We start from the raw sequence: 1,153,433 nt of genomic DNA, 5'->3' as shown, positions 1-1,153,433 counted from the left end.
TCCATACATAATCAAGCTGTAGAATGAAGGTGTTACCAAAATCAAATACTTCATGCAGCAATAACTGCAGAAGTCTTTTCCAAGATTAAAAGTGTTGCATATAACATGCAGATTTACATTAAAATGCCTGAAAAATATAATTTCCCTATTAGCTCATAGTACAAGGAAGGTTGAAAGGGGGCTAATGTGACCTTTTCACTGCCTCCTACTCAAGAGATCTGAAAAGAAGGTCTCATGTAAGAGGTTTGTGGAAACCAAAGCAAATCTACCATGGTCACAGATATAAACATTTTACAAGTGTCTGCACTTTTCTTGTGAGCTTCACTCTCCTGTCCTTTCTCAGATCTCAACTCCTCTGGAGGTCCAGGCTATCTGTTCCAGGATATATGGGTCACCCCAGCAGAAGTCTATCTGTTACATAACCTGACATTGCCTTCAGCAGCCAGAGTGTCACACAAGAGGCAGATGGACAAACTGGCTCATTTTTGCAGTGTTGCCTGAAGAATACAAAGCAGCAAACAAAACCTACAGCCCCCCGTTTGTATTCACAATATCTGCAGTCTGATTTTTCACCAGAAAAATTAGATTAGCTTTCATAGAGACCCAGAAAAAGAACTTCAGCAAATAGTCCGTTACTCTGCCATTACAAAAACAAACCAAAACAAAAATCCCAAAAGAACAAAAAGCCCCCAAACCAACCAACAAGAAAAAAACAGAAGAGAACCTGACCAGTCTGTTTCCAAAGATACACAGTGAGAGGTAGCTCCAGAGCCCCACTAGATAATCTTTTCCATGTCTTCAGCGCCCTTATCATTAAAAAAAAATTACTAACATTTAATCTGAATTTTCCTTATTGAAATTTAGGCCCATTTGTACCTTTTCCAAACACAGTAAACAGTTTATTCTCTTCTTTATTATTAATAACCAAAAAAAAGAGTTATATCATGAGTTCATTATTCAAGATAGGAAATAACTGACATATGGCACCAGAAAGGAGAAATTTTTAATAAAACATAAAGAAAAAAAGATATTATCCATGTTAACCGCTCAGCTTTAGAAGAGGCTATATTAGTAGCATAGAAATTCAGCATTAAAGAGAGATGAAATAGCCCAGCTAAATTAAATATTCTCCAGCTGTTCAGTTTGGATAAATTTAATGTAAAAATACTTAAAAACCTGGCTGAAGTACAACAATTAAATTACTATCTCTAAGAGCTCGTGGAAAACCAAAGTATCTAGGAAAAAAACCCCATAGCACATATCTTTACAAAGAGTGTAAGGAAAGATTTGGGGAACTTTTGATTAAGATAAAGTCCTAGAGAAATGTTAGAATAAAAAATGTAAGTGCAAAGATAGCACAAAAAAGAAATCATTGCTAGGACAGGTTTCTTCTATGAGTAAGTCAAATGAAATCAAGGTAATGTGCATCTTTAGCAGAATGTTATGCCCTGTGAATAGTGGAAAGGCAATGGAATTTATAAATTATAAGCATATTGGCAGGATCTCATGTGGAATTTTCACAAGGATATGAAGCAACAAAGACCAAAAATCTGCAAAGGGTGTGAAAGCAATAGTCACAGTGCTGCTACATCTAGTCTTGTTAGCAAGACTCCACATTTGTCTGCTCAGTATTGTTGGAGATTTTCATTAATCATCTAAATAATGCAAGAGAAAGTCTATTGTTACTAAATTCAAAGATGTCAGCAAGCTGGGTTGTAGGAATGAATGAATTCAGAAGGATCTTAAGATATGTCTGTCCAGTAGTGATTAATACCCAGTGGTACAGTGCAAATCCTGGGATGGCAAACCTCAGTATAAGCATCTTATTATGCTAATCTTAGAAGTATTTAGTGTGTTATGAGAGTGCTAAGTGGAAACTGAAATATTTAAAGTCATGTTTGTTTCTGTTTCCTACAAACTACACTGGCAGGAGGAAAGTACAACAATACAAAAACACACAAGATTCATGTTGCATTTCAGGCTGTTTCCAAAGTTACTGGGTAAAGCTGTCATGCTCTGATGTAATATACTGGTCTAATCAACAAAAATAAGGATAAAACAGAAATACAAGGTCACAGCAAGCACTTAGAAATGGATTTAAGTCAGGTTTAAGGATACAACTCATTGTCGTTCACCTTTAGAAGTCTACTGAACACAAAATTACATCTGAGACAGCTGCCTAGGGCACCTTTATAGCCAATAAGCAGACACAGGCACGTCAAAGTAGAGTTTATCTCATCCCAGGATACACACCTGACCATGAGTCATACCCTAGCACTGGACTCTTCTCTCCATGAATCATAAGGGAGACTGCACAACTAGACGCCTGAAGTTAAAGAAGAACTGTCTTGTCCTCAGTATTTAGGCAGAAGCTCCAAGTCATCCGTATTGTCAGAAGAGCATCAGAGTGGTGACACAGTTCTGGTTGTTTTTTTTTTTTTTTAATCCAGGTTACTGCAAAACAAATTAAGAGCTCAGGCTGCTGATTTCAGCCTAGATTTCTGTTGTCAGTTAGGTGGATGCAGGTCATGAGGAGTCATAATTGTGCCTTAATAACTCCAAGCTCATTTTTTTCCAAAGTGCACAATTTACATCGTGGCCCTCTGAGCTTTCTGTGGTTTCTGCAATTACAGACACTGATTTCTGTGCTGCTTTTGGATGAAATTCCCTCTTTGATCCCCTTCTGCCACAGCTCACTTGTCTATCAGATGGTTTGGGAGAGGGCAACATTCTCATGGCTCAAACTCTCCCACCAAGATTAGTCTTGCCTTTGATTTCAGTAGCACTGAAATTTCCCTCACACAGGTTTTGGGCATGGATGAACATCAGGTGTGATGTTCAGCATTGTACAGAGAGAGAGAACACTAAAAAAGGAGTCTTCTTCCCAAGTTCCTCTCTAACATACATTTTCAGTAGAGACAAACTGTTGGGTGAGTATTGTCGCCAAATTAAAAAAAAATATATTTAATTATTAAACTGGGTAATTAAATCATTCAACAGCACCTTAGGGTGGATCAGAATAAACCAGCTGGCACCTGTTCTTCAGAAAGGTGTCTTCTCATATTAAGCCCATTTGCTACTGATACCCACTTTTGAGCACAGCTATCAAATACAGCTCAACACTGTGTACCCAGAGGTAAACTGAGCTAGTTCTTCCAAGTAGGAGGTTTGGGGAATATCAGTGGTTGCTTTTCATCAATTTGTAGGTGAGACAAGACAACACTCTGTATTTCAGAGGTAGTTTTATACAAATCCCTTTAATTCCATACAATGGCTATTCCAATTCTCATTGACTTCAAGACCTCAAAAATCCACAACAGTAACTTTAGAGACAAAATAAAACATACCACATCATCTTTTCTCCTATTTCATTTATGGGCTAAAGAACTGAGGACAACTGTGGCTGGAAACCTTTGTGAAATACAGGTGAAGCTTCACCATTTTTTCCTGATTGTAAAGGCAAACTGAGTGACTTTGTAAAGGATTATGAACTTAACCTTGCAGACCATACAAACAGCAGCATAGTAAGTTATAGGACAGCAAGTAGGGTACAGAACAGCAGCCCTTGAAATATCCAGGAATGGTTTCTGAGAATGAGAAGATGGGGCTGTGCAATACTGGGGCCATAGCTCCAGCTCTGGCTATTGTATATATCTTCTTTGGCAGCAGAGGTTTTGATTTTCATGGTAGACATTACTTTTAGATGACATCTCTTTGATTTAATTTTTTCATGCATTTTTCTAACTATATATACTACTTATGAACATTTCAACTTTAGATTTCTTTTTTTCCTCACAGCAGCCCATTCTTCTCAGAGGCATGAATTTCTGAAGATCAGGTAAACCCCCAAAATCAACACTTTCTGCACCTAGGAAAAGAAAAATCTAGTCATGTCACCAGATACTGCTAATGTGCTATGTCAGCAGAATACATGAAAAAGGCATGATTTTGAGTGCCTGAAGAAAATGGTCCCAAAGGACAAATAAATGGTTTCTTCCTCTCTTTTCTGAAGATAAATAGAGACACATGATTAGAACTTATGATCCCTGGAAAGCATAGGTACTGGGCTGATAATTTCCCAAGGCATCATCATTCATGTTCTTGGCACATTGGCAGAAATAAAGAGCTCTCCCTTGGGTTAAATATTTGGGGTTTAGTGTCATGCTCTTAATAGCATCCCAAAAAAACCCTGAAGCACAACATATACTCACATGAAGAATTGGTTTATTTTTCAATTCTCACCAATATGGTCTTACTTTCTTGTTATCATCTTATTGCAGGAGTTCCATGCTGCTGTCTCCTACCACAAAAGTTTCATACCTTCTTGATGTTTCTCGTGGGCAGCTCCTCAGAGCACTACCTCTTTCTTCTTCACAAAGAAGCCAACTGACTCCAGTTCCTTTCTCACCCAGCCACCCCACTCTTTTATAGCACTCTTTTTCTCACTGGTTACAGCTGTGGCCTGTTAAAGTCAGGCCTGTTCCTAATCTTTGATAATCGGCCCAGCTGCAACTCCTTAGGGGTAAGATTACTTTCTACACTAACTTTATTTTCTTATATTCAATCCCCCTACACTTTCTTGCTTTGGAGGAATTATCACACCTAGCTTGCAAAGAATGCACTAGAGGAACTTGAAGTAATTCTGAAATTGCTCAACACACAAAATTCAGTCTTCTCAAAGAGTGCCTAAGAAAGATTCCAAGAGTCCCAGGAAAATGGAGGTCACATAACAGTTCTCCAGATACTAGTCAGACAGAAGAGACAATAATAATTTTGCTAGGTATGCAGTCAAAAACTGCTTACCATCAACTGTCCCCTCTTTCAAAACACAAAATGGAAATTGAAAAATAGGTTTCTGTACCTAATGACCAATATCTACAAGAATATGTTATTCTTTACTTGCCCAGTTCTTTTTCATTTAGAATTTCATACCTGCTGTAATAAAAAATAGCCACCTGAAGTAACCAGACCTTTTGATATCTGCCATGGAGGTTGTTTTCCTAAAGGTGCTCTGCTTTAAGAATGAGTAGGGAAAACAAGAGTAGAAGAAAGTAAATGTGGATAAATATTGGAAGGATTATACCATACCAGTACCACCTAATCAACATATACACTTTCAATTATAATTATGTAGCATTAATTTAATCAACATATACACTTTGAATTATAATTATATGGCATTAATTTGAATCCACTTTTACACATATCTAGCCATAAATATTTTTTCTCTTTTCAGTACACCTCATAGTGTTAGCAGAATTCAATTGAAGTAACTAAACTTATCCATAAAGTTACCCACAATAGTAATAAACCATTAGTGATTAAGAACTAGGATAAAATAACATTATTTGCCTCTGTAGCTGAGATCCCTTACAGCAACCCTTCCAGTTTTCATATTCAGTAATTTCCTTCATCATGAAATGAAGAGTTTTTAGAATACCAGAAGAGAGAAAATCAAAGATATTTTCACACAGAGATTCCATCTCTGATATGGTTCCTATTTCCCTTTGTAATACAGACATTTGTAACTCCGCAGTAAAGTAAATTCATGGTGGGAAGGGGAGAGAAGCATTCTTCCATAACTTTAAAACTTTGAACCCCTGAAAGCTGTATTACTTCATGGAATTCCTAAACTGGCAAATATTTTCTACTTCTTGCTTAGTGAACTGGTAAAATACAAAGTAAGTATAAATTAAGTCAGTCTTTTGGTAAAAATGCCTGAGGGCAATTTTTAAGAAAGGAAAACAACAACTTCAACAATAACAAGATGCTACAACTTAAGTGCAATCACAGCTTCAGTATCTCTGACAGATACCCAACATCAAATTTGTTTAAATCTTAAATGCTTGAAAACTTTTAAGAAAGTATTTCATCCTAAAAAAAAAAAATCAAAATTAGGGTAGCTCATTAGTTTATTTAAGCCTCAAGCACTTTTTATATTAGGTACTGAAATAATAAACTTTGCCTAGAAATATTGCAGGAATTCAGATCTGGATGCATCCACAGGTCTGGATATATCAGCTTAAATATGACAATGTCAGAGTCAGGTTCAATAACCTGATTCAAGAACTGGGCTGTGATTAGATTATGGTTGGGCTTTAGTCTAAAGCCTGCAAGAAGGAGCCTTTGACTCAGTAGTTAAAATTAAGTACAATGTGTATTCCTAACTCACTGGTCATCTTCATTTTCCAGAGAAAAATAAATTTAAAAAAAGCAATCAAATAGACAAAGTCCCATTATATTCTTTAGGGGAAAAAAATCTGTAAGGAACAAGGAAAAAAACCATTATTAGGATAAAACTGGTAACGTGAAGTTTGAATCTTTTATTATTAAAGTTGAAGAATTGCTAATAAATGCATATAACAACAGACTGCTGTTGTTATTGTCAGTTAAAAAATGCAAATCTCTTCCAACAGCAGTAGGACACATTGTGTGAGGCAATGTGCTGCTTTCCCCACCACAGCAGACCCATACAATAAACCCTGTCATTTTTCTGAATATTTTTGCAGAGGAAAGGGAAAGAAGAAATTTCCAGACATCACCAACAAAATTACTGACATTCCCTTTCCTTCCTTCAAGCTTTCCCTGTCTTGGGTTTTTAGCTTCACATCTCTTACTGGTGGTGCTTTGATGCACTGCTGGTGAAATAATTCAAACCTAAGCTTGAAGAAAACTTAAAGCCTATTTCAGGAGTACATGAATAAATATGCTGATTACAGAAAGATAAATTCTATCATTTCCTTCATTATTATGGATTTCTGCAACAAAAAGAAAAAAAGAAAAAAGAAAGGAGCAATCAGGGACTGATTTTAAAATACAGCACCCTCTGACATATGACTAAGCATCTCTTTTCTGCTGCTCAAGTCTTGGGTACAGGAAGAAACTCATGGAAAAATTGCCTGTGATCTTTCAAGCTCATTGTCGCCAGCAGCACTTTTTCCTGCTCTTATCAAAACTAACTGTTATATTAGTGTCCTGGTTCTGACCAGGACATGTGTTTAATTCCTGCAGCAGGCAGGAGGGGCCATGGCCAAGACCCTCAGTTATTTTATACTATATCCTGTCATTGCCACGGGCATGGAGAAGAGTCTCCTCTGGGAAAGAGGAGTTCCTTCTGGTCAAGTAAGTGTAATGGAGGGAGAAGTGGGGTAAACCCAATCCTGAGCATTTTGAATGTGAATCACTCACCTCTCTCCTGTACACTTTTGTTATTCATATTTGATATTAGTGTTTGTTTTCTTATCTCATTGCTGTTTCCAGAAAATTGTTCTTATCTCAACCCAGGATCTTTGCCTTTTGTGCCTCCAGTTCTCCTCTCCATCCCACCACAGGGAGTGAGTGATGGTGATTTAGAGAGTCTTAGTGGGAGCACAAAACTGGGGAATGCCATTGCTAAACTACAGCAGTTAGTCACATAAGCAATGCAATGAACATGACCTGTGTGAAGTGAAATTTATTGCAAGACAGAGCCTGCCCCAAAATCACTTCAGCTTTAGGGGCAGAATGCTTCTGCTGCAAAGTGCTCCCATTCCCTCTTCCCTTCTAAAATCCAGCATGGTGAGAAACACAGTCAAGCTCTGGGAGGTGAAATGAGTCATCCAGTGCCTGCTGCTTTCTGCCTTTGTTACAGTGAGATAAAGGTCAGCAATATTAAGGTTTAACTTATGCCATAAAGAGGCTCAAACTTATTCTATTGTCACCCATTTACTTTTTCTTTTCTTGTTTATAATAGCATCCTTCTTGTTAAAACAGAAAGTCTTACGTCAGTCCTGATATGAAAACAAACAGGAAACCAACTCCCAGAAAAGTCTGGAAGAGTGAAAAAGCTCACAGATAATTTTTTAATGTCATCTTATCTCAAACAAGTTGGCCCTTGAACTCAGGAAAATAAGACCAAACCCAGCATAAAATATTGCCATAATATTGTCCAAAAACTAGATTTTCAAATATATTGAACTATTAATTAAGTGAAACACCAATATTTTCAAAGCTTTTTCATGATTTTATATTTATCACTTTTAATAATGTCAGTACCCCACCTCTGCAAAAGGAGCAGTGAAATGGCATTTAAATGTACATCTGTGTACAGTTAACAGCTTAAATGAGAAAATGCTTATTCATGTCTACCTCAGAAAACTGAATGAAGGAACTTCCTCTGGGCATGATCAGTGATTCCTTATTGATGGGCAAGGGGTTTGAGCTCACTATTAATTGCTATGTCTGTCTATGTGAGTATATGCTTCCACCAGATGAGGCTGAGGTGCCTTCTTTAGTACTCTAAAAGATTCTCGGAATTTTTAAATTAAATCTTCAAATGAGTGTTTTTTTAAAATTTCTAAAATAATTTCTTAAATTAAATCTTCAAACAAGTGTTGCTCATTCAACAAAATAATCTAAACTAGAAATTTCTGTGCATGCTTGGAGAGAAGTCCAAAGGTCAAGGAACTTGATTAGAGTCTTGAGGGCAGGACCAGGATAATGTCTGCATAAAGATGACAGCAGTACTGTAACTGACTTGCACCATGTAGGATGTGAGAAGTTCCTGTTTTCAGTGGAGAATTTCTCCTTCAAACATTCAAACATGGTCAAAACTAAAAAGGGAAAAAAAAAAAAAAAGGAGAGAGCAAAAGAGTGAGAGATAAAGGAAGAATAATTCATTGAGATAGTGAAACTCCAGGATGGTCTAGAGCTGGGTGAAGGCTGAAAATACATTTCAGTAAACAGCATCACACCAGTCACAGGAGATGATGTAAATATTGCCAAGGAGAATCTATATCAAATGACCGGGGGCAAAGTGTGAAATAGAACAGGAGAACCAGCTACTCAGATGCCAGGCTGGAGCAGAGGTGGTACCTTCCCTGATGGTCTGAGATCCCATACTGCGGAACAGGGGGACAATGTCACCTCAGCAAGGACCAGTAAAAGACAGACTAGGAGCGGGTTCAGCCGCTGTTTGTGGAACAGCTTTGGTCAGAGTGGCTCCTGGCAGCACCAGAAACACAGAGAGGAATGGGATGTTCCCCAGGTATGGTAATCTTTGCCTCAGCCTGGCAGCCTGAAGCCATAGAAGATAGGGCAGCACAAAGTCAGAGTCTGAATCGTATGATTTCCTGTAATTACGGTCCCAGAGAGGCTGAAAGGTCCCTGGGTCACTGTACAGTTTTAGAAATCTATCTTTAATGACACAAAACTACTTACTAAGTATGCTTTAATCACCTTAATCCTAGAACTGGGATTCTAGATATGAAATGCAGATGCAGCAATTAGGACAGTACCCTTTGCTGGCTGTCGGATCTCAAGATCTCAGTCCTGAGATGCTGAGCCACCAAGACCACCTTGGGGGGCTCGGGAATCCTGGAATGTTGCCAGAAGTGCCTGGTGGCTGGACTTTGGTCCTACACAGGAGACGACAAGGATGAGGGCTTCACAGGGTGAATGGTGAAGTGATTAGCTAATTAGAGGGTGAGACACAGGGTTTAGGATTTATGTACAGGGGGTTTGGAGGAGTAAGATGGAGGAATTGGGGTGTGTCCTGTCCTCCTTCTTCTTCCTCTTCTCCTCCATCTTCTTTGGCCACGGTGGCACCTTTGGATTGGTTATTACTGAGAGTGCACCGAGTTATAAGAATAGATGGTATTGGGGAAAAATGATAAATATTGTACACGTAACAATGGGTATAAAAATACGTGGCGGTCCGGAGGACGGCAGAGTGTGCTCATGGCTGACTGCTGAGCAGATCTCTGTTCGGCTGAAAGAACATCTTTTAGATAAACAATTAATAAACATAAAAACCGAAAGAAGAACTGAAGCCTCTTCTCGTCCTTCGATACGTGGGCTGCCCCAAGGCCACCCCGGGCCTTTCCAGGCCCCTCAAACAGCCGAGATAAACCGGACAGCTGGCTGCCTAAATTGATGCCCCTGTTCTTACTGCTTACAATTCTTCCAGTCGGACTCCATCTGCAAGGAGACCAAATATTTTTGACATTGATACAACATTGTTTGGGTCATACATAAGAGAAGTTCTCATGCCTGCAATTCACCCTTTGTCTTCAGGACCTATTCAGCTTTTCATAAGAATCATACATGCTATGCTAATAAAGTTTGGAAGTTTCATAATCCACTTTTTTTTCCTGAATTACTTTCCCACTGCCCACGTCCCTGCTTGCTTTGGTCAGTTTGGGAAATTCATGCAATCACAGACACTGAATGAACAGCACTGTCAGAGTGTAATGTGCACAGAAAGCCATCCAACTTCCCATTCTTGCTCCATAACCTACATGTACATTCTTATTATCTTTTGACTTGACAAACTGGGGGGGAAAAAAAGAGTTAGTGAAGATCCCAACTACACATAAAATCACAATGGTTTTAAGATCATTCTGTGAAGCCAAAGCAGAGCACAGCACAGATGCTCATTCAGTTTCCAAAGTAGCATGTTCTCACAGAAAACAGAATACATAGGCTTGAGTTATCTAGTCCAAACACTTGCTCAAAACAGGTCTCATTAGATAAGGTTGCTCAGGGCTGTGACCCATCAAGCTCTGAAAACAGTGGAGATTCTAGAGTCTTCCAGGCAACTTGTTCCTGTGTATAATAACACTCATTAGAAAAAACTATAAAAAACTATAAAAACCATGAACTAAAAAAACTCTTTCTGATAATATAGTAAAAAAATATCTGATAATAGTTTCCCATTTGTCAGCTTTTGTCCTTTGCATATCAATCTCCTAGTGCACACCACTAAGAGGACTGTGGCCCCATCTTCTCTATATTTTCCAAGCTTAGTCAGCTGAAGGATCAGGAAGATCTCTCTCAAACTTTCTCTTACCTAGTCATCTCCTCATATTTCATGTGCTCCGCTTCCTTGGCAATCTTGATGGCCTTTCAGTGGACTCATTTTCATATGTCAATACCTTATGTTGGGAAAACAATGGTGTCAGAAATTGATACCATACTCCAGATATGGCTTCACAAGTGTCACAGAGGTAAAAGATCATTTCCCTGGAACTGCTGGATGTATTCATGCTGATACAACCCAGGAAGTGGCTGGTCTTTGGTGCTTTACTTAATTTGCCTTTTTTTTTAATTAGGTTTATTTGTATTCTGAATAGATTTCAATTCTATTTCTAAATCTTTAGTTCACTGGAATCTAAAATAAGACATTCAAAACTAATTAACACCCCGCACAGGGATTGTCAGCGTTTTAAATATAACCAGGAGGAGCTGGTTCAATTTCTCCACATACTTATACCTGAATCTTTGTTCACAACTAAGAGTTGTGCTGATTTTACCTCTTACTCTGTGGACACAAACCAGCTTAAGAGCATTTTGGCAATTAAACTGAAGATATTTTCAAACCACTGCCAGTAGAATGACTCCTTACACACCCTCTCATTAGGGCAAATGAGAGTTAAGCTCCAAGAGGTGCCAAGTAGAAATTACATTGGCAGCAATAAATGCAGTGCACTTTGGTAGTAATCCCCACCAGAGCAGACCCATACAATACACCCTGTCATGAAAGTGCAAAGACTTTTTGAACTGGTGATACTTGTCAGGTTAGTAGGGCATTGCCAGACCATGGCTTAAACATGACTCATTTTTTCATACTAATGTATTTCTTTAAGAATAGTAGGCATAAAGATCTCTCAAATAGAAGGAAATTATGGGGTTTTTTTCTGAAACCACTTTAATAAAAACAAAGACATTAAATTTTTATACCGAACATTCTAAAATGTTGAAGTATTAATTCAGGGTAATAACTCCTATAAGCATCACTGAATTATGCATTTTAAATTACAATTTTCAAAAAATGGCAGTGGGTATATTACAAAACTGAAAATAAATTTTACAAAACCTATTCTAAGTATTTTCTATGCAATGATTTGTGTGAATTATTTAACATTTTCATTAACACTGTCTGGAAACGCACAATTTTATCTGACTCATATCTTGAGATCCTTGAAATGTTTAAAGACCTAGTTCTGCAAGTTATCCTGCATAGGCAAGCCACTAAATGCACACACACACATTTCTAGAACTCAGGATATTCAGTACTGAAAATAAAAACTAGTGTTGAATACTAACACAATTTGAATTGTATTATATTTACATTGTTCCGTTTAAAGCACTATACATTTATTCTTCCATACTACATTAAAGAAAACACAAACTCGTTAACTTTTGCCTGGTTTTCATGCTTTTTCAGAAGTGTATAAAATTTAGACTTAGGTAGTGAGACAGAATTTTATCAAAGAAAAGTTTTACTTTAAAAATTCAAGTCTATCATGTGCCCAGTTAAACTGCATAAAAGAACAGCATTGCTTAGTGCAGCGTCTGTTTTGAAAGAGATATGGCAGACCAAATAACTAAATCCAAAGTATTCAAGCACCAATTAACATTTGACTTGAACTTCAAGTAAAGATTTAAACTATATCTTGTGTTATCAGGACCATCCAGACCATCTCTAATTCATAAGAGAGTGAGACACAGAGAGATGACAACATCTATTGAAAATTAAAGCTGCTTAATTGTTTGTGTCAAGGGGAAGGCAGCTGATGGGAAAAATTTCCACAGGAATTTTCAACCCAGATATGCAGAGGTGCCTCAGTGAACAATAGTAGATGCTGAAAATATTTTAGATAGATCCTTCTTTATTGGTGAGCTTTGCTGACATCTAAACCTCTGTACACATATGCCTTCATCAGTTAAAATTCAGATTATTTAGCAGCCAGTAATGAGTGCTGTTGATTATGCTCACAAATGACTTCAGTTTGCTATTCTTTAAACCTGTACTCTGGCTGGGAAAATAAACAAAACTCAGGTTTTCCTATCCCAAATGAATCTACTCATATACCCAGTACATCCATTTCTCTTTTTCCAACATTCAACTTGCAAATTGCTGCCACTTCTCCTTTCCAGCAGCTCCCAAATAGACTGAATTAAAACCTTTTTAATTAACACATGTGAATAAACCCCAAATAAGGGATGTTATTGCATAGCTTAAGATACGCATACCATTTTTTTTTCCACAGGGCTATAAAAATTTCCAACTGCCATAAAACCACTTAATAGGATGGAGAACAAGAAGTGTGCAGAAAACTCAGCAGACATAAACAATGCAAAATATTTTGTATGCATTTCCCAAAGGATGTTCAAGAACAATCTTCAGCATGTTGAAGATTATGAGTAAGGCTTAATTTGGGGTATTAATAGCTATCCTGACAATTTCATCTTTACAAATGTTATTACTATTACAGGAAAAAAAATCTATATCCATTTTGCTGAGGCATTAGCCTAGATCTTCATGTGGTGAGAAGTGATTCTTAGAATTTAAATTCATTTGCAAGGAATGTACTTTGGAAAAAAAGGAGAAGTAGTAGAAAAAAAGAGAGTACATTGGTATCCAGCTTTTTTATGAGATAAGAGAAGCAGATTTTTTTTAAGCTTTGCCTTTATTTTGCACCCATATGTTACAGGTACCTGCAATTATGTGGAGGCACATTCAATAGTAACACAAATATTTAACTTCATAATATGCCTATCCACACAGGATGTCTAAATGAGGAGTCTTGTACTCACAGTACATCATTACACAAAATCCCAGCTGAAATCATTTTGCCCACAAAACTGCATCTGTGGAAACTGAGACTTATGAATACTTCTAAATTAAACTCCATGTCAGTGTCAACAGTTTTATACTCATCAGTGATTGCTTATGACATGATTTTTTATATCTTATGGCAGTCCAGGTAAAAGTCAATCTCAAGCCATAAATGCTTGATTTTTATGAAGATATGGGATACAGACATAAATCTGCAGGAAAATGTGAGAAACCACAACATAAAATTACATGACTTCCATAGAAAATACCTGTGACCCACTAGTGTTACAAAGAAAACAAAAGAAATTAAGTGCAAAAGAGCTACCAACAAAAGATGTTACAATGCATTCAATCAGTGAATAAGTACAGGCTTTTACCACACAAAATCCCCACACCCTAATTAGTAAGAAACTCACAGTCACCAAAATCAGGGGTACTAATATCCTTGATTTGCATAACACGGAGAAAGAAAATGTCAACAATCATACTGAAGCTATTTGTTAAATTATTAGATCAATACAATTACTGTCATCTTTTTTAAAGTTTATTACTATGAGGAAAACAATCCTTTAATATTTATATATAATTTTAAAAAATAATGGCTAAATAAGAGAAATTGTGTTACTATTCTCATATGGTAATTCCACATAAAAACTCAAAATAAGAATAGAATCCTGTCATTTACAATTTGTATGCAAAAGGCACAGCAATATTTATTCTTAGCTAGAAGTCACTAAAAGTGCAATCATTCCAAGACTTAACACTATGCGAATTGTGGAACTAGCAGAACAGAATAGCAGCAGGAGTCATGTTACTACCTGAAGTACAACAGAAAGCAGGGCTGAGAGAAACAGTCAATGTAAACATATGTCCCAGCTATTACTCACTCATAGATAATTCCAACAATGCCCTGTTTTCTGTGCAAGACGTTCTAGAATAAGTACAAAAGTAATTTTCTGGCTAATTATGTGGAGCACAAATGTTTTTGTTCACTAGCTATGCAAATTTGCCTTTTGTAACATCACAGAAAGCCAGAAAATGACGTCAAAAGGAAGGAAAAAACCTGATGCCAACCATGCGGCACACAACAGAGCAAATGGAAGAAATTCATTTTGTCTTATTGCAGGATGGCAGCATTGTGATTGACACCACTTAGCTGGTTGCTTAGCATTCAGATCAGCAGACAAATTGCAGTGAGAAGACAAGACTAGGCATTCTACCATATGACCACAGTGCTTCTACTTCTGTTGCATTTCTTCATCAGACAGAAGATGTAACTTCAGGTTAGACCTTTCTATAAATATGTTATTATTAATAAATTTGTATCTTTGACTCAAATCAATAAAATCTTCCAAGTGTTTCCATGGTTCTGGAAAAACCAAAGCTTCTAAGACTTTGAAGATTAATCCTTGAAATACAAGGATGGGATTCAAGCCTACAGGTTTGGATGATTTTCATTGTTTGTTTGTTTGTTTTCCTTATGGTTAACAAAACCACAAAGAGTCAAGAGACTAAAGCAGTGGTAGACACTAAGAAGTTCTCAGTAGAGAATTTGAATTGCAGGAACTAGAACCCAGGTGAATTCAAGACAGAAAAAGACCACTTGTCAATCTATCAGCTGGAAAGAGTCAGATGCCATAAGAGCCCAAGTTCTTTGCCATAGATGAAGCTCCAAGACACATCCTGAGAAGGGGCTATGTCAGAAATAGAAAGAAACAATAATAAAAGAAAACACTCAAGATGAAGGTAACTCCATCATCTTCAAACAGACAAAAAAAGCTCCAAGTCAGCAGGGATGGAAGAAGAAATTGGTTTGAGGCTTAGATGCTTAAGGTAGATGCTAACCATTCCCAAGACAAAAGCAACTTTCTCCCTATCAAGCACAACTAACAGGAAAGAGAAGCTCTTCTCTTTTCAGCGCAACAGAACCTGCTGCAAAACTACATTCTGAACTGCACAACCAGGAATGGTTGTTAGAAGTATTTTCAGTATCTACAAAGGAAGTCTACCATATCCTCATTGCTCTCTCCATCTTGGGCCCACCATGAGCTCCACCTCAAGCTCAGAGAGAAGACCATAGAAAGGAAATATCCAAAAGACAACATCTGGCACAGTCAGAGCCCACTGGCAGATGCAATTCTCTGTGTCATGGTCCCAGTCTGGTGCTGCTGCCACACAAAAGGTTCTCCTGGAAGCTTCTGTTGCTTGTGTTTTACAGACTTCTCTGAAGTCTGGGAAACATCCTTTTGAAGCACACAGTGAAGTCATGCTTCTTAAAGGGCATCAGGTCAGCTGGGCATAAAGGCAAGGACTACCTGCCTCAGACTTTTTTTTTTTTAAATAGATTTTCATTTTATTAAATAGATTTTTAGACCAAAAGCAAAAGTGAATGTTGTATATAACTACAACATTCATAACTACAACAAATACAGGGGTAGACAAAGCTAAGTGACCCCTTTGGTGCTGCAGGTGTAAAATGAGCTCCATCACAAAGCAGGACCACCATTTCAAGTTCAATTGGAGTTTCATGTAAATAGCACTTCCTTCAGATTCTCTCTCTCAAGTTCGAGTCTCAACAAGCTCTAGGTCAGCTACGGTGCTGTCTTACCCCATCAGTGCTGTCTTAAGACGGCTTCTGACAGCAATCTATGGTAGGTTAAAATCAGAAAAGCCTATACCTGCCAAACTTTCTTAAAGCAGGAAAGGTCCATATTAAAGTTGGTGTTTTTATTAAAATCTTTACTTTCTCATCATTTCCTGGTTTTGGGGAACCTTTTACAGATCCTGAGGAAACTGAATGAGTAGTAACATCCTCTCTGAAAGCTTCCCAAGGACACATTTTCCCCACACATTCTTAGTTCAAAATGTACCAAGGGTTTCATCCATCTCTGACTCAAGTGGACTCAGAGGTCACCATACAGATTTAATTCAAAACAAGTCCTGGTCCCAACTTTAATTTTGCAGTCTGGTCAGTGGTGGAAAAACTAAAGTAAAGCTGCAATACAATAAAACTGTTCTAACTCTATCACAAGTTATAGTCACTAGATATTTTTCTCAATGTCTTTATGCAATCATAAAAATTTTATGACGTCTTGCTGATACAAGATACTGATTAGGAATAAAATACCTATCACAGAGTCCTGAAAAGCAGAAATCTTTGCAAATTATAGAAAAACAAGACTTTCATTCATTTAAGCTTCATAATGCAGTTTTATGATATCCTAATTAAATTAATTGCTAACCTTAAAACAACTTGGATTTTTTCAGCCTTTCTTTCAAACTTTTTTAAAATTTCCAGTCACTTCTAATGGGGCTATTGAAGAAATGGAGAAAGCATCCCAGACACTCATCCAGAAAGAGAGTACCAGTACCAGGGAGTACCAGTCTGGAATGGGGACTAAAAGGAGGACATATTCTTCTCTCACTCTTTTAGAAAGACAAAAGCAACATGTGAGACAAAAAAATGTAATCAGTGCCCTATCAGAAAGCATCAGAGGCCCATATCTGCCTTCTCCTCACTCCTGCGACTGCACATGAATGCATTTAAGCAAAGACAAAACTGCGAAACATGTCTCTTGAGCACTATCCAGAAGTTGTAGCCCTAGGATTTTTTCCAGGTCCATTCATATTATGTTGTTCAAATTCCTTCAAATTCCCAGTCCATATTTCATAAAATAAGTTTTTTATCAGCAACTGGAATTCTTCAAAACATTTACATATCCATACTCTGTTTATGAGAAAACTGCACTTACTAGGATGTAATTTCCATCTTTCTTCCAGTGGCTGCCCATCCGCACAAATGATACTTTGAAAAAACTCCAGGCTCAGCTACCAGGATGTTGAGGTCCTTCATTGAGACAGTAACTGAAGGATCATCCTCCCAAGTCATGTCCAAAGAGAATATCTCTGCAGAAATGCAAATCTTAAAGACTGGGATTGAGCTCCAGAGCTGTACTAAGTAAATGCTGTGATAGAAGACATTTTTCATTGAGGTCCCAGACCCAGCTTGAGCTCTAATGCAGCATTTTGTCAAGGTACAAAATGCTTTGGCTGTGTAAAAACAGATTTTCCTTTGGATCTGTAGATATTATTATAAACAGAACTTTCCAAGTCTAGGAGTGAGCACTGTAAACATAATAAGAAAAAGTTCTTTTAAAACCAAAGTCATAAGATGTGACTTCACTCTCACAGGAATTAAATTTAGCCTTGAATATTGTCTTTAGGTGGCAGCAAGCAAAGGAGTAGCAAAGATACAGGCCTGGTGTCAGAAATACACCTGAGATTACTCTTGACACCATCTGATCCAAGAATCTGAAAGTCTAACCATTTCTTCTTTGTATTTATCAGATGGATTCCCTGTCCCTGGTTAGTTATTTCAGATTCCCATTTTGCCAAAGGACTTTTCTCCTGTGCCTGAAGAAAAGCAGGAATCCCGTACCCATTTCTTAGCACTGAACATAACAGTATTGTCACCATAAAACATAACAACTTCAGAAGCAGATCCAAAATGTTCCATAGGCTCTGAAATTGCATATTCATGTTGGGTTGTCATTCCCCTCAGAAGCAGTGTCATCCTTCTGGCTGCTGAAACAGACCACAAAAACAGAAGGTCTGTGGGGGTCTGGCACATCAAATCAGGACTGTGGGAGATGCTGAAAAGGGCACTGATGCTTACTGATGCTGGCTTGAGCTATTCAAAAATTCAGAGTGCAGCATTGTGAGAACTGGTGTGTTGATAGAGATGATGCCTGTCTGAAGAATGGGTGATTCTTAGCCAAATTAATCAAAGAATCTGAAGGCACAGTAACCCTGAGACATCATAAAAGTACACCCTATCTTGAAACACAGTGGAGATAGAGCAGAGACTAAATTATAAAGCATCTTGTAGAATAAGTTTAAGGAAACTTAAATATTCAAAAACCACATGGATGTGGCTCTCAGGGATAAGGTTAAGTGTTGAACATGACAGTGCTGGCTTAGCCATTGGACTCAATGAATTTAGAGGCCCTTTCCAACCTTAACAATTCTATGACTGGGTGATTCCATCACCATTGTCATTTAGATTGTACACACAGAATGCTGTACAATTGGAAAGAGATGCTTCCTATGCCCTCCAAAGCTACCTTTCCTGCATTCTTCACACAATGAAAGATTGCCTACAAATAACAAATTGAAGACCTGCTCTATCTAGTGCAGTACAAGAACCTAGGAAGACAGTTCTCTCTTGTTCTGGCTTAATTTAATACATATTTTGTATTAATACTTTTCACCCAGACCTGGTGATCTGTTAGAAGACAAAGAAAGCCCATTACAATCCCCAGCATAACTTGCTGTATTGCATCAAAGATAAAACCACTTTATAAACACTTACTCAGCTAATATATTAAAATCTATCAATACCTGTTGAACCTCAAAGATCGACTTTCTATCACAGGAGATATAATATTTGCATGAGGCTTACGCTTCATTTTAGTTGTCATGGGCATTCTGTGAGAGTCATGAAGTACTTGTCCTGTCACATGAAGATATTTTATAAATAAATGAAATGCTGGGCAATGACCCTCAGATTTGGCTATCATCTGCCTGCAGTGTTGAGAACTTACAGATTTTAAAGAAGTATTTTCTCTCAAAACAGTGGTAGTGTTAAAACCAAAGTTCACCTAAGTGCATGTAGAGAGGAAGAAAATGTTACTTTATGTTTTAGCAATGGCAGAGCTATAAAAAAAGTTTTATCTGTATGCCCTACAGAATAAAAATAATTCACTAACAATCCCCTTCACAATGATAACCAATCACCAAAATGTCAAACAAAAGGCTGGAAAACTTTATTGAATCAGATGCTCGTCAGTCTTCTGACAAATGTGTCAGCTATGGGCATTTTAGTCGGCAATTTCAGTAACAACCAAATGGCCTTTTGTGCACTGCACATGAAGAGAGCCTTCAATTGGCACAGAAAATAATAAATCCCAGGCTTTTGAACCTTTAGTTCTCACTCTTTTTTGGATGTGTTGGAAGAGATAAATGGGAGCTTTACTGATCTCCTTGCTCACATTGATCCAAAATGTAATTTTATTCAAAAAATTTATAAAATTGCATGCCTCATTTAAAAATCTGGAATCAAATGTTGCCTTTCAATGTAGGTCACCAGCACAATTCTCAGAACAACTTCAAGACAGCAGGCTGTATGCACAGCATAACAATGCTCACAAATAACCACCCAGTGGCAAAGACACACACACTGTACCAAAACCCAGTTTGAGGGATGAGTTGGAAATTTTCAGACCCAGAATGCTTTGAAGCTGGGTGCTTCATAAATGCACTGCTTTGAGCAAGGCATATGTATCAGCTGTATTTCTGTGGGTAAAACCCTGTCAGCCACAGTCTGCTTAAAAAAAAAACCAAAACAGCAAAACTCTACAACAACAACCCCCCACAAGTCACCTTTTCTCTCCAAAGAACCACAAGTGATGGACTCAGAGGAGGGAGAAATTCAAACCAAATTAATAGTCTGTTTATCAGTAGTAATTCTGGCAATTTATTGAAATTATGCCAAGTTTACCCCAGATTCACATTACAGCTTTGGTGAAAATCTGGATGTATAGATCTCAGTCAAGGAAAAGGTGCCAGAAATCTTATTTTTTAAAGCAAAGTTTTGTACCTGTGATAACCCTGATTCCTGACATTCATGTGTCCAGAGAATAAAAAAGGCTGAGAAAAACGGATCGTTTCAAACATGTATGCCAATTATGATTATCCAGGAGAAGTACCCTTCTACTGAGAGGCAAACTTGCTGCTGTTTCATCACGCAACACCTAAACCACCACTTCATATGATCAGTATTTTAAAGGGAGAGCAAATAAATCTCTTGGGAGCACTGGCATAATGCTGGCACTTCTTAGCAAGACTTATCAAAAAACAAAAGCTTCCCAAAAAAAATCTGGGCTCACAGAGATGACATATTGCTCAGGTTTATTTCCAGATGGCCCAGAAAGGATCAGCTTGTGAGTCCAAAAGAGATTTGGTTCAGGAACTCCTGCTGTCGCTTCTGTCAAACAGTGCCCTTGTGATAAATTGTCTTAAGAGTTTGACAGACACTGCTGTTTTTTACATTACAGAGAGGAACTCTGTATTATCTTTTCCCTGAATCTCTTAGAAGTACTAAATGTTCATTAAAGACAATAGAGAAAAGAAAGAAAACTTATAAGTTTTTAAAAGTATATATCTGCTAAAAAAAATAAAAAACATACTTACTGTAAAAGCTGTATATTGACAAATTTGAGTCCTGTGATTCAATTTGTTCATGTAACACAGCATACTAGAGTAGTAGTATTCAATCAGTAACCTAACTGTACCTTTTTTTTTACAGAATTTGGTGTCTCAAATGGCTTTTCTTCTTGTTTTAGAAAATAAATTTTGCAGTTTACACACAGTAAACTGATAGCTGTTATAAAATTGCAGTAGGGCAGAAACATATTGATTTGCTTTCAGTACACTGAAGTTGAGACAGGAATGCATAGATGTCTGCTGTAAGTCTTGCTACCAAAACTACTTTCCTTCAGAAAGTCCACCTATTATAATTAGAATAAATAGCGCATAAATAGAATTCAGTGCCATTGGGAAATGCTTACAAATAAAGTTGCTTTCCTCTTAACACAGATGAAAAATTCAAGAAATAAACAGTAAAATCTGAGTATTAAGACATAAAAGCCTTATAAAAAACCCCAACAAACTGTTCTAAAAAATAAAAATAGTATTTCTAATTACTCTCATATCCCTTTTTCCCTTTACAACATCAGACCTTCAAATAAGGAAGATTTTCACACACCAAAGCTAAGCCAATGTTAAATTTCTAAGTAATAGAAGATTCCCAAGATTAAGAAGCCCCCAGCTACAGCTTAGAATTATCATTCTTTAAATATTATGAAAAAGGTAAGCTGAACATCAGAGAAAAAAAAAATTAAAAACTGTGAGAGAAGGAGGGAATTTATTCAGGCTGCTCATCAATCTACAAACGTTAATTGATGAAAGTGGTGTTCTCATAGCCGTGCATTTCAATGAATGCTTCTAAACAGCCATTTACTCTATAGTTACTTATGAACTTTATCAGAGCTTGACTTCAAATGCCATGTTAAGTGCTGTATTTCAAATGCAAAAGCAGAAATATAAATAGTGGCCCAATAAAGATGCTGATTTATATGAACTCATTGCAGCCATAATTACTTCCAAAAAATCTGCACATTCAGTTGCATGAGGAATAATTTAACTTGGAGAATAAGTGACTAAAAAACACATTTAAAAAACCCCTCAACTACCTGCGGATTAGATTTTTCAGCTACCTCTTTTGAAAAGAGACTACAAGAATGATCTCAAACAAATGCTAAAAATAACCAGGGACCCTGGAAGAAGAGTGGAGAAAAGACTCAGAGTGAAGAGGCATTATGATATTTTTTGACCAAGCAGGCATCACAGGAAACAAATTAGTCAAAAATGTGGAAGAGATGAAAAGAAGAGATCCACTTGAAGGTCTGGAAATACCATTCTAATAGTGGGAAGTGACACCTGTTTTACAGACAGGTCTGACAAATGTTCTTCTCACATGAAGTCATCCAAATGTTTCAGTCTATGAGTGAGTGCAAATATAAAATATCTGACTTGACCTTTTTTCTGCAGTGCAACCTATGACATCTGCCACTTGAATGCAAATATAATGAACATGGTAATATGAACTATTTCTTTGAATAGTTAACTATCATTTTCATTTGGATGACTGTGATGCTGATGACACTTCATAAATTTCAATAATTCTTTATCCAAACCTAGGGGTTTGATCACAGTTTGTACTCTTTGTGTTGCAAAACAGAAACACTGTGTAACATCTGCTCTGCAGAGAGATGTGATGGAATGTCCTGCTGTGGTTTGTGCCAAAACTCAGCAGGTTGGGAGTTTACTGTTTTGAAATAGTTGTCCCTATACACCCCCATCACCTAGAGCTGTTATCTGACCTTTTTCTGCCTTTTTCCTTCAAAGCAACAAGGAAGTCCTAGAACATTTCTGAACTGCTACAATCCTTAACATCCTGTCTGTGAATGCAATAAAATATACACAAAAATGTAATTGCTTTCCCTTTGTGAGTCTTCAGTTTCTCTGATACACATTTACAGCAGGATAAAGGACATGCTCTTCACATTGATGCATTCAGAAGTACTCCCAAGAACAAATGGTGTTATCACAGATGTGCAATGTGTCATTTGATGGGTTGCAGCAGAATGACCTGTTTTGTCATGAAGAATTAGGTGATATCACCCATTCATCAGGAAGTTTTCAGTATAGTTTCCATTTGTAGTTTCTTTTAGACATCATTTTGACGACTTCAAAAGGCTAACACAGGGAAAAGGGAAAAGGCTAACACAGAGAAACTACCCAAGATAATTCAAGAAATAGTGAAGAGAAGGTCGCACAAAATAAATCACTTTTAACAAGCAAAAAGCTTGAAGAAATAATTTGATATTTGAAGAAAAGGCAGCATCAAACCAAGAAAAGACCTGTCATGTCAGCCTACACAGCCCTACTCTTAAAAGAAGTATAAAGCCCAAAGGTGGTACACAGGTGCAACACAGCTGGAACAGACATTCCAAGGAGTGGGGTGTGCTGGAGGTTCAGAAACCAGGGGTGATCATAGGGATCTGAAATGCAATGACCTTGCACTCCCTCATGCCAACCATAAACAGCCCCCACTGTGGGAATCTAGTAACATCAATGTACTAACATCAATTACTTGATGGCTGTTCCTCACAATTAAAAATAATTCATCATACCATGACCCAGCCCCCTCTGACTGGCATGACAGAAATGGAACAAAATGAAACCTTTGTCTCAGAGAGTGAAGGCCTTATGGTAGGAAATAAACAGAAACAAGTCAGAAAACACAGAGAAACACATGTGTTTGCAGTTCTGGTGATCTCTGAAGTCAAACAGCAGAAGCCATTCCAAAATTATAGATTTCCACGCTATACAATCAAATAAAGGTATTCATGAGGAATTCTTATGGTTTTGCTAAGATGTGCCTGAGAATATGAAGAGCAATTTCCAGAATATGTCACATATTGCAGTTAAAAAGGGAAACTCATCACATCTTGCACACTTACAGACTTTGTTCAGGAATAATTTTAGTAAACAGTAAGCTTCAATCGGGAATTTGACTGAAATTTCTGTAGATAGAAGGAGTCTTTGAAGCCACTATACAATACTGTTAGATAGGTAGTCAAATGAGATTATAATTATGTACTGTTCATTCTGCAGTCTAAAAACAATATGACTCCTTTAAAGAAGGCAAATGACACCACAAAATGCAAAAATTCAATTAAACACCAAAAGATGTTCAAGAACACAAATCAGGGCTTAAAAATTAATAAAAACAGAGGAGATGGAGCTGTGAGGACCTGTCCTGATTAAATACTATCTATAACATGCATTTAGACAGGAAAGACTTCTGCTTAGGCAAGAAAATAGTATTTCAATATAAGCTGCCAAGATACCTCCTCTATTTGTCCTTCATGAAAAGACTACCCCATATCTTCCCATTTGGATTTGTCTCCTACTCTTTGGACATTACTCCTTAAAATTAGGTTGCTTGTCTTAATGGTTATGCAGGTCAGGGATTTTCTGTCAATATTCTGATAACAAGTTCACTTGCACCAGTCATGCACACATATTTATTCTTAGATTGCAACCAGCATTTGTTTCTGATGAGAAGAAGTGAACTTGCAGAATTAAGACCACAGGAACTAGAGGACCTATTGATTTTTATTTTTTTTTTGCCCACCTAATTTAAAAGACAGCATGTAAAAAACCAAACAGATTTGAACTTCTTGTTCTCCTGCTTTCATATAGGAAATGAAGAAAGGTCACAAGCACATGTAAGAAAAGATGTACATGTTGGAAAAATATGATACAAGTAATGTCAGAGTGGATGATTATCCATGTTTAAATGACTTTCTGGAGGGCATGAGAACATTCACTGCAATTAAATGAAATGGATGAGAAACCTATGTATTTGAAAAGGCTTTTATAACACATGGAACAAGTAACAAACAAGTTGCAATAAGCCCAAAAAACGGACTTCTTTGGCCTATAAAAAAATAAAAGAAAACTCAAAAAAAGCCTTCCAGACCCTCAGAAAACTCAGAGAAGGAATTGGAAGGAGGGGATCATGTTTCCTATTTTAAAGTTTACTTAATGTGCTTCTCATAAGACAAAGGAAGAAGCTATGTTACTTATCAAATTGAAGAATAGACTTCTAAAAATAGGCTCATCTTGCTCCCTAAAAACTTACAGCCAAACTAAGGAGCAGCACAGAACTTACCTGATAGAGTTGGAAGACTGAATGGACATATATATATATATCTGTGTTTGCATACATATATATAAAAATATATATACATACATACATTTATCACTTTAATGTCCACCTCTTCAAAATAAGATTAAAGGCATAAAGTTAGGACTATTCAGAGTCTACCCTCTGACAGATTTCAGCATTACAGCTTGCAAGCAGTAAAGGACTAGATACTGATGAGACAGAAGATGAGAAAATATCTGTCAGGCACTGTTTTATGCAAAGCTGGTGTTTTATCATAATTTCCACATACAGTCCGTAGATGCTTGTAAGTGTACTGCTGTCACTGATATCCCTTCTTCAGATACAGTGTGCACCTGCCGAAAGAAGATCTATGTTTCGCACACAAAATCCAGTTTATATTAAGTTTTCTGTTGATTTATAATAATAGGCCTTCAGCCACAAGTTAGATGCAGTTATCCTTGTAAATACTTACACTGTGAGATGGAGGGTGCCTACACTGAGCTTAATGCTCAGATCTATGAAGGGATTAATCAGAGAGGTGTTGGGGCTCAGTGACCCCAGCAATGCAATAAACACCGATCACAAAAAAAATCTCACATGGAGAACAAACATCCCCACAGTGAAATTCAGAGAAGTGCTAGCACCCTGGGCTAAGCACCCAAGCCAAGGCTACAATGAAATACTTGCTTCTACTTTGAACTCATATCTGAAAAAATTTATCCCGGACGTACTGTTTAAAAATAGAGAGCGATGAAAAAAATGTGAAAAAACCACATGGCAGCTTGGACAGTGAGGATAATTTCTTATTTAAAGCACATTCAGAGCACATTTATCTAAGTGGATGTCTATCTATTTTGTCCCTCTCAAAGGTGACTCGTGGATTATGCACACAGAGATAGAGGTGGGCTTGGGATCCTTCCCAAGGTACTCCCAGGAGAAAAGATCTTCAGCAATGCTTGCATATAGATACAGTCCCAGTGTGGACATATTTACAAAGAAAAATGAAATTTTGCCTTCTCTCCGAAATTGGGAGGAAGAGAGCACTATGTCTAGTACTGATCACCATTTTTTTACTAAAAAGAGTCTTCCTGGAAAAAAAAACTGATCAGCATTTTTTGACTAAAAGGAGACTTCCTGGGAAAAAAAACTAAGACTGATTAGACAAAAGACTAAATTGTGTTCATTTACACACATGTAAATGTGCATGCATGTTCATACACTAGGGGAAAACAAATGAAGCGAAGATAATCTCAGTATTAACATTACCCAGAACAAACTTCTCTCTATGCCCACAGCAGACAATAAAATAAGTGAACACAGCAAGGAAGAGTCAGTCTGAGTATTAGAAAAAAAATAAGAATATTCAGACATGAAAATCTGTGGTAGAATCACTAGTATTGGAGACAGCTAGAACAGATCAGCTGATCATCTGCTAGCTTGAAACATATAGCTGAAGTCCACCTAGGTGGGGGGAAAATCTGTTATGGAAGGAGGGTGAATTATTTGGCCTCCTGAGACGTGTTCTAGCCCTATCTTTTTATTGATGATGAAGGAAACACAATGCTGAAGGAGAGCCTTGCTGCAAGAAATATTAGGAACATTTTGTTTCAGTGACTGATTCCTAGCTCAGTAGAGTTTGTTTTTGTGCAGTGGTGAGGTTGTATGAATGAAAAATGTTGGTTTAGCTAACCTGGAGACCTCTTCTTGTGACAATTTGTCAAACATACACAAAACTTGCAGCAGGACCTGGAAAAACTTAGTCATGTGATCAGATAGCCTTAAATAATTCATGTGTCCACAAACAGCGGCCAAATCTTCCTATGTCTGCCTGGAATTTTGGCACAGTACATAATGTAAGCCCCTAGTCTCCACAAATCAAGCAGTAAAAAACCAAAATATCCATTGGCTAAGCCACAGAATCCTCTCTAAAGCCGCCATACATGAGTTACCAAATAAGTGTCCATTCTCAGGAGCAAAGTGTCTCCATTTTGGAATATAGCCCAGGTGAAGTCTCCTGAAGGATGTAAGCATTGAGGGATGCAGTCCAGTCACATTTATTATAGTCAGTTTTTCAGCCCCACTACAGGAAATTTATTTGTCCCTGGAATCACCATTTGGTTTCTGGGTACATTGCAAGTGCCTTCAACTAGGCCCAAAGGAAAAAGTGCTCTAAGATTATTAGATATTTTTTGAAAAAGCAATGTTGATATTCTTCACATTGTAGAGCAAAAAAAGTGCAATTCATTTTTGCAGAAATATACCCCTTTTATTAGCTGGATATTTGACTGCCCTAAACACATTTGATCTAAAATTATTGTCTTTTCTATTGAAGCCTGTTAGAGATCAAGAGGTATTTATGGATAATTTCAAACACCTACTCAAAGAAAGTTACTTTATATAATGTTTCTGCTTTAGCTGGAAGAAGAGACAGCAGTCTTAATCTAAAGCAGATTTTGTCACTTTTCTCTGTGCTCCTCTGTGCATTGATGAGGAAATTTTGCTGAATTCCAGCCTTAGGACAGGCCTTTCCTCCAGGAGCAAAATGACATGCCTAACTTAGGGCCATGAAAATGACTGCAATGTCTCATCAGTTTGAGCTTCCTCCAGCGTGAATAAGGGATTGATTATGCTGATTAACATAAAATGCCCTTAGATCCATATTTTATAATAAGCCTTATTTGAAAACAATTCACTTTATTCCCATTGGACAAATCAATATATTATATTTTATGGGGAAATTCATGGAAGAATTTGTTTCCACTCTATTTTTTCTTCAGTTTTCATATGTCATATCTAGATTGTAAAACTCTCAGCCGCATTTATCTACTGATAAGTGACTACCCATTTTTCCAAAGCTAACTCGTTTTCACAACGTAACTGTTGCCACTTTCCTTCAGCTGTATTTGTGGGAACCAGAAAAACCTAGTGCTCAATGCTCATTTAAGCTTACTGCTTTTCTAACTAATCTAGGAAAGTGAGAATTAGATTTCCATATGTCTAATATAGCTTGTTTTTTTGTAAGAAGAGAGTTTTCAAGGTCTTAACTCTAGATTTTTTAAATATTTAGAAGTAAAATTAAGGAAAGATAGGATTACATAATAAATAAACATCATCTTTAAGGCATCTGAAGCTTTCTCTTAGCTCCAGTCTTATGCACAGAATAAGAAAACTTTCAATTAATTGAGTTCCTTGCCTCTATGTTGTATCCAAGGTTAAAATAAATATCTATACAGAGAAGTACTACCACACCCTACTCAAGTCTATTTTATGTTTTTACCCAGCCACAGCTTATATTTTATAATGAAATGCAGTACACCAGTAATGATGCATGTTCAAATAGAACTTGGAGAAGTGGTAAGCAAAATTGCTTGTGACTTGCTGCAAGGTTAGAACAAAATCTAATTAATTGCTTATTAAACTGTTCATCGTGGTTATGCATAAACAACCAGGATTTGCATATACATTCACTCTTCAGGTTTAATTTAAGCCCAACAATCACACTCGCTGGAGTATAAAAAATGTAAAACCTATATGAGGTTAGATAGCAAATAGGATAAGTATGGTACATTTCTTGATTCCCCTACTGGTAAAACAACCAAATAGAAACAAAAAACCTGTCATAGAGTATTTGCAACTTGTTAATTTAGACACAAGTTTTATTGGTCATGGCTCCAGCAGTAGAAGCCATCCTTAATTAACAATGCCGAAAACATACTGAGAAAATGAAATTAATTTAATTATTATTTAATTTTATCATAAAATTTATTATATAATTAATTTAATTAATTTAATTTTGAGAATTTCCCTGACAGTTGTACATTATTCTATCCAATAAGTCCAAAAAAGTGTTAATAACACTTTAAAAAGTGTTACAGTTTAAAAAGTGAGACAGTGTGGACCAGCACTTGATCTGCAAAAGTAAAATTACTAGAGAACTGAGTGAAAAAGAAGATGAAAAATAGAAAAACCACTAGGTAGCTCAAACTTCACAAGAAAATGCAAAATTAGTCTACACAATAAAAACAAGATGATGCAGCATTTTTATATGATTTTGAAGTTTTTTACACATTTAAATATTAACAAAGTAGAATAACACAACTTTCATACAATCATCAACACCTTCATTAGGTAGAAAATAATATAAATAATGCATGAACAATCCATTAAAATCTTTCTACTTCCAAACATTATTGTATCTTATAGGCAGTAAAAATATGAAAGTCAGTTACATGAGCACTTATCATTTACACTGATTAAGGCACTGTCATTTTATATTCTGGATCTATATAATTAGGTAAGAAGTTGTAAAATATAATCCCATGCTCTGTGGCAGTGTAATTAGGAGTAAGTACATAAATGAGTTTTGCATGCTTAAGTGTTAATTATTTTTAATTACTAATCAATTAACGCCTTTTTATCTTGTTTTTCAAAAGAAAGGCCATAAAAGATTTTTCATTTTCTTATTAAATCAATATTCTATAAACTCTTTTAATGCTTACTTATAAAAAGTGGTTTTACCCATTTTTCTTATTAATATCTTTTACCATAAAGAGCCCTAGCACAGTCAAAATTACTATTGAGGAGAAAAATTTAAAGATTATAAATGAGGCACCAGGCCCTACTACCCAGACAGTAACATCACATATTTTCCCATAATGGTTACTTAGAACCTTGTAACACTTTGCAAATCACAGCTTCTAACAACTGTCAGCAACTAGCAGGCACTGTCCAAAAAAAAAAATATATAAATCAAAACAAATTGACAGCTATCAGAGCAGCAGATGTGCAGTTCAAAATCTCTGATTTCCTAGTAGTCGCCGGAATCTTCCTCCTCATCCGAACCCACCCCCTATTCAACAACAACCAAACCGCCCTAACCCTGTGCTTATGTTTAGGAGCCTTATCCACATTATTTGCAGCCACATGCGCCCTCACTCAAAACGACATCAAAAAAATTATCGCTTTCTCTACTTCAAGCCAACTAGGCCTAATAATAGTCACAATCGGATTAAACCTCCCCGAACTAGCCTCCTTCACATCTCAACCCACGCATTCTTCAAAACCATGCTCTTCTTATGCTCAGGCTCCATAATTCACAGCCTAAATGGCAAACAAGATATCAAAAAAATAGGAGGAATTCAAAAAATACTCCCCACAACCACCGCATGCCTCACCATTGGAAACCTCGCCCTAATAGGAACACCATTCCTAGCAGGATTCTACTCAAAAGACCAAATCATCGAAAGCCTAAACACATCCTACCTAAACACCTGAGCCCTACTCCTAACCTTACTAGCCACATCCTTCACTGTGGTATACACGATCCACGTGACCGTATTAATACAGACCAGCTTCATTTAAATTCCGCCCTGAACCCAAATAAATGAAAACAACCCCACAGTAACTTCTCCAATTACTTGCCTTGCTCTAGGATGCATCCTGGCAGGATTCCTCATCCCCACAAAAACCCCTCCAACAACTATACCACTTTCCATTAAAATAACTGCCCTAGTCGTAACAGCCCTAGGCATCATTTTAGCCCTAGAAATTTCAAAAATAGCCCAAGCAAACCCCTCTCTCAAAATTCTCCATATCCCTAGGATGCTTTAACCCTTTAATCCACTGCCTCAGCATAACTAATTTCCTCAACGGAGGACAAAGCATTGCCTCTCACCTAATTGACCTTTCCTGATACAAAATACTAGGTTCAGAAGGACTAGCCAGCCTACAGCTAATAGCAACCAAAGCTGCCACCACCCTCCACTCCAGCCTAATCAAAGCTTACTTAGGATCATTAGCCTTATCCATCCTCACCATCCTCATATCCACATACAGAAACAACCAATGGCCCTCAACCTTCGTAAAAACCACCAAATCCTGAAAATCATCAACAATGCCCTAATCGACCTCCCAGCACCATCAAATATCTCAGCATGATGAAACTTTGGATCTCTATTAGGTGTTTGTTTAATTACTCAAATTGTCACAGGTCTTCTGCTAGCTCCACAGCAGACACCAACCTAGCCTTTTCCTCCGTCGCCCACATATGCTGAAACGGGCAATTCAGCTGACTCAATATAGTATATTTTGGGTGGAGAAGGCTGTGGAGAACGAAGTAACATGAAAAGCTTCTAACTCTCTCCAAGCACTAAGTAGACAATGAGGTTTCTTTCGAATACTCTGCAGCACAGTACACCCAACACCAGTCAAAGCTGGAGCACTGCTCTCATCTACAATGCCAGTGTCTCTGTTTAGGCATCCCAGAGCAGTGACATTCTGAAATTCTCTTGCACATGATAACCACAGTTCACACAAACTGCCTCTGTGTGCCTCAAAGAGCACCTGTACCATTTTCTGTTAGTTTGTCCCTCAATGTGTCTTAACACCAATGAATAAATAGAAAATTTAGCAAAGTACTAGAAGAACCTGGAGTTTGATGGAGAAACAAGGTTCAACAACCTATAAGAGCCTCCAGAACCACTATCTTTTATAATAGTTTGTAATCTCCAACAACTTAACACTTTCACTGAGGGGGTTATTTATTTATTTTTCTCACAAAAATTAAGGAATTAATGAGCATTGCCTTGCCTTACATTAGTAAAATGAAAACTTTATTGCCTTTCCATGTTTTAATGTCAAAGCTTGGCACAGCAGAATTTACTAGTGGTGGACTCATTCTTGATCATGACCCCACTTCTATAGACATAATTCACAAGTAATTTCCATCCCTCTTCCTGTTTTGCTCACTTCAGCTCAGCAGCATGGCAAGCACCTTAACATTTTTTCTGATGAGCATAGCTTTCTAATTAAAAAAAAAAAGGGCAATTTGCTAAATGTAAGGGCTTTGAAATTCTTCTACTGACCACATTTATCCTTCCTTACAATATTTTAAGACCGTTTGGAACAGCAGCACGATCATGAAACACAACATGCCTTAAATTGACATGTCTGAGACACAAAAAGTTTCAAAACTCATTTACATGTACTAAACTAGTGCATGCCTACAATAAACATTTGACAGGCTTGGCAGAGCTGACTAAACTTTGCCTCTGCTCTGGCTCTCCCCAGCCTCTCTCAGTTTCTGTTATCCTTTGTGAGTGATGCAGGCTATTGTATGAAATCAAAGGGCTACAAAGATGGCATACAAAATAATTCAAAGCAAGCAACTTACTTGCTTTTAAAGTAGGCTGTGCTATTTTGTTGAAAGAGAAAGCCCTTACAAACCAGTATTTTTCCCTCTGCATGGGAAATAGACATTACGGTTTTCTACCTTAACCATGTCAGACACAGAACTTACAGACACTTACAGCATCATTAATTTATTATTTAGGTTTCATTGACAGGCCCAAGAAGATTCAAAACACAGCATAAATGTTTTGTGTAGATATTCAATTGCCAGTATTTCCTGGTTGGGAATTTCTTTAGAATGGAGCACATTGCTTCTGCATCTTCTTTAACACCATGATTTGGATAAATAGCAGAGGTCCAGTGATTATTCAGTCAAATGAAAAGGCTAAATGGCCTCTTAGGATAAAAAAAAGGGCAGAGAGCACCTAGCCTCTTTATTTTTGGCATATGTGGACACACTCCTGATTCCAGAACAATGATTTAACCATGTGAATTTCGCTGTGTGACTAACACAGTTTAGTGAAACAATCATTCCGACTCTACCAGAGGGAAAAATAACTTTATAAAAGAGAGATTATGCATCAGACACCAGACAAAACACCCATCTAAAACAGGTTAGGGCATACTAGTGGAAGAGGCTAGCAGAGTCTGTTTTCATCTGCTGCATTACACAGGTCATAGGATCTGGCTGTGATATATTACATCTTTTGAACAGTAAGTCTCAACTAAAAAACTCTATATGTGACTTTGACACAGGAGAAGAGAAGTGGTATGGAGAAAAAAATAATTTTTAAAATTGTGAGGATATTAAAAAGGGATTTGACAAAGGACCAGGGGAGCAGAAGGTAAAACAGGCAAAAGGAAAGAAGGTTATACACCAGGAAAAGTGTAAGTGAATGAGGAAGGAGCATCAGTCAAAACAAAGCACAGAGAGCTGGAGAAGGATAGATACAGATGGCATTTAGTCCTTGATACAGTGAAAGAACATCTCCAATGTACTGAATGAGTTCTCAGTAGTTCAAGAACCTCTTGCTCTATGTTAGGTACTTCATGGTGAGCTGGCATATTTCTTGGTTGGACCATCATGGCTGTTCCAAAGGGCCTCCAGTGTCTGAGGAGTTATTCTGGATTAATTTCCTCTGAAAGATATCTAGCTCATGTGCATCATGATCACTCTGAAAACTAAGATCATTGTGAATAGAGAGACAGGAAGGAAGGTTGCTTCAGAAATGTATTTTCCTGCTTGATAAGTGATTGCTAATGTAAACACAGCCTCAGAGAGCAAGATCAATGTTCAACTATTGTCTGCTTAAAATGCTGACACCTAAACACAGAGGAAAACCAATATAAATGCTTGGAGGGGCATATATTGATGCAGCCCCTAAACAATTAACCCCAATTTGATAACTTCATGGCAATAAGTTTCTTAATTGGAAAATAAAGTGCTATTGTCTTGTAATCATGGCTGGATACAGGAAGTTCTCTCATCATACATCAGTTAAATAGACCCAACCACAACAGCCCTAAATTATGTAAATATAGGTATTGTCTCAGGAAACATTTGAAGCCTATTTGGAAGGTCTAAATTACTTCAGTAGTGAGGCTGAAAATCACTCAAGCATGCAGAATAAAAACTCTGCACTCACTGAGCTGAGATCACACTATTGTTAAAGCAGAACTATAAATATGAGTTGAATGTTGGCACCAAGTCACACAATCTGAAAAATCCTTAAATGAGAAATGCAGCAAATTCTTCCTTAACCATTTAAGGCTATATGATAAAGTATAGGCACTGGTTCATTTTCCAACAATTTCCAAATCTGAATATCTTGTCCTCAAAATATCCTCAGATACTTGCAAAGCCCAAACCAGTAAACTCCAATTGCAAAATTTAAACATGGTCATAGCCAGGGCTCAGAGTGAAGGTCTGGCATGAATTCCATGCTCCTGACCTATTTCAGAGCATCAGTTTGCCAGTCTAATGAGTTTATTTACCTTGATTCAAACAGCAGTAAAGGGAATTAGATAATATCATATAAAGAACTATTACACTTCAGCTTTTATATTGTGTTTGCAAGAAAAGGATAAAGATTCATTGTCAAAGTATTGTGTTGGAGAGAGACAATTACAGTGAGCTCTTGAGATCTCACAAAGCAATAAACAATACACCTAAATGAGGAAATCCTGGAGGTAAAGTGATACTGTCATAGCAACTGACTACCAGGAAAACTGACCTGACTTTTGCAGCACCAGCTGCCCAGAACTGAAGAGAAACTCCAAGATACACCAGACATATGTCTCCCATGCCCCTGAACAGTCAGAGACGTGCAAAGATGAATAAATACAGTAGCATTTTTCACAATAGCCTAAATGCTGTTAAACATTTCTGCTGCATAAAGTACAATGAGCTGAACAAAATACAAATCATTTTAATTTTGACTCTAGCCAACGAGCTTCAGAGCACACACTGTGCACAAACTACAATTCCTAATGCTTTACAGCTGGCAGTGAAATGATCATTTGCAATAGGCACAATTACAGGACTACTCATTCATTAGGCACAGTCATTGTCAGACAGTTATGAGGAAGCCCTTCTCCTAGCAGCAGCAGGGATTTTTAAAAGTCTGGAGAGCTGACAATCCTCCTTTTTCCAAAGGTTGTTCAGGAGCTCCTCAAAATTTGGAGCTCATGAGTCCACAAACAAGCCTCTGAGGAAGTCACCTGGAGATCCTCCAGTTTATTTCCTTTCCCAGAGAAACACTCCTGCATACAGAATTCCCATGGAGCTCTATCTTGTTCCTCAGCTACCACATCACACTCATGGAGGTGAATACAGGACAATAAAGACATAAGATGAAAAAAACCAACCTGTCTCTCTGGAGATGATTTAATTTTATCTTTTTTTTTTTCTTGGAAGGTAAAACATGAATTTTAAAGCCTCATTAGATAGAGGAAGACTTGACTCTGACCTTTTCACATTTTGGAACAAAGATTTGCACTCTTGATTAGAATGATACTGTTATCACCTCCCATTCCTAGTTGTGCATGTCAGTCCTGATTTTTTTCCTGAAACCTCTGCAGAAAGCCAGCTACCAAATGTATGCATGCAGCATTCATATATGACATCAACATATGCAACAGATACAAAAGCACATTAAAACTGCTTTTATAAAAACTGAATTTCCTTCCCAGCGTAATACGAAAGCCACTGCTTTTTTCTTCAGTTACTATCAGTTTCTTTCACTTTGTTGAACTCTGCCACATGTGGAAAGATAAATTATGTATTGATTTTTCCCTCTGTTTAATAGCCTCATGAACAAAGAGGCAGTAGTGTTGAAAATGGTGCTTCTGGGACAGAAGGGACATCACCTGCAGAGCATTTTGAATCACAGCTCCCTTTTGGGTGTTTTTTCTGGAGTTAACAGACTTATCACCACAGAAGGCCACTTCCAGAAAGTGCATTCTGCTGATTGCTCCTCAAATTGGAGCAAAGGAGAGCCATATGCATCTATCTAGTTCTTCTGCCAACAGTACAGCACAACTAATGGTCCTTTCCTGCCTCTGTCCCACTCCCTTTGCTCCTTCATACATTTTATGGCAGCACACCACTCTCAGTGTTGTTGCTTTGTGGCTTCTCCCATAGCTGATATCTTTTACGTGCCTATAAAAACTATCCTCCTGGTAGAGCTGCCCCAAGAAATGCATCACTGGCAATTTCAGCCTTAGGTGAGCAATCACTTCACCATAATTCACTGTGCCATGCACAACTATAACTACTATAGGTTACTTCTTTATTGAGCACTACAAATCCTTCTGCTACTAACGGCAGAGTTTTCAGCATGCAGCAGTCAAACAATATTTCACTTCTCTCCTCTTCAAGCACATTTTGTGATGGTGAGTTAATTCAGCTAAGTTAACTAACACCAGGAGAATAGCTCCCTCAAGATATTTTGTTATTTCTTTTTTGAAGTCCCCAGCCAGAACAGAGATCAACGATGCTGGAGGGTGTGTGAAGAAAACAAAAATTGTTTATTAAGACATGCTACCACTAAAGAGCTTCCACAGAGTATTAGGCTCTACTCCAAACACATACTAACAATGTCAATCATCATTTGGTCCACAAACTAAATAATAACACATATTCCAGCAGGAGCACTCCATTTCTTATCAACATTTAAACACCCAATTTCTCCTTCTTGTTGAAACATAAAAAACTCTAAATGTTTCACAAAGGATTATTTCAGCTATCTGGATTTCTGATCAGGAACTGGCAGCAAAACAAAGACCTTAGTAGAAAGGGTAAAAAGAATTTACTAAAACAAATATAGATACAATTTTTGAGAAAACAGCAGAGTACTTTAGAATTTTATCTCACTGAAAACATTCTACATATCATATTTGAACATTTTTTTCAAGTGAAATGTGTGGCTACATTAAAGAAAAAATTTCTGTCCAAAACAAAAATCTTCCCATACAAATACAAAATTTAACTGCTACCCCCTCAAAAACAAACAAACAAAAAAACAACCAAAAAACCCCAAACAAACAAAAAATAAACCAAAAAAACCCACCACAACAACAAAACCAGAAAAAAAAAAAAAACAGAAAACCTTCCCAGGACAGAGGCAAATTTAGGTGACCTCAATGGCTTTTTCAATCTCTATTTAGGGTTCAGGCCTCTTTTTTATATATGTGTTCTGAATGTCTGAATATTTCAAAATATTTTATTTGGGAAAACTCTAATAAAAGTCACATAAGAAAAATCCACAGCAAGATTCAATGTTACAGTTAACAAGGACAAGCTCCATCCCATTATGCCCATCATTAATAGGTGTGTGGATTCTTTACCCTCTGAAGAGAAGCCTGCTACATCTCTCATTTCTCCAGAAGAACCCTAAGCAATGGGTTTAGTCTTTCCTACTCATATGTGATGGCTGTTTGAGGAGCCAGTGAACAGGTGCCTGCCAGCAGCACTGGGGCACTGCATTACTGGTGTGATGCATTGCTGCTGTAATGCAGAGAGCATCACCCCCAGCATGCCCCAGCCCTGGAGGCGTGCATACCAGTTTGGTCAGAGGGCCCAAGTGACACTCTGTGTTTCAGACATCTGTTAATGCCCCTCTCTGCAGGCCACTGGACTCTCCTTGACCTCCTGTTTCTGGCATGGAGTACTATATTACCCTTGCTTTTATTACAAGTAAACAAAATAAACAGTCTGTGTAAGGCTGCAAAAAAACATTTCAGTCACCAAAGCATTTCCTTGATTTCTCAGTCAGCTTCTATTTATTTTTTCATGTGGTTTTTTTTTTCCATTTTCTGTACTGGGTCCTCAACCCTGCTTCAGCAGTTGACTTGGACAAAACATTGATGCACACAATTCTACCTACAGCCTTCTAGGGAAGAGTTCGCAGTCCATTCCTCACAGCTCCTCAAACTCGTTCCTTTCTTCCTTAAAGCTCAGTCTCTGTCCCATAGGAGAGTTCATGTCTCTGTCCCATAGGAGAGTTCATGACTCTTCTGGAGAGTTTACAAACTGGGCAGCCCCCATCCCTTGAGCTCATCACAAGCAAGAGCATCCCACTGCAAAGCTTTGTGTGTGTCACTGCAAACCCACTCACTTGCTGGTTTCTCCAGAGTTCATTTGAGGATTTCCTTATCACTTACAAGAAACTTGTTTATAATTTGTGGGAGATTATGCAATAGGCAGTGGGGGTCTTTGAATATGTCAAATATTCTGCCTGTCCTAAAAAAAATATGATTGTGGCCTTGAATAAAACTAAAGCCTCAGCTCTGTCCTCTACACAGAACAGAGCCAACTATGTATACACTATGTATACACTATGTATAAAGTAACTCCAAAAGCAAGACCAGATATTTTCTTTGTGAAACAAAGGCTATTGGTAGCAAAGAAACAGTCAAAGTACGAGGCCAAAACATAATATGGAAGAAAACGGTGTGTCCAGTGGTGTGTTTGTGCAGAACAAAAGAGGGCAAACACAGCTTCCTTCCAGCTCCTGCCCCAAAACTGGCTTCTGTGCTCATTACCCACTAATGGTCATTGGCTTTCCATAGAAGGTGAAGTAACTACGCATATCTTCAAATTTAAAGGTTTAAGACATCTGAATTCTTATGCAGTCATGAGCTGTTCCCTTCTCCCTGCTTTAATAGTGTGGATTTATTTCAAAACAAGACTGTAAGTCCAGTGACACATACTCCTGTCCTTGTGAAGAAAGTTGGCTTTAAGGTCGCCCATGGCATATTAGGATCCTCCCCCCAAGGAAAGGAGACAGGAGAGGATTCTGAGGTCTGTAACAGGAAAGGATTCCCTGTTACATTAAGCAAAGATGACTCAGAGACCACAAATGCTGATTTTGCTATAAACACTGCATCTATGGTAACATGTGGGAAAGGATTTGTGGTCTGCATCTGAATGTTTGAAAATTCAAGAGACACTGTTCTGTCATTTTTCTACCTTACATGTCCACTCACCCTGCACATTTCTGAAGGTCTAAATTACTGTGACAATGCTCAAATGCAGGGCTGGCTTTCATTTAATCAATACTATTTATATTAAAGTACTGAGGTACTGAACTCTTTATTTTAGCAGTCATCAACATGATAGTTAATACCTGTGTTGTGATGGCTTCTTCTGTTTGTGCAAAAAAGACTGTTTTATAAGTAGAGCAAAATGGAGAGAAGATAGGGAAACACACAGGCTGACAAATCCCTGATTGCTGAGATTTTTCTATCAAAAAGAAAAAAAAACCAAAACAAAATCAAAACAAACCTATTAAAATATTTCTGTTTTGCTCTTGTGCCTGAATATACAAAGGTAGATGTTATCTTACCTGTACTAGCAAATGTAAAGCTGTAAAGAACAATGTCCACTGATGAGTTTAGGGAAATATTCTGCACTATTTTTCAGGTTGAAAAATACTTTATTCCACAAATATTTGAGTGAATGGCAAGGTACATCAAGTATGTAAAAGCAGCATATCTGAGGGTCATGGAATTAACCATTAGAAAAACTAGGGCACCTAAGAGCACAGTACTACAAAAACAATTTTGTGTAGTTTATACAAGTGTAGACCCTACCAAAATTCATGTGAACCACAGCTAGAAGGCTGAAAGCAAATCTACTGACATTTTGCTCTCCCCCACTTTTAGACATCCCATATCCAGTTCAGCAATTGATTTAAGTATCACTTTGTCATGACCCAGTTTAAAATGATGAAATTCCAAGAGATTCACTACATCCATCACCATATTAAAAAATAACAATTTCACAGAGTTTCGTGTTGACCTGTGTGTTTCATGTGCAACATAATTTTACCTGTCAGGGAACTACTGAGTGAGAAGTCAACACCGACACAAAACACACAATCCTACAGCATTAAACCCTATTTACTTTCATTTCTGTTGAGGTTTATAATTGTTGCTGAGCTAGGTTTTTGCTGCTCTTTACCCCTGCCCCACCTCCTCAGAACTTTTTTTTTTAACTCCCAAAAAAATATAACAGACTTTGTGCAACAGTAAACATTTCAATATGCAGAAGTCAAAATAATAAGATAATACAAGGTTATTGTTCCCAGAACTATATTGATTTTACCACACTGAACACACTTTACAAATAATTGTATGCATATATTACTATAACAACAATTTTATATAAATCACTCATCATAGGCAAGCAATTGCTACTAGGGGAACCTTCATATTTTTTATTTACCCAACATTCTTTCTCTATATGGCTTAATTGTTGTATTAAAATAATTTAAATTTTCTCTGCTTTATGTTATAGTTTTACAATATACTGTGGCTTACTCTAATACACTCCACTATGGGGACTATAAAATATGGAGAATTTGGGATGTTTTTAGTAGAGAAGGTAAATTTTAGGAGCTTTCCCAAGTTCTCAGCAACAAGTGACTCGAAACTAAGAGTGAATTACCAATTAAAATTTGGGGCATTTCTGTCAAAACATACAGAAACACAGTTTCAGGAACTCTTCCAAAGCTTTTTAAAGGTTTAGAACATGTGTTCCACTTTATAACAATAAAAGCTCCTCAAAGCTGAAAGTTTGGACATAAAAGGAATTCAAATTTCCATTTATTCATCAAGAGTTAGGGTAAAAGGAGGAGGCAAAATAATACCACTTCTGGCAAATTAAGCAACTAATCTTTTAAGGAAGAATTACTATAAAGAACTTGCATCTCAAAATCCCAGATTCAAGTATTTACAAAAATTTCTCAAAAACAAAAACTACCATCATCAAACCAAATAACATCCCAGTTATATAACTTTGAAACTAAGATCATATGAATGGGATATTCCCGATAAAAAAGCAAATATTTGTAAAACGTGCATCCTCTCAGAAAGGAAAGAAAAAGGAATTCTCATCTGTGAAAGTCCAGTGAATAAGTCCATCATACTTACAAATACCCACTCCCTTGGTGAGGCTGTCCTGCTTATAGTCCTTCAATGCTGGTACCATGGAGGACTTCCAACTCTTGAAGCAGCTACTCAATGTCTAGCTGAAAAATAAAGGCCAAACCATCAGTGAAGTAAAACAACTTAGATACTTTCACAGATGATGTAAACTGATTCATTTTACTTCTCTCCACAGCACCTGTTTTGTCTCAGCTGTTGATGCTCATATCCACCATAAAACACCTGATGGAATCAAGCTGAAGAGAATGCAACAGCATTCTTCCTCCCTGACACTGCTTGTGGCTTTCTGGATATGTCTGAAAGATGGGAAGTTCTCTCTCTTCCCCACTTCAGAAACACAATTATAATATATTCTGACCTACAAATGCAAAATGGAATTGTGATCTTACACATTTTACAACATAAAAACAATTTTGTACCAGCCTGCTGGTGATCTGTTCACACTAGAGTCCATTTTTGTTTCTGTAATTTGTGAGCCACAAAGTCATCTGCTCACAGAGAGCACTGCTAGGCATTCCCTCAGAGTTAATATTAATACTGCTTCAGGGTATGGATCTTTCTAATTCCAAAATATAAAAGCCATGGAAGTAAACCATGTATCCCCTAATAAAGGGAATACAATGCAAGAGAAATTAAATGCAGGACAAATTACACCGGAGTTAATACTTTAATTCAAACTATGGTTTTTTACTTTCTTCCAAAGCTCAGGTTTTACTCTCTTGCGTATTAAATGCTGTCGATCTGTCTTCTCTTCCTCTATTCTGCAGAGAACTTTTGAAGTAAGGAAATACTAAATGAGGATCTTTGCAGAACTTGTCTGCATTACTTCAGTTTGGCAGAGAGATTTCTTTACCAAGAGTCCAGCACTGAAAGACATTTTTGCATTTTTAAGGCCTGAAAATCTATAGATGACCTGACCAATGAAAATTGCAGATGAATTTTGATCCACTGCTATTCAACAGCATCTTTGAGTTAGTGAACTCAGTCACTAACTGAGGGAAGGGAACACTAAAATGTATGGAGTTTTTTCCCCAGAAGGTCTAAAATATAAACTCAGTAAAAATACAATTTCTCAACAATCTAGCTCAAAATAAAATAAACATCCTATCAAAAAAAAAAAAAAAAAACAACAAACAACCACAAAATAACTGAGTTTCAATTGAAACTACTCATGATTATGGATCAAACTAAAAATACCTTAATTAAATCCATCTGCACATACTATTTGACTCAAAAGTTTAATGGGCCTGGTCGGGATGGACTTAATTGTCTTCATAGCAGCCTGTATGGTGGTGTGTTTTGAGTTTGGGAATTTGTGATCAAAAGCTAAAACAGTGTTGATAACACACCAGTGTCTTGGCTATCACTGAGCACTGCTTGTACAGCATTGAGGGGGTTTTGCGGGATCTTTTCCTTTTCTTCTTCTAACTCTGCCCTTGCAGACAAGTAGGCTGGGTGTGTGGAAGAAAGTGGGAGTGAGCACAGCCAAGACAGCTGAGCTAAAATTACCACCAGAGAGATACTTCAAACCATATAACCATGTGCCCCCCAGTAAAAGCTCAGCAAAAGGAGGAGGAAGGGGGACTCTTTGGGGATAGAGCATTTATCGTTCCCAGGAATTGTTAAGCATGATGTAGCCTTGCTTTCTGTGAAGTGACTAAACCTCTGCCTCTCGATGAGAAGTAGTGAGAGAACCTCATTTTGGTTTGCTTCTGCTTGCAACTTTGCCTCACCTATTAAGCTCTCTTTATCTTGAGTTATCTCACTTTTACCCCTCTGATTCTCCCCCCACCCCTGCCACAGCTGGGCTTAATGAATGAGTGACTGGTGGGGGCTCAGCCTCCAGATGGGTTCAATGTACCATGTAAGAAAAATAATCCAAATACATACACTTCATTTTATATCAAGGCAGACATACGTGACTATAGGCCCCAGTTTTAGATTGGAAACTAGAACTAGATCAAGTTATGTGAGATGGAAATAGCAGAGAACCTGTCCAGCCAAGTAGGAAGAAAAAACCAGACTCTCAGTGTCACTCTCTGCCTGCCATCCTAGGCAGCCCTAATCATTAAGAAAGTTAATTAGGAATAGGCAGAAAACTAGAATTAAGTGCAGACCATGATGGACACCTTCAAAAAAAGTAAAAGGCCTTCCCTGAACATTAACATACTGATAAGGAAGAAGAGAAAACTCAGAGGAAACCATGTAAGAATGTTAGGTCACATACTGGGGGAGACAGAGACCACACACCCCTGATATTCATGTGGCACAGAGAGCTTTTATTTTCTAGCCCCTCCTTTATATATGGCATTTGAAAGACCCAGTCTGGATGTTCTCATTGGTTTGAATTCCAGGTCCCTTCAGGTCCTGGCCAGTGAGGTGGCTGCAACATTGGGAGATATTTGGTTGGCCAACACCCTTGTCAATCACTGAAACATAAGAACAACGTGCAAAATTCTCTATTAAAGTCCCTCCTCTTTCTGGCTGGTAGAATCACTTTTTTTAGAAAAAAGCTATGCCCACAGTTGGAGGGCCTTAGGAAGAAAATTTTGTTGCATGAGCACCTAACTGATTAATACCAGACACCCACAGTATATTTATTACTTCTGCTGCCAAAGTTTCGCTCTCTATTGAAAGACACTTAACACTCTGGTACCAGCAGAAATCAGACTGGCACCTCAGAAGGTATTTACTCACAGTTTATTGTTATTAAAAAAAACCCGAAACAAATAAAACAACAAATCCTGAGCACTCAATGACTTGTATTTATACATTGCCTGAGGCCTTTGTGCATAGCCAATGCATGTGCACCATATGTTCGTCATCTTTATTCAAATCTAAGCTACAAATGGATTGTGCAGTGAGAGCATAGACCCTACCTCACAGTGCTTTGCAGAGAGAAATATTTACAATAACTTATGCCTCAATAATGAGGAAGATATCAGGCTTCTGAACTTCATCATTTCAATATCTAAATGTATAAGTGGTGGGGGAGGAGTCCAGAAGGCATGTGAGGCCCAGGGGAAGAGGAAGAAGGAAGAGACTCAAAAAATGTTACATTGTTTACTAAGATTAACAGATCATAACAAATAAAAATGAAAAACATACCAGAGGTATTTCTGCAATTCTCATATTGAAGGATTCTCTGATCCACTGCACTGCATACAGGTAATAAAGATATTACAAATGTGCATCATTTTGAGCATTTAGTGAAAAATTAGTATTGGCTCTCTAGAAGCTGCCCACTTCACTGTCATTCTCCATGAGTTGTTCTACATCTAACTGTTCTAAAACAAATGAATCAAGACATGCTCTTGGGTGTTCTGCAGCTTCTCCACTAATTAATTCAGACTTTTCTTCACTTGCATTTGAAAGAGAATATGAAGTCTAAAAGGTTTGTGGATTTTTGCCACTATCGCTTCTCTCATTACGCAGCTGAGTGTGATTTAGCCCGTGGATGTACAGTCAGCACACAGAACAAAACTGCTGAGCACCCACAAATACTGCTGAAATCAATAGAATCTGCAGGGACATTGTGACTTTGAGACACAGCTTATCCTTCTTCAGAAGCCTAGTCATAGGTGGAAGGCCTTATTCTGAAGCTGTGTAAAAAGATTTCTGTACTGGTGGGTTTCATCTATTTCATTTCCAGGGGGCAGAATCAGGCACAGTGTACCAAACAGGCCAAGTGAGAAGAAAAGAAGGAAACCTCTGTCTCAAGATGAATGGAGTTCAGAAGAACCATGAACCCATTTGTGCACACAGGCAGCAAATCCATGGTTGGCAAAGTTACCCTATGAGCAACACATCACTTAATGTTGTAAATTAACAGCCCCAGCAGAGGTTCCCATTGAAAAATACCTTTATTTTATCTATCTTGGATGAAGATGGAGTGTTTGGCATTCAAGGACAGTGCAATGGAGGTATCCTACAAGGCTTGTCCTTATTCCATCTCCTGTTAAGCACTGCCATCAGAAGGGCAGGAGAGATGCATGGTAGTCACAGCACAGAGGTCATAAGCATTTTCAAAGCTGAAAAGGCCAGGCTGCACAGCCCATCTGCCTTCATCATTACTGCCAGAGGTTAAGATGTCTCTGTATGATTGAGATGAGTACTAAAAAGGCAATATGATAGCTGATCTGTTTAAGGAAAGGTCCTTACAGTACAAGGGCTGTAGTTAACACTGCAAAACATGTGACATCATCAAAGAAAGTGAAGGAGTCAAGAGGGAGTCTAAGATCTGAAGGCATTAAAAGCTGTTTTTCAGCAAGTTCTCCTGGGTTCAGATTCCATCCCTTTCCCAGCACAGGGCTAAACTTAGAAGCAGGAATACAAAATGCAGTAGATTCCCTACATGACACAAACAGATAGCACATGCCTCAGGTGGTAGAAAGTACCTGTCAAACAAAACTGAAAGATATTTTCAGCAGTGTCCTCATAATACTCTGTTGAGACACAAGATGCAGAACCTGATAACAGTTTTTTTCAGAAAAGTTTGAATTCATTGCTTGTAGAGGAAAATAGGAGTGGATCCCCAAAAGACCCCACTAGAAATACAACTTGTGGCAGGGAGCAGCAAAAGAACTGTGGCTGCCCATGTGTGTGCCCATCCCACCACCCCAGCCATGAGCAGGGCACCAGGAAACCCCCAGCTCTGGGCACTGGGCACCTCCCTGGGGATGGGACAATGATGAGCAGGGATGTGGGCCCAGCTTGGTGGGACCCATGGCGGGGCAGTACTGAGCTGGAGACCAGACTCTGCTGTGGCATCACTGACAGGGCTGGGCAGGGACAGTCAAGGCTGCTGGCACCCCTAGAGCCATCACAACTTGCACAACACCATCAGAAAGAACTGTAAACAAGAAGCATATTGCAGTTTTTGGTTTAAATTTTCCAGGTTTCACAGCTACCTAATAAAATTTTACTTGCTACTTGTAGACCCTGTAACATCTCGTTACAGGTCCTCACATTTATTTATTTTTCTAGCGTGACAAGTACATTGATTAGAGTGGCTTCAGTGAAAGGCAAGGTCTCATTGGAGCCTAGTAGAAAAATAGCTGTAAGGCTGAGCAAGGAATATGTGAGCTGCTGAAGGAGACAGGTGATTTAGCAACAACAGGCACAAATAACATTGATGTATTTAATGCTATCTGTCTCACTGAGGTCTACCATACCTCTGTGATTAGTGAAAGGGATCATGGAAATCTACCAGCAGTCCAATAGGACTCAGGGATTAATTGAGAGAATTCAGCCCACACCAGCTCATGGGATCCAACAGGCTGTATCCTTGCAAGGCTGCACTCTATTATCTTTGAAAGCTCATAGAGATCAAGTGGTCCCGCATGACTGGAGGAGGGCAAATGTTGTATCAATCTTCAAAAAAGTCACAAGGTAAGGGAACTTCAAGTCTCATTTTGATGTCTGGAAAAAAATCACAATGCAAGTCTTTTCCAAGAGTGTTTCCGGGCACATGAAGTAGATGTCACGTTAGGTGAACATCTATTTAATGTAGATTGTCATCTAGGGTAAAATTACTAGGTTTGGGGATGAAGAGAGAGCAATGGATGTCATTTACTTTCATCTTCAGAGATATTGTTGACTCTCACAATAATCTTGTATGAAATTTATCATGTTATGATCTGTATTGGTAGGCAATTAGATATGAGAAAACCTGCTTGAATGATCAGTCTCAGAAGACAGTAGGTAACCCATCCTACTGAATCTGGAGGTTAGCAACAAGTGGAGCACCACAGAGGTCTGTCCTGGGACCTGTCCTTTCTAATACACTTATCAGTGACTTGGAGGCAGGTGGTTGTACACACTTCCATCAAGTTGGTACATGCATCAAATTAGGAGAAAGAGCTGATATGCTTAAGAGCAAGTCTTTGTTAAAAGGGATATAGACAGACTAGAGGAATGGGCTAGCAGGAACTTTATAATTTCAAAATTGAAAAATTCAGAGTCCTGCACCTGGAAAGAAATGAGCTCTTGCACAAAACAGATGGGGAGTGATCGGCTGGGAAACAGCTGTACTGGAAAGGACCATGGGCAGCCAGCCAGCAGTGTGCCCTGGCATCCTAGGCTGTATTATCATAGCTAGTAGACAAAAGCACTTCATAGACCTCATCTCAAACACTGCATCCAATTGCTCCCCTCAATACAGACATTGATGAAGTGGAGCAAGTTCAGCAGAGCTCATTGGAGAGCTACGGAGACACTCAGGGGTCTGGAGAATTCACCCTGTTATTAGAAACTGAGCTAATTTGGCTTGCTCAGCCTGGAGACAAAGCTTCAGAGGAATCTAGCTGCAGCCTTCTCATATCTACACAGAGGTCACAGAGACAATGGAGAGAGGTCCTTCAAAATGATGCATGATGAGAAGAAGAGACACAGCAAGCATTTCAAATGAGAGACTGAGACTGACTGAAGGGATTTTTATCTTTCATCACAAGGGCAGGCAGTCATAGGAACAGGTTACTCAGAAAAGATGTGCAGTCTCCCTCCTTGAGATTTTTAAGTATACAAAGTATATAAAATTCTAAGTAATCTGGTTTGATCTCATAGCTCATCCTACTTTGAACATGAGGTTGGATTAGAGACACCTGTTTAGTTCCTTCCAAAATCAATTATCCTGTGATGCTGGGATTATATTTTCTATCCAGAATAGAAGACCTCAAAATCTCTTTGCATTAAGGTTTTGGACTCCATGCAAGCACAATTTTTCCAGAATATGCTACATCATACAACCTCTATGACTAATGAAAATTGGTAATCACAGCTAAATCACAGAATTGCAAAAGGTTAGAAGGGACCTCTCAAGATGTCTGGTCAAATCCTTCTGCTCAAGTTGGGTCAGGTACACCAGGCTTCCCAGGAAAAGCAACATATGTGGAGGAATTTTTCACTCACTCTGCTATTAAAGGGAATTTCTCTCCTCTTCAGAAACCCTTATTTAAAACAAACCAAAATAAAACAAATGCAACAGCGTCCAGTGACTTCTTTACCTGCAAATACCAACATGGAAATCAATCAGTTGTCTCATCTGAAGAGCAGCAAAAATACACTAAGAATTCCTAAAAAACTTGGTGAAGTCTCAGGAGTGTGGAAGTCTGAGAGAAGATGATTAAAGCAAACACATGGAAAAGCAAAGACACATGGAAAACGAAATGGAACTGGTCTCAGACAAACTTTCAGTGGTTTACTTTCTTTTAACTCATAGAAACATATATGCAGCATATGTAGCTATGTTGAGTAGAGCAACTGGAAATAATTCCCAGGCTGGAATTGTCAGGTGCTCTAATAGCAGAGTCAATCAAGACTTTTTGAATTTGAAATGTTACCTGGGAATTGATACCCATTTGTGCATTTGTCTTCATACATTCAGAATGACAGCTTCTGCTCACCGTAATGCAGGCATAGGAGGAAGTAAAAAATCATTAATTAAACAATATGGAGGAAGGACTTAGGAGTTTCATGAAAGTTACTCGGGAAGGTGAATTTTAAATATACTACAGAGTAAAATTACAACTTTCTATATCTTGAGAAAATATATTTCTCCCTCAAAAAGATTTACATTTTCTCACCTGAACTGCCAAATGATTTACTTAGCAACTGATTAACTTTTAATTTCATGATCGTTAGCCAATATTTCACCTAAAATAGAGAAAATTATCATTGTTCTTATTAAAGATCTGGAGACTTACTCTTTTGCTTTCACAACTCAAGGACTATAATTATAATTGAGATGTCAATGAATTCTTCTGTATCTACCATGTAGTATAATATTTCCTAAGTGAATTATAAATAAAGACTTTATATAACTCCTATGGCTCTCTTCAAAGCTAAGTTTCCTAAGGTGTCACTTTATTCCTGGATAAATCTTACCTTAGCAAAACTGTGACTAATCTCTAGCATATATGCAGTTATCTCTCTTCCTCATTGAAATAGATGTTATCTGTACCAATGAAGCAGCTTATCCCTGCTTCTCTCATCTGGACATGAAATACCTCTGCTGCTGCCAGTAGAACATTGCATTCATGTACCTTTGTCTCAAAGAGATGATTTGCTTTTTCCACTAACTCATATTAAGATAAAGGGAAATAGATTTCAAGTATGTGAAGGACAAAAACTTAATCTGAAGAAAATTTAATGTGAAGGACAAAAATTATGATGTTGTGCATAATCAGCAGAGATTTACCAAGTGTAAATCATCCGTGACCAACCCAATTGCCTTCTATGATGAAATGATGAGCTGCATCCCCTGGACCAGGGGAGAGCACTGGATATGATCCACTTTGGCTTTCATAAGAATTTTGATACAATTTGACACTGAAGCTCAGAAAGCTGAGAAAATATGAGCTGACTGAACTGTGAGATATATTGAAAACTGCCTGGACACTGCGGGCTCACAGTAATCAATGGCTCAAAGTCCAGACAGCAGTCAATAACACAATGAAAATCAGGGAGTTTATTCTGGGTCTGACATTGTTCCTCTTCTTCATCAGCTACCTGGGTCATAAGGAAGAATGCCCTTACTAGAAAATGCAAGGACAGCTCCAAATGGAGGAAAACTTGAAACATTGAGCGGTAGAGTCTTAATTCAGAGCAGTTTGAGGAACCTGTGAACTAGAGCAGGAGGAATTTCCCAAAGCTTAATAAGCAGAACTGCAATGTTCTGCACATGGGGAAGAATAACCTCACACACAAGTACAGCTGGAAAGTGGCTGTCTGACTGACGGCCCTGCTGAAGGTGCCATGGGGCAGTCTCCCTGGGAATCTGGAAAGCCAACACTGGGCCACACTGAGGAAGGTGTGGCCGGTCAAGGGAGCTCCTGCACTGAAGAGATCATGTCTGGAAAGCTGTGCTCTGGAAACCTGGGGCTCTGCCCCTCATGGAGGATGATGAGGGGCTGAGTAAGGTCCAGCAGAAGGCTGTAAGGATGGCCATCACTTGGGCCCTTAGAAGAGACTGGGAGAGCTGGGCTTGTTCAATCTGGCAAAGAGGGAGAGCTAACAACAGCCCGCATCTCCTTGAGAGGCAGCTCCAGTGACCACAGAGACAACCTCTCATCTGATGTGGCCAATGGCAAAACAAGGGCCAACAGGGAGTGGCTGCAGTTAGGAAGACTGAAGGACATTGAGAAAAAATTCTTCACTAGAAAGATAGTTGGGCACTATAGCATATTATTCACATAGGTGGAATCCCAAGCTTCTCCAGGTTTTCAAGGTTGTCAGACAAAACAGATCTAGACTTACTAACAGTCCTGCTTCAAGCAGAAGCATGGACTTGATGGCCTTCAGAGGCCATGTCCAAACAAAATTTTAATGATTTTGTGAAAAGCTTTGAAAAAAGTCACACTGACAAGTGCAACTAGCTTTTTAGAATAATGCTTAGAAGAGTTATGGAATATGTCGTATGTTCATGAAGTTTCTTGAATAAATGTAACCAATAAGAGTAAGCACTAACCCAAAACTGTAATATCTCCCTTCATATTACCTGCAATTAAAATTGTATATGACAATTCTTCACCTACTCAGGAGCAGCAAGCATTTACTGAGTTACAAACCAACATGGAAAGGCAGTTTTCTATAGGCAGAATGTGGCCTAGACTTTAATCAGAGAGCAGCTAGAAATGCCATTTCCCTTCTATAATGTATTAACATATTTTTGTTTTTACTGTCATGGCACCTTCAACCCAGGAGCTCCAAAAGAGTCCAATATTTGTTCAAAGAAAGAATCATTGGTTGAGAAAAGAATCATGAGCATTAATCTGTCAACTTTTTGGCAGCTCTCCCATGCAAGATTTTTTTTTAACTAGACTGAAAAGGGACTGCCACCAAACAAAAATAAACTAAATAAAAATAAATGCAAATCAATTTGCAGTATTTGGTTTCTTCTTCCTGACTATAAAGGAAACCCCTGGATTTGATGCCTGTCCTGGCAAATTCTCAGCTAAAAAGCCTGCCTCCTACCATGCACATTATTTAATATCTGCATATGCCAGTATTACACCAAATGCTTAAGTGCTTTTTCTTGCTGTTGGTCAGTGATTTCAAGTAATTAAAAAAACTAAATTGGTATGTAAACCACATAATTTGTGGGACCCACCTTATCTCCTTCAGCAAAACAGTTTTCTTTTTAATCATTACACTTAAATCAAGCCACTCATATTTACAAAGCTAATGAGCTACTTAGTACTGCTGCTGCAGCCATTCAGTCATGCTGACTTCAACAGTATATAAAGCAACATATTGAGAGAAAATAGGAATAAAAAAGCCCATTTGTGGTGGAATTATAAAATAGTTTATAGAAAAATCCTGGGAACTCATAGAGAATACTCAGAACTCGTAAAAAGGTACTGAATTAACTGCATGTGCCTATATCAATAAATTCAAGGCAAGGCAAGGGCTCAAATACCAGCCTACACTCATCCATAACATTTAATTGCTAACATGTATACTCCATCAACAGTTGGTAATTAATATTCTCCCAGACAGTGGGAGATTAAGTACAGTCTGCAGGATAAGAGAGGTCAGGGACAGTGTGTTGTGAATGCATAAATGCAGTATGGTCCCTTCTATTTTTTACGATAGGCACAGGAGTCTTGAGGAAAGCTGTTCAAAACAAGAATCAGCATTACACTCTCCAGTGGCACAGAACCAGAATGGATATCAAAGCCACAGATGGTATCAGGTAGCACCAATGCAATTGGTTTGTCCTTACTCCAGAATTAGTTCTCCAGTGCTCTTTATTCTTTAGCACATATTCATTTCAACACTGCACTGCTCCTTCAAGGAGCAGCGTGTCTGGCACTCACTGCTGTAACCACAGCTCACAAAAACATTCCTGATAAGTCAAAAATGCAGAGCCTGGGTGCTGTACTGCTGACTATGCAGCCGCAGCAAGAAAGAACCAACCCAAGTGGGCAGAGTTTATAACCAGTTTCCATCGTGTGGCTTTCCTGCTGCAGCAGTAACATTGGCAGCACCTGAGCTCAGCAGCTTTGAGCTAACTGAGCTCATCCACCCCAGCTGCAGCTGCTGTAACACAGATATACCACAAAGTCCAGCTTGCAAAAGCCAGGGAGTCCAGGCTGGCTGGAGCTCACAGGACACACACAGAACACTCACAACCTGCCTTGTGAAACAGAAGCTGGAGTGATGTGAAGCCCCCTCAGCATTGTCAGAGATCCTCAGTGGCACCTCCTCAGGCCCAAACTGTACCCAAAGACTGAGCACGCCCGGGGGGTCAGTCCCACAAGTGAACAGGCAGGTACAAGATTCCCCCCTCTGTCACACCAGAGGGTTTTTCTCCAGTGATGTTTGGCATAGGGGAAGTAGTTTTACCTATGTGGATATGCAATCCTACAACTTCAGCAGGAGAAGCATTACACGTCCTCCCAAAGAAGAACATCCAGATCAACACACTGTACCTTAAAAAGTAGTGCAGCACCCCTGCCTGAAACCAATATGCCTGAGCAGGTCTAAGTAGCAATAAAGGCAAATTTTGTCCATGACACTGATAGGAACAATCCACTTCCTGATAATATGTCTATAATCATAACAGAAAAATACTTCATGGTCCATAATCCCATCGAACTGGTGAAATTCAGTAAGCAGTACACGACTGGGTTTAACTCCTCGGAAAAAAAAAAAAAACCAACACTTCTAAGCATTTTAACTTCTGGTCCTTAACAACCTGAAGAGTTTTCAGGGTGATGCCTTCAATAAGTCATCTCCTGAAGTTCTGATAATAAAGTTTTATTACTTTCCTGTAAGTAGATTAAAAAAAGTCATGCCTCTGAGTTAGGAACAAGCACCAAAAGTGCTTGATTTTTTTTCATTTTCCTTCTAATAAAATAAAAACTAGTTATTCTATGCAAAAATGGGGGAAAATGCAACACACACAGAATTCCAATTGGCATCACCACACTTGAGTAGCAGAGGCTACTCAAGTGTTTCACTTATAACAAAGAAAAAGAAAAGAAGAAAAACTATATTTCACTGAATGGAGATTGGTAGTCCCTTCACAAAAAAAAGCCCTCTCATTTAAGGTAATATGGAACTATTCTGTTAAGTCTTAAAGACCTGCCTCAGTGAAACATTAGTTTCTCAATTGGATCAAACTAATTTGACTTAAAGTAAGTGGGAGGAATGGTTTAATTAGCACTATTGAATATACTCTGCACCAGACTAGATTTTCCTCTCAGCATCAGGCAGAACTCATTAAAAAAGAGAACTCAACCTTTTGCTCATAATTACCTTTGGTAGACCAGCACTCGAGACAATTTTCTAATTGCAGAAGAGGAACTGCACAAAGCTACCATTCAAATGCATATATTAATTTAGTTTTATTTTCTGCTCAGCCTTCCAAAACTAATTATTTAACAGTGAGGTGAGGAAATTGGAGAGCAAGCCTCAAGAGGGATGGGGCAGAGGGTCTCTTAAATAAATTGCATTTGAACCTTGAAGGGGAAGGACAATTCTAAAAAACAGCTTGCAATATTGCATACGAAAAAATGGCCCCCAAACAAGCCCTGTAAAGGACACACAGTTCAGCATTGTTTTTGTCCTCACACAGCTGCCTTACAAGGTTGGAGAGTTACATAGCAAACAACATTCACTTCTAAAAATGAAATTAAAGATAAAAGTAAAGTTTTGTATATGGAAAAAGCAAAAGAGATTTGACAAAGTTACAGGTTCTCAGCTATAACTACCTAGAAAATATAACTCAGAGTTGCTCTGTGGCAGCCAATAGAAGACATGAAAGCAATTACTGAGATCATTTGTGTTGAAGGGAAAACCAAAATACACTAAGAGAAGCATAAATGAGGGTTTTGAGGGTTTCCTGCTCTACATTTATTACCCATGAGGCCCGCCCTGACATCACAGTACAGATATTGCAATATGCACACAAGAAACTGTATGGGGCCAATGTTTTAAATTAAATCTTAAAACAGACTTTGTGAGTGTGAGGAAACAACTTTCACAAGACATTGTTCATCATCAACTAAATGGCCAGAACAAAGTTCATATATCAATGTTCCTACTGGGCACCCATAATCTGGATGGTATCTCAAGGAAAGAGACTTGCTAAAGTCATTATGTAAATCAAATACTTCCTAGTGCACAAAGGAATTCTCACACCAAGTTTAAGACTTGCTTTGACTATGCTTAGAGCACAGCCAAAGACCAAACCAAGGAGTGTTAATAGGACAGAAAGGAGCTTGACAGCACTTCTGAGAGAATCCTCAGCATCTTCCAAGATACACCTCTAAGTCTGCAAGTTTTCTGGGGAGTAATTTCCATGTTCTGTGGCATACAGGAATGCCTTCCTTTGCTTCATCTAGCAAATCTCTGTCCTACTGTCATTCTACTCTGTAGATCTCCATAAAGCCCATTTACTGTTACTCCAGCTGCATCATAGAGGGGAAGCTGCTGTCAAGAAAAATTATAAACACCTTCTAAAAAGGCCACTTTCTCTCTGCTAAATTACTTTTGATAGCATCTTGTAAATTTATTGACAATAAATTCCTGTTCCACAGCATAACTTTAAGAATTGTTTTCTTGATAATAGAAAGAAACAAGTTAATGCATAACCTTGTTCATTGCCAGGTGCAGCAGAATCCTGCAAACAGTAACACAGAGTACAAAGACTGATGAGAGAGTCAGCGCTGTGGCTGGATGATACCACTGGAAATCCTCAGATATAGTCTCACTGGAGCACAGGAATCCTGTTTCTCAACAAACCACTGCCAAAAACGCACACAAAGTCTATCTTGTACCTTAACTGCCCCAAAACAGCACAAGACAACAGAAATCTCTAATATACTACCTAAATTTTAGTAAATCATTTTGTCAGCCTTAGACAATCAAACTAATTTTTTCCCCCTCATTAATTCTAGTTTGTCTTTACCACATCTTTCATAGAACCCCCAAGCAACCAATTCATAAAATAATTACACTGTCCCATGAGAAAAATCTTGGATTTACCTGGTAAAAATAACTACTAGACAGGAAACCTATGGTTTGATAGTATTTTCATTTAGTTTAGCATATCCTCCCTTTAGTTGCATCACTGATTGGGATAAAAGAGGTCCTTATTCAGACCAACATGACCAAAATCAGAAACAGACTTCTCTCTCCTTAGAAACAGACTTGGAATCAGTTAAGCAAGGTCTAAGCTTTTGATGTTCTTCTCAAAGAGGAGACTGATTCAAGAATTCACAGTACAGAAAAACACAGGAAGAACAGTCTCTACAATTTAGGAGTGTAGGATTTCTCCTTAAACAAAATACAGAGAAAATGCAATTTAGGAGAACCCTGACTACAGAAAAAGGTAATATGTTATGACAAAAGCACAAGAATTATATTTAGCAAAATGCATTTTAATAGCTGCAATTAAATTATTATAAGGTATCTTAAGGTGAGACTTTCATATAAATGAAAAAGTACCAAGATTAAAATCTAAGTCATAAAAATTACTATATTTTATGGTGTTTCAGCAGAATTACATCTAGGAAAATAGTGAATTACACAATATCATAAGTATAATTCACATGAAGATTTTCTCTGCAAACCACATAAGAACCTTATGGTACACACTAAATAATAGTCTCTAATGGAAATTTAATTTTATCTTCAGCACCCAAGTGTTTAAAATTAATATGATTCAGAATTGTTGAAGGAAGACATCTATGCAGGACTAATACAAGACACGCATTTCAGAAGTCAAAATCCATCATCAACAAGTCAGGTCTTTGCTGTGTTTCAGAGCAGCACACACATAAAAATACTGCATACAAACAGAAATCTTATTTTATGGGTACCACTGTTAAGTGGAAAATATTGGGTTTTCTGTAAATGTGTCTACTCTTTGCCCCTATGAATGAGTAGAGACAAAAGAAAAACACGTTGGGGGAAAAAAAGCCCCAGAGGCATATAAAAATAATTATGATATGAATCTTCTCACATGTAAAGGCCCATAGGATTTCTTAGTTCTGATGAAGCTCAGAAAAAAATTCTTCAGTCTATTAACCTCTTTCAGAGTGAAGAACACAAAATGCCTGAGAAGCAATCAGCACAATTTATTTGGACAGCATTTTCTGCAGTCCTAAAGAACATTTCTACTCAAGACTTAGAAGTATTTTTTAAGTAATGGAATCTCCAAATCTTGTTATTCCTCCTTTTATTTATTTATTTTTAAAATCTCTTCACTCTTCTAGAGATTTTTCCCACACAGCCTTATGTAGAGGGCATTTGTACACTTCATGGGCATTGTAAAGTATGGACAACAGCAGGGGGGCGGGCCAGACCCAGGGTGTTCTGGCTGCATGGATGCGTGAGTGTGACATCCCAGTCCATGTGGAAGAGTCACAAAACACAGCAGAGAGGCATAAGCAGCACACTGGAGGCTACACGGGGTTTGGCTGCTGAGCCCTGGTAGGAGCAAGAGGGATGAACCTTTCACTGCCTGCTGCTCCAACAGGCTCTGGAAGTGTGGGAGCAGCTGCCTGTGGAGATGTAGGGGCACTACCAAGCTGGGAGGTGCTTTGGCCTGGGTCACTGGGCCAGTGTGGTTGTCATGGATGGAGAGGCTGCCTGTTCCCTGCCTGTTCACCACCCGGGCCTTGGAAGGGCTACCTTTCCCCAGCTCCACATCCTGCACCACTGCAGTGGGGCTCTCCACTGGAGGCCAACTCTTCCCTTGCACCCCTCCAGCAGCTGGGGATGCTGTGTAAATCCACACACAGGTAACCAGGCTCACCACCAAACCACAGCCAAAATGCAGGGAGTAGATTTATCTGCTTACCTCACTAACAGTGCTGGGCAGCACAGGCACACAGGGATACTGGCTCCATTTGGCTTAGTTCATCCCTGCAAACAGAGACACTCAGGGATTCTGGCTCCATTTGGCTTAGTTCATCCCTGCAAACAGAGACACTCAGGGATACTGGCTCCATTTGGCTTAGTACATCCCAGCAAACAGAGACACACAGGGACATGGGCTCTGCTGGGCGTAGCTCATCCCAGCCAGGATGGCCTGCTGCCAGCCCCAATATATCAGAAAGCTTTGCGCACACACAGTTTTTCCCAAGGCTGCCCAACACAACTTCAGTACTGCCAATAGTGTCAAAATACTATCAGCTCCCTGCTAACCATTTTATTTTACTGCCAAACCTCCAAATCAGACCTACTTTTTCCATATATAAGTAATATAAATGGTTTTTTATATAACCGTTCCCTTCTAAACTCTAATTTGCACACCTGCCTGGCTCCTATCCCAAACTTCTCTGAGAGTTTTGAACCCTGACTTTGTTTCAACAGTTCTGACTAAATCTCAACCTCAGTTATTTTCCAAAGACTCTTCACTGTGCTCTCCCAGGTCATGGCAGGCCTTAGCAGAAGCTCCAACTCCATGCCTACTAAACGTTGAAGAAGAAGAGAGAGAAATTGTCTTCATCACTTGCCAGTATGTGGGCCCTCAAATTGTTCTGCTCTTTCTGCTCTTTTTGCTTGTGTTCCAGATAAGAGCATGGGACAGGGCAGGAAGGAAGATAGATGAGTTCAGCATGCCTCAGTTGCAGACTTCATTTAATGCTTCTGCCTCTGAAAGTTAACAAGCAAGGCAGCAGAAGGTACTATAATAAAAAAGAAAAAAATTCAACTAGACTGGCTTCAAAAATTGAGACACAAACCAAAGGTACTTGTTCTGATTAACTTTAAAAAATAGACTGATAGACTTAAAAAAATTCAAAAGCTACCTTCCTCAACCAGATATTCAGGAAGCAAGTATCAAATTTAGGTCTCAGGAGAAGCAAGCAGACTCATGGCAGGACCCAAAAGTATAGCCAAAAGCAATACTTCATGAAGCACTTTCCACACAGATCTGCTTTCATCCACAGAGCTGTGCTGTTTAGTGCCCCCCTGCCTCTGGCAGAAAAGGATGATAAAAGGAATAGCAAAACATTTAAGAAAACAGGGAAGAGAAAAAAAACCAAACCACTTAACAGAGCAAAACCAAGACACCTGGTGAGAAACACTGTAGAAGTAGTGCCCTGAAAATTGGTTAAGACAGTTCTTTCCTCTGTATGCTGAAAGGCAGCTCTCTGTCATCTTCAAGGGGCATATAATGGCTGCTGCAGATACCATTTTTCAACAGAAAGGTATGGCTAGGTCAGATGTGGCCTTAAAAACAAAAAAGGGTAAGGGGAAAGGGGGATGGAGTTCCATCACATCAAATATTTCTGCCTTGTCAAGTTTGTGAAGACAATATGTACATTAAATTTCAATGCAGCACCTAAAAGTTGGGGAAGGTATAACTGAGGAAAAAAAATTTAAAAGGACAAAGAACTAAAGAGTTCAATTTTTGTACAAAAAACTGAGCTTCCTAATGTAGGAAAAAGTCTTTTGTTAATGATAGCAACAATGCAGGCCAATAAATCAATGAAAAGGACAACTGGCAGAGAGTTTACAGAATTTAAAATAAAAAGAAAACCCCCACAGGGAATTAATCAACTTTCCCTGCAAAATGTTCACCATTTAATACCATCTTATGTACAAAATACGCCATTAAAACTTTTTTAAGCTATCTTTGATTCAATATCTCTATCATGTAGATTTTGTATTTGTGAATGTCTTTAGGAACTTTATTTTGGAATTTCTAAAATACTAGTTTCTAGTGTTTTAATTAAACTTCAGTCAAGTAATAGAACTAGCATTACTTTTCTAAGACACAATTGATATGCTGTATACATCATTCCTTTCAGTAGTCAATCAGAAAGTGGGGCATCTGAAATGTGAAGTAAACATACCTTTGAGATAAAACTAGAATTGGTAGATTTACATTTTAGTTGCAATCCTGCACTTCTATACTGTGATCTTTTGCTAAAATATACTAGTATTCTGCCCGTTTTCAACAGTGTGTGCTTCATTTCACTTTTAAATTTACTGGTGCTTACTCTTGTAATTTAGAAATAAAGAATATATAATTTCACAGGAGCACCCTGAATAAATTCAAGATAATTTTTTGGTAGAAACATGGAGAGAAATACAATTTCTGGCTTCTAAGAATGGTAAGCATCTTCCTATTTTTGGTGAACTGACCCTGACTGGATAATGATTCATCACCAAAAGCTGCTCTGTCATCCTCTCCTCAGCTGGGCAAGGAACAGAAAGTACCCCAAAAGGCTTGTGGGTCCAGATAAAGACAAGGAGAGATTACACACCAGATATCACTACAGGCAAAACAGATGCAGCCTGGGAAAACTGATTTAATTTATCACCAATTAAATCAGAGTAGGATGACAAGAATAAACCCCCAATCTTAAAAACTTCTTTCTCCTGTCACCACTCCCTTCTTCCCAGGCTCAACATCACTGTTGACTTCTCTGACACCTCTCACCTATTGGTGCAGGAGGACAGGGAATGGGACCTGTAGTCCATAGTATTTGCAGGGACCCCCGTGGCAGGGAGGAATGATGAGGAGGACTCCATCTTATCAGAGGGCTAATTAATTACTTTATTATGCTGTACTATTCCATATTGTATTACACTACATATAAACTGAATCTGCCAAGCGCTCAACTCTGCACACAGCTGCCCAGAATCTCGTGACTGTCAGCCAACAATCCTGACACACACACACATGCTTGGCCCTGATAGGCCGAGGAAACAAAACACCATCACTTTGGGTAAACAATCTCCATATTGCATTCTACTTTTGCACAAATACAGACACAGTAAATGATAAGAATTGTTTTTCCTTTCTCTGAGGTTCAGAGAATGTAAAACCCAGAAATATTCTTGGGAAGAATTGTGCCTTGCTTTTCTCTATGAAGAGAAATGTGGCGACAGTAGTCACTTGATCACATGTTGTCTCTCCCTCTCCATTGTCCTCAGCAGAAGGACTCTTCACACTCTTCCCCTGCTCCAGCGTGGGGTCACTCCTATGGAAAACAGCTCCCCGTGAACTTTTCCAGTGTGGGTCCTTCCCACAGGCTGCAGTTCCTCAGCAACTGCTTCCAGTGTAGGTGTCTTTCCATGCAGCACGGTCCTATAGGAACGGGCAGCCTGACTGTGGGTCCCCTTCAGGGTCACAAGTCCTGTCAGCAAACCTGCTACAGCATGGGCTCCTCTCTCCACCGGCCGCAGGTCTTGCCATGAGCCTGCTCCAGCACGGGCTTCCTACTGGGCCACAGCCTCCCTCGAACATCCACCTGCTCTGGTGCGGAGTGCTCAAGTGTAAGGGGATAGAATATAAGAAAATAAAGGTAGTGTAGGAAGTTATCTTACCCCTAAGGACTTGCAGCTGGGCCAATTATCAAAGATTAGGAACAGGCCTGACTTTAACAGGCCACAGCTGTAACCAATGAGAAGAAGAGTGCTATGAAAGAGCGGGGTGTATGGCTGAGGGGGGAACTGGGGTCAGTTGGCTGCTTTGTGAAGAATAAAGAGTCAGTGCTCTAAGGAGTTGCCCATGAGAAACACCAAGAACTCATGAAACTTTTGAGATACGGAGACAACAGCATGGAACCCTTGTAATAAGATGACAACACTCCAGGGCTGCAGGTAGATCTCTGCTGCCCTCTGGAACTCCACAGTCTGCAGGGGGACAGCTGCCTCCCCATGGTCTGTGCCCAGGGCTGTGGGAGAATCTCCTACCTGGTGCCTGGAGCACCTCCTCTCCCTGATTCAGCCTGGCTGAGATCTAACTCATGGGCAGCAGCACATTAAGACTCTGAGATTTGAGTTCTGATTGCTGTGTGTTAATTTAGGATGGAATTCTTAATCAGTTGTTATAAAAACTAGTTCTCAACAACATTCTAAGTAAAGTATGACATCCATTTCTTCTCCCAAAACACAATTGCTTCTGATGCTTGTGATTGTGGTGTCCAGTGCGCCCTGCCATTGCTCTCCTTTAGACTTCATCACTGTATCCACATACACAAATTGTTCTGAGACTAAAAGCCCTGCAGCTAAGTGCTGAACCATTCCAATACTCCTTGATAAATAAAACACAGATGCACTACAACAGATGTATTACATTTGGGTGGCCAGTAAAATTCATTCCTTTGCTGAAACCACAATCTGAAAGATTGCATTTTCTAACAGAATGGCCCTTGTGTCATTACACAAGTAGTATATGTAGCTCTGGAAAATAAGTTTGTTCAGGAAGGAATGAAACCACAATATATGAATGAGAAGAATGAAAATAGCAAAAGGATTTCACATTATGCTATGACCATTGCAATGTTTTAATCTGTCCTGCTAACAGACAAGTGTGCAAATGGAGGACAGAGGGATGAGTGTTTAGCTTTGATTAAAAAACCTCTCAGAACATACTGAACTTCACAAATGTCTGTGAAACAGCATGAATTTTTAAAATAGATATAGGAATATTTCAGACACAAAATGCAATTTATCGTGCTACCTGAAGAGTCAACAACATAGCAGCTGTTGCAGACTAGTTATTTTAAAAAGCTGTAAATTGAAATGGCAAGAAATAACCTCTGCCACAAATACAGAAGACTTGCAAGGAGCTATTTCAAGTAAGACAAAAAAATGACATTTTGTTAATAGGAAAGAAATCTCATATAACAGCTAATGAAAATGAAAACAGAACCATGACCAAGGGTGTTTGTCTCTTTATTAATATACAAAATGGATTAATAGCTATTCTATTTAGCTTTTGAAACGACAATTTTAATACTGCTGTGATCTCTTTCAAAACCTAAAAGGAATGTAAACTTAATAGTGCTCCTCTGATCTAGTTATGTTCAATTACACATGCATGATAGACCCATTCACAGTTAATGGGAATGGAATTAATTCTGCCTAAATTACAAATTGCAAGCTACTGTCTCTACATGTTATGGATTTTCATTTAAAAAATAGCCCTTCTTGTGAGAAGAGTAGCCAGCTAAACAAGAGCAGATAAAAGAAATTCAGGAAGGAAATAAAGAAGGTGGGAGAAAGGTAGAAGGAGGCAATCCATTAAAATGCTACACTAAACTAGTATGCAAGTAATTTTCCTGGTGAGAAGATCCAAGAGAGAACAACTGGGACTGGAATTAAAAGTAATCATGTCCTGCCCTGTGATAAATGTTCTATTAACTTTGTAGGCTTCAGAGCAATATTAAGGGCTGCAGAATAGTGGGAAGATAAGAATCCTCCCAGCCAAAACCAAAACCAGACAATCTCACGGATGAAAGTGCTGGTGAAAATATAATTGCAAAAGCTGGCAGATTTTTACACTTTCACTAACACTCTTTTGCTGAAATGAGTTCTTGTCACACATTTGAATCCTGCACAGGAATGAAGAAATTTTCACTGTGGCACCACAAAAAGGTCTGGTGTTTCCAACCAGAGAGCTCAATAAATTTATGGAGCTCCTGCATATCAGGAAGACCAAGACTTTTAGAGAAAATTAACACCAATATTTCTGTTGCTTTGAAGTATTTATCAAAGCAGAAAAAAAAATTAAAAACACCCAAACCATTTAGAACTATCAGTTTTTATGTGCATAAACATTTGCTTGCCTTCTTGCATAAGAATCTCTGTATGAAAAGGCAAACAAGCAAGGCCTGGAAATGGATGAAATATGAAGCCTTTCCGCACCTCATGAGGGAGCAGTCCTGAGGAGCAGGACAGGTGGCAGCTCAGCAGAAGCAGCAGGTCCAGGACAGGTAGGGAAGCCAGGCTGCCATCCAGCTGAGCACACATCAGAGCAGACCTGGGGAAGTTGTCTCTGCAGCCATCCCAGATATTCAGGCTGCCAGGCACTGCTTCCCTCAGATGGCCAGAGCAGGAATCTGGTATCATTGGCCTCTTTTCTCAAAGAGATCTGGGATGAAGACTGCAAGCAGCAGCACTAATTTGCTATTTGAGGCTATTCCTTGAGAATGAGGTCTAGCAAGAAGGCTTCTGGCAACAGCTCCACTGCAGACCTTTGTAGGACATTACACCAAACATTGTAATCCCTTGGTTCAAACCTGATGCTTGGGCAGCTGCAAAATTCTTGGTTGCATCAGTATTGACAGCAATTAAGTCCAATGAATCTGGTGTAAAATGTGTAAAAGAAAATACTACAAGCAGCCACATTCTTTCATTTCTCCTCACAAGGTAGCTGGGAATCTCAGCTGGCTGAAACTGCCCACAGCACGTCCTAGATAAGCCAGGTTCAACAGATGGGCTATTCTGGTTATTATGTCATTTGGGTAACAGAGGTCCCAAGGACATCAAGATAATGTTCCAATGACTTCGTAAAGGAGAGTTCAGGCAATATTTTAAGGCTGTTTATATAGGTGCTACATGTGGAATTGAGTACACTGAAAATGCAGAATGAAGGGGAGTTGTTTTATTACAAACAGATATATTGCAAACTCAAAGCATATCACACCACTCAGAGAGAGTTGGGTGACAAGATATTTTCCCTAATGTGCACTAAAATAAATTAATGTACACATCAGAAGAGATTGACAGTGTTTCCTTTAGATGAATACTTCAGTAAACTGCACTTAAACAGAAACACAATAAACCAATTACTGGGGAAATTCTTTCCAAAATGTTTTAGCATTAATTTTGAGCAGCCTCGCCATAAGAAGAAACAATGAACTCAGATCAATTTATAGCATTTGAATTACACTGCAGAATTTCTTGGTTACTAGAACATTGTTGTATAACTGCATAAAGTCAGACACCACAACTACAGCAACTACAATGCACTGTTCTCTTTGCATCATGTCATCTATTGCATTTTGGCATTGAAATTCAAACAAATGGGAGCACTAATCAATGAAGTGACAGTGCTAATCTATCTCTTCATCTGGATTTTGAACAGTGTACCTCCTTAACGATTACAGGCTCTCAACTTTACTGTTACTCAAAAAGCATGTATGAGATAGTACATTAATTGTCATCTGGAACTGTCCCTGTACACCAAGTGTCTGTTCTATAATTTGCTTTGAATTACAAAATTCTGAATTTGAATTCTCACTAACAGAGAAAGTACAGTGCATAATGCAGCAAATCTCTAATTTTTTAGAAGTTTACACTCATTCAGTAGCATTATGTCAAACCGATAATTAAGCCTGGAATAACAGCACAGCTTTACAGGGCTGCCAGCCCAAGTACTGTTTAGTAGATAGGCATCATCTGTATGTGGCTCCCAACTGTGCTCCATCAGACAGAACTCTGGGCTAAAACTCAGGACACCTGGGTTCACCTCCTGACCGTGGGCATTGCACTTCCCATGAATACAGAATGAAACTAAAACTTATCTACTTTTGAGAGATAAGATTAGAAGACAGGCAAAACAGCAAGTAGGCTGCTACACTTTGTTAGCTGGAACATCCCTTTTCACTTCCATATAAAACATCACCAAACTTGAGACTACTTACATGCTGCATCTCATCGATTCCCTGCTTCAATCTCTTACAGCTTCTGCTATTCCCACTCTTGCATTCAACTCTACTGAGGTATCATTCAGTTTTTCTGCACCTCTCCCTCATTCCAGAGGGAGTCTGACTTCTTCCAAGCACCAGATGGAAAGATTTATCTCCTGGGAGTCACCCATTGCAGTAGGATAACTGCACCCTCGGTTACAGGACTTAGGAATGTTTGCACCAAATGAGTCCCAGGACTGCAGGAGACAGAAGGATGGTGGTATGGCTAAGGCAGTTCAGCGCCTTCCTCAAAGACCTGACTGATTTGGTCTTTATCTCCTCAGTCCTGGAGCTCTCTTCAGCAAACTGAACTCACAGCTGATCACTGGACATTCTGTGCATCCATTTACTGAGATCCAGATTTACAGAAATGCTGATCATGCAAAAAGGTACATCCAAAGACACTAGGAAGTACATTTTCATAAGAAAAAAAATTAAATTATTCAAAGTAATTTGGGCATTTAAAAGAACATAAAAAATTAGAGAATGTGACAATTTTAGGTTTAAATCTCTTTGTACCTTGCTTCATGCTTTGCAAAATCAAGATAGTTTATTTTGTCTCTTAGCATATTCTTTTCACTGCATCTCTGATACTTGTGAAACTCATTCTACAGCAGGAAACTTAGTTTTAGAAATTGTCTCTTCAGGAGAATATTTTACATGCATTAAATAAGGAACTAGATGAATTATAGAGGGTTTGCTATTTTTTTTAATTCTGGCCATTCAAATGTAACTATCAGTGCAGAAAATTCCCTTCTGTTTGCTGAACATTTTAAGTTTGTACTTCAACATTATACTAATCATGAACTAATTTTCATTTCTATATTTCCTAGTTCTTTAATACTTACACTGCCCCTGTGCTGTCCTAGAGCTCAGCAAGCTTTATATCACAAGAAAAAATATATAAAAGGGCATAGAAATGAGAAATATTTTTGGAATATTGAAACTACTGAGTTTAGTTTCAAGTTCAGATTGAGCTTTCACAGTAAGTCACATTTTATGTGCTCCTACTCATCCCATCTCAATTAAAACTTGTACATTTGCCAATAAAGATTTCAAGATCAACAGTTCATTTATCACATTTGCTTGAGTTACTCATGTCTAAATTATATGTCCATTCCAGCTACTTACTACACAGCAGTTGGAAGGACTGATTAAAGACCATGGTTTCTGTTGCCAATGACAACTATGATAAAAGCTCTTAAAAGAAGGAAGAATTTGATCTAGTGCCATGAAAATAATGTGATGGAATATAGCAAAGTTTTCAACTCTCAAGATGAAATTATTTTCCAACATGACAGATGCACTTGCTCTGATAAAAATTAAATTATAAAAGTGAGAGCCTGGCTTGCTAAACACAAATCCTGTGAAGTAAGACAAAACAGCAATGTACCTGTTTAAAACGACAATGTTAAGTATTCCAGTAGCCAATTCAGTTTGTTTTTAGTTTTCCAAAAAAATGTTGCCTTCATGTTCAGAATTGCCATGAAAAATAAATACAGGAACACATGGCAGGGAGCAAGGAATTAATATGCAACAGGAAACAAAACTGTGCTGCAGGGGTAAGCATTCCTGTGATCATACAGATAGAGTAGTCCCAACCTGCTTGCTTCAGAAAACTCAGTGCTCAACTGTGAACTACTCTTCCTTCTTTCTTGCAAGACTAAAATGTTTGAAATTTAGCTCTTTATTTGGTTAAGCTGGTCATGCCTTAAGCAGCTGCACAGCACACCTTAAAGAATATAAACTTTTCATCTACGTTGGCATAAGCTCAAACTGCAATGGCTGAACACTTAAGCAAAGAGGAGAAATCAAAGAATTATATGTGACTCTCCAAGAGAGTTTCCAGGATAAAATGAAGTCCTACAAGATTAGGAGAATTCACACAACCTGTTCAGGCAAAACTCTCAAAATATTTGTAAATGAATGCCCTGAATGAAAAATACCTTATTTTATTTTTTTTTTTCTTTTACCGTAGAGATATCAGGAGGGAATAAAATGCACTCACCCAAGAGAGTGCACATCTTGAGCATATTTTTATTATTCAAATAGACATTTTCTGACCTACACCCTCAGTTTCCTATACTTAGCGAAGTTGCTCACAGCTTCACTGAAGTTTCTGCCTGCATAAATAAGCGTGTAGAAACAGCACACTAGGAAAGTTATGTGGCAATAATAGCTATGGAGGATAGCTGAAAACCATCCAGTTAAAAATTCCTGATTTTAAATGGAGCACATTTGTTATGGCATTTTAACAATCGGGTCACGATCATCGACGGTTTAAAGAAAGGTGTGCCTATATGTAAGTTTTTCTGCATGGTTGTTTGGTTGCTTGCTTTACCTTTTCCCACATCTCACAGCTGGTTAAGAAAATGTCTATCTTAATAGTCACTCTTTGTTACTGTCTCTATTACTGTATGGACAAAGGTATGGTTCTGACTGAGTAAAAAACTCAGAAAAGCAAGTGCTCATTTATCAACTTCTTGGGCTTTGTTTTTGGTGAGAGGATTTATTATTTGTCAAATAACATATGGCATTGTTAGATTTAGTCATTGGTCCAAATATACTTTTCTAATATTGTTCTTTTTTCATCTGCCAGTAAGGCATTATTTGTCCACCTCCATGCTCAGGACTCAAAACTATGTTTACTGTAGTGGTGAAAGTTTTGGCATAACATCAGTGTAAAAGTATATAAATATACTCAAATATTTATATGCCAAAGTCCTGCAGGCAAATACAGACTATGATTTATACTGTGGATGCAATTATCGTGTCCTTAATTCCATTTTAAGCTGTGACCCAAGTACAATTTTTTGGCCCTTCTCTCCTCTCCCCTCCAAGTTATAAATGAAGAAAACCAAGCAGGTGGACACAAAGAAGTTGGAAAGGAAGAGCAGCACCCCAAAGCCCCCCTGCTTTTCAGTCCAGACAGACAGTGTTTAATAGTGTATTTAGAGAAGTAACTGAGCTATTTGAACAATGTGGGAAAAGAATCTCTTGGCAAGGATGAACTGCATCTACAGGCAGTAGACACTGCTAGTAAAGTCAGCGTAGATTAGATCTACATATCTCTTTCTTTACCAGTCTTCTCCTAACTTTATTCTGCAGTCTCCAGGAGATTCTTATACTTTATTCAGATGTGAAATCACCTCTTGAAAGTGGGACTGAGCAGCCTAAAAGAAAAGATGTATGGATTGCTTGGATCCCCTTTTTGCACAGGAAGTATCTGGGACTACCTGCAGCCTCAGAGGAGTTTGGTCAGCTTTTAAAAACTTAATGCAAAACCAGAAGAAAAGGAGGAGGAGGGAAAATGTGCTTTTTTCCCCATGTGGTTTGACAGATATATCTCAACCCAAACTTCCATCTCAGCAGCAACTCATGAATTAACTGAACAGTAGCATTTTTGAGCAAAGCAGGAACTTGGACTCATAGGAAAAGAAAATCTGCAGTTAGAAATTGTAACTGGAACTCAGAACCCAAGTGAAATGGAGATGTCTAAAAAATTCCTACGGAGTAAATCATTGCTTCCCTAAACACCCAATTCAGCAAGCAAATAAAAATGCAACATTATACTCTAAATCTTTTCCCTGTTAGAAGTTTCCTTAAGATTTTGATGTTGGTTTTGGAGAGAAAGAGGTGTCTCCTATCTCATTTTCCTTCTTCAGATTATATGAGATTTGTCTGTTTCCCAGTCAACAAAAGAGTCTTTCTGATAACATGAAACCCACTGGTAACATGCAACAAGAAAATTAATCACATTCATATGAGTGTGTTTTGATTCAGGCTTTTGAACTCAGATAATAGGGAAACCTTAATCCTAAAGTAACAAAACCCCAAGGGTTTTACTATTTGGAGAGTGGAGGTTTCAACCAAGGATCAATGCCATTTCCAGGTTCTCTGTAGAAAAATTAATAATCAGTTATTTAAGTAATTCAAGCCTTTAAAAGACCATATGGGATCTCCTACAATAGAAAAAACCAAAAAAAAACCACCAAAAAACCAAAACTAAAATCCCCCTCTTGTTAAGTCTAAAAGTTATTGAACTACAGATAGATGAGCAAATCCCCTGTAACTTAGTCACTGCTGACAGTGCCTCAGGTTATTGAAAAACGTGTCTATACAGGTAACTATAAACCTGAGAAAGGTGAGTTTATATAAAAAAATACTCCATTTTTTTATTATGACCTACATATTTTGAAGAAATTAATTTCAAAGTAAACCTGATGTTTTGTCCAGGAGAATTAATGCTTCAGGAAAGGTCACAATTTGCTGTAATCTTGTAATAAATTTAAACACATTTTCCCAGGTCTTCAAGGAAAAAAACAAAAATAACATGAAAATAGATTTATTGTTCTATTTAAAAAACAATTAAATCTCAGATTTATTTGACATGTTATCCAAATTTTGCTGTAAACAGGCAAAAATGAGATTTCCCAAAATATAGTGTGTAACATCTCAAAATAGCTTTCCTCACTACTATAATTTGCATTTTAGTGTTTTCCAAATGTCTTTTCTTATGTCTCTATGTTTTTACTGGTAAGTCTGGATAAGGACAAGCAGAGTTAATGACATAATCAACAACAGGAGCACCAGTAGAAGTCAGACATTTAACAGGACTTGGATCTCAGTGCCTTAGATGTCTACCTCCTGCTGAAAACAATGTCAGGCGTGGAAATTTGTTCAAGAACACATGACAGGGTTCTTAAAATAGACCTAGACCAATATAAGCCATACACAATATCACAGCATTTTAAAATACCTAAATAAATGAACATTCTTAGCCATCTTCAGCGCAGAAAGATAAATAACTAAAGTTTACCTTATATCCATTTTCTACTCATCCTTCAAGAAAAAGAATTAATTATGCAGCTGAAAAAATACTTTTATATAGAACTGTTGCCTTTTGCTTTCATGAAAGGAGAAGGGTAAATTTTGAAAGACAAAGGAATAGAGGAATTTTTTTAGTGCATTTCCCATTGTACAAGAAATCAATGATCACACGCAAATAAACTGCTTGGCTCCAGCATGTCCAACCCTACCATTACAGTGAAGTGGATAACTGGGGAAATCATTCCTATTCCCTGCTCATGAACCATGTACTAAGTCCTCTTTAGCTTTCTCTAGGACTCACAGACTTTGTTTTACGGTGTACAAACCCAGGAAAATTGGCTATACCTCCCTTAATGCATGGGTTTGTACTCTACCTTCAGCACGGAATTGTATTTATCTCCCCAAAGCTGGGAAATAAGGCTAATGCTGCAATAAAACACATCCACATACAAGGCTGGGGTCTTTCATTTGTTTGTCTCTACTAGAAAAAAAAATATTTCATAAAGTAAAACTTGTGGGGGTTTACATAGACCTTAATCTTCCCTTTCCACCCTTTTCATATCAGTACTTTAGTAAGCGCCCTGGATTGCTCATCAGAGTAATGGTCTCTCCAGACAGCTCAGAAGAAGCTTGAGTTAACTCAAAAGCAAAAGAAGCATTTTACCAAATAAACTAGCAATGTCCAAGATCTTTCTTTATGGGAAACATTGGGTTATGTAAAGGTTCACATCTAACATAATTAGGCTTTCTGTTCCCTTAATGCATAAAGCATTACATCTTCCTAATATTTGTATTCAAGACAATAATTAGAGTGGAATAATATTTCAGCTGTGAGACTATTTACCCGTGCATCAGATTTTTTTAAAGTTCAACACAACTGAGTAGGGATTGACCAAAATAATACATATTGGTCACTAGGAAGTTACGCAACATCTTTCTGAAGGTAAATCAGCAGACACACAGAACCACCATCAATGCCAATTAGTAGCAGCCTGGTCACATGTTTGTCTCATTGTAAGTGGCACTCGAAAGAATGCTGGTTGCAACTCTAAATGGCTGCACACAGAACCTTGCAAATGTAGCACAGAACATTTAAAGTAAAACGGTAACTTCTTCAGCTTGGAAAGATACTGGGGAGTGAGGGCAGAGCAAGGTTTACATAGCCCTGATCTGCTCAGCACAGAATATAATGCTAGCTTTGTATTCCACTGCTAATTTTACAGCACCAACAGTGCCATTCTGCGCTGTTAAATTTATGGCTGATAATTCAGCACAAACAACTAACACATCCATTTGTTATGTTAGCCAATAGAAGAACAGGCAAGTGGGTGCACTTAAAACTTTACAGAATAGGAAATTAAGTTCAGAGTACCCTGATGTCATAAAACATCTTTATGTTCTTTTCCGAGAGAAAAGGAAAAGTATGTCAAAAGCATTAACTGACCTTGTGAATGCAAAATCCCATACTGGGAATTACAGAAGCTTACGTTTTTTTCCCCCTACTCTTACTAAAATGTAATTATTGGCTGTAAACACAAATATCCATGACAAGTTGAAAGCTGAATTTTTTTGACAAATAAGCAAAAAGCCCATAATACAAAGCTATATAAATGCCACTAATATTGGTACTAGCTGCATTGCTTATGCTTAATAATTAACTAAAGGTTTGAATTGTAATTTAACTTTAATCGACACAAGCTTTAGGTTGGAAAAATACTTCTGAAATAAAGAAGCTTGGGGGGTTGTTTTTTGGGTTTTTGGTTTTTTGTTAAGAAGCTTTGCTTATGTTGTCATATTTATTACAGAAAGCACTTTACCCATTTCAGAGCTGTTGGTGAATTTCAATAGCTGGAAAAACAGAGGTTTCTAAGGAGTTTAAGGTAAAACAGTGTAAGCTATGATTCCATCCATCACACTTTCCCCCCCACAGGGACAATATCAAAAGTTCAGTGTCTGCCCATGGGGTCTAACTGTGATTTGGAAAATGTTCATGGGATTTTTTAAAAAACACATTTTCTTCAGTCTTCACCATTTTCACATTCTCTTATACAACAGCTTTATTTTTACAAAGTTAACTACAGTTGTAAACTGCAAGCCAATCAAATCTACTACTAGCACTACAAGCTAAATTAATCAGCAAATGCCAGAAAGCACATTCATCACAGCTACTGGCTTGCATTCCAATACCTGAATGATGGTTTGATATTTATTCTTCTGATCCATCAGCTGGCACAACAAGCTGCACAACATAAAGGCTACATTCTGCATCTAAACTGTTGAGGCAAACATAATTAAATATATGCCTTGTTTGGCCTGACCCTCAACACAATAAATTCAATCCAATATCGAGACATACAACAGAAAGATGGTTCAAAGAAGCATCTTATTGAAATAGGCAGAGCAATTATTCAGCACACAATCATCTTGATAAATTTATATGAACTATCAGAGCTGTCTCTTTAGAAATGGGAGAATTATGGGAAATTCGGAAGGCAGTATAATGATCAAATAATATTATTTTTTTAATGCAGAAATATGCTGGGATTCTATGCATTAACCGAATTGGAAAGCTATGGATGTTTCCTTTGGCTTACACCAAAACAATATTATTGCATATGAGCAATTAGCCATTACCAAAATACATTGTTTTCACAGAATACAATGTGATGATACAATAACCCAATCTTCTCCTGCTCATAACACAAACCTTTTAATCTTTCCAAACAACTGAGTTTTTTAATACGCTGAGCACAAAAAATTGAGGTAAGTCTTCTCTACTTTTTCCCATGAATATTCATGCAATTATTTCGAGAAAAGAAAGATGAACAAATTTTGGGGAAAATTTAAAAGAAACATGACGGCAGTCTGAAATCACATGTGATGAATCTCACACCAAACATAGCATTTTTGTGGAATTTAGACATTTTGGAGTTATAAAAGATATTCTCTTCCCCTAACATTATCATTTGTACCATCAATGCTAACATGTTGTGCTCCTCAGCAATTAGTTTGTGGTGCCAGACAATGACAACTCCTGGTTTGGTTTGCAAGCGTGGGCATCACAGACATGATTTTTGAAATGCAGAGGAACTTAGGGGCCAAATTTCTACTGGTGTCATTATCTTACTTGAAGAAGACAAAAATGATAAAGAAATGAGCTCTACAAACACCTGAGGGAAACATTTAATGGTCTCCACAGACACATAGGTGTCAAAGAAAGCAGAACACTGGAAAATATTAAAGAGATATTTTTAGATGAAAATGTAAATGTTTTTGAGAAGCCAAGGCATTTTGGAAGACCAAGATTCAGAATCTAAGCAAAGAACATAGAAACCAGTAGGAACAGAAATTACAGGAACACAGAAATATACTATAAAAACCCAGGAGGAAAAAGGGTTGTAGGAAAGGCAAAGTTCAAATAAATAGACAAGTCTCTTTGTGTTCCAGCTGAATGCTGGTTGCAAGCAAAATAAGAGTAGGGGAAATAAGGCAGCTAAATCACGAAAATGAATTTGCTTTCCAAGTATATGTTTACCCTTTCTCAAGAGCTTAGGAATACTGAGGTTTCTGCAAGCCCATTCCTGCCCCACAAACAGTGATCAGAAAAATGCAGCAAGAAAGCTGTGAGCTGGGGTGCAGCTGCTGTCAACATTGAGCAGCAAGGCAAATGAAGCCCCAGGCAATAGCACTGCACTGACAGAAAACTAAATGGAAAGTGTTGTAATAATTACCAGTAAATAGATATGCTGTGGGAGTCGATGCCAGCAAGATCCTGTCATTCTCTGATCCTAGGATGTTAACTGTGGTTCAAAGAGCTGAGTGAATCTGCTGTCTCATGCTCACCACGACTAGTAAATCTTTGTAGAGACCTTTAAAAAGAAAAGTCAATTAGAACATCATAGGTTTAAGAGGAAAATCTCACTTAACATTTCAACAGCACAACTTCCAGCTGCAAAGAATTCCAAGAACCTTTCCCCTTCCCATGACAATCTTCAGAAGAAGCAAAAGCCAAGGTGGGCTAAAGCTTCTGCTAAAATCTGCACCATATCTCTTAACAGAAGACTACATAAAACACACTAATGTATCTAAAAAACAAACAAACATACATATATATTTAAATGCATTTGGCAGTCTTTGGTGCTGGCTTACTCAAATTCGTTGCTGGACACTGCACACAGTCTTACCACTGACTTCAAGGCCTGGCAAATGGCCATGGCCTGGACTGGTTGTAGCTGACCCATTGTTGCAAGACGCGCAGCAATGCCACAAGACACGGTTACCGACTAGGAGAGCTGGAGGCTCCTTAGTAAAAGGCAAGCTCAGTAAAGAAGGAAAACAATGAAGAATGATATAAGAAGAGAAGGGCAAAAAGTGTGTAGCTAAATTGCTATTACCTGGAATATAATTAAACATCAGTGAAATGGTATTAGAAAATCCATCTTAAGGAAAAAAAAAATCAAAGTAATTAGACAAAAAATGTACATGCATGAACTACGTAAAATGTCTATCATTAGATTTTGCTGGTAACAGATCAGAATTTATCTTCTGTACATTTGAGGAAATAATCTTATATTGAGGCAATGGGTTTTGCTTTCCGAAATGACTTTTTTTCCAGATACCCATGTTTTAATTGAAGATTTGTTTGGTAAGGCAGTGGTTCCCCTTGACTATTCAAATTAATCCCGAAACTGGTTCCACTGGGCATGTAAAATTTGAAAAATATGTTACATTTAAGACTGAGTATTGTTTTTCACAGTTTCAGTTGATGTCAGTGGAAGCTGGGGCACACTCATCCCTTCAAAGAGGTTCATACATAGCTCTCTATAAAAGGTGAGAATTACTTCCAGCCTCTCTAAGTACTTGACAAAACATAAAGCTCCTGGTGGAGTGTGAAATTAAGCCAAGTCCAACATTTAATATATATCATAATCAGCACAGGAAAACGCTTGTCTAACTATAATTGCCAGACCATTTTGTCCTGCACTTCAGCCCAGTGTCCCAAAGTTTTCCTGTTTTCAAATCTGTGTGCCACAGGCTGTGTTCTCTCCACATATCCCATGGTAGAACAACAGTATCAAAGAGTGGGCAGCAGAATCTTCGGAGCAGAATGTTAAAGGACCAAAGCAAGAGGCTTTCACGGAGGAGACTGACAGAACTCTCACCACAAACCAACGGCTGCCAAAGAAATACCAGTAATTCACGTTGGATATGCCTATGCAGATTTTTTTCAGCAGTCAGAAGGTACTCTGGAGAGTTCACAGCCATTGTAAAATCTCCTTTAAAGCATATGGCTCCTGAAGAGGACACTGAACCTTCGATAACCTTGGTGTTCTCTCCTCTTTTCTGCAAGTACCACTACAGTTTACAATGTCCAAAGACTGCCAACTATCTTAACAGAGGTCCAAGTAAAATAAATTAATGAGTGCATAAGAAAAACATTGGAATATTATAGAAGTATGTCAAAGTTTGAAAAAAATGAAGGACAAAAACATATGCAAGTAGTTAAGTATTTGCTGTTCTGCGTTTTGGAGTTATTTGCCCACAGCTCAAATTTAGGCCTTTAAAAAATAATGAATCTAAGAACTTCTAAGTATATAACTATCTAAGTATAATTTTATCTATACTTACATAATTAAATTCAAGACATATGAAGAGTAATTATATTTAATTAATTACTAATTACTACAAATTGCAAGACATAGCACTATCTCAGTAATCATCTGAATACTACTAATGGCTCATTTGAAGTGCATTCACCTGCCTGCAGTAGCATAAAGTAATCTTATATCTTCATCTTCAAAAATAAATTAAACCAATAAAATAAAATAAACACAAACTCAATATTCATACACCTTATTGGCAGTTTACTGAGTTCAGATGATGATCTCTATTCCCTTTTCCAATAACCTCACAGAGTTACCTCTTAATTTACTTGTATGCATTTTTCCACTCAAAGATTAAACAGGCTTCAAATGTTCTGATGTTTGCATGAAACTGTAGAGCATTAACAAGACACAACTGTTTTGTGACAGACACCAATTTTGTTAAAAACAGATATCTCTCACTGGCTAAGCTTGTATCTCCAAAATACAACTAAAAACTTTGATTTGTGGTTATATCAAAGATTATCCTCAAGCATACTAAGAGAACAGCTGGTGTTATAAAATTTGCATTATTTAGAAGATATTGTGATAAGCCTCCATCATTCCAGGGAAAAAGCCTTAAAGTTCTTCTTTTTGTCCTCATTGTAAGTCATTCTTATTTTTTATGGTTACTACCCATTCACTTTTTTAGAACTGATCATACTTTTTGGGAAAGTACCATAAGTAACTTGCCAAAACTTTAAAGGAATCTCATGTGGAAGCTGATATTTAAACTTTACCTTTTTTTAAGTTGCATCCATTGATTTTTCTGCAGAGAGAAAATCAACAACTCTCTCCAATTGTTGTGCTTACAAGGACAACTTAACATTAGACAGAAAAATGACTTTGCTGAAATTGCTCTTCAGAAATAACAATGCTTTGTTTCCTTGCACCAACATCAAAACAGAGACATTTTCTTATGTATCATATTTGAATGCAGTAAATTGTTTGATGTCAATGTGCTTTTACAATTTCATGGAAAATAAACTACAAAAAATGCAACTGAGCAGGCAATGGTTGAAATCAACTTTTTGCAAGTACATGTATACATAACCTCAGATCATTGCTGTTAAGGCAAAGGTTTCCTCAACATTTCATTTTGGAAAAAGGTGTTTACCAGAAGACTAAAACATGAGGTGATAAACTGCGTGAATACTTCTATTTTAGAAATACATTTACACTTACTGCCTTTCCATTTAAAGAAAAACAATCCAAAAAGTGTAACTGCTTGAAAACCTTGCAACTGCAGCCTTTTATCAATAATTGCAAAAAAAATATGACTCTGTAAACAAACCCTCATTGCTTTTTCATGATGTGCAAATGCTCAATGAGAAAATCTTTGTCAGGATGAGCAAATTAAGTGAAAATAGTTATGCTACAAATGGATTTACATAGGAACACTTCATAAGAAATAGCAAGCACTACAGCACACAGGAACTGAGATGCAAGATTTATTTTCAAATTATAACCTTCTTGGTATTATTCTGGTTTTGTTCTCTTATTTACATTGATGTGCCTAGCACATTTACTCTGAAATTCTGTTTGCTTCACCGAGTCACTTCATTGCTACAATAACTGCAGTTTGAAATTTTAAGATACTTCTCATTCTTTCCATTTATACCTCAAACTTTCTTCTCTTTAGCATCAGAGTTTATTAATTTTCAAATAACATCCATCTTCATAAAGCAACATAGGGTTTTGAGTGCTTTTAAATCACAGAATTTGAACTCAATTTGTGGAAAGGAATTGATGACTAACCATTGAAAGTTTTCAGGTAAATTACATGAAATATTAAATACTTCGTTCACCTTCTCAGTACAAATATATGATGCAAACTTCTGTAAATAACAAACAGGCACCCTAGTCCCATCTACTGATCAAGCATATTAAAAAAAATTCATCACTCTCTTGCCTCAAAAAAGACTAGTCAGATATTTGAGAATACCTCAAATAATTTTGAGGATGAACTAACATAGACTTCTCAATTAATTACCACAAATTACAACATTTTCACTTTAACACTGTAGTAGTTAAAGTTTGGCCAGGTTTTAGTCTCTGTCATCCCAAAGCACATTAAAAAATAAAATATTTCAAAAGGGAAAGAAAAAATTCCACATATTTAAAATATAGTGGACTACAATAAGCATATGAACATGGTATTGCACGTTTTCACTGTGCTACAATAGAATGCACTACTGAGTTATGTAAGAGACTGTAAAATAAAACACATCGTAAAGGACTGCATTTTAAGACGCTTTTAATAATGTTCCATATTTAAGTTTTTGATAGCTATTATTCATACAGTAAGATCAGAAGATTGAGCTAACTTTTCCAGTTTAAACATAGCAGATAATTGGTAGTCAGAGCTATATGGATTTAGGGCATGATCCAAAGTGACACTTCACTGGACAGCAACACATTTATCTGTCTCTTGTTTGTCACGTAAATCAAAACTGAAAGATTTACTGTGACAGAAATCAAAGCCTTAGTGATGCCTAAAGTGTTCACAGACAGAAAGTGAACAGGTTTGGTTAGAGCATGGTACTCATAATGCCATGGTTGTGGGTTTGAGGCTTGTATGGACCATTCAGTTGGGAGCTGGACTTGAAGATCCTTGTGGATCCCTTCCAGCTCAGGATGTTCTGTGATCCTGTGAATCTCCTCAGCCTGAACAAGCAGCTTGTGCAGCTCTGTAAACAGGCTCAGGAAGAGGTTTGTCCTCACCACCAATGGCATCATGAAAACCTGAGACCTGGACAAAGCAAGGACAACCATGCCCAATGTTAGCAGCAGCCTTTTCCTGCATTCCTTACCCACTATGGGAGTGAAGCTTTGAGGAATAAACAGTGCAGGCAGCTGTGTTCTGGGTCCCTCCTCAGACTAAGCTATTTGAGGGATCTGGACATCTGAGACTCTGCTGAGGGAAACCTGGGGTTGAGCAGATAAAGCAACCTAACCTGTGTGGGTGTTGAATGTGTAGTGAAGAAGAGGCCTCAATACCAGTCAGATGATGCAAGACTGACTGACAGCGTGATTCCTGGATGATCAGACAGGGAAGTTTCTTTAACACAATGGAGCACAGTGAGCAGACAGCAGTTCCTCAGATGGGAAATGTTGGAGCAAAGCCTCTCTAGGATGGAGAAGTGTGGAAACCTGGAGTATTTCTCTGTCTGCTTTGGGTTGTCCTGACCCCCAGGGGAGCACTGACTTTGGCCCTCCTTCATGGAGAAAGTTTCCTAGACTTCAAGATAGACTAGAATCCACAAAAGTGTGAAATAGATTATAGAGAGAAGTGTAGGTGTATCACTTGATGAGAAATTTAGATTTGGGGATTTTTAGTATGTTGTGGATGGAAGCAAGGTGGAGGGCACAGCGTGTTGTCCTGAGTTTCTTCTTCATGCTTCTTCCTCATGGCTTTGGGTGGCATTTTGTAATTAGGCAGAAAAGGGAACAGTTATTGGGTTAAAAGGGGAAATAATCTAGGCATCAGTTCTTAATTGGATAGTTTAGTCTTAAAAGACCTTATAACAAGAGATTCTTGGCTATTTTTTGCAGAGCTTTTCCAGTGAGCTAAGCCTGGTGTGGACAGCACACAAAACTTTAGGTAAGATAATAAACAAGAACCTGAAGACCAAAAAAATCCAGCATATCTCTCTTTCCTGACACAAAACTGCTCCAGGAGGGTCTTCCCTGCCGGCACCAGGGTAGCTATAGATCTAATGGTTTCAGGAACCCACGTCTTAAGAGAGGAACCCACTTGCCATGGCAAAAAGTCCAAATATGGACCACACTGGACAAATTCAGACCAGCCTTTTTTGTTTATTAGTACATCAGCCTCAGAACATTGTTAGATGTTAACAGCATGCTGGCCTAAAGGAAAATGTCCCCGAAGGTGGGGTAAAACGGAATGACATAAAACCATCTCAGTTTAGATTTCAACCAATCACACCAAAACAAGACATATTGACAAGCTTTCCATCCAATCTTATAAAACATACGTAAGAGTAGTTAAAACAAAGACTGGTTCATAAAAGACAAAGAACAGAGCTCTATTCACAGTAACCTTCTAAAGATATACATTAAATAAACTTGTTGCCATCCTAAAGCCACATCTACAGAGTCCTATTGTTATTTGTCACGTCTACTGCTTGGGAAACTTTTCTGCTTGCTTGGGAAACTTTTCTGCTGTAACAGAACTTCGGGCCACATCCTGAGGCCTAAATACTCTTTTTTAACCATTTCCTAAAAACCCTCTAACTTTATGGATTCCCACATTCCCCACCAGGGCCCCTGGGAGGGCCCAGCCTGAGACCCAGAAATTGAGAAACCGATAGAGAAGTTTCCATATCCCTTCTACACCACAGTAATGCATGGACAGCCCTAAGCTGCTGAAAATATGGGGAACACAGGGGACACGAGGAGTGAAAGAAGATTACTCCTCTCATGGCAGAGAAATTGCTTCATCGTTGATTAGGATCCTTCTGCCAAAGCTGTCCTTCAGTACCAGTTACTGAGATGTGGGATTCCCAATTTGTTACCATTTTGTTGAATCCTGACAGAGTAATTTGAGGACTTCACTACTGCTCAGTTGGATTCAGCATAGCTGTGTATGATCATGTAAATCCTTATGCACAGCAGCTGTCTTCAACCTTGGTATTGAAATCAGCTTCAATTTCAACAGGCCAAAGGACAAGGAACTGTTCAATCAGCTAAAAGCCAGCAAATATGAAAGAGTAGTAGGTCCAGACCAATAACACTTCAGGGGAATTTATCAGTAGGAAAGGCTAATTAATACCTTGACTCCCTCCAGATTCATTTCAGGAGGTAGAAAGCTAATTCTCCTTTGTAAGTCACAAGAAACTGCCAACTATACATGTCTTGCCACTAGCAAGATAAAGGTTTTGAACCCACTGAGACATTGGTAGCCAATTCTGCTGAATGGACTTTAGAGAAGGCTGAGCCTTCTCATCATATCTTGTAGTAGTTGTAAACATATCACGTGTTTGGATTTGGCCTGCTGACACACACGCAGCTTGTTTCAGAAAATAGCAGGAGATAGCAGTTGAAAGAACTTGATTCTTCCAGAAGAACCAGATGCCCATGTGAAAACCCTGTGTGAGTAAAGGGGTTCTCCTCAGTTGTTGGATATGCACTGGACTGAAGGTGTCAGCTGCTCTAGCATTTTTTTAATGCAAACTGTAGGACTTTTTTTTTTCAAATAGTTTTATCAGCATAATCACTTACTATTAAAGCAGTCTTCAGAAAAGATACTCCCTAAAGCACATAGATAGAATAGATGGTGTAACAACTTTGTAATAAGGAAAACACTTTAAACAAAGAGATCCACATTTCTTCTCTATCACTTTCCAATAAACATTTTGAAAGCAGATACCATAGAAGGCTCTTGCTCTTCATGGAAGATTTATGTTTCTTAATTCAGCTGGCCTTTTTGCATTGCCCATACTACTCTTGGCCCTGTCTGAAAAAGCATATTGATTTTTATTTGATCTTAGGGCTCTGGCTGTACCAATGTGGCATGACAAAAGTACAGGCTGAACACCTGAGAGTTACAATGGCTGGATAACACCACCTAATTGTCAGTAACTACTGTTCTCCCCAGCAACTTTTCCTCTTTAATGTAATTCTAGTGGTTTTAAACTTATTAGCATATTGAACAAAAGTAGTATGCTGCATAAAATAATGCAGAGGAAAGTCTTTCAGTCTCAGGGCTGGGGAAGCATTGTCACTAATCTTTCAATTAGGAGGAAAAAAAACCCCAACCAAATAATGCATGCTACTGGGCAGCAAACAGTCTCAAGCAGTATTTTTATATACTCATTCTTACCTGCTTTTTTATTTGGCATGACCGATCTGATTTTGTGGTTGCTTTTGGGATTCAGGGATCAGGTGCAGAAATCAGCAATGCTTCTTACTGCATTGTTTCTGCACTAACAAACTTTGACTCTGTTTACTTAACTAATAGACAAGATATTTGCCATGGTAGAGGTAGTGTATTTGCTAATGCATTGCTCCCTATGCATTTTCATGGGAATGGTAAAAAAGTGGTTTTTTCTTGAGTTTGTTTACATTTAGAAATTGCATCAAATTGTCGTCTCTTATTTTTAAAAAACAAGAAAAGGAAAAAACAGCCTAGACAGATTCCACGCATGATGCCAGTAACCTGTTCTTCACGTGCTGTTTTTGCGATGCTTAAGCCGATCACTCCTAAACCAGAAAATCAAGACAGTAACTGTTCTTAAAATTGATGCTTATGTAGGTGAGTTTGGGATTGTCATGACAGAAAGTTACATTAGCAAGAACCATTGATGAGTCACACCAACACATTTTGACAAAAGATAAAGTTATTAAAGGCCTAAGGAAAATAGTTCTTCTCTCAGATCGTCTCATTTGTACCCACGAACAAATATAGAAATAAAAACAAGCAGTAAGGACCTGTAGGCTTACTAACATCGGCCATGACAAATCTAATGACTTGATAAAAATCAAGTTTCATTTATGTATAGTGAAGTGTCCTCAGGGAATTAAGACACAGCCCATGCACAAAGATTAAAAAAAAATTGTAAGGCAAGTAAAACAGTAATATACAAAAGTCACAACACCTAAACTGTATTGGAGACCATTTACATTCCAGACAAATTTAAGATAGAACTTTTCTTCACAAAAGATAGAAAAAAATCAAAACTTTTCATTTTACAAAAAAAAAAAAAAGACCACGATGTAGTACAAAACACAAAGTTGTACACGTCAGTACAGAATAATAAGTTTAGCAGTGAAGTAGCATGTCTAAGCAAGGACAGACAGTTCCAAATGCAGTTAAAAGCAGTAACTATGAGACATCAAATCTTGTAAGAGCTAATAAAAAGAGAAGACCAAAGAAACAAAACCACGATGATGAATCTAACAAACACTGTAGGTGGTTTGTCTTGTAGTTATAAACAGTAAGACAGCACTACATGGCATAAGTGAGCATCTGCCTTTTCCGTGTCTCCCTCAGTTGTGAAAGTGCAGAGGTACTGCCACCCTCAGGAGCAGCAATTTAAAAAAACACATTTTTCCAGCTGCAGACACAGGGATGCAGTTCCTGGCTTCATTTTAATCACAGCATTGCCACCAATTTATTTTGTGGTATAGAACAAATTAGCTCTTTGCTACAATTTTTGCAGTTGTAAAGGGTGAAGATAATGTGAGCCAATCCTTAAAAAAAAAAAGTGTTTCCAGATTTATTATTCAGTAGCAGTTTGAAAGTAAACACTGCTGTATAAACACTGCATTTTACTTTAGGGCTGAATGCAAACAAATAACTAGCATTCCAACTGCTACCTTCTACATGTACTTTTTTTTCTTTTCAATACATGCAAATAAATTCCCTAAAGTTAATAGGCTTAACACATACTTACTGAAGGGAAAGCGAGAAATTTCTTTTTCCAACCTAGAAATCACTATTCAGTGGTATTTAGCTTAGTCTATTCCCAGAGTATTAGTATCAGGAGGTTATTCTTATATTTGCATTATATCAATACATTATGATATTTTTACTGACATATAAATGAAATTATCCTCTTGTGAGGACCAAAACTCTGTTTTCAACATTCCCCAAAAGGCAAATAGACAAAGTTCTGCTACTCCAGGACTCCATACCAGACCCAGTATTAGCCCCCTTAGACTAACCTTAAGCCATAGGTAATTACACAAAGTCTTGGTGGAAAATCAAGATGTTCCTAATTGTGGTCCTGACAAAAAGCATCTATGTCAGCAACAGGAATTAAAGAGAAAGCCATCCAGTCTCTACTGACACAAAAATTTTTGTGGTGCTGAGAGATTTTCCAAAGAGAAAGGGAAGTCCCTCAGTTCAGGAGCCTTGCTCATAAGTTTTGCTGAATAGAAAGATTCCAAAGTCTTTCCCTCCAGTGAAGGAAAGTTTATAAATAGACTATGCCCAAGACTAACAGTAGTGTAAAATTACAGAACTGTATTCCACCACTATTAGTCAGAGAGTAAAGTAGAGTGAATTTATCCTTTGCTTAGAAGAGTTCCTAAACTGGGGTAGGGAGAAAATTCAGCAGCACTAAAGCAGTCTTTATAAAAGCCCATGAAAATCATTGGCATGTCACAGTTAAAGCAGCAATAATATACAGAGTATCACCATACCATCTCAGAAAGCATCAGTCCATTCAGAGTAACACCACACCGCCTCAGAAAGCTTCAAGCATCTACTCTTTGCTGCTTTTCAGTCCAACCTTTTATACCCCTTTTGTTCATGCATTGCACCTGTGAGGCCTCTGTACCCTTTGGTGATTGGTCAGTGCACCTCAGCACTCCAGGTCTCATTGCCTTCAATGCTGCTCACCTGTCCTGCACAGCTGCAGCCCATTGGGAATGAAGCTCCACCACAGCCCCAGTCCCAATTACCACAAACTGTGTGCCTACATTGGTGCTGTGGTCCATCACGCTAAGACAGCAAGCTCCAGGAAACCTTCAGCACCTTGAGCTTCATCATTTCAGTGCCTTTAAAGATTTGACAATTTCTTGGGCAGACCCTTGACTGAGACAGCTAAAGCTAAAACCGAGCCTACTTATATCAAAACATAAACTGAACTGGTCTCAGTAGGGCCATGGCCTAGACAAAGCTGCAAAGGAATGTGCTCTTTTTTACCAGTAGCTGAACAGTAATTAAACACATTCTGATGGATGAAGTCAGGGTGGGGAGCCGTTTATTAGAGGAGGGGAGGAGGGATGGGAGGAAAAAACAATAATAAATACAAAGCAAAGTACAATATTTTTACTGGATTATCTGCCGTGGAGCTTGAGCTTCAGTATCCTGGGCTCAGTGCTGCTTGGAGCACCCCAACAAGGAAGCAGCAGCATTCACAACATGGGTACTTACAGGCTCAGACAGTGAATGACCTGCATATGCAAGACCAGGATGAAAACAGTCTCACCACAGTAATAAAGGTGCTCAAGGACAATAAAACATCTCCTGGGTATTTCACACAAAAATGGAAATACACTTGTATTGCCAACATAGATTCTTCAAGCATATGACAAAATAGAAAGATGAATGGTAAGCAACATCTGATTTTATGCCTGTGGAAATGAAAATTTTACCATATAGACTAAAATAATGCTAGAAAATGGATCACTATTGATCACATATTCTGAAAGAGATTAAAGGCATGCTTCAACATCTAATGATGCAAGTATGACCCAAGTGGAAAAATGTCCCCACTCCAATCATGCAGTGTTCAGAGTCTCCCAAAGTACAGGCAAGAATAAAGAAAAGAAAATATTCATGACAGGTCCAGCATGCAGGTCTCCTGTGCATGGAAAGTGATTAAGAGTACTTGACTTTCCTGCAGTAGACAAATAATCCCAAAAAGAGTGTTATTTGATCGGTGATTTTATTGGAATAAGCAAACAACCTAATTCAGAGTGTATGTCCAGGAAACTCACAAGAAGCAGTAACTTTTTCTAAGTAACTTCAACCATTTATTAAGTCATTCTAGATCTGACCTACATTATATTTAATGCTCTCTGGTAAATAAGAGCCAGCTGCTGAAGCTGACAGCTTTTCTCATATTAAAAGCTGTTTCTTTATATTTAATTTCTAAGGATGACAGAAGTAGTTTCCATTTTAATTTGGCAAAGTTGTCACTCTAAAGGGCTGCTGGTTTTGGGTTTTTTTCATTTGTGGAGTGGGGAAAAGGGAAAAAAATTATCTGAATTGTTAATCTTTTTATTTACAGAATAAACACCTCAAGATGCTTACTAGCTATATTAGCTCAGCCAATAATACTCTCTTACCAACATACTCTTTTTCAGAACAACAACTGTACTCAACAACTTAGATGAAGGCAGAAGGCAGCCTCTGAAGACAGCTTTAAAAATAAATTTCTTTTAAAGCACTCCACACAGTGGTCCTTTGCTACTACCCTTTCATTCCCTGACTTGGCTTGACACATCAGACTGCCCACTGAAATTAAAAGTACCTCAATGGCAGAACACTCTACCATCACTGTCTCTAAGTAACACTAGTATTTTCCCATGATGACCACTCTTTGTCCCACTCCTGCTCAAATTCTTATTAGAATTGATTCAGTGTGAGACCTGTGCTTGCAAATAAACTTAATTGGTATTGATCACACCCACAAAGCTTATTTATGTATTGACATAAAGGTATTCAGAGTATAAGTCTGGTTTCTGTGTACTGAAAAGAAGGAAGCAGCAATAAAATATAAATGAACACAGATGATGAGGGTTCCTGTGCACAATTTAGAATATGGCACATTTGGACACATAGATTACTTAGATTTCTGTACACTAGGAAAAGGAAAAGGAAAAGGAAAAGGAAAAGGAAAAGGAAAAGGAAAAGGAAAAGGAAAAGGAAGGAAACTTTCAAGAAGAGCAACACAAAATTCAAGGGAAATAAAAAAAAAAGACAGCATTAAACCTTAAGGGCTGGAGGGACAGAGAAGGCTCAGATTTTGGCCACATCACTCACCACTCACATTTTTGTCTCACAGAGCTCACAATGATCCTCCTCCTGATAACGCCTTTTGTGTCTTCTCCTCACACCTACATTTTCAAAAAACTGTCAAGAATAAAGAGAGTATATGCAAGATAGACACATATTTCTGCCTCTCTGAACCAAACCTCTGGCATGGACAGCTGCTGACATTACAGCATTAAGGAGTTTCATGGGCTCTGTTGGCTTTTTAGACAGGCTTCAGTGGCAGTTCATCAGGGGTTTTAAAGATGTAATTTTAATATTTAAGCAGATCCTAAGCCAAAAAATATAATTACCTGAAAAGCCAGAATTAGTAGAATGCAATGGAAATGTGCAAAGCCACGAGGCTGCTCTGCTCTCACGTAGCAGAATAGGAAATTACATGCTCATCAGAAGAGACAGAGGCTTGTACACTGCAGAGGTTCAACGCTCAACAATCCAGGCAAGCAACAACAGAAAGAAGAAAAAAAAAAACTTTCCTCACTTTGATAAGCTCTTTCCACTTAGCTATTATCTTACGTAAAGTCATATTTTTAGTTCAGGGGTTCTCAAATGATAATTTCAGACACATTAAAATTTTCCAGTGGAAGAACACAACCACGGGTAGCAAATATATCTGCTGAGAGTAGATCCACTTTTTAAATTACTTTTTGTGGATTCCTCAGAAGGTAGCCACAAACCTCAGGTTGAAAGCCCATAATTACTGCTTCTGACCTTGCAAAGACCTCTTTGTGCCACAAGTTTTATATGATCTTCAAGAACTTCCTTTACTTTTAAAAACCACAACATACACAGTAAGCTGAAGAATATCCCTGTGCATTTACTGGTAGGCAGGTTTCACATAATTTTTACCAATGCCAGCAGTTCATAGGAGTACACCACAGTGATTGTTCTAGCTCTACACACCAACTTGTAGAAAAAACATCCATCTGACATTTCAACCAAAGCCTTTAACAAAAATACCAACATTATACTAAGAAAAAGAAATCAGCAAAAGTCACACCTGAACAAATAACCCAAATCCAAAGAACTACCAAAGGAATAAAAGGCCTGCATTCATTTGCTGTGTGATGAAATACAATAAAAATGTGAAATTAGGTACTTAGAGCTACTAAATAGCCAGAATTGTATACCAAGGCTATTTTTCAGACTAAATACCATTGGTGTGGATGTGTTTTTCTTTCATATACTGGAAACAAAAGTCATGCTATGTCAGCACAGACTGCTAAATAAATCAAGGTTAGTTCAATACATGTTAAAACATTAGAGAGAAAAAGAACATTCCTTAACATATTTAGTCTTCCTGCCAAGTGGCTAGAGAAAAAAAAAAAAAAAAGGAAACTAATTTAGAGGGGGAAAAAATGGAAAAATGGAAATGATTTATGAAGTCAGTGAAATTGTAAAAAGAGAATATGAAAAATCAAAGCAAACACAGATACAAGGGAGAATTCAGGAAAAGAATGGGGGAAAGTGGTAGTTATTCATATGTCTCCCTCAGTAAAACATACAAGGAAATATTATAATTCAAAAAAAAAAGGTGTAGAATTAATATTTTCATTAATCTTACTCAAGGGTGGCTTTTAAGTTAAACATAGATGCCACGTTGTCTTACCAAGAATTCAAGAAATCTTCTAGCAGAAATGTACATTATTTCTGAAAAGCAAGTCAGGGCTAAATTTTAAAACTACAGAACTGCAATCTTGGCAGATGTAACAGAAAAATAATCCACTCACAGCAGAATTTACTGGCATTAAATATGATGTTAGGCTGCCCTCTTTGACCACAGAACCATTAAATATCCTAAGCTGGAAGAGACCCACAAGGATCACTGAAGTCCAACTCCTGGCCCTGCACAGAACAATCCAAAATTCAACTATGAATTTGAAGGACTTCCTTTCTTGAACAGTAACTGTAAACCATGGAAAGCGAAACTGTAGAAGTATGAGGCCATCTAGTGATATGTAGTGTTCATCCAAGAGCAATGGCATCAGGCATGAACCCACCCCCATTCCCATGAGGGAATGCTCATCGCAGCCCAGTCGTGGCATGGATTCTCCAATGCAGTGACAAGTACACACAGATGATGCAAGTCTGTCAAACTACTTTTGAAATAGATCAAAATCAATTGCCCTGCTTGGGCTATAAGATCCCCCTTCTCCTTTCCTCCCTTAGCTCCAAATATAAATGGTAACCAAAATGCTGCTTTTGCTTACTTCTCCTACAGATCTTACAATGGTACTAAGCGGGTAAACTTATTGAAGAACACACATGTGATTAAAGCAAAGCTGAAGTCATTGTTAAATTATGCCAAATTCAGGAGATCTCTGCTGTTTTCTGAGATGAAAGGAGACCTTCCCAAAGCCTGGGATTTGGAACTCTTTTTTTCACAGACCATTGTCACTCAACTGGCTTGTGCTTAATTTGAAACTGGATTCTGTATCTTCTTGCCTGGCTACAACTCATGAGTCAGAAACAAACAGCAGCTCAGAGACAGAGGATTAACTTCCTTGGAGCAGTACTAGACTAAGTAGCAGCATATAATCAGACCAGAAGATAAACCAAGAATTTCAATATGCCCAGTAATACAGAAATGCCTAAAACCCACAAAATAAGTGTACATTTCCCAAACAAATCTGGTCAAGTTTGGTTGACACTGCTGTGAGGGTGTAGTGACTATGCAGTTTACTGAGCAAGCTGCTTATCTCATAGCCAGGTAAGGCTATGAGCCATACCTGTCTCCTTCTCTCTACAAAGCCAATTTCTGCAAGATGGAAATGGAACACTTCAAAATTAGAATCGCACCACTAAGATGCTGCATTTGTTTAATTCATCTTGCATCACAAAACCAGTATGGACATAACAGGTTTTGTGGACATATGTCGTGTCTCACTCCAAAAAAAAAAAAAAAAAGAGGGGGGAAAGAACAAAGAAAACATTTGAAAGATTTGAAAGTATGACTCTGACCTTTACTATTTACAAACAAATTAAATTCTACAGTATTTCAGGAAAGCATTAGTCATTCAGTAATGCACCACCTTTTTTTGCTAAAATCTAACAGGTCAAGGAAAAAATAACACAACTCCCAAAAGGCAATTGGTTCTACTAGAAGATACAAACAAAGATAAACTATAGGTTTTTCTGTGTATCTAAATTACTTTGGTATTGAACAGCATGCGTAGCTTGAATGTTGCCTCCTTCTGACTTCAAACCTACACTATAATTTGATTATGGTAATTCTATTTCTTGGTTTTCAGAAGAACCAATTTTTCATTCTGAAGTATCATATCAACAAAATCATAATACATTACCTCAGCAATTGGAAGTGCCTCACATAATAATCCATACAGTGATAACTAAAGTCACAGTTAAGTATTTAATCTCAAAAACTATCATATGAATATAGCAAGTGATAGAAAAGGACAATATGTCAACAAAATGATTTCCCAGTCCTCCTGTGAAAATGAGAACACTTTGCTTTCCATTTTACACTCAAACTGCGGAAACGGGAAATACAGAACATTTCCTTATGTCATAAGAAATCCCAAACCTTCAGACTACTGCCTACTTCAGTGTAGGCCCCCAAAAGTAAATAACCAGAGCAAGGAACAGCCCTCTGTTTTACTTTAAAACAATCATAAATCTCTCCTTGCCTGGAGGACAGCACTTAGTACTCCTAAAGCTCAGGTCATCATATCATTAATTCTATTGTGCCCTCCTCAAAAAGTATTTCTGGAGCAATAGGTGGTAACTAGGAAGTGTACATCCCAAAACCTTTACCACAGGCAAAAATGAGTAATTTTAACAGGAAAAGGTTAATGCAAGAGAAAAATATATAGTCAAACACAGGAGAAAAGTAAATAACTGCTTCATTTCCTACAAACTAAATTTAGTGAAAGCAGATAGTAGAAACCTGGGTCAAAGCACTGCACTGCAGATGAGTCACACACAAATCAGTGGATAAAAATATTTTGCCTCCTCTTCTCCTTTATGATCTTTCAGGGAAGAACTTTGCTTAATTAGCTAATTCCCCTTTTGTTAGTTTCTTTTCGTTAGAAATTATTTCAGATGTACTTTGTCTGAGATCCCAGTTTTATGGCCTTGGGATATTAAATTTCAGCATTTCAGATAAGCCACTCTATCCCTGTCCTGTCACTCCATCTCCATGCGATGATTGTAACACTTAAATCATTATGGAAAGCATTTAGTGCAATTTTACAAGATAGTTTATGCATTCTTGCAGAGAAAGGCTGCCAAACTGCTTACCAGAACACTGGTGATCTTCAGTACACACAGTCTGCATTTTCACAGGTGTGCCTTGCCATGCAAGGCTGAAATCACCCCTCCTTTGCACACTACAGACACATTTGCCCCTTTCTTCTCCTGTTCTGTATATATTTTCAGGACAAAACCATGCTCCATTTCAAATCCTCAGTGTAGGCTTGTATTTTAACTTCTTCCTGTCTCCTCACATCAAAAACAAAAAGCATGGGTACAGACATCATTGTAGACTACACATCCCAAATAGCGCCCAATTTCTCTTCAAGTCAGATTCTACAGACCAGCCAAACTGGCTATCCCAACACCTGAAAAAATGTCAGACTTTGTTTTCACCTCAAATTCTAGGGTCTCAGCACTTCACTTGGACTAAGCTAATCTTAGTTGTGGTAATGACTGCCTTGAAGTCAGGTGACAATTGCCCAGCTCGTTTTAGCTCCATTCCATGGGGAACATATGTGCAAAGATCTGACAAACTTACACAGTTACTGCTTTATAAACAGGGTGTATGTTAACTGGGGCCAGGGGAGGCAGATTGTGAGCTCTGACTAATTGCTAATGAGTGAAAACAGTAAAACTTTACCTGAGAACCAGATAAATAGCACGAGTAAGCAGACCATTATCCAACAGAAAGGTGTAACTATGGCAGGAAAGGAAATCACCACTGCAGTGACAGTACCCCATTGCAAACCAGTATCAGCGAAAGGGCAGGGAGAACTTGCTTCACGTACAAGGAAAAGCCAAACAGTGATACTATGAGTTTCTGAGACGTCATCAGATGTACGGAAAAGTAGAAGAGAAAACAAGTCTGACTGAAATCTTTCCTTCTCATCTCACTAACAATTAAATGAAGTTGAATCAGATTTAACCAAACTAGCCAGAACAAATAGCCCTGGGATCAGAGACAGCCCTCAAGTATTCAAGTGAAAAACTGTCATCCAAATCTTTATCTAAAGTTTGAGCAGACAGAAATGGTGGCACTTCACTGAGAAGTAAATGACTTTTGAAACCCTTCCTAAATCAGAAAGATTTCAAAAATTTATGGTCATTTTCAACAGCCTATACCAGTAAGAGCATCCTCCTGCAGTTTTGTGTTCCTGTAATAAGTTGTCCTGGTTGCAGAAAGGGGTCAGAGCTTAGTGCCATGACCAAGTTGTTACTCTGTACCATGCAAGCCATCAGTGGAGGGCACAGTTTCCAAGGAAAACACTGGTGCTCCACTGGGAGTTGGCCATTTTGCCTGCCCAGCCATCATGCTGCCTTTGGTCAGAGGACACAATCTACTGGAAGCATCCACCATTATTCTTGTTCCCAGTGGTGAACACACGTTTTTGTCACTAAAATACCTTCTTTTTGTAACCTTTTAATATTGCTGTTGATACTGTGCCATGTCTTATTCTTGCTTTGTGCTTTCAGTAAATTGCTACCTCAACCCACAAGTTCTGCTTTTGCCCCTCCCTTACTGAAGACGTACAGGAGAAGGGGAGTGGCTTACTTGGAGTTTATTTTCCAGCAAACGCTAAAAGAGAATACAAGTTAATTAAAAAAACATTAATATAATCAGAGGCAGCACTTGTGTTAATGAACAACTTATTATATTTGCCCATTTTGTCATACTCAACTTTCAAAAGTACACATTCAAGGCTGTGGTGTCAAACATTGGCGTCATCATCATACTCCATCTGGACCAGTTTTGTGTATGCAGCATTATGTACTTGGCATACAAAATTCAGACATTTTTGAAATATAGCTCATTTGAGAAGATGCACATCATCCCAACACCAATACCAAATGCTCTGTGGAGTCAGAAAGAATGTATATATTAAGTTCACGAACTTGAGCATTTGAACGTATTCATATATATTCATATCCCTTAACTGTAGTGAATGGTGCTCTAAACCCTTTTCTATATTGAAGTTTTCCTCTTCTATAAAAACTTTTTCATCATTTTGACCAACAACTTTCAGCTGGGAGTTCATTTTCTTCCTATTAGCTGGTACAGCACTGTGGCAGAAAAGACTAATGCTGATAACACACTAATGGTTTTAGTTGATGCTGAGCAGTGCTTACTCCAAGCCAAGGACTTTCTAGTTTCTCATGTTCTGCCAACAAGGAGGGGCAGAAGAAGCCAGGAGGAAGCATGGCCAGGACAGCTGAGATGAACTGGCCAAAGGGATATTCCACACCACAGAACATCATGCCCAGTATATAAACTGGAGAGAGTTGGCAGTCACTGCTCTGGGATGGGGTGGGCATCCATCAGTGGGTACTGAGCAAGGGTACTGTGCATCACTCAACTTTCTTGGGTATTACTCCTCTCTTGTTGTTGTTGTTGTTATTATTATTATTAAAAATTATTAAACTATTTCTATCTCAGTCCATGGTCATTTCCCATCCCTCTGTGGGAGTCTGTGGACTGGGGTGAGTGAACATCTGTGTGGTACTCCACTGCCAGATGGAGTTAAACCAGAACACCACATTAAGCCATTTAACTACACCTTTCAGTAACCTTTGTGTGTTTCAGACAGCCACTGTACTTCAGTTCTTACAGTGAATTCACATCTTCATATGCCAGGGCTCTCTCCATGTTAATCTTATCTTCAACAGGTCCAGTCAAAGCTAAAAATTTCTGTAAGAAATCAAATTCAATATTTAAGATTCTGTCTTTGGTGTACTTTCCAAGCTTTTTGTTTCACTTGCTCTAGAATGCTTCAAATCATAGGCCCACACAGTGTCTATTCCCTCTCCAGTAGTATGATCTGGAATCCAGCAAGGGAAAGGAAAGCGACAGGCAATGATCCTGGCATTACATTCAAGTTCTTCTTCTAGCTTCTTCTCCAGCTGTGGCATCTGTTGAGTTACAAGAAAAACCTCTCAGAAACAGTAAAAAACAAGAGTATTCTCTTCAGAATCTAATTCAGGTGTTCAAGAGAAATACAAGACTTGAGTAACTTTTTTTTTTTTTTAAATCTTAGGAAAGTATTTGTGATAAGTGTTTTGGCTTTCATGTCTTGACAAAGAATATCTAAAAGCAGAAAATGCTTATTGTGGCCCCAATTTGTGAGATCAAGGAAATTATAACTTGAAGATCTAAAAATTAAATCAAAGTCCATAAATTATCCCTTAAATTAAAAAAAAATAAAAACAAAAACAAACCAAAAAAAAAACAGCAAAGAAACAAAAAAATACCACAACTGCAGGCAAAAGACTTTGCATGCTCCAATTCATGATTCTCTTCAGTGGGATTCTTCTCTGAGGGAATGAAAGTTCAGCCCCCTAAATTTATGCTATTTATGAAACCCCAAGGTTCATGAGCTATTGTGTGATACTCAAAAGCTCAAAATGCACAGTCTAATCCTGAGACACTCAAATCATCACACAGACAACAACCCAAAGCAAATATTTTGCTGTCAGTCTATGGTAAAATACTGTTACATTAAATAGTATTGAAATTGAGCTTAGTCAAATCCACACCCCATTAACATAGGCATGTGAATCCCTGCAGCAGCATTCCATGAAAGAGGATGCAGAATCATGGAATAGTTTGGATTGTAAGGGATTTTTAAAGGTAGTCTAGTTGAACACCCCTGCCATGGGCTGGGACATCTTAAACTAGATCAGGGTGCTCAGAGCCCCATCCAGGCCCCATCTACTGCCTCTCAGAGCAACCCATTCCAGTGTTCCACCATTGAATTTGTAAAATTTTTCTTACTTATATCTAAGATGAATCTGCCCTCCTTTAGTTTAAAACTATTATCCGTTGTCCTGTCCCTACAGGCCCTACTGAAAAGTCTGTGCCCATCTTGTTTACAAGCCCCCTTTAAGTACTGAAAGGCCACAATAAGGTCTCCCCAGAGTCAAGTCTTCTCCAGGGTGAATCACCCCAATTCTCTCAGCCTGCCTCTAGGAAAGGAGCTCCTCTGAACCCTCTCCAATAGGTCCACATCCCTCTTGTGATGGGGTGCCCTGGATGCAGCACTCCAAGTGAGGTCCCACCAGAGCAGAAGAGGGGGGCAGAATCCTCTCCCTCCCCGACACTGCTTTGGATGCAGTCCAGGACACGTTTGACCATGTGGTCAAATGGGCTGTGAGTGCCCATGGCTGGCTCCTGTCCAGCCTCTCATCCACCAGCAGCCCCAAGTCCTTCTCAGCAGAGCTGCTCTGATCTGTTTCATCCCCCAGCCTGTGCTGGTACTTAGAGCTACCCTGACCCAGGTGCAGCACCTTGCATTGGTCTTTTTAAACCTCGTCATGTTCCCATGGGGCCACTTCTTGTCCAGGTCCCTCTGGATGGCATCCTGTCCTTCAGGCACATCAACTGGCACTGCTCAGCTTGGTGCATCTGCAAACTTTTCTGAGAGTGCACTCAATCCCACTGTTTTATGCCACTGATGAAGACATGAAGCAGGACTGCTCCTAATACAGACCCCTGAGGGACACCAATTGTAGCTGATCTTCATCTGGATGTTGATTCATTGACCACTACCCTATGAACACAGCTACCCAGACAACTCCTTATCCACTGAACAGTCCATCCACCAAATCCATCCCTCCACAGCATAGAGAGCAGGATGCTGAGGGGCACTGTGTCACATACCAACTCTCCTTGGTTGAATAACTACAGTCCAGCTTTCCTCCATCCACAAAAATTGAGAGCATTTGGAAGTCCAGGGAAATATCATCACTTTTCTAGAATACAGCAACACCCTGACCAGTCAAATGCTCTTTTTCTAATAAGTGCTTGGCAAATTCTGCCATGGATTAAGTGAGAAATAAATTAATACATGTAGACTTTAAAGAATTTTTTTTCCATCCCAGATAGTGATTATGTTCTAGGAAAAAAAGAGAAGCCTAACAGATTTAGCCACTTTTGTCCTTTGGAAAAGTTTGATGGTATGTTTAAGCAGATCAGCAGTGCACATCCATTTGGAGTTCCTTTTATTCTTACATATTGTATCTATGTGAAAGATTAATTTTAATGGCAAACTCTACAGACTACTTCTGTTACATGTAAAACACTATTTACTTTTATTATCATGATGCAATGTTTAAATATTAAAAAATTTTAAACTGCAGTAGTTATTAACAAATTTAGCTGAATTTCAGTCACAAATACAAAAATACATAAAATTTCAGAAAAAAGATGAAAGAAACAAAACCCAAAAGAACATTATTACAAAATAAGATTGACTAAAGAAAAGGTACTTCCTAAAGGCTGCAAAGAGCTTTCACTATCACATACATTCAGGGTGTGCCTTTGATGTAATATCCTATTATAGCTACATTTAAGCTAACAATGGAATATTAGTCATAGATCTAATGTACCAAAGAGTTACTCCCAAATATTTTTAAGGCTCTGATTTCATCCACACTGCAAATGCTTTTTAACATTTTTGCTGCCTTAAACAACTAGAAAAATAAACCTACAAGCACCTTCAACAAACTACAAAAATAAGCCCACTTGCCCACTTTGTTATCTAAAACTGAGATGAGACACCAGAAAAAAAAATTTTACAGAAAATATAAATATAGATATATACCAATTTTAGGAGCAATTATGAAAATTAGTGACACTGCATATCCCTATTAGCACAAATTAGAAAACATCATTAATAATTCAGCTAAGTTCAGCCAAAAATAATATCCCTGTACCAGTCAAACTAGTTTTTAAGCTAAATATATCAGTTACATTAGGTGTTACAATCATACTGTATTTTATGTGAAGCCAGGGTTTGGGGGAATTTTTTGGAGTGTCAACACAGATACATAGTTTAGTAAACCTTTTGTACAGCATGTAATCAGTTAAAATACACAGGAGCTGCAAACATGAACACCTGGCAAGAATTCCATCATCCTACCCTGAACAAGTCTCTCTCTGCAATAACTCAGAAACAAACACACATTCGCCCCAGATGCCTGCAAGAACAAGAGAGGTCTTAGTCTTCCCTGAAGATCAGTAAATTCAGGTTTTTAAAGCTAATCTCGGATATGAAATAAAAGCACTGTGTGAAAGCATCAAATCAGGCCAGCATTATTAAAAAAGCTAAAGAGATCTATTGTTTCTCAATAAAAAAGACGAAATGCATTAAGGTTTCTAGAAAATTAATTGAGTCATTCAGGAGGCTGAGCATTAACAACTTCCAAAGTAAATTCAAAGGGGACCATAAGCAAACAAATGCTCAGGAAACACAAAGGTTCATATGTTTGCATCTGTTGCATTTATGACAGTACTTTTGCTGAAAGAATTTAACCTAGTATTTACTGGATCTACAAAAGTTATTCTGAGCCCTACAGCTACCCTTTCTATCACAGCTGTTACTAATGCGTCCCACTTTATCACATTTAAAAGTTAACTCAGTATTTCTGCTGGGTTTACTCACATTTTCCCAGGGCATTTGTTTATTCCTAGCTTACTGAGCCAGCTTTCCCCACCAGGGCTTTTTCCCTGGTGCAACGGCAGAATTCCTGACCGCAATTCCAAACGTTTCCAGTGCCCCCTGCCGGAACTCAGCAAGGGAGCACGTAACTGGCAGCAAGAGAAACACCCCGGGGCTCACTAATACCCCACCCTTACCCACTTCAGTTTCCAATACGAGTTACAATTGGAATCTGAAGTAGAGGTTTACCTCTGGTGCCTGGTGAAAAAAAAAAAAAAAAAAAACAAACAAGCAAACAAAACCACCACAGAATGGGAAGGTTTATTATGCTTCCTGTTAGTGCTGCAGAAATGTTTTCAGTGTGTGCTGTATGGTATGGCATCACATAAAGCTCTTCACTCACTGCATCTCACACCTGCCTTAGCAAAGGAACAAGCAATACAGAAGCACAGGATGACACAATTGGGTTTGTTCAGCCTGGAAGAGACGGCTTCAGGGGAACCCAACTGCAGCCCCCGGCACTGAAGGGAGCCTACAAGATGGAGAGGGACCTTCCACAGGCACACAGGACAAGGGGGAAGGGCTTCAAACTGAAAGAGAGTAGGTTTTGATTGGTATTAGGAAGAAATTCTTCACATGAGGGTGGTGAGGCAATGGAATAGGTTGCCCAGAGAAGTTGCAGATGTCCCAGCCATGGAATTGTTCAAACCAGGCTGGATGGAGCTCTGAGGAATCTGGTCTAGTCAAAAGTGTCCCTGTGCTCATGGCAGGGGGGTTGGAACTAGAGAAGAGAAGGTTGTGTGCAGACCTTATAGCAACCTTCCAATATCAGATGGGAACCTACAGGGAGGAATCTCCTGGTGAAGCTGGAGAGGGTCACTTCATCAGGAACAGCAGAGATAGGACAATGGAGAACGGGAAAAAACTGAAAGGGGAAATTTCAGTTAGCCATTATGAAGAAATTCTTTACTGTGAGGGTGGTGAGACACTGGAATAGGTTGCCCAGGGAGTTTCTGGAAGCCCCAACCCTGCAGTGTTCAAAGCCAGGCTGCAACCTGGTCTAGATATCCCATGCACAGGGGGCTTGGGACTTAATGATGTTTAAGGTCCCTTCCAACCCTTAACATTCTCTGATTCTATGATTATTACTGACTGTCTTTGACCATCTGCAGGTTAATTCATTTTGCAGATTAATGTATGTGCACTACTTGTACACTATTTGTTATAACGTTTAATTAAAATAATTAAACATTGTAACAAATAAACACTATAATAAATAAAATACAATAACATAATAAAAATAAAAAATAAATAGTAAGCTTACCATTTGAGGTACTCCAAAAACAACAACATTTCTATAATGGGAAAAAGAAACCTAAAATAAAATTTGAGAACAAATCTTATTGAAAATGACATTTACAGTTAGAGACATTCTCACCATTCTTTTCTCCTAATCCCTCTAGCTGCATTTCCTTCAACAGGGATTTAGACCAAAAATATGTAAGGAGATCCCTTACCAACTTTTCATCACAAAAATTTCCACATAAAGAAAATTTATACTGCTGAACAGCAAAAAACTTCTACTGTCTGGCCAAGAACATGGAATAGCAATTCTAGAAGCACAGAAAGCATTAATTTAGAAAACACCAATATGACTTTACTAATAACTAAAGAGTTTTTTTCACAACTCCTGTATACGATAAAATCACGTATGCTTTAAGTTCACCCCTTCTTTTGTTAAATGTTAGCTAGCTATAAAAACTTCCTAGGCATTCTAATGACTGAGTTCTTCCACTCAGCACCATCAAGTTCTCCTATGCTCCTCTCTGAACACAAACACCGCCACAGCCAAAAAAACCCTCCCACATAATTCATCAGGCCCAGGCTTGCTCAAGGAGCCCCTGCTGATAAAGAAAGCACTTGAACAAAGCCCAAAAGCAGCAGAACAGCACACTGAGCCCAAAGAAATCAAAATCCCAGTACAAGAACCCTGCTCAAAGCCCAGTGTAGCACCTTGTGGTCAGACAGCATTTCAGTTTTTTCAGGAAAGTATTTCCAAACTTATAAAATCTCTCAATCATCCCAGACCTCTTCTTACATAATTCACTACTTACCTTCCATAAATCTGAAATATAAAATTTGGTGTTCTGATGTACTCCATCTCTCCAGGCACGATATCTGGAGTACCAGACTAGCCAGGGATTCAATTCATATCCAACAGCCTGGAATCCCTTTTTTGCAGCTGCTATCACCTACAAGAAAGAAAATAAATCTTCACTTTGAAACATAAGTCTATTCACCTAAAGAGAAGCACACAGTTTTATTTAAAATATAAATCAAAGGAAAGCACTTTCCTAAGTCACCCTGGGTTTAACACCCAACAGATCAGCTGTATAGTGAACAAAAAACTCAAAACTACATTTTACTACTATTGCTAGTCGTGACTGAAATATAGCCAGGCAAACAAAATGAAAACAAACATTCAAGGGCAAAGCTGTGAGCTTGCAGTACATCTATGATTCATATAAAAGTTTAAATTAACACATTCATTAGAGTATCTTGGAATTGAATAGAACCAACATTGATCACAGAGAGAACAATGCAACTCACAAGCAAAAATGCTCAAAATTAGACCACTTATTTGAAAAGCAGCGAGGGATAGGCAAGTGAGCAGCCCCTGAATCAGAGCCAAAAATAAATATATTATATTATTATATTAAACATACCAATAAAAAGAGTGTGAAAGCAATCTTCATCTACATTGAAAAAAAAATTAAAATGCACTGATTTCTAGAATAAAGGTTTAAAACAAAATTTAAAAGGCTACTGAAAACTTCTAATCAGCAATGGCCTGATGAACTATCAATTACAAAACAAGCATGGTGAAATCAGAAAGTACACATTTCTTAACAGAACTTCTCAGCTTTACCTGGACTATATATTCACACTGTTAAAATAATGCATCCTCCTTCCATCAACACAGAACACTTGCAAATTCCCCAAAAGAATCTGACATTTTTACCACACTTGGAAATGTGGCAAATATCTTCACATTTATCCACTGATTACACCTGAGTAACTGCTAAATAATTAAAAGCATCTGAACAGACTTTTTTCAGAACAGATGCATCAAAGAAGCACCAAGCATTCCTTTTTAGGCGCCTGCTTTCCAAACAGTCTCCATTTAGGCACCTATATAATATAAAAGAATTAATGACACTGAACCTATTGAAATTAAATACCTCTGATGAGAGTCAGCAGCCACAATGCCTCACAGAGGGCATCAGAAACTGCAGTTATCTCATGCCTAAGTTTTTTGGTGTTTTTCCTACCCAGGCACAAGTCACACATTCTTCACAGATTTGGAGTTCCAAATCATTTTTTTTGCATGGACAAATAGTTGACTCATTCACATAAAACATGGACAAAGGTAGCGCTCAAGAACTCGTGTGTTTCCATCAAAAACCACCACCTTGTTGCTAACTCTGACTTGAAGCAGATAGTTACAAAAAAGCACACAAAACACCACAGCAACAAAAGAAAAACCAAACCACCCAATTTTCTGCTATATCCTCACCACATTTCACAAACTGGGGCTCAAGCAGTACCCTGGAAACACAGCATCACTTTTTCTTCCATGATTCTCACCATTGGTGTTCTCGCTCTCTCTCGGTGTTTATTCTAGTTTCACCATATGGATTGGGAAGTGGGGAAGCCAGCAGCGCTTCAAACGAAGGTTTCAGGACTACAGTTCTAATCACACCAGGATTTTTATTTTTATAACTCATCGCTCACTGCCCGTTTCTTTTTGCGCTTGTATCACCTTTATACATTAAACATCTCACAGCCTCACTTGCTGCAGCTACACACCTTTGTACAATCACAGCTCTTTTGCAATCAGTACCAAGACTCTGACAGCATCTTTTCAAGTGAGTGCACTGTTACTCCCTCCAGTCACCACAATGACATTTTGTCCACTACCTTGGACAAGCTACAGGTAAGATTGCAGCAAAAGCTATTTATTACCCATCAAAACTGAATGTAAACCTTTCTCAGCTTTGATCCTTTCCATAAGACTCAGACACAACCACCGGATGCCAAAGACAAGACATTTTTAAGTGTGAGAAAACACAGCCCCAGCACTGTGGCACTTTTTTAAGAGGTGATCTAAAAAGAAGGCAACATCCTTAACTTACAATGCGGCCATCCCCGCTACCAATGTCAACTAGGGAGCCGCTCCTGTTTTCCAACATTTTCAGCACATTCTGGATCTGTTCGGCGGTGGCAGGAACGAAGGGCAGGCACACCTTCCTCAGGGCCGGGGTGACGAAGGGGGTGGCCACAGCATAGAGGGCCACCAGGGCGCCCCCCAGGCCGGCCGTGACCAGCAGGCCCCAGCCGCTGCTCCGGGAGCCGCCCTCGCCCTCCTCCCGCGGGGCCGCCTTCGCCAGCGCCGGGCACATCGCGCCTGGGGACAGACGGACGGAAACACAGTGTTTTCGCTCACTTGAGGCAATTCAGTACCTTGTAGCAAAGAGCTACAACGTAAGAGATGAAAAACCCCACCCTACACTTCAGCCGATCCCAAGGAAATGCTACAGCTGCCGGAAAGCTGAGGCACGAGGGGCCAGGAATGCGGTTCCCATTTAAACCCCCGGCCCTCCACACGCGGGCGGGCAGCAGCGCGCCCCGAGCAGCTCAGGGACCTGCCCGCCTGGGGAACACGTCCCGGAGTTACTGCTCGTCCTTTGCGGAGGAACTTTTCCCTGGGACACAGCGACACCCGCCACACACACACTCCGAATCCCCAATGACCAACCCAGCCTTATGCTCGGCCTGCAACACTTATTGGGAAGGGCAGTACCACTTCACTAAGACGGGGTGGAGGACCGAAACCTTTCTGAAGGCGCTCCGGAGAGAAGCGCCGCGCACGCTTTTCCACCGCGTGTCTGTCTTCCCTCCTCCGCCCTCACATCACCCGGCGCAACCCGCTGCCGCCCCGCTCGGGGCCCGCTCTCGGTACGTCCTCCTATCCTTCCTTCCCTCCCCGCCCCCGTGAGCCGGGGCGTGCGGCCGCCAGCGCCGCGCTCCTCCCCCGGCGCCGAGCGGCTTCCAGAAGGCTCCTCTGGGGGCGCCACAAAGCTCCCGCCCGCGAAATAAGGCGCGGCTGTAGCGGCTGCGCAGGCGTGGGGTGGCGCGCGGTGTCGCGGCGGGCGCGGCGGCTTCCGGGCGGTGCGCGCGGGCGGCGGCGGTCGGAGCAGGCGGTGCAGCCATGTCGGCTATGGGGACTCTGGCGTTTGATGAGTATGGGCGGCCCTTCCTCATCCTCAAGGACCAGGAGCGCAAGACGCGCCTCATGGGGCTGGAGGCGCTCAAGGTGAGCGAGCGGGCCGGCCGCCGGGGCCGCCTGCGGGCCCGCGCTAGCTGGGCCGCGCCGCGCCATGCCATGCCATGCTGTGCTGTGCTCTGCTGTGCTGTACCGCGCCATGCTGCCGCGGGAGGATGGAGCCCCTGGGGCGAGGCGCTGCCGCGCTCAGCGCCAGCCCCGCCCAAGGCACAGGGCGGATGGAGCCTGGACTAGGCCCGTTACCGGGGGAGAGATGGAGGAAGAGAGAAGGCATGGCTGGGAATCCGCGGCACGGCGTGGATGCGCCCCCCGGCTGCGGGGCTTTGGGGCCGTCACCCCCGTGGGCGCAGCGCGTCCCTCCCCGTGGCTCCTGCCCCAGTGCCCCCTCCCTCAGACCGCAGCCTGAAGCTCGGCCGCTGAAGGAAGGCCGGGGCTGAGTGCGGGTGGCACAAATCCCGACAGAATATGCGAGCGGACATTAGAACAGAGGTTGTGGATGCACCATTCCTGGCAGCGTTCAGGGAAGTGTATGGGGCACTGAGCAACCTGGTCTAGTGGAAGGTGTTCTGCCCCTGACAGACGGTGGGACCTGGATGATCTTAAAGGCCCCTTCCAAGCCACACCATCCTGTGATGATTCTGTGATGGGTAAAATTGCGCTGCCATTGCACTGCCTTCTCTTTTTAGCCTTGCCGGCTTCTGTTGCTCCCTGCTTTGAGCATTAGAGCTGTCATTTGCCTGCTCTGTTTTTCAATGCTTTAGCAGAGCCAGCACAAGCAATACAAGAAAAGGCATAGGAAAAGTTTCTGTCATAAGACCAGTACACACATACTGATTATTTTTCATAGTTGTTGTCAGTTAAATCACAACATCTGCACTACTCACTGTGTTTTCCTTAGCTTAATATTGTGATTTCGGAATGCATGATAATGATTTAACTTCTGGCTTTGTTATCTTTTGTTTTACAGTCCCACATAATGGCAGCAAAGGCTGTAGCAAGTACTCTGAGAACATCCCTTGGGCCCAATGGTAACAATAAAAAACTTTTAGTGGTTCTCTCTTAGTACTTGTTGTGGGGGAATTTTCAAAATTTTCCTTCATCCTTTGAACATACATATTTTAGGCTTGGACAAAATGATGGTGGACAAGGATGGTGAGGTGACTGTGACAAATGATGGTGCTACCATCCTGAATATGATGGATGTGGATCACCAGATAGCCAAACTCATGGTGGAGCTGGCTAAATCTCAGGATGATGAGATTGGGGATGGAACTACTGGAGTCGTTGGTAAGAAAGTGTTTGAAATTTTGCTTCCTTTTTCAAGTTTAAAAGCAAGCTGCTTCAGCTATTTAAAAAAATTGTGAGAAATAACAGTAGCTTTTTTGTAGCACTTTTTTGTAGTATTTATTGTTGCAGTATTCCTGTCAGTTCTTGTATGAGGAATCTTCTAATCAGGAAGTCTTTTGTGTCTTTTTGAAGTTTGATTACGTTTTGAGGTAGTGCTGAGAGTCCCCCCTTTGATACTTTCAAAATTTTTTGCAGAATTTTCTTCTGTAGTCTCCTTGTCCTGCCTTGATGCCTGTACTTCATTTTGGTCTTAACATAATGTGGTTTTCTTGCTAAGCAAAGCAAGTAGGGGTTTTCATGGTTTTTTGTTATTTAGGAGACCTTGAACTCTTTTAAGCGTTGCAGAAAAATCAGAAAATGTGCTTTTTAATCTGTTGATAATATACTTAAAATTATGTTCCAATCAAGAATAAAAGTGGGTTTTTTTGTTGGTTTTTTTAATAGTTCTGGCTGGGGCATTACTGGAACAGGCTGAGCAGCTGCTGGACCGAGGCATCCACCCCATCAGGATAGCAGATGGTTATGAGCAGGCAGCACGCATTGCTATTGAGCATCTAGACAAAATCAGTGACAGCTTCCCAGTTGATCCACAGAACATTGAGCCTCTGATCCAGACAGCAAAGACAACTCTGGGCTCTAAAGTGTAAGTCACAAAAAGTGAATATTGAATGAATATTTATCCTTCCATTGAAAACTTTCTGCTTGGAAAGGAGAAATCCTGGTGTTTTGTTTGTGTTATTGGAGTGCTGCTAAAAGCTCCTCTGTGTTTTGTTGTGGCTAATTCCTCTATGAACTCTTGTCTCAGGGTAAGAAATTGTGAATCCTTTGTCTCCAAAGGGTCAATTCCATGAAGTTAAATAACTGCAGCATCATTCTAACCTGTTATTTGCAGGCTTCTACATCATGGCAGGTTCCAAAAGTAATGTAAATCTGTTAAAAATAATAATAATATGTCATATTTTGGGGTTTTTGCCGCTAAAAATATTTTAACTTAGGATGGTTCCAAAAGTTTCTTTTCCTTTCTGGGTTCTATGTGTAAATGTATAAATTCAGACATTGGAAGGGCTTCCCTTGCAGAGTTGTCTTACACATGGTTTCTGTTTCTTGAATGTTCTTTAGTAGCAAGTTCTCCTGACTGGTTCCAAATCTGTGCTGAGACTCCATTGACAGAGGTCCCTCACACCAACCATGCTGTGTGTTCAGTTTTCTGCCATAGCCAGCACCTTCTATTTCTGTGAACAAACAAGCAGGACCCCCTCTTTTAATACACTGTGCAAAAGCTGACTTCTTGCTGTTTGAATGATGGATAGAATCACCTTTTTCTCCCAAATGGTGGAAATGGAGTAAACTTGATTGTATTTTGTTCAAACCTAGAGTGAACCGCTGTCACCGGCAAATGGCAGAGATTGCTGTGAATGCTGTTCTGACAGTGGCAGACATGGAACGGAAAGATGTTGATTTTGAGCTGATCAAAGTGCAAGGCAAAGTGGGTGGAAGACTGGAAGATACACAGTTGGTTAAAGGAGTGATTGTGGATAAAGATTTCAGTCATCCACAGATGCCTAAAGTAAGTCATGTCCTTGTGTGTGTCTCTTGTGTGTATTGGCTTAAATAAGAGTTTCTAGCCTCCCTCAAGTGTCACCCTAGCATTTATTAAGTATTTACACAGTCTTGTCGTTTAGCTTGGCTTTCCACCAATATATCAACAGAGGAAGGGGCAAAAAGCATGAAATTTTTGATATTGGAAGAGATCAAGTTAGAATTTATAACAATATTGAGAAAGTGTGGTGGAAGGGAGGAATTACTGTACTGCTGAGTGAGGACAGGTGCAAGATTCTGTTTTATGTAGAAATAATTATCCCTGGTGTGTGATATGCTTAGTGCAATGCTGTGTCAAGATTCTAAACGTTTATGAATTGCCATTTTGTCCTGTTTGGAACACCCCAGAAGCTGTCCTTGTTTTATGTTTGGTGTAGGTAAGGTCTCCGAGTCTTTGAGCAGTCTACTTCAAGAAAGCTTCTACTGCTCTAAAATATTCATCTAGCAGGTACCCATGTTTATCCTGTGGAAAGGAGGACTAGTGGAAAATAATGGTCATGTAATAGTTGAAAAGCTGTTACAAAGATGAGTGGTGTTCTCAGTGGTCACAGTGGATAGGGATGGTTTAATTTAATTTTTCTATTTTTTTATAAGCATTAAACCATAAAAAGGCATAACTGGTAAAGATGGTTAAGGGCTTAAACAGTGTCTTGGAGCTATGGATTTTGTTCCAAGTGGTTTATTGAGACTATTGACAGAATTATTTAGTTATACTTAGTTAACTTTAGAGTAAGTCAAATGATCTTCACATTGTTCATGTGTTTGTGTTTATAAAGACACATCTGTATGCTTTGCAAATACAAAAAAAATGTTAATCAGGTCATAAGTCTTTTTTTTTTTTTAATTGCCCAGGAACTAAAGGATGCTAAAATTGCCATCCTTACTTGTCCCTTTGAACCACCTAAGCCTAAAACCAAACATAAGCTTGATGTCACATCTGTGGATGATTACAAGGCACTGCAGAAATATGAAAAAGAGAAGTTTGAAGAGATGGTGAAGCAGGTAGCCTTCAGGATTATTTCTGTTTTCTTTGTCTTTCATAGCCTTTAGAAAAAAACAGCATAGTGCATTGATTTGCTCCTGTAAACGAGCTGCTGATCCTGGTGGGAAGCAACATACAAGCAGTTGTAATGCTGTGAATCAAAGATGATATAATGTAAGAAAGAGATACCAATTTGGTTCAAAATATATTTTGATCTCTGTGTGTGCCAGGGGGTTCTTCTTGAGAATTGTCTTTTGAGAAAATTGAGAGAATTAAAACCACAAAGAATGTTTTTCATTCCTTTGTTAGTTCTGATCAGAAGGTTGATGATTTGTGTTGTTTTTAGATAAAAGACACTGGTGCAAACCTTGCCATTTGCCAGTGGGGTTTTGATGATGAGGCAAATCACTTGCTGCTCCAGAATGAGCTGCCTGCTGTTCGTTGGGTTGGTGGACCTGAATTAGAAGTAAGTAAAACTGAGCTTTGCACCAGTTGTTAAAACATTTATGAAGTAATAGGCTGTACCAGCTAAAAGTTCAGGCTTTCTGAGTATCACTGCATAATTGTGTATATGGGTGGCTATTGGAGAAAAATCATTGGGGATTTGTGAGAAAAACCTACTATGGAGGAGATTATGGTTTATAACTTGAGCACATGTATATTACTTAATGAAAGGTTTAGGTGTCTAGAAAGGTTTCTGCTTTAGTCCTGCCATTGGCTGAAACAAAACATTGGCTGAAGTACTTTGAAGTCATGGGAAGATAACCTTTTAAAGTAGGCATTTGACAGATGCTTTTCCACTAGTTTTATGTTCTGAAAAACATGAAAAAATCCTGTTGAAGTAACTCCTGGCTGTTTAACCCCAGTTAATCGCCATTGCAACGGGAGGGCGCATCGTGCCGCGCTTCTGCGAGCTCACGGCAGAGAAATTGGGATTTGCAGGCGTCGTCAGAGAGATCTCCTTCGGAACAACCAAGGACAGAATGCTCCTCATCGAGCAGTGTCAGAACTCCAGAGCTGTGACCATTTTCATTAGGGGAGGAAATAAAATGGTGAGATGCTTGCTTTGATACATAGTTGCAGAATGTGTAGTTTCTTTGTAAAACGTATTAGTACACTCTTCATGACTTTGTCTACATATTCATTGCAGTGTGGGTAAATAGGAAAGGAGCAAGGCTTGTAGGCAGTCAGGACTGTGTGTCAGAAGTAACTTGTTAGATTTGCATCCTGTGGTTTTAAACTAAAACTTTACTTTTCTCTCTGTTAGACCATATAGTTCATAAATACAGAAATGTTTTTACCTGTGGATGCTCTTAATATTTTTTTCTCATGAGAGGGTCACTTTTATGAGTAAATATTAGCATCTTTGATAGATTTGGTTTTATTGTAGACCTAGTTGTGTATCACTTCTGATTTAGTTCAGTTAAGATATTTCAAATAAAAACACCTAACTACTGCAAATTGTATATCCCCACACACTATATCCCCCACTCCCCTCTGATTGGGACCACTTGAAATGCCTATGTATTTAAACTGGATTTTGGTTGCACTGTTAGTGTTAAATTATATTTGCTATAAGTCAAGTCCTACTTTAAATGAAAAACCTTTGGGAAAAAAGCATACTGTAGTCTGAAATTTTCTTGTAAGAAATCAGAAATACTGCTTTAAAAGTTAGTCTTTTTGTTAAATCTCCTACATCTGTTCAAATGAGAAGTGGACAAAAACTGCAGTCTGATAATAATGTTGGCCTTTAAAGCTCAGTGTTTTGTGTCTTGTAAATATGCAAAATTGAGAACCTTTTCATGTTTTTGTTATTTCAAATTACAGGTTTAACAAATAACAGTGCGGTTTTATGCATATGTATATTCTTTGCCGCTGGATGTCTAACATTCTCTATTTTTAAGTAGTATAACATAGCAATAGTACAGCTGCGTTGGAGCCATGAAAAAATCTTAAGAGTTTATTTGCAGTTTCCACATCTGTATTAGGAACTACATCTTCACAGCCTTCAGATGTGTGTATTGTATCACACACCCGCTGTTGTGTAATTGCAGATCATCGAAGAAGCGAAGCGCTCCCTTCACGATGCCTTGTGTGTAATCCGGAATCTCGTTCGTGACAATCGGATTGTGTACGGTGGTGGTGCAGCTGAAATATCTTGTGCCTTGGCAGTCAGTGAGGCAGCAGATAAGGTAAGAAAGGAACAGTTAACATTTTCTTTAGTGTATGAACTATTGAGCCTGCCTTAAGAAATTCCAAAAGAACTTGAAAGATTTTTCAGAAAGTTCCATAACATGTGCTTTTCTGACATTCCCTTATAACCAGTGTTAGAAGTTATCCTTCCTGTCTCTGTAAAAAGTCATTACCACTACTTTTTATCCTTCTGTGCTAGGAGCAGTTTGAATTTTTTTTAATTTTCAAGTAGCTATCATTCAGAGGTATTTGTTTAGTTACTATATTCCAAATAAAATCTTCTTATTGTGTGTATGTATTTTATATCTAGTGTGAAAAAATGCTTTTACTAACATTGGAGTTTAATGGCGTATGAATTTGAATTTCTTTTCTTCTAGTGCCCATCTTTGGAACAGTATGCTGTGAGAGCTTTTGCAGATGCCCTGGAGGTAATTCCCATGGCCCTCTCGGAGAACAGTGGTATGAATCCAATACAGACAATGACCGAAGTGCGGGCGAGGCAGGTGAAAGAGAATAATCCTGCTCTGGGCATTGACTGTTTGCAGAAAGGAACAAATGGTAAGAACTGTAGCATGGAGAAGGGGTAGCATAAAAGCTTTTATTTCTCAAAATGCTCACTGTGGTTTTTTTTAAACCTGTGCATCACTTGGTTTATTCTAACTCTTGTGCCTTGCCATAATAAATGGGAATGTGCTTGGAGAGCATATTTATGTCTACCAGGAGGAAAATGTATAATTGTCTCAAAACCTCTTCTTTGTGGCAAGATTAATTGAAGATGTTGACTGATCTTGTAGTACAGGAAGGAAAGCTGTTCTTAGGATGAGGCAAGCATGCTGTGCTTTAAATACTGCAGTTTTAGTGATCCAGGTTGCACTGCAGTCCTAAAACAGTTGTTTTGAGAAACAGCTTGTGACAAAGTAAACAAAAGGCAGGAAATATTTGTAGACAATAATGTTCTCACCTATATGTCTGCATATATAAACCTGGAGCAAATACCTGAAGACTAAGAAGCCAGTGTATAAAACCTTATTTTCAACTGAATCTAGACTTTTCACCTTCTTACTTATTCTGTTGGTTTTTTTGAGAAAAGAATATGGTAAACTGAAATTTGTGCATTCATAACCCTTCTTTGATAAGGTGTTCCTGTTTGATGGCATTTGACCTTTCACTTCTTTAGCATTTGCTCAGCTTTTAGGGTGCTTTTAATATATGTGTATGGAAATCTAGCTTTTCACCATTCTGCATTACTTCTGGAAAAGCACAACCTAGTTGGGCTAAGAGGTCTATCTTAATGTCCGAGGATCTTTGGTAAGAACCTAGATGTAAAACTCTATAGTTTGTACAAATTGCGTTTGTAAACCACAGTGGCCAAGAGTAGTAATTTCAGAATGTTCTTTGAAATTATGTGGAATTTACTATTACTAATTACTTGCATTTACAGGTTAAGTGTTATGTCTAGATTTCATGAGGGTGTCTAATTCTTCTGCTTCCTTTTGGCAGATATGAAGCAGCAGCATGTTATAGAAACCTTGATTGGCAAGAAGCAGCAGATTTCTCTGGCGACTCAGGTTGTTAGAATGATCCTGAAGATTGATGATATCCGTAGGCCTGGAGAATCCGAAGAGTGAAGGTTGAAAAGCAGGAAACATTAAGGGGCCACAGCAGTAGCAAAGATGGTAGTATTCTGATGCTTCATCTTCAGCTATTTATTCTGGACACTTTTTGTTTCACATACTGTAATGGCTAGTTGTTGGAAATAAAACAATTTAGCACTGGTGATTTCAAGACTTGTTTCATAAGTATTGTTGCATCTTTTCTTAGACAGATGTAAATACTCATAGAAAATACTTCCTGAATGTATAGGGAAAACAAAAATTATGCAGCATTAAATTTAATGGGTAATTTTCCATTGTTCCTTAAACTAATTAATTAAATATTAACCAATTATTTTAGCCTCTGATAATTCTCATATGTTAAATATATTAAGTATGAGGTTTCAGTCTGAGCATTTAAAGGAGCTGTCTTCCATGCTTCCAGTTGCTTCAGTTTTTTTTCTCCTTGTCCTCTTCCAGATTTATGAGGGTTAAGGAGAGGGTTTTTTCCCAGGGGTATGCACATTCAGCCAAGTGAGGGTTTTTCCCAGAACTTTGTCTATAGTACCACAGTTGAGTGGTACTTACTCAAAGGTCCCCAGTACAATCTGAGAGTGGCAGAGTAACATTGATTAGTAAGGTGCCTTGGCTGTGAAACAACCAGCAAGAAACAAGTGGTAGACCAGAACTAATGTATAATTTCTTTGAAGATTTCAATAGTGAGGGAAGCGTTACAAATACCAACTCAGCATTGCTTGTTACATAGGGCAGAGGAAGCTCTTTACTGGCCAGTGTTTGCTAGCAGGTCATGTTCTGATTGGTTTTTGCTGTGACTACCTCACTTGAGTCAAAAAAAAAAACTTCAGTGAGTGTTGATAGAGGAGGAAGGGTAGAAACAAGTTTACTAATTACAAGACTGGTTTTATTTCTAGAACTGTTTGAGGATAAATCATGCAAAGCTTTATTGTCATTGATTAAAAAATTAGTAGTGAGTTTTTTATCATTACTCTTTTACCTCTTCCCAAATTAGCTTCGTTTAGATGCAGTTCAATGGAAACAGCAGTTTATCAGTTTTACTGCTGTCAAGCTCTGGCATTCTGAATCTGTTCAGAGTTTTAAGTGTGACTCCAGAAACCCATAAATACCTGGACTTGTGTGGAGCTGTCTCTTACTTTGCTAATACAAAAGGAAAGCTGTAGCTAGAACTTGAAAGGGAGCAGTGTACTTGTACTAATGTACCCCTTTCACCTCATAGTGAAGTTGTGGATGTGATAGAAAGGAAGTGAGAAAACAGCTATTCCAGTTTTACTGGCATTTCATCTTCTGTCCCTTGGCGTGGTTGAACCCCCTTTGCTGTCCAAGCCCCTTACACAGGCTTTGGCTGTAAACAGCTGCTTAATACAGAAGTGCTTAGGAACCCAGGAGAGATTACTTTGAAAATTGAAATGATGGCTTTGCTGATGTGGCTTTAGGAAATAAACATTTTGTGCTTTGTATATAAATATTTGTTAATATTCAACTACATCTTAGTAGGGGAAGTCTGGAGCTTGATAATGGAACTTTGATAAAATTGTAAGAAATAGAAGTGGTTATTTTTTCATGGATTTGTGCTTCAACATAACACATGTATGGCATTAGCACCATCAGTCAGTGCTGCATAGAGACAACTGGAGGACAAATGGCTTTCATCACAGCATGCAACATACAACTGGAACTGTTAAACCAAATTAATGAAACAACTGCAGCGCAAAATGGTGCACTTTCACAGCAGGAGTAATTAAATTTGTGCTTTGACAGAACAGTGGCAATACTCATATTGGTAATTTGTGTGCTGCCTGGCCTTGGTCAAACAAAACAGGAAACATCTGAATAACAACAGGGCTGGGTGAGGCAAACGCTGATGTTCAAATTAATCATGGTCCATTTCTAACCACTGGGCAGTAAATGCCTGGCCTGGTGGTATGTTTGGAAATGAGGTCCATGAGCCCTGCTGTTCGTGCTCCGTGACTCCTGGGAAAATGCAGGGTTCACCACGGGAGGGCAACATCCGCCCATCACTGCCATAGCAGACTGCATCTGGATTTTTTAAAAGCAAGCTGAGGGCAGCCAGCAGGTCTTTCCTAACATCACTGACACAGCACACAGATGTCAGCAATGACATGAATCTTTACAACTTCCCCTCAAGGGCTCAGTTACTTCAGCTAATTTCGTGACTAAGTTCCACGAGTCCTTTTAGATCCAAGTTTGCACATCTTCCTAGGACCCTTAACCCACCCCTGCCTCTGTGTGTCCTGCTACTTCTAGTTCCCTTGTTAGCAGCTGCCTTGTCCCAGCCTGGTCTGTTGGTCTCTTGCTGCATTCCCAAGCCTGGGCTTCTTTCCTCCTGATCTTGTACCTCTGTGCTGGCACACTTGTGTTTGCAGGGGCACAAGGCAAGGCTGCCAGGAGCACAGAGCACAGCACACAGGCTCCTCTCACTCCCTCACACTGCAGCAGCTGGGGGGGCCATGCATTCATGACTGAGCTTTTGACTTCAGACCCACCACAGTCTTTGAGTGGATTTTTCAGGAACAGAGTTTAACAGAGCTGTGAAGCAATTTTCTCATTTCTCTACAGACACTTTAATACAAATGTATTCTTCCTCTGTTGAGGGAAAAACTCACTTTTTGATCATTTCTGCATACTGAGTAGGGAAAGACACCTTATAATGTGAACAGTTCCCATCCCAATGATCCAATGTGACCAGTTTAGGGACAGGATCTTAAGTGGAGCAAGGGAGCAAGTCAAGCAAGTCTTGCCAATCTGCAGGTCTGTTAGCTCTCCCTCTAATATCAAGACATTTGGATATTAGGATACCTACTTACCTAATTAATCTGAATGGCTCCAGAACCTACCTGGGCTGTATGTCCTTATGGCAAGTCTGCACAGACAAGGGGGCACCATGGTAGCTGCTCTGCTCTGTGGCAGGATGGCAGGACTGTCCCTCACAGTATTGGAAGTTGCTGTTACCTAGGCCTGGGGATGGTTATTACACCCTCTGGTCTCATCATCTGAGGAGCAGTGATTCAGTTGTGAGGTTTGGGTCTGGCTTTGCTGGTCCTCCCTGTGCAGAAGTACCTCTCCATGTCACGTCTTGGAGGGTTTCCCAGGAGCTCTCTGCCAGGGAACATTTCTCACCATGCTAAAGAGCTAAGTGGGCTGACAGTGGTTGCTTTATAAGCAGCTCCTCTCTGTGACACAAGAGAGACACTTTGCTAAACTCCAATGACAATGGAGTAAAGCTTTAGTATATTCTTCTCTGTAACACACGGGTGCTGTGATTCCTGTCTGGTGTACATGCACTGAAATACGTGTTCCTTGTGAAAGTTCCCTGAGCTATTTGGGACCAGTAGTTGTGCTGTGGTGAGGCTCTTGGCTCACAGCGGTACAGGCACTGAGAGAAACAGGTCTCTGCCAGCTCTCTGGTGCCTGGGTGCTCACTGACCATGGGAAAATGCTGGGGGTAAGAGAGAGCTGGAGAGAAGCTCTCCCTCTTCTGCTCCAGAGCTGCATTAAGCTCAGCTCTTGCTCCTTGCCTGAACTATGTCTCAGCTATGCCTGTGCCTTGATGATACTGATGCTGGCTTGACTTTCTGGCTTGTCCTCAGTCCTGCCTTATCAAGTTGGACTTGCCTGGTGCCCTTGACTTTTCACTGACCCTGGCCACTGTGACTGAACCTGCTCTGCTTTTCTTTGTTTGGGTACATTGAAGCCAAGGAGCTCTGGAAGACTACAGTGACCAGAAGTCTGGAAAGAGAATTTCAGACAGCCATTGAAGAAGTTGTTACTCTTTAGCACGGGTGGCTCTCCTGCAGTATACAAGCAAGAAGGTCTGTTCAAGCAAAAGTAGAGTGAGCAAAGGAAAGATGGGAAACCTTAAGGAAATCAGCACAATCTGATAACTTGATCACGGGGAATGGTAGGCACTTGGAACTTTAGTAAGGGTGTAAAGAAATATTAGAATTAGGAAAATGTCAGTATGAGTAACGCCATCATGGACTGCTAAAGACAATACCTCTGAGGGATGGAGTATTAGCAGAAGCGCTCTCTCCCTCCCAGAAAAGTCAAGCAGCTGAGTAACACAGGATTTTAAACACTCTGTTTGTATTCTCTTTTTCTGTTTGAAGTAGGCCCTGTAATGGGATACAGTGGTTTTTGACAAGAAAAGATAATGACTTCAGTATCATCTTCGAAGTATTCCAATACCATGGCTAAAGGCAAAGCAGCAATGAGGAAGTTCCTTCTGTGCATGAACCAGCTGTGCTGCCAAGCATGATGTATTCCCTTCCCTGGACTGCAATATGTAGTGTCATTGTCAAATCCGTGGGGGAGGAAAAAATCTGCTAAGGACTGCTACACTTAAAGTCTCCACCTATCTACAGACTCCTCCTAAATCAAAATCTGCTGAAAGCTGGGAAGTCTCTTGGAGGAATTGTGACTATATGCTTGCCCTGTTCTCATAACTAATTTTTTAAGAGACAGGATATTGGATTAGGTTAAACCATTGGTTTAATGTGAGACTGTAACTGCTGAGACAAACTTTGTGCTGTACATAAAACTAGCTGATGTAAAGAGCAAGGAGTAACTGGCTAACACTGGTGAACTGGCAGATTGTTTCTCATTCTCACAAGGCAAATGTAGGAACTTTGAAGCTAAGACTTTTAAGGAGGTATATCTAAGACATTTAGATGTGCCTCTTTTCCTGGAGCACAGTCCAAAGCTACAGGATGAGTCCATTCTGCCCATAGCCCAATTTCTGTGACAAAAAAAACTTAATTTTTTTATTTGGGTCAATCTTATACAAGATCAATAACAAAAAAAACTTTAACTCATTAAAATTTACAAAAATGTCAGTGAAGCAGCATTTTTTCCCTCTTTAAATATTTTGATTAGTTGGATATTAAATGAACAGTCTTGAAAAGTTTTCCTTGAATTCACATTTAATTTGAAGTTATTTAGTTTTAAAAGAAAAATAACTATAACTCAAATATTTTAAAATCTGGTTTTAATTTAAAGATTTTGTGATTTCTTATGCAGTCTGGTGTCTTTTTATAAAATGTGAAGAAAATCATCTGTTTCTCTAAAACCCACAAGTAACCAAGCTGATCCTAAAAAATTATTTATCTTTTTCACTCCAGATCATGAGGGGGTGGTTTCCCTGCTGGCACAAACAGAGCCCATGTACTCAGGGAACTATCTAGTGTCACCTCAGCTGCTCTGATCTCAGGGCATCAGGGTCTCACACTGTCTCAGTTTCAAGACTTGATTTATGTGCCTTATGGCACCTAGTTCTCAGAGTATCATTAAAAAACTGCCCAACATTAAAATTGCTGAGTTCCCACTCTCTAAACTGGACTGTCTCGTGGTGAAATTCTCTACCAGCTGCTCGTACTCATCACTCACTGACTGATCTCATCACCCAGCTCACAAGTGAGAAGTCCTCTGCAATCTCCAGACCATTCCCCCACGTGTGGACCACTAAGTCCCCAGCTGCCTGCTGCCAGGTGGTGTATCCAAAATCCACCAGCAGGAGCTGATGGTTCCCACCCTCAGCTGGGTTTTCCAATGAAAATAAAAATAACACTTCTCCAAGGACCTTTGAACCATGTCTTGATGTGCTCGCCCCCAGTGGTCATGGATTCTCCCTGCTCTCTGCTGCTCTGAATTTGAGTCTTGCTCTGAGCTGACATTAGCTGGTTTCTGTTTTCCACATCCAGCTACTGTGCTGGCTGGCATTTTGCAAGTGCCTTGACTAGACAGTTAGACATGAGGTCTTCTCATTAACGCGTCCGCTGTAATTGGAAGAAGGCCAAAGGCTGGGAAAGGCAAGTGTCCAGCACTGCCTCTGATTTAAGGGCAGCACTAATAGTTAAGGTTAAGTGAGTGCAAGTGCTAGTGGCTGGGAGTGAGTACAGAGGGATAGAAGGTGATGTATGGTGAGCAGTGGGGAAGAAGGAGTGACTGAAATGACTGAAAATCCACTTAGGAAACATCCTTAGCTGAGTAACTTCAATACAAGGTTGCAATGGCACATCCTCTTAACACTCACTATGCTGCCTTGCTTTTCAGCTACCTTGATTCACTCCTAAGAAAAACTACTGCTAAAAATCAGAGCTTCATTTCTGACTCCTCAGGATCTGGGTGAAGCTCTCTCTCTTGCTATTTCATGCAGGGATCATGTGAGATCATGCCCAGGAGATGGACATATTTTTACAGCCTTGCCTTCTTTTTCTTGACAAAGAAAGTTTGCACAATTTCTTGTCTTTTGGTAATATAGAAAGTATGCAACCTCTAGCCCCTGATAGTTTAGGAAGAGCAGAGAACAGAAGATGTACCTATTCCAAAACTGAGCAGTGAATATTAATGCTTTTGAGTAGAAGTGCAGAAGTTAACAGGGACAACAAATTTCAGAGGCTGTCACAGTGATTTCATTCCTTGGCTGAAACTAAGTATGAGAGAAGATGAAACTCAGTTCTGGAGGGAGCACTTTAGAGCTGGTGGAAAACAGGTCATGTTACTAAGTCCCAGGCAAATCAGGATTCCTGAGGCAGGAGTTATAGTGGGTACGAGTGTTTGAATCCTTGGCACCCTCCCAGCACTGGAAGCTTCAGCTACTGCAATGCAGCAGTGTGAGCATCCAAGGGACTGAGATGTGGCAGTGAGAATTCCTGTAGGGAAGCAGTCCCTTTAAGGTAATGCAAAAGGCAGATCCTGCCTCGCTCCAAGAAATTACTCTGCAGATAAGACAGAATGGAGACAGGACCACACACCATCTGTAGCTGGTGTGGGAGTGTAATCCTTTCTTCCAGGTCTGAGTTGCAGTCTCTGTTCCAGGTCATTAAAGGAAGTTGGGCCAGCTTCTGTGAGGGTTTAAGTAGTGCCACAGATGAGATAGCAGAAGTCTGGTCGAGCCCAGGGAGGGTAATTCAGTGGATCTGGTGTCCTGACTGTCCACAGCAGAGACCTGGTCCTGTTGGCTTCTGCTCTGTGTGCCAGGATTTCTGTGGAAGCCAGGACCTGAGTGACCAGTAACCGGGCACACACAGGCTGTGCTCCATCAGAGAGGAGGGATACAGAAAGGGTGTGCAGGAAATCATTTGCATATACTCCAGTTTACATGCTACCACACTTTACCAGCTCCTAATCTAATGCTGAATTTATCTAGTGTTCAATTTACTCACCTATAGTAAACATGTACATTTTTCCTCTCTGCATACTAACATAACTAAATCCTGGGGCAAAACTGTAGGCCTGAAAACTGAGAAGGTTTGAGAAGTATTTAAACCCCTTTCTCAGCACCTATTCTCAGTTATTCCCTTTTCACTAGCCTAGTGACAGCACTATATGGAACAAAAATGTGTGAGTGCAAAGAAAATCCAATAAATTATTCTTTTCTGAGGTTCTGAAGTCTGTCTCAATACTTGTATTGCCTTCTTCTCTGTTTTTAAATGCTTCTTTTCAGCCCCATGTCACAGGCAAGAAATTGCCTGTTTTATTGACTGCTCAGACATGACAGGTATGCTGATGCTTGTCTGACAAGCTGTACATAAGGGTGAGATTTACTCCTCTAATCTAAGCAATACGTGTCTTCATAAGCTCTTCCCTTGTCTGCAGCCTGCCAGGTAGTAGCCCTTGCCTCCTAATTGCAAGAAAATTATCTGTCAATGAAATGGTGACCAGATTCATCTCTGAAGTAAATACATGTTCAAATCACAAAGACAATGAAGCTAAGGCTAATGAGGGAGATTTACAAAACAACAGCTTTGTGGACAGCATGGAGATTTCTTCCAGTATCCCAGAATAAAGGGAAGAGCCGGAAAAAAGAACAGAACAATATCCAACTTAAAGTGAGCCAGCTTTACAAATGCTCTGGTTTTGCTCTTGGTAAGGAAATGTTCCTCTCCCCTAGCAAAGAGTTTCTAATTTATCTTTATTTTTCTTTACCATCTAATTAGGACTACCTATGGGAAATAGCAGTTTCCCCATGCCATTTTCCTCAAATCTTAAGAAGAAGCTGAAAATTTAGAAGCTGAGATGTGAAACCCAGCCTTATCCAACCTGAGCATTGGTCCTGACCTGTTACTTTCCACTGCATAATTCTAACATGAGAATGATACCCAGCCATCCTCTCCTTGCTAGCAAGTTGAAAACAGTCCCAAGAGTCACTAAAGAACAACATAAAATCTGTATCAGAGCTTGGGAAAATGAGTAGCCATGCCAAAAACTGGAAACCCAGGAAGCAGGACCTGGGTCCATACAGATATTATTGCCCTTACTTTCCCTAACATGAGGTAGGAAGGGAATCAGTGGAAAGGAAAATGAGCAGTCAGGGTCAGGACTTGCAATTCTCTGCCTAACTCTGGAAGAACAGTGATATGCCTAATGATTAATGAGAGCTGAAGTCAGGATTACTAAAATATTGTTTCCAGCCTGCTGCTGTGACCCACATTGCAGCTCAAGATTTTGCTTTGTATCCAAAGTGCTTACCAGTGAGGTTTCCACTCATTGAACCAGACAGATCTGTGGTGGTAGTGGCAAGCTACCCTCTTGAGGTGCCACCATTCCTTCCACCAGTGCCACTTGGCAGCCCCCACACACCACATGCCATAAACTCATCTCTCTCCTGTCACAGAAAGAAAGGAAAGGACAGGGGCATCCTGTTACAGCCAGTTCTGCCAGCCCTATCCAATTCCTGACATGCCCTTGTGTAGCCAGGAACCAGTGGGAGGGTGGCAGGCTGTGCAGGGGTTGGGCAGAAGGGCTGCCTATCATGGCTCCCACCTCATCCCCAGATTTCCATTATGGAGCAGTACAGAAAAGACCAATCAGTTCAGCAGTTCCTGGGGCAGCCCAGCAACAGTTAACTCAAACAGAGATTGGCAATGGATGCCTTCAAAGACATGCAGAGAATCACCAGGAGGTCCGGCTTCCCTCTGCACCCACCTCCTCCTGTGCTGGGAATAGAAACCACCCAACTCGGCTGCTGAAGTCCCCTCCTAGCCCACTACCAGCAGTACCCAAACAGCAGCTGCTCTTTGTGCAAGTGACATTTCCAGCTGAGGGATAAACAGTCCTGATGGAATAAAGGCACTGCAGCCTCCTCTGAAGCACTATGAGCAGTGTGGAAGTGAGAGAGGGGACCCTGAGGACACGAGTGCTGCTGCTACTTGCTACAGTCCCCAGATCAGTGGGGCAAGGAGGTGAACTGATCCAAATGAGTGGCACCTCTCCCAAATCAGGGAAATGAACCACTGAGTTGTACAGTGAATTCCCTGTGCTGCTTCTTGAGAATATAAAGTTTTCCAGGTTTTGGTATAAAGGGACATTTCCTTTTCACCAGGATGACCCCAGCAAGGAGAAAATGTGGATGGGCAAGTGATGCAGAAACATGGCTGAAAGAGTGAGAAAGACTGAAAAAAATGCAAGAAAGGGACAGCAAATAAACTGTACCACAGAAGGAGAATCCCTGAAAGTTCCTCAGAGTTGAAGGAGGAAAGGAGTCCCTGGAAACTTCCTTTCTTTCAGTGTGAGTGATGTTAATCCACAGCTGGGTGAACACTGTAACTTTACCAAAGCCTCATATCCATGGAGCAGCTCTCACCACTCCTCTGGGATAATCTGTACCTCTGAGGATAGCACAGCCATTCCTATCATGCCTCCATGACACTTGTGTGGCTGTACACAACAGAGCTGAGTCCTGGACTAGGACAGACATGTGTCTGCCTGTAGTTTGATCCATCATGTAAATTTGGTGTATCATGGAATTTCTGCACTTAATCTGTATTGTTCAGTCCAAAGGCATGGAGGTCTACCATTTGCTCATCTTGCTTACTCCCAGGGCTTTGGACAGGTAAACAAATCCACACCTCAGGGAATTTACCTGTAGGCAACAAAGGGCTTATCAATCATAAAGGTATGAACAATTAAATGTGTTTTGGCTTCTTCCAAGAGGGCTCAGCAGCCAAAAATCATGAAGCAACTGCAGAAAGGGGTGCAGGGTAATGCAGAGAGAAGCTCTGCTGAAGGAATTGTCAGGAGTTAAGCTTGACCAGGATGCCCCTGGGGAAACAATTAGTGAGTTAGTTCTGCATTTGGCAATCTCTTAGAGACTTACTGTCCTGAAGAGGAAGATAAAATAATATCTCAAAGCAAATGTCAGCTGCAACAGCTGTTAGTGACAGAACAAGGGGATGTGAAAGCTGCCACTTTTTCTCTACTTGGATTTGGAAAAAGCAGATTCAGCAGATGTCAACCAATGCCTGGAGGCCTCAGTCCTTGCCCTGCTTCCATCACCTACTCCACCAGTGGAAGACAACCAGCTGTGCCAGGCACTGGGCAACACTGGGGTCAAGGACACAGGACTGTTCAAGCAGTGGTTTGAAGACATCTGCACCACCTCTAATCATGGTAGCATGACTGCTTTGCTTGAAGCCAGCTCTGCATAGCTAGATGTCAGATAAATACTTAAAAAAAATAATCTTTTACCCCTTAAGATAAATTTTCTCCCAAGCACCTCACTTAAATAAATCTGTTCAGTCAAGAGCATGCTGTCCCCTAAGAAATATGTCAGCAAAGTACAGGTGGAACTTGCACTCTGAGTTGGCACACAGAAAGTGGCTACCAAGGGAGACTTGTGTGTCTACCCTGAGACACTGGTGCCAGCCAGAGACACGAGTCCTTGGTGGGGGGCAGCTTGTAAACAGCAGAGAGGGTTAGAAGTGCAATTAGTCTGTGTGACAGCCGTGACTGCCTTCTGTCACCACCCTGGGCTAGGCCAAATCCCCTTTCCTCCCTCTCTTGCACAAAGCTGAGCCAAGGCTCAGGGCTCATAAACATGCCCAGCTGCCTATCAGCCCAGGGGAAAGAAAACAAATGCATCACAGCAACAGGCAGACCTGTATATGGGCAAGCCCAGGTTATTGGCTGGTGTGCCTGGCTGTCAGACCTCAGAGCACTCTAAGTAGGGAAGTCTAGCATGCTGCCTGATATTGGCCATTAGGGGATTTAGTAGTGGTCACTCCTCTTCTTGTGGTCAGCAGCAGCACAGCACAGGGGAAGCTAAAATTAAAGTATGGGTAGCAAGGTACTGTGCAAGCTACAGGTTGTGAAAAACACTGAGGCAGTTCCTTTGATTTTCCTGTCTGAGGTATTCCCCTAAGGTTTCTGCATCTCCACCCACAGATGTTGGATAGAAACAAAAAAAAGGCTAAAAGCTGAAACTCCATGTCAGGAACTAGGTATCTTGTGCTCCAGTCACTTTCAATCCTGCAGCTCTTTGGAATGACAATGTCAGGACACAGGATATCACTCTGGCTGTCCTGAGCAGCCAAGACCCCTGCCAGGGGGCTCAGAGACCCTAGCACACGGCCCAAAATGCCTGTCGTTTTGATTACCACCTGTGGAGCAAGTTACCAACCTTAGATGAAGATCTGCAAGCCATGAAAAATTAAGTGGAATGATACTGAATTTATCACGGGGTGAAAAAGTAGATTTTGAGGTTTTTAGAATGGAGGTTCAGAGGGCAAGATGGAGGGATCTGCGCATGTCCAGCCTTTCTCCTTCTTCTTGGCCTCCATCTTCTGCTGTGATGTTGGCACTTTTAGATTGGTTTAGAAATAGAAGCTCACTGTCTAACATAGGTGATGGGTACTGGAAAGTAATTGTAAACATTGTATACGAAGTTTTTAGTATAAAGACATAACACTGCCCTGGGGGGCGGGCAGAGTGCCTGGACTGTCTTGCTGAGCGGACCTTGGCAGGACAGGAGAAAGAATTTTATAGGTAAGATACAATAAACAGCCTTGAGACCGAGACATGAAGAGCTCTGACTCCTTCTTCAAGTGCCAGCCTGGGAAAAGAGACTTTCCAGCTTTTCTCAGGGTCACTCTGACAAGCTAGAGATCCCAACATGACAATAGCATTTTATGATTTCTCATGGCCTCTCAGCTACAAGCAGCTCTAGAAGACATCAGCTGGGTTGCAGTTGTCACCAACATGCCCCTACATGAGTAAGAATGAAAGGTAAAAAATTCCATCAATTTTATTCCTTAGTTACTATTTATTCCAATACCTGTGCTCAGAGGCAGAGTTGCTCAGAACAGGGCCAGATTTTATGGCTTTTAACAAAGCTCTGGCCTGCTTTGTGTTTAAAGTCAAAGTCAAAACTCAGGAATAAGCAGTGTGGGAAGAGTTAGGCTCACACATCATGCAGTCTAGCATCTGCCCTATCATATTCCCTGGCCTGAGATGCTTTCCCCAACTCATTTTTGGTAACTGGTGCTCAGTCCTTTTGCAGTCTCAAGCCCTGACATTTGCATGCACAGTGGGAAAGGTCACACAGGGTGGTCAATATTGTGGTCTTGTTCAGAGAATGCTGGGGAATATCACCCTTCCTAAGAAATGATTCAGTCATGGTAATGATAGTTAAGGGGGTTTAAGTGGGAAGGGATGGAAGTAACAAAGTATTGGAGTTGACAAGGCAGAAGGAAAGTTATATGCAAGGTTCTATAAATTAGTCCAGAGCCCTAACTGCTAAATCCCTGAAGGCTGAGTCTCTATCCTGCCTTTAGTCACTGCTCTGTCTTCCAATACAGTGATTTTCATTATTATACCTGTGGAAAGAGAAGACGACATTGACCCCACTATGCAATTTGGTCATACCCTGCCTTTTATGTCCCAAGTCCAGCCAGTGTAAGAAAACAGTCTGTGCTGGGGACACTGCTGACCTGTGGTTAGTCTAAATAATTCCCCTAAAGGCTCTCTTTAACATTCAGTATTTTAATTCTCAGATGAGTCATCTGGGGCACTGTTTAACCATTTTCACAACTTTTAGGTCATCACACGTTCAAATCTGCCTGAATTTTCACATCTCTGTCTAGCAAACAGCCTTCACTCTCACTTCTTCCTAACAACACTTCTAACTGGGAGAAGAGTTACAATCAAATTATTTGTTCAGTTAATAGATCCAGGCTCAACCCATCACCCTTCTGCCTGCAGTGCTGGCCTGTATCTTCCCTACACTCTGCAGTCTCTGATCTGCACCGCATTCCCCGGGCTGCTGCTGAGTGTAACTACTGAGGAGCCATGTGGACTGTACTGTGCAAAAGTGGAAACAGAATCCACAGTGAGGTGCATGAGGGGACCCAGAAATATGGAGCATACATCCCATCAAAAGCCATGGGATCCATGCTCCCAGCCTGTGCATGCAGTGTTGTCACCGTCATATTTTCTGAAAAATCCCTTCACCAGGATTTCTTCTCCTGGGAAGCTGAGAAGCCTTAGAGAAAAATGAAAATAATAATTATCTGATTCGCTTCTCCTGTGTTTTGCAGCTTTGAAATGTGGTTTGGACATTGTTTACCAACTGGTCATTGTTTCATTGGTTTCATGTGAATTGTTTTAACTTAATGACCAATCACTGTCAAGCTGTGTCAGATTCTGAGGAGAGACTCATGAGTTTTTCATTAGTCTCTTTTTGCCTTCTGTCTGTATCCTTTCTGTATTCTTTAGTATAGTTTAGTATAGTATTATTTAACATAATATAGATCATAAAATAATAAATTAGCCTTCTGAGAACATGGAGTCACATTCATCATTTCCTCCCTACGACAAGGGACCCAGAAAATACCACACAGTGTGTTGCAGGCATCAGGGCACCGGGGCCTGGATTCACACTTCTTGGACTGACGTGCAGCCAGAATTCACAAAGTGCAGCGAGCTCGGTAATTACCCAATTTATCTCTTTATTCCATCCCAGAGAGGAGCGAAGTACCGCATTTTCCCTCCTCTTCAGAGCCACCTGATGCCCCTTTGGGGATGACACTGGTACATTAGCTGAAGTGTTGCCCTTTACAGTGCTGGGCACCTGGCCAGCCCTCCTGCAGCCAGAGGCTGGGCGTGCAAAGGGCTTGCACATAGCTCCCTTCCATTCAGCCTCTCCCAACAGCTGCTCCGGGGATGATGGGGGCAACAAGATCCTTTTCCAGACCCCCTGGGGATAGTCTTTGCCAAGTCTGTTTATTCATTGATTTAAGAAATCCAGCTGCAATTATGAACAAGCTACTGAGAAAAGAAGCCTGAGTTGAGGACTTGGCTCAGAGCAGGGCTCTTTGCCACTGTGCTCAAACCTGTGCTTCCTTCATTGCAGCCCTGTCCCCACCACCATCACATGCATGACACAGTCACAGTGCTGATCATCCCTTCACTATACATCATACAGCTTTCTGGCAGAGAAACTCCTCCTACCAAAGTCTCAAGGCGCTCTGTGACAAAGGAGACAGAGAAACAAACCTGGTCATTGCCACTTCTCATTGCCATTAGCTTGTCACATTGCCTTTGTCAGGCAGGACAGAATCCTGGATCCTCATTGGCATAACTGTCTCCTGCAAAAAATACCAGCCTGGGTCCTGATGGCATGGGGCAGCTTGATCTGTTTCCCCAAAGATGTCAGTTTTCCATCAGTGCAGGTTTACTTTTATTTGGAATAAATCCTAAAATCTTGCTAGCCCTTTCTTGTCATGCCTTTTTTGCATTTGGCGCACAGCTTTGCTGAGACTATGCTGAGCAATTCCAAGGGAGAAGACATTTCAGAGCCCTAAACATCCTTAGCTGCAACACCGAGTGTTTCAAAATAAAAAATGTTGTGGAATCACAGCATGGTTGATGCCACACAGGACATATGAAGATTGCTTACACGAAGCTCCTTCTCAAAAGAGAGACAACTGGAGAAAGTTAACCAGAGCCTTATCCAATCATCCTTTGAACATCTCCAAAGCCATAGATACACAACCAATGCTACAAAGTTTGGCCACCATCACCATAAAGCCATTTTTCAGTTGTTTAAATGCCTCCCCTCTCTCTATTAATATTTATGCCTGGAAGTATAAAGAGATATAAGATCCGCCCTGACTCTTCTCCTCTCCAGGCTGAACATTCCCCATTCTCTCAGCCTCTGCTCATATGATGGTTTCCTTCAGTAGGCAAGAACCTCACTACTGGAGTGTTTGGCTTCAGCCTCTCATGGTTGTTCTTGGATCATTCTCAAATTAAAATAGGCCATTAGTAGGAGGTATTTTCCTCTCAGTACTCTATACCAATAATAATCAATCCATCATCTAGTCTTCCTATTTAGTTAGTTTCACTTGTCAGTTTCTTTAAGACTTCCTTACAGCCTTAAACCACAGTCCCACCATGTTTATTCCTGAGCTGTCTCCAGTTTTCCAGCTTGCCTGTAATTGTGGCGCCATACCCAGGATTTCCCCATGATGGCTCACTCCTACTTCCCACACTCATATTTAGGCCAGCAGGAATCTTGTTAACTGTTTTTGCTGAAGATTTGACCATCCTTACTCTCTACCCCTCCTTAGCCATGCAAGGAGCCCATTTGCCTTTTTTAACAGAACAACACAGTAAGAACTCGTGTAATCTTGTGTATCCTCTGTGACTTGGCAAGTTTTCAGGGGTCCTTTTGTAAGGGTGGCTTTTATTCTTATGTGTTCCTACCTAATTATGTTTCTCCTGCCTGTAAGAAAATGTATTTTGTTTGAATACACTTAACTTATCAAGTTATCTAGATCTCTTTGAGTAGCCTGTTCCTCTTGCAACCACCCTATTCATGCTTGTGTCATCTGTAGGGTTTTACCTGATTTGTACTTTCCTTAAAATCATGGTTGGAAACGTTAACCAGTTCTCATTTAACAACTGATCCCTGCAGAAACCAGAGAAAATAGAGTATTCCAAGCAGACAATTATCCCTTCTGCCTATCTAAAGTTCTCAATCCACTTAATCTATATTTTATGGACTTTGCATCTTCTGAATCAATACAACATATCATAATTCTCTTTTCATCAATAGGCCATGCCTTACAAAAACTCTGTACCATAACACTATGAATTTACTGTTTTAAACACAACTTTATTATGAAATTGAATGTCTCATTCCAAAAAGCCACATTCCTATTCTGTATTTCTCCATTAACTGACATCTGCAACAAATGCTTTTTCCATTATTTTTCACTGGATACTTGCCAGTTACCTGGCCTTTAGATCCATTCATCTTAAAGCTTCTCCACTTTAAATGCAGGAACCATGTTGGCGGCTTAACATCTCTATACCATTCCTACAGTAATTAAAGAGTAATTAAAGCCAATCTCAGCAGGCTGGAGTTGAGCAGCATTTATTATGATTTCAAGTAATGAAAAATTCTAAGAGATGGAAGTAAGCCGAAGAAAACTGTATCTTGGACAGTGTGAGCATAATGCTGTTTGGTAAGCTAGGTTGGAGAGTTGGAAGACTCAAGACATAAATGATGTAGGGAGCAGGAGCAGCACAAAATAGTAGTACAGAGGTGATGAGCAAAAGGTGTTTACCAGGTGATAGGCAGTATTGATAGAAAAGTTAAGACATGCTAAAATGCCAGTGGGGGAGAAGAAGGTGGACAAAAAAAGCTGCAGGTAGGGGAAGTGTAGAAGAAGGACTGTGTACAGAAAGGGTCTGACATGAAAAAAAAAAAAGCTGAAATGCTAGAAAGTATAGTGCTGGGACACTGCATGTTTTGGAGTTATGAAGCCCCTGAGAGTGAAAAACAAGCTGTGAATGTTTCCAGCAAAAGACCAGGTTAAGTGCAGGAAGGGATTATTACCAACATCAAAATCCTGGGGATTGAAAAGAGGTAGAAAAGTAAAAATGGCTACTAACCCCTAATTCCCTCTTTGCTACTCCTTTCCAGGATTCAAATGTGCACCTAGGATGATATCAGGGCATTAGGAGAGGTGTGTGTGTAGGGAAGGGTTCAAGAAGTGATAGGAAAGAGGAGAAGAAAGGTCTTGTAGAGGGGTAGCCAGGCATTTAAAGGAGCATGAAGGACATTGTCTTAGGACCTGAAGGCAATACAAGAGAAGAGATGTGTTTGGGCTGGCATGAGATAACCATGAACATTCCCCAGCCATCACCCATGGCCACATTCTGGCATCTCCCCAGCTCCTCCACCCTGCCAGCCTGAAGTCACCCTCCAGGCGTCCTGGTGTGGGCACAGGCAGCATCCAGAGATGGCCCCTGCCTTGGACAGCTTGTCCTGAGACAGCTGCAAGTTCTGACACGCTCCCTGCTTTCCAACAGCAAGTGGGTCCCAACAGGCATTTATTGTGAGGGAAAACGAGCAACATACAGAAACACAAAGTACATATTTTGCTCTGTTTTGAGGCACAGCAGGTGCTGCAGCCTAAATAACTCCCTGGAGTTCCTGTGGCTAGGAAACAGGGGGATGCTTCACACAGTCATTTCCAAGAGAAAGATGCTTCCAAGCCACAAGGAGGCTGCACTGGGCAACACTGAGTCCTGGGGTGAGGGCCATCCACTGGGGAAGGAGCTTGGCTCTGTGGCAGCAGGGACAGTGCAGCAGAGAAGTTGCTCTCTGGGCCACCACGGCCTCTCACACCCAAGCCACCATGGTGCCCAAACTCTGAAGCCCCTTGCAGGCTCCTTCCCTCCTTCCTGCCGTGGGGAGCAGGCCCTAGGACTGCCCTAGGACTTCATGGCAGCCTCCTCACCACGTCCGTCCTCCTGCCGCCAAGGGCAGCCAACGTAGCGCAGCACGGCGCTGACAGGGCCGCGCTTGGCGGGATCCAGAGCCAGCAGGCTCCGCAGCATGCCGGCAGCCTCGGCCGTCAGGCGCCTCCAGTGCCGGGGCACGTCCTTCTCCAGGCCTGTCTCCTGCCACTGCATGAAGTCCTCAAAGAAAGGGTCCTCTGGCAGGCTCTGCTCCCAGGGGAAGTAGCCGGTGAGCAGGCAGAAAAGCAGCACCCCAAAGGCCCAGGCATCCATGCTGGTGTCGATGGGCACCCCCTGGGCATCAGCAGTGTTGCTCAGCTCGGGGGCGGTGTAGGGGATTACCCCGGCCACCAGCTTGAGCTTGGTGCCCTTGGGCCTCGTGAGGCCGAAGTCAGTGAGTTTGACGAGCCGGCAGTCGGGATCAAAAAGCAGCACGTTCTCGGGCTTGATGTCACGGTACACCAGCCCACGGCTGTGGATGAACTCCAGCGCGCTCACCAGCTGCTTGGCACACTGCTTTGCGGCCAGCTCAGGGATCCCATCCTGGGCAGGGAGAGAGACAGGCAGGATGACACACATGGGGCACCTCAGCAGCCCTGCCAGATGGGCTCTCACCTCAGTGCTCTGCGCTGGGAAACACCTTCACATTTCTCACCTTGCAAGCCCAAGGCTGCTTCGGTGCGGCAGACCCCAGATAGATACACAGCCATTGCCTTTATCTCCCTCCCTCTGACCCAGCCAGCTTACAGAGGGACCAAATGCTACAGCCCAGTCCCCATGGCCTTGTGGCAACACTCACGCGGGGTTTGATGATAGAGATGAGGTCTTTGTGCAGCGCTGGTTCATAGAGGAAGCCATAGTACTGGCTGGACTCAATGGCAATTCCGAACATGCCGATGATGGCAGGGTGGGTGGCGAGGGACAGTGCTACACAATACTCATACAGGAAGGTGTGCAGCTTGGTACTGGCTTTGGGTAGCAGCTTGAGAGCCATAGGAGTCCCTGGGGATGGGAAGAGTGAGTTTGACTCCTCTGAAAGTCACAACAAGGCAAGACAGAGCAGCCACAGATTCAGACAGTCACAGCCACAGGGAGGTCTCTGTTCCAAAGCTTGTGTGGGTATACCCTGTGGACAACAGGTCTGGGAATAGGAACTGCTGCTGGTGTGAGTTTTGAGCCCTGGGCACAGTAGGGACATCGGGATACTTGGGCCCCTCAGTCTGAGCTGGGACTACCGGGGAAGAGCAGTGTCAGGGCACTCATATGGCCAACCCAGGATGTTCATTCACACCCTCTGTCCACGGGCCTTAGGGCACCACTTCAGATCAGGCTTGGGGCTCTGTGACTGAGGAGCCCTGTGATGGGACTGCTGTTTCCATCTATACCACATGCATTTTGGTGCATATCTGTGAGCTCTCCTAGTCCTGGTTTATGAATTAACTTCCCAGCTTGGCCTTGGACCTGTCTCATCACTATAACCTTGCCAGATAATCTGGGCTGCCCCCTGGCATCACCTGGTCCCTGGCTGGATGGCATGGGATAGAGCTAGGTGGGGAGGTCCCCATCCTGCTGGTCTCCCTGGGGACCCTCCCTGCCATGCCTGGTGTCTGTCCCCAATGTGCCACCAGCCCACCCCATGCCCCGGTGAGTGGAGAGGCACAGTAGTTCACAGGGCACTCAGCTCCTTACCTCTCTGCCTGTGGGTCACTAGCATCACATGGCCATACTTGCCCCTGCCCAGCTCCCGAACAACCTCATAGTGCTCAGCCACCTCGGTGCGCACCAGGCTCTGGGCGGTGATCTCCAGGAGCTCCTCCAGCTTGGTGGGTGCTGCTCTCTCTGGCACTGCTGCGGTCACGGCTGAGCTCTCTGCCATCGCTGAGGGCTGCAGGAACACCACAGCCAGAGTCAGTAACATCACAGCACACTCAGAGAAAGTCAGATCAAACATACAACACAAACCATGCCAATGGCGTATTTCTGCCACTTGGAGCCCGAGCACTCTTGCTGCTGTGCCAGAATTGAACCTGCACTTTTATACAGCACATCTCTGGGCAAAGCCCCTCATCATAGAAAAGGTCTCTCTATTGAAGGGAACCTCCTCCAGCCCCCTAATCCTTTTGCCTAATATTAGACAACAGGCAAAACATTAGCAGAGTCCCAGATTTTCAAGTATGACCCAGTCACCCCTCCTTGCTCTCCTTAGCCTACAGCAGCAAGACCTCGTCTCTCTACTCAAAATTCCATCTCTAAAGCTTACTGGAGAAAGTCCTTGAGTCAGCAGATGAGACAGATCTGTCCCTTAGGACATGTGACAAAAGGCAGAGTGCCCCAGGAAAGCCAAAGGGAGCTCAGTACCTCACATGCCTGATGACATTTCTGACCAAAAGTCATGCCTCTGTGCAGCCAAGTAACTTGTACAGGAAGTAACCTAGGACATGAATGGCATTTTGAGCTCTAGCCAGCTGCTTCAGGCCCATTTCAGAGAAGTGGTTTTTCACTTTTCCCAGCCAGCCACAAGGCAGGATTTTAAGGCCTCTGGGGCAGCACTCTGCCCCTTTCTACTTCCCTGTGCTCTGAACAAGGTACTTTGGGCCTGGGAGCTCCTCCTGGCCTTGGAGCAAGGTCACAGAACCAGAATCACAGGATGGAAAATGCCAGAAGGTACTTCTGGAGACCTCTTAGTGCAACATCCTGCTCAAAGGAGGGTTAGCTAGAGCAGGTTGTCTGGTCCCCAGCCCAGTTTTAAATATCTACAAGGATGGAGATGCCACAGCTGGTCTGGGTAACCTGTTTCAGTGTTTAATCACCTTTGTGGTAAAAAAGATTTTAACTTATGCTTAAAAAGAAATTCTGTTTCAGGCCCACTGTCTCTAGTTCTGTCACTCAGTATCAGATGATACTGTGATACACCTGGCTGTCTGTTTTTGCAGGTATTCATTTGCATCAGATGACCCCTTCAAGCCTTCTGTTCTTGAGGCTAATGAAGTCCCAGCTCTGTTACCCTCTCCTCCAATGAGAGATACTCCCACATCTTAACTGTCTTCACAATCTGGATTTGTTCCAGAATGTCCACATCTCTCTTCTGCAAAGGAGCCCCACTGCTGCTAAATCCAGTCATTCTTCAAAATACAGAAATATGGAAAAAAAATAATTATTTAAACCTGGGAAATCTACAACAATGCTGGATTTCTACAGGAGCCTGAGACTGTTTGTGGGGAAGCTCCTCTTCCCTTCCCTCTCTTCTTGACTGCATTTCTAAATTTTATCCAATTCAGAAGTGCCAAGTAATTGCCCCTACTTTTTTTGCAAGAGTAGAGCAATAAAGTGAATGGGCCACCTTGTAAGAACAGGTCATCCAGAGGATATGGGTAGAGTTTCTTGACAGCCTGTGACGTGCAGGTCTGATCAGGGCTCCTTATGAAGGAAGCCCCAGCTGCAGTCACTCCAGAACAGTTTGCAGACTTTGGCCCTTGCTGCCCTTGGAGTCATGAACTACAAGAGAAAGTCCATACTTGAGAAAATAGCTGACGTGTTCAGGTCTTTCTTTGAGATGCCACTGTGATTAGCTAGGAAGGTAAGTGAGGATCAAATTTGGACCACTGCTGAGTAGAGTTTGTCTAGATGCTCTGCACCTACTTGTGATACCTTCTAAAATGTCATTTTCCCTTTGCAGATTGACAAGCACTGAAGAGAAGGTCAGCAGGGCCCTGAGCAGCATGCATTCACCATTTGGCTGTGCTGTACTGAAGGCAGCAGGCAGAGTCCTATTCAAACCTCTTCTTTCCTCCACTATCATTTCCAGGCTTCATCCCTGCTAAATCTCTTGTTTCCAGGCTGCTGACTGTGAGAAACTGTATTTCCTCAAAAGAATCTCTAATTGCAGCAGTAAAAAGCTCACATCCTTTACACCATCACGAGATACTTCTGAACCACCTGAGAAACTAAGGGGGATCTAGCCTATGGAGATACAATGTCTTAGTCCAAGTAATGTTATTCTGGTTCTTCAACTAAAATGACTAATATCCTTAGTGCAGAAAAACACTTCATACATGTCAAAAGCCAAAGACAGTGTGATCCCTATATAACAGAGGCAGTGCTGTAATAACAGAATCACAGAGGTGTTTAGGTTGGAAGAGACCTCTTGAGATCATCTAATCCAAGTCACCTGCTCAAGCTGAAGCAGGTTGTCTAGGAAGGTGTTCAGACAGGTCTTCAATATCTCCATAGATGGAGACTCCCATCAATGATCACTGCTTAGAAGAGTCTGGCTCCCTTTTCTTCATTACCCCTCACCAGATATTTATATACACCAGTAAGTCCCCCTCTGAGCCTTCTCTTTTTCAAGCTGAAGAGTTTCAGCTGTTTCAGCCTCTTCTCATATCAAAGATAGTCTATTAAAAATGGCCTTGAGCATATGACATGTGGGGTCCATTTTCTTGTCTGACCTTCTACAGGGCATTAACACAAACCAAATAACAAATAGCATCTGGGGCATCTCTTTCAAAAAGTCATTCAGGCTTGATCCAAAGACAGTTGGTCAATTATAAATGCTGGTGTGAACATTCTTGCTGTTAGGTATTCGTATGATAACCTAATCTGAATTTACCGAACCTGCTGCTGAAGTTTCTCAGATAAAGAGGTTTCTAATACCTGTTAAATTTCTCCAGACCCTTGCAGGGTTTATATGCACTGTGGTCAGAGGTATGACCACAGGCTATGAGAATATATTTTCAATTAATTATGCTGTGTGAAACTACGAGACTGAAGCCCAAGCTATGCATTTAACTGATGCCTACTTAGGCTTCACAAAACATCTGTCACACTGTGCTTCTGTAGTGCCTGCATCAGTTACTTAAAAAACAGATAAGATGCTGCCACAAAATGTGGTCATGTCTTGAATTGAGAATAGGCATCTCTGTGCTCTATGTTTGCTTATTGGTTCAATGCCTTCCAATAACTTTCTGTCTACTTGTCAGACCCTTGGTCTCAGATTGTCCAGTCTGCTTGTCCAGCTCTCAAATCTGTTTCATGGATCTTTTCTAAAGTCTCATCATTTTTGTCCCCCCATTTCCCAAAGAAAACCCTGACTGTCTTGGGGGGAATGCCTCCTGTCACACATTCAGCTAGAATTACCCCCTGCCTCATGCTGTGGCCTCAAAATTTCTTTGTAGGACTGACACACAAGCTGCACTACCTTATACATCCATTATGAGTCCAGAGTTTTTCCAAATTACTGGGAATGGTGGGGAAAAAAACAACTTCCTCTTCATGTCCCTTTATGGGTGCTGCCTGCCTGGTTTTTACCTGAATGTTTTTGCACCATGTTTAGTAAAGCACATTTTGCTCAAATGGATTTAGTGCACCATATAATTCAGATCACCCAGTAGTTATCACACTTCTGCTTCAGGGCTGTGTAAGGACCCCACCTGCAGGCACCTCCCACCAACCTCTAAATTGTTGGTTTGAAGCAGTTCTCATCCTGGTATTGGTTCATACAGCAGCTGCCAGAAATGTCCCATTCACTGGTCATTTCCTGAAAGTTATCTGTACAAATTCATCCTGGCATTGATTTAAACCAAGAAGCAACACATTTTTAATTAATTATTTAAAAGCCCAGTATATAGTGGAAAATGCCATATTTTATTGTTGCTCTCACCCTACACAATTTTTTTCAATCCTAACTCTGTCATAATACTTTTATTTATGTCAATGATCTAGAAGGAAACACTGAAATCATCCAGAAAAATACTGCAAATGGCACAAAAAAGGGTTTGGGTAGACAATGCGTTGCTTGGTAAAACTGCAACTGTGTACATGCATACACATACACAGATACAAAAGCATTCCAAATGACCAAAGAAGTCAGGATTTTAGTCTGACATTGGATGAGTAACAGGGGGGGGAAAAAACGCAAAAAAAGTCATACTAATCAGACACATCTAGTTTCTTCATGCTGCTTAACGGGCACTACATAAATCCAGAAATGCAGATTTGGAATAGCTTCACTGCCTTTGCAGGCCTTAAAACATTGGATGATACAGAATTGCAGTAGAAATAATCTACAGTGAGATAGATACACATCTTAATGTTACAGATACAAGTCTAAGAGCATAACAGATCAATGTTACAGATTTCTCTTTTGCATTCACTCTGCTAAAGAGAATGCCTGAAAAGATTCAGATGCAGGAAACATCAGCAGTGAGAGGCAAACTAACATTTTCCAGATGCTAAATTAAGAAAGTAAGCTTCACTGTAAACAAAAGAAAACAAACAAGAAAAAAAAAGTAGAGACAGCTGTTCAGTTTCACGTAGGCTGAGATGATTGTAACAAAAGAAGAGATCTGTTCTGAGGCCATGTGCCTCTTACAGTGAACTCCAGTTTCTGCAGAGGTTCCTACATACAGATGCAATGAGACAGTCTGAAATTTAATCTCCAAAAATCAGCTGAGTTAGGGAAGCTGTATTTCTGAAGAGCTGGCCACCTGTTAACAGCTTCTGCACAATTGAGAATATCACACACCAGTGGAATTTGTATTTTTATTATAAATTTATTTTTCCATTTGCTCTCCTTTGTATTCTTTTTTATCTACCTTTTTATGATGTTTCTTGAAATGTTAAAAATATATTGATATGAAGAAAGCCTGAGTAAATTTCCTGAACTCTTCTGGAGGCTGATAGATCAAGAGAACCAGTTACTGGATGTTTTCTGTCATTTTAATGATATCGGTGAGCCCACAGTTGAGCAAGCTACCTCTGGTGTCCCCAGTTTGACAGAAAAAGGACAAGAGAAAGTCATGACAATGGCAAGAGGGCTGAAAATTACAGGGGAAACTTCCAGGCGTGCTGTCTTTGTAACTTATCAAACAGATAGTGGAGAAGTTACTCTATCATCTGTATACACTTTTCAGAGTACTGGAATTTCACTAAAAAGGGCTCTCCCAGTTAGGCAGAAGCATTATAATAAAACCAATAGATGAAGCTGAAGTGAGGCCATTTCAGACCTCCGCTGTGGTGCACATTCTGTGAAGAAGGATATTTGCCCCTAAAAATCTCATCAAACATTGTGGAAGAATATCCTTCCATCTTCGTAACTTTTGGTTCAAGAATGGCATCTTTTTTTATTTCCCCAGAAGTTCCACTCTGGTGCAAACCTGTCACCCTGTGCGAGGCAACTCAAACCACATTTAATACAACAAGGGATAAGAACAGATTACCGCAACGCTTGCTTGTGGCCTTATTGCTGGAAGATTTATGAGCTTCTTTCTAAAACTGGTCAGCAGGCTAGTGCATAATCTCGCTGCAGAGAACGGCATGACTGTGCCGGTAGCAGAGCTGCTGTTCTGGGCAGAGACACCCAGCAGTGTCCCCGGAGAGCCCCGCAAGCCTCTCGGGAGCACGCAGCGCACCACGGGCTCCGCACAGCAGCCTCCTCGGACAGAAACCGGCAGCAATCTCACTGGGACCGAGCCAGATCACACCTTTCTCCCAACCAACCCGCCAGGAGCGCAGCACCATCCCACCGAACACAAGTGGACACAAAGCGACCTTCCAGGGCAAAGCCACCAAGGAGCTCTCCATCAGCCCTCTGCGGGAAGCGGGTGCGCTCCGCAATGTGCCGCCACACCACGCTCGAGTCTCCAAAACCTGTTTGAGAGGGGTGGGTGCCCCTTTTACACGCCTGTCCAGTGTCCTTCATCCTGCCACTGCTGTGACTTCCCTTCCGCCTGCACTAAGCCTCTCACCTTGTCCAGCAGCGCAGCGCAGCCAGCCAGCCGCGCTCCCCTCGCCGCAGCCGCCGGGCTCAGCCTGCGCCAGCAGCCGCAGCGGGCTGCCAGGAGCTGCGGGGCCGAGCGTGACGCTCCGCCCCGTCCCCATGGCTCTGGGCCTGGGGGCACGCTGCCTCCCTGCTGAAGGTGACCTCCCGGAGGGAAGGAAAGAGGGGAAAGGGAGAAGGAAAGGACTATCCCGCTACCCGCTTAATGGAGGAGGATGTGTTTCAGGAGTCGGGGCGGGATTGTTTCTGCTCTAGCCATAACATTATAAACCCCCGGGGAGCCACTGGCAGACCCACTTTGTGCAGCCCTTTGCTCCAGCTTGGGCTTTCGCTACAGCTGAAGGAGCAAAGCAGCTCCCTGGGCTGGAACAAGGTCCTTGCTCCAGGGCTGTGCCAAGTAGGAGTGTGTTCCCGATGGCAGGGTTCACAACGACCTCCTTGGCTACCAAAGGTGCCCGTGCCAGAGAGCATCAGAGACCAGGCACAAACCATGGCTGGCTCAAAACCCTTCTTGGGACCCAATGGCTCAGGGTCCTCACACACACCAATACTGCAGAGCATGGTGGTGGAGCTGAAATTATTAATGATAACTGTGAGTAGTACCTGCCCCAGAGCATAGTCCTGTGCCAAGGTCTTCCTTCTTCCATTTCAGCATGGACATGAAAACAGCTCCTGGATGCATGGACACCATGCAGGCCCTGCATCTTGGCTCTTAAACACTGATTTTTTATTTTTTTTTTCTCAAGGAAGTGGATCAGTTTGTGTATCTGAAGCACCGATGACTTGGGTGTATCACAGGGCCGGCTTTCTGTTCCCTAGAGCCAGAGCCTTGCTGGGCACTTGTAGTGATGAGCCCTGGCACTCCCTGGGGTCAGAGAATTGGGAGGAAGGCTGGGAGAGGTGAAAGACAGTCAAAGAGAAAAGAGCATCCCCAAAAAATACTCTGGGTATCCAGCACAGGACTGAACCTTCTCACCTGATCTCAGAAGGGAGAATAATTATGCCAAGGGCTTGTCACTCAGTGCTCTGCCCTCACAGAAAGGTAACAAGGTGAGATGCACTGGACTGCTGGCACAGGCCTATGAAGAGCCAGTCTGCTACCACTCAGAGGAGCTGCAAATCAGAGGGCAAGAGGAATAGCACAGTCAGGCTCCCAGCTGTCCCTCTGCTTCTGGATAAGGGGTGGGGAGTGAGATTGTTTTGCTGATGACCTAAAGGTCTTGTGCCATTCAAGCCTGTGCCTTCACACGCATTCTGAAAGCTGTGATTGGGAACAGCCTTCAATGTGCAAAGTCCCTACAGGCAGGAACATTATAGCTAGGGGTGATGGGAGTGTACCAAAGAAACCTATCCAATATCCAAGAACTCAGCACTGGGATAAATGGTGTAGTGTAACCACTCCTCTCCAGGAACAGAGACCCTGTATAATCTAGTCTTCTGGTGGAAAGTGTGAGACTTTTAGCTCTACTTGAGACACCAGTCAGAACTGAAAAATGTCCCTGGGGACTTGCTATAATTTACAGTAACAACACAGTGCTGGGAAAGCAGCCCAGGTTCCCTGACTCCCCCAGTCCCTCTCTCCTCTCCAGTCACTATCTTAAATATGCTTCCAGATATAGGAACAAAATACAGTAGTCTTCCTTATTTTCCAGTTAATTTTTTGAGAGGCAGAATCCCTACATTATCCATTCCTATTGAGATGGGGACCTGCTGAGGGGTTTAGTTTAGAGAAGAGACCTCTTCCACAGCCTTACCTGGAGAGCACTGACAAGTTGCAATCTCACTGAGGGCTTGCTCCTAACCTGCCATTCATCCACAGGGCTTGTCCTGCATTGCTCATTACCAGGGAATATGTCACGTACTGTGTATCACATGCATGTTTGAGAATCCCTGAACTCCACTCCCTGAGCACTGGGCACAGGACAGCTGTTGGAGGCCCCAGAGCTGCTGCACTGCTAATGAAGTCCACACCAGTGCATTTCAGGACCTCTGTAATTTAACACCTACACCTCTCTCACATACACCACACACATTTTGTCCAGCTGGCAAACAAGATGTTGGTCAAAGTCAACACTGAGATATTGGAATATGTATCCCAATATAACCAGTTAGATGGTGCCTAGGCCAGTTCTGACCTTCGCTGCTTGGCCAGAGGCAGCACTGTGGTGTTTAACCCCAGAGGTACCTTGGCTGGCGGCAAAGTGCAGCGGGGCACAAGACAGGACTCCGTTCTCCTCAGGAGAGAGCTTCTGGCGATGGTGGAGAGAAAGGGAATGGATTCTGCTAGAAGGTAGCCAGATGTTTATTCCATGAGTACAGATACGTCTGCACTGGGCCACTGCTGGTAACAGAATGAAGCCGCATGGTCTCATTCACATTTTAAGCTCAGGACAGGGGAAGGGGAGGGGACAGGTGAGTCACCAACCAGGTGAAGGGGCAGGGTCTCAAGGTACTAGGGACACCTATCACACGACGCCTTGCTGGTATGTTAGCCTGATTGACAGGGCACACTCAGCGAGGGGCGAGGGGGAAGGGAGAAGGTAAAACAGGATATTGCAACACACCACAACATCTCCCCCTAGTTTTGTTTAAAAAGAAGAGGGCTGTGTTTATGGTGCAGAATGATTCTACTGAGGCTTCCAGGTCATCCACTGGAGCACTGAGGGCTTCCAAATGGTAGACTTCAGGAGGGGGAGATGAGTTTGAGATTAACTTGAGAACCATGCGTCTGATTACTCCAAAAACAATGCTAAAAACTACAATAACTACAACTAAAATAAACAGCACTAAAATTACAGTTTTCAGAATAGATCCCAACCAGCCCGAGAGTCCCCAGCCATTGAAAAGTCCATTCAGCTCGTTGTCAGTTTCTCTGTTGATGTCTGAGAGCCTTTGTCAAGGTAGTCCATACGTGGTTTGGGACTATGTAGGAGATTGCAGGTGGGATGATCACGAGTAGGACGAGAAGCAGGCTCGGTCTCATGACGTCTCGAGGCTACACACGAACAGTGGGATCTAAACTGGTACAAAAACTTGAGACAAACATATATTACAAACTATTCCAGATAGGAGGCTTAAATGGAATTTCCTCCAGAGAACGTGCGCGGCGTTTTCTTCTCCAGGCAGCGTGAGCAACCTGGGGTGCTTCTGCAGATTTCTCTGAGACTTTGGGAACATAGGGCTTTACCCATTTGGAAGGAACCCACCTTAAACCAGAGGGGGTGGACACACAGGCGTATCCACGTCCCCAAGTAACCAATTTGTAAGGTCCCACCATTTTCCAAGTCTCAGGGTCCTTTACTAAAACTGGAGGTTTTTCTTTCATCAACCTGTGACTGTTCCCCCCAAAGTGGCGTAGGATGGGAGGGTTCAGGCTGTCAAAAGAACAATTCAGAAAATTTATTGTGAATAGCGCCCTGGATAACCGGATGTGGGGAGGTTCTACCTTCAGAACCTGTTGTTGCTGGTCCAGGACCCTTTTAATATCACGGTGAGTTCTTTCTACAATGGCTTGACCTGTAGGGGAGTAGGGGATGCCAGTTTTGTGCTCTACTCCCCATTGCTGCAGGAAGCTCCCGAATTCCTTGGATCTATAAGCAGGCCCATTATCAGTTTTCAGCTCCTTGGGGATGCCCATGAAAGAAAAAGCCTGTAAGAGGTGCTTAATAGCATCAATAGATGATTCTCCTGTGTGGGCAGAAGCATAGACCGCTCCAGAAAAGGTATCTACACTAACATGAACATATTTCTGCCGTCCAAAAGCCTGTATGTGTGTTACATCTGTTTGCCACAGTTCACAACTGTTCAGTCCCCTGGGTTTGCTCCCGTACTCAGCTGTAGGGAGTGCATGTTGTTGGCAATTTGGGCACGTGGCCACAATCGCTTTGGCCTGTTCTCGAGTGATGTTAAACTGGCGAACCAGGCCAGGTGCATTTTGGTGGAAAAGCTGGTGGCTGATTTTTGCCTGTTCAAAAACATTTGGGAGAGTGGCCATCACTGCAGGCGCAGCAAGAGCATCTGCCCTTCTGTTGCCTTCAGCAATAAACCCTGGCAAGTCAGTGTGTGACCTGACATGCATCACATAAAAGGGTTGCTCTCGGTGAGTGACTAACTTTACCAGTTTGGAAAGCAATTCAAAAAGTGCAATGTTAGATACATCTTGCAGTATTGCTTGATCTGCTCTGGATACTACTCCTGCCACGTATGCAGAGTCTGTAATCAGATTAAATGGTTCTGAGAACCTTTCAAAAGCCCTAACAACTGCAGCCAATTCAGCAACCTGAGGTGAACCTTCCACCTCAGCAATGTCCGTCTCCCACTGCTGGGTTTGAGGATCTTTCCAAGTCATAACAGACTTGTGGGACCTCCCGGACGCATCTGTAAAGACAGTCAGAGCCCTTTTTAAAGGTCTCCTACTTAGAGCAGTTCTTAATTTTAAAGTAAATTGAACATCTTGTTCAAACAATTTGCAAGCGGGCCGTGCTACCGAAAATTGTCCTGAGTAGGAATCCAGAGCAAACTGCAACACTTCATTTTCTTGAAACAATTGTTCCAGTATTTTCATAGTATTTTGACCTGATTTTAACTCAACTGGAATGTGAATGCACTTAAAATCACATCCTGCTAACTCCCTGATCCGGGTCCTTGCTTTCCGGATCAGTTCTGCTATCAGCTCTTGAGGCTTTGTCAGCCTCTTGGACCTTTTGTGACTGAGGAAAACCCATTCTATGATCAAGAGAGAGTCCCTCTGGTCCCGGTCCTTTTTTGGTGTGTCCTTTGCCTTAGGTGTTTGTTTTTCCTCCCACTGGAAAATAATTCCATGGAGGTGTGGCAACTTACCTAGGATGATAAATTTGAATGGCAGGTCAGGCCGGCATCGGTGGGCCTGTCTTGTGGACATTGCAATCTGAACCTTTTCTAGAGCTTTCCGTGCCTCTGGGGTAATAGACCTAGGAGCACCTGGGTCCTCTCCCCCTTTCAGTAAATTGAAAAGAGGGCAAGGTCTTCATTAGTCAGACCAAGCCATGGTCTTACCCATTCAAAGACCCACACAACTTGTGGACATCCGCAAGGGTCTTGATCCTTGGATTGATTTCTAGTTTTTGAGGAACAATGGTCCTATTTCCAATTTCTAAGCCCAAATACTTCCAAGGTGGCATCTTTTGAATTTTCTGTTCCTGGAGCTCGAACCCTGCAACAATCAATGCATCGATCGTTAGGTCAAGCGCATGTGTTAGTAAATCATCATTGGGGGCACACACAAGGATATCATCCATATAATGGTAGATGATGGCCTTCTCTGCAGCTGCACGCACTGGGGAAAGCAGGGAAGAGACATACCACTGGCAGATAGCTGGAGATACTTTCAGGCCCTGAGGAAGAACAGTCCAATGGTACCTTTTCATAGGAGCTTCTGAATTGATAGAAGGGACTGAGAATGCCAAACGCGGTGCATCGTCAGGGTGCAATGGGATTTGGAAAAAACAATCTTTAATATCAATAACAGCTAATTTCCAATCTTGAGGAAGCATTGTTGGGGATGGCATACCAGGCTGGGGAGAACCCATATCTTCAATTACATTATTAATTTGTCGGAGGTCACAGAGAAGTCGCCACCTCTTTTTGTCAGCTTTTTGGATGACAAACACCGGAGAGTTCCATGGGGACATGGTCTCTACAATGTGGCCCTTTCTTAGTTGCTCTTGTACTAGTTCCTCAAGCACTTTTATTTTTTGTTTACTGAGTGGCCACTGTTTCACATCAACTGGTTCGTCTGTTTTCCACTTAAGTTTTTGGGTGGGGCGCTGTTGTTTAATGACTGCTGCACAAAAATGCTGTGGAGAGTCTGGACTATTAATTGTGACACCCCACTGGGCCATTAAATCTCTCCCTAACAAAGGTTCTGAATAATCTAACACAAATGGACGGATATTTGCCAATTGTCCGTTTGGACCCTCGAATTGAATAATGCTTTTGGATTGCCTTGCCAATTGCAGACCTCCTACACCTCGAAGGTGACCAGCAACATTTTGTAAAGGCCAGTGTGCTGGCCAGTCTTGTACTGGAATCACTGTGCAGTCTGCACCTGTGTCTACAAGCATTTCAATGCATTTAGACTCCCCACCCCCACTGACATTGCACCACAATTTGGGTTTATCTGTCCCAATAACTTGGACCCGGGCGACTGTGGGCCCTTGTTTATCGACATTTTCAGGTAAAGATGGCACAGGGATAGCTTGAGCAACAATTTGTCCCTTGGGAAGAAACAGGGGTGGGTGGAAACAGTGCAGGCTGAGAACAAATTGCTTGGGATCTGATGTTGTCAGTCCCGGAGCAATTTCGATCTCTTGTGGTGTGTTTTTGTCCCCAGTGATGATGTACTTACAACGAATTTGGTTCCAAGTACCCTTCTGTTCAGGATTTACAGAGACAAAATGCCAGTCAGTGTCCTTCAGGTGGAGTGACTCTGTCAGCTGCAACCTGTAAGGCTCATTGACAGAAGATGCGGTTAATACAGAATCACTTAAATCATAACAAAGGTTATTTTGTTTCACATTTAACAGTGGACTAGCGGACTTGGTCTTTGAAGCACCTGCTTCACTTACACAAATGTTAATATTATCGCGCGCTTGATTTATTTTACTACCCTTATTCTCTTGGCCTGCTCCTTTTATGTCTGCACGCCTGGCAGGCTGGCGCTTTATTCTTCGTTTTTTTGTTGTTGACCCCCAGGGAGGGCTTGCAGTTCTCCTCCCCTGCTATTTTTAAATTCATCAAATTCCCTTTTCAGGGGCACTGGTTACTCCAGTGCCCTAGCTTATTACAAAGCAGGCATGGTTTAGTGGGCTCAACCATTGCCGGTCTCCGCTGCTGCCCAGGGTACTGCTGTGCTGAAAGAGAAGGTGCAGGGCTGGCAACAGCAACACGCTGAGGTGGTCTTGGCAGCAGCCTTGGTCTGGAGTCTTCAGCAACACTCATCAGAGGCACTTTCCTGTTACAGACTAGAAGCATATCTTTTAATGTAGGGGAAGGTTCCATAGGAAGGCTCAGGATTGCTGCTCGACACTGTTCATTTGCATTTGTGAACGCTATTTCTTCTAAAATTGCTTCCCTTGCATTTTCCTTTTTAACTTGTATTTCAATGGCTCTAGTTAGCCTTTCTACAAATTTCACAAAAGGCTCTGATGGTAGTTGTTTGATTTTACTATAGGGCTCAAAAGGCCCCTCAGGTTGGAGGGAAAAGAATGCCTTTTCAGCTGCTTCCTTTACTTTCTCAAGTGTTTCTGCAGGAATTGCAGCAGCTTGGACTGAGGGAGAAGACCATTGACCCTCACCACAGAGGTGGTCAATAGTAATAAGGTTACCATTGTTGTCTTTTGCTGTGTTTGGATCAGCCTGTAAGCTTGGGAGAGCATCTTTTAGCAGTTGTTTCAATGCTGATTCCCATAATTTGAATTCCGTGGATGTCATGAGACATGAAAACAATTGTTTTAAATCATGTGGAACCACAATAGTCCTACTTAATTCAGAATTTAAAAGGCCACGGAAATATGAACTGTGTGGACCATATTCTTTATGAGATTTACAGATCTCTTTAATCAATTGTCGTCCAAAAGAACTCCAATTAGCAGTTGGGGCTGCTCCAGCTTGAGCTGCAGGCTGAAACGTAACAGGGGCCAGTGACAACATGGCACCATGCATTGGGTCTGCTGTCCCCTGCTCTGTATCCCTTGAATCAGAAGCATTGGGGTCACAGCTACAGGTTTGGGGACAGGCAGTGGGTGTGTCCCCACCGTGGGAACCCGGGGAGGGGGCGGGGACAGGGAGCCGGCAAGGGGCGGGGAAACCGTGGGAACAAGGGGTGGGGTCAAGGGGCTGGCAGGGGGCGGGGATACCGTGGGAACAGAGGGCGGGGTCACCTGGTGACATCACGTCAGCAGCCGCCCCCTGGCAGGAGTAGAGGGGCGGAGCTGAGGGTACTGCAGGAAAGGCGGGGGGAGGGGGGAAGGTGTCACGAGGAACAGGAGGAGAGGGGGATGGGGCAGGAATTTTGGGATGCTTAAGAGGATTTTGGGAAGAAGAAGACCAGGTTTGGGAAGATGCCACGTGGCACCCACCATCTTGTGCACCCCCTAGGGACTGGGGGCCATTTTGGACATCACTGCTCTCCGAAAAGCTAACACGTGCTCGGGATTTTTTTGGGGAAAGAGGTTTAGGGGTTTTAGAGGGAGAGGGAGGAGCAGGGAGAGCAGAGGCACATGGCTTTACATTTGGCTTTTTCTCCATTTCCTTTTGTTTGAGCAATGCTGTTCGAATTTGTAAACTCCAGAACACAAATTTAGCTGAGGGTAATTTGCCAGATTGTCCTAAGGTTATCAATTCATTCCCAACTTTATCCCAGAATTGAATATTGTGGATTTCTTCAGGGGAAATGTTTGGGAACTGCAGAAAAAGCCATCTTATAAACTGTTTCAATTTTCCTTTAGAGAATTTCACATTACTCTTGATTAAAATGCTAACAATATGATAATACACTCCCCTTTGTACAATGCTAAGTTTGGAACCCATGTTAAAAAGCAAAGTACTTAATCCCGCCTGACCAAAAACAAAGCTAAAATCAGCTACCAATTTCTAAAAAAAACCACAGATAGAAAGCGATAACGAGCAGACAAAAGCTTCACAATGCAGCTGTATATACTGCTTTTAAAATTCCCGGGCAGCAGCAGAGCACGCCCTGCCGAACAGAGGCAGAAACAAAGCCTCCCCCGCGGTGGAATGCAACCCCCCCGCGGAGCAGAGGCAGCAGCCACGCCACGTGGCAGCCGAAACCGGGACGCCCCCCCCCCCGCCGCCGCGTGTGCAGAGCACGCCCGACCCCGCAGGTCCCCCGGCCACGTGGAAAGAGAGCCCCCCCCCCCCCCGCCAAGAGAAAGAGAAAGAGAGGCTCCTAACACGTGTCTGAACACGCTGCTGAGCCGGGGGGGAAGGGCAGAGAGCAATCCCGCTCCGGCGCGAATTCTAAAAAACAGTGAAACACGCAGCAGGAAAGCTAAACTAGAACGCTATGAATTCTCGTCTGTGGGGCTGCGCAGCCAAAATGCAAAGGCAAAAAAGGAACAGAACTCGCGGCAGAGTCTGTTTTTGAGCTTCTGCTCTACCGAAAGCAGAGATACTCACGTGAAATGGAAGCTGTAGGCTGGGTACAGGCAGGCAGCTCTCCACCGGAAAAGGACCTCTCTCTGGGTGCAAGAGAAGCTACCCTTTTCTTCCTCTGGAAAATCTGTTCACCACAATGAAGCAGGGCTTTCCAAAGGCACCGAACAGTCCACGAAACTTTTTCTGGGAGTATTCCCAAAGTCTCTAGCTGGGAGTCTTGAAACCAGGCTCCTTTCAGCTGGATGCACGGCTGGCAGAAGCTTCTCTGAGGAACTGCGAGTCCTTTTTCGGGCTGCAGAGTCGAGCCACCCACAGGGACGCCAATATATTGGAATATGTATCCCAATATAACCAGTTAGATGGTGCCTAGGCCAGTTCTGACCTTCGCTGCTTGGCCAGAGGCAGCACTGTGGTGTTTAACCCCAGAGGTACCTTGGCTGGCGGCAAAGTGCAGCGGGGCACAAGACAGGACTCCGTTCTCCTCAGGAGAGAGCTTCTGGCGATGGTGGAGAGAAAGGGAATGGATTCTGCTAGAAGGTAGCCAGATGTTTATTCCATGAGTACAGATACGTCTGCACTGGGCCACTGCTGGTAACAGAATGAAGCCGCATGGTCTCATTCACATTTTAAGCTCAGGACAGGGGAAGGGGAGGGGACAGGTGAGTCACCAACCAGGTGAAGGGGCAGGGTCTCAAGGTACTAGGGACACCTATCACACGACGCCTTGCTGGTATGTTAGCCTGATTGACAGGGCACACTCAGCGAGGGGCGAGGGGGAAGGGAGAAGGTAAAACAGGATATTGCAACACACCACAACACTGAGAGAACATGGAAACATGATGTAACCAAAACTGCCTGAGTGTCTTGGAAAGTTTGGTCCCGGGCTGTGGAGGACGTAGAGCTAGGAAGGATAGGGGGTTGTGGGGAAGGTGGTTTTTGAGGTCTTATTTTAGTTCTCATGATCCTGCTCTGATTTTGTTAGAAATAAATTCAATTATTATCTCTCATTCAAGCATGTTTTGCCTGTGACAGTATTGATGAGTGATCTCTCCTGGTCCTTATTTCAACCCATGAACCTTTCATTATATTTTGTCTCCCCTGTCCAGCAGTGGAGAAGGAGTGATAGAGGAGTTTTGGTGGGTGTCCAACATCCAGCCAGAGTCAACCCACTGCAGTGACATATGCAAGCATTGGGGATGGCCTATGATACATAACAAACACTGTATGAAAATGTGTCATTTTCATCCTCTGAATTATGGTTGGTTTAGCATGCTGAATATCCTGTGTCTTGCATGTCTGGCTCAGAATAGGCAGTACACAGAAAAGTAATAAAGCATGAAAATTTCCAAGAGCCAGACATGGCAGCCAGTGTCACAAAGTCATGGCAGTGGCAACTACATGAGGAACAGCTGGACTAAAGCAACTACAGTAAAGGGACATAGTCAAGAAGGGTTCTCCTTTTCATCCTTCTTTCCCCTTATTGCTCATCCTCAGCATACACACATCAGAACAGCAGCAGCTCTTCAAGTACAGGCATACACAGCTCTAAAGGATCAGGTCTGATCTCCTAACAGAGAGTGCTCTGTAGTCAGATGGTGGCAGATGTATGGTTGCAAAAGAATACTGCCCTTCCAAAGAGAAATCCACCATGTTCCAGAAAGTACCCTAAGAACCACGGAGGGAACTAGCTCTCTCAACACAGTTTCAGCAGGACACAGTTTCTCAGGTGTTGACTTTAGCACGAACCCTTTTTCACAATGTCCCTGGCTAATGGTTCTGGTGATCTCCACAGCAGCTGGGTGAGGAGGTCTGTACTCCTGTTTCAGGGTGACCCAGCCCCACACAGGTCTTTACTTCCCATTCTATATTATCAGAGGCTCCAAAAGCATTTAGGGAGAGGAAGATTTGATGCCATTTGGACCAAACAGAGCACTCTTTGGAGGTGTGGAGGCTCATCAGAAGGGGTATGTGTGAAAGTTGCTGTAATATGAATGTCAGGCTCCTTTACTTAAAGGGCCTAAAATGGCACTGCTCTTTTAATATTGTAGTCTATGGCAATGTTTCGTTTGTCCCCATATTTTCAAACTGACCACAAGCATTTACTCAGAACATCTGTGATAGCAGCTTTTCAGAGCAGTCATGATCCCTTCATTTCCAACACGAAATTTTGCTCAGCTTTTTCAGATCTGGTTCTGTGCCTGATGCTGGGGAACCACTCTAATTTTCCCTATTGCCCTTCTGCTTCTTCTATTAATAATTCTGTGAGCTACCAACACTTTCCTCCTGCCCAGCCTCAGCAGGCAGGCCAGTGTGCAGGGTACTACAAGGTGTGGGCTGCCTCCCAGGAGAGCTGGGGCCCTGCACTCTCCCTGGCACAGACAGGGTGCTCAGAGGAGTCCACCAGCTGCACAGACCATTTGTGCTCTGAGGTCATTCAGTGCTACCCCATCACTGAGGAATCTGTTGGCCGCCTTCCTGGCAATGCCGCACAATGTCCCACCTCGCTTCCCAGCTAACACAACAGTCACACTGAGCCTGGGCCCTGCTCCCCAGAAGTGCTTCCCAGCTGTGTTCCCCATCTTTGTCAAAAACCCCTCACACCTGAAACCTCTGGTCAGCCACTGAACACCACATCTGCTTCAAAGCATTCTGCTCAGTCCCACTTCAACCTACTTCCTTCATGTTGCTGTTAGGTGCATTGGGTGCAGAATGATTGCAAGAGGCAGTGCTAATCCAATGGAATCCCTGAGCACTGCTCCCAGTGCCTCAGAGCAATGCTGGGGCAGTGCCCTTCCAGCCTAGCACAGGGACAGGGATCCACAATTGCTGTATTTTTAATCTTTTTCATCTCTCCTAGCCTGTCCTCCAGGGCTTAAAACAATATCAAATATCCTGTAACCACAGTGTAAATCAGCCTTCTCCCCAAAAATTAATGGCTTATTTGCCAGCACAGTTACAGGCAGGGACTGTTCAGGAGGCAAGTCAGCTTGCAGCTCCCACCTTGGCCTGGTAAGGCGGTGCCACTCCAGGAGGCTGAGTTGGCTCGGGCTCTAGATGGTTTGACGATAGATACTGTGCTATCAACTCATTTCAAAAGTTCCATACCTTCTCAGTGATTTCTCATGTTCAGCTCCTCACAGCACTGACTCCACTATCTTCACAGCCCAACCAACAAACTCCATCTCTCTCCTCACCCAGCTAACCCACTCTTTTGTAGCACTCATCTTCTTATTGACACAGCTGTGGCCTACTAAGGGCAGGCCTGTTCCTAACCTTTGGTGATTGGTACAGCTGCAACTCCTCAGGTGTGAGACTACCTTCTGCACTATTCTTCTGCACTATTTTCTTACTTTCTATTCCTCCACAATACTGGGAAGAGATGAGTTGTAGTGAGGTCTTGCAGGAAAAAAGGACAGACTTACAGAAGAAGAGTGGACTTGGGTGGTGGGCCAGGGACAACATGTGTTACTGGGAAAGTTTTCTTCTGTCAGGACAGAGAGATGAGACAACTGTTCCTTAGCATCTGGGATCCAGGAGACAAGAGAGAAAAGACTGGCAGGACAAAGTCTCTCCAGCCAAGTCTTGTCCAAGTTTCCTACAAGGAGCATGCAGGCCCAGGGATGGACTTGGGTTCAACTGAGAGTCCAGATCATCAGGTGAGCTTGTGGTGGCAGAACAGGTCCAAGGTCCAGGTGAGAAGTTGGTTTGTAGGTCAGTATCACTCCTGGTGGTGGCAGTCAGTGCCAGTCCAATGATTGCCAGGCAGGTAGGAGGTTAAGCCAGGAAGTTTGTTCAGTTGCCAGGGACAGACAAACAGTGAATATGGCCATGCATAGCTGGGAAAAATAAACCACATTACAGCTCAGGCAGGGAGCAAAAGCCCAGGGCTGAGGTGAAATGGGTTTCTTGGTCCCATGGGAAGATGTTGAGATGGGAGATCCAGGAGAGGCTGGTCAGGGCCATCAAAACTTATCGGTACCCTTGAAGCAAGGCAAAATTATGGTTTCTGCCTACCTCTCAATTCTTTGGCAGCTTCTTGCCTGCCTCTAGTAATGGTCTGGAAGGCAAAGGCTCCCATTCCCTGAGGAAGGCTGACTCCTGTGCTGACCCTACCTCATTTCTACAGCTTCATCTGCACAGGGCAGGCCAGCACCCTGCAAAATGTCTTCCACCAACCAGCTCCTAGGGACGACTGCTGCTGGGACACTGTTCCCAGTGTTGCTATCTGTCTGATGTCAAGGCATTGCATTTGTCTCCTCTGGGGCTGTCCAAAAAATTGCAAGGAAGGGAGGCAGGGAGTTCACTCACTCCTCTGGATCATCCACAAAGCTGCTGAATAAAACCACTCCTAAGAGTAATACATGAGCTATCCTTGGAGGAAAAACTGACTGCTCTCTCCAGGTTCCTGTGGAGGGGAAGTGAAGGGGGAGGGCCTGATCTCTTCTTCCTTGGTTCCAGTGACAGGACAATTCAAAGCTGCTCATGATGGGTAGCTGTTCAAGGTAGGTTCAAACTGGGCATGAAGAAGAATTTCTTTACCAAGAGGGTGGTAAAACACTGGAACAGGTTCCTAGAGAAGTGGCCACTGGCTGTCAGTGTTTAAGAGGTATTTGGACAATGCCCTTAATAACATGCTTTAACTTTGACCTTGACATGGTCAGGCAGTTGGACTGGATAATCCTTCATCTCTTCTCTTCTGTTTTCTCTTCTCTTCTCTTCTCTTCTCTTCTCTTCTCTTCTCTTCTCTTCTCTTCTCTTCTCTTCTCTTCTCTTCTCTTCTCTTCTCTTCTCTTCTCTTCTCTCTTCTTCTTCTCTACCCTGAGAAGTGTGCCATCCACTCTTTTTGTTTATTGTCCTTTACTCAGCTTTCATTCCATGAAAGGACCTTTCCTCCAACCCTTTAGTAACTTCCTGTGCTTTTTGAGGCCCTCACAGAAACCAGCACGGCAATGATGTGGGATTTTTCTTTGCAGGAGCCACACTGGATCTTTCTTTCAAGACTGTCACCAAGACCATTCTTCGGCCTTAACCTTTATAATAGACACCTGTCTCTTACTATGGATGGAAGTCAGACCCACCAGTAATTTTTTATAGCAAATGGGTTACACCCACCAGAACTCATCAGTGCTCAGGCACAGAGATACTAATGACAGACAGGTTATGCAGCTCGGCCGGCAGCTCGCAGTTTCACATTGGAATTCCTTCAGGACTTTCAGGCAAATGTCATGCAGTCCAAGTGACTTACTAACATTCAAAGTATCTGTCTGGTCTTACTTCCAACTAAGTTGTTCCCTCTGACCAATCTACTACAAATATCGCATCAGGAGTGAAATTGTTCCCACCAAACATTGCATTCCGCTGTTGGAAGGTAGATTCTGTATCTACCACCTTCTACAACTGTATCACTGTCTGTATGTCCAACTTCCAGACAGACGTAAAAGAAAGCTTTAAAAACTCCTCAACTCCTTGGGATAAACATTTAAAATCTTTACAATTTCACATCTTGAGCTAAATACATCTTTGTCACTTTCCCAGGACCATGGCTGCTGGCCTGTCTCTTGCTATACCTGCATGGTTACAGGAGGGAAGAGGTAAGAAATCAAGACTGGTTTGGAAAAATGTAACAGTGGAAACTGGACCCAAATGGCACTAGGGGGGGATACTAAACCAAAGAAAAGTGCATTAATTGAACAGATTCCTTTAGCCACTTTGAAATTCAGTTCCACAGAAGTGACCTGTTACATTCAAGACCTTCAAGACTTCATTTTTCTGAACCGGGGACCTTCTAGAGTATGAGCTTCAGCTTCCCTTGCCACTGTGGTCAATGATCGATACCTGGTGTGAGTTAACACTAAGTAAATACCTAGGTATATGAATGTCTGAGCATCTGGGACAACCAGGCAGACATACAGCTGATGCCTTGACAAGGCTGACCTAGAACAGAGCCTAGACAGAGCTAAAGAATAAAGTAGGGATTTATCAGAAGGCCTCAGTGGATCCATCTTGGGCAGCCCAAGAGCCCAGCCAGGGCTACACCCAAGATGAAGCCAAAAGAGTCACAAAATGGGCAACCAGTCGGGAGGTTTCTCACTTTTATAAGTTCTGGTCCATTTGCATATTGGAGTTAATTGTCCAGTTATAGCTTTATGTTTTGAAGTCCCATCCTTCTTGTTTTTCTCTCTTCAGTCCACCATTGTTTATGCTCTTGGGCCTGAAATTTGGATCAGTTGTGTTTGGTCCCAAGCTAGAAAAGGAATTGTTTTGTCTACCTATTCTGTGAAGAGAGCTTACCATCACTTAATATAAAGCTCAGAACTACACACTAAAGTACAGAATCTGAAAAATATAAAAGCTAAAACCTGAGACATCACAGGCAGAATCTAAAGAGGCAGAAAAATCTCCTTAATCTGGATGGACACACATGGCAGGAGTAGGGATTTCAAGTTCAACATCCTTGCAACCACAACTCTTCTCCACAGAAACAAGGAGACAGGACAGCTGTGGCTGACTTGAGGATGACTGTGGCCTCTGCTAGTTTGGGCCTGCCTTCTTATTATCCTACCCTCTAGGAGATGTAGGATCTGTCAGTTGCTGTGTGCTCTGGAGATTTTTCAGGTTGCTTAGCCCATCCAGGGAACGGCCTTCTGAGAGAAGATCTGTGGACATGACACAAGCTGGGTTACCCAGCTGCGCTTCATTCCTAGGGGAGCTCAGATACAGTTAAAGTTTTCCGAAGAGAGAGTTTAATTCTTCCAAACAGATTTCATCAGCCTCACTGATCACATGGAAACAGGCTTCTCTCAAGGGAGGCTGAGAGCCTTCCGTCATCAGAGAGATAGAGAGGGCCACTGGTGTGGAGATGTTAGCAGGAATTGTTCCAGAGATGGAAGAAGCCCCAAAAAAAACCCAAAAGGATTTTTGACCTTGAGTCATATCTTGTCCATCAATCCCTAGTAATTCCACAAACTACAACACAATTCCACTTGCAGAGTGTTTTGGGGCATATTGTACTTATATGCCAAAGGAGATAAGTTCAGAATTATTCCAATAAAATTATGTGTAGTATGAAGAGAAGCTAGATCTAGCATAGCAAAAAACCCCAACCCATAAAAACAAAATCACACAAAACCAACGAACCAAAAATACCCCACAACCAATGCAAATTAGTAAGACCTGGAATTCACTGTTAACTTCTTAAAGGATGTTATTTCCTGGATAATTCTAAAGACGTGTTTTCAAAAATTGGGGGGGCGGTCTGGGGGTGGGCAGAGTGCAGGGAGGAGAGCAGGAGGGCAGTGTCCTCAGACTACCTAAAACCACGCATGTCAGTAATTCCTGGAGGAGCCCAGAGCACCTGGAGTGACTGTGTATCATTGCCCGACCATCTGGTTTGCTGAGATGCTGCTGCTCTCCACCACTGTGCACATTTAGTTCAGTACCAGCTCACATCTACTGTAAGACCTCACAGCACAGCTGAGCTAGCAGAGATCTCAGGCTTGTACTACAGGACACTTGTCTTCCCATGTGGGCACATCTATATAAATTCATTTAAGGCATCGCTATCAGCAGCAGTCTTCTGTTCAGGCGAAATTCAAAGTGATTTTCTTCACAGCTCCTGATTTAGATTTGTGACCAATGGCCAGCTGTCAGTGACAAATCAGGACAAGAAGTAGATAATTTGCTTCATTAGGAAAGACACAGATCAAAGCCTCTTCTATAACAACCACATAAACTCCTTAAAAACCATCTCTTGGTGTTCCTGCACTATACTCTGCTATTTCTTCAGAGGAGGAAATGTCTGGGGTATTTGTGATGAACTGGCTGTTCCATGAGAGTGCTGCCTGTGTAAGGTTGTCCAGTGGCTCTCCACCACAGCTTGGAAAGATGAACACTCACCAGCTAATGAGTAATTTTATTTCAGTGATCTCATGTTTAAAGCATCATTTCCTTAGTCTTAGCCTCTCCCACGGGGTCAGTAAATTCCACATTCAAAGAAGATTTTAATTCCTTGGTGAGTGACAAGCTGGAATGGCAATTTGAGCCCTAATCCCTCTTTTGAGTGGTGAATGAAGCATCTTGTCATTAGTACATCAGACAGATGCTATCAAAGATATCATGGGAATAGCAAACACCATCAATCTGAGCCAGCTGGAAAGCAATAAGGCTTGGAATGGCACCTTCTCCACCCCATCAGCCTGCAGGGAGCTGCCAAGCCCTCCCCACTTCCCTCTTACTGGTGAAGCATGAACCAATAGAGACATCTTTCTTTTCCTTTCTCTTCCAGCTCTTTTCCTGACTTCAGGAATTCACCATTCCCTAATTTACATGGGGGAAAGAAATAATTAACTGTTTTTCTTTATTAATTTCTGATTTACCTCTTGCTTTGAATTGCTTACCTTGACTTTCTACCAAAACATCCTGACACATTTCTCTTCAGTCCCCTTTGCATGCACCACTTGGCATCAGCCCAGCAGCAAAAGTACATTTGGAGAGGCAATGAAACTAGGGCCCAGCAAGGGAAAGGGGTGGGTGAGAAAAACTCCAGGTGGCAATTTTTCCCCAAGAAGCTTTTGTCTTACTGAGGAGTAACTTCCATCATCTCACGAATTTTGCTTCCTGGCATTATCTTGAGTTGTGCAATTCCTGGGAATTTAACTTTGAACTTTGGCATACGATCTACAAATCACCCAGCAACAGCCATGAAGCAACAGAAGGCCACCTGTCTCCTACAGTTCCATTGCTCACAGTGTGATGGAGAAAGGCTTAGTGACAGTAAGAAGTGTTTATCTCCTCAAATCTCTTGGGCACCCAGCAATAGAAATATGCCCTGCTTTGCCTCTCTAGTGCTGACTCACTGCCTCTCCTTTGAAGCAGATCTCCCTTTATCTCTCTCCTCAGGGAGGCTCTACCTCCACTTAGTACAGCTGAATTTTTGCTCCTCTTCAATGGAGACATCTCTGCTAACATTACATATTGTTCAGTCAGGGCTGATTCCTGGTTCATTAAGTCAGGAAAGTGGAGCAGAGGCATGGGATGCCTGTGACTTTGAGAAGGCACAATCATTGCCAAAGTTTTCCCCATCTGAGGATCCCACATCTGCATTTCCTGTCTAACTTCTCCCTTTTGCTTTTATATTTTCTTTTCTATACCACCTTTTATGTGCCTACTTTCCATCTGGCTGTCCTCACAGAGACAGATTCTTAGTAAAGAAAACCAACACAGGTAGGATGAACATGGACTAGTGATCTTCAAGTGTCAATCTCAGGTCTCCTTTTCTCTATTCACAGCATCACTTTTGCTTCAAACTGTAGTTCTGGAACACTCTACTTTTGCCACAACTCTGATTTTAAACAATCAACACCACTCTCTGCTCTCTCCAGTGCCTACCTCCCACATTACCTTTACTTTACACAGCCAACTATGTGCTCCCTCCTCTACTCACCAGATAACTCTTCACTTTTTGTCTGTTCCAGTTTGGTCAGACTCCTCCTGCTTCCTTCTTCCCAGGCCTGCTGGAAAGATCCTAAAACTCTTCTTGCTCTGTGATCTCTGCTGCTCCACAAGGAGTCACTTGGGTAGCCATAGGTAGCTGCTCACAATATTTAATCTGCAAAAAGTGACAAATGTGTGAGAGTGAGATGTTATGCAGACAGACAGTTAGGTCTGGATCTCAGCAGTGTCTTGCAGAGTCAAAAAATACAGAACTTTATGCCCTCTAGCCCTGCTACCATTCACTGCAGTACAAGCCCAGTCCCACTTTGCTATGAATAATAATTCCTAGCTGATATAATCTGCCAAGATTGTTTAAGCAAAGCACCCATCTGACAAGGCTATGCAGCTTTCTCCCAGCTTGGGCTGTCAGCAAAACAAGTTCATGGTTTTTTGCAGCAGCCTTGAGACAGCCAGGGACAGCAGTGCTACCCTCTCCCTTGGTGTTAAATCAGCAAAGCAATCAGCAAAGGGTGGGCTGGAAAGGAGCAGCAACAAATAATGTTGCTGCAGGGCATTGTTACTCCCATTTTTGCAGCTTAGAGGGATTTTAATGATGTGATTTCACAGTTATATCAGCAAAGAAAGTTCCACCAGTTTATTTATTTAGCTTTTCTAGCACTATTTGTTATATGCCACTATAAAGAGAGAACATTCCTTCTGGTTATCACATCTGAAAATACAGGTGTGATATACAGCCTGTACACATCAGGAGCACCCCTGAGCAGGAGGCCACCTCTACTTTACTTGCCTGTGGAGCCAGAAGTTGGTTTCATCTTTAGTAGATAACACACATGAATGAGTCTGTCCCATTAATTCTCACCCAGGGTATATCTGTGTCTCAGAAAGAAAAATTCTGAGTGATTTTAGAGCTAAACCAGCTGGGTGAGGAAAACAGGGGAAGGGCAGGACAATAACAAGCTCTCAGTCTATTCAAGCCATCCAACAGGATCAACTTACCTTGCACTGCTAACCTACCCTGAGCTGCTGCCCCACTGCTGTCCTACTGACAGGGAGAGCTTTCCCAGCTCACTGCTCTCCAAAGCAGCATCACAGAGCACCACAAACTACAGTCCTTGCCAATATATACAATAGGCAAGCTTATCCCTTCCCCCTTCTCCTTCTTCTTGCAAACACCCATCCCTAAGATTTACCTTCGGCTTTTTGCTCAAATGAGTCAGAGGAAAAAGAAAGGTCTTTTCTTATGAAGGACATAGGTTTTTTTTATTTTGGCTTAGCTACCCATCTAAGTTTCTTAGCAATTTTTTAAATTTTCTAAGGATTCTGAGGGAAAAAAAACTTTAAAGAAATTGCCAACAATCTGTAAGCTCAACACCTGGAAGTAAAACTGAAGAACAATTTATTAGTGCAGTTGGAATAACTTGCAATCCCCCTAACAAATAACATTAGCATAGCTTTGCTGAAGCTCTGGGCAAACTACCAGCCCAGATGTGAAATTTCCTCACAAGCTCTTAATAGAGCAGTGGCAGGAAAGGAAGGAAAGGAAATGTATTGGCACAGGTGTCACCATCTGCTCCACAGATGGTCTGAAAAGGGAACTTTGTTTTGGAGCTTCATTAGCCCATTCCATTCCTCACTTTCTGAAATTTAGCATTCTGTTATTCACTGGGCTTTGATAAACTTCAATGCCAAACATTAGAAACCACAAAATAAGCAAAATGTTCTGGAGGTTTCTGAAGGTATAAAGAGGAAGTAGGTACTAAATTCCCATTGCTCTTCCCATGGGAGCTCTGACTAAAGGGCTTTCAGCGGGTCTACCTTTATTTTTTGTACCTCAAATAAAATTAAACTAGATTGTTTTGTGTCCCTGTGACAAAACAACCTACCTCAAAAAATTGTGTCTTCAGTGCACCTTTCTAGAGCCTAAGCTACCACTCCTGGTCTGTGACAAAACACATTGAAATCTCTTTAGTTAAAGGCAGGGAGTCCAGTTTGATCACAACCAGTCCTAAATACCAAACTTAGTGTGCCTGTGAATGTGGCCAAAATGAGTAACAACAAGGCAGTCAGATGGACTGGACCTGATTCTGTTGGTGTAGTCATCCCTATCACATCTTCCATCAATTCTCCAAATTCCATCAAGTTCAAATTCTGGTCAGGCTTCTAACCCTGAAGCTTCACTAATCCAGCATAGCAATCATTCAGCTTCTTCCCTAGGGCCTGCTTTGAAGAAAAAATAAGACAAAAAAGCCCTTTCAAGACCAAGCAGCAGAGTTCCTTGGAGTCAGAGTTTGCAGCTGAGGAAGAGCTGCTCCCCACATTGGTGCAGTTGGTGCTGTATAGAGGGACACATTTTTAAAGCAAGGGCACAGTCTCTTATAATGTACCATAAATCATAGATGCCCTCCTGCCTGCAGGCCAGAAGGTGGAGGGCATTTTTTTATACTGACTAAATGTACATTATTTTATGGGAATATTGGCACTGCTATGTATGCATGTCCAGGGGACAGATACTCCGGGGGGGGGAGTTGAGGGGAGTAGGAGGGCTTTTTTTGTCTTTGCTGACTATGGCCTCTAGACTAAAAGTCCATTCCAATTTAGGAGTCAAAGAAGCTGAAAAAAATGAACAAGATAAAACAGTGGCTATCTGGTTTAGGCACCACAGTAAAAAAACCCACAACAACAAGAAATGTGAACTTGACAGAGAGCAATGCAGAAAAAGGAACAGAGTTGAAGAGGCATTTTGTGGATTAAAAACTGTTGTCATAAATATTTAACTGAAACCCAGAAAAAGCTCCCATTCAGCATGTAAAAAAGTAAGCAAATTGGAGTAGAAGTTAAGCCAGTGTGATATTAAACTGATTGAAGATAACAGATGCTACCAAAATGCTTGTGCCAGTATTGAGTTTTCTGTCTTTCATCTTAGACAGTGTATTTTACAGAATCACAAATCACTGCTAAGGTTGGAAGAGACCACAGTGGGTCATCTGGTCCAACCTCCTTGCTCAAGCAGAGTCATTCTGGATGCACAGGATTGCATCCAGACATCCAGTCCTGGAATACCTTCAGTGAGGGAGACTCCACAGCTGCTCTGGGCAATCTGCTTCAGTCCATGGTCATCTGTACAGCAAAGAAGTTCTTCCCCATATTCAGGTGGAACTTCCCATGCATCACTTTCTGCCCATTGCCTCTTGTCCTATTGCTTGGCACCACTAAGAAGAAGCTGGCTCTGTCCTCTTGACCCCCTTCCCTGTAGATGAGACACTGATGAGGCCCCTTCTCTGTCATCTCCCCTTGAGGCTGAACAGGCCCAGTTGTCCCAGCCTCTCCTTGTACGAGAGATGTTCCAGTCCCCTCATTGTTTTTGTTGCCCTCCGCTGGACCTGCTCAGGGAGTACAGAGGAGTCCAGAACTGGACACAGCATTCCAGATGTGGCCTCACCAGAACTGAACAGAGGAGCAGGATAATCTCTCTTGACCTGCTGGCAATGAGCTTTTCTAATGCACCTGGTTTTGGTTTTTTTTCCTATAAAACAAAATATATAATAAAATGTAACACCTGTCCTACAGCAAGAGACTTTGAAATCTCCAATGAAAATTCAATTTGGCAAAATACTCTTCAGTTTCACAGTCTTTCCTGATCTCAGGGAAAATTTGGCAACACTTTGCCCTATTCCCTAAGACATCTGTACATTCCCATAAAAAACCAAGCTGGACAGGTTTGCCAACCAAGATATTACCTTCAGAGAAACCAAGGCTCTTTTATTTAAAATCCGCATGAGAAAATCATTGTGGAGGAGTTCAGTTTCATCATCTCTCTCTGTTCTCATAGCAACCCTGCTAAACTGGCCATGAATCCAGAGCTGGGAATTGAGTTTACACTTTACCTGAACCACAATCCTACATTGCTTCCTTCCAGGCAGGTTTGTGCATCACTATGTTCCCATTCCCTAGAGCTGGGCAGGAACACACCTCAGGTGTGCACTGGTGCCCATGCCAGTGCATGGAGGTGTCTGCAGTTCTCTCCTGGAAAACTGTTCCTCTTCTCCCTGCTGAGAACAGAACCATGCCAGGACTGGCAGGAAGCACAGAAGTCACTGTCTGGCCCTTCCCTCTGTCTGTAAGTCACTGGGAGTCTGCACAGATTGAGCACAAGGGCAGGATCAGGGGAGGCATCATGGAACTTCTCCAGTGTGGAGGGACTGTTTCTTCCAGCATGACTGATGGTAACAATGCCCTGCAGACCTGAAGAGGTTTTCCCTGCACTGGCTGGACCCAGTAAGAACTGATGGCTCACTCTCTCTGAAGATCATTGAGCAAGATGAAAACACAATGTGCAGTGCCCAAACCACAGAACAGCAATAATCACTGACCAAGGGCATGAACCAAGGAGCAAAGGAAGATTTTGCATTTTTGCCTCAGAGGCTTGCATGAAATCTTTTTGAAAGATAGGAGATTTTCTTTAATATCAACCAGTGTGCTGCAGAGAGAACTATTTTCTCAAGGGACACACAGAGTGCATTGCAGGAAGGAAGGAGCGACGTGAAGAAAGGGGTTGGAATGGAGGGATGGTTGAAGCACTGCTGGGGATTTGGGACCTGAGGTGGAACCCACATGGTGGGAGACTCCAAAGAGACACCGTGGAGTTCAGAAACACATGCAGCTACAACTCCACCACAGACTACTTAGGCCCCCAGCTAGGAAAGAGCCAGGAGGAATGTGACTTCCTCAATGAGCTGTCAGGTATGGCTGGCAGCAGCAAACTCAAAAAGAAAAAATGTTGTGGAGCAATGGAAACCATGGAGGGGCTGCAACTAGAAAGGCAATATTCCTAGAAAGCTCCCAGGGCTCATACATATTTATTTGCCTGAAAGGAAAATGGGCAATATTCAGTACAATATTTTAGCCACATCTGTTCCGTCAGCATCACAAATACAGGCAAGACCTCACCACATGGTTTTTGGGAATTACACTGGGAGGGTCCAAAGGAGCTGAAACAGGGTAATATTCCCCCAGTCACTAGGAATGGGTTGTACCTTACCAATGACAATACCCAATTAAATCACAGCAGAGAGAAACCTGTGATAAAGGAATGATTTGTGGAGGTGAGGAGGTAACGTTGGAGATTGGTTTAGCTCAAAATCTGAATAAGGTCCAGTGGTAGCGCAACTGCCTGAAACCATGAAAGATGAAGGTTTTGCATCAAGATAATTGTGAAATTACATGATCTCTTCTAATATCTTCATTTTAGTCATGGTTCCCAACTTTTTGCAGCTCCCTTTCTGTTCATGTACATTTCTTTCCATTGTCTTTCCCCTTCCCTTTTCTGGCTTTCTTTCCATGAATTCTGAAGAGGATATTCTGTTTCCAAGAAAATCTCCCAGTCTCCCAACCCAGGAAAATAAAAAAAAATAATATTTAGGTAAACAATATTTACCTAAAATCTTGGAGCTGAAAATCTCACAGTTAAACAATGGTTAACACAGCCTTAAGGAGATAACTTCTCAAGCGTGGGCAGAGTTTCAAATGGTTTTTAATCATGTTGACATTGATATAAAAAAAATTAAACTCTCAGGTGCCAGAAAAGATGCCATATAAAATTCTAATAATTTTAAGATATACAAAACCACTGGTAAAAACCTTCTTTACATTTATAGCTTTCAACATTTGAAAAACCATATCTAAGCCCCTGCTTAGAAGGTAAGTGCAAATAAGTAGTGTTATTGCAGAAGAGTTTTACAAAATATTTTTATGGTTGTAAGAACATTTTAAGCAATATAGTCTATTATTTTCTGATTTCGTACAACAATTGATTTTATTTATCAACATTAATTTAACCTAAATATATTTATTCAGCCAGTTGATCATATCCTTTCTTCCTTCCTCAATATAAGGTTTATCTTGAGGATTGATATCTTCTCTTTTGCGATGCACAAACCCATGCGTCTGTCCAGGGTAAATTTTAACTTCATAATCAACTTTACAGTTTTGTTTAAGCTTCTGCTCCAGCAAGGTGACCTGTAACACAGAACATTCTATGTTGGCTGAGTACAAAGTTAACACATTCTCTACTTGCAGTCCCAAAGCTGTCCTCATTTTTAACTTTTCTGAAAGACAGACATAATTTATCCTTGCTACTGTTTTGTCTTCTACTAATTTTATACCTAAATGCATTTTTGTTACTGCACTTGCTTTATTTAACTAAGCTTTTTTTCCCCCCAGTAAAATACCAGCATGTGACTGAGTAAAATGTAAAAAAATATTACATGGATTACTATTAACACCCGTAAAGGTAAAAAAACCTACTGCTCAGCATCATGAGAAGGTTATCATGTACTGAATACTGTATGAGTTGCTGCTGATAGACCACACATTTAAAAAATTGGGGCAAGAGTTTGAATTAGAAGTTGAGGGAGGAGGGGCAAAAATCAGCAGTTCAAAGTGACTGGAATTTTTGCTAGGAAAGTTAAAGCCAACATCACTCAATAAAAACGTATTTCCCTTTGATCCCCTTGGCAGATGATAATTTTTCTCCAACCATTCTCCACTCAGGCTCCAGAAAAAGACTGTTGACAGAGTGACAGAAAGGAGAATCTCTGCAGGATAGGGGGAAAAGGAAAAGGACAGCCACAGGATCTTTTTAATTCTCCCACAGGTGATTCCATTGGAACAGGCAGATTTTATTGACCATTGCTATCCCTAAAAAGGGTCTCCTATCTTAAACTTGTCAGAAGGCTTTCTTTGGATAACCATGAGCTCTTTTCCTAGGAACTGATGAAAATCACCCAAATTTCCAAACAGGAACAGAAAATGCTTTTAGTGTCATGGTAAAACTTTTTGATTTGGGGATAAACAACAACAATTTGTGTAGAAGTACTGTAAGAGTTAGTGAAAGAGAAAGAAAAGTACAAATTAGTTTTCTACTTTGTGTTCATTAAAACCAAATTACAAAGCAAGCACAAAAAGCATTAAAAAGAAATATCTGTGATGGGAAACTCACCTGCTCCAATGGAACAATGCTATCCTTCTCAGCAAAAATGAAGAAGGTAGGATGCAGCAGACTCTGCTTGTCCTCAAAATGGCTGATCACTCCTAAGGAAGAAGAAAACATACATACAAGAAGTTATGCTACCTAAAGTAGCTAAAACACTACAAAATCTATACAGTGAGATTTCAGGACATTTTCATCAGTTACAGCTGATCAGTTTGTAGTGGAATTTAACACACTTTGCTTAAAAGTTCCTTTGCAATGTCATTAGAGATAACATCAGTTGTGTGAAAAAAAGACCAGAGACCAGATCTGTGGGAAAAATCAGGAAAGAATTCTTATACTTGCCCCATTTGTGTGGGTTGCTTTAAGCAGTGGCTTCTGACCACTGTCAGAGACAGGGTTCTGTGAGACGTGGACACTTTGGAGCTGCTCACCTCTGGCTTGGGAAGATCATTTTTAAGATAATTATTAATCTTGATCATTCCACATACATGGTTACAGTTTCAATGTATGTATATTTACACTGATATGATTTCATGACAAATTGACATTGTAATTTTGACTATTCAAATGCATTTGAATAAAAGTTACAGCAGAACTAACCAGCTGCCACCCTGGCTACTCTTTTCATTCCTGACATTATTACAACAAAAAAGTAAAATATTAGCAAGTAACACTGTTGAATGGACTCAACTGATCAGCATACCAGTGCAGCAAAACAATCCCAAAAATCTTTATGGAAAAATATCTTCAATTTGCTTTCACCTCTAATTTGTAATAAATAATAACCAATAAGTTGGTCTGGGTTCTGTGGAAGTACAGAGGTTAATAAGAAAAATATCAAAGGCAGTATAAATGCATTGAGTAATGTGTGAGACTACAGGGTTATAACAGAGAGCTAAATATGGGTCCTATTAGTAATGAGGGACCACTGTCTAAAAGATGCAAAAGATGTGCCTAGAAGCCCTTTTGTCATCACCACAAAATGAGTGAGGCCATGGCATTTGGCACTATGTTCACAGATGTGATCCTCGTCATACCACTCTTTAAATACATAGATCTTGCTGGGTGCACTTAAGGGTAAAACTGTGTGCAAAATCAAATCACTTATAGATTATTTACAATAACATCTCCTTGTTCCACTAGAAATCACACTGAATTTTGTTACAGCAATAGACCTAAATAATTGCTTCCTGCACTGGTATTCTGCTCAGAATGCAGCAGGTATTTCAGGCTCACCATAGAGGGACACTCCGGTCTTTAAATGGGGATTTTTCAGCATCAGATGTTGCACTGCTGCTCCACCCCAGCAAAAGCCAATGACACCAATCCTCTTCGCACCACATTGGTCCTTCAGATACTTGAGGACGACATCAACTTCTCTGAAACATGCAAATGAAAGTGAGTTAAGGCTCTGGCCTGTTTCTCTGCCTCTCTGGTGGCTGCTGCTCAAAGTCTGGCATCAGTCTGCTTCTGGGACAAAGTGACTGTCTTTGCATCACTCCTGGTTTTTGTCTTTCCCTTACTTATCAAATTGTCTTTATCTCAACCCATGAGTTTTCTTGCTTTGTTTCCCTTATTCTCACCCCTGTTCCTCTTGTGGGAGCAACTGAGTCCAGGTCGTTGGCTGCTGCTTGGGGTCAACCCACAACACCACTTTACTATTACTAATTTCTAAAATACAAGACAAACTCCAGGTAAGAAGACAAAGGAGAAAATCAGTCTTTCTAGATCATGGTTACTAGGACATGAGGTGATTTTATGAACAGCAGTCCAATTAATTTCACAAACAGCAGTAGTTATCATGTAAGGGAACACAAATAAAAGTTTGAGACCCACAGCCAGTCAAGAGTATTCTGTTATCACAAATGTGACTTATATGCAAAACATCTCTCACAAGGATGACAAATATTTTATAAAATTATGGAAGCAAATTTCCAATTGTTTTTTCTAAATGAGCAGTTACTTTATGCAATCAACCTATGTGGCAGATAAAAATGGGAAAAATACAGAAAAGTGGGAAAGCAGTATGCTTTGAAGTAGCTGTGATCTGATGGGGAGCAGAGGAAATGTTCCCTCGTTACATAGTGTTTGCATTTGCACCCTATCTAAAATCCAGGGAATGTAATTTGTGCCTTCCTGAGGGATCCAAGTGGCAGAGTGAGCTCCATTTTCTAGCCTTTGCTGGTTCTTTCCTTTTCATTCATTCATTTTGCTTCTACTTTCTGCACAGACAAACACTGGGAACTTTTATGCTTCAAATGTCTACTTTTATCTGTAAAGCACCACTCACATAACCATGAGCTTGTCCCATGAGCTGCATGAACTTTCTATTTGTGGACATTCAGCTATATTTGACACACTAATAATTTAGGATCTAATTTTACATTTTCACTGAGGCAAAAATTCCTATGAAATAGGGATGTCCCCTTGGTGGACAAGGAACAATGGCTGTACTTGTCTATTTTGCCGGCTTCTCGTGTTTTCACCCAGTCATTGAAAGTTGCCCAGTCATTAGAAGGTTTCCAAGCTTCTTGTCCCACAAAAAAGTCTGGGCAGATGGCTCTGCAAGAAAAATGAGAATATTTTATGTCCATGAAATAATACTGGAAAGGGATTAAAGGGAAGGCCATATGTACTACACAACAAATTCTTTTGCTGAATACATAGCACTTAACCCACACCAAAGCATTATATCAGCAACCCTCAATAATTTTCTACATCTAATAAGGAGACTTAGTATAATTTCCAGTTACATTTTACCCTGTTAAAATTCATTACTTAATTCGATAGTTAACTGTAACTGAAAATCCTTGGTGGTTTCCTACCAAACTTAAAAAAGAAATTCAAAACCAAACCAAAGAAACTACAATTTACATGGTTTAGCCTGGAAAGAACACTAACCGAGTAATACAGGAAAGAGGATACTCAATATGCTTTTCACATATTTGAGAATTTGTTACTCTATTTGGCACAAGCTAGTACACTTTTCGTTCCTAGTAAAGCTCTTCAGCATCTTTGGAATTTTTACCATAACAGCCAAGTTGCACAGAGGAAGGGAGGAAGCAGGCTGCTAGAGGCTCACAGAGGATGAAAGATGCAGAATAAGAAAATTTTCTGTTTCTCCCCTGTTTTTCTGTGCTTACCTACTAACTCATTATGGTAAGACTACTCAATTATTTTAGACTTCTTTCACTGTTTTAGCAGTAAGCTCCTCAGAGAAAGGGGTAAAGAAAGACTGTGAAATTATTTGTGTTTGTATGGTTTATATGAAAAAAGGGAACAGTTGGTTCAACAAACTTTCTTATTAAAAAGACACTTTGAAAGCAGTAATATTTCTTACATGTATCCATTAGTTGTTAGCATATCAGCTATGTATCTGGTGTTTGGGAGTTGCCACCCAAATATGTCGTGAATGACAATGACAGCTTTGTCGGTGCAGGCAGAAGGTTTGCAGACGTACGCCTTGATGTGCCCAACTTGCACCTCCTGCCCACGGCCTCCATAGTCAAACTTGTCCCCAATGTCACAGGGGCAGGGCCTCAATTCATTGGCCATGGGTGATCCTAAGGAAAAAAAAAAAAACATTCAGTAGTGAATACCAAAGCATGCCACACTAAAAAATGTCAGTAGTATCATCAACTATTGAATTTTTTAATCATTACAGTAATAGGGTGAACATGCTCATTACTGTCTGATCTAAAATGAAGCATTACTCAAAAAGCCCATTGGGTTACTTAACATAAATAAGTTTATTGTTAGAGTTTCTTATGTTATGAAGTCTTCAGCAGGGACTTGGTACATGCTAGGATTTCCATGCCCTACAGTGAGTAGTAAATAAAAATAAAGTTACGAGCAAGCACCAAAGCAACCATCACAAACCATTTACATAGGGATGAAGCCAGTCCTTCCACTCTTCATCGTGTGTATTTCCTGTCAGGAATGCATAGCTTTCTTTAGTAGACAGTAAAGGCTTAATACAAGACTTACCATTTTAAAGAAAAAAACAACCACTACTGTGTAGAAAGATATAACTACACATAGATTAAGCATTACATTTTCATCCAGGGACCTAAAATATTACATAGCTGAAATTTTCTGTGTCAATAAATCCTTTTTCTAAACAGCTTTAGCCTCAGGTGTTGCAGACTTTTGAAGAAGGATACTTGGGAAAGATGCAAAAAAAAAAAAAAAAAAACCAAAAAAAAACAACAAACCAGCATTGAACATAAAGAACCAAATTCATAAAGTTGAGCCAAATCTGTTATCAAGAAGGTAAGAGTAGGGTATGGTTAATTTTTTTCAAAGTATTGCTTAAATGAAAATAAACAAGTAATTCACAAAGGTCAAAAAGTACCAGCAGAATCTAACACACCTGTAGGCAGCTCCTTGGACTCAAGTTAATGATTTTCTGCTATCAAGCTTAAGTTAATCAACTGAGTGAACAGACCTGGATAACTCCTTTAAATATTCACAGAGCATCTACAAATGATTCAAGAACATGGAAAGAATTTAGATAAAGCTTTACCCAAGCTCTCTACAGATAAAACGTGTATTGCCATAGAAACTTTGCTAGCAAAGAAACAAGATCTTCAAACCTGACTGTCGAAAATAGAGACAAACAGTAAAAAGCAGATTACTGAACTGTCCCTGGACAGGAGGGACTTAAAGATTTGTGGCAGTAAAGGGACAGCTTTAGGAAAGCCAACAAACAACTTGGCAGCCAGAAAATTTGGACAGAATTCTGGATTTGCAGACTTTAAAGTTTAGAATCTCCCAAGCAGTATCACCAGGGCTAGATTGCAGATCCCAGGAGATTTCATTTTTGCAGATCTGTTCAGATCAGTTGAGGACAAGCTGTGTCATATTTGAAAGCTGTATTATCTCTGGGCACACGTCTATACAAGTATTCTACCTTCTCTTTTTTAAATAAGCCACACCCATAAGTGACCTTTTTTCTCTACAGGTTGTGGCCTCACATACAGGACTTCTAATTAAAATATGTTTACCAGGAAAAAATGAATGAATAAATGAACATATAAGGCAAAAGATGGTGCAAATATATAATAAGTTCATAATTAATTTTCCGTTCACAAACTATTTCCTTTTGGCTAGACTAAACCAGAAAATATAAGAATACCAGGGATTAAATATTAAAGAAACATATACTTCAGAACTCCAGAAACACAAATACAATGCCCTTACTGGTATATCCTCAAAGGCTTTAACTGAAAACATTTCATACTATCTGATAAAATGTAAAGCAACACATAGAAGATTAAATATTTAAAGATGTAGATATATTCACTGATGAAAACATCTCCAGATGCAAGACTGTAAGGGACTGGTTTGTATGGTTTACAAGCCATACACACTTGCAAGCTCTGTAGCATAGGCAAAACACTTCACTGTTTCTGCATCTGCTGTAGTACCTACAAACAGCATCTCTTTTCATTCCTAAGATGCCACTGAAACATTGCTTTAAAATTAATTTCCCCCTCTTACATTTATCAAAGCTATTATTTTAGGAGGGTCTGAAAACCCACAGCCTTGGTGTGCCACCATTTCCACCTGCAAGCACTTGAGAATTTACTGGAAGAGCAAACAAGAATTGATTTTCAGATACTTGAATCTACAAAAGTAAAGACATTGCTGTGTGGCACCATCGCTTTAAACACACTCCCCTGAGTCTTCCTCCTCAGAGGTCTTCCCCACCACTGGGCGGAAAATAACAGGTTTCTGAACCATCATCTCAAAAAGAAAAAGAAAAGGGGGGGAGTAAAGAAATGGAAGAAAGTAACCCCCAATTGCATTTAAACGAGCTTGCACTCTGCCTGCAAATGAAATGAAAGTTTGCCGAACATGCTGAGTCACGCCTCGCAAGCACTTGTTCTACGTTTCTGAAGGGGGGAAAAAAGCCACGAGTTTATAAAACCCCAATCAAACCCGCTCGTACCTGTAGCGCTGCAGTGTGCGGGGCTGCAGAGCAGAATGCAGGAGCTCGGCGTGGATGCCTGTGGCTGAACTGGATCCCCGAACAGAGCGCTCACTCCCAAAGGAAAGGGGAGAGCGCAGGATCGGGTTCCTTTAACAGAGAGTTAGATAACTCCCTGCCTTTATCTTTGTGCCCGGCCCAGTGACGAAGGCCGCTCTTTTAAAGGTGTTCCTTTCACTGCACCGTGGGTGGGGTGTGCTGCCATCCCTGGGCACCAAGGCTTCTTTTGAGCTTGCACGAAATGGTATTCACCCCGGAGGGATTTTTCTTTCATATTTCCAAAACATGTTGATTTAGCTGAACAATCCACCTAGGATTTTTTTTTTTTTTAAAGGCGTTCCTTTGTTTTTAAAGGTTGGGGTCAATGCACTTTTGAACACTACGTTGGCACAATTAATTCCCGAGACTATTTATCCGTGGGTAAAAGGCATATTTAAAGTCATCAGCAGGATAAGGGTAAAGTAGAAATGTCATTTCAGAGCTCTATACCAGACAAAGATTATAAACCTTTGAAATATTTTCTCTTCAGAAATGAAGAAATGAAATTTCTCTTCAGAAATGAAAAGAAATATTTTCTCTTCAGAATGAAAATGAGTAGCATGTAAGAAAGTAATAACTTTCTAGATTGCTGTTCCCCCATGCTATTCAATTAGTGTTTAAAACAGAGACATTTTTATCCTACCACAGGACACTTTATGCTTTTTTTTTCTTTTTAGTTTCTGGCTGACCCTTGTCTCCTTCCCATTCTCCTGATTTTCTTTTTATGGGATTGTTAGGATTATTTTGTAAAGACCTTTAGCTAAATACATTAGCAACCCAAAATTCCCTTTTTCCTCAGAGGTGCATCTATGAAGTAGACTAAATGCATGCTAGTCTAACACACTTTTGTCTTACAGTTTAATCCTCATATATAAGGTGCTTGCTCATATTTTATGTTACTTCCTTAGTGCTCTTTGTTTGCAATCCCTAAAATAAAGTTAAACAAATTTAAAGAAGCCCATCCAAGAGATCCAGAGCAAAGCTCAAAACCCAACCCTTTTGTTTTACATTTTTTGGCTCTTCCCACTTGTGTGCCACAAATTATAGCACACAAGGACAAGAGGTACTCCATATCAGCTTTAGAGAACAGCAGTCAAATAAATGAGAGAACAATTGTGAGTTTTCATCATTCACAGAAAACAAAAATGGCAGCAATGCTTGCAGAACCTTCTCTCCACTAGAGCTGTTTAACCACATTTCCACTTTCTTAGTCATGTGGAGATAATTATTTATATGTAAGACTATTCAACTTTACCTTGATATTAAGGTTAAAGTTTGGAAAGAGAGCTCCTTTTGATTTCCTGTTGTTTCATGTTCCTTGATAGGCAATTCATGCTGATTTTTCACTTAGAAGTCATACCTTAATTCAATACATCCACAATCTCTGTACATGCATTTGGCTGCACTTCACAATGTAAACACTTGCCTCTTTCAGATCTCACATTTCCAACTCCTAATCAGAGATTTACAGTTTTATCATTAATATTTGGCTGTACTTGTAGGAGCCATAAAATATGTTATATGTATTATACATATATTAAAAATACACATATATAAAATACACATTTATAACATAACTATGATCATATGGTTCAGTAGCTGTCTACCTTTTCATTGCACAAAAATACTGCATGTCAGTTTGGTTTTTTTTCTTTTTGCTTAGTCACAGTGTTAGTGTTGCAGTTCACATGCCATTCCAGAATTTATGAATGACTGCTGATCTCTAAATAGATGTCCTGATTGTCCTCTCCCACATTAACTAACCTTCTAACACTAATGGAACACCATTAATGTGGAGTGATCAGTGTTTGACGCTGGGGTAAATTAAGGCACAATACACTTCCAGACTTCTGCATTCCTCTCCTGGAAAATAAGTGTTATGACAGCTGTATCACCCAGGAAACTCCTGCATTTATATATTACAGATAGGTGGTGTCACACAGGAATCAACAGTTAATCAGCAGTTTCAGGTCAGAATTCTCTGACGACGTCCCCATAAGAAAGATGTAGGGCCATTAGGAGCATATAAAGTAGGAACACATTAACAATCCCATTAAGAGAAATACAGGTCATTAGTACTGTTGACTATCTTTACATGAGAGACACCACAATAAATATTTCTCTGATGGTATATTTAATTGGAGAGACTGTCATTAGTAAAATTAAGACTTCCCTAAATTACATTTTTCTCCCCATTTAAATGATATGCAGTCTTTATCTGTCGCACTGAAAAGGTGAAAAGGGACATACTCATGTTTGGTTTTCTAATAGCAGTACCTGATGAAGATATGAGGCAGCTGGGTTCAAACTAATGACCACAACCCTTTCTCCCTCTTCAATTATGAGGCATAATTAAACCATGGAAGTCACAGTCACAAGGTGAGCTAGAGCTCAGCAGCTCAAGCAAGTTCCAAAAGGATCTGGCAAATCCACAGACTCTTGGTCCACCAGTGGCCATTTGACACAGTTGCAGGAATGGCATTAGACATTTCTAGCTCAGAAATCCCCCGAAGCACAGGTTGCCAGGATGTTTAGCATGGGGGGAAATTCCTTACTGCTGGCCACAAATGGAGGATGGGTGCCGAGGAGGATACAGTCTTGAGCTGATGAGACATGGAGAATTGTGTCGTATCACTGACAGAAAAACTAAGGAAGAAGATACATCATGCAAAAACATGGATTGTTTTTGAAATGTGAGATTTCTTTTTCAGGGAGCAGCCATGGTTGTAAGCCTCACATTAAAATGTCCTTTCTGCACCTTGCAATGCACACTTCAATTCCTAAACTGGTCAGTTTAGGAATCTATGGTGTTTCACTGAGCCACAGGGAAATCAAGAAAGTAGAACCCCTCTGAATAACCTTAGCCACAAATTTTGAAAGATGTGTGCTCCCTTACATCACCTGCTAAACACGCATCTGCCACCAGGCTACAAGTCAAAAAGGCTTCATCTCTCTAAATGAGCTTCACCAAGCAATGTGTTTGTGTTCCTAAATTTTGGGCTTGTGATTTATTTGGAACATAGATGAACAAGGGCCATAATACACAGATTAATTTACCTTTAGTCTGACTTCAAACATGAATCTCAAGGAACTGGAGAGTATTTCAGTGCATGTTAAAGCACAGCATCCACTTTTCCATTCAGATTCTAGAAACTTTGCTAAAAGGAGGCTCCCAATTGCAAAGACATGGACATGACAAAGATATTTCCTATGTGAAATATATGGCAGTGCCACATACACTATAACTGAACAAGAAGCCTCTAACAGACACATTTGGATGCAATTTTGGCACATCCCACATGTTTTATGGGTTCCTAGGACCAATAGAAAAAAAGTGTCATACAGCAAAGGATAGGTCCCTGAGTAGGGTACTCCAAAATAGCAGTGGAATTCTTATGAAACTTTTCTACTTGGGTTAGTAACCATATTTTTACAAAAGAAAGATACTTTAAAAATACATATAGGTAGATAGATAGATTTAATTCTTTGCCTAGGTTACATTAACCCTTCTATATCTAGTTCTACTTTTTTGGTTTTTTTTTTTGATCTTCGAGCACTATTAGGAGGCTGAGTTTTAACTCACAGTTTAGGATGGAAATTAAAACATGCAGAAATCAAAGATGATGGAGCATATTAGCATATTTGATGAGGGGGAATTAAGTCATCCTTTTCATCAAAAAAGAAAGATTTAGGGTTCATGGGAATGAATATAATATCAAAATCATTAATTAGTCCTAGAAAACATGCAAACAAAATCTTCAGTTGACATTTTAGGGGAAATCTAGACTCAGAGCATTCTGCTTCTGCAGTGAGAAATTTTCATATCTCACACAATATGTAGCCATACATACTAGCTTTATTTTGAAGCTACTGGTATCATGGCTCCTCAAAAGATACATTTCTAGAATAAAACTCTATTTAAGGCAGTTTCTTAGTATAGACAGAATATCTGAAATCAAACTTCAAAGATATCTTCTGTGCATACAAGCTTGAGTTCTTTCAAACTGACTGGGAGAAACAATGTTTTAGTAAGCAGTCCAAAATGTACATTCTGAGAACATCAGGAAAGGGCAGCTCAGCTATCCCAGCTTCTTGAGCAGAGCACAAAAGGAAAACTGGTGTTAAAATAAAGGAAAGCTGGTGTTAAAGTAACTGCAATCTAACTTTACAGAGCAGCTACCCCAAAAATAACACTCTCTGCTCCTGGGTGAAGTTCTGGCTCTGCAGTATGCAGAGCAGTAGTAAACAGGAAAAAGGAAGCTAAATTGGGAAAGTGACCCAAGGACAACATGTATGTGTGTCCAGATCCAAATTAAGGACATGTCTGCTATGACCCTTCCAAAACTAGGAACGAATATCCTCACCACCCTCTTCTTTGCATAGTATCCTTCCAACTCTGCTAAAAATATCTCTCTTCATCAGGTGATAGCCTCATTTGAAAAAATGGTGCTGCACCAAGTGTTTAGGCTACCCAACAGGCTTGTGCATGTGTACCTGCTTGTAGGTCATTCTTGGATTTACCTACCATAGAGAGATGCACCAGCCTTTAATTCCAAGTGTGTGATCATCAGGTGACCTACTCAGCACCACTCACTCAAAAACCAATGACTCCTAATTTATTTGCACCACACTGCTCCCTCAGGTGTTTCAGAACAGCATCAACTTCTCTGGGACATGTAAGGAAATGCAAATCGAGCAACCACAGTAAAACCAGTATCTGAAAATATGAAAATCCAGAGGTGCAAATGTGACTGTCACCATATTGTGCTGCTACTGTATTTTCTTTTGCATACTTTAAATAATTAATTATTTTTGATAAATGTTAGAGGTTGCTAACCTGATATCACCAGAAAGAGAAAAAAGATATCTCAGTAGGATTCAATAAAAAAGGAACATAACTACATCAAAGAAAACCTAAAAGGATGGATTGGGAAAGGATGGGTATTGATTACACACCTACCTAAGAGTTAAAAAAGCTTGCCATTCTGGGAGAAGCTGGACCAGGTTTGCTTTGTAAATTTTGACAGAAAAGTAGTAAAAATCTCTCTAGAAAATACCACTTGTTAGCCAGTGAAAATGCTGACAGTAACTGTAAGCTGTCATCTGGGATATTTGTTGCGGGGAAGTCAATGTAACAAACATGGTATATGTTTTCAGAACCTACAAGTTAGCCTGAAATACATCTTGCCGAGATGCTGTGCTCTGAAAACACCCGTTTACCCCTGTAGGATGTGTCACCGTGCAGAGACAGTAAAGAGAAAGCATTGCTGGGATCTGGGTGGCAGATCAGGCTGTTATATCACCCCCAGGCTGTTCCCAGCCCCAGTTCCTCACCCCCTTGGGCACCAGTGAAATTCCCCAATAAACCAGCCTCCAAAACACAGCGTTATCTGCCAACACACAAACACACACAACAAGCAAATTAAGTGCCAAGAAATTCCTTCCTGACTAGGGCTGACACTTGAAACGTGTGAATTGCCTATAAGAAATGCCAGGCAGCACCCAACCCTGCCTTCCCATTGCAGCAGACAGGGGGCAGATTCCAAGCTAAAAAGTTTCCAAGAGAACTGACCCCTGTGAGACAGAAGCACTTTGGAAATGGTCCAGTTATGTCTCCCATAACCTTCTCACCAAATACCCAAGTTCAGCAACCTTAGATGCAGCTATTCCCAATAATCCAAGATATTTGCTCTCCCAGGAAAGTTAATTAGTTTGGCCTCTAATTAGTCTGACCCCTTCTCAGGGTTGCCTTGCCAGCAGCTTCCCTCTCTGTTATTAAGGCAGCAGAGCCTGCTAGTGACAGGTCTTGGCTGATAAATGTGCGGGCAGTGCTGCACACAGGAGGGGTGTGATACTCCTCCTGGCTCCCAGCTCCACGTTCCTGGGGAGCCACTGGCCCTCACTCTGCCTGGGGGCGATTACACACTGCTGGGAAAGTTCTCTGGCACAATCAATAACCCCTTTCTTCTTTTCATACAGCGCCTTAAAGGATCAGTCTGTTAAACTCAGTGAGACATCAGATCAGAACTGTGGTTTCTCATTATTTGAGTCAAGGAGCACTTTTAAACTGGGCTTCTTGAAGCAGAAGAAGCAACTTTTGTCAACAGCAGAGGACAAAAATTCTTCATCAAGCCGCTACTAAGAAAGTTGTCCTTGAATTCTCTTCAAGGCAAAATCATTGATTCCATCCACTTCTAGGAAATAATTTCAAAAGGCTACTTTTGCTAGTGCAGCTAAAATAGCTACATCCAATCTCAAACAAAACAAAACCAAAAGAAAGCCCAAACCAAACCAAATAAAAAGAAACCAAACAAAAAAAGGTGGGAAAAGGCAGTTTTTGACAGCAGCAGGCAATGTGATATCTATTTTACTTGGTATTTTCCTGCCATCTTAAGTTTTCAGCCAATCCTCAAATTCAGACCACTCACCAGAAAGCTTCTAAACTTCTCTTCCTCAAAAGAGTCTGGGCAGCTGGCTCTGCCCACATAGACACAAAAATCAAAATTGAATTAATTAATAAAACACTGAGATTTTTGTGGGCCCTTCATTGCATGGAAGATTTCTATCCAGACATTTTTTCCTGAGAAAGTAATGTTTCTAAATAACATTGTTGCCTATTCCACAGAAATACCTATGAGTGTTAGAAAACATTTACATATACCTATAAATGCTTTTTTCAACAACTAAACCACAAAATACACTCTGTGATACAAATCTTGAAAATATTAATACTCTTATCCATAGTATTTAACCTGTTCTTCCTGCGTATCCGTAGTATTTAACCTATTTTTGTGTACATAATTTGAAACTATACGCAGTATAGTTTCAATGCATGATCTTGTAAAAGATGATAAAACTCTGTCCTGATTACAAGAAAATTACATTTTGCATACAACATATAGCATTTAACCTAAATCCATCATTGATGGGTTCCATGTAAACCAAGACAATTACATAAAATAGTTGTTTACTACAGGGCACATGGTGAGACTTACTTATGAGCTAGGAAAAAACCAAAACAACAGGCGCCTGATGGACTGAGGTCAGCAAAGAGCAAGTGAAGGGAAACTGTGTGGGAAGAAGGGGAGCAGTGTTTTGCTCATCTGGTGACTGGAAAAAGGGAAGTGCAGTAAGAGTCCACTCAGTACTGAGCTCCTGCATCACGGGATGCAAACCCCGGCTCAGGATGACTTTGGCTGAAATGTGTCTCATGACCAGCAGCAGCTGTGGCTTACTAGTGGAGGGCAGAGTTTTCTAGTGCAGAAGGGGCTCTGGAGGCTGCCAGCACTAGGACACCACCAGGTGTTGCTGCGTGGAAGCAATGGGATCCCTGGGAAACAGCAATCGTCTTTCACTTATTGAAATGTCTTTGGCTCTCTCTGTCCTCAGACACACCTCATGGATGTTATTGAGCATGGTGAAAGGACTGGATCAGTTGGGCCTGAATCAGACTGAAGTATGTTGTAATCATTTATTTTTCTTCACCTTGTTTGATCATTTCTATAATTTCTATTTCAAAAAAAAAAAAAAAAAAACAACTAACAGTGGCACCCAGAGCAAAAATGTATTTGGAAGTGTATGGGCAGAACTGTGCAGCCTTTGTATAAGAATCTGTCAGAAACACATAGTGCTTTGAAAGTGAACCTTCCCAAACCCATGCAGAAGAACAGGTTTTCCCACTCAAACTGATCTAATAATGCAATAGTAACCATCAGGCTTAGTATGGCCTCTGAAATGAAGTTCCCATAGCTCCTCACCCCATACTGCATTAGGAAAAAACTATTTTCCTCTCAGTAAGCATTGATGCACCAGTTCAGCAGCATCTTGGAAGATATATACAACTTCTCTTCATTCAGACACTGCTGCCTGAAAATGCTCAGTTCTCCTGAAGCCTTCTTCCCTTGACCACTGCATTCTTAACAGTTTGGGTGGAGGGAAAGGAGGTATCCCAAAAACAAGTATGGCAGAGCACAAATCGTAGGGAAAATTTGCAAGGTAATATTGAAAAATACCAATTGATCAGACACTGGGCACTCTTGACAGAGAGACTCTTGCTGTAACAAAGCAGCACAATGTCATAGCAGTGATTTGCACAGCATGAAGGGCGTGTGTCCATTGACAACATTTGCATTTGATCACAAGACAAACAGATTTCCAAACATGGAGCAGAATATGGGACATCAGGAAAGACAGGGAGCAGACAATTGACCCTTGCATTGTTCCAGTGTTTCAGTAAAACCCTAATGCTTGCAAAGGTAGAGTTTTTTCTCCAGAGACAGTATCTCCTCCTTGCAGTGCCACAGACAGCTCTCAGCCACACCACACCTGTCTGGTGACATCTGGCTTCCCTCATGCTCCATAGGCTCAGGACATTAAAGGCACTCTCTCTCCAAACCAGACTTCTACAGAATTATGTGGAGGTTTGCCTTTTGGTAATGCATGCCTGTTAAAAGCTCATATGAATGTCTGTAATGTATAAAGCAAATGGAGTACATTGTGCCATGTCCAATTATTGCAAGATTTTTCTGCATTTTGCAATTTAACTGTTGCAGGACATGAATTGAAAATGAATATGAAAGCTTTGAAGGGGGTGCAAGATTGTGTGTAATATCCGTGTGTGCATATGGACCATTCATATGCACATATTCAATATCATATTCAAAATGCATTACATTCATTCATACTTTTGCTGATGGAAAATTTTTAAAATCCCATCATATAACTCAGATTGAATTACTTTATTTTGAAAAGGCTTGCAAAAACAGAACACATACGTGTGTTTCAGAACACATTCTTTTTAAAAGCCATCTCACTTTGCTGGGAAAATAAGCAAAATCACTTTTTAGTGCATAGTGTTTTCAATATTCTACACATTCTGTGTGTGCAGTCACTTCTGTAATCAGCAAAGAATGAAGGAAGCATGCTATACTCTGCCATACTACACAGCAATGTTCCTCTTTGGGTCTGTATTATGGAAATATATTGCTCAAACTGCCCTGGTAATAGCTTCTTTTCACATATAACAGTTCTAATGTAAGGCTAGAAATCAGAAAGAGTGTGATTTCTTGGAAAATAAAAGATTTCTTACATGTATCCATTTGTTATTAGCATATCAGTCATGTATCTGGTGTTTGGGAGGTGCCAACCAAACATATCATGAATCACAATCACAGATTTGCCTGTGCTGGCAGGTGCTTTGCAAATGTACACCTTGATGTGCTCAACTTGTACTTCCTGCCCCACAACCCTCATAGTCAAATCTGCCTCCAGTATCACGCGGGCAGGGCCTCATTCATCAGCCATCTAGGAATCTGCAGGAAAGCAGAAATGCAAACCAGTTGTTATCTGCAACAAGAGCTGTGATTATGAGTCAATCTTCATGCAGTCCTCCCCAGCCCCCTCCAGACACCTAATGATATCCACTTGGTACAGCAAGGTTGGAAGGGAAATTCCAGGTGTTTATCGTAAACAGGCTGTTGACATGTTTATGACATAAATATTCATAAATTTCAGGTCAGTCAGCATAACCCATGAGAGTGTTAAGGGCTGAGAAAGGGTTTATGTCAGCCCACCACTCCTAGCTTTGTGCCTGGAGCAATTCAGCATGTGATAGCTGCATTTCCATGTGATGTCCCCACACATTGCTTCATAACCACTTCTCTCATGTGGTCTTACAGTTCCTCCTCACACACTGGCACCTGGTAACCTCTTGCAGTAACTCCTGTGGGACCCCACTGTCATCCTGCTGTTTTTCGGTCTGCTGTTCCCATTGAGTTTCACTCTGTATGTCCCCTTTCCCTTCCTCTCCAGGGACTCCAAAGCTGCTGCTTCCTACATGCACTTTGCTGGTCTCTTGTATCCCTTCCATACATAATCCTTTCCCAGGGAACCCATCATTGACTGGCATCTCTAAAGGTTCTAATAAGTCAGCTTGAAGAAGGTAAATCAGCAGAGGATTTTTTGCAAAGTTATAAACAGTGCAATTTGAACTGACAGTGGTCAGAAGAGTAGATGCATACACCACTGCTGTGCATATAACACATCCTCATACAACACAGATACATAACTTCTCCAGAGCTATGCATTTTAAAGGACAAGGTGGAAACGAGTCCATTTCTCCTCAAGTGAAGAAAGGCTTCTATAGAGTTTATGACCTGGGAGGTCCTCTCAGATGAAACCCTCAAGCTCAGTTTAGTTTCTTGTGTCTTTCAACAAGGCCACTATAGCATCTTTTTAAACAAAATTAACATTTGATGATTGTTGCGGTGTGTTCCTAACTGGTAATATTGGGATTCATATTCCAATAGATGATCCCTCCTCTTCCCTTTCACAGGCATTAGGTAGTCATACAAAGAGCATTTATTTTACCCTAGTCTGAGAAGCTGTTTAAAACCTTTCTCTGCTGTCACTCTTAACTGATCAAAATGGAGCTGTTTGCTTACTCCCATGTAAATGCATGTACTGGAACAATATTCCTTGGTCTGGCTGGTCCCCTTACTAAAGTGAAATGCAGCATGCTGGCAATAAAAATCAAATGTGCTCTTCAATGCTGAACTGTTTTTTGTTACTTATCTTAGTTACTTGTCCCATTCTAGATTTTCTAACTAATTAAAATAGATGCTAAATAAGACCTCTAGTTCAGTTCCAACAATCCCTCTTCAATTTCTCTCCTACAATTGTAATGCAGTAAATGGTATTAAAAGCAGTTTCAAGATTAATTAATCACATAAACCCTCTCTAGAAAATAAAACCAAATAACAAAACAATTTGGGTAAGACTCATTTTGGACAGAGTCTTATCTGTGAACTCCTAATATTGCAGCCAGAGCATAAAAGCATCTGTGCCGTTCTCCCACCCACAGCAATGAGCCTGGGGCTGTAGCATCAGCACAGAAATATTAACAAGACTCTAAACAGCACTAGTTTGAAATGCTTCTCTGCCTTCTCCTTCACCCATCTATTTATTCTTCTCATTGCTCATCAGTCCTTATCCAGTTTTATTCTATGGCATCAAGGTGGCTGCTCCCCACTTTCTCATGCAGCACAGGAGTGCCAGACACAAATCTGTCTCCACAATACTTCATTCTGTAGCTGAGGTTTCTCCTACTTGAGCACTGGTGATGCTTGGATGGCAGAAATTCAGATTTACCAGCTGCTATTCTTTGAAGGCTACTTTTCCAGTGATAAATATTTGGGCTGCCCTTCTCAACTGAGTTCTAGTTTGCAGAGGAATTTTAAAGTGATTTTGCACTATTTGGCCAATTAAGTTTAACAGAGACTTGCAAGGAGATTAACTCAGCATTTTGGAACTCATACCATTTGCCACAGTTAAAATTTCTTTAAGCAGCTTAGTGCAACTCTATTTATACTTGCTTATGTTGGAAAAAGAAAGGTCTGGCTCATGATGAGCAAGCATAAAGAGAATACCCTTGGGTTAAAATTTAAATCACGCTTCTTCCAACTTATTGGCTTATCAAGCTCTGATGATATCCCAAAGGTAATTTGATTTTGCTACATACAGGAGATAAACTGATAAATATTCAGTAGTGTGATGATGCTGTATGACAAACTAGGGTTTTCTCTGAATTTCTACAGACCCCTAACAAGCAGATGACATTCCACTTTTTATCACACCCCAACAGGCTGGTGCCTTGCTACATGCAGAGACAACATTCAACAGCTTTGCTTGCTACAGCTTCCGCTTACTAGGAAGCCAGGTTTCTTCTGACACTGGTGTACTTTTACTGCAGGATTTGACAGGGACCACTCAGAGTGTTGATTACTGTAATTAGAGCCTAAGTCCCTAAAAGTCTTCTTGGTGGCTGTCAAGGAAAGGGGCCCCATCTTGTGGACATTTCCTGGAGCAAGTGTGGCCTGGCTGTGAAGCTGTTAACCACGGTGCTGTTAATGCAGTGCTGAAAACAAGCTGTGGTAACCAGCTGCAGCAGATCTCACCAAAACCAGAGTTATGTCTGGGCTGAGAAGTGCAAAAACGACCTCATTTCCTTCTCTCAAGGCAAACCATCCTCCAATTTCTGTAGGTATGAGGCATCCTGCCTCAATACAGCTTTTAAAGGACACTACGTGCAAACTCTTTACCCGCTCACTGAAGAATGGCAATGAGAAAAGAGAAGGGTGAGCAGAGATGAGGTCAGGGCATCCACCACCAGTGAGATCAACCAACAAACCCAAGGAACAATTTCTCAGGCAGCCCCGAGGCCATGGCACATGTGTCCACATGCTGCGTGCAGCAGGAGAGCCTGGATGCCCTGAATAGCTGGAGACACCCTGTGCCACCCTGGTGACCCACCATGTCTCGGTGCCTTTGGAGAAGAGTACAAGCAGGCTTTCATGTCTCTCCTATAAAATCTGTTTACACAATGCACAGCTGCATCCCACACATGCTATCTCACACCCACGACACCTGGATCATAGGGACAAGTGTCACCTAAAGAGGCTCCCCACTGAATGCTATTTTTTAAGAAGATGAGTAGTATTTGGGAAAACAGTTTCTATCCCACTTCAAACTGGTTTTAACACCAATAATGCAACCAGCATTTTTCACTTCAGGACAAACTACAGCAGACACTGCTTTTACAGCTCCCTCAAAATGCTATTTTCAAGACCTTCATCACCCTCGTCCCTTGTCTCCTACAAAAAATGACATAGTGTATGGTGCTGCCTTCACAAATCCATGACACTTGGAGAACTTTTCTGAATTTATGTAGGCACAGGAGTGGTGCCAAGGGCCTGGAGCTCTCCTTGGCACACATGAAACATTGTGGGACTAGGGCCTCAATATTTGGCAACATAAGATACAGTTGTGGGATAGCATCTGGGGACCCAGAGATACCCTCTCGGGACATGGTAACAGATTTGTACTGAAAGCACCAGGTCAGGTCATCATGGGGATTTTAAGGGTCAGGGGGGGTTGGAGGTTGAAGGTGATGTTGGAACTCACCTTGTCCAATCTCTCATGGGCCAGGACGAGACCACACCATTTGAAGTTTCACTCACCCTGAAGGTGTTGAACCTCTGCAAAGAGGGAGATTCTGTCACTTCTCTGGGCAGGTTGCCCTAGAGAAGCTGTGAAACATCTCAGAGCTCCATGGTTCATTAGTGTCTGCTGCCTCCTCACCTTCTGCTGTGCCCTTCCAACACGACCTTCTCCTCTGCACCCATGGAGGGTGAAGATGGAGGGAGCCCCTCAGGCCAAACAACCCCAGCTCTCTCCCCCTGTCTCCACAGGAAAGGTGTTCCAGCCCTCTTACTATCTTGGTGGTCCCAAGGTTATTTTGGTCTACAACCTGCTTCTGATGCCTTCCTTCATTCCTGAGAACCATGAAGGAGGCCATTGGCTAGGTCTAATAACTTATTTATTTGTGTCAACACACTGCCAGCCACCATCTTCCCAGGGCAAGTCAGAAGCATTTCAGGACATGTGTGTCCTTTTTGCAGAGAATTAGGCTTGCTTAGTCCTAGGACTGTGATCTAGGCATGTCTGCACGCATCTGTTTTTCAGTCATGTCAGGCACATTCATCTCCTTTACCTTTGGAAAACATTCTGTTTCTAGTTTGTCTGGAAAATTTGTTCATCCATTTTCTATGCTGTCCCTAAGAATTAAAAAGCAAAATCTTAAGTGCTTGAATGTAGTGAATCTAAAGGAAGACAAATCTAACAATCCCCTGCATGACTAAGAACTAAGTACAAGTATTACATAAATGATTAATGTCTTCAGTCCTAATTCTTTGTCGTGCACAACAAGCCAGTAGACCAGGCTTATTTACCAGTACTGAAAGAGGAAAAGAGTCTCAATTCCAGCATTTTTTCAATGTCAAATAGCAGCAAGTCACACTGATGATACATGTATTATATTGTACCTTACAGTGTACATTTTAATGTACAGCAGTGACTTTGATTGTGTAATTTTGTTAGTCCTTTAGTTTAAGAGATAACCTCGTGTCATGGATTTCAAGGTCCCCAATACAACTGAAAAGAAAATGACTGTGTTCACATACTTTAAAATGTCCTTATTTACACACGTACACATGCAAAAATCCTTCTTTTTTCTTCCACCTGAAAACTCATTGACTGCAAAGCAGAACCTCAGACTTGGGAAATAAGCAGCAGAGATTCCCCTATTAGTTAAAGTTCATGGATATAAATATTTTCCATCTGAAGTGGAGTCACAATATAATTTTTATGACTGTGGCTCACAATTACCCAGAGATGGCTCACCATCTTCACCAGAGACGAAGGCAGCAAATAGTCTTAAGAGACAGTTCCCTGGCAAAGCAGGGCAAGGCAAGGAAAGGCAACTGCTGCCAAATCCAAGCTTTCACAGTCAGAGTTCTATTCCATAAAGAGACAAGGTTCTCCAGATTTCTTATGGCACAGTAGTGATATTTCTTTACACACCCACACAAGATGATTGCATATGGATCAGACTGTGTCTGGGTGTCTGGGTAATAGAAGGTGCAAGGAGAAGGGTACTGCAATGTCAGCTCTTTTGCAAGCAACAGAGTGCTAGAGGAGCTCCTGCTCATGTCAGAAGGATATAATAATTATCAAAAATCAGGACCTCACACACAGAAATGGCACCTTTCCTGTAATTAAACAAGACCAGCTACTGACATATTGAATAAGGACTCTAAAATATTTAAATGCATTAATTCAGCAGTGAGAGACTGGACACTGCTGGAACTAGGAATGGTAGCTATACTTGTTCGTTTCTATATCTTTTCTGTCTTTGTCTCTTTCTTCTTCTAATTTCCTCTTCTTGGAGTTTTGAATAATTTAAAATTAGATGGGTTTGGAGTTTGGTAAGTTGAATAGACAAGTGAATAACACTTTGTGAGATGTTTTATGTTGATAGAATGCTGCTCTAAACCTTTTGCCTTTTGCCAAGGTTCTCTGATTTTCTATAGCTGCCAGTGAAGGTATTTTTTTAATTATGACCTCTTGATAATATCTTGTTGGTATTTCTCCCATGCATCTAACTCAGAGTATATTAAAAAAACCCTTTTGAGAGGCTCATCAAGCAAGTATTGTTTAACATGGTGTGTTGAGGTGTGTGGACAGCCAGCATGCCATGACCATATAGTTACACTGACAGGATAACAATGTGTGAAACTGCCAGACTGCCTGATATCAAAGGGAAAGTCAAATTAATGTAGCTAGCTAGCCTTAACTTATGGCAACATTAACGAGATGACAGGGTGAGATACTGACAGATGTAGAAAATAGAAAGGGCAATGGATTCCTTAGAGAATCTCTGAGTAAACACTAATTGCCAAGTCATGAAATTCAAAAAACACACAAGGGCAGAGTGTACATGGGGATGCTATATATATATATATATATATATATATATATATATATATATATAAAATGTTATTGGGAGGATATGAGAGTGATAAAGGGGAAGGACTTGAAAGAGGAAGAAGGATATGATGTGCAGCAAAAAAATATAAGCAGGATTGCATGAGCCCTGCGCCTGATCACCACAATTTCACCATGACATAAAACCCACTGTTTCTGCAGTGATCATGTCTGGGTTACTTCCACAGGAGGGACTGTTTACGTTTTTCCTTGATGTTGATGAGGGAATACCAGAAATACCCTTCTGAATATTGCCAAGGGAATACCTGGAGGGTGTCACTTAACAACGTCACTTCTTCCTAACTCCATAGTATAGCCAAATGTTTGTTTCATGCATGGGGAATTATGCCCATTATAGCTGAGAAAAAGACTTTGTAGGTAATGAAAGAAAATGTCTGTAAAAAATGTCTGCAAACCCAGGCTACTTCCATGTGAACACCTATGACCACCAATCATCATACCAAAATAAAGCCTGAAATTACGCAAGTAAAATCATGATGAAGTCATGCTTACTAGCAATGAAAAATGGATAAGCACTATCATGAGTATCAAGGTCATAATGTAAAATAATGAAGCAAATAAAAAGCAAGAAAACTTCAAAAGACTTTTTAATGCCTAATCATCCTTTAGTCTGACTTTTATTTCACAATCTTCTGTAAATATTGTCAAAAATAATTTAAAGATATAAATTAAAGTGTTCCTATTTCAGTTTATGTCAACTTTCAAAATGAGATGATTTTCCCTTGACTGTTTTCTTCTCTCAAATTAAATCAATCACTGATCTTGAAGCCTAGCATTTCTTTCTGCTATTGTCAAACGAACATTTTGATCCAATCAATCATATCCCTTCTAGCTTCTTCAATATAAGGTTTATCATCAGGTTTCATATCTTCTGGCTTCAGTTGTGCAAACCCATGAACTTGCCCAGGATAAACTTTAATTTTGTATGGAACTTTACAATACTGTTTCAGCTTGTCCTCCAATAAGAAGATCTGTAAAAAAAAAAGCATTTTTCCATTACATTATGGGGTTTTTTTAAGTCTGCCAAATTTGCAGTTTCTCATAGAGAAAATGCCTCTTTGGGTGTAAGACTGATACTTTTTTCTAAAGTATGGGTGAGTCTGAGAACCTCAACAGTTGCAGCAAAGATGGTTTGGTAAATCTCATTGCCATAAAGGAACAGGTGTGTTTCTGTTCAGACTCAGGCTTGTAACCTGCACTTGAAGCTCTGATCCTGAGAGACCATGGACCACAAACCTTAGTGACCATCAGTCCAAAACATTTTGATAGGCTTAGTAACAGAGTTTAAGAAAACATGGAGGGCCTTTTTTTTTCTTTTGCTAACTGAACAACAAAAATACATTGCTCTTGCACAATGTTTCGGTGATTAGTATGCATACAAAGTACTAACAATGTGTTCATGTACCCATATACATTTGCTGGCACAGTTTGTGCTTATTTCCACTAAAAGTCAGAAAATAGAAGAATGAGCACTTATTTTGCCCCAAAAGCTTACTTCCATCCATTGTGAAGATTAGAGAGAGTATTGTAATTTATTTCACGGGTTTTTGGTTTCATTTGGTTTTTTTTATGAAGCCCTTTTTTATCAGGTAACGATGTGTTTGAGGGTTGTTTTTTGTTTATTACAGGAATTCTTACTGATACAGTCTGCACAGAAAGAAAGCTTCCGGAGAAAAGGGAGTAACACATGACAGAAAAAATTGCATTTGCCCAAATTGTGCCCCTGGGAGAAAGGCACGTTTGCCATAAAATGAGGACAGGGGGTGAAGGATTTGTTTTCCTCTGCAGAGGAGAAACATAGGAGGTACAGATTAATATGCTGGCTAATGTAGTTAGAAGTAAATGTTGAATGACTTCTGCATTCCCAGAGCACACTGCCAGTTCCCCAGTCAGACGCTACCCTAAAAAGCAAGCTGTGCTAGAGGTGGTATGTTATCCTTGTCACTGAAGAAAAAGAATTTATGCACAGAAGAGGGCACCAGTTTCCTACCCATATATTTATCCAGCCTCTCACATATGCTTACAGTAGGGGTTATATCAGAACATAGATGGCAGCCAGGAGCCAAAACGTTTGAATCTATGAGTTGTTGTCTCAGCTAAATTTCATGCCCACTCTTTTGATACAGCTCATTTTTTCTTCCTGTAGTAAAAGCAGTTAGTCGTGAGACTTATTCATCAGAAAGTTCAGTTACTAAGCTGAAAATACTTTTTTCCCCCATTCATTGTCCAAATTCAGTGGTTTAGCTACCTGATTTCTCACCCATAACAGTAGCATACAAGTTTTTGAGATGCTTGGCTCATACCAAGTTGGATATCCATGCCCAGTTTCACACTCTGCTTATCTAGCCACTCAGAGACTGATGGCTGTTCTTTACTGTATTTCTTACCTCAAAAAAGAAGCTTTGAATAACCTAAACAAGATAGCGGGAAAGTTGACATATAAACAGAACCGTCCAACCTGTCTATTATTTGAATGTGAAATAACTAACAAGGATTTAAACAATAACTAACAACCCTTTCTAACAAGGATTTCTGTGTAGGATAAATGAACTATGGGAAAATAAGTATTTCCAGAGCAACAGCTTACCTGATCTAAAGCAATCGTGTGGTCTTTCTCACCAAAAATGAAAAATGTGGGATTTAGTAAACGGTATCTTTCTTCAGAGTCTCTTACTATTCCTGTAATATTTTGAGAAACAGTCCATTAGTGAGGTTAGCATTACTGAGAGATAAATGGCAAATTAAAAGAAAACATTTCTATTTAAGTTTACTCATTAGATACATTACTTAGATGAGGACACTGGCTATGGAGAGTAAGCATTTGGAAAGCATATTTCCCTGCTCTCCTAAAACAAGGAATGAATTTTTTTTTTTTGCTTACAGTATCCTTAATATTTTTGTACCAATATAGCTTATGGCTGAAATAACCATAATTAAAATCTGCAACTCACCTTTGAGTTGAGTATTTATAGAAATTGTTCCAAAGCAATGAGTAGAATTACAAACAATGCATAGTCATGTGAACCCAAGTAAGTTTTCATGTGTTCTACACTACCATAGAGGGACACCCCAGCGGCTAATTGAGGATTTTTCAGCATCAAGTGATGTACTGCCATTCCACCCCAGGAAAACCCAACGATACCAATCTTCTTTGCACCGCATTGTTCCTTTAGATACTTCAAGACAACATCAGCTTCCCTAAGACATATAAAGAAAAGTAAACTAAGGAATCTATTGCAGAGCCAATACTTGACAATTTAAGAAGTAAGTTAAAAGACATACATGGTATTTTTTCTGTGGCTGCACCCTCAATCGTTTAAAACAGAGATTACTTTAAAAAGCACATTTCAGGCTAGAGCAGTGGATTCTATTATTAAATGAGAGTTAACATCTCTGGTCCTAGTTTAGGGAAGTACAGGTGTAGGCACTTAAATACTTACCTGAATTGTCACCTGCTCCTTTGTTTTCAAAATTAGTAAATTTTTATTTGAATCACTTTGTTTAGGACAGGACAACTAAAGACAAGACATATCTGCAAGTAGAACAACATCTTACATTATGGACTGTAGGAATAGATAAGCTTCACTGTACTATCTCTACAGAGTTCACCTATTTAGATGAAGATTTTTCCTGTCATTCCTGTTACATGAGTTAATACTAAAATATCTTACCAAACCTACATGCAAGAATGTTATGCTAAAACAGCATTTACTCAAATTACATTGTCAGTAACTACAATGTTTAAAAAATAACTTTTGCATGAGGCAATGAAAAAAAACCATGAAAAATATTTTTATTGTAGGTAAGAACAAGTAATTTTTTTTAAATTGCTGGCTTCTGAGATCTCAATAATTTTATATTCTTCATTACCTACAGAGTTTTAAATTAAGTTAAAATGCAGAGTTCATAATCTATTAACTGCATTTTCAAACATGAGGTAGAGTTGTATGGTCAATCAAGTTTGGTTAGGCTGACCAAAAAAAACCCAGTATGACAGTGACATGAGGAAGATATTATGTCCTAGGCCTGTGGCCATGCTCTCTCAGGTTTGGTTTGTTTGAAAGGAAACTAAGAAAGCCATGGATATGTTGGGTTCCATGTTCTCTGAAAGACCAATGGATCTGGACTGGAATGTTCACCTACAAGTGATCCCTCAGAAGACAACAAAGGCATGTCCTGAGATCTTAATTTTTTAAGACAGTGCCCACACATCTGCTCTTGTTTGGAGGGGAATTTTTTACAATTGTTAGTAATTTGTGTCTTAAAACATTTGGTCACAGCTTCTGGAGTTATATGGTCAAAATCTTTGCTGAGAGACATTGAAGATAGACTGTGGCTGCTGAATATCTGGACAGGGTCAGAAGAATACTTGTGGCTTGCAGGATGGTAGCTGAGTAATAGGGTGTCACCATTGCCTCACTATCATCTGAAGTTTTGAGCTGTGGTGAGAGATGCTGAAGAAACATCAATGCCTCCCATAATTCAGGGAAGCCTTGTTACAGGCACTGTTAGGTTATACAGATAATGATCCCTCTATTTCACACTGAAAAAAACAGTATAGTTTATCAGATGTTTCTTAGGTTTTGGTCAGTCTAGCAAATTTTTATGTAGCGCCACTCAGGAGAATCTCATCAGTATCTATCATAATCTGCAAGGCAGAGAGCAAGATGAGCATGTGACAACTGGCAGATAACATCTGCAGTTGCAGAAGAATTTTCCTCTTTATCTTGAGGAACTGAGTGCAGAATCAGCACTTGTGGGTGAGAGTGCTGGGTATTTTGTAGCCTGTGAAACACTGTGAGCCTGCATGGCCAGTGTAACACAGTCAGAAAAGGGCTCAGGAACACAAGATGGGGACAATAAGCAGAGTGTTGGGCAGAGTAGATGATCCTATTCAAATCTCAGACAAGACTGTGCCCAGAACCACAGAAGAATCACCCAGAACAAGAAACTGTGGTTGTGCAGCTAGCTTTCCCTGCTGTGAGGTGCCATTTCTAACATTTCATATAAATTCTCCTTGTTTGCTAGATGCTTCTTAAAGTTCAAGTACAAATATGTATCTTACTTGTCTACTTTCATAGGATCATGATTTTTCAACCAGTCAGGAAAATCAGCCCAGTGATCAGTAGATGTCCAGGGTTTTGTCCCCTTGAAGAAGTCTGGGCAGATGGTTCTGTGTGAGATATGGAATTCAGTAAATTTTCATTAAAACTGTCTAAATGTCTCTTAATATCTTCTAGTACAGAGTACACATCTACATGATCACTGTCTGAATCATGTTTTACTCATCCTATTCTGGTAATCAGCTAGCTAAAAATATATGTCTTTGTATGGACAACAAAGACAAAAATTGTTTCCTTATTATCTCCTTAGACACACTTAATACAAAAATAAAGGGATTAAACAAACCTCCTGATTCTATATTAACACATATATACCTCTTTGCTGTTACAAGGCAAAACAAATGTTCAAAAGGTTTGGTTCTGAAAAGCTTATACAAATTAAAATGGATACCACGGTTTCTCTTTGGACCACCCATGTTGCTTCATAAGCACAAACACAGGTGCTTCAAGACTCCTTGTGCCTTTGTGCTCAGCTAGCCATTTTCCTGAGTCAGTTTTAGCATCTTTGGTGGCTCCATGGAAATGTTTTGTCCATTTTCTTTTTTATTTGCTCAGACTGAAGTGGTATGGTTGTCTTATGTCTGTTAGAAACATCATATGCTATGCCTGGCTTTGGGCTTGGTGGTCTATCAGTGCATTTAAGGGGAAGATAAGAAAGAAATTTGCTTACATAAATCCATGACCTGCTATCAGATCAACGATGTATCTAATGTCTGGGAACTGCCATCCAAATACATCATGGACCACAATCACAGCTTTGTCCGTGGAAAAAGATGGTCTACAAACATATGCCTTAAGGTAGTCAATTTGTACTTCATGGCCAAGGCACCCATAGTGAGACCTTTCTCCAGTATTATATAGAAAAGGATCAGCCATTTGAAAACCTAAAAAACAAGAAGAATATAGCAAGAATGTAAAAATAATTTGTTAACAAAAATCATTTAGCACAAAAAGGCAAATATGGTCTTCCGAAAGTAGTTTAATAACTTCTGTAAATAACATTGACGTCCTTGTATGAAGAAAGTAGAAAAAAGCAAAAGCAACGTTCCAGTGAAGAATGCCTCTTCATCTATTATGTTATTAAGCTGAGAATGAAGAGAAATACCAAAATCAAAGTTGTCAAACTACAAACAACCTGGACATGTAGATCTTGACACTCATGTCACATTTGTTTTGCTGCCATGTGGCTCTGTGAGCGCAGGTGTGAAGCACTATGGCTTCCCATGTCACTGTCTCCTGAGGTATGGGGCCATCCCCCGTGTCTTCATGGGGAATCCTGTGCTGGTTCCTCTATTTGCAAGGAACACAGCACTCAACTGCTGCATTGAAGTGTGGTGTTCAGTGCTTCTCTTGGGGATGGTGCCTGGGAGCTCCTCTGTAGCACCATCACAGCTCTTCTGAGAGCAGGAGGACTGGGCACAGTTAGTGAAGAGCTGCAGGATGGATTTGTAAACTAGATTCCAACGCCATGTGCCCCTATGCCCTTGAGAGGGATTGCAAGAAAACAAGCTTATGTGCAAGCCTCATTCAGAATATTTGAGAGTATATGGTTTTGTCCTTCCTGCAAAAGTAGCAATTAGAGACAATGAGCCAGTAGATGTGCTAGACAGATTAAAGTCAAAAGTTGTTCTGACTCTCTGTGTCAGGAGCTTGGAATGGACTCTGTGCAAAAAGTAGATTGTGATCCTGTAATTACAAGTGGTGTTACAATGCATCTGTACAAGGAATCCAATTAAGTCTGCAGGGGCAGTGATAATAGTAGCACTTCCTAGCCATGTACTGACTTTGTGCTGACTTTGAAACTGTCCTTGGGCGTGCAGTACACAGGCACATACACTATGACTGTCTCCATCATTTCTACATCAACCTGTTATTTTAGTTTGTGTTGTAACATATACTTCATACAACTATCTAATCTTCATGGAAGGGCAGCAAATCCCCTTAAAAATACATGCCTTCCTCAGCCCTCCATTGACTAGAGCAGCAGAGGGCTGTATTTCACAGTGATGGGAAATTTTGCCTGGGCAATGCAGACACATTTGGAACCATGGTATGGACAGACTGAAGAACAGAGAGTTGGTGCCACAAGACTCACCACTTGCTTATGCCCTGCACAACACTTCCGACATTGCATGATTCACTCTGGCACAATAAAAGGATCCATATTTTATATGCATTTAAACTGCTTTATACCCAAATTTTATATGCATTTAAACTTATTAAATGCTCCTCAGTGCATAGTGCAGAGACACTGTTCTTCCCCATCCACTCCCAAGCCTGGGACTGCTGTCGCCAGATCTGGCAGGGCCCGCACCGAGTTTGAGCAAATATGCTTGATTACAGCCATAACCCTGGCTAATAGTGGTGTAGACATACAGGAACTGGGCAGACATGGCTACACTGCTCTAATCAAGCTCATTCAGATAAATCCACAAGATGGATGATCTCTCATCACCAGTAATCCTCTGTGCTGATAAATGAGAATTGATTACATGTGTAAGTTTCATCCCACCTTTCTCAACATCTGTCAGGCTTGGTTCTAGGAAGCACAAAGTAGCCTAATCTTCAGGATTAAGACCTCCATTGTTTTGGCATTGTATAAAAGGGAAGGTGTGTCACACATGGGAGATTATCTCCTAGTTTAAGCCCCCCCATAATGCTTGAAATGCCTGAAAATGCTTGAGGGAGGTCTGTTCATACAAAAGCGCTTCCTACCTCTCTTTTTCTTAACCTAAGGTGAATGAGCTGGTTGAAGCACAGGAGGCTGCCTGGAGAAGCCACAGGCACTCCCAAAGATAGCTAACGCTGCTGCCTTCTGAGATGGCAGCCACAGTCTTACTCCACTGCGGTATTTTGTTGAGAAGGGCACAACCTGTGTCCCCTTCAAGGAAGTGTTGCTTAGGAGTCACTAAACTCTGCAATAGTTGTGAACCAGCCCACTCCCTATCCATTGGTTGCTTCCCAGAAACCATTTCTTTGGCCTGTGCTGACTGAGGCCGGGCCAGCTGGCTCCTTTCCAGGCACCAGGCAGCAGAGAACGTTAGTAAATAGTCAGCCACACCTGAACTGCTTAGAAGTTTGATGGGATCCTGTTCAGTCAGGAGATTTATTTACTCCCGCCTGCTTTGTCCCACGCAATGTGGTGTGGCAAAGCAGCACGCCAGGATATTTCCTACTTTTCCAGTCTCACCTCATTCCCTCTTCCCACCAATTTCATCCACTACACTTTTCCTTTTCCTGCTTTCCCCATGGCACAGTTCCAAGCCAGCAGCATCTCACCTTTATGCCCCGCTCCGCATCACTGTGCTGCAGCACAGAGGGGATGCAGCGCCTGCTGGGAACAGGGGGAAAAGTTACTGCTGCTCATGGGGAAAACCACAGATATTGATGAGTCTTGTGACATCCTACTGCTCCTTGAGAGAAAGGCTTCTTAGACCTTCTACTTCTGTCCAGTAGTTCTGCCCTTCTTTGGGTTTCTTGATATCATTCAGCTTTCACACAAGTAACTTAAAAACTGACGAGAGTTATTTACACAACACAAAGGTGGACTCCACAAAAGGTGGTAGGACAGACCCGAACTACTGCATTTCTGGGAGCAGCAAATCATATGGTTATATTCTGCTGAGTCTTAGTTTTCATCAGGAAAAACAAATCTCTGCTTGAAAAGTGAGGTTAAAAACATTTTAAAAAACAATCAGGTTAAACAGAGGCAAAGATCCTGCTAAGGACAATCTCCACTTCTCAGAAAGTGAGTATGAGCACGTGATCTTAAAGTGCTGTGCTCTTTGGCAGGACCTTGAACTACTGATGCCAAGATGTGACATCTCTGCCCTTTTCCCGGGTTGAGTGATAACATTTTAAGCTACAGCAGCATTTCATTTCAATGCTAGGAGCTCAGTGGACCAAACAATGAAAAGAATGAAAATTCATTACCATAACAGTGAAAAAAATATTATGGTCCTTTAATGTGAACTTGATACTTGATGAACATAAATTATCAGTGTCCTCAGAACTATTGCTGTACCATAGTTTGTAGCAAACACTCAAAATGAAATTTAGACTTTCCCAAAGTTGACAGCCTTTATCTTCATCTTATCTGCCCCTTGATACTTGTCTTTGTGCATTTTTTACTGAAACCAAAATAATAGTCTCTCTTTAAAGGAGTAGGTTTTGCTGATTGTTTCATGCCTTTTCAAAGAGCTACATCTACTTCCTTAACAATTTCAGATTTTCCCTTTCAGCACAGGTAAAAGTAGTTATCCTTTCCTGCTGTCAACTCAGTCTGCATGGACCAGTTTGCCCTCACATACCTGGAGTGCAGGATCCTGTTTCAGCCCAGCTCACTTCTTCTGCTCAGTGAGACACCAGCTAGATTTCTCTAAACAGAAGAAGAAGAAAACCAGTTCTTGCTGACAGTTTTGCTCCTGGTGTTGCCCATCCAGTTTTCATGTGCACTTCAACTCTTCTGCAGATTTTGGGATTGGGAAGCGAGGAGGAGAGGCTTCACTCAAGAGTCATCCCGAACGGAAGGGGTGGGGACAGATCATGCACAGAGGCAGTCTGCAGCAGGCTCCACATCAGTTGCCTGTACTCCACCTTTCATTTATTTATTATCTAAGGAGTTGAGAAGGAAAGATGTACCCAAACACTGTAATACACTATGATGTGTGTAATGCAGACAATTAAGACACTGCAAAGGTTTTAGACTTCAGTATTTATAACTGAGACATTTAGCATCAGTGGTGTGTTTGCTGATGCATCTTCTTGAAGAATATTCATATACTTTCTTGACTATAATAAATGTCATTAATGAAGTTTGAGGTGAATTAAGATGAATCTGTTCTGGCAAACTTGCAGCTTAAAAAACTTACTAAGTCTCCCTAGCACACACATTCAACATACTACAACCACACCCATAAGTATTCTCAACAAGTTGAAAAGTGTTCCAGGTTATTTCTGATTAGACTTGCATTTGACAAGCGAGAAAGATTGGAGTCTGTGGTGCCTCATTGAAATTTTCCATTCCTATTTCCACAACAACACTGTATGCAATGAACATTAACTTAGCCCTTGGTCTGACATACACTCCTTTTCTCTGTGTGTACACATGGTCTGGGTGTGTGCATGTTGGGGGGGTATGCAAACGAGAGAGACAAAGAAAATTATAATAGAATTTCATGACAGAGGTCAGTAAAGAAATTTTTATTCTTGGTGTATATGACAAACAAGTTCCCCAGTCACCCAGCAGATGCCCAGGAGTTCTCTGTGAGGTAGGGACCCTAATCTGAGGACTATGTTAAATAGGTGATAGATGGACTCAGTTTGCCAAATTTCAGACATTTACAATGATGATGTCTTCATGTCAGCAAGGTGTCTGACTCCCACAGTGTCATCAATATTTAGAGTATGACTCACACTCCATGGGTGTCTTTTTTTGAATGAAAATAGATAGTCCCCTAGATGACCCAACTAGTGCAATAAGATTGCTGTGCTGAGTGCATAATAAGCCAGGCAAAAGGAGTCCTTCCTCTCTGTGCTCTGGCAGCTGCACACAACTCAAAATTAAGGTTTGTCATGACCAGAAAGAGGGTGTTTGTCCTGTTACACCCGTCAGCAGATTTGCACATCAGGATTGTACAAGAAATCATTAAAAAGATTGCTTGTGTTGCAAGGGAGGGAGTGGGGAGACTTGACTGAAAAGATCCAGTTTGCACTTTGATATTAATGGCATCTTGCTTGCCCTTGTGTAACCCCTCCCAGGTGGGTGTCTTGTACTTAGAGCCACAAGACTGAAGTATTGTCTTCCTGCCTTGCCCCCATGGAATGTGGATTCACCCAAGCTGCAGTCCCCTGGAACAGACTGGGTCAGCAGAAGCGTGTACCTGATCCCACATGCATCTCATGACTGTAAACCCTGTCCTGGTGCCCAGCCTTGGGGGTGGTTAGGGTAAAAGGAGAGCAAAGGACTCACTCTGCTCTAATGCAAGCCTTTGCCTGCTCATGTTGTTTATGTTTGACCTGCAAACCCTGTATCATTCAGATCTCCCATACTTGATAAGACTTTTTCCCTGTAAGATACAATCACCTATGTAATGGACTCAGGACTATGCAGATCATTGCATCCATGAACTTCTTACAGTCTCAAGGAACTTATGTATTTAATTTTTTATGCCTGCTGTGAACATTTCTATTTTTAGGGTTAAAAAAAAAAGAAAGAAGACACATAACAGAGTTGGAATGAGCACAACAGATTTACTTGTTCAAACACACAATGGTGGAATTTCTCATTCACCTGAGGCACACAGCTGGTTTTTGTCTGGTTTGACTTCTTTTGCTCCTTAAGGCTTGCACCAATACTTCTGCAACTGCTCCTCCTGGTTTTATAGAAAAGGGCATAGAATAAAGCCCAAAAGTTAATCCTCACAGCTGCTGGCTGCAATTTTAGTTGTATGTCAATAAAAGAAACAAGATCCTAGGACATGCAAGGCTGCTGCCCTGAGGCGAAATAGAAAGGTATTCTCTCTGAGATGACTACTGATATCTAAAAACCCAGATAGGCAGGCACTCTGGTGGCATCTAGTGCAGAAATGAAACACTCAGATGGAGAAACCAATGAGCAGGCTTAAACATGCCCAATCTACAGTCACCCCATACAGTATTTGGAGTGCTGCTGGTAACAACAGACTCCCCAGGAAGTTGAAATCATTGCAAATGTTGTATTTTATGTTGTGAAAAAACCTGTTCAAAACACCTCGGTTGAGTGACAGGATTGCAGCCTAGAAGCTGCAGATGAGGCAAGAGGGACAGTAGGGCTCCCTCTCCTCTTACACAGTGCCAGCCTGCAGTAGCAGCCTTGTTCAGGGGTTACCCCTGCCCAGGTATCTTGTGAGGAACCGCTGGGGAGGCTCCTGGGAAGGGCCACAGCAGAGGCACAGTGGATGGAGACAAAATGCAGCTCCGGGGAGCCAGCTGTAATGCCACTGGTGAGTCTGTACCCAAGGTCTGCCTTCATAACAAGAGAAATACTTTGGGATCTGGGTCTCTTCAAGAGGGGAGTGTGGAAACTCAGGGCACTGGGAATATTTGTGTCTGCTCTGGGGTATCCTGACCCCCAGGGGAGCACTGACTTTGACCCTCATTCATGGAGAAAGTTCCCTAGACTTCAAGATAGACTACAATCCACAAAAGTATAAAATATAGAGAGTCGTGTAGGCATATCACTTAGTGAGAAATTTAGGTTTTGAGATTTTTAGTATGTTGTGGATGGAAGCAAGATGAAAGGCACAGGGCGTCATCCTGGGTTTCTTCTTCATGCTTCTTCTTCCTTCTTCTTTGTGGGTTTGGCTGGCATTTTGTAATTGGGCAGAGAAGTCCTCATTGTGGGCTCTTTGGGATCAGTTATTTGGTTAAAAGGGAAAATAATCTAAGTGTCAGTTCTTAATTGGATAGTTTAGTCTTAAAAGACCTTGTAACAAGAGATTGTCGGCCATTTTGTGCCATCTAATGAAAAGCTGCCAAACTCACAGTAGTGAGACTGTTTTACTGAAAAGAAATAATAAACACCTGAGTCCAAACCTGAACTACCATCTCAAGTGCCTTCAATCCAGACCCAGAGAAACCAACAACTAGAACCACCACGGGGGAGCATAGCTATTCCTTCTAATAAAGCTTCACTGTAAGAACGGCCTTCCCAGTGAGCTTGTAATTTGGAGCTCCATTTGATGCTTTTTCTTTTCTATATGTTAACCCAATTCCTTTTCCCTCCGTCCAGTAAAGTGGTTTGTACCTAAAGATATCTACTGAGTCATCACATGGGAGGGAAGAAATATTTTTTAACAAATCTGATTTAATACTCCAGGTTTCTTTCTTGGGTGTCCAGTCAGTGTTTGAAAATGACCCTTGGAAATCAGGCCAGCTCTTTTTATTGCAAGTTAAGGCTTGGCAGGAGGTTTACATGTACAGATACTTTCTTTGTCATCAGTGAGAACGTCTTACACTTACAGTTCTGTTCCTTACCATTTACCTAGCATGGTACTGTGGAGTTGGCAGCTGCCTTTGCCCAGAGCACTACAAAAATTCTTCAAGAAATCATCTGATTTGGTTAGTAGTGAACCATATCCCTGCTCTTTCCCAAGCTTCCCCATGTGTCTAAGAAGAAAGGCTCTGAAGTCTGTCCTCTGTGGGAGTGAGTGACCTTATCTGCTCCATCTGGTGCATCGTTGGCAGGCACCACCGTGTTCCCTGCACTGATCAGAGCACCCGCTGCTCCTCACAGGGCTCCAGGACCAGGGTGATTGCTGCTTCTGCCCCATAAATCTTCGCATCTCTCACCAGGCTTCCACTCCCTTGTGATTTTATTTGCTGCTCAAAAATAATAGGCTCAATCTGTCATCATCTCTCCTTTTGGCCATCTCCCCATTGCATCCACCCCTTCTTCCTCCTGTTCCACTCTGTTCCATTTATGTAAGTTATTTGAAGCCACTGGTTTCAGTTGGTTTCTGGTTATCCCTTTCAATGTTCCAGGGTTTTTCTGGGGTAGGCTAGGGTCAGCTCTCAAAGCGTACAAGTACTTATCTATCTAAAATCAATATTATGACTTTCACCACAGGATGATCTGCAAATTATAGTTTTCCATAGGTATGTTGCTAGTTTGTGACGTAGAACTGGTTGACACCACAGCTTCTGGGTTTCTTACGCCTGCCTTGGATTAATTTTTACTTAAAAATGAATTGTTAATGTTTATTCTCAAATTTTCTATTTTTCCTAAAAGTGTTTGTGGGATTACAGAGGGTGTGCATTGAGAACTTTATAGAAATTGGGTGGAGTACTTTAAGTATGCCAAGCAATAACAGGAAATCTATTGTAATGTTGTGGGTGACATGCAAAGAGGGGTATTAAAATCACTTATCACTGGGCAGGTGTTTCTAGGTTATTCAGTTGCTCTTCACTTTATTAAGGAACACTTCCAATGGATTTTCAATACAAAGCAAATTATTCCAAATAATAATAATCTCTATTAATAACAGTGTACAGGGATAATAGTACATTCTGGAGCAATGGCTCAAAACCAGGTACCCCAGATCAAAAGTGGCATCTGTTTTTCACTGAAGACTAAATGCAGCCATGAGCAAGACAATAGAATTAAGCGTACATGGACAACTGTGTACTGATTGCCTTCTCTAAAAAACTAAACATCTATTTTGTGCATGATTTAAGAATATGTCTTTTGTCTTTCTCCTACCAAAAATTTTGTCTTCTCTAAAGTAACAAAAATTTTAAATCCAGTAATTATTAAAAAACACTTCTTTTTTTTTCCCAGTTATCCTCTACTCAGAGTACTACTTTCAATGATGAATTAATTCAATGTGTTTATTCTTTGAAATAGAATTTTATATCCAGTATTTTTCTCATAAAAATACATATATTTGATCAGTTTTATTCTAGGGCACAGGTCCTTCATTTTTTTCCCTTCTATTCCTTTATTTGGTATGTGCTGTCTCATACAAAACTCATTTAATGTTCATTTTCTATTTCAGGAACTTTCTGGGATTAATCATCTGGAAGGGAGTGATTTTGTTTCCTTGTATTTGAGGCCATATTTGCATGGAGATGTAAATACTTCAGTACAAATAAGCTGCCTGGACAAAAAGCTGCACCTTCTGCCCACAGAATTTATCTTCATTTTCAAAAGTGGTAGCTTTCATGCATAGAAATCTGGCTTCTCCTCTGTAAACTCCGAGCATGCACTTGAACAGCTTCATTTAACTGAGATTTTCCAAACCATCCATTCTAAAGCCAAGAGGACCCCAAAATTTCCACCTGCATATGATCCCCTACAGGTTATACCTCTTTCAGATGAACTTTTTGGTTTTTTTTTTTTTTCCCAGTTGGAGAAAGGGAAATAATCAGGAACATGGATTGTTTAACAATCAGTGATAGCTACTGTCACAGAATATTGAACAAATCTGGCATAAATTGCTATGCTAATCAGTGTTTTATACTCCAAAACTTTAAACAAGAGTGCCAGGAAAAAAACTTTTAGTTTTTTAGTTTTACAGTTTGCTCTTTAAAAACATGACTTTAAAAGTCCTGTTTTGCAAATATGTCTATGCATTAGTAATCTTGGAATGTATCCAGACAGCTTTGGACTCTATCCCACAAAGTAATACAGACGCCCAAGTGCAACATCAAAGCAACAAGTTTAAGGAAAGTATATTTAAGAGCTTCTAATTATATAACAAGATAATTAACATACATAATTCAGAGCAATCAAGGGGCTTTATTAAATATGTTTGCAGAGAGCACCTGTCTCACCCTTTTTCTAAATTGAAATAATGAACTTTACCCTAGCAGAAAAAAAAATTACATTTTGGTGTAACCCTGCAAATGCTTGAGACTGTGCTAGAACTGTTCTAAGTCTGTGCCACTTGACAAAACGAGTTTCTAAGACTCCCTGAGCTGCAGCAAACATGTAATGGGGCATCTCAGAAGACAAAAGGGGTCCAGGCAGGAAGGGGGCCAGCCCCCCGTGTGAATGCTGACCTGCAGTGCCATGTGCAGGTACAGGAAGGCACACAGGCAATGTGCATCTCATGTGGGAGGGAGCACCTGGGCCAGGTAGGCCAGCCAGACTGCAGTCACTGCCCGCCCTACCTGGCTCTGATGCTTGTGGCATCAAACATCATGGTGTGGAAGAGGTTCTCTTCCCCTGCTCACTGGGACAGTTCAAGCATTTGCTAGCACTGTGTGTGCCAAAGCAGGGGTGCCAAGAGTGAACTCCCAGGCTTGCTCTTCCACAGCTTGGTTGTGAACTAGCGAGTTCCAAACTGGATGCCACAGCAAACAGAAAACATGAGCTTAAGCAGGAAATTCAAGGCCTGATAAGATTTACTCTAAAGGGCTGGTATAGGCACTTCCAGACTTCACAATTTCCATTATGCTACTTCCTTCTGGTCTGAAATTGGATCTCAGTTTCCTGATAGACCCACAACAAGATCACAGAGAGCTGAGGTGTTATAGGCCATGAGACAAAATGTTTAGGCCCATCTTATTTAATCCTTTACAAGGTTCATCTCTAAGGTGCTTTGATTTTCCCTTTGTATCTTGGAGGCTGCAGAGGTGATAGCCTGTCTTTACTTGACACAGCCAGTACCATAGGGCAGATTCCTTCCAAAGACCTGTCTTGGGCTGCAGCTTAGACCTCAGGACAAGCTCAGGTGTTCATTACAGCCTGTTCTCCTGGTTCAGGGGGAAAAACCAACCCAAACCCAAAGCCTCAAGCTGAAATCAAATCCCCAGTCACCTGCCTCTTCAAAGGGAGATTAGTCATCTTCTCTGCAGAAGGAATTCATTGTGTACCTCTACCATCACATACTTTCTCATGAGTGATAGATTGACATTCATGGGAAGCATTTGTCTGAATGTCCATAAAAATATAAAGCTCATATAAAGCTGGGATAATGTTGTGAGAGGAAGTCTTGGACAGAAAGAAGGACCCAGGACTTTCCATCTAAGACATGCCCTCAGTGTAGACCTGAAGATTTAACATAAATATGCTGGATCAGAGATCTGTGCTCAAGCTACTGCTCCACCCTGCTCCTTTGTGCAGAAACTGCCGTACCCACATGGCAATTTCTCTGCTTCTGTCTTCTCTGTAAGATTCTGCCTTGGTACAGCCACTTCTGTTTTTATGTGAGCCAGAATCAGAAACCTGATTCCTCTTATTCCAGTCAGATACCAGTACTATCAGCTATTCCAACACTCCCTCTCTGGTTTTAAGCAGAAATTGCTGCCTGCTGAAAATCTCTTCTCCAGATATTTGTTCCAAAGTGTCACCAAAACTGAATTTTGACTATGTGGATTTTTCTGATGATGCATATTCATCCTAAAATAATCACATCTAGATAACTTCAATTCCTCAACAGTTAAACCCCATGATTTAACTGGGCACAACCATTGCTGTATTTATTCAAGAATTGTGAAAAGTTCTTTCCTGTGAGAAAAAAGACATAAATGCCAATGTTTTCAAACTTAAACCTCTGAGAGCTAAATTAATTTCCAGGGACAATTACACACGTGAATTGAGAGAAAGCAATAACCATGGCCTGACTCAGAAGAACAGCAATGAAACTACACACTCCTCAATGAACTTGTAAATTATTTCTGTAAACAGAAAATCAGAAATTAAATAGGCTCCTTCTTGGCATGGCAATTAAGGCTCTTGGTTACCATGCAAGATGCTGTTATAATAAAGGTTTGTTACGAGGCCTATTTTTGTTTCCTGCTTTGATGGGATAAAAAGGTTTTGTGAAGTTTGGGAAACAACTGGCTTCCCTAATGCAATCTAGATCTTGCACATTTCACCTGGGTACACTTCAAAGTAATTTTTGCTGTGTTTATGTTCATCTTTCAGGCAGCTGAACTAATGGCAGTTGTGTTGATTACTCCTGGAAACCTCCCAGAGAATCAGTGAACTTCTTTAAAAGGTTGTTAGGAATTCTTCATGTTCTTTAGGTATGGTATCTTTCCAAGGAATTCTTCTTTCAATGCTCTCCCAACAACAGCTGAAAATAAACAGCTGTAATCTCCTCATCACACTTGTAACTTTCTTTACTCTTGTACTAAGTTACTCTCCATTAAATGGCTCTCTATTTATCTTAAATGCAAATTTTGCAAAGACATTTTTCTGATTTTTATTGTGAAAGAAAGAAATATATGGGATTTTCTAGTTTGTTAGAACTGGATTTTAAAAAACCACAAACATGACTGAGATGCTGAAGAACAAACCACGTTCAAGTCAAGCTCAGAAGAGCCAAGTCAGTACAGGTCCCTGTTCTACAACACACAACGCTTGCCCAAGGTCCCACTGATTTTATTCCCGGGGCTCCAGGGAGAGCTTTGATTTGTTCATGAGCACAGCACTAAATATATGCGGCAAATTTCTAAGTACAATGGATCCAAGTGAGTGAGAACTCATAACTTTCAGCTTTCAACTTTCATTAAAATATGTTCATAATAAATAACTGAAAATGAGTAGGCAAAGAATCTTATTAAACATCTGTGATTGTATATGATACTAAAGCATAGTTCATTATTGCTCTGCATGTTTTAAATATGTTTTTTCAAAAACATAAAGGGATTGTTAATGTCCTCCTTCTCATGTGTCTTCAAGAAACAATCTAAATTCACGCCTTTTATTGGTTGTGATAGCTGCTCTGGAATTGACTCCATATCCAAAACCTACAAGCCAATCTGAAGCATGCTACAGGTCTAAGAATATTTCAGATATAGTCATTAAAGATATGTGAACATAGCTAAATTGGAGTACTTAACATAAGTACACACTCTCAACCCCAAGTTTTGGACTGCAATCAGAAAATCTGTAGTAGAAAATCAAGCACAAGCACTTCTTGGTGTACAGATTTCCAGCTCACCAACATTAACAGATCCTTGTTGCTCAGATGACTGGAGAGCTCTGGGTCACCTCTCTTGGCCTCTTGGACTTTCTCCTGTCATTGCAAGGGGCAGGTTGCTGCTAAGAGCACTCCAATTCACAGAGGCACGCTGCCCCGTGGGGCTGGGCTGGCAAGCTGCTGGACCAGCTCCCATCCTTTGTGTCCAGGCTCACACAGCAGGCTCCTTGTATGAGACCATCTGGTGTGTCAGTGCTGAAGCACCCCCATACTCCTTCCTGCCCCCTGTCCCCTTCCTGGTGGACAGCTAAAGCATATCTCTTTCCTCTTGGCTTCATACTGCTTTATTACTGTGGACAAGACATTTCAGCAGTTAGCCTTTTGCATAGAATTTCCTATATTTAGACAAAAAATTCACTGAATGTCATTGGAGTGACAGGTACCGCTACCTAAGTCCTCATCAATAAAGCCAAATTAGAAATTCATTATATGTTCTTCCCCACATCCCCCTGAACAGGGGGTTAAGGGCCTGTCCTAGGTATAAGAGCTGGGAATGGTCACCTCTGGGGCTCAAGGAGGGCAGCACTTTCTGCAGCTGTGGCAGAGGCCATCAGCCACCGTGACATCACCCATGGGCTCCCAGGGAAAACCCCAGGTCCCCACATCTTTCTCCCAAACCACTCCAGCTCCAGCTGAATGCAAGCAGTGACTGACCCAGCTCAAGGGACTCTGGTAGTCATGGGTTGTAATCTGGGGACTATTCCAGTGATTATTCAGGAAGATATGGCAGCCTGAGACAAGATAGCAGCTTGGCAGCCCCTGGTGACTCAGTCATTCAGCTGCCACCAGTGCTAGTAGCAAGGTGCAGGGCAGCTGTTCAGGATGCTGCTGCAAATGTTGAAGGCTTTAGACACCTAGAAATGCCCAGTGGCCTCTCAAGTAAAAGCCTTCCTTAATCAGGTGGCAGCATTCAAGGCAATAAGTTTCCTAAAATCAGCAGCTCCTTGTTTGATGGCCCAACAAATTGTCGGGTGGCCCCAGCTTGGGGGCAAGCCACCATGGTCCCTGCCTGACTGGCGACTGCAGGCCCCAGAGATGCTCCTACTCCTCTGCCACCGTCTTCTCAGGGTCCCCAGAATCCTCCTGGGCCTGGAGTAGAGGTGCCCTCTGGTGGCGCCCTTGGAGCTCTGTCAGCTCTCTGCATCGGTCCATGCTCCTGCTCCTCGTGTCCAGGTCCCCGTTGCCATGAGATTCTTTCAGTGCACATTGCATAATCTTGCTGTAGGTTGAGATAAGGTTGACTGACCTGTAGTTCCATGAATTCTCTTGTTTTGCCTTGAAAATTATTGTGACACTTCCCTTTTCCCTGTTTTCAAGCATCTCTCCCTATTACCATTTTTTTACTTAGGATCATGGAATGGTCTGGGTTGGTAGGCACTTTAAAGATCATCTTGTTCCAACCCCTCCACCATAGGCAGGGACACTTTTCACTAGACCAGGTTGCTCAGAGCCCCATCCAACCTGGCCTTGAACAACGCTTCCAGGGATGGAACATCCACAACTCCTCTGGGCAAATTTTTCTAGTCTTTCTCTTAGCCCCACTCACACTCCTCCCACCTTGCCCTGCTCACCTTGGCCATGCTGTTCACCATGATCCTTTCCACCATGCATCTCTCTGGCTCTTGGCTGTTCTTCCTGCACTCTTCCATGGTAGCACCTCTATCCACAGAAGAAACTGTATTTGCTCAGCTTCTGTTTACCCTCATTGGGAGTGAGTTTGAGGGAGGAAAAGAGTTGTCCATGAGCCTTTGCTTTCATTGAAGCTACTGTGATGTTGAGGCATCCCAAAGACCTCCCTACCCTTTACTGTATAAAATTCTCCCCTACCTTTCCATAGAATCAGGATCAAGAACTTGGCTCAACATGACCAGGAGCATAAGGAAAGCAGAAATAAATCAATCCCCTCAAGAATCCATAAATAATTTGAAGACCCCTGATTTCCTACCTGTAGAAGATCAGTAAAAGAAGAGGTAAAAAGAGTAGAATAAAACTTGGAGATCCAGAGAAAAATGAAAAAGGAGAACCCAGTTTGTCACCCTGAATATGTAAGAGCTTACTGGAAATTTTGGTAAAAATTTTTGACAGCAGTTTCTGCTCTCAGGGCTGATGTGATAATGAATCAGAAAAGACGAGCTCTCGGAAGACTTTTCCACCTTGAACAGTCATAAACTTCATATTGGTTTTTAAGGTGGGAGTTTCCCCAGATGTTCTCAATTGAAAAGTGCATATTCCAAACAAGGTTGTTCTCAGAAGCTGAATGGTGATACTGAATGCAGCTGCTTAAATAGTCTTCAGACCCTCTGAGGACCAGGCCATCAGAATGAAATACCATGCACTGCCATTTCTCTGTGTGTTGTCATCTTTGTGAGATTACTCTTTCTTTAGCACCCTAACCAGGCTGAGGCCCTGGCAGAGGCCCACATTACATGACTACGCTAAAAAGTGAGTCTAACAAAAAAAAAGTGTAATTGATACACAAAGGAGAGTGAAGAGAATATACCTTTTGAGTAGTAAGCATGTTTGACATTCCATATCAGTCACCCAACTGAAAATCTACCTCATTGAGCCAAGCATTCTTTTTAGACTGCGAAAACATTGAGTGGTTTCTTCACTGCATTCATTGACCCTGCATTGAAGGCAGCACACACAGCAAATACACTCTTATAGGGAAATGAGTAAAAGCTGGGGGGTTTGGCTGCCCCGTGATGCACATTCTGCGTGCAAGCTACTGTGAAGTGAAAGTCACCACAGAAATCAGACAATCTCACAAAACAGAGGTCATTGACTCTGATCAGCCTGTAATAACTCTGACCTTTAGACCATACCTCACAAACATTTGAGGTAAAGTAATGACAAAGTTACTACAAATCCAAGCCCTTCTGTACTTCTTTCCTAGTCAGGCTGCAGAAGCGCAGGCAGCGACACAGGTGTTGTTACAGAACGTGTAACTATAGTGACTATGTGTATCATTCTCCCTTGCAGATACATTTTCTTTTTGGCAACACTCAAGGTTTTAAATGAAGTAGAACTGAACCTTGCCTTGAGGAATTAAATTTAATTTGGTTGGCAGTCATAATGTTTAATATTGCCTGGAAGGTCAAGATAAAGGTTTCTGGGAAAATAAGATTGTTTCTTCTAAATACTGAGGATAATCCCTAACTGCTGTCATCTGCAGGGATATTTTCACAGAATTTTAAAGACATGAGAACCAACATGTCCTCAGAAGCACTTATACATCATCACTTGACGATGGTAGTGTTTCACACCACACCTTCTATTACCCAGGAGATCAAAGTTCTAGAAGTAGGAAAAAAAAAATCTTTCTAATCTAATGACACAAATAGCTAACTATCTAAAAGATTCACTTGGACATGATGAAAGTGTTTTAGGTGAAGAACTGTATACTTCAAATGATATGACAGTTACTAGGAATGGGATATTCTGAAAGACCAATACAGCCTTTTTTTTTCTTGAATGCAGGAGGCCTCCATCAAGTAACCACAGCCACAGAGCTCTGAATCCCAAGTAGATTGATTAAATTTAAAAATTAAAGAAAAATAACAGCCATTGGCTCCATTCTCAGCATGAAGGCAGCATCCTAATCAAGCTGATGGGGCCTATATTTCAAATAGAAAATCCACTGCAACACATGTGAAAAGACCCTTGCTGTGCTTAAGAGAAATAATTTGTTGAAGCACATTCTGCAGATCTTGAAAAGAGCCATGAGGTTCAGCAAATACTTCTTTACTCCATGGAAATGGTTTGTGTTAATTATCAAAGTATTGCCTAGGTTCTTAAAATCTAGACATATATAAACAACCTTGTTTGTCTTTTCAGTCAGACTCATTAAACAGTAGCATTATCTAGACTGGGTTTATTTACCTCATCTCTCACTTAAAATGCTAGTGGAAATAGGTTTTTTTCTTGGTTGAAATACTAATAATCCGCAGAACAAACAGGAGATGCATAGCCAAGCATCTCCTCAGAAACAGTCTCTGAAATAAACAGGTCTGGAGCCTGTGTCATGGCTGTGTCTGATGATGCTCAGCCATTATGCCCATCCTTTAATTTATGTTTAGTGCAGTACTAAACATTTCATAGCACAAAACATGAACGACAAGTTACACATTCATTCAGGAAGTTTGACTCCTGCATTAGCTACTAATCATAGCCCAGGTTTAGTAAGAAGCAAGCACCAGCTGAAGGGAAACACGGTTCAGTAGCTCACATACTGAGGTGTCAGAGTCAGTATTTAGCTCCTGGGCAGCAGCCTGGCCAATCTCCTGGTGCAGCAGCAAACACCATTGCTTTCACTGTACATCTGAGAGTACTTCTGTCCATCTTCATTCCAGGAACCCATGGCCACAGCAGCTACCTGCTGGTTTGGGATGGTTCAGGAGATGTCACGGCAGAGCACCACTGGCCTGGAACCATGTGCTCTAAAGCCCCTGCAGCGCACAGGGAAGATCCAGGCTGGCAGTGTTTTTCACCAAGACCTCTGTGCTTTCTGATTGTGTCAGGCCAATTTTCTGCGGGCCATCCTTTGTGCTAACCACCAATGAGCCTGTTCTGATGGCTTTTCTCCTGCCAGGGAAGCTCTGGGCCTCCCTAGTGATGGTACATCATTTAGGTACCAGACACATGTTCACTCCAAATACTGCTTGGCTGGTCAAGAAAAGCTGACATCCACTTCATTTTACTTAAGAGAACCCACTGTGTTTTCCACATTTCTGCAAGTTGCTGTTCATAACTAACTGAACCAATTTTGCAGTGCAAGTGAGGTGAACAGCTGGGGGAAAAAACTAGGACAACACTGAAAAAAACCTCAAAACCACTGGTTAAGAAAATAAATGCATTTTGAAGTGTTCATCTACAGAAAAAATTGAAAAGCAGTAGCTTTTGCTGTTTGGTTTTTTCAATGCTCTGAACTTTCAAAATAACTAAGACTGTAAGGGAATCATTTTTATGAAGCCATTTTAAAATTACAGGAAAGATGGAAATGTCAGTACACATGCTAAATAGTTTTCATTTTGCAATTATTATTTTGTATTCTCTTAATAGAACTCTTGAATTAAAACACATTATCTATGCATTTAAGTCATGTAACACCAAAACAGGACCATTTTGAAAAGAACCTTGTCTTTTTTTCTACTCTTACTATCGCCACTTATAAACATGCCTTTCCTTTTGCCATAACCTTCTGTTGTTTGGGGTTATATCTATTACTGTCTTCAGTTTACACCTGTACAATTACCACAGTTCCTCCATTATCTAGATAATAACTTATATGGATCAGAGACTTTGTTTTTTCAGCATATTTGTTCAGCGTCTGTTTGCAGTAATTCTTGACCTTGTCGAGAGTCAAAAGCTAACAATAACCTTCTAATGTCCTTCTTTACCAAAAAATTAAAAGCTACATAAGCCATGGGTATTTCTTAAACAAAAAACACCTAACATATTACTAAAAAGACAGGGCTTAATAACATGTTTGCCAAAAACACCAAGAAGGCTGAGAGATGCTTAATTTAATTTACCCTACAATAACATACTACAGGTTTTTGGTTTTTTCCTGTTTAAATTATAATAGTCTGCCTCCAATTCACGTTTACTAGAACACTGCTGTATAGCCTATACTGAAACACTAGGTATGAACAAAATTTTGGGATAAATTCTCTCTAAATGCTGAGAAGATGGTACATATGAAATGTTTGGTAAGTAATTTAAATGGCTGAACAGACAGATACACACAGGCATGAAATTATTCACTGGCAACAGACAGCAACTCCTTTCAAAAGCTTTAATTGAATTTCAAGAAGCCTACCATGAGAGACTGAAATTGAAGAATTATATACATTAATCTTGCCATGGTCTTTGAATGCAAATTATAATTTAGAGACTTTTATTGACATTTAATTTACATTTATCACAGCAGAGTAACCATGTTGTAATGAAGAATAGTTAAATGTTTGGAAAATAAAGAGTGGGAATTAGGAATATACTTGGAAATTGAAAGTCTCAGTTTCTTGGCTTTTTCTCCTGTTTTTTTCCATTGATTTTTCCTTGCATTGGCAAAATTAGTATTGCAGCATTTCTTACATTCTCAGTACTACGCAGGCAGATTTTTAATAGGCCAAGATAATTTGCTGACACTGAGCAAAGTAAAACTCAAAAATGAGCTTATTTTAAAACAAACAGATTTTTATTTTTTTTTTTAAGTTATAAGCGGGAATTTTTCCACCTTGCCTTTCAGAGCAGAGGGACACAGAAGAGCTGAGTATGGTTGTCTAGCCCAAGTGTATTTATTGCAGGACTTTACGGTACTTTTTCAGGTATTGGAGAGCTTTATGAAGCCTTCACTTTTTCCTTAATTTTTTTTGGTTACACAGGCCAGTATCATACACTCCACCAGCTTGAAAAAATGTAGTTTTGAAGGAACAAATTTGGTTACAGTTTAGGAAAATAGAGTTATAAAATCACAAATTGGGCATGTGCCACCTCTGCCCTCTAAGTTCAGACTTGAACTTCCAACCACTCTGCAGCTGACATGGAGCCTGAAGGCTGAATGCAAAGGATTTAATGACTGCCTGGACACAAAGGGTCATATGCTAAAGAGAGCTGAGGGTTGCTGCGACTCATTGATCAACTATAGGGGTTGAAACATCTGCCACAATGGAACGCTAAAACAAGGCACGCATACATTTCATCAGGATGGAATTCATCCCTACCCTGAGTAAAATTAAATTGTTTTCTTCCTTAACAGTATTCCTGCCAACTCAGCAGAGCCTGAGCGACAGCTCTGAGTGCCCGTGGCAGAGTACAAAGTTTTAAAGCTTGCTGCCCCGGCTATGTAGGGCAGCAAGACATGGAAACATAAATGATTAAGCTAAGAGAAAATTTTGTGCTTTGCTGTGCGGTTTATAGCTCGGTTGAAAAGGCCCAGCTCTGGAAGGGGCGGTGAAATTTGGCAAACAACACAGGTAACGCTGAGGAGGAGCTCAGCTGTTTCCAGGGCTTACACATCCCTGATCCCTGGAACATTGATCCTCTCAAAATCTGGCCAACTTCACCTAGGGATGCAGCATTTCTCTCTGGTTTAGAATAGAACTTAAAACCAGTTTTGGCTACATTTTGTCCGATTCCCGTGCTCTTCCCGTGCCCTCCCGCTGCCCTCGGCACAGACCCGCCCAAGTGGCATTGCCAGGCGCTGGCAGAGCTGCAGGGACAAGTGCTGGGTCCTGAACTTGGGTCACAGCAACCCCAGGCAGTGCTACAGGCTGGGAGAAGAGTGTCTGAAAAGCTGCCCATGGGAACAGGGCCTGGGGATGTTGGTCAACAGCCGGCTGAACATGAACCAGGGTCTGTTCCACTGTCCAGTGGCATCCTGGCTTGGATCAGGAGCAGCAGGGCCAGGGCAGTGATTGTCTCCCCGTTCTCAGCATTGATGGGGCCACAACTCGAGTGCCATGTCCAGCTCTGAGCCTCTCAATTCAGGACACTGAGGTGCTGGAAAGTGTCCAGAGAGAAACAGCAGAGCCAGTGACTGGTCTGGAACACCAGTCCCCTGAGGAATGGCTGAGGCAGCCGGGATTGTTTAGCCTGGAATAGAGGAGGCTCAGGGGAGGACATTATCACTGTGCAACTGTGAAAAATGCATATTATATGGCTCTACACAGATATTTACTGTATGTATTTTGATGTATTGATTAGTAGTGCTGTATCAACATTTTAATAATATGATACATGTAGTCTTGTAGTTAAAAGCTAACTTTTGTAGTTAAAATAAGAATTATGTGAGACATCTTTTTAAGAAAAGTATGAAGCACTTGCACCAGATAGCAGCCACAAGACACCTAAATCTTTCAGAGAAAAAGAAATTATTGCTCTCTTATCAGAAGAAACTGAATTCTTCCTGCCTAGCTAAAGATCGATGGTGCCTTAAGATTAAGAAGAAGTTTACGATGACCAAACCCAATCCTTTGTTTGAATAGAATTTATGCATCATGTAAGAGGTGTATCAATTTTCAACAAGCTATTGCTCTTAAAAGTTAATCCTTTGTTAACATGGGTCCTTTTTTGGGCTCGTGCTGCCCAGAAAAAGGTACCGGGACATCTGTAACTTTGTCTCTTTTGTCTCATATTGTCCTAATTCAAACTGTCCAAATTATTATTATTCTAATTGTATTACTATTTTTATAACCATTTTATTACTATTAAATTTTTAAAATTTAAAAAAAAACACAAGTGATTGTGGTTGTTTTTCACACAACCACATGAAATGAGGTTGTAGCCGTGTCGGAGTCAACATCTTCTTCCCAGAAAAGCAGTGATAGGGGAGAGGCCATAGTCACAGGATGCAGCAGAGAAGGCTCAGATTGGACAAAATGAGGAATTTCTCCACAGAAAGAGTGATTGGGCATTGGAATGGGCTGCCCAGGGAGGTGCTGGAGTCACTGTTCCTGGAGGTGTTTCAGGAAAAGCTGTATGCGGCACTTAGTGCCATGGTCTAGGTGTTCGTTCATAGGTTGGACCCGATGATCTCGGAGGTCTTTTCCAACCCAACTGATCCAGTGTTTCTGTGGATGAGAGCGGGGCAGGCCCGCAGCAGCGCCCGCCCATCCCGGCCCATCCCGGGCCTCCCATCCCGTGTTCCCGGCAGGCGGCGCTGTGGGCGGGCGGGCGGCGCTCCGTCCCCGCGCGGCCGCGCTCTGTGGCCGCGGGCTCGGCGGCGCGGCCGGTCCGTCCGCTCGGCGCGCGGCCCCGCCCCCCGGTCACACCACCCGCCCGGCCGGCGCTGCGTCAGCCCGGCAAGATGGAGACCGCTGAGGAAGGTACGGCTCGCTCCGCCACCGCCGCCAGCCCCGGGCGGGGGCTCTGCCGGGGCAGCCTCGCAGGGTGGAGGGGCGCGGGGGAGGAGGAGGAGAATGTCACTGGGCCCGCTGAGCGGGCTGGGGGATGTTCACGCCCAGAGGGGCTTCTCGCACCGGGGCTGCAGGTGCCCGGGCCCCGCGCCCCCCCTGCCGTGCCGGGCCCGCCGTGCTGCGGGGGCCGAGCCGGGCTGGACCGAACCGGGCCGGACCGAGGGGGGCAGTGTGTGAGGCGGCGCGCACGGGTGCCCCTTACATAACCACGGGGAAAGGGGGGCGGTGCTGGCAACACCCGGAGCGGGGCTGGGACGGGCCCTACCGGGGCACCGGGGCCTGCCGGAACCTCTGGCTGGCTGAGGAAGTGGGGCCCGGGGAGAAATGAGAGCCCGGGGCGGAGAGCAGCGCAGCAGCGGGGGGCGCACGCCGGGGCAGCGGGAGGAGGGCACTGTCCCGGCTCCCTCCCGGCCAGCGGACCCGGTCGGACGCGGCCGGCCCTGGAGCCCTGGGAACCTCACAGTTCCGCGTTTGGCTGAGTAGTGATAGCTGCTCCTTTCGCAAAGCTGACTTTGTTACGTGCGCTGGGCAATCTGCTTGAAAAATTGAAATGTGCAGGAGCTGACATGTTTTTCTGACTAATACGTAGTCACTTATCTAACTTGGAAAAAAAAAAGAATTGTCAAACATATAGTCATGAGGTGGGTTTTGTGTGCGGTATCCATTTCTAAGGGTATTGCTTTATTTGAGATCAAGCATGGATATGTTTAGTCAGCACTTTCGTTATGCTTAGATAATCACAGAATCACAGCACTTTTAAGGTTGTAAGGGACCTCTGGAGTTCATGTACTCAAAGCCCCCTGCCAAGGCAGGGTCGCCTAGAGCAGGTGACACAGGAATGTGTCCAGGTGGGTTTTGAATGTCTGCAGAGAGGGAGAGGGACTATGTCGTTCAAGCAGATGCTGGGGAACTTCGACAGATCAGCACTTCATATTGTAGGGTAAACCAAACTAAATAAAGCATGTTTGTTGTGCTATGTTTCCTGCAGTATTTGAGCTTTGTGTATCATCTCAACAATGAGTGCAAATACATATTGCATCAGCAAGGCAGTTCCAAGGAAAACATTTTGTGTTTTGGCTTTTGTTACTTTGGCATCATTTTGAATGTAGATTTTTATCAGGTGCTTGAGAGGCTTTAAAAAAAAAAAAAAAGGGAAACCATGAACCACTGGATGAAATAAGACAGTACCTTTGTAGTAATGTCCTTTGGGTTGTGCTGTAGACATCCTTAATACCCATGATCACTGATGGTTTATCAAAATATTAGTGTTTCTTAAATCTAACATTTAAAATTGCTTGCTGCAGCTCTGTAGACCAAGTCACTTACACCGATGCAATCAACAAAAAAGTGAAACTTTGATTGCTTTTCCTCTGGTTGCCCAGAAAAACTGGTTTTTTTGCAAGGTGTGAAGTGAACTCAGAAACGACCTCCTGATTTTCCACCACTCCAGCAGCTGGTAAATCCATCTCGGTGGATTTAATTCAAACAGCGTAGTTGATAATTTGTTACAGGCTGTTACCAGTGGTAGACTTTGATCATACCTGACTTAAGTAGGTGAACAGACCAGCAAGACAAAGAAGAGGAGGTTTTTAGTTACATCTTAAGGCATTGTCGTCTTTAAGTAAACCTTTGTGTTAAATTCCACGCTTGACATTTTGACTTTTCTGGTTTTATATACAAGCACACACAAAGGCACGTGTATATGCAGCCTTAGATATTCTGTTGTGGCCTTATCAATGTTGACCTCAAAAGCTCCCAGTGGCAGCATGAAAGTAACTGGTCTATATACTCACTTTCCATAAATACCACCAGAATGTTACAACTTCTTCTACAGTTTCAAGCCTCAGATCCTACTATTAGAACTTCACAGGGCTTGCCAGAACGCTGAAGAGACTTCCCAAGGTTAGAAAGCTCTGAGCAGCAGCAAACACTGTGTTAGTGCCTTGAGGAAGAGGAAATATAATATTATTGTGTGCTTGAGCTTCTGCTGCAAAGTGTCAGGTGGACTTTGTGAGCTGGTGATTGTCTGGCAGCGGTGTTCCGGCCCTTGTGGTTCTGATGCATGACTGAAGTGTGTGTGGAGCTGGGAAACTGAGCTGTGTGCTGAGAGCTAAGAGAGGCACTCTGGGGTCAGCTCAGACCTAAGTGGGAGCTGCTTCCCCTCAGAGCGAATGTGAAAGTTGCCTCTCTGCAGCACCTGAAAGCACCAGATACCAGGTTTTGCTGGAGAGGTAACTCTGCTTCTTTCCAGATAAATCACTTTGATGCTAAATAACGTAATCTTCACTTTTTGGTATTCCAGTGTTGGATTCAGTTGGAGAGATAATAGGCAGTGAATCATTCTCGGGGGGAGCAGGAAAGAATTTATTATTCAAGGTCATTTTTTCCAAAACATGTGCCTGAAGAACAGGATGCAAAGTGTGGGTGCACATAGAGAAATAGTGACTCTTGCACAGTGCAATTCTCTGACTATGGCTGTAGGTCATAAGGTGCATAGCTTAACACATTGACCCTCAGCAGAGTTTATTGATTTGAAACTATCAGTTGCTTAACAGTCCAAACAATTACACTCATAATATGTTTATTTGGATTTATAAAACAGGTGGAAATATCTAGAAATTATCATAGCTTTGAAAAAATAAAATTTAGGTTTATTTTAGTAAGCTAACAGGCAGTCTTTTCTCATGTAAAGAGCTCTTTTGCTCACAGTAATGGAAATTGCTTTTCCCAGAACTTTTGACAATAAGAGTTTGCTGCGGGAGTCAACAGGCCATTAAATGGACAGATTCAGAGAGCTGTGGGCATCCTTCAGGGAACAGTGTGCTTTTAGCTTGCTTTCATTGGAGCCAGAGTGTCCTTAGAGCAGTGGTTTCATGTGCTGTCTCGTGCTTGTCTGGCCCCGTGTGGGGCTGAGCCAGCCAGCAAAGCTGCACATGCTGCGGTGAAACAGCTCCCGTGGAAGGAATGCGGGAGGAGGTGGGCATGGCTGGAGAGACCTGTCCTGTGCAGCCATCTGGGAGTGCTCTCTGGGATAAAAGAATCGTTTGTTAAGAGAAGCAGCCGTTCTGATCATTCTTGTCAGCAGAGGAACCAGGGACTCCTGATGTTTGCAGCAATAGTGCCAATCATTGCTGCTACATGTTGCAGTGATGGAAGCACTCTTTATGTCTTTGTAGCATCACTGATGTGGTATTGAATACCTGCTTCTGTTCATTCTGGGCTTTCATGCTGCATAATGAATTCACTCAACATTTTCATAGATAGAAAATTGTTTGAATTTAATAATTTGAATTCTTATGCTTTATGTGTAGAAACTGTCCTAAAAGTCTGTAAACTATGAGTATGGTCATAATGTGACTTATTTATAGAAAAAAAAATCAGTCTTTGGTGCCTTTTGGAAGTTTTTGTAGAAAAGCATAAACTTTTGAAGATTTTGGCCAAGAACAAAGATAGGTGATTCAGACTTGAAATTGCATATTTGCAGTATTCTCACATCAGCCGGTATTTTTCTGACAAAGGTCTCTGATATGCATGTGTTCCATTCTTGCACGTTTGCTGGATAGTGGCTGATTGAGAAATAATTAACAAAAGATAAAATCTCAAACTCACATATTCTATAAAAACGGGTATTTTATGTTCACTTACTTAATAGAAGTAAAAGGAAGAGTCAAGGAAAGATGTATCTGTCAATAAACAGATAAAACTTAATTTTTATTTCTATTTAATTGTGTGTTTAGAGCTCTGGCTAACTGAATAGTTTAGATGGAAAAGTTTATACTTGCTTCTTTATCCATATAACCTCTTGCAACCTTTAATTGCAAGAAAATGTCAAAAGTAGGGAATAAAGAAGGTGTGGGATGTATGGAAATATTACTGAAATTACAAAATAAGAAATAGAAAGTGACTCTTCTTACTAAACAGTAGGCTGTCTCCAAGTTGGGTCGCAAATTGTAAAATACCTGTGTCTGTTATATTGGATTTTTTCCCTTTCATCAAGAGCACCAAGGAAATATGTGTGTTAGCAAAGCATTTAAGTAATTGTTGGACATTTTTAAACATCCAAACCGAGATGGAATTTTTCTGTTTCAAAGTATCCACATTCAGGAAAATTATCCGTAACAGTTTTTATGTTGTTTTAGTGATAACTCTTCAGGTAGAAAACACATCCTCCTGTAGTTTTACTGAGTGTATTTCCTAGAAATCCTAAAATTCTTTAAGACGTGTTTTGAGTTTGTGTAACATGATCAGGCAGATAATGTTCCTGGTGCTCTTGCTGGTGATCTCCCAGTCTCTGTCTTGCATCAGATGAAATCTCTTTCATCCTATTTCAATTTATCCTGGCTTCATTTTGCCACATGGTAAAGTTTCTAGCATGTAATTGTGTAATTTGTCTTGAAGGTGTAAGTTCTTTAAGCAGAAGTGTAATAAGCCTTTTGTCCTTGTCAGCAGATATATGCAGAGTCTGTCGGTCGGAAGGAACTCCCGAGAAACCCCTCTATCACCCGTGTGTGTGTACTGGCAGTATTAAATTTATTCATCAGGAATGGTGAGTTCTGTGCCTGTGTGTTTCTTACATTTTTTTTTTTCTTCATGAAAACATGTTAACATGTTTCTAAAAATACCTCAAGTCTTGATGTTAACTGGTGAAAAAAACAATATTCAGTGGAAGCATGTTTGGCATTTTGATGTTGTTTACATGATAATTTGTTACAATTCAGGAAAAATTTAGTAATTATATATGCAAAGAAATCACTGATAGTTATTTGTAATTGGGACTGCAGTTCTGATTGTATGTCAGCTTTATGAACTCTAAGCAGAAAAATCAGTGTGTTGGGGCTTGTTTTACCCACTTATAGTTGTGAACAGAAAAAATAAAAAACCCTAATGCTTTTTAGTAATTTTGAGGTGTGTTTGATCAGGAAGTGCTAAAGTAAAAACTGTCTTTCTGGTCTATATGATCATTTCTGATATTTTAATAGTCCTTCTTTCACAAATACAGCAGTTGTAAATCTTAGCTGTGTGCATCCATATGTCATATCTTGAAGTGTTCATAAGGGCCGGCACAGAATGAGTGTTCTTTAGCAGCACTGGGACACATGTCAGTTTACCTTCTCCTACTGTTTGAAACTTACTTCATGGCCTAAATGGACATCATAAACATGCTAATTTAAGTCCTGCTTCACAGTACAAATATCCTGATTTAAGTGTGAAAGCAGGGAATTGGTGTGTTTTCCTTAATGGAGGGATAGGGCTGAGAGATGTATAGCGTGTGTTAATGTGATCACTTTTTATTGCAGCTTAGTTCAGTGGCTTAAACACAGCAGAAAAGAATACTGTGAATTATGTAAGCACAGATTTGCTTTCACACCAAGTAAGTATGTTTTACTTGCTCCTATTTTTTTCAGAATTTTTCTCATATAATATCTATGAAGTGATTACTTTTTCATTCAGTGTGGTAGATCCAAACTTGTGGCGTAGCTTCTGTATTCCTGTTTTAAATGCAATTTTTATGCATGTTATTGCAGACTGTGAATTGCTTAAATGATGAATAATTTGGTTCTTTCATAATCTTAAGTGAGACATAGAAGTATTATTCTGCACCTTTTTCTGACAGCCTCAGTCCCATTCTTTTGTTGCCAACATTACAGAGTTTACATTGCATGTTTTCGGCTTCATTGATAAATTTGAGTTTTTGGAAGTCTGAATGGTAAAGTGAAACAATTCGAATTTGAAAGGCAGTTTTCAGTTACCTTTAAAGGATCTACTGCAATACTAATACTTGGATTCTGTCAGTTTCAGTTCAAGTGATCTGGACAGATAATAGAAATGATGATTATTCCACTTACATTTCAGTCAAGATACGCTAACTACCCAGTATTAAATTGACTTTTATCTTAGATACAACTAAATAGAATGATGAAGAATATTCATATAGTTCCCAGAGGATTCTTAATTAAATTTTGGATGATTGTAGTAGGAATAGGTGAAGTGGAAGGCTAGTATTATTTAGTGTTGTCAGTTTATTGCCTGTTGAGCAGGTAAAGTGGGTTTTATGCTACATTTTTCTCTTTGAATTTACTGATTTATTCCTGCTCCCCTCTCACCTTTTTTCTGTGTTTTGGGTTTTTTCCTTCCTAGTTTTGTACTTTGGTGGAGAAAACTCAGGCCAAGGTGGTTTAGTTCATGTATTTTCTGTTCCAAAAATCCCTCAATGGACCTTCTTTCTATATGTTGAACCTTGGTATAATGTATTCCTGCCAAGAATTAATTAAACACATTAAACTGTCAGTGAAATGTGCAATATTAACTCTGTCTTGGGAGGGCAGTAGTGTATTTTACATTGAACACAGCAGTGCTTTCCAGTTATTATTCTTAAATACTACAGTGACCTGTATGAGGATTGTTAGAGATCATCTGCTTGCAGGTTTTGTTTGTTACATATTTTTGTAAAGGTATTGTATTACTTCTGTATGGAACTTGCACAAACTAAAAGTGATATGCAGTTCTGAATCTCCCTACAAGCTAATTAGCCACTTCCAAAATTGCATACTGTGACCAGGTCCTCTACAGGATTTAGTGTGCAAGACCAGAAAATGGCATTTCAGTGATATATTATTTGTTAAGAAAGAAGACTTTCTAGTTTTGTATGAAAAGAAAAAAGCAAATCAAAAAAAGTTTATAATGTTTTCCTTGGGATCTAGAAAAAGAGGATAAGCCATTCCAAACTAAATACATTTTATATACATGTTATTCTTGATAAGAGGAGGCTTAGTTGCTGCCCTTATCAACAGAGGTGTTCCTGCAGAAGTTAATTCTTTACTGACACTGCTGTTGCCAGCACAGCTTGTAATGTACTTGCAGGTTATGGACAGGGGAGAAAACTTAGTTGAGTTAATGTGGCTCAAAAAAATTACCATTTTTCATAGGACCTTTGAAATTGGTAATAAGCAATCTCGTTCTTCCTCATGCAGTAGAGTGTGTCCTCCACATTCAGCCTCTAGTAAAGGTCTGCTTATCCTCTGCCACACACTTGTCACTCCCTTGAGTGAGCAGGCTCAGCTGATAAGGTTTCCTTCTCAGCTTTCCACATTGCAGTGTGCTGTTTTTCTACCAGGCTTCACACAGTGGTAGCAGGTCAGGTACCCTGCACAGATTCCTCCTGCCCTTCCTACCCCTGGGATCTTCTTTCACTGTTTCCCTCACACCCAATACTCGTGCAGTTACAGTTTCCTTAATTTCTCATATCCCTCTTTCTTTGGAAGGTAATGTGGCTGTCCAGTCTGGAAACTGGATCTGCTTGTGGGAGCAGGGAAGGAGTCACAGGTGCTGGAGAGAGAATGATAAGGCAGAAAAAAAAGGGGACTTAAGTGTGTGCCAGTCATCCCAAGCAAAGCTGGATCTGGCCTGTGACCATGCCAGGTGTAACACATTTTCAGATAAGTCGATTTCACCACAGGATGTGGTCAGATAAACACATGCATGTAATGAATATCTGTGCTCCAGCAGACAAGCACTAATGGTGTAATAGAGTGTTAGTGCAGTAATACCAGCAACTCCTCTCTTGTTTAGCTTGGTTTGCTTGCTAAGGCTGTTGCTGTCATTCTGTCAAAAATGCTCCCTTACTAGTGGAACTTCTCATCCATGGAGTATTCATCAACTATTTCTAGTGCATTATTCTCTAAGTTCTGTAACATTTTGGGATTTTTTAAGCACCTGAACTACTAGTTTAGTTATTGCTTGGAAAGAAGGAAAAAGGAGAAGATTCAACTTGTATTTTGGCTGGAGTACAAAGGAACGAATTTTTCTTTTGAACGATAGCATCATTCTCTGAATGTGTTTAGTCATGTTGGTAAATTACTTGATTTCAAATGCATTCTTTAAAGCTAAATTTTTATGTTTTAAAATTAATTACTTTTCTGCAGTTCTACAAGGTAAGAACTAATGCAACTATGGAAAAAGTACCTTTTGACATTTTTTGATTATCAAGGTACTTGTCAATTTTTAATTTGTGAGTTTTCTTCCTGAGTTTTTAAAGACACATGCACTTTCTTTTGTCACGCGCAAGGATGTGCTTCTGTTAGCGCTACACTAAACGTAAGCACCGACACATGAAAGATGGTGAGGCCATATTTCCTAAGAAAATACAGTTGTCAAAACTTCTCCATTCTGTAGGAGGTAATGTTAACATAAATACTGTCAAAACCACAAATACAGAAGCAGACTAGGCTGATCTTTGTCTGAGGATTGGGAGGGCTTCACGTCTGCCCTTCCTGTGCAGCTTCATTGCCGGTATGCGGTTCATTCAATGTCTCAAGCTTAGTTAAAACAAAGACTGTAAAACTAAAGGAACCCGTATGAGTAGGGTGTTCCTTATCATGAAATTTGGATATTACATTATTGAAGGATATAATAAACTGATACCTCTACCTGTTTTGTTTTGATAAACTTTTAACGCAGTAGTCCATAGCTTCAGCATTTCTAGAAAGGCTAATTTCAAAAATAAACTTTTGAAACAAAATACCACATGCTGGCACAGAATTCAGTGGGCCTTCTGCCAGTTCCAGTGTGCAGAGTATACACACAGCTGAGAGTTGTATGAATGTTACTTCATATATTAGAGCTGTGCTTGCCTGAGGAGGAGTGAAGTTTTTCTCCTTTTACCTTAGTGGTCTGAAGTAAAGTCTGCATGTGTTTGAAGGGTGTAAAACACAGAAACATAGCGTGGTTTGGGTTGGAAAGGTCTTATGAGGATCATCCAGTCCAACCTAAAGAATAACTCACAAGCCCTGTTTTACCAAATCAGTGTTTCCACCCAGGAGCTATCAAGTATATGGTTTTTACTTATGAGTTAAATAGTCTTATTTCACGATCAGTGCACAAGGATGACTGAGGTGGCGTATAAATGGCTTGCAAATGTAGTAGTAAATAAAGAACCTGTGGGTGAGAGGGTTGCAGGTGTGATGATTCTGTGAAGTAAGCTAAATAGCAGCTTCTAAAGGTAGCCTTGTGGTTTTCCTACATTATTTATGTCAGTGTAAGAGCATATTTTTTGTCATGCCATCTGTTTTGGAGAAGTAAAATTAATAATTGTGTTCCTGGAAAAGTTAGGCTTACAGGAGAGGAGGGTAGAAGAAAACCCCACCTCCTCAAAACAACCAGCCAAACAAATAAATCCCACCTAAATTTAGAATTCACAACTAAATTAGCAGTTACACTGCATAGCTGTGACCTGAGTATCCAAAAAGCTTTCTAGTAGTTTTTCTATAACCTGTACAGCTCAAAGAAGTTGAGCTAAACCTATGAAAAACTCACCCAAAGTCTGTTTGAATTTCATACCATAATAGAAAAAAAAGACAAGCTGTTGTTTCTGTTGGTCTCTAGTAGAAAGATCTTTATTTGGAGGAACTGTGGTAAATAAAGTAGGAATTTGCTTTCTCATACTGAGTTAGGAAAGATTACTGGGGTGGAAAGTGAGGGATGGAGGTGCAGTGAGGAGGATGGATGCTGTGGTGGCAGGGGTCAGGGTCTCAGGCCTCAAAGGGATGGAGGTGCAGGGAGCTGCGGTGTGGACGGAAAATGGCACTGGGTGACAGACACAGGTGGGGAGATAAGTTATGAAAATCACTGGCAGCAAGCTGCAGTGGTGCAGGATGATTGCACACCAGGGGTTCCTGTCATGCTAGGAAGTCCTGCATTTCATGCACCTCAGTGTTGCAGGACAGCAGGATTTTACCTTGTCATCATGATATAAAGCTTCTAGTGGAAAAAGCTGTACGTATTTTAAGGTGTGCACAGGACAGTGCACAGAAAAACCAGCTTTCTTCCCACCCTCAGCTTCTCAAATCATCAAAAATCACCAAATTGTTAAAATTTGGGGGATATAACTTGTGTTCTCTGAGTAGTAGCTACATTGTGCTTTTATTTGAAAAAGCTCTGTTGTAACTCTAAAACGTTTAGAAAAGTGAGCACACAAAAATGTCAACTTCTATAAGCACTTTCTGCTTTAAGTTAGGATGGACATTCTTTCTTATAGTTCTTTGTGTGTGTTTGGTAATTCCTGGAAGATGCATTTTTAAATTTCAAATCTTTGCAACTTAACAACTTGTCCCTAACAAATTAATCATTAATACAAAGTTAATGTTTTCTGTGTAGTCCTTGTTGCAAAGTGTAGATCAAAATACATTTTTTGAAAATGAGAGGTTCTCAAAGTATCTGCTGAATTGTCTGTGAGTGGTGCCATAAATATTTAACAGATGCACTCTAAATAGATATTCTTTTGCACCCTTGACAAAGCTTTTTTGTCTCTCCTGTGGCAGAAATTTTCCAGAATGTTTGTTCAGTGTGAGCTGAGATCATTAGTTAGACTTTGGCTGGCATTTTCTATAGTTCCAAATTGTGTACTAAATCTGTTTCTGTAACAAGAAAATTGTAAGACAATGTCAAAATATGTTTGTGTCCTGCTTTCAATTCACTGTTCTCACAGCTACAGTTCCTTAGTGTTATACTTTCAGTCCTGTGTTTCATGAATTCCAGTTTCCTGGCAGATACCTGGCGAATAACAAGCTTTGAAATTTCAAACCAGTTACTGCTTGTCTGAGGGGTCCTGTGCTGTTGTTACTTTGTGTCAGTTATAATCCACACATTGCTGAAATGCACCAGTCTCTCCCCGTTCTTTGATTGCTTCTGGATGTTGATACTGTTTGTCTGTGTTCTTGACTTCTCTTTGCAATACAGAAACTGAAGGAAATAGCTCTGGAGAGAAAAGAATTTCTTTCTCCTGTAGAGGCTTCTTCTCTGACACTAGTAAAAGGATGATTGGGAATGTAGGTGAAGGAGCTGCAGGTAGATAGCATAAAGCAGCATTTATTAGACTCTTAAAGGATTGCTCATGAGAGGAATTGAAAACTTCTCTCTATTTATTCTTATAAAAATTGAGTATCCTTGTGCAGTTAGAAGTATGTAAGGTTTTAAAAGATAGTCCATGATGTTAAAGTCTTCAAGCACAGATGTTTCCAACATTACAAATATCCAAGCAGAAATGTCTTTGTGCAACTCCCAAATATAGTTTATCTTCTTTATTCAAATCTGTTACTGATGCTGTGCATTACCACTTCTTAGTATCCATGTAAGTGTGTAGAAGCTAAGTACATGTAATGAAATTTTTACATGTTTTCTAATTGTTTGCAAAAGAAAACCTCACCACTGTTTTTCTTGGCTTTTGAGTAGGAATGGACCTAGGCAACAGATAGGTGTTGAGTTTAAAAAGTCAAGAAAATCTAGTATATGAGAATATCTGTGCAGGATCAGAGATTTGCATTGTGCTCTGTAATAGCAGCGTCCTTAGAAGAAATTCTGCCTGATATGGAGCAGATATCTGTTGAAAGTCAGTCATGGTGTGTAAATTTCAATGTCTGTGGATACTTAATCAGTTCTCTCCAATTTTCCTCCCTGTGTGCTGCTTTTATTTTGCTGGGTTTTTTTTTTGGTCAGTGCTGTTGGATGGCAAGTAGGATCTAAATTATGTAGCACAAACAAATGGATAGTGTGCAAAATTGCTAATTTCTGTTATTCCTCGTGCCCTGTCCATGAACTAGGTTTATAAATAACAGAGGGAGTCTTTGAGGTAGTGTTGAGTGAGAGTTACACTGATTTTAGAATCTGCTTTTTCTTGAGCTTATTTTTAGGTAATTGGAGTTTACAGTTAACAAATAAAGCTATTAAAAAAAACTTCTGTTAGGTCAAAATTGGCATGGAGCTTATTAATTTTCCCCTTCCACTCAGTACACACTGAAACAAATGTGTTATGTGAATTTTCTTGTTGTTTGGAGTCGTCTCCTGAGAATATAAAATATGCTTATTCTTCTAGTAAGCTTTTGTGAGATGCAAACAGTTTGTAGTTGGCAGGACTTTGCATAAATGCTTCTCTAAAGGGCAAACTGTTTCATAAGTGCCTTTTTCTACACAGTTTATTCCCCAGATATGCCTTCACGGCTTCCAATCCAAGACATCTTTGCTGGACTGGTTACAAGTATTGGCACAGCAATACGATACTGGTTTCATTATACACTTGTGGCCTTTGCATGGTTGGGAGTAGTACCTCTTACTGCATGTAAGTATTCATTTTCTGTACATAATGCTCTTATACACAGGGAAATGTGCTACTTCCTGCAACAAAGTTTTGTGAGACCATTATTGTCTATTAAAAAATAAAAATTCAAGGATGCTATTTTGTTTATTTTCACTCAGAAATTCTACCTGTTTGATTCTTAAGCCAGTAGTGCAATGCAAAAATGTTAATACATAGGAGAGAATGCATGAAAGAGCTTTTAAATGTCTTACTCCAATAAAATGCCTCTTCTCCATTATCTTCTTTAAAATCTAAATGCAAAGTTTTTATGCCATTTACTAATATTAGGATAGAAGAATTGTCCTATATTTATTAATCATCTCTAAATGAAAGTGCAAGGGTTATGTGAAAAGTAAAATTCTTTACAATCATGGACAAATTGATTTGTGAAACTCTTAAATCTCAAAGCCATGTAAATAGTAAAGGAATTCAGAAAAGAGAGCACACATTTAAATTACTCCAGTATACAGTTTGAAATTAACTTTCCAAATAGATAATAGCAGTGAGACTTCTTCTGTCTTTAGCCTGCTTCCATATTCTTCCTTAGGCATCCATTAGTGTGACCAGTGCTGGGCACAGATCTAGATGAATCTTGGCTCTAATCTAGCATGGCAGTTCTTACACTTTGAATGTGTACTTTTTAAAGATGTACAGCTGAAATACAGCTTTGTTCCACTTGGTTGTATATGATCTTGAGTTCTGTTCATGCACTGAAAGTTGAGATTTTCTTCCATGTCATAAATTTAGTTGGCCACCGGGTGACAAGATGGTACCTGGGGGTCCTTTCCAAGTGAAGCTATAGCCAAAATTGAATTTATATCAAACTTCTGTTTATTCACGCAGGTCGTATCTACAAGTGCTTGTTTACTGGCTCTGTGAGCTCACTACTGACACTGCCATTAGATATTCTGTCCACGTAAGTACTTCAGCAGTTTGATACAAAAACCTGGTTTAGTCAGGTTACCTTGAAAACAGGAACTTTGGACCTTAGTTTCCCTTTCATCCAGTTACACTTGCTGTCTTCTACCATCTTAATAAGCAACTGCCCATTGCCCTTTGCACAGCCAGATGTATGGACAGCACCATTACCAGAGAAATCATTTCACTTTGGAGTTCCATTATTCAGGATCTTTAGGGCTGGAAAACAGACTTTGCTAAGCAGGCCCTGGTTAATGAAAGTTTGTATTTGATGTCAAGAAAACTTATGCTGCAAAATTACACTTAATAATTTTAAAAATCAACTTCCTATGGTTTAAATCAAATACATAGTAGAATATTAAGAAATGTGTCACAAATAATGTCACTTTGTTTTCTTTGTTGCATTTTTATATTTTGAATTTAATTTTATCCATTCTGAGTCTCTTATGTGAGAGGGATTATTTTTTTATCAGATTTCCTTCTAGCTGATACTTGGATTTTTAATGCTTCAATCACCATCTGCTATTGCACATTGTCTTTCTTTGTCCTTTTTAAATCAATTTTGCCTGAAGAATCAATAAATACCAAACAACAGAATTCCAAGCTTACTTAAATTCAAGCCTCTTACTTTCTCCTTATCTTGAACATGAGGAACTGAAACTGAGTTTGAGTAGAATCAGCTGCACATCAAGCAAATTTGGAATGAATGTTCTCTGTGGTTCATCTAAATCATCTCAATTGGGCTATTTGATTTGAGAAATCAGGTCAAGTTGCATTTAACTTATTTTCATTATTGGAGAGAGATGCTTGTTTCAGTCTAATAACAGTAGACTGTTATCTCTGTAGCGTAGATTCTTTTTTTATTTTTTGGAGAAGAATCTGTAACAACTGAACCTGCAGCACCTCATGTCTATTACAGTCTAGGGAGAAAATAAGAGACTCAAGTATCTGTCAGATTTTAATGGTGTGTGAAACTGTGTTTTGACATTTATTTCTTTGGCAGAGTCAATTACAGTAGCCTCTTGTGTCATCTTTTCATTTTGGACTTCATATCCCCATGGTATTCATTGTGCTCTGAAGGCACAAGTTTGCAGCTTCAAGGGAGACCTGACTGATGGTTCTTTGGGGGATGGCAGAGTACTATGATGCCATCTTTCTTACTTTAAGAACATATTGTAGTTTTCCAAGGAGGAACCTGAAATTAGGGATGCGAACTGCTTAAGATGATTTAAGTACCTCTTGCATTGCATGAAACCCTAGTTTTGGTTGGCTGACTGAACTTTGCTTTGCTGCTGCTATGCAGTTATGTATGATCTGACTGATTAAGATTTTTAAGGTATAGAGATAATATCTGAGGTAAAATGCTACCTGAAATGCAGAGCAATTGAAGGGGAAACCCTACTGTTCCGTTCTTCTGGTTCAGGTAGCTCAGCAGATAAAATCCTTTATCTGGATGGACTGGTGGACTGGATATTATGCATTTTGCCATTTAAGTAAACCTTACTATATCAAACCATTTACTTAGTGACTATTGTGTTTCTTTTGCTGTTCTGGAAGATTGTTTTTTCTGAGCTGCTCTTTAGTGTTACCAGCAAAATATTGTTTTAATTTGGTTTTGGTTTTTGTTTTTATTTTTAACAGGGAGAACTTACTGGCTGACTGTTTGCAGGGCTGTTTTGTGGTGACATGCACTCTATGTGCATTTATCAGCCTTGTTTGGTTACGTGAACAGATCGTCCATGGAGGAGCACCACAGTGGTTGGAACAAAATCAACAGCAGCCACTCAATGGTGTTGGTCAACAAAATGAGGTAAAACTCACTGCTCATTAGTTCACAGTTAATTTAGAAAATGTGGTTCTGGGAGTAAATACTTTATCAGAACACAACAGTAATATTATTTTACTTCATGATATCTTTATTTGTTAGCAGAAGTTGAGCACTTTTTGCTATATAAACTCGGTGACATCACTGTTATGTTTTTGAAGTTGTTTTATTGTGTAGCATTGCCTAGATTTTTAGCTCTGTATTGGTACCATTTTTTAAGATAACTTCATGCACGTAAAGCTGAATTCTCAGGCATAATCAATGCAGCTTGCTTTTATTTTGTCTTTTTCATAAGTATGCTGGTAGTTCATGAGGTAACAATTCACTGTTCTCAAAGCAATTGGAAGTTTTGTTGACACCACTGAAGTAGGAGCTTCTGTGCCCTCCTCCCACTCCCCACACACCCACATGCACTCCTTCAGTGCTTTCAGGAGCCTCTTGGGTGAAGAAGTGATCATATAAGCAATCACGCATAGGGAAAAAAGAATTCAAAATGTTGTTTTCGTTTTAGTAAATGTTAGTTTTTAAAAGACAGAGAATCTCATCTTGGTGACTGACTTGAGTTGGCCTTAAACTATCATCTTCCTCATATAATGATAGTTTCCATGAGGGAGTTCCCTTCTATTAAGCACTGGTGAAACCACATCTGGAGTGCTGTATCCAATTTTAGGGTCCCCCGGTACAAAAGAGGCATGGACAGACTGGGGTGAGTGCAGTGAAGCACCAACAGAAATGATTAAAGGACTGGAATGTCTGATGTGATGAGAGGCTAAGAGAACTGGAATTATTTTGTTTGAAAATGAGAATGCTCAGGGTGGACCTTACCAGTCTGTATGAATGCCTCATGGAGGACTATGAAGAAGACAGAGCCAGGGCAGTAGGCTTAAATTAAAATGCAGGAAAGTTCATTTAGATTAAAAAAAAAGGTGGGCAGTAGGCTTAAATTAAAATGCAGGAAATTTCATTTAGATTTAAAAAAAAGGTGGGTTTTGCCTTTTTTTAAATATACCACTACTGTGATCACCTACTGGAAGAGGTTGCTTAGAGAGGTCATAAAGTTTCCACTTCAGGAAAAGGTGGCTCAAAAGCCAAGTGGAAACAGCACTGACCCTGCCATAGCTGACCCTGCTTTGAGTAGTCAGATTGGCTGGATGATCTCTAGAGGCCCTTTCCTACCTCAGCTACTCTGTGAAGTTATCTGAATGTTTCTTTTCCTGTTTTTAGAGGTTTAGTGGTCCCAACTGCAGTTCTTATCTAGAAAATATATTACTGGCTGTTTTAAATACTGTTCAGTTTCATACATATACAGGATAAAAGCATGAAGAGTGCTCTATCAGTTTAACCAAGTACTAAATCCTGTTTCTGCAGGCTCAGGCTGCTGTAAATGGAGGTGTTGATAATGCTGTGCTTGATCAGCCTGCTAACCCAGCTGCTGAGAATGTAGTTGTAGGTGAGAACCCTGAAATTCAAGAGGAACAAGTAGATGAAGAGGAAGAAGATAATGAAGATGAAGAGGATGCTGTAGTAGAAGATGCAGCAGATGCAAACAATGGAGCACAAGGTAACAGGTGACTCAAAACATTAATGTTCTAGTTCTTATTAAATATAAATTAATTGAATGCCGAGCTGTTGTAATTGAAGGAAGCTGTGTAAGTTCCCACTTCAGCTTATTTATCTTGCTTCTGCAATTTTCATGCATTTTGAGTGCTAAAGTATCTGCTTGCTGAAAAGCTGTCAGCAGTTACAAGATGGATATTTTGTACTAAAGTCTTTTTGTTCATTTAGAACATAACATAGAGTGGTTACATCTTGTTTTGAGTGATCTAACAGCTAAAAATGGCCATTGTCTCTTCAGATGACATGAACTGGAATGCATTGGAATGGGATCGAGCAGCAGAAGAACTTACTTGGGAGCGAGTGAGTAAGAATGGTTTTCTTGAATTTAATAATTCAGGCTCATACTTGAAATTATTTGCAGTATTGCTCTGTTAAAGTGCATCTGGGATAGATTTGGAAATAATGCTTTTGTAAGAGCCTTTAGTGACCTAGAAAAGTTGTTACATTATAAACAAAGTGTTATTATGTTACTTCTTAACCATTAAAGAAAGCATTTTTTCAATGTTAAGTATAAGAGCTGCTTATAAGTATATACTAGCAGCATAAAACATGTTTTAGTAGTCTTTTCTGAAGTCTTCCACTTGGTGAGGTGTCGAACTGACTTGCAGCTTGCTTTGAGGACACTGGGCGAGATTAGGAGGGCAAAGATGTTGCATTAGATGTAGTTTAATGTTTCATTTTTGTGTTCGTGAAAGCATTAGACTAAAGAAAAGAGAAATGGAATGTGTTTCTCTGAAAATGATGGAGCATTTTAATGTAACATGTTTCTGTGTTGTTTATGGATCACAAATTCCATAACTGGAGCATGACATGCATGTACATTGTAATCATGGAGTAGAGACTTGAAAATTAGGTTTTTTGTAGCTGGTCTAGAGGTAGCTAACATCTTGAGTTCTAAGCTCACCACATGCAAAATCTGCCTGAAGGTAGGTGCAGCAGCTTCATGTGATTTATCAGCATCACTACTAGGCTGTGGTATAGTTGTTGCCTTGATTGCAGGATAGCAGAAATACAGTTTTCATCATGAGTGGCACATCTTGATATTTGTTTTGTATCTACTGAAAGCTTCTTAGTGTGTTTTGAAAGATATTTCATAAAAAAGGATGGACATAAATTCAGGTTCCTGAACCATTCTCTTGTTTATTTCAGGATGGAAGTGCTGTATTTCTGAACCCAATTTATTTGCTGGAAAGTGCTGATATATTCCTAACTGATGATATTTTGTTCCTTTTCCCTGAATATAGAAGTCAGTTTCAGCATACTCTCATAATCACTTCCAATGTTATGTGCTGACATAGGCAATAGATGTGTAGTTGACATTTAGTATTGAAATGTGGGTAGCCTCTTTTATTATAATATAAAAATACCATGCAAGTTTTCTGAATTTTCAAACATTTTTGCGTCTTAGTTTGATTTGTAAAATATGTGCAAGTCATATCTTGGAACTTAGTGCAAAGTCATCGTACAAAAGAGCCTTGAACATGGAACTTTACAGTGGTAATTGTGGATTAGGATTGTCTCAATTGAAATAGTAAGATACACTCAAAGTGGGGGAAAAGGAGTTTTTTTTTTATTGTGATGGCTGCTTTATTTTTGACTGCTCTGTGGATGCTTCCCATAACAGCTGTGCTGAGTGATGAAGAATTTGTTTCCCATCTTCCCTAGCTGTAAAACAGTTCTGTTCAAAAGTTAATAGCATAGAGTGTAGCAAATTACCCTGTTAGTAGTTGCTTTTACACACCGAGGGTAAAATACTAACTTCTCTCAGTGCAGCGTAAACTGATATTTTACAAGTAGGATGAAACAAAAATTTGCTCTTGTATTTAAATATTGAGTTGATTAAACATGTACTTAAATAGCCATTCAATCACTACAATATTTTTTAAATACAATATCTTTGTCAAAGTCTTCAAAGTCATGGAGAGAAACAGCTTATAAATTGATTCTGTGATTGGTTTGACCAAACACATATAGATACATGTGTATTCAGATATGTATATGGCATGTATATCACTGCCTTTGAGCACCTGAGTTTTCTGTGTTGAATGAGAACTTAGTTTCTCTCTTTATTGGTAAGAATTTACGTGCCAATGCTGTTGGTTGAGCCATTAAAAAACTCTTGATTGCATTGGACAATAAAGGTTAATATGAAAGAGGCTTACTTCAGATTCAGGTTAGTTTTTCTGATAAGTAAAAATAACTTTCTTATCTTCACAGATGCTTGGACTTGATGGATCTCTGGTTTTCTTAGTAAGTGCAGTCTTGCTTTTAAAGAATTTCTACAGAAGGATTTTTTTAAGTATCTGTATTTTTTATTATATATGATTGTATTTAAAGTCCTTATTTTCATATCATATATATATTTCTTAAAAGACATTTTTAATGATGTCATGTTCAAGCAAACTAGGATTTTAGGAGTTTCACAAATTAGTGGTGTGTGTGTGGCATAAAAGTGAATTTCTTAAAAGACATAGAAACCTTTGGATCACTTACTCCACTGAAAATAAAAACTAGACCTTTTAAAAAGCACACACTGAAAATACATATGTATTCTAACCTTATGTTTTGATCTTTGTTGTAATTAAAATGCAGTTCTCATTCAAATATATTTTTTTGTCCTAGTGCCACCATAACACCACTACATCTAGTGTAGACTAGATTTTAAAATCTAAGCTCTTCAGTTGACTCTGTTTTCAAAATACTCTTAGAATCATTCAGTTTGAAAAATACCTCAAAGGTCATTAATGTCTCTTATTTAAATGTGATGCCTTAGGTTTACAATTATGTTATTAGTCATTTGCCTTCAATATTAATATCAAAAGTAGTAAAAATCCAGTGTACTTGTGGCTGAGGTCACATCTTAGCTAAAAATAATATTAAAAAATGGAGTTGTGCTGTCATTTCTAGAATCAGAGCTGTCAGTTTTGTTGATGCATTTGTTGTGGCAAAGACTATTTGTTAAAGATTCAGATGAACATATCTCATTTATAAAAAAGGTATCCACACCCATTTCATGTAATTCTTTTTAAAGGTGGAACTATTTGTATAGACTTTAAAATAAAAGCCTACTTTTACAAAATGTAAGCAAGAATAAGTGCACTTATCTAGATAAATGTTCATGGATGTGACTGAGCTGCATGTTAGAGCACAAACTTCCTGGCTCTAACATGAGATGTGCAAGTTCTGGTGATAATAGATTGTTGAAATAAGAAGTTGAGATACAAAAGTCAAGTCACTTATTTAAAAGACTGACATTTATGTTCTATTTTCTTGTCATCTTCCTTCCTCTTCCCCTGTACTCCTTACAGGAACATGTCTTTTGGGTGGTGTCTTTAAATACCCTGTTCATACTTGTCTTTGGTAAGTACTGTTTGCTCTTAGGTTTTAAAATGATCCTTCTTTGTGAATTGGTAGTGCAGGTCTATTTTAAGGCTGTTCGAGGAAAATGAAGATGTGGCCTCTAAAAACAGAACCAAAAATGAACTGGCAATATGGATAACAAATATTTATTATTTTCTAGTTTTGTCATTTTAATTTCTTTAAGTGAATAGATTTCAAATAGAAAACCTAGCAGAATCTTAACCATGTCAACTAAAACACAGAAAGTATTTATTTCTAATATTATTAGAATTAAAATTAAAGGAGGAATCTCAGGGAATTAAATTAGCGAGGAAATGCAGTGCTTTGAGGAATAGCTAAGACTTCTTTTTTTCTCTTCATAATTCTTACTGGATAGTTATACAAATTTTTCCATTAAGGATCTATTCTTGGAGCTCAGACTGAAAGGGAGGGAGATATGCAAGAATGTAGCATTTTAGTGACAAATGAAGCATGTTATACACTTCAAAAAATACCAGACAAAAATACCACAAAGTTTCACTTGCTCTGAATGACCAGTTTAGAAAACAATTTTGTTATGTTGCTTTGGTGTGTTTTCAGTGGTCTTTCTTGGCAGAAGGGTTTGAGGTTGAAAAGCTGAGGTTGTACTGTAGATAAGTTTTTACAGACAAAGTAAAGCTCATGACACTGAACCAGTAATTTGAGCACCTAGATACTGAAACAAAACAGCAAATCAAAAGCAAATAAACATAAGTACATTGTATGTTTAATTCATGAGAAACTGTAACTGTTCTAAAATAAGAGGTGGAAAATACTTGAATTATTTCTTTCTGGCAATTATTCTATTTTAATACATAGTTATCAGAAGTTAATTGGATTTTTTTAGCTGCTATAATACATAGGCTTTTTTACTAAGTAGATAATAACCATGGAATTTCTAAACCATAGATTAAAATTCAATAATAAGGAAGTAATAAGAATGCTTAATGAGGCTGTTGTATAGAAACATTTTCAGTAGCGGCTTTGCCAAGGGGAAACTCCCAAATAGAGAAGAGAATGACTTTCCTAAGTAAGCAGGAGGTCTGGGAATTTAATATGTGCCTCTCAACCCTATTTTTAGTATCTTTCCCATTAAGTAATACTGCTTAATTTGCAACTGCCAAATCTTTAGTAATTTGTAATTATAGTACTTGTGAGTTCAGATGTCACAGGAGGTACTTGATAAAACAGAAGGAAAGCATTTGTAATCTTAATTAGTGGTCCAGAAATTCTCCTTGGACAAATTAATTCATTTCAACTTAATTAATATTTTCTATAGCTTAGTCTAGTACTCACAGAGGAGTTTGTACTGCTTTGTGCTTTTTTTTTAAGGAATCCATTAGAAAATGTTTTAAATAATGTTATTTTCAAAACATGACAAACTGTGCACTATATTCTCATAAAATGTCAAAAATGCAACTTTTAAGTTATTAGTCTGATACCTGTAGAGTTGTGAGTGTGATCTTTTTCATTTCACTTTTCTTTCTCTTGTTCTTACTGGACAGGGAGAGTTCAAGTCCTCCTCCCTTTATCTTTTACATGTTTGCTTTTCCCAATAACTGCTGATTTTCCTAAAAGAGACATAAATTAAAACTTTTCTTATCATTGATTAGGGTAATATGAGTCCTGCTAAATCTTTACCTGTATTTTTTTTTGTTGGTTTGTTTGTTTGCTTCTTGGGTTTTGAAGTTGGAAATTTTTTTTATGTTGGTCATACCAAAATGAGGAGGGAGAAAATCATCACACTTTTCATTTGAGGGGATGTTTGGTCTGTAGTAGTTCCCAGGGTGGGCTACCATGATGTAGTGAAGACAATATAGGTGATAATAGAAGCTTGCCAGCCCCTTCACTTTATACTGACACACTCCACTTCTATAAAAAATTGATGTTGAATTCTGTAGTCCTTCATAACTTGATTGGAAGACAACAGAGTGAGATAAAGTAACTAAAAAATTGATTTTGTTGCAAATATGCAGGTTTCTAAAAATGGGGAAGTGCTGTGTTTTCTAATGCATTTCCCCTGAAACCTCAGAATGGTCAGGAGTGAGTTCTCAGGAATAATGAATAGTTTTCAGTACATTAGTTCCAAGTAAAAGACTTCTCAGTTGCTCCTCATCCCTTCACTGGATGTCATCTTTCTCCCCCTCGTCTTCTCTCTGCAAATTTCTGCAGGGCCTGCATTTTTGATAATATTTTAAGTATTCTTAGGAATTAAAGCACTGAAACTGAAGCCTTGCTAAAGCAGGTCCCATCTCACCAGGCTGTAAAATGGCTACTGAAGTCTTATAGTGCACGGGAAAAAATGAATATACAGCCTAGGTTCCTTCAGGAGTCTGAGACAGATGCCAGCCTAGTACATAACTCTGAGAAATGGAATTAATTTACAGAGTGCAATGTGAAGTAAGAAGGAAAAGACTGTCCTCTTATTCTGTGTAGTTTTATATTGTTTTAGTCCTTAAGTGCAAATTCTGATCTGATTTTCAGTGCTTGTAAAATTATAGGAATCTAACACTTGCAAATATTTGCACAGAAATTAATTTTTTGTATTTTTTTAATGAAATTTACAAGAGGTAGAATAAGACCATGTTACAATATTCATCCTGCAAATAAGGGTCCATTTACCAGTTTTCATGGCCTTTTTTATCTCCTTTCTGCTTACATTATGCAGCATTTTGTCCATACCACATTGGTCACTTCTCCATTGTTGGCCTGGGCTTTGAGGAATATGTGAGTACTGTTTTATAATTTCAAATGAAAAATAAACTGCCACTGTTTATTCAATCACAATATTTTTGTAGCATCTTTCCATTTCTATTTGTGGTTGCAAAAGTAACTTTGAGTATGTCTTCTTACTAGTTCTTCAACCTTTTTGAATATATGATTGAAAATGTTGTCCCACTCTTTTCCACATCCTCCATTACTTACATCTCAAGTGAAGTTTTTACTATTTGTAAAAACTGTGTGTGTCTTCAGGGTTTTTTAACAACCTCTTGTTCCTTGTGTACATTTTATACTTGTTTACTAAGTTTCATAGTGGATGATACTGAGATGGGGAAACTAGGGGATGAATGAAACAGTGTAAGGTGGCACTTTTTGTGTCATATATTGAGGTTGTTTTGAATTTGAAGAAAGTAGTTGTAATGTAAATGTAAACATTATCTATTCTTGATGAAGATACAATGATAGTAGATTATTAAAATATGTAAAAACTAGAGAAAATTGGCATTCTTCTTGAAGAGTTGAAATTTGGAATTTATCTTAGTTACATAAAAAGGAGATGTAATCTTCTAAGAGACTGATAAACTTTCACCTGTTTTCCTCTTTGCTCCAGGTCCAAGCATCTCACTTTGAAGGCCTGATTACAACTATAGTGGGATATGTTCTTCTAGCAGTGACTCTAATTGTTTGTCATGTATCCTTTTGTTAGTAGTTACCCGGTTCAGATTTATGTGTCAATAATTTTTTCTGACTATGCTTTGTTGAGGTGCAGACATGATGCAGGTGCACTTAACTCACCATTTTTCTCTGCTCTTTTGGTGAAATTGGAAGGAAAGATCTGTTCTCTTGGAGATTCAGAAGTTGTCAGTGTGACTGCCTGCTTTCAAATACTGTCACATGCTTAACAACACAATCAAGGGCTTTTATGCTTGCTTGAAAGTCTGTCTGAGAAGAGTGTAGAATCATTTTTTCCTCACTATCTGTAGGCTTCTGCTGTGAGCTGTAGTTCCAGCAGAGAGATTATAAAAGGAAGTATGATGGGAAATTTATTCAAATATTTTTGATCCTGCCAGATTTTTGAATAAGAATTATTTTAGTTTCTTTTTTATGTCTCTGAACTACTGAGAGTTTGCAGCAAGAATTTCTTTCCCATTATTACTTTCTCAGAGAAAACTACTTTCTCTTAGTTGTAGAAAATAAAGTACTGGAAGCTGGAAGGATTTATTTGGTCACAAGTAAGAAAGCTGCATTCAAGCTGCATGGTTTTTTACATCAGCTTCAATTTGAAAGAATATACACTTGTTACCAGCTTTCTGTGCAAAAGTAAATGAAGTTAACATTGACTTTCCACATCAGTATACTGATGTGCAGTGCATGTGTAAAGCATTAGTAGATTAGCATGTAGGTTTTGCCTCCTGAAAAAACACCCCAAAACAAACTCCCAAAGTGCAATTGCATCCAGCTTTTCTTGAAAAAGGTGAGAATTTGATTTACACGGCAGTGGAGGGAAAACTACTATTTAAAGTAGGTCTTCAGTTTTTAAATTTACTTATTTGTAGCAGATGTTTTCAGAGACAACTATTTATTTCTCGAGAAAACTGTTGGTTGTTTAATTTAAGAAAGGTCCTATTATTAATTGATATTTATTTACTCTAGATGCATGTTTAGGGATGTTACTCAGCACACCAGATCATGACTACTGGAGTCACAGCCAGTTTTGGAAATAGAATCCTGATAATACACATACTTACTATTTGATTTTTCTCTTTTATAGAATTTCCTATTGCTAAAATCAGCATAATATAGTGTTTGATATTAGACTGTTACAAAATGTTTTCCAGTGCTATTTTCTTGACAAAGCTATTCAGGGTTTGGCAGCTCTTGTTAAGTTTCAGCGATCACGTCGTTTACTAGGAGTTTGCTATATTGTTGTCAAGGTAATCCTAATTTTTTGTGTGCAGAAAAAAAACCCTCTCATTTTAAGCTGACATTATCATTTTCTTAGCAATTTTTGTTAAACTAGTGAGATGTTATTTTCTGTCTTTTCCTAAAGGTTTCCTTGTTAGTGGTGGTTGAAATTGGTGTGTTTCCTCTCATCTGTGGCTGGTGGTTGGATATATGCTCCTTGGTAAGAACAGAAACAAATAATGATAAAATCTTTTGTAGCTGTTTATATTTGAAGCAGAAAAAAAAAAAAGTTCTGATGAGAAGAGAGCTGTTAATGTGAGTTTGACAGCACTCTTCTGTTTTCATCAACAGCATTTCCAGAGGGAAATTTCTAGGGGTTTTTAGGTACTGCCTAATGCTAATTTTGGGGGTTTTTATGTTACTAAATACAAATTAACATGCTATTACCAAAATCACAAGATCCTAATCCTTTTTAGTGCTGTTACAAGACCACTGTGATAATGAGCTTACTTATAGGCAAACTTGTGCTCTGAATAAACCTCTTTATGTAGCCATCTTATGTGGAATGGTAATGACTTTGTATTTTAAGTTGTCCAGTCTCTTTCTGTTTCGAAAAAGATCTTTGCTGCAATTGTTTGGAATTGAGGACAGTTTTTCTGTCGTGAAAAATACTGAGTGATAAATCTGAAATTGACAAAATTAGTTTTTTCCAACCTTGGTAGAAATAGAATTTTACTTAGGAATTATTTGCTTCCATCATAGTGTCACTTTGTTTGAATTGATTTATAACTTATCTAGAGTCTATTAGTGATTGAGTTGACATATTTCTTCTTTCAGAAGAAATAAATTGATCAGGTATTGATCTTTATTTGCTGTTCTTATCATAAATAATCCCTTTTTTCTATAAATTGTGTATTTATGTGTTAAAGCAAACATTTAAATTATGCTTAGTATATATATTTAACTAGGGTAAACAAAATGAGTACGTGTGGATGTTTGCCAAACTTTATTCAAATTTGTTTACTACTTACCTTCTTCTAGGAGATGTTTGATGCCACTCTGAAAGACAGAGAATTGAGCTTTCAGTCTGCCCCAGGCACCACAATGTTTCTGCATTGGTTGGTTGGAATGGTTTACGTTTTCTATTTTGCATCCTTCATCCTTTTGCTAAGAGAGGTGAGTCTGTAAGAACAAGATTGGTATGTAACACAGTTAGAGGCTTTCATACAGAACTGTTAAATCTTTCATGTGTGGGTATTGCTGCTACCATTTTTTGTGTGTCTATTGGATTCAGTTTTATGTAAAAAGGGCCATGCTGGTACTTACTGCAGTGGAAAAATCATGATTTTGAGTACATTTTACTTACAGATTTTTGTTTAGCTGTTAAATCTGAATGTTGCCTTCAAATTAATCCAAATATGTTTTAGTTGCTTAAGATCAGTCAGTACTTGAAAATTAAGCTCATATTTGATTATTGGTTCTCTAGTTCCCTGTGTATGTTTTAGTTGCTTAAGATCAATCAGTACTTGAAAATTAAGCTCATATTTGATTATTGGTTCTCTAGTTCCCTGTGATAATACTTTTTGTTCTATTTCTGTGCAATTTTGGTGAATCTTGTTCAACCAATATCCCTATTATGGTAAAGCTTATTTTCTGCAGCAGTGTTGTTCAAAATGAAAAATAAATACAAAGATTATATTGTCCTCATATTTATTTTATTTCCTACTCCAGGTATTGAGACCTGGTGTCTTATGGTTTCTCAGGAATTTGAATGATCCAGACTTCAATCCTGTGCAGGAAATGATTCACTTGCCCATCTATAGACATCTCAGGAGGTTTATCTTATCAGTGGTAAGGACTTCTCAAAAAGATTTCTTTATTTGGAAATAAAGCTTCATATGTACTGTGTATATAAAGAAGAACATTTTCACCATGGAAGTGAAGTGGTACTGGAGCAGGTTGCCTGCAGAATCTGCATCTTTCAATACTGAAACTCAACAAGATAAGGTTCTGAACAGCCTGATGTATCTGGGTCTGCTCAGAGCAGGGGTTTGAGGAGAGTTGGTTGTACTTCAGATCTCTCTTCTAAACCAAGTATCTTATGCAAAGTCCCAGAAAATGTTTGTATATTCAGAAAACAAGTGTTTGTTATAATGGTGGTTGTAAATCACGTAACTTTCATGATGCCCTCAGTTACTGCAGTAAATATTGTGTGTCCAGTTCAGCCAAAGTAGTGCAGCAGAGGGAGTAATTTTCTGGACAGATTCTGGATTGGATTCTGCTGCTGTAGCCAGTGGTGGCTGTTTCCAGATTATCAGTGTAAGATAGTGAAAACTTTGAGAGTTTTTTCCCTTGAGTTGTTTGTCTGAGGTTTGCTGAGCACTGCTGAGCACGCAGCGAAGGAAGGGTCACAGACTGTCTTTGACATAAATGTTACATGAACTGTGTAAGCTGACACACCAGGAGCGTTGTTTGATGTACTGTGTTGTTACACCTGAGCTGCTTTAAGCAGTGAAAGCTCAGAGAGATCCTGGTTTGTTAGAGAGCCCTTCAGTATGAGTGGAGTTGACCTTTCCACCTTTCTGAGCAATCTGTCCTTAGATAATGGTAATTCTTCAGTTGCCTGAAATTTCATGGTGCATCAGGTGGCCCAAATACAAGCCAAGATCTACTGGTTGCTCATGATTTCACTTATGTTGTCATACATAAGTGTTGAACAGGCAGTTACTTGAACTTCACCTTTTGACTTGCTCAGCTAATTAATTCAGAATTTTCACTAGCTTCATGCTAAAATATGGGATCCAGAATGGTAATCATTTACCATTTCAATGAATAAATCACACCTTTCAAGCTCTGTTTATCTTTCTGTATTTTAAAGAAATGCCTTGTGTATGAAGGGAAGAAGGGGATTTTTTCTTTTTGACCTAGTTAAACACAACTCTTTTTTTCACACCTTTAGTCTATTTCATTTATATAAATTGTAAGAATGTGTTTAAAATGTGCTTAATTTTTCATCGGGTTCCTTAAGGAAACAGGAATCATAAAAGGGCATTGTCTTCAGGCACTTGATGTCCCCTACTGAATTTTGGTCTTTCAGTCAATTTGAAATGTGAAGAAATAGGAACTGAAAGGTCTTTTGACGCTTCAGCAAGTTGCTTAAGAAGTCAGCCACTTAGAAAAGAGAGGAATACAAAATAAGCAATCTGGGTGTTGGGGAAAGGGGAAGAAAGAACTCTGACGTTGCTCTAGCTGTCAGCAGGCTTATTCTGGTGCTTATTCAGCTGCAGTCCTATTTGGCAAGGGCATTGTAGTCAACTGGTCTGCCTAGGATGGATTTGATTTTCTTCATAGTGTCTTCAGATGTCCTTCTGCACCTGAATGGGCAGCTGAAACAGTGTAGCTAACACAGGCCTGTTGGCTATGGCTGCACAGTGCTTGCTCAGCACCCAGGCATTTTCTTTGCTCCTCTGCCCTGCTCCCTCACCTCCAGTGAATAAGCTGCAGGCTGGAAGGAGGGTATTCCTGGAACAGCTGACCTGAACTGACCAAAGGGATATGACATCATGCTCAGCAGTAAAAGCTGTGAGAAAGGAGGTTGGGAGGAGATGTTCATGGTTATGGTGTTTGCCTTCCTGACTTCCCAGGAAATTGTTGATTGTCTGTCTGCTGATGGGAAGTAGAGAGTGAATTCTTACTGTTTTGATTGCTTACTTGGTGCTTTCTCTATTAAATTGCCATTATCTCAGTCCTGCCTGCCTTCTGTTTTGCCTTCCCCTTCAGCTGAAGAGGGGAATAAGCAAGCAGCTGGGAAGGTATTCAGCTGTTAGCCTGGGCTAGCCACCACCCCAGGGAACATGTCAGAGATGAGTGGGAAAACAGGTTTGGTAGTTTCTACTTTTTGGACTAATTTGTTTACTTTATAATTGCAGATTGTCTTTGGATCAATTGTACTACTCATGCTCTGGCTTCCTATACGCATTATTAAGTATCTCCTGCCTAACTTTCTTCCATATAATGTTATGCTCTACAGGTGAGCATTTATTTTTAAAAAGATGGGGTTTTTTTAATGTTTGTATAACTGGAAGAAGTGTATTTGCTCTCCCTGAGCATTAAAGTGACACTTTTTGTTATGTTATTTCGTCTTCCATTAATCTAATCTTCATTGTTCTAAGAGAAGTAAAGGGTAAAGGACATGGCTACATCATACAATGTGACAAATGAAAAGCTGCTTGAAAAAAGAAGCATTTTGTATTCCTTCTGTAAAGATAACTGTTTGGGGCTTTATGCCCTCTAAACACTTCCCATTTCAACTTCTGATAGTGAAGTTCCTTTTGTGTTTGCTTTTTTAACACACTCATTCCTGATTTTCATTGCTTCAGGAGTAAAAGAATATCTGTAACTGCATTTTTTAATGATAGCAGTTTTTTCCTACTTCTGAATAATAATTCAAACAGCAATTATAGATGCAAATAGAGATGCATACTATATTCTTAGATATAATTTTTCTCAATGTTTTTTTCCTAAATTTGTTATAAGCCAAAGTGGCTAACCTCTCTGCTCAGGGTAGTATATAGGGAAAAACCATAACAAAAAATGAAGAATTTTCCTTTTTGGCAAAATACAATGTGTTTTTGCATTGTAGTGGCATTAATAGGATTCAGTGTAAAATATTTCTATTGGAATGTTCCTTATGTTTGATTTTGTGCTCTTCCCATTGTTTCCAGTGACGCTCCAGTAAGTGAACTTTCCCTAGAGCTGCTTTTGCTTCAGGTGGTGCTTCCAGCTTTGTTAGAGCAAGGACATACAAGACAGTGGTTGAAAGGTCTTGTACGAGCATGGACTGTTACTGCTGGATACTTGCTGTAAGTACAGAAATCCAAAATCAGCTACAACCACTGTGCCCAGTTGGGCCTTTACACATGAGGGGAGCTTTCCAGAAGGTTATCCCAACAAGCAGGTTTAATAGCTCTTCTACAGATAAAGACATTGTGAAAAACTTCTATAGTGATTGCTTTCTTCTAAGCAGTAGATGTACATACTTCTGGACTAGCCTTTGACAAGTAATTCTTTTGGTATACCATTACAGCATTTGCTTAGTGAAAGAAATCTGTAAAAGTACGACTGACATCTTCTTCACTCCCTATGATATGAAAATAAGGCTATAAATGTCAGCAGTGTGTTTCCATGAATCATCTGAATAAAATTCATGTGCACTTCTTGGATTTCTTACTATAAGAAGGAAAAATAAAGAAAAATAATTTAGAACATTGAGCTGAAGAAGTAAGCAACTTAAATTAGCGGTTCTAAAGTTCCAAGTTCAGACTTTAGAGAAGGATGGAACCATTTCTTTGTCAAATAAAGTAAATTATTGTACTGCCAGGCAGAGTCCTAGCACTTGAAATTATTTTTTAGTTCATCAGCTGTTTGCCAGCTTAGTCAAGAAAAAAGTAAGGTTGATTTTGTTTCTGTACAGTTTTCAGTTTAACTTCAAAGTACATTGGCATTCTCCCACCATGTTGCACTCTTAGGATCAAGAATTATTCTTTGCCAAGTTATGTCTGAGAAAGTGAGCAAATGAATGATTTTTTCTTCAGTGTAACCCAAAATATTTATTTTAGTTTCTCATAAGGAAACTCTGCTCACCCCCTCTTCTCTTGGTTTACATTTTGAAGAAGTTTTAATTATTTTCCAAGTTTTGATTATGTTTAAGTATACTGTAACACAAGAGTTTTAGAGATTATGATAGACATTACTTTTCTTACTCCACTGTTGCAGCTCTTTAGGACAATTGCAAATTACCTCCTCAGCAATTTTAGTTTAGCACATATGAAAATCTTCTGCTCTGTTGTTCCCAAAAAGCAAACTGTTGGGTAAATTTCATTGCTAATAGAATATCCGCACATACCTTATTGTGCTAAAGTTGAGGAAAATTAAGTTCTAAATATTATGTTTTAATCAGACTCAAATTTTGCTAATTGTATGTGTGGAAAACATCAACAGAATCATTTTTAAGTAGATTAATTTTTTTCCTGGGATTCATATTCTTAAAAAGCTGTGAACAGGTTTGAGCAATTTAGAATCTTTTTGAAAGATACTGCCTGCCTCTGCAGTTTGACAGCACGTCCATAGCAATGCAGCACCATCCTTGTATAGTTTAGGTTTGAAGGCCCTAGTTTCCTATAGAGCTTGATGACAGTAACATAAAAGCTGTCAGTAGAGCTGTGTGCTTACATGAACTGAAATATCCATGTCATTTTCCTTTCATGTGCACAACACCTTTAATACCAGGTGGTGTTTTTAAAGCAGTCAAACAGATAAGTGATCTTCCCTTGTGATGGGATTCTAACTGCATCCACAGCAGCACTTTCCTTCTAAATTGTGTTTATGATGATATTGAGTATGTTACCAAAAAGGCTTATTTTACTTAGTCAAGATTCTGCCATCACTCCTGTATTAGTTTTGTACAACCTGTATGGATTCTGGGTAGGCCTATATTTCTGTAAGTTTCTCATTCATACCAAACAGAACAAAACTGAAATTTTGATTGTTGCAGGGATCTTCATTCTTACCTACTTGGTGATCAGGAAGAGAACGAAAACAATGCAAATCAGCAACCTAACAACCAGCATGCTCGCAATAATAACGCCATTCCAGTTGTGGGAGAAGGTCTCCATGCAGCCCATCAAGCCATACTTCAACAGGGAGGACCTGTGGGTTTCCAGCCTTATCGTAGGCCTTTAAAATTCCCACTCAGGGTATGTATACCTAATATATCAAGAGAAAAGAAAAAGGCATTTGAGAAGTTTTTTTGTCTAAGAAAGATTTGGCCCATGTTGTCAGAAGTCACATGGTGGGTCCTGTTTTATATGGTTTGCAGCTTTCAAAACATAGAGTTGCAGTCATGCTCATATATATATATAAGCCTGTAAGATCTTCAATTACAATTTTATTTACAGATCCCCTATATGTTGAGTGTTATGTGTCAATTGACATCTTATTTTCGTTACACTAAGTAATGGAGAGAAAGACAATAAGCCCCTCTCAAACAGGTAGTTCAGGTGTGCCTCTAACAAGGCATGGCTTTCAAGGGGGCATACTTTGGTCTTGTAGCTGAAGGGTATTTAGAACTATTTTGCTTTATTAAGAAAATAAACAGAGAACTTCTGTTGCTTCTGCATCTGTATTAAACATAGAAAGGCATCGTATAATGCTTGAAAGTTCTAAATCCTTAAAATTAGAAAGGAAATTTTATTGGCAAATACTTACATTTCTAGAATAATATACAGCTTAAACTAGATAGCTGTTTTGTTGTTAGTAGAACTCTGAGTTAAATATAAACTGCACCACAGCTCACTTGGTGTGGTTTCAGGTGCAGCTGAAGAATGGAAGTAATGGCTAACATTGGGTCAGTGTGGTATTGCATCTGAAGGTTCCTTCCTTTATACCCAAATGTCTTATCAAGGAAAGTCTGCTCCAGATTGAACTTTCTCTTGGCAGTCTGTTGGGATAAGGTATTAGCTTTCCCATAGCAAGCTTGCTTGTTGTGTGGCTTTGATGGTTAGTGAAGCAGAACTTCATAGCACCCAGTGCTTGAGAAATATTTTAAAAAGTCAAGTACATGGTAATTCTCTGGTAAGGTGAAAACCTGGCTGAGGAGTAACCAGCTTCATTGTCAGCTTCTGGTCACAGAAACCTGAGCACATCTGGAAGAACTTTGCCAGCAGTGTTTTCCTTTTAAAACCACTGTCTTGCTCATATGGCATACAGAGCTAGAAATCTTTCAGGATTATATGGGAGTCATGCTGCTCAGTGCAGAAATTTAGGTGGTCTGTTTTTATGTGACAAAGCAAAGAACTTAAATCATTCTGGATTCATATGTTATTTTTTAATGTTGGAACAGTTAATGGAAAGTCTTAGAAATACACAACACTGCAGGTGTTCTGCATGTACTGGGGTTAGGTTTCTTTTTGCTGATTTATTTATAGTGAAACATCAGTTAGTATTTGAACATCCTAGTTTAGCTGCCTTTCTAGGATGATGTATTTTTTTGTACTGGGATTTCTTGGGGTTTGGTTAAATAACTTTCTTACGCGCTTCCCTTCCTTTTTTTCCCCTTTTTCAGATATTTCTTTTGATTGTTTTCATGTGCATAACATTACTGATTGCTAGTCTTATCTGCCTTACCTTACCAGGTGAGTCTATTACGGTAAACTATCATTAAAAACAACTCAGTATGTTGCCATGGCCAACCATGGCAGATGTTTTGAAACCATTGTTTGAAATCAAAAGGCAAAAATATGGAAACTAGTCTAATTTTTAATAATTTGTCATCAAATTGTAATCTAAAAATCTAAACAACAGAGATTGCCGTACCCATTTTGTTGTAGAATAATTTTCTTCTGAGGACAGGGCTTCAATGCTTCAATCTTGGTAGTATTGACTGGAAAATAATTGAAACTCTTGCACCTGTTTTACTGTTTCGAGAAGGAAAATATGTAGATTGTTTCCAGGTCTTCTACAGTATTTTCTTTAATTAAATATTCTGAAGGTGCCGTTGTTGAGTACTGCGAGGAGCAGGGAGTTGGACTCCATGATCCTTAGGAGTTCCTTCCAACTTGAGATACTCTGTCCTTCTGTGATCTTGACACATCACTAGGAGATTTTGTGAAGTGGCATGTATATCACTTTAAAATGTCCAAATAAGTGCTTCAAGAACACTTGGTATTTTTAAAAATAATTTGGAGCCATGTCAACCAGCATAAATTTCATAACCTGTCTGCTGTAATACTATGTAATTTATTTCTTCTATTAATGATCCTAAAGTCAATAATGTGTTAAGATCAAAGTTATAAATTCTGTGATTGTTTTAGTAGTAGGACATAAAATAATTCCACTGTAATACTAGGGAAATGAAAACACTATTAAAAAATGAACTGTAGAAAATCAGTCTCCCATTTTTGTCAGAGAACTTCAGAAGCCCCATCAGTAAGTCTTAAAAAATTACATGAGACAGTGAAACAACCCAAAGATAGCTCGTATAATTTAAGTTCAAGCTTACACACTAATGCATGATTGCTGTTGCGGTTCTGAAGATCAGTATTTAGGCTCTGAACAGTGCTTTGTTTTGCTGTAGGTCAGGTCACATTGCTGTCCTAATGAAAATCTAGGTGGAAAAGAATTTCTATGTGTTTATTTGGCATCATTTTTGAAGCCCTTTGCATAGTGCTTCACACTTTTACGCATTGCGAGTATAGTACCAAAATAACTGTTTTATGATTAATAATATTTATGCAGAGATATTTCAGGTAAATTTAAAAGTACTTTTTTAATGAGCATCCTTCCCTAATAGATCCAGAAGCATTGCTGTATGTAACAGTGCTTGTGTTTGCAGTGTTCGCTGGCCGGTGGTTAATGTCATTTTGGACTGGGACTGCCAAAATCCATGAGCTGTACACAGCTGCCTGCGGTCTCTATGTCTGCTGGCTGACTATCCGAGCTGTGACAGTGCTGGTGGCCTGGATGCCGCAGGGTCGTAGAGTCATTTTCCAGAAGGTCAAAGAATGGTCTCTCATGGTGAGTCTTGAGAAAAAGTTCTACTGAACTACCAAAAAATTAGCTAATGGCACTTGTTTTATTTTTTGCTTGGAGGCTTCACCCTGTAATATATACTACATTTTGCTTTTCAGACCATTTTGAAGCTTTTGCAGCTTACGTTCCCATTGCCTAGGATAACTATTTTTGGAAGGCAATTAGTGTAAATATGTTTGTGTGTATATATGTTTAAATATATGTATGTGTATATTTTTCTGTTTTCCTTTAAAAGTGAATTTATTGTGTTATTATGGCATATGTTCTCATTGTGTTATTATGGCACATGTTCTCAAAAACATTTACATTTTCACATAAACCTGGAAACTTAACTGTTTACTTGTTTAGTTACATGAAATTATCAAATGGGAAAACCTAATAAAGCTGATAGATTATGATGACCATATCTCTACAAAGTAGCTTGATGCATATTTTCAGGAAGATCTTTATCAGCTGTTGAACTTGCATGGTTCAAATAAAGATATTTTCCTCAAAAATATTAATTATGAGGAGTTGGCATTCTCAGCATGAAAACAAATTCATACCCCAACTTTTTATCTTGGTGTTGATTTTGAGGATTTCTGTAGTAGATTTCTTGCTAGTTCCTTTAAACATCAATAGCATAAATGTACCTTGTTATGGACATTTTAATGTGTTTATTGAATTGTTACACTGTACATGTTCTTCATGTACTACCATGTTTCTCAAATACCTCATCCATCATTTTGATTTTAGCTTCTTCAAGAAAATTCATAGCTAAAGCTTAATTTCTACTTGTTCTTTGCTGCTTCTTACTCTCTTAATTAAGTCAGGCTACTTTGTATGATGCAGTTAAATTAGGAGAATTTTAGAATAAAGATTCAAATACTGTGTTCTGAGTCCTCCATTTTTAAGTCAAATATTCCATAATGACTGAATTTTTAAGGTTGGTTTTGTTCCAGAGAAAAAATTGGCAGTTTTGGAATTTTTTTTTTAATTTCCCAACATATGAGCGGGCATATGCTATATATTGAAGTGCCTTTGGACAGTATTCCCTATTGATAACAGTCAGTGTGACTTTGTGGTTTAGAACTATATGAATTCTAGTAGCCACAGTCATGATTTTTTCTGGAATTTCTTTTCCTATGGAATAGGACCCAATCTTGAGAACTTGCATTGCAAAACTATGTATGTAGTAAAAATTGTTTCTAGGGGTGTATATGTGTGAAATAGAGGTCTATGTAGTTTTGGGGTTTATTTACTGGGGCTGTGTGTTTATGTTCTAATTACATTTTTTAATTTAAACTAAGAATCCTCTGGTAAATACATTAATTAAATGTCTTGGGTTTTTTTAGATAATGAAGACATTGATAGTGGCTATACTGCTCGCTGGTGTGGTTCCGCTTTTGCTTGGTCTTTTGTTTGAATTGGTCATCGTCGCACCTTTGAGAGTTCCTTTGGATCAAACACCTCTCTTCTATCCCTGGCAGGTCAGTTGCTCCCACTCTTTTGCTGCTGTTGATGTAAGGAGTATGGGCTGCCTTGCTTCACGTGGATTCGGTGCTTCAGAGCATTTTCCACAAATGTGTTTGTATGTGGCACAGAAAAGGCAGCTAGTCTGGATGTGAGGATTATTTGAACCAAAAGGATATGCTGAGGAATTTAAACTATGAAAAGCTGAACTGTTGTGAGATGACATCAGAGGTTGCATTTCAGTGATCAGCTATTTTTCCAGTAGCATAATTGTAAAGTTATGTAAGAAGTTAGTATATCTATATGTATGTGTGCACAGATGCACATACTCTAATCCTGCTGGAAAGCTTTCTGCATGTAGTTATGCAGCAAGAGGTTCTGGTATTTTTTTTTTTCCTTGTAAGACTTCAATTCAGTGATGAGGCACATTATGAATGTAATTTTTAAATTATTTAGGGTCGTGCTGATTTTGGCCGGAGTTGTCAAGTCATTAATACAAAATTTTGAGGTAGTTATGTGTTATTACTCTTCAGTCACGTCTCACAGGCTGAATGCAAATTTCTGTCCTCCAAGTTGGGAGATGAAATGAAGATACAGGATTGAATGACAAATGCTTCCATCATCTAAGAAGTCATAACTCAAAGAAACCCATCTGAGGGAACCATAACTCAGGCATCTAGAATGCCATTACTAAATAACAAGAGAGTGTTCAGGGACAGTGACTTTCTAAGCTGCCCTAAGCTTTCATTTACTTTCAGTGTCCAAATGTTTGAAAGCCGTAATGCAAAGGAGAATTTGGCTATAAATTCAATTATTCCATTATTTTAAAATCCAAGTATATTTTTGAGATGAGTAGATGACCAGAAAATCAGGACATCATATAATTACAGTGGTAGATGATCATGGTTTCCAAACAATTTTGGAAAGAATTTGTAATGCTAGAGATTATAAAAATTCTTTACTATTGCATAATAGTTCCTTAAAAGTTTTAAAAGAAGTACACTGATAAGCTTTATTTTCATGTAGCAGAACTTCTTCAAAATATAGGATAAGTGGGATTTGAGACTTGTTCTAAATGAACAAGGAACTATCAAAATTGAGAGGAATTTCCATTTTTCCCAAAAGAGTTATGCAGAGGTTACATTCTTAAATAAACATGAATCAACTTTAACACTGGTGCTTTTTTTGTAACAATTTTTAAAATCCTTTAGAATTGACATTAACAAAAGTTGTCTTTTTAAATAATCAGTTCAAGAAAATGTGTTTCCCCAGCAGGTTAAGAAAGTTAATTTAGTCTGTGATGTCCCAAGCCTTACTAGTTCTTAGCTGGTTATTCCACTTTATCAGCCTATGTTTTGCATTCTATTTTTGGCAGGTTTTATTGAAAATCTCTTACAAATATCTGTAATCCAGAAAGGATGGACTTACGATGTGAAGTGTTTACTAGAAGCCAGTAGTTACAGTGTCCTAATTCCATACCATAATAAGTGCAGTTTATGTCAAAACATAAATTTTCCATCAAAGAGTATGACTTTTTTTGTTAAGACCATTGTTTTGCTTTAAGCTTTCTTACATCAGGTAGGGTTTTGGGAATAATTAAACTTCAGAAGAACTTGTTTCCTAATGCATGTTATCATCTTTGTGTCTTTTTTTATTCTTCTATAGAGAAAGGAAATTAATTTCCTTTTATGTAAGTTAGTTTTTAACCAGAATGTTAGTCAATTGCTTTAAGTCTAGTGCTTTTATTTTGTATTTGCCTTTGGTTTAATAGAAGTAGTGATTTTCCTGGTCCCAGGGAGCAAAATTTACAGATGTTAGTTAATCTTGAGAGCATTCTCTTTTTCATAGGAATTTGCAGATGATGTCATCTCTGTGGATCAATGTCCCATGTAAATGGAAAAGTAATTATATTTTAACTTATAAGTAATATTAACACATTGCTCTTAAAGCTTTTGGTTGTCAGACTTTTTAAAGATAATGTTATTGCTAACACTATAAATTTTACAAAATTAGGACTGGGCTCTTGGAGTTCTGCATGCCAAAATAATTGCTGCCATAACTCTGATGGGTCCCCAGTGGTGGCTGAAAACTGTTATTGAACAGGTAGGAAAAATTCTTCATGTGAATTTTCTGCATAATACATTTTTTATGTTTCTAACTGTGTGTCAAAAAACAGTGTTACTTGTGCAGTAATGGGTAATTGAGTAGAATTCAACTAGTCTTGTAAAAACCTTTTAAATTGTATAGCCTAATCCATTAAGGTACACTTAACAGTAAAACAAAAAATCAGAAATCTGAATTCACGAAAATGCTTTGGATACATATATGCTTTTTTCTCAGGTTTGTAATAAAATGAGAAAGAAGCATGATTATTTCTTCAGATTAAGTGTATGTGTCCAAATACTTGTCCAAATATTGGGCAGTATTTACATCCACAAGTCAAGGACACAGAATTTTGCTTTCTCTGCAAGTGTAGGGATTACCCCATTCATAGATCACTAGAGATGAAAGACACAATTTCTGTTCCCCTTTGATTATTAAGCAACACAGAACAGTTTCTCTGAGCAGTTTAGAGGCACATGGCCTGTAGCTTTGTTAGAAGTATTTTTTTTCTTGATTATAACTGTTAAATTCCATAGTTGTCATCTCAATGAAGGATCTCAGTTGTTTGTCAGAAGGTAATTTTTTCAGCCCTGCGCTGTATGTGATGCCTGTGGTGCATGTCCCAACCTCTGTACACAAGGTGCCTCTCATGAGTAAGTCTAGCACATAGTCCATTATTAAATCACTTCAGCTGCCACACTGCAGAAATACAGTCTTAGTCTGGGAGTATGTTTGATGCATACCACGGCTCCCTGTTCCATTCTAAACACTCTCCATGGGCTGTTTACCCACCCTCCTGAGCCTTCCAGGCTGTGGCACAGAGGCCATTGTTTAGCTGTAGCTGGGAGCCATTCAAAACTGGTTTTTTCCCCATGCTTAATCTGGTTGTGTTTTGACCTTAGCTTCTGGTAGTAACTGGAGAAGCTTAAGAATTGTGTAGGCCTTTTTTTCAGGCACAGACTGTATGTACAGAGGCTCTGGTCTGCCCCACCAAATAAAATAGGATCCTATTTTCTGCCCATTACAAAATGTAATAATTTATTCTATTAGCCTATACAGGCTCCTCTTCCAGTAAGTTAACAGCGCAAAGTGATCCCAGGTCACCCACAGAACCATTGTCCACAGCTCTATGAAATGATCTTTCAGAAGGTCTCTTGCATTCTGCAACTGAATCTCAACTCTGTTCCAGTTTAAGTTGGTCTCTTAGGCATTGTTTAAATGATTTCCTGGAACCTTCATGATGTAAATTGGCAGAGTTTTTTCTTCTTCAGCTGTGGCCATGGAAACACCCATTTCCTTTCATAAGGGGAATTGTGTAAAACCTTCTAATTATTACTGTAAGTGCAAAGCAAGGCTTTCTTAATTGATCTGTTCTAACTTGTTCCATTGTAGGTATATGCAAATGGGATTCGTAACATTGACTTACACTTCATCATCCGTAAACTGGCAGCACCCGTAATCTCTGTCCTCTTGCTTTCCCTGTGTGTGCCGTACATCATAGCTTCTGGTGTTGTACCTTTACTGGGTATGTATGCATTCAGAACACCTATTTGTCATCTCATGGTTTACAGCAGAGTAAATATGTTTGTGGAAATAAAACTTCAAGCTTCAGTTTATTAAAAAAACAAAAACAAAAACAACCACAACAAAAACGCAAATAAAAAGCTCCTGCTGACAAGTGTAAATGTTTAAAGACTTCCAAGAATCACACCATGTTCCAGGAATATTGTCCAAATACTTCTTGAACTCTGTCAAGCTTGGTGCTGTGACCACTTCCCTGAGGAGCCTGTGCCAGTGCCCAGCCACTCTCTGGGGGAAGAGCCTTTTTCTAATACCCAGCCCAAGCCCTTCCCTGTCACAGTTGAGGCTGCTCCTTGGGTCCTGTCACTGGTCACTGCAGTGAAGAAATCAGTGTCTGCCCCTCCTCTTACTCAAGAAGAGGGGCAGATACCGATTTCTTCTCTGTGCATTTTAGGTATCTAGCTAGTTTGGAAAAGGAATGATTAATTAATTTTTTTCTTTGGACTATCAGCCTTTGATTTTAGTCCCTCTAGGAGCTATACTGAGTTGAGGCCATCTTTTTCTGACTTGTCAGATTCTAAATAAAGCTTAGAACAGGTGAAAATCCTGAGTTTGTTTCGAGGTTTTAATAGTATTAAAATGTAAATTTTAAATATATAGGGTTTTTTCAGACTTTCCTATATCCTAATAATTGAGGTAAATAATTTGATTAGAACCAGGGTATATAAGCTTTTTCATCAAGACTTGTCTTGTACTAGTTAGTTTTGATATTAACATGTTCAAGAAGTCCCGTTTTATTCTTCAGTCTCATTTGAATGCCGACTTTTATTGCGTTGACTTTTCTGACACAAGGAGAAGTCAGTAAGCAGATAAGCAGAAGTTAATAGGCAAAAAAAACTGATAAGCTCTTTTCTTTTTCTACTCTGGTTTTCACCCTGTTAATGGAAAACTTTCCACTCGTAGTGCTTCAGATTAAAAAGAACAGCAGCTGTCACATTGGATCTTTGAAGTAAATGAATGTGTCATTGATTCACAGCCCTTCAGCTGAAGTTACAGTATAACAAAAAGTATGGAAGCAAGAAGAGAAGCAGAAATATGTTAGTTCAGCAGTATTACGATGTCTAAGCATGGTGTCTTGTTTTGTAGGAGTTACAGCTGAAATGCAGAACCTCGTTCAGCGACGCATTTATCCTTTTCTGCTTATGGTGGTGGTTTTGATGGGAATTCTGTCCTTCCAAGTCCGCCAGTTCAAGCGCCTTTATGAACATATTAAAAATGACAAGTGAGTATATAGTGGGGGTTTTTTTTAATTTTTCACATTTATATTTATCTATATATGTGAATACTTCAGGTCAAATTCAGGTGTTGTAAATACTTAGGACTAAAAGGGTTTTTAAGAAGTTATGTAGACAAATGACACTGTAAAACAGACAAAGTGTTCTTGGCAGATGTTTTATCTGTGGTTCAGGTAGATAAACACAGGGATAGACTGTCTTTATAAAGGGAAGACACTCCCCGATATCTAACATGAGTGTGTTTTCCCACAAATGAAGCTGACTGTTGGTCTCACCTGTAGTCTTGAATAACAAGTGATTGTAATGAATTACAACATACCTGGAAGTTAAAATAATGTCTCAAGCTGCTGCTTATAAAACCATTTCTTCAACCTTTTCTGTATAACTGTTTTTCTTACTCTTTCTACTTATTAGTCCAGCTAAACTGTTAAAGAATGTTCAGTTGTTTTGATAGATTGTCCTTACCAAATTTTGAGTGATTTTCTGATGTTTTCAGTAATTATTACTCTGTATTACTCAGAAGCCTGATAAAAATAATAATTTCCCTATTATTTTCTTGTTATCTTGCTTAGTTGAACCTTTTATTTGTGTTATTAAATTATTTTTGGTGTTACCCTAATTCCTTTTTTATGGATTAAGAAGATTAGCAATTGATCTAGCAACTACTTCATAGGTGTGTAGGGCTCTTGTACACACAGAACTAGCGTGCAAATAGGAAGCATGAAAAGGAATTTAGGTGGCAAAAAGTGTGGAATAATGATAGAGAGGAAGAAAGGAATAATGTGAAAGGTATGAAAACTGTTAAGCTGCTGTGATAGTTAACTTTCTTTCAATATCACACTAAAGGAATTCTGCAGCCCTTAAGCTTTCCATGGAGTAGCATCAGGATATTTTCTTTCCCTTTAAGAAAGCTTAAGGATCAGCTAAAGTTGTTCCTTTACAATTTATAGAATAACTTTTTATTGAAATGAAAACATTACTTTGGCAGCAAAGGAGATAGAGTGGATTTGTGTTACAAAATAGTATTCCCTTGTGTTAAATTCTGTTTTTACTGTGATCCCAGGTACCTTGTTGGACAACGACTTGTGAATTATGAACGGAAGTCTGGTAAACCAGGCACATCAACAACTCCACCTCAGTCTTCACAAGAATAGATGGTCATATTAAACATGTTGACCTTCCCTTTGCCTTTACATGTCCTTTTTTCATAGACTCTTATCGTCTTTGGATATCTCTCCCAATAATACTCTCAGCAGTGTTTTGGCTTCTGTTGGTAGCATCAAGATAGCAGTTAAGGCTCTGTTTCTTATCTGCATTTTCTGATGTTGTAAATGCTGTCTGAGATCTGTATATGTGTATATAGAAATGTCCTGACACCCTAAAACCTTGGATTAAAAAGAATGTGCATTGTACATCTTTAAAAAGTATATTAATTTATTAAATCTAGTTGTCACTTTATTTTGGACTGCTGTTCTGTTGACAATGTGCCACAAAGCAATAGTGCGAAGAGGCAAGATGTTTTTATAAAATTTGGAGCTTACTTTATGGTGTTCATAACAGTTCTTATTGTAGTAATACAGTATGATTTTTCATGAGTGGAAAGGCCACGTAGAGAATATCAAAAGTAAATAACTGTCTTACAGTCAGCAATGAAGTTGCTGTGTTGAGAACATAATGAACTATGTATCTTGCTGTCCAGTCTTTTTTATTATTTTGTATAACACCAAAGCTGTTGTACATTTTTCTATTGCCTGATTGTTTTTCATGTGTCAGAGTTTGTAATATTGTACAGTTGCTGTTAAATCAAGAAAATATTTCCTCTTCTGAGAATTCAGATGTACTTGTTGAAGCTCAGCTGGATTTTTCTGTTTGGTTGAAGGGGGTAGGTGGGTGTTTGCTTTGGGATCAGGAATCCATTAACTGAAGCAGTAAGTAAAAATTTACTAAGGCTAGGTGATGGAAGTATTTAAAGGTACCGAGAAAAATTAAATATGTTCACAACTTAAATTGTAGCAAATTTCTTATCAATATTAGAATTTTTCAGGATCTCAAGAAAAGGGATGAACATTAACTGATGTGCTTGCACAGCACGAAGAGCATAGTGTGAGCAACGTCCTGACCTGATCCTTAGTTAAACGGCGTGAAATCTTTTTTCTGTAAGTTACCAAAGTTGAAAATTGTAGTATGAATTTTATATTGCACAATTACTTTTAAAAGAACCAAACCCAACCAAAAAAAATTCTCTCAGAATTGGTCACTGTGAATTTTTACAGGAATAATGCTGAGGAAGTGATTTATCATGTACCATTTATGGCCTGAGGGGCAGGGAAATACATATGCTATTAAACAGGCAAGGAAAAGTTAGCAGATTTCTTTGCAAGAACACAGTCAAACAAGAGCCACCAAATCAAGTCTGTGTTATTTCTATATGTAGATAGTTCTTTTGCAGTAATATTTGGGGGTGGGGGTTATGTAGATAAAGAAAACACATAACAGTATCTCAAAGCTTTAAGTAGCATCAAATCACATGCTTAGATTGCAGTATCTTTCCTGGACCAATGTGGAAAATGTGAATATCCATTGCTGTAATGAGAAAGTGAATGGAACATTTAACTTGCTATTCAGTACACTCTCCTTCAGTATTCTGTACTTTACCATGTGTGTATATAATTAATACTTGAGAATCTGGCAGGTGCTTTTAAAGTATCATCTCCTTTTATTGATGTTGCATCTCTGATCTGACATGGTGTGAGCTAATGTGGTCCAGGCTGTGATGGTGGTAGTTCATTCTTTGGTGTCTGGACTCACGTTCTAAGGCAGTGAGCACAAGCCAAATGCATCTGAATCTAGTGGCAGGAGGATTGGGCTGTCACTCTCAGATCCATACTATTTTACAGAATCACTGTTGTCCTGATGGTTTTGAACCACAAATATTACCCTTTGCAGTGATTTATTAGAAAATTTCCAGTGAAATGAAATCATAGAAAAATAGCCAAAATATTTTTTTCATTTACTGTTGCTGATTTAATGCTGAACTGAGTATATATTCACCCCATATATTTTTGATGTGCATAAATATTGCATTTGATTATTTACACTGGTGTACATTGTGGGACAGATATATTTTCACAATAATAAATTCACTGGTAACATACATTATTACTTATGCCAAGATTCTGTTTTTGACATACCTTTCACAAACCGTTCCAAAATGGTCTTGCCACTCAAATGTTGTGAGCACTACTGTGCATCATGCAGAATTTGCAGTAGTGTGGTACTTGTAACTGTGTTTTTATCCAGACAAACTGGTCTTAATATTAAAATTTATTAAGAAAAAGCCTTTGTGCTCTTTCTACTGATATTTTACAAGTTATGAAAGAAAACAGCAAATCAGGTCAGTCATGCAATGTGAACTGCAGCTATTTTGATGTAGCTTACAGTATCTGTAATTGCTTTTTTTAAAATGGAAAACTGGTGTCAAATCCAACTGTTGTGCTGGCATTTGCACTGCTCTACAGATCCCAGGTAAAGTTTGTTTCCAGAACTGTCCATTGTGAACTTCTCAGAAATCTCATCTCCTCATCTTATTTTTACACATTTTTGAAAGAATATGGAGGTTGTAGAGAACAGGAATTAAATAACAGTACTTTATAAATTGTTTTAAATTTCAGTGGTTTGCCTTATTGTGTGCTATGTACTCCCCTGGCATAGAAACTTGATAAGTAAGCTTGTAAGTGGCTGTTTCTGACACAGCTGTGCTGGAGTGATGCAGTGGTGTGTGCTCCTGTTACTTTTCAAGTGGGAAAGTGTGGGTGGGTGGGTGGGTGGAGGCACTCTTCCACCACAGTTTGTGTTGACCTTGATCTTGACTGGAGGGGTTGGAGGTGTGTACTGGCTCAATTGTGTCCCCTTTATGTGTTGAGAATCTGATGCTGTTGTTAGTTCCACAAGCCTTCATCCAAGAACTGTCAGATGGCTCTGTAGCTATCTTGTGCATATTGAAAAAAGTTAATTGCAGCATAGCTTTGACTGTTTTTACACAGGTTATTTTATATTGATTAAAAATAGTTAAAACTCTGCATCTTTTCTGTCTGCCCCTTCTCTATTGAGTGAAGCCGAAGTTACTTGATTTTGTTTCTGAGGGCCCTTCAGTGCCTGTAACTGCTCTGTGTCAGTGACTTCCTCAGTAAGATGCCAACTCCAGCCTATTACAGTGCTCACATCACTTTTCTGCTGAGTGCATTAATTCTTTGCTTGCCTTCCCCTGTACTTGCGTAAAGGTCCTCATAAAAATCTTCACAGCAGCTGTGCTGTTCTGCAGAGAGCTCTGTAAAAAGCTTCACAAAGGCCTGTACCTCACAAAGCACAAATGACTGGGGTTTGATTGCCTGGCATGCTGATCAGCATCATTGTGCTTCCTTGGACGTCACTGTCCATTTTTCTACATCCACATTGGAAAGGTTTTGTGGTAAGATCAGTGTTCTTGTTCTGCTTGCCTTGGGAATAATGGCCATGGTACAGCCTGGGCAATGAGTGAAGCTCTTGGCAGAAATGATGATGCAAATAGTAGAAACATTAAACAAGGAATTGAATCTTGGTAGTGTTATGAAGTTCTGGGTGCAAAAGAAAAGAAGCTGTTTTCTGAAAAGAGATGAGGAAACAACTTTTATGAAGCATAATGGTAAGTTAGAGCTCTCTTACTGTGGCATTTCAGTTCTTAATTAGTAGCTGGAACTAAAGAATTGCATAGTTAACAGCATTTTTTTAAAACTCTGCATCTGGTTTTAATTTCTTCATTAAGAAGTAACCATAAATTGAGAAATCGTATGCAGAAATCAAAGTTACTCAATAATGGAAAATTTTTAAAGATTATATTTCTAGAGGTCAAATACCATTTCAAAATAAACTGAATGCTTTGAGTTCAGTATAATACTGAGAGATGGAGCAATGGCAAAATTATTTCACAGCTCTGCATATCAGTTTTTCTGCTTATCTGCATACCTGCTATTATCTCTTACCTGTTGAGTACTGGCCAACACCAAAGCTGCAGAGGCATTTTCCCCTATATAAGGTGAAGTCAAACATCTGCAGGTGTCTACATCAGGCATGGGAAGAGTGGGTGGTATTTAACATTACTTGGCTTTCAAGGGCTGTTTGTGTTCCTGGAAAAGGACACTAGTTTTACTTATAATTCCTTGTTGCTTACAAAACCAGAGAACAGTGCAAAGCTCTTTTATTTATATTGGATAGAATTTCTGTATTAAAACCTAAATAGTGCAGAGCTGCACTGGTGTGCCACGTTCAGCAGATACAAATTGCCAAAGTGGCTTGCTAGGGTTAGGTAAGGAATGTGATGCATCTAAAAAATACTGCTGGATTAGAATGGAGAGTCCATGGGATATTTTGACTAGTTGTTAGCAGGAGTCATGGAAGTAGGAAGCAGCAGAAATTCTAAGGTATGCTGCTTTATAGCAGCATTTCTGGCAGTGCTGCTATAAAGCAACAATTACATCCATGGTCTTTATATATATAAGGCTGTGTATTACACAGTGGGAGGAAATACTTCTAGGAAGCAGCATAAATTCATATAAAGAGAGTATTTACAAGAGCATGTAGTGACAGGACAATGGGGAAGTGGCTTCAAACTGAAAGAGAGTAGGTTTAATTAGATGATAGGAAGACATTCTCTACTGTGAAGGGTGATGGGACACTGGAGCAGGTTGCCCAGAAAAGATGTGGATGCCCCACCACTGGAAATGTGAAAGGCCAGGTTGGATGGAGCTCTGAGTAGTTTGGTGTAGTTAAGTGCTTGTGCCTGTGGCAGGAGGGTTGGAACTAGGTGATTTCTAAGGTCCAAGCCAGGCCAGTCTATGATTCTATGAAAAGACATTTCATTAAATACAGAACAAAATTTCCACCTACATGCTGCTGTTTCCCATAATACAGTGTGGCAGCTTTATGTATGATTTCACTGCACTGGACCAAATTGCTGGAAGAATTCAGAGTATGACATCTACTTTTGGAGCATTTTAGGGATAGTTTTGAGTGTGTGCAAGGACCACAGATGAGAGATAATATTCATCTTGTTGTTAATCTGGTATCACTAGGCACCTTTGAGAAACTGCACTGTGAGATTGGTTTAATTGAATTCTATTCTCTAAGTTCCTGAAGGATAATGTTTTCATGTTTTTCTTGCTATCACATTCTTAAATGAGTAGTAGATACTTTAAAACAACTAAAGGATAGAAATGTATGTCATTATATGTCAGAAGTTTACTGTTTTCTTTAGTTACAGCAATCTGCAAAGTATTTTGAGGCCAAATAATTAGCCTGTAGCTTATGCTAAGTGTTCCTGTTTTATGAAAGATTAAACAGTTGTTAAAATGTGTGCTTATTGCTTTCCAGAGCCCACCATTTTATCTTTGTCCTGCATGGCCTTGCATGTTCATCAGCAGGGACATAATGTGGATTAAAAAGGCCTGGCTTCAAATAGGGTTGTGTGCTTCTGCTTGGCCTGTTTTGAGCATGCAGCACCCAAGTTTCATTTGAGCAATGGCTTGAGAAGGCTTTCTGAAGTGAATAATCCTATTACCAAGTTGATCTGAGTGCTCTGGCTGTGTAGAGTCCATTTTAGAAGGTACAGGAGGGGTATTGCTTTGTAACCAAGAGATGTGCTGGCATCTTTACAGAGGATGCCAGTCAGGTTACCTCTGGTGCTGTTTTTATCTGCAGTGGAAAGAAGACTTTGTGGCAGAGAGGGCACTTTGGTTCCTCACATTCTGGAGCAGTGGGAGAGCCCACGCTGCCTCATGGTGTCAATTCGGACCAGCAGATGCTGAGAAGCTGCTGCCACTGGCTGTGCTCTCTCCATGGTGCCAGATTCTCAGTGGTGCTGCTATCCTGAATGTCCAGCACTGTGAAGCCTGACCAGCAGAGGTTGATTGTGGCTAAGCTGTCCTGGGAAGCAGCAGCTTCCAAGGGAATTTTTGGGGATACATTGTCCTGTCTCTTTTTCAGCTCACTCAACATTTCTTCACATTTCATCCATGCCAGGAAAGGAGGTGCAAGTATGCCAAAGGCAAGATAGACATGCCACCCTAACGCTGCTCACCCAGTAGAGCAGCCTTGTGGCCAGGGGACATGAAGGGGCCAACAGGCTACAGGGAACCCAGGCACCTGCAGGAACCAGCCTTCCCAGCCACGGGCTCTGCCAATTACATGGGGCTAAGATGTTCACAGAATCAATCAAGTTGGAAAAGATGTCTGAGAAAAAGACCAGCCTATGACTGAACACCACCCTAGCACCTAGACCACGGCACAAAGTGCTTCATGGAGTCTTTCCTTAAACACCAGCTGGGATGGTGATTCTACCACGTCCCTGGATCAACCCTTCCACTGTCTAATCACCCCTTCTGTGAAGAAATTCTTCTTAATGTCCAACCTAAATGTCTTAATGTCCCCTGTCACAGCTTGAAGACTGTGCCCTCTTACTCTGTCACTGGTTGCTTGGGAGAAGATGCCAACCTTCACTTGCCTACAGCCTCCTTTCAGGCAGTTGTAGAGAGCAATAAGGTTACCCCTGAGACTCTTCTTCTCCAGGCTAAACAACCTACCTTCCCCAGCTGTTCCTCATAGGACTTGTGCTCCAGGCTCTTGTCCAGCTTTGTCACCTTTCCCTCCAGCACCCTCCAGTCCCTCCTTGAACTGAGAGGACACAGGATTCGAGGTGTAGCCTCAGCAGGGCCGTGTACAGGGGAAGAATCACTTCCCCCCATCCTGCTGGCAACACTACTGCTGTTACAGGCCAGGATGCCGCGGGCCTTTTTGGCCACCTGGGCCCACTGCTGGCTCCTGTCCCGCCGCTGTATCCTCCAGCCGACTGCGCCCCACCCTGCAGGCTGCATCTGTGACTGTACGAAAGTAAAGTTCGTAACTTTACATTAAATATCCTCATCCATGGTTTGGGCCTTTTCCAAAGTTTGTACAAAGAGCGGGTGCCGCTGTTGCCCTTTAAAGCTCGCCGCCATTGCGTTTTGCCCCGCCCCGGCCGGTCCCTGCGCGTTGCCGGGGCAGCGGGGCCGCGGAGCGGGGCAGGTGAGGGGCTGTGTCCGGGCCTTTCCCGAGCGCCGGGCCGGCCTCCGCGGGGGTGTCCGGGGCTCTGGGGCCGTGGGCGGCCCTGGGGCTCCCTCCGGCCTGCGAGGGGCCGCTGCCCGCCGGCGGTGCCTCCCCGCAGCTCGGGGCGGACGGGCCGCGGGCAGCCGGGGCTGGGCCGGTCCCATCTGCGTGCGGACACGCCTTGGCCTTGTTTCCTAAACACCTGGGGCTGGCTTGGGTTCGCGGAAGGAAAAAAGTAGAAAATTAGAGCTAACTAGAGGGAAGTGAAAGTGGTGAGCTGAGCTTTGTCTGTAGCGGGAGTAACCCATGGTGAAGGGGTGCAGAGGCTGCCTGACCTAGCTGTGCTTTTCTTTGACCATTAGGTGTGTATATATGTGCAGGAGATCAAGAGAGACATCGAGAGACCTTCTTTCCCTGTGAGGGTGACTGAGCACCGGCACAGGTTGCCCAGGGGAGTGCGGAGTCTCCATCCTTGGAGATTCTTGGAACACACCTGGACATGGATCTTTGGCACCCTGCTCATAGGTTGTGCAGGGGTTCAGACCAGCTGACCTCCAAGAAGTCTCTGGCCACCTCTGCTATTCTGTGATTAATGGCTTACTGTAGAAAAGCAGCTCTTGCAATGCATTTTTTTTATGATTTTATTTTAATTCTTTTGTTTGATTACTTCCCAAGAGTACATGCACACACAGCTGTATTCCTTCCTCAGAGTTTTTCTGTTGTCCTGAAATCCTCAGCTTTTTTGCCTTCAGCTTCTGTTCCTTGGCTAGAGCTGTGTTTTTGAATCATTACTGAAAGTGCGTGGCCAATGTGGTAATTAAATGTGCACTTTGAAGTCTGTTTCTGATGCAAATTGCCTGCATTGGAGTGATGAAGATGCTGTACCCTGTCTGCATTTCTCCATAAATAAAGCTCCAAGTATGGCTTGATCCTCAAAGGAGCCTTGAGCCACTGCAGTTCCATTGCTCTATCTCTGACTTTTAATTTTTTTCTTTTCCGCTACAGGAAAATTAATGTGAGAAAGCCACCTGCCAGGTACTCTTATCTTTAAAAAGTCTAAAGGGATAGAGGATTCTGTTACATAATTCCTGATTACTTTCTTAATGCTGTTGCTTTTCCTGCTCCTCCTTTCTGCAAACAACTAAACATCTTAGGTTCTTATTGCTAAATCAACTTAAGTATGCCATCGTTTATCCTGGAAATTATGAGAAGGGTTTCCCACTGAATGTGCTCCATTGCTATGGGAGAAGAACCATACAATAGCCTATCTCTGTCCCTTCTTTTGGATCCTGGGGAACAGGGTTCCTTGCAACAAATGAGTTAAATCATGAATGAGACAGACACCTCTGTAGAGCTGGATGAACCAAGTGTGATATCTGCTTGCAGGACACATTAATATCTTGTTTGTCACTGTATTTGTTTGATGTAAAGTTTGTCACAAGCACCAATTAGTAACTTTTTGCTACAGCATTTTTGAATACATAAACACAATACAGACTTGCTCATGTGCGTATTCTGGTATCTGTACAAAAATATCAAGATTTTCCTTGGCATGCAGTAGTGAGTTGTCAATGTAGATACCTTTCATGTTGGCATGTGTGGTGTGCCTTGTCTGGACTGCCCATTTTACAAATTTTTGTTGTGGTACGTTTGAGGAGAAAAATCAGTTTAAAACTATCTGAAGTCACCTGTTAGAGCAGTAGTTCTCACCCATCTGTGATTGGTGCCCAAGCTGACGTGCTTTACTTGGTGTAGCCATAAAGTTTTTTAGAGCCTAGAGCCACACAGGGCTTTGTCTGTTTACCCTTTGAAGTCTGTCAGCACCCCAGAAGCCCTGGCTGTCAGGTAGGACAGGAGAAAATCTGGGGACAGGCACTATTCACTCCCATGTGCGCACACAGCTTTTCATTCACATTCTGCATCTGTGAAATGCTGTTTTATTTCTTGCAGGTCCTTGTGACTGGACACCATGCCTCTTCCAGAAACCATGTTCTGTGCTCAGCAGATCAAAATCCCCCCGGAGCTACCTGATATTCTGAAGCAATTTACTAAAGCTGCTATCAGAACTCAGCCTTTTGATGTTTTGCAGTGGGCAGCTGCGTAAGTATGGTGTTCACCTAACAACAGAGAGCTCTACATATGGACCCTCAAAACCTCACTCTCCTCTCTATTGTATAGTGGACACAGTTTTGAATATTGCGTCAGCATATACATTGCATATACACTTCTGTGTACTAATGCAGCATGTAAGCCTTTAAAAAATTTTATTTATTTTATTTATTTGCTGTTTTCTTGAGGTTTAGGGCTGGCTTACTTCTGAAATAGCTGGATTTCCTTACAGAAAAATGCATCTTAATTTGATTTTTGTTATTAGTTTTTCTATCTGAAAGACCAACTCTTTTTCCTTTTGGTTTGGTTTGGTTTGGTTTTTCTTCTTTCATCTGAGATTCAGTTCTTGGAATTTAAAGGAAAAAATTAGACATTAACTTTCTAATTCTTAAGCCTGGTTAGGTTTCTCTTCTTTCTTTCTGGGAAGAGTGCCTGAAAAATTGCACCTTTAAAGTGATAATCGGCATAATAAATCTCTAGCCATAAAGTTGGTTTAAATGTTTCTCCTTTAACAGTTTGTTTCTTTTACCTCAACTGCTCACTATAATTTTTTATAACCTGCCCTATAGTTTGTGTGGGCAAGCTCTTGAAAGGTGAGATGTTCTCAGCTGGGGGGATTGGAAAACGTCTGCACCGTGTGAGGGAAGGGAGGTTGTTAACACAGCCAGGCTGGAGTCCGGCTTGTCTGTTAGAAAGAAAATAATCTGAAGCTGAATTGTTACCGCTGCAGTGTTGGAGAAAGCCAGCGGGACCACCTTGAAATGGTGTGGCGTTTCTTAGGAATGTGTTGGAGGTGAGGTTACCTGTGTAGCTGGAGCCTGCTGGGACTGGGGCTGCGGGAGCAGGGGCAGCCCCGAGCTCTGCCTGAGCACTGCAGCAGCGCGGCTGCTGCGATCCTCCTGCTGCCCCCATCGCAGCCCCTCTCTCTGGAGCATGCTCCCGACCTGGCAGAGCAAGATCCGTCCCTGGGAGCCATGCAATGCAGAGCAAAGCTGTGGCTTCACACGTGCTGCTGCTGCTGTAGTGCTGGTGCCTGTGAATCATCAGATGAGGAACTGGATCTGGCTGAAAAACAGCCCGGGTGTTATCTGTGCATGCATGCTGTGCATCTGTTTCTGTAGTCACTAATTCAGTTCTGGAGTGCTGCCTGCTGTATTTTAGCAGGTATTTGCACAGCAGGGGATAGCCTGCACATGGACAGGGATGACCAGGGTAGATGAGGCAGGACAGGTGGAGAAACTTGTACATTAGATGCACCTGAATAAAAACCGAGTTTTCCTTGCACAATTCAGTTTGTTGGCCAGTTAAGGCAGAGGCAGTTCTTAAGGTTGACAGCCTTATAATTAAAAGGATGTGCATCCAATGCCCTTTGTGCTCTGCTCTTAAATTTTATTTTGTAGTGGACAGAAATAGCAGAAATACTGAGAAGAGAATTGCGATGTGAATAGGAAGATGTACATTTTGGGTAGTCCACAAGGGGAATGTTAAACAGCTAAGTCCTCAGGTTCATCAACCAAAAGAACTGAATATAGCATGCACAAAATAAGTTAAATGCCTCAAGAATTATTAGAGTGTCATGAAAAGGGGCAAGTAAAGTCTAAAGATTGTGGGTTTTGGGCACAGGAATATGGGAGTTGTGCATGTAGGCAACTTACCCGGTGCTGCTGCTCCTGTGGGGGAGCCTGCAGACTCTTACACTGAACTGTAAGAGAATTTACTTCTGTGCAGTTTGTAATGGCCATGGGCATTGAGGTGTGTCGCTCTTTCCATTCACTTAGGTATTTTTCAGCCTTATCTAAAGGTGAACCCCTTCCTGTGAAGGAGAGGCTCGAAATGCCGTTAGCAACAGAGAAAAAAGATGCTGGTTTGACCCCAGGACTCCTTAAGGTCTTGCACAAACAGGTACAAGCTGTTCTTTATCGAATGCACAGTGCTATTAAGGAATGCTGATGTGTTGGGGATGGCTGGGGAGAGAGACTGTCAAGTATTTGAAGAATTTTGGGGAGACACTGTGTTCTTAAATTCGTTCTGGTTTCTGGAGTTCTTATTGTGGTACCATGATTTTGTTCAAAGCTTTCTTCCAAAGGCATGGTGGCCATTGCAGAACTGAGGGAAAAATGGAAGCATTTGGGCTTGCCAGAGGAGCAGCTGGAAGCTATCCTGCAGTTGGACAGTTTTGGCGAGGAGGTGGAGTGGATGAAGTTTCTGGCACTTGGGTGCAGCGTGCTTGGTGGGGTACGTTCACAGCAGCAGCCCTCATATCCAAACACAAGGGGTTGCCTAGAATCCTTATGCAAGATAGACCATAGAACACTTAATGCAGATGGATTTGGGGAATGGTGATTGCTTTTGCAGCAGCTGGTAAAGTGGCTTGAGTGTTTACTTCCCTTGTGAATCAGATTTTGGTCTGGGGAACTTAACCAGAAGAAGGATGGCTAAGTCCTCAGTTGAAGAGCAAGTGTGTCTGCAGGGTGCTTGTCCTGTGTGAGAGAGGATGATGGAGGAATGATGCTGAATGGCATCAGTGTAAATGTCCATGAAGGAGAACTGAAGGGAGAAATTAAAGAAACAATTTTAATTGATTGTGTAACCAATTAAATTTTCTCAGCAGCACCTAATATTACTACAGCTGCACTTAGTTCTTTTAATGTCAGTAATAAAATCTCAGTAGAGCATTTCAACAGAATGAAAGATTATAAAATGCATTAAGCTGATGTTCTTATAAAGTATAATACTTCTAATGATTTCTACAGTAGGGAAGAAGAGGTACTAAAAAGAAAATATATGTGAAATAAATTTTTGTGAATGTTGCAATATCTGGAAGGCCTGAATGTTAGCCTGGCCTAGCAATGCAACTGTGCAATTGTCTGTCTGTCTATCTATCCATCTGTCTTTCCATCTGTCTGTCTTTATTTCAAATTTGTATTTCTTGATTCCAGTCTTCCTCCCAAAATGATCTTGTCATTTGGGCTCTTTTCTTCATTTAAAAATAGTAACAGCAACATTACTTATCTAAAAGACAACAACCGCTCTCTCCTGCAAAAAACCCCCAAATAAACCAAAACTAAAAATGGAGTCACAGGAACATCATTCTGATGGAGCTAGACAGACTAAATTTCACCATCTCGCCATCCTTTTGGATATTAAGTGAATGATGTGATTTCACTACTACATAATGAAACCTAGATCTCAGTTTCCTAAACCAGAGAGAAAGACATACACAAGAAATTGACATTCATTTTCTGCACTGTAAATTGTGTTCACAGTCAGACAGGGTCATGGTTGAGATACAAGAGTAGACAAATACGAACTTCTTAAGAGCACCAGTCTGAAGTATCCTTTTTGTAAAGCATCAATACATTTTTACAAAATCCTTTACAAAAGGAGAAATGACTACACGGGTAGCCTGTTAAATTGTCTTTCAAGGCTGGCAAAATGGATATGAATAACTTTGCTATGTTGGGAGAGAGACCGTGGCAGGTTGGGGTGGCTGGACCAGAAAGGACAGTAGAGGGGCAGCCAAATGCAAAATGTAGAGTTGGCCATCACAGAGTCAGCTGCTTCTCTTTTCCCTGAAAAGTCTTCCAGGGGAGAAGTTACATTAAGTAAAACTGGTAAGGGATTATAAGATGACACTTCTCTGGCCTGTGTTCTAGATCTTAAACAGATAATTTATTTATTTTAAGTATTGCTATTCTACTGTTAGGAAATACTTTCTTTTTACATAGACGTTGCTTGCTTGTTAATGAGAATGTAAGAGTAAATTTTGAAAAAGTTGCAGTGAAAAATATTAAGACTTAGGTGGAAGAAAGCCTTTGTGGGTTTGGTTTTGTGCTTTTATATTTTGGATATATATGATGCATGTGGTTTTACCTGTTTGTTTCTTTAATGGCATCCAATCAGTCTTTGAATGAAACTCAATGCTGAAATTTTCAACACTTTTCCCAGTATAGCTCAGCATGCATAGGGCACTGGATTGTCAACACCATATTAAAGGAAGTATTTTTTCAAAGTATATTTGGAACTAATGATTTGAGGCATGTTTTTTAAAGGTAACTTGGATGTTATTGACCTTTGACTAAACTGAAATATTCTTTAAATGCCTTTGCCTCAGTGCTTTTTCTACTATCGATTAAAATGGAACTTGCATAGAGATTGGGGAAACAGTAGATATCAGCCAAAATATAATCTAAAAATTATGTAATATAATATCGTAATAAAATTACCAAACCTATATTTATTTTCTGGGGGTTGTAAACTTATCTGTCTTAACTGCTGCTGAGAATTCATTTACAGCCATTGAGGTAATATACACACACAAAAAGATCTTTTACTAGATACAGTGATGTTGAAGCTTTTACAGTAGCAGAACAGAGCAATTCAGCCCTAATGGAGAGAGAGCTCAGATGACCCTATGCAATCTTTAACCATCACAAGATTCTGGTATTTTTTACTCCTGCCTCTACTAGAAATGCATTATCGTTTCCATTCTTGGGCCTGCACTAGACAGTAAATTTGGGGTTTGAAGCTAGGCAACGATGATAACGCCTTCATCTCATTTACCCTCCCTTTTAATGGTTTACAGTGTGGATTTTGCCATGATATGCAAGGATGTTCATGGCTCTGATACTTTTCCTTTCATTTCTTGCTGGAACCCTGCAGTCCTTACTGAGTTCAATGAAGCAGGCCTGTGAGATCCTAACAAGAGACCCAGAAGGTGGAGCAGCTCGAATTCCCTTCGAAACATTCTCGTTCCTTTATTTGTATTTGGCCAGTATTGATGGAGAGATATCAGAGACAGAAACTAATGCATTCCTCGAGGAAATTAAAGAAAAAGCGTAAGTAAAAATCTGTGCAAGGAATTTTAATGTATCAATTGCCTCTGGGTTCTCCAAAAGCCTTTAATTTCAGGTGAATAGTCCATTTTCTTTTGGGCATAGCCATGATGACAGGAGTAAGGATTGACTAAGATTGTATCAAAAATATACAGAGTTATTTTTTGTCAACTTCAGCATTTACACTGTTAAAAGATAAATTGTTATTTATCCATCTTTCTCTGAAATATTGAAGTCTCTGCAGGGTGGTATAATTTTCCCTGTAGGAAGCTATTATATACAGGCTTGTAACATCTGCATATTCCTGCTTCTGGAACCAGCAGCATTTTCTGGGCTGTTTCTTTGATTTAACAGATCATAAATCCCCTTTTTATTGCATTTCATATAGCCCTAAATTGTATCTTTACCAACACACTAGGATTTACCATGTGAAAGTGCCATTTAAAAATTTTGGTTTATTCCTTTTCAGGGACAAACACTCTGGCATGGTGCTGATCAGACATTTCCTGCCATACTCCTTCATATTTTATTGATCAACCTTACCAGCCCTACTCTTCAGCATGAGGTGAGAAGAGAAATAAAAGAAGGAATAAATAAGTTCAAGAAAGTAATTTGTGTTCAAAGTACCATAATTTGCACATTTCAGAACAACATGATCCTCTTCTCTAGCGTTTCCTTTTCTTTGTCCTGCTTTTGAGATGGCCCTTCAGGGGATGTTCATTGAATAATACATGGTTATATTGTTTTCCAGCCTCTCAGATACTGATGGCCACCCCTAGGGAGTGACCCCTTCACTCATCTGCTTATATTGAATTGAGCAAAAGTTGTTTTTTTTACCAAGCTTCCTACCTACATTTGATAACTGATTAAGTAAAACATGGAATTGAGTTAAACCAGGGCAGATGTAACTGGAGCATTTCTCATTATGCTTCTGGTAGCTCTCACTTCATTTTGACTCTGGCACAAATACAGCTTGCATGTCTGCCAGGACATGCTCTATTTAAACTGTTTTACCAGGCCCTGCTGAAAGAACTTAATGAGAACCCTGTGGCTGAGCTGGTAGACAAAACCAATGCAAGGACTGCAGTGGTTCCATATTGTTTTCCCTCTAATTAGAAGCCTTTTAGAACTTAAATACCTTTTTTCATTTTTGGATAAACTTGTCTAAATAAAGATGTTTTAAAATATATTTTGTTTTCTGACAGGTAAAGCTACTGCATTTGTCACATAGGTGAGGAATACCTGACACAGAGTTGTTTGGTTAGACTGCTGTAACAGGCAGGTATAAAGCCTAAATCCATCCAAACTAGACCAAATATTTACTGACAGATAGTCACACTTAATTGCAGAAACAACTGAGATATGAAAGAGGATACTAGAGGCTGCACTAAAACTGGAAAGATTCCCTTTGACTGAGAAGGCCACAACCAGGGGCAACATGAAGTGCCCTTTCTTGGCACATTGAACAAACAGAAGTATTTTAGGAAAGATGGATCTCGTTCTCTTATAGTTGTTTACTTTATTGAGGCAAGAAGCTTGGCTGATGGTGACTGACCTTGCTGAAGTAATTGTGTGAGGAATTAACAGAACAGTACATCCTTAATATCTCCCTGCATGTTTTAAGTCTGTTTTAGCAACCTCTATCACAAACACATGTATGTTAGTCGACAGGATGGGAAGTCTTCCTAGTTAGTGCTGAAAGGAAATGTACCTGCTATTTGAATATGGTCGTCAGCAATACTCCAAGTGTCCTTGGTACCTCCCCCGAGCTTCTGTGGAGAGCTACATTCTCATCACCTTTGCCAGATTCTATTGTTCTGAATTTTCTTTGCACATGAGCTTGGGAACACTAACTTTTGTGTTATTGTCCATTTAACACCAGCTGCAGTTGAAGATGTTTTATCCTGTTGAGGAACTCTGAAATCTGCCCTCTGATATATGCTGTAAGTAGGCAGTGTCACCTAGAGGTAACAGTGTCAGGTAGGAGAGGGAGCTCTCTTCATGCATTCCCTGTTTGTAACTGATCTGGACTCCAGGGATTAGCTGTGTTCTATATCCACTACTTACAGGCCAGGAAGGCCAGTAAGTACAGCCCCTCATAAATTTTGTTCTTCAGCCTTGTCAGAATAACTCAAATACATGAGAGATCAATATAATTTATTAACAGATGTATAAATGTTACAGATTTACACATTATCTGAAATACACTGCTTCCATCCTGACAAACTGTAGCACTTTTTCGTCTCCAAGCAGCACGGGTATGATGCAACACCAATATTATGTGCACACCTTTACTGTCTTGGAAAAAACAGCAGTAACAATAGTTCTTGTAGAAGTTATGTTTTGAACAGCTGGCAAACAAAATCATCAGGTTCTTGTTCCTACTTTCTTCTTTTATGATTGTAATACTTGTCTTCATCCCTGAAACAAAAACATAAACATTGAGTGGGCTGTTAGGCTCAGCATGAAAGTCTGAAGAGAAAAAACAACTTGGAAAATGGAAAGCTCTCATTAAATGTAGTCCTCTAAGGAGAGAAAGTAAACTGCTCTTAGACAGTTTATTTTCCATGCTGCTTTAATCAAGCCTTGTCATGCAGTGCCAGAGTGGCAATTAGTTGAGTATGAATGGCATCACGGTGTAATGAAGCCAGCTTTGAGACAAGCCATCATTGCCATCCCTGCAGTTATGTAATGCATTTACCCAAACACAAGGGGCAAGGCAGCATTTCTTCTGCACAACAGTCCCTATCATGTCTGCTCAAACACAGGTCCCACACACCTGTGCTCCTGCAGATGTAAATATCAACTTTGTTGATGGTATTACAAGCTGTGGCCTAGATTTATTTTCTTTTGCTAAATTGTATATCCAGATGTACTGAAGAGCAACAGCATTGTTTTGAAGCATCTAATGTGGAAAGGTTAATAATACTATTTATTAAGGTCTAGAGCAAACTAGAGCAGAAATCATCATTAGACATAACAGGCACTTAGTTGTGGATGAGAAACGTGCTGTCCCTTTAACCACACTGATCAAGGAGTAAAATCAACAGCCTGTTACAGTACTGTTGCAACCCTGCAAGCATGCTGCGGAAAGTGCCACCTTTCAGATGTGCCAGTAAGTTCTGAAGTCTGGATCACAGTTTGTGATCTCACAGGATGTTCTATTTAGTATTAGTAGCCTCATACTGCATATGAGGTTAGCCTAGCTTTTTAACTGGATGAGACATTCTCAACCTCTGCACTAAGTTCTCATAGAAAATGGCTACAGCCGCCTGATTGGGAAGCAGGAGTCAGCTGTCACTGTTTCTGCTCACCTCTCTCTTTTTCTCCGAGAGTCTCTGTCTTTGCCTCTCTCCCGACTCCTCCTCCGTTTACTGGGACTCCTGCTGGTGTCTCTCCTGTGTCTCGTGCACTCCGTGTCCTTGCTGCTTCCCCCTGACTGCCGCGAGTCCACCGAAGCTGACCGCCTGTCCTCCCTTCTGAAAACAAACTTAAGTGACTTCATCAATAAAAACAGTTTCACAGTCACTGCTTCCAGTACCAGTTTTGTAATATAGTGACATACCACTGATGTAAGACAGAAGACATATCTTTTATTAAGCTATCTCTCTAAGAAATGCAATACCTCCCAAAAGAGGCCCAAAGTCCATGTGCACATCTCAGCACTCTAACCCAGTTATTTCCTATGAGCACTGCTCCTTAACACCTCTGCTTGTCAAACAGGAGGCAGTAGAAGGGGTTCACTTTGTTTTGCTTCAAATCTTTTAACTCTTCAAGCACCTGCCTTAAGCTGCAGCCTACAGCTGGAGAACCGAAGTCGTGATCTGACAGAATCACAGAATTGTTAGGGTTGGAAGGGACCTCTGGAGATCTTCTAATCCACTCCCCTTGCCAAGGCAGGGTCACCTAGAGCGGGTTAACACAGGAAGCTCTTCAGGTGGGTTTTGAATTTCTCTAGACAGGGAGACTCCAGGATCTCCCTGGGCAGACTGTTCCAGTGCTCTGCCACCCATTCATCTTCATTTTAATGCTGTCACTTTCTAGTGTGTTTCAAAAACATTCTCCTCTCAAAGACCTGCTGAAGAGGCACAAATAGGCAATCACTAGGTCATGACTCCATGTTTACTTCAGTGACAAACACGTGGAAGGGTGTGCAGTGTTGCTTGACACAGCAGAAATATGTATAGCTGCAACACCCTCCTAATTAGCACAGCAGCATTTGCAGGGATAAGAACTGTAAAGCCTCCCCATATTTACTATGTTATGGAAACCTTTACTCTGAGGTGTAATATATCTAGCACATGTCATGTGGTAGGGAAGGGTAAAAAATTGTGTACTTGTCTTTCCAAGTGTCCTTCTGTACCCAGCTACAACATATATACACATTTGGGCACAGAGGGAGCACTATTCATCCCCCAGCTCCACCAGAAACTAGCTGTTCAGCTGAATCACTTGCAACTAACCTACTTACCTCTGAAAGAAAGATACTTATTAATTTTTCTCCATCCTCCATGCAGGCAGAGTTTCTCAAGCAAGACTTAATAGAATTAGTATAAAATAAACCGTGCATATGACTCAAATAATGTTGATATGTGCTATTAGAAGAAGGTGGTAAGATAAAATTACAATCTGCTTCATGCCTGAAGAAGCTGTCAGCTGTGGCATACCTTCCTGAAGACTTTGACTTCCCTCCTTCACATATCTCTGAATTATCCAACCTGTTCTCCTCCTGCCACTGATTGCTGAGTTCTTCCATATGCACACCAATCACATCCCGAATCACCTGGAGATTAAGATATATTAAAAACAAACATGTCCTGGTAGTGCCTGAACTAGCACTAAACAAACTGTAAACATCTCAAAAAAAACCCCAACCTCACAAAAATCTTCCCCAAACCCTGTACATCAGATGTTTGAATGGAAAGTCTTATTTGCAGAAAAATGTTTCAGCATAAATTTAAATAGCACCATTCTATGATAGTGAGCTATATCTTGCTGGCAATTTCACATTCAAACCTCAGCAGTCAGAAATGTTCATTATTTGTAACTTGCTGCAACAAACCAAAACCATTCCTCTACAGTTTGCAACAATAACAAAGCAGGATACAAGAAGCAGAGAAAGACCCATTATTTGTCTTTGAAAGCATATGTACTTGTTTATGCTGATATATAATAAGCACTTTTGTGCAAAAAAAGCCTTTTTTTTCCCCATCTCACCTCAGTGTAGGACTTCTTTGTTATGTGAACATTCTTAGCTCTGTATGACTGCCGCCGCCTTTTGTAATCTCGCATTTCAGCCAGAATTTCAAGATGGGACTTTGGACCTTTCTGACTATCATCTAGCAAAAAATTGGGAGTAAAACAAATGGTCATTAGCAGGATGTTAGCACCTGCAGGTGTGAAGGCCTCATACATTCAGAAACATAAAATAATTGTGCTCTTTCTCAAGTTCCTCCTGTATTTAGTAACTAGGGTGAATTTATCTCAAGCTTCCTTCTCCAACCTTCTTGCTGGCTGCTTACACACAAGTAAAAAGCCACCAAGCAAACGCTGTTATGTGATCTCAGTCTCCAAACTGTGATCCATGCCAATATACAGGCTTGTGATTTGGTCAAACACCTTCTAAATACAAATCATGTTTTCAAAGCCAGTATTACACAAAGACACAGAATGAGAAAGCCAGATTCTGTAAAAAAGTTTCTTGCATAGATGCCAAGCACTGTCACACCTCCTAGGCACAGCAGGGCCTGCAGGGTGACACAGATGCTTTTGCTGCACTTGGAAGTTACAAACTGGCATGACTCAACAGGGATGAGAGGTTCCAGAACAACACCAAAGTATGTTTGCTCAAGAGCTCCACCTGGATGACTCCCAACCTCTCCTGTTCAGCTTTTACTGTTAAGCAATCTTTAATCTCATCACGTCTTACAGCAAATAACTGTTCCAGGCTGCACAGCACAGTGGCAACATTAGGCAACCTGGAGACAGCTGCAGCAAAGACAGAAGATCCATCCACTGAGATACCCATAATACATGTGCAAAAGGCAGAGCACTGAGATTTTCCAAGAAGGTAAACATCATAAAGGACAACAAACTAGCATTTTGTGATCCTGGATCTTTGTTGTAGCTTTTAAGAACAGTATGCTCTCCACAAAAAAAAACCCCAAAAAAACCCACAATCAATTCTGTTTGGCTATCAACAAAACTCATGTAACTGGACAAAGTGAAAGTTCTGAGCCATAAATTCAACAATAGATCATTCTTCAAACCTTGGGTGATTTTTGCTGCTAAATCCACAAAGAGATCACTGTCATTTTCCGTAATCTGGGATCTGGACCTCTGTTTCTTTGTCTCCTCAACAACGTAATCGTAAAGGGCAAGGCGGTCAGCTTGGGTCAGGTCACAGGTGAAACGCTTGTGGTTTTGAGGAACTTCTATGGGCAGTAACGAGTAGGAACCTGGAGGTTGGACAGAGAGCTGTTACTTGTAAAGTAGCATAATTATACAGGAAAACAGCAAGAAGCTCAACAAACAAACAATGCAATGACTCCCAGGCTGTTTTCATCCTTCCCCTATGTATCTGTAAGAAATTTCAACTTTCTTAATTTGAAAAGATGAAAACTGCTCAAAGATCCCTCCCAAGCCCCCCTCAGGCTGTAAAACCCCTCTTGATTGCTTACACAGATACAGTTTTCATATGCCACAAAGGAATCATACTAGATTAGATCAAAGCAACCTCTGTAATTTCCCATGAGTTTCAGCTCTTGGCTTACAAGCTAAATCAAGAGAGGCTGCAGCTCTATCTTGTGGGTTTATCTTACTCCTAAAATGTTACATAAAGTGCTAGCTGCAAAATACCTGTTCTGCCAACAGGAATGAAAGGTTCTAGGAGACTAGATAACCAAGCAGTGTGAAAATCAGTCTCACTCACACTGCCACCTTCTCTACAGAGCTTTTATAAGAGACTGACACAGGAATTTATAGCTGAAAGGACTACAAAGGCACTTTCAAAGTGCTCCAGATCAGATAACTGACTTAAAGCTATGGAAACAAACACTCTGCCTGAACACTCTTCTTTCCCATCCCCCAGTTAAAACACACATGCCTCCAAACAAACGAATCCATTCTCAATCCATTGCAACAGCAGTTAAGTGACTTCCACAAAGATACAGGATGCAATCCTCTAGGACATTGTCAGAAAAACACCATTTGAGTCAAAATTTTTCAGTTTTCCTGCAACCATTTATCTGACCTCCATAATCCTGCCTCCTCCAACACAATCCCACACATCTCCAGGCAGACAGCAGAGCCAACACATAAGAAGGATGTATGCAACAACAGCAAACCTAGAACTTTTCCAGATTATTCAGCTCTTAATGGAAGCTGGGCAATCTTCCACATCCTACTTTCACTAAAGACACTAAAAAAGAGCAAGAGAAACCACAGTAACTCTACAAACAAACCTAAAATACAAGATTTCAGCATTACTGTACTTGGAACCTAAATCAGAACTGTTCTAACATGAACAAATGAATTTAAACACAAAAACTAGAAGTCTCTTTTTAAAATGCACTGTTCTTACAGGTCACAGAAGTCCATAAAAATGCACTGATAATTACATTCTTGTGATTTTAGAAGAATTACACAATTTGTGATTGAGACAAATTTTTGTTTTCAACAATGTAGCTATGCTAATATTCCAAATATGGTTACAATTGAAAAAAAAGGAAAACAAATAAAGAAAATCTCTTCCTTTGAGACAGTAAGTCAAAAGGAAATTTATAATGAAAAATTATTTTTCATTTGTTTTTCTTGCCAAAGACTTTAAATCGAACAAACAAGTAGGTAAATCTTACAACAGGCCAAGCTGTCACAATGAGAACCACCAATCCAGATTCAGTGTTATCCTCAGGGAAAGGCAAGCTTGCAGGGCAATTTGGGCAGAGAACACTGGCATCTAGTGGCTCACTGGTGCACCTTTGCAATGAACCACTCCACAAAGGGTTTATCTGCTGCTTCTCTACTTGGATGTGGTTGTGTCAAATTAATGAGTTCCCACTTCCCCTCAGAGGAAATGCACCTGGCATGCTCAAAGCACAGTGCTCATCCCAGGACTTTCCCTTTCCAAGAAACTGTCCATTAAGCCTCTATTTGCTATGCCAGAGAAACAAAGAAACCATGAAAAGCTGTCCAAGAAAGTGCAGCTGTATTTCACTGTCAGAAAAGTTTCAGTGTTACTTTTCCTTCTGCCTATATATGTTTAACAAACCAAAGTCTACAGAGAGCAAATGTTCTTTCAGGTGTTGCAGTAATTTCTCAACCATACACTAAATCTCAACAGATTCCAGAGGGAGCCCTATTTTTCTGCTTGATCTAAATCTGAACCCTTAAAGACTCCATCCTAGCCTGGTCCCCTGTCTGGTCACAAAACCCAGTGAAAAATGAAATGTAAAGGAATTAGTGAGCCTGGAGCAGTGACAAAGGACAACATCACATTTGCAAATGTGCCAACACAGTTCTTATGCAAATTCTTAGTTCAGTCTTGAAACAGTCCAACATAGTAACCAGCTTGTTGGTTGGTTTTTTCAGTCCTGAAGACAATAAGAGATACAGGCACAACAAACTGAAAGTCTCTCATCTAGTTGCCCCAAGTGTAGAAACTAATCATACTCCAAGATATGCAGGGGAAGGAATATTAAAAATAAATGAAGTGAAATTCCTCACAGCAGTTCTCAGTGGAATGAAGGAAGCAGCAAGGAGGGAGACAAGGGCAACTCTCCACAGGAGGCTGATGAAATCACATCAGTATCTGCTTGCTCCTTACCTTCACTGTAGCCTGCACCTTCCTTCACACTTTGGGCTCTAGCCTGCTTAACAATGTGAAACTGTAGGTCTTTATCTGCAGGCAGAGAAGAAAATAAAATCATACCACTTTTACATCAAGTTCTCGAGTACTTGATTGGGTTATTCTTTATTCCTCAACCTCTATTATGACACTTATGGTATGGTACAAAACATCATAGTTTCGTTCATTTGAACTAAAAATGTAATTTTCATCTATTACATATTTGAATAAGGGGAGAAAATTAAGGAAAAAAAATTATTTCTGGAGTTACAAGGATACGGAAAAAGAAATGTATGTATATTGCTCTCTGTACCATTGCTTTATCTCCAAATTCTACAGACAGCCTCCCCACCTTCTAAGTATTCATTAATACACTTTCTGCATTTGATGCAAGAGTGAGGACTGAGAACACAGGAAGAAACTCCTAAGAGAACAAAACACATCCTCCTTGGATTTTAAGACGAAAATATAAAAGTGATCTACAGAGCAGAATTACAGAACGATAGAAGCATAAAAACGGTAAATTAGGGCAAATTGCAAATTACAATTTGAGAAAACTAACGTACTGATTGAAACAGTCAAGACTTTCAGTAGATCTTGGGGAGTTTACAGCTGCCAAGGCAGCGGGGTTGTGCCACAGTGAGGACCCGGCCTCCTTACTCCCACATCTCTGTCCTTCCCCGGGATCTCCCCACGGCCCCTCATCCCCTGCACTGCCCGGGGGTCCCTCCTCAGCCCAGCCGCGTGTGCGGCCCCGTCCGGCGGAGCCCCCGCTGCCGCTCACCCATGGCGATGCTGGGAACCTTCAGGTTTCCGTAGAAAAAGCTGGAGTCGTACATCTCGGCCTGCGGGACCAAAGGGCTCGGTCAAAGCCCGGCCCGGGGCCGCCGAGCGGCGCTGGCAGCCCAGGCCAGCAGCCCCATTCCCGAGCCCCGCTTCCCGAGCCGCGCTCCCACCTCCTCCTCGGCGGAGTATCCCATCCTGCGGAGCCGGCAGGACGCCGCGTGCCTCTCCAGCGACGCGCGGGGGACACGGTGATGGACATCGTAGGGGCACAGCACCCACTCCACCTGCGAGGGGACACGGGTGGGTCAGCCCCGGCCCGCCGGCCCCGCCGCCCTGCCCCGCGCAGCCCCCGCCGCCTCACCGGGTCCCCGCCGAGCCACACAGCGCTGCGAGCCGCCATGGCTGCAACGGGCGCCGCCATTACCGCGCCGCGCGGCCCCGTGACCGAGAGGGGCGGCCCCGGCACCGCCTTCGCTGAGGGCGCCCCCGCCTCCGAGGGGCGGCACCCGGTCTGCAGGGGGTGCGGAGGGGTCTGAGTCAAGCTTTGCCTTTTAGTTTTTAAAATTAGTGTCCGGTAGCTGGACAGTTACGATTAATCAGTTGCATTGTGAGCATCGGATGCTTGGTTAGTGTGAAAAATGCGTATATTATGATTGGCTTTTCGCAAATATTAAAATGAATATTATACGTGTTGTGTTAGAAAGTAATGCTGTATTCATTCTCTTAAGTAGTGTGTTAAATATAGTTTTGGGTTATAAAAAACGTTAAAATAGAAACTATGCTATGTAGGATACTTTTTTTAAAGAAAGGACTTGCAGCGAGATAGCAGCCACAGGACACCTAAATCTTTCAGAGAAAAAGAATTTATTGCCCTCTTATCGGAAGAAACGAACTTCTTCCCGCCTCGAAGGCGCTGTCAGGATTCAGAGGAAGAAGTTGACCGATGACCAGACAGAATCCTGTGTTTGAATGGAATTTATGCATCATGTATGAGGTGTATGAATATGCAACAGGCTATTGTTTTTAAGGGTTAATCCTTTGTTAACGGGTGTTCTTTTTCGGGCTCATGCTGTCCAGAAAAAGCTACCCGGACATCCGTAACTCTTTGTCTTTATTGTCTCGTATTGTCCTAATTCAAATTGTCCAAATTATTATTACTCTAATTGTATTACTATTTTTATAATAATTTTATTACTATTAAACTTTTAAAAATTTAAAACCAAGTGATTGGCGTTTTTCACAGTTAAAATTTTAAGGAGTAGGGAAGACAATCCCAAGTCGGATGGACTGTCCGGACGAGAGGCAGCAGGAGCAAAGTGAGGGGGCTGAGCAGTAACTGGAGACTGTAATCCCGGCAGTGGGCGATCGCGACCTCCGACTCACTGGCCGCCTACTCAGAACGGCTCAGATGGAGGGCAGCACCGCGCCGCGGACTGATTAGCATGAGCAGCGAGAGACACAGCCAGCAGATGGGGGTTGAGTAGCAATGAACACAAAAGTTACGTAATTTGCAACCAATGACTGCTGATGCCCCTGCCTCCTGAAATGTGTAAGCAGCGTGAAGTTCCGGCGCTCGGCAAGGCAGCGGCGTGCGGGTCACTCCCAGCTGACTGCCTGGCGAGACGGGAGCAAGCACCGGGAATGCCGCGGTGCCTCAGGGCCGCGGGCGCCGCCTGCCGGCGGGAGGCCGCTGGAACACCCCCGCCGAGCCCTGTCCCGGGGAACAGCGGGCTTTGCCTTCCCTGCACAGGCCGGGGTGCCCGCCCGCCTCATGAGGGCTGCTCGCCTGGGCCCCCAGAGCCGCCAAAGCGCTCCCGTGATCGTGACGGGGCAGGGGGAACATCAGCCCCCCTGTCGCCATCCAGGCCCTGAGGCCCGATTCTCCATGTGAGATTCCCTCATGTGACAAACGCCAATCACTTGTTGTTTTTCGGTTTTTTTTTTTTATTTTAAAAGTTTAATAGTAATAAAATGGTTATAAACATAGTAATACAATTAGAGTAATAATAATTTGGACAATTTGAATTAGGACAATATGAGACAATAAAGACAAAGAGTTACGGATGTGCGGGTAGCTTTTTCTGGACAGCATGAGCCCGAAAAAGGACACCCGTTAACAAAGGATTAACCCTTAAAAACAATTGCCTGTTGAATATTCATACACTTCATACATGATGCATAAATTCCATTCAAACACAGGATTCTGTCTGGTCATCGTCAACTTCTTCCTCTGAATCCTGACAGCGCCTTCGAGGCGGGAAGAAGTTCGTTTCTTCCGATAAGAGGGCAATAAATTCTTTTTCTCTGAAAGATTTAGGTGTCCTGTGGCTGCTATCTCGCTGCAAGTCCTTTCTTTAAAAAAAGTATCCTACATAGCATAGTTTCTATTTTAACGTTTTTTATAACCCAAAACTATATTTAACACACTACTTAAGATAATGAATACAGCATTTCTTTCTAACACAACGCATATAATATTCATTTTAATATTTGTGAAAAGCCAATCATAAAATACGCATTTTTCTCAGAGCACGAGGAATGTGCTGCGGCATGACAGCAGGCCCTCCAGCAGGCCACAGCCAAAGGACCGTGAGAGGATCCCCAAGCAGCAGGACATGCAGTGCGGAACCAGGATGGGTTTGTGTCCCTGTGGAGCACAGGGGTGTTGTCAGTGCGGGAGCAGCTGCATGGCTGCACAGGGATACCCCAGGGTCCTGCCCAGTACTTGGCCTTAATTCTGAGAGCATTTCGCTGAGGGAGCAATAGGGCTCGATCAGACTGTAAGGCAGGATGAGGAAAGAAGGACTATCTTAAGGGATAGATTTCACATGATTGACATCTGTGCTTGCCTGTTTGCTGTCTCTGAAAAGCACACGACTGGATGGAAGAGCGGGTCTATCAAGGCAGGGTGGGGGAGAGGCAGCATGACAGATGCAGCTGCCAGAATGACTTCTGTACATCTGCTTTTCGTTAGCAGATTACAGCCCTTCCCTGCACAGTGAATTTGAGACTCAGCTGGGATTTTAGTCCTCTGAGAGATTTGGTGCCTCTAACTACATTTGCCTGGGGATCTTTGACATCACATGATATAGAATACTTGTTGTGAAGACTCTTCCCAGCTGCACTTGCATTTTCATCCATGCTGTGCTGCAGTACACTTGCTAGCATTAACACATTTTATCAAAAGAGGACTGAGAAAAGCTGTGCAAAACTGTTTTGACCATCTCTACTGGAAAAAAAAAATTATTCAAAATTATGAAAGTCAAATTCAACAAAGTATCCAAGCAGATTTGTTTTAAGACTAAAGATTAAACAAAAAATTGATTTTGTTTGTTTATAAATTAAATTGATAAGAATTAGGGTAGATGTTTTGTTCAGCTAAACAACAACATTTTGAATTATTCAAAATTATCTTAGGGGCTTCTTTTCCTCTAAAAAACCCCAGTTCCTGTTATCATGAAACAATTGTGGCTACAGACTTTCCAGGAGCAAACTGACTGGATGGGAGAAAAAGATCATCAGCTTACAAAAGTTCATAGCACCACTTTTCCTTCCAGGCAAAATCACACTTGGGTTGGCTTCCCATCAAGCACAGAGTGGGATTGTCACAGTCTTCCAGCTAAAACTCTTCCCCAGCTGTTGTCTCCAGTCTGTGGCACACCCTCTTCTCCTGCACCCAGCACTGTGCTGCTGCTGCCCAACAGTGCTGTGACTTTGTCATCAAACATTAACACGTGGTTAATAATGTAAGCTTAACACTCTCAGTCTCATGGTCCCTTCTGAGAAAAAGAGAGGAAAGTGCACAGCTGCATTTCCCCAGGCAGGAATGCTGCCCCTCTGCAGCATCTTGCAGCAGGGGTGCTTGAGGACGGTGCAGCGCCTTTGCGGAGCTGCAATTCATGGCAAGGAGTGTAGTACTTTTGTAGGTGCTCTTTCTGGACAGCACTGACCTATGGAGAAAGGCTCTGTGGAAATCAGCCCCAAATATCCTCAGAGTGCAGCAGAACAGTCCTAAACTGCTGGACAAGCAGAAGGTACAACAGGGAATTGGTGCATACCTGAAGCCAACATAAAACCATACAGCGCTTCTGGAGAACTCCTTAAATGTACCACCTTGTGCCTTCCTTCAGATGGAATTTATACTGCCAGATACTCCAGCTGTTGGCACATCAGGAGCCACCTAGTTTAGGATCATACCCTGGGGCACAAAGCTCAACCTAGGTTGAATGATCCCAAGCCAACAAAGTCACTTGGTACCTCCAAGAGTGCCAGGTTGAAACCACACTGAAATCACACTGCTCTTAAGGTCCAAACCTTCCTAATGGATATGCAGGAGGAGTGGGAGGCTCCTCCTGAGCAGCAAACCTCTTCCCCACACAGCTGACACAGGGAGGAGCATCCCACGGCTTGTGTTAGATTTTTCCTCCACTACTAAAAGAACCTTGCAGACTTTCTGCAGCCAGGTATTTATTTAGAAGTATACTGAATTTTTCTCTAACATGAAAGAAAGATATTTTTCATGTTTAGCATTCCTTCTATTCCTTAGATTCAAAGCACTACTTAACAGTTTGATTGTGTTCACTGTTACCCCTAGAAACAAGGGAAAAAATGTGAAAGCTCAATTATTAATTTTTTAAAACATGCTTTGGGTAAAGAGAAATAAAACAAGCTTTGTAACAGTTTTCTCAATCCTTACCACATTCGGCATGCACATTTCTGGATGGGAAAAGGGCCATGGAGCCAGGCAAAACAAGCTGTAGGATCAATAGGAACCTCATGGGACCTCCCAAAAGCCAAAATGGAAGCAGCCTGGCTTGTGGGCCCAGACAGGCCTGGGAGATAGAAAAGACAGCTCCTGACCTCCAACTGTGACAGATTTTTGCTGGTTCCAGCCCAACATGCTTGGCAAATCTACAACAAGATCTGTGCGTCTTTGTGAAGGATATGGAGTAGGCAGCCAGCACCTGGCAGTCCACAGTCTATCCTGCAGCAGGGAATGACTCTCCCAGAATATATGGCATGCAGATCCCTAGGGCAGTTTAAACTGCAGCTGCTTCTTTAACACTCACCCCTTGGCCTGCAGGAGCAGGGGATGTTGGACAGGAAGGCTGGGGGTCCCACCCTGGTGCTAAGATTGACTGTCCTCACCTCAGAGCAGCTCTGGCACCTGGCACCTCTTCTCCCTTGCCCCTGGAGCCCACATGTCAACCTCATCTTCTCCAGGGAAGGAGTTGTGATATCCAGGCTGGTAGCATCAGTGTCACTCTGCAAAAATGAGAGAGATTTGGTGAAGATGAAGCACACTTGAATTTCAGACACTTAAATTTCATTCTTTTTTGGTCACTGTTGGTTTTACTCTCTTCTACCTTAGACTTCAGCAAAGATGCCACATTCAAAATCTGTAGCCCCAATTCAGCTGAACCAGCTTTTTTATCTATAGGGACACAAGGTGAGCTTCTCTAGCACATAAGAATCAATTTATAGAAGTATCATTTATGCCATAGGCATATTTTCCAAAATTGCCTTTACCAGACCACTGACAAGAGTTTAATTTTCATCTTTTGCTGTCCAAGTTCTAATTTTCTTGCCTTCCAGCTCATCCAAAAGTCCAGTGTGGAGCAGTACAGGTGCTGATGGCAACCAGAGAAATCAGAGAATGCTCAGACCTCGCTGTTTTCTCTGCTGGGGGAGTGCAGCTGATTTATTGCTGCAGCTGTGTAGCACTCAGAGCCTGCTGCAACTCCTTAGCTCGTGGATGTTTATTCCTTTGTAACTTAGTCCAGTTCACAATTACAGCCTGTGGTGTATTTTATGAACTGCAGTGCACTGGACAAGTCCAAATTGATTTACAGGCAGCAACTCTGGCATCTATTAATGCCTTATTGATTCTTCTCTCTGTATCTTTCTGTGATCTCTTATGGATTCATCAGATTTAGATCAGTTTAATCAGGCTGGTATCATTCTCATCTTTAAAGATAAAGCATGGTGTTCTCACTTGATGGAGCTGGGAGTTCACTGTTAAACAACCAGAAGTAAATCCAATGCCCTCTTGCACACTCAAGTTTTAACATGTATTTTGAAGCCTTCATGGGTTTTTCTTTTTAAGCCCTTCACAGTTTCTGCCCTGCAACCCTTGATTCTTTGCCTGCTCCCTTCTCTGCCCTTCCCTTGCTGTGAGCTTTCCAACAAGCTAGTACCTGCCACCTGGCTGGAGCCCAGGTTTCTCCCTTGCCTTTTCCTCCTTGGTTGTTAATGGTCTGGTGGGCATCATTATTTATTTAATTAATTTTTCATTAACACCTGTTGTGATTAAACATAATCCCTGTGAAGAACAAAAGCCTCTTCCATACTTTTTGTCACAAATACTGCTGAGAAGGAAACTGGCTAAACTGAAATGTGGCCTTGACTGTGGAAAGTGGCAGTCTCTGGCAGGTAACTCAGCCCCTTCTTTTGCTTAGCTGTGCCAGTGCCCTGCTTGCCACAGGAGATCCTTCCAGCACAGGGCTCCTTGTGTTCTTTGCCAGGAAGCACAGAAGAGCCTGTGCTTTTCTTTTAAAAGCATGCTATTGATTTCTGATTGATGCCTGCTTGAAATGCCACACAAGGGAGCTGAAACAGCACAGACCTTGCCACGCTCTCTGCACTTGCACTACTCGGGAAGCTTTAGAGCAACACAGAAGTCCTGTGCTAACTGCATGTTTCAGCTGGTGCTACAGTTTCCCCTGCATTTACCATGTGGGCATGTCTTAATTGTACCTCATTTTGCACTGGTCTAGGGAGCTTCATCTCCTCTCTTGGGACCCCAGTGTATCCCTCAAGGTGAATCCTTGGCATGAGGCTGATGCTCAGTGTTTGGACACATGGATCAAACCACCTGCTTTTGCTGTAACTACAGACTTGTGCAGCCTTAGAGGTGACTTCAAAAATGTGGCCTCTCATGTTCAGCACTGTTAGTGCAGCGAATAATGATAGCTGTCCCTGGATGCTGCCGTTTCTTCTCATATGTGAAACAAACAATATTACTTTTACCTGAAGCAACATTTCAAAGGAGGAACTTATGCACAACAATTTCCTTGGAAACGAGTCAGCAGATGCAAGGACAGGCCAGGTGTTATAACAAGCTTAATATTCTGGGTGTGGATCTGCAAGTGCTGCCTACAAGCATCCTTCCTCTTCCAGGAGGATTAGTGTAGGGGATTATGGAGAATCTTTAAAGAGATTGGCATATGCTCAAATGGTCACACACTGCATCTTCCCAAGCTCATGGGGGCAGGGAGGAGAAAGCAAGTGCAGGGCAGAAACAGATCCTGCTCAGTAATTACCAATGGGGAGAACACACAGTGGCTTTAGCACTCAGAGGGACTCATAATTCAAGATCAGCATATTTGCTGAGCTCATCAGTGATAGTGTTTCATCAGCACAACTCCCAGTATGTATCCCAGTGTCATCACATTTGGAAGTTCATCTCTCGTCTGAGACACAAAGCAGAAGTGCTGCTTGCTTGTGATCAGAAGTGGTCCTCAAGCACTTCTGAATGTCTCAATTAAAATGTCAAATTCTACCCCTTGGCCAGTTTCTCCCAGCTGTGCACACACACAAGTCATTACAGTTTTGCAGTTAAAGTACTGCACTCACCACAGACACTGTGGTTTCCACATCCCACTGTTCCCTGGTGCAGGCTTCTTTCCATCCTGTTACTTCTTTGCAGGCTTTCCCCCATTTCCTCCCCAGTCAGACCTGTGGTTTGGCAGGCATCCCCACCCATTATGTCAGAAGCTGCACAATCCCAGGTCTTTCTGACTCTGCTACTGATACCCAAAACCTTCACTGAAAACCATTTTGCTTACCAGTGTGTCTGCAGATCTGACCCATCCTGCTGTCTGTCCCCAGCACACACTTTGTTTGTCACAAGCTCAGCCTTGCAAGGCAAAGAGCAGCCTGGCTGCAGTGCCAGGAAAAGCACCCACCCTCACCCACTTCTCCAGGTCTTCCATCCCAGTGCACACAGCAGCCTGGCACATACTCCCCTGCAAGTGTGCATGAAGAATTAGGTTATTTTCTTTGAGCACTTGTTTATTCCACTTTCCAGACTTGCAGGCGGAGCTTTGCATGTGCTGTTCTCTGTGCCTGTCAAACTGCTGAGCAGTGAAGTGCCTCGCCTCAGATCTGTCTCTTGCCCACCCGAGCAGAAGCAGTATAGAAGCACTAATAGGACATATCTTACTTAGGAGGCAAAGAGCTCCACTCCCATCAGCAGAAAGCTGTTAGCAAAGCCAAAGCATGTCAATAATCAGTCCACCTAATACACACACAGAGGCATAAGCTGTGTAAAAAGAGCTGGTTTAAAACCACATGGTTTAAGCTGCAAAGTGCAATGTTTTCCTATCTGTAGCTGAGCCTACAGGCAGTGCTGATGCCTCTCACACCTCCAGCACGTGTGGAGAACACAGCCTGGTGGGTGGGCAGCAGATCTTACCTGTACATATTGCACAAGGCAATGCCTGGCAGAGTGAGCTGAGTGAAGATGACACACACATGGCTGCGAATTACAAAACTCTCTGGAAGGATGCTGGGCACCAGGATTACTCTGGTCTATTCCTGGCTCCGGCAGCAGACTCTTAATGGGTACAGCCATGATTAGAAACAGGATAAGAAGGAGATGAAAGGGCTCCCTCTGAAGATCTTCATGGCTGCTTCTGGGGGGCAACCATGGGGGATTTGAGTCTGTTCTGTAAGCCATATCTCCAACCCTAAACCTGTCCTGCTAAAGAGAGAGAAGAAGGCTATTTACACACCTTATAGGAATGGAGATGCAGCCAGGAAAGTCAGAATACCTCAGCTCAGTCTTGCCTTTCCCTGTCTGTAGGTGGCTGCATAGGGAATCAGATGAAAAGTTGAGTAGAAACACTGATTTAGTAACAGATACTAGTGCAAGGTACAGTAGCATCATCTCTGCTCTGAAGGTTCCTCACTCAGTATTGGAAAAAAAACCCCAATGGCTACTGTGTACCAATGAAAAAAGCAACATCCTCCAAACCAGGCCTTTATTTTCTGGTTGCAGACATGTACCCCAGAGCTGAAGATTCAGGATCCCATTCCCTGATACCTAGGTTTCCCCCTGGCTCCTCATGGGGTTGCTCAGGTGCAATTGCCCAGGCAGAAGCTGCAGGGTGGGATTCAGAGAGCTCCCTGACTACCTCCTGTCACCTCAGCCTGGGATCTCAGGGGCAGCAAGTTGTAAACACACAGTTCCTAATAAAAACCTTTAGCTGTGGCTGCTCTTGCCCACAGAAAGCGAGCCTTATTGGCTGCATTGGTGCATTTGTTTTAGCACAGGAGCCAGCAGCGCAGCAGTATGCTCCGGGTTTGTCACTGCTCACAGCCTGGTCACGCTGATAAATGAGAAGGCCATGAACAGTTTAACCCAGTAAGTGATACTTGGCATAAAAGAGTCAAGTGCCAGTCGATCCTTTCTTAGAAAACCACTCTAGAACAGGGCAGCTGCAGAGCTGAAGGGTGTCGGGTACCAGCGCTGCTCCTGGCAAGGGGCAGAGCCGCGGCAGGCAGGAGGCGGCCGTACCCACCAGGCACCCCGGGAGGCCTTCCCGGGAAAAGAAGTTTTGTTAAGCACGAGGGAAGGGAGCGGAGGTTTTGGGATATAGGAGCAGCTTTGGAAGCTCTTCCCTGCCGGGGCCCGCCACCAGGTGGTGCTGTGGAAAGCGGCGGAGTCCCGCACACGGGCCGGCACCGGAGCACGGAGGGGCTCCCTGTCCCCAGACAGACACAATCCAGAGCTTTGCCGTGCGACCCTGGCTCTTCCTGGTCGCATCCACGCCTGCTGCAGGTAGCGACTGGGGATCTTCCTCCCCGCTGCCGGGGATGGCACAGCCGCACGGACGCAGGGATATTTCAGTAGTGGAAAGGCCACACGAAGCCTTTCCTTAGCTCCTGGAGCCGGCTGGTGTCTTACATCACCTGGGGAAGGCCTACACTCCTCCCGTTATAAACCTGGAGCACATCCCTCACGCTGCCTTTTCCCCGTTTTATTTGGGGGTTTTCTTTACCAACCCCACGAGGAATCCTGTGAACGTTCCTTCCCCCATCGGCAGCTCAGTTCTCTCTCGTTCTCCCCTGTCCCGGAGCTCGCATGGGCTCCAGGAGCAGGCAAGGACAGCAGAGGCCAGGGCTGCAGGCTGGTGCCTGTGATCCAACTGCAAAGTGTGGACAGGGGAGAAAAGCAACTCTCCGAGCCCCCTGCCAACCCAAGCCGTGCACTGCTCCACTCCCAGCCAACGTGGAAAGGCTTCCAGGCTGACATTTTACCTGCATTTTTCCTTCCTGGGGCTATGAAATAAAGATATAAGACAATTTCAACTGGGCAAGCCTGTGCTGAGCTCGGACTGAAGGCACCACAAGATAAGCAGAGCTATTGCACTCACACAAAGCCCACAGCAATAACATGCCACGAGCAGTTCTGCAAAACCCCTGTTTCCTGCAGCCAGCAGGAGGGCTTTGTGCTTTGGAAGGCAACATCTCAAATTAAGATTGCAAGATTGCTCCTATGCTTCCCAATGGTGTGGCCTATTGCAACTCTGGTGCAAAAACCACAGATATTGGAACTTGTCAGCTATTGCTTGATGTTTGCCCATCCCAATCTGACATGGGAATTGTTTTAAACCCAGGAGATTGCACAGGATTCTCTTCATTATGACAAAATGACAGGGGAAGCGAGACAGGGTTCCTCCAACCTGACATTGCCCTTCTGCTTCTGAACTATTGCTTCCAAAATCCTCCCCCCAGCAGCAATTCCCCATTCTACCATTCTATAACTCTTGCTCAGAGTCTGAAATTACATATAAAAAAACAACCCACAACACAATTTCCAGAAGCAAAAGAGGCCTTCAGGTTCATCTGTCTGGAGATCTATTTCAAGAGGCTTCTAAGAATTTTCTAATATCTCCTCATTCCCCTTATACTTCTCCAGCCTCACTCATGACCTGCATGAACAAAAATTTTTAAATTAAAGAAAAATTCCCCAAGGAAGTGAGATAGATATTTTTTTATTACATGCACATATATTATATATATATATATAAATTATATATTATTTATGTATACATTTGAAAGGTCAACAGTGTTTATATATACATATTTATATGCCTGAATATATGCATAGATATACATAAAAGGTCAACAGTATGATTAAAGAAAATGTCTACATTTTTAGCTTTTTTTCCTATTCCTTTTTTCTATTTTTAGATTTTTTTTTCATTACCCTCTTCTGCAGGTTTTATAGGCTTACCTGCAGAAATCCTCCAGCTTTGGAGAAAATCCCCACAGAGTCTTTTTCCACCAAGCCTGGTAAATTCAACAACATTCTTCATCATGGAATGTTTTTCATCTAATTGTGGGGGGATGAGTGGGGTGGGACAGGGACATTATACACATGACACCACTGCAGATTATAGTATGATCTTATTCAAACTACCCTAATTGAATGAACTAAAGGGCTTGTGTGAAACCAATCAGGGAAAGAAAAAAAAGTGAGTGGACAACAGATGGCCCACAGATAGGGGAAGCTATGAAATGAGCTCAACTGGACTAAGTCATTAGAGGCTTCCAAACAAACAGGCAAAAATAGCTGCTGCTAAATACTGGAATCATTATCAAAGATACAATTATGTCTGTAAATGACACAATGTTTCTGCTAAAAGCAAGGCTAAAAAGTACAACCTCCTTCTTGGGCAAATTTACCATGGGTGCCTTTATGAAAAGTATGCATTCCTGCTCAAGCACCAATAGTGAGCTTTTGTAACATATTAGTGCGACCTGTCAGCACCGGTGTGAAAACAAGAAATGCTTGGTTTGTTCTTACTAGAAGGTAGGAAAATCTGGTTGCAGTTCATCTTGTATTCCTGTGTGTGCACCTCATCTGAAGATTAAGGCCCTGATGTAGCAAAGCAGAAATGCACACTCAGCTCCCAGCAGATCTGGGTTTATAGTTCAAATCACTGGGAAGAACCACACGCTAACAGCAGATGCTGGAGCATATCCGGGTGCAGCCCACCAGGTTCTCATGTTCCAAGGTTCTCAGGAGAGCTTTGAGCTGCACAGGAACCAAGAACAAAAGCAGGACGCAGCTCTGACTGATTGTGGTGGAGAACACAACTTTTAGATGAAGCTTGTAGTCACAGCTTTTCCCTCCTACTGCCAATGTAGGACAGTCAGTGCAAAATGCCAAGTCTTGAATTCTCTTCTTGATGAAGTTTTTACCAGTTTCCTAAGGATGTGAGGTTAATGTCATCCTATTCAGTATATCACTGGTTTTACCTCCTCCACACAAATATACCAGAGGCAGAATTTGAAATTGAGAAACTGGAGGAATAAAGAGCAAAAAATTTATGAAATTTTGTCAAGACTAGTGAAAAACACTGCCCTTGGGCAGGAGTAATAAATTTCAGGAGTACAAATCAGGACCAAATAGGAAGTTTTGGAGAACAGTTTCTGGGGTTTATAGTGGACCATGAGCTGAACACAAGCCTGTGGCAGACTGCTGTGCAATACAGGACCATGAAAATTGGAGATGAGTGAACAAGACCAACAAGTAATCCTGCAAATATTTCTTGCATTCTGTTGAGCGTTTTTAAGGCCTCTGCAGGAGATATATGCCTAGATTGAACACTGTCTTTCAAAAACAAAATTAATCTGGAATAAACTGAAGTCAGAGAGGCTGTGGAAACTCCAGTGCTAGAAACTTGTAAGTACAATTTAGCTCAATACTAAACTTTCATCAGTAATGTTTTTTTCTGTGCTCAGGAAGATGATATCATGTAGTTCATGATGCCCCATGACCACCAAGAGGGTGACAACATTCCAAGCTATGCATGGAAATTCTTGCTTTTAGCTGGTAGTCAGAGCACAGTGTCTTTGTAGCTCTGTGTTTCAGCTTCAGCACAGTGTTATCCAGGTAACTAGCACCACTGTGCTTATTTTAAGGGAGTCAGAGAATCCCTTAACTGCAAAAGAAAAAAATCCCAAGTGAGGTTAAAAAGGAAAGTGGCAAAAAAAAAAAAAAAAGTCTTGTAGAAATTTGAGAGTAGCATCAGGGAATAAACTTCCAGAGGGGGTGGGCTGGGGGGAAAAGCAATGCTTTAAATCGCTTGGGTGGGATTTTTTTAAAATGAAAAGCCTTTAGAGGATAACAGAACACTTGTGGTTGACCACTGTCTGTTTTCCTGTCTCTATTTCACATGTGATTTGTTACAATAAGGAAGATGTTGTCCTGTCCTCTGTGCAGGCATCGATGACCAGATTCCTTGATCCTCTGCAAAATACTGTAAGTGAAATGCACGAAGCAGCAACATGGATTAGCCAGTGAGATCATGCCCTTGGGGAAGGGTCATGGGAGATGAGGGACATGCCTACCTCACCATGCATTGCTAAAGAAGACTGCCACAAAACCATCAAAATGGTTTCTTAACAACATGCCAGCCAAGTCACTGACTGATAGGCTTAGCTTTACCCTTCTAATCTTCATAGCAGGAAAGAAAATATGACAGCAATTAATATTACTTGACAAATGGAGAGGAATCCAGAGACACAGCAGGGTGTGCTGACAGCAGTGAGGAAGGTGGGCAGCAGGGCTGGGATCAGAATCCAGTCTGACCCAAGTGGAACTCCCCTGGGGGGCATTGCCTCAGGTGCAGGAGGGTTACACCTGCCTTTGCAGCTCTGAGTAAAACCACCATGAGTGCCTGTAAAAAACACATGCTTTTTCAGTTCTTGGTCAACATTTACCACCAACATGGACAATAAATATCCTTATCACTTTTGCAAATGAGTCATTCATTACATACAGAGTTGAAATGCTGTCAAAGTCTATTCCTCCCATGCTGCTCCACACAGAGTGGCACTCTGGCTATCTCACACTGAAAAGGAGATATTTTGGTAGCAAATGAGACTGGGTGAACTGACTTAGGGAAATGAGAAAACCAGTCAGAGAAGAAAGCAAAATATTGCACAGTACAAGTAGTACTCAGATCTTGTCTCCTACGTGTTTAGCAGTACAAATAACTTCCAAGTTATGAAAGAGAGGAACAGTCAATGTAAGAAAGAGTATTTTTATCCCTCGTTCATACATACATGCATAGAAAGAATGAGATACAATATCACCATGTAGTACAAAGTAAATTGCAGTAGGTTTTTCAGAGGAAACAAAGATTGGTATTATACCTACCAATCATACACTTTTATGAAAAGACCATGGAGGAACCAACTGTTTCACCATTCATCATGCTTATCTTAACTCTTTGTTTTCTTTTCAATGCAAATAGTTTAAGCTACTATGTAGGTTTTTTTGTGTACTTTTCACTGGTCATGTTGGAAGGAAACTCGCCCTGGAATTATTATCTCACCTGTAAATAGCACAAGGAATATACAAAATTTTTTGCACTTTTAAAGCTGCAATGATTTTTTGCACTTTTAAAGCTGCAATGACAAGGTGATGTCTTTTTCTAAATTGCTGCTTTAATGGCTTACCTATTTCAAAATACATTAAACTTTTTGCTATCTAAGTTTTGAAGCTCCTTACTTGCCAGCTGAAAATAAAGCAGACTGTGGGTTGAGGCAGGTGGCAGATGGACAGAGAGGAAGAACTGCCATCCCTCAACAGGCTACACCCACGCTTGCTAGGGAATCAGTTTCCTCAAAGCACAGTCCTAATTTAGGTTAGCTGGCAGCAATTCAGTTTTGAAGAAGTCTTATGATACCCAATGTTAAAAGAAAGAGTCAATAAGATGTGTTGTTGCATCTCATGCACTTCTAGAACAGCAAAAAGCCTTACAATACACGATAGATTAACAAAAAACCCTGTGAAAAATAAAGACACTGATTTTCTCTCCTCACATGTCCTATGTTTTAAGCTATGTACATTCAGAGCTAGTAGAAAATCCCACAGAATAATTTTTATTTTCACATGATAGCTCCATGAGATACTTAGTATGGTGGAAATACCATTTACTGAAGTCACATTTTCCTGGAGGGGAGGAAAGAAGAATGTCCAAGTAATATCTTTTAAAAGAATAAAAAAATAAGTAAACAGGGTGGACTTTTGAGTGATGAAAGATGGGGATTCCCAAGGGGTATTGTAATTGGTGCTATCTACAACAGCAGCAATAGAGTTTATTCTTCCATGTCATAAACTGTTTGACTAGACATCTGGGAAAGAAATTTTCTTGTGTATATGTGTCCTATATCCCAAAATACACAAGGAAGTGCTCATGGTTCTTGTGGGACTTGACTGCACAGTTTTCACACAGGCAGGAAAACAAGGGATTGAACTGAAGGACACGAGGCTGAGCCATAAACATCACTGCTGAACAGGGACTATGGTTTTGTCTGCCACTGAAAGCCCTGAAAGACACCATCCTCGCTGGCTCACTCTTTATCCTTTTCAAGAGAGGCTTCATTCAGCTGGGGTCAAACTGGGGTAACAGTCTAGCAAAGTGCAATTGCAAATTTAAAACCTGACAAATGAAACATCAGGTAACACAAAAAATTCTACTACCACTGGCCTGTTAGCATAAAAGAATGCAGACTGCTGAGCCTCCAAAAGCATTAGCCACCATAAACAAACAAAATGCATGACTTCTCTTAGACATTGATCCTGCAGTAAAGCTGGTACAACTAAATTATGATAATTATTTGCTAATGACAGGTTTTGGACTACTAGTAAGGTCAATATTTTAGGGGCTTCTATCTGTCCAGTCAGAGGGCAGAAACTACAGGCACTTCTGGTGAGTTGCTCATTTCTCTGTGCTCAGTGTGGTTGCTGGCTGTAAATAACTGTTCATATTAAGGGAAAGGAAAACCTTCTGGGATTTACAGAGACTCATCACAACAGTGTTCACTTGGCAATCACAGTGAGTTATGGGAGCTGCCCTACACTGCCCTGCACTTCCTAAAGTGAAAGCTGTTTCAACTTTACAAGAAAATAAGACTTATTAGCTAAATTAAAAAAAAAAAAAAGCACTGGATCCTCCCAGGCAATTTTCAGTTCTGCTCTAGGAATACCATAGCCTGTGACTGACTGCTCCCATGCAACTGACTGCATTGGCAGTGCATACAGATTAAGAAATGCACTCATGTACAGCAAATTACAGGAGTAGAACCTTAGACTTGAAATTCTCCAGGACAGAATGCCCTTTTTAGCAGAAGTTATATACAATATATATTAAAAATTTGAGGCATATTTTAAAATATGCCTACTCATTATTATTATCATCACATGACAGTATTAATAATAATTTACTTTATGCCAAAATTTCCCCAGAAAGCATCTAGATTGTTAAAGTTCCTAGGAAATTTTATTTTGCCATCCTAATTCCTGGCACAAAAATAGAACACTAAAACCCTGCTAAAAAACAAATCAAAACGAACACAGAAAACACCCTCAAACACTAGCATTCTTCATCCTCTTACTAAAAGGTACTTTCTTGAGGAAGCTTAATTATTTAACAGGCAGTTTAATTCACCTCATCAACCCACTCTGCTTGGTCTTTCTTCTGCAGCTGGTTGCTCAGGGCTGCTGTGCCTGCTCCCAAACTGCCAGCTCCACACAGCCTCAGTATCCAGAGCATCTGGAGCTATGATTTTCCCTGCTCAGTGCCAGCCAGCAGCCCTGCAAAGCTCCTGCACGGCTCCCAGCACATCACTCATCCGAAGCGCTGCCAGGCATTGGACAGGTATAAGTGGGGGCTGCTCCTGTCGTTTGGATGCAGCCACGTGGTTCTGGGTGATGGGAGGGGAGAACTCTGTACCTGCACGCTGCTGTGTCAGTGCAGCTCAGAAAACAGGACTGGAGCTGTTTTAGTGGCTTCACAGATGTTGCTTGTGGGTCTCCGTGCACAGCAGCACTGCCTCCTTTCACCTCATCACACACGAGCACACAAACCCTCACTGGAGCCCTCAGCTTCCCAGATGTCCAAATGTGGGACAACTTCCCAAACATCCAGACCAAAGAATTACATTTAGGCAAGCATTTTGAGCACCCCCACCCCCAAGCACAGAGTAAAAGGAAGGATTAGGCAAAGGATTGCCTTTCAAAGAGAAACTGTGGTTTGAAACAGGGTAAATATTGAGACTCCAAATTAATACCCAAGCTGGACATAAATGCATTTTCTAACTCACTGGACTGTATTCTACTCCTAAACACATTGCTAAAATTATGGACAGGAAAAAATGCATGAAAGGGCCATTATAGACTGTTAAGCATAGTTTAACAAGACAGTTTTATGCCTAAAAGACAACCAGAGTCCTATGAAAGAATCAAGGGAGACATTAACAGAACCAGAAAGAAAACTTGCTGCTGTGGAAATTGGTGATTAACAATATGGCAATACTGCAGCAGTTCAACCAAACAATCCAATTTGACTGTCAGTCTGCTGGTTGTGACCATTTTCAGGATGTGCCTGGTTGTAATAACTGGGTTTTTTTAACACTGTAAGTTAAATCCTAATCACTCTTAATATTGGTAAAGAAATATACCTCAAATAATAAAAATACATTGTTAAAATGCTTAAGATTAATTAGTTACATTTTCAATAGTATCCTAAATTAAGTCTTTTATGTTATTTTTACATAAAAGCATGTTAGCCGACGGTGATCAGAACATTTGTTCAAGCTTAGTAAATAACAAGTGGGCTTGATTAAAGTGAAGATTTCAGCAAGTACTTTTTAATCAGAAACTTCATGTCAATTGTTTAAATATATCAAAGATCAGGAGAAATGGAGATTTACTGATTAGCTTATTAGCAGCATTCAAACCTTGCCTGTGTTGGTGTTACAAGCTTTGCTTTGGTAGATTAAAAAAACGCTTGACTCCTAATCCAGACATTATTTTTTCAAGGAACTTTCAGGCAAGGGGGGCTTGTAACTAGTGGATAGGTTTTATCTGTATTTCTGAAAAGAAGATGAATTTGTTGTATGACCTGAGGAGTGCATTATCCTGTAAGTTGCTTCACTTTCCTCAAAGACACTGAATAAACCTTTCATTTACAGTGGGGGTTATTTCATCAATATCTGTAAACAAAAGAAATCGTCAGTAGATCACTCAAGCACTATTTCTTTCCTCTTTAGAAAGATTTTGGAGCATAATGATATGAAACTAAACTTAAAACAGATAAAAATGTGTAATTTTGCTTCTGGAGCAAGTATATTTTTCTGACATGGCTCCATTTGCTGATATTGGCCCCAGGTGTCGGCCCAAAATTAAAGTAAACTCACTGTACCACTGGCAATATGGCCACCTCTATTTTTAGGCTGACTGTATGCACAGCCAGCTTTCTCAGTTAGCCATACAAGGTAGCCTCCTTTCCAGCTGCTGAATTAATTAAAATTGCACATGTACCACCGCAAGATAGAGTTCATTCCTCTTTTAACCACGGCCAGGCCACTGGGGCTGCTGAGTGGCTGCCCATCTGATGTGGGGTGGCCATCCATAGCATGTTACATGGGAGGCTGCACCTCTTGTTTGTCTCTGAGCTTGTGCCATAATCAGGCAAAGGTTTTTTAAATACTCTGAGGACTGTTTTTCAGACACGCTCTTCTCTACAATTAATGGGTTCAGACAGCTCCATCTGTAATGAGCATATTCTCATTAGAGTATTGTCTCAAGGTACCACTCTGCAAATTTACTTTTCTGATGCAGTGAAAAACTTGAAGTGAAATCCAAAAGTGAACTATCACAGTAATATTTAGACATTTCCAGTGTTGCCATCAGAAAGCCCTCTGGCAATAATAGGGAGGATCACAGAAGGGCTGAGACTGAAAGGGACCTCTGGGGATAATTTCATCCAACATTTTCCCACCCCCATCAAGACAGGATCAGCTAGACACAGCTGGCCAGGACTATTTCCAAGCAGCTTTTGAATATCTCCAGGAACTCCACCACCTCTTTGGGCAACCTCTGCCAGCACTCAGCCACCCTCACAGTTAAAATGTGTTTTCTGATCTTCAGAGGAAACATAAAATGTTTCAGTTTTTATGCTTTGCTCTGACTCTCTCACCAGGCACCACTGTAAAATGTCTCACTTCATCTTCTTAACAACTTTCCTCCAGGTATTTATATACACATATTGATAAATTCAACAATGATCCTTCTCCCCTCCAGGCTAAAGAGTCGCAGCTCCCTCAGCCTTTCCTAAGAGCTGCTCTAGCCCATAATCTTTGTACCTGGACCTTATATGGACTTTCTCTAATGCACCATTATCTCATCCCTCTTGCACCGAGGAGCTCAGACCAACAGTGTGCCAGGTGTGGCCTCACCAGTGCTGAGCAGATGGAAAGAATCACCTCCTTGGTGTGCAGAGGAGAGTGGCCAGAGGGTTGGAGGAGTTTCAGCACTCCCAGTCACGGCACAGGCAGCAGAACTGCTCTAGGTGAGGGTCAGATCAGCACATGGCTGCCTGTGTCCCCTGCTGCACAGAGGTGCCTGTTTGCATGGCATTTCATTTCACCATTTCATCCCCATAGTCTGGCATGGTTTGGAGTCAGATGGAGCAGATTCTTTGCCTGAAGGCATACCTGGCTCCTCATCAGCTTTGAAGGCAGGGAATGCATCTCCCAGTTTTAAGAGCGTAGATGGGGGCAGGAACATTTCTTAAGTGATAGTAGTCATGAACTTCCATCCTTCCCATTGTCCAGCAGTTACACTTACCTCAATATTAGTGGTGGATACTGCTGCAGTTGCAGTCTAGGGTTCTTCACACTACTAAGAAGAACCTTTCTTCTTTTTCTTTTTTTTCCCCATAAAAATAGACATCTATCTCCTTTTTTGGCTTCTCTGATGCTGCACAGCTTGCTCACTCCCACCTGTAACTCCTCCATTTGGTTTGCATATCCTCCAAGATAGCACACATCTGGCAGAACAGCAGGCCATCTCTCATGCATTAGAGAGAAGCTTCAGGTACTCTCCACAGCCCAGGGCTTGGAGGCCTTCATCTGCTATCCAGAGTCTGCCTCAGGCCACTGCCCTAGCAGGAACAGCTGCTCCAACACCTGCCAGGCAGGCTGCCCTGTGACACATCACTACCATAGCTGAGACTGTCACAACACTATAAATCCCACAGAAGCCCTCTCCCTTGTGGCCTGCTGCACAAACTGCTGCCTTGGAGCTGAATTCCAAACCAGAACCCTTATATAGTCCTCACCTGAGCCCTGGCTAAATGTTCTTCACCCTTCTAAGGATGGGCAGCTGCCACAAAGGCTCCAGGCATGCTGGGTTAAGGGCAGCTGATCATGATCATCAGAAGCTGCCAGAGCTTCCTTGAGCCCACCCTGGTGGGAAGGGAAAGGGAGCTCCCTTTCTCTGACAGCAGCAGGCACTCTCTAGTTTCCCAGTGCTTCCCAGGTGTATCCAATGATCCTGGACCTTGTCCCTGGAAGGTCCAGAAGCTCCCAAAGCAGAATGCAGAGACTACTGCCCAAACAGCTGCCTCTGTTGGCTGCACCCAAGTATGCATTTAATCAGCGAATAGCCTTCAATTTTATTGTGTCTCTGTGTGTATAAATTTCAGGCTCCCTTTGTATTTGAGATGTTAGCAGCCTAAATCATGGATTGGTCCCCCTGATGTGTTTGACTGCTTATTGTTAGAGCTTAAACAATTCTGGAGCGCATGTCTGAGCCCCAAGATGGTTGAGTATGCAAAAGGCAAAACTGTAGGGAGTTCAGGCATAGAGGTATCAGAATAGCTGTATGGCATCAGATCAGTGGTCCACCTGAGGGTGTCCCATACTGGATACCTAGGAGCTTCCCCAGTGTCTGTGTAGCAGAGAGGGACTCCTCAACTCCCTTTATGACCCCTCTGCCAAACCACAGATTCAGGCTGAGGTGAGTTAGGATTTACTCATAAATTCAGCTTCTTTGAACATGTGAATTACTCAGGGTTTACTGACAGCCATTAAACCCAAGTGAGTTAAATAGCTCAAAGTTAAATAGCTGAAAGAGCTATCCTCAGGGTATTTAATTAAAAATAGGCTCCTGACCAAAGGTATTTCATCAGATTATCTTTCATGAAAGCATTACTGTGAAAGGATATAATTGCTTGGGAAAGACATCACATAGCATGTTCTTCTGTTATAAAAACCCTTTTCCTTCACATTCCAGGCATTCTGCCAAGAAACAGAGGACCATACCTGTGTATGTTTCTTTCTTTCTATGTAGTGTTTTAAGATTATTTGACACGAATTTGCAAAAAAACATTCTTTACTTCTTTAATAAAGCAAAAATCAAGATCCTGCCTCTCATGGGAGGTAGTTTTGACCAGGTTAGTAGCAAATCATCATTTTCTTGAAAATGGGGTTTAAAAAAAACAACTCTAACTTATTTTGCTTGTCAGAGTTTTTTTTATTTTTATTAAGCTTTCTTAACTAAAACATTAAAAGCACCCAAGGCTGCAGCAGGAGAAGAGTGTGAGGAATCTTTCCCCTGATGAGGAAGAAGTATCTGAGACAGCATGGGATGAGCTGACAGCAGCTTCTTCTTTTCTGGTGCACCTTTTCTATTGCCCATGTAGGTTTCAATGTTGAAGGGATACAAGTAATTGGAAGGGCCTTAGATTACTGCTTATCTAAGGTCTTTGCAAATTCCCTGGTGTCAGACTAGCACCATGCTCAGCCCTTCCTCATAAGAGGCTCTCCAGCTGAGACAAGATCGTGAGAGGGCATGAAGGACATGCAAATGCTGAGCTGGCCTTGCCCTCTGCTATTCAAGGCAAGATACTCATCCTGTAGCAAAGAAACACAAATGTCAGGGGATTCAGGAAAACATGCAGTGAGCAGGACCACGAGTGACTTATTTAATCTCTTTTTGGCTGGAACTGGGGAACTGGAGCACAAGTCTTGTAAGCAGCAGCTGAGGGAGCTGGGGATGTTTAGCCTGGAGGAAAGGAGGCTCAGGAGGGACCTTGTTGCTCTTTACAACTACCTGAAAGGAGGCTGTAGCCAGGTGGGGGTTGGTCTCTTCTGAAAATTAACAGAGGACAGAATGAGGGGGAACTCCTTGAGATGCACCAGAAGAGCTTTAGAGTGATTATTAGGAAAAACATAATTCATGGAAAGGGCAGTCAGGCATAGAAACAGGCTGCCCAAGGATGTGGTGAAATCACCATTCCTAGAAGCATTCAAACAAATGTGTAAACGTGGTGCCTGGGGGACATGGTTTAGTGGTGGGCTTTGCAGTCCTGGTTAATGCTTGAACTTGATGATCTTTGAGCTCTCTTCCAACCTAAAGGATTCTGTGATTCTATGGAACAATTGCTCTGCATACCTGGACTATTAATTAACATAGAGTTAATTAATACCTCTGAAGTATGTTTAAACTCTTTGTGGTCTAGAATTATTTCGTTTCTTCTCTATGCTACATCAGCATTCCAGGGACTGCTTTACTTTTATTTGATGCAGAATTCAAGGCAAATTGTTCTCTCTTTGTACCAAGTGCCATTGACCAGGCTGCACCTCTGGATGCCATGGGTTCTCCCACTGCAGATGAACAGTTCAAGTGGTGGGATGACTTGTGGATGACTCCATACTCTTCCAACTGCCATACACTTGTTGAACAGTTCAAAGGAAAATCAGGCAACTGTCATAGACATCTTTTGTGAAAATAATTTTTTAGGATTTTTTCCTGCTGAGAAGCTACAGCAACAAAATGTAAACAATGATTATCTGCTGCTGTGGAATGCATCAGGTGTGTCTGTGATTGGCCCATCTTGAATGTTTACAATTAATGGCCAACCCAGACCAGATAGCTTGGACTCTTTGTCTGAGCCACAGACTTTTGTTATTCATTCCATTCTATTCTTAGCTAGCCTCCTGAGATGAACCTTTTCCCTCTATTTCTTTTTAGTATAGTTATAATGTAATATATATATATATATATCATAAAATAATAAATCAAGTCTTCTGAACATGGAGTCAACATTCTTGTCTCTTCCCTCTTCCAAGAACCCCTGTGACCACTGTAGTCACAGGCAACTAGGTTTAGACAAGAAGGGATGAGCATTTCAAAGGAGCATTGTACTGACCTCTCCCCTGGTGCTGACACCTGTTTGTGTCAGCATCTAATTGCCTCCTTTCTTTGCACTGCTGTCAGCCTGATAAGTCATGGTTTGTTTACTTGTTCTTCTATAACTTTCCTTTTGATCAAATAAACAAGCAAAAAACAGAGCCATCCCTGGTACTTATTTGCACAAAAATATTAACAAAGCTGTATCTTTTTTAAGTCAAACAACTCTTACATGGAGAACTGGCTCACCATCTGGATTTGAAAAGAAATGTCAGGATGGCTTTTCCATTTTTTCTGACACCTTGGTTTTTATTGTCTCTTCCACCTTCGCTGCCTGTGGAAGCTGAATCATGGGTCATGGTCCCTGCACTGATGAGCACTTCCATCCCCTCTACCACTACCTTATTCTCCAGTGAAACTTGATGCAATTTTTCATCGTGGAAAAGAAAATCAGGAACCCAGTGGAAGAGGGGAGAATTTTAACCTCCTGGGGAGCATGTCATTTGAGACAATGTTTTTGCCAGACAAATAATTAATCTCTATGGAGCATGGAAAGCACAGGTTGTATGCACTGAAGCCTTGCTCAAATATCAGATTTTTATTTTTTTTTTTACATCCCTTGGCTCTTAGCACATTTTATTATGTTGAGCCCTCTAATTGTGCTGTTCTGAGACCAGTGGGACATCAGAGTTAACACAGTCTTGCCCTAACACAGCCTGTGCTGGGAAGAAATAAGATGTAAAGATCTTAGGAGTACAATGTGGCAAAAGGCCCCATTGTGTAGCAGCACACCCCTCCAGTTAGGCCAAGACTGACCTGATCAGAAGAAAGAGAGCAATATACATTCATTGGAAAAAAGGTAATGAAGGTGGAATATTTAACACTATGACAGTGTCCTAAAATGCTGCTCACATTCAGAGTCGTGGCTGAACTGCCCTGCTGGTAGGAGGCCAGATATCCTGGCTGCAGCTTCCCAACACTCCTGAAGTGGTCTATGCCCACAAGTCATAATGCAAATCTGTTCATATGTGATTTAGGTATTTTGTTAAAACCACTCTGACTCTGTGGGAGCACTTGATACTCTTTTGCTGTCCCCAAAGCACTGAATACTGACACCAAAAGCAATCAGCTTGGCTGGATGCTGTGGTTAAGGCATACAACTCTTGCAGTAAGCACGCTCTGCTTGCTCTCCAGAGAGCAGTACAGTGGGCAGCCTTGTCACCACACCTCCCTCCTCTTTGCATCAGTAGCTCTGAGTTCAGCTGTGTTGCATTAACCTTGGCTTAATCCATCACCATCACCTGATAACAACACAGCTGTTATCAAATGCTCAGTGTGGTCCTCTTTCTCCTGGAAAGAGATTTTTACTTTCTTAACTGGCCCCTTGGTGGATATAATTCTGTAAGGGCCTGGAATAATATGTTCTTTGCTAAATTTTCTATATAATAACCTTGGCAACATTGCATCAGATCAATGCCAGTTTCCCTCAGTTATCCCCCCAAAACAGTTCCTTTGGGCAAACTCTGTCTTTTGTCATTCAGCATTTGACAATGGTAACTTTATTCAACCCACTGAGAAGGAAGTACTTTGTTTACTCCACATAAAACAAACATCCCAGAGAATTATTCCTACATTAAGCATTAGGAAAGATGGTAATGAAAGATCTTGTTTCACTGGGCAGCTAATTACACTTGCTGGGGATGACAGCTTAAAGAGTAATGTAAACAAACCCAGTGATGCAGCAATTCCCCTCAGGACATGCCTTGTGTTATTCTGTAGTAAATAAAGTCAGCTGAGACCCTCTTGGCCAAAATGTCATTAGTGACATTAACAAAATGCCAACGCTTGCTGATTTATACAAAGTATGGGGACTCTTCAGAACTAGAGAAAATGTTCCCTGTAAATGTGAAGTCCAACAAAACTGCAGTTTTGTACAGTTTTTTCAAGTAATTTTGTCATTCACACATGCTAGCTTAAAACAAACAAAAATAATTTCACGATTTCACACCTGATTCAGCACCTGAACTCAGAATATAACTATCTACACTGGATCACACTAGACATCACACTAGAAGGTTGCTAGAAGATAAAAAAATAACCTTTTAAAAGAAAATTAAATTCTATGTGCCTCTTCAGGGAATATTTAGTTTCGCCATCTCTTGTTCACTCACAGCTCACATGTGTAATCTTTAGCACCTTTTCTCTCTTAATGACTTCTGACCAGCTCAGACCAACAGTAGTGCTTAAATAAGACAGTGTCCAATTGTACAAGAAATATGTAACTATCCCTCTTTTGTGCCAATGGGTTCTGCAGCCTTGGTAGAGCTTTAATGTTCAGGCTAACTGCTGACAAGCTGGGTAGGGCTTTTATTCCTGAATTTTGTGTGACCACAATGCAGTAGCTCTATCTGGGCCAGGTGTAGGATCCATCTAATGCTGTCAGTGGACAGTTAGGGAGTTCATCAACATTTAGAGTTGCTCTGAGATAATATGTAATTTTTAATGCTGACATAGCCTATGCTGTTTGCTTCCCTAAATAAAAAATATCCCATCTACCTCTGCTTTTTTATCAATCATGTGTAGCCACAAGCAATCTAGAAGGATTTGCCACACCTCTCATTGGAGCTGATTTGTGTGCACTGTGTGGCAGTAGCAGAAATGTTGCAGATGCCCTGCCCTCAGTAAAACATACATAATTGCCAGCAGAGAATACTGAACCTCAGAGAAAATTTCCAAGCCTTTAAATTCCTGCTCTAGCCCTGTATCCCATCCCAATTTGACAGGTTCCACTAGGTCATGCACAGCACCACACTGTTTCAGGCCCAGAGTAATTGAGTGGCAAAGGTGTGGGCAAGCCACTGGCCCAGCAAGACTCCAGGCTTCCATGTTTGCAGGTTCTGCCACCTGAGTGGTAGGAAGTTTTTTTGGGGTATCAAGCTGATCAAAGCTTTGTGTCTCTTTTCGAAAAACCTGTGGCTCCTGATCCAATATTTTTTTTATTCAACATTCATTGTGCTTCTTTGTGACTTCATGCCATAGCATGCTTGTTTCTGCCCTATATCCACAGGGCTCAGTTTTTCCCAGATTTTTTTACTCACCTCTACACTGACCACTGGGTACTTGGCCATAGTGCTCCCACAGTTAACACACCAGGGATGTGCCAGACATCACTAAACCCCCATCTGACCTGCAACATCTATGGCAATTTCACTGGTTGCTACATATTTTCCTTAAAAAAAAAAAAAGAACTCCTTTTCTGTTCAGCTTCTATAGCTCAAAGCAGGGAATCTGCTCTTCCTTTTTCAATTTTCTTTGAATGTCATTTACCCATGATTCTGTTAGGAATAAAGCATAGTTAAATGAATTTCTTTTGTCTCTGGTTAATATAAGCAGAATTAATATAATTGAGATGGGAGTACCAAATCCAACCTGCCTTTCAATTTCTTTCAATTAAGTTTCATTAAAATTACCCTGTGTCATTGGGAACAGTTATGTCAGGTTTATATGCTAAGAAAGGAGCCAGCTTCAAATGACAATTTCCTACCACATGAAAACTATAACATTTCTGTAACTAATAAGCATCTTTATTATCATTCATGCAATTTCCTTATAGATGCAAATTTCTTTATATCATTCTGGAATAAATAAATACATTATTCCTGAACAAAACCCTTGGGTGCACCCCTTTCTTTGTGCACAATTTGCTTATAATGTTTTAGTTTATAAAGATATACATCTTGGTGTTCAAATGAGAGACTATTTTTGGCTCACAGGCAGAAATTGCACATCACTTTATTCTGCTCTAATAATATTTGAATCATTTAGGGGAGTAGTCATCTTGACAAAAACTATGCAGATCTTGTCCTGTTGTGGTGTGAGGAATTCCTTTCCAGAGATGTCAAAGTCATCAGAAGATGTGTAATTAGCAGCATTGATCATTTCTGTTCTTCATGTTGCTTACACTTTAATAAAAATCTTTGCAAGAGCTCTCCTTAACCTGTTAACAAAAGTTATAGGCAATAAGATCGTATGCATGCAAAATGAGTGCTCATTCTATTGTTTTTTCTGGTTTTATCCCCTGAATCCTATTTCCTCTGAACTTTGTGATTTTTAATTTTGTTTACTGCTGTGGTAAATTTTCTCTTTTAATTACTTTCTCTCTACACAGCACAAAGACATCACTGAAAAGCTCAATACAGAGAAGCTTTGCAAGCTATTCTAGGATAAAAACTCTGAAGATGATCCAAAATCCAGTGAAGTCTGTGAAAAACCTCCCTGCCCCTGTCCTTTGGAATCTGTCCCAAATGAGGTGCTGCACTTTTGTGCTAGGCTCCCCACTCTCCCCAAGGGAAACAACAGTGACTACCTGGCTCCAGCTTTTGTTCCGTACACAAAGCCCTGGAGAAGAGATGGCAGCAGCTCAGCTTCTCACTGAAACAGTCTAAACAAAGAGGCCAACATGTTTATGCAGGAGTGTACAGGAGTGTTTATATGCCAGCCCTGTTCTTAGAGACTCTCACTGTAGGAAAATGAGAAAACAAAGTACTTAACTGTGCAAGTAATTTCAGCTGGAGCCCATTATCCATCTGCTAATACAGTGCAGCCTGGAAGCTTTGTCAATGACAGATTAAGGTCAAACAAATGATCATTCCTACACTATACACTCCTCTTCCTATATGTATTTTTCTTTTATCATGTTGTGAAATTCTGATCAAAAAGCCTATAACAATATTATATTAGTAAAAATTTCCTGCAGTGAAGCTACAGCAAGTTTCTTGAGTAACATTTGGGTCCAGAAAAGCCAGCCAGTATATTTCAGACAGGTACTCTGGACTCAAGAGCTTGCAGGCCAAAACGGCAAAACACTGGAAGAACTGCATAAAGAAGGTGCTGTTGTTTCCTTTTACAGGGGCAGAACTAAAGCAGAGGGCTTGTGGGAATGGGGCATGCAAGGATTGCAGGCACAGAAATAACAGTGGCAACTTTAAAGCCTGCATCCGATGTCAGGGTGAGACTGAAAATCCCCCATGATGTGCCTAAAAATATTTTCCCCCAAACTTCAATTTGTGCTGAATTTTTTTTACTGAAGCACTGCTTTAAAAGATTTTTCAAGATCAGCTGTCTTTAAAGATAAAGCTGTTCAGACAGAAAATCCTAACCTGCACAGCTGTGCACACACACAGACTACATGCAACTAAAGACAAGGTCTTAGTGTGAAGTGTTAAGCAAATCAATCTATAGGGACTGCTTGTTCTGCAGCCCAAAATATAACACATCAGAGACAGGAAGGTAATTAGCAGTATTTAATTTCATGCCTGCAAAGTTACACAAGGATAATTTAGGTATGTTTTGGATTCAGCCACGGGTCTTAAGCGCTAAATAGATAAGCCTCGTTCACTCAGGCACATTGCTCAAGTGTTTTAAATCTTTGCACAAGCTGTCTTGTCTTTAACCATTGCTCTGACCAGGAGAAAAATGCCCTTTCTTCAAAGTCAGACTCAGGATATGTAAATTGAGGATGATAACACTGACTTTTCTTTTTTTTTTTTAAGAGCATTTTATTGTCTACTGATGAGAGCACTGCCTGGACGCTGGGTACCATTATGTAAACTGCAGATGTCTCACCAATTCTTGTGTAACAGAGTGAGAGGGGTGGTGCCTGCTTGCCTCCTCCCCAAGAAGCTGCTTTGCACAGGGGATAAGACTTTGCTCAGCCTGTCCCACCGCAGCTGAGCCCTGGCAGTGCCCCATCTCTGCTGCACACAGCACAGGTAGGAAAAGCTGTGGCATGTCACTGCCTCATCAGGGACCACAGCAGAATGCCAAGCACATGAGGAATCGTGATGAAAAAAATGTTTTGAGCAACACTTTTGAAGGGGAGGGGGGGCTGTTAAAAAATGGAGTCTGCTAAAAGTAAAGGCAGTCAGGAAAATATTCAGATTTTTTTTTAAGATAGTCCAGAAACTACTTTACTATTCTTCTCTACTTAACTTTCCTATTTCCTGGCTAAAAAAAAAAAAAAAGTAAAAGTGAAATCTGACGTTTTAAAGAGAATGCTACACTGTGAAATAAATTTTTTCACATACTGAAAAAGCTTTTTCAAAGGAGATGCACAGAGATGTGTCTGCTAATTTAGAGCACACCACAGGAGGTGCCAATTCACAGCAGGCAAACAATTTTAATGTATTTAGATACCTAATACATGTGCCTATTTACCTTCACTTTTCTCTTAGGAATTTCACAGGTGCTCTCTCTGTCCAGCATAGGTATGTTTCAGCTGCAGTACTGAATGATAAGCATTTTTGAAAAAAGGATCAAGGACTTTGAAAAGAAGAAATCAAGGTTCTCTAAAACCAGAAACACACAGCTGGTGATCACTAGTCAGCTTGGTTCAAAGGGCTGAAATATGATATTGCTGGAAAAAAAGAATTCATCATAATATTTACAGAATAACCACATTCAGGGATGACACCAGTTGTTTTAACATGCCACAAGAGCACAGTTGTTCTGGTTTTTTTCTCTTCTTGAATGTAACAAAATGAATTATTTAAAAAAAAAACAAAAAAAACCCCCAAAGTCATAGAAGCACCCTTCCTAAAATCTAAGGAAGTTTCCTTGAGTGTAATTAACTTTTAAGTAAGAGTACAGAGTTCAATTTAATGGGAAAATGTTCAACTGACTTAACTACATCAGGCCCCAAGTGGCTAAACCTCTGTCATGGAAAGATTGATACTGATCACAAACTGTAGAAACTTCTCTCTTAAAGTCCAGCACAGATCTACAGCTAATCATGCTGGCTCTCCACTAACAAGAGGCTTCTTATATGAAATCAGTTTATTATGTACTTGAGCCACATATGAAAAACTTCCAATGCAGGAATGAAATTTAAAAGCACATGCAGAAAAGTAGCCAAGAATTTTCTGGATTATGGACTGGATTGTCCATTATTTCTGAAAGATTATTTTGACTGTATCAGAATAATAGGGCAATAAAACGTGGGAGTGCCTCTTGTACTACTAAAATGTTCCTCCCTAACATGAAGGTGTGTACTTCACAGCTTCCTCACATATTTTGATCCCAAACTAGAAACTTTCAAATTAGGCAAAGTTTTTACCAATTATTTGCTAGTTTGTGAAGTCATTGAGATATTATTGCACTGTATCCATCAGCAAGCATTGGGAAAGTGGGATCTGTATCCCAGATTGCACAAAAATTAGCTCAGACAGGTGATGAAACAGGGGACTCCTCCAAATTTGTGCAGCATTTGGTAGAAAATGCATGACAGTGGATTCACAGATTTCAAGGCCTGCCACACTCAAACTTGCAAAGATCCTGTACTCAGCAACATAAATCTCTAGATTATCTCCAAAATCATGAGCTATGCAAAGTAATAGATTCACCATTACTTTTACTCATCTTTTATTTTAGAAGTGACATTTAGAGCTAAGCAGATGATTTCAGGAGCTCTGACTTTCAGCCAAATGGGAACATCATGAGACATCAGGACAAAAACACAACAGTTGGTTACTCAGGATCATGGCCTGTTCTTGTTATTCATAACACGTTTTCCCACCAGCATATATCTTGTTCTCAAAAGTTACTCCCAGTGGATCTCAAAACACTTCCAAGCCCTTTAATGTGTCTCTCAGCAGCAGCCTTTGCTAAAACCTTCACTGTAACCCTCTAGTTGTGTCAGCAGCTGCCCTGGCAATGTAAACCTGGAAGGTGATCCCTATTCCATAGTCTCTGGCCTGGGCACATTGTTGGCACTGAACCTCCTCAGGCTCTCCAGAGGAATGAGGGACTTTGCTCACACCATGCCTCACTTCCCAACCAGACCAGAGGAGCACCACCAGAGGAATGTGCCCCTGCTCCACATTTGTAATTAGCTCAAAATGCTGATGTAATATCTAAATGTAATTTAGACAGCATGTAGCTATTGACTTAATGAAAAGTTCAAATTCCTTTTCTCTCATACCCTGCTGGGAGTCACTGCCTGGTGTCGTTTTGAGCTGCAGTGCTGGGTAGGGGAGGCCTCCTTACTCAGCCTACCCCTCCTGCTCTTCCTTCATCCCTGAAGGAAGCAAACCCACCTGTTGCACGAAACCTGGTGATTCTGCTGGGAATTTGCACCATCTGTGCTGAGCTGACACCACCCCGCAGGAAGAAACGCTGCCTCTTTTGCAGCACTGATGCTGGTGCACTTGGCACACACACCCGAAAATGACTCACTGCAAAACCTTCAAATGGGCAAATTATGTGTTGAACTTGGCTGTCACAGCTCTCAGCTCTGTGTTTCTTGCAGAGATGAAGTGGTTTAAAGTGTTATTAATACATTTGTCTTACCCGACTAGGGATTTACTAGGCAGAGGTAAATAAAATGGGGTGAAGAGCGCACAGGATGTCACTAGGAAGAATTCTGAATCCCAGGAACACGTGCTGCTATGACCCCAGGAGAGAAGGAGGATAGGCACAGAGCAGTGAGGTGATGTGGCACTCCCCTCTGGGGCACATGCTCTGCTCCTCTCAGTGCCCCTCACCCAGGCCAGCCCCCAGCCTTCCTCCCCATCCCCGAGGGATGCTGAGGGCCTCACTCCTCAGCCTCCCAGCTGCCAATCACATGGAGAACTCATTCACTCTGCTCACTTTATGAGTGTCAGGACCCTGCTATTCAAATATTTACCACTACCTTGTGTGGTGTAAAACCAGTGGCACCTGGTGAAAACATACCCTTGATCCAAGCTATATTCATTAAACGAGACTCTGCTCATTTTATACCTTTGCTTCTTGTTACAGAAGTCATGCCAATGGCATCAGCAAAGGATTTTCTCCCCAGAAAAATGTTGGTGCTTGCACACGTAAAAACAATTGAATCTCACCAAAATTGCTAGTAACAAGGCTCATTTAAATGACAATATTTTCTAGCTTTTAAAAGGGAATTTCATTACCTTTCACAACTGTAATTGTAAACCCTGATTATTTTACAGAAACACAGGAGCGAGTTTTGGCTCTGACACAGAAAAGTTTATAGGTTCCAAAGTTAGGTTTGATATGGGTAAGTAAAAATATAATTTGTGAAACTAAATGTGAGATCTCCATGGGTTTTTTTTTCAGTATTGGAAAAGATATTTTTAATTCAGCTAAGAACAAGAGAGAGAGGTGCAACAGAAGGGGGTTTAAGGTGAATGCCATGTCACTGGTTTTGATTGCCAGAAACTTATCTATTGCAGTTAGCAAACTGTACAGCAAGACCTTATAGGTGTGCTCAGGTTTTTTTGTAACTAGAATGGTTTTCCCTCTCTCAGTAACCTCACTTGAATGTACTTACCTTTACAACAAAAACCAGCAGCAATTTATCTTTTATAAATGTGATGTATCCTCTTGTTCCCAAACCAACATTTTCAGCAGTTTCCAATCAAACACAGCTCAATATAGAGGTCTCTGCAGGTAAATCTCCTTGCTGAGTGATAAGCAAGATGCCATTTTTATAAACCAATCAACAAAAAAATTAAATCAGCTTGCTAGCAAGTTCTCAATTCTATCTTAATATTTTATAAATAAAACCCCTCCTGGAAATTTCTAGGAAACATCAAGGTTTATTTTTCTTGTTTGTATTCTGAAATGTCATTTTTTTCCAGATCAATTAGTTCACACTGAACCCTTGTACCAATTATGCTTCATTATGTTGCTTGTAATGCTAATGTGCTAACTAGTGTAATGAAACTTTCACGAGCAATATAACTAACTGTGTTCCTAATTAAGGCAAAGCATGTGCCCTTCCCAGGCTGCCAAAATACCATCTCAAGGCTTCTGATCTGAGAGTCAGCATCTGCCTCAGCTGCATTCCCCAGCTTGTGCTGCCCCTCATCGATTGGCCCCATGTGGGGCAGTACATGATCAGGATGATCAGCGCCTCCGGGCAGGACATGCCTCCTCCAGGTACCGGTGAGAGAGGAGATACCTGACTTGACTCCTCTGCCAGGAGAAGAAATATGCAGCATGAGAGGGAGCCAGATCATGCGCTAAGTTAAAGGAAACACCTGTCTTCTTCCAGTGCTGATTGATAAGTTAGGCAGCATATCTGTATTTTCTGTGCCATGTGTGCTGAAAAATGGAAAAAAACCTCTGCTTTGGCCATGTGCCTTAATGTGAGGGTGAGGGCCGATCAGTGCAAAACATTTAAGTTTTGTAGTTAACTTTCCCCTCCTCAACGTTTAAGAACCCAAATTAATGAGTACAAAGCTGATGCAATTGGAGGGCCATCTGGTCAGGGCTCCAGTAACAAATTCCCTGTATGTGGTGCAAGCACACTGCACAGCTCGTGGGCTGCAGCAGCACCTGCCACCCTGCCTGGAGTCCCCTTCAAACAGGACTGCATGGACATGGAGCAGAGTCAAGTGTAAAGCTCTCTCTCGTCTAGAGAGCTGCCTCCTCTGGTCCTGTCCCTTCCCTATACTCTCCTCTGGGAAAGCAAAATGCTCTTTCTTTCCTTCCTCTTTTCATGAGGAAAGTGCCTATTTTCATCTTTTCCACAACCACCCACAGAATAGATGATAATTTTCCTTCACTTAGTGTGCAAGTTCCTTCATGAATGTGAGACAGACTGTAGTGAAGCAAACCAGAGAAATCGAAGTACAAGTTAACTTTAAGAGCAACCATGGTATTTAAGGAAAATTTCCTCATGAGATGTTAATGCTGTGTAAGTGCAAATAAACAGAGGGAGCAAATGCAGTTATCTACAGCTGTACATAAGACAAAACTCTAAAACCTAAAATGATTGAAGATATCTTTGACCATGACTTAACATTGCCCTAATAATTGAAGCAAAACCTTTTAACTTGGTTACAACACTTATGGCATATAAATAAGTGTTCAGATTTCCATGATTCCTGAAAATATGAGGTCTTTTTGATTTTTTAGGCTTCAAAAGTTTGCAATTCATGTCATTAATTTAGCCATCGAAGTCCAACCATAAATTTTAAATTGGAAGATGTTGACCTTGACCTCCTTATTTCAATTTGACCAGCTGAAAAGCTGAGATAACAATATTTACCTATCTCAGTGTCTTCTGATTGTTAATTGCTGCTTCTGAAGTGGCTTGACTATGGAAATGTCATCCCTTGATGCCATCCTTTTTACAGGGGAAGTTAAAAAATGTACTTGTTGCTGGACATGTGAGAAGCAATCAAAAGGAAATCACACTGGACCCATGGGATGTTTCCAAAGAAAATACAACCACACAGAAACATCTGTGTCCTTTACTGGGTCAGTAACAGACTTTACACAGAGTTGTAAAGAAAATGCAGGCAATGAGGACATCATAGGAAGGAGATGCTGCCCTCTCCATTTGGCACTGCTTGTTAACTGGCCCTGCAAAGGGGATCTTCAGGACCCTCCATGCCTGCCCTCTGTGGCAGAACATGCTCTGAGCAGGGGCTGCTCTTCAGTTCCATGTTCTGTCTGCACACAGGGGGTATGGGCACTAACAGAGCTGAAATGGAACTGCAGAGGATTTACCACCACAATGCAGTCAGACTTAGCTACTGACTTACCCCACTAATTCTTTCTCCAGCAAATTAATGGGAATATATTTTCTTAAGTGGAAGAATTCTGATAAAGGGGGATGAAACAGAGGGAGCAGAATATTTAAAATTACTTAAATGACTATCACATGGGAGGTATGATTTCTAAAGGGGAATGTTTTACAGATAATCTACTTTCACTTGAACATCTCCTGGGATGAGTCCCATGATGTTTGTGATTTGTGAAAATCACATTATGAAAACACCAAGAAACAATGGAACCATTGGGCTAGATAAGCATCTGTTTATTTTAACTTGGCAGTATGGCAATTTTAATGATTTCAGGATAATATTAAATAATCTCATGGGAGAATATTGCATTTCTACAAAGATGAAAATGAGTATGATCCTATTAGAGACAAGGAAACCTAATAGATAATGCACACAATAGGGAAACAATAATAGCCCCACAGTTATTCTGTGGGTTTCTAAAATGTTTTCAAACCACACTCATCTTATCAGGATACTAATTATTTAAATCACTTAAATACATGCACAAAGCTTTTTCCAGAATATGTAAGTATATTTGTCTTTCATTGAAAGCCTCTGGTTATTCACATGTTTACACAGGCTGGTGAAACACCAGCTAACACCAGAGAGACCAATTACCTCAGGACGGAGTGGGAGAGGAAAAATAAGAAATCCTCATAGCATGACTCATTACACATACAAGGACTCACATTTCCAAATACAGGGTGTTATTATTTTGATACTGTATGAAGAAACAAATACAATCTTTGAAATCCCCTACTAAGGCAATAAGCTGGATTTGTATCCACATGGCCTTGATGGAGCCCACTTTGTATCTTGGTTTATATTTAAGAGCATAGAAGAAACAGGTGGAGAAAAATTCAATGCACTGATTATAATGATTTTTTTGTCCTAAAATGCTACTTGTAATTTTCTGGCCAGTGTTCATTATGTTCTAAAAAGAGAAATAGTTCCAAGATGACCATTTGTGGCCCTTGATGGAGTTACACCACATGGACTCAGATGGATTTCTCTAATGGTCCCAGTTGGTAACCACACCCTATACCCCATTTGCCTAATTATGTAGGTATATGGATAAGCCATTTGAACCATGAGTCATTTAAAGCATTTGAGTAATGCCAAAATATGACATCTGTATGTTTGATATATTATACAATGCCCTGCTGCATTTGAGTAGTCTGCAATTCAATTTCAGCATCTATAAAATGGCTATGACATTCACCTTTACAGCATGAGATAAGATGTTTTGCTGAAACTTGTCATTCAATGCAAGCTGAAGTCTAAAGCACTCCAAATTCTCACAGGAAAGTGGATAATAAAATAAGAAAGTATATATTAATAAATTATGGCAGCAAATTCTAGATTTTCCCTTTAATTTCTTTGCTTTTTGAAAAGATTTCTGTCTCTGCTTTTATGCCAATGTTTTTCCAGTACTGGACTGCATTAGGTAGCAGTGTCCAATCCCCAGACTGAATTAGACAAAACTGAAATGGAAAGAGGATTAAAGCCATAATATTTCAGAAATAGAAACTGGGTCACATATTAAGGCTTTCTCTAGGGTTTGTCAGAAAGATTAAAATTAGGATGAATTTATCACTGACTTTACAGTTTCCTGATGCAGGGCAACAGTGGGGATAGATGGACACGTATCTGGGCTACTTTCAAAACTTGAATTCAAACACCATCAGAAACTCTACCAAACAGCAATGTCCTTAGGTCCCAAACTTCCCAGAAATAGAGAGAAGTTTCAAGTGTTCTTGAATTACAATAATTACCATTATTGTAATTCAAGAAGAAAACCTCAGGGATGGAGAGGCTTAAAGCCCTCACAGCCACGCAGGAAATCCGTGTAGAAGAGGAGTGAAGTGATCAGAAGTGCAAGCGTAGATGTGCCACACGCTTTCTCCATATGGAATGGCATCAGCAGGCTTACTCATACCAGCATCAAACCAGCCTATTTTTGGGTGCATAATTTCACAATAAAGGAAGAGGAATAATTTTAGGAAAATGTGAAGCAGATACATGGTTTATCCCCTGTATGTAGAAAGAATTCCTTTAGGCAGGAACAAAAGATTTTGGTATAAAAATAACATTAGTTATTTATTCTAGATCCTGGGGGACACATTTTCACACATATATGTGGGGAATCTTCTGCTTCAGTAGAGTGCAAAAATAAAATAACAATTCCCAAACAAATTCTCATGTGCGCTAATCCAGTCAAGCCCCACCCGCAGACCTGATGACCTAATAATCTTGAAATTGAATATATATGAGATTATTTTCCCTAATAATTTTTATACATTTGTTAATGTGTAGTATTGTGTTATTTTGGTAAAAGATACCAAAATACAGAAATATAAAATTAAACTTATAGTTTGAGAAACATTTTTCTCTCCTTTTCTCAATCTTTGTTAGCCTTCCTCCAAGAAAAAGAAATCCACCGACGTTTCAAGCCATGGCTGTTTCCCTATTATTATGTGGTTTTGTGGCAGTTTAAGAAATTACATGCCAAGTTAAAAGGAAAAAGAATTATTTTGAAGAGGTGATTTTAAAAATGTACTCTTCAGAGATAGAAGACTCCCAGACAAAGATTTTATGCAAATCTCTGGTTTTCATCAATAAATCAACATCTGGACAACAACAAATTTTCAACAGATTTCTCCCAAGAAATTCCTTACGACAGAAATATGAAAGCAGAAGTTCCATGCTGAAGAATTACTGAGAAGCCTCAAGGATCTTCAGCATCACAGTCTACAGCAGCATATATTTGAAAAGAGCAGCTCTGTGGGAACTAGAGTACTCTCCATCTTTCCCCTCTCCACTTGCACAGCCTCCTCCACTTCTACCTACTACATTCAAAAATATCAGACCACACATAAAAGCAAACTCTTAGCATATTTGGTGTGCCTTACTTGTTCTTTTCACTCTTGAGGAAATAGTCCAAAAAGATTTTAGTAGCTTCCATACTTCTCCAGTGAAGCTGAGCCCCACCAGGCAGTGCTTAGGCGGCAGGTGCCCACCTTCCAGGTGCCCCTGGCTATCAGGAACTGCCCTACGTGCCCAGAACCATCACAGAACTCTTACCCTGAGAGACCTACCTGCTACTAACCACTGCTGTCCTCAGCACTGACAGGGCTTGGCTACAGCTAGGTTGAGATTAGGTGGATCCAAGACCATGCCTTGAGGAAGTATTCCTTGTCTGGAAAGGGCCATGCTTTAGATTTCAGTGCAAACAAAATACAGGTTCATACTGAAAGCAGAACATCGATTATTTTCAGTCATAGCTAGTGAATGAAATTAAATGAACTGGTATTACATTTATACCCTTATAACCCTTTATTGTATTAACTGCACAGAGATACCAATAAGCTGGTACTACAGATGCTTTAAACAGCATTTAATTTGACAGAGCAAGTGCTGCAAAAATACTAGCAACTGAGAAAACACTAACATTTAATAAGATTGTTGCTAGTATTTTTTTATTCTCTGGCTCTGCTCTCATTCAGCTCAAGCCTTTGGTTTCTAGGAAACATATTGCAACTTCCACTCATGACTCCTTAGCAGCTGTTACTATTCAGATCAACCAGGATTTCACATCAAGTCTTGGACAGAGCTTAGGAAAATGAGACTCCAACCTTTCTCCTTCCAGAGGACTTTTTAAGTGGGGAAGTCTTAGCAAGTGCTGCGGAATCTGTTAGTTAATAAACGCTCTCTCCAACACCTCGAATCAGGTGAATATGAAAACAACTCTGTCTCTCTTTGGCTCTTTAGAGCTGAGAGGGGACATTTTCTTAATCATTTCTTCAGCTTAATTCTTTACCTTGAATGCCTTCTTCACACACACCTTGCCAATAGTACACCGCCTGATGTTTTTTGACTAAGTTAATTGCACTTTGATGCCTCACAGCAGCCAGCCTGCTTACAGTCCTGCCACAGCCCTAGAAAATCACCCCAATCAAAAATAAATCATTATTAGGCATGATAAACAAGAGGTTGGATTTATTAGCCTGCTAGCTCTGCCAAGAACTCAGCAACCCCAGAAGCCAGTCTGCTGACATCTGTGCCTACAAACTCTCTCAAGATTAACTTCAAGCAGACAGTTTTTGAAGATGCAGGCACTCTGTTTTGAGGACCAGTGCAAGGCTTGGAGGCAGTAATTCTGAAAGTCTCTCCCCAAAATTCCAAAGGATGCTGTCAGTAAAAAGCAGTATCTTATCTCTTTTAGCACCTTGTTTCCCTCAGTGCCTACATTCGTCCCAGGACCACCTGTGGTGGCCTTTGGCATGGACCAGGGCAGCACTGGGATGATGCTGACTTAGGTCATGTCACCAAACCCACTCCCCACACTGGCTTTTTGGGGGTTTCAGCTCCTCTCCCATCTGTGAAGATAGGAGCCAGCTCAAGAGAGGTTTCCTTGTGCTCTGAGTGCTTCCTTTAGTGATGCTGGTGGAAATGCTGTGAAAGAGAGCTGCAGTGTCCACAGAAACTCCTCCTGTGCATCTCAGAGTTTTTACAAGCTGCTAAACAGAGAGAGGGGGTGAGTGATTTGCCTCTCATGTTTAACACTGTGGTGTTGCCACTACTGCAGGTGCTGCCAGGTAAGGAGATGCTGCTCCATCCTTTCCCCTGCTCCCAGCACAAACGTGCAAAGCAATGGGTGAAGAGCCAGATGGATGCAGAAAAACCTGCCTGGTGTGCCACCAAGAGTTTGTGAAACCCTTGGATCACTGAAGTGGCTGAAGTTGCCAGTTGGTGGGAATACAGCAGCAAGGTGCCTAAACAGCCTAAATGTCTTGCCAACAAATGCTCACTCAGCCTCACATTACCTAAGAGATTTTTACAGGCAGGTCAACTAAGGAAGAGAAAAATACACCCTGAATTTCAAAAGTGAGTGTTTAGATGTCAGATGGGTAAAAAAGCCAAACAACCAGGCTTCTTGTTAAGCAGAAATTTTAGACACCTAAGTAATGGAAACAACCAAAACTTTATTTTATTTCATTTTATTTTATTTTAGAAACCAATGCTTTTGTAGTGACTAGATTTCCTCTTTTAAGAATACTGGCAATAGCTTTCAGTGTGTTATGAATTTTTTCCTTAGGTTAAATTGTTGACTGTAAGAACATATAAAACTCACTGAGTTTTACTATTTTTCTTACTCTTGTCTTTATTATTGCACATAAATCTCATTAAATCTCAATTTCAGAGTGTTTTATAAATGCAATGGTTTACAAACCTTAACAAGGCAAATTTGGGGCATCCCATGATATAGTCATTTCAAAAATTGGTTTTCTTCAAGGGAAGCTTTGTCTGCATAGGGCCAGGTATCTGCACTGAGTATTTTAATTTCCTGCCTTGGTAATTCCCAGCAATAGATTTTAATGAGATATGGGTGGTGATAATGACTCATAATTCTGGGGTATTTGCTTTGAGATTTTGGTACAAAGTTTAGGAATACAAGCATTTAATTCAATTGTATTAAGTGGTTTCTTTTCCAGATGAAAGTTTGAGGCTGTCCTCTTACAAATGCCATGAAAACAGGGGTTGTTTAGGATAATTTGAAAGAATCTGCAGACTTACTCTATGGCCTTTCTTCACCTTCTTTTGTTTTGATTTACAAACTGATGCACAAGTGACAAGAAGTCCTGTTTGTCACATACAAGCTGTGTCACTGAAAGAATCAAGAAACCAGACATCATCTGCTTTACATCTATGGCTGTGCAGATAGATGCAGAGCAGCCTTGGTGGCCACCTGTGTGTCACAGGATAAATGGCTGCATCAGCACCTTAAAGACTCAAGTAACAGTTTATTCCCGATTACCTGCACCAGTTTTTTTGTCAAGATGCATCCAGGTTAAATAATTTGAAATACAGCCTCAATACCAGTTGTAAAAGTGAAAAATTCAAGGAGAAACACCATGTCTGCCCTGTTGCAGCCTGACACCTTGCTTTGAAAGCTTAAGCAGTGTAGCACTGTTCTTTGAGAGAAGAGATGAAAGTGACAGGCTGAGGTAAGAGAAAACAGTTTTCATCTCCAAGGTCCCTGCAGAATTACTACAGCTGTGGGAGAAAACTGATTCATTTCTCCTCTATTAATAAGCTGATAAGGTAAACTGAACACAGAGAGAAAAAAAAAAGGATGACTTTCCAGAGTCAAACTTTTTTTTCCTGTAAAACTGTGTTTTCCCTCTAGCTAGCATTAAGGCTTTTCAAGGTTGTTTTTTTTTTGTTGTTGGCTTTGGTTTTCTTTATATTCAAAGTTACTGGTCCCTGCCTCTTTGCTAATAAATTCCACATAACATTTTAAAAAACAGTCTGGTAATGTGGTAAATATTTATCCTTCTGAATTGATTTTATAAGAAAGAAACAAAGCAAGTCTATTTGATTAATGAATTCTTACAGATGAGCTGAATCTTCATAAAAAACCCTTTTGTTCCCCTGTAGTAGAATTATTTTGGGGCTTTTTTCTGCTATTTGAAGTTACTAGAGCCAAGAGACTTTCTGGGCTTTTCTGATGAGTTCAGGCTGAGAAAACTCAAACGCTCCCCACCAGCTGCGGGATCTCAGGCAAAAATGACGTTTTCTCAAAATACAAGTGCTATTGTAAGAGGTAGGATTCTGTTAAGCAGCTCATTGGCCACACTTACTGAGAAGAAAACAAGTTAAATGAATGGAGCCCCTAAACTCAATGAATGCAAATACATAACAAATGGATAGGCAGTAAGTGTAGAAAGTGAATCCTACAGCGCTGTCATGCAGCAGCTAAAGGCAGCTCAGAAGTGTTTGATTTGGGCACAGACACACCCAGCAGCAGTGGAGAAAGGGCCTGTCCTTACCCAAGCAAATAACCAGAGACAGCATGAGCAAGCTGGTAATCTACACAGCTGTGATCTCAGAGGTGTCTGGAGGTGAGGGGATAGTTTAATCTCCTTCTTTCCCAGTTTAGCTCCTTTGCAGAAGCAGCCAATCAGGGAACTATTTAATACTAATTCTGCTTACAGATATCCTCCTGCTGGGCACTGGGATAACCCTGCCAGTTAGGATTCAGCAAGAAGCTGCTGGGTTATGTATCACCCATCATGTCTGGTTTACACAATGATTTCTTGTAAGATTGTAAACACCTACTATTTGGGGCCCCTTAACTCACAGTTACATTTTACTTTTCTTTACTATTACTTTAGTACTTTTAGTGTAAAAAATGTGGCTCATAGTCTGCCTCCCCTCCTGCAGAAATACCACCTCCTTGCTCTCCCATCAGACAGACAGGGACTTGGACCTTGGAAATTCACTTGCTGAAGAATGTCAAATATATGAGATTCACTTCAAAAAGCTGTTGAAGAAAGCAAATACCCTGTTTTGTTGGCCAAAGGACTTCTCCCCACTGTTTCCCTGCCAGAGAACAGTGCTAATCCCTGGCATTTGAAAGGGAAGAGAGATTTTAGAGGAACTGTGACAAAGCAGGAACTCAGTTTATACATGCATTATTCCTCTCAACCTAATCTCCAAATGCCTTCCATAAAAAGTACGTGCCTGATATCTCTACAGCTGCTAGAGCATCAGGGCTGATTTAATGAATTGCTTGCTTTTACAGCTCCGATTCGAAGCACGGCAATCCTGTGCAGTCATTCCCCTTAGTTTCAGCGTTTATTTCAAAAGACGAATTCCGCACAGGCCGGTTGTATTCCTGAAAAGTTTTCGCGTACATCGCTGCAGCCGCGGCTCTCGGCACCGCGCAGTTGGTGCTGCAGGACCAGCGGCGGCGGGGGCCGCTCCCGCCTCTGCCCCCGCGGGTCCCTCCGAGCCCAGAGTCTGAGGGGCCCGGGGGCGCTCGGGGAGCCGCGGCCCCGCACCTGCAGCTCGGTGCCCGCAGGGAGCAGCCGCGGCCGCCCCCGCTCCCCCCTCACGCCGCCCCGGCACCGCGCCCCGCCGCTAAACCCCAGCCCCAATCTCCTCACAGCGATGCTGAGCGGATTACGGGCCGGGAGTTCGACAAGTGCCTGCGCTCCCCAGAGCCGCCCTGCCCGCCCGCAGCCTCTCCCCGCTCCCCGCGGCGGCGGCAGCTCCCCTGGGCCGGGCCGGGCCGGCGGCGGAGAGCGGCCCCCGCGGAGCCGGAGCCTCCCCTCAGGCGGCGGCATGCCCCGGCCCGGGGGGCGGCCGGGCTGCCGCGGGGCCGCCCGCGGGAGGGGGCTGACCCTTGCGTGAGGGGGCAGCGGCAGCCGGGCCCGGCGAGGCAGAGCCGCGGCTGCCGGGCGCCCTGAGCGCCCCGCGGGGCCCCGGCATGGTGCTGCTGTCCGGGCACGGCGAGCAGCTGCCCGGGGAGCGCGTCTGCCCCGCGCCCGCCGCCGCCAAGGAGATGCCCGGCGCCGGGGCGGAGAGCAGCCCCGAGCAGGGGGCGGCGGAGGCTGCCGCCGAGGAGCCGGACGAAGAGGAGGAAGAGGAGAAGGAGGTGGAGGAGGAGGAGGAGGATTGCGAGGAGTACGAGGACTTCTCCGAGCTGCCCGACACCTGCAGTATCGCCTCGGACGACTCCTTCTACCCTCCTAGGGGGCTGGACGACGACGACGAGGACATCTGGTCCCTGGAAGGGGACGAGCGCGACAGCCCCGAGGCGCTCAGCCTCTTCCGAGCCTGCTGCACCAACAACAGCATCGTGCTGAAGGCGCTCATCCGCCAGGGCCCCCAGGAGGAGGAGGTGCGGGAGGCCGACCGCAACCGCAGGGTGAGTGAGCACCGAGCAGCCCGCGCCTTCCCGCACCCTGCCTGGGGCAGCGCGCCTCGGCTGCCGCCGTGCCGAGCCGTGCCGAGCCGTGCTGGGAATGAGTGCCGCCCCTCCCGCCTCCTGGGGTGCTGCCCTGCAGCCCCGCGGGAACGGGACCCCCGGCAGCGAAGGGCAGAGATGGGTGTGACGCTACGCCTTGCCAGCCCTGACTTTCCGCCTTTGGCTAAGGAAGGGTCCGGTTTATGGAATGAGACAGAGGTAGAGATTCCTGTTTTCCCGCGATCAGTTTTGAATTGGGTCTTGTTTTCCCTCTGTTTATTGAGGACAGAGAGGGACATCGCTGGTAATGGTTGTGTTCAGCGTCAAAAAACCCTCCTCTTTTCTGGGCTGTTCATCCCCTGCAGTATACTTTATGATATTCACCTTGAAATTTTGAACTGCTGCTAATTTTTTTTTCATTTTTCCCCCTTTTTATATGTTTTTTTTTTTTTTTTCTTTTAGCTCCCTCAAAAACATAAGCTTGTTCCTGGTTCCTAGACTGCCAAGCAGGGTTCCGGGTGTTTCTGTGTTAAAATCAGCATTTTCAGAGTTCTCCTTGTATTTATTTTGTGGCTGATAGTCTATTTTTGGGGCTTGTATCACTACAAGTTTTGTGGCTCTGTTTTTTCCTGTTGCTCAGTTAATTGCAGAGGCAGAAGTGTACTTCTCTAAATCAGAAGGTGAAAACTTGGGAAAGATTTTCTGTTTAATGAGTTTCTGGAACATTAGAACAGTGGTGCTGAAGATTACCAATATTACTATAGTTTGTTCTAAACTTAAGAAGTTATTTTGCATAAACAATCTGCAAAAACAATTCTGTGACTAATCTGTGACAGCAGTGTTTTGAAAGGAAGCCTGTATTATTTTCATTGGGCAAGTAACTTGCACATTCTGGCAGCATAAGTTGTCTTTGCATTGAAAAGAATGCCATGATTTGTGTTTGGTTCTGTTTGGAGAGGAGCTTTTCTTGTGGCTTAGATATATGTACTTCTAGGATTTTTCCTGAAAAAAATCTTTACTTCTTCTCCAAAGGATTGATTTTAATACAGATTTTCAGTGACCAGACTTATTGTAAATTTCTTTAAAAGACAAAAGGTCATATTAACACATCTGAGGGAGAAGCAACCTATGGTATGAAGGTGGGAATGAGCAACACAGGACAGAAATAATTTACATTAACTCTTCTGCCCAGGCCAGGATATGATGATCTGGGGTTCTGCAGACCTCAATCAACAGGAATGACAAAGCTCAGCACAAGCATCACCCTCATCCTGCAGCTGCTCTTCTGGCAAAGGTGATCAGATCAGGGTTGTGAAAGCAGCAAATTCTCCTCTTTGGACAGCCTTCCCTTCACCATCCTCCTCCCAAAAAAGCAAGTTGTTCTTTATCTCTTCAGCTCCAGAGAAAAGAGACAAAATTTTAGTTTGAATCTGAAAGTTTATTTTCTTTGTTCATACTGCAAAAACCCAAAACCCAACAAAACAAAGCAAAAAGAATATCTACTTAGGCAAATATTCAATTTGACCTGAAATTAAAAATTGGCATAAAATTCTGTTTTCTTCATTTTTTTTTTATGAATACAAAGGAAAAGGTTCTGGAATTCAGCAACTTGTGAAGCTACAGGAATCATGTGGTAGACATGAGTTCACTTCCTCTCTGCCTTCCTCACAGAAGAGCCCCAGTCGCAGCAGTACAGGACACTCAGAGCAGGACACTTGTTCTTTTCCTGAGAGATGTGAAGGGGGTGGGAGAAATATTTTGCCTAGGAAGCAGAAACTTCAGGTGTGACTCCTGCTCGGAGGTATAGAGGCAAATTCTCCTTATTTTGCAAAGGAAATTCACCTTTTTTAGAGAACTTTACCTAAAAAATGGAAATTTCACACAGGCCTTTTATTGCCCTTTCTGCGGATTTTTTTTTTCTCTTGAATTTCATTATAAAATCATTGGATATTATTCATGAACAAGACAATTTTGCTGCCACAAAGTAACAGAACAATTTACACATACCTGTTGTTCTCATGAAGTTTTTTAGTTGGTGAAACTAAAACTATTATTGGCTTTCAGCATCTTCCTTTGACAGGATAATATTTTTTCTACAATGTTACCTTGTATGCATTTGTTAGAAAGCTCTGGTTTTTTCTTGTTTTAAAATATTTTTACCTTTCTTTTTTTAACTTTTTTTTTCTTCTTTTTTTATCCACGCTGTGACCAAATAAGCTAGACTTTTGTGTCTTCAAAGTTTTAATTTCTTTTTCATGTGACAGGGCAGAGAATGAAGAATAACTTGCTTTTTGAGAAGTGGGGTGGCGAAGGGGAGGGCTGTCCATCTGAGGATATTAGCTGTTTTCACCATCCTGATCTGAGAACCTCAGGTATGTAGGTACATTGAAGTCTATTTTCACAATTTCAAAATCAAGTTTTCTTCAAAACAGACAAAACAAGTAACAAGATACTGTAGTAAGGCAACACTATATACTTTGATTCTGAAAGTAAATAAAATCAGCTCACAAAATGTAACATGAAAAAACTTCCAAATGCCCTAAAGTGAGCACAATGAGCCTACTTTGTTTTTAATAAGTTTTACCCTGTTCCTGAAGTGTAAGTATATAAATGTAAGATGTAGAAGCAGTTCTCCAGGAATTGCTAGGATCCAGAGGTACCCTTACTTATTTTCCTGCACCCTTTGTGCCAAAATACATCAATTGTCTCTTTAGAGGAAATTTGCCTCTTGGATAGTGCCTTTTTGTGTCATTTCTCCAGAAGAGTGTTTTCCCTGTACACTGTTTGTGAGCTGCAGAACCTCCTGCCAGGCACAAGTTTTCATTAAATCCACCTTCCTGCAGTAAACCAGACTCCACAACATCTGATTTTTTCGTCACCACATGTAGCCTGAAGATCTGCACCTTCCCTGTCTTGTTTTCATTACTGTCAAGACAAAAGCAGTTTCTATATCATTGACTGCAGAGGATCCCCAAGTGGCTGATCCCCTCCTCTTGCACTGCTGGCTGTCCATGGAATTTGGAAAGACTGGATTGGTACTGCTCATTTCCTCTCCTGACCCAAACTAACAGTAAAATATTTGGAAAATAACTATGACAGCAAAGAATATACAAAATTGTGCATTGTGCAGGGTGACCTCTCATTCTTCAGTGTTTGTTTGTTTATCTTAACAGTAAAGAGGGATTTGAAATAGACAAGAGAAAATAAAATCATGGCTCTGGTGAAATTTCCTGACCTGACTGAGACCTTAGTATCACCTGGCTAATGGTGCTACTTTTCACCTTACCACATGGGATCTGGTTCTCCTTCCTCACTAGCCAAATTTCTAGAATTTCAGATATTTTTATCTCATCATTTTAACCTCACTTAATGTCAAATTTTGCCTGGCGACCAGGTTTTTATATATATGTATACTTAGAAAGACAGAGTTTCAAAATCTGGTGTTACCTAACTGCAGAATACAAGCAAATTTAGAAATTTGCCATGACAATAGAGAAAGCATTAAGAGATGGGGGAGAGAGAAAAGAAGGCAAAGAACGTTCCCTTGCCAGGTTGAAAATAATCACTGCAGCTGATCCACAGAGAGGCTTTGTGCTGAGCCTACATGTGGTACAGCCCATATTAGCAGGAATATTCTGTTGTAGTCTTCTTCAGTTGGGTGTTTTTTGGTTGGGTTTGTTTTGTCTTTGCTCAATGAGTCTTTTGTCCAGTTCCATAGACAGCTATGGACATAACTGTGGGAATGTTTCTCTGAATGCAGCCTTGTTTGTGCACTGCACACACGAGGAGTGAGTGGATGTTTTGGGATGGCGTCACTTACGTGTTTCCACACTGGGTCCATGACAGTATCCAAGGCATCAGACCTGTCACGTTCTCCTTTCCTGGTGGTGCAGGCTGCTCCTCAGGCTCTGTGCTGCCACGGTGAAACTGCTTTGGGAAACTCACCCAATTTAGGGAGAATTGCCCTTCAGAATTTTTCACAGAGCAATGCACAGTGAATCCTCCATGGAGCTGACACCTGAATTTGTCCTTGCCAAAGGGCTGGGCTTCTGAAATTGCAATTGGTTGTGCCACTTTCTGGGTGAGGGAACTTTGTGTTGGATGATGTTTTTCCAAATAGTCATGTATCATGAAAGTGCCAGAGCTTGTGTAACACTCCATTATCCCTTTTTATCTTTTTTTTTTTTTTTTAATCTTCAGAAACTTAACTTAAAATTAAAAATCAGGAGTCTATCACACTCTGGTAAGGGATGAAGTTCCCCCGTCACATGTTGCTTTTCAGTTTTCATGGCACATAGCTAACCCAAATTAACCCATGTCAGACAAAGGATTTTAAGAACATCATCTCCTACAGTGCTCAGAATATTTTTTCATTATTATTTGCATAGACAGCTTCAGTTCTTTCGTATTATCTTATACAGGGCATTCTGATGGAAACAATTGTATTGAAACTTAACATCATGACACTAAACAATGAAAGGGAATTTTTTGGAGTGAAAGTACTTTTAAAAAGACAACAAAAGTAGTATAATTTAAATTCTTTAAAAAGTACAGAAATCCTCAAATGCAGTAAAAAATGTCCCTGGAAATACATGTTTGTGCTTAAAAAGGAAGTGAGCAAAGAATTATAGATGTCAAAAAAGGGGAGAGTTCTTCTAATACAGTAATTACAGCTCAAGGTTAGCCATCAGAAAGGAACAGACAAAGCATGGAAAATATGAAGTGAGCTGGCTAAGAGGGAATTTGGTGAGCTAACCAGAGCACGAACCAGACTGATGCAGGTAGGCACTCAGAGGCATTATCAGAAGAGCGTGGGCAGGTTAGCTGTCTGCCTCCTCCCCTCTATATTCATCTGCACTGTTAGGTGACTAATGCCTATGTAAACCTGGCACAAAAAATAATCCTTTAAAGTAACTTTACTGGAAAAAAAGTATGTGCACAGAACATAATTTCTATAGATTAAAGAGAAGAATTAATAAGGACCCTGAGGGTGTGTAGAAACAAAGAATGGCAATGCAGGTCTTTAGTGCACTGTTGGAAATGCATGGCCAGAGCAGGCTGTGTCCTCCATGGAGCTGACAGGTAATATGACATAATTTGTACTTAGTGTCAAAAGCAGCATTAGCTAATAGATGCAGGTCATAGTGGAATGGACAAATACAGCTTTGGAGACCAGATGAGAAAGTTGTACAAGTTTAATCTACTTTCAAGTGATAGTTTCAACTTCTAGAGAAACCAGATGAAGAGTAGCTTCCTTGAAGAATTTTGACAAATTGCTTAATGGGAAGGAGAGGTATGGAACAGGAGAGGTGTTTTTAGTCTGACAGTAGTACAGGAGAAAAGGTCACATCAATCTTCTGTTCTGCTTTAAGCAATGTTCCATGTTAGTGTCTTAAATCAAGTGCGTGGCTTGCAGGGCTCCTCAGAGATGCAGGGATGATCCTGGTTACCCATCTGAGGACAAATTGACTGCAGATATTTAAAAATACAGCTGCATTTAAAATCCCGTGATAGCCTAACAAGACTGGTTGTCCTGGACAGCTTTCATCAGTAATTATGACAGACATATAATGTGTTTTTAGCATAACACATCCATAACTCATGGGACTTTGGGGTGCCTCACTACCTTTTCCTAGAAGAATAGCAGAGCTTTATTTTACAGTGCATAAATTGACACTGGTAATGCCTTCCATCAATTAGGAAATTCACATTTATGTTCTCATAGAGGAATTGCTCAAGAAGGAATATTGGCACTAATTTCCTTTTGTAAAGCTTCCAAAGATTCCTTGGGGAAAATTTATTGAGGAACCATAGGAAGTTGAAGCAGAGAGCCCTGCTCCTAAACATCTGATTGCTCTAAAAAAATGGGTTCCTGTTGAGTTCAGTAGCTTATTGGAGGTACTGGACTTCAAGTCTGCTGGGAAAGGAAGTGGTCCAAAAGCCCCAATATTCCCAAATTCTTCGGCTCCAAGCTAAGTGCCAGTAAGGCAACAGTGGTACCTCGATTTATCAAGGCTTTAGGTCTCAAGGCAAGGGCTCTGAGGAAGAAATAAAAAATGTTCCTGTCTCAGACACCAGATTCAAAGCTGCCTGGTGTTGGAAGTGGTGATCTGGGCTGTGGCTCTTGGAGGCTCCCAAGTCAGTATCAACAGATGGAAAGACAGGGGCAGGGATGTCAGCCCCTCATCAGGGAGTTCCCTTTTCAGAGGTGTGAGTCCTGGTTGTCGTTCACTCAGTCTGCCTTGGTGCTGGGTTTCAGGGGACATTTCCAAAAGGGTTTTGCAAGAGGCATTAATGTTCCCTTTTGTGTGTGGCACAGAAACCACTTGCCATCATCTTAATTTTAGTCACACACTCTTGTGTTTATGCTTGGGAATATAAAATATGACAATAAGTTGAAACGAAAAAAAAGTTGAATGAGGAGTACAAGCAATCAAAACATCTAATTGGATCCATTACTCAAGAAGAAATAAACAGAAAGATAAAATCCCCAAAACTTCATTATACATTCTGGAAAATGTCACTGTCTGACAGAGACCAGCAAAGTCAGGTGTTTTACTGTAATACTTCTGTATTTTGGTAGTACTTCAGCTTCACAGAGGAGAATGAGTAGTAACTCTTGTATGACTTTACAGGGATTGATTGCTTCCCACCAGAGGAGCCAAATGTATATCAAGTTTATGTAAAATTACATTTCATTAAAACACATTTTTCTTCCTCTAAAGAGAAGTGATACACGGTCACCAACTAAAATTCACTGTTAGTTTTGAAATAAAGGTAGACTTGAAAAATGTGAGCACCTTTACTTATAGAAAATACTGCCTGGATGAGCATGGGGTGTGTGTGCATTGCCAAAGGAAACCATCTCTGGCACGAGAGCGCCTGTGCAGCTCAGCTCACATCTACCCTGTGCAGGGTTAGCATCTCTGGTGTGGACACCGCCAGCTCCTGGCCTGCATCTTCCCACAATCCCAGTCTGTTCTCCTCATTCATCATTGGCTTTTAGGCTATTGAGCTCAAACGCCCAAACTGGCGTCATTTGTTGTGTTATGGTGTTTTGGAAATCATTAACTATGCTGGTACTAAAACTGATAAAATACCTATTTGCACATACTTATTTCAGATATGGTAAGATGGCTTTCAAGTAGGATAACATAGATCATAAGATGCTGCAGTTTTTCCCAAACTGGAATTCTGGTCATTAATTTCCATATCTTTTCCAGTGCTTGTACTTATTTTGGACAAATTATTCTGTTTTGGCTGAGGTTGGGGGGGAGGGGTTAGCAATTTATCTAAGTGCTATATTGCCTGCTAAGAATTTTCCTGCATGTTCTTTCTGTATCATCTGTCATTACACTGTGGAATTAGGTTTATCTTTTGGGAATGAGGTAGAATTGTACTAAAAACTAATGGTAAAGTTGCTAAAAACTGCTGGTAGATTTTTTAAAAATAGAATAGAAAATCTCTGGAGAACGTGAAAGCAATGAAGAATTCCCACAGGCCTTATTTGAGACAGGAGTTCACTTTTAATGTTTTCATAAATAAAGTTTCTCTCAGAAGATTATCCTTTTAAATGATTTTAAATATTATGCCACATCAGTTTGAATTTACCTGTTTCTGACCGTTCTTTAATTAAATACAAAAATGGAAACCCTCCAACCTGGGCTAGATATAATCCTGTATATAATCCTGATATAATCCTCAGTGAGTCACAAGAAGAAATAATCAAGTACTGTAGGAAGAGGATTGTTGTCACAGTGTCTGTGGTTGCACATCTGGCAGTGAATTAGCAATTCAAATTGTATCCACTGTGGGAAAAACCCACTATGTGGAAATAGTTCCCATTTTTCAATTCTATTATTTCCTATCATGTCTGTTAAATTCCATGGGGAGCAATTTGAAAGCAGGATGATGCAAAATGGGAATGACTCACGATTAGGCTTTTGTTGGTTCACACGTTTCGGATGTACAATGTTCTGAGCCTGATCCTGTAATATCCTCTCACATATGAGGGCTGGGGATTTTTTTTTGTCTTCTGCCTCTCAGTACATGAGGCCTCATCTTTGGGACAGCTTGTGTGTGGACAGACCAACTGCTGGCAACAAGAGATGCTGCCAGCAGCCACCAGAGCTCAGAACTGGGCTCATGGAGAAGTTTTGAAGTTTTGTTTCTATTACTGTAGGAGGGAAGCTTATGCAGAATCCATTATTATTAGTTTTCTGAAGTTCAAAAGTAGCAGATAATGGGACATATTCAATCTGTTCACATAAAAAGAGCCTTTCAGGCGGTATTTGGCTTCTTTTCTTTCTTTTTTCTTCTTTGCAAAACCTAGATATCTTGCTATTTGGAGCTAATAGTAACAAGGCTCAGCTCAACTGTTTAGCATTTGATTGAGAAACACAGGAAGGGTTTCCATGTATTCATGAAAGTGTCTTTAAGTGTGGATAACAGGAAAGGAAGAGTTTCTTTGAAAGGTGGTGAGGTACTTCTGTGTATCTGCGAGTATCACATGAGTTTGATAAAGGATCCAAGAGAAGGCAGAGTCAAAGCTCAGCTCCACAAAGGAGTTAATTTAAAATACTTTTCTTTCTGCAGAGTTTTCTACAGATTTTCTCTAAAAAGAATGAAGTAGCAATAACTTGTTAGACAAAGAATGTAGGATAACACATAACATTGGCCAGTTCTGCAAAATTAAATACAAGTATTAATGAAATACCGCAAACACTAATGCAAGAGAAGTGTTTAGACTTCAAACACTAATGAAATATAAGAGCCCTTCTGAGCTAGTAAAAATATAAACATAGTAGAGAAGTCTTCTGCTTACACTGAGACAAGCTGTAAATGCCTGGAAGCATGGAACAATGCCAGCCAGAGGAAACCTGTGCCTGGGAAGAAAAAGGTTGTTTTCCCTGCTGTCCTACAGGCACTTTGCAGGCTCACTGCTGTGTTAGGTGAGTCCATGGACAGCATGACTGTGTCAGAGACACTGCTCTGCTACACTGCTTCAGCTGAGCTCCCCATGCAGAGCTGCCAGCCTGGAATAAAACACCCAGGGTTCCTGAAGGAATAGCCGTGCCAGTGGTTTGAGGGGGGAAGGAAACCATTCATGGCTGACAGGGAAGAAAAACAATGTCAAGGACTCTGGGAATGGAGTGAAAGCCTCTTTCTTGTACCCCAGGGACAGGGGCAATCTCCCAGGCAGAGGCTGTGTGAAAGGGCTCCAGTGGTTCTGGGATCCCCCTCAACCTCCTGCCATCACCAGGCAATGGGACAGACCAAGCTGTGCTGAGTCCTGCTGTCATTTACGTGGGGGGACTGAACCTTCCTTGCCACCTATTTGTGGCTGTGCTTTCTTTTGTTTTACTGCACTGATGCTGTATGGTCTGCAGGAATTTTACAGTCCAGAAAATTCTTCCTCTTGTGAGGATGCAACAAGATGCTCCAATTGTGAAGATATCCATGAGCAGAACTGCCTGTGGAATAGGAACTGGAACTGAGTACTTTATACATGCTAATCTTTTCAGTTCCTTACTTGAATTAAAATAATGTGTTTATTGAAGTTAGATGTGTCAGTGCATTTACAATACTTATCTTCATAAAAGTTCCCAGGAAGTGTGTAAGATCCATTACATATATGTGGATACATGAAGCAAATATTGAAATATTAAATACTCAAGTTAAACATTTTAGAAGCAGTAAGTTTCTAAAGCACCTGAAAGGAGATTGTGGTAGGGTGGGGGTCATCCTCTTTCTCCCAAATAACAAATGATAGGACAAGGGCAAGTGGCCTCAGATTGTGTCAGGGGAAGTTCAGGCTGGGTACTAAAAAAAATTTCTTCACCAAAACAGTGGTTAGAAGAGGAATCTGTGTGAGGAGCTGCTGCGCTTGTTTTTTTCAGCCAGGAGAAAGGGAGACTGAGAAGAGACCTCATTGCATTTACAACTTTGTGAGAGGAAGAGGAGAGGCAGGCAGTGATCTCTGCTGTGTGGTAACAGTGACAGGACCCAGAGAATGGCCTGAAGCTGAGTCAGGGGAGGTTTAGGCTGGATATTAGAAAAGGGTTTTTCACACAGAGGGTGTCTGGGCACTGGGACAAGCTCCCCAGGAAAATGGTCACAGCACCAAGTCTTACAGTGTTCAAGAAACCTTTGGACAGTTGTCTGAGGGACAAGGTGTGATTCTTGGGGTGACCTGCCTAGAGCCAGGAGTTGGACTTTGTGATCCTGATGGGTCCCTTCCAATGCAGCTTATTCTGTGTGTTTCTGTGTCATTCTGTGATTAAGTGTTGGAACAGGTTGTTCAGGGAAGCGGTGTAGTCACCATGCCTGCAAATGTTGAATAATGAGTAGATGTGGCACTTCTCAGGGTGGCTTAGTGAGCATGCTGGCATTCCATTGAAGGCTGGATTTGATGATCTTGGATGTCTTTCCCAGCCTTATTGATCCTACGATTCTGATATCAGCAGCCCAGAATAAAAAAAAAAAAAAAAAGAAAAGAAAAAAGAAAAGAAAAAGAGATGGTGAAAAAATGTCAACCTTTCTCTTAAAATTAATCACCCAAATTATTTTCTTCTAAGGCAAGAGATTATGAAATGTCTCTTACTTGCTATTGCCATTTTTTTCTTTCTGTGGGCGTTTTTAGCTTGACCTAGTTTATGCTTAATACAGTCAGCACAGCTGATTTATGAGCAGAGGCTCCATTCACAGATGGGTGCTGGCAGAGCTGAGGTATTCAGGTATACATCTATGGCAATGTTCACAAATGCATTTACCATCCTCTTAGGATCTGAAGTCAAATGAGGGAAAAAAAGCCTAACCTGGAGGTTTCAAGTAATGCTGTTTCCCAGTGCTTCTTATATCTTAGGTCCATCACCCTCTTTTCTGCTATTGTTAAAATTGTGACACCCCCCCAGCTATCAGGTGTCAGCAGAGAGTGCTGTGATCTCTCTTTGGAGCTTCAGTACCTGATGCTAGATCAGTAGGAGCTCCCTCCTGCAGGGGATGCACAGACAGTAACCATGGGGAGAAACAGATCAACACTGCCGACTAAATGTCATAAATATGTGTGATATGGGTGAAGGTACCACAGAGAGGAAGGGTTTTAAAAATCACAGGGGTTCCTTTAATGTCAGTGGAAAGAAGAGTGACTCCAGGGCAGGCCATGGCAGTCAGTGCAGGAGCAGGGTGCCCAGGGCACAGGCACTGAACCCACAGGGATGTTCTCACCCTGCAGCTTCCAGCTCAGGTGCCAGCTGCTGTGTCTGCTGGGGAGGGGACCGTACCCTGCCTGACCTGCTCACCAGGCCACACTCACAGGTACTCACTAGTCATGTGCAAAGCCCCTTCGTTTACCTGCTGTGCATGTGTCACTGAGGGACATCTCCCCAGCAGAGTCAGCTGAGGGCTGGTGGCTTCGGGCTGGACTGCTTAGAGGCACATGTTCACAGACATTCTCGTTGAACACTTCACAAGCTGGGTGTGCAGAGGAGCACAATCTTGTTCACAATCTTGTAATGAATATCCTTGGTGAGCTAGCCTACTGTCATTTATCTGTCTGTCTGCAGAGCTTGAAAATTTAGGTCAAATATATCCAAACTCATGCTTTGAGAATTTATAAAAATAAATTAATTGTTTTGAGAATTAACAAAAAAAAAAAATCAGTGCTGGTTTTTCTGTAATGTAAAATAGTAACTGTAGTAATTGCAGTTGTGAGTTTAATGTGTGTATTGGCCCTTTTTTCTGTTTACTCCCTGCCATCCACAAAACACATTCCTCTGGGGAAGAGGTTTTTAAAATAGTGCGTAGTTGCCCTGTTTAGATTTTGAGTACTTGCCTAAAAATACTGTATTTTCCTCTTTCTCATGTAATTTCTATTTCTAGTACAGTGACTTCATCAGTTGTGATTTATTACTAAATTGTTAGTGTGTATCCTAAAGGAACTAAGAACTAGAGCAAAGCCTGTACAGTTTGGCAGCTTATCAGTCACAAGGGAAAGGGCAAATGAGCATTGTTCATGTGATGTAAACCTTACAAAAACATTCAAATATTGTCAGCATTGCTTTCACAAACTTTCTTCTCTTCCCAGAGCTGTGTTCTGCTATTTCCTTTCAGATTTTAAGGTCCTCAGGGAGTGCATCTGGAATGATTCTACTTCATTACTGGTGATACTGCAACCAGTAACATTCCAAAATACATGATCTTGAAGTCTACCTATATTCATTGAGCTTTCAGGATTATTGCTACAAAGCAATATCAGTTGGTATAACTATGTTATTTACAGAAATTCTACAGTAAATTCAAAAATCCAACGTGAGATTTACAAATATTAAGGGGAACAAGGTGATTTTTGGCTATAGGGTTTTGATACCAATGTTAGTTAGAATCAGTTATTTGCAACTAGCCTTCATTTTGCATATGTGCTACTGTTTGTTTCTTTCCAGAGACAGATTGAAGGAGTCAGACTCTGAAGGGAGCAGGAAACAGTCTGCCCATAATTTTCAGGTAGAAATGAAAAGACCAGATTTGGTCTTTAAAAGATTTCCATATTACCAAGTAGCATTCTCTGATTTTGTGTCAGAGAAATAGAAAAATAACTCCAAATACTGAGAAAAACATTCAAAAATATTCTGCTACTGCTTCTAGGTGTCTGAATACTGTGGGAGAAAAACATAAGTTTTACCATTCTTCCACTGCTACTTTGTGGTCTCTTTAGCTAATGTAGATATTAAGTTCTCAGAAAATCTGGGATGAGAAATTGCAGCATTTGGTAAGTAACTGTAAACACTCTAGGCATGTCAGCTTCCACTCCTCAAATAAGAGAAAAGAAAACAAACCCCAAACAGTATCTTCAGAAGTCTTGAGAAAGATGAACTGTTAATTGGAACGAGACCATATTTATTCTCATTTTTTAAATTCAATTTATTTTCTTTTCCATAAAAATTTGCCTTTCTCATTGATGTGGGTAAAGGAGGATGTTAGCAAACCTTCCTGTTGCTTTTACTACACTGCAGCTTTTTAACACTTAAGTGACCCTAATTCCTATTGAACTATTAGTAAAAGACAGTGGAAACTGACAACTTCACAGCCAACCTCCAGATCAAGGCATTTGGAAGAGTGATGAGAATTTTAGCAGTAATGAAAGGGGCAACCAGGAATTACTTAGGAAATTGATTATATAGTCTCTGAAAAGATCTTAAGTCTAAGTTAACATGAGGAATTTTTCCTACAGCAAATATTTAGGCCAGAGATCTATTATGCAGAAAGGCACATATTGATGAGGTTATTAATGCCATAAAAATGTAATATGAATGAGGATATACAGAAAGTAAAATACTGTAAAGTCAACAATTTTCAAATCTGGGTGTACAAGTTTTCCTTACAATGAATTTAAAAAGAGAAGGAGATTATAAGTTGTTAGTCTTCCAGTAGAGGCAAGATCTTGGTATTTCTTCCCTGTGCTTTCTAATATCCAGCTGTGTAGAATAGGTTAGAACCCACATTTTATGAGGTTAGATGGGAGACGTGACACTCCTGAATCAAAAATAGAAAGGATCATAACCTGTCAAAGTCTTTGAAGTCATTAAGGTACACATGCCCTTCAGTTTACTGCTCTGTGAGTCATTCCCTTTGTGCAGCTGATACAATCTCATCTGCCCTCTGTCTTCTGCCTGAGGCATGGAAGGGCTTTTTGGCTCTCATTTGGTACAGCTGGGCATGGTGGCCTTCTGTACCAAGTGGCATGTTCTCTGTGGAATAAAGGGCTTAGAGGCTTTGAAACCTACTTAGTTAGAATATCATCTCTCACCTTTTCAGAACTGAAATATCATTTGTGCATTTCTTTGGCCAAAGAACAAGGTGGGAATGAGACCTAGGAAATGAGACACTTAGCACTAGATGATAAAATGCTTATTAGAGGAATTTAAAAAATGAAGAGCAGAAGGTGTAACTCTCAGTGCCTCTCCTTTAGAAGTTAGGGCTGAAGAACTGCACCTTTGTAGATTTGGTGGTAAGGAAGGAGAGGGTTTGTGCTGCTGAGCCCTGTGTCCATGCCCAGGGCAAAGAGGAGCAAGATTTAGCAGCAGCCTGTGCTTTTGGTTTGCCTCACAAGCTCCTGTGGCTGAGCTGCTCTAGTAATGGCTCTGTCTAAGCAAACAGGCTGGAAGGCTGAGGCTCCCTGGGGAGCTGTGCATGGAGCTGGGAGGTTTAATGCTGCTCAGATTTACTGTCCTCAGGCCATGCATAGACGGATTTACGGATGCTCCTGAAGGGTCTGCTGGTGAAGGGGAGCAGCTAGTGCTCCATATTCTCAGTTATGATGAAACGGAAACAAGTGTCAAAAAAAAAATCTAGGCATAATATTTACCATTTAGCATCTTAATTATGGTTGAATGTATTCAATCATCAATCAAATCTAGAAAAGCAAATCTTCTGGTTTTGCCTCCATCTCCTCTAAAACTGCTTGGTTTGTTCTTGAGTATGGCTTGTGAGTAACTGCTAAAAGGACAAGGGCTAACCTTAGAGAAAATATTGTTATTCTTTATGGAGTAGGTACATAGTGGGTTTTGTTCAGTGTACGCAATTATGTTGCACAGCTGAAAATTTATGTTGTCATACATTTCTAGTAAGAGAATACCACATTTATAATAGAATAGTTAATTACACCAGCATTTACTATCTTCCTTTTAAACACAGAAATAGCTCTTCATCCCAGCTTTTTATTCTCATTATTCCTATTTACTGCTAACCACTCCATGCTTTTCTAATGGTCTAGGAGTTTCCTTCTCTATCATGCTCTTCAGCATTATGAAATGTAAAAATTGTACAAATAATAATGGAATCTTCTTTGCAGTACTTCTTCAAAGCAAATGTTCTTCTCGTGTCTTAAGAAATTCCGTAGCTTTGGAGTTGGGCACCACAAAAATGAAGAAAATTGTGTTTATAAGTCACCCTTACTATTTGAATGAACAAGTCAACAAACCAATCATTGCAGTTACAACTTACTCGTGAGGACGAGAGGAGAGACTGACACTGATCTCTTCTCTCTGGTGACCAGTGACAGGACCCATGGGAATGGCCTAAAGCTGTCAGGGCAGGTTTAGGTTGGATATATGGACAAAGGTTCTTCACCCAGAGGGTGTTTGGGCACTGGGACAGGCTCTCCAGGGCAGTGGTCACAGCACAAAGCCTGACAGATTTCAAGAAGCTTTTGGACAATTGTCTCAGGCACAAGTGTGACTCTTGGGGATGATGCTGTGTAGGGCCAGGAGATGAACTTGATGTTCCTGATGGGTCCCTTCCAACCCAGCATGTTCTGTGTGATTCTGAGTTTTATTTTCCACCTATACACTGAAAATTTCTATAAGCCAGCTATCTTTTCTTTGCTCCAGGGCCTGCAGCATCGTTCGAAGGTCCCGCAGTGTGTTCAGATACTGCTTTCATCAGTGAGCTGCTATCCAAAAAATGCCACCCTGCAGTCAAGCAAAGTCTTGACATACCCAAATACTCTTGTAATTCAGCTGCTGTGATACACAGAGATCTGTCAAGCTCACTGCAAACTGCTCTGAGAAACCTCCATCAGATTGATACAAGCTGGGTTTTTGTAGAGTGCTTCTTTTCAGAAAAGCTGTTCATTTGTTGAGAAAGCTGTGTTCTAAATGTCTACCATTTCTCCCATAGGTATCAGTCCCTAAATTAAAAAGCAGACTGCTTATATGAATTCCTGGACTCCTGTCTTAGTAATGTCTGTTTTACAGTTTATCTAAATATTCTCCAATTTTATGGAGTAGAACTGTTTCTGGATTGCTTGACTGAAATTGCTTTATAAAGTAGAGGTATTGTATTAATGATTTAGCTGTTTTAACAAAGGCAAGTGATCTCTAGAAATTCCAGCTATTTGAATATAAATGTGAAATTGCTTCTCCCTCTTTTTTACACAGATATTTAATTCTGTCTTCTTCAGATTCAATAGTATGTTAATGTTCAATTACTCCCTATATTTCTTTATTACTTAGGTGAATGGGGTATATTCATTAGAAGATTAAGTTTTTAGATCCAAGCACAGAGGCAGATCTTTCCTGCCTTTCATTGCATGGAGCTAGACTCAGGGTGGTCACAGGCTCTACAGAAGAGGAAAGATGGAATCTACTGAATCTGCTCTCCATCAGGCAAGGACATGCAGTACCAGCCTGTGCTGTATTTGCTTATTAAACTCAAGTTGTAATACTGAAGTTACCTTGAGACAGATAAGATGGTGATGCTACTGTGTCCCACCTGGGTATTCCAAACATGATTTTTATCTTTCTTGAGCTGTCTAATCACACCCTGATACCTGTTAGCTGTTACAGCTACAGTGAGTCCTTATCTAGCCAACTGAGATAATAAAAGGGAAATTCAAAATGGGAATGCACACTTAAGAAAAAAAAATGAAACCCAACAGCAAACCCCAAGCCTGCTTTTGAACCACATTATTCATGATTTTTAAAAAGTTGAGTATAAAAAACCAGTGAGCTACTAGAGGAAAAAATGTCCCTCTGGACAGATTGATTCCATGTCACAGTGTGTGCTTTCTCAAACAAAAAACGCCAGCCTGAGCCTCTTTCAGATTAATAAGGTGAATGAGCCTATTCCCTAAATACATCACTAAATTAATGTGAGGCTATTCACTAGGACTTGCAAGCCAGTAGCAGCAGCATTCTTGGTTTAGCCAAGTGCTAGTCTCTGATCTTACAAAACTGTAATTCTGCCTTTTCTTAAAATAGATGTATTTTTCACAGGGTGATGCTAAACCTTCAGGAAGGAAGCGTTCCTTAATGAGAAGCCTGAGGCATACTGGATTTCCTCTCCAGTGGCTGTGTGCAGCCTATCAGTTACTTTATTACTTAAATAGGCAGGATTGTAGGTTTATGGGTTTTATAGTAGGAGTCCTTGCTCTCTAATCAGCCATGAACATTACAGAGCCAGTGTTGTAGGTGTAAGTCACAAGAGCACAACCATGTTTGCCCTTGACCAAAGAACATTTACATAAGAAATAGAGGTCTTACTGAAACACAGGTCATGTGTTCTGCTGTAATTTAAAATGTGATCACAGTCACCAGTGGTTCTAACAGCTATAAAAGATGAAAAAAATGAGAATAAAATTTATAGTGCTTGTGAACCATGCATTACTGCAAAATTGCATACTTTGTTTGAAGTTAGTGCTTTCACCCGGAAATGAAAATCTCCAGGATTCAGAAACTGTGAATTTTTCAAGATTGTATTTAGAAAAATAATTATTAGTGCCTCTTTTTTCTCTCTCTCTCTCTCCCTTTTTTTTTTTTTTCCTTCTTTTTATGGAGACTCAATTTCAGTGCAGTTTGTGGAGTGCTACTAATAAGCCATGCATAGGTGGGAAAGAGCAAAAAACTTCCTATGAAGTCAGGAACTGTGGTACTTTCCTCCAAGTTTCACACACCTGAATACTAGGAATAATACCTATAAAAATACATTTTTTTGCCTCCAGCATGGTCATCTGTGATATTCCACAGCAGCTGCATTCCGTAGAGTTGTAGGATTACAGGATTGCAACCTTTTAGGATCACAAGAGTTGACACTAATCCACACATATAAAAATCCACTTTAGGCCTCCGAGTGAAAAACAGTCCCATCCATTCACCACAGATGCATCTGTTGTTCAAAAACACTTATTTTCTAATAAAAAGCCAGGAGACTTTTTTTTATATTTATACACACAAAAAAAAATTGCTTTTTTTAGAGCTAGGGAAATAAAAAGAAGGGGCATAAATCAGTGGAAAACTAGACTAGGTAAAACTAGAAGCATAACCGAGATGAAGGAAAATTTTTCATTGTGGAAAGCATAATGAAAAGGGCTTTTAACAACCTGGACACTTTGACATCCAAAGAACCATTTTCACTTGCAGTAGTTGATGATAACCTGAAGGGCAAGATAGTGAGATTCCATCAGTGGGACCTTTGCTTGATAGAAGTAAAATAGCAATGTTTGGTCCAGGGGGAGAATCCCTTTCATATCTACCAGTAATATTTCAACATACCATTCTTTCTGTACATTAGTATTAACCTTGCATTTCCATGAACAACAAGGTTGTTACCATGTTATCCTCTTGTTTGAAAAGAGGATTTTGGCTGTTGCTATGTGATAGCACATCCAGACAGAAGGATGTAAGGTGAATCCTATAGGGGAAATACTAATACTCTCATCTGAGACACATGTGCCCTTCTGCTGTGCAAGGGCAGCTGCTCCCTTTGCCCTGTCTTTATTTCACTGGGGAAGAAAGTTTGCCACATTTTCTTGGTCCCTTTGGGTCAATTTCAGGATCAATAAGCTTATTAGAAGATCCAAGATCAAGAGGCAAGGTTATTATTAGAAGTGCTAGAGAAAAGGAAGCAATGAAGTTCAAGAGGTGGAGCACAGGATTAGTTGGGAAGAAGATACAATGAGGGTGTTACGTTTCCACTGATGCCATTATGAAACTCATTGTCAAATGGCACTCTAATATGGACACTGGGCTTCTAGTGCTCTTACAGCTTCTTTGGATCCAAGGGTGAGGAAATAGGCTGGCACTATTGTGTGTGGTATTACTGAATCATACAGCAGGATGGGTTGGAGGGGAGTTTAAAACTCATCTAGTATTTTTACTCACCTCATTATGCAGCACTGTGTGTAGTGTGTGCTCAGTTCCCCTCTTTGGAGTCATAAGAAGGGTGTACAGTTTCTCTTCTTGAGAGAAGGAAGAGATTTCACCCTGATGGGTATTTCACTTCATCAAGATGGTTTTCTTCTGAGGAAAAAAGAGCTTTCAGGTTTAAGGCTTTTGGTTTTTTGAGTTTTTTGGTTGGTTGGGGCTTTGGGTTTGTTTTTACCCCCTGTGTCAGATTAGCCACTGATGGACAGAATTGCTCCTGGGCTCTTTCATTGCAAGGTTTGGGTCTGGTGTGATTTCACAGAAGAACAGTTGCAAAATGAATTTACAGAAGTTGGAGGAAAACTTGGGAAACTTCTTGGGAAGGTCTTTGCTAAAGAAAACTACAGTACCTTACTGCCACAAGAGGGTGCTTGCAAGCTCATAACTGGTCATTTCAGAGACTTTCACAGTGAAAATGTTCTGGGGGCTTTGAAATATTCTTTACAGAAGAGACAGATTAGATACAGTGATAGATTCTGATGGTGTGAAAGGTTGTACATTCATGTTTTGCTCGGTGTCAAGTTAAAATTTATCTTTATGAAGATTTTTTGAGAGGTCTCCTGAAAAAACCCCTATGCATTCAAACACTCTATTACGCTTCTTGCAACACATCTCAACTACAACCTGCCTGCATCTGACAGAACATAACAAAAAGGAAAATGCATCTATTAAACACAGAGAGGAGTTGAATCATACACTTTAAAGCCAAAGGGAGCTCTTTTTGACAGAGTTATGTCAGTGCACACAATGCATTTCACATGGCTTCTGAATGCCCTACAAAATGCTTTTTAAATGATGTAAACTCTCCTTTTCATCCTAAGTGTGTATGAAGGTGTACATATATTTAAAGGCAAGGAGAGAAGTTGACAGCAGAGTTTGTCAGGCACAGGAGCTGAAGTTCACATCTAAACTTGTTTCTGAATGTTCCCAGAGGTCTTTTGTGCTGAGAGAGTGCACTGCATACAGGTCACACCAGGTTTGGTTATGCTGTTAGATGACCCAGCTTTGACTATCACTTTGTTTACCTTTTAGGAGATTTAGTCATTCTGAAACAAAAGTAAACAAAATGCTTGTGATAGGTAAGGCTACAATTTTGACATTGGATTTTGAAGTAATCTGGCAATTGAGAGACTCTCCAAAATGTTTTCCATATAATTATATCCACAAAAGGTACAGTTTGAGCTTTATTACAAGCACTCTTTTTTCCAGTGATGCCCAAACCCACTGCAGCCCTGTGCAGCAAATAGCCAAAGCAGCAGGTGATCCCAGCCTCAGGTGTCTCAGGAGGAAGCAGTCTGCACTTTTCTGCTTTGAATCTATCAATAGTTGGAAACAGCTGTTCCAAGCAAAGCACAATAAGGTACTGTTCATTTAAGCACCCAGAAATACATTATCTTTGTGCACAGAATGGTTTCCAGCCATTGGGAGCCTTTGTGAATGCTGCATATCAAGTCAGAAAGAAAAAGAAATAAAATTAAAATCCACTCATCATTTGCTTTAGCAGGACCCTGATGCTGGCAGGAGTCTGTCCAATTGCCTCCCCAGCCCTCTGCAGTTAATGGTTTGAGTTGCTTATGTTCAAAGCACCTTGAAGTAAAGACATGGGATTTGTGGTAGAAATGCCTTCAGGGTTTATATCAGCACCCCCTCATTAAATAAATTACAGAATCACAGAATGGTTTGGGTTCAAAGAGGCCTTAAAGATCATTTGGTTCCCGCCCCTCTGCGATGGGCAAGGACACCTTCCACTAGCCCCGGCTGCTCAGGGCCCATCCAGCCTGGCCTTGAACCCTGCCAGGGATGGGGCACCCACAGCTTCTCTTGGCAGCCTGCTCCAGTGCCCCACCACCCTCACAGTACATCATTTACATTCTTTTCTGAAGCCAGACCTCTTGCTTTTTGTAAGGCAGAATGTCCTGTGTTTAGCACAGATGCCAAAACATAGAGGACTGTATAGATTTGCTGCTGTGGGTCTTGTGTTACTACCACCAACACTATGAAATCTCAGCACTAACATTTGACAGGACTAACTCTTGTTACTATGTGCAGTACAAACAGGTAAGCTAGGATTAGTAAAGGCTGCATTATTTATCAGGGATCATCGCTATTTATTAGTTGTACCCAACATGACAGCCTAAATAAAATTAAAATACGAAATTTAATCTGATACAATTTGTGTTGCTTCCCCTACCTTTTTCTCACACTACTTTCTGTTCTTTGCAACCCATCACCTCATAAACAGAACACAGAACCCTTTCTCAAAAATGGAATTCTGGGCTGTTTTGCCATGTTATTGAATCTTATATAACTTCTTTTTATGTTATGTGTAATGATGGTAAACTCCACTAGATGACCTGTCAGTTCATTTGAAGGATATGTTATTTGTATTAATCAGTATTTCCCTGAAGTTTCCTTACTTAGTCTTTCTCTAAATTATGCCTTGTTTAGTTCTGCTGTGACCAGAGATCTTGCATACATTGCAAAGCTTTGTTTTGGACTGATTGCACACATCAAATATCACTCTGTGGGAAAAGACCCCAGTTTCCTCTCTTTCCATATAAACTTCTTGATTCTGTATGTTGCTTTGTTGCATGTCATTTGGCTGTGAGTAGCAAAGGAACTTCTTCCTGCTGAAATTTCAGATTGATGAGTAGATTCCTAATCCTTTCCCATCTGTCACTGAAAAATAATATAGTATTTTAACAGAATTGGTATCGAGCATGAATGTGTAGATCTGCTAACATCTTGAGCAGTTTTTATTTTTTTTAAAATATGTATTAATGGAATCACATTAAATAATCTAACTCATGCATCTCAACGTTAAAATATGCCCAAGCTAGTTGTGGCTGCTGCTGGTTCTTGTTCACATGTTCAGCTCCAGCTGAGGTTCAGAGGAGAGAGCAGCAAAAGATTTTTCACATGATAACATGGATCTAGTTGCTGCTGTTTCAAGAAGTGTCATCAAGTGTCAGCATAAGTCAGAGGAAAGCAGCTGGCAATGCAGCCCAGGCCTCCTGCCACTCAGTCAGCACAGCATCCCTTGCCTCATATTTTTTCTGCAGGGTTGTTCCCACTGTTAGATGTAATCCTGAGTGTCCTCTCCTTCTGGCCTGCTTCTGCCATGGAAATGATTGTCCAGAGAATGGGATACAGCCAGGAACAAAGCAGCCCTTTTCTCTGGTGATGGGGAGAGGCGGTGCTGGCCACCACAGGCTGTGGGTCAGGTTGTACAGTCCAAAAATATCTTCTGTGCTTTATCACCCCCCAGGCCCCTGGACATGGCGTGGTTTGGGGTGAGAGGTGGTGGTGTGTAGGGTGAGAGGTGGTGGCAGATGGAGCAGATAAAGAAGTGTGAGAGAAGTCAGCCTCCACAGCTCCTGGAGCATCTCTGGGGTGCAGGATGAGGTGTGGGGCTCCCGAGCACCCAGGCGTTGTCTTACCTGGACTTTGCCTCATGGGAAGATTAGAACTGCCTGCAGGAGCAAGGAGGAAGGAAGGATCACTATGTTTGGTGTAATGCTCCTCCCATCAGGCTTCCCATAGGCTGAAGATCATCTCTTCAGCTGTCCTCTCCCCCAGACTTTGGTCAAGAAGGCTGTGTCAAAAGGCAGCCAGATGGCTGGTGTTGGGATACATGGGGCAGTGCCGGAGCTGAGCACGTTTCAGCTTCCCATGGAACAGTGCACAACCCTTATGTCCCCATCAGCTCATGGGGTTTAGATTTCCTACTGAATTATTTGCTTTTATTATGTATCTTGATATTATTTAAAAAAATAGAGAAGGTTAATATCTCATAAGCATCTCTCAGAATTGCCATGTATTTCTTATATATCCCATGCACTGGAATATCTCTGACTACTCAGCATGTATTTATTTGCCTTGTAAGTCCCTTATGGCTTTTAGCAGTTACTTCTGGTTTCTGCCAGCTGCTTGCATCACCAGTGTTGCTGAAACTAACTCAGATGACGTACATGTTAGTAAATAAGGAATATCCCACTATTTTTACTACCTTTTCCTGTTGTCCGCTTTATTACACAAGTGGCACGGGTTCTCTTTGTTGTGTAATGCAAGCTTTTGCAGGCATAGTAAAACGAACTTTCCTGGCACTATTTTTAGAGGTGATCACGGGGATTTGGATTAGAATAGATTAAGTAAGGATTTCTGCAGAGATGATACATATACCTTTCCTTAAAGACATGTGGCCTGACTGATTGAAGAGGTGCTTATGGAATAAGTGAAGCTGAACACATCCCAAAAATTGGAGCAGAAAAATGATGTGTCATCGTCTGTGTGTCCATGGACTGGATTGTGTTTTTATATAGTGGAGCACAGTCTGTACTGGGAAATGGATCTGTAAATGCTCACAACTCTGCAAAGCAAAGGTGGGAATTTTGTGCCTGTGGTATTGAGGCCCTGGCAGGGGCAGCACCATTTGAGCTCGATTTTGGATGCAGGATTAGGCTTTGGGCTGCGCTGTTCCTCTGCAGAGCAGGCAGAGAGTTTTGTGCACTGATGCTCCATCCGTGCTTGGACACCCTTTTGTACTTCTCTGAACACTTTCCCTGGCAAAATTAACCTCTCCCTGCTTTCCCCCTCCAGGCATGTGGAGTTATCATCAAGCAACCGTTGGACAAAACTTATTTAAATATTTCCAGTTCTTTTTTTTGTCTCTTTCACAATACAAATGTGCATGTGGCTAAGCCATTGCAGTCCTTTCTTTAAAAGGTCAGCCTAAATTATTTTCTGCAGATAATATTAGGGCTTATGTGCTTGATGGGTTTCTGTAGCACATAAACACCACTTCTTGGGGGACTGATGACCTGAATAATTACCTCATCTCTGTCGCTGTTGAAATAATCAACCTAAACCAAATATAAAACAAGCTCAAGCCACTTCTGAAAGTTTCTCAGATTGCCATTTTTATACTGGAAGGTTGTGTGCATGATACAAAAATTAGTATGTAGCAGATCATGGTGCTCAGTGCTACATTTTGCTTTTTAAATACAACATAAATGTAAAATCTCTGTTAGAGTGATGTTTCACACAGTTGCAGAGCTTTTAGTGAAGATCAGAATTATCAGAATTACCCTGAAATTATTTTGGGAGATTTGCTTTGGAATACCTGACCTGATTTTAATTTTTTTTCTTCTTTGTACAAGAATTATGGTTTTATATATATATATATATATATATATATATATATATATATATATATGTGTATAATTCTGTTATCATATGAGTTTTGTATAAGACAAAGTATTAAACACATGAATTATTATTTTTATGAATCAACAGGAAAATGCTTCAAGACAACTTTTTTATTCCTTTATTATTTTTTATTATTTCATTTCTACTACTTTAAATATTTTTAATAACATGTTTTTAACTTACACTTAATTTTCATTGTTGTCCTTGCATGTGATTATGGATTACAATGAATCATTATCTCATTTAATTCAATTACATGTGGTTTTAATCACTGCTAGTAAACCAGCCTTGCAGAATTGTCATTAGTGCTTAGAGATGCATGCAAAGCAAACTGGACAGTTGTTTATCACAGTGCTTGTGGAGAGAAATGGGTAATACCAATTTAGCCTTTTGCCAGACTCATTTTGTCTGGGGTAATTGGCAAAAAACTATAATAAGCTGTTTTCATTTTCAGCATCTTGGTGGAAAAAAGGTTGCCTGAAGAGAACTTAAGAAAAGCTAAATTAATTACATGCTGTATGTGATTTGCTTGTTATTCAGCTTGAGTTCAATATTGATCCTTCAGTATTTCTTGTGATCCCTATTATCTGTAATGATCTAGCATACAAATAGCCCTACATCAGTAATTTTGTCATAATATCTGATTTATAAAATTGTCTCTTGAGATATCCATGACCTCACTTAATCAGACATGTTATTATGTCATTAGCCAACACAGCTGAGCAAAACAGAGTTTATTTTCATAGTGGCAGCACTATTCCAGTCTTGCATGAAATCAAAGGCACATGGAGAATTGTAATTTTAAACAGAATCAGAAGATTCACTGCTTGAGGAAGGTGTTGCAACATCTGAGGAACTTCAGGTAGTCCCATGCCTGTTATATTAATTTGTGTACTGTGAGAAGAAAATAAGAAAAGCAGTTATACTTTATTTAGAATATATGGAAAACAAGTATTTTGTCTGGGACTGTTTTGTCATATATTCTAAACATTTTTAATTTTGCTGACACTTCAAAACAAAGGGGGATCTTTCAAAAATGTGCTGGTTACACAAAAGTCAGGTATATCATATACTACAGAAAAACTGTGGGAAAGCTCCATGTAATGCCAAATATTCCCCAGAGAAAAGATAGAGCCCCCAGCACCTGGAAGTATTGTGGCTTCTACTTGGAAAAAACCCATTCCTGAGCTGCTTTCCACCTCCCCTTCTGTGGAAAACTGACAGTAAATGTTAATGCAGTTACTGTGATGGATGGCTCATGCTTTCTTGTTTGTCACACAGGGCCTGTGCGTGGTATTTGAAAAATGAAATAGGATCAGTTGCAAGCCTTGTTTCATATTTTAAGTCTCATATGCACAGAGGATCTGTCTCATTGGTCTGGGAGAATGATGGGCAGCACAGCAACCCTGGCCATTGATTGGGAGAGAGAGAGGCAGATAACAGAGTATCTCTGAAAAGCAAGGATGCTGTGCTTGCACCTTGTGACATGTGTACAGTTACACTAATAATTGATGCTTATTACTATATATGAATGGAAATCGTTTGAGTTTTATTATTATTTAAAATAAGTGGTGTTTGAGGACGTGCAGAAGGTAGAGGGGAAAGGATGCTGTTGAAGGAGAAAAGTCCTTTTAGGCAGAGAATATTCTTTGAAGAATTATCAATCTTTCTTGCTCCTAAAGCCTTCACAAGTAGTGAGTACTTCTGAGAATTGATCTTTGTGACAAAAATAATGGTAAGATTCAATTTAAAAAATACTTTTTTTTCCCATATACACTGACCATTTCATAATTGCACTGTGGCCTTTCATATAAGGAGCAGAATAATGGATACCTGTGGTAGAATATTAATGTCACCTCTCTTCTCAGGGTAACCAGATTGTTCAGGTTCAGTATTTTCTAACTAAAACTCGTTTATTTTAGATTTTGAAAAGACATTAAGTACACAGCTGTATTTTCCTGCACACTGCTGTGATAAAGGCTACTGCTTTATTGATCTCTTCAAAAGGCAGTTTGCTGGAGGCGATTTTGTATCGCTTATTAATTGAGACTGCTGAAGGAGTTTTTAATATATGGAGGTATTTATTGGTATATGAATTTAAAGATTCTAGACTGAGTCACTTTGATAGGGACTGATTTCTCATGCTGGCTGATGTGTTTGTACTAGCTTTCAGCAAGCAGAATATAGGCAAGGCCAGAAATGGATGCAAAGGAAAAAAAATAGGAAAAAGAAAAGCAACCTGAAAACACAAATTATCATTGTATCATTGCATGAGGTTTGGAAAATAACCATCAAATCCAGAAGTCTGTTGCAACTTTCATGGTAAAGCTGCAGCCTCCTGCACCCCCTTTCAGCATCTGACACCTGAGTTGGAAGGGTTATGCAAAGGAAAGCAGTCCCTCAGCACGCAGTCTGTCTCACCCACCTCCCATGGAACTGCAAAAGGGGTGAAAAAAACCACATCAGCTTTATAGAAGGGATTTGTTTTTATTTTTTCACGCCATAGCTTGTTTTGCTTCTCACCCAGGGACTGCTGGGTGTGCACTCCCCCGTATACTGGGTTCTCACACTCTTATCAGGCCCACTTCAGATTTGTAAAACTGTTCTTCAAGAGTGATTTTCTGTGCTACTGCATCATGTAATCCCTCAGAAAGCTCCTGCTCTCTCTTGCCTTTCTTTATCCTTAAGCAAGCAGTCTTTGATAGCATCTTTGGAAAATAAACTTCAGAAAATGTTGACACCTAAGTAATCCTTCTGGTGTTTAAACACAGAATGGTGAGTGAGTTTGATTGATTTGAAGATAATTTGTGTCTTATATCTGCTGAAATCAGAATGCCAGTATTAGATGTATTAGTTCCTATCTGTCCACTAAAAGTAGGACAAAATCCCTCCATACTGTAATGGAAAAACCTCTTGCAAAAAACCCCTCCAAAAAACCCCCCAAAAACCAAAAAACCCACTCAGGTTTGTTATCTTTTTTTTTTTTTTTTTTTTTTTACTGCACTTTAACAATATTTTAACTTCATACTTTTACAAAGAGAACAAAAAACCAAACTTACTTTAAGCATTTGGTAACTATTTTTAGAACAAAAAAATGTTCTGTGAACATATGCTGTGAAAATATCCTCCAGATATTGGGTGAAACACGTTTTTTTTTTTTTCATTAGAGGTAGAGATAGCTATTTTTAGTTATTCTTAAAACCTTTTTGAAACTATCTTCAAAAATGCCATTTTTTTCCAGTGAATAATAGAATCTCTTTTCTTATTGTCAAAAGCTTTTGGTCTCCAAACAATTGTAAATTTAATTTTCTGCTATCATAAGTAACGGACGTTTTACTGAATGACTGCGTGATGTTTTAAATCTTCACAGCTTTTGGAGTTGTAAAGACCTATATCCTGATCATCAGGTGAAAAATTAAATTATTAAAGAATGGAAATAATGCTCAAACCCTTAGAAAATGGACACTGACACATTTTTCTTAAAGCTAAAGACTGTTACATTACAGTAAAACTTGGATTAATCTGTACAATCTCACCAGGAAAGTACATATGTTCAGTAAAAAAAAAGCTGAAAATAAATGACTTTTGGCAGAATCCTCTGTACAATTGCAATAGAAGGCTTTGAAGTATTACATGTACTTCACAAGAAAATGAAGATGCCCTTTATAAAGCAATGGTAGGTGTCGCTTCATGCTGAGGGCAAGAGTGAATTGAGAACAAAAGAAAGCAGAGTAATTATTTTATTGAGAGATGTAATTGAGAAATAACCTACATAGCCTGTGAACAGCCTGAAAAGTAGCTATCACTCCTGTATCTCAGTGAAGGTATTTGCCACCTCAGCCAAGAGAGATGTCCAGAACAGCAGTGAAACAGGACACTGAATAAGTAACTAACTATTACGATGACAATAAATAAGAGGCCACAGTTTTCATCTGCTGAACATCTCTGTCTTAGTAATGTCTATGGGGAAAAGAAATAAAGAGAATGGGTAGACAAAAGAAAAATTATGGAGGAGTCGGGGTGGGCCAGTCTGTTTGCATAACCAGGTTCTCCCTGCAAGTCTTTGGTGTGAGTGCATTCCAGGCAGGCAGGGCAAGCAGGCAGTTTGAGATTTGTGTCTCTGCCCCCATCTTTTGGGCCGTCAGTCAGTCAGATGCTGACGCTGAGCTCAGGCTCGCTGAGTGACGCCCTGGCAGCGGCGAGGGAGCGCTGATGCATCTGCGCCTGCCCTCCCCTACACACATCAGCCCCAGGCTGAACCAGGGCTGCCCAAGCAATCCTGAAGACTGGAGATAATGGCTTTAATCCTGGTGGTCAAGAGACCAGCCAGGATTAAGCACTGTGGTTCCATTTAATTAATGACAAGTGTATTTTGCAGTATTTTAGGGAAGCTGTCAGTTTGCTGCTGTGGAGTGAAACACTATCTGGGTACCAAGCGTAGTTACAGGTTTTACCTCCTGGCTTGGCTTCCTCCTGGAAATTTTACAGCCTCCAGCTGTCATAAAACACATTAAACAGGACCTCTAAAAGCAATTTAATTTTATTTATTATTGTAAAAAAGGAGGCATAGTTCTAATGGGAAATTTGAATTATTTAATGATAGCAACAGGCAGTATGAACACAACTCCTGCCCACCACTTTCCCTTCATGGAACAAATAGCTGTTTTTCAGAGAATTAATATTCAGAGCAAGTCCAGTTCATCTTACCTGCTGCGTTTATTTTATTATATAATAAAATCAGATTTATTCTCATTTGGGTAGAGAGTATATAGCCATATAAGCATAAGCCATTTATAAACAGTTACTTTGCATGTAGTATAATGTAATACCTACTCTCTTAGGTATTTATGAGGAGTATCAAACATTACTTGCCAAAGGGCAGAGATAAAAAGAAGTGTATGGATCTGAACATTGTGCCTGGAGGTGATCACTAGTTGTGCTGGTACCTTTTCAGTTCTTCAGTCTGGAAGGAAAAAAAATTAAACAGCTGTCTAGTAAGCTTCTTCAGTGAATTTTTCTCAGTCTGGCAAACCTGAGTCTCTCTTTATATTTTACTTACAGAATGGTCTTATCGTTGCCTGTTACCAAGGTTATGTGGATATTGTAATGGCCTTAGCACAGTGCCCTCACCTTGATGTGAACTGGCAGGACAACGAGGGGAACACGGCTCTAATTACAGCTGCTCAGGCAGGTAAGGCTCTCTGTATCACCTCTTACATGCAGGGTCTTGGGAGGAGTGTGTGTTTAGGGCACTTAATTTTAGGATTTTTTTTCAAATCCCTAAAAGAAATTATTCTGTGTAAAATAATTCTGGCTAAGCCCACTCCCAAATAGGGTTGTCATGATTTTCTTTGAACTAATTAATCTACAATAGTATTTATCCAGCAGATTAAGGGAGCAAAAGTTATATGGTTTTAGTAGACACCATTAATTATTTTAGCTTAAAATAAAGAAAACCTCATCCCAGGTGTGCAGTATTATAGTGCTTTGTTCCTTTAAGCTGGTTTTCCAAAGTTTGCTCTGGTGAGCAACAATTGAGCACTGGACATGTAATGTGCTGCATTACTGCCTTCCTCCCATATTTGCTGCACCTGCCTCAGAGGGTCTGTAGGAATTGATGACTGTAGGAAAACATATAATCATTAAGAAATACATTATCTGCTAAGACATCCGTCATCCACTCCACAGCTGAAAAGCAAAAAAACCTCAGCAGAATTTAGGATTTGCCAGTGATCCTTTTGTAACAGCTGATATCAACATCAACCATGTTAATCCGGATGCAGGCTGGAGTTTAGCACAAGGTTTTGCTTTTATCCCCCCCAGCATGGTAAGGTACAGTGAATGAGACTTATAGATCACTTAGATGTAAGAGAAGCTCCCAGGAGAGTTCCTTGCTTCCAGTGTTGAGTTAGAAAACAATAATTTGATTATTTCTGTTCAAACTGAAGGGCTGTGCTTCAATCTTTAAGGGAAAGTTTAGTTTCCTCTAACGAGTGTCAGCAAAGTGCTAAACCATGTAAATCAGGACAAATTTCTCCAAGGAAGGAAGCCATCACTTTGTAGTCTAAAAGCCAGGAGCTGCCTGGCTCTGCATCTCTGGTTTCCTTTGCGTCTTTTAAGGCACTCTGCAAAGGCAGTCACTTTCCAAGGCAATGCAAGCTGGCCTTTATCATGTCTGCTCACTGGTGAAGAATCTGGGATGTTTGTGGGAGCTTGTGGGACATAATTCTCACTCCTAGACGCTGGCTGCCTGAAGGGAACAGATTTCCATCAGGGAGCATCAATGGGCATTACAAGCCACATCTAAAGACTGGAGCAGTTCGGTTTCCATGTCAATTTAGTAATAGCGCCACTGGACATTTCCAGGTAGTACCTAACCTTGCTTTGTATTGTACCAAAAAGTGAACTCTGCAAAAGTTCCTGCAAGATGGGTCTTGAATACTGTAAGAAAGAACTGTGACCACATTCATAGCAAAGTCATGAGTACAGTAGCTTTCCAAAGAAGGTGGAGAAGTCCCCAAAACACTAATCTACTTTTATTTATCTGCCCTAATATAAATTTGAACTAAAAATGGTTTAACACTGCCTCCTTCTTGACCTTTATAACTCATGATAATGAGCTCAGAATTAATCCAGTGGGCTGACATTGACTTGACACTCTCTGCCAGTACTTGCTATTGATCCCAAAAGCAACTGGAAATTACTGTAGTCAACAGAAATTTATACAAACCCCCAACAACTTGGATGTTTTCCCCTGCCTGTGCTAATCCTGAGCTACAGGGTTTACACCAATACTGCTGCAGTGTTAATAGAGATTACTGTGAGGCTAATATTGCAACCAGAGGAGTTACAGTGCTATAGATGCTGCTTAATTATTGCCGCATGTTAAGCAGTAACTCTGAGCAGAGCATTATAAAGACCTGAAAGCAAAGCTTATGCAAGCTTGCCTTCAGTGGAGAATTTGTTTGCTGGGGGAGGGGTTAACTTTGGGCTGTGAAAGTAATCACACTTTTGCAAAATAAGTTATTCTGAAATCACTGTTGCTTATACCAAAACTATGGGGTTTGCTGTGGAAAGTCTAATAGCAAATCCACGTTATTTCAGATATCTGTGAGATGATATTTGAAGGTTTCAGAAAGTGCTGCCATTTTTGCTATGATCCACTGCTAGGTGGGACATCATGTATAGCCGGACCCCAAAGGGGAGCTGGATGGGAAAAATCATGTGGTCTTGAGGAGTTGTTCCTTGTGCATGGATACCAAAACAGATGACAGGGAGGTCTCTTCGCTTGTGCTGAGGAGTTTAAAATCCACATTTGCCTAAGCCATTTCATGACTGCCCAGACATGATGATCAAATAGGAGCATCAGCTTGAAAAAAATAGGATTAAATTAAAGAGCAACTAGAGTCTCAGAAAATGAGTGAATTCAGTTTCTCATATTGCTTTTGAGCTAATTTGAGATTCTCATCCTCCAACAAAAGTATCTAAAGCTGAAGTTTTCTGCATGGGCTGACCAGAGAAAGACAGGTTGGAAGGATCAGTGAAAAGCAGTTCTGTCTTAACAAGCTTATTAATATAGAAAAATAACCACAAAGTGGTCTGCTTTGTGTGTAAATGTCACATTTGAAAATTGGTCTGTTCGCTTTCTCTAGGTTTCCTATTTCTTATATCCCTTTTCAGAGAGAGCTTGCCTTCCAGAACTGTAAATGCATTGCTGTCTGCAGCAGGTGCCCAGAAATGGGTGGCAATGCTATTGAAGCAGAAGCAAAATCATTAAACATCATTACAAGGACAATGCAGAAAAAAAGGGAGATTGATACAAACATGTGGTTGAAATAACAAGTGGAAAAGGAGAAGAAGGAAAATTACAATTTTTTTTTTCTCAGTTCTGCTGCTGATGGGGACATAGCTACATCACTGTATAGTAATTGGCATGCACTGGTGCTCAGAGGGAGTTGTATTTGCTTACAAAGTATGGATGTTTTATGTTACAGCCACCAGTTTGAAAGCCTTGCTGGGAGCACAAAATTGGAAGCTATCCCAGTTTCTGTTTATTAAGAAAGACATGAGAACACAAACACCTAAAGCACCCAGAAGATAAAGCCTTCTGGGTGTCTTTGGTTCCATCCATCTGTGAGGAAGCATGTGCTGCCCGCAGGCCAAACACAAGAATTTTTCAGGTACAATTCAGGAGTGAGATGTTATTTGACAAAGGGTCTTCTTTACTGTGCAGCTTATCTTTCTGCCTGCATTACACAGATTATTAGGTAATATTGTCATCATTACAGGCCTTTCCTTTGTGGCAGCAATTAAGTGAATTAAGCTATTACAGACATCTGTGCTGATCTCTAAATATGGCTCGCAGGGAGAAGAAGCGAGCCCTTGGCATGCCAGTTCTGGTAGGAAGTAGATCTGGCTTGCAAACAGCAAAAGCCTGCTTTGAATTCAGTATCACCAAACGGGCTGAGCCCAGGCTCGTTTATTTTAGAGCTGCACAGGGCTTTCACAGCAGACTTTACATCACAGGAGGCTCACCCAGTTTATAAATTAGGTACAGGCTGCTCATTGATGCAGACACAGGAGAACCAAAGCAAACTTCATGGCATTAAATCAAAAGTGTACGACAGGGTTTGAACTAAAACTTGGCAGCTCTGAGTTTTGCTTTGAATTTGATATCTGTTTGAACTGGAAATCTGAATCAAAACCTCAGAGGACAGAAGATCCTCCAGATTAAAACTGGTTTTCAGGAATCCCTGAGACACAAAACTTCTGTGAATCACAAACTTCTTAATTTTCTTTCATATTTTACTGATGGTTTGTTTTTTTGCGGTTTTTTTTTGTGTCTAATTTGAGGTCATTTCTAGTCCCTTGGAGAGTTTTGGTTAAGGAAAGTCTTTCAGGATTAATTCTTAGGATCACTCCAGATCTGAAAAACATCTCTTCCTGTAATTATACTTTTGGCAAAGGGAAGAACATCTTCATTGATGTAATAACTGCTGAAAAATCTTCCATTTTATTATTTCTACTTCTTTCAGCTTGTCTCTAGTCTTTGTGGTCAAAAAGCAGGATTTTGTTCCAAAACCTTCATGAAGACACATGTTGCACATCACGGAATCAGAGCATGTCCTGCAAAACAATTTGGGCACAAAAATTCTCCCAGAAGCAACTGACTCCTTTCTAGGATTTGATTTTACACCATAGAAACAGCAAAGCTGAATTCTCTCTATTGAGTAAGCAGGACCAGGTCACTTGATCCTGCCCTGAACACAGTTCACTTTTGCTTTGTTCAGCTTGTTGTGGTTTGATGAAACTTTATATTTCATTCTCATCAAACTGCTCAAGGTACAGGGAGCTTTTTATTTGGTTTTCTCTGGCTCTGGAGTTGCTCATCTGATCTGCATTATCTCTACATCTGCTCAGGTTTCATGAGAGTCTCCAGTTATGCAGAAAGGTAACAATAAAAAAAAATAGGAGAGAAAGAGTAACGCCTGCAACACAAATTAATTGGTAGAGACTTTCTTAACTTGCTTTTCAAAATGAATGGAGGACTGTGTTGGTACAAAGTGGCTGCTGATGAAATCTACACCAGATGTGATGCTACAGACTTTTAAAATTGTCCTGTATGAATTCTAATCTGCTTCAGTAACATTTCTAGATGAATTTGAATGGCATGCGTCACAGAATAGTCATCTGGTCTGCAGAGCAAAATGAGAGAATATTTTTACAGCTCTTGCTAATTAAATTGTGATTGTTGCAGCTGCCTGACAGACGGCATTATTTTATAGAGCATCAAAGCATCATAAAATGATTGAGAAGTGAAGGGAAAACTGTTTTGAATGAGTCATAATGGGCCTAGCTATTCATGATAGTCCAGTTACAAAGATTTGATGTCTTAATTGGTCTTCTAACCATTTAGCCAGAGATGTGTTCAGCTCCTCCATGTAGCCTTGTAGACGCCAGTTATCCTGGCACATGAGGCACATGAATGGCAACAACAGTTGCTTTCAGAATCAGAACTTAAATAATTTATTTTACTACCAAAACTGAACATCAGTCCCATTTTCCAACTGCAGGAGGGTAGGCAAGTGGCTTTACACTGTCAGATGAAAAAATAAAAATGTGGGATGCTGCACAAAATATTCCTTTCTCTTGTATCAGGCCTGGCATGGTTTGAAAGCATTGTTGGCTGGAACAACTATGTGCAGTCATCACTTTTTAATGAAGCAGCATGATTGTAAGGCTCAAATTTACCAGGGGAGGGAAAAAGCTGAACCTTTGCAATAAGTTGCCCCTGGTGATGGGGCATCGGGTGTAGGATTCCCTCTGCAGTGCTGCTCACTGGGTCAAGAAACTGGGGCCCCTTGCAAACTCAGAGTGACCATTTCTGGTTTTCAATTATTCTCTTACCTTAAACTGACTTTTCAGAAAGGAGAGCAATTTGAGAGAAGGTGGGAACCCAGATTTTCCACCTCCTATCCCAATATTCTGGTCAAAGTCAGGACCACTTAACCCTAAGGCTGATGACAGCGTTGAGTGGAAGAGGACACAAAGAAAAGATATTTTATTAATTATCTGCATTTTCCAGTTATCAGACCTGCAGGAGTAAATTTTGGGTTTATCCTTGAGACAGCACCTGCATTGTATGACATTTTCTCTGCTTTTTTGTTTCTTTAAAGGGCACATAACCATTACAAACTATTTGTTGAACTATTTTCCTGGGCTTGATATTGAGAAGAGGAATGCGTTTGGATTCACAGCCCTGATGAAATCTGCAATGCAAGGCCGAACAGAATGTGTGAAAGCCTTGATGATGGCAGGTATGCAAAGTGCTTTTCTTCCTCTTTGTCACTATCTAACAACTACCAAGAAGAAAATTGGCTCTTGGGGTGTTTGCCCTGTGGTACAGCCTTCCCTGGAAATGGGTGCAGCTTTTAAATAAGCCATAGTCAAGGCAGTGAAGGCACGTGCTGCAGGAGTTTGCTCGTACAACCTCACCCAGGAGCTCTCCTAGAGCTGTGAAGGTGGGATTGATTGTCTCCAGGAGAGTCTGGGGAGCAGGATCACCAAAATTTGTAGAACAGGAGTTGATGAAATCCATGACACAGGGGGAAAGACATGCTGGTTGCTGGCTGCCGTCTCTGTGTGTGGCAGACACTGCAAGGGTGGGATCACAGCCAGACCTCCATTTCTGCCTTGAGCTATGCTGAGACTGGAAAGCTTTGGGGGCTCCAGCCCCTATCAGGAGTGTTGGGTGTAGGGGCCACATCCCACCAGGGAACACTGGTGGGAAATCTGGTCACTTACTTTTTTGTTAATGCCTCTGCAGCTCTGAGTTTGGTCTCAAGGTTTATGAGCAACAGGGCACCACCAGGTCTGTGTCTGCTGCAAGGAGGGAGCTGTGGCACAGGGAGTGAGCAGGTCCCTCTCTGCCCACCTGTCTCTCTTCGCATCTGAGAACAGGAATTATGTTTCTTGCTCTTGGCTCTTGTCTGCTGTTGAATTTCTGGCTGTGTTGCATTGCAAGGTGAAGGGACAAGAGATTCAGAAGGCCCCTTGAGGGGCACCAGCCTCTGCAAGAGCAGTCCTAACATACAGCATTTTTCAGCCACAATATTGTATGGGTTTTTTTATATGAAGTAATTGATATATAAACTGTTAGATAACAATTAAATAACTAGTTTATATTACTATATACACTTATTTTTCAGATGCAAATATGAAAACACAAATATTGTGGAAATAATAACAAATGGCATGTGAATATTGTTACTGTCCAGATCAAGAGTCCTGCAGGTCCATCTCACTGAGAGAGATCTTGAACAAGGAGTTCATTTCAGTGATTTTGCTGTCACAAGAGTCTAACCCTTCATAATCAGAGTATTTTAAGTCACACAGTTTTATCAAGCATAGTGATATTACTATCCTTCATTCTATGATATTACTGTCCTTCATTCCATAATATCCAGTTTCTAGACATTGATATGACACAGAAAACATGATGTGGTAACTGGTATATTATTTTCTGCTAGGTTCTGTAGCCTCTTACTCTGGAACAAAGGCTTAGGAACTGGATCATTCATTTTAAATTTTTATGACAGAAAATTATGAAACTACTGCCAGAGCTCGAATTCCACTAGAAACAGATGCACTGTCTGGACTCACACATACATCATGCAGATGCTAGTTCAGAATTTTCCAGTGAGTGAAATAAATCATCACTTAAAATGAAACTTCAATCCTATGATTTTCTGACTTGTCAAATTTGTCTTATGGTGTCATGACCTATTATTAACATTAGAGATCTGAGGGAAGCTTGTTCTTTCTGTTTGGGTCACTAGAAGCTGTTTCACAACCTTTCATCTATGTAAATAACCCCAGTACTTGTTATTCTGATTCTTATACTAAAATATTATTATCAAAGTTCACTTCTGTGGTTGCTGCCTCTGGCATCTGAATAGCCATTCCTTGTTTCCATGAATCATAAAAAACCAGAACATTTGGGAGAACAAACCTTTAGACAGCCATAAAATGGCTTTTTTTAGCCTCCATCTTGAGTTTGCCTACAGAAAGCCTGTTTTTGCATCAGAGATGGAGAGGATACCAAAGGTCATCCACCAGCTAAAGATCTAGCAAGTTAATATACTTTTGATTTTCTGAATTGCAGTTTCGGTGAGTACTTGCAGTTCCTCACATTTTCAGCTCAAATCAGAGACCACAAAGGAAGTGCAGTAATTTGTAATTTGCCTTCACCCATTTTAATATCCGAGTAGTTTTTAGCACTGCACAGTCGGGTGAAATGGAGGGAGGGAAGGACGGAAATTCTCATTCAGAATGGATTTAGAAGTAGTTTGGGATTTAAGGGACACGGAGTGGGTGTCGACAATTAAGTACTAGTGAGCTGCAGAAGGTAAAAGACATCATTAAATGATTTGGTGAAAAAATCAATTTCACAAATAAAGCAGCAAAATTTGATATTAAAATGTAAAAATGCATGGCAGCATAAAGGAGAAACATCCATAATCAGCCGTGGGTCTCCTTGCACAGCTACAAAGCAGTTATGTGTGTTTAGAAAAGAGCTGCAGCCAGGAGGTTTTAAACCTGGGATCCATTCAGTGGCTTGGGTAAGACCTCTGCTGATGGCAATGCAGGAGGTCAGCAAAGCAGAATAACTCACCTTCCTAGCTGCCTTAGCATGGATTGAGCACAGTCAGATGGGGAAAGAGGTGACAGCAATGTGTGACAGATGGTCGGAGCTGGACTGCCAAAGTGACTGCTCTTTCTGAAATTTGAGTTCGTGGAGGGGGGCCAAGGTCAATCACTACAAGATTAAGGCACTCTGCGACACTTGGCCATGGCGTTGCTCTTCCAGAGGAGCCTTTGGAACATGTGAATGTGCTGCTTGTGAGCGCACAGCGGGTGAGGGGGGCCCGCTCTCCCACCGGTACTTTGTCACAGGCTGCTGCGCTGCCAGCACCGCGCCGCTGCCAGCGCTCATCAGGGGAGCCAGCCACAAATGCTGCTTGCTGTTCACGTGTCAAGCCCTGCTGTAATCTCCAGTCTAAACTCAGTGCTGCTTTAGTAATGCTGTCAGAGTGGCCCTGGATCTGGAGACTGGGCTTTAAACACCACCCAAAAACCAGCTGGCAACAGACAACTGAGCTTCCTCAGCCCCGTCTTTACAATCAAGACACCAGTTCTGCATCTGAAAAGGACTTGAAGTCTTAAAAAAATAGGATATTTATATCCTAAAGGAGCATGTATGTTCAAATTAATTGTGCTGAAAATGATCTTCAGGGAAACTTCTAGGAAAAGCAAGGCAAGTGGCAAGTGCAGCATTCCTGAAAGAAAACTTGTAGGCTATAGTTACACTGAAATGGCAATTAGTTCTATAAGACTGCTATCACATTTACAAAGAGACATGACTACTCATGTATATTCCAGATAAGGCATTCTGCTGAATGACAAGTTTGTTCAGGATTGTCTCCTGATTTGTGCAGAAAATCAATAAAACTATGGTGAATTATGCCTTAGAAGAGATTTTGTGATACAAGGTACAAAGTCAGCATTGATTTCTGTTGGTAGGTTGGGATTTCAGTACCCTGTAGCATTGTTTTCTGAGACAGAGTTTCCAAAACACCTGGGGACCCATCTGTCAGAAAGAATGGGCTTCTCCTCAGAGGAAGGTAAGCCAAGGGTGACAGCACCAGCCTCATCAACAATGGTGCTCCTTTAAGGAACGTGGCAGGGCTGGTGTCAATAACCTGGATCAGGCAGCGCGGCAGTGATTGCCAGGCAAGTCCACGATGACAAAGGCAAGTTCATAGAGACAAGGTAGGTCTGAGGCAAAACAAGAAATTATGTCTGTGGGTCAGGGTCCAGGCCAGCAGGGCACAGGCATAGCCCAGACAAGGATCAGAGCTGAGTGCAGGCCTCAAGCAAAGGTGGGGAGCCCCCAGTGAGCACTTTCTCACACTGTTCTTTTTGAACTACTCTGCTCCAAATTCTCACAGCTGCACCATATCAGATCTGAAATTACTTCTTCTTGAAGATAATGGTAAACAGCTGTTCAGACCTCTTGCTTGTTTACAAGCTGAGAATTAAATTTTTTATTTGAAGACTATTCCTTTAGCTGCTGTTATTCCTGTATTAATTCCTTGTCTGTTATATGTACATCAAGGAGACAACTTCCACATAATTTGCCACAGTCACAGTGAGCTCTTTTGGGAAGGAGTTCAGATTCAGGCAAGTGCTGAGAAGAGACTGGGGCAAGAGGCTATTGTGAGATGAGGGAAATCCAAAGATAGGAAGTTTGTGTAGGGCGGCTCAAAAAGAGGTTAGTGAAGCAGGAGGTATGTGATGGTATGTCTTTTTCCCTCCCCTCACTGATTTATCTCTAATTTCTGCAGTCATGAACTTCATCAAACCATTCTGCCTCTGAGATCTTGCAATCCTTTCTTCAAATCCATAGCTCGTGAACTCTTTGATTTGATTTGTTCCTTCTCTTTGGCTCCTTTCTGCCTTCCAGTCTGGGTCCCATGCTTGACTCCTTGCAGTGCCCTGGTGCTCTCTCTCTGAGTGTCCTTTCTGCAGATTTCACTTAAGTTACACTTTAACTGTTATCAGCAATTTTGTTTAGGGTGTCTCCTTCCACATCCATTCTTGATCTATGTCTCCAGCATCTCTTTAGGGATATTCTCAGAGACTTAGGAACTAACTAAATAAAGCTGAGGTTTTTATCACTTTTCCTGTGCTCTCTTTTTGCCTTTATCTTCCTCTAATGACAAAACGCCCTTTGTGGGAAAGGTTATACTGAACCCACCACAAACTGGATTGTGGTAGCTTTTCCTTATATCAAGTACTCCTTATTCCAGTTTGAAATGCTTTCTCCAAGATAATCCACCTGGAAAAAAATTATTATTATTCTCTGTACCAGTATTCTGGTAACAGTCTCATTACCAGTATTCTCTGGTCCTTTCCTCAGATTTCTGGACATCTCCTTATTGCAAAGCAATTGGATAGACTGTGACTTTTGTGACAAGATCTGTGTAGGTCAGTTTTGTGTTGGCTGTTTGAAAACAGTCCTTCATCTGGTAAAGACGCCCTTCAATAAATCAAGTGTTCTTTGTATCCCAGCTTTAAACTCTTTCAAGAAACACAGAAACTGTCTGCAGGGCCAGAGATATGAGTAAACCATGACTAAATGTTGCAGAGCTCAGTATGTTGAAGGCAGCTGGGCAAAGTGCCCGTGCCTGTCCCAGGGAACAGATCTGCTGAGCAGTCTGCAGACTGGAGCGTGCAAAGCTCCCTCTGAGATCAGTCAAAGTTCAAAGACAGAATATAAACCAAAGGATTTTCAGTTCAAGAACCTGTCTGCCTGACACCAAAGAGTATTCCCTCATTCTCTCACTGATTTCATTCTTCACCTTCACACTCATGTACTGTAAAGCATCAAGATGTGTGTGCCCAGGTGGTGTGCCCAGGATCACTTGGATGCAAAGCACAGGATATGGTGCCAGTTGTCAAGTCCTTGACACATCTCTGAGATTCTTTTTAATTGGTGCCATCGAGCCAATTTTTTGACAGGTCTTTTGTATCCTTTAGCATTCACCAGCTGTAATCTGCTGGCTGTTTGCAACAGTGTTCTGCTAACTTCAGCTTCCAGAACCACTTGCTGCTGTTCGTTGTTCTGCAGCAATTCTTCCACAGGTGCACTTTGAATTTAACTTCCTGTGTCCTTTACAGAGCTCTTTTCTGTCAGCAGGACTGGGCACATGCCACTCTCCTTGACAAATGCCCACAGCTCCACCTCAGTATCATGGGAGGACTTCTCTGAAATTTTCTGGTTCCCAAGAAATGTGGGTATGATACTAGGGAATACCATAGGGCAGACTAGGATGCCTGCTTCTCGTGATATTCTTATATCCTCTTTACAAGCACCCAAGTGCCCCGGGGGAGAAGGGTGTAACTCCACTTGAAAACAAAAGAGTGAAGAACAAGGGCAAAAGCTAATGTGTGGGGTCTTATAGGAAGATGGACAGATCAAAAGAAAGGCAAAGATGGAAAAGGATGCAGAAATATGTGAGAAAGAAAGAATAGTGATGGGGACAGACGTCAGAATTGGAGAGATAAAAATCATAAATTGGGAATGGGAGGAGGATAGGCCACTTGAATTAATTTCCTTCCAGGACAAAACACTTCAGATGTCTAAGCCTCTGCTGTGTAGCCTGTATCCCAGCTGCCTTTTATGGCCAGTCCACTTAGCAATAACAGAATGTTTTGGCTAACAATTCATTTCCTTAGGGCTGGTAATCTCAGGTGGATGAGAACAGCTCATTCTGGGTTCAGACTGAAGGTCCATCTCACCCATTATCCACTCTTTGACATTTATGGATACTTTCCTTGTATTTGATCACCCTTGTTACCATATTCTCAACATTTCCTAATTCTACATGGTCCTTTCAGACCTAAGAGAGCGTGAATTGCACATTTTTTACTTTCTTTCCCCCCCATTTTTAATGGAGATATTTTAAAATAAATTAATTATATTTTATTTGCTATTTTTTACCCCTAGTGACCAATGAGTGGATATTTTCATGGAACTTGCGATCATTAGCCTAAGACCTTTCTTCCAAGTGGAAGTGACCAGTAAGAAGTCCACCATTCTATATGGAGAAGGATTTCTTTGTTGAGAATTGTTTCTTTCCATATCTGTAACTCTTTTCTTGTGAGCTCAGGTGAATGGATATTAAAATGGCAGTCAAGATAAAATGCAGGTGAAAATCATTATTTCATTATTTGTAATTTTATGATAATTTCATATATGCAGTCTTAATGCCTTTTACCTTGTAAGGAGTTCATAATGTCAGGAACCAGATCTATCCTTATTGCATGTTCATTTTGACAAAATATTATTGTGTATTTTATGTGACATTTTCTTGTAGGGATCTGCCTGACTCACGTCTGATAACAGGAATGTGGGTGTTCTAATTAATTAATACTAATTGTTTTTCTTTTGAGGTGCAAATGTTCATGCAACTGACCCAAGCCGGGGACTGACTTCATGGGAATGGGCTTGTTTCACAGGAAGATCAGAGTCTGCCTTCGTCATGCAGAAGCTGATGGACAGGCCATGCCCAGAACAGTTTTCTGATCAATATAAACCAGAATGGCCAAAAATGAAGGAACTTCTTGCCAAGGCTGCAGAGCCAAAAAGCTGTTTGCAGAAGATTTCTGAGTGCGTAAGGGCCGCTGTCTCGTTCCGGTCTTTCTATGGCCCGGAAGAGGATGGGGTCCTTGACCACATGGTGAAGGTGACAACAAGTTTGGGAAGTCCTTTCATTGCCCTGGGGTGCCGGACTGTGTGCCCAGGCAGCCCACCTTGTGTGGGGAAACGCAGACTGGCAGTGCAGGAGATCCTTAGGAAGCAGAGAGCAGAGGAGATCCGATCTCTAGACAAAGACCACGTTAGCAGCTACGAGAAGCTCTTCCAGAACTCCAAAGTCACCGTGGTCGCCAAGAAGAAGGAGCGAAGAGCCAGCCTGCAGCCCATCAGCATGGCCATGTCCCAGGTGACCACAGTAGCCACGAGGAAAGCAAGCCTGCTGCCGCTCCACCTGCTTCGACGGAGCAGCGTCCGGCCGGGATTTGTCATCCCCAAGGTCCGCGTCAGCAAGGCTCCTCCGCCCACCTTCCAGCCAGAAAAGGCCAGGAGGAGGAGCAGTGCCAAGGAGGACCCGTACCTGCAGATTCCCAAATGGAGATACAAGGAGCTGAAAGAGGAGCGGAGGAAGGCAGAGGAGCTGGAGAAGAACAGAGCAGCAGAGGCTCAAAAGCCCAGGCAGGTGTCTCCTGCCCAGAGCAGGACCTGATTTGAGGTCAGCTGCTGAGGAGGTTCTTGAGCTGCTAGTCTTGTTATCCCAGCAAGGTAACAGACTGAATGCCTTCGTGCATGCCCACTGCTCATGGAGCTGGAATACTGAGTCATGGCAGGAGCAGGAAAGGAGCATAAATACAGCAAGGGCTATACCACAGCAAGGCTGATGGTGGAGCAGGAAGCTATTTTGAGCTGGAAAACTTACTAGGTTTACTGGTCTGCTGTTGACAGGACGTTCTAAGTGGTGCAGTCCTCTTGTGGATTCCTGTTTTTCCAGCTCCTGGTGAATGACTGTGAAACAGCTTGAAGAACTGTTTGAAAGGATCATGTTTTGTGTTTGTTCATTTTGTAATGGACAAAATTAAGGAGTTGTGCTTTTGACACTAGACATTCCTCCCTCTTCTTCCTTAGGTAGACATATTGCAAAGGTTTATAGTAATAATTAAAAGTTTAAAATTTACCACAGTGTTGGTTGGCAGTGAAAATACAGGTCTACAGTTGTTTTGGATATACTAAGCACTTTATTTCTATTGCAGTAAACAGATTTTAAGTACAGGTCTATACAGTCTGTATGGATGCAGTTCTTAATGCTATTGTTTGCTCTGTTGAACCTAAAAAGGGCTTAATATGAATATCTGTGCAGTTGAGGTTTTCACATCTTCTGCAAGTATAAATCAGGTGCAGGGAGTGATTTGAAGAAACATAGAAGATGAGACAATTTCTTTCTTTGAAGAAATATAGAAGATGAGACAATTTTTGATTGCCACCATCACCTAAGATATGCCTCCTCCAATAGATTTCCCTTTATCCATTATCTGTTGTCTCCTTTTTAGTCTCAGGGAATATTTTGTCATTGCTTTTAACTGTGAAATAAGGGAGATGGTGAAGCACAGTGGATATTTTTTAGGTTGATATTTAAGTTTCTTTTTAAAAAACTCACCAGGTTTATTGTCAGCCTTTCCAGAATATAGCCAGGACAAGAATATTATGCAGCTTTCAGAGGTTCAAGCGACTTTCCCAGGTGTCAAGTGCAGCCACAAGCTGTGAATACCCAGTCAGAGGTGAGTGCCAGGCAGCTCAGGCACTGATGTGGCCAGATGTCCCTGTAAGCTTGGGTACCACACCTCTGCGTGCCCCAGGAGGGCAGTACCTCACCCCTGTCTCCACACCGGGAGAAAATCTTCCCTAGCATGGAAGCGCATCTCCAAGTGGCAGTTCCCACAGGTTGCTTCAAGTTTTTGAGCTCCTTTAAGGATCCATGAAGGATTCCTGTGGTTGTACCAGACGTCAGGCTGAACAGCAAGCCAAGCCCTGGCAGATTTTGGTCAGGAAGGGCTGTAAACCTGCTGCTTGCTGAAGAAAGACCACGTTCATAGAAGTAGAGGTCCCATGCAAACAGCACAGAGCACATGCTCAGGTTTTGCTCAGGCTTTGCACACATTTGAACTGGAATGTGCTGCGTGTGTCCTCCTGAAGGTGTTGCTGTGCTGGAGCCCAGGCAGACCCCGGCAGCTGCTGCTGCTGTCACCAGTTTGTCCCCTCAATTAAAGAGAGGAAAAACTTTTCCATCCTTTAGTCCCACAGCACAAAGGCTGGCCACAGTCTCACTGAATTTGTAATGAAACTGTGCACGCCATGGGAGAAATAAATTCAGGAGATTGAAAACTGGAGCCCAGATCAGCACTGCCATTTCCTGTCTGTGGGGTCTGACAGGGGTTAGGACAGATGTGGGAGACAAAGATTTTTCCACACAGCCTGTTCTTTGTACTTCTGTGCTGGCCAGACTGCAGTGCCAGGTGGGTCAGAGTTGGAGGAATATGCACCTGCCAATACACCTGCCCAGTCCTGGGAATGTGAATAGCAGTTTAATCTGCAAGTGCATCAGGGCTGTGCAATTCATAGGCACCAATTTTGTAATGGCTTTGGGGTGACCAGAATACAAGCTGAACTAATTTATTTGGAAGGCAGGCAGACAATCTTCTGGCTGGCTGTGGCAAAGGTATCAGGATAGATTTCAAATTGGTACACTGGATTGAATGGTTTAACTGTTAATTTTTGTTTACTGCCAACCCAGGGTTTCGAAGATTTAGCACTCTGATTTGGTTCTGAAAAGCAACCTGTGCTACAGCTGAGCACTTGAATTTGCACTTTCAGTACCACCTGCAAGAGACCGACAACTGACAGGTGCACTCAGGGATTAATGAACAGTATGTTAGAATTAGGGGCTGGAAATTAAGCCTATTTTCTAATCCTTTGTACTTTACTGTGTTTATGTGCATAAATGTCGTATTTCCATTAAAAGAGGCACAAGATGTTAAACTTATTTGGCACTCTCATTCTTCAGAGGGGCTTGGGGATGCTGCCTTTCACTTTCCAGTGGATCTAAAAGCCCATTCACTTTCACCAAAAGACTCACCAGCATCACCAAAAAGCTGTTTGGTTTCCCTGGAGTTATTGTGGGTTAACTTCCACTCATTTTGAATTTTTCCCTAGGAGTTAAGGAAAACTATTGCTTTTGTTTCCCATTAGGTTTTCAGAGAGAGAAGTCATTGCTTTGCTGGCCTGTGTCCATGCTGCTCTGCTGCAAGCAGGTGGTCTTCCAGTATCCTTGCTGAGAGTGGGACTCCACTTGGGGAGTCTGTGTAAAGCTTTGCACTTACTAGTTTTGGCAGTGCAGGCCACGGGTTTCTGTGTCCTCGTTGCCTTCCTCCCCTGCTGCCTCTCTGCTCTCCTGCTATCTTCCCTTTTTCATCATTGTCCTCTCCCTAAAGGCTGCAGCCCTCACTTGCTGTTTATCTTACCTGTCTGAAGGTTGCAGTGGGCAAAGCTCCCACAAAACTCTTCCTGAAACCTCTGGCAAAGGGACCACAGTGGAGGAGGAGGAGCAGGATAAGGAGAAGAAGAAGGAGGGGGAGGAGAAGGAGGAGGCGCACCTGGACTGCTTTTAGCCACCTGTCCCCTCGAGCTGCTGCTGCCAAGGAGGATTTGAGTTCTGTTGGATTTCAACACAAATAGCGTGGCTTGATCTGTGTTTTGTTGTGGATTTCTTTTCCCCCAAGAGATCCATAACTATGAAATGCCAGGCAATACTGGCTGCACTTCAGGTTGCTCCTGGTCACTGAAGCAGCACAGTTTACCTCCTAAAAAAGAGCAAGCAAACCCTTGGCAGCACTTCTGGCAGCTGGAGCCCCTGAGGGAAGGCAGAGGTGCTGCTGCAAAAGATGCTCCTCAGAGGGAAAAGGGACATTAATTCCTAGGGCAGAGGGAGGTGTTGTGCCTGCCTTCAGTGCCAGGCTGTAGTGTAGCACATTAGTGGGAAGAATGTCCTGGAGTGCTGTAACTGGAATGGGGGCTGTGTCTGCCAGCACAGCCATTCCTTGTCTCGGTGCCCTGGGATCATCTCACCATGGTGCTCCCAGGAAGCTCCCAGCCCCATGGCCAACCTGGTTCTGCAGTGACTGTACTAACAGGGATTTAATATCAGTGACAGTGGAAGATGGAAGTCCAACTGCTTCCCAACATTTTCTGAAATTGTTCTCTCATCTCTGGTAAGGAAGATCTTCAGCATGGGGTTCCCGGTAGCCTTGCTCCTGAAAGGCACCGTCTTCCCCATCACCCAATAGCAGCCACTGCACTGGGCATCATCCAAGTAAGGAAAAAAACCAAGAGGTATTCATAGATACCTCCCAAGGTATCACAGGCTGTCACAGTACTAGAAAAGAAGCCGGAAAATGAGAAGGGCCAACTCATCTTATTCTGGAGAGCAGGAATTTTCTTCTGTTTGGCGAATTCCTATGTACAGCTAAATACAGCACTTAGGGAAAACAATCAGCCAAATCCATGCTGAGACTGAGATGTGCTTTATAATGCTAAACATGCTAAATATGGATATCCCAGACTGGGCAAACAGGATGCTCCAAATCAGTTCCCCACCTATATAAACACCTATCTAATTAGGTAATTTTAATTACACATGGTATTACACTTAACCATACCTATAAAACAACCTGCAGATAACAGGCACACATAAACACCATTCCAGTATAAAGTAATCATGAGATACATACATAAAATATATAGATACATACGTAATTTAAATTTTTTAACATATATTAACAACACATATACATGTAAAAAGCCTCTTACCTCCTAGTGATATTCTGCAGCACTTATATATGTTAATGATGACCATCTCTCAAAAAGCCAGTATTAAATAATTGTTCTGTAAGAGGAACAAATAATTTGGGGTATATTGTGGAGGCTACAAAGGGAAAACAGACCAGCTGCCTTTTCACTGAACACTATGGAGCATTTGCATGAGAAGAGGCACAGGATTATGTGAAAATTGTACTTCATTGGATAATTAAAGTTCTTATGCACATTAATTTTGCCTAGTCAGGTTTAAATTTGCCACTTCTCTTGGCACATTTGAATTTACAATGGTTTTGGATGCTTTTATATCTATAAAACTGTGCACAGGTTTGTGGATAATTAGTGGGCCAAATGCTCCTGTTTCAGTTGTCTCTCAGGGAAACAGAAGAGGTTGGAAAATGGATTCAGGTGCTTCATTTTCCCCTTCCTGTTGTAGCAGCTTCCCACACAAATGCCAGTTTGTTCTTTGCCCAAGCCCTTCCTCCCAAACAGAAAAGGAACAGAAACCCTCCAGAGGCAGATGTGCAAATCTGCGCTCACGCGTGCTGTCCTGGATGCATCCAGTGATTTCTCACAAGGCACTGATGGAGCTGGCAGCTCCTGTAAATGTGGATCAGGAAAGGGGCCCAGGAGCTGCTGGAACATCTCTGCTCCATGTGTGTGCGTGCCAATGGGGTTTTTGCTCTGGGCGCCATAGTAACTGAAGTCAGCTCAGAGAGGTGTTAACCACCAAAGGCGCTTCCTGAGCCTCTGTGCACAGCTTTCTGCTGACAAAGGTGATAAAATATTTACTTTCACACCACATGCAGCAGCAGGGAGTTAAGGTTTCCTTGTGTTTGCTGCCACTATACTGAAGCCAGCTTTTTGCAGAATCCAGTAGAGTGGGGGTGTTGTGCATTTTTGTGTCAGAGTGTTAATGGGACACAAATCAATAAGTAAATAGGGAATTTAAGTTATAGCCCCACTAAAAGTTTGTTCCAAACCAAAGTGAAGTAGTATTTAAAAAGAATATACAAACACAGTTGTTCTGAGAGCAGACATGCTGTATTATCAGCTTGGCTGCTTTCACATGGAAGGCTCGTGGAATAGTAGTCATGCAGCATTTACTCACATTCTGCTCAGGGGAAATGTGGTCTTTTACTGCCTGGTATCCTTTTCAAAAAGATGCAGTTGCAGCCTCCTGAAGTGCATTCATATGAGTGAAATAAAATATTTGTTTGTTGAGCAACAGAACCGAACAGACCAGACTTATTAAAATTATTTTTGTTCATTTTGGTCTCAAAAATTTGTTTGGCAAACAGAAATTCCACTAACATGATCATAAAAATGCACTTTGTGGGTATTTTACACAATCGGTTTCTCAGCTCTAGCTTTTGAAAAATGTGGGGTTTATTCTTCGCATGATTGACTGCATTATCCTTTTTTTATGTTCATGGGCACAATGAGCAGTGTTTGCCTGTGGTTTCCCAAGTCTTCTGCAAGAGCCCTATTAGGCTTCTGAAGAGTTTCCAGCCCTCATGAGAATCTGCATGACTGACTAGGATACTGTGCGCAGAGAAAGCCAAGGGAGAAGTGCTGTATGTCAGCTGTCCAGAGAAGAGATAGCCAGCCAACATGGCAAGGTCTGGTCTGTTGCCTTTAAAGACAACACAAAAAAAACCCAATTGAGCCATTTTAACTGAAAAGTTAAGCTGAACGAATGTGCACAAACTCTCTTGGGTTGGTTTTAATCAGGTTTGTATTCACTTGACTTAACCAATCAGAAGCCGTTTGTGGTTACAGAGATATAAATCATTCATCCTGAAACTGGTTTCCGTGCAGAGAGCTGTGGCAGCTTAAGTGTGTTGTTTCCAGCAAAGAGAGCTGCCTTGCCACATCCTTGACCTGGGGGAAGGCTCTCACCTGGGCTCTCTGCTGGTCCTTGCTGGTTTCTTGCAGCTTCCATTTCTCCAAGCAGGTACTTGTTGCCCTTTTACACATTGCTGACGAGCTCTCCCACACACAGCAGCCAATGGCATCTCCTGGAGCCACTCAGTGCCTCTTGCTCACCTTCAGCTAATTACCAGTGTCACTTTCATTAACAAGGCCCGCAGCTGCCAGGGATCCTTCCCTCACACCATCCCCAGCAGCACGCTGCAGCTTTGCTCTGTCATTTGGATTTGGGAAAATCCAAACCCCCACATGCAGCACTGGGTAAGAGCCGCATTGTCACCATCCTCCACAGAGAACTGCTCTCTTCCCATCAAGTAAAACACTGGCTTAATCTTTAATTCAACACTGTCTTTTGAGGATCACAGCCCCTGCTCAGGAACAAAGTGAGCCTGACAACAGTCAGAGTCAGAAGATGAAATATTAATCCATGCTTTCGTGACATTCAGGCTGGATTACAGTAATTCCCTGTCTGCAGGTCTCCCAGGGCCACCTCCTACAAAACACAGTTTGTACAGGAGCCAGCCATGGGATTTAACCCCTGCAGACAATCAGCCCACCTCGCAGACTGCAAACCTGAGGCTTGGCTGGAGACCTCCCTTCCTTCTTTATCTCCAGGTATGTTCTTCAATTGCCACATGCAAATCACATTCACAACTGTAGCTATTTTTAGTCACTAGAAAAAAATCCCAGCTTCAGGATGTGTCAAATTAAAAAAAAAAAGACATAAAGACAGTAAATATGATAGGAATATTCTACAAATATGAGAGACTTATCACTCTGGCTCTTTATGTCCTAAGCCCATCATCCCAGGGCACAGAGCATATGTTATATGGGTCACTCTTCTTTTAGGGCATTGAATGGCATTTCCTTGGGGCAAGAATTAGTTAAACTGGAAAAGAAACAAAATGAGGCCATAGAGAAGAGCTGAGTGTTGCACACCAATCAGCTCAAATCTGACCAAAGTCAAGAGAATGCAAGGTTGTATGAGAGAAAGAAATCCACCACCACAGAGGGATAAAACTGAAGAAAACTCTGAGGGAAGAAAACAGGTTAAAGCCAAGCTCTCCATCTGGTATTTCCATAAGCATCAAAGATGCAGCTGTTCCTGTGCCGGCATGTGTTGGATCAAGTGCAGGGCTTGTTCCAGTCAGACTTGCTCATTTCCTGTGTGCCTCAGTCTACCCCTCAATTGAAGAGAAATATTTTCCTCAATACCAAGTTAATCCATAAAGTCAGCTCTTGGTTATCAGGAAGTGAGGGAAAAGAATGGATGGGGAAATCCACAGAAACAAAACCATGTAACGAAAACTATGTCAGTCAAGCAAAGCGAGAACATCATCTCTTAGCTTTGGAAAACCACACAAAACTCTTCAGAGGTGGCAGCAGGGACAGCAGGGGCCTGTGGAGCCTGTGACAATCCCAGTGGCAGTGTCAGATGTCAGATGTGGTGAGGTTGGACACATCCAGGACACATCCAGGACACAGATCATCTTTGCTCATGGTTGCAGAGTGGCTGAGCCCACACAGCTTCTGGAGACAAAGAAGGGCAAGGGTGCTCATGCATTCCCTACAGTACAGATAGATAACATTAAAGGTGCCCTCCCTCAAACACATGTGAAAAGTATCCTTCTCTCTGAGGAACAGGAAGCTTACCGTGCCCTTGGCCTGTTTTTTCCACCAAGTGATTTCCTTAGGTAAATGAGTATTGGCTGTATAGGAAGGCTTAGCCTAAAACGCAAGACTAAGAAAGTTTTGCATCATATACCACCATCCTGCCCTACTCTGCTGAAGAATTCCAGCTTTTGAAGATTCCAGTGGGCTACTTAAGAGATTTATGAAGTTATGAAAGCAAAAGTCAGGTCCGTGCAGTTTAAATGCTATAAAATCCCCTCTGTTGCCATTTCCCATTATCTGGGTTCTCCTGAAAGCCTTGTGCTAGCTGAGAAGGCACATCTGAGAATGACACTTGGGGGGAATTTAAATGAACCCAGGGTGGGGAAAAAAAAGGAGGGAGAGGTGGCAGCAGCAGCCCAGCAGCAGTAAGTCTAACAAAGGCAAGATCTAATTTAACAGTGATCATCCCTCACACAGTTATTTTAAAATCACATTAATGTATGGGCATGAATCTTCCTACAGAATTGTGGGTTTACACATCACCCAAAACAGCTTTTGGACTCCTAGACACAAGAAAGAGTGAAGAAATCCTTGTGGCCTGAAGACCTCTCCCTCAAGCCAGAGAAGGTAACACTGCTCACATTTTCAGGGTAGTGTCAAGAAAACCATCGTGGTGGGAAGGACCTGAAGTGGGAATTCTTGAGTATCATGCTACACCCACAGCTCTGCAGGAAGGTCTGCACTGCAGAAAGGTCTACACCTGTGAAATATTTTGAGAGCACTCATACCTTTCCTAGGATTCCTTGCAAAGTTGTTTTGCTAATTTCAATTTTATCCACATCTTTTCTTTGAGAAAATATCTACTGAGTTGGGCAGTGAATGCTGGGATGCTGGCAGGGCATGTAACTATTTAAGGGCTTTTTCACATCTGTTTTCACAGGCAAACCCTATTAAATTGTAACAATAAACCACATGGATTTTACTGGTAAGCAATCAATTTCCATGAAAGATAACAAAAGCTTTCACTGAAATGGGCTAGAAATCCAATTATCCCTTAAAATCTGACTCGGTATTATAAGCACCAGGCTGCAGGCACTGCAGTAAACACTGCTCAGGGTGTGGTTTTCTTAGCTTAAGCATCACCAGCAGATGCAGTCACAGGTGGTGGGGTAACCCCACACACTTTCTGCCTGCTGTAAACTCCAAACTCATCCAGTGGTCCAGAACAAAACACTCTTTTTGCCCTCTCCTCCAGCACAAGAAGCTCTCACAGCCTCTCCTGGGGGCTGGATGCCTCTGCTCACCAGCAATGCCTCATGGGCTGGGGCTCTCTGAGTGCCTGGCCCCAAAGGTGGCCCTGGGGGTGGCTCTCCAATCTCCCACGTCAATAACTTGGGGATAAACCTCAAAGAGCCTTCCCAAGGAAGAGAGAGCAGAGACCACACTCTGGTCTTCCATGCCAGCCTCTGGCTAAGACCAAAGGCTGTCCTCTGCATCATCCAGAGAACCGACTGGGACAGAACAACACCAGGAGACTCACCTCTAATAAAAAAGAATCTTGAGAACACTTAAAAATGCTTTCAAATGCTTTCTAATACTGCATAACACCTTTTAGGCTTTGTTGATGCTCCAAGGCATCGACATTTCCAAGATGCATTTCTAAAAAGGCTCTAGCATTTTCCTCTCAAAATATCAAAGCTAAAACAGCTCAGTTGCTGTAGCCTCACACCATCGATTTTCATTAATTATTGTATTTGCGTTGCCCCCAGACAAAGGGAGGAATGATAAATCTGACTCCATGTTCTCAGAAGGCTAATTTATTATATTAAGATACTGTATTATATTAAAGAATGCTATACTAAACTATACTAAAGAATTCAGAAAGGATACTTATGGAATGCTGAAAAGATAATAGTGAAAACTCATGACTCTCTCCAGAGTCTCAACACAGTTTGGCACTAATGAGTGAAAACAACTCGCACCAGAAACCAATGAAACAATCACCTGTTGGATAAACAATCTTCAAACACATTCCACATGAACAAAACAGAGGAGAAGCAAATCAGATAATTATTGTTTTCCTTTTTCTCTGAGGCTTCTCAGCTTCCCAAGAGAAAAATCCTGGACAAAGAAATGTTTCAGAAAATGTGAATGTGACAATTAATATCTTCCCCAAATTCCGTTCATCAGCTAAACCATCCCTCAGTGAACCTACAGAAAAGGCCCACCTGGTGCTCAGCATCCCCTGGCAGCTTTAGGGAGTGAAGATACAAGTTCAGCTTGAGTTCTCTCCCCTGGATGCTCTCCCAGCCGCTGCTTTTAGTCACCTCCCCACACCTGAGTCAGGTCCCACCTTTAAGCAGTGTAGCATCCCACAAAACAGAACCAGTGGCTACATCAAAGTTAATCTGTGGCTTTGCAAGGCACAGGCAGGAGCTGGGCCAGGAAGGGGGGTGACAGGTTGTCCTTGGGAGTGGCAGCACTGGGGAGCAGAGGCCAGCAGGTGACACAGGCTGTTAGACACCGCTGCCTCTCGGTGACTCCAGGCACACAGGGATTGGAGATTTCGCTTTAAGAAGCATTTCTTATATTTGCAGAATAAAAACAAATTCACCTCTCCTTTACACTTGAAGAGCTGCACGGCTGATGAAAGGCAAAAAGGCTTCAGCTCTATGGTTATTAATGCCAGCAAATATGGCTGAAAAAATATACAGGGCTCACATTCATTCCTTGTAGCTTGTATTACCTATTAGCACTATAATGCTATCAAAGTGCTGTTCTCCATTTACATGGGCCCTAGCATTTCACCTTGAGCACAAATGCTAAGCTATCAAAATGGAGTGCTCAAAATGAATATGAAGGTGCCATCTTTACTCAGCCACCTTTCAGAATACTAGTACTGGGTCACTAATGCTATTTAGAATTGTTTCTCAGGGTAATTGGTACAGCTCTTCTTCCTCAAGTGCTGTGCTTTAATCTTTTCACTCTATAATCTCCGCCACAGAAATATTTGTATTTTCAAAACATAAAGCACAATAAATCAAGAGTGAAGTTCTCGTTTGATTCTGACTATTGAAAGCATTTCCATAGCACCTGCAGGCTGAGCTGACATCTTGCCAATTGTTTTGCAATCTTATTTGATTATAGGCAAAGCAACAAGTAAAAGAGAAAGTGCAGAGCAGTAACCCTGGGAGTGCCTTTGTAAATAAACAAAGGATATAATTGTAAAAATATATAATTATATATAATATCATTCCTCAAAAAGGGGCTGTGGTTGTGCTTATGTTTGTTTCTGCTGAAACAGACTGTACACTTGTTTACTAGTAAATGAAAAATTAGGATCTTTTCCCCTTAGTTATTAAAACCAGGTATACTGAATTATACAGCATGTATATGTTTAGATGTACATGTACACCTGTATATTAAAATAGTGATTCTCCCCCCTTCTATCTCATAAGCTAATTTACTCTGAAGCATTTTGTTCAACTGTTTTAAAAATAACTCATATTCTCACTCATATAATCTTTTCTTCTAAACTTGCTGTTCCAGCAAGGAGCACTGCACAGACCTGTGCTCCTTCTTCCAAGGAGCTCTGTTGAATTTCAGTCCCCTGTTTTTGAAATCATGGGGCCTACACAACTATAGGGTCATATTTTGCATGACAAATTTCACTTCATGCCCTGAAGCCAGAGCTTCATAACACATTTGTTATCCCAGGAAAAAGCCCAGAAATCAGTGTTGAAGAAGTGGCTTAGCAGTGACCAAGCTGCAGAACTGAAGATGGGACACAGCCCTGTAACACCAGCATTCCTCTGCAGAACTCCACAAACACAACTCACATTAAAGGAAAGGACCTGCCCACAAGTCTTCTCCACCACCTTTCAGGTTGATGGACCTTACAGTGTTTGAAAAGAGGGATGTTTGGAGGTCTCTAGGTCATGTAAAATACCTAGTTTGACTCTCCAGTCCTGCAAAATAAATCTGAACTTGCCTTAATTCCTTGGAGAGTAGAACTGAAGTTAGCAGGACTATAAACACAAAGTAGAAATCCTCTAGAAGACCACTGGCCTGCATGGGATGGGAAAATAACCTGCCTTGAAGGAACCTACACTTGTAGAAATCGTAAATCTCCCAGGGGGGATCTGCGTAGATGACATTGGTAACATTTCCCATACTTTTTAATGTTTAGATTCTGCCTTTTAAGACTCTTTTTTATCCCGCACCCACTAACAAAGTCATTGCTATTGTGAAGGACCAGCCATCAGAGAGTGACACTTACGGCACACCACGACAGCCAGGAACAAATCCAGGTGCACAAACAAACTAAACATATGCCTCTAGGGGAGAGGGGTATTATAGGTCATGGTAAATAGCTGGATCAAGCTCAGTGCTTTCTTTAAGTATTTACTTAGCCACCACTGGCTGCTAGTGAGCCAGCCATCAGCATGCAAAGCACATTTCTCACACTGTGAAGTTTTCACTGTGGATGCTGTAGGAGCTCTTTGGGGCCATGAAAAACAAAGTCTTAACCAAGGATCTTAACCAAGATCCTCGTAACAAGCTCAGTTGACAGGCTTATTTAAGGCTTCAGCCTTTCATTCCAAACCCCTCCAGCTGTCACAACTGTCACATCAGCAGCAGGCTAATGTTTATAATGTTCAGGGTAATAAATCAGGCCCTAAAAGGAGAATTCTTGCATTTGCTATTCATTATCTCTTGTCCAGAGGGAAGGAATAAGGTAAGGAATTAGCTTCTGATGTGGGTCTTTTTTATTAGCAACTCAGATGTAACGCTAGCTACCTGCAAAAAGGATGTTAAAGGTGTTCACCCAAACTGCATGTTCCTAAGAATCTGATCTCCCATTGCTTAATACCTCTGGGATGAATGAAATCTTACATCCTAGTTTTTAAAACTGGCTGTTCTCTCATTGTAGGGACACACACACACATGAATATTAATTAGGTCTCAGTTCAACTAAAGTATGTCTTAGTTCTACATCCTTTATTCACATACAGGCTGCCTTTTGCAGTGAAGAGAGATAATATATTTTATTTCTTTATGCTTAACCTTGTAGGTTAAAATAACCAGAATTTTTTGAAATGTATTTGCATTTGCAGATTTCCCTCATCCAAAGGCCTCTTCCACGCAAAAAGATTCAAGGACATGTAGATTTACAAATCAAAGAATTGTCCTCTCAGTATGTAATCAGGCATGGGGAATTGAGGTCAGCACAAAAAATGGCCAGTGTACAGTTCTGAAAGAATATGACAGCTCTGCTGCTTTTCTCTTATCATCCTCTAACAACAGCTTTACAGAGCACAACTGAATCCACTTCTGTGCTGATCCATTTACTGTTCTACTTTTAATATTTAAGGCTTTACTTCTCTGATCACAGCTCCTGTTCACCGCTGATTTAAATACACAGAAAGTAAAATGAAGTGTGCAACATTCCACTGGCACGTGCCACAGTCTGGTGGTCTTCAAGAGACAAAGCCAGATGACCTTTATGGCCTCAGAGATACTATTTGAAAAATCAGATGTAGCTTAAGATGAGGTGCACATCTCATCTTTGAAATAAGGCTTAGAAACAAGGCCTTTTTTTTTTTAATACCAAGTGAAGTTTTCAGTAAATACATTAGGTTCACAAGTAAGCATGAAACAAGGAAAAAGGTGATGCCTCTCTTCCTTCAGAACCAAACACCGGCACACTTGGTGCAATTTTACCCCGAAAGGCATTGAATATGTGGCTTCAGTCACACCTGAAATGTGAGAAGATATTTGTCATTTCAGCTGCTACCAGCATACAGAAATAAGTGACTAACTCTTGCTTTTCATTTTAACTACCTCCACTGTTCTATATTTTAAAAGGCACTTCTGGTTTAAGAGAGAAGCCAGGTGGGTTCCATTGTAACTCTGAGATTAACTCAGTTGCCCAGAGCATGGTGCAAACACCAGGGCTGTGGGTCCAATCCCCCCAGGGGCCATTCACTTAATGGGACTCACTGGGTCCTTGTGAGTCCCTTCCAACTCAGACTATTCTGTGATTTGGAAACTGATCTCATTGCTGTGCTCTCCAGTTCCCTCACTCCTCTCTCTGTGTGCAACAAAGTGATGTCACTGTCCATCTTCACCTGGTATCAGACACCCAATGACACCTGAGCAGCTACCACACATGGCTTGTACGAACCCATTCCACACACCTTCCTAGCCTGCCACTTGCTCCTCTGCCAGAAAGGAGGGTAAAAACCATTATGCTGAACCAGCTTTAGTCAGGACAATGAGACTTTACTGAGGTAACACAACGTTACCTCACTGACACTGATGCGAGCTGCAGTGTCATCAGCAGCTGACCGATTTCGTAATCCTTAAAATCACCGGGGATTACTGATGCTTTTCTTTTTCTAAAGCTACAAGTGACCTATAGAATGCCAGACATTCACGTTTTCTAAAAATACCTCCAATGTCAGCTGGGCAGCAGAGATTATGTTACAGGGCTTCTTTCAAGGTCACTTGCAAGATCTATGCTTGCCATGGCTTTAGTATCCTTCATTTCAGTTTTGTCATTGGCAGCATTCTGTGTTTTGCAAAACATCATCAGCAACCATGCATGCCTGTGAGCTCCAAATAGTAATAAATTCCATTCCCAGAATGGGGTATCATACTCTTTTTCTCACCTCCGATCAGCATTCTGAAGGGAAGGAAAACAGCCATTGCAATAGAAATTACTTCTTTGTTCTCAGAGTGCTTTGTCAGACACAGTGCACTCCACCTCTCCTCTCAGGCCTCATATCTGAATGCTAGTGCTTCCATTTTATGATTCAAGAAATAGCATACACTAGCTGCAGTCTTTTCTTTGATGGGGGATGAAGAAAATCAATAGGCACATTCTTGAAGGAGACCCAAAACCACAGGGACAAGCAACATACAAACCTTCCCCTTCTTAAGAAACTACCTTTACTAATTTTATATGATAGAATCATGCACAGCACTTACCAAAGGTTACAGCTACATTGCTGACTTATTTTACCTATCTGCTGAAGAAATCCCATGGTTTACTACTGCAGACTTGACTGTTTCTTCTTGAGCCTGCTAGTCACCATGATCTGCACCCCTCTGCATCCTTATATGGCAGATAACGCTAGCTGTAACCAGCTATATTTAAATGTCTTTATTTTGTGAGAGGTTTGTGTGCAAAGAATTGAAATTAAAACAGAGATTTGGCTTAATTCTTTACATCATTGCAGCCTCTGACCAACGGCATAGCCCCCTGTTGTAAAAGTAACTGCACCCATACTGACATCCCCACATTTTCTAAAATGCAATTACGTGTACTAATTCCAGCATCTTAAGGCACTAGCTTAGACTTAAATATAATTTTGAACTAATTATACCCAAATCTGAAGTGGACATAAGAAGTGCCTTATAAAGCCCACACCTTCCTCCCCCATGAAGATGGCGAGTATACAGAATAAAGTTATTCCAAAGGGATAAAAACATATGTTTGTTCATTCCCTTCACCTTTGTATGGAAAACTGCTGGGAGTATTCTCATTAAACAGCCAGGAGCATACTGGGATCAAAGTACTGTGGAAAAAAGTACAAGACTTCTGTTTCAAGGCATTCAGTGACAAAAGGGGAGATCATACCATTGACATAGAAGTAATTTCTAATTACTAACAACATTTGCAATACTGCTGATTACAAGGCCACGAAATTTGGAGTAACAATGGACAATGCAATCAACAGCATGCCCGACACCATGCACATGTATTTTCCCAAAATTTTAATGAAAGAAGGTATCTTTTGAATAGTGTAGCACGAAAAGGAGGCTGAGAAGAGACCCTATTGCTCTTTACAACTGCCTGTAAGGAGGTTGTAGCAAGGTGGGGTTGGCCTCTTCTCCAAGGTAACAATGTAAGAGGAAATGGCCTCAGGGGAGATTTAGATTGGATATGAGGAAAACTTTCTTCACCAAAATGGTTTCAAGCTCTAGAACAGGCTGCCCAGGGAAGTGGTTAAGTCACCACCCCAGAGATATTTAAAAGATGTATGGATGTGGCTCTTGGGGACATGGTTTAGTGGGGGACTTGGCAGCGCTGGTTAATGCTTGGACTCAATGACTTTAAGGGTTTTTCCAACCTAAACCATTCCAAGCTCATGTGAGTGCAGAGCCCAAGGATGCAATGCTGCACTAGTCCCAGGGCAGCAGCCACCACCTCTGCACTGTATTTGCTGCATTACATGCACACCACACATGCACTAAACACGGGATGCCCAAAGTATCAGAAAGGGCCCAGAAACACTCAGCAATTTCTCCACATTTTTCAGCAAATTGCTTGTGTTATGGCCTGCACTGTGTAAACTGCAGCTTCATGAAAAGCTTGCCACCTGATTAGAATACTTGCTTTTTCTGAAAGACTAGAACTTGCAAAGCAGTGAAAAATATTACATTTAGTTTCCTTTACCATCCTGGTTTGTTACCAGGGTTAGATTCTCCAGCTTCACAGGGGCTGAGTGAGCATCTCCAATTTCATAGTGGAAAACAGCAACTCCCACTCTAGCTGGTGGCATCTACTTTTTATTTTACATGAGACTGGACTATTCAAAACAGCTCATCCACTGTGTCATAAAACTTCATAATAAATTTCACTATCTATAAAATGTTGATTAGTCATGCAGCAATCTGTAATAAAATCCCATAAATGCCACAAAGCTGCACCCTGCTGATTTACATTGCACTTACAGAGAAAAAAGAGCCCAATATACAACTTCATGCTTTATTGTTGCATTATTGCCACATTGACAATTACAGCAAATTTCTTTTGCAGATATTTCAAGGTAACATCTGAACATCTCCTGTGCTTATATGCTATTGCAACATATTTTAAAAGTATCAATAACCATCAGTAAGAAATCCAGTTCACCAGTTATGATTATTTTGGAAAAGGTAATGCTTTGGTAAGGACATCTATGTATAAACATGGATACCTCCCAACAGTATATAGCTTTCATACAGAGACATTTTCTAATCATATAGGAATTTCTGTGCTCTAAAAGCCACTAAAGCTATCTTAAGAGCCATACCTCATTGTACAAACTTACATATCTATCTATCTAAGTAATCAAAGACAAAAATCAGGTATTGTCTATATATGCTGTATATATTGCATTAATAACCAGGAGCAGTAGTTTGCAATTTGAAAGCATCCATGCTCCTAACTTTTACTGTCAGAATGGAGATGTGGTGTGGCTTTCAAAGCTGTTTTTACCTATTACAAGGCATGGAGCAGAGGTACCCAGCCCCACCTCACCGTGTGCCTCCCCGCCGAGGTTTAGTTTCCCACTGCAGTCAGTGGAGCCAGGAGCGATCCAGCTCGCCCTGAAAGACTCTTCCCTTTGGGCAATGGTGCCATGCCTAAGCTCTGCTGACCCTCCTGACTGCACCGGGCTCCAGGCACTGCTCCAGGTGCAGGCACAGCAGGAGGCAGGGCTGGATCCCAGCCAGCTCCCCTGAGCCGGCAGGAACCGGAGGTGACGGCGACGCTCTGCTCTGCTCCATCGCTGACACAGCCCTGGGACAGCTACGGCTGCACCCCAACCACTCCTGTCCCCTGCCCGCAAACATTCCTGCCAGCAAATCCTCTCCGGCACAGAGCCCGAGAGGCTCAGCCATGCTTCCCTCATGAATGAGCTGCTCAGGTGTGAATCACTTGGACACGCATCAGCAGCTACAAGCAAGGCCTCCGCTGCACCGACAGCAGACACAGAAAGCAGATTTGAAAAGTGATGTATACTCTAAGACAGAATAATTCTTACAAACAACACTCGTTCCTTAAGGCAAGTATGGTTTCTAATCAAATTGAAAATAAGGACTGCGTATGTAGATTGTACATCCTTCCTTGGGTTTAGAATAAGTATGTCCATTCATATAGTTTGTAAAACATCATTTCCATTTCAAGCCTACAAAGAGATGGAAATGTCAGGTCCCTTGCACCTACACAAAGTGAGTTGTTCCACTTGAGAAATGGGCCATATTTCCCATTATTTTGTTGCTGTTGTTTTAAATCAGCTGCTCAGGAAATAATTATTAAATCTACAGAATGTTTAAAAAATAATAATTTCTAAACTTTCCGCACTCTTTTTTAACCACAAATGAACTGCTAAAGCCCCAAGTGACGTTAACATTTCAGTGATTTGCCAGGTGAATGGCTGCAACATTAGTTCCCACTTTTCTGACGTCATTAGAAACTTTATAAACCTGCAGGCTTTATAAACCAAAGGCTGTATTGTATTTATAGTCAGTTAAAAACAGAAGGACACTTTAAAATAGGTAGAATGTATAAAACTTTTTTCCTGGTTTTTACAGAGGTGAGTTATGGAAAGAAAATGACAGAGCTAAGTGATTTTGAACTGAAAAATTAAATGATTTAATTATCTGGCAAAAATAAACTGATTGCTCTGTTTGGAAATAACTTTCTTTTTACTCCCTCATATCACTACTGTATTTCAGAATAAGACTAGGAAAAAAAAATTATGTACAACAGAGATTGGATCATAAACATATTTACTAATGGTACCTCTTAGTTTCAAAAGGTGATCTCAAATTCTAAACTAAAAAAAGGAAACAGATTTTTCACCAACTTATAATAAGTTCAACATGGAGGGTCATTAACTCCTTTAGCTTGCTATTGGAATGTGAAATAATCACCTCAAAAATACAGCCCCCAGTGAGACCCATGAGATTACAAATGAGCTGTCTACAGCAGCAGTGTTCTTGTAATTCTGATTTCTCTCTCCTCTCCATTCCCACAGAGCACCAGAGGGAAAAATCTCAGCAAGACTGTGTGAGTGCAAAGGGGCATAAAGAAGATTCAGCTGCATCTCTGCCCACTTGAGAATGTATGGGGGCCCTATCATCATCTCCCTGGCTGAATCCAGAGGGCACTGAAGGCTGCAAGGGTTCTATAAAATCAAGACAACCACTGACTTGTGTCTCAACACACCCAACAAACTCCCTCCAGACAGTAAAGGTACCAGTACAAAAGGGCTGCTCTTCCTCACTGGCTTAGCATAAAAACTACATTAACTATCTGCTACTGTGAGTCCATAACTAAAAGTACAAATTTTAAGCCCATTAATCATATTATTCATACTGAAGTTTTTATCTTGGCAATAAGAAAATCTTAAAAAAAAGCACCCCTGATCAGCAAATACCCAATACAGAATTTTCCATCTGGGATAACAACTGAACAATGTCTTCATTCTTATTAACCCTTGAGAATTAAAGTAAAAGAAACAGCATATTATTTTAGATGCCAATTTTACAGACTTGACAGTGTGAATACTAGAGGGTTTTTGCCTTCTCTTGCACACATTCAGTGCAGCAGGCTGGCCGAGGTCCTGGCGGGGAGCTCACTTGCGCGGCTGGTGGATGTGCTGTTTGACGTGCTGAGGGTGGGGAAGCTTCTCCACAGAAGGATGTGGCTTCTGATGAGCCACCTGAGCTGCAGCTGGAGGGAAGTCCTTATCACCCTGTTTGAAGAACACAGCAGGAAAAGTTTAAGGAATCTTGAAAGTGTACTTTCCAGTTCAAGTTGATGTAAATTCTAAAAACTGTGAAAATCAGATGAAAAACAGTGTTGCATGTTACTTTGGGGTCCCCCTTTACACATTCTATGTTTTTATTCTTATTAGCCAACTTCAATTTTTTTCTTATGCAAGCTTCACTTCTTCCAGTTACACACACTATCAAATAATAAGGTATCTTAATGTGACCCCAGGAGAAAAAAATCAAAATATTCCTATCTTCAGATGTGTTTGGTTTCAAAGAAGCCATTAGAAAGAATAGACTATTTTAAAAGTAAGTTAAGGCAGCATGAAAAATACCTGCACAAAAAGCCTGCTGCAGGAATCAGAGTTGTAGAATGGCCTGGGTTGGAAGCAATCGTAAAGATCATCCAGTTCCAACACCAATGCCATGGGCAGGGACGCCCTCCACTAGACCAGGTTGTTCAGGACTCCATCCTGAGGGATGCAGTTAGGTCACCCCAAGGCCTTCTCTTTTCCAGATTAAACAAAGCCAGTTTCTTTAGGAAGAAAGCAGGATCTAAAACTACTTATGACTCAAATCTTAGGGATGGCTGGCTTTGAAGTTTAACATGCTCTTTTAACCAGGTCTGCTAGTGTTGGCTCTCAGGTGCTGCTGCTGGGCAGCCTCAGTCCAGGTGTAACCCATGTCACCTATTTACCATTGCCATTTCTAGGCTGAGTCCTGTGGGGCTTTCAAAAAGCAACAGGAAACAAATACTCTCAGTGCTCAGCGACAGAGGGACAATAGTGGAGAGGGACACAACTTCCCTCTTCAGAAAGGGGGACAAACATCATATGCCAGAAGCTCTGGGCATTCCACTGGCTCACAGGGCAACAACCATACACTGTTTTGTTTTGGTTTCGTTTTAATCACTTTGTTAACTTGTTACATTTGGTAATTTTTACTCTTCTCCAACTTGCTTCCAGTGTTCAAAGATCTGCTTTCCTCAGACCTGACATTTTCTGCCTTCCCTCCCCTGATGCTGCCAATTGCCCATTCCTTATGGGCTAAGGAAAATGGCATCAGCTCACTCCTTCCTATGGGATCTGACACAAGCACAGCATCTCACAGTAAAGCACACTACAACCCCCACTGATGTAAGGTAACCACCACATAAAGCCATGATAAAACCCTGCCACAATGCAGGAATTACTGATCACATCATTAATGGCTAGTTAATACTAAGGATTTACAGGTCCTGCCTGCTCCTAAAGCCCAGGGAATAGCACCCTAAATCCCAAGTACCTCAAGGCACATATGGCAGCTGAAACACTCAATCTTCAAGCATGTAATCTTACAGCCAGGAGGGTTGCTCCTCATCACAGATCAAGCTACAGCAGCAGTTTAATATGCAGCTGCTTCCAAAGGAAATGAATACAGTAATATCTAGCTTAGATATAAAAGGATGATCCAATAAACTTAAAGTGCTAAAATTCAAAGAAAAACGGTGGAAATAATTTCAATGAATAATTTCAATTTCACACAAACCCAGAAAGAATGCTCAAAGGGCCTTACATGAATATAGAAAACACAAAGCCTCCTCTCACAAAAGAGGAAGGGGTATGAAAAAGATTAATTTTGCTCTGATTGGAGGTAATTCTGAAAAGCTTACAGTAATTTTGCTATGACTGAGAGAAATTTACTGATAATCTTACCCTAGCAATGACACCGGAGATGAACACCGCTGGCTTAGGTGGGCTGAAAAAAATAAGAGAGATTATTTGTATCACTTATTTAGAAGGTAAAAATGAAAAGGAAATCACACATACAGTGCAAAAAAGAAAGGTGGCATTTTTGGAAACTGATTAATTTTTCAAACAGACAAGACAAATTTTCTCTTCAAATGACTATTGCCTTAGTAGTACTTACTGCAGCCAAAACCAGACCTTTAGGTTTTTGCTGCTATTACTTCACAATGATTGTGACAGAAGAGGCTAGTCCAACAATACTGCTTCTTAAAGCTGAGTCTTTGTTTACATTTGTTTCTTAATCCTCAAATTTTATACATAAACTGCCAGCAGTACTTTAGACTTAGTGTATTTGTATTGCACAATGAAAACTGTAGCTGGACTAAAGTCACTGCTGTGTTAGAGAATAAAAGAAATTTCAAGTTTACATCTGTCAATCGAAAAAATGAGGATTCTGAGTCTCAGAAAGAGCAACAGACTGCACTTTATATCACAGATTTTCAAGCAGGTAGTCTATTACAAGAAAAATAATCATGTCTGTAATCAAACAAATATTGAAAACATAAAGCAAAGCCTTTCCTGGTTTCTCATTTGCAGACCCTCCATCCCCACCAACAGGGACAGACTCTCCACAGCCAGAGTTCTCTGTAGCTTGGTCAGCATGAGCCATTGGTTTCCCTGGGTCAGCACAAGCCACTGGTTTCCCTGATCTCCTGAAATGACCACCTCTACCTGGAGGCTACAGCACAGCCACGTCCAACTGCTCGCCCTGCTGGCACTGCCAGAGTCTGAATTACAGACACAGCAACCTCGGTGCCTCCGGGGCAGGTAAAACCACACATCTGCATGGAGTCTGCAGAAGGGCTGGGACCTGGAGCTCCAGAAAATCTCCACAGCAGGGGTAATTCTCCTGTAAGAAATCCAGGTAAGCTGAGGCACTGCAGAGTGGGGAGCTGAAGGTGTCCCTCCCCTGAGAACAGCTGTAACTGAGGACTCAGAGCAGCTCCATTAACCTGGACCACAAGAAGGGTTCTACCTGAGATGTTACAGCTCACAAGGCTGGAACAACACAAGGCACACACAAATCAAATGATTTATTAGAGGAATGATAGTGATTACTGTGATGCACTTTACAACTACACAGCTTGTAAAAATTTATTAACATGATGTTGTGTGAAGTTAAGATAACAAGAAGCACAGTATTAGACTTGTTATAATGAACTCATAAATATTGCCTGAGCCCTGTTTAAGTGATGGTATTGCTGCTCAGTCTCTGAACAGCCTGGTTATTTAACAAGGCTCAGCATCCCTCCTAGAAATTTTTAAAAAGTCAGAAAGACAAGGTTAGAAAAAAAGGAGAAAGGAAGAGAGTTCTGCTCTAAAATACTTCCATGGAAGAATAACAATGATATTTCCTGCCATGAGAAATAACATTTTAATAGCTGTATTAGACTTTTTCTATCCAATTTTCTGTCAGTACAAACTAATAACAAGCAGAGATCAATAGCAAAACACTTCCATTTCATTCTAATTATACTGAGCCAATTAGTATGCTACAGTCTGCATGAGACTTACTGGATGCTGAGTAACAAACTCAAAGAAATAACTCTGACTGAGAAAATACAGATGTACTGCAGTGGCTCAAGGTACAATTCACACATTTACACCATGACATTATAAAGGAAATGAACAGTAAATGAAAAAAAAAGTATGATAATTTATTTTTCAACTATACATAGAATCTGGCTTTATTCACACTCAGAGAAACTGTTTTTTGCTTGACATTATATTATGAACAATACTGGATGGTGAAAAAGTCAAATCAGATGGATTTTTTTTTAATATTCTTAACATGACCTTTCAATGTTCATTATGCTTGGATGATGCATGAAATTCAAATCAACATTTCCCCAGCAGAGCCTGTATTTGCTGAATGTGCCATGAGCTGTTCTTCAACTACCACACTGTATTACCTGCTGTGGAGTTCATAATTCTTACTTTAAAAACAAGTGCAATGTTCTATGGCTTTGGCCAAAAATGACAACCAGAAGGAATCTCTTGCATAATGGTCATTTCAAAAACATCTTTTACCAATGCAAATTACAAAAATCTACTTAGAAACCCCAGCCTCCTGTTAAAATGTCATGCTATTCATGTTCACAGGGCCCAAACTTGCAAGTGTTAAGTCTCCCAAGTACACAATAGAGCTGGATATGGTTAGACTATTTGGCAGATTTCTGTATTTATTTTAATTTAATTGTATGTTCTTTTGTCTCAGGAATTAGGCTGAAGATCCTGTAAAGATCATTGTCATTTTCAGTTAAGCTAAAATCCAGTCTGAGGTTTATGCTTCAGGTAGTACTTCAGAAGCAGCTAGCACATCTTTATTAAGAAGACGAAAGTCAGCAGTACCATTTTCCTAGTAAAAACTGTATTTTTCAGACACAAAGCATTTGTCTTGAACACTATCACGACACAACCTTGCAGCCTTGTTTGTATGCAGTGGGTTCTGTGACTGCCTTGGAAACAGGACACTGATTAGGCTCTCCCACAGGTGTGTGGTAAGCACCAAAACACCTCACTCAGGGCTCATGTGGGACACTCTAGGATAGTGCTGACACACAGACAACAACCTAACAGGAATTCAGAGCTGCAAAAGGTATCTACTCCCTGATGCAGCTGGAACAGTTTTCTCCTTGACTTTCCCCCTTGTTTGTCATCTTCATGGATTTTTGACTGGACTCTCCGTGCTCCATACTAGATTTCCAGTTTTTAAATGGAAGAACTAATGGGAATGCTGACCCAGCTTCCAGCTCAAGCACCTCTACCCTCCATCCACAAAGATCTTGCAGAAACCCTGGCATTTGTCTCTGGCTGCCCCAGGTTTCCATGATCAGCTGCAGGTGCACAGGGTAATGAGGCTTCACCTCTCTATTTAACTTGTTACACAGGAAAAATGCTTCCCTCCCACAAGAGACACACCAGCTTAACAGGAAGCTCATTTCCATGTATTAATTATCCAGTAGCAGGGAAAAGGACCAAAAGCTGGCCAGAAATTGGAATGATTGAGTGTGTTGGTATTTATGCCCTAGGTCAAGCCACTGGCTTTCCTTACATTTCCACCAGATTACATTGTTTCAGAAAAAATCTTAAAAAAATTAGTATTATTCATTATCTTTGATGATCTATAGAACCAGAACCAGGCCAAAGCATATATAATCACACATCTATACTAATGAAGAATTCAACAGATCAGAGAAAGGCCTGGATAATCAGTCACTGATTCATGCTTTAATTTCATTCCTAATGAGAGAAATCTTTCCACAGATGAACTTTGTCATAATAAATTCAAACTCTACTGCCAGACTCCCAAATTATGGGCTTTTGTGGACCCAGATTAGCTGCCAGGACCATAACTCTCTAATTGCACTCTGAGACATCTACTGGGATTGCAGTGTTGCAACATCACTCATTATCTTTCCCAAGAACTTCCTGAAAATAGAAAAAAAAATGGAGAACAGGCACAGGCTATCATTGCTACATTTATAAAACACTTTTAAGTGCTTTAAATTCTATTGGTGTTTTATACAAAGCACAACCTACATTTCCAGTATTTTGTAAGCTGTGATGGTTTTTCTGAGGATATACTTAATCTGATGAAAATCGATTTGACAGATGTTGTTTTGAAGATGCAGCATTCCTTTGTCTAGGCATCAGTAAACAAGAAAGCAAAAAAAATTTATTTTCTGACAAAACCTGATTTTGTTTATACATATACGTGCTTTACAGCTATTTAATGCACACATTTATTTAAAGTTAATGAATAGTCACAGCTGATACTGTGTAAGGAACACAGTTTTGTGTTTGCCAAGACTGGTTAGTGTTTGTGTCAATACTTTCAAAGCAAATCCTTATTTTGTTCTAACATATGGAGAAAAAGAACACATCTGTTAAGATCTAAGTGTTCAGAGAACTTACCCTGATTTTACATGTGCGATGCTGCACCTGTTTAACATCAGATTCTCTACTGGATTCATTTCTCCTGACTGTTCAAATAGAATAGATTTCTATTATTCCAAAATACTTAGCTCAAATAGGATCTTTATCTGACATGGAAGGTAAATCACAAAGATGAAATAACTTGCAAAGATCATTAACTAGATGAAACGAGGCATTGATAATACTAAAATCTTGTGCGTTCACCTCAGAGGGATTGGTTGAACTGAAGTATGACAGACATATTATACAGACAAACACAGTGACACAGGAGTCACTGTGAAATCTCCTGGAGGCCACAGAACACACATAGAGCAGATGAGCATTTATCCAACTCCATTAAAACAGAGATCCTGACTAAATCAGTTTTGTAATTCAACAGGGAAATTTACAGTTAACTGTATCTCTCTCTATAAATGCAGCGAAGGTGTGCACATATGTGCAGAGGCTGTGCACGTATGCACACAGAGATGACACAAATTCACAGCTGTATCAGAGTGGGCACAAATGCAGAACAAAGCAGAGCACATTGCTGTGGGGGGGATGAACACCTGCAGCCATCTGGTGTTTGGTGCACCCAAATCACCTACTGCATCCCTACCTGATAGGATGGAATGCATACAATGCTGGCTTCCAGCAGAAGTTTGAAGAGTGGATCCAATCTGGAGGAAGGATTGTGAGCACTGCTCACAGTGCAATCCAAACCAAAGGGCTCCATTCAGAGTTGACAAAACCAGGAAACACCCCCAAACATTGCTGCTGTCCACACAAGCATAAAAGCTGCTAAGATGGGAAGTGGGTCTCACTGCAGCCACAGTGGAGAAGGTAAGTGCCCCATGTACACTGGTGATCAGAAAAATCAAAATAACATACCAAGACGAAGAAAGAACGAGAAAAAGCAATAGTAAAAATAGTAGCTCACAGCATACCTCTATTAAAATATGGTATTCAGACCAGGAACACCATAAGTGAAGAACAAGAACAAAAATATAGATGGAAAAATTAGTTTAGAGAGCACAAAGAACTCACATAAGGAGACAGCTAAGAACTCTTAGCATACAGTATACAAAGGAGTAGGCAATAGTGCTCTCATCTACCTCGTTACAGTATAAGTAGAAAGTGACACTTGCAGAAGACTAAATTTACAATTATTAATAGGAGATACCTTTAAAATAGATTTAAATGCAGACCCTCCTGAAAATAAGGAATCAATCTCAAAATTTCCACTAAGCCAACATTCAAAACAGGTTAGCCTACTTTAAAAAGGACAAAACTGCATAGATGCAAGGCTTTTATTAGACTGGATGATTTTTTTGTCAAAATATGTTAGACTAAAGTTAAATCATTAAAACTGCATTAAACTAATCTTCTAGATGGAATTATTCATATTTAGGATTAAAGAATGGGAATGATTCATATTTATCTTTTCATATTTGTGGGAATTAATGGTATGTCTTAACATTGGTGATCACCTTTTGCTCTTTTAAGTAAGCCTGGCAAACAGATATATGCAATCTATAAATATGTGTTTTTCAAAGACTTTGGAACCAGAAATTACATCATCATTTTTAACTACCCACGAATAATACTGGAGTTTGTGACTTGATGTTTCCTTGTTTTAATCAAATCATCCACTGGCATGTACTGTGACTCATAGTTGGCCTATAGCTTTGGAAAGCAAAGGAGCAATTTCTGTGACAGGCAGGGAAAACACAAAGGAGAAATTCCTGCAAACCAAAGAGATTCCAGCACAGCACCTGGGGCCGCACCCAGCTCCCTGACCCTGCAGGCAAAGGCAGCACACAGACAGCATACCCTTGCCCCTCCAGCACCCCAAAACAGCAAGGATTGAAAAGTGAGCAGAACCTTCCACTGATCAGCTTGCCTTTATTTCCCTGCTCATTTCCAAATAAACATCATTAACTTTCCTCACAATTAAGTTAAGCAAGCAAAATGAAAACCATATATGAAATACTATGATCTGCAGTTACTCATTGATTCCCCAACTGCTTCCTAATGAGAGCAAGTTTTGTGGGTTTTCACTTTTTTTCCTGGCATGATATCCACTCCATGAACAGGTTCCCCAAGTATTCTGAGCAGAATTTCCTTTTCAGTCAACAAAACATCATACTTTAATCCTGCCCTTCTATTTCTGCAATTGAAAGTATTGTGCCCAGTTGTTCAAATCATTCACCTTAATCTTCAAGGTTGTTTGGGAATTTGTATTTTCTCGTTATGAAACATGAACATTAACTAGTCTTAGTTTCAATCTAATGCTTCTCTAAAGATACCCAGATATGTCATTACAGGGGTGCTTATTTGAATTTACAGAGTTGCCTTTGATTTTGGCATTGTCTGCAAAAACAAATTCTAAGATGATTAAAACCACACTGAGATGATTAAAATCACACTTCTCAGCAACAGAACAAAACTAACAAGCAGCCTGCTCATCAGCTTGCTTGAAATAATTTCCCGTTGGTTGTAATACATTTAGGTTATCAATTTTATGGATAGAAAAGTAATAATTAGTCTGACTGACTACCAGAGGGAAATGTTTTAGCTGATTGCATGGGGACATACAGCATCTGATATTCTACGATTATTATTGTGTTGAGGTCATTTATCTGCCATAGCTTTCAGATCTTTAAGATCATCCACACGATGGCACTGTTGAACCTCAGAGTCTCCTGCAGACGAAGAAGGGAACAACCTCAAAAACATCCAGGTGCTGCAGAAAATACTAAAACAAGTAAAAAGCAGTACTTCCCCTTGATGACAAATCCTGACAAAACACAGTGCATACACAAATACACACAAAATTCTTACACATACCTAGAGATGCTGCTCTGGGATACAACTTTCCTGTCTGCGTGTCTTAGGCTGTGCCCTGACACACCCCAAGAGAACACAATGCTCTACTGGAAAATTTTAATTACTATTTATTTTGCTATTCACATACAAGCAAATCGGGTGTCCTGATCTTTTAATGAGGTGGTAAATGACTGGCCATTACATTTAATGGCAACTGACTGACATTCATTATTCTAACATTCACTATTAAGGCATTGCAGCATATGGCCTGATTAATCTCACCATCCTCTCATTCATCTTTTGTTTTAGTTCAAGTATAACCCACAAAAAGAAATTATTTAAGAAAGAGATCCACCATCTCTTATCTATATTGTTATACATGATATTGCTATCAGAGAATAAATTTCTCTTTCAAGTTGCCTTCTGATCACAAAATGAAGATTTAAGGATTTCACCTTTTCCACAGACTCAGAGGATTTAGAAATAGTCTGCAATTCTCCAACTGCTGGTTGATTTATAAAGGTTCCATCCTGTTATTGCAATACCTCCATTAGCTCTTAGTGAACACCCATGACCAACCTCTCACATGCAGCTACTGCAGCATCAGCCCACTTAATCTTCAACTACATAACTGTGGAAAAAAGAGAGCTGTGAAAACTTACATAAAGTAAGCAGTGCTTAAATGGTGATGCAACTCCAAGGAAACTCTAAAATAAGGAAGGAAATAGGGTAGACTTCAAGCATTTGCAAAATCACCAAAGACCATGGTTCAAAGGGAGAGAAGACCAAATCTTCCATGTCAGGTGCTGAAGTGCATCCCTGTGCATGTTCCCATGACAGCAATGCACTTCCATGCTGAGAATAGAATGAGCAGGGGCCTGCACTGCAGTGTCTTGGCTACAGAGATGTAGGAGTCAGTTGTGGCACTGTTGTACTCCTCCATCTCTCAGCAGATGAAAGATGGAGTGCAACTGGAAGAACAGCTTGATGCTGTACTAGGAATAGAGGATGTCAGTGCAGTGAGAAAAACACAAGAAGATAGAAGATGAGAAGGTGAAAATCTCATCATTTCTGCCCAGGTGAAGCTGTGTTTGTCTCAGAGCCACACAGCAGTGGCCCAAAATTTCCCAACCTTTCCTGTTAAGAGTTCATAACCTGAATCTTGCTTTCCAATGTTTCACAGTATTAATCATTCAGTAGATGTGCACCTTTCACTCTCCTACTGCTCTGAGCAATTGCAGTATCATTTGTTATTATCCCCAAAACCAGTGCAGACATGAAGTCAAACGTGCTGGCATTGCACATGCATAAACACTACATCACCTTCCACAGCCACACAACTGTAGTGAGAAGCCTTCTCAACCCAATTTTACACTGTGCATTCTGAATGGTTTCCATTCTACAGTCACACCCTACTGTTATGTGAAGCTCTCCAAAGGAAACGTCTCTGCCCAGGGCAAAAGGGACCATAAGGAATTTCTTGTCCATTTCAATAGGCCACTCCTGGGAAAGCTCTGAACATGATAAAGGATGCTGTTGGAAGGTCATGAAGATGCTCTGGTAGTATCAGATGCCAGCTGAAGGTTGTGTAAGCTGACTGTTCTTAGTCAAAAACTTGCTTTAGTTCAAACCCTGCCAAAGTTATCGACACAATTTTCCCTATTCTCCAGTGGCAAGTGGAGTCATAAATCATGTCATCCAGACATAGAGAACATTCTTTAAATATGCAATTTTATATTCAGAGCTCACATAGGAGCAACAAAAGATGGAATTAAGAAATGTTTTTAACTTAACAGCTAACTTTTAATAGCAAGAAACCCCCTAGTCCCTAATACACTTAGCCCAGATAGGTTTTTACTGTGACAGAAGACAAGGAACGAAGTTCTCTCAAAAGGATTCAGACACGGGTGCATCTTCATTTAAATGAACTTGTTGAAGTATAATTTCTCCACAGAGAAGCTGACCTCCACTGACCTGAGAGGAAGCAACCACTCGATCCCTCTACTACCATTACGGTGCCTGTGCTGAGAGGTGGTGGCTGGAAAGGCAGCATCATTTTCCATCTAGAAACACCAGTCCCCTGAACACTACCAGAACAGGCTGTTTCTTCCTTCTATATTAATCTTATGGGTTTAATCTGGAAGGTCAATATCAGATATTACTACAATCATCTGCAAAACTTCCACTGTCAATGGGACTGGGACTTGGTGCCATGAAAATACACAGAAAATAACCTTCAGGAAATCAATAGCAATGGGATTCAAAGCATTGTAATCTGAAGGATGTCAAGAGGAGTTCTTAGACACTAAGCTTTCACTCTGTGTGAAATAAATGTCTAGCTTTGTAAAGTGATAATAGAAGCCATGACAATTCAAATGGATAACAGATCAATGTGCTGTTAAATCTGAATATAGTACTAAAGTAGTACCCATTCATTTCAATGGGCTGTAGAAATCTTAAAGCAACTACAAACTCCTGAATGTCAATATCACTAGCGATTTTTCTGTTAATCAAAGAAGAATGACTGCTACTTTTCTAGTTCAATCTCTTAGATCTGCCACTTCTTGGTGTTCTATTTGTTTGAATGGCTTTAGTAACAGCAAAAGCAGTTCATTTCCTTAAAGAAGCACCATAGCACCCACAGGATAGCAGCTGACTACTTGGCAGCATTACCTTCTACCATACAGAGCAGGTTAGACTACATTTTTTCTGTTTGTAGTGCACATCTTTGCTTCTTCACTTTGCTTCTATGGGACAAATAGATCAGCCTCTCTGAGGAATGAAAATAAAACATGCATGCACAGTCTCAGCTGAGCTTACATTTATTAAGCAGCAGCAGTTCTAGTGGTACTTCATGCTGCCAGTTTATACTAGTATTTTGTACTGGTCATTTCCACACACAGCACAACAGAAAAAAACAAAGATGCACTAGAAGTTACTCATTTTACTTTATCCACTACCTGGTGGGACAGTTCTGGCTAGAGTACTGTCTAAAGCTACATTTCCATCCTCCCAGCTGAAGGGTGTCCCCAGCAAGAACACAATTTTTCCAAAATAACTGCCTGGTGGCAGTACCTTTGGCCACTGTCTGGATGTTATAACAAGTGACAGTATAATAATGTGAACTGACTTAAGAAATCATTACCATTCTCACCTTTAAAAAGTGTACCTATCTAAGTATCAACTTAGATTTGCTTTGGATTAGCAAAAATAACAATACCATTCCTCTGCATGCTTCGAAAGCCTGTTTCTGTCATCCTGTGTGTCACAGACATCTTTTGTGGAAAATCCTTTCTTTAGGATTTTTCCTTCTTCTGGGAAGCTGAGGCCCCAGAGAAAGAATGTAAACACTGGTTATGTGCTGCTGTGGAATGCAACAGGTGCACCTGTGATTGGCCCATGTTCCATGTTTACAATTAAGGGCCAATCAAAGACAAGCTCTCTGTGGGACAGAATCACAGAGAGCTCCCTTGTTGATTCACTCCTATTCTATTCTTAGCTTAGCAGCTTCTGAACTTGTCTCTCTATTCCTATTAGCATAGTCCTAATGTATTATATATCATAAATTAATAAATCCAGCCTTCTGATCATGGATCAAGATTCTTGTCTATCTCTGAACCCCTGAAAGACCCTTGCAAACCTGGTAACACTGTGCACATTTGGACATACATTTTAATTAATGGCATTTTATTTACTAATGAATTGCAACATGCTTTGTAAAAGCCTATTAACATGCAAATGCAGAGATTTCCCATGATTCAGGTAATTTTTACTTTTATGTAGTTCAATGGAGACCCAGTACATCAGTGTGAAGATTAATGAAAACATACAACACCACAATCAGATTTTCAGATCATTAAAAAGTGAAATAGCAATTGTCACATTAACTACACCATCTATCATACCCACAGCCAATTTGTAAACACTACTTTTCATAACTTTTCATAATGTGGGGTGACTCATAGCCCATTCTTTTCAAATTTTCCTATTTGGAAGAAACATTTTGTAAATAGGAGCTATTTCTACTACAAGAATGTATTTTTGATTATTTATCTCTTGATTCCATTATATTTCCTCATTTCCCCTCACACCTTTAAGACTCCTCAATATGCTGGGACTCAGAGCTAAACATGTGTGGAATGCCGATTACTTTAAGAGTTCAACATAAAACACATCCCTGCTGAGTTTTCATTACGAAAGCAAGTGGTTAGAGGGAGCTCAAGATCTGCAGGAGCAAGACTCTGAGGAAATTTTTCAATGGTACTTTTTTGGCAGAGGGTACAGGGGAGGTAATGATCTGTCCTTCTCTAACAGCCTTTTAGCCCCCAAGGACTTGATCCCAAACCAGCAGTTTTTGTCGTAGTTTTTAATGGTAAGACATTAACTACGCAACAGTGGCAAGTTAATTGCCACGCTCTTTATTTTCTATGATGTGATGACTTTGGATAATGTATTTCCAAAGTCAGTGCCTTCCTGAGAAAACATCTCTGTAACTTGCAGCATAATCACTTCACATGTAAATATATCAGGAATTTGGAACTTGTAGCAACCAAATTTTGCTACAGGCTGGAGTGTAAGATGATGCACTGCCTGACTCAGCTGAACTCTTCTGAATTCACATGATCTTAGACACAGCTGAAAACCTTTGCAACGAGAAGTCCTAAAAACACTTCAGAGGAACAACAGCGCCAATTTAGATCTTATAGTTCTTCCTCTTTTTTTAATCAAAGACTCAGGGAGAAGATAGAATATATACTGCCCTGGGATTGCTAAGTCAAAGAACACAGGGAAGGATTCAGATGGTTATCCTGCTTTCATTAGAAGAACATCTCATGGAAGAGTGTGAGACAAAGTAAAAATCATACTGACAGAAATGCATGTATCTGAGAAAGGCCTCAGATTCCATTAAGGCTGTACATTCTGGTTTGATATCTTACAATACAGATAATCTTAAAAAAACTGAGCCCCCCTCAAAAAAGAAAAGTTTTCATTTAACTGAAAAGTAGAGGTATTATTTGAATATTGTTTTTAGAAGAGAGCTGTAAAATACAGAATAGCAGAGGTCAGCAGATGATGTCAGTCATGCAACAATGCTAGAAGTAGCAATAATGTATTTTTGGTGTCTATTTGTTGTCACTTCTCAGTCTCTGAGTGACTCCCAGAGCACCTACTCATGGCAGGTGCAAATAAGCCATGAGGCCAGACTGCATTTGAGGCTGCTCAGACACAAAAAGCTGTGGTTCAGTGAAAATCTATTCACTGAACAGGGGCTGAAAAGACTCCACCACATGCATTACTAGAGGTTTTTGGTAACAACCAGATAGCTGTGATCTCAAAAAGCTCAAAATAAGAACACAAGAAGCCAAAACAGTGTCTGAGATATTTACTGCTTGTACTTGTATTCACTTATAATTCTCCTTTTACATTATATTCTGAGATCACATTTTATAAACTGATATATGTAAATTTTTGACCAACAAACAAGTTTACACACACCTTCAACATGAAATGCCTACCCATTCCTTATGTGACGACCAAAAAAAAAAAAAAAAGCAAAAAGAGCAGGTGTAAAGTGAATGTCCTTAATTTATCAAAAGGACAAATAATTTTCTAATTTTCATCCTCCATATTTATGGAAAAGTTTCCATTAACCAACACAGCATTTCTGTTATTAATCCGCACTGTCAAGAGAGGAGACAGATTCTCTTGTGTATTCTTGCTCTGAGTACTTGCTGCTATGACATTAAAATTGACAGAAGGGTATTGGGCTCCTGTCATATTTATTTAAAATCTTCATACAGAGGAAGCCCACAGAGACATACCCTAGGCACCCAGATGACAGCAATGCTATTGCTGCTACATAATGGCCAGCTGCAAACTGAAGTTTAATTTCATTTTTGCCTATCAGAGGGATCTCTTCTAGTGACTTCCAGTTGTGAAGAAAGGTCCATGAATTTTACAGCACCAATCCTCATTCATAACCGTAGCACATCAAAAGGAGTAGAAAGTAAGGCATGCAGGATCTTTAGAGGAGAATAGCAAGTTTTGTAGTGAAGCTCTGCTATAGAGAACAGCAACACTTGTTGATGCAACACAGAGGGGACAGTAGCACAATCCAGAGCTCAGAAAAAAGACGGCGCAATCATGCTACTTGATCCATGAATAAAGTAAGAAGAGAAGGGCTCATTCCTCCTAGGTTCACAAGTTTTATGAGTATTGGGCAGAGGTACAGCAGGAAAGAAAACTGCAAGGAGAGGGAACAGAAAGTGAAAACAAAGGGAAAGGGGGAAGGGAAGGAAAAAAAGAAAGAAAAAATGAACATCCTCTCCTTTGGCAGTACTGCTGAATACGTATCAGGAAAAATTTCCTAAAATACAGTGGAAGTGTAAGCTCCTATGACAGGTCCCAATAACAGGGCAGGAGAAATATCCAGGGATATGCTCCATGTCAAGCACAAGCTATCTTGTTTCAGTAAGTAAGCCTAGAGAAAGGCCATGAAAAGACAATGCAAAGATGCCACTGATCTGCCTATGAAGTGCCTTATGTAGGCACCCCAGGGTATCAGTGACAAGTTGCCATGGACTTCCCACCTCAGGCAGACAAAGGGCTTGGCCATGACCTTGTTAAGCACACAAAGGGACACAACGCTGGTGCACAAACATTCTTTCGTCTCCCCCTTTTCTGTGTGGATGGGCTAAGTATAATCACATGTATGCAATTCTTATCCCCAATCCCCTTCTCCCCCAGTTTTATAGTTGCGACATGGAGAAACGATTCAAGTGTTTTGTAGCCTATGCAGAGATGAGAAACACTGCCAATTCATCTGAAAGACCATCAAAAGGCAGATTTCCAACTCATACGTAAAGCACCAATAAGCTATCAGCAGCAATGAATTACCAGACATTTATGGGTCAATTTTGGTACCTCTGCTATTTCCTGAAGCCCAGTATCCATACAGACCACTGGAGAGCCTCAATCTTTTTTAAATCAAAACATTACGACTTTCACATGTGAGAGAGGAAGACCACATCTCTCCACAACAGAAGAAAAATGAATGGAGAATTTCCCACTCTCTGTATCTGCCTGTGCTGGCATGACAGACCACACTGTGTGACAGAAAGCAGCTACCCAGCATTATGTCAAAGGGAGAGCGATGATCACCCTTGGAAGTGGCAAAGTCATGCTGACTTTAGCCTGCATTCGCTTTGCAGAGCTTCAAGTAACAGTAGGGTGTTAACAACGAATGGAAACACTCCAGAAAACACAAGCTAAGGCAATTCACTATTGCAAAAGTCCAGCCTGAAGTAATTCCTGTCTTTCTCTAGGTATCACAGACTGGCAAGCAGCCCCTCATAACTTTCTCATAAACCACTCAATGCTCAGAAAGTTTCATTTGTTATTTCACCAAATGTTACCTCACTGTCACTCTTGGCACATGAAGCAATTTCATCATCTGTTACCATTTCTTTTAGGTATGGCAATCTTAAGGAACAAATTAATTAAAAGCTTAAACCAGACTGACAGGTGTGACTTCAGTAGCAGTTTTTTTAATGAAAATGCGTATTTTAGAACTTTAGGAAGGCTGCTAATTATTTCAGGTAGGTCAGGTTTTAGACCAAATCAAAATATTAACATAACAATGGGAAGATGTAATTTGGTGATGTTTATGTCCTTGGAAAACCTAAGGAAACACATTCAGCATCTTGGCTATTGTCCACATAACACAACAGTTCCAAATGCAGTTTGTAAACTTGAACTCTGGCTATTTTCATTAGTATACTCTGCTGCATTTTTCAAAGGGCTTGGGCCTTCACAAATGTGACTGATTTAAACAGGAGCATCTGTACCTTTGAAAACTGAGTGAAGATTATTAAGTACGGTACTTGCACTTGAGAAACCACTTCTGAATTTTCAGTAGAATATGTGACTGAGCCTGCAGAACCACTATCACAGAAGCATGAGAGAAGTGAAATATCTGATATAATCCTCAAGGAAAAGATGAAAAGAATTTGAGCACAAATTCTTTGAGAATAAACAGGATAGTGCAAAAGAGCTGGTTCATTTTCTCATGTGCGCTTTTTAACGATTAACAATTTGCTTGTAATGTGACAAGAAAATATAGTATTCTGCAAAATGTGGACTTGACAGGCCAGAAGATCATAATCCTTTTAAGCACAGAACAGGCAATGCAAGCAGAGGCCAACTCAAATGCTGTTGCTAGTGTGACCTTGTTCCCGGACCTGCACTTCAGTGTCTTCCCTAGTGGTGCATCTGGCTGCAGCTCAGGCTCCGCCAGCAGTGCCCACACACAGGTGCCAAGCCACAGATAACAATCCCATCACTGCAGCCTGGGCTGGGTCAGCGCTCAGGGCACGCTGTCTCTCTGGAGGTTCACATGCCCATGGCAGCTGCTTTGCTCTGAAGATCACCAGCTTCTTCCTCCTCCATGGAGCATTTCATTGTGAATATATAATTTTTTTGCACTCATCTGACACTGGCAGCCTACTGTTGGTCACTTTGGACCAACACAGCTGTACAGACAACCAAGAGCAGGTTCCACATTGCCCCATCAGATCATTTATGAGATGTGGGGATGGCTGTACAAGGCCACACTCTGAAAAGGCTAGATGGCTCTCCTGGATCATCCAGTCTCCAGTACGTGCTGCTTGGGTGGCTCCTCCTGGACAGCAGCACAAAGGACAAGTGCTTCCTCCAATACCCCTCTTAGCAGAGATTTGCCACTACACTTCAGATAGAAACTGAAAATCAATCTTAGATTATAACACTTCAACCTAAGAGAGTCTTGGAAACACTCATTCCTAACCTATTCTCTGGACATACACATACAGAGTTCATAAACCAAAACTGCTTCAATTATTTGTGAAGAGAGTCTAGTCTAGACAGTCTAAAAGTCTAAAAGACAACACTGAAAAAAACTAATGAAACAAATTACAGAACTGTAATTACAGAGCACTCCACAAGAGAACTACAGAAGGGCTGAGGTTGGCAGTGACCTCAGGAGATCATCTGATCCAAGCCCCTGCTCAAGCTGGGCAATCTAGAACACAGGCTGCCCAAAACAATGTCCAGGCAGCTTTCTATATCTCTAAGGATCAAGACTCAAAAATCTCTTTGGGAAATCTGTGCCAGTGCTCAGTCCCTCTCACCTTTTTTTTTTTTGACTGACGTCCAGAGAATTTCAGTTTGTGCCTGTTGTCTCTGGTCCTGTGACAAGGCATCACTGAAAACCACTGTCTCCCTTTTCTTTGTGCCCTACCTGCAGGTATTTATATATATTGAAAAGCTCTCCCTGGCTCCTTCAATCTCTCTTCACAGCAAAGGCGCTCCAATTTCTTCGTCCTTTTTGTGGCCCTTCACTGAGTTGACCCTCTTCAGTAGCTCCAACTTCCTCTTGTACCAAGGAGCCCAGAACTGAACACAATCCTCCGGCACATCAGCCCTTCCTCACAGTTTTGTGTCATATACAAACTTGCTGGGGGCAAGGTCTGCCCCATCACCTGGATCATCAATGAAGATGTTGAAGAGGATTGGGCCAGATCCAGTACTGACCCCAGGGATACAGTGCTAGTAACTGGTCTCTAATTAGACTTCCTTTAAATGATCAGTTCTCTGGGCCTGGCTATTCAAGCAGTTTTCAACTGACCTCACTCTGCTCATGGAGCCCATGCTTCATCAGATCCTCTCCATGGAGATCTTTCAGCAGGGAGCTTTTAAGGCCTTTCTGAAGCCTAGGTAGAAAACATCTCTCCCCTTGTCTATCAAGCTGGTATTTTCACTGCAGAAGTTGATTAAGTTTATCAAATATGACTTCCCTTTGATGCATCTATGTGGGCTTTTCTATCACTTTTATGTCCTTCTAGTACCTGAAAGCAGTCTCCCTGATTGCCTGCTCCATCAGGAAGTGAGGCAAGGCTGACCAGCCTGTAGTTCCCTAGCTCTTCCTGACTGCCTTTCCTGAAGTGCTTATAAACACTGGGAATTTTCTTAATATTCCAAGAGTTTCTGTTAGGTACTTCAAGAAAACAAAAAAGCTATTGTAAGGCGGGGACTGAAAAATCAAAATTATGAATAAGTTATTTTATTCTTCAAAAGATTTTAACTTAGCTGAATCTTTTAACTGTCAAATACAGTTCCATATAATACATTCAAAACTTTCAAAGTTGAGGCATAGACATCAGATTATGCAATGATTATTCTGAATTAAATACCAAAGATAATTACAGAACTATGAAGTCATGAATTGATCAAGATACCTACATTTGCATTTTATAGTTTAGAATTAACCATGTACATTCCTCTAGGAAATACAGATTAGTGAATTTCAGCTGTATTACTGTATTTTGCTATAGACATGTCTTAAAAGTTATTGTCTACCAAAATAGTTTTAATGTAGTGCTATTGCACAGTAAAATTCAATTTCCTCCTTTCCTGCATTTATGAAGTCAACTTCTGCATAAAGCAATTCAACAATTCTAATATAATCATCTAACAACTGAGAGACTTCTGGGGTATGGAAATTTCAGGAATAATTATATGAAGACATATTTAAATTAAGCAGCACATGTAACACTAAAAAATGTACTGTAGCACTGATACAAAGTCTAGACAAATCTTGAGCTCCTAAAAATGAAAGATTCATGTAAAATTTCTAGAACGTAGACAAAATGGAAAACAATGGGCCTCTGCAGTCAACGCAATTCCTCTTCACAGAAAATGTGTGGATTAAGAGACATTAAAAACTTAACAGAAGACTGGTGAACTTTTGACTCAGCAGCAACTTAGTCAAATCCCATGAAAGTTAACTTGTAAACTGCTTTTTTTCCCCCATTAGCCTTTTTACCCCAAAATAAAGCTGTCCAAAGGTTGGCTGGTTGCTGTTTAATCCCCTTTTGTGTGAGACCAGAATCGTGACAGAGGAAACAAAGACTCTGTCAGAGTTACCACAGTAAAATTTAAGTAAAATGACTTTAAAAATCCAGTTCTGAGAGCAGAGAATAGGCAACCACTGATAAAAGTGACACCCCAAAAATAATTCTCTAACTGCAATATGTAAACAAAGGCAAACAAATGAAATTAGATCCTAGGAACTGCCTTTTATTTTAGTGGGCCTGAGATGCTTCATCCTGTCCAAGCTTGGACACAGGAACCTGCAACATCCCCTTTAAAAGAATACTTAATACCCTTCACAGCACAGTTGGCTTTGGCTGACATGAATTCCACAGCCAGGAAGAAATGCACATTTCATATATAAGGCTGATATCAAAACTTCAAGTAACAGGTTTATCTTACTCTAAGACACAGGGCCAATCTTTTTCCTATTGAAAACACAAAGCTTGTAACAAACATTTCTTTCCATTTTTACCATGGTATAGATATCTAGACTTTAGGATTTCCACTTGTCCGTGTACCCAAGTCTGTTAATCTAATTTTTAAAAAATCCAGTGCATATCTAGACGGCTATCCCTGTGCTGTAATTTGACAGCATTACTTCATTCATTGTAGACAATTTCAACTATGAGAGCTTCATCCAAGATAATGTGTCTGTCAGTAAGAATGAACCCCTTATCCATGGCAAGAAGTGCTCTCCAAATGCTGAGCTGTTTGGTTGCAGCAGACTGATGAGAATCTTACATGTTCTATATTATTATCCTTTGAATAAAAAAAAAAAAAAACAAAACAAAACAAAAAAAAACCCAGCAAAATTACCTCAGTTTCTCCCAGGATACTTAAGACCAGCAAAATGATTAGGTAAGGGTTGTTTTCTGGGATCAACTGGTTCTTGCAATCCAGCTATAAATGCAAATGAAGATCTTGAAGAGATGCACAGCAGAAGTCACAAGGTGGGACTCAAATAACATTACTTACTTGAACACCTATATGTAATTCAGAATATATTACCTCTTAGCTTATTAAAATTTCATCCTGATACTTCTTGAAATATTCCTGTGTGATAGATAGCTGAACTAAAACAGCTCCATCCAGGACTTGACTTCCTCCAAAGCATCAAGGCTGTCTACCCTCTGCAGGTAGAAGTATCTACTCCATAAAGTGCAGATCCTCTGGAAAAAGGGGATGTAGCCTAAGTCTCTGAATTACTGTCTTCAAGGGAAGATCAGCTGCTCTGCCATACTGAGAGTGAAAGCAACTTTAAGAAGATATGGCAATGCCCCAGCTTATCAGGGACTCTCAATTGCCACTTGTTTGTCAGGAATATTCTCTGTGGCATTTGTGCATGTGGCAAAAAATGAGGAGTAGAGGCCACAGTCCCAATAATGGGACCACACTGTTCCAATTATGTGACAGAAGTAAAGCAAGATATGTAGGAATCTTCAGGCATGAAACAGAAGTCTGAGTATTTCAAATATATAAAGGTTCACAAGACCAAGAGGTCATCCAAATTTTCAGCTCTCTGAGCAGGTCTAATGAGATACACCATCTGTGCTTGCAGATAAGGCATTTCTGCTCGCAGGTATCTGCTCTGCATGGCTAAGGCCAAGAAAATACAGCTTCACCTGCACAAGATTTTCAAAGCTTCATGAGCCAAATGAGACTGTCCTGCAATTTTGGCAGACAGCAATATCCCCAAAAACAATACATAAAACACCAGCTATTCTTTATCACCACTGCTTCTATTTGTTGTCCCTACTATACAGTTACAAAGGAAAGTCCCAGGAGATCCAAGGGCAGAAAATATGAGCTTCACAGGCCAGGCAGGCACAGATGCAGACAAAAAAGACAAAAGATTGGGATTTGTGAAAACAGAGGTAAAGACACCTAAAGCTAATGTGGAGAGAAACTTTAAATAGAGTGATAAGTTATGAAATATAGGCTATAGACAGTGAGGCTGATGAAGAGATCAGACTAAATTTTACAACTAATATAACTAATTTCTCTCTTGGATTCTTGGTGAACAGCAAGCTGAACACGAGCCAGCAGCATTTTCTAGTAGCCTAAAAGCTGGCTTTATTTTGTGCTGAAGATTAACCCCCTCTGCTGAGTGCCCACTAGACCATGTTTGGAATAATGTGTCCAGTTCTGGGCCCCCAAAACATCAATAAAGTAGTGTGAGCTCAGGGAGGGCCATCAGGATGCTCCCAATGTTGGATCCTTTATCCTCTGAGGAAAGGCTCAGGGAAGTGGGTTTGTTCAACCTGCAGGAACAAAGGCTTTGGGAAAACCTAACAGCGGTTTGCCAATGCCTGCAAGGATGTTACCAAGAAGCCAGGCTTTAAACAGTGATGCATGGCTGCAGGATGGGACAGCAGGGAAAAACTGAAAAAAGGGAGGTTCTGTGCCATGAGGACCGTGGAGCAGAAGAACAGGTTGCTTGTAGGGATTGCACAGCCTCCATCTCTGGAGATTTACAAGACCTGGGTCAATAAAGCCATGAGTATTCATTCTGGTCTGAGCTCTGCTCATCCCTGCTTTGAGCCTACACTACAGATCTCTCAGGCCATCTCCACCCTGAGTTATCTCATGATCCAGAGCCTGGACTGTGTCCGTAGATGCTATGGCTTATAAGAAGCTTAGAGCTTTAAACCAGGCAATCTGCACCTAGCAATTGGTTTCTAATAGTGACCAATTGCAAAAGTTTAGCAAAAGTGCTAATGACTAAATTAAGTTCAAAGTGATCATTTCCTTGCTATTCATCTCATCAACAGCTCATTGTCTTAATCTGCTCCCATCCATTTTGGCAATTGGATGAGAGATATCCAAAGTCACACCATGGTCTGCACACATCTGAAATCATCTTCAATTAATGTACACTCCCATCTAGCACATAACCAGTAGAAAACAAAATTCTGCTAATGGTATGTAAATTGTTTTAAAATGAAAGAGGCTGAGAAAGCAAAAGAAAAGTGGCATGAAGGTGTGGATGAACCAGATGTTACTTACTGGAATTTAGATGATTCTACACAGTTTGTCTACTAATAAACAGAACTCACAAACTGCACTGAATGCTCCACTAATTTCTTTTACATTACCCTCACATAAACCCTTTCTTTCAGCACACAGAACAGACCTCTGGTTATCAATGAAGATTACACAAGAGGTGCCCTTGCTGTAACAGCTGGAAAGGATTTAGGAAAAAAGTTAGGGAATGCTCAAGAAAGAAGACATCTAGAACTAAAGGAGTCTAGTAATTTCCCAGAAAATATCCAAAAGCTATAATTAGCAAATCACATAATCAAACTTTTCACAGATTAAACTTTCTTCTTTTTTTTTTATAGCATCCAACCTGACATGTTAAATTCAATGCATGAAAGGCCAATGCAAATAAAGGCAATAGGAGCTATAGCTGGAAAATACCAAGTGCTACATGCAAAGTAAGTATTCTAATATGACTGCACCTTAGGGTCAAGCTGGCCAGCCTATTAATTATACTTTAACTTCAAACTTGGCTTCCTTATACCTGAAGAACATTTTAAAAATAAACTCATTCTGAAAGCACCATTTATAAGCACCATCAAAAAGCCCATAAGGAAATTATTCAGAGACTGCTGTGAAAAAAGATTTTTAAAGTGTAATAAATAGGAACTAGAGCCACAGGAAATTCAATAGGTATTATAAAAAGTTGGGCAAGCACCTTCTTAATGGCATAAATTCTGGGGAATAAAGTAAGTTCTGAAGAAAACCTGGAGAGTAGATCAGGCAACTAAAGTTTGTCAGTGAATATATAGATGGAACAGATTTGACCCCAATCCTTAGGTTTGAGGGGATCTGTTTGCTTGAATGAAGTCATACTGTTATTTTAAGACAACTATTGCACATATGGAGCTTCTGATTGGTATAATTTCAGTGTGATGGTCTAATAATTAAGAGAAGTTAAATCTGAAACAGTTGTTATTGAATTCTCAAGTCTGAAAGAACTGACAGGTTTTTTGCAGCCTCCATTTCATTTAAAAGAAAACACCAAAACAAAGATCAGTGAAGGTCAAGTTGATTTCTTTTTTTTAAGCTTGACTTAGCCTACCCTAGTAATATCATTTAGGCTGAAATCTTTCTTGCAGCAGGATAAGGAAAAGGGAGAAAGCTTTTTTTGCTCTTCCGAAGGTGGCTTTCACAAGGGATGCAGGGCTGCACACAGCTCATTAGATGGTAAGCCTGCATGGGACTAAATCTCCAAGTCTGCCTTTAACAAGTGAAGTTGGAAAACAGAGTTCATCATGCTAATCATCACACTGATGAAGTTTAGCTACTTAAGCCAGAAGGGTGATAACAGTAACGAGCCCTCTGCACTGGCTAGCACTGCATGAGGTATGGACACTGCTGACATCTTGTGTCTAGTTCCTGGCCACAAAGGAGAATGAGCAGAAGTATTAGGAGCAAATCCATTTTCCTGCACTGAACTCCCTTCTGTTTCTCAAATTTAATCCCTTCTGCCATTCTAGTAAGTCTTGATTTTGATCTCTTCCTTCCTCTCCCTCTTTCTATCCAGCTCTTTATTAATTTCAGTAAGCCTATCACTCAGTTTTCTGCCCTACCTAGTACAGTTCAGGGGTCTCTTTCACACTCAAGACAATCACCTTCACATTATCTTTTCAGAAAATAGTAATCTTTTCTTCCAAGAGTCTCCTATTCCTTGACCCTCCCTTCTTTGTCCTAGAAAGATATTCATCCCCTCAGGATCTTTAATTCCTTTCCCTTATTATCTAGCTCTGATAAATTACTGCTCGGAGACATTAGTCCCTGGATGTTTCTACAGCAAGGATCCTCTGCTGATTTACATCTTGTTGCAGGATCAAAAAGGAACTTCAGAAAACAGAACATTTCCCTGCTGCCACTAACCAGTACCCCTCCAGAGATGAGAGCAGACTGCAAAAGAAGAGAAAAAAACCAATTCCTTAAGAAAGAAACAAATGCTTACACATATTTAGGAGTCAACTCAACTTGAAAGCTGCGCTGAAAATCTTTCTGGTACTGTTGCACAGTTTTGGCTGCTGTCACAAGGCAATGTTAAGTGACTTCTTCAGAAAATCAAAACAACTGCTGGAACAAAGCAAAGAGAAGAAACTGGTGGCAGCAGTAAAGACAGCTGCCTACAAAGACAGTACTTAGCCCAGATTTGTGCCTGAAGTCCTACCTTCCTGACAAACCACTGCCTTTTCTATTTCAAAGCCAGTCTCACAGCAAGCTGCTTTTAATTTTTGAGAGGGAGACTACATTCTGTGTCTGCCCAAAAGGTAATGCCTAATTACACCAGTCTGCAGCCATAACAATAAAACTTTGATGATTCATACAATTGGTTCCAAGTTTATCTATGTGATTTGCCAGGCAGTTATTTTCAGTCTTCACTTTGATCAGAGAAAGTGACCTTGCTGTCCTTTTAATACCAGCTGTAAAATAAGCTTGCAATTAGTTCTTTAAAGTTCAAGTGATTCTAATGAAATCTCTTATGACCAAAAATGCAAATTAATTCTTTAGTTCTACATCTCAGTAGTTTAGGGAATTCAGATTGCTCTCTATCCTGGATATGCTTGAGTAGGGAAGAAAAACAGGATAAACATACTAATGTTACCAGAGCTAGCAATATTTTTATGCCTATGTTAATTAGCAAAGATTATGAAACAAGAGTACAACAGTTTTTAAAAGCATTTGATGAAAAGAGCACAAAAATCTTGCATTATTTCTACATAAGTAAAACTTATAGACAGCTGTTCCTAAAAACATTCATGTTTCAGCTCTTCCTTTCTCATTAAGTCAAACAACAGTTAGATAATAGAGCTGAAAACGATTTTTGGTACCAATGTATTTATCACGTTTCCCAGCACATCAAGCTGTCAGACTAACAATTAGTTTCATTTCAAATTAGACCTGACAGGCAATCCCTTGGTGACAGAACACACACTAATTTAACTAAAACACATACCTCTTCTCTTTCAAAATACTGCTTCCATCAAGCACACAACTTTCTTGATACTCCTCCTGCTAGGTGGGACTGCTCTTCCTGTCATTCCCCAAATTCTTACAGTGAATACAGCAAACCTCTTAGTTACCCTTAGGTGGTAAACAAAACAGAGGTTTTCTCTGCCCCCTAAAGAAGCAGATATGAAATCCAGAACTTAGGTGTCTCCATCACACTAGTGACCCTGCTGTTAATGTACAGGAAACAAGACAACTGCTCCTGTATTACCCTGTTAAATAAGGATGGCAGCCCCTCTGAGGAACTGACATTCACTAAGCCAAATACCCTCTACACTTCATTGCTTTTCCTCAGACAGATTCTTCATCTATCCATGCCCTTATCCTTTTGCAGCTGAGGTCTACAAGGTGCCTCCAGGCCTGAGGAACATAAGCCAAAGTCACGCAATGGGAACCCTTGATGTTTAGCTACCAGAAACCAAAGGACACTGAAGGACAGCTGTCTTCCCACATCAATTGAAAAGAAATACTCAAGGAAATGCCAGGAAAATCAGCCTTGAAGACTTGGTATTTTTAATTCAGTATCAGTCAGTGTTCCCTTTCCTTCACAGCCTCATCTTGCCTCAGGAAGAGGTGTCAGACATACAAGAGCAAGCAAACTGTACCAGAATCTGCTTATAAGGAAATTTCTCTCTACTGTATCATATGGAGGCTGGTATTTTTTAACGAAAATGGTTTATACATAAATGAGACTATAAACATTGCTACTCCAAGTCTTTTTTTCAAATCTTCCACAGCTCTTGTTTGCAATAACACCAAATCTCTGCATCAAATGTGCTTCAGTTAAACATTCGTTTTTTGCTTGGACTTTGAAAAATACAGTCATAAGTCAATGGTCTTAAATTCCCTCCTCTCAAAATATTAAACAACATAGGCACTACCTGTAGACACAGAACCACCAAATGGTTTGGGTTGTAAGGGTTGTTAAGACATGATCTAGTCATGTTTAAACATGACTCTCTGCCATGGGCAGGGACATCTTTAAGGTTGCCTTGAGCAGTCTGCTCAAGGTCCCATCCAACCTGATTCCGAGTACTTCCAACAACAGAGCATCCACTACTTCCCTGGGCAACCTCTTCCAGCACCTGATGACTCTCACAGTAAAGAATTTCTTCTTAATATCTAATTTAAATCTACCTTCTTTCAGCTTAAACCATTGCCCCTTGTGGTAGTTGGTCCTATTAAAAAGTCTGTCCCCATCTCTCTTGTCAAATCCCTTTAGAAGATGAAAAGCCACAAAGAGGTATCCTGGGAACCTGCTCTTCTTCAGGCTTAATAACCAAAACTCTCTCAGCCTTTCCTCATGGGAGAGGTGCTCCAACCCTCTCACCATTTTTGTGGCCTTCCTCTAGACCAACTACAACAGGTCCACATCCTTTTTACTTGGGGAGTCCTCAGAGCTGGATATAATACTCCAGGTGGGTGCAGACCAAGGTACAACTTGCCCTCTGGGCAGCAAGTGCACACGTTCAGCCCCTCATCCACCAGAATCCCCACAAGTTTTTCTCTGCAGGGCTGCTCTCAATCCATTGATCACACAGCCTGTGTGATGGCAACTGTCCCAGCCTAGGTGCAGGACTTTGCACCTGGCCATGCTGCACTTCACCATGTTCACAATGGCTCCCCTCTCCAGCCTGTAAAGCCTGCCAATCAACCTCAACTCCGTCCTTCTGCTCACTCAGGCAGGAAATGCCAACTTATCTGGCAAAGCTGATTCTTTTTTTAAGAGACTTGGAGTATGTCAGATTTTCATAACCTACTCACAACACTCTTGCAGCATGTTTTGCTGAGGAAACTCAAGTTCCAGCAGCTGTGTTTATTGCATGCCAGGTAATGAAGAACAAATATGAAGGACTTGCATTTAAATCCCAAAACTCCACAACTGATTAATGAACTTCAATAAGAACAAGTAGAGATCTCAACAAAGCAGTGGCACAGATACAGAAGATTATTTCATAAATATTTTAAGGACCTGTGCACTGGATGCTGCTTCTCAGTGAGTGCTGACAGAGCACACAGCACCACCTGCACCAGGGGTCAAAGATCCCATGTTTAAAGGCAGGTAAAAAAAAGAAGTTTTTAAAGCTGGTGCCTCCACACCTTTGCTTACCATAGGAGTGCAACACCAACCTGACAGCCTTGCAGGGCTCCTCAGTAATATCTTTTCTTATCTCTGCTGGCCTGAGTACAACCCAGCTTGCAGTCTTTAAAATGTGCCTTAGGCCCTGAAGAATTTTTCCATATATTACCCAGAGCACGAAACAGATACCCATAGATAGCAGCTCAAGTGGCCTCTAGGGTAAATACCCAATTGCCTGCAATTTCTCTTGGATGATCACAGACAGGTGGGAACACAATCCAACAGTTTCCACAACCATTTGTTTTTTCAGAGATTGCTTACAGAAATGAACACTTATGCGGCATCATTTTTTTACTATGACAAGATCATAAATTTACAGTTTGTAATTTCTAACTCACAATTGGGCTCATATAAAGCAAATCATTCACCTCTACAGAAACATAAGAGAAGTAGTAGCCAACTTTGTTGCCTCACAAATTTATTTCTCCTCAAGAAGGTATTTCAAATTGAAGTTAGAAGGTTAGCAGTACAGTCTGCAAACCCAAAACCACTACAAGCTTGTTCCTGGCTAAGCTGAAAAGTAAGCACAGAGCTCAAATGCTCTGTAGATAACCTCAGGCAATAGATTATTCCTCCTAGCCGGTGGAAGTAGGGGAAGTAGGTTATTTCTCACCCGGCTGCAGCCTACACTTCAGATGTTTTATTTGTTAACCAGCACAAAACTGTGTTAGCCCATGGCCAGGGCTTGCAACAGCAGCAGAGCTCCCACTGCAGAGGAGATGCTTAACTGTTTTACTGTCTAACCTCACTGACAGTGTGCTGCCCCCACCTCCACCCTCCTGTCTCTCCCTACCACCATGCCAGAGACAGGAATCTAGTCAAGATGCAAAGGTGCCACATGAATATTTCAGACAGTAACAAGACTGCCAGCAGCCTGAAAGTGTTTCAATCTGCAAGGCAAAGTAGGGACGACAGTGCAACTGAAGGGATTTTCATCTTCTGTTTCTCATGCTGTTGTGGTATTTGATCATAAAAAATCCCTCCCTATCCATAACTCCTGGATTAAGACTGGGGGAGATTAGAAAAACCAAAATAATGCAGGTTCTTGCTTACCGTGAACCTTACTGGAAAGGGCTCCAAACCAGGGCGCTCCAAGAGCAGGAGTGAACAGCAAGGACAGGTCCTTCTTGAGCTCAGACTGATCAACCAGCTTCAAGTTGGGTTTACACTGGGTGCTTGTGACCTTGTTCCCAAAACACAGTACCACCCACAGCCCAGGCACCAATGCCACTCACCAGCCTAGCTGACAGCCCTTCTGATAAATGCCCTACCAGTGGAGAGGAATTACAGAATGGCATCAAACTCTGCAAAAAAGTTTGGATTACAAAGGCCACTGAAAAATTAATAGAAAATGCTTGGTTGAAGGATGCTATATACAGGGATACAAGAAGACTTGTATCATGCTTTCAGAAGACTCCTCTTGCCTCAGGAAATGCTGCTGTTGCTCCAGTTTAAAGAGATTTACTTTTGAACACTGCTGAAGAAGTGTCTCTGGTCCCAGCTCCTGCGTGGGCACGTGACAGATGTCAGTTCTGATCATCTCTGGCTTGCCTGTAATTACCAGCTGATGAGTGCCACAGACAAGCACCACAGAAGTCAATATTTATGCTGCCAATAGCACTCCCACCAAATGTGAACCCTTCCAGGACATTGTACCTAAAGGAACATCTCCTACAAATGAAATATTTCAAGATGCCTAGCAGCAGATGGACAACAGACTTGCATCCAAAATGAAAACCACCAGGGCTGCAGGGGCAGGTGAGTGAAGAGAAGTTTATTACTGAATATGAAAAGTCATGAACATCAAGTACTACACACTGAATTAAAGCAACTCGATTCTGCATAAAGATTTTCCAGGCTTCTTTCCATAAAGCAGTATTTCATATCTTCCAATGGTTTACTTTAGGGAAGTGAAAGTAAAAGATGTATGCACAGAATCAAATTAAACTTTTACATCAAAACCATCCATATCTTGATATTCATCCAAAGATTGATTGATCTTACTAGAATTTATTTGCAGAGACTGTGCTAGTTAGACTAACATGTGGTACTTAAATTTTTCATCTCTATTTACCAGGTTGTTTTCTCAATTTTCATCTGTGGAAACACACACATTTCTCCACAAAAAGATCTGCCAAGTTTATGGTAAAATCCTTTTTTTTGTGAGAACACTTATATTTCCTTCCTTTTCCATATTTCGAAAGCTAAAACATGACTTCTGGGTGGGCTTTTTTTCCCCTCCTCTTTTAGTCAAGCTTATTTTGGCAGATCATGAATCACCAACTAACACTGCAACTCTTATCTTCCTTAATCTTATGAAAGAAAAAAATCAAACTAAAAAATGTATAAATTGAGGCTCTTTTCCTCTGTTCGCTTTTCATTTCTTTCTTGTATCTGCTAGAAAAGCTCAGTGCATATTTACATCTGTGACTATAGTCTGAAGAAACCAGAGAAGAATTACTCATTGAATTTATGCCTCATATTAAAGATAACGGATACAAATCTAAGGAAAGCCTAGGAAAATCAAGGTGCTAATTCATACACTGTTATGCCAAAACCGAATCTCTGCAGGCACTTCTTGGCAATGACATATTAAAAAGAAACCAAAACAAACAAACATTTGTATGCCTTGAATTCACTCTCTCCCAAACTAATTCTCAGAGTCTAGCCAGGAGACATGTTCTGAGATACTGTAAACAGTATCAGTGTTATGTCTGAGCAATTAAGATTTACATTTTTTTCTAGCCCTTTTCGCCTAGGGAATCTTGCGAGATTAAAGGTATTAATATGTGCAGCAGTGGTGAATCCAGAGAGCAGCACTGCTTTTGAGTTGTTCTGTGAATTTGCTCTATATAGAGCCTACAGACAGTGCACACAGCACAGGATACAGAGACTCAATCCTCATGTAAGGCTATGGAGGCAGGCCTGTCACTGCCTGAGACTCTAGCCTATTTATCCTACTTCCAGCAGGGCTAAGAAAAGCAGCAGGTTATTAGAATAACTTAGAATCAGTTTTAAAATGCCTTCCTAGAAGGTGCTTCTGATTTTTCAAGGCCCCAAAAATCCAGTGCAAACGTTTTGCAGCCCAATACAGCAGTACCAGGTTACCTCTGTAACTAACCAATACCATCACAGCTACTGAGGAAATTCCCAAACCCTTCCCTTACTCTGTTTCACTACATAAAGCTTTCACGAGATCACCATTTCTTCCCAACACATCTCTCTATTGAAACAGCAACTCATGTTAACATGAACTCAGCCTACAACCAGTTGGACAGTGCGGGACCACATACTCCCCTCACTGCCCCCGAAATGAAGATGGAGCATGCAGAAGCGAGCTCCTGAGAGCACTCTCCAGAAATCTGCAACTCAGAACTTCCCGAGCCAGTGTCCTTGTATTGTCCTATAGTACCAACTGCATTCCGAGAATTTCGTAATCCAAAACTTTTTTTTGCAGACTTTACTGATGCACTTCTGGAGTTCCTCACCATTGGTGTGGCATTTAACTAAGCAAAACAGCTATTTACCATTAACACACTTGAAGATTCACTGTTTACTTCCAAGGTCACTGACAACAATCAACCCTGCTACTGTTGCACAGATCAAGTAGTATGCCCACCATTCCCATAAACACAGCTTTTGTTTATTTATTCAAATCCTAATGCATGACTGTTTGCCCAGAAGCTTGGCTCAGCACTGCCTTCTCTACTGAAAGGTGGGACACACTATGCAATCTCATGGCTGTAAACACTCCCTGAAATTATGGCAGACTAAACATCAACTGAGATGATTCAGTAACTCCAGTGTTAGAAAAACATCACTAAAAAGGCTGGGAAAATCCAAGGGGATGTCTGATGGAAATTTTGCTGCTAGGTTCTTTACACAGACACTTTGTCCCATTTGATGGTATTTTCACCACATTTGTAGTAACATAATTAAGTTCAAATAAAAACAAGTGAATGCCACTTATCTCACAGAAGCTATTTATTTGCCAAGGTTTCTCTCAAGTATGTACATAAAGAGAGCTTAGAAAAGGAAATACTAAAAACAAGCAAATAAAGATTTCTTTTTTTTTTCAGCAATATGAATGCTATTTTAGATTCAGCAGATGAATCTATTACTTAATAGCTTTGTTTGCATATTTTTGCATGCTATCTAACAATGTAGTAGTATTAGGAAATCTTAGCTGAGGATTTTCTAGCGAGAGAATGAGTGTTTAAGGTAAAGTTACTGTAAAATTCCCCAAACCAGAGTTTATATTTGTTGGCTAAATATTTAATAGGATTGGTATTAAAATCTGAATCAATGATCAAGTGAAAAAAAAAAGTCAGTCTATTTGGTATGCACAGAATTCCAAAAAATGCAAACAAGGCTCCTCAGTAGATAAACTGAGTTATCATGGGATATGGCAGAAGACACTCTCGAGAATCACAAACTGAAAATAGAGCAGAGGAATAAATCAAATATCATAATGATGGAGGTTAACAGTGGGATCCTGCAAGAAACTTGAAAACAGCTCTAGATAGATGACAATATATGCTAATGTTAGTGAATTATTCAAGACAAAAAAAGCCTGAATGTAAACAGTTACAAGAGATCTCAGAGGAATGACAGAACAATAAAGGGAAAGAAGAAAGATGGCACTATGATAAATGCAGAAAACACACACTGAGAGAAACAATCCTAACTGAACCTACATGATAATAACCTCTACCACAGTTATTAAACTCAATAACAAATGTTGGAATCACTGGGAAAAGATTATTGAAATCAGCAGTTTAATACCTAAAAGGCAGTTAAAAAGACAACTGTAACACAAGAACAATTAAGAGAAGGAAAAGAAGCAGAAAAATAGAACTATGTCAATGCATATGTCTGGGGCAGGCTTTTACCCTCCACACTGCAATTCTAGTTATGACCCCAAAAAACCAAACAAACTGATAAAAGAGAACTCAAGAAAAATATACAATAAAGAGGAGAATGTAAATTATTTAGTATTTCTTAGTATGTAATACTTGAGGGACACAGGAAAAAGTTACCAGGCATGCAAAAAGAAAAACTTTTTGCAGCAGACACTACTTGGAGTGTGATGCTGCCTTTTCAGGAAGGGGATCATCAAGGTGAGAAATGTCCATATGGTTGAAAGAGGGATAGAAAAACAGGACTAGGTTGAATGTCAGTACTTTGATTAGCAAGTTCCTCAGGAGTAATTTGGATTGCTAGATGCTGGGGGAGTTTATGGGGCTCATTGTACACAAATTCTCCTTGCACACTGCCCCAAAGGACCATCTGCTGGGGAGTGCTGCACAGGCAGATATTTGTGCTGGCCCTGCAGAGACATCCATACTCTCTAAAACAGAAGAGAAAGACAGAGACTATAACAAGGTTATTACTCCCTCTTGCCTTCATTGTATTGCTACTTACTTATTGTTTTAGAAGACATGGGAACAGGCAGGGAGAAGTATGAAACATCCAGTGTCTTAAAATGCCATTACATAATAAACCTACAAAAATTTTTAAAAAGGTAGAAAGGAAGACAAAATCTGGTGCATTAACTGTGAGCAGTTATCTTCCCTTTTCTCCTCCCACGGCAGAGGACAACAATGTACATTAATTTGGCAAGTTTCTCTTCCCAGTAAAAGGTATTAAAACTTGAGGGGAATTATCAAAGCAAAAAAACACCCAAAAATCTTCTAGCCTACTGGGTATGCAGAGATTTCCAAAAACACCAGTAAGACCTCTCACTAAACTGAGTTAGCATGGGATAAAGCAGAGAGAAATGGCAATAGCCAAATACAGAAATGACACATAAATGGCCTTAAAACATATGACTATTACCATCTAGTTCTGTTAGAACTACACAGCTCCTAAACAGCAGATTTATTTATTTCTCAGTCTGACACAGAAAATTTTAATGTAAGAGCCAAGTCCTGATCATCAGACCAGCTAATCTGCTAGCTCTGCATAGGAGGATGAAAAGTATACAGGTCTCTCAACATTAAAACTCTTCTCAGGAGTTAAAAAAAAAAAAAGTGATTTAGGAAAATACAACAGGATGACAATAACTGGTGATCACTAACTAATAAAGAAATCACTTAAAGAGTCAGACACAACACAAAATAAGAATTTGAACTAGGAAACAAGGTGTTATAAAGAGAGATGCTCAAAGGCACAGCAGAAGGAATAGATAATATGTTATCAGCAGGAATTCAAATTTTCTCTAATAGCAATTGTTCGTAAGATATGAAGGAAAAATGTAATATTAAACTTCGAAGCCATATAGAGGTAATCCAAACCATCCCAATACAGGGAAGGAACCAAACCAACCAATGTCATCAACCAGAAAGCCTATGCTTGGAGAAAACAGCAGAATACAAAGCTCCACTCCTCTGAAGCTTTTTTTGTTCTGGACTTTTTTCCCTATTGTAAACTGGAAGGAGAATAAAATCTTTCAAACACACCAGCAGAAACAGAATCGTGTAATCTCTGAAAACAGGAAATTAATTCTACAGCAGTTTTCAAAGCAAAAAATAAGAAGGCTAAATTTCATTTAGTCACAAGCCTTCTAAATAGCCTTATGTGGAAGAATTTGTGGTAATGCTATTAGTGTCACTGTTGATATAAAACAGCATACACATGGCTAAATTCACTTTTCCTCTAGAATCACTGGGTAGCATGATACCAGAAATAATGGAAGAATTACAGAAGTGAAAAATACTCAGTTCAACTTAGAATTTCATTCCATCACCTCCCATACAAAAGCAACATTTTAACAAGCAAGCCAAATGGGGCTGTCACTTAACTGATTGATTAATTCCTTAGTGCTCCACAAAGTTAAAACAATTTTACATTACTAGCAAAAGAAATTTGCTTATTAGCAACAATAACATGTTGCACATGAGCACATATGTTAATAAGCTGCATGGAAAAATAAAATATTTAAACACAAATAAAAATCTAGCAATTTTTAACTAGCAACCACTAAACAGTAAACACAGTTTACAACTGCATGTTCTAAACACTCATATGAAGTTGCAGTCTCAGGAAAGGGACCATCAGTACTGGAATGCAGTCAAGCTTATTAGCAACATCCAAGGTGTACAAGGATGGACACAGTGAGTAATGAGATTTTGGTTACTGAATTATTTTGCACATTTTTGGTAGTTCAAATACTCTCAGAAGAGACACTTAAACTGTTCTAGCAAAAAGTCTAGCCTAGCTCTTCCACTGTAACACCCAGAGCTCTGCACTGATTTATTTATTTAAAGTAAAAAAGAAGGCTTTAGAATAAGGTTTGGAAAGCAATGGGCAAACACTCAGCACTCTAACGTACCTGGATCTCAAGGACTGTTTGATTCAGTACTGCAGTGCTAGATGAAGCCAGACATAACTGAGAGCTAGCCTAGTATTTAATTATAGCTCTAACAAGCTGGGGGGGAAAAAGAAGAAAACAGTTAAATTTCATTATTATTAGGGAAAAGAACTAACCACTTTGGTTGCACCCAGCAGCAACAAAGCCAGCTGCCCTTTGAACACCAGTACCAGCACCAGTACCAGCTCCAGGCACTACATATATTCTAAGCAATAAGTCCCAGAGAAACTGAAATTTTCCAGAACTAAGATTTGTGTGAATGTTGCTAAAGTATTTTTACTAACTGCCATCTATTTAACATGATGTCTGTGACCAAGATGTGGTGATTAAAATGTTACAGTAATATCAGAAGGCAGCAAGCCTACTGCAGTGAACACTCCCCCAACAAGCAACGACGAGCAGCCAGAGCAGACTAAATAAAACTCTAATGATGACAATGTAACAAATGTTTTCAGTGTTGTTCTTATCTATCTCCCATGTATCTCTTGCTTCTTGTACCAGTGTTCTGTTAGCAGCTGGGAGTGAAATAAATTCCCTCCTGTTTGGAACAGTGACAGTTAGGAAATGATGATTCAAAGTTTATTTTAATATTAAACTACTTCAAAGTTTGGTGCCTGATGCAGCTGAGGCAGAAGAAACTTAAAGGAGAGAAAGGTGCTACTGGAAAAAGACCCCCCTCCTTGGCACACAGTGACAATCGCACGCACCTCCTACTCATTTTCAGCTCTTGGTGACTTCACTTCAAACGTAGGGTTTTGATGCTAAATAAATGAGTAGCATCTGGTCCTCTGCAAGCTTTTGCTAGGAGAAATTAATACCTTTAGCTTTAGAAATACTCTTAGTGTTGTTGAACACTTAAATAATAGAGATTTGGGCTCAGTTAGCATAGTGAAATGGATTTGACTGTACTTCTGGGTTTGAAAATTTTTGTGCTTTATAATACCTGTGCTTTTAGACAGACTGGCATAGTCACCTTCATCCCATGCATTCCAATACTTCAGAAAGATATCAAGAGAAAAGAACTAGAAAATACCACACAAGCTATTAGTTCAAGATCATTGACTTTTCTGTAGTGACATGGAATGCTGTGCTAACTAAGCTGTGCCACAGTAAAGACAGTGCTTCTCATCCATTTTCCTCTCATATACGACTAAGCTGTTCTCACCTTTCTCATCACACAGAATACAAATTAAAGACTTTCATTCTTTTAAAATCTTTTTTCTTACACCAGCTTGGCTGACAATTCAACTCAGCTTTCCAGCTAATTTCATAAGGCAGCATATGTTTTTTCAGGACAGAACCTGGCTCTCGCTGAGCTGGATGGCATTATCTTCTATTCACTTTGAGGGGGAGAAATATCAGATCTTTTTTAGTTCTTTCACACATGCACACAGTACTTCAGGAATGTGAAAAGAACTATCCATATAATGTCATAACTGGCACTTACACTGATGGATTTATCAACTTACTGCTTCAATCATCAAGAAATACTGGAAGCATAAAACAGTCTTTCAGAAGGCTCTCATCTTCCTGTATGAGAATGCTTCATTCAAAATCTTGCTTAGCTTTTTCCCCATTTCCTACATTCACAGATATTTTCAGTTCTTAAATGGAGATATTCACAGCCTATTTTCTTGCTTTACAGTAGCTCTGCATTTAAAAATCAGTATTACACATTCTATTCTCTGTACATACACTTAAGTCTGTTACTGCATAGGCGTTTGATAGAGGTGAACAGAGGTCATAGCAATTACTCTGCTACTTCTCAAAGTAACTGGTCATCTGCAGAAGGTACTGTCCTGAAAACTCACATGAACACAGCTAATATTGTTTTCAGGTTTTATAACTAATCAAATTATGTATGTATAAACTTTAGCAGACTTGAGCATCTGCTAATCATAAAAACCCTAGGCAAAAGATTGAGACACAAAGATGAATAATAAAGTAGAAAAATGCATTGAAGGCAATGCCACTTATGTAAAGGAGAATGGTATAACACTATTAAGAAGCTATTCCCTTAACTGTGAAGTAAATTTAAGTCCAAAATAATAAAGATAAGAATGGGGAAGGGATTTAAATAAAACCCAAGCACTAAGCACTGAATTTTTTTTGGAAATAAAGATATTTTGGAAGCTATCTCCCTAACTCTGCTATGTTGCTTAATAATGCTTATTATTATGCTTAATAATATTACAAAATTATAGTTGCAGTTCTTTGATAGCATTTTTCCAGCAGAATCTTCTTTTAACCTTTGGAATATTGAGCCAAGCAAAGAAAGAGTTAGTCACACAAAGCTCGAATACGACCATGGGGTAACACCCAGCATTTGCTGCAATTCCCAGAAACCACAAGTATTCACAGCCAGGTTGCTGTTCCATTGCATCTCCACCAGACATTTCATTTTCAAGGCCAGTTGCCTCCAAAGCTCCATATCTGAGTAACAAGAGTTCAAAAGCCAAAGACAGGAATAAAAACCTCTGAGCCATACCCATTATATCCATATGTTTAATCAAATTTCATTTTTTATGTGGTCAAATGTAAAATGACAATACAATCTGTGAACATAACCTCTTTTGTGCAACCATATCAGCTCATGGAGGTAACATAATCAGGCCACAAAGAGGGGGAAAAAAGAGATGGTTAGAAATATGGTGGAAGAAATTTGAATTTTGTCCAAGAAGAGGATGACAGATGCTTTTACAGAGTATTAGTTCACTCCTTTCAAGGCTGCCTCCACTGACACAGTAGCCCAAGGGACCTTTGAAGCAAAAGGGGACTCAGTCAGTCCTCTACCCACCAAAGCTGCACATTTCCTCTCCAGAAACTTACCCAGAAGGTGTAGCACTCTGTCTGTCCTGACCGGTCTCTTTCTTTTAACCTTAAATATTCACCACACTGAGTCAACGCCTGCTTACGTTTCCCTAACTTTGGTTTTACAGATACATGAACACAGGTAACGAGGTCTTTTTCAGCTTTATGTCAGTGAACTTCATGGGAGGAACACCAATGGGTTATTCACTCCGAGTATTTATGGAAGTTCATTGCTACCTGTTCACATTTATATGGGTTTGGTTTCCATGTTTAACAAGCTGAAAAGTTTTGGGACGGATTTTGTTTGTTTTCACATAACTCTCAATATTTCCCTCTGTCAAACACCTGTTGACTCTACAACAAACTACATCAGAACCACCTGGACTGGGATATCTTCATACATGATGGAAACTACCTCCTAAAGGATGTGCATGCAAGTGGACTGAACACTACACATCATTTCCCAGGTCTCAGCTGTCCTGAACAGCAGTTATTCCCAAGCTAAAGGGTCAGAACTTTGACTCTACACTTTCTACCCCAGCTAAAACAACCAGAACAATAAAATACAAAGAACAGAAACAGTTCCAAACACTTCCATATTCAGGATGTAAACAGACATACAAACCTTCTCTAATGGCTTAATTATAAAGCCAATTTATATTTTTTAAATTCTGTCAGAAGTTTGGTCAACATGGGTCATGATAAGGCAAAAACTAAGAATATTTTAATGACAGGAGAATCTTCAGTGGCAAATAAAAATACAGAAATAATGCCTGAGACTTATTTCTTGTCAGTTGCAGCAGAGCAAAGTGAGGAAAAGGAAAAACAAATTCGCTCTTGAATTAAAGTATATACCCACACCCAAGTTTTTGAGATTTTCACTGCACTTCCGAAAGAAAAAAACAGTTTTAGCTCAACTTGCATATTCAGACTTAACAAGTAACACTGAAAGATAACAGGGGCCTTTGACAACTCCTCTCTCACCATGTAACTAAGTTTTGAGAGTACTCTTTGACATACAAACACCCATATGCTTCATTAGCATAATTTTGCTTTTGAGTCAACATTCTAAATTACTCTCTTGGCTTTTTTCCTTTCACCCGATGGATGAAAGTCAAATATCCACATCCTAAAAGTCAGGCATAATGCTGGGTTCACAATCTCCAGGTAGGCTTAAGATACAAAACACATACAATTTAAACATATATAGAGAAACTACACTACTGCATTTATCTTGAGTAATTAAATCATGGTAATTACCCACTTTGTTTCACAAATACAACAAAAGAGAAGGCAAGAGTCTTTAAGACATAATAGCCTTTGCAGTTTACCCTGTTTGTTAAAAACAAGCCAGATACTTTAAATATTTTTTTAAATCCAGATCCTGATAGATAATTACAGTTTCTTTTTCTTGAGATCCCAGAGTGACAATTAATGAATCTCTTGTGCAAAACTGAACATGCAGCTCTCAATTCAAATGATCTGTCTTTCAGGAGTATTTATTATGTCTAGAGTCAGCTGCTGGCACAGGAATGCACATGATACTGCAAATCTCAGTAAAACTGGCATTAATGGGATTTTAATAAAGACTAGGACTGTGAGTAGCCTATTTATTCCAAATAATTTCTATGATAACATACAGTCCTGAAAAATGATGGTTTTGATTCATAACCATACTTCTATTTATATGGTTCACCCTCCTCTAGCATCACAAAAAAAGCTTCCAGCAGCAATCAGTATGACTGTCAATCAATAAAAACTGCAACCATATCCAAAAAACCAAACCAACACAAGTGTTAAGAAATTATACAACCCTGAGAAAAATCAGTAATTCATCAGTACAGAAGTTCAGCCAGACAGCATCCTAGCTCTAAACAAGTTGATCAAAATCATTAATCTTGAAAAGAATATGGGCCAAGGATCCTACCACACAGCACAGCTTGACATGGACACCCTGACACGGGGGTGCCACTGGCTTTGATGCCACACATACCTTTAGTTCACCTAAATCAAACTGTGCAACTTTCTTCCATTGAGCCTTCTCCACCATATAATCATATCCAGACATTCCTTTTTTAAGTAAAACTGTATTTATACTAGAGACATGAAATTATTTCTGCTACAACTCAAGGCTGAGATCGGCTCTGCAGGAAAAGTTTAAATTTGTGCAAAACGGTCTTTATCACATATTGTTTTAAGGGATTGCAAATCACCACCCTGACAAGTCTCCCTACAATTTCATGAAATGGGAGATTGCCATAACAATTTTAGTTTGGGAAACAGAATTGAGTAAAATACTTTGCAGAGTAAATTACAGTAACTGACTTTAAGTAGCTAAACAACTGAGAAAAAGAAACATCAAAGACCTACCTGGTGAATGTTAAAGTCACCTTTATCACAGCACAGTTAGCTATGTCAGGGGTGTTTACCTATGTCAGCTTCGTTTACATTAAGACTAGAAACACTGATCCAATTCTTTTCCTGCAAGCTGCAAAAACAATGCCAGCTGTATCCAAAGCCACAAATAGTTCTATGAACAGAAGCCTTCTTGCTCAGCAACTGCTCAGATCTGTGCCATTATGCGGAGGCCATGTGCTCTCAGAGTTCCCAGAGAACTCTGGGAAAGACTGAATTCTTCTGCTTCCATTTACTGCCAGTTCCACTAATCTGTCTTCAGATATGTTTACAATGGGATTGAAATAATGACTCATCCTAGCCTCCCTCTTCACACACGAATTACTCTTCTCTGTCTTCTTATTTTCTCACCCCATTGTCAGCTGCCCACATCAGCTGACAGAGATTTCCTGAAGGGCTGTTTGCTTCTTTTGACTTCAGATGCAACGGGAGTAGAGATTGCATCATATCAACAATACCGCCTTAAAATGGCAAAGACTAAAACCAGGGCTAGTACAAAGTTAAAAACACGGATGTTTCCACACCTGCCTAACAAAGGGACATAAAATACCAGCTAACTAAGCTACAAAAGTACATATATACTGGTGCTAGAGAGCAATGCTCACTTCCCCCCTCCTAACAAATCCATGTCCTGATAAACCACCCTTCACATACATCAGAAATCCAAGGGTTTTCAAACAGCACCATGAATCATCTGGAGCAGACACAAACTCTGGGGGACTGCACCTTCCAGCACAAAAGCAGCCGATGTACCACAAACCTAATTTAATTTTGACTAGCTTATTCTGTCTATGGCTAAATACTTTCTTGCTCACATAGATTGTACTGCCACCAGAGCTGTGCAAGTATTCCCAAAGGAGCCTACAACAGACACGTAAAATCCTTTCCCTTACAGACACAAAAAGCCATCAGTTCTACCAGGAAAACAACTTCTCTTGACTTGTAAACAAACTTATAATTTACATTCATTCCCACCTAACTATGCTTACGTCCTCCTGCTGCTTTCTTTCTCAAGAGGATTAGATCAAAGAAATAAAATAGTTCAACTCAATGCTTTCAGTCTGATACACAGACTCAGAATAACTATATGTAAAGTCCCTAATACAAACCAATAATGTATCCTCCAAATGAAAACCAAAGCAAAGGGCACACTCAAAGTGCCTGTTTTGACAATCAACAGATCAGGTGGACAATGAAATGGATTTTGATGTACCGTAACTAGTTAATAAGATAGCTCTAGAAGTCTTTAAACTTTCTCCTCTGTCTTAAAAGCATAACCTTTGCTCACAGTATTAAAATACAGTTTGTTTTTGTTAGCATCTACAGATCAAGGGTTCACCTCTCTCCCAATCATTCCAACCTAGCTGTCTAGGTTTTGTTTCACACTGGGGACTCGTCTCAGGTCACCCTACCTAGACTCCCTGAGGTGATGTTAAACTGACACACACATTTCAAGGAGACACCTAACACATGCCAGCTAGGATTGGTCCTTCAGTCCAGATGACCAAACTAATTTATCTCTAAAACACACACAGTGTGAACATGAAGTCCTCAGCACCCACTGCTTACCTCTATCGATGTGCTTCTACTGTGTCACAGCACCTGCTACAGCAGACACAGCCACAAAAATCAAGGTTAAATTTTAACTTTTCCCTGCCCCATTTGAGTGAAACAGGGAAAACAAAATCTTGTTTGAAGAAGGGAATAAAGCAGGTGCTGTGTTGTAAGAGAGGCTTAGATCTGTGAACAGGCACAAGTAGTCTTGTCATTTGGATCCTAATGAGGCTCCTTGCCATGAGGCTGGCGTGCCAGTGAAAGATAAGCAGATATACAACACTGCGCTGGGTCTGGCTGAGGTGGTAGATCCTCGCCACAGCAGCCCTCCCAGTGCCCTGCTTAGCACTGGTAGCTAGGAACACCACATGACATAAAACACACCACTTCCACAGAACCTAAGCTGCTTCTCCAACATTATCCTCTCACCCTCAGGCAGTGGGTACACAAGATCTTGGGGGGGACACAGCCAGGACAGCTGACCCCAACTGACCAAGGGAATATTCCAGACCACCCGCTCAGCAATACAAACTAGGAGAAAGGAGGAGGAGGAGGAGGCAGGGAGAATTCATTACTATGACATTTGTCTTCCAGAGCAATCCCCAACACATACTGAAGCCCTACTTCCCAGGAAGTGATGGACATCATCTGCGGATGGGACATAGTGGATACATATTTTATTTTCCTTTGCTCCCATGCATGGCCTTTGCTTTTCCTTTATTAAACTGCTCTTATCTTGACAGATGTGTTTTTTCATCTTACTTTCTCCTTCCTCGTCCTGCTGAGCAGGGGAGTAATAGGGCAGCTTGGTGGAGACACTGGCTGTCCAGTCAAGGTCAACACACCTCAAATAAAATGAAGTATTCCCCACACAAAGTTTAAATTGACCCCAAGATAAAATTTCTTACTTTAGACAAAACTTGACTGCAATACAGACACTTTCAACTGATGTGTCATAGTGCAGAATTACAAGATGACCAACCTGGCTGATGAAGAAAGGACACAAATTTTAATTCTCCTGACTGGTACTTGAATTTATTAATTAAAATTACTTTTCCCTTCTCAAAAAGGTGTTTCCTATTCAAGTAAATAAACACATTTGGGTTTATTTCTAGACATTTTCACAATGCTTATTTATTACCACTATTTTACGTGTAAAATAAATATCATCTAAGTCAGTCTACTTACCAAAACACAGGAATGGTTCTCTAGTTTGTTTTTTTAACTTGAGCAAATAGCAAGGACAAACCCATGCCCTAAGTTAGTAGATAAACATTTCAGGTAAATATAGTCTTGGCTGGAAAGAAAAACAGCTAGCTGAGGAAAGCAGCACAAAACCAGGTGGCTTTTGTAAGAACAGAAAAACAGCGATAGTCCAGTGAACCTCCCTGCTTTCATTTCTAAACAGCAGTAATCCCACAAATCTAGTTAAAACTGCTAAGCAACTGCAGTCTTAGTATCCTCCACCACTAAAACTGATAGATTCCCATCTAAAAATAAAAGCAGATAATATTAGTACCACATACTTTTACTTCTCTATTCAAAAGCACCATACCATCAAAGACCTCACAGACAGAATTAGGGGCCAAGGGGTAAAAGGAAACACCCAGCACACCAAAAGATCACCTCATATACAGACTGCCAGCCTGACACCTGTGTCCAAGTATGCCTAGCCTCTATGCTTCTGTACAGTCTGAATTGAAACATTTTAGGAAAGCTGAGGTTTTACTTCTATTGTACTTTTTTCTCCAGCCTAGTCTTACATGACAGGATCATTTAAAGAAGGCTCAGCAATATGAAAATTCCCAAATTCCCAAATTGTCTTGAAGGAGTGTCCAACTTGCTACTGCTTTATGATACAAAAACAACTGCACCTTTGGTCTGCTAGTCACAAGGAAAACAAACTGGTGATAAGGTTCAAGGTCATGGAAATTCACTCTACCACACGCACCAAATCAAAGTGCTCACCTGCTGGTTTCCCAGTCTTGGTCATCCTTATCTTTTTCTTCTTTGGCATCTGAATTGTGTGGGTGTTTCTGCACAATCCGCATCCCACCGGCTTTCACTGGAATGAAAATTAAATAGATAACAACACAACAAACCTCAGTCAAATCAATGTGAAGGGAAGAATGTAAGGAATTCCTTACACTCTGCTTCCCTCCTGATACTTTTCATAGTAATTTAACAGTAACCACAGTTTGAAAAAGAGGCACAAAGGGTTAAAAAGTGGCAGGCCTAAAGAACAGCTCCTTCAGGACCACATCTGCCATTCTCTTTCACATGATGCCATCTTTCCTTATCCTGAGAAGCTGCAGCTCATTTTACCGCCTGCTTCCAATGACATTTTAGAAAACTCAATTCTGTTTTAATTCTTCCTTCATCCCACACCAACTTGCAGCAGTTAGAAGAAACTGAGGCAATGACTTGCATAACACTACACAAAAGGCCACAAACCAAAGAAACTGACTTGCCATTTCAATGTTAAAAGCTACATCTATAATAATGGCATTTATACAAAGAAGTACTTCACAAATAGTGTAATAAAAAGCAAAATTTAGGAGAACTGTTAACATACATTTAGAACAGAGCTTTTTGGTTTGCAAAACATATGAGCATTTACAACATTTCAAATCCTTGCATCATTTAAGTTTTAGAAATGATGCAAACATGAAAGCAGCCCTTTGAAACACAAAACAAGAAGTGAAAGCAGATCCACTTATGTGCATCACTTATCCACTCCAAAGTGCAATCTAAAACAGGAAGCAAGCCAGGCTTAGCACTGCAGCTACTGAGCAGAGCAACAGACAGGCTGCTCTTGATCTGCTTTCTGGTTCAATAGTGTACTCTTCTTTTTCTTCAACAATTGCTACACATGCTTACAGGACAGCACAGGATAAGATGATGCATCTCATTAGCTAATTGGATAGGTTACAGAACCACATCAGGAAACCACTATAGTGGTCAGAAGTCAATAAAAGCACTCAGAGAGGCACTGGTTTGTGCCTCACAATGCCTGACACAGCGTCTGTGGTGAGCCTCGGCAGAGGTGTCACAGCTGGAGCGAGCAGGACGCCAGAGCAGCCCTCGGAGAAGCTGAAGCTGGCAGGGACAGGGCGGCCGTGCTTCTGACAGCCCTCCTGTGTCCTGCCACAGAGGGAGCACTCACAGCTGCTCAGTGCTACCCCAGAAACCTAGACACAGGTCTAATTCCCAATTCTTAAACAGGACAGCAATGGAAAGGCCACTGACGTGCATAAATTTTACAGCCTGGGTGAAGGAAAGCAGGAAAGGGAAAGTGACCTGCACCAGGAGAAAGTGAAAGCTTTGGCCCTGTCTTTTAAAAACAGATTTTACGTTCTGAGTGATATTTGAATGATAAACTTCTAATTCAATAAAGGTCATTAACTAAAGACAGGCAATCAACAGACAAACTCAAAGAAATATCTTTTAAAACCTATCAAAACTGTGGCCTCCTATCATGCACTAAAAAAACCCCAAACCCAAATCATTTGTGTTCCCTCTTCAGTGTAAAACTTTAATCGGTAAGAAATGTTTCACATGGGACAAAGAAAGAAAGACTACATTTCTTTGTAGAAGACTACATTTCTTTGTTGCCTGAAGTGAAGCAAAAATTAAAATTCCAATTAATTTGTCTGGATTCAAGCTCCTTAGAAATTTAAATTTGTTTGCAAAAGCAAACACTGAGTTTTGTCAAGTGCAGACTTCTTTTAATATCTCAGTTAATCACAGTACTGCTATGCTTTATTTACATTTATTTATAAATTATTGATTTATTTTAATTAATTTCTAAATTTAACATCATTGCACAGTTAGGACCTTTTACTTATTTGTTTCAAATGACTCTTCATGGAAGATGCTGTCTCCACAGCAACATCTGCCAGGGTTACAAACAACAGTTCTGAACAATACACACACTTCCATGTCCTTCAACATCTAACAGAAAACTAGATAAAATGACACCTGAAGATTTGGTGCTAATTTAGATCTAAAATGTCTCTTCTCTCACATTGTATATCATCAGGCCACCAGCCACCCCTTTTCTCTTTATCTGTCACTGGAAAAAATACACAGCTAACGCATTCAGATTTGCCTGTATTAAAAAGCAGGGATTAAAAAGCAAATAACCAGACAACTAAAAAGGCGTAAGAGTGACTAATGCAGCAACTTAGAATTTTAAATGTGATTTTTTTGAACTAATATCGTCAGGCATAGTACATACAGCTTAGAGTACTTTGGTGCATAATCAAATTATACTTAGCAATCCAAGGTTACTGTGCAGACAGAACCAGCAAACAGCTGCAATATCATGTGTATTTGTAAGACCAGAAGTGAAATAAATAGATAGCATTCTGTACATATCTGCCACCCCTGACACAGCATGCTCATACCCAACCCAGTTTTAGGAGATTTAGCTTAAGATGATAAATACTCTTGCAGCATAACTCACCTTCCTTTTCAAAAGGTATCAGCTAAGCTACATTACCTCAGGGTGTGACAAGAGAAGAACTGATTACATCCACGAAGCTAATGAAAAACCCACTCAACACTTGGAGATTTTTTCTCAGGAATTATGAGGAATCAGCTACTTCCTACTTGCCTAGCATTTACTACATAATTCGACAGATGCTTACCATGGTGATTTTGTCACTTAAAAATTATCCTTAAAAGAGCTCAGATTTCCTTATCCTGCAAACAAAGGATTTAAATAACTGATAAACCACCTTCCAGAACACTGCCAGACGGCAGTATCCAGAAGTGGATGGTGGCAACGACCCTGTGCTGGGATTAGGAAGAAAACAGCTCCTGAGCTAAAGAGCAAGTGCAGAGCTCAGGTGCTAAGGCAGGAGAGGACAGCAAATGGCTCCCTGGTGTGGTGACAGCCAAGTGGCCCTAAGCCTTTACTAAAGTGTGAAATAAAGAAGGGATCATTTGCCAGCACACTCAAAAGAGCAAAAAGTCTATCTGCTTCACTACTGAATAGAAGTTTTGGATTTTAATTATCACACGTCATGTTTCCCCCCCCCTCGAGAGGTAGACACGACCTTGTCAGTCGTGTGAATGCCAGCCTGTGTTCCTCATAAGGGAATGGCTACTCCTTCTGGAAATGTATTAAATGACTGTGTTAATCAATTACCACTCAAGCTGATCTGCAGTCAGGAAGCATGCTACTTTTTCCTCCCTGCCCCCACTGCTGGACTGCTCTCTGAGACTGAATTCTGAAATAAACCCCAGTGAGTTGGAGCAAGTACCGAGAGCCTAGAGAAGCACCACAGGTCAGGGACAGGGCTGGCCCCATCTGGCTCAGGGTGCAGACCATAGCAGCTTTCCTATTCCTTGAGTGTGTATTCCATATTAACATAAAACTTTATTTCTTGTGTAGTGTGTAGTAACAAATTCCATTACAATGATAAGATGTATGAGAAGGGAAACGCAAAATACACCGTTGTACGTTATATTAAGGGAGCATACATTAGTGTTCAACAAAGTAAGAAGAGGAGTTATTATGCCTTCATTTCACAGAAATCTCAGCTCAGAGCTATTTTTTTAATGTACAAAAAAGCATATAACTATTTTCGCAAATCTATCATAAAACTTCATAAATACACTATTAACACAATCACCTTCCTTTATCCCTCCACAGCATGTACCAGATGAACAGCTAAAGCATAATTACACAGATCTCTTCAGAGGAACTGTACAAACCTACTCAGCAATGTATTATGGGCACACTTGAGTACAATGACAGGCGGATACTTAATAAAGATTAAGTTAGGGCCCTCTTAAATTTCAGAGGGGAGGTCAAAGTCACTTCCTGCACTGAGGTCTTGAGGTTTCTTTCCATTTCATTACCCTTTGTCTTTTCAAGAGCCTTTTCTTTTTCCCCTATGTGAAAGATCAATGCAGAGGAATGCAATGCAGTCAGTAAGCAAGGGCCAATGGTGCACTCGAAACACAACAGATTTGTCAAATTTGCTTTTAATTTGATGACCCAAATCCTTCTAAACTTACATGTCCAACATACTCAGTAGGGTAAGACACATCTGTAATTACAGGTAGAGCTCTTTATAGAACTGTATGCAGCAAAACCTGGGCTTTTAAGCTATTTATCAAAAGAGATCACACCTTTTCTTTGAAAGAAATTTGCCTTGTTATTTATGAGTAAAATTCCACCTGTATTAATTTTTAAAAAGAATTTCTTACTTTCATTTTATTAAAACTTGTTTGCAGACTGATCTATTGCATTATTCTAATATTCAAAGGATCTAAACAAGCTTGAGATAGAGGATTAAAACCTATCTTCAACTACTAGAGTAAATATATACTCTTGCTAGTCAAAACACTTCTTGTGGGTTTTCCAAGTGGTAAATGACCAAAGGGCCAAACAGTTTAGAAAAATCTTCTTAACAAAGTGACCTGGACATATGGTAAAGCATTAGGGGTTTTTTTGCCTCAAAGACAGGCTGAGTGATTACCCTTCTTCCAAAGATAAATTCTGTTTGCATGTTCACAAAGATAGGAAAAAAGCCAAAACAGGTATGCCTTAAATGGCACATAGGTGATGGTGTTCTTCAATTCATATGTGGGCCCATGTTTTAAAAAGTAAAAAGCTCAAACTGAAATATTCTGACGGCAAAGGAAATCTGTACTGTACTCCAGTTGAGCTTTTACATTGTGCATTGGTAGTTTCTCATGTGGCCTAGAGAGGCTCACTTCAGGTCTTTAAAATTTTTTTGCCAGTTTCAAAAGACGGGTTTTGAAGCAAAACCTTCAAACATGGAACAACACCAGAAAATACAGTTGCAAAGCATATTTGTGTCATCAATGTTGTAGCTGGAAGACAGAGCTAAACCAATGTAAGATCTTAATGATCCCTGCACTCTGAAGCTGACATACCTCAAGACAAGCCAGCTCCAGGAGCTAGGGCAACAAAAGCTGTCAGCACTGGAAAATGATGCTTTGGTTTGCTCCATGAAGCAGCTCAGCAAGAAGCCAGGTAAGAGCTAATGCCATGACAAGGGAGGCTGCAGGACTGGAATGACTGCTCAGCCAAGAAACTGACTTACCTGCACTGCTGAACTGTAGCTGCCATGCAAAAAGCAAAGCCATTATTTCTCACTTCTATTTCGAGGAATTTCAGGTCCTCATTATAAAGAGCACAGGATTCAATTATGGTTCAACAGCTGTATACAAATTTAGCTTTAAATCTCACTAACTGATTTGAATATAAAACTAGCAATCTTGGGATTTTTTACTGAAACACTTAAAATAAAAAGCTCACCAACTACTCCACAGGGAAACACTAGATGACATATGTAAAGCTGCTGATGCAGGGACCAAAGTTCCCCTTTCTAAGAAAACTGTAAGAAGCAAAACTAACAGTACATGAAGGAACACAACTTCGATACTGCGAGGAACTGAACCCCCCTAGTGCGTAGAGAGGAGCTACCGCCTATGGACCCTGGCAGATGTTTCCCACTGGAGGTGACACACAGCTCCCACCCTGATCATCCACTGGCACACAGCAGCAGGGCCGAAGGCGATGGAGCTCCTTTGCTGGGCACTTCTCAAGCAGCTTTACCTGTTTCCTATCCTGCCAGGCTCCAGCATCGCAGCCAGGAGCACGCAGATGCTCTGGCACCCACACCGTGATGCCCAAAGGCAAAATGGATGCACAGAGCACTCCTGGTCTGCAGTGTCCGTTCACACTCAGCGTACACTCTGCTGGAACAGCCCCGCAAGCTGCGTGGCGCCGAGACCGCTCCGCTCCCCTCCCCACCCCACCACCAGCCCCAGGCGGGGTTCCGGAGGCCTCCGCCGCCTTCGAGGGCGGGATGCCGGAGCAGACAACGCAGCCCGGCTGCCGGGTGGGAACCTGGAGATGCCAAGCTGCGCACACCCGAGGAGGGTTTGGCCGCAAGCGGAGCTCTCCTCGGGGCGAGGCAGGGCAGGGAGCGTGGCCCGTCACCGGGAGAGGCTGCCGGGAGGCAGAGAGCGCCGCGGGCGCCCAGGGCTCAGGCGGGGATCCCAGCGCACCTCCCGCGCCCGGAGCGCAGTGGAGAGCGAGGAAACCCCCACCGGGGCTCGAACCTACCGGGGCTCACACCCCCGGGCTCGCATCCCCGGCAGCGGCGGGACCCGCCCGAGGCCGCCCTCGCCCTCCTCAGCCCCGGCGCGCACAAGAGGGGACCTGGCGGGGACCCGGCGCCCGGCCCCGCCGGCCCGCGGCCGCCCCGGCCCCCCCGTCCCGTCCCCCGGCGTGGCAAGAGAAAGAGCGGAGAGACGGGAACCGGCGGCCGTACCAGCAGGAGGGTGTCCGGCCCGCGTCTCTGCTTTCTCTTTGGGAGGCGAAGACATTTTTACTGTGGCAGCGGCCCCGCTCCCGCACCGGCTACCCGCACCCCGACACGGCCCGGCGAACACGGCCCACGCCCGCCCTGTCAACGTGGCCGCCGGGGGGGCGGCGCCGCGCCGGGCGCCGGGCCCTGCCCCGGCCGGGCGGGCGGGGACGTGGCGCCCGCAACAGGCGGCGTCTGCCGTGCCGTGCCGTGCCGTGCTATGCCGTGAGGGCAGCGCCGGCAGCTCCTGCGGCCTGATCCGCCCTGGTGGTTTTATGTGCTGAGGGAAAACGGCGAGGGCAGTTAACGGCGTGGTTTTGAATCGTCTGCACTTCTCATAGTACTTGTAATTAGTGACTAATTGGCAGTGCGCGCCGTGCGCTTGGTTGTGTTCTGCCAAACCGCGTTGAGCGAAGCGGCATAAAGAGCTGTGCAGTTTTTGGCCGAGGTGGAGTTAATTTTCTTCGCGATAGCCGGTATGGACCATATTTTGGAATTGTGCTGGAGACCCTGTTAATAACTCAGAGCAATAAGTGCCCACCTTGCCTTTGCTTCAGACCTCATTGCCTTGCTGTTTCAAATTACAGACCTGATTCACATAGTTTTAAAAACTTTTCAAACACTTGAGTTGGCTTTTCCAAGTCATGTGGAAAGGCACGGAGCATAACATCTGAATGAATTATATTTGCAGCAAGGTGTAAACCATGCAGGCCATTGTTATTTTCTTTTACAGTTTGAAATAAGAAAGCAAGTGCCCCAAAAGATGAGTGTATGATGTTTGAAAGTTGACCCTCCCTGCCTCCAAAGTGGTATAGAAATATTTCATCACACATTTGTTATAGGGAAATTAGTGTAATAATATTTTATTTATTTGCTATCATTTTATGTAACAATCATTATCATTGCAAAAATACATGTGATGTGTAAATCAAAATACATTTTGGGATTTTTTTTGCAACAGTCAAAAATATATTCACTTCATGGCATCCTTAACAGCTTGAATTAACAAATGTAAAAATACTGTAACTAAGTTCTTACATTTTGCTGCTGGGTTATTTCAATTTCTTACACATGCAGCATGTTAGAGTCTGAGATTGTATTTTCAGCTCTGTCACCTTCCATGTAGCCTAACACAAATTACTCCAATTTCCTTTCTAGTCTCTGTCGAAGTCTATGCAGATTATAATTTTTTTCTAGAGTAGTATTATGAGATTTTAATGCTTTTTTGTCTACTGTTCTCTGAATTTGAATTCATTTTCACTTTTTCTTGGTTTTCCTAGGTTTATTTGCCTTGGATTTCCCTGTGCTGATTACTGAAGTTGATAGAAATTTTTGCCATTGCAGGTTTAATCTAAGCCAGCTGTTATAAAAATGAAATCAAAGAAAAATGTGCTGTGTTAAATTGAAACACCTGCAAGTTAATGATTTTCTCTAAGAAACAATTTAATTTAATAATTTCCTATTTAAGCACAAAGTTTTAGTACATGAAGGTGCGCTGGGAGGAAGTGTTTCATCAAAGATGTGCTTTGGCTGTTCTTGCTGCAGCCAGCAACATTTCTTTATGTTATGAGAATTCACGTTGCCATTAACACAAGTATTGGTGTGAAGGATTGCTGTGGCTTTGCAGCTAAACTACAACATCCACCCTGAGTATTTCTCAGAGACACAGGGCTGAAACTTCCTGAAAGCGCAGCTGTGCGTCAGATTTGGAAGCTGGGATCTCAAGGCAAACCATAATAGTGCAGAAGGAGCAAGAACTGGAAGAGGGGAAGGCAGATTGAAACAGAATGAAATGAGGAGGAGTTGGCCTTGGTGGACAAGGTCAAAAAGTTGAGTAGGGGGTGCTGAAGGGGTAACATGAGAATTGTGAAGTAGGGCAAACACCATGGCAGAAGGAAAGACATCTTTTTCCTCAAACAATGAAATAGGAGCCAGAGCTGGTTGAGTGAGATGAGGATGAGGACCTCAGGGAGGAGGGAAAGAGGACTGAAGGTAGGTCAGGCAGGAACAAGCACGCAGAGCATCAGGCTTGTGGGAGGGAGAGGGGAGGATCTTTGCTGCTTTCCATGGTCTGGGGCTTCTCAGACTGACCTCTCTGTAGCTGTCAGTGCACATAATTACTGCTTTCCTCAAGAGACAGGGGACTGTGGCAATGCTAAGTTTCTGTGCTTGCAGAAGAGTTATAGAAGTGTCAGTATGATACCATAGGATAGAATTTAATTTTCAGATATTGTTCTTAAATTGTTGCAAGAAAAGCAACAAGAGGACAAAAATCCAAAATTAAAACAAATGCGTAAGTAAATAAATTGAGATTTGTAGAATCAAGCACCTAAATGAGGAGATGCCATAAAGTTTGTAAGTGATACTTCAGTTTTGTGAAACAGTGTGATGGTTTCTTTGGCAAATGTAAGGCAACATGCATTTTTCCAGCTAGTGGCAGTGCCATAATATTAGTAACAATCACAGTATCAGAGAGTCATTAAGGATGGAAAAGACCCTGAAGATCATCAAGTCCAACCATCAACTTGGAAGTGTTCAAATGTGTGGATATGGCAATTGAGGACACAGTTTAATAGTTTGCCCTGAGCAATCTGTTCCAGTCCTTTACAACCCCTTCCATGAAGACACTTTTCCTAATATCCAGTGTAAACCCCCACCCTGGCAGAACTTGAGGCCATTTCCTCTCATCCTGTTAGTTGTTACCTGGGAGAAGAGACTGGCACACACCTGTGTGTGGTACAGGTACTTGTAGAGAGCAGTAAGCTCTGCCTCCTTTTCCCCAGGCTAAACAATGTCCTGCTCAATTATGCCAACGCACAAGAAACAGAGAGGCATTCTTAGTGACTGGCAGTGAAATGCCAGGATTTTTCACTCACTTAGTCATTTCCAGCAGGACGGCTGTTTGTACCAGCACGCACAAATGGCAGCAACGATGGGAAACTTTGTCGGAAAACAGGCAGAGTTTTTACAAAAAGCTGGCTGTGGAGTCACTTCCTTTGCCAATTCAGCCACGCCTGGTGCTGACACACTTTCCCCAGAGACTGTAGCAAAGTCAAGTCTCTACTGGAAAATGAGTGAAAGACAGCATTACAGGGCACTGAAATGTAGCAGCACACGGAGGGAAGAGTAAATAAAACATGTTGTTTAGGATATTTCATGTTTTGACGTGTTTTGAAGACTGCTGGATGTTTTAGAATATAAGTGTTTTTGTACAGGAATCCACCACTTACCTCTTCAGTTCATGGGTAAGAGCTGCTAATAGACATCTTAAATCCCTGTGACATTATCCAGCACAATCAAGAAAGAGAACTTTCCAGTTGCTACAAATTTTAACTAAAATAGTGAGCAGAAAGAAGCTATGTCTTTTGTGGTGATGGTGCAGGCAAGAAAAAAAAAAAAAAGCGAGCCAAAAATAGGAAAAAGTCCTTTACAAATTCCAAAGGCTAAGTTAAAAAAACAACCTGAAGAGAATAGTTAGGGAAGTGTGCAAAAGCATGCATGTAACAGCTATTTTTAGTGGCAGTTGGGCATTCACAGCACTTTTGACAGTAATACCAGGTTCTTATTTTTTGTCCTTTATAGCCTAAAGTATGTTCAGTAAGCAGACTTTTTTAAACATAAACAGTCTGTTGAACTATGATTAGGACACCATTTTTTGTCAGTTTTGAAAATGCTCACCAGTACTAAACAGATGGCTGTAGTTTTGGTGCTTTTGCTTGGGCCCTGCAGCAGAATTTTGTGTTCTTTCTGAAAATACTACCACGCATAGAAAAGCAATTTTTGGGTTCAAGTCAATAGGAAATTATAATAGTGCAACCTAGGGTCACTCAGCATTTAAAAAGCAGTTAACTGCTTTGCCACACAACTTCTGCTCTCATTTCCAGCACACATATGCACATACATGCTGTAAATTCTGGGAAGTACAATAATCTGCTCTGTTTGGCTACAGAGTATGCAAAAATCTCTCAGTGAACAGGGTTTTGCCCAATTTATAGACAGATATCAAGTCAATGAAAACTATCAGCTGATTTTGATAAACCATCCAAGATAATTTTGCCTCAAAGCAGTTAGTTGTTTTGAAATTTTATTTTCAACAATATGTTTTAAAATTTTGCTATTTTTAAACCTGAAAAATCATGAGGAAATAAAATAATTTTCTCTTTTATCTTCTTATTTTTCTTTTTTTCCCCCCCACCAGTTAATAAAAATATCAGTTATCCATAGAGTTCCAATCCTTTGCGACATTTTTAGGGTGCCTTAATTTCTGAGAAATTATAAAACAAGCTTAAAGGTTTACTTAGAAATTTGATCCTTCACTTTGACTTTCTGAGTTTGCAGATCTTTATTTGTATATGTTGCTGCCCACTACTTAAAAGAATGGGCTTAGTTTGGTGCAGCCAGTTGGGAAAATTCCTTGTTTTTTTACTTATTTGGAAATATGTAAAGCCTTTAGCAAAAGCCAAATAATGCCATTTCAGTTCTGTCTCGCTTTTATGCCAGACTGAGAAATGGGTGCTGGGTTTAGGACTGTGCTTTGTTAGTAAATTTTCAGAGATTGTGTGGGATGCCACTCAAAAAGGTGATTTTATTTTAATGTGCAGACTTGGGAAAATAATTTGTGTAAGTGAACAAGCAAATAAATTTGGGAAGGGGTAATTTGCTTTAGTAATGGTTTTCTACCCTTCCCTTACCAATTGTCATTGCATTGACTCATTAAAGTCACTTGGGTTGCAGTGTTTGCAGGTTTCTCTGTATCTTGATGATCTGATTTTGTTACTCTAACTGTACTCTTATTCTGACAAAGAGCTCAAAATTATTTGCTTTTTTGATTTACTAAGTCAATTTTCCAGGAAAACCTATATAATTAATTTTTTTTCTTTAGGGTTTGAATAAGTTTCCATTGGGTCAAACATAAATTTGTTGAGTGTTAAAAGTTTCTGAATTGAATCACAATGTAATTGTAAGACTCAAGTGCTCTTTTTTCTTAGTGTTTTATTAGATTTCCTTGGACATATTTCTGATAAAAAGTATGCTACGGGTCTTTCTCACAAGAAAGGTAGAATGATGATGTTTTCAGAAAGAAATGTTGCAATGTTACATTGCCACTCTTATATTATATTGTCATGAAGTTCAGACTTCTAAGCTGTTATCAAATATTAAATCAGCATGAAAAGCAATTTCTCAGTATGAGGGATTACTACTGAGATATGAATCAAATTCAGGAGACTTGTAGCAAATTAAGAAATTGTTCTGTATGCCTTTTTCACAAAAACAGTCTGTTACTCTGCCAATATCGATCTTAGCTATGACTGCTTTTTACATTTGCTTCCCCCACTCTACAATATTATTTTAACCGTTAAGTTTTAGACATGGTGCATGCTAGAGTGACACAATTTGTTGTAGGTTTCTTTTCTTTCAAGAACAGGTTGCTGGTTGCCATACAGCTGAAGTAAAAATTTATATTTGAGTTCACATGAGAATCCTGCCTTTAAGGAATACCCAAATGGAAACTGCTATCACAATACATCCTCACATTAAGCTAAAATTATTGCTTTTCATTAAATGAAAATAAAATTATATAAAAATGGCTTTACCGCTATATACTGAAAGGAAAATAAAGAGAATAAATGTGTGTGAGTTTCCAGAGTCTTTGCCTTGCAAAATATTAATTTTTCCTCCAATGCAGTGCACTACAGTTCTGCTTTAAAATGCTACTTATGGTGATACTGCCATAGAAGTATTCTGATATGGAAGATTACCAAAGCAATTTATAGATTCAATGGAAGAAAGGTAGAAAGGGGGAAGGAGAAAGAAGGAAGAAGAAAGAGAGCGGGGAAGAGAAAAAAAGAAGGAAAGTAGGGAGGAATATGTCTCTTCAAGAGAGAAAGTAAATTTCATCTTTTGGAGGCTTTTTATCCAAAAAGACCAATGTTCTGTGTAAAGGCCATGATTTCCTTTATCCACTGCCTTAGAATGGATATGCAGAAGTACAGAAAATTAAGTTGCCTGGACAGAACTAGTGGTGGAGATGAAAACAGAAGGCACTGCCAGTGCCCCTTGGGGCACAGTTCTCTCTCGATTGGCTCATTAATCTGGGACTTACTGAAGAAACAGTGTATTTTATCATGATAGAAAATGGGCTCATCAGTGCTGCCCACTTAGAGAGGTCTTGCTCTTCCAGCTCTGTAGAAGACAAGACCTCCCTCCACTGGAGATAAATGTGCAGAACCTCTTGCAATTATGGACTTCCATCACAGCCTCAGGATCAGTGTGAGTGGGGCTGTGATTGCTCCTGGGAGTTACTGGTGTTCATACCAAATGAGGCTCAAGAGAATTAGATGTTGCAGTCAGCAAGTGGGTCTTACCTCCTCCTCTCTTCCTTTCTTTCCCATTCCATTCTCTCTTACTGATTTGTACCTGTGCAAGCTGTGCTTTTTCAAAAAAGGAAGGAATTAATGTTGGCTCAAAAGTGAAAATGAAAAAAGTCAAGCTGATTTAACTTCTTAGTGTTTACAAACACGTTGGATTTGGTGGTGTTTTTTTCTATATTTTATTGCTGAAAACAGTTATCATCAATGTGGGGGTTTTGTGGTTGTGATGGAAACTAAGAACCTGACTAACAACAAGCATTGCAGTAAGTACTTAGTACAGAACTGATGGTTGCTTACTGTCCATATTTCATATTTAAAGTCAGATACCATGGTAAATAACATCAAACTTCATTGATTTCAGTATCTTCAGGTTCTTTCTAATTTTTCACAAAAGCTTTGTTGGCTTGAGGGGGAGTTTTGTACCTATACAAGTAAGTTGCCTCTAGCTTCTAGGAAATAACTTCCTAAGATTGTAGTTTGACTGCTGCAGGTGCTAAAGAGCACAACCTCATCATAGGTCAGCACCTTTCAGTACCTGACAGTGTGGTGTCTTTTTAGCTCAGATACAACCACTCCTAAGGCAGGAGTGAAGTTGGTACTCAGCTTCCCCCAGCAGCAGTACCTGACACAGGCTTTGCCCGGCTCTGCATTATCCTTCTGATGCATCCAGACCTATTCCAAAAGACACTTTTTCTTATGGAAGAGCCTTAGTGCCTTGGTTTCAGACCTAAGATTTCTGTTAACTTTGCAGCAAACATGTCAATTGCAAAGTTCTGGTCTTTACACTCTGCATTATTTATTTATGTTCCTTCCAGAGAATGTTAAGTAATATGCAACAAGAAATTATATATTGTGGTGTATATTTAGTCCAAATGTGTCTTTGTCTAGAGTAATGTAGTCATTTTTTAATCTTTGAACTGATCTGAACACATACCTCAATTGTAAATCTACTCAATAATTTTCCTTTAGAAACATTACTTTATGTTTCAGAGAGAACTAATTGCTAAACAGCAAAATCCCTTTTCAGTTGAATTCTAGATGCCAGATTTCCAACCATAATTCTTCACTCTTATTAGAAGGAGTCTTGGTGTGTCAACATTCTTATTGATGTTTTCTGCTGAATGCTTTGTTATAAACTGAACATAATTAAATGTAAGTAGACTGGTATTTCATCACAGCTCAAGGGTATAAGGCTAACACATTTTTTCTCCTGTTATCTCTCCAGTCCTCTTTCTTCTTACATGAAAAGAATGCAAAGTATCAGCATTCTTTAAGTTTGGGAAGTTTTATGACCTCTCCTTAGGAAGCTGCAGCATTTGAACAGTGGTGGAAAGGCTGTTGTGCTTTTCAGTTGTGTCTCAGAATTATGTCAGTTTTAATGAGTATATTTTCAAAGTGCTTGCTGGCTGACAGATAAAGGTTATAAGATGTTTTTAGAGTATGTATCTATATTTTATTTTTTCTTTGCACAAATATTCAGCTTGTTTAGCAGTTTTCATTTTTTCCTGCTGTCCAGATTACATAATTTAAATTCTTCTTTATTTTTCTTTATTTTTTGTTGTTGCTAATATTACAATTTTTTATACTTTCCACAGAAATCTAGTTTTATGTTCACCAATTAACCTGTGTTAAGAATTTATCAAAATATCACTGGAATGTTTTTCATGCTTGTGCTGTGTCAGTCTGGGATGGTGGTGATTCTCATCATAACTGCCCTTATGGTCCTGTGTTTTGGATTTGTGAGCAAAGCAGCATTAACAGTGTTTGGGCTGTTGCTGAGCAGTGCTTGCCAGCATCAAGGCTTTCTCTATTTCCCACTCTGTGCCTCTCAGGAAGAGGGAGAAAGGGAAGTGAGTGGGTGTGTGGGTGCCTGGCTGTTGGCCCAGGCCATCCCAGCAGAGTGCAGACTGTGGGAGGCTGAGTCCCAGCTTCACCGTGTCTTGGGTGACTCTTGCCAAAGTCACCTTTGCAGCTTTACTGCTTGTGCCACGGATGATCGCCCTGTCAGCTTCTGAAAGGCACTGACCTATGATGAGCCTGTGCTCATGGCAGCTTTTTAGCACCTGCAACAGTCAACCCTACAGTCCTAAGTGGCTTCCAGGAAAATTTGTTCCCCAACTTCTCCATACAGGGCTGAATCGCTTGTTTTCTCCAGATCTTCCTTCTTGAAGAAGGGTGTGAAATTTACTTCCTTCTGTTTTCAGAAACCTATTTGTGATTGCCACGCCCTTTCAAAAATGATGAAGAACTTGCAATGACAGCAGACCTCTGTCCCAGCACTATGGAATGCACCCCATAAGTCTCATATGCTGGCTTAGGTGATTCCCAGCCCTGCTAGTTACCCTTTACCATGAGTAAAGTTGCACGGACCATTATTAAGTTCTGGGCATACCTGAGAGAAGAACATGTCAGTAAAAACTGAAGCAAAAAGGGCATAAAGTACCTCACCTTCTCTATATCCTTTGTTAGTGCCTGCCACCACATTTTTGTGTAGTACTGTTCTTTCTTCCTTCCCTTTCCAGCTAAAACCTGAGGACAGTTAGATGCCAGAAGCTTTCCACTTCCCATTTCAGTGCCTGTAGTGCACTGTCATGAATTACCAGAGGCAGTACCAGCCACCAGGCAACACACTGACGTTGCTTTCTTGAAGAAATACTGTCCCTGGGTCTTGAATCCCAGCAAAATTGGAATAATGGTGTTGGTCTGGTAATAGCTGAACTACCAATTTGGTGTTGCAATTTGCAAGCTATGTTACAAGGCCATGGGGAAAAATGTCTGATACTCGTGGGTCAAGGAAAATGTGTATGAACAAGCACATTGAGGGTCACCACCATCATTTATGGACACTGTGCAAGGGTAAGATGTGGGCTGAATGGATCATTTTGAATTCATTACTTTCTACTGTCAAGATCTGTGCTAGAGGACTAAAGGGTCCCATAGTCCTCTTTTCAGAGATCTCATTTATTTTTTATAGACCATTTCTTTCCAATTCTACTGATTTTAAATTCTTGGCTGTTACAGTATTCCAGGTTCCCCCTGAAGGACAAGTCTACTAGAAATACTGTCCCTTAGGGTCATCCTGAAACAGCCTCAAGTTTATACAGGTTACCTGGGGAAGTTCTGCCTCCCCAAACTACCTCATCCTTCTGTCCAAAGGTTAGTGCTTCTTCCTTACCCTTATCGACTCCTTATAATCTGCTTCCCCTCTTCCATGGCACAAACTTATCTTGGTTTCCAAAGCTGTGTCTAACACAGGTTTGAGAGTTTATAACCCTAAAAGACAGTTCTCTGCACTGAAACTGAACTGCACTTCTTCTGTCATTAGTAGCAACCCTAAGTCATGTTCATGCTGCCATCCCCTGTACATCAGTTAATTCCTGTTTAAAGTCAATTATATGTTCAAAATGCAGTCTTCAAAACAGTTTAATAGGCATGCTTCTGCTTCTGTAATGCTTGTTGTTGCCTCTAGCCTCTCCTTCCTCCTCTGTTGCTGTTTCCAGTGCAATAATGAAAACAGCTCCATGTGGTCCTCTTTCAAATGCCTTTACACAAGATTAGCCAGTCTCCCATGTTGCTACTAGTTCCAAACACCTGATGAAAATCCCTTCACTAACAGGTTGTTCAGGAAGAAATGCCCTGTTTCTTTGCCCTTCTCAGCCCCATATGTCAGTTAAATGCATGCTGTTTTGCATGCTTCTGCTCTTGGATTTTGGAGGCAATCCTGGAACAAGGCTCTGCTGCATCAAACTCACCTTCAGCAAATGAAATATGTATGATAGTATAGATACTTTTTAGTCTCATGGGAATTTGTCATATCTCATGACTCCCAAGTCTCTAAGGAAAAATAAAAACCCAATATTAAAAATACCAAACAAAAAATCTCACACGATCCTCAAATGCTTGCACTCTGTCTCTTGGAGTGGTTTTTGTGGCCTGTTGCTCATACTCCTTGTCCCACATGGGTATTTCTGCTGTCTCTTCAGCTCTGCAAATGCTGAGAATCCAGCAAAGGTAACCTATGCCTGGGGAGGCTTCATCTGTTCCTGCAGTGGCTTTGGAGTGCTGTGGCAATGTCTCAGAAGTGCTGTGTGAGAGCCTGCACGCTGCACTGACCACAGTTGGACCTGCAGCATGGACCTGAAATGAATCAAACCCTGTGCTACAAATATGAGTCAGCTGGGGAAACACATCCCATGCCTGATTATTCTGTGACTTCCCTGAGCTCAGTTGCGTCAGGGATTATATCTGACAGACAGATGTGGCATAGTCCATTGTTATGTTTGTATAAAACATGGGCAAAGCCTTAGGTGAAACGAAACTTTCTTATTAAAATTATAATATACACTGACTTCCAGAAGTATTTTCAGTTTTGGTCAGGTAGGAAGAGATGTGCATCATCTGGTTATAAACTCATTAACAGTTTGCTAATACTCAAGCCAATGAGACAACTATGTCTGGTTTGCCAGAAAGAAAGCAGCATTATCACAGGGGCATGGGAAATTAATACTCAAGAAAAAGGTCCAAAGTGAAGGAGCACTTTTCATTTAGGAAGTTAAAGTTAAAATTTTTGTGGGAAGATGTGAGGAAATCACTGAGGTTAAAAAGATAATGGCATAGAAGTTCTAGGGAAATGTGCAGTTGCTACTCTCTGTATGGAATGCAGTCAGCGTGTCCAACCTCCCCCACACAGTGCAATCCAAGGGGGACTAAACAGATGATGGAGCAGAGTGGAGCCACCATGACCAGGCTCTGCCAAAACCCTTGCAGAGGAGAGAACTCAGTGGTACTTTCCAGCTGATAAACCACACAGCAGCTGAAAACCAAGGGAGCTAAAGGAAGATGTCTTGCTGTTGCATCAGCAACAGTGGCAAAATCTTGGACCGACCCACATCCCCTTCCCAAGGTTATCCTGAGATATCCAGCCCCAAGATATGACCACCTGGTCATACTTACTTGCTAGTCATACTAGTAAGATGTATGACTAAAGTCACCCAAGCTCCACCTAAATGTAAAGAAATAGTGTAAAATATAAGAGAGGAAAGTGGGGGAAGACTCCAGCTGGAATCAGTTGAGGGGGTGAACCTGTCTTCTCCCCCACAGAGATGCCTTTCTGGTAAAGAGCTGTGTTCTCTGCATGCTGAATGGTCATCTTCAGCCAGCTTTTACTGGGGATTAGAGCGTCTGGGTATATTGGTTTGAATTACTATATAGCATTGAGTATATATTTGCAGTCAGATATTATCACCAGCAATTTTAGAACCTTAAACTCTCACAATTTCATTTATGAAGAGTGTTATTCTGTAAACTGTTAATGTGAGTATTTCAAGGGTTCTGGCAGTCACTGGCAGTGGGTAAAGGTGTGGAGACCCAAGAGGGGTTTCTCTGCTTGGTGTGTGACCCTGAACAAGTCAGTCTCTGGTCTAGTGAACTGCTCACTGAAGGGAACCCCTAAGGGGATGCTGGCAGGCTGGTTGGGCACAAGAGTCTCAGCATTCCTGGGTCCTGGCTTTCCTTGACTAATCAAACACAAAGGGTTTGGGTAAATCTCTCTTTTTCATCTGGTAGAAAAGAAATTTCATCCTTAAAATGTGTTTAAATCAACATGTTATGAAAGGTAACATTCTTTCCTGAGCCAAGATCCCCTTCCATGACCTCAGCCTGAGGATGTTTTCAGATTTTTCAAGACTGAATCCTCTGTCAAGAAGATGTGAATTTCTAGTCTCAGCTGCCTCATAATGGGCGAGAAGAAACTTTAGAGCCAACATAAATAATGACTAAAGATCTGCATGCATTTTCTGTTTCCTTTTAGCACTTAGACATCAGAAAATTCTGCAAGCACCTATTTTAAATTCTGTAAGCAAACATTTTTTTGCCTTTAGTTTAGGCTTTAATTCAGGGTGATTTCAAGGTAAATAGCTAATGACTTGATCCCATAGGTGCAGCTAACCTTAGAACCAGTTTAGTGTAATATCCTTGCAATACCCAGCAGCCTGTACTTTTTTTTTTTTTTGCCATTTTAGAGCTTGTCAGACAAGGATTTAAGTGAAAGAAACATTGTCTGGTGACTTCAGCTAGTCAGGAAAGCACCAGAATAGTGGAGAAGAATATTTAACCTACGAATTCTGCCAGTTTTGGTGTCAAAGCATTTCCTAATACTGAATGAAAAGATTTTTTAAAATGTCGAGTTTCATAAAGTGAAAGGCTTGCAGCACTGGGAGAAGCAGTAGGAAAATGGTCTGTTATAAATATTTGAACTCTTGCTGAGTTATCTTTTCTCCTTTGTCCTCCCTGGTATAGCTAAAACTGACATCTCTATTCAACTTAAAGAACCAGGTCAATCAACTATTGAACACAGAGTGTTTGTCACCTAGGGAAATGAATAATTAATGCAGCCTCACTAATCTGATATCAAAGGGAAGCAAATGTAATAGCAAATAGGCCTATGTGTAAGGGGGGAAAAAAGGAAAAAGCAACATTCTATCAGCTCTGCCCAAGTGATTCACACACATGAACCTGAGCTGAGGCTGCAAACTGAAATGCATAGTGAAAAGAGGCTGACTGAAAAACCAGAATAATTTCTTTTGCTGGGAAGAAAAGTGAGATGATGGAAGAAAAGGTTTCTCAGCCTGTTCAAAAGAAAGCAAGGAAAGTATTTTCAGCTGAAGATTTTGGACTTAGAGATGAAATCACTGCTGCTAAGCTTGGCTATTCTCTAAGGTAATGAAAGATTCAGCCTGCTTGTATTTCTGTAACTTCTTCAGTATATCCTGCCTCTGAATGTAACTTAACCAAATTGAGAGGTATAAATCTATTTCATTTTCTATTCAGTGTCAGAATATTTCTTTTTAATGGTTCTTTTTCTATTAAAAGGTAAGAATGTGTTGGGGGGATTGGGGGAGAATATTCTGAAGATATTCCTAGAATCTTGGTTAAATTTTTGAAAGGCGATGCTGTAGTCCAAATGTTCAAAATTGTTTTAGAGCCTGTACAATTCACAGAGAAAGTGTGGTAAAACAAGGGTAAAAAAGGAAACAGGAGCTGGTGAACAGGAAGTGTAACTACAAGAACATTTCTTGAGATTGTTGAGGTCCCCAGAAGCTGCAGTGAAATTTATGCAAGTTTCTGTTTTCTGAAACAGCTGAAAAGCTGAGCTTCCAATCAGAAGTGTGGTAAGGATAGGGAACTCAGAGTACAGTGGGAAGAATACTCTAGGGGACTGAATATATTTTTTTCTCATCTTGCTGTGTATATTTTAAAGCCTTTTCTCCATGAGAAAGTTGCACCAGTCTGTTTAGGTGTGCAGTTTTAAATAAATATGATAGACATTCCTAATTAAGCTGAAACCAATTTCTTCTCTCTTTAATTCAGGACAATGAAAAACTTGCATAAGCTGTATAGAGTAAGAAGGTCTACACAAGAACCTACACTTATTAAACAAGATTGGTTGAAAACCTGGTTTAAATTGAATTAATGTATTTTTCTGTTGTGAGGAAGGCTTCCTGTATGTGTATTGTCGCCATCAGAAGCCAACCTGATACAAGTATTTCACAACTGTTGAGAGACAACTGAGGATTCACCATTATTCAGAGAAGTACTTTGAAAAAGAAGCTGGAAATAATAAAATTTGTCTGTCTCATAAAACAATGACAACAAAAAGAAGTCAAATACCAGCACCTCAAACAAACAGGAAATTCCATATACAGCACAAAATTGGATGACAAAGTCAGAAACAAAATATATTGAAAGACAGAAAGGCCTGTTCACCAAACAGCTTTAAGGAAAGCAGGGTCATTCATAGAGTCAGAGGAGCATCACATTTAGCTTGGTGAAGGAACCAGCTGACAAATTCAGAGAATTCAAATCATGTCATATTTAACTCTAAGAAAGGTGAAAGAAGAGTTGGTGACACATCTTTGTTTTTAACAGGCTGAAGCTAAGTCAGAAAGACTGCTGTGTTTGCACGTCGTAGGCAAAGGGCACACACAAAGTCACGTTCGTCCCTGCTCTGTTCAGCACAGAAGAGAACTGAAATCTGGACTTAAAAAAGATCACTGTTGCATTCTGCTGCAAGGTGGGTGGACCATAGGAAATCTGGTATGAGGGAAGGAAACTGAACTCCTTTTCAAAAGGTTGATATGGAGATTTTCTCTTCTCCGGTGGTTCGTATATCTTTGTGAAAGCATAGTAAGCAGTCAAAGGGAGTCTGGGTAGAAGGCAGACTGCTCAGATCTAGGAAATAAAGCAAAATACAGAATTTGAGAAGAAATAAATGACAAATTTTGCAGTATTTTTAATGAAAAATTTCCTCCTTTTACAACCATCTGTATGTTGCAATGAGGTGACCATGAGAGAATTATGAAAAGATAAAGTATATGAGATTCTTTCAATAACACAGAGTGGCAGTGAAGGGAGAAAAGCAATTCTGGTAATAAATGTAAGCTAGGGAAAGAAAGAAGGCATAGCTGAGAAATAAGAGAATCCATGGACTAAAAATACCTAGTGGTAGTAGTAGGAGACCATTACATGGCTGACTGCAGACTAATTGCATTTGTTCAGTCATTGTGAAAATGGATACAGATGGGATGCACAAGTTTGGAAATATCTTACTGCTAAAGAGAAAATAAAGCACATGTTACGTGATAAGCCATTACCTAAGATGATGTTGGAGAGAACTCAGAAGATCATATGACTAAAGTATTCTTTTCTGCTTTAGCAGCTCTTTTAATTAAATTTGCTAGTTCTTTTTTCCTGACAAAAAGAAATGGAGGATGGTGATTGGGTGAGAAAAAGGAGGCCAATCTTAATTAGTGAGATAGGATTTTTTAGTTTGCCACTGAGTAAAGCTTCCTTGCTTGAAACTGAACTTAGTTTTGTTGAAGTGCTAGAATTTGTGGTAGAGATTCAGTGTCTCAATGAGTGTTTTGCATTTTCTTCACTGCTGTGGTAATGCAAGTTCTTAGTGGGATGCCATTGGAGGCACAGTCCAGATTTTACGAGATTTTTCTAAGTAGAAACAGCTGGGGAAGCAGCTGATATCAAACTTAACAATTCCTCAGAGTTTTGAATACATTCCAGATTAAAAAGGAGAAAAAGAAAAGCTCTGTCTATCTTTTGTATCTGATTTTCATATACTGATAATACAGCTAGTGGCAACTGAAACTCACAGCTGTTATTCCTGACTGCTCTGATTTTATTAAATGGTTCCTGGAAAGTTATTTTGAGTCCCAGCAAATTTTGTATTGGTCAGAGGGAAAGCATAAAGTATAAAAACTCTGTCTCCAGCTGTATAAACAATACAGTGGAGTCTTACTTAGTTCTCAAATTAATAGAGATGGCTGATGTAAGCCAGGGAGGAATTCTGCCTTGCCAGTTAGTGTCCATCATGTCCCACAGTTCAGACAGATTTGCCACTCAGAGCCACCAGGCAGCCTTTGGGCCAGCTGGCTGGCACATCCTTCTCTGCAGCTGGGGAGGACACGTGGCACCCTTCTCTGGAGCAATCCTGAGCAGTACAGGGCACTCTGTTCCTCTGAGCAGGGTGACTGAGACATTTAGCGAGAGCCTCTCAGAGAGCTGCTTCACTCTTCATCACTGCACCGCAGGTAGATCAGCTTTACTGCATGCACTTTTCACTTTATTTGTCTCTTAAAACACCCTGACACAAAACTAGTACATGGTTTTTGGTTTTCTTTTTCTTTTTTCTTTTTTTTTTTTTTTTCAAAATTCTTTGAGGCTGCTGGATAAAAGCAGAAAGAAAATGCAAAAGACATTTTGCGAATAGATTTAAGTCTGAAGATTAAAATACTTCTGCGTGATGAGCAACTCTGAGGTATTTATGGTACTTCTTTAGGCTCTCTCAATTACCCAAATAAAGAGGAAGTGTAAGCCCTTGAGCTCTGGTAATTTAGCACAAATTTTCATTCATTTTGACTAAATTGCTACAAACTTATACAAGCCACATTAAGCCTGAAGAGCAGGAAACAGCAGCAGGAAGGACCTGTCAGAGAAGACCTTACGGCCTTTGAAAAAAATCCTAGAAAACTGTAGAAAAGATTAAAATTGCACCACAGAAACTCAGAAAATTGAATTGCCAGGGGGAAAAAGAGCTTGTGAGGAAAAGAACAATAGGGAGGGGAGACTGTGCCAGTGATAGCAGTAAATTCAATGTTATTTAGAAGAAAGAGGAGGTCAGACAGAGCAGTATACACCAAAGAATTGTGTCTGGAACTTCACAAATCAGAAGGAAGAGCACACACACTTGCTAGCAATAATCCACTTTTTTCACATTTAGCTGACAGCAACAGGGAAGACTGAAAAAGCACTCCTGTGGGTACATAACTAAGAAAGTTTAGAGAGTATTGCTATTCACTCTGAGAAAGATGGATATTAAATATTTAAATAAATTTAAATGCAACTGTTCTATTCGAAGTCAGAGAAAATACGCAAGTGCATCAAAGATACATGTGGGTTTTGGAAGCAGGCTTTCCAAGGAAAGGACCTGAAATGCCATTACCTGAGATGTAATACCTAAGCATCTGTCATGTCTGAAAACAGGGTGCTTAACTGGTATGACAAAGCCATTTTCCAAATATGTGGGTTGTGGCTGCAAAGGAGAGGCTCTCATTAGTATTCACTGATGTGTGTCCTGTGGACTCCCAGCCTCAGCGTGTTCCTCCATCTGAGCCTACAAGAGACCAAGCAGGGATGCCTGTAACAGGTACATTTCCAACATGACTCCAGAACCATGGCTGGTCAGGCCAAACAAGAGCCACGCTTCCTGGTTAGAAGCAGGAGACGTTAGAGCAGGTTAGAGAGGCTAGAGGTTAGAGCAGCTGTGTGGATGGCAGATGTGCCTACAAGCCTGGCTCTCTGTACCTTGGTATCAGAGGTGGCACTAAGCAAGTACTTAAAAATAAGAATTTGGAGAGAATCAGATGAACCATAATGCCTAATGTCACAGCTCTGAAGTTTGACTTACGCAGTTTGACATATTAACCTGAGTGGAAGCTTTTGCTAGGTAACAGAAATCAAATATCTCATTTCCTCTGAAAAAACAAATTGAAGATTCAAATCCACATCAGTGGTTTTCTAGGAGAACATTCTCAACAATGAACAGATCATTATCCCAGTGAAAGGGAGTAGGAGAGTGCTCCTGCTGGGACTTGCCTCTTGGCTATACTGGCTGGAGCACATTTGACTAAAGGGTCCATGTTATATTTGGACACAATTGTTCACCTGCAACTATGTCTCTACCAATGTATTAAACAGCAATAAAGAGTCTTCTGTGGCCATGAGCTTTGTACATCTGGCATGGCTGGCTTGACCTGTTCATGACATAAGTGTCCTCTGTGGGTCTTTCTGTGACTCCAGGATGTAAATACCAGGTTTCTGCCCACCTTTTACTTCATAGTGGCTGAGGCAAGGAGAGTGCTGAAAGGCAGCTGGTTATTGCTGAAACAGAAATCATGTATTGCATGCATGCATTATGATGGGGCTTGAGAGTGTATAAAAATTGTTTTGATTCCAGAGTCCCCTGCAAGTGCACTGAAGGACAGTGCAGGTCAAACAAGTGTGCTGCAGTCCTGTCCATTCTTCCTGGTGTTCTTGGTCTTTGGTTCAGCTGTCACAGAGGCTGTGGGCAGGTGTGGGCAAACCTGTGTTAGGGACCATGCTGAGCAATGTGGCACAGAGTCAGGCTGGCACAGAGCATTCTTGAATGAGCCTCCAAATCTTGTTCTAGTAAGGTGCACAAGTACAGTCAAAAAAGGATCAGTCCATGTACAAGAGCAAAACTTTAAGCATCTCAGTAGCTTGACTGCTGGAAACAAAAATGCTCAATGGAATAAAAAGGAGCTTTTAAGACTCAGGTGCTTAAATTGTTTTCTAGCCTTTGTGTACCTCAGCATGTCAGCAGTGAGGGTAACCACATGTCCTTCTGCTCAGTGTTGTGAGGATGAATAATATAATGATTTTACAGGATTCAAATAAAAGAAAAATGAGGGCTAAACAGGGACTTTGAGCAGTTTGGCCACGAAACACAGTTTGACCACAGTAATATCCTTCAGTGTTGAAGATTCTCTCAATGCTGTCAACTGCAATTAACTGCACAATTTTAAATTGGCCATAGTATTGTGTTGAAATTTTCCAATTTCAGATACCTCTGGAGCCATTTGAATAACCACTGAGGCAGTAGCATGTGCTTAAGCCAGGTTCCTCTGATCCACACTGCTGATGAGGATACCAAAAATTGATATATGTAATTATTCTTACACTCTCTCTTTTAATGTGAATCTCCTACATCACCCACCAAAGCCCTCAAAGTATACAGCAGGTCAGCCTCCAAGGTGCACTGAAATCCCAGGTGGGTTGGTCTGTCTCTATTTCATGCTATAAGCTCCATGACAGCACTATAATATAGAACCCTGTTCACCCTCCAGAAGCTGGAGATTCATTGCATAGTGTGTCCTTCCCAGGCTGGGCTTAGTTCATGCTATTATAGGCTGCATAGCAATCTCTCTGATGCCAGCATTTGAGTTCTCTCAGAAATCCCAGTTAGTTGTTTTTCTCTCTGTAGATCAGAGAAAGTATTTTAGATGTCCTTTAGTGTTGCTTTTGCAATGCCTTGAAATCTTCTGTGTTTTACAGATCCCTTCTACCTCAGGATTTGGTGCAGTTCATGTAATCTGTTACTGCTTCCAAGCACCATTCCCTGGGAAGGACATGCTGTAGAAGAACTGGGTCTTTTGCCCCAGCACATAACATGGAAAGCCCTTTCCTATGAGGACAGGCTGAGAGATCTGGGTCTGCTCAGCCTGGAGAAGAGAAAGCTCCAGGGAGGCCTTAGAGCACCTTCCAGTACCTAAAGGGCCTGTAAAAAAAGATGGGAAAAATTTTAGTAAGGCCTGTTGGGTTTGGGCAAGGAGCAATAATTTTTATGCTAAAAGAGGGTTGGCTTAAACTAGATATAAGGAAAACATTTTTTACAATGAGGAGGATAAAACAGGGGTGCAGGTTGACCAGAGAAGTGTCAGGTGCCCTATCCTTGGAAATTTTCAAGGCCAGATTGGACAGGGCTCTGAGCAACCTGATCTACTTGAAGAAGACCCTACTCATTGCAGGGGGGTTGGACTAGATGACCTTTACTGGTCCCTTCCAACCCAAATTATTTAGGGTTCATAACTTTAGTGTTGGATCTGGAGTCAGTGGACTAAGTTGCAGGGAAATGGGAGCTCTAGTTTTGAGAGCTGCAAGCTCATTTCCAAGGTGTTGTAGAGTTTACTTCATTTTTAAGAGTACTCTGTCCTGTTCCCTGGACACCCTGGGCCTGTTTGGAGGAACATTGCCAGCAGGTCTCCTTCTGCTCAGCACTAGTGAGGCTGGGTCTGGAGTGCTGGCTTTCCCAGTGCAAGACATTGGCATACTGGGACAAGAGTGAAGAGCCACAAAGATGGTGAAGGGACTGGAGTGTGTGTCACATGGGGAAAGGGTGAGAGAGCTGGTACTGTTCAACCTGAAGAAGACAAGGCTCAAAGAGGATGTAGATTAAATGGAGCCATATTTTTCTCAGTAGTGCCCAGGAACAGGACAAGAGGCAATGGGTAGAAACTGGCATACAGGAAATTCTACTTAAACCTGTGAAGAACACTTCTTTTACTGTGAAGCTGAGTGAGCACTGGAATGGGCAGTCCAGAAAGATTGTGGACAGTCCATCCACTGAGATATCTGGACATCTGTGTAACTCGCTGTGGGTGACTTTGTTTTGAGCAGAGGGTTTGGACTGGAGAGTCTTCAGAGGTCCTTCCAGTTTCAGTGATTGCCTGATGCTGTGATTCTGTTTTATCTGTTTCCAAGGTATAACAGGGACACTACAAGAGATTATGAAGGCTGTGAAGTGCTTGAATACTTCAGTAATAATGTGAAAAAATTACCTATAAAGCCAAGCTTTGAAAATATAGTTTTCTCTGGAGAATACTGAAGTAAGGCTAGTGATGTCTTCATGCCTAAATACATTGCTCTCTACAGCCTGTGCAGTTTCAGGTGTTTTAATACAGTCATTTGCTATTTGCTCAATTACAGAAATACAGTTCAGACTTCCCAGGCACATTTAAGAGCTGTATCAGGAACTTAAAATGAGTCAGTGCTGTAACTAAGGGTTTTCCATCTTTGTTTTTGTCTTGCTTTAGCAATCATATTGCAGGCTGCACTGCCTAGATTCAATTCTGGTACAAAGGGAATTTATTTATTCATTTATTTATTGTAAGAGGAAATTGACTTTGGTGTGTATGCTAAATAGCCCAATAGAAATATTCTACAGTTGGCAAAGCCTAATGTTAAGATGCATTGTTCCATTGTTTTCCTGTCATGGCATATTTAATCGTTGCCAAGCATTCTGGTACATTTTTGTAATGCCAAGGCAGATTCTTAGTGGAATGGAGTTTTTATCTATCATGTTAATGAATGGTTTAATAATACAGTAAGAAAGACTACTCACATAAAATGCTTTAATGATGGATGTCAGAACAGTTTCTAGAATGGATTTGTTTTAACAAAGGCAAATGTTCTTCTTCAGGCATCTGTGGGATTGCTAGTAATAAAAAGAAGAAACGTCATTAAACTGGTAACATCATGTGCCTACACTTTTATCACCCTTACTTTTTTCTTTTATTACATTTTACTAGATGTTTTTGGAACATAAATTGTAAAATATTTTTTGTCACATTGATCAGTGGAGTTGAAGAACCAGTTTTCATTGCAGTGTTCCCCACAGGATGTTCCTCTTGTAGCATGTCTTCAAATATGTCTAAGCCTCACACACACAGAAGTTAGAACACTGCCACTCTGTCTATTGGGTTGATGTTCCTTGGGAATAATCAATAGCCAATGATGATGCTATAAAAAATGCAATCAGTGTTCTGTATTTGAGAGAGTGTTATAAGCATTTTTTTCTTTGTTTAATTAGCAAGTCATGGCTGCATTTTAAACCTAACAGGAATAAAGTCTCTAACAGGTAATTCAGATTATTACCCTAAAGTAGTAAACACCAAATCTTTATTCCTAGTGTTTCTGTAAAGATATAATTAGAAAAGTTGTGTTAATTTTTTCTGATACCAGGAACAGAAACAAGACAGGTATGGAAAGGAGAAGTCCTGAGTAAAAGCAGATAAAAGAAGAACAGAATTAAGGACACAACAGATTTCTTTACAATACTGAAACTGTTTATATTATAAAATAGCATTTCTTGTTGAACATTTTATCCTGTAATATCATAGTAATCTCTAGTATCATGTAGGAAACTGTTTTATTTAACAACCAATACCTGCAAAATTTGTACTGCTTTCAGAGGTAGAAAAAAAGTTGTAAATTACATGTCTCTTTTATAAAAATATATCCATGCTTTTTGTGTCTTGTGTATATCCTAGGTAATACACTGGGGAGACAGTCTTTTCTCCATGCATGAAACTCTTATTTAGGAGCGTAGTAAACCTCAAATTAAATTATTTATTCAGTCTCTGTGTTTTTGCTGCACTGGAACCATAGAGTTGCAAGCTTATGTTAAGTATATTTCAATTCACGTTGGAAACTGAGCCAGTGGCCAGCCCTTGGTGCATCAGATGGGAGAAGCAAACAAACAAACCAAAATCTGATTGTGTACTACTAACCACCTAGGGTAGAAATTTCATCCTCACTCTTGCTAAGATCATTATTAGATGTGAAGCAAGTGACATAAGGGCTTCTGTACCTTTGTGTCCTATTTTTGTCCAAAAGGAATTTTTGGAGAGCTACTGCAGGTAAAAAAATTATCTAATGTAGTATATACGTATAACATGTATACATGTATCAGGTACACATATCAGTTAAATTTGTATTTGTGGATATATATATATGTAGATATATCAAAGAATACACAAGCAGAATATGATATCATTTTAGTCAGACATAAGAGATTATTCTGAGAATTTTCCAAATATTTCATTTCATTGATAAAAATAACATTTAAAGGTCAATTGCAAATTGTTTGTATTCTTTTTCTGTGTTTTTGCCTTGACAGCTGTACTCTAAAGCTTTGACAAGTTTCCAGGGGAACTAATGTCTGCAAATGTGCCTGATAATTGAATAACACAATTTTATTTCCTAATGGTACTACTAAATCTAATTGTCATAATGCACTTTTCTGAAATTTTTGTGTCTTTAAAAAGTGAGTCTTCTTTTGTCAATTCTATAAAAATATATATAATTAGTGTTCATTATTGCACAAGTTATGATTTGTTCTGTTTTCTACTCCTCTAGAAAGCTGAAAAAAGACATTTGCATATAGGTCCACATAACTGTTTGGAAAGGATTTAGATATCTAACACCAACCTTGCAACATTATAAAGTTGCCTTTTTTTTTTTTTAATATATTACTGGTGTATTTGTGCTTATGAACAAACTTAGAAGAGTTTGAGTCATTTCAGGGCAAAGCCTCTCCAAACCTATTTATGCATAGTCTCGAGTGGACATACTTTGCCAGAGGGACCTTGTCACAGGCACTGCCTTAAAATTGTTAGGCAAGAAAATTACTGATAGATATGCATTTTCTCTGGTGTTGTGTTCATCTTTCTGGTGTCCCTCTAGGTGTCAAAATTAAGATTCAAGTCTTCCTCAAGATGAACAGTGAGGCAGAACAAATCATCAGCGTCCTCAGATCTCAGTTGGGCACAGTAATGGGGGTGTCCCTCTTTCACTCCTGCAGTTTTCCTGTCACAACCTGCCTCCTTCTTTCTGCTTCCCAGCCACACAATGTGCCCTCCCCATTGCCCCACAGGTCCTATTTGTCCCACAATGACTTGGTAGGGGTGCCAGCCTCCTGTCCTGGGTGCTCTCAGAGTGAAAACAGAGCAGGGGAGGCCACAGGTACTGAATGTGGCCATTGAATGACTGCTGACACTGTTAAGGGCACCTCATGCCAAGGCAGGACATCCATATCCTGGGACCCTGCACTGCCAGCTCTAAAGCACAAGCCTCTGGCCATTTGCTTGATGGCAAACTCAAAATTTAGTAAGTTACAATATGCTCATCCTGTGTTGATCACTTTTTTCCAGTTTTGGTCATTGCCACAAATAAGACACAGATTGTTGGATCAACCTAGTACAGCTGCTTTTACTTGCCTATGCAAGACTCCTTCAACTTAGGGCTGAATATCTAAAGGAAGGAGTCATGAAGGAGCAATCAGATCCAGAAAATTCACACCAGATCCTTTTGTTTCTGCATCCCTAGTCAGCAGATAATTTACAGATCACTTCCAGTCACTCTTGAGTCTCTGCTAGTCTCCCCCAAAGAAGGCAATTTTTCTGTGAAAAAATAATTTTATTTCCTCAGAATGACAACAAAATAAGTTTTCACTTCCTCTTTGCACAGAAAAGTCCAAGTATGTCTATAGTTATAAGTTTAAAGCCCCATAATCCAAGGGGAAATAATCAGTGATCTGCTGCACCGCTTAGAAATACACAGGTCTATAGGGCCAGATGGGATCCTCCTAGGAAGCTGGTGGAAGGGCTCACCAAGTCACTTTCCATCATTTACCAGCAGTCCTAGATGAGTGGGAAGGTCCCAGATAACTGGAGATTAGAAAAGGTAGCACCCATCTGCAAGAAGTGCCAGAAGGAGGATCTGGGGAACTACAGGCCTGTCAGCCTGACCTTGGTGCAGGGAAATGTCATGGCACAGGTCATCTTGGGTGCCATTGCATGGCATGTACAGGACAGCCAGGGCATCAGGCCCATCATCTTGGGTTTAGGAAAGGCCAGTCCTGCTTTACCAATGTGATCGCCTCCTATGGCAGGGTAGCCTGCTTAATGGATGAGGGAAAGGCTGTGGGTATTTTCTGCCTGAACATTGGTACTTTGACAACACTTCCCACAGCATTTTCCTGGAGCAGCTGGCTGCTCATGGCTTGGATGTGTGCTCTTTTCTATGTGAAAAACTGTCTGGTTGGCCACTAGAGAATGGTGGTGAATGGAGTTAAATCAGGTTGTCTGTCAGTCACTAGTGGTGCTCCCCAGGGCTGTGGTTAGGGCCAGACCTATTTAATGTCTTTACAAATGGTCTAGATGAGGGGATTTAGTGCACCATCCATCAGGTCTCAGCTGGGCTGGAGTGTGGGTCTGATGGAGGGTGTCCAGAGAAGGGCAATAAGGCTGGCGAAGGGTCTTGAGCACAGTCAAGATGAAGGGTGGTGAGGGAGCTGGGGCTGTTTATCCTGGAGAAAAGGAGGCTCAGGCGTGACCTTGTTGTTCTTTACAACTCCCTGAAAGGAGGGTGTATGAGGTTGGGTTGGCCTCTTCTCACAGGTAACAAGTGACAGGATGAAACTGCCTCAAGTTGCACCAGGGAAGGTTTAGGTTGCATGTTAGGAAAAATTTATTCACTGAAAACATGATCAGGTAATGGAAAAGGCTGCCCAGGGAAGTGATGGAGTCACCATCCCTGGAAGTATTTAAAAGACACATCTATGTGGTTTTTAGGGACATGGTTTTGTGGTAGGCTTAGCAGTGCTGGATTGGATTCAATGATCTATAAGGTCTTTCTCCAACCTAAAATATTCCATGATTTTATGACTACTTCCGCAAAGCCTCAAGTCAGCTCTGCCTTGTCGCAGACATTTCTTCACAGAAATCCTTTCTTTGGGATTTGTCCATCTTCTGGGAAGCAGAGCCCCAGAAAAAGAATGTAAACAAATTGTTATCGGCTGTTGTGAAATGCAGCAGGTGCCCCTGTGATTGGCTCATCTTCCATGTGTACCATTAAGGGCCAATCACAGGAGCAGCTCAGGGATAGATTCCCTGGACACAGAACTTTGTTATTCATTCCTTCTATTCTATTCTTAGCTTAGCAGCTCTCTGCAACCTGTCTCCTTATGCTTTTTAGTATAGTTATAATGTATTATATATTATATATCAATAAATCCAGCCTTCTGATCAAGAAACAATATTCTTGTCCTTGTCTCACCCGAGTGACCTCCTCAGGTCGCTGTAATACTGCCTCAGTTTAGAAGTGTGGGATCCACATTATATCTTTAGTCAACAGTCATAATTTTTTCTACTCAAGCAAATTCCCTCAGAAATCAGTTGATTGAAAGCTTTGGAATTTGCAATAGTTGCAATAAAATTTTGGTTTCTAAATAAGGCTCCTGGCCATCCACAGTGCTTTAAAAAAAATGTCTTTCCTCACAATTTTAAACTTGCAGAAATCTATTCTACGGTACAGAGGGGCATATGTCAAAACAAGACTACAGCCTGCCAAACTACTTCATGAGTAAAACTTTCAGAACATTAAATTTTACTAGTGCAAGACATTAGAGAAGGTAGAGAAGGGGCATCTGCCTCCTCAAATGTGCAGGACAAGTCACCAGATCATGGTGAAAAATGCTTCTGCCAGACCTCGTTCAAAATTGTCAGTGCTCCAATTTTGCTCCTGTTAAGTGTCTTTTGTCATTTTGTTTTTATTCAATCAGCACAGTATGTTGAATTGTCTAGGTGCAGAGAGATCTATAGCCACATGTCCACTACTGTTCCAGTAGGCCTCCCAGGATTCTAAGCCATAAACAACATAATGCTGCTTTGATACTATGCTTTAACTTCAGTAGATTGCTACAGTTTTCTCCAATCTTTGCTATCCTTGTTTAAAATCAAATTTAAATTAAAAGTGAGGGAAAAGAATAGCTCAACTTTTTAGTTATTCCTGGACTGTTGTCCAGAGTTATGCTGTCAGACTCAGATCAATAATCACATCTGACAGCTTCAAGTAAAGGTTTATTCTTGACTAAGGGGAAATAAAATAAAAGTTGGTATAGACGAAGTTTATTTCTAGAATGACTATTTTTCTCTATTACCCCATATAGAGGTGTCACAGAGATAGACTGCATAGAAGACTCTGAAGATACTAAAAAGTCCACAAAGTGACAAAGTGCTTATTTATAGAGTTGAAATATTTCCCAGAGGTCTATCTTAACTGCAGCACCCTTTTAATCCCAGTGTAAGCAGACTCTGATTTTAAAGGTAGAAGCCACTAATGTGCATTTAAGCGATCTTGACTTGTCACAGCAGAAAACTTCTCTTTTTCCTTTTTTTTAAATTTTGTTTTTATCAGCCAACAAATACATTTCATTTCAACAGCCAGTGTGGGCAGAAGAAAGGCTTGGGGCACAGGTGCACCTGGCAGAAAGGATAGAATTTTGCTTTAGTAGTTAAAATTGTACCCTATATTTAACAGTACTGAGTAAAGCTCAGCAGTGAACTTCCATAAAGACTAAACTCTTTTAATCTGTCCAGACAATTTCTCAGTCTACAAGGGATGTAAAGAAATTAATGTAGAATTTGAAATGGTCTTTAGATTTTTTCACACAGTTAATCTGTAAATTTTCCACAATAATATTCCAACAAGTCCTGCATTTTGCTAACTACAAGACATAGGAACGCTACAATTACTATAACTCCCACTATTCAAGTGTTTTAGCAGTTGAAAAATGAAAATAGTGAGTAATCCATACTCCCCAAGGGGATGGTTTTGCAATGAAGAGTAGTGGTTAGGTTAAAGAGATGGTTAATGCATCTCTGGAATCAACATCTTCCTAATGTTTTGCAACAACAAACACAGATACATTTATTTTAACTGATCTTTATGTTTGCTGAACGTGATGCCTTGACAAGGCTGACCTAGAACAGAGGTTACACAGAGCTAAAGAATAAAGTAGGGATTTATTAGAAGGCCTCAATGGATCCACCTTGGGCAGCACAAGAGCCCAGCCAGGTCTACATCCAAAATGAACCCAAAATGATCACAAAATGGATGACTGGTCACGGGGTCTCTCACTTTTATAAGTTCTGGTCCATTTGCATATTGGAGCTAATTGTCCAGTTATAGCTTTAGGTTATGAAGTCCCATCCTTCTTGTTTTTCTCTCTTCAGTCCACCATTGTTTATGCTTTTGGGTCTGAGATTTGGATCATTTGTCCTTGGTCCTCAGCTGGAGAAGGAATTGTTTTGTCTACCTATTCTGTGAAGAGAGGTTATTATCCCCTAACATGAAGCTCAGAAGTATACTCTAAAGCAGTACAGAATCTGAAAAATATAAAAGCTAAAACCTGAGGCATCAAAAGCCATATATATTTTTATTTTTGTTGAAAGCATTTTAAAGTTTTTCTGTAGTTATTTGATGTTTGTATAAACATTAATGTTTAAAATCCCTTCCTCATTTCCAATGCATCTACATAAAACCTTTTTTAGAGCAAGTCCAATCTGTGAAATTTTCTGCTTTTCCCATTGAACATGGTGAGAACCAGCTACTTTTATTGGGCACTCTGCTTGGTAACTGAGAAAAGCAGTTCCTATATCAGGAAGCAGGCAAGAATTCTTTCTTCTTTTGAGGTTATTTAAAAAACAATTTATTTTTCAATCACATGCAGGCACTCAATTTAGAGTGAGGCTCCACTTTAAGGGAAGGCTTATGAAGCAGAAATAGATCCTATATCCTAAAAATATTTCGAGTCTAATGCTTTAGCCACATTGAGATTTATGTTTCTTCTTTAGGAGGGCCCTAATGTCATGCAGATGGAGGAGCTCTTTCAGGATTGGACAAAGCTAAGATTAATGCCAAAAAACTCATCATGATCAACAGAAAGGTGGGGAAGACAGGCAGAACAAAACTGTAATCATGTGGTAAAAGAAAACATCTGTGAGAAGTAAAATGACTGGTGTTTATTTTCATTTTAATTGAAAAATACCAGATATAACCTATAGAAAATGCTACAACAAGGAAGAATAAAACATTACTAATGAAAGGCATATGTCTGCTATGAGTTTTATCAAAAGTTGTTACAAATACCTGTCTTTCCTCTAACATAATTAATATTTTTGGTTTTATTTTTTTGAGTCCTGGCAGGTCCACAAAGCAAATCACAACCACACTGAAACTTCATCCATTCAGGAAACCTCTTGCAAAGCAGATGACATTGGAGGTGCCCCAGCTAAAAGGCAGCCAGTTCAATGATTGCAGCACATTCCAATATTTGAGGCAGTCCAACTGGAAATAAGCAAGGTGCTGATTCTCCATCTAAAGAATAGACTCACATCAGGAGAAAACACTTGTGTTGATAAGGTCTCACTTTTGCTTACCTGTGGTAGAGAAAATTTGAATTCAGTCTGGACAGATGCTGGAGAGAAGGTCTATTAGAATTATGAGAAAAGGAGGGGCTAATACACAGAAGATTATTCAGACCCTTCTTAGGAAAAGGAGTACGAATGTTGTCTAAAGACTTCAGGGTTCAGCATGCATTATCACGAGGGAAAAAGAGCTGCTTAAAATATTGGACATGTAGTTGAGATATTCCCTGGAGCTTTTCACCTGGATTCAAAAGACAGCTTCCACTGCATCCCAGCACAGTCTGGATAGTGACCTGCATGTTTTTCTGCCCAAGCAGGTAGTCAAATCAGTGGGTTAGAGGTATGTTTATCCTCTCTCCAGTAGTTTCATGTGAAGTAGAGCTACTGTGACAGAAGAATCAAAATCTCCTTCACGATATTGTAAACCAGAATACACCAGCCTGACATCTCTCAAATTGCAGTATGCCCAAAAAATATGAATGCTCCATCTTCTTCCTAAGGAAAAGGTGCAAAAATGTTGCTACAGCAAAATATATTCTTTTACACAGCCCTCATCTCCAATGCAACACACTTTGTTTTGGTAAGGCTGGTACTTCTTTTGGGATTTCTGGAGCTAGATGGTCAAAATATTTTCCTTCATAAAAGGTATTTCAAGAGAAAGCTGAACTGGAAGATGCCTTTTTATTTTCTTCCCCTTCCTTTTTGGTTAGGTAAACTGTCTGCCTGGCAGAGCCAGCCTGCTGTCTTGTGTGGATTCTTTGGGCATGTATCTCTCTGTCTCCATGGTTTATACAGAGAAACCAAGCCTGAAAATAACTTCTGCATTCTGCCTCATTGATGGCTTCATGTCAAGTGTGCAAGATTTAAGCGTATGAGAAAAAGGTTGTGACAGGCAGATGTAAGTGAAATTCCTTCAGGCTCTACTGGAAGTTCCTCTGATGACAAAAATGTAGCCTAGTTAAAAAATTTCTAGATATTCATGGTATGAATTATACAAAGCTTTGGTTTTCCTTGCTTACATAAATCTACCTGGGAATCTTGCAGTCCAGTTGAGTTTATTGTGCAGGATAAATCTTTATTCTATTTTGCAATCCCTTATATTTTTAGCATATATATCTTGTAAATTCAGTGTATGATTTTTAGTGCATCAGTGTTCAGATGACTAGAGGCCAAGATGTTCTGATCTCAGTATAAACTTTTCATTATTTTGTCGCAAAAAACTTGTTAATCTAAAAAGAAGACACTGAATACAGTAACACTAGCTTTGCCTTGATTCTTTTTTTACCCCTATGTCCCATTTTTTGAAAACACACAGCAAAGTTATAAAAAATTGAAAAGTAGAACTATTAATGAGTCTCAACCATCATGGTGGGGTTTTTTTCTTTTCTGTTTATCAAAGAACAACACTTCTTTTTTTTCTTTTTTCAGCATAGCACAGTTCCTTAAGGCATCTAATCATAAAAATGTTGGCTCCAATCAAGGAAAGGGAATGAAACGTTTAGCCCAACCTGAGTCAAAACCTATTGAAAAATCCCTGCCAAAACCACAGTCTAATGCTGCATTCTTTGACCACACTTTCTTTCTGAGCAGCCAGCCTGTGGAGTTATCATTTCCAGCCAGATCTCACAATTCCCAGAAGATGGCTGCAGGAACTGGTGAGCAGCTAAAATGAGCATCAAAGATAAAATTACTAACACTATAGTTGAAATGATGTGTGAAAGACTGGAATAAAAAAAGGTAATTAACTTTGAGACTACTGCCAGAGCAAAGGCTTCATAACGAGCAGATTACTCAGAATTGGGGGATTTAGTTTTGTTTCTAAAATAGAATGCAGATTACCTTTTAAGTGTCTCCTCTTTACAGTCTTGTTTATGAGTAATCCCGTGAACAGCTGTTTAGCCCAACACTTTGAGCAAAGAGCCCAAGTGACTGACCTGATGTAACCTTTCTGCAGCTACTGCTGCTCATCTAGACAGCCATCAGAGACTCCCGCTGCAATGCAACCACTGCGGCTAATTAATAGATTATTTTCTTCCCCCAGTTTTAAGACTTCAATAAAAAAATATAGTGAATAGCCAGGCTGCTTCCAAAAGTAAAAAAAGATCTTGCTTCATGAAAGGACAAACAGGAATTGATTCATTATGCCTGAGATGTGCAGGACAACATTGCAAAATTAACACAGAGGATTTTACTACATGATATTTCACACGCGTTTGACTCTTATATTTATACACGTAATTAAAACCTTTGGACGTTGCAATTGTGTCCTTACAGTTAAGTCAGTTTTCTAGATGTTGGATTGTAAGGACATAGGCAGTAGCTGCACATGTATATTTCAGAATTAATTCTGCTTTTACTGTCCAAGTAAGCTGAAATTTGAGAGCAGTTCCAGTTTGTGCTATTACCACACCCCATTATTAGATTCACTGATGTAACAACAAATTCGGGCTTCTGAGAAGAAGCAAGTTTTAGTCTATTTATGATACAGGTAAAGGCTTTTGAAGTGTACCAATTTCTGCCACCAAGGTAAATAGGGTATGAATATATAGACAAAGACATTTTTTAGATGGATCTGCCCAGCTGTTAAGCATCTTAGCAGTGGAAGGTGTATATAGTTGCTCAAGAGACATGAACTGTTATAATGTGAAGACACAGCTCCCTCAGAATCCTCTTCACCTTCTACATGTGTGTGTACTGAGCTCTCAGTCATTGCTGCATGATCTGGTTTTTGTATATGGAAAGTTGGTACAGAAGTCTGACTTGAGTGTCATGTAATTTCTCCTGACATGCAAAGGCCAAAATGAGAATGATGTGACACTTGTATTAATAAGGACTGGGAAATAATTATTCTGGTTTTGCAGTTATTCAACTTTCTGCCCTGCTCTTCTCCTGAGTGAGTGAGTGTGAGTGAGTGAGTGAGTGAGTGAGTGAGTGAGTGAGTGAGTGAGTGAGTGAGTGAGTGAGACTTTGAGGAGCTTACAAACAGCTCCATTTAGCTGAGGACCTGATCCATGAAACAGGTTTCTGAATTAGCCCAGGCTAAGAAAGAACAGATGAAAGATGAATGGATGGAACAGAACAGTTGTGAAATTCTCCTTTTCCTTCATTGACTTAATAATGGGTAATGACTTCCCAGTCTGTTCCTGAACCATTTAGTAGGGTAAATACGATGGCATATGTCTAGTTAATCAGTAATTATTATCTTAATATTAATTGCAGTTTGTGAAATGTAGTGAAAAACCTCAGTGTGTTGATGTGTTGAAGAAACAAGGCCAAAGCACTTCTGAGTTTGAAGCTTCAATTATTTCCATATGTATTTGGCATAGTATTTTCAGACTAGGCATATAAAACAAAAAATAATAGCATGGATTGATATGGCTCATCCAGGACAGCAAAGCCCACAGTATAACCAAATTTTGACACTAAATACATAATATCCTAGTAATAGCCACAATTGGTATAAAAAAACAAACAAAAAAACAACAACAACAACAACAAAAGTGTCTTGTCAGAAAAGGAAGGAACACAGAGTAATTGCTAACTTCTTCTACCTCCAGCATCTAAATGGTTTTTGTTTTCAGCCTTGATAACTTATTAAGAAAAATCAAATATATATTTAATAATTCATTCATATTGAAATTAAATTATTTTGTCATGTATCATTAGTTGGATATTTAATATGCTGTACATACATGAGGTTGAAGGCAGACACATACATGCTAGAAGAACAAAGAACAAAAGAGATATTAACACTTTGTAGAATCACTCCCATGCATCAAAATCATAAAAAGGCAAAGTTGAAGTACTCTGTAAGCTAAAATAATTTATTTTATAGCTAAAGTAATACTTGAAAGATAAAAATATTATACTGCAGTGACAAAGTCTTCTTTTCTGATAAGAATTCTTTTGAGGGAATAGTTTGTCATAGGAGATACCAGCCACTTCAATGGAACTGTGCTGACTGCTTCCTTATTTCAGATGAAATAAGTCACTGAGGTCTGACCAAGCCTGCCTGCACTCTCAGGACTTGAAAGGATGAAATATGCTGTTTAGCTAGAGTAGCCCCTGGCATTTACAGTTTTTGCAATCAACAAAGGCTGCTTCTGCCAAAAAGATTACTTTCTGTAGCCTAGCTAATGCCTGGGAGCCTGTGTGGAACAATCTGCATCCTGCAGTACACACACAAGTCGTGACTGCAATAACCCAGAGAAAGCCTCTAGCACTCATGACTTAGTGAAATCTTGTTTCCAGCTAATCTGCAACCAGAATGAGATCATCATTTTCACTCTCAGATGCCCTGTTCCTGATAGAGAGTGCTAGGGACCAGACGTGCACAGCAGAGGCAGCTTCAGGCCAGCGTGGAAAACTCTTCTGCAGAGAATCCCTGTAATGAGAATTTAGAGACTTGGTGGACTTTCTGCTTGGAGGGATATGTTCTCTTGGAAGAATGAATTCCTTCCTTTTGAAACACTGAAGCCTCTATAATGAAGTAATCATCAGAGCTATAAGTCACAGTGACAGATGGTCTCAGCTGCTATGACCCTATAAGTAATATATTCAAGGATATCAATGAATGGGTCTTATTAAATGTAAAACTTAGAAACTGAAAAATTCCTATTGAGTTGATCCATTTGCTGTAGTTTTCAGAGGTTTCAAAATTGGAATTCCACCCTACTCTTTTGAGACCCCATCTGGAATGCTGCATCCAGCCCTGGCCCCCAATATAAGAAGGACGTGGAACTGCTGGAGCAAGTCCAAAGGAAGGCCACAAAGATGATCAGAGGGCTGGAGCACCTCTCCTGTGAAAACAGGCTGAGAGAGTTGAGGATGTTCTACCTGGAGAAGAGAAGTTCCAGAAGGAACTTTGAGCACCTTCCAGTACCTAAAAGAGCTGACAGGAAAGCTTGAGAGGGACATTTCACACGGGCAATTTTTATGATCTGATTATGAAGAGATGCCTCTGCAAGGTTAAAGTGCAAACAAAGTCAATAATATGGATTATATTCAACAGTGAATGTGAATAGAGATAGAAAGATATAGGAAAGGGGGGTTGGGAGAGAAAAAGAGTCAGAGATACAGAATAAGCAGAAAGTTAACAGTTATTATTACAGAATAATACAGAAAGTTATCCCCACCCCATGGATCCAGGTGATATCCTGTTGGTCTTTCTTTTTCTGCCCTTCTCAGTGGTGGGGTCCCCAGGTTGTTCTGGGTATCACCTTCATACAGTCCAAGTTTGGTATCCACAGGGTGTAGATGCCATGCCCATAACTTGGCATAGCTTGTCTTTAAGCAGTTGCTTCCTTTCCCTCAGTCTGTCACAGTGAGAATTTTTTCTGGATGCATTATCTAGGAGGTGATAAGCAAAGCTCACCTCTGCTAGGCCTGGAATCAGTGCCTTCTTGTTGCACTTTCCTCTCCTCTGTGCTTATCTGAAGTTCCTGCTGTGGTGGTTTATCCTATAGCAAATTCCTTCTGCAGCCTTGATAATGTTTAAAGGCAATTGTGATCTTTAAGTGTCTTACAGCATGTAGTGACAGAACAAATGGCAATGGCTTTAAACAGAAAGAGTGCTGGTTTAGATTAGATTAGATTAGATTAGATTAGATTAGATTAGATTAGATTAGATTAGGAAGATTTTTTTTGCCATAAGGGTGGTGAGACATTGAAAGAAGTGGCCAGAGAAATTGTGGATGTCCATCCCTGGAGGTATTTAAAGGCAAGTTGACTGGGACTCTGAGTAACCTGGTCTAGTGGTAGATTCCCTGCCCACAGCAGTAGAACTTGAACTAGATGTTCTTTTTAAGGTCCCTTCCAGCCCAAATGATTCTATGATTACGTTTAAAAATGCCTTCTTACACAGTACATTCTACCTCAGCATAACTGAGGAACTGTCTTGAGATTTTGGAAGCTACAGTTTTTGAGGAAGTTCAGCTGTGGCACAGGGTCTTTCAAGAGCATCAGTTTGTAGGATTATGGTTTTACTGCTCTGTCACTGATCAGAAAGATTTGAACAGCAGTGCAAATGATATCAGAAAAATCTCATGTTCTTTGCTAGGGTACTGAGATTTTATTTTTGTGCTTATTGTTTAGAGGCCACATTTTTAGCGCTCTTTGATTTGCCTGGATTTTGTCTTGCTACACAGATCTTTGCTGACAAACTCTGGGGAATTCTCTTGGAGAAAAGATCTACCTAGCAAAAAGCCATCAGACCCTTGTTGCAGTTTAACTGTGAATTTATATCCTCATGCCGACAGTTTTATTTAGTAGGCATTCATATATGAAGGTCTCAAAGTAACTTAAGAGTAAACCTAAGAGAAGCCTAAAGAGAAATAAAAACCTAAGAGAATAAATCTAAGAGAATGTGCCTACCAAACCGGACAAACCCATTGTAAGGAAAGGAAATATTTTTTATCCCTTTAGCTAGAAAACTCCCCCCCCCTCCTTTCTCTTTTTTGGTGTGTGTCAGTCTTTCTTTTGTAGTTTAGGAATGGTATTCCCCAACTTAATATTCCCACCAAAACACTCCCAACCATGCACTGCTTGCTCACTTCCCCTTGTCCTGCCCCATTCTCCTTCCCACTGAGGCAGGACAGAGAGGAGAATTAGATACAAAAGGTAAAGATCACGGGTTGAGGTAAGAACAATTTATTGGAAACAGCAACGAAATAAGCTACAACATCCATAACAAGTGTACAGGATAGGCAAATAATTCACACACAGTTGTTTGGAAACTGTGGTACACAACCACTCCCTTTGCCACCCTTGACTCATTACACTTCCCCTGGCCTGGCTCAGTGGCTTCCAAGGAGAGAACAACCTTTTACTCTGTCCAGAGATTTCTTCTGACTCAGCCTGCAGCAGCCAGGGCAAGGCTGTGGGGTAGTGTAAGGCACGTTACGTAGTAAACCACAAACACAGCAGATGTCAACGGCCAAAGCCACTCACTTCCTTCACTTCTCTCTCCGTTGGCTTTGCAGGTCTTTGCACAAGAAATGGCATTCATTAATAGATTAATAGAATCTTTTAGGTTGGAAAAGACCTCTAAAATTATAGAGTCCAAACAATATTTTGGGACAACGAAGTCTGCCATTCCAAACACTTCCACTGAATGTCACATCAAAGCATCTTTTAAATGCCTCCAGGGATGGTGGCCACCACTTCCTTGGGCAGTGTGGTCCAGTACTAATAAATACTAACAGTATCTGTTAGAAAAAGTGGTTCTATGAACAAGGGACACCTATGCTAGCGCATCTGCCACAGAGACTTCACTCACAGAAAAAGAGAGGAGCAAATGATCAAGCAAACTGTACATAAGCATCTAGAAGAAAATGAAGTGACACATCCAGAGTGGACTTCTTAATCCATCCAGAATTACAAATCTGTGTATATGGAGGAAGTATCAGAGTTCTTATATCTTGTGTTTCAATAGGCATTGCCTTCTATTCATCTATAATTAAGTTAAAGAAACAAGAACTACTACATGAATTCATTTTATGCAGGGGAAAAACTGTCTAGAAAATAAGACACTGTCAGAATGGGAGATATGCCAAGCAGCATTCCAATAAGAGTTGTTCTACATACAGTGGTTAATAAAATTTTCATTATTAACTTGAGTCAGGAAGTTTGGGGACAGAAAGTGAGGCAGTGGAAGCAACAGAGGGGAAAGTATGACTACTGAATCTGCAGATGATGTCAGACTAGGAAGCACCTTGGAGAGCAAGCTTAGGATTCTGGATAATTTTGTTGAATTGGATGAATATTCTTCAAAGAAGGCTGCTTACCATTAGGAATAAGAAGCAATACACTTAGTCAGGAACAGTCCTTTATGTTAACATAGCAAGAGTAAGAATTGGCAAGAAATCCTTCGGTGGGGAAAAGAATTATAGTGAAGGGTATAAGTCAGCAATGTCATGTTATTGTTAAAAAAAAAACAACCCTAAACCCTCTATACTGAAAGATAATTTATATTTTTATATCCCTATATATGGTTAGAGAAAGAAGGGATTATATCTTAAAAGACTGAATTCCACTGCAGTCAGCATTGCCAGGGTCTCAGCAGGACATCTATGTCCACTTTCGATGACATGCTTCAAAAAGGCTGAGCAAAAAGGCATTGCAGAGAGAACAATGAGAGCACTATAAAATATCCCCTACAGGGAAAAGTTAAGTCAACTGAGGCTATTTAATCTGGAGAGAAAAATGTCAAGGAGAGACATAATAACAGTCTTTGGATGTTTAAAGACATTGCTGCTAAAAGCAAGTGAATAAGCTCTTCTCTATGTCTGTAATTCGCAGGAGGATAAAGTAATAGGCTTAAACTCAGGAGGAAAGATTCAGGTTCGACATCTGGATATCAGGCATACTCCATGTTCCCACTGAAAGAAGAAAATTTAAGACAATGGAGCTTGATTTATCTCAGCAAGGTGGCTGCACATAATAGGGACTTAGGGAATGATCAAAACTTTCCTGACCATTACAGAACTTGATGCTACTCCAAGCTGTGATGTGGAGAGAGGAAAGGTGAAGAGTACGGTGTAAATAACATTGCAGAACAAAGATTAAAGAGGAGAATTAGGAGAAAGTAGGTGAAAGGAAGCAAAGGGAAATAAATTAGGTGGCGAGGGGAAAGTAAGGATGCACTGAGAAGATAAAAGGTGAGGATGGGGGTGAGAAAGAGAGAATCTTGCACAGAAGATCCAGTCCTAGATGGATCCATTTAGAGCTCTGGGGTAGTGACATAGAAAGTGGTCCAAAATATTTATTGCCTCCCAGATTTTTCTAGATAACAGTGCTTTCCTAACTCTTCCACAAAGCCCTCTGTTTGCATTCTTCTCTGCTCAGGAATGACTGTAAAACCACCTGACAGTTTCATCACTTTCTTCTTCCTAGTTTTCTCGCAGCAGTTCTTTGTACAGCCCCAAGACTTCTCAGTCAGTATTCTCAGAGGGTGACTCTTTGGCAAACCCAGCCCTTTCTGTGCTTGACTTTGGGTACCAGGAACTAATTACTTTGGAAAGTAACTTTAGTAACGGGCATCGTGTAGGAATTCTCCAGCAGGAGTCTGGGGGATAGAGTACACTTCTCCATGGCACCATTCTGCTGGCTCATACCTTCTTTTTATTCCTGCAGGCTCCTTCTTTACTCACCCCATACTTCCCAAAGGCTGCAACATGGGAATCAAGGGAGCTGTAGGAAACAATGTAATTTGATGCTTGACTACCTCTTCCATCTGCAGCCTTCAGACATTGCACAGCAACCAAAGCCCAGGAGTTACACATCCAAATAATACTTCTGAGGGTCTGGCAGTAACATGCTGGTATCTTTTACTCTTCCTGTGGTATAAATATAAAATAATAATCATAAATCTACAAAGTATAGCTAACACTGCTTGAAGTGAGGATGTATAAACAGCACAGAGATGGTTGCCCCTTTTGGGCACGGAGTTATATGCTCCCACTTTTTCTGTGGCAATGGAAGGGAATCACTAGCCATGATGATTTATTTGTGAATGCTAGTGTCAGTGACAAAATAAGAGGGAGGAGAACCATCAAACAGCACGCAAGAGGGAAAAATGTCTGAGCAATTTTCTTCCCATGGCACAAAGTGTAGTGTTGCATCTTTAAACAGCCAAATATTTAAGATCACACAGAGGAGGCATTTAGAATTGGAAAAAACCCCAAGTTCATTTAAAAAATGTGTTTCCCCACTAATGTTTTCAGCCACATGTCTGTAAATAATTTATCAGCTAATTCTCTGCAGGTGCATTGCCTTGGAAGTATAACTTTTTCCTCTCTCAGCAACACTGCTTAATTTGATGAAAAGTGTTGTCATGATGAGCTTCAATAATTTTCCTCTAGCCCATAATTCATTAAATTACGGCCAGACTAGTGCAACTTTATGAAATTAGAAAGAGCCCCCAACAAATTCTTCTGTGAGAGAAGGAACTGAACACTCTGGTATTTAATTGCCTGAGAAAGGGGTAAGATGGCTGTGACACCAATTTAAACAAGTCACAGACCTGCTGCAGTTCTTGGGAGGTGGGGGAGTGTTGCTGTAAGCCAGAGTTTTTCACCATCTTAGTAAAGAAATTTTACATGAAAAATTCAGAAGGCTCCAGTTTTTATCAAGCCTTCTTCATCATGACTTTTTTTCCTTTAGGGAATGTTTTCTAACTGGGTTATAATTAGGATCAGTATATATTTTTAAATGTAGGTTGTTTGGATTGGTAGCAATATTCATAGGAAAAAAAATCCCAATGATGTTAAGATCTGTCAAGCTGAAGAGAAAGTCATGAACAAAAACCAAACAAGGTAAAAAGGTCAAACTAATAGCAAACAAGTAGTTTCCAGAGCTTGTGTGCAATAATGTTTTCAAAGTCTCAACACAAAGCTCCACTTCTATCATTTCTGCCCTTTTTGGCCTGCTATATCCTCACTTTTAAAAAAATTTCCTAATCACAAAGAAAGAGAATTAAACTGGACAACCCTTAGCTCCCAGGAACTCTGCCTCTCACCACATCCTGAACTGAAACAGAAGAGCATCCCTAGTGTACAAAGAAATTGTTCTAATTAACTTATTTTCTCCCCCACTCAGACATAAAAGATAGTTTTCCTGAAGTGAAGCTGCTGTTAGAAGGTACCATTGAAGTAAAGCAGCAGCAGGCAGCTAGTGGCCATTATTTCTGTATTCTACTGAGACAAGAAGAAATTATTTTCTTGTTTTAAACAACAGACAAAATTCAGATTTTGAAAAAAAAATTTCAGAAGTCTTATAGTGTAAACCTATGCTCCTTTCACTTCATTCAGAAGGTTCTCTCTGTTTTTCATTTCTCTCCTAAAGAACAAACACTCTTTTGATAAGGTTTCCTCACACAGGGATTTTGAAATCTTAGTTCACAGTCCTCCTTCACTTTTTCAGAAGGAATTTTCAAAACAGATGAAAGTTCTAGACATCTTTTGTTGGATGTCCCAGGGTATTTCCTTCATATCAGAAAGTGGGCAGTATCCAGTGAGAACGTGTCTTGCTTTCAACAGAATCGTTAATGGATACAATTAATTACATCCAATGCTACATTTTCTTTTTTTCTTTATGTTTTAACAGTGATTTGTGTTTACTTTATGCAGATTCAGCAATCCTTAAAAAACAAGCTATGTCTTCTACCCTTCCCTGCAATAGAGCACTGTGCTCCATGGCTGGACAAAACCAAATTGCTCAAGGCTCATTGCACATAGGTGGAAAGAGCAGATTTTGAAATCCCTTAACACACTGCTTTTCATGTAATCAGACAGATTTTTATAGGGAAGATTGTTCTTGAGGAAATAAATGTGAAATAACACTACAGCAGCAACAAATATTTTGGAACGATGGCTAAGAGGGGCTATCCTGCATAACTGGCCACTTAAAAGATGGGAAGATGAGCAGTGTTGCAGGACTGGACAGTGGTACTGGACAGGAGAGTGCTTCTACATGCCAGTGGGAAGAGCAAGTAGGAGATGGATGAAGTGATCTCAAGTTCTGTGCCCTCTTGCTTGCCTTGGTCCTGCCAGAGGTTTCCCTGGGTAAGCAGCATCCAAGAGCTCCACCATTTGTCCTGGGTGTTCTGAAAGCTGGTGACAAGGCTGTGCCCTCAGTATGGCTTCACTGTCCCTGCAGTGCACACTGGGGCCTGTAGTTCCTGTGACTGGATCAGTGTTTGGAATTGCATACTTGCAGCTAGTGCAAAAGAGCTTTCTGAAGTGTGGAGGTATGGATTGCTTACGTACTGCCTTGGAGCAGCAGGCCAGCTTGCACTGTATGTGCTTCTCTTTAGAGAACAAAAAAGGCATATCAGGATGGCTTCAGATCACTAAGCCAGTGTTGGAATTGAGTCAGTCATTTCTGTGCACATTTGAATCTGTTATCCCACAGTTCTTTTAGATTTTGTCACTTTCTAACCTGTATCATTACATGGTTGGTTGCCTGCATTGTCTTTTGTTATGTATCATGTGGATGCTGAATCCTGTCTATATTACATAGCTGTACTGCTGTGCTGGACAGAGATTTGCTGGATGCACTTAATATGACAAAAACAATTGATGCCCTATCTCAATACTACTAAAGACCATTAAAATGCAAACTGCAGTTTCAGTTATTACAGGAGACAGTACTATGAAGGTTCTTGTTTGTACAGAGATGGCTAGAAGTACAATATAGCATGGTTTTCATGTGAAAACAAAAATTTCCTCTGATTTTGTGTAAGAGATTAAAAATATTGTAAAGTTTTGCTTTCTGCTTGGGTGGGAATTTCTGTTTGCTTTTTTTTTTTTTTTTTTGTTGTTGTTGTTTTTCTCCCCTAGGTTTCTCTAGAAAGTAATTAAGGTAATTTCATTCATTTAGGAGAACCAAACAAAGCAGTGGTGCTGACAGCCTTTAACTATCTGGGCTGGTCAGGCTGCAGTTAGAACGGATTGAGCTTTTGTAGTCTGCAGGAGAAGAAAATAAGGAGCCATGTAATAGCTGCCCAGAGTACTTCAGGGAAATCACAAAGATGAGGAGACAAATTCTGCATAGCAGTCACAGATGGTACAGCAGGGTGCAAAGGGCACCAGTTGTACCTTGGTAACTTCAGATGGAATTTGAGGAAAAGCTTTTCCACTAAGAGGTCAGTGCAGCACAGGAACTGCTTACCTGGGAACATGGGAAATCTTGAAGATTTTCAAGAAGTGGCCCAGCAAAGCCATAGCTGACCTGAAAATGAGTTGCTGATACTTGTGCTTTGAATGACATAGTGGACTCAATAATTTTTAGAGGTCCCTTCCTGGCAACATGACCATGATGCTTTGACTGCTTACCAACCTGCAGTGCAAATGAGAATTTTTGTACTATTAGCAATTGAAAAGCCATTCTAGATAACCTATCCACAGGAGGTACAAGCACGATATTAATTTCCCAGAAGAACTATATTACATTTTTCCTGTTTAGAAACAGCTCCAACAGTTCATTTTTCAATTTTATCTTCCACTTTAGACACTTTGGGCACAAGATGTCCAGAATAGGGGTGTTTTCCTGAAATAAGGATGTACATCATAACATTTCTGCCTTCCCAAAACAGAAAAGTTAATATTGGCCTTCTGTTGATTGTTGTATTGAACAAGATTAACTTAGCACTGTTGTTTTTTGCATAATGATAACTGCTAGCAGTGCCAAAACATCTTTCACCACTGTGTCTGTTGCTACCCATAGTAAGAGTGAATCATTGCCATAATGAATGGGCAGCCTAGAGCAAATAATGGAAGAAAGGGGGTATACATAGTGGAAAACAGAGCAAGGGACATAAGCCATGATTCACCAAACATTGCAGAGGATGGGGAAAGATGAGCTGTTAGATAAATAATGTTCCTTTAAGGTCTAAGTCAGTACTACCAGAACACAAACATCTTCCAATAATTGTTAAAGCTGGTGTTGGTTTTGTTTTTTCCACTAATGAACAGAGTGGAGTTTTCAGAAAATCACATTCTTCAGCCTCCCAGGGAAACTAGACACTTTCATAATGCTTTTGATGAAGTGTCCTGGGTCTCTGCCCCTGCTGCTTGCTGCACAGGCAGAGAAGTTCCCAGTTCTTCTTTCAGAAAGAACTTCAGACAGTTTTTTGTGGCAGTTTTATTTCATTCACTGCCTTTGAGAGTATATACGTATTGCTCAGGGCAGAGGCACAACTCAGTAGCAAATTACTGAAGTCACAATTCATGTTTGGATTTTCTAACAGCAGAGTCATGTCTGTCTCATTTATAAGTGGAGGCAGAAATAATATCATGAGCAAACAAACCTGTGGATGTAAAGCTTTCTTGCAGCTTACAAATACAGGAAAGAGTCCCCAGTGAGTCCTGAACTGGTTTGTTTCTTGGGTTTAGCTGATCTAACAGATTATTTGTGTGCTGTTCTGTAGTTCCTGTCAGCCAAGGGTGAACATCAAGGCCAGATATCTCAAATATTGTTTCCTCCTTTAGGAATTCCAGATTGTGTTCAAAGCTGACCTCTTCACTTCTACATGTTGAGCCGAAGTGCTGCCTACAAGGCACAGAAGTAAGAGCACGTCAGCTACCAGTGGTAGGTGCATTACAAAACCATCCCACACAGCTGAAGAACAGCACAGACAAAGAGTTTTGGACATTAGGAAGATGATGGTATATAATATGAAGCAGAGCAAAATACATTTTACAAAATACATGTGCTTCAAAGCCCTTCTTCAGCTTGCCACTTCCCTGAGATAATATATAATGTGTGTCCAGATTTGCAAGACGAGTGATCTGCATTGGTCTAAAAAGTGACTGGAAAAAGCCATGGTAGGAACAAGCCATTCATGGCTACTAAATCCGGAGACACCTGTTCTGGTTCAGCAAGTCCCTATAGGGACGGCAATTTAGTTGGGTGTGCTTGCACTCAGAATCTATTTATACTCCAAGCCCTGTTATTGGCATAAAGGAATAATTTAACATCAGCCCTACTAATATTTTAACTGCCCAATAGTCCAAATTGCTAGTGCATTTACAATAAAATGCACTCTGAGTCCAAATTTAATATAGAGAAACTCATGAGTAATGCAGTTAAAATTGTTTACAAGAAGATGTATTGATATCACCTTCTTTTCTCTGATGCTCTGAAGAGCCTTCCAAGGGCTCTCTCAGGCTCTCTCCTCCAAGATAAAGAAGCTGAGTTTCCCTTATAAAAGGTGGAGTGGGATTGAAACAAATAATCAGTGTCCTGATGTATTTGCTGTGAGCAGTGTGAAGATGACCAGGAATCTTCTTCTACTCAGCCTTGGGTCTCTTTGAAGATATTTTTATATAAGGTTTTATCACAGCCTACCTCCTTCTCCCTGTTTTCCAGACAAAATTTGGAGAAGCTGTTTGTACCACAGTGACTACATCCTGCCCTGGGCACACCCAGAGCAGAGGAAATGCAGGGATGCAACAGGCACATGGCCACCCGTCAGTTTGATGCCCCAGCTAAAACCTGTCTGTCAAAAATCTTATTTACAGGGTTACAACTATGAGAAAATTTTAAGAAAATACTGTCATTGCTGTATTTTAAGAAAATACTGTCATTGCTGTAAGTTATCTTACTTTATAGCCTCTTCTGTGTATGTTTGCTGTTGTCTGCTCCTGAATTGAGGGCCCCAGAGTAGACAGATGCTTGGCTTGCCCCACTGCAGCCCTCTTTATGTCTCTGTATACAGAGGTGGAGCCAAGAGCCACTATCCTGTCAGCTGTACATAGTGCCAATGCCTCTTAACCTTCTGAATTTTTAAAAGCACCACCTAAAAAGCACATCTTTAGCAAGGATGCATCATAGTTTGTGCTTCCTTGAGTATGAGAGTCTGACAGAACACAGGACACTGGTAGATCTTAAGGAAGAAGGGCAGAATCAGTGAGAAGTGGGACAGAGTTTGCAGAGCTGTGGGCATTCTTTCACAGGGTGAGGAGCATGATGTGATGCTGAACATGAGAAGAGAGGCCAGGGAAGGTGAGGTTAGCACAGGAGTGCTGGTAGGAAATATGGGAGAGCTGAGAGGGTGATGATTCCTCATGCAAACATCATCTGATATCAAGAAGAGATCCATTAAACATTTTAGTAAAGTCTTTATTGAATGCCTGATTGACTCATCATAGAGTTTCTATTTGGGGACCCAACAAGAGTTTACATCTCTCAGCTGAAGACAGATAAATGCAATCCTAAATTATGTAATAAAATTATCAACTGAAAAAAGAGACTACATTATGTCCCAACTGAGTTCTTTCGTGGTGCCTGCTGAAACATGAAGGTTTTTGCTTAGGAGCAATGAGTAGTTTCAATGGTACAGGTAATGGTTTTTCTTCATTATTTGCACCTTTGCTGATGCAGTTGTAATGGACTTTTTAAAGCATACGTTTTAGAAGATGATGACAACACTTGTTCCAAAACCTGAATCTTCTTATCATCTCTCTCCTTTCTTCTATGACAACATTACCAGAGTGCCCAGGCATTTTTGTCCTGCTCCATAAACAGGAGTAAACTTCTTTATGGAGTAAGTGCTGACAAGTTATTACTCATTCCTTTGCTAATCTAGTCATTTCTCCACAGAGAATGATTTTCATGTTTCATTTTTTCCTCTTCTGCAGTGCATTGTCTGGGGATGCATCCATCACAAGAATGAGCTGGAGTAGCTCCTGTGAGATCAATGATACAGATTTTGTGAATTTTTATTAATCTGACCCATACTGACTTTTTGACACATTGTATATTAAAATTGTGTATTGAATGCAAACATTTATTTTCACAAAAGAGAATGATAGAGAAACTTATGTCTAAATGCTTTATATGAAACATGTTATTAGGAACTTGTTGAGGTTATTGATCCAAAAAGAGCAGCATGATAGTTCTGCATTTTTATATACTGCATATTGGATTCATAAGCCAGTTCATCTAAACAATCTGCTTTAACACGGAAGCAGTGTTAACTGTTACTTTACCTCTCTTATTAAATTACTTTCTAAATGAAGTATGTCTGATTAAATCATTTTAAAGACCAAACAAACAGTTCCAAATTTGATTAATTTGCTATTCATGAGCCACACTGAAGTCAGAAGAGACTTTGTTTAGCAATAAATTGATATTAAACAATGCAGGTTCATGTTCCTTCAGTATCACTGAAAACCCAATAGAAAATATGCCTTACTTGAATAGTTTATTTAAACTGACATAGACTGACAAAGGATTAATAATCGCATTTATCAGCTTCTTCTTGCTTTACTGTAAAAAGTTAGGAATATTTACACTGAAACAATTGTTCTTGCTGAGATGGAAATTTGTAATCAATAGACAAAGAGGGCCCATATTTGTGACAGTGACACTCAGTGGTACTTCCCACGCTCACTTCAATGTCTTTGTGTTTGCCTGGTGTTGGCCATAATTTTGTCCTTTTCTCCCTATGTGAATTTAGCAACATTTGTTTTTAGATGTCTCTATCTAGGGCAAGTATCACCCTTCATTTTATTAGCCCTCTAGGGTAAGATACAACATCATGGCTACTGACTTCACTGGCACTGGATATCACTAAACACCATCATGGAATTCACACTTTATATTCTAAAATACAGATCCTTGGTTTAAGGACAGCTGTTTCAGCTCCCTTCATAGTTAACTGGAAAGAAAATAGGTACGTCCAGAAGTCAATTAATTTGATACCAAGATGAATCCCTCTTTTATACAAATATACAATACATGGGAGACTTAAATAACTACCTTAAACTAGATGCCTCGTAGTGGCTGCAGCTTGATGGGATATGTCTCATCCCTTTGTCTGAAGAAGGAAAACAGCTACAACCTCTACAGTCTGATGTTCAATATGATGCATGTTATTCTTAATGGTGAATACTTGAAAATGCATCCCTGATAACTCACTCAGAATTGCAACAAGCAGGTCACTGAGGCTGCTATTTATAGTGAAGCTTATTATCATTTATCCTCCTCGGGTTGAGCACCTTGGAATTTTTGCACATCAGACCCTTGAAATTTCATTTCTTGCCTGGGATCTGACAAGGGAAGGAGACCATCTACATGCTCTGGTTGTTAATGTGAGCAGATACAGTGCTCAACCTCTTCATTTGGCTTTTTACCCTTGCCCTGTGGTGACAGCAGAATGTTATGACAGTCCCACTTTGTAAAGAAGGGAGGAGTTAATGAGTTTCAGCCTAGCACAGGTGCTTCTGTCTGGATTGTCTTCTGTTTTTTATACCCCTTCTTTTTAGTTATTTCCATCACAGGCACCATGAGCAAAGCTTTCAAGGCAGGGTGCCACAATTCAGAATATGGATATGAAGATAAAAGCATGGAAAACATAAAACCATGGACAGTGCTGTGAACTCCCTTTATTCTGTTCAAACACTCCTAAACTTCCACTTTGTTCCACAGAGATTAACTTTTGTTGTTGTTTTCTATCCAGAAGGGGTGGTTTTTTTGGTAAAATCATGCCATTTCCCACTTAGTGGAAAATCAGGCTCCCAGGCAGTTGCACACGTAGATCAACACATTGGCACAGTGGTACAAGCTAAGGTGACAGGGCAGTCTGGCTGTGGTTGGCTTAGGCTGCCCTGACCTTGCAGCTGCAATAACACCTTTCTTGAGAAGGCATTTTGTGTACAACTACCTAAAGTTCTTAAAATGCCAATGTAAACATAAGAAAACCAACTTAAATAGTCCTGCCAGTGAACCACCTGTAGCATCAGGAGATGAGACCTATTTTATCCTGAAGTTTCCCTACTTTGAGGCAATTTTTTAATTGAGTTTATAATTTCTGGGCATTCTGTAGTCATTGATGTCTGTAGTCTCAACACACCGGTGCACAAGATGAAGTCATTCAAGCCAATTTCACTTTTATATTTGATCTCCAAGTGATATATCACTTTATCCAGAACTGCAGCTTGCAACTGCAAAATGTCCAATTAATTATTTTCAGGCTTATGTAGCGCTTATGATTAAAACCTAGGTCTGAAAGTCAGGCTTTACATACAAAGAGGAAGCCTTGGTTCCCAGAAGTGATTCTAATTCTCACAATCTGAATGATCAGGGCACTAAAAGCAGTTTGTTTCCTGAGTTCCACTGTCTGATTTAAATGCTCCCAGCTTGTACACTGTCAGGACAGCAGTCACTTCTGAGAAAAAAGGGACAAAAGGTTGTTCTGTAGGGCAACCTAAGGCTGTATGTAGCTACTTTTCACAAAGCTTTCTCCAGGACCCTCAGCAGAAGACCCTTATGTTAAAAAAAAAAAAAAAAAAAAAGGAAGAAACAATATTCTTCCCAGCTGGCTCTTGGGTATGTGAACCCAAATCCTTGCAAATACTCCGGAAAAGATATCTGAAAACTTTCTTGCTGTGAAAAGCCACTGCAGTCTTACTGTCTGTCCTACAGCTCTGATGTCAGGATATCTGAAAGGACAACCTTGCACAGGCTCTCTCCAGCCACATCAATCACCTCATTGTCCCCCCTCAGAGAAGGGGAATCTGTCCATCATCTTGTGTCTCCTGCTTTCCTTCCACACCACTAGTATTCCTAGGAAGTGGTGTTAATATCTACACTTGCTCTCTACTCTTCACACACATACACAGGTTAGAACACTAGAGGATTAAAAATAATACTAAAAGTTTATATTTAGAAGGGTTTTTAGTCTATTTCACACATCACTCAGTTATTTAATACCTCAAAATTATCACTTTTCTTCTTCCATTTTCTTCAATTTGGAATAGATACTGTAAAAGAAAATAAACCCTTGGTAGCTCCCGATCAGCTCTCCACACTTTCCTTTGTTGCTTTAAATGGTATCCTTTTCTTTGTCTTGTGCACTGTGTAATACACAGTATCTGCGGACTCCACAAATTATTTTCTGTAATCTCTGCTGAAAGGTAAACTGCTCAAAGTGCAGCATAATCTTTCCAAGACTGACTATTTCATTTTAGATAGACATATGTATAGATAACCAAATGGTAGGTAGCATGGGGCCTATTCATAATATAATCAGGCAGTTTCAATTTTGAAACACATTATTCCAACAGCAGCTTCCATCGTTAATAAAAAAGATATTCCAGTTGCTGCTGGACATTATGCTAGCCACGTTCTCTCTGCCTTGTGGATCGGTGGAGAATTCCTGACTCCAGGCACTTCTCTCCTGTCCTGTGTAGTTTAAGAAGGTCTCTGTCAGCAGCTTGTAGGCTGCATACAGAGAACCAAATCTTCAGATGTTGTGGTTGCTGTGTGTTCTGAGGGAAGTCCTCTTGCTTTCTGCCTCTCAGGAGATCCACCCAGGACCTGGGGAGGCTGCTTCATATGTATGAGCTGAACTAGACAGACAACAAGGCTTCCATATCTCTGGATGCTCTTCAGGTATAATTATATCTAATTCCTCTGATCATTATTTTGAAGGTTTCTATTATTTTCAAACACCCTGCAGTTATGCTCCTCTGCATCTGGAAATATGTTTCATAACAACTTCAAATACATAGCCATGCTGGGAAGGAACTGTGACCCTGCATGGTTCTCTGTTTTCCAATGCACCATATTCAATGACAGCTTTGAATTTTTCAGTGAGAGCTCAGATCTTTGATTTTTAAAATGTCAGGAGTCGTGATTTGAGATGAAAGGAAATCAGTATTATAGGTTGGCTTTATAAATGTAGCAGACCATTGTATTCTGTCTGCTGTAATACATATGAAAAGTGTATCCTTGTCCATCTTGCATGACAGCAAACATGCACCAAATGGCATAAATGCATAAATACATAAAAAACATTTTTTCGCTTTTTTCCTCAGTCCTTATAACATGTCCTATTTTTACCCAGTTCCCAGTAATTCACTATAATCAGAAAAGGTCTGTGCATTGTTTGGTGTGCACCAACCAAGCATGATATTAAGAGTAATAAATGTATAAATATTACAATATATTAAAATAAATATTAAATATATAAAAATATTAAATATCTAAGGCTTTGTGTCTCCTGCTGCCTCATGTGAAAGTGAGTTTCAAATTCCAAAAAATGTGATAATGCTACAAGGAGATATAGAAGAAAATATCCCAAGTGGAAGAAAAAATTATAAAAGGAATCCTGAGAGATTTATTATTTTTTTTATTAATCAAAATCTGTGCTCTGTTCATTTTGGCTTTGCATTAGGGGCAAAGATAGGTATTTTCTCATTAGACTTTTTAAACTCTTAAACTTATTTAGAAGGAGTTTGCTGATACTAATTTGCTTTAAATGTACATTTGATACTATTAAGAGCTGGATGGTTACCGCCTTATACATGGTCCTAAAATTTCCTGTGAAGAATGGTGTAGACATAGTTCCAACATTACGAGGTGAGAGGAGGCATGTTTGAGAGATGAATTAGTCACATCTTGGTGTCCTGGAATCTACATCAGCAAATCTTGTTCTGGGCTTTGGTCTTTGTGGCATTGTGAAGATAATTTTTTTTTTTACACTGCTGAAAGGCATTTTTTTACTTTTTGTTCATTTGTTTTTCTCAAGAAAGGTGGCATCTTTCAACAAGTAGACCTACAACCACAGAGCACTTTAAAGAGAAAATATGCTACACATCACCTAGGCAGAATGCTTAGCAGTAATGACAGTAGGTTACTAGCAACCTGCAGAAACATTCCCATATAACAATCTGTCCAAAGACCACAAAACAGTGACATTTCACTTGAAAGTAGACCTTTCAACTCTAAGTATGTTAATCATACATAGGAAGATTGATTGGACTTATTGTAAATAAATTTACAGACTGACTTAACCAGATTCTCTATCCACCAATCTGTTGTTCCATATGTCCAAATTTACAGCAGAGAAGTTTTCAGAAGAGAGCAAAACACAGTTTGTACTCTTGAGGCATCTATCACAGCTGGGTCTGAGCTCTGCCTCCTGAAATATTTGCACCAGTGCCCACAACTGCCTTCCTCATCAGTGGCACCCAAATGAGCCTACCTACCAGAGCTGTTCTGCTGCTCCAGCTGAAGGGAAAATGCGGAGTGGTAGTCAGAGGTCTTACAATTTGTAAGCCTTCCTCCAAAGCCAGCCAGTTGCCAGGGAGATGATGGAAGGCACACAGCCCAGGAGCTACCCTAGACACGCTATTAGAAAGCACTTAATGGTACTGGAGCTGCTGCAGTCTCAACAAACATCGTATGTCATGCCTTGGTCTATTCTCTAAGAATGAAGATGTGATAAATGAGCAGAAGATCACTGAGACGCAGCAGTGCCGTTTGCCTTGCTTTTTCAAGGTGCTGACTGAAAGTATAGACAAGTAGCTTCCTTGGAAGTGGATAGATGTGGTTCCAAACATTCACAGAGCTGCCAAGGGCTTTGATTTGTGTGTCTATTTTGTCCATGGTTAAGAGGCCTGTACTTGGCAGAAATACACATCATTCTTTGGTTCTTCCCCAGAAAACTGATTAAAAACCACCAAACCTCCCTAAAATAGTCTAAAATATCAATAAAAATACCTTTGTCCCTGTAATAGGAACAGACCATTCTTTAAGAGATTGTGGGGTTTAAAGCCAATCACCAGCATGCTCCATGATGTGACTTCTTTAATGCAACAGATGTTTAAACATGCCACAGGCAAGCTAGGGAAGGAAAGCCAACTGCTCATCAAAGAGCAGTCTCAAAACAAACAAAAAAAAAGTCCAACTAACTGGACTGGTAACTAATTTCTAGAGGCTATTTTTGGCCATTCCTATTTAGTTAGAAGGAGGCTATCAGTATTGCCTCCACTCAGAGACTCCTTCAAACAAAAGAGCAGCAGATGAGTGGAAGTCAATTTGGAGAAAAAGCACTGTGATGCCATATGATTGGTTTGCTCCTGAAGCAGGTAGAAAATCTCTCTTGTGCAGTACCTCTTGCAAAACTGCTGCCTAAAGAATGACTTGGCATATCTTTTTCAGTTTTTATGAAATTTAGATTTTGAATATATAATTCAAAAATATGGATGGTGAGCTTTATATATGCTAATAAACAATATATAGTTCACGAATATGTGATATACCATATATACATCATAAGAAATTACAAAGCTTGACAGAAGAACAAAAAAATACCTCAAAAACAAACACCCAACCCACCAAAAAGACTCCAGCAAAACCCCAAACACCTTTGGCATATTTTTCTGCTTTTCAGGTTGGCATTTATCAATGCTTTTATTGCTTTCCCCTTTCCTTGGAAAACAATAGTTAAAGTTCACTACAGACCATGATTTCTAAGACTCCAATAAATTCTCCTCTCTCTCATTCTCCTGACATTATTCTGTGTGGCTTTGTAATTCCATCTTCCAAAAATTTATATGGATCCCTAGCCCTTAAAAATGTTCCTTGCTTTCTTAGATACAAAAGTTGCTGCTAGACAAACTTTCCTTTTTAAAAATCACTTTTGCATGTTCCTACTCTGTCTTAGTATACATGTTGTAGCTGGGCCAGGCTGGAACTTCTTGGGGCAATATTTATTGAAACCTACTCATAAATTTCATGTACTTGTTCTGGCACATAATTATTTCAAGAGATGCCTGGTGTGATGAGTGATGCAGTGTTTGTGAGAAGCCCAACCATCTACAAAACCACTTATACAGGTAAAGAACAAGGTAGAAATACATAGATATATGTTCAGCTCATCCTGATAGACCTGCTTGAGGTCTAGATTGACTTGGAAGGGGAGTGTGAATGAGTAAAAGAGTGCAGCATGTTGTTCCGTACTTTAGAAATACTTGTGAAGAATGTCAAACTCTATAAAAAAGTAATAATTTGGTGACACCTGAATAAGACAATACTTCATAGTTTCTGGATATGCTGAAATTTCTTTAAAAATGGGAATAATTTTGAGCTATAAAATGAAGAAGCTGCTTAGGCTGTATTTTGTATGTCAAAACCACATAGTTTCAATGCCAAAATTTCAGATTGGGAAGTTAGAGTATACAAAGGAAAATGAAGAGCGCAAGAGAAAAAATATTTCAGAAATGCCACAGTGCAACACAGAAAGCATTTCAGAAATGCCATATCTTGCTCTCCTTGCCTTGGATATCCCAATCAGACTTTATTACTTCATTTCAAAAAGGACATAAGTGAAGTAGAAGCAGTTGGCTTGAGAAGAGCAGCAGATCATCAGAGAGCTGGAGATGCTGCTTATGTGAAGGGAGTTGCAAATGATCATGGCTATTACTGGAAAGAGTATTAAGAGAAGATATGATAAGGGAACCTAAAATGCTGTTGCAACTCAGGCCAGACAGCTAAAACCCAGGAAAGATATATTGGAGCCATTGTTGACTGTCTTCTAAACACACTGATCTGTTGTGAAACAGCAGCCAGAAAAGTCAGTGAGGCTCTGGGCATCATCAGGAAAAGTATTGGGAATGCCACATCTCCAGAAGAGCATGGTGGTCTCAGAGAAGGTACAGAGAAGAAAAACTGCAGCAATCAAAGGGATGTGATGCAGGGTTTTCTTCACAAGGAATGACTGAAGAGGCTGTGGCTTGTGCATGACTGGAGCAGGAGATGGATGGGGCATAAGACTGAGGTCACAAATCACAGAGGCAGAAGATGAACTAAATATGTAGCTGGGCTGTTAACTGGATCCCATGAAGTACTGGCTCAGGGACACTGGTAGGAGACTGAATTAAGATGGAGAAATGAAAGCACCTTTCCAAGGTGTGGGTGGTGAGCACCTGGTGTTCTTTGCTGTGGGATGTTGTGGAGGCACACATGGTCAGCAGGTCCAGTGGGGAGGGCAGTAGTCAAATTCAGGGTCTGCAGGTGCACACACACCTGTCAAACAGAACAAGCAGGGCTGCACACCCTCTGACATCTCTCACACCGTCCTCATTGATGGAGGGGCACGAGCAGGGTGGGCTGTAGATAGCGGCAGCCATATCCCACCTCTGTGAGATTGTTAATCTGCACCCATCAGGCATTTTATATATTCTTAATACATAATGTAGTAGAAACAATGAGGAGATCTCAGTACCACCAGTCTATAAAACATAGGCAAAGAGACAATTCGTTTATTGTATATTCAACGAAGTGTAAACAAAAAAATAGAAATTGTCTTTAATACTCCGAATTCATGGAAATCATTGTGAGTGACACAGAGTTAAGTAGGGCATCCAGCTCAGACATGAGCCTATCCACCAATTCGGGCAACATTAAGAGGAATACTTGTCAGGGAATCCCTGAAGACAGGAAGAGATTCATTCTGTATGTAATTTGTTAATCACAATATGACTTGGGTTGGTTTGCTTGTTTTCTGGCATTGTTTCTCTTGGCCATGTAGAAGAAGGTAATTAATTCACTGTGTATTTCTGTCACTTTCTACAAGGGCAAAGACTTTAAAGGGGGGGCAGCAGAAGGTAACTTCCATAAATGTGAGTGCTTTTACTTCTGCTTCCATAACTGTGGCAATTAAGAACTCTGGAAAGGCTGGTGTGTTCAGCTACTTCAATACACAGAATTTGGCTCACAAAAGAAAGCAGGTATATTCATGAACTTCCTGCATGTAAACATTTTCTTAAGTTGTCTCTCCACTGGTCATGTCTGCTAACTATTGCTCTTTCTTGTTATTGCCTGGCACTGTAGGCAGTAATTTTTCTTTTGCTTTTATATTAGACCAGCTTGAGGGCCCAGAGTAATTTTTCTTTTGCTTGTATATTAGACCAGCTTGAGGGCCCAGAGCTCCACTCTCCTGAGAGACAATGAACCATGGCCAGTGAAATCTCCAGTAGCACACATGAAGTCCTCAATCCAATGATTGAAAAATATTTTATAATTTCCAAACAGGAGCGAAACCCCAGGGTGTGACAGTGTAGATGGCTTTGTATGAGTACACTAATTTTTTCAGCTTTTTACCCTAAGAGAAAACCAGGCTTTCAATAGCCAAATTGTTAGGGGTTATAGGGATTTATTGCTATTTTCTTTATGGTTCTAGATATCACATTTATCAAGGTAAGTTATAAATGGCACTTCTAGCCACTGCGTGAAAGAGAGGTATTTAGGGTGAGTTTGGTTTTTTGGTTGTTGGTCTTTTCTTTTCTTTTCTTTTCTTTTCTTTTCTTTTCTTTTCTTTTCTTTTCTTTTCTTTTCTTTTCTTTTCTTTTCTTTTCTTTTCTTTTCTTTTCTTTTCTTTTCGTTTTTTTCTTTTTTTTTTTAACTTTGAATTTCCAATTTTAGAAAGTCTTGAAGATTTAGACGTGTTTCGCTGTTCTGGTTTTCCTCCTCTCTGTGTCCCTCCTATTAAACATGGACATTGTACTATGAGAGGTTCTTGATGTGGGCTTTAGAGGTTATTGCACAATAATGCTGCTGATAGCTATTTCTAGTGCTGAAACTCCACATTAAAAGGCAGTGACTGAAAACTAACTTAACATATTGCTTCCACATGAAGTCACAACTATAAGAAATGTTTTGATGGAACTTTGTGCTATAAACCTACTCTCCTACCCTAGTCAGCATCCAAAATTCTTGGGAATCTGACATGCTTTTGTGTCAGGTCACGCTTAAATCATGCAACAAGACAGTTCACACATCCCTGCAGCCCTTTGTAGATGCAGGTGCCTTGGATTACAGGATTAGCTGCATCTACAACATCCTTGTTTTGTGGTGTCTGTGTTCAGCCCATGTCTCAGGATCTGACTGACAGCAGGAAGGGTCAGCAGTAAGTTCAAGTTTCAGCATTGCTAATAAAACACTGGCTTTCATTCCTATCCAGAAACTGGGGGAAATTAAATTAAACTTATAGTTCCTCAATGACCTAAACTTCTTCATTTGTGAATGAATTTGCTTTATAAAAGAGCAGAGCATAAAGAAGAATATCCCCTCAGATACACTTATACAAGCATGCTCCATGGATCTCTTTTATTAATCTCTTCTTTCCATCAGGTGTCAAGAGGAGAGGCTGTTCTGCCTTTCAAGACATCACCAACTTCAAGCTCCTGTGCACAGAATCTGTCTGCATTGACAAGAAAGGGGACTGTAGCTGCAATAGTAGGGAAAAAACAGTGGAATCACATTCTTTAAATGGAAATAAATGGGGTTTTATCAGTGTTATTCTGCTAGCTTTGTCCTGCTGGGAAAAAAAGGAGACAGGAAACTTTCTTGCAAATCCTTCAGTGTATTTGCAGCAGAAAAAAAAGTATCCATTGTAACTGTGGTCCCATCAGCAGGGGAGCAAGTGGTAAATATGCCTGACCTGGTAATGATGGATGGCTCCTCTGTGTAATGCTCAGGTACAGCTGAAACATTTCAGGCAGCTCGCCTCTGTCAGATCTCTCTGACAATCACTGAATGCAGAGTGCAACCAGGGGAAAAAATCCCAAAACAACACCACAAAAAAAAAAAAAAATCCAACCAAAACAAAAAAACCAAAACCCACCTGGAAAGTATGAGTAAGCACTTAAAATCTGAGGAAAACTGAACCCCTCCAGAATCCAGGAGGACACCTTGGAGACTGAAAGCAGCCCCTTGCTCGGGGTCTGCAAGCAGCACCTGCCAACACAAATGACACAGAGGGTGCCTCAGTTTTTAATTCTGATGGTTTTACTGCTTTTCAGTTAACTAGGTAGGTTTTACTGATGTGGGACTGGTATTGTCTGTGTTTACAGGGAGTACCAAAGGAGATGAAAACAAACAATTTGAGACTGGCTTAAGGCTAAGGGATGTATTCTGCAATGTTGGCAGCAACACCAAACAGCAGAAAAAGAAGTTTACCTTGGCATCCCAGCTACTGTCATCAGCCAAGGAAAGCACCAGAGCATATGGGCAGCACGAGCACTGCAAGGGTTCAGCCCACATGCAGCTGAGAGAATCACATCAGACAAATCCATTTCACAATGCCACAAACAATGTCACCTCCAAATTCCTGAAAGAGGGGGGAGTAAAGGTGGCTGGTTTTGCCTGATGGGATTTTATCAACGGCTGTTGTTTTGAAATTAGAAACCCAGAACCTACTGATGTCAAAGCAGAGACCATGAAGTTCACAACAGGCTACTGCACAGATTAGCCATTAGACTCTAGGTAAGGCAAATATGTGAAGACTTCAATTTTGCAGTGTGTGACAGTTTTTTTAATTTCAAATGCTGCTGTTGGATTTGTTTCAGAGAAAAATGAGAAGGTCTTGTCATGACTCAGTGGGAATAGGTCACTGAGTTGTGGGGACGCTCAGGATCTGGGTGCAGTGCTGTGAAAGAGAGATAGCGCACTCCTTAATCATCCTTCAATGGAGTGCAAGGCTGGGATGAATGTGCCTGAGAGAAAGGCTGGAGACCTCCAGATACGTTTCTTGGAAGCAATGCTGCCCAGAGACACTTAAAAAGCAAGGACATGTAAATTGAAATCTAATGGGACAAAGGCCCTTCAGCATTTACCACCTTATGCTCAAAAATGCATGTGACAGGTCTCCAGATGGTGCACAAATGTGAAGAGGATTTGCCTGGACCTTTTCCTGCAGTGAATTCCCCAAGCAGCTTTTGAACTCAGAAAAGCCCAGGTTCATTACAATACTCCACTGCTCACATTTGTGAATGGAGACAGCACAAAGACACAGATAGGGCTGCAATCCCAGACAAGGCAGAGCCAAGAAGATAGAGAGGGGTAAAGTCCTGGCAGGATTAGTAAGTATTCAATCAAATTTGTGCTGTGTTTTCAAATACCTATAAGATTTTAACTGTCATAATTGAGTTGGGAATATTCCCCCAGCTACTTCTCAGTGTATCAGTTGTGGAGTTGATTTTTATGGACAAAATTTTCTTGCTTTAATTAGTCTTGAAATGTTGGCTTCATGGCTGTTTTTTGACTCCTGCCTTCATTCCATACTGACTTTCTAACAAGCTCTTCCTCCAAGCAGCCTTCATCTCCACATTGTAAGACTGTGATAATTAGCTGGAGCTTTGCTGAATTTATGAAAATCTTGTAAAGTGAAGTCATTATAATAGAGTTCAGTGTTTCAGCCTCTTGCTTTTATTTGCAAATTATTGTCTTGATAAAAGAAAGGGATTTTTACTATGTGATGGCTGTGGATACTTGAAAATTTGTCTCCAAAATGGTCTCTTAGTTAAGTGTAGGGTACAATCCCTTATTTAAGGGCCACAGTGATGTTGTGGGCAGGACATCCAGGGATATGGTGACAAGTGGGTGCCATTCAGCTTACATAGTAAAGCAACGCTGTCATTAGTTAGCAGGCCCCACGGCAGTTAAACACTGATATTTGCATCTTGTTACCACTTTTTGTGGGTTCAAAATTGGCTTTAGTCTAAAAACACACAAACGAAAAATTATTTGCCTTCTCTAGTTTTTTCAGTAGTGATTCTGACAGTGCAAGGCAAGTGGTGTATTTGAAAACTGAAGAAATTCAGTCTTATTAATAAAAGCACGAACTTACAGACCTCTAGAAATGACATCTCCTACAAAAGTTCTATCTCAGGAAGAAAAATCCCTCCAAGGCAAACTGGGCATCCAGCAATGCAGCTGTCTTTGTAGACTGTTTAAAGGGAAATGGTTTGATAGAATAGATAATAAAGGAAGGGGCACAATGAAACCAAAGAAAAACTGGGTATGTTTGCAATGCCAGCCAGCTGATGGAAAAGCCAAACAAGTGCTGAGTGAGTCAGAGTCTGGCTGGGAGGCACAGCAGGTGTTAATGGGCTCCAGTGACTGAAGGGGCTTTTGAACTGAAAGGTATGGAAAAGTCAGGCCAGGATAAGGATGGCCAAGTGCTAAACTTCCATCTTAACGATCAGCTGATGTGGAAAGAAAATGAAAGTTCAGCTCAGGCTCCATATTGGAACAGGAATTGAAAATTAATATCTTGTGACTCCCAGTAATGCTATCCAAGGATATGTAATGGTGTTTAAATAAGGGAATCTGTAGAGCCAGCTTGTTCATCTGTCTTGCTAAGAGGGTTAATGTTGGGAACCAAAGGCAATTAATCAGTGCATCTTCCAAACCTGTTTATTTCCCGTGGGAGTTGATTTCAGACTTGAAAGTCTGAGAGTCCTTATGGCTAAATAAAATAACTCAGTGCAACATTTGAAGTATGCAAATGGTTCTATGACAATTGTAGCTCTTTTTCTTCCAGCAAAGCATTTGCCAACAGGCTATGAATTTGAATTTGTTCCCAAACCAATTTCAACATAATTTTAGCATAATTTTTGTCATCTTGCCATGATGAGTATTCATTGTTTATTTGCGCTGTATGAATATTCATTCAAGTTTGCAATGATGTTTCTCTCCACTGATTTGGCAACAATCACATAAGCAAATAATTCATTGAATACATGTAATTTTTAAATACATCTTTGGTTTGAAGTCTACCAAGAGCATTGCAGCACTGAGAAAGTTTTTCATCCAGACACTCTCAAAAGTATTTGTGTTAGTGGATTGGATGTTTGGCTTTTGACAAAACTTCATGAACCCGTCATCCTCAACTTGCCACCTCAGTGCTACAGCACAGACTGCAGTCACAGATTTGCATAACTGCTGAAGTTTGAACTACTGATTTAATAGTTTATTCATGGAGTGAATAACCTACAATATACATAATTTAAGATTTTGTAAACCATCTTGTGGTGCCTATAGGCATGGCTGTGTCAAGTGTTATGCTTATGTAATATACAAGTTTTCATCTAAGGCTCTTAAAGGCAAGGTTAGCAAAAGGGACTTCAATACAATATAGCATAATGAGGATTATTTGTTCGTTGTGTTTAATGATGATTATTTTAACTATCCAATTTTCTGACAGAAAAGAAATTGATTTTCTAATGGAAATGAGAACTTTTCAATTTTCCATTCACTTCTATTTCCTTCCATATTTCATTTTATATTTTAAAACAAGAGAAAAAACTAACTAAAAGAGTATTTGGGTGGAATATTTTTTGGCTGCCATCACATTTTTTAATGTCTCCCAAGCCCACAAAGTAATCATGAGGTAATTGTGGCACTTTTCTTCTGGCTATAAATTGATAATGATATGCAGAGGCTCTGTCTTAGGGTAATCTTTTCAAAAATATTTTTAATCTCAAAAATGTGTTGATAAAAAGATAGTACAAGGAATCCATAGGTGCTGTCAAGGGCTAGTGAAGTTTCTTTGATAAAATTCTCAGGCACCATATTGTGAACTTCTCTGCAGTGATTCATTCCAGAGCTATTTTCCAGTTTACAGTTTCTCTGATTGTTTGAGTAGAATAAAACCTGAGAACAGAATAAAAATAAAGGAACAGTAAAAGTTTTCCACCTTGGATTATATTTAGTGTTTGGAAAATTGAGAAATTGATCATGCAACTGGAATGGCATATTTCTCTTTTCATAATTGCTCTGTATGAGGTATTTCTAAAATAGAACATTTTGGGTGCAAACCAACTCCATTACTGCTACTGTGTTATTTTTTGTCTTTTGCCCACTTTGTTGGCTGTTTGGTAAAAGGAAAAATCAGTAAGCCTTGTGTTCATGTTCATTGCCATACTCTGAAGATAAAAATGGGGCAATAGGCATGGTTTTACTAATTGTTTATCTTGATTTGCCTTTCACTTGGATTAATGGAACACGTTGCTTAAATTCCTGCTCAATATCCCACCTTATTCTTAAAGCAGGTGGCAACTGGTACTCAAAGTATGCAGTAGGTCTGGAAATGGCAATCAGACATCTGCTGTGTGTGGAAATGAAGGGAGGGGTGTGTCTGTATACACACAAATACCTAAATATACACACATACGTATAAAAATGTGCATTCATATTTGCACCTATCTGTGAACACATGCATGCAAAAGCAAATATACGTGCATATTCTAGATTTTCAAAATAAACCCTCAAATTAACCAGGTAACACATTCTGCTTAAGAGTTTTTCTCTGATTTCACTGCTAATATTTCCATGTGGGATTTTTTGTTTTGAAAATAAACAAGTAAATATTTTTCTGTCTCAACCTCCCCCACTCACATTATCTTCCCAGACAACACAATTTCTCTTCTTTATTTTCCATTTCATGTTTTCTCTCAAAGAAGCACCTCTGACTCCTTCTCCAAAATCACAGGGCTCTGACAGCTGTCTGCTCCTAAGTAATTTTTTTCTCTCTTTGAAATACAGCATTCCTGGCAGCCCAACACCCTGTACTGTAGCTGCATTGTAGTTTGAAATTCTTCTCCACCCTCCACACCCATTAGTCACATTCTCTTCCCCACGGTGGATCTCTGTGTTTATCTTGCTCACCGTGATGAATTTACCCTGGGCTGGTTAACGATGTACTCACAGAGCCAATTCATAAAACCAAGTTAGGTATTTATTAAGAGCAGTGATGGAGAGGTGCAATTGCACCTGCCTTTTAGCAATGTGTACACAGACTTCAAATCATGCCTTCCTCAGGCTTGGACTCACCAATTCCCATGCAGCCTAGTAGTAGATTTGAAAAATAGCTTGTAATGGCTTGGATTTCTCAGTTATTCCACTGTAGTTTATCACTGCCATATCTGTATGGCACTGCTATAAAGCCACCTGTGAAGCCATGTCCATTTCATATTTTGATTGGGGCAGTTGGCCTTGAGACATCATCTCAAAAGCATTTTATTGACCTGTGCAACTAGAAGGGTGTTTGCAAGCTAATTTTCTAGTTAATTAGCTCTGCTAGAAATCCCATTGATGCTCTTCCTTCCAATAAAGTAAAATGTCTTGGAGGGAAGTCTTTCATCTGCTTTCCAACAGAACCAGGGAACATTTGGGCAATATTTTATGCATTGTTGTATGTGAAGGAAATGTGTCCTGGAGGAGCTGATTGTAAAATCTGAGGAAAAGCTTGCCTGAAACAGTGGCCTCCCACTTATTTCACGACAGGTACAAGTTAATAAGGAAAAATACAACTGCACTCCTGAATTTAATTTAGTCAGCAGTGTTTGAGCTCATGCATACGGCAATTAGCAATACCCAAGCTCTTCCTTTCACCAAAAAGAAAAGGAAAAACCCCATCTATTTGAAGTGGTCTGAGAAAATTCACTGAGGGTAGGAAGTGAGTGACTTCTCCCAGTTGTCCCACATGATTGTACCAAAAGGGACAGCAAACTGGCAGCCTGCTCAGATGAATCTTTCAGTTAAAAACCATGTAGGTTTTTTTTCTGAAAATATAAATTATTATCTTTTACACAGTAGTTAATTCTTCAAAGCATGTGTTCGGAGCAGTTACTGTAATCTATTTCTGTGCAAATGATGTGAGACTTTCACAAAGTGCTGAAAAAATATTTAATTACAAAAGAAATCTGAGAACTCTGCCTTTTCACAATTATATCAGAGCCTCTAGAATTTAATGTACTTAATTACTGTCAAGAAGTGTTTCAATGGTTTTGAGTGTAGGGTAGAAACTAGAGAGGATAATTGCCCTGTTTTGCATGTGATACCTTGCAATAACCAGCAAATTTAAGTTATGGAGAATAAATGAGCAAGAGAAACTGAGGCTGTGTCCTTTGTCAAGCAAAGGCACTTTCTGGAGCCTGCCTCCCACCTCTTCTTTTGCTCCCATCAGAGGTTGTCCAGAAACTGGTGGTGGATTTCCCCTGCCTTTGTGTGGCCCTTGTTTGGAAGGGACACCAGGATGGGACAAACCAGGATGTTGAAGCATCTTCGTGCTGTGGAACAGGAATGTGACCCAGGCCAGCAGGACTGGGGCAGAGCACAGGGTTTGTAGGTTATATTAAGTGCCATATCCATTATTCTCTTGTTCTAAAATTGATCTTTGAAATCTTTATGGTCCAAATTTCAATCTGTAATGTTACCATGAATCTGTAGATGACATGCTTTAAGATCAAATTGGATTGGTTCATTACCTATATCAGAATTGTGCTAAGCCAGATGCTGAAATAAACATTTGTGTACCAAATATACACACACACACACACCATGAATATATATAATTTGTATGACTGATAATGCACATTGCTTTAATAGCACTCTTACAACATTCTGTTAATTTTATTTTCACTTTACTTCTGCATGCCTGCTTTAACTTTTGATTTCAATGTTTTGCCTTTTCTTATTTCAAAAAACCTACAACTTTGTTGTAATATTAACAGAGTTGTGTTTGGGGGGTTAGATTTGTTTCTGCTTTTTTTTTTTTACTTTAGAAAAGAACTTCTGCCTTGAAAGTGAGTTTAGTATTTATAGATTCCAAGCCTGGTGCTGTAAATAGACATCAAGATGATGATATAAAATGGAAATAAAATTTGAGAGACCAGAAACTGTTCTCAGAGAACTAGAACTAAATCTTTTAAATATCTCAGAATTTATTTTTTTGAATAATAGTAAACAAAGTTATATGTTTGTATGTTGGTTATGTAGTCAAGTTAGGACTGATTTTATGAGGAACATGACTAATTTTTCTGAAATTTCATCCCCTAATAATGAAAATACAGTATTTCTGCTATTTGTGGGGTTTTTTATAACCAAAAAGCATTAGGTTTAAGACATCATTATTTCTTAAGAAGCTCTGAAATGATTGTTGCCCAGTCAGGAGTGAAGGTGGCAAAGAACCCTGCAGTTGCACAAGAGCACAACAACCTCTCTGCTGAGGCAGAGGTCCTTTAATGGAACTGGTTGGGTGGTGCTAACCACACAATACTTACCCAAATCTTATGAGGAAACAACCAAACCCTCTCTGGGTGACTGGGCAGAATCAGTGTCCTTCCCAGCAAGGTTCTTATGGCTTTGATTCAGGTGGCTGATGGCAACTTTTAGTGGAAAAGTCAGCAGGCCCATACCTAGAGCTGAGCAAAGTCATTTCTGCAATACACAGAAAACAGGAATGTCAACTGACCCTAACCACATGAGTCTCACAAACTGTGAACAATTTGGAGCAAAATATTTTCTGGAGCTAAAAACAAAATCCCATCCTGTGGTCAAATATGTGAGAAGTTTAAAATTTCAGACAAGTAGAACTTGTGCCAAGAGGATGTTATCTGTTTCAATATACATCAGGTGTCAGAGAAGGGCCTGCTTGGTGAGCCTGAAAGCTATAAAGATCTCAACAGAGAAAATTTCAAGGTGCTTTATGGGACAATGTCCAATATTACAACTAAGGTAGCAGAGAAGCAACACAGGAAACCCCCACTACATCCATGTGCTCTCAGCTGAGCCCTGGTGCCCTGAATTACTCCAATCTGGATTTTTGTTGTCTCATCTCCTGCTCATGCTCATGCTTGCTATTAGTCAGAAGAACATTACAAAACAGGATTGTCATGCAAAAGTTTTTCAGGTCTTAAATATAATATCTGGCATTTGGGCTCCAGGGAATGTACAAAATCAGATCACCTTAAGGGAAAATAACATAGTTTTAAGTAGAATTTCCACTGATTTACCTGGAAGTGACAGAGGAAACTGAGGCCTCTGTTCACCCTCAGGGCATGGAGGAACATTTTGCACTTCAAAACCCAAGTGGGAAGTTAGGACTCTGATCTTGAAAATAATGCACAGTCCTGTGCAGCTTAGCACCTACAAATGGTTTTGTAAAACCTTGGGTCTATTCATGGAGGCTGTGGTGCTCACATGCAGAATTGTCTGCAGCATCAAGCCCAAATGAGAAGTGGCAGTCCCAGATGTACTCATAATTCCCTTTTCTCAGGCCCAGTTCTAACCACCAGAAGATTTAAAATAAGAAGGCCTGCTGTCCTAATTGTACAGTGATTTGTGATCTTAAATATTATAAATATGTTTAAATCATAATAAAAATAAAATCAGATTTATACAGCTTCCCCCTACCCCTGAAATCCATCTTATTTTTTTCTTCACTGACACTGAAAAATGTTTAATTTTTGTATTTTATCACAGTCACTCTCTTTCAGAGAATAATGTGTGTTTTCAAATTAGGAAGATTTGGACAGTCCTTTCTTGCTAAAACTGGAAAAGGTCAGTCTTGGCTTGGGTTCTTTAAAATTTAAGCTCTTGTACATTTCTATTGTTGTTGTTGTTAAAATATTGTAAGTATACATCCAAAATCTCCTAGAGGTGAAACAAACATCTGGTGCAGGAACTTCCATGCCAACATTTAGCCTCATGGCAATGCAAATTTTAACCCAAATTTCAACTCAAAATGTAAAGGCAGAGGGACTGCAGGGATTCAGAACCTGTCCGGTTATGCTTACCTGTCAGGTTTCTTTCTATCATCTGCCAACTAATTAAAGTAACCTTGTCAAAAAATTAAATCAACACTCAAATGACATGACAGAGCTTTAGATGTTCTGGTTAGAGGTTATCCCATTTCTCTCTTCTTGGCTGCAAGTTGCTGTTGCACACAGCTTTCTGCTGCCCCACTGATGTTATTTTACATTGCACCACTGAGATATTGCAGAGATGATTAATCTTTCTTCTTCACAAAGCCAACTTCTTTTTTCTGTCTGCCTTCTTGTTGAATTTTACACACAGCAGTCAGACAAAACAAGGGTTGCACAGTGGAAGGATTTTGGGCTGTAGAAACACAACATAAAGAATGAGGACATGGTGCCCATTTTTGCTGGCATTACTACAAACACACTGTGCAGCCCATCAGCTGTTTAGTAGGAGATGTAGTTTATGAAAGAGGGTCAGGGAAAAAGTTTTCAAAAGGAACTCATGTTTACTAATGAGATCTTCTGAAAAAATATCTGTCCATGAAAATTACGTCTAAAGGTTTCAAGTGCTGAGAATTTTATAATTTTTTTTTAATGCCTGTTAGGTTTATCTCTATGCTTTGCTTTACCTTGATTCTTCATCCATGTAACAGTGCTTTGCCTCTTGCAGACATTTGGGGTAAAGGACTTTATTGCTGTCTGGAACACCATCACCACCTGAGAAAAATCGCTGAGAAAAGCCCATTGGATGGGCAGGAGAGCATCCTACTGCATACACGTAATCCACATTTTCCACCTCTGACATCTGTGATCTGTCAAATTCAATCAACATAAATGAGGCAGAGTAGGAACTATAGGTAGATTTTCTTCAGAAAGCCCCCAGTATGAATATCAGAACTGCATAGGATAATAAAGTAGATTGTTTATGAAAAACTCAAGTAAAAGAGCCTGTTGAATTGGAAAGATTGGAGCAATCACTTAAATTAGTGAAAATATGACAAGGAAAAAAGAAGCTGAAGCAGCAGTGTCAGCTAAATGTAGAGTTATCAGTGAATTTAATAGCTCTCCAGGGAGGGGAAAGACTCAAGACATAGAAATAAAAATTTGCAAGCTCATTGAGGCAGGAGAACAAATGCTAAAGGATACAAATACACTTGCTTTTATAAGAGGTAAATAAGGAATATTGGAAATGAATACTAAATTTATAAGCTATGCTTGGAGCAATTATTTTGCAAGAATACCACATGAAGAAAAAGCAAGAGAGGAATTAAATAATATAAATCCAACTGGGATGAGATAGGGTGTATTTAGAAGGAGCAAGTTATAAAACCTGGTAGGAATGTCAAAGTGAGGAAAGTCTCTTGATGAAGTGCCAATACATTTGCTGAGGTGACTTGTTATGGAAGATATGTTTGATTGTTTTCCTAAGTCTGAGAAAGTACTAAACCAATGCTGTGAAAGCTTTTCAAGGTATTTATTTAAATGTGGAAAAGTGTTAAGCTCAGCACAAATTATTCAAGTGAAATGATGCTGCAGAATATGAAGCCTTGGCATAGATTACTGGAAGCATCTGTAGAGAGACTGAAATTTAGATGTGTTAGACAATTTCATGACAGGAGAGAGTGGAAAATTTGCTGTATATATTTTCTTGAAAACGAAGAGAAAAAAGACAGCTACTGAAATGGTTCTTGTAGGAATGGAAAAGTTACATGTAAGAGAATGAGAACAAGCAAGCTGGTTTGGATGTTGTATGACTTTGTATGTGTCACCTTCACTAGAAAAGGTGCTCAAAAGAGACAAAACATGAGGGGGACTACCACAGAACATGCTATCACATAATGAGATGCAAAAGCTTGTGATGACATTTCAGCTAAATGTTTGCTATGGCAGCACTTTCTTACTCAGGCATGAGTGAGGGTGATTGTTGGCAAGAATGAAGCCTTGGCAGGAATTGAAAACCATCCTCCACAAAGACAGCAAAGGACAAGACTTTAGAGGATGCAGATGTAATACCTCTTTCTGATCACCTTTTCAGTGCACTTTAGCTCTGCAGTGTAAGTGTAGCTCAGATTTGCTCTATTAAATTGTAGCTCAGATCTGCACTATTTAAAGATAGTGTAGAAAGTCAGTGTGCTTTAATTTCTGGAAATTATGCCGTATAGTTGGTCAAACACTTGGCTACTCTGTGAAAGTGAAAAAAAAGAAATAAAAACTTTAGTTCAGCTCTAGATAAGCAGGGAGATTAAAAGAAAAAAAAGGCACAATTTTGTCTGGGTTGTACATATGCACCTCAGGACTGTATTAGTAGGACAGTCCTAAAATAACTGAGACAATTGAGAGAGGGAGGCCATAGACTTCACATTCAGACCGGATTTAGAAACAAGAAAATTTTTAAGAGATAGCTGGTTACAGGCATGGCAAAGAATCATGCAAATGTTGCTGACTTCAACCAAGGAGAATTGTACAACAGAAGAACAGCTAGGAATTTTGCCTCTTTTCTAAAAGCCTGTCATAATCCAAAAATGCTGTGTTTGGAACACAAAACACAGGGGAAATCTATTTGGCATCTCAAGCACAGGCAAATAACCTGTATTATAGACATGTTCAGTTTCCTCTTCCTCTCACAGGACAAATGCAATCTCCACATATGTGAAGAATATGTCTAGACAGACAGCAGGGCGTTGGTGTCTGGCTCTCCTACCACCCTTTGGAAGCCATCAAAAAGATTTGATCCAAAATCTTCAGTGCCCAAGTTTATGATCATCACATTGATCTAGTCATGGCCATCAGTCAGGCTGCATGTTAAATTCTTCATAAGACTGACATCATATTGCCTACTTTAGCACTTTTATGACTGGACAAAAAAGGGGCTGCAAGCTGATTGTGAAAGCTGGACTTTGCAAATGAAGAGTCCACAGCACTTACCAAATCCTCAATTTGTTCTGCATACTGGCACCGAGTCTTGGCTTTGGGATTCCTGTTTGTTTTGGGATGTGGTTTGGTATGTGGGTAATCCAGGCCCTCCCACACAGCGTGGCATTCTCGTGATGATTTCCTTCCACAGACATCTGCTGGCAGATAAAAGCCTTTTGAAGCAGAGCTCTCTCTTCAAGCTGTTAACCCTGTGACTAGCTACTGCCTTGTTAGCTCTCCAGCACGTTATATATTACTTTGGGTTCTGTAATTATTTTCTCTAACATTAATCTAGCTTACAGTTGTCATCAAAAGCCATGGATTTTGCTCACACTGTTTTTCTGCAAGAAGAAACAATTTTTTAATATGCAAATCAGAGCAGCAAAATTAGATGGAATGTAGTCAGCATGCCCTTGAAGGAAAGAAAGGCTTTCATGGAAGACTCAAGGTTGCAGTTATGTTCCCAAGAGTGATGAAAAAGCTACTTAACCCTTTAGAACAGATAAGGGGGAAATTGTTTTCTCATGAAAAAGAAATTATTCTTGTGTAAGATATAAACAAAAAATGGGAGCTAATTAGTGGAAGGGATGATATGAGGAAACTGAACTGTCATTTTGACAAATGCTGCAGGCTTCTCTTTCTTATTTTATTGGACATAATGGACATTCAAGCTCTAGTTAGCATCCTAAAACAACCTGTCCTCATACACACATTTCAGGAATCCATCTGGAAAATATCTTGACAAAAGAAGTCTTCTTATGCTAACAGGTGTTGGATTAGGCAAATACAATTTAATTTGATTACATCACTATAAAGTGATTGTGAGCTGTAAGATTTGAAGCCTGTCATGCAATATGGTCATACAGACTCTTCAGGAAGATTTTTCTGATGAGTGCAGTTTCCCTTCAGGACTGAAAAGTAATATTGATTTACTGAAATGTATGAAACCCTCTTCAACAAGTCCCTGTGCATGTATTTTTCAGAAAGAACATGTCTAGATGAAAAGCTCAGCTAAAATGTATGTTTGTCCTTATTCAGAACTTCTCTTTCCTCCAGCCTACATCACATCTGTGAAGTCCAAAACAAGAGATGTTCCCTGCAACATAAAATGTGTATTGACTTTGATTGGATGAGTAAGGGAATTCTGGAACAAAACTTCACCCAGGATAAAAAGCTCTAGGCACTCTCTGATGTAAATCCAGTGTTAGGATCTCATTTATGCTTTTATGAAGATCCTTCAGACAGTTTTATAAAGGACAAAACCCAATGCCTACTGAACTCAATGACTTGATCACTCTTTGTTCTTGATGCCTCCTGAAAGCAGTACAAAGCCAGTTATGCATTATTTGATTATCACTGTAAGGCTTCAGTGAATTAATAGAAATTGCAGATAAATAGTCTGTTTCCAGAAAAATCAATATAATCCATATTGTTCAACTTAGCTCTATCAACGTTAAGGAAATTCAATAATAATGCAAATCAATTATCAAGCACATAAAAAGAACATTCATCATCCTTTCAGGAGACAATAATAACAGCATAAAGAACACAGATGAGAACACCAGTATTTGATTTCTTCTATCTACACTGACTTCTGTCTATATTTTAAAGCATCTGTCCTAATCAGAGTCAGCTTCATCAGGCCATAGGAAAAGGATATTCCATTCTGCCTTTAGAAAACTGAGCCCAGGAAGAAAGGTTGAATACAGCAAAATCACCACCTGATCAAGTACAACATTGTCTTGTGGACATCCCCTCTGATGTAATTAGTCTTCAACAGGCTTCAACAGGCCTTTTGTTCCACAAAAGCTACTGAGTCCTCTCCCATCATATTCCAGCAGGCAGGAATGCCATGTGGCATTTTCCTCTCCTGAAAGCTTTTGATTTTTTTTAATTGCCCAAAAGAATTTTTCTTTTCCAGCAAAATGAAACAAAACCAGAATTGAGCAGTTCTGTGACTTTGACAGCTGAGGACTGACTGAAGCAGTACCTTATTAGAATAATTTTTGAGGTCCTCACCTATAAATTCACAGTTGTAAATGTGCTAGGAAAGATTCACTCCCCTTCTGTTTTTCATGCTGGGACAGACGTGGATGCTGCACTGATTTACAGGTCTTGGATACTTGGTGCTGCACACCAACAACTTGGCAACACTTCCTGGTTTTGGATGTAGCTTTAGCATGATCTCACACATGTGAAGAACAGACACACATTCAGATCTAAGCTCATTTTCCTTGCCTAGGCTTTCCAGGATTGAGAAGTGTCAGACTAGAGCTCCTTCTGCCCAGGGTATCCTCTTCTGGTACCCTTGCACTGAGGGGAAAATGCAGCATCTCCTTTACATATCCGCTGCTCACCAGTTAACATCCAGTTCCTGTTACATGTTGCTTGGTTTGTGGGCACAGCCATGCTCTTTAAGTGGTGTTTGCCTGGCCTTGGATGCAGCTCATGCCCTCCTTTCCTCACCCATCATGTGCTGTTCATGCCTTAAATCTGCAACTCTTTAATTGGTTACACTTTATCCCTCTGGTATTTGGATGAGTATTTTTGCTCATGCTGATTGCTGACACCACACAATTGTGCAAGGCTAAGCAAAACCTCAGCTAAGACATACAAATACTGAGACAGCCAAAGAAAGATGGATAGCAGAGCTGCTGCTACAAAAGTTTCTAGGACAATTTTTCCATATACTGCTAAAATGGGTTAAAACCCAGACAAATCCAGACAAGGTCTGAGGCTTAAAAATCTCTGTCATTGTTATAAAGATCAGAATTTACTGTAACTGTACAAATGCATGATTGCCATTAATATAATTTTTGTTTGACAGCCTTGCAGGCCTTGGTGAGTCTCTGTCCCACTGCCTGAGTTCAGTGAAGCCTTGGTTCTCCATGGCTCTCCTTAGCCTTGGTTCCCCATGGCTCTCCTCAGCTCTTGTACCTCTGCCAGTGCCCCCAGGCATGGGACAAGCTCTGCTGCTGTCCTGCTGTGGCCCCTCAGACTGTGCCAGAGGAAAAACTGCTGCAAACCCTTGGCAGTGCCATCTGCTCAGGGGAAGAGTGGCTGGTGCCTGCTGTCCTGAGCAAAGGCACCGAAATGCACGTGCAGCAAACTGGGTCCAGCTTGGCAGGCAGCTGTGCAAGGACCTGGCAGACTCAGGGCTCCTCTGCCTCTTCTGTTGCCTTTCATCCCTTTCTGTGACGAGGGAAGCTCTTTTTTCGGGGGACACTTTAAACCACCTCAGGATCTTGCAAGTCTCCTCCGTTATCTCAGGGTCTCTAGCTGGTCAGAGTGACCCCGAGATGCGTCAGAAAGTCTCTTTTCCCAGCCTGGCACTCAAAGAAGGAGTCAGAGCTCTTCATTTCTCAGTCTCAAGGTTGTTTATTGCTTCCTATCTATAAAATTCTTTCTCCTGCCCTGCCGAGGTCCGCTTAGCAAGACAGTCCAGGCACTCTGTCTCCCCTGGGGTGTTATCTTTTTATACTATAAACAACTACATGTACAATATTTACAATTACTTTCCAATACCTATCACCTATGTTAGACACTGAGCTTCTACTCTAAACCAATCTAAAAGTGCCAACATCACAGCAGAAGATGGAGGCCAAGAAGAAGAAGAAGGAGAAAGGCTGGACATGTCCAGATTCCTCCATCTTGCCTCCTGAAACCCCATTCTAAAAACTCTAAAAAATCTCTTTTTCACCCTGTGACTATCATTCTACTTAAACTTTTGTGGCTTGTAATTCTTGGTATAAAGTTGGTAATTGTATTTTCCAAGCACTAAATCAAAGGCACAGGGGTCTTGGGCTCTGTGCCAAGGTCTCTGAGCTCCCCGGGCAGGGGCTTGAGTCCTCCAGGCCAGCCAGAGGAATTTCCTGGGTTCTGGCACCATTACATCAAACTGCTTTGACTTTTGAGCCTCACTCGCTTCACTTCCCAGTGGGCACTATTTCATATCTTGCTATTTGACCAGTTACAGGAACTAGGCAAGCCTGCAAGGATGTGGGTGTCAGTAAAGGGAGCAGTGGGTACATTTAAGGAGGTTGCTAATAAAACATTGGCTTCAGCACTCTTGGAGGTGCTGAGGGGAAGAAAATTAGACTGAAAGTTTTTCTGCATGCAATAAGCTGGATTTCTCCCTTCGCCATGGGGCACCCTTTGCCCTTGGAGTACCCACACCAAAAAAAAAAAAAGAGCTGTGGGGCCATTAGACAGTTTTAGATGCTCCTAGTCCCATGTGGTGATTTATTTCAAATAGGCTGGGGCAGTGATATCCCCTTTCTGCTCTTCTAGCCCTGTGGGGGGTAGACAAAGGTCTGAAGCAAGGATCAGGAATTCAGTTGTGACAAGATGCCAAGCTGCTGATTTGCTTTCCAAGCACCTACTGCTCTGCTGGGATGTCAGGAAAATATTGTTGGCCTTTCTCTGGGGTTCCAGCAGTGCCTTGACAGATGGTCTTGTGAGAGGCAGTAAGTGCCATCAGCAAGGGACAGGGTAAATCCCTGAAAGTAAAACAGTCCTGGTTTTTCTGGGATAATTCATGATCTCTGGACATGGTATTGGAAACACAATAAAAGACTACATAGTTCATTTCCCACTTTTTACATCCTTTAGTCCAGCAGGTCAGGCTTAGTTGTGACTGAAGGTGTTCTGGTTTATAAAACTACTTTTATTTTCAAAGTTAAAGTTAATACAGCAGACAAACATCATACTTAAACTGTGGCATGTCAGAGACAAGATGCATGACAGCCATCATCTGTCACTTTATGAAGCAGCTACACAATCTTCCTGTCTTTTACCATTTTAACCTTAATTTGGTTGATTTGAGCAGTTGTTAATTAACTATGTATAGGATACACTGCTGATAGACCTGGAATTTCACAGTCTATTAGAGTATTACATAATTTGCATTTACATCACAGTGTTGTTGAACCAAATCATTATCTTAAACTACACATATGCATCAAACTTTAGGAAATCAAACCGACTTGTCTTCGGCTGGTTTTTTTTCAGTTGCATTTATTAATGTCACTTTTCTTTTTGCTTATTCAAAACATAGTCCAGAGATGGTTGTATCAAAAATGTTTTTGCTTTAAACCATACTAATAAAAACAAAAACAAAAAAAACAAAAACAAAAACAAAACAAAAAAAAAAAAAAAACCAAAACAAAAAAAAAAAAAACCAAAAAAAACCAAAAAAAAACCCCAAAACCAAACCACAACAAAACCCAAAAAAGCCCAAATCCCCAAACTACAGACCTTAGCAGTGGGAAGGATTGCTCACACTTCACATAGCAAACAACTGTAGTGTTAAATCTCCTGGTATGTGGTTCCCAACTTTACATTTCCCTTCTGATAACTTTAAAAGCCACTTCAGATGTCCGTATGCTTTTCTCCTCAGTGGGGGCTGTGGAGTAAGCCGTGGTCAGGGTGTCCCCACTGGGGTCAGATTTCGCCCACTTTGGGCAGTCTCCCTGCCTGCCCAACATCCTCGTGCCGTGTGCCCAGCCAGCTCAGGGCTGGGAGCTGTGCCCAGGCTTCAGTGCACCAGCAAGCCATGCATACTTAAACATCCCTTTGTTTTGCTCAGAGCATATCATCCAGGAGCTGAGATGATTTTTTTTTTTCACTACATTACAGATAAACTGTGAGTGCAAGAGCAGATTGAACTGCTGACATGCAAGCATTGGCTCTGCACCTGGGGTTTGGCAATCAGAGTGGATCTTAACAACTGCTTCACTATTACAAAGAAACTGAAGAGAACAAAACAAACCCAAAAGGTAAGATTTTAAACCATTCTGACTAAAGGCAGATAGTGATGGGACAAGTGGAGTGGTATTAAAGACAGGAGATTTAGATTAGATGTTAAGATGAAATTCTTTACTGTGAGGCTGGTGAAATACTGGAACAGGTTGTTCCCAGAGAAGTTGTGGATATCCCATCCCTGGAAGTGTTTAAGGCCAGGCTTGGATGGGGCTCTGAGAAACCTGGTCCAGTGGTAGGTGTCCCTGCCCACAGGAGGGAATTTAGACTAAATTATCTTTAAGGTCCCTTCAACCATCCCATGATTTTATGAAGTGCTGCATTACTAGGAAAAGACCAAAAGAAAAAAACCAAAAGAACGGATTACCTCTTAAACCATTCTAACTGAAAGTAAAGCAAAATAGTGGAGAGGAAAGTCCCTGGTTGAGCTGCAGGAGCAAAGACAGCAATCGTCAGCTCTGAGTCTCTTGAAGCACTCTCAGCACCCCACACTCAGCACCAGCTCCTCGGCCCCAGCGTTTGTGCCCTGCCGAGGTCTGAGATGCTTCTGCCCAATTTTGCCCTCTGTGCCCGCCCTTGAGCCCCCCATCCTTGTGCCCATGGTGCTCCCACAGGCTGTGGCTGCCCCACGCTCTCTCCCAGCCTGTCCCGCTCAGCCCTGTGGCAGGGACAGCCAAGGCAGTCTGTCTGTCCTGGCACAGCTCACTCCCTTGCTCTCGGCTGTGCCTGTGGAACAGGAGGCTGACACTCTCTTTTTTCCTTCCCATGATGACAAGCCTGCAGCGGTAGCCAGGGTATTGGAAGTGGTGGCTGTCACATTTGGCAATGCAGCTGCTATTTGGCATACTTTGATTTAATTTTTGCTTAATGCTGCTACAGCACTACAGTGGGTGGTGCTCTTGCCCACATCCACAGAACAGGCAGAAACAAAAGCAACACAATATATTGTTCAAATATTGCATAGAGTGCAAATTCTCCTCCCTTCCTGTCACCCCAATACAAAACTCAAACCCAGGGTAGCTTAAGGAAAAGGCTGAGAGATTTTGGGATGGTGGTTTTTTGTTTGCTTGTTTTTGGTGCTGTTTTTCTGAAGGAAAGAGTAGAAGTCTTTTTCAAAACGGATTTATATTTGCTAAAGATGTTAGGCCTGAAATGGTGGAAGAGGCTTCTTTTCTCTCTCTCTCCCTTGATGACAGAGGTAATAATTGATATTGCCTGCACACAGTAGCCTGAATTCCATGGCACAAATTTTCTCTCTTCTCTTGATGTTATTAAACAAGTTGCTGTCTTGATGTTTATCTATAAACATTTTCTGCCTATGTAACATTAAAGTAAAATAAATAAATTTTGTAAAAATCAGCCCCCATTGCCAGAGTTACTATTTTAATTGAATTTGTGAAAAAAAAAAAATCAGCAAACCACTGCCATTTTGCTTTCCTAGATTTAGTGTCAAGTTTCAGATTTTACCTGCTTGGAAAAAGAAAGATATTTCAGCATTTGAAACTACTGAAATTAACTGCAACTATCAGTCACTGTGAGTACCTTTTATCTATGTCACTCTCTGAAAGCAGTGAAAGTAAAAGTGCAGAAAGGCAAAGGCTCTAGAGTAAATTTTGACAGATGGGTACTAGCAAATAACATTTTGCTCCTGTTAGCTATTAGAAGGTTGCAGCCTTTGATGTGCTGGCAAGAGTGACCGCGATGAGAAGGTACTCCTTTGAGAATGTTGGACCAATTCTTCACCTGTTCTCACTTGGGCCTGCTGAAGCTGATGGAAATCTTTCCAGGGAATTCCATAGGCTTTGAAATTGGGTGTAAGCTTAAACATTTCCAGGTTGTAAGAGTTTAGCATGTGCTTTCTTCTGGCAAAGCAGTACCAATGCTCACAGAGGAAGGAAACGGCTTTTAAAATTGCATTAAAAATACTAAAGTGAGTTTGACTGAGAATTATGTTTAAGAACAATGAATTGGCATGGTGTCCTGCTAGAGCAGTGCACCTGACTAGCACCAGTACCCATGCACGTGCCTTGCTGGACTTGCAGAGAACTGTGGTGTGCTGCTCTTTTGACTGATGTGTCCCAGGTGAGAGGGTGCAAAACCCAGGGGCAGCACTGGCAAGGAATAAGTAGAAATGTTGGTGTTATGTGGAGCTGTTGGGTTTGGCCCTCAGAAGAGCAGAGCACAAGTTAGAAGCAAGTGCTCCTAACACAGGTTGTCAGAAGGTGTGCAATAGTCAGTACAGCTCTTCTCTTCCTGTGTTTCAGAACAGCCTGGAAGGTGGGGATGCCCTTCTCCTTACAGGTACCAACCATAGGCTTCAGCCCCCTTGCCTAGGGATGAAACTCAAATCTCTCCTTTCAGCCTAAATGTCTGAAACTGGCTTTAGGCCACTATTTAGAAACTGTCTAGCCCCTGGGAAAGAGCCAGGATTGCACAGCTCTTTGGCAGATGTTGGTGCCCATCTGTCCTCCAGGGAAAATGCTGGACTTCAAATTGAAAGTGGCTGCAGCTGCTCAACAAGCTCAGCCCTGGCTCTGGCAGCTGTGAGACACACACCTGCACCAGGTATTTTCCAGCTGAGAGAAAAGAGCCTTTGCAAGGCCCTTGATAGGATTGTCCCCCATGTGCACCATGTGTCTGCCAGGGGGAAACTCACTCTGCCACTGAGGATGGTGGGGCAACGGGCAGGTCTGTAAAAAGTGGCCTCTGTTTCAGCTAATGTTGTTTTGACTGAATCTGAAAGGCTTGGACCTAAAGCTATTCCTCGAGAGCCATCCCTCTCCTTCACAGCAGTAAGCAGCCTCTGCTTACATGCCCAACACCTGCTGGCTGAAGCTGGGAGTGCCCAGTGGTGACCTGTGTCTCCTCTGTCACCCCCTCCCACCTTTCTAGCATAAAGCTTTGTGTGCATCACACTGCTACTATTAAATGTTCATTACATTAACTTGATGGTAATATTTGAAGATCTTGCTGTATAAAATCTCCTGTTGGGTCAGTTCCACTGTTAGTAATTATGAGTGAGGATCTGCCTTCATGCACACACACTGAGTGTATTTTTAGGCCCTTCTGTTTCCTCCCCCTGGTTCAGATTGCTGTCTCCACCTCTCCCACTCATGATACAAGCAATAACTCTAAACTCAGGGCTCTTTCTGTCTGCTGGCAGGAGAAGATGAGTAACAGTGACAGAGGAGATGAGAAAGCCTTCCTTGCCATGCACTGGTGTGCACAGCCCGTGCTGTGCCAAGGTACAAAAAGATTCAGCATTTCTGATTTGAGTTGCAAGTCTCCTGGCAAGACGCGTCTGCAAGCTCACGGAACCTGGGAAAAAAATTATTCCAGAGCTTTTATATGCACTGTGTGCTGGGTCTTCCAGCAACACACAAGTAAATTAATGTTCTGCTCTTTGTTTCTTGGCTGTGGTCGATGCAACCTGTGGCCAAGATCATATATTTTACAGCATGTTTCCTATCCAGTGGCACCAGCCTTGAGCTTTTCAGGGTTTTTCTAGGGGTGTAGATAAACTCTCTCTACTAGTGGTGGCAGCTGAACCCTTGCAGACATAATTAGGGGTGAACTGGGTGCTCTCAAAAATATCTTTCCCCTTGGCTGGTTGATGTAGAGCTGCTTGTGCTCATCAGCCTTGTGGAGAGGGAGAAAGTTAGGTTTCTGATCAATATTTAAAATACTTAAATCACAAGGATCTGTTTGCTGTGTGAAGCTGGGCAGCCTCTACAGAGTCAACTTCTGAGTTTAAACATACTGCACTATGACCAGCGATTCTCCACAATACAGTAGGATTTATTAATAGAAAATACGTCAATATGAGTTTGTCTTTGTACATGTTAGCAACATGTACAGTGAAACACTTTTTTTTTCTCAATCTATATTGTTATAGTTCTTTTGTGTTATCTGACATAACCATTTATATTTTGGGCTTAAATATGTTATTTGTCAAAATGTACTTTCAGTGTTAATATACCTTTAAAATCATAGTTTATCTTTCAAATATTGAATTCATATTATTTTTTTTTCAAATCAATATTGCTCATGTTAGTGCAAATTTGTTAAATCTTGAGATAGGTTAACCATTCCTTCCAGACCATAAACAGCATTTAATAAAACAGTGAGATTTATATAGCTCTACACAGCTGAACAAGATTCTAATACGAAGCTTGTTAAAAAAAAAATCCGACATTTTACAGTACATCAATTGCATTTTATACATTTTTTTTTGAACAATTTTGTTTCTTCTCTATTTCTGTGTGTGATCTAGTACAAGAATGAAGGGAACAGCAATAGGTAATGATACTTTCCTCAGTATTAAAAAGAATGCATCATATATATCTTGCTCTGTATGGCAGCAGTGTTGTATTTCCAAACCTGGAAAAGAAGCCAGGAAATTCAACACCTTCTCAAAACCCAGTACAGCAAGAGTGAACGTTACCAGTCGGAGCACTTGCCACTACAGAAAAATGGAAACAAACCAACACAAAGTATAGACAAAAGGTATTTTATGCCACGTCATCAATCCAGAATCTCTCACTTGAGCAATGGTCAACATTTGACTCCAAGTAATTCCTAAGAGGAGCTGAAAGAGGGCAATGTGGGCATTTCAGTAGTTTGAAGAATGGAAATATATCCAACTTACAATGATCTCCTGTCCTAAGAGCTTCAAACAGAACGATGCATCCCCTCGGCCTGTTGGCAAACCTGTGCCTGGAGAGCTGCACCAGCCTGCTGCTTGTCAGGCAATCAAGAAGAACTTCCAGCTGCGAGTGACATTCTTTATTAAAAAAAAGTTTTTATACTGAAAATGTGCTTTGTTCAAAAGAGCACTGCAAATGTCACTTATTAAAATCAATGTAATAAATAAAATATAAACAACCTGTGTCCAAAACTATGAATAGTATTTTTATCTACCTCACTATACATCTGGCCCACTGTGCCCCTCCCACCCACCCTTTCTGAAATTTTTTAAAAAGTTTTTTGCATGCTATTTTTTTCCCCTTGTTTACTACAAAGAGCAAAGGTTACATATCGTACACTGGGAAAAGCTGCCCAAAAGATTAAACTATAGTCCTAGATTACCAATAAACCAATTCTACATCACAATCCCCGCCTGCATGAACTACTTGGGCTGCATCCTATAGAGCAGGTGATGACTTGTGAGAGACTTCTCCCCCTGGGCACAGCCAGAAGCACGCCAGGTGATGTTAAAACTATTACAGTGACTAACCACAGAAATGTTTGCAACCTAAAACAAATTCCTTATTGGCAATTGAAGCAATTTACAACTAGTCCATTAGCTGTGGGTCCTATGCTCTGAAAACTGTATGCTGAACTGTTTGTTGCCTGAATCATGGAAATGAAGAAATGCTTCTATTTTTCCTTCCAGCATTACAAGTGCTAGGATGAATATGCCAGCTTTTCTGGCCTCCTAGACTATATAGCTGTTGTTTACTTTAAAATTAAAAAAAAAAAAAAAATTCTCTGTCCCTTACATTATAGAGAATTTCACTTTAAATGCACAGAAATGGTCTTTATTATCATATTTGAGGAATGTGTTCTGGGTGTTGGGTTTTATTTTTGGTATGGGTTAAAATAATGATTGTCCTAATGGTTCAAGAATTGGACCCTTCTGTAGTCAAAAGAGTTTGGAGAGTCCAGATTAAAGTCTGATGGGTCTCAGTTTTTCATTCCCTCAGGGAGATGGCAAGATCAAACTCTGCCTTCCTTGAGCACTTACTGGTTGGTGGCTGGAGAGTAATGAAATTTCCTCAAGAGGAGATCGAAAGATGTTATTTTAAAGGAAATGGCATCTAAGGGTGATGGAGTTGGTGATAAAAAATCAGCTACCCCTTCTTTTGTGAGCATGTGGCCTAGCAATGCTGAATTGCTATCGATGGTTACGGAAGTGAGTAAGAGAAAGCACATACTGGAGTTTCCACTGTTTAAATGAACTGAAAATCAAACAAAAACTGAAGCTTAACAAGGAGAACATTGGATGAAAAGAAGTCTTACGCCACACAAACACACACACTCAAACACACGCACACGGAATACTATGCATACATGGACACACACGAGTAAGAATGTGTATTTGTATGGTAGGCTCTTGGAAATAGACATTCTTAGCAAATATGGATGACAGATCAATTGTAATTTATTTTCTTTTAACACTGTATCATCATAAAGAAAACTGGTATAAATGAAAAAAAATCTATTTCAAATATCTACATCTAAAATTTTAGGCAGTGAAAAAGCACTTTGTTGACAAGGAGTGTGGAATGATGAATGTTAATTGTCAGAAACTGCTGAATGCCTTTTTTTGAGTTGCCACAAACAAAGTCACATATCCGAACAAACAATACTGCTAAATATTCCTTTTTGTTTTTTTGATTTTTTTGATTTTTTTTTTTTGTTAAAACGCACCGGGGAAAAGAAAACAAAAAACTGGAAATTCATACATCTTTCAAAATTTGAAATTGAAGCAATATTTAGAACCATAGATGAAGAAACACTGTGGCATTGGTGTAATATACACAATGCACCTTTTTTTTTTATCTGTAATGTACATCAAATACTTTACAACAATGCATTAACAAAAGGCAAGAAACATCTTGCTGTACAGAGGAAACCCCAAATGCAACTTGAAGCCTAGATTCACAATGAATGAGGATATTAAACAAGGTGTGAGAAGCTGTTCCCCATAAAGTATGTATGCTGCTCAGTAACTTGTGCTTAACTCTTGACCCAGATCCACTGTCATGTTCTTCCTCCTTCCTTCAGCCACGTTCAATATACAGCACTGAACTTTAGACTCTACAGGCCAACAGTAAAGTTGCCCCACACTGTAAAATATATATATGTATATATATATTTCTTTCTAATTACTCCCAGGTTTAGCTTTCATATCTTTTAGCCTTCTAAAAAAATCTCTTAATTTTCTCCATACTGGTTATCTGTGCCTTCCTATGGAACAGGCTTTAACAAACTAAATTTGCAGGAAAAAAAATGTCTCGTGGTATGCATGCACATGCACAGTTCCTGGAGCTTTTGTATCTGCCCAAGTCTCACACCCAGGAGTCGGGAGAGGCTGGATAGTGGCTTGTTTCATAGTTAAGTTCACTATAGGGACGAGCAGCTGAGTAGAAGTCGACGTAGTTGCCAGTTGACTTTAGTCCCAGGTGCATGTTGTATTCGCTTGCAGGCGGACGATGATGCACTTGGTCCTCAAAGAAGGACTCGTCATAGTTTCTTGTTGAATTCTGAAATGACTGATATGGTTCATAATCTTTTCTGCTGGGCTCCTGTGGAACTGGCTGTGTTGAAACCTGAAAGACAGCAACACCCACAACTTGTTAGACACAACTTGTTGTAGGCAACAGGATGGAAGGAGTTAATCTCGCTTACATTTCTCATGCTAAAAATACAAAATTGTGCATTATCTAAACTTCTGCTCAAAGACAGTCCTCTAACCTTTTTTTTCCAACATCCCTGTGAATCTCTGATTTTATAGCTGAGACTTTATTGAAATCTGAAATGTATAAACACATGCTTACTATCCTAGAAGACTATCCCCTGCTTCATTCCACCTCTGTAAGGTGGGACACACTTTGTGGCTGCAAAATGAGATAGCCTGTCATTCCTCAGATGGTTATCACTAGGAATACTGATGGCTCAGACACCAATGTGAGAATGCTTTGTGGATCCTGCTGCTCTGTTACATGTTAGTAATGTTCCCTCAAGATGGCAGTAACAGTCGCACTGCTATGACCCAAACTCCTTGATATTTGTTCAGAACAAGTTATCTGCATTGCACTCTAAGAAGGGATTGAAAAAGGCTGCCTAAGTTCACAACTTTTAGCAGCCCAAAGTGATGTTACAAGTTTTGGTCTGATATTACAACTGCACAAAGTGTAACTACTCTAGTTTCTATTTCTACAACTGCTATCAAGGAGTAAATTACCTTCAGGACATCATTTCAGTTCCCATATTCAAACACAGTTGTTTGATTTGGACACATGAGTAAAATTCTACATGAAGCAATGTGCTTATCTGTGATGTTTTTAAATTTTTCCCATTTCCATATACAATGTTGCAACAGTCTTTTGCCATCTGGAACAGTAACATTTTAGTCTCTGTACTTACCTGGTTATGTTTGATATCTTCAGCAGGTGCACCATATGAATTCCTGTACAAAGTTGAGATTCCAGTGTTCTGAGCTGCAGAGAGAGAAAAAGCAGGTTTACCAAACATGCCTCTTTGGCCTCAAACTGAATTCTTCATTAAGTACATCATACAAAGCCTGTTTCCTACACATAAAAGTCTTTAAAAGCATCTGCAGGCTTTTCCTCCCACTGAATGGTCATCATCTTTGCTTTGGTGTACATACATCTCTTTGGTATTCATTTATTAATGGTAACAGGCTCCATGTCATGCTCATAACAATCTTGTGCACTTCTTATATGCATCAACCAAATAATTTCATATAAATCTAGCATTCAATAATAAATTTCAGGTTATAGATGGGTTTATGTAACACATGTAACAAACCACAACTGTAAATATTGAGATTAAGAAACATTTCAGTTCTTTCACTTCAATTGGACAACCTGGATCATTAATCCTACAGTAATTCTGCTTTATCATGAAATTATTCAAGCATAAAGTGATTAAATATAAGTGACAAAAAGTTATGCAAAAAGTAATATGCAGTTATACTGAAGAGGTCTGGCCAAGACAGTCTCAAATACATGACTGCTGTCACTGCTGCCACTTTCTTCTCAGGTGTCCTACTACTCAAATGCACAGACAAAACTGAGCTATGAGTTTGAAACTGGAGTATTTCTAAAGAGGAGGATGATATACAGTCTTGCAAAAATTTATTTCTGACTCCATCCCAAAAAACCCCAAATGAAAAGCAAAGGATATTCCTTGCAAAGCTGACTCCACTGAGCCGTCTGATTTGGCAATGTAGCTGAAGCTTAGTTTGCTTGTAGGACTTGAAAGACTGTAGTAATTTCTCATATTTGAAAGACTATGAAGATAGCATTTTGTGTGGCTGCTGCACACTTTTCATGCATTATTAACTTTCCAGACACTCTAACCGATGACTGAATGCTGTTATGAGGACTCTTACTATAAAAGAACAGGCCTGAAAGTAAAAATGGAGTAGCTGTGAATGAGAGTCACGAGTGGAACAGAAACACGTGGCTTGTGACCACCCCCAGGTCTCTGTGCAATGGCAAAAAACCTGGAGGCACAAGGAGTGGCCTTTAATACGTCCACAGCTCAAAACCTGTGACAACAAGTGCTGAGCATCAAAGCTGAAAGCTGGACATAGGATCCATGCCAGTCACATCACTAGGAAGAACCACATTAACGAAGATGTAAGGATTCTTTCTTCCTTTTGCAATGTGCAAGCATGGACATCTGCACATAAAACTTCCTTTACCTTTCCTCCCACCACTGCACCCCTTCTGGAGAAAGAAATGGCATGGCCTTCAGCCAAAGCTGACTGGAATACATCAATTCTGGTCTTCCATGCGGAGGGTATAATTTTTGTCAGTTTGATGCACTGCTCCATGTTGCTGCTTTACAGATCTCAGATGTTTTTTCTTAAAGATCTGCATTTTGTTTGTAAAAACAAGATAGAGGCAGGGTTTATATTGTGGCTTGATGAGCTCTAACAGCTGGAAAAAGAGACTTTACATTTTACAGCCATTAACTGATAGGGGTAAAACCCCTCTTGTTCCTTGAAGAGCTGGATGCAATAACTAAGAAAGTGCAAAATCCTGTGTAGGAAATGGAGAAGAGCCCCAGAGGTCTCCAAGTGCAGCATGACCCTTTTTTTTAAGGTGGCAAGAATATGAACTCTAGTGACAGATGCTGGTTGGGCTCCTCCTGTGGTAGATACTCCTAATTCTACCTGTCTGCCAATAGGCTGCAAGAGACAGAAACAGGAGCAATGATAGAAAGTAGTGCTTGAGTAGTTTTCTTTGGTTGTCAACATTAATGCCAAAGAGTTGATCTGCAGAAATTCTCACTGTTCAGGCTACATTTTGTCACTTAAGGGATTTTTGAGACTTGGCTGTTATTTCAGTGGGTTTCTTTATATTCCATCTGCAGCCTCTGCTGTAGTGTTTGAGAATATCCCTCCTGATGATCTTTAGTATTAGAGAAGTTTGCATCAACATTGCTCTTTATGGTGCATCTCATGACAACACGACTCTCAGTAGTACAGCTGCCACATCTTTCCTTGATACCAACTTTTTAAAGCTGTTTTTCTGATTTTCTTGCTTGTCCCACAAAATGCCAGAAGTTTTGTTAAACAAATTCCTCTTCTCAAGATCTAAAGATACTCAAGTATTTCAGACATCCATTTTGTGAAGCCTTAGTTCTTAAAAAAACATTAAAGTGACATTCAATGTATCGGAGTGGCTAGGTGGAGGAAGAACTTTTTGCTTTTATGAACATATGTGCCAAGACAAGTGGGTTGGAAGTTGCATGCATGTGAGTTTCTAGTCAGACATGACTGGACATATTGAGTTCAGACAGGTCAGTGCTGTTCCTGATTGTTTGATGTCAAGAGCAAAAGACTGGTACAAGGTGCAACAGTAATCTGAGGGTATTATGAAGAATCCGATGAAAATAGCAAACTGGACACATGCTAATTTGCTTGTTGTCCCTTCAGGCAATTAGACATCAGGAGGGAGGTCATGACCTTTCCATATTGAGATATACAAAGACATGTGGTACATATGTTCTGCTATTAGCCATGACTATTATAAACCTAGAAATAGTTCAGAGTTGGTGTGTAGCTGTCCAGTGCACTACTGTGACATTTGCACTGATGTGCTCACAAATGTCACATACCAGACTGAAATTTTACAGTCTCTTGGATCACATATTCTACAATGGAAAACTGATAATTTCAGCTTATGAAAATAGTTGTAAGCTCAGTGTGGCTGATTTCACTGCAGTGATGGGGATACAGATTCAAAAGTTAAAAATGAAAAAAAAAAAACCTCCTCAAACCCTTAGTAATATTTTCTCAAAGCAATAAAAACAATGAGACATAAAATGCTTGACAATAAATCCCAGGAGTTCAAGAATAAGAAATCTTGGCTTAAGCTAGCTTGGAGGTTGAGGTAATTCTGATGGAAATGTAAGTCAAGAAAGTAGCTGCTAGCAGTGAATGCAGCCCTGCTCCAGTATCTGCTTCTGAACATGCAGGCGGAATCCCTGGGAACTCCATTCCCACTCTGCCATGATAATGCGAGCAGTTGACTCTTGCTATCCAAAAGTAGAGGACAAATATACAAGAAAGGAGAGAATGAGCTAGATAAATGGACAGATAGTGTGGTTAACATCTGATTTTTCCTGATAATATTATATATTTATCATTATAATAAAACTGTAAAACAAATGGAAAGAGAAGTCAGTAAAGTATTTTTAAAAATAAAAATGGCAAGAGAAGGGAAAGGAGGGAAAGGAGAAAGAAACAGAGATATTTCTGCAGCCACATTTCTTCACAGAGATGTGAGAACCAGCTGAAAATTAAATTAATAGAGAAGTGATCAATGTGTGTGTTTATGTGTGTATTTTATGCAGTCTCTAAACATCAGTCCATGATAACACTGAAGAGGCAAAATTGTGAGCATTCTAAAATGAATACTATGATCAACCTGCAGTACTTTGTGGCTCAGCTGCATACAGGACATTATAGAAAACCAGCTTTCTTTCTCCCTTCTGTTCAGTCTTGTAGGTGATACTGGTTAAAAAAAAAAAGTCACATAGTTGCCTATAGCAGTTTTCTTTAAAGATGACAAAAATTGAAAATTATGTTACTCAGTGGTTTATGTGACAAAGATGTCATTGACCAAATTCATCCCCATATATCCCAGTCACTTGATTAATGGTTTAACATTCGGCTTTCAGATCTTGAAAGTGCTTATTCTGAACACATTTACAGACACTTTGGAATAACAAGATGCTAGCCTTCTGCCCTTAGGAACAAACTGATAGCAAGAAAAGACAGCTCAGCTGGACAGGTAGTCATCCTCATCTGGTATCACACAACCTGCTTTTTCTGCTATTAGCAGCAGGTCTCCATTTAAGAAAATTTAGTTCAACACAGTAAAGGAAAATGTTTCTGTACCTCACAAATCTTAGGTAACAGAGATCATTACCTGTCACTACCACTGCCACCTTCCTGCACAGTGAAAAATGAGGTAAGGGCATGAGAAAAGATTACAGTGCATTATTGTTTCTGAAAACAACAACAACAACAATAACAATAATAATCATCATCATCCGAGCACCTGTAGCACCTGATGGTGTTTTTTTTGTGTTCCAAATATGCATGGACTTGCCAGTAAGTTTAAATAACAAAAGTATTCATGATTGATTCTCCACAACCAAAGGAAAAAGAAATTAATTAGATGTTTTTCTCTGCTGCTGGAAGAGAAGACACAGCATGTTGACTGTGATGTACATATTAGTTCACTGAAGGAACTAAAAAAGTAAAAGAAACCTCAAAGAAGGAGTCCCATGATGGTCCACAGGGACCTTATCTTCCCTGTTCTGAAAGAAAACAACATGGCATAAATAACATTATCACGTGCACTTACAGTTCCCATTTTCCTTAATGGAATATAATAGCTTTTGTCTTAAAAATATACTTTAGATGACAACATTTTGTAATTGGTTATTATTTTCTACAGAGAAGAGAAAATAGACAGTACATATAAAAGGCATCATAAACCTGTGAAGAGGGCAATGAAAACTTTGATACTGTGCCTCTTTTTTTTTTTATCTATCCTCGTGAAATCAATGTAAGTTACCGTCTTCAGCCAAACTGTTTACTTCATAGATTCTCCATTTTCCCCAGAGGTTCCCTGACAAATCCTCAGGATGGCAGGAAGCCAACATTCCTACTTCGAGAATCCATCAAAAAACCCTCATTTCAGTCTCAGCTCAAAGGTCATAAAATTTTTCAACTATAAACTGAGAAGAGCTTTGGAGAAGAGCATGGAGACAGTCATGGATAAATTGGGACTACAGCTTTGGCTCTACGCTCTGTGTAAAATCCCTAAGTCAAAGCAAGCTTTGTGTAATACATCAGCTTGGCACAAAAGTAGAAGAGCAGATCAAAATATGTGTGTGCCAGGTGGAACCTGAGAAAACATTCATCTAAGTCCCATCCACGTGGATGTATTGGCTGCAATGCACTGTCTGATGCACAAAATGAATCATGGGCATCGTAAGAAATGTGCTACATGAACTTGTATTGGGCCACTCAAGCAAAGTCAAAATGTCTCACAAAATCACAAATACTGACTTTATATGTTTTTTAAAATAAAATATTTATTATTTAACGAGGTACAATTATGTTACATAAATTCCATGTTGAATATTGACGAGCAAAACTCCTTCCATCATTTTCTTTTGTTCTTATAATGGTGCTTAATTTGAGCTTAGACCAAACGTGCAGAGATTTGGTGATCTGAAAGAGAGAAAGTTACTTGTTAGTTCCATATTTATTTGTACATTGGTCATGTAAGATTGTGAAATATTACATTTTTTGATTTGAATTAGTTTGATTTTTTTTTCCCTCACTGACCTCAGGAGCTGGAAAGACAGCTGATAGCTGAGTATGATGCTAATAGTTTCAAGTTTCCTTCCTAAAAGCCCACCCAAATAATCGACAGAAATAGACAAAATACAAGACAATATTAGAGGAAAACACAATGGAAAAATCAAAGCGGAGTAAAGGTTGCTGAGGCAGTATAAACCCCACGATCTGAAAATTATACTGCGAGAGAAAGGAATTAAGGGAAGTAGGAATCAGACAAGAAAAGCACCACATTCAAAAAGAAAGTGAAAAGGGGTGTGAAAAAAGAAGTCAATTTTCTTAACATGTGGACAGAGGCAAGACTATATGCAAGGAAACCCATATTTTCAGCATGGAGACACTGTATTTTGGTGAACTTCCTGATACAATTTCCTAATCTGAATTTACAGATACAGCTAGAACAAAATACTACTTATTCTGCCTTTTCCTTTCCAGCCTGATGCTCTTATTCCTGAGATTCACCCTTCATGGGTCCTTGACAAATGGCTGAAGAACACATCAGTGCTGTCCTTCACAATCAGCCAAGTAGGGGCCACTGAACTCTTATAGAAAACTACCTCGTGCAGTGACTATGAAACACTCAAAACAAGACAGACACATAAAATGCAGTACCTTGACTGAATCTTCTGTACTTGCCCGTAGTACCCCATAGAAGTCATTCAGGGCACTCCGAATTTCTGTGGTTTTCAAATGCTCTTCACTGTCATTCTTCTCTTCAGATTTTCACCTTCAGGAAAATACTCCATATTGCATTTTCACACAAGTTCCAAGGCTGCTCTTTAGGTTTTGATTACATAACCACATTTAATGTAGTAGATACAGTGTGAGTATCTTCATATCTTGAATACAGCCTTGAAAGATGGATCTTATGGATGGATTGATGCGGAGTCACCATGTTCCTGGTGAGCAACTCATTCTGCCTCTGAGAAAGACCTCTACAGAGGGCATGGAAGAAGGTAACTGCAATTCAGACTTATCACTGAGATTTTTTGCCTGCCCTGAGGCAGCATTTGGAGGAGAGTGTGATGCTTGGTGCTGTATAAATGTGACAAAAAGTTCAATAATGGTTATATCAGCCCCATGATGGTGCAATGGTGATGGAGACCAACATTTATTTGCAAGAGAATTCATGAAGAGGTACAGCACTGGGAAAAGCACTCAAAATTTCCTAATTACTGAAATGCTAAGAGATTAATGAGATCACTGGGGAAGAGAGGCCTTCAGAGAAACCTGCAACAGATGCTACAACATACACAGAAATTACTGCGTTTAAATCAGCCCCACTAGGAAAGTAACATAGATAAACTTTACAAAGAGCAGCAAAGTTCCTATGAATACTGACATACAAAATAAGGTAACTCATCCTGGAGAGCATTCCCTGCAAAAGACAGATGTTAGGGATCACTGCAAATATACCAGTTAATTCAAAGTGATCAACCAACTTCCTCCTGAAATGAAAACAAATGTAAAATTGAAAAAGACATGCAAGATTTGATTTAGAGCCTTTCTTCTGTGAAGAACCATGGTGTTCACAAATCATTTTCACATAGTCTTGTATTCATTCAAATATATCTTCAGTTGTATTTCTCAAGGTGGCTAAAACTTGGGAATTAACAAAAGCAGGTTGACCCTTTTCCACAGTGCAGCAAGCCCAGGCAATCCTATAAAATCAGTGTTCTATCACAGCTGATTTATATATATGCTATGCAAGCAAAATCTCACCTGTCATGGTGTCTTTCCTAGAAGTGTGTTCTCCCTTGCCTCCATGGTAAGTGGCGTTAGTTCCAGTTGATTCATAGTCTGTTTTTCTTTCTTTTAGGCTGATCATTTCCCGAGGTGAGGCTGGGGCACTTGCTAGATAACAAAAATGGATTTTTTTTTTTTTTTTTAATCATACACGACTGAACGCAGGGTTTAACTCTTGAGTAAGCATTCCTGTAAAGTTTACATCTGTTAGTTTTCTAACATGAAGCTGACTGAAGAAACACTACCACATTATGGAGGAAAAGAAGAGATGCTGTTATTTCAACGACAAGGCAAATGTATTTATTGGACAACCAACTGCAAACATAATTTTATTTCTAAATGTTAAATTTCTTTTTACTTACATCCAACATCTAAGACAATTGCTATTAAAGAAAAAAAAGTTCAAGAATTTTTTTTTCTCTTTTGCTTTTCAGTTTCTTTAACTTGTCAAAACTTTCTGGTATGGGCACTTCCATTTTTTCCTCAAAATGGTTACTTTATTTCCATTGAAAAGACTTAACTTTCAACTGTGTGGGAAAAACCCTTATAAAACTACCTTCTTCCCTTTTCTCTTGAAAGTAAATAAATTAAATTATTTGAATGGAAAACGGAAGAAAATAACACCTTTTTCCTCCTAGAAAACAGATATCAAAGAATGCCTAGCAGTTAAAGGTAACTCAAATAATTTCTTTGTCTTTAAATAGCTATATGTGTGAATAATTTCCATTAAAGCAACAACTGCTACTTTAAGCTATTTTTATAAAAACTAAAGCCTTCATCACCTATACGCAAGGTACAGCTAGAAGGAGGAAAGCACAGGTAGCACAAAAGAGAACTGGGCTTTGTACTCAAGTCTCTCACACTGGAGAATGTGGAAGTGATCACTGTCACTGATCATGAAGCCTTAGAGTCTGCAATGCTTAGGAAAAGGAGAAAAGCAAAGGAAAAAAATAATGGCTTTCAAGTGAACTGACTTCAATATATTTAGGTACTGGTAAATAAAGTGCACTTTCCCTGTTGTGGGGGGCAGGAGGAGCACAGGGTGAGTGGCAGAGCTCCCCAGAGCCCCGTAAGGGCACAGTGGCACAAACATTACTGAAGTACTGGTGCTTGCCCCTACACACTACTTCCCTGCCTCCATCCAGGTATTTGCTATGTAAAAAGAAGCTCAAAAACAGTAACAACCCCTTTGCTCATAAACAAAGAAAAGAAAAAAAAATTAAAAATGTAATACAAACTCTTTGTGAAGACTGACCCTGAGGCATATCTTCCAGCATCTCTAAACTATGTTACATATTTTAGCTGAGCAACAGTGAAGTACTTGCACTCAACTATGGAGCAGGGAAGCACAAGTGATGTTGAATTCTGCTTCAATTGGTTTTGCTGGCCCTGGCTTCTGAATTTACAGAGCAAATGTGGGACAGATGTTCTTTCTTATGAAGCCATTAGAATTGGGGATTGCTTTTAAACTGTTTGCCAATAGTGATGTAAATCTAAAGCTGATAATCCAGCAGATACAAAGAAACATGACGTTAAACCACCAAATCAGCTAATGGCAGCTTGAGTCTAATGGGGAGAGGGCCAGAATGCAAACCTTGAAAAAGCTGCTAGCAGAGAGACACATTTTGTTTCACATACTCTGGTAATGGTTATAAACACTCTGGTGTTTTGAACAAAATTGACTGATACAGATAAAATCATCTGTCTCTGTTCCCTGTGGGAATTCCCTCGCTCTTCCCATGAGAGGAAAACTACTTTCTGGAAAGCATTAAAATGCAGAATCAACCCTCTTTCACAGTTTTTACTGGAAGCAAAGATGAAGGGTTTGGTTGATATTAGACTGAAAATTGATATAACGTTTTTCTGCTCTAATTCTTAAAGGACATGGAAAAGTCTTTTGTCACCCAGTCCTAGGGATGGATGGGATGGTGTGAGTTCATTTACTTCAACTCTTTACCCCAAGGTAGGATCCAGTATACCAACATAATTCTTGACAGATTTTAATCTGGAACTAAAGATTTCTAATGACAGAGATCACATAACTGCTCCAAGCACTCTGTTCCAGTGCTTGCTTTCTGCACTGCTAGGAAATGTCTAGCCTGACTCCTTGCTGCTCATTATTTCCATTTGTCTGCTATGAAAGCAGAAAAAGTTCACACCATTCTTCTTCATGGCTGGCTGTTACGTGCTTGAAGACTTGGTGTGTACCTCCTCCCACCGTCTCCTTCTCATGTCTCTTTTACCTGAGTTAAACAATTTCAGTCCTTTCAGCATATTCTCATATCCTAATTTTTCCACCTTCCAATTCATGCGTGCAACTGACAAAAATCACCAGATAATTTCTAAAGAACCTTAGAAATTAGGAACGTCACCTAGTCAGACATTCTCCTTATAACTTATTTTCAAAGGACTGGTTAATTTTTTCCCTTTGAACATTACTTCAAATTTCTCAGGATCACTTTGAATTTCAATAATGCCCATCCAAGAACATGAGTGTCTCCCAGGTTTACGTCACCCACACAGTTAATAGGTAACTTTTGCATATTACTAAAACCACTGAAGGGTACTGGACCCAAGCTAGGCTCTAAGCACAGCATTCTGCCATTTTGGCAATAAACAATACCCTTTCCTTGTGAATGGTTTTCAGTAAGTTTTTATTTACCACATAGGATGTTTTATGAACTGTTGGCTAGCTTGCCTTAGGCTTTTCCATAAAAATTTTGTGTGAAAGAGTCTTACTGATCATAGGATATTGTACTTACTGACTTTTCTTTCTGCAAATTCTTGTAGCAGGAATTCAGATGGATTTAATAAGAGAAATTGGTATTGAATTGATGGTTGAATTTGATATGGATACTACCAGACATACAGCAACTTACGTTATTATCTCGAAATAGAGACTCCTAGAGTTAAGTAATATCTTATGCTCCTACTACCTTTGAGCTGTTCAGGTTCTGATTATTTGTTCCAGCAATTTTCTAGACTGACATTGAGCTGACTGGTATGTAATGACATGGGCTCTTCTTCCTTCAGAAACAGCCACTATTATTCGTGCTTTTCCAGTCTTATGATAACTGAGGATGGCAGTAAAATTTCATCCAAAATTTAGAGTAACAGAAGTGAGAAGATGGCTCTGGCAAGAGAAAGAACTAAGATCTCAGGGCCAGACATTTCAAGTACCTTGCACATACAGTCAAGATGAGCTCTTTATGGACTTGTGTAATGGCAGATTTTCAAAACAGAGTAGCAGCTTTTGCTGTACTTCTGGCTACATTTTCACATCTCCTCAACTGTTGCTCTGCAGGACTAAGATACAGCTTCTAGATAATTAACAAAACAATTTTCTTGAAAAAAACCTATAGCGTAATGGCAATAATAAGTTTGGCAATTTTAATCCTAAACCCTTTGTGTACCTATGGAATGACAGCATTTGATTGAACAAGCAGCAGAAAGGCCACTGAAAGACTGTCAGTGCACTCTGTTTATCTTGAAAATTTTTCACTGGGAATGGTTTTATCTAATGAAGGTATGCTTTACCTTAGAGTAAAGTGAGGGAAAGATTACCCGATTTCTAGATAGAAAAATTAATTTGCACTATGGCATGAGTTGAGATACTTACATCAGTTCATTGTGCAGATCATATAAAATTGATAATAGCTGGTGTAAATATACTATCAATGTTAGGAAGATGTGTAGACAAATTTATGGAACTTACATTTGTTTATGTATACATACATACCCAGAATAAAAACTGACAAAAAAAGTAATGTGGTTCTTTAACATTCTGCTAAGTATACTAAATGGTCATAAACCACATAGTGGCTTTCATGACTAGCAAAGTGAGCAACAGAATTTCCTGGTGGTACCAATGGATGCCATTGCCCTGGGATCTAATCAGGTAATCCCCATCCAGAAAACATTTTGGGAGAATTTATGACAAAATGTTATGGAATAATCTTTCTTCTGTAAAACCTTATGGAATAATCTTTCTTCTGTAAAACTTTATGAGGTGCTAATGAAAAAAAATTAAATCCTGTTTTGACCAAATAATTTGGTGACAGTAAAGAATACAATTTGTGCCCTTCCCCCAGAGTGAACAACAATCCAGATATTAGAGAAAATGATGGTGATGGCTTTTTACCTGTGCCTTCGCTTGGGCCTGGCCTTACCTGAGCGGTTGTTGGGAGACATGCGCACGGGAGAGATGGAGGGCGTGCGGGATGATGAGTACGGTCTTTGCCGATCCCTTTCTATTGTTGAAGATGAGGCTACAAAGTGATACTGTGACCATCCATCCTGCAACACCAAGAAGGGTGACAATGGTCAGTGAAAACGCCACACGCCTCACTGCTTTTAGCAGAGTATTTTTCTCTGATGTTTTCACTATGGATACACTGGTAGGCTGCTGTCTTCTCTCTGCCACTGGGTGGTAAGTGTAGTTAGTGGTGCAGCATAGGATGTGCTGACTGTACTGACACAGCAAGACTGAAAATAAATGGACAAAGTTCTATAAAATAACACATCTCAGAATGACTCAAATTATTAACACTGTTTTAGGCTATTTGTTTAATAGTTCTGCCTTATTTTCCGAACCAAAATTTTCACATTGCAAACAGCATTGGTTTGAAATATTTTTGTTTGCTTGTTGCTTGAAACATTTCATTCTGGCTTGAAATATTTTTCATTTATATGGAGTTTTGGAATAAGTAGATTGGGAAGTTCCAGGATTACCAGCCCTCTTTTTCTCTCATGCTCGCACACGAGAGAAAAAGAATCAATGCATTTTGTTCCAGCTTTGTTCAAGGCATATAGAATGACATTCTATTCCTTCTATTTAAAACTGTGTTCATGGCGATGTATTAAAAAACTGCAACAAAGTAATACAAATAGTAAAACCAGCTAGTTCAAAAATAAAAAAGGAAAGTTTAAATATTTCATGGTTTAGTCCTGCACCATAACATAATGCAATAAACCAAAATAATGTACTTCACATTTTTAAAAATGTATTATGTATAGTCTGAAACTATCATGAGAGCATAAACTGATTTCTGGTAGTGTTCTTATTAAATGACAGTATTTCAACTGCCTTCAGTATTGATAGATTGCAACTGTCTTTATTAGTTCTTAATGTTAAATCTAACTCAGTAACACTGAGATTTCCAGTCTCACACAGTTTTAAAAATGCCCACTTTCTGTTGGACTCAGGGGAAATTGAGTCACGCACCAGGCATGGTGCTAAACACAAGTTTTGCAACAAAATGCTTAAAGAAATGAACACAATAAAACATTACCAAAAACCAGCTGGAATTCTCCTCTTGCTCACAGAAAAATAATTCAGGGTTGGGGTAGTAAAGACTACTCTCATCCCCTAACTCAGCTATTCCACGCATCCAGCAATGAATTCCACACATCCAGCAAAATGTCTTTGCTCAAGGTATCTGACTTTGTTCCATCCACAGAAACCATGGGCACCTGGCTCTCAGAAGAGAAGATGGGTTAAAGTCCCCTTTCCACGAGACTCTTAGAAAAGAGGACTCATCAAGACTGTGACACAGCAGGATGAAAGAAGATACACTTCTTGTAGAGGGAAATTTTATGAACAACTTAGGACAGCCAGAGGTGACACCTAACTATTGGTGCTGAATGACATTATTCCTCATGTAATGCATTTGTACTAACAGGGGTGTATCTCAGCTGCAATTTCAAAGACAAAAATGAACAAGAATGAATTCTGGGCTATGGCATTTACAGTACAGTCAGGACTTTCCCTGGAGTCAGCAGTGACTGTTTGTCCTCTATTGCTCCTATTTAAGACACGTCACTGAACTGCACCTCATATTTAATCACAGACATATAAGAAAATATAAGGGAGAAATCTTGTTAATTAATAAAAATTAGTAAGAGTAACTTGAAAAAAGAAATACTTGATCTTTAATACAACTTCTTCAAACCAAAATTTTCTATATACAACATTTCCAATCTATATCCCATCTCCAAAAAGAAGTTTCTACACAAACCACATCCTCCAAGCTAGAGGGTTCATGATAACGGAAGAAAAAAAAATCTGTGAAGCCCTAACTTCTTAAATCAAATTGGAAATTACTATACATGATATGTACATATATATAAAATACACGTATTTTAAAGAAGACATAATAGCTTATAGTTAAAGCTGTAATGGATAGCTTAAGTCCAATAATCTTATCCAAGACAACAAGTAACACATATAGCCTTATTTTTTGTCTCTGGTTGACAATAACTTGTGCATTCATTTCTCTATTATGAAACTGAAGGAGCAAACATGTAAGAAGCCTATGCCTTTATCCTGATGAAGAAAAATTGTTCTTTCTCCTTCTCTGGGGTTAAGAATTTCTTACAACAAAAGTGACTATATCTCATGTTGTTGTAGTTTTCTACAAAAGAATTTATTTCTGTTAAAAATAAATTTTCTTTTAAACAGATGGAAGAAAGGAAAGCGATGAAGAGGACAGAGTTCAGATCTGACTAAAGGAAAAGGCATGCACTCACTCTTCATTACTCTCTGCCTGCAAAAGAAGAGACATCAACCATGCTTACATAAAGCAAGGTAGAAATGTTTCCAGTTTTGTGGATTTGGATACAGTCATGGCCAAGTATACTCACCTTTTGCACTCTTGTTTCCCTCAAGTAAAACCCTGGCATATTGTTCAGGAAAAAGTGACAAGTGTCTTCCCCTACGTCCTTCTTACTGTTTCCTATTTCATTGGTGTTGTACACACTAATACCTGCAGCCTGTTTCTGACAGGAAGCAGATGAAATAAATCCCTGACACCTGCACCATCCCACAGACTCTGCAGGAACAGCACATGGCACTGGTTTGGCTGTGCAGGATATCAACAGGTACTTTGTCAATGCTGCTTCCTCAGACACAGCACTGTGAGGTGCCTGAGCAGCAAGGAGAGCTGCTTGGATGCTGGCACCAGCAGTCTTTTTCTGCAGTGGAGTTTTTCCCTTCTTCTCTTCCCTGCAAATTTTCATTTTTCTCTCTGGTGACAACAGTGCTTATAATGAGGCCTTTAAATAAATTCTGCTACAAACTCCCAAGCTGGCAAGCCAAATCAGCTCAATAATACAAGTGAGGCAAACAATAAACTCTAAGGCAAGTTTTGTACTGGCTTGGCATTGCCTTTGACTAAACAAGGCATACACTGTATGACGACTTTCACGGTGTTTTTCCACAGATTGCAGGCAGCTCCCAGACCTCACAGTATTTCAAAATCCTAATACTTTCAAGTTATTTATCCTTAGCTCTCTTCTGGAGCAAGCAACAAGCTTCCTTCCTTGAAAAGGTAAACAGTTTGTAAGAAATTTATTAAAACTATACCCATTAATGATTCCAAAAGCTATTAGTATTAAATATTGAAACTAATTTTTAAGAGCCTAAAGGGGGTATTTTCAATTTAATGGCTAGATAAATACCACCTGACATGATGGCTGCTTTCATTATTTTGTTTCAGGTCTACTGCCTGTAATGAAATTTAATTAAATTGACTTGGATACTTAAAGGTACAGCATACAGCAGTGTCCTGAAGAGAAGAAAGCTAATTCAAGAGCAAAGTATGTGAGGCTGAATTTAAAAAACCAATTTACTAGCCACGAATGTGATCTAGGAGATGAAGAGGAAGACAAAAGGATGTGACAAATTGGAAAGCAATTCTGTGCAATTCTGTTACAGAATAGATGTATTTTTTAAATGCAATGGTAAATGTATTTTGTTAAATTAATTAATAGGTTGCAACTGCACACAACAGGAGGACAGAGAACAACCAGAGTACAGAAATATCATTATACATCCTTCCAAAACATCTTCTACTGGGCATTTGTCTATACTTTGACTATACTGAATATATCCATTATACTATTATATCAATTATACTTTATAAATTCCAAATGCTAAAGCTTTTTTGTTAGTGACATGTTTCTGACAACATCCTCTTGGACAAGCTGCAGGATTAAAACTGGGATGGGAGGTGGACAATCGCTATAGAAAATGAAAGTGATATTGTAGTCTCTCTGAACACCTTTTACTGGGCTTATGGGGTGAACAGGTTCTTTATCTCCCTGCTCAACTTTCAGTCATTTTGAAAATAAATCATTTTCATCAGGTCCATGTGAAAATAATTATTTTGTCAGGATAACTAATCTTATTGCACCAAACACCTATTGCATGTGTCTCATGAAAATTAATTTTTTTTCTTTGTTTCCTTGATATTCTCTTTGTGTTTAAAATGTAAGGACAAAATGGGAATCAGATTTCTATTGTGTTTGCAAGAATTTCAAATCTTCAGAAGTCAGTGGTAGGGGAGTCTTTGATTTGAGGAGAAGATTTGTGGAGGTGGATGATATCAGACACACCATTTTCTCTCTTGTAGTACAATAACATTGTGAAGACTGAATTAAATTAAGTCCTGATGGAAACAGACAACAGGTGACTCAACAGTTCCCAACAGGAACAAGGAAAGTCCAGGAGTCAGGAGGGGTATGGTGCCTAACCTAGATACCTCACAGCATGCACTCAGAAAGAAATCCCACAACAGTCCATGTGCTAATAGCCATGCAGCAAAAGTGAAAACAAGCCCTATCCTCTGACTGATCACCTTCTATAGGAAGACGCTGCCTTGAAAAGCACTGAGTGCACTAGAAGAACTGTACGAGGTATGATGGCTGTGTGATGGCTCAGTATCTTTCAGTGTTGAAGAGCACAGCCTGCTCTGACTCCTGGCCATAGGTGTTTGAACATTGTCAGGAATAGAGAAGAGCAACTTCCTGTAAATGGGAAATTTCTAGTAGAGAAAAAAAATTAAAATGAAGCAAAAAATCCCATTAAAAACCAGCTAAAGCCTGAAAAACTATAGATAATGTTGTGTCCTACCTTCCTGAAATTTACAACCTTGCCAGCATGCTACTTCTTGCTTCAGGTCTGATCCTCTGGTAACCTACTTTAATAGACATTTTACAGACAACTTGAAGCACACAGAAGCAGACTTGCTTCATCATCCTACTTCCTTATCCATAACTCAGCTTTTCACTGGTTCCAGGATATTAATTGAAGTAATAACTGCTCTCGTAATGGTTATAAGCTGAAGAAATGTGAAGTTTCATTAGATAACCTCTTGCAGGTATCAGTAACTAGAAACCCACTGTGGTGTTAGAAGTAGGTGACACAGCAACAAGGCAAAGTGCCTGTAAGTATGTAACTGAGGATCTACTCACTGAAACTCAGCCAGACACTGCTCTGAGTGCTGCTCCCTTCACCAGCCACAGCAGCACTGTCAGGTTCAATGAAACATCCCGACTGCTGTGCACCAGTGTGACGCCGTCTACAGCAAAGGATAAATCTGATGTGAATTAAGTCAAGGCTCATCACACTTACATAGGTCTGGGCAATTCCTCAGTGGGAATTTGCTGTCACAACTTTAATAGGACAAAGCAGAAATTACAACTGGATCAAATAATCTAGATACATTGCCATCTGAAAATTATGTGTATGACTTGACTGTGGTGAGAAATCTGAAATGGTCACAAAGTTGGGGTAATCCACATAAATATCTCATGGAGCTCTCACATCAGATTTCTGAAATAATCAGTTTTTTACAATCACCAACAACTGCCCTTACTTATTAGGATTCACAATCTGGAATCATATTATTTTGTTTTAATAAAAGAAAAAGAATAAATACATTTCCCAATGTTTCTCAAAAAAAATACCAAGCCAGGCCCGTGGCAGCAAGGGAAGAAGCTAACTAGTCCCCACCAACAGAACCTGTGCACCACTGGAGGGGTGACAAGGAAATGTGAGCTGCTGAGGAAGAGATGGTTAGACAACTGTTCTCTAAAAACAGCCCCTGCCTTTGTACTTGAAGAGTATTTCCTTTGGAAGAGAGATTTCAACTAAATTCTTACAGCTACAAAAACTCTAGAAACACTCCTGGAAAAAAAAACCAACTAGTTTTATATAAACTATATAATTTCAACCCAATGGTTTTTAAAATTTTTAATTTGAATTTACAAATTAAAATTGAATTTACACTTTCAAATCCTATTAACAGTAAATGACTCCTCAAAGTATTGTTTTTTTCTGGATTTGCTTGTGTTGTTTCCAGAAAAGAATTCCTAGGCATTGATCTGGCTTTACTATGTATTATGAATAAACATTATTTTGCTGCCATAAGTTACTCTACAATTCTAATGAGTCTTACCATGTTTATTCCTAGGATTTTATCTTTTGCTTCTGAAGAGGTAAATCAAAATATGCTGCTCAAGACAAGAGTAGGGATTGAGTCTGGAAGATCCTGGTGTTCTCCCAGTTTACATGTCCATTTGGCTTAAATCCTTTATTCTGGAGCAATTTCAATGGCTTCAGAAGGGCTGCTGACTCCAAGTGTCATGCTCCTCTCCCAAAGAGTTATGAGCCAAGCACCCAAAATCAACAGACCCAAAGTGAAGACATGCATCACTGAAGCTCATTTTAATTTGAAGATTTTAGTATTTCTGCTTGTAGTCTCATTCCACAACTTATGGAAGCCAGAAGATTATTCTTAGAAGAGAAATTAATCAAGTTTCAGGGCTTTAAAAATATTACGTTAATTTGGATAGAAGTTGGTGGCAGGATGAGAAGTTAGACAAAGCGGTTAAGGAAAGCACAGCTTGCTTCCCATGCGGTTTCATGATGATGATGAAGCCACTTGCTTGCTGGCTAAAGGTCATGCTGGGAGTACCACTCCTGTGTGAGCCTCTGAGGAAGGCCACTCCCTCCTCCTCGGCACAGACCTAACTGGGGGGAGAGGATGGAGACTGTTGAGAATGCCATGGAAGCAGGGGCATCACTTGGGCCAAGGCAAGAGCAGCATTAGCAGCAGGGCCAGGCAGGGAAGGAGCAGGCCAGGCGGGTGGCAGAGCTCCACTGGAGCAGCCAGCTCTCCCAGGAACCCTCAGTCCCCTGTGCCAGGGCCACATGCTGGGGCTGCCACGTTGCTCCACAGCTGCTGCAGCTGTGTGACACAGGCAGTGCTTCTGTCTCCCATCTGGTGCAGAGGGCTTGACCTCAGTGCTTCATGTCCGCTCACTCTGAATTTCAGTGTACAAATGGCTTTTACTTACAAGTGACCCTTTCTGCAGCCCAGACACAGCACAAGTTCAAATTTAAGAAGCCGAAATACAAACAGATATTGAAATACGTATTTAGGGCAGCACGAGGCTTAAAGAAGGGCTCCTAGTCAGACAGTCATTAACTGCAGCAAAACTGTCTGGAACTGGCTGAGGATTATTAAGTTTTCTGTAGGCTCTTTGAAGTGACATTTTCAGAATCGGTGGTTAAACTAATTTTTTTTGAAATGAGATATACACCTCCCAGCCTCCACCTCGGCTTCTCTGAAAGCGACACCATTATTCTCCCACTGTCAGCATTCCACCTCAAAATAATCTATAATATTTTCTCTCCCTGTTTTTCTCTTCCATTGGAGTGCAAGGGGTACTATGTGCTTCTCATCCATTTTTTTTTCTTTCAAAATACTGCAGATGGCCTTGGTGACTTTTCTCTTTTTTCTAATGCAGTTTTTGATGTGCATTGTTATCATCTTCTAATCACAGATCTTGTACCTTAATTTTACACCTTATCCCTTGATTTTAGCTATGAAGAGACACACGATGAGGGAGAGATAAGTGCTAATTACTTGCCAAATCTATTCAAGTGAGAAACAGCAAGGAAACTATCCCCGGTGGTTTTATAAAGTGCAAGTCTTGGATGTTTTAGGCAATCAGTGAGGCATTGCTTTACCTATCCATAATTAATTATTGATTTCCTGTTGTGTGAATTGCAAAGATGACAAGACCTAATCTGATAAATAAAATAGCTGCAAGAAAAGAGAATTGTATGTGAGGCAAAGCATGAAGGACAAGACTTCAGATTTGGCAGAGTTCATTATTCATTTTGCTAAGGTTATATGCAGCCAAAGAAAACCCCTTTCAAAACACTGCAATAAAATGAAATAAATTCATTTCTCAAAGCATCACTTTGCCTCTTATATGGGAAAAAAAAATTGTTTCCATATATTTTAGAAGAAATGAAGGCAGTACTTGGCCTTTCAGCTAGAATTTCTGTTATTCTATTTTCTCCTGCACAATGTATAGAAGCTATAATTTAAATTGTTAGAATCACAAAAGAGCTATTCTTGCTTGTATCTTGTATGTACAAAAAATATGTACAATGATTTTTATTTGTATTGTAATTTTCATTCCAGTACTGCAATTCCATCTATCTTAACATGTATATGATCTAGAAATGTGAGCTGTGGCTCTTGGCCACAAAATTTCAGGAGAGAGACTAGTACTACTTTATGTTCATGGTCAGTTTCTTAAATCTACTGTCCTTCCAAAGGCTAGAAACCAATCAACCTCTTACTCTTACTTTTCATGCATTAAACCATAAAATCAACCAGATACAACTCTTCTATTATACCTATGAGTGTAAAACATGTAAAAAAAAAATCATTAGCAAAGTGAAATTTGCACCATTCTCCCTTATGGTAAAGAATATGGTATACTAATGATACTAACTGTGATCAAGAGCCATTAGAAGTTTGTGCTTCTCAAACAGCAGCAGTGCAGCTGAAAAGAGAGAATAATTTTGTTCAAATGTGGAGCTGTCTGACATAATAGGAATCAGTGCCCCTTCAGAAAACTCACTGGAGGAACTCATGCTGTCCTTGGTTTTAGGTGAGAAGTTTGTGCATAATACACTTGAATCAGAGTTAGAGATCCCAGTTATTGCTGTTAACCTGTGTGAGTTTAAGGATATTCTGCTTTGAACATGTAGCTCACCAGCACACATGGACATTAATAATGAGAAATGCACATTGTTTTTTACTGATACCCTTTTAACAGTTTCCAATTCACCAGTATTGTTAACTCAAAGAGAAACATTACTATTGCACCAAATATTACAACTCTCAATGTAGAGGATCCTCAACTTTCTCTAAAAGCACTCTGTTCAATTAGAAGTAATAAACCAATTCAGAAACTTCCAGTGAAACTTCTCATTTCTACTTTTTGCAGGAAGAAGTAGCTACAGCTTTTTCATCAAGACAAACTGTATCAGCAAGTAAGGAAGTAAAACACTCAGAACAAAGCACACATACTACAAAAGAGACTCCTTTCAAAATATAAAGTTTCTTTCTTTTTTCAAGTCTGAAATGGCAGACATATTTAGGGTATTTTTGAATTTCTTTAGCAGTTCTAGGAAGAGAAGAAGAAAGAAATGAGAAGGACTTCCTAGTACTTTTTCCCCCATCAATTATTAGATGATGTAGAACATCAAAGAGATGAAAGTAGGATGTTGATGCAGCAGCTTAATATTTCATTGACCTTTGACTGAATAAACATGTACCAGCCATACTGAACACACACTTTTGACCTCCTTGTAGTACCCAGAAGGACGAGGATGGTGATGGTGCCCAGTACGGCAACACAGCTCAGCGTCACAAAGACACCCAGTGTTATGCACTGACTATGCCAGCTCAGCTATTTACCTCTGAGACAGAAATATGCTGTGACTGACACAGGAATTAACTGATTTCCCTCCCCTCTGTGCTCCATGAGTGTGCTACCACTGCAAGTAAGAGTTCTAGTGGTCTGATCCATTTGCACCACTGTGAGCAGCCATCCAACACCACCCAACAACTCTGCTCAAGTCTGCTGAGACGAACAGAGTTCCTCACCCATACCCTTAACTGCACATCTACTCTGATTTGTGCCTGGACCTAGATATGCAAATATTAAGCATACAAGTTAATTAAATATGACATTTTGTTCACAATGGTAGAAATCATATTCCTTGAATGACTTTTGGAGAAAAATATTGACATCAATTAAAAAGAGTTTCTCTTTGCATATATCTTTAAAACACCTTTGAAAGTCTTTAGGAAGATGTCTGGATTTTTTTCAGTGCTGTACATATGAATCCAGCTAAGCATTGTTTGCCGTTAACTAATGTAATTTAGTTTTAAAACATTTAATACATTATTTAAATGGACTAAAAATGTTCCCAGTACCAAAAGATATGCAGTTTATCTTCTTAGGTCACTATATTCTATTCAAATATTAAAATCCAATTTTATTCTGAGGTACCATACTTTTGAAAAAACATCTGTAGATGTGACCTATGCATAATCTTCTGGATTCCGGATGCCTCCTCATAGCTCTACCCTAAGGATATTTCAGAAACTTCAGTTATACAACTCCCTTCAGAAAGAAGACTTTAGCTTAAAAATACTGACTCCTGGGCTGCATTTTAAATTTTCTTTTCTTCAGAAAAATTCAAAGGGTGGAGTACTTTGGGGACAGACTTTACACAAGTATGAGATTAAATTTCTCTCTTCTAAATCTGTACTTAGCAACCTTAGAGTGGGCTTGAGTTTTTAAGTGAACAATACCTCATCACTGCCTTATGAATCAGCCAGAGCTTACCATGAGACCCAGCATCAATGCTGAGGATGCTTCAGTGTCACATATATATGGTGCATCCTAGAGGATTGTATGGATAAGCTTTGATTCTTTAATCATTTGTTTAGCACCTCTTGACTCTAGTAGATTTTGAATGAGAATGGTGCCAGCTTCCATGCTCTCCTTAGTGATTATCTGGAAGAATTCCTGTGAAATTTGGTTGTTGAATTATTGCGTGCTACAATGCTCAATGCTAGAGGGAAGGACTATCATGCCCATAGCACCCTCAGGGGAAAAGCAACAGTCAACTGCAGCTGTAGATACTTTCTAAGCACACAATTAGAACCATTAAGGTTTATTTCTTTACACATTCCCAAGGTCACTTTGTTTGGACATAGAATCACAGAATCTCCTGAATTAGAAGGGACCTGTCAGAATCATCAAGTCCAACTCTTGCTCCTGCACAAGACACCCCAAAGGTCAACACCATGTTCCTGAGAGCATTGTCCAAACCCTTCTTGAACTCTGCAGGCTGGTGCTGTGACCACCTCCCTGGGGAGCCTGTTCCAGTGCTCAGCCACGCTCTGGGTGAAGAACCTTTAAACAATATCCAACCTGTGGGAATTGTGGGCACCATACTTAAAGGCAGTGTCCTCTAAATCTACCCTGTGGTTGTGTTCAAGTTTTACATCCACACAGCCCATTTGTGCATACATGTACATGTATGTGCAGAGAGGTATTTACCACCAAACACACAGATACGTTGTCCAACAGACACACAAGTATTTGCAAAAAAAAAAAAAAAATCAATTAGTTTTGCTCCAATTCTGCTCAGTTGTCATACCTGATTTTTTAAAAATATCTCATTTATTATTGAAATAGTACAAGTAAGGGCAGGCCTGTTTTCATGAAAAATGATGGCTGGTATTGAATTTTCAGTTCAGCCCAGACTATTTTAGATTGCTGCTAATATTTTCAATATCATCATAGACATGGAAAATGTTTTAGAGAGAAACATGTAAATGCTGAAACATAACCAAAGGAATGGTAGGTGATACTTCATAGTAAAAACATCTTTGTTGAGGGCATCCTAAAAATTTGACTATGTAAAATGAAAAATTATTAAAATAAATTATGATTATTAATATGCAGTAAATTATGGAATCCATAAGGATAAATCATTTGAGAACATCTCCTTCCAACAACTGATGTTGAAACAAATAATTTGATACTTCTCCATGTGTTGCCATTGTGATATAGGTAAGAACATGAACAGTTTGCATTGCAAAATGTTTTTTATCCTCTCTAGGCCATGCAAAGTATATTTTTATAATAGTAATTCCTTGCTATCTTTCTAGTACTGTTTGAAATAGTTAATAATCTCAAAATTAGAAGCACTACAAAAAAAAATTGAGATGATGAAAAGGCAAGGAAATCAGAACATATTCACTCGATGCCACTAGTGAAATGATAATTATGAGCATTAAAAGGAAATCAAAACAACATTTAGTTTGACTTAGCATTTTCTAATGTTTTTGCCTTTTTAAAATTGTTCTTAAAAAAGTAGCCAAAAGATTTTGAATGGTAGCACAGATAGGTGAAAACAATACATGTTTTGACAAATGATGAAATTTTTCTTTCTCTATTTTTAAAAATTCAGGAGTGGTTTTTACATCACTTTTTTCCTGTGTGAATACTCCTGACTACTTCTACATAAGCCAAAGAGTTTGCCTCTATATGTCAGTTCAATTTATTTGCACAATTTCCCCTTTACGATTCATGATTTTTCTCATGATATGTAAATTCCTATTGTGAAGACAAATAGGGTGCTATTCAAGCAGGCAATTGGCAATCAAAAAGTCAGAAATGCTAAAATTTTCTTGCCAAAGGTTTGAATGATTCTTAAAAAAACAATCCCTGGGAAGGTTTATGCAATCAAAAGAGGAAGTAATTTAAATGGTGAGTTTATATGGTGATGCTGCCTAGGGAAAATTATGTTGAAAAAGTAACATCAAGGTAAAAATGAAATTCTAGACTCTCATATCATTGCTCACTGAAGAGGTTCTCGTGTCTCTAAGAAATAATGTGAAAAGATTATCATATTATACTTTGCTCTGCAGCAACTACCTGTTAGTTTGCTGCAGAATACAAAATATGCCTTTGCTTTAATGATGAAATTCTTCATCTATTTGCGTGCATTGGGATAGGCAATCCTATCTGACATGAACATTGGAAAGTAATATTCAACATAAAATGTAGAATTAAGAATGCACACACACAAATCACTAATGCTAACATTTTCTCTAGTAATGAATCCAGTGACAATTTCAGGATTCAGTAATTTGCAATACTGCCAGTTGATAAAAAGCCACATTTAAAATGCTCAACTAAAGGCAAATCACATGTTCCTTAAGAAAGAAAAAACCAAAAGTATAAATTTGTAGACTATAACTCTTTTGCTATATTGGTTATAGAATCTCTTTCTACTACAATTAATCAGCTGATAATTTAAAAAGGCCTGAGAGTATTTTACTTTGGCAAAAAATTTTCACATTTCCTTTATTTAAAGTGAAATTAGGACTTTGCCTAGTTCCTAATTAACAAAAGAAAGTACTGTAATATATCAGATGATCAAATGCTGGGTGTTTTAACTATATTCCTGTTAGTTAAAGATGAAAAGGATTTACCCTAACCTTGAAAGATATTTATGTCTGGAATATTTAAATGAGGTCTTCTCTGATGTCTTCTCTTTTCCAGGCAAACTCAGTACAAAAAACCAAAAAGATGAAAGAAATAGCATAGTTACTATGTTCTGTGGGGCCAGGAAAAACACATAAATTCCAACTTCCTTTAAATATTTTAGCAGAGATAATATACAGACATATATGTATGACTGTCTATATATGTCTATATATGTGTGTATATATATATATGAAAATAAATAAATAAATAAATGTATATGTATATATATACATACATGCATAATGCACAGACATAAATACAATCATTCATGGACTTACTAGGATGTTGTGCAAATGCAGAAGGTGATTTGGTTTTGCCATAATGCCACAAAGTAGTATTTTATTATGGAAGAAAAAAATTTAAAAAAAAGGCCAGTCCAGCTAATTCTCATCTATAATTCTGTCTGAAGGAAACATACATTATCACTCTTAATAAAGATTGTAAAATTAGCATTTTAAGAATCTCATTGACTCTTGGACACACTGATTTTTCTATAGATGTGCCATTTTACCAGTTTACCTGGGATCCCCTTATTGAAACGTTCAGCCATTGCTTTTTTTGTTAAGAGATGTTGTTGTGGCAGAAAACAAAGCAATGTGCTTGATAAATTTAAAATGCTGTTGCAACACAGTGCTTATCAGCCTCCTTTCTCAGTGAAAGGTTGAGACAATCAGGAAAGAGATCAGAGAAATGCTAGGAGGATTGTCAGGAAGTGTATTTAATGCACTTGTCCCTCTCATTGCTGCGTGCTGTCCTCAGAGAGAGCAGAGCTCTGCACACCGTCCTTGCAGGTACTCTGCTAAGTGAAGTGAGGCACTTTCCATCTAGAACCCACAGGGTTCAGTGAATTACACTGTGCAACTTAAGAACATATTCTCCAGTCAGGCTTTGTTACTTTTGATTCAAAGGTCTCCTGAAGAACTGCTTTGGGTACAAATCTCAGTATGCATGAAACACAACAATTCAAGATTGGTCAGCTGACAGCCAGAATACCTGGGTTGGGGAATAGATTCTGGTTTCTTGGCTCTGGGAGAGAGTATGCTGAGCGTGCCATGACCCAGAGTCGTGGGTTGGTGAAAATCCTCTGTCATCAGTCACACTGAAGCTTGGGGACGCCCACTGCCATAAATCAATCAATCAGTCAATCATTTATTAATCAGGTACTTGCATTTTCATAGTTAATATAAAAATGGGCTCTAGACAATGCCTTCTCTATAATGATACTTTAGTTCATATTACAGAGGGGGGTTTATCTTAAATTAATTCATCCTTTCTCTAAGAGGGTGACATATTAATCTGAAAAAGCTTTTGCCAATTGTACAGAAATAAATTAAGCCCCGCTGAAAGATCAGCACTGCAAAGTACATATGCTCATGAATAATCTGAACACATGAATAGTTCCTTCAAGTCAAGCCACTATTTTTGAGGAATTATTATGCTCTGGATTTAGAATTTAGATCTTTAATGTAAGGTTTAAGTTCTGCACAGACCTTTTCACTAGATAAATTTAACCTAAACCAGCTTCCTTTTGGGGGATGTCTGACTGATGATAATAACCTTACCAGAAGAAAATCCAAATGATGTGTCCCAGGTTTACATGATTGGACGTTGTAATTAACATTTTTAAAAGGTGAGTAGGTATATTTTATTTAAGAAAAGACTTTAGATTCTAAAAGTCCTTGAGACTAAGATTTTGAATTTTAATGCTGCCAATTTTCATGGAGCATTTATTCATAAAGGACTTCCCATAAAAGCCATCTTCTTCTTATTCTGAAAGTCACATGAAAAGCAAGTATTTTTCTATATCCACATGGCCTTAACTGCTAAGAAGACTTCAGGCAATTGTATGTATTTTTTCTAACCAATGACAGACAAGGCCATCTTCAGAGTGACTCCATTAAATGCCTATCACAAAAGTATCCCTGCTGTAAATGGCACAGTACAAACTGAAGCATGACTGCCCTGAACAGCATCCCTGGTTTTCAACATTGGGTGCCATTTTTATTCAGATGGCAGGTGAATGGGACAATAATTTCTAATATTCCGTGCAGAACAGAAACCTACCACAATAAATGGGAAAGAAAAATATTTTCTACAAATTCATCATGACCTCTACTTATACACTGGAAGACAGAATAAGTGTAAACATAATGATAGAATGTAAACATATTTTGTTGGAGCCTGAGTGGTTAGGCAAAGCAAACCAATTAACAGAAAACATATTCTTCCTGACAGTTCCTGCAGCTCTTTAATACTACACACATTTAATGCTAATTGAAGCTTGTTTTTAGCTAATAAATTTTCTTTCATGTTAAGCTCATTCAGCACAACCCTTTTGCTCAAATTTCCTCATGTAATTTAACAAGCTATCTGTATTTAACAGTAGTTGGTTATTTTCTTGAATACTGACATAGAAAAGAATTTACCAGCTAATGGAAATTTGCTCTCTTATAGACACACCTGTATTTTCTCAGCTGTCCCCAAACATTCAACCAGTGAACACCCTAGAGACTGGAGCAGGGACAGTGATACTGAGTCAAAAATAGGTGCCTTTAAAGAAGCTATGTAGCAGCTCTTAAGAGGCTAAGCATAAATAGGACAGGATCTCTCTTTCTGGATGCTGTAAGCAGCACTTATTTCTGCTGCTAACTCTATAATACAGGTTACCAAGACACTTGAAGAGGAGGGGCGTACCAGGAGTCTGAATCATAGGAACAAGCTGTGGGATACCTTCTGTACCTTGTTTATCCGATGTGTTGAGGCACTGATCCACCCATGGGGCTTTGGGCCATGGGACCATAAAGGATGTGTGAAAATCAGATTTTAAATAATTTGGATCAAACTCATGAAAACAAAGATAAATGATCATTTATGAATATATGTCTTGTTTGTAGAAAACAAAGTTTGAAAATGATGATATTGTCTTTGGGAGACCATATTTCCTATACCAATGAAAAATGTCATCATCTTTCTAGAAATTAATCACACTAAATAATCTAATCACTGTCTATATGTGACTAAACCTGAACATTGTTTTCCTCTTGGTGGACTTTTTCAGACTAGATTTCTGTACCAGCTATTGCTTGTAAATTAAGCAGTATTTCCGATGAGCTCTTGCATGATGAAGGACCTGCAACTTTTGGGGTGGCTGGCAACTCCTTCATTTCAAGACTAAATTAATTGCTTCCTCTTTGTCTGTTAAGCCTCCTTTTTTTTTTTTTTCTCTATAGTTTTAGGACCAAGAATATTTATGCATTTTTTCAATTTTTCCTTGCTGTACTGTGTTAGGATAGTGCCAACTTAACCACGTCAGGGAGCAAAGTTGATTTTTTTTTCCTCAAAGCACAAGCCTACAGAGGACTTTCTAGGACTACTGCCTCACTCATAGATCTGAAGGTTGTTTACTTTCTATGTCTTTTCCATGCCAGTCCAGCCTAAAGAGTCTGTGTGTCCCAGTAAAGCCACAACACAGCTTCCATGACCTGGAAATCACCGGACACTGGACAGAACCTGCAAGTGCAGGGTACAGGTTGTGGCACAGCTTTGCAAACACAGTACATAAGATATTGTGGACCTCAAGAGCATCCACACCAATCCCCAACTGTGGATTTTTGTCAGTGCAGTTTATCTTCTGCTGGCTGTAGGATGTTCCTCGCAATGTTGAGCAAAATTAGAAAAATGAAAGAGATTTTCATGTTTTGGTGATCCAGTCATACTTGGACTAAATATACTGACTGCTACTGTATCAGCAGTAAACACGTACTGCCTTCTTTGCCCATTAATACAAATAATAATACTTCTATTCATTTTACAACTTCTTACTTTATTGAACATGTGAACATGTAGCTCTAAAATATACCACAATTCAAACTATTTGGTTATATTGTTTCTCAAACAGAAGATAAGTGTTGCTGCTTTCACTTAACTATAATGGGATGCTTGCAATTTCCTTGTATTACAATACAAAGTTGTGTCACTGTTGGCCAATTCTTTGAAAGCAATTGTATAGATACTTTGGTATATGGGAGCAAATTGCTGATGGTTATGCAATGGGATTTACCTGCACTTTAAAAAAAGGCTGTGCAAGTGCAAGATACTGCAAGTGCTGATCTCATTACACTCTGTGTTCATTCATTTTTACTGCTACATATACATTTTAATGGGACAAAACAAAGATTGCAATAATCCAGTATCTTTATATTACATAAGTAGTGGACTATTAGTCGAATGCAAACTTCTCTAATTTTCCTATCATTAAACCATTGCCACTGCCTTCAAAACAATGGTTAAACTCAGACCGACAGCCTGAGTCAGCCTATTACATGCAAGTTTAATAAATATTATGATTTTATGAAAATTATTGTATGTATTTCAACAAAAAGGAGTATTTGAAATTAACTTTCTGAACGTTTTTATTAAAAGAAACCATATTTATACAAGGCTTAACAGCACATATAATAGCATGTAATTAATATACAAATATGTAGCAGAGACTGATCTTCATTTCAAGATTTTGTGTAGGAGTTAAGTAATATAGATACTAATACAATTCTCTTCCTGATAGTATAGATGACCTGTCTGCCATGAGTGTTGGGAAGCTACCTCTAAAGCTAGCCTGTCCTATTTTCCATATCACAAGTATGCATTTGCGGCCATGAAAAATGCTGTTGTAAGCATGTAAGGTACTTAGCACCTGAGCATGCTTAGCATGTAAGTCCATCACCAGCAGTCACACCAGCAGCCAGCAGTGTCCCTTAGGTAGCAGTAAACTCAGCAGCAACACAGCACAAACATTATTACCTCCTGCATAGAGCAACCCCAGAAACTGCTTTTCCATCACGGCACATATATACAGACAGAAGGTTGGATATGAGCCAGATATTGTAAGAACCTCTAAGTGATTATGGCGCAGAACAGCTCAGCCTCTACAGTGCAGCCACCCACAAGCACAGAAGTCAGGCTATGCACACTTGCAGTGTGTTACTGCCTTGGATCAAGAAAAGCCTGCTCATGTTCATTCCCACCTCTTAATGGGACAGTTGAGGACCAGCTTGTGACTTGGAACATCTTCACATATGGTATCCCTAGGGCTGCCAAGGATGACTGAAAATACTGGAAGTGAACAATGGGAGAGACTCAACAATCATCTTCCTCACTCCTCAGACTTGACACAAGCAGGGCTGAGGCATGCAAAAGAACAGCATTTCACACAGAAGGTCAGCTTCTGCCAGCTTGAGATCTGCTGCATACATTTCATGTAACTAAGCTATTTTCTTGCGCAGAATACGTACAACACAGGCCACAGACTGTGAATCTTCCCTACTTCACAATCCTTATGACTCAGCCTTAACTAGGGCCTGAACTGAAGATGCCACATGAAGTCTTAGCTTTCTCTGATGGGATTCCAAATACAAGTATCACTTACATAAGATGTGGCATTCCAAGCAAGAAGACACAGAAGAACTAAATCTGCAGGCTGATACTCACACGGAACATAATTCAGTTTGGAAATATTCAGCAAGAATTACTGTAAATGTTTCCATTTACTAAGTAGACACTTACATTAAAAAAGCTATAAGGAATGTTGTTTCCCAGGGTTATATTACTCTACTGCAATTCATTTCCAAGAGGTTAGCAGGCCTGTGGGAATGGCACGGTACTATGGACTTAACAGGCTGAAAACCAAGTATATGATGCCACTGTCTGCTGGCTGATTAGAAACAAAGCTACAGGTTTCTGCCCAGCTCCATATGGAGCTGGTCCCTAAGCACCTCTCCTTCAGATACTCTTGTTTACAATCTCATGAGGAAATCTGGGAGCTGAAGGGCTGGAAATCTGCTAATCTCCTCAGAAACACGAGGAGGCGTAAGAAAGACTGTTCTAGTAGGAGACCTTACATATGTTTGTTCAATGAACAGAGGATTTCACTCTCTAGGGCTGTCAGATCCAGCACCTTTTGTATGAATTTATTTCAAAATCAAATTCACATCCACTTTTTACCACCACACACATTTTCAAAGGGCATTTTAATGTTAAAAGTAGAAGTTAAGGGAAAAAAAAGAACGCCAAGTATCTGAAACTTTAAACTCCAAGTGAATTTCCAGTCATGTAAACAAATATTTCGGTCTAAAGTCTCTCAGCCCCCAAATTTGGATAACAGTATGAAAGATGATAAATCTAGAAAAAACCCAAGCCTTACCTTCTTGTAGAGACTTCTCAGGTCTCTGTACTGCCACATACTATTGAGGACCTGAGATGCTGCTTTCACCACTTTAGGCGAATGCCTGTTACACACGTACATTTAAAAAGGGAGAGAGAGAGAAAAAAAGAGTGAGAAAGAGACTGTTAAATAAAGGACACCATTCATTCCAGTTTTCAGATGCATTGCTACAGATTTAAACTTTTCCATTTCTCACAAATGAAGCGTGTTTCAAGTATACTGTAAGATCTTTGCCTGGCATTGTGGAGACCAAGGTGTTTTTAGGCAAGGGCAAGATATCTTATCTCTATAGTATTAATCAATCAGTGAGGGGGGAAAAACTTTTGCATCTCAGTACACAGGGATTTCTGCTAAGAGCATAGTAAGAGGAACAGGAGGTAACAATTGGCAAAATTGATGAGGACCCAACTGGCATTATGTATATCTAAGATATTCTACAACTTTTGGCATAAAGGACAACGAGACAGCAGAATTTCTTTCTTTGAAAGCTGCTGAACTCTAGCTCAGGACAGTCTGCTCAACTCATTTAGCTCCTCTCACCAGTGGCCAAAAGAAACTCCAGATGGGTGATAAGCACTGGTTTTGAAATGCAGAGCCAAGATGCAGAAATACAACTGATTACAAAAAGTTATGATAAATTTCATTAGGAATCCAAATGTGGACTAGGATTTTGCTCACACCATTATCTTTTAATGACAGGAATACAAGGTGGTGTTGAAAACCATGTAACTTCACATGGTATTTCTCTTCAGAGAAGTTTTGAAAGATGATCTAAAATATTGTTACAATCATCTAGTGTCATATAATCCTGGTGGAATAGGTAATTAAAAAATCTAAAAAAAGCCCCCAAAACCAAAAAGGGGTCAAATAGAAAAGGACCAGGAAGATAACCCAGCCCATTAAGGAAGCATACACTGTGCAGGATCAAAAATACATATAAAACAGCAGATTGCTAGAAAACCTTGCAAAGGCCAAAGCCCAGAGTGAGGATTGATGGAGTCTGGGGGAGTGATTGAGGTGATTTATGTTTTACTCAGAAAAGGTTTGAAACACCAAAGAGAAAACAGAAGACCAGCAACTGCTGGTTTGGGCAGAGGCCAGGCTTTGGTTCATTCTGTGACTTCTGAGAAGAATCACTGGTAGGCTGACGTGCAAGCTGGTAAAGCGCTGTTATGACACAACTAATTCATTAATACAACAATTCCCTAGTAATTTATTTGGTGGTTTTTTCCCACTTCTATTCCATTTCTCACCCAGAGTAGAGCAGTAGGTGGGTAATTGGTGAGTAAACGGGGTTTGGATAAGCCCTTTCAAGCATAATTGTTTTTATTATACTTCCAGCTGTATTGGCTAGTGGGGTGCTGATAAGCATGGAGTAACCAAGAAATTAACTGTGCCAACCACTCCATGAGTACTGAGGAGAGACAGGAGCTACGTGAAGCTGATATGGGCTTGGACAACATAAATAACCTTATGAACACCAGTTCTCTCCTGTGTTCATACAGAGGGACTGTTGAAGCCCTGGGCATATTCCAAATGCTATCAGGGACAGCTTCACACTACTGGCACTGATCCATACCAGGATGCATGGCCAGTTCAGTATCCTGCACATTCAGAAGCAGTTGCTTCATACTGGACAAAATTACTTCATACAGAAGTGATTTACTGTATTAAAGTGAGCATGTCAGATTTTTCTATCAGTCCAACAACTGGCAATTTCGGTTTTCAAACAATGAATTACCTGTAAGAAACCAAACCAAACCAAACCAAACCAACAGCACACAGTACTGACAGTTCTGAAAGCTGAAAAATGGAACTTTTACTTAAGATGGGCATTTGCAGCACTGTGTGTTGACAGGTTTTCTTGTTCTAGAACTGTGTAACCTGTAAAAATAATAATACAGGACTGCAAGTCAAAGTACTTGAGGGGAGGGATACGTATCATGTCTTGGAAAGGCATTTGGGAATTACTCTGCTCTAGGTTAATTAGAAATAGATGTCTTTCACAGTTATGAGATGTATTCAGACAAGGAATTATGCCCTTCTATCCTCCTAAAACTGCCCATGATACTTCAAAAATTCCAGACTCAACAGGTATTAGCATTCTTTACCAGATAATGAACAGGTAGACAGATGCATTATTCGGAGGAAATACACATTCAATTTAAGAGAAATGGATATGAACCTGCTTGCAATGTCAGTACATTTGATCTAGAAAATAGAAATAAAAAATTTAGGTAGATTCAGTAATAACAAACTGCAAATATAAATAAATTGGCAGAACATGGGGAGGTCCCACAGCTGGAATCACATACTTGGTCACACTACTTTTTACCCCTTACAATTTGAATGCAAGAATGTTTCAATAATGAATTTGGTATGAAAGGAAAAGGGTGACAATAGAGGAAAAGAAATGTGATTAAATTATATTGGCAATGCTCTGATCACAGAGGCGAGCATAAGTTCTCATACCAAATGTAGGGTGCATAAATCTTTCCTTCATGTTGTGGCCTGGCTTTGTGGGGCTCTTTAAGAGCTCTGATGCTGCAGTAGGCTGTGTGATGACAGCTCCATGTAGGTGGACTGATGGGTTTTGTACACTACAGTGAAGGCTTTTTGCTTTCAAACTGCCATAGTCCCATTGCACTATACTTCATCAGCTTGACAAATATGAGAACCAGGCTATCTGTTTTAGGCAAAAGAAGGATAAAGAGTGAACTCTTCATGAAGAGAGTGTGTACATAGCCAAACAGACAAGATGAAACTGTAGCTGTTCTGAAAATGTCACAGTTGTGTGCAAGACATTTTTTTGCCTTGCAAAGCAGCCTAAAGGCTCTCTCAGAAGCAACCAGTCAGAAAATCCAAGGATCTACTACCAAGCTGTGGCATGGAAAAGGGTGCTGTGAAGAGGGACAGTGACTTTACATTCTTCACTCCTAGATCAAGAGAAGCAGTACCAGAACTGTGGTGAGGTCCTTCCTTTCAAAGGACCCCTCCACCTGCATGTCACGCCTTGTGCAGGGTGCAATCCAACCACGCTGATCCCTAATGTTTATTTGGATCTTCTGCGATTTCTTAGAGGTAGGGGTTACTGTAGATAATTACTTTTCCTTAAAATGCACATGGACTGCCCTCCCTGCACTGAGGATGGCACATCAAAAATAAACCAAAGCAGAGGGAGAATTTTGGTATTGGCATTGTCTGTTTCTTGTCACCCTTTGCACTAGGCCACATGGTATCTGTTGAAACTAAAGGATTCAACTTGCAATTGCACAGAGAAAGCAAACACTTTCAGGACTAGTAATAACTGCTGGAGAGGTTAAAAAGGTGCAAGGTTATTTGCAAAACATACTTGTCTCCTTTACTCTTAGATATGCCAACCAGTTTCTCAATGCCGCCTGCGTCCCGTAAGGCCTTGGCATTCTCCATGTTTTTAGTGATGACTTCGTGCAGAGTGCAGCAAATGGCAGTCACGGTGTCATCAGACATGGCCTTGCTCGCTGAGCTGTTGCTGTTGTTAGCGCCTGGCAGTCGGTGGACCAGATCCCTCATGGCATACTTGCCTTTGTTGGAAGAAAACGAAGGGACAATTGAGAAGATACAGCAATAAAGGGTGAGGGAGCAGTACAGGGAAAACACGCAAGACTAACAGCACCATTTGCATCATTGCAGGTAATTTAATTGGATACTGATGTTAATTTGGAGCAAGTGATATTTACATGACTGCATGTTCAAGCATTTCACACATTACAGACTCTGTTAATACTTCCATATTGCATCAGAGGCTTCGGATATGGCCACATCACAGCCGTAAGAGAACAGAACTGTGACGGTAAGACCAAGTATATGCACAAAGATAATCTGAATACCACAATTCACAGAACTTGGCAAGTCCTCACCAAACATCTCACAGCTGGTTACCACAAAGTGAATGTGCATCAACTGTTAAAACCACAGCAGTGAATGCAAACCCAGTCATGTTGTTATTTGTGAAAAGGTCTTCTCTGAAGACTTCTCCCCTAATTCTAATCTACATGCAACAATTTAAATGGGTTTAGTGGTGTTTCTTAGACTGTATTGCTCAAGAGGATGCCATCTTTTTCACACATCCTTAGTTGTATGCACGGTACTGGCCAAAAAAGGAGTCTTTCTAACATTTATTCCAATCTGGCATTTTGCAAGGATTTCCTGAATAAAACACTAACCTCCACAACTTAAAATCTCCTCAAATGAAAAGAATTTTTGAATGGTCACATCAAACATTTAAATAAAAAGAAATTCTGTATATTATGTTTGGGCTTGATGATCTTTTCAACCTAAGTGATTCTAAGATTATTATAATTTTTTTCATGCTTAAATAAACAGATTTCTTTTTCAAAATTGCACCTAAAAGTCATGCAGTGCTTGTGAAAATAACAAAAAATCAGCTTCTGAGAATTTATCTATCTATCTATCTATCTGGCAGGATTAGCAGCACAGATACACCAGAAGCCTCACATCAGTTCTAGGAGATTGCTATTATGGTGACTGCTCAATCCTTCAATGTGATAAAGAGAAGATCAGAGAAGGTGAAGGCCTGATGAAATTATTACTGAGGTCAGTGAAACAACTCTGAATCACCTCCAGTGCAGATGTGCTAAGAATTTGCATACAGCAATCACCATGAGTGTATCATGCAGGATGAAAAGGACAGGAAAATTGGGAAATGTAAACATAATTAGTAATCTAATCTACATTACATTTTGTGAATGATCAGGTATGATTATTGTATATAATATGGTAATTTAATCAGATTTTTTTGATAACTTAAAAATGTTTACACTTAGTGTTTATGCATACTTATTAAAAATCTTATTTCTGAATTCATAAATTCAGTTCTTTGTATCCATATTTGAAAGCAGAGGCAAGAGGAAAATCACATCTTTTAACTATCAGACATTGAATAATTTTTATTTCTCACAGTTTTGCCTGATATGGTGGAACTACAATCAGTCATTTGAACAGAATATTCATAATACACATAAAAAAAATCTCTGTACTGAATGGTTAAAGATTATCAAACAGGTTTTTGTGGTAATGCGAAGTGTCAGAAAACACTCAGTCTATATTATGTAAAAACATTCCTGATTATAAAAAGCATTAGACTGTGTACAAAATGTGTACAGTAGGATTTGAATCTTTCCAGTGTGCTGCAATACAAATACAAATCCTGTCCTCAAACATTTTTATTTCTTTGAACTTAATATTTAATTTACTTGCACTGTAATGATTTTAAGCAATATTATTAATATCGGATGTAGAACAGTTGTTAGCACTTCTTTCTCTTTCAGAAATGATTTGTTTGAGCAAACTGAAAATCTTCCTTTTCCCCACACATTTATGAAACAAACTGCAGGAAAGTCTGAAATGCTATTTTCACCTGCATCTGTCAGTTCTGTGGAACATGAACACATTAATAGCTGTATTATCACTTACAGCGAGTACTTCAGTTTGCAACACATATCAAATTAAGCTGGTGTTTCAAAAAATAAACTATCATTTGATGTAGCTTTTTCTCCTCTAGTGCAGTGTCTGCCGCTGGTTGGGAGTAAGTACAAGTAGATAAATCAGATCAGTGAGACTTTTCTGCTTTACTCTGCGCACACACCCAGACTAGACCAATATTCCTTTTTCTTTCTGGACCTCACTTAAATTGCAAGAGAGCATCTCAGCACCTCAGAGCTCTAGTGGAATCAGTTCATGATGATAATTTCATTAGCAGCCGAAGATTACATCCCAGAACAGTGGATGTAAGGAAATCTGGATGGCTGCCCCAAGCAGATTTCTTTCCTGGAACTGGTCTAGCATTCCAGGCAGTAGTATTCACATCAGTACACATGCCTAGACATGCAAGACGGTTCTTAAAACAAATAAAGGCTTTGGAGCTATCAGAGAAAGCTCAGTTGGAAAAATTTAACAGACACAATCAAGCAGGTTATAAGCATTCTGGAAATGCCAATGCTCAGCAGTTCTAACATTTCAGCTGTGCACACCCTTCAGTAAGGCATGAGAAGAATAAGTCAGTATTAAATACTTCAAAACAATAAAACAGGCTTTTTATACATAATGTGTAACAGTGGGATAGTACAGCATTCCTTATTCTGAGCAGTTGTAGTAATTCTAGCCCAATAATACCACTCAATTCTTAATCAGAAGCATATTTAAAGTAAAATATATTCTGAGTGGGTTTGGTAGGGTTTTTAAATTGCTTTCCCATTCTTTCTCCCCCAAGAATTGCATCAAATTTAGCCTTTGGATAGCAAGTACCAGAAGACTCACATTTTGTAGATCTAAAATCTAGTGACTGTATTTCATCTGTGGCAGCTGTGCAAGCTGGTGCCCAGTTTGGAGACCTCCCTACCAGAAGCTGTAATGCCAAAGCCAGTCCCCCTGCCAGGAGCTGCCTGTTGGGGATGCACGCCTCCCTCCTCTCCCTGCCCTGTCCCCAGGAGGCAGCAAAAGGCAGAACTGCTGCTTCCAACAAAGCTGCTCCCCCATGTGGGTACCGCAATCCAGCAGGCATCATGGTCAAGGACACCAAAATGTCCTTCCAGAGGTTCACCAAACACAGGTGGCACACCAGCTGGAAGAAGGAGGGAGTGGCTGAGCTACAGAGTTGATCCAAGTCACTGTTTACGTTGGTCTTAGAACCTATTAAGGAGTGTAACTGTTAGCCCATTTTCTGTGGTTTAAGTACTTCAAACACTGTGTTAGCTATGTGAAAATGTACTGAAAAAGCAGGGAATTTGCTTTAATACAGAATTAAAATGGTATTTGAAAGTCAAGTATATATAAAATAATTCTTTATATTGCAAGAAGTTTTTCTAAAACTATTCATATAGTTAATAAATCACTGTAGGACATGCACAGAAAAAAACCCCGTTAGTTATTGGTTAATTTCTCTTATCTTAGTTATTCTCTACTTCTTTACTGCAGACATGAAGAAGAGTCATGCTTTCTACCACCAGCTATAGAAAAAACCTTGCTCTACAGTGGTGTGAATGTGAAGTCCTCCTACAGGTATTGTTGCACCAGCCCAACACAACTGCGATCCCTGACTTCCGCACTGGTGTGTGTTACATTCTGCAGAGCATCTGCACTTAGAATTTTGTTTCCCTGTGTTAAGAGCCTCTTCTGGAAGCAGACTGAAATGTGTAATGGAAACCAGTGTTGGAATGCCAGCAAAATGTTATCTAGCACCACTATTATCTAGCACCACTAGTAGGAGAGCAGAGCAATTCAGCTTGCAATACAAGAAGCCTCCCTGAATGGAAGAAGTGAGAACTGATGGGGATGCTGGGAAGAAATGTGAGGATTATATTGAAATTAAATAGCCTTGTTAATTTTCATTAGGGTCCATGCAGAACTACTTTAATCTACAAACAAATTGATTTTTTAAATTTATTTTTTGTATTTGAACAACATTACACACTGTAAGACCCAAAACTGATTTGAAGCTTTTAAAGAGGATTTACATAATATGATTAAACATAGCCAACAGCTCAACAAGGAAAAAAGAAAACGTATTTATTTGTCCAATTTTACTCTTAAAGGAAGGAAGAAAGACATAAAATAGACATAATAGGAAAGGGGTTATCTTGTGGGTGCTTGGAAGAGCATTTTTCTGATACTATACATTTAAAAGTTATTTTTCTAAGATAAGACATCCATCATTTTCATATTAAGAAGGTGATTCATCTAGCGCCATCCACTAAGTCTTTGACTGTAAGAGGATAGAATCTGCTTATTATTTCAACAATGAAGATTTTATGTCTTTTCCTTTGCATGATAAAAGCCTCAGCACCTTAATACCTGCCTCCATTACTTAATTCAGGAAAATTTTCACATCAGAGGATCAAAAAACTGTCCTAGGAATGATTCTGCCTTCAGAGCCAAACAAAACAGCACAGCAAACTATTCTTCTGGTAGATTAAACCAGAGCAAAATCTTCACAGATAAGGTTCTACTTCTGGAAACACTTTCCTACTATTGCCTTGAGACAAATTCGCTGCTGCTGTAACATTGTTGAAACCACTTCCATTTTCACTCATTTCTGAATAATGTCTTTGACACATTGGCAAATGTATTTAATAGTTGTGACATGGTTGCTAGTATGAGAGTACAAGATTAGGAAAATTGACCTATTAAAGAAACAAGACACCCCAAACAGATATTAATTGCAACACAGACCCCTGTCCTAGAGATAGATCTTTTTCAATAAAAGTAATTGTTCACTATTCCTCTCCTCCAAAGATATCCATTAATTAATATAATGTAGCTAGCTAATATAAAAATGGCAAAATGACACCATACTTTGTTGTAAAGGCACAGATATCCTATCCCAGAAGTACTGGTGCCTGTATGTCACAATATATCTGAATTTTCTTCTCTTCATGATAACATATGCACTCAGACTTACGTGGTTTTGGGCACTTTCACCACCCCTGTGTTTTTAATACTACTCAGCTTCAGTGTTTCACAAACTTATGGAAGGAATATGACTGGGAGAGCTTTTATTATTACTTTCAATCATTACTTAAGAAATATGCCAAAAGTGTCAACTTAATTTTTATGGAACCGATTTTGGTCTTAAGTCAGTGTATTATTCAACTGGTAGTCTAATAAATGAGAGTGCATTTGTCACATGTCAGCAGTGGCAAAAACACAGCTATATTTGATGATTCATTCCTGCACAATGCTTTCCCAGTCAGATACTGCTGTTCTAAATGTAATATATTACCACTACTGGCACCTGTGGAGCACCTGGAACTCCCTCAGAGTCCAGCTGTCAGTGTTCCAGAGGAGGCCTGTGTGTACTCTGAACACTGGAAATTTTCTAGTACATACTGAAGTGCAAGAGCCCATAAAAGAAAGAATGATTATGCTTATTGCAATATGTAGCAGACTCTGGTCTTGGACAATACAAGTTAAGTTATAGTGTAGGCATCAGAGCAGCAGTCAACCTCATGACATTCTGGAGGGTAAAGGTGTGTTAGTTTGCACAAGGAGATTTTCTATCACCAGTGAAAGACTCAAGGGAGTAAACTTCCCTGAATTTTAAAGACAAAATAGGCTAAGAGATAAGAAATGCTGTCATACTGGGTCTTAGAGCCAAACACATGCTTTTTGGGGGGGCAGAGATGGAAGCAAGCCCAAAAAGATGAAGCAGGGTAATGCCAGAGCTGCTGAGCCAGGAGTAAAGGCAGCAGATGGAAGGAGACATAAACCTGTATCTTTGAAAGCAAAAACGACTGCAGTACTGAGGTTGAGAGACACTTGACCCACTGAGTAAATGATTACTCCTCAGACTTTGGGGAGCAGCAGGAAAGGTGAGCAAAGAGTAAGAAAAAATCCACCTTATGAAGCAATGTTGGTTTATAAAGGTTTGTAACCTTTTGAAAGAAGGTTCAAAAAGAAGACAGAGCAGCACAACCTGAAATAAGGGTCATAAGCCAGCACAGAGTTTAATGCCCTCTCACTCACCACTAAATGACATGACTGTCTCCAGACAGGCTTTCCACTGCAACTACCACCAAGTGACTTTGCTTTCCACCTGACTCTGTAAGACAGAGTCTGTGGCAGTGCCTGCTGCAGGGTACCCTGCATGTGAGGGACTGCAAGTTTGCATACAGCAATGCTCTCTTCCCTCTCTCTGGGGCCCCTCATTTGACATGACTTCAGCTGTGGACAGAGCAGGTTTGTGACACTCCAAGGTAATGTCCACTGTCAAACCCACATGGCCTGGCCTGTGCTGGCTCACGTCTGTGATGCTGCTCATCACAACACATCTGTTTCTTATTCCTAGGACCACTGTGCATGAATCGTTACTGGAAGAAGAAAGTGGAAAAACCCTGGAGCAGTAGGACTGAAAAGCATGCCCCAAATAGCATGAGCCCCACCACTTCTAGGAAGTGTCAGAGAATGAACGATTCTGGATCACTCTGGGATGGAAGTGTAAAAAAAGATCAAACCATTTTCAGGTAAACACACGGGGAAATTTATGTGTCCAAATAGATGGAGGCAATGTGGTTTCAAATTCCCTTGGATACTTGAGATACCTGCACAGTTAGTAGACCTATGGAAGACATACAGGCTTCTGGAAAAGCACATGTAAACAAAATTAGATACCCTTTGGTCTTTAAAGTTTAATGCTTATCTCTAGGCACCTAGATATCATTCTCAATGTTTGACCAAAAATGTTGATTAGGTACTCAGGTTCTTTTATTTATGTTAGTGACATGCACAAACATTTGTAACCTCTGTCACTTCAAAATAATTGCATATTGCACTACATAATGGGAATTGACTATAGTACTGCAATTATCCATATCCAAAAAAACCTATCACCTCAGCTCAATCATTGATAAAGGAAAGAGTGATGAGTTAACTTAAACTGGTTTCAGTAAGCAGCTCAAGCCTTATGGGCTGGAAGCCACTCTTTTAGCTGCTCCACATTAGGCATAACTTGCCAATTAAGTTGGGATAATGAGTACTTTTAGCTAGAGAACAATACCAGATATAATTTCCTTGCAGTTTTTTTTTATTTTAAATTTTAAGCATCTGTAGAGATACATTATTATTTGAGAATAAAGAAAGAATAAAAACCATTAAACACATGCCCTCCTGTGCCCCCAAGGATCCAGGTGCACTCTGCTGATGGCTGCTGAGACTGAACAAAGAATCAGGTGGAGGTCTCAGATTCCCTCTTCACTTCAGATAAGTGATACACACTTTCAGGTTTTTACCATCTCTGATGACAAGCAGCAAGATTTCCAGACATAAGATTGGTATTTGGTATGGACCACAACAAAGAGGAACAGTATCTTCCCAGATGCATTATATGTGATGTGTCAGTCATTGGTTTTCTTTCTTAAAATCTTTTTTATCAAGAAGAAATTCAGCCATCAGCAGTGTAGCATATAAAGCCCTACAGGGAGCAGGAATAGTAATCTTTTACAGTTTTAGGGAAGAAACCCTTGAACTACCACAGAGCGATGAAAACATGTAGAACACCAACAACTGTGTGGCAATGTCAGCTGAGATTTGCTTGTAAAAGAATCAAGTATGTAAAAGGGTAACCAATATAGAAGCTTTTATCTTTTGAAAAATATTATAGATGTTGGTTCTATATTTTGCAAAAGGTATGAGGAGAACAAGGAGTGACAAAGAGAATATCCATAACAAGGATGAAAGAGCAGCATGTATAGAAACTATTAGCATTCCACAAAGACAAAAGAGAAGCATTTTGGTATTTTGAACCTGAACATGCCACAGGAAATCACAACTGGGTGCAGTGCAATCACTGCTTTTCAGCAATATGCTTTCTCAGACCCTTCACAGATTTTCTTTCCTGAAACAGCATTTTCACCCAGTTACCAGCTTCTCTTTCTGCTCCCAGAAACATAACTTTTCCATTTCTTATGTTTCCTGCCTCCCTATGGCTGATTACTTTTCTTGTGTTCAACTCATTTTCTCAGGGCTACACCCTCTTCCTTCTATTACATGACTAATAATTTTTCTTGAGCTGCATCTCCTCGAACCTTTGGGTCATAACTGTGAAGTTTTCATTGTCCTTTGCCATATCTTGTAAATCTCTGCATCTGCCTTGTTTGCCAAGCTTTTCCAATCTCTCCTCATTTTGGTTTAACTACCTACACTTTGATGGTCAGCTAGATGTTGCTTTTGTCACACCCCTGCATTCCCAGTCCCACCCCAACCCAACACAGACTCACGCTTTTTAATGTTCTGAACTAAAGGACATTTTAGCTAGTTTGCAAGCACAGATTCTAGACTCAAAAGTACCAGTGTGTTTAAATACTATTGTTCTTGTACTACCCTTGTTGCCTCTCTTGTATATCTCAATTCCACAGGCAGCTATTTGATCTCCTGTTACTTCTAATATTGATTTTACTCCATTCTCAACAGCACCGCATATTCTGGTTGTCTCCCACACAGCGAGACTACAGATATTCACACTTTACACCACCAGTTATTGTAAAAACTACAGACTGAAGAATTCCCAGGGCTCTTTGGCTGACCATAACCTGCTGATTCACATTCTAACATGTGCTTTAAAGGCTAGATGCATGTCTGCACTTTGCATGCAGAAGCCCTTCAGCTGGTTCTACCAGAGATAATGCCGAAGGTCGATCACTGCACTGAGACCCTGCTGAACATCTCTGCCTCCTCCATCTTTGCTGCTGTCCTTTTGGCAGTTTTCATGGGATGCATGCCGCCTGCCACGTGGATTTCTGGAGAAACCAGATGTCCTTCAGGGGTGTAAATGTCTGCAGCAAAACAGCCACAAGACTAATCCTGAAATGGATTTATGTATACCATGGCCAAATGGATTTTCTGTTTCGTAACAACATCTCTCACCCAGTGCAGTGGATGGCTTCTGCTCTGAATGTTCACCATGTATCAGCAATCCTCCCTCTCATGCTGCAGAAGCGAAGCGAACATCAAACACAACCCAACTCAAGGGTGTTCTCTCTGACTTGCAATCTGCTTTATGAAGATGAATTTGGGAAGAAGTGCAAGCAATAATTTGTTGACTGTCTCACCCATGCTGGGACTATAAAAATGAGTCAGTTCAAGTTCAGCATGACCTGTCTAATTATCTGCTGACCTGGTATGCCAAACAACTGCTGGGTCCACAGAAGGAGAAAAATATCCACTAATAAGATTCTATTTGTCACCCTCAGCAGTGAAGAAAGCAACATTTTTTTAAGGCAATCAGAGGTATTGCTACTGTTCTGCTGCTTCTGCTCTCTTGGCCATAAAAAAGGATTTGAGTGGTGGCTTTGGCTGTCTCCCTTGCAGACTTAGCTCTGGAGGGTTGTCTGAAACAAAAATGACAACCTCAGGCTTAATTGTTGTTGGATCCAAGGCGTTTATTCTTGCATGTTTGGGTTTTATACCCAGAATGGATGGAGTCCATGTGTGCAATAATTCAAATAATTTCCTTTCTAATTAATTTTGATTGCATTTCCTGCCAGGTATACAAACTAGAAAATGCGTGGAAAGGAGCTGTGAGCCTACCTATTGATTCAGGTAGTGCAAATACATCCAATTAACCAGCTCCTTTACATGCCAACAGAGCTATTTCTTGTTTAGACTGCACTGTCATCTTTCCTTTCATCTATCCACTAGCCCAAGGTAAAAAAGATTCTGCAAGGGAAGTGATTCCTCAGTTTAATTGCTGCAGGCTAAGTTTTCTGATTACTGGAGCTGGTTTAAGTCCCTTGCTATGATCTCCCTTGCTCCCTGCAGAGAAGAGAGCTTTTGGAAAGCTGAATTTTTAAAAAATATAGTCATTTAATTAATGCAATGATTAATCAGTGATGCTAAAATGCTTTGAAGAGGAAAAATACTATGTGAGAGTTGAGTGGAATTTTAGTTTTATCTGCATTATTTTCAGAGATAGGATAATATTTTGTTAATAGTCTGATTCAAGGGACTTCAAATTAGGGCATAATGAAGAAATAAAAATGTTATCTATTTTTGGAAAAGTAAGTTTAGGTTTCCAGATCTATAGCCTGATCCAACACCCATTGAAATTAATGAGCCTGTCTACCAACGTTAAAAGGTATGAAATTGGATGCAGAAAAAAGTAGCTTTTCTTTTCCACTTTGGTTTCTCTTTTGTGTCCAAAACAGAGCAAGATTCTGACAGGGGTAGGCAGAGGAAATTGCAACTAGACATTATCCTGCTTTAAGTGTCCATGAAGGAATTGCAATTTATTTGCTACTCTTTTCTGCTTCTTTACTTGTGCTAGAATATTGCCTGAAACTCAAGAAGAAATTTGTCCCAATGGTATGGTCTGAAAGACTGATTGTTTTTGCATGCTTTTATATACAACACCGTGGTGAAAACATGCAGATTCTTCTACTTCACATTAAGAGAAATAAAAGAGATCCTCATGATCTTCTCTGTTATTAAAGGTTAAATAAAAAGCATAGATGTAAATGAATTAGCTCAATAAATAAAAATCTTGGTAAAGTGGTAGTGTCTTTTGAGAGCAACTCTTCCAACAGACATCAAAACCACTGCAAGTCATACTGCAATGTTCATATATTTTGTAATTACTTCAGTGTTCAAATATTTCTTAAGTCATCACCATGAAAAAGCTACATGGAACAGTCAGGATAATTAATCATGATGGCATAACAAATCTGAGGATATGCACGAGCATTTCACATTGCTTTACTGCGCACCATAAAATAAAATAATTTATATTTCAGTTACAAAATACAGGTTTAGTTTCTAAGGCTCAGTGAAATCATACACTAACTTCACAGATTTCACTGGCTGGGAGAAGGACATAAGGGAAAAGAACAAGTAACAAACAGCATCAGAAAATGATGGGTGTTTAAAAATTATTTTTAAAAACTTTAAAGACAATAAATCCATGAATGGGTAAGAATATAATACAGTATTTGATTTTTTTCCCCCTGCAATTTGCAATTGTTAGCAAATACCTCATGGAAACAGTGTTCATCTGTTGAACACTGTTATATATGTTATAATGTATCACTATAACTAAACCAGACCATCCAAAGGTCTGCTGGGGTAATGAAGCTATAAATACATTTATTAGAAACAGGGCCTCTCACATTACTCATGTAGAAAGTGGACATGTAGTTGGTTCTACAGGTATTTTTTAGAGGTCAATTAATTTTGCAAATATTATTAATGTTCTGACAAAGTTAAATTCCTGTTCCAAACAGTGTTTTACAGCCACTGGAAAAGAGCAAACTATATTGTAGTTCTATATTTTAAATCACCTAAAGCTACTGCAATATAAGTACAGTAAGTGAATACAGTAATTATGTGAGAAAGGATATGTACAATGTAGAGTCAAAGGAGGTTCTGTGTTCTCATAGGAAGGCCAAAAATGCATCCAATAACCTTCTTTAACAAATGAGCAGTATATTATTGTTTTGACTACAACACTAATAATTCTTACATTTGTCATAAAAAAGTTTCTCAGCTCTTCTAAGACATACAGCTCATTTTCAGTTGTGTTTAAAGAAATTGTGTCAAACAAATCCTAGTCCCAACTGATCCATCAGAGTATAGATCTACTGGAGCACAGTTCTGTTTGTGCTTCCTCAGGAGGTGGGAGTCAAACAGTTCATAATGTGACTTGCTTTTGGGTTGTGCTACTGCTGATCCTTTCAAAGTAACAGCTCCAGGCATCACCTTCAGGCTAGGAGCTGATCAAGCCTTCTCTCTAGTGGCCCACAAAGAAACCTTGCCTCCAGACACTCATTTGAGGTTGCTCAGTGTCCATAAATGCTGCTTTTTTAACCCAAGTCACAGCTGCTCACCTACAGCTCAGTAACACATGGCAGGAGGATTCTCAGGACTGTGTACCTACTCAGTTTCCTTTTCCTACCTCCATGGAGATGCAATTGGCCACATGGCAAGAGTCAGAGAGTCCATATGTTAAACTTGTTCTGCTGGGCTTCATCTCCTTCTTACAGACAGGCTGGACAGAGGAGACCAGCCTAAGGCAAAGCGCAAAACCTCCGAGACCCTTCACGTTCACTGGCTTCTGCAACATGGGCTGATCTCAGTTACTTCCAAAGAGAGGGGGAGAACTGGGCAAGTATTGCAAAAGACTTCTTCCCCCTTCAGATTTATGGAAAAGACAAATCTGGCAGACACCAGCTGTCTCCCAGGCTCCAGTGCCTTATTTTAAATGATCAGAGTGCTCTGAAAAACTAGGGAGGAGCCAGAGTGAAAATTTTACATGTACCCAGCAGCCTTGCTACTTCCCTGAGATGTGGCAGAATATAAACTACACTCTGCATTGCAGGGGAGGGATGGGAGATCAGGCTTGGAGTGCTGGAAAAGATTTGACATAACAACAACAGAAAAGCAAGGCTGAAAAAGAAATGCTCTCAGCTAAATGAAACAGGTAACAGGTCAGATGCAATGCTAACCTCCTAATCACAGGAGATTCAGGGGACAATATTACCAAAGGTAAAATATTTATTGATAGACTGCTCCTCTGAAAACCATTAAGTCTGCAGAATGTCATGCTCCCTTTGGGAGAGCAACCTTTGTTGTCAGTGTCACCTTGAAAAACTTTATACACAAATATATGACTTTGCATATTCTGATGCTAATAGAAGCATTTTCCTCTAATTAAAATTAGCACTGATGATTTGCTAAAATAATCTTTAGTTATGAAATCCAAATAATGTATAAAACATATCACTTTAAGAGCACCCTGAGTAGCACACAATCTAACAGATCCTGTAACTATTTCTCCTGAGAGGAGTAAGTAATGAGACAATTTAGTTTTCTCATATTGCACATAAGATCCACCAAACAGCAGGTGAACTTTGAACACCACCATGGCACATTCTTTTGGTACACAGAGCTTATGCTGCAAAATCTGTAAATCTGGACTAGGAGCATTTTTATCTTTCTTAAGGTTGCAGAGAAGTTCTCAGAAGAAAAGGTTACAGCCTGTACCTTGAATAAAATACAGGAACAGCCATAAAACAGCAGGGTCACTGATTAAATAATTGACTAAGCTCCCTATGTTAGAAAGATTAGCCCATCTCTGTATTCCCCAAAGGACTAAGTGTGTAAAACTGAAATGCAACCACAAATGAATGAGGCCCCTAGCATAGTCATGCTTGATTGTGGACCTTGATGCTTCTAGCAAAAAATAAATAAAAATTTATGCAAATAATTTCCTTATACATTATAAAACAGTCGAGGTTGCCAGGGTTCTCTACAGATAACCTAGTTTAACCCCTCTGCTCAATGTATGTTCAGCTCTTATACTCAGGTGGAATTTCCTGTATTTCAATTCGTGGTGATGAACTCTTGTTCTGACAGAGAGCATCACCAAGAGTCGTGTGGCTCTGTCCTCTTTACACCTGCCCATCAGGCATTTAAACATTGTATAAGATCTCACTGAGCCTCCTCTTCTTTGGGTTGAACAGTCCCTGCTCCTTGAGCCTCTCCTCACAGGAGAGATGCTCCAGGCCCATAATTATCCTTAGGGCCCTTTACTGAACTTTCTGCAGTATGTCTGTGTCTCTCCTGCACTGCTGAGCCCAGAACTGGCCTTGGTGCTCCATGTGTGGTCTCACCAGTGCTGAGTTAAGGGGCATGGTCACCTTCACTGACCTGGAGCTAACACTCCTGACAGCCCAGGGGCTGCTGGCCCACTTTGCTGCTGGGGTGTGCTGCTGACTTCAGGACTTATTTAGTCTGATTTGTCTTGACAGTGAAAGTGATGGCAGCGTAGTGGGTACAGCAAACACAAGAGCACGCTGTTGAAGCCCTTTCCCAACTCTGGCCACTAACACAAAGCCTGTGTAACCTGACCTAAAAACCTTACCCCAGCATCCTTCACTAAACCCTAACCCCAAGCTCCACCACAAAGGCCAAAAACCAAACCCGAAACCCTTTATTTTATCCCTACCCCACATCCTTGTTCTGATGGCAGCCCTAATCTGCTGTCCCTAACCCTAATCCTAATCCTCACTGTGACTCCACCTACAACCTACAATTGCTTACTAAAACCCCTTCATGGAACCCCAAACCCTGACCCAAAGCCCTTCTGTCACTCTACAGGCTAATCCCTCTCCCCAGAATGCAGGCTCAACCCCCAGCCCTAGACCTATGTAGATTCCAAAAGCCTCAGCCCTCCTTCTTCACTTCATTCAGCCCCTCTTCTGACCCCAGCTCTCAGGTGCCAGTGCCCAGGAGGTGGGAGATGGGCAGGGGTCAAGGAGGACAGAATGCTTCAGCTGGATCCCTGGGGGTCCTCGTGCCTCAGCACTTCAACAGGCAGGACCTGGAGGCTGCCATGAGAAGCTCACACAAAGGGTGTGGGAGAGCTGGGCCAGCAAGGAAGGGCTAATTTTGTGGCTGTAAGTGGGCTTTGGGTGTTAGACCATGCTTGTTAAGCCTTTACACTAACTCTGACCACTAACCCCAGGCCTGACTCCTACATCTCCCTCACCTCCTACCCCAATCCCAAACTCTAATCCTTGACCCCAACAGCACAAATGACTTCTGAATCTATAACAAAACCCAAGACCAAGTAAGCTGGTAAAAGTAGAAAATAAGCTGACACAAATGTTTATAATGGCCAAAAAAGAAACCAGTTTTTTTGGCATGATCTTGCTCTCACAAAGCTGAGCAGGAGCAATGAGGTAAGGCTTCATTGATCACTGTCTCAAGCAAACATTAGTCTTTACTATGTGAAAAAATTAAAGATTTTACTCCTGTTAGCCCTGCTTTTCCTGCAGCTCGAGTTGGTTCCCAGCTTGATTTAGCAGAAAGACCCAATTAAAATTCCTGCCTATGAATCAAATATGATGCAATGCACTAGCAAGTGGCAGTGGTCTTCCCTTTAACAATTATGCTAAATACTCCATTTAAATGGCACCATTAAGCTAAATGGACCTTAAATATTATAGAGCTAGTCCCAAAAAAATCCACTCAGATAAAATGAAACTTTTGTAAAAAAACATGAGGGAAGGAGAATATTAGCATGGGCATATCGGCTTTTGAGTGAGACACAGTTAACAGCAATATTGTGCAGCCCCACATTCATTTAAACAAGAGCTCCTTATCTAATATAAACAGCAATACAAAGCACATTTGCAGTCATGTTGCATCAAATTTATAGCAGACAAACCATACTGAAAAGATTCTTTAAAGATCATTAATATAAAACACTCTCTTACCAATTATGAGATATTCTACTGGGTAGCTCTTAGCTTCCAGATTTATCTACACACATATCCTTATCTTTGAAAATGTCTGAAATACATCCTTAGTACATATTTATTTCAAACATTAAAAGTAAATATACTGAGGAATATATTGGAACCTGGCCCACTTTTGAGCTACAAAATCCTCTCCTGAAAGTAAAAATAAGTAGATAGATCTGTCATTTATGTTCAAGTTCTCTTTATCCTGGAATTACTTCTCCTTTCAGAGACTGAGTCTGATAATGCTGTCCTTATAATTCATAGAATTATTTTACTTAATGTAGATACACATGAAAAAATGCTTTTATTAATATCAAGTTAATTTAAAAATTACATGTAGAACCAGAATAACTGAGGTTGGAAAGGACATTGGGAGCTTGTCTAACCTAACCTCCCTGCCCACAACAAATCCAAAACCAATGCAATGCAAAATCATCATGAGACAACTGCAGATCAATAGAAAAGTGTTAAAAAATACATGTATTATATCTCATATAGTTTACATAACACACTAGATGGCACCTAATAGCCCCTCTGCTGCTCTCCTGTCAAAAAGATTATTATTCATAATGGAAGAAACATTTAAATACCATGAATGTGTGTCTTCATGTGTGCACATTTGTTTAGTCTCTTCTCCCAGTACAAATTTTAACTATATAAAGACGATAATGGACAGCATTTTTTTTGATATGAATATATTCTGGGACATGAAGGCAGCAAGAGTATGCAAGAAAGATTAAGTAATACAGAGGAGAAAATATGTATTTATTGACAGAATGGAGATGGAAACTAAGGTGGAACTGGTGCAAATAGGATGAAAAAATGTTCACAAGGTGCTAATCAGAACAGGTACTAATGGTTCATCAATGAAATACAAGCATTTATCAAAAGAATTTGGTAGAAAACATGAATTAATTTCTGTAGACAATCTTCTATCCTGGATCTATGTCCACCCTGTGTGACTGTCTGTTGTATGGATTAGAAACAAGGACAGAGGGTGAAAAATGTTTGAGGACTGGTTTAGATTTCAGTTATCTTGATTTTGGAAGATGGAATTCATTAAAGTCAAATGGATAATATTATTACACAGAAGCAGGAGATGATTATCTGCACAAATACAGATGAAGAACAATTTAGTGAGTAGCAATTCTGGAGGAAAGGATCAGGAAGCCAGAGAAGATCGTAAGATAGGCATGTGTTACAGGATGGGTTGCTGTGACAAAGACAGCTATTCAGGAGTGTATTAACAACTATTCCTGGCAGAACATACAGATGGTATGTTCCTCTGTGTAGAGCTTATGGAGAAACACCACAATTCAATGGCAGACTTCAGAAAACACAGGGACCAACCAGACTGCGTCCAAATGAAAGCAACAAGAGTAGCTAGGAAGACAGACTGAACTGACTGCCATCTCAGCTTTGACTAGGTATTCAGCTACTTTACACCTTCAACCAGCATCAAGGAACAATGCTGTGTTCTTTATCTTTATCATAATGTACTGCAGTGGCACCATTCTTACCCAGGGTCTTCATGCACAACATACATGGCAGAGGAGGCTGCTACTGGAGACTGCAGGTCACCAAGATATGGCAGAAAAAGCAGAGCCCCTGTACATATGGCCCCACTGCATGTTTAGGATGTCTACTTAAAGAACTGGAACAAAGGAAATTGCAAGCCAAGCATCCAAAATGGGACGAAAAAACTGGTTCGTATGGAAAGTGTTACTGCTTGCAAGCTGCTCTTACTGGCCTTGAAATAGAGTGGTTCACCTTATATGTGAGGTCCATCTCAGTTTCCCATTTTTTATTTACTGAACTAACATCATATTTATAAAGGGTCAATTAGGACTGAGAAACAGTTTCCTTCAGTGAAATAGTCTGGATCCCCAGCCTATCTCCTTCCCTTCCAGGAAGGGACTTGTTCTGACAGATTTTGGGGTCACAGTACATCAGGCACAGCTTCACTGATTTCAGGAATGTTAATCCATGAGGCCCTGACATTACTGAGGGCCTAAGAAGCATTTTATATTCTCTTGGACTAAGAGTGGAAAGGTTGTTTTTTGCAGATTTTGAAACAGATTTCTCACTCTAGTCCATCTGGAATATACCCTGTGGTAAAAAAACACTAGCACCAGACGCTATGGAGCTGAACACACCACCATAGCTGTTAAATACACCTCTTGCTGTGCTGTAACAGTGTGTCTGTGGTCTTCCTTCTTATCCTTGAGTGCTGAAGGGCTTATGGGAATGGCTTTAGGAACAGCATTAACATTATTGGGCTGATACTTAGGATTATTGAACCTGTTCACTGAAGGTATTGTTGCCATTCCACTGTCAAACTTGGGAAGATGCAATAAGCTGTGTGCTTTTGAAACAGCTTAGTGGGAATTGGGTTGGTGAGAACTGAGAGATTTCGATGGTGACTGTGATTTACGTTGAACTTCATTTGTCAAGAGATGTGTTTGGGTTTAGGACTTCCAAATTTGTGCTCAAAGGGCCTTGCAGCACTGGGTAAGGTTTTATTGTAAAGCAATTGTAAGGAGTGAGTGTTTTCTGAATCTGTTAGTTCCTTTAACAGGGCCTTTGTCAGGGAAGCTTTTCTGAGGATAAGAAGTGAACCGCACCATGTCCTCTCCAGAGGATCTGAAAATTGCTGGCTTATTCTGAGGTGGAGGAGGGTCAGGCAGAGAGTTAACTTCAGAAAGTGGAGAGACAGGAGAGACTGGAGGAGGGACAGGACAGGAGAGGCTGGGAGAGACAGGACAGGACTATCAATTGACTCAGGTTGTGTATGCTGTATGTTGAAAGAGTGAAAGGTGGAGCTGTAGCTTGATGGATTGGCTCATAGCACTTTTTACTGACAGGCCTATCAACTGATTCAGCATCAGTTATTTCCCTATAGAATAACTGGTGAATCTCAGCTGATTCTGCAAATGAATTGGTTTAGTGGGCTCAGACTGATGGCTGGCAGGAACCTGCACACTGAGCTTATTTTCAAAACTCCTGCAGTCAAAATATGATATCTGCTTTTGATAACACCCTGTATCTTCTTCAGGATCATAATGGCTTGAGACTTTTGCTTAAAGTCTCTGTGGTTCAGGGCCCTGTAAATATACTCCTTAGATGAAATACCCATTTAGCTTGTGAATGAGTGCAATACTTGTTGGATGATAATATGATCTTGCGAAAGGAATGAACTGTTTACTTCCTGGTATTTGAAAGAAAGGGAAAAAAAGAGATCCAAGGCAAAAACCTAGATGAAAAATGGCAGATTGATAATATGAATCCCCAGATCCAGGTCTCAGAATATTTTCCTTACATTTTCTAACTGCACAATTCCTTGAGTACATTTGACCACCATCTTTCTTTTCTTGCTTGTTGCTGTCTGCTCCCTTTCTTTCAGAATCAGACAAGGCAGAATGCTGAGACATCTTATCTTCCTCCACTGCTCCTCATAATCCAGGGAATATTCTTCCTCTTTGTTCACAGCCTTCAGGGGGCTTGGCTCCTGGGTCAGCTTCTGCCATGGCCAGATGGCCAAGTGCCTACTCTGGCTCACCCATCCTGCAAGAGTTATGCACACACACTGATGGGCCCATACTCAAAAGCACTGCTCTTTCCAGGAAGATTAGTGTGTGAACAGCTCACCTTGGATGCTTTCTCCTAGGTTCCCACTGCAATCTAATCCAGGCTGTGCTCCAGGACTGGTTAAAAAGCCCATGCCATCCTAACTTTCAAATTAGTACCACTGTTTCTGGAAGTACTTCCATCTTTTTGTAATAATGATGAGCTTTTTAGAATTTCTTTCAGTGGGTGATGTCTACACATTTTCTGCACACTAATTGTATCTGACAATGACAAAGCCACACACGGTTATTCACTCACAGTTACAGAAACCAAGGCAAGATAGGCCTAAGTCCAATTCAAGAAGCCACCTAAGACTTAGTGTTTTTCTCCTCAGGAATGATTGAAGCAAATGAATTCTTCCAGCTTCAAGATGAGGCTTTTTGGTATTTGCTTTGTAAATAATTTAATTCTCTTACTTTGGTGGCAACTCTAAAACTAATCTCTAGCCACAGGGCTCTAAAGTGCAGCTTGTCATTAATATTGCCAGACTAATAGTTACTGATCTCTTAAGTTTTAGGTAGATTTTAGAATAAAATGGGGAAGGAAAGAGACAACATTTAATTTTCATGAGAATGTGGGAAGGGTTACAGCGAAGCTAATCTCTGACTTTTAATCGATTTTTGTATTGTTTGAAGATTGAACTAGAGGCGCAGTTCTTTTCTCTCTCTCTTTTAATAACTTTGCCTCAGCTTTGAAGTTTCTGTAAGCTGAGCACAGCTTATCAGAAAAGTCCTAGTGAATGAAAGATGCTTGAACAGGGCTACAACTGAACGAGATGAATTTCAGTCTCCCTAGGAAGAAGCTGAGCCTTTCAGTATAAGGCATATACATATTGAATCCCAAGGCGGAAGAATGGATTTAACTACAGTGGATAATGCACAAAAATCCACCCTCAGAACACCCTGTCTCAAAGGCTTTGCTTGTGATGTACTTGGTATTTCAGATTGTTAGTGGCTCACAAGAGAGAAGGAGACATGGCCTTTTCTTTGGGGCTTGATTTAGACATTGTGGTACAGAATTGTACAGCAGAGGATAACACCTTTAGCTGCTGAAGATTTAATACCAATGTAGAGAAATTATACATGCCAGCTTCCCAGCCTGCCTGATACCATTATATTCCAAAGGACCCTGCTTTTGTCTGTCCAAGGAACACAGCTTCTTTGTTTTCCTATTCTAATTTTCCAGTAAGACATGAAGGAATTCCCAAAACTGGTTGTTTTGTTTTGTTTCATTTTGTTTTGGGAGGGATGGAAGGAGGGAGGGAGGGAGGGAGGGGGAGGGCAGGTTTTTAGTAAAGCAACAATTTACAGTAGTGCAATAATATTAAGATAGGCTTCATGGTGGCTGGGTTCTAAGAAAATAAAACACCTTTCAGGCTGTGGGCAGACCTCCAGTATGCAAGTGTGAAAATTTATCATTTTGAGCCTCATAAGCACTAGTGGGGCAAGTCAGTGTTTTTCACATCTCAGGCTGGCTGCTCATCTGACTCATTTGAGTTTGTTGTGCTTAATGAAATTAGTCTGCAAGAGGAAACAGTAATCCTTTGCTCCCCCAGTTCATTCTGACAGATTAGTCAGGCAGTGCTGACTCAATGTAGTTGTGATGTGCTAATGAGGGGCTGAATAGAAGCCAGAAGCAGGAGGATATTGTGTCACTGACTGGGTCACAGTGAATTACCACAGGTTAGCTTAGGGAACTGTAGCTTCTTCAACAGGCTAACTCAATCAGCTGAGAACCTATAATTTTCAGAGTGAAAAGAAATTCCACTATTAAAGATTGAACTGTATTATATAATATAATTAACATTAATTTATTTCTATTAAATATACTTAATGGTGTAAGTACAGTATTTTCAGAGGATCAAAGTGAATTAACTGGCTTCCAACTCTGGTTTTCATAATAAACTGTTAGTTGCTTAAAACAGTCCATTTAATGCCTATGTTATGACTGAAAACAGAAATTCAGTTCTTATTTTACCATCAGGCACCTAAGAATTTTACCCAGATGTTATTAACATGGTAAGAATAACTTGTACTTTCCTTTTACTCTCCTATTTAATTAATTGATTTAAAGTAGACTTGAACATTGTTTGGCATTGTATGGTGATTAGTACCTATGCAGCCTACTCACTCTGTCTTAATAATGCTGCTTTGTTACTCTGAGTTGAATCCTGCTTCTCAGGAACTTGATGGAAAAATTCCTTCTAGCTCCCATGAGATGATAAGGCTGACAGCAACAAGATTTTCTTCTAGTTGTTGCAATTGTATGCCATAATACAATGTGTGTTTTACATGAAGAGACTAATTTTCTACATGCACGTGTACTCCTTAGCACAGCTTCTCGTCCTCTTTGGTGCAGCTTAAAGGCTGGAAGAGAACCTACCTAAATATATATGAACACACACTACCACATACATATATAGTGCTGCAGTGTGTATATATTAATGTAAATAAAGATTAGGTTAAAGGAACTCTACATCAATTTAATATGTGGATACTTTTGCAGATGATATTAAAAGATGAATTTGTATAAAGTTATTTTAAATGACAGAATAAAAATGCTTTTGTACGTAAGAATGTTCTGATTACATTTCTTGCAATCATTTTTTTCCATGAGTTTGAAATAACTTAAAATTCATGTTATTGCTACACAATGGAATTATGTATCAGATGAGAATCTATTAGTCTACATGTGGTTAGTTTAATAGTAGGCATCACTGTTGAAGACTAGAGAAATTACATTTATTTCCACTGATTTGAAAGTAATCAATTCTAAAGACAAACTTAAATGTTAGGAAAAGGTTTTTCACCTAGAGGGTGGGTTGGGCACTGGAATAAGCTCCCCAGGGAAGTGGTCACAGCATCAGCCTGACAGAGTTCAAGAAGGGTTTGGACAATGCTCTCAGGCACATGGTGTCTTATGGGGATCATCCCGTTCAGGGCCAAGAGTTGGACTCGATGATCCTTGCAGGTCTCTTCTAACTTAGGATACTCCATGACATTCCACAGTATTTCCTTTTTAAAATCTGCAAGTATGGTGCCTTACTAAAAATGCAACAAATGAAGCTACTACTACAGTTCCCTCTGGTAAATAAAGCAAACTTCTATGTTTGAGTGAATTTAGTTACAATTATCCTATTACGGCCCTGATTCCACAATAACATGGTTATTCCCTCAAGTTTATACACTGTCACACTGAATCTGTGGTTTAAAATTCAGTGAACCTTGTCCTGAAGTAACTTAAGTATCTGCAATGATGTCACTGAGGTTAAAGACATTTAAATTGCATTTATCCACTTCTAATTTCGGAATTAGAGACTTTACACTGCTTGAAATAACAAATGTGGCAGTTTACCCTTATTCCATATAGTGTCCTTACTGAGATTTTAACCAGATAAGTAGATGATACGGTGGGCAGAAAACTGCTTGGACAAAAGGGTTTCATTGCCAGTATGAAACCCAGCTGGCAGCTGGTTACTTAGAGGCGCCCCGCAGGTGGTGGCACAGGGGGCAAGACTCTTTCACATCTTCACTGACAGCCTGAAGGACAGGACAGAAAGAAAGACTGTGGACCATGTATTTACTAGTTCTCCCACGTGCTGGGAGAACTAGGCAATACACTGAAGGGCAGGACTGCTATTCAGATGGACAGCTGAACAGCAAACTCAAAGTTCAACAAAGGCAAATGCACTCAAGATTAAACAAGCCCCTGTAGCAGCACACAGACGGGTGCCAACTGGTTAGAAAGCAACTTTTAAAGAAAAAAAACCTGAAACCTAGAAGTGCTGGTAGAGAAGTTGAGCATGAATGCAGAATGTGCCCTTGCAGTGCAGAAGGCCAATGACATCCTGGGCTTTATTCCATGGAGCTGGCCAACCCAACAAAAATATGATCCTTCCTCTCACTCAAAAAGTTCTGCATCTGCACTACACCTAGAGTATCACATGCAGTTTTTTTCTGCCCAGTACAAAAAGGCAAATTGCAAAATACTGAAACAAGTTCAGTGGAGCACCACAAAGACAGCTGGGGACTGGAACACATGGCAGACAATAACTGCATCATCAGGGCCTTAAAGGAAAGTTATGGGGAGATCTTGCTATTGTTTACTTCTACCTAATGGAATGGTGTGGAGAAGATGGGGTCAGGATCATCTTAACGACTTCCAGTTTAAGAAGAAGAAGAAGCAAAAGACATGCTGGAATACAGGAAATTCCAACTGATAGAAGGAAGACTAATTTTGCTATGGTGGTGGTCAAACAACAGAAGAGGTTGCCCAGGAAGGTTGAGGAATCTCCATCTCATCTGCTGGATAAAGTTTGAAGCAACTTTCTGTTACTGAACCAGCTTGACCTCTGGAGGCCCCTTCCAAGCCAAACAGATCCAGCAATACCAAATTTTGTCTTTATTGCACTTGCAGACTGAAGCCTTCCCTACAACCTGAAAAAGTTACTTCATTTTTAAGTGTATTTTCCAAAGTTACTCAGTTAACCTAATTTTCTAGGCTTAAATGGACTAAAGGAAGTAAACTGGCACAATATCATCTAGTGACCAAAGGAATTTCATAGTACATGTATTCCAGACTGTTAGCAACTACTTAACAGCTGAGACCACAACGACAAGCAATTTTGAAATTCATTGCTGTTTCCTTCCCTGCACATTTATCAAGGTTTATAAACCATCAGCAAGGTAGGTTTTATTTCTATTTCTTTTTGTAAGGTAAACAAACTTGTCAATCTACTGACAATTCTCAAAACTATCTCTCTAAAGATGTCTCTCTGATTATGTTTACTTAAAATCTTCATTCTGGAATATTGGAGTGATTGTATCAATTATTTAGTTCATTTTTTCAAACAATAAAGGCCTTCAATTTTAAGTGCTAACAAAATGCTGTTTCCTTTTGTCTTATCCTGGTCTTTCAATTTGCACTGCTCATATTACACATCAATACAAAAAACATGGATTTAAGCATTAATGCATCCCAATACTTTCTTAGGTCAATTCCTGAAGTTCAATCTATCATTATAAAATATCATATATTATACATATATCAAATTGCTAACTCTAGGGGGTAGTCATTGAATCTTTTTCACATTCACACAACCTCTTGCATAACACAGCCACAAGAGGAAGCAAAAGGAAAATGGAAAACATAGTAACACAGAAGATTGTATCAGTAATACCAGATTTTATAGAGATGCCATGGAGAGATCAATCGGGCTTTGAAGCTGATTCTGAAGGTTCTCTAGGCTTTCCTTGGGAGCAAAACTACATTTCTTTACTTTTGTTTAATTGAGCCCATCGAGATATTAAGTAGAAGAATCACAGTCTTACCTTATGGAATTATGATAATAAGGCCCCTCAGCAAATTGATTATTCCCTCACTTATCTCAGATGATGAGAATTTGTTACCCTTTTAATATTTTGTAACTGTGTATTACAAAACTGCTCTGTTAAATTCCACCCCTTACAAGCACGAAACAGCAGATTTTGATTTTGTAAAATACTGTTTGTTAAGTAGGGGTGGAAGTGGATTTTTTCTAAGACTTATTTAACCAATAAAAACAAACAAACAAAAAAGAGCCCATAAATGACCAGAAACCTAAGAGTGACAGTGCTACCAGCCAGTCCCAGCCAGTGCCTTCTGAGAGGCTACATGTGCATAAAGGTACAATATTCATAGGAAACACAAGCATTCATTTGCAAAGGCTGCAGCAAAACACCTTTATTCTGCTTTCTGTAATTAGGAGTATATTTGAAGTTTTACTAGTATTACCTGAAACAAGGGCCTTTAACACTGAAATTCATAATAAATGATGGAAACAACCAGGGTATGACTTGGCTCTTACAAGCGAAAACATCCTACATCGAAGTACTTAATGAAGACAAATTAAACTGTCAGAAAACAGAAGCCTCTGAAGATGGCATGCAGAACCCAACAAGTGTTGTGACTGACTGCCTTTTTTATATCCATCAATGACTAAACCAACACATGCTCACAGGTATTTTGGCACAGAGTGCATATAACCCAACAAAGAACTACCATCACCTTCTGCCCATACTGGGCAAGTGCTACGAACCAGAATATTGTGTAAGCACCTAACAGTCAGGAATAGAAAGAATAACTAAATTCAAATTAACTGCACTGAGATTTAGTTAAAATGCCAGTTTTAAGAATCCAGACATTCACAATCTTTCCTAATCCTGCATTCTTTGAACACTAACTCTCTGGTATCTTCTACCTTTGCTGTTGTCCAAGTTTCAGTCAAGGACAGAGTTAATTTTCTGAGTAGCTGTGACGGGGCAGAGCCTGGAGCTGTGTAGGTGTGGCCAAGATATGGTGTTATTAAAGACTATCATTGTCTCAGGCTTGAGGGAAAAAGAAAGCATGGATGTGGACAATCTGTCCACTGTTTTGTTCACTGTCCTGGTTGGAGACCAATTTTTGTAGAACAGCCTCTTTTTGTACCAATTCTGTATCTTTTTGTTATCAACTTTGTTGCTGTTCCTGTTACTGTCTGTCTTCTTATCTCATTGTGGTTTCCAGTAAATTGTTCTTATCTCAGCTTGGTATGTCTGCCATTTGTCTCTCACTGGAGGGGATGGGGACAGGAAAGCAGCTTGTGGTTTTTCACTTCAGTGGGAGCACTAAATTAAGGAATACCATTCCTAAACCCTGACAGTTGCATTTTTATCCAGTAAAAATCAGACTTTCTATGGTGCATTTTTAAATCTAATAGATGATGACAAACACACGGGTTGCATATTTGCAGGTACTTTATTTCTGTGTTAGCCTACAATTACTCCTCCTGTGCAAGGACATAGCTTAGGTCCCTGCAATCAGAATTTTCTACCAGTATTACCTTTGTGAATGAATGCTGTTCGGGTTTTGTCCTTAACATTTTTCCTTTTCAAACACTCTAAAACATGAAGAAAACTTTGGGGACACTAAAATACAAGTGGAAGTATCTCTTAAAAGCCACACAAGGTGAGGGGGACATTGTGTGCTGCCCACTTCACCTGTCAACATCTAACCTGGGAACTAGGATTGAATGAGATTTTGCAGGAACAACTGCACTAATTTAGAGAGTGCATGGATGTAGATGCACAGAGAAAATTACTGTTAATATGACTGAAAGCCATCTATAAGTAGTTTAAATTTAATCAATACACATTCGTCCTTCCTTTTCTTACTGGTTTAAAATTTTTCCATTTCTCAGATCCACTTTCAACATGTTTTGAAACTACAGTGGCCCAGACCCATTCTCAGGGTCTTCACACGTAAGAAGAAAACAACGTTCCTTTATCAAATGCTAATTCACCTGTCATGTTCTACTGTCTTGCACTGACATTTCATGAATGGGAATTTGAGTTACTTCAAAGAAAAGTGCTTTTAGTAAAAAATGCCATATATGTCACTTCTATAATTTAAAAGTCATTTAAGGTGATATGTATTTCAGGGCAAAACACTATTTTGAATCTTACAGGGAATAAAACTAGCTCGCTGTTTCATCAATTTAAGTTCATACACAATAGGCTGGAAACATGTTTTGATACACTTATCTGTTACTGTAAGGCTGTCACAAAACCTGGATTTTCAAAGCTGTTTTTCCATTCTCATGGATTTAAAAGTGCTTTTAAAATCACTTTGGCAGTTTCTGAAATTTGCATTTCTACCTTTGTATATTTCATGTGACTAAATTATACGCACTTTTTAGATCAGAACTCCAAAAGGTAAGTGGCACTTCTCAGCACGAACATACTGAGAAACAGAGATGAAAATTAATATTAAATTGTTTGAAATGTCAATCTTCTGAGTGAGAAAAGCAGATGCAGTTATAGTTTAATTGCTTGCTACCTTGTGCAGGAGAAGAGAAATGAACAGAAATTGTTTATCTCAAATAAAATGTAAGGTGCAGGTCAGGGCACGTTCTCATGTGTGAAATGCACATCAGTGAAGTGAAAAGGCACATCCCTCAGCTGTTTTTGGAGGTGGTGGTGTTTTTGGCAGTCACAATTAATTTAGGCTTTCTTGGGCCACCTCTACAAGATTTTGCAACTTTTATGACTTCCATTCAGAATTCAATCTTAAGAAATACTGAATGTAAATACAAAACGATAAAACCTATAATGAAGACTTGAAGGTCTGTAAACCTTAAAGCTCTATATGGCATCATTTAACATTACCATGACCATCTAGAGAAGCTGTCATGGTGCAATACTGAAGATGATCCCCTTGATTACAGCACTTAAAATAGAAATACAGGCATTTTACAGGCATTTCCCCACAGTTTACTCTACTAGAAGGAATAGCTGACCTATGGCTGGGTTGTGGTTACAATTTGTGAAGCATCTTGACCTTACTATGACAGAGATGAAATGATTCTCTGACTTGGCATTACAAGTAAAAACAGATCTATGGAAGCAGTATTCCCCATTATCCTAGATTTGAATCTGCATGCAGTTATTTCTGCTGGTTTGGGTGACAATGAAAAATTGTAGAGCTTTTTCACTAATTGCCCTTGCCAAGTCTATTGACCTAATTAAAGGGGAGCAGGACAGTGCTTAGCCTGTATTGTGAGAACAACTTCTGATGGAATACTACTTCCCTATCTTAGTGACACAAAAGTTGGCCACTCAGTCTCTGGCCACTTCTTTAGGTTCTCACACTGGACCCATTAGACTGTAAGATCAAACATTTTATGTGATAGAGATAAGTGGGATAAACACCTAGAGGTGCCATTTTCTTTCTACTGCTCAGGAGCCCAGCTGACTACTTGAAACACCATTTTTTTCAGATATTTCATGGAAGAGAAAAATCCTTCCAAATCCAGGCAGGTGTATACTTAGGCAATAGGAAAGTTCAGATGTAGAAGTGTTGATCGAATTCTGAAAGTGTTTGATCTTGAGATTGATACTAAAGAAAAAGAATTCAGTTTGACCAATGTTAGTTTTCCTCCTAAATCTTCATGTGAGAGTGTTAATTAATAAGAAATGACTGAGACTGAAAATCTTTTCCAACCTCTGTAATTACCAGGTCTGCTTGTCACAAATATATTTGAGGAAACAGAGAGCAAAAAGCAACATGCAAGTGGCTAAGGCACATGAAAAGTCAATGTCTCCTTGACACAAGGCTTTTACACCACAATGGAAAAAGTACTTAACATTTAAACATTCATCAGGTTACATTCTCAGCTAACTTATTTATACAACACTAAAAACCAGGGAGTTCAGATGTTGCTATACAAGTGCTATAAAACATCATAGTTTAATTACTCCTTTACTAACTTTAATAGCATCTTTCTCTTCACTGATGAAGAGTAAGGAGCACCATTTATTAATGCATGACAATATGTTTAATTTTGTAAATCAACTTCCTCAACTTCTTGATGACAGCCTGTTCTCATTCAGGTATCTGTTTATTGTTTTGCCCAGCTCAACTATCAAACACAAAAATGAAGAGCAATAAAAATGGATATAAATTTAAAAACTGCAGGATATATTATGTTGTCACCTTCTTCTGAACAAATGTCTGATTAGTTCTTTCTGGAATCTTCTGCATTACAAATTTAAGTCAATTGAGCATTCCAGTGACTAAGATGCTTTATACATCAATTAAAAATCCAGTAAAAAAATTCACTCTCTCTCACTGTCAGCAGCTATATGTGTGAGAAATTCGAAAATGCTCACATCCAAATATAAGAGAAAGCTGCATGTAGGCACTGTTAAGGGGGATGAAAGCTGCATATTTGATCTAATCATTTCCCAATACATCCCCACATTCCCTATCAACGTACATTACTAGGACTCAGCTGTTGTTCTTGTAACTCCAAAACTGGAAACTCTTTTCACTTAGAATTATTACTAAATCTAAAACAAAATGCAGCTATGCTCTGAGATAGGAGGACTCCATGTAGCTGTTAATACACCAGAAGAGCCATGTTCTGCTCTGAGAATGCAAATACTTGATTCTGACCCATTTTCAGCCTCACAGCTAAAAAGCAGTCTTTCCAAACGTTGATATCACACTTTGAAATAAGATATCTGAACTTTCTTTGAGTGCAAAGCTAGGCAAGGTGACCCTGTGAGTTTCCTTCCAACATGAATTATTCTGCAAATCTAACAATTCATTAGAGTTGTGAACTCCTGATATATCATTCAGTCAAACTCAAGTTTAGCAATAAAAATTTGAAACAAACACCAGGCACCCAAACAGACTCACACTGCTATGAGATCACAAGACATACACTGACAATTTACACACTTCTTAGTTGGTTTTCATCACTAAACAACAGTGATATGGTAATACAGGGCAACTTCCACCTTCTCACAATAAGTAGTATCTTATTTTTAGACAAAATAAGTCACTTTCTGTGAGTCTCTCAGTCACCTATAAGGGCATCCAATACAGGCATCTTATCTTAGACAATGAACTTCTAGGCACCTAGCAAAAGTAAGCAGTTTCCAGTACCCATTAGGTAATAATTTAATTGATGTGCTACTGTTGAATTTTGCATGTATAACTGCATTACTGACAGACAAACAGTGAAAAGAGGATAATAATTCAGTACAGACACACAGTCCCCAACTCAGGAGCCATTATTTAAAAATGAGGCCCTGTTTTGAAACCTAATTCAAAACCCTGTGAAGGCAGAAGAAATCGTACCACTAACTTTACTTATCCGAATCAAGCTTTTAAAATAACAGCCGTTAACAAATATTTTTAAATATTATAACACTTCAACTTATCCCATCAAACTTCACAGAATCTAGAGCCCTGAACAGACACCTGGATTCTCTAAACATTTTAAGGGCATAGATATGCAAGGACTTCTTTTCTACACAATGTAAGAAGTCAACAAAAACTTTGAAGTTTTTTGAAGTGTAACTGTCCTCCTTTTCTCCAAGGGATTAAAATACTACCAGTCTCTAAAAAAGAAAAAAAAAACCCTTTTATTTAACTGCAAAAGTGCAGACAAGAGGCCAAGAGAAAGAATGGTTCTTTTCAATTACTAGTACAATATTCCTCTTAATCAGAATTCTGACCCAGAACGGCATTAGAAACCATTGTCAGGATAAAACGAAAGTGACAGAACGACTTAAAGCACAAAACTGTGCATTGAAGTTTTATACATTTTACCTCCAGCTCTGCTTTCTCTCCAAAGCCCGTACTCTGTGGACTTACCACTGAACAGTACTAATACAAATTCCAAATTTTCCTTCAAGAGGAAAAATCCTACATTGTACATATTTTGTAGTACATGAATAGTGACAAATTTCTCATCTGGGGCAGCTAGAAAAATCAGCCTAACTTGTTTGAAAGACCACCTACTGCACTTCAAAAAACCACAGTAATTGCCATTTAAAATAAAAGGTAACTGCCGTGCATACAGAAGAACAAGGAAAACGCAAATTTTGGGGATAGTCATCCTTCAAAAGTTTCAAACAGGGATAGTCTGTACATTCTTGTTTACGTAGAATAACAATTCACATTATTTTTCAATTAACTGTATAATGCATAATCTCCTTTGTCAAAGTGGTCATGGATAGCAGCAGAGAGGAAAATGCTGTCTGTCTTTCAGATAAAGGAAGGATGAAGCTGGCTTGTTTCCCAGGACTGAATGGGGAATTCTGATTTGGAAACCTTCTCACATGCAGAGTGGGGAGAGAAGGGAGGCTGCTGCACCAGTGCTCGCTGGGAGAGTCCTAAGTGTACAGTGCAGGCTCAGGCAACCACAGAAAGTTCCCCAAAAGTCCAGAGGAGGACTTTTGAACCAGAAAGGTGTGGAGGGCGTTTGAACCAGAAAGCCATTGAAGGTTGCTGGGGCAGACTGCAAGGAAACAATTCATCCTGCCAAGATGCTGTTTACAGGAGATGGGTTTACTTTTTACTTTTTTGCCCCATCCAGCTGATCCAAGTTTCTTGTAATTAAGGAAAAGAAACTATATTAGTTAGCAATTTCTGATAGCATGCCAACGAAATGTGGCTTTAGAAAATGGAATTTTGCAGGTGCACTCACTGTAGGGAAGACAGTGGGACAGCTTTGGTGTGAGGTGCTGGCCTGATCAGCACTGCCAGAAGCAAGAGGTCTGCAGAAAACCCTCAAGTTAAAAACTGCATTCCCAGCAGAAAGAGAATAATATCATATTCTCAAACTAAGGTGCCAGTATAGCTCTGAGGAACACAGAATGGTGGGTTTGTTATTCTACTTTCCCTTACTCACCTTTTTTTTTGAGAGAAAGGGACAGATGAAGAAGAGGGAATGAACAGGGGAATGACATAACTACACAAAGGTCATCAACATAGCTTTTAGAGGACCTGTGGGAAAAAAGTGATTTTCTTCTGCCTAAGTGAACAGTTGAAAACAAATAAAAGTGATTTTTGTCAATTCAGTGACATCTACACGGGCTGGGGGGGAGAACCTAATGGACCCATGGAGAAGTTTAGCAGAGACAGAACCTGCTTCAAGGAAGGAAAAGCCGCCTTCCAAAATGCTGAGCACATGAATAGAAGTAGAAAAATGTGATACCAGAGGGACACAGGGATGCTGCACAGCCTAGATCACTGAAAACAAGGAAGAACAAAACGGGCAATATCAGTAGTGGATCTTTCCCTCAGCTGGGAGAGAGAAAAGGCTGAGAAACCTTTCCCTTGGGTGCTCTCTTGGGAACAACGAAGACTGTGTACTATTTTATGCAAACAAGGGTCCTGGAAGTCAAGTGAAAATGAATGTTGTCTAACCTGTGACCAGGAATGAACCTGGGCAGTGTGTTCAAGAAGAGAAAACTGAGTGTTGCATTATCTATTCCAGTACTAAGTAGGCCAGATTTACCATGTTTTTGAGGGCAGTTCAATTTTGGGAAGAAGAAGGATGAAGGATGTCTCCTGTCTCAGCCAAGGGACACATGACACAATGCAAAAGCAACGAGGAAGGAGAAAAGAGCAGGTCTTTTTAAAGACATGGAGCATGCCTGGAAGGAAACCCAGGAAGAAGACCTCAATATAAATAAAGAAAATGTTGCTATGGGGATGGCTCAGATAAATTATAAGAGAAGGCTCTCACCAGCCTTTAGCAATATAGCATCATAGTTGATAAATCTGTGTGAAAAACAAAACAGATTGGTCAATTCAATGAAGTCTAGTATGAAACTTCTGGCCTTTGAGAAAAGGGTCTTTTTGTTTCTTTTGTAGCACAGTACAGGTGAGCCTGGATTTTAGGAAGCTTTCTAATATATTTTCCAGGTTCCCCAATACTGATTTATGGGCTGCTTGGCAGCAGCAGAATTAATATATCATTCTCTGGCACATTTCAGTAAAAAAATGTCAGTCGGGAATGGAACGACAGCACCACTGAAAAGAAAGCTTTATAAAGGCACTAAAAACTCCCCAACCAACTCAATTCTAGCTGTGTAACTTTACTATATATACAGTTGGAAAATTCTCCTTTAGGAAAGATAACCTTTAGGAAAGGTTGTTTTATGGGGAAAATTCCAGCTTGTGAGGCAGAGTGTGTCACCACAAGAATATGATGCACCAACGACAATCAGAAAGAGAAAAGATAAATAGCATGTTGATTTTGCCTAGGCAGAAGGATGCTTGAGGAACTACCCTGATAAAGCACAAGCTCCTTTTGAGGCTTCCTTTGCAAAGCAACAGCTAAGGCATCCTGCAATACATATACAATACACAGAAGTGCAATATCACAAAAATGGATGGACTACAACTTGAGTTGAAATCCTTGACCACTGCTGATGTTTAGCATTTCTAAAAATCAGCTCTATGATAGGCCCTATTTGCTAAGAAACACTAGAGAACAACAGCAGTAATGACCGCTATTACTGTTTCTTTGAAGTCCAATGATGAAAGCCGAAGAAATGAACATACAAAGATCACAGCTGAAATGGTCCAAGAATTATAATCATAACTCCCCTGTCATATTGGCATGTTTGGACTGTTTTTAAGCTGCAGAAAATTACTATTGCAATTATGAAGTACAATTTCTCAGAATAACATTACAAATAACATGAAGCAGAGCAGCACTCACCAGCTATTATTAGCTGGCTACATAAATAAAAATATTAGGTTATTATATTCACCAGACTCTTCCCACATTTTTTAAATTTATCTTTGCTTTTATGATGTGTTATTTAAGAATTTCATAAAATACTAAAATGTTGAGGTTGTGCAAATTTACTATCCATAATTTAACCAGTATTTTGAATGGCACACCAGAGTAAAACAGCTCAATTTTAAATGTATAGTGTTACACTCCTAAATGAAATTTGCAGATCCGGGAACATTAGTACAATAAGACACTCCTCCCAATATGAGAGGAGTGACTGCCCTGTTTTAGCAACTTGCAGAGCACTGCTGTAAAGAAGCATTGACCCTAAGCTAGCACTGAATGCAAATAATAAACATTATGATCATAGTATCTATTTACATAATTCTGTAATCAAAAGCAGAGAAGAAATATGCTGCAATGATAACAAATTAACAAGTTAGGAAAAATTAACAGAAAATATGCTCTTAATGTACAGAAGTAGAAATAATCTGGTTATGATTGTTGAAATAGTTAAAAATCAAGGAAGTGATTATTTTTCAAAGACAGAACATGAAAATAAAATCTCAATGACCCACAGTGTTTGGATGAATTTCAGCTAAAAAAAACCACTAAAAGCCTGAACAAAATAAAACCCCCATATGTGTGCTTCCTGTACGATCAGAATTTGGGGCAATAACGATTTACATGAATTATTGTCCTTTTCCTTAACACCATATTTGTTTGTGAAGCAAGAGTCTCCCAGGTCTCTTGCTGGAGCTACTAATCTGCCCAGTAAATTCCTGTAACCTTCTTAAAATTTTTATGCCTTGTTACTTCATGACTCCAAAGTTATTTGCAATAGGTAATCTGAGGATCAGGAGGGGGTGCTCTGCTTAGATCCTTGATCTGGAAGATGCAAGTGCTACTGCCAGCCTAAGAATGAAATGCTAAAGCAGAACAAAGCCATTGCTTTTCTTACAGAGATTACAGCCTGAGACATCAAGAAACACTGCATGATGTTTAATTAATTTAACAATTCCTTGATATATACTAGCAAGCTGTCACATAAAATCTGAATATGACACACTAGAGAAAGAATTAAAGAAATTGTTCTAGATATGTGAGAATAATTTTCATTGTGCTCATTCTGCGGCGAACTGGAAAAAAACCAAACCATCCCCAAGCCCACAGTATATATATTGTCTGGAAAGAACATACCTATTAACTCTTTATTTCTGACATCTAAGGCCATGTTTCGTAAAGCTGTAGCGACTGCACATACCACCCGGTCATTGTCTATCCGGAGCAGCTCCACCAGGATGGGCAATCCTTTCTCCTTGCGGACGGCAGCGCGGATGTACACCGACCACTGCGAACACACGGGACAGAGAGAGGGGACACAGTGAGCAATGTGACACAGTTCAGTTCACACCTGAACTCACAACACTGTAAGGGCCAACAGAAGCACCTGGATGCAAAATTCAAAGGAGTGGAAATATTTGCATTGATGATGCCAGGCAACCACTTGATTTGGCAATCAGCACTCTTTTTTTTTTTAATGGTGACAGAGAAATTAAATGATGAATTGACTTCTTTCCCAGCACACCTGGTTACATTTTCACGGCCCAAGTCTGCAGACAACTTTCTTTTCACCAGCGTTTTGTATGCAACATCTAATAATGCTTGTTTACTGCTAAACTAACAATATTTATTTTACAAAATATGTATTTGTATTACAAAGCAAGTTCAAGAGGTCTGAGTATTCTTTGTTGTTACCCTAAGAATTATTCAGTCTATAAACATGAAAACACTATTATCATTTCTCTTGTGATTGTTAACTTGTTCAGAAGGAGAACTGAGGATAATTTCATGCCTGGTTTTGGCAGCTGTAGTGATCCTAACTGGAATACTATTGTACATTGAAGGGCCAGCCATTCCCTCAAGAGCTGACCTGAGGGCAGTGTGTGCCTGTGCTGTGCCTGGCCGCAGGTATCACGTGGCTGCAGGATAAAGCCAGTGGCTGATTCTATGAGAGAAGCCTGTAGGCATCTCCCACTTGACAGCTGGTCATGACACCACAGGCACGGCCTTGTCTTTGTATCAAAGCGAGCAGAATGTTCTCATGTAAACATCCTTTTCATTTGACAGCAGAAATGATGAATGGAGTTGTTTACTTCTAAAAAACTCTTCAGGAGCTCTAAAGATTATCACGTCAGTGAACAAGGGATCTGTGCAGTGTGTTGTAAATGATTAGGAAATCCATCCAGAGCTGTTCAACTTGGGGTTCCCAGCACATAAAGGGGTGAAAGATCAGCTATACTACCCTGTTTTGCATTCTGCTGCTATCTCCAGCAGTTGTAAAACATAAACAGGACAGCAGCTGTGAACTCGTGGGTTTAAAGTATATGGGTACTGCCAAAGTTAAGTTGTTTGGACACCTGTGGATGCACAGGTCTCCTCAGCACAGCCCACTTCAAAACAAGCCATCCTTTCACAGGCACACATTCCTTTCAGTTCATGTTCTCTTCTCTGCAATTTCCATAAAGTTCACATTCATGTTTCTTGTACTGACCGCTGAAAGGAAATTATTGAAGCAGAATGTCTTCTTCCTTTCAGTGCCATGGCATGGATGCTTATCTTGCCATTGTACCTGGAAGGTGAAGACAAGTTCTGGAAGGCCTTTGCTTTTGAAATATTTCAATTATTTCAGAAACTAGGATGATAAGTCTTAGGATTTTCTGATCTAGATGGCTCTTCTCTTTTGACAAAGACATCCCACTGTAAAGAATAATTACATTGCAATAGCATTACTCCATAGCCAGGCAGAGTAAAAAAAAAAAGCACATTCACTGTAAGTAGACCATGCTTAACCCCTGCATACAGCCTCTACTCACCACAGATGAAGAGCTCACTTTAAAAGCATCTGTTTATATCAGATATATGCCCTGAATAGCAAAAACCAGAATACATATTTATGATAAAAACAGTAGATGTGGAGATAGACAAGAACTCCAGTGCTGCAATGTCCGTAGCAGAAGTTCATTCCAGGTGATATGATTCAGGGGAAATTGGGAAAAAAGGAACACAAACCAGAATTCCAGAATTTAAAGAGTATTTTTTACTAATTCTCCTCTGTAGTAACTATGCATAACAAAAGCCAGTTGGCTGGACTTTGCTGAAGATGAAAGTGATAACAGTTATTATAAGCTATCTTGTCAGTTACGTTGGACAAGGGGTTCTCAGCATCCCTGGGCATAATAATGTGTCTAAAACATAAATGTGCTGACATTTTGTGCTGCAAAGCAAAAAGCATAGGGGAGATAAATGATAGCAGGACTCCTTGTTGATCTTTTTCTATGCTCTCTCCTCCAGTCTCTTCTCTAGAACCAGTGTGTAGGATGATCATCAGATAAAAAAAAATAAAACAGATCTTAAGGATCAAAGAGTTTAACAGGAAGTATTTTGTGAAAAAGTTTCTTCCCTATACATTAATTTTAATGGTATATTAAGTATAAAGGATGCTATGGAAACAACAAATGGATATTTCCAACCTTCCTGGCTTAATAAATATGTATTTAACTGCCAGTTAGATTTATTCTCACCTGCAGCTGGGAAATGAGCAATACCTCCTTGCACTTAAAAAATGCTATATTTTGTACATCTCTCCCAGGGGAAGCATCTGTTGTGTCTGCTGTGATTACAAGGTGACTGCCAGCGTGAGAGTTCAAGATAACAGTGAGAATATTTTGAGAAAGAAGTTAGCCTGTCTGGTTGAGGTGAGAGTTCAGGCTGGCTGAGAGTATTGTGAAAGATGCGGCTGTTCATTGCAGAAGTAAATCACAGATGTAGCATCTCCAAAATGGGCTACATGTGGAACCAGTGGGGGTGTTTGTTTTGAGAGCAAAAAACCTTGTCTATGTCTATTCAATACCAGGGAGAATCAAAAATAATCCCTTGGATTACTCACTATATTTTAAAAACCTCCATTCTAAAACCTCAGTAAACAGTTTTTCTTTGATTTTTTTTAGCCACCTACCAAGAGAAAACATAAGCACATGTTTTATAAAGCCAGGTTACAACTGGATGTAGCACTGAAAGTGTTACAAGGATGTCGCACTTTCATCATCCATTCCAACCCAAAAGCTTAAGAGCAACAAATTAGGAAATGTTTTTCTTTTAAACTTAGAGAGAGAGTAGGAGACACTGTAGGAGAAACACTGAAATAACTCGGTATGAAAAAAAAAGAGAAAATATAAACCTCCTTACTAAATAAACAACAAGCAAGCCTTCAGGATCTGTAATGAACTAATCAATTTGATTACAACAGTAAAAAAGAGAGCTCCAAAGCTTTCACAGGGGAAAGATCCAGATATATTTTTTTACAGATGCACATATGCACACATACATATAAAACAATGGGTGGAGGACTACAGAAAAGTTATGTACAAAACCTCTCCTCTCTCCTGTGTACTTCTCTCCTTCCCAAGCTGTCTTTTTCCAGAGGATGTCATCCACTTTGGGAAAAGTTCACAGACTCCTCAATGTGTGATTTGCTATCATTTAATCTGCTGCTTCAAGTCATGAACCTTAGGCAGAAAGAGAGAAACGCTTTTAATTGTTTCAAGGGTCTCTGGAGAACTTTCCATGTGGAAAGTGGTATGAACTGTCTGGTTCTTTTTCCTTAAGCTGCCAATTAGGACAAGTCTCTGCAAGCAATTATGCTGCACTGTGTGGATTTCAGGAAAGCTCAAATGGAGGTGCCTCAAAAGGCTATTTCATTCTTGCAGAGAATGGAGAAATTGATTCAGCCTTGTGTACACTGATGATCCCTCTGTTTGCCTAAAGCCATCGTGTGGTGCCTGCATTTCCACATTGTGGGTCAACTGCTAATACGAGCTCAGTGAAGCATAAAAGTGAAGAGATGAAAAAATCATAAAAAAGAAAAGAGACAAAGAGTTTGTTGCCTATCAGTAAGTAAATGAGGCACTCTGCTAATACACTTAATCATCCTGTTACTGCACAAATCAGTGGCAGTGTCAATGATCAAATAGCTGTTCAGTTTGTAAAGCAAAAGCACCCCTGTGGGAACAGCAAACACTTTAGCGGGAACAAGCAGCCAGAAAATAAAATAAAATCATTGTTGTTGCATCAGATTGAGGCTAAATTATCAGAGACAAGCACAGGAGCCAAAGTCTGTGCATGAATACACTTTACCAATAATGGAATTTGGGGGGCATAACTACTACACATCCCTTTGAAGGTAAACAGTAGAGCTCTATGTCCACTTTCATTAGTAGCTTCCTTTTTATTTTCATCACAGTAATTAGGTAGAAAAAGAGAGTAAACTTGCAAATTATTTTTTTGTTTGTCAGATACCATCTGCACAAGTGAATGCCTCTACAGATTTAAGATTATATTAGGCTGAAAGTCAAGAAAAGCGTAATTACTCTAGATAAAACTCAATTATATTTTTCAGAAGAATTTAAAAGCACTTATTCACTTAACTCCTTTTGGTGTTTCATATGGTTTTCTTTATTTCTCTATGAAGCAGGAACACAGGAGACCAAACTGAACAATGAAGAAATTTCCATCATAAAATGAAAAAGAAGAACACTAGCAAAATAAATTCCCCCTCTAAAAATGCAAGAAGCACCAACAACTGTATACACTTGACATTTTGAATGGATTCACTTTCCTGCCATTGACATCAGTGCTCCCCAAGTGTCTGCAGAATATTTCATCCCATTCTTCAGCTTTGACTAGAATTTGGATTGTACTGTACAGTTCAACACTGTGACCCAACGACTACTGAGTTACTGAATACTAAAGGAACTACTGAGACATAAAAACCACAACATGAAAGTTAAATCAGGAGTGCAGGCATGACACAGCAAACTAAATTACTCAGCAAACTAGAGTACCAGGAAGATTAGAGAGACTTGAGGTCTGCTATCAAAGGCTTAGAAAGAGTCCATGCTAACAGTAGTAGCAGACCATGAAAGAGAACTGCATGTGGAATAATCAAAGATCAGTGAGTAATTAAAGACTAATATTCCTCTCTGTCTGATCAGACTCATTGTAATATACCTATCAGGAAAAAAGGAAAATATTTTTATATTCAAAAATTACAGATCTACTTTACTCAAAAAACTATTGGGATCCCTAAGAAGTCACATCACCTGACAGAGGAAAGCTCTGAAATCTTGGTTAACTCTGCAGTTTCTGAAGAGAGCAGAAAGAGACTTCCCAAGGACTTTCTGTCCCAATTGTGGTGTTCTACTCCCAGAAATGATCCTGTCTGGTATATTACTAGCAAGCTCTCTACATCTTTGTGTTGGGACAAGAGTAAAGTGTTAACTACTTACTCTTTTGTTCCACAACTTTAGTCAAGGTTAAAGAGAAAGGAAAAAATCCAGTGGGTAAAGATACTAAGTTAAGTAAATTAACTAGAGAAAAATAAAAGTGTTAACAGATGTTACCTTAAGCAGGAAGGCAAAACCGATAAGGAACTGCCTTAGCACCTCATCATTCTTGGTTCTGCAGAACAAGTAGGTATTAAGTTTCTAAAATCATCTGAGAACTTTTATGATCAGTTTTCCAAGCATTGTAACTAGTATAATTAAAAAAGAAAAGATTTGGGACAAAAGTGACACATCTCACGGGAAGAAAAATGCTTATAGTAAGGGATTACCTTGAACATGAAGCCACTATGAACTACTGTGCTCCCATTCCATATACAGATGGCCATGCTAATTTCTTTATGATATCTGTGATACAAGTGTTTGCAGCAGCAGGTCTTGCTTTTTAAATATTGTCCTGTCCCTTCAATTTTGTCTTCTGTCCTCTAGAGCCAATATATCTCCAATGTGTTAACAATTTATGTATTTATACAGTGCAATGTATTTAACAATTGATGCTGCCTCATTTATGAGGTGTTTCTACCCAGGTAAAAATTCCTGACAGAACAAAGCATTGGAATTCCTGACAGAATAAAGCATTGGTGATTTTAAAAATTGACTTTGTTGATTACATAGTATGTTATAAGTGATCTTCTGCATCCCAGCACATAATGATTCATAATACTACTATTTTGGATAAAATGAAAGTAAGCCTTTTCACTGTAATCCAAGAAAACTTTCTCCTGGAACAGCCTGATGAAACTTCAAAGGGTTAATACCTAAATAACTAGAGTCATCAGAAAAGTCTGGCAAGGAACCCACAATATGTCCTTGCCTGATAAGAGAAGATTGATAACCTAGATGTCTGTTGCTTTAAAAAATAATTACTCATTATCTTCAAGAGTCTGCATGGTAAGGAGCTTGAAACTCTCTCTCATACTGCTCTTTGATGCAGCTGCACTGACCTTGTGCCTAAAATGGTCCCTTTTATGTTTTCAGTTTCCTTATCTAATAATTTACTTAATGGAGCTCTTGCTCCTATGAGAGTCAGATTTCCCTGGCATGGAATTAACAAAATAAATGCAGTTGCTTGTGTAAGGAACAAAGACCAAGATAGCCTCTAGCCAATCTCAAGAGATCAGGCCAATGAGCCATAAACACCATTCACATGGGTATTGTACCTGTATATTAGGGATCAAAGGCAGGGACATTCAGCAGTCTGACCAAAGAGCTCCTCATTCCCTGCTGAGTATGATCAAATATGGTACAGAAAGGAGAGGCACTAGAAAGAACCAGCCAAGGAATGCTGGAGTTTCCTGAGAGTGATACTGACCTCAACAGAGCAGCACTTGCTCCTCATGTTATAGTCAAAGGATAAAAAAGGAGGAGGCTCAGCAGAACTGCTACCTTGGACTTGCAGAGGACAAACTTTGGACTGCGTAGGAGACTGGTTCACAGAGTACCTTGGGAGGCAGCATTGAAGGGCAAAGAAGTCCAGGAAGGCTAGACATTGTACAAGTTGGAAATCATAAAAGCTTGTTCCAGTTGTTTAGAGGAACAAGTCATCCCTCTATGTTAAAAGATGAGCTGGTGGGGAAAAGCAGCAGCCTGGCTGAACAAAGCTGGAGCTCTGGAAAAATGAACCGAGTTTTTCCCTTCCCTTCAGAAGAAGGGAGCTCAGGAGGACTACATGGATGTTCTGAGGTTTCAGGGAGAAAATCAGAAGGCCAAAGTCCAGCTAGAACTTAATCTGGCTACTGCTGTAAAAGACAACAAAAATATAAGTTTCTATAAATACAGCACCAACAAAAAGAAGGCTAAGGAGAATCTCAATCCTTTATTGGATGCAGGGAGAAACACAGTGACAGGGGATGAGGGAAAGGCTGAGATACCTAATCCTTCTTGCCCTTGGATCACAACGCCCCTGGGCAGTGCCACAGGCTGGGGGCAGAGTGGCTGGAAAGTGGCCAAGCAAAAAAGAACCTGGAGGTGCTTCTTGACAGGGGTTGAACACCATCCAATGTGTGTCCAGGTGGCCAAGAAGGCCAAGGGCATCCTGACCTGTATCAGCAATAGTGCGGAAAAGGAAGTTGGCCATCCTGTCATTAAAGCAGATGAGGGAGTTCATATAGCCTGTAAAGTAACTGAGACAGAAGACTGAGTGCACAGAAGGGACAAAGCAAGGCCCAGAGCAGGTATGCCATTGGTTCCAATGTAAGCCAGAAGAAATAAAGTAAATCTTGTTTCCTGGTTTTAAAAGATAGATATTGCCTATTAAGTCATGATAGTAGTTTTTTTTTAAGAATCATATGAATGAAGATTTTATTTTTAAGGGTTTGACTAAACTAAGGAAATGCCACTTGTGATCACAACATTGTGTTACAACTGCATGTAACAGCAAAGGTTATGTAGGAGCAGAGGCAACGGGCAATAACTGAAACACAGGACTTTTGCAAAACAGCAGGAATTGCTTCTTCACTTGTGAGGGGGACTGAACACGAGCACAGGTTGCCCAGAGAGGTTGTAGAGTCTCCAGTCTTGGAGACATTCAGAAAACCATCTGGACACGGTCCCAGGCAACTGCCTCTAGATTGCCTTAATTAAGCAAGGGGTTGGACCCGATGACCTCCAGATGTCCCTGCCAACCTGAGCTCCTTCGTGATTCTATGAGTTCAGAGCAACAGGTCTTGCAATACTGCAGTAATGTTTGGCAGATAAACTGACATCAACCTAAATTCAGCTGTCAGATACACACAAAGACACAGTAATAAGGACATATCCTAATATTTCCTTTCTTCCTGAGAGGGTAATTTTATTCAGAAGGGACATAACTTTGGATGCTTGACATTGTTAACTTGAGGACATTTTGCATGTAACTTTTTACAGGCTCAGGAGATTTAATGTGTTAATAGCCAATTGACCAAGGTGAAAATTAAAAAGAACTTGCCACTTTTATTTTTACCATCTGAGGAGAAGTACTAATGCCAGACTACATATAAAAAGATAATCTTTTACAGGATCACTCTTGTAATTTTAAACCATGTAATTTTTTCAATCCAAGGCATTAAAAGAAAAAAAAAATATATGAAGTTTCAGAAAGAACTTCTGGTTTGAAGAGTTATAATGGGAGAGATTTCTTAATAAGCAGGCAATTGTCTTCAGAATAGAGCTGGGAGAGTCAGAAAGTCTCCTTTTTTCTTATTCTACATTTCTGCACAAATTTGGTTAAACACAAATTAAGTGGCAAAGAAAAATAACAGAGCTCCCAGTGAAAGTTAATACCTAATGGGAAATAAAGAGTTTGCACTGCTTCCAAAGGCATGTCTCAAACCTTATTTGTTCAGGGAAAACTCCAGCTAAGATTGATGAGGAAAGTGTTTCCCTAGTTTTATTATTTCATATTTCTAAGCAGCTTTAATATTCAAGTTCACATTAAGTATAATTACAAAAAGCCTATTCTTTGAAAAAAAATAAAAATCTTAGAGAGGCAATGAGAGGAAGCAAAGCCTAACCCAATGGCCATGCTTTTCATGTGTTGCTCCTTCTGCCTGCAGGATGTTCAGGATATCATGAAACTACTGTGGTTATGATCTGATGGGATCAAACATTTTGGGAAGCAATGACTTCTCTAAAACAGTAACCCTTGCAGTCCCATGTAGCAGCTGAGCTTGGCAGAAGGTGGTGGGTGGGTGCAGCTCCAGGGCTGACAAACTGCCCCACTGCTGTCAGGCAGCAGCACTGAGCTTGGAGTGCGTATTATGGCTATAGAATATACTATAGGGGGACATGCAGTGACCCTGGCTGGTGTCAGAGGTCACTGTGCAGGGCAGCAGTTGGACCTTAGGCAATGTGATGCTCTGGCAGTGATGTGGAAAATGTTAATTTGTCCAGTCTTTCCAAAAGACTTACATATTGCCTGTCTCCATAGATATTATTCCAGAAAGGCCAATCCTATTTTTCATGGATGCATCAAGTAACCACATGAACAAAAAAGATATCTCTGTGTGGATATGCATGTAATTTTCCATGACAAAGGTGCTTCTTCTCCTTCAGATTCCAATTCCAGTGTCCTTCTTATGTTATGACATCTTGATGTAGAACAGTGAGATGAACAAATGTCTGTGTTTACCTGAAACAGTCGCTTCCAAAACAAGTTCTGCTTTGTATTTAAGCTGTCAATCTTTTTCAAAACCAGAATATACACCAAAGTCATAAATTATGCCAGGTTAAATTTTGACATTGAAAATATTCTTCCTCATACCTCAAAATCAGTATCCTGTTGTACTGATAAATCTTCATTTGGATCTCTTAATGTATTTGCCACCAAGATGCTCCTTTTCTGGTTTGTTACAGACTGTGCTTGGTGTAGTAATAATTGCACTGCCCAAATATTTCATTGGTCATTATAAAAAACTCCCAAGTTTTACTTTGCAGATGAGTAATATATGTCAAGACTTTAGTCCTAAGTGTTTCATTTTGACATAGAAAAATTGTCTGTAAATATAAGTATGTCCCATTTTTTCTTTCATGTTAGTATTTGGCTTTAGAAGGAATTCCTGCAACTGAAGCAGTGCTAAAATTGTCCTAAAGATTCTGTTTCACCATGTGCATGTGTTGATTTTATGTGTATGTATCCCTGAGAAACTATACACCCTGAAATAATGAAAACTTTCAGCCTTTCTGAGCTATTAATCCTTAAAGCTACATACTGCTGCTTTCTTTTTGTGCCTGAAATTCTCCAAAGCAGTCTAGGGGATTTAGACACATATCGTCTGTTAATTCTAGTGGTAGACATTTATCTAAATCCCCTACATAACTTTTTATTTTTTAAAAATTACTCAGGCTTCCTTTTATCTGCTCACTTTCTCTCTGTAATAGCACTGGCTAAGCACTGCCTGTGTTAAAAATATTACCTCCTGGCCACCCAAGAGGATTAGACAGCTTTGTACCAGAGGAACCAAAAGGGTGAAACAGCTAGGAAAGAACTGTGCAAGTGTATCAACTGCATTGTATTTTTTTCCAGAAGAGACTGTATCTTCAGTAGTGTGTGAGCACACCTGGTAGGCTGGGTGCTTCATATAGTCTGTGATTCTTCTGGTATTAAAATAATGCTAATTGGAAAAAGCCCACGACTGCTATTGTTATTAATAGCAACACTGTTTATCTTCATACAGTTTGCTCTTCTCTCTTTCAGTTTTAAGTTTCAATAATCATAAAGTTCTTGAAAGAATTCAAGTAAAAAAAAAAAAATTCCATTCTTTATACAATTACCATTTGTTGGAGGAACTAAAAAAATTAAAATCTCCCTTAGGAATAACCTCTTCTTTTAAGAGTTTTCTATCTTTTATTTCAGTAATTTTATATCTGGACTGCAGCAGCGGAAAGGAGAGGTCAAAAGGTGGAAACATCAATGCTTATGTAATCCCCAAAGAGGATTACTCCCCTCACAAAAATGGCTAGTATGACATGTGAAATTAAGGATATTCATTCTGTGTCTGCACATCCCTTGTAATAGAATTGGTGAATCTTTAGAAAAATAGAGCAATATGAGAACAACCCAGCTTTTCCCATGGTATCAGCACAGATAGTATTAAAGTCCAAAACCAGTTTTTCTAAGCCAGCACTTGCCAAAGAGCTCTGCAGAGCCTCCCTTCCTCTCACTGTACACTTCTGCCAACTAAAGGATGATAGGTATACAGATTTATTAGAAATGGGAGAAGGGACACCACTTGGATTTTAGCACTTCCATTAGTCCTGGCAAACATGCATGCATTGTTTTCTCATTTGGACCAGGACTACACCCATTCCCAGATGGATAGTACACATTTATTACATTTTGCTGCCAGGATTACACCATCTGAAGCAGTCTAAAACATGAGAATAATAAAACCATAATGACTTTCAGGCACAGTGCTACATAGGACAAAAATCACTGAACAGATACTTTGTTAAATCATTTTACATGCCATTGAATGCAACAGTCAATGACACATTATAAATCTGGTGGAACACCATTATAAAAAAAAACCCAAAAACATAATATGTCTTGGAAGAGCTAGTGAGTGTGCCAACCCAACTTCCAATAAAACTTTATGTGAAAAAGAAAACAACTTCTTAGTGCCAGTGCTAATATTTAAAAATGAATGCCTAATTAAATTGGTATTTACATATCACATACGAATGCCCAACTGCTTAAAACCCAACAGGATACCTTTTGAGACATAACTTTGATCAGTGCATTTCCCTGTACATGACTGTTTTCATTGCAAATGAGAAAAATTCCTGCTGAGAGTTAATTTAAAATCAATGCATTATAGTTACACCATAGGATTACACAGTTAGTTCTTTCAGCCAATTAAATCAGTTTACCACCAGGAAAGTTGCCCTAAAAAGTAAACGAAGCTCAATGTTGAATTTTACTGATCTGTTCTAAATTTGAAAGCATTTTCTTAAATTTTTCACTGGACATACTGCAAATCATATGTAAAAGAAAAATGGTGCTTTTGAATACAATTGAAAAGTAGGATTAGCTGGAACAGAGTGCCTTGATTGCACATTTCCTCACTCGTATATAACTAATCATATTATGAATGTATTTTAATAATGCCTTATTTTTAAAAAAAGTAGATGCTAAGATTACTTGATGTCACATCATTTATATCTTGCTCTGCCCTGCCTTCTCCTAAGGGACATAATGCCAACCAGTTTCTGCAGTGACAAAACAATATGGATTCCTTTGATTGCCACTGGTGGCATTTCTGGCTCATTTTTCATGGCTCTGTCACCCAGGTTCATAAAGAATTGCTTCTCCTTATTCTCCATATTTGGATATTGGTTTTCAGGGGCAATTTTTCATACTTGACTTGGCTTTTGCTCCTGTACGCTGATATTTGCTATGATATGAGTACCTAGGACTTGAAATGCTATCTCAGATTTGACTTCAGATAGTTCTATGAGAACAGAAGGTTATTCCACTACCAGCAGCAATTAGATACATTTATATCACCAGCCTGCTGTCAGCTGCAGGTACAGAACTGAAGAGGAAATATGTATTGGGTTAATATTCCTACCTTCCAACTCCCAGCAGCCAAGTTCTGCAGTGCCCCCGCTGCCCCCTCCAGCGTGTCTGGATTTGAGCACTCAGAAAGAAGTGTGAGGTAGGGTTTGACTATTGAAGGGTGCCACAGCATCTGGATTCCTTTGGGTGGTTCTGCACAGTCTGGGAGAGGTCCTACGCCATCCCACTGTTAGAAAGCATAAATCAGATTGTCAGCAAAGAACAGTGAAATACATTTGAGAATTGCCTCAGATGCAGCTATAACATCTGTGAAGGCATCTGCCCATAAACAGATGTTCTCAATTTTTGCACATCATGTGATTCTTCATGGAGGAACCAAATTTCCTACTCAGCATTCCATACAGATGAACTATAAGATTGGCAGAAATCCCAATGTTTTAGCTAGCTGAAAAAACAAAAACACTTTTCAATTTATGTATTTTTTTGTGTTTGTGTGGGAACAGAAGGCAAATGAACATTTTCATAAGAGGCAAATCTAGAACTTGCACGGGGAGAAGAGATTTTCTTTTCACATCCGTCTCAGTTCTCCACATTGTCTGTCTTCCCATGAGAAGAAAAACAGCACAAAATGCTATGAAAAACGAAATCATTCAAGGCCATGAGCCCTCTGTGCCATGAAAGGCACAAGTGTGACAAGTCTTCTTCAATGGCACAACTTCTGGCTTCTCACAATGAGAGTGCAGGAGGTGCCAGCCAGCCAGCTGTGTGGTCTGAGACTCCAATGCAACCGGCAGAATCAGCCCGCACAAAACATGCTGCTCCTCTCATCACATGCAGAGTATTGCCATGAAAAACAACCCAAGTCTGATATCCAAAATGTGCAATATTTAAACCTGACCAAGTGGTAGGTTATTGCAAAAACTCACTCTTACCAGAAATAACTATATTCCAGGAGGACAGGGATTCTCCTCTCCAGTGGAGCACACAACACTTGCACCTATGTATGAAACATCTCAAAGGAAAATACACAGACTTTCTTTTTGCCTTTTAAACAAAAGTAAGATGTGGAATGCACTTTCAATAAAAAATTAAATGGAAATCTACTTATATATTTATTGTATATTTTGTTTTGTTTTGTACAAATAAATAGATTTTAATAATTCATGGCACTAATGCAACTGTTAGAAACAAGTCTGAACTTTTTAAGAAATACCTTTTCTAACACTTCTGACATGTCGACATTGTGTAACAGAATAAACAGTAAACTTTTAGTACCTTGGGTGAGAGGTTACTGTGCCTAAATAAACCGAAAATCTGTACCATAACATTAACATCCACTAAACTGATAGCATAAGTCAAATTAACTCCTGTTTTAAATCTGCAACAGTTAATTTAACTAGGTTTATTGTGAGCGTACAATAATCCTTGCACTGGGAAAGACCTAGAACCTCTTGTTTTCAGAAAGTATCAACCATCATTTTATTTACAATAACTTTAAAAATAAAATACATATATTTTAAGGGACAATCAATCAAGTGTTCCCTAATAACAACTAACCCAATTTCAAGGTTTTGTGTGATTAATGTCTTTAGGAATGAAACCTGCTATTCATTTCTAAATTAAATCAGAACAAACACCAAAGTGGAAAGCTAGAGGAACCATTTCATACACATGAGCAGTTACCAGAAAGCAGCTCAGGTGTGAAACTCAAATGTTATCATAGTTCAAAAGAACTGGCATAGCAATGCCCAGTGGTGGTTGAGAAAGTAGAGGACAAATGCCTTCTGGAGAAACAATGCCTTCAAATGACACTATTATGGGGCTGTGCCTTTGAAATTTTTAATGCATTTCTGCCTTTAAACCAATAGATTGTTTTCAGTGCATGTGATTCAATTCTTCTTTTTCCTCCTTATAAATCACCAGCCTTGCTAGAAATGAGTTCTTTTCAGCTCATAAAAAATACATTAAAGCCTGCTTCTTATTTTAACTCTCAGAATTCAATCATTCACACTGTCAGATTTTTTTGAAAACAAATGAGAGACATATCTTACAGGTCAAATCTGACTTCACCCCAGGGTTAGGTTTTGCACCTTAGTAAGACCACTAATGAATGACTTGTGATGTCCAAGGGCACCAGTTCAAGTCTTCACTTGTCTCATTCCAACTTGCACGAATTATGCATTATGCAACTAAAGAGTGTTTGTACAGGGTATATTATTTCAAGGACAAAGCACACGAAATGCATCAAATATACCAGATCTACCCATATGAGGGGGTATATACCTTGGTGGGGGTATGAGTTTTTTTTATGCTCAGCTATTTACACTTGTATGATCCCAAGGACTACTGAAAATCAGCTGATATAAATAGAGCTCCATATACATGTTCATGCTGTGCTGGTACATATAAAGCACTGGAAATGATCTAGCAGATAAATTAATATTTAATGTTGTTTTGCCATTCTGCCCAGTAATGAGAAAACATTAAAAAAAAAAAAAGGAAACAAATTACTGCATTTCCCTGCTCTCCTTGCAACTCACTTTCAGCATGATTACATTAATTTATCACCAACTGAGAGGGAACACCTTTTTCCCAAGATGCTGCGATGCCTTAGAGCCCATGTAATAATGATGAAAATCTTTGGTACCACACATGCCTGTGCAGGAAAAGCACAGGAAATTCAGTCACCCTGGGAAATGTCCTGCTCTCCACATGTGGTGTGTGTGCCCAGAGCAGCTGAGGGGCTGCACAGCGAGGGGGGCACTGCTCACCACGCTGCGCTGCTCTTGCCTGGGTAATTACCTGCACAGCAGCTGGTATGGAGCCATGTTTCAATTTGTGCTGGAAACAGTGTTGATAACCCAGGGATGTTTTAGTCACAGCTGAGCAGCACTGACACTCACACTGCGTAATACAGCCTTTTCTGCTCCCCATCCTATGCCACCAGCGAGGAGAATGGGGATGCACAGAGCTGGGAGGGAATACAGTCAGGACAGCTGACTCCAGCTGACCAAGAGACATTCCATACCACATGGTGTCATGCTCAGAATATAAAGCTATGAGGAAGAAGAAGGAAGGGAGGACATTCACATGGGGTTTGTTTACCCAAATCGCTGTTATGCATTGTGGAGCCCTGCTTTCCTGGGGATGGCTGAAGATGGCCCACTGCCCATGGGAAGTGGTGAATGAATTCCTTCCGTTGCTTTGCTTCCCTGTGGGGCTTTTGCTTTCCCCATTAAACTGCTTTTACCTCAACCCACACATTTTCTCACTTTCACTGTTCTTCACCCCCTCCCACTGGGTGAGGTTGTGTGGGTTTGGCTGCTGACTGGGGTTAAACCACAGCACCTGTGGCTGCTGTGTCTGTGGCAGCCTCTTCACTGTAGGGCTTGGTGGCTTCTGTGTAGTGAGCCCAGTGCCTGAAGCTGTGCAGCCCAACTGCTGCAGGACACACAGAACTGATAGGGGTAAGCAAAGAGGCTATTGCAAAAGAGATTTGCCTGATACCTTCATTCATTTATTTCGTATTTCACAAACATCAACTCTCTGAGCAAAAAAAAAGGATATTTTTCCCTGTGTGGTATTAGAGTCCATATCTAAAATAGTGGTTAAGGCATGGCAGAAGTTGTTTTGCAGTTTGCATTGCTAAATATTAATGAGCTGTGGCAGCATCCTCACCCAGTATACACTTGTACCCAGTAAATTACTGGAAGAGTTACTGTACTGTTGCTGCCCATCAGGAATGATCAGGAAGGTCTATCTGAAATAGACTGAGGCTGCAATAGGAGCCTCTGAAAAAGAAAAAACATGCAATTACTCTTCCTAGCTTATACCAAGGAAGAAAAAAAAACAAGTCATAAACAAATATTCCTTCCAGGCTTCCCTCCTTCAGCTGAAATTACCCACATATATTGTGGTTGAAGCTGACAAACTGCTTCAAACGTGGGTGAGATACAAATCTCTCATTTCCTGAAACTGATGCAAAAAAAAAAGAATGAAAGTCTAGAAAAATAAAAAGCCAGATATCAAGATCTTTTAAGAACAACAGAATTTTGATAGTAAGAGTACTCCAATAAAATTTCCAAATTTTCATAATTGTTACTTTGAGAGGAGAAAAAGATCACTTATCGAGATGCTTTCCTGTGCTGCACAATAGATTATCTACCACCACCTTCTCATTTTAATGAAAGTAAATCCAAATTTATAGCGCAATTGTACTAAATACCTGGGAAGGCTTCAGCTCAGCAAGAGAAGTATATCCTGCAGATTTTAGGGTTTGTACTAACAACCTCAAATTGTTGGGGTTTGCTTTTAAATTGGTATCACATGACCATAGGTTTTCCTGTGGTAACAAAAAAACAGTGCTTGATTTGAATCTGTTACATATGAATACTTCCTTTACCCCAGTCTGTACAAAATATCACTACTGAAAAAATCTAGGAAAAAAACCCCAACAAACCCAGCATTGTCTAAAACCATCTAGACCTCTCTCCAATGATCCCAGACGTTTGGGATGGTATGATTACTCTGTAGCTATGTCCCTTGAAGCAGCAGCAACAAAATTCACATGAGCAATTACACAGTGCTTACTAAAACCATCTCTGAAACAACAAAGACTTTTAAATTAAAAGGCCCCTTAAGAAGACACTGATATCTCATCCTGCATGTCTTAGTGGCTGTGACAGTCTCTGCCAGCTCTCCCTAGACAGGTCAGTCCAATAACCTCTTTTGGACAGCTTTGTCCAAGAGGTGAACTGGCCAGTGCTAAACAAAGAGTAGAAACCAGAAATTCAGCAACAAAAAAATACAACGAAGCCACAGAGCTTGATTTTAGAATCCATACAGCTGGTACTAAGCAGGCAGGAATACCATTGTTTACATCAAGTCAAACTTCAGTTTAGATATCCAGGCCTAAATAAAGGTGGTGAATATAAATGCAGGTGTTAACTGACACAGAGACTAGAGTAGCATGGTGGGAGAGAGAGCAGAATAAATTAAGGTACTTTTCCCAGTTTGATGTAACATTTACAATTACAGGAAAGGTGTTTGAAATGCTTTCAAAACATTTAAATGTATTGAATAATTATAATTAATTCCAGATATTAATAAATCTAAATTGTACTTTACATTGTACATTACACTCTTAAAATAATTGTCAGTGCCTTTATTTAACTTTTTAATAATATGCTTAATATTAGCTAAGAAAAAAATATTAATTCAGTTTGTATATTTTCTCTTTGCTTAAAAAAAGACCCTTACCAAATGAAGGGAGATGGAGTTAAAGCTTCATGCCCTTCTCCTCTCCACAGAAAGCTGAAGCTAATTGGCCTTGCAGTATGTTCCATGAACTGACAAATACAAATTATATTTAATAACACTGCAGTTTTGACTTTGAAAACAAATTGGCCATACATGACACTGAGAGTCTCACAGAGTATCTGGCAAGATGCTGTGTTGGCAAGCAAGAAAGCAGAAATGCTTTCCAAGATGCTCTGCAAGGAATTGCTCAGGACAGTTGATTCTTGCTACTCGACATTTGACATAACCACCTTGTGCAAGATGAGGAAGCAACAAGTGGAAATAATATTTCTTCTGAGCAAGAATGTATTGGCAACACAGCTCTTCATCCCTAATCACAGCTCATGTTATTGGTTAAACCCAGGACCTGCCACCATTTCTCTGTTTCTGGGCTTATTAGCTTGCTATGGCTTGGTAGAGCATGAAGCACACTTGGTAAAACAGTGGTCTCACCACATGAAAAGACTTATCTGGCAGGTTTATTTTTTATGCTTTTTGAAATATTATTGCCTTAAACCTTCTATTTCACAAAGATAGAAGAATTTATAGGCCATTTAGCAAGCATGCTAAAGAGGTGTGCCAGTCAATTCTTAATGATATATAACTTGAAATGTTGCTGTTATAGCTTAAGGCTCCTGACAGAAGGTGAAAAAGAAGGTCAGGCTCATTTCAGAAGTGTCACTTCCAATCAAAACCAGACTTTGGGCTAGATTCTGGTTTGACAAGAATGATCACAGATGGGGAACTCGAGATAAGCATGACGCCAAGAAGTCAACTTGTTTCTCTTAGAGAAGAAAGGAAAAGAAATGAAATTGTGCCACATGTATACATAATGGGCTGTATAACAAGAAACAAATAAGGATTAATGACAACTCCCTGGCATTTTTTTTTTACTGAAGTTGGACCACACACCTGATTTGTTCTAACTGCTTTTTGTCATAATCCTCATTTCTCACAGAGCTCAAAGAATAAATCTGTTGGCAGCAGTCAGCATGCCAGCAGCATGAACAGCATTTTCAGCAGTGGAAGAATCAGCTTCCATTTGAAGAGTGACACAATACAAGGCAGAGAGGTTGATGTCTACAAGGTCCTAGTCAGAGATGAAGGGGTCTGAGGCTGGAGGGCTTATTGGGGTGAGTGTTCATACCAGCTGATCACAGGTAAGCAGCAGAGAAAAAATAACAAAACAGCAGAGAAGTACAGGTTTGAGACAGAAGCCAAGTGAGCTTTTTTTTTTCTGAGGTCTTAACAGAAGTTTTGATTTCTGTGTTTCCAAAACTAAAACCAGTGCTATAACTAGATTTTATCACAAACCTTCAAAAGGTTTGGGCATCTTCTAACATTTAATTTGTGCAACAAAGCAGATGCCTCAGAAACCTCTCTCAGCTCTAGTAAAATAATTGTGGCTCTTTTAACATCACCCACTTTTATTCTGGAATGTGGAGAACACTTGTTTCCTGTGATCCTAAGGGAATTCTTTAAGTAAAGTAATGTGCAAGGTGTCATTAGACCTATGATCTGAACAAAGACACATCTCTTACTTGATTCCAAGATGCACAGAAGTTGCCATTATAGACAACTGACAGACAACTGGCATCATTAATAACAAATAAATTCCAGTTTGTTCTTGAAAGACCTTTGAAAGAAGACACATTTTATACTACCACTCAGTTCTGTTCTTTCCTTTAAGTAATTTACATGTGACAACACTTGAAAGGTAACTTAGAAAAAATTGGGATACTTGCTCCATAAATCATAAACCAAAGAAATGAACTTGTACTTTCTTTGTAGAGAAAACCCATGAAAAGTGACTTTAATATCAAACTTCTCCTGTTTTATGGCTTAAGAAACAAAATTCCCTGTTCTGTGAAGGATTTTTTGTAAGTACAGAAAAGTGCATCTTCATCCACATTCTTTGTCTAAAATGGTACATCTGTTTTTCTTTTGCAACTACAATAGTTTTGCTACTATTTTTTTTACAAAGACTTTTATCCGAAAATTAAAGACTATCTCATAAATGCACAATGAAGTTCAAGTAAATACACATAAAAATGAAGAAACTAAGTTACAGTGATAGTGTAATAGGAAAATTTCCAAACTGCATTCACTTAAATCTGAACAATTTTCCTCCACACTGTTTCATACATCTTATATTCTGAGAACAACTGAAACAGCAATTTTGTTTTACAAAACCCCCATGGCCTGCCAATAAAGGAAAAAAACCCTACACCCTGAACACATATCTTCTGGGGACATAAAATGTAGCAACATAGAATGGACACTACTCCCCTGTACTGAGGTGTCACAACTGACAGAGATGTACCTGTGCCCTGGGCTTTACCTGAAAAGATAAAACTCCTAAGTATTAAAGGAACCACAAAGACAAAGAAACAGGTCTTTTCACACAATTGGACAATTGTGTCCACACTGGACAAGTACCTCTGAACATACTTATGTACTCATTTTTGCAAAATAAATGGACAAAAAGGTTAAATTTACCCTTATCACAGTTTAAGTTATTTTAATGCTATTAATATAAATATGGTTACATGAAAAAGATTGCTTTTCTTTTCCATTTTTGAGGATAAGTTGGGAGAGCTGTTTCTGGCACAGTGATCTTGGTGCTATTGTTTTGGTGGCACTCTAGTTAACTTGATAATATTTTAACTTGATAATATATTTCAAATCATTTGGAATGTTCAACAGCAATCGAGGATTATGGGGTGAAAATAACCTGCAGAAGGCTCACAAGGCCCCCTTAAAATTCCTGAACTGAATAATATCCACATGTGAGACCTTGAATATGGCAAGATGAAGATGGATGTCTGGATTTAAAGGAAATTAGATGAAAGAGAAAACACCATTAGAAAAATGTTTCTAATACTTGTAAGAAAAAGTAGTCCTATGCACAACAGAATTGGTTCTGGAAAGAGTAAATTTATGTCCTTGCTGCAGAAAATCCTAGTGATCATAAACTTGAAAATATGTGTGTAGTTTTATTGTTCTTTAGACTTTAAAAATTATATAAAACCGTTCCATGAGGCCAACACTAACAGCTCTGAGGAAATCTTTACCATGCAACATACTGATAACGAGCACTCATAGAAACAGACAAAAATATTTAAGAGCAGGCAAAAGCATGCACATTGTAAAGATAATTGGCCAAAATAGCTCATCCCTTTGGCCTGGAGGAGCAAAAAAATGTTTTTAAGGGAACCATTACAGTACAGAGAGGCCCCATGGGAATGGTGAAAGAGTCAACAGTACAGAGTTAAAAGTATGACTGTGAGATCCAAAAGTCACAGAAGAAAGAGAAGACTTAAAAAGCCTTTAGCTAGTGAGTGTGTGTGCATGTGTTAGTAAACAGAGCAGCAGAGAGCAAGCCAAGCTGCAGTGTGACGCATTCATACCCAGACATGCTATTTTTTGCTCCTGCACTTTGAATAACTGCAAGCACAGAGTGTGAGAACTGTTAATTCAGTAACAGGGATGATGACTACTTCATGGGGTAAAATTAGTTTGCTTCAACACTTCTAATCTCCCTGTAGCCTAACACAGGAATCCCAACAAAAGGCCATAATAAATTTGAGTTATCTGATGATAGGGCGTTTAACCACAAGAGTAGGTGAAATAAGTCTTACTAGTAATGAGTGCTGCATTTTTCAGTATCCAAGCTTTAGCTTAGTAGTGTTGCTAGAACCTTTCCACATCAACACAATTTAGCTTCAGGAACTCAGGAATATTTTCAGTACTGGTTGACATCATTTATTACCCTGTGCACTTAATTGCTTACTCAAATAAATATTTTCTTTGAGCAATCTGAAACAGAAATAAACTACAATGCAAAAAAGTAAGTAAGTGTAGGAAGAAGTGGAAAACTTACTACTGCCATCACAGGCTGTGTGAAAAAGCCCATAAATCAGTAGCCATTCTTATTGCTATTTGCTGTGTGTACAGTGTCTTTCTCTGCAATACAACTGTTAGTATTCCCTAAATTACAAGTTCTTAATAGGATAAAAAAGAGATAAACACACTTTAACAATCAACCCACCCAAAATGATAACCTGTCAAATAACTTGAGGAAGCAATCAAGGCTTAGCTTTTCAACTTTTCTTTGGTAACAACATAAAATATATCAAAATATGAATGCTTTTATAACATTCACTTGTATTGCTTGATTCAGTCGTGTACAGTTTTCTTTCAATGTGTAGAGACATGGTACAAGACTAACTTTGAGGCAAGTGAGTGTATATATACAAGCCTGATGTTTGTTTGCATTAAAGCCTTTCTACACACACACGGCTCTGTGGAAGTACAATGTAAAGTATATGCAGATTACACTTTTCATTAGAAATGGCTTCCTTTCAAAGAGCATTTTATGGTATTTATGGCATTCACAGTGTACCCATGACTACAGTTTCCAGGTGCACCACATAATGTACAATTTCTCAAGCAAACATATTTTATTACTCCAGAGCCATATTCTACTTTAAGCTCTCAGCTAATTAACAAGGACAACAGTTTTGTATATTATGCATCACGCATTTAATTTCTAATACAGTGCATTAATTATTTATATTTTAAATGATTGGCACTTCAACTACTCACAACACAGCTGCAAAAAAGTTTCATTACCTGATCTTGTGATTTCTTTTTCTTCTTCTTCTTCCCCCAGCACCCTGAACTCTCTGCATCTTTTCCATTGGCATCACCACAGAGTAATCCATCAAGTTCATCTGTTCCCATCTGCTGTCCCTGAGATGTTTCTGCAGCTAGCCTGTATGAGAGGTTCCTCAAAATGCACACACAGTTTTCAACGGTCTGAAAAGTATGACCAAAAAAAAAATACAGAAAACAAAACCAGAGAAAGATTAAATCCTCCCCTTGCTCACTCTGAATATGAAGCAGAAGGAATGCCATCTATCTTTGAATGTGCATTTTCCCACAATTCTTATGCACACATTTCTGAGTGCTCCCCAGTTAATCACAGGTTATGAGATTCAGAAATTTTTATGGTAACAAAGCAGTGGTCTGAACAACACTTTACTGGGAGTTTTTTTATTGTTGCTCTGAATTTCACACTGGAGCCCCATGTGAAACAGATGTTAAGGTAGAAAAGTGATCAAGAGAACCTGAACACTCCGAATGTCAGAAAACTCCCAGCTCAGTGAATAGAAAAGGCTACAAACAGAAAGTGGTTACAGATCCTGGGTTTTGTCCTTTTAGGACCAGAAATAACCTTTTTTACTGGCAGAAATTCTATGTAAATTGCCATAAAATTTGGTCTGAGTTCCATTTCACAAGTACTTGTAGCATGAACAGATGACGTTTCTCCAGTCCCAGAAGTAGGACCAGAAATCTGTCTTGCTGCTTTTACTGCTTCTAGCCAGGCAGCAAACAGATACCTTGTGTGCAGCCTTTCCCTTTCATCCATTTATCCCCCTAATAGGTTGTGCCTTCTGTAGAAGATGCAAGCAGGAATCCATAAATGGATGAGACCCAGTGGAGGAAAATTCACTTGTAATTCAACCTAATTTCTCCAAGTCTAAAAGAAGTTCAGTTTAGATGTGAAACCTGCTCATTTAGTTGGTTCAATTTGGTTTGATTATCCCTAATAAGAAGGATATGAGCTTAATTTTCTCCCCACAAGGAAAGCATGGTTAAAAAAGCCATTCTCTATCTATTTATATTTATTTCAACTGCTTCTAATGCTCTATGGAGATAAAAAGCAATAGCCACTACATCCCAGCTCTTTTGCTCCATTAACCCAGATGGAATGACTGTGAGGTTTTCAGCTCTCCCATACTCTGCCATATTCACCAGTGAGGCAAACAGATGGGGCTTTATTTCCTTCCATGTATGGCATGAGCTTCTGCCAGGTATGCACTCAGCACATGTTTTTTGTGATGACACAAAGCTCCAGAGGTGACATCAAATTCAGATTCATCTACACAAGAACACTTATGTATGTGTTTTTTAACAGAGATGAAATGTCACATATTTGCAATACATTTGTACTGATATGAAATTTCTGCCAAATACATCAACACATGTAGAAATACGTATGCATGTGTGTGTCTGTGTCTAGAAAGTGTTCTTAGTGCAGCTTTCACAGCTGAAAGCTTTGCAAACATCATAGTGACCATAATTATTTTTCAAAGTTTGCTACCTCTTTGGTTTTTTTTTTACATGAATTTAATTCACTTTTGATATAGCATTCTGAAGTTAAAGCTTTGCATCTGTTAATTAGCATACTAAACTTTAATTTTCCTTTTAATAAACCATAGTTTTTACATTTAAAATTCTCATTTTGTGGAAAACAGAAGGTGAGGTAAACAGGTAACAAGATAACCTTGTTACCTTAAAGTAAAAACTGATAAGCAAACTTCCAAGGCTAAAATTCAATCAACACCTTCTCTATTAAGGTGAACTCCTACAAGCCAAGAAAGCTGGTTCTAACCACACAGCTGGACAGACTTCACTCCTCCTTGACTTTCAGGGATCCTTGAGTTCCTTATTCTGTTTTCAGTTTCATCATAAAGGGGCTAGGTACAAGTTCACTAGTTTTTCTACTCTAGCTGCTTTTAACCTACTCTGAAGCTAATAAAGTCAAAAACACCCCTTTGTTTGGGGACTGGCAACAGCCAGGTTTGCCCAAAACCCGGCTGCCAGGTGTTGTGCCTGCCTTGTGGGTTGGTGTCCTTCTAGCATCCCTCTACTAAACTTCTATTAATGGAACACTGATTACAGGGTAATGGGTTGTCAGATTTTTTGGCTGCTTTGAGTGTTTTTTTTTCCTTAAAAAAAAAAAGCCATGCTGTTAGCCCAGCCTCATGCTATGAACCTCTCTTAATTCCTCTCTCTGTCCCCTGAATTCACAGGCAAATTTCCCCTATTTGATTCAGATGGTAGCCAGAGACTCCTGGAGATTATTCCTTTCAAATCTATAAACCCATGGGGGTCCACAGACAACTCTGTGAAGTATTATTTGGAAATACAAGCCCAGTGGGCTTTAAAACCTTGCTGCATAAAAGGCTGCTCTTCTGCAATTCCTAGGGGTTTGCAAATGGACCAAGGTTGCCCTAGAGCAGGAACTGTAATTAATTTAGCACCATTTACTGAAAGCAAAGGAAACTGGCCTTTCTCTTCTTCTCTGGAATACTTTAATGCATTACAAATCTTCAATTTGTAAATGCTTGTGGTCTTTTTAATTAGGGAGTGCCTTTCACCTCTGGAGAAGCTTGTTCATAGCCTAGCATTTTAAGAGAAGTAAAGTTGACATAATGAGGCATCTTAACACAGTTGTTATTGAAAGCATTCATTGATCCTCTTCAAAGAAGAAATAATGTTGGTTTTACAGCAAAACTGCTATTAATTGCCCAATCCTTTTTTGCTTGTTTGCCTTCTAAGCCTACCTCACTCTCATTGGCTCTCATACTGGGTACTAAAAATCAATTTTAGGGTAAAACTGGCAGAGCAATGTAAGGAACTTTACAGGGAATATGACATATTTTCTCTTCTTAAACCAGTATCATACTTTCTACTTCAATAATTCAATAGAGAGGATGACATGCTTACCTGTGCACACTACACTGGTACAAATACAATGCTTAGCACATGAAAATAAACAGCTCAGCAGAAAAAAACCCAAGGAGTATCAAGAAAAACTGGTCTCTTTATGGTCCCCATGTACCCTGAATACCTGTACTTGCTGCTGAAAAGACAAAGAGGACAAACCTTACTATCAATTTCACTGCTCCCCAGAGCAGACTGGATCACGTACAGCAATGCATCTGTCAGGCCATCACACTCCCTCATTCTTCTGCGGGCCTCCTCTCCAGCAGAGCTGACATTCCTGCAAGGCAACAGCAAGGGTCACTATCCACACAGCTCCCTGCCCCACTGAAACCTTCTCACAGTTCACACACAGATATAAAACACGTTTTCTTTCTTCCTCTCATCAGGTCAGAGCTGTGAATAATGGAGACAGCTGCGAATGAGCTCAGGAAATGTAACGCAGAGGGGAACAAATGGAAGACATCAGGTCCTCCACAGGATGGGGCTGAGTGGCCAAGCAGCATGCGCCCACCTGCATGGGGAGACTCATGGCCCACTAAATTTGGAGAAGGCTGATAATTTCCTTCCTTCCTTCCTTCCTCCCTCCCTCCCTCTTTTCTTTTTAAAATATGCTTATGTACATATAAATCAGGATTTAAAAAGTCTAGAGGTTTTGAAAAATACATCTCCTAGGAATTGAAGAGCTCAGTAGTTAGGGTTCTTAACCTGAGAGAAAAATATTATCAGGGCATAATATAAAACACCTGCTGTTGCTTGCTTATCATTTTACATGAGTGTTTCCTTTTCTCTTTCATTTTGAGAGAGTGTTAATGCCTCAATCTTCTCTTTACGTAGTTTACTTTGCATTGCAAAACTTAAGGCCTCCGATTATTATAAGAGCATTGTAATTCTTATGTTCCTTAGATGGGGCCACATGGCCTTCTGAATATATTTATACAAATCCAATTAAAACAAAATTCACTGCATAACATATTGTGTCATAAAGTTCAAAGTACTGATACACAAAGAAACAAATATGTATGAATGAGCATTTACAAACAGAATCTATATTTGCTAACATCAAGTCTCCCAGAGAAAAACTGCATGCAAATATGCATAGCAGGTTTGATTTGGAAATGGGTGAATTAGCAATCTCAAGAATGGGGTAAAACTTTTCAGAGTGTCTTTCAGTAGGGGAAGATAACCCTTTGCTGATGTGGCTCGTCTGCAGCTCTTCCTTCCCCACTACTAAAGTTTACACAAAGAACATTAAAAGCACACACACCAGACCTATGTAGTTAATGCTAATGTGTGGAAATGGAAGGGAGGACACTGGCCCTTGAATTTGGGCAGAAGGCAAGGCACTTTCTATCTTTTATGCCATTTTCAATGACCTTTGCACTAAAGGTGGAAAAAGCAGAGGAATCCTGGGAAGGAGGAAAGAATTTCAGATGGAAGAACATGACAAGACTTAGGGCTAGGTTTCCTTTCAATCTTTTTCTGCTCTATCTACTTCATCTTGCTCTGCCTCCTTGTTATCTTAAAAAAACCTGAGAAAAGCATTTTCATTTCCCCAAAGCAACAAAGAGTCCTCTAACTGGACAATCCCCCAGTTCCAATGCAGGTTCCTAACTGACTCTGCCCCCTAAACATATATGATTTGCCATCTATACTTGCATCCCCACACAGTCCTAATTAGTGCTGCTCTCCCACACACAAACTGGCCCAATTAATTCAATACTGTTCCCTTCACCTCAGCAGACAGCTTGACGGAAAACATATAGCCCTGGAGCACTGGAATGAATTCTTGTATCTCTCTAGCAAACAAATTCACTCTCCTTGAAACCCCTCATTTTTGGCCACATTACATATCAGAAGCCAGCCCTTCATAACAGCTTGCAAGTTTTGTGTTGTCTGGTTCCTCTGGTCCCTGAACTCTAATGCCTCATTCCTTTATCTCTCTGCTGCTATAAGATCAGCAGGTGAGTGGTTTTCCTCCAATACATGGGGAAACCTTCTTCTAGGAAGTAGGGTCTGGATAACATCAATTGAAAAACTCTCTCCCTTAGAAGTGATGGAAACTTCTGACTTACCTTTGTGTGGCAGAAATAAGAAGGTAAAAATATAGAGTATGGTCTTCCCCAAACAAGTATCTGTGCCCTGTATTTGCAGGGCTGGGGACTCCACCTGAAGTAGAGTAGACCACCCTCTTTTAAAGGCAAGAGCTCCACTGATATTCTGAAAGGGCAACACATGTAGGAAAAGCAGAATCATGGACTGGAAAAGCTCATTGTGGGGTTTAGAGTCAGGACAAGAAGGATTATTTGACTTCTTTCTGAAACTTCATTCTCTTACCCTCTAGGCAGATAAGGACAGCAGTAGGTAGATAAATATAGATGGAGAGAGGGCACTGAGGCACTGGTGCAAGTTACCCAAAGAAGTTCTGGATGTCCCATTCCCTGCTAGTGTTCAAGGCCAGGCTGGATGGGGCTTTGAGCAATCTGGTCTAATGGAAGGTGTTACTGTACATGGTAAGGTGTTAAAATTCAATAGTCTTTAAGATGCATTCCAGCCTTAACTGTTTTATGATCCTATGACTGCATGATGAAGAAAGTTGTATCCAGTCCTAGAAGAGCAACTGCAGAATAGGAGGATGCTGAGGAAGAGTTCTCAGCATGGCTCTGCACCTTTCTTTGCACCACTAGGAAAAAAAAAAAGCTGAAATATTCTTGAATCCTTTTAAACAGATAGATCTTCAAGTCTGTATAGAATAATGTGTAACTAGAATAATAAGGTTTCTTTAAATACTGAGTGCAAGCTTTCGAAATAGACTGACTTAGACACCATCAGAAACAGAGATATAGTTTTCCTGATCTTCTAATTGAGGTGATTTTTCCTTCTCTCTATCACAGTGAACCGCATGTCACCTTGACTGTGCAGAGCCTGCAAAGACTGTCAGCCTCTCAGCTCCTCTCCAAGTTCACCAGAAACTCCTCCTCACCAAGACAGCAATGTAGACAACCTTATAGTCCCTGAGCTGTGAGCTATCTGCCTCATTCATTTCCAGCAAACAAAGAATATGAGGCCTTTGCACAAAGCAATACAGACACACCAGGGGCACATCTTGCACAGACAATGCATTTCCTGGCTCTGTATGGAGGAGATGTCGAGTCGGGCTCTTCTGTTTATCATCCTTCCCCATAATGCTCCAGTTGCTCCTTTAATCAAGAGATGGATATTCTGAATTCCCATGACTGCCTTTTCTTTTCTTACAAAAGTCACTGTTTACTTTCTGCACTGACTCATAGCTACTACAGCTCTCACTGAGATATGGTGCATTCATTTACATAGGAAACAGCTAAAAAACAACACAAATCCCAACCTTGCCTCAGCATTTTTGCAGAAATAATCAGTTGATTATTTCAAAAGACATACACCCCAATATCTAGTTAGTCTCATGTCACCTCTACTGAAGTAATCACTCTTAACTGAGATCATTCACAGAGGGTCTCTAATACCACCATGTTCAGGCTATGCAGTTCTGCAAAAGAGAAGCACGTTCCAGATTTAATGAGCGGTCAAAGAAAACACACTGTCATTTAACTTGGACATGCTGTAGCTGTCAGTGTGACAGGGAATAAGACATGATTTGTCATTTGTGAATTTACAGGCCACTGTGCAGATGTTAAATTGGAACATTAGTAGTATCTCCTCTTGGTAAGATGTCCCACTAAGTCAGTGAATATTTTTCCAGCGTCATTTTTCAAACAGGTGAAACCATGTTTTCTGGATGTTTTACAGGATGTGGAGATACAATACACAAGTTTTCGGGGAAAAAATACTTCTCCATTATAAATGCAGCCCACCCTGTATACTTTGTGTATACTTAGTGTAAACTCTACTCATGGTGTACGTGAGCCATAGGCTGTCATTTTGAATCTAACAGGACAAGGAGTCCTTCAGCCTGCCATAAAACAGTAAAATGAATTTCAACTAGAGTCCAGTCATGCAGGAATACCAAGAATACAGAGGGCTGAAGAATAACTCTCAGTTTAGTCAGAAGGTTCCAGGTAGACCTCTAAAACCCAGCTAATGTAAATGGCTTTTTCTGATGAGAAGAAGACTAAGGACAGATGGAGCAAGAGCTCAAACCCATGGTTCATCAAACTGATTTTCTGAACAAATGGCAGATTGACTTTGCTAATTACCTAGGAATGGGAAGAGAATTAAAATAATCCAGCTTCAGTTTCATGGGAAAATGTGCCAACTATCATATCATCACCTGAAAACTATCAGCAGGCATGATCCTCCATACCTAGGGCATGTCAATCCAAGGCTCTTGGGATATGAAGGATGTGGTATAAAGGAGTGCACTGTGCAGAACACACCTGGCTCCTCTCAACCCTGGCACTAGCATTAGTTATTCAATGCCATTGTCAGGCTTTGAGGTAGGGGAAGATGGGTGGTGCCAAGCAATTTCTTTCTGCTTTAGGGTCATTTTGCATACATTCATACAAACTGGAAAGTTCAGAGCTATATCCTTATGATTCTAGGATAACTAAAATCATCTGCCTTATACAGGGGCAAGACATAGATTTCTACAGAAAGATCATTCAGAGGGCAAGTCAGTGTGCTGAGACATGAACTCTGGATATGGGAATATATAGCAAGCTGTTGAAACTACTCCCAAGGCAGTTTTATCCATCTCAAAGACAGAATTAAAGCATCTGCACCTGCCTTCCAAAGCATGCTCAGGTCTTGCCAAGTAGTAGGACCTTCCCTGTAGCAGCTACCAGTCTTCAGATTGCAGATCTATTGAAGTCATGCCAGATAATGGTTGAAAACAAATAATCTGCATTTAGCAATGGTGAAATTGAGACAGCCATCCTCAAAGCCCCATGACAAAAAGAGAAAGTATGTTTAATATCTAGCATATGTAATATTTTGTCATGGACTGAATAAGAGAGGACAGACATGGGAAGGGTAATATCCTAAATCAGCTGGAAAGCACAAGTTATCTTCATCAGCATGAAACTTCAGGGGCTTTCCAAATATATAATTATTCCAAGAAGCTTTGTGTAAAAGGGACTAATTGTAAAAGCCTCAATCTTTTTCATCTTTCTGCAGGTTATAAGAGCCACCAAAAAAAGATTTTTCACAGCAAGGGGGAAAGGTTTACAAAAATCAAGAACTATACCAACCCCATTAATATTATAGCAACTGCGATTATGTTTGCCTGAGGATACCCAGGAAGGGAAAAGCCCTCAGAATACTGAGTAACTGAGTTACAACTGGCACACAAAATAATTTTCTTTAAATTACAAACACAAACAAACAAAACCCCACCCTGAAACTGGCCTTCTCTAGATCTGCTCTTTTATATGCTGCCTGTTTCTATTTCTGTCTGACTGAGCATTTCTCCTTCAGGGACCAAGCCTTGTTTCAGGGGGAAGCTGGCATCCCCAGTCCCATCAGAGGGTGCTGTGGTGATGATTCTCTGAGCTGGCCTGCCATGTAACACATGATCCCCTAAGAGTTATTTCTGTATTTCTATGCTTTTTCTGTACACTCCCAGCTGCTTCTGGCAGTGTTCAGGCTCTTTGCTGCAAGTGTTTAATACAGTGACACAGACAGCAAAATGAAGCAATTAACACCATGCATGGATCCATCAAGTGTGCCCAGTGTTGTCAGCAGACCCTGTGCAACCATACAGTTTGGGGGGCTTTTTATAGTGAAGTAGACCTCGAGTCACATTGGCTTATCTGTGAGTACTCAGCGCAGCCCTTGGACATGGAATAGATAGGTTAGCTGTAGTAGTTCTGGTTACTACTGCAACCTTGAGACAAATTCTGATTTTTTATCATTTGTACAGTAAGAATTTTTAAAATCATCTCTTACTGCTGGAAACTAAACTACCTGATAAGACTAGCTATTTCTCAGACAAAATAGAAATTTAAACAAAGCAGTGAGACAAAACCTTAGAAAACACAAGACGGTTCATTCTTCATTATTAGAATTTCGAAGTGCTAGGTTTTCAGTGACTATAAAATCAGCTTATAGTTTGGAGGTAAAAATAAATTAAAATAGATTTTTCAGTCACTGCCACAGATTTCTCTTTAACTTTTCCTGACTTGAATGACAGTTCAGTGCTGTATCACCAAAATCAGCAATATTTCTTCTTTGTAAGTATTCTTAGCACCACTTATAGCTTTCTCTATAAGCTGGCTTCCAGAATTTAGCAATACTGTATGTGGATTAAGTTTAACCTAAGTTTTGGGGAAAACCTGTCTTGTATTAATTAGAATAGCTCAACTTTGTTAAAGAAGATCATTCTATATCAAAAAGGACCTTGGCCTAAGTGAGATCTTTCTCTCTTAGGTATTGCTTTCACTTTAAAAGAATACTTTGCAATTAGACAAACATCTGACAGTCTAATGTGGATACAGTCTTGGTTATTAACCTTTCTATCAAATGCTATGACAATGTTATTTAGCTTTGGTTATTCAGTGGTACCTTTTCTTTTCAAAGCATCAGAGCAATTAGCCTACCAAGTCAAGCACTCAACAGGTGCCTTTTACTGCTGTGCTTCTGCATGTCCAATCCTGAGGCTGAATGCATTGTTTTTAAGGACTGCTCTGTGGGATTTGTGAAGCAGTTGACTCCTAATATCATTTTTTGCTATTTTGATAGTTTTGAATGATACACGATGGGACAGCACATGAACTGCAATAAACATCTTAAAAGAAACTGTCTCCATAAAACAAACCCAAAACTACCCCGAATTTTCTGGCAGGAACAATTTTGGTAAGATTTCATGCTATAATAAACCCTAGCTTCATCTGAAAGAAAAAAAATTTCTAATTTCCTCTCTCCTCTTTTGCTGTGTTTTCATTTGATGTGCAATTCTATTTAACTACAATACACATAATTAGACATAGTGTATTGAGGGAATCTTTTAAATTATGGTATAAAAAAAATCCTACCTGCATCAAATTTCTGTTCTGATATTTAATTTCTCTGACATGTAGTATTTGGTTTCATAAAAATCACTGCTCTCATTAATGCTTATCTGCACTCATTAATGCTTATCTGTTTATATACCTTTTACCTGTTCATTCAGAAAGAGCTGAAATATTGAGTCACCTACTGCCCTGGGGAAGACCTGCTGTGGTACAGACTCTGAAGGGCAAAATGGGAATAGTTTAAACATGTCAGTGTCAATACTTTTCTCCATTTACAATTGTCATGTTGCTAAATGGAGCTGTGGATGTGTTGAAGACTGCAAGAACATAAATACAACACCATCAGCTTTTGATGCTCCAGCATTAAATACCAGCATTAGCTCAGGTACTTCTGTTCTACAGAATCACGGTCCAGAGGACTCTGCAGCTCTTCCTCCATTCATGGACTGAAGAGCAACAGGAGAAATTTGTGGAGAAGGATGGCACTGAGGCTGCCAAGGGCAGGTATCACTCCCTCCACCAGCACTCAGTGAAACACCCACGTGTCCAGTGGGAGCATGCCCTGAGGAACTACTACTGGTCCCATTCCACATTTCTTCCCTGGCTACCTGTTCTGATCACTGTGAAAACTCAAAATTGCTGTGTCAGATGCTTCAGCATTGGAAAGTAGTCAATTTTCATTTTTCTGTTCAGCTTGTTACCTTATTCAGAACAAAACTGATCAGACATAAATGTCTTTCAATTAACCTCATTCTACCTATTGTTTATCAGGTTATTTTCTTCAAATCCTTATATATTGGTCTGTTTCGATGCTCTTTCTCTACATTAAGCATTCAAGCCATCTCTAAAGAATTATAATTCAGAATATTTGTACATAATTTCTACGTCTACTTTTCTTCTCCACTAAAATATGAAGCCTCCGTTTGTCCTGTTTAGGACTGTGGGAAAGCCTTTGACTTGCATGAGCCTGCCCTAGCAAAAATACTTCTGCAAGAATAAAAATGTCCCCTCTTTTATTTTTTGTAGGCTGTAGTCTCAGGAAAAATTTGGTATTACAACTGCATTCTTAAGAACAATTGAAAAGAAGCAGACAAAATGCTATAAAGCTTGCAGTAAGCATCAAAGAAATATACTATCTGTAAAAGGCAGTAATTTACTGTGTCTAAAATATTATTCTGAGTGTACCAGCACACCTTACACTGCTGAGACCTCTTTATAAAATTGTTTGAATGTTATTTCTCTAATACAATTTTAAAGAAAAGTCACTCTCCTTCCGTGAAAATTGTAACATACACAACAACTGAGGAAAGGATTTTCATTTGTACCTGAAACTTGGAAAAGGAATTTAGCCAACCTCTCACGTGTGTAAAATTTCTTGCCATCCTTTGATGTATTTGACCTTTTTTTAATCTTAAGAACAACTACTACAAACAAATGAAAAAAAAAAGTCTTAGTTTTGACAGCTCTTTCCCCATGACTTAATCCCAGTGTAGCTCTTGTGATTTTCAGGAATACATTCAAGTTCCTTTTCTATGCAGTGAGAAATATTGCAACACCTGAGTTGGTCATGATAAAAGGGGAACTTCAGAATCCAACATGGGGCCAAAATACATTCCTGGCCTGCTGCCAGGTTTTACCTGGAATTGGTCACTATTAGTGGGCACATTCTACCTACAGAAGACATATTTGACTATAGTAATAGAAAAGGACCAAACCATCACATAATAAGCATGATGCCTTTTCTAGAAGAACGGTTTTCATATTTAAACTTCTAAACAACAACAACTAAAAAAATCTATGAAAAAGTTTCAGAAGTATAGTTTCTGTAATCAGAAAAAGCCGCTAAAATCTAAGGGCAAAACTTACAAAAAACAGACTTTGGGTTATACTTTCTTAAAGTTTATTTGTTAAATATCTTGTGGTCTTAAAGGACTAATTTGTGCATCCTTTCTCCCTTCTCTCAAGTAACGATGAACTCAGTACCAGAGATTTGGTACCCTCTGGAGCCATCCTCTGCTCCATTCTAATAAGGCACTTAGAACTGGGTCTCCAGCACACTCAGAAGTCTTTGTGCAAAGAATGCCATTGCACCACCTCACAGAAGCAAAAAAGGAAGTGATTTGAAGCCCAATATCTCTGTATTAAAACTTTCTCAGTCATTTGAGTGTCTTGCATTCCAGTGAGTCCTGCGGTCCCTAAATTCCCTTAACTGAAAGCTATGGAAGAAAAAAGTGCTTTAATGCTAAATTGTGGCTCCCTGTCTTGGTCTCCTTTGTGGCTCATACAAACAAATGGAACAGTAAGAAGTCAATTTTCTAGAAAAACCAGCCCATTTAAATATCCAGTGAATGCCTATTGCATGGGAAAACAGTCTATTTGCCACATAGACCCACTGGCCACACAAATTCAGTTTAAGAGCAACCAAACAAAGGTAGTAAAAAGCAAAGTGTCACAACTGTCAAACTTCTTCTACAACATGATGCAAAAAAATAAATCTGTGATTCAGGTATAGACCCAATGATTTTGCATTTCCAAATAAACAGAGACTTTGAAAGGATGGGAAGCTGAAATGAGTTCTCCAAGTTTGATGATAAAGGGATGTGAATGCATTTCTAGGCAAACACGAAAGCCACATCTTGAAAAAAATTAAAAATAAAATTAAAAATAAATAGAGCTTATTTCAGATACAGCAACTCAGGAGAGCATCTGTACGAGGAAAAACTACTTTAAACCCTGGGATGGGATTCCACGACACTGTCATTTTGGTTTCTCACTCTGTTAAAACAAGTATTCTACTTGGGCTAGATGACAGTTCAGATGTGACTTTCTAGTTGTATAAATATGAAAATAAATAATGGCATTAGAGATGAATTTTAGATTCCATTTTGACAGAAGATTATACTTTTTATGCTCTGATTTTCACTTTTCCATTGGGTATGCTGATTTTTAAGTTGACACTGTTGTTACTAAACCAAACCTGAAAGTTTTTAATGAGGTATTATAACATATTGCATATTGTTTTTATATACTTTAGTAGACACTTAAGCTCAAGTAAGCCTGTTTGCCTCTGCCCTTAAATGTGAAACATTTAAAAGCATTATCAGGAATGCAGTTCTTCTCAGGTCTTATGAATCAAAGTACTGGAAAGTTATACTGCTCTCTTGCTTTGGTTTTAGAACTCAGTGGAAAAGATAACTGCAAAAATACAGAAACAGTGTAAGTAGGTGTATTTAACAAAGTTACCACTCTAAAAATCCTATGAATAAAGATTAGGTTCCAGAAAAAACACAAGCTATATGCAATCCTATCAAACTGGAGGAACAAACAAACAGGATGGTGATTGCTCAAGTAAGATGATTCCCTTAACCTACAAAGCAATCTCCCTGTCACATCTGAGTTTCAAGTGCCTTCCTGCATCTATTTTGCAGTCTTGAAAAGCCATTATCAGTGCAGTGCCTTGAGAAGAAAGGAGGGTAAATCAGCTTTGGTTGTTGACTAATCAGATGAGCACAATTAATTACAACACCAATCAGTTCATTAGATTATTAGCTTCATCTCTTTTTGATCAGCTACTTAGAAATTTTAATACAGAGGACAAGAAGTCACAATGCAGAACACTTATTAGAGTATCAGAAGTATGAAATGCTGCTCTGAAACAAATTAAGTTAGAGCACAGCAAAGTAGGAGACACGCTTTTCATCAGTGTGATTGCCCATGCTCTCAGTGAATTGACTGCTATGGACATTTATCTGGCTGGAGTCTCTCTCCAAATCTGAGAGGCATCTTTCTTCCCTACCAAACTAAAAATCTTTAGAAATGCTGCTTATTTGCCATTTCTCCCTGCTCTTTGTCTAAACTAGTTTGCAGTACATAAGTTCTTTTACTGCCATAACCCTGTCATAAACGCTCTGTTACCAGCTCCTTCTTCCAAATTTTCAGTTAGGCATCTCAAAATTCGTTTATTATTTGCTCATGTTATTTCTTTCTAGTCGCATAATTAAATGATACTGTTCCTGTGAAATTGCACTTTCTTATTTCTAGAACAATCTCAACCCTCAATTTTCTTTTCTTTATGCTTTAAATCCATTGAAGACATCAAGGTATCTATGCTGTTTCCCAGTAATAGCATCTCAGATTGCTATGAATTTTTGAGCTAAATACCTGTTAAAAAATCTCATTATCATAAATTGCCTAATTGCAAAAACATATAATGTGATGCATAATAAATTACAATTCTTATGCTTTGTCCAAATGTGCCTTCAGCATAAGAAATAAATATGTATGTTCGTGTCCTATTTTTATGACAGTTCACCTAAAATTGCCACTGTGCATCCTACCTCACATTATGTCACATCATCTCATCTCCAAATGGCTCCAAATGTGCACACTGAGGGATTGTGAAAGAACTGACCCTCTAGGTTGCCCTTCAGCCTAATGAGCCCCTGTGCATCACTGCTGCTTAGCACCATGCTCTAAACAACTGAGCCAATCTCAGGGCCAACCTGTAAAAAAGAAGGGGATCATTCTACCACAACTCTTCTTACCCCCACTTGGTCCATGCCATACAGAACAATGAACAAACTCTGCTATGAGGGTTACTGTCGATGCTCTGCACCCCTTTGGCTGGTACTCCAGGGATGGAATCTGACAACCTGGATCTTCTGCCAGAACCAGCTTCTTACAAGACCCTACACTGCCCTGCTTTGGTGCCTGGCTCCATGTATGTCACAGGAACTGCTCAGGAGGTATTACTCATTGTCAGAGATTAAATTTTTCCCTTTTCATTTTAACAGATACCCTTTGAATCAATTCGCTCATTCCTGCTAAACTAAATGCCAAATTCAAACTCTGCATTGGTGCCTTAAAATGCTTGCAAAACTCCTGCATGTGTATCAGACTCTACTTTGTTATTTGCTTGGCCGTGAAATACGCAATTATGCTACAGATATTTCTCCCTCCCATCTGCAAAGACATGCATTTAACACATTGCTGTATTTGTCTCATCCTGATTTTTCCTATAAATTGCACCAAATCACTTGTATGCCATGAAAGAAGAGGACACCTCACCCTCAACCCTTCCTCTTCCCCAAAATATAGTTTGCAGGAGCTGTGCGTATCTGACTGAGTAAAGTTTTCTGCAGAATCATTGTCTCCCTTCTCTTATGATGCACCTTCGTGCATCCTATTTCCATCAAGTTTCACCTTACATAAGAGGACATGTACATAGATACATGTTTCTTGGGCCAAGAGACAGAATGCATTGTGTTCTAGAAACCCACAATTCACCAACAATAAAAAAAAAACAGTAGGGGAAAAATTTATGCAAACTGAATAACCAGAAAAAACTGAGAGTTGGTTTCAAGTGCAAAGTTACTGGTGCTGTGACAAACTTCAGCCTCAGTCACTAGATAATTATTCCTATGATGAGGAATTTCTGCAGTTGTTTTACTTTTCAGTTGACAATAAGAATTCCTTGAGCAAGAGATACTCAGCACCATCAGCACCTGCTGCCATGGGACCTGCTTTTACAACAAACCTCACCTCTAACAGTGCTCTGACTGCAGTGGAGCTATGCATAGGAAAAGAATCATCCTCTGTATGTTTCATTTGCCAGTCAGACCAAATTAGCAAAAAGATAATTACAGCTTATAAAGGTGCCTGTTCTTTTATGAATAAACACTCATTCTGATTTTGTAATTATTATTTTACCATTCTCAGTTAATTGTCAGTTACTTGAAAACATAGCTTCCTCTGAAACAGTGCAAACACAATTCCCTGAATTACAGTAAAATTTCCTGTATTAGGTATAAAGACTGCAAATTATTTAATAGAACTTCAGGAAGCTTAGTACTTATTTCCCAGCTCAGAGAAGATTTCCATTGCCAAAACCTTGCTGAAATAAATATGTTAGTACCAAATCCAAGACCATTTTTTCTTCCTTTCTTAGCAGGTGGTGTCACAGACATCTTTTCATTAAAAATCCTTTTCTAGGATTTTTCTTCCTGAGAAGCTGAGAGGCTTCAGGAACAAAATGTAAGCAATGGTTATCTGCTGCTGTGGAATGCAACAGGCGCATCTGTGATTGGCCCATCTTGGATGTTTATAATTAATGGCCAACCACAGCCCAATTAGCTTGGACTCTCTGTCCGAGACACAAACCTTTATTATTCATTCCTTTCTATTCTTAGCTTAGCTAGCCTTCTAAGATGAAACTTTCCTTCTATTCTTTTTAATATAGTTATAATGTAATATATATATATCATAAAATAATAAATCAAGCCTTCTGAACATGGAGTCAACATTCTCGTCTCTTCCCTCACCTGAAAAGCCCTGTGAACACCGTCACACAGCTGGCTCTGGTAAAATGACACTCCATCAAGACAGTACATGTATAAATTGAGTATTGCAATATTCCAGGTCCTTGTCCTTGAATTATCTTTCTGCCTAGAGCAGACTGTCTCTGTGTCCCTCCTCTGGACTTGCTTCAACAGGTCCATGACCTTCTGATTTTGGGGGCCCCAGAGCTGGATGCAGCACTCCAGCTGCTCTCTCAGGAGAGTAGAGCAGTGCAGGAGAGCCACCTCCCTCCACCTCCTGGCTACACTGCTTTTACCACTGGGCTGTATGCACACACTGTTGGCTCATGTCCAGCCTTTCATCCACCAGAACTCCCAAGTGTTTTTTGGCAGGGCTGCTCTCAGTGCCTTCTCCCAGCCAGCACTCTGTGATTGCCTGACCCAGGTGTGGCACCTTGCAGTTTGACTTGTTGAGCTTCAAGAGGTTCTCATGGGCCCCACTTCACAAGTTTGTCCAGGTCCTCCTGAATGAGACCCCTTCCTTCTCTTGTGTCACCTGCACTGCTCAGCTTGATGTCACCTGTAAATTCACTACAGGTGCACTTGATCACTGATGGTGATGAGCACCGGCCTCAAGACAGAGCATTGAGGGGCATCACCCACCACAAGTCTCTCCCTAAAGACAGAGCCATTGACCACAACTCTCTGTGTGCATCCATCCAGCCAATTCCTTATCCACCATGTGAGGCAGAGGTATTGGAGGGGCCTCAGCTGGGGCTCACCCTCTCTTCCCTACTGCCACCAGAATCAGACAGTGATTGGGCTTTGCTGAGCACAAGCACCACTCCCTGTATCCTTGGGCTCTGGCAGCTGGTAAGTGTCTCTGATCACAGCTCTGGGAACTTCTTGGCCGTATAAAACACCAGGGTTTAGAGGAAGGGAAGAACTGCACACCTGCACTCCAGGAACATCCCCAGGCACCAATGGGTGCCACTGAACACTTCAGGAACATTCAGGTGCTGCATGAACTCTTCTACTGGAGCGAGCTTTGGAAAAGTTATCTGTATTTCATGTGCAGTATTTATCCTGCACTAACTTCCTCTGGTGACACAGGGTCTACCCTGAGAGTATTCACTGGGAGAATTACTGAAAAACAATTATTCTGCAGTTCTTTGCTTTATGCTATTCCAGAGTGCAGTGAAGTCCCTATGATAAAACTCTTGGTTACAACAGACAAGAAGTAATCCATACCCAGCTTCAATTTTATCTACTTAATCTGCCTGATTTTCACCACATATATCTTCACTCTTGCCTCACCATTTTACCTAAAATGTTGCCTTCAGCATCATGGTATTAAGCCACACAACACCACTGTCATCCATGTCATCTGTACTCTTGAGAATCTCCATGGAAAGCAGCACCCTGGCAGCTGGAAGACACAAATTCAGTGTTTTCCCACAGTTTTGGGGGTGTGCTGGGCTTCTCCAAATACCACGTGAGCCGGTGGTATTGCTGTGACCAGTGGTACTGCTGTGATGGCTGCAGTCAAAGCCACTCACATGATTTTGGTGAATGCCTGAAATTCAATCCACACCATGAAATATTTTCTCAAAACATGCCTAATTAAACTGAGCTGTTAAACATTCCTAATTCAGGCAGTAAAACCTCATACACCTGTCTTTGCTATCCGTTATAGCCTCTTAGGAATCACATCATGACTATCAATACGCCTCCAACCCTCTTTCCCCAAATAAAAGTTATATCACCTAGGTCATCAATTTACACATTTATAACCCAAAGTCCACTTGAAAACTGGCACTATAACCTGCCTCAGAAGATTCAGGCAGTCTGCTAGGCTGTAAACTTGATTTACAAATCTGCTCTGTTAACTGAACAAAACATGACAGCCAAAAAAAATAGCAATGCCTGAGAAGTTGATCGCTACTATAACACCAGAAAAAACAGCAGTAACAAGCATAAACTCTCAAAGTTTACTTTAAAGATTAAGTGCAACCATCTTTATTTATTTAGACCAATAGTGGAATCACTCTGAACAAACAACACAGAGTTCTGGAAATACTTCAATATACGAATTCACAGAACTCCAGAAAAATATGGAAGTATCAGTGAGATTGAAAAATAAGACCTAAATGTTCCAAAGTTGTATTAGTTAGGTAAAGTGATTAACAAAAAAATCTACTGTCTTTCCTCTATGTCCAGTTCTTCAACAATTGTAGTATTAATATTGTGCATAAAATTTTCAAGTTTGGTTGCAATTTCAAGGGGATTTAACTGAATTTAGAAACTTACAAATGGCAAGACACTGTGAATGTACTTTTTCTCTGAAATTTCATCTTGATGCAAAGAATAAGAAAAGCAGCTTGCAACTGCAATTCTGAAAATGTCTATTTAAATTAACATTAACTAAAAATGTCCAATATTGTAACTGTACATATCAATTTAAAGTACCATCAAAATACCACTTATTTGCTTATTTATTAAGAGAACCCAAAGTAACACTTATTAGCCTATGTGACCATAATTGAAAAAAGATTTTCAAATACAAATCTTCCTCAAGCTGTTTGGCTGACATTTGAAAGTAACATACTTGCAATTGTTAATCAGCTCATTGTTGTAACATGCTTTACAGACCAGTACAGTTAGAGAGTCAAGCACTGAAAACTCACTCAATACCTAAATTAGGCTGGCCTCTGCATTCTTCATTCTACCCCTTTTACAGAATGGTTGTGATATGTTGTCTACGCTGTCACTTTTCACCCCTGTAGAACTCACTGTGTGTGTGGGAATCCACCATACACAATGGATTTATTTGATGTGAATGTCAGTTTCGCTTAGAAGGGTTTGTTGGGGCTGTTTTCCATTAGCCTGCTCACCTCTGTCAGCAAGTGCTCCATGATCAATGCAAGGCAAGATGAATAATGGCCCTGACATGAGAAAGAAGGGAAGGGAATTTTGTTCTATTCCAGATTTTGTCTCAGAACTTGCACTTTCTGTATTCCCCGTTTTCCGGGGCTTGACTTGGAACTTGAGTCACTCATGTAATCTTAGAGTTGTTGGTTGGAAGAACCATTGGGAAGCAATCAGAGTCCAGCCTGCTACCTATGGAAGGATTATCAAGACCAGATATGGTCAATGGTTTTGTTGGAGAGCCTTGAAGTGATCCATGGATGGACATTCCACCACCTCTCTGTTCCAGAGCTGCACTGTGTACCTGGTAAAGTGGAATGTCCAATCTGAACTTCCCAAGATGAAACTTGTGACCTCTTCTCTGCACCCTCTCCAGATTCTGAGAATTCTTATTGAATGGAGTAGGCTCAAAGATGGAAACAGCGTTGCCCAGGTGTCCATAGCAGTACCAAGAAAAGGGAGATAATCTTCCATGCACCTGCTGGTCACAGATGCATCCCAGTAGGAGGAAAAGACATTACTGGCTCATATTTGTATTGGTGTCCTCTATAAACCCCAGTTGCTTTTCAAAAGTGTGCTGTTTTGGTCAGGATTTACAGCCTGTACTAATAAAACAATAAAGGAATAGTATATTCCATCAGCACTCTCCTTTCATCCATGCGGACAAACACTTTATCACACAAGGCAATCACGCTCACTAAACATGATTTGCAAGTGGTAAATCAATGCCGACTGTTCTTCCATCATATGCTTTCAAATGGATTCTAAAAAGTCACAGTCCATGTTTTTTTCGAGGTTTGAGATAAAGATGATCTTCAGAGCATTTCTGTTCTCCTCAAAGCCAGATTAATTTTCAGCCTTTCTCTACTTCTCAGCCACCTCCCCAAAACACCAGTGTGACAAATGCCTCACAACTGCACCAATTAGCTTTTTGGCAGTACCCTTGGGTAAATTCCATCCAGTGTCATGGATCCAAATACATACATACATACATACATACATATATATATTCTGTTGATGCCCATTCCTGCTTCTTCTTGCTCTTCTTAAAACACACTGAAATGTACAGAAGTCCAGGAGCAGGATTTGCCTGATAAAACTGTGGCACAACAGGTGTTGAGTTCTTCAGTCTTTTCCCTTTTATCCATCACTAATTTGTCTTCCCCATGCATTAATAGACTTATATTTTCTCAACTTCCTTCTCCTTTTAGGATACGTATGCTTCTAAAATCCCCTACTGTGACCCTTTATATTCCAAGTTACCTCCTGCTGGTCTTTGATCTTCCTCATTTTATCTCCAAATGCAGCTTCTCATATTCCTTTAAAGGAATATGAAAAGCTGCATTTGTTGTTCTGGTTTCCACTCTGGTTTCTTCTTGTGTTTCAGGAGACTTTCTGTTTACCCTAGTGAGTGATTCTTCCATAATTTCCAGTCTTCCTGTATAGCAGCATGATTTGCTTCCAAGTTTCCAGCAAGCTGATTGCTTTTTGTTTGGTGGTTTGAGGGATTTTTTTGTTTGTTTTAAGTTTGGGTTTTTTATTTTTTTTTTTTTTTTTTTAATTTGTGCACACTTTTCTCCTCTGAAATAGATTCACAAAGGATTCCAAGTCCACTGAGTGTGTGACTGCCATGGATACCCTGATGCTGCGGTCAGGAGGAATGATCAAATACTTGGGCAGGTACGTTTAACAACCAAACTTAAACTTAGAAGAATGCCACTAGGGTTGAGAATAACAACCTAAATGTATAGTAAACAACCACAGGAGGCTGATATCAGATGCAATAGCCTGTACTGCTGGCTGAATGTGAATGTGCTGCAGGGCACACGTACCCAGTGCTGCAAGTTACCTTCCACTTGCACTGCCAACATCATTCCTATTTCCTGCCTGGGTATCAAGGACTGCAACAGCACTACTGCTTCAGGTGAGACAGTAGCAGGAGCTGTGCTGAAGTCCCTAACTTCGTTTCACACTAATTATGAAAAAAGCAGAGCAAACTCCCAAATGGCATCTTCTGGAAACATTCTGTTTCTCACTGCAGATTCTAAGCATGAGCAAATATTTATTATTGATAAAATTGATTAATTATTTGTTTCTTACTGAATACATGAACTTGAAAGAATGAATAGCACAAGGACAGACCTCCAGCAGAGAGGAGTAAATGTGAAATGATTAAACAGGAAAAGCATGAAGAACCTTAGATGCCTGCCAAGAGACCAATTCCCAATACTGCTGCATGTCTACAGCAGTAAAAACTCCAGGTATTCAGATGTCACTATAAACATGATCAATCTCCTTTCTTTCCTTATCTAAGAGTAAGAAGTAAGGAAAGAAAGAAGGAAATGTAATTATTAGTACTATTTGAAACCAAGAAGAAAACGGGTGGTCAGTTTCACTGTTATCCTCATAACACATTCCTGCTCTTGATTTAAGATGGGGGCTTATGAGGGTAATTTAGATTATAAGGAACAATGGAAATCAATTACTTTTACTGTATGGCAGCTACCTCAGAAGTTTTTCATAGATGAAGGTCAGTACATGATAGTTACCACAGTATTTTAAAAACTCCAGTTCCTGCATATTTTAAAAAATCTATTACATCTGATACAAGCTGTGGCTTGCATTAGAATCCCCCAAACTGTACTAAATGGAAAATACCTGAAGTACCCTCACGCAAAGTTAAATATATTTATTTTGCTAAAGTATGATCAGTTGAAGCTCTCACATATTTATAGGAGAGGAAATATAAATAGTATCTAAGGGTTATGCTACTTTCATTTTGTAAACTCTAATCTTTTTAGTTTATAGTATAAAGATAATTTACTATAATGGTCTACCCAAACCATTGAAGAATGGCTGACTACATAACACATCCACTAGCAATAAAACATAATGATAGGGCTCATGCTATGAAAAACTAACATTTGTTTACATAAATTAGCCCCTATTTAGCAATTACACTGCATGTCTGCCATAAGGTCAGGCAAAATGTAACCCCAGCAGCAGCAACACTGTAAGCATTATAATTTAGACAGAGATATGTTGGAGAATTATGGGGGATAATTAATCAGTTAATGCTTTCAATGGTGTTTCATGATATGTGGAGCCATGATTCTCCAATAAAATATTTGTGCTAATGCAATCACTTCCCACTGCCTCAAAACAAATTCTACCAACCCCATTATTCAGACCAAAGAGTACAAAAAAAGAAAAATATATAAATGTATACAATTCCCTCTAGAGATGCACACATCTTCCTGTTTTATTAGAAAGTAATTATGCATTTTCATTACAGATAATAATACTAGAAAAGTGCTTAAAGTTCCTACATATTCAGGGGAAACAACTGTTAAAAAACCTGATTATTTACAGATCATCTTTGTAAACACAAATGTGATATACATACAGCACTATTATGCCTCTAAACAAGCAGTACCTCATTCAGGTGTCCAGTTAAAGAAGACACCTAAAACAAGTCATAAATTGCTTTTATAATCAAAGGAAGACAATTTGTTTTCCTGAAATCCTTCAAGGTGGAAACACTGCCTGTTTATGTACTCCAGGTTTTTTTTTTTTTTTTTTTTTTACTAAAGCGCAAAAAGAATAATAATAAAAAAATCTTGGAAATCTTTGAGTAATTCAGTGCCCAAGGACTCTTTTAGCTGATTATTCTATAACCTAGGTGAAGGTAAAAACAAAACTACCAATTCTCTAAAAGGTAAGGGAAACAAAAAAAGCAAACACGTTCTTGTAAAAACAATTACAAACTCCCATGTAATTTCTGTATAAAATTTCAGTTCTGAAAATGGTATCATTCATGTGAATTTCCCTCTTCCCTGTTTCAGGGCTGGTGACTCCAGTGGCAGCCACACTCCTGCTGATTTTGCTGGTGGATCCTATGCCTTGTGTGTGGAGCAGGTGTCCTCAGTGACCTCTGCAACCCAGTGACAGGGAAGGGTGACGCAGTTCCATCTAAGAGTGGGCTAAGGAGAACTGCACTGTTTCCAAAGCACATTGATACCCAGCATAGAAGATACCACCCCAGTTACATCACCATCCTTAATGTTAAATTAATAAACCTGCACCCTCCTTACTTAACTTGTCACTGTTGGTTCTTCTCTCTCAAATGTGTCCCAGCTGATCCTTCTGTTGTGCACAGGAAATATTCACCCTGACTCACAAATGTTTGGTTTTGGTCATGCTGTTGGTGAATGCAAACAGAAACACTACTCCCTGCTCTGCTCCTTTTATTACATGGGCTATAAAAAGGATGACCTCCCACTTTAGTTTGTTAACTAAAAATAAGATAGTCCTTATTCCTGTGGGTTTATGAAACTTAGATACTTCTGAGGTGATAAGCTGTGCCCAAGGCCAGGCAGCTGTAGGTGTGTAGGTCTCTCTCCTCACTGACTGCAGGTGCCCACCTGTGCAGTGAGACCACCAGCACAGGCAGCTGACTCTCATGCCTAAATAACTACCATGAGTGCAAACAACACTGGGCATTTTCTCATATCTGCATTGATTAGAAGACACTTCTTTTTAACATGAAGTCTGGCAAGCAAACACCGCAGGTATCAAAATCAACCAAAGACAATCAATTTGACTAGTCAACTAAAAAACCTCCTCAGCACAAATCAATTATATAAAGTGAATACAGGAAATTAAGTAATTTTTTTGTAAAGAACTATTTTTATTATCCATTCTAGTGGGTATTTTCACTTCATTAGGGGATTAAAAAAACCTCCTAAACTCAAATTTGTGTGGCACAATACTTATATTGTGCCCTCTCGTGACCATATTTTTTAAACACTTTCCAAATATTGTTCTTTTGTGCACATTAAATCCCATACAAAGATGGATGAATGACAGCAGGGGGAGAAGAGGAGGTGTTTCACAATACTACTGTCCTTCAAGAGGAAACACTGAAGCTGGAACCAACTAACTGCAATAAATGACTACATGACAAAAATAAATGAGCTGTGAATGTAAAAAAGCTACACTAGGACAAATACTCCAAAAGTACTTTGTCACAGAAACTGTCTGCAATGGAGTGTGTAATCCTAGCTAAAAATGGTATTATAGAATCACAAAATGGTCTGGGTTGGAAGGGGTCTTATAGACCATCTGGCTGCAGCCTCCCTGCCATGGGCAGGGACACTTTCCACTGTCCCAGGTTGCTCAAATTCCCATCTAGCCTGGCCTTGAACACTTCCAGGGATGGGCATACACAAGTTCTCTGGACAACCAGTTCCAGTGCCTTACCACCCTCACAGTAAAGAATTTCCTTCTAACATATAATCTAAACCTACTCTCAGTTTGAAACCATTCCTTTTTGTCACTATATGCTCTGGTAAAAGGACATCTATCAGGCAGATGTTAAATGTTTTCATAGTACGTGCTTATGCATTTAAAATACTGGATTCCTAAATTTTTTTACTGAATGTATTCTTTCCCAAGAAAACTGTCCCACCAGTAATAAAGACATTGAAAATATTGTATATGAAGCTAATTTAGGGAAGACAGTCGGGAATAAACACCTGAAATACAAACCCCAGAGTATCTCTAACTAATTTTAGAAGAGGTTAGTGTGCCACCCTTTTTTCTGTATTAGACAAAACCAGCACAGACTTTGCTGGCAGAACACACAAAAATCTCTCCTTTTATGCTGCTGCTGCCTTTCTGAGGCAGTGTTTGCAAGGCTGTGTGTGTCTCAGTAAGCTGTAGCTGGAAATCAGCACCACCTTGCCCAAGATTTAAACCATCTCACTTCACTTGTGTGTTAGTTTGTATTATGACCACAGAAATATTCAAACTGGATAAAATCAACAAAATAGAATTGAATTAGTGAAAAACATCACTTGCTTTTTACTTCAGTTTTTATAGAAGCATCAATTTACCCTCAAATCACCTGTCCACTTTACTAATCCTCTCAGAAAGGGGGGAATCCATTTTATTGCAAGTAGTGGTCTTCATCTCCATTTCTCAATGTGTTCTTACCAGACTGCCCTCTCTTCATCAAAAGAGACCAACAAAAAAATCTTCCAAAGTGCTAAAACTCCTCTATGGAGATCTGCAAGTTTTATCATCCATTTGTTATGGATGATAACAAGAAAACAATCTCAACACTCACTAATCAGTTTCACAAAATATGATATTCTGAAATTATCTGCTTTTCAGGGTTCAGATCACACATTCTAAGTGGACTGCAAACCAAGCAGGCCTGGCAGTCTGCATTTTTCATTCCACCCCTCAGGAGCTGTATTTTTATTTATTTACTTACTTCATCAGGAGAGTTCTTGAGTTCTTGAGAAAATGTTTCCCAAACAGAAAAAAGTTGCAAAGTTTGTGAATGTGATTAGTGGGGACTGCAGCTCTTGGGGCTTCAGTGCTACACTTACAGCTGGAGAGCATTTCTCACCAGCTCTCAGCAGCTCACCAGCTTGCAGACATGGGGAATGCCATCAAAGCATCTCTCAGGAGAAGATTTGAGCACTGCCTCAATTTGGGTTGCTGGCATTAATTACTCCTGTGCCTGAAGCCCAACAGTTCACACAACCACAACATTCTGAAAGGAGGTGATAAAATGTTTACTCTGTGATATGGGCTGGCTTACTCAGAAGGCTGAAGCAAGCTCGGTGTACTTCAAACATATCTCTCTACTGCAAATCCTCAGACTGAGCAGAGACCAAATGATCTCCCATTCCTAGGCAAATTTTATTCACATTTGAAGCCATTTATCAAGAGACAAAGAGGGAAGGTTGCAGAAGTACACCCTGCTCTCTTTCACTATTCAGAGCCACATGTTTTCATATGTTCCTTTTTCATATTGCCTAGTAATGCGAATAGTTTTACGAAGAGAAAATCTAGTCAATATAGAAACCATGCAATAAGCACCAAAGAACCCAGACTTACTGAGTGTTATTTTATTATCTCTGGTGAAATTGAGTGGGCATACAAACTCTGAAAGATTGTGTTTCTTATCTTTCTTGGGTAAATAAAACATCATCCTCTATCATCAATCACTGTGACCATGAGTGGTGCCACAGAATTGTCACAATCAGCTTTTCTCTCATGCTGAGACAAATAATATTTTCTGTGGAGCCAAACTATATGAGTTTGTCAAAGTAGCCATTCAAAAAGGACTATTTAGGATTTTTGATGGTCAGCAAAGCCACAACAGAGGAACACCTTGATTCCCAGTAACACTCATGGTTATTCTTCTCAATGGGCCCAGACAGCCAAGAAAAAATTGGCTCCATCTCTTTATCTTCCCACACAGTGACTGCATGGATGAGCTCTGAAATACATGTGGTACCACACAGGCTTAGGGGGCTCTTCCCTGAAAGAAAGCATCTGTGGCACTGTGATACTCAGCTCTGCAGCTGGCCAGTGAGGAGACCTGTTATTGTCAGCTGTGCTTCACAGTCAGCTAAAATCAAGCCAGCAGGACACCAAGACTCAAATCATACTTTATTACAGTGTCTGCCAAGCTAACACTTGTTACTGCATAAACAGAAACTGTTTTGAAATGACAAAAAACCCAAACAACAAAGTTGAAGCCATTTCACAAAATAAACTATTTACTTTTTTCAAAGCATTCACATCCACAAGGCTTAAACCTCTGGCAGACGGAAATGGAAATTAACTCTATCTAACTATGCAAATAAGAATGGACATTTAATTTTCACATTAGGCACTACTTAACAGTAGGCATTCAACCTGAAAGGAATTAAAAATCATCAAAATCTGGAAACAAAGCCAGTCCTTCAAAATATACTTGAGATATTCAACACCCTCACATTTAAGGCTAGGGCACATCATAAACCATTCAGCCTTAGAAGCAACACTTTATAATTTTGTCACTGTTGCTGAGCCTAAGAATATCATAAGATGCAAAAGGCATATTCATCCTTTTCACATGTAGGTCTGTAATTCCAGAAACAGTAAATTACTTAAATACAGGAAGAACACACTCCTGCCATGGCAATAAGTAAATACTTCTAATTGTATGACATCCAGTCAAGCTGTGGACTTTTTCCCTGAAATAATCCACATACTTTCATGTTAAAGAGAATAAAATATGTCAGTTGAAGAAAAAGAACTAAATTTCAGCTAGGTCTTCAACTCTTAACATACAAATCCAGTATTTCTATTTGGTATCCACACATGAAGCCCCAGTGACCCATGAGTGAGTTTCCTTGTTTGCCCAGGAACCACTTACACAGTATTTTGAAGATGTATGTCGACAGATCACGTTTTGGCTAACTCTGTGTTAAATCAATACACTGGGAGTTTGTTCTGTGTTTGAGGCAGATTTTTGCAGAGCAGCCCAGCATCTCTTTTATCAGATAAAATGATGCAGGAAGGAGGTATGCTACCAAAGCTTCTATTTTTTTAAGTGCAGAAAAGTAAAAAGTGGCTGGAATTATGTATTATTTTTTAGACCAAAAAAGGATACAAAGACCATTCTGTAATATCAGCCTAAAATCAAAATTTCTGTTTAAGATTTTCATTAGCTTCAGCCCAGAATAAACTTCTAGAGCTATATAGAATTTGAAGCATCAATTTGATATGTTGAAATAATGCTTTTACCAGGAATGCTGAAGAAGCATTAAAAGCACTATACTTGAGAGTGCTATTTGAATGCCACTGCTATAATTAATACAGTATGACCTTGTATAAACCTTATAAATTAGTTCATGAATATGCAAATTAGGAATAACTACACTGTGAAGAAAAAGTGGGGTGCTTAAATATCTGACACAACTACACATTTAATTCTGTTGGTACTTTTCCCTTGAGTATCTTCTGAATAAAAATATTACAGCAGTAATCAGAGGACACTGATCTATTCCTACTAAAATCTCTCTCTCCCTCTGAGTCTTAACATTAAACTTTTATTTCAGCTACATTTCTGAACAATTGCAGCATTCAGGAAGGAACAATCTCTTTAATATCTTGCAGAAATTCACCTTCAAACTTTAGGCTTAACTGGGATGCAATTGTTGTGACCTCTCAATTGGTTTGTGACTCTTCTAAGCTGGAACCTAGATTCTTGAAAAGGTGAAATACACATTTTCCTGCAGACTGACTTTTTTATTTCCTGTGCTTTTTCCCATTTTGGCTTGTGGGAACTGCTTGTAATAACAGTGCCTCCCTTGAGGAGGCTGTCTGTGGAAATACACAATTCATTTGAGTTTTGTCCTAACTTTGCATTCTGACAGGTTTCTTTCTGACAGAAAACGTGGGCTTTCTGTGGACAAAATTACTTGGTCAGAGCCTGAGAAGAGATCCACGTTCTAGAAAAGCATGGAAACAACTGAGATGGGTTGGTAAGTCCAAAATATCTATATCCACCACAGCATGAAAAGAGATGGATAAAACATGGCTGCTCTGTTAACAGGTCCTACTGTAAGAAGGCAGCTGCATCTATACTCAACAGCAGATATTCAGAGCTTGCAGCAGTCAGTGAAGACAGAAAGGTATCATGGTTTCCATAATCATCCTTTCTATATCAGAATGTATACAACACAAACACACCCACACCCTTGCACATACATACATGTATCACTTTAGTCTCAAACACGTTTCACATACATGTGTGCACAAATATATTTCTCTAGGAACTGAACAGATGACAAATAATACAGTCTGAGACATTTATTTGATGCTGTTCCCATGTCTTATTTTGTCAGTATGCAGCATGTTCTACTGAAAACAGAGTACAGAAGTTCCTAAGGACAGGAGTCAGACTTTGGATGTTTAGAAGAGAACTGGAGAAGATATAAGACAGTGAGACAAATGCATTGGATGTAAATCTCTGTGAGATACATCACTCACCTGCAAACCAGTTGAAAACATTTGACATTCAGGTGTCACAGCTAACAAAAATTGTTTTAACAAGGCAATCTGTTGTTTCCAAAAGTTGATCTATCCAGAAAATACTACTGAGCCAGTTGTTCAAGTCATGTTTTAAAAGCACCTTTCCCCTGTGCTCTTCTACTTTGAGAGCTTGTTACATATTTATTCAGTTGAAAAATAATTGCAATTAACAAGGTATTTTGTTAAAGGTTTATAAGTAAGAAAGTATGAAGTATGAAGCTTGAAAAGATGTGGAGCTTTCTAAATAAATAACTTCTTGAATGATACTCCCATACAATTTCTAACAGACTAAAGAAAAATATTTTAACAAGTCTTTGATTTTCACAGTTGTCCCTGTACTTTCAGTGTATGATTACAGATTAAGTACAACATGGAAGAAAGAAAAATAATTTAACAATTCTGTGTCTAAACCCACATTAGAATTTTAAAATAGTAAAGTCTTAAAATTCTTTTAAGTCCTCAGATTGTATTCATTTAACTTAAATGAATTTTAAATTAATAGAAAAAAAAAAGTTCTAGATTGCACAAGGCAAAAATTTTTGAAAATTTTTTTGTCTGCAATTTTTTTCAAATAAATCTCTGGACAGGGATTTATAGTTTTGTGATAAGTAACCTTGATGTTTCAGGTTAAGATGACATTATTCAATGTCTCTCTTGCTGATTTTAAAATTTCAGATTGGGGATTGCAAACCCCTGCCCATTAACAACTGGGATTATAAATTCAGTTTTCACCTGACTATCCCTAACTTGTTTAAATGAATCAGAAATTATAAATCAAAGATACAGTATTTCCCTAACACAAGTAAAAGAGTCGCAGCTAAAATACAAAAGGAAAATAAGAAGTCTAACTTTACCAGAGCTTAATGAGTAAGGTACTAGTATCTCAGTGGGGAGGCAACTAAATTGGGTGATTACTCCAAAATGTAACACTGAGGTCTGGCAATTTATGAAAGCTGAATATTTAGATTAAATTTGTAAGTGATAGCCATAATGCTGTATTTAGATCTTTGAATTATCTAAACAATTTCAAAGTGTTCCAGTTATTAATTTGTTTCAAAATTAATTTGTACAATATTGTATTAAAATACTTTATTTTTTTAAATCAGAAAAGTATGCAAAGCGTAGTTTGTAAATAACATCTTTAAGGAAAAGAGAAAATAACAGGAGAAGGTCTGCTACTGCTGCTGCTTTTTATGTGATTTCAGCTGCATTAGTGGGTAACTGGAGTTACAGCCATAAGAATGTGGTTAAGAAAGATAATGAGTAAGCATGAGTACTAAAAATTGTAGGTAATAACCAAATTTTTAAATTGAAAAATTGTAAGAAATTCTCATCAAGAAACTGAGAAAATAAAGATCAGCAGAAGGAATAATAATTCATGTACTGCTGTGACAAAAACACAAAACAAAGATCTGACTATTCCTGTATAATGGTCATTGTACACTACTCACTAGCATTTATATGGGGTGGATTATTGTACATCACCTCTCAGTTATTACTTAAGTTTTCAGCAGTGAATACACCAGACAACCAAAGTCAGAGAAGACTGAGAAAACCCTCACACCCAAATTCTCCTGGCATATGTGTTAGCTTTAAATCTATGTAATACAACCTGAGGTCTCTAAAATTTGCCAACATTAAATATTCAGAATTTGTCAAGTATCCTGAACACCACTACTCTTCCTCTGATACTGAGCACTGTCACAGGTAATCCCAATGCAAGTGAACTTTAATTGCATCCCCTCAAAATGAGCTCTAGCAAAGACAGAAAATGAAAACAGCAAAGGACAACCAAACCAGAGTCTTAGAAGAAACTCTCTCATGGAAGATGACAATGGACTTTCCATTTAGCAGATAAGCACAGCACAATCTCAGCCAGCAACCACATTACATCTTTTTGATTAACCTCCCATGTCCACTGAGATCTTGAAATAGAAATACAGGTCTTGTAACTAGACCCAAGTGGAAAGTGTGAAAGCTGTTTAGTTTATTGAGGGTGGTGGGTATTCCACCTGAACAGAGCAAGACTCCAACCATCTTCACATAATTTTCTAATCTTTTCATTCTGATACCTGCTGCTTCCTACAGTCCCAGTATATTACACAAATTCAACAGAAGAAACCAGTTACCTTCTCAGGGGTGAGCTTGCACTTTTCTCTCTTGCACAATCTCAGATTTGACATTCTACACAGAGAGAGATATTTTCAACAGTGGGGAAAAGTAAGCAAGAGAAGTTACCACTGGTGTGAAGCAGAAGTAAGTTTCAACCCTCTCCAAATGTTCTTGCTCTGCCAAAGAGCATCCACACAGACTCAGTGGGATGGAACTATCTAAAGAAGATGGATGGAGGCCAAAAAAATATCTGAAGCCACTAGAGAGGATAGAAAGATGCATTTGGAAAATAGTGAGGGTTTGATATCAGAAAGATATTAAAAAGCTGTATTATGATTGAAAGGCCTGGGTTTAGAAGGAAGACCAAGCTGCTCAGGGCAGCAGTTTGAGCTGCTGCTACAGCTACCTGGGAAGGACTGAGGAGTTATAATATGCACAGTCTTTTGCAGGCAGATATGAGCTTATCTAGCACGAGCTGCCCAGAAGCCATTCTGCTGTGAGAGCAGCCCACCAAGCGCTGGCTGGGAAGCCTTGCTGCAAAGCCGTGTGTGTTCCAGAGGCAACGTACCCTTCTGCCGCGGCCCCAGTCCTCAGGCTCACCCGGGCTGCAGGCTACTGTAAGCTCACATCAGTTTGCAAATGGGCGTGCACACACACTCACAAGGAAAAAAACAGAAAGAAGAAAGATTTCAAGACCAGTGTGCAATGAATCCATCAACTAAGAGGCACGAAAAACTGAAGTTTGCAGGATCAGGGATGAGCATTGGTCGCTGAGAAGCAGTTGAGAAAAATTAACAGGAAGATGGAGCTTATGGTGAGGGGAGAGCAACACCAGACACGCTCACTCAGAGAGGGGACACTGGGAAGCCCCAAATTTGTACCAGAAGTTTCTTTCAGAGGCAGCTCTTTAACAGAGACACATTAAATACTGAAAATGTGAGACTTTTAATGTAGTAAAGATCTTCATGTTACACCTTCTGTCACCTCCTAGCAATTATGGCAACTTATTTTGGTAGTGATGTGAATTCAATGCAACACAATTACATCTTTTCAAAAAAAGTCAAAACAACTCAGGTACAAACACCTGGCTTCAGTCACATACCCCAAGATAGCTGGTATTCACATAATCACACCTGGGCTGCAGTCCAATACCGCAATACTGCATTTAATTCCATATTTGCAATATGGAAGTTATTATCTTTTCTCTTTCATTCTCTTCTGATTGCATATAAACTGGCAATAGTATTTATTGCTTTTTCCCTTAAACTTTTCAAATATAACTTAGGAAAGGAGGACATTTCATTTAATGAAAGAGCACAAAGACAAAAAGGTGCTTGCTACAGATACATAAAAAATATTGCTATTTTACTTTGCCTCCTATCATTTTTTAATTTAGGTCTTTAATGTATACCTGCTTTGGATGCAGCATACAACATAGATTGCCTTACTGACACTTACTAACTTACTATTCACTATGTTGTTTTCTGTGATGTATGTAAAAATACTAACTAATCTATTTTCATGTCTCTGGGACAGATTATTTTCTCCAATATATGTGGAGAAAAAAAATCTACACTTAAAAAAACCTGCCTATTTTCTTAAAACATTTCACAAGAATGATATGCATTGGAATTCAGAAATTGCTATGACTCTGTCCTTTAGTTAGTCAAAACTGAAACTCCTCTTGCTCATTCTACTTTCATTCTCCCATCTACAGTGACTTTTAGGAATGGACAGATCAAATTGCACATATTTATATAAATGCACCTTTGAATTGTATATAGAAGTTTGGCATTGAAACACAAACATAAATAGTTATCATATTTTTAGAAGATTTATTTAAGTATTTTGGTTGAAAAATGTCAAATTGATTGGTCTCTTATTGAAATTCTCATCTTCCCAGAGCATAAAAAAATCTACTTATATATTTACCACAACTCCAGCAATGGCATCTGGAACCTTTAAGACATGTTACTTTTTGTGAACATCTTAATTATTCTTTGTACTGATTAAATTTGATGTAATAGGTAGAACATATTGACTTTATTTTAGTAAATGGGGGAAATAAGACAAATCTACAAGAGAGAAAATATATGTAATATACAAGCTTGGATGAAAACAGCTAAGAAAAACAGAAAACCCCCAATAGTCCTTCTAAAGATTGTTTTTTAATGACCTGAAGCTTGTATTCTAAATAATTTCCAGCTTCGGGTTTACATCACTGAAAGTCATCATCTTTCTTGATGGACAAACCAATTATTTGTTCATAGATGTTTAAGAATAAGGAATAGCAATTCAAACAAAAGCAAGATGATTAAGGCAGAGCACAGGCTCTGAAGTACTCACCGTAGGCACCCAGTGGCATTGCGCAGCACCTGTGATGAATGGAGCTGTATTTTATGATCATCCTGGAGTGGAGAGTTTTCCCATCCAGAGTGAGGGATGATCACTGCATTGGTCAACACTGCAAGGGCATCCTGGATGATTGGCATTTTCAGTGCATCACAGGAGGAGAGATTCCAGAGAACTCCTACAAAAAAGTAAAATGACTAATAATTAAGACTTCTCCAAAACAAGTTTGAATGGTTTTTTTGTTTAAAAAAACCCAATCCAAACCAATATATTTAACAGCACTGGTGTGTTTAATTTAGCTGTTTCTGTCAAAAATAAAACAGACTACATTGTAGATGGGGCTAAATCACACCTGCAGACTTTTGAATATGAAACATGTAGACACAGGAGCACTGGAAATTTCTCAGAGCTCTGCCTAAAAACTGAGCAGCTGGTTATGATCTAGGCCTACACAGGCTGTGAAGCACACATGGAATGAAGGAGTATTACAAGGAATTTTTTAGGGCTTGGTCTTCAGATAACTTCCTTGTAAGTAAATTTAATAAAAACCAGTAGCAGAAAACAGGTTCTGATTCACTAAAACTTTCATTGTTGATAGAGAGAACAAAACTTCCACCCTGTGATCATCACTGTGATGGAAATAACTGTCTAGGCTTGCTGGTACTACAAGCAAAAAGACCTCCTCCACCACCTGATACAGCAGCACTTGAAGCAAGTAATATTATATTTTGTAAATATTTAGTTATACAAATTAGAGAATACTGCAATTTTTACATGGAAACAGCAAGCTCAGTGGTGCAACTAACAAGGAGATTTAGTGAAGTTTAAAAAAACCAAAATCCCTTCCCTAGCAACTTGCAATGTGCCAAAGAAGAAGAAGAGAAATCAAGAGTCAAAGTTTTCTAAGCACATCTACAAAGATCAAGGTCACTGCAACTGTGCCACACAGAAGGCAGGCAAGAAATTGTTAGGAGCAAAAGACCCTGCTTTCCACTCCCATACTTGTGTATTTGTGTATTTGCTGGAAAAGCACATGGGACTTCAGTGCTGTGCCAAGTGCCTGCTGCTGCTGGGCAGCTCTTACTGCTGGGGGAGGCTGGAGGACAATTTGCTGTTCTGAAGAACCAGTGGCCTTTATTTTAGCTCAGCACCCTCCCAGGAGTAGCTGGAAGAGGAAGCTGCCTCATCACGCCTCTCCCCTTGCCAACATGCATCGTATCTATCTTGAGGGGCAAAATTGAGTTTTGATTTTACATCCATCAAAGTTTTCAACCAAAAGAGAAGAATTACTACCATCATCATCATTGCACATAGGTTACAAATACACTGCAGAAAATCCAAGTGAGTGTTGTGGGAGATAATGCTGAAGGAAGGCCTTAGGAACACAGACTCAGATATTTATAAATACAAGCAGCAAGAACACTTCTTGCTCATCATTTTCCTCAGCATTCTGTGCTTTGACAGAGCAGTGTAATTAACAGGAATCAATTTACATTTTTGGATTTCCCTTTGAAATTAATTACCTCTATGGGGAGACTTTCAGTTATACCATTTCATGTGTAAATTATTTTATATGTAACTATCTGCAAAGGTAGTTACACAGTTTAATATAAAACTTTGATCAGTACACCAGTAAAAGAAACCGTATTAACATGATCTGCATGAGGCAGACCAACTTCAGCTACAGACAAAAAACCCCAGAAATAAGAAAAATGTTCATTTTAAAAATATTCATTTTTTCATTAAGAATTGCTACTTTAAAGGGAAAAGAGTATTTTTTGAATTCTGTTCTGAATGTCATTATAAAAAGGAATTCCACATTTAAAGGAATAAAGATCTTCATAAGGATATTTATATTTGCTTTTCTATGTGTTCTTGCTCTTGGAAAGCTTTAATAGCACATCTACTATTCTTGAAATACCTAGCATTGGCATTTTGCTGGGTTTTGTCAGTAAAAACAACAATACAGTTGCCTTTTTTTTATACATTTATCTAGACTGATGTAAATGATGTGCATGGTATAAAAGCAGAGAATCAGAATGCAAATCTTTCCCCCTTTAAAGTTCAATTTAGTTCTTATGCAAGAAAATAGTCTGTAACTTTGTAAAGAAGTCCAATTTTAAAAGTGAAGCAGAAGAGAGTATTTTGATGGCAACAAAACAATATTTTGGGTTTCAAGAAGCAGTCATGAACTGGAAAAGCAGAAAAGAATACAAAACAAGCAAACATAAGAGTCCCATCTAGAAAAATGCTTAAAAACATGTATGTCAAAACTATTTTCTATTCACTTCAGATTCTTGCTAATTTAAAGTAAACTCACATGAACATATGGTATTCAGCAATAGCTGAGCCTAGAAATATTCTTTCAACCCTCTTTTTCTCTGATTAACTGGAAAATTAAACCTTCAGAGTAAGAGGATGATGGGATCACCAGGCTAAAATGTCTATTACACCATCTCCTAAAATGATTTCAAGTCAAGGCAGAAGCGAGCAAAATTCAAGTCAAGGCAGAAGCATTGCCCAGTACGCCTGATGCCCTCTTCCAAGTTTTTACTGCTCACAGTTTTAAAGAGTGAGATAATCCTCTTCCCTCCAGAACAATGTGTTTTATCTAATTGTGAGACTGAATACTACCAACCATATTAATCAAAAATTTTCTCCTGACATGTTACAATTTATTCTCACAAGCAGGGCAGTCTGCTACATGCTGAGGTTGGCATTCTACACACCTCCTTGTAACCTTCTTAATTAAGAATTTGCAATTAAGAAAGGGCACTGGCAATTCATTTCTCACTCTTTTTGCTGAGGATAACCTGGAGCTAGATTTATGTGGGGTCTGAGAAGATGATCTACTGCTTTGACTTTGCAAGGGAGAATGACAATAAAATAAATCCTTTACCTGGTACACCTTCCATTCCAGAGCCACCTTTTCACCACATGATTCTGAACATTATTTTCCAAGTGTCTATTCATGAGATGCCTTTAGGGCTACTGTAACAAGCTTACAGAATATTCTGAAAGCCCTGCCTGACCTGGGTTTCTGAGCACAAGAAGCAACTCTGCAATAGCCTCAGAGTGCCTTGACTGACCCCTGGAGAATGGGCATTGCCATCAGCTGCTCACAGGAAGGTAAGGGACTGGACCCACCAGTGGTTGATGCCAAAAAGTGGGATCCACCCAACAACCCAACAGTCCAACCCAACTGTTTACCATCCACACACTGACTCTTGTGAGAGGTATGAAACAAAGAACTAATCAGTGCTGGACACCTCTTAATCACTTTCATTCATATCTTATCTTCTTGCTTTTAAAGCTGTGAGGCATTCAGATTAAGCATTTTGTGTTCCCATTTCAGATCACTTTTTGGTTACATTAGAATATTTGTAGAAAGACAAAAAGAGCTACACCAGACTGAGCAAGTCTTTTTGCAGGTTGAGGTTTTTCACCGCTACATATAAAAAATGGAAATACAGTGAAAAAGTATATTGCAATCACATTTTAAACTTAAAACTGAGGAGAAACTGGTATTGAAAATATTCAGTTCATTCCAGTTAGAAGATGAATTTTGGGTCTGAGTATTAGTCTAGCAGACATCAGATGAAGGATTCTTAGAGAAGACTACAGGAGTGCTTATTCTGGAGATCTTACTGCATCAAGTTGCATCTTCTGGAGCAGTTTATCAGAGGTCATGCAACTGCTATGGCCAATGGGTTGCTCAGTTTATTGGAGCAGTCAGAGTGAAAACCCCATAATCTCTGAATCAGGCTGGAGCTCAAACTCACGGTGATTAAACACTTCAATGCATTTTTATGCTGGTGTTTTAGCTAGAACTGGTATATGTATATCTATAGACAGATATAACTCAAGACCTGATAAGCCACATGCTATCCTTATTCCATTCAAAGTTAAGAACATAGAGATCACATACATCTATGCAAAAAACACCATCATAGCAAGAGAACATATGCAAAACCACGAAAGTCTAAACAACTATTTAGTGCATGATTTAATGCAACCTCAAATTATGACACATATAAAAAACAAACCTATCAGAACAACTTAAGACTACAAATATAAATGGAAACCAAGAAACTGGAAAAGTCATCTTTTCCAAAAAGCATTGCCCCTACCACTATGTTTTAAAAAATAAATTATATGGTAAAAAGATTGTAAGTAAACAAATACTGTTTGGAGAAACAAGACCGATTCTTCTCAATATGGGATGTTTAAGTCAACTTTCATCTTCTCTGTAAAAATCCAAAAGTATTCTAATACATCCAGGTTCTCCTTTTCCATGATAATTTAATAGTTTGGTCATGGAATGATGCAGAAATCGATTTGATATTACTGAGAGACTGCATCCCACAAATAGAGACCAAAGCATTGGCAGGCATTTTTGTTTATATGCTGAAGGCACAGAAATACTACTGGGAGTTTCCCTCACAAACATGACAATTAAGATTGAAATCTGAGTGCTAAATACCCTGCACAGAAGCCAAGCACAGGGGATCTTTTGCTGGAATCCTTAGGAAAAACAACTTCTACCCCAAACTCCCAAGTGCTAGAAAAGTCATTTGCTGGCTGCTGCTTGGAGGCCCAGCTGTAATTGCAAGGCTGCTCTGCAGAGCTGGATCTGCTCCCTGGCAGCAGGTGTGGGCTCCTGATAGATCACAGCAGTTCTGCTGCAGAGATGCTGAATATCAACCACAACATTTCTTAATACAAAGTGCAGTAAGACTTCACAACCAGCTCAACCATGAGAACCTGGCTCACTAACAGACTTTCTGTAGGAAAGAAAAAGTGGCTGATTTGAAAAGTTCTGGCACCTGAACAACACAGCTCAGAAGGAATCTCCTTAAAAGCACACTCTGAAAGTAAGTTAAAAATTGGCATAACAGATCAGGAACTTTCACCAGTTTGCTTGAAATCTTTATCTGGTTTGTGAACGAGTACCTATGCATACCTTGCTGTAATTTAGGAAAATTCCACACTGAAAAATACTGAGCTTCAGGAAAAGCCAGGAGCAGGCAGGAGCTAATGGAACGCTAAGCAAAGTCGCAGCAGTAATTTCTTTGCCTTTGCATCCACTCATCCACAAGGGAGAAGCTTCCACAGAGGAAAAGGATTATTGTGATGTGACTTTTTTTGTTTTATTAGAAAAGATACAACTGATCTTGACTACATAAAAATACAAGACTACATAGAGTATAAAAAAAAAAAAATAATTCCTCTGAAAAACTAGCCCTTTTTTTTCTCAATTGCTGCTCTTTTCATCTGAAAATTACATCTTGGATTTTATTAAAACAAAAAGGAGAGGCCAATTTTAGTATTAAAACCAAGTTCCACCCAAATGCTATTGCATTATTGTATTTCTCTAATGGGACTGAATTCTGACCTAAGGTTGCTCCTCTTTTTCTGCTGTACACTGAAAATTATCACATAACTGTGGAAGGGAAGAAGTATCAGCCAAGAATGTTAGAGAGTTATCAGCCTTCATGTTAAACAGCAGAGGAAATACTGGAGGAGCTGACCAAGGTTACTGTGGAAAGATCAGAGGTTCCTGCTTAACTTCCTTTCCTGGCTGATGAAATCCAAGGAGTGTTGTTAAACACTGAAGCCAAACCAAAACCAATTCATTCTAAGTGACAGAAACACAGAAAAATGCATCAACTGCTTTCAAAAAAACTTTTATCCTAACACATGACTAATGGCAATGCCACTCCAAATTAAGTTCTTTATTAGAAAACAAGGGAACCTAACAAGGATGGATATATATGAATGGCAAGGTGTTTCTCAGTGCTTACACCTGTATTAGCACCCAAAATCAAAACACATGTTTGATAACAGACCCTAATACAGAGAATAAAAATGTTATAACTAAAGCTGAACATTAAGTTACAGCTCTAAATACAAAAGTCCTTTCTAAAAAGATCCAGTTAGAAAGTTAGTCCTATCTATAAAATTGCATCTATGTGCAAAATGAAAGCCTTGGTGTATAGCTGCTAAAAAACAAGAAAGAAAAAAACATTTACTAACCAAATTGTTCCTAAGAAAAAGAGAACACTGTAAATAACATTAAATGTAAATAACATTTGGTAGGGAAGAAGGGAAGTTGGCCTTTGAACTTAAAAACAACAAATAAAATTTTAAAAATAAATAAAAATAATAAAATTACTGGGCATAGTGAAAACAATAATTTGACCACAGAATGAACATGTTTCACCATAACCTCAAACTTTCATTTTGTAAATGAAAAGTGAAATATTCCAATCTTTTTCTAAAGAAAAAAACATTTTCAAAATCAAATTTAAGTACTTGGTGTGGCAAATCTCAAACATTTCAAAATACAGAGTGGTTTCAAACTGCAATTTTAATAATCCATCATTCAGGCAGGCCCATCAAAACTGTATGTCCAGCTGACTTTTTCCAAAGAATTACTACTTGCTGAAAAAGTTCAATGCAGCTCTTATGTCAAGCCATATGCTGCAACAGATGTCCTCTATTTATCACTCCAGATTACCCTGTTTGATATTTCCTCTTAAACTTAAAATTTGACCGAAGTAAAAAAAAATAAAAAAAGAAAATTATTTATGTAATATATTAACAAGTAAATTATGAAATCAGTTTCACTGCTCCATGAACTGAAACATGGGCAAAACTTGAATGAATTTTCTATAGAAGATGCATCTCACTGTACAAGAGAAAAACAGTTATTCCCGCTTAGAGAGAAAAGGAGAGCAAAAAGGGAGCACCTTGGGTTTTGTGTTGCTACTGAGGGTGGTAAATGCAGGACAAATGAGTGTGAATGCCTAGGAATAGGGAGAAGGAAGCAGGCTGTGATGAGAACACAGATTAAAGCAGCCCAAGCAGAGCCCTAAGAGAGAGGAGAGGGACTGCCCTGGCAGGAGCATTGCACTGTTCCAGCAGAGACCTCAGCACCAGCGCCTTCTTCTGCTCTGCCACATTCACCGCCAGGGAAACAGGCACTGCCAGCCTGGGGAAGGTCTGCTATTGCTGTGGAACAGTACATTCCCTCCCACCTCTAAAAATCCTTTGGATTTAACACCTTACACGATAAATCAGTACCCCAGCCTGTTGCTAGGAAAGCAGGGTGTAAGATTTGAGAAAGTAGCTATTTTAACACATCTCCTGATTTAACTGGGAGCAGCAGGGGGTGAAGAAGTTAATCTGATGATTCAGAAAAAGTTGAGAATAAATCTTCATGAAGACAACAGATTCTATCAGTGGGTTTTCCCATTTTCAGAGCTAAAATAGTGACAGCATATTGAGAAAGGGGGCAAAGATTGTTTTATAATTAGACAGTAAAATTGTAATAGATATGGTGTTAAATGATCCAGTTGAACTGTCAACATTGTTTGCCCAAGTGTTATTTGAAAAGACAGCATAATTTCTGAAGAAAAATTACACAATTTATTAAATTACTTTTAGATTTCCTGGTACATATGAACTATAAATAGGATTTTTCTGGAATTTCTTGAAGATGTCACAGCCTATAGGCTGGAAATCAGTATCCCAACATCATATGAGTAGAAGCTGTAGAACCTTTTACCTTCCTGTTTTGCAAGGAAAATGAGTACAGAGATTTGGTGTTTTGGTGAGTGGTTCCACACTGGGTTCATATGAAAACTTCATAAAATTCCAATTAATTCCTGCTCTGAATTTGTTCGAAAACCACTTCCACATTTCCAGAAGTAATGGCAGTATTTTCTGTAGGTGATGTTAAAATCTAAATCTAAATTTAGATTTAAAATCTAAATCTAAATTTAAACTCTGTCACACTCTAGAATTATACTGTAAAGTAAAACACACAGCTGTGCCTGGCTGTAGCACATCCACTGACTATGAAAGGTCAGCCTATTAGTCTGGAGAAGTACAAATAGTACAAAATACAAAATTCAAGTATTTTATGAAAATAATGATGATGATGCAATATTGATTTTTGGAGACTGTCTGTAAAACCTTAAAGTAACTGATGCCTGGGGTGGATAAATAGAGTTGCATGCAGCCCACTCACCCTGCCACAGGGTTTGTACTGCCTTCGTGGAGTTGTTTGAAGTTGTGTTGGGGCACTTGGACCTTCAGTGAGATCAACCTGAGCAGCTGCTCCTGCAGACCACATGCTTTCATTTATTTTGCTTTTGCTTAGCTTTGATAATGGCCTGGATTAAGCCAAATTTTATCAAGGTAGCAGTAACAAGTGGTCTTTCTGAGTTAAAAAACCTTTGGTTTCCTTTTGTCCTCCCAAAAGATTTTAGATGTAACAGTATAAAGTGACAAACTAGCCTGTGCAAAGTTTTGGCTGTGAGATGAAACACATTGTTTTAAAGGCAAGCTGAGACTTGCAGGGAATTTGACAGAGTCTGGCTTTTTTTTTAAAATTCTCAGTGGTTCAAATAACTCAGGGTGGAGGTTGAAGTGAGGAGGTTTGCTTAAATGTGTCTCAAGCTAAAGGAGGGAGTCAAATTACCATGTAACCTCAGGGAACTGAAAAGGCTCTTATACTTGAAAGAAATACTGAAGAAACTACAATATGTAATTCCTTATTGAGCCACTGGCTTCGATCCAGAGTAAACAGATAGGAATTTTCATTACACAAATAATCTTGTTAATGTTGAAAACAACTTTTATTTAAAACACCTAATTAGAAGTAAATTACTTCATAAGCTTTAATCAACTTTTAAAATTGATTGTGGTAGGATATTGTACTTGCAATTACATCCATTTAACGAAGGAGTAGGAAAGGTTTATTAGAGCTAATGCCCTTTAAATCTCCATTTTGAATAAAAATCGTTTAAAACATACAAGCAAACTTTAGTGCCCAGGCAAGTAGATTTGTAATTTGTTAATCTTATCCTAAATCTGTTGGTGGAAAAATAATTCAAGTCTGTAAGGCACCTGCCTCTGCTTGGCAGAGTTCCTCAAAACACTTGTTTGAAGTTACCAAAGAGAATTCGCTTATGTTCAGGGCAGACACTAAGTAAGAAATGAATGAACATATTTTCCTGCTAAAATCAAAATCATCACTTCTAAAAGCAGTGCTCTGTGCTAGCAGTTATCTAACTCCATGCTTAACCTTTCTAATTTCTCTGACTTGACAGGACACAGACACTGGAGGTGGAGGAGCTGCACCTTAAGAGGCACTTGTGTACTTTCTGCATTTATCCCACATCTACATTTTCCTTTGCTACATAAAGTTATGGGCCCCAAAGGATATTTGGCAGTCTTATTCTCTTAGCTAAGCATATATTGGACCAGAGCTATGTCAACCTTGTAGCAGCAGTCTTAGAACATTATGCCACCATAACAATTTAAACACACATATATGGCTTTCCAGGTCATCTGTTTGAAAAGCTTGTGATAGGCAGGAAATGTATCTGAACCTAAATCACCTATCTTTATAATCTGCTTTTCAGTTTGTGTAATGCTGAAATCGTCTCTTTGGTTACAACCAACAGCAAGCCACTTTGTACATTTATCTTCCTACTTATCTTTTTACATTACATATCAAGAGCTGCTAATTAATTAGGCCTTTCTCTGGTCAGGCTTCCTTACACTTGCAATGCTCCATTTCAAAACTTGAATACAGCTAAGAAATGGGATACTTTATACGAGCAATACTGGAGCAATACCTAATATAAACCTGCAAAGGAAAAGGGATATAATAGAGATTTAAGGAATTACATCAAGGTGAAATACTGTAAGAATACAGAACTCACAGAAGAGTTTGGTGGTTTTGGTTGGTTTTTTTTTTTACTTAAGGCTGTGGGAAAGTCATCTCAGAATGGGATAAAAGAGCCTTTATTCATTTTCAAATCAAATTTGCAGAGAGCAATAAGATTACAAATAGGTGCCAGCTCCAAATGAATGTTTATATCACAATAAAATTTAACATCTGTGTTTACACACTCCAGTAACTCAGGTATGTCAAGGGCACGTTTGCAGAAAACTATTAAATTATTAAATTGAACTGCTTCAAGATCCTAAGTACTATATATAGTACTATATATACATATATATATAGTATATATGTATACTAAGTACCTTACAAAGTCCAATTAGAAAATAACATTACAAATAGAAAACAATTGCAGCCGTGTGATTATGACTTTGGGAACCCCCAACAGAAGAACTGCCATTCTACTAGGAAGTTAAATATTCTAAATAATTGCCTAGAATTACTTTAAAAAAAATGAAATCCAATTAAATCTTCCACTGAAGTGAGCTAAAAGGTCCATTTAAATAGAATACTCCCTTAACCATGCTTTTCATATCACTGCAGGCTCACTACCTTACAACTACACAGGTTAGCAAAGGCAGATGCAGGGCTCAAAGGGGCCTTCTGGAGTGACTTGACCAATCTGCCAATAATTTATGCACATGCTAAGAAGCAGCATGCAATCAAAAGGAGCTTTCACCTGCAGTACTTAACTCTCACCAGACAGATCTAAGGTGAACAACATGTAATTGCTTTCAGTGACACTGAGAGTTGATCCATAAGGTTATAAGCCCCTCCTTATAAACACACAGCAGCTACTAAAACTGAAACAGGACCATGCAATAATATTGCATAACATGGGGTGAAAACAGGGGACCAACCAGGCCAAAACCCAAATTGACCACAGCTGAAATTAAAGACAGCACTAATGAATACTGCAATCCAAAGTCTGGGAAGTAAATGAAATCTTTTCCTGTCCAGCTTGACTGTGGGCTAAGGACACTTGGAGAACTAATACTTCTTTGAAAGAAATATTTTGTATGCAGTATCTTGTAACATTTTGCAGGAATGGAATATAAGCCATTTAATTCAGTGAATAAAAATGCGAATGAAGTACACTGAGTCAATATCTAGCTATCTATATTTAGCATATATGTATAGTGTTAGTTTCTGCTTTTTAAGTTTTTTAATGTGCTAATTTTTATAATTTATATATTTTTAGTAGACAACAGTTAAATCTCTGACACTTTATTGTCAACCAAAATAAGCAGGAGACTGGCTGCTAACACAGGAAAAAACCAGTTTCTCCTGACATTTATAGCTGCAGCTCTTTATCATCATGTACTTTCTAAAAGTGGATTATCCACTTCTACCTTTCAATCAGAAATGGTATTTACAGATTTTAAGCAGGTGATGCAGTCATACACGGGCCCTCTTTAAAAGGAGTTTCTTAAATCCAATTGTTCATAGGCAGAAACTGTCATTCTAGCTGCGAAGGATCTTGTTTGTCAAAACTGAGAAGAATAACAGTTTAAACTATTTTATCTCAGACAGAGATCAACCGAGTCAACCAATCAAGCAGATGGAAGAAGGAGCGAGCATAAGTTGAATCACAGAATCACAGAAGAGCCTGAGTTGGAAAGGATCTAGCAACAGCTGCTTGACCTCACCTTCTGCACAAGGCATCCATGGGATTCCTCTGTTATCCTTGCTAAAATGTCAGATTTTTCCATGTATTTTTTTCCCTGACAGTAAAACAAATAGAAAAAATTACAAAATAGAATTTTGTGGAAGGGTTCATAATTAGCTTCTTAAAGGCAAGAGAATCAGAAATCAGTTACTCATTGTCATTATTACCAAGTGAAAACATTTCTTTCTACCATCTGCAGGATCTGTGCTAATTTTGTACTGTGCTCCTATTTATATTTATTAGAAAAGTGTTAACATTTAATTATTTTAAAATAGAAGGCTTTTATTTTTTCCCATTACCAGGTGCTACTGTGGAAACTGGCACCACAGTGCTGGGGTAAAAAGATGGCTAAATTAAGTGTGGTGCATTCAGCTTAACATATATTTCTTTTTATTTACAGACTTACATTGTGATTCAGGTTCTCCTTGTGTCTCTGGAAACTACCAGAGGCTGTAGGCCATGCCAACATCTCTATTTCTATCAGAGTATTTCACTTTTGCACAAATGTTCATGGGTATACCTAATTTTATCCATGTTCTTCTAGTAAAAACCTGTAACTGTGGAAGTGTTTCTGTATGAATAATCTTTCCACATCTCAGGAAATATTTCCTGGGCATTAACATCATTTAATTTAATAACAGCCAGGCAGCACACTTCCCTCAGAGCTTCTTCATGGGAGCCTGCACTGAAACCATTTCCTTGACATGAGACAGCCTTGAAACTCTAACACTTTGCTATAAGTTTAAGTTTATGAAGTCCAAAAATTTGAGCATGGTAAGGTTTTCCAGTATTAGCCCATGACCTCTGCTGCTGAGGAGGACAGAGACAAGATAAAGGAAAAAGTAAAAAACCTCTGTTTTGGAGAGATTATGGCAGAAAGAAATCTCTGGAAAAGAGGACAAGCCACAAATGGTGCTGAAGGCAATCCTGACAATCAAGGAGCTACTGAGCTAGAAAGCTGGTCTGCAGGTTTAAATACCCTTCCAAAACCAGGCTTGAGATTGCCAGAAATTGAAGTTATAATCTACTTAGAGAAGAGCAACAAGAAGGAAGAGAATGTGCATGTTTGAGGAAGAAACTAATATCAGAACTTTGGCTCTGCTGGGCAAGTGCTTCACGGTACTTGGGGCAGGCAATGAATGCTTCACTACTGCCAGACAAATTGAGCTGCTAAAAATCCTCTCCAGGCCATATTTCTTCCCTTGCAGCCGGGTGCCTACTCAGAGTGATTCACACCTTCATCTTGCCAGATTTCTGGACAGGTCATTTACACTTGATAGGCTCAGTTCCCCATCTGTAGGACCGAGATAATGATACTTCCCCACCAAAGAGAAGTGCTCTGCAGACTAATGTGGATGACTATTTTAGGGACAGCCATGTCAGAGCCTGTATGAATTCCTAAGGCATGAACTTCATATCCTCCCTAAAAGTAACGAACAAGAGCAGACTTTATACAGGCAGGATGCACAATGAACATGAGATGGAAAGGCTCAAGGTATTATGTTTACTTCCAAAACAGACATTTGTTATTTTTTCTCTGCATCTCCTCCAGGCTGTGGAGCCCCTACTGAAATAATTAGCTTCCTGCCACCTCAGCTCAGGAAGGCTGATGGAAAGCATGAGGAACTTTTTTATTTTTCCTTAAGCCTGCCACCAAATCAAATCTTTTCATTACCAAGGGAGCTGCTGCAGGAGCTACCTTTCATTCCCCAGAAAGGACAGAAAGAAGGAATTCAGCTGTCACACCACAAAACTTCACCAAAATTAAAAGGAAAGGATAACTGAATCAGATGCACAACTTTAGCCTGTTTCCTAAGAGATGCAAGATGAGAGCTGCAGCTATGAGCCTTGCTTTGGAAGGAGGCTTTGCAGAGCACTACCACAAACACATCTGCATTTTGAAAGCCAGGGCCAGTAATCTGCATTCTGAAAGGCACAAAACATCTGCCTTTCAGAAAACATGGCACTGTGTGCCAGGGCAAGCAGTGGCCTTCTGGGATGTCATGGCTATTAAAAACAAACAGAAAACTCCAATACAAAAATAGGTTCAGGAATAAAATCTTGAAATACCACTGACTTTGATTCCATTCCTCAGGGTCACCATCTTGGTCTTTTCCCCTTTTGTACACATCCAGCACTCCTGATGCTCACCATCCCTGGGAGCTGCATCTACCTGTACACAGGCAGGTTACTGCCCACCACTAATGCTCAGTGCCTACTCCTCTTGATAATAACACTTTGAGGGCATACCAGAAAAGAACTGTCCTTTCTTTCAGTGGGAATTTGGGAATATTTAACAGCATACTGTGCAATAGAACCAAGAACCAATGTAAACTGTAGCCCAGTATATATTTTTTAAATGACCTAATGACATTGTGTGTTCCATCCACAGATGGCGTGGGAAGTGCCACGGTGACTGCTGAGGTGTATTAGCAGTTTGCCACTTACTACTCAGAATAAATAGGCAGAATGTTCCCTGGAGCCAGGATACTGACAACATAACCAAGAGACAAACAAGTATGCTGAATATGAAGCAGTGGTTACACTTTATTAGATCTGTCAGTAATTCTGTCACTCCACAGGAGGCACAATTTGAGCTCATGTAACCTGTATCTCTGCCCCATTAATCCTGACTAACAAGTAGGAGGTGATAACTGTTGCAACTAAGAAACAAAATTAAATATAAAAAATCTACATTTAATAAACACCATGCAGATTATTCAAACACCCTCAAGGAAGAAACCTGGACCCAAGCAAAGAAAGAAAATCTTATCAACTGTATCCTAAATGAGGCCTGATGTACAAGTCTAAGTAATTTCTGCACAAACATAGATGATAACATGTACTCTGATAATTTGTGACAGAAATGACAAATTTTCTTACATATTTTAGCAGGAAAGTCATAATGAAAATACAATTGAAAACTGGAAACAGGATAATAAATATATTTTTGATTTATAGTGTTAAATAATCACCAAATAGAATGAAATCACAAAGTGAAAAATAAAAAAAAATCCTCTATCTCACTTTTTTTTGCATATTAGATACACTAGCTTAAGGGCAAGGTGAAAAAAAAACTCCAAACATTTCATATCAGTCCTGTTTGACAGCATTCCTGTATTCCTGAACACCAGCACCTCTCCCCTCTCCCTTGAATTTCAGAAAGGAAAAAATCCACACAGTCTTAAAAAGACCAGATCCTCCTACATCAAGAAAAGAAATAAACTACCACTACCTGCATGCTCTGTGTGCAACACATCACATAGCATGCTACCAAATATCAGACAAAAGGCTTCAGAAGGTGATGTCCACACCTCTCCAACACAGTTTTCCACTTTCTGGTAAGAACTCCAAGAAAGGCAGAAAATCCCTGAACAAATCCTCCCTCTCACAACATCACTACATAGGATATAAAAGCAATGACTACATAGGATATAAAAGCAATGAGTAACAGTTTCTAAGTCAATTCAGTAAAATATGGCTCTTGCCTGGCGAGCCCTACACCAGACAGGAGGGAGAGCAGAGGATTCCCACCAGAACATATCCATGTGTGGAGCACATCTCCCACAAGATCACTCACAGATAACCAAGAACAAAGTGAACCAGCAATGACAGGCATAAACCATACCTACATCTGCAAACTACATGATATTGAAAGCCATTCGTACATTACATAAATACAAAGGGCTTGAGAGCTTTTTGTTATGGTAAACAAGATGGTCATGAAATGGTTACTGATGGTCCAAGTGGCATGTGGCACAGAACTGTGCTTGCAAGAATGACAGAGAGTTTGAACAAAAAATATTGAAAAATTCAAACCTGTGACCAGTTCTCTGATTTCCAAATCCGTAGTCTTGCGGAGTAACCGTACTAATGCTGGGATACCACCACAGTTTTTCAGAGCTATTTTGTTGTCATCATTTGCCTTCCCATATACCAAGTTTCTCAAAGCTCCACAGGCACTACGGTGGACTTCTGTCATCCGATGGTCCAATAGGTCCACCAGTAATTGTATTCCGCCTTGTCTTCTTATCTGAAACGGGCCAAAGTGATCAAATCACACAGTTAGGCAATGAACACCAGTACCAACAAATGCTGTCCAATGTAATGAAGCTGTGTTTTATGCAGGCTGCAGGGCAGTAAAGGTGTGCTGGTAATACCACAGAGCTGCTACATTTCACTGCCTTGATTCCTAGTATTATTCTTTCAGTGGCAACAAAACTGTACACTGACAAACCAGAACTTCTGTAAAAGCAGCCAAAATTAGTCAAGTGTTGCCTCATCAAGGTTTCTCACAGTTCGTCAAGGTTTGCCTTGGAAAGAGTTTCTTCTGTGCTAGAGAAACATCATCTCCTTCAGAGTGTAACACATCACAAGCTAGAGAAAAAACCACAAGGCTACAGCAAACAAAATAAAGCACTTAACATCATACAGTTTTTAGACATCCTGCCTTTACATTTTTTTATTACTGGGAATGGGAACAACTACTGTAGTCTCAGTAAGGACATTATATCAACTAAACTGGGATGAGCAATGATGAAATGAAAAGGAGGAACCACCAGAAACATAAGGATATGAAATAAATTGTGGTAAGCTGGTTCTAACAATATTGAGGGAGACCCTTAAGTGATGCAGGAACAGAAGTCTTATGTGTCCTCAAGGTGCCTACAAAATAAATTTCTAATATGATATTTCATATAAAAATAATTCTAAAAAAAACATATCTAAAATATATTTGAGACAAATTATCAAGAAGGTCAGGAATACTAAGTACAATTTATTATGAAACCATTTCAAACAAATACTTTATTGTTCTGTGGCACTATTTGTTCCTCAAAGAGTAATGATTTTTGGATGTAATTTTAAGAAACCACACAGGTTCGTAACTAACATCTGAAGAGTGCAATGCTTTAGCTTCAAGCAAATTACACAGACAACTCTGAAAAGGCCAAGAAATTTCCCCGTATGTGTCGTTGGCTAAGGCCCAAAACAAGCCAGGCATTTCAGCTGGCCATTTTACATTTAGGACAACAAAAAATAATTTGAAATATTTGTGAAGCAGTGTTTGCATGGCCCTGTGTTCTTGGGGCTCTGCTGGGGGAAGTCTTGGAAGAAGGAACAGTTAAAGTGCAATAAAATCTATTAGGAATTCAAGCTTAAAAGTAATGTCTATACACTTACCACGCAGCTTTGGTCTAAATGCCAAAGTGATAGTGTTTAAACATAAACTAGGATATTTTTCCTTAAACAGGCATTATATCAGTACTAATGTGCAACTTTCTGAGCAATATACAGGTCATCTCAAAGACTGCAGCAGCTGGCACTACATGATGCATGAAGAGATATGAATGGACATTGGTAAAATATATCAATTTCAGGCAGGAAAATTCACCAATCTTTTTGAGACTTTGCTTCTGCTGCTTAGAGAAACCATGACCTCTTCCAGTTTAGAAATGAGAAAAGCAGGTCAAAGAGAAAAGGTGCTGCAAATTATATCACTAGTCAAATATTTTCCATGTGAACAAGGATGACTTGCAATTAAATAATTAGCTCATTTCTGAGCCAGAAAAAAATTGACCAAGTTAATCTGGGAGAGACGCGGGGTGAATCTTGCTTGTTTTGTTTTGTTTGCTTGGCTTCACAATCCATTACCATTTAACCTTCATATAAAAATACATTTGCTTCCCCTACTAACCAGATTTTAAAAACCAAGCATGCTACATGAAGAGCCACCTACATGACAAAACGGATGACATTTACTAAAAAGACTAGGAACAAAAATTTATACATCAGTTCTACAAAAGGTGAATCAACCACAGAGCTTCACACTTCAACCTTGGAAAAGAAACAAGATCTGATAGAAGAAAGAATACAGTTAAAAAATATATGAGTTGCCTGGTGTGATGAGTAATATCAGGAACGACAGAATGAAAACATGCCTGCTGATCTTTGTGAATTATATTTTTAAACCACAATATGGTGAATGAATATTTTAATTGCTTTGCTGCTAAAAAAAAAGGAGTAAGAAATGTGAAAAAGTATTAATTTGTAGAAAAAATCATTCTGTGTGCTACAATTCAGCTAAAGACTCAGAGGGCTCTGTCCCCATTCAGAAGGACTCTGTGCCTATGCTGTTTTTCCCACTCTTTCCCTTGCACACAATCAAGTGGCATCTCATGCTCCCCAGCAGTTTATCCTGTGGATGCTCTCAGGTGATAGGCTTTGCTACCTTCTGCTCATTTCTAAAGGGAAATGTGTGGTTCTGCTACACTGAGACTATTCCTGAGCTGCACCTTCCCTTTCCAGTTATGGCAGCTGAGAGCACACTAGTGTTCCGCTCATGCAGCTCCTCCTCTCCCAGGAACCTGAAGTCAGCAGCAGACTAAAGTGATTCAAAGATAGCTTCTTAAAAGCAAAGGCATTAAATATTAATCTAAAATGCATTTCTGTCAGAAAAGAACAGTAATACAACAGAAATGAAACAGTTGTTACATAACGCTTTACATAACTTGACAAAATTTCTTGAATTTTACTGAAGAAAGAACCTATTCTTACCTAGGAAATAGAAGATTTATTTTACAAACTTTCCTTGAATTTCCAAGCTCAGGTATTTGGCAGAGTAACTGTGTCATGCAAGGAGAGATGGAGCTGATTGTTCACAACTAGGAGCCCAGTTTCTGATGCTATTCTTTATCTGGACTCCACTCTTGCTTTGGCTGTTTTGTTTTTTTTACAACAGGACTTTATTCACCCCATCTTCATGCTTCTATCAAATATCTATATAGATGTTTAGAACTATACTCTACAGCAGTTTAAGTAAGCCTGACAAATTGTGAGATTGTGATGGATGTTAGCAGGATCTATTTAAATGTATTGAAATAGAGGCAACACACAAAGGAAATGAAATTATTTGTTCAAGTCCTTTAGGGAGCTAAGAGCCATAGCCAGGAGGACAATTCTGACCTAGTCTCCTGGGGCAGATCTCAGCTAAGTTAGTCACAGATCCAGTGAATGCAGCAGTGCTACTGCCAAATGTCTATGCCAAAAATGCCTGGATGGATGGATGGATAAGCAGCAATTTGCACCAATGGGGCATCAAATCCCAAATCCCAATTTGATACTTCTGTCTCTTTCCTAACTTAAGATGAAGAAAACATTTCTTAATACAATATTTACTGACATATCAGTGGCTACTGCCTTGTTACATCTAGGAGGAAAAGGAAATAGAATATGTCAGAGTCTGCTTGACCAATAAAAACAAACAGTGGAGTACCAACTTGTCAGGAGATACAGAGGACCAACTCTATTCTCACACAGACCAGCCCCAAGGTAGCCATTTCTGTTCCCAAAAGAATGACCTTCAACTCCCCAGCAACTGAGTATGCTCAGTTGCACCTACCCATGTCTCAAATGCATTGTCCCCTTTTTACACCATCTTTTCTCAAAAATAAGAAAGAGGATCAGAGGAGAAGGACTAACAGTATTAACAAGGTTGGGTGAATCTGTGCTGTGTTCTTTCTCATGACTCTCTTAATCCATGGATACCAGTAATTTCTGAAAGTTATTTTCCTTCCTTTTTCTCACTGAAAATATTTTGTGGATGTCTTAGGAAGACACTGTTAGAGAGCTGTTAAATACAGAGCTGTGATTAGGAATCTATGCCAATCAAAGTGAAAACTAAAAGAACAGAGATTACATAAATTTTGGGAAAAACCCTATTTCCATGGAAGAATGCATCTTCCTTCTTTCATCTGAGGAATCGTGTTTTCTTTAACCAGGATATTTTCAAACTTTCCTTTAAAGATGGCTCTTTGCCATTAATGTCACTGTCTACTTGCTGGCCACAAGCACTTGACCAGGCTCATTGATGCCAAAACACAAGCAGACAGGACAGGAATAGGTGCCAGACTCTCCAGTACACAGATTGACAAAAGTGCACTCATGTCAGCTTGATGACAGAATCTTTCCCTCTGGCATAATATGAAGTTTTTTTACATTACATCTGAGAACGTGTATTCGCATCCACACTATGAAAATAAAACTTAGATTCAAGAAGGGGTTCAAGCTGCTACTGGAGGCAGTGAAGATGTCAATTCTGTTCTTAGTAAGGACAGCTTCTATACCCCTTGCCAAGAGCCTATGAGAAATTAATTTATCTGTTTCAAGGTTTATCTTTGACTCAGTGGTGTTCATCCCAAGAGTGGACTGTTAGACACTCAATCTACCAGGAGTTACACATGACCATATGACATATGACATGAGCATATGTGAGGATAAAAACAAGTCAATAAGACACCAACAATATGTCTGAAACTATATCTATATACATGTATATATATATATATATCTGTATGCTTGATTACTGTAAGATTTTAGTATATGAATTCTTGATAGCCTGCTTTCCCAATTCAATACAACAGATTGTCTGAATGTGTGGAAGGAAATTAAATGCAGGATGTGAAAGGGTATGTAGATACTTGGAATGTGGAGGCATTCCTCACCTGTTTTGTGAGGACATCTACTCAGTGGCTGTCCAGTGTATAAACAGAGATGAGATGGGAAGAGTAATAAACCACACGGATGTACACAAACCCTGCAGAGCAAGGGACAATGCCAAACACCAGGTCTGGGAGGCCACTGCTCAATGGGCTGCTGAAGGAACCACTCCAAGGCTTGGGGAGGTTCAGCCGGAGCTCTGTTAATTGGTAAAGTGGGGACACAGGGAGGAATGAATGGAAAGGTCCTATGGTAAAGAGCATGCTGATGGGATTGTGGCAGCGTGCCAGACTCACAGCATGTTTATCAGAAGGGCAAAGACAGGAAAAGGGAGTCATTCCAAATGCATGGGGGAGGAACAACATGAGGAAATAGAAAAAGGGTATGATGAAAGGGACTGGTCATCTGTAAATAAGTTGTGCTTCATCATGCGTGTCTGGTCACACTCCTCATTTGATCACTGCACCTTGTTTTACCTTCTTATTAATCCTAATTGCTAACAATGGCATAACACTAGTGAACCTTTAGGTGGATTAGCTGAGGAGAACAGATGTGGGAAAGAGCTATCAGAGACATCTGGTTCTCAAGGATAGATACTAGTGAGACCAGGGTGAACAAAATGTAGGTGAGTGACCTCTCTTCATATCAAGCTATGAGAAATCTGGCCCTGGAACCTGGCTATTGCAACAGCAGAAGCAAACTTAAAGCAAATAGATATTATCTGTTTTGACTCTCACTAAGGTTTTGAACCCAATTTTGAAATATATTCTTTGAAATCTGTGGAGTGAAAATTATTCAATTCCTCCCAGCAGCAAAAAAAAAAAAGTAAAATCCTTTCTTTCAATCCCTACATAATGGAAAATGCCTCTTGCAATTGGAATCCCATGGAATGCTACAAAAATTAGAGCTAGAGATACAAAAAGAAAGAAAAGTGAAGCTTCAAATTTTAAACAGTTTAGCCAAAGACTGTTAGATAATGAAGCATTCCAAAACAGCCTAAAAATACTCCTGTGACAGAAACCAAAACAGCCTTCCTCTTCTATTTATACTCAGCAAGTGGGTATCTGAGATATTGTTCAAATTTTGCCGGTAGGTATAACTGAAACATCCTTTTCTGCATTTCATTCTGAGTACCCTGCCTAACAAAGTGAAATATAATGGAAACAGAGGAGAAGTAGGAATAGGTAAAAAAAAAAACTGTTAGACTGACAGAGTGATGAAGTGTGCTGCTAAAATAACACAATCTCCTCTTCCCAGTAAGACATTAAGTGTTCCACTATTAACAGCTCCACGTTCCTAATTCAAAGATTAATTCATGGTTAGATGCTTACTTCCTACATTTTTCTTAATAATTACTATTGAGTAACTCTTCATCCAGAGGAGGTGAAGGAAATCTAGCAACAATCAATCCTTTCTACACATCATAGATATATTAATTGCCAGTTTAATTGACATAACACACTGCATCATCTGCCACTTATCCTGTGACATTTCTGCTATTAAGAAAGCATGTTTTAATATATCAAAATACACATATTTAAACACATGGAATTACTCTAATGCCACTCTGTTACATATAGAACAGAACCAGAAAATAACTCTGCCTGCTAGCACAGGTGATGTTATGTATGCAATAAACACCAAATTAAAAGGACAATTCAGTTTAAGTCTGCTTCTGGAAACAATTAGTACTGGTTTTAATGTTTTTAGATACTGGTTTTCCAACCAGCAGGGCAAGTGCTACCCACTTCACATGTGAATAGATTTTGAGCAACTCTGTTCCACCAGTGCTGGAAGGAGAAGCTACAAGAGCCAAACCAAATTCCCAAGAATTTTTAAATGGTAGCAGGCTGTGTGGTGAGACACTCTTTGACTACAGGCACCCTGTTCTTCCCAGGCTCACTGTGTGAGCTGAGCTGTGAGGTTTGGCCACAAGCACCAGGGCACTGCAGCAAAGGCCAAGACGGCTGCACAGCAACTTGACTGCACTGGCTGTTTATTCACAATATCCATGAAATGATTCTATTTCTTCATGTTTTTACTGCAGGTACAAATTCTCTCAGTTATTCATCTTTGCCTTGTTTACATTACTAAAATTACTTCCATGTAGAAGGGTAAGAACCACATTATTTTTTGGAGAAGGGTTTGGAAGACAAGCAACCCCACTGCTAGCTGGTTTCAGAGGCCTGAGTCCTAGAACTTGAAATAGATGTGGAAGGGATATTTAGTGCAGCACATCCCTTAAGACAAATATACTGGTTCAAACTTCAAGTCCTCTCCATTATTTCTTCTGATGTGCCTATGGAACAGCAGGTAGACAATGCCAAATCTGTACATTGCAAATGCACATGAGATTTATTACAGACAAATTTACCTGTAACATCACAGGGTAATTTTGCCTCATTAGTGAAGTAATTTGCTACAGGTTTAAAAAAGTGCTGAGCAATTTTAGCTGAAAATAGAGCAGAATGTTATGCAAATTGCTGCATTAACTCCAAAGTCTCATTTGTTTAGGTGATCTAAATCAGGGTTTGGATGTAGGTCCCATTTAAGAATGGCTTTGTCACTAGGACTTTTTAGATCAGATACAAAGGTAACATAAAGCTGCCAACAGGCATAATGTAAATAAATTCAACTACCAGTATATATACAGTGTTCTGCTTAAAATGAAACAAGAATTGTTCCCTCTGTGTTAAACTGCACTGTGTGGAGAAGGATGGGGATCTCTTTTTCTGTGTCTATAGAAACCAGGTGGGTGTTTGGTGGAAAGGTTGAGTGACGTGAGGATGCAAAGCATGGGATCAATACTCAGGAGCTTTTTTTTCAGGAGTTGGTATCTTATTTCTGTTGCTGATACAGATTGTTTTTTTTCCCTGTGTCTCTTAAGTGACCTCTTTAGATCTTGGGATCTATGCCTGGGGTTGACAGAGGGTCAAAACTATTTTCTGAACAGGAGGAGACTCAAAATCATGTTCTAAAATTGCCCTGAGAAGGTATGAATAAATCTGTTGCTTTCTCAGTCAGTAAGCCTTAATGTATTCTGCTCTGTGACACATTTTGTTTTTCATGCTTGGTAGGAAGCTATACCTATCATAAATCAAAGTTTTCATGTGATTTGAGATTTTACAAAAAAAAATCCCTGGGTAGGCCTGATTTACCTATAATTGTAAAGCACTTTAATACTTTCAAAAAACATTATATTTGAAGGACAACACAAGTATGCGACTCCAATAATGAAGGACTAGTGGGATCTTCCAAATAACAGAGCTGACCTTTAGTGCTTGTCTGACTGAGAAGGCATCAGAAAAGCAATTTTCAGTCCCACTGTTAAAAGCAATATCTCCTAAAATTAACAGATTGGCATTGACCTACATTATAAACTGAGGAGCACACATAAATATGATGAAATCCACACATTCCAAAGCCCTCAGTAGGTATTGTAACTACTTGATATTGATTTTTGTTTTTCAAAAAATACAGAACGCCAAAGAAGGTTCAGCAGCGTGCACTTCACAGATAGTGCAACAGCAATATTAATTTAGGATGCAAAGACATTGGCATTATTTAACCAATCAACAGATTTAGAACTGTCTGACATTAAATGAAAAATTATGATTAACACCAATGGTTTGGATCATTCTTTCCGGTATTTAAAAATGATGAATTATCTATGTGAGAAAGAAGGTTTACATTTATTATTGGCAAAAAGAACTGACATATCTATTTAAACTAAAAACATCCTGGTATTTCTATAACCAGCTATCAAGTGAAGTTTATCAAAATAAAGAAAATTCAATTTTTTTTTAAATGTAAAGCAAAAGTAAGTTTTTTATAGATAGCTGTATGTCACTTGAAATATTTTAACAGCAACAAAGGACATCACCTCAGTGATATATGAAAATTTTTGAAGCTGTAGTTCACTCTATTCAGTTGAGGGTATAATAAATGTGAACACAAACAAGATCAAAGAAATTTTTTTTCCCAATCATTTAAGCCCGAACAACAAAACAACTCTATCTGACATTTCAGCTGTAATTGGAAATTCAAGAAGTTCCTTTTTACTGATGCTTGCTGTAGCTACCTGAGTTTGCCTCACAGAATAAACAAAAGGCCTCTTCTCAAATTAAAAATACATTTACAGTTTATTATGTTGAACATCACACCTGATGACCTCTGCTCTCAAGACATTCTATGCAGTGATTTGAATGTGAGGTGCTCTCTTCTGAGAAATTAGGTATTATCCTTCAAAGAGTCTCTCAGTCACATGAGAATTTTCTGTCCTGAAGTATTTTGGGAGCAAGCTACTCCCTCAAGAGCTAATGAACGCATTCTAACAACATCCCTCTTTGGTAGGAAGTTTTGCTAACAGAAGCCCAGGCACATAAAATTTTAATTTTTTTCTAAGTTCACAAAGGCAGGCTAAGACCTGCAGTTCAAGAATTTCAGTGAAGCAGAAAGCAGAATTTTTCCTCTATTTCCCCATTTACATGAGTTTTATAAATTAAGTAAAAGTCAGCACAAGTAAACAACTGCCTCACAGCTAATACGCTTAGTATTACCCACAGATCCATATGCAAAACTTTATATATATATATAAAAAATATATTAAAATATATATATATGTGCTGGTTTCAAGGTGGGCATTTCTGTTTTAGAGCCTTAGGTGCTCTTATGTCTCTACAAACCTGTGCCTTCTGCTGCCACCACTCTCAGTAGCTAAATAACAGACATCTCTTTGTATTTTTAAACGCGTTTTGAAGATCAACTGATGGTCTTTACCTTAAAAGTTTCATTTGGCAGGTCCTTTTTATCAGGACTATGATTTTCCTTATTGAAATCATTTTGCTGTCAACCTTTTTAGTAGAGATATGTTGAGAAAGCACCAAATTACAGATACTGATATCAGTCTAGGTTATTTTATTTCTATATATAGTGTGCAAAGTCTTACCACGGCTTGCTGGATGATGAGAACAGTAATAAAAAATATGCTCTACAATAGGAAAGTGATCCTCTGCATTCTCACATCAGTCTAATAAATCAGAGAAGCAATTGGCAGGAGAGTTATGAATAGAAAGAAATCCACTATATTGCTTGAAAAAGCTGCAAATATATTTATTACCCATTCAAAATGTCACACTACCTATGCCAAATGACACTGTCTTTCAGTGAATTACCCTTCTTTCCCTACCACTGAGTATTTTCGAACACAAAATATAAAGCTTTTGCAAATGTTTTGATACAACCATGACATGCTTTCCTCAGACCAGTGGAGAGAGGAACAGTACAGTGCAATGCTCTTTCTGTGTCTGCTGCATACCACAGAAAGAAGCACAAAAGCATTCATCTTGCACACATTATACTGCTTTTTTTTCCTCTTCTAACTGCGTGAAAAGCATTTTCACCAGATATTCATATCTGAATTTTTTTGCTTATCAAATTCATTGCCTGAAATTCTTTTCTAGGTGCTTATTCTGGCTGCCCAGAGATGAAAAAGATAGAAACCTTTAGCCAGTACTCCCATCTCCAGTGAGGCAGACACTGTAGGAATGAATGCTAAACCCAGATGAATAGAGAGTCTAGAAATCACTCCCTTCAGCCTGCAAGAAGACCAGAACCAGGACCCTAAACAGCAGCAGAGTAAAGGTCAAATTCTGCATCCTAAAGATGTTTGTGAACAGCTGCTACCAGCTTCCACTGTAGTGAACAAACAGCAGAGCACAAAGAGCAAAGTTGCAATTATCCAAATAAAACACGGACATTTGTTAACTATTACTATTACCTAAATATATATAAAATTTTGGCTCACTTTCACTCGAAATATTGTTGCTGACTATTATTATCAGAAAAACCTTAGAGATAAACTTCTTGGAAGAGTGCGAAAAATACTGTCCTTTTGGTTAGTCCCTGCAGAGGGAATAACTGGGCAGTGGGAGAGGAGGAACACAAAAGAAGTGTAAAGCAGTGCTGAGATGAAATCACCAACATACGTTCTCAATATTAAGCCCACAATTTCGTAAAATAATGTTTTAAGTCACCTTGTAAATTTGCTTGATTCAATCTCTTTTCAAGATGAGATGTTACAAAACAACTGAAAACAGTAAGGCAAGAAAAATGTCTAATTTCTGCTTACTCAGCATTAACTCAGAAAAACTCAACCACAACTAGATGTTCCATTACATTTATGAAATAATACACTCTTAGTTACTTCTTTTTAAAATCATGTCACTTTACATGACTAAAGCTTTTTTCCAACAGAAATAATTCTTGCCAGAAACCTAAAGCATTTATCAAGATCCTTAGCAGAGCAGAGGATTACAAGACAAGAACTGGCCGCAGCAATCTCCCACTGCTTTGTTGTGCAATGTTCAGTTAACATCCCAACTTAATAAACTTAATATCCTAAATCTGCCTTTCCCCCTTATAAGAAATGTTACTCCTGCAGGGCTTGTCATTAATTCATTTATTGAACAAATAAATTTTATTTCACTTTTCCTTAAGTCAAGTGAAATAAATGCCAGATACACAGTAAATCATTATTATAATTCAGGCACAGGATCTTGATGATGAAATCAAGAATAACCTTGGTTTAATGATCCCAGAGGGATCCCAGAGTGTGAAATGACACTTTAGTGCTACAGAAAGTACATATTATGGGGAGACAGGACAGCACTCAGTGACAGTCATTAATACTCAGTCTCAATCAGTGTAAAGACTGTGCACAAGACAGAGATGAAAAGAGAAATATCATCTCTCATCAGAAAACAGAACTATAACAAAATGGTACTGTGTAAGTAAGATGGCAAAAATAAACACAGAAATACATTCAGAATTGCTTTTGAAAACAAGACTGTCAGTGTAAGATTTAAATGCCAGATAGAAAGTACACTTTTACGCTTTTTTCCTGTGAAAAAGTCTACCACTTTATCATTTTATCTGGAAGTTACTAGCAAAATTAAGACAATATATTAGCAAGAAAAAACCAGAGGGATATACTTTCATAAGTATTATTTAGTAACGCAGTGTTGGTCTCTAGACTGAGAAACATAATTACAATAGTTTATGTAAAGTGACTGAAACTGGGTTTTTATTAGCATTGTAATTAAGACCACTCATATTTAGGTGGTCTTAACAGGGTTAACATAGACTATTGTGTCAAGACCCATGTAGCCATTTCTGCCTCACCTGTTCAAGTTAATGTTAAAGAGGAAAAATTTTCAGCCACAGGCTTGTACTCTATGCACAACTGAAACAGGAGAGAGGGTTTCATGGAGATGGCATAAAGGGACATAAAGAGCAGACATATGAGACACTTCAAACTGGCACTGTAGTTATTGAAATGCTGTCATATAAACTCTCTTGTACACCTGTCAATAGAGAAGAGCTTGAAGCACAGATATCATTGCTTTGCTCAGGAGAGACAAACCATTTATATCTGCCTGTCCTAACAGAGAAAGAGAATTCAAGCTACTGATTGTTGGAATGGATAAAATGGAAGGGAGCAGAGTGATCACAAGTGGTTACATAGTGTAAAAGATGGGATAAAATAAAAAAAAGAAAATCAAAACCAAGCAGAAGTAGCAGAAAACAAGGGCTAGTCTACTACTAAGTTTTCTAAAAAATTTCTTTGGAAAGAAGGTGGGACAAGCCATAGTTAGTGTATCCAAGTGATGGGATTTTGATCATGTGAGAATAAAAGGACATAATTTCTATTTCAAACAAAAAGTGGATTCATCTTTCAGCAGCCCCAGGTGCTTTAGAGATCTTCCAATAGGACAGTGGAAAAGATATCTTCAGCCCCTCTAGACCACTTCAGATTACTGGGACTGCAAGAATACCACAAGACGTATGATGCCAGGCAAAGCGCCTGCCCATACAAAGTGATGGAATAGGAAATTCTTTGTTTTGCTGTGACAAATTAATTCCTTCATTTGCTTTCCTAGTGTATGTGGCTTTTGCTCTCCTTATTAAAGTGTCTTTATTGCATCTCTTGAGTTTTTTTACTTTTCACTTTTTTCACTCCTCCATCCCACTGTGGGCAAGTGAGCAAGCGGCTGCGTGGGGTTTAGCTGCTGGTTGGGGTCAAGCCACGACAGAGGAACAGCCCTCACAAATGTTTTCATCCTGAAGCCACGTAGGAGTTGATATTGACAGGTTGTTGCCAACTTAGAACCCTTAAGAAGAGTAAAAGGAAATAGTAATAATAAAAAATTAACATCCCCATTGACAAGAGTGCCCATCATCATGCAGAGCTAAAAATGGGCAATGGGTTTGAAACTTAATCAAATGCTTTCACTATACACCTTTTTTATTTCAAGTACATTCATGTCTACAGCTTTTACTTGACATGTTTGCTATTTGTGATACTCTCACATATTGACCCCTTTCTCTTCTCTGTCTGATGCTAATGAAACATAAATATGTGGGGATTTTTTTTCATGTCACAGCATGATAGAAGTACTTGAACCATACGTGTGCTACAGAAAGCTACAGCAATGGATACTCAAATTGATCAAATTTATCATTCCTGTCACAGTTTGGTTTTGTAATTATCAACCACCCAGTTGACCAAATGTCATTTAGTAATTACAGGTCAGTTATTTGACACTCGAAGTTACTTCTCACGTAAGGTATATGCAGTACACAGAAATACTGTAACAGTGCAGCCTCTCTTGGCTGAAATGCATTTTTTAAGTAGTTCAACAGCTCTTTGGAAAACTAACATTAAAACAGAAATAAATTTTGAGGTAGAATGGAAAATGGCATTCCTCATTCAAAAGAACAAAAACCTTGAACACAGTGGGACAAGAAGTAATCATATATCTATTTGCATGCTTTGTCTTCCTTGTCTTACTATGAAGAGTGAAACTCCCTGGGGGTGTTGATGGCTCTGCATGGAAGTTACACCTAACTTTCTCTCAATGTAAAATCATATCCTTGAATAACAAGATGCTAAGAGTGGAAAGCCTTGCTGCAGAAACTATTTCAACAATGCAAACTAAGACAATTTACAAAAGACCAATCAAAGGATCATTTCCAAAAATGCTTTGAGAGTAAAGTATAAAAAACCCCAAACAAGCAGCATTTTGTCTTTGAATATTTGACACTAAGTAACCCATCAATAAAATCTTCCAACCTTTACTGCAAAACTATGTACCAACTGTTGATTGACTTCTTAGAAAAGAAAGCAGAGATCAGTAAGAACCCAAAAGGTAAGTCTTGTAAAATTGTCAACGAGGCTTTAGAAAATAAAATAAAAAATAAAAAAAAAAATTCAAAGACTGTTTCTGGGTATGCCACTGGGTGCTGCTTTACTTCAGTTAAGTAATTTCTACCAGTAAAAACTCCACAGAAAGTGTATTGAAAATGGATTGCTTGATGTCTGCCTGCAGAGATGAACACAGCTGCCCAGGGGAATGCAGGCATAGACCCAAACTGTACTGCAGTAATCCAAACACAGGTAAGCAAAAGCATGAACATCTCAGTGTTCATTTTAGTAATCAGGTACAGGAAAGCATCTTTTAATATAAAAAATCATCACTACAATAGGAAATTCCTTGTGAAGCCATTGAGGGAAGTATTTCTCAAATTGTGAGATTTTACCCATAGAGTTATTTTAATATATGAAAATTATCAGACTACTTATCAGAGTACTAACAAAATGTTTATGACCAAATAGGGAAGTAAAATTTCTCCAAAGGTATACAGGTGTTGTCTGCACTAAAATGCACTCTCAACAAATGCTGTAGAGTCTCTCTGCAATTACTACAGTGCTTTACAGTATCACCTGTGAGGTACCTCTTTCACTTAAATTAAATACTATGCCTATATCTTGTATGCAGAAAGTAAACGAGTTCTCATAATGTCTTTAATGGAAAACTGACAGGATCACCAGTGTACAAGCCACATTCCAGCCTTCAACTGAAGACATTTTAGAAGTAAAAGGAGAAGAGCAAGGCTACGTATGGGAAATTGAATCCAGAACTATAATTCTTATTCAAACACATAGGGGGGAAAAAAAGAACATCAAGTCATTTGGGTTAGAAAAGACCTTTAAGATCATTGAGTCCAACCATTAACCCAGCACTGCCAAGTCCACCACCAAACTATATCCTCTAAGTGCCACATCTACACGATCTACAGCAGCCCTTTCACCTGCTGCCCTTCTTTAAACATGCTTTGGCACTTTGATGTCCTTCTGGTAGTGAGAGGCCCAGAACTGGACTGGTACTCAAGGTGCAGCCTCACCAGTGCTGTGTGCAGGGGGACAATCACTGCCCTGCTGGTACAAGCCAGGATGCCTCTGACCTTCTTGGCCTCCTGGGCACAGCTGGCTCATGTTCAGCTGGCTGCTGACCAGCACCAGGTGGAGATCCTTTCCTGCTGGGCAGCATTCCAGCTTTTCCAGTAACTCTCTTCCCCAAGCCTGCAGCATGGTAGGATAATCTGTTTTCTCTGATATCCTTATGGAAACAGAGGGGAATCTTGCAGAACACTGTAGAATTCAAATCAAGATACCCTCTGAGGATGATGTGGGCACTTCCAATCACCCTTCTGGATCCTTCAAATACTACGAAGATTTCTGTCAGTCAGCATATGTCTAAAAGCAACTTTTTCTCCATCACCCCATACTAAATGCAAGTATTCCCTGGGAGAAAACCATGCTAGAAACAGGTATGTGAGTATCCTTGATCATCAGGAATCTATGTTGCAACGGGCAGCATCGAAGTCACTACGACACTGCAACTGTGTGTATTATAAAGAAGATGAATGAGGGGCTAATGGAGTTTATGTCCACGGCCTGACACGTGAACAAGCAGGGTACTGTGTTGGAAGGGTGCTGGGCACAGTCTAAAGAACTCACAGAAGAAGATGTAGAAATACCTTTAGTTTAGTGAAAAAATGACTGTGAATGATGGGCTTCAACGAGTTGGGAAAAGAGTTGCTTTCAACGTGCAGTCACTCAGTTTTTACAACTCCATGTTATAGTGTCTGGACTGATACTTTTCTTCTGAAGGGAGATTATGGAAATGCTCTCCAAGATAATGAGGACACTGTCCAATTCAGCAGTATTAATTAAGGATGCAAGGGAAGGCTTCAGGCAGGACAGTTCAGCAGTTGCCGTTCTTTTATTTGGCATCTTTGAATTATTTTCCTGAGACGGGAATCTCAAGTGTTGTGACTTTGCTGGCAAAAATTAATTTCCTAGCTTGAGGAAGGGAATCACTGGTGCCAAAACGCCCAAGTGAACTGTTACACCTCTGCAGCTGATGGCAGGCTGCCATTTTCCATGAGGGCAAAATGGTGTCGGCGTGTGAAACTGCACAATTCAATCCTTTTACATGGTGACCTCATGCAAAGGAGGAAAATGTCATTATAGGAAGAAAAGAATGCTGTGGAAGAATGAACCCTGTGTTTAATAGAATGTGCTCTTTTAAAGAAATTTTCTCCGCAGAGTATTTTAAAATGCTTCTCCTTTCCTATCCTGTCTGTTCCTTCTTGGCATCCAGGAGCAGCTACTCTGGCCCTGCTCACAATCTCACCATTGTTGGTGTAAGAGCCTCTCCTGAGGAGAAAAATGCCATCTGAAAGGGTCTTCTTGTGCTTTTCTGCCTGATAGGCTTTTCATTTGCTTTCAAATATCTGATCAAAACTTCTTCCCTCCTTCCCTTTTGCCTTTAAGCTACATTCTTCACCGTTACCAGTGAAAGAATAATTTATAGAAGAATTTACTGAAGTATTCTGAGACTCTCAATTTTAGAATTATTATGCCTAACTGAAATGGGCTGCCTGGCAATTTTTATTATCTTTATATTATGACTTCTGCCTCCCTATGTCCCCTTCTACTTATGTGAGACCTTCAGCGATGATTGGTCACTACTCAAAGGAAGATGAAAAATCTATCTATCAAACAATAGCAAAAACAATCCAATTTCTTCAACTCCATTCTAATATCTGCTGCACCACATAAGCACCCAGCACATGGAATAAAAATGAAGGCACAGAATGAGAAGCACTACTGAGAACATGTATAGCACCTGCCTTGCAGTCAGCAAGACTCAAGGAGACTCAGGAGTAGCATTTGTGAAAAAACTTTCAGATTAGAGCAGGAGTTACAACTGTACTTTGAAATAAAGACTTGCACTGAATGGTTTTGAGCAGCATAGAAGTGGCAGCACCTGCAAGAAGTAACACCACCATTTTTATCAATGGCCAGTGTTTATTGCATTTGCCTATTGCTGTTCTGCTGTGATCAGGGCTGACAAGGGAAAAATAGAAATACAAAACCTAATTCACTCCAGAAGCTGGGTTTATTCTGTGAGGAAGAAAATGACTTCTGATAACCTTAGCATTTAGCCTGGGACATCTTCACATAAACAGTTACCAACTTTGTTTGAAGTACTTAAGGACAGAGAAAGGGATTTGCAGACCTCATTGCTATGTAAGACTGGGTGGGACATTTACGGTGATGCAGCAATAAAAGCACATTTCCAGTGACATCACGAAATTCATAAGCACATCTGTGATCAATGTGCTCTAGAAATAACACCTAATACAAAGAACATGGTCAGGGAGGAAAAAATAGCTCCAGTTTCCCTAGCTGTGCATCCAACATTTTTGACTGAGCATCTTTCTTTCAATGTTTTCTGGAGAGCATTTCCACTTCCTTTTCTTGAGGAGAGGGTTCAGAAGAAGCCAGGGGTAGTGTTCCACACTTCAGCCACAGAAATTGAAATATTTTAGAAGATAAAAACATAATGATAAAACCATAAAAGATACTAGGAATCTCAGAAATGCACATAGTCACAGCTGCTATTTTCTATTTCTGTCTAAATTTTTTTATGACACTCTTCCCCAAAAGGAATATAAGATAGGCCTTTGTCCTACCAAGTACACGAAGAGAAATTTTATACATATCCCACTAATTTATGAAAGTAGGACAAGTCTGCCACTATACAAAAACAAGACTGAAACAATGGTCAGGTTTGGAGGAAAGATCATTAATCATATTTTTGGATAGATGATACAGTATAAATCATGTTTAAAAGAACAATAAAAAAGAAGTATTTCAGAAAAGTTATTTCCAGAAACTCTGGATGAAACAGCCGTTAATTGCAGTGTGAGAATTCCATGTTCAATAGTGACAAAGGTAAGAGAACTTTTTTTCCCTGTCAGGTTAAGTCCAGAATTAAAACTTTAACAACTGCATTACATTTCAAATTCAATACAACCAGGCAAACAAACTAAGTTGTTGTATAATATTATTCTTTCTGCGCATGCATGATTAAGTGTACATTAAAGATTAAAACTTAAAAAAATATTTTGTGAATTCATTTGCCTTTTCCTCACTGGCTGTCAGGCAGACTAAATAGCAGCAGCTATTCTTTACTTACACATATTTATGTTTGTCCTTTCTCTAGGATTTGAAAGACCACCAAGACAGTTTCTCATCTTTAGCCGAAGTCCTTTGCTATATTAAAGCTAGGTATTTCATCAAAGAGCAGTTTTCTCGGCTTCAAAAGAATTTTTTGGATTTTTTTTTCTCTGTAATCTCAATAAGAGATTGTAAGGAAAATATACTGTGTCCTGGTACTTTTTTCCTTGTGTCAGAGCTGGCAACCATGTGCAGCAGGACTGGAATGCTGCTAGAAGGAATTCAGTATTAAATGTGGTCATTCTCAGACAGGAGAACTGGCCGTGACACACAACTACAACACAAATACTTTGCAGAAAAGAGAATTTTGGTATCAGCGTGTATTATTTAGGTGTATTATTTATAATTCAACTCATCCTTAACAGTTATCACAGGAGTTGTCCTGGGCAGCTTTGACAGGACTGCTCAAGCTCCTCTAGCTAGGTATACATCTATGAAGAATCTGAGATATCTGTTGTGATATCTCCTTATCAACAGGATTTTGAACTCTCACAAAAAAGGCTCCTTGAGAAACTGACTCAGTGGAAGGTCGAGCAGGCCCTAGGCACACTACTGAGCCATTTGGGTAGACCCTGATCCCAACAAGCAAACACAGAAACTGTTTCAAGTGCTCTGCTGAGGCATGACCTAAACACAACAGGACTTGACATTAAATAACAGAGGTGGGTACACAGATAGATACAGAGAGGGATAAAATAGTTTGATAATGTTAGGTGCTTTAGACTGAAAAGCTCCACAAAGCACTAGGAAAGTATTACAATACATCCCCTTATTTTGTCATCTTACAAAAGTCCAAAGTACCAGAAGTTTGAAAGCATATTCTCAGACAAACTGCTTTAAGAAAGGTACTTTGGTTTGTTTACACAGCAGTTTGCATTATTACATAGTGAGGGGTATATAAAAGTCCTGAATAATAACAAATGGAATGGGGGAATCCTTGTTTTTTCTGTTATCCTTTCTCACAGAAGAAGCTCTGAATGCTGCCTAGTGCTCTAGAGCTGTATTTACCTACCTTCACCCTTTTAGCTCATGAGCCTGAAGCTTACAAGGGCTGATGTCCAAAGGCTGCTGGGCAGGTGAGATCAACAATGATCTTTCTTCCTATATGGTTAGCAACAGAAATGAAACCATCTGCCTCCCTCGAATGGGACAGCTACTTGAGGAGTCTCAATCTATGGCTAACAGGAGCCAGCAGAGATTGTGCAATGAGTAAAGTGCTCTAATAATTGTCCAATGAGTAAAGTGCTCTAATAATTTCACTTCCTTTCTCAGAGATTTATCAGTTCTTTTACCGAAGAACTTATTTTAGAATAAGGATGAGAGTCAAGTACAGAGAGAGCACACAGTTAAAATTTTCAGTGATATCTGTACCTGAGTTCTCTTCTCCAGTGCACAAACATTCTTCACTTTACATTCATGCAAATATTTTTATTACTATATTTAAGATGTCTGAGGTGATGTTTGCAACCAGTGCAGCTCTGCCAACACCAGCAGACTACATGCTTACTCACTAAGGAATTTCCTGAGCATGAAAAAGCCTGCAAGGGAAGGTTCTATAGTGGGATGGATCCACAGAGTAGGTTTGCTGAGGGTGAGGAAGATGAAGCACTGGCAAGTCAGCATCACTGCACAGTTCTGACAAACAGGCAGTAGCAGATCTTGATCTCAGTTTCTCTTTACATGCCAGGCTAAAAGGTGCCAGTAGAGGCACAGATTTATGTGCACACCACATGTCCCTGATTAGCAGTGTCTCTGAGAGGGCCAGGGGAAGCAGCTGGGGCTGGTAACGGCTTCACTCATTCAATTTTAATTGACTGCTGTGTGTTTGTCAGATCCCTCAGAGCTTCTGTTTAACTTGTGCCAAAAGCTGTGCTGGTCCCATTAACCACAGGGAACAAACAAGAAAGAAGTACCTGTCAGCTACAGGTACAGAACAAGCTCTATACTGATGTCTGAATCACATTTTAGGTACAATCTGCACTGAATTCCAGCATCATACACAAATGAGCACCATTCAAGCTGCAAATACAGCCAAATTAAACCTATTCACACAATTATGCATTAAAGGATGCTTTGATTTAGAAATTTCTTGCTTAATTTTCATATTCTGTGTTTGTATTTAGTGTCTAGATGGCTCTCAGAGAACCCTAAGGAAATGCCCATATGTTTCAGAGAGCTCAATACTACACCACTAGCTGATTACTGAACAACTATGATACAGTGTTTAAACGGTATGCAATCAATCAAACTATTCCAAAGAAAATAAAACAATGAGTTAGAACAGTATTTCATGCATGTTTTTCATTTTGTAACAGTAACAAATTACTTAAGTGAAAGCCTTAGTAAGAAAAGAAAGTCTGGCATATATCCAAGATGTCTCTTTTAAGCTTTTTAAAGCACATATAAATAATTGTTGATGATAAATAGCAGACAGCAATACTGCTGGGAAAAGGGTTTATAAACCTTACCTCTGCTTTTATTTTATTGTCTCCGAAACAGAGGTGTTGTAAGTAGGCTGCAGCATTTGACTGTACTGAGGGAAATTGATGCTGTAACATCTGTATAACTTCTGGAAGCTCTGGATCCCGCCATCCAAACTCTCTGTGCAAAAGCAAATACAAAAAGAAATCAAAAAATCTGCTATTAGTGGATAAATGTGCCAACAGTTAGGTCAACAAAGAAGACAGAAATGTCTAAAAATCTTTTTTGTCCCCACTTTGTCAAAGCAAACATTAAAATCAAATTTGAAGCTATTTGTCATTTAAAGCTGTACTCCTCTGGAAAAAGAATTAAACAAAGTATCCCTTTGTTTATCAGAAGTTCCGGAAGAAGTAACTGTGGAATTAGTTCTCTAACTGATTAAGTTTTCTAAATAAAAAGGCTACATGAAATCTTAATATACTAAAAGAAAGAAAACGCATGCTCGTATCACCACAAATGGTTTGCTATGAAATGCTCATCTGCAAAAAAGTCCTTTTTACTTATTGCTGTCTCTATGCAATACCAATTGCTATCTTATACAGAAAGCAATGACCAATTTTGTCTTTTGTTTGTGTTTTTTTCAGATACAGTCAGTGTAAAACTCTTACACATTTTTGGCCCTACTTGAGCACTCAAGTCTTTGCACTTTAATCATATAAAACATGAAACACCATTAGTATCACATAAAAGAATTGAATTCAAGTATGCTGAACAAGTCCCAGTATGTATTATGAAGCTTCCAGACCTGAACTTAAAATCAATCTATCACTTCAGGTGAATTTTTCCACTCTAGGTTTACAAGTAAAATCATTAATGGAAATAGCTTTGGACTTCATGTCCCTAAAACCAGAGATACACACAGCCTCTCTACATGATATATTTAGTTATCATATGCCTTTTCCCCAAGAGTTTTTTTTTTTTGTGACATAGAAATATTTTGACCATTTTCCATCTAGTGATACATTTTTAAGCTAAAAAAGGGAAACTAGGGAAACTCGGAAAAGGAGGTAACTTACAAAAAAGTTCTCTGTTGCAGTTACTGTGATCATCTGAGACCTCATTGCCAAAAAACCCGTGGCAGACCTGTTGCAGACTTCAGTTATAATATTTGGCTAAAATAATACTGATCATAGTATCCTTCCTAAATGATGAAGATTCTTCTGCACAAAGGCCAAGTTTACATCACGAGGGGAATTCACAGCATCTCTCCAATCTGTCCCAAGCACACTTTAAATACAATTCCCCATAACATTTCAGGGAAGGAAGACTTATCTTACAATAATAATGAATTGCTGCAGAAAGAGGGATTGTTTATTCTTTTCTCATATGTGACATTTGCCAGATTGAGTGTTGTCACTACAGTTGTTTCTTTATGGAGATTCAGAATACGAATATGAGATGTAAAACACCACTCAGAATTTAATTGGCTATTTCTCTTCTGCCAAAATGTAGGTTAACTCATAAATATTAGAATTCATATTAAATATTTAATACAAAGAAACCATAAAGATGTAGTAATAAATCACATATGGACTATTCCAATGAATTTTCAGATGATACAGACTGTTGGAAATCTTTGCAAGAGACATTTGCATAGGTTCAGAAAGATTTTAACATTTAATTGATATTTTGAAAAGTTAGAGAACATTGTAAAAAGTATCAGGGAAGGCTACAAACTTCAGTAGCCAAAGATTATGAACATCATTGTTTCCAGTTAACCATAGCTCTGTCAACAGGTGAAAAGAAAGAGATTCACTGGGCGCACTTTTTTTATGTTTGAATTGCTAGAGATCATAGAAACCTGACAGGGCATCTTCCTCTTACATCTGCTTTCTTTCAATTAACAATATTAACACTTCCTAACAGGTTCTTCAAACCTATTAGACCTGCATTCTATAAAAACATCTCTAAACAAACCAAAGACATCTTCCAGATTTTTTGTTTAAACAAAAATAAGAAATGAGAGCAAAATCCAATAAACTAACTGAAGACACATTAATTATCCTATCTCCATTTCTTATTTATTCTCATTTTCAATCCTAGACGCTAAATGCAGGTGTGGGTAATTTGGAGATCACACAAAATACCAGAAGAAAACAGCCTGAATGACAAGACTACAGTACGTGTTGAAGTGTTGGAACTTCTACCAACAAATTCTCTTGAAAAGGAAATTTCCTCCTTCTCAACATGTGTACTACTTAATCCAACCAAGAAACAAACCAACCAAAACCAAACCAAACAAAAGGCCCATTATGTGCAGTGGTAAATTATGGGCTCTAACCATCTGCTCAGGTTTTTCTTCCTCACATCCTGGAATCCAGAACAGAACAGGCAATGAGGGGGCAAAAGGAAAAAGGTCCCTTCATCAAAGGAAGAGTTAATTGCTCTGAGGTACCTGAATAGCTCTCCATGCTATTTAAGTATGAAAACAAGCTCTCCCTTCTTTTACCCTCTGATCTCCCAAAGCAGTCAGCATATGAGTGAATTATGGCTACTTGTTGCAAATGAATGTGGACACACTGGATGTAAGCAGCAAATCAATTCAGAAAATAAGCCCTTAGCACTGAATACTGAGTTTGTTAAGTAACCAGTTTTTCAAGAGATAATGAACAAAGCAGGAAAAGAAGTTTAAAAATTTAGCCCTAGTATGCACTGTCATTTTAAGCAGATGGTCTCTAAGATGATTTTATTTTTAGTAGTTTCTAAATGAAATACAGTAGCTACATAAAACAAACAAAAACTTCTGTCAACAGTTAGGGCTGCCTGGATAATTGTGATAATTTTAGCCACCTTCAGGGCAAGAAAGAGTAGTTTCTAGGAGTTTAAATTTTTCATTTGTTTTATATAAGCATTTTATAGGTGGAAAAAAGTGAGAATGAGAAAGAGGATTTTTTTTTTTAAGAACAGTAAGTTTGCAGCTCTATTAACATTTATTTTAAAAAATTAAATATATGTTAATTTTTTTTAATTTAGCTTTATTATGAAAAGTTAGAAAGGCTACTTAATGAAGTCATCTGGCAGATGCCCGGAGAAGGAAGGAGGACTGGTATTCCTTAAAGACAAAGGCAGAAAATGTATGTGGAACAATTTGCATGGATGTGGGGGAAAATCACGGCCATGCCTCCAAGTATACCTACTACAGTGACAAAAAAAAAAAAGTATTAAAATAGAGAGCCAAACAAAAAGTAACAACTAGTAGGAAAGACCTGGAATTCAGTGATCTTTTACTCCCTACCAACGAAAAGCAGCAGGGTCAGTATTTGTCAGAGATGAGATGAAAGCAGAAGGTTAATGAAAATCCAATCTACCTTGATTTCTGTGAAACATCTGATACTGTGCCACATGCAAATTGACAAAACTTGCATTTAGTAAAATTATAAAGTAGAATTAAGCAGAATTTGAAATCACAGTGAACATCCTAAACAAACACTATCTAAGCCTGTGTCCCTTATTAAAACAACACCATGCTTACAAAATCTGAGCGAGGCAATCCACACAGATGGTGAAACAAGCTGAAAGGCTGGAGTAAATCTGAGGAGGTGTGTGGCATTTTGAGAATGTTAACAAAGTATCTGTGTGGTTGATCCAAAAATTAACAGTAAGGTAGTAGCTGCACACGCAAGATCTTTTCCTAATCTACCATTTGCCTATGATTTCCCTGGAGTAAGAGCACTAATCCATTTAGGTCAGCCAAAGGCTTCTGCTGGCAGTGTGAGTTTGTCCACAAGAGAATCCCAGCTGTGCAAGAACTTCACAGTTTGTCTGGAAAGCAGCATTTGCCATGGACTCCAAATATTTTGGCAGGCTGTAAAGTGCATTTTTTCTAGGAAGCATCTTCATCTGAGGAGGCTGACTGGAACACAGCAAGGTGTTCCAACCTTCTTTCTTTGATGAAAATTGTGGTCTAAGATTGTAGGATTGATCTGATTTTGAATCCTGCAGAAGGTTTTAGCTTGAAGTGGTGACCAAGGCAGATGTTCCAGGGATTGCACCAGACTGCTGCTCCTGTAAGTAGAAGAGGAACCAAGGGGGAGCTCAAAGCTCTATGCAAACTGGCAATATATATGCCTAGAGTTATTCCAAAAGGCTATGCCATATTATGAAAAACTGAAGAGAATCAAGGAAGAGTTCTACACAAGACACAACTCTGACATAGAAGCAGTAGCACTGAGAAATCCAGGCTGACTTGGGTACTGCAAGTAATGCACTGAAAACAGGTCCTGCTCCTGCTATCATATCACATACACATGGCAGGAAGTAAGAGAGATGCAAACTTAAAAGAGATTGTTGCAATACAGCTGGGTGCATTGGCTCTGGGTTCACTGAGAAGTGCTGCTGAACACAGACGATGTACTGCATCTGAATATTTGCTTTAATTATGCCAGAATTTTCTGCTTCCGCTACTGAAAATGCTGATGGTACACAGAAAAGCAAAACCAAAAATCCTGTTACATATATATATCTGCACTGATTTTAAAAAGGCTACTAAGTGAGTTTTAAAAACACAGGTCTCCAGCTGGTAACTAAGGATACTGATTGCTTCTACAAAGCATTGCAAGAGCAGGTGTGATGGCTCTGTCTACTCCCCAGCCATTGGTCACAGTGAATCTCACGAGAGCTTGGTTCTTATTTCTGATTTACATTATTAGAGCAGAACATTCACATCTGATCAGGCAGCTGGCACAGGCAAGCACTGACACCCAGAGCTATTCCTGTCTCTGCAGCATTCCCCAAAGGCAGTGCTGTGAAGACGCCCGCTATAAAGAACCATATGCTTGACAAAGACTGAACTACCACCAAGCATTTATCAAACAAAGGGAATGCACGATTTTTTATTACAAGACTGTTTAAACCAAACTCGCCTGTGTTCCTGGTTGTCTTAATATGCATGTGAAACAGTCTTAAACTGGAGAAGGAAAGTTTTTCATATATGAAGTGGTACTCAAAAGAAAAGGCAATTCAATTTGAGCTAAGCATATTTCCTCAATTTTTACCTCATATACATTGTGGCATTGTTAATGTCAGTTTAAAAGATTTTCTGTTGAATTTATGCCTACAGACATAGACCCTTCTGTTTGCTTCCTCCCTCAATTCAATAAATAAATATCTTTTAATAAAATAATCTTTTCTCTCATTTCAGAAAGGAGAGCTCTGAAAATGGTTTTCTGGTAATACTAAAAGAAAATAAACTACATGTAGCTCAGGATCAAACAAGGAGAACTAATCAAAAGCCAAGAGAAGATCAAAGAACTAGCTTCTGTGTTTAAAGGGAGAAATTAACTTCTATTAAAATATTTGGAAGGCAATATACCAATACTACAAGAATCTCTCTCTAAGGACTTGGTACATAAAAAAAAAAAAACAACATAGGAAGTTACACCCAAATAGAAAAAGGAATCAAGAATACTTAAACATAATCCACAAAGAATGCATGTAATATAAAGAGGAAGGAGCCATCTAACAGCTCCATTTCCTTATTTTCTTTCTGTGGTTCTCTGACAGTCGTTCAAACACAAGAGAACACAGACTTATTACACTTAATTTATTGTGAGTTAAATCTGAAGTGCTTCCTTGAAGTACTTTTTCTTTTTCAAACGCACTTCTCCATATATATACACACATACACAGAGATTGCCAGCCTGCTCTGAATGATCTCCTACATTTTGAGAGGAGGCAGAACCACTATACTTTGAAAATGGGACATATGAATACCGGGTAACTTCAGCACTCAATTTTAGGAAACAAAATTGATATGTCAATCTCTCTTCCTCTCACCTTGGAAAACCCTCAAAACCCTTGAGCATACTCACTTCCCCAGTCAAACTTGGTCAAAGGAGTGAACCCTAACAAGCAATTGATCATCATCCTCAGACCCACGGTGACACAAACAACACATAACCCACCACAAGATGTAGCAATGGCCTGTTTGGGCCTAATGCAAACCCCTTAGGGGAGAAATGAACCCTTATCAGCAGACAGCTCCCTATGCTTCTCTTTTTGTCCTTTCAAATTAGATAAGCCAAAATTTACTGAAAAAGTAAGGAACAAAATAATCTGACATAGTTTAGTCTAAATTTGGAAGCACCAGAAGGACAAGAGAGAAAAGGCACTGAAGATGTATTTTCTATGAATAAAAACTTTAAGTTCATATGAAACAAAGAAATATGTCATTGTTTATTCCAACCTGAAAACTGTAGCCTATGTGGGGCTGGTCAGAGGTAATCCACCATCACACAGACTGAATGTGAACATCTCACCAAACCTGTGATTCCAGAATCTTGCAAATCTTCACCATTTCTTTCTTCCTCTAAAAGAGTTCTTTACACTTTCTGAAAAGCTGCTCTTGTTAGAGCTTTTCAAATTCAACATGACTGTATGTAAAAAATGAAAAAGTTTTTGGCACTCCTGCCAAAAATTTGGATGCTGTTCTTGGGTTATGACATTTTCCTTTGTTTATGCTTTCATGTGGCCTAAACTAAAACTGCCATGCAGTAGTGCTTACACAGATTCAGCACTATGTGGTTTTTACAATACATTTGTGTCTGCTAATGAGGTGCAGAGAAGGATGTGATGTACCAGATACACAGGATTCTTGTCAAGCAGCGATGGAGATGCTCAGCATGTCCCAGGTTCTTGACACAACCCTAAACCTGTGGTCTCAGGGTTAATCCAGTACTTCAAAAACTTACATCTTGAATACAGCAAAGGGCTAAAACTGGCTTGTACAATGGCAAATATACCCTCCTGCAGTTCTGCCTTTGTATCCTCGACATTTTCTCTACTAAGGCATCACTCTTCTGCTATTTAGATTTTAGAATTAAAAAAACCCTAAGAGGTGAGCATGTGAAGAGGAAAGATGAGAACTATTTCAACATAACAAAAATGGCCTGGAGTTGAACCATCTTTAGATTTTGTGAACATTTCATCAGGCGGAAAGGATTTTAAAGATGATTTAGTTGAGTAAAGATTATAAATTGACACTGGACAATGCGTTACTACTTACAGCTCCAGGTTACTGCATTCAATACAACATGGTTATATTCAGAGTATAAGTATCATCTACTCAAGGTTACCCTCATTTCATTTATAAATGTTGTTTTTATGAACATTTATGAAATATTTTTTCACTCTGTATTGGTACTGATCTATATATTAATTCTCTCACACCTTGTGAGGGAGGTTGCATTTTATTCTTATGAGAAAAGTTGCCTGTACGGCGAGTTAACCATACCCTCAGCACCTGGTACAATGTTATCTCTCCTCTAGACTGTGTTTGGAGCAGGGACTTCAGTGCTTTAGACTATCTCTTACTTTCCCATTTGTATTACTTGGTTTGTTTAGTTTGTTTTAGTTAGAAAGTGGTATTTGTCTTTTGGGGCTGTTGAGCTGAAAGTCTTGAAAAACTTGTTTTATCTGTTCCTCTCCAGGTATTTGCATATACAGGGACTCCCTCTGCAAAAACAAGTAAGAGGCAAATTAGCTAAGCTATCAAGATGTTTTTAAGCTGCCTAATTTATCTTCTTTTTTCCTGTGATAACATTTTTCTGACCTCCAACTACCACAGGGCCTTACAGTAGCTTAATACATTGCAGCTGTGAAAATGTGCCAAGTTAACCCTTCCCTGGGAGACCAGCTTACACTTGGCCTCCCTCCATCTACAGGAGTTCACACGTCACAGGGCAGATTTCAGGAGATTGGGAAATGTGATTCACTGGCAGCACTGCTATTACAGATGCAGGTATGTTTTCCTCATAGATCAGAAAGGTGGGAACATAGGCAGGAGATCAGAACAGTACACAGACCTAGGGGATTCCAGCCTTGACTCTATCATTGACTTACACTGTCAGACAGAATTATTTACTTTAATGCCTTTCTCTGAGGTTTGAGAGGTTTTCCACCTCCACAGACCCATAAATCAAAGCTGTCTCCTTTTCCAGAACTACTGTTACAACTAAGAGGCTCCTAAACCGTTCTGTATTTCAGCAACAGGGGAAAAAAAAGGCTTTTGAGACTCTGCTCCTATATGGCTATATAGAAATGTATCCTTTCTAAAGAACAAATGTTATTCCACAAACCCCTGATTTCCCTAAGAAAATGGGAGAAGCATTTTAGAAAGGAAGATATTTATTTTATTTCCCTACACGTATGATAACACCTAAACATTACAGCTGTAAAAAAAGAAAGTGAAAAAAGCAGCAGGAACATTCAAACATTAGCCTAACAGCACCAATGTTAATGACTGAAATGACATTCATCTGCAGGAGGGGAAGCTGGCACACACAATGTCCCCTGAAAGGCTCAAAGCATCCACATTATTTTTTTTAATAACCAGAAACATGAAAAGTTCCCAAAAGGTTTTGAGACATTGCACCTCTCTCCAGTCAAAGCTTTTCAATGTTGTGCAATTAAGCAGCATGAGTTTCACAATAAGGGATGTGACAACACATGGTTTGTCTCTCCCTGCTGCTCTCTTTGCCTGATCAAGCTTCTGGCTCCAGATCCCAAGTTCAATGGCAGTGACAGGAAAACTGCTTCTACCCTTTTCCAGCAGGGATGACAAAGCTAGGCTTTTTAAGGTTTAGGCAAACCAAGAAACAATGAAACTGGATGTTTCTCTCATGTTCTCAAATGTAAATCTTGGACCTACCACCGCCTGGGTAATCTGGAACTGCCAAAGGAAAGCAGTGACCACCAACACTAGAAACTGGGTGTTTTCTATGTGTGCGAATAGCAGAAAATGGGAAATTCCAACAGAGCATACAGTTTAGCACAAGCTGCAGAAATACTTTTTATAGTTGGGGTGGGGTACCAGGGAAAGGCATTAATCTAAACAAACAGAAAGTCTTAATCCTAAATATCTCGTATTATCTCAGTCCTTAAATGATTACTCCACTGAGTGCACTATTGCCTTGATTTCTTGCTGCACAGCAGAAATCCAAACCATTCTCATCCCCACACATACATACCAGGCATCATTCTTATCTATGCAACATTTTTCAGCACTCCCTGTTTTCCTGAGCACAGCAAACTCTTTGTAACAGGCATTCATTTGATGCTTAATAATGAATATTAAACAGCAAAACTTAACAGTGACTCAAGATATTGATAAAAACAATACGAATTGATAAGTCCAGAATTTGTACTGAAACACCAACTCTGGAAAGCCAAGAAAAAAGCTTACATAAATTTCTTATACTGAACTTTAAAAAAGAGAAACAACAACCAGCATTCATTTTCTTTTCTTACAACTAGACTCCTATTCAGTCTTCTGGAAAACTAAGGAATTAATTCTGTTCACTAAAGTTGCAAGCTGTACAGTACTATAAATGCCCTTGAAATTGCTTTTCTTGTCAAGGGGAAATACAGACTAATGGTTTTCCTGTGCTGCCTTTATTTCAGTTTTCATTAAGCATGGAAAAACTGATCTTTTGCATGCTAGCTTGATGTACCTCACTGTACAACCACCAAAACAATGCAATAATGCAAGACATACTTGACACTCATGAGACAGAAAGTTCATGGAGTCAGTACGAGGGGAGTTAAGTTGTTAAAAAATTGCTCAAATAAAAGCTGTTGGATTAAAGAAAATGTATCTAACAGCAGTGAGTAGTGATACTCAAATACTATTGCTATTTCCCATCACATGCTTTTCATCTTCTTCAAAGCCTTGTAGAAATTCTAGGGAACTCTCCTAATGCAGTACATAGATATCATCATCTTCATGCCAAGCATGGGTAAAGAGAGACAGTGCTTACATGACTCTCTGATAGAGAGGAAAATTGGCAAAAGTTAAAAGGCTGCTATTAAATCCTCAGCCCCGGAACCCAGAGAGACTGATGCACCATTAGCTGACTGCAAAAGGTTTTCAAGTATAGCAAAAATGCAGAGAATCTGGACAGCACTTCAGGGGAGTGCAGGGCAAGAGGAGACCTTCTGGGCTGCCAAAGCCAACCTGACTGTGACCCTCCTGCTCTTTGGCATGGATGCTCCCACATCCATTCCTTAAGCTAAAGATGGCTTCTTGTAGCCATCAATTGGCTTGAATTTAAATCTATCTCAGATTCTGTTGATAGAAATTAACAACAGTTTTATTTTATAAATAATAACAATAACAAAGATATGTCACACATTCTTTCAGAAAAAGTGCTTTTTTGTATTGGTATTGCTGTTTCTAACTGGGTACTTCGATTTCATCCTATTCCATGCAAAGCACCAACAAACATAACACATGTCCCACTTTTCTGAATATTAAGAAAACAAGGCTGTACTTCAGCACTTAAAGGGGGAAGTAAACAGAGAAAGGATGGTTTCTAGCTGGCTACCTAGCATGGTAATGTCTCTGATCTCTATTTGGGCCACAGGATAACCCAGAGAGCCTTCACAATGACTCAAAAGCCAGCAGAAGAATGATGAATTTGTCAGTGGTTAAAGTACTACCAAGTTCTTGTCAACACCAGAGAAATCCACAACCCTGAACTGATGTATCAGCAACAGAAGCAGACCAAGAACAGTGAAGCTCGGCTGAAATCAGGAAGTATCTTACTAAAATTAATGCAAAAGTTGAATCAGAAAAAAAAAAATTACATGGATGATATTCAGATATGAATATGATATTTAGTGCAGAAGTAGGCTGCGTCTTTTAAAAGAACCTAAAATAAACATTTCACATGTATATTTGATAGTTTTACCTGAGTAAAATCCAGCTCACAGAAAAACACCCTTTGAATGGGGAAAACTAGCTCCTCCCTTAATTGGCATCCTGCCAGGATACAAAGGGGAGATAATTCTTCTACTCTTGAGTAAAAGAACGAGGCTGCAGAATGTGCAGCACAGCATTTCTACAGAAACGTTTCCAGCCGAACTGTGAAACGCTGCATGTATCTAATAAATCCACTGGAGACAATAATCATGGCACTGACTCAGGGCAATTGCCCTTATTAACAAATGACAGATATACTGCCAAGGAGCTGTCATTTGGAAATCACAATCAATATCTTAAAGAGGCCTTTGAAACTTGAATATATTAAAGGAAAACGTGTGCCTCAATCTATCAAAAATCTTTCCTCAGCCAAGGAAGTGGAGCTATTGGCACAAAAAGAATGAGTTACTAGTATTTTGCTCAGTTGCTACTTCTATGGTACTTATTTCCATACAACACGTTCTGGGTGGATTTTTCATCTGATATACTAAATTCCAGTGCCCATTCCTTTCACTGATCCAACAATTTAGTTGGTGAGTTACACTCTGCAATATGTTTTGCCAGCAGCAAGAAGTACAGACTGTGAATTGTACCTGTCCCTTTTCACCTCAGAACTGATTCCTTTCAGACTTTGCTAATCTTTCCCTCCATATTTCCTTATTGAAAGGAACTGAAAGGACAACATCACTCCCTCAAACTTTGAAATTCTTCTCTCTGTGCTCAACTGATAGCATCAACTACAGCTATAAAATCCTTCAAAGCAGAAAAAAATACGGTTTTTTTGCACATTCTAATTTTACATTTTTGGTCATATTAGGAAAAACAGGTATGATTTGGAAATTCATATTGCAAATTCTTGTTGCAAATTCCAAAGCCAATTTCAAACATGATGAAGTTCACAGATTTTCAGCTGTGTTGTTTGCATGAGGGAGACTGGAAGTGGGAAAAGTCTGAGATTATTTAGGTTTGTGTCAATATCTGCTGTTCATAAGTTTTGTTCTAATGGCAAATACAAATTCACCTAGGAGCTAGTGTTCTTGCTATAACTTGATAAAAATGAAACTGATATCCAATTTCATTAAAACTCACTGCGGAAAAGCCATGGAACTGTTCTGCAACAGAGGATATTATATCTGGTATTATTTATTTATTAGGGGAGAAATCACTATACAGGTATCGAAATTATTTTTCTCTGTTTCATAAAAATATGTCCCTTTTCTATGTTTTTTCATTTCAGCATAAAGAAAGATGATCATACAGTAAAGCCCTGTAGGCAACACTGCACATGAAGTTCAGAGCACACCAGACTTGTGTTTGAGATTGCACTTTTTAATCACTACTTTAATTTAAACTGGAGTCTCTTTCACTCCAAAGTCAATGGAAGGCATTATTATGCTCAGGGGTGGCTTAGAAAAATTTCTATATATGAATTTATATGCACAAATCAAGCTACTGTGTTAGATTTTCCTAGAAACTGATACTAATATACATCAGGAGAATGTTCTGCAGCCTTCCTTTCACACTTGTGAACACCTGAGACATACAGCTATAAAGGGAATTTTTGGAACATATAAAATTACATGTTTGTTCGCAAACACCTCAAGGCTTTCAGTCTTTTAGATGGGGGTCAAGTAATTCTGTGTTCTTTGGTTTTCAGGACTGTACCATGACTATGCACTACAATACTCTAAGAGATATTTAGTGGATGTATCTGAGCATAAAAGTAATTCGTTCTTTTCTTCCTAAAGCCATGCTAAGGACTAATGCCAGCTGGCTGACAAACACAAAAATTAAAGTTAGATATACGCAGAAAATAAAGTCTCTATCTTGGTTTGCTACACAATGAGATCCAAAGCAATTTAACTTTTGTGGAGAGTACAAGACACTGATGCTGTAACTGCTTTAGCATGAATTACAGATATAACTGTCAAACTGGCAACCACATGGAATACTTGCATAGTATATATTTTAAGTAGAAATAAAGTTTGTTAATTAGCGACTTGTGTCCATTGCAAGTTCAGACTAGGAAAACTAAGAAAATTCCAGCAAAACAATAATTAAAGAGAGATTCAGAGTACACTCCCCATTGGCTTTGCAATATATTCATTTCTCAAGCTTTAGTATAACTGATTATATCTTTTTTTTTAATTTTTACGAGTAAATAGCAAAACTAATTAGCTGCACACTATTAAGTTAATGCACATTTATCTACAACAATTCGATTCTGACTGTGAAATAATCTTTCTAGCCCATAATTACACTCCAGCTTAATTAGCATAATTTCCGCAGCACATTCTTTAATAAAGAAGCTGACATGAGGGTTGTTCTAAAACACCAAGGATATTCTAGACAAGTAGAAAAAGGGAGACAGGCAGAGCTGCATTAAACACCTATTATGTTACCAAGATAGTACACATAAAACAAGAGTATGAATTCAATACTCTCTGTACCAGCACAAGCATCTCAAGATGCTTTTGCTAAAGATAAGCAAAATACTTGAAGGGTTTGAGATGTCTCTTGTCCACTTCACTAGAAGTGGCTCCACATCCTTCACAGCTCCTTCCTCCCCCTCACTGCATCTCACCCCCCTCACCAAGGGCAGCCTGCAGATTATTCATTCTCCCACTCCGTGCATTAGCTTCCTTCAGAAAGAAAACACATACTGTCTAGCATTTCTTACACTAATTTAAGCACAGGCAGTCAATTTTCACTGAAGAGAGTCACTGTAGGTGAAAACACAGATCAGTCTCCAGGCTCATTTAGTCTTTGGTTTGCTAGGGAGGATTTAGCAACTGGGACTCTAATGGACACCTATTTCCCTGGTACTACCACACCAAACTAGTTTTCTATGGAAAATAGAGACAATGAGCATAGGTGGAACCTGAGTACTGCTGTGCTTGATATTAACACTGAGTTTGGAGGAGAGGCTCTGCCTCCCTCAGCAACCCTCTGATTCAACTTGTTCTTCTCCTGACAAAGCCCACGATGAGCTGGGTGTCAGAGTGTATCAGATTTATATATCTGGGCTACAAAATGTAATCTCAACCATAACACAGTCACAAAATCTCTACTGACAGTAAAGAACTATAATTTAAAAAAAACTGCAAACAAAGAAACTTTTTTGTGTCTTCACTTATCTGTTTCTAAGTAAAGGTCATTTAAAATGAATTTTTATCTGAAGCGCTCTTGGATTCTGTGAAAAATTTTGACTAAATCTATGCTGTTGGTGAGGATGTCCTTGTACTCCTCCACAGCTGAGAGTGGTGAATTTCACCTGAGAAGAATTTTCATTTACTGTGCGAAATGATGAAAGACTCTAAGATTATCAAAATCAGCAAGGTGATTTAAAGTCAAAGTTCTATTTTCATGTAATCTCATAAAGGATTTTAATTTAATCAGGTTTCCAAAATGCCTAAGACTCTCCTGAAAAAACTTAGACTTCATCTTTTAAATCACACCGGCACTTTTAATAACTTCACTTGCTCTAATTAACTTTTTATTTTGAGGTTAGTACTATTAGGCAAGACCTGGACCAAAATTATCTCTGCATACTAATCAGTCATGGACTGCTTCTGCTGCAACATAACATAGGAGGAGATGTCCTAGAAATTCAACAAAATTCAGAGCAACTGATAAAACAGGTCTTGGAGAAAAAAAAATCGGGAATTCCTATTTCAACAAACTGCTTTCTTCAGAATACGTTCAACTAGGCAAGTTCTGCCTGATTAGAATTTAAGATAAGGAAATACAACCTAAATTAGGTCCTAACAGAATTTTTGTTCAGACATATAAATGATGCATCAGCTGCTGTCTCTGCACTATACAAACACAGCCCGTTCAACAGGTTCCAGAAGCGCAGGGGAACTGAAGATGCCCCGCGAGGCTGCTCCGCTGCCCCGTCCCAGAAGTGATGCAATCCCACACTGAGGGAGCCCCTGCCTGGCAAAGCAGGGAGGGAGGGAGGGACTGAGACCATGGCTAACCAGTACTACACCTGCAAAATCTGCTTGGCCCTCAGGCCCAGGGCTGCTCAGGAGGATGCTCCTGAGACAGGCAGCTTGGGTCTAACCCAGCACCAGCCAGGTTTGTGTACAGCTGCAGCTGTGCAGCTCCCAGCAGTCTCATTGCAAAGCCAACAACAGCTGAGCCTTCTGTTCGTTTCCCTTTGAACTGGAGTTCCACGCAGCAGAAATTAAAAGCTGGCTTGTCAGAAGACAAGTATTACCTTTTTTTGAAGGTAAACATTCCTTGTGATAATTAAGATTAGAACACAGGAACAATAAAAATAGTAATATTTTTCAAAGGACTGAATTACCTTTGGAAATAAAATTTTATTTTAGCCAGCTGTTTAAAATCAGGTTATCTATAAAGATAGCATGGTAGCCAAATTTATTAAAAGATGCTAATGGTTTTGGCTGCCAAATTACAAGGGCCTGGCTGTGAGTCTTTGTTTGTCAACTGCACATCCAAAATGAATGCACCTAAAATTACTAGCCAATTTTGAAGACCTTGATCTGCTAGGTTTGTCTCGTTCTTTCTCTTTGACAGTTATTTACCTCTGCCAAATTTTCCTTGCAGACATCAGAGCACTGAGAAAAGAAGAAAGCAAATCAGCTTTGCCTTCAGTCCCGCAGCTTTGAGTTAGGAGATAAAGAGTTATGGCTTGAAGACATGAGATAAAAGCAAAGCAATATAGTCACAGCCACAAACTCCATGAATTAAACTAAGAAAAAACCCCTGTGGGTCAGACAGAGATCATGCAGAGTAAGCACAGCAAGAGACAAGGAAATGGGAGGCATAAATATATTGTTATTTTTTCCATGTCATTTCATATCTCTATACATCTGGTTTGCTACCTATTAAAAATAGCCCTTCTGAATGGCCCTTCTGAAAGATTTTTGAGACCTTGCTATAAAAATCACTGACTCCAGGGCAAAATGTTATTATCAGTGCTGCCACAGAAGTGCAGAGTAGTCACCGAGACCGAAATGGTTTTAAAGAGGGTGAAGATCTAAGACAAAAAAGAACCATCAGGAGGCAAATTATTGATTACCATTTGTTAAGCAAGCACTGTGCAAAAGAAAATGAGAGAAGCTTAGTAAAATGCAATTTGTTTCACATGCCTAAAGAAATTCTGTTTCTCAATTACGTTGTCAGGTATTTTGCCCTAAACTCAAATTTCCTTGGAATATAATCCTAACATCCCAGTTCTGAGAACTGATGCTGACTGGAGAATACAGGCACTACATGTATCTAAAGAGAGGCTTGAGAAAAAATTCCTCACCTTATTAAAATTAATCACAGTATATGCAGCTGCAAAATGGTAAATTACAAATACTCACTGAGGACAGCCCTCAATAAAATAACACCTTAGATAAGCATTTTACCTGATACTACATTGCTGACAAAATGCATGAATGACTCTCCCAGCTGAACAATTGAAACTGGGTGGTTTCATGACTGTTTTAGCAAGTCAGACTAGCTCTTGATTTTTCCCATGATAATGGAATTACTCAGCAATACAGAGGCTGAAAATTTGGATTTTGCTTTACATACACTCAAGAGCAATGTAATGACAAATCTTGAACAGACCTGGAATGTAGACACAGGATAGCTGAGTATTTATGGGATACCAATCACCAGACTCACCAATACCTATCAGCCTGTACTGCCATTTGTTCAGCAGTCTCAACTGTTTACCAACTGGGAAGCATCTAAATACTACTCCCACAATTTTCCTTTAAAATACTTTCATCATCCACTACAACCAGATAAGCAGCTTACATTTCTAGGGAGTGCTGCTGGCCTTGGAACTGATGTCCTTCCACGTCAATAAGGGATAACATTTTTAAGAGTCAAAATTTTACCTATCAACGTGGTTTCTCAGCACTAGATTTTCTTTTCAAACATTTTGATTTTTATATTGTAGCCACATACTTAGATGGCATCTTTTATTTCATTCTAAGTGACAGCAAAATTAAAGGATCAAATAGTTTCTTTGTTAACTGAAATTCACTGCTGTGTGTTTCATTAATTGCAATTTATGTGTTAATAGTTTGACATTGCATTTTATCCAGTGTTCTTTTTCCTCATAAATGGTATCTACAAACATACAAAGCACAGCATTCAGACTGTCAGGGGGCTGTTTCATGAGGAAAGTCATATGTGAATGAGGGAGAACAAGGAACATGACAAGCAATTTTCCATTATTCTGGAGAAGACTTCTGAGAGGTTGGAGATCAAATAAGCTCTGTGACTATTTAATGAGTAATTAACTGATCCTAGAAGGAGGACAAAAGTTTTGTGCAAGTGCCATGGGGGTATCAATAGAGAGGTACCACTCACCCAGGAAAAAAGTAATTGAACTAATTAAGCCATTTGCAACCTTTTATCCACAGCTGTGTTGAGTAATCGTTAAGAACACATTTATTACCACATTAAACCTTCTATGGCTTTCCAAGACTATCTTTGGTGCATGGTAAAACTCATGAGCCAAATGTTTCTCTACCTTTAAGAATTTATTGACATACTGCAGATCTACTTTCTTCCTGACTTCTACACATCTCAAAATAAGGACTTTAAAGGAAAACCTCCTCTAAAATGCCTGTTGTGAGGTGAAGTCATGAGCCTTGCCCAAGTAAAACATCCCCACTGGCTGTTCAACTGCTCATGATCTCCAGGTGTGACTGGACTGACTGACACGCAGTTTCTTAAACATCCAAGTGTTAAATCAAAGAACTATATCACACTTCATTGTGGTGATTCAGCATAATCTAAAAACTCCAAAGCCCTGTTTAAACTCATGAGCAGGCAACAGTGAGATAAATAACCCTCTGTGAAAACTACATGTCATATGAGCCGCAGAGAAGAGGACTGCTCAGCCGGGAGCCTGTGCAAGCTGCTCAGGATTCCTTTGGGTGTATCTGTCCATCTGGACTGTGACTGGATCAGGGTGTCCAGCCCTTGGAGATGCACTGACTGAAGTAGCTGCTGAAATGACCAAAACTGTTTCAGCAAATCCCATTTTGTAGAGGTAACAGCTCATGGATTTTTAAAAAGCAATGCATTTTCAATGTTTGTAAGGAAATCCAGAAGTTAAAAGTCTGTGATAATTCAAACATTTCCTAGAGCTGTAATGGAGGTAAAAGGCAATAATTATCAATATTTTCATGTGATACATTTTGAACAAGAATGCATAATAATGTTCTAAGACTCACTATTGCTGAAATTCAGATGGGGCCTCAGGAGGGAATAAGATCATTCATCACACAGCTCAGTGACAAGGACAGTGATACAGTTAAAAAAACCTTATGGCTCTCTGTGAGATTCATTTGACAGTGCTGGAAGTTAAGGACTAGCCAAAGGAATATACAGAAAAACTAAATAATGACTTGCTTTCAGCAAAGGCTTGGTTTAAGGTATATTCAGAGCAAACTGGCCATCAAGCATCTACTGATATTTCGATTTCCATTTCAAAGGTATTCACAGACATGGTAAATATACAAAAGAACTCCCAGCTATTCTCTCTTCCCTAGGAGAAAGCAAAACCTTTATATAACTATCTGCTCAAAGAATGTTGTCCTACCACTGCTAGATAAAAGGACATGGAAAAGATAACAATCCATCAGTGCAGAGCAGGGAGTTACCAGATTTAAACTCAGCAAGATCCAGTGAGAGAAGCAGCAATTAGATGTGGAACACTGCAGTCAGGGGACAGCTTTCTGAGCTGAGGATGCACACAGGCACGCATAGGATGCCAAGGCTGTACCAGCAGCTCCTAAGACACTAGAAAGTGGTGCCATAAAACACCCACAAGGAGCATTGAAATGTGCAGTCAGGCTTGAAAATGTGTGCTGCTCAAAGGTTTGTTCACTTAATCACTAGGATTTCTGCATCTCTCTATGACCTTCTACTCTAGCTTTTAGTCTTTAAACAGAACATTCACTTTCCATATAGAAGATCTGCTACTATTTCAGTAAAAGATGTGAAAACCGCAGGGATGAGCTTTCTCCTCTTTTAAATAGTGGTGGATCCTATGTACAGATACAGAAATCCTTAAAAGTTACAGACACTTTTCCCTTTCTAAAATTTCTCCATGCACATTAAAAAAGAAAATAGTGCTAGATCTTGTAGTGGAATGCATTAGAAGATATGAGGTAATGATATATGAGGTCTATTCTGTCCAGACACAGAAATAGGGGAAAAAATACAGGATCACCAGCTTTAGCATCCATTAGCTTCAGAAAAGCACAAATATGTACACTGGAGGTTAAGCAAAAGAAGTATAAAACCAGAAAATGTCTTCTGCACTATTCAACTGGACCCTGAAATATTGTAAGTTTTTCTGGCATATATTTAACTTGCCTTTTCTATTTCAGCAGAAAAAAAGTTAAAACATTTAATTTAGTTTGTATATGATATTGATGTTCAAATAATTTGCATATTTTTAAGCTAACTTAAGAACAAAAAATTCTCTGAAGTGGTTGAAAAACTGGCAGCTAATACATACTACAGTCTTTACAATTTCAAACATGGCCATTTAAAAAATATCTTTGCAACAGGAAGGAGGCCAAGTTGACACCGCCACTGCACTGAAGAGCCGTGTCCATACAAAGCCTTCTAACATGGGCTGTTGACACTTGGGAACAAGTGAGCTGTGTCCTGCTTCACAAAACAAGTGAGCTAAGAACAGCCAATTTTTAGAAGGATAGCACAGCCTTGTATTTGCACTATCTATTAGAGAGTATTCTGAATTTGGGATATATCAACTGCCTGTTGTTGATACAACACGTGCTTATGTGAGTCTTCTTTTACCACTGGTTAAACAAGATGGACAGTGTATGCAATTAACATCTTTATATGCAAACTTTTCTTTTAGATTGTACATACATTCCTGTGACCATGAATTCAAATCAGGTTTAAGAAACTTGCACAAGGAGCCATTTAGCTTTAAAATGTTTCTTAGCCCTGGCTATATATAGAGCAAAAACCTGCAAACACTTGCAGCACTTCGTAATAAAATTAAAAGTCTGCCCACGACACTTTTGCTTTTCTTCTCAGTGTAACAGAGAGGATATAGAAAACTGACACAATTAATACTGTAGTTCTTCCGGGGAAAAAACTTTTGAGGTTTTTAAAAATATTGTCATTAAGCACAGTACAGAATATATCAACATATTTATTTGAATCTGTGAGATAGCATCAATTAGCCACAGTGAGGCAGCCACTGAACTTGGCAGATTTGAAGCTTCTGACAGGTTACCAGGTATTTTTCTTCATTGTCTTCAGTTCAGTTGTTTGGCCATAGAGCTCTCTGACCACCCAGTGCCACAGAAAATTTGGGATGAGTGTATTATCTTACACTGAAGCCCCCAGTGAGGTAGCTGCTGGCATTCTGGCTTAACAGGGAAACATGGGTATTTTAGCTGCCAGAGCAACTCAACTCTGAGCACATGCCATTTGTGCACGACGACATTCTGTCAGCAAACTGCACCACTGAGCAATCCCAACGTTATTAGATTCTTAAATCCTAATTTGTTTCAGGTTGACATGACATAGTATGTTTCAGCTCCTGCTGTTAGTGATATTGTTGCAATGAAGAAAAAAACCCCATCTGTATCTTCCCACACAGTCAATGACTGTGAGAATCTGCATGCTAATGGATTTTTTTGCTGCTCTGGAGTGTGAAGACATTAAAATACATCTCTACCACAAACAGTATGAATGAGTATTTAGATTTTCTAGTAGGTTTGTTAGTTTTTTGTTGGTGTTTTTTTTTTGTTTTGCTGTTTGGGAGGGCATGGGTTTGTGTACGAATGTACGTTTTTTCCCAAAATCTTCAGTTTTCTCCACAGTTTTAATTTTTGAACAGTGCTTTGGATCATGTAGCTGAGTCACTGTATTTGTTAATAATAATTGTTAATTGTGTGTTTTAAATTAGACTGGCACTGTTGGGACAGAACAGAAAATGGCAGTTGGTTGTGGAGACCCATAGAAGTGATTTAAGAGTCTATTCGGGACACACTTCTCAACATCATTTATGACTCACAAAGCAAAAGATCACTGATGTAGGGCTAGCACTCCCACAGAAGAAAGGACAGCATGTGGTAAATCTCAATAATTACACTTCATAAAAAAGGTCTAATTTTATGAGTTGGAGGAAAGATACTTTAGTAGTAAAAATGTATTTCACTGGTGGAGTAGATTTTAAGAAGACTGTGAAGAATTGCATGTGGACTAAAACCTTTTACTCCACCAGAAATCAAGGTTTATAGTAGTTCTGACCAAAAGTGTAGCGGAAGAATGGGCTCTCTCTCATTCTCAATGCATGATGTGAAAACAATATTTTTCATCTGTATCTAAGAAACAGTACAGAATGCATAAATTAATTCTCTGCTTATGCTACTTAAAAATGGTAATATCAACCCACATTGTGTTTTGAATGGTTAAATGGCTGTCATCTGGGTTTTTGCTCTGAAGAACTTTGTTACTTCATCAAAACCAAGATCTCTGACTGCTTATTCTTTGAAAGTTTTCAGCAGGAAGTTCTGATGAAGATAAACAGATCTGAAACAGGCAGATGCTACTGGAAAATTTGGGAAGCAATTCAGGACTATTTCAAATGGCAGTGAACTTGCAAAGCTAAACCAAAGTTATAAAAAACGCAATTCTGAGTTATATGTTACAATGTAGGAAAAGCCATTCTGGGTTGAGCTACCAGGTCATCTCAGGCACTTCTTTTCAGCATCTTGTTACTGACCACTAAACAATCATTTTAATGGAATGATCCTGTTATCACCACAAGACCCTCTTCATGCCTCATATTGGCTTACAATGCATCACATGTCTATTTGAAGTCACGACTTTTCCACATACATCACTTCAGACTTGCACAAAATCAATTTCAACTGATTTCAGTGTGGCATCAAAATTTCCTTCTTAAACGCTCAGTGTTTTTTCTCTCACACCACATTGTATGAGCATGTAAGCTAATCAGTTCTGCTCTTGATTGTCTTTTCTATTAGTCTGATGCAAATGTGATACAGATCTGAGCTGCCCAGACCTACCTGGAAGCCCATCTGGAACACAGGCGTCCTATGAGACATTTTGTGGGGGCTAAAAGAGAAACTATAGCCTTCAGTTTAGCTCTTTTGTTTTTGAGTGCTCTTGCTACTCTTGGATGAACATTATCTAGTCCTGGCAATCTGTTATTCCTAATTCAGTATTTGTTCCCCAATTTTGCCACTGATACATTTTGAGATATTTCCTATAAATTATTTTTCTCTTCTCTTCTCTCAGAAATGCTTTCAGAAGGAGAGAAAGCCAAAGCTTTTCACTTGCTCTTCAGTGAGCAAGTGCTGGCAGAGAAACTCAGGAAGAAATAAATGTTCCTCTAGTGTAACAAACACTGTGATTCACAGGCTGAACTAACTATTGGCAAAGTCTGCACAAGCAATCTGACACCAAGGGCATTTTCACTGAACTATTTCATTGCATTCTTCTTGCCTTCACGCAAGCTCTTGTCACTTCTCTGCTTTGCCTACCTTGACTTCAGAACAGAACATCATTTCACATGATGACATGAGGCCATTTTCCAGGTTAAAAGCTGGCCATCAACTGGGAATGGGCATATACATCTGTGCCCTTAAAAACTGCGAGAATCAAATGGGAGGCAGTGCAGGATGAGGGGCCAGGAGGTCAACAGGTAGCATGTAAAGATTTGTCTCAAAGCTACCCAATGCTACCTCAAACTCATAGCTATGACCAAATGGCTCACCATCCCTTATGCAGTAGAGAAAATACGGAAATTTTCTTGGCAAACCACAGCCTATAAGAGAAGGGGAAACCTGGAAGTCTTACAGACCAAGATTACCCTGTCAGTCTTCATCATGAGAAAATTAGTAAAATGAGATTGGGAGATGCTGTGAGTAGGCTTGGGAACTTCTATACTGCATTAGAGATGGTAGGATATAAAACCTCACACCAGACTCCCTGAATCCAGCAGGTTTAGCACATTATGTTTTGGACAATCCCTTATTTAAGAACAGCAAGTTTATTCATGGCACAGTGTATATCAGGGGAAAAAAGATCAAATTTAATGTGGTGTCTCAAAAATAAAATTTGGAACAAAATTTAAGGTTAATTGTTAGATAGTGAAACTTTAAATTCCAAACACTATGAATCAGAACTTACTAAGCCAGAATTCCATACCAACCTTCTTACTTCTTGTGCTTCTTCACATAGAATTTGTAACAGTTAGAGGGAGGAGGAAAAAACGTGCAAGTTGGGTTGAGGCGCTCTCAGCTTTTCACGTTCTTCTGTCTCCTCAAGGAATTATGTAGACACAGAGCAAATTCAACATGTAATTCCTGGCCAACTCTGCTGTATTAATAAGAAGCAGATTTTTTCCTGACAGCAGGTATAATTTGAATTAACCACAAGATGGAAAAAAAAACCCAAAACAAGCTAGCTAGGAGAACACATATACAAGACTCAATATTTTGGTAGTTCTGGAACAACTTATTAAAAGAAAAATAAAAAATATCTGATTTTCAGAGGAGCTACAGTCCCAGTATTGAGGTGTGCAAGCACCTGGCACTTCTGGAATGCAATTCCCTTTAAATTTATTGATCATCTCTATTCAGTAGTAGTTGACTTTAATATATTGAACTTTGGCTTTGTTTTTCCTGCTTTTGTTGTTTCATTGAAAATATGTCATAAACTGTGATTGTGACAAGGTAAATTACAAAAGTAATTCAAATTACATATTTTAATATTAATTTTAGGTTAATGAGAAACTTCATAAATTTCTTTTTTTACAGCAATAAAAGTTATGTGATCTGCTTCTTCACTATTTTCAGATTTTGCAATTTGCTTCTCCAATGAAGAGTAAAATTTGATTTAGATAAACACAATTATTTACATTTTTTCAGCAAATGCTTCTCAGATGAACTAGAAAACAATTACACTCTGCATACCCAAAGGAATATCAAAATTCCCGCAAACAGCAACCCATACAGAAAATTTTAATTAGCTTTTTCTTTCCTGTGTTAAATTTAACACAGGTGTCTGTCCATCTTCTGACTAATTCTGAAGAACACCTTCCTGCATGTTATCCTGGTTAGCTTTCAAGTCACAAAATTTTTTTGCACTTAACCATAGAAGAGTCTTGTAAATTACGGTATCTCAAACATCATACCTCTAAAATATGTGATTTGCCCTTCAGTCTCATTTGTCATAATTTTTTCTTCAAAATCTTCTTCAAACACATTATCAGTTTGAATGTAAATACAAGGATTTTACTTACTGCCTTTTCTAGGTCTTTGATTTTTCCCTGTTTTTCTGAGGTACTGTAAGGCAGGCTTCCAAAGAAGAACTGCTTATGGCTTTTATTGTTGTGCTTCCTCACTCCCTCTTTGGCTTTTTTAATATTGACATCTCATTTAGAATGATCAGGCACAGACATTTTATGTGTGTGCCTGATCATTCTAAATGAGATGTCAATATTAAAAAAGCCAAAAAATTTTTGAAATTTTTTGAAATTTTTTATTCAAAAATATACATTTTTCCACAACCTAAGCCAAAAGATTTAATAATCATGACTAATCTAAAGCCTTTAACAAGCTCTTGGAATAGATGACAACATTCAAACTGAAAATATGTGAATTAATTTGAGACATATTTCATGTGACACAGTATAAAATGCAAACCTAAATCCTAATAGATTTCATATAATCTCCCCAAAGTACTAATTAAAATTGCAATAAGACACGCCAAAATTACAGATGTCTGTTCAGTTTTCTGTAGTACAAAAACAAAAAAAAAAAAAAAAAAAAAAAAAACCAACAGGACAATCATAATGAAACAATGGTGACAGAGGATTTATGACTGCTGGAAATCTATAATTGAAGTCTGAAACAGCCCTTTAAGAAAACATCCAGGCTACAAAAGAATAAATACAGCAAGAGAAAACAGGGATAAGTAAATGAATCAATGCTGTAAGTGTTGTGGAAAAGCTCATGCCATTTACACATCTATATGTCAAAGTCTGTTCCCTTGGAACACTGCTGAATCACTCAGTGCTCAGCAGCTACGTATCCTCCCTTACGCAAAACTCAGAATATTCTGACACAAAGTACCTCTGAAAACACAAATCATCTATCCTGCACAAACCAAAACAGAATAATGCATTTTTATATGGCTACCGAACACAGATATGCTGCCACAGTAATGGGAAACAAACATGACAATGTAAGATCAGGAACAGTTTCTGTGAAATACCTGAAGAACCACACTACTCACAGATTAGGATGCTTCAAGTCAATTGCAGAATGGAATCACAGAACTGCCCTCAGCGAAACCAGGAATTTCTTGGAATAACAGAGTGTGCATTCACTTTGTTAATTTTTGTTGAGGATGATGAACTTCTGCTCCAGCGGTCCTAAGTGGTTAAAGCTCTTCAGCCCAGTGAGACTCAGCTCACCATTTCTGGGATCAATTCACTGTGCACATACAAAGCTAATATAGGGACATTTTGTTTGGATTTTTGTTGGCATTGGTCCAGGCAACAACATGATGCTCTTGTTAACAACTTATTTAAGAATCCTGGTGTCAGTTCAGATAAAATAATATGAAATGGCCCGGGATAAAATCTGGAGATACCCCAAAGAAGGCAGACACACCCAAGCCTTGCCAACTCCAAGAAAGTGCTCAAAAATGGGGTGACCACGTAGCAATATGCACATTATGGATAAGGGTGGTAAGGTAACCTCAAGCTGTGACCTGCCTCTCCCTTAAGCATGATTGATTCCTGATCAGAGGATGTGGCTAGTTTTGGTCTAATTTCCCTAAACTAGGAAAGTCATGGTCTATTTTCCTATAGAAAATAGATGATATTTGGAAAAATTTTCCATATTTTACTATTTTGTATATTTTATAAGTGATGCTCAAAGACAAGTTCCTAATACAATTCTCCGCAGTAAATTGCTCATTTAAATTGAAATAAAAACTATCGGAAATTCTGTTTTGACCATGGCATATTCCTTAAAGCTCTTCCTAATTTTCAAACAGGATCTAGGTTTCTCTCTGGTAATTTAAAATATGTTATGTGAATATATCACTTTGTGCAAAAATATTTACATGTTTTGGCTTTGTTCCTCTTGCATTAATAAGAAAGCAGTCAAATTTCTGTAAGATCAAGAACAGGTACTTACTCAGTAATGCACTATGTGTGGCAGGAAGAAGGAAGAGATGGAAAGATGCAGCTAAAAATCTGAAATTAGCAATGGGGCTCTTGCTGAAGGTAACATGAGTCCTAGTGTAGAGTGAGCAGAGCTCCTGGAAACATCAGAGGAAGTGAGCCGAGAAGAAAAAATGGATTTTTGGATCCAGGAGCAATTCAGTAACATCTGGAAATCTGCCAGTTAGGTGAATCACTGTGATACAGAAACCATCTTAAAGAGTTGCTGTTACCCATCCAGAATAAAAAATAAAGATAGAGCTTTAGCAAGGAGGTATCTGTTGAACATTTCATGTTCAAACACTGAACCAGAGGAAATCAGCCCTGATGCACCATGATGAATACAGCATCTCTGGGAGCTTTTCTGAGAGGGTTGGACCAAAGGGACTCCAGAGAAACACAATCCCTGTGTTAGAGTCAGTGTTTACAGAGACACTGGTGAGCAATCTGCTCTCCAAACACAGAAACCAAGTCCTTTGAGAAAGAGGATGATCAGCCTGGACAAAAGATTTTCAGGAAGTTCAGGAAACAACACCCAGGTGCAGGCAAAGCCCATGCCATCACATGGCAGGAGGACATGGCAATGAGACCACTGACAGCTGTGCTGAGACATTTCTATCCAAACACCAAGTATCCTTCTGTCCTTGAACCAGGGACTTAATGATAAAGGGGAAAGTGGGATTGGCACTGAGGAACTAGGGGGTTTTCAAGACCAGACATCGCCACACAGTCACTTGCTGGAGGCAAAGTCAAATGAGGAGCAAAAAGGTTGTGGATCACCAGGGAAGAAGCACTGGCTCTGAGAAGCCTGCATATCTCCTTTCCGTGGCTGCCAGTAGCACAGAGAAAAGCCAAGAAAAAGATTTTAGAGAGAAAATCCAGGGACTCTACAAGGGAAGCTGGAATCAAGGTCTTCCATGTAATTATGTGCTTGTATACCATACAGGACTGCAAATGGACAAATTTTCAAGGATGCTTGGCGAAAAAGTGGGGTTTCCTACCCATATTGGAGTAGAGATTCCTTTGTATGAGACATTTGAAGCTAGACACAAGAAGCTCATTCGAATCTTAAGGGAATCAACCTGTTAGCAATTCAAATCCAGAAGATCATGAATGAGCTTCTTACTGACTAGTGGGGGCTGGTGGGAGGGTGGGTAAAAGATGAAGGGTACAGAATAGCACATGGTCTAGGGTGGGTCTTCTGCTGATGAAGACAAACAGTAAAAGCCCTGCTTAAGGAGTCCAAAACAGAAAGTGCAACTCTTGCCTCTGATGATGTGTAATCTCTTGTTTGAGCTCTTGCAACTAAAGACACATTCCTCAAGTGACTAGGATGTCCTTTGGCTCAACATCCCAATGTGAAACATGAAGACCACAATATTCTCCAGTCTCACTGAGCTTCAGAGAAGGGAGCTTGAGAAAAAAGAAAAACACTTTCTTCATAAAAAGGGGTGGTGACGATACTTAATGCAGTTTTAATGCTCCTTTACAGTACCCTAAGGAAAGGACAACAGTAGCAGGAATCACCTATCAAAAGGAGCCGCACGAAACGGAAAAACAAGCAAAAAAGATGAGGAAAATTAATTTATATGATGTGCTTCTGAGATCTTTGAAAACACATGCCAGTGAAGTTGAAGAATGAAGACAAATCAAAAGCAGGCTTAACTCTTCAACTCACTACAGGCATTGTGAAATGTTCTATCAACACTGATTGCATCAAACCCATGAGATGTGTCAGTAAGGGAAGAAGTATTTGCATAGAGGTCAAGGATAACAGCAATATAGCATCTAAACGGTCTTGTGAGGTGCGAAGTCAAAAAGAACCTATGAAAGGAGAACCTAAACAATTTTTGTGCTGTTCTCATTTCATCCTAAGAGCTGAAAATAAAAAACAATTTACTGAGATGGATAAAATGTCTGGTTCAGGAATGAAGTCACATCTGAACTGGGACTTAACAATTGCTGAACACTATTTCCAAATGCTCAGAAAGAGCATATCATTATTTCAGTGTAAGGCTAGAACAGGAGCTAGCTAATTATCTCACTGAAGGAGCAAATAAAACTATATTCTGTCAATGAGGAAAGAGTCAGGCCTTTGGATATTCTCTCTTTGCTGGCACTCCCCTACCATGACCCAAAAGGCAGAGCTACCCTGCCCTGCTGCCTTCCCAGCATCCTTCGAAGGTTGTATTTGAATGTGCTTCTGGCACACGCCTGGAAAAGTGATAAAATCTGAAGAGATGGAAGCCCAAGCCAGGAGGAGGAGGAAGCCATACTACAAGTTAAGGTGAGAGACACATTTAGAACACTTTGCTGAATGAATCATTATTTTTTTAATCTTTGCTGCATAAGGATATATAGAGAACAACTCTCTGGACAGTGATTAATGAATACTTGCTATTTGCTACCAAAGCAGCAATTGTGAAATCTTTACAAACAAATGATTTTCAAAAGCTGAATATTATGAAACCTTTGAAAAAACGTACTGCAGTGAAAAAACAAGGGGAAAGGGACAGGTATGGGAAGTTAAAAGAATAACAAGAAACTCTAAAGTAATAAGTCAGTAGGGAATTTACCCTCTGGATCCTTTCCATTTTGAGATTTTGCATGACTTGCATGATTCATTAGACTATTGAACTAGACAGCTCATTACTCAAAATGTCTCTTGTTCCTGAAGAGCATCATGGCCAAGAACCAGTACCTAAATTCATCTAAATCTGTTAAAAAAATAGTTTGAAGCACTTAAACACATTAATTGAGTTTATTATAACTAGTGACAGTGTTTAGTAAAATGAGATCAGTGGCATATGTGATTTAGTGAATATAACTTAGGCTGAAACAAATGTCTACTGACCATCATCAATGACTAGTTGCAATAGTATTTTAGCTACCTTTTCAACCTCTAGTAACTATTTTTATTGAAATCATATCCATATACTTTGTGAAACTCAAACATATGCTTCCAGGCAAATTACTGAGCCATTTTTGTGGATTTCCAGCACTGATACCATGCTATCAAGTTGATGTTCACCAACATCAATTCAAAGCCAGACAAAAGACATCAAGATCATTATGTGTGATCTTGAAACATGAGTGCCATCTCTTGTACTGCAGCTGAGTTAACTCAGGCAATATGTGGAACCCTCAGTTACTGAGCTGGCACGCATTTCCAGAGTACAAAAACTGTATTGATTCAAAAGACTTTGACCTTTTGGATACAGCACTTGATCTGTATTTTAGTATACTTTAGTGAAGTATGTGGGAATTAACTATACATATGTAAGCAACTAAATCCAAGCTAAATTTTGAAGACTTTCTATTGCACAGAAGTACCACGGCTGCATGATGCTTGGTTGCCAGCCTGGGTGAAACCACAGCTTAGTACAAAAATTTTTATTTTTACCCCAATTAAATCATAACACATAGAAATCAGAGAAGCAATTCTAACCTGGGTCATTGCTTGGACTGTAATTATTCCTTTCCTGTTGAATCAAGACGGTGTGATCTGATGTCCAACCACAGAAAATACGGAGAGGAGACTCTTGGTGACTCCAGAGAAAATAGTGCGATACAAAAATTCACCCATAACAATACTTGAGGGAACACTGGGTCCTTGCTATTCTTTGAATTGCTGGGATAATCTCATCCTGAAGGGTAAAAATCTTACTGATACTTTAACATTTGCATAGTGACTGAGCAGTACTGGCTCAGTATTTTGAGAGACAACTAAAGAGATTATAGAAAAAGTCAAACTAAGAGACTGAAAACAAGCATTTTATCAAGCAAATTTCTTAATCTGACTGGAGAAAAAGAATTTTTTAAAGCTGACTTCAAAAACTGTAAAACTAACAAAGAGCAATATCAAGATTCTCTGGATAATGTTTTAAAATAAATACGATTATCTTCATTAATCAATGAATATGAAGCTTATCATCCCAATAATTATTTGGCTGTTGTTATTGCAGCTGATCATTTTCTTTCACGTATTTACTATCATCCTAGTTTTTAGGTACATTTTCCAACTTGTTCATGTACTATCCCCACTTAGATACAAACACAGCAAGACATTTTAAGATGTCAAGCAACAGCTCCTCAAAGAGCAGCTTAATGATTCCAAACAATGCAGGTTTGTATACAGTAAAAATGAAATTACACCAGAAATTTATTATTAAATCTGTAATTTAAATGTGTTTTCCTAGACATACACTCCTGAACATGCAACTGCACGTATTGTAAATTAATTTCTTAAGTGAATGGTTGTTATTCCAGAGCAATCCCTCTATGAAGTGACTAACATAAATGCTATGTTACACATACTATGTAAACATCTGTCCAGCTTACTATGCAGTCACTGTTTCTTGAAAAACAATCTTCAGAAGAAACTGTAACAGGAACACTGTAATGACTGTGGAATTTTCCTGCAGGATTCACTAGAAATGATAAAAACAATTTGGTATAAACAATGGCATTATACCCTCATTTTCTGAATTTTCTACTTGTTATCATTAATTTAACATTTAGTGAATTCATATTTGTAAAATATAAAGCTAGCATTACTTGCTAAAGGCTAAGAAGTACTTTTTCAATATGTATTATAGAAGCAAAGTTTTAATATGCTGTAGAGACTAAAACCAGAAAGATATACTAGCAAATATCAAGCAAATGTCATGCATAATCTCATATGCAGCAGAGGACATTACTTAAATATTCTCTACTTTTTTGAGACTGCTTGAACAGAAATTTTAAAAGAAATACATGAGAACACAGGTGAAGAAAGTAAATCTCAGCGTTTCAGGTCTCAAATTATTCTACTATTTTTTTATTGTTATTAAAGGATAAAACCCAAACCACAGTTCCACACACAGTGAAAGCAATAAGGAAGAAAGTCAGGCACAAAGATACCTGTTGCTGAAATAAGTTTCCCTTCCCAGACAGCAGATGTAAAATAAATGCTGGTTTCTTTTCTATCCCCCAGTTTCATTCACCACAGTGTTGGCAAGCAAGTACTTGCTGCCTGAAGGAGTATCAGTGCAAGAAACACACTTGGCATTCTGAGCTGCTGTAAAACAACTCCAGTTTTGCTGTTCCTGTGCTTGTGCTGATGAACTTCTGCATGACAGATTTTCCTGATAACTGTTTATGCTTTTCAATGTATTCAGATGGCATTTTCACACTGCAAAATGGCCAAATTCAATGGCTGCCTGTAGCCTCTGTTCTGCTTAAGAATCCATAATAGTTTAACCATGCTCCCAAATGCTCCAGAACATCCTAGTGACAAATTTAGCCATATGCCAGTTTTCTTTTTATCCCTGTGAAGTTTCAACTCAGCCTTCAACCTGTGGCTTGTTTAAGTGCAGTACTGATTACTCAATTTACTGATTACAAATGACTAAAAGCAAAAGGTCCACACTTGCTCAACGCTGTCACAGATTCTAGTAGTTTTCCTTAAATCCCAATCTGACCTGTTTTTCCCCTCTCTGCCAAACAGCAACTCATCTTTGAAGGAAAGGGCAGCTCCTTCTTTCCTCATCCATGAGTGGAGAACTTTGTAATACAGCTCTCTGCATTCCCATCATGCTGCCAGGGAGAAGGAACGCCAAGGGTCTCTTGTAGTACCATTATTTCCTACATGAGTGTCTCTGTTTTTAAATAAATAAATTGGTCTCATTTCCCCTTAACTACATTAGCTTGTAATTTCTAAGTCCAATACTATTCTGCCCTTTTTATTTTACCAATAAAAATATAATCATGCCAAATCATATTATGCTCTGTCCTGACTGGTAAAGTACAAGATTCTTCAATTCATAAGGTTCCATTTATGCAAAGAAAAATATAAAATAAAACCTAACATATGTTTGCATTCTTTCCAAATTAATAATGAAGATAGAGAGTGGGACTGTTCCCAGCATCAAGCTCCTGGCACCATATGCTTTGCTGTCTATCCATACATTGCTGTCTAACCTTCTAAACAGTGTTTAGCTTATTTTTCCTTATGAGACCCAGCTTTTACATCAGCTGCTTTGAATTCATGACAGGCAGTATCAACTGTTACACAGACACACAAAGGCTACATCTCCTCTATCCAATTTCTTCCAGATAGGACATATTTCTCTAATTTTTCTCAGGATTAAAGACTACATTGATAGTCTTCAATTTTACAGTAAATTAATGTTACTGGCACGCACTTTACACAAAGCATGGATGAGTTTCAGTTATCACTGGAAACCTAGCTGAAGCTTCTCAGAAAATTCCAGACATATCTTCTAAATACTGATTTATTTGTAAGACTAATTCAAATGAAGAAACTTAAGGCTAATTAACTGAATTATTTTTAGCATTTCATTCTCAGCTTTTGTCACAGGACAAAGTTTGCATCAAGAAAGAAGAAAGAAACGTCAAGTTTTAATACTGAATAGACCACAAGTCAAGATTATTTATGTTAGTGTACCAGGTAAAAAGTCTGAGGAACTCACCACTGAGCTCCAGAGTAACAAGGACGGGTATATGGGATGCAAGTGAGGACAGGATGTGGAAAGAGGAAAGCAGAAATACTGCCTGAACATGCATGGGTGCTGCTAAGAAAGCTGAAAATGAGCTTGAATTGAGATATGTAAGCAATATCAAAGGCAATGAAAACAGCACTTATTGCAACAGTAACACCAGAAGATGAATAATGAAACCACAAATTTGATTACTAAACCAGCAATCACACTCATGATTAAGGACAAGATCAAGTACCTGATACCTTCTGTGTCAGTCTTCCCCAACAAAGCACCCCAGGGTTTTATGTCTGAAGAGTTCAAGGAGGAGAGACACTGACACAGAACAGTTTGCAAATAGTGAAAGACTTGACAAATCTGCTGCATGTGATGGTGCTGAGAGCCTGCTGGTGACCCTGAAAGTCTGCCATTTGGCATGGAATGAAGATTGGCTAAGGTCCTCAGTAACAGGGGCAAAAAATGGTGTTTAAAAAATGGCAAGGTGATAGGATAATCTTTCTTTGGCACCTGGAAAAATCACGGAGGAAGTTCTCCTGAAAGCCACTTCTAGACACATGGATCAGAAACACAAATCTTTGCACTTCATCCAAAATTCCTCTGTTCCAACGTGTGTCTGCTGCCTCTTATCATACCTGGGGGCAACTCTGAGAGCTGTGCAGACAAACCTGGGTCAGACTGGAGGAACAGAACCACAGCAGGAACCTCACGACATACAAAATGGACAAATGCAAAGTTCTGCTTCTAGGAGTAAACACTTGCAATGGTACAGGGTAGGAAGAAATAAGTGTCTGGGGAGCAGGACCTAACAGCAACCTTCCTTTATGTAAGAGGAGGTTTATATACCAAAGGTTAACCTAAGCTCATTACTGAGCTCCGTGGCTGAAGCATAAAAGACCACGGTCAAAAATTAAAATGAGGGAGGCTCTGACTTGGCATAAAGAAAGGAATGTTTAAAATAGGAGAATTAAGCACTATAAAACATTGGCTAAGGAGGCAGCATAATCTCTGTTGTTGGAGATTCTCAAGGCACACCTAGACAAAGGCTTCAGCATTCTGGTCTAAATTTGGTGTTGACTTTTTGCTGAGAAGATCACTGGATCAGAACTTCCCAAGAGGTTACAGGGTTAGAGTTTCTACAATCTAACTAGCTCTTTTCAGGAAAGCACTAACCTGGCAACTAAAAACAAAGAAAAAACACAGCACTCTCCCCACAAACCAAACCAAACCAAACCACAACAATAAAAATATCACCACCAGTAGCATAGCCACCTTCTATTTGGCTTATATAATGTTTTCTCAGCTAGTTAGAATTGACACTGGATTTACAAACAGTCTCAGTGTTCATACATTGCAGATTTTTCAAAACAGTACTAAGTTGTTTCCACTTCAATGATTCAAGAATTTAATAATGTTTACTTCATGAGAAAGAAAACATTTATTTCTTTCTATGATGGTGCATAATTTCTACAGCAACATGCAAGTAGCAAATTCAGCTCTTCACCTTTTTAGATGTAAACAGTGGGAATAATGCCATTTTTCCTGCTCAATAAGACAGATACAAAACAATGTTTTGTTTTTTTCATGTGAGATAACAGAAGATTTTCTTACTGTAGATGGTCTGTGCAAGCATATCACAATGTAACCATATGTATGTTCTAGCTTCTTGGCCAGCACTGGTACAGATATAAAAATCATTAAATGTGTTTCACTTACCCTTAATTTCATAGAAGTATATGCACCAACTCCAAAATCATTATTAATGAGCCTTAGTAGAAGCAAATCTCTTGAACTGACAATGACTAGTTGTGTAAGAAAGGACTATTTACATGAGAAAGGAACACCAAATACTTCCCCTCTCGAATATTATACCTTAATAAATATGTTTAGTGTCTTTATATGATGACTGAACAGGAAAAGACTTAATTTGAATTTCTCTTTTATAGTTAAGTTGCAGGCTAAGCAACATAAACTGCTTCTTCTAATACAAAAATTATTTTAACAATCTGACCAACTTAAACCATAAAGCTACTAGGAAACTGTAATTAAAACTACTCATACCTCTTAAGTGACCTGTTCAAGTGGATTAGAGGGGCAAATGAAAACATAAAGTAGTTTAAAAGCCTTTGTGCTGTAACAATTACTCCTCTCTAAAGGATTCTCTGACCCTCTTAAAAAAATTTCAGCAATGATTAATACTTGCCTATTCTCATATAAATAGGAAAGCAAACAACATGTACAAGATAATTAGGTCTTTCTTTAGGAATATTTAAGTACTGAAGTATTAATAAAACAGCTTGTGTTTATGATGTTTGAGGGAAAAAAAATAGCAACATGAAAATTTCATTTCAAATGAGGGCAAAATTCCTATTATGATTTCTTCTTTGATTAGTGCCAGCATGAACATACAGAACACAATAAAATTATAAACCAATTATCTTTCCATAATGAATTATTGTAAGCAGTTTATTTTAGAAACTCATAAAGCACATTAAATATTAACTCAAATAAACAATGCACACTGATTACTATTTATTTTTTTTTCCATGCAACCAGAAGGTTACTCAGAGGTTTCCCACAACATAGATACAGGTTTTCAGCTCCTCAGGCTAAAACATGGGTTGTAGAGATATGCACAATACTCTAATTTAAAATTTCAATTCAGTAGTGTTTGTCCTTAAAATTTCTTTTTTAAACTATTAATTCTTTTTATGATGTTTACCATTAAACTACTAAATCCCTCATGAAATACTGGGCAGCTTTATGTTAGACATTTATACAATAATAGAAGTTACCAAAGTGCTTTGAACATGTAAACTATGATGAAATATTACAACATTAGTTTTCAACTTATTTTTGACTTCTTTCTAGCATCTGTCCCACATTGCTGCAATAAGAACCCATTATAGTTTTCTAAACAGTGTACAAATTTTTATGTCAAAACTTTACGATGAACTTCATTTAAGGATGATGAAGGAACTGGATGTGAATTATGAAATGCCACCATCTGAAAAACAGGTCTGGAGCTGTCACCTAGCTACAGAAACAACTGCTTTGTCCTATGTGCCTTACATGTTTGCCTTAGTTTGCTCCCTAGAGATAAAAAGATTATCAAGGATTTGCAATTCTGTAGATTTACAGAATCACAGAATATGCTACATTGGAAAAGACCTACAAGGTTCATTGAGGCCAATCCTGGTGCTATGCAGGACACCCCAAGAGTCACACCATGTTCCTGAGAGCATTGTCCAAATGCTTTTTGAACTCTGTCAGGCTGGTGCTGTGACCACTTCCCTAGAGAGCCACTAGGGCTCTCTTCCACTTCCCCTCATGAGGAAGCTGTAACTGCAGTGAGGTCTCTCTTCAGTCTCCTCCAGGCTGAACAGACCAAGTGACCTCAGCTGCTCCTCACAGAGCTTCCCCTCAAAGCCCCTCACCATCCTTGTGACCCTCCCTGGGGCACTCTCTGGTAGTTCAATGTCATTTCTATATTGGGGCACCCAAACCTGCACACAGGACTCAAGAAAAGGCTGCACCAGTGGACAGTGGGGACAATCCCCTCCTTGGCTCAGCTGGTGATGCTGTGCCTGATGCCCCCCAGGACAGGGTTAACCCTCCTGGCTGCCAGGGCACTGCTGGCTCATGTTCAACTTGCCATCAACCAGGACCCCCAGGGCCCTTTCAGCAGCACTGCATTTAGTTGCTAAAGTTTACTTTAAAGAAATTTGCCTCCCTTCATTCCTTTAATTCCTAAAAACAATTAGTATTTCAAAATAAACAGCTAGAAATGGTGAACATCAATGAAAGTATAGCAGCATACCCATTCCTTGAGTTCTTTGCCAAATGTGAATAATGACTTCACAGCAGCAGTTTCTCAAGGAAAAAACATATATCCTACATATAATTATGTATGTGTATATACACACATAGCTGTATGTATATTAAAATATATATATTAAACTCTATGCTAATAAATGCATATATGTGTACACAAACATAAATATGTACAACCTTTGCATTAAGAGGAGCAGAGTCATCACACCCTGTGGTATTTACACATCTGTTTACTCTTTTAATATGCAAAAACTGGATTGCTCGACTTGATCCCTTTCCTTTTACATGCCATTAGGATTCATGCACTATTTTGTGGAGGTTTTATAAACACAAGATTTTTAACAGGTGATTATCTGCCACAGTCCACAAGTAGAGGGCAAAAACACCCAAGCCCTCTTTGAGGAAAGGAATGCATTTTGATACTGAGTCCAGAGCATACACCAGATTTTGAAAATTGCTGTGATTTGGCCCCACAATCAGATTAGGCTTGCATTGAATTAAAAGTCCCATTTCTAAAACCAGATGTTGGGATCCTAGAGGAAGGTAATGCACCTCTAGCTGAAACAGAAAGGTTTACTGTATCTCTGTTTAAAGTGCTAATCACAGCTGCTGAGACTTGTCTTGCATTGAACACACAAGAGCCATTTATGTTGGACAACAAAAACTGGGTTATCTTCTACAAGACTTAACGCTACAGCAAATAATTATTAATGCTGGCAGAAATGTCTTGTTTGGTATTTTTTTCAGATGGGTCCACCTAACCTCTGATTCAGCACTATTTGATTCATAGTCATGCTATTTCTATTATCCACACATTCCTTAAGAGATGTTCAACTCCTAATACTTTGTTAAACTAGAAGGTGAAATTTCTCTGAAGTGAATACTATGTTGTGAAATAACTACCATACAAACTATTAGATATATACTTGGGATGGGCTCTCAAATAGATCGGTCATGACTACATACGAAACTGACAAATCCTGAAAAAAACTGCAGTGGAATAAAGACATCTGTAAATGGTGCATTAAATCTCAGTTAATCTTAGTTCTGTGGAGTCCTAATGAAGATTTTGCTTTTTCAACTGATGTTAATGTCAGTACAGAGTGGAATTTACCTTTCATTCTCAAAAATGACAGCTGGTTCCCAGCTCTTTTGGTCATCCTGCAGTCCCTGTGACAAATAAATGTCTGAGTGGCAAGCCTAAATGGTGACATTCTCACTAAGATGCAGGGGGAAAAGCTTTCTCTGGTCTTCCAAACATGACCTGGAGGAACCAAATCTATGGCTCACTGGGCAGTTCAGAAACCAGATCCAGTCATTTATTGTATGTTTTCCCGTCCATAACTCTGGAGAACACTGCAACATTGTGTCTAGAACTGAACACTTATTCTAGGCTCCCAATACTACTTGACCCCTTGAAAAGCAGCTGTGATTCCTGACGTTGTGCCATAGCCTCCATGCCCTCATCAGCAAGAGAGGGGAGAACATAACAGTGCTGTGGCCAATCCCCATCAGCTCAAATGCTGGAGCACAGAGCTGTACATCCAACAAGCCCAAGCACTGGCGGCAATTCCTGTCATGGGACACTGTCTCCGTATGAGCTAAGCCCTCTCCTACCCCTGCCAACATTAAAGATAAACTTTAAGAAATATAACACCAAAAACTATTTCACTGAAAAGCATGTCACAGCCTGTATGCAAACAACCAGATGGAGAAAGGAGGCAACTTTCATTTGCATAACGACTTTAATTGGAAATGCTTTGCAAACACAGCATTAACACCATGTAATATATCTTTGTTACTACAGTGGTGTCCCCAAATAGCACCGATGGGATCTAGGCCTCGTTAGAAGATGTACTCTATAAATGTATACGTAGAGACATAAACCATACTTTTAAAAAACCTTTCATCTATTACAGAATCTCATCTACCCCAACTGACTACAACGCAAGGAAAGGCAACAGATGGTTCAGATGGCAACTGTAAACAAATTTTACAGATAACTAAACTGCTCCTAAATATATCAGCTTTGAGATCTCCTGCTGCACCTTCACAATTCATAATGAGCAGCCCCCTTAACCTCTCTATAAAAGTAACTACTGACTCCCTGCTTCTAGTTCAACACTTTCTCTGTCAACTGGAGTTTTTCCTTGCTCCCTTTATTAGTCTTCTAGAAGGAATGGAAAAGGTATGGAAAAGGGTTTCCCTTAGCTACTGCCCGAACTAGGAAAAGACTGGACAGAACAGCAGCTCAGGCAAAATTCACATTAGGGGTAAGGCAATGTTTCTATGTGATCTTGCCTTATGTTGCCTCCTTGTGCAATAGTATCTGGTAGGGTCTTGACCAGCCTCTCAAAGGGCCAAGGAACTGGAGCCTCAGGTCACTGAGCCACGTCTGTTGCCATGGATAAGAGTGGCAGAAGGGCACCTGTCTTCCTGTCTCTTCATTTGGATATCACTGCTCCCCACCCTCCTGATGCTTCATTTTAGTGGACAGTTTCTGGTTAGTTACAATACATTATTTAAACTCTCATTATTCTCATTGTTTCTCTTTACAAGGGAATATCTAAAGCTAATTGCTATCTTGTGGAGGAAAAAAGATCTATCTTTTGTTACCTACAAGGAACATTTCTAGGTAGTCACCATGAGAAAAGTGCAGAAAAGTACCATTCTATTTTGAGAGCTCGAGTGTCCTCTTAGCTTTTAGTAAACGGAATGTCTAATGACTGCTTCATATATTGTGGTTATAATCCCAGGATTCATGCTCTTTTCCCCAAGATAAAAGGAATGTGCATGTTAACACGAAACACACACATGGGTGGAGGCTGTAATTATGCTCCTTTCTGTCCTCAAAGTCAGCTACTACCTACACCTCTTTTTTGCAGTATGGACACAGAGCACCAGTCACATGTAAAAAGGAGAAACAGCACCTACACCCTAGGTCCAAATGATGTCCTGAAACAAGATTTTGCAGAGCTCATTCACTGCCATACCTATAAGAGGATTGCAGCTCAGTTTGGTTAATGATCTTCAGTCTAGTTTAACAATGGAATGTTTGTTTTATCTGTCATTGTGAAAGTATACACAATTTAAATCATACTTTTAATTCTGAAATGGATCATGAAATAGGAGTTTCTTTACTTTAAGTCCAAGTTATAGTTGCAATATCTGTAATTTAATTTTCAGTGCTGTGTTCTAGCAATATTTTTAAACTGAGATGTTACACTAATGGATATATTCAACGCTGATTCCTTGGGAGAAACACAAGCAGCCCAGCCTAATGCAACAGACACATTAGGGAAAAAGTGCTCAACAACCTTAAGGCAAGCAGAACAAAAAAGTGCCATTCATATACTCCAGCACTTGTGTTAGGCTTACTTGATTTCTTAGCAGGCGTATTAGGAATTCTATATACCTGAATTGAGTTTTAAACCTAGTAAATCACAACAAATTCCATCAAAACCTCAGTAGCTTTGGGCAACATTTTCTTTCAGGGGAAGCATTGTAAAATATCAGATCTGACTCTGCCTCAGGGACCATTTGTCTTCCTGTGCCAGCCTTCCTAACAACGAGTTAGGCTCAGATTGCAGCAAGGTGCATTCAAAGTCACCCGAAATTCAAACTGCTTTAACCGCCAGCTAATTAGGAAAAAACCTAATGGATATAAACAGGGAATTCAGATAGCATTTTAAGAGTGTTGAAAAATGATGATCCAGTGGGGAACAGAGTGCTTTCACAAAGAAATATGACAGAACCAGTAACTGTGTAGGGACCAAATGACAGCTACTGATGTTCAAAGTGAGCTCTTGGTACATTTGCCCACAGCTTGTTCCTCCCAAGCTTTCTATCTTGTTCTTCTTTTTAAGAAAATCTACCCCTGCCTTTGAGTACTCCACGTAACAATACAGAATACAGCAAAGACACCTTTGGTCATGAACAGTAAGTAGTAACCACTCTTTAGCAACAGATTGCAATAGCCACAACAAACTGGTTTATTTCACATCATCCACATTACTTTCACTCCTAAATTCTAAAAAATCATTAATTCATCTCAAATTCTTCATGTACATATGTATGTGTATGCATATACACACACATACATTAAAACAAACAAACAAACAAACTTGTAATTTTTTTCTGAAGGTCCAGTCAAACAGCTGGTAAGAATTAATGGTCATTCTTGGATGAGCTTGTGAACAAACTCAGAAAGTTTAGGTTGGAAGTGACAACCAAAGATCACCTCCTCTCACCTCCTGTTCAGAGCAGGGTAAGCTTCAGATTGCCCAGGGTTTAAACTTGTCAGGTTTCATGTCCTGAAAATCTCAAGGATAAAAACCAGAGCATCTCTGAGAGCAACCTCTTCCCAGTTTGAGCCTCCATGTGGTAATAAAGGTTTTCTATATGAGGTCTACACCTCTCCTGTTTCAACACTTGCCCTCCCCTCCTGTCCTTCTACCACACAATATGGTGAAAACACTTCTCAGTAACATCCTACTAGGCACCAGAAAAGACACCACCAAAGTCTTCTCCATAAGCTCCATTCTCTGAGGATCTCCTCGTGGGACTTACATCTAGCTCCCTGCTCATCTTTGGGGTTCCCTTCACAGGAACTGCTTTGGTTTGCTGACATCTCTCCTGTATCAGGCGGGGGAACTGTGCACAGTAACTTACACGTGACTCAGCAAGCACGAGCCAGAGACAGATCATTCTTCCCCTGCTGTCCTGGCTGTGCCCCTCTTGACACAGCCCAGGGTGCAGCAGGCTGTCCCTGAAGTCAGGACACAGTGCTGGCTCTGCCCAGCTTGTGCCTGCCAAGGTGCCATGGCCCTTGCTGCAAAGCTGCTCCCAACCAGCCTGAGTCACTGCATGGCCTTATTCCTTGTCAGATGCAGGACTTGGCACCTGTCCACCTGAAATTTCCTAAGGTTCCTCTGCTAACCCATTTCCACAGCCTCTCTAGGTCTCTCTGGATGGTGGCCTTGTCCTCAAGGATATCAACTGGTCACCCTAATCTGGTGTCATCTAGAAATTTGAATACAGTGTTCTCTATTATTTCTCACCAGTTATTGATAAAGAAATTAAGCAGGACAGGTCCCAGGATATTTCACCTACTACTGGCCTTCAGGTATAGGATGTCCTTCAATCAGCCTCAGTGATTCTCTGCTCTGCTCTGGTGAGACACCATCTGCAGTACTGCATCCAGCTCTGGGGTCCCAGAGGACAGAAAGCACATGGAACTGTTGGAGTGACTCCAGACAAGGGGCACAGAAATGATTAGAGGACTGGATCACTTCTCCTACGTGGAAATGCTGAGAGAGCTGGAGTTGAGGTCCTCTTATTGTGGTCTTTCACTACTTAAAGTGAGTGTCTCAGAAAGCCAGGGACAAAGTTTTTAGCAGCAACAGAACAAGGGGAATTGTTTTAAACTGAAGGAGGGTAGTCTGAGACAAGATCAAAGGAAGATGTTTTTTAGATGTCTTCCAGATGAGGATGATGAAACACTGAACTGGCTGCCCAGGTAGATGCCCCATCTCTGGAAACATTCAAGGTCAGGTTGGATGGGACTCTGAGCCACCTGGTCTAGTTGAAGATCCCTGCCCATTGCAGGGGAGGTAGATTAGATGGCCTGTAAAGGTCCCTTCCAACTCAACTATTCTGTGATGGCATGCACAGTGAAAGAAATGCAAGAATGAAATAGGAGAACCTCTAGCTCCTCTAGCTAAACTGTGCAAACTCCTGCTTAAAATTACATGTGTATTAAGTAATGGGGGGGAGGGGGGCAGATAGAGGAATGCTAATTGAAAAAGAAGAAAGCTGCAGGGAATATTTAGGGAACCACAGACCTGTAAAAACCTGGCCAATTTTTCAGAAACTATTTTTCAAAACTGAAATAATGAGCACATGCAACCACATGAGCCACTGGAAGCTTGTGAAGAAGCCAAAGAGTGCACTGTTTTTCAAAAATGAAAAAATCTTGGATTATAACAGATCGAGGAAAGCATCAGCTTCATACTGTGAAACATCTGTGAAATCAATATGTGATCAGAAAAACAATGTAAGACAAAGGCACCATTGTCGTTATCTTTACTTGCATATCTGTGGTACAAACCTTTAATGCCTGGTTGTAGCCTCCCTCTTGCAAAAAGAATTAGGCAAATCTTAATGAAAATGGAGAAGACAGTAAGGGAACCCTAACAGTTAATTAGCAGCTTCAATAATATATACTTCTAAATATACAGAGAATGCTTCAACCTATAAAACAAATGAGTTACAGGACATGTGGTAGAGATCTACACAATCATGATTGCCATGGAGAAGAGGAATATGGATCTCCTTTTAAAAGCTGTGTTCAGTACAAGAACTGAAAGACATCTAACTAAAATATCAAATGCAAGTTTCCCAAGAGATCTTCAAAGAAGGTGCATGTGAGTTGAAACACTCCTTGAACACAACATGGATGCAAAAACATTTTGTATAATGACAGCAGGCTTGTTCTGTCCTCTTCCCTGGGTGCTGGCCTCTGTCAGAGGGGATACAGGACTCAAAAGCCCTTTGAGCCAGCTTAGAATCACAATTCTGAAGTTTCATTGCTTGCTCTGCGATAATGTTGTGAGTGTACAGACCTCATTTAAAATCTCATATCAAAGTCAACAGGAATTTGAGAGGAGGGGAAAAATACATATATGTCCCTTCCAGTGGTATTAATAAATAAAAAAGCATGGTGACTTCAGAGCAGAAAATCAGCTAACACACCTCCATTGAGGAGTCTCCTTTGAAGAACAGTTATCTCTTAAGTTAAGAGGGCATTTAGCCACCTTGAGGTAGCTGATGATGTGACCTTGTTTCAGACACACTATCAGCCTGCAAGGACAGGCTCATCTCCTGTATTGCTACATAATATCCTTTTTAAACAGGAATATCCTTCCTTCCCTCACCTACCAAAGTACAGAAGCATCTGCCTTTGTATAAAAGCTGTGTACCTACCACAACTATCTCTATTTCCCTGAACTGAAAGAAACAACAGACACAAAGAAAACGCTTTGAAGCACTAATTTCTTTCATTTTTCTTCATTTGTAATAGCATGTAACAATCCTAGACTTCAACAAGTTGCACCATCCAGCATTTCCTGACCAGACTTTTTTCTTTAGTGCATTCCTGGCTGCAGCTGAACTCCCTAGAATAAGGAGTGTTTTGGACTTTGAACAAAGTATTCTAGTCTTATATTTTACCTGGCACAATCTAACTAAAGGATAGTTACAATATTAGAGATAGAAACACCCTCAAGAATGTTTGGCCTAAAGAGTATTGTTTTCATTGCTACTGAATGATGAAATAGGCAGACCAGAAAAAACCAGACTGGCAGTCTAGAAAAAAACAACAGATTAGAAAAACCGAAGAAACTTTAAAAGGATTTTCTAGCAACATCTTGTAATAAGAAAAGAGGAGGTCTCATAGCTAACAAGCTTCATGAGCAATATCAATCTAAAAACCACCTTCCAGGTTGTACAGTGTGATAAAAATAACTGATGTTTTTGAAGTTTATAAACTACTTTAACCTATATAAGGTAAGAAATGCTCAGAATCCACACAAGCTGTCTCCCTCTTGGATTTTAAGTAAGTGAAGTCTGTAAGCAGAGCACAAAAAAATATTGTAGTAGGAGGGTGTAAAAAAACATGATGGGGAAGCCCCCCCGAGGGAAGTTGATTTTAATACAGATCTTGCACTGTACTCTGGAATATCACAGTGTTAAGAAAAATAAGTACATTGTTTTATCATCTAAAAGCCCAGATGGCCACCAAGGAGCTGTTATTCAAGATAAGCTCCAGCATCCCAGAGGATTTCCAGTTTAATAATATGAAGTCAATTATGCATCTGAAAAAGTATGGAAACACTTTTTTTCATCTCAAGTCTAGTTAATCTTTTTTTAATGTATGGAGAGATATGGCCAGCAGTAAAAATTAGCACAGTACAGCTCTCATGGATAATTTCCAATGTGCTATATGACAAATCTGTGTGTGTCGTGATGTCTGCTTTTCAAATGAGATGCTATTCCCCTGCTGAACAGAAAATGTTCTCAAGCATGTAAAAAAAGGAAAACAACTAAAACTGCTAGTTTAGGTTGTGGTTTGTTTTTATTTCCTTTTAAATTCAAATCACTGTGTTCAGCTTTCTTATGTTTAATTTTTTTTTTAGTAGTAATACAGTATCTGCATGCCTATATTTAACCTCTGGCCAGAATGAGAGGTATATAATGAGCCCAAGAGGGTTTTTGTGGAAGCTGAGCAACAAGATTTCATATACACTGCAGTTGCCTTTTCACCAGATGATCCTATAATCACACATGGCTGAACAATGCAACTATAATTTGGAAGGCGACTCACAACTCATTTGTAAAAAAGATGGCATTCTTACTGCCAAACCTTTATGGAGACATAAAGCAAGTATTCAGTTACCATAAAGCAAAGCAGACTCAGCTGATAATCAAACTCTGTCAAGTAATCTAAAAAACTCCAAAAACCCAAACAAACATCAAAATCCCCTAAGAAAAAAACTTTAAGAAGGTATGTTCAGCCATTGAAAATAAACCCCAAACAAAATACTCCAGGTCAACCCATTATGCCACCTCTCTAAACACTACCTACACAACTACAGGATGAGTTCTCCCTTTACGCTCCAGTAAAGTTCTATACATGAACCAGAAGTATGAAATAATATTACTTACTACCTGTTAGAATGAATTAGGATAAGAGTACCTCAAGAAATTTCCAAGGATTATTTCAATTAGCAGATAAAGGGATTAAGGAGAGTAGGTAAATACTCTGGGCCCGAAGCAACTGGTAGCAATACAATAAATGTGAATCACAGCTTTACATACATGACTGTAGAACAAATACCAAGAACACATGAAAGGGATCATTTAAAAAACCTGACTTCTCTCAAAGTAGTGCAAAACAAAAACAGAATCTGTGCCCAAAATTAGTGTTCATAACTGAGAAAAGCAGCATTCTGCTTCATGGGTAAGACTGAAACAGGAAAATACCTGAACAACAACTATGACATAGTATGACATTGTTTCCACAAGCCAAACTGGACCAATATTGCTGGAGCTGCACAGGCACTGTAACAGCCACCCTGTGACATGACACAGGCTGAGTTCTGTACTAGACAGTGTAAATGAAAGATAAGGGATGTCACATGCCTTTTCTATTTCCACTTTTCCTTCTCTGTAACTACTATCCCTCACACCTTTTACTGGACTTTAAGAGATTAAGCCTGTTTCTGTGATACACAAGCAGCTACACATGTATCACCTCCCTTAGGACAACTTGCCTTCTCCTGAAGATGACAGTGGACAGTAAGGAGGGTAAAATTTGCAGACTCAGAACCCACCCAAGCTAGAAATAATGTACTCTGTAAACATTGTCATGCATTCAAATACCGTCCTCTGGAAGTCCCAGAGACGGGTATCTTTCGCTCACATCAACAAACAGATTTTCTTGACAACCTGTGAAAATTTTTGTTGGATAATTCAGTAATTTCAGTGTATATACAAGCTAGACAGAGTTTATGCTGACAATTCAAACTATCTTTCAGTTATAGCTGCCTCACCTTCCCACTGAGATAGCCCCTGACAGCCTCATTTCTTGGATTGCTTCGCAAAGCGATCTCGGTTCTGCACATTGTTATCAGCACCCAGGCTGCCTGGCTCAGGTTCACAATACTTTATTTATTCTGCCTGTGTCAAACTAACAGTACTGTACATGCACCCTTAGAGACAAGGCATCACCTTCAACACTTAGAGCTTCAAGAGAGGTTGCAAAGAGTATATTTTAGAACATTTATTGTGAATCAGATACGATACCTTCTGTTAGAGATTAGTTAAGACCAAGTGTCCAAACAAAAAAAGGTAAATTTCGTAAATAAAATTAAGAAAGCTGTTTGATGTGAGTGCATTGAAAAATTTCCTCCTCTCAGTATTTTATACTCCAGATACTCCTGATACTCCCTGCACTGAAATTCTAACAAAAACTTAATTCATGTATTTGAAAGCATAACTTTGTATCTTAGAATGCAAAGACTGAAACATAATTTTATGCCTCCTTTATCAATAAAAAGTTCAAGAAAGGCACTTTCCTTTCTGAAGGCATCTATATGCTTCTTCAACTATATAAAAATAAAAAGCCAAAATACAGAAAAAATTGCTTTTTGTCTGAAATAATTTAGAATATTTAAACTGTTTTGTAAATTCAGAATGAAGGCACAAAGACAATTCCCTTAAAAAAACATTAAAATAATTTTAAACCAGCAAACATTTAGTAATGCCATATTTTAGTACTTCGCACGTTCATATCATCTTCAACTTTACTAATCTGTTGGAACAAGAACCCTCAGACCTCTCGGTCTTTTTTGTGGGGAAAGGCAGACTTCATTCCTCGTTCTTGTTTCCTTGCTGCAGAATTACTGAGGCCATTGATATACCCTGCAAGTAACTGCAACAAGTCACAGCTTTCAGGCCAGTCTTAATTCTGAAAATATTCATTAGCTATCCATGACAGAAGATTCTTGATCCTTGCTTCCCCCCTCAAATGGCATTCCATATGGCATACCATAAACTGCACTGCTGCAGTCTAACTACAGCTTGTGGAGGAGACAAGGCCATGGAGGAAGGCAAAAAGACACCCTCCTCTATGTGCCTCCAACTAGCTTGAAAACCAAGAGGATAAGTTTTTAAATTATACAATACAAGTCCAGTAAACTTTGAAAAATGAAATCCAGACCTGGTTTCCAGTGTTGTTTCTGGAAGTCTGATATACACAAAAGGCTCCTACCACTAACTCATTAATATATAATTTCTCAGCAGCAGCTTTCTATCAACCCTCAGAGCTTCTTCTACCAACTGCAACCAACATGGTTGTGCTTATTAGACCTGTTCCCAAAAACATCAGACACACCAGCTGGTGAACTGCCAATAATGACAATCCAAATACTAAACAATAATGAGTCAAATTGATATAGCCTAAGCATATTGTGTACAATACAGCAAGGAATAAGCCCCTCAGTGAGTATGTGTCTCCTCCACCACCAAATTTAAGCTGTAATTTGCCCTATGAGCTATTCTGAATGATGAGGCAACAAAGTCTTACACTTCACAGCTGAAGTATCACCACACTGTCTCATCTACCCTTCCTAGCATGTAAACAAATAAGAACTCAGCTTCACTCTCTCAGCCACTCACAACACTTTCTGTAACTGTAATAAAATTCTGCTCTGAATTCTTCCTCTTTCAGCAGAGAAGTTAGTTAGCCCAATAAAAAACTGGCCAGCATCCTGCTCCGTGAGGAGAAAAAAAAAAAGGTGTGTGTATGAAATAGAATTCCCACTTGCATCAGGGACCACTTTAGAGTGAAAACCCACATGAGGTGAGATGGCCGCACAGCCTGGCACACAGCACATCATTAGAGGCTCTGAAAATTATTTAAAAAAAGAGAACTAAAGGAAGAGACCAAGTGCCATTCCAAGGGAGTGTTATTTGACAGGACACATGCACGCTACAGTTCCCACAAACATTAAGAGAGGAAATCCTGAATGATGTCTTACACGTCATACTTCTAATTTGAAGGTTCGGAAGCCCAGGAGCCAGAAATGCCTCCTAGGATGAAAATAAGCAGGCAACAAATTCGCAACTAGGATATAGCTCTTGGAGTTCACAAGAAAATCTACTTTACTGTAGGTCTTAAAAAGTTTTTCTGCTTCACCCTTTGACAAATTTAGAAGAAACACATTCATGTCAATCTTCTGACCATTTAAATTCATTCTAGTTTTATATCTGCCACTCTCCTACATATTTTTAGCTACTTGTTGAAAAATCACTCAGCTCTGTCTAGTTGAAGTGTCAAATAAGAGAACAGGAAAGGAAGAAAGTACCTATTTTAAACTTCAGAGACTCAAGTCTTTGGTTTGGAAGTGAAGGTAACACAGGAGGGGGAATTTTCACTTGACTCCTACTAGATTTGCATTCTTGCAATGTTTCTGAGATTCCCCAGTGATACAAAAAAAAACTGAACAAAAAACCAAAAAAAAAAAAAAACCCACAGACAATTTATTACATTCCCTAATTTCTTGAGGTACCATGGAGACCAGTCTTATGCAATAGGCTATAAAACATAAATCTCTTTTAAGCACATAGAGAATCTGCTTCCTACCCAAAAGAAGGAAGCATCATCTTATTAAATGCAACATACAATCCTCTTAAATTATTTTACAGGTCCTCAGCAAATGCAATTTTGAGTCTAAAAATTAAAATTAAAACACTATTCAGGGATAAAAGTTCTTACAAAATTTTTAATAAAAAGCAAACAAACAAAGAAATAAACAGTACCACATCAGCCAATAATTAAATCTCATTTGAAAACAAACAACTTTGTTGCCCAAAATGGCAAATTTGTCTTTTTACAACACAGAGTTTGGTCACATAGATGTGAAATATGCAATAAATAAATATACTTATTTAATATGAATATTATTATTACTCTATAACTAATGCCCTTAAATAGTACTAGTACTCTTTAAAGTTTAGGCAAATCCAGGTCCCAGTGATGCATCTTCTAGGAAGAGCAACATCTCCTATCAGGCAAATTAGCTAGGACTTCAACAAATCCTACTTATTCCTTTACCTTTTTTGAATTGGAAAGCTTCTTTCCATCATAAACTTAGCCATGAAACAAAGACAGAGAACTTCAGTCTCACAGATTGGTTCTACTGGGGGAGAGCTTCCAAATATCACACTCCTAGTAAGACACCAGCCTTTCCTAGACATGCCAGCTGATGCAAACCAAGTCAGAACTCTTGTCACTTCAGGATTACACTACCTTGTCACATATTTTGGTTCTCCATATAATATGCCTGTCGATGTAATTTGGTGCAGCATGTGTCAGCCTGGTTAACTAATGAACTGGATGTGTGTTACTATCCAAGGTAAAGTTTTAAGATACAGCAACTCATTAATGTGAAACCCAGGCAATATATTTATCTTTTTTGAATACTCAGATTATTTTCATTTCTTTTTGACAGAACATCCATATTAACTCTGTATCTGTACACGGAAATAAAAGAGAGTCTTCTGCAACTTGCCTGTAACTTAAACACTGAAAATGACCATGACTGTTCCTTGAGCTGTCAGTGAAAACCATCACAAATACCTGAAATAAAATGATACTGCAGTTTCCACTTTATAATCAAGGAAATCCCAATGGCATAAATAAAACTAGCTGCTGCAACTGAATTTGCATATGTACAATTTGCACCTCCTGAGCTTGTAATTTCAGACAACAGAGGAGATACTTTGGAGAGACCAGCAGGAAGACCATAAAGGATATGGGGAATGACTCTGCCTTAAGCAGAGGACACAATGAACATGTGTCTTTTCTGAAGGTAACACAGGACACATCATGTCACTTGAACCTGAGGTTTCTTTGTGAAGAGGGCTGGAGAGGCTGAAGCCTACATCAGGCCAAGTGCTTATCAGCATTTCCCAAGATCACAGCCTCACTGAATGGTTTGGGTTGGAACACATCTCCCAGTTCCACTCCCCCATGACCACGGGCTGTGACATTTCACTACACCACATTGCTCAAAGCCCCATCCCATCAAGCCTTGAACACTTTCAGGGCTGGGGCATCCCCAGCTTCTCCTGGCAACCTGTTCCAGTGCCTCACCACCCTCACAATGAGTAATTTCTTCCTAATATCTAAGCTACATGTACTCTCTTTCAGTTTGATTTACACAAGGAATTTCAGCAGCAGCCAAGGAGATTCCACTCACGCTGTTCTGATCCTGTTTCTTATAAACCAAAGTAATCTCACATGTCTTTCAATAAAAATCACACCCTGCTCCTGTGCTCCATCTCCTCACCTACACACATACGCTGTCAGCATACAGATTCAAGCCAGACAAACATGGATTATGGTTTCTACATATGCATATAAATTGTAAATATATAAATTGTATTTATTCTATATACAGAAAGACTGAAGTTTCCACAGGAGGCCTTCCACTGTCCTGTCCTTGCTAAAAATCCTGTGCTCTGTGCTTTCTCTTTTCACAACATTCCATGGCCAGCACAAGCTCAAGCTAAAAGCCCTACTTAATACTACATAAATACACAAAAATACATGTTTATATAATAAGCTAAGAATAGCAAATGCCACGTGTGGAGTAGTACAGGAAACAGATTTTTTTTTCCAAGTTACTTAACCAGACTTAATAGTCATGCAGTTAAATTGCTACTCTACTTCAAAGATATGGGTTTTTCATTCCAGCAATCAAGCTTTCAAAGCAATTTTGATTTTTACAAGATGGTATCACAAGACTGTTGAATACAGTTGGGTACATTTTCCACATACTTTTCTTAGATGTCCAAGGTCCTTCAGAGTTCTGCCCTTCACTGCAGTCTTTGAAAAGTTCCTTTAACAACAACCTTGAGCATGTGTTTGCCCACATTTTCCAAAAATATTTTTGCAATTTTCACACTGCATCCTTCTTATAGGCCTTCATAGCAGACCTGTCCAGAAAGAAGCTACTGATTCTTAATCCCTGGCATAACTTAACAATTTAAATATTCTTGTTTTTAATCCTGCCTTTCTTTCTCTTGTTCTTCATCCATCCAGCTTTTCACATCTCATTTCAAATTGAACATGAGCTTTTTGGAACTGAACATGTACAGCAAAATGAAACCACTGGACCATTTAAATGCTAGCAAGATGTGCAGAAACAGTGGCATCAACCCCTATTTTTTACTTTTGGTTTGCATATTAGAAGGGGATGCTGGCCAGTAATTCTCCAGGCACTTTTCACAGCCTCCATTCCAACTTGCATCTTCTCAAGAGAGCTGCATCACTATCACAGGCTCATATTGAGAGAGATAAATAAATCTTCACACTAGTCTCCTTTACAATGGGATCCTAAGAGAATTCAGTATTACAAAGCCTAAATTTTACATGTGTGTGGGGAGAATGAGGAAGAAAATCTTCTTTGCCAAAATGTTCTTTCCCCAAGGTAAAAGAAACAAAGGCAGAGATTGTATTTTTTAAAATATTACAACACTCATGTAAAGGCAGCCATCTCTCTTCCCTCTGAACTTTCTAAACACCCAATCAGTCTTTAAACTCCCAGAAAACATAAAAGCTACATTTATTAATTTTAGCTTTTTTTCTTTTTTCCTGGCTTTTATTTCAAAAGAGCATTACATTTTTCTGAATTTTCTGAACAAAACCAAACTCCAGTATATGAAAATCTTACTTGCTCTATTAAAAGTTTATTTGGTTTACTTTTTTACCACTGAAAGTTTGATCTTTAGGTCTTACAAGAAAATCTAAAACATGTCTCTCCAGAAGTTTAAATTTTTTTAAGTGGGATGCATGACATCCCAACTGAAACTTCAGAGAGATGCTGACAGCAAGAAATTCTTCTCTTGTTACACTAACATCTTACAATTTGAGTGATAAGTCATTAGACAGTTAATATCCAAGAAATGTTGTTTTCTTGTTGAAATCAAGCAGCTTTATTCATCTGAAAGTATGAAAAAACCCCCATCCCTGAACTGCCTCTAGCTGCTGTGAACTTGCTGAGACTCAGCTGTTGCACACAAGAGAGGTACAGGGAAACTAGAAGACCATTTTAAAGGAAACAGGATGAAAATGTTTTCTCCACATATTTCTCATTGCACATATTTAGTGAACTTGACAACAATGCCTTTTAAACATTTTCTCCCCCACATACAAGATTAATGAAATGGAGAATTATACACCAATAAAACTCATGACTCTGCTTGTACTGTGAACAAATGCTGAACTTCAAACTATTATCACCAAATTCTCAAACCCCACTAGTTTACACTGTATTCTAACAAAATGTCACATAATCTAACAAAATGTCACATAACAGTTTTATCCTCTTGTACTCTTTTTTTAAAATCAAAAACTAAAAGATTGCCTCTTAACCACTGATGATCAAAACTCAGGGTCAACATTCCAGTAGAACAGAAGTTTCTTTGAATTGTTGCACTTACTCCATTCAAAGTCATGTCACAAACTAAATGAAATTTCTTCTTTGAAAAGACTGGAGGATTTAGCTTATATTTCTTACATTCAGCACAACTGGGAGCACCATAAGTTTAGCTTTCCCAAGAAGCCTGCAACAGCAAGGAACTAAATCAACACCACATGCAGAGAATTGCATTTTCCAAAGAAGTTTAAAATGTTAGAGATGTGAGCTCATAAATAGTTTTTCTTTAAAATGTTTCTGAAAAGAAACTTGGTGCATTTAATGATCCTTCAGGCTATGCTGAAGTTCTCAACACAAGTCTAGTAGGCTAACTTCACTATTCTGCATGTCTCAGCAGTCACCTACCAGCTCTATCATTTCTCTGCCATTAATTCTATTCTTAATTGTAGAGAGGCAAAATAAATAAATAATGCTCTGAAATAAATTTTAGTGAGATTGATGCATTTTTTTTTTCCCGACAAACTCTTTTGAAGGAAAACAGCTCCATCAGCTCTCCCCTTTACCCATCCAAAACACCTTTTTTTTTTCTTTTTAGCAATGAAGTGTACACTGTTTCTCATCACATGTTCTTGGAAAACAGCTGAGAAGCTAATGACTCCTACCCCACTCTCAGTGCTAACTACAAAAAATAATTAACAAAAAAAGTCCACAATACAAACACTGAAACAGAATGAAACTTAGTCATGTTTAATATTAATAAATAATAAAATCTAAACCAAAATCTGATTTTATTTTAGAACAAGAGCAAAGACAATGTAAATTTGGTATCAGATAGTTTTATGTCGGTGAATATGAAATGAAACAGGAATAAGGCTTCTGCATTCACACTGCAGTTATTAAGTTATTCTGAGAGGCTGTCTGCATTATTACTATGAGGCAAATCTGGCTTAGTAATAAACCTACTGTGGATTAGAAACTATTAGGCTCAGTTTCACTGCACCCATGTGTACAACTGAAATGATTACAAGCATATAGGAGGTGATAAACAGGCTTCTCAATGAAAGTATTTCCACTCAGCTGACTTGAAAATTGATCAGCTCAAATTCATAACTGGAAAGAAAAAGGTGGAGAGGTGTTCAGTGTGCATTTCTCCTGAATTTCTCTGTGAAAGTCATGCACACACACTTTTGAATGAGAAAATTTCATGCAGGCCATTTCCCCCTGTGCAAAAGCAGCCCCTTCCTCCTGTGAAGCATAGCCAAATTGCTCTAAGGTGTCTCTTACCTGACCCAAGAACTGGCCACTCACATTAACTGAAATCTGAAATATAATATTACATACTTCAAACAAAGCTTTTGTGCAACACTTCTCTACAGTTTTGTTTTTGTGTTTTGTTTTGTTTCTTTGTGGTTTTTTTTAGTAGGGGAGATTCTGGTGTGTAAATCATGCAGCAGCAGAAAGGTAACAGATGGTTGCTGGAGCCACGCCACAGAAAAGCAGCGGCTGACAGGATCTGTTATCCCTTCACAGCTGCAGATAAAACCTTGACAGTTTGGGATAAAATTTCATTTAAAAAAATGAAGCTGCTGACAAATGAAAAATCATCCACCAGAGAAGACTATGCAAAGAAGATTTCATCCTGCAGAGATGATTTCATGCATTTAAAGGAATTTCTAAATACATAGAGAGGAAATGCCTGGCTGAAACAGAGGTTCTGCAATTTGGCCAATCATGGCAAACTCAGGTAAAGGCACAGGAGAAATCAAATGCTCTTCTCCCATTTCTTCCTGAAAAAGATAACAGCAAAACATCTAAAAGATCCCCCTGTGTGTCCATTTGTGTGCAGCAAGAGCTTTACAAGACATTTGACAGCTATTCTCCTGCAGAAAAACGTCAAGCTTTCTTTATTAAAAGGTATTGGACAGAATCAGAACCATACAGAAACCTAAAAAGGTGTCAAAAGGGTAAGCCTTTAAAAGAAAATTTCTTGCAGGATGAAAACAAATTCCTTTTATTTTAAGGCCATAAATCTAGCTATGGTGTAATGTAATTCATACTATGTATGTAATTACAGGATCATTTCACCAAAAAAAGAGGCTGCCTCTCTGTGTGAATCATTGAACATGAATTAAAACTAACTAAAACAGTTCAAATACTTTGTCTTCATCTGCAGTAAACTTCACTGGCAGCAAAGCCCCTGTTGTGAGCAGGCCTGGACACTCTGGCTCTCTGCAAGCAAGGAACTCCTGCTTCAGATCTGCAGCTCCAGGTTCTGAACCAGAACAGGCACAGCAGCAATATCCCACAGTTAACAGGAAAGTACCAACACCTCTGAAAAACAAACACCTCTGGGTTGCTCCAGGCCCACCCTTGGCCTAGACTCCTAGCAGCCATCTCCTGGTGAAGAAAAGGGACCACTTTGCACACTAGCAACAGGAGCTGGAGTAAGTGAGGCTGATGGATCAGCACAGATTCTGAGAGAGAGTCACAATGAAATGTTACACAGCCCTGGCTAATGGAAAGTAATGGAATTGCTTTTACTAAGAAACCTGTTACACCTGTGTTGTCTGTACTCATCCCTCTCACCAGCACACACACACACACACACACACTCTCACACTCACACTCACTCTCACACACACACCCCCTCACACTCTCTTGTTAAGCTGCAGCTATTAGGCCCAAACTTTCAAACCAAGTTTTTACACTCAAGATGCTCAAATCCAGGTAGGTTCAGAAAGAAATTATTTTCAGAAAGAAGAACATAGCATCAAACAGGATAAAACCAAAAATCAGCCCTCCTCTTCAAAAAAAAAATCTATGAAATAAATACATCATGTCCTTACATGAAATGAAAAATAATTATCAAGCCAGCTTCAAACAATTTCTAAAGAGTAAAAAACTGTATTAAAATATTTTCCTTAAACCTGTATAGCTTTTGGTCATTTCCTGACATAAATTATTTGTCTTGGGACAAAGTTTACATGGCTCTTCCTTCTCCACATCTTTACCTTTGGTATGTTCAGGAAACCTAGATATCTCACTCTCAGCCCTCCTTTGGGCTAAGAATACTCAACCATTTCATTTCAGGTCTTTAGCTATCCAGAAGTTATTCAGGTATCCAGATCCTTCTACTTGATTAAACAGTGAAGACAAACAAAACATGACCCCCAAATTATTAATGGTAAATGGCAAGCTAAGCAGCAAGTGGTCCCACTGATACTGCAGTGGCTTAAAGAAACTAACCAACCAAAACCAAACAAGTAAAAACCCCAAATATCTCACAGTAAGTTCAGAGACTAGGAGTTTCCCTGGAAACAATGGCTGCAGTTTTCTATGGAATCAGTGGTATCTTTTGCTTCCTAGGAAACCACTTGCCTAATGCTAAGAACTGAGGTGATTCTGGGAACCTCACTTGTTCACTGAGCTCCTGCAGTGGGGCACTGGAGTGGGCTGAGAAAGAACAATCTAAGTGAAGCTGGCGGAGACTGCCAGGGAACAGTGGTGCACCAGAGAAATAAAAGGTGGAGTCTGGACTTCGTATCAGGCTCTGATCCCAAAAGAGGGCTATGAAGATGAAGGGCCTTGAGGGGAAGCTGAAATGAGGAATGGCTGAGGTCACTCGGTCTCTTCAGCCTGGAGAAGAAAAGACTGAGCTGAGACCTCATTGCAGTTACAACTTCATGACAGAAAGAAGAGGGACAGAAACTGATCTCTACTCTGTGGTAACCAGTGACAGGAGCTGAGGGAATGGCCTGAGTTGTGTCAGAGAAGATTTAGTTTTGGTATCAGGAGAAGGTTCTTCATCCAGAGGTTGGGCACTGGAACAGGCTCCACAGGGACCTCCACAGGTCACAGCACCAAGGCTGACAGGGCTCAAGAAGCATTTGTACAATGTTTTCAGGCCCAGGGTGTCACTCCCAGTGCAGGCACCATTCTATGATCATTTGATGATCCTCATGGGCCCCTTCTGACTCAGAATATTCTGAGTTTCTGTGATCTTGAGTGAGCTAGCAGAGATAGGTCTATTACCATCTAACATTTTAAATCTACATAGAGCTGAAGTTATCAAAGTTTTTAATTTATAAAAGATAATTTCTGCTAGAAGCTAATAAAAGTTGTTGATCACTCTTTTCCTTCAAACATTTTAGCTCTGCACTACACTAGAGATATTTTTTAGCAAACACTTGATATTATTATCTTGAAGAATGTTCAGAACTCTCAATGTTAGCTCTTGTTTCCTGCTTATAAAATAGCTATGGTACATGACACTGAGGTCCAGGTTCTGAAATCTGCATAGTAATTTATCTCACGATCAAGGATGACTTTCAATAGCTTTTTTAATGAAAAAAATGAGACTATGCATACTGATCTTCTATCACTTCTTTAAATTTCCCCCCATTCATCTTCTCCATCTATTTCCCTCTTCTTGCTCCCACTGTATTTCCCATCAAAGTAAAAGCAATATTATCCTTCGATGCATCTTAAAAATTTAACTTACTCTCAATGTCCCTGTAAAAAAGATCATTATTATCCATTTGGCTGATGAGTTGTCCAAGAGCTATTACTGAGAAGCTTCTTATGTGGTTTATCTTGCCAGAAGATCATAACAGCTTACAATGAGCCCAGTAAAGCCTGAAAGTATGATTCTTCTCCTTGTTTTTACTGTCTGGTTGGAAAATATACTTACAACATTTCCTGGCTCTTACAGTCTGTCATCACAGAAAGGTACCACACAGATTTTGCATCTGTCAAAGTTAGCAAATGAGCCACAGGATGCTGAGCAAAACGTGTGGCAAACAAAGGCAAAAACTGCACTGAAACATATATTTGCCATTAGAAGCTCAGTAATGCCATGCAAAAACCAGAAATGAGCTATGAACAGTATGAAGTACACTGTCCACTGGCTCCTTCTTGGATGAATGAGGCCATTAAAATACACATCAGATCAAGAGAGAAAGAGAGGGAAGTGCTTTGTTGCTGTTCTTCAAGTGGCAGTCCAGCACTGGGAAGGAAGGGAGGTTAGAAATAACAAAACTTCAAAAAGGAAAAATCATTCTTATCTCCCCTGAGCTATGAGAAGTGCATTTACCACACTACTGGCTCTCCTGTCAGCATCCTCCTCAACACCCTGCCTCAGTCATAAGCACCTAAGGAGCCTTTTGCTTCTCTCCCTTCAGCATAATGGAAAGGAATTACTTTCTGGTAGAAGGAGAGGACTGGAAGAGCAAAACTTGCAGATCAAAACAAGAGACAAGGTATCATCTCTCTCAAAATTATACCCTGCTGCTAAAAATAAAACAGTTATACATAACCTCTTCTACTCTGTTCACAGGTTAGGAACTGTAAGCTCTCCTAGACATACTCATTATTCAAAATTCATGGACCAGCACCATCCATCTTACTGCAATACCCTGAAAGTGTCATGTTCTGTGAGCACAACAGAGCAGATTTTCTAATGATAGGATTGGATCTCTTGAAAGACAGGATGGCAACATTACTGAGTGGCCTCCTGCACTGTCAGTAAAATGGTTATAGTCAAAAAGGAGAGAAAGAGGGCAGTAAGTACTTCATGAGCAAAAAGCAGAGTCACTTAATTCCTGTAGATTACAGTTCAAAAAAGATGTTTTAAAATGTTGTTTCTTTGGTTCAGTTTGTTTTTATTTTTTCACTACCAAGCATTTATCCTAGAGAAAGAAAGTTGCTAAATAATATAGGGCAAATTCCAGTGAGAAAAAATAGCAAATACAGGTGGATAATTCTGTACATACAGAACTGCATTTGCTGTGCTGTAAGATAGTTCCACCTGTGCCCAACGCCTCCCGCCTCCCCAGCCATTTATAAACCACATCAATGTAAACAGTGGAAAGACAGGAACTGTTAGCACATACCACAATGTGCTCAAATATGCACAAAAATAAATTTTACAAGTTTTGGATATCAATTCTTTACCTCACCATAAGTTCACACTTGCAAGGACAAGTTAGGTGCTTGTTTATTTTGCCATGCTTAAGTGGAATTGAATATTTGCTGCAAAAATCTTTCCCAGACAAGGTTTCCAGCTAGGTCCCAAAATCCCAAGTTAACAGACTGTGGGACAGTCTACGGATTCTATCCCCATCTATTTTAAGGAAGCAAGATTCATCCTTAATTACCTTCATCAGGAAAGGAAAACAGATTGCTGTTTATTTTATCATAGCTGTTATGTTTTTTAAAAACTAACTTGTGCACTAAGTAAAAATTCCCACCTTCCATGTAGAAGAGATCTCTATGAAGAATTGCAATGTGCTCCAGACACATTGCTATTCTTGAATTGGGTGCATCTTTGTGCTGTTTAGACTCCTCAAATTTATTCTTCTGGGGTCAGTTTGTCATACTGAGGAGGAGCATAGATTAAATCCTGAGAGACTGTATGATTTCTGGGTAGGGAAAGCAAACCTGTATTTCCTTCCTGTATGAAAGAAATACTTAAACACAGACCTACGAAATGAGCACTCTCAAACACCGTCTGGTTGGTTCTACCAATACAAGGGGCCTGAGAAAATGTGATGCAAAAAAATCCCCAGAAACTGAAGGTGTTCACAGGACCAAGAAAGTTGAAACATTTACTTCTGTAGATAAAGCCTACACTGCCAAAATTTACATTATCTGATTCACTAAAAGTGTGTTTCCCATGGCTGCCCTACTACCACCACCTCTGGAGAAATCTTCCCCTTTACCCTTAATTTCAGGTAAGGGTAAGAGGGACCAATTAAGAGAAAAGGAGAGCTGCCTATCATGCCTTGTGTTGCATAAAAGCAGGAAGAGTATCTGCAAGCCCTGTTCTGTCTCATCCAGTCTGGGAGTGAACTCCAGTATTCTACACCATGCATTAGAGAATTAGGCCAAAAACCCACCGATGGCACCACCAGTCCCTTGGGATTCTGAAAATTCCAGCCAATGTCTCAGGCCTGAAAACAGCAGTGTTGCACAGTGCTGCCACGAGCTACACCACAGTCATAGCAATGCCTTCCATCTCACCACAAGTTTCTTTCTGAAAGCGACAACCCTTCCCAAAGAACCTACCAGAAACGTTCCCACCAAGATTGCCAACGTCCCACCCATGCAGGATTACACTGTTATGTTCTTAATTCTTTAGACTCTCAGAGTGCCTGGCTGCTATTCAGACTTACAGCAGACTAACACTATTAATACTGAGACAATCCTTGTAACAAAGTGAGATTAAGTATTTGGAGAAGACTCCTGCAGAAACATTTAACAGGCCTTGCTCCAAACTCTGTGTGCTAATCTCATAAGCAGTTTTACAGGAGCACAGAAATTAAACTAGAGTTTATTTTACTTCTGTCATTTTTCCTACAGAAAAAGAATGCTCTCTAGCTTGTATTTTGCAAATGAAATATATTTCTGGGGGAAAAAAAAAGAGAAAAAAAGATGAGTTTTGAAACTTGCAGTTCAAACAAAATGTTCTGATCTAATTTATATCCTTTCATAAGTGAAAAGAAAGCTAGTTTAGAAGTTTAGAAGATAGCACTGTTGTTTTCTGCTTATGAGGAAATTAAGGTCAGCAGAGGTAATGAAATGAGAAGTTGACTCTGAAAATGCAAAACCAACCAGAAATATTTCAGAGTATTACAGTTAAATCATGCATCTCCTGGAAACTTTTGTCTCTGTGCTGACTTACACCCAGACAGTTCTCAAGGTGAGGACTGCTACAAGATAACTGGGGTTTATTTCTTTTTTTCTTCTGAAGTTGCAACATGATTCTCTAACGATAATGTTTTTTTCTTTTTCAACAAGAGCCAATCATTATTGCAGTCTGCTCTATAATGAAAAACGTACCTTTAACAGTTTCATTATCCAAATTATCCCACTTTTTCTGAATAAATAGTTCTAAAGGTTCTGAAGCACATGGAAAGTGAAGCCATAACCGAAAGTTTTAGGGCAGATCAATATAATTCAAGGCAATATAAAAAGGGACAGTGAGCTCTGAAAATCACTTTGGTATCCATGGTGGAGTGTATTCCACACAATTCTTGCTGTTACCTCAGCTTTTTGCCAGCTTCTTTGGAGGAGATGACCTGTCTATACATGTGTAAATAAAAATAGGTGGGAAGTCACACAACAATGAAGAACACCTGGTGACTGCACACATCAAACCACACAGCTTGAGTTCATAAACCAGCAAAACCACTGCAATCACAAAACCTCACTGGTATGCATTTAAATGGAGGAGATGAACATGTTCTATTTTTATCTGTCGTGTAGCAAGTGTAACTTAGCCACAGTGGTTCACGTACGCGGTTTCTTACTAGATTAAAACTTCAAAAATTAACTAACTTATACACATTTGGCAAGTTTGGAATTTGGAATTAAATCTGGAAGGCACACATACTGACAACTGGATCCCAACATTTCTAGGATTCCCCAGTTTTCCTAAAATTTAGAAACAGACAAGATAAAATTGAATAATAAAATAACAATAAAATAATAATAACAATTAATAATAATAATAATAATAATAATAATAATAATAAGTATACACAAGTCACAGATAACTTGTTGGTGCCAAGAGAAAGATTAATCTTCCTTCATAAAAGTAGGCTGGAAAATACCACATTAACATGTATTTCTGATACCTTAGAACACTCAAAACTTCTCTCAATCACAGTTCAGAAGAAACTAAATAATTATAAAACAAATATTGTGTTATTTCCCTCCTTATACCACATCTTCATATAAGAAATTATGGCATGAAACAGTTGATAACACAGCCCTAGCACATATTTCTTTCCTTTTTTTTTATATGAAGGAAACATGAAAGAATGCTCTAACAAATCAGTCTGCGATGATATGAATTTTTCCATTTCCCATATGCAGAACTTCAATATTATTTCTGACAGTGATATGGGACTTATTTCCTTTTCAAACAGCAAAGCCTCACTTTCCAACAGGATAGATGTGTAAAGTTTTTACTACCTGTCTATAAACACCTATGAGCTAACAGTCTACCTGCATAAATTAAAAATTATCCCCTGCCACAAACTTGATTGTAAACATTTTAATACCTTTTTTTTTTTAAATGTTTTTGTCCTAAACTTTAACTTAATGAACACTGAACTGCATTTTATGACAGCTGGATGATGCAGAACAGATGTTGAGCTAAAATTTCATGTGCCAAATGTCAGCTCAGAACACGTATTTAAAATTAGGAGTATCAGTAAGACAAACTACATGGTGAAAACAATGGAAAAAAATGTCAATTACATCAGTGTCTGCCAACCATTTTTCTGGGCCTCTAGACAGAAATTCTGTCTGAATTGAAGAGTCCAGGAAATTATGTTCAATTTTAGGAATGCTAATTGCTTATAAGGGTTGAGGACTATCTCTTCTGGATATCTACATTTTCATCTTGAGCTGAATGATAAACAGGCTAATCAAAAGCCTACAAACAGTGTGCTTTTGTCTTGCAGATTTTCCTCTGCCACTGAGCATTTTTCTGGACCTCTTGTTGGACAGGTAGGTTTGGTGCCTGAAAATGATGCCTACTATTGCCCTCTACAACTTGTGGCAGTCATAAAACACTCTGACCGCTAGCCAACAAAAGCAGTGACACGTCTGTAAGGACACTTGTGACTCATCAGCTGCCAAAGTGCAGCTGCTGACCAACCTGTGTACTTTTTTATTGCAGTGTAAGACATAACTGGTAACCCTCTGGGGCATACAGCACAACTCAACACAGCCACTGAAAACCTGTACTGCATTTGGGTCATCTTCCTTTTCCTGACTGTATCTCCCACATTCTACCCAGAGTAATTTCAATCCTTCCATATTATTTCTTGAAGTATCTGGAAAGTCTTACATTTTATCACTTCCACACTAGTAATACATTGGCATTTTTGTAGTCTATTCATATAAATCAACATGTTAAAAGCATTCTGATTGCTTTTGTAACTTTTTTCCCAACTCCTTTCAAATGTTCAATGTCTTTCCAATAGCTGAATGATCAGCAACTGCTGTAGGGCCACAGAGAGTTTCACAAGTCAGTCTGCCTCGGTGGAGTATGGCTTCTGGGGACTAAGGCATAACATAACCAAGTGTGTTTCTGACATTTCTTTATCAGAATTATTCAAACCAACACGCAAGGGTAGAAATACTAATATACACCACACACAGCCTACGGATCAAATAAATGAATTCAAGAGTAATGCAAACCCATTTACAAAAGTTTTGTACAAATTTCCAACCCATCTAACAGTAATCAGTAATAATATTTAATGATCCCCTCTAAAGAGTTTATGAAGTTCATTTTATATCTAGATGCTTCCTCACTCCTATTTTACCTCCAGAAATCAATACTCATGAATGTACAAACGGCACGACAAGGAAGAACCAAAAAAGAAGGAAATGAAAAATACTAGCACATATTCTATACATTAACAGTTACAAAGTGATAGCAAAGGAATTGAACAAAAATAACCTTTTCTTAAAAAGATATTATATCTAAGACCTGTAGAGATACTGTAAGTATTCTTTCCTGTTTAGAGGGAACAGCATTTTCAACACCATCATGCTTCTCCTAAGAACATTTCATATAGATTACAGTCATTTCTCATCTGGTCTAGTGCACTCCTAATGTAAGTTTCCTTAACTTTCAACATAACACAATTACAAAGCAAAGCTCTTTTTTATACACGGGCTCTTATATTCTGGAATAGAAATATAATACCATCATTTCAGAAAAATACCTTTCCCTTCTCGTTACTAATGTTTGCTTTGGCACAGGGGGAAGAAAGGAAGCAATTAAATACAAACTTTTTTTCAAATTTCTCCAGTTAAAGCTAAGAGGGAAGAAAAAAAGCTTGAAGACAGAAGTGTTCTCAACAAGTAAAACCCTGCAAGCAGTGATGTTTCTGATGTGCTGCAAAATGTCATCTGCTGTTCTGTTCCTGGGTGGAGAGAGAGAAAGAATTGCTATACTGCTAAACAAGTAAAGAATCAGTTTATGAATTTATTTTTTTAGATTTTGGGAAAGAAGTTTCTTCAAATTGTGACTTAAAAACCTCCAGCATTTTTGTTGCAGGCAAATTTTTGGACTCTTCTATCATTAATTTACACATTACAACAAACAAATAAATCACATCATCTGCCAAAGAAAAACATTGGTACAAACTAACACTTTCAACAAGTTTAAACTCAAGTTACTAAAGGGAATTGCTTTCTTTTCCCTCCGAAAACTGAACAGAATTGCAAAGTGCATTGAGGATTCCAGCTAGCACTTCTGTTGTGGTTACCATAGAAGTCAAATAATTTCCCAGAAAATTCTCTCTCTAATCTATGTGCCTGCTTGGGCTGTAAAGTTTCCTCCTTGCACCTTCCCTAAGTAGATTAGGATGGTCACCAGCAACATTAAAAATTGTGCTAAATATTTGAAAAGCATGCACAGCAATAACCACTTCTGCAAAACTGTAATCATACATTCTATTACCACATGCTGGCACTGCAAACCTGTACAACACATGGGATGAAAGACAACCCTGGTTACATGTTGTTTTCACATTGCTCAGTCTCACCACACAACACGCAAACATCCTTTTCCGCAGCATTTTAAACATTACATGTAGACAAAGCAAGAACTGCAACAACTTCTGCCCAAGAAGCAACTTGAAAATTCAATCCACAATGGCTACAGAGCCAACAGTCACTCCACTCCTCCCATTTCCAGAGAAAATTACTTAAGCTTTTGAGGGGTGGCACTACTGAAAGCAGGCTAAACACACACACATTCATGACCACATCTATCATTTCATTGCTCATGAGAGCTTTCCAAGGTGAGGCATTACGACAATGCTGTCATGCAACCAAAGTCTTTAGCGTACCACCACGGGTGTTTCTTTTACATCCCCCAGCAGAAACACGCAAAGCAAACCGCCATTACAACCCTCAGCGCGAGCGGGAAATAAAAGACAATGAAGAAGGTTTCACCCACCTGGGGTCTTTCTGAATGCTATCAATGGAAGGTGACCTAGCCAAGGTCCCTTCGGGTGGGATGGCTGGCCCAGATTTGCTGTATGGTGATTCAACAGAAGGACAATACTGCAGCTGTCGGTAGGGGTCTGCGTAATTGGAGGCGGGGCCGGCCGCATAGCTGGCCCTCTGGAAGGTCGCGGTTGCGTTCTGTGTGCCGTGCTGGCTGCCTGTGCGCTGTAAGGGTACGGAGTCGACACCAGGGGAAGATGGGGCTACGACAGGAAAGTAGGGACAAAGTAAAAAATTGAGGACCTGTTCACAGAAATGGTTAACCAGGTCTAGGCAGAGGAAAAAAAAAACACACACATATAAAACGAGGGTTCAAAAAGAATGAGAAAAAAAACAAACAAAAAGAAACAAGCAACATTGTCATTTTCCAAACCTTAGAAGGAAATAACCATCAAGCAAATTTCTAAATGACATGCCAGTTCTGGACTAGAAGACCTTAATTCCAATTAAACAGATTGGAGAGGTATTTTCACCCAGGGTTCTAACTGCACTAACAAGAAATTAAGTGCAGAAGCAGCATGGGAATGAATATTCAAGCTAAGGTTCACAACCACCACTGAGTGAGGCTTTTGCAGTCCTTGCAGGGGTGGAAGTCAGTTAGATCCACCAACAGGAGGAGGACCAAAGCAGGCTCAAGAGTCCAAAATGAGACAGATGGCTCTCCAGCAGAGGAAATACACAGCCACCCTAGATTTGTAGCCCTGGATCCATAAAGCAGGTAAAACCAGACACCTGCTACTGAGATTCACTGCTTATGCTTTGTTAACCCATCTCCTGGAAATTCACCTTAAGACTTAGGAGAGTGTTATTGTAACTCAGTCTGAAAAAGAGCTAAGCACAAGGTGACCATGTAGATGTCTTAATGCACACCAGCAGCGGCTGCGCTCATACACCACAGCTCAAGATTAATGCATTACCAGTTCTGAGCAGCTTAACCAATAGCTTTAAACTGGCTTAATGCTTTTGCGACTCAAAAATCTTATTAATCTCTCTTGTAGCCCATTATCTTTCTGTTACAGCACTGGGTAGCAGTCCACTGGATTAAACATGCAGTATTTTTGAACCAAAGTCCAGTTAATGGCAAATGGATTACCACTGTAAGGGCAAGAGGACCAATACCCACATGATCTTTGGCATGGAGACAGATACAAATTAAATGCTGGCTCTGCTCAGAAGAAAATTTGGACTGTTTGAAGTGGCACATGAACTCATGGTGGTTGCCATTTCTTCCTGTCCCAAGACAACAAGAATTCTTTTGCCAAAAGGAGTGGCCTGAGTCCAGGGCTGTTTTTAGCTGGGTCAAATTCATATGCTAAACTGCAGACAAAACCACATACTGAAGAGACGGGTTTTTATAACAGATTTCCCAATCATTTTTCATTGGCATGCACGTTTTAAAAGAAATATTTAATGCATTATATGTTCATGAAAGGGATTGTAAGCATTTTATCTCAAAGTGTCAGCAAATGAAATACAATGAGCTTTAAATACAATTAACATGGTTTTGTATGACCTTGTACTTATCAAAATTATTACACCGGAAAATTTTAAATTTATGTTGAATTTTTTTACTTATTTTAATTTTTTTTTCTTATGGTCCAAAAGTATTTAATTTTACAATAGCAAGTATTGTAACTTCATTCCAAACATGAGAAAGTGGGATCACCTACTTATCTATTACCCCATCCCTGGAAGTGCTCAAGGTCAGGTTAGATAGAGCTTGAGCAACCTGATCTAGTTGAAAGGGTCCCTGCTCATTGCAGGGGGCTGAAACTGGATGACCCTAAAGGGCCCTTCCAACCCAAACCATTCTATGATTCTATAACCACATTTACTCACATATATAGTAACATTTTACATGTATTGTTTTAGTTTAATTACTAGTCTGTATATATATACATACTTCTTAAAGAAATGAGTAATTAAGACACACAGACCTTTTCATAAAACTGCATCAGTTCAAATACATTAACAGTATCACCATATTTATCCACACCATGCACAAATCATGCTAAATTCAGTGTTAGAAAGACAAACATCACATTTTAAAAGAAAATACAGAGTTCAAAACCAAAATCAGGTGCCTTGTGAGAAAAAGAGTAATAAAACAAGTTAGAGAAAATACCAGAAATATTTTCAAGTGAAAAAGAGAAAATGTAATTGCATACTGACATAGCATACTCTTAAGCACTGTCATTCCATAGAATATGCTACTACCTTTTGACAAATTTTGTGGGGAATTGCAAAAAACTCTCACCAATACTGCAGAAAACAAGAACTTCATCGTAATGTTTATTGCTTTGCAAAATACTCCACTGTATTTCCTTCAGTTTTCTTTGTATTTTCTCCTTTGTCTTGTTATCAAAATAAGTATTTATATAAACTGAAGCTGGCTGTCATCCTAACACCTACAAGCTTATCAAGTCACTCTGATTCATTTCTCAAATTACCTTCCTAGCAGACTGCTACTTCCTTTTGAATTTTATCACTATGAACACAGAAATGCCATATTCAAAATATGAGAATCAGACAAATCTATGACTTAAACATTCACAATTGTGTTTATTTGAACTGTGTTACCCAGATCAATTAAAAGAAAAACAAAAAACCCAAACAACTACACATTAGAAAAACTTCCACATCTAACTTGACTACATCCACTGTCATTGACTGCACATGGGTTATGCTTTAGCAGACATTTTTACAAAAATAAGTGTATGTAAAACTGAAAAAAAAGTTATCTTCTATCAATATACTTCCCTTGCTTAAAAAAAACCCATTGGCAGCCAAACCTACTGAGTGAACTGCAGCTCTTTCAGGCTGTGGCAAACTATTGAGAACTCCCTTCTATTTAGCTATTCAAGCAGCAAAGCCATAGTGATTATGTCTAATGAAACAGATTTAGAAGTTGATTTCCTCACCCAGCACAGTAAATCTTCTCTGAGCACAGGGCATCCAGAAGGCACACACCTGGACTGAACCAGAAAGCATTCACATACCAGGAACATTTGCAGATGGCCAGGCAACCTTTTAACCTGTTTGTCAACTGAAGACAGCCCTTTCTGTAACTTTTGCATTTGACTGTCCTGTCAAATCCAAGTCAGCTACACTTTGACCAGAACCAGGTCAGTTTAGGTGAGCTGACAAGGACAGGGGGTTTGCCCCAGCAAGGGAAGAGAGGAACAAAAAGGAATTGCAACAGAATGTTTCTGGAGAAATGGGCTGTCTTTCCCTCTCCCACAAGCTTGAGATCTGGCTTGGCTGAAGCAGAATCATGATCAAACCATATTGTTTCCCTGTGTCTACCGCTGACCCTATTCTGACTCTATATAAAGGTAAAATCAAAACTCATAACCACGCTGGGAAGAAGCAGGTTTAGTTTTGTGAAGCTTGAAGGAAAAGGTGTCCAAAAAACCAGACCTTCCTCTGATCTTCAAAGTCCCAAAGCTCACAAGGGAGATGAAGATTAAAATCAAATAAGCAGAAGAACTCGAAACCTTATTTATTCTCTATTGAGTCTTACTTAAGTGAAAACACTTCTTTCAATAGTGACTGCTCTCCTCACTTTTTAGGCATTTACCTGGAAATTCAGTGGTTTCTGATGTCAGGTAAGTTTCTGAAGCTCTGCTTGCTCCTTTTGCACTGGTTGGCCTTCCCACAGCTCCTGCTCAGCACAGTGGCCTTGCAGAGACACAAGGAGAGGGTGACTGGGACCTGACCTCCCCTCCCAAGCGCCCCACTCCAGACACACAGGAAGGGCTTGCACTGTCCCTGACCTGCAGCTGAGGTTGGCTCGTGCTGGAGAGAAAGCCATAGCACACACTCTGTGCTGCAGCCAGCAAAGAACCAGCACAAAAAATGACATGCTCAGTTGTAGGCCAATAAATCTCTATATAATTATCAATAATTAAACTTCAATGTAAGAACTGTCCTTGAAAAGGAGAATTTTAATTTTGGGTTGAGAAAAGGGTTTTACTGAGAATTTCTGAAATGAGAATTTTCCAACTGAGCATTTCACACTGCAAATCAAGCACTACAGTCTCAGTGATCTCAGTTTGTCCCCTAAACATTTAAGATCTTGCTTTAATTTGTCATGTCATTAATACCTAAAAGATACTGTATCATCTCAGCCCCTCACTACTCCAACCAAAATCACATACCTAGTAAATAGAGTATCTGGGGTACCACACAGGCATTTAGTATGTTCTTACAAATTCTGTCAAAGAGAAAGAAAAGCCCCTGTTAAATATAATGAAAACCCGCTGAAGACCTGATATATGCCCTAAATATTGTTCTCTTGATTGCAGAAACAGCATATAGAAAAGCCAGTCTTTATAATTTAAATATCACAACTTTATTATTAATGCTGAAAATTTAGGTGTATCACTAAATATGCTCATAATGTGATACTCAGAAGCTAACTTTCAGCTTTTGAATGTTTTTTCTCACATCTGTGGCAGATGTTAGGAACCACTAATCTAAAAAGCAGGAACACCTTGATCTAGGCAGGGATACTATTGTACCATACCTGAGTATCTTAGGGAGACCAAGTTTGCATATGAACTGCCAAAAAGTTCAGACTTTCTAGAAGCCAAAGGACATTTTGCCAAGTTAACATAAGAATGATCAGACCTTCAGAAATTATAAAATCATTAATGAGAATTATCTTGCTACACCTGCTTGCTGAGAATTACCTCACTGATGCTGCTGTTTGATTTGCAGGTATTACTCTGTAATTTTTTCTTATTATTATTTGATATTAGACACTCAATTCCTGTGCTAACATTCTCCTAGTTTCTTTCATGGAGATTTCAAAATTATTTTCTTTGTTTTCTCCCTTTATTTGTTTTCTTCACTGATTTGCACTTGCAGTTGATTTATACCCTTTCGTGAAAGTTGAAAATTGGATCCCAGTGAGATATCCTTTCAGTGCAAAGTATGTCCACCATCCCACCATGAGTTCATAAACTACATAAATGCAGTGCATTCTGTTGATACCAAATTTATAAGAAGATTTATAAAGCAGATCCTTTTCCCACCTAATATACCACAAAAATAACAAGTGCCTTCTCTGTCAATTATGAAAAAACCTCATCGAACTTGGGACACGCAAACATTTTAACTCAAAATGCTGAAATTAGTGTTTTAAGGCATATACCAGCCTTTTTGGCATAGAAGTTAAAGAAAATAGATGTTAATGAAGCTAGTAGCAAACTGGCAATCCAAAGGAACAAGCACAAACATTCAATTTTAATATTGCTCAAGGTGCATGGCACTACATATAAAAATAATTAATAATACTGATAATAACTTGCTTAGATGTTACTTTTAGAAGCATTTTTCCACATGGGAAGTATAAAATTTTAGAGAAATATGTGGTTGAGGGAAACTGAAAATATTTACTGAAAGAGGGGAAAAATCCTTCCCTGTGCTTGGTATTAGCAACTACCTCTAATGCTGTCAAGATTTGATAAAGACACTATCATATCCTCTGCTCAAAATACAGATGCACATGCAATTTTGTACTTCAGACATGCAAAGCGAGAACAGAACAAAACAAAACAAAAAACCAAACACTACAGAATTTCAAGATACAAGGCTTCAGTTTAGATTTAAAATATTTAGGACCTTCTGCAAATACCAAATACCACAGGAGTTCTCTGGAGGCTGACATCTTTGCTATGTGACTTCTCATACTCAAACCAGAAAAAAACACTGCGAAAACTACTACAGCTTTCTATTTCTCTTGTTTTCCATTTGTTCCTTCCTCACTTTTCTGCACTCTTTATTTTGTCCTATCTAGTTTTTCTTGCAATCAAAATTTTCAGCCAGGGACAAATGAAAAGGACTTTTCAGCAAATCTTCCTTTGCATCCTCATGAGATGGGCTCTTCACCAGCCAGCCAGCCTTTGATTTCAAACACATCAGCCCTTTAGGGCTTCCAGGACTGTTCTGCCTAATTCTTTCTGTGGGCTCCACATGCTGCCCTTTTGTGTAAGTTGGGGAAATACAACCTCCTTCCCTCCAGTCAGCTTCCCCATGCTCAGCTCCGTGCTTTAAGTAGCTGGTCATGGCAAACAGGTCTCCCTGCTGCACAAGGATATCTTTTAAGGGAACACAACACAATGTACAAGGGAAATGCAAGCAAACTAAAAAAAATTAATACAGAACAGGATGGTGCATAGCAAAAAAGGCCTCTTTTCCACCCACAAACATGTTAGTCATAATTTCCTCAAGTACTGGTTACACCTAGCTGTCACACCTACTTGTAATTAGCATGTCTACAAGCTGGTGCAAGTAGGTATTCAGCAATATTTTAATCATCAGATATTTTCATGACATGGTGAGGAGGAAGCCTTTTTATCAAGGCAACATCCCTGTCTACTAGATACCATCACAGGAGATTTGTATTTTTCTCACTTTTCCATCCCATCTTAAAAACCACAGGTGGCTGTTTAGCTGCTACACCCTCACTGCTATGGGAAATACTCAGGGCCTCTCTGAATTATTTCATAGGCTCATTGCCATTGCTGGCAGCTGTAAAGTACTAATCCTAATGAAGGTCATGAACATATTCCAAGTGAGCGTACACTCCAACCAATCATCTACTTTCCTCTGCAATATCTACAAGCTGTTCTTTTGCAGAAGAATTCCTTGTTTCAGAAACACCAAGGAAACATCACTTGTGCTTTGTATATTGTGTTCAATGAGTCTCTCAACAGAAAAATGGACAATTTTTGAAAACTGAAGAACTGAACTTGCTACTGCACAGAGGTGTCCTTTCAGTTCCATTTTCTAAGAGTGTTCTTTAGATCTAACACTAATTGTAACAGTAAGGCTGAACACTCCTTTGCTGAGAAAGGGTGAGTCAAAGAAAACACTGCAAATACTGCTTCCTTGGTTTCTGAGCTATTCTTCTCTTTACATTACAGCTGTTACCTGGGCACTTTGAAGGCTTTTGTCTATCTTGTTCCACACCAGTTTGCCCACTCTCACACTGTGTCTTAGTTCCTTTTTTTTTTTTCTATTGGGGGAAGTTGTGTAACTGGCACTGCCTAAACCTCAGCATGGAAAATCATGGAATTATTTTCTTCATTGCCAATTTAGACTTGGCATTTCTTTACTGCTAATTATTTTACTTATGAGTTCATTAGGTGGATTAGCTGGTGTTAATCTGAAATCACCTGGTACCACCAGGGTTGGCAAGGGAAGCAAATGACTTGATAAATGAAGTGATCTATAAAGATTTTTGTACTTCTAAGCAAGTGCTAATGTAGAAACAGGTAGATGAAGTAATTCAGCGAGCAGCAATGGTGACAGAATTTGTATTTTAGAAACCTGTATTTCAATTCAACAGATATAGTGGCTGAGATGAGCGAGTTCCTGCCCAAGCTAATTTTGAAACAGTGCTTAATGAGTCTTCAGTGAAGCCTGAAGTCCAAACCTGAATGCAGCCTCTTCCACAGCAGGGTTTGTCACAGGCTTCAGTGCTGTGCCCCATCTCACATCCCCCACCCATAACCTTCTCCAATACTACATCCTTTCCTCCAGTCATTTACCACCAGGAGGTTCCAGAGTTACAGGGTGTCCAACACAGTAATATTGCCTGCATCTCAAAAGCATATATAGTTAAAGCATAATTTTAAAATCCACATAGTCCAAGTGGACACTAGGGTTTTATGCAGATATTAGAATTTCAACTATATATTTTCATTATTTCAGATTTCCAGCTCAAGGCTGGAACGATTTCCTTGTTTACAACCAAACAGAGGAGAAGCCTCATTTTTCAAGTTACCAGTATTAAGAAATATAACACTCCTTTCCACCTCCAGGAACTGACTGCATTTTAAATCTGCCAGATTTTAATCTCAGTAATATATGCAACTTTCATTCTCAGGTTCAGCTCCTACCATGTTTCAGTGATGCTGCTCTGCACGTAAAAAATGGTGCGTACACATAATGTGATAATCAGATGACAACTTTGGCTGCTGAAAACGTTACTGCCAAGATCTTTTCTCAGATTGTGTCTTCTCTCTCTGAGCTCCATCCCTCAGTTTAGGAAGAACATGCAGTTTAATTCATTTGTTATACGAGCATTTAAACAGTGAAATCAACAACTGCCCTTCCAGAATTTGAGATACTAAAATTCATCACGGGAATTTCCTCACTAGAGATAAAATCCAACCCTGAGCAATGGCACAATATAGGAGACATATACATCACTTTCCTCCTCTTTGCAGTAATACATGATTTCACATTCTGTGCGTGGGACAAAATGACCCAATCACAGCAAATCCACACAGACCACGCTGATGCACATAAATGAGACTACTGCAACTAAATCTCTGCTTTCACTCCTAAAAGAACATTCTCTTGAAATTTCCTGAAGTTTCCCGTCCATCTGGCCAGCATAAAGCTGAACACACGGACAGAAGTCACACTTAATATATAAAAAATATATATAAATAGTATGAGACAATAACAGATTAACAGACTGCACTGCATCATGCTACAGCCATCAAGCACATGGACATCTTCTCCTCCATATTTTGAGTTTTCCTTATTTAGGGCACTATAATCCTCAGTAGTCAAGTGGCTACTAAATGGTATTTCTTAGAACATCCTAATAAACTTCAGCTATTCTAATTAGTAGTTTCCACTCTGGAATGGACAGTTGTTTTGTTATTAAGGTAATCACATTTGTGTTCCAGTGCTAGACCATGTGGTATGTTCACCCTAAACATTAACCTAACTTCTGCAAATGATAGCTTAAAAGTTGTTGAATACATTTAAGTAAAAACTACTCTATTTGTATACTTGTACTCAGAAAAACCACATATGAACTGCTTAAACTACGACAAAGGGATAGTTCTAGAAGTAGCCAGTCTTATACTAAGAAAAAAGAGATAGAGTACAACCTGAGTAAAAAAAAAAAAATAATGGGCTGGTGATTTTTAAGAGTGCCTTTAAATGTAATATGCAGAAGGAATGATCCTCTAACAAAAGATTTAGTCATCTTAAAGACAGGACTGGGTAGTTACCTGAACCACAGCAGTGTTTTCGTTCAGCAAAGATTTACAAGAATGAAATTTATGAAAGGTGTTTGAATTGAATTTTTATTTCATGAATGACAACCTTGCATTTCTATGCAACACTGAATTATATAAATGAGAATGGGTGTCCTGCATCACTGAAATCTAATGTGATGAATCTTTAAAGAGAGATTACACCTGTACAGTAAATAGATGACAAATACACCTACAGTTTCTGGCACAAACACTGTATTTCTCAGAAGTGGCAGATGAGATTTACAGAATATGTACTCCCCTGAGCAAGATTTTATAATCGCAGCTCTCCCTCAACAGGTGGCAAAAGTCAAGGGGCACCTGAGAAATGCTCAGACATGTTACAAGTCATTCTTCTATGAAAAAAGGAGAATAGAAGAAAATATATGGAATAAAATACAAGTCTCTGGAGGTATCCTGCCCATGGGACACAGGAAAGAAGTCATGGATACTAACCATTCTAAAACGTTTCTATTCTGAGCGGTAACATCTTGTCTGTATTCATATAGGTGCAATTCCTCTACAGAACCCAATCATGGGTTCAGTACTTTGAAACTACAACTGTTTTATTTGGAAGATGCTTCTGCACTATAAGGGGGGGGTATTGCTTTCAGATTTCAGTGATTCTGAAGGGTTTTAAACTCTGGCCCCTCCCTCTCCACTCCTGTCCAAAGGATACTGCTGAAGTTGAAAACAACACATTTTGTTATTCCTCTGCCAAATTTTTAATAGGAAGGAAATAAAATAGAAAATCCTTTCTCATAGAAGAAAAAAAAAATCACCTAAAACATATATGCAAGACCATAACACAGGTAGGACTATATGAGTGAACCTGGATCTGACAAATGAAATGAGATTATGACTTTGTATTGCTTTGAGGTGATTTGTTACTCTTTATGCAGATTACTAAGGTATTTTCTGCTCAATTTACTTTGTACTGAAGATTTGTTCCCTGCTTGCTTCCTATAATTCTCTCTCCCAAAACAATGTTATCAAGTGGATGTCAGTTAGGAGTACAGGTCTATTATCACAACATTACCAAACTGAAAGAGATGCAGTCTTAGGAGTAATTCTTCTTTTTAATTTCTCTGAAAACATTATGTCCTATAGCCAGAACTCCATGCTGTGTGATTTATCAGCATGATCCTCAATTAATCTACAGCTGCGCCATCACAGCACATCCATATACAGCAGCTTATGACACAACAAAACAACCTGTCCCCCAGCCAGAAAAAAAGTCACCATCTAAGCAGAAAGTAGCGATATTTGGTGTTTATAGTCTAACTCTTCTAGATCAGGAAGAATGAAAAATTAAATACAGATTTGAGAAGCAGCATAAAGGACAAAGGGTTTAATCTAAATGGGGCAAGTGAAAGCTGACATTTTTGTTGCTCCTCCTTTTCCCCTGAACTGAGAGTTTTAGAGACAAATAAAGAAAAATGTATAATTGAAACCAAAGTTCCCTTTTTCTTTAAAATCAAGTATTTGTAATACAGGAAAGAGCATGTAACGGGTAACTTCTCATTAACAGCTAGATAACATTCTGAAATTAATTACTATACCAATGTACTCACTAGTGCCCCCTGTAAGAACCTGAAAATATCTAACTGCTTGTATACACGATTTTTTTCTCCTCTAAGCCCCTTTAGATTCCTTTCATTCATTAATCTGAAGTCTATGGAATTAGAAGTGATACATCTGGTTAACTAAATTCCAATTCCCTGCTGAAAAGCAATACTTAACCTGAGAAAGGATAACTGTCCATTTACTGGGATATGAAGTGCCTTTGGACACTGCCACTAGTGATATGCAAGAATCAGACTTCTGATTCCCAAAGCTGAAGTTATGTTTGCACACCTTACAGGTGCAGAAAACTGAACTAAACCCTCTGTATGTGATTCATCATGGCACTAGAATTGCAGTCCCTCAATGTCATTTTACACAGTCTCATTTTATTTCATGCTGTGGTAATTTTCTAAATTTTCTTCAGCATGTTTAAATCATAAGACAGCTTCACTGATTTGAAACAGCTAATAACAAACAAGTTACCAAGGGATCATCAAAAAGATATATCTCCAAGTAAAGCTTAAAAAAAACCCCCTTGTATTTGTTTCAGATATCATCTGAATGTTGAGTATCAAACGCAAGGTGCAGAAAACCAGTGGTATCAATACAGGTTGGGGGTGAAGGGATTAAGAGCAGCCCTGCCCAGAAGGACCTGGGGGTGGATGAGAGGCTGGACATGACCCAGCCATGGGCACTCACAGCCCAGAAACCAAATGAATCCTGGGCAGCAGGGTGAGGGAGGGAATTCTCCCCAGCTAAGCTGCTCTGGTGGGACCCCACCTGGAGTGCTGCAGCCAGCTCAGCCTAAGAAAGACACAGACAGGTTAGACATGGTCCAGAGGAGGGCCACAGAGATGGTCAGAGGGCTGGAGTGCCTCTCTGATGATGGGAGGCTGAGAAAAGTGGGGATGTTCAGCCTGGGAAAGAGAAAGCTTCAGGGAGACTTGAAAGGGTACCTGAAGGAGGCCTGAAATAAATCTGGGGAGGGACCTTTTAGCAGGGCTGTTGCAATAGGACAAGAGACAATGGTTTTAAACAGAGGCTAGAAAGAAAAAAGGCTTTTTTTACAATGAAGGTTGTGAAGGAGCAACTGGAACAGGCTGCCCAGAGGCAGGTGGTAGATGGCCCATCCCTGGAGACATTCATGGTCAGGCTGGACAGGGCTCTGCACAGCCTGGTCTGGTTGAAGAAGTCCCTCCCTACTGCAGAAGGTTTGGACTACAGGATCTTTGAAGGCCCCTTGTAACTCAATCTATTCTATGACTATCATTCTGTTTTAAACTATTTCATAATCATTAAAAAATCCCAACAAATTTCAAAGGTCAAAATATTGAGGTTCAAAACCTTAAAAATGGTTCAAGAACAATTTATCTGTAAAAGCATACAGAAAAGCACAATCCATTTGTGATGAAACACAACTGCAATAAAGTAGCTTAACTGTTCTTGAAAGAAGAGTAAATCACTCTAAGGGATTCAGACATCTAAATTTTTCATATGTCAAATTTTTTAGAATTTGAAAATTACTTCACAATATGTAAAAAATACACATTGAAATAATGACTTCTAAAGATTTCAAAGATATTCACCACTTTATTACATACCAAGACAAATATTTAGGATCTTGTGAAGATGATGTACTTTGGCTCATTTCATGCATCCTCTGTAGCCTCATTCTCCTTTTGTACAGGGCAACAAAGGAGGTAAGAGACATGACAAAATGTTGAGAACCAAAGAAAGGCTAAGCTGGACCAGCATAAAAAACATAGAGCAAATGAAGCCCTTGGGTATTTCAAAGCAGCATTAAGAAGCCCATGCAACACCCTCCTCCATCCTTGCTGTAAAAATCTGTTAAAAAAACATTCCTTGGACCTACTCAGCAATTACTGCTCCCACAGACCTCTGGCTCTCTTGCTGGCAAGGCAGGGCCATGGGACAGCAGAGCAGCACTCCCTCCCAGGACAAGGCAAGGTCTGTGCCCCACGAGGTCAGCTGCAGAGGGAGGGCAGGGCAGAGGCAAGGAAATGGCGGCCAGTGCAGCTTTCCAGAAGCCACCCCACAATGCCAGACTTCTGTCTACCAGGTCAGTGAGATGGAAGTTTGAAGAGGTCAGACCTTTCATAGAGGGAGGGAGCCCCCAGGGAGCAGGGGCAAATGACACATGAACCTGGCTCTGAGAACCTGGACTGCCCCACTTCACTTGTGCAAAGCAAATGAGAAGAGGCAGAGGTCAGAGCCATTCGAACACTCCCAAGAACGAAAACTAGTAATGTCCCCTCCCTGCAAAAAAACAAACTCAAATAAAGAGTACAAGTTGTTTTGATTGGGCTGTTCCTGCCTGGGGCAGAAGAAAAATGGGCATTTGGCTTCTCCCTCCTACTTCTTTAGGTCATGAATAGAGACATGATCCTCATCACAGACACCTCATGAGACAGAACAAGGCTCTCATGTTGTGAGAAAGCCATCAGCCCAGTGACAAAAGAAGGACTAGGTTTTCTTGTACACCCTCGCCTTGGACACTGCCTAAACTCCAGGACACCAAAAGCCCAGCCCAAGCACAGCAGGCATGAAGCAGCAAATGCTGCCACTGCCACCTGGCCCCTCTTCCCATCCCTCCAGCAGCATCTAGTCCATGAAGAAAGACTGGACTCCAGAAACAAACCCTGCTTCTACCCTACTAAAGCGAAACACACCTTTACAGGAGAAATGCAACATTACTACAAGCAGCACTTGAGAGAAAGCATTCTTGGTGCAGACACTTCCTTCAGCAAATGAAGTACGAGGCAGGAGTGGGATGGAAGGCAAGAAGAGGACAAGAGCATCTGTCCAGGTACACAATAGCAATTCTCACCTTTGGCAGTTTTTCCTGAGCTGCATCACAGGACAATGAAATACTGTGTTTATCTTTGCCACTGGCAAATGGCCAGGAGCAGCAGATAACTCTTTCCTTTCAAAAGCAGCTGCCTTGGCTGTTAACAGCTCTCCAGTCAGCATTCTTCCTCCACACAGAAATCCAGCTTGCAAGTTGACATACTTCTGCCTTGCACCTGCCATCACAAATTCCACAGGCTTCTTCTCTTGGATCTCTGTGCCATGGTGCCCAGGAAGTGGTGCAGCCTGTGGCAGCACAGCTTTTGGGAAGAGACATCTTGAGAGGTGCTGGTGTACTGGTGGAAGCACTCAAGCATCAGTGGGAGGAATCTCAGGGAGATGGACCTGGCCTGAAGGAATGGAGGCTGTCAGAGAAGCCTGAGGGCAGCCTGGCAGCTGCCTGCACACACAGGGACATTGGGCAGCTCTGAGGGTAGCAGGCAGTGCTGCAGTGTGCACCTGCCACAAACACGTTCCCTGACAGGTAACCCATTGCAAGAGCATGCCTGAGCCCTGCAGATCCCACCCTAAGTGACTCTTCAGAGACAATAAAACTCTTACTGCTTAGCCTTCTACTATCCAACCTCCTTTCAATTAATCCTTCCTTTCAGGGTTCTCTTTAATTTCAGCAGATCAATCACAGACTCCTCATTCTCCTAATGCTCTCAGAACAGTCTCTGCAGTACCTTGCATGCCCTGTCTCTATCAAGGAAAGGAGGCAGCTCAGCTCCACACACCCAGCACTCCAACGAGCACCAAGTGGTTGTGGAACCATGTGAAGCTGCTGGACTTTGAAATCCATTCAACTATGACTGAACTGTGTCACAACACCTTCCCTATGGTGACCTTCTGGGGACTGAGACAGACCATTCTCAGGCTCTGTGCATTCTGAGACTCTCCCTAAGCTTTTACCCAGGCTGCCAGGGTTGTCCTGATGCCAGCAAGATTCATGTGTCCTTCACAGAGCTGAGGAGGACAGGCTCACTCTCCTCCAATGCATCCATGTCACTTTTGTAAGGTTGGGATCAAAAGTATTTGCCTGCAGTCCCTGAAACCAGTGAGTGCTCTTACAGCATGGTTTAAGACCTCAGCAGGTTTTAAGATCTAAATGCTCTCAGTTTACCGGCAGCACCAGTGCTCTTACACAGCAACACTTACTTCATCTGATAAAGTCACTCTTTGTAGAGAGCTCAGAACAAGCACAGCTCTCCCATTTCTCATCCCACTGCCCCAGACCACTGGGGACATTACTCTTCAAGGCTTTTACAAACTTTATCTGGAAATTACATCCTTTTTACAGAAGAGGGCTCATCTGTTTCTCTGAGGGAGCACAACAGAAGCATGAGCTTCCAGACAGTGATGCCAGCCTCTGGAGGGTGATGACAACTGTTCACACAGACCCCACAGCTGACAAAGCTGTGCTCCTGAGCTCAGCACTGACAGCCCACAACCGCAACAGTAAGGATGCTTTGTCCTCATGGCAGCTACAGAAATCCCAGGCTTGCAAAATAGTGTGATTTTGTCTGTTTTGCCTGGTTTCATGTTTGACGTGGATTAAATGTCAATAACTATAGACTAAACCTCTAGTTCAAAATTCTAATTCTGCAAATAAGCAAACAATCATTGATTCCATGTGCCACTCTGGCTGAAAGGCAACCCTTCCTCCCTCTTAATTAACAGCCCTCTTCAAATTCCATCAGTGTTCATGTAAACATCCCATCAAAAAAGCTTATCTCTCCTATATGAATAATTCAAAACCTTTAGGTTTATGAGGAAAATCAGTAACAAACCTGCCTGAACAAGAATTATTAGTGTTATTTAGTTGAGTTACAAATACAAGCTATAAGTTGCTATTCAGTAAATAAATTAATTTGCTTTTTGTATTGTGTCTGAGTGCTCCCTCCAAGCACATCCTTTGAGGCTTCCCATTTCAAAAGGAAAATTTCACACTTATTGCTTTTAGTGCAAAAGTCTGGGCTGGTACTTTTTATATGAGAGAAGGCATTACCCTTTGAAGAGCAAAAGGGATTGTTAAGTAAAAGCTTAACAACCAAAAGAGCTTTTACAGCTACTGCTGTCAAATTTGAAACATTATTTTTAGCTTAGACAGCATGACAGTAACACACCCAGTTATAATTTACACCACAGGTACAGGCTGGCTGGAGAATGGAACAAGACAGACCTGGGGAGACAGACTGGGAATGTTTGTGGATGAAAAGCTCAACACGAGCTGGCAATTTGTGCTTGCAGTCCAGAAATCCAACCGTGTCCTGGGCTGCATCCAAAGCAGCGCGGCCAGGAGGGCCACGCAGGGGATTCTGCCCCTCTCCTCTGGTCTCTTCTGACACCCCACCTGCAGTGCTGCAGCTCTGGGGTCCTTTGCCCAGGAAGGACAAGGAACTGCTGGAGCAAGCCCAGAGGAGGCCACCCAGATGCTCAGAGGGCTGGAGCACCTCTCCTGTGAAGACAGGCTGAGAGAGTAGTGGCTGTTCAGCCTAGAGAAGGCTCCAGGAAGACCTTAGAGCCCCCTTCAGTACCTGAAGAGGCCCTACAAGAGCTGTACAGTGACTTTTCACAAGAGCACTAAGTGATAGGACAAGGGGGAACAGAGTTAAACTAAAGGAGGATAGGTTTAGATAAGATATGAGGAAGAAATTCTTCATGCTGAGGGTGGTGAGGCACTGGAACAGGTTGTCCACAAAAGCTGTGGACTCCCCATCCCTGGAAATCCTCAACACCAGGCTGGATGGGGCTCTGAGCAACCTGGTCTAGTGAAAGGTTTCCTGACAGTGACAGGGAAGACAGAATGGGATGATCTTTAAGGTCCTTTTCTACACAAATCATTCAGTTATTGTATGAAGAAGTCATCATCTCTAAAGGTATTAGGGAAGATTGTTCAGACATGTTTTGCACCTTCTGCAGTAGGTAGTTGTGGTGGTTTGACCAGGAAGGAGTGGGAATTCTGGGATGCTGTGGTCAAACCAATGGATGTTCGGAGTTTGATACTGACACCTGGTGTAGCCAGTGGGGTTTGGACACACCTCCGAGAATACACAGGGGTTAAAAAGCAGGGCTCTGCCCCTGGCAGGCTCTCTTGGGACGTGGTGGAGAAGAAGTCGGATCTCCCTCCCCTGTCCAGCCGCTGCTGCTGGGCGGGGGAGGGGCAGCCACGTGGTAGGCCCTGGGCCTGGACAGAGATGGGAGGTGAGGAGGCCCTCGAGGATGGAAGGGTGGAAGATCCCAGGGAGTCAGCCCTCGGGCAGCCATCCCCCCCCCCCCAGGAGGGAGAGAGAGAGCTGGCGACACCGAATGTGATAGCAGCCGGCCCAGGAGGAGAAGGGGGGGGAAGAGTGCCCGGCCGGAGCGGCAGCGTGTGTGGGAGTGCCGCAGCTCCGGGACAGACAGAGACTGAAAGTTTTAACCCCTTTCTTTCATGATTGGGGCCTTGCAAAAAATGCTAATCCTCCTCGAAGCTGAATAAGAAGGGAGATAAGAGATGAGATGAGACAAGGACCTGGCCCGAAGAACGTGGAGATGATTGAATGGGGAGAGATGATTTGGAGTGGCCTTTTGGCTGGACTTTTCTTGTGGCCATGGACTCAGTTTGTTCCTGTGACACAGAGACTGCACTTAGGGGGAAGCAGTGGCTCAGAACCAGGAGGGTTCATCGTGAGGACCCCCCGGCCCCAGGGGGTTGGAAAAATATGGGGGGGACAGATGTCCCAAAGCAGAGACTGTGCCTTTTTGGAGTGAGACAAGGCATCCTTGAAAGACAACCCTAAAAGCAGCTCTGGCCATGCACGGTGGTGAGAGCACTGGGCATGGAAGGAAGATGTCACAAGCGGCAAAAGGACTTTTTTCCGGGCGGTGCCGAAGTGACAGGGAAGCACACGAGGTTTCAGTGTGTTTCCAGGGGAAGCCTATGGAACAAGAAGGACTCCTCTCCTCTTCATGAACTGAAGTTTGAGTATACTAAAGTGTGGTGCCAGGCTGGGCAGTTGGTGATTTGGGAGAATGTATCGGATTGGGAAAGTCAGGTAGTGGGGAGGAGGAAAGTGGTTTTTTGTAAGGTTTTCAATTTTTTTTCTTTTCCTTATAGTTTTTCCCTATTTTCCTGTAGTTTAGGTAATAAAGTGTTCTTTATGTTTAAGCTGGAGCCTGTTTTGCTTATTCCTGGTCACATCTCACAGCAGACACCAGGGTGAGGGCATTTTCATGGGGGCACTGGCTCTGTGCCAGGCTCAAACCATGACAGTAATGCAGAACTATCACCATAGGTTTCATTCTCAAGTGAAATACAAAGAAAATACTAAAGTTAAGAACCAAAACATCACCCAAAAAAGAACAAACTTAATTAAGAACAAACTTAATTTAGTTCACCCCATAGAGAAATTTTAGCTTATTGTATTTTGCTTACTGAATGTTCATTCACCTAGAAGACAAAAAACTCTTGAGAAGGCTTTATCCTCAGTTGTGTAAACATTCTTGAATGTAATATTTATTTAAGGGCTCATAAAATAGAAAGAGGTGATGTCTGTAGTAAGTAACCATTCTTGGTTACTTTTCCAAAGTAAGTGAAATTTTCAAATTCAGGAATAATTTTCTTTAAAAGCAAAACAAACAAACCAAAGAAAAACCCCATGAAAATCCCCTCAAACACCACAAAGTCCAACAAAACTAAAAAAAAAAAAAAAACCCAAACCAAAGTCAACCAAAAAGAAACCCCACTAAAAAAAAAATTAAATGGCTTGCAAGTATAACTAACCTCATTTTAATTTTCAATGGGCAGTGTCAGCTGCAGAGAAAAAATTCTTTGGACAACATCTTTAAGTTTGTCTTCCCTTTTCTGTCAGATGTGGAAAAGCATGCATCATCATCATGATTAATGCTATTTTTGTCATACACAAAGGGTGTGAACCATGGTGTTCGAAGGACCGCTCTGAAGTTTTAAAACTCCCCACTCTGCCATGACTCATGTACACAGAATATACAGGCCATGAATCTTTGGCACGTATCTTCATGGACTACACAGTAATCTACCTGCCCCATATCTTACACCAAATAGCAATCTAGTCCTAAAAGAAAATAAAAAATTTAAAGAAAAGAAAAATCAATACTTATGAAAACCCAATAAAGGAAAAAAAAAAGTGCAAACTTGAACTCCTTTCCCTCCTTTCTGTTAATTTGAAAAAAATTGTATGGTCTCCATCAGAAAGGATATGTTCCTATTGGTATTTGTGCTAGAGGCAGGAGTCTGAGAGCTGATCCAATGCAGCTCAAAATTCCCTCTGAGCACAGACAGCTCTTCAGCCTGGCTGTGTGAAAAGCTGACAGCTACCAACAGAGCACCAGAGTGATTGGACTGGCACACATCCATCCGCTCGCGTTTCCCCTGACCCTGATGACAGGGGCGCAGGGTGGAAGGCATGGGAGGATCAACCCAACACCAAGCTGGACTGATGGGTCTTTCTTCAGAGGGAGCCTGCAGCAACGTTCAAATCCACATCCCAAGTGGCAAAACAAAACTCATCTTCACAGGGGATGTTTCTGCTAGCCATATGACTGTGGGGGTTTTTAATTTTTTTTCTCTTTCCTTTGAAAACCCATCTCCATGTGTAACCAACTAACATCCCGTGTCCCAGTTCAAGTCACTGCAATTGTTATCTGTGTTGACTAGGTTTCCTTCCTTACTGAGGTGCTGTGAGCAGTACAGTCACAAGAGAGCCTGCTACTCCAGCACAGACAACCAAAAGGATATTTTGCAAGCGAAACAAGAAACCCTCTTCAGGGTGTGTCAGGGAAAGAGAGCATCCTATAGGCACTATGAGGCAGCCACAGGTGGAACAGAATGCTTAAAGTTCAACAGAAACAGTAGTTTCAATCACTACCACTGTCTTCACAATTCACTGATGTAAGCAGATATTTTTCTCCCTTTCATGCAAAGAATAGTAATTTTTCCTCATATCCATGTGTGACTCTATACAAAACATGAGACTGTGATAGTTTCTTTAACAGATGGGAAATGGTGCAATGGTGCTTTTCAAAAAGCATAAAACTATTACAGGTATTTTTCTAGGTAATTCTCTGGCTAAATTTCCTTTTTAAGATTTCCTCTTGTACTCGGAACATCCAAACTTGCATAAGGCAGTAGGACATGCAAAAGCTGCCAGCTTTTCCCTTGGAGAAATGGGTTTTTTAAAGAAGTTTTAAAAAAATAGTTTTAAAAGAAAGTGAAGTATCTTGCTCTGAAAAGTGCACTTAACTTTTCCTTGATGAAAATAGGAGTGATCTGAAAATGGACATAATCTTCCCTCTTTGATCAACACAGCAAAGATGAAACACCAGAAATACTTACAATTCCTAAGGCAAGTTTCTTCTACATCTGCTTTAGGCTATTTTGGCTGTAGCATTTATATACTCTAATTATTTTGTGCATTAAATACCATAAATATCCCTGTTGATTTTTGATCTATTTGTGGGTTCCAACATACAGCTGTATTTCATTTGGCTGAGAGGACATTCTGCAAGTAGGACTTGTACACCAATGCATTTCAGGGACAATCATTATTATTTATGGATAAACCAGTGATGCTAACAGCTTTTCCCTATGTTATCGTTCAATTTTATATCTGTGTACCTACACCAAAGCATAGCTCTGTGGGACAGAGGAAGAAAATGTACTTATGATTTACTCTGAAAGCAAGTGAACAATCACTTAGCTTTATGTGGCAGGAACTTTGCAGTCCATTTGCAACACAAAGAATAGCTTTGTAAGCAAAAAAAATCCTAGCAATTTCTTCAGAGACACCAGATCTTTCTCCAAGACAATACACTAGATTAACAGAAGTATTTTCTCTCTGTTTAGGAGTAAGCTCCCTCCTCAATTAGCTTAACCTACTGTACATGTAGCACAACATTAAGTATTTCTCCCTTTTGTGCACGTATCTGGGGTTCTATTGGTAGCTGCCATCTGCAAAAGGTATTTTATTTGACTGGAATGCACAGAATACATTTGGTTAAGCACAGGAGGAAGAGAAGAAGAGTTAGTAGCAGAGAGTAAGTTACATATCTCAGAAAGACAATCATGCAGGTTACATCCACCTACCTGTACTAGTGCGATATGTGCCTGTGTGTGCTGGTTGCAGAGGGTCCCCCTGGCTCTGGCTGAGACTCCTCATAGGGGGCTTCTGATAAACTCTGTCTTCGTAAATAGGATCTATGTGGTGCTCTGGAGACTGCAGTGCCCTTAACTCCGAGCCAAGGTGGCTGTGCTGGCTGCTGTAAGATGCCCGAGACCCAGCTGCAAACAGATTTATGAGAGGCGTTTAAGAGGGAGAAAACAAGAGACAAATACAAGATCTGACTGTTAAAATTTTACTTTAAAGTAGCATTTAAACACAAAAAAAATCCCCAAACAAAGCTAAGTCGTAAGTGTTTTCAACATGCAAACAGAAATAGCAAGCAAGGGCAGCTACAGCTCCACTTAAACCCTTTAGCTGCATCATTCAGCTGCCTGCATCTACACAAAAATCCCATTTCTTCCAAGGAAACTACATATTTTGGTGAGATCAATATCATGATTATCATCTCTTCTTAAACAGAGACCAAAGAACCCACCACCTCCTCTCAAAAAAAAAAGAAAAAAAAAGAAAAAAGCCAACTCTCCACCTTCCAAAACACAAAAAAATTCCCCAAACCAAACTAAACCCAAACCAATCCCCCACCCCCTCATTAAAAAAAAGAAAAACTCAAACAAACAAAACCAAACAAACAAGAAAAGGCAAAAGCTGTACAACCCAGGAATGTCCTCAACTAAACGGGTCCAGGACTGGGGGAGGTAGGAGGGTTGGGGAGAAAAAAGCAGCAGTAGTCAGAACAACTTTCACATGTTATGCCCATATCCAAAGATCTACAAATAAAATAAGCTGGAGTTGATGAATGGATCTAGATTTACATGAAGGCTGATCTTTCAAATGCTTCTCAAAATCGCAAGAGAATGGTTGTGCCTTATGAACATTTTGTCTTCAACACTTTGAAAAAAAATCAAGTTGCTAAGACTTTCTACAACTTAAATATCCTCTGAGAATGAATAAATTAAACACACCTCCTGAAAAAAACATTTTAAGGATACAGCTTATTTTTTTTTGTAAATAACAAGATCAAATGCGATTTTCATAAAACATCTTATTCTACTATTAAAACCAGATTACATTAGAACATTTAAAAAAGAGACTTGTATATTTCCAGCCGTGATTGAAGTTGTCACTTCAATCCTTTTGCCACTCAGGTACTTCAGCTCTGTGGTCTGTTATCAAGATTGGCAAGAAGAGTCATGGGGATGCTGTACAAACATTACACATTCTGAAGATACGAATAAAGTTAAAGTAGGCAATAAGTATGCAAGTGACACTTTGCAAATGTCAGATCTATACCACAAAGTGGTAACATGCTACTTCAATGTTTAGGAAAGCAATCACAGATACAACTATTCTGGCCCTTGCTGCTAGTTCTGTGAAGTTAAAATCCTGGATGTAGGTGATGTTCCACTGGCTGAGCTTGTACTGCTCACACCACGGGTGTAGCCATTCCTGCTGAAAGCCTCTGCCACAATCATTGTGCTTGCAGTGGTTTTGTTGCATAAACAGACACTAAATACTTTTAAAATGCAAAGCACAGATATAAAGAAAGATGAGATAGCAACACAGGATGGAAATGAAAAATATACACTGACACAACATTACTTAAACTTTAATACAAATTGTCTGGAGAAAAGAATAATTTATTCCCTTTCCTTCTTCTAATCAGCTTGTGCCATATATGTGTTTTCTTCTGAATTTTTCAACTTTTGTGCATGTTTTTAGTGGAATGCCCTATTTGCATATTTTTCCCTTCAAACATTTTTCAGTCTGAATTGCCATTAGCACACTGCTGAAAGTAATTCCGTTGCTCCCCTTACTAGAAAGTCTGCCAAGAGTCCCAAATATTTTATCTATAACTACAGCAATTATCCAGAAAGTTGATATTACTATTACAGAATTAAATTCTTCATGGTCTACATTTTCAAAGTGCTCTTTAGCCCCGCACCCTTGAGACAGATTTTCAGAGCAGCTGAACTGCTCCCACCAAGGTCTAGTATCCTTCAGAGTGGCCTGAAAAACAGCCTGTTGTGATTATGTCCAAATTTCAATGCATATTTGGCTCAATCTGCATCAGAGGAAAAAATACAGAAAAATTGAGAACATTTCAGACATTTACCAGTATATCAACAAATCAGACTTGCTATAGAATAAAGAATTACAACCCCATTCTAGAAGCATTACAATTCTTTTGCCCACATACAAGTTAACAGTGGTTTTCTAACAACAGATTTTCTTTCTAACTCAGCTTCCTGTAAGCCAAAAGATTTTTCCCAGTGAACTCAGTAGCAGTATAATCCAGATATCAGCATGTTTCCAAACTGTTATGGTAATCTTCTGGTGAGGTGGGCTTAATTCAATCTCCTTCATACTCTATCAATAGTTCTGCACTTACAAGTGCTGATACTAGTCTAAATGGAAGCTTAACATTAGTTTATTATGCTAATATTGAACAGAGATTTATTTGCAAATTATGCATGTAATTAAGACTTTACTACTGTACTAAACAGTAAGCACATGTATAACCAGAGAAACTTCTTGACCAAAACATTTAATCAACCTGTTTTGACTGAAAACAGTGAAGTGGCAATCTAAAAACAACTTCAAAGCATCTGAGTAACACATTATGATTGAACATCCCTCCCAAGAAGGTCAAGAGGGAGGGACAGTGATAGTTACTCACTATCAGTGAGTAACTGCCACTATTCCTCTAACACTTCAGAAAAATGAAGATTTCAACACGTAACCAAAATATTTTCATTTTAGAAACTAAATTACTCTCAAATCTCAGAAATTAAGGCCATTTTAAAATCATGTCTCTTAAACACTTTAGGTTTTAAGCAACAATGATACTTTTCCGTATGCAATTTTACTACACTATTTCCAAATTATCAGGTATCAATATTTAAACACAAAATACTACTACCCTTTAAGGTTCTTAAATCCAGCTAAAAAGACAAAAAATCAGAAGATTTAAAAAGAGATGTAACACCATCATACTTTTTAATGTTTCTATTACGTAGGTATTTAAAAAACTACAACAGCAAGTTGATTTAAGTTAAAATTTCCTTTCAGTTGCTCCTAGAAGTTTTTCTATGTATGAATTTATTCAAGTCTCAACTAAGGAGCAACAGTTTTTTATTGCATATTTAATTTAAATAATAAAATCAACTAACTAGTAGCTGTTACATCAAGAGTTATATCCAGGAAAGGTCACACAGATAACTTAGGGATTTCAGACAACTGAATCCCACCTCATCTACACACTCAACCCTGCACCATATTCTGCTGCTTTGGAAGGCACTGGAGAGACAGCTGAGATGACTGATCAAAACAAGGACCATGAACTCAAAGAACTGATGTCACTGAGAAGGAGAGGTGGAATGGGTCTCCTGCCTGTATCCCAGGTTAGCAGCCAACAGCTACATCCTTTCCTATCCAAAGCTGCAAGCTGATCTGTACCACTGCCTTCAAAACCTCTTGCATTAAAGCAGTTTGAAGCTCACAGAGGCTGGAAAAGCAACCAGATCGGAATAGAAAAACAGCAACCAATATACTACTAGGAAGTAATAGAAGATAAGGTCAGCAAGGCCCACGAGCAGTCTCGCATTAAGGAAGCTCAGCACCCTCAAAAGCAGTTTCCCTAAACGTAGAGGCATAATGAATTCCTGGCTCCCCTGAGACTGCACTCACTAAACCTCCTTATCCAGCTGCCAGCCCTTCTCCCCTGCACTAACAGCACTGCACCTCTCTGGGTGCCTGAAATCAAAGCAGTGATGTGCAGCAAGGCCACACACCTTTCTCCTACATAATCTAAAAATGGACTCAGCCCCACTCCCTGGCCAGCCTGCCCTAACAGCAAAGCTGGTTTATTTCAGAGATGTAATCAGGCATCAAGCCCATTCACAGACAGGTCTATGCTCAAGTTCAAAGAAAACTCATTATTAAACTTTCAGTCCTGCTAGTTGATATTTATAGATAATGTATCCAGCACCAGTGCATAGCCAGAACTCTCATGATCATGGTGGTCAAAAAGTGGGGTAGTAGATTAATTTAAAAAGCCCAAACAAACCAAACCAATCCAAAACCACTGAGAAGAACTAAACCATTATTTAGGTGTTCAATAAACCATCCATTAATCAATTATTCCAATAGTGCAGTCTTGTTTGACAAATGCATCTGTGGCATCACAGCAGAAGGTATATAGAAGACTACACAGCTTTAAAATAGCTGTGATAGGCACAAAATTAAGAAAAAAAAATTTTTTTAGAACAGAAACTGATTAACTATTTGAACCAAAGTATATGGTAAGAAGAGTCTTCTCTGTCTTCCGAAGCTTCCAAGACTGAAACCTGAAAGCAAGTGGAACATCCTATCTTTTGCATCACCGTGGAGCCTTTACAAGTCATCTGTGGCAAGGTTCCACTGGGGTATCACATGAACCCCCAGCCAGGTGAACTGGATTAGGGCAACACGGATAACCTAGAACTGTCCAGATGAAAATACATATTCCTACATGCGGTATTTCCTCTCTTCCCGCATTCAAGAGGAGCAATATGAAAAGTGCAGTCCTACCAAATTGGATCAAAAAGTTGATCTCCACTCTTCACACTTGAAAAATACCCACCCTACTAGCTAAATTTTTCCACATTAGTTTGATACGTTCCTCCACAGCATAGGGAAATAGTTGTTTCCTAGGAAATGCTCTTTTTTGACAAAGTCTCACTTCCCACGGGAAGATAAATACTGTAATCAGACAAGTGTAACATGAGAGATATACACCAAATAATCCCTAATTGCTCTTCATTGCTGGTGCAGGCTGTCAAGAAAATAAATACAACAGATAGATTTGAATGACACTGCTGATCTGACAGTTCAGGTCAATAAAGTAAACCGATATATTGCATTTGTCATTGCAAGAAATTAAAGACATTAAAATTCCTGAAATTAACGGATCACGGGCATTGCATATGCTCTAATAAATCTTGGACAGTTTTTATTTGTGCCTCTTTGGAAAGGCTTTATAACCTATCATCCTACCTTGCTACACCTTTAAGAAGAAACCCTACAAAGTCATAATACTCTCTAAACATCTCTAATAGCAAGAGCATACAGTACTGTCCCCCTGTCCAGGATTTAAGAGCTCCTAGGAAACACAAAATATGAAAGTGATAATCTCAGTGCTAAAAAACCCATTCAGATCTAACCAGGTATACCATTCAGCCCTCATTCAGAAATTCCTGATCATTAAATACATTGATCAAGAGTCCTGTTAAACAATCTCCTTATGTATAGGATGGAGGAACATCATTAGTGACACATGAGCTGAAGATCAACAGCCATTGTATTATCCCTTATCAGTTACATGTTAACAGCTTAATTTAATTAATTAAACTTGGTTGCAACTCCAGACCTTCCAACACACAGCAGAACTCTGGCTCTAAGTACCAAAATCAGACTGAACACACTACAACACTCTGCACTTAGAAGATGCATCTTTCTGACAGGGAAGATTAAAGATCTACAGCTGGCTGCATCAATTCTTAAATTTAAATATAATGACAACGTTGCTTACATTACAAGCTAAAAAAAAAAAACAACAAACAACAATCAACCTCAGAGTATGATAAAATTGCAATAAGTCCATCATTGAGATAAGAGCCTGCAGGCACAAAATCTGAAAGAGAATCATAGGAATTTTGTGGCTTTGATTTTTCAGAAGACTGAAAAAACTTTTTGATTTAAATAGCACATCATGGCTGAAAACCCTTTTTGATGTAATTTTCTCTTAGATGCTTGTCCTGAAATGCTACTATTAAATAAATAGTAGCATAATAATAATGCTACTTATTAAATAAATATATATATACAGTAGATCAGGTCAGAGCTTCACTGCAATTCTGAAAACACAACATGTGAGAAAGAGCATATGTACAGTGGGATTTTTACTTTGAACTCATATGTTATGAAACCTGTTTTACAGACACTAACTTATTTTAATTTACATAGCAAAGAAATTGATGTGAACACAAGTGCAGAATTAGAAGTGAACAGGAGGAGAAGTGGAATCAAACATTCACAGCTCAAGTTTTGATACTGACTTTGTTTTGTGCCAGAAATTTAAGCAGAAACATCTCCAAAATGCCTGCCTGAATGTATGCATCTTCAAGTCATAACATCGGAAAAGGGAAGTATGATCTCCAAGTAATATGATTATAAATAAAACTAATAGAACTCAGATAAGGGAAATGTAACAGCACTGTATGATGAAAATTACTGTACCAAAGAGAAGAAAACCCTTCTAACCTGACTACTGAAAGTGAATACAAATTGTTAAGACATGACAGATGGTTAAATTAACCAGTAAGACATGACAGGCCATATGGCAGCTCCAGCTAATGCACACCTTGGTACATCAGCTTGGGCCCCTAGCACACCAAAGACCTGCAGTCACTAGAATCAGGACACAGTCTCCAGTGAATTCTTTTTAACTGGGTTTAGGGGTTTTTTAAACACAGGATTCTCACCTGTTTAGATTTTACATACACACAAACACAAACGTTTCAATTTTTTCTTTCCCGAAATACCAGAATGAAAGATTAACTAATGAAAGCTCAGAATTGGAACTCATTTCTGTTTTTACACCTTTTCCATTCTCACTACATCATTCTCTCTCTGACTCAGGACTATTTGTACAGATACAGAAAGAAATAATGCCCTCAGTGAATTGACTAATTACTCATGACATCTTTCAACTGATATCAAACTCTGGATGCCTGAAAAAAGCCCTACGGATATGCTACTCTGGCATCCTCAGCCCACACTACAGGAGCTCACCACCAAACAAAAACTCTGCCCCAGTATTCAAGTCCCCAGAGCTAAAAGAGCAGCCTTGCCTCACCTGTCAGTATCTTAGATTGCTTTTCCCCAGGTTTTCTCCTTAAAGGATTGAAGTAGAATACGATGCATGGTCTGGAGTGTTTCTGCAAACTCTCACTGCACTGTCAAACCTATTAGCAGTGTCACCGTCAGGATACTGCCACATTCAGCTCACACTGTGGAATTTCCCAGACATAATTTGTCCATTAACCAGATTAAGCATCTTAGAAAAGTCCCTCGAAACAGATTGGCTTTGGCTGCTTAAGGGACACTGCAAAACCAACATCTGAACTAAGGCCAGCAGTTTTCACATTAGTGCTAAAAACAGAGAAAGGAGGGAGGAAGAAAAGTATTACACTTTTATAAGTGTAATAAACAGGCCCCAAATAAACTTTAAAAACAATTCAATAAAGTTTATTGTGTCTTATAAGAAGTATCCACATAATTTTTATCCTATTTAAACTAACCAAATATTAAGTTAATAGGTTTTAACCAAATATTGGCATCCATTACATTTCTCAGCATGTTTAAAAGAAAAATAAAGGCAGAAATATTTTTAAATAGTCCATTATTTTAGCCATGCAATCTAACTTCACTGTAAAGTATTATATCAGTTATTATAATTTTAGGAATCTAGGGAAAACAGAAGGACCACACTAGAAATTCGTACCTCAACCTGAGCATTTTCTTTGCTACTGCCCTTGTTCTGTTGAGAAGCACTCACCTGCTTACAACATTTTATCAAAAATAAATTGCTGGTGGAAAAGAAAAGTTTGACTGGGAGCAAAGATATAAGTGGCAAATACTGTCAGGAAGAAATAGCAGATTAAATGTGACAGACAAGTTCACAGAGATAATTCCTATTTCATTTCTCATCTAGGGTACTGTCAGGGAAGAAAAAACTAAAAACAGACACTGCCCCAAAGAAACCACTACCACACATCAACAATTTGCCTTCAGCTGGGAAGGAAGTAAAAGACAATTTATTTTTTTTAAAACCATTTAGCAGATGATCATCCTGGGTGTTACTTTGTGTTTGGTGTTTTTTCTCTCCCCTCTTTTAAGCTCTGCCTCTTCCATGCCCCTCAGCCCTGCCAATTTCACAAGAAAAGGGAAGAGAAGTGCCATGCACAAATGGGAACAGATGCTGCTATCTGGTTATACAAATCCCTGTTCCTAACTTTCCTGCTCGCTACCCACTTTGAGTGAGGGCCGAGTGCCTCAGCAACAGGATGATGTTACCAAGCAACACGGCCAAGCAGCTCTGCAGACGCTGTTTGGATAGCTCACCACAGCTACACCACTGTTGAAAACAATATTAGGCCTTTGCAGCGGCAGAGAACTTTGAAGTTTTGCTTATCTTGATCTTAGAAAAGATAAAAATTTAATATTTCCAATTCTTAATAGTTTGTGTTGCACCATGGGCTCTGTGCTGATGCAGGGGTTGTGGCAATGCATTCAACTCAGGATTTCCCAGGAAAGGAATGAAATAGTGGCGTATTGATGAGACAGGCCCCAAAAGCAAATATCCAGAAATAAACCCTCTATGGAATAGTCCGTGAAGCCCCACAGTGAATGCTTCACTGACAAGGATTGCAAACTAAAGGGAAGTAACAGTTCATCCTTAATTCCCCAGGCTGTGTCTTCCCTCTTCCACAAGGCTGTACCTAAGCAAACTTGGAGACCCAATTTCTGCTGGTTAAGCAGCAGTATGGGCTAAACATCCAAAACCCTAAAGGTCTTTGGAGGGCTAGAGACAACTTCCAGCAGCATGAGTGATTTGCTAAGAAGCACTGCTGCCTCCAGCAAAACAAATCAGGCACTACTGCACTAATGCCTGCTGGTGAAAATTTAACTTTCTGATCGTGTTTAACACTGTGGAAAAGCACAGCAGCTAAAAACCCCAGCAATTCTGAAGCCGTCCCCCAAACCAAGCATCAGCTCAGTCAACCTTAAACGGAGCAAGTTCTCACAGCAGCTCTGGTGCAGGGGGAAGGGGAAAACCTTTCCACATCAACTCCTCCCTGCACAGGGAACAGAAAGAATATCTAGAGCTTAAATCCAGCTAGAAGTGAGATTCTCAAGATTTTCAGAGAATTTGTTAATGAAGGTGTTTTGTGGAACAGTGGGTCCCAAAAAAAAGAAGTGTCACTGTGCAACACTTTGGAAAAGGTAACAACAGAAAAAAACAAAACTCGATTGGGTAATGAAGTGTCAAGTCTGCCCAACTACAGTATCCCTCAACTGGCTTTTGCTGGGTAACCCGAATTCTTTGTCTAATGGTAATGTCCTTCCTAGAAGTTCACTGTTCAAGGATGAGGTTTTCCTGTGAACAGGGAAAAGGCAAACATAGTTCTAATGAATCTCAATCACACATGCACCTTTTAAAAAGTATTAACTTATTGTGAATATTTTTGTTTTGAGAATCTGTGTTCCAGTTTCTGACAGACACAGCTGAAATCTCAGACACTGCATCTGGGGTTTGCTCACAGAAAAGTGTTGGGCACTTATCTTCTGTAATTCCTTTTATAACAAGATTGCATATTATTAGAGGTCTGAACAACACCAAATTTGGAAATTTTATCTGTAACTCTTTGTATTCAAACTTGCCTTTCATTAAGAGAATAGAGAAAAGCATTAGTAGTATTTGTTCTTTCATGTAAGGTCATCTTTGATAGAATCTTAAACACTTTCTCCTCCCAGAGGCTTTCTCCTCCTCAGTGAACACTTAACTTGCACTCCCTGGTTTCCAGACTTCACCAAGACATGAGGTATAAGTATGTGACATTCCAGGAGAAAAAAAATGGAGTTCATTATCTTTGTCTTTTTCTCAATGCCAAATTCAAGAAAGGGAAGATATCTCTGGGTATTCTGTGATACTCTGTTACTCATCAAGTTTTCACTATCCATTTGAGACTCACTGCATTTAAAATATGGGAGTTAAAACATGGATGTTTTATTAAATGTATACAAAAATCAATTTGAATGCAATTGAACTAAAGAATTTAGTTATGCCTGTAAAGAAGTTTAGACCAACAATTAATCACTTTTAGAATTATGCTCAAAAGATTATTGTACCATTATTCAAGCTGGTTTTAGGTTGTTTCCATTATGTACCTATTGAGACCTCTGCTAGAAAACTTAAAATAATCTCCTATTACTAAAGTCATTATAATCTAAAGCAATTCTAACAGGGATGCTCTAAATAAAAGAAATGCTGAATGTAGAGACAAAGAAAAGGAATACTGTTAACACCAAGACATGAGTAGCTCAAGGACTTAAAATTTATGCTGAAATAATCGTTGCATCCCATAAAATAAAATTCTCTTTTAACTAATTATTCTTACTAATATAGTAATCACTCAATAGCATGCATTTAGCATCCAACTTCCAAAGTTTACCTTAAGTAAAACCTTTCACAATAAGCAACAAGCAAAGGAGGAAATGGATGGCTACAGATTCTTTTTATCAGGAACTTATTGTAAGAAAAAAAAAAAAGAGAGCAGAGAAGAAAAGAAACAAACACAGAAAAACAGACTTTGCAATTAACCTCACAAATTCAGATTATTGCTGAAAAGCATGGCCAGAAAAGAACCTTAGGCTGAAAGAGTGCTGTCACTCCAGCAGAGAGTGGAGGCTAAAAGGAGATGGCCATGACAAATGCTGCAGGAGACAAATGGTGAAAGAAGGTCACTGGCAAAAGGAAAGTAGATCTAAGATAAGGAACATGAGAAATGTGCTCAGAGCAGTTTGCAATAAACTACTGGAAGTTTTTAGCCTCAAGAATGGCTTAACAGTAATTCCCATTAGAAGAATGCGATTCATGTAGTCCAAAGGTGACAAACACTTGAGGCATTCTGAAGTGTCACACCATTAGTTACTGGTTATTCATAAATGCAAATTGACACTATTTGCATGTCAATGGCAGCTTTGCCGGTGAAGCCAACACTTCCATAGCCATATGGCAGGCTGAAGACATGTTGTGCCTGCAACAAGTATGCCTGATTTTACAAAAGTGGTCCAAAATCTACTGCTGACTGAAAATAGCAGTGACATGCAATCACAACCTTGATAAACTTCAGAGAAAAAGAGTTTTTCAGCTAAGATAATTAATTCTTGAATTTCTGGATTCACAAGATAGGATCTTAAGCATGGTAGGACACAAACTAGATCACTTTGGAGAAGATGCTCAGTTATGCTCAAACATTAGCTGATTCTTGCCAAAGGCATCTCAAGATGCAACACAGACAAGGATGACATGAGCTACACAGGAACTACAACTCTGGAGAGAAAGAAACACAAAATTTCAACTAATAAACCTTGAAAACTTTGAAGTTTGCTCAGAGACCAGACAAAGTGCAATCATGGCTGGGAGGTCACTGTATTCACTAGGGCTATCAGGTTCAAATCTTTTGAGGGAAAATGGAGGAGCACTAGCTGAAAAGATGCTCCAGTCAAACACATCCTGGCCGGTTAGCCAAAGCCCTAAAAACAAAGGGTGATGGTAAAAAGTCACTCAGAAGACACCTTTAGCTCTCATTCCCTCCTTGGTCAGATGAATTATAGAAATAAAAACTTGAGTAGGAAGGAACCTTGTAAATCACCTAGTTTCAAACACCCCTCACCACAGTTCATCAGAGATGAACTATACTAAAAGCTGCCAGGGACTCAACTAATCCTGTATTTTTTCAAAGAAAGTAAATCCTTCATCAAATTAATTATTCTTACCAGGACTCAGCACTCTTAACAAATAACCTCTATTTACTGTGAGAAGCTATGTAATCTAGCAGCCTCTCCTCTGTTAAGAAATGGAAGAAACACTAAGTCAGGTCTGTGTACACCAAGCTTCTTTATTTCTTGATAATCCAAGCAGGACAGCTCAGAAGAAATGAAGGCTAGAAAGTGTCTCTTGCCTACAGAGGGTCACAGCTGTGTACAGTTCTTCAGATGAAGTCTTAACTCCGTGTAAAGCTCCCAGTTTTGCTTGTTCTGTGAGGCCACGAAATATTCTATTATGTTCCTAATACAGGTGGCTGAGATATGCTGTACTCAACCAGGTCACATAGGTATTCTCCTGCTCTTCTTTTCAGCCAAAGATGCTGAACATGCAACCAGCTATTAAGTGTATTATTACCTCGGCTCCAATCCTTTTCTTCCCCTTCCATCTTTCCATCTTCCATCTTTCTACACAGGATTTATCTTCCTCTCTTCAGAAAATGCCTCCTAATATTCCACTATCAAGAAGTTTCCTTGGCTTATTTCATGGTTTTGTGCCAAGATAATAAAATGAAAAAGTACTTTTCAAGTAGCCAAAAAGAGTTCTCCTTGTGGAACTTTATTAGGAGTACTCTTCCTTTCCATTACTTCAATCTTCAAAATGACAAACTGAAAATGTTCCTTTTCCCAGGTCCCTGCCCAACTACACTCTTGAAAGAATATCCATCTTCTCTAGCTTAAGTAAACATTTCCCAAGTGGCACTACAGAAAATCCATGCTCAGAGCCCTGACAGGAAATAGAAAGACATCAAATATCATCTAAGAAAAAGTCAGTAAGCAGGTCATTCCAGCACAATCTGGTTTTGGAGAACTCCTGTTGCAAATTACCCCTTTGACCATTTACTACCTTCATTCTTATATTATCCTTTCTATTAGTTCATGTTGTAATGTCCAAAGAGCACTGTGATTAGCAGGTCTGTAATTTTTCTTTCACTCAGTCCTCCCTTTCTCCATGGTATATTAGCCCCAAATACACAGAGGGCTGTCATCTTGTCCCTCTCCACCTTCTCTTCCCCCACAAATATCTGAAAGAGTCCATCTCACCCTCCTTTACGGACCATGCTCCCAGAACTTTAAAGAGCTCATGACACCTTTTGGTGATCAAATGTAAACATTACTGCATTCCCACTGAACTAGGATGTTCAGGACAGTAGTGGGGTGAGGGAAAGGCCCCATGGAGAGGTGCTATTTTGCTCTCCAATGACAGGAAATCTGCCCTGGTATCAGAGGATCACAGTTCCTTCTCCACCCTTACTTTCCTCCCAGGCAACACTCCTTAAACCCAGGGCCAGCTTTAGCTGGATGATCAAAAGCTTTTACTGCCCGAGAGCAGCACAGCTGGCTGGCTGATAAAAGGGATGCTTTGCACCTGGATTGGACTGAGAGGGTAAGGGGCCATAAGGCCACAAGACATAGACACACCCTGTGGAGGAAGTAAATATAGAGAAGCATATGCAAAAATTCCCTCAGTAAAGGGAGGATTGCATGAGATTGCAAACCACTTGTATTCAAACTAACACAGCGCTTTACTATTATAGCATCACAGAATGGTTTGGGCTGGAAGGGACCTTAAAGATTAATTTCAAAACCCTGTCATGGGCAGGGACACTTCACTAACACACTGTAAGTTGCAACTTGATGTACTTATTAAAAATCTATGTGATCCAACTGGCAGTTTTATATGCCATGCCTTGTAATTGTAAGATTAGTCATCACTTGGTCCTCCTCATATCAGCATATTAAATTGTGACTTTTGCTTCCAACCGCTTATGATAATGTACAGTTCCATGAATTCATTATCATTAGACAATATCTCTCTGTCCTCTCCAATATCACTTCTATAAAACCAAAAGGTATTGTGTTCTAGGTCCACATCTATGTCATCTTCAAATTTGACCTCAAATTTGACTTCAATATGATTACTGAAGAATTGCCTCATTTATCTCCCATGATTGCTCATAGAGCAAATTTGGCCCAGTGTAGCTTCTGGCAGGTGACTGACAAGTACTGTGTTACCACTGACAAGTAACGTGCTTCACCCATGAGCACTCTGCATGTGGCACAGGCAGATATGAGCAACCTCCCCACACAGGCTTTGGCCCTAAAGAAAGGGGCTTTCCACAACTGCCCATTTTGCCATCTTCTTTCTGCCATAATTAATCATTCTTGACAGAGGCACCTGCACTGCTTTAAAGAGAGTGCGTGCACACAACAACCAAAAAGCCATTAGATATGCCAACAAATTAATACTTATATTACTGATGAGCTGCATTCCAGCTTCCTAAATCTGAGCTACTCCATCTATTACTAAAAGTTTCTGTGCCACAGCAACTGGAAAGGATGATATTTTCCACCACAGTAAAAATGAAGGGCTTGTTCTCACATCCCTTACATACCCAAAAACCATGATGAACATAAGATTTCTGTCATTTTTTTATCAATACTTTTGCAACAAACAATTCCAGGCTACTGGGTAACGCCTTGCAACAGGGTTTGAGACTGAGGAAGCTGCAGCTTTCACATGTACCTTCTTTGCCCAGTGCACAAGCAATACAAACACAGTCATCCCATTTTGGACTGTATAGCAGAAATAAAACCATGCCATAAAAGATTGAAAGTCAGAAATTTGATAGAAGGGGACCTTGCATTTGCTTATACTCCCTATCCCATACAACAGCACTCTCCTCTGCCCTCAAGGAGCAAGTTTCAGGCCAAAGACCTATAGCACAGAATCACACTCATGGCAACTGAAGAGAACAATAGGTACATGAAGACACCACTGAGGTGGTGTCCTGAAGGCAAAAAATGGGCTGTAATAGGCAAGGATGAGACTTAGCCTCACTAGCACACCCTTAAGACCCAAAGGTTTGGATGCATAATCGTTTATGAGGTTCCATTATCTTCCTGCAATCTCATACTAAACAGAACACAGATCAATATAAGCAAGACGAGCATAGGAACTGTAGAGCCAACACTGGTTAATGTATTTCCATTGCTCTAACCTAAATTCCATAAAGTCAGGTTCCCAAAACACTGCTCATACATTCCACTGGATTTCAGTAGCCAAGAAAAACTGGCAAATTCCAGCTCCTTGGCTTAACCATCCTTCTGCTAGGGACAGAGACTCTTCTCTGTTACCTTTTGTCAACTTCACCTCCTTCTTGTCCTCCTGCCCAACCGGTGTATAAGCAGAGACACTTCAAATTCTGCTCTGATGCTTAAGAAATTTCTTCTAGTGACTTGCATGCTTAAATTTGAATCCTGGCCCTCTTAGGTACACTGCTAAAGTTCAGGACCAGAGGCCAGAAACCACATTTGTGGTTACCGAGCAACAGCACAGGCCTCAGTAGTCCCCAGAAGCATGTCTGATGTTACATTCACCCAAAATCCCAGAAACAGCCACTGCCATACAGTTTCCCAGTCATTTCATTAAAATACTTGCAGCTTTATACAAGTTGAACTCATTTCCAGCAGTACTGCACACTGGTGCTCTCTGCCCAAAAAGCTTGTTAGTCTGCAATGTTATTTGATTTAACACCCCTCTGAAAGATCATTAGGAGAATCAGCCAAACAATGTCCCTTATCAAGAATGGGAAGCAAAGGGAAAGGTGGTAATCAGCGAAAGAACAGGACCCAAGTTTAGGCTTCTGTATTTGGCTCTTGTCAATTATTCCTCTCCTATGAGCAAGTTACTTTCATGTGATCTAAATCTGAAAAATACAGGAGCAAAAATCATGGCAATAATAACATATTTCAAAGTCATTCACCTTATTCCTTCTGCTTTCTTGCTGTACATTGTCCATTGTGGATACCTTTTCCAAACTGGAATTGAGTGCAATTGTAAAGGTTCCAGTTGTAACAATTAGAAACACAACTATTGCTAAAGAAATATGTAGAATAAGTGACAAAAAAATCAAAGTGAACATTTAGTTGTACATTCGTATCAACTCTAAAGCAACACCAGCATACCTAACCTCCAGGTTGCAATGTGGGAGCAAGTAAGTTTGTATCTTGAAAGACACCAAATTCCATGTTCTAATTAATATCTGATATATTGCTGGATATTACTCAAAATCTTCCACTTTGTTTTCTTATCTGAAAGAAAGAGTCTCAAAACAAAAAAGAGTAAAAGGAGAAGAAAAAACTCCTAAGACTGCAGTGTCTGTCCCAGAACAAAAGAGCATTAACAGTGTTCTCATGTGTAAAGGCCCTGGCAGGAGATAAAGGAATTTTCTAGCCAATAAAAACAAAGAAAAAAAAACTTAGAAAAAAATCTATGGAAAACTACTTTGGTTAAAATTAATGAAGCAATTTGGTTCTCTCTATAAAAGAGATACTCTCGGGGTTCTGTAAAAATACAGAATAGTTACGGGAAACAACTGAGTGTCCTTTCTGTTATGATCAATCATACAGATGGTCCAAGAGCTTATCTTAAAGCCAAAAAAAAATTCAAATATTTTTCTTCCTTGCCTGTCCAAAAATGTACAATGGGCACATCACACCTAGACTACTTTATTAGGTCAGCCCTGTGTCTCAGGTGGGGGTTTAAAGGCACAGGGAACTTTTAATTCTAGATTTACTTTGGCTGTAAGTCAACAGCAATGCACCTCTTCAAGCACAAGTGAAGTGTGATTTACTGGAGACTTCTAACACTTAACAAGATAATCTTTTTAAAGATGGCAATGAACTAGTGATATACAGATGATCTAAAATTTTCGTGCAATCAAAAGGAAACATTAATCCATGCTAACAATAATGTACATCAGTTAACCCACAGAAAGTTGCTTAAGCTGTTCTGTGCCCCTGACTGCACACTGACATGCTTTAACATGTCAACACTCACCACCAAATAGAAGTCCTGCCTAAGCCCCAACAGGAAACCAGGGTTCAACACATCATATACAGTGAAAAGCTTACAGAAGGAGAAAGGATAAAGGATGGTCCCCAGCAAAGAGAGATGAGTGAGGCAAGACATATGAAGGAGCAGAAGGAACCAATTAAGAGCCTGATAAATTTAGAACTCTTTGCTCAACAAGGAGTGGAAAGCATATTTTATGTATTAACCCATGCCACATTTTTATAAACTGCTGTTATTTTAATGTTAGTATTACACTTGCATACAAACAGTCCTCTTCAGAACGGAAAAATTCTTTTCCATTTTGTTTACTTGAAAGAAGATTATAAACACCAGGCTGAGCTCTGAAGTTTTCAACACTGGTAGAAGCAGAGCTGTCTAGAGGGATGCTGCAGCTCTTGTTTCAGTGAAATGTGTCACCACTACAAGATAGCTGTGTAATATTCTTTCCATCTAACATTACATCAAGTGATTCACACCAACACTCATTTCTTAAACTTAACCTTTTAGTACAGCTTATGAAATATGGTGCAGTCTTCAAGCAGGATCACTCTCCTTTGATTTTTCTGTAATAAGGCAATACATAAAACTACTTTCCATTGCTCTGCATATCCCTAGTCTTCCCTAAACCTGGATGAAGAGGCAGGAATGGCTTTGTAACATTGGGGCTGCTCCCAGGGACATAACCGGAGGCACAAACCACATGAACAACACAGTTTGACTGCCTCCTTTCCCTTTGCTCCTAAATAAACTCAGTACTCCTCTAGCACTGTCTGTCTGATTCTGCCCACCAGAAGATGCATCAGAAGAGCGTGAAGAGTGGGCACCCTGTGCCATGACCTGCCTCCTGAAAGAGTTTTCCCAGCAAGAGTTTCTGCTGTTTACTGTCCTAAACACTCCTTCTTCCAGGCAAAATGGGCTGCTTTGGGGAGTCTGGCTCCCAGCAGCACTCTGAAGCTCAGTGCAGGTGTGGAAGCTGCAAGAAGGTATTTACAAACTGTGCTTTCTGGATTTGGATTGCTGCTTGAACAGACGGTCGAATATGCTTTGGAGCAGTGCAGAGCAGAAAACTACTTCTAAAACTGTAATTGCAGATCATAGCAATGAAGCAGCTAGACTAAGAATAAACACAGCAAATGTACACTCACCAGAGCCACTATATACACATGTACACACACACCCATACACACACACTTGGCAGTGGCAGCAGCTCAAATATAACTAGACTAAAAGCCATTTCTGAAGACGTTTCTAAGGTTACTCGGTTAAAACTGAGTCATTGCACACTGTTGCATGTCTCATTTGAAATTCAGGATGAAGTCTAAGAATTGCCATTTTTAAAATTTCAAGTTGTTTCATAATCAAATTTGTAGGAAATGAATATAAATAATGCCATCTCAGTTAAGTCTCAGACAGATTATATTTTGGGTCATCTATGTAACTTTTTACTTTATTTTTTTTATAAAATGGATCTTATCTGAATGTTTTCTCTTTTAAATATCTAAGTCTGGCACTGATACAGTTTGGCTTGTTTAGCACACTGAAACCCAGTAGTATTCATGAACTAGATAGCTCCAGGACAAATTTCTAGTATAATGCAAAAATAATTAAAACAAATGCATCATTTGTGGTTTTAGTAATTACTACAAATACTTATTTTTTTATTGCCAGATATAAAAAAGATTACTTAGTATAACATCATCCCTGTGATGACACATGCATGCCAATGCAACTTCACATTAATCACAGTAGGCAAACCATCAATCAGTGCAATGTGACAACTGTTCTCCATTCTTCCTCCTCCTCCTCCTCTCTCTCTCTCTCAAAAACCCCAAAAAACTTCAACTCATCTTTGGATGTTTTGAACAAGAAGCAAAACCACTATTTATTGAACATTAGTTTTTCAAAGAACAACTGCTTGCTTTCCTTCTCAGTGGGTTTGATTTCTAACACAATGACTGAAAAACTCCTGCAAAAATATAATATACTTAGAGCCCAAATTCCAAACCTACTCTGAGCAAAAATACTTACAGAAGGAAGGAAGAAATTAAGATTACCTCAGTAGTATCTGTAACATCTGATCCTGGCTAACCCTAAAGCATATGCTAATTTTAAGCCTCTGAGTAGTCCATTGGCTTCAGTGAATCCAGTGAAAGTCTAGAAGATTAGTCAGGCACTTAACACTGCTGGCAAATGTGTAACTCTGGGATGGCAGTCGGGCCATGAGGAACATGCATAAGAATGGCAGTGGAAAATAAGGGGTAGGAGCACACAATAGAAAACCTTTGCAAAAGAATGGATCATGTGAGAGAGCTCCTTTCAAGGACTACTTGAAAGGCATGTCACCACTGTGGAGAAAAAAAAAAAAGAAAAGGTATTTACTAACATACTGTTGCTTACACTGAGTCTTTGAAGGAGCAAAACTTTCTCTCTCCAGGTCTGCCACCTAACACTTACTCAAGTTACACGATTTTCCATTTGTTATAAAATAAAACAACAAGGGTTTTTACATATCTTAAAATCAAATCCCTAAGGGATGAGTGACCCAGTAGATTGTTATGTTTGCTCTGATCAGCCCAGAACTAAGCAAAGTTAGTGCTGCTTTATCAGTTTTTACAAACTCAACAGCAAACTCAAATGGTCAATTACTACTTCCCTCCCATAGGAAAATCCACACAATATACACCAGCCATTTCCTAATTAATTCCTAAATGCATGTATCATCTACAGGCTTTTTATTTCACCAAAGCCATAAATCAGTAAATCAGGCAACGCCCTGCAGTAGGCTTTAAAAAGATGCAGGTTATGCAAGATGCAGAAGTCTTATCAAAAGCTTTTATTTAAAAGCAATCCAAGAAAATTAACGTCAGTTCCTTAACTTTTATTCAAAACAAAGTAGAAAATTCTGTTAGGAACGTCTATAGAAGCATTATTGGCCAAGAAGGCCAAAAGAGCCTAAACCCAAGTTTCAACTTGGATCTAGCTCAGGACAAACAGCTTCCGTAGCACTTCAGAGTCATTATGCTGGACCTTAACCCCTAAATAAAAAAGTTTTGGACTAAGCTACCATGACAGACTTGATGCTGCAATGATACAAAGATGCCTTCTTAAAAAAAAAAAAAACAAAACCAAACCCCTAACACAACACAAATGTCAATGCTAACAGTCCACAAACAGCAAAAAGTACTTTGCCTGTTAGAAACTTCCCAAAGCAAATACTTCTATCCTAAAATAAAGGTAAAAAAAATCAGGCAAATAGTAACAGCTCATAGCCACAGGTATATAAGTTTTAAATCGATTTTTTTTCTCCATTCCCTTGATGCTGACATCAATGACGCTGACATCCATGCCTTTCTTGACTCAAACTCTTGCTATACAATGAAGTTATAAAACTACCTAAAATACAAAGTGTGTGGCAATCCTAAATTTCCACTGTACAAAGGCAGTATTTAATACTTGTGGCCAACAGTGTAATGGACTATAGCAAGAAAAAGTTGTATTAATATAAATGGTAAATAAACCACTTAATGTTCTGAGACTCAGTATTTGCCAACAGGCTTGATACAAGCATCCCGAGATCTTGAATTTCACCTTAATTTAATTATACTGTCACTTATTCTGAAATTAAAATGTGGTGTTATATATACATAAAGATACAAAATTCTAAAATTCCTGCCCTTTAAATATGAAAAAAAAATCCAGCAAATAGTTCTTACAAGGAGATAGATCAAAACAGTATTTTATTATTAGTTAATTCCATCTGTGTGTTTAGACACAGGAATTATATAGGATGCTGACAACAGCTGGAGTGGGGGAGGGGAGGTGGGTGAGAGGAGAAAGGGGGGTGAGGTCCTCACTCCAGTAAGAGACTTGTATACCTGACTGATAAACTCAGCCTAACTTCTTCATGTATCCTATTTATCTTCAAATCTATTTATGTCACACAAGAGAACATATGAGCATAGCAGCTGTTACTATAGCAATGAAACTGAAAATTTTGAGAACACAAAAAACCCACCCCTGAAGGATGCTCAGTTTAGCAAAGAGATGGTTTAGAGAACAGCGCACCAGTATCTCACTTCTTGGATCTGCTCAAAGTCTGCGTTTACAGAGACATGAAATCAGCTGTAACAGCCTGTTCCCCAAAGAGCACTCGGAGCCAAATCACCGCTACCTCTTACTCGGCACGACTCGGTACACGGGGAGTTCCTGCTAAGTAACCCCAAACTTGTCAAGTACGCCTGAGCCGCCTGTAAATCCGGGGAAAAGCGATTCCCTGCAAAAGGCTCAGAGGTTCTGATGGCGGCAGAGAAGAGATTCGCCATAGTAACAAACCCCCCACCCGCACCGCGGGTCACAGCGGGGAGCGCGGCGAGCCCCGCACCCCCGGCCGCACGCACACCTGCTCGGCGCCGGGAGGGCGGCACGGGCCGGGACAACTCAGGTACTTCCCTCCAGCAGCGGCAGGCAGCCTCCCCGAGCACGGCCCGCGATGAAACCCACCCGCAATTCCCCCAAGTGCCGTTCTCCTGTCAAACGCCCCCCGCTCCCTCCCTCCCGTTCCCGGCCGGCGGCCCTGCCCCCCTGCCTCACGCCGTCCCTCGCCCCTCGCCGCCTCCCTCCACGGACGCGCCGGCCCCGCGCAGCCCCGGCCCCGCCGCGGACCCGAGGCGCTGCCGGCCGCGGTTTTACCTGCGAGGGAGCCGGGTCTCTGCAGGGTGGCGGTGGCGTACAGCTCCTGGGAGTGCTTGCTGTACTGATCGGCAGCGTGAACAAGCCGCTTGGTAGGCGACAGGGTGGCGTAAGTGCCGATGGTGGAGCTTAACTGGTGGATAGGAGAGGAGGAAATGTTAGACTGGACGGTGGGCGGGGAGGTCACTCGGATGGGGGACGGCGACAGTCCCGCCGAGGAGACGACGATGTTGATGGGCGAGCTGGTGCTGTAGGACTTGGCCAGGCGGCTGGGGGACTGCTTCGGGGAGGAGAGGCGCTGCGCGGTGGCGTAGGCGGCGCCCTCGGCGGCGGAGCCGGCCCGCGGCAGCTTGGTGGGGGAGCCGCCGGGCTGGGCGGGCAGCGGGGAGCTCACCCGCTGCGCCGGCAGCGTGGAGCTGGCGTAGTAGAGCGCGGCGGCGTGCTGGGGCTCGGGCAGGTGGAAGGCGCTGCCGTGGCTGGGCGCGAAGGGCTCCCGCGGCTGCGGGGCGGCGGGCGGCGGCGGCGGCTCCGGGCCGCCCGGGTGGGCGCCGCGGCCCCCCGGGCCCTGCTGCGGAAAGGAAAGGCAGAGGCGTCAGCGGGCGCCCGGCTCCCCCGGCCCTGCGCGGGGCGGTGCGGGCCCGCCGGCCGGAGCAGCCCCCTCGCTGACCTCGGACCAGGCCGGCACCCGGCGCCCGCGGGATTACGGGAGTCGGTAATCTGCTAAAGCATTCCCGGCCTTTCAGGGAAAAAAACAGCCGCCGGCTCGGCCCGAGAGGTGTGGAAACTCCCCCCGACGGCTGAAGCCGGCACCCGGCCGTGGGGCACAGCGCTCCGGGGCGCCGGCTCCGGAATGCGCTCGCCTGCCAATCCCTAAATGAGGCAGGGTTTAGTCCCGGGTCAAATACTTACGTACGTACATACACACAGATAAATACACCCGCACCCCTTTATTCTGCATACATTAGAGAAGAGCGGCCGAAGCCTCGGAAAAGCCTTTAATCGAGTAACTTTCCTCGGTTTCCAGCAACCTGTGTCCCTAACGAGGAGAAGCACCGCACCGGGAGCTCGCTGCTCCCCGCGGCCCGAACCTGTGTGAAGGGACAGAGGGAGGGGAAGCCCGGGCCGGTGCACGCCGAGCCGCCCTGGCAGCGCAGCACAGCACGGCACGGCTCGGCACAGCGAGCGTCCGCCTCGCACTCAGTTACGCGGCACGAAGGGGGCGGGGGGTACGGGAGGAGCTGCCGGGGCCGGGCGCTTCCCTGGGCCGCATCCAGTGGGGAATCTGCATAGAGGAGGGAGAGAGCTCCCTGCGCCGACCCGCTGGCCGCCGGCAAGGCAGCGCTGAGCTCCCTCTAAGACCAGTAATTGAGGGGGGCTGGGATGAGGGAGCGAGAGAAAATCCTCGGGAGATACTGCCTATGAGAAATTTCGGTTCTGTGCCTGAGCCGCTTCTGAAGCCGCAGAGGATGGAGCTTGCCCTTACACACAGGCGGCTCCCCCTTTTTTTTATCGGGGATCTTAGGCTCAAGAGATCATCTGTGAGTCTGGTAACATTAAAATCCTCTCATAACTGCACCCCGCAGTGAGGGAGAGCTCAGCGCTCTGTTGGAAGATGTGCTGTTAGATTCAGATACTGGGTTTTTTCTGGTTAGGCAGGGGATTTACTTGAACCTCAGAAAGTGCTCTGGATCCTCACAGTTGACAGCATAGTTTGAATCGGTCTGACCGATGCTTTGCCCGAACACATGCACACGCCTCTCAGCTACTGATTTCCTTAGCCAGAAGAAGCTTTAAAATGTGAATGATGAATTTTGTGACTCAATTCAAAGAGGTGTTGTGAATGCCAACAGCAGCATTGTTATATATTGAATAGCAATGTGATTTTCCAGTAGCATCCTACAAAAAAACAAGTGGGCAAAAGCACCATGTTCCTGGTATGAAATTTGATTTGTTTGCACTAGGATACTCAATAAAGGATTTGGTCAGGAACAGAGGACAGCATAACTCATCTCAGCAGAAAATAAACAATATTAAAAATGCCAGAAATCTGTACTTCTTCCTATGTACACCCACTGGAAATGTTTGTGGGTTTTTTTTTTACTTTTGGAGCCTGCCCTTCATCTTAAACGCTTTCTGTCTGGAGGAAGAATATGTATTTCCTAGACAGAGACAAGAAACGAGGCTTTGGAGAAGCTCCTCCTGGAGCTTTGCTCCCAGTTGCTAGTGGCATGGAAGAAGCTACCAGCATTGACACTGCTCAGGCTTCTTCAGAGAGCACTGCCATAGCCAAACCTCCCTGGCTGTGCAGCGCACAGAGCAATGGCTTTACACATAAATGAAACATAAACTGTCCCACTCCAGGTGCTCTGTATGGTGACTGCCAGGTGAGCAAGGGGCTCACAGATGGAAGTAGCTGCTCTCTTTTGAGCTGGACTATTGGGATTGCAGCAGCGAGTGACAAACACCACAGCTTCAAGTACAAGTCTTGACATTCTCAAAAATGGTCAACAAGCTCAAGTTGCTCACTTGAAAGGCTCCTAACAAAAACCAAGAAGGAAAACTGTGGGAACACCAGCAAACTTTTCAAAGCTACTTTCACACTGAGCTACTTACCATATATGCTTTAAAGTGGAAAGAAGGACTAATCTTCAGCTGACTGTCCAATAATGTATTTGACAGGAGTACAGTTTTCATTTTCCAGGTTTAGACTATATGGTAACAACTTTCATTAGACAAAAAAAAAGGTCGATATGATTTAAGACAACATGGGCAGAGCAAATTTTGCACTTAACAAAATGTCATTCAAACTAGCTACATTATCAATTGATATTTGTTAATAAATTTTACCTTTTGGACTGTTAAGTGACATAATAATAATAATTTTCTAATAAACAGTGCTCCAAAATACAGTCTTTTGCAATGTTACCAGTGCACCAATTACTTCTTCAACACACTGGTAACTTTAACAGTTTGCTGTTGATGCTAAAGGTTTTAGGCAAGTACTGTCATCATGTATACAAAATTTCTTTTACTAATCTACTTCTACACTGCTTAATGTGTCAAGGATTTACAGTAATTAATTTCAAGTAAATCAGTATTATCCCATATTCCTAATAAATCTCTATAAAGCTGTGAGCATTCTGCAAGCACTAATTCAAAAAATACCCAAAAATCCTATTTCCTGATGATTTGTTATAGGGAACAAGGTGTAGTGGTGAGACACAATAATTAAATGCTTAATTAAAAATGCAGTGTATATAGCTTCCTAAAAAGCTAAGCATGTGCTCTGTGTGAAGGAGAGAACTTATGGATGAACAGATTGCAATGAAAACACTAGCATGCAGTATTTTCTAGGATGTGACTAATCTCAGACCTGTCTTAAATGTACCATGAGGTTCTTAGGTTTTTTCAAAGGGCCAAGTGTGCAGTAACATTCTCCACACATCTTTTCAGAGACAAAATGCGGTTTAGTTTTTCATTGTGTTTCTCCCTGTCTCTGGCTTAAGACAGACACAAAGACACATCATTGTTCACCCTGCAACGTGACATACTTTGTATGGAAGAATAAAATACAGTGGTATTTTTCCCTTATTTTTTCCATTTATCCATTATTTTTGTCAACCTGATAACAAAACTGTGTTTAAGCTAATAAACTAAGAGCAAATTTGCTTCTCAGTAATTATATTCTCTGCCATCATCCTATTTCATACATGTGAATAAAAATCAAGGACTTTCTTACTACAGCCCTATGAATATCTATTCCAAGACACAGGGGTTTCATTTCCCTGGCATCCCAACGAAAAGTAGCCTAGCTTATTTCGATTCAATATATGGATTCTGGTATATCCTTTTTAGAAACAGGAATGTGTGAAAAAAACATGAGAACATTAACACAGCTATAAAAATATTTTCTTTCCCATTTAATGTTACTAAGAAGATCATTTTCTACTGATTCAAAACAGTATCTTTAGAGCTTCATACAGAAAATTACTGGGGGTATCCAGTTAGGTTATAGGAGACTAGAGAACAGTCTAACTGTTGTTTGCCTGTTCATTCAAGCATTTAATGCCCAGAATTCCAGGAAATTAGTTTTTTGGGGGTTGGGTTTTTTTGTGGTTTTTTTGGTCGTTTGGTTGTTCTTGTGTGGGGATTCTTTTGTTGTTGTTTGGCTTTTTTGGTTTGTTTTTTTGTTTGTTTGTTTGTTTGTTTTTACAATCCAATTGACAACTTAAATTGGAACTTTACCCAAGAAAGAGTAAATAAAAGACTGCAATGTAAGATTTCTGTTCTATAGAGTAGAATTGAGAGGGCCAAATAACTGTGTTGACTTATTTATTCTGCAGAAAATTTTTCATGGATAAGGAATTACAAAATGGCTAGACAGCTTTAAGTGAAACTTTGGGGTCAGCTGCTAATATGAATCAGTGTATTGATTCTTGGAGATTGCTCCCAGAGGTTTGAGTAAGTCTGCATGCCCATCTTAGGTCTGGATGAACTTTAGTTTAGCAGTAAATACCAGTGCCAGTTTTTAGCTCATTTTTCTCTCTGGATCTCTTTGCCTTTATAAATCTCAAACAAGTCACATCTGATGAATACTAACATAGTCATATACAGTGCACCGTGGTCCCTGAGGAGACCCTTTCTCTTGATTTTAGGGAGCATTTTCCAAGTTGTGTAGAAAACCTCCCTCCAGGCCCCTTTGGCTTTTAACTATTGGTGTGTGTTGGTAGCTTTAGGCAGAAAAAATGTTCATCCTGACCAGGGTTTTCTAGAGACATTCCACAGGTGCATCTCCATTTCACAGTCTCAGTGATGCTCTGAGCTTTTTCAGAGACTGCTAGACTTGCCAGTCTGTTGAGGGCTCCTTTTTTCCTGTAAGCCCAAAGAACCTTCCACAAGGCTTCACTCAAGGCATCACTCTGCTGTGGTCCAATGCCTCAATCAACACTCTTACAAAGAGAAGAAGAGGGCATGGAAATTGCATAACTTTCTCTAGGCTTGGAATGCACCCTTCAGTCTTTGGCCAGGACCTACAGAAGGGCCTTTCTTTGCAAGACTACTTTAATGTAATTTGTAAGTTCCTGACCTGACTAGAAAGATTCTACCTATGTTCAAATGCTTTTATACAAAAACAGATGCTAGACTATACCTCTGGATCCCTCAAATATGGCCTATTCCATCTCTTTCTCCTGATTTTGTTCCATCGTTCCATTCCAAAATTCCAACACTATTAGGAAAATTTGTCAGCATACCAGGATCCTGCTCTCAAAGGTCATATATATAGATAAAGGTAGGTAATTTTAGTCTTCTACATCCACAAACAGAATGGTGTGAGACATTCTCAAAGTGTCCAGAGGTGGTCCATCTCTGGTTTTAAAGCAGCAGTGAATGCTACAGTCATTACCTACGGCAGAATCAAAGCAGCATTGCAGATTTCCACTGCCATAATCTCTACTAGGGAATTGTTTTCTGAGTGCTGTAATAGGAGTAATCTGTTTTAAGATTTCATCTTGTTTCCTTTATGACAGAAAAACTCTTAGGTTTATATTTGGAATTTGGTTTTAAACACATTGGCATTGGCCATACCTACCAGAAGGGAAATATTTATTTTAGCTTTCGTCTGGGTAGGTTATCACTCAACCTGTTACCTTGTGGCCAGTACACAGATTCTGCTTAAAAACTTAATGCATTCTAGCACTCATTTGCTAGTGAGGTGTGGTGGTCTGACAAACTTGTTTCTAGGGAAAAGGAGACAAGTTAGAACACTAACTGTAAAATGTGTTTTCAAGACTTTTTAATCACCTTTAATTTCCATATACTTTTTTGATTTTAAGGTTTTCCAATTCCGTGCCAGCTTATTCAGTCCAAAAGCATCAGGTGCACAGGATACTGCAACACAGTAGGGATTTACTTGTGTTGCAGCCACAGCCTCTGAAAAGACTTAACATTACCAACAGCTAAACAAGTCCTCATCCAGAACGTAAACTTCCTTTCCTGTCCCCTTGCAAACACATGGCAGAGCATGCAGAAAACTACTCTATTTACTACACGCTGTACTTTATACTCCTTTGATATCTCTTCATCATAAGATGATCATTCTCCAAGTTGCACTGAACCTGGTTGGACACCGAGTTTGAAAAGCAGTTTTCAGTGGGGAAGCAGAGTAACTCCCTGCCAGAGGAGCAGTTTTTGCTAAGAAATGTGTCCCGGTAGTATTTAGAAGATAAAAGTTTTATGTTCAAAAGTAGGAAAAGCACTGGAAAAACTCTATGATCTATACTGAACTCCACCAAATTGACAAAAATGTTAGATTGCACTTTGCAACACTATACAGGAAGTCCCAAGACTAATTAGTTTCTCTTTTTTATACAATTCCATTTTCACAAATTGTTCTTGCTGTCACAGCTGGCCTTGGGACTATTTACATTTTTTTTTGCAAGCATTTGGACTATCATTCATGTTGAGAGATAGCTATATTCCTTGCACAAATACCAAAGGAAATTATCACTATCTGAGAAGCTTCAGCTCCTGAGGCTTATTTTAATTATAATAGGTAGAGCAAAACAATTCTTAGGATTGACTTTTTTTTCCCCCTGTAATTGTGGGATCAGCAATGGTTATATTCAGAATTTTTAAATTTTTAAATTTTGAATTTTCCTGTTCCTGCTTACCTCTTTTTAAAGCCCTTTTGCATACTTTTAATGGTATTAATTAATAGTTTATGTGGCAGTTTGTTAGTACTTTCAAAATATATATAAATTCATCTGAAGTTGTCAGGCATCTTTTGCAGCATCATGATGTGAAAAAATATTAAGTTCTCTGAATTATTTTCCTGCAGGAATATCTATCCTACAATGTGTATGAAAATAAAAAGAACATCTATTTTCTGTCCTCTCATACCAAGAAAAAACAAAGGATAGGGAATGTTGCCTTACTAACTACCTTTCTGAAGGAAACCAGTTCTCTCTGAAGTGATGGTTCATGAGAGCTTCTCAAATCTAAGCAATGTCTGATCAGTGTAATTCCAATGAAAAAAAATCTAGGTCATTAATTTTTCCCCTTCCATAAATTCATCTTTTTCTATCAATGAGTATAATAGAATTTACATTAGGAATATATCTGTTTCTAACCTTTACAAATCTGCATGATTTTCCTTCCTGCCTTTAAAAAAAAAAAAGACTCTTTATCCTTCCCCTCTCACTTTTACTTTGTTTCTGTTTCTGTTGCTCCCATAACCTGCTCCATTTCCATCATCTTATTTTCCCAGCCTCTTTAAAGACTGCATCACAGTCTTTCAGGGTAAGCCCCAGGGTAAGATGCTTTTCAAAAAGCAGAACTCCAGATGATGCTATTTTCCACAAGATGCACCTGGAGAAGCTGGCAGCCCATGGCACGGCTGGGTGCACTCTTCACTAGGTAAAAACGTGGCTGGGTGGCTGGGCCTAGGGAATGGTGGTGAAAGGTTGGTGTGGCATCAAGGGCATTGCCTGCCACAAGTGGAATTCCCCAGGGATCTCTGTTTGGTATCTTTAACAATGACCTGGACAAGGGGATGGAGTACACCCTCAACCAGTTTGCCAAAATAAACCAAGCTGGCTGGGAGTGTTGATGTGCTGGAGGGTAAGGCAGGCTCTGCAGAGGGATCTGGGCAGGCAGGATCGATGGGCCAGGGCCAGCTGCACGAGGTTCAACAAGGCGAAGTGCCATGTCCTGTGCCAGGCCACAACAGCCTCATGCAGCTCCACAACATGGGGGAAGAGTGGCAGGGAAGTTGCCCGTGGAAAAGGACATGGGGGCACTGATACAGGCAACTGAACATGAGCCATTATAAGCCCAGGTTGCCAAGAAGGCCAAGGGCATCCTGGCCTGGAGCAGCGATAGTGTGGGCAGCAGGAGCAGGGCAGGATCATCATCCTGCACTCAGCACTGCTGAGGCCACACCTCAGATCCTGTGTCCAGCTTTGGATCTCTCAATGCAAGAAAGACATTGAGGTGCTGGAGCTTGTCCAGAGAAGGGCAGCAGAGCTGGTGAAGGGTCTGGAGCAGCTGAGGGAGCTGGGGTTGTTCAGCCTGGAGGAAGAGAGGCTCAGGGGAGACCTCATTGCTCTCTACACCTGCCAGAAAGGAGACTGTAGCTAGGTGGAGGTCAGTCCCTCTTCCCAGGCAACCACCAACAGGACAAGAGGACACGGTCTGAAGCTGCACCAGGTGAGGTTCAGGTTGGACATCAGGAAGAATTTTTTTCACTGAAAGGGTTGTCAAGTCACCATCCCTGAGGGTCTGTGGCACTTGGGGACATGATTCACTGATGGCCACTGCTGGGTTAGTGTTTGGACTCTGTTCTTACCTACACAATTTGAAATTTAATTTAACTGTGCTTTATTTTATTTTTCAGTCTTAGGGAATAGAGAGCTTTTCTGAGAAAATTGAGAGAATAGAATATTGTATGTCTCTCAGCATCTCACAAACTGTGCAATGACTCTAATACTTGAAATCTCTTAGCAATTTTAGGCTTTGAAATTCAAATAGCTACTCTCTTCTACAGAATCCTGAGCTGCAAAATTTCCTGATGATCTGCTTTGCTAGGATGGTTAGCATCTAAACAGAGAAAATAACCAGTGCTGACCGACACAACCCAGTTAGACTTTTAAGTACAGAAGCATGAACACATCTTGTCTAAAAGTGAAGCTTAACTTTCTCCTGAGAGGCTTTGATGTCACAGTGAAAAGCACAGAAGGTGAGAGGGTTACATGTCAGAGCCAGGAGAGATGGTTTAAACGGGCAGAGGGATTTACAAAGTTTTCATGTATATCTGAGACAATCTTTCAAAATGTTTCAAAAGTAAAGGCGACAGTCCTACAATATGTAGTGAAAAAACTGTTTCCTACACTTGAGATGAGGCCATAGCACCATGTGATGCATGGTATCCCAGGCAGGTTTCACATCTGGTGTCAGCCTGGCTTTGTTTGTTTCCTGGCACTTACTGCTTTCAGTAATGTGGCAATGCTGGCAGGTCCTAGACTTTAGGATAGACTCATAATCAGCACAGGCACTGTGAAAACTAAATGCCTGAACATGCTATTATCAAAATATATATATGCAAGCAAGTTAATCTGGTATGCAGATCTCCTTGTTAATCAGGATTACTTTATCACTATGCAAGTCAACCCACCAGAGATTTACAAAAATCAAGATGGCAACTCCACCCTGCTGCAGGTGTGTTGAACAAGACAGAAAGTAAAGGCAGAAATCCAGGTGTGGGAAGCAGCAAACAGCTCTTTCCTGGGAGCTCCTCCACACAATTTCAGGAGTGAGAGACCACAGTTGCTTAGGACACATACCTGGCTGTAGCTCTGGATGGCACCTCTGGCCTGACTGCTGCGGGACGGGAGCTGGGCAGAAGCTGTTTCACCCAGGGCGAGGGTCTGGTTGCTGTGGTAGCTGGCTGAGTACTGGAAGGATCCTTCAGGTTTGGAATTGAGCTGGAGTGCACTCTGGGAGAGGAGGCTGGGCCCTGTGGGGACAGGATTTGAGAGCAGTCAGAAAGCCTCAGTGAAAGAGCATACCTGCATTATCTGTCAAGTGAGTCTTGAAATTATCAGATGTATCTGGCTTCAGATTTTCAGAATTTGACTTTTCAGTAAGTAAAATGCATGCATTATGTTGTTTCCTTACCACTCAGTCATCATGTTCAAACAACAGACCACATTGCTTTCTTTGTAAGAAATGTATCATTTTGACTGGTGAAGAAATTCTATGCCTGAACAAATCCAACCATACTATTTGGTAGAGAACTCCTGCTTTTCAACTCAGAATAGCTGATGAGGGTTTTTCCCCCTAAGGATAAGCCTTGTTTATTTCTCTTAATTATATCCAGTCATTCTGCCTGGGAAATGCTAACTTGTCCCTCCCTGAGCCCCCAGCACATTAGATCTATTGATTACTGCCACTGTCCTGTACACAGAGTGATGTAATACTTTGGTGCCTGTAGGGATGGATGGCAGCCTTTAAAATATTAATTGCTCTTCTCATCGTGCAGGAAACACCCTGATCTCAGTGAATCTTTGATAACTATTTTTCAGCTATCTTATCTTCCCCACAACAGCACTGCATAGCAGGAGAGCCAAGTACAGGCAGTGAGCCTGAACTGGGGCTGCCAGACTGAAGGGCATGTCAGGACCATGAACACTTTCCACAGTTATTTAGTAGCTCTGTGAAACTAAAACATATCCTAATCTTCATTAGGTTCACCTGAAAGTGATTTAGCTTACCACATGCACATAGCAAATTTTCCAATTTTTCCACATAGGAATCAAGTGCACCTGCAGCAAATTTGAAGATGACACCAAGCTGAGTGGTGCAGTTGCCACACCTGAAGGATGGGATAGCATCCAGAGGGACCTGGACAAGCTTGAGAAGTGGGTGCATGGGAATCTCATGATGTTTAACAAGAACAAGTGCAAGGTGCTGCTCCTGGATCAGGGTAAATCCTGGTATCAACCCAGGCTGGGGGATGAACAGATCCAGAGCAGCCCTGCCAAGAAGGACTTTGGGGTGCTGGAGAGGCTGGACATGACCCAGCCATGGGCACTCACAGCCCAGAGAGCCAAACGTGTCCTGGGCTGCAGCCAAAGCAGCGTGGCCAGCAGTGAGGGAGGGGATTCTGGCCCTCTGCTCTGCTCTGGTGACATCCCACCTGCAGGGCTGCACCCAGCTCTGGGCATCCCAGCACAGGAAGAACATCTGTTGGAGCAAGTCCAGAGTACGGCCACTAAGTTAGATGGAGCACCTCTCCTATGATGAAAGGCTAAGAGAATTGGGATTGTTCAGTCTGGAAAAGTAAAGGGTTTAGGGCGACCTAACTGTGGGCTTCCAACCACCTGAAGGGCACCTACAAGAAAGATGGAGAGAGACTTTTTATAAGGGCATGTAGTGGCAGCACAATGGCTTCACATTGACAGAGTAGCTTTAAATTAGCTGTTAGGAAGAAAATCTTCGCTGTGGTGGTGAGGCAATGGCACAAGTTGTTCAGAGAAGATGTGGATAACTCATCTCTGTAAGGGTTCAAGGCCAGGTGGGGTGGAGCCCTGAGCAACCCAGTCTAAATGGAGATGTCCCGATCCACAGCTGTGGGGTTGGAACTAGATGAGCCTAAAGATTCTCTCTGACCCAAGCCATTCTGTCATTCTACACACAGAGAGCTACATTAAAGAATACACACTTAATCCTCTCTCTGTCTTCACTGATATCAGTCTCTTTCAGTGTCTGGGCCCAGGAAGTGAAATACAAGAGGAGGAAAAAGGGTTGTACCTTGGCCATTGCACAGGTTACCTTCAACCCAACAGCTGTCATGTGTAGCACACTCAGTGGCTCCACAGGGATGACAGGTTCATCCTTTGGTTAGCACTAACAAGCTCGTGAGAGCACAGAAGGTGACACAAGCCTTAAGAGATGTGAAATGATTACAATGATTTTGCTCCTACAGAACATGTGGTAAGTTCAGTTTTAAACAGACTCACAATGGAAAAATTCCAATGAATTTACCAGAAATAACATCCAGTACATTCCTGATACAAAGGCAGTTTCTATGACCTTTAAATCTTTGCTATGAGGATGTAAAGCTGTTCCAAAATGATTTCCACTTAGAAAACATGCAAACAACCCCACCCCCGAATTACACAGAGAGTATTTTTTCCTCTAGCCCATTTCTCAGAAATGGCAGAACCATTAGAACTGCTATTTTCCAAATCCAACCTGGACTGCTCATATTATAAACAAATTGTAGTAGGCTATGTAAAGAAGAAGTGCTCCCATCTAAATGCAGACTGGGATTTTGACACTATTTTACACATCAACACAATTTATACTGCAAAATCAATGGCATTCATCAGAACATTTGACATACAGGACAAATTGAGAACGTAAGTTCTGGTCCCTGGATTTTCCTTACAAGTACAGAAGGAGGTAGAGCCCTGTGTATGCTGTGAGGCCAGTAAAAATGTATCACATCCACAAGAAAGCTAAATTTAATCCTCTATGGGTAAGGCTTATAAATCCAGCCTTTGGTATTTTCCATTCCCTGGCTCTGCAAATAGGGTTTATTTAGCGTTTTCCATTTAACTGGTTTTGTCGCAAAATTTCTTCTTTATTAAAGAAATACTTTCACTTTTTTTTTTTTTTTTTATTTTAAGACCATAAAGAAAATACATGCTTAGTTCTAAAAAGATCTGTAGGGTTTATTTCAATCTCTTGGATTTTGAATTTTCACTGATAATTTTTCTGTGATCAAGTGATGAACAAGATCAAGTTTAGAAATTTCACAAAGGCATAAGTTTCCCATGAGAAGCCAAAGTTGCAAGAAGAAAGAAATTTTTTGTGCATGAAAGTGTTTGTACTCATTCTGAAAGTAATTATGCTGTGACATTTCTAAAGCTTAAATAATGATTAAACTATCACATGCTATGAATGCAATATGTTTAAATTTTCATTGCATCTGGCTTTCAAGTGCTGCTTTCATATTACTGTGGCTCACTAGGGGATTTACATTGCCAGCTAGAAACACATACATGGGTTCCCTGCACCACTTAGTTTAAACACTTCCATGCACTTAAAGAAACTTATCCAACCTCTTAAAAAAAGAATGTTAAAAGTTTGGCACACATAGTTTGAAGTTCACTAAAATACTGGTTTTATTTAGCAGTTTTTATTTTTTACCTTAACAAGCAGTAATGAACAATTAAAATGAACATACATTTCAATAATTACAAAGTAATTTCAGAGAGACAGATATATATTTTAAATAAGCCTAGAATTTTAAATAAGTCCAAGCAAGTGTAGAATAGAGTAGTGGTTGCTCAGCTGTAAATAGCAAAGCCCTAAATCAAGCATACAAACTAGAAGATACATTTGAGATCAATTGAAATGACCATGAGAAAACACGAGTTTGTTTTTTAGGGACTACAAGCAGTCCTCCCTTGTCTGATAGGGAAAAGATGGATTGCTTTTCTCATTAACATTCTTGAGATTTCAATCTGAAGGTAAAACCAAACCTTCTAAAGAGCCTGCAGTTCACTCAGAAGAGAAGTTTGTGTCCTGTACACTGATGGCTCTTGACAACAATCTACCATTTCTTCCAGGCTAGAATTTAAACTCTGTTCATCTAACTGTTTTTCATTTGCTTTCAGAAGAGTTAAGGCAGCTGGAAATTCTCAATTTTCAGCTATGCACTTGAAATCACTAGTTAACTGCTAGCACAATTCAGTCTTACTGGTTCCTTTAATGAGACATAATTACTGCAATTGTTCCATTTAAAACAAACACTTTGGGCTTCATAAGATTTGGTGTAGCAGATATCAATGATCTGTAGTATTGCTTTAAAATTTTGTACTGTTTGGTTTCCATTTGAGTCAATGGGGAAGACATAAATACCTGTCCTCCCTTATGCTTTCACTACCACATTAAAAAAAAAAATCCTTGTGAAAGAATATTGATGTTGGATTATTCAGGGTTGATAGTACCAATTTTTCACTGATTAAATTTGTGCCACTCTCCTCCTTTATTGAAATGGTAGAGGTAAGAGTGAAAATTCAGGAAACTGAGTCAGAGCCATCACACTACAAGAGACACCTCTGTGGACTGACCTCAAATGATGGAGCAGGGTAGAGCAATCAACTCTTTAACTTGTCTCCAGTTTGGAGGACAGATACTGCAGACAATACCTTCCTCTTCCTCTTATCCTTGAGCAGAGCAGTGTGCAAGCCTCCCTAGGCTGCTGCCCTCGGCCTCTGTAACCCAGCTCAGAAAGGAGCTGGCAGGAGAGGGAGAGGGTGGTGTCTTGCTTGGGACACAAAGTGCACTTAAGTGGGGGAAAGCTGCTGGAGCACAGAGAAGACCAGGCAAGAAAAGAGAAGATGTAGATGGAGGATATGCTTACATCAGGGAGACAACCCACAAAGAAACGTCAGAGGTGATGGAGAGCAGAGGACTTTTCTAGGATCAGAGAAGGGAAACAGGAATTTCTTCTGTGGTTTGGAAGCCCAGGAACTGGCAGGCACTGACAGAGTTGGAGGAAAATGTCTCTCTCATTCAGGCCGTGAGGAGAGGGGGCTTTGTGTGAAGCCCTTTCCCTTAGTTTATATTACCCACCCCTCTTGCTGCCAGTTATGCTGGTTATTACAAGGTTATTTTTTTTTATTTCAAAACTTCCTAGTTTCAGAGATGTGGAGGACCTGAGTGTACCTTGCACACCTCAAGCCAAATGGACAAGAGGAGCAGAGGCAGTGCCCTCTTACTAAAGAGAGCAGCACTGAAGCCCATATTTGCCATCTTCCTGCCACACTGCATTTGCCCAAGCAGTCTGACCTTGCACCGACCAGCCTGGTTCTGGGCACGGGGAATTCTGCATTGGCCATCAGTGTAACCTGGTGAGCTCCAGGCTCAGACAAACCACAGCAGAGGGAGCTTCCACAGCAGCTGCCTGCTGCTGCCACGGGGAACTGGGGGAAGCAGGAGGCCAGGGTTGCAGGATGAGCCCCATGGCACAGCTGGGGCAGAGTGTGCCCCCTGGCTGGGAGGGACAGGGATCTGCACTGGCAGGATTCCTGCAGGGGCCACTGCTTTTCCTTCTGAAAACACCATGCACAATGCTGCAACAAGGTGCAGTGTAGCTATTTAAAAACCAAACTAAGGAAGTGAGTGGTCTTAAATGATGAGACTATTATTAATTCAAGGACCTCACAGTAGGAGTTGATTACGGGAAGCAAGTGATGCAAAGAACCCAGGCTACTATTATAATTCATGACTGGGTCAAAAGTGAACAAAAAAAATGAAATTATGAAAACATTTGTCTTTTTAATTTTCAAGAGCAATATTTTCTTTGAAAATAAAATATCTTGCCTGTCATTTCTGCTCTTTTCAGACCATGTCCTCTTCCTTCTTACATCATTCAGAGTAAAAAAAGCAAAAATCAAACCAAGGAAACAAAATCACAACCTAAAAGTTTAATTTTTAGTTTATGTTTAAATAAATTATTCTTAAATGGAAAGTGTTTGCAAGCAAAACTATTTTAAATAGCAGAAAAACAAAATACTAAGAAACTTCCCAGTACCTGCTTATACTGTTCCAGCTAAAAAAAAAAAACAAAAAAACAATCAAACCAAAACCAACAAAGACCAAAGTGCATCAACACACTGACTTTTGATTCAATGAAAAGTCATTAATGCTGACTGAAGCTTCATTGAGAGATTACAAAAAATAGGCATCAGCACCAAGAGTTGTTGAAAAGACAGGAATCTTGTTTGGGAGTCAGAGCTGGTGAGTCATTAAATGTTTTCTTCCCTTTCACTGTAGGGTAAGAACTTGTCTAGTGACCACACAAGTAGCAGAGCTCATCTGAATCATACCCCATGGTGGTCATAAGCAGAAGAGTATCTCATATAAGAAAGCCAGTAGGAACTTGGGCTCCAAGGAGCTTACCAGTGTCAGAAGATAAGCAATTTTCTAAGTGCTGAGAGATTAATTCAGTACACTGACACTGATTTGAGATGGGGGGGAATGAAGCTCATCCTATTAAATTTGTAATATTTCTAATACTACCAGATCACAAGTGAGATTTTAAAAACAAACACATTATGAAATCATAGAATTGTTAAGGTTGAAAAAGACTCCAGGATCATAGAATCCAACCTTTGACTGAACATCACTTTATCTAACTAAACCACAGCACTAAATGCAACCTCCAGTTGTTTCTTGAACACTTCCAGGGATCGTGACTCCATCACCTCCCTGCAAAGCTTCTTCCAATGCTTAACCACTCCTTCAGTGAAAATAATTCTTCCTGATGTCCAACCTGAACCTCACCTGGTGCAGCTTGAGACCGTTTCCATTTGTCCTGTTGGTGGTTGCCTGGGAAGAGGGACTGACCTCCACCTAGCTACAGTCTCCTTTCTTGCAGGTGTAGAGAGCAATGAGGTCTCCCCTGAGCCTCTCTTCCTCCAGGCTAAACAACCCCAGCTCCCTCAGCTGCTCCAGACCCTTCACCTGCTCTGCTGTCCTTCTCTGGACAAGCTCCAGCACCTCAATGTCTTTCTTGCATTGAGAGATCCAAAGCTGGACACAGGATCTGAGGTGTGGCCTCAGCAGTGCTGAGTGCAGGATGATGATCCTGCCCTGCTCCTGCTGCCCACACTATTGCTGCTCCAGGCCAGGATGCCATTGGCCACCTGGACACACTCCTAGATCATGCTCAGCTGTCTACTGCCATGTCCTTTTCCACGGGCAACTTCCCAGCCACTCTTCCCCCATGTTGTGGAGCTGCATGAGGCTGTTGTGGCCTGGCACAGGACGTGGCACTTCGCCTTGTTGAACCTCGTGCAGCTGGCCCTGGCCCATTGATCCTGCCTGCCCAGATCCCTCTGCAGAGCCTGCCTACCCTCCAGCAGATTAACACTCCTGCCCAACTTGTTGTGAACCATGAACTTGCTCAGGGTGCACTCCATCCGCTTGTCCAGATTGTTGATAAAAATATTAAATAGGACTGGCTCCAATCCTGGCCACAACTGACTGGCCACCAAGTGGATGCAGCAACATTCACCACCACTCTTAGGGTCTGGCCGTCATTCCAGTTTTTAACCCAAGTCCAAGCCATAGGCTGCCAGTTTTCCCAGGAGAATGCTGTGGGCAAAAGCTTTTCTGAAGTCCAGGTAGATTAAATCCACAGTCTTTCCCTCATAATCAAAGCAAGTCACCTGGTCATAGAAGGAGATCAGGTTGGTGAACAGGACTTGCCTTTCCTAAACCTGATCCTGACAGGGCCTGATACCCTGCTTGTCCAATATGTGCCATGTGATCACACTCAGGATAATCTGTTCCATAATCTTCCCCAGCACCAAGGTTGGGCTGACAGCCCTGTAGTTCCTCCTTCCAACACTTCTTGTAGACAGGCATCCCATCTGCCAGCCTCCTGTTGTCTGGGACGTCCCTGGTCAACCATCATGGTAACTGATGGTAAATGATGGAGAGCGACTTGGTGAGCTCTGCCAACGCCCTCAGCACCCTCTGGTGAATCCCATCCTGCCCCATACAGACTTGTGATGTCCAAATGGCACAACAGGTCACTCACAACTTCCCTTGCATTGCAGGAAGTCTATTCTGCCCTCCATGCCTGTCGACCAGCTCAGGGTCTGGTTGTTCTGAGGGTAACTGGTCTTTCTGATAAAGACTCAGGCAAAGACGACATTAAATACTTTAGCCTTGTTTCCCCTCCTGCCCAAATCCAATAATGGATGGAGATTTTCCTGAGCCCTCCTTTTGTTGTTAATGTATTTGTATAAACACATTTTATCTTTCACAGCAGTTAACAGATTGAGTTCTAGTGAGCTTTTGCCTTTCTCATTTTCTCTCTGCATGACCAAATGACATCTTTGTAGCCTTCCTGAGTTGCCTACCCCTTCTTCCAAAGGTAATAATCTCTTCTTTTCCACCTAAGTTCCAGAAAAAGCTCCCTCTTCAGCCAGGCTGGACTTCTTCCTCATCAGCTCATCTTATCGCATGTAAGGATGGCCTACTCCTGTGCCATTAAGATTTCCTTCCTAAAGTGTGTCCAGCATAGCAGGACCCCTTTTTTAGTAAGGACAGTTTCCCAAGGGAAAGTCTGATAAGATTTAAGTACAATCAGTACTTGTGATACATATTTAAACTACAGGAGAGCAAGTTAAGGTTGCAGGGGTGTAGATTCAACTCTATTACACACTGAAAGATCTTTACAGTTTTTCTGTCACATTGTAGCACCATTACTGTGTCACAAAGCTAAATAGTCAGATAAATGTGAGTTTCTTGTAAAGGAGGAACTCCCAAAAAGAAACAACAGAAATTGCTCTCTTGGGGATATCAATGATAATCTACCCCTAGTGTCTGCCTGTCAAACATCTGAAAAGTTGCTCCCATTTCCTAATCCTTAGACCACAGTATCTTAGGGAATACTTCAAACATTTTAGCTTCACAGTATCTAACAATTCAAGATATAGCAATAGTATGGTTGATCTCCAAAACAAACAAACAAAACAAATAAAAAGGCTGATTTATGAACATATATTTATGTAGAATTTAGTGTGCAACAAGTATTCAATAATACATTATCTGGTAGTTTTTCCATTATAAAATAAATATCAGATAATGACAAGTTACATACAGCGCTATATTATTGCAAAATAATGGTACGATTAATTCAGTATTCCAAATCTGTGCAATAATTACCTCTGAATTGGCTAAAATAATCACAGTACAAACAACAGAAACATCTACCTAGTCACCCTCTGTGAGGTAATTGCATGTTTGTTACCTGAGTTTTTCATGTGAAGTTACAAACAAAAATAGCAGGCAAGTGAAAGGAGAAGGGTTTTTTCTTCCTGAGATTAAAAGTCTGTTGGCTTCCCGTTTGCTTCTCCAAGTAAGTAGTAAAATGTAGTACTACTATTGTGCTATACATCTCCATTTGGTCAGTCATCTATTACGATGCCAGTTCTAATTGACAAAGGAAATAGACCAAAACGTGCTTGAACGACCATTTAATTAGCTCCCATACCAATTATAAACAACACTTCACTCACCTTCGATCAACTGACAAAAGTAGTAATGATAAATTATAGAGTAAGTGTAAATAAAGTGTTTTTAATTAGTGTAATTAATCACTTCACACATTCTTCAACCTGCTTTGCTCATTTGGATAACAGTTGAAAGAAAAACACCGGCAAAACTCCTTTATTGTCCTTTAAACATTCATTTACAGAGTTAATAGGTTGAGGTGCCTCACATCCCATTGAGAGGAGCCACCTCCTAACTGTCAGGATATGCCTAATTAAGGATCTCAAACACCAAAAAGTCATCACTTACTTGTTTCTTCTGCCTCCCAGGTCATTTAATTTGAGTGCAAAAGATCGATCCCTACCCTACAACCTACTTTTTTGTTAGTTCATTAAAGTGTCTGCACTCCGACTAAGCAGTTGCCAACCCCTCCTAAAGCTGAGTTCTATTTGTTGCCCAGTTTTGCAAAGGAATGGATAATTTAAAAAGAACAGCATAACAAGAGAGAGTTTCTGATGGTAACCTGCTGGTGTCCTTCCACAGTATCTGCTATTGGAGAAGAGGTGATGATAGTTAATGACAAAGTGGACAGACTATTCCTGGTGATACTCAATTCTTTGGCATCTCACTAGTACATCCTGGTTTCTAAGTCCTGCTCCCAGAATTAAACTGCTCCATCTAGAATGAGGAGGGAACTTTCCTTCCAAATCAGAAGGTTAAAGAACACTTATCTGTCTGTTTTAACCCCCTCCGTTGCCCTGTGTCCTATTTTGAGGTCATCTGAAACATTCTTTGAAGAAACTCTCTATTGCCAAGATGATTTAGGATGGTTTTGGAAGTGGAGGAATTGAGTGAGCAGAAGGGAGGGTGGCAAAACACAGTGACAATGCTATATAGGTACAGACCTTCTCCGTTTTCTAGTCTCCAGGGAAGTTGTGAGAAATGCAGAGGCACGGGGCAATAAGGAAAGTCCTTGGGAACTAGATGACAGAACTTTGTGGCAATCATAAAAAGATGACATTTTCTTAACTTGAAAAGGGAGAGATTTAACCAAAGCAAAACTTAAGATCTGCAGTTGGAAACACAACTTGTCAAACAGATTTTGTAGGAAAAGAATGGTTTTCAAGGCACTTGTTAGTCTGACCTCAAATAGGAGATAACAAGCAGCTCTCCTATACCAACAGTAATAAGCATGGCACATGTTCTCCCTCCAAATCTTAGACTAGAACTAGAATAGGCCTAGGAAAATATTTCAACATCTACCTCCTAGTAGATATTAAATATTAAATATATCAGTAGCTTTATATTACTAGAAAAAATGCTAAGGCTGCACAACAGCAAAGGAATTCCATACCCTAGAAATGAAGAAAGTTGAAGGGCAAAAAAAGGCAGGGGGAAGGTAAGAGGGGGGACACCATCTGTATACTTAAAATGAAGAAATAAATGGTAATACTTTAAATGCTTAATCACAAGCAGCTCCCTTGTTATGAACCAAACACATCTCTTTAGATGAGAGGCAGCAAATCTTAAATGGCTACACTGAAAACAAACCTGTTTTACAAAAAAGGAAAGTAATTTATATGCAATGCCATGCTCTACCAGCATTAAGAGGGCTGTGTTCTACCCACAAATACAGAAAAGGTCTTTAGTACTGCAATAGAATGTATTCTTAGGTAGTGGAAAATAGGATTTTGTGGAATGCATTCACAAGAGTAGAAAAAGTTCATTTTTAATCAAGAATTCTATAACTGATACATATATATATATATATATATATATGGAGAAATGATGCAAAAAACTAGGCTGATACCATTATATAAGTGAACAATACAAGGATATTCCTTCTAACTCTCCTTCTGACCTAATTAGTATTGGAAAGAAAGATGAAAAACACTTCACTTCATCAGTAATTGAACTGTAAATAAAAACTAGTTTCATTAGATGCTGATTATCTTATGCTTTTTGCACAAGGTAAAACTTCTGCCAATACTGTAAGAAGAAAACAGGCATCTTCTAGGATTTGAAATAACAAATCTCCACTCCAAGGGATAGCAAAGTACCATAAATGTCCACAAGAAGTAGTAGAAAAGTGTAAGACTTGAAGGGCATAGGAAAAAAAGAAAAGTTTTCATTCCATCCCTGCAGTAAATATTTCTTTTTTGATTCTTGGAAGATTTTTTTTTTAAACCTCATAGAGTAAGGTAACATAGTAAAGCTTCGGTAATCCTGACATGATAGGGTAACTTCAGATAGTATGTATTTTGCTTTTTATACCATATCATGCGTAGCATTACTCCAGATGTTTGTATGAAATGCAAAACCAGCCAGATCTTCTTTCATAAGCAATACTGGGTAATGTTTGACAGCAGGAAAAATCTGGAGTTCCATTACTAATGAGAGAAATTCCTGAAGATGCTGCAGACCAGGACTGAAATACATGCACTGAGCAAGAATAGATCTATACATATTTAAGCTCGGAATATAGAAGCTGGCCTCGTCTTTGTTTTTCTTCTGTTTGTTTGTTTTAGTTTTTTAACAGAAAATCTATCCTCAGCTGAGTTTAAAACCAAGGATAACCATACTAATGTGAGTTTTTAATTGACCTCATGATTAAACCAATTTTTTTGGTAGAAGATTAATCATATTTTATGATATTATTTGCTAAACCCTGCAGATATCGAAATCAGATAGCCTCTGAACAAGATAATTTATCATTGGCCATTAGGACAATGAGCTTTATTGGAGCAATAGATAGACACAATACAAGAACAAGATGGGCAGCATGGATGATAACTAAATTACATTTCTGCATTACAGAAGACACAAAGAGAAAAATAATATCCTCAAGCCTTTCTGATGCTGCTTCTGTGACACTGAGCAGCACTAGGAGTGGTAGAACACTTCAGTGTAACAGAAGCACGCTCTCTATTAAAATATCACTGTGGAACCACAGGAGAACAGTACCTGAGAGGGGCTCCTTCATGGGATTAGATACATTTGTGAAAGTGACCAGAAGAAGAAACTTGTGTACAGAAAGAGGCACTCTGTCGCAACACAGACAGGAAACTCCAACTCAGAAGGAACTGCCATCTTTCCATCTGAGAAACACTGGGTTTTGGCGTTAAAAACTGTCACTTTTTAATTTGTGTTTTCATTATCAGTGTCCCATTTTTAAAGGAATAACTATATTTAAAATGGTGTGTGGGCTTTGTTTACAGGAAAAAAACAAGGGCTGACTACGTTAAGAACATATTTTGCATTATTAAATCTTAATTTTTTCTACCTGTTAAAACCAGCTGCGAGCATCAAGTGTTTCTAGTCACCCTCTGTGCCTAGCACAGCCTAAAATTGCTATCAATAGTACTTAACTAATGTGTTCCCTTTTTATTACTAGGAAATACAATCAGATGTTTATAGACATCCCACAAACATGATGCACATGGAAGCTGAATGCATTATCTAAAAAGAAAACGAACAGACAAATCTCCTCTGATAGACCTAAATTAGACTGCTGGAAAAAAAAAAAGTGCCCAACAGCTTCTGATTATAAAAGCCTATAAAACCCCTCACAGATATATGGATCTAATACAAAAAATATCAGCAGATCTATTACACTATTATGTTGTTCTATGAACTTAACTACTAGCACAAAACAGGTTTCCTCTTCTTGTGCAAAGCAGAACTCAATTTTTTTCCAGACCTTTGACAGGCTTAAATCCTGAATCTTTTCTGTCCACAAAAGAAAATGACTATTTGGTCTCTGAGGTGAGGCAGTTCAGAATGTGTTTAGCTCTGCTGCAGAAGTCAATTAAAAAGTAAGTCAAAAAGGTCAAAATTTTATTACGATCTTTTTCATGTGCCAAAACCTCCTCTGCCATAAACCAGAAAATATACCCTTCTGCTTTCTTTCTCTGTGTCCACACAAATGTGCACCATTCTCTGCTCTCACACTGTCCTGAGAAAATGCATTTCTCCATTTGTAAGGCCAGAATGGAAAAAATGGAAGCAGCTCCCTAATCTGCGTTACCACAGAAGTCACAAAAATCCTACTTGATTGAGAGCTGTGTAAACTGCATGTAGCACAACAGAAATCAAACCCAAATCCATACCTGCCAAAATTTTATCTTCCACATACATCATCTTACATAGGCTAACAAGCCAACTACCTCTTTTTTCAGGGCTGCCTCTCCACAATGCTTATGCTCCCAAGCTGGCAGCGGCAGATCCCACAATTATGCGGCTCTTGGCACTCGTGACTGAGCGAGTGTGCAGGCACTGGCACCGCCACTGAGGCAGGAGCAGGGTGAGTGGCTGATCAGTCTGTCGTGGGATGTGGGTGCATTTGTTTCCTGGCCCGTACCACAGGCACAATATTTACTGATGTTCTTTTGCGCTCTGGCTTCGCATGCCAAAAGCCTTTCTTTGTTCTGCTCCTACAGATGCTACTATAAGTCACTGTCATTTCCTAACGAGCTTCAGTAGCTGCTTCCTGCAGTGGATGAGGAAACACCTGGCTGCCTGTAAAGGATTTGTGTTTGACACAGACTAAGCATTACAAACCGATCATTACCTCCTATCCATCTTTGACATTGCCACTAATTGTTCCTGCTGTCCTGGTCTTGACTCTCTTTCCATTTTACCCCTCCACGTATGTTTTACCTGCTGTTACTGCTTTAGTTTTTTGGGGTTTTTTTATTCTCTACTACAGTACTAAAGCTAGATTGTGAGGGGTTCTTTTCCTTGAACATGGATTTTAAGTCAGCTGCACAGCATTAAATGGCAGCAGATACCAAAATCAGATTCGTAACAGGACAAGTTCAGAGATATGAAGTAATATTGTGATATCAGTATGGAATTTATATATAAACACATGTTTCATCTTGCAGATATAAGTAAACATCAAGAAAATCCATGTTACAGGTCACAGCACATTGAAACAAAAATTCTGCCTGTAGGCTGCTGTGCAGAAATTGAGGGAAATTAGAAATTCATTAGTTGCAATGTTCTCATAGAGGTACCTCTGACACAGCAATACACAATCTGGGTTTGCTTCTACTTAATGGGAAAGCATGTGAAAAGTCAGGATAGCAAGGTCACTTATATACAGAAAATGTGTGTGGGATTTGGGGAGTTTCGATGGATTTTTTTTTTTTGTTTGTCTCTGAGGATGAATGATCATCTGTTTTGGGGACAAGCACTGAGGCCTTATTGCATGCCATGTGAAAAAATAAAAGATAAAGGAAGACGATAAAAGAAAATATGGAAATTGAAACAAGAAAGGATGCAAAAAACAAGGATGTGGTAAGACAGAAATGGGTGGTTTAGGGAAAGATGGTGCACTAAGAAAAGGCAAGAGAGCACAGGAAGGGAGAAGGGTGGGCGATAAGATGGTGTGTCTCCATCTGGAGAACTTCCTGAGGAGAGGAAATAGCAAGAGGCAGCCTGCAGAAGTTTAGGTCCAACAATAAGGACATGTACTGGGCTATCAGTTTTGAACAGCACTTCTAGTGCTTTCCCCCAGAAGCCTGTAAACTCCCCCAGGCACCTACCAATCTGCAGAAGGGCAGCAGAAGAATTGAGATGATTGAAGCCCTGCACAGGAGGGTGCCCACAGCAACTTCTGTGCCCCCTCTGAGGAAACCAGGGAGAGCATAAACTGCTTCCCTGAACACATTCAGCCTTCACCAGGTTTCCTGCTTGCAACAATCACACGTGAACTTGAAGACAGGCAGCAAACCAAAGAGTAGCTGGACCTGAGTCCATCCTGAAGTAGATACCAAAGTCTGTCAGGAATCCTGGTGGTGAAAGCCCATTCTGTGACTCTGCTCCTAAGACCGTTCTCCTGTCTGCATAAGGGAAGCAGCCAAAAAGGAAAACTTCATTCATGCATTTAATGTAAGAACAGTGGCATGAATTTACCAGGATGTCATATGTCAGTCACAAAGCTGTGCCTCTTATACCATCCTGATACCCAGAAGGGCAGAGGTGATGGAGTACTGCATGGCAGTGTTTGAGCTACATTTCTTCTGGGGCTATTCTCAATGCCTTTGAGCTCTGCCTGTGACAGAGAAGGAAAATATTCAATGGAGTCCAAGCTAAGGATGCTCAGTGCTGATGGAGCATTTCCTGAGGCAGCACTGGCTGTAAACACTGCTGCTGAGATGTAAGAGCTGCTCTCAGCAGCACTAGAGCCAACTTCATTTCATCAAATCCTAATGTCTAAGTGGGGTGCAGCAATGAATCTACAGGAGCTTTTCATCATCAGCTATTTGGTAAAGACATTCATCTCCTGCTGAGGATTGCCCCTGGAAAGCAGGGCTCTGTTTGTGATCAGCCAATATGTTTATATATAATAGCCAAGGCTATTACAATGTTAAAAGACTTAATTCATGCTCACACTTAGGGTGACTAGGGCCAAAAAGGGGAGATGGGTAAAGGCAACAACATCTTATCCCCATTTCTAACAAATATACATATTTGTTAGAAATATATATACATATATATATATATATATATATAAATATATATACATATTTAACAACTACTTCAAAAGACTGAATTTGACTCACAGTTGAGACGATTCCTTTAAAACTTTCTCTGTGAGAACACACAATGAACAACTGTAAAACCATCCTTTGAAAAATTGTGTTCCCCTTTCAGAGATTTATTCCATTACAAATTGGTCAAAAATTACTTTAAAACCCTGAAGATTTGAAGGAAAGATTGGCCAAAGTCTTGTTTTAGAAGAGATGAACGGAGTAAAGAGAGGCATCCAAAATGTCCAACCATAAATATTTACCCTAAATATATTACAATACTGACAGAAGTTTCCCTAATAAATCAAAATTTCATCAGACTTCCTACTCAGAGAGATTTACCGGGAGCTATGAACTCTTGAGTCAGACACTGCCAGGTCTGCATTAATGAGGCAGCCAGAAAGATAGTGTAGCCTGTGTTAGGCACTTATGCCACTTCAACTCCTAAAACTCTGATCCTGAAATGGAGGAGGGGCATGCACACTTCCTAGGGGGTTTTCAGCTTGGAAACATGGTCAAAGAGCACTTGATTCTAGTAGTGTGTATGTTTACCAGGAGATCCCACAAGAACACCTCCTTTGTGTGCACAAAGAATGACTAAACTGGATAGCTCTGGCTCTCAGAGCAGATAATGAAATGGAAATAACTTCATCTGTCAAAAACTGTGATGTCCACTGTTGCCAAATTTCATCTCATTGAGCATGTCCAGCCATCTGACAGGTGGCAATTTCACAAAGCAATAGCTATGGGATGGAAAACAGACATCCTTTTACACATTCATTGTGTAAATAGTGCCTTTTTGTTTCAATCCATTTTCAGTATCTATAATAAAATCAGCTGATAAAAGGTAAAAATCATACAGGTTGAACAAGGAGTGCTTTTTTCACGCTGGGACAACTGCTTTCCATTGAGTAAGGAGGATCTCTCTTATTACAAAAAATTGCTGAAACAAAACTGAATTAAGAGAATAAATTAAGAGTTTAGCCTACCTTTTCAGTCTCATAATTAGACAGGGGTTTTAAGTGAAATCCACATCTGTCTAATGCAAGATCTGTATGTAATTTCATGTGGTAAAATGCTCTTGTAATACAATTCATTCTTCAGAGGGGAAAAAAACCCAGCATCTCAATGGTACTGCGACCTGTTTGTGTTACATTTGGGGCAAATAGTTTCAAATTACTAAAAGAGTTAATATACTGTGGGATTGAGACCAGAGTGGTTAACCCTTTTTTTTCTTCCCTAGAAGAACTTGGACACACTTAATTGCCTGCATTTCTGTCAATATGTAGCATCTGTGAAGCGCATTATGAAATGGCCTTAGCCAAGAAGATGGCATTATTAAATCTGCATTGTATTTATTCCCTTATCAGTGCTCTGAATTCTGCAATTAATCCTGAGCACCACAACAACAGGGTCACAGACATAAATAAAAATATGTATCCATAAAATGTGGGGAAAAAAAGTTCATTTGGAGTACTGGCAGTGTTGTGTGGGAAACACTGCAATCCTAATAGAAACTGCTTGTTCTAAAAAAAAAATTAAAAACTGAAATTAAAAATGAGCATTTAAAAATTATCAAGACAATTAGGAGAACTATCCAGGAAGTTTTTTGATCCATGTCAACGAGAGCTCTGTTCCTACAGTCTGCACTGTTGATTTAGAGAGCAAACAAGGAAGGTTGCCAAATGAAGTGATGAAGCAAGTGAAAAATAATGAAATTATTCTGTTTCAGTTAGAAACATAAACACCAAAAGCTTCATAAATCTGACCAATAATCCTTTAAAGACCAGTCCCATGGTTATTTTGTGGAGGCTGAAGCAAAGGAAGAAGTGTGGAAGATTTAAGAATAGATAAATTAAAATTAGAGACTTCTCTATTAGCAGACATTTGAGCCTGTGGTTTAAGCTAGGAAGAAAGTGCCGATGGATTTGTTCAGTAATCTTTGAAGTCTGCTACCCCTCCTTTTGTTAATGGCATAACAGAAAGAAAAACCACTGCCTGTCTCCACCGCTGCAGACAGTAAGGACACAGTGTATTTTGTAAAGACACAGTGAGCTGCAGCTAATTCTCTCAGAAACTGTTTTGATGACAGTGTCACATCAACCCTCTAATGTGGCATGCTAGTGATCCACAGGAAGAGGGGGACAGAGAAACTAATAGAAGGGAAAGAAATATAGAACCAACTTTTCTTCTTGTTCCACTTTTACCCACCTGTAAACTGCAAATTTACAAACATCAGTAAAAGGTAGTTTGGTCTAAACAGCTGCTTAGAGGACTAGAGTTTCTCTGTCACAGAGTATGAACATCTGGGGGGCCTCAGGCAGCTCATCAGGACCTTTCCCACTCATCTGCAGGCCACAGTGCAACCTTATTAAACCTTAATGACAAATGTCCTCAGCAACCAATCTTCTTAACTCAGACAGCTGTATATCTGTGTTTACTCTCCTTCCTCCCATGCAGCGTTCCACCTTTTCAACTGTTCTTACATATAAAGTGAGTGGAAAAAAGGAAAAAAACAAAACAAAACCAAAAAAGGAGATGCACTGACAAGGTAGTAAAAGGAATGGATCTGAAGTAGTTGCGTGATTTTGAGAAAGTGGTGCAGTGATGGGAAGGGGAGGAAATAATTTCTTGCTTCTTTTACCCTGCGTTTTTCCAAGATTTCTAGTCAGAAATATTAACTTTTCGTCTCCACAGTGCATACTCAGCCCTCACAAAATTTATTTTCACATGCCTTTCCTCACTAGATTAAACCATTCTGCCATGAAAATACCCTTCCTGAGCTACATTCCCTGTTCAGTATTGCTGTGTCTCCTGAAACATCCTTAATGAGAGAACTCTGTTCTGAACTAAATTTTGTTCCTCTGCACGCTTCCTCACCCAGTGACTTCAGGTCCTGCAGTTACTGTGCATTCCCATCCCTCTTCCATGACTCATTTCCAGCATCTTATATGTGATTACATTGGCACTCACACATCTGGTCTTTCCCCTGACCCTGTTTAGGGTGGCAGTTACTTATCTTCATTTATGCAAAAGCACTGCTTTGGAGTTCCTGTTAGAAAAAGCTAACAGGAACTAATGGCAGAAGGAAGAAATGTTTTCAGAGAGGAGCAGCCAGGCAAGCTGGGTGTTTCAGCAACGAGGAGCAGGGAGGAGGATGGATTGAGTGCCCTCAGGGTGAGCCCTGGACCCTCTGTACCTGATGTCTGCTGACAGCAGCAGGAGCTGTACATGCCCTCCCTCGGGGACTGGGGGATGTGTGGGCCACTCTTGTTCTGCTGATGATCCCCAGGAACGCTCCAGACAGGCTGAACGCCCCTCTGAGGCCACAAAACTATGACATGTTTGATGTAAACTGGAGTGACATAGCCTTGACAGATCTAGAGCTACACAGAGATAATGAGAAATCACTGCAGTATGGGAACTGGACCATGGAGATGCAGGCTCAGGGCTCCAGTCAGATGCAGTTTCTTGCATAATTCTGGAAGTTTCCTGACTTTTTGTCTGTCGGTTGTAGCTGGAAGCACATGGTTTGAGGAAGACAACTAACACTGAGTTGGGACAGAAGAAATAGGTGGGGGACAGTGCAGGAGCTCTTCTTGGTGGCATATAACCTTGTCCCAGGATCAGCTCCACCACAGGAAGCTTGTTTGAGAGCTTGCAGCAGTTATGAATCTGCCTGTCTGATGATAATTACTTTAAAAGCAATGATCACTCTGCTTTCATTTCACCAAATAAAGAAGTTAAAACTTAAAGTTTTTAACATTTGCTGATTCACACTCAGTAAAGATAATTAGTGAGCATCTCTATTAGCAATCCAGAGCCCCTCCTGTGTAAGCCTCTTTCATGTGACTTGTCCTGTTAGCCTTTTTTTCACAGCTTTTATTTGCTACCAAAGGAATAGCACACGTGAAGTGATGTTTGGGATTTAGAGTATTATAACAGCTCACAACTGTGACAACTTTTTACAATTAAGTCTGAGAAAATCAGAGTGCATGAAACCAAATTGTAAAGATCCTGAGTAGAGACACACTAATCCTCTCCAAAGGCAGGGCTACTGACAGATTAAGTCATTAGACTAGATGCACACAGTTCAGAAAAGGAAGCTGTGGTCACATCACTGGGCAGGCTTTCATATCATGATTTCAAAAACTCTGCTTCAAATGCATGGCAGGCAGGAAATGCTCTCCTCAGAGTCAGTCTTGTTACTTAAAATACAGTTTTGCAGTCAAACTGCAGAGAAATAAACATAAGTAAAATTGTCAAATTGGGAGCTCAAAAGTTAGAAAATGCCAGACTAAGTTTCCTTTTCTGAGTCATCACTCTTCCCCTCCTTCCATGCCTTATGGCCAGTGCACACAATGCAAAATGGTTCTGTGGTTTTTACTGCATCATATCAGGTCTCCACTGAAAAATGTTCAATACAAAGAAAAAACAAACAATAGCATCCTGGTGGATAATTCTACAGCATTCAATGTTTACTTCAGTTACATCACAAATGGTGAGTTTTGGAATACCTGTAAAGTGAGACATTTATATAGATCTCATTTCCTATTTCAAAATTGAAGGGATTAAGAACTGAAGTGTCTAGGAAATGCAAATACTGTGTTTGAGACATTACAGAGTGGGCTTTAAACTTCCTTTTTGTATCATGCTTCAAACATTTGAGACTGTGCTCCCACAGTGTTCTGTAACAACAGTTTGTTCTCAGCACACCTAACTGGGAACACCTAAAACTAAGTATCTGCAGAAAATACTTTGAATGATTTCACAACTATAGCAGGAAAGCTTTAGGGCACAAAGGAGGGACACAACAAAATATTAAGTAAATATGAGACTTTTGTTTTCATTGTGTATGTGTGTTCTCCTCGTTGTTACAGAAGTCAGAAGCACTCTTCCCTCTAGTGTGCTGCTGCAATTTGAGCCTCAACTTGGGGTAAATTAGGTATGGAGAGAAAATGTACAAAATAGGGCATGATAATAATTGTTTTCTAATGAATTCATAAGAAATTCAAATTATGCTGTACAGTCTTGACTTTTGTACTTTTGAAACGCAGTAACATTTTACCTGTCCAAAGTGTTCGTAACATTTTACTCGAAATTCAAAAAAGACCTCCAAACCAGAAAAAAAAAATCCAGTATATGACATCCTAATTATATTTATGAGTGATTAGCAGAGCTGCAACTGTTAGCTTTGGCATATAGATCTGATTCTTAATTAAACCCATAAATGGCAAATAGCAATCTAGTTTTATTACAAGCTGAGCCCAGAGCAGAGGAATAAGGGCACTGTGACAAAAGGCTTTATAAATATTTCCTGACAACAGAAGATCAAGCTTGCAGCCCTGTGGGGAAGCCTGCTTCCCTGTGAGCACATGCACCTGCCCGTTCTCTCCAAACCTGTGTTTCTTAGGGACAGCTACTGTCCTGTCCATAATGATAGCACTTTTCCTTTTCTGGGCTGTCATTCTCATCACCCTGTTGTCCCCTTTCTTTGCACTTAGCTCTTGCTCCACAAACAAATCATCCAGGCAATCAAATTCTGTTTTCAACATTCTGTATGGACCTCCTCCTTCAACAAACCTCAGTTCCTCTCCTGATGATCCCCTACAAATCCATTTCTATTGTTCCTCTTCTCCATCCCCATTTTCCATTTGCCCATGCTCTTAATTTTTCTATCTACCTGCATTCCTATTTGTCTTTTAGCTTATGGTGATGCTCCTCAGAAATGTCTTTAGTATTAGTTTTCTTCACATACACAGACTTCATTCCATGTACTATCTTCATCTTTCTCCAAAATTTTTTTCTTAGTTTCCATCTCTTAAGCCAGTTTTTGGCAGCTCTCCATACAAGTTGGCCCCACTCTGCTCTCAATCTCCCCTATTGCCATCTACCCAGTTTCATTTTTTTATCACAGTATCACATTTTGAAGGCAATCCTTATCATGCTAGTCTGTTTTGTTTCTCCTCACTCCCAAATGAAGAAAAAAAACAAGGGCTTGCATTGTTTCACCACCTTCCCCATTTTGATCAGATCAAGCAACATTTTAACAGATGTCAATCATACAGACTGTGCTCAGATTAAGCAAAACCATAACAAAAGTGTTAGTGACACTGTTGGCCCAGAAATCTTGTGCACATGAAAAATGAAACATTTTCTACTGTCTCAGGATTGTCAGCTTTAATTTGACAACAAACCTTGTTTTAAAATAATGAAAAGTGTTCTGGAAAAATAAAATTCTGTATCCAATGTGCAATGTCTTCCTTCTGTCACCTGATGACCATATTGCAGGTGATGACTTGTCATTGCTAGAGCTACTCTGAAGAAGGTGGTTGTCACAGTTCATCAACTTCATCAGATGCAGGGGAGATTTTCCCTTTTGATATCAAGAAAGCTGAATTTGGGCAGCCACCTCCAAAGATGTGACTCAGTCAAAAGGTACTGGGTAGCAGGGATCAACTGAGAAAGAGGGAATGAGATGCAGAGAAATACTAAAAAAAAGCAAAGCCAGTGTCAGGAACTGCAGAGAAGTGAATGTGGGTTTATATTGTGGCAGATGGGGGCAGAATATGAGATAGGAGCCTGAGAAAAAAGAAAGGAATCTAGGGAATTAACCTGCTTTTCCATCATCTAGTGCTACATCTGATAACAGACCAGTTAACATGCTGGAAAACAGTCTTGGTGTGACTCATGAGCACAACTCTTGGTAGACATCTGCTCTACAAACACACGGAGTGGCATGTCCCTTGATCACTTTTGCTCTTGTGTAGCCTTGATTCCCTTCCCCAGTGGCTGGTTCCAACAATCCATCCTCTCACTGCACAGTTCTGCCAACAGAATGGCTGGTAAGTGACCAGTGAGCCAACCTTGGAGACAAGACTTCACTTTTTGCTCCAGCTGCTGTTCTGTGCATCATCTTAGAGTTTCACTTATTTCTGTCTCTGTGTCCACCAGAAAATTTTAGTTGTGAGGAGTTACCAGCTACCTTGCCAAGTGGTTACAATCAGACATCAGACTTCCTCACAGCCACCCAGTATGTTTCACTTTATTACCTTTGGTTAGTGAAAAATTGCTGTTTGAATGTTGTTTTTATAGTTGTTTTATGTTTTTATGGTGGCGATGCTGAAGTTTTTTAACATGACCTTACAGTATAGTACAGCAGCATTGCAATTAGAAAATATTTTCCTTAAAATATATTTCATGTGCTTATTTTTCCCCCAAAAAACTAGCAGCACTTAAACACATGCATTCAGTTTTAAAGCAAGAAATTTTTGAGTTCTAGAAAATATATTTCTAGCAACTTACTTTCACTGGCTGAATAATCCTGTGGATCAAGTATCCCTGATTCCTGCAGCGATCTAATACAGGAGTCCACCAGCTCCAGACCAGTGGTGAGTTCATCTTCTATATCCTTCTGACCATCTGTAATGAAATTAACAACATAAAAATGTAAAAGAAGGCCAAAAAGGTAAAGCCATATACAGGACAAAAGCTAAAACCAGTTTTTTGTAACTAAGCATTCACAGCTGATGAAGGGATGGAGGCCACACATTCCCAGGACACTGGCTATACTGAAAATTGTGCCATCCTTTGAAAGTGTGGCCTTGGATTAATAAAAGCAAAATGAGAATATTTAGCTCTAGTGGTAAAAAAAGCCAGAGACACATTTAGCAGTGCCCCTTCTCAAAACTCTACTTAGTTTCAGTGTACTTTTTGTCAATCCTAAAAACTTTTGCCAAATCTTGTCACTTTTTAAGTACAGTTTTCACCCACTAGCAATGAGAAAAAACACAAAAAAACTCCACAAAAACCTCCACATACATCAATGTGCTTTTCCTCTCCATCTTTTTTAGATAAAAATGATCTTTCTGGGAGAGAATGTAAGTGATACATAGGTGTAGAGAGGTACATTACCTTGTGTTTGCCAGTGAAACTGCTCTTCTGTTGAACTGGAAAGAGAAAGAAAAAAGTGATAGTTTTTAATTAAATGGTTTTGTAGTGTGCCATGAATATTCAGATATAAATCTATTCTGAAGGAACTGATTTAAGAGAAGAACACACTTAATAATAAAAAATGTATTTAGAATACATAATTTTATATATTTTTTAATTAATGACTTGTACGTCATTCACTCAGCTGGAGGGAAGCATCTTTATTTCTTTATCAAGTAATTTCAATCATGCATATAGAAATTTGCCTCTTGGTATTGACATACAAACTACACTATTTCAAAAAAACATTAGCATTCTTCAACTTTTTGGATCCTTTTATTTGTCTGATTCTCCATGTTTATCAAGAAAATTATAAATTGCTTTCTCAAATGAATAGTTACATGCGATTCCCGAAAGAAATTATTAGTCCTGGTTCTACTGATCATTATGTGCATTTTTATATTATTCAAATGTGCAGCCAAGTTAATTCAATTGGCCTACACAGGAGAGTAAATTTAGATGTGTTTGTGCTTCTATGTACAAGCACTTAAGCAACAGAAGGTCTTAATTTTAAAATAATGAGCATGCACACCAGAGGATGGGTTAGGTAGGGAGTTTTTTTTCCAATAAAATGAAAGATACATTCAAATGAATTATAAAATAAATTGTATATTCAATGAGGAAATGACTAGACTTTCCTCCAAGGCATGTTCTGTTTATGCTTCAATATAAAGGTCTTTCTCACATGACAAGAATACAAAAAGGATTGAAGTCACTCAGTGCTACCCATTCTTTTGATAACAATGAACTGATTATTACATCCATGACTGAATGATTTTTCTGTACATTTTTGTAAGATATTACAGGGGAGAACAACATTATCTGTTGCATTCATAAGTTTAAAAAAAAGAAAAAAAAACGAAGACTGAAATTATTTTAACTTTTCCAACCATTATATTTATTTTTTCATTTATTTTATGATGTTGAGACTAAATGCTCTTTTGGAATAATAAAAGGATTTAAATCTCCAATTGTTTTCCCTTTTCAAAACAGATGCTGGATCACTTATAAATATATATCAGTATACCTCCTGCTATTTATGTTCTGAACAATAGTAATGTAAATGAAATTAAATGCTTCCTTATGGAGGTCTATTTTTACAGTAAAGAACTTGTGCAAATTATTTACCAGATTTGATAGTGTTAAAAACAATAATTATTGTCTAATTTACATAAAAATAGTTCTAAAAGAACTTTTAATTTCTACCTGGCATCATAAATGTTAACATGGCCAGTTCAAATCTATACATCATCATAAATTTCCTAATATCGATGGTCTGTGGTTTATATTGATTCACAGTAGTGAGATGTTATAGATTAAGAAGCCAGTCCTTGGATGAGATAGTGAACTAAAATTCTTGCATTCAAGTCCACTGAAATTAACAATATTGAAGATAAGTGTTGCCAGAGTCCTCAGACAAACAATAATAACTGCAAAGTGCTGAACTGGATGAAATTACTTTAATTTAAATTACCTTTGAAATGAAGTCCTAGTGGTGACTAGGGACAGTGACTTTTTTTGAAATAACACTTTTTCCAATTTTACATTCCTTTTGTCTGATTTTCAGGTGTACTAAATAACTGCAGCTTCATCTGACACACTGGGACTTGAGAGCAATCTTCCCTTCTGTAATTAGCACAATCCATAATAGGTAATGTACTACTTTCCACTCCAAAGTCCCTCTTCCAGTATCCAGATTTCTTTGTGCTAGATATCACCTCACCAGCCAGAAAAAAAGTAATATCTCAGGTGGCATTCTTGCTGGCAGAATGAATTACTAGATGTTGCTGGCAAGAACATGATGATGTAAAAGCCTATGCCACCTCATCCAAATAAGTTAGAAAAGAAAATCAAGTCATGCATAAAGAGTGAATTACCACTTCCAGGAATTCCAGCTTAGCCCATTTTAAGTAGCAAACTTGTACAAAATTTAACAAAGGTCATTATGTTCAATGAATCACTTATGGTTGATTCATAGTAATCCCCAATACCACTTGTCTGACTTCCACAGAAACACTGTACAGTATCCATATTAATCTCAGGATCACAATGAATTTTTACTACATTTTGACATTTCCAATTTTAGTCATGCTTCTCCTCACCAGTACTGTAACGGTCTTTCAATAAATAATGTAGCTTTTAGAGTCACGATGGCAGAACCACCATCAGAATTTTCATCCCAATGCTACCTTATTATTCAGCAAGTGGAACATGACCCAGGCTGAGCAGGGCAGTGGTGAGTCCCCGTCCCTGGAGGGATTTAAAACATGTGTAGATGTGACACCTGGGGACATGGTTTAGTGGTGGACTTGGCAGTGCTGGGTTAATGCTTGGACTCGATGGTCACAAAGGTCTTTTCCAACAAAAAAGATTCTGTGATTCTCTATTAAAGTTGTATTTGCTCCTACAAAGATATCAGTATATTCTGGTATGGAAAGAGTGCTGTTTTCCTTAATTAAATTCATGTTCTCTAGTGTTTTAACAATCCAATACAGTTGGACATTGAAGCTGCCATTTTTTGATTGCAATGCAATGCCAGAACCTTGCAAACAAAAATTTCAAGGGTTTCACTAGAAAACTTTATTAGAATTTGCCATAATTTTAATCTAAATACTCTTTATTTTTCCTTTTTCCCTTTTTTTAACTGAGCTTCCCCTGCTTTTGGCCTGAAAAAGATTCCTGACTGAAGCAACCTGACTTGTTTGTGCAGGAAGCCTTTAGGCTGTGTCACGACTGTGCCAAATCTGCTTGAGTGAATAAAAGGGCACACTTTTCTGTCCTTTGCTTTCAAGTGTTTCCCATTTGCACAAGAGATCAGTACAATTGACTGTATAGTTACATCAAATACATGAAAAGACAAAAACCCAATAATTAACAGAAGTATTGTCCTAATGAATTTTTTCAGCATGTTCAGCAAAACACAACCACTTTTCTGAATATTCCTATGCCTCATTATCTAAGTTGGCAAATGTTAGAATTTTTGTCTGAGATAGATGAGCAATAAAATTCTCTATCAAGCTGTTCTGAGCTATGGTAACCTGAGCCCACCTTAGGAGTTTGAGGGAGGGATTTTAACTAGAACTACATTGGTATAGCATTAGAAAATCCTAGCATAAAAAATGGCTGACCTGAGAACTCAAGCAGGTAAAACTACTACATCCCTTAACCCAAACTCAGAAGAATAATTGTAATTTATTTATTCTTCTTTTATTTTTGGTAGTCACTGCATCCTACTAATACTTCAAACGTTCTAGATACAAATAATACTACTGTTCTAATTAATTCTACCTGACTTACAGAAAGAAGCCTCCATCACTATTCATCTATGCAAAACTTGATTCTTCTATGCTTATATTGCCTTTGGAAAACTCCATGTATTGAAGGAAAATTGCAAGGAAGCTGAATAACTTAAGAATGAGAAGATAATGCTAAAACCAAACAAATTAGCAAAACACTAAGAAGAATATTTTTATATGTTTAGTTCTTGATGTTAATGTTTAAGCTAATGAACCTCTCTTCTTTAAAGATGAACTACACTGAGCTTAAAGCTTTACCTTTAATAACCACCTAGGAAAGGAGATATTCCAGTGAAAATTTTTTTACCTCCCTAGGCAAGAATGAGGAAAGTAAATATCCACAGAAGAGTCATCTTGATTCCAGCTGAACTCACACGTTCCCATTTCTGCACAAATGGCATAAAAGCACCAAAGCAGTGAGAACCCTCTGCGTGTGCCCTTGAATGTGGGGAGGGCGAAAGGCAAATGAGCACAGCACTGCAGGGAGCTCGTTTTGGGGAGCATCACCTGGGGAGCTCTACCTGCCTCTGCACAGCCAGGGAACAGCACAGAGCATTGCAAAAACACAGATTTTCTACAGCCAGCTGAGGATGTCTGACCATTACCAGCAGCTCCGTACATCAAGTTTATCCCTTTTCAGGCACAAACAGAAAAATCCCAGACTGACCTACAGTTTGTCCACAAACAAGCAATAAACCAGGCCTTAGGGAGCCTTCATTTCTTCCTGTGCCTCAAGTCAAGTTAAACAAGAAGTGGGTGCCCCTTCATGATGAACTTGATAGGAATCCACCATGATAAGATCAGCCAGCACCTGCATAGCAAGGTGAGTTACTGAAGACCATCAAATGCCTCCCCCAGCAATTTACAGGAGTCAAAAGCAGTTTTGGTGGTGTAGCAGTGAATGCTCCACATGACGCCAAAATAACACTTTCCTGGACAAGATTCATCAGCCATATTTCTATAAAAGCAACCAAAGTCCTCAAGGGAGGTAACCCAGAGGTGGGGAAGGCTATTGAGTATGTGGCAGAAGGAAAGCTGCCTGGGACACCCTCAGACTGTGTTGCTGTTAGGGCCTGTACAAACACCCAAAGATTCCCTTCCAAAGCAGGTGCTGGGAAGCAGCAAGGGCACCTTGGACACAGCTGAACTTCTGGAAGGTGGATGTGTGCCTGTGGCACTGGCAGCAGGGACAATGGTAGGCAAAGGTAAGTTACACCAAACCCCAGGCCAAGACACATTTTGCACACTACCTGGCCACAGCAGTACTTGCAGCATCAGCTGGGTTTAGTTTTAGACATTACATGGCCTAATGTGAGACCAGGCCCCCTTCAGAGGAATGGCTTGACAGGATCAGAACCTTTCAGTGCAAGAAGGAGCTCCACTGCCCTGCACAGGCTTCTCCAGCAATGGTATTTACTATGCAGCCTGCAGAAATTCATTGTTCTTACCACATGCACCAAAATGCAGCAGTGCACATGCACAGCAGGCCACAGCAGTTATGGGCATTCATTGCCTTGCTGCTCCCCAGGAGAACCCCACAGCAGAGAAACTCACGTCTTGTTGGGAAGAGAGGTAGGTTTGCTTTCATTCACTGTTCCTGGCACACTCCTTGCTTTATCACTGAGCCTGCATACAGGCTGCCAGGACAAATTCACACTTTTGTATTCTCTAATTACCCAAGAAATGTTTGTGTGCCTCTCCTTTGTGGGAAGTCATTCAGTTTACAGTTGTCACTCATTTTTTGAAAAACTGCTATAGCTATCTGCTACAACAACATATTTTTCTTGTTTTCTAAAACAATTAATGAAATTATATCTAAAACAATTAATGAAATTATATATAACACTATTGTAGAAAAGCTATGAAAGCATTTTACAAAGAGTTGTATCAGCACATGGCCTTTTAAATTATTTCTACAATGAAGCTACACAACCATTGCTGTATATAATTACAGGCAGATATTGTCTCATTGATTTTAAAATTGTTTTTTTGTTATGGAAGGTGGAAGAAAAAAGATCCAGGAGCATTTCACAAAAACCAAGGAGGCTGAAAAACTAATATTCCATCTAAAGCAAAGGAGAAGCAAATTTTAAATCATCAGTACATTTCAGGTTATCTGCAAAACAGTAAACAACTTCTAGTATCAACTATCTAGTGGGGGAAAAAACCAAACAACCTAAGAATAAATTTTACATTAAATAATTCTGCAAAAAAGTACCAACCCTTCAATAAATTGCCATAATAAAAAACAATCCTCAAGAGCAACTTTTGGGTTTTGAGGCCAATTTAAAATAACATCAAAATCTATGACATTGGTAGGCACTCCCTTCACCTCTATAAATGTGACACTGTACGCTCTCTCAAATACTGAATAGCACTCTATTAGTCAGCTGTGGTATCAATTCGGCTGCCCTACCAAGAAGTCCTTCTTTTTCATGTTCCAACAAACTTCATCCAATTCCCTACAATGATCCTGGAAAACGAAAATAAAAACCAAAACCCAGTCCAACAAACCAAAATAAATAAATAGTATCCCCACAAACCCACACATATTTTACTGATGGCTGCTCTCTTATACCTTGGAAATTTCAAACTGAATTTTAGAATGATGACAAAGTTCTTAGCTGCAGATGCCAGGAAACCATTCAGGTGGTTAATTCCCACCTTTATTAGAATAGCCTCACTTCAAGGTCCTGCAGGGAAAGAAAACGGTCTGATTTTTTTTCATAGAAAAATGATTGTTATTCCCTAGGTTTTATGAAATCAATAGCAGAACTTTGTGGCTGTGCTGTGAAAGTTTTGTACTTCTTTCCAATGGTACAGGGAAATATTTGCAGCCAAATTTCTAAACAGGTCTCAAGAATCAATGCTTTCCTCTACATTTAATACCTGCAGAAATTTACATGATTTTCCTTTAAAAACAATTTTTAAACTGCTTTGGTCCCATTTATATTCAATTTCCTTATGCTGATTGTGCTTAATAAAAGTGTTCTGTTTCTTCTTATTTAAATGTGATTTAAAATTCAGGTGCTACACCACTAAGAACACTGTTCAAGTACACAGCACACATGGAAAGGCAGCAGCAGCCTTGCATTCCACACAGTGCTCTGCTAAAGGGCTTGCAAAGAGGTGCCAGAAGTTGTTATTTAATGGACATTGTAAAACACAGCCTGTTTCCCTGTAGTTTTTGACCATCACTCCTGAAATGGTCTACAAGAGCATCAATGACAGTAAATTTTATTTGTAACTGAATTAATTTCACACAGACCAAACCCCCAAAACCCATCTCCTTCAGTTTTGAATTGACTTGGTCACCTAGGGAGAGAACACTTGCTACTTCACTTGCAACAAGCCAGTTTCCTTTAGCTTCAGTTCTGCAGACAGACCCGGCATGACAGTGAACACAGAGAATTCCTTCAGAGTGGAAGCCTTGGAAGCTCTGCTGTTCTAAGGAAAAGAATGCAGAGGGCAATAGGTACTTGGTGTATTTATTTAACGTTAAACTTGGACACAGTAACAACACTAGGGAAACAAGCACCGTGTGATTGCCCTGTTGTCACTCTTCCCCCGATGACCCTTTCATGCCCTTAAGCATTCCAGCCAAGATACTGGGCTGGATAGACCCCGGTTTTGAATCAATACAGCCACTCTTCTGTTCTTATTTAGAGAAGCCAAAATCAAACCAAATTACTTAATTTTGTAATTTCCCATTATTAATTAATTAAGAAAAAGGATAATGGTTCACAATAAGAAGGAATTAGCTCAAGGCTGGATTTCTGCTAATAATGTTAGTTCTTCTGGTTTGCTTCAAACTTATTTTTATTTGAGAAAAGAGCTCATTTCCCAAACTGAACATAGCTACACAGGAACACATTTAGAAGAGAATAGAATTAGAATATTTCACAATTTCAAGGGATCTACAATGACCATTGACTCCAAATACCTAACCACTCCAGGGCCGACTCATGTTCAAGCTCATACAGCAGATTATTAAGGTCATTGTCCAAAAGCTTCTTACACTGACAGGTCTGGGGCCTCAAGCACCTCTCTAGGAGCCTGCTCCAGTGTTTGACCACTCTCTTGGTAAAGAAATGCTTCTTCATGCCCAGTCTGAGCATCTCCTGACACAGCTTTGAACTGTTCCCGGGTGTGCTCTGTCTCTGGATCCCAGGGGGAAGAGCTCAGCTCTTCCTTCTCTCCTTCACCTCCTCAGTCAGCAACGAGCTCACTGGTCAGCCACCTTAAAATTTAAATTTTTGCCGCTTCTACACAGCAGAGCAGTTTAGACAGCAGCATACTGTGATATTCCTTCAGTCCCAGTGCTGGTATTTGGATCTGATCCAAACTCAACAAGCATCTAAAATAGAACCAGAAATGGCAAATTAGAGAAATCAATAGTGGATACATAGAATCATCTCTGCCCTAAGGCAACAGAGCAGTCTGGTGTCTAAATCACACCACAGTCTATCAGTACCCATAAAACTGTGATCTTCAAGCATGCCTTATTGACAACATTGCACAAAAAGTAGGATAGTTGTTGCCATGCTTTAAAGAGAACAATACCATGCCCTAAAAGATAAAGTGGGGTCTAGTTTCTTCATTCCCTTCTCCCTCTTATTCCAAAAGTTTAGCTATGAAAGCATCGTGTACAACGTGATGGAACCAGTTACAGTATTTTGTGAGAAATCAAAGCAGTGATTAAGTTCAATGTAACCATCGGGCTATTCCCTGTCTTTCCTATTGAAACTTCTATTCTGTATAGAAAACAATAAACTATTTTGGTTAAGAAACTCCATTATAAAAGACAGCACCACAGCTACATTTCCTTCACACCAAGTTTTGAAAGATGCCTTCAGGGAAAGTGTGCACACAGCAGCGCTGAGGAAAGGTATTTTCCCAGTGGAGCAGAAAAATGTACTGAACACCAAGGAGTGAAAGTAAATTTCTTGAAAGGTGCCTTAAACAACCCATGGGTAAGAAGCATTCAGTGAATATGAGATTGATTCTTTTCTGAGGCACACAGTTCCCTATGCATTGTATGAGCACCGTGGTTTGGGTGTTAAACCATGGATATGTGGAGACAGTCACCTGAAAATAAGAATTACAACACATTTTTTCAGTGCATTTTTGGTTCTGGTTCTTGGTACCATAACATTCATTTCCAAATATATATGGTGTAATGTAAATGAAATTCCTTTAAGGAAACTCATTTCTGTAAATGAATACATTGCAATATTTTTTTCCTAGGGACAGCTAACTGCTAGAGCAGGTAAAAAAGACACAGCATTAGTAACATGAAGCTCCTTGTCTTTAAAAACCAACAAATTGCACAAGGATATCCCTTCTGCAGAAGAGTTAATCCTTAACATGAAGATCAAGCTGAGAGCCTCATGCTGACCATTGTTTTAGGTAAATTATGTATGTACTTTATATGACTATTTCAGCTACAATATTTGATCTGTGTTGTCCTTGGTAAATAATAGAAAGGGATTTTCTCAATGTTTGGAGGGGATGATTCATTTTAAATTCAGCACTTCCTTAGGGAAATAAAGCAGACAGAAGCCAGACGGCCTCTACCTTGAAGAAAGTGTACTCCATGCAGGAAATTCCCAATACACACACAGAGCCTGTCACTGTGAAATCACACATCACAGCCCTCCCCAGCTCTTCTCCCTTACAGCCTCTTCACATTAGCTTCACTCAGCTGCTTCCAAGAAATCTCCCTTCACAGGGCTCTCACCTTCACCTCTTTCCTTGTAAACAATTCTTTCCTTTTCTTTGCATTCCTTTTCCCCTCTACAGAAGAAAATATAGAATCAGGATGTTTCTTCTTTTTATTTAGCTACTTCCTTCCCTGCCGCTTATGCCTGTTGGAGCCAAGAAGCAAACTCCTACTGTGCCTCCACAGTGGTCGGAAGGCCCCTGTAACTAACAAAGAATAGTCTCAGTGTCAATATATTGTCTGAATTTGGCACTGAAGAGACTGCATGGTGGTCACCCATACTTTAAGTGTTGTCTTTTGTTTCCGTATTCTCCACCAGATATGTGAACATGAAACACTCTCATTAAACACTCCCATGAAACACTCCCATGAAACAGAAGCAGGAAGCAGGGAAGATTTTGTTGATCTTTTTTAAGGGAGAATTTGGCAACATTTGGTCCAGTCCCCACTTAAAGCTGGGCTACTTTCAAAGTACTGTCCTGGATGTAATTCAGCAAGGCACGTGGGAGAATCCATCAGTATTCTGCCGCTCAGCATTTGTTCAGTTAATTATCTTTTTTTAATAGAGAAAATAAAGGCTGATAAAAGGTGAAATCAGAAGAGTTTAGTGAATTTAGATGAAAGAATTGAAGTCTGAGAAGGGACTGCATCTGGCTTTTATAATTTAGCAAGGCTGAAGAACAGGAGAAAAAGAAATAGAGGAAGCACATATGGGACAAGGACAAACAAGTTCAAGCTGGTCACTGAAATTTTTGATGGAACTTTAAAAAATGTATTAAAACATCACAGAAGCAGCCAACCCCACACAATTTGAGTTGAGGTGTGAAAACTATACTCACTCTGCTCTTAGAAGGCTGGTTGGTAAGTTTATTAGAAAGAGCTGATATTAGTTCCAGCTTCAAGAACTGAAGGGCAGCCCAGGATGGTGCCTCCAGTTCTGTATTTGAAATAACCTTAATCTGTGATGCTGGCAAAGTGATGATTGTTACAGAGCAGTATCCACACATAACTGACACCACCAGAAACACAGGCAATAGAGTTTTCTAGAAGCAGCCAGTACCAAGAACAATGTATGTAAGAACTGATGAGTGGAACATTCACATTTCAGTGGATGAATATAAAGGTAACAGAAAACTACTTTCTAACCTAAAATGTTAGATGAATATAAAGGTAATTGGGTCTGTTACGTGGGTGATAAGCAGCTGGATCAATCCATGAAAAATTGCTATTGGCTTATGATTTTAACAACAGGAGTGAAAGTTCTTATTTGTAAACTGTCTGTTTGTATATAGAGTTGACAAATTACCCAAGCAACTAAAATGGCACATGGTAATAACAGCTACTTAGCTATATGGATAACCTTTAATCACACATTTATTACTGAAAATGGCTAAAATTATATTAATGCAAGCTGACAAAAAGTAAATGTAACCTTTAGACAGATTGGGAGCATTGTTTTAAGCACAGAGTCTTTTTATTCTGGCTTTTTCCACCACTAAGGTGCAGAGGGGAAAACAAGAATCAGTTCCCTATGAAAATACTATTTCTTCCATTATTCATTGCCTACAAGAAGAAATAGAACACAGGAGACACAACACAAGTAAAACCAGGTTCATAGGTCAGACATTTAGCAAAGAGAGATGTATAAAATATGCTGTATTTTTAAAAATTATATGCAGGCACTAAAAAAAATTCCTAAAGAGTAAAAGGATATTTTTTTTAGAATAAAGAAGAAAATATCTTACAGATATCATACTAGTGATGCTGAAAAAATATTATTTTCAATCATCTTTATTCTTAGAAGAATATTACAATACAAAATATTGTGAAAGTTACTAGACAACTGAAATAATCCTTTGAAATTTTGTTTTGTTAACAAAAGGATGAAATCATCTTTCTACTTATATTCTTTACATCCAGAACATGAAGTTTCACAAGACAGTTAACTATTAAATCTTTTAATTTAATATATAATCTACACATTTCAATACTGAATTACTTCTGTTGCAATTACTTTGCAACAGAACTTTATGTCCTGATCCAGTCCCGAAGGTTTGCCAGCCAGGTAAGCCATTAAGGGATGTACTGCAGTAGCCAGAGTTACACTAAAACTCTGATCAGATCCATAAACAAGCGCTCAGGCAACTTTGGAAATTTTACATGCAACTTCTTTGTTCTTGTTGGCTTTTCTATAACCCCTCTATTGCTCACTGCCTGCATATTGAAGCAAGCACCAAATTCCCCATCTGCACCTATTGCCATGCAGCTGATATTGCTACAGCTGAATTGCAAATTTTGTCCTAACACTTGTGGCCTGTTTTGGGAATCTTACCAATACTCATTAAAAACAAAAGCATACCCTTGAAATCCATATCACTGCTCTGTTAAGCTGCAAAAAAGACCATCTTTCCCTCCACAAAATGGGGAGACCAAAGCAGAGTGTAAATTGGAAAAGTAGTGAAAGCTGTCTTTACTTATTTATCGTAAAGATTTCCAATGCAAATGTGGCAAATATTAAAGAAGTGACAATATTCCCAAATATTACAGGTTCTCATGCTGCATTGAAAAAAATGCAGGAGGCTTAGCTATATGCTTTTATCACTTGGAAATATTTAAGAGACCATTTAGTCTGTCACTTATGGCAGCACCTGAGTTCATATCTAAAAACATTTTAATAAAAGAATTCAACTGCTGAGATGGCTTGTTTGATAAAATTCTACTGACTGCAGTCCTCAAAGCACTTCAAATTTGAAAGTTGTAAAACTTTAAAGCATTAAGATAGGGCAGTGATCCTCATCTTGTGCACAGGACCATCAAATACTTTCTATAAAGTCTGCACAATTATGCAGAAAAATGTTAAACTATTTGGTTAAATAAAATCACTGCTTTTCTCGGCTGACTCTGCTGAAACAGTAGACAAGGGAATGAAACCCAGATCTCAAATAACTAGCTGAGCTTTACACTGCCAGATACAATTCTTTGAAAGTTCTTTGTTTTGGTGAAAAGGTTACTGAACCATAAGAAAACTGAGTTCTTAGCTACTTATGAAAATCCCTCTCTAGGATGCCTCAACATCACTTGTTCAAAACAATTAATTAAATTTTTTTCTTTCCCATGCCATGTAGATCCAGAATCCCACTAGTTTTCACTAAAGCTCATGCCACTAAGTAATATTTTCCTCTTCATGCCCATCTAAATCACCATGTTCCATGTTCAGAAATACTACATATACATAGAAGTTACCAGCTTTGCATTTATTTTAAGCTTTCTTTTCTCTGATTACACTAAATGAAACTTCAAGGGGTTGTCAACTGAGTTATGCCATCATTCACTAACTCTCTTAGCTTCCTTCTCCTTGAATACCTTAATCTAGTCTTAAAAGCTGATTGTAAAATTGAGATTTTATATTACTTATTCAGTGCATCTTGGAAATAGTCCAATCAAAAAGCTAAATCTGTTCTCACTGCAAAACAGAGCTAATATGAAAAGCAAGGAAACCAATTTATTTTTTTTTTCTCTCTTAATATGAATCACATAAAATCTGTTCTAGACTTCACAAAATTCATTTTTCACAGTACAGAAATGATAAAGCTAAGAGTTGAAAACAGTAATTTTGCTGAAGAATACAATAAGTTTTGTGGCCATTTTGAGGAAGAACAGTATTTGCAAGTTAGCTTCAGGGCTGTCAGTGTCAAGAGTAGAGAAAAATTTTTACTGCTCATCATGTAGCAAAACCTCTGTTCAAAGCCAGATCAATGAGTGCTGGTTGGGAGGTGTTCCTAACCTTCAACTGTTAAAAACTGTATCCAGATCATAATTTTTCTTATGTTTAAAAAAAAAAACAAAACAGTGTGTAAGCAAAAAGTTCATAAAGAAAACATGAAAATACCCACTGATAAACAAAATTCTAAGAATTTCAATTTCAACAATTTCTTGTGTTGAGAAATAAAGTTCAATACAACTCTGTGCACAACAACTGGGTAGTTTAGACTTCAATGCAAAACAGCTTTGTTGTTAGGATGAACTGGAATAGGAGTGACCTGTACAGAGAAAAGCATTATGTGGCCTGTTTTCAACAAGAATGGCGTTCTACTCAGGGATAATGGTAAGGAGAAATTTAATAATACAGTATACTCAATGTCCCATGATGAACTATATTGTGTCCAGTCCATAAGTGAAATAAGCAGAGATAATGACACATTTTGTTATTCCATCAAGCTGGGGGTGGCAATTTCCAAACAGACATTACAAAATATCATACCTATTTAAGAAAGGAGGAAAAAATCGAAACTATCAACTCAAGGCTAGGCTGGCTTCTAAAGTTAAAAATTTGCTAATAAGTTAAAAGGAAAAGAAGTAAATGCACTTGATTTATTAAGGTTTCACAGAGCACAATTTCTTTCATGGAGTAAAAAAAAAAAAGAAAAGTAGATCTAATACATCTGGAATTCCATTGGGCATTTGACCCATTATCAGATGACATTGCCAAGTTAATAGCTTCAAAAAGAAAGTGAGAAACAGTACAAGATTCAAACACTGTGCATAAAAAGAGCCAGACAAGAGACAACTGGCAGTGTTAAACTGAAGCTGAGCAAGTGAGACACAACCCAAAAGTCAGTCTTGGGGGAATTCAGTTTTGCACAGAAGCATGCAAGACAAATTCAGGCAGTTTGAAAATGAGGCAAGATCAGTACCTGAAAAAAGGTATTAAAGCAGTCCTTTGGTATTAGATAAGACAGGACTTCTTGACCTCTGTCTGAAACTAAATACTATTAAAAATTGCATGTGAAATATCAGTGATGAACACTAACAGTGGCCAAAAGTTTTCTGTCCTATTTTTCTAGTCATTGTTTTCACCACTGAAGAAAAGAAAAATTGGAAAACCTGTTCCTCTGCAGCACTGTGAGCCCATAACACCTTTAAAATTTCCATCTTACACAGAAAGACTTCCTTCTCAAGACTGACATTTCTGTGACGTCCTCTTTCAAGAGCAGAAGCGCTTTCAAGAAGTAATACATAATTAAAAAAACCTACACAGGAATCCAGGTTGCACTCCATCACTGAGTGACTCCCCTGTGCGCCGGGTCAGCTCCAGGCAGCTGCAGAGCCCAGAGCTGGGGACACTGACGAGAGGTGACCGTGGTGTGACAGCCAGCACCCTCAGCTGCCCTTTCACAGGGTGAGCTGAACCGGTGCTGGGCACAAGCCAGAAATACGGAAGCGCATGAGTGAGCACATCACCGGGAGCAGGAGAAGGGGATCAGGAGTTCCCTGGTAAAGGAATGAGGGAAAGCTCTCCTACGGCACACAGTGTTTGTACACATGGTGGGTGGCCTGACTGCCTGGTTCATTCCTCTTCACTCCAACCCAAAACTTCTATGTTCCTGCTATCCAGCACCTCTACTCAAAGAGCTGAAAACCTTTTACATGAGTTCTTTGGGTTTTTTTTAGATTTTGTTCTGTTTCCTTTTTTTCAGAATTGCTATCTTCTCCTCCCATCTCCTGCCTATTACAATAAGCATTTAATGGAACCTGTGACAAGACCGAGCACACTGGAATCTCAAATACTATTTATCCAGTGAATAAATATATTTATTGCAAACAATTAATGGATCCTTTTATTTCTTCCTAAGCAGATTTTAGATTCAGATTTTACTCAGATTAGTAGGAGTTGAAGAAGGTAGGTTACTATGCAAGTGAGGTTGTCCATAAAACATGAGATCAAAAATGCTGGTATATTAAGCAACTTGATTCCAAGTACATGAAGCAGGTATATTTGCACATGCCAGTACTTAGTTTCCACACATAGATTTAACTCCTGTAAACCCACAGCCAATGCTACTTAGAAAAAGCAGGTGTTTTTTTCTGGCTTGTACAGTGTGCTTGGCATTACTGTTGGTGTCTTCCTAACCAGGACATCATATGTAAGAAGGTCTGGCTGCCTTTAAAATCCAGTCTCAAATTGCACTGCAGACAGTGAAAAGAGAAGGTGAATGCAATCCCCATGTTTGCTTTGAACCTGTGAAAGTATAACCTGGAGCCACTGGGACAGCAGAAACAGCAGGCCATGATACCATCTTCTCAGGGCTGAGTTACATTTTCAGAAACGTATTTGATAGGAAAGGATTCTTTCAACAACTTCTTCAGCTGAGGGCAATGAGAGATATGTGGCATCACCTGAAAACCAATTGAATCTTGTGACTAGAAACCTGCCTTCATGGAAATTCACTCTTTAGAGTGCTGACACAAGATATTCATGTGGCAGATAGGGCCGCCTTTCTCACAGCTGCAGAACAACCTCCTAAGCAAAAGCGTGACATCAACTAAGTGAAATGCTATCTGACATAAGATGGGCACCTTCCCCTTTCTCATTCAAGCCCTTTGTAAGTGTGCATTTGAGCAAAAAACTCTTACTTCTGCAAAAAAAAAAAAAATTCCTTGTCAGTGTATAACTAGCTCAGGACACTTGACATAATTACTATGTGTGGCAAATTCAGCTTTATGGGTGTAGCTGACCACACAGTTATTCTGTAGTTTTCACTTTCTTCCACAAGGCTCAAGCTTTTCTGTTAATCCAAACAAATTTGTAACATCAGCCCCATTATTTTATGAAAGCTTTGACTACCTGGATGTGTCCATACAAAGCCGGGCCCTACGATGATGTAGATTACACCTGCTCTGAATTCAGCCTCCTTTCTCCATATCCCCCAATGCCCCTGTCCTATTTTATATCTTAAATGCCCTGCCAGGAATCTCCAACAGGCAGATTCCAAATTGCTCCTCTGCAATGTAAGTCACCTGTGTCTAATTTACTGCATTCAGAGCCATCAGCCAAGGGTGCCCACGGCTCAGACACTCCACTATTGCCACTACACCTTTCCGAGCCTATCACACTGACTTCGAGTGCATTTCCACTTCCCTCCTGCTCAGTGACAAACTGAACGTGGTTAAAATGCTCTGCATTGTAGCAGCCAAATAATACTGCCTTCCTTAGGAGTACAAACTCCTCTCAACTTCTCAGGCAAACAGACCAGCCAGGGTCAGCACACCTTGCTGGCCCCACTCATGACCTGTGTACCAAAGGTGATCCACTCGACAGCCACACTCTTTGGCTGAGGAAGCTACAGGCTACTAGACCTGTCAGAAAACTACTTCCCCTAAAAATCTGCCATGCCTATGTAGCAATTTCTAGACATACTTACAGCAGCAATAATATTTGAATAATTCTATAAGACTAGAATATGGCCCAATCAGTAGCTAAGAGGTTTATTTTTGTTTTATTTATTTATTTAATTAAAGAAGCTATGCTCACTCCTCACATCACAGTGTGAATCACATTTAAAATTAATTTAACCTTATAAATATTCCAGTCACAAACATTTTTTTTATCTTTCTCTGACTTCCATGTCTAAATTCTATTTTATCAATTTTCAGCTTTAAGGTTGTGAGTAATACTTTGATTTTTATACAAATGGATTACTGGATCCACAGCTGTCAGTACAATTATGGCCAAGAACTTTGTAGCCTAAACAAAACTACGGAAACATTTAAATTGAACCTACTTAAATGAATAACCAATAAACCAATGTTCCTGGTAAAAATATAATATTTCCAGGGAGAAAGTTATTAAATATGTTTTTATTGTCCATTAAGTATGAACTTTGAAATTGTGAACTACTATGTATAGACATATGTAGAATACAGAATGGTACTGCAGCAGTAATTTTATGATGCTATTATCTCCTAAAAATTTGATAAAGCAATATGTAAGAAGACATTTAAATAGAATGAGATATGTACTTAGACATCAAATACAGATAACAGTAAATTTAGGAGATGTTACATGTGTAAGGTAGAAGATGAATATAGTGAAAACCAGAAACAGTTCCTAGAGGTTATTTCCCTTTCAGTGAGCCAAACCCAAAATTAATTCATTTGGTGCTCAAAACGAAGTAAAAATGAGGCCTTGCATCTGAAAATGCTGCTTTCCTACAGTATTCATAACTAGACTCACCTAAGTTTCCAAGTCCAATATCCTTTACATCTGAACTGTTGTTTTGTAGCCCCTTGTGAGGCTACAGGAAATTAAGAAGTGGTCTTTTGTTGTTTGTATACAGCACATCTATTCCCTAACATATATTGCCTCTCTTCATCAATTCAAAAGAAAGGCAGCTGGGTGAAAATATCACATGAATTATATCAGTGTGGAAATGAGCATTTTGAGCATCATAATTTAACTGTGTAGATAATAGGACAAGAGTGCAGCCTCAGCAAGTTGAGAGATGATGAAAAATTGTGAGAAGTGTTTGAGAGACATGGGGATTGTGTTGCCATTCAGAGAGATCTCAACAGAGTGAAGAAATGGGCTGACAGAAACCTCACCAAGATCAACAAGGGTTAAGGAGGAACAATCCCACCAGTGCAGGCCAGGGTCTAACCAGCTAGAAAGAATCTTTGCAGAGAAGTCCTTTTGGGTAGTAAGTAGCACACAAACCAACAGTGTGACCTTGCAGGGAAAGGTGGCCAAGAGGACCCAGAGCTGTATGAAGAAAATCACTGCCAGTGAGCTGAGACAGGTGATCCTTTCCCTCTGCTCAGCACGGGTGAGGCCACACACTGTGCATAGCGGGAACTTCTGGCCTTCAGGACATAGGATACAGAGAAATTGTGTGAGTCCAGTGAGGGGCCACAAAGATGACAACTGCACTTGAGTCTCTACCATGCAAGGAAAGGCTGAGAGAGCTGTGAAGGCTTCAAGAAGGAAAGGCTTGGAGGAATCGTACTGATTTGTGTAAGAAATCAGTACTGATGGAAGGGTGCAAAAGAAGAGCCAGGCCTCTCAGTGGTAGTGAGTGAGAGGACAAGTGGCAATGAGCTCAAATTAAGATTGAAGAAAATCCACTTAAACATGAAGAAAATTGTCTTACAGTTAGTAACTAGAACGGGATGGTGAGAGAGGTTGTGGAGCCAACCCCGCTGGATGCAATCTTGAGAAACCTGCTCTAGCTGACCCAGCTTTGAGCTGGCACCAGACACTTCCACAGGTGCCTTGCAATCTTGACAGTTCACTGGTTTTACATCAGAATGTCAAAAAGATGGAGCATATTGGCATCTCAATATAATTTAAAAATACTTGTGTTTTGTAAAGGAACAGAGCGAAAAGGAAACCAATTTCTAGATTACCCTAAGACAATGTTATCAAGATCAGATAAATTATAAACCAGAATTTAAACCCAGGCATGCTGAAAACTGCAAAATAAATAAATTGGCAAAAATGCTAAAAGATTATTGTCTTCAACCTTTACATGCAACTTTGTGGCCACAGAGAAAGTATGAACTTTCTCTGTTTAGAGAAGTAAAGCATGAACTTGAAGTGCAGCGCTCAGCCTTTAACCACAGTGGTTCCCCTGGCTGAAGCGTTCATCTTCTGAAGAGACCTGTCCCACCCAACATGTACCTGACTGTACATCATCACTTTTCATTGTAATGAAAATAAAATGCACCTGCTTTTGGAATAGAAGGATGATGCCAGCAGGTACAGCACTCTCTGACTGCTTAAACAACATATGGCTTCATTTGATCCAGTCTTGAGGATGCATACATGGGAAAAAATGTCATGTAAGTTACCCTTGTATGCCTCCTCCCCTGCTGCTTGCTATCACAATCAGAGACCTAATTAAGAAGACTCTGTATGATTATTTTTCAAATTAAAAGTATTTTGAAGACAACGTAGACACATTTTTCAGAAGACAGAAAGGGATGTTCGTATTCGCAAGAGAAAGTACAATCACAAACAAATTTTTTAAAAGAATCTTAGCAGTACCCCACTCTCCTGGAACTCAGGTTCTTTTAAGTTTCAGAACTCAAATGGATTACTGTTCCATCATCTAATGGTCAGCTGCAAGAAACTGAAATTTGATTTAAAACTGAAAAGACATCCTGAAAATAAGAAATGTTTGCAGCTCCCAAAACCCTTTGCCAGCACATATCAACTTAGCTGGATCATAAGCAAGCATCGGAAATACCACTTCTATTTTCAGAACATCATGCATCCAGGATGAAAGCTGGGTTCCTCCCACATCTAAATTGCTCAGTAAATCTTATATTTCAAGAACAGTCTCATGATAAATGTCAATTTTGTGCTAACTGCATTCTGCAAATATTTAAACTGAGATGTGCACAAAAAACAGATATGGTTTTTTGAACTGAGGATGCACCTTGACCAAGCAAGAACAACATTTAAGCCATGTTTTTGTACACCCTTAAGATGGGTTAAAAATATAACTTTTCATACAAGTGGAATGATTAAATATGAAGGTATGTGATACTACAAAATAATCACAGTTAGAACTTGGGGAAAAAATTAATAGACAGATGGTCTCCACTTACTCTGGAAAGTTAAAAAAAAAAAAAAAGATCATTCTAATCCCTGCACAGCAAACTATTTTTAAATTCCAGATTTTTGTGATGTATTAAAAAATAATCTGTTCAAATCAGATAGACATGGGAAATGAAAGCCTTGTTAAAATTTTCTGCCAATGCTGATTTCGTTAAAATCATTCGATCATTCGTTAAAATTATCATTACCTGACACTTGAACTATTAGAAATCTTTTCTTTCATGAAAAGTGTGACACCAGTACTCCTTCTAATTAGAACAGGGATTGCTACTAAATAGCATCTTCCATATATGAGTTATATGAGTACAGAAAAAAGAAATTACAACTCTGAGACAAACGAGCTTATCATTCAAAAGAATCAAAATATTCCTTTATTGGGTTCTAAACCTCAGAACTGAATAAATATCTACCATGACTACCCCTCTATAAACTGCCTGATTTTTTATAGTTATGTTCTTCTACTGCAATAAGCAGAGCAAAGGCAGATAGGATAAGGATCTCTTCTTATTGTCCAAACTGGAATCCAAATTGGAAAGACTGTGTCCCCAGCTAGCTGGTGGTTTGTGGATTAAAATTGAGTGGGTAGTTTCAGTTCAATTTTTCCACAGACAAAACCAATAATAACTAAAGAAAGACAGCTTGGTTATCAGTCTTAGTGCAGTGAGAGGTAGGCCTGGAGATGGTCATTATCTCCATAATGTGATACCCCGACATGTACTCTTGAAAATAGGCCTAAAAATTAGTACCTGAATATTCAGAGCATTTTAGTCTTTCCTGTACTTAATATCCTCTTTATGAATTCAATATATTTCAATTGTTTCTGGATATTTGTCATGCATTAAGAGAAATCAGAGGCCCTTACAGCAAGTATCATCTATGCAAAACTCTGAGGTTGTAGCTGAATCAAATAACAAAGGGCAAAATCTGAGCAGTACACAGTAAGTATTGCTGCTAGAAAGGCATCTCTAAGAAGTCTGGATAAAGCTACTGAAGATGCAAATACTGACTTTCTCTCACTTGCAAAATATTGTCAAATCATTATGACAGTGCATGCACAGCTGTACATAAATGTTTAGTAATGATGATGGTATCCGTGCAAGAAATGAAAGAATAAGGATAGAATAAGTGGCTCCAGAGTGATCTTGACAGAAAGAAAAGCTTCTTCTGAAGAGATCTATAGATAGTAAATAATATAACTGGTTACTGAAAGCTATTTTATTTTTAAAATATTTGAAGACATTTTATACTGTAATCATTATGAGAAGGCCAAAGAGAATTTTGGCTAAAAAAATTCAAACTGCATAATCAAGTGGAGAATAATATAGACAGATTGAAGGAATGTTTCTAAACGGAAACATCATGGGAATATATTTTGAATAACATTACTCACTACCCAATATTTTTTAAGCTACAGCTGCAAAAATCTGTAACATTTTTATTTAATAGCTGAAGCTATTGAATTTTACTTGCTCTACAGAACCCATGTCTCTCCTTATGTGTAATTTCCTGGAGTAAAAGATGAAACTAAAAAATTTGTATTGGAAATAAATGTTTCAATGGGCAACTGTGAACAGAGTATGAATCTTGTACTTCCCCATCAGCTAGAGATACAAACTTCTAGAAGATGCCTGAAGTAGATCAAAATTTTGAAGGCAAGAAGCCAAACTCTACCAGTGTTCAGAAGTGTTTCTTCAAAACTACGGAACAGTGAGATATATTCTCACTGTATGGTACATTCACAAAAGCCACAAAACGGGCACATAAAAGAAACTACAAGTTGTTTGACAAAGGCAAAGGGCCATTCACTGGACAGTTAACAGTAAGCACACACCAAAGGAAGGGAGCTGTTTTCTCCTGCTCATATCTCTGAATATTACATACTTTAGAATTACTCATTGTGAGTACCATATAACTTAATCAGGCTAATCACCAACAAGTGCTGCAAAGTGCTGTGATGCTGTATTGTTCTTCCTTATGAGCACATTTGCCAGAAAAAATGAAAGTGATTATATGTAGAGCTCCCAGCAATGTGAATCATATACAAGCATAAATACTTTAATTTTCATATTGTATTTCTGCTAGAACTGTAACATTGACACATGCATTATCTACATGCTCCTGGTTCCTTAAGTGTTTTGGACAATTTTACACAAAAATAAGAATGGCACTTCATCCTGTAAAATTGACACAATTGTGATGCTTTTTTTTTAAGCTGGACAAAAGAATTTAATTGAAAAAGGAGAAGAGAAAGGTCTTAGCTTTATTATAAACGACTGTAACAACTGCTGATGTCAAATACAGCGTCACTCACCAGACTTGGCAGAGACACGCAAATCTTTGTATTTACTGTTTGAGGGGATCATCCACCCTATCAGCAAGCTTCCAGAGCAGTCCCTGCACCCTGTCACCTCCAGCTCGCACACTGTGTGCTAATCCAAGCCAGATGGCTCCTACCTACATCTCCTCAGCTGAACCCTGGAACGGGACAGTCAAGTGAGGGGAGGCTGCTTCGGTCTGTGAGCCCTTCGCAGCTGATTCTCAAGTGCAGCTCAGCCAGCAGCGAGCACTGCCACAGGTGTGGGAGCTGCTCAACTCACTGCACTGCTCTCTGTCAAGCCTGGTGTAGAAAATATGGTCTGATGCTATATTTGATGGTTAAAACAAAAAAAGAAAAAAAAGGCAAAAGGCAAGCAGCCTCCCTTCTCCTCAGAACTGGGTACTGTCACAAACATTATGAACATCCTGCACACCTGCAGGCATATTAAAACCTACAGAAACAGATTTGTCTCAACTGAAAAAGTAATCTTGACACTGCTGTGATTCAAGTGTGAGAATCTAATATATTATACAGTCCAAACTACTAAACAATTTGAATAATGGAAAAGAGAAGACTGTGGGGTTTTAATTAAAACAAAAATTTAATACAGAAAACTCTACATTCAGTTAATAGGTTAATTTATTCCTGGATCCTATAAAAAGGTGAATTATTTACAACAGATAGCAAATGCAACACCTTACAAAGCATGTGAAGGGCAGTTACAACAATTCCAATAGTGGTTCATTTGCCCATGATCTCAAATGCTGATTCCAAAACCCTTCTGTCTCAATGAATTTAAAAAAGGTCAAGGTTAATCTCTTGCACAATTTACACTTGAAAATTATAAGATTCACAATGAAATTTAAGTCACACATTCTAGTTAGCAACTGAGATTTAAGCCTGTATTCTGATAAGACAATTAATTGTAAACATACTGACTGGCTGGACTATGCATGAACATTCAGGTACTATTAGGTAGTCTTGCTTATTTTCAAGAATACACTGAATACTAGACTATAGAGCTATTTTGTTCACATCACTTGTGATCCAGTTATCAGACTATATGTTGGTTCAAACTTTAAATTGTTTTAGAGAACTCTGGTCAACAAAAAAACCAAAAAAGTATATTGTTCTAAGCATAAATTTGTCAATACACCATGCCTGAGTAACAACCATGGAAGCTGAAATTCTTTTGAGGGTTTCCACGGCAAGGGGGAGGAGAAACAACTTTATGAAAGTCTTTTTACAATTTTTGCTTAGTCTACCTTATTATTCTTCCACTTGCTGAATCAATTGGTGGGACTATTAAGGTATTTTATCTTTGCAGTGACCAAGAGCTGGCCTCAAATGTCAGGCAATAACAGCTTACCAAGAATAGTTATTATCAAACCAATCTGATTGTCTTCCTAGACCTAAAGTTTCACTTTTTAAAATTAATGGTAGATACAGTTTACGCAATGCCATTCTGCATCATATTTTCAGACAGAAAACAGGACTGGGCAGAATCAAAGCACATGTAGAGAAATGGCTGACATCTTCTGTAGCAATGGGACAGTATGTAGGACAGCTAACACTATTTTCACTGATGAAAGTATTGCAATGACTTGATAAAGCTTGCTGATGCCTGAAATTGGCAAAATTATTAGATGTGAAGGAAACAAGTGGAAAGAAAAATTATGATTACTTTCCTAGGTATAAGTGTGTTTTATTAAGGTCAAAAGAAGAGTAATTCATTAAACAATAAGGAATTCTGTTTTTTCCTGAAAAATTGAGAATGTATCTTGGCAAAAGAGTTAAAGAGGATTTTTGGTGTCATGCTTAAATATTTAGTTAAGCAATATGCTGTGACAGAAAGAGCAAATTTAAAAACCTTCAATGTAAAAAGAGCACAAAAATAGTGAAGAATATTCTATTTCAGTTAAAGGCTTCCAGAAATATTTTTGATATTCAAATATTGCTTAGAGAGATAAAATTCAAAAGGAGTCATTGAAAGAACTGGAGAAAAAAGTGAAGAATAATACAAATTAAACTAATGAAAATGTCTCTCTATGACCTGTATGATTAAAAGGCTTCTTTTGATCAGTTAATCAAGAAGATTGAGAGGGTTTCTGATTACAATATATGAAACTTTCTCCCAGTCAAAGCATTAGGGTTTTCTTCTGGTACAGAAAGCAGAACAGGAGAACATTACAATAGCGAAGTCTTCCCTTGAATAATCTGATATAAATATTCATAAATGTATGTAACCACTAGAGCTGCAAACTACCAAGGGCACTTATAGACTTTCCATTCCTTAATGCCTATAAATCAAGAGTTTGCATTTATCTGAAAATTATGCGAGGTAAACACATGTTATTCAAGTACATATTAGCTGGATGAAATGAAATGGCTTAAGGCAAATGAGAGGTCAGATCTGAACACTCACAGGGTCATCTCTGCCCATGATACTTTTAAAGACTGCACCCAATTATTATCTCCATAACAGGGAAAATAGTGAAATCCATACACAGAAGTAAGTGATTATGCCGAAAACCAGAAAACCAATGGCACAAGTCAGACATAGTTTCAACTACTGATATTTAGTAAGTAGATTCTTGAGCTCCAGTGGGATCTATAATGTCCTGATGACCATGGCCTAGACTTCACATTCAACTTTTCTCCAGAGCTCCTCCACCCTATCAGAATTCTGCTCCACTTTAAAGACCACGACCATAAAACTCTGTCTTTAGCAGCAACTGAATGAGAAAGGCAATTAGTGAGTACAGCATAGTCCCCAAGTGCTTTACAAATGCCAAAACAAGCTAGACTTAGTTTATATGAAAATCCAGTTTCTGCTCTATAAAGTATCCAAATAATATGATGATGAGTGAAGAGGTAGAAGAAAATGGGTGCCCTGAAGTGGCTTTTCTTATGTCACATGGGCTGTCTTCAAGTTCTGAGAGCCTTCCAGTTCTCAACATCAACCTGCTCTGTAACCATCAGAGAATGCTTTCAGTTTTATTCAGTGACTGTGACAATATATACCTAACTTTTGCAGCCCCCCTCACAAACACAGAAGACATCTGATCCGACAGCTAGGTGAGCTGAAAATTGACTTTGGACCTTAGCAATCAGCTTGTCCTATTCCTCTGTAAGAGTCTCACACAAACATTTTGAAAGGATGAAAGTGCAACAATGCATGTGTCAGGATCATTTAGGTCTTGTATGCACTTGCTTATGAGGTTCAGACTTATTTGCATCAGGTTTTCTTAATTCTCAGCCAGATACAGAATAAATAAATGTTTTCAATTGCCATAGGCAATCATGAATTGATGGGAAATCAGAAAATAATGAACAAACAAAGTGCTGAAATTCATAGCTGCAGATTAAGTGTTTATTCTTTATTTCTGATTTCACCTAAAGCATTATTATAATCACAAACACACACGTATACTTTTCCATGTTGCTCATGAAATTGCCTGGATGATTACAAAGACATAAAGATGAAGTGCACTACAACAGATTATTCTAACACTTGATTGGTTTCAGATAGCTGCAGGGCTTTGACAGCTGATACTTGGCAGATGTGCTTCCCTTTTAATACTGTTTATCTCCAAGTGATCTACTTCAAGGCATTTGATCTTTTATTTGGAATGTGTGATTGTCTTCAGCAGGATCAGGCTAACCCTATGTAACCACTGGACTGCATGCACTGAACTAGAAGTGTTAACTGTACAAAAAAGTGTAAACTTAGCTTGTAAAACCTTAGAAACAGGATTCATAAGGATAATTAATCTTATGACATCTGGCTCAAATGCTAAGGCTTAATATTTCACAAGTTCTGTTTCTCTGCGTGTTGTTGCACGAGCAATGAATTGAACTTTGATGCTCTTTCTGTGAGAGCTACTACTAACTTTGTGGTTATACTGCTTCTCAGTGTAGAAAAAGCTGGTGGGAGAGGAAATTACCATTCCTTCTCATCAGCCTTCTGCTCTCTTAATCAACTAAAGTAATTTTTTAGTTAATTTATATCTCCAACCAACACAGAGCTAGGTATACTTGCAGGTAATGGGAACAGCTCTTATCCTGGATTTCAATAGAAGAAGTGATTTTCTAAGTTACAGTTCTCTCTTTTTTTTTTTCTCCCTAAGGTTCACAATACCACTGGGATATTCTCAAAAGAGAAGTGCTCAAGTATGACATTTGTGTGTGCTGCCAACAGCACAGTAGCAGTGATGCGTAAGATCATATCCACAGCTCCATGGGTGCTGATTTAAAAAAAAAAAGAAAACCATAAACCTTTTGAACAGAAAGCCTGTGACTTTATAAAAAGCCCACCGAATTTGATATATACTCTCACCTCCCTGTGCCATTCTTATTGAACAACCTTCAACAATTTCAGTTACACAAAATGTATTCTAACCTTCTCATAACAGAAGATCCACTGCTTTTTTTAACACCAACAAGCAGAGAAATGACAAGACATCTTTCCATTCATGTTATTGCATTTGTTTACCTCAAAAAAAACACCAAAATCACTCTTAGCAAATGTGGCATGCAGTGGTGATAAAGAGAAAAAATAAAAATAAAAGCTTTATGTTTTAAAGGCTGATATTTCAGTGCATGAAATCACAGTACAGAAACAGTCCTGGAAGCACAGATGGAAATGCAGGTACCTCCCCAGCTGTCAGAATAATGTTCCTTGACCTCTTTCCACTCTAATGAATCTTCAGTTCTGTGCATAGTAGAACAGCCATCATAGGAAGTATAAAAATAAATCTTAGCCAAAATAATTTATATTTCTTGTCATTAGAAAATTCTCCCTGTTGGTTGGGGAAATGAATTGGACTTAGCTTTCAAACATTTTCTATCTAGAGCACAGAACACCTTTCTTGGTGGCCTTTTGGATATGAGTAGAAGATACCTGGTACATGTTTTTTATACACCAGAAAGGATTTAGGCCAGCATGCCTTAGCTGGACGGAGCTAAGGCTCTTAACCTCATGTGCTTTAGCTCACAGTAAGAGTAAAGTAAAGACCAGTTATGCCTACTGTAGGCAGTATTTAAACTCTTTGGTGCACAGTGCACTTGAAAAAAACTCCAGGCATACCAAAGGACACTCAGCAAATGTCTGGTAGAGCAGTGCACTGCCCTGTGCATCTACCTGTCCAAACCACAAATACCAGAGATGAGCTCACAGAGCCTTACACACATGAAATTGAAGGTAACAACATAAACATGAGCTATAATCAAATGCAACCACACTAAAAGCTATGTATCTTTCCAGGATTATCCAAAACATAGGTCATGATTATTACTATGTTGGCCTTCAAAATATTTGGCTACAGGTCAAATGATAACTCAGCCTTATTTTGAATTACACTACTTTTCTGGACACTGAGACTCACAAGGAATTTGTTTCAATATCCTTGAAGCATCTCATGATAAATCTTGAAGCCAAAACTCCATTTTTACAGAGCTAAAGTTCCAGTCATCCCCAAAGACTTTATCAAAGCTGTAGGATTTGACCGTGAGATAACAGATGTCAGAAGAGATACGTGCACAAATTTTTAACACAGGAAAAGAAGACAGGTATGCCCATGATGGCTAGGCAGGACCAAATAAACAGATCATCCCTTAAAAGTACTTCAAGAATCAAAATGGAAAAAGAAAGAACAAATCTTGCTTTATCCTACAAGTTACTAAACATTACACAACTTTATGAGCCCTACACTATCAGGAACCATACATTATGTCTCAATCTTGTGCTCTCTATCATTGTGACAGCTCTTGCATCTGCTGCTTATTGTTTTTAACTTTCTGTGTAAAAACAGTATTTAGATATCAGAAGATTGGTAATTCAATTTATGTTAAAGGAAACTCTGGGAAGAGTCAGTGCATTTGATTTCATTATTCCAAACCAGAATTTTGGTATTATTATAAATATTTTGGATAACACATTCCTTTTCTATCTAAAATTCCTTTGCAGGTGGACCCTCTGCCATTTTCACTTGATTCTCTAGTATGGTAGCAATGCTATTTAGATTAAAATCTGTAGCCGCTTTGGCAATCTAGACTAAAGAACTTTTTTCTTTCTGAAACATAAATGCATGAATATCCCACACTGTGATTTTAGTCTTCAGCACACAAATAACCAAAGGTCCTGCACTTGAAATGGTGTTAAGAAGTGCTCTGAATTTCAAATCTCCTGTTGATTACAGTTGGTTGAATGTAGATAATGAATATTTGATTCCTATTAAGCACTTTATACTGGGCATTCACCTGACGCTCAGTTATTTTATTTCTGCTAAAATTATGCTTCATAATATTACCCCTAAAATGAAGTAACAGAAACCTTAAAGCAATTACTAAGGCTGCTGTCATTTCTGTGTTTGTTATAAAAACTAGAAGTTGCTATATACCTGTTCTCTTAGGTAAACATGTAGGAAAGTTAATATTAGGAACTAGTGCTTACCTAGTAAGTACTGAAATGAACTTATAACTAAGAATTTGCTCTGGTTAAAGATGACTTTTCCATTTTATTAGTTTTCTTTATATGTAAAGATTTTAATTGTAATGGAATATAATTGTACCTTCCTGCTTCTCACCCATTTACAATACAGAGTAAAGTAAGAAAATCATCCAACATGGTAAAGTATATTGAAGATAGGACTTCTATCATTTTCAGCGTGTGAAAAATGCATCTTTCTATCTAATAAATAAATAGGAAAATATATAAAATTAAAAAGAAGCCACTACATTGAACAGAGAATTAAGCAATTTTTAATGCAGTAGTTTTTGTGTCTTGGATAGCTGTATTTATAGAATCATGGAGCAGGATTGTTGAAACTGGCTTGCAATAACAATCAAATAATGCAACTCAATACACCTCCCTAAATTAGTTACCATCTTGGCACACTACAAAAGAGAAAGGTTTTAAAAAGTGTTTATAGCTAATATTCCTCACAGAAAAAGAAGACCACAGATAGAAAGCTTGGTTGATATGTATCAGCAAGGTTTTTGTTTCTGTCCCTTCTAATAGCACAGTGGCCTAGCATTCTTATATCTCCTCCAGGAGATATTCTTCCCAAAATACTTTAAGCATTTACTCACTCATCAACTGCTGTTCCTTGGACCTCAGAAAGAGAAAATCAGATCCAAGAGCTCATCTCCTTTGGCTTTAAAGGGACAGCATTCAGATCCAGCAGAACACAGTTTCTCATTTCTTGGCTGATTCAAAGAATAAGAATAGGTGATAACTGAACTTTAAACCCAGTGCAACATTTTTCCTTAGAGAAGTAAAGTAATTTCCAACCAAAAAGCATTTGGCAACACAGATTTTGTACTGCTTGCCATGCCGTGGTTTCTTCTATTAACACAAGGGACATCTACAGGCATGGCCACGAATATGCAGTGCTCAATCTCAACCATTTTTATACTTTAAGAAATACAGATTCCTATCCCAGTTGTAAACAAACTACTGTCTGTAGAAGGGAAAACTAGAAACCATAACTTCTTGCCTTCATGCATTTTCCTAACACACATTAGTGCTTGTCTCAGAAAGTGGGAAAGTGACATACACTGCAGCAAAGTAGAGCTGGCAAACCCTGCAGGGGTTTTAGGGTTTTTATTGTGGTGCAACTGTTTTCCCCTCCCCTTTTAAAATCTATTTCTTGATCTCACGTGTATTCAGCCCAGTATTAACATGAGTTGCAGCTCAGGGGAAAAAAGTAACCAAAAGAACAAAAGCTGACAATGCAAGAAAGCCACAAGAAGTGTGGCTTGGAGAATAACTGTTGCAAGCACATGGATGAAATGTGAGGGTCAGACAATTGGTGAAATTCAAATCATGTTTAAGCCCCAAACAAGGTGGCATCAATTTGAAATGCATGTTCATAATTGCAGAGGGAGGGAAAATGCAGTACTGAGGTTCTACAGCTTTTTAAAGTCATTACTCTGACAAATGCTGTATTCTGTGACTTAACAAGCCTGCTAACTGTATGGCTAAGCTTGAGGAAGAAAATAATTCATGGGATATCTCACCATTATGTACCAAGTGATGGACCTGCCTAAGTAAAATCTACTGAGTACTAATAGAAAGTATGAATGGAAAGCAGGAGTAGTTCAGGAAGCTTCAGAAATCATATCCAAAGTGAGTGACTATGCAATCATCTTTTAGGGTAAGAGATGAGAAGATTCCCATGGAAGACATGAGGACACCAGCTTTTGTGTAAATTTTTGACCTAAATTTCATCCTCTAAACCATTTAGATCCTACAATGCCTGGTTTTCTGCATTGCAGCAAGGCATGCCTTGAGAGGAGAGGCAATTTATCAGGACAGCCATTGCAGATGGCACAGAAGCCCCTTCTTCAAATCCTGCACTAGCACAACCATTTTTTTTCTTCAAAGAACCTTTCATGTTCCTGGTAGTATTACCAGTTAATAAGTTTTAAAATTGCCAAAAGAACTTCAGTTGTGGATTGGATTATTTCACTAACAGAACTTTCAGATCAGAACAGAAATATATAGCAGACCTTAGATGGTCGTTACATTATTTGACATTTCAGCCCTTAAAATTTGATTTAAACAGTAAAATTTTAAGGCAAAGTAATTTTGGGAAATTCCCAAATCTTCCATCAGCTTTTTTTCAGACAGAAAACTGTTTTTATGTAAATAAAGATTAGGAATGCTTGGATTTTCATGTTAATTGACTTTGAAGATGTACTAATGTTAATCGGCAAATCAAGACTTAAGACTAAAACACACTTAGATATATATAAAAGCCAATGAAAAACCCAATAACCTGCTTGCTGCTGATAAATGTTAAAATTTCAGAACAATTTTTCAATAGTATAAGGATGAAATGCAGTAATCTTGAGGGAAGCTGGTGAGGGATAAATGCACTCCAGTTGTTTATTAAAATAAGAATACTTCTCTAATTTTTAACACAGTACACTTCAGTTTGGGAACTGAGTACATCACTAACCATGATTACAGCCACTGATCATCTGTGATTGACCATGACTGCAACTATTATAAATGCTGTTATATTTGCTAAAAGACAAAAAATATTTGAATAGAAAGTCCATGTATAATGTTTTCATCTATGGCTGAATAAAAAGAGAAGGAAGATTTGTTGCTCAGATTACTAATAAATCTGTGACACAGGAATGCAGTACTCTGAGGAAGTGATGAGTAGTCATAACAGTATCAGATCATGTAGTAAGCAACTTCACTACTCCTAAATTGATTAAGGTTAATAATTACCTCACTCACACTTACTGTTGCATTAGTTGTACCAGCAACTATTACAGTCAGTAGGATCTCCCAGCCCATTAAAATAATTACTTTTAAATGTTTCTTTCACTCTTTGCATATAAATTACAGGAAAGAGAACAGATGTTTTCACCCTGCAACGATTTCTGGATATTAAAACTTGTAGAAAATCTTGATAGTTTTATTGCAGATACAATGTTACTGATTTTCTGAAGTCTACTAAATGACTTGTTTCTTAGTTTTTCCACTGATTTTAAAGCATTTCTATGCAAACTTAGTGTTTCATCTATCTTATTTTCATAAATTCCCGGTTCTCAAATGATTTTTTTTACCAATTTACTAACTCTTGGATTGATTAGTCCTTCAGATAGCATCCGCACCTGTGGCCAGTTACAGGATTTCAAGCCAGCGCCCTTAGTTAAGGACACTGTACTTTAGACAGTCAATGATGAACTTTCATTAGGAAAGGTAAATTGGATTATGGATTATCTAATCTCTTTCAGGACCAGCCCATTTTATTTTCATGGTGAACAGATCAGCAATGCTTCCCTGAGCCCCACTCCTTCAGTTCAATAAGCCAAATTAAAAGTGGAAATTACGCCATCAGACAATTTGTCACCTAAAGCAATACAGGTGATACTCAAGAATACTCAAAAAATTTCCTTTTGAGAGATTAAAGCTATGTGAAGTTTGTTTGGCTGTTTGTTTTTCTGCTTTCTATCCTTTCTTCAGAGCAGAAACAGAATGGAAACTGCAAGACAAACTCCTACCTGCCCCAGCAAGACATTTCCTTTGGTCAGAGGGTTCCGGAAGCTCTCTGAGGAAAGTGTTACAGGCTGCCACCGTCAATGCTTTAGGGAAATGTGCAGAGGCCTCCCCATTAGCCTAAGGCCTCAAATCTTTGACCAGCTCTTTCCCCGGATAGAGGGTAACATTTCAGTATTCATCTTCTGTCTGCTCTACAGGTGCCTGACACCTCTCTGTGGACATACTTTGTTACAAATAAATCTGCAGCTTATCACTTTCTCCTGTAAGAGTCTTAATTTCTTCCTTGGCTTGCACCCCCATTCCAGACTCTCCCCTCAGAACCTTCCTGTTACACCAAAACACAAGGATAACTTATTGTATCAACACAACCTTATGCAGGACACCATTTCTGCATCCCCCCCTGAAACTGGAAGATGAATGCAATGCAGGAGAACCCATGGCAGTTGCTATGTCAAACTGAAAGCCAAGTGAGGAGAAAAAATAGCTTAGGAATTTCAGGTTAAAAAGTAATGCAGTCTTTTTTTAGAATTAGTTGGTTATGGATTAATTTCTTATTATGGTCTATATACTTTTTTTTTGCCATAAGGAGATGAATTTTATATATATATATATATATATATATACACACACGTATCTCTTTTCATGTTATACAACTGGTATCTACATAACTTGATGCTGACTGCTCCATCTTAGCAATACATGTGCATGTCAGTGTGTAACTGTGTGTTTTCAAGGCCTGTCCTGATTCTACCATGAAAAATACGCCAAGCAAACACTGCTCCATAAAACACCAAGATCCTACATTTAATTAATTTCACTCTTTGCTAAGGCTTCACAGCTGAGTTACAGTAGATGTAAGACATCACACAGATCTAATTCAAAGCTACTTAAACAAAGACTTTTATAAGCCAGGAAGAAGCAGACACACCTACATCAAAGCCTTAATTTGGAGACATGCTGTTAGCTGTTCCTATTCCTCACAAAGGTGTAGGGACCAAACGGAGGCGGCAGACACGCCCACTGAGTCCTGCCTTAGGATCCATCCTGTCCCTGCAAAGGTCAGAGCTCACAGCTGTAGTGAACAACAGCAATGCTCACTGAAGGATTGCTACTAGGCAATCCAAAACAGTATGCACCCAACCAATTTACCTGCTTTATGATCATGAAAAACCAGGTGTAAGACCAGGACCCAAGAAACATCTTTCATGATAACAGACATTATTTTATGAACCCAACATGCAACAGCTCAATACAAGATGACTCAATTGTTTTTTACTGAAATACTTTTTAACAATGCTTTTCAAAATGCGCAAGTCTGCCTAAAGATAAAGAAATCACAGCACATTTTTGTATTCTGTAAGATTTTGCAACTTACCATATTTTTCTCACAATTATTTCCCTTCAATCATGGCAACTATTTAACTTAAGATAAATGGACTTTATAACTCCAAATCAGCATTATTTAATTTTCATATAGCTATCTGCCATGAAATTCAAACATTAACTATTTTTGTGAGGAGAGTGACTGCATAAGTATTTCAGAAATAAAAGAAATTCACATGTATCAACTCCAATATTTACTTCTGTAGCTCGCATCACAGAAATTTTTCTCTTCACAGTTCAGGTATAATCCATATTTGAATACTTAACTAAGTTCTGCAAAGCAGCCCTAGAGCTACAAGAGGGAGGATGCTGGCTTCTTCCAAATATAACAAATTAAGTGCCTGAAAACAAAATATACACACTGGGAATAAAAGGTTGCTTGTAAGAAAAGTCCAGGATCATACACAGATACATACAGAGTTCTTTCCATTCACTGAGACTGCACTACTAAGATTTGTGTTTTGCAGATAAATCCTATTAGACATTCAGGTTAAGTAGCCATAAAAATCTAAAAAAATGGAGGAAATCATTCCAACTTACCCCTGTTCCTCATAAAGGTGGCATACAATTTTCTGGACTTGTAGTGAGAAAACATGAATTGGAAATCACACAGTTGGTAAAAACACACTTGAGAACTTTACTTCCCTGAAAAGTGTTTGCATTATGGCTGATTTAACACATAAGATTATGTTTAGAGGTGTTACTATATTTTTGTTTTAATTATAATTATTTATTTTTAGACTGTCTGGCCAAAAATTGCAAGGAGTGCCTGGGAGACAGAAGGAAGTGTGGCAATTCCAAAGGCATCCAATAAGTTTTTTTCTCTCAAATGGCATAGTTCTGCTAGAGTGAACAATACAGAATAACTGGATTAATAAAATTTTAATATATATTACAATTAAATAACTTATATTGAAGCTACATTGTGGATAAATGTATTTCCCACTGACTTCAGCATTAGTTTATGCTGAAATTTCTTTAGCCTAGTGACATTTGAAAGCAGCAAGTTTTATTTCTAAGAGAAATTGCCTGAGCTTACTCTATTATGACTTGACATTTACATCACAGTCACAGCCCGCAGCTCCAGCCAAGATCAAATCCTCACTGTTCATGCCCATATAAATGAATGGTCCCTGCTCCAGGGGATTTAAATCTGAGGTCATCTGCTAAGCCAGCTACAGAAAACCAGAGAAACTAAATAAAAAATTACTTAGGTAGCCATTTAGACAACTACAACCCTGAGGTTATAGTTACTGACATAAAAAAGCCTGAAGGAGGATCTTTGTTACCCACAGCAAAACTACTTTCTGCATGCAGCCCACATAATCTGGGTAAATATGCTTTCTATGATGGAAACCAAACAACACAGATTTGTTGTGTGGTCTAGTATTTGAATACAGCAGCTTTTCTTGTGCATTAACATCATGCTATGCTTCAAACCACTGAGAAAGAGTCATTAATTTAGAATTCTATTTATTTTACTTGCACATGAAAGGTTTGCCTTACCAATTTCACTGAAGTTTTATTATGCTTGCTCAGATGAAAGCATACTTCTTGGAAAGGGTTTCATTTTCCACTTAAAAAAGCAGACCTTGTTGAAGTCTATACTTGGATCTTACATTTGATTATGAAATGCACCTGAACTTGACTCCTATGTCACCAAAACTGGAGAAATGTTGAAGGGCTATCTACAGGTCAAAGACCTGGACTTTTCTCTTACTACCTGCAAGGCAACTAAACAGTGCACTGTTTAGCTCTACCTCTGTATTAGTTACTCTTAATCCCTTCTAAGATTCTTTTATCAACTCCTACTCTACAATAGTCCTACCTACATTAAAAAATCAAACTCAAATACAGATCAGTAAATACATATCAAACACACAGCTGCCAATGCTTAATCTTTTAAATTATTTTACCTGGCCTAAAGTCTACTGCTTGATGCAACTGTTCAGCCTGCCAGTGAACTGTGAGCAGTTGGCATCCAAAATTCAATTTCATCCTATTTGGGAAGGTCACACAGTGGGACACTGATAGGTTTCTCAACCCTCCCTCATTCTGTCTCCCCTGCAGAGGTGTCCTTAGCAAGAAATTCTCTGGTGTCAGATAAACACCTTCAGGCACTAATAGCATTACAGAGACAGGGCTTTTTCAATCAGTGTTGCAGCAATTGCTGGTGACCCAGCCTGTTGTAATTCTGCAACTAAAGTAAGACCCGTTCTCTCTTACAAGACATTTCCTTAAGCATGCTCATGACAGATTTTGCTGTCTCAAACACTTTTATAGGCAAAATCTATTGAATCTTTCCTTGAAAACGTTCTCCATATAGAGGTTTTTTACAGCATGCGTTTTTAGCTGTTCAAGACTCTAAGACTGCCACTATATCCTGTATTTTTTCTATGCTCAGCTTGTTGTTTACATGTGGAAAGGTAGCGAGCTTCTTTCACAACTGTACTAATCTTTTGTAATTCATTAGCAAACTACTTCTCTGAATACTTAGGAAAAACAAAACACTTGGTTTTCATGGCTGGAGAGTTTTCACTTTAAATTTCTCTGTCTGAGTAACTGCTTTCATATGCTGTATTTGACACTCCTTCTCCACTTTGGATCAGACAGAGGAAAATTAAAAGGCAGATATTTTGCTCAAACATAATTTTGCAGGGGTTTATAATTTTCTTGAGTGAAGAAGTATAAATATTAGAGCTGCATCTTAAGAGCTAAAAAGCCTAAAAGACAAAAAACTCTACACAGTAGAATACACAATGTGAATGTCATTATTAGAACTTCTTTTTCTTCATATTCAAATAAGTTTTCAGATTTTCCATTAAAAGAATGCTTTCTTGTTAATCCAAATCTGAGTTAAATTCTTGAGTTAACTTTTACTATTACACTTGGAATACTTTTTGCAATGCTATTTAAATTCTTTTACTGCATGACTGCATATCTCTGTTATGAAGAACTTTATTGGTTGGCTGGATATACTTCAAGTGCTATTAAAGTTTACTCAGGATTTTGTTTCACTAGTTATTTTCCCAGCAGTGAACACAAACTATTTTGTTGCACCTTTCACCAATCTTGATTTGATCAATTTTATGCTTTCAAGGTTTTTTCAAGTCACTTGCCAATAAAGTTGCTCAAATACCTTATTTGTTAAAAGTGGCTGCATCTTCTCCTAAGTTAGGTGGATGAACCTTTACAAGTACTTATTGAATTAAAACAATGACTGAGGTTCTAACTATTATTGTAATTTTCTCTGATTGGGATTATATCAACATTCATATTATTCATAGTGTCATCCTTTGAACTTTGAAGATGGTGAAGAAAATGAGAGGCCAGTTTCAAGTTAGTGAAGTTCTGAAAGCTTTTAGACTTCATGAGGAATTTAAAATCCAGCATTACTATTACAAAGCTCTTCTACTGTATGGTTTGGATACATTTCAAACAGAGCCACTGACAGAACATGTCTCTGTCTCAGCCTACAGACAGACCTGTTGACCATCATTCAGATAAACACCTCCCAGTGTGCTCTCACTTGTCTTCATTTGTCAAAGTCTACTGGACTATGAAGTCCTTCCAAAGGTTTGAATTCTGCCAGGATTTCTACTTCATTAATGACAGCACCCTCCCAGTCACAGAAGAGGAAAGGGAGACTTCAAGAACAAAGTGAAGGAAAAGGTAGCACCTCTCCAGCTCAACTACAAACAATTCTTTTTTGAAAATTACAGCCATTTTGAAAAAAGAAAATACAGGTCAATAAGGAAAACAGAGATACTCACTTCATCTAGCTGCCCTAATGCCATCCCTGTGATTTACTCCACTGCACTCTGCACATTCCCATAGAAATGCTAAGCCACCGTGACCTTTCTTCGGTGTTGTCACTTACCAACACTGGTTGCATAACAATGTTTTTGCTTCATTGTCTCCTGTAGCTTTTGAAGGTATGTCTAAGGTGTACAAACATTTTATTCTAATGCCTGTAATATCTACTTGCAGCTGTTTGGGGTGTCCATTTTTGGGGTTTTTTTTCCCTTAAAGATGCTGCCAGTAGAGACTCCTGCTATCATGAGTGGTCAATTCATGAGCTGCCCAGACATGTCAGGAACCCATGAGGCCTTGCAGTCCATGCCCAGGCTTCCTTGGTGCTCCCCAAACCTAGCCACAGCCCAGGACCTCATGTCAGTCCCCCAGGGCTGCTGCAGCAGGGCCACTCTCCAGCTCCCCAGAGCCCTGCCCAGCCAGGGATGGGCCCAAGTCCCAGCCTGACCTTCTCCTACCCCGAGGGAGGCACCCAGTGCCAGTTCTGGATCTTCCCCTGTGCCTCCCTCAGCTGCCCTGCTTGATCTGACAACTTCTAAGTTCAACACCAACCCTAAACCATTGCCTTTTTTGCTGCCATCAGCAGAAATCCAAGCCTGCCGCAAGCAGCTCATGGGCACTGTGCCCCTCCTCACAGTTTGTGTCAATGGAAATACCCATAATGCAGCAAGGCACAGACACTGGCACACAGTTATTGAAAAAAAAAAACCCAAAACTTGCTAATCTATATGCTTTGCCTTGGGTAGCACTCCCAGTCACACACAGATTTCACACAGAGCATGGCCAGCTGCCGTTTGAGTGGCAGCCGCAGCCTCTGCACACACCCCTGCAGCAGTGGCTGCAACTTAGGTGAGATCTCCAGACTGCTCTGCTGGATTCCCACCAGAATCACATGGCACCATGTCTCCTAGCTGTCTCACCTCCTGGCATCATCATTTCTGCATCCAAAGAAGTGGCTTACAATGGATCATTTAAAATTACCCACATGCAGTTCAGCAAATTTGATGGTTGAAGGCTCCTGGTGATGGCCACTTCCAGAGCAGTTGCAAAGACAAATGCTGAAATAACACAAGTCTAGCGCTGAATATGGATAATCATTTGGGTTATAAACTTTCCACACAAGAAAATCACAGTGCTTATTTTAAAATAATGATGGTCTATTCCATTCAGCAGCGCTGCTGTAAGACCAACCCAGGTGAGTACTGGAAGATCTGGAATGCAAGAAATAGGCTCATTTTATCATGACAACACTGATTTCTTAGCAGAAACATGGCAAGCTATTTTGTCAAATATTGCAAAAAACCACAAAGTTCAAGTCCATCAGCTTTTGCCTTTTTTTTCTGAATATTTAGGCACACATAGATAAAACAATTCTAGATCTCTCTGAATCATCAAATTGTTCTAGCCGAAAGATGTATGTAGACTACATGTTATGGAGTTTTTCTTGGCAAGACTGAAGGTTTTAAAATGCTAATCACAACACACAAAACTCAAAAATCAAGCATCACATTACCAAGTCACAGTAAGAGGTGATCTGTAGTCAGTTTGCTAGAAACAGATGTTCATTCTAGGAGGGTCAAGATAAATTTTCTTGCTTTTCAACACAATTTTGACACTACAGCTATATACATGTTAGTGGCTTTTTTAAATACAAAATGAAAAATGCTCACATTTATATGCAGTGTATCCAACCTTACACTGTACCACAACCTATTGCACTTAATATTCAAATACTTCATTTCTAGTTTCAGTCACCACATTTATACTATGTCATCTTTTGCAGATGTCTAACTGCTAAAAAATCTTTAAAAATACAGTATGAAAACAAAATTAGTTGATTAAAATTTCTTGAGTCTTTGTATATACCTAGTGACATAACATAACCATTACAATGCAAGAAACAAAGTGACTCTATACAGCCTATGAACAATTACCGAAATGCTAATAATCTCCTGACAGTGTTAATAATTATTTGATGGCTATGTCCCCTTGAGGCTTTCTCTGGATTAAACTGAAGTGATTGATGTTCACTTAGAAGGGTGGAAGGTATTTAAGCACACTGGTAAAAAGATATCACTAAACATGGACAGTTAGTTCAGTATCCTATATTCCCAAACACCTTGTCTGATGAAAACAATTTTTTTCTGGAATAAAAAATGAAACAAAAATCATTTCAAGGCAAAAAAAGAAAATGATGAAGCAAGATTGCTCAGTGACACTGACCAAAGCCCTGTGGCACCTAAATATTCCCTGGAGTTCCTGTGTCTGTTAGGCTTTTCCTGCTGAAGAGATGAGACAGCACTATGCAGATTTGCAGTGGGAAAAGACAATTTCCATTAGCAGTAAGGCCCACTAATTTTACCAGGTCTTCTGTAAAGAAAGAATTACTCACTGAGTGGTGAAAGCATGTGCCAGGTACAAAGGGAAAAGTTCAAAAGTATTACTGACAGATGTACCACTTAGTGCAGATGGTGCACACAGAATATTAAAAGCAGTGCTGCCATCTCTTGGTTACTTTTGGCTGTAGTAAATACTGTATTTGCCACATCTGAACAAAACCAACAATGAAACTGCAGAAATGAATGCCACAAGGCAACACTGTCGAGCAATGTCTGGATGAAAGGACACGAAAGGGTGACATTCAAATATTTCAGTAAATGGGGCTACCCTTACAGATTAAGTCTGTTCCTCCCTCTTTGCCACACAGGAGACATATATACAGTGGTGGATTTCCCCCTTTTCTCTTTTTGCCTTTTGGGTAATTTTACTTCCTGAGAAAAGATCATATTTTGGTTAGACAGAAACAAAATATCTCAGAGAATATTTAGGACGTTATCTGTTAAATCCTAGGCCTATATGTATACCAGTCCTGCAGGGAAGATTTCTGCTGGGTTTCATTTTTTTACTCAAGAGAATACATGTCTTCTACATTTCTGTGTTTTTATATGTATGCATTTAATTTTTTTCATTTATACAAGAATGTAGAAGCAATACAGTTCTCCTGTTACCTTGGAGGAATTACAATCCATTTATCAATACTGCACAGATGTTTGGTGTTGCTCTTCTGGGAGAACCCAAAAGGGAAAACTTCCTAATGAAACATCAGAGTTATAGCCCTGTCTTCTCTTTCTACATTTCAACTTCCTTGATTTGTGAACAAAGACTGTATGGTATTTCCTTCCATAGAAAAAATACAATAATCATGGTGCAAGAGAAATCTACATCTTGTCTCTCTTATGATTGAAAACTCCTAATATTCTTAAAATAGATGCTTATTGCTGTGGCCCTATTCAACTAAGTTTTGCTTGGATATCAATTTTAGAGACCCTGAAAATTGTCCTAACTTATTTTTTAAGATACTCCAATGAAACAGAACTTGTGTATATATAATACCAGTGTGGAATACTTCCTCCCTACAAAGCCTTTCATAAGTTCTCAGCTGAAAATCCAGAACTTGAGTCAGTCACTGGGCTAAACTAAAAACCAGGTTAAAATGTTCTTCATAGTAAATTCATTAGACATAGGGGAAGTCACAAAATTCAAAAGTACTTTCTGAAAAATGTACCTCATTTAAGTTTGATTTCTTCTTTTAGATTGAAAATTATATACATGAAAGTAAAAAACATCATTTGTTATTCCAAATTCAACAATGAAGTTGCTACATTACGTACCTTCTGCTACCCTTGCAGGGCTCACCCTGGCTTATCACGAAACTGTAGAGAAATTAAGGTCACAAAGGACCTCTGGGGACCATTTAGCCCAGCTCTCTGCCCAGAGCACTTCCAAGTAGATCAGGTTCTCAAGGCTGCATTTGTGTGAGGATTCAATATTTATGAGGATGAAATTCCACAATCAAAGTGTGCACCTGTTCCCAAACCTGACTGCTCTCATGGTGAAAATAAAAGCATCCACAATATTTAATCAGAATTGGCTGTGCTGCAGTTTGTGACTGCTGCCTTTCATTCTGTCAATGCTGGTTCATGTCTGCTGTACACCAGGGCCCCTGAGCTGCTTTCCACCCAGGCAGCCCCAGCCCTGCTTTTGGATGGGGTGATTCCATTTCAGATGCAGAACTTAAATTGTGTGTATAATGGAGATAACTGGAGGACATGAGACAATTGTCATGAGTGATCAAATGAAGTAGAGGGTAGAAAGATAATACTGAAAAATACTCTTTTCAATAAGCACCCACCTCCAGGGTTAGTTTTGTTTGGGGATTTTTTGCTTGTTTTGTGCTTGTTTTGGTTTGGTTTGGTTTTGTTTTACAGCAGCTATTTGGCAGCTAATTTCTCTGTCACCGGGGTACAGGTGCAGGATGGGAAAGGCATCAGATTATCAATTATCTGGTGAAGCAGGACAGCCAAGTAGCGAATTGCAATTTATAATATAACTCTGTCACACACGGCTTCCTGCTGCTTTGCTCCTGCATGGATAACTCATGACAATTCAGCTGCCTTTAGATTTGGATGCAGGTAAGCACTCTGTGGTATTGGGGCCCCTCTGTAAGTAGCATGGGAAGAAAAGAAGAAAAATGAGAAGCCAAAGCACAAAAATGAAAAAAAGCTAACCATGATAAATAGAATTTAAAATCTGCCATAGATCAAACTAAGACATTCTGCCTAGAGCTGCAAAAGTATGCTAGTAATTAATATGTCAGGTAACACAAGAGAAGGGAAATGCTCTGGTACTAAGCTGCATGGAAACTAAACAAAAACCTTCAGTACACTGTACAAACTTAACTGATTAAAATTATCTCAGTATCAGGAAATCCTTTATTATATGTCAATATTGATACAGTCAAGCACTTCAAATGGTACACTCAGACATTTATATTTTTTCTTTCAATATCCCAGTGTTTTTGTCCAAGGGGATATATATAAAATAACCATTACATGAAGAAACTTATACTTAAGACTGAATGGATATCTCCATCTACTTAGCTGCAGTTTGGCCTGACGTGTCCCAAATCTAAGTCCAAAGTGGGCTTAATTATTTAAAATTGGAGAAGTTGCAATAAAAATCAAGAACCACTAGGATATACCATTCTGAACCTTCTTTCCTTATATTACTGAACCAAATTTTCAACAATAAAAGGTACTTCATCAGATTATACTGACTAGTCACAAGCACGACGAGAAACTGACAAGCTGTGGGAGATGTAACATTATGTTATGCTACAAAGAAATCTTATCTCTCAGTGACATCAAGAAGAATACAGAATCACCTTTTGTACTCAAATAATGCGGATAGAATTTTTAAAAATAATTTCTAAAGGAACCACAGATAATGCTTTTTAAGATATTATATACCTGTTGCAGTATTTTACCTTATAATTCAAGCATCATTTGCCATGCAAACAGAGTTTCAAATTAACTAGGGGCATCCAAAGGGCACCTGTAGTATGGAAGTCATCAGATGCAAGAGCTGGGACTGCTCAGCCTGGGGAAGAGAAGACTCAGGAAGGATCTTATAAATGGCTATAAATGACTGAAGGAAGGTGCAAAGAAGATGGAGCCAGACTATTTGCAAGTGGTGACCAGGGACAGAACAAGAGCCAATGGACACAAGGTGAAACACAGAAAGTACCCCATGAACATCAGGAGAACATCACTTTTGTACTGGCCAGGTAGTGACACACGGAAGTTGTAGCATCTCCATCGCTGGAGGCATTCAAGATCTGCCTGGACATGGTTATGGAAAAGTAGATCTAGGTGGTTCTGCTTGAGAGGCCCCTTCCAACACCATGAGACCAAGCAGGCATGAGAATAACTGGCACATAATATGGCATCACTGTCACTACCAAAAGCAATCATCCTGCACCAACCGTAGGAGCTAACAACCATACATAGCTATCAAAATGTTTGAAGACATTCTCCAAGGTCTAAAGCATCATTTCTGTATGACAGTTGCTCATGTAGTTTTCCAGGGCATTATGTTTATTACTTTCAATAGCATTTGGGTCATAAATTAACCACTTTTCACAGACATACACTATATTAACAAGAATGGTAATTACAATAGTGTTTTATGTACTATTGACCTTCCACAAGTATATAATCTACATAACTATGAATTTTTATAACAGTATCAGTCTCTGACAAGGCTTTTATTTATCACTTCTTGAGTTACAAGTGTGATCTAACCCTGGCAGTTTATCTGATGGATCCAACAATAACCTGGAACCAAGTTATCTACTTTTTTATGAGACACCTCTACTCTCATCAGTGCAGCAATGTACTGTCATTATTGTGACTGATGGACATTATACAGAATTTTATGGGTGGGACAGTGGAACAGAGGCTAATGCCATAATCACCTGCAACTTTTTTTTCAGTATCATTCCTATGGATTTTCCAGGCTGCAATATAGGAATGCTTGTTAGTTATATTAATTACTATTTTCACTGAATCCTGTTTCTTAGGAATCTTACTATTTCCTACTTAAATCAGAAAAAGAAGAAAAATGAGGACAGACCCTAACTGAAGGGACATTTTCAAAAACTAGAAGATTTATTTATGTCAGACAAGCAATAGTACAGGCTGGGGGCAGAACTGTTGAGAATGAAATGAAACTCTTTTACTCCTGTTTTGTTCACAACAGGTACTACCTCAGTGCTCTTTGCTAATATACATGCATGGTTTTCTTAACCACTTGAACTCAAATTGCCTTGCACAACATATAAAGTTTAATTAATGATGGTTTTGTCTCATATAAGCTCAGAGAGAATACTGCTCTTCCTAAATAAATATGTCAATAGCAGTGAGTTTAAAGGCTTAAAGACAGCAGCACTTTAATCATTCACGAAGTGGCCAAAAATAGTGGGTTTTTAGCTACTGAAATTATTAACACATGTGAGAGAAGAGACAGAACGTTATCTTCATGAAAAAATTCCTTAGTGAAGCCCATTTCTCACCTGAAATTCACAAAATATCCTATTTCAGAAAACCAGCATGACTTCCAGCATTCAACCCAGCTCTTGGCTATTCTGTAAACTGTACATCCACATGCAGCCTCTGAAGCCTCTGCATCCTCCAGTGTCATGTCCCACAGGAATCCAGGTACTATCAGATCTCCTAACTGTCTGTTAACCACAAGACTTGCCTTAAAAAGAAATCGGTTGGTGTGGAGACAGCTACAGAAAGGAAAAATTCATCCCAAATTTGTCTCCTTCTTTCATATTGCCAGTATAAATATAATAGACAGTGGTACATTCTGCACTATTTATCTCTATCCCCTTCTATGAACTTCTCACAAGAGAGCTCCCTAGCTATAATGAAGAAAAAAATAAAAGAGGTGCTCCTAGAAATCCCAAGATCAAGAAGTTTGTCATGAAACTTTCTTCAGTTTCCAATGTTAACCCACTGAAATGCACTATGTGAGGTCAATTCACTTTCCCAGAATATCTGTGGAGCACATTCCACAGCTAGAAACCTTTTACAGACAAGTTTCCACAGGCTCACCACCTTTAAGGATGAGCCATAAGCTTAAGAGCTCATGTTATCCACAGCTGTGATAAGGATAAAAGCAAACTTTCTAACAGCCAGGTACTGGTCTTTGATAGTGGCCCAATGGCAGATTTCCTCCTAGGGCTTCATTTGAAAAAAGATCTGAGCTGTCTCAGACAAGGTTGTTGCCTGGAAGCCAAAGAAGAAAACCTACAAGGAGGGAACCGAAAACATTTTCAGGAGGGTGAAGGAGGCCCATTTTACAGCAATATGTGCCCCCTTCATCCACCAGGCTAGAGAGAAGTGTTTGCCACGGATGTGGCAATGATTTCAATATATTAATTAATTTTCAATGTTTTTCTTCTACTTCTGTCCTATCCTGCTTCCCTCCAATGCTAATGTAGGATGTGCATTTTCAGGAAGGTATAAGTGTCCAGATCTATGAAGCTTAAATTGTAACTGTGAATCAAAACCAAAATTATAAATCAGTTATGCCTGGGGATCAGGGATTTATCTGTGTGCACATCCAGGATGTCAGCTATCAGTTCCCTGGGTGGACCAAGACCTGCTATGCGTGGGTGAACCTAAGTGACAACATGGACTGATCTGAGCCACTGGACTAAGTGATCTCCACACCAGCTGTTTTTCAACAAGCAGCCTGTCAGTGAGCATATGCTCCATGCAACAAATATATCCAGCTGATCACACACTTTGGAATCAAGAAGAAATGCTTCCCAGTTAGGGTGAAAACTGATAAAGGCTATTTCCCCTGCCCCTACCCCCTCTTTCCTGAAGAGCAGAATGTGATTAAGATTAATTAACAGAGATATATTACCATGTTCAACCAATGGTTTGTCCCTTAGTGCTTACACCCTGTACAGAAAAAAATATTTCTCAGATGAAAAGACTGCCCAGGGTATTGCTCAGAGAGCTCTCTGACTATCCAGGGAAAACTTCAAAGCATCACATGGTGGGGACTTTTTCATTAATCAAAAGGAAATTGGTCAATAAAAGAACACAGCACAATCACATTAAGTTTGACTTTGAGAAAATCCCAGTACTGCATAAAACCTGTGTTTATCTAAGACTTAAGTCTCCCCAAGTCCAGGGCAGACTCACATCCTCAAATGTAAATTGAGAGTCAAGGTAGAGCCAGGAACAGTTGTTCTTCACTGAGGAAATGGAATGTGAGCTGGTCACTTCAGGTACACTTAGACACAAGAAACCCACAGCAAGCAGCTGTCCAGGAAGAAGCTAAAGACCTACTTGAGGAGTCTTAGCCTATAATTTCCTGAAAAAACATTGTTCAGTCAAACCAATACTAGGTGAAAAATGAAACCTAAACCAGTATGTTACCCAAGATACAGCAAAGATTTTATCCAGAAGGAGTTGAACTAAGGCTGTTTGACAAGTGATATCTGCCACCAAAATGGCCACATAATCAGTGGAGAAATAAAACCATGACAAAACCATTAATGAAAAGAGATTAAAAAAACATCTGGACTAGTAGACCTTCCTACATGCAGCTTAAGTTGTGTTTGTAGCATTATTAGGCACTAACCTACACCTCTGTGTATCCCTAACCTTTATGGAGGTTAGTGCCTAAGAGATCCTCATTTGTGTCATCCTCCACTGTGCCAGGAGCTATTACACCTTGCAAGTCTTTAGTAGGTATTGTAATCATAGAAGTCTTCCTTTTATTTCTAAAATTCTAAAGGGCGTGTTTATAATTATCTATAGTGAACCTATAATGAAACAACTTTCTTTAAAAAACACTTCCATTTCAATTTCTAATAAACCATTTTTATTTCATGCTTTACTACTTACCCATCATCCTGGATCATGTGAGATGCTTCTACTGTTTATTAGACATCAATTGACCTTGGTATAACATCAGCCTCAGAAAAAAATTCAGTGAATGAAATTATGTTTAGCTATATGTGAAGGACCTAGACAGTTCTGATGAGAGAGTATACAGTTTAATAGAGGTCCAGGCTTTGGGAATTGCATTACCACTTGCATCAGCCTAAATGATCCTACAACAAGCATCTCACATTGACACAGCTTGCAGATTTATGCACTGTGTAGCAAAGAGCCAGCCTTATCACAGCTCATCCTCTATCAAGTGCTTGGAAAAGATAAGAATTCATTTGCATTTTTAATGATGGTTCAATGTCTTGACTTCTTTGCAGATGCTACACTGACAAATATAAATTATAGCTGCAAAAATTCACTTCCTCTAAGCTTACTACATGTATTTTGGGGATGCATTTCTTCAATAAAGATCAAGTACTTGTATGGCACCAAATGACACAGTTAAGTAATTGTGCAGTATTTAAAGCTATATTAATTCTTTGATGGAGTATTTAAATATAACCTGCAACCTCCTAGATCAGAGGACTGAAACCTTATTTGCATTCCAAGTCCACCCTTTCAATAAGAGAAATCACTAAAAAGGGTTGCCAATTGATATACACAACACAGAATTTTTTTCCATCCCCTATTTACATTCCTGTTCTGCCCTCATCAGTGAAATATGCATGGAAGACTGAAATAATCCACATTCACTTGCTAAATTACCTAGTTGTTAATGATAGGTATTGGGCAGACTTTGATGGAGTTATCTCCTTTGTTTAGTTTTAACAGATACTCTTTGTTTCACCAATGTCCTTCCTCAAAAAAAGTATAATAAAATGGATGTAGGATATCCTGATAGTAAAACATTCACAAAAAGACAATCTAAGATACTGTTAATGAGCTATGCACCATCTCTTTCACTTTAGGATCAGCATATGACCTTCTTACTACAAAGGTTTTAAAAAAGTGGTGTAGATCTCCTAAGAAGATAAGCTGAGATGAAGAATAATTAGCAAACATAACACAAACCACATTGCAAGTCATTTAATTAAACATTTAGTTCTGATTCATTTCTAAGAATGTACGCTGACTTTATATGATTTCTTATGTCTGTACCCATAATTCTGTATACTCTGAATTAAACACTAATCATTCCCTTTTCAGATGTTAACTCCTTACACCCTGTGACTATGGAACATTAACCATCCCTGCTCAAATCTCAATTGATTAACAAGGCTGCAGCTCATCTTCTGAGGGATTTGGTAAGGCATGGCAGATAAAGACGTTTAGATAAATTCCATGCTGACACACAAAATGTGCAACTTCACTGAAGGATTTGTATTTAAATCAGCTGAAGCATCTTGTATCATCATCACATGTGTTTTACAGCAGCTATTTAAAAAAATGCAACAGCAGCTTCCTAGAGGAGCTTTCACAGGAAATAGCAACAGAAGAGGGAGGTTGCAGAATGCTTCTTCCACAGGGCTCACTTACTTACAACTCCATCATACACTATAGCATGTTCCACTGTAGTGACAGTTATATGCAATTTTCTCTCACATTAATGCTTTGGTTATATACAAAAGATAGAAAAATGGAAGTAAATCACTGTTGACAGTGAATACACTGTAGGAGACTCAAATATCTTTTACTGTAACAGTGATGGATGGACTGTTCAGTGGATAAGGAATTGCTCAGATGGTCATATCTGAGAGAGAGAGAGAGTAATGGTCAATGGCTCAATATCTGAACAGAGATCAGTGGTGAGTGGTGTCCCTCAGGGTTTGTACTGGCACCAGAACTGTTTAACATCTCCATCAATGACACAGAGAGAGAGGGACTGAGTGCACACACAGCAAGCCTGCAGGTGCCACCAAGCAGCATGGTGAGCTGACATGCCTGAGGAATGGGATGCCATCCAGAGGGATCGGCACAAAGCTGGGAAGTGGGTGCATGGGAATCTCATGAGGTGCAGCAATGCCAAGCACAAGGTTGTGTGCCTGAGTCAGGCCAACCCCTGGTATCAAGAGAGGCTGGGAGATGAAGGGACTTGAGAGCAGTCCTGCCAAGAAGGACTTGGGGCTGCTGGTGAATGAAAAGGTGGACAGGAGCCAACAATGTGTACTTGCAGCCCAGAAAGCCAACGGTATCCTGGGCTGTATCCAAACAAATACAGGCAGCAGGCTCTGCCCCTCCGCTCTGCGCTGGTGAGACCCTGCTCCGAGTACTTCATCCAGCTCCGATCCTCAGCGCAGGAAAGACATGGGATGGGTTCACAAGGCAGTCACAAAGATGATTACAGGACAGGGTGAGAGAGTTGGGCTTGTCCAGACTGAAGAGGAAAGGGTCCAAGGAGACCTCATTGTGTCCTTTCAGTACTTACAGGGCGCTTCTAACAAAGATGAGGACAAACATTTTAGTGGAGCCTGTTGTGACAGGACAGGGGGTAAAGGTTTCAAAGTAAAAGAGAGTACATTTAAATTAGATGTAAGGACAACATTTTTAAGTATGAGGCTGGTGAAACATCAGAGCCATTTGCACAGAGAGCTGGCAGATGCCCCATCCCTGGAAATATTCATGGTCAGGCTGGGTAGGTCTCTGAGCAACCTGACCTGGATGAAGTTGTCCCTGCTCTTTGCTTGGGGTTTGGACTAGATGATCTTTAAAGGTCCCTTCCAACACAAATTCTGTATTTCCATAAGAATGGAAATAGATATATTTTGTAATTCCATAATAAATGAATGGAAAATTTTCCATAATGAAAACTAACAGCTCGAAGTGACTCGTGCAATGTAAGAAATTTTCTCAAGATGTTTCTGAAAATACATCATATCACAGCTATATTACAGTATGAAACTTTTTCTCAGTATTACCTACCCTGTTACTAAACACAATACTTTAAGCAGTAACAGTGCTATTTCACAAACCCATACCCAAATGTAAAACTTGGCAACACACAGGCTAATTAATGTGTGTCCATCAAGAGAGCATAAAAACAAATATGCATTTGTTGGACTGTATATTTAGTATTTGTTAACAATTTTGCTAGCAAACAACATACTTGTTTTCTCAGACTTCCATCTCTTAATTACTAGATTTTTCCTCAAAAGTCGAATATTTGACTTCTATTATATACCCTTTCATCCTACGATGCAATTTTATTTATAATTTTATTTGCACTCTCAGACATTCATGTTTTACATTAAGAACCTAATACTTGTACAAGTATTTTGATTTTTTTTCACATTACAGAATCATTTGCATCTAAAATGATAAATTCTTCAGCTTTGAAGGAGGTTTAAAGTAATTAGGCCTGCAACTTTTTTTTAAAACCAACAGGAATTGATAACTTTGTCAAGGCTTCTTTGAAAATCTTATTTAGAAGATCAACCTGCTAATTTTTAACTTTTTTCTTCATTTACCTAATTTACCTTGTATATACAATTTTAAGTTCTTGCTCACATTAGCCATAATATTTTTTGTCCCAAATTTTTACAACTCTTTGTTTCTATTTTACATAGTTTTCTCTTTGTGCTACCATATATTTGCTACGTTCATATTTCACTTAGGCCCAAGTCACAAGGGCAAGTGTAGCTACCACTTGTGCATGCAGCACAGTGTGTGCCATGTGAGGCACAGAGAATGCTCTTGCCTTTCAGGATAACTGAGAGAAGCCTTCTTTGGCTCAGTGCTCTCAGCTCCACACAAAATGAAATCACAATCTAAGTCTCTACCTTTCTACCTCTTGCAAGCAATGGTTGGACAGAAAACTTACTGCTGTAATGAAAAATGTTTCAACCACAGACACCCTGCAAAGAAAAGAAAGAACAAAACAAAGGGAAGTACTAACCCAGGCCCACAGTGAGTTTCAGAGTTGGCATTGCAAAACTGAAGTCAAATTGCAAAATTTATTCCATCTTGTGAAACCAGTGAACAATCCCCGGCATTTTCTTCAGTCCCACACTCAGTCCTCTCTTTAGATATCTATCCTGCTAGTTCATATATTCTTGGTTACTTTTTATCACCAATGCACTTAATTTTACTAATCTGCTGAAGTCAGAGATGTTTCAATTATCAATTTTTGCATCCCTTTAGCTGGATGTTAAATAAAGATGACAGGCAATATCCACAGTACAGTACATGTTACTGCATGCATCAGAAAATTTCATCTGTAAAGTAAACTACTCACAATACACTACTGGGCATGCAAAATAAATCTGAATCAATGCAGCAATAATAGCTCCTTATTTTGGTGAAAATATTTTCATGCAACATTTGAAATATTTCAAAAATTCAATCAAAGAAGTCTCCATGTATGCTGTCAAAACCCTGGGCTTTTAGCAAAATACAGATGTAGTCATCCATTGCTGTTTATCTGACCTGACAGGCAACAAAATTACACAAAGCTCTGGTGTTCCAGCACCCCTTTATGAGAAAAAGGTTGCCTTCTCCTGCTGAAGACTCCACACCTACCACTTCATTAACTCAAAGGTTTAAATAGGATTAGTTCCTACACTCCAGGAGCTCTTTGAATTAATTCAATTTCTTCCCTTTGACCTCTATGATGGAGCATCAGTAAATCTGCAGGTGGTAAGACAACACATTAGTATTGCTCGTTGACCTTTTTTATTTTTTAAGCAATTTTAGATAGGCAACCTTAAGACTGCAGTAGCTCATCTTTTTGCATTAAAATACAAGTACTGTACACAAGAACTAACTAAATACACTGATGGAACAGGATAAAATTTGACATTTTGGAATGTAGGAAATGCTATTAAATCAAATTTTTAGAGTAGTATAAAATTCTCATTTTATTAGAAGGAATCAATCAACCAGTGCATATTCTGATCTTTGCATGCCCTGCAGCACAGCATCTGCGCACAAATTACAGTTTTACTGGGAAACAAGGAGGAATTTTCAGTAAACACAAACAGTTAGGAATATAAAAATTGCTTATGGAGAAAGGGAATATACACATACTCAAGCCATTAAAAATGTAGAAATTAAGTGTCCCACAGAGTTCTTAGCAGCAATCTGATTGAGACAGTTTAAATGCGGCACACTCAATAGCAGATGTATGGAATACAACATTCCCTCAGATAAACAGGTATCATGAATATCAGCTTAAGTTTCCAAGAACTTAAAAGTCCTTGAAAAAAATTTCATAATTTTTCTTGTCATGTCTTCCCATACTCCCTGATATTGTATTTCAGAATTCAAACTGAGATGTAAAATAGATATGTACAGTTAACTTCTGTTATACTCCTATACATCCTCTAGAAGAAGAACAAAATTTTAAAAAAGATGCAGATATGACAAAGCAATGGAAAGGAGAAAATAATGAAGTAACAGGATAACTTTCTCCATGTGCTCTTTACAGCCTGTAGAAATTTAAGACAGCTTAAGAGTCCACAGTGGATTACCAGTTTTTTATGTCAATCCTTCAGACTCTCAAAAGGAGTAAGTTTGTTACCTGCAAAGTTATGATTTTCAAATATAAATCCTGGCAGTCTCGGAATTCATGCTGAGCACATATACACCAATGCTGAAGTTTTGATTAACTGATCCAGAAAAGGGCTCCTAAGCAGGTCAAAGTAACTCTCTCTGTCTGATGAATTTACTCGAAGGCTATAGACTCAATGACCGTCAACACATTTAATGTCAATATTTCAATCTTTTGGAACAGGCTCCCAAAGTCACTGTTGTCAAATGAAGTCCTCAGACTTCCATTCAGTTTTCAGTGGTTAATTTGTTACCTAAAAAGAGGAAGTGACTGTTGAAACATGACTGAGTTTTGCAATGTCCATCATTAATGACATTTATGTGCCAGCAAAACCACAAAGCAGAATTTCACAGTAAATAACATCACAAAAACTAGATATTTCTCATGGTGGTGGAACCTCTGTGTACAGAGAACAGTGACAAATTGAAGTCAAACAGTCATGTGTGAAATTTTACTATAGCTGATTTCTCAGAAATGGAAGGTTTTCCTCTTTCTTCTCAGCACAAACGCATTGCTTCCATTACAGTCCATGTTCACACCTTACACTTGCCCTCTCTTGAGAAGCCAGCCAGAAAATGTCATTGATTAGTTTATGGATTAAAAAGAAAAAAGGTGAAGAAAAAGAACCAGGAGATCAAAAAATCCTTATTCTTAAATGCTTGGGAGTTCTGGAAGTCACTGCTAGCAAATAAATTGTCCATTCCACTCAAGGCGCATAAGCTAAAGACCACAACTTTGACTTGTCATCTGTAGCCTCAGGAGCTGTTATTGAAAGAGTTTCAACTTTTGTTTGATTGTAATTGCAGGGTTAAACCAGGAAAGCTCCAGTGCAGAAATAGCAGTAAAAAATACATTTAACTTGAAACAAATGTTACTAACTCTAATCTTGAATAGAGTCCTTAATGCTTCACTCCTGAATTACAGAGAGGATTAAATGCAAGTCCTTTTGCTGCATCTACAGTCCTGGAATGTTTCTTGTCAGTTACTAGTTACAAAAGAAAAACAAGCAGCAGTTAATCTTTAAAGAAAGCAAAGTTAGTCAAAAACTAAAGGTATTCTCCATAAATACTTATTTCTCCTTCCTTCTTTGTGGAAGCACCTCAAGTTGTGTGACTTACGAAGTTACTCAAATTGATACAGTATCAATGTCACACATTGAAAAAAACAGACAGATATAGGAAACATAATTTTGGGGTTTTATCTGATATTATACTGTAGCCATTTTCAGTTTTTTTTCTCCTCCTAACATGTAATTAGAGTAGTCATCAATAAATACTAGAGCTGTTTGTTTGAACATGAAAAAAAGACATGCACTACTATCCCAACATTTGTTCTTTTGAACTAGACATTTTTAATGAATTTTTTTTTCTCTCAAGTCAGAAAAAATACTAAAAAGAACAAGCATAATCTACAAATTAGGTAATTGCAACCCTTGTCACTTGTCAAGATGGTTTTCAGTCAAAGATATCATCTTCATGTCAAAATCCTTTGGGTTGGAAGGCACCTTTAAAAATATTCTAGTTTCATTTACGTGACAATGAGATGGACTAGATGTCTAAACTGATGACAACTACTATTTTTAAAATTACATACCTGGATATTTGCAGAGATTTAAAAGGAAAAAAAAAATCAAAATTAGTAATATTTCCAAAATAAGAATTCTTTAAATACTGGCTGTAGTGAAACAATCAGGTTTAGCCAAGGCCCCGTGGAGAATCTGAATAACTGAATGCTGACACAGCAGCAAAGAAGCTTCCTGACTCCAGGGACATCCACCCTGTACCCTATCCCTATAGCCATGTAAGACAATATCTTGTTAACCCACTATTGGTCACTTACGGTCACTCTAACACCTTTGCCATGGGCCAGGACTGGATCCAGGCCAAGGGTATAACAGTAGCATACTGTACCCCTACTAACTCGGAAGAAGAAGAGCTGAGACCCTTCACGGAACCCCTACAATAAAGCCATACACATGGAGCAGCCGGCCTCTTCTCCTTCTCCTCTCTCTACCGTCTGCAGGAGCCTCAAGCCAAGGGAAAGCCCCTAGCAAGCAAATCTGAAATCACAAGAGCTGCCTAATCACCAAGAGCTGAATATTCCCTCCTTGCTAGGGGCTGACCCGTGGCCTTGGTCTGAGAGCGAGCTGGCCTCTGGCACCCAGTCCCCCTGGGAGCTGAGCTCTGGTGCTGTGATAGCTTGCATAGGATTAGACCAATTAAGGCTCATTTAACTGGCACTCTTTTATCAAATGTTTCCTTCAATTTTGCTTACTCATCTCTTTATCAACACATTTTTCCTTCTCTACTTCCTTCAGTTCCTGTCTTCTTGATTGTTTTTTTTTTTTTTTCTGCATGTGGAAGTTCTGATCCTGTTAAATAATGAGGTTTGTTGACAAACATGACCAGATTAAGTGGTCATCTTCTGCAGGCATTGTCAAACAGAAGGCAAGCTGTTTAAAAAAAAAATTACCCCTCTTCATAAAGGTGAAATGCTGCAGATTATATACATGAGAGCCTCCCTGAACCTCTACAGGCACGGAAGAAAACATCAGCACTGGAAATAAAATGGCAAGTCAAACCTTCTGAACTACTGTCATGGGGTGACACACATTAGTTACTTCTAACAGGATTCTTTTTTTTCAACATGTCTGTAAGCACTGATGTTTTTCTCTGAAAAAAGGTTCAGAATCTCAGTTTAAGATGACTAATCTGATTTCCTGGATGTTTACAGTAACTGTTTGCTTAAAAATCCGAAGAGCTTAACCTGTTCGTGGTTCTTTTGAAAAGACTGGGCCACACTACACAAGTGTAGAGTGTAGACTAGACTTCATGCATTTGGGATAGATACTGTGTGTGACCTCCTCTTGATGAAAAGACAATAATGCTAACTAAACACAAGCTCAGTCACTGAAGCACAAAAAACCATGAAATGTGCATTCTGTAAGCAACAGCATTATCTTTTCCAAATTCATGTGGAACTCTTTTTATTCATGAAGTTAAAGAGAGTATGCAAAAATAATGAAGATTAAAGAGATGAAAAAAGTAACAAATCTAAATGCTTCAAACCTATCACTGAAATACTTGACAAAACTTCTTCTGCCCTTTGAACTGTAATATGCCTTCATCTTTGTTTTAATTTACATACTGGATTTTAAAATCTTTGAATCTTAAATAAGTTCTGAACCTACTACGGGGTCACAGTGAATATTTAGTTATTAATTATTTAATTGCTACTATATCATGGACAACCATTTGTTCAAATAAAAATGGCACCAAGCTCGTTGCACCTTTCCAAATTGGTGACTAAAGTGCAAACACTCCAACTGATAACTATTTGCCAATGGATTTAATATCATCCAAAGTACGCTGTCACCTCAGAAGACAACAATTTTGAAAAAGCAAAGACTGCTTTGGTAACAAAGCAAGACAAGGGGAAAAAACCAACTGGGTAGAAGTGGCCCAGTAACCCGTGCTATTAAGCACAAAGCCCAAGGGCTCAAAGCCGATCTGTACGGTGGGGAAAGGTTAATTTCTTCTGTATATTTTGTATTCCATTTTTTCATGGTCTAGTTTCAGAAATCACCTCAGAAAATCTGAGCTCTAATTTTTTAAAGTACAACTGTTGCCTTCACAGAGTAGATGTCCTTGTTTCCATTTGGTCACTTACAAATACCTGGATACTTGGAATTTCTAGTTAAAAACTATATCAAATAGCTGCTAAAAAACAAACAACAGAAATACCTTTCAATCTATCACTTGTTCCAATTATGTAGCTATATATAATTTCTCTTGGACTCAAGAAACCATTTCTCTTGTACCTTGTTTTTAAATAAGCTGGAATTACCTTATCTTCAGCAAGGCATTGTAAATGAAATGTAAAAAGAGGCCATTGGTTTTAATCTGCTTTTGTAGTCCTCTCTTTTGCTCAAGATTTTATGCATGTAAAAACTGTGTTTTAGCAGAGGAAAGAAAAAAAGTTACAGAAATTTAAACAAAAAAAAATCTGGCATATTTTTCTTATAGTTTTCTATTTAGCTTTGCTCCCCTTTCTTTGCCCATTCTTCTGCACTTAAAGAGTTCAGCTGAAGCTTCCTTTTACAATTTTATATTTTAAAACTTGGTGATGGGAATCCCAAAATATTTTGCCAAGAGTAAGGAAAAAATCAATCTAAAATAGGACACTGAATCACATACTAGTTTGAGTAACTAATTTCTTGTTCAGAATATATACTAAACCAATCATATGGCTCAGTTACCATCAGTATTGCACACACAGTCTGTAAGTGATTACAGAACGAAAGGAACAAGCAGGGAGCTCAGGTGTACAGTGCAGCTTTAGAAACAGATACCTAAAATTATACTGTGGTAAATAACTAAATTTTTACTTCTAAAGTTTACCAAGGCTACACTCTTTGGATATACAATATCATTTAACAGTGCCAAGTGTCAGAATTAAAAAGGATCTTTTCAGCACTTGCTTTAGTGTTCTGTTTTCCAAACATTTTGGGGGTGGAGGGCAGAGGCAAAGAACAGGATAGTGCTAAAAACTTAGGCTTCTATTTTATTTTTTAAAAGCATATTCAAATATGAAGGTTTTTATCAATAGGTAATAAGATTCCTAAAATTAAAATAAATGTGCAGACAAAATGGGGGTAGTAACAGTCGTTGTTCACAGGAAACTGTAAACCAACAGAAGGGTAAAAAGCCAGACAAGCTAAAAAGACATGTCACTTGGAGGATTTCTACACATTATTTACTGGATAGATATTTGACAAATTCATCTTACTCAGCTTGTGAAGAAATACAAAAGATTCAAAACATAATGTCAGTGTCAGCTTTTTAGTGAAAAACCCATCAAGCTGCAGTCCCGACAGCCATTCAATGTTTCTGCCTGCTCTGGTGTGACACTCGGAAAAGCCACTCAACAGCCATTTAGTAAAGGGCACCTTTTCTTGTTTCCCTGCACTTGCCCATTTTCATAGCACACACACCCTTATTAGCAGGTGTGGTATAAAACAAAAAAAAGAGGACTACCACTGAGAAAAGATGCCAGAACTACTTTGAGATGCTGAGGAAAACGTCCTCCAATCCTGTGCTTGGAATTAAGAATTTTCCTCACTCGTATATTGTCTCCAGAGAAGCAGAACAAAATCACACAGAAAGTAGGCAAGGTTGCTCAAATGAAGAAATATCAGCTTTATTAAGTCCTGGTTACCAGCAAACCCACATCTCTAGCAGTATTAAAGCACTCTTCCCTTTGATTGTCTAGTGCTAACAGTAAGCCTTTAAATTCCAGAATAATTAAGGCTGCAGGCCGTTATTCCTTAAGTCAAGGGCAGCTTTGTTTTGCCTCCGCCTGAACTGTGATTTAGCAATTGCTGGAAAGCAGCAGGCAGCTGCATGCTGAGTAATTCAGTGTCTGTGGGGAAAGCTCTCACCATCCTCCTCATCCAGGCCTGGGCTCCCAGAGGTACACTCCGCTCCCTGAAGGGACCGGGCTGGAGCTTGTGCTTCCCCGCTGGGATTCCCAGGGATGCCACTAAAAAGCAGACTGCCTGCTGGGGCAGGTGGCCATGGTAGGATGTGAGGTGTGGGGGGAAAGAAGAGAAGCCAGAGGAACTCTGGAGCAGCTGGACAATAGGGGTAAGCAGAGAGGAAATGCAGCAAATCATGGCAGGGGAATGAGGAGGGAGAGAAAATGTTCACAGTTTGCAACTCAAGGTCACTAGCTGGCATAAAGCAAGGCCAAAAGGACTAAATCACTGTACCATGACACAGTAGGAGCCACTTTCACCTCTGTGCTATTTTCTTAGTAATTTGGAATTTTTCTGTATTTAAAAGATAAGTTTTCTACCTTCCTTTTTTTTTTTTTCCCCTCTGCCCCTTCTGCACTTAAGAACCCTTTTCATCTTCTTTGGGGAGCTTATTTTTAGGAGGAAGACTAGGCTTCCTCATCTCACTTGAGATCTTGTCACAACCTCCCACATCTAGCAGCAAGGTAACTTCAGTAAGGTTCTGGTCTGAGGAATGGTTTTCAAACCAGCTACCACATAACTTTTGCTTTACTGCCTTTTCCTCTAAGAAGCCACAAATACAAAGAGAGGGTGATGGGTTCTTCTGAAACAGAAGTTGGAATACTGGAGTGGTATCATCTCATTGTCAGAAAGACTTAAAGACAATATACTGTATACGCATTTCAGACTAATTATCCTTGACAATAAACTACTATGTCTATAAATCATTTGGGTGTTCTAACACTTTCAGATTTTGTAGCATTTTTTCCAAGATAATTGAGGCTGCATATCCCTTTTCACAAATTAAATTCAACACAATGTTCTTTATTAACTGTACTAATCCAGGAATTTGGCAGCATTGCTTGAATGCACTCGCCACTTCAAAATAAAACTTTCTAAGTATACTTAAGTTGAAACAGTTAAAAAACCACACATACCAAAAATATTTATTTTTATACAAACCCTGTACCATTCAGAACAAGAACCTACACAACAATTTTACAGCCACAAGTAAGTTTTCCTCATGCTTTTCATTGCCTCTGGGGAAAAAAAGTCTTCCAACTTTTATTCCTGACAAGTATGGATTAAATACCAAAGAAAATTTTACTTTTAATGTATGTTGAAATTATTTTCTTTACTACAAAACCTCCAGTTTTCCTACTCACTCCTTTCCAGTGCACCATTAATCTAGTCAGAAAAAAACCAAATAAAAATTAGTAAACAAAAATTACTGAGCCATCGAATGCAGTCTTCCCTAAACATACAGACAGTTTTGATTTAAGGGACTTTGTGTTTTTACTGAATCGCTTTGTGCTGTGTCATTGCTCTATGCTGCTTTTGGCTGCTTCTCACTGCCTTTCTACATAACAGAAAATAGATCCTGACACCTGTCAGAGTTCACCTTGATCACAGAAGTTCAACAATGTCCCAGAACATTATCAGAGTAACCAGAAATCTCTCATTAAGTTAATTATTTAATTGCAGGGAAACAAAAGCAGAGAAGGTAAGAAAAAATAACAAGCCTTAATAGCAGCTGGTGCCTTTATCTGGGGTGAATGCCAAAAAAACTCTGAAGCACAAAAATCCCTCAGCAGTTCCCTGCAGGCTCCCTGCTGAATGTCCCCTTAATGCACAGAAAGCTTTGCATGGGCTGTACATAAAACACTGCCTTGATTCCAGTACTGAGGTCCACAAAAACATAAGACTAAATATCTATTCTGGTATATTCTGCAGGCAGCAGTGCCAGAATAGTTCTCAGCAAGTGCCAGAAGAGACAGCTTTCCACTTCCTAAAGTCTGCCCACTAAATTGTGCCCAGGATCCCATAAATCTTCAGCCAGGAGAGCTAAGAGCCCAAGTTCATAGGGACAGGTGAGCCTGCTCCAGCAGCGAAAAAATACCCCATGCTTCATGGTTATGGAAGGGGGAAGTCCTTCCCAATGGCAGTGAGCAGAAGAAATTGCACAGAGGGCACAGCTTGCACACAAAACTGCAAGGCATCACATCTACCTTGCCTTGCTCTAAATAGCCACAAGACACTTGCTAAAATATACTTCTTGCAGCTTTTGCTGCTTCACAAAATTTGATACTACAATGTTGGATGTGAGGGACTAGTCCTAAAAGAGAGAAAATGGAGGGAGACTTCATTTATCCTTTTATTATACTGTTTAAGATCATGTAAATGATGCTGTCACTTATGCTGACCATAAGGTTAGCATCTGTGCCAGGTATAGTAAATTCAGTATTTGAGCTTCTGTTAATGATTCACTGAAACTTTTTTGTTGCAAGTATGTGGAATGTAAATAAGGAGAGGAGTCCCTCCCTAAGCTGAGCTTTCCTGGGATGACATGACCTCCATGAGTCATGGAAGCGATGAACAGAGGCCCTCACAGAGACCACCCAGCTTGCCTCCTATCATTCCCCACCCACTACCTTTCTGTGGCAGAAGAGGAAGAAATAGTCTATGGATGTGACTGTAAGAAAATTAGATACTCTTTTGCTGATAAAAGCACATCCAGGGGGCTGAAGATGTTAAAATTTATTTCCCTTAGATTTGCTCTGTGGCAGGGGTAAGCTACTCTCCCTATAGTACCTGAAAGCAAGTGTCAGTCTCTGAAAGCAGACTTTCATGTCTGTTTCGTCACTGGTTGACATGTACAGACTGCCTCCATCATAGAGAGCAGAGATTTGAATGTCATTGATCTGTGAATAAACAGTATAAACAAGCAGTCATATATTTAAATTTTTTGATAATTCTTGACCATTCCATATGCTATGGAAGATACCCTAGTAGGTTGTCCTTGGATGTGTATCAGAAATGTTATCTTACTTTGTTAAATATTGATCAAAAGAGAGTATTTTCATATCACTGTTATGTGGGAGACAGAGGTGAGACCTCCCAGTGATTGTCTATACTGCAACACACTCCAACCCAGCTTTGTGTGGCAAAAGCAGGGCTGAGATATCCTGGCAAGCCCGAAAGAGCTTTTCAGGAGAAGCTGGAAGAAGGTTTGGTGGCTGCCCTACCGCTTGTGTAGGAGTGGCTGCAGAGCTGGGGCTCCCACATTTGGCCACAGCCACGTGAGCTGAGCTGCCACCACACTGCAGGTGCCTGTGCCCGGCCACCAACCCCACTGAGCCAGAGCCAGACTGACTTCCCAGGCTGGCACAGGAACTGCCTCATCCCTGGGATCTCACCTGGGGCCTCTGCACTCAGGCTGACCCAGCTACTGCCCCTGGGCCTGCCTCAAGCAGGAGTCACTGACTGCTCTTCTGGGCTTCACCTCACCCTGCCTCATCACCAGGAACTTGTCTGACCTCTTCTGAACCTGGAGTGAACTCCTTTCGCCTCTGAACCTTGTTCCTGCCTCCAGACCCACCCTGCTGGGATCCTGAGGGTCAGGGTCCTGGCTGGTGAGCCCCCCATGCTGCCAGGCTTGTTAGCATGCTCTGCCCTGGCTCCCCTGTGCTGATGGCCAGCCATCCCTTGCTGGGGCTGACAGTCACGCTGGAACTGGGAATACAGACCGGATGCCCACAAAATAAAGGTCTGGCACCGTGTTAGAGCCCTGCTGAGATGGAAAAAGAATCCAAGAGCATCCTGTTAAGTGGTAAGAAATACTATTTTGTATTTAAACACTGTAGCCTTTGTGAGGGATGCTGGCACAGCAGCAAAGTAAAACCTCTCGAACAGTCATTCCAAAAGCAGAATTTATACTCCTTCAGCCTGACACTGGGCAAAAGAGAACCTCAGCTCCCCGCAACAGTTTGTGGTGTGGGATGATCCCACACAACAGAAATAGACTGCCAATGTGCTGACTAGTCTGATCACAAAGGAAGTCTTCTGGCCATCAAATTTTAGTGCTGGGCCAGTAAAACAGCAACTGAACATAACCAGTAAATTACAGTATCACCCTATAGTGATATTAAAAGCAAAGTCACATACACAAGAAAACTGTACAAGATTTTGGGCACTGTGACTGAAGTTTAACATTAATGGGAAAATACACTAATTTTGACAAGAAAACAAGTGGTACACTGTAATACATATACAGAGATTAAGTCAATCTCCAAAATGCTCAAATGTTCCATTCAATCAACATACTCTAAGCACTGTAAGTTCTTAAGTTTTTTTAGATAGAGTCATCTAGAGGCAACATCATCCTGAGCATCAACTGAGAACACTCAGTGCTGTGTTGTATCTAACATTTATTGTAGATTATAACCTATATCTTGACACTGATATTTGACAAGTGAGCAGCTTTATAAATTTGCATTGTCTGATACTGAGTTGCCAATTTTAAAGTTACCCCATACAAGATAATAGAATACATTTTTTCTTCCTTCTGTTAGTTCATAACTTAAAATAATATCATCCATCAAACCCTGATACTTGACCCAGCCATCAAAACTTGCATTTCCCACAAGTGATGCACCAAGTTCTAAGAACCATGGCCTGACAAAAGAAGGGTAAAATTGAGGAAAATAGAGGCCAACTAATTATCCTTCATACTTTTCCACTGCAACACATTTAAGCTCATTAAGTACAGCACTTAAACCACTCTGGCTACATGAAAGGAGTCAGAGCCACAGGTGCAGAGCCCTGCAGTTGCTGCTGAACTGATTGTGTAACCTGCTCCTGGCACTGCCCTCCCAGAACAGTCTGTGTCTTCTCCCCTAGTGCTGCACACAACTGCAAGTACAGCAAAACACAGCACAGGGAAATCCAAGCTCCCTGAGTGTCTATAGTGAGGAAGGACGAGACAAAGCCCAGCTAGCTCACACAAAAGGCACGGTAGCCCCCTGGGTAAGGTGGCTCCTGGGCCCCCAAAACACAAGCAGTTCCAGTTCTTGGGCAGCAGGTCAGCAAAAAGGAATGTCTGCAAACACTGCCACAATAGATTTTGAGTTATAATTTAAACTTTCTCCTTCCCCCAGTCTTGGCATTTCAATTGCAGCTCAATAGGAACGTTTTTTTCCTGCAATTCCAGATCTGAATTAGTCTGTCTGTACTTTCTATGCCCAGAGCAAAAAGACCTAGACAGGGGATGAGCCAGAATGTGCAATGAACATGCCCTCTTTGGAGTTAAGTATTGAGTTTGAGCAGTGATCCCTGAATCACTTACTCTGCCACAATAAGAATCCTTGAGATTAATCAAACTATTGAAAGAAAGCTGTGTATGCACCAGGCTTTCTTTCCAAAAGACACAGCACTGACCTTTTTCCAAAAAATAAAAATCAAAAATTTACAAAGCCTCCCCATCAGTGACACTTCTTGGTATGTTCAAAAGAACCTAAAATATATGTGGGTTCCGAGTCATAGTTTTTGAGCTCAATTTACCAATAAATTAGATTGATGACTGGGTTGAGAAATGAATTTTTTTCTGAAAGATAATCAAAATACATCCAAGCTGAGCACTTACTTTACTGTACTGATATCAAACAAAACTGTTATTGTTTTTACCTGCCATTTAATGCTGTGGAACAAAAATTCCTGCACTATAGCCTCAACACAGAACTTGATTGTCTCATTATAAATACATGTTTTGGCTTCATCCTCATCTACTAGTTTTGTTGATAAATTCTTCTGTTCCTAGAAAGGAAAAAGCAGATTATTGTCAAAGGCTGAATATCCAATTCAATGTTTTCTCTTAAGTATATCCAAAATATAACAAAAGACAATTAAATACATTTTTTAAATATAGACTAAAGGCACAGATTAAATAACTTTTACTGCAAGTGTAACTGAGACTGCATGATACCAGAACTATTATAGTGAAAGTGTGGAAATCTGATCTAAATATATATAGTTTTAATATATATATATATTTTTATATATATAAATTATTAGGAACTCATTTTTGAGAATATTGAGTATAATACAACCCATTTAAATATATTAATCTTTAACTTTTAACACCTCAAACTGCATAATAATTATGGAGTATAATAAATATTCTGAGAGCTGTTTGCAGAATGACACAAATGATTGTAGAAAAATACCCCTGATCACCCTCTTAAGCATTGTAACTTAAAATGTATAAAATACTATTAATCTTGAAAATCTTCAACACAGATACAACCTATTGCACAGTTTTCTCCATAAATACAGCATCATGCTGAGGTCCATGCAGATCAATAGTATGATGAGACTTGGCTTTGAATTGGTTTTGCATTCTGTATTAACAGAGTAGTTGGCAGATTTGCAGGCTGGTACACTTTGCCTGTAACAAGACTGGACACTTGCTGACAGCAAAGAATGGGAACATGCAGGATCAATTCTGAACTCACACCCACTTTCCTGGAGGATATTAGTTCCTACTCCAGAAGGCTACCTTTTCTCCAAGTCTAACCTCCTCTGCTTCATAGTGCCAAGCTGTTTTGCCAAGTCCTGGATCCACAAGTACTCCATAAACATAAGTCTGGCATCCCTTCCTGGGGTTGGAGGGAGTCAGACTCCATCTCCCTATACAGTGATATGTAGGTTCACTTTTCCAGTTTGATTATAACTCCAGCATCTTTGTCTTTTCCATCAGCCTTTCTCCCTTAGCTATGTAAATACAGTTTTGGCTATCACTAGCACAAGGTCAGAGGCTTGTTGCTCAGTCAGGAGCATGGAATCTGTGGATGTGTCTGGCTCTGCCTTGGTGGAAGCTGCTTTTAGCTGTTGTCTGATGGCCACATGCCTGTGCTTCCCTACAATGGCTTTGGTTTGGGGGCACCCAGAGCACGGGGCTGGCGCTAAATAACCACTGTGACAAACAGCCCCTCCAGTGTAATGGGACTCGTGCAGGCAGTGTGCAGCTCCCCAGTTTGGGAAGCAGGGGGAAGACAGGCCGTGGTAAAATATTACATAAAAATATCCCAAGACTGAGGAGAAAGGGACTGCCTCTGTTAACCTTGTTCAGCAAAGCCCTCACACTGCTGAAAACTTGTTCTAATTGCCCCCGCTCCTCTTCAGAAACATTGACACTTTCAGCTCCAGAACCCAGAGGAGCACTGAAAGAATACACACAACAGCAGGGTGAAGGGGCAGCCACTTGAAAGTGTCTCTTGTATTTAAAATTTAAAAGCTATTTCCAACGAGTTTTCCTTTCTTTAAAACTATTTAAACTTTTAGACAATTTAAGTATTTATTTCCATTGGAGAGTTCCTCTTTACATATCTATATGGTATGTACCCTTTTGTTGATAATAAGATTTTGAGTCTAACAATCATCATTTTGTGCTGAGACAGGTTTTCCTTATCTTTAAACTGCCTACCCACTTCCTTTGGCTCCCGTTGACCTAGCCTAGTTCCTTTTATAATCTCATGTTACTCTTTTCTCAAGCTATGGTACACCACTGCCTTCCTGTGTTTGCTCATCCAGTCCCAGCTTGCCACTCATCCTCTCCTGCTCCTTAATCTCCTTACCTTGCTACTAAATTCCTGGGCCTCTCACCATTAAACATCCATTTAAATTTCTCTCCCACCTCCTCACAGTTTTTTTTTAGGTTTTGCTCTGTTCTGTTCCTACCTTCCCTCTTTCTCATGAAATAGTAGCAAAACACAAGAAGAACCTTATGAAGACAAAAGGGAGAGGCTGGAGGCTTACACTCTCTGCACAGAGAAAATCCTTCTGAAGGCCAGAAGAGTTAGGGGCTGTATCCACCCTCCTCACATTTATCAAGGACATGCAAGAGAGAAGGCACATTTGCCAGCTTCTTCCAAGAAGCCCTAGGTATTCATGTGGAGGTTCAAGAGTGGAGGGAAAACAGAGACTGACTTGTTTGCTTAGGTGAGTTCTATAAAGGATTAGGAATGAGGAATTCACCAATTCTGTCTCCTAAGTTTTTAAAAGATGAAATGTACAGAATCATGGAATATTGTCCCATCCCAGGCGTAGAATCCAGCACTTGCCCTTATTAAAATTTATATGGTTGTGCCTTGGACTAGTTTTTGTCTTGGACTATTCTTGACTTCCTTATGCTGTTTTTTCAGTTGGATGAAACTCAGAAGTGCAACCAGAAGAGACACAATAATTTCACCCAATATTATGGGGAGAGACAGGTCCCTTGGGGACCCTAGGCAGAACAATGAAGGTACCAGGGGAGCAGGGAGTACCTGTGACAAACAGATGTGGGTCCTCCTTGAGGTCAGCAAAATTTGTGATAAAATGCCATGTATGCAAATTCTCTGTAAATAACTACTCTAAAGCTTGTTCTAGCACAATCCTTAAGCACTCTCCAGAAGCAATTACTTGGCAATTTCTGTCTAAATCTCCAACACACAAACTTACATACTTCAATATGTCCTGTCACAACCTTGCTGGACATACTCACATGTGTATTTTTCACAGCAGAAAAATCATTTTGGTTTCATGAATAGTAGCCATGGAATTGTCAGTTCAGCCAAGGTCTCCATAGCTAGATTTGTTTATCTCACTTCACTTTCCCAAAGCATGCTTAATGTAATGGATATAATAAACATCAGATACCTCAAATTGTTCAACCATTCAGTTGTAGTCATTTGACACACACCTAGTGCTAAATCTGGACTATCCTAGCTACAAGAGGCTCACAACAACTGCAGGATTTAATTAAGGCCAAAGGATCTTCCTTGGTATCTGCTTCTGTCTTCATAATTTAACAGTGTGTTGGGCAAATTGTGCTGTTGAATGTGATGCACAAACATTATCTGCTATTATTGCTAAAAGTGTGCGTGGTCAGCTATCTTTCCTGGCTGCTGCACTCAGAACAATTAGCCAGAGGGAAGAGGAAGGGCTTCCAGGATGAGGCTGAAAGGCAGAAATGCCCAGTAGGGAGAGGCTCTGCTCAGAGCAGAAAGCAGACCTCAGCCACACTGCAGAGCAATCTCTGGGGAAAAAAAGCCCAGACCCTTAAGAGCCTAGGAGGAAATGTATGGTACCTGTTCCATCCGGAAAAATCTCTGCAAGCTGCTAGTGTACAAAAGCAGCAAGAAACAACTTACAGTATAAGAATACAAGAGATTTTATTTTAAAATTTCCACCTTAATCTGCCCATACATCACCACTGAGACTTCCCAATTTCCACAACTAATATGCTCTAATTAGATAACCTTATTTCTAACAAAATGTATATTTAGGGAATAGAATACTCTCCCGCCGTTTCTGGTCAGTTTAGCTCAAAGTGAGCTGAGAGTAGTTCCAGCAGGAGACTCAAAATTCAATCCTAGACTGAGTGGTGTTTTAATAAGGCATTTTAAGGAGGATTGTTGGTGGTGTTTTTTTCTTAGAAAAAGATAAATAGATTGGAAAGAAAGCAGATAATATGAGTTTTGTAAATTATAGGTAGAAAAATAAATACAAAACTTTTATCTTTATCATCATGCAAGTACAGATACACAAAACCATATTAAAATTTGGAAAAACACTGACCTCATACTAAAAAAGATTTTGGAAAGATGAATAAAAGAAGCATAATCTTAGTGGTGCATTAGCTACTGCATCTGCCTGTGAATATCATACTGATTATAACAGTTCACTGTTACTTTCTGAATTTTTTTCATTCTTCTGAGAAGGTCAGAATAAAAGAAGAAAGCCAAACACAAATCCAGTGTTTCTCCATTTGTCAAGAAAGACCTACATGAGACATCTGACAATGCTTATTATCTGCTGGGGGAAAAAAATCTCAGGAATTTGGGGAATTCCACTACATTTTTTAAACAGTGACTCTTCAGCTGTGTGAATTCTCAATCAGTAGCAACAGTGATAATCTTCTCTAAATAAATTCACATGCTTCTCCTTCAGGGTGTATTTTCATATTAGACTTAATTCAATCTAACAGCAGGCGGGGGCCAGAGGGGGTAGACCCGTGTTCTCCCTGCGTTTCTGACTCTTGCCTTGAGTAAAATTTAGCAATTGTGCAACTCTCTTGTGGCTCTCCTCAGCTTGCTGATCTGAGGGAAAACTCAGAGGTTTTCATGAGTTAGCTTTCCCTCCAAGCAGAGAACATTTAGTGTGACAAGAACCCAGAAGAGGAAGCAGAAGGAGCACACAAAAAGTGATGTGAGCACAAGACAACGATTGCTCCTTTCAGTGGCAGGCAGTCATCATAAGATGAACCTATGTCCTAAGGCTGCATCTATGGTACTCTTTTCAGTCTTAAGCAGTAGGATCATTGTGAAGCAAATCCATGAAGCAAAGATCCTTTGGAATGCTTGCAGAATTGGTACAGGGCAAGCTAACTAGATCCTTTTAGGAGGAAATTTAGCTGAAAACATTGTTCCAGAGGTACACCAAATACTCACTAAACATTCAAATGCCATCCAAAAGGCTCTTGAAAGGCTTAGGGGCTCAGAGCTACTTTCTAGTGCTTCTCACACTACACTGCAATGTGCAAGCTGACCCAGTGCTGCACTGTCTTCATGGAGATGAAAACCTTCGTCTTTGAAGACCCTAAACCAGCACCAGACTTTAGGGGTAGCAAAACAGGCATGTCCCTGTAGCAGAGATCCCGAGCTCATTCTCATATGGAAACATAGCACTTGAGCTTTGTTCTCATTTGGATACCCCCACCCACAGAACCAGGATCATCACATGGGAGAATCCTTCAGGATAGAAGTCTTCAAGCTGCCAAGGACAGAAGACCCTTATGAAGAAACATCCAGGGACACATCTTTGGTCTGCTCAGTGTCCCACGCTGTGCTGTGGGTAACCTCCTCACTCTTGCCAAGGAACTGAGCAGACAGGGTGCTGGTATCAGTCTACCTACAGTTTCTGAAACAGTGAAGTAACTGATTGGGTCTAGAATCCATCCAGGGGCTTGAGTCACAAGCATCCAGAGATAGGGCTGGGAACAGACCTGAACACAAGCTGTAGTGCACATCCAAGAGGTCCATCCAGGAGAGAAGTTACCCATAATATAAATTCAAGGTCCCCCCGGGTGACACAACCATCCACAAGGCTGAAGACATGGCTACCTACAACGGACATTCAGTGCTCCTCAAGGAAATGGGACTGGAAAAGGAACACCTACAAACTGGCTCTGTGCCCTTAGGACAGGGACATTTGGTCTCAGTGTCATACATTTTCTGGCTGAAAGCTAGCCCACATGGAAAGACATGGAAAGTTTTCTAGAAACTTGAGCATTATTGGTGCACCATTCTGTAAATTTATCTTGCAGGGGGGCAAGGATACCCACACTCTTCATTTATTTTCCATTGGCCCCTGAATGCCTTACCAATACTATGTTGACAGCAGACAAAGAATGCTATCACAGATAACTTAAATTGCTCTGGGTAGGGTAATGAAATGGAAATGACATTAAAGATACCAGTGTATAGCAAAGTAATGGTGACACATTCATTTCAAGCATGACCTGCCTATACGTTTATGGAGTAGCATAAGCAAAATGAAAAGCAAGTTCTGTGTCACTGTCACTCTCACAGCCAGCCTGCAAGTGCAGTCATCCTGTACACATCTCAGAGAGAACAAATATATTGCCACTTGGCTGCAACACTTGGTAAAACTGGCAACACTATCTATCAGAGAAGCAGTATACATTTTCTGCAGGTGAAGCACTGGAATACATTCAGAAAGGATTTTCAGGTACAATTAGTTCAGAGAATGCTTAAATAGTCCCCATTAAGTAATTCCTTGCCTTTTTATTTGCTACAGCTTTTTTTCTTTACAGATACTCTCTAAAGATGTCTGTGAAAGCCTTAGTATACATTTTTTTATAGCTTTCATTGAAATGGGATGGTTCCTTAACACCACTTACGTTTTATTACACAGTTGTCCTGTGTACAAGGCAGCAATGACTGGTGCCTTGCTACAGTACACCAACTGTCCCTGGTATGTCATTACCATGACACAAGAGCAAGCATAAATTTAAAGTTTCAAGTGCAAAACAGATTAAAACAATGAAAAATTCATAGGTGAAGTAAGAACCAAAAGGCACAGTTGGCTTCCACTTGAAAAGAACTTGGCTAAACAGACAGTGATGGACAGACACCCAGAACCAGACATCCAGAACTCCAGGTCTGGACAACTGGTGGCCAAGTGCAATGAGACTGTAAGGCACATAAAGCCAGTCACTACAGAAACCTTAAAGTTGCCTTTATTCCCCAAGTACCTGTAAAATAAATCATAATATCAAGTAGCCAGAATATCACAATTTTGAATGTAATTGAGCACTATCTTTAATAGTTATAAACTGTTTTGAACACTTGAGCTTTTAGGCTTTTTTACTTACAACATGTTTAAAATGTCAGAGAAAATCTGGAAACCAGTGAAGAACTCACAACAGACTTCCAAAGAATTGCCTAATATAATTTTCATTAATTGAAAACATAATTTTGATTCTGAGGAAAAAAACCCAGCTATTTACATAAAATATATTTCCTGTAGTAATTATTGTATAGTTCATGAATTTAGATGAAATATGAAAATAATCATATGTTGCAATATTGAAAAAAAATTAATCTGAGCAGTAAGGCATTTCTTTTCTTATAGTAATAGTTGGAAATCCCTATGGTTGCCATAACTTCTAATAATGTAGTAAGCTTGTTTAAACTTATTTTAAAAAAGGTATTTTGGGAAAATAACCACACTAATTGGAATACCCAATGCAGTAAACAATGGCATTTGAAGGCATTTTGAACTGCATTCAGAAAGTAAGCAATGCCATTTTAGATGCTATATTTCCCATTAAAGGCTGTGTGTCCTCATGTATTTGAATCTTTTTTTCTTAGTGTTAATAGCTTTGCCCCCTAGTGCTACCTAAAGGTCATCAAGATGCAGTGGAAAAGATAAGAAAAGTCACACTAACTGTGCTTATTGTCCTATCAAAAAAGTAAAGTGACTTTATACCACATTCATTACTTCTCCCCTCTGTTGCCATTTCTTTCACTGCAAGCCTTCTGCTCAAAGAGAACTGGCCAAGCTTTTCCAGGCAGTAGTTGATGGTGAATCCTTCCCAACAGGCTTCATGCTATCACACTGCAAAACCACAGGCCTAAAAGATCCTAGTTTTAGAAAGTCTCCAACTTCAAAATAAAGGAGCTATCACAGTGTGACAATCTTGGCAGAGTACTGATGCCACAGAAGAGAATGGCTGCCTTGGCAGAACTGAATGCTTCATTCAATCCCTGCCCTTCCTCCATGCAAATAAAGCTCTTTTTTCCTTTTTATTTTTTTTTATTTCTTCTTCTTTTCCTTTTTCTTTTTTCCCATTTCCCTGCACATGGGAACGAAAGAAGTGAAAGAAGGAAATCAACTTGCCTCCATAGGGTACAGCACCTAGATCCCTTCCTTTTAAAAAGAAGCATGACAATTCAGCAGAGAAGTAGAACTTCAATATTTATCTCTGTTCAAACTGTGTTATAAAAAGCAATTAAGATTTCACCTTGGGCCATAAAAATGGTCCATTAGGAAATCACCTTGAATTTCTGCCCTGATGATCTTTATAATCTTATTCCTAGAGATATTCAGGGGTCTCAAGTTCCACAAAAGAGAACTTGTAATTTAATACATATTGTTTAAGTTTTACTGTGACTGTATAGGTTGTTTTGAAGCCTCTGCTTTCTCTTGCAAGTCCATCTTGCAAGAAGGACCAATGTCAACCCGATGCTGTAAGGTGGGGGTTTTGTTTGTTTTTTTCTGTTTTGTTTTTCTTTGAGATTAACCCTTAACTATGACATATTAAGTTAAAGTAGAAGCAAATCTACAGAATGTACTTTCGATTTTGCATTTACTACCTTTTGTTCTACTTCCACAGCTCTTTTCCATAAGAATGATGCAGCATTTAAACAGGCAAAATCAAAGGTCATTTTCTAACTTCTTTACCCAAGCAATACCATTGAAATTAATGAGCAGTCAATGAATTGAAGACTGGCTGCAAGATGTGTATCTTTCACTAAAAGGCTTGCTGCCCACTTACAAGTCACATTGCATGGTATCCCTATTTGTCTGCAATGAAATTAAACATCAGTCAAAACGGGTTTATTGGATTAATTTTTTAATAGATTACTTGCAAACTTCAGCAACATCTACTGGAAGACTTTCAGACTGAGCAGTTCGAAGGAACCCAAGGCAGGAAGGCAAGCAAATTTCATTGAAAGTCATAAAATTTTAGCTGCAATAAGTGCATGTGTTTGCTTATAATATTCTATTTATAGTGATTACCAAGAAATGTAGCATGCAGTATTTCTGACAGACCTTCATGGAAGTACTTTTCTCAGTCAGACTGCTGACTGATCATCAGTACCCATGAAAGCATGACCATTTCTTCCAAACCACACTACCCTTGTCTTGTGTCCCCTGACTCTGACCCAGAAACCATTATTGAATTAGCAGAACATGGAGGGGCCCATCATCATCATCAAGTGATGGAAAAGCAATTCATTGTTCTTGCAGAAGCAAATAACAAGATACCTCCAAAGCCAAAAGAGAAAGTGGTATGGAGATTCTAAAGAAAGTATATTGGAAAATCCTGTATCTCCTCCTAGATGAGAACCAGTGATATCAACAGAGAAAAAAAATCTCTGTCCTTTTAGACACACCTTGTTAATCAGAGTAGGCTAATTGGTAAGGATTTGCAGTCATTAAGACTTCAGGGCCCTTGGGTCTTGAAACTCAGGAATATGACATCACTCCAGTAAAATAAATTATTTGCCTCATCAGACATTCCAGGGTGGCAAAGCTACTGAATCATACAGAACAGATCACTGCTCATCAAAAGGCCTACACATTTATAATATCAATAGAAGAGAAAAGGAAAGAGAAGAAACTGCTATAAATATGACAAAATCTAAAGCAGAACTGAAATGTTAAGAAAAATACAGAAGTGATTGAAAAAATGAGATTTCAAAAAGTACAAAAATGAGATTAAGAATATTCTTGTAGTTTCTTTCATGAGATCTGCTGTACCTCACAAGCTAATTCAAGCCACTTGAACTCTGAACAGCAATAGTAACATCAAAACAACTTACTCCTGTGTATAATTTGAAAAAAAAAAAAAGCAAAATAAACCTTTAAAATCCTATCTTTATAATTGGATTAGATTAGGAATATTTAGCATTATTACTGCTTAGAATCACTTAAAATACCTTTAAATCATAACAGGATAGAGTAAAAAAAAATTAAGATCCAAAAAATTGTACCCTAGGCTGGCTGCACTCTGAAATAATGATTTGCTAATATCAAAACATTCAATAAATGCAGTACTCTTTTTCACTAAAGTCAACATTAATGCACAAAGCTGTACATTAAACATAATATCTTTCTAAATGACTAGCCACAATTGTATCTCTTCACTATGTGTATCCTGCATTATTTTGAATAAAATAAAAGTAATTCATAACCAACATTTTCAGTAAATGCTTTAAATATTCAAAAATGCTTTAAATAATCAAAACCTGACAAGGGTTATATTATGCATGGTAACAGGGCCTTCTTTAAATTTTATTCATCAAGGGATAAAAATCATGCTTATTGAAATATCCTTGATGTTAGGTGGTTCCTGTCACAGATTATTTTAATAGCATGAAAAAGGGCATTTACTGTAATTATATAAATATCCCTTTTTTGTTGTTGGGTTTTTCTTCTAAGCTGAATATAAACTGTCATCAAAATGCACTGCAAAGGAGTAAAGCAACATAGTACCAGTGTCTCGCTGTAGAAACAGAGATTAACATTGAAACAGTTGTTTCTAAAGCCACTAAAATAAGTCCATTTTTAGGTTTTATTAGTAGAGTTGACTACAGAAAGATTTACATGGATTTAAAAAACAGTTCAAAATCAGAACAAAAGTGACTTGTAGTACAATTAGATTCTTATAGTGGTAAGGAGGGTAGTGCACAATGTCCTCTTCAGACTAGTTCCAAAAATAAAGACTCAAGGAAGGTGAAAATCTTAAAGTCTTTCTCTTCAAATATAAATGCAGTGCCTTCTTAATTATGGCACTAATTGCGAATACTATAAGGATTTAGGTCAGGAGGAAAGGAAAGGAGAAGAGGTGGATGAGAAAATACCCTATAATAAAAGTCCTAGTCTTCTGACATCTAAATGGAGGTATCTTTTACATCATAAACAAAAGCTGGGAAACATAAATGCTGCTACAGAAGCTGTTTCAGATTGACTTCTAGAATCTACTGCATAAAGTACATTGCACTTTTCAAGAGCAGATTTATAAACACATTAAGTATGGATAAACTACATCTCTGGCTCATTTCTTCAACACGATGAACATGGACTGGATGGACGAAATCAGAAAGCTTTTTGCAAAAGCCTTTCATAAATATACAGAGTTCCTTATGCCTTATGTTTACATATCCCTAGGAAGCAACATGTAATATATCATGATGCAATTTATTTAGCAGACTAAGAAAGAAAGTGGAGATTATGATTACTTCAAATTATTAATAGGGTCTTCTGTTCTCATCAGAAATTTGCAATGATTCCTCCTAACAGCTACATTTACCAATTTACATCCAATATATTTCATTGACAAATTATTTGGCCATGAGCTTCCAAAGATCTGCCAGAGCTTTCAGTGAATCAACAAGAAGGAGAAAATCAGATAGCTGAACTACAAAGCACTGATTATAACTGAATGGGTCCTATGAGTGTAATAAAGAAAATTCTTGTAATGCTCTCTACCTGCTAGTCTGGCGTTCTGACTAAAAGTGGCTCCATACAGACTAACACTGTCAGCTCAATGCTGCTGCTGAAATGCTGTTCCTGTGTTAGCCTGAAGTGCTTGAAATGGGCTTAGATTTAAATACTACTTACAACTGGTATTTAGAATAAACAAATTTATTCATGAGTGATCTAAAAGTGAAAAGAAATGGCGTAATAGTACCCCAACTGCACATGCCTCAGCTTAGAGAACAGAACTTAACCCAGTACAGGCAATACATGCCTTTAAGGACAAGATCCCTTAGGTACTGGGAACTACACCAAGTGTGGCATGAACCTACTGTAACGATAACTGTACATATTATTCAGTAAACCCATAACCTAGGCCAAAAATTAAAATATTAATGACATCTCTTTTTCACACTGTGAGAATGGGGGGGAAAGGCAGTGAAAGAAGGGGGAGAAGAAGAAAACTACAACTTTGATGCAGTTGTTGCTGCTGTTTCTGCATTCCCTACACAGTGCCTGATGCTGTCAAAGGAGGACTGCAGCTCTCAGATGGTTTAGGTGAGGGGGAAACTCCCATCTGCCCAAATACAGCTCCCTGGCTCATCTTGCCAACACTACTGTCTTGCACACCTTTCTTGCAGAGCCTGAGCTAAAGCAGGACTGCTTCTAAAAGGCTTCAATCAGACTCTTCAGCAGAAAAGTTATTACCACTGTGAGATTAGTCCTCCATCCCAGCACTCTCCAAAGTAGGATGCAGATACTCCAGGCATTCCACAACACAAGTTGCTGGAGTGCAGGAAAAAATTCTTTTTACACCATCACTACATAAAAGAAACTTTTATTTTTTTAATTGTGTTTACTTCATTTTTTATCCCATATTTTTTTTAATTTCTGGGGGTTCATAATGTTCATAATATATTAATACAATAGTACACAAATGTAATGGATAAATAAATAACCATATATTGTGGGTCCATGCTCAAAAATGTTTTACTGATAGGGGTTCAATAACAAATAGGTTTGGAGAGCAGTGCTCAAACCCAGAAGGGAGCCTGGAAGTACTGGCCAGAATCCATAGAACCTACTACCAAGTTAATCCTCTTGAAAGTGTGGATTCACTAGTGGAGGGAGGAATGCCATTGCTGTGAAGCTCATTGAAGTCCTCCTGAAACAAAAACTTTTCTACCAACAACTGGCGCCCTTTAATTTTTTTTAAAGCCATTTCTGATAAGCTTTGAAGAAAGCATTCTTACCCAAGCTAAAGACATTCTTTTCAGGTTAGCCACTGGTTCCTGCTAGCCATTCATGAATAAATCAATAAAGTCAGTAGCTGTATTGGGAACATTTAAGGCAACTTTCAAGGGATATTTGAAATTAGGCAAACTTCACACTGTATTCAGTTCAATATGAATTCTATTGCAGCTGCACTCACATCCAGCTTTGTGATAATATGCATGTTTAAGACTTTCAAGACAAAATTCAGAAAATAGATTTAAATGAAAATACAGATATATAATCTTGTTCTAGTTAAGATAATAGAACAAACATAAATGCAACATTTGTACTAAATTTTCCTTCTCTATAGCTGGGGAGTTGGGGTATATTGCTCTATAGAGAGTAAAGAAGCAGTGAGAGATGTGTGCAAAAGTTTTGGGTTTTTGCTTGGTTTTGGGTTCTTTTTTTGTTTGGTTGGTTTTGGTCTTTGGGTTTTTCCACTGCATGTTTGTACAAACAAGCAGGGTAGAGAACAAGGTAAAAATGGAAGGGGTAAAGGAAAGCCAGCAGGAGGCACAGTACTTAGTCACAATTAGCAATAGCTGAGAGTACATCTATGAGCTGAAAGCATGAGAGATTTAAAAGCTCCTCTAAGTTTAATGCAATAAAGTCTATAAAATATTCCTTAACTGCTGAAGTGGCAACATGCCTAGAAAGCATCTAAACTTAGCCATTCAAAGTACACTGCTTTCTAGTTCTGAGATGCCAGTGGAATAGAACTGTGTCCATTCATGCCTTTCCAATTAAATATACTAGTAATACTTCCTGAGCCCTTCTGGTAGTGGAAATACTTGAGTATCAAAGAATGCATAGCTCAGTTTCAACTACAGAACAATCACAGTTGTAGCAGCACCAGTAAGAAGTTCACATCAATCCAACAGAAAAGTATACAGACAACACAAAGGATAATCAGGAGCAATTATCACATATGAGCATGGAGAGAATACCTAATAATTAAGAGCATTAGAATAGTCAATTTCTAAAGTTAGGATAAAAGAACAGAAAAAAAAAAAACACCCCCAAATTGTTTTCTAAGTGAATTGGTAAATTTAAAATTTGCTGTATCAAATACTACAGCTAAATACAACAAAATTCATCTTTTTTTTTATCAAGATGAATCATGGCAAGATACAGGATCCACTTTTGCTCTGACTGCAGAAATTACTACTGCCAAGAGAAGTATATCTTTGAGAGCTGTGACTTCTAGGAAGTCTGTAACTTCCACCAATACATTTCTACTGAAAATCAGTTTCTTAAGATTGCATTGGAAAATAAGTATGCTTTTATTAAAATCAAGAACTCAAAAAATGCCACCTTAATAGAAAAATAACTTGCTAGGGACAGATAAAGTAGCCAGGAGGAGGGTTTGGATAGGACCTTTAGTAACTGTTCCCATATCTGCACTGAAAGGTGGGCAGGACTTGCCAAAGCAAGGAAGTACTGAGAGCATGAGGTAAGAGCTCTATTTTACAGCTCAAATTACAGTCTAGTGATTTAGGTGGAATGTAAATTTAGGCAGGGTTGAAGAAGAAAGATATCAGAAGAGTGGATGCTCAAGACATAATTCAAGGTTGTCTACACGAGATCAGATGGTGAGAACCAGAAGGCAGGGGTCGTAAAGGGAGAGAAATTACCATGCCTGACTGCAAAAGTTTTTTGAAATATTTCTTTGAAATTCAACATCAGACTTTTTTTTCCCCCCTCAAGAAATCAAAAAGCTTGGCTTTGTTTTTACTGGTGAAACACAGGAAGAAAAGGTATACCTGGAATTCTGGGACACCTTCAGCTGGTTGCATTTTGACTTAGTCCTTGTACAAATGCATTGTTACACAACTTCTGTTTCATGATCACTTCATTTCTAAACTGCTTGAGAGATAAATCATGCTTGTCTGGAGGGACATTGTTGTTTACAGGACCAATAGATTTCATAACTTGCAAAATGTACATTAGGAAAAGAACTATCTATCTCCTTGTAATAGCTGAAGGCAATCCAGTGGAATTGTACCTGTGGAATTGTTCTGCTGCCTAATGCTGCTAATGGAAAGATTCATTTGAAACCTTGTCAGGTATTCTTTGCTTCTTATTTCTCTGTACAGCTTTCCAGACATGCAGGGATCCTAATAACCAGATCAGGAACCCATGCACAGATGTGATGACTGCTTATAGCCACAAATGAAGCCAGTAAGATCTCTTCAGCAATTACTCTGAGATTTTTCAGACTGAGTAGCCAGGATAAAAGGATATTTTCAACTTTAGTCTTTTATCCTCCAGCTGTAAGGAAAGAACGTAGCTCCCTGACTCCTCTGCCTTAGCCACCTCTTCTGCTCTTCTCTGCTCCTGTTTTTTCCTCATCCTTCTTCAACCCACCCTTCACTTCTCAAGTCTACAATTTTGACCAATCTACACTTTATAGACTGAATCTGCATTCTACCAGATGCCTCATGCACATTTTGAACAAAGGTTCCTCCCCTCTAACCTTCCCCCATACATGCATTAACTGGGATGTTAAATGCAGCTGGAAATCTGCTTCTTAACCTCTTGCCACTGCACTCATAGGACACCTCCTTGCCCTGACAACATGGAAGGAAGGATGGAACAACACTGAAGAGACTTCCCTCCACGCTCCAGTATTCTGCCCCACCATACACCACATTAAGTAGAAGACAAAAAGCACTGTAGGAAAATAGGGAATTATCTCCATAACTCTGTGCAAAGCTATGTTTAATTCCTCTGACAACAGCAAGGTCTTTTAGTGCAAATTTATAAAACAGCAACAAAATTGCTTAGCTGAAATTCCCTTCAAAACCTCAGTATGTCCATTTTGGAAAGGAAATACTCAACCCGGAAGGTGCAGTTTATAAAAATAAGGAACAACTGAAATCCTGGTTCTATACAAAGCAGCAGGCAACTTGGATGACAAATAGCACTTTGGTCTCTGTCCACAGTTTTTCAGAACTGACCTCTTGAAGCACCTTGGATACCTTAATTCTGTTTCAATGTTTGACGTCGATTGCCCATGGCCATTTTTTACTGGCACCATGTTACAGAATTTGTTCTCAGCTGTATTCTACATTTAAGATATCACAAAATCACTATCTAGTACTTTTCACTCACAAGCAGTAAGCACTAAAAATGAGCATTCCTGGAGAAGTTTTATCAAACTTGCCTTCAAGCACTCTAAATTCAAGAACTCTTAATAATAAGGCACTTTCTCTCAGTATATTCTCAATTTTGTCTTCCTCCTAATCAATCCAAAAACATTTTGACATACAATAAGGAAGGATAGGAACAAAAAGAATGCTGTCCAATTATTAAAGCAGTACCCAGCAAGGAGAGCTAGAAGGGCTGCAGAGAAATAGACCTGTCACTCGTGTCCCATTCTTGATAGATATTCTACATATCCTTAAGTTTCAAATTGTAGTTTTTATTATTGTGTCCTTGGGCAAACTGCTACAGTTTGCTTATCAACCCTTTATGATAAACTGAAGTGTCCTGATATTTCAACAAACAGCTTGTGAACAGCAGGCTGAACACAGAACCTCACTTGGTAAGACATAACCACGTTTTACATTACCAATATATTTCCTAAGATCAGCAATTCCATGTATATTTCATATTAGCCATACTCAAGTGTCAGGTTTTCAAAAACACATTGAAATTGTGAATGCAAAATTTGGAAACAGTTTTCAAATAACTTACTACCATGCCAAAAATGCACTAAGGTAGAGAATTTACTATTAAGTGCAGTCTTCATTGGCCCACGTATCAGTAAAAGTTGGTATGTATTTTTCTGTTGTCATTCTGTTTTTTTGAGGTTTTGATTATGTTCTTTTTCCTGTATTATTCCTGTATGTTCTGTACTAATAAAACAGAAGACATAATGAAAAGCTTGAGAGGGAATATAAGTGACAATTGGCATATAAGGCTTTCAGACTTTAAGACCCTTTCTTAGGGCAGAAAAATGTCCAGATCCTTACTGACATATCTTATCTTTATGAAATTATATGAAAATGTGGTACTTGATTTCATTAACATGCCAATGTAATGTGTTTGTCAACGCTGAATATTACTGAAATATTTACTTCTCTCATGGGGATGGCATCCCTGGAAGGTATTCAGCAAGCAGAAAAAGAGGAAGAGTATCTGTAGAAAGGGTGTTTTAAAAGTCCTCTTGGAGCTTGTGCCTTCGGAAGTATATCTATCTGGGAATAATATGATCCATATTACTGCTGTAAAAGATATGGATGTACTGAAAAAAACAAAATTACACCAAACCTGATTGTTTGAACATATGCAGGAAACTTCCCTTTCAGCAACAAAGTTTGTCTGCTCCAAACCTATGAAACCAGTTAGTTTTTGGCAGAGGCTAACTGGACTAGTCGAATAAATTTTTTCTTCATATATCTCATCGTGGAGAACCAGCACAAAGAAGCTACAAATTTTCTAGTAATTGAAATACAAAAAAAAAAAAATAAATTGGACAACCTTTGACTTCATGTCATTTTTTTGCTCCTGTACCAATTCCTTATCTCAGTATTTTTAAACCATTTCCTTCAACACTGGACATACTGTAAACTGAGTACAAACAAGCTCAAACTTAATCTAAAATTGAATTGTTTAGAATGATCAGATCACAAATCTGATACTTTAATCCAGTGAAATGTCATTCTTCAGAATATAATTAAGTAGGCACATTACCAGTATTAATTGTGCCAACTGTTCCAGCCATACTTTATTTCCTAGAGTGACATTTTCTTCAAATCTTCTTCTCTTGGTGGATTCAAACTAATTTATTTAACAAGCCTCATAGCATACAGAGTTCATCACATTTTAGGTCTCTGGGTCTCACAATCAAAAGATCAAGAGGTACCAAGTACAAGGTGATACTGAAGCATTGAAAATATTATCCTCAGTATTTCCCTGACCTTTTCTCTGACTCAAACACTCTTTGCCACTGTGGTGGCAAAAACAACACCAGGAGCATCAATTTGATGTCAAACGGTGTAGGAAATTAGGCCTGGAAATTAGGTACACATTTACTACAACAAGCAGAATCTGCCCACTCTACTTCTGGACAACTTACTGTATTCCACAAAATTCTGATTTCCAAGATTTTACAATCAGAGAAACATAGCATATGCTGAGTTGGAAGCAACCCACAAGGATCATCGAGTCTCCCGATTCCTGGCCCAGAGCAGGACACCCCAAGAGTCACATCCTGTGCCTGAGAGCATTGTCCAAACACTGCCTGAACTCTCAGGCTGGTGCTGTGACCGCTTCCCTGGGGAGCCTGTTCCAGTGCCCAACCACACTCCAGGTGAAAAACCTTTTCCTGATGTCCTGCTTTAACCTCCCCTGGCTCAGGGCTTCATGTTGTTTCGAGCCCTACCACTGCTCACAAGGGTGAAGAGATCAGCACCCACCCCTCCACCTTCCCATCATGAGTAGTGCCTAAATGCTGGGATTTGGCATGGAAATCAGTAGCCCAATTTTCAGAAGTGCTTCCAGCTATTTTCAGAAGGATTCCAGCTATTACCTACCTGAGCACACACATTAGCACAGTGACTATCAACCATCAGCTAGCAATCCTAGCAACCCAACAAAGTCACAAACATTTTTTGTGGTAGCTCAGTCGATTATTGGAAAAGATGAATGGTGTGGGGAAGAATCCCTCAATGACTTAGTCAAGCTCTAGGCTGAAAACTGACATCTGAAAAAACCAAACAAACATCAAAACAACAAAACAAATCGAATCAACCTTTTAAAAAGTGGCAAGCATTAAACCCACATTTTTCATTCTAAATTATGGTCTGACAAAGGCTGCTTCAGTTTCTTTGTTTCTGAGATAATAGAAATGAACTCCTTAAGGATTCTGAATGTAAGAAACATACCAGCTTTTCAAATTTTTTTAAGAAAATCTCTGTGTTTCACTGTTTTGTTTTGGGGTTTTTTTGGCAGTAGTGATGTTTTTTAAAGGTATTTTTTTGGATTCATGCCTTCCAGAGATAGCAAAGGACTAACTCAAATAATGCAAACACTTCAATGAAAACCTTCTGGCACAACAAACTCATGCACGTTTTCCCATTGTTTTGTTCTAATTGAATGCTTCCTTCCAGCTAACTTCATTTTCATTCTGGCTTAACAGCATTATAACCAAAACTAGGTTTCCTAGCAAAGAATGGTAGGATGTTTTCAATCTCTTCTACCTTGAAACCCACAACATATTTTTACTAGAATGTTCGAGGAGGTGGAGATACAACAAATAAAAACCTTACAAAATATTCTCTTATCACAGCTAATTAATTCTCACTTGCAGAATTTGTGATTAATATTTTCACAATCTTACATTTTCAAAAACCCGCATGCTTTTATTGCCATTTTTAATTTTATTTCAGATAAACTTTTTTATTAATTCAGTTGACAAAAGTTCATCCAAGTATGAATTGTTAAGCTTTACACAATCCACAATGATGAACAACAATGTGTGAAAAAACTTAAAGCTTATTCAGCTTTTGAACTACTAAGCAAACACACATTACAGAATGAGATTAATTTTAAGCTACAGCACTTGCTGACAAAAGTTTAGTAAAATTTTCTCTTCCCACTGGTGAAATGTCCATCTCTTTAAAGAACATCACTTTTTAAAATCCTGGTAAAAATAGCCATGCTATTGTTTGTTTTTAAAAATTAAGTACAGGCTTGTTTTTAAAAATTAAGTACAAACATTATAACTGGCATTTCCATAGCTAATGATAAAATACTGATCCTTTTTAATTCTGCTCTGCAATAATCGTTGACTTTTCTTTTCAAAAGTTAGCTTTCTAATTTAATTTAATGGACTTTTTAGTTTTTGTTTTCAAGTTAGAAGTTTTCCAGTGGCATTTGAAGATATTACTGTAAGTAAATCAATGTGAAACAATTTAACACATTTAACTGATAAATCTTGAGTTGACAAAGAACCACAATGCAGGGTAAACTATTTTGTATGAAATGTATGTTCAATATGTATGATGGTGTATAAATTTTACTCGAAAGCTGCAGTGATTTTTCCACGGGACTGTTGATCAAACTCTTTGCGTTAAAAAACCCTGTTCTGTCCTCATAATATGACAAACACATCTTTGTCTTTTGGCTCATGTTTTACTCCAGAATCCCTACTAACCATATATTTTTCAACTTTATTTTAATGCCTATATTCTTATCTAAACACCCACATTCAGAGGCAAATGCAAAAACATTCACCAGTTCAGGTAAGAGAGGGATTTTTTCTGAAATACTTGAATAGAATCATAGAATATCCTGAGTCAAAAGGGACCCACAAAGATCATCCTGGCACTGCACGGGACAGCCCCAAGAATCTGACCATGTGCCTGACTTATCTAAATGCTTCTTGCATTCTGGCAGCCTCGATGCTATGACCACTTCCCTGAGGATCCTGTAATTTTATGGGGAAAAAAAGAATACTAGAATACTAATACAATTCTATTCCCAGGATTTATGAAGAAATAGTAATAAAAAACACAGGAAAATTTAGGTGGGAACAGAAAGTCCTTATTATTTCTACAGATGGAAACTCTAGAATCTATCAGCGCAACCTGTGACAATGTTTAACCAAATTCAGTTTGAAAAACAGCTTACACCTAACTAGAATGTTCTGTGTTCCACCTTCCATCTGTCACCTATCATTCTACCCAATGCACCTCTGAGAACACTCTTGCCCTGTCTTCTGTACGTCCTTCCTTTACCTGGTTGCAATCAGAAGCTGCCCCCTCCTGACCCTTCTCTTGTAGTTAAAACCCCTTCTTTCCTCAGCCTCTTTTCACACCCCGGGTGCTCCCCGGCCACCTGCCTTCCAGGCAGCCCTGCACAGAACCTGCTCCAGCATGCTGATGTCTTTCCTCTAGTGGGATACCCAAAACTGGATAGGGCACTTAAGATGTATCCCTTCAAACAGACGGGATGAATCACTTGTCCTGATCTCTTGGCTACACTTTTGCTGCTGCAGCCCAAGGTGCAGCCGGCCTTTGCTGCAAGGACACACTGCTGACTCAGAGAACCATTAACTATCACAGTAATTCAGACAATCACTTAGGTTGGAAAAGACCTCCAAGGTCCTGAAGGTCTTTTCCTGCAAGGCTGTTTTGTATCCCTGGCTGTGCTGTAACAAGGGGATACTCCATCCCAGATGCATTTGCAAACCATTTATGAATTTCAACTTGATAAGGTTCCATTCAGCCCATTTCTCCAGTCTGTGCAGGTCTAGGTTCCAGCAGCCTCGCCTCTTATGAGGCTACTGGATTTGACAATCCTTAAAATTAAATATCTAAAAAGACTACCATATACCCCTTCACAGTAAGTAGCCTAAATTAGATCCTACACTGACAGCTGTACAGGAAAACTCTAATTGCAATTTTACTTACTTGACCAACACAGCAGCAGCTGTCTGCTCATGTCACAATGCATCCCAGCTATTTCTTCAAAGTTCTTGAAATGAAAGATCTTATATGTTTATCAATTAGACTTGCTGTACTTTTATTTTCAGTGAATTTGAAAAAATTGTATCTAACTAAGGAAAATATAATTTTCCTGGTAATAAAGTGTGAATAACATAGGCATTTCTAAGGGAGAGAACTTTACTGAAAAAAAGCATTTATAAAGCAGGTATGTTTTCCACGCTATTCAATTTATTAGACTGTATTTTTGCTACTTGTAAGATACAGAAACTTCAGCATATTGCTTCAGGCACTCAGGCACAAATGCCAGTCTATTCAAGAGACTTTCAATAACAAATAGCACATCACTTCTACCAATTTCAGTAGTAAGTAGAAATTCAGTTGAGAAAAAGTTTCTTGCCTGACCAATTTGCAAAAGCTGTGTTCAAAGAAGAAAAGTCGGCTAGGCTTGAGCTATGCTCCTTAGTTCGAACACTAAGGCTTTATCAAAAAAACCCCAAAACAACAAAAACCCAAATAAACTGCTCAAAACAGTGATAAACAGTGATAAAGACTATGAAATAGTAACTTAAAGTTTTAAGGATTTGCTAACAGTACATTTCTTTAATATGTGCTTAAAATTATCAGAGACTGAAGAACTCCAAAGATATGCAATTCCCCCCCCAATACCAAAAGGAGTGACAGACTGACAGGTCTGGCCCAGAAGGAATAAGCTCTTCAGCCAGAGGAATGGAGCTGCACAGAACATCACTTGTCTCCTTATGGAATGTATAATGAAATTTTGATACTCAGCAGGCTGAGTAATGAACTGTTCAGTATCTGCCAACAGGGAAACTGGGGAAGGGAAGAGTTCACAAGTTTTGTCCTAACCCATGGTCTAAGCATTTGATTCAGTTTTATCAGGAGCGACTGATTCTGCCTTTGGTTCACAGCCAAGTACCTGTTCCTGAAAAAAATGCACTCAAGTCCTTTTTTAGCAAAATTCCTATTGAACACAGTCCCCAACTCACTAAAAAAATTACTACAGATCAAGTATATGTCAAAGAATACAATGCTAAAGAAACTTTCTCAAATCTGGATGACCACTGGAAAGTCAGCACAGCAGGCAGAAAGATACCTGACTGCATTTTGTATTTGTGTTAGTTCTAAGCCCCTCTAATGAGGATTTAGAATTTTTTGGACAGAAGATTACTCATTTAAAACATATGGGATAAACAACAACCCAACAAAAACAATATTAGATTATTATTTATTTCCTCTTTACATCACTTGCCAAGTCAAAGGATAGCTATCTAACTGTAAGCTTTCAATGTTATTTTCTACAAAACACTATTTTGGGTATTTCTTAATATGAATTTACTTTAAATGCTATAAACTGCACATGTAAAACATCTCAAGACCGATTACAGATATCAAGAATTTGCTTAAAATCTCTTCTGTTATACTATTCTGTTATTCTTCTGTTATTCACAGATTAGCAGTCCAATTATTAAACTTCTGGAATAAATGGAGTCTCAGAACTCATTCCAAGTCATCTGACCATGACACCACTGATAACTCTAAAGTATAAATTTATCAATAGGAAAAAGGTTCACCAAGGAAACATCTCCTGCACAGCAAGAAACTTCCTAACCTTCATACCACTGACTGGAATAATCCTAAAATAACAGCATTATTTAAACATACCTCAGTATTACTCAAACATATTTCAGATAACTTCCTTGAAATGCAGTCAAACCATTTTTAAATTAAAATTTAAAGTGTTAGAGAAGCAAACTTGACATGCCAATATAGGCCATGCTTAAATAATTTTAAGTAACTTTCTCTAATGTTAACAAATCTAGATGGTGACATTATATAAAATAAGAGTTTATCTTAAGGAGTTAATTCTCACCTGATTTATTAAGAATGATACATTTAAGTCAACTTCACGTACAGCTTCTGCTGAATTAGTGAAAGATTCTTCTGACTTCTGCCATTTTTAAGTAAACTTGCATTCCATATTTTTGTTACATCTCTGGCATTCTACTGAATAGTTATTTCTAATGGAAAAATCACTCATTTCACTTGATTGAAGGGTAGTTTGAATTGCTTAAATGGAGGAAGTGATCAATGTTTTTTGTAAATTTTTGCTACTATGATCACATAAAATTTCGCATTGAGCTTGCCATGTTATACTTAATATTATCTATTCATATTTCCACTGATAAAAAAAAAGAACACATGCCTATACAACTTATTTTTTCCTCAATTCTTGAAACTCAAGTACCATCATCTTCCATTTATAAGGTTCACTGAGAAAACAAAGAAGCTAAAAAATGAAAAGTCTTCACTTCCATGAAATTCACCAAGAGACTAGTTTCCTTTTGTTACAATTTCTTAAATAAACTTGTCATCCTCCAAACAATCTACCAGAAGAATTTCTTCAAGTAAACCAATGTTTAAACAAAGAGAGGGACTTATATCTCCTCATGAAGATACAAGATAGACCTGACATTTTGACGACAGGTCAGCAGCTTTACATAATTAATTCCAAATCTTTTAATACCTTGAATAATAAAATTGTGGTTAAGCAGGTTCACAAAACTTATCAGTCTCTGCAAGCAGGAAGCTAAAAGTCTTCAGCTGAAAATTATAGCAGTATTGGCGGTGGAAATAAGTTGCTGATAATCCATTCAAGCTCCAGAAAATCAATGAATTCCAAATAAGACTACTATTTTATTACTGAACAGAGAAGATACAAAATTGCAATAAATTTTCTTTTTAAAAAGCAGGTCATAATGCAAATTTTCAAACTCCACTAAAACCACACGGTCCCTAGTGTATATGATTTTTATTTAAAAAAAAAAAATCAAACTTGGTCTTGGTGATAATTCATAACAGCCAAAAAGTTTACCAATTATAAAGATATCAACAGTTTGTACGTTACCTAATGCTGCTCATGCTTCCAGTTTCTGATCCAAGCTTACATCTCTCCAGCTGGCTTGCCACAATCTGACGTTCAGCCTCAAGTTCTCGAGTCAGTCTCTCAAACTGCAGTTCCTGAAAAAAATAATTTAAACAATTTGCTTTGACTTCTCTTGAGATTAGGAAGTAATTTCAGCACATAAAAATGAAATTTTTGCAAGAATTAATTGCTTAATATCTTATAACAAAGTTTTCTTTTTTCTTTTTTTAACACATTCAAAGTTCACATTTTTGTGGTGACATCTACTTGTTCATTTATTCTAACAATCTATGTCACAGAATAAGACTGTTTCTCAGGAAAGGTAATTCTAAATATATTAAATAATTTCACTTACAGATTCATGCAGATCTCTCCGTAACACAGATCTTAGCAAACTGATCTAAATGTGATCACAATTAAGTACAATTTGTGTTACTGATAAAAAAAGAAGCTAAGTTCTGTGGATAATCAAATTTAAGTTTTTTGCGCTTACACTTAAAAAGACAACCATCACAGTATACACCAGTGAAATAAACTAAATGGAAGGTGTGTTGATATGGTTTAAGCACAGCTTAATTTCTGCAGTTAATGATGTGTAGAAGGGAAGCTCAAGTAGTTTAGGGCAAAAGTTGTGCTTAAATTCCCACCACTAATTGTATTTATTTTCTTTTATTCTATCAAGGAAACCAAACCAGTCCTACCAGATCAGATTTATCCATGGAGTTTATAAAGGTACTTATAAAGTGGCTTTTTTTTATACACAAAAGATTCCTTTTTATTGGAAAAAAAAAAGGAAGACCAATATAATTAAAATCTCCACCATTTCTCAAATGGCTACATTCCTCACATACTGTAGCACTACTTTTTTCAAATAAAAAATTAAATACCTTTAGGGAGTCATGGTTATTGTAAATTTGTCAAGTGTTGCTGCCCTTTCATTTTGAACATTGCATCATCTTCACAGGTAAACAAAAACATCTCTCCTGCCCCTTTTATTTAGGTATGTTGAAGGCTCAAGGAGAAATATCTTGAGAATGCATTTCTTAAATAATTCCCTTATCCACACAAATGAACCCATTATCTCTTTCTCCCTCTATTTTCTTCCAAAATGACCCCCATGTAATGCAGAGGTGTGGGAAGGAGTCCCTTGAATAATTCCCCAGCAAAGTTCTACTGGGCAGAACAGCACTGGAAATTACTGGAGTCATGATTTATGCCCACCAAGGGACATTGAAGGACTTTAATATGAGAGAAAGGAAGAAATGACAGAAATAGAGTAGGATTTTTAAGTGCTCATTCTAAGTCCTACCTAAAACCTCTCACCAAGTAATCAAGGGAAAACAAAGGCCTTAAATTTTTCAAATCTCTGAAATGAGGCAAATGATAACTGAAATGTAAGAAGGAACTGGCTGATCATCATTCTGCTTAATCCAGCTGGATCACTCCCCTTTGTTTCTCTTGCTATTGTCATGGAATAATTTTTACCCTGCACTATGAGTAAAGGGGGGCATCTACATAGGTTATATTCAGCATGAAATAGCCAGTGAATACTTAAATGGCCACTCACTATGTGACAAAGCCTGCTTAAGTGTGAATTTATTACTCCAAACAAATCCATACAGAGTACAAGAATACCACTGAAAGTCAGATTGGTGTAAAGACCAAAACATCACTGTTCATTAAATGTCAACACTGCTGTAGTAATCAATAGTTAATAATATTCTCTGCACATTTTTGTAGTGTACAGCAACACCTTTTTCACTGTTGTCTGAAGACACGATTAACAAAAATCACTTGACAATAATCAACTATTTCATATATGCCTCCTTCACAGAGAGTATTCCTCTCACCTAGAAGAATCAATTGCCTGAAAAGCTGAAGAGACAGTTTATCGGCTTTCCAAGAGTTATTATTCAAATCCAGATCTTGTTTGCATAAAATAAAACCCTTAATGCAGAAAGGATTGTATTAGAAATATTACTAAATTGTTGAAGAATGAAAAATCAAGGTGGTACAGCATTTGCCATGCCAGCATGCTTAAATCAAAGTGTGTAAGCCTGGAGAAATTATGATAGTATAAAATACCCAAGAAAATCTAACTGAGCATTATGTTTACTTTCAAAATACAAGCAGAACTTTAACAGCTATTCTGTGCCACTGCATTCTTTAAGCCACTTGAGTCTGTCTCAACAATGCAAATTGAGGTGTGTAGCATAGATTTTCAGCCAGTCACTCCAGCTCTCACCATCCCAGGTGAGGCAGGCCAGGAGTGCTCTTTGCCATGGCTCAGCACGGGCACTTGCCTTACCTGCCCAGTGAGGGGGTGCAGCTGTCCCCTCAATGCTGCTGAGAGAAAGTTACGCACCAAGAACTCAGGAACAAATGCTCCTCACTCTCCATGTTGATCACTTGCCTTTGCCTAGACAAAAAAGTTCAGCTCCTTGTGCTCTTTAAGTCTAGTAGGGGTGCAAACAATGGTTCTCTAGTTCTTCCCTTCTGTCCATGCTATCCCAAGCCAACTAAATACAGAAGTGCCTCAATCCTATTTTACAGAAATACTTCAAAAGTAAGTATTATTCTGCCTTTTTTTTCCTTTCTTAAGCTCTCTGGATTGTATGTCTTCTTATACTTTTCTATGTTTTCTATTCCTTCAGTTAATTACTCTGACAACATTTCCAGAAACTTCTGCATTTCCTCAACAAATACCCTTTAGCTATGATTACTCTGCTCCCAGAAGATTTTTTTTCTCATTAGTCTAGTCTCTAAAATATACTTTTCTACTCTTCACTCTGTCTTTTTTTTCCTACTTACAGCTTTCTGTTCTCTTCTGCCTTCCATCTTTCTTTCATTTCCTAGTGTATTTCATGACTCATCCTCCACTAAATCTCTTTCAGTCCTATTACACAAAGTGCTACTCCAGCAAATGCCCTAAATTGATTGGTTTAAGGAGTTTCTCTCATTCTCTCTCTCCCTGGTTCCCTATTGAGGAAACTCTTCTTTTCTTAAGATGTACAAATTGATGTTTTCTGGTTTCACTGCCCACATAATTTAAGTCCTGCCCTGCAGAGATGATTAGAAAACGGCAGTTGCATCTACATCACTCCTCAAACAGGAAGCAAAGAAATAAATAACTTAAGAAAGAAATAACCTCGGGTTTCTAACACATGAAAATGGCTAGACAACATGAACAGGAACTTCACTACTAGCTCTTTAATTGCTACTATTTCTTACTTAATTATCTTCTGTCAGGTGCCACCAGAAGTTAGAAATGAAAGTAAGGAAACAAAAGGTGGGGAGGTGGGATATGTGCAGAGCCAAACAATTATAACTTCAAGAATTGTCCCCTAAATTGAATTTAATAAGCAGTTTTCTTTGGTATTCCCTCATGCCCATGAAAAATGTGCAGGTCCACAGGGTTGCCTTTGGACTGAAAAAAGGAAAGAAGAATTCAAGTATGATTTGCAAATCTGTTTTCCCTCCATATCAAGAAATCCTGGCAGAAAACAAATTAATAAGCTTCCTTGTCTTTGCTTGGGAAGCAGTGAGAGTGACTAATATTTGAATAAATCCATATGTTTAGATTTCAAGCAGCTGTCATGGTGCAAGTAGACAGAAACCAGAAATAGCATTTGCTTACATTTTATAAAAATAATCACTGAACCTGACTCCATCATTTGTATTATTTGTTGTGTTTACAATCACTCTCACCAGTTCATGCCACGTTGTGTTATCTTCACTTTCTATTATTTCTCCGAATCAAGCTAATCAGAACATCAAAATTAAAAACCAATTCCTACTCACTGATTATGCAAATCTGTTGTCAAGACAATTGCAGAATGAAGAACAGCAGAAACTACAATGCAACATCAAAATCAATTTACATAATACCATGTCAAGAGCAGCCTCAAGGACTGTGCTGCAAAGGGCAATAATGCCAAAGCAAGTGCCCACAAAAGGCACTACAAAGCGCAGTGCCCAGCATGGCAGTCCTGGCACTTGGCACCAGGAGGGGCTGTGGGAGCGGGAAGCCACCAGAGATCAGAGATAACAATGAGAGTAATCCAGAGAAATCACTCAAGAGAGCAACTTGGAAAGGGAGGAACTTCATGATAACCTTATCAAATTGTTTTGAAGTGATACAAAGTATTTATTCAGGCTAGGGCCTGAAGCAATTTATGTTTTAAAAATGGTATTTGTCCACAAACATGGTGGGGTTTATTTTGTAAAAATAATTCATTATTCCATAGATGGCAATTCGATGTACTTTCATTGTCAACATGAGTTTTGTATTTCATCTATCCTCTGCAGCCACCAAAGCTTCAAGCACAATATAAGGCTTGAGTCAGGTCATAACATTTCACAGTGGTTCAAACAATGAACAAGCAAGAAGGAAATCTTCACAGCCTCTGGAAAAGCTAGGAACTCCTGAGCTCAGGGCACACCAAACCAGAGGGTATTTTGTTATGTTTTATGCTTTACATCTGAATGGCCATCTACTCTGTAGACCCATTTGAATGTTGGGAAGGGCAAAAGAAATTTAGCTGGTATGTGGAGTTGATCTCATTTTACTTTGTCCTTTACAATCTTAAAGTAATCCTTCAATCCTTCCACAAAGGGATGTGTACCATTGCTAAGCAAAAGACACAGCAAAATCAGTACTGACAGTAAAAAGCAGCTAAAAAAAACAACAAAAAAAACCTAAAAAAATCTAAATTTAGGCACAAGAGGCTTGCAAAATTCTTGAGTTCCTAAGATACTTTAGGTCATGACATTAAAAAAGGAGAAGTGTCTAGCTTTTGATTGCAAATATGCTATACAAAACCTAATTGGGGCACTGGTGATCATTTAAATCTTGAAATACAGACAAATAACAGCACTGATAATCCAGGGTGGGAATCCCTGGTGAGATGAATACAGGAAACCTGATTACAGCTACACAAACAAATAAATTGTCTCTGGGATTGAAGTCTATCAGAGGAATATATTAGAAACCACAGAAATTCAAAAAGTATACGGGCTGTAAAAGCGTACAGCATTGGCTCTACCCTTTTGTAACCTGTCAAACAAGAAAAAACGTACCTCAACATCACAAATACGTGAATATTCCTAATCACATCCTATAGCATCATGCACAATTCCACATACTTCACATCCGTACATTCCACTGAATGCCACTACTCAGAGCCATGTTGGCAACAAACTCAAACTATTTTTAACCTACAGTACCAACCGCACATGAGCAGCAAAAACTGGATCATGTACTTCCTAAGGAAAAGAGCAAAATCCAGGAAAGTTTAACTTGGCAGAAATATAGGGACAGATATCATCAGACATAAACCAGACCTGACAACCCATCCTGTAAATAGAAGGAAAACAGAGTGTCTTCATGCTTTCAAAACAGGAAAAAAAACACCACTAGCAATGCCCCTAAACATCTGACACCAAATGTTGTTCAAAAGCTTCAAAACTGGGCTTTAGAATGTACCAATCAATACCTTTCACATTTTCTACACTCTCCATTGCTGGACTGCATTTTCATTTGTTCTGCTCTTACCCTTTTTCACTGGATTGTTTCATGCTTCCATTATACTGAATAACATGAGGGTGAGGGAAAAAGCTCACAGAAAGGTAATTATGTAAGCAGAGAGGCAGCAGATTCCGACACTCAGAGGTGGGTATGTATGTTCTTGCAGAATCTTAGTGGAGAGATGACTGCACCTATAAGCAAGGCCAAGTTTCCAGGTAACCAACCTGAAGGAAGCAACTCTTACACTGGAGGGCAGGACTACAATTCAGAGGAACTCTGACAAGCTGGAAGAATAGGCCAACAAGAGTGCATGAAGCCGAGAAAAGAAAAACAAACAGTCCTGCAGAGAGGATGGAATGCCATGTAACAGTACAGCATCTCCCCAGGAAGGACCTTGGGGTGTGGCAGACACAAAGTTATGACTTAGCCGTGCATTCCTGTGGTGACAATGGCCAACCACTCATTGCACTGCACTAACAAGAGAGCCCCTAGCAGAACAAGGAAACAATTGAACTAATTATTCCCTTTTATTTGCTACTCCTTAAGCTGCATCTTGAGTACAAGTGGTTGGCTTTGGGCCACCAGGACAAGACATGACGAGATTTTGAAGCAAGATCACCAGAGGGCCACAAAAATGATCAGAAGATTAAAGCACACATTGTACAAGCAGAAAGTGGAGGAATTTGGTTTGTTTAGCATGGAGAAGAGACCATCTAGGGAGGATGTATTTTATAGAATCTCCAAGGCTGGAAAAGACCTCCAAGATCAAAAGTCCAAGCTTTGACCAAATACTGCCCTGTCAACTAAACCACAGAACTAAGCAACACATCCAGTCATTTCTTGAACACTTCCAGGGATGACTCTGTTCCAATGCTTAACAACCCTGTCAGAGAAAAAATAATTCTGATGCCCAACCTAAACCTGCCCTGGCACAGTTTGAGACTGTTGTGCCCTCGTCCTCTCAGTGGCTGCCTGGAAGAAGAGACTGATGACTTCTGATACCAGAAGAGACTGGTGAGGTGACTCCTTCCTGTCAGGCACTTGTAGAGAGCAACAAGGTCACCCCTGAGTATCCTTTTCTCCAGGCTAAACAACCCCAGCTCCCTCAGCCACTCCTCATACAACTGACCCTCCAGACCCCTGACCAGTTCTGCTGCCCTCCTCTGGACACACTACAGCCCCTCAAAGTCACTCTTGCAGGGAGTGGCCCAGAACTGAACACAAGACTTGAGGTGTGCCCTCACCAGGGCTGAGTACACGAGGACAATCACTGCTAGTAATAATCACAATATTGCTAGCACATTTGACTTCTTGGCCACCTGGGCACAAGCTGGCTCATGTTCAATACCCCCAGGTCCTTCTCTGCTGGGCAGCTTCCCAGATGCTCTGCCCCCAGCCTGTAGCTTGGTTGTCACAGACTTGCACTTCTTTAAGGCAATTACAGTGAACACACCACCAGGCTCTTGCCAGACATACGCAGCAGCAAGGAGACACAGGCAACAGTGACAAGCTGCAATGAAGTAAATTCTAACTGAACAAGAGGTAAAAGAACAAACACAAGCAACAGAAACAGTAATTAAAAAAATCCAAAATCAAACAAAAAATAAGGGTAGTGGAACACTGGAACAGATGAAGCACTGGTACACATAGAATCACCATTCTTGGAGATTTCAAAATCCATCTCCACACCTGATCTAACACTGAAGCTAGACTTGCTTGGAGCAGACCTCCAGAGTCTCTTTTAACCTATTTCTTCCATGATCCTGGAACTGATGAGCTCTGGATATTTTTTTCAAGTTTTTATACCAAGGTTATTGATTAGATCAGAGGTTACCAAACTCCCTGATCATGATGATTACATACAGACATATTTCACTTGATGTAAATGCTTGTATTTTATCAGCCTGAATTTCTCTGGCTTATTCCTTCACCTGATTTGACTGCTTTAGTCATCCCATGCTTCTTTACAAGAGATTAGCATGGCATCTAGGCTATTATGCATATGGATTATTTATGGGATAAAGAACTAGTTTGGCTGATTACAGTGTTTAAAAATAAACTATTCCTTCATTTTCATGTAGGATTACTTCAAAGAAGTCCCTTTTATGCCTTTAACAACTTTTATGGAAGTAAGGCCCTATTTTATTTTCTATGTTTAGGATTCTCATACAAATATGGCGACAATTGCATTCCATGGCATTGTTTTAGCTCTCTAGGCATTCTGCCCTGTTCCTCTGTGAATTGCAGGCAGGCCTTGCTCTCTGAAGGCACATTGCCCAACTGCCTGGACTTCTGTTCCTAGGCAAATTGCATTATTTCTTTTCCAACATAATCGCCAAAGTTTTAAAAATTTGAAATGGTCCTTTTTTATCCCATTTTTTCTTCTCTGTTTTATGTTCAGCTTCAGTCTTTAAGCTAACTCTTTTCTTCTTCTCATTAGTTTTTACATCCCTTGCCAACACTCCCAATGGTTCATCACCCACCATGATTGCTGTGCTATTCCACTTCCTGCCATGCAAACTACTTCTATCCATAAAGCAATAAACTCTAAGTAAAAACTTTAGAGTGTTAGGACAGGATTAGGACTGCTATGAGTTTTCCAATGTAAGTGCTGTGCTTCTCCACCCTCTGCAGCAGCAATTTAAGGAGGATGTAAGATAAAATTGACTTTCTACCTTACCTAACTTTGACCTGCTTTAGGGCTTACTGTTATTATTCATAACACTCAATGTGAGAGCAAAACAAATCATCAGCGGTAGGCCCTCTCCAAGGACAGCAAGAGAAGTAGGGCTGCAGTTTATTAACAGACCCTGACTCTTCAATCTCACACTGGCCAGAGCTTGTAATTCTCATTTACTTCTCAGCTGTCCAAGCATATGTCTAAGTGGAAAAGGGTAATTCCATTTACAGCAGCAGCTCTTGAAGCCTGACTTTAGATTTTCAGCAAATACAAGACAAAACTGTGGACTGATGGTTTTTACCTTGATTTTCCAGTACATATCTGCAGAGTCATTTTATTAAGATGGAAGATGCTTAATTATACATGTATTTGTATATAGTTTAAAGACATGTGGAAAGGAAGTTGAATAACATGGTCACAAAACGCGAAACTTCTCAAAATGTCCTAGACATTGAAGCACTAAGAAAGCCTTTTTTGGTTCTGACAACATCCTCAGGTACTACTTTCCCTTTCTTATGTGATTAGATCTGTGCTCTGTTGGGCAATGTGCCAAGATGCCAGCAATAGCTGCAGAGCTGTCAGAGCACACACCAACACATGTGCACACCAGTGACATACACAACTTCTTGACCAGTCTGTCTACGTGCTTGGAGATCTGAAGTCTTCTACATCATTTTATACATGGACTTCTCCAGTTCCCTGTCTCTATGCCTCTGAACTAGTTCTCCCTCTCAGAGAATGCACACTATCCTAGACACTGGGAACAGATGCAGAACCAGCATGACAAATCATTAGCTTTACAATTGTCCAAAATGGTCTAAATGAGCAGCCAACTATTCTCTTCTCCTACTTGAAGTGAGGAAATTATTCTGGTGAATAATTTTTTCTTTTGATTTTCTTCATCTTATAAGAAAAACTTATTTCTCAACACAGATATAGAATCACAGAAATTCTAGGTTGGAAGAGACCTTTAAGATCATCGAGTCCAACTCATCTTCTAATGCCTCAACTAGATCATGGCACCAAGTGCCACGTCCAATCTTTTTTTAAACTCTTCGAGGGATGGTGACTCCACCACCTCCCTGGGTAGATGATTCCAGTATTTGATCACTCTTTCTGTGAAACACTTCCTCCTTAATTCTAGCTTGCATCTCCCTTGGCGCAATTTGAGATACAGACTGTAAGTACAGCATATCCAAGAACACATTCCATAATTTGCAATAATCCCTGAATTTATTAATTAATTAGGATACTAGATCTGAATATTTCCATGAATATCTATTAAAAAGCTGGTTATTAGCAAGTTACTAACAGATTCAAAAGTTATCTAACAAAGCAAGACGGGCCTCTTTTTTTTAAGACAACCTAGCACATGCAAATGAATACCTACAGAATTTTTGTTCTTGTCTTGAGACTAACAACTCAGAAGCTTGATTTTCTGCACACTTGAGACATGCAATTTGCTACACTAACTTAATGTGGATGCACTTTCAAATAAATAAAGGATTGCATCAAAATTGTAAATTCAGCTCAAATACAGATGTTCATAAACAAAAATTCTAGTATTCTGGCTGACAGTATATTGATTAGTCAAATAATGAATTTATTTCTGCTACTAAGTACTATTAAGTGCTAAAGAAAAAAATTCCCAGCATGGGCTAAAAAAGATTTGAACTCAAGGACTGCAAACCCTTGAGATTTGAACATTTTCTTCACAGATAATTCTATGGCAGTAGCAGTTAACTTTAATAGCTTTTGAATATTTCCTCTTTTATTATATCTTTTATTACAAAGAAGAGAACTAGTAAAATAATTAGGCAATTCATTCCTTTTTTGGCTACCCTACGGAAATACCACAGTTTCATGAAATTCCCAACAGATTCATATTGTTCCTTATGAAAGAAAAAAGCAATTAGTAATGAAAATGTTAGTTTTAAGAAGTATCATTATGATCTTATTCTTCTAATTTCTGGTATGAATAGCTCATCTTTTCAACAAAGTAAAAACGTTTTCATGATGAAATTACAGGCTTAAAATCACCTGTTTGAAAACAAATAGGTAAGGAACATGTACTTCAGGGTAACATTTATAGTATAGGCAAGGACAGGTAGGGAAAGAGCTTAGAACCAGTAAAAGAAACAATCTCACTGAATAAAAATTCCTTTTATGAGTTGACATCTGGGTTGATGCAGTACTGAGTTGGCAGAGATGTAGTTTGACAGATGGGTAAGAAATGCAATAGTTCTGAGAGTCTTCAATTACCCCAACACTTGGTACAAAAAACAAAATAAAGTAACATGAAAAGGTGGCACATAAGCTGAATTTTAGATAATATCATACACAAATGCTTGGGATGCCCAAGGAAAAGATTAAATTCTTGACTTGGTCAAGCAAGATAGTTTCACATCTTGCAGTTGAGAAGCCAACCTTAGTGATCATTCTGTCTTTGAATCCAACATCCCCATGGAAAGCAGAGCATCTGCCAGTTAGGAATCACATAAAAAGAGAATACTTTAAGAAAAAAATATCAAAAATTTTGCTTAAAGCTAAAAGTAAAGTATTTATAGACAGCAGGGAAATAATTGTTGGAAGTGTATGATGAATATACAGAATCAAGGCAGTGTATCAAGAAAAGGTCAAGACACAGAAGGTTAGCAAGAGCAAAGGAAGCTGTTACCAAAAAAAGCCCTTTTTCTGAAAGCTGAAATTATCTTCAGGTGAAGAAAATACAATAGCGTAAATGTTGACAGGTTAAACATAAGAATACAAGACAACACAATTTGATTTTAAAGGACAAATAGCCAAAAGCATCAAAGCAACCAATAAATATTTCTCCAAATGCATCAAGAGCAAGAATCTGCCTGGAGAGTCTGCAAAACCACTGGTGAGGATATAAAAGGGCTCACTGAAGAGAAACCAAATGAATCTCCCATGGAGATTTTTACTATTTTATGGGAAATTCTTGTGCTAAGAAATCATTGAGGGAGTCTTATCAGAGGATCTGCCCGAAATTGAAGTGAATAGGTCATGAAACAAACTGACGAAACAACCTGTAGCAAATTGAAGATCAGATGGTATTTGCTCAGTAGTTCTAAGAAACTAAGAAATACACAGCTTAAAATTATAAGACATTGAATGTAATGCCAGTTTCAGGGGGATCTAGAAGACTACAGACTAGCAAGCCAGATAGTCTTACTGGAAAAATTATCAGTCGGTAACATAGAAGAGAATTCGTGGCCCCTAACATAAAGATGAACAAGTTATCTAGAAGGCTTCTGCGTGGATAAGTTTTTCTTAAACAGGAAGTCAAATGAGGAAATAAATGGTAAATTCTCCCAGTGGAAGGTGTCCACCAGTGAAGTTCTGGCGCCAGGTTCCACTGTTTAATACATATAGAATGACTTGAAATAAGGCACGAGCAACAGGTCAACAAAGTTAGGCAACAATAAAAAGTTATGGAGGACAGTGGGGCTGAAGGGCAACAACACCTGACCCTTCTGTATTATCAGTGGTTTGCCATTTGCTTTGCTGTTTCTTTTTGACGCAGAGTTCTGGGGCCTGATGTTACCCAAGAAGAGAGGCCGATTGCCTTTTCTGTGCCATTTTTGATGAACTCACTGGCACTTGGCTGCAGCAGAGCTGTATCTTTCTTGTACTCCTACTTGCTAACATACTTGCAGAAACTCTTAAGTTATTCTTATTATCTCTTGCTGCTTTGAGTTCCAGCTGAGCTTTTGCCTTCCTAATTGCATCTCTGTACACTGAAGCAGTACCTCTCTATTCATCTGTGGAAGCTTGTCCCCTTTTGCACTGCTCCAGTGCTCCTTTTCTCATTCGAGCTCTTTTGGTAGCTTGGTGCCTTTCCAACTGATTTCTTTTTATGTCTGCTCCTTTTCCTGCTTAGGGGGATAGACTGCTCTTTTGTACTTCAAGAAGCAACTGCACTGGGAAATCTCCCAACATTCCTGAGCTTCTTTGCCATCCAAGACAGGTTCCCATTGGATCCTTCCTAGAAGTTCCCTGACTGAGCTGATATCTGCTTTGCTGAAGTTCAGGTCTTTATTTGATCACTTCTCCTCCTCAAGTCCTTGGCCTCTATGCTCTTACAGTCTCTGCAGCTGCTGTTGACATTTTTATCTTCCAACAGGTCTTTACTGGCAAACATTCAGCCCAGGAGAGCACTGCTCCTAGCTGGTCTATCCACAATGACATGAACGAGCTGTTCCCAACACATCCTGGAAACATCCCAGATTGTTATGCACTACTGTGCTGTTTTCCCAGAATGGCTGAATTCCCTCTTGAGAACCAGAGCCTGAGGCCTCTTGGAAGCGAAGATTTGACCCACCTCTTCTTCCTCACCTAGGTCCATAGCAGGCACCATGAGATTTCTCTCATAGCTCTTATTTTGACCCAGGAACATTCTACTGACTTGAAAACAGATGAAAGAAAATGAGTCTTTATGTAACAGGCATGCTTTTGATGGTTACTAAGTACATCATAACTTCACTGGGTCGTGGAAACCTGAAAAGAGGTGGCTCTTGAGTATTGTAAGGCACTACCACATATTATAGTCCTGTTCTTGCTCTTTAGTTAGCATTTACTTGATGTCATCAGTGAAGACAGTTCATCCAACCAACAGTGGCTGTTCTTGCTAGTGAAACATACATTTACTGCCACCAAACAGATACCAGAAAACATAATGCATCAGGTTTTTCTACAGAAAAATAGATTTTCATCCTTAAAACATCCAGATCAGGAATCCAGGCTATTCTTTCAAAAAAAAAAAAAAACACTAAAAAGATTTTACTGCTGAGTTCTCAATCAATCAGTCAGAAAGATTCCAGATTTGTACTACTCATTGTAAGTAAAGCAATGAACAGAACAGAATAGTTAAATGTACTGGACTGGATTTGTGGCTATGCTTCTGGGAGATCAAACACACAAGCAACACTTGCTGCACTCCAGAATTACCATGCCTCAGTAAGACAACTGTGCTGCTTCCACAATTACAGCACAGATTTCAGTTCAAAGACTACTCAGTTGCCACCAAAATGATGTCAAGAAAACTGTCAGTAGACAACAAAAAAGGAAGCATCTCTACAGGGATGCAATTTACAGAAGGAATATCAAAATTATTCCTATGATACAATTATAAAATAAGAGAGCCATAAGAATCATTGTTACTGTCATTGATTCAGAGGAACAAAAAAGAGGGAAGAGACAATGAGTAGAAATAATGAATGAATAAATTTGTTGTATTACTTCAATCAGAATATTTCATTGACAGTATTGTGAAAGTCACCTGAAATTTAAGTCTTTATTACAGCAAAACACAGTCATCAAAACTGCATCTATCCATGTGGAACTGGGTTCCTGCTAGGAACCTTCTACCAGTGCTGATAACAAGTCCAAGACCTGTCTCAAACAACCCATAACACTAAAGCCCCTGATTCCAAATGCAGACTAAGCAGGGAGGAGTTGCAACTCCCTGTTTAGGAAAAAAAAAGGTTCATGATGTCACAGAATTGAAAAGGAAAGGCAAAGTAAATGGAAACAAGCCTGTGGGATCTCAGCACCTCAGGACTGAGGTGCCGAGCCACCGAGACCACCCTTGGGGGGCTCGGGAGTCCTGGAATGTTGCCAGAAGTGTCTGGTGGCTGGACTTTGATCCTACACGGGAGACGACACCTGTATGAGGATAGGAGGACTTCACCGGGGTGAATGGTGAAGGGATTAGTTAATTAGAGGGTGAGACACAGGGTTTAAGATTGCTGTACAGGGGGGTTTAGAGAAGTAAGATGGAGGAATTGGGGCGTGTCCTGTCCTTTTTCTTCTTCTTCTTCTCCTCCATCTTTTGTGGTGATGGTGGCACTTTGGGATTGGTCATTACTGAAAGTACACCGGACTATAAGAATAAAAAGGATTGGGGAGAAATGATAAATATTGTACACGTAACCATGGGTATAAAGATAGGTGACTGTCCGGAGGGCGGACACAGTGTGCTCATGGCTGACTGCTGAGCAGACCTCTGTCGGGCCGAAAGAAAATCTTTTAGATAAACATTTAATAAACATAAAAACCGAAAGAAGAACTGAAGCCTCTTCTTGTCCTTTGATACGCGGGCTGCCCCAAGGCCACTCCGGGCCTTTCCAGGCCCTTCAAACAGCCGAAAACCAGACACAAGCCATGCACGCAAAATTTTAAACTCAGTGTTTTAAGTGAATTTAATGGCAGAGAGGCAATTCAAATTAATTTCCAGACATGGTTTCCAGGCTGCTGTTTAGAGCCATACAGTTCCTTACCCTGCCTCCTCATCTTAAATCTGACATCTCTGCCCCCAGTGGGAATTTGGACTGGGTAAAATGAGGCCTCTCTCCTCCCCACACCTGGCAGCAGCTGAATGCCACACATATCCCTTCTTCTGTGACTCCAGGCACTGTTTCCATGACAGCAACCGGAAAGTCATTTCAAACTGGTCTGGGAGGGAGGGAATGAGAATCACCCATCCTGCAGAGTTCCCCCTGACCCCCGTGGACGAGGCATTCTGAGAAACCAGGGACAAGAGTGAAGCTGATGGCACATTCCGGGAGGCACCGAGGGCCCAGCAGCACCCTGCAGCCTGAGAACCTCTCTTTGTGCCTGGTGAGAGCTGCTGAGGTGCAAGCCCATGTGATGTGGTGGATGGAGTGCCCAGCTTTGCTGGTATGTGGGAGCAGATCTGAGATGGGCAGAAAGCATTTGGCTCTCCTGCCCTCCAGGAACACTTCGACTGTACAACAGATGGATTTCTGGCCATTCCATGGCTGAGGGGAAGTAGAGATATATACTTGCTATGAATTGAAGCAGCACAAGGGGAACCTTGTTTCTGCCTCACAAATTAGAAATACCAAACCTGTGGTACCAAAGTTTTAGCTGTATTTTTCAGCATCTCAGAACCGTGTATGTGTTGGGATTACCCGTCAAAGCCATATGATTTGCAGAGCCAAACATCTCAAAGACAGAAAGGAGATGCGATGTGACACTTCTGAATGATCTTCGCTAGCCTGAAATAATGAGAATCTGGAATTGCAATCTCTGCTTACACGACAGAACTAAGATGCAAGATTACTCTGTCTGTTTCCAGTCCCCAGCCTGCTCACAAGCCAGGATGTAAAGCATCAGCACTAACCATGCATGGCAGACACCTTTAAAGGATCACAGAAGCATGGAGGTAGGCAGGGGCCTCTGGAAGCCTCCTTGTCCAACTCACAGTGGGCCACACTGAGCAAGCTGTCCAGGACCATGTCCAGGCAGCTTTTGAATATCTCTAAGGAAGAAGAACCTACAATCTCTCTGGGCAACTTGTTCCAATGTTCAGTCACTCTCCCAGTAATGGTGTGTCTCCTGGTGTTCATACAGTGTCACTGTCATATTTTCTGAAAAATCCCTTTGCCAGGATTTCTTCTCTTGGGAGCTGAGAAGCCTCAGAGACAAATGTAAATAATAATTATCTGATTCGCTTCTCCTGTGTTTGCTGCTTTGGAATGTGGTTTGGACATTGTTTACCAACAGGTGCATGTTTGATTGGTTTCATGGGAATTGTATTTATTTAATGACCAATCACCATCAGCTGTGTCAGATTCTGAGGAGTCAGTCATGAGTTCTCATTATCATCCTTGTTAAGCCCTCTGTCTATATCCTTCTCTTTCTTTAGTATAGTTTTAGTATAGCATCATATCATATCATATCATATCATAAATCAGCCTTCTGAGAACACGGAGTCAGATTCCTCATCTCTCACCTCGTCCTAGGGACCCTCACAAACTCAACACATACAGCACCTTCTGTGTTTCAGTTTGTGTCCACTGGCTCTGGTCCTGTCCCTGGGCACCACTGAAAAGAATGTGACTCCCTCTTCTTTGCACCCTCTGTTCAGGTGTTTGTACATTTTGACGACTTCCTTCCTCAAGCCTTCTTTACCCCAGGCTGAACAGTCTCAGCTCTCAGCTTTTCCTCAAAGGAGAGATGTCCCCTTCATCATCTTAGTGGCTCTTTGCTGGACTCCTTCCAATATGTCTGTATCTGTCTTGAACTAAAAAGCCCAGAACTGGACCCAGTGTTGAGGTGTGGCCATACCAGTGCTGAGAGGAGGAGAAAGATCACCTTGACCTGCTGGCAACACTCATCCTCCTAAGGCAGCCAAGAACACTGGTTACCCTCTTTGCCACAAGGGCACATTTCTGTCTCATGCTCAACTTGGTGTCCACTAGGACCCCTCGAAGCTTTTTATGGCAAAGCCACTTGTCAGCCAGGTAGCTCCCAGCGTGTCCTGGTGCATGGAGTAACTGGGCACAGCCCTGTCTGAAACCAACCTTATCAAGGTTACTGAGGCAAACACGTCATCTCAGAAGCAGCAAAATTTGACCGGACAGTTGTCAGGCACACTATACTAGGTAACTTTTTTTTGTGCCATCAAAATTACTCTCCCTCTCAGAACACTTCTGCAGTAAAAGAGAGATCTTCTAGAATTTTTCTCTGTCTAATCAGAATGAGAGGTGTAGCTTCTTCTTAGTGTGCCTGAGGGCTAGGAATGGGTAAGATATCAGATTATATCAATATGGGGGAATATTGTTTAATTTTCTGAATTGATCATAGACAGTTCAACTTGTCTTACCTTACAAAGTTTATTCCTCTCATCTCCCAGACACTCTAATTTAAACGATAGCCTGTGCCATGCAAAACACTAACTTCCCCTAGTCTGATAGCTGCACTGGATACAGTCCTGAGAAGCCTCTTTGCTCAGAAAGTCTGGCTCCTTGGATTCCGACCCTTTCGAGGAGAGTCTCACCAGACTGGAATACACAAGTACCAGAAACATTTGCAATGCTAAACTGTAAGAATAAAAGAAAAGCTACTTAAATTTCTGGACCTGTTCTGTTGTCTATTCCTTCTGTGTTTTATATTATCCAATCATGTGACAAGCAAAATGTGACATCAAACGGATTTAGCAAGTGCTAAAAATTTATACAGCAAGTTCCTCTCTGTCTTAAAAAGGGAAAGTACATATTTAGTGTACCAAAATCAGGATTTTGAACCAAATTTCACCTCTGCTGAAGCTTTCTTATTATTGTGTTACTTTCCCATCCCTAAAGCTTGATTCCTATTTAGTACAGACTGGGTTTTTTTATTTCATGGCTGGCAAAGTGTGTTTCCTTTCCAAAAGCAAAGTCACTGAAATTAGAATGAAAGAAATAATTTAATGGGATGCACTTTACTTCATTTCCTCAAACAAGAGACTGCATTGACCAGGAAAGACATTTCTCTGGCTCATATCCACTGCAGAGAAAAGCCAGAAAGAGAGAGACACAGAGAGAGAAATACACCATACCCTCCCTTGAATACATTAATGAAAAGTGGGCAGAGACCTTGCAACAATGTTTGGGATGTCTTTGACAGCATCATTGGAATATAAAGTGCCTCTAACCACTTTTCATGTCTTTTTTTGGAAGAGCAGTCCTCCAACAGTGTAATACCACTTAAAGAGGAGGACTTTGAAAATTAAAGCCTTATAAATCAGTTTCCTTCCTTTTAAGCAGCTTCACAAACACTGCAGACAGTTTCTACCTTTTGTTCCTCCAGCTCATGTTTGATACAGGAGACGTGCAAGGAGCCCTTTTGGAGTCAGTACTTGCATAGGGTACAGTCTCTACAGACAATCCCAATTGAGGTTTGGCAACTGGATTATGGTCAGGACTGGACAGAGGGGAACATAACCTCCTGGAGGTAAGCCAAAGTGCACAGGGTTTGGTTATTGTAAGATTTCACCTTCCTTTCCTGCATTTACAGAACACATCTCTCAAGCCAGTGACACAGGTTTTGTACCTGCCAGCGAATTTTCTGCACGCCACTGCTTTGGGCATGTTTGGTGCCAGGCTGGACTATCACTTTCCTAGGAAGACAGGATGACAGGTGTCTCCATAGCAACTGAGTACACATGGCTCTGGATACAGCACCTCACATAAATATCTTGCAACTATGCGTTCCCTAAAAGAAAATACTCTACAGTTAGAATTCCACTAAAATGGAAACTACAGAATTATTTACAGTGAAACAAACTTAAGCTTGAGAAGCAGTCATGTGAGAAATAACACTCCAAATAATGGATAGCACAAAAACTATGTGACCTAAATTATAATTTCAAATATTTCTAAATGAGAAAGCTTTGGATAACTCAAACAACTGCAACCACTGAAAATGCTAACTTTCTAATGACAATGACTGTATGCAAATGATCTAATTACAAACATCAACACACAATGCCTTGTTGAAAAACAGGGGGAAACATTTTGAGCAGCTTAGGAGGAAAAAAAAATTACACTTTGAAAATATTATCATGCATATGGAATAATGAGGCCTCATAATAAATGCTGCATCTTATTTACTAAAATTTTGCTCTTTGATTCAGATGTTAATTTTGTGCTGCATTAAATGAATAGCAGATAAACCCCCTTTCCTTTAAATGTTCACATCAGCTCCAAAATTATAGTTTAATACATTTTTTGAATTAATCTTACAAAGCACTGAATTCAAATTTGCAAGCTGTGTTGATTTAGAATTTTAAGGAGTTCTAGTAGTGGGAATGAAAAGAGACAGGAGCAGATAATAGACAGAGGATGCCCGACCCATGCCAACAGGACCTGATGATAGAACAGCTGGATACACCACCACTTTTAATTAAACATCAGTGGATCTGAAGAACAATGACTCATAAGTTAAACATCTGTCTAAATATTTTCAGTAATTATTGATACATTTTATATTCCATAGATCAAGTTGAGTCAACATTCTATTTCAGTAATTTTAGGAGTAGACATACTTCTGGCACACACAGAGCAGAAGATAAAAATCAAAAGTAAAAGTTGTTCAGTTAGATAAACCTAAAGGCTTTTTTTTTTTTTTTCCTAAGGGGGACATTTGAAAAGTGTGCAATTTATCTTCTTCTGCCTGTGAAGGTCTGAAGTATCCAGTCACACTTCAAGAGTACCCTGTTGTATGTCAAAACCATAAAGCAATTCATCCCGCTGTAGTCAAACCTAGCACTTCAATATATTAGGAAAGAAAGGGTAGGGAAAAAAAAAAAAAGGTAAAAAATCCTGCAGCTAAGGCTGCAAAATATGGATGGCAGCTGCAACAGGTGAACTGTTTTGCAAGATTAGCAGCCTGCCATAAAATCCTTCTTTGTAAGAGAGCAAACCACAACACGACAGTAGATAAACTCTATTACAGTGAATTTAAGAACGTGTAACCATGTAGACAGAATAAGCCAAACATCTGCCCATGTTTTTTTCTATACTTTGTTGATGTTGCTATCATCTGGACACATTATCCACATGTCCCCTGAAACCATGTATTGCAATTTCCATCAAATGCTATTACACCTGCTGAAGAGGGCAGAACTGATCGACTACAGCTTCTCCTGCTGTTGAGCTCAGCCAACAAGCTGTTTCTGAGTCCTGCTCATGTTTTGGTAAACTGAGCCAAATTGATTTTGTTTGGAAACTGATTTTTTTAATTAGTTTTCAAACTGTTTTTTAATACTGTTTTTCAAAGCTATATTGTGCCTTACTAGCGCATGCTTCAAAACTTCAACTAAAATCAGTATGAGGTGAATGACAAAAATCATAATGAAAATTAATTCCTTTATATATTAAAAAAAAAGCATGTCATGCACAAAGATATTCTGAAACAATAAGGACAGTGCTGCCAAGACACTGTAATGTGTCTCTGAAACACTCAACAGTGCTGCCGAGACAGTAATGACTGGGCCTCCTATCCCCAGAAAAACTTTCAATCTGTTCACAATGCTTGTATATAATTTCTTTTTTCCAAATTCCCTTTCAAATATACTGATTTTCAGATGGAAGAGTATGTTTGAGGTTTTTTAATAAACCTACTTTGCCACTCAGAAAAATCAAGCATAAAATGCCAAGTCCCAACGGTGACTGTCCCAAATCTGCATCTGACTTCTCCCTCCAAATAACAAAATGGCTAATTATTCTTTTAAAGCATTCCATGAATATTAACAGTAAATGTTTAAAGGAAGGAAAGACAGCAACCCACACAGGGAGGCTGTGTAAGAGCTTGGAAAATACACCTATGTCCAAATAGGAATTTCACTGATTTTATGGACAGCTGTTTTACAAGAGCCAGTACTAAATAAAACTTAGGTTCTGTCTCTTTCCTGTCTTAAAAATGTTAAAAGATTACATTAGGAGGCTCATGTGCAATAAAAGTCCAATCATAAGGCATTTTAGAGTTTGTCTAAACAGATATCCAGAGTCTACCTGGAGGTCACAGCCAAGGAGGCAATTTCTTTATCCTGCAGCTCTACCCTGCAGCTATGCCACAGCCACCCTTACTTGTATGACTTCCTAACCCAAAGCAATTATTAACAAGTGTCCAGGCACTGCCTTTATCCATTTATCCAAGCTTATTTTCATTTTAAGGCATTATAACACTGATGCCAAAGTACTAAAAATAAGAATAGAAAAACAGTTGAGATTATTGCTCCCAGACTTTCTGAGTAGAAGCCCCTGAACACACTACAGAAAGAAGCAGTGTAATGAGATACTGACAGTCAAATAATGTCATAGATTTTAGGCATGCAAAACTGATAACAGGGCACTAACTAATAGCATGAGTCAATAATACCTGAAATCTTAAAATAAACAAAATAGCAAACAAATCAAATTTTGTTTGGAAAAAGAAAATCAGAAGCTTTAATCTTCATGCATATACAGACAAAATAAACCCTTTTTAGATGGATGCAGGTGCTATTTGTACATGCATTCCTGTTTAGGAGTAAATGAGTCCACTTACATCTAATGCTGCATTTACCACAGCCAAATATGTAATTTCTAACCATTTCAGTAACACAAAAAGAACTCAGAATTTCATTATAAAATAATTTCAGACACATGATTCCTAATGAAAAACAACAAACACTTCAATATATAATATCAGACAAGAAAATTACACCCCTAACTCAGAGAACTCTTCAAGAATGTGGCAAGACCCATTCACAACATCAGTAGAGAATGGCAGGAGTGAACACAGAGCAAAAGTTTGGGAGAAGAAAGAAAGTGGTGCAGCAATGCTAGAATCACTGCTGCACTTGTTTACTCCCAATGCACCAATTATTCCTGGGGAAAAAAGCAGAGAGAAAGTAATGACAAAGAAAACGTTCTCTTGCATAAGCCACAGGAGACAACTCTCAGAGCCAGGGGACACAATGGAAGTAAGGCCATCCTGGAGCCTGCCAGAACAGACACCCTCCCAACTGCTTGAGACTTCCTCAGTGGTCCGAGATCAACCAGGGAAACACTTTTAAGCACAAACATTTAACCCAAATCTGATTTTAACATCACCTGGTTCCCAGAAACACTGGCTGCTTAGCATGCTAAACAAACTTGTCAAGTTGCTTCTGGATTTCACTCTCTAGAAAAGCACAGAAGTGCAAACTCAAGTCAGGGATGTCAAGATTTTTCAGCTCAGATGCTGCCAGCTCACTAGCCTGGTACCTGACCATCCAGGTAGTAACAGAAATGGCCTCAAGTTGCAATGCAAGGGGCTGTCCTCCACTTGAGCACTTGAAAATGACAGGCAGCTGCTTTGTAGCTTGTCTAAACATCACAGCAAAGACACTCCGAAGTATGTGGAATTTCACTATTATTCAAAACAGTAAGCATCTTGTCTTATAAAACACCTTCACTTCTATCTTCATGTTAGCAGTGCAGGAACATGGATGACAAAGGAGCCACAGCCAAATTTATTCCCTCTATTTTTCCTCAAACATCACCAAGCACGTTCACAAGGCTGAGATGCCTTGTGTCTTTCCAGACGGCAAGGCTATAAATAAAATTTCATATACTTGAAGTAGACTCCTGGTATTTCCAGAATATTAGTTCAGGTAACATTTTCTGCAAAGAGATAAATTCACATGTGTAATGCACATGCTCTGAAGCAATGCTATTGTGTCTGTGTGCAAGTCATCAACAACACATGAACAAACTGGCAACATTTAAAAAAAAATCTGTCATGATAGCCTAAAGAAGAGAACCTAAAGATAGAAGTGTCAAGAAGCTGTTATCACAAGAGTTTATCCATTAAAGCAAATCCTCTAACTTTTAAGGATTTTTTTCAGGTAATCCAGTAGATAGTGTATTGCCATAGTCCACAGGAAAAAAGATGAACTTTGCCCATTCCATTTGAATGTAACCCAGTCCTGAGACGCCTACAGGCACATTGCAAAGGTGCTTTGGGTCTCATTCAAGGTGTGATTGATCTATAAACCCTTCTGCTTTAACCTTTCCTTGAAAATGTCTATACATTTTTACTGCACTGTTAAAATAATAGCAGCCTTTTTTCTTTAGTTGGAAGGACCAATTTGTCAGCAAGATGTCCAAATGAAAAATATCACCACCTCTGAAGACTTTACTTTTTGTTTCCTCCTTCCCCTTACTGCCTCCCTGAAGCTGTGACCCAGTGTTAGCTCTTCAGCACAGAACTACAGCTACCAAGCAAATGAAGTTCTGGCTTACCCCATCAACTGAATTAAGGAGCATCTGTCTGATTTACACCAAATTCTCATTGTACAAAATTTACAGTATAAGCCAGACAGCGCATACGATATTAGTAATAACTTATTTATTATGTGCTGCACAGGTTCATTATGATAATTTAACACTAATTTAAAAATATACTTTAAACTACTATTAAACACAGTGAAAATAAAAGTGTCAAACTAAAAGACACTGTGAAAATAACAACTTGTTAGGACTAATATTGTGTGAAATACCACTTTTCAAAGAGAGACAACTTGTGCAAAGAGCACCGAGGGAGTACATAGATGCACATTCCAGGTAAAGTTCCCATTTAAATACAGAGCAAATATGGACATAGCTAATTTTGATATCATTCTTCATTTAATTCAGCACTGTATGTGTATATACATGGGCTTTAAAAGAACTGCAGAAGCTTGTTTAAGAGGGGCAATGGCACTTGAAAAACCCCACTAATAGGTATGCTAACAAAATAGTTAAATAACTTTTTTTGGTGGAAAATACTTATTAGAAACAAAGTACATAGGGTACCCGGAGCAATAACTACGTAACAACTGTGAAGTGAACAAAGTAGTTATTTCAAGTATGAAACAAAATTTAAGCAATAGTTGTAAAAACATAGACAAAAAAACCAATCCACAAAACCACAACAAAACAAACAAACAAAACAAACCCAAAGACCATCAAAAAGAAACAAAAAACCGACCAAACAAATCTCAAACCAAACCAAAACCATGGACTGCCAGCACATTTCAAGAGCAGTAATGGGAGAATGGAGATACAACATGACCTCCTCAAAAGTGTATGCAAGTAACTCATACGAGAAAAAATGAATGAGAAATCTATACACTCCATTATGCTACTGCTGAAGGAAAATGCTCCATCTCTGTAACTACAATTTCAATACATTTAATATTTTGGTACTGAATACACAGTCTGTTATTTGTGATGAAAATCACAAATCACTGTTGGACCACAGCATATATAGCCTAACAGTGAACTGAGGCAGAAAGAATTATGAAGAAGGAAATACGATTAATACTGGGGTCCAACAGTGATCCAACTCAATACTCATATGTAGTATTAATCTCATACAAGAACAATTATATGAAAATAAAATTGCTGTAAATTTTTTCTATATGTTTGTTCAATAATAGATTAGGGAAGGCAAGTTATTCATCAGATCCTAGCACCAGCAAATCATGTACTGGAAACGACTTTTCCAGCATCTGTGCTTGGTTAAAATTAAACCCAAAATACATCAGTGTTTGAAACATTATGAATGTCAAGCACACACCCTTCCAGTGCAATGTCTACCCTTATGACTGTTTAGAGGGGAACAAATATGGTGAGGATTTAGGAAAGTCTAAGTGCTTTTGCAGCTTATATATTATTTTCTTTCCTCTTTTAATTACGTCCTTCTGAGCACATAATTTCAAATACAGTTTATGCAGATAAAGCTGGTGACATTTCACCTCCTCCACAGGATATGCCAAGATGTGCTGTAGTTTACTATGGCTGAAGTTACTTAAAGCAGTTGTGTAGCAGTTTCAGCAAGAGCACAACAAAACATTCGGGTTCCATCAGGTCATGCAAGTCTTCCGTAACTGCGAGGGCAACATAAGGCAAACCAACACAGATCCACCTCCTGGCCAAGCCAAGTTCCACTAATTTCAGCAGATCTTGATACCTCATTTTAAACCATCTAAGAACTTCTGGCTTTGACTGAATATAATCAAGTTCATTAGGAAAAAAAAAAAAAAAAAGAAAGTACTAGAGACAGATCACTAAAAATATTTCCTCTGATTCAGCAGCCACAAACTTCCCTCCCTAATGGCTCCGAATTTCACATGGGAACTGAGGAGCATCCCTCTCCCCAGCTAACGGCAGGGACTGGGCTGACAGGAGCTTTTCTGAAGGACTTTACCCATGTGACTGAGTATCAATTAGGTGGGAATTATTTAAAAAGAGTCATAGCTCAGCAGTATAGAGCTGTGAATACATAATGGCTTCGAATGCCACAGAAAGACAATGAAAAACAACAGAGCCACTGTGCAGACTGAGGTGGAGAAAAGGAGCACAGACCAAGAACAAAGATGAGAACCTGCTCCTCACAGAAAGCTGTCATGGAGCCATTTGCACGCTTGACTCTCAATTTGAAATTGGACTATTCAATTTTTATCACATAAAAAGACAATTGAGAGGGTCAGATCGGGAGCCAAAAGAAATCTAACCTGAAATCAAGGCAGGAAAGACAGGTAGCCCAGTAACCTTTAAAAAAAAGAATTGCAAAACTGTTTATTGGGATTTGAAGTGTTTTGTTTGCTTAAAATCTCTGCTATCCTTCTATTTTAATTCTTTGTCTTCACCTATTGTCAATTAACCATCTCTTGCATTAGAAGAATGTTTTAGGCTAAGTTAGTTCCCAGCAACAGGCTGACTTTTCTATTGCTTAAAGGCCATCTTGTGACAACTAACGGTTTCAAGACTAAAAGATAAAAGCATGATTACAAGGCTCATGCTAGACTGGGCTCAGCAATAAAATACCGACCCTTCTGACAATGGCAATTAACTGCAAAAAAACTACAAGTGTGTAATATTTCCTCTTCACTTTTTGTCACTGTCATATTTTCTGAAAAATCCCTTTCCCAGGATTTCTTCTCCTGGGAAGCTGAGAAGCCTCAGAAAAGAACGAAAACAATAATTATCTGATAGCTTCTCCCTGTTTTGCTACTTTGGAATGTGGTCTGGAGATTGTTTACCAACTGCTCAATGTTTGATTGGTTTCATGTGAATTGTTTTTATTTAATGACCAATCACCATCAGCTGTGTGAGAGTCTGAGGAGTCAGTCATGAGTTTTCATTATTCATTCTTGTTAAGCATTCTGTCTGTATCCTTCTCTTTCTTTAGTATAGTTTTAGTATAGCATTCTTTAATATAAGATATAATATCATAAAATAATGAATCAGCCTTCTGAGAACATGAGTTAGATTCTTAATTCCTCCTTTGTCCTGAGGACCTCACAAACTCGACAACTTTTATATTGTTTTCTACATCTTAGTCAACAACACCCCTCTGACATTACTGATGATGCAGTCATTTTAACCCTCTGTGCAAGAGACTTGTATCACACGTGTCCCTTTTGCACATTCATGAACTCTGTCAGTTAAGAAAAGTGGAAAGAGCTGGAAACACAGAAAAGCAAACTTATTAGACTTCAGATTTACTACAAATTCCAACTGTGCAGTGGGTTCACAAAAAAGAAATGAGCAACTGCACAACCAAGGCTGTAGAAGAAATACTGTAACTTATTTATAGTCTGCTGGGCCATCCAGGAGGCTGGACAAGCAGTCTGCCCTTTTCCCACCACGGCCACCATCATCATCTGTGAGCCACCGTGCATGCAGACATCACAAGGAATGGGTGCCTGTGCCAGGTGAAAAAGCCCTGAGCAAATGCCAGAATGAGAGCCTGTACATACTAGAAAGCAAAGGCATCTTCTGCCCTCAGTTTTCCAATTGACTGCTCCGTACCACTGCACATGTAGATATCCTTACAAAACACTTGTACAAAGCGATGAGAATGGCAATAATCAGTATTAATTTATTCATTACACAATCAAAATATCTTAGACACACAGTGTACACCTGCTCAGTGGTAATATTATTTAAAAGAAGTTTTCTTAAAAAAAAAAAAACAGTATTCATCACCACCAGGAAAACTGATGCCAGAACTAGGAAAACCCCCCAAAAAGTGATGACATCCGAGTGCCTGCTGATCACCAAACAACTTAATGTAATTGCTAAGCAGTTCAAAAAAATAATATTTCTCTGCCTATAGTTTTAGAAGAAATTGTCAATAAATGTTTATTGCAGTCTCAATAGACTTTTACAGAATTCCTTGGTACAGAAGAAAGACGTGTCCCAAGATTTAGCTTCTCTGACAACTGCTAAAGCTACAAAAGTTGTATGACTCCAACATGTTTCATTCCACTAAGAATAACACTCACAGAACTGGTCTTAACAGGAATTACACACAATGGTGATAACTTCTTGGCAACATCCTAAATGCGCAAGTGTTTTTCTTACTGACTCCCAAGGTCTGATTTGCTCCACTGTGCTGGGCTAACAGGCAGGACTTTTGCTGAATAAGACGGCTGTGCACACTGTCATTAGAAAATGTTAGACACGGGGTGTATTAAGCAGACCCTTACTTAAACTGAGTGTAATCAAAGTTGTATTTCCACCTACTTTTTCTTCCAGACCCCTAAAACTGCTCATTTTTGTAGCACTCAACACTGACAGAGATGTTTTTCATGTGTTCACAGCTAGGAGGACAAAGTTTCTGCTTTAATTTTCAGGTTAGCTTTTTCAAAAGCCAATTACTGGGATGAGCATTCTGAGAATGCCATACAAAGGCCTTGATCTCTGGCAGAAATTATTCATAATTGCATGAACTCCATGCTAAGGGTCTTCTGATAGGATCTCTCTGGATCTTAAAATTAAATGGTTAAATTTGACATAAAAATTTCTTTAACATCATTATCTTCTTAAAGAAAGAAATAAAGAAAGAAAACTCCCCCACAAACAATAACCTTTTTCATATACACATTTAAATGTAGGGACAGTAGCTTCCATCAAATGCATGATATACTCTGCCATGTGAATGACCTGCTCAGAGCCAGCATTTTAAATCCAGTCCATGCAAATGGATCAAGGCTTTCCATTTTCTGTTACCTCTGCCTCTCACTGTAGGTTAAAGCAAGTACCTAGTTATTTAAAACAGAGATAGATGTACACTTTGTATATACACATACACACAAATGCAGCACGTCAGTATCGTGGACCAAGGAATGAAAGGCTGCTTAAAACAGGCAAAGAGAGTGGACTGTAGTACAAAGCAGTGTGCCAAGAACTTCTAAGTTAGTAGGTTATGAGAATGAACTTTTACCAATGACAGAAAGCTGGTTTATCCCACCTGTCAGTCACTTCAGCAACCAAAACACTAGCCATGGGGATTTTTTTTCAGAAAAAAAGGAAGAAAAATTAAATTATACATTCTGCTTACAATTATCTTAATGAAGAAATGCTTAAGCTAGCAAACATTAATAGTTAGTGTACAAACAACTCTTACCTGTATAATAAAATCACCAAAGTAATTCCTACTTTGCCTTGGACTTCCAAAAAGCAAGATGTACACATATGGTTGAATTAGCTCAGTTACTCAGAAATCAGTGGAGTAGTACCAAAGATAGATTTGGCCCATTATCTACCTGCACAGCACAAATGAATAATGCAAATGTGTATGCAAAGGACCATGAAGTATCTCAGCTTAGCAGTGCATTTAAAATGTATCACTAACTTTCAGCTTCTTGAAATATTTATCAACCGCAGGAGGTTCCACTGAGAGCACACTGTATTAGGAACTTCACTGAATTTTTATTTCTACACCTGACTCAGAGGACTTTAGTAAAAGAGACTGGAATTAACTGCTGTAACAACTCCAAGTACTGCTCTGACACCACAGGTTTCAGGAGCACTTCATGAGTGTTTCTAAGTCACTTTAATGTTCTTCCCACCGTTGAGACCAACTGGGGCCTTTATGCAGCACATCTTAGAAGGGAGAGGAAGAAGGTACCCAGTTTCTGCAAAAGACTTCAGAAGCCACTAAAACTAAACTGTCTGCAATTGGAAAGCTACTGAAAGAATCCACAGTAAACGAGCACACTTTAAGATGCCACAATCAAATGGAAAAAAAAGAACAAGTTAAGCAGTCTTACTAAAATCAGTCGAGTGGTGTAAACTTGTTAAAATTACTAGTTGGAGCAAGTGAGAAAAAGCTTGGATCAACTGCATTTAAAACTACTGAGCACTAGTCAAATGTTAAATTTGTCTTACAAAACTTTTTTTGAAATAAAATTTTGCCTTGAAGTAATTGCAGAAGTTCTATTGGTCAAATAAAGATGGGAACATCTGAAGAAAGATGAATACTCTAGATTACCAGAAGGAAAAAAATAGGGAAAAACAAACAAATCAAACCCATACCACAAAACACTCCAGCACTTAGCTTAACATTGAGTAGTTCTACCATTTTGATCTAGAAAACCTTTTGTTGCATACTTAAACTGATAAAAACTAACTACATCAGGAAAAAAAATCCCCAAAGCCATGTGCTTCAGTCCTTATGGACTTTGGGAGGATACATGTTTACTCCTTTAATTTCACAAATGCAGTCAACTAGTAAACACATTAAGACATTCCTGCAGTGTTCTGATTCAGTAAAAATGCATAAAGACAACATGCTCTAAACACTCTCTTTTTTTTATTGTTAGTAGAGAGTACTAGACATAAGGAAGGGTGGTTTGTTTTTACATTTTATGTATTTCATTTATTCAGCCAAAAGATAAAACTACTGAACTGTTACCTTAACAAGAATACAGATCTGTGTAAAAGAAGGCTGTCGGGACTTTTTCCACACAACTGACTTCCACATGAAATTCATTTGTTTAATCCCTTGAAGAGTCAGTCACATTTCCCTGGGACTTGGGACGAAACTAGCAAGTCATAACCATGCATTATTTTTACTATCTGTAATAAACTGTAAATTAGCTGATGCATCTAAAAAAAAAAAAATCTACCTGAAAAACCCCCAACAAAGTCTGAAAGGCTAAATAAAATTTAAAAAAATGCAAATCCTATTCTCACCTACATAAGACTATAATTTATAAAGAGATCTATCATTATAGGTAGATAGGCATTTTACTGAGAACATTTTCTAGGGTGGAAGTACAAAGCAACAGGTCTGCGAACTCAAAAGCATGCATCTACAGAAACACATTTTAGCACAAGGATGAATAAATGGTTGAATTATTATAACTCCGGAATTACTTAAAACTTTGCTTTAGACGGGTCGCACCAAGAAATAACCGCGGTCAAATCAAGCGCTGCTCAACACGAACACGAGGCATTTGGGGGAAATAAGGTACTGAAGAGTAATATTTACTTTCTTGCCATTCCTGTGTACTCTAAAATGTAGGTAATTGTGCTACCTATGGTAAGAGACTTACAGCACTTTGAAGTCGAACACCATCCGAAAGACATTCAATAGTGACGTTTTAAGAGAAGTCATAAACCTTTCCACGAAAGCTCCCATTCCATCTCACACAAGCGATCCATCTTTCAGGCTTTACCTTTTGTCGCCCCCTTGTAAATTAATCTCCCGAATCAGTTCGCTGTGCCCTGGGAAGCCTCCTCACCGCCGGGGCCACTTTCCCTCCTCTCCGGAGTGGCGGCTCTAGCAGCTCTACTCTTCTTTTTCAATACCCCCTCTCCTTTTAACTCTTACAAAGAGAAACTTGGGGGCAGCAGCAGCAGCGGCCGCTCCCAGCGGCGGGCAGAGCGCGGGGCCGACAACAACAGCAGCGCAGCGCAGCCCGCGCCGCCGTGCGCTGAGGCGGGCGGGGGCCGGGGGCGCGGCCGGGCCGCGGGCAGCGGCGGCAGCTGCCGGGCCGGGGGCAGCGCGGGCGGGCCGGGGGAGGCGCTCCGCGGGCACAAAGGGCTCCATGGCAACGGCGGGACGAGCCCCCCGCGCCCCCGGAGCCGCCCACGCCGCCCCCCGCCGCAGCGAGCGCGACAGCGGCTCGGGGAAGCGGCGCTCGGCGACATGGGCCGGCAGCTGCAGCCCCTGGCCCTCACACACCTCTTCAGCATTTTCTTTTTTCCTAGCAGAGTGCAGATCAGTCTTCACACACAGGTCTAGTCATTTAGGGTTTCTAATTGAGGGAAGTCGATAAGCTACTAGTGAACAAATTGGAGGGCTGGGCAATCACCAGCCCTGCGAAGTTTAACATGGGAAAGTGCCGGATTCTGCAGCTGGGACGGGCAAGCCTGGGTGTATGGGCAGACTGGGAAGCAAAGGCTGGAAATCAGCGCCATGGAAAGGGACCTGGGGGTCCTGGTCGATGGCAATTTCAATCTGTGTCAGCAATGCCCTGGCAGCCAGGAGAGCCAGCTCTGTCCTGGGGTGCATCAGGCACAGCATCACAGGGAGGGGATTGTCCTGCTCTGCTCTGCACTGGGGCGGCCCCACCTCGAGTGCCCCAGTGCCACAATATAAAAAAGACTTCAAGCTTTAGAGACCATCCAAAGGAGACCCACGGCGATGGTGAAAGGCCTTGAGGGAAGCTGCACTGAGGACTGTATGAGGTCACTTGGTCTGTTCAGCCTGGAGGAGACTGAGGGGAGACATCATTGCAGACACAATTTCCTTGTGAGGGGAAGCAGAGAGGCAGACACTGATCTCTTCTCTGTGGTGACCAGTGACAGGACCCAAAGGAATGACTTGAAGCTGTGTTAGAGGTTTGGGTTGGATATTTGAATAAGGTTTTTCACCCAGAGGATTCTTGGGCACTGGAAGCTCCTCAAGGAAGTGTTCACAGCACCAAGCTGGACAGAGTTCAAGAAGTGTTCAAACAATGCTCTCAGGCACATGGTGTGATGTCTTGGGGCTGTCCTGTGCAGGGCCAGGGGTTGACATTCCTTGTAGGTCCTGTCCAACTCAGATATTGTATGATTCTATGCATAGCATAACTTCACACTGAATGGATTTAACTCCATATCAGAGTCTGACAGGTCTTATCAGTCTCTTACAATAGCTAAAATTACATTTTGGGGCATATATTCTTTTTTTAACTTTTCTTTTAAACATCTGCTTTGCAGACTGTATGACCTGAAGCTGTGAAACTTTAAAATACACAGTCATCTAGAAAATAAAACTTACTCTTGAATTTTTGCACAGCAACAGGTGAGAAGGTCACAAGCTAAGGGATAAGTGCATGGCCCAGCCTCCAGTGGGGACAACTCTGAAGCTCCAAACCACGTTGCTAGGAACAGATCCATGTACAGCATTACTTGCCACTGAATGCAGCAAGACCTTGTGTGCACCCTGAAGGCTGAGAGCTCTTGGGTCAAGGATCAAGATGCCAAACGTGGAAATGAAACTCAAACAATATTCACGAGAAATTTCTACAATCCCAGGCAGGACTCCCATCGTTGTAATTATGCCCATAAAAGATTGGTGGTGTTTTTAGCATGGTGTAAATGTTAAAGTGGTTCAACTATTCTACTGAAGTCAAAAAGATTTAACTTGCTCCTAAAAATTTCTTGCTAAAATGCCTTATTCAGTACATGCATTTCCATTGGTCAACACCTCTGTGATCTGAATGCTGGTAGAAAACAACTGTTCCATTATTTTGTATATAAATAATGATATATACAAAAGGCAAAATAGCCTTCTCTTCTTTCACATAAATATTACGTTTCATACTCAAATACTTTGTGTGAATAAACTGTCAGCTTAGATTCCAAAATGAGCCCTTCCCAAGTTTTTTAATGTAGTTTTTATACCCATTTTAATTTTAAAAGAATTCCTTGCACACAGCCTTTGTTATTTGCTGCCAATGATTAGGTAAAAGGCTGCAGGACTTGACTAGAGACTTGCATTTTAGCCTTTTCTTAAAATTCCATATTCAGTACAGATCTCAAAAAAGCAGCTCCTTTCTACTTACATAGAGCCAGTCCTTTCTCTGAACCCCAGTGACCATGTACTTAACATTCCCTACCATTAATATTTACCACTTTTGATTAGGAATCATAAAATTTCACTGCACACTTCAGTAGCCTTCTCTCAGAATGTCACAATGAAGCTGAGGTCACTTTTGCTCAATTTGATGGGACACAGCATGCATATTGAGGAAGGAAAAACAGCATTTCAGGGTCTGAAGGGACAAAAAAGTAGCTGATTTGGCTTCTACCAATCTTGCCTGGGTTTGTGTGTGCTGCCAGGTGCAGGGGTTGCCCTCAGCTTCCTCCCAAAAGAGGGAAGAAACAGATAGCTCCAAAGAGGGTTCAGAGGTTTAGCACTAGAAACTTATTTTAAACACCTGCTGAGGCCAAAGGAAAAAAAAAATAATAATAATAATAATAATAATGTTAAAGGAAACAATCAGCTACTTATCCCAGAAACTTTTGGAGGGGGAAAAATCCAACTGTTAATTGTATTTCTAAAATTTCAAGGAAGTAAAATGTTGCTGGGAGCAACGGATAAGTCCTTTATTTTAGCTCCTGAATGGCAAACCTACCAGCTTCCTTGTAACTCTGCCAAGCTGTAAGTGTCATTTAAGGAGAGCAATACAACAGTTTATTGTTGTTCTCCAGCGCTGCTTAGGATGTAGAAAGAAGACTGTTTGTGATACATTAAAGGTCACAAATAAATGGCAATTTAATAGGAAAAAAATCTACTCTACATGCAAGAATATCTCAAAGGCATAAGTTAATTACATATCAGCCTGAGTGTGTTCTCTTTTATTAAAATATTGTGAAGGGCCATCCTGTTTCATTTCAATGAGCTAATATGCATCACCACCTCAGAAAAGCTCTGTTAAAAAAATAAGAAAACAGGTACTATAAAGTTATTGCCTCTACTGCAGCACTGCACAACATTCAGGCCATTTTGCAGTATATTTAGTAGAGAAATTTAACCTATCAATACAATTCAAAGGGATTTCACTCTCATTGCCAAAATCAATGATTGGTATTAAAATGGATTGCCACATATTCATGAAACAGTTGTTCAATCATTTGACATTTGTGCAGATTGCTATCTTTATATAAAGGGATTCTATCTCATAAAACTGATTGATGAAAATGGAGGAAAACTATTCCCGTTTCAAACCCATATATTGTTATTGTATATGGATAGAATACCTACTTTTTCTGAATCACAGAAACTGCTACACACCTAAAACTGATCAACTCCTTAAGTGCTCTGTTGATATTTGACCCATTGCATGCTGAAGCTGTGCAAACTTTGAGAGTTTGAACAGAGAGAAACAGAAAGAAACCCTATAATTTATTCCTGAACTACTGGAATAAAAGGAAAACTGTGTTTTAGTTGGAATGCTGAGAAAGGAGATCAGATGTATGATTTTTCTTTCATTCATGCAACACATGAACAGTTATCTCTGAACCATAATTCAGTGTTTTTTATGCAAACATCCACACCTCACTTTAATCTACAGAAGTGCTCATTCCCCTTTTTTCATGTTGGCTCATCAAGAATAATTTGAAACATCTCCAAACATCAAGAGTGTAGTGCCTAAGTGGATTCATTGTAATTTGACTGAAAAACATCAATACAGAAATCTATGTTTTCAGAAAAGATACATCTGTAAACATTTCAATGCAGTTGTACTAAGGCCAGAGCCAAGGTTTAGCCTGTGCTATCCATAATGTGTGTAGTGAGCCAACACTCATGCACAGGATAAACTGCTGTACCTGCTAGAAATAAGACTATTTCATTTAGATGAAATAAAGTAAATATACCTACTGATGTAGTTTCTGTACTGAGTTGTGGTAGGGTTTTTTTCCTCCTAAACCCTTTCTAAGGGGACTCTTTGCTGTTCTGCTTGACAATCTATGCATATGCAGACAGAGATTACTCTAGAATTTTTCCTTTTTCTCTACTAACATTTTCTGGGACACTAAGTTACCGTGAAATAGTCCTCAAATACTGCAAAACTTCAGATGTTTTTCAGAAGCTCAGGCCTCTGTCAGAATATCTTATTATATTTTACTCGTGTTTCTCTCTTGATTTGATAACCCTATGGGGACAACCACTCTAAGAATAAGCAAGAGGTTTGTGTGATACTGGGCATGGTGGCCCTGCAGATCCCTACAATTTTTCTTCCATGACATACTAAGCTCTGGCAAATTGAATAAACAGGGAATTTTGTTCTTGCAATAAATGAAGAAAGCTTTTTTCAGGGTCTATATACACAGTAGTAGATAGCAGTTATTTCCACCAACTTTTGCTCTTTATCTTGTGTAACACCAATGAATAGCAAAATTATTTTAAAATTATGTTACAGGCCACAGAGTCTTTAAGACTTACTCTGTTTTCCTGTTTGGGGGAATCACCAGTTCAGTAATAGAAAGCAAGAAGATAAAATGCTCATTTGCTAGCCAGCTTTGTTAAAAGAACCACTAAGAATTTCCTACTACTATGTAGCAGCTTTGAGAAAAACATTACTGCTAAATGCTTTTAACACTCAGCAAGAACTTTGCAGAAAGTCAGCCACATTTAAGTCATAGAATAGAAAGCAAAACAATTTCAGAAGGCATGCTGAAGATAATCCCAGTTTCTTGGAGAGAACATGGATCACCTGGGCTATGCAGAGCCTTGCTACAGAAAGCTGCTCTGAGCTTTGTATTAGAGAAGTGGGATGGGACAAAAAAGGGCAAAAAGAAGAAGATTATTCCACAGTGTAATCTGCATGGTTTTTTCTGTTGATGATTTAATCACCATCAAAACCATGGGATCTGATAGATAACCTGACTCTCCAGAAACCCACACCACCCACCTCTCACAGGCAGTGCTCAATGGTCAGTACTGTTCTGTGCTACTCAGTACTCCTCACTATCAGAAAGATTAAATGCAAGCATGAAAAGAAGACACAGAAGCCATGACGCTGGGGATTTTTCCCCCCTTGTTTTCAGATCTTGGTTGTTGACTTATACAAAGAATATAGGAGAAATTGAAGAAATTCTCCCTCAAAAGAATATTCTGTTTCTACCATCTGTGTGCATTTATGGCTATACTGCAATGAGCACAAATGAGACTAATTTGTAGCCTGCAATTTGTTTATCATATTTCATCCTGAATATCTATAGTTAAAACAGAAGAAAATTGGTGCACTGGTAGGCATTACTGCTAGATAAGTCATCCAGAATAGCTTCATTGCCTGTTCACAACATGAGAAAAATCTACTAGATGCCCACCAATGCAGAATACAATGCATTAGGATAAGAGGAAAGAATCATGGATTTGTAGAATAGTTTTAGTTGGAAGGGACCTTAAAGATCATATAGTTTCAACCCTCCCTCCATGGGCAGGGCCACTTTCCACTAGACCAGGTTGCTCAGTGCCCCATCCATGCTGGACTTTGAACACTTCCAGAGATGGAGAATCCACAATCTCTCTGGGCAACCTGTTCCAGCGCTTCACCACCCACATTTCTTCTTAATATCTAAACTGAACCTGCCATCCTTCAGCTTAGAGCCATTCCCCCTTGTCCTGTCACTACACGCCCTTGTACCAAATCCCTCTCTTGCTTTCCTGTAGGCCCCCTTTAGGCACTGGAAGGTGCTATAAGGTGCCCCTGGAGCCTTCTCTTCTGCAGGCTGAACAGCCCCAGTCTCTCAGTCTGTCTTCATAGGAGAGGAGCTCCAGGCCTCTGAGCATCTTCAGGGCCTTCCTCTTGACTCAAACCAACAGGTCCTTGTCTTTCTTTTGTTTGGGACTCCACAGCTGGATGCAGCACTCCAGGTGGGGTCTCACAAGAGCAGACCAGACAGGCAGAATCACCTCCATTGATCTGCTGGTCCCGCTTCCTTGGATGCATCTCAGGATACAGTTGGCCTTTTGAGCTACAAGTGTGTATTGTCAACTCACATCAAGCTTCTTGCCCAGCAATGCCCCCAAGTCCTTCTCCACAGGGCTCCTCTCAATCCATTCTCCACAGAGCCTATATTTGTGCTTGGGATTGCCCTGACCCAGATGCTGCACCTTGCACTTGGTCTTGCTGAACTTCATGAGGATTGCAAAGGTCCACCTCTCAAGTTTGTCCAGGTCCTGCTGGATGGTATCCCTTTCTTCTGTCGTGTTGATCACATCACTGAGCTTGGTGTCATCAGCAAACCTGCTAAGAGTGAACTCTGTCCCAGTGTCCATGTTGCCAGCAAAGATGCTGAACAACACCAGTCCTGATACCAATCAATGAGGGACACCACTTGTCACTGGTCTCCACTTGGACTGCCAATTCACTTTCCCCACATCAAATTGTCAGTAAAGATTTCCTGACCAAAATTTGATCTTTCAAATTTGATGCCAGTTCAGAGTTCGTGTTCACATCCTTCTAGGACAACTTTAAGAAATGTAGGGAGGGAAGGTGCTTTGGTTACATGTGTATTCTTATTAAACTTCAACAATACACAATTCTGGAAAACCAAATTAATGAGAGGATGTGCTCAACTGTATAAAATCCTGGAGGATTGAGTAATGTAGGCTATTTTCACTTGAATTATAGGATCTTTTTTAGTTAGTATTTACTGTTTGAATAGAGAAATCCTCAAAATTTGCTGCATTTAACCTCAAAGAAAGTCTAAGGCTACATTGGAAAAAGATTAATCAATACTGGAACTAACAAATGGAATTGAAAATGTGTTATTACAGCCATGTAGTCCATTGCTGGCATGGTGATCAGTGGCAGAAACAATTCATCATCACAACACAAAACAATGTCTGTAACACAGCTTCACTTGCTTCGTCCTGTATGATGTATACAAGCATTGAGAAAAGGAGAAAAGTTCAAAATCTGTGAGGCTGAAGCTTTGTAATAGTCAAACATTATGATGGGTTTTCTATCAAACTAAAAAGAGTTCAAGACTCAATACTTTGCACAGAACAAGTGCACAGCAGCGGTGTGTGTCATATACAGCCTTACACGGTGTCACTTCTTCAGCCTCCAAGTCACTTTGAACAAGTAGAAGGCTTTTGAAGTCTGACTTTGTGTCACAAGGAAAAGAAGAAATATATCCTTTTATCTGAGAATTCATCTCTGACCAGAAATAAAGACTTGCTGCTCACAACAGGTTGTTTTTCTTCTCTTTCTGAATATAAAAATACAGTACAGGTCAAGTAGCATGAGGCTGCTTTCTGCTCTCAAAAAGATCTTTAAAATGAAACTACACATTTGGAGAAGGAAGATTTGGATTTTAAAGCAAACCAGAATATAAACAGGACAGGAGCTGGTAATCAAAGTAACAATGCACAGAAATCCATAAAGGGAGTGGAGAATATTGACAAACATGCTTTTCATTAGAAAAGACTTTTTTGCATCAATTTTTAAATTAGGAAAATCAATGAGAAGTGAAGATATATGGACAGCAGCATGAGGAAGCAGCAAAAGTTCAACAGAGAGAAGCAGTGCAATCAATTTGACCTTTTGTCAGACACTTTACCAACTCCACAGAAACTGGGAATTAAGCAAGTAGCCATAAAATAGGTTGAATTATTTAGCAAGTGTGGGACTTCTAAATCAACCCAGGCTATGACCTACCTGTGTCAGCAAATCCAGCTGCACTGGAAAACTGAGTCTCCCAGGATGCAGCCATGGTTTGATGGGAGAGCAAGAATAAGGAGAAGTTCTTCAGGACAGAAAAGCCAAAATCTGTGTTCAATTCAGTTAGCTGGCAGATGCAACTAAAATTTTAGAGGGAAATACAGAAGTGTTTTTAAAATCAAACTGATGGGAGAAAAAAATTGGGGGAGGTTATGAGTGAGCATAAAAGGTGTTTCAGGCTTCTCTTTTCATAGTTAAAAACTCCACTTTTTGAAAATTACTGTATGATGCTCACTTATTTTTTTCCATGTATATTTAAAATGGACATTATAAAATCATTGGGCATAGACATAATAATGTTAACAACTCCTCTTTTTTCATGCAAAATTTCTTTGACAGCTTGGCATATAGTTAATCACATTTTAAAAACTGAATGCACCCCAATGCAGCAGACCTAATTTTTTAATCTGTCAGCCAGAATTTGTCATTAACAAACTTTAAAAAACTGATTAAATACTTCATTTTTTTTCCTCAAGCTTGTGCCTTGGCAATGGGCTGAAGAAAATGTGTATTTCCAGCAAGATTAATGAGCAATTATTGGTTGAGATTAAACTCCTATATAGATTTAATGAATTTCTGTTTTGGCTGTAGAAGTACTCAGAATAAACTGATGAATGATTGCCACAAATGAAAACAAGTTAACCTGATCAGAAGGGAGTTGAGGAGGCTGAGGGATAAAAAGAGAACAGATAAAAAGCTGGGGATGAATCTCATGTTCAGAAAGGTGTATGAGACACTGATACTACCAGGAAAGAGAGAGAAGCACCTGTTAATGACTGCACTCACCCTTCTTTTTAAGGTGACAGCCATACTAACCTTCCCTTGCTACAGCAGTCATATCATTTTAAAAAATTAAATCTGTTTCAGGGAATTCTTTTGGACAATCATGACTGCATGGCAACTGGAGTTTCAGTTAAGGTTTTTAATCGGATAAGGATGGAGCTGTACTTTTGGTATTGGTTTGGTGTGGTTTTGGTATTGGGGTTTTTTTCTCCTAAAAGCACACAGTGCATCTGTTCCATAAGTTTTATTACAGACACAATGATTTTGTAGAACAGAAATTTATGAAGTATAGTCACATATTACCATAGCAAATACTAAATGCCTCACATTCTACCTGTGGAATATTTGTGGCAAAAACCAAGGAACAATGTTATATACACCCAAGAGAAAGCAACTTGGACAATGATTAACAGACCAATTAATTAAGTTATTTAAACTTCTGCTAACATTCTCCAGTCAATAAGGCATTCATTCTAATAACAATGCTACATTAAATAACATCCTTTTCACACTTTGTCTTCAACTATGCAGCTCCACATTTTTCTTCTTCTCTTCTCAATCACTCCCTTAATTCCTTCCTGCCACTTTGCTCTCCTTACAGTAAATCCAGTTCCCTTAAGGAAAAACAAATCCCAGCAACACTCAAGCACACAATTCCTTCCCTCTGTTGGCATGCTATCTCTCTGCCTGTGTCCTCAAACAAATGAAACAGTATTTTGTGAAGAAATAACACCTGCTGCCCTTTCTGCGCACACTCTTGGAGACTATGTTCCTCGTTACTTATAGTGCAGTAAGCATGAGCTGCAGTAGTATATTTTTTAAAATCCAACTTGCCTTCCAATTCCCTCTTTCCACTTCAAAATATTGCAGGAGACTTTAAGCACCCCAAAAACCTCAGGGCCCCAAAACCACACAAGTATTTCAGTTCAGCCTGGAAGCCAGACCCACTGTTTCCTGTGCAACACCAGCAGGCTGCAGTGCCAGACCTTCACTGCCCCGCTAGGGCACACAGCCCTGCCCGTGTGAGAAGGGGCTGAATTCCAGCTCTGCTTGGAGCACTGGGTGCTGGCTCCAGTGACCATCAGGGAGCAGCAGGGCTGAGCTGCACTGGAGCAGCGAGAGGCATGCCTCCACCATGGGCACGGCAGTGTCCTCCCCAAGCAGGGTGCTCTCCTACAGCACCTCTTTCATTCTTCAAATGTGACAATACACATAATACCTAAAATATTTTTCACCCCACCTTTATGTGCCCAGTAAACCACAAGAAACTTTGACCTAGTGGATCACTGTTTTCCTGTGCACAGGGTGCTCCACCACAATATTTTCTTCTCCCTCTTCAGAGGTGCCAAGAGATTTTGGTCATTGCATCTTCCCATGCTGTGATGCAAATTTATTGTCTCCTTTTTTTTTTCATGGCAACACATTGTGCAAGAATTTCTGCTTGTGTCTTGGCCCATGCTGAGCTGTCTGTCAGCCTTTACACCTTGCCCACAAGTGTTAAATTCAAAATCTGTTTCTAAGCTTTTTGAGTAGCTGCCCTCATGTGATATAAAAGCTATCAGTAAACCAAGCTGATATGCTGGGTAGAAAACATTAGTGGAAACTACCAAGTGAATGTTCGGTTTGTATTTATAAGATGGCATTATCTCCATAAACTGGACAGTGAAAAGTGACATTGTGTTGACCCACATAAGAAGTCAAATTCCCTACATTCAAAATATTTGCAGGGAGTGGGCACAGAAAGGTAGCAATACATTTCCTAGGATGTCTTAGTTGAGTAAGGAATTTAACCCTTCTAATGAGAACCTTTTTCACTCTGTCTACCTTTATAAGAAGAACCACTAAATCTTCCCTAACTCATGCCTCCTGAAACAACTTTGAAATAGCTGACAACACCACGTCTCAGGGAAGACTGTCTCCTTCCCTTGGCCTCCAGAGTAAAAGGGGTGTCTTTGGGGTGTGTTCAAAAACGGGTGGATAGGGCCTAGTTACTGTAAATGAAGTTGCCTTTATGCTTTGCTAGTTGCAGACAGAATTTCTCCCAGCTAGGATGTTATGGAGATTAAAACCAAGGGCATGACAGAGAACAGGGACTTTCTGCATGAATACAAGCAATTGTATCTGCCTAAAAGAATCTTGAGACCTATTCTGCAGGCATTTGTGTAAATTACAATTGAAATTTCCTTTGTCATGAGGAAAGTGATGCCTAGTGCACATTTCTAAACTAAAAACACCTAACTGCACAGGCACATGCTGGGTTTCTTCCACTTTACAGACTGGGTTGTGCTCCCTGTGACCTAGGGAGAGCAGTTCTGCTCACTCACATGCAGACATATCCCATACATGTCAGCTGGAGCTGTTTTGGAGAACAAAAGAACTGATTCTAATAGACCTGCATGGCTTAGACAGCATCCAATTTGGCCTTTACTTATTCTAACAATAAAAATAATTGCAAATAAATGCAGATTCATGGAAGGAAGTTACACTTGCTCATGTTGAAAGGTCTGAAACAGGTACATGTTTATGCAACACTGGAATATGTGGTATATAGCTGCAACATAGCTGCCATATGCATTCCAGGAGTAAATATATGAGCAGAAACTGTTGCACTCATTTAAATAAGCTTTTCCATACTTGAAATCTTTATGCAAAAGGTACCTCGAGCTTAATCTGCTTAGAATTACAGAATATTATATTACTTATAGCTGTGGGTAGTACAGCCTTCTAGCAGGTAATATGTGACAACCACCTCGTTCTTAGAGACAGCAAGTACCAAAATAACAATCAAAAACTTGTGTGTTTTAATGAAACTGTTTTTCTCATATTCAATAAAACAAGTAGACTTATCAAGCATCTAGAATTTCAAGCAGATGTAAATAAGTGATAATCATAATTGATACTCATGTCCACCTTTCTGCTCCTTTGCTTCACTGAAAACAATGAGAAAATGAGATATGCTTCAGTAAAAAAAACAATTCTTTTGCCAGCTGTTTAGCACTAAGTAGTGAAATAAAATCAGTCTGGAGAATAATTCACACTACTTCATAAGCCTAAAGCAAATTATTTAGACTGTGGGAAGGCAATTGAAAGCAGTGAGTAAGGAGAGCATAGAGCCCAGTGAGGCGATTTTCCCTGCTCTCACAGCCTGGGGGGATATTCACTTTTAGCATTGCAGCAGGAAATCATGGACAGGAGCCTGTGGCAGTGTGCTCATGGGCAGTGTTCCACTGAACAGGACAATTGCTTGGAAACACCATGTTAGAAGTCAGCTGTATTCCTTATACCATCCACCAATTCACACAAACATTCTGGTTTTGGGGTACATCATGGGCTTTGAGTCATTTCGGGACCTTGATAAGAAAGGCTGTGGAGCATCCTGGGGAGAAGCCTGAGTGAGTAAATCTCAGTCACTCGGAAGGGTGAGGCCTTTTCTGGGGTTTTGTCTCTTGCTGACAGCTGCTACTGTTAATGAAGCAGGAGGTGGTGAGGAGGTAGAGGAAGCGTTTAGCACTGAACACAAGGCTTGGTGCAGAAAGTGTTTGCTTGCTTGGTTTTTCTTGACTCTCTGCAACCTAACATTTTGAAGCTATTTTTCTTATTCTTGCCTTTTCCAGTTTCTTTTCTCCATCGCTCACAGCTTTTGCTGGTTTTATTGGAATGTCTCTCTAATTATTTTCTTCCATGCTAAAGTAAGGGCAACTATGCTTTTCCTTCCTTCAAATTTAAAATTGTATGAAGTTCATGGAAAACAACTGAGTTACCACACAGTGTTTTTCCTTTTAATTAAGATAACTGCTTCAGAAATCTACTAAATTCTATTTCACCTAAAATGGCAGGTAATTTTTCAATTCAGGATTTGCATAAAACAGAGAACCTGCAAGCCCCCTACTGAGTGTTTAATTAAGAAAAAATTGATATGGCCTTGAAGACATGAAAAATTCTCTGTGGCCCAGACAGTTTGTCATCTGCTGCTCTATCACTGGAGATAAAAGCATCAAGTGCCTTCAGAATTTCTCCTATAATAAAGATTTGATCTAGCTAAGTGAAATATCCAAGACAAAAAAAATAATGGAAATTACCATGTGCCAAATGTGTCACATCTTTCTCAATGTGAAGATATTTTTAATTTGATAAACTTACCATGACCAATCTCTTAATGTAAATGCTGGCTGTATCAAGCAATTAAAGGTCACTAAGGAATTGTTTGAATGTTGACATTATTACATAGCCTTATAATATGTTTGACTTGTAGACTTAGAGAAAATGTATGAGTATTATTTATCAGATCAAAATACACTGACTCTTTTCTGGAAAAAGCACACTTTAGAAATGGGAAGAATTGGGAGAAATGGGAAGAATGGGAGAAATGGGAAGAAGTTTATAAATCCAGAGCAACCCTATACCTTAATACCTTAAGAATTAATACTTTGTTATTGAAGACTGAAACAAGTCAGAGTCATCCTTATGGGCTAAAGAGAATATTGGAATATAAAAATATAAAATTATATGAAGATAAAGGTAACAGTAACAAGAATTGCATCTCAACTTGGAGCATAATAAAAAAGGAATACATAAGAAATTTTAAAGTACAAACAATAACACTTCCTTTTCATTCCACCATGACTTTATATATTTATAACCAAATGTGAGACAAACAGACACACAGTATGCAATTCTTTATGTAAAATTGCATCAGTGAGAGAGAAGTTGCTAAATGGCTGTGTAGAAGTTAAGCAGTATTCACTTTTTGTTCTGTTACCCAAAGTAAATCACTGCCCAAAAACAAAATGCCCATGGTGGCTTGGTGGCCCTATAGGCATTAGGAGGTAGTGACGTAGTTTCATGGTCTCAGTTGATATCACTAGTGCTACTCACTTGTATTTGTACAGTTCAAAAGTTAGATATCATAGCTAGGAAGAGTTACAAATCTCCTTGTTGTTACATTAAAACAATTAAAACTTTAATTCTTTCAGTGAGAAGGAATTTGGAATGAAATTACAAAATGCCAGTTATGAAGAATAAAGGCATTAATACCCTTAAATACCACATGATGTTTTCAACTTTTTAAGCACTTTTAAAATAATTATAGCACAGTACATGTATTATTTTTAAAATGGCTGAGATATAGTACCATAGTACTATGAGAATATGACACATGCCATGTCAGGTCTTGTCTGTTAGGAAACAAAATGTTTAATTTTTAAAATAAGTTTATGTGGCTTTAGCAGTGTAATAGCCTTATAGATTGTATGTTTTGCATCAGCACTCAACCAAAATGGCACTGCCACGCACTGTATTTGAAACCTATTTTGTGGAAGGTTTTTGAAACCAACAAACCAGAAAATCTGTTGTTTGATAAAGGAATAAAGCTTTACTAGAGTATTAAACCCCCCCAAATGGTAGGTATTTGAGACTTGCTCTTGGAAAGAAGGAGAGCAAAGAAATAAAACCCCCTTGTGTATGTATCTCTTGCATAGAAAATTTGTTGCCTGAAGTCCAATGATATGAAATAAATAGAAAAAAAGAAAAATTCATTTGTATGATGGAAACTGTATTCAATCTAACATCAAAAGAAAAGTGTACTAGGAGGGAATAATTTCCTAAAAATTGAATCTTTCCTTTTTTCCCATCTTTTTGGCTCACAAACTCACTTTAACAGCCTTGAACTCTCACTCTCTTAAAAAGAAACACTACAACACTCTTTCTTTGTATTTACAGGATCAGTGCTGCTATAAAAGATGAAGTGCTTGGAAAAACTACAGTTGATGAGCAATGTCAAAAATTTATCCTGCACAAGATATATTTCAATATTTGCATCCAATCTTTTTTTTTTGAGGGTCTTTGAACCTCTGCTGTGCAATCTATACACACAAATCTGTCTGAGAAGGTGAACTCCAGAAGTGTGATAGCACATGGCCATTCACCTCATTTGCACAATGTTTTACAGAATCACAGACTCACAGAATCCACTATGTTGGACAAGATCTCTGAGATCATCAAGTCCAAGTTATGAACTAGCACCGCTGTGTCAACTACACCATGGTATAGAATGCCACAACCAGTTTTTCCTTAAACACCTCCAGGGACAGTGACTCCACCACTTCCTTGGGCAGCCCCTTCCAGTATCAAATCACCCTTTCTGTGGAGAACTTCTTCCTACTTAAACCTCTCCTGGCACAGCTCAAGACTGTCCTCTTTTACTACTGCTAGTTGCCTTGAAGAAGAGACTGTCCTTCACCTGGCTATATCTTAATTTTAGAGACTTGTAAAGCGTGGCTAGGTCTCCCCTGAGCCTCCTTTTCCCAGGCTAAACAGCCCCAGCTCCCTCAGCCACTCCAGACCCTTCACCAGCCTTGTCCTTCTCTGGACATGTTGAAGCATCTCAACATCCTTCCTATACTGCAGGGCCCTGAACTGGACACAGCACTCAAAGTGTGCCCTCACCAGTGCTGAGTACAGGGTGGCAATCTCTGTCCTGGTCCTGCTGGGCACACTATTGCTGATACAGGCCAGGATGCCATTGGCCTTCTTTGTCACAGACATGTTTTATAAAAAATCCTTTCCTTAGGATTTTTTCTTCTGAGAAGCTGAGCGGCCTCAGGAACAAAATGTAAACAATGGTTATCTGCTGCTGTGGAATGCAACAGGTGCATCTGTGATTGGCCCATGTTGGTTGTTTCTAATTAATGGCCAATCACAGTCAGCTGGCTCAGGCTCTCTGCGAGTCAGGAGCTTTTGTTATCATTTCATTCCTTCCCTATTCTTAGCTAGCCTTCTGACGAAATCCTTTCTTCTATACTTTTAGTATAGTTTTAATATAATATATATCATAAAATAATAAATCAAGCCTTCTGAAACGTGGAGTCAACATTCTCGTCTCTTCCTTCATCCTGGGACCCCTGCAAACACCACCACACTTCTTGGCCACCTGGGCACATGCTGGCTCATTTTCAGTTGACTCCACCAGCAACCCTAGGTCCTTCTTCACCAGGCAGTTTTCCAGCCAGTCTCCATCCAGCCTGTAGCACTGCAGGGAGTTGTTGTGGCCAAAGTGCTGGACCTGGCACTTGGTCTTGTTGACCCTCATATAGTTGGATTTGGCCTATAGATCCAGCCTGTCTTGGTCCTTCTGCAGAGTCCTCGTACCCTCCAGCAGATACTGGACACCCCCCCCTACTTGGTGTCACCTGCACATTTGCCAATGTTAGACTCAATGCCCTCACCCAGATCATCCATAAAGGTATTAAATAGGGCTGGGCCCAACCCAGATCCCAGTGACTGGCCACCAGCCGGATGCGGCACCATTCACCACAGCTCTCTGGGCCTGGCCGTGCAGCCAGGAGAGCACTTGGCCATGCTGCAGGCTGCCAGCTTTCCCAGGAGCATGCTGTGGGAGATGGTGTCAAAGGCCTTGCTACCATCCAGGTATGCAACATTCACAGCCTCTCCATCACCCACCACATGTCTCACCTGGTCATAAAGGGAGATCAGGTTGGTCAGGCAGGACCTGCCCTTCCTAAATCCATGCTAGCTGGGTGTGACCCCCCCAAACACCCTGTAGGTGCCATGTGATGGCACTCAAGATGGTAACTGTTCAAGTTATGAATGAAAGACTGGGATCGTAGTGAAGACTACTGGATTTCATAAATAAAAAGCTTTCTCATGAGAATGATAAGTCATATCCTGAATAAGGAATTCTGGCCTTTATGAACTCACATAACAAGAAAGCCATTATAAACAACCTAATTTCAGGTTTACAGATAAATTTAGAAATTAAAATAATTACTAGTTACTTTGCAACATTTTCTTTCTTTGTATCTCATACATTATTTTGGCTTAATAGTGTTGTTTTCTGCTGCACCTAAGACAGAATGGGAAAATGTATAATATGGACTTTTCATCTCTACTAATCTCCAGAGTCCTGCTCTAATGTCAGCCTGATCTCTCTGTACTTTAATGCATTGTTGCTTTACTCACAAAGGTGAATAACACTGGGACAGACTCTTTGTGCACCTTCTGCTGACTTTTGTTGCTTGGTTATTATATTTGCAGTTGAAGATGGAGAGTAACACATTATTAATGTTGATGATGCTTCCAACTGGCATTGCAAGCTTTATGAGTGGGGATGCTGAGCCAATCTGGACAAAGAGATTGACAGCAGAAAGGCAGTGATGCATGTACCAATCACAGGAACCAAGGGCCACGCTGCCTCAAAGGCTAATTTTGCTTCCCAGCATGTCTCAGAACATTTCACTGCACAGGGTCACATAAAGAAACAGTACAGCACTGGGACCATTCCTGATGTAATTCAGCACCCCTTTGTTTTCCCCCTGAAAGCTTTTGCTTGTGTTTTAGGAAAACCAGGATGCAGCTGGGGGGGAAAGAAAAACCATCTGAGACAGTATTCAAGCCCTCCATCATCTTCAGCAGCATATACAGGAGTAGAGAGCCTTGTGATGCTGCTGCTCAGTGCTGGGAGACATTACAATTTTCAGAACTGTCACCAGACCTAGAACAGGCTAGAAAGACAGAATTTAAAGCAAAGGCCATTTAAGATAATAGCTCCTGAATCCAGTTCCTGTTTTCTATATTCAGTTTAGGTCAGAAGAAGGATTTGAATTATTTTCCATAAGAATTAATAAAACTACTAACACTGTGATAATAATCAGAAAGTCATTGAGTACTGCTTCTTCAGAAGCACGAGTACACTAGATTCAAAATACTTTTTCTCTATAGCCCCTCTAGTATTTACTATTGGTGCCATCTATAGGTAGCCCTCACTGAAAAACATCAGTCCCGTAAGAGAGTGAAATGTGTTATGATCACCAATACAACTTTTTTAATGCAGAAGCTGTTGGGGTCTTAGTAAGAACAATTAAAATTTCACTTGTTTTTAAATTACATCTAAGCATTATTAATCTAAACTTAAGACTCAAACTCATCTTCATTTGTTTGCATTTTTAGAATTCACTCAAATAGCCACTGAATGTCTGAAAATTGAAATTTCCATGTGATTTGAGGAGAAAGTCAAGACAGAAATCTCAGTCTAAAATAGCTATAAAAGTTATCAACAATTTCTTTGGCCAGCATACAGTGCAGATGTAGGATTTTGTGCAAACACTGTTAGGCTGATATAAAGACATAATTATTTTGGAGTTATACCTAGAACAGGAAAAGAAAACCTTCTAATATTCCCTTTCAAAAGTCTTACACAGAAAAAAAAGTCATCTTCCTCTGACCCAGCAAAATGAAAAGGTAAAAAATGCTTTCTTAATAAGCCATGAAGAAAGGAACCTAGGAAAAGAACTTTAATATATGCAATATTATTGCACTAATTTAAGATGTAGTATCTTTTTCTTGTCTTGCACACATGTACTATCATGATGACTTAGCTCTTTTATGATGCAGGAGAGGAGAAATCTATTCTTGTAGTCTAAATGCAAAACCTATATTTGGATAACCTAAAACAAAAAAATAATGGTTCATATGCATGTGGTGTGTAGCAGACTTCATTTTGTTTTATTAAATCTAAAACACTTAAAGGTAAAAAACTAATAATTAAATCCATAGTATTTCTGCATTTTTCAGTTCAGGATCATGCTTGGTTTTGGCTTCTCAGTTGAACTAGAATACTTTATACAAACCATGAGCATCACCCAAGCAATTCTTTTGAATTGTAAACTTTAGGAATTGCCTTATTTTAATTATTACCAGGAAGAAATAATCTGAAAAGCTTTAGCTATAGTATATAAAAAGGATCTACATGAGAAAGAAAATCTCTTTAGTAGACAGTTCAAGTAGATTTAGGTGAAGAAAAGTAAAAGAAATTGATAAATAAGATGGAAAGTTTAAACAATAAAGGAAATAAAATTTTTGAGTAACTTTCCAGCATTGTACTGGATTATGCATCACTTCCTCTTTTTATACTCTGTCTTTCTAAAACAATTCAATAGATCAGCCAACTGCTTTTGAAACGAATACTAGGACTGTTTGCTGAAATCCTATGGCCTACAAAATATATCATGGACTATCAGAATGTCCCCCTTTATCCTTACAATGTACGAAATAAAAATCTGAACGGATGACAGCAGAGATATCAAATGAAGACATTGCTCATAATCATAAATACAAGTCTTTTTAACCTCACATTACATCTTTAGAAAGTATATCAGCCTTAGAATGTGAATATACTCAATTATTGCATGTGCTTTGAAAGGTATTGATGTAAACAGTAGTTTTTCATGTAAATGGATAATCAATTAATTTCAAATAAAAATAATTCAAGAGGTAGTAGAAGTGAAAAGAGAAAACAAACCTAAAAAGAAAAATAAGAAAATAAAGGATTTTAATATAACCCAAAAAAACCTGAACTGATGTGTTCTTTTATATCATAGCCAACAATAAATAACTTCAGTATTTCATTATTAGAGATGTAATGTATTTGCAAAAGATAGGCAAAGGTATAATACATTCTTTCTCTACATGTGATAGTATCTGCAGTGAATTGATATATTTACACAGTGAATGACAAGCCTCTACCAACATTTGCATGGCTTCAACAAGCTCTGTCAAGCACCCTCCTCTGACATCCTTTCCACCAACCATCTATTTCCTGTTTTATACTTACCCTGGAGTCCAGATCATTTAATTAGCCAATAAATGCTATCAGGAAAAGGTTTGCCTGATGCTTTTTTTGACTGTTCAACTGCATGTTATGAACTGATTATTTGTTGCCCAGTGATGCAAACTGATTACCTGAGTTAAAACCCTTAATTAAAGAGCCATTCATTAAACTCACAGTTAAACAGAACACATGATACTTTGTAATTAAAACAAATCATTGTACACAATATCTTTTAATTCGATGGATTTATGACCTATTAACAGTATATGAAGCTTGAATACAAAAGAAGCCCTGTGACTGAAGTGAAAAAAGGCATATACCATATGCTTCAAATGGGAAATAGCTATATAGCAAGAAATGGTTGTAATTTATTATAGCTTTTATTATTTTGTATCACATTTAAACTAGCTCACAATTATCTCACTCACTGGGGCCACTTTTTAATGCCTGAACATATACTATGTGTTTTCCACGAGGTGATCACTGCTCTTTAAATAGAACATTTGACTGGTGCTGCCATCTACTATTATTAGAATATAACAATTCAGGTTTTCTTTAGCAGAATATAAATAAGCACAAAATCATTCCAGTTCTACATTTAAGGATTTGAAGATGTTTCCCTGACCCAGTAAACCAGTTTCTTTCTGAGGCTTTTCCCAATATCACCATGGTTTTTTAGCTCCAGCACAGCTTCCTTTCACCTCATGACAAGACTCAGAGAGTTTTCTAGCTTCACCCTTGTCCCTGCAATTCTGCTCCCTGAACTATTCCTTTCCCTTTTCCTTAGCCATCTGAGTCTAGTCAGGTCATCCTGCTCTTTCAGAGAGAAAGCTATTTCTTTTTCATCCTCCCAGGACAGCACAAGGACCACTTGGACTAGACTAAATGAGAGCTGGAAAGGAGGTGATTTTTATCACAGCAGGGCAAAAGGTAAGATAAAAGCAGCTTATGCAACTCCATACAACAGAGAGAAAACCACTATGAAATATGCGGCTAGCTTCCCCAAGGATACAAATGAAAAACCACGGCCTTTTTCAGGGGAAAAGTTATCTTCAAATCACAAGGCTTTTGCTGGTTTATTCTTCAACAGCCCCTTCACTGCCCTGTTGCACATAGGTAGATTTTCACCCTCTTATGGAATAGACCCAAATCAACACTATGAATTCTGTCAGTTTTCTCAGATGAAGCGGTAAAGAAAAAGAGGAGGAAGAAAGTATAACTCCTTCATTCTTCACACTCCATGTCCTCATATAGGGAATAATGACTCAAGAAATTGAAGCATGTTTTAGGTGAATTTTTTATTAGAGGACCCAGGAAAAAAAAAGAAATTGAATAAAGTTTGCCCAGCATGATCTCTGTATAATATAGAGTACTTGGATTTTTTTATATTCAAAGTAGACAAATAATTTCCTGGTTGGAAGCTTCTGAATAATGGCACTTTCCTCTATTTTGAGTTCCTCTATTTTTTTTTTCTTCTGTCAATTAAAAATAACTTGATAAAAATAGCTTTATAAAGAATAACTTAATAAAATGCTTATAGTTTAATCCTTTAATGAGAATCAGCACATAGTACCAACTTTATTGAAGTGCATTTAAAAATCTTACCTACTTGCTGCTAAAAACGGAATTATCTGAAAGTCAAGTCAATGTCAAATTAAATCTTGCTTTTATCCTGCAAAAGAAGGCTCATGAAGATCCAAAGAGCTGCAAGATTAAGGCAGCATAACTAATACCTGAAAGCTAAGATAACTCACTTGGTTTTACTTTCGGAGTACAGTGCTCTGTGTGCAGCACAGAATTGGTCTCACACCTTGTCCTAAAATTACAAGTTTTTATCAGCATGGCTGCCTGTGCTGGGGTGAGAGCCATGATTGTGAAACACAGATCTCAGTTAAGCGGTATCCCATACTTGTAACACGGAAATGGTTTTTTCCTCCCTTGCATAAAAATGAAGGCAATCTCAGACAAACAGTTGTAAAGAAAGGGTTACAATCAAGAACACGGCATTACAAAGTAATTTTAATAGAACAGACTATTCACAGTCTCTCTTGACTACCGATAACTGCTATTAAGTTGCAGGCATAGTGCAACTCTGAACTTCATCAGTCATCATGAAGCCTACCCTTTTCTCACCTTTAGCTGCGAACATAGCTGAAAGGTCTCGCTATGTGCCCTTTATTTACAATATTCCAAACAACCTTCCAATCCTACTGGACTACTTATCAAGGAGATACAGATCTGCACTGATGAGACATTTGTGTGCCTAGGCATCAGAATCAATGTGAAGTAACAAGTTCTGCACTCGTTAGGAGTCTATATAATACATGTTTCTAAGTTACAATATTTATTTCTACACAAGAAGTAGTTCTCAGAATATGCCAATTCTGTTGGTAATGGCATATATTACTTAATACTCCTGAAATTATATAGTCCACTTCTTGAATGGATTTGTTCTTGTGTTAGTGCTGGATTAAAAAATGGTACACGCAATATTAGCAAAATCAAACCTTCCCTGAACCCTGAATCCCTGTTTCTTCACTGGAGCACTGTACCACTTTTATCACTCCATGCTTTTTCCTGTCTGCCATTATCTCTCTCCCTCTCAGTGTTTGCCTCCATTCCACTGCCTTTCCCACTCAAATAAAACATCATCACAGAATTTCCACAATATTTCTTCTATCATTCCTGTTTGGTGTACCCCTCATGCAACATATGCAGTGTGTGTCCACTAAACTGCTCAGGATAAGATGGAACCACTATAATTTTCTGTTTGTCCAGTACCTAGAATGACTATATTCAGCCTTGATTCTTAGTCAATGTAACTAGGAAGTCAGGGATTATGATTTATATGGAGCTAAATGATTTCTGTTACAGTAGTATCTGATATCTAACCCTTTTTAACTTTTTGTCCTTATGTACACCATTAAGCAGGGAAATGTGGAGAACTGGGAAACAAAGAAATTCAGTGTCATAAAAGCATTAGCAAGAGAAAAAAAATTGTGAGCATCTGGTACCTATTGCCCTGTCAATTGTGCCTCACCACCACAATCCATGAGAATCGTTACCTCCTCTCAGGATGAAATTCAACCTCAGTATCACCAATAACCTTTTAAGTGCTCCCATTGGTCTTGCTGTTGATGCCATAGCATCCAAACCTCTAAATACAGGATAGTGTATCAGTAACCACTCTGCCTCCAGCTACTCCAATAACTGTCACAATGAATATGAGGAGCAGCTGAATTGACCTACATCACTACTCACTCACGCAGTTACTTTATTTTCACAGCATTGGAACAAAGCGTTTGCTTGGTGTATTTTATATCTTTGTTTTGTCAAATAACAACAATCTTTGCATTGTATCTTCACTTATATATGCATGCCAAAAAAAAAAAAAAAGTCAAAGGTCTTTGTTATCTACAAACATTTAAAAAAAAATTTCAGTGCATTCCATTTCCAGTCTTCTTAGAATCTGAAATATGAGTTGCAATTCACATCTGGAATCTCTCATTGGTGGTAAGTGAAAAATCGATAATGTTACAGTGTATTAATATAGTATTCATTAGGGAAACACAGAAATCAAGCAAAAGTGGTGACATAAACTTGCCACCATAAAAGGACGATCAGAGTTTTTCATAACATAAAGGAAAAAACGCCCAAAGCATGAAAAAATAAAGCATAAAAATTAATGAGAACACTTTGAATTTAATGAAAACACTTATCTATTTTCTTCTGGGCATCTGATTCTGAAAGAGATGCAAGGCCAAAAGTCCAAGAGTATAGACTAGAGCAGAACTTCTTGGTAAGGTAAAAAATGAAATAGCATTCCAATACCATAACTATTCAGCAAAAATTGTCCAATGTATTTTTAAAAAGTAAAGGAACTGGCTTTCCAGAATGTGACCTTTCAGGATACCTTATGGACTAGAAACACGACAGCAATACAGATTATGAGAGACTTCTTTCAAACATGATAAACTAGATTTGGGATTAAATGTCGGTTACATCCTACCCAAGTCACAATTAAGTGTATTTATATGACTAACACATGTACACTGGCAGAATTTTTTTCAGGGTCCAAAAAACAGACCTGTAATGGGAACTGATAGTGTATTTTGCTGCTTAAAAAGGAATGACACCATTTATATCACTAGATGAACTTGCAAAGGAAAGCAGACGAGAGACAGAAGACAAGAATTGCTTAAAAACTACCCTCCCACCTACACATATAGATTCTCACAAAATGCCTTCTTTGCACATTAAAAGACAAAGTTTTTGAAAGCTCCTAAAAAAAGTAACACAAACAGAACTTGTTTTGGTGCTCTGCTTTGCCCCCCTTCACCACCAGAGGAAACAAACTGTTAAGGGTGCACTGCTGAATCTTACTCAACCATCCTTTGCCAAAAAGAATTGTTTTTGTGGAGTAAGCAAAGTGTGTAAATTTGGGTTCTAGAAGAGCTGAGCATCTTGCCTGCTTGACAAGTGAGTCAGGAAGGGGTGAAAAAACTTGTCTTGGCCAGGCAGATCTGCATTTTGACAGTCTGCTGACCATAACCTAAGCTTGTTAAATTGTTCAGGGATTTCTTACATAACGCAGTCTAAAACATTAGTAATTGTCAAGAACTAGCCGGATTCAATTTAGCAAGCAATTTAAATAACAGAATTTTTTAAATGATCTCAATAAAATTCATTTATGAGTTCAGTGTGATTCTCATCCATAGGAAATACTACAGAATACTACTGCAAGGGGGATGTTGATAAAAAAAGTGTAAAGACACCCTAGGAGTCAGTAACTGTCCAAGCCAGCACATTCTGCCATGGCTGCAAAGGATGACAACAGCAATTAAAGGGATCACTCTGTGCACTCTATTAGATAATTATCCAGATAAGGTCAAGGCTCACATTCTCCTCAAGTGCTCTGATAATGGTTTATTACAGCAGCCCATTTCAAGTCACATTAGGCTGACAGCTGGTGTATGGAATACATTTCAGCACAGCTGCAACAAAACAGTCTGGAGATTAATGGGGGGGGACTGGCAGTCAGAAGACAGGCTTCTTCTCTCCCCACCTCCTCCCCAAGGGCTGGCAGAGCGGCACATAAGGCTGCACTTTCTGTGCAGCCCCAACAGGATACACACCCCGGAGTGTGCTACTTCCTTAGTCACATGAGACCTGGCCATTGAACAGGCAGCTTCTGCAGCCAAGGGTTTCTGCTGATGGGCTTTGATGACAAAATGTCTCTTGTGGTGTTAAGAGCCCGCCCCTGGGATTCTTGTTATTTGCACAAGCCCTGCAGAGATACCATAGCCAAGCCTTGCAGTAAGGGCTATTTTATTGTTTTAATGAAGTCCTCTTTTCATCTATACTTTATTTTTAAACCTGAATTTTCAAAACAATATTGTAATGACTAAAAAGCACTTTAACACTGCTGTTGAAGATATAATTTTAAAATTACCGATGCACATATACCCTTGTAAAGCTCTAGCTAAAATAAAGAACTTAACAAAAAATATAATTTTATTTCTTCTACTGACGTTAATGAACTTTACATTATGCCTATTAGTGCCACTCTTTGACTTTCAAACACCTGCTGTAGCTGAAGATCTATTCATTTGATATTAAGCCCTGCTTACAAGAATTTATTTATGGATGAACTCTTCAGAGAAGGCACATTATGATTTCCCTATATAATGAAAGCTCTTCTTAAATTTTTTAGTATTCTGAGAAGACAAGATAACCAAAGTTAGCTTCATAATTCCATACTTGAAGCAGCTGTTTAAGTGACCTCATTAAAAAAAAGAGAAAAAAACCCCAAAACTTTGCACATTTCCTCTTAACTTTACTGAGAGACGCTGAGTGCTCAGAACTGAAAATAAAGTTACATTTTCAGCTTCTTTACTTTGATTTAATTCATCATGCCACAGTTCAGAAAATATGGTCAGAAAGATTTTAAATCAAATTTTCAAATGCAAGCTGCAGAGGTTTTTCACCTCCCAGGATTTTGCTTCCTAGATTAGAAAAGGAACTTGGCTCTCTGACATAAATGAGATTGCTCAGATAAAAACCAAATAGATTGTACTCTCTTGTGTCTTAGATTTAACGTTGTCCTATTAACTCCTCTTTGAAACTCTCTCTAAATGCCAACTAATTAATCCTTACAACACAGTGGGAAGAAAACGCCGCATTTTACAAGTGGGAGAAGAGAAGCAAGAGCCACACCTGCCAAAAGAAGTGCGTAACAGCAGGTAGGAAAGCTCAAAAGTTCTGTCCTCAATCCCCATTACTAGATCTGGGCATCCTGCTGTACTGTGCACACTGACCCCATAGGCTGCCTGCCTCATTCATTTATCAAGAGCACAAAGTAAGCGGTGGCGGTGCACATGCATCAACAGTCTTGCTGTTACTGCATAATCTTTTGATTACACCACTCTGTCAAGTGACTAAAATAGCTGTCTTGAGACAGCATGCTATCTTGCAGCACACCTTTTGAGGTCTCATAGTAATTCCCTTTGTAACAAGAAAATTACTCTCTCCCTCCGGTGATGGGATACTACCAGAACAGGTGGGCCAATGAAAGGGCTGGCTTCAAATAAGTCCATCAGTCAGCCCTTTTCTCCTGTTGGGATTTCATGACAGATCTCGACTGTTTGTTAGTTCACAGTAGCTTTAGGCTTTTGCTCATGTGCCTACAATGCCAGCTGCCTAAACTGTGCTGCTTGTAAAAAAAGGAGTAAATATTGTTCCAGCACAAGAAGTTAAGCTGCCTGGATCCAGTGGCTCTAACCATGCACAGCAGGCATCTCCACTGGATGGCAAAATGCTTGAGATTGGCAGGGGCCTCTGGAGCTCACCTGCTCTAACCCACCTGCTCAGGCTGGGACACATAAATAAATCCGCTTGTTCAGCACTGTGTCCCGGTAGCTTTAGAATACCCCCAAAGAGGGAGACTCTGCAGCCTCCCTGGGCGCTCTGGCCAGTGCTTAGCCACCCTCAGTGAAAAAGTGTTTCCTGATGTTAACAGGGAACCTTCAATGTTTCAGTTTGTGCCCATGGTCTGATCCTGTCACTGGCCATCAATGAAAAGAGCCCGGCTCCCTCCTTGTTGTATCCTCCCTTTATGTATTTACATACATGGATCAGATTCCCTCTGAGCTCCATCCTCCATCATGTAACACTTCAGCAAGCACCAGTAAAGAAAAGTAGAGGTTTCAAGTGAACACATTCAGACTGAATGCAGCATGAACAGAAGTTGATGCATGCATATATACCAAGCAGTAACATTTTTTCTTGAAGCTTAGGAAACCTCACCCAAAGCAGATTTTGACTTTTAAAAAAAATTGGTTTCTTCCCTTAAATTTATGACTGTCAAGCAATAATTCACTATCCAATTCACTAGTTGCATTTTAGATTTGAAAGCAAGAGTACAAAGCTAAGTCCTTGCTGTGTTAAGCAATACATCCAGCAGCCATGCCCATGAGGCACCATTTTGAAGAACCAATTGCACCAAAATTTTAATGCTATCTGTTAATAAAACTTTTGAAATTATTTAGACAATTTTTGTCTCAGATCTTAAAAATGAAATATTTAGTCCTTACAACAGTGAAAGGGTGTGAAAGCCAGTGTTTAAGATAATTCAACCCAAAAACTTAAAATACCTTTTAGACCAAAGTGCTTTGTATTTTTAGGGTCTCTCTCCTCACTCTATGAGCATGTACAGCTCAACACATTCTCTTATAGGCATTCTCCTTATAAAGCACACCTGCCTACCCACAAATTATGCACAAGATGAAATGCTTCTAAGTATAGCTGCTCCCTTTTGCAACCAAGACCTTTTAGAAAAATGGTGTACAGCAAGCCAGCTTGCCTTTTAGACTTCTTAGATCTTACTCTACATCTGACTCTTATATCTTACTCTATTTCTACAAAGATTTCCTACAAATATACTACTATTTAGTTTCCTTCCACTTCTTTAGAAAAAAATAGTAAAAAATAGTCTTTTTTTCCCATAGTAAATTATCTTAAGTGAATAGACCTTTATCCTTATAGGAATTCAGCACATTACAAAGTGTTGGAGATGATCCAGATTTTGATCTGTGAAGTGTTTGCAGTAATGATTCACTGTATATATAAAAAAATTTAGTGAGAAACAAAAGCTAAGCTGCATTGTACAGTGAAGATAGGGTTGAAAATCCTGTTGAAAACTAGCATTTCACTGTTAAAGTAAAAATTAGGGGGAAATATATGATCCAGCATATTTAAAATAGCATGATTACTTTTCTTTATCATAAAATTTGCTCCAAATCTTTTGCCCAAGTTAAACTTATCAGGACAGAGTTCCATAATGGTATCTGCTGAACTTGTCAAAAGGCAGGAAGGCAGGAAGGAAGGAAGGAACTGAATTAGGCTAGGACAAGAGTGAAGGTTAGTTTACTTGATTTTTTAATGAACAAAATATAGCTTGAAGACATGGTTGCTAGGAAATGGAAGGATGGAAGGATAATGCACTTTCTCCAATTTCTCTCCTGGTAAGGGCCAATTCTTTATTTGCTTGTTTTCTAGCAGGCAGAATTTCGGACATTCAGTGCTATGTGAACAGAAGCTGAGAGTAAAGCTGTTTATAATTATTAACAGAACAATCTATTTCATACTGAAATAAATCATCTAACTTTACAGAAAACATGTTCAAAACCTCTGCTGATTATCATATCCCTGTATTATGTGGTCATGCTACCAACATTAAGGTTTACATTTTTATTCTTATTTCTTATTCCTTAGCTGAAACACTTGCTATTGAAGCATACACTAACCTGCCTTTGTTTTTTGAGAGTCTTACATACAAAAAACTTTCTTTTTACATCACTATAAAGGATGTGTACCTTACTTCCCAACAGTAGGATATTGCAAGATAAATAATATCTGGTTATAAAGCCAAACTCTAAGACTGATTTTTAGTCAGGAATCTTGAGTGAGTGTAGAGAGAAGTCAAACATAAAAACAAACAAGCAAACAAACACAAAAACCCCTAAATCCTGAAACTCACTGTTCTCTCATCTATTTTGCTAAGGTGGAAACCACACCAGATTATATGGGACTCAGACATATGCATCAGCAACAAGTAGGAAAGACTGCTCTTGCCCAAGTTCTCATCCTACTTTGGAAAGGAATGAATTTCATTGAAGTCAATTAAATTTTTGACATGAAAATTAGCTTTGGAAGTATTATGGATTTTTTTTGTTGTATTTAAGATGTACCAAGGAAAAATGTTGCATCCCTGTTTATGACCCTAGTTAAAATATTCTAACCAGCAACTTTTCATCTATATTGACTACAGTTCAAACATGCTGTAAAGGTTAACACTGTTAGCAGTACCCATGGCATTTCCTCACTGTAAATGCACAAAATAGAGAATATTGGCTGAAGTGGTAGTAATTATAAATTTGAATGAACTGCTAAAGTGGATTTATTGCATAGATCATTGAAATGTTAAAGCAATTAGAACAACTTTTTCAGCATATTAATTCAGGAAAAATTCCAAGCAATGGTAAAGTAGCTTTTGAAAAATAATTACTAATAAAGTAAATGGAGTTCATAATCAATAAAGATTCTAACTTTAAATGAAGCACAGTTTCCTCCTGCATAGATGGCATGTCATGTCACCTGTTTTGGTTGGTTCAGTTTTGCTCAGCCTGGTTTTTTTTGGGGGGGGGGGGGTGCACAGAGGTGGCTTCAGTGAGAAGCTGCTGGAAGCTTGCAGCATGTCCAACAGAGCCAGTCCCTGATGGCTGGGAAGATGGACATGCTGCTGGTCAGGGCTGGGCCAATTAGAGATGATGGTAATGCCTCTGTGATAACAAATTTAGAAGAAAATAAATAAAAACAAAAGCACACACAGTTTTTTCCAAGAGAGGAGGAGGAGGTGAGAACACGTGAGAGAAACAACATGGAGACACCAAGGTCATTCAGGAAGGAGGGGCAGGAGGTGCTGAGGTTCCTCTGCAGTCTGTGGTGAGACCATGGTGAAGCAGCTGTGCACCTGCAGTCCATGGGGATCCACAGGGGATGCAGAGATCCAACCACAGCCCACGGGGGAGGTGCCCGTGCTGGAATGGATGGATGCCTGAAGTAGGCTGTGATCCAGTGGGAGACCCATTAGAGAGAGGGGACTCTGCTTCCAGGCTGGAGCAGCTTGGCCTTGGAGGACTGCAATCCATGGAAACAGAGTCACAGCAGTTTTGGGAGGACTCTTCCCATGGGAGGGACTCATGTTGCAGCAGTTTTGTCAGGACTGCCGCTCATGAGAGTGCACCCACACTGGAGAAGAACTGTCTCCCGTGGGAGGGATCCCACAGTCTCATAGGGGAAGGACTCCTCTCCCTGGGCAGTGAAAGAAAACCTCAGGTGTTGAACTGTCCAAAACCCCCACACCACTGTCTCCCTGTGCTGTCAGTGGGAAGGAGGGAGGGGTTGGGGGGAAAAAGGTATTTTAAGGGCTTATTTTACCTCTCATTATCCTGCTCTGATTTAGTTGGTAATAAATTCAGTTTTTACCTTTAATTTGAGCCTGTTTTACCCTTGAAATATTTTCTCCCAATCCTCATCTCAACTCATGAATCCTTTGTTAATTTTTTTTCTCTCCACTGCCCAGCTGTGGCAGGGGAGGGTGAGTGAGCAACTTTTCTGTGTGCCTAGCACTTGGCCAGTGTCAAACCACAACATCATCTTAACCAAACTACATGCAGGTCACTTGAAATCATATTTTGAGGAAAGAAAACAAACTACTACAGGAATGCTGGTTCACAGAAAACATTTCTGCTGGAACTGCTTTAATTTAGAGAAATTGTAGCTACTCATCACTGAAATGTAGCTTCAACACAATAAAGGACATAGAAGTAAGAGGAAGGAAGAAAGAAGAGACAATGTTTTAGTCATGGTAGTATCATGATAGCTATGAGGAAACTATTTCACTAACTAGTTCCAAATGCTCATCTAAGTAAATGCTCAGACAAACTTTAACAGCAAAAAATTTGGGGCTATTTGGTAGCAAGGAGACAAGATACATGGCAGATCATATTAGCTTTCTGAGGAAAACTGGAATTTTTGGAGCCATTTTGTGGTACATTTAAAATCTATTTTGTTACAGAACACAGACTGCCATACTGTTTATAATCTGTAGTGGCATTTTTTTGTTACATTCTAAATACATCTGGGATGCTGCCTTTCAGAATTGCAGAGAGTTTTGAATCTCTTCATGTATCCAAAAAAGGGCAGCCCAAAGTGCCAAGGCAAAAATGCCAGACCTGAAAGGCAGGTTGCAGTATCTGATTCAATAATACTGGGAGGACTAGGGGATACTGAACAGGCAGCAAGTTTATCACTTTCCAGTTGAGAGAGGTCCTGACAGCCAGACCCAGGTTGCACTGGGAATCTGTATCAGAAGGCAGGGCAACTCCAACGAGGGGGAGAGAAATGATTCATCTGACTCCATTGATATCAGAAGGCTAATTAATTACTTTTTTATACTATATTATTCTCTACCATATTACACTACATCTAAACTGAATCTGCACAAGCACCCAACTCAACTGAACTGCTCAGAATCTCGTAAGTGTCAGCTGACAGTCCCGACACAAGCACACACACACACAGCCCTGACAGGCCAAGGAAACAAAACACCATCACTTTGGGTAAACAATCTCTATATTGCATTCTACTTTGGCACAACACAGGAGCAGCAAATGAGATAAGAATTGTTTTGATCATTCTCTTCTCTGCTTCTCTCAGGTTCAGAGAATATGAATCCCACAATCTGCTCTAGTGCCAACCTTTCTTTATCTCTGCTGAGTGCCACCATCCATGTCCCTGGCTGCTGCTGCTGGTCATGCTACAGCACAGGAGTTGCACTCAAGATGTTGCTAGTCTATTTGGTGGTTTAAAAGCCTAAAGAGGCCACGGCAGGAGAGCCACAGGCATGTGGCCACCAGACAGCTGCTGCCCCTGCTAAACCTAGCTCTCACCAAGGCAAGGCCAGACGTGTCCTGAGACACTATCAGGTCTGCCCCAAGCCTGTGGCCTCTTACTGTCAAAGCCAAAATTGTATTTACTGGATTTCAGAATGTGAGGGATGATGGAGAAATCAGCAACAGCTCCTGTAACATCTGCTTTTGGTCTATTTAGCCAAAACAAGGCTTGAAATCTTGTGCAAAACAGAAAAAGCATTAGTCTGATTAGTGCTTTTAATTTGAAGAGAATGGCAGCAAGTCTGCTCCCACAGCACATTGGCTGTTGAGCCAAGTTCTTAATAGGGGCAAGGACTACAACAGCTGACTACAACCTCTGAAGAGGAATATTTTTCTGGAGGAGACACTTAAAGGACTTCCTAGGAAGATTGCCCAACGGGATGTGGAACAATTGAGAACTGAGTGCAAGTAACAGGGTAGGCACTGGGCTGGGGTTTTTCCTGGCCAGAGGCATATGTCTACAAGGCTCATTTCTTCATGGCCAGCTCTTCAATGGCATCTCTGTCAACATTCCTTCTCCCTGGTGTAGCAACACAGGCTTAGATGGAGGCTGTAGCTGCTACAGGGGAGGCTTCAGAATGTAGAGGCCACCTAGGCCCTAGCAGATGACAGGAGCCACAAAGAACATATTCTATCATGCCAGACTGCACAAAGGCTGGCCAACAGTGACAGAAACTGGACACCCATTCTGCATTTCTGGGATCTGTATGCGTCAGTCAGTTTCAGTTAAGAACAAATTGTTAGGTTGTTTGGGGTTTTTTGGGTTTCTTTTGGTTTAGTTCCTTTTTATTTTTTTTCTAACTCAATGCCTCCAGTATGATTTGGCCAAGTGAATTCCGGCAAGGCATTCCTATTATCCAAATACAATATATTATAATATGGAGAAAAGAAAAAATAACTTGGAAACTCTGGAAAATTTGGCTTCTTTCTTTTGTCATATAAAAACATACAAGGGGTTAAATCTTGTAATTTAATCTTTCTCTTTCCTCTAGGAGAAAACCAGAAGTAAAGAATGCCATAGATTTGGAAGAATAAGTGCTTTGGATGCTCTTCTCTATAATCGGAAAACCTTCATTAATAATTAAATCAAGAGATGAATCAATGAAACTCAGCAGAAATAACCTGATTAATAGAATATGGAAGTCTGACAGATTTTGAAAAACCAGAAACAGGATACACATAAAGTACCACTTCACCTAGAATGTAACCTATTTTGGTTTTACTTAGTTTCTTGCCCAGTATCAAATATGAGTATTATTTTTTTGGAACAAAATGTCTGCAGTGAGATTATCCAAAAAAAGTCCTGCTGATTTCATGAAACTTTAATTGGAACAGTATTTGCAAAGGCTTATCATATTTTAAAAGACTATTTTACTGATCCATTTATGCAGAAATTAGAAAGTTCATCCTGAATTGTTGTAATAACTATTACTTACCTCTGAATCAAAACCAGGAATAAAGAGCAAGAAATATGGAAATAACTGTAGCTTAATCCATCCCTTTGAAATGGTGAATGAAAAGGTTGAGGTTTTTTAATGAACTGTTATGCCGGGATAAGATGGCACCTGTATGTTCAGCTCTCTGAATGGGTGGAAGGATTATTCATGTTTATTTAAGAAAAGACTCTGTCATCTTCATTTATCAAGGTAATTGCTTTTCGAGGCAAGTAGTCCAACTCTCTCAGCTAGGGCTTTCATGTGGAATAAAGTATAAGACACTGTGAATAAAGATGGTAGGAATTGGCACAAAGTCAGCATTTTCATTTCCTTTTGTGAGGAGCCAGTTCGTTTACCATATAAATTATCAACCACTTTTTTTAATATGCTTAGAAATTCATCAGTTATTTTTTTCTTTTAAAATCAATTGCAGCTGAACAGTAATGACTGCAATAAAACTAATTTTAAGTAGAAAAGAACTTCATTGACATTTTTGAGTAAAATCTTCACAAAACCACAGTTTTACTGCAGAATACATGTTCTGTGAAACCTAATGACCTTCTAGCATAATAAGAAGCAAACTTAATATTCATAAATTTGGAATCAAGTTTTAGCACAGAATTCTTTCTCATTCTTCTAACTGAAGTTTTTCAAAGATATAATCTAATGATCAAACACATTCCATAATCTAAATTCATTAGAGGTTTTCATTAATATTCATTCATTACATTTGAAGCACTCAGGTAGAGAACTGCAAGGACACTCAATTAGCAAGTGATCAGAAAGCAAAGAAGTTTCACTTGTGCCACATTTCAAACAGACCAGATATTCGTAAAATGCATAAAATACATTAGATCAAATTAACCCCTATCAGACACTCAGGAACTGGCATCCCTGGGCTTATAGATGTGCGAGGCTGCTGGAGTAATATTCCAAGATATAGACTGCAATTTAGGGGGCAACCAAAAAGGCAAAATCACAAATAATTACTCTACTTTGAGCATTATCTTCAAAGCTGAGAGGGAAAAGTAGGAATCCTATTTCAGTTTCAACACCTGCAAAGTATTTTTCACTCAAGTATCTACTTCATTCTTCTTTAGAAAAGATGGTTGGTATTCACTACTTCTAAAATACAATCAACATATAAGAAGTTCTGTTTAAAAGGCTTTCAATGTTAGGTTGCACCTTGGGATATTGCAACTCTTAAGTCACTTCACCAAATATTAGGTGAGAGAGTATTATTTTTGCCATTCTCTTGCTAGGTAACAGGCCCTAAATAACTGAGGAAATGCCTAATCCTAGCCTGGTGTATGACCTTTCTAGATTACATATTAGCTTGTGGGCTATTTCACACATGCACATGTATGTTACACGTGTACAAAAATGAGTTCAACATGTTAGTTGTCACAGCTGAAGTACTGCAATTTCTGAAAATCTGAAATAATAATCCCAATCCATTGATTTATTCCCCCTTGCTGTGGTCAGTTTACTTAGCAAATGCATCTGAACAGCCCCAAAAAAAACAGAGAAAGACAACAGACTGTACAGATACATTATCTTTCTAGAAATTACTTTCTCAGCAACCAGCATCCACTTCTTACACAAGTAAAGTTATCAGTTATCCTTGCTATAAGATGGCAAGAAGCACAGTATATAATTACCAGAGTAAAACACAAGTTGCTAGGCAGGAAGCCACTTTCCATGAGCCTCCACTCCTAAGGAAATAAAAGTAAATAAATGCTGGTTACTTTTGGACTTTGGTTTGTATTGCTGAGCCTCATAGCTGAACTGCAGAGAAGGGAAGAATTTAAGTTGCTTTTGTGATGTTTTGTTCAGATCAGAGAAACTACCAAGCATCCAGTCTGCCTCTATTCCTTTAGTCTTTATTGCAGGAAAGAATTTGAGCACATAGTTAGTTTCAATTTGCTTTATTAGGATTTCAGGGTATGTTGAACTATTTGTAATTGTATTCTGACTTGGCATCTCAATGATTAACACACCAAGAATATTTTCTGTTGCCATTACTGGGAACCCAAATGAGTTTTAGACAATAGAGGGGCCTGTCATGAGGTGAGAAACTGCTTCTCAACACACTGGAAGATATTTCAGGCATGTTAAATTTTTAATCCCATCACTTTAGAGGTCGATCATATGTTCCAAGAAAGCAGCAAACATGGCATTAGTTCCACAGGCATTTGAAATACCTTTTATGGTACAATTCCTTTTAAAATCAAATTAGAAAATATGTTGTTGAAAACACTATTCACTAATTTTATCCCCCTCCAAGTTAATTACTGCCATGCTCCTGCAATTTATGTGATCTTGTGTAAGAGAGAAATCACTAGATTTGTATTTGAAAAATATGTATTTTATAATTAAAAGCAACAGCTGAGATAATTCCAACTAAAAGGGATTTGGGGAAGACTAATTACACAAAGGTATCTAGTGACTTTACATCTTACAGCTTTTTCCCACCAGGAAGATGAACCCTTACAATCTATGCTGAAGCTTTTTCATGGAAACAGAAAGAAAAATAGAGTTTTTTGTTTTTTTTTTTTTTAATTTAAAGAAATCAAAATATAATCACGAAGGAATCTTATTTCAGGTAAGCACTAGTGAAATCTATGGCTCAAGGCCATCTAACCAAAATCACTATTATATAAACTAAAAGTGTTTAAGAAAGGCATTCAGGGAGGAAATTTCCTGTTTCATTTTCACAAGATGCTCCAATTAAACAAATTCCCCACAAATACAAATTCATAACATTTGAAATTATTTCTTACTGCCCAGGAAAGAAAAAGCCTTTGTGACTGACAGGTAGCTGATGTCTTACTGAAGTAGTCAGGCTGTTCATTAACCTGAGACCTGCCACAGCAATGCTACATTACAGTCTGAGACTGCTAAATGTTAAGACCTTGCTGTGGCTCCTCAGGTAAGATTACCCAGCATTGCAGTGGATGGTCCAAGGCAGCCCTGTCTTTGGTCCTTGCTCCTGTAACAGGTGTGACTTTTTTATTATAACATTAACTTCTGTTCAGATATTACTGAAACCTCCACTTGTAACACCTGCAGGTGTAAACTTAGAATCCAGATTTTCAGGGATAGCTTGTAAGTCTCAGATTCAAAAAGCACTTAAGTAAATATTTAACATGGGTTCGAGCTCCAAAGCATTCCTGCAATTGTTAATGGGCTCTGGAGCAGATTTCAAAAACATCTTCTTTACTAAATGAAAAAAACCCCACCATGTGGACATTAGCTAGCAGAAAATAGAGTGCCCCTGTGGAGTGAGAACTGCTCTTATATTAAGCCCAGCAGGAAAACTCTCAAGTTCCCTGGATTGCTGGTACATTTCTCACTTTTTGCCAATAAACTCCCATACGTTTGAAAACCCAGATAAAAATAGATCAACATTTCTAAAATAAAACTCGCTAAACTGATTCCCGTCACAAAAGCCCTATGACAAGGCAAGCAGTTAGGTAAATTTTGACAAATTCTTGAAATATTGGCCTTGGTTGCAAGAACCACTCTGTGCATGGAAAATTACTGCAATGAGCTATTTCTTCCTGACTACTGACAAAAAATCACTGGTTTCAGCCATCTTGATATTCAGCAGCTGCCAAAGTTTTCCATGTAACTAAAAGTCAGTTCTTTAAGTATCTACACTGAGGCTGAAGTAAACAGAAACCTTTTCTTATTTAAATACTGGCAGTGTTCTTGCACAGCACATTTCCAACAAGGATTAGAAGTTTTGAAAAGAAAGTTAGTTGTATGGATATAATTTTATGGAACATCCTCAATGCTCAGATAACAATGGGTTGCAATGACATGGAACTAAACAGGGCTCATCTGTTGGGCAAGCTGAGCAAGGCCTCTGCCGGAGCACTGGTGTGGGATCACAAGCCAGAGTCTTTAGCTCAGCCCAAGCAATACACATTTGCAACTTCTATTCAGTGGCAAGCTTCTCATACTGGTCCTGCTTGTTACTTCTGAATGACCTCTTGCACATCTGAGTTGTGCATCAATGTCTGCTAACTTTAGCAACCACTCGTACCCAAGATGGCTCCATTTTTCTGAGCCATTGTCATCCTACTGCCTCCTACCTGCTCCAGAGGTCCACTTCTCTTCACTATATGAGAGACTTATAAGCAAGATAGAGAGAAGCTTTTAACCCAGGCCTGTAGTGACAGGATAAGGGGCAAAAGTTTTTAACTGAAAGAGGGTAAATTTGGATCAGATAAAAGAAACTTTTTTTTTTGGGGGGTTCTTTAAAGATGAGAACATAAAATATTTTATGTGGAACAGGTTGTCCAGAGGGGCTGTAGATATCCTCTCCCTGGAAGTTCAGGGCCAGGCTGGATGGGGCTTTGAGTGACCTGGATCACTGAAACATGTCCCTGCCCATGGCAGGGGGGTTGGACTGTGTGATCTTTAGAGGTCTCTTGCAGCTGAAATTAAACTATGGTTCTAAAATTTCATTTCTGTCTCCAAGGTATCTATAACTGTAGGTCCTTCACAGATGAAGGTTTTTAACAACACATTTATTAGCTAAAGAAGGATAGAAATTCTGGCCTCAAAATGTTTTATTTTCAATTAATGAAAAAAAGCACATATGTCCAATTAACTACTGCTTTGGTAGGTTTTAAATGTCTTTTAGACCTGGTCAATCCCTTTTCTGTGTGTACCCTGGAATGATGCCAAAGCCAAATGGCTGTTGTCTACTCATCCAGCCTTTTTATTTCTTCAGGTTCTTTAAGCAAGGGGTCAGTATCAGCTACACCTATTCATACCAATCTTAGTTTTGGTTCTCCCTTGGCAGTGATAGTAATAAAGTTCAATCAAATTCTTTTCTAAAAACGTATTTGGAAATAAATACTGTAATTACAGTTTTCTGAAATACAGCAAAATAATTTGGTTTCTTGCTTCAGGCAAGAGCTAATAATTTTCTAAAATCAAAATTGCTACTGATGGAAAAAGTCATCTTCCTCTCTAATATTCCTAAAGACTTTCTCTAGTAAAAAATAAAAATCCTCTTATTTTCCAAAGGCTCCCTAAAGGCAAATTGTCTTCTAAATTTCAAGAGTTTCTTTTATAACGCATAGATTACATTCTCAATAAAATCTTCCTTTTACACTGAGTTTGTATTCAAATGGACATATTCCATCAAGCAGTCTCCAAAAATTGACTGGAGAAGAGGCCCTCTCACCTGACTGAAGTTTTCCAGCTCACCAATTTCATTGCTAAAACTCATCAGGTATAACCATTTTTCTTATTTATAAAGAAAGGAAAAATACCCTCACTTTTTACTGCTTCATCCTTGAAGAGAGCTTTACTGTTTAAGCTTTAGTGTCTCATCCCCATCGGCTGCCATCATCTACCCATGTAGAAAACAACAATAAAATGAATTCACCCATAGAGGTCATTCCTTTTGTCCTGTGATAATATGAAGACCCAGAAGCCTAGCAATGAATTCCAGAACTTTAACAACCTGAATAAATTGTGAAGTACAAACCAGAATGGATATAGGATATAACAGTCATTTCACATGAGTCAGTGCACAGAGGTGCAGTCTGAAATCTGCAAAAATATCCTCTTGTTTTTGCAGAGGAAAAATGACAATGAAAGGAAATGATTGCTTTTTATATACATCTTTCTCAGTAAGGCAAAATCATATTTTAAAGATTTAAAAAAAGTGTGAAAGTGTAAATGGAATACATCTGAATGCAAGTACTGCAAAATTGAAACTGAGGACAAGTGACTGACCTAAGTCTTCTGATTATTCCAGTTCCTTTCTCTCTCTCTGTCTCTCCCCCGCTTCTTTTCTCTTTCTTTGTTCTGTTCTCTTTCCCTCTCTTCCTTCTTTCCTCCCTGCCTCCTTCCTTCCCTTTTACTTCCTTGCGCAGTTTGTGACAAACAAAACTAACAACGCCAAACCAAATCCCAAAATCCATATCTAAAACTTGTTACTAAGCAAATTCCTGAAATAGACTTGTAATGACTCAAGCTGGACGATTACAACACAAATGCTTATTTAACAGCACCATCTTTTGATTGAAAAAAGCTTCAGTCAAGCCTGATCATCAAAATGATGATCTGACAATTTTCATTCATGGAGTTTTATCACTGTAAAATACTAGCATTACTTATGTGACAGCACAGAACTCAACATTAAAGAAAAATAGAAACAGTCAAGTTTTCCAAGCCCCCAAGATAATCTCTTGATGACTCAGCTTGAAGAAGCCAAGCACGATTGTCACCTTAAGGTTTTGAGATTCATATAAAGAAATAAAACCAATACATTTTGTAGATTCAGTAACTACAGCACATTGGATATGACACCACCTTTCAAGTTGCTATTTCTTTCTCACAATATGACCCTACATCTGTTTTTTCTTCTTTCAAAGACCTACAATTGACACCTATGATTTATGTCTATTTCAGAAATACACATTGCTTTCTGTCTGTTCATTGTTGCCAATTTATAATTTTAAGACTGTTTGGCTGCCCCAGGGAAAAATCCATAGCAAATATGCCTCAAAGCAAAGGAATACAGTAAATATAAGCAGTCATAATTCTAACATATATCTGAGTAGTTGTATGTTTACTACAGAATTTTTTCCAGAAAAAAATACTTCATGGCTTTTGATTCCTTTGTTTATTTATTAATTCAGTTCCTGCATTTAATAAATCAGGTGATATATATGACACGTAAATGAAAAAAAAGTCATGCCTTGTTTAGCCTGTTATATATTGGAGTAAAATGATATTTGGCAGGAAACAATCTCTCTCGTGACAGAACTCACTCAATACAGAGACAAAGACCAATTTAAATTGGACAGATAAAGATTTTACAACAAAAGACATAAATTAGGTGACATTCAAGGAATAAGTATTCATGACTTAATCTCTGAAGCTTGAAGGAGAAGTGATCTCTTTGTTTATACTGCCAAATCCAATGTTAACCACAAGCTACAATCACACGAAATGAAGCTTCTAAATAACTAAAACCCCCACTTTGGTTTACATGTTTATATTTCCTGCTCATCCTGTGCTGACATAACAACAGCAGTGTGATACAACACTTTTATTCTATGAGTTCCAAGGGGCCTCAATTAAAATCACAGTTCGTGTTCATCAGATTCACTTTAAAGACATGAGATTCTTTCTTCTTCCAGATGTTGCACTCCAATCAGACAAAATCTACAGACTTACTGGAAGGGATAATCACAAGAAAAATACAAGATTTCAATCAAGTTAAGCAGAAAGATTTTAACCAAAATAATAAAAATACTGCACTCTTCCTGACAGGCTTAAACTTCAGAAAGGAAGATGATTGTGTTATATCCAATAAGTTTTTCTTTGGAAATGAGAAACAGCAGCACACCCTTATATAGAAACTGAAAGTAATTACATCACATTACCATGGGACCACTTATGCAAAGTGTGCAGGAATAACAAGAGAAACAGTAATCAGAAAATGTGTCATTGACTTTATAAAACCCAACATTTCCATTTCCTCTCTCCTCAACATGCAGAAAAGCTTGCTATCAGCAGTGATTTTATGGCTCTTTCTAACTTTAGAATTTTAATACTATGCACTTCAAAAACTGTATCACATTATCCTTTGAAACAGAATGCTGTATAAATTAAGTATAATAAAAGGTCATGTTGCAGGAACCTCAGAATGACAGTGCAAAATAAGGAGACGCCTTTGTCTGTAATTGCTCAGAGCCTCAGTTCCCCATCACGAAAGATGGAATCTGTATTCTTCCACTGTAATAAAGTCTGTGCTATTAGAAACTGTCGTGGAAAAGCCAATGAGGAATTTAAAAAATCTATCTTAAATCACAAGGCAAGTGGTAATAATTAATAGGACCCGAGGCTGAAAGAAGGTAAAACAAATTGCTAAACAGCCAAGTGAATACTAAACCCTTTATAAAGTAAAGAAGGCAAATGCTGTGGAAAATTGTGTTGTGATCATGTAATAGGAGATTTTCTGAGTGTGAACATAAATAGTTTCCAGACAAAGCTTAATCCCAATGACTCAAGTTTTTAGCAACTGGTTATTAAATGTAGGTTTAATAACCCTAAGTCACTTCTGCTGTCTTTCTGCAATCATTTCAAAAATTAACAATATCATATAGGTCCTAAGTTTCATAAAACAGAATGACCAGGAGAATGTCATTCAACTTCTCTGAAATTCACAAAGCATTTCCTCACTTTCAAATAATGTTTTACCAGCATCTTCATTTATTTCCTCCTCCAGAGTTTTCTTCCGCAGGCATTTATCTCTGATGTGAAAGCCTGTCAAGTTCTTTTTGAAATGTGAGGATGCTACATCCTCTAAATTTTCCTTATCTTTCTTACCACTAGTATCTTCAAAGAACTCAAACAGATTAGCTCAGCATGACCTCTTCTGCCTGAATTCATGCTTGGATATCCTTTATCAAACTGTTTTACTAGATGTTATTCTGCCACATCTTTCTCCAAATAGGAACTTTGGGATACTGTTTTTTTCATTTTACTCTCCCTTCAGACAACTATTGTGCCATCTAAGAAATCTCAAGCATTGTATAGAATATTTAATTAATCTTCATAACAAGTGAGAGTTGTGCTGAGGTTTTTTTTTAACATTATATACTTTGCAGATAATGTATATATTTAATAAAGACTGTATCTATTCTCACTGTACTGCACCTCAGGTCTCTGCACAGAATTTCTGTACCTGTTTCTTGCCTGTTTTGCCAGTACCATCTACTTTCAGGTGGTAAGGAAGATGACCTATGTTTTTGATAAATATCCAGGCCCTCTGATACAGAATTTCTCCACATGCACTTTTCAAGCAGACAAGGCTGTTTGAGTTGGTGTTAGAATTTAAAAGATCCATACCCAGACCATCTCACAGTACCTGAGATTTTTTGGAAACTCTTCTCCTGAGCTGCATTTCAGTACAATTATACTGGATTAATAACTGTTCTTAGCTATTTCTAGCAATAATTTCAGGGCAGAAAAACTTCCTTGACATACCTCCTACCTGATGGAGAAGCACATCAACACTGAACAGCACACAAGCAGACAAGGTAGGATAAGCAGGACCACAGACAATGAAAAGAAGCAAAACCTCTGATCTTACAGAGAAGAGAGTGTTCCTGTGGAAAGCCAAACCACAGCAACAGACGTGGTTGGTATTATAAACAACTATAGTTCTAGTTTTCTCTTTCATTGTGTGACTTTTTCTTACATAATTTAGCCTCTTGCCTGTCAAAAATCCCTCTCACTTATAATTATCTTCTATAAGGAACAAGCATCTCACACCTTATTTTCAGCCATAATACTATACATTTAGGCCTTTTTCTGTGGTGATTAGGTTCTGTTTTTCTTTGCTTCTCTTTCCAATTAGAAATTATTCTTTTCCTGGTTGCTGTCACCAGTTTACAGGTTCTCCCTATTTCATTCTTTATGCTACTTCTAATTCTAATTCTCTTGCATTACTACTAAATGTTAGTGTCCAGTCTTTTTCTTTACTCTGCATTTTATTATTCTCAGTGTGTTCTTAATTATAATAAGCTACAATTGCTTATTCTCCTTTCTCACATATTTTAGGTTTCCAGTTTGACTTTTGGGTATGGCTTACTCCACGTTTTCATATCTCTTTACTTTCCAGTACAGACCTTTCAGGTGCTACAGATTTTTCCTCAAATCATTCGATTTTCCCTCAGAGTCTGCTTTACAGAAGTCAAATATTTTCCTACTGCTGCTTGCAGAACCCATTTTTGGTGCAGTAAATTCTAGGTGCTCTCCCAGATGAATGCATTTATCATACTTGACTCATAGCCAGTAATTTTCCATGTCCAGTATAGCTTTTGACTGTATTGATTGCTCAGCATTCTACATCTGACTGAAATTGCATTTGCAGCTTAGGTTACACTGTCAAGATGTCTGGTTGCCACTTCTGAGAGGGAATTTCCCTACATAAGAGGAAATGCTTCTGGCCTTTTGTGCTCCCCAGTATCTGACTGCCAGAGAATTCTGCCAGCTTTGATTAGCATAGAGTCAGGCAAGGACATTCATTGGCATAGCTGGAGTTGAATTTCAGACCAAATGGCAAAGCCTGTTTATTCTCCCCTCATGTTATTCTCTCCCATCTCTCTCTCTCTCTCAATCCTCTCACTTTCTTTTCATTGCACTGTTCCTTTTGTGCACTCCCATCTCTTAGCTTCCTACTTCCTTTTTATCTATTTAAAACCAAGGAAACATTCTTTCCAGCTCTTTCCTTCTGTTGGAAGAGGATGCTATCCAGCATCCAACACTGCCATAAGCTTTTTCTCAGTGTCCCACCTTGGGGTTCACTCAGGACATCTCACAGGGAAGCGGAGGAGGCTGACAATGCCCTCGCACAACCCTTGGGCAGCATATTCTTGCTACCAGCTACATCCTGCTGTGTGTACTGAGAAGCTCCTGCTAAGCTGTTGTGCTTGTGAGATCATTTGTGGGAACACAGTGAACAAGAGTTGCTTGTCTTTGTCCTTATTCTGTATTTAGCTGTCACCAATAACCTTTTTTTGTGCCAACTGTTCAGTGTTTGAAACCATTGTTCTTTTTTCTGCATTTGCTTCCTGCCAGATTTTTTTATTACCCTTATAATTACCTACTTGAATGAATTTTTTTACTACCAATGTAAAATGGACTGGTTTAAATGAGTAAGTCATTACACAGTCCAAAGATATGGGTTAAAGCTAGATTTTGTAATACCAGTAGTTACATTTGTTGATGATTATGCTTATGTTTCATAACATGAAAAAAAAACCAAAAAACTGTAAGAACCTCATAATAGTATTTAATACTGAAGAATGGAAGTATTATATTATTTTACAATCAACTTTACCTAAATCAAATTAATTTGGGCAACTAACCTGAATATAATGATGTGCTTTACTTGTAGGTAAAATATGCCTTTTGGCATTATTCTCTATCCCTCTGTTTGGGAAAAGGTACAATAGTAATGCATTCCTTCATTTCTTGCCTTTATCAGGCACAAGCTCATACATTTGTAACTGGGGGCACTGTCCCACCCCCTCATGCTCCAAGCCCCCTAAATACACCTTCTTTACCCATTTAATATGATGACACAGGCTTCATACCACCAGCATAGTGTTTTCTTCAATCAGTTTTTTTTTTTTTTTTCTGGGTTGGTATACTGCAAATAAATAGCTGAACTAAACTGAATTTATATTCTAGGGCAAAATCCAAAATTGGATCTCGAGCGGGGTCAGCCTGATTAAAGGAACAATTATACTCTGATTTCAATGGCAACCATCAGCCTTCAGTTCCATAGGAGTCAAAAGTCTTAAAAAGCAAGCTCCCTACTATACATGTAGATTAAATTCCTTTCCTCGCCATATTTTTGCTTTTATTGAGGAATTTGAGATATCTAAACTCCCAAATTAGAAAAAAAAAACAACAAACCACTAAACAGAAAACAAAAGTCATCCAATCAACCAACCAAAAAGTAAAAATAAAAAAAACAAAAACAAAAAACCCAAACAACCAAAAAATCCCTTAAGCCTGAAAATATCTTTTTCAGAGTATATTAAAATTTCTTGTTTGGTAATCATATGAGAGGTAAGATTGCAAAAGACAGCAAATCTTTTTAAAAAGTACTTTCCTCCTTTCTAAAGATTCTCTTTTTATATGGAGAGAAGCACTCTGGCAATCAGATAAGTCTGTGTAAAATAAGAGTTGAAATGTCATTTTTAATAAGATTTATTGTTTCTCTCATAATTTATCACATTCAGATGTAAAATTCCCAAAGTTCTCACTGGCTCAAAACCCAACAGTGGCTATTTATTTATTTCTTTTTCTTGTACAGGCTTGTTTGGATTTCAGTGAATACCTGCAGCAGTTTCTGAATCATGCATGTAAAAAGCAAAAAAATCCCTATACTCAGTGAGCATCCACACATACACAAAAAACCCTCCAACAAACTAAAAAACCCTACATACCAGGCTTATCACTTCTTTACCATTTGCTGTGGACTAAAAAGATAAAATGTTCACTTCTGTCTCAGCCAAGATTAGCATTTCAGCTTATAAAATCTATAAACAACCTCATGTTTATTTGAAGTTTTAAAGAATTATTTAAACTGCCCTTTAAATGTTCCATCTTAGGCATTCCACATCTTTCAAACACCTTCTTGCATAAATATTGATTATAGTATATAAAGATGCTTTTTGTTCTTGTTCATGGTTCTTTGATTTAAATCAAAATGAAATTAAGTCACTAAGTTAAAAGTCTTTTTCTATTTTTTTCTATCCCTCAAAAAATTTTACTTCCTTCAGTCAGTAATCATTAGGACATATTTAATTTCACTTTTAACTGGCTGAATATGGATGCAACTGCTAACTACAGAAACGAACAAGGAAGGTCTTAGTGAGGTTGGGGACAAAATTAAATGCTACCAATATATGGCTCAAGAAGTAAATGAACAATTCACTCAATTTTTAGAAAGGAAAACTGTTTAAGAGGAAGTAAAGGAGAACGACAAGTGGAATGGAAACAAATAGCAATGTCCAAATTGGAAAAAGTATTGAAGAAAAAATCATGGACCTCATCATGTTCAAACCAAGACATGATAAAACTTAATGATTGAATTCTAATGCAGCTAATATAATATTACTCACTGAATAGCAGCCAGTGCACGGAGTGACTGTAAAACATTGTAACTGAATTTCAGAAAGGGAAAAACATCTTATATATATCTAGAGATACATAAAACACTTGTGTTCATGACACGGGCCAAGAGGTATTTTGTGCTTTTGATGTCTCGCTTTTAGAATGGCCTAAAGAGCCCTTCAGCTGCGTGCCTTGATCCCTTTGCTCAAGCTGTGATGGGAGTGCTTTCTAGAACCTCACTGGCAGCATTTTCTCTGCTGTTCTTATGCACTCACTCTTGTGGTGTTATTCCTACGGCCTTTTACCTGCTGCAGACCCCAAGAGTGTTCTCCTGGTGGTGGTTAAGGGAAAGAACTGTCACTGGTCACTCCTTCCTCCCCCCTTTTCATTGTAGCTCTGGGTTTCCATTTGGGCAATCAATACATGCATGCAGGGAGCTTAACACGATGGGGTCCCCTGGCACTTCTCCTCCTGCCTAAGGGGAGTTTATCCGTTCTCTCTTGTTCCTCTCCTCCTCTTTTTCCATTTCCCCCAGAAGTTTCCATTTCCCACCATTAGAGCCAATATGTGGCTCATTAGCCACAGATCTCTGCTCAGTATATATGAGCTCTCTTGTATTCCTTTTTCTACACACATTCTTATGACTGAACACAGGACACTCAGGTGGGTGGATCTTTGCACTGGCTTGCTGTAACATTGATTATATCAAGTACAAATTGAACTGCTATAAATCAGTGAACCCACACCTTTTGTATTATGAAGGATTACTGAGTTATTACTCAGTAATATTGTTAATAATATTATTTAACAATAAAATTGTTCTTAACATTAAAATTTGAGTCATTATATATTACTTTCCAAGGGCTGGTAAAAATATTTTGTGGTAATTACATCTACTTTGGCTTCCAAAACAAAAAGAACTTGCAATTTCTTTCTTTCTTTTCTTTAAGCATTCATAAGGTGTCTCTGAACTAAGCATTCACACAAAATAGAATAATCTTGATTGTATATATGTGATAATTCTTATAACAGTTTATCAACAGTTAATCAAAATTAAATCTTATTTAATTTTATTGTCAACAATTTATTACCTGAGTCTGAATTTTCATAGCTTCAATTTCCAGAGTTTGGATGATTTACTTCTGGTGCACTACAGATTAACCCTGTTATCAGATAACTTTTTTCTAGGCAGGTACCTCTTATCATCCCCTTGATAAACTAATCAGATCAAGTTCTGTGAATCTTTCACCACAGAGAAAGTTTTCTTGATCTTTGGTCATTCTCATTCTGTAAATACTCTTAAGCTTATCAGCATCTTTCTTGAACCATTGACAAATAAGAACTAGTTAGTAAACTCCTGTAGGACTTGAATTAAAAACAAAGACACTGTTAAAATAATCACTCCAACTAAATAATATGCTTGGCTTTAAAGTCACACTTGGAACTGTCCCATCCTGGCTTCCAGTCATCTGCCCAACAAAGCTGACTACTTTAAGTATGGTCTGAAATTTTTGTGCATACAAGATTCAAAGATATATTTCCATAATTATATCTATCTATCTATCTATCTATCTTGCATGGCATCTTCTTTGACCCTTCTGAGACAATATTGATTAACCTTAAATTTGCTAGCCATGACCTGCTCCTTTACCAACAATAAGCCTTTTCTAATTGTAGCATTCATCCTTAAAATAAATGCAATATCTAGCAGGTAAGCAACCATCTTGTTGTGTCATCTGGGACACTACAAAAAAAGACTTACAGAAAAAAGAGAAAGGTTTTGCTGTTGACTACACATAGCTGCATTTGAAGGCTTTTTCCTGATATATCTGAAATTCATCAAACCCCTGGTTTTTATAATTATTTAATGCATGCTATTCTAATTTCTTAGGACAGAGGTAATATTAAATCAAGTGTATTATGAAAGCCTATTCTACTATTTCTGTCATGTTTATTAATGCAATTTGAATTTAATTAAGAAAAGGTATAATCATCTTGTTTCTTCAGTTCTTAATTAAACAGCAATGATTCTGTTTCCTCTTTGAACACTGTAGTAATAATACTAATAACAACAATAAACCCCCCATTAATTAAAGTAACTTTTTGACTTTTAGTATGCCGTGTAATATCAACTCCTGTTATACTTCAAAAGCCATTCTTTTTTTGCCTCTACTTTCCTTCTTCCACTTCGGTTTATAGTTCTCACCAGCTATTTTCTAAAGGTTCCAGATTCCTCAGATTGTGTTTACATCCAATGGCTTGAATTTTTAATCTATTTGTGTGTATACACATGCAAATATATACATATTTTTAAACTGACTTAGATTGCATTTTTCTTCATGCTGCTCTTTTCTACCCAGTTTATTTCTAACTGGCATTATGTTCTAGCTCTCTTGAAAATTAATTGCTTTCCAAATAATATTTCTTCTTCTTTCTTAAATACTTCCTTCCAAATAATATTACTTATGTTGGTGAAAACCATTATAAAATCAGCTATTTAGAAACAGCACCTATAATTCCTATTAACTTAGATTTTAATCCATTTCAATGCAATAAATAATAATCTGATATTTTATAGAGGTCATTTCATTAACCTTTATTTAACAGGTCAGAAACAGAAAGGATCTTTCCATTATTAACTTAAGCTTAAAAAGTAACCTCTCCACACTTATGATCTGAGAACTAAGAATACTTTCTCTTCCTTTTGCCAGTCACGATTTGCTGTGGCAGGATGGGTTTTTTCAGTTGTGATTTTCTAAGCTACTTCTAACTCTGGAATACGACCACAGATGAAAGAAACCTTAACATCTCACTCACTGATATTCCAAGTCCTTGCATTTCTTCTGTGTTATTCATTTGTCTTTCACATTTTTTCTCTTAGACAGTACCACAAAATGCTGCTCTTGTTTTGTGCCATGGAATTCTGATGTATCCCACCGCACAGACCAACAGGTTTTCATGTAAGCAGGTTACAAATTATTCACAGGAATACAAACCAAGATGGAATAATTTGGAATTTCCCTTCTAGTACACACAGTTGATACAAAATGCTTCCCCATTCTGGGGAATCCACCATTACAACAAATCCAGCTCCTGGTAAATTACTTTGACAAGGAATATGCTGAGTTAGGAACACCAAATGTAGAACACATCCTGGAAACAGGTTTGCCTAAAGCCTAAATATGGAAAATGTATCACTAAGATTTTAATAAGAGTCACAGTCTATGGCAAATCACCCCTATAACTCTATGAAAAAGTACCTCATGAAACTGTGTAAAATTTTTTATTTAATAAATAAATAGTAATAAACAAGCAAAGAATGTTGCTAAGGACACCATGATGGATATTATCAAGCCAACATTTTAAGGACTATGGCAAAAAGAAAAATAAAAACAAAAAATACTACAAAAGAGATGGAAATATTTCTTACAAATTTATTTCTTCTGTAGAGTGTTGCATCCAAAATATAGACCAGTTATTCTCCATGTGACAAATAAAAGGGATATGGACTGTTTCACTTCCATTTTACCACTGAAAAGAACAAAACACCTGAGGTGTTTTTTGCACTCCTCTCAAATATACTGATAAGCTATTGCAATTGTTGTTTTTCACTTCAGTTGATCATGCATAATAAGTATGCTTATTTTGAATTTCTGAAATAAATTGGTACCTGAAATAAATAAGTAGCTGAAATACTGTAAAAATCTTCCAAATCTGTAGGTTGCTTGAGGAGAGGAGGGGGAAGCTAAAATAAGTTTAAGCAATTTTACATTTATTCCGATCTTCTAAAGGGATTTGAGATGAAAAAGAGTTAGAAAACACAATGTGGGATGAAAGAAGATCAATGAAGGCTGGGAAAGGAATTAATTGATTATCATTACAAGCTGTAGTAAAATAGAGGTCAATTAAATGAATGAGTTGCAAAGAAATATATTTGCAATATTAAGATAAAGCATTTGTTTAACACTTATCATAGAAGTGCTTTGCAAACAATGAATAGGTCTTTACAAAGAACAAATTACATTGACTGGGGGAGAGCAAGGTTAAGAAGGCCAAAGAGTTGATTTAATTCCATCTTTTTTTTTGTCTTTGTTTTGAGCAGAATTCATTCTATTGTATTACAAAACAAGTTACCTTAGAATAGGGAGTTAAGAATACAAGAAGAATTGACTATGGCTCAACAGGTTTGAACCATTATCTCATTTAAAAACACTTCTTGTCTCTTGATTACTAGCTTACACACAGCTGTTACTGTTTTATTAAAAAGATGGAGAAATTCAAGTGTCAGAACAAAGATGTCACATATAAATGAAGTAACCTTTTGAGCTTGCAAAGAAATACCTCATGTTTGTACTGTAAACTGCTAAGATAAAAAGACAAATTTATGTAAATGTGGATTTTTAGTCAAGCATATTATGATCTGAGCTTGTGATTCAAAATTAATTGGAAGCTGTGTAAACCCATTAAACAGACTGCTGGAAACAATGCACTGCATGGAAGTGTAAAGGAAGTAAAAGCAAGGGTGTTGGAAGTCCAATGCTTGAACATGTATTTCAGAAAAATTATATCTGGAAAACCTAATTAAGCAGAGATGTTTTGTGCTTGTTGGGTGTTTGGGTTCTTTTATTGGGTTTTTTTGGTAATTTCTTTTTTTTTTACAGGAAATGGTAATTTCTCCATTCTTTTGGTCGAATACAAGCATACAAGCAGAATATGCTTTTTTTGCAAGTTTTTTCCCCTTTTTTCAGAGTACATTAGCAATCCCATTTAGATAAACACTCTCAAACCAAATTCTCTGGTTCGCTTCACTGCATTTCCTGTGTGCTTGCTCAGTTCTCAGAGCAGTTTTGAGAACAAATTAGATTTTAGAAAAATCAACTCGAAGCACTGCACCAAAGTGCTCTACAACTCTGATGGGGATAATTATGTCCAAACTCCTACCGAGCTGACACTGCCACATGCAACTTTCAGCACCACTAAAAGTGTGTAAAGCACAGCAAACATGAGGAAGCTCCTCCACTACACCAAGTGGCTGAAAGTTCTCGAACTATTCTTCAATTCTGCTGTTCCTTCCTCAGTCACACACATTTTGTGCTCTGCAAGCCTTTCTTTTCTTTACCTGCACTTTCTTCTACTGCAATCACCCCTGGTTAATTTTTGCTACTATTATGTATTATAGTTTTCCATATTTAACCATCTTCTGTCTTATCAGTCAATGGCTACCTCTTGCCACTCTTGGAAAAAGAGAAATTATTTCATGAATATGACATTACCTTATGGATCTTAATGTCTAAAAGAGGACTACAAGTGTCTTGGGCAGTGGTTCAGCAGCATCAGCAGGTTTGTAACTTACAACTGCAGTCCAGTGTGAGAAGAATATTCCATTAAACCAAAAAAGGTGAAGTCAAGTTTCTTGGAAACAAGGAATAATAATCATAATACAAGTAAAACTACTTTAAGTAAGACATTAATCTACTAAAAAGGGGGTTCAGGCAGGACCACATCACTGAATCCTCCATTTTATAAGGGATGAGCTGATCTCTGCAGTTATTTGAACCCAAACTTCCAGGCTTGCTGTGAAGGAGAACCTGAGAAGACCACACCATCCATCACTGAAGTATTACTCCCACATGCATTCCTTACATGCTTATCCTTGGGGGTTTGGGGACAATTTGGGTGGCACAGGAAGCACAGACACAGATGCATCAATGGCTCATCATGATTTGGGAAGTGAAGGGACATTCAATGAATTGCTCCCTTTAACCTGGTGGTAGGAACATCAGGGCACTTGGTCAGTAGCTGCTCCTTGTGCAGAACAGACTGTGGAGAACAGAAAAGGTTTCTGTGTGAGGTCTGAGGTTCCTCAGACCTTCTGCATGGTGATCATCCATCCAAAGGTAGAAGACCCATATCCACTCACAGCAAAGAGAGGTGATATCTCCTGAGTGTTGAATACGGAGTGGAAAATAAGATGGAGGTTCTTCTCTCTCTGGGCAAAGAGAGAGAAAAAGGCTTCCTTATTGAGAGGGTTCTCTTCCACAGGCACAATTAACTACTTCTGCCCTTGGTTCAACTCTCACCAGGAAGTTGCCCTCTCTCCCAAGCCATGGACTCTACATTCACACCCTTTTCAAGTCCCCCTTCCATGCTGTCTCACAGCACCTACATGCAGCACCTCTGAGCAAAGAGCAAAGCCTCTCTCCCTTGCTCCTGAACAGGGACTGCTGCTCCCACCCACAGTTCCTCAGCTCACTTTGCACTCCCACCTCCTTTCCTTGGGCAGTGATTTGCAGGGCTCTAAGCTGGCAACCAGCTACTGAGATCCTCTACTGATACGCAGAAAGAGCAAACACAGAAAGTGTGGGACTGTGCCAATGGCTACTGCTGAGGCTTCAGGACCTCTGCAATAAGAGGTAGGGTTCAAGGAGGCAAGGACCTGCCATCAGGTAAGGGATTACTCATGAGAGCTGTAGGATCTGCTGCACCTCACCATCCAAGGCTGCTGCAGAGCTTGCTGAAGTCTTAAGAAAGCCAGTCAGCCTTAGTTCAACCCAAGGGAAAATCATGGAGCAAGTTCTCTTGGAGCAAGTTCTGAGACGTGAAGGACAAAGACCTATTTCAGTAGGAGGTTGGCATAAATTCCTACTGAGGTGCCTTTCAGCCTGAATATCATCTGGAAAATTTACAGAGATTTATGCCACTGACAGTGTTTCCTGTATAGGAAAATAAAAAGGCAGTGGAGCAAGTGTCCAGAGAATGGAAGCATGACCTAACATTATAGAAATACTTAAATACACAAGATATATGGAGTGCACTGATGACTATAATTGATAAAAAATATTCCAAGTATGAGGTCATTTTCTGCAATCTTACTAGCAATGTGCATAAACCAAATCACAACTGGAAAGAGCTCATCTGCATGTATAATGTTGACAGGTAATTATGTATGTGTTGCCAAGTAACGTAAAAGCTTAAAATTTAAAAAGACTCCCAAGAGTTATAGCTTTTTATTCTTATCTTACAAATATCAGATATTGTTCTTCATAAGCACAATAAACCTTTTTGAGTTGAGATTTTCATTAATAGAAATTATAAGCACTGAAAATTCTGTATAGATGAGACCAGATGACAGTAGCAAAGGAACACTGAGCACTTGTATAAAGCTAATATCAAGATGCCTTAAGGCTCCTGGAGACTGTGATATGACAGAATGCCACTCCTAATGTGTGTACAGGCAGCTGGAGTACAGTGACAGCAGTCTCTAGAAACACAATTTGCACCACTGACTCTGGATGTCTGAAACAAAACGTGGAACAAAAATAATGAAGGAAGGAGAAATAGGCAGGGGGGACAAATCCAGTAAATGTCAAACACCTTTTTATGATACCCAAAACAATAACATCCTGCATATTAGTAGGCTTCTCATTACCACTTCCACACAGTACTTGAAGTGGAATTACATGAAGATAAAATGGAAAAAGAAATTTTCAGCTGCTTCGTTCTCCTTTCACCAACAGAGCTACTTCATTTTTTAGGTTCCCTGTGATACCATGACCTAAGACAAGACAAAAACTCTTCCACTTTTCAGGGACATTCGTCCTTGAATCAACACATAAAGCTCTCTGCTTCAGCAGCATATATGCTTCATTTAGCAGCCCCACTCAAGAGCTTCTTATACTAACAACTCTTTTGAAAATATAAAAACTTCAGCATGTCCAAGTAGCTTGCTTCTAAATTTCTCATTTGACAGTCTCTCATGTAATATATTTTTCCATGTATAGCTAACATATTTCCCCTCTTGAGTTTTTGGGGGCTTTCATTAGGCTTTGGGAAGTTTGAGTTTTTTCACTTTGTTTTGGGTTTTTCTTGTATGTACTATCATGTCTCTCAATATCTCTTTCTGAAACCAGTTACTGGGGGTTTTTTTAAAATACCTTATGTTAAAAATGCTACCCTTTTCTCCTTAGCAACATCAGCTTCCTTTTTTCCCTTTCTTCATTTGCTAAATTCAGAATTGTTTTGTTTGCCTCAAGTAAATTTACAGCACTTGGTGAGACATCAAGGTTTTCTTAGTATTTTATGAAGGGTTGGGAACAGAGTGCCACTGAAACAATGGTTATTATAAGAAGCCCTGACTACTTAATTATTGTGTTTTTAGTAGTATTAATATTAGCATTAACATTAGTATTATTATGAAGAGCAGAACAGAAGAGCTTAGGTTTGGCCAAGCATTAAAAATATGAATGCTCAGATAAATTCTGTGTTCCCCTAATAATTTATTGGAAGATAGAAAGTAAGATTATATCATTCAGTGTGCTAGATGAAAACACAGTTGAGGCAGAATGATCTAAAACTGCAGTACTGCCAACACTTTTACATGTGAGAAAGAACATGCAAGCTGCTTATGATTAAGTTAATCAAACATTTGAAGCAGGGAAAGTTTGAACTGAAAAATGACATTTTACTTAAAAAAATGGTCATAATAATTTCGTGGTAGAGTTACTTCCAACTTTGGACTCTAGGGATGAATGAGCTGACCTCATAGGTCTTCTCTAGCTTAAATTTTTTAATGGTTCCATGAAACAATGTGAAATGACAGATTATACTAATTTTTCAATGAACAATATAAACTGTTTCCAATACTGTATGGAATTATGTTAATGCAGAAAAAGACATACAAACTAAATGCACTGTGAAAGCTTATAATATTAAACCTTTGACAAGAGCAGCCTCCCTTACTAAAAGGAGCTATTGGGATTTCTGATAATATGTCTGGCTGTATCATATCTGTAGGAAGGGTTAGAGGAGAAATAATGACCTTCTTTTGAGAACAAGCTATCATACTGCATCATCTAACTTGGATATTGCAAATGAGTGTTGATGTTGGGCTCCCTAAAGCAATCCAACAGAAATAATCAAGCCTAATGCTCTGGAAATGCAAGACAAAAAAGTTTGAAAAAAGACTGCGACCATCTGCAGCAGCTTGGGGGAAGAATTTTGGCAATGGGGGAAAAAAGTAAGAAGAATAAGCTTTGCTTTAAATCAATCATTTTCCATCATTTGAAAAGCTTCTTCCATTTAAAGTCATTAGCCACAGCGATCAAGGCATCCAACTGATGATCCTCTCTCAGTTTTTATGCCTTAAATTGTGATTTTCAAGACAATAAAGTAAAAGAAAAGGCTTTTAATCTACAGTAAAACATTAGTTACTTTTACTCCAGTAAAATAAAATGCATGAACAATTACTATATGCATCTGTTTGGCTCAATGTATTATGCAGAAAGAGGAATTTGGGACATGTGCTTAATAATAAATTCATACTTAAACTATGTAATCAAATGTGTGAGCGACATTTCTGTGTAAAGAATAAAAAGAATATGAACAGTCTTCTACTGTCAGATGTTGTTTACAAAAAGAGTTTCAAACAACAATGAATTTTTTAAAGAGCTAAAATTTGGATGCACCTGTTGACATTGAACAGGACTGTGTAATTCTGCTACTTGAATGAACTTGAGGGAATATGAGACAAAAGACATTCACCAGGAGAGACAGAACTGCACAGAAAGTCAATAAAAACTACTGAGTGATAAGGCTTTCTGCTGTTTTCCAGCATGGAAAACATCCTGAAATGCACCTTGGGGAGATTTTTCTCTCATAGGCATTTTACAAACAGGTAGTTGAACTGTTAAAAAGAAAATGAGTTTGTGTAATTCATTTCTACCTAAATGTTGAGATAAAATGGATTAAAATTATAAGACATAGTCATGAAAATACATTTTTAAATTATGTAATCTTCCCAGATAATTGCCTAGGTGTTATTTTTTATTAAAAAAATCCATTGCTTTCTTACTCAATTATAAATTGGGTATGGATAATTAAGGTCTCTGCTATAGTAACTGTAGATTGCTTCATACTCATTTGATCCTTCTTCTGATGAATTTATAAGTGAAGTGTTTATCTATACGGCAGTTAGATTATAAATAGAAAAGCATGAGAATTCATGAGAATGCAACAAAGACGATGAAAAGGACAAAAATGTATTTAGTCTGTTAGAAACTTGAGCTAGATTCTAGCAAAGCATGTTCTGCAATATTTTTTTCCTGCAAGAAACTCCTTGTTGTGAGGTGCTACATACATGGCTATGATCTCCCATGCATAATGTTAATTTTGACTGTAGCTATTTACATACTGTGGAATTCTTGATTTTAAAGTAGAAATTTGGAGAATTCCCTTAACAGACTTATTTTAATCTAACTCAGTGTGCAAAGGGTTTCTTTTTCTCAGTTGCCTTCTGATAATGAGCAAGTGAACAAAAAATTACGTTTAGTGTGCAAAACAGCAAGGCTGCCTCTCAGACAACTAGGTCTGAACAGCTTGCTGGCCCCTGTGCAGGTAAATGCCATAATTATTGTCCTGGCCTTCCCACTGTTACTGAGTAATTCAATAATAGACCATCTGCAGCTCACTGCTAGTGAACCATCTTGCATCCTAATACATTTTTTGAATTATCTTCATGCTACTTAGTAGATGTGATGCAAACATTATAAGCAAAGTATTTGAGAAAGTTGGCTGTGTATCTGAGTAGCTGCTCCTTATGCTGCGAAAGGAGGATTTATAAAATAATCTAAGCCAATCCATTTAGTAGAAGTATGGTTCAAGAGAGAATGCTTCTACATAGCCATATGCACTACATGCTATTAATAAAACTGATGGCAATGAGATGATATTGCACTTCCCCTACATCACCTGGAACTTCTGAGATGTCCTTGCAAGGGAAATATAAAACAGCAAACAGACAGCCAGTTCAGCTCCCAAAACAGCCCTTGCCCTGGTATCTATATCAGACGCCAATCTTAAACCGTGCAGTCAAAAGCACCAGAACAGTGTATTTTTTTTCTTTAGGTATCATCTCTGGGGAAAAAGGTGAAAGGAAAAGGGAGGGGAAAAAAGCCCCACAACAAAAAATAAAATAGAGAATACAGAAGTTCCTTTCACAAACTTAAGCCATTAGAAACAAGATTTTTAACAGCCTTTTTCCAAAACTTGGTAACATCCTTAAGAAAATGTAAACAAACTACAAAAAGCTGAATTTTCCAGGCCTTCAACTTGTTTTCAAATTCTGCTTGGGATTTTGATCTCTATTCTTATTTCATCCAAGTTTTACAGTCTTATTTTCCATTCAACTCAGCTACCCTCCCTGCCACAGTATGCATTCGTGTAACTTGGTAATCTTGTCCTCTGTTCTTTCCTTTTAGGCATTTCTTTCCTTCAGAGAATTGTGTAAGTGGAGGGACCAGCCAATAGTTGAAATGCATACATATACACATACACATATATATGAAATACATACATACACACATATAGATATATATATTCCTCAGCAAAAGCTGAGAAAAAACCCAAACTTCCACCTCAGAAATGTCCATCAACAAGAGACTAATAAGGCTAAGGTTAGAGTATTTAATTTCCTCCCTGTTTTTAATCTACAAAGATAAGCTTTCAGGCATATGCATATCTTAAAACTGTTCTGAGATTTTTTTGTTTAATTGTTTCTTTTTTGTTTGGGATTTTTTTTTTTTTTGCTTCAGGTTATTTGGAGAGGTTAGTGGCTCTTTTTCAGCAGTCCTCATAAATACATTAAAATCTGCAGAATATAGGAGCATAAATCCTTTTCCCTTAATGATAATACATATTGTTATACCAAGGAAACACCACAGTCCAATGGACCCACAGTACTTTGGAGAAGCAACACCTGTGGAATATAACATAGGAAGAGAGTAAGAGAAAGGACTATTTTGCTAGAGGCTGAAAATATTCAATTTGTATCCTACTCTACCTAGCTGAACTCAGGGAGGAACTTTGCACTCACATAGGGCACACACCTCCTCTTTCTTTAACTTTTGTTGTATCATTCTGACCCTTCCCAGGGTCACAATTCCTGCGTGATTTAGGAAATCTAAAAAAGTCTGGATGATGTGAATTACCTCGAAAAGTCAGTCTGGTATTCCATGTATCTCTTGTGCTTCCTATTCTGTCTCATATGCTGTAGGGATCAGCAGGACAAAGCACTTCTGTCTGCCTCAGCTGTTTTTCTTCGCTTCCAAGAACAAAAGGGCTCCTGACATTCACTGGAAACCTCAAAAAAGTAACCTGGAACTTTCCAGGGTTCACTGGCTAGGGAGCAGATGCAAGTGTAATACCCCAGGGAACATGTGTGGAGAAGGCAACAGAGAGTTAGTGCCTTCTCCTCCAGTAAATATCAGCTTTTTTGTAATTTTTAGAGGTGATACCAGGTAACAGCAAATGACCAAGGGGGAAGGGAAGGCTGTATAGGGGCAATAACACTGCAGAGAAACTCCTGAAACAGAAGCAGTAACCAAAAGGACACCAAGCTCTGGAGAAGTCCGTGTGATACCAGGAAATAACATGGCTTCAAGGCTTCTTCTGGAGGCCACACTGACCGCTTACTGAGACACTGAAGCTTCCACTAGAAAGACTAGTGGAAGTTAGTGGAAAGACTAGAAAGTGTCTTCAGCAGCAGCCCAGATTCAAAACAGTCTTCAGCTGTTGGAAGTCAGTGAAGACAAAAGCTCTTGCGATGCACCTTCAGCCCCAGCAGCTTTCCCACTCAGGCACTTCATGCCATAACCTCCAGAAATGGAGGCCAGCAGGAGGACATGGGTGACAGTGACTCCCAGAGACAGGGCTCAGAACCATCAAAAACTGGGAAAAGTGAATCTCACTGAAGCAGCCATGACCTGGTATTCCACCGAGGCCCGATTTGCCTCTTGTGCGATGCAGCTCAGTGTCACTGTCAGCACCAGGACTGAGTCTCCCTGTCTCTGTAGAAACTGCTGCAGAATTAGCTGACAAACTGGTTCCTTCTCTGTCTCAAGCTTCTGCAGCACATGCTTTCCCTGGAGTCATACTTAGGCACATCAGGCACTTGAAGGAACAGAACAGCAAACTGGGCAGTGAGAGCAGCTGTAGGCACACTTGAGTTAGCTTACCCATCAGTTCTAATCTTCATACTTTTTAAATAGCACTTTTTAAAATTGGTATTGAGCCACATTACTTGAGATTTAAAAATCAAAGGTTTTTTTCCCACCAGATTAAAAGAACTTTGCATCAGTAGAGAAATAAAGCAGTTTTCTTATGCAATTTGGCCACAGAATTAAGATACAGACTCTTAAATTTACTGCTTGTTCTCATTATGAAATGAGGAATTAAAATATCATTCTTATCCATACTGAGTTATTATTGGATTGAGTTATGAAAGGAAAAGCAGTTTCCCATACATTTTGCAAAGTTTTAAAAAGCTTGGGGATTTTTTTAAACAAAAAGACCCCGCCTAGCAGATTTACCACTCAACAACATGCAGGGTGCAACCTGAAATATTTTGCTTTTAATCTGGCAGAGTGAACATACAAACCAGCTACTCCTGACTTATTTCTCTTTTCTTAAATATGGGTCTCAAACAGTAGCAGTTTCTCAAAGCCCTGCTAAGATGACACCAAAAAAATTACAGTTAGTTTAATGCAGAATTTTTGAAAGGTTTAATAAATTTTACCACATCTAACCTATTTTATGATTACACATATGAGGCTTAGACCCAGGTTTTCTTTTTTTTTTTAAGTCATTTTATCAAGTCCTTCTCTTCTAAAGCTGAAATTTAAGCCACCTATGAAGTCACCCACCAAATCTTTTTATTTGCATATTTAGAGGATTAAGATTTTCAAGATTGCATAATATAAGTAGATTTTAATAAATCTGTGGTTCTGAGATATTTTGCCTCCCACTTTGATTTGACATTTTGCTTAGAGATGATCTGAAAAGGTATGATTTTCTCTATTCTGAAGCCTTTTTATTACCTTGTTCTATCAGTCTACTTTATCATTTGCAATTGTATTCGGCTCTCTCCTGAATGCTTTAAAATTCTTCGATGACACATGTTCCTTGTATCTTTATTAAAATCAACACCCTATTTCTCACCTTACTACTATGTCAGGTTTTTCCAATAATTTTCATACATAAAAGGCTTTGATAGTTTCTCACAATGTCCCTATTTATGATTCCCATTGTTGCTCACAAGTCAAAGGTTGACTTCAGTGTTTATAATCTGTATTTCATCTGAAGCACTTATACTTGCAGAGGGGAAGCTATATATTAAGTAATTTCTATGTGTTTAGGAATATAATTAGTACCTAGGACAATTGCTTCTGGCAAATGATGTAAGCCTAACCCAAGAATAGGCATCACAATGCCTTGAACATCTGTGTCAACTGATGCTCAGAAAATTTGAGGATAATATTTAAGAAGAAAGTTGTATGGAGTGAGATTTTGGAAGATATGCTGAGGCTGAGCGATGCAAAACGTGTAAGACAAATATATACAATATGAGGTATCTAAGGCAAGGTCAAAGAGTATTGTCAACAGATCAGAAGTGGAAAAATGGAAGAAAATTATGAACAGCAGACCTAAGTTGGACAATACAGTCTATCAAACATCTCCAAGACCTAATCTGGTTGATGCTAATAAAAAGACCAAAAGAGAATGAAAGGTTATGAAAAGCAGAACAAAAAAATAAGAATGCAACAGAAAGCTGGCTAATGAAGATGCAAAATAAGAAAAACCTTTAGTAAAATAAAATATTTTTTCCTTTTTTTTAAAACAACTATCAGCAAATTCTACCTACATGAGGTTTGGGGGAGAAAAAATAAATCACAGATCACCTAAAACATAGTGCTTTGCATTTCTGAGAACAAAATGCTATGATCTCTGAGAAAAACATGTTGTTGTGTATCAGATCATTGGAGTGCCAAAATTAAAGCACATCTTTCAAAAGAAAGATAGCAAAAAAAACAATTGTCCCTAAACACCTCCCTCACTGTTTCTTCACATTAAATATTTTAATGGAACAGATGAAGTAGATTTTTCAGTGCTGTTTTTCCCATACTTTTCCAAGACCAGCACTACAGTTATGTAAATTCTGTACCTATTACAAAATAAGCTTAAGGCAGATAGAAATTCTGTATTTTTCTTTATCATTTGCTATTTTTTTAACTCCATATTCTATGGATAATTGCTGGCACTTAGGTTTCTATTCTTCTTTACCTTTCATTGCAAACAAAATCAATCTACGTTCCATAATTCCCCAGTACAATGCCATCTGTGTGGGCTACAAAATAGGACTGCAGCAATCTATTTCTGTTGGAAGACTTCAGGTGTGTTTAACAGATCTTTTATTTTGTTATAGGGCTTAAATCTTACTCTGTGTAAGTAAGTATGTAAGTAAGTAAGTAATTAAGTAAGTATCTCTTACTTTCCCTAGGCGTTTCACTGGGCTGCTACTGGGCAAAGTAGTGACAAAATACACAGCCCTACACAACCAAGGGTTCTCTCCATAGGTTGTTACAGAGATTTTTGTTTGTTTATTCCTTAGGTGGCCTTTTTTAAGACACAGAATGGCCAAGAGCAATCCCTTCTTGTAGGGGGAGAGATACGACGTGGCTGCACTGACCATGGCAGCCCAACAAAGGATCCCCGTCTGGAGAAGCTCCCTCTGAACTTCTGTGTGAAGCCTGCCAGCTGCCTTACAGCATGGCCAGATAAAAGGGAAGTTTTTCTGTGGGAAGCAGCTATGCAGTGAGAATGGGATCTTCCTTTTTAACTAGTTCTGGAAGGAAAAACAGTACCAGTAAAAAATGCAAGCTATTTAGAGTATTACTATAGAAGTGACAACAAACAGACCATGAAGAAATTTCATTGAAATCAGTCATGAGCAAGATACTTATGCACAGCATTTGTAACTTGAAAACATTGTCTATTCCAATGACTTTGACCTATTCTTGTTGTGACAAGTTCAAACACTGTAACTGAAAAGGGGTTTGGAGAGGGAGGGATTTATTTTTTAGAAATGCACTCTCTCCTGTACAATCCTGTAAATAAAGAGAGTACTTTAGGCTATCCAGATGTCTGTACCACACATAAGGAATCCCTTAAAGTGAATCAAACTCTTACAGGAGTCCTACAGATTGTGTCTTTTGTTTGTTTTTTCCAGATCCATTTTTTTCATTAATTTAATATCATCAAGTGAGAATAAAAACAGTTGGTATATTAGGTAATTTTGACAATGAGAATTAACACTTAGCTTAAATCAGCTCATTAGTGGAGAAGACACACAAAATATAGGGATGTACATCATGCCTTTTTAGTTAATAAATAGAAAGAAAATCATGTTTCCTTCCTAAAACAAGTTTCAAAGTTTATTTTATTTATTATGCTATGCCATAGGATACTGGCCTTTTTAATTCACAGCTATTTGACAAAGACAGAGTTCAAGTTATAGTAGATTCTCTTTTGTTTTTTTGGCTGGTAAGTAATCAACCTAATCTTGTTACATTCTCCCCTAACTTTGAGCTCTTTTATGATTAACTACTCTAGACATATATTTGAACTGTGTAGCAGCAGAAGTAAACATGACTCATAATCCAGCATGTCAACTAGTGTTATAATTCAGTCACTAATACATTTACTGAAACACTTGCTTCTAGTGTGCACACCTCTTGCAGGTACACAAGAAAGGGGACCTGTAACAAAGAGCATTCAGAAAGCTTTGGGGACAAAGCCATTCTTTCTTTCCACTGCCTTTTACTCTTTCTTATTTAAGAGAAGATTCAGACCATACACTAATTTTTAGGATGCCCGAAGGAAAAACTTTACCAAACTATTGAAATATTTTGCAATGCACATAGTTTACATGATGAAGATTGGTCTCTTGCTGCTTCAGACGTGGAGTTGTACTTTGTAACAATCCTGAGTAGAAGGAGGTGAAAGATGAACCACTGACAGCTGATAAACTCTGTTTCATGGGATTCAAACTGATATATTAAAGGAACTGAAAAACATCTTCATTCCCAGTGACCATCTCATATGGACAGATGCAGCTTCCATTTATAGGATGGTACAGTGGCACAGAGATGAGACTCTACCAGATGATGCAAGAGCATCTGCCACATCAAACAGTGCAAGGAAAAGACAAAGTCACTGTAGCTTCTGTGGTAAACCTGTGCCTGTCTCACACCTGTTGCACCATGCTCTTGGACCTCAAACTCCCAGTCATTATTTAGAAAATTATGTTATCTTATGCTTAAATATAAATATGTCATAATCTTCTTCATCAAAAGCTATCAAAATAAACAGGCAAGATTTTTCTGAAATCATTGAGATGAATCTGCTTCCAAAAAGTTGAAGTGTCTGGCATTCTTCCTTAAATCAGAAAGTCTCTCAGGAAAATAGTATTCACCATGATTACATCATTACAGGCAAAGAGTGACAGCAACTAAAACCCACAACAGAAAAAACCAGAAAAATTAAGAAAGACACTCCTATGCAAATTTTCAAAGTTGAAAGAGTTGCATCTTTTCAAACCTAGGACACCGAGAAACCATTTCTAAGATAACTGAACAAAGCAATGGAAATTACTTTTTCAATCAAGCTTTAAAACTAACTGGATTTCAGCTTACTAGCAGAAATTCTGAATGCTTAGAAAAATACTAAGGCTATTAATTTATCTAGGTAAAACTGACCAAAACAATTTCTGATCAATCCAAGATGTTCAAATAATTTAGAAATCATTCTTAGGTAGCAAAACAAAGCCCAGTTCAGCTACAATAAACTTTATATAGCTAGATACTGTGATGACAAAACTTGATGTAATATCAACTCCAATGTGGTCTTAAGTACAGCATTATTGCTGTTAGTTCATAAAATGAAATCTAAATAATATTGAGTGGGTATTCAGTGAGGCTTCTAAACAAATTCATTAACAAAGAAATAAGATTATATGCCTAACCAAAATACAAAGAGGAAAATATAGATATATTATTTCATTTCTTGGTTCAGTTAAACATATGTCTTTCATAAACAAAAAACCCTAAATTACCCTCATGTTTTCATTATTGCCAAGTTGAATACAAAAACTACCAGAAACCAGATAATACAAAACTATTTTAAATCTTTTGCACAAAGACAGGTAAGACAACTCCCTTAAAAGCAACCCCTAGAGAAACATCCAGTATCATCATCACTGGACATGCTATTCTAGCTGCACATATATTATATCCATGGTTTACCTCAAATAACCTCAGTTTGGAACTCTATATATGAAGGAAATTTATCACATTCAAACAAAGGAACAGAATAAGCACTCTGCCTCTCAGCACCATCAGGAACTGATGTCTCAGCCTTTAAAGACAATATGTTTTAGGAGCAACACAGAAGCAAAGGCCACTTAAAACTTTGCAGCTGAGAGCATTGGACTCCCTTTTTGGCCAACAAAAGATTCCTTAGTAGAAAGAGTTAAGTGATGAGGTAAATTAAACCATATTAAAAAAAAATAAAAAATCATGACCACTGAAGAAAAAACACAAAACACCAGATTAACACTTCCTCTTCATTGCTGCTTATCTTGTTTCCTCACACTATGAAATCTGTCAGTCAGTGCTATAGAGGTAGGATTTACTCTTTAATCCCATTTTACTCCAAACAATTACTCAATGCCACTCTGGGGCATGTATTTCTTATCCTCCCTTCTCTCACAGAGAGTTGAAACATACTTGCTGAGATCCAAGCTGCTATCCACAATAAGGCTGCAAAAGAATTTACTTAGCATCCTCCAAAATGACTGCACTCCATCTTTCACAGATGGGTAAAGAGAGTGCTCTTTGCCAGATTTTAATGACATGGATCAAGATATGAAATGAAAACCTTCCACAAAAAAATTTATGGTACATCTTCTTAATAACAAACCTAATTGCTCTGTGAATACTTTCAAACATGTCTGTTGGAAACAGGAGCCTGTATATAATTACTGTCAAAATAACAAATTGAATGGGTATGCCTTTAAAAAAAATGGTTTTCTATGGTTTTTACCGTCCTTTAGTAAGTTAACTACAAAATCTATATATAAACTATAAATGTAGCCTTTTTTAGCTGATTTCCCCTATCAGAAGACTCAGTGACAGGGCAGGGATTCAGAAACTGGAAGAAAAGCCAGGAAATACCCTACAAGAGGTATTTGTTTGTCTGGTGAATCAGCAGGGATCAATGTGGGATTTGAAAAGTATGTTTTCTCAGAACATGTCTGTAGGTACACAAAGACCATAAGACATGAAAAGAATCAATATTATCTTCAACCAGAATTTTCAGAGCTTGATGTCTGAATTTAGGCTTGTAGATCTTTTTTCATCCACCAAATGCATAGTTGCTTTTAAAATGTGGAATACTTGCTGTATCCACTAGCATCAATAACTTTAGTGTGTTCACTAACTAAAAACAATATACCCCTTTCTGGATGCAAATATTAAATGTCTACACAGAGGCTTAGGGCTTTAGAAACCAAGTTTTGAAATTCTCTGTTTTCTTTCTGTTTTGGCAAAAATGTATGTTCTCAGTTACATGAATATTTCATTTTGCTTTTATTAATGTAATTATGTGACTTTGAATATTCAGGCTGCTTCTGACTATTATGGATAACAGTTGTGTTTCCTCACCCCTCATGCAAGCTTCACCTGTGTGTAGACTAGACATGAAGTTTTAGCAGAAATATGTAAAACATATGTAAAGTATGAATTTGGGTGTGTTAAGAGAGAAATTACCAATTTACAAGCCAACATTATGGTTCATGTACTGGGAATTTAAAAGGGAATCTTGTGAGGCTAGACCTGAGCTCTACATTCTCACAATATTACAATTAAAAATAGTCATGAATGAATTTTAAAAATATCAGGGCAATAAATCTGGCTTCTTTTATATTTCAAAAAATAAAAATTATTTCCTTGGGGTTTTTAATGGTACAGAGCTTGACAGCACAGACATGAAGCAGTCTTGTTTCTCCATGATCTGACAGAGTTCAGATGAATCAATTATCAACTGGATTTAAGGTACTCTACAGCTGACACATGCAGATACTCACACTTCAAGAATATTGGCATATGCAGTGCAGCTCTAAAATTACTGCAAGTAAATCTAAAGGGAATAGCAAGGATCTACCTACACACTTCCTTGCTTTCATGCCCACTCCTGCAATTAATATTTGTAAAAATAGGCTGTGACATCCACTTGTCTGCTCAGCAGTGTAGCTGCTCAAGGCGATCAGCAGGGATGCTCAGGATTCTGGAACCATTTGGAGCCATGCTGCCACTCTTCAGGTCATCCATTTCCTCAAATTAACACCTGTGTGACATTTGAGAGGCCCACCCCAACAAGCTCTTTGCCCTTTCTTTTACAATGTCTTTTCCATTACTGCTGTTCTCTGCTCACGTGTCCCAGATTGTGCAACACCTAGCTCGGAGAGCTGCAGGTTGAAACTGCAATCAGGCTTCCAAACCTGTACTTAAAAGCATAAAAGCAGGATACCTTTTAAGTAGTATGGATGTCAATGACTTACCAAAATGTTTTCAGTTATATAACAAGCAACTTCTAAGTCTGACATAAGCTTTGCTATGCAAAAATAGAATTATTTCTGTGTTCAAATATATTCTGCCCTGAAGATTTCAGTGAAATTGAAGTGTGCCTTTGGAAAGCAGCTGTGATAAAGCACTTAAGGTTGTGTGGGCATTGGTGATAGGGCTGTTAAAGTTACATGAGTGCCCTAAGTGTACATTTCCATATCACAATATGGCTCACCTAATTTTAGAAAAAACATAAATAGCTGAAACTTCATGTATCTAAATAAGGTTTGTACCTTGCCATATGTAACGGGCTTGATCTGATTCACTGAATAACTCTTCTAAATGACTACCTTACTTCATAACTCCCCTTAAATTGAATTTTGGAATATTCAGTAACACTTATTGTCCTCTCTATTTCATAACAGATAAACAACATACTGTCTCTGTTATGAGTGGGTAGTAACAAGACACTATCAAAAGAAAACATTTGATCATCATGTGGATTATAACTGTAATCATATTGAATATCACAAGATAGCAATTGAACATTGCTTAGATTATTATAATAATAATTTGGAACAGAATAACTGGTGATTCTTTCAGATAAATCTGTTACTACAGTGGTAGGCAGAGACACACTAGATAAGTAACTAAGCAAAACACTACAGATGCGCAGAATTGAGTTTTTAGTGGTTCTTTTTCCTTTTTAGCATAGTCTATATATAAGATTCAGTAATCATACAATATATAAAAGACTTGAGGCTTAGTTAAAATTTGTTTAAAAAATCATATTTTCCATACAGGTTTTCTAAACTATCTCTCCTTCTGAAATCTCTTTATTTTATGTAAAATTTCCAAATAAATATCAATACATAAATCATTAACTGGAGAAATAATATTTAAAAAATTCATTTGAAAGTCTTCAACTTTCCTCCCCATTAATACAATACACATATACAGAAGTTTTGAAAATAGAATCCAGAGAAAGACATCTTTTACTCCAAGATACTTATCAGTAGAGAGTTCCAAGAGGAATAGAACTATGATTCTGAATATTTTTATTACTGCTAAAAGCACTAGTCAAATGCAACATTTTTGTATTGAACTATAAAATAAACTGGGCCAAATTACAGTCACTCCAGTGGTGCTGAGGATAAATGATAACAGAAAGCAAAGCTTTCACATTGTGTATATCACATCATTCCTACAGAAGCATTTAATAATGTTTTTACACCAAGTGACTTTTATGCACAAACTGATGAGAGAAAGCCCTCGTAGAAGTCTCCTGTGTACCTCTCAAAGTGCAAGCTTCAACTGCTTCTATTTATATGCAGTTTCCCAGTTTTCTCACACATGCAGTGAGCATTCACAGAAACTAAATATAAATTGAATAAACTCTTCCTCCGTCAGAAGATGGAAGCAGAGACAAGCTATAAAGGAGAAGTCTGAAAACACTGCCTTGGCATGCAGGGGATGGTTTAGGAAAGGCCAAAGCTGAACGAGAGTAAGATTTGCAAAAGAAATTGAATACAACAAAGAGACCATTAAATTACTGGTCAAAGTGAAACAAGGCAAACGTGGTACTATGTTGAATGGGGTGGGTGATTTAATGACAGGAGACACAGGTTGAGATAGACACATTGAGGTAACTGATGCCTCCTCTGCCTCCTTCTGAAGGTGAAACAACAAGGTCTCCCAGTTCTCTATTTCCACAGGACAAGATAGGAAAGGAGAATTACTAGGCATGAAGAAGGATCCAGTCAATGATTACCTGAGAGATCTTGTCCCACAGGTAGAACATGCCTGGCTTCACCCAAGCATGCTGAGAGCTGTCTGATGTTCAGATCCAGAAGGACAGCTGGACAGTGGACCACAAATTATTGGGAAGGATACAGGGTGGATACAATTCTTGTAGTTGTGTTCATCAGAGGGTGGGGAAAAGGAGTGTCTCAGACCTGTCTCAGAAGCCTTTTCATTTCTGCTTCAGGGGACTTGGATCTGACAACCCTATCTTCCAAAGCCATAGGTTCCTTGTTAGTGTACTGGAAAGGCAAGCTCCTTGCCTTCTCCTTGCATATTTGATGGAGCACAGCCCTGTTGCACTGTGCATGTGATCATTTCTGAGATCCAACCCCACTCCTCTGAGCAGAGCGTGAGATGCCTGCTGAGTGGCACTCTGCTTAGCAACTGGGATGAAACATGGAAAACAGACATGGCTGGTGCCTGAGACAGGTGTCCCCAGACGGGACAGGTGATGCACAACCACAGAGCTAAAGAAGCCTTCTTATTCTCTAGACATCTGATAACTCACTCTCATCCATCTGAGAATCTTTTGTTCCTCTGCCTTTAGTAAAATTAAGATTATATTTAAGGAGGATTTATAAATCTTCTAAAAATTCCATGCTTACTAAATATCAAAAGGGTTGTGTCAGTCATCCAAATTTGGGACGGGGATGGTGAAGGAAGGGAAGGAGGGAGGCAACAAGAGGGAAAAGAGACTTTAAAAAATCAATTTTCTTTGGATTTGTATTTTTTTTACTTGTTTATTGGATTTGGAAGTCTGTGTTGTTGTATTTTACTTGGAGGCTTAATCAAAGGCGCTCATGTTCTAATTTCTAGGTACATACTTTAGACACTAATATGATACAGGTACTATAAGGAATGAGCATTCAACAAAGAAATACGGCCTACAAACCAATGGCATGTAGCTATATGCAAATTTGTATTTAAGCTCTACTCCCTATTTTCCTCTCTAAGATTTTAGTCTCTCCCTCTGCCTTTCTTACTCTGTTGCCATATGACAATCACAATGTTCTGCAGATTTACTGAAGTGAAGAAAATGGTCAGAAAGATGAACAAATCCTAAATTTTGGTTGTGAATGAACAACTGGAGACAGGTTAAATAGGAGAGCTCAATTTAATATATAAACTGAGCTAAATGACAAACTACTTTTTGTTGTCCGCTGATACACTGTTTGAGATACAGAGGACTAAAGAAGCACAAAATAGAAAAATGGCAATATTTGAGTAGTATCAGATTCTAAAATTACTTTAAAATGTTGTGGGTAAGGAAAAAGGTAAAAGTGATGGCCTACATGTTGAAAGGGATGAGCGATTAGGGAGTGGAGCAGCAGAGTTAATCAGCTTAAACTTAAGAGTTAGATGCTTAAAATTACTTTTCCCCACAGATGCCTAAAGCTGTTAAGGCTGAAATGAAAACTGTGATTTCATTCACCAGTCTCATTAAGTAGTTAAGCTGAAAAAATCCAGCCTCAGCCCCTCCCACAGCAGTGCAGAAAAATGGGGATAAGCCCTTTGCAATTGTGTATTATCCTTGTAAATCATGGTGAGAGCAGCGCCACAACCGCTGCCTGCAATCCTGACATCTGCCCTGTGTGCTCATGACCTCCTGAAAGAAATACTTGCACTGCACTTTGATTAATTACAAGATACATGGTTAAATTCAGGCATACTTCAATTTGTCTGTGCTATCTATTGTCTTTGCAACCCAACTTCAATTACTTGAATACTCAGAAATCTAGCATTCGAGATCCATGTCTGATAGCCAGCACTGTTCCCCTCCTCCAGAGACTGCCTCCAAACTTACACAGTTTTACTAGAAAGCTGCACTGAAATAATGACTGAAATGCTTAGTTTTCTCTATATAAAGAAAATAATCTACTTATGCTTACACTGTTTCCAGCCTACGCAATCCCTCCCATCATACACACGATGCCATCCACCACCACACTATTTGTACTTGGCTAGCATTTCACTTAAAAACCTCATTTAACTTTCACTTCACTGCTAAGGATCTCTAAGGAAAAGGACACATATGTCTGAATTATTAAAAAAAAAAAAATTGAGAAAAAACTTCCATGTACATTTGCTTGTTTTGTTTTTGCTTTATTCTGACCAGCACAAATAGAGGTATATCCAAATAGCATTCTCCTAGCAAACAAAACAAAGCTAAAAACAATTAAAACATTGTTTAAAGTGAAGTAAACCTCAGTAAGCCAAAGAGCCCAACTCTTCTAGATTTAACTCAAAATTTGAGAGTCTATGGGTTGTGTTTTAAATCCTTCAAAGAGATAAATGCTGAGATGACTTTATTTCGTTCAGAGGATATGTAGGATGCTGTATAATTATGATGTGAAAATTTTACATAGGAAACTGTCAACAGGATAGAATTAACAACTTTGTAAATATTCAATGAATATAATTTTACTAATAATCATAGCTTTTGCCTTTCTACCACTCCTTCCTAGAAAACTGAGTCTCAATGAGTAAATTAAACTTGTATCCATTACAAGCCTAACTATTTGAGTCTAACTTCTTTCACAAAAAATTATCTTTTAATGAAACAGTTCAAATTTTATGGAGCTACCACTCACAGTACAATTTTGTACTGGTATTTGAGGTTCCACTCCTTTCCACAAAAAATATTTCAGTAATGTTCCCTTTACTTACAAATCAATGTAATAGTATAGAGTTAATATCTCATAGACTGTTTTACAGGGAAAGGCCCAGAGTTATTGCACCAATTTTCTTTATGAGAGGATTAGTGTTTAAAGGTTTACACAGTCTATGAAGTACAAAAGGTTGAAACAAAAGTTTTAAGTACTGCAGTTGAAAAAAAATCTTCTTAATTAGAAATAAAGAAGTTTGGTGTTCCTTTCCTTTTTTTGCCTTTTCAAAAATAAAAAATAATAATTTTTTTTAATTAAAAATTAATGATCTCAAGTTGAAACAGAGCCTGGAATAATTTCAGCCTCTGAAAAGCACTTGAAGTTACAAGCATTTAAAAATCTATGGGTTAGGTAATGAAAACTGCATTTCAACATGACATTTGCTTATTAGCACTGTCTTCCAGACTTTCAAAAACCATTTAAGCAGTGTCTGAGCTTTGTAGCTGTAAGCTACAGAAATGCAAATCTTCTCCTGACTCCCAGCAATGCATCACCAACAATCAGACACACAGGTGAGATTTGTAGCTGTGTTCTTTATGGAGATATGGAGAGGTTTAGATTTTTAAAACTGTAAAGATAGGAAGCACCTTACTGAGTAATCCCAGGATTCCACGGCAGCTTTAGCTGTGCCCATTGGCACACAGCACTAAGATCAGCAGCTCTTAGCAGAGATCCATGAGAGCCAAGAAGAAGGTGTTGACTTTCTCTAGGGCCCCTCTACAAAGGTCAGCCCTGCTCCAGTGTGGCCAGCACTGAAACAGAGCCAACAAGGTGACTGTCATGGTTTGAGCCTGGCACAGAGCCAGTGCCCCCCATGAAAATGCCTTCACCCTGGTGTCTGCTGTGAGATGTGACCAGGAATAAGCAAAACAGGCTCCAACTTAAACATAAAGAACACTTTATTACTTAAACTACAGGAAAATAGGGAAAGACTATAAGGAAAAGAAAAAAAAATTGAAAACCTTACAAAAAAAACTTTCCCCCTCCCCACTACCTGACTTTCCCAATCCGATACATTCTCCCAAAACACCAACTGCCCAGCCTTGGCCCCACACTTTAGTATACTCAAACTGCAGTTCATGAAGAGGAAAGGAGTCCTTCTTGTTCCATAGGCTTCTCCTGGAAACACACTGAAACCTCGTGTGCTTCCTTGTCACTTCGGCACCGCCCGGAAAAAAGTCCTTTTGCCGCTTGTGACATCTTCCTTCCATGCCCAGTGCTCTCACCACTGACGGCATGGACCAGAGCTGCTTTTAGGGTTGTCTTTCAAGGATGCCTTGTCTCACTCCAAAAAGGCACAGTCTCTGCTTTGGGACATCTGTCCCCCCATATTTTTCCAACCCCCTGGGGCCGGGGGGTCCTCACGAATGAACCCTCCTGGTTTTGAGGCACTGCCTCCCCCTAAATGCAGTCTGTGTCACAGGAACAACTGAGTCCATGGCCACAAGAAAAGTCCAGCCAAAAGGCCACTCCAAATCATCTCTCCCCATCCAATCATCTCCACGTTCTTCGGGCCAGGTCCTTGTCTCATCTCATCTCTTATCTCCCTTCTTATTCAGCTTCGAGGAGGATTAGCATTTTTGCAAGGCCCCAATCATGAAAGAAAGGGTTAAAAGTTTTCAGTCTCTGTCTATCTCAGAATGCTGGTAGAATGCTGGTACTCCCACAGGTGCTGCTGCTCCACCGGCCAGGCTGCACTCTTCCCTCCCCTTTCTCCTCCTGGGCGGCTGCTATCACATTCAGACGCCGGCTCTCCTCTCTCTCCCTCCTGGGGGGGGGGGGGAATGGCTGCCCGATGTCTCTTGGGGCTCCCCCACCCTTCCATCCTTGAGAGCTTTCTCACCCCCATCTCTGTCCAGGCCCCGGGCCTACCGCATGGCTGCCCCTCCCCCGCCCAGCAGCAGCGGCTGGGCTGGACGGGGGAGAGATCTGACCTCTTCGCCGCGACGTCCCAAGAGAGAGTGCCAAGGGCAGTGCCCTGCTTTTAACCCCTGTGTATTCTCGGAGGTGTGTCCAAACCCCACTGGCTACACCGGGTGCCAGTCTCAAACCCAAAACCTTCATTGGTTTGACCACAGCTTCCCAGAATTCCCACTCCTTCCTGGTCAAACCACCACAGTGACTTATACCCAAGCTGAGTCTCAATTAACAAATCAGGCACTTGAAGGATGAACCCAAAGCTCATGTCCACTAAGATTTACCAAAACAGACTTGTTGCATGTACAGGGAGCCATTTAAGTTGAAAAACCATATGTGCACAAATAAACTTTTCTGGTTCACAGATCACTTGTGTGTAGAGCTTTACACACAAATGCAGGAGTTACCTCAGAATTAGCCAACCCATTTTTGTGTCTTGTTTAACTCACATCATTTTGCATATGGGTGACCCCACTCCTGGGCAGTCACCAAGACATTTGTGTGCCTAAGATTCCTAGAATCTCTTTCTACAAGTGTTCCACACACAGCTGCCTTTCCAAGGGTACTGTGACCCACGGCATTCCCATTGCATCACAGGTAACAGGAAGCTGACTGTATTACAGAAAACTGCATGCTCCAAAATATTTATTGAAGAAGCCTATAAAATAGAAAAAGTAGAGAATGTACCTAGGTTTAAATATATGTCTTTACTGCCAGAGTAAAGAGCTGGAGTTTTTTAATAGGTTACAGTAACAGGGAACAACCAGAGGTGACAGCAGATACTGATCTGGTTTTTGTATTTACTATGTTCTTGAGGTAATGCAGTAATTTGAAAAGGTTCTAGTCAATAAGAACACATGAAAAATGTGAAGCGTGACCATATATATAGTGGACTATAAAATGAGTATCTAACATACATTTTATTTTAAATACTAGGTGATATGGATTTTCAGGCAGGAATGAATTAAGTGATAAACTGTTGTGAAATCTCAGTGTTTACTCTACAGGGATCACACGGGATCAATGCACTAATTAAGAATGAGGTGACAGTGAGAATTTCACATCCTCTTAGTCTCAGCTACCTGCAGAGCTGGCTGTGACTGGGTAAACAAAAACTGCAAACTGAGTCATTCATCAAAATAAAATATCAGCTTGCTCATATAATTTGCATTGTATTTCAAGAAAATTACTCTTCAATAATCACTTCTAACTATGACATGACCACAGAATTCAGCTGGAAGCAGTTTTCACTTCACTCCTTATCCTGTCATCAGAAATACTATATGGCAAAACCATAGTATTACACTGCTCATTCTCTTGCTGAAAGGAATTTGAGACACTCCTATTCATGTTGGTGGATTTGCCAAACACCAAAATAATTTACTGACATTTTTTTACAATTAGAAACACTACATTTTGCACTCCCCTTTTCATGAATTTGTTTCTCCTCTCTCACCCAGAAATTTTGAAGTCTGTTGTTTTTGTACTCAATTCTTTAAACAAGTCTTTATACCTCAGTATAACTCTTACTGACTGTGATGATATGACAAATCAAGTCCTGGGCTATTCTACTGCACCATCAGGGCTCCTTGATGTTCACGTTTTCATATGTAGAAGTTCAGATGAAAGAGGTATCTACTCAGTTTTCAATGTAACTTAGTGCAGGATTAGGGGCTAGAGCTGGGATGTGTCCAAAAACAACTGGAGTATCCATTACCACTTGGACACTCCCCTGAGTCAGTGAGAATCCTAAAACTCCCTGCTACTCCTACCAAGCACCACCTTTACATGTGCTGGGTCACTGGGGTACAACATCACCCCATGCAACACAAATTGCTGTTAAGATTAATCAAACTTATTTTGACTTTAACAGAATTTAAATACTCTCATTTTCGTGACACTCAAAAAGCACCCTGTTCCTAACTGTGATTTGAAAGTTGGACAGGCTGAGGTCTATCATTCCCCATAAACCATGAGCAAAATGGCATTGGCCAAAACTACCTGTACCCATTTTTACCCATTGTTTAATTATTTTCTAGCTATCCTGAACATGTGTCAGGTATTCTGATTTTCTGCCCACCTAAAATTCTGCCATTTTGCTCAGGTTTTGAGATTTCTGCCCAAGTACAACAGTAGCCAGAAAAGTAGATTAAAACCTGTACCTGTGCTGGCCTGTCAGCAATTCTAAGAAAGCTATTATTTAAATGCAACTTTGACAGCAAATTAAATATTAGTTTAATTTGAAATTACACTCTAAATCAAATTTTCTGGTAAGGGCAGTGAATGTTTGCTACTGAGTGATAGTTTAATTTATTTTTAACAGGGGCTTAAAAGACTTCTCTCGTAATAGTAACTGAAAAAAAAAGTGGAACAGAGTAAATGAAAACAAAAAGTCTTTTGTAGATATTAGAATTTTGGGCATCATAAAAATGGCAAGTTAAAATCTTTTAGACACTCATAGGCCATGAAGTTTAACACCAGAATTATCTTTCGAATTATTTAAACCATTAGGGGAGAGGAAGGGATTGTTTAGAAACATCTGGGGGACTGCCTTTATATTTTATTTTACATGGCTACCTGAAAATTGTAAAAAAAACCCAAATTCCTCAACAGTTTCAGTCCCTGTTGCTACATACTGCTACTATGAATATAAAAAAAGACTGGAGTCACCAAAATATTCACACATGAATTATTGACTTCTAGTGACTGATTGATGCTCAAAACATCTGGTTTTAATATGTCCCACCACTGGATATTAGGTCATTTCTTTACCCACAAAAACATGAATTTGGTAGGCCAATATCAAGATTAAAACCAAAACCAAAGCCAAACTAAAAACAACAACACACAGAAATGCAACTCAATCCAAAAGACTACAATAAAAGAACAGAAGCAACAGGGCCTCATTCTTCTCCTTCCCAGAAGCCAAAACCATATTTCAAGTGCACACCACTGCTCACTGCTTCTAGCTCCAAGTTTCTGCATGACAGATTCTGCACCTCAAGAATTTACAAGAATGTGATATCACTTTGACTACCTGGAATCTGAAGAGTTATCTACTGTGTTTTTAAAGCAATGGTGTAACTGCCAGTGTTCTGCTGATACAGATATTTAGATCAGGGATAAAAATATGGGGAGAGTGGCTGGGAAGAGTATTCTTTTACCTACTACACTGTAGATCGACCATGTTTATAAAAAGCACCAAAAAGTAATGAAGAGACTTGAAAACAGCTTAAAATACCAGTCTTCAGTGGCTGTTTTATCTTTTTTGCCCTTAACATTCTGAGAAACTTTGAAAAGCAATCAAAGTAGTTTTGCCTTACATTATTTTTCCATTGAAAATGATTGTAATTCAAATAATATGTAGTATCCATAAATATACTTTAACTGAGCTAAGGGTTTGGGTAGACTTGTTTGAAACCAAACTAGGAATTACTTCTTATTAGAAGCTTAATTATTTTATTGTAAAACTATGAAAAAAATAAGTATTACTTCTGTCAAAGATTTAGTAATGCTTTGTCATTTGCTCCTCATACTTTAAATTGAAGTAAATGTTAATTTTATCCTTTGTGTTTAATGTAATGAAATGGAACTTTCCTGTGTGTTTACATTTGTATAACCTATTAGTATTGTGACTCTCAAATGAACCCGAGTGGCTTACTTATAGCTCAACAATGCTCAACTTCTACTTCAAAGAAATTTTTAAAAACACACACTGTAGTGGATTGACTATATAGTACCTGCTTATTTGGTATGTCAATCATCATAAATGGAGACAGATATTCTAGGAATTCCAGTACTTGAGAAATAGTAGCTAAGTTCAGACAAATTTACAGGCTATTTCTTAGCTTAAGATCCTGTAAGGAAGAGTTATTTCCTCTGAAAATCAGAATTCTCTCTCAAAACCACTCAAGAATAGTAAGAAACCCTACTGTTGTTGTTCCTGACGGGATGCAGCAAATTTTTCTCATACTTTGTCCCTACCTATACAAAAGGAAGGTAATAAAGGAAGCCTTCAGTCATTTGTCGGTGGATTTCCTGAAACTTCTGCCTTCTTTGCTCTCTGGTAGTCGGCAAGAAAATCTAATTTTTCATACAAAAAAAAAGGCCTATATTTATGTGAAAGCACGAAAGTAAGTGAATTCCTACGTTCAAAATCTGAAAGATTAAACAAAAGCAAACCAAAATAAAATAAAAGGACATTTCTTGGCTTGTCTAGTCACATGTTTGGTACTAAAACTCGTGTATGAGGAAGCTGATGTTCTCCATTATCATACAGAAGGGGAAATCTTTACAGTCTTGTTTCTACAGGTACCACCAGAGTGGCCCAAGGTAAGAGGCCATCCTGCTTCCCTTTCCCACAATGAATAGCCTTGTAGGAGGCAGAAGTTTCTCTCATTACCAGATATAATAGTAACTTATCAGTGCCATTGAAAACACTGTCACTTTTTGAAATAAATTCAAAGAAGTACTTTGAACTTCAAATCTTTGCATTGCCTCCCCAGCATTCTGCTTGATGTAATAGAAGAGAGATATAAAAGTATTTATTGCAACAAAAGATTGAATTAGATGTTTCCATATGTGAACCATGATGGGAAATATACTTGTTTCAGCATATGCCAAAAACTATGGCATGTGAAGGATGAACCAAACCATGCCAATTCGTTAGGCATATTTTAAAACTTACTAGGACTAACAACTTCAACTCAAACCACTTCAGTGCTCCTTAACCTGCAGACAGCCAGCAGCATATTGATCTCTCTGGATATAGAAGGGCTGCCTGCTCCTTCCAGGCTGGCCAAAGAAGAGACAGTGCTATAGGTTATGTTGGAAAAACAGGAAATGCAACCCTCAGTGCAACACCAAGTCACCAGCACTTGCTACTGTCGTGTTTCTTCTCAGTTTACTGTCATACAGTGTCAGCAACATCCAGAGGCAATGGATTTAGCAAGCAGAGTTGAGCACTGCAGCACATATTCCCACAGGATCTGAAGCACCCACCATACCTTGCTCCAAGACTTGAAGTAAAGAATAAAATTCCAAATTAAAAAAAAAAAGGCACAACAATATTTTTCCCCTCTTGAAACTAAAGCACATCATAATTTTAATTTATATACTTATATATGAATAAATTTTCCCCACTCTCCAAGCACAGGAATACAACAACTTTTTTCCTACAGTGGAATATGTTATTATTCTAACAAAAATACAAACAAAAAATTATTTTAGCACTGAGAGCTTTCACCTTTTTTAAATCTGACAGGAAAAAGGAAGGAATTTTTAAAAACTGTTGCCAGATTTACATGGAGGGAACACAGGCACCTCAGGCAAGAACATAATTAACTGCAATCAGATCAGAAAACATAATTTGAACTTTCCTGTTTTACTAAGAGCAAAGACAAAATATTTATATGTTATTGCAAAATGACTGTTTTATTATTATTATATTTATTTGTTTCACTGAAACTGACACTAAGCAGAGGAAGTAAAAATAAATAAAAAACCAAAAAGCCCATAAAAAATACTGAAAATATTTGGATGGCAGATTTGTTCCTTCAATCTTCCTTTTCAGTTTCAAAACCTGCCATTAACAGAACTGCAAAGAAGGAAGAATAAACAGCTGCTCAACAAATTGTTTGTTTCTTAAAGTACTAAAGAAATGAAATATTCATTTACTGGTAATTTATTTACCTTGGAAATTAAAACCAAAAAGCAAGTAAGAAACCTGCATTGAATTGAGAATTTCTTTACAAATAAATTAATGAATGATCTGTCTGATTTGATTCTTAATAGGATCCTGGGGAGTCTAATGCAGAAATCCGAAATGTACGTTAAAAAAACTACTTTTAAAGCTATCTTTAAAAACTCCACACTATCTGACTGATTAAAACTATTTTGGAATGAAGGCATGGTACTACAGTTCTGAACAGCACAGCCCTTCAGCAGCTTTTCATTACGTTCAGGTGAGGCTGGCTTTGCACTAAAAGCATCTTAAATCCTTTTGTGCCTATACTGACCCTACAGTCCTGCCTGCATATGTCAGCTCACAGTAACTGTGCTCATGGCACATACCCAATCCCATTTGCCAGACTTCCCTTTACCATTCCATGTTTCCATCAGCTCCCTGCACAGCCCAACCTGTGCTGTGCCTTTGTGCCCCTGGTGCAAAGGCAGGACAGACAGACAGCATGTATGAAAGCCCACGCTGCCTCTGGAGTCGGGCGCAAGAGCTCCCTGACTCCACTCTCAGCAGACAGACTGCTGCTCCCTGCTTACAGCACTGCCTTGATCTGAGCTGCTCAGGACAACCTGCACCACTGTGGAAAATCAGGGCAAATCAGCTTGAAATCTTCAAGGCGTAGTTTTTGTGAATCTACAGAGTAAAAACAGCAGAAAACAGTATTTACAAAACAAACACATCCTGCACTAAATATGAATTACGAGCAGCAGTTCAACAGGTAGAACCCCACTAGAGACGTTCCCTCATTCCAGTCTTTATGCCTGCTGTAATGCTGTGAAATTATCTAACTGCAGAGTATAAAAGTGCTCATTCTGGAAGCTTAAAATACATACTTCTACGTGCACAAAATAAATGGCTTTACTTTGATAGCCATGATCAATATTCAGGCACAGCTGTTTCTGCCACAATCACACACACTCAACTAGAGAGCATTAGGATACACTTCTGTTACTGTGAGATAACGTAAATATGAGCAAAAATTTTTCCACATTGGTCAAACTTTTAGAAGACAGTGGGAGCCCACACTTCTCACTGACTTGAAAAGATGAAGAATGCTAAGCATCTGAGAATTAAAGAGACTATATTTTCTTTCCTTTTTTTTTTTTGGGGTGGGATTTGTTTTGTTTGTTTGGCTTTTTTAGTTTGCTTTGTTATTGGGGTTTTTTTTCCTTTTTTTCTTTTTTCCCCCTAGGTTTAGTTGATTTTTTTTCAACATTCCCAGTGCAAAATGATTTCATTTTGTGAGAATCACTGGTATATTGGTTCTGGCAAAGTTCCCAAGATCTATAATCAAGCTCATTTTGTCCTGTTTTCATATCTGCAAGTAAGGATGATGAGGCAGTTCAGACTCATATCACTGCAGCTGTGCAACTACTTGTATTTCATTTAGCTTGCAGTGATAACTAATAAAATTCAATGAGCTTGCAAAGGAGTAAATGAAGACAGAATGCAAACATTCAGAGCTCAGAGAAAAAAAAGACAGTAGATGCATGAGATCAAAATGATCGCTCTCACAATTCTACTATACCAGCAGAAATAAAATAGCCTTGCAGTTTTCACTAAATGGATCAGATTCTGTGCATTTAATGAGTAAGACCTTTAAAAACAGTTCCTCTTCATGTTAAATAACAAATGTAAATTAATTTGAATCAGTAGTTTGGTAATATTTATAATTTTCACTGCTTGTCATATTGGAATTGGGTTGTGCAAGTGGTCCAGAATTGCTTTGCACACTGATTAGGTAACATGAAAGTTTTAGCTGTACTCTCCATTAGATTCCCTTTAAAGCATTCTGCTGAAATATTTCCTTGTTGGAATATGATTTTTAGTCAGAAGCAAGATGTTACCTTGGAAGTTGAGAGACAGGAAGCAGAGGAAAGGAAGAAAGGTGGAATATTTCAACAAGTGTGAAATGTTTCATTCTGAGCATGTTTGGAAAATAACAGTACTTTTTTTTCAGAAAAAAACAAAAAACAAAGAAACAAACAAACAAATATGATTTTGGACAATTATTTATTGGGACCTTGCGATGGAGAGAACAAGAATGTAGAGAATGTAGCTTTGTATTACTGTATAATAAGACAGGAAAACTAACCTTGCTAACTCAGCTAAATAATCCTCAAACACCTACACATCCCACCACAGTCTCCAAGTCCTCAACTGTACATTATCTAACTTTCTACTGATACAGTTATTTTTATTTTATTTTATTTTTATTTTATTTTATTTTTATTTTATTTATAATCTCCTAAAGGTTATTATTAAGGTTATATTAAGTTTATATTAACTAATCTTTTATATTTTATATATAGTTTATATTAACTAAGTGTTCAAATATTTCTCTTCAGTTGAAGATATTTCTTTCTGGCCATTGAAAAAATATCCAATTAAAAAAACCCACCACCACCACCAACCAACCAATGAGAATAACTTGAAAGACATAAAAGCCAATGTGCTTTTTACCAAGAGAGAAATAACAAAAACTGTAATAAGGTTTTAACTAATTTCTCAATTAAGACTTTTTCAGCATTGGACTAGACTTCTAACATTATACTGACTTTTTAGTATTTTAAAATATAAAGGAAATTTCCAAATTCTTGTCCAAATACATAGCTCAGATACAGATGTCTTAAATTTGAAACCATCTAAAGTTTGAAATTTACGAAAAAGTTGACAAAACCCTTCTGAAAGCCACATAACTTGTTACATACTATAAGTTGTTAGTATATATATTATTCATATACAGGTTATTTGCCATACTTTAAATTTGTGCAATGTTACGTAAATATATCCTGCTTCCTTTTAAAAGAGGAAAGTAAGTTCAAATAGTCAAAAAAAGGAAGCTGCTGTAAAAAGTCATAGGATTTGGATATTATATCACTCACATTTGGAAATTTATATGCTAAAATTGCTTTTGTACTTCCATGTAATTATTTATTTTCAGGAATTAACTTAAACATCACTTGAATCCCAGTCTTCAAAGTCATCTCTTCAAAATGAAATTCAGGATTCTACTCAAATCTCTAAGCCCTCTGACTGGCAAACAATTCATACAAGTAACTTCGCCAGCTGTATTATGATTTTCAGGTGAGCACAGTTCTGCTCAAGGATCTGCAGGATTATTCCCCTTTCACCATAATATTTACACAGAAATTGCCTGAAAATTTAACTTCTCGCTATTCATATGAATACAGCTACATCAGCACTTGGGAAAAGACTCCCCAGATGCCCAAGTACAGCAAGAGTATGACAGGGAGGTCACATAAAGAACTGAGTAACTGTTTCCTGCCCAAGAATAAGATCATTTCATATTTACCATATCCAGACAAATAGATGTGCTTTATCATGTGCTTTTTTGTATAATTTCTTTTTGTACCATTTTGTTTTTTAGCAGCCCTGTAGGTGGATGCCTTTAGTACCTTTCACAGCTCAGAAGACTGAACACAGCTTGGTCTAACAAAGGCAGCTTTGGAGCGTGGAGAAAGTGAAGTTCAGGGAGCTGAATCCCAGAAGACAGCAACATAACAAGACAAAGTCCTGCACCTAGGGAATTGTGGAGAGATGAGAGGTCAAGAAGAGACAAGCCTCTGTAAGCCATTCAGCACAGGCTGGGATCTAGAAGCAATTCATTTCTTTCACTTTGAGACTGCAAGTGCTCAAAACCACAGGGAATTCTGATCACATGAAGCCACCTCAGGTCTTCCCCAGCATATTAACAAATGCAATAAATCCCAGATAAACACTGTCTATCAAGCCACTGAGGGAGAGCTGCACCTGTATTATTTACGTTGCTCCAATACACAAGTGTGCAGATAAAAAACTCTTGTTTACAAAAACGTGCTCCTGGAGATTGTCCTAACTTACTATGAAAGTGTCAAAGATACTGAAGATTAAGTTATTTTAATTCAAAAATTGTATGACAGCATCCATAGATCTTAGCAATGAGAAAGGATTTTACTGTGTTGGGAATAAAATGCTAATGGAAAAAGCTTTTTATGCACTATGCAAGTCCCTCTTTCAATAAAATATGTCACACTAATGAAAAAAATTGAGATACTAACATGATAACTGCATAGGAATTCTTGTGTTGTAGAACAACAACTTCATTAGGGCTAAAGTTAACTAGCTGAAATGCAAAACCTACTGAAAAAATAACCCAACCACAGATGATATCTGTAATCCAAAGCTAGGCAGCATCTTAGTCAAAAAGCATCTTGATTCATGTAATAATAAAGAACACTATGGCAAAATTACTTTAAATGGCCAAAATCACAGAAACTTCTTGTAGACAGTAAGGCTTTACAAGTATATGAAAATGCAGAACATCAGTTTTACTGATAGTGATGCAACAAAAGGAATTGGAGAAAGTAAACTTTAACTGTGAACAGACTGCTGTAGAAAATGCTTGCACATTAAACAATGCACATTAGCTGCAGCAGATTCTGCAGAAAATTTTATTATTATTACATCCCCCTTCTGGGCACTGCTTAAATACACTGGATTATAGGGTATGGCCCAGAATTGAACAACAATACTCATTAAGAGTAGCATAAAAGGTAAACCAGCACTGTTGAATAGCATCTCAGTAAACTACAAGAGGCTCACAAAAGCCCTTAAATTACAGATTTTCTTTAAAGCACCAAGCATTTCTTAGGATTTAAGGAAGAAGGGCAGGAACATTGGTATATGTCTACTGTGTAAATAGTCTGATAAAATAAGCAGAAATAGGCCACAATCAAATTTCTGTTGCCTGAAATCCTCATCTGGCATGCTGGAACTTCTAAACAACTCCTAAAAGAACAAGAACTGTGTCTGACGTGAAACAGTCATGTATTTTCATGCCAACCAGTTCAGTATTAGAAAGATAACAATCAACATACTATATCCTAAAATCCATCATTACAACAATTACATTGTATTTCTCCCTCAGCTCTAGGGAGAGCTGAACAAACACCAGGAAATACCTTGCTGAATCTGAGGATTAACACAAAGAATAGTCTCCTGCAGAACTGATCATGCATTCAAAAAGTGTTGACTGTTCTCTGTGCCACTGAGATCAAGCAGTCACAGACAGCCAGTTTATTGCAGCAACATGAAATCTCTCGGTCTCCTTTATTAGCAATATCTTGCTCTGGTTTCTAGCCTAATTATTTATGTGCTACACATGCTACACACAGCCTATGAGGTGATTAATTTTCCTGCTGAAGGCCTAACTGACTGGCCTGGACTTATTTTCTGTGACCTGAGGTCCACGTCACATGGGGAGATCCAAAGTCTCTATGAATTAGCTCTGAATCCTCTGAAGGGAAGGTTCAGCCCTCATGAGATAGGAATCTTTGACATATTAAAGAGTGTAACATCGTTTTCATACCTGTTTTGCTCTTCTGCAGATATTCAACCTGACACAAGCAACTGAGAGAAAAGTGCCCTCTCTCCCTTAAGGGACCTATGCTGTCTTTCTTCTTGTGCATATACACGCAAGCTGTCTGAAAAAAAGGTAAATGCTACTTTTCCAAATAAAAAATATAAATTAAAGAGCTAAGGCATTGTGAAAAGAATGGATCAGTCATACAAAGTTTGACAGAAAGGATATCAAATCTAAATGTGAGACTACCTTTTCACTTTTGTATTATAATATCAAGAAAACACCATTTATTTATTTCCGCATGTTTATCTCTTGCAAATATGAAGTTCTGGTAGAGTTTGAGAATTAATAAACTTGGTGTCTAAAATCTATTTTAAAAGATAGATGACATCTCCAGGGTTGAAAAAAACCTAAATCTTATCAAAATCTTCCAGTATTCCATTCTATGTTAGCTAATTTTCCTCTTTATCCATCAGTTTTGTTGGTTGATCTATTCCATTGCTTGCTACTTAATACAAACAGTGAAAAGTATTGAGATTATACTTCAATAATCAGCTATCCTCAGTTTCTATACTATTTTTAAAGCATTAAAAACTAAGTAATCCCAATGGGGGAAATGTTAAGCTACGCTGTCCTCCCTTGCATTTTATTTTCCATGGTCTACATAAAAATATTTAAATCACAATTTCAGTAAAATTGTATGTTATCAAAGAATCAATATAGAATCACAGAAATTTTGACTGGAAGTCACTTAGTCTCACCTCCCACTAAAAATATGATCATTTCCAACACCAGATCAGGATTTATGTAGTTGACTGGAAAAGATCAAACTCACAGTGTTTCTAGTAACCTCTTCCATTCCTACAGTAACCTCTTCATGAAGAAAATTTTCCTGTGTCCAGCCTGAACTCCTCAAGCTGTAGTTGATGGTATTGCCCCCTGGTAAACTGTATACCACTACTTAGAAAAGTTTGGTGCCATCATCTTTGTCCCTCCTTTAGATGGTATTGTGAACTATGCTAAACTCACACCCTCAGCCTCTGCTTCACCTGGCCCAGCTCCCTGAAAATCACAGCTCCTTAGCTGCTCCCGTTACATCATGTTGTCTATGTCTCCAACCAGCTTAGTATCTTGAACTCCAGATTTCTCAACATCCTCTCTGTATTGGGGTTCCTAAAACAACACACTGTTGTGCAAGATGCAGCTCCAAGTAGGGATGATAACAATTACATTCAGTCTGCCAGTCATGTTCCTCCTTCCTTCTAAGGCAGCTCAGTACACAGGGAGTTTTGTCTGCAGTGCTGGCTCCTATTCAGCTTCCTAATGATTACAGGTCCTTTTCAGCAGGGCTGTGACTCAGACAGGTGCTTCCCAGCCATGGTGTTGTTCTACCTCAGATGCAGGATTTCAATCTGTTCTTTTTTAAATGCATGGGTTTCCTATTGGCTCAGTCCTCAGTTCATTCAAGGTCTCAGAATGATTTAAGACTGAAGCTCAATCTGGCTTTCCAAGCATCGCCTTAATTTAGTATCATTCATAAATTTGCTGAGGGTGCATTCTGTTCAGTTCTGTCATCCAAGTCACTGCAGAATTGAGTAGCAGGAGTGCCAGAATCAACCCTTGAAGTATTTTCACTTTACTGTCTGATAGTTGGTCAATTGGTTAGTTGCTAATATTGATTACTACTCTTTCAGTACAGTAGTGCAGCCAATTTTCAGCCCACTCAACACCCAGCCCATGCTTCCTCAGCTTACTACTCACAACAGCGTGGGAGAAGGAATCAGAAGCCTTAATAAAGTTACAGTTTACACCACACCACATGTGCTCCCCTCATTCACAGGCAAATAAAACACTGACTGCGCTGCAGAAATCTGTTCTGACTCTTTCTAGACACACTTGCCCTTCTCATGCCTAGAAACAAGAGGATGATGATCTCCATGATCCCCTGGAGACTGACTCTGACCTGACACAGCCTGCGTATCCCACCCAGTACCATTCTCCTTACTCTCGTAAAGGCTGCTGTAAGATTAGGACTTTCCTCACTGACCATGTTTCCTTTTGGATGACAGCTGCCTTGCAGTACTATTACATAAATGAGCTTTTGTCAGTCTTGGCATAGATCCCCAAGAAGGTGAATACATCCATTTTCTACTAAAATGTTCTGAACCTGTGTCTCTGTCATGGTACTGTCCTTTGTCTGGGAACCACTGCAAAAACAAAGAAAATTTCTGTTTTTTTCTACATTTCTATGTCCACCATTAGAGATTGCCTCCAACATTCAACCATGGACCTGCAAATTTCCCAGGTTCCCTCTGGAAAATACTTGAAGAATCCTTTCTCATTATTCTATGTTTTCACATTCAGCTCCAAGAAGGCTTTGGCCTTCCTGATTCCTATTTCATTCCTTCAGAAATAATGCAGGAGAAATTAAAGGCACTATATGAAGTGCTACAGCAAACTTGAATTCAATTCAAAGATCATAACAATGTTAGGAATGAATTCTGTGTTCTTTGAAGGAATGGTGGTATAGGCTTTTTCTTCAGTGACACAAGGCATCACACATAGAAACTTTCATCCAGGAGGTAATGCAGCTGAAAAATTTCTTAGAAGTCTCAGGAATCATTGCAGAAAAAGAAATGAAAATAGATGAGTTTTTCCTGCTATAAATCAACTAGTCTGACACCGGTGGGGGGGAGGAAAGAAAAGCATACAGCTGGTAATAACCTGTTTAATTTACCTAACAGAGTGAATGGAATTGAAGTAATCTTTCTCATATTAATCATTTTAGTAATGAATAGAAACATTTTAAAACTTGCACGGCAATTTTTATCAAAAGCAATTAATCTTGAACTCCAGGGAAAAAAGGCAATATTAGACCACAACTGCAAGGACACCCTGATGCCACCATTTAATGACCCTTTCAAGTACATATACAGAAAACAAATCTTAAAAGTAAACACACCCAACCAGGAAGGTCTATGTCAAGAATACTAAAATTAAAATCAGAATTATTTTCATTTGAGTCGCTTGTGCATCTTTGTCAATGTTTATACAACCCTTTTCAATGTTAGCCTGAAGATTTTCACTTTTCTTTAGTCTGTCCATTTATGCCTCACCACAATCATTGATGAGAGTTTAAACAACCTCTCTGCCTACTTCTCCATTTTCAAGTAATGAAGATTACTAATGCAGATTACAGATCAAAGAAGTCAATTTGAAAAAAAAAAATCAAACTTCAGTTTAACAACGTGGAAATCTTCACAAATATCTAAAATAATGAACAGAACAGACACAAATTAATATTCTTTTTTTTCAAATACTTTACTTCTCCGTATGCATAGCTGTGCACTGCTACACTAAAAGGAACCATTGACTGTACTAAAAATAAAAAAAAAAGGTAAATACTGAGGTGCATAAGTTAGACCATAGTAAAGGATGCAGTTGGCCTCAAAAAGTTGTTAATTATACCTATAAATCCTGCATTATGGCTACAGAGTCACAGCTTACCTTATTAAATAAAAACCAACAACAACCACAAAACCAAGGGACACTATGTACCATTCAAATTTAGTGTAAGAAGCCATAATAAGGCAGCTCTTTGCATGGCCACATATTGAGAGGGAGTAGACAAAGTTGTCAATGCAAGGAAATAAAAAGCAAAACTCCCTATGTGGTGGGGAAAACGGAGAAGAATAAGCTTCACATGAATCTCAGTGTAGACAAAAAAGATAAAAAGAGGAGGGAACACACTTGTTTCTGCTCTGACTAAACTTATGACAACCAGACAGATTTCTTTAATTCCTTTCACCCCAATGCATAAAGGAAACACATTTAAGTATGGCCTTTGCAAACCAAAGTGCACTAGAACTAGTGACAGTGTAAAGGTTCTCTCTCTCACACAAAAACAACCTAGCAAAGACTCTAAGTATTGGAAAATTTCTCCTGCCAAATATGGAAATACAGCTGCAGATCACTGACACATCACTGGTGAAGAAAGTACTTTTTTACTTGTTTTTATTTTCAAAAATTTGTGGAATAAGCTGTAGTTCACTTTCTAAAATTAAATGTAAAGCACTTAGCGGACTTCTCAGCCTTTAAATATTGATATATTACTAAATAAATAAGTGATTTATTTAAGTTATTAACTCAGCTCTTCTGCATTTAGATAGGCATCACTGTGGCATATGCTATCCATTAATTTATATTTGTGTGTCTGACAGAGAATCTGGCAGGTAAAGCACAGCACCAGCAGCAATGAGAATTCAGAATCAGCCAACAGGCACTGGTCCAAACCTCAGTTTTAGTGGCCATCAGATTCATCATAGACAACGGTTGAGGTTCCAGCTGGTCAGTCCCTCATGCAGCCTCAGCGTGACAAACCTCCAGAGTGGATGCTGGTGCTGCCTTTTGGCTAGGGGGGGCATTTTGGCAAATCCCCACAGCTTGCAGTCTGTATCCCTACAGCCTGCAGTCTGTACCCCTACCTGCACCGCTTCTCAACCCAATGTCACCACAGCGGGACACCCAGTCCCCCTCTCGGAGACAGAGGCCTCACCTAGTGTTGTACCTGGTTCCACAATGCACTTGTTGTGCACATAGGATGAAAACACATTGCTAGTTTAATCTCAAGAATTTATTCATTGTTTATATAAGCCTTTAAGGAGCAGTACAGAATGTGACAACGATGTCATTTTTGGATTTTCAAAGCTCCAGCACCACATACAGTGGGCAAAGGTTTCAGAATGGTGCCCATGCACATGCTGCAGACAGAGCTGCTCCTAACTCCATTTCTGTGGCTGCAGCCATACAGAACACAACCTATTCCCAGGTTTTCCATGCCTGAAAATTTTTAGCCAGTAGAATAGCATCTTGGAGCTATACCATGCACCTACTTTTGTAGCAAGAATGAGTACTATTTGGTTGGTCTCTGACACAATTTGTGCCAAACTAACAAACAAAAAACTAATCCCAAGAATCATCTATTTTCACAGCACAGGCTATTGAAAGATACAGTAAGAGAAATAGTATTTTCTAAGATCTGGAATAAAGAGAACATCATAAAATGTATTTGGACAAGTTTTCTTGTGCAAGCACTGCTTTGTGAAAACAAAAATAGAAGTTTTAAAAAACATAATTAAAAAAGAGATCATCTAAAGAGTCCATTTCACCCTTCTAAACAAAATTAGTAATCCTGCATTAATTCAAAATTACTAAATTCTGGAATGTCAGTTTTGAAGATGTTAATTAATTAAACATGATTATGTTATTGGCTGACAGAAGAATGCAGCAGATCTTCCATTTCACCAAACCTACTACAAAGCCAAGAATTTCCCAGTGAATCTGCTGACTTATTATGAAGAATCAGCCCTATTTATAGCATCAGATGTACTTACCCTCAAGAGGTCTGTCAACAAAAGCTTCAAATAATGACCTAGATTGACAATGAGCTGAACAAAGACAAATCTAACTATGCACAGGAAAAATAAAAAAGGAGGAAAAAATCTGCAACTACTTTGAAACATGAAAACAATATTTTCCAGGGGTACCAGCTGTAAAACCTAAAGCACTGAGCTGCTTCAGAAAATAACAATGCACTGGATATATAAACAGGATTTTACCAAGATGTCTTACTCTGCTGGAATCAGACATGGGGAACAAAATATTTACTGCTTTCAAGACGATACACAGTACAATTCTTAAACCTACTTATTTACATCAAGACTCTGAAGATTATGAAATACGTAGAAGTGAACACATAAAGTTGGAAAATTTTCCCATTCTGAGCTTGTTTTTTTTTTTTCATTTTCACTGAAAAAATCTGTTGAAAATTGCCTAGCTATGTGACCATGAACTACAATTTTTCCTGGACAAAGGGGCTGGTAATGGTATACAAATGGCTCAATTTAAATCTTATTTACAGTCAGGCACATAACTGCACTGTGTTACTGTTGGGGTAGATGGATAATCATGGCCATGGGATAGCAGTGCAACATGAATTGCAGGTTAGAGTGATGGAATACCACACTAAGCAGCAAAATGTCATTCCAGATTACTCAGATTGTTATGTTGAAGGGCACTAGAAATCCAAGCAAGGAAAGATCAACACAGACAGGAGCTAGTAATGCATAAGACATGGGACTGTCTGAAAAACATAAAGAATAACGCCTTTTGAGACATCCAGGAAAAACAAATGTGGCAACTAAAGGAACAGAGATGAAATTTGAGAAGTACAGCTCACATTTTGAAGCAACTAAGGAAATAGACTACAAGCAGGTATCTGCTGTGTTACAATCCAGACTGGAGAAACTGAGCGAATACTAATAGAAATAGTTTTACTCTGTATCCTGTCGAGTAGATAACCAGTGGCAGGGTTTTGCTTACAAAAGCTGGTGTCACAAATGATTGTTACCCAAAGAGGTAATTTTCTGCACAGGGGAAAACAAGATTTTCCAATCATATATTGTTAAACTAAGGGGCCAAAGAGCTTTAAGAGATCAAAGACACCCCCTCCTCCCACAGCCCCCTACACACTCCCAGCTTAGACACACACCCACAATGGAGGAATGCTCTGAAGAGATAAATAGAGGCTACATGACCTGAAGGCTCAGGGGAGAATAATGGCATGATTGATCACAAACCTTGAAAAGGAAGCCAGACTCATCTCCCTGCCAAGGGAAACCCAAGGGTGCCTTTGTTTTAGACAAACTGACTGTATCAGCAAAGTATTTGACTGTTTGCCCAAGAGCCTGTCCCTGACTGAAAGGAATGTAGACCCAGAGCAAAACAGAACTAATTTCAGGGGTTAAGTTAGTTTTAGCTTCTGGTTAAAATAATGTAACTTCTGCATGTACTGGATCTGCTTATAAATTATCATCCTGTAACTCTAATCAAGGGCATCTTTTACTCTCATAAAAAGTGCTTAGATTATTGTTTCATGCTTTTCTGCAGAGCCCAGTCATGCCCTCAGCAAGTGACTTTGTCTCCTGTGATCCCACCGACAGTGAGTGACTGATGAAGTCCCAGTGGAACAGCAGACTCCAGGCAAGTGGGCTGAGGTGGGACACCCCTCCTGGGAGACCTGCCCCAGTGCCCTGGGGCTGCCAGCCTTGAGCTCCAGGGATGCAGGACAGCTCACGCTACTGCGCTCAGAGGGGCATGGAGGAAGGAACACGGTCCCCACTGGGGAGCTTGCTGGACAGCTTCACGTGAATTGAATGGAACTCTTAATGAGCCAACTCCTTTCTGAACAGAGTTGTGGCCTTCAGCTGACTTCAACAAACACATTCCTTTCTGGGGACGGGGAGATGCTCAGCACCATGATGCTGAGCTTGTTCTAAATAATTAAATTCCATTTATATTGTATCAATTGTGTGGTGCAATTGCTGCGCTTCAGTAACTCTATTGTGATTTGAGTGAATTGTTGTATCACTTTCAAATCCAAACCCCCTGTAACTGCAAGTAATGTGAAATTAATTAAACTTTTTACTATATATTAAAGATTCCTCTATATATATCTAAAATAACATGGTTAAAAAGTACTGCACTATGACAAGGTCTCAACAAGCAAAAAAGTTTAAGCTGCTGTCATCTCATATCTACCCCTTAAAAAAAAACAACAATGAAACCTCAGAAAATAAAGAGGAGAAAAACATCTTTGGGCCTCAGGACTTGGATTTGCTCTTTTCATAGAAAAAAAAAAAAAGCATTCATAAAAAGTAGCAAGGAACTCCCACAAAAAGTCTGGCTCCACTATTAAGCATGTAATAGGTTATATGTCTAAAGCCTTCCTCCAAAACAAAGTGAGAAAAGCTTTACCTAAAATACAGTGTTAATGCTGAGGAAAAGAATTATGAATTAAGCAATTAATTTGTCTAGGTCTTTACTATGAATCTTCAAAGTATTTTTTAAAAAGAATAATATCCTTTGCTGGCCTTTTATTCGTTTACACTGGAAAGATCCTCATCAAAAGCAACAAGAATTCACCAGAAATTTCAGAGATAAACACATTTTCACCTCAGAGGAGGAAAAAGAGAAGTACATACTCCACATGTTGAAATCGATTTATTATGTTATTCTAAACTGGTTTATTCTTATAATAATTCTCTAACTCACAACCTAGGTTAAGGTTATTTTGGTAGTAAAGTACTTTAACTCTGGGGTAGGCTTAAGTTTAAACTTAGTTTTAGCATTTCTTGGGTTCTAGTTTTCATGTATGGGGATAAACTAAATTGTAGCTTATTTCATCAAAACATAACATGAATAGAATTCAGCCTACCCCTAAAGTAGTTTTACCTAGAAATACAAAAGATTTAAACTACTCATATGAAGATATAGTTTCCTTTAGGAGTAAATGCATCAGGAGTAGAAAATAATAATGTGAGAAAACACATAGAAACAGATGGGAAAAAACAACAGAAGTAGTAAAGTTTTCAAAATTACATAAGAGGAACAAAAATTGCTAAAATAATTACAAAAATCAAATCTCCTTCAAAAATCCCATTTAAAATGTAAGTTTTAAGATCAAGCTGCATGAAAAACACTGGCAAGACAAGTAAACAGGGTCACTTTGGAATCTGGAAAGTGCTCTAGTAGTTTTTTTCATTTCCCAAGAAGACAAAAGAAATAAAAGCAATCACTAACTGAAGCCTTCAGAGTTTTGCCTTTTAAAAGCACCTAATTTTCTCTGTTGTTGAGGTGTGATGGTTTTGAAAGCCTTGGAACTCAAGCCTCAAATATTCTCTATGCAAATGACAATTATGTTGATAAATATTGCCTAATTCAAGTGTAGAAAGAGAAAAATGCTGAAAACAGGTTAGATAGCTAAGTCTCATAAAGACTGTAATTTCCTTTTAGAGAAAGAAGTGGGGCAGATTTGTGGGAGACACACCCAAAACTTCTGCCCCCCTGAATAATTATCCAGGCCTATAATGTTGGACTTTCTGAATAATTCGAAATATTACAGCAAAGTTGATTAAACTCATGGCCTGAAGTATATTTTAGCAGCCATGCTAAAAAAGCCCAATACTTGCAAACAAGCCGACACATTGACCCATCTGCCCTTCACCAAAAGGGGCAGTAACACACTTGACCTCCAATAACCCAAAGCTGCCATCTCATCTTCTCATATTTCCAACCCACTCAGCTCCCCAGCAGCATTCCCCACGTGGCTGCAAAGTACATTTTTTGCCAGTACAACAGAGGGTGATGCGTCAGAAACAGAAAAGGCACAACTTGACTCGCTTCTTGTAAGTATTTTAAGCTCAGATCTGCCTTTCAAGTGACTTTGAGGTGAAATAACCACTACACTGGTTAAAAAAGTCAGGTTTAGAAATAAAAATATTTTATGTTTAAAGAAGCCCTAATGAATGAAACCAGAGAGAAAACAATCAATGATCTTAAAAAGTTATAAATGTAATATGTTAAAATGTAATATACTAAAATTTAAATTATGTTGGCATTGCAATCAATATTATTACTTACACAGGGTATCTTTATTCCAAGTTTGAAACTATTCAACTATTTTACTAGCAAAAATATAAGCCATGGCAGAAGTGCTTTGGGATTACCAAAAGCATGTTCATACACTGGCTGCCTGATAAGAAAATATACTTTGCCTTTCTTTGTGATGGCCTTTATTAATGCCTTAAATTAGCATTAGACTGAGCTGTGGCTAAGTGGCTTTCTATCCAGCTTCTCTGAAATTCCCAGCTTTGAAATATTATTTTTTCAACATTACTTCAAGTCAAAATAGTATCATATTTAACTCTAATTTTATGCTGATAATTAGCATTTTCTTCTCTCTCTTCAAAGATAGTTTTGCTGGGAGGATATGTTGCCTCAATACTCTTCGATCACACTAAATCTCTGCAGAAACCCTTCCACTTCCAGCTCATTTCAAACCTTTCCACTTCCAGCTCATTTCAAACTATTCCAAAAATGTTTTGGGTTATCACTGCAACCTTTTATCAGTGAAGCAATTTTTAGTTTCTTCATTCTGCATCTCCTATGGCTACAGGGCCTTTGGCATGACATAAGAGCTACAGGGTCCTGAACACAAATAACTGTTGCTTGTTGAGTTCTCCAGTCTTGTTAACTTCTGTTTCCTGAGAAGCATAACACGAATACACTCCCACTTGCTCTGAAGAACTGTGTGAAAGCAGTCCCAGACTAAATTAAGAGCCTGAGAATCTTGCAGAGCAGGGTGGATACTAACTCCATTCCATGATTTCCTGTCACTGTTAAGATGGTCATAACAAACAGAACATCATGTATTTGAGAAGGCTTATCTCTCTTATTTTTGCAGCATGCTGTCTTTTTATACCTTCTCACAAAGTAAAAAATAAATCAACATAATGTTCATTGGCGTAAGGCAGTCTCCACCACTGTTTTCCACCAAAATCTAACTGCAGGCCCCTTGTTTATTTCTTCTCCTCTGTTTCCCTGCCAAGGGCCTTGATAAAACTCCTTTCAGGGGAAAAGACAACCCTTATCAGCTTCCCTTGTTCAGCTAACTCTTTCTGACTCACAAACCAGCTGTGAGCCCTTCCACAGTTTCCTTCTTCAACAGGCAGTGTGATGGTGTGCTTAAAAACTTCTCCACTCACCTTGCCATTTCCAGTAGCAGAGTTGGACATCTCAAAAGCAATTCCCATCAACCTGAAGATGTATCTGGGAAGCACCAGCTGTATTTCAAAGCTTCATATTTCAATAATGTGTTGGTCCATTCAGCAACTTAGAAGCATGGTATCCACTGTACAGACCTCTGCTATTCTAGAGCACATAATACAGCAGGGTCCAGTTCTTGTCTTAAATCAATATATTAATGAAAACAGAAGGGGAATATCTCTCTGGAATATTTTAAAACCCAACTGGAAACAAGGGACTTCTATAACTAAAGGAAATGAATATATTGACATACTACTTAAGGGAAATTATGAAAGAAATACCTATTGATTGAATACAACTAGCATTGGTTTGAAATAGAGTTGCTAGAACTTTTGAAGGCAGAAACAGGGCCTGCTGTTTAACGGGAAGCAAGACATGAATATATCATAATTCATGAATATATCATGAATATATCATATTTAGAAAATCTGCTGAACACTCGATACTACTGGAGTAATTACTGGTACCAAAAGGCAGAAATGGAGTTTTATTTGGTGAATATTACATATTACAATATGGCATGCATTATATTAGGGAAAACAGTGCATATGTCATTCTGTAGTCAGATTCGGGGGTCCAAAACTTGGATAACTCAATGAAATGTTATGACCTGCTGGTCAGACTAGATGATTTTACATTTCTTCTGGACTTAAGATCTCAAAAAAAAAAACAAAAACTCTGAACTGAAACATCAATCTACATATGTGATTTTTTTTCTAAAACTTCAATCATGATATAAAGACACAAGAAACACAACCAGACAGACCAAAGGAAAAAGAAAATTACTGCAGTTTTACTTACATGTACCTATATAAGATGTGCATGGCATACATATCCCCTTTTCCAAAGTGTACTAATACCTAATATAAAAGTTTACTCAAGTCAGATATATTGCCCTATTTTAATACTGAGATGAATAACAACACTTAGTAATTACTGCCCTGTATATAATTTTAATATAGTTTCAATTCATAATTTCTTGACAAACAAGTAGCTTTCTAGTGGAAAAACATAGTAAATATTAAAAGCAACATAAGCCATTTTAGGAACAAAGCACATCTTACAAAGACAAAAAAAAAAAAAAACAAAAACCCAAACAACCCAACCCAAAAAGCCCAAACCAAATCCAAAAGCCACCAGCAACCATAAAAGTCAGACTTCTGTATTCTCTGGAATCAGCAATATGATTTAAAGCACATATCAATCAATACTTATTTGAACCATGTGAGAAATATTTCAAAAGAATTAGTCCAAATGTTTTTCTTTAAAGGGTGCAACTGGAAACAAGTATCTTTATTCAAAAGAGGTATGCATAAAAAAGATTCAAAAGAAATATTAACATTGCCACAACTTGCCCTTTGCATAAGTTTTCTGAAAGTGAAAGCTGTTCTCTGAAACAGCCTACTACTAAGATGCTAAAGGAATCTAGAGCCACAAAAAAAAAAAATAAAAGAGATGCACGATACTATTTCTGAGTTGAAAATAGCTGCCCATACTTCAAGATGGATCTTACTCCTAGGAAATTAATTTATCACATCTTTTCCAAGTGTTCCTATAAAAATAAAATCTGCCAAAACAAGCCTCTGCTAGGTCACTGCAATCCTGCTCAGCTTCCAAGGGAGCAGTTTTCTGTATGCCAAGAACCAAGTACTGTGAACTACATATGCCTGGAGACTTCCAGGAAAAGCATCAGCTTCATTACATATTTACTCAAAAGGCTCCCCAGCAGCTATTTCCACCTTCAAGAAAGCATCAACAACAGCTCTCTTCCCTGCATGTTTTCTAACAAGTGGGCTCAGAAGTCTCTTTTGCAGGTGGAAATTCCCAATCAGAAGCACATCATACTTTTTGCAGAAATAGTTGCATCTATCACATATATTCTCACAAATTAAGAGTCCTGATATCTCACTTTTTGTTGAAGAAGTTTTCCCATATTTACAAATGCAAAACCAGATGACAAAATGCAAGGAGAAATGGCCTTAGGTTTTCTAAAACCTATGAAGCATTGGGCCAAAGGTGTTTGCCAGTATATCGTAAGAAAAAACCTTCTTCATCCATTTTATGGAAAACTAAAATTATGTCTTTATTGCTTGATTTCTCTTTAACGAACTTGATACTGTCTAAAAAATCTCAAACAAACAAACAAAAAAAAACCACACAAAAAACCCACATAAAATAACCCCAAAACAACTTTCATTTTCACAGAAGTTATTTACTATTTCTCTTCATAAAGACTGCTCAAAAACAGCTGAGCCAAAGGTCACTGCCTGGCATCTCATGGTTTCTTGGACACATGGTGAATGATCCTGACCTTGCCTCCAGCAGTGCTGTCTGACCTTAAGAAAGTTCACAGCAAGGGATAAAGAATGGATTCAAGTTCCATATCTATCAGTTCTGAACAGCATCTCTGAAGTCTGAAACCCAGACGTGAATCAGCACACTCGTCCAGAGGTAAAGCACAAATGAAATGGCCTGCTATTTCAAAGCAAGGAGTTTTGCATTTGCATTTTCCAAAATCAACCTAACTCCTCAATGTCGGATCTCAAGATCTCAGTCCTGAGATGCTGAGCCACCGAGACCCTTGGGGGTCTCGGGAGTCCTGGAATGTTGCCAGAAGTGTCTGGTGGCAGGACTTTGACCCTACACGGGAGACGACACCTTTATGAAGATAAGAGGGCCTCACCGGGGTGAAGGGTGGAAAGATTAGCTAATTAGAGGGTGAGAAACAGGGTTTAGGATTTATGTACAGGGGGGTTTAGAGGAGTAAGATGGAGGAATTGGGGTGTGTCCTGTCCTTCTTCTTCTTCCTCTTCTCCTCCATCTTCTTTGGCCACGGTGGCACCTTTCTATTGGTTATTACTAAGAGTACACCGAGTTATAACAATAGATGGTATTGGGGAAAAATGATAAATATTGTATACGTAGCAAAGGGTATAAAGATAGGTGCCTGCCCCGGAGGGAGACAGAGTGTGCCCATGGCTGACTGCTGAGCAGATCTCTGTCTGGCTGAAAGAACATCTTTTAGATAAACAATTAATAAACATAAAACCAGAAAGAAGAACTGAAGCCTCTTCTCATCCTTTGATACGCGGGCTGCACCAAGGCCACCTCCGGGCCTCCCAGGCCCCTCAAACAGCCGAGATAAACCGGACACTTGGCGGTCCCTGGCTGGGCTCCACCACCACAACCTTTCGGGGGAAGATAAACCGGACATTTGGCTTCCACTGGGTGAGCTCTGACCACCACAACCTTTCGGGGGGGCCACCACCACCTTCAAAGCCCTGAAGAAAAAAAGAGAGAAGAGAAAAAAAGCCAACAGAGACTGCAAAAAAACAGCAGTCACTGAGAATTCCACCTCTCAGTTTCTGCCGAAGAATATTCGTAGCAGAACAGCCCGGACTGGAACCAGAAGGCGCCCTGGGTCCACTTCTCGTGATCTGCTGGACAGACCGAGACGTCCAGACTGCTCTGAACGACAGATTTGGTAAGAAAGCCTGAAAATAAGAACATGGGAGGCACACCTTCCCAGGAACAACGGGAAATTTTGTCCACCTTATAAGGTGTGACACAAACATACAAAAATTAATTAGCTCTGGCCTTAAAAGGCCAGGAAAGTAGACCCCCGAGACGCACCAGACGTCCGGGGGGGGCCCTCAAAAGAGGGGGGAGCAATGCAAGACTCCGGAAAAAATTAGCTCTGGCCTTAAAAGGCCAGGAAGAAATAACCCCGAGACGCACCAGACGTCCGGGGGGGGACTCTCTGAAAGAGAGGGGGGAGCAAGGCTCCAGGAAAGAAAAAATTAGCTCTGGCCTTAAAAGGCCGAGTGGAAAATGCTCTTGGAAAAAAAAGAGCAAGAAATATTATTAAAACACCCGGTCCCAAAACCCAGAAACCCTGGGAAACTCCCAAAAAGCGTCCAGAAAGCCCAGAGAGCATGGAGGACTCAGGACCGAGGGGGGAGAGCAGGGGGGGGAAGAAAAAGGGATCAGGGGAGGCGCTTTCTCGCGGCGGCGGAGCAGGCGGGGAGCGCGGGTGAAGAAAAAACAAAAGACGCGTGTTCAGATACGGCTTTGCTAAGCTCAGGGCCGGGGGGTGCAGCGGCCCCGGGGGCCGGCAAGGTAGCAGAAACGCGCGGCAGGCAAAACTCGCAAGAACCCGGGGCAGAAGTCACATGCCAGCGCAGCAGGGGCGTCCGACATGGGCAGCGGCATTAGGGAATTGCGCAATCCCAGAAAAGCTGCGTGAGACGCAAGGGGCGCGCGGTTGTGACGCAAAAAACCCGGGACGCAGATCGGAGCGAGTCGCGGCAGAGCGCGGGTGCAGGCAGGAGCGGCCACACACACTGACGAAGGGCCACACACACACAGCGTCGGAGGAGGAGGAGACAGTCAGGGGCAGACCGAAGGGGGAAAATTCAGAGGCGGAAGAAAAAGGGAGAGGAAAAAATTACCTCGGGAGAGACACAGGGCGGCTCGGAAAGCACGCATGCGCCGAGCGCGGGCGGGGGCGGGCCAGACCCCCGGTGACGTCTCAGGCGAGGAGGGGCCCTCTCCAGACTTGGTGCCTTTGGTAAAAACCCTCGGGGTCCTAAGCCTCTCCCCTCCTGGGGAGGCTTGTGTGTTTTCTAACCCTATTGTCAGTTGAATCAAAAACTAGGTAACCCCTGAGTGAGCTTGCAGACAGCAACAATCGCGGAACAAAGAGGCAGTTGTCAGCAGAGCTACAGCATCATTTCGTAACAAGTCTGCAACTATGCAACGATTTTCCTCAACAAGATATAAGAAGAAACGAATACTCAGACAAAAGTCGGGACTCAGACTGCAAAGGACAACTCAGAAGAGAAACAAGAGAAACGAAAGACTCTGGGGGGGTTTTTTCTCTTTGGGGTCTTGAATATTTCTGTATAAGAACGAAAGACTGGGAAGTTTTCTCCTTAAAGTCTTGAATTGCAATGAGCAATGGGGTAAATTTATCTATTATAGGGAAAACTGACAAAGGATCATATATTGATCAGCTGGTAGATTTCTTTGACATTTCTCCCATTTGGAGAGGAATTTTAAGGGCAGATTTCTTTGACATTTCTCCCATTTGGAGAAGAATTTTAAGGGTAGGATTTTATGTTTTAATAGTTTAGGATTTTATATTGTAATAGCTTTTCTAGTCCTCATCCATGTCGTCCCAGATGCCATGAATCGGATTGTAAAAGAGGGTTTCTTGGGCAAACAGAAGGGGGAGATGTCGGATCTCAAGATCTCAGTCCTGAGATGCTGAGCCACCGAGACCCTTGGGGTCTCGGGAGTCCTGGAATGTTGCCAGAAGTGTCTGGTGGCAGGACTTTGACCCTACACGGGAGACGACACCTTTATGAAGATAAGAGGGCCTCACCGGGGTGAAGGGTGGAAAGATTAGCTAATTAGAGGGTGAGAAACAGGGTTTAGGATTTATGTACAGGGGGGTTTAGAGGAGTAAGATGGAGGAATTGGGGTGTGTCCTGTCCTTCTCCTTCTTCCTCTTCTCCTCCATCTTCTTTGGCCACGGTGGCACCTTTCTATTGGTTATTACTAAGAGTACACCGAGTTATAACAATAGATGGTATTGGGGAAAAATGATAAATATTGTATACGTAGCAAAGGGTATAAAGATAGGTGCCTGCCCCGGAGGGAGACAGAGTGTGCCCATGGCTGACTGCTGAGCAGATCTCTGTCTGGCTGAAAGAACATCTTTTAGATAAACAATTAATAAACATAAAACCAGAAAGAAGAACTGAAGCCTCTTCTCGTCCTTTGATACGCGGGCTGCACCAAGGCCACCTCCGGGCCTCCCAGGCCCCTCAAACAGCCGAGATAAACCGGACACCTCAACAGCAAAATTTCTCTCTTGACAGATACCCTCAGCTTGAAAAGCATGTGGCTAAATCTTCTTATTGAGTCATGACAATCATGTGTGTCACTTTACATTTGACATATCAAGCACCATTTTTCGCCCCAATAAACTTTTTAGACCCAATAAATTAATTTCGTCAAAATGTGACAAATTTTCATTATGTCATTTAAATTTCACGTAGGAGATTCAAGTAAAAAAAAAAAAAATACAACATTTATTACCACTTCTCTGTGCCTTTCATGCATCCTATCCTCTTCAAAGATTGCAAACACCTTTGACTTTTTTCCATATCATAGATACCACAGTTTATTGCCATCACTCAGTGACAATGCTCTATTTATTTTATGAGAAGTAACACATGAAGTTACCCCAAGTGTTCTACGAGAACAAATGCAAGGAAATCTTTTAAAGCCAAGCATCAGCAGAGAAAAAGAAAATATAATATACCTGATTAGTTGAAAACCATTCTAATTATGACTGATTTGTTGAAAAACACCTTAATTTCTCAATATTGACAGTACTTTTGAATAAATGTATTTCATCTGTCTGAAGACCAGAATTGTGGCATTACCTCGAATTTTTCCAACAGAACAGAACAGAACATTAAATAACTGAAGTGTGTCAAAACACACAATCTTGTGAGGAAAAAGGCCGAAAGTAGGTTGGGGATGGGGTCTTGGGGTTGTTGTTATTATTATTATTGCTATTATTATTATTATTATTGCTACGGCCATTGTCACTGTCATTTTTATTGATATTAGTATTATTATTATTATTATGGCTTGTTTTTGAGCTTAGTACAGTCTTCCAGCTTCAAGATAGGTCTGACTAGAGATAGCTGCCAAGAAGCAAATTTCCTTAAGAGAACACCTGTTAAATTTTGGTACCTTGTATTACAGTAGTTCAAGACATTATCTTTTTAGTCAGCAGTACCTTAGGTTAGCTGGCTAGGCTGTTCTTGGTCATAAGTGAATGCAGAACTACTTTATTACAGACTCCTTTGTGCTGTGGTTCACAGGAATCAGAAATAACTTTGCTAATATATTACCACTTGAAATCCTTTTCATCTGGTGGATTCAGCAGCAATTTCCTCTGGTACTCAATTGATTTATAAAGGTGGAAGGTTCATTTGTAAAACACATAACCAGGTATAAACTAGTGAAAATCCCAACACCAAACAAGAAGTTCTTGTCACTATTCTATACCGTGATTCACATTCCAATACACAGATATAGCTTCTATCTATGTAATCTTCCTGTACACTTTTTCACTATCAAAGAGTCAGAAAGTAAGGCAGGTATTTTTCTACAAAATAATGCAGTGACACAGGCTGAAACACTGGCACACACCCAAGAAATATCATTGACATGGAAGAGAATACGAACATCTAAACCATGGACCATTTTCAATTCCAATGATGTGCCAAAAATCTCTAGACAAAGCTCCACATTTTAACATTTCATTTTTGCACTCCTCTTTTCAGAACAGAAAATATGACTAACCTCTACCAGCCAAAAGAGAGAACTGGCATACACCAAAAAAAAACAAGGAAGAGAGACGTTATAATTTTTATAAGATCTCTAAGACTCAAGAGCTATTATTCCAGGGCTGAGAGATATCATAAGCTGAACTCATGCATTAATTTAAATCAAGAACAAGTCAATGTCTTGGGCAGGGAAAGATCAGTACCTGATAAAGGAAGAAACAATTTAAATACCTTCAGCAAGGAGAAAACTGCCTAAAAGCAGCTGATTTTAATGTCTCTCCTTGGAATTCCTGTTGATGTGTCAAAACAAAGGAGGCAGTGACAGAGACCAGTTGTTTGCATTAACTGAAATATTAACCATCTCCTAAAGTACAAAAAGGCATTAAAAGCAAAATCTCTGACATTCAGCCCACAAAAATTTACATTAAAATGTCAAACCTGTCTTACTAGCATCAAGCAGACCATCACACTGAAGACATTTTCCTTCAAAGTTTCTAATATTTTTGTTTTAATCATCCAAAACTGAGTGTCTCTATCTATACCCAGTTTTGCCCTGATACAATCTCACATTAGGTTTTACACAAAACTCCCAAAAACGTGTATATGAATTTTAAAATCCTAGGGCTCTTACTAATCCTTAAAAAACTCTACAATAACACACCTTATCCACAATTCATTTGTCTGTAACTCTTACATGCCAGTATACTGTAACTCCACATGCAGATGCCAACAATAAAAGGAGAGACATCAGAAAACCACCATCCATAGTAAAGTGTGAAAATGGAGAATAAAATGAGCAATTCAATTAAATTATATTAAACTTACTGTAGGAAAGCTTCCAAAAGTATACTAAAGCATGAAGAAATGGTTCACATTCTTTGCAATATGCATTTGTGAACTAAATCATTCAGATACCAGCTATGAAACATTTGTTAAAAAAAACCAAAAAAACCCCAGTAAATCATACTATTGTTTTCCAGTTTTCCAGCCTACAGATGCATCACTTGCCTACCTGTTCTTTGACTGAAGCTAGAATAGCAGAGGTTGTCTCAGTTTCGGAGCCATCCCCATTGGATGTGTTCAACACAGGACTAAGGGAACTTGTCTTGTCAGAAGACGAGGGCTGGTCTGGAACAGGCATAGTTTCTGCAGTTCATGGAAAAATAAAACAATGGATTTGTTATCATACACCTGATAAATATCAGACTCATATCAATACAAGAATAATAACACTCATTTAAAGTAAAAATTATAGAATATCTTTTATACTGTAGAATATATCACTTATTTAAAACATAAACAATTTCCAAATTAAACAAAAAAATTATCCCCCAGTCTTACTCTGAAATAGTTACCATCAGTACATTTGTCAGGATTCAAATAATTTATAGCTGTGATTTTTGTATAGTATTCCAGTGGCAGCATACAACATAAAATTACAGAATCATGAAAGTAATGAATCATGAAACGCTTTGCAAACAGAAACCCAACAAATGATACATAAGAGAAATATAAGGTATCTAGTGTTTGCTTGCTAACACACGTTTATTTAACATGTGTAACATTTTAAACCTAGGTAACTTTCATACACTTTCTTCTAGTCTAGAAGGTGATTTTGCCAACATTTTATCTGAGTATTTTTATGGAAAAACAGCACACCAGTTGTCAAGCTATTTTTAAGCTCTCTTACCAAAAAAAAAAAAAAAAGAAAAAAAAAGGAAAAAAGGAAAAGAAAAAGAGCCTTGGCATTTGAAGGCATTTCTAGCATTTCTTTTCAGAGGGCAAAACAGTGGTGTGACTGTGGAATGATTTATCTTTCTGAAGGCTAAGCTATAGTGCAGTATCTCTGTTTAAATGTCACTATAGGCACATCTCCAGAGGCAGACACGTTGTGCCACATTCCAGAAATAAAGGAGCAGAGAGGCAGCTTGCATGGTTATGCACAGGCACGATAGGATAAAATCATGTTCATGTGGGAGCTGGCCAGAATTGTTCTGAGCAAGAGAAGTGGCCCACAGGCTGCCAGCTGGATGGGCCTCATAAAGAGCAGTGGGCATATTCAGAGCAGTCACCACTTGCATAAAAAGCAAAATTCCTGCCTTGGCTCTATTCTGCTAAAATATAAAATAATACAGCTTTTTCTAGAAAAAGTGAGAAGACTGAAAACAGTAGGAAAGAGTAGGGTAAAAACAAATAGAAAATTCAATACCCAGCCCAGGCATCCCTGCATCAGTCTGCCATGGAAATTAGATCTCTAAAAGAAGGGAAAATGACATTCTTATTATAAAGCTTTGTCTCTGAAGCCACAGTGCTGCCCAAGAAGACACAGCTAGCCCAGCTGGGGAGCATTTTTCCAAAGCTTCCTGAAGCTCAAGACACTGGCATACATATGCAAGACAAAAACATGAAAACACAGATTATTCATAAAAAAGCCAGGTTTTTTTTTAGAAGAAAAATCTCCCTAAATCTCAGGCTAGGTTAGTTTATATATTGAAGAACGTGATAATATATAATTTTAGTTAAAGAAGCTACATATTTTCATAAAGCTTTCTTTTTGAAAGCAAATCTGGCTGACAATGGTAAATACCAAATCTTTGGCTCTGGTAATGCCCTTGCTCCAGACACAAACACTATTTGAAGTTAAACTAGAAAACCTTGGGGAGAAGGAAACTAGAAAATCTGCTTTCTTGTATCACAAGTACAAGCAGATCGAACAAAACTTATAAACAATTCCAATACCTCAATCTAAAAGGACTTCTTGGATTACATTTTCTTGGGTTTTTTTGTTGTTGTTTTTTTTTAACAAAAGAACTGGCTTCTGTTATAGGAATTTAACTAGTTTGTGACATACAATGCAACTTGCTGCTGTCTTGTAAAGTACCAAAGAAAAGACATGCAGGCACACACATATCTTCATTCTGTTACCTTGCTTTCAAACCATCTAGTTATTATATTTTCTTAGTAAATTAATAATCATATTCTCATAATAGAAACAAGACTAGTTTTCTTTTTGGTGCAGCTATTTACATACAAAAAAATTACAAATGGCCAAATAATTGATTTTGTTGCCTGATAGTTAAATTTTGCAGAGCGATATTTGCAGAAATCACTGTAATGCAACCCCCCTTGCTATCAGCTCCGCAGCCTGTGCAGCCTGAAGGAGCCCAGGGGAGCCGAGCACATGAGCAAGGCCAAGCGCAGCAGCAGTCCCACCTGACGGGCATGCACTGCTCCAGGCGCAGGGAAGCCGTGCTCCCTGCTCGGGGCAGCTCACCGGGACACACAGGGAACTACAGCGGCATGAGGCTCAAAGAACTGCACCCCGATACTGCGCTGGGCTGGGGAGGAACACCAGTGCTAGGAGGAGAAAAGCTGCATTTTTAAAAAAGTTGCGGAGTTCACAGGTTGGGCCGGTTGCTGCCAGGGTGGAGTTTTAACTGTTTGCCGTTATAATCACCTGTTGTTTTTATTAACTACCTGTTGCTGATGGTTAGGAATTCCCCCTTTTTCCGAGCGGCACCCAGCTGCTTCCTGGAAGTGACGAGGAGGGGACATCGGAGTTGGCACGCAAATGACCTCGGAACCAGAATGCAAAGGAAGAAGCCACTCACCAAACCTAACAAAAACCCCTAAAAACAACGAGCCAACACGGAATTGACGGATCAGAGTGATGTCTGGACGTGAGGAACAGAATCCAGTATCCGCTAAGACCCTTTTTACGCTCACCCTAACCTAAAGATGTCAGCTGGACAGATGTCCAGCTGGAATGTCAAACTAAAAAGCAGGGAACATCCTGATGCTCTCTTGAGGACTGAAGTTGCAGTTCTGCCTGCAGACCAGTGGACAAAGCTGCACTGCATGTTCACGGGGGTCTGAGGATGAGGGAAGAGATTAGGATCTGACTCCCATGTTTCAGAAAGCCTGATTTATTATTTTGTGATATATATATTATATTAAAACAATACTAAAAGAATAGAAGAAATTATTCTATCAGAATAGAAAAGGAAGGAATGATAACAAAAGCTTGTGCCTCAGACAGAGAGTCCGAGCCAGCTGACTGTGATCGGCCATTAATTAGAAACAACTCTATGAGGCCAATCACAGATGCACCTGTTGCATTCCACAGCAGCAGATAACTATTGTTTGCATTTTGTTTCTGAGGCCGCTCAGCTTCTCAGGAGAAAAAAATCCTAAGGAAAGGATTTTTCAGAACACATCATGGCCACACTTTTCCTCCTCCTCCGTGCCACTCCTGGAAGCAGCGGCGGCATGAGCGCGACCCACCGGTTCTTCCCACCCGAGCTAGTTTTTTATAAAGGCATTAAAAAGGAGAAAGATCTCCGGCCCTACTTATTTCAACCAGAGCTGTGAATGAGGCGCCTGGGGAAGTGTTTTCAGGCTCCCTGGCTGGGAGCAGACCCTGCTGCACCCCGCTCTCGGTGCCGTGCTGAGGGAGCTCTCTGGGAAAAGCCCCTTTGCCTGCTCAGCTCATGCCCACGCTGCCCCTGACCCCGGGTCGCCTGACCCCGGCGGGGAGGCTCTGCCGAATCGGCTGCTCCATAAACAACACTCCCCGAGGAGTAAACCCAGCAAAGGAAACGAGACTGGGAGGCCAGGACTACACAGAATGTTTGCCCTAGCACAAACGCTCCAGAATATTTAAAGGGTATTTGGGAGTGACTGCAGGGCTGCGTGGCCAACAGGGAAGCTGCTCTGTGACCAAAAAGATGCTACTGGTACAAGAACAACAGTTTATGTGAGATCAAAACAATTACATCCACGAGACACAGACAGCAGCTGCCTGCTGCTATTGTTAACTTGTTTATTGTAAACATCTTTTCTATATTTACCTTCAGTAAATTTTAATTTTTAGGCCGTACTTTTTTTTTAGCTCTTTGTTTTCACCAAAGAACACTTCAATAACTGCTTTCTTAATCTACATTTGCAAGCATTAGTTTAAATGGAAAAAAAACCCCTGATGACATAATCAACTACTGTCATAAATTGTACTGGGTTCAAATAGGCTCAATATCTGGATAGTAGCTGACATTGTGCAACCATTCCATGTTTCCATAATTTTTGTTTGTTTTTAAATATAGATATTAAAATATGGGGGAAGAAAAAGATTTTAAAAGATTTAAAAAATATTTTTTAAAAGGAGTGACATCTAGAAACAGAGAAATCAAAATAAATGTCTATGACATTAAAAGGAATGTGTTGTGCCCCTATTAAAATATTTGTTCTAGACAGAGAATGTAATTTCAAACATCTATCATATGAGTTCATTTGTTACTATAGTTCTTCAAGGGGAAAGGCTGCAGCCAATAGCACTTAGTAGCCCTGTGTCCCTGGATCTACAGTTCTGGGATATCCTGCTGAACTGTTAACATTATAGACTCTAACAGTTATTTGTTCATTACATAAATTTGTATGAGAGATACCATACAGAAAGGAAACACAGAATGAATTTTCACAAGCTGCAGAGACACTACTGTACTGAAGGTACAGTAGATTAAAAACAAACATGACTCAGCAACATAAAACAGTGTTTCAACAGCAAACATCACCATAGCAGGCACTCGCATTTGCACATCTGTTCAGAAATGAACTTTTAATTTAGCTTAGTCTTCAGCATAAGAAATTTTACATTCTCAGGTTTCAGTGGGACCTAAAACTGCTAGTACTGTAGAATTACAAAAAAATATGGTGAAATGAGCCTCTGCACCCCTAGCCCAAATCTCTCGACAAATCAGACTTTTTTCCTGTCATTTCAGATATTTAACACACAGAACCAGTCCGGCACAGCCTCTCTCACTGCAGCCTCTCTTAGCCACATCCCTCTGCTCCAGGCTCCACTGGCCTTATCAGCAGAAAATTTGCTTTGCTGTTTAATACAATACATTTAATCTCTCTGTTTCCTCCACTGTTCAGCATGGGCACAAAAACCCTAATAATTCCACCAGTTGTCTTCAAAAAAGAATTTTCCCATGATACCTTTCCTTCTCTAAAAAAGCCACCTCAATGCTTTTCCTTTTTCATCATAAAGTAGGTTGGCCAATAGCCTTTTAACCCACGCTCCTGACAACTTCGCACCAAAAACAAAGGGAAAGTTAGAGGGAGTACAAGAAGAAAAAGAAAAGCTGAGCACCTTAAGAGAGTACACCATAGCTGAGAAACTGCTAGAAGTAACTTGGCTGCATTTAATTTCCACAATAGCAACACTATTTTCTGTCTGAGCCACAAAAACACAGATGAAATTCTGTAAGTCAGAGCATAAACATGCTCCTGAGAGAACCAAATTAAAATCTTAGGCGATCATAGACAGATGAACAGGGAAAATACTACCAGCCTTTTGGGAACATACTGGCAAGTCAGACATAAATAATTCATAGCTTCCCGTATTCCAAAGCGCTGGCAAAATTCTGTCTAGAGTTTGACCCTTGAATTTTTTTTTCCTGTGCTTCTAAGAGCATCTAAAAACTTCAACTCAATTAAAAAAAATAAAATAAAAAAAAACCCCAAACCAACCCTGTAAATCCGGACAAGACCATCCTCTCTCTCCCCAGCTGGGCGCAGTATCCCGATGTTGGCTCTGCGAGCGGCCGGCGCTGCCCGGGCCGGCCCCAGGCGGTGCCAGCGGCTGCAGCGGCCCCAGCGCAGGGCACGGCTGAGCCCCTGAGCCCCGGGGAAAGCCTGGGCAAGGGAGGGCAAAATGCTGCCCGGCAGCCGGGGCTGAGCCAGGGGAAGCGAGCGAGAAACAGCCTTGCAAGCCCCGAGGGGACAGCGGGAGCAGGGCCGGGGGCAGGAGAGACCCGGCAGGAATGGCCCTGCGGCCCCTGGGAAGGCCCCACGCTGAAATAGGGATAAGGTGAGGAGGAAGCCCGGTAGAAAGCAGCCCAGCAGAAATGGATCTGGAAGCCATCCAGACATGATCCATGTGTGCCCAGGTGTCCAATACGGCAATGGCATCCTGGCCTGTACCAGCAATAGTGTGGCCAGCAGGACCTGGGAAAGGATTATCACCCTATACTTGGCACCACAAACCCTATGTCCAGTTCTGGGCCCCTCACAGCAAGAAGGACATTGAGCTGCTAGAGCGAGTCCAGAGCAGGGAGGCTGAGGGAGTTGGGAGTTGTTTAGCCTGGATGTTGCGGTGTGTTGCAGAAAAGGAGGCTCAGGCAAGACCTTATTCTCTACAACCACCTGAAAGGAGCTTAGGGTTGATCTCTTCTTTCAAGCACCATATGATACAACAAGAGCAAACAGCCCCAAGTTCTGCCAGGAGAGGTTTTGACTGGATATTAGAAAAAAATCTCCACCAAAAGGGTTGTCAATCATTAGAATAGGCTGCCCAGAAAATTGGTGTAATCATCATCCCTGCAAGTGTTTAAAACATATGTAGATGTGGTGCTTAAGGACATGGTTTCATGGTGGACTCACAGTGCTAGGGTAATGGCTCGGCTCGATGATCACAGAGAACCATCAGTTTGTACCTCTGCGATCCAAATCTTTATGACTAGATCACACAAATATCTGGCAACAGTAATAGCATGACATTCAGAACTGGAGAATAAACGATGGGAAGACCACATTCCTTCTGTGACTCTTGGGATGGCAGTGGATGCTGGATGGCAGACACCCTTCCTTGAAGGAGGATGTCATGCCTCCTCTGAGGCATCCAATGTAGCTAGTTCCAAGGTCAAATTGCAAAAATCTCTTCAGGCTAAACTCAGGCACAGAGGTCCATTCTACACCATAAATAAATCGTTAGATAAAGCAAAATATTTATGGGATTTAAAAATGCATATGAAAATGGCAATGTCAGATGATGAGGTTTCACTCAAAAGTTTAATTTTCCACGCACACTTTACATAGATTATGGGCAGAGATTTGCTACATAGGGAACTAAAGAAGTATAGTCATGAAGATGTCATTGGTGAAAACAATTTGGTTGCATAGTTGTCTAATTACACATTGCCAGTCTTTCTGCTCTTTCTTAGATGGGGTAGTTACATCTGCCTTTCACTGATCTTATTCTCCTCCTCCACATCAGAAAAAAAACAAGCTTCATTCACAGAAAAAAAATTTAGAACTTAAGAAGCCGCAGCATCAATGCTTAAAGGAGAGAATGTTGCATAAAGAGGAAGACTTTCAGGTTTAAATATCAGATTGAAGTTCCTCTAAAAGCAACTTTGTTAATGATGTTTATGTAGACTAATGTTTTATCACTCTTTCATGGGTAGAAAGTACATGTAGGTTAAAAAAACCTCAAACCAATCAGCTCCACAATGTCTGAGAATCCATGGCAAAAGCCAAGTCAGCTGCTACACTAGAAACTGCATCAAATCATAGAAATCAGAAAATCCAAATATCTTTCTTTAATAAAAAGATACTGCAGTAAGAAACATGTACACAGCAGTGAGTTCTTCCTGTACAGTGAACCATTAATCAGTGAGGGCATTCATTATAAAAGTGTAAGTCATGCTGTCTTACTGCACAGTAATCAAATCTGGCATGTTACTGAGCTCATCTGGAAAGCCACAAATGATACTGAAGTAGCCTTGGATAAGAATCAGTCACTTAAAATAATCCAATATGCAATCATGCATCAAGAAAACTTTTTTCTTCCTTTCCTCTACTTTACACATGCTATGTAGAGATTGTGGTATGACTAGAATTTAATAATAGGCATTTTGATTGTTCCTATTAGAATTGCTCTTACCTTTTAACCTTTTTTCTATTGTTTCAAATATATGAGGACTTACTATAAAATGAAAATAACTTAATTTTTCTTTTTTTTTTTTACCACAAACTGTTCCTACACTTAAATTTACTAAATATCTAAACTAATCTCATGATATCTAAACTAATAGCATGATGTCAGAAGGGCTAAAGTTGATCCTGTTTCTACCTGTTCGCTGAGTCATTCCGATAAACTAAGAATTCAGTGGTTATAAATTATGAGTCAAAATGACCCAGAATTAAATAGGTCTGGTCATTATTGCAAATTATTATATGTATCACAAATCATATTAGTTACAGATACGGATGGGGAAAAATACCCAAAATAGTAATTCTCACTATTACATATTGTAAAGTCAATTGACATATTATCACATACAACCAGTAGACTAACAAATATGTTTACATTAGGCTTTTGGAATAAGATTCCAACTGGAAGAAATAGAAATCAGCACTGCTTGAGAATTTAAATATGCAAATTATCACTCCCAGTAGAAAGATGACCCATTATTCCTTCAGTAACCTCAAACTATGGAAGTGTCTGAAGGCTGAGATAGCATTGGCTCTAGACAGCAGGACACAGGCCTACTAATGCTGCATTGAGTTTTTCTGCAATGAATCTGAATCCTGCAGCTGGTGTGACAGTGAAACAGGTCTGTAAACATGGGCCCTCCCTCCTCCTGCACAAAACCCCTTTGAAATCACAGATTTCTGTTACTGTCCTATCTTAGCTGACAAGCCTGGTTCAATTTGTGTCTGGGTAAGTGTTCTTAAAAATAGGTTGATAATCTCTTGAGTCAACAGTAAGATAAGAAAAACTGCCAGAACCTGCCAAATACCTTGAAGGCGAAAATGTCTTCTGATTGCCTAAGTAGTTATCACAACATCCCAAAGCATATATCTCCTATGTTGAAATTACTAAGGCAGGAAAACAGATTAATTAAAGGAGACACGATATCTTAAAGACCTTTGGAAAGGCTTAGACTCAATTAAGGATCAAGGATATGTGGGATCAGTCAGCACTCCTCTTATTCTAGCTAACATATCACGAGGGCTTTCCAAAGAGCAGGGGTTGTTTTCTTTCTGGGATTGTTCTTTGTTCACAGACTCATCCATCTCCCTGCTCATTAAAACAGATGAGCTTGGCTTTTGTCTTCTTTTGTGACTTCAGCTTGTTGCACTCAGTTATTTCAACCAGACTGTACAAATATTTAGGGCCTCTAAGGGTGTGTAAAAGAATTCTCTGGTTTAAAGTTTAGGCAAAGTTAAGGTTCAGATTAGTTAGATCATAAAATTTCTTTTTCTACCCTCCTGCTCTTTGCAGAAGTGTGGTAGAAAACACAAAAGATTCCCACTAAAGTAAAGGATAAAGACAACAATATTCTAAAACCTGACAGAACAGCAGCTATACTGGAAAACTTCCTCCAGTATTTTCCTTGACTTCACCTGTTCTAAAGTCCAATAGATAAACATGAAATACCTAAAATTTCCTTCTCTTCCACAGATGCCTGACTCAAAAGGCATTTCCTGAAACATTCCAATGATATAACTCAAGACAAAAAAAGTTTCTTCCTCAGGAACTCTCTACTTCTGCCCTGTGTCTTGATTAAAATATTTCTATTTCCCTGCTCTGCATAGAGGAAGCAAAATGAAGAGTCTTATATACACAACAGCCTGAGGCCTCCACAGGCTGTATCAAATATTTTCCTGCCCCTGTCTACATTAACCAGTGTAAGAGCACTGGAGGCTGTATGAAACTGGAAGTCTTGACCAGTGCTTAAGCCATCTGCAATGATTCCAAACTTTTTAGTTCAATATGATCCTGCTAAATATTTTTTTTGCTCAAGTAATGTGTCATAAAGCATGGCAGTTGTTTTTTTTTTTTTTTTTGCTATAATGTTTACAATTTCAAATACTTTGAATTACTTATGCAGCCAGCCTCCTTAAAATTAAACAAAAATTCTAAGTAATTCCCAATTATTTTAGCGGGATAATTCAGAAGTGCTTATGAGAAAAAAGGTACAGCATTTGGCCAAAGGACCTGGAAAAAAAGGCAAAGTCTAATTGTAATCCTTTGTTGTTTTTTTCTCTCAAACAAGAGCTCGAACCACTGCTGACCAGTGCATGAAGATTTAAAGATCAGACTCAAATCACAAAGCCAGAGCTGTGTCAGTTCACTACCCCCAGCCCCCTTCCATGTCAATTTATTGTAGCAGCTGAATAAGTGATTAATCAGAACAGATAAACCACATGCTACTTCTTCCTACTTCATTGGCCCTGAAACCACCATCCTAATCTGTAAGGATTTACCCTAACCAGCTAGCATGACCATCTGAGAACTGAGCAACCTCCTCAAATTCTTAGGAAAATATTTCATTTGGAGTTAGTTAGGCAATCATATAGAGAAACCAGCATCAAAATTCCTCCTCCTCTCAGTATTTTAGAGACCTCAGCATGAGGATTTGCAAAGATTTATTTCAGTTTTTCTGAAAAATCTATTCATAAAGCAAGCAAATTTGTTTCATTCATGGAATCCAATGAAAGAATATTGTTTGCTGCTCTTACTGAGGGAACAGGAGTTCTTACTTCAGTGACAATGCCAATATCCCCAAGCATAGAGAGCAAAATGCACATCTACAAACAAAAGCCAGAAACAGTCCTTCCAATGAATTCTTAAAATCTTCTATTATGTAGACACCATATGAGTAGGTGATACTAACATAATATTTTGTTGGGTTTTCTTTTTTCATCAGTTGGTCATTTATTGCCATGGGGTGAATTGAAAAAAAAAGAGTAGCATTATGTTTTGTTCAGGTGGAATGGAGTTAATTTTCTTTATAGAAGCTCATGTGGTAACACTGTGATTAAAAAGCAGAGTTTCAGCCACTGCTGAGTGGTGCTTGCACAGAACTGAGCCTTGTCTCTTTCCCATTCTGCCCCTCAGCAGGGTAGGGAGGGGACACAGCCAGGACAGCTGACCCCAGCAGATCAAAGGAATACTCCATACTGTACAATGTCATGCTTAGCATTTAAGCTGGGGGCAGTTTCTCCAAAGTAGCTTTTGCTTGGGGGCTTGTGGGCATCAGTCTGATGGTGGTGAGTGCATTTACACAATTTGTTATTTTTTTTTTCCTTTTATCTATTAAGTTGTTGTTGTCTTGACTCGAGGTTTTTTTTCTCACTTTTGACTGTCCAGTTCTCTCCCTCATCCTGCTGTAGTGGGTTACCAAGCAAATGGGTGAAGGCTTAGCTGCCAGCCAGAGTCAAACCCCAACCACATCACGACTAATTCCTCCAAACACCACCAACAGTAATCAGAGGAAAAAGAAGTTTGTAATGAAAGAGATAGGGTCAATGGCAGAAACATCTGAGGACACATGTTCATTTCAAAAAACAGAAATAGCAAGGCAAAAGCACAGCCCTGTGACTCTGAGGTAAATAATCCACTAAAGTTCTTGCCAAGTTCTAGACTCTTTATTACTACTACTTTAAATTTAAATTGCAGGCTGATTCATGCTGACTACTCTTCATGTCTCCCATGGCTCTGAACCTGAAGGAGGATAGACAGTTCTGGTATTGGTGTAATCTCAGGACTAATCTACTTCCTCACTAATTCCTGCAGTTAAGGAGCTTACTTATATATATCATACTGAATTGTACAATCCTCTTTGCTCACATCTCTCCCTTTTATTAGAGCCAGACAGCAGAATGCATATTTCCAAGCCCCACACAACACTCTGCAACCTACCTCCAGACTGACCTGCAGAGACACAATGTCTGGTGGGTAGGGCTGCCCTAGGGAACCAAGACAGCAATAACTGGGGGGTTCTTTCCATGCCTGTACCCCTTAAATACAGGGTTGGCAGATGAGCACAGCCCTCACCTCATCTCCTCACTTGTTCACAGCATGCTGTAGTAGGGATCTGCTGAGTTATGGACATCTGCTTTTTAAACATCTGGAGGCACCTCCCCCAGCCAAAGATGAGCTTGACAATCAAACATTTCCTAAGTGTTTTCCTGAAGAGTGCTGTACTCCTAATGGGAACATTAGGATCTTGTCTTCTCATTCCTTTGATATAGGCTTATGCACACAGCCCAAGCCCCACAAAAAGCAGCAAATCCCAAATCAGATTCCTGTGTAAAGCTGGGATGTCATATTACTCTTGTTCTCCATATATGCATCATTTCAAGTTTATCCACATAAATTTTTTGTCATCCATTATTTTGATTTTTTTGCTTCATAAACTCTTTACAATATTTTGAGAGTCTAGGGTATCTCCACAAATAACACTGCAGAATGGGAAGCTCCCTAAACAGACTTGATGACCAAGAAAGTTGGGACAAAAGAAAAAATAAATACAGAACTTAGTGTTTTTTCTTCACTCTCTGTAGCAATTAGCATGATTTATGTCCAGACATGGTAGCTGTTAGCATAAGCCAGTAAATGGTAAACAGGTCTTTACTGTGGCAAAAGCAGATGAAATACAGTCAGCCAGCTGTCCTGAAAAAGAGAATTAGTTTTGTGTGCTGAAGAAAACAGGCAGCCAAACTATGCAAACTGCCTGATGATCATCAAAAAGTGCAAAGACTCCGTATCAGGAACAGACTGTGAGCAGCAAGAGCAGCAAATGCAAATCGGGAAAGATCAAGATCTGACAGGACTCATTACCAACGTGATATTCCCTTCCTAGTCCTATAACAGAGGATATTTAATATTGCAGGAGACCAGAGTACAAAAGTGAGAGGTGAGAACCTCATGACTCTACAGCAAGATTAGGGACCACCTCACCAACATGCAGAGGACCCAAGAGCATCAGAGAGTGCTCTGGGGGACCCTATGACTCCACACCAGGTCTGCACACAGTCCAGCCTGAAACACTGTGCTGACCCACCTGCATTCTTTCCCTGACTTCACTGTCACTCTGCAGAAAAGAGAAGATGTGTGAAGGAACAATTGCACTAACCTGCCCAGATTTTCTACTGGACGAAATAATCTCTCTAATGGGATATCAAAATCGTGTGACACTTAAAACTCCGTTCATGCCTATAGAGTCACAAAGAGGCAAGGTATCTCACCTAACACACAACAGAAATCTAAAGGGCATCAGAGTTGAATTCAGCTCTTCCAAGAGTCAAACTTCTTCGATCTATGTGACAATACGTACAATTTAATGGAGAAAACAAACCAGAAATTCTATCAGTCCAATCCTAGCCATTTTTCTCAACTCTATACAGAGGAATATTTTATGTGGCTCCCAAGCATGAAATCTGGATTTTCATAGAACGAAATACTGACAGAAATTTCTGCCAAAACATTAACTAATAAAGTTCATTAGAAACATAGTCATAAAAAAAATTCGATAGAGTAGAAAACTGTTTCTGGATCTCTGCCTGCCAGAAAGCACAGGCAGAAGTCCTTGCATTAATGGATCATTTTCTGCTAAGTATACTTTACACACCCAAACCAAGTTTGAAAGTTTGGATTTAACTGAAATATACTTAAGTAAACAATGACAATCTTTATAAGAATGTGATGACAACTGCATTTTCTCCACAGTTTGTCTGAAAGTTTGGAAATTACTAACCCCTCACAGTTAAACTGAACCCAGTGTCCCTTCACAGTATGTATCTTCTGTTTGACTTTCTTTCTAGCCAAAAATTATACTATCCAGGAGATAGCTTATTGACAGAAAAGAATATAAATATGTATATTTAAGTTGTGTAAGACTGTAATTAGTCTAACAGTTTCAGCCTTCATTCTGTCACACTAAGGGGGTATCAATTTACATCATACTCATATGTTGAGAGCATTCTTAAAATATATCAGTTAAGCATCATTTGCAAGGCTTATAATAGACTGGCTATGTTAAGTCTGTCTTCTTCCTGTTTGATATACAAAGAGTCAGATAATCTGTTAAATAGTAGTAAAAAATTGCTGGGGGAAAAGTAAAAATAAACCTAAACCTTTGTATAACTCTCTCAGAGCCAGTTGTTTTACAGTTGATTTACAGGGCAGAGCAACCAATATAGTCTCCTTGGACTTACTCAAAGTTCTTGACACTGTCCTGCATGGCATTCTTGTGGCCAGAATTGGAAAGACATGCATTTGGTGGATAACCCACTTGGAGGACAATGAACTGTCGGAATGGCAAAGGATTGTGGTCTGTCTCATTGCACAAGTGGAGACCAGTGACCAGTGGTGTGCCTCGGGGGTTGGTACTGGGGCTGATACTGTTCAGCACCTTTGCTGGTGACATGGACAGTAGGATTAAATGTACCCTCAGCAAGTACAGCACCAGGCTGGATGGTGTGTTAGACACAGGGAGGGAAGGGAGGCCATCCAGAGGAACTTTGACAGGTCAGGAAGATGGGCCAGTGCAAACCTCGTAAGGATCAAAAAGCCAAGTGCAAGTTCCTTACACTCGGGTCATGGCAATTCCAAGCACACCGATAGGCTGGGCGGAGACGTGGTTGAGAGCAGCCCTGTGGAGAAGGACCAGGGGGTGATGGTTGATGAAAAACTCAACATGGTCAGGTAGTATGCACACACAGCCCAGAAAGCCAATGGAATCCTGGGTTGCATCAAAAGGAGCTTGGCCAGCAGGTCAAGGGAGGTGATTCTTCCCCTCTACTCTGATGTTGTGAGACCCGACTGTATTAGGACAAGGGGTAATGGGTTCAAACTGAAAGAAGGGAAATTTTGGTTAGACTCTATGAAGTAGTTCTTTACTGTGAGAGTGGTGAGACACTGGAACAGGTTGCCCAAGAAGATTGTGGATGCCTCAGCCCTGGCAGTGTTCAAAGCCAGATTGGATAAGGCCTTCAGCATCTTTTTCCAGTGGGAGGTGACCCTGCCTATGGCAGGTATGTTGGGAATAGATGATCTTTAAGGTCCATTCCAACCCTTAACATTCTGTGATTCTAAGTGCAGAACTAGTTCATTCAAATATTTTTGTTGCTAAGCAATGAAAGACAGGAAGCAGATAAGGGCTCTGCTGTTGCTTGAGAAGAAATTCTCTCCAAACACAGGCTGACTAAACTTAAGCAGGAAGGAGGCTCAGACTGATGGTTTGAAATGTATTTGTGAAGCACGTACATCATATCTTGCTTATCCATGGCCATTTTGCCTACAAGACCACAAGTGAAAAGCCACCTCGCACGGCATCAACTGACTAATCATTCATAAAACAGTGAAGTGTCACCATAACTCGCCCAAATGAATGGTCCTACAGTACCATCAGAACCTTAATCAAATTCCTTATTTCAGTGCAAGGGATGTGCTGCTTGAAGAACAAAACTCTCCCAGAACAGAGATACTGGATCATTTTTCAGTGAAGATAAGTAACTAAACTAACACAGCAACATAAATTGACCTTTAATTATGATTACACTTTTATTACACCTCGCCCTATTCTGAGCAAGAGAACTTGCAATAATTTTCTTTGCAAGCCTAAAGCTAGGGCCTTCTTTTACAATATTATCATATCACTGGCTTTTATTGAGGGCCTGTTTACTTTTTCAGGACTTGTCAAGAGCATGTAACAGTACAAAATTTGGTTACTAAATAATGGGCCCATTGTTAAAGACTATGCTAAAAGATCAGAAACAATAATTTAGTTGCAGTGGCAGTTAAGCATAGGAAGAAAGTTAGCTCTCACTTCAGTGACTTGGGTTTAAACCAGCTAGTTACACAGAACTGAAAATCACCTGTGATTTATGTGTACTTGAATTTCATTATACACTGTGTAACTCTGTTTTTCTAACTCAAAGTTATTAGCAGTAACAGAAAAGAAATCAATATATTCAATTCAATACACATCCTCCAGCATCTACTTCTTCCATTTGCGTTGCCCTACAAAGATACACTACTCCTTTCTTTTTTCCTTAAACACTCTCATGGATTGAGAATGTATCCCAGTCTTCATGCAGACTGATTTCTTTTAATCATTCTTTCTTTTGAGAATACTATTTTCAAACCCACACTATTTTCCAAGTCTTCAACAGAATTAAAGCTAAATTACTGCAATACATAAGTCCTTAAAATTGCCTTGTTGGGTTAAACTGGAGCTGTGTAATAATTGTTATCTCCCATTTTCATTGTGAGGTTGATGTGAGACAGCACTGAATTCCTTTGCAGTGGCTGGAATGGCAGCAACATCCACTCAAAGCAGATACATTTGAGTGCCCATGGAAAGACATACACACAATTCTTTTAAGTTATACACATTTTCCAGTGCTGATCTTGGCTGCTTGCATTACCTAGTTTTAACTTCCTACATACATACTTTGAATGTATATACAGCAATCTTTAATCTACTTATATCCACAGAATCTCAGTTGTTTTTGTGATTCTAATTGCATGTTCATCCTGTCAAATTACACATCATAACAGAAAATTAAATTTCTTTGCCATAAAAAACGTTTGCACAAGTTAAACAAACATAGTGTTCAGGAATATACTGCCAGAGATATATCCCATGATACTGGGGAGGAGGCCAAGCATGTGGGCAGGAAGCCAAGAAAGAAGGTGCCACTCCTCCCTGTGCCTCTTCTTCCTTTCCCCTCCCTTGACTAAGATGAGAAGAGCTGCTTCCTGAAATAAAGCTGGTAAAGAGGGGGAAGGTGAGCACTGCAGACCTGAGACATCACAGCTTCTAGGAAAGCAGTCAGCAACAGCCGGAAGTTAAATTTGCTGGGAGCAATTTTTAAAAGAGTTCTGGTGGAATTCCATGATATAAAGCTGGTGAGGAAGTTTCACAATTTTCTTTCTGGTTGCAGACAGAGTTAGCAGTGTTTAGCACTTCTCATTTTAAGATCCTATTTTGAGCCACTTATACTTTTCACAAGCTCACTGTTTGGGCTTAAATACTCTATCCAGGCAGCTGTCTTGTAATTAAGCACACACACACACACACTCCCCCCGTCTTTAACCATTCAGGCATTTCCAATACTTGTATTTTTGGAGAGTATCTTTTTGTGTTTGCATTATAAAAAATCTCTCAAGAAAGTGGAATCTCTGGAAGTGTTTCTGTTCTACAGAGCACAACAGCAAAATAATTATTTGAACTATTGGAATATCTAGAGCCTTCAACTGCAAATGAAGATGCATTGCCCTGAAGACTGTACAAATTACAAAAAGACTAGAAAAATTATCATAAAAGCATAATATGCAGATCTCTACTGAATTCAATACTGTCAATCAAGCACAGAATTTAACACATGCAGGTATTTTCTGACTAAACAATAAATTATTCACAAGTACTATTCATAAGCTATTTGATACTGTTATTTGATAAGATACTTGGGGCTTGTTAGTCCAGACACGCAAAGGAAAAAAAAAATCCACTGGAATTTACCTGTCTGCAGTAAAGCCAGCTATGAGAAACTAAGAGATTAAAAGTGACTCAAAGCTAAGGTAATTAGAACTTCAGGATCTCTCTAAAATAATTAAAGAAGCACTCTAAAACATTTAAAGTAAGTAGAAAATCATTAATTTATGACCAGCAAACATAGGCAGGATTTACTGAATGAAAATACTAAACATAGTGACAGTACAAGGTAAGAAACAGCACTTCACTGGCTGTATTCATGATCACCCATTTCTTTTAACAGGGGTGTCAGAATTTGCCAGAGATGTTTGAATGTACAACCCCAAAAGAACAGTCTTTCTAATTAATCCACTAGACTTAACACTTATTACAGTGTTGCCCACAAAAGAGAAATCTTAACACAGACAGCTGTTTCCTGTCCTGCACCTTAAACCCTCAGATAAATTCTACATTTTGAGCTGATTTGGCATTGCTTTCATTGTTCAGCTGCAGGCAGTCTTTGAATGCTGAGCATTATTGCTATCACCTTTAGCCCAGGAGTTCAAGTTGGGCTTTTAGAAGTGCTTATCAATTACATGAGTTTTCTATGAAGTACACACAATTTTGCTGCTAGAAGAATGAACTTGCTTTCAATTACTTTCCAAAAGAAAAGAAAGAAGTAATACTTCAGATTTCATCTGGTTTAATCTGAAGTAGATACAAACTCATGTCTGACTTGTCCTGAAGAGGATTAATGTATTGCTAAGGGAGAAGAAAAGAGGTATGTATCCAACATCAATCTGCTTTTAAGTCTAGCTAGCAATCAAGAAAAAGGAGCATAAGAATAGGAAGGTCCAGTATAGGTTTGGAGTCTTATTTCACTGACATCACTTCTAGAGTTTCCACAGTCTCCCAATGCTACTGTGGTGGGTTGACCTTGGCTGGATGCCAGGTGACCACCAGGCTGCTCTACCACTCCCTTTCCCAGATGGACAGGGGAGAAAAAACAAGATGGAAAACAACTCATAGGTTTAGATAAGAGAGTTTACTAAAGCAAAAGCAAAAGTTTTCACGAGCACAAGTTAAGACAAAAAAAAAAAAATTATTCTCTACTTTAGCAAGTAATGTTCAGCCACTTCTCAGGAAGCAGGGCTTCAGTGCACATAGTAGTTGCTCCAGAAGACAAACATTGCAGATAAAAAATGCCACACCTTCCTCCTCCTTTCCTTAGCTTTTATATCTGAGCAGATGTCATATGGCATGGAATATCCCTTTGGATATTTTGGGTCAGCTGGCCTGATTGTGTCCCCTCCCAGGATCTTACTCAAGCCCAGCCCCTTGATGTGGGGAATATTGAGAGACAGAGCTGACGCTGTGCCAGCGCTGCTCAGCAGTATCCAAAACACTGGTGTGTTGTCAACCTTTCCAGTTACTAATGTCTCCTGTGAGATATCCAGAGATGGAGAAATGAAAAAAAATGCACACACACACACATGCACAAAACCCCACAACAAAAAAACTACAACCTAAACCAGTTCCAAAAACCCCAAAGAAATAAGCCCCAAACCAAGCATCACCACTGCATCATGTCCTGCAAACAACCCACTCTGTAGTACAGATGGTGCTGACTTCATGTTTCCAACAAATCATCATACCAGGTATATATCTGCTCCAGATATGGGCTCCAGCTGAGTTATATTACAAATTTCTATGCTGAAATAGACATTTGCATCAGTTACCACATCTAAGGATAGCTTAAAGCAATTTATTTTTTTGGTTAGGCTCACTTCTGTTTCTCCCAAATATTTCTATGATATTTGAGAAACAAAAAGTGACACAGGATGAGTCTGAATGTAGAGATTTAAAACATAAGCATATTAAACTTGTTCTCCTAGAAGAGCTAAGTGCCTAAAGTCCCCTTCTATTTAATAGGGTAAAAGAGGTGCTTTGCAGGGTGATTAATTTTATCACAAGTCAAGCCTCTGAGGCAGACAGCATGACTCATGTTTGGGGATAGGAAGAATCATCTCTATTACCTGTAGCGGGTGCCTAGGCAACTATTTTAAACTCAGTGACTACCTTCTCAGGTAGCTAAAATTAGATAGATGAATTGCATCTGAGATGCATGATAAATATATCAACAAACAAGCTCATCAGGGACACGCTATATAATCAAAAGGTTGTTCAGAACTTCTTCTGGAAAGATGAGTATAATTATCCAGGACTTAGAAATTGTCCCTGACATGAAAACATCCAAGCCCAAGCTTGCCTGTATCTTTTTTTTTTTCCCCCACACACAGAATTAGGCATCATCTGAGATTTTTTAGTACAATATTTTCAGCAGAAACATAAGCACATGCAGATTCAGTACAAAAATAATTATGCTAAGTATGCAGCATTTATGATAGAATTAATTGTTGAGGTTTTTTTCCTTTGGAAAAGGAGTTGATATAATACTCCTCCAGTGCAGGGGAGGAGGATTTATTTCAAACTAAAATCCCTTACAAAAATGATATAATTTTTGCACACTTTTAAGTTATGTCTGTATATTGAAATGTAAGAACTCAATCCTGTGAGTGCTGAATGACAATATGAACAAACCTGTTTTCCAAAGTATAACTAATTTTTTAAATATTGCTTATAGTCAAGAAGCTGGATTTTAATAAGCATGCAGGTAAGAAGGTGAATATTAAGAAAGAAGCAAGTTTAAAATGAGCAATGATCATACAAAATTAATTATTCCAGCCAGAAGGGATCTCAGCAGACCTTCTGATCCAACATCCCAATTCAAGCAGATCAGGAAAACCTGCTTTAGCCAGGTGATCAACATTCAGGACGAGGTTACTTGGGCTTTGTTCAGTTAGCTCTTGAAACATCCAGGAATGAAGATCTTATAGCTTCTCCAGGCAATCTCTTCAACTGCTTAATTACACTGACGGTCAACTTTTCTTTCCTGAAAGTCAAGCCAAAATACCTCCCCTCAATAATGAGTCAGCCTCCAGCCATAAATCTCACAGAAGGGCCTGCCTCAGTCTTCTCCATAACTTCCTCATGCATACAAGGAGGTGGCTGCTAGGTTTCCCCAAAGCCATCTTTTTTCCAGGTTTAACAAGTCCCATCTCTTTGCACAGAGCAAGTACTCCTGCCACTGCTCATCGTGGAGGTCTCTGCTGAACTGGCCCCAGTGTATCAATCTCTTTCCTGTGCTGGGCTGTCCCCCACACCTGTGCATGGCAGTCTGGGCCCAGGCTAATGAGTGCTGACTAAAAGCAAATAAACTTCTCCCTCAGTGTCCTGGCTGTGCTGCTTTTAGCAAAGCCCAGGATGCAGTTGGCTGCCAAGGCATCCTGCCAGCTCACGCTCAGGCTGCTGGCCACCATGGCCTGCAGGTCTGTAACAGCAGAGCTGCTTGCCAGGGACTGTCCAGGATGTACTCATGGCTGGGGTTTGTCCATCCAAGGCTCAAGACTGAGTTATCTGCCTCATTTCACAAGGTCTCTGCCAGCTCCCTCATCAATCCTGTGCAGGCTCCTCTGAATGGCAGCCAGGCCTCTGAGTGCTTTGAGTGCACCTCACCATTTGTTGTGATACACAAACTTGTCAGCAAAGTCTTGCATCTCTGCATCCATGTCACTGAAGAAGAACTAAAGAACTAAAAAAGTAAATATACACCTCTGGTCTGATGTTGCACACAGTTTTTCATCCATCTACTAAGACCACTAATGTCCCAAACTGGATAAAATGATGCTGCATCAGCCTGTGCCAAAGCCTTTCTTAAGTCCTTCACTAAAAGTTTTTGGGAAAACTGTAGAGGTATTGCACAGGATGGAAAGTTCCTTCATGAGTGACTAATTTCATGAGGACAAACAAAAGCAGAGAGTAAAGCTCTTTCAGCAGACACCACAGACAAATTCCAGGAAATAGCTAGGTTGCAAGCTAAGTTTTTATAGATGTTCATCCTGTTCATTCCTTTTTTTTTTTTTATTACAGGTGGTAATGAAAGTTGCTAATGATATGAAATTGAAATATTACAGAAAATGGTCAGTTAGGGAAAACAGCAGAAGCCTTTGCAAGACTAAATAACTAGTCAATAAACAGCAACTTGCATCTTGAATAGTGTGAGCAGGTCTGGCTCCCCTTTGTTTAAAGGCTACAGCAGAACTGGAAAGCCAGAGAAAGGTGACAGAGACAATCAGAGGCAAGGAATGGCCCCCACATCAAGAATAAAGATGCATGTCAGAACTCCTTGGTTCAGAGAAGACAGAGTTGAGAAGATGAATGAGAAAACTCTGAAAATCTGGGTAGCACAAGAAGGGTGGATTAGGAGCAAACAGGGACAGCAGATGAAGTGAGTGAGCCAGTGGTAAATTACACACAGACAGAAGGAGGAGGCTCTTTGTACATTGCTGAGCTGTTGAAGTCCTTGTGAAATGCTCCTGCAGTTGCTAAACACATACCTGGCTTCAGGTGAGAAAAATGCACCAAGATGACTAAGTAAACACACTGAACCACACTTCTTCTGGCAAGTGCCTGAGGCTGGCACTGTGCTAATAAGATAGGTAATGCACACTTGCTGTTTTTAAACCTTTTTCTTTGATCATTTATATTTGGCAATTTTTGGGGCAGGACAGTCAGATCCCATAGAGCTGTTCTCATCACAATTCTCAATTCAGAAATTGAGTAATTACATTAATGGTAACCAACAACAAGTGTCTACCTCTGCTTGAGAGGCCTTTGCGCAATCCTGCCTGGAGTCCAGGTGGCACTCAGGAGGAGTCTCTTGTAGATCCTTTAATGTATTTACTATACTGGAACCACAAAAACTTGGGCTCTCTCAAATGGCATTAACCATCTATGTTGAGGTAACTGAATTGAGCCCTTCATTCCTAGAACACAGTGAAACAGGAGAAAAACACCACATAAGGAGCTTAATGCAGGCAAAATTGATGTATTTTTAATGGAAAGCCATTGTTTTTGCAGTGCACACATGATTCGGAGAAACCAGAGCTTTCTGCAGAAACAAGACATTTGTTTTCACTCCATGCTGTGGAGCTATGGAACAGGTTTAATGCATAACCAAAGCAGCACTGCAGCCTCTCAGCAGTTGCAAGTTACATGAAATCTAAGCACTGAATTATGAAAAGCTGCAAAGGTTCAAAATAAAACCTTATTAACCAAATGTGATAAAAAAGCCACATGAGCTCATGAAACAGAAGTCAAATTGAGCAATATGGATATGGTAAAATAGAAAAAGTAACATTGATTTAACATCAGGACTATGCCAGTGATAAATTAGCCTATTGAAAGCAAGGAGACAAAATAATTTCTATCAAATAAAGTTAAGGCTTCTATCCCTCCCTTTTTAAAGGGTCTGACAGGGAATTTGAATATAGTTTTGGAAAGATCCCACACAGTGATAAAGTTGGCCAGATTATTTATTTAGAATTGCATTTAATAGAAAACGTTGCTTTAACAGAATAAGAATCTCTGTAAATTCAAGAATACTTAGAAAAATATTATTTCCTTTGCTTCCTAAGTCATTTTACTAAACCTCTGGAACTTAAAAGGTCTACTTTTAAATATCAAAAGATCTCTCATTTTGTTAAAACAAATTATTTTTCACTTTCCTATTGAGGCATGCAACAATAGCCAGCATAGAAGATCCATGACCTACCAACAAATGCTGGTTGTTGCAAGCACACCAAAAGGGAGCAAAAAATATTCCCAAGCACTCTGTGACCCAAGAATCTTTGAAGTGACCAGCAAATTACACAGAATTACTGGCAGGTAGCAGTGGAATGTGGCCAGAGCACTCACTGAGTGAACTGAAGTTGCTTCCTTCAGATGGGCTGGTGTTCAGGAGTGACAAGGCAAAGTGCCATCAGTCTGTCACATTAGACAAGCTCTCTGACTGCAACAATCACACAATATTAAGCTCCATTTGAGCTGGTGGATGTGAACTGAACTCTTTCTGTACAAAAAATCCTAGACACAACTTTGTGTTCCATGTTTTATTTTTGTGTTCGGGTATTAACTGCTTTTAAGTCACATATTGCAGGATGATTAATATAATTTTAAAAAAATCAAAATTAGGATAACATTTGAAATTAGGAGTGGACACCTAGAGACTAAGGTCCAAACCACGAAATCTGCAGGAAAACAAATGGAATTAATACCCATAATACTTAAAATCCAACTTTCTTTTACATTTTATAAGTTATATGTACAGAGAGTGCAAATAACAAACTGATTACACCATGTTATTGAGAATACAGATTCAAATTGGTAGTTGTAAAACCAAAGTTTCCTTTTGCTTGACTATTTGCATGAAGACTTTTTTTACTAAAAATAATAATTCTCTGAGCAGGAAAGCAATGAGGCCCACATAAATTGCATGACAGACTGTAGAAAACCAGACTCCTCTTTGTTTCTCTTTAAAACTCCAGCTGTATTACCATGCTTCTGGCTATCTGAGATAGGGCACATCCAGTATACAGAGGAAGGCACAGTATTCTCTGGGTGTGAAAACTGTGCTGCCTGCTGTCAGTGAACCTTTGGCCTCTGGAACAGGATTTCAAGAGAGGTGCATCAGGAGCAAGACTGGTGCACAATCTGCTTCTTGCTCTGCACTGTCTTACACATGCATTCATCAATATCTGCCAACTGATAAACGATGGTCAGCTAGATCTAAACTGCTGGACTGAAAATAAAACACCATTTCAGCACCATTATCAGCGCTTGGAATTATTCTGTTTACAATGAAAATCTCCTCTTGCCCACAGCGGATATATCAGTATAAATAAAACCAAATCATTTACTGAAGTGATCTACAATGATTTTCACAGATATGGAATTTTACTGTACGAATTATCTCTTAAAATGCTCCCTTTTACAGTTTAAAGTATGAAATCAGGTGCATCAAAAGACACATACCCAAGATGATGAAGTTTTATCATAAATCTAGGCTTTACAAATTCCTGTGTACATGTTTTGCAAAGCATTTACAGATTTGTAGTATTATTATTTTTCTTAACCGAACACAATTTGCAGTGCAACACCACAGTGTTCTGCTACAAAACACTTTCCTTTTCTTATTGTGCTTGGTTAAGGATAAAACACAGGTATTTTACCATGCTTATTGCTTGCTTATTGGCATTAACAGTGCTTCCTTATCGTTTACAACCACAAGCCTTGAGATCAGCTGGATAGGCAGGCTACCTTGAATAGAAAGGAGAATTTCAGGAAAGTGCATACAAAAAATGCTATACTGGAAAATGGAGGAGTGATTTCTAAATATCTTCTTTAATGCTGACCTTCAAAAGCAATATAAAGCAGCTATTTTAGAAAAACATAAATACCACAATATACTGCAAATTGTGCAAAAGCCTTCTGAAGAAATTCTTCCACAAATATCAGATTTTACTGTAAAACTTACTATATATTTTATTTTAAATAGAGAATTCTGTGATTCTGACAACTGACAAAGTACCACACAAGTTTAGAAATCCTTCATATATATATATTTTTAAAAATGTCCTTTGTTTGAAACTGTGCACCTGTAGGGAGCAGCAGTTTTTCCAGACTATTTCCAGTTTTTCCTCCAATAGAGACAGGTATTGTTATGTGTGGAGTTAAAATTCCTACAGAGAATATCTGAACTTCATCCACATATTTCTTCACTAATTCTAAACTATGCATTATATTTATAGCACATAATGATCACAAAAACATGGTTGTACATGGCTATAAGAGTAAAGTTTACTTCCAACATGAATAACAGCAACTGGATCTCATGGAAATCAGTGCTATTAGAGCTCAAGAAAAACAATATATAGCTCACTTGAAAACAACTAATTAATACGTATTGTTAAAGATCAGGGGAAGTTAGTATTTCAACACTTGTAATCTCAATTTCTTCAAAATTATGAAGATAAAAACATTACTGGAGAGAAATGCATATCCTTCTGTATCTGAAATTGGACTTTAATAATTTACAGGAGGTGCTCACTGAGCAAATTTTGGGTGAAAATCTAGCAATCCAGAGATTGCAGAGCTGTAAAGGAGTCCACTTGGGCAGTTTGTCATGTCCAGTTGGAAATCATAGGCCAAATAAACCATTTACTGGAGTAATTCAGCATTTATTACTGCTGTGAGGTGACTTGTCCTTAGTGTGGTCAACAGATTGTCACAAGACACAGAGAAGTAATGAAATTACTAGTGACAGCAGCCAGTCTTTTTGAACAATGCTAACAAGACCAGGCAGAGAGCAGGACTGATTAAGTCAATAAACAAGGCAAGATTTCCACCAGAGCTGACACACAGAGATACAGAAAAGTGCCTCTCTACTGAGGACACAGCTGAAGCAGGATGTTGTCAAGAAATGCAGCATCTGAAATCAATTCATAGACTGTTAACCAGAGATTGAAAGACAAATCAGAGAAGGAATAGAAGCCATAGAAGATGACCTTGTGATGTTGACTCATATCCTTTCACTGCAAAGGATCCACAGACACTGAAGTTGGAGAAAATCACCAAGGAGTGGGGATTTGTCTCTGTGCCTCCAACAGTGAATAAGATACACTTTCACAAAAGCTTTGAGACCTATTTCAATTCCAAAATGTTCAGTATGCTAAATATTTTCTCAAGGAAATGCTGAGCTCTGGTATGCTGGGTAGACAGGCCCCATTTCCATTCACTGTGCAGTGAGAACCCCATTTACATTTACTAAAAGCATGCTAGTTTTCATGTATTCATCTTCAAGGAATATTTAATCTCTAAGTATCTTCTCAATGGAAATAATTAACAACTGCAAAGTCTAGTGCTTTGATTTAACCTTTTGAAACATTTAGCACTTGCACACAGTTGCAAGGCAGATCTGGTGAAATGCAATGTACAATAATGCTATTTCAGCTGGCTACAAGGAATCACTTTTCTAGATTGCATAATGCAATGCTAGTATTTCCCTTCCCTCTATCACTAAGACTGATAAAAAGAAATAATTTTCTTTCTCCACCTTCTTTCACTCCCTCGGGATATAGATGAGTCATGTAATTTGCACAGAAATCCATTTTCCAAGGTAACTAGTGCATACCTTACAAGGAAAAGAAGCTTGGCTGGGAAAGAAATATTTTCTGCTTTTTGGGATTTTAATTGCCACAATATTATACTTCTGTCCTGTAGATGGAATGAAATGAAATACACTAATAATTTATTTTGCTCTTTACAAGAAATAATTTCCTGGTTTTAGAATGGTTTCTTATTATTACTTCATTATATTTATAGAGCTTGTTTGGGTTTGTTAGCTTCTTTGTTTTATTTCCCCTTCCTCCTTGTCTGGGCATAAATGCAATCCTTTCTGCTTTTGATCTTTAATTGAAAATTCCTTTTTCCGTGGCTATCCAATGTTCTGTCTGCTACAAACCTGTGTCTGTGCACTGCAGTAGTATTTTTATTTTTTCATGATTTAGCTGCATCAATGTCAACAATTTGCTTCATGAAGAAGTCCATTACCATGTTGTAGGCTAATAGTCCCTAATCAGCTGCACAATGCCTTTTTACTGTGTCTCTTGCCCTGGTTCTCAGTTTGTGAATTGTGCCTCGTCTTCAAATCTGATAAACTTTCCTTCTCTCCCAAGAGGAAAAAAAAACATTTTAAAGTTATCCTTAGCACAAAGGGTTAATTTGATTTGTTTTAATGAGTCATTTGTCAGATGCTTCACAGAGACAAGAAAGATCCTCAAAGACTTTCAGATAAAATTTCCTTGTAAGGTTTTCACCAGTGGGGATGACCAAGCCTATTTATATCTACACCACAGCAAGCTGATCTACAATGTCCCAAGTCCCTGCAGTGTGGGGATTCAGGGCTGCCTTTTACATCTGCTTCACAGCACCACTGCAATGCCAATCACTTTTCATTTCAACAAGATTGCTTAAACATAGACCTGCCTATCATACCTTCATTGGTTTTTTTCCCAGATGTGATGTTTACCTTTGTAATCCTCCTACATTTATTTCAGAAAGTTCTGAAGTATTGAGAGCATGCTTTGCTTTTCTAAATGCCTCATTACTTCATTATGCCTCTTTCTAATTCAAGATTTTGTTTACCTTATTCAAAGGCCCATGTGCATTTGCCTTTCCTATAAACCTTTCCACAGAATTCTCCTCAACACTGTAGCAATTAATGCCTCTCCCTTCACTTTTGCACCTTCTTCTACATTGGTTCTCTTTATGCATAAGCTTATCTAACATCTGTAATATCACCTTACATCTTTAAGTAAAGGCACATCCAGTACCAAGACATGAAGTGGTTTCTAAAAAAAGAAAAGTATTAACACGATTTGTACTTAGCCTAAGAAATAAATTTCAGCCTGATTAAAATTTGTTCAGAGCCTGTTTAATTTTTCTCTTGTGAAACTCAAAGGCAAGAACCATGCTGTTCATTTCATTTGGAATAGCATAAGCAAGGTACAAAATAAATTCTGCTTTGACTTTAGTATTCTTTTCCCAAAACATTTCACTGGTATTATATTACATTTCACTAGTGCCATTTCAGTGGTGCTAGTATGATGGTTCTTTGCTGGTGGGTGGCTTTAAAATTACTTTGGCACTACTCTCTTATCTTCTGACTACAAGTGGGTAAGAGAATACATGATATCTGCGTCTTATATAACTATAGATACTTTTTATAGGATAACCACTTTATTACTCCTAGCATAAATTTTATCCATGAGCTGTGGTTCAAGAAAAACAGACATGATGTCCTACTTACATTAAAATCCACTTGAGCATTGCTTATTGGTGCAAGCACAAACAAGTATTTCAGGAAGGCATTGCATTAAAAAAACTAACTTCAAAATCAATCAGTGTTATGGATCTTAATATACCCAGTATTATCAAACATATTTAAAGGGCAGTGTCTCACATGCAATTGATAGCAGTGATCCCTTCCAGAGGCATATGCTAAAGGGGAGAGGGAAAGAAAAGAAAAAAATATTTTTAAAAAAATCTTTCTTTGGACATTATCTCAATTGAAGTAGAGAATGTCAGAGATTTCTACTTTGTGTAACTCCAAATCTCTTTACTGCCCTTGTCCAAACTCCAATGAACATTAAGTTTTGATTTCTGCATAATTTCCTATTTCTATGCAAATTCTTAAATAATCAGATACATAATTTGCTTCTCTGATGTACATGATGTTCTCTTTCCAGCAAACTCCTAAAATTTGCTTCACTAAGCTAATTTGAATAAATTTGTATTTCAGCCTTTTCCAAAACCATCTATGAATTTATTCCATGAGATTAGAAATACTCTGCTCAGTGCATAACATCCTACACTGGTTCTGCTAGGGAATAAAAATCTTATGAAATTACAGGTAAAAATAAAAATGTGAGCACATGATAATGCTACACACAAAGTTGCTTTCTTAATAAAGCTGAATTTAAGACTCTGACTAAGCAATTTGAACTGCAGGTCCGCAGTACACATACTCAAGCGATTCAATTTTTTACAAATTAAAATAATAACTCACTAATTACTGCTGAAGGCTAAACAACCTTCTCTTCCACTTTGATTTTGCATTTCCACTTACTTCATCTTTGCTTCTCCCAGTTTTAATTTCCCTGCTCTCTTGCTGCCTGATGCTGAAGGCACAACAGACAAGGTACCTCTCAACCTCCATTTGCAAGGGTGGCTCAGAGCTTTGATTTAGTGCAGGAATGATTACAATGCTGTAACTCAGAGCACAGCGAGGCAGGCAGCTGACAAGCTGAAGTATGTTGACATGGAGAGAATTACTTGAGCTCTGGTTAAGCTTTTACTTCTACAAGGCCATGGTGAGAATCACCTCTAAACAACAGGAGGTTATGACACTTCAGGCAGATAAAGTAATAATTTTCTTTAGCTGCAGTGAAAACAGCACTTACACCAGGCACTGATTTTTACCGTTCACGTGCAGAATGAACTTTACCACAGCCTTTTGGCAGTAGTTCCAGGTAGAAGTAAAAATAATGTAAAAAGAATGCCTAGATCTACACTTTGAGACACAAGTGATGAAAAATGTTCTTGAATATTCCTGCCCTAAGTTCAAAATAAGGCACTGAAAACCCAGTGCCCAAAAAGAATACATCTCAAGTGAAAACTGGTGGGGGACTGGCATGACACATGGACGGACACACAGGGACAGCCTACGAACAAAGCAAAAATAATACTGGAACTTCAAAAGATTGGTCATATGTATTGCATCCACTGAGGTCAATCATGAACTCACAATTATTCATGAATTAGCACAAGTCTCTTTTCTGCAAATAAAAAATACACCTTAAAGTCCAGCACAGAATTCTAACAAACAAAAAGCAAGTATTATCAGATTTTTAACATGTCGTAAGAGTAATTTGCTTTGTGTATATTTCTGCACTAGTGTGAGGAGAGATGTTGCTACAAATGCTGGACAAAATCATTCTTATCACAAGAGTAGCCAAACTGGGATCTTTAAACTGCCTCTCACTTGGATACTACACAAATGTGCAAGACACAGCCAAATTCTCTCCCAGAAATTTCAGCAAGAATAGAAACAAGTATCAAAGGAAATTTCAAAACCAAAATTAAATATTCCCCAGCAATCAGGTTTCCTTTATTACAAAAGCAATTTTTATGTTCTGTATCACTGTGCCAGATAGTAACTGGACTAGATGGACAGTGTTGCAAAGGCATCTCATTGTCATAACATTAAAATCTCAGTGGATATACTGGAAGTTTATCTCCAATTAATTTTTGAAGGAATTTTGAAAGAATTTTGAATTTTATTTCAGTTGAGAGGCCCAACTCAAGAGAGGATGGAGAAGGGAAAACACAACTATTACTTAAATAAAAGTGATAAATGGAAGATTTTGCTAGCAGCATTTTTTAAACTCTGAGTAGGTGACTTACTTAGTACCCTAACTGATATGGTTACTTTGCATCAATTTTTGACTGATAAAAAAAAACCACAGTACTCTGACAGATGTCAGAGTCAATCCTAATGAAGAAGCTGCAGGTTTACAACAGCACTTCTGAAGGCAGAAGAATAGTGTTTAAAATTCAAATTTTGAACTGACAAGCTCAATCTTGAACCAGATGTGTGCACAGAAGGGCACAGTCACACTCATTCATTTCAAAGGGGAAGAAAAAAAGGAATATTAAGAGCAACGTTCTTTCAATTTCATATATTCTATTGGTTTAAATGTCATCATGTTATTTTGAGGCTTCTACAATACCTGTTGTAGGGTGCACATTTTAGCACAAGATAAAACTGCCTCTCCAAGGCAATTATTTTGAATGAGGACCACAATTTCAGCTTTTCATCTGGCATATATTTACAGAATATAAAAACAGAAACAAATTGGGCGGATGCAGATTCTTTTGCCCCCTTTAGACAGGATATTGTGGCAAAAAACAGTGAACTAAAGCATGCTGTTCCTCTGGCCTTGCCACCTAAGCTGACATTTGCAGTATGCATATGCAGTACTAACAGGATAAAAGCATCACACATGCACCATTAATTCATAAAAGCATCACTGAAAAAAAATGAGAAGTGGAAAAAGGAGGGAAATTGTTTCAAAGCAGTTGATGGTCCCAGCCTGATTACAATTTGGCAGGGATTCCCTCCCCAGTTCTGCTTCAGTTATGCAGTAAATTTGCACTATTTCAACCAACCATGTCAGTCTGTCAAGAAACAGATGTCCCTATTTTCAATTGCTTCCACAGAGTTTGAATAACTTTGAGAAAAAAATATTTTGAAAGTTGGGGAACTTAGAGTAAAAGACTGCTGGGGGAGAAAAACTCACCCACCCCGTTTTTCTCCCTTTTTGACCAGAGGGAGAATTTCTCAGCCATATAAATGCTGGTACAGCAGGATTCTATTGGGAAGCCCAGCATGGCCACCATCCACAGTGTGCAACAGGTTTCACTTCATGTCTGGGCTTCACTTGGCTGTCTGCTTCTTCAACTACCAAATTCCATGGCAACATTCACCAATAGCACAAGGATGGCTTGCTAAGTGAAAGGGATTTTAGTATGACTTAGAGCAGAACATTTAGACCCTGTTTTCACATAATCAGATTTCCTTCTGATCATGGCCATAGCTACTATGCCTAATATCATGAATAAATTAAAAGTCAGGGGCTTATACACTTTAAAAAAATACATTTACAGTGTACTATTAAGCCTTTGCTTTCTCCTTCCACTTTTTTTCTTTTAACAATGTAAATTAACAAGTAAAATTAGCTCTGCAATTCTTTACAAATATGTACTGTAGATAATTAGTTTTCCAAAATAAGATCTCCCATTGATATTACTTGAATTTATTGCTTGGTAAGTGTATATTTTAAAATATATATTTAAAATGCTTTAATTTAAATAAATGTTGATTTAAATTGTGTGTGATTATAGATTTTGTTGCTATAATAATTGTAAAAAGGAAATTAAACTAAGTGCAGTTGATTTGCCTATTTCATTTGCTATTTGAGGAAAAAAAGCATTTTCCAAGATCATTAGCATCCAAAATTTGAAATTTGTCAAATACTGTGATAATGAACAACTTCCCTATGAAGAAGTGCTGAGAGAAATGGTGTGGTTCAGCCCAGACAGGAGAAGGCTCAAGGAAAACCTTACTGCAACCATTCATTATTGAAAGGCTTATAATAAAGAGGGAGGTAGGCCTTACAGCAATTTCTGTAGGGATTGAAAAAAGGCAGTAGTTTTAAAAGGAAAGAGTGCATGTTTAGAGTAGACATTAGGAAAAAAATCTTTACTGTGAGAGTTGTGAGGCTTGTCCAGAGATAGGTTGTCCAGAGAAGCTGCCGATGCCCCTTCCCTCAAAGTGTTCAAGGCCAAGCTGGATGAAGCTCTGAGCAAGGTGTCCCTGCCCCTGGCAGGGGATTGGAACTGGGTGATCTTAAAGGTCCTTTCAACCCAAACTGTCCTATGATTCTATGACAATGTGACCCTGTTCCTTCTCTGAGCTATTACCTCTGCCATACAAAAAAACCAAATTATGGACTTACAGCTTTCCACAAGGGCAAGTATTTTTCCTAGCATTTATCCTGAGCATATACCTCTCAGCACATAACAATTTTTGAATTATATTCATACCTTCAGGTAGCAGACAAGCACTCCAACCTTTGCCCTCTCTAGTAATTTTTTTCTTAAAACTGAAAATTGAACAGCCTGTGCTTCAGTTTCAGGAACTAGCTCTCTCATCCAGCTCCCGTGTTTTAGTTGAGACAAGGTATGGAAAGAAGGCAGCTGTTTCCACTCCTCTGGGCATATAAGAATTTCATCACCGTACAAAGCTAATCATTGCTACTGATGGCTCTCTGCCACCTTCGATTAACTGGTCATTCCAATATTCCAGTGGAAGTACTTTATATGCTGAACAAGCTGAATCTAGAATGCACTCTTTTAGGGCTAGCTACATTTTCAACCAAACACCAAATGAATGCCATACCAAGCCTCATGGTCATAGAGCAGCACTAAGAACGCCTCAAGAGAAAACCAGTATTTTCTAATTTGATGCATATCCAAGCTCTGGAGTTACCAAGAAAAAAAAATAGGTAAGAAAAGGAAACAGAAGGTGAAAATGTATTGCTTTCCAAAAGACAAAGGAGACAAAAGGAGGCGGTATATCTGGAGGGACTGCTCAGGATCTGAGGATTTCTTATAATGTTCTTTTTCTTAAGCCTGGGGGCACATGAGGGAAGCCTGCTTCAAGTATTTGAGATTGCGAATTATGAGTTTCATTTATGTGTTTTTCAGGGAGCAGATTCCCCACAAGGTCTAGTATTTCTCCCCTGGATAGTCTAAAATACAGGCTAGTGACATGAGATTGTCCAGGACAGCCCACCTTGCCACATCCCATGGATGATGACAACAGCAGCACTTCAAACCTCGTTCTCCCTGCATGACAGGGAATGCAGTGGAATGCCAAAGTAACTCTCAAGTATGAGACAACTACTAACGGGTAGGACACAAAAAAAACACTGACAAAGGACTAAAGAAATACTCCTCACCAGCCCAGCACAACACTTCACATTCTGCCACAAGTCCTCTACCAGTTTTAGCATGAGAACTTTTGGAGACCTGCTGATAAAAAAGATAAGCAAACAAAATTTAAAAAAAAGTAATCAATCCATAACAGCAAGACATACATTAAGTAAGTCACTTCAAAGGACTCTCTGGACTGTCAGAAAAATTATGGAGAATAAGAACACAAAAATGAGTATGCAGTACCAACCACAAGAAATATTTGGCAGCAAGGATGGTTTTCCTTCTGAGTTACTCTATATGAGGGTGAGTAAAATGCAGACACAGAAGAGAAACAGGAAGGAGTGTTAGCAGTAGCTCACCAGCTAGCAAATCACAACAGAATTATGCTTAAAAATGTACTGTAGTATGTCTATTCAGCTTATATGGGAGTAAAGGGAAGATGCTGAGAGCTGAAATACATGCAGAAGAACACAAAATTTTGCCAGACTTTTTCCAGACGATAAATTAAGATCAAAGGATTTTTCCCTATTAGAAAAAGCATATTTTTTTTTCCTGTCTGGAAACAAATGCTCCCAATAAATGAGACTGCTGAGTGCTTTAGATGCACATTATATATCTTCTTGCATATAAACATTAAATGAACTGCTAAAATATAAGATGCCAGTTGATCATAATCTATAATATTTCAATATTTTATGAGGAAGAAAGTTGTTACAAGTAGTTTTATCAGCGATGCTCTTGAAAGTAAATTCAGTAATAAAGTTCAACTGTTACCTTTACATGGAAGTTATCAGTTAAAAAGTCTTACAGCAGATGGGAGTCTCTCTAAAACCACATTTTTCTGATGAAAAATGTGTAAACAGACGTTCTTGTAGTACAAGAATTACAGAAATCTGAACTTTACTCCAAAAATTGAGTAACAAGTCTCACTTGTGTTTCTGTCTAAAGCTCAAACTTTTGGCTCCACCAAAGCTTTCCCCCTGTTTAAGGAAAAGCTTTTCCCTAGGTTTGAAGCATACTGCAAATATTCAGAATTCCAGATGCCTTTCACTTGCCGCTCCTAATACTCAGAAATCCCCTACTTTTCACCGAACCACAGAATGAGTTGGAAGGGACCCACAGGGATCACTGAGTCCAACTCCCACAAACCATCCTGATTATTGATTTATATCACACTAATTCTTTCACTAGAGTATGGGGGGAAGCTGGGCTGACCATGATGTTATGGACATTTTAATTCTAACATCTATATCATTCAGTCTTCCATGATGATTCTGAAAACAATATTCAGCACAAGTGAACTGGATATCACATAGTACTTACTCAAGATCAGCTAATTTTCATTGTTTTCTCTTCTTTTTCACTATTTCCTTCTAATTTATATATCAGAAAGCTTAAGGCCATTTTAACACAGGCTCTAAAAATAACACTTGGTATGGATACATATTGAAGCACTACATTGCAAATTATTCCAAGCACACATTAATCACATGCAAAGGTTGTTCAAATATATTCTTTGTTCAGTGACTACCCTTGTCTCAAAAGTGAATGATCAATAAAAGAAAGTCAAGACCTTGACCACAAAAAATCCACATCGTAACACTAAATCAACAGTCATTCAACCCACTTTGCATACATTCATTTATTCAAAATCTTGCTTGCATAACTTAATGGCTTTACATTTTTGGTATTTTCCTCTACAGGAGCACAGCAGTCGATACCACAGCAGCCCTGCCAAAGTACACACTGAGATGAGGCGTTAGACCATGACTTAGAGGAATGGGAACACAAAGAATGAAGATTTTGAAGGCACAAGAAAGCGGAGCAAAAGCAAGACATGGGGTTTTGGAGCTGCCAGGAGTCCCTTGGGGAGGGATGTTCTGCCAGGCAATCTTGAGGAGCAAAGAAAACAAGCAGACAAGACAAAAGAAAGCAACTTAAAGTCACTTGTCTGAGCCAAGTCTCAAAGCAAGAAAACTCACATTGTACCTGTTTTGTTCTTTTTTTCTTACAGGGCCTAAGGAGGGCTTTTTTCTTCTTATGAGCTCACCAACTTGCTGCAAGGCAGCTTCCCATATTCCATGGGACCAAATCTCCTAGGCTCTGCAGAAGGAAAATCTTTTCCTCTTCTAACTGCTCTAACTGCTGAGGACCTACCCAGCTTCAGAAAGCACTAATCATCAACAGAGGGAGAAGTTGAAAAGTTTTCCCAAAGGAAGGGTAGGGCACAGGGTAACAACAACAAAAAAAATTTACAAGCCTGTCTAAGCTGATCATAGGATAAAGTTTAGATACCAAATTCCAGTTTACTGAAAGATCACATTATCACTGATAACGATATTTCCATTTTTTAATATTAAATGTCAAGGAATTTAAGTTCTGCTTATCATGCACTACTCGAATCATCCTTAACTACAGGAGCATCAGATACTCTGGCTTTTAAACTAAATTGTATCTGCCATTTTAGAAATATTTCAGATGCTATTTGGGAAGAAAATACTTCTATGGCAAATGAAGAAATAGCAATACTATTTAAAGTCAACTTAGTAAAGCAGTTATCACTGCCAAATAAACTACCACCAGTTTTGTTACAACAGAGGGAAGAACAAATGGTCCGAACTCATATCTACATATAAGATTAAGGACAAAGTTTTAAATTTGGAAATGTTTTATAAGGCACTTTGAATACTAATAAAATGCAGTCAAATTTACAACAAAAATCATTGCCTAAACATAATAAATCTTTAGGAAATATAGGGATATTGATTCACTGCTCTTGAAAGCTTCCATGTACTGCATTTATAACTGATATTTTTTCCTCTGCTCGCTAAAGCCAAATCTGTCTCCTCAGCCTTGGGAAGGGAAACAGTGAATGAAAAATCAAGCATCACTCCATCCTTGGTGATTACTCTTCAAGGGCCTGGAATTTGAAAAAATTTCTCATATATTTGAGAAGAGTGTCTTATAGAGTTTTGTTGTTTGGAGTGGGAAAATACTGACAGGAAACTGAATTTGTCCAGCCTAGATCTATATTATATATAGCTATATCTTTTCTGTTTCTTTGTATTTTTGGTACACACAGAAGTCAGTGAAATGTTTCAAAGTTCTAAGAACATTGCTGTAAAAACCTGTATCATGCTTTCCATAATGTGCTATTGCATGGGAGGTGAAAGCCCAGTATATGTTTTGGGCTGTGCTGCTGCTCTTTGGCAGCTGGCAATATTCTGTGTGAAATGCCCAGTGCTGGGCAGTCAGTCTAGCTGGCAATTCCCTGGATGCAACGCCTTTTTGAAGACTCACTGTCTACCCTTCTGTAATCCAACCACACAAAGTTTGATGGGTTCCAAGCATTTTGGTTTCATGCACCCAGAAGGAGGGAATTCTTGGCAGATGATACCTGTCTCTGGGGTTTGCTACTGGCAGAAATTAAATCAAGAGCAAACTTGGCTATAATCAGAATGAATCACAAGACTTCTCTTCTCTGGGTTTCCTTCTGACTAGAGGCCCTGACATCCTGAAGCTACATTCACTGAACAGATGCTACTACTCACATCCCCTTACAAGTCATAGGCAATGTGGGCAGTATCTTAATTTTTCTCTTTTTACAGAAGTATTAACACCTCAAATGTGTAGCAGTGAGAGGTTTTACACAAATAGTGTGGTGTCTGTAATTTTCTAAACATATCCAGCACACATCATTTTATGAGATATTAACTCTTATGAAATGTCTCCCAGAGATCCAATTATCTACTTACATTTTACATCACAGATTGAAACAGGGGAGAAGCATGGTTACTTCTAGAAAGGTACTTCATCTAAATTAAATACTGCCTCCAAGGAAAAACACAAATGCTTTGCAAAACAATTACATTATTTGGAAAAGAAGAACAAACCACAAACAAAACAAGCACAAAACCAAACACAAAAAGAAAACACACACAAAAATTCTGAACCAAACACAAAAAAAATCAAAACCAAACACCTTCATCCTCCATAAACCACACTAAAATAGCTAAACTGCATGCCAAATCAGTTTTACTTTTTCCTGTTTTGTATAAGCCAAAACAATTAGTTATTTTTGACTTATGTTTAAAAAAGAGATTAAAATAATCAAAAAATGAACTTCAAAACTTAATTTTATATGGTAATATTGTCCAACAAAGCATCATGGAAATTAAACATATACAGTAATTGTCAATTATAATTATTTTGAAACAGAGAGAAGTGATGCTGCAAACTGGATGTCTAATTCTTACGGACAGTATTCTTACATAATGGCCTGTAAAACTCTTAACATTCTATTTTTTTAAGTTTACCTTGAACTGCAGGAAGGATATCTCTGAAAACACTTAAGTAAACTAATAGGAAACAAAGTTGTTTTGCTAAGACAGTCCTTCCCTAAAAATGTCTTTTCTGTCACACAGACATGTTGTTAAAGGTATTTAAGTCACGTTATGAAGAAAGCTCTTTCCCCCTTAAACCCAATTGATCAGATTATTAAACTACCAGGAAGAATCCAAAAATTTATTTTCAACCACAAATATCACTATTACTTCAAACTGTACTTTGTAATGCCTATTACTGATGAAATATTGCCACAGTGGTTTATAAGCCACAAGCTTCCAGCTTTTAATCAGACCTTTGACTTTCATGAAAACTGCCAATCCTGCACTACCACCTCATTTTCTTCCCAGTTTGGCTGCCAGCAGAGGATGCAATTTTTATGGAAGATCAATACTTTTATGATAGGTACGTCTTTTGCCATATGCACACTGCACTTTAAGAATGATTCAGAGTCTACACAATAATCAAAATTCTCCCATCACATTTGTACTGGCAACAACAGGGTGGAATGCTCAGAGAAACCAGTGGTCTCTCCTGGGTCTGGCAACTTCAAAACTTCAGAAAAGAATTTCAGCCTCTTTAATCATGAAGGCAAAAAGAGAAAGTACCTCTCCTAAATATCCTTTTAAGGTGCTTAAGGAATCATCATCCTAATGTGCTTAACCTCGATGCAAAAATAAACAGCTTCCATACTGCTGATGAAATAATTTTTTGGATCAATATGCACAACAGCTGAGGCCTGATATTTGTTTTTGATAAATGTTTCATACTGTAATGACATTTATCTTATAGCATCTTTATCAAGCAGGAATAATGTTGCTACAACATTATTTTTTTCTGGTCAGCATTTTTTGTAATAGCCATCACAAAGTACAGTCTGCTAATTTTATATCCTTGGAATTTAAGTACTTTTTAAGGGGTTGTTTTAATTTAGATGGAGAAGAATAAAAGACCATGATAGCTAAAATTACATCAGAGCTTAGGTGAGAAGATGCTCAAAGTAAAAATATTTAGAAGTTTTGTAAATCGAGCTAAGTCTGGGCTTGGCTAACGTAAGACCAATAATAAGGACATATTTCACTTAGGAAAGGGTTTCAAGTAGCAGGAATGCTTTATTACTGAATTACTTGATTTTCTCACAATCCAAAAACACAGTGCAGCAAAGAGGAAGCATAGCTTGGGAGCTCATTACTACACCCACCCCAAGTTTAACTTCTGTAGAGTTTTTGTTCCCTTTGGCTTGTGTTTATTAATATCATCATGAGTACCTCCTTTTCAGTTTCTCACATAAAATCTGAATCCAATTCAAACAGAGATTGACTTTTTCAAAACTGACTTATTTTTCTCTTCTTGGGAAACTGTTTCTTGACTTTGTTCCTGGCATCAGCAGTCGCTCTAGAGCAAACTTAAAAGCTATTTAAAACTCTAAGTAAGTAACACTGACTTACAAGGGCAAAGTATAAATGGACATGTTCACAACATCACCTAGAAAGACACACAGTTCAGGAACTGTTTTCATTTGTTCTTGCAATGAGTTGCAGGACTTGGCAAGATTTCAGGTTTATTTAGCTATACATTAAGTGGAACCCCTGAGTATGGAAAGTGCTTTATCATAATACAGCTTTGAAGGAAAAAAATCAAACTTTTATTTCTCCTCCATAAAAACAAACCTCTCATGAAAATCTCCAAGAACTGCCTACTTGATAACCATGGTGTTGCTAGGAGCTCAAAAATTCCCAAATGAATGAGAAGATTAAAAGCAGAATAAATGCAAAATCACAATAAGTTCATGATCACTTCTATTAAGAAAAGCCTGTGTTATTTAATGATCTACCATGAAAACAACAGATACTTTCTGTTCTTTTGCTGGTCTCAAAGCAAACACATCCTAATTAATGCATTAAATGCACTATTTTTTAAGGTAACAAAAGACTTCATAATTTCATTTTCCTTTTTAAATTATACAACAATAAGGTGTCATATCCACATATATGCAGATGACAAATTTGCTACAAGCTGCAATTATTGGATTTCAACATTATGACACAATTTTATTGCATCTGCAATAAGATGTCATTATAGTATATACATAGAGGTAGGACTTCTAAAATTTTCCTAAGGAAATATAACAGGTTCATTTATCATTGCACAGAGAAAAACTGAGCAACTGAAGAGTACATATTAGTGATTAGATTTTGAATTAAGTATTAAATTATCAATAAGTGACTCTCTTTGGGCCTTATTTTCAAGCCCCAAAGCCCCATTATCTTTTACTTACTACATTTTTAAATAGATAAAATTTATTACAGGAAAGAAAGGAACAAAAATGATGAAAAAAAATAGAAAACGCTCCTGAAAGAAATGAAGGGTAACTGCTGCCAGACTTAAAATAAGCATTTTTAGTAAGTCTGGGCAGGGGAGGGGAAGAGCTTGGCAGGTAGACAAAGGCCATTTTTCCCTCTAGCTTTCAAATGAGCAATAAACTAAAAGCTATTCACTTCCATCTCTCACTTAACATAGCCACAGTCAAAGCAATGATTTCTTTGCTCAGATGAAGTGCCCTTTAAGCATGCCCTAGATTTGCAATGAATTCAGCGTGATTTTAGCTATACAACTTTCCCTGACTTAAACGGAAAATGCATGACAAAAAGACCAAGCAATTTTATATAGAACTCCTTGAGATGATCACTACACTCATAAGTCAGGTTTTGGAAACCTAAGGACATCTCTTTTTTTCCAGTTCCTACCACCAGCAAATTGTAACACGTGGCTTTTTAATTTAAGTACATGCATATAAAGAATTACAGTAATGGTGCTTCACCAACAATAAATACACACATTTAGATGATTAAATAAGATGGGATACTTCCAGTCACTAACCAAGTAGTTTGATAAATTTATTATGTAAAATTGTATCTGAAACAAAATTAGCTTCCCTTTTTAAGATTTAATTATATAGAAATACACAATAAAAATATGATATACATAACACAGCAGCGGTTTCTTGCACAGATCCCAAGAGAGAAGCTGTCAAATCCATCTTGAACAGCTAACACTCCATTGATGAAATGCCTCTATATTACTTTCTTTTTCTGTTTGTGCTTTTCAGGAACTATGATTACTTCAGTGAAAATACGGAAGCTTTAAAAAAAGGTAAAGGAAAAATAAGTGGAATTTAGGTGGTTTGGTTGTCTTTTTTTTTTTTTTAAGTAACACATGTAGGGAAATGATTTTAAATAGTACTATCCATTTGGTACTGTTCAGCTGAAGTTGAAGAAGACTTCAATGAGAGGCACTGGTGAAGTCAATCAAACTCCAGGCATGAATGAGAGTAGCATAATCAGTTTACTAAAGTAGATCCTTTATTATAATTTTCTTATACTTTTGCATAAGGTCAAGCACTCACTATGACTATTTAATATTTTAAGAAATATATTAAATACTAATTTTTTTTTCAAAGCTATTGCAGCAGTGGAAGACATTTGATAACAAGTGTTTATTCACTGCTGAAGCATTAAGAAATCTTAAAACTTCCCCTAAGTTGCTTATCTTTCACAAAGTTTCCCATCAGAAATGGAGATACTTTAAGACAGAAAGCAAAACCTTAACTGGAGATGAATAATAATTTTTCATAACTATTATGTAAATGTATATGTCCAATACTATTTTGTCTAACTTCTTTTAAGAGTTAGACTGAAAATAACTAAGACACCATACATCTGCAGATCAACACCTCAGTCTTGCTGTCATGGCTGTCAGTGCTACCTTTGAATTTCTGATAGTAGAAAATCCTAAGGGAATTGTACAGCTAATGCTTTAGAAGAAAACTATGAAAGCTTCACTTTTATCTGTTAAAAGATGGAACAACATCATGAGAAATAGTTCTTCTTTTTTCATCGCTTCAGCTTTGTAGTTAGAATATCAAAATATACTAAAATACCAGGTTGGAAGAAACCTCAAGGATAATCTGGCCCAACCTTTCCTGGCAAAAGCACGGTCTAGTCACGATGGCCCAGCACTCTGTCCAGCTGGCTCTTATAAGTGTTTGACATTGGGGAATCCACCACTTCCCCAGGGAGATCATTCCAATTGGTAATTGTTTTCACTGTGAAAAAGTTTCCTTTTATCTTCAACCAGAATCTCCATGAAGAAACTTGGATGCATTACCCCTCATCTTTTCCATGTCATTCCTGGTAAAAATGGAGTCTCCGTGTTCTTTTTAGCCAGCCTTTAAATACTGGAACATAGAGATAAGCCTTCTTTTCTCCAGGCTGAACAAACCCAGTGCTCTCAGCTTTTCCTCACATGGCACACTTCCCAGTCCTTTGATCATATTTGTGGCCCTTCTGTGCATCCTCTCCAGCTTGTGCTCCCTTTTTTTGTATAGCAGAAATCAAAACTGAACAGAGTACACAGGTGTGGGTGCTGAGCTTGTTTCTGGAAATACTAGCAAGTGTAAAAATACAGTAAGTAAGAGACAAAAAAGATGTCTAAAGAGGGGCAAATCTGAGTATTCATCAAGCAATAGGGTTTTCAGTTTAAAAAACCTGCAAGTGCATATCGGTAAATACACCCTACATGTTACAGCCATGTTTATGTGTGCATACATATGCATTCTTGCCTGCATATTTACTTTAAAGCACTCCTTACATAGTAATCCATATCCTGTGAGCCTTATGTGACATAGATTCACAGGAGCCCTTCACTGCAGGCTGCTTCTTTCTGTGCAGTGAACAAATTCAAGTAGGTACATATGAAATAGTACAAACATCTTTGAATTTCCCTGTTCCACAGAAAGAAGGACACTGTGAGAAAGGAGTCTCCCTCACTTACAAATCAGTGGGACATCTCATCTGGACAGCTATGGGTTAAGAAGATAGTGGCTTGGAAAACTGCAGTATTTGGTGACCCAAATCTCACAGATGTGATGACAGGCAGCACTTTGCTCTTCAGAAGCTGTAGGACCACACTTGAATTCCTCAGTAAGAAAAGCAGGTCACTGGGAAAGCAACTGTGAGGGAATGGTTATCAGAGGCTACATTGCTCCTTTAATCAATATGCTGGCAGATTTACTTTCCACCTATGTCTGCTTTCAGGAAAAAAAATACTATGAGAACCTTAGGGATCCTGGTTTTAAAATAATAGCTGTGCAAGTGTGTAAAAGGCATTGGGGCACATGTTCTCTGCTAGAACCAGAAAGATGGGGAGAACACTGCAAGTGTGTTTTTCTCAGTACAACAATGGAAAGCAAATTCCTTTCAGTAGCAAAATATCAGTGCATTTAAGAGGTAGGACCCATGCCTATTAAGGCTTTCTCCTGTGTCATGCCAGGTTCTAAACTCACCTGGATGAATGAACTACATTTTCTTTGGAAGAAACTTTCCAGTCATAAAAGAGCTGACATCCTGGGCTTTCATATATGAATATCCTATGGTAGACTGGGTCACTGTAAGTTTCCACCTCATTTTCTAATCATACTGTAGCCCAGTTTTCAGCCTACCACTAAGGATTTCATGTTTCTACCTAGAGAGCAATGAAGCTGATGAAATTTCTTCCTGAAGGGATCAGATCAAGTGAAACTAAATGGAAGCCTAAGTAAGAGCTCACTCTTTGCCTGCATTAGTAGCTCCCTGTAGTCAGGCTATAGGGAATCTTTTGATGTGAATCTGATTCATTTTGAATGCTGAGTCCAAACGAGCCTAAATTCTAAAACACATGGAGAGAGTCCAAAATAATTTTTGCACTTTTTGAAGTACACAGATTTCTAATTTTTGCACATTTCCTGACTGGAAAAAGAGAGCGTGTGGCTGCATCCAGAAATCCCAGTGCAGTGTGTACTTTAAACACAGCCCGTGCTTGCAAGGCAAATAGAGCACGTGTTGTGTGCAAGTGTCACTCTTGGTGAGAGTTACATCCTTCATGTCACTTCAGGAGGTTTTTCTTGTATATGTAACAAATGTATATCCTATCTTTAGAGTGGGTAACAAAATAAAGAGGGGGAAGTATTGCTTAAATGCAGCCAGCTTGCAGATTCACAAATAAGAAAGGGAAAATGCCAGGAGAACAAAGAAAAGCAAAGGGGAAGAAAAGAAGTTACAGTTCATTGAGTCATTTCTTCCTAAAGCATAGTGCTGAGAGGAAATGCTAAAAAAACCCCTTTTTTTTTTTTTTAAATCAATGTACAGTTTACCACAACCATTCTTGGATTTGAACTGCAAGTCCTTCCTTAGTCCCTGGCTCAATTCATTGGTGCTGGAAAGCAACAAGGCCAATTCCTTAGGCCCCAAAGATTACCAAAGACATAAAAGAAATGCCTCAAAACAAGAGCTCTGCAGATAGTGCAAGCAGTGAGCTGAAGAGGATGAAAGCTGTTTGATCCCCTCTAGGAAGAGGGAAGGAACTGGCCAGGAATAAGGCATATTGGTGAGACTGCTGAACAAAGATAACGCTTGCTGTGCTCTGTCTCCAGAGAAAAACAATTCAAACCAAATAAACAAACCAATGTTCTTTCAGGACACATCCTCTGTCCTCTACCTCTCAGATGATTAAAGTCAGGTTGAAAAACAAATTGAAAAGAAATTAAGGAGACAGCTTTAACTTTATAAATTTCACAGGGCGTGCAAGCAATTCTAAACATATGAATTCAGGCCAAAATGCCTGCTCAATGCCCACCTTGCCATTTACTCCTAGCACCTGTACCATTACCTCTTACCATTACTTTTAAAAAAAGAAGTTATCATGTTGGAATGCAGTTTCTGCTCTTGAGAGTGTTGTGAAAACTGAGTGGACATCAATTAGTCATCCCCACACACAAGCATATGCTGTGAATTTCAAAACACTGTGCAATTAGAGACTGCTTTAGATTGCTCACATATGGTGCTGCAGTTCACCTCTAAGGAAAAGTCAACAGTTTTCAGCCTCTTGGTTTTAAAAATTATTACAACATTATGTTTTCTCCTCTTCCTCCTTGAAGAGACTTGTTTCCATAGTCATATAATTCTCTGACCTGTCTACAAATCCTTAATACAGGATGAAAACCTGAAACTCTGGACTTCATTGTGCTTAAACAAAAAAGCCCCATGCACAATAGAATAGCACATAAAGACAAACTTGATTTCAGGATGACAGTAACAATATTTTAGCATCAAAAGAGAGCATGTGAAAAATTACTATTTTCTAGTTGTCCCAAACCATTGAATCATAGAATGGTTTCAGTTGATAGGGACGTTAAAAGTAATTTAATTCCAACCCTTCTGCTGAGGCCTGGGACATCTGCTATCAGACTAGTTTGCTCAAAGTCACATCTAATTTGGCCTTGAGCACTGTGAGGGATGGGAAATTCAAAACTTCTCTTAACATTGCAATCCAGTGTTTCACCACACTTCTTACAAAGAATTTCTTCCTAGTATCTAGTCTATATATACCCTCCTCCTGTTTGATGCCATTCCCCCTTGTCCCATCACTATATGTCTTTGTAAAAAAGTCCTCCTTGTCTTTCTTGTAATTCTCCTTTAGGTACTGGAAGTATTCTATAAGCTTTTCCCAGAGCATTCTCCTGCAGAACAAACAATCCTAATTCTCAGCTTTTCCTCCCAGGAGAGGTTCTCCATCTCTCTGACCATCTCAGTGGCCTCCTCTGGACTTGCTCCAACAGATCCATGTCCTTCCTGTGCTGGGGCCCCCAGATCTGGATGCAGGTGGGGTCTCACCAGAACAGAGCAGAGGGGTAGAATCCCTTCCCTCCCCTGCTGCCCGCGCTGCTTTGGCTGCAGCCCAGGACACGTTTGGCTCTCTGGGCTGTGAGTGCCCATGGCTGGGTCATGTCCAGCCTCTCCAGCACCCCAAAGTCCTTCTGGGCAGGGCTGCCCTGCTCTGTTGACCCTCCAGCCTGGGTTGGTACCGGGGGTTGCCCTGACCCAGGTGCAGCACCTTGCGCTTGGTCTTGTTAAACATCATGAGATTCCCATGATGCCAATTTCCAACTACAGACACTTCACTCACAACTTGTGTGGTTTTTCCCAGGTATTGAGTATTAAATTAAGCAATTTCCCCCCCACAATTAAGCCTCTTCCGTTATCTCCAGACCCCAAAAATGTTTAAGGTGAGATGAATGTATGGACAATTTTTATTTCATAATTTTGGAAGGCTCCTTTAGAATACGACCAGCATTTTTGTATTTCAGAAGGATTCAACAGAAACCAGCATTCTTAATAATTAAATGAAATGGAATATGCATTATGGTTTAGAAACAGAATTTAAGGTCCTGCTGAAGGAACTCTGGCATCCTTTTCTCATCTCCCTAGTTTCTTAATGATACCTTAATGAAGCTTAGAGATAGGACTAGTTCTATTTAATTAAAACTGAGATTGCTTGAAAGAGAATTTGATTAAGAATAAGGAAGGTTATATGGCTGGGACTTCAGACACTTGGGTCCTTTCACTGACCACCTTAATTCACCTTGAGTGAATGACATTTTCTGTTCTCTTATCCTTTTCCCCATCTGTAAACCTGGGAATGAAAGAGAAGGAAGAAAAAAAAAAGATACTGGCCACTGTTACAAAGTGTTTGAACAATTAATTTTTTTTTTCTTTTAAATGGTAAAGACGTACATTTCAGATAACAGGGGTCAGAATGGATTTTAGATACATCAACTTGTATATCCAACAACTAACAGGTGCATTAACATATGAAATTTAAATCAATGTTATCAACAAGCATAGTGCAAGGTTGAGTTCCCTTCAATGTAAGCTTAAAGCAGTTCAAACAATTTCAGAGGCGCTCCCTTTATTTTCACGTTCTGTGCTGTAAGCATGTTGCATACCACACAAATCCATTCTCTTTTCTTTGTCTTCAAGCAGAATTACTTTTTTTTAAATTGGAGGTAAAAATTACATTTTCCCGAACTGGGAATAAAACAACTGGCTTTGTATTCTCTTCTTAATGTGTAGAATATAGGGCCCTGAAAATATCATTTTTTCACAATTACATTAAACACTACACAAAAATACAGATCAACTTCTTTGTCATGTAAAAAGTTCTATAACTAGAAAGAAAGTTGTATTAAAATAGACAGTAAACTATAGTACTGAGTCAACTAGTGAGGAGGTCCAAATCCCCACTGGTTTTTCATTTTAAAAAAATCATACATGGTGGAATTTAAATAATAAGCATCTAAAACTCTATCAAGTTTTTAAAATATTTATAGTCTTTATTTTGTATTCTTTATTTAAGAATATATTTTTCCTTAATGAAGAAACTTAGTTATTAAAACCTTTTACAGTGCTGAAAAAGATATTTCCCTCAGACAGTGCATTCTCCTGGCCTTGCTCTATACAACAACCACAAATCATGATTCAGATGTGAAAATGGTACCCCTGGCAGAAACCTTAAACTTTGCACTAGATGAAAACTGACCATCAAAGTCTGGCTTTTGGCTCTAGAAATTCTACCAGCTGTTAAAACCACACTAGTTTCAATATCCAATTCAAAATATCATTTCACTGTCCAGTAGGATCTACTAAGTCTACTGAACTCTTCACAGTCCTGGATGACTATATAAGCTAAATACTTCTATTAGCATGTCCTGTAAGTGATAGTATGCAACCTTGTTATATTTATTCACTCATTCACTAATTCAGATGAAAAAGTCTGTTTCATTTAAGGGAGATTTTGCACAAGCAACTCAACTTTGTGTTATAAAAATTACAGCAGAAGAGTATTGAAATTTCAAACTGGAAAGCCTTTACACCTTCTCTATAAGGTCACCTTCACAAAAATAGCACAATGGGCTTGGTTCAATCCATATCATTTTCCCGTTAAGATTCTGAATTGATTCCATAATCATATAAAACCAAGTTCAATACACAAGTAAAGCTGTTGCCCTTGCAACTAAAATGCACACAGTAATTTGTAAAGAAAAAATATTTTCTTCTTTTCTGAGGCTCATTTCTTAGAAAGGTATTTTCTACAGTAAGTGACATTTCTCAGCGTAATTCTGAGAATTAATCAGATCGGTTTCAAGAAAATGTCAAACCATTGCCCCAAGCAATGTTCTGAAAATTAAACTTACATTTCATTCTGTTCAAAAGAAATGAACTCCTTTTTTCTAATGAACGCTTTTCTTTATGTTAAAAATGAGCATATTTGCTGCTTAATATAAATATGCTTTCAATTACAATCAGCTTTACTGTCTTGGATATGTACAATGTGATAACCAGAAACTTTGATTCTAATGTTCCATGTAACAGGCAAACAACAAACACATTTGTGATATTGTTGCATTAAAAAAAGAAAAAAAAAAAGAAAAAAAAAAAAGAAAAAAAAAAGAAGGGTCTTTTACTTGATAGGCAGTTTGGATGAACTCATTTTCATATGAATTGATAGCTTTGCTGTAAATTCTGCTTAGCACTTCCAAAGAACAGGACTAGAGACAAAACCATGTATTTTGAGCACACTCAATGAGCTGGAGACCTCAAGCGGCAATACTGTACATCAGAGAAGATAGGGCAAACCCAACAGATATTTTAGTCTCCCCTACCAACAAAAATGGAGTTAGAATCGAGCGTGGAATAGGGATAAAAAAATGGGATGTGACCAGATCCCATGCAGACAGCTGTCGGATTCCAGCTACAAAACTAATTACACAAAAATGAGAAAGAAACTGCAGAATCAGCCATACAAAGAAAGGTCAAGTAGCTACCAGGAGAACCTGTGCTTGGTTCAAGTGTCAGTCACTTCTCCCATGTCACAAGTAACAGAGCAAGAGGAAATGGCCTTAAGTTGCACCAGGGGAAGATTAGTTTGGATATTTGGAAAAATTTCTTCACTGAAAGGGTTGTCAAGAATTGGCACAGGCAACTCAGGGAAGTGGTAGAGTCACCATCCTTGGAGGTGTTTAACAGATGTGTTAATGTGGCACTGAGAAACATGGTTTTGTGGTGAACTTGGCAGTGCTGGGTTAAGTGTTGGACTTGATGATTTTAGAGGTCTTTTCTAACCTAAATGATTCCATGAAGTTCATTCATATGGTTATGGAAACATCATGCTGACATGTACAGGCAGCTGCACAGCTACCTCAGAGCCGTAAATTGCCATCTGGAAATATAAACATTGCCAGCAGCTTCACCCTGTTCACCACTAGCAGACCAGGATGAAGGTCCACTAGTGGGAAAACCATGTTGTGCAACTCTCCAGTGACTGACCTGGCATTCTCAGTCTGCCCTGTACCTCATGTCTGAATCCTCTCATCTCCAGTGGCCTCATGCACAGACACTGCCACCCCCACACTCTGGGAGTCTCTCTGGGAGCTCCCCTGGACCCTCTGGTCACTCCAGCAGCCAACTCCTGATGCTCAGCACACCTGCTTCCCAAAGCCCTAAACCTCCTCACCAGCTGGAGTAATCTTGGGATGCCTTTCCATGGCAACCCATGATTTGCCCCATACCCTTGGGCAGTGAGTGCACACAGACACTGCAATAGGTGCTCACAGAACTGTGCGTCAACTCTAAGCTATTAGGCTGAAATAATAGGGTTTCCCACCTGCCATCACATGTCTATTGTCCTTCACACAGGTGTAGATGTGCATTTTCTTATATAACTTCCTTTTTTGAAAGGGAGTCATCAGATAAAGAACTGCAAGAATGCATATGAAAAAGTGAAGCATGGAATAACAAGTCTTGTGTGTCTTTACTTGTATGAAGCAACAAATATCTAGAACCAAGTATGAGGTTAAAAAACACCATTGCAGTTGCACTTTATTCTGTATTTAAATGTTTATAAATTACCTAATCCATTGTTTTTTTTAGCAAGTCAGTCTACTGAAGAAAATGCAGTTTTCATGGTTTTCAAGTTCAGATTTGCTAGGAACCAAAGGTATTTCTTCCCCCTTTCCATCAGTTCTCAGCCCACCCCATTTCAGCCAAGGTATTGGCTGCTCTCATGTTCTTGATTTTTATCTATATTGTTTGTTTGATTTGTTTTATTTTGTTTAGGGAAGGGAAGGAAAGATCAGCACCCAGAGACATGTGTTACTCCAGCAGAACCTTTATTTGCTCAGTTTTTCTGGGGCTCTAAAGCGTAGGTCTGTAATATTTTCAATGACAAATGGGAATGGAAATAAGGAATGTAAGATGCCTGCTAAGTTGTAGCCTCCCACATTTTCATGTCAGGGCTGAATTCACTTCCCACAAGGAATTGGATTGAAGGTAATGGAATGAAGAATACTCCCAGAATTTTTATGTCACTATCCAAGACTTAGCCACAGAAGCAAATAATTAATTTCCACACACAGACTTCCTCTCCTCTAGTACTTAGACTCAAGTATTCTGGCCATTTAGTTTTAAACACCTAAGTGTTTAAGAAGTTAAAACTCCTAATCCACCAAAGATAACTCTTATTATTTGACATGGAATTCCACCAACTGAAAGACATCAGTGTCTCTCATTAATGTGCTCTAAATTCAAAACAAAAATTTAAAAAATAATTGTGTTGTTTTACAAGAAGCTTGAAAGTCCTTTTGCACAACTGCTAGGGAAATCCAGCTAGGGCTTCTAAGAAGTATGGCACTATACAGAAGTAATAAGGTTTTACAACAAAGGTAAAAAGCTTTTTTTCCTAACCAGTGGCATTTTACTCTTTTTAATATGCAACAAAAAAACTATCAAATATTTTTTTCATCTGAGCAATGAAAAAACTTTATCAAAATTGTAAACGTGAAGACACTATTTTCTCTTCTCTGATAAAGGACAGCCAGGAATCACACCAGGCATTTCTAGCAAATAGGCTAGACAGCTCATTACCTTGGGAAGCTAAATGAAGTACACAGTTGCTAGATTACCTTATCCTACTTGATTGATCTCACTACTTCAGGTAGCAAAATATTCTGAAAATCCTCTGGTGGTTCTATATTGTGCAATAAATATAAAGGCCCTTAGGAACTGTACACACAGACTGATAGGAGCTGTCAAAAGTGAAGCCTGAGCTAAGACTGAGACTAGACATCAAGATTTATCCTCTGAGAACTTAGAACTTCTATGGTAATTTGCTCAGAAATACACAGCAGTGTGCTGGCAAACACAAAAGTACCTTCACATTCCCAAAGCACACAAGCACCAGAGTTATGGGATTGAGCAAGACAAGGGGCTGTGCACCACAGCAGCAGCTGGCATCTCCCAGACCGTCAGGGGAAAGAAAACAGGACAGCTTTTGGGTTATGGGGATTTCTTATCACCCTTCCTACTCACAAAATGCTTCCAGTGTCCCAGGAGCTGTTGGGGGGTAGGGTAAAGGGAAGAGAATGGAGAAATAAAAAACCCCAGTACATCCTTTTTTTCCTCCTGTCACCCAACACCCTACCCAACCAAGGCTACCCCAAACACTATACTAAGAGTGTGTGCATATATATATATATATATATGTGTGTATATATACAAATAGATGAGCAATGATTGTACTAAAAACAAAGGCAAACATGATCAACAAAAACAAAAAGCAAAACCACACAATCAAACACCTAGAAACTCTTCATTGCCTCTGCAGATGGCCTTAGATGTTTAAATAAAAGAATACAAAGTCATTTGTTTAAGGACGTATTATGCATATTGCCATTAGTGCCAAGGAAAATTAAGTAAAGTTTTACACTATTTAAATATTCTATAGCCCAAGATCCAACTGCTCTTCTCTTTATAAGACAAAGGCTTAGTGCTAGACTGCAGGGCCAGTTAAAGTAACCTGTAAACTGCACACAATAAAAGCTAAACAAGAATAGCTAAAAATGGTATTTAAAAGATCTCAGAAAGTAACTCCATTCATAACAAATACTCAAGGGATTTTCCAGGCCTTTTCTGGACATTATTCTGCAACAAGCTCTTTGAGTTCAGTAGATCTCTTCTTAATATATAGAAAATTCATTACCTTCCTCCAGTCATATCTCAATTCCTATTTGTTTCAAGTACAGAACACATTTTTTCACCACAGATCTGCAAACACAAACCATGACCACCTGTGAACAGGTATCCTTTCAGAAACTGGGAATCAATAAACTCCGTGTATTTGCCTGATAGACTGCAATATTTTGGGGCTATCAAACTTTCCTAACAAAACAAAAGGCAATGGGGAAAATCTAAATATTCAGGGATGAATGTTTTCCTGCACTAAGCATTAAATCTTGTTTCTTTCATCATCTTTATACAGGGCATGACTGATTAAGAGACCTGTAAGAGCTACAACACAACTACTTCGCTCTCAGCAGCAGCAGGTGACTTCAACTCATTTTCATAGAATCAAAGGCTAAATCAGGTTGGAGAGTGTTTCAGAAAATCATCCAAGCAAAGCTTCTCCTCAAAGCAGTGTCAGCCATGAAATCTGACCAAGTTGCTCATGGCTTCATCCATCTGGGTCTGGAATGCCCCCAGGGTTAGGAGGCTGCCTAACCTCTCTGGGCAACGTGATCCACCTCCTTTCTCTTCTCATGCTCAATTTCTTTTTCACTAGAAACAAAATTTTCCTAGACTGTGTAAATAATGCTGGATTTGATATTTGTGGTCACATTGTGTAATGATAATTATCTTTCTGTGTGAAATCAGTAAGGTTTTTATATAATAGTTCATTTAAATAATTTCCTTTATCTTATTTCCAAGAGTATTAAACTTTGTCATTTAAGCTACTCATCTTTAGATGACAGAAAATAATACCTTGTTTAGAAGCTCTTGTTGAGAAAACTGATCCGTCACTATCACAGGATGATTGTACGAAAAGTTCTAAAAATGCCAAACATAAGGTAAGCTGGAATACAGAGAGATATCTTAGTAATTCTTTAGCACATGCATTCCTCTGTGCCAGCTACCATCAAACAAATGAGCTTGAAAACAGTGTTTCATGTGCAGCTCAGGAAGAACCTCCAAGAGCGGCCTAAACCAACCAAAGGCTGGAAAGGAATCAGTAAAAAATGAAATTTCTACAGCTGTGGAGGCAGGGGAAACACTTGAAAAACATCGCTTTTAAAGGTTGCGTCTCATGCTTGTAACCATCTGGGCTGATAACATCCAATAGCAGAAATCTCCCACAGGAGAAAGGAAACACTGCAAAAATTATGTGTGCAGCTTGAGAACAGGACAGCCTTTTACAAACACAGGCTTGTCATTCCACAAGTTTATCTGAATTCTTCACTGCTGCCAGCCAAATGCAAAACCAAAATCAAACAGAATCAGAATAATCCAAAATACAATATCTCATTTACCTTGCTAAAAATACATCACTTCAGTGCTAACCACTAGACTGTGCACCTGAATAAAAAATGCAGGAAACAAAATATAAGAAGACACTTGAAGAGCAAATCCTTCTATTTATAAAACGTTTTTGTTAGGTTAGCTATTGTAACTAGTAAAACATAAAAATCAGAAAATATTAAGTAATTTATATTGAGTAATTTATTCACAAGGACAGACAAAGCACCTGTCTGCAAAAAAGACTAGAATAAAAAAAATTAAATCCCATCACTGTGAAAATGTCTGCTGCTGCATTTATTTCTCTCTACCCTCATTTATTGGTGGCAAGGTGAAATGTCACTGTGTGGCGGTGGTAGTGATCTCTTCACGCGAACTAATTGCTGAGAAGGTTTCTAGTGTCATAACAAAAAAAGGTCAGTAAATGACCACAAACTAAACAAAAAAAAAATAAAAATCACTCATTCATTAAGAAGAAAAAGGTGAATGAAAAAGGGCACTTCTGTGTTGTTTGGAAGATTCTGGGACTTCACTGTAGACTACAAATCAGCCTACAAAATTATTAAAAATCCTCTCTGACTTCAATTAAAAAAATTAAGGGACTGAGGTTAGAAGAATACATAGTGTCACCATTTCCCCCACCTCCCATAAACTGGGTTGGAAAATATATGCTCAAAATACATGCTAAGGCTGTGGCTTTGCTTAGCCATTTAAATAGAATATGCACTAAAATTCTCAGAGACCTTAAGATCAACTCTTTGTGCTATGAATATTTGTCAAAATGGGGATTTCTTTGATTTAAAAAGGTGGTTAAGGAAAGTTAAGATATATTCAGAAAAATTATTCAAAATTCCTAACCTGGAATGAGAACATACATATCTAACAATCTAGAAATTATCGGAAGAAAAAAAAATTGTAAATCACATGATGCATACAGTTATGAATAGGTATATGTCTTGATCTATGGAAACATATTTTTCTTCAGAATTATATAATAACTATTATTTGTCTCATTTATAACCAAATTAAATGAGAAATATAGCCTTAAATGGCACTTTTTTTGCCTTTTTTTTTTCCCCATAGCCATTCAGAATATAGATTGGCACATAATCAGGGTCCCATTTAGGATATGGATTTGGAAGTCTCTCAGTTTAAATTACTGGAATGAGGTTTACACCCACAATTTGATTTCAGTGTCTTTTCATTTGAATGTCCTCCAGAATACTGATACATGGACATTTAAAAACCATTTAATTATACTTAAGACCTAAACCCCTTGCAAAGAGGGGATTACTTTTCATACTTACAAAATGTGACTAGCAATATGAGTAGTAATAACCATAATTAGCAGTCTCAGGTTACAAATGAAACACTGCACCAAACTTGCACGTTATTGCTTTTGCTACAAACCGCATTGATGGAAACCTTACAGATGTAAGCAGTCAACTTAAATATGTGCAGGACTGAGGTACATTGCAGGCAAGGGGGAGCATGCCAGATTTACAGAAGCACTTACATACCCTAATTACTAGCATGGGAAGAATTATGTACAATTTTAACCCCCCCAAAAGCCAGGTCAGATCACCCCAAAGGCTGCCTGCCTTCATACCCTGAGGTAACCCTGGACACAGACCCAAATCCCTGCCTGCAGTTGCAATGCAGAGCAATCTCAGGGCAGCATTCCTGCTCCACATAATAGATCAATCAATAAAAAACCAAGAATAGCTGGGTAAGTTGATATGCACAAGTGAAAATGCCACTTACCATTCTTCCCTGATAGCAGATTAAATTTTACTTTGCAAGTGAAATTACTAAGAACTGTTCCTAAAATATTAAGTAGGCTGAATAAAAAGAATACCCCCTGTAAATGCTCCATTGATAAAGTAATTAAAGTAATTATGTGTCTATCAAGATAACATTTTATATTAAGTAAGGAACAGAATACAGAAGGATAATTTTCCTCTGCTGAAAGCAGTAGTAATGTTAGTGTTCTTCTCTTAGGGCACGTCTTTATGTACATTTAAATATTCCAAAAATGGATCCCCATGGTACACACTCAATTGATACATACAGGTATGTGCAGATGTGAAATTCTCTGCTCAGTGGGAAAGAGCACAGATAAAACCCATGAAGTGAAATGACAGTGGAAAGACAGTTAATAAATCCAAAGACATCGCATGATAAGTATGTTAAGTTCTGCTATCCATAGCACAAAGAAGGTGCACTGAAGGAGAACCAAGACAACATTTCTATACTGAAAAAAAAAACCCTTATGTTTAATCAATTATCACCCACCTGGCAGGTTACAGAAAAAAAACTTGATTTCCTTAAATATATGGGAAGATATAAACTAGACAGAAATATTGCCTTTATGTGCTAGACCAAGAGGTGGATCTCAAGGACTGCTACATTGGCATTCTGAATGCATTTCAAACCTTTAATGAAAAAGCTAATCATCCACAGCAGCAGTTTAGCAAGGATGTTTATTCACAGTGGACATCTTGCTTTATAAAATACTGTGTAAATAGTTTTGTAAAAATGAAAATTTTCAATTTTTTTTTTTCCAGGGAAAAGACAGTTTTAGTGAAAGACAAGTGAACTTAGTTTTCCCTCTCTGGATTGAATTTATTTCCTGAAACTATTTTCCCACAAAAGATTTTTCCAGTTTTCCTACTCTACTGCTGCACTTCAAAATAAGAAGGGGAGTTTGAAGTAATAAATTAGAAAAAAATTAAGGAAAAATAAAATCTAGACTACAGTATGTCCCTGACCTTTGCTTTATTTAAAGAATTTTAGAAAAATTTCCATTCTGTCAAGAAATAAAAATACCCAAACAAACAACAAGACAAAAATACCAAAACCAAACAAAAACAACAACAACAAAAAACCCCAAACAAACAAAATTGAGGACCAGGTGAGACTATGCCCAAAGTTACAAAAACTTGGGTGTGCCCTTGGAGGAATTAGAACATAAGTATCAAAGTCTTTGTGAGCAGGACTCAAGTCCTGGGCAAAATAAATGCATTTCAATGAAGGATTACACAATTACTCAAGCTGAAAATATTTCCTCCTCAAGGTACATCAAACAGTCATTGCTTTAATAAAAAGCATAGCAAACAAAGTTCCCTCTTTTCTAATTATAATATTTCAGCTGATTTTAGGTAGGGCTTACCAATAAAAGTTAAAATATCATTCACACAGCCTTAAAAAAATCAGCAAGAGCCAAGAAATAAAATTATTACATGTAAGTCTATTTCACTCTTTCTCTGCATTTCTAATGTGGTGTGCAATCCCATGAAGATATATTCTTGGAAGAGATCTGAGCTACTGATTAAATGAGATCAAGGATAAAAAGCAGGATAAAATGCAGGGCTCTTTTGAGGTGTAGTTCCAGGGTTTTTCATTCCTGCTATTGAGCTTATTTGTTTGGTTTTTAAAGCAAGCATGCATCATATAGCTATACGAGCACTTGTTTCATCTATACCTACCACCTGAATGAACAGAACAATCCATTATCCCAAAATCAAGTATTTTAGGATTATTACCAATGCAAACATTCATTAAAATTATTTTTGCACCACAGAAAGCAGATTATGGAAAACTGTTATATTCTATCATTGAACAGAAAGAAATCTGTGCAAATTCTATTGGGTCTTCATTACTCAGAGGCCACTGATTCAGTGCAGGTGTTTCAGATGTTTAACCATTTGAATTCACTCTTTGAATAACATAGTTTACATTCTAACTTTTTTTTCTGAGAAATTATAGTGATTTACTCTATTAAGCTGGATTCAAGTTCACCTAGTGCAACCACAAACAAGTCATGCTTGTCTCAGAGAGACTAGAGAAAAAAATGGTTTGTTGGTTGGTTGATTTAAGGAAAAAAGGGATGCCTAGCAAAACTTTTTGTTTCTTTCAACCATAAATTCTAAGTGAAACCATCTGCAAGGTGCCAGGCAACATTCCAAGAAATCCTCTGAATTGCAAATCATTGTATCTTTTCTTGTAGCTGTTGAGTCACAGGCCATGCTAAACATTTAGAATAGATCACATCCTAGTCAAGGTATCTACATTTCTGGTCTAGTCTGTTCCTTCATTTAACCAATAATTGTAAAAATCCTGGGTCATGGTCAAGAGCATTTAACTTCATGTTTCTCTCAGAGCAAGGGTACATGCCTGAAACCATCATATAAGACAACTGAGATCTTTCATAAACTGCTTAACATGCAAAAATACAAACCAGAATCCCCATCACTCCACTTTCCAAGGATGTCTTCATACTGTTTTATTTTTTTCTTTCCCTGTAAATGCCAGCTGTAAATTGTGATGTTTTTTATATTGTGTTCAGTCACAGGTAAGGATAATTCCAGATGCTTTGTTCTGATGCTTAATGCATTCTGTATCATCCTCTCACTGCTATCTTTGATTTTTCACATTCAGTGCATCCAGTCTTGAAACAAAAAACCCACACAACCACAGTTTGGAAATTTGGAATAACAACTATGATTTTTTATAGACCATAAGGCTGCTGAAACAGTGAAAACACAGATGAACTCCCTAAAATACATTCTGACATTTTTGTATACATACTCATAACAGGAATGAATAATTTTTCTAACTTAAAATTCTTCTGTGATTTTAGAGCAGAAAACACAATGTTTTCATTTGGGGGTGAATCTAGGGGAAAAGGAAAAAAAAATCAACATCCTTCCATACTAATGTTTGAGAATATTATCCTGAAATTTAAACTAAACTGAGCACAAATAGTATTCAGCCCACTATCACACAAAATTGATGAAAGCACTGATTCAAGACATGCAGTAGTGCTGTTTCCTCCTAAAAAGGTATCTGTATTTGGTACTCATTTTTCAGAAGCCTGTCAGCAATAGGGAAGGAAAGTAAAGTTTTGAAACCAAGTCCACACTGCAATAGGATAAGAAATGAGAAGAAAATTGGCCAAGATGATGTTCACTATATCAGCAACCTTCGCTTTGAATTTGAATCTTCCTCACATAAAAGCAAAGTCTGGAAAGTTTTATCTTTAATACAGACTCATTCCTGTCATCTTGTAATTAGCCTTCGAGCTGCTTTTATGCATCCAAGTTCCTTGAACTGACATTAGATAGAAATACAGAATGAAATTATCTCCATCACCCCTATGCCCTATTCTTTTGACATCCTTTGCTCCCTCCTCCAATAACAGTTCTGAAAACATTGAAGCATTGTCCTGAAAACCATCATAGGGAAAGATTTGCAAAGTCATCTTTTTAAAAATGGAATCCTATTACTTCTTTTTTTAGAGCTAGAAATCCTTCAGTACTGCATTGTCTGGCATCCTCTCCTTCCCCCTTTTGTTATTCATTATCAATTTGACTGATACTCCTACATTTTGTCCCCTTTGCTCTTGATTTATTTGCTTATGGTCAACATAGCGTCCACTGCACCCCCATGTCCTTTCCTGAAAAGCTGTTTTTCAGCTGGGTGTCATCCTGCATGTACTGCTGCTCATGGTGGTTTTTCCTGAGAGTTACTTAGCCAGGAGATATTTGTGAAGTCACACAACAGCCTGCTCAAAACATGACTCAAGCTCACTGGAATTGTCTTCAGGCAGTAACCGTGGAGTGATGAACCAGAGATTAACAACATTGTTCTTGCTTAACTTCTCAGCTTCTGGTATAGTTCAGCAAGTCCTACTTCACTTTCATCGAATAAACAGGGTGCCTACAGTCATGCAACAGGCAGCCCTAGCTATGCATTCCTCATTGGTTTGTATCCCTCTTTCTACCTGCCCTTGATGCTTTCCTTTTATATACCTCCACCCTTTCAACTGCCTTCATGCTGGCACGTAAATAATGTAAACATCTCGTCCCCCCTGAGAATAACTTTCCAGTTTGAGAGGGAAATGTTGTTACTATGGAGCAGGAAGTAGAAAAATAGACATGCCACTAAACCCACAAACACAATCTGTGGAGAATGCATCAGTGTTCAAAGCAGAGCAGCTTTCCACCTCCCCAAACGAACTCACAGGATTTGTCATAGCAGATCACATTGCTGCTCTGTAAGATCCAGCGTGCTGCCTCCAGCACTGGCCAATACCTGATGCTACTCAGAACACTGAGTAGCAGCATATTGCACCTGGCTAATCTTGAGAGATTTGCTCTTTAATTGCTAAGCAGAGCAGAAAAAAAAAACCCACCCTGAACCTCCTCTTGGGCTATGTAAGTCATTCTGCTCATGTTTAAATTTAGCAATATAGACACTTCCAGGTGACACTGCATTAAATGCAGTCAATTAGAATTAGCTTCTTGCATTTATTTATTTGATAGAGCCAATTTAGATAAATGTTCCAGTAGCTACAAATAATATAGCTCTGTCTCCCATAAAAGCTAACTTACTAATGTGACATTCCTAGTCACTACATGAACAGGTAATGCTCAGGAATTTGTTTCATATTTCTTTTCCCCGCAGACAAAAGGAAGGGTGCATTTCACAGGCATTCATGGCTGCTAAAATTGTGATCTGGGCTAGTATAAAAATTACTGACCTTAGCAGTAAGGAGGTTAGACTAATTCCAAAACTCAAAAAATATTTCCATGAATAAGACTGCAGAAAATAACAACCATAAATAATCATTAGGGCTTATCATAACTGGTGGTGCAAAATTTATCTCACCTGTTTATTGTTGCCCTTCCTTCCCCCTCCATCACCACCTTGCTCCCAGTCCTTCTTATCTTCTATTTCTGTCTCTACCAGAGAAAACTCTGAACAGATAAATTTCCACAGAAAATATCACTCATTGTATCCTGAAATAATACTCAGGCAGTGATAAGAAACAATGAGGACAGAGGAGCCACATTTTTGTAGTGAATGGTTACAACAACTATCTTTGACAACATGATATGAAAGTCATTTATTCAACCCAGCACCAACATAATGGTTTCATGGAAAAAAAATGAGAACCCTTCATAAATTACTTCTTATGACTAAATTATGCCACATTCAACTCACATTTTTCTCAAGTTATCTCATTTGCTTTACAGATTGATGATGGTCTTCATCCCTAAGCCTCCATATTCTACAGGATAAACATTTTCAACCTACTCATCAATCTGTCACATTCCTCACATTTTATGACCCTCTTCAATTTAGTCAAACTACTTTTGTTGGCAGAGTAGGGTACAGTGCAATTGGTTTTCTCACCATTTGAGATAAACAAGATGGACTTCAGCTTTCTTTTCTCAAGTCTTTCAAACACTTTTGTAAAGATATTATATTGGTCTTGGAAGGCTTCTTGTTTTTGTTTCTTTTTATACGACTAGCTTTGGTAAGTTTTAAATGGACAATAAATAAATTTGAAGCCAAAGGAAAAAAATACAATTTAATGTATTTTTTCAGATCAATCCCACTACATGTTTCCTCTTACAATTAGCCCCTTACTATAAAAAGTCCACTTCACCTGAGATCCCTAGACTCAGGAAAGCAAAATTCAAAGTTTTTAAAATTCTATGGACTGTCTTTAGTTTTCTGATATTGGCATCAGAAGAGGTTACTGGCATGGAAAAGACTGAGAATGCCTACTAGCTTAGGGCAATCTTATCACACTATGATTTTCCTCAGCAAGGAAATGGCAGATAGTATGTGTCCATATAAAAAAGGATTACTATTTGGCATTAGTAGGTTTATTCTCATTGCTAGTAACATTGTCTTAGTTGTCAAAATACTTGCTTATTTTTTTCCATCATGTTTCTAAAAGGCATTTATTTTTATATTGTATTAGTTATGTTGCAGTCACATTGTCCAACCCTTTTAGATGTTTGCAACCAACGGAAAACTTTATATTCAGCCCATTACAGAAACAAGAGCTACCTATTTTATGTAAAAAAGCTCTCATTTGTAAATGCTTTTATCTACTAAGTGTTGCACTAAGTCACAACAAGATACTTGAATACACAGAGGAAAACTGAAGAAGTTTCCAGGAACCTCTCACTCATCCCCTCCAATATGGGGAATTTGAAAGGAGGATTTGGTACTTAGACAAATCAGAACATTTTGAATAACCTGAAACATCTTTGGCTCTGGGGTTTTTTAACTTTAAAGTGAAGAATTTCAGAAGTTTCATATTCGTTATATTTAGTGAAATATGAGTTAGATGTAAAGATCAAACCAAACTAAGGAGTCACCACAATGAAATTGATAAATGTTAATCCTCACATCTTCACAGATGTCAAGACTTGTTTGCAGAAATCATACAGTCTATACTCTTCACCTTAATAAATCAGTGAGTAGCAATACTGTACAAGCCAAGATAAGTAGCTAGCCTTTTTAAGATGATGTCCACCCAACATAACTTGAACCTGTTTAAATGTACAAGAAACTCAGTAGTATAGCCTAATGTCTAAATGTCTATTTGCATTGAAAATACTTTTTTTTTGGCTGATGAAAATCATGGAACCATAGAGTATTTCAAGTTGGAAGGAATCCATAAGGATCCTGGAATCCAGAATCTCACTGTACTCTGTGAGGCTTGGTGCTCTAAGTTCTTCCCTGGGAAGCCTGCTCCAGGGGCTGACCACCCTGTCAGTGAAGAGCCTTTTCCTAATTTTCCTAATGTCCAGTCTGAACCTCCCCTGAGAGAGCTCAGATATGATAAGGTGATGTGAGTAGAAAAATTCTTATGCCTGTCTAAAACCCACAAGTCTGGCATGATCTTGTGTCATCAGGTGGAAATGTATAGACTTTATCTGCCACGAGTCCATAACACACTACAGTAGTTGTACTGACAGTCAAACATTCCAAAACAGTGGTGTTTCAATACAGTGCTCAACATGGCTCAGTCTGCCCTCAACAGGATCAGGCAAATTACAGCTTTAGGTACACTCCTGAATTTCCCTTTCCTACATTCCTTCTGACCTGCAGCCACAGGAAGACAGCCACATTTCAACTTTTCCAGCAAACTCCATTCCCCACCATCATTGCTCTGCTATTTTCCTTTATGGCCATACCCATCTCCTTAAACTGATGTTGTCAGTTTGGCTGTCAGCACTGATCATGTCAGATATCCTAGAAATGGGTGCATTCAAGAATGGTGAAAAATACAATGTTACAGGATGGGATATTGCAAGAAAAGGACTGATCAACACTTATATTCTAGGAAAGAGAATTCTGAAGGTAAACATTCAAAAATTGCTTCTGAAGCTGTAGTGTCTCAGACTTCAAAAAATCTTTGTTTAGAAGTGCGATGAGCTCACAGTTTTGTGGCACAGCTTGATCTCAAGTAGGATCAGCACTGCTAACCAGATGGGAAGTCACATCTATCATGCCTCTGCAGTGGAAGGTTACCAAGGTACAGTACCTTTGAAAAGATGTTCACTTTTCAGAATAAAGAGTTACTTAAAGCCTGAGGCTAATTAACATTTTAGAAGGACAGGGGATGGAGAGCATCAAACACTGTCAGAAGTGTTGTTTACAGGCTTGATTCCAGCAGCCAGGTGACTGCTCTAAGACTGATCTCTCTTTTACACAACAAACCTGAACTAGTTCCAGTGGGACTATGCTATTTATGTTGAGGCTATAGCACAAAAGCACAGCACTACATTTTGCAGCAAAGTGCAATTCATTATGATATATTACAAGAAAAATTTGGAAACATTAAATCCAGTGAAAAATCCCCATTGCATTTCTTAACCTGGAGACAGGCAAACAGCAAAGAAAGATTTGATCACGGTTATACGAAAGATGATGAAAAGATAAACCTTTTTAATGTATCTACTGTTTTGTCCCTTCTACTGTACTACATAACTGAAATTGTACAGACTGCTACACAGTGTTCAGAAAGTTGTTTTTACTTTCTAGTTACATATCTTGTCATGTTCATAAATTCACATATAAGGACAAAGTATACTGATAGGGATCAAAAAAATAGTAAAATGGTACCCATCTTAAGTGCTCCTGGCAGCAGAAGAGATGAACATGCCATACAGAAGCACCTCTGCCACTGCACAGCTATGAAGGAACTGTCACCGTGACACAAGCAGCAGGAGCTGCAAGGCCACTCCAAACTGAGCCAAGGACTGAAGAGGTCTGTGATACAGATGAGTAACAAAACCTCACAGTACTTTCCCTATTGTTCTTCATCACCATTCTGGAGTTCTCAGCCTTGGAGGCACTCATGTTCAGGATAAGTGAGACCCAGTCTTCTTCTCCTCCCATTGGGCTGCAAAAGTAACTATGGGATACGTTTGGAGTGATCAGGATTTCACACCATGTACAGGCTGTGAAATTTCACACCATGTACATGTCTGAGGAGCTCCTCAGACAACTGATTCTTAATTCCACTACACACAGTTCAAACCGTCAGACTTGACCTTCACCTTTCACTTTCAAGTTCCCACCCTGTTTTATTCCTCTTGCATCTTTTCCTATTATAGGATTTGTAGTTTTCCATATCATGGTTATTCAGCAATTCAACAGCTCCTTAAAAAGCTAATTTAGGATTAAATACCTCTTCTGACAAGTGTTACATAACATTTCCTATTTAAAGGCAGTATCACTGCCAAGTAATTTATGATGTCAGATTATCAACACTTTGAAAAAATGTCACCATTAATTTCCAAACTCTCAAGCTTTCTTGATCTCTTTGATAAACTTCCTACAGATAACCTGGAGTTCTCCTCTAGGTAGTAGAGAAGAATCCTTTTTTCTCCTCTTATATGCACTGTCTTACATAATTTTTTAGAGGTGGTCCCTGTGTGATGATGGCACCAAAATGTGAAATTTGACATCAGTGTTGCTTTCCATGGAATAGAGCCCAGTAACCAAACTGTAACAAGGAAAAATGTAACATTTTGAGGTAAATAATTTTTCATTTATTCTTCTGGGTAAATAAAACTCAAATAGCCCAAGTGTCCATGAAGGTATGCATGAATAGGTCAATGCTCTGCCACCAGCTACCACACTAACCTCAGCTGACAGATCCATGTCATTGTAGCAGACCATGTTCAGTAAGTCCTTTACCCCAAATGAATTCCTTTTTCACTGCCATGACATATGTGGACAGTTCCTAAATTAAAACAGAGCCAAGATCAAACTAACATCTCTTACCACCACAGGTTATTTCCACTAGCTGACAGAAATGAAACAACAAACTGCTGCCACTGTAGCAGCAGGTACACAGGCAGAGTTGTGGTTTTGACAGCATTACTTATTCCACAAAGGAATAGGAAATAAAACTTCAGCCTACAGCCGACTTGCCAGCTCTGTTCCACTGCTAGAGTCACATCACAAAGCTTCTTCAGCTTAGACATATCCTTGGAGACTTTTTAGCTCAAAAATCAAAATACAGGTGGTAGTCGTACCCAAGCCCCTTACAAATTTTCTTTTTTCTTCATCCCAAGATAAGGGCACTGACTTTAGAAACTCAGTTGTTTTGGGAAGGCTTTTTTTGTGGGTGGGGTTTTTTGGGGGGTCACTGGTTGGGGTTTCTCCGATGTTACTTGTGTCTTATTTGAGTAAATTTTGGCAACAACAAAAACAATTTAACAGAAACATTTCACTTGATAGTGTTAACGTGTTCCAGCCTCTTGCTTAGGATGTGATGGGGAAGTTCAGAGGAGGAGGAAGGAAAGGAAGAAGACTGAAAAGTAGACTGAACATGTAACACTAATAATTGGTTTTTTTTAATCAAAACATGATAGTGCTTATATTCAGTTTTGATTTTGGAATTCTGGGAAGTGTGATACTATTCCAAAACAAGCTAAAAAAATTATTCACATGAAGACTGACCTGTCAAGAATAAGGTTGATGCATAATAAAGGCATGTGCAAAATAGGCAAAGACTCAGAATTTCTCAATACCATACTTGAAAGGCATTTAAAAGAATCATTCTGGTAACAAGTGTGAGATTCTGGGTGGGAAATGATTTTCCAGCTTATTTAGAGATGTTCATTAACCATCACAATTAACATTTCATTCTGAAAGTGGGTTTGATTTTTTGTCTTTTAATTGAAGCATTTAAGCATCAGTGACTCTGCCCACTCCCAGTATTTTTCATTATCTTAATCAGTTCTGGCTTTCAACCTCTGAAAAATACTTATCATTTCAAGCCTTCTATTATTGTCCCTTAATTTTTCTTTCCTTTGACTGACTGGTTGCAAATATACACTCCACACCTACTCTCACATGCATCACCATAAAATCCTAAGGACATAGCAAAATAACTTCTTTTTTTTTAAATTTTAATTATATTTAAAAGCTTTGCAGAGGTATGGTATTAGAGCAAATTGATTGGAAGGTTACAGATTCCCTTGGAAGACTTAGGGTAAAGTCAGTTTTCCAAGGTTCTTGACAAAGAAGGGGGAAATGGACTTGATTCTGTCTGCACACTATATAAGGCCATCTTTGCATTCCTTGGGGGTGGGGAGCAGATACAAAGTATTTTGGGGATTTCAATTAAGACCCTGACATTTTGATATTTAAGGAATATCTGCTTATTCTCTTTGTTTAAACAAATACAATATAAACTGAATGTAAGCTGAAAATCTGCTGAGTGCTAGTAAGCTAAGGTAATTATTCCACCTGCATAAAGTAATGCAAACACTCCTTAGATAAGTCTAATTTGGAGCATAAACTCAAAAGTTACTAATTTACTGGCTAATTTGTGGTTAAATGATGAGCCAATTAAATAAAGATCCTAGACTATCTTTTCAAAGAGCAGTACTTCCAAGTCAGAATGTTAAAGCAGTCTGGGATGGGAACTAATGAGGTTCAGCATCTTAATAATGCTTAAGTGACTTCTGAAGGAAAAAGTCCAGCTGTTTTCCCGGTCAGAAAATCAGGCAGATACCTCTAGGCCATATGTATTAAATGTCTGCAGTAACATCTTCAGGCTTTTTAACACTTTAGTTATTGTACATTTGCATGGGGAAAGATACCCAGAAACTTGCTGCCCAGTCGGAATGGACAGCTGAAGCAGTACAAATTCCATGCAGGGATTTCTGTATTTCACCTTCAACAACATTTAAAGCTTTCCAAGATCTAGAAGAGTTTGCACTCATGAGTAACAACCCCATAACTGCTGCAATACGTGCCTGGGGCACCACTTGGTCAGATCCACAAGACTCGGGAGACCCTGCTGCTGGCTGGGAAGTCTAGCTATTATTGACAGAGGCTTAAGTGATCTCCTTCTCTAATTTCTCCCTGTAAGTGTCAACACACACTGACTGAGATGTCCTGAAGGGTATCTGACCTGGCAAACAAAAAACTACCACTGAAAGACATGTCACTGCAGTGCTGACCAAGTGACACATCAATAGAAAAAACAGCTTGTTATCAATAAAATGATGCATTTCCTTGAGAAGCATCACATCAACTGTATGCCTGTGACAGAACTGAGCTTATCTTTCAAAAGCATTTGTAAAGGCAGCTGAAATGGGTTCCACATCTCACACCTGGAATCAGCGGCACAGTCTGATAACAACTTGGGAGAACCAAGAAAGGGCCCTGGGTCTACACCTGAGAGAGATAACTCTAATCCCAATGAGATAACAAGGTCATTTCCTTGAAAACTCTAAAATTAAGAAACAGGATAGTTTTGCAGGGAAGACAGACAGACAGAAGACAGAATGAGAGCAATAGCAACCCAATCAGCTCTTCATACAAGGATTAGAGATTATACATCATTGAGTAGTGCTTATATTGATCAGACAGAATACACCATTGTATTGGGCTGCTCTGCAGCAACATCCTGGCACCCTCAATCTCTCATTTTCATAGGTCTGTTAAAAGGGAGAGGGCAAATGTTTTCAACTGGGCCCTTTAAAAAAAAAAAAAAAATCTTAAAATTAACAGACTACAGCTAATACAGAGACTTAGGCAGGCTTTTTAAAGACAGCTTTTTTAAAAATTACCAGGCAAAAAATGGTACCAGGTAATTCAATGAGATATGGAGACTGAAAGAAAGAAGACCAAGGAGGGGGTGATCAATATAGTGTACTCACATTAACCTTTATTTAAGACACATTTCATTAGGGATAACATCTCATTTTCAGATTTCAGTTCCAGAGATTTTTTTCCCCTCAGTAGTGGATCTGAGGGGGAGGGGACAAAAAGATGTAACAGAGTTTTCCAAGGTTTGGGAATTCATTAAAGTAGACTATTGTAGCAATTTAGAGCTCTAAACTGCTGAATCAAGACTGCTGAAACAAGATTAAGTTGACAGACATTTGAAAAAAAAATCTGCTAATGCCTCAAATCGAATGCATTTGGTTAGGGAAATAAAGCTTAGATCCAGATTTGGTTGTGCTCTCTAAAAAACAGAGAAGGAAAAATATGTTTCTCAAAGAATAAATATTAGTCAATATTAAGTCATGGCACTAACAAACATTTTTCCTCTATCACATTTGTAGAGCGCTCCAATTAAAGACTTATTTAAAGCAAAAGATCTTATTAATGGGTTGTTACTTTCTATAAAATCAATTTCAGTTCAGTAGCCCTGATTAAGTCTCAATTTATAAACGTGGAAGGAAGCCAACACAGAAAATCAGTGTAACTCCCGAACAACATAGATTTTTTTTTTAAGAGCAGTTCTGAAACAGATTACAAAGCCTTTTAATGAAAATCAATGACATTTTAAAGTTAAAGGCTTAAAGAGCAATCAAAGATTTAAAATGCCAAAAATGGAAACATGTGCTCAAACTCTGATTTTTTCTTATGTGCTCAAATTGGCTTGGTCAGTTCATAAGCTTAAGGCAAAAAAGTGACTTTCTGAACTTCCACTATCTGACATAGGGTAAAGAAAGACCTCCATTGTCCCACATGTGGAGTGATGGGTAACATCTTCTGATAGACTGTCCATGGCTGCTGTGAAGCTGTACTTTGTTTGCACCCACCCTCAGAATCCTCTCCCTGGGCACCTCCCCTCCTCAGCTCCATCCCACAGTGCTCTTCTCCCCTGCAGCCCCAGCCATGGACATCAGAGCCCAGCAGCAGCCTCACACTGCTGGGGCCTGACCAGGGAATGCTTGAAATGGTTATGGGTCTGCTTTAGCTGCAACTGCAAGTATTGATAAGGGTCAGGAAAGAATAGGAAGATTATATCCTAGAGCTGGACAGTGACTCTGGACACTGAGAGCAGCCCTGAGGAGAAAGTCTTGAAGGTCTTTTGTGGACAAGAAGCTTGAGATGTGCAGCAGCAATGTGCACTTGGAAGCCAGAACGCCAATAGTATCCGAGGTTCCATCCAAAGCAGCATGGCCAGCAGGGTGAGGGAGGGGATTCTGCCCCTCTGCTCTGGTGAGACTCCACCTGTGGTGCTGCATCCAGCTCGGGGGTCCCCAGCATAAGAAGGATGTGGAATTGCTGAAGCAAGTCCAGAGGAGGACCACAAAGATGATCAGAGGGATGGAGAACTTCTCCTGTGAAGGCAGGATAAAGGGTTTTGGGGTTGTTCAGGCTGGAGAAGAGAAAGTTCCAGGGCAAACTTGTAGCAGCATTTCAGTAGCTAATGGAGAAAGCTGGACCAAACTTGTTACACAAGGGCATGTAGGGGTAGGACATGGGGTAATGAATGGCCCTAAGCTGAAGGAGGGTAGGTTTAGATTATATATTAGAAAGAAATCTTTTATAATGAGGTTGGTGAGACAATGGATGCCCCACACCTGGCAGTGTCCAAGACCAGGTTGGATGGGGCTCTGAGCAACCTCGTCTATTGGGAGGTGTCCCTGCCCACATCAGGGAGGCTGGAACTATCTTACTTTTAAATTGTCTTCCAACCCAAACCATTCCATGATTCTGTGACTCTACAAAGACCTATTTTCTAGAGTTTGACAGGAGATTCCTTTGCTGCTGCTTCCTGCCAACTGCCATGGTGTGCTTTAACCTTGTGTTGTGATGATGGTCTGAGGGAGTTCTTGTGCAAGCACCCTTCGAGTCATTTAGAAAAGAAAGTGTGGCTGAATAGACAGCAAATCTATAAAGCCAGATGTAAGCAGACCTGAGATCAAGGGGGAAGCTTGCCCCTCATGCAGGCAGTATCTCACCACTCCCAGAATGGTGCCAAGGACATCAGTGCTCCCCCGCCCCCCTGTCCTCAATGCCACTGCCCTCAGGACCCAGGCGATGTTACATGAGTGTGACACAAAAGGAGTCAATTCAAGGACATTTATGAACAACTTTAAACATAATGCTAATGAGTTTTTTGAGTTCAAGATAACCTGGTATTATTAGTCCAATTAAAATGATGCTTCTTGATTAAACTGCTACAATTTCAATTAGACTAACAATAAATTCTCATCTTTGTGTGTAAGGTGTGCTTCTTTAACCTGCAAAAATATATCAGGTGTAGTGCAACACTGTACACTTCTAAGCATGATTGCTGAACTTCTGCTTTCTGTGTTCCTGAACAGCACAAAGCCCTGTTCTCTCCCAGCAGTGCTCCTCTTCCATGCCTTCTGTTCATAGTGGTAGAATGGATGACTTAAGATTTTAGTTTTTACACGTTTCAAATCCTGTACCACATTAGTGCATAGCTCTAAACTCCATATAACATGTAATTAACTGTCATTACCTTTTGGTTAGACCAAACAATCCCTCTAGGCCTGTGATCCAAGGACACACCACAGCATCAGGCCCCCAAAAGTAGAAACAAAAGTGAATTGAGGCGGGAGGGAGCAAACTGGGGGTGTAGCTTCATTACCTGAAGCTGTAATTGGAGAATTAACACCTGATATGCAAATAAACCACTCTTATATCTGAAAACCCAGCTTATGTCTGAAAAACTCACAACCATCGTCCAACTTGGTTGTAGCCTTTGTGAGGCTTTTGACTGCCCAAGGTGTATCTATTGAAGGCCTTTAATAAATACTCACATTATTCTCTTAACTCTGTCTAGCCTCTGCTCCAGGTAGCCAGTCCAAGGCATCAGAATAACTGGCACAGTAGCTGTCTTCCCTGTGCCTCCCCTCTATCTGTTGGCCAGAAAAAACAATCAACTAAAAGAAAAACCACACACCTGCTCCACCACCATGCATTTTTCCATCCACAGCTAGCACAAGCACTGATCCCAAGGTCCTGTCCAACAAAACTTTACCAGGGGAAGAAGGGATGGGTGCACACTGCATTAATGAAGTCAAATGTAACACAGGGGTGCAGTGTGTGTCAACAGTAGAGATGTTTTATTGATGCTTCACTCCATGGAAAATGTATCTGCATGCTCTGGATAACCGTGCTAACTCCATATTGTGAGTTCTCATCATTCTGAATCAATGAATGAATAAGCGAATGAATGAATGCTGAAATGAAGACAGAATACTAACAGCGCCTAGAAAATTAACTTCCAGGAATCACCTTCACATCAATATTGGGAACTTTATGCAGAATGCTGCATTCTTTAGAGCTTCCTTTTCAGAATCATAAATCTGAGAGATCAAGAAAAATGCATTAGCATAGGAACAGCATTCTTCATGTATCATAGGAGTTCATAGGAGAGTAACATTAGTCAATCAGCCTGAGACAGAAGTAGTTTTTAATCTCTACCAAATCTGCAGAAATAATTAACATTTTTGAGCTTTATATCAGATTGAATTCATATGAATTCAAAGGGACTCTTCTCTGCATAACCTAATAATTTCCTTTTCTTTTTGACTACTTAATGTATAACAATTTTATTTTATACACAATGTTCGTATCCATTACCAAACACTACCACTGATTTAAGTTAAATTTCCTTCTGCTTACTAAACCTGTTCACACACACATGTCAATGTCTGAAAGTACACTGCATTAAATTTCACCTTCCCAAGATAATAATTTGTATGTCTACAAAATATTTTAAGTGCAAGCTTATGAAAGGGTAACAAATAAAATCCTGAAGTATAGAAAATGCTTTAGAAAATAATTACACCAAGTCCAAATAATCACGACAACTCCCAGAAGAGAAAGAGGCAGGAGAAAGCTGGAGAACAAAGTATGCTGAGTAATGACCTCATCACCTCCACCAAAAAGAGAGGAAAGGAGAGGATAAGGAAGGGGAGAGGAAGGAAGGGGAGGATAAAGTTCACTTTGCAGGAACTTACAGTGATCATCTAGTCCAACTGCCTGACCATGTCAGGGCTGACCAAGAAGTGAGTCCCATTATCAAGTGCATAACCAAATGCCAAATGTTTCATTTTTTTAGGCACTGACAGACCTGGGGCACCCATCACCTCTCTAGGAAACCTGCTCCAATGTGCACTCACTGAACTTTTGTCAGCTATAGAGTGATCAGGTAGCTGGACCAGAAGATCATCCAAGTCCATGGCATCTGGAACAATTCTACAGTATGCTATGCTATTTTTTTTTTAATTCATATAGAAAACAACCCTTCAATTTTCCTACAGAGAGAGTAAATACATTTATCTAAAACTCAGGAGTTCACATTCAGATTCCACAGGCTTCACACGAAATGGAGCAATTTCAGCACCGTGTATCTGTTTTCAGAGTAGATGTAACTACAGAAGTACAATCTGTCTGCTCTTCATGTCAGATCAGCCTGGTGTTTCTTACCTTTGATACGCCTCCATGCATAAAACCAACTACCAAACTTACTCTCAAACCAAATGGTTCCTCCTCCAGCCTTCCACTTCTGTCCAATGGCTTGTGGCAACTCCTACCCCCACCTTCAGCATATGCTGCCACTCAGAAGAAACACCCCAAGCACCACTCCAATTGTCCATCTCATTAAAACACACAAGCAGTCTCTTCTGAAGAAGAATATTTTCCAGAAGCAAGGAACACAGAAGAATGTTACATTCCTAGTGAATTTCTCCACCACTTAAACAAGTCTTGCATATTTGCATTTTCTAAAAAATGTGATCTACTTCAGGCTGGGGAAAAAGAAAAATATTCAAGAAACTCAACTTTATTTGACTAAAATATTTGATAATTAATACTTTGGGATTTTTTTCTCATCTGGGTCCTTATTTGTAATATCTCCTTGTTCACCAGATAGGTTACTAAATTAAATGGAAATTTCTTATAGATGCTCAGCCTGCCAATTGTGCAGAACTGATTTTTCCCTACAATTATATTTCACAGAGAAAATGCTTTGTTTTACCATTTAATTTCTATTATAGCAGCAACGAGGAAATATTAATTATATATTCCCATTGCAACTATGAAGTTTAAGCTCTTCTATTCTTTCACAGACAAATGCTCCATTTTCCAAGTGGATAAAACATTTTTAAACTATTTTACAAACTCTTAGTACTAGAATAAATGACTCTATAATGGTTTTTATAAAAGAAAACCAAGTTTCACAGTCATTGTGCATCTTTCCTTGGGCACCAGGAAGTCTGAGTCAGGTAAAAAGGACAGAAGAAAACAGTAACTATTGAAGCAATCCTGAAAATAGGTGTTTGCTCAGAAAGGTGTAGCTTTTCAGCCAACTATACCAATCTCTTCACCTGCTCTTTGTCTCACTATGCCATCTGTCAAACAATAAAAAAATTCACAGAACAACAGGATGGTTTTTGTCATATTTGTGCAGTAATTGGCAACTCAAGACCTTCCTGATTTAGACAAGTCCTACAGCAGTGCTGGCTACACATATACACATCCAACACATGATTATCTAATGATGAGAAACAAAAAACACTTTAAGATGCAATTGTTGACAAAAGAACAAGAATTGTGTCAAATCTTTAGTAGGGAAAGCAGGCAAAAGAGGAAAGTGAATTAGCTTCTGAATATAAATTTCGAAGATTTTTCTTTATTTTATTATTTGAAGGACTGTTCCTGCAGGTCATTATCATGTCAGCAATCCCACTCTTTCTTTTTAATGCCTCATTTAATGAAACCAATTTCTCAAACTTGGTTTAACAAAGTAGGAAGCAAAGAAACATCAGGAAAAAAAAAAACCACAGAGAAACAAAGACTGAAAAATGGAAACTCATTGTATGCAAACTACAGGTAAGTGAATGGAACTAAGAAATTTAACCATATATATTATTCCTTGATATGAGAAACAAAAGATTTTTGTGTGGTGTAGCTAAAATGCTATGTGTATGCCATCAGAACATATCTTACCACTAAAACAAAAAAGTTGCTGTCAAGATTGAAGGAATTACAAAAAATGACAATAATTTCCAGTTGTACTGGTACACGTTGAAGATCTTGCATTGAAATTTTGAAGTGTTCCTTTAACCATATTTCTGCAATAAGTCACTGTTTTCACAGTCATATTTGACATCAAGGAGGGAGCTGAAAAAAAAGCTGAAGCCCTGACACAACAGCAGCTTCTGTATGAGGTCAACTATGAATATTCTCATGTGCATGGCTCTGAAGTTTCCTAAAATTATGAAACAAGATATGACCATGTTTAACAGTGAATTTATTTTTAATAATTTTTTTTCAGCTGATGGTTGTACATATCCTAAACAGCTTTTGAAATGACAAAAAAATTTGAATAATTTGATCTAGGAAGGATGTTCTACCTCCACCATCTTCAAATGCAAACCTTATAGAGTTCGTATTCTAAAACACCTCTGAACAAATCCAGCAGCTAACAGAAGTTCAGATGGAGGCATATGAGTACCTCCTCTCCTTTTGACTGACACATTCACTGTAACACAAAAATTCAACCCATGCCACCAAAGGACATCAAAGCATGTCCATGTTGCTTTGACCTGGATGGTCTCAGAGAGCCAGCTCTCAGTTCTCACAATTACAACCACAGACTGCTGTAAAATGGACACAACCACTTACACTGCGAGTACTATGATCATTCTGCAAATTAGGAAAAAAGCTTAGAACACAAACAGAATTTCTCAGAGTCCTCTAGCAACTAATTTCTAAATGCAAACCAAAACATGTTTATTGAGTGGCCCAGCACCTACTGTTTATCTTCTCTCATTGACTCTTTTCCAGAAATGGGTGTTAAAAAACTCTAATGACTCTGGCTATGTTATTGAAACTGGTCATGTTTCTGACAATCAGTAAATACAGAATCATTGCACTGACTGATTACCATCATTGTTAAGCAATTGCTTCACCGTGCCTTCCCCTGCATTCTAGAGCAGCACATGCATTCTTTAGGACTACTTTAATGTAAATTTATGGGCCCTGAAAACAAACTACATTTGCTTGAGTTAGAAGTCATCTTCCTGCACACAGTGATGTCAGTTTTGGTCCATGCTAATAAATTATAATAAAGATATTTTTGTGGCAGATACATTCAAACGTCTCCTGTTATCTAAATCAACCTGTTAATGTACCAGCAACACTCAGGAGCTTGGTAGCTATTTTGCCATTTAGCATATGTACAAAATATGAACTGGTTCAGAAGAAGCAGTCACTAAGCACATCTGACATTACCTGTCTGTCACAAACATCTCATCAACTCCATTGTAATACTATTTAATTGTCCCCAGAAATGTTTCAAAACAAGCATTTGATCATTCAGCACTAACAGACTGCATATGTGAAACATGACATTGTTCAGAATACTTAATTTTCTTTCTCTAAATGGTTTCAGAGTATTCCCACAAATTCCCATTACATTATTCAGGCTACTTATTAAATTCTTTTTGCTGTTAGGGTTTGTGTGTGTGCGTGTTTTGTGTTTGCTGGGGGTTTTCTGTTTGTTTGGTCTTTTGAATAAAAGCAATTCTAACTCATGCAAACAAAATTGGACCATCTGAGCTGGAACACATTACATGTGAAGGTTAGGGACCACCAATATAGATACAGATAAAAGTAATCCAAACTCTTTAACACATTCTTTTATAACGCAGCTGCATAAAAGATGCCAAAATTAGAAATGAGTAGAGTGTTTGCCAGTTGATTATTCACAGCTGAACACAAGCATCTGAGCTTACAGCTTTAGGAAATAACCTTTTTATACAATTTTTTTTCTTGTTTTAAGTAAAAGATGGTACAATGCACATTGAATGTTTTATTTCACTGCCAATGTTTTCAACTAGCATAAAGTAAACAAAATGGACTAACTGTATTTAGTTACTCTTAATTATATATAAAAACAATTTTTTTAGTTATGAACTTCTGTGATCAAGTAACAGACATAATCTGTTGCTGCTGACTAAGTCTCTGGGTTTTTTAATGGATGATTAAGTATGTAAGACCAAAACCAGTTGTACAAAAGAGTGCATTTGCTTAAAAGCATCACATTTTTGCTTTTATAGTATACACACATAGGTACTTGTTTCTTCCAAGTGCTGTCTCTCCTGCTTAAAATACAATATATAATTACTTTTTGCCATGCCACGTAAAGACTGTTCTAACAGTAGCTTTGAGGACAGTTTAAAACTTGCAGATACAAAGATGCTTTCTGGCTTCTCCAGATGTAGCTCAGTGCAAAGAATGCAGCACGTGGGAAATAACCATCTTCCAACTACAGGCACTCTGTGGTGACTACTAACATTTGTTTCTGCACTGAAGGGGAGATGAGAACTGTGTGTGTCAAACACCAACAAAGAGCATGCCAAGACACAGCCTATCCTCACTTGGAAAAGTTCATATGGAATATAATCCCCGTTCCAAGTTTTTGTTTTACAGAACATGTTCCTGGCAGATGTAGTCAGGGGTGTACTTCCCTTTCACTGTCCTCTGCATCCCACCCACACACTTCTCCAAGGCTGGATGCTGTACCCACAAAACAGATTCAATACACATCAGATCTGAAGAGGAAAAGAGTGCATAAAGCTCTGGAAGTTCATTAGTGTTTCTGGAGCTCTGTTCCTACTTCTGAAGCAGTCATCACATATTTGCTATTAACATAAATTTATTCAAATATGAGGAAGCTGTTACAGCAATTCTCTATCTGCAGTTCTTGAAACATGTTGTGATGATTAAAAATCCCACACACATGGAGAAAAATTTGCAGTGCATAAATTTGTTGCAATACCCTCATACCCCATGCTCATTTGAAGTGCCCAAAGCACACTATGTTAAATTACACACTCTTGACTCTGTACTGGGTATTTTCTATAGACTATTGCGTCCTGCCACCAACTACACTGGTCACAAATTTGCCAACTTAAAAAGCTCATTTTCATGGCATTTGGACTTCAGTTGCCTACGTGGATTGTCCAGTGAAGTCTGGATTTTGAGCATTATTGAGTGTGATTAAACATTGGATACTTAGTATGTGCACACACACATTCCACTCCTGCTTGATGTGTTGCCAAAAGGACAAAGTAGTCCAAGTATAATTTTTTTTGCTGTCTGAAATAGTTTCCTTCTGACCTTATTACATCAAAGTATCAAAGTTACTGCTCTAAATACCTCTACATATATGATATGCCTATTGACATCTTCAAAGGACTGTTTTTTTTCTTAACCAGAGAAAAAATCAGCTTACAAGAGGATGAAAACTCTGTGGAAAAGATCCAGTGATAAAACATTTTTTCCCAGACTGAATGATGAATGGTTCCTGAATGTCAACAAAACCAGCAGGAAGGAGGACACTCTCTGTGTCCCCTTCCAGTAAAAACCATCCTTTTAATGTCATGCCTTTATGACCATTCCAGGCTCTTAGATCATTGGTATTAATCAATCAATAATTGATCAGTTGTCAAACTGTGACATAATATCATTTTAAGGTTTGCAAATATGGGAAATTCCAAGCTGATACAATTCACACTTCGGTAATAGACCATTCGTTTAATCAGAGCACAGCAGTACTAATAGTCAGGTACAGAGTCCTCTCTGGTCTCCAGTGTTCATCAAAACCGGGTTTTTTCTCTCACATACTCTTTCTCTGTCACATACTAGACACATGTCAAGTCTATGGTAGCCTACGTGTAACTGATTTTTTAATCTTCCATTATTTCTTCCATTTTTTAAAAAACATATTGAAGTTTATCTATTTATTGACTTTTAAATTAACAGCTGCAGCAAGTAGTCCCACCCAATTGCCTTTATTAGGGGCGAACCACTGGCTTGTATTTTCGACCTGTTTCTTGTTTGCTGCATTTGATGACCATGTTTGCCTGCTAGTGGAAAAAAGACAAGAGCTTTAAGTTCATATCCTGCATATTTCCTGTGATTTACCTCACACTGGTTCAATTATCCATTCTCTAGCCTGTAGATCCCAAACATACACCACCCCTCTAAGGGAAGTTGTGCCCTGTCCTGATAATTATTTCAGCTTTCTGTACTTTCTTGATCCCAGCTATACTTTTGGAACACTGCATAATTTTGGGGGTCAGAGGCATGAGTCTCTCAAAAACGTGAAACATGGCCTCTTGAAAACTATTTGAAATCTTTTTCTTGATCAGCGACAAGGAAGTAGGCCTATCTTCTGTAAACCATTATCTTTGACAACAAATATTCTTCTTCCCAGGATCTTCCTTGGTGATCTTCCTTGGTTCATAGAATCAAATTATAAGTCATGCTGGAAAGGAATTAGGTGGTCATCTACTCCAATCTACAGAAAATGAGTCGATTCTGGATTCAGATCAGGTTGCTCAGGGCTTTGTCAGGCAGGACTTGAAAAATCTCAAGTACAGAGATTCCACAGCCTTGCTAGGCAGCCTCTCTCAATGCTTAACTATCCTCACAGTGAATAGATATTTCTCCTTAAGACTGAGCCTCTCATGTCTTGATTTACGTACCCGGTGTCTCATTTTCTGGCCAAGAACCTCAGTAAAGAGCCCAGCTCTACTTGATTGCCTCCTTATCTGTCATGGAAGGCTGCCATCAGGTTACCCTCCCCTTGGAGCATCTCCTCCAGACTGGACAAGCTCCATTCCCCCGTCTTTGCAAAGGAGGTACGCTTCAGTTCCCAACTGTTTTGGTCACCCTCCATTGAATATATTCCAGTCATTCCATGTCTGTCTTGAACTGGGCTGGCAGAAAGAGGGGAGGTGGTGTTGAAATCTCAGCACAGTATTCCAGGTGGGTTCTGACAAGTGCTGACAAAAAGGGGAATGGAATATTTCCATCAGTGTTCCGTCTGACACAGTCCAGGATGCTGTCAGCTTTCACTGCTGCCAGGGGACACTACAAGACACTACATTTGTCTACTAAGCTTTAAACAAATTTGCTCATGCCTTGCCGACCTCTGATGACACGTGTGGCACAGTTCCATGGAGAAACTTCTCTCTTTCTTATGTGTTTGTAAAACTATCCTGAACTTGACTTCCTAGATGCCACCACAAAACCAATTGCTATGGCAAAAAATGAATTAAAATTTCTCCTTACTTAATGGCTTAACAACATTTAAATGCAGCATGGAAATATCTAAGACGCTATCTCAGTTCAAATTCCACAACCATACCTGAAGTGTAGGAGAATGGCTCAACTTGAGCATTAAGAAGACAGGGAGAACTCACAGGCATTAAAAAACCCCTCCCTCACCACAAGAGCAATCCTACTTGTTTTCCCTACAGTGATGGAGAAGTAATTCTACTGTTCATGAGAATGAGAAAAATGAGATTGTAGAAATTTGATTCTGGCTCTGACAGGTATTTGATTGGGGAGATTACAGGCTCTAAAATGTTTGGAATAGAGATTGCAATTCAGCATTGCCTATGTTTAGGGAATATATTCGCCAGACAGTAAACACTACAGAAGAAGAAAATCACAGCTAAATAAAATAATAATTTAAGCAGCAGAGATGCCTGTCTGAAATTTTTGTCAAAAATGCAATTGCTCACTGTAGTCTGACACGTTAGAGGCTAAGTTCTTTTGCTTGAACTGTTCTTGACAGATTTTAATGTTAATTGGTTTGGGGAAGATGCCAGGCAATCTAAAACATTTGCTGCAAAACAAATGTGAAGGAAATATGGCTCAGGGTGCAGAGTCTCACAATTCACTTACAACTGCAGAGAATAAGCACCATTCTCTACAGAGAATGACAGAGCAAGACAAAGAAAAAAATAATTTTAAGAAGTGGCAAGTAACAAGCAACTGTGCCACAAGATTTACATGCTGTACATTAAGCAGCAATAAAACATTAATTTCACGATAGTAAAAATGCTGACTATGAACTCCAGCAAGGTCTCAGCAAAAGTACAAAGCTGTTGCAGTCAGCAGGATCTTTTATGTATACAAATTACCATTCATGGCTAGAAAAAAGAAAATACTCAAGAAGGTAAAAGTACTGGAAACTGAATAGTCAAGAAGTCCCTCAAAGAGAAGGCAACAAAGGTTGCCTCATCCCACATATTAACTCAAAGCACTCATCCCTTCTGCTCATTCCCCATGCTGCAAATGCTAAGCTAGAACAACTGAACTACAGACCACCCACTTTTATTTTGGGATCCAGCAATGTTATTGCACCTCAATACAATTAACAGACCAACAGGGCCACTATTTCCAAAGGAAGGGAACTTTGAACTGCATTGGCATGCAACACATCTTGTGTTGGCTGTGAAGAAAGTGGAACCTCAGACTTCTCAGGGCCCCATTCAACCAAGAGATCTGCAATTTCAGGAGCACCCCTTCTCAAACAAGACAACCATGTCTTACACTTCGCAGAAGGACTTAGCATCCCAACATGAACTGGGGAGGCGGGGAGCTTTGAATCACAAAGTAGCCTGGATGCCCAGTTCTGATTCATTTTCATTAACAGAGTGTGCACTTGTCTTCTTAACAGTCTCACAAACTGATGAAAAGTTGAAAAAACATCCTTGGGTAAAGCTGCAGAGACATGGAGGTGAGCCAAGCAGATTTCTCTATCTGGATAGAGACCTGCTTCCCAGATCCATTAAGGACATATGAGCACATGCAGTCTGCTGCCTAGTCTTTGTGTAACAAAATTTTAGTTCTGCATAGTCTCCCACTTGCACTTCTGTCTGCTTCTAAAAACCAGCAAGAGTGCACTTTTCCTTCAAAATGACTGGGTAAAATACTTCAGTATTTTACCAAAATACCAAAAGTGTCCAAAAAAGGGAGAAGGAGTGGAGGAGAATGAGAGTCTTCATGCAGTACTTTTGAGTAACAGATTGAGTAATCAATAAATCAACATAAGGAGAACTCTGGCCAAAAAGAGAAAGAAAATCTCATTTGTGCTTAGGGCAGGAGCAGTGAAACACAGACACAACCAACTGCAAAACACCATCCTTCTCTTTCAGAAGAACAAATAGGCTACACCAACTATCAGTCTCTCCACCATTTACAGAGAAACCCCAGCTATTTATCCAAACACAAGGGCTCAAAGGCAACCCAATGTTTAGCCGATAAAGGAAACAGAGATAACAGAAAGGGAACCAGAATTTTGTAGCAGCAGAGAATGCAAACAAAGCTCAGTTTGCTCTTAAAAACAATTGAGGACCCTATGGAAAAAACCCAATGAAATTCTTCCATATATCTATTTTTTTTAAAGTAATAGATCTTCCAGTAAAAGTAGCTTATAGTAAACATTTGCTGAATTATCTGTGCATGTAATTCCTACATTTCCTTGAAAGCTAAAATTTATCATTAAACAGTTGCTAATTTTTTATCTTCTGAAGGTATTTCCATCTTTAAAATCAGTGTATTTTTTAAACCATTAAATTAAAACTTAAGTTTAAAAAATAGCAGCTGAAGAATTTTGCACAGAACAACTGACATCATGCCACCTGTGTTTTAAAAAAAAATTATTTAAGAAATTGTAGTGATGACTTCCTAAAGCCTGGTACAGGTCATACTTCTTTAATTTATTCTTTATATAGTACCAATTAAGCATTACTACTTGTCATTATAATGAAATGGTATCTAAGCATTGTAAGAGGATCATCTTTATCATAGAAAAAAAGTTTTACATACAGCTTACTTCATGAGACTGCTACTAATGAGCTATTATGAACTACTGCAAATTCATTAATGCCATTAATTCCCCCTGCCCCTCAACACTGCAGCAGAGACACACCTGACCTTTCCTTCCAGGACCATGTCCTCAGAAAAGGCACCTTCCATTTAACAGGGAACTAAATGCCTGAGGTCAAATCAAGAAAAGACCAGCTTGCTCAATGTGCTCTTCCATAAAAAAAATCTCCACTACCACCCATTTCAGGTTAGTCTGCAGGAACTGATCTGAAACGTTAAGCAAGCTTACCTGTGAGATACAATTTTTGAATATAATGGTTATTTAGCCCTACACTTTCTTTAGAAGAATATTTCCAGATAACAGTATCAAGCCCAACAAATCACGTCTTCTAGTGGAGATGTAAGCAGGATCTGTTCTGTTCAGGATTTTTCAGAAGTGAAACTGGAAAACACAGAGATCTTTTCCATGATTTTCCCTTTTCTGGACACAGTTACTACACAGCTGCTACAGAAGCTTGTAAAAGAATTAGCAAATCTCATATACTTGAAGACATACACACATATTATATTGTGACAACATTTAACTCTATGCCCCGACATGTGAGGCTGAACAACTGCGCTGGCCCACGTGTTGCCAAGCTTGCAAATGTTTCACAAAACCATGCTACAAAACCAGAGCACACCATTTCTAGAGTCATGTGCAGACAGCTGCTTCAGACAGGTCTTTCTGATCAGGCTGGGAATTCGGCCTGTTACCCATGACATGCTCTTAATGCTCTGGTTCACATGCAAATTACGAAAATCCAGTTGTTCCTTCACCTACACGAGAGAATCCCTGAACTAGAGAGGCACAAGCCTGAAAGAAACTAGTCTGCCTCTGCAAGGGCAGATGGGCAGCAATGGCTTCATTTCCTGTACACTGAGACTGGCAATCAAGAGAAAATAATCCCCACACACACACCTTCAGCAATGTGACCTCATACCTTTCAGGGATTTTTAAGAAACCATTGTAAGAAATACAGAGAGAAATATATGAGGCTGCTATAAGAAACCTGACAAGACTGATTAATACAACCAGCACCCTAAAGACAAAAGCTATGTCCATTTTAAATAAATAGTCATTGAACATACTGTAAAACCAAATTTATTTCTGATTAAGATAGTAAAGTTCCCAGAAATCTCCTAAACTGGGAACGAATATAGTTGCAGGACTTTCCCTTCTGGGAACCTGAGGCCCCAGAAAAAGAATGTAAACAATGGTTGCCTGCTGCTGCTGTGGAATGCAACAGGTGGATTTTTGATTGAGTCATCTTGGATGTTTGCAATTGATGGCCAATCAAGGACCAAACTATCTCGGACAGAGTCCAAGAGAGCTGGCTTTTGTTATCATTCTTCTTTTCTTTTCTATTCTTAGCTTAGCCTTCTGAGGAAACCTTTTCCTTCCTTTTCTTTTTAGTATAGTTTTAATGTAATATATATATCATAAAATAAATCAAGCCTTCTGATCATAGAGCCAACATTCTCATCTCTTGCCTCATCCAAGACCCCCTGTGAACACGGTCACAAAATACAAACCAAATGCTTTACCATTGACAAACACAATTTTACAAACCAAAGACTTTATACTCTCAATTCAATGTATGCTATTTCTCTTTTGTTATAATGTCAATTTTTTGTGGTGACTTATTTTCAAAGAAATTAGAAATACCATACTTAAATTTTTGTGACCTTCCCTGCCCCCAGCACAAGAATCCTCTTAGTATTTATAGGCTTCTACAGTAGAAATATGAAAGCAATGTTTCTATCCAAGATTCAGTCCAGATATGCTTTTTCTCAGCCAGCTAGTCAAGGCTGCCAAGGCTAAGCATTTTCTGTCGGGCTTGGTTTTCACTGAGCAAAGTGTTTATTGCATGTGCAGTTAGTCAGTGCCGTTCTCCACGATTAGGGCTGACTGCCACGGTGGGACAGGCATGCTTTACATGTCAGTGGTGTATTCACCCCTCTAAAGAGTCTGCACTCGAAGCAACAGAACACCAGTAAAATGTTGTCTGAAATTGTTACTATGCATATTCCATCCCAAAAAAGAGCAGCAATTTTTTAGCAGCCTGTGTATGGTAACAGCAGACTCCCTCCCACTTAGCATCCATGAAGCTCAAGGAGATATTTGATTCCCTGGATATCTGAGGCAGAACAGCTCCTAGCATATCCCTTGTGTAGGGCAAATAGATGCTCTGTGTAGAACTGGTTTTGATTGTAGGTTTTTTGTTGTTGTTTTGGGGTGTTGGTGGGTTTTCTTTGAGTTTTGTAGTTTTGGGAGTTTTCTGGGGGAGGACAGTGGTTGGGTTGTTTTGTTTTGGGTTTGAACTTCTTTGTTCAAGTAGGGATCTAACAGAACTGTTGCAACTACTTCACTTGAGTAGGGCTGACAGGTCCATGGATTTAGATTCTGTTATTTAGCATACAGCCATGTCTGTGTAAATCCCTTGTGCCTTGATCTCCCATCTCTGTCTTGGATACAGACTCCATAATTGATCAGACGGGAATTCAGGAGCAAAATGAGTTTCAATTACCTAACAAGAAATATTACTTTATTGGGACTACTGCATAGGATATATTTTTGATGGGGCTCTAAAGTTTATTTAACACTAGGCAAGTACATTATTTATTAAACCATGTTGATGTATCACACCTTCAGCATTTCTGTTTTACTCTGCCCAGGTAAGAACCAAAGTTTAAAGCCCCAATGAAGCCAGGCTCAATGGCTCTAATTAGTCTATATGAAATAAGTCAGCAGTGCTGAATAGCATGAAAGCTACAGTGCTTTAGGTAGCACACATCATTCATAGAAACTCCCATGCCTTTCTATTCAAAGGTATCACACCATTTTTTAATTTAAGGATTTTGTAGAGGTATAAATTATATTTCATCAATTATTTCAAAACAGCCAAATGGAGTAATTACAATAAAAGGATTCTTAGCATTTGTTGTTTATTTTGGATAGCAAAAGGCAAAGATAATTGCTTGTGGTTTTTGTTTTTTGGGATTTTTTTTAAATACCAACTGTGTTTCAGGCAATTTACAAACATTAGGATTGTTTTAAAATGAAATGACCTAACATTTGCCAGATTTCCACTGCCAGAAAAAACAATTATGTACAAAAAAGGTTTGAGAGATTATTATTAAAGCCCGTAGCAGTCATAGCATTAAATGAGTCCAAACACAGTTCAATGTTTTGCAACACTGCATTACAGAACAAATGGGAAAAAAAATACCACACAGTAACAAAGACACTATTACAGCTTTCTGATTCTGAAAACACATCATATACTCAGAGCTTCATAACACTGCTTAGCAAAACAGGTAGTCCATAAGAGAGGCAAAACACTAACAAAGAAATACTGATGAGTTTCACATAAACTGTGAGAACAGCTCAACTCCCACAGCCACCTGGTAACCAAGCTCAGCAGCCAAGAGTCCAGCACATCAATAAAATCTCCAGATCCAGGAAACTGCAATATCAGGGCAGTATCTGTGCAATATGCAGTTACTGTTCAGTTCCCCAGACCATAAAAAGTAAAAAATATAAAGCATGGAAGAACCATAAGCAAGAGCAAGAACTAAGGATGTTAATACTTCTGTCCACAAACACGTAATTGTCATAGAGAGATAGGATTTACACATTCTAAGAATCAAAAAGACAGGATTGATTTTAAGTAGTAATTCACATAAAACTCTTTCCCAATTAATAAGGCCAAAGATGTTCTTTCCTGCACAAAGCAAGGCCACGAATTACATTTTTGGAGAAATCTTCTCTAAAATCCAAAATTATTTTATTTTTCTCCCCCCTGTGATGTATCTAGGCTTACATCTTATACCTCTAGCAAAAGTAAACATAATAAAAAACCAGTTTAATTAAACTAGATTAATTAAATTCAAAAGTAAATGGAGTCAAGCATATCAAAAGTCTGGCTGCACAGGATGTTTTCCACCATATTTGGAACTCATTTTGCACGCCATTTTATACCACAGAGCAAGACATTTTTTCTCATTATCACTCAGTGCAGAGAGCCAGACATTTATTTAAGGAGAAGTTTCTTCATTTTATATTCAACACAGCTCCATATTTTCCTGTCCAAGGCCATTGGTGTCCTCCACACCTCCTCTCCCTCAGGTAAAGTAATGCTACACCACCCCTACAGACGGGGACCCTGAAGTTAGTTAAGTTTAGTTGCAATAAATGAACCACAGTCTGGAGGCTTACACTCTTTCTCAGTGGGAGCAAGCACAATTGTCAAAGCCTGGAGTTAGGAACTTTCTAAACTAAGTTCTGTAACACAGTTTTCTGAAGGACAATAAAAAAATAAGTGTAAGCACTTAATTGAGTAATGATTTATTTTAACCTAAACTGTAAATTTTCTCAACTACTGAAAATTAAAAAACATTTAATTCTACTTTCTGAATAAAAACTTGACTTGTTTTCTAACCCTGTGAGAAAGCAAGCCTTTGTCACTGTTAAAATGTGGAGGAAATATAACACTACATCAGTGTTGTCATCTTACTGCAGGGGTTCCATGCTGTTGTCTCCTTATCACAAAAGTTCCATACCTGCTTGGTGTTTCTCGTGGGCAGCTCCTCCAAGCACTGACACACTCTCACTCTCACTCTCACTGGTTACAACTGGGGCCTGTTAAAGTCAGGCCTGTTCCTAATCTCTGATAATCAGTCCAATTGCATCTCCTTAGGGGTAAGATTACTTTCTACACTATCTTTATTTTCTTATATTCTATCCCCCTACATATCAGTAACTGTGGGTTATAAAGCAATAAATCAATATTGTTTCAATGCCATATGCATGTTAAATGTTTTTTCTATTAACAGCCATATTTTATAATTATTTGATGGCCATGTTTTATAGTTATTTTTCTACTTATTGCAAGGCTAGTCTGTAAAATGTGTAAGCATTTTACATCTTACATGACTATGTAAGCATTTCAGGAGAAAAGCTGTGCTCACAAAGCAACACAGGACTCCCTTATTCTTTTACTAGTCTCCTAGTCACTGGTTGGTATCTTCACTACAAAATTCAAGTTATCTTAACTCTATGGTGAGAGTCCTCTCAGCATAGGAACATCTGGCAGGAAGCCAGCTGAACAATAAACTTCTCTATTAAAATAAAAAAATTATACATTGACTTAACACTGGTTGTACTTTGTCTCTCCTCATCCTCCTCCAGGATCTAAATAAAATAATAGAATACTTCTTTCAGAATCCTGGTGAATAATAAATAGCAATTCTGATGGAGAAAATTTCTTTGATGTTGTAGGAAATCGTATTTTAAAGGAATTTATATAAAACATGTTAACTGTTATAGGAAATCGTATTTTAAAGGAATTTAAATAAAACATGTTAACTTGTGGCAAAAAATTAGAAATACCTGAAAAAATTATGAAAGCCAATAAGCCTGGGACTTCATAAGGTTGCCAGCATGCTAATTATTCATTTACCTTGTAATCTTTACGCCTTCATAATAAGTGCAGTACTGGATGGATTATCCATAGCATCTTTCAGACAACTGAATTCGTTCACCATGAGTAGGACGCACTTCCAATAGAATGACTTAAAAAGATCTCTCTCCTAGAGAAAATTTTCAGCCCACATCCCTGCAGCTAAAAGAACAGATGACTAGACTCAGACTAATAAATTATCAGTTTACTGCCGGTGAAAATACATTTAACACTTTTAGGAATCGAATTTCAAGTTAATTTCGTTACAGCAAATCAAAATCCGTTCATGTAAACAAGGTACATTTTTTTCCCACTGTCTGTGTGCTTCAGTAAAGTCTACTCCTCCAGACTGATGTATGATGCCAAACATTTTTCTGCCTAGGTACAGTATGGCTTACACAGACGTCAAACTGAATGAACTTTTCTAATACTATTGCTGTGTTACAGTCTCCAGTTTCTCAGGCTTCTTCCCTACACCAGCAAGTAGATCCACTGCACACGCTTCTTTGGGGGAGCAGTGTGTACACCACACCTTTTACCTCAAAGGTCCATTTATTATGAAGATGTAAAGATCACAAGGTAAATGAATAATTTACCATGCTGGCTCAGATAGAATCATGGCCTGTACAGACCTAGGAAACTTCTGCTACCATGCATCCGTATTATAAACAACAACCTACATCTTGTGTTGGGCAGAACAAAGCATCTTCACGCCAATGAGAGAACCTTGTGAGAGCCCAAGTTAAAGAATAACTGAGAAACACCAAATTTAGAAAGACTTCTCAGAGCCTAACACCAATGACAGAAAAGGATTCTTCATGCATGAAGAGAAGCTTGTTTTACAGATGATATTGAATGGAGGCACAAGTCAAACCACTGACTTCTTTTTCCTATTAATTCACCAGACTCATGACAAAGAGTGGAAAACAAAGCAAGAAATTAACAGTTACACACTGATTAGACCAGTGATGGCTGTGAAATACATGTTTATCATTTCTTTCCAGACTTAACTTTTCAAGTACCATGGAGCTATTCAAACAAAAAGAATGGAGTCCTGAAAACCCCACAAGCAATCCACAGCTTTTTTTTCCAAACATTTGAGGAAGATGAAGTAAAAGTTCTGCCTTTCTTTTCATTTTAAAACAAAACCCAGATCAACTTTTGTTATTGCTTTGACCTGATACCCATGGCATAAGGGTCTCCTGCAGGAAGACACAAACCAATGAACCCCCCTCCCTCCTCACACCCCACTCACACCCACCAGGCAGCACCACCGACACAAGCAGCGCTCCAGGACCAATGCACTGAAGAAGCGTAACAACATCTTGGTGATTGAGTTTGTCTGTGTGTGTTTTTCTGCTTTCATTTGTGTTTCTAAGTGTTTTTCCAGTACTTAACTGCTCACAGATGGGATATTTGAGAAAAACATATGCAGCACCCCACGGAGACCCCATCAGAGTGCCATAATCCTCAGTTACGTCAGGAGCGATGCATGCAATGGTTCACTGGTGAGCAGATGCCAGCTCTGTGTAGGGAACGCTGCTCCATTACCGCAGTGCTCCTGTAGCAGAATTTACAGGAGAGTAAGGCGGATTTGCTTTTCAACAAAGCTGCCTTCACTCATTCACATTCTTGCGTTCATACACAAATGTTCACCAGCACCAAAACTCACTGGTCTGAGCAGCCTGCCCAGCGGTGAGGCTGCAGGGTCAGAGGGTCACTGGTGTCCATCCAGGGCCTCCCAGGATGGTCTGGGAGCCAAGGTGCTGGGAGGATGAGTCCTCTTCCTGTCAGATGGCAGCCAGAGGCAGCTATGTGTGGCTTCTTCCAGCCTTCAGGAGCTGCAGTTATCAATCTGCCCATCCTCAGAGCCACCAGGGCCTAACCACTGCCCCTTAACCCAGGGCTCAGGAAAAGCTGCATTTAGACTTGCCCATTCCCACAGCCCCTTTCCTGCAATTTATTCCTCCTGGTGCTTTCCTACCCATACATTCCTAACCAGATCATCTTTAACAGTACTGCTGGAATTTTCTGCACATGCAATAGGAGGGATCAGATCCCACTGATTTTTCCAGCTACATCTCAGTCTATGGCTAGTACAGGAGACTATGAGAGAATATTTTCAGAAAAACAAAATCCATTCTGGGTCAGCATGCAAAAAGTAGCTTATCACAGACTTTTCTTCCTGATCCCTTTGTACTTTGCAGACACCCTAAAGTATAAGGTCATATTTTCTGTCTTAATCCCATTTAAGGAAACATTTTTGCGTACTTACAGTTTTTTAAGGCCTGGTAATCTTTTTACTCTCCAAATCTAATTTTTTTTCACAAGTTTATAGCCAGTTATTTAATCCTCATAAAAATAAGTTAATCAGCCTTTTCTTGTATGAGATAGGACTTAATATTGTAAGGTCCATAATTTTTTTCCAGAAAGATATCAGCCAGGCATAAGAGCATAGAGACTTCCCCAATCCTGTGCACACAAACCTGACTCCCACTGCATTCACTGCTTGCAGCCTACTTACTGCACGTTAGGGGTGTAGAGGCCCAAATGCAGGACAGTGCATTACACTGGAAAAAGCAGCAGCTTTGTACTGAAAGCTTTATCACCACCTGCAAATTCACAATTCCTAGCTATTCATGTATTTTGGCTCACTTGATTCTTTTCCAAGCATTCCTTGATATAATTCAGAATCAGCCTTCCAGCTGAACTGGTTTCTTGTGCAGCTATAACTGATGCATGTATTCATTAGCTTTGGTAAAGCCCTAGGCACAGTGACAGCATGAATAATATACAAAGTAAAGCCCAACATGCTCAAAAAACACCATAGTTTATTACAGAAAGCAAATAAAATGGGAATGGGGAAGTGGGTTGTCTCCCCCTTTCTCTTATTAAGAAACACGTACAATCTACAATCTCAATAGGCAGGATAAGCAAGTTCCTTACTTTTCCCTAGATGTGTGCATATTAGAACATAAATGAGCTGAAATGCATATGGCATGTTCTATTCAAACACTCCCATAAAACTGCATAGACTTCTATAAACTTAAATTTAGAAAAATAAACTACTTGCATTTTAGTTCTAAAGTTTATTCATTCTCTGTGATCTCCAATAATTTTGCTCATAACTCATACAGAGGAAAGGAGGTCACATAAACCTTGTAAAAAATTAATTGGAAGCAATAGTCTGAATTCATTAGTCCTATAAAAATTTAATTTAATCCTCCAATAGAACATAAACAGTAACAAGTATTCTTACCAAGCTGAAACACCTCTAAAACTTTCAACCAAATATCTTTGATGCATAGTGGGACTTGTCCTCTACACTAAATAAAAAGAATCATCACCCATAAGACCTTCTCTACCCTCTCCTTTGCCTCATACAGAAGTTTATCTTGTATTTTCAGCAAAGTTCAGGTTGTGTGGTCATTGCAGCAGTATGAATTTGGTGAGTTTAGGGGTAGCAGGGGCTTTGGGGTGGGAGGAGAGCTTTCTAGTGTGCTAACATTTAACTCTCATTTAAGAGGACGAAAAAGGCTGCTAGGCTGTTTCATCTTCTCACTAATGCCTCAATAAAATTAAAGATATATTTAATGTCTTAAAAAATTAAAATAGACATAATTTTTACTAAAAAGCTAAAGCAATATATAAAAGGTTCTGTAAATCTATAAAGAAATACAGAGGGTTCTTTCTCTTTTTTTTTAATTAATAAAGAGAAAGAAAACATTTTTTACACAGATCATGTAATATACCAAATAAATCACAGGATTTCCTACTTGCCTTGGGAATTATGTTCATTGTAAAACTACTCTTAAATGAATATTACACCATGATTTTTTGCTGTTTATATTGTGGTGTTCCCTTTAGTCAGCACTGTGTAAATTCAATTTAGGAATTGTACAGCAGGGTTAAGTACTTAGCAAGAAAATTAAGAGTTTTGATGACCTCCATACCACAGTGTTTCACAGGTTCCCACTGGACACTGAAATCACTGACAAATAAGCATTATATTTTTCTGAAGTTCACAATGGGAACAGAATAAAATCCATGCACATAATAAGTGATCAAACTGGCTACTGAACCAGCTATTTCAAGTAATATTTTAGTATTTTTATGCTAGTTTTTATATATATGAACACTACATGGTCATCTCAATATGCACTTTTTTCCTCCATAATGTATCATGTAGGGGTTTTTTTGGATTTTTAAAAAACACTTGCAGAGTAAATAGCAACACCCATGATTAAACTGAATTGTCTGAGATCATTAGGCAGGATATACACAGTCACTCCTTCATTAGCTCTCTCGTTGAGTAAATAACAATGGAAGTTATTCACAGATGCTAAAAATCAACAGCAGACACTCTTTACTTACTAGACAGAGGCACCATAAAATAACTGTACAATTGCAAACAGAAGAAAGAGAGAAAAAAAGACAGAACATTTAAAAAAATCTGGAAAGAATTCAGTAAAGAAAAAAAGAAGATCCCAACACAACAACAAAACCCTCACATCCAACCAAACAGAAAAACCCCACACCACGCTACTAAAACATCCAGTAGGGACAAAATTAAACATGTAATTTTACCATAGATTAAAAAGCTGGTTTCTTACTTAGCCTCATAACCTCTTGACTGAGCTAATCCAGTGCTCAGACATTCAGTAATGACCTATCAGGCATTACTGTCCTATCCTGAAGATCCTTATGACAAATGGTATTCCTTCCAGGATTGTAGAATGGAAAAACCCTCCCCAAATCAAATGGATCTATGCAGTTTGCTGCCATGACAGCCATGCCCAGCCACAAGGGCTCTCCCTGCCAGGGCACACCTGAACAGAAGTTACTCACAGTCTTCCTCTTACATTCCTGTCTTCCACCCAACACTTAGGCTTTTTTAACCAAGGAATATCTTCCCCCCTGGTAAAACCTGATGCTTTCTCAATGCAAAATTATTCAGGCTTCTCTGGGGACCTCCTGAGAGGGGAAAGTCCAGGGAGTTGTATGTCAAAACCTCTTGTCACTCAGAGCTACATGGACAGAGCAGGCACTTTTATTCAACTCCATGTGTTTTCCTCAATACTTTCATCCCACAAGCACAAACAGCTAGGAAAATGCTCCTGGATTTACTGTAGGTGGAAGCATGCTCACAGCAGACCATGCCTGCCTTGGAGGTGCCAGAATTGCAAGGATACATACAGAAACCACTTCCACCATCAGGAACAACCTGGGATCCTCCAGCAAGCAAAGTTATTCCATCTCATACCTGAGCACTGCCTGCAGCGCAACAGGACATGGAATTGGAAAGCTGGACGCAGGAGCTATACAATGTCCGAAACCTGGCAGTAATCTAGTAGAACAGATGGATAATTCATAGATAAGACCACCAATCCTGAAGAGAGTCCATACCACCAGAACCTAGTGCAAGAGGATGACAACTGGCATATTCTTTTCAGTTACAGCACAATATTATTGCCATAGAATGGTTTGGGTTGGAAGGAATGTTAAAGACCATCTAGTTCCAGCCTCCCCACCATGGGCAGAGATACCTTCCAATAGATCAGGCTGCTCAGAGCTCCATCTAACCCAGCCTCAAAGGCTTCCAGGGATGGAAAACCCACAGTTTCTTTCAGCAATCTGTTCCAGTGCCTCACCACCCTCATTCTAATGAATTTCTTCCTAATATCTAACCTAAACTTACCCTCTATCAATTCAAAGACATAATCCCTTGTCCTGTCACTACAGGACCTTAGAAAAAGTCCCCCTCCATCTTTCTTGTAGGTCCCCATTATTATGGAATGCTGTGATAGTATTTTCCATGGAGCCTTCTCCTCTCCACACAGAACAAACCCAGTTCTTTCAGCCTGTCATCACAGGAGAGGTACTCCATCCCTCTGATCATCTTTGTGGTCCTCCTTTAGACTTGTTCCAGCAGTTGCCTGTCCTTCTTATGCTGGGTGCAGCCCTGCAGGTGGGGTCTCAGCAGAGCAGAGCAGAGGGGCAGAATCCCCTCCCTCACCCTGCTGCCCACGCTGCTTTGGATGCAGCCCAGGACTGGATTGGCTCTCTGGGCTGGGAGTGCACATTGCTGGGTCATGTCAGGTTTTGTTCCCCAAAATCCCCAAACCCTTCTCCAAAGGGCTGCTCTCAAATCATTCTCCACCCAGCCCATATTTGTTCTTAGGATTTCCCTGACACAAGTGAATATTTTTTTACAATACTTAAAAATACAAAGACTTTTGTTTACACCAATTATATACATCCTCCAACACAACCTGAAAAACCTTATCACTAAATGAAGGCATCTTTCCCACTCAAAGTGAAATACATCTCAGCCAACAGGCTCAGCAGAGAGCTGGAACTTCACATCAGCCCTTGTAAAGCCTTAAAAATATTAACAAGTTAGGATCCATACGATCCATACCCTTTCTGCTGAACATATGAAAAGGGCATATTTCACAGCTACAGCAGAAACCCAAGCTCCTCACATCAGCAAAAAAAGCCCAGCAAAACACAGAAATGCAGAGCTGGCCTTAGCTGGAGTCAGCAAGCAAAGATGCCTGGTTGCATTGATGGACCATGTAATATTCACCCTTACAGACTTTTTCTTCACCTTCTCAGACAGCTTCCAAAAATACCATAGGAAGTTATTTGCAGCGCAGTGCCTCTCCTTTGCCAAAGTGTCTTAAAACGCTAAAGCCGAATATAATATTTTGAGTGGGGGAAAGTCTAGATAATGGTGAAATGTCACATTGAAGAGAGAAGCACAGAATAGAATAATGTTTCAATAGGATTTTTTCACCACATTAAAATTCATCCAATATATAAAATGGAATGGCTCTGCAATTGAAACAAATGTTTCATTTAACTTAAATTTTCTATTTTATCAAAATTTAAGCAGCTCCACATCCCAAAACTTTATTCCTAATATAAATTTTATTCCTTTTCAGCACTCATGATACTTAAGCTTACTAAAATATAATAAGTTAATATCTGGTAAAGATCATTTCAATTTACAAAAGGTTGAAGGTTGCAAATGAGTGAATTTATTTAAAGGTATACTTGAAAATTTACATTGACATTTGAACGTGAGTTTATTCTGTGCACACCAAAATAGATTGGCTCTTTTACCTAGACACCTGAGAAATCACCCACTTCTAAATAACAGCAAGCAGATGGAGTAATTTCTAATTTCCCAAAATTAGCTGCAGAAGAAGCTTATTAAAGCCCTGTAGTAAATGTGCAACTTCATGTTCTTCCTCAAACTTCAAGATAAATATGACATTAAATGAAAGGACACATTTTAATATAACATTTAGGAAAAAATTTTGACTAATTTTAACTGACTTCTGAACCATGTCTGAACTGGATGCAAATGACAAATAGTTGGCGTTTATCTGCAAGTTGTTCCTGCATCATAGATATACTCATCTGAGCCTGAAAAAATACACTCCATCTCTTCACAGAGTGGAAGCAGCTGCAGTGACAACTCATTTTTGGCAACTTTAGTCCCTATCTACTTGTAGATAGCAGAAGCAGCCTCAATCACATATTAAAACTAATTAACAAACCCACTAAACTACACCATAGCAAATGCAGATGCCAGCTTCATCAGCAAGAGCAAATATCTAACTCTTACACTGCATTTCCACAGCAATTTGGAAGGAATTTGATGGCAGAGGACAGCAGGCCTGTCCATCTCAGATCTTCACATGGATCTCTCACCGCACCTTTTTCAATTCATTTCAAAGGCAGATAATCTGGACTGTGTGCATTAGACCACAGTATTAATAAGAATTAATTATTGCAGGAGGAGCATTACAATTCAGCAGATGCCACAATACTGAAAATAAAATTCCATCTCTGTGCAGTGCTGCACAAGGGAGATTTATGCATTTTCTTCGAAACTTCATGCTAGGCAGGAGAATTTTCTGTGCTCAGTACAAAACAGCACACTGTGATTGAGACCCCACAATAGGAGCAGAAGCATGAAGTGCTGTAACAGCAGCATTAGCAGTACAAAGCAAGCCACAGTGCAAAACAAATCTTTTGCATGTGACTCGCTTGCTTTGGAAGCGGAGGGACTTGAGAAAAACAGGGTGGAACAGATCCTGGTTCACGAGGAATAAAAAAATTAAAATCTTGTCTAGTGGGTCTGAAACTCATTACACCTTGAAATACCCAAAACCAATGGTTTTTGGTCAATCAGCACAGAATGCTCCAAAAGCATGTTAAAAGTGAGGCAACCACTGTACAGCGAGACGTCCTCGAAAATACTGCTCAGACTTTTTCTTTTGTACCCTTCCTCCCACTGCGAAGGGAAATACAGAGCAAGAAAAACCCAAGAGGTCAGGACATGAATGCGAGAAGTCCTGAAACCTGAGAGCGCGATAATCTGGAAAAGGAAGACCTTTTCTAAACCACCAGCAGCAGTTCCGAGGATCCCATACAGAGAACAACACTGAAGCCAATGCTGCTACAAAGGGACAGCAAAGGTAGCCCCCACTCTCAGGAGTGGACTTGAGAAGGACCACAAGTTTTCTTTTACCATGGACTAGCAGCACCATGTATACCCTCACGGCTTAAAAGAAGAAACATCCTTAGGAATGTTTAAATTAAACTAATGCGGCTCAGATGCAAGGGGAGATTTTGCTTGACTCAAGCACTACTCTATCTGGGATTACCACTGGCACCACCACCCTAAACCCTGTTATCCTGGTAGGAATCAGATAAAACACACAGATCAGACTACACAGTACAAAAAGGTTCTTAAATTTATATATTACTTTGCTAATTATCAAGAGGTAAAACCTCCCGAAGCAAGTCAAACTGGCTGGAAGCTTTTCCTGTTTCAAATTATTCCATCATAATAATAATAGTAATAATAATAGTAACAATAAGAAGCCCTACTACATGATATAGCAGTAAACCTAAACTTGGTACTGCGAAGTGCTGTAATGCTGTCCCAAGCCAGCAGACGGAAAGATGAATTAATCTCCGCTGTTACACATGGGCTTGTTAAACCGCAGCAGAGTGAAAACAAAAAGACCATGTTATTATCGCTCAGCGCTGCCACTGAGAGCCCAGTGGGGAGCCACGACACCTCGCATGAACCACGCTTATTTCACAGCGCTGCTGTTGGCAAGACCCTGTGAAGAGCATCTGAAACAAGTGGTGCAGTTATTCATGAGCTAAATGGATGCCAGAAACACCACAAAGAGGATAAAGGGATAGCGAAAGAAATTTGCACCTCTCTTTTCGTCTGGCAGAGCCAGTAGGTGGAAGAGACAGATCTGTTTCTCTCTATCCTGATGTCTGCATTGGCACAGTGGTTTTGGCCAAACCAGGAAACAGCTTCGGCTCTCACATCCACTCTAAAACTGGGCTTGAAAACACTCTCAGTGCCAGAGGAGAGAGAAGGAAGCTGAGGACTTTTCCTACAGCTCCACGGATCAATGCATGCATCCTCTAAACGATGAAAAACAAACAGCATAAACTGGAGCAAAGTCATTACACAGGATCTATCCTTACAGCAGGGATAGAGTGGAGAGACTCTCTGTAACAATGACCTAGACAGATATTAAAGTAGCAGGTGTCGCATACATCTGGGAGACAGACAAAGCACTATTAATCTCAAAGAAAAATAATGCAGCGTGATAACATGACATCTGGTCATGCACAATAAACACACTGCAAAACATTTATTCCTCCCTATTTGCTATGTAAGCAATGACACTTTTAATTATCCACATCAAATCCAGGTTCAGAAGATGGCAATGAGAACATTTGAAACATCTGGAAAATGCTTACACATGTATTTTATACTTAGTAAAAAAGGGTGTTGCTGCTTGTGGACCTGATTCTGTCCATGTTTATCAAGTTTTCCTCTTGAAGTCAATGGTTATCTGTGCACAGGAGAGAGCGCATTTTTTTAAGCAGAATTCTAAAAGTGAAAATAAAGTTCTACCAGTGTCATTTCAAATCATGTTTGAATCTGGCTTTGTTCTTTTGTTCTTTGCTTGAGCATTTCTGCACCCTTTTTGTGAGTTATTTGCCTGTTTTTTAATCCATTCAAAAAAGATATGGCCTTAAAATGTCTTAAAAAACAAAAAACCCCACAAGACTCAATGACACTTTCCAAGTGCACAGAGCAAGCACCAATGCGGAATTAAGCATGTTTGGTCACCAAGAACATAAACATTAACTGTGCTGAAAACAGCAGCAGTTTTTCTTAAAGCAAGGTAAAAAAACAAAAAAAACCCCAACAACACCAAAAGCAAAGCAAACAAGTCCGCACAAAGGCCACCCCCACCCCAACACTCCCATCCTAGTCAAGTTAAGACGTCTTTCTGAACCAGTCTGAACTCCACTAATAGCTAAATATATTACATTTATGGGTGCTTATTTAGAACTATCAATTGAGTTCCTTAAACAGCCTTGAAAAAAATTCAAATTCTTTTTATAGTGTATGATGTTCTCCTTGCTGAATTTTCTACTATATCTCCAAATGCTGACAAAATCCTGCTTCGTGTGTTCTATAACTCAATATATTTCACCAGTTTCAGGAACAAAAACAAGGTCATACTCTCACATTGTTACACACACCATTTCACTCTGAAGTAAAGCTGGTGCTATCACATTAGCTGCTAATCACTAAGTCCACTCCCTCTTCTGTTAAAAACGGAGTGAAATTTAATGGATTTACCATGAGGAAGGGTGCAGAAAGCAAACTGTCAGCAAACTGGACTGAATCTTGTCCTGATTACTTCAGCTTGGAGATGTTTCAAGACCCATTACATAATGCTCTTTTATTTCACCTGACATGGCAATTGCTCCTTCAAGCATGATTTATATAAATCGAGAAAGCATCTTGAGTTCTCCTTTCTGAAAGCCTTATCTTCAAGACAGCAGTTCCACCCCCTGCTTCAGAGTGACAGTTCTAGGCCCAGATCATGGTGCAAAACTGGTCCCTGCAGCTGTCCAAAGACTCAATTCGTTCAGAACACACAGCCCAACAGCAGCATAAAACCCGGGTCTCTCTTGACAAAGCCCAGAGGAGAGGCTCAAGGGAAGTTACACACCGTTTGAGTGATTTCACAATTTATCCACTGCTTAGGAGAGAACCTTTGATGCTTTAGCCAAAGCCCTCAGAGAACACTTTAAGAGGCAACAGAGAGAATAAAAGCTTGACTTTCTGACAAGCAGGTGGCTGCTCAAGGTCCACCAGTAAACAGTGGTATTTATCTAAGATTTTGAAACTTCACCTCTGCCTCGAGGCACTAGGAGACCATTATCGTAATTTCCTCCAAACTCTCTAAAACAAATACTAATTTCAGAAAAAAAAAATCTTTTATCTCTGGATTTTAAGAGGTCAACAGTCTGACAATCCAAATAAAGTGATTACAGGGCAGTGTTAGCATCCTCTGAAAAAAAGGATCCTATGAACAAAGACCGCTTGAGTAACAAGCTTGAGTAACCTAATACAACTGAAGGCAATGCCTCATCTCTCCAGGCAAAAAAGAAGCAGTGAAACATGGAAGAAATAGTCCAAAGTGAAAACAGACTCACAATTTCATTCTTGTGATAAATAGCCCAATGTATTTCTTAAAACCCCAAGAGCAGTAGTGCCTTCAAGCCAGGCTTCTAATTAGCCACACATAATTGAAATATGCAGCTGTTAAAACTCTGAGGATAAAAATAAGCACAAGAATAATTTTCTACTTGCACGTGCATTTCTCTGTCAATTAGTTATGAGATGCTCTATTTCTGAATGCCTAAGTTCACTAAAGATCTTTTACTACTATAATTGAGGGAAAACAGAAAGAAGTCTCATTGTCATCTGACCCATTTCAATTTGTAAGTGGAAATGATTGTTAAACAAGTGACCGTTTTCATAATTAAACTCTTACAAGAATTACTTTGTTCTGAACTATGTATCATCATATAACAAATAATTTCTTAACCATTTGAAGATGCCTAGGTTACATTGGTCATCACTCTTCAGAGAAAACATCACCACAAATTGCCATTACATTTTGAGAGAAACCAGGATTTAAAAGACTTATGCATGCTGTTTTAGAATGAGCTGGACACATGGAGCTCATGGAGCCCACACGTTTCCTTTATTTTGGAAGTAGTAAAATGCAACATGTTACAAAAATTAAATTGTTTGGCAAACTCACTATTTTTAATAATGGCTACTATAATTTCCCAATAAACATTCCTAACACAGTTTTACTAAATGCCCAGAAAAGTAACAAGTCTCACACTTATCAGGTAACAAAATAACCTGTGCTCGATATAAATACTGGGAAATGGACAAGAAGGTAGATACAAAACATTACATATTAATCAGCACTACCGAGAGTAGAAGGCCAGGATATACACCAGGATGCATGCCAGGATATATGGCTTTAACAGTAGACTGATATGACAGAAATGCATGAGAAAGAGCATCACTTTCTGTTGCTAATAAATCTAGCTCTGTGAGTAAAAATTGATACAAATTACCCTTAATTATCTATCATTAAGAACAAAAAAAAAGTGGCATACTACATAATACATCGAGGTTCAGAAAAGTGGAATCTTAAAACTGAACTTGTAGGTGTCTACATTGTTAAAACAAAAAGCTACTCAGCAGTCAGCTGGATTTTAAAAAGGTTATCTGTAGTTTTTACTGCAATCTTAGGAAGAGATCTTTATTTCTTATGAAAGAAATTTGGAGAAGAACAAGCTAGAAATACCAATCCCTTTTTTTCCTCACTCTTTAAAACATAAACAAATGCTCTCTTGCTCTTCATAACACGCTTAAGGCATTTAAAATTAATAAAGTTCAATTAGAACACCTGCGAAGCCTGAATTAAATTTCAGAAGTGCCAGTCAGGTAAGAAGTCAGCTGCAGGAGAAACATGCTTACTCTCAAATTACAAACCCAAGCACCACCACACTTCAAGGGCGCTGGAAACCTGTGTTCTACACACATGGAAGAGCCTAAGCCTCATAACTCTAGTTTTTTATAATATTGTTAAGAAACTAAGTGGCACATAGCTTTTCAAGAATTTGGATATTCAGAGATTGCCAAGTACCAAAATACTCAGTAAGCCTGTCTTGACTGTAGAATCATGTTTAGGAACAAGTTCTGGAGTTATGACAGACAAGGTTCCCAAAAGGCCAGCAGGACCAGGGCAGTGACTGACCCTCTGAACTCAGCCCTTGTGAGGGCACAACTCAAATCCTGTATTCAGTTTTGGGTCCCTCTCTGCAAGAAAGACATTGAAAGGCTGGAGTGTATCCAGAGAAGGGCAATCAGGCTGGTGAAGGGTCTGGAGCACAAATCTGATGAGGAGCATCAGGAGAGAGCTAGAGGTGTTTAGCCTGGAGAAAAGGAGACTCAAGGGAGACCTTATCACTCTCCACAACCACCTGAAAGGAGTCTCTAGCCAGGTGGAGGTCAGCCTCTTGTCCCAGGTAACAAACAACAAAATAAGAGCAAATGGCCTCAAGCTGCACCAGGGGATGTTTAGATTGGATATTAGGAAAAAAGTCTTCACAGAAAGACTTGTGAAGCATCAGAACAGGCTGCACAGGGAAGCGGTGGAGTCACCATCCCTGGAGGTGTTTAGAAGATGCCTAGATGTGCTGCTGTTCAGTGGGGACATGGGTTAGTGGTGGGCTTGACAGTGCTGGGCTGATGGTTGGACTCAATGATCTGAGAAGTCTTTTCCAACCTGAATGATTCTATGATTCTGTAACAGAAATGCACTATACAGAGTAATCCTTACGCAAAATCCAGAGGTACTTGCATTTCTTTCTGAACAGAATGTCATCATTTTAAGGCTACCTCACCAAAGCAGTTTGTTTTAGAAAATTATCATAAACATTTATTACAAAAAGAACCCTGCAGAATTTAACTCTGTCTTCCTGTGTTCCTCAGTCATATATGGTGACATTATAAATCAATGAAGGAGTTCACTTCTACAGCTTAGCAAACAGCAGCAGAGACAAAACCAACTCCATCTTCTGCAAATTTTGTTACCAGTTAACACTTTTTTAGTTTATTTTCTAAAAAACCCACATTCATTATGCAGAAAGTCAATTAGCCAAAATTTGGAACAGACATTTATGATCATTGCTATTCTAAGACAAATTCTAATCAAACAGATAGACAAACTAAAGACCAAGACAGAATTATCAATAGCTTACATCCAGTATCTTTTACTGTATATAAACAAGAATCCTATTGAAGCCAAAATCTCCCTTTTGCTTCTGAGAAGTAAATAGAAGTAAAAATCTAATAGAAGTAAAAATCCAAAACACTAAGAAAAGATAATCAAATGCTACGTTTTGCCTTCTGGGGCTAGTTTTGTGGAATATTTCAACACAAAGATGGAAACTGATTGCTCATGAATTTCAGATGGTGAAGGAAGCAGGTCTTTACAACTGCACATGAGATTCTGTTCATGATTTTAAATTTCATAAGGTTCTTACATTCCACCATCATGAAATGAAAACAAATTAAACCAGGGTTTACTCTGCCTATAAATACATGGTTCTCTTGGAATCATCCCAGAACCAATGGTAATAGAAGCAGTAAATATCAAAAATTTAACCAGTAGTATTACCTTTGATGATTTAAGTAGAAATAAATGAGCCTCAAGTGTTCTTTCAAAAGGAAGGATGGAGTATGCAACCAGTACACTGAACTAGTGAGCAACTGAGAACAATTTAAAAAATCTTCCGAAGTGCATTAACTCAGTAATGAATTCAGTAGTAAGGCCAGAATATACTATCATTTGATATCCACAACAGTTTACCAATCAGACTATTTATGTATTTTAAATGTATATGCAACATTCAAGAAATATATCCAGACAATTGTAATTTGATGGTTTTATTTCCATGATGAACTACAACAAGTATTAAAAGTCTAAATTCATTTCTAAAATCAATTGTTCATATTAGCCACCAACTCCAAATCTCATTGTTTTATTTGCTACAAAATCAAAAAGCCATCCAACAGAAACCACTTTCCCAGGAGGTACTAACAGTCTGCAATAATTTGATTCATCTGGCAAAGGAAAACAGCTTCAGCTTCTTTATCATCTTCTGCAGGTGTGCTTTCTAGATCATGATTCACTCCAGGAAGACCCGGCCAATACACCTGCAGTGTCTCAGCTGACTGCACTGAACGGCAAGAATCCCTAAACTTTTGCTGTTGTGTGGTTTTTTGGGTTTTCGGGGGGAGTATTTTTTTTTTTGAGATTGTTCAACTAATTATTAATCCAATAAACAGCATGTGATTTTGTCTGGGACACACTCATCACTCCTTTTTTCTTAATCCCCAAGTTTTGCTCTTCCCTAGAAACGACATCAGATTTTCTCTGCACTTGCACGATTAGCTTAATAAAAAACCTTTTTGGTAAAACCAATTGATTTTGTCAATTGTGCCCATTAGCCTTGCCATTCTAACAAGTCCATATTTTACTGGGACAATCTTTAGCTAGTCTTCTCATCATATTTTCTCAGGACCCTATTCAAAATTAGCATATCCACTTAAGAATATATGCTACCCTTTTTTTTAAGAGAAGTTTTTTTCAGGCTCCTAAGTCTGCAATGTTCTTAAGGTCCTCTTTAGGCAGGTCATCTAACTGATTTACATGCAGCACAATTTCTGTAGAATAAATATTGATCTTGATCAAGAGCTGTAAATGTTGTTAATACATGCATATTATTAAATTCCTTTGGAGATTATATAATTTGGGACAAATCCCACTGGTTTCACTCATGTGAAGAGATCCACTGATGTCAATAGAATTCTGAGAGCAATTATGAACAAGACTTGATTGCGTTGACCAAAATACAAAGATCTTCCGTACCTTGAAGGGTGGGGGCAATGGTCCTAGGTCATATACAAATCCCCTTAACAATCACATCTTACAGCAGAAGCTTCCAAATCCCTACAAAACTCCTGAGAACATTCTTCCCCAACTTTTAATTTCTGCTGGTGGTTGAAACTTTGATATAGCACTTTATGTTTAAAGGCACATCATTACTGTCTATAGGCTCTACAACTGTTGAGGTTGTGTGCAAGGCTGCCATTGAGAAGAATTCCTAGCAATATTCCAACCTAAAATATGTGAGCACACCCAGGTATTTTTGCCACACCTACACAGAGAGGGACAAGAAACAAAGCATATGTCATGTCTCTTACAAGGTGCAGCAGGAGCGATTACAAGCCAATTGCTTCTGATAGTGTCCTCATGACCCCTAGCCAGAGATGACTGGCATTGATGCAGCTTGATACATTGTTCAGTTGGCAATACTTTGTCATGTACATGTTTAACTGCTAGAAAACAGTGTTTATTAGAAAAAAAACTGATCTAGTTGTTCTTAAATTGTAGCTACATGACAAGAAGTCAGTTAGAAGTAACTAGTAAGAGAATCTGTTTTTGGAGCTTCTACTCTGCACCAATCTCCACTACTGAACTCCTCCCCTTCCTCCCGGTTCTGTTTTGAGGTTTTGGAGTGAGGGGAAGGTTAGGTTGGTTTTGGTTTTGTTTTGCTTCCCTTTAAAATGCAGTGTGTTCTTAATGCTAGCTGGAGCTTTTTAAAACCTGGCAATGGTGAAGGGTAAGATTAAGAGTCACAAAGGAATGGGAAAATCTACAATTTGTTGACATCCTGATCTGCTGGTACAAGAAGCCTTGGTCAAATAAACACTACTTATCTTAGTGTATGCTCTGTGTGACATTAGAAACATGATGTATTATTCCCATTTCGAGAAATTATAAACAAAGATTAAGATTAACCAAGTTTTCTAAAAAAAGAATTCCAATGCCAGTCCTGTCAATCATACAGGGCCTAGTATAAAAAAAAAGCCTACAAAAAAGATTATTATCACAGAGTAGAAAGACTTTGGAATCAAATTTAAAGGAGCAGGGATTTTAAAGGTACCTGAATTACTGGAAGGAAGAAAAGCTTTCAGGGCCTGATCTGTGACCTGCCCTTCTCCACTTCTGACATTAGTAGTGCAGGACACAACAGCTTCTTTACCCAAAACCAGTTTTTGGCACCCTCTAGAGGTTTTGCTCCCACAAAGAAACAATTCAGAAGATAGCTACTTTTAAAATTAAGAAGAGCTTACAACCCAGAACTCAAGCCTTGAACCAGCGCAGCTTTTTACAAAAAGGTTTATGCAAGAATGCAAAGCTAATACATCACAAAATCAATTCTGGTTTCATTCTTTGTGATCAGATTGCTCATCTCAGTCCATCAGCCCAGGACTTTTAGATTTGTAAGAACAACTACAAAATCGGATGACAATTAATTCTCCCCTGTTAAAACACAGGGAATCACCACATAACTGTGTCTTTATAAAAAATAATGTTTCACTTAGTTTATGAGAAAATTAACCAACCTGAAAGACAGCTAGTGAAATAATAGCTCACCCATCTATGCAACACTGTAAAATAATATTCCAAACCTCTACTGTCACATGGATGTATTTTTATAAAGTGAAAGTTAGATTTTGTTCATGTTCTCTAAATAAATGCAGAATTAATAGTCCATTTTGCCATCATTTTTCCAGACACCTTCCCACAAAATCCTGTCCATACAAAATATGAAGGGAAAAGAGCTTTCTGTTGAAAAACTGCCTTCTGACTTTTTGACAAAGTTAGTGCTAGGTTGCCATTTTCTATACTATATAACCAGTATAACTAGTTCTATACTGTATAATTCTTCAGATCTCAGTAGATCATGCTCTTCAAGTCCAACACAAATATGATCAGGAATGAAGCATTCATTTTCTGCTATCATCACTTTATATCTAAAAATAGAGGATATTTCTAGCAGATTTACACAACTTCCTAAAACAAAGCAGAAGGCATTAGCTCATTTTAGATGCTTCATTATGAAAGAAAAAAATCCCAACAAAACACTCTGCAATCTGAATATTGAAGAAGCATTTCTCATCATCAATTATATCACAGAAATTCTGACTGTGAAGTGTTTATTTTTAGAATCCCTTGAATTTGCTAGCCATTAATCCAGAGCTTTCCAACCACTGGTCTTTTGCTGCAAACATCTCGCCTTGATTTTCTTAAGAAAGCAAATTTAAAAAACTCCACAACACACAGATTAGGGTGTCCAGGGTATCCCAGGAGTAAAAATAAAAAGAAGGAATGCTATATCCTTGGCCCAGTTCATTTCAACATGTTCATTAAGCATCTGGACGCAGGACTCAAAGGAATGCTAAATAAGCTTGCTGATGACACTAAATGGCAAGGAGCTCTTGACTCCCTTGATGGAAGAGAGGCCCTGCAGAGAGATCTCAACAATCACCAACTATATGAAGTTTAACAAGGAAACGTGCTGGGTTCTGCCCCTGGATATATGGACAGACTGACTGGAAACAAGATCCCAGAAAGCAGTGCTATGGGAAGGTCCCTGGGTGTCCTGGTCAGTGACAAACTGAACACGAGTCAGCAGTGCCCTGGCCAACCCTGTCCTGGGGTGCATCAGGCACAGCATCACCAGCTGGGCAAGGGAGGAACTGTCCTGCTCTGTTCTACACTGGGGCAGCCTCATGTCGAGTGCCGAAGGCAGTTTTTGGTGCCACAATATAAGAAAGGCATTAAGCTGCTATAGAGTATCCAAAAGACAGGCACAAGGATGGTGAAAGGTTTGGAGGGGAAGCCATGTGAGGAGCAGCTGAAGTCACTTGGTCTGTTCAGCCTGGAGGAGACTTGAGGGGCGACCTCACTGCAGTCACAACTTCCTCATGAGTGGAAGAAGAGGAGCAAGTGCCAACCTCTTCACTCTCGTGACCAGCAATAGGACTTGAGGAAACAGCACGAAACAGAGTCAGGGAATATTTAGGTGGGATACCAGGAGGAAGTTTTTCACCCAGATATTGGTTGGGCATTGGAAAAGGCTCCCCAGGGAAGCGGTCACAGCACCAAGACAGTCTGAGTTCAAGAAGCATAAGGGAAATGCTCTCAGGAACACGGTGTGGTCCTTGGGGTGCCCTGCACAGTGCCAGGAGTTGAACTTGATGATCCTGAGAGGTTCCTTCCAACACAGCACAAGCATTTTCTATGATTCTGTACATATACCTCTCCAGTTCCAGTATCAGACTAATTTGAGACATACTCATCACTTTATTCGAATTAGACTGCCATATCAGTGACTGGTGAAATGAAATGAAGACCAATTGTTAACAAAAATCATACAGCATCTGCTTCGGAGAAAACTGTAATGAGACTCTTGAAACATCCTGATGATGACTCCTAAGGGACACAAGTCTAGCTACTGTGAATTCTGAATTTCAGGAGACAAGCTCTTGAATGTAGAAAAGGCAGTCTCAGACAAGGCTGAATGGCTCTGCACAGGCACATTTACTGCAGTCTTTTGGGCTCTGCTGGAAATCATGCAAAGCTCCTTTACATCCTGAAATGTCTAAGTCTTCAGGCAGCATTAGAGTATTTCCTTTCCATTTGCCTGTCAAGAAACAAGCCATAGTAATTAATGCAAGTGACATCCTTGGGATGACCACCACATTCAATGAACAATCTGAAAACCACATACAGATTCCCATCTGCAGAGAAACGAGTTGTCTATTGTGTTAAAAGCAAGCATCAATGGAAACACATCAGGCCCACACCCAAAATTCTTCCATGGTCTAAACAGCTTCCATTCCTGGTTTAAAGCCTTGTTCTTTGTTCAATATTCAGTAACAGTTAAACTGATACTATGGTCCATTAATATCTGAATTTCTTTGAGACAATGGAGATGTCAACACTTAAGTCAAAGAATGTGAATTATGAAATACAGCAGAACTGAGCACAGTTGTCCAGACATGGCTTCATCAGTAATGCACAGAATGAAAAAGTCACTTCTCTCTGAAGCCCGGGAAGTTGTTGGATCTTTTCTGCCCTGAGAGCACACTGCTGCCATCCACCAGGAACTTTCAGATCCTCCTCTGCAAAGCACCTTTCCAGCCAGCCCGCCCCAGCATATAACTAGCACAAGAGGTTATTCCAACCCAGGTGCAAAATTTGGCATTTTGGCTTCATTGATCTTCACAAGGTTTTCTTCTTCTCTTTTCTCCAACCTGCTAACACATTTCTGAACAGCACCACAATCCTCTGGTGTATCAGCCAGACACACCATCTTATCAATCTGGTGTATCCTCTGAGTTTTCTATCAGCTGCAAACTTGCTGAGTGTGGCCCAGTGTCCCATCACTGAGATCAGGAACAAACACAAATGTTCAACAGCACAGGACACAACAGAAACCCTTGGTGTATGCTATTAGTGCCTAGCCTCCAGCTAGGTGTCATTGTTGCTGACAACAGTCCTTGGGCCCAGCAGATCTGGCAGTTTTCAGCCCATGTCACTGTTCATTTATTTCTTCCACAATTTTAAAGATTGAGTATGAATAGATTATGGAATGCTGTCAAAAATCTCCCATAAAGTCAAAATAAATTACACTTGTTGCTCTTCCTTCATCCTCCATAGCCATCTTATCTCACCATAGAAGGCCATCAGGCTGGCAAAGTTTGTCTTCTCCTTCATAAATCATTATGACTACTCCCAGTCACCTTCTTGTCCTTCATGTGTTTGGAAAGTGTTTCTGGAAGGATTTTCTCCATCACCTTCCCAAGGACAGAGGTGAGACTGACTTGACTGTAGTTCTCCAGATTATCCTTCTCTACAGCAGGGATGATGTCTGCTTTCCTCCAGTCCTCAGGAAATTGCCATGATAGCCATGACCTTTCAAAGATAATTATTAGAGATTTTAAATCTCACATAATTAGTAGGTAAGTAGAATTTTTAAAGTAGATGATGGGCAGATGCCATGATAAAGAGGATTGGTATAAACTCCTCCACTCTTCAGTGAGCAAATATGGCAGAAATGCATGAGAGACATATCACTTTCTTTTGCTGGAAGAAACTATTGTCTAGAAGATAATTCTGAAGCCCAAATCAGCTGTTTATTAGCACTTGATCAGATATGTTCTTGCATCTGTAACAGAGTCCACACCACAATAAAAGGAAAGGCCTTACTTGAAACATCCTGAGACTGCTTGATAGTCACAGACCAATAAGGAGATGCCAAATAATTTCATATTACCACTATCATGATGAGTGAGCCCAGCTTTTTTGTCACTAACAGCACCCTGTGCCCTAAGTCAGGAAAGCAGAATCTAAAACAAGCTAGCTAGTAGCTGAAAACACAGGAAATAAAGCCTAGAGCAAAGCTTAAGAGAGGAAACTAAGTGATGCCAGGGAAAGATGCTGAACTGTGGAACAGTCTATTGGAAGTAGGAAAAAAAAAAAAAGATTTGCAGTCTAACCACTCTCTGAGTCCACAAAAAATACCTATACCATGGATAAAGGAGGTAATGTACTACAGTCACACACATGAGTAAACATAGTTGGGTAAACATGGGTAAACAAAAAGTCCTAGAAACTATCGGTTTTACTCTGAATTTTCTCTTCAGATTATATCTGTAGGAAACACTGTTGTCATTGGTGCTGTAGTTACCCTTTTGAGGTGTAAGTGGTTTGTTAACTCCACAAGCCTTGCTGATTGTAATCTGACAATCTAGAGGAACAATGGATAAGAAAAACAAAGATATGCTTTGAGCAGCTCCTAGAATAGAAATGTATAAAACCATAAGGAGTAATTTCCTTATGTACATGCTTTTAGGATAGTAATATTTAAAATAATTAGAAGGCAGATGTTCTAAAATTCACTGTGAATTTCAATAGACCATGCTATCGAGGCTGACTACAAATATATAAATGGATCAGAGTTGAGTAAATTAGATTTCTCCTGTAAATTAAATTAATTTTGCTCAGCAAACGTTCTTTAATTATTACTTTGACTGAAAGAGCAGCAGCTACAAAAGCTACAACTAAAGTTTCATGGAATTTGTTAGGTTTAACACATTTTCTTTTTCAAATTAATATTGCATTATTTATGGTTTTGAGCATGTATTCTATTACTACCTGTAAATTATTCCAGAACAATAAACACAATCCATAGTATGTCCAAAAATATTATATATTCTTGCCACCAAAGTAATTACCTATATTTGTTGAGATATTTTACTTTATTTAAAACTCATGAAGTGATAAAGGCAACTTTTACCTAATAAACCAACTACAAAGAAAAATCTATGGTTACCTTCTGATCCACTGGGGCAAAGCCTAGGGTGCTCCACCACCTTGGCCCTTCTCTTTCCTTTTTGTTACTTCTGTATTTTGTTTGTTTATTTCTCCTTACAAAATGAACACCAAGAAATACTATATCAGAAAAGACTATATCAAAAAAGAAACCTTTTAAAAGCACTGAGATATTTTCAGACAAATATTAGAATAGTATTAATGTTTTATGAAAGTGAAAAAAAAAAAAAGTTGAAAGATTGTTCAAATATTCTAGGTCTTACCTATGCTAGTTATTTTGCTGAAACAATCTCTAATTACTCCAACATCAACTTTACCCTTATCAAAAGAAGAAAACCTACAGATGTAGGGAATTCAAGCATTTGTCCCTCATCTTCCTGCTCTGAAATGGCTCCTTTTTGCTTGAAACAACAAAGGACTGAAAGACTGCTATTGGTACCACAGCAAGGCTTGAGCAGAAGTTGTCTGTCCACTTGTCTCTTAGTACATTATGAAACAATAGCAACCTTTGCCTAGAAATTTAGTACATAATGAAACAACAGCAACCTTTGCCTATAAATGAGTATAATGTCATTCCTTACACACTCTGTTAATACAACAGAAGTAACAGTGTAGTAAGGGACCAGCAGCAGGGTATTAGATGATGCTTTCTAGAGCTTCATTATTCTTGCCAAAGCAAGTTTTAGTTTTGTTCTTTAAAATTCTCACAGAGAAGGGATCTAGTACAGCTTACTTCTACCCACCCTTCCACCCCTGCCTTGTTTACACCCTTCCAAATTACTTTCTTTTTATTTATTTTCATTTTATTAAATAGGTAAAAAAAACCTCACTAATGACATTTTCTGTTTTGGAAAAAAAAGCCTCTTACATCACATAAAATATGTTTTTACTTGTTTTGGAAAAAAAACAGCTGAAGTCAAACAAAAGTTAACTTTTATGCCACCCATGCACTGAGAGCAGTGTAGCAAGAGCTTTTTGCTTAAGCAACATGGAAAGGGCTGCATGCTCTAGGAGACAGAGTACATAAGCAACCAGGAGCCTATTTTCATGCTTGCTCCTGACCTATTTCAGCCTCTCTTGAGTTGTTTTCCCTTCAGCAGTCTTGTTAGATAGGTTTTTGAACTCTTCAGCACAAGGACCATCTGTGAGTGTGTTTTGGACAGCACAGGTTCAACAGGGCTGTGATCTAAGTATGGTTGTCAAAACACTGATGTAATACAAAATAAAGAGCCACCACGATGTTTGATTGCTTAGATGAGTCCAGTCTGTTCCTCCATCTGCATTCCTGCATATGGTCTCTCATACATGGAGCAGTTGATGAAGCTGCAGCACGCAATTTTCTAAGCGTGCCCCGGGAGGGAGTTGGTTACACACCACTCTGCAGAGGCAGAGAGTGCTGGAGCACAGTCCAGCCTGTGGTTCTGTTTGCTATTGTAAAGAGTCACAGATAGACTCAGGAGTGTTGAGCTCACTCTCTATTTCAATGTGGGAAACACTGGGATATTTACAGTGAGACTCAAGGTCCTGCTCTAATTTAGGGCTAAGGTCCAGTTCCATAACACAATCCACCTACTGAAATTCAGTATCAATGAGAAGCAAATATACCTCCACTCAAATACTGAGAAGTTTGGTTTCCTGTAGGCAGAATGGTAAGAAAGTTTGAAACAACAGCTGCAAACAGGAGTGCTGAAGGAGCCTCCTGGGGCTTCCACTGTGAGCCAGCCTGCATCTAGAATTAGCAGCTTCGGGCCCTTCACAGTATCTTTCTTCACCGTAAAATTATTTCAGGGGTAAATTAGTATCATAAGCTGTAGAGCTTATCAAAATAGTAAAAAAAAATTAAAAAGGCAAGAACAAAATTCACAAGGCCACAGCAATTTCCATGATATTCTATTTAACCCATTAATGACTGTTTCAAGACAACCAAATAAAAAGTCTATTCAAAAGAAAGCAGGAAGCCTGCCTGGCAGAAATAAAGAGACAGAAAGTATTGCTTTAAATGCCTGTTACCCTTTGGGTAATATTTGAATGTCATCTTTAGGTACTATTAAAAGCTCTGCATACATCTTCAAACTTCAGAAGTTTTGAATGTATAAATGCTCAGACTTTAAATTGCAAGTCCCTTTTATTCTTCACTTCTACACATGTATGAAAAATGTGAAGATTAAAACATCAGAAATATTGAACAATGTTCTATAAATTCATTCAGCAAGGTAAGTCACCTTTTTGAAGGAGCTTCAGAAGGATTCATCTGCAAAAAAGAAAAAGCTTTGTGCTGGCCTTCCTTTCTCCAACTGTTCCTGTGAAATGCAGATGTATAGCTGTGCCTCTGAAATACACTTTGTATCTAAAAACTGGTATTGTGAAATCAATCACAAGTCTCTAACCCTTTCCTTTCACTGACTGTGGACAGAAGTGCAAGCTTTGGATACTGATAACACAATCAGACATAACCATTCTTCTCCATGCTTCTTGAATGCATGTATGTTTATTTGTGGGATATTGCCATTCAAATAAAAGTTATAAAATAAAAATGAGAGAGAATTTGGACTCCATAAATTGCTCATCATGCCATTAGGAAGTGTGGTAGCCACTGGAAACTCAGATTAGAGGAAGTTTTTACTGCTTTTTCAGCAAAAAATGTTTGTTTTCTTACAGTGAAACAAGAACACTACAGTAGCCATAATAGTTATTGTACAGTTAACTTAAGTAGAAGGCACAAGAGAGACAGAAATCCATCAGGGTCTGTATAAAGGCGCAGGAACATACTTAAAGGTAGAAAAGTCTACATAGAAGCAGTACAAGTTTTCAGTGGATGTCCCCATTCAGACAAAAGTCAGCCTCAGCAGTAAGTGGTAGTGACAGCACCTCAGCTTGCCTGTAAAATTCACTAAGAACCTTCCATTTTGGAATGATACGACTTGAGACGTGTTTTGGGTCAGCTAATGGAAGCAATATCACTGCAATAAATCTTCTACTATTTCCATGGAGTTTGAGGATGGCTAAAATAATTTTATTTCTGCATCCTATTCCCTTAAATTTGCAGGTTAGTGTAGATGATGTGAAAGAGTTAGAGACTCATAATTCACAACACTAGGTTTTAGACACAACATTTATTTCTGAAGCACAGCTATACATCTGCATTTCAAGACCGTGTCACTTTTCCATTTGTTCCATTCCTCCTAGTCAACTCATCTTTTTAATATCCACCACTCATTCTCTTTGTTTAGCAAAAACATGAATGCATTGCATAGTATATACAAATTAGACACTCCTAAACAAACCCATATGAGCAAAAACCCTTTCTTTTTGTCACTCTGCCAATACTATTTAGTTATTAAATCCAAAGTGGAACCAAAAGACCACATTTAAGTAAAGATTTATTAGAAAAGTACTTGAAAAACATGGATACTTGAATGTTATTATGAGAATATTAAGCCCTTCAAAAATCAGGAGTCTTTGCTTCTTTATTACAGCATTTTACTGGAGGCATGCTAAATACTTTATGAAAAAGTGAATTTAAAATAGCAGAAGGGGAAGAATAAATTGCTTTATTCCCAAGAATGCATATTTCCATAAACTCAGTCACTTGTTTTAGGAGATCTGTACAACTTCCTAGAGAGCAATTCCATTTGATGACTAGCATACTACACCATCAGGTAAACTGGAACTATACTGTTCTACAGGTCACAAAGAATCTTTCAATAAGACAAGTCAGCTAAACCAACTTCTATTCTGATCTTTTCCTTCACTTTCCCACTTCACCATTTTTACCCCCACCAATAACTCATATATTGAACAAATAGTATAAAAACTATTAACTGCTACTGAGTTTACTTGTCCTACCTGTTTTATGATAACAGTGCAATAAACTGTAATTTTCTTTAAAAAACCCCAAAAAACCAGCAAAAGCCTCCACCAAACAAAAAAAGCTCAACCAACAAACCAACCAACCAAAAAACCAAACCAAAAACCACAAAACAAAAGCCACTGAAAAACTCACCCCAACGGTTTCATAACAAACATGATCTTGTGGAATTACTAAAGAGCCAAAGGAAAGAAGGCAGAATAAACAGAAAAAAAAAATTTACTAAGGGATATCTAGTAAAACACAGGGGTCCCATGGAATCAGTTCTACTTCTGTTACCTAATTCAACAAGAGTACAGCTGGGTTGTGCCTGGGGGAGATGACAACACTACATTGCTTTTGAGATTAATGTGCAAGTTGTGTAACGTGAATGCAAGAGAGGAATTTTACATTTGACAGAGGTGCAACTAATTGCATATGTGTTTAATGCACAAAAATATAATATATGCATGCATGCATTTCTTAAACAAGTTCAAACTCTATTTTGCTTATCTGCACAAGGTGTTATGTTAGAACTGATGCACTTTAGTAAATAAAACACTCCCAAAAATGTATTTGTGAAAGTATTTGCTAGAAATTTGCTAAACTGGATCAACTACCTGTGTTAAGAGATTTAATTTGCATCTTTCTTATTCATTGATAACATGACAACATAGCAGTTATGCCTTCCAGTCTGTCCCCCATTCCCCACATACCCATCCAGCCTTTTATTAGCCTGCTATAACCAGTATCTCAGATCTCTTCCTTTGCTTTGGACACTATGTACAGTAAAAACAAACCAAAAAAAACCCAAATGAAAACCAAACAAAACAAACCCCAAAATGTAAAAGAAATTTATATTGCAGACTCTTTGGCTCCTTGACAAACATCATTGCTCCAAGTCTGTTCTGTCAATAGATCACCAACAATCTGTCATTTGGGGACCTGAAATATTTTCATCACCAGTGATCAAAAGCCAAGTAGTTCCTCCCTGGATACTTTCAGGGGGAAGAGAGTCTCAGGCAGAGCAATCCATCAGCAATGTCAGCCTGAGGACTCCAGTGGGCACAACACAGCTGTGAAGGGAAACCTGCTCCCCCCTCACTGGTCAGCTCCCCTCTGAGTAACTAGATACAGAGACTTCACACACAAACAGGAAAATCAGGTTCTTTGAAGTGGCTTTGTTCAGCCAGATTTCCAATTAAATGACACCAGCATCTCCAGGAGTCAGGGACGCCAGGTCTCAAAAATCCAGAATGTCCCAAAATCCTAAGGGTAGGTCAAGTTTATGTTGCACCTGTCACCATCAGGTATAGCGCATTCTTCAAATACCAGTGTTGCACTTGCTCACAAAAGAAAAAAAATTATTAATTACATAATTTTTTTTCTGGAAATCAGACTAAATTACTTTACACATCTGTGTAAAATTTTACCCACTCTGAGCTAAATTGAAGGCATTAAACATGATCAAAACCTGGAATTTTGGTTTACCACACAAAACCAGATGTCTCCTCTGCTGAGTTCAAATCCTGTTCTTCTAATACACATGAAATAGAAAAAATATTTATCACTCACTACAAAAAAATTCACATCTCTTACTGACTGGAAAAAAAACCAACACAAAACAAAATAGCAAGACCTAAACATGCACCGTATCTCCAAGACTTAGAGATAGAAAAGCAAGAATTAATAAGCAGATTACTCTGGGCTACTTTTACATATAAGGTATTTATGGAGAAGGAACATGTAAGCCAACTAATCAAAACTCAACCTCAAGAAAAGCAAAGAAAAAATGTAAATCTTATATTTTGCACCATAGCTTTCCACTTCATTCACATACAGTACTTGCTGAACAGATCTATGCTACATAAGATACATGGAATATAAGGAAATGTTTGTTCCTTGCTGAAATGAGGAGTATTAGCCATCCTTTGGGTGCTCATTATGAGAGTCTGCATTGAGAATTAAGTGCACAGGATCCCAGTGGAAACTGGGAACTTCCATGGTTTGACCAGAATTGCATGCTTTGGAATTTTTTTAATTGAAAAAACTATGTAATGACTCATATTAGGAAGGCCTATGTACCTGAGAGTATTAAACAATTGCTTATCAGAATAGTGCATTATGCTTCACAAATATACCATGGCTTCATGAAACCAAAGATTTTTATGGTATCATGAGTCTGCTTTTAATGCCAGTTCTTAAAATGTGTGATTCTAAATTTACCCTTTGATTAGACATGCGTGTTTCTAATTAAGCTCAACCTGTCCATTCTTCTTTGAAGAGATTAAAGTCAGAGTCTCCCAAGACTCCTGAGGCTCTGTGCAATAATTTACTTGTTCTTGGTAAAGGCAATAGAAGTCAGAAGTGAAAAATAAGTGCAATAAGCTGCCAAGCTTGTCAGAAACACTTTCAACCAAAAATACATACTACTGAATCTGTAAAATCTTTAAGGGACTATCAAATTTATTATGGCAGAAAAAGAGAAATTGGTGTTGCCTATCTCCTACGCATTCAACTGTAGGATGATGTAAGTCATCAGTAAAACAAATGCATGTGCAGTAGCTAATTCCCAAGGTCTCTGGCAGATTGCAACTCCTTTTTTTTCCACAGAATAGACCAAACTTTATCATCTGAAAATCATACAGGCATAGCTGAGAAGGATCTGGAATTAACCTGGTGAGCTGTAAGCAGGAGAAGACTTCCAAACCTTTTACTCAAAATTCTTCTACTGGGAAGGTTAACACAGTTAAAGGCCAGAAGGAAAGAAAACAGAAGCCAACAGTCTTCTGTTGCTTTAATTGCAATGAAAATTTTGAGAATGCATTCTACATTTTTGGCACTTACAAAGAAGAAATGCATAGCAGCAGCTCTCTGACCACAGAGAGAAACACAACTTTCCTAGGCACCATTCTGGGAAAAGGCTGTGAGAAGATCAGAGAAAAAGTATGACAAACAATTCTTATCTCACTACACCTGCTATTGTGAACATGTGGAATGTGTTATGGAGATCTGCTTACCAAAGGGTGGCTTCTTAATTAGCCAATGGTGATGGTGTTTTAAGGACCAATCAAGTACACCTGTAGCAAACTAAGATATAAAAGAGCAATAGATGGCGTCTATGTAAGCAATTGCCTGCCTGGGGGCTCCCTGCAACGACAGAGATGCACTATCACACTTCCAAGTTTTGCCCTTTGTACCATCAGATGACATACATCAGCACAGCAGTGCAAATCCACATATAAAATCACATTATTCTTCTAACTCAGGCTTCAAAACCATTTGCAGCAAGAATTCTACAACTCATCAATTACTGTCAGCTTCCTTCATTAAAGCACAAACTTTTAAAAATACCCAGAACTTTTTTGTTCTATTCACTGCATTTCTAAGCACACTAGGTCAGACAAGGTTAGGCACTGAACTGAAGGTTCAGGTTACCATCATGTGGTGATCAATGATACAGGTGTTTCATCAGAAGTACTCAGAAAGTATCAAATATGACTAATCATTTTGTTAAATTTTTTCAAAATGCTCACAGACTAACCTAGATTTTGATTTGTAAGAATTTACTAGATGTACCACTCTGTATTTAGTACCTACACTTTTTAGCAGCCCCAACTCCAACTTCCCATGAGACTTCAATTTCTTCATCACACAAAATCTCACCTACTATACTACGGTACCATGCCAAGCACAACTTAGATGATGCCATTAGGCACGTTCAAAAGTTGTCTTGAAGCTTGGTTGGCATAAGAAATGAGAGAAAGTTATAGTGTAATTAATGTCTCCAAGTACCTGCTCATTTAAAGAACTGACTGGGACAAATGTAAAGACAACAACAAGGTTTGTCCAGGCAAGATTTACATGTTTAATCCTGAGGCATTTTCATTGTTGAAAACCTTTAAGTTGTTGTTTCCTTAGATAATCATTCTCCGACCTAGCTTTCTGCCTTGTCACTCTGCTTTTCACTGAATATGAGCATCCATATCTAATGTCATGACATTTTTCGCACAAAAAAAGAGCATGAAAAAGCTTTTCCCTTCCCATATGCCAAACAGGTAAAGCAACAGTCAACCTCTTGTCAAGAAGAATAAATTTTTCTGAACAAGCAAATTTGACTGGGACAACAGCAACCTGCTTTTGAAGAAACCTAAGCCAACACGCCAGGATTTGATTAATTTATGCCATCTTAGAAAAGTTACATTCTTTGCTCACAGAAATCTAAAACCATGTGTACATTTAAAAAACAAAAAACACTCAAAACCCCACCTCAAACAAACAAACAAAAATTATAGCCACTTATAGATCAGCTAGGATATCAGAAGCATACAAATTCATGAATTCCAGCATTTAGGTGGAAAACTGTTAAGAAAAACTAAAAAGTTCACATTTTCTGTTTGTAACATCCAGTGCATGTTTTCTTGCCTTTCAGATACCCAGCTTCATAAATTGTAGAACTCTCTTGGGAAGCAGGAATTAAAATACCTTGAAATTCATTGTCTGGAGCCTTGAGTTACCTCTCAGACCACCCTTGCTAGTCACCCTTCCAAACTGCTTGCTGGTTCTGATGGAAAGCACATACTTTTACAGGATGAAGATTACAACCTATAGTCATCCTAGCGGAGCTAAAAGGTACAGCAATTTTCTACCAGAAGACTGAAACTCATTCCTAATTATTTTCCCAAGCATCTTAGTAATTTGAATGAAGTTATCTAATATAAATCTGATACAACTGAATGTGTAAGGGTTAAGTCTTATTCAGTTGGTTCAAAACAATCAAGAATCCCATCGGAATATATATTTACACTACCTGTTTATCTGCTTTGGCTCCCTTCAAAAATTCAGCCTTAAATCTTGTCTACTTAATTGAATAACAACTGACAGTATTTGAACGGGAGAATGTAGCCATGGCTGAAAAAAGACGATGTTTATGTTACATTAAGCAGGCAAATTTAAGTTACACTGTCAGTAAAAGTAATTATCTTGACCAAAAGGAAGTTGCTCTACTGTGAAGACTTTTGGGAGATGAAGAAATCAATTGCAAATTTGGCAAGGAAAAAAGAGTGAAAGACAAAAACTCCGAAAACATAGGAGGGGAAAATGCAAAATCCTCCTCTGCAGAAAGTTTTATGTAAAGCCCCTTTGAGTCTCAGATGTTCTTGATTTTGGATGTTACAAGTCAAACTCTACATATTTGTGGCTTCTTAAAATGAATTAAAACAAGTGGAAAATAATAGTTCATTATATAGTAGAATTATTACTATTAACACAATAAACCAATACAAAATGTAACATCGAACATGGTTATTTTATATATATGAGTTTTAGAAAGTTAACACCATTTTGGCAGCTCTGAGAAGTACAAAGTTTAAGTTTCATTAGAAAGCTGGGGGATTTTTTGTGGGAGTTTAGGTTGGGAGGTTTCTTGTTTTTTTTTTTTTTTTTCAGAAACTTTAATAAAATAGGCAGCAACCAAAAGAACAAGACAATTCATTTTGTTCCATGCTTTATATGTCTTATAAGTTATTGCTTATTATTATAATAGAATTTTGTAAAGTAGAATAGGCAGATTAAGAGCCAGTAGGATGCACTAGAACTTACCATGCCAAGAGCAATTTAAACAAATATGAAATGCTTGCTCTCATGGATAATGAAATGTTTCTCTGTTTCTTAGTTCTAGACTAAACTGGCAGTTTATATAAGAAAAAAATCTATTAACATGGCAACTGGTTTATAGAAACAAATAGCATATTTCCTTTTCAATACTACTGAATTTAAATTTTGTCCAGCATAATGCCAGACAATCTGGTCAGGCAATCTGCTTTTACAACCCATTCACTACACAAAGTTAGCACATCCCGAGGGGATAGAAGAAATTGTTTCAGTGTGCCATGGTGCATTCAGATTTCTTTCCAGGTGAGCCTAACTACCAAGAAGCCATCTAGCCAAAGGGTTGTGTGGTTCTTCAGTGTGTGAGCAGAGGACTACTTACCTCTCCTGCACAGAGACTTCCTATTCCTATGAGAGAAAATACTTTTCCCAACATACACCCATTTTAAAAAGTCAAAAATACCTATTTTTCCTGGTATAACATCTTCTGTCATGACACAAGCAATCTCTTCTTTAAGCAAATGTGGTTTAGTCCTATTTGAGAGTCATTCTGTCACTTAAGAAATTAATTTTCCATATTTAAAGCTGGTGCCTCTATTAAGGTATATTGTTTACTTGTATGTATTCATAATTCTACTACTAAACTTAATATTGTACAGGTAAATAAGCATCCAAAACTCATCCTCTAATGGGATCTTACTGGGAACTTCAAAGAGAAGAAACAATCATTTTCATTTTTGTCAAGCTTCAGCTGTAACTTCAAATATCAAACTCGTCCTGACTTACAAGCACAATCAATGAGCATCAAAACCACAGGTCCTTATTTAAGTGAAGAGTACTGTAATAATGCATTTTCCTTATCTTGCTGATACTCCTGAAAACAGTTGCTTCTAGGATAGAAACAGATGCTTGAAATCCTAAGAAAGATATGCTGGAATTTCCACAAGTGATCAGCTCAAAAAATCATATCACACTGAACCATGAAATAGAAAATGTACCTGAAATTTAGTGCAAAATTTAACACTCATGAGTTCCGCTGATTCTGTTATCTGCTCCATTTACATGCCAATCTACACCCCTGCCTAAAAAGGCTTTTCTTAAAATGCTTAAAATAAACTACTCCAGCACTTCTTTCATAGCATAAGTTGATTTTACACGTGTCTTGAGCAACAAATACTCAACACCAAACCATAGTCATTAAATTGCTACCATCTATCAACAAAGGTAAATTATCCAAATCAGAATTATGCAAAACATTTATTTTTTAGTTGCTATTTCTATTTTGTGCAACTGTCTGTTAGAGTTCATTATGTGAGGATCAAATTATCTTGGTACTGCTATCAAAAAAAACCCACAGCAAAAGTCAGAGGCTTGTGTCACTGATGAGCTATTTATTGCTTTTGACATCTATTAAGGCACCTGACAAAAAGAACTCGAGAATCGTTGCTGGAATCCTCTCCCAAAAGCATCTTTTTTACAATCCACAAAAAGTCATGCAACTGGCATTTGGAAATAAATACTTAGCTTCCTACCAGCAGCTTTGGGGGGTATTTCCCTCGGTAGGTATCCATAGCACAGCCCGCTACTCCTTTTTTTTTCCCAAGCCTCTCTTATATAACAGACTGCAAAAACCATCTCTGAACAACGTGATCAAGATGTGATCTCCTCCTTTGGAACTACAACATTCAACATAATCACATTCAACCCAGTCCCGAGCTATTAATCAACTTCTTACTAATGACGATGATCGATCGCAAGTTCTCTGCAGTTTTGCAGCTGATAGTCAGTCAAGGCTCCCAAAGGATCGTGTCATTCACAGACTGAAAGGAGACAGCTTCACCAACTCAGCTCAGAAATTAGTCTTACAAGGGTATTTGATCATCGTATAATGTTTTGCTTAAATATCACAGTCATTCCAGGTGGTTTGGGTTTAGTGTTGGGGCTCCTCCCCAGATAACCTGTGTAAAGGCAACAAAAGCCCTAAAGCCACTTGAGTCTCAGAGGCCCACAAGTAGGATATACAGCAGCTTTCTCTGGAGACCTGCCCTTAACCCCTTCGTGCCACATCATTTATACACTGCCAGCTAACTAGGCTGTCTGAAAAAGATAAACCCAGCCTACATGAGTTACATAATCAGTTTATTTTTTAAGACAGGATGAATATATCCCGAAGTACAGAATGATTAAAGATGTTTTTCCCTCTCTTGATTTTGCAAGAGACACAACAGACTTACATAAACTCCATATAATTCTGGGTTGTCCTCCCTCTGTCTTGAGGTACGTAAGTCTTGACGTACCCTATGGAAAGGTTTGCTACAAAGCACAGCTCAGGCTGACTCACTGTTTTCACTTTACATACAGGCTACACAGAAAGACTTCGAAAATAAACCTGCAATGTGAAGTTTTAACTTTACCTTGTTACTGCCAATAAAAAGGCATACATGCTTTAAGGGGCACAGATATCGGTTACCACAGCCACTAAAGTTAAGAACTGGGTGTTCAACAAAGAAGCCTATTAATTTCTAAATATTTCTTCTAAGTTTTGGATTTTTCTTTTCTGTAAAGCATAGGGTTAACCGTGACACCCTGAATCCAAACAAAGCACACCCTAACAAAGTATAAGAAATTGTAACAGCACAAGATGCTGTATTACACTCTTCCGTGTATTCGTCCTTCCAGTCCCTCCAGAGGAAATTTAACATGGTTTCTAAAATTATCCCTCTAACGGGCTTTTTCATTTTCCTCCAAGATCCCCGGCCAGATGAATTTGTGTATTACATGTACCGCCTGTGCCGCTGCACCTCCTTCCTCTGTGGTGACTTGATTCAGCTGAAGCTACGATTTGACCGATCGATGCAAGCACATTACACACCAGAATAAGAGTAAGGTAAGGGTAAAGGAAAGAAAAGCATCTCTTCTTTCAGCCATTAAATATAGATCAACGAAACATCACCGCGCACATCGCGGCTCCCCTCCCCACCCCCTCCGCCCGCTCCTCGAGCGCAGCATTTCGCAGACGGTGGCTTCAAAGGAAGAGCACACACCCCACACACCCCTCCGCGCACACACACGGACACACAGACACGCAGCACAGACACACAGAAACAGCAGCAGCCGTCGCTCGGAGCCGCCCCAGGGCGCGGGCTCCGCGCAGGGCCGGGCGCTGCCCCCGCCCGCGGCTCCCCGGGCCCCTTCATCTTCTTCTTCCTCCTCTTCTTCCTCCTCCCTCTCCCTGGCCCATGACTTCACCGCCGTAACGAGCACATTAGTGCAGGGCGCCGGGAGACACAGTGCCGCGGATGCCCTACATAAGCGGCGACTAACGTAGCAAGAAAGGGAGGAAAGCGATGGAGGGGGGAGGCCCGGGAGAAAGAGCCATGAGGAAATAACGCACTTTGTTACCTTTCGGCTGAGGGCATAAACACCGCTCCTCGCAGCCCAGCCCAGCCCGGCAGCCTCGCCGAGGGGAGCAGCGCAGGACCCCGCACCAAGAAGAAATATCACGCAGGCGGGAAGGGTGTGTGGGGGGGAGGGGGACGGACCTGGCACCATTACGGTGCCTGTCGTACTCACCGATCGGCGCCGATTCAGCCTGCTTGCTCCCAAACATATACCAAAACCCAAGAGCAAATCCTCAGTCCGCTAAGCGAGAATGAAGCGGGGTAGCGGAGCGGGGGGGGGCGAGCGACGGCTCCGGGCTTCACCGCAAGGTCCTGACCTTGCCCAGCTGCAGCATCTTCGGCTTGCCCCCCCCCAGGGCGTGCGTGTCCGCCCGTGTGTCCCCGTGTCCGTGCGAGCGCGCCGATCCGGCTCCGAGGGGCTCGGCCGCAGGACAGCTGCCCGCTGGCTGCCGGGGCGAGGAGGGCTCGGCATCCACCGCCCCGCCGCTGGGGCGAGGCGCGGGGCCGCTGCTGCGGCGGCGGCGGCTGGGGCAGGCTGCGCGGCGGCGCCGTAGCGCAGCGCGCCGGGCGGGCGCACCGGCCGCGGGATGTGGCCGAAGGAGACACAGCCGCCGCCGCAGCATCTGCCGCCGCCGCGCTCCCGCCCGCCCTGCCTCCCTCCCTCCTCCCGCCCGCCTGCCTCCGCCCCTCCCTGCCCGTCCCCTCCCCAGCAGGAGCGCGCCCGCCGCGGCCGAGCAGCCGGCGCTGCTCGGGGGGGACACAGGGGGGCGGGCGGCCCCGCCGCCGATGGGGCGCTGCCGCCTGGGCCGGGCGGGGCTGAGGTAGGGCCGGGCCGGTTCCCCCGGCCTCGCCGCAGAGGGGCGCGTCCCCGTGTTCCCTCAGACCCCCGCGGCCGGGGGGCTCTGATTTACCGGGGAAGGGGCGGCAGGGCGGAGGGCGCAGGTGTGGGAGCGCACCCTGGGGCGGGGGTCCTCGGTGGGGAGCAGCCCCTGGGCAGTGACCGCGGCTCCTGCTGTCATGGGCTGGGAACTTGAGGTCGGCCAGGCAAAACGGTGACAGCAACAGGGAAGCCAGAGCTCGTTCTCCGGCTCGTGTCTACCTCGGGTCTCTCTTCCCATGCTTGGGAAATCTAGGTGGAAATCCTACCGTGTTTTCAGAAGTATTCTTGCGAGCAAATAGGGTAAGGAATATGGAAGTCATGTTTTACTCCTGCGCACGCTTAACCCTTCGTTGAGAAAGTTGTGTGGAAGGCAATTGCCACACTCACCTGAAAGTTGCCACTCCACGGCTCCTATCAATTCGCCGCTCGGAGTTTTGGTGCCTGAACAAAGGCACCCAATTTTTTGGGGTTGTTGCCCGGGGTAACCTCTGCTAACTCACGCTCGCAGCGGGCTGAGCATCAGCGCGGCACAGGGGACAGCCAGAGGCGCAGCCGAGGCGCCCGCCCAGCGCCTGCAGCCACTCATTTGCTGCCCAAATTCGCGGTCCCAGCACCTGCCCCGCAGGGAGGGATCCGCGTGTCCCAGGGCGCCAGGGGCGGCCAGGCGGGCCGCTCCCGCGGGACACGGCGCTCCCATCCCTCCATCCATCCATCCCGCGCCCCTCCAGCCCGCACCGCACGGATAAGGCATGCCGGCCCGCAGCGGTACCCGCGGCCGGGCTGAGCCCCGGCGGCAGCGGTGCGGACCGACCGCTGGTGGCTGCACGGCGACTCGCTGCTGCCACCTCTCGCTTGGCGTTCTCGCAGCTTCCCCAAGCTCTGCTGCCAGCAGGAGATTCACCTGCCTGAAGATCCCACTTCTCACCGAGTTGCGGTGGCTACCCCTCCCTTAATGTCATGGGAAGGCCAGAGGCTACGTCTTCCCACTGCCAGAAGGCCGTGTTTTAGGCTTGAGCTCATTTTTTGGGGGGAGACTTTATTTCCATATTTATTGGACCATGTAGATGACTGGTATGTGTCCTTTCCCTGGGTTCGGTGAAGGTGGCCCATCCACCTGTGACAAAATCGGTAAGTTACAGCTGGGGGTGATTCAGCCTGGCGGCATCCCTCGATGCCAATCCACATGTTGCCCAACTGCTCGGACTTGTGAGAAGAGCACCTCTGGCCTCAAGTCTAGAGTAAGCCCAAAACCTCATTGTCAGGTTCTGGTCTGGCATGTCTTGATGCCTACTGAGTTGCAGCTCTAGATGGGAGCTGGCTGGTGGCAGAACACAGTGGACAATCCACTCTTGACTCGAGTAGGGAAGCAACCAACTAGCCCATTGCCCGAACTTTTGGTTGGACAAAAAGTTCATTTTTTCTGCTAAGTGAAAGACCCTGGGCTTGTGATTCCTAGCCTAACAGAGACATGTAACTCTGAACTAAGTAGTGGGTCACTCAGTAGTTACCTGGAGTCACTGTCTTACAGTTAAACTTCAAGATTTACTCCATAATAAAATTACTGGGTGCCACATTATCATAGATACACCATAGTATCATGTGATCCACCTTCTGCAGCCTAGCCTCTTTTTCAGAGCTGAAAGGTCTTTCTGGCAATAAAAGTAGAGATTGAAAGACAAGAAGTAGGCTGTGTCCTCCTTCCATTCCCCCCCAAATATTCCCATGTAATAGGGGCATTTCATGGCTCTGGGGACTGTATACATCTGACCTAATTGTAGCATAAGCAGTGTGGGCTAGTGAAGAATTAACCTAAGACATCTGATTCTCCCTACTCTGCAAAGGTTACCCAGCTGACTATACTGACCTGCATAGTGAGTATGGAAGCTGTTAGCCTGGAAGTTAAATATAGTAACTATAAAGATATATAATAATGTAGACTCTCCATTGGGAAAGTGAGGCCTGGAGACAGAAGAGTTTTGGAAGAATCTGGGAGGCGTCTGAAATCTATTTTTCTCTCACTAAGTTTCCTCTTTTCACATCACAGTTTTGCATGAGAGAGTTTCCATCTTAAGATGCTGCAAGATTCAAAAAGCTTCTCCTGTGCCTGTCACTTTCTCCTTGACTCTCCCTGATGCATCACATTTTCAATGTTCCCTGATACCACATGAGGTCAGAGAAGGGGCCAGTACTGAGCCCTGCTTATGGATATGGAGAAACATAACAAAGTAATTAAATCAGAGTTTCCATATGCTGTTGTTGCTGTCACAGAGGAAGAGTAAGTGAGAGCAGTGAGGGTTAAGCATGTGAAAAGCAGTGAGATCAACTTCTGGAAGAGGCTGTATTCCACAGAGCTCCAGGAAGAGGTCTGCCAACTTTATTCTCAGTGACTAAACCTCTTCTTCTGACAAGCCAAAAGCGTACGTAGGTGGAAGCTGTTCACTTTTTTTGGTCAGTCCCAGACTTCTTATATATAGACAGTCTGTTTTCTCAGGCTTCTCAGGTCTGTACCTAGAAGTGGTGTATCTATCCTATTCTTTGGTTAACTTCCCTGAGGGTTTGTTCAAGTTTGAGGGTTTTTTTTTTCCTTGAAAAAGATGGAAAAAGAAAAGGAAATTATCAGATCAAGGCAGGTATTTTCTAGCACGGGAACTACAAAAGCATCTTTGCCATTTATATTTACCTGTTAGATTTACAAAGGTTCTTGAGCCTCCAATTTCTATTTGGTTCAAGTAACAGCAAGTAAAAATTTTAGAAAACAGAAAAAACAAAGTAATAACATGAATAGAGTTAAATGCAGTAATATAATTTTCAGATAATTAGTCCTCCAAATAACTGTATCATGTAAAACAGTATCAGTAACAAATTTTCCAAGTTTAGGCTCAAGGATTCCATCTTGGAATAGCTGGTTACCAGTGATAATTTTCCCTTCCTGCTAACTAAATATATATATTTATCTTTGTGAAAAATTTCATCATGAGGTAAAGGATGAAGGTAGCAGTGGAGGAACCCAAGGAAAAGTCCATTAGTCAACAGTTGAGTCAACGGCCAGGATGAGGCATCTAAAATACAGGATACCTGGATACTAGTTGCGCCTGCATGTTCTGTCTCAAATCATATTAATTTTTGTTTGATCATTCTTGGAATGGAGTTTGGAAGCTTGAATTTTTGGACAGAAAGGGAAACATTTCTTTTCTGGCTTGACTTTCTTTAAGATTATGTTTAAATTTAAATGTATACTTCATATGAAGATTGTTCAGATCCTTTGTCATTTCCAGGTCCAGCAACTTCTTTTTTCACACTGAAGTCAGTGGGAGCTTTCCATACTAAAAATGTAACTGGAGTGAAGTGAAACTAGCTATATGTAATAGTTTCATGTTTCAGGCAATCTTTAGCAAATCTAGAATAAAATTGGGAAAACTTGTTTTTGTCCTTTTTAATAAACTGAAAAATCAGTCAAGCATGGATAGTTTTTATGTTTAGAGCAGTATTTCAAAGAAGTTCTTGAAATTACTGTCTTATCCCTTTCTAAGAATTATTTCAAGGTGAAATTATTGAAAGATATTAACAACATACACCAAAATACATTTCAGATAAGACAGAACATGTTTCTTGAGTCACACAGTATGATGTCTTAGTGAAACTAAGCTGGCAATGAATTCAAATAATTGGTCCAAATTTCTTCTCTTTTATTTGACTTTGATGTTATTTTTAAAATATCAAATCATTCTTGAATTATAGTAGTACTATATGTATTTTCCATT

The 1,153,433-nt window shown here is 39.4% G+C and overlaps 11 protein-coding genes and 2 long non-coding RNA genes across 27 annotated transcripts; 4 read left to right on the top strand and 9 right to left on the bottom strand.

The window, feature by feature from the left end:
- Window positions 1-3,238: 3,238 nt before the first annotated feature.
- Window positions 3,239-4,430, bottom strand: LOC135443222 (uncharacterized). The gene is made up of 2 exons (XR_010438894.1): window positions 4,321-4,430; window positions 3,239-3,868 (listed from the first exon to the last, which is right to left on the bottom strand). It is a non-coding gene; the product is annotated as an uncharacterized LOC135443222 (long non-coding RNA).
- A 3,532-nt stretch (window positions 4,431-7,962) lies between these two features.
- Window positions 7,963-82,932, bottom strand: LOC135443221 (uncharacterized). The gene is made up of 5 exons (XR_010438893.1): window positions 82,624-82,932; window positions 72,544-72,681; window positions 40,524-40,621; window positions 10,829-10,913; window positions 7,963-8,591 (listed from the first exon to the last, which is right to left on the bottom strand). It is a non-coding gene; the product is annotated as an uncharacterized LOC135443221 (long non-coding RNA).
- A 7,808-nt stretch (window positions 82,933-90,740) lies between these two features.
- ATPSCKMT (ATP synthase c subunit lysine N-methyltransferase) lies at window positions 90,741-100,825 on the bottom strand. Of its 4 annotated transcripts, none has more exons than XM_064705519.1 (5): window positions 100,496-100,825; window positions 99,828-100,099; window positions 97,746-97,883; window positions 96,956-97,006; window positions 90,741-91,883 (listed from the first exon to the last, which is right to left on the bottom strand). In XM_064705519.1, the coding sequence occupies exons 2-5, from the start codon at window positions 100,092-100,094 to the stop codon at window positions 91,800-91,802; spliced, it is 540 nt and encodes a 179-aa protein (XP_064561589.1). In that variant the 5' UTR covers window positions 100,095-100,099; window positions 100,496-100,825; the 3' UTR covers window positions 90,741-91,799. The 4 variants fall into 4 exon arrangements, with proteins under 4 accessions (XP_064561589.1, XP_064561586.1, XP_064561585.1 ...); XM_064705516.1 differs by having other exon boundaries at window positions 90,741-92,104; window positions 100,528-100,821; XM_064705515.1 differs by having other exon boundaries at window positions 90,741-92,104; window positions 100,496-100,818.
- Window positions 100,826-100,829: 4 nt separating this feature from the next.
- On the top strand, window positions 100,830-108,884 carry CCT5 (chaperonin containing TCP1 subunit 5). Its single transcript, XM_064705514.1, has 11 exons — window positions 100,830-101,008; window positions 101,946-102,006; window positions 102,101-102,265; window positions 102,770-102,968; window positions 103,700-103,892; window positions 104,777-104,926; window positions 105,253-105,372; window positions 105,773-105,958; window positions 106,961-107,098; window positions 107,477-107,657; window positions 108,600-108,884. The coding sequence occupies exons 1-11, from the start codon at window positions 100,904-100,906 to the stop codon at window positions 108,725-108,727; spliced, it is 1,626 nt and encodes a 541-aa protein (XP_064561584.1). The 5' UTR covers window positions 100,830-100,903; the 3' UTR covers window positions 108,728-108,884.
- Window positions 108,885-125,835: 16,951 nt separating this feature from the next.
- Window positions 125,836-146,398, bottom strand: LOC135443219 (serine/threonine-protein kinase SBK2-like). Of its 3 annotated transcripts, none has more exons than XM_064703442.1 (4): window positions 146,316-146,398; window positions 127,967-128,162; window positions 127,077-127,279; window positions 125,836-126,820 (listed from the first exon to the last, which is right to left on the bottom strand). In XM_064703442.1, the coding sequence occupies exons 2-4, from the start codon at window positions 128,151-128,153 to the stop codon at window positions 126,251-126,253; spliced, it is 960 nt and encodes a 319-aa protein (XP_064559512.1). In that variant the 5' UTR covers window positions 128,154-128,162; window positions 146,316-146,398; the 3' UTR covers window positions 125,836-126,250. The 3 variants fall into 3 exon arrangements, with proteins under 3 accessions (XP_064559512.1, XP_064559513.1, XP_064559514.1); XM_064703443.1 differs by lacking the exon at window positions 146,316-146,398 and adding an exon at window positions 134,023-134,114 and having other exon boundaries at window positions 125,851-126,820; XM_064703444.1 differs by lacking the exon at window positions 146,316-146,398 and adding an exon at window positions 135,031-135,148 and having other exon boundaries at window positions 126,107-126,820.
- An 11,774-nt stretch (window positions 146,399-158,172) lies between these two features.
- On the bottom strand, window positions 158,173-170,274 carry LOC135443218 (carboxymethylenebutenolidase homolog). 3 transcript variants are annotated; one of them, XM_064703441.1, is made up of 7 exons: window positions 165,608-165,781; window positions 163,534-163,584; window positions 162,995-163,217; window positions 162,109-162,216; window positions 160,891-161,033; window positions 159,661-159,752; window positions 158,173-158,678 (listed from the first exon to the last, which is right to left on the bottom strand). In XM_064703441.1, the coding sequence occupies exons 3-7, from the start codon at window positions 163,207-163,209 to the stop codon at window positions 158,499-158,501; spliced, it is 738 nt and encodes a 245-aa protein (XP_064559511.1). In that variant the 5' UTR covers window positions 163,210-163,217; window positions 163,534-163,584; window positions 165,608-165,781; the 3' UTR covers window positions 158,173-158,498. The 3 variants fall into 3 exon arrangements, with proteins under 3 accessions (XP_064559511.1, XP_064559510.1, XP_064559509.1); XM_064703439.1 differs by lacking the exon at window positions 165,608-165,781 and adding an exon at window positions 170,211-170,274 and having other exon boundaries at window positions 158,176-158,678; XM_064703440.1 differs by lacking the exon at window positions 163,534-163,584 and having other exon boundaries at window positions 158,174-158,678; window positions 165,608-165,971.
- Window positions 170,275-181,878: 11,604 nt separating this feature from the next.
- Window positions 181,879-187,086, bottom strand: LOC135443217 (carboxymethylenebutenolidase homolog). Its single transcript, XM_064703438.1, has 5 exons — window positions 186,881-187,086; window positions 186,153-186,260; window positions 184,143-184,285; window positions 183,675-183,766; window positions 181,879-182,058 (listed from the first exon to the last, which is right to left on the bottom strand). The coding sequence occupies exons 1-5, from the start codon at window positions 187,084-187,086 to the stop codon at window positions 181,879-181,881; spliced, it is 729 nt and encodes a 242-aa protein (XP_064559508.1).
- A 21,294-nt stretch (window positions 187,087-208,380) lies between these two features.
- Window positions 208,381-250,508, top strand: MARCHF6 (membrane associated ring-CH-type finger 6). Of its 2 annotated transcripts, none has more exons than XM_064705513.1 (26): window positions 208,381-208,510; window positions 213,050-213,146; window positions 213,898-213,971; window positions 220,566-220,709; window positions 221,571-221,643; window positions 223,287-223,455; window positions 224,839-225,031; window positions 225,326-225,387; window positions 227,305-227,337; window positions 228,396-228,447; window positions 231,134-231,192; window positions 231,797-231,877; window positions 233,052-233,120; window positions 233,237-233,311; window positions 234,133-234,267; window positions 234,823-234,942; window positions 237,021-237,121; window positions 237,816-237,953; window positions 239,645-239,846; window positions 241,214-241,283; window positions 242,483-242,664; window positions 244,014-244,148; window positions 246,145-246,234; window positions 247,627-247,759; window positions 248,902-249,037; window positions 250,114-250,508. In XM_064705513.1, the coding sequence occupies exons 1-26, from the start codon at window positions 208,492-208,494 to the stop codon at window positions 250,202-250,204; spliced, it is 2,733 nt and encodes a 910-aa protein (XP_064561583.1). In that variant the 5' UTR covers window positions 208,381-208,491; the 3' UTR covers window positions 250,205-250,508. The 2 variants fall into 2 exon arrangements, with proteins under 2 accessions (XP_064561583.1, XP_064561582.1); XM_064705512.1 differs by having other exon boundaries at window positions 208,456-208,510; window positions 213,047-213,146.
- A 6,598-nt stretch (window positions 250,509-257,106) lies between these two features.
- ROPN1L (rhophilin associated tail protein 1 like) lies at window positions 257,107-264,777 on the top strand. 3 transcript variants are annotated; one of them, XM_064705510.1, is made up of 7 exons: window positions 257,122-257,144; window positions 258,171-258,200; window positions 259,116-259,265; window positions 261,053-261,176; window positions 261,348-261,509; window positions 263,937-264,112; window positions 264,579-264,777. In XM_064705510.1, exons 3-7 carry the CDS (start codon window positions 259,135-259,137, stop codon window positions 264,640-264,642), a joined length of 657 nt encoding a protein of 218 aa, XP_064561580.1. In that variant the 5' UTR covers window positions 257,122-257,144; window positions 258,171-258,200; window positions 259,116-259,134; the 3' UTR covers window positions 264,643-264,777. The 3 variants fall into 3 exon arrangements, with proteins under 3 accessions (XP_064561579.1, XP_064561580.1, XP_064561581.1); XM_064705511.1 differs by lacking the exon at window positions 257,122-257,144 and adding an exon at window positions 257,326-257,437; XM_064705509.1 differs by lacking the exon at window positions 258,171-258,200 and having other exon boundaries at window positions 257,107-257,144.
- Window positions 264,778-266,249: 1,472 nt separating this feature from the next.
- Window positions 266,250-274,236, bottom strand: SNRNP48 (small nuclear ribonucleoprotein U11/U12 subunit 48). 2 transcript variants are annotated; one of them, XM_064705506.1, is made up of 9 exons: window positions 274,102-274,236; window positions 273,911-274,024; window positions 273,739-273,799; window positions 272,934-273,008; window positions 270,379-270,567; window positions 269,327-269,448; window positions 268,777-268,892; window positions 267,424-267,588; window positions 266,250-266,530 (listed from the first exon to the last, which is right to left on the bottom strand). In XM_064705506.1, exons 1-9 carry the CDS (start codon window positions 274,159-274,161, stop codon window positions 266,491-266,493), a joined length of 942 nt encoding a protein of 313 aa, XP_064561576.1. In that variant the 5' UTR covers window positions 274,162-274,236; the 3' UTR covers window positions 266,250-266,490. The 2 variants fall into 2 exon arrangements, with proteins under 2 accessions (XP_064561576.1, XP_064561577.1); XM_064705507.1 differs by having other exon boundaries at window positions 267,424-267,585.
- A 42,367-nt stretch (window positions 274,237-316,603) lies between these two features.
- ANKRD33B (ankyrin repeat domain 33B) lies at window positions 316,604-361,758 on the top strand. Its single transcript, XM_064705505.1, has 4 exons — window positions 316,604-317,091; window positions 346,098-346,227; window positions 351,713-351,853; window positions 358,554-361,758. The coding sequence occupies exons 1-4, from the start codon at window positions 316,651-316,653 to the stop codon at window positions 359,402-359,404; spliced, it is 1,563 nt and encodes a 520-aa protein (XP_064561575.1). The 5' UTR covers window positions 316,604-316,650; the 3' UTR covers window positions 359,405-361,758.
- A 13,919-nt stretch (window positions 361,759-375,677) lies between these two features.
- DAP (death associated protein) lies at window positions 375,678-428,917 on the bottom strand. Its single transcript, XM_064705504.1, has 4 exons — window positions 428,749-428,917; window positions 422,396-422,492; window positions 380,352-380,394; window positions 375,678-378,638 (listed from the first exon to the last, which is right to left on the bottom strand). The coding sequence occupies exons 1-4, from the start codon at window positions 428,801-428,803 to the stop codon at window positions 378,519-378,521; spliced, it is 315 nt and encodes a 104-aa protein (XP_064561574.1). The 5' UTR covers window positions 428,804-428,917; the 3' UTR covers window positions 375,678-378,518.
- Window positions 428,918-507,727: 78,810 nt separating this feature from the next.
- On the bottom strand, window positions 507,728-1,149,193 carry CTNND2 (catenin delta 2). Of its 4 annotated transcripts, none has more exons than XM_064705500.1 (23): window positions 1,148,965-1,149,193; window positions 1,027,877-1,028,010; window positions 895,296-895,408; window positions 808,679-808,713; window positions 808,070-808,186; window positions 784,991-785,163; window positions 775,650-776,217; window positions 754,417-754,611; window positions 733,763-734,015; window positions 669,492-669,624; window positions 648,915-649,128; window positions 633,664-633,847; window positions 603,318-603,435; window positions 600,216-600,401; window positions 590,335-590,508; window positions 578,085-578,235; window positions 543,760-543,970; window positions 540,387-540,471; window positions 535,181-535,306; window positions 521,137-521,263; window positions 516,944-517,075; window positions 509,734-509,807; window positions 507,728-508,916 (listed from the first exon to the last, which is right to left on the bottom strand). In XM_064705500.1, exons 1-23 carry the CDS (start codon window positions 1,148,999-1,149,001, stop codon window positions 508,656-508,658), a joined length of 3,801 nt encoding a protein of 1,266 aa, XP_064561570.1. In that variant the 5' UTR covers window positions 1,149,002-1,149,193; the 3' UTR covers window positions 507,728-508,655. The 4 variants fall into 4 exon arrangements, with proteins under 4 accessions (XP_064561570.1, XP_064561573.1, XP_064561571.1 ...); XM_064705503.1 differs by having other exon boundaries at window positions 775,650-775,782; window positions 1,148,965-1,149,184; XM_064705501.1 differs by lacking the exon at window positions 535,181-535,306 and having other exon boundaries at window positions 1,148,965-1,149,183.
- Window positions 1,149,194-1,153,433: the final 4,240 nt, after the last annotated feature.

The sequence above is a fragment of the Zonotrichia leucophrys genome, chromosome 2 (assembly GCF_028769735.1).
Source record: "Zonotrichia leucophrys gambelii isolate GWCS_2022_RI chromosome 2, RI_Zleu_2.0, whole genome shotgun sequence".
Taxonomy (NCBI): domain Eukaryota; kingdom Metazoa; phylum Chordata; class Aves; order Passeriformes; family Passerellidae; genus Zonotrichia; species Zonotrichia leucophrys.
This window is presented reverse-complemented; position numbering and strand designations above follow the sequence as displayed.

Excerpts from the sequence above, each read along its gene's own strand:
- ATPSCKMT (XM_064705516.1), bottom strand. The coding sequence starts at position 100,094 with ATGTGCCCGGCGCTGGCGAAGGCGGCCCCGCGGGAGGAGGGCGAGGGC. Across the intron at positions 97,884-99,827 it reads GTAGCGGGGATGGCCGCATT|GTGATAGCAGCTGCAAAAAA; the intron begins GTAAGTTAAGGA and ends TCTTTCTTGTAG. Across the intron at positions 97,007-97,745 it reads ATATTTCAGATTTATGGAAG|GTTTCTTTTTCCCATTATAG; the intron begins GTAAGTAGTGAA and ends ATTTTATTTTAG.
- CCT5 (XM_064705514.1), top strand. The coding sequence starts at position 100,904 with ATGTCGGCTATGGGGACTCTGGCGTTTGATGAGTATGGGCGGCCCTTC. Across the intron at positions 102,969-103,699 it reads ACAACTCTGGGCTCTAAAGT|AGTGAACCGCTGTCACCGGC; the intron begins GTAAGTCACAAA and ends GTTCAAACCTAG. Across the intron at positions 105,373-105,772 it reads TTGGTGGACCTGAATTAGAA|TTAATCGCCATTGCAACGGG; the intron begins GTAAGTAAAACT and ends GTTTAACCCCAG.
- LOC135443219 (XM_064703442.1), bottom strand. The coding sequence starts at position 128,153 with ATGGCAGAGAGCTCAGCCGTGACCGCAGCAGTGCCAGAGAGAGCAGCA. Across the intron at positions 127,280-127,966 it reads AGTGACCCACAGGCAGAGAG|GGACTCCTATGGCTCTCAAG; the intron begins GTAAGGAGCTGA and ends TCCCATCCCCAG. Across the intron at positions 126,821-127,076 it reads TCTCTATCATCAAACCCCGC|GATGGGATCCCTGAGCTGGC; the intron begins GTGAGTGTTGCC and ends CTCCCTGCCCAG.
- LOC135443218 (XM_064703439.1), bottom strand. The coding sequence starts at position 170,253 with ATGATCACACACTTGGAATTAAAGGCTGGTGCATCTCTCTATG. Across the intron at positions 163,218-163,533 it reads GCTTCATCCCTATGTAAATG|GATCACCCATGGCCAATGAA; the intron begins GTTTGTGATGGT and ends TTTTTTCCTTAG. Across the intron at positions 159,753-160,890 it reads GACCGGAGTGTCCCTCTATG|GAGTGATCAGCCATTTTGAG; the intron begins GTGAGCCTGAAA and ends CTTCTTCCTTAG.
- LOC135443217 (XM_064703438.1), bottom strand. The coding sequence starts at position 187,086 with ATGGCTGATCCTTTTCTATATAATACTGGAGAAAGGTCTCACTATGGG. Across the intron at positions 183,767-184,142 it reads CGCTGGGGTGTCCCTCTATG|GAATAGTAAGAGACTCTGAA; the intron begins GTAGTGTAGAAC and ends AAAATATTACAG. Across the intron at positions 182,059-183,674 it reads ACACGATTGCTTTAGATCAG|ATCTTCTTATTGGAGGACAA; the intron begins GTAAGCTGTTGC and ends TTTTTTTTACAG.
- MARCHF6 (XM_064705512.1), top strand. Across the intron at positions 239,847-241,213 it reads CTTTAAAATTCCCACTCAGG|ATATTTCTTTTGATTGTTTT; the intron begins GTATGTATACCT and ends CCCCTTTTTCAG. Across the intron at positions 246,235-247,626 it reads TGAAAACTGTTATTGAACAG|GTATATGCAAATGGGATTCG; the intron begins GTAGGAAAAATT and ends GTTCCATTGTAG.
- ROPN1L (XM_064705509.1), top strand. The coding sequence starts at position 259,135 with ATGCCTCTTCCAGAAACCATGTTCTGTGCTCAGCAGATCAAAATCCCC. Across the intron at positions 261,177-261,347 it reads TTAAGGTCTTGCACAAACAG|CTTTCTTCCAAAGGCATGGT; the intron begins GTACAAGCTGTT and ends TTTTGTTCAAAG. Across the intron at positions 261,510-263,936 it reads GGTGCAGCGTGCTTGGTGGG|TCCTTACTGAGTTCAATGAA; the intron begins GTACGTTCACAG and ends GGAACCCTGCAG.
- SNRNP48 (XM_064705506.1), bottom strand. The coding sequence starts at position 274,161 with ATGGCGGCGCCCGTTGCAGCCATGGCGGCTCGCAGCGCTGTGTGGCTC. Across the intron at positions 270,568-272,933 it reads AGGTGCAGGCTACAGTGAAG|GTTCCTACTCGTTACTGCCC; the intron begins GTAAGGAGCAAG and ends TCCAACCTCCAG. Across the intron at positions 266,531-267,423 it reads TCTCGGAGAAAAAGAGAGAG|GGATGAAGACAAGTATTACA; the intron begins GTGAGCAGAAAC and ends TTTTTGTTTCAG.
- ANKRD33B (XM_064705505.1), top strand. The coding sequence starts at position 316,651 with ATGGTGCTGCTGTCCGGGCACGGCGAGCAGCTGCCCGGGGAGCGCGTC. Across the intron at positions 317,092-346,097 it reads AGGCCGACCGCAACCGCAGG|AATGGTCTTATCGTTGCCTG; the intron begins GTGAGTGAGCAC and ends TTTTACTTACAG. Across the intron at positions 346,228-351,712 it reads AATTACAGCTGCTCAGGCAG|GGCACATAACCATTACAAAC; the intron begins GTAAGGCTCTCT and ends GTTTCTTTAAAG.
- DAP (XM_064705504.1), bottom strand. The coding sequence starts at position 428,803 with ATGTCTTCGCCTCCCAAAGAGAAAGCAGAGACGCGGGCCGGACACCCT. Across the intron at positions 380,395-422,395 it reads CAAGACTGGGAAACCAGCAG|CCCACCTAAGCCAGCGGTGT; the intron begins GTGAGCACTTTG and ends TATTTTTTTCAG. Across the intron at positions 378,639-380,351 it reads TCTCCGGTGTCATTGCTAGG|GGTGATAAGGACTTCCCTCC; the intron begins GTAAGATTATCA and ends TTCTTCAAACAG.
- CTNND2 (XM_064705500.1), bottom strand. The coding sequence starts at position 1,149,001 with ATGTTTGGGAGCAAGCAGGCTGAATCGGCGCCGATCG. Across the intron at positions 669,625-733,762 it reads AGCATTCAGAAAGACCCCAG|AGAGTTTGGATGGCGGGATC; the intron begins GTGGGTGAAACC and ends GCTTTTGCACAG. Across the intron at positions 517,076-521,136 it reads GTCTCCCAACAACCGCTCAG|CAAGTGCCCCAGCCTCACCT; the intron begins GTAAGGCCAGGC and ends TTTGTTATCTAG.